This window comes from Emydura macquarii, unplaced genomic scaffold (assembly GCF_026122565.2).
Source record: "Emydura macquarii macquarii isolate MOO-44397 ecotype Brisbane River unplaced genomic scaffold, CSIRO-AGI_Emac_v2 contig_3671, whole genome shotgun sequence".
In the NCBI taxonomy this organism is placed as follows: Eukaryota; Metazoa; Chordata; order Testudines; family Chelidae; genus Emydura; species Emydura macquarii.
Window position 1 is genome coordinate 532,559 of NW_027133808.1, and position 1,153,433 is coordinate 1,685,991.

Sequence of the window (1,153,433 nt, forward strand, 5' to 3'; positions counted from 1 at the left end):
ATAGTACTGTAGCAATTAATGAATTTAAGAACAATTATTTCAGTTAAAGAACATTTTATTAACATTTAACTCTGCGGCTACATCTACACTTGAAATTAGGCTCATATAGATACATTTGCACTAGCTCTCATCAGGCTAGCATGCTAAAATTAGTAACGTAGCTACAGTAGCATAGGCAGCAGCATTGGCTAGTCGCCCCAAATTCAAACCCATAGGGGCCAGACGAGTTTGTACTCAGGGTGGTTAGCCCATGTTGTGACTCACTGCTGCCCACACTACTGTGGTTATGCTATTATTTTTAGTGCAAGTAGGTGTTCATGAGCTGGGAATTACACACTTAGCTCCAAGTGTAGATGTAGCCTAAGAGGACAAAAAGCTTCACCTTTAATTTTATTTAAGTGTTTTTAAAAATAGCACTTACTAACTAGCAAATCACATACAAACATAAACAGCAAAAGTGGTTAAAACATGAAATGCTTCTGAGATGTACAAGGACCAGATTCTGATACCCTTACTCATGTTGAGTTAATACCGTATTTCACAAGTGGCCCCTAAGATTTCAGTGGGAGTGTTTAAGTAGTAAGCTAGTACGTAGTAAGTAGTAGTAAGCTAGTAAGTAGTAAGCTGCTACTCAGAAAACAAGAATTTCAGTTTGTGAAAAATGTTAAGGTTTTGGAATTTGTTTTTGATCCATGTTAGGCTGAAACTGAGACTGTTTGAAATCTTTTGTGAAGAAAACAGAGTGAAAGAGCAAGGCACACCCATCCAAATAGCCTAGTGGTTAGGGCTATCACCTGGGATGTGGGAAATTCAGGTCCCTATTCTGACCAGGCTATACAGTCAATCTCTTCTGTTAGAGCTGCTCCACTTTGTTTAAATATTCATTGTGCGAGAAAGAGTACTACTTTGGGGTCTCTGTCCCTCTCCAGTTTTGATCAGAAATCCCTACCCTGATGCTGAGAAACCTTCCTGATTAAAGTTTTGTTGAAACATATATGTTTCTGTGAAAAGTTTCAGTTTTGACAAATATGCATTTTCTGACTAAAACACATTTGGTCAAAAAAATCCTGACCAGCTCTACTCAACATGATTAAGGATTCCACAGTCTGGCCCTAAACTGTTAAGTAAGTTTTGGTGGAGAGTACTCAAATAACCTTTCAGAATAAAAAGCCGACACACTATTCTAATAGACAGATAATGTGCCAAACGAATGAGAGAAGTCTTTATCTTGTTATCACACATCTGACAGATTACTTTATAACCCTATTTTTTATTGAACATGGTGATTAGTGCATATGAAGATTAGTTATATCTAAACATAGGGATAGCTTGCTAATTGATGGTATATTTGGATACCATAGCAAGGGGGCGTGGCTTCCCTCTGACACAGATGTGGAGGAACTGCCACTCAACCCCTGGAGGGCAGAGCCAAGGAAACCACACCCACTATGCCGGAAGCAAAGGACAGAGCCCAGACAGGAACCGGAAGTATAAAGGACAGGCCCTACAGCTCAGATGGGAAGTAGCTGCTGAAGGATGTCTCCATCCTCTACTGAAGAGAGGAGCCGGAGAGGACCCCAGCTATCCTGAGGACTCACCCGACCCTCCTGAGCCATTGGACAACCCAGACAACAACCATCCTTTTACAGATCGTTTGACATCATTCTACCCAACATGGAGAATTATTATTTCAGACAAATGGATGCTGGAAATTATCATCATTGGTTATTCCATCTAGTTTACCCTCATTCCCTCTCCCACCCTCCCCCATCCCTCTTCAGGGATCCCTCTCACAAGCACCTTCGAAGGTAGGAAGTAGACTCTCTCTTGCAGTTGGGGGCGGTAAAACTGGTACTGGTACAACACAGAGGGAAAGACCTTTATTCCCATTATTTCTTAACCCAGAAAAAAAATGGAGATTGGAGGCCCAGTCTCGATTTGAGAAACCTCAACAAATTCATCAAAACATAACAGTTTAGGTTGGTTACTTTAGCAACAATAATCCCAGCACTGGAACGAAGGTACTGGTTTTTGGCCCTTGACCTGCAAGATGCATACTTTCATGTCACCATACATCCCTCACACAGGCTGTTCCACTGATTTATTTTGGGACAAGTTCATTGTCAGTACAAGATAATGCCATTTGGCCTCTTCACAGCCCCCTGAGTATTTTCCAAAGTTCAAGTTGCCCACTTCTGCAAATAATGGGTCTTGCTATACCTGTATTTAAACAACTGTCTACTCATGGCCCCCAGTTGGGAAGAGGCTGTCAAAGCCATATAAAAGACAATGTCAATCTTCACAAAACTTGGACTCCAAATCAACATTCAAAAATTAACAGTGACAGCAGTACAAGAACTAGAATTCATTGGGGTTCAACTAAACTCATTAGAAGTGAAGGCCTCACTACCACCACAAAGATTTGCCATCCTAACAAATCTGATCAACACTATGGTGAACAGTGCACAGACATCTGCCAGGACTTGCCTCCAGCTACTAGGGCACATGGTGGCAGCCACCTACATTGTAAAACATGCCATACTATGCATGCGTTGCCTACAAGAGAGGCTCAGGACAGTGAATATCCCACACAAACACAATCAGAGCAAGCTTCTCATCATACCACGAAAGCTCAAAGACTCAGTACAATGGTGGACTCATTCCAACAACGTATGTACAGGAGTCTCATTTCTAAAGACACCTCCACCCCACAGTGATAATCACAATGGACGCCTTCTTAGTGGGCTGGGATTCTCATCTAAAGAAACTGATAGGACAGGACAGGGTGTCTCCTCCAGAGTCATCACTGTACATAAACATACTGGAATTGCGAACTGTTCACAACACATGTTCACACTTTCTGCCATGATCAGAAACAAAACCATACAGATCTTGACAGACAACATTACTTGCATATTCTATATAAACGAACACGGGGGAGCGATGTCACATTCCCTCTAAGATGGTGGAATTAGTGCATCCATTACAACATCACCGTATCAGCCTCCTACCTACTGGTCTGTCAGAACATCACAGCGGAAATGTTAAGCAGGCAGTTCTCCCAGGATCACGAATGGGAAATAAATACCTCAGTGATACAGAACATATTCTGACAATGGGATTTCCCAACCATAGATCTATTGACCGTGAGTCAAAACAGCAAATGCCCAACAGTTTGGTGCAGATCTGGGTTGGGGCCAGGATCAATGGGTGACATCTTCCTCCTCAGATGGGATACACCTCTTCTTTATGCTTTCACTCCTACCTCCATTTTTGTCTGGGGTCATACAAAAGATCAAGACTGATCAATCCAGGGTCATCTTGATAGCCTCCACGAGGCCCAGACAAACTTGGTTCCCATACCAGCAGCAGATGTCAGCATGTTTGCCGCATGTTCTCCAATTTCTTCCACATCTCCTGTCACAAGATGCGGTCCAAATCTTGCACCCAAACCTGGAGATACTCCACCTGTGGGCATGGTTTCTCCATGGTTCCAAGGAAATGAGATGCCCTGCTCAGAAGGATGTCTTGTAAACAGGAAGCAGTTGACTACACACTCTACTTACCTCCACAAATGGAAGAGATTCCACACCTGGCTCCAGAACAAACAAATCAGAGCCACCACCTCCACTCTACCACTAGCCCTGAATTATATACTTGTACTAAAAAAAATCAGATTTTTCACTGAGCTCACTTGCAGCTATCACAACCTACTGCCATAAAGTGGATGCTTTTTCAGTCTTCACTTATCCAATTACAAAACGATTCTTACAAGGTGTTCAGAACCTCTATCCTGAACTCAGAATCCCAACAGCCCATGGGATTTTAACTTAGAACTTCATTCTCTTACTAGACCTCTGTTTGAACCTTTGGCTACCTGTTTACTATTATATCTATCAATGAATGTAGCCTTCCTTGTCACCATCACATCCGCAAGATGCACAGGAGAACTTGGGACCCTCATGGCATACCCCAATACACGATCTTTTTCAAGAACAAGGTCACTCTAAGACTACATCCTAACTTTCTACCTAAAGTACCCTCTTCATTCCACCTCAAACAACCCATCCATTTTCCTACATTCTTCCTTAAATCCCATAAAAACAGACAAGAAGTGGCACTCCGTACTCTGGATATCAGAGGGGCACTAGCCTTTTATCTTGAACAGATTAAACCATTCAGGAAGGCACCAAAGCTGTTTCTCTGTACTACAGAGTGATCTAAAGGACAAGCTATATCTAAGCAGAGACTCTCCAAATGCATTTCAGAGTGCATTCACCTATGCTATCACCAACACGAACTGCAACACCTACTGCGGGTTAGAACACATTCTTATGGCTGGCTGAATTTACATAGCTGGGGTTGCAGAGAGAGAAGGACCTGATGATGCTGGCCTTGAGATATGGCTGGAGATAAAAGGGACCAGTAGGAAGAAGCCCTGGGAAATAGCAGCTGAGGATTGGAGAGAGCAATGGGTGGCTGCTGTGGGTAGGGTCCCTGAGCTGCAACCCAGAGTAGTGGGTGGGCCTAGGTTCACCCACCAGTCACAGGTAAAGTGACTCAAACCCCAAGAAGGACCCAGAACAAAGGGCTGAATTTCAAAGGTCCAGACCCAGGGCTGAAGACCCTAACAAGGGCAAAGAGAGTGTTTATTTATTGGACTCTAATAGCCTGGAAGGGACTCATTTGGACTTTGTTGCTTGGCCAGAGCACCAAGCCACAGAAGATCTGATGAGAGGTTGGCAGACAGCCTGCCAGGGGCACTGGGTTGAGAAAAGGTCTGTGGTTCTGCACCCTGACATTCAGAGGTGCTCAAGAGGTTAGTGCCTCATAACAGTAACTCACCTGACTAAAACAGAGATTTTCTTTACACACCTGTTGAAGTCAGATGTAATATGGCACTTGAGCCACATGATGGAGCCATAGAAGTAACCTAGATATCCTGTATATTGTTTGTTTGTTATGATCATTTTTAATAAAATAAGTGTTTGTGTCGTGACATCCTGTACTATGTGAATGCCAATTACATATATTTAGAAATACATCAATACCCTCAAGGAAGAACAAAGCTTCCATTGCCTTCGCCACAGATTAAGCTTTAGTCTCCACTGGAATCAAATCTAGCAAGTTTACTTTGCTTTTGAGTTCTGATGAGAACTCTTGCCAACAGAGAGAAACCTTCTAATGTGACCTAAAGGTGGCAAGATTGTGATTCAGTTTGATCTCCGGAGATCTGGGGTCCTGACGTCCAGAGCCTTTTACTAAGAATGTGCAATTTTAATTCTAAACTCCATCAGCTCCAGTGTTCCTAGTTGCAGTTGCCATATGGGGAGTGGAGTGAGAGACCACCCTAAATAAGCAGGCACTATACAGATGTTTCAAGACTATTCTTGCAAACCAAAACCCACTCATTTGGGTTTGACCTGAATAAACCCATCAAGTACCAGGAAGCAATGCTTCTTGTGATGAAGTTTATTGATATGTAACTCACCTGTCTAGAAAAGAGATTTTCTTTACATACCAGTAACAATAGCAGTAACAAATAACAAGGAGCCTGGACATTGTTGAAAGTAAAGGCCATTTGAAATTTGAATTAGTGTGCATGAACTTTGTTTATACAGTATACGACAAGCTCTCAATATGATATAAAGCAGCTTGATTCTTTTAAATGAAAGCATTTTTATGTAAATAAATGGATGTGAATTAAACCAAAGCATATTTTATACATTTAAAGAGACTTCTTAAATGATTGCATATAGTACTGAAGGAATAGAACTTTTAACAGAATAGTTTTTGGTACAAAAGGTTTTAATTTAACATGTACAAGTGGATTTTTTTTTCTGTGGCAGATATCACTGGTGGAATCTAAATATGCTTTCTTCTACCTCAGGTTTGTTTGTTTGTTTTTAAGATATGAATGTCCTTGAGCACTCAATTGCTACAGTGATGGGTGCATTATAACAACTTGGATACATGAGAAGTCTGATTTTTACACTGGCAAGGTACCCTACAGAGATTCTGACAACAGGAAAACTATTGTTTCTGTGCAGTTACATTGAAGTATTGGGAGTGTGTTTTCTTTTGTTTTGTTTTGTAAGTACAAATGTTTACATTAAGAAAAAATACAGTTTCCTAATTCCGGCTTATTCTGAAATAATTTTTTTAGAACTATGCTATATTCTATAATCATCATAAACTTATAATTAATATCAGCATGTGCATTCGCACGATATAATTACTTCATACTTCATGCACCAACACCAGATAATTCATGCTGAAAGCAACTACTCAGCTATTGTGTGGATCCAGGAAGAAGTAGGGTTTAGAAAGCACGTTCTCTGAAATTACTTAACCTGTTCATACAATCAAGATAACAGGGGGTTTTGGGTTTTCTTTGTTTTAATTTGGGGAGAGAAGAGGAAGGGATTTCTTGTGCCCTTATAGCCAATGGAAACAAGATGAAATTGACAGTATATGCAGTTATTAAAGAGCACGCTGGAGGAGAGAATATGCATTTGTCTTCATTATCTACTGTCTTACAAGGAAAGGATGATCTGTCAGTAATGTTATACTTTATTTTAATGATGTGGTAGAAGAATAGACCCTTAGATCTGCATTCTGAACTGTGCATTGAAAGGAATACTTAGTAGTATGTGTGTGTGGGGAGGAGTAAGGGGTGTTGAGAAGGAGGGGGAGGAGACACTTAATATTCTTATTAACACATTTTGTGGAAACGCTTTATAAATACTGGAGATGTTCCATGCATTTCCAGTAGGCACTCATATAAATGATCCTGGAGGTGACATTGTTATAGTGCATATTTATTATAACTTCAACTATAATTTGATCTTCATTAGAGAAAACAAACTTAACAAATTCAAAACTGTAATGAGATGACATTCAAGAGATGTAGTTGCACTTCTGAATAATGGAATAACACTAATCTTTTAGAAATTTGGAAAAGAAACATTTTCCTCTTGAAGCAATGCTGTCAGCTGCTGAGACTGAGCAGGATCTGACTTTATCGACTTCAATTATTAGCAAGAAATAGTGTATTACACGTCCCTAGAAATACCTAGGGTTTTTTTAAGCTCAAAATAGTCACAGTAAATAGTAAGGAAATAGCATGTCTTAATATTGGAGGCTGAACACTGTCCATGTACCTTCAAGAACATTTGCGTCTAGCATATTGCTTACTGATTTTTCATGTTGGCCTTTAGGTTCTGCAGAAAATAGTTGCAATTACTGTTACTTTGATGTGATTATGCTAGACATGACTTATACATTAGCTGAAAACCTGCCATTGGTCATATCTTCTCCTCTTTGAGAAAACACACAGGAGGGAATTGTGAGGGAGGAAATCTGAGCAACAACTTCTTCGGGGAGACCCTCCCATATCCACCCATCAGGGGGAAAGGTTTACCTCTCCTGAAGAAAAGCCTGCAGGACCTGCTTTCTCAACTGATGGATCTCGAGGGATCTCTGTGAATCTTGTAGGATCTACAGAAGGTCAGGGCCATCCTCATGGAGGCACTGTGTCTCTGCACCATCTATTGCCCTAGTAGCTATCCTTGGTACCCTAGCAGCTCAGCTCCATTACAACTTCACTACAAGAGGCTATTCATGGCTGTTGTGGCCATTGGGGTCCCCCAAAAGGGCTCCAAGAAAATAAAAAAGCATTTTCAGGCTGTGTTATCTTTTCTGGGAATTCTCTGTCAGGATAGCAGAAGGAACAATGCGCAACCTCCCCCTATCCCAGCCCACCCAGATTATTCCACCCTGGACTCAGCCCACTCTAGTCTCAGTTCTTTGGCATGATCCTATAAACATTTAGATATTTGCTTAGCTTTGAGAATGTGAGTAGTCTCAGTGACGTGTGTTTACAGGAGGAGGGCCATTGCTTGCATGTTTTATCTCATTCCTAACCCTTCATCTCATTTTGTGTTTGGTTACAATTCAAAATCATGTCCATAAGCATGCTTTTATGGAGATTAGCATAAGGAAAATCACTGCCCATTGGGTCCTTTGCGGAATGTCTCACCTTAATTTGCTTATCTGCTCGAGAAGTTTCTTTATGTTCTTAATGGGGAATCTCCTATGATATCCCAGAGCCCAAAGACAGGGGTTTGTGGTTATGATTTATACTACATATTAAAATGTATTCAGAGAATTCCCATAAAAGATATTTCGTTGCAATTCAGTTTTACAGCACCATTTTGTCTAATTGTTGCATAGCTGCAAAATCAAAATGAAGCATGGTAATATTAACCAGTTACAATAATTAAGTAAATATACTGTGGAAATGCTTAGACTAAAGGATCATCCTTATTAAAACTTAATATTCTAAAGACGTAGTCTAATTTTTTATTAACTTCATAGTAAATTCTCCACTCCAATCCTTGCTGCACACAATATAGAAGGTAATATAACAATGAGATGACTTTGACTACTGCTTAATAATAGCATATGCGGTTGCTGTTTTGAAAGAAGCCTGTCAGGAGAATATTTTTTTAGCTTCCTTTTATTCATAACTCTTCACTGTTTGCCATTCTGTTTAAATATTAGAAAATATTCACTTTCCCTGACCAATTTTCCTTTTTCCATTTGGAAAACATTGACTCTTTCCTAGATATTTATAAAGCTGAAATTAACAAGGGACACTTTTTTCTTTTTCTTTTTTTAAAATCCTTTAAATACATTCCCCATGCAGAGCAACGTTCCCAGCAATTCTGATGCAGGAGACCTATTTAACTCCTTGAGGGAGTTACAAGGGAAACACCTTCATTCTTATATAGTGTGAGGAAAGAAGAGAGAGGGTGAATGAGTTTTAGTATTCCAAGCACACTCATAAAGCTATTTAGTCTAAATAAACAGATGGAGAAAACTGTTTAAATTATACTCAAAGTTTCATTTGTATCGGATGGCACACAAGAAGTGGTGCACTTGTTTGCATGGCAACAGCCAGAATGCACTTCCAACTCAAAGCTTTTTCACAGCAGCACTGGTCCCTGTCTGGAAGTTGGTGAGAACTACACTAATATGTTGTCACCAATCTTGTTCAGTAAAGATCTATGTGTTTTTGGATAGAGATTTATGAAAGGCATTTGAGTAACAAAAATATATCATTCTTATGTGTTGCCATATATTTTGAAAGAATTGAATAAACCATTGTAAACAAACCATTGTTTAGCTATTGTTCTCCTGCGTGCTTTCCTCAGGCTCTAATGTGTTTGCCATCACTGATTTTTTTCACCTTCTGTGGACATCTTATAGACAACAGTTCTGGAAATAAGAAATGATTCCAGTCAGAAAGACCTGAGCAATGAACAGACATGACTGGTGATATGCAAATGATGTCATAAGAGATCTGTTCCTCCTCATTCTAAATCGTATGACCTCTAGTTATGTCTGAGCACTCTCTTCACTGCTTCATCCCTCAGAAAGTCACTTTGTCCTGCTGCTCTAACCTGAACTAGATCTCATTAGACTATCCACCTTGATTTGCTTTTGACACTACTTTTGCAGACCATTCTCCTAGTTCTTTGTATTGATACTGCTCTTACTAGTCCATCTCCACCTCTGACAGTGGAATCCCCATCTATGCCATCAGCTTCTCTGACTATTGCAACTACCTCCTCTAAGGCCTCCAAGTCCCTACTCTTCACACTCTAGCACACACAAAATAATGTTGCCTACTTTCTCAAATGCACAAAACGTAAGCAGTGTAGATCCCAGTTCAAACAGCTCTATTCACTCCCCCTTAATTGCATGGTCTAGTTTTATACAGCCCTTCATGTTGTGTGCTCCTTTCAGTTTCCTGCTGCTCCCTGGTCTGTGTGTGTGAGGACAATTTCTTTAACTCAGATAGGTACACTATTTTGAGACCAGTTGCTAAGTTCTCATAGCCATGGTGTCTGAGCAACAAATAAACAATTCATTCCCTTTTCTGCCTTATTCATTTTTTCCAGAGCAATGACTGGTTAAAAAAGAAAATGACATGCGCGTGCGTGCTCATACACATGGATGTTAACAGTATTTCCTTAAGCAAAACAGTCAGATTCAATCCATATTAGATCAAACAGAAAGTTACATTTATCTTAAGGTATAGCAGAAGAAGATACATAGCAAATGAGACATTAGGAATTTAAATTGACTGCCTGAAATCTATGGAAAACTTAATGGATGTTAGTGGAATCCTTAAAGACCACTTAGCTACACAGTTAGAGTCTAAAATGTGACATGTTACAGTCTGTTTGATTTATGTTAGCCTGCCTCCTGCCAGAAGTGCCAACCTGGTTTGAACATCTTTCAGGATCAGCACACACCAATGGTGTCACGGTGGATCTTGGAGTCTCATGAAACAGTGGATGTGGCAGCCATGATTACTAGAGGCTATCCTTCCAGTTCACCAAGCTGCACCATTTTGATCCACCCAAAGTCTCTTTTAAAGGATCCCATGAGGGAATATAATATTAAAACATTAATTAATTACTATGATGTCAATGTTTTGCCACATTATCCTTAAAACAAAACAAAAAACTCCACAAACTTTCTGGAGCTTACCTGAAAGACCTGTTTGTCTCTACTCTCTTACCACATTTGCTCTTGCTTGTCCTGCATCAGACAGTACTGTGCCCCTTCATAAAATCTTCCCTCTGTTGATATAAGAGCCTACTTTTCTGCAGGTCTTGCTATATGGAATAACTTGCCTCTGTATCTTTGCCTGCCTGATTCTCTCTGGTTTTTTTTTGGTTTTTTTTTTCAGCTCACGCTTGAAACATACCTATCTATTCCTCTTAATTTCTGTCTCTGCTATTTGCCTTCTGACTGCTATAATTTACCCACAGCACAGTATTTCACATAACTGCTATTTGTAGCTTAAGTCATATGTTGTCATATATTTTTAAACTTTAAAGCATTTGGAGTGCACTTTGTAGTATATTATTCATGAGCAATACTGGTTTCAAGATAAACCCTGGATTAAGAAAGAAGTTATGTACAGAAATAAGGTAACAAAATTTCTTTCTGCTCTCTGACTACAACCTGAAGCCTGCAACTGCCCTATCCTGATCTCCTTTGTTTTCTCTATCCCAGCATGCAGCACTTCACAGGAAAACCAATAGATTGCATAAAGAGTACACAGGAAGTGTGGCATCTCTACTCTTCCTGCATGATTTACTCCACAGCAGACATATTGGCTGAGATTTTCAAAGAATTCTATTGCAATTCAAAAGACGTTGGGCACCTAAATTTCTCAGGCTCATTTGGAAAATCCCAAATAAAACTGTAACACAGTGTGTGTTATGAGAGAGACAAAATGGATCCATTAGCCTGTAGACCAAGGTTCTGATCTTATCACCGAATTTGTTCTGCAAAATTACTGTAATTTATTTTTAGTTAATGTTTGCACAGAAATCTGAAGGTACAGATACTATATAAATACTAAGTATTGTTGGGTGATTACACATTCAAATAAAATGTTTTTCTAGGTGAAGTGAATTATGATGAATCTTCAAGATGATCAATCATATTTCTGAGTTGAGTACTTAGGGCTGGCAAACAGTATCTTGTTCCTAGCAAATTATATTTTTTCTTTTTCTTATGTGAAAGATGACTGGAGACACAATATAGAAATTCTTACTCTAAACAGTGCCCAGATGGTCTTTCATTATTTCATCAAGTTCTTCAATTTTTATTGCTACAAAGTTGCTATCACTATTCAAGAAAATACTGAAGGAGGAGATTATTACTGACAGTAAACTCAATGAACCATTACACTGGGGACAATAATCTTTATAGTTGTTTTGAATGTTTAGCATAAAAATGCACATAATGAATTGGATTCCACCACAGACTCTGCTCAGAAATTAACCTGTCCAGATAAACTGTAAAAATTAGACACTATTCTTAAAAAAATATTTCCAAGAAAAATGATTTGCCATGAAAACATTATGCTCTTTACTACACTAAACTAATCCATCCCTTAATAGACAAATTTGATGTGTTCTGAGAATCCTCCATCAAATCTGTGGTATATGACAAAGTAGTGCTGGCAAAAGATTTGTTTAGTATGTTCAACATCAGTAATATTTATGATCTACAAATACCTGACCATTTTGTACAAATAACTTGACTATGTATATTTATTAGCATAACATTTTGTTAACAGAAGACTGCTTAGTCAAACATAAATATCTAGTATTCTTATGATGTATTCTTATGTTGTCAAAGAAATGGAATGCTCTTATACAACCAAAATGTGGTCTACAGAATATTTATAAGTGGTGCATAGAATAACCCACATTCCTGAGCGACATAAGTCATACTGACCTAAGCGGGGGTGTAGAGAGTGCTATGTCAGTGGGAGAGCTTCCGACATAGCTACCACCTCTCACAGAGGCAGGAGTTATTAAGCCGAGGGGAAAGCTCTCTCTCATCGACTTAGAGCTCTCCACCACAAACACTACAGCTGCACTGCTACATTGGTGCAGCTGAACCAATGTAAGTGCTGTACTGTAGATGTGGCCATAGATATGGTTAGGAACAATTAGATTCATTTTGGAAAGAGGCAAGCAATTATAACAGTAAAATAATGCAAAACATAGAGATTCAAGGAGGGAGGAAGAGAAACCTGTAAAACTGTGAATTTTGACCATCCCGAGTAGCCCTAGTTTGGCTGTCAGCATCTGATCAGTTTTTTAAATGGTCATTTTTGATGTTTCATTATTCTGCGTCCATCTAGTAGGCCTGATCAAAAATCTTCTGTTGAAATTATTTTTCAAAAGAAAATGGGTTTTCGAAGAAACAACATTTTTCACAAAGTGTTTTGATTGCTGTGGAAAATTGATTTTTTTTCAGATGAAAACCATAATATTTTGACCAGACCCCAAAATGTTTCCATACTGAATTGTTTTCAGTGGTATTTCTGATGCTCCTATTCTCCTCTGTGAGCTGGTGGTATAGTTTGGCCTTTTCACTTTAATACCATAGACAGCAACACGCTACTATTAGGGCAATTAATTTAATAGCTATTAATAGTATTAATAGTAGGCTGAGTGTTTTTGAAGTACTGGGATAAGCATTATTACAGTGTATCCCTCAGTGCTATGTACATAAGAAGTAAAACAAAAATTTGATGTAGTGACATTACAAACGAGGCCTTCATATATGAATTTCTTGTGATTAGTTACTACACTGTACTCTCCATCCATGTTATAGGTCACCCTTATTGCTGGTTGTTGCCCGCTGGGCAGGAAAAAGGAGTGGGCAGCTTCTCTGTTCCATAGGTTGTATTGCTCTGTGAGACATCAGGGGTTGACATAGATCCAGTTGCTTCTTATAGATGCTGTTTTCCAGATAGCTTACTGAATGGACAGTAACCAATTTATTAAATTGCTGTATCAGGATTTAATATTGGCACCCAGACACTGAACAAAATTGTTTTGAGTAACATGTGCCTCAGTTTGGATGCGTTGTCACTGATCCCGAATTGTGACTAGTACTAACAGGGCGTTGTTTATACAATTTGTGGTTACTATGTAAGTTAATAGTGGTTTGTACAAAAGGTTTCTGGGGAGGGCTGCCTTATTTCTTCCACCATGCTAGGACACTTTCCCACACCATTCCAGTAGTAATTTGGCTGGCATCATCACAGTATACAGCCTAGCAGCATATGGACCTAGTCTGTACCAGGTCCGTATAGCAGCTGTTCCCTTTCCACCTCTGTTACCCTCAGGAGCGTGATATCAGCTAGGGTCAGCTATGGGAGATGGTGCTAGTATTCATTTCGATTGCTCAACCTGAAAACACTAGTGCCTATGTGCACCTCCTTTGTGATAAGTCGCCCTTCTCCCCTCCCTGGACAGGGGCACTGGAATGGGGGGACCATGGCCACTCACTCTTTAAGATGGTCATAGTTTGGGTGACAGGAGTCAGCATTGCCCCCCAGACTGCAAGCCCCAGTCAGGCGGGGGTTGGGGACATGGGCCAGGGGCTGCTCTCAGGTACCCTTTCTCTCTGCCCAGGGCATGTGGAGGGTCTAGGTCTCCCCACAGCATCCCAGACTCCCTGGGCAGCTCTTACCACTGCGCAGCCCCAGCTTTTGGCCTATCCAGGGAGCTGTGCCTTGGGTGCTGGAGAGCAGCAGCAGCTATGAGGGAAGACCTATGGAAAGACCCCTCATAGCACTGCCCCTACCGAGACTTGCAGTTTGAGGGGGGCAGTGCCAGTCCCCGGGCCCCAAGCTACACCCATGTTACAAAGGGAAGGCGGCATGCCTCCTCCAGGCAATCCAGGTGTGCTTCGGGTTACCCCCCCAGCAACTTCTGCAGAAGTTCTAGTGCCCCTGCCCCATTCCATACTCACCATGGCTGTGACAGCAAACTGGTTCAATGAACGGAAATGAAAATGTTCTGCTTTACACCTGCATGGATTCAGGGGAGTGATTTTGATATAGCATGTCTGCATGGACACTGGGTCTGCACTGACAGTACTGCCTTTGTGCTGCTCATGTTTTACAGCTGAAAGTGTGCCCTTCAGCGCCCCTCCACATCGGCAGAGATGCTCTCCCATATAAGATGAAGATGAAAGAGAGCACCCAATGACATGTTTATTGAGATAATGAATGCCTCTGGGACAGCAGACACCGAGCAGAGGGCACGGTGGACTGCTCTCTCAGAAAAAATGGACATGGACATTATCAGCAGGACAAAATCTCAAGAGAATGAGTGTGGCATGCAGCAGGAGATGTTGGGGATTCTGAAGGAACAGATAGACTTATTGAGGCATCTGGATGATCTTCCGGAGAAACACCTTGAAGCTTGACTCCCTCTACAGCCTGTCCAGAATTCTACGTTAGCATCACCGTACACCCCTCCCCCCACACACAGTCCACTTGGCATGGAGGGTCAATGCTCTGTCCCTTCCACTCAACACCGGGGAAAGGTGCACAGCCTCACAGACCCACATACACTGGTGTGTGATAGGCAAGGCCAGTGTGTCTTTAAACAGAAGATGAACATGCTTCACCCCTCCCAATTGTACTCCTCCATATTGCCAAGGTTTACTTCTGTGGCACATATTTCTGTTTCTATTTCTGTGTGCAATAAAAGTCCATTTCTTGAAACTTAAATCTCCTTTATTACTTCAAAGCACAGGGGGAAAGGGAAAAGGATAGGGAAACTGAGGCTCTGAGGGGGGATGTGAATGAGATCACACAGAGAGGAGCTGTGGATAGAACCCAGGAGTCTTGGCTCCTATCCCCTCCCTGCTCTAAGCAGTAGCTCACACTCCCCTCACTCACAGCAGCCAGCGTGGTTGCCCCTGGGAGGAATGAGTTGGTGGGTCTCAGCCCATTCCCTGGGCATCAAATACCCCCCTCCCACCAGCAATGCCATTGGAAGGGCCAGGGGCTGAATGGAGTGTGGGGACACCCATTTCCCCTGGAGGGAAGCAGATGGGGCAGGTATCCCTTGATGACTGTCCCCCTTGGTGGGTGCCTGAGGAAGCTTGGATCCAATGGCAGCTGCTCACTCCCTCCCCTCTCCCCCCCAGCAGGAGGAAATGAGCATTGAGCACCCAGTGGCCCCAAGTCTGCAGGATACAGCATACCCAGTGTGGGGCCACTCCTCTGGCTCATGCTGCAGTGGGGACAGACATTTGTCCAGCTGTGGCAAGGGTGTGGGGTCAAGTGGTTGGAGCAGGTGGGGGCTGTTAGAGTCAGGGCTTCTGGGCTGTCTCCCCAGTTGTAGCAAGGGAGGGGGGATAGTCACTTTCAGAGCAAAGCAAGAGGTGGATTTCCAAGGTTACATTACTTCACACATAGCAATCACAGCAAGGTTCAGACTATTGGCAGGCACAACAGAGAAAAACAACACACATTACTGCAGGTCATTAATAAAACAGGTATTCAAAGCCTCCCTGAGCTGCATTGCTCCTCGATGAGCTCTTCTTATTACCCTGGTACCTGGCTGCTCAAAACCAGCAGACAGCCTATCCACCTGTACATCACACCCCAGTGGAAACTTCTCTCCCTTTGCTTCACAAATATTATGAAGCACACAGTGGGCAGCTATAACCATGGGAATATTTTTTTCACTGAGGACTAACCTAGTGAGTACACTGCTCCAATGACCCTTCAAGTGGTCAAAGGCACATTCAACCATCAATCTGCACTTGCTGAGCCTTGTGTTGAAGTGCTCCTTGCTGCTGTCCAGGTGTCCAGTGTACATCTTCATGAGCCATGGCAGTAAGGGGATAGGCTGGGTCCTAGGATCACTATTGGTATTGCAACATTGCCAATGGTGATTTTGCGGTCCAGAAAGAAAGTCCCTGCTGTCCAGCTTTCTGAATGGGCCTGTGTTCTTAAAGATGCATGCATCTGTTAGGTACAAGTATATAATTTAGGTTTGTATAAGTATTTAGGCCTGTGTATCTGCCTGAAATGGCAGATTTGGGGCCTGCTTTTGGGCCTGCTTGCCTGCCTGAAGGCTAAGGTTTTTTAACAAACACGGGTAAGCAAAGAACAAAGATATAGTGTGTTCCTCTTGCCTACCCACAACCAGATGGGTTTTCTTTATTACTATGAGAAAAGATAAGAGATGTAGTTAAGATATTTCGAGGTGTAAAGGGGGTTTGAGATATGAATGCACAAATGAGGGAAAGCTCTGACTCCTCTTTAAGACAGACATCAGAGCAAGGTCAAGCAACCGGTTGGGAGGCGCAAGGGGGGTAAAGGGAGGTGTGAGTAAGAAATGCTATAGGGCCATAAAGTGACCATGGCCAAAATATAACCTTGCTCCCTACTCCTTCTATGAGGCACAAAAGAAGGTGGTACCAAAGCCCCTAGACTCAAGAGCCTCCAAAATGGAACATGGCCATAAATGGGAAGGGGTGGTACCACAGGGGGTACTACAGGTATAATTAAGAAGGAGGGAGAGGAGGGAGCGCTGTCAGCATATGGAGCTATAGATAAGGGAACAGAGAGTCCTCCAGGGTGTATAGAGATAAGGCTGGGGAAAGGAAACTCTGTCAGTGTATAGCGCTATGGTTAAGGGGAAGGACAGTCTATTGGCATACAGAGATATGGCTATGGAAAAGGAAGCCCAAATGGTGTGAAGGGCTATGGTTTTATGCTTGCTTGTTTAGCCCAATAAACCCACTGCATTGCTTGCAGATTGGGCTCTGAACTGTTGCTTTCCAGCGAACTGCGTCTGGGAACTGAGAGAGATGAGACTGGGGAGCCCTAACAGAGTCAGGCAGTTTTCCGGACCCTCCCACACTGATGTTGGTAAAATGGCCCTGGCGATCCACCAGAGCTTGCAATGCCATGGAAAGTATCCCGTCCTATTTATGTATTCTGTGGCAAGGTGGTGCCAGGATAGGGGGATGTGTGCCATCTATCATCCCACTGCAGTTAGGGAACTCCATTGTGGCAAAGCCATCTACTGCACATTGCCCAGAGTCACAACCCTTCTTAGCAGAAAGTGATTAGTGTCCCTGCATAGTTACAGCAATCCAAACTGATGGTGGATATCCTGACTCCAAATTGATTCCTGACTGACCAGTAGCAATCTGGTGGTGCCAACTTCAACACAATGATCGCCACTCGCTTCTCCACTGTCAAAGCAGATCTCATTTTAGTGTTGCTGCGCTGCAGAGCTGGGGTGTGCTTCACACACAGTTCCAAGAAAGTGGTATGGTGCATATGAAAGTTCTGCAGTCATTGCTCGTCATCTCATACCTGAATAATGATGAAATCCCATCGGTCAGTGCTTGTTTCTTGGGACCACAACTGGTGCTCCACTGCATTCAGCTGCTCCGCAGCTGCCAACAGCATCTGGGAATTGTTTTGTTTCATGGCTTCCAGCAAGGCTACTTGAAGGAAATTGCCATGTTCCCCATGGCAGTTCCTTTCATGGCTATGGAAATACTGCAGGATAAGGCATGTGCTTTGCAATGCTTACCACAATAGTGCAGAGCTGTGCAGGGTCCATATTTCTTTAGAGCTGGTGGATACACGGCCTTGTTAGGCTTTTAAAAAAAGGTGTAAAATATTGTGTGATGCAGATTAAATGAGGGAAGGGAGAAAACTGCATCACGGGACATTCAAGCCATGTTCCCAGTCACCCTGAGAGAATGTTTTGTTCCTGTGGGGCATTGCAAGCCCTTCCCAAAACCCTTTGTGGCAAGTTGCACTGTGGGATAGCTACCACTGGTGCACTGCTCTCTGCATTGATGCAAGCACTGCTAGTGAGAATGTGCTCCACTGACACAAGGAATGTAGTGTGGACATGCACCACCAACTTAATTACTGTGGTGGCTGTGTGTCGATTTAACTTAAGTCAACTTAATTTTGTAGTATAGACATGCCCTCACTTCCTTAGACAGATTACACCCAGACTACTGATATGTAAAGGAATCCAATTTGGTATAACTTACCTGCTGAGGAGCCATAAGAAGTATAAGTAAATGTTGGGTGAAGTGGATGTTAGTTACTTGATATTAAAGTAGGGGTGGAGGCTTCTGTAACATACCTATTTCCATCTGTTTAGCATGTGTATGACACTAACTTAGATTCTCTTACACATCAGTAAAGTATGTAAGAAGGTCTAAAGGCGCTGGTATAGTTATGCCAGCAGAGCACCTTACTGTAACAACAGAAGGAGTTTTTCTGCTGGCAAAATGACACCATCACCCAACCCCAAATGACGTTAGCTATGTCAACAGAATCACTCTCCAGCAAAACTTTGTAGTGTAGACCTGATATAAGAATCTAACTTACAGCAGTTGACACACTTCTCAGTCTGACCCTTTCTTTCCATTAGGAATCTGACTTTAGCTTCTGTTGACCAAACTAAATCAGTCTCATAATGCTTGATGGCTAAGCCAAAGGTGGAGTGAAAAACCCTGCCTGAATAATCTATAGTGCCAACATAGCAATGGTAGTTTCATTATATAAGGAATGGAATGAAAGACTGAAATTGGCTCTCACAAACAAATGTATTCATCAAAATATGCAAAAAGCTTTACTGCTGTAACTACAGCTGTGAGTGAATAAGGTGTGTTGTGCAATTAAAGTAAGAAGAAACTAACAGTAAATAAGGTATATTATATAAAAGTCTTTGTATTCATCTGAAGTTTCACTGTGGAAACTTACTAAGTCAAATTGCGGTAACCTTTTTGGAATCTCTGTTCTTTATACGTGCACGGTGTGGTGGAATCTGTCTGGGAATAAGATGGATGCCTTATTGAGATTTGCAAAAGCAGTCTATCAGGAACAAATAATTATCTGACCTGGGGCCTGGTTGGTACAAAATGATTCTGTATTTTGCAAAACATATATGGAGCTACATAAGAGGAAGTCTGTAAGATCTGTCGTAATACAGTGCTAGCCCGTGTCATATACAATATCAATATTATATGTAACATCACATATGTTTTTGTATAACTACGAATTGTATTCATGTTAAGCTTTTCCAAGAATGCATTTCATTTATGCTAAGTTGTTGAACCAAAGGGAAAGGTGAAATGTTGTAATTTCATTCCCAGATGCAGAAACATACCAGAAAGACAGGATAAGATACGATCTTGTTAATGCTTAACCAACATGCATGCTTAACCAATGTACACAGTTTACCAAGGCATGGCTCATAAGTTTTTCTGACTTCTGGAATACTATGTTAATGACAAGATAAGAAACTGGTAAGAACCGGTATGTAAAATCTTTGGTAATGTATGGAATCTCCTATTTTGTTATAAACAACTAGGATATAAATATGAGCAGAAATGAGTTTATAGTTTTGAAACGGATTTGAGATGCAGGGCTTTTCCTCAGGGATTGATATATATTTACCTCTCTGTGCTGATCTATCTTTAACTAATGAACACCAACTGAGCTGAGCTATCTGATGTCTCATTGATCAATAATATAAATTGAAACCCTAACACTTCACATCTAAACATCAAGAAAAGCCATTTTCACTTTGAATTTTGCATGTGTGGTTTGCAATCGTAGAGAATTTCCTCCTGCTGCTGCTTCTCCTACCTCCCCATCCCCCAATCTAATGTGGTTTGAACAAGCTGAACTGATATTTAAGATGTAAGAATCAAGGGGAAAATGTAGTCAGTCATGTTTGAAAACTGAAGATTTTGCCTACTACACCAAAATAGAATGTTAGCTACTTAGTTCTAAACACATTTTTCATGTCTTTAAATAAAGAAGATGAAAATAAAAAGGCCAGAAGGGGGCATGTAGAGGGAAGTGCATAAGTAATAAGCAAGAGGCATTTGAAAGATCTAAAACAGAAACTATAACAGACTGGAAATATTACAAAATGAAGTTACTGTGAAATAAAGCCACTGTGAAATAAAGGTAAGGAAAGCAAAGGCAGAGAATGACAGGAAGATTGCACAAGAGGTTAAGATAAATGATAAGAAATTATTCACATACACAAGGAATGAAAGGTTAGCAAAAGAGACAACAGGAATTCTAAGAGATAAGGGTAATTTATTGGCAAAACATAAACAATGGTAGAAAGAGAGAGATTCATCCTGTATTGCAGTGTTCACAAAGAAATCCAGTCTGCAGAAGTTGCCAGTGATAATAGACATACTTCTACATATCTCCTGGTGAGGAAGAAGAAACACTAACAGAAATCAGGATCTCTTTAGAACTGGTTACCAAGAAATTACAACTGTTACATCTCTGTCCGTGATCATATCAGCATTTGTGTGAGAGTCTTCATTGTAAAACCTGCCATGTGGAAGAGGCTGTCTATATTTTCTGTCCTTATCCAGCCCTGACACCTTTCAGCCCAGCACAAACCAGGAACTAGGACAGAATTTGGTCAAATCTCTTCAATTCACATCTGAAACTATTTTCCCTTGTTTTCAACATACAATAGTGACTAGTTCTGTAATTTATACCACACTCATATAGTAATCACTGTCTTCTTTTATTTAACATGGCAAACCATTTTAATATAATTTGTAGGAAAGACACTATATGGAATAAATTGTAATGGAATTGTATTTTAAGACCAGCAAGACTCAAAGATTTGATGAGCACTATAATTGGATTTTGAAGGAAGATTGTAGAGTAAAAGATCATTTATGCACATGGAGTTTGTGATTAGGTGTATAAACCCCACACTGGCTGAGAAGAGGTTACCTGGAGCCTGATAGCTTTTCTATTAGCTCCACCTTGTTACACCTGGAGAGTGTGTCAGTCTCATTGTGGAGTTAAAAAGGAAGATTTTGCAGCAGTTAGGGAGGAGAAGACCTAGGAGAGAGATTAGCTGGAGTATCTTCTCTGTGGGAAGTTCCTGACAGGAGCCAGGCAGAGAGAGAACTGTGGAAATGCTACAGGAGTGGAGTCAGCTCCTGTGGTGGACCTTGAAAAATGAGCAAGACTCCAGGGAGAAGTCCTAGAAGCTGCTACTTTGGAAGAACCAATGAGACTGAAAAGGAGCCCAGAAGATGTATTGATGACCATTAGTCATTGGATATTTTTTAGGATACTGATACACTCAAAGGGGTGGAAATATAGCATGATATGGCCAGAGGGCCAACCCATCACCATAACAGACCAATGAAGTCCTGAGGAAGAGTGTGAGGCAGTTGTTGAATGAGGGGGTGTTCTAGGATGGTGAGTCTATGACAGGGTCTGATACAATTCTCACTGTAGCCAAGGGAAAGTCCCCATTGACACCAATGGGAACTGTGTCAGATAAGTTATTTGGAAATTCATATTAATGGTGAACAACGGAGTGGATTTTCAATTTAGGTAATAGTTCATGTAAAATTCTATATCTTTTTCTTTCTCCTGTTTTTTCTTTTATCCTAATTTCATCAGTTTGAATTTCTGGAATGCCAGAATTTTTAATGTATGCAAACTGCACAGGCTAAATTCTGTTTTCGTTAACACTGGTAGAAATCTGGAGGAACTCCTTGGAATTTAGAGTATGTCTACACTAGCAACTGTTCACATAACCATGTATATGGTTGTCCCATAACCCCCCAATGTCCACATCTAACCCCCAAAAGCCAAAAGCATGCTGAAGGTGAGTACAGGACGAGTAAGCTAGAACTCCTGATGCGTGTGGGGAAGTAGAGGCCTTGGGCTGTGTCATGGTGCTTTGGTGCCTTTTTAATGCTGTAAATGTATTCCTTTATGAACAAGTAATGTAGATAATACTTGCAGACTGAGTGTTCCTTATAATATAGTTTAGTAAGCATATATTAACAGTAACACAAAAGCATTGAACAATGATCACAATACAACTGAGTCAAAACCTTCCACAGCAGAAACCCAACCTCTAAGGTGTTAACACTATAGAAACGCCCTGCAACAATTGTCTGTAATGAATCAATAGTTACACAGATATGAATGGCTAATGACCATTGGCTGCAAGGGAACAAAACCCTCACAAAGGTATGTTGGCAAACAAATATGTGCTAATGTTCCCTCTTGTACTTTTCTAGCAGTTGCATAGGGTATGAATGTCTCTTTGGCACAGGTGTATGTCATCCTTTGCCTCCCTGTTGAAGGATTTCCACACATATGGCATCCTGGATTTCCCTTGCCTGCCAGAAACTAGGACCAGTGTGCATGTGAGATCTGGTTGTCTGTACAGTGTTTGCAAACCAGTTTTGTCTTGTGCCCACTCTAGACAGAAGTACTCTATTTATCCTCACAAATGCACAATACACAGAATGTAATGATGATATGAACAGCATTGGCCACATTGGGCGGGTGTGTAGGCATCCCAGTCATACATTAAATGATCATTCTATAGCTACACAGTTTGTAATTGAATTCCCTGTTTCCAGGGTCACTGATGTTGGAGTTTGTTTAATAAACTGAGTTAGAAGTGGGTATGTGTGGTCCCCCGAAATAACGGTTGGCACAGACACATGGTAGAGAACCATGTCATTGTGGAGAATAAAGTCCTTTCTCCCACCCCTCAAGTACAATCCCAATCTGCTCAGCATTCTGGCACCATGAACCTTTCCAGTGTTTTCCAAGTTGGTGTGGACTTCTGTGGACCACTAATGTTGCAGAAGAAGTGAATAGTAACCTTTTCATTTCACATATTCACCCCTTTTAGTGGGCAAAGTATTGGGATGTGAATGATGTTGATAGCCCTTGCACAGTTTGGAAGTCCCATCCTCTCAAAGCCAGCTATAATTTCTAGCACTTTGCTTATGGCAATCACCTGTGCATAGATGAAAGTGTTAATTGCCTTACAAACCTGTGCAATCCCAATCCCAACAGTGGACGTTCCAACTTCAAAGTGGTTTGCAGCTGACCTGTCACTGTTTGGTGTTGCCAGCTTCCACAGAGCAACAGCCACCTACATCTGCACTGGGATAGCTTTCCAAAATGTAGTGGCTAGCACTGAAGGTGTGGTGCAAGCACCTCACACAGTTCCATGAAGGTCTGTTTCCTCATTCAGAAGGTCTGAAGCCATTATTCATTACCCCAGGTTTCTAAAACAATATGATCACACCACACCGTGCTGGTTCTCCTGGGCCAGAAGTGGTGGTCCACTGATGGGCATAGCATGGCAATACCAGCAGTCACCATGTCTGTTCCATGGGACCAAAGTGGATTGTCATTCTCCCTCAGTCAGCTGTCTGGCATATTAGAAAGTTTTTCCCTGATTCCATCCCAATATTTCGACGATTGCATACATTTGTCCTGCAAGAAGGAACAAGAACAGACTCACATTATCATTCACTTGCACCCAGTCTGGCAGGAAGGAGAGATGAGCAGGAACTGCCATTAGTAAATGTGTGAAGGCAGGGTACAGTACAGCTACACACCGCAAGGATTTCCTAGACTGGCACTTGTGATGCATAGAACCCTGGTGTACTGCCCCTGAAATGGTAGCACTAATGTCGTGTAATAAAAGCAGCAGTGTGGATTGGGGTATATGCATGTATACAGTGTTTTATCTACCTCCAGCACAACATATGTTGACACTCAGTGTGGGTATAGGGTACATGCTTGATCATGTACATGGTCAACTAGCTGAGTACACGCACCACTGTCGACATAGCTGAAATATAATGTTCTCTTTCTTACCTAAGACACTCACACATGCTATACTCCACTCTCAACCAAGATCATTAAATTATGGTTTATTATGTATGATTAATTCAGTATCAGGTTGACAAACCTCTAACCAAAATCCTGAGGCTCCAATACCATGAAGCCAAATAGGCAAATTTCAAATAATTAAATCAGATTTGGATGAAATTTAACAATTTTAGATTCAGATAAACATTCACTAGCCTGAATACTTACTAATTTGTGACTTGTACTGGTGTGAGAGAATTTATCCCTAAGTTTTTAATAATGGCCATATTAATGCAAATTATAGCTACGTGAGTGGAAAAAAAAGCAAACTATTCTTTATCTGATTTGCCATTCTGTAGGTTACAGTAAACATTTCAATATCCCATAGATAAGTTCAGTTCCACGCTGACAACACTTTCTCACAATATAGGCATGTGTGATGTACCCCACTTAGGTACTCAGTGGGTTAACATGGGCCTGAGAGGCCAACTGAAGAAGCTCAGATGGGGAGGGGATTGGTCGTGATTATAAAGCCAGAAGTTGAGAGCGGAAAGTAGCTATGGAAACGACAAACAAGGCAATCCAGAGACTTTCCAAGTGGGGAAATGATTGGTGATTTAAAATATCAGTTTGAAAAACAAAGGGGAATGCTTTTAACTGGGAAGAAAATTATGGAATAATGGGCTTTATTTCTTTATGGTGAAACAATTCAGATAGTTCAAAAGTTTTTGTTTCTAAGGGTGATGCTTAATAATAAATTAACTTGGAAAAGTTATACAGATAATGTCATTCAAAAGTGTAGAAGTAGGATGAACTTACTTAAAAGTGTAGCTAGAAACAAATGGGGTGCAGATAAGAAGGTACTGATGATGACGTATAGAGCATTGATAAAATCACTTTTGGAGTACGGAAGCTTTTGGTTCAGCTTCAAAAACAACTCTCCAGGAACTGCTCCAGGCCCAAGCTCTGCAATTGGCATATGGCGCAATAACACCACCAGTGTGCATGCTGCAGATAGCTGCTGGAGAAGCACCCTATCTAAGGCTGAAACTATTAGATCTAACCTTTTGGGCAAAGATAAAGGGAAGCATGAAAACAGAAGTCCACAACATATTTATGAGGATTGTTGGGATCTTAGTAGGCAAAATGGTATGGATTGCCACAGACTTCCTCATACTATCAGAATAAAAAAACGGGTAAAAGAGATATGTAAATAAGAGAACTTGAGAGAACTGACAAATTTTAGTCATGGGAAATCAAATTACAGCTGGATAGTTATTCCCCCATTTGTGAATCTGGAATTGTATGAACAATCTGAGGGAAATTAGAAACCACACATTAAGACCAAAGAAATTTCAGAATTTATTTATAAGAAAGGAGGCCAGCTTTGCCAAGTCTATACAGATGGATCAAAAAATGAGAGCATGGATGGAGTGGGAACAGCCTTCTGTGTTCCTTGTTTTGGAATCCAGAAATCTAAAAGTCTATCAAATTATGTGGCCATTCTGATGGATGAAGTAACAGGGATAATGTTGGCACTAACTGGGTAAGAGATGTGCGACTGGATGCAGCCGTAATTTTATCTGATTTCTTGTCAGGCATAATGACAGTAGAACAGGGGCATCAGAAAGCAGAAATGACATAAGTGAAGTAACGTTCCTAACTACGGAAATAATGCATCTGTGTAATGATGGATTCTGGTGCATATCAGAAATGAGATAGCTGACAAAGCAGCAAAACATGCTCTAAAAAAGGAGGAGGTTGATATTACGATACCTCTAAGTAGACAAGACTTTAAAGGAGTGGTCACAAAGGAGCTTGTGAAGGAATGGCAAGAACCGTGGATTAAGGACACAAAGGAAGATGAAGTTTCCATGCTGCATGCTCAAAAATAGAAGATAATACTATATTCCACAGCAGTGGTTCTCAACCTTTCCAGACTACTGTGCCACTTTCAGAAGTCTGATTTGTCTTGTGTACCCCAAGTTTCACCTCACTTAAAAACCACTTGCTTACAAAATCAGACAGAAAACTACAAAAGTGTCACAGCACACAGTTACTGAAAAATTGCTTACTTTCTCACTTTGTCTGTATGAAATTTTAGTTGGTACTGACTTCACTAGTTCTTTTTATGTAGCCTGTTGTAAAACTAGGGAAATATCTAGGTGACTTAATGTACCCTCTTGGATGACCTCTAGGTACCCCCAAGGGTATGCATACCCCTGGTTGAGAACCACTGCTCCACAGTCATGATGGAAAAAGTGAAGTAGTAATTTTTAGAGTGCTAACAGTTCACTGTGCCTTGAATGATAAGTTTAACTTATTAAAAAGACATAAAGACAGGCTGTGTAATGTGTGTAAAACCAAAGAAACTGTTGCTCATGTTCTGTGGCAATATGTGAGCAATATGCTATAGAAAGACAATTACTTTATGAAAAATAGAGTTGTCGTGGAATCAGAGATTTTTTCCCTAATGAGACTAGTCAGAATATCAGAGAAATGGAATAGTGTAAAGAAAGCCTTGCTGGGTTTTCCTAAAGACACTAGACAAAGTGAAAGGAGATACATTTTTTTAAAAAATCGAACTTGGCTAACAATGGTGATCAGTGATCGTCTGATGAGGCTGCTGCACCAACAAAAAAATACCAGGACAAAGTTGGGCTGTAGGGAGACAGCCTTCAGTCATTCTCTGGGAAGCAGAGAGGTGGTGAGGAGAAAGCAAGGAGGAGAATAAGCCCTGGGATCCTAGCCCCGAGTTGAGAAAGCTGACATGCAGCTGGTGAGGGATACAGCATCACCTGGGGGTGCATCCTGAAAGGTGGACGGGATTTGGATTCCCAGGGATTGAAAGCCCTGAGAGGTGTTCTGTGGAGGAACAAAGGAGAATTAAAGAAGCTTAAAAGGACAAGCCAGAAGAGGGTGGAAGTTGATTAAAGTTTATATTTTTATGTTGGAATTTTGTTGAGGGATTCAAAGGAAGGGCTTGGAAAGAAGGGTTAACACAGAGAGGTTGCAGGGAGGAAGCCCTGAGAAAGAATGAATAGGACGCCTAGGGAAACAGCAGCAAGGAGTGAAATTGTGCAGACCGTAGCTGCTGGTTATAAGGTCCCTGGGCTGGAACCTGGTGTTGTGGGAGAGCCACTGGCAAGATGACATGAGTCTGGAGAAGGACATTGGAAAGCCTGGGGCCATGACGTGAGAACCAAGGGCCCTTAGTTGGGGCTGTAGGCCCTCTACTGAGGGATTTTTGTTACCCCAGAAGGGTGGACTAAATTGTGACCTGGCTGGAGGGCTGAGTTGTGGGAAAAGAGACCACCACTGCAATGGAGCACTGGCAAAGAGAGATGTATGGGGAGAGAGGTGTCATGCCTGGCCATGACGAGGTGCTCCTGTACTGAGTGAATGCCTTCACAATTTCTAAGCCTATGTAATTATAAAGCACTAGTTACTGTAGTATCTATTTCAGTAAGAATAAAAGCTTACATAAGTGGGCATTTGACATTTTGAACCAATTGACAGCTGGCAGCACAAGAGGGGAGCAAACTGCTGTGACTTCAGTATGCTGTCCTTGTTCACATGTGAACAAGTTTTCTGAGGAGCAGCCATTCCTCAAACATTTTGTGTGAACAAAACCCCATGCACATGAATGTTCACAAATAGTAAATAATAAGTGGGGTACATGGTCAAGCCAAATGGCTGTTCATAATTTGAACAAACGTGCCTGAACACTGTTCACAGTATTTGACCAGCATTAGCTGAAACTATTAGTTGCCCATGAGGCTCAGTTAGGAAGAAACTGTTTAGTCATTTCCTGTTGTACCACCAATTGTACCAATTTTGTTTAAAAAATTGATTATAGCATGTATTATCAGAGCTAAAACTTAAGGCTTATTAGCTCTATATCCTACCTCAAATACCGAGCTCCCAACTTAAAAACCTGCAGGCTAAATTCAGTCATTGTGTTTCTACTGTAAATATATCTTGAATTTTCATATCAGACAAATATGTTTACAGGTAGATTAGAATCTGGGTCTTCAGATTTACCAAAAGTGATATACATTTGAGAGAAACTATTACTTTTCCTACAGTACTCCACTTCTTGGTTCCAGACATGGCTGCTTTCTCTGGACCTATCCATAGAGGTTGCCGAAATGAAAGGCTGTAAATTTGATAAGGATCCAACAATGAGTCCATATGTTTGAGTAAAGATATTCAATTTCTAATTCCACCATAGTCTATTCTTTAAACCTGAGTAAAAATAGATATAATGGTATATGTAGGATTAATATTAACAATTAATACATAGCTCTTTTCATCAGCTGATCTCAAAGCACTTTACAAAGGAGGGCAGTATCCTTATCCCCATTTTACAGATGGGGAAACTGAAGCTCAGGGAGGAAAGTGACTTGCCCAAAGCACCCTTCAGGCCAGTGGCAGAACCAGGAATTGAACCCAGGTCTTCTGCACCCCAGTCCGGTGAACTATCAAATAAATTAATTATCAGAGCAAAGGCAGAAATGAATAATACCAAGGCTTTTCTGCAGATCTACACATCTATCTATCCCTCTGTTTATCATCCACCCAGTATTGCACTGAGACAGATTACCTGTCTCAATGGTACATTTTCAGTCTTTCATTCTCTCTCTCTCCTGCTTAACTGCATTTTTTCAACATTCATTTTAAAAAAGTTAGTCAGTGCTTTCTTCTGTGGTGACTCTTTGTCAGAGCTCATGAGTCAGGTTAACTGAAACTTGTAACACCAACTGATGGATGCAGTCTCACTATCTGCATTACACTGCAACTTGTAAGTTGAAAATTAAGAACATTTCTCAACCACTTCTATCACATTTATCTCCTTTGTCACACTTTTTATTGATAGCGGTTTTTTCATTATAATTTTTTTTAAATTAATAGGTAAATGCACAGGAAAACGTCTAGTTATTTCCATGGCTGATCCTTTTTTTTTTTTTTTTTTGTACTCTCTTTTACGTCACATACCTTCTTTGCCATATCTCTATGGTAGGACTGTCAGTCATGAACGAAAATGTGCACCTTTTCTTGCAGCTATTAGTGTTTTGAACAAATATCACCAAAAATGCAGATTCAGGTCAATTGAAATATTTTAAAAAATTGTGTCAAATTTGCCAAATTGTTTTGATTTAAAAAGGAATTAAAAACTTCCAGAAAAATCAAAACATTTTGTTTTTTCATTTTGAAAACAAAAATATTTTGATTTTTCAATTTGAAATGATTTTTCATTTTTAATTTTACTTTCATTTTATTTTTAAAATATGTGAAACAAAACAATTCTTATTGTATTGGGTTGAACAAAATGTTTTGTTTGAGTCAAACAATTTTTTAAAAACTTTTTCTGTTCAGGGAAAAATTTGAAAAAATTTCCTTTTGACTCAACCCCAAACAATTTAGTTCTTGTTCATCCAGCAAAACAGAAAGTTATTTATACTTCTGTAATTAGGACATCGTTGGTTTGGCCTTTTGGGGGGTGTTTATCCTGATATCATTCTCTGTGGTATTGTGTAATTCTGCTTCCAGTTTTTCTTTAGCATAAAGTTTTACTCTGAATGTTGTTAAGCACCTGACTTGTTTAAGCACTTTTGAAAGTTCCACTATGCATTTATATGTATCTTCAAATGCTTAAATACCTTTATAAATATGACCTTTAATTATTTCCCTGTAATAAGGGTATTTTTAATGCATTATGTTAGTTTTGGTGGAGGATTTGGCCACCTAAGAGTTTGTTGTATAGGTGGCTGATCTCAGTGAAATAGTAGGAAAAACTGCCTATTCCATGTATAACCACATTGAATGTCAAGAGCCTGAAATCCAATCAATTTTATATTTGAGGTGGCCTGCCTATTGACATTTGAGAGAGCCAGTCATTCTGTGTCTTCATTATCCTGTCCCCTAGATTTATTCAAGAGAGGATTTATAGAAGTCTATACTGGGGTTATGTCTACACTGACGGTGGCAAAGTTGCCGCCGTCAGATCGACTTTTCTGGATTGACTGAGAGGTCAGTGAAGACCTGCTCAGTCGATCCAGAAATCAACGTATTAAGACACCTTCTCAAGTGGCATAGTGCTGCATCGACGGGAACATGGGTCCCATCAGCGCAGTGCAGTGAAGACGGTGCGCAGAACAGAAGCAGAGAAGTCGACGGGAGTTACGCAAGTTTTTTGCGTAGCTTGCGTAACTCCAGTCGACTACCGCCGAATCTCTGAGGTAAGTGTAGACAAGCCCTAAGTCTGACCAGGCCTGTGTTTTGCCCTGACAGATTGAAATGCACCATAAATTGTGCTGAACATGTCATGCAGCCAAACATTACAGATTAAGCCTGTTGTTCAGAAAGAAATTGTTGGATACATTTGAAGTGCTCTGATTGCAAATATGGGCACAAGCAGGAAAAGTTACAAAAATACCCAGAAATGGATATGTCTCTGGAACTATATGAAGGATGGAAACAATGGACAAACATGTCTCTGGGGATGTTATTGTGGAACACCAACCAATAATAAAAAGATAGTTAGGAATGACTAGTGCCCTGGTTCTCTAGACAATGGTTTGTCATGAAAGCATAGGGACTATTTAGTAGATAATGGACCCCACTACTCAAAATCACCTTTGACTGGTCATTCCCCCAGCTACTGAAAACAGATGTGACTTGTAACCACAGAAGGTAAAAATTTCAGACAACACTGTAGCATTTATGTTGAAGTAGTGCAGCAAATTCTATTCCTGTTTATACTAGAATTAATCTTCCTGAGGGAAAATTGTTTCTCTTTGAAGAGATGTAATTCACTGTTGGAGTATGGAATGCCTCTTTTTTAAAATATGCATATACCTAAGGAGAAGAGTTGAAATTATGTAATTGCATAACAAAACTGAGGTTTCACTGGTTATGACCAATTAGTAATAAACATACTTGGAGAGACACCAGTGACTGTTAGCCTCAAAATCCAACTTGTCTCACATGAAAGGACACAAAGTTTTTAGGAATTATGCCCATAGAGTGGAAAGAATTAGTGCTCTGTGACAATTTTTCCTCAGACTGAATTAGTATATTTTCTGACTCCTAAATGGAAGCTAAAATGATCATTATCTTAAACAAAGCTATAGTATAATTAAATTATAATAAAAGGGTTATTTTATCAACATGTTTTGTCATGGAAGACAGCAGTTTTGAATCACAGGTGTTATGCTCCCAACTATATCAAACCAAGGGATCTTGACAGCAGAACAATGTTGTTTATGAAAACACAAAACCCAGGGAAGGTGTGATTAATTATTCCTGTTCTTGGAGGATGTCAGAATAGATTAACAGATAAATGGCTGAACAATTCACCTCCTGCAGTTCAAAGTGATTGCACAATGCTGAAATTAAAATACTTAATACCAGGGGTTGAGTCAGCATTTACTCCATTCCAGCAGAAAGCTCAGCAGAAGATATGACCTACCAGCAAACCCATAAACAGCTCTACACTAGCTCGTTCTCTTTTGATATGTCATAGTGCAGTGAACACAGTTCTACTTATTAATTCAATAAACAAAAAAATTAAGTTCCAAGAAGACATAAATACTTGGTCATTCCCAGTGATAACTCCTTTTATATCACTCTCTGTCTCCTACTGTGTTCATCCATCCAGATTTACATTAAAGAAAGATTTCTTTTAAATTTGGAAGGAAAATATGAAAATTGTTATTAGCATACAAACAGGTAATGGAATAGTTGGGAAACAGGCAACTCCAGATCAGTATCTCTGGATGATATGTATGAAAGGAATTGACAAATGAATTTCTTGCACACTGACAACTTTTGAAATGTTCTGGATATGTGGGAAGACACCAGAGGATTAGCTATTTACTATTACTCTTGGCATAATTAACTATTACTCTTGGCGAGGTTGTGGCAGGAAATAAATCAATGGAGACACAGCCATCCAACCGATAGTTGGCTGGCACAAACAGAACAATACAGGAATGCTTTCACTTAAAATTGTACTTTCTTCTAGTCTCAAGCACTTACACACATCCGCAACAGGTTAGTAAAATACCCCCAAAATCAATAATTATGGAAATCTAGAATGGTCTTTGAGTGGTACGACAGCCATCTGATTGGCCTGTCTTTCAGCTGCCTTTGGGGATCCTAAACTGTGTCCATGAAGTGTCCCTGAAGAGTCCACCTATCTCATACTTTCTCTCCTTATTTATTGGGTTAGTGTAACAATAATATGTCAAGGAAAAAACTTGTTAAGTAAACAACTTTAAAGTTTGAGCAAGAGACTTCCCCAAACCATTAATTAGACAGATGTGTTTTTGCAGAATCCACGTGTCTTGAAGGCCCTGACAAACACATCCCAAAAGGCAGATATAGATAAGCTTTCTGTTTTTGCAAAATACATGGCTCAGCAATTTCAGCAGAGAACTTATCAGGAAGGACAGAGGGTCAGGCTTGCCCCTTGACCACTTCCCCTCCTACCTTATTGCTCAGATATGCTAAGGCCATTGCAGATGCCCACTAAGACCTACTGATTTAGCTGCTTTTGGCAATAAGCATGATAATTGATATTCCAATTATCGGTTGTGGTCCAGGAATTTTGCTGGTCTGCCATAATCTACACAGGTAGTTTCTTTAAATGTAACACCCATTTGCCATAAATCTAACTTCTGTTTTAACTTCAAGCATCTAGTAAAATGTGTATGGTATATAAGGCACTCTCTTGTGTCATTCTGTTTTGGAAGAGTAGATAGAAGAAAATAAACTGGTTTATTTAATTCACAAAAATCCTTTAAAAACTAGTTTTTTACTTAAAAAACATTATTATGGCATGTCATGCAACGAAAGTGGTGTTCCATATTTTGGTCATGTGGCATATAGTGTCAGGTTTGATGGCTGAAAGATATCAGGATGATGTAGGCTCCCCAGCTGCACCAAGCATGAGCTTGTCAGGAACTGACATTTATGATATACCTATACAGCATCTAGCACAATGAGGCACAAGGTTGCTGTAGCTTTCAGACACCCTTTCAATATAAATATTAAATAACTGAGGTTCAAGCCAGTTATTTTTAATTTTCCCTTAAAATATTGATAGAATTGGAAGCTGAAGTGAAAGCAACTCTTGGGTATCAGAGTAATGGGCACATGTAACTGTCCCCAGAGTGCAACCTGGACTGTGGGACCGCTGAGTCCTTCAAACACACCAAGCTGGGCTGCCTCTCACACTGTAATGCTGATGTCAAGCTACAAACCTCTGATAGGCACTGCACTTACACAGACATCCACAGGCAGGGACATACCTAACTGTGTCACATGAATGATCTCCAGCTACTCATGAACCATCAGTTGAGAGGCTTCAGCCAATTCCCCCCAGCTCCAGCCCACATGCCAGGACTGTACTGTCTTACACTATTCAAGGTCCCCTCGGACATTGCAAATTTATTAGTTTGCCACTCCCTCAGTGTGGAATGGACATACACTAGCCTCTGTAAACCGAGCTGAGATTTCCCAAGCACTTCAACCAAAACACACAGTTTTTGGTAAAATATAAAACTACAGAATATATTAACTACAGAAAGCCAGATTTTCAGTAATTATAAGTGGTAGGCATGAAAGTCAGAGAGAGCTATCTTAAGAAAATTAAAGTAAACATGTATTCTAAATCCTAAACTTTTAGTATACGCAAGAGCTGAATCAAACAATATCTCACCCTGACAGATGGTACAAGCAGGTTACAGTTCCTCAATACACAGACTGGGACTACCTTCCAACCTGGGCCAAATTTCCCACAATTCAAAGTCTTTTTCTTATAGACAAGCTTGCAGGTGTTGAGATGTGGGGTGAGGGGGCAGAGCCCAAGTGATGATGTCATTGTCTTACTTTTTATACCTTCTCCCAGCTACTAGCAAGATCCTTGATGTGATGTGGGGATCCAGCCATCCCCATTGGTCAAGCAGGTTCCATTGCATACATGCCTTTTCTAAGGAGCCTCTGGGATAGTAGATTGGGTGTTGATGATCCATTAATCACCCATCTGACTATTGATGGCTACTGTTTTGTTATAACCGAAAGGCTGGTTGTGGGCGTTCCCAACCTCACAACATATTTCAGTAACAGAGACAGCGATATTTCATAACTCCACATATAACAAGAGCACATACAATCCAACAAGATATTAATGTTCAACAGATTTAAAATGATTACAATATTTAAAATGATACCTCACAAGGCATGCTTTGTACAAAACATATGTCATTATCTGCCGGGGTTCCAGAATGCTTCTTGGAGGTACAGAGTGTCACAGCACAATCAGCGCTTCCATAGCAGATCACTAGATTTTTTTTTTCACTTGGATGAATTCATTTTTTAAAATCTGCTCTTCCAATGTATTTGGCACATAGAGGCTTTTTGTTTTCTTCGATATCAGTCATGCATGTCTTCTCTTCCCACTTTAGTTTTTTTTTTCCTTCAGCAAACATTTATTGGCGCTATACTGAAATCCAAGAAGTTGCCTGGAGGGACAAATCACTTGATCTCACCACAGCTGCTATAGCCAAATTGACAGCCCTGCAGACTGGCCATGCTGTAAAATAGAGAGCTGCTGTCTGTCAATCTGGCACCTTTCCTCAGCACTAAAAATTGGGGTGGGGAAGAAGGACCGAGCCCTGAAGTAGTTAATATGAAATACAATATTTACGCATTACTTTATCTCATCACATCTGCTGCTGCTTCTAGTCAGAGATGCTGAATTATTTTCTACATCAATAAAATCACTCTGATTCATGGACATTGCTGTGCTGTGTGTGTTCCACTCACAGGACATTCTAATGTTCACATGTTCATCCTCCCAAGCATTCTCATTCCTCTTAAACTGTAATTTTTCAATGCATGGTCCAGCACAGGCCTCTCCGCAGCAAAGCACCATGATCAATTTCCCCTCCAATTTGCCAGTGAACTCATACTCCCCTTCCTTGGGGCAGTTTAGAGGAATATAACAAAAAAGTGTTCCATTCCTTATCCTTACAGCAGGGCTTCCTCTGGCCCTTCCCAATAACCCTTGTGTCAGGATTTCACCAGTCTATTTGGTCTCTTCCATAGGATTCCACAGCTACCCCATGATGTCAAAGCTCCAGACATGAGCTCTCTTGGTTCGCATCCACAGGGTCACCCACCAGTTCTCTGAGCGTCTGCTGGAATACGCTCTAGAATGCCGTTGTGCCAGATGTGAGATCTGGGACGTATAAGGAGTTCAAACAATTATATTGAAAGGTGCCAGGCAGGCACAGACATTTGGGACAAGTGTTAAGTGGATTTGTTGGGAAACTGCTGGGGAATGGCAAGGCAAATTTCAGCCTTTTGAAGCTATGCCCAGCTGAGAGAGCCATTTACTGGTGATTATCGGTTCCCAAAGACTGAAATCAATGGCCCAAGCTGTATAAAGAAACAGCTGAAATGTCCAGTTGCTGTCTGGTTCCTGATCTAAAAACTGACATGGTCTTGCAATCAAGGGGAAAAAACCCAGTTGAAGGGTCTGAAAGACTGACACCTACTAGGATACTATGTAGGAGTTGGGGTGACCTCAGGGAAGCTTTTAGCATACATGTAGGTTATTTTATTACTTTTCATATATTTTCTTGTACTGCGTTTGCTGGAAGAATAAATGCACTTTGCTTTGTGAAGGCTAGCTGTTATAGCCCCCGGAGAAAGAGTTAGCCACAAGTGCTGGACACCGGTAAGACCTGTTGAGAAATCACAGTCAGGTGCAAAAGGACTGCAAGCCTAAAACCCCAGTCTGAAGGGAGAGAGATATGGGTCTCCAACCCAAGAGCAGTGACAGCCGGGAAGCCTAAAACCTTAACTGTATGCCCTCAAGGAAGACCAGGGAGGGGAGGAAGGTATCAAAGGTACAATTAACCCTCAAGCTGAGACAGTTGTCCAGTAAAATGGTATGGAAAAGACTGAAAACCACGGTTTCAGATTAATACTGTAGCATCTTTGTAAGGGATAGTATTTCCTAATTCTGAGCTAAATGAAGAAAGATACTATTTAAGCATGTGATCCTGACGATTGTGATTGCTCAGTGCCTCTGGGGATCAGGCCTTAAGGGTCCACACATAGCTTTGCCAGTCTGACTTGTAATACACCTGCTAATCTAATCCTAGGCCTCTTCTAGGCCTATTAATTAATTTAATAGGCAGCAGGTTTACAGTAAATGAAAGGATGCATTTATTCACATAGCGCACCGTCAAACTTTTGTACTCTTCACCAGAGGATGTTCTGAAGGCCAAGACTATAACAGGGTTCAAAAAAGAACTAGATAAGTTCATTGAGGATAGATCCATCAATGGCTATTAGTCAGGATGGGCAGAGAGGCAAAACCATGCTCTGAAGTGTCCCTAGTCTGTTTGCCAGACGCTGGGAATGGGCCATGAGGTGGATCACTTGATGATTACCTATTCTGTTCATCCCCTCTGAAGCACCTGCCACTAGTGGAAGACAGGATATTGGGCTAGATGGACCATTGGTCAATCCAGCATAGCCGTTCTTATGTTCTAAATCACTACGTCAAATAAAACAGGCAGGCTACAAGTGCTGGCAATCTCTTATGGTGGTTTTGCGATCTGGATAAATGTTCAATAAATTCTACTTAAAGTAGGCAAAATGTTAAAATAAATTAGCTGGTTTAGTGAAGCCAACTTGAAATGAGATCTAGATGCTTCTGAACCATAACCACCTGCATGAAGCTCTCTTGCCAAATCTCCATTTCTTCTAATACATTTCACTTATTAAAGGGTAAGATTAAATGCTGATCAGTTAGCACTGAATAATCATTTTCAGAATTACTTCCTTTGGAGATAATATTGACAGAATAAGCAATTCAGCACAATCCAGATGCCAATATGACATGTTCCTAAACTATGTTTTTCTCTAGCAAGCTTTCATGACGTACATATACAGTTAAATGACTATTTATGGAAACTTTAGGACAATGGTATCTAAGGTGACAATTTTGTGTCTCTTTAAATATCACTTCCTGGAAGCAGTCTTCTGGGGTGAGAAACCACATACTTCTGTGCAATAATTGCAGGTCTTACAAGTTTGGATCCTATACAAAGTACAGACCTGTTGGCTGTATTTATTTTAAAAAATAAAAGTTGAGAAAGAATAATGCTGCCTGGAGAAATTACCTTGAACACACCTTCACGTTGTGTCTCCTTCAGTAAGCACTACAGAAGAACAGCAGGGTGTAAAGCTCAGACAAATGCAGAACTCAAATGCACGTCTAGCTATTCTGTCCTGATTCTTTTAATAACAAGTAGCAGAGCAGAGAAGTACTGCAAATGGAGCATGATATCAGTCATTTTTTTTCTGTTGTAGCAGACTTCATATGTACACCAAAATCACTATCAGTTTAAGAACAGAATGGATATTTTTTCAGAAATAAAAGAACTCCAGTAAAATATCTTCAAACCAAATATTTTAGCAGCCCTAATGGCATCACATGTTTCCAGAACAGGAATGAAAAGAAAACATCTTCCATCTCCTGGATTTTTAAGTGAATTTAGTGCTAGCCTGACCATCAAATCTGTGGGAATTTCCCAATAAAGTTAATAGTGAGAGAGTCAGTATTACCTCACTGTTTTCCCACTCCATGCACCGAATGCCCTTGTGGGGTGTTTCCAGATCAGGGGGCAATAAGTCATACTGGGTGTATATGAGGCCTGGCTGGGAGGAGTTGGAAGGGAATGCAGAGGCATTGGGCCTCCTGTATGGATGCTGCTAGCTTCATGAAGCCTCTTTAGATTCATGAGCATATCAGGAGATTCAAAGGATTTTGGGGCTTAAGCCAGCTTTCCCCCAAAGGGAATGAGCTAGAGGAAACTCTGCAAGGTGAATCTCACAGTGTACTTCCCTATTCAAGTTTATCCCCCACAGGAGGATTATCTGGGTCCTAGAGACTATAAGATTTCTGTATCAATTTCAATGGCATTAGATTGAACCAGAAGAATATATTTGACTCAGTTATAATGGAACTAGTTTCCTTTCCCTCCCACCCCCGGGTTCCATAGGAATAAGCCAGTGGTTTGGAGGGTGCAGCAGAAAGAGTGACTCTAAAAGGGGAGGGCATCATGATGCAACTCTCATGGCCCAAGGCAGGCTGTTACAGGATCAGTTGAAGCAGAGGCAGAAGCAGGCACTTGGAAGATACATTGGCAAAAGATCTTTCAACAATCGGGGCTTGTCCAGAGCCCCTCCTGATATTTGAAGCTGTTGTCATCTCACAGAATCCTGAGGCAGCAGGTGAGATGTGTGTGGGGGTGAGAAGAGTACTTGCTACATCCGTAGGCATGACTCAATCCCCAATATTTCACAGTGAAATTTGAAGGAATGGTGATAGCCACCTGTCTGCCATGTTTTATGTCTTCAGTGTGGTTTGTGTATGTGAAGTTAGAAAACCCATAGGGTCTCATGAAATAAAACAATGAAAGAATAAGCTGTCTCCTGACAGGGTTATATTATGCTGTTGTTGGAGATGAGCAATACCTAGGAGCAACAGAAAACTGACCGACTGATGGGCTGGCACATTAAAAAAGAAGGAAGCAATTCAATTTGATCAGTTACTCAGTGCTCAGTAAACTTCTGCCATTTTGGGTCCCCATGATGGAGTTACTTTTGTTGTGTGTGACAGTTTCTTTAGAATCGAGAAGGACCAAAAACAAATTGTGCAACATGCATACCAGTCACTCAATACTAATGTTAAAACATCTAATACATAGGTCATAGCACCACAGTGGCAAAATAGAGCTTTTCAGAACTTTGCTGGAATTGGTCTTATGCACTAATCTGACGCACATTTGGAAATGTTTAAGTATTGATCACTACATTACAAAGCCCCTCTATAAATATTCACTTTTAAATTGCTATCCGTATTTTGATGTCCGAAAGCCTTTTGTAAATTTACATCCAATGTGAATACAATGTTGGGTTTATTGTTTTAAAATAATTTCTTTTATGGCGCATTGCACCTTTATGGAAAAAAAATCTCTGTCATTTTTGCCATTAGTTAATTATGCACAGAGGAACGGTGCTACACATTGGGCCAAGACAGAGGATTTCTCTCTACCAGCCACAGTCTAAAAGCTGACTGGGACAGCTGGGACAGAGTCCTGTTAGCAGAATGAGATGGGGATTTAGCTTCCTTAAACGGATGGACCCCCTCTCCTAAACAATCTGTGTGGGATGGGGATGAAGCAGTTAGGCTGGAGTCATATTGGTACTGCATACAACACATCATGGAAAGTAAAAACTGCACAATTCCAAAGGTTCAAAGATAAGGCTCAAAAATACCTTCTGACCTCAAAGTGCACAGGCTGGAACATTTGTGTGTTTGAGAAAGAATCTCACATTATGGAATTTCTTTTTCTTTAAAAAAGCTTGTAACAAAAAACCTAAATGATAAGAGGATTACAAACTCAAAAGTCAAGGAATGACAACATTAAGGTTGCACAATCTTAACTCTGCTCCTTTGTATGTATATATTATGATACAGACTTTCATTAAAGGACCACATACTATTTTTCAAATACAATATATCATACAATATTGTACACGCACAACATCTTGTACTGTATACATGGAGTTCAGAAAGTCATTTATATGAAAAGTAAACAGTGAATCATTCTTACAAAGCATAGTACAAGAATAAGTGAAAATAGTTTCACCAATAGTGAAAATGTACTGGCCTACATAGACCACCTAACTGCAAGAAATTGAAATACAAGTGCCAATAAATGCATATTTTAGAGAGAACATATCTAAAATATGACTACGTTAATACAGATATTTCAGCCCATTGTTACAGTAAAAAAAGGGCATGTATACAAGAATGAAAACACTTCTTTTTCAGTGCATGATTATCTAATATGGTAGAGGAAAAATGTTATGAAATTGCAGTATTGCCACCCCAAGCATTCAAAAATCATGAGTCAGAGACTCGAAATCATGAGATTGTCTTAAAAATACTATAATTAATAATATAATTTGAGTTCTTTTAATTTGCTTTCTGGTTTTTGAACGTTTAGGATACACTTCAATGGTGATATTTAAGCATTTCTCCACTGCCACAGGGGCTTAAAAGTTAATTTATTTAAATGAAAGATGAGATTCTCACATTCACAGGATTCCAAGTGTTGGGGAATCAAATAAAAAAAAACCCCAAATATCAGAAGACCTGTGATAAAATTGTGAGAATTGGCAATAGTGGTTGTATTAGGAGAAATAGTATGAGATTGAATAATTAAGACTGGATCATAATGCACAAGAGGGCAGTATCAGGCACATACAGTTAGTTTAACTTGGCAGGTATCTGATACTTGGGAACTAAATTGTCCAACTTTAAGGACATCAGGATTTGGCCTTGAATTTTACCTGTCTGTCTATATGTCTATGTCACTTTTTCACACACATGTTCTAAAACTTCAGGTGCACATAATAAAATTAGAGTAGGGCTGATATAAAGTAGCTGTACTCAGTAACTGACAATTCTTAAAGCACTAAGTAGTCCCAACTGATGTCTCTTATCCATGATGACAGGAAAAAACAAAATGCCTAATTTTATATGCCATTAACAATGTCTTGTTCACATTATAGAGCTAATTAATCAATGTCAATGGTAGCATAATTAAATATTATTGTGCACTTTCCACATTGCTTTTGCCTTACAAATAAAATGGATTATTAATAAATTCAGACTGGCAAATCCTATTTTGAATGGGGGAACCATGCTAAGTGCGTACAATATACACTGTTGTAATACAGTCTCTAGGTGTGTTGTAATTGGCAGTCTTGTTTCATACAGGAGTGCTGCAAAACTCTTCTGTTACTTTGTGTTTTTCAATTCTTATGCCTTGTATATATACAGAAGTTGCAGGGAGTTGACTTAAATTCATTTTTAAACAGGTTTAGCTAAGCCAGGTAACTCCCTGTATATATATATACTCATTTCTATTTGAGTGGCTTATTTTAGGACATCTTCAATTTATTCCTAATTGACTTTAGATAAACTGAAATAAGCCTGGTTTAAAGAAGCCAGAGTGAACATGACACTGGCTTAATGAAAGTAGTTTAAAATCACATCTGAAATTAAACCAGTGCAATTTTGCCATGTAGACAAGCCTTTAGAGCATCCACTGCCTTATGTCTTGCGCAGTCATTTAACCTTGTGCTAAGTGAGTATGAAACACTAACATTTTGATTTGATAGTGATTTACAATGTTGTGCTCACTTTAAACAAGCTGTATTGCACAAGGAGCAAGGCAGTGGAGAATCAGGCCCTTTGAGTTGTAGATTTGAACAAAACCCTTTGACCTTGCTTACAGTCCATGTAACTCCACTGAGCTCAGTAGGGCAGTTGGGGTTCTAAAGCAGCAGAGAATGCAACCACCCACCTCAAAGTGATGCTCAGCCGTAAACCCAAAATTCTGCCTGCTAATGGGTCAAAGTCACGTGAAGCCACTACGTGTTTCCACTTGATCCAAGCCTTGGACAAATTCATTGAAATGTTCATGAAGGTTAGCAAATGTAGCTCAAGTTTAAGGCTACATCTACAGTGGTTATTGGCCACCGGTACTGAGCCAAGTGTAATGTTGTCAAACCTCCAGGATTGTCCTGGAGTATATAGGAATTAAAGATTAATTTTTAATTAAAGATTATGTCCTGTGATGAAATCAGATATGTCCAACCAAAATTGGCAACCCTAGCCATGTGTATGATCATCCATGCCCTAGGGAGACCCCATGTTCCTGCTTCTACCCTGGCTAATGAAATTCTACCCTGACCTCAACAACTTGGCAAAATGGGAATTAAACTTCACAGGTTTAAGCTGTGCTGCAGGATGGTATGTAGCGCACCTTTGGGTGGCAGAAGGCTCGTTGGTCATGCATATGCACTCAGTTGGATGCTAGTATGGCCAATGCCATCTACATTATTGTACAATGTTGTGCCCTTTATAACATTTGTGAGACTAAAGGTGAGTACTTTAGGACACAGTGAACAAAGGACAGGACTGTCTTGCAAAGCCTTTACACAGCCTGACCAAGTGAACATTTATACTGGTGCTGGATCAGAGCAGGCCAGGAAAACACGGAACGCAAGTTGTGCCTACATCTTGGAACAGCAGGCGGCCAGGGGGTGACCTCAGCCTAGTCCCAAACAAAGCTCCATATCCCATGCAACTGCTGTAAAAACACAAGAGGGAACATTCCCACTCATGTTTTGACTCACACATTATGGTCATTAGCTGGTCATTTAAGTAACAACTCATTAAGGGAAATTGGTGCAGGTGCCTCCACAGGTATAACGTCTGGTTTGTGATTGTTCTGCGGAGGGTGTCTACCTAGTTACATTGCACTTATTTTTTGTTTGTGTTAATGTTGACAATGTTAGCTAGACCACAGTTTAGGGACATTACTCAGTGTGCCTAAAGGACCTTAAGAACAGTTGGTGAAGTAGTTGGGAGGGTGTTGGGACAGTACTAAATGACTATAAATCACTGTGGTTGACATAAATCTAGTAAAGCTTGGTAAGTCTGAGTGCTAAAGGATTCTGGGAGCAAGGCTTCTTAGCACTACACAGATTGTATGGCAAATCACTAAGAATACAGAAACTTGCACTTGCACTTGCACATAAGCCATACATGTGTATCCAGGCCCTGTGTATGTAGCTGTGCTGATGTGACGGACCAACGATAATGGTCAGCCAATGGCCAATTCGCCTAGTGTATACATGTGGGTGTGTGTAATGGTGAATCTGGGACTAACTGACCTGGGTCAACTGATCCTGTAGAACAGCACAACATCAGGTGCCCTAGTGAGTCTTTGACAATATGTATGTCAGCCAATCCCCATTGTCCCTTCCAAAATTAATTAGAAAAACAAGTAATAAAGAATCATGATATGCTAAGTGCTAGCAGAGCATATTTGTGGGACATATGACTCCTTTGGGAAAAGGGTATAAATACTGGGGAATATCACATGCCACATAGAGAGACATCCCAATTAACATATGAAGAGGGACTTTAGAACTAAAGACAGGGTAGCCAACATCCTACCATGAGGGACCATTAAATAGATCAGGTACTCAAGAAGGAGAAGAACCAGAAACTCAGGGTAGCCAAGACCCTGCTACGGGGGACTCAGAAAACAGACCAAATACCTAAAGTAACCAAAAGAAGAAAGGAAACAGTCTCCATCTAGAATTGGTATCTGTACCTGCCTTGTTTCCTAATCAGGATACTGTGTATTATGCCAGCATAATTACTGAGGGTTTATGCGTGGGGAATTGAGGCTTTCTAAGCAGAAACATTGTATAGCTTTTTCTGTTTATCTGTGATGCCTGTTTTCCAATAAATAGCTTTGCATTGAGAGATTGAATCCTAGTCTTCACTGGTATGGTTATTGGCTGCCCAACTGTTGGTACATAAATGGATCCTGGCCTAACAGAGGAGCTTTTTTAAACTTGTTTCTAGTGACTGTGCTTGTGTGCAGGGATAAGTGCACTTGCCAGCTGTTAACCACGAGTGCCCCCATGGTTCAAAGTGTTCATGGCTTTTGGCGATGGAGGCTGAGAGGCCATTTTAGCTCTGTTCAGTGTGTGATGGCACAATTACTTTACTGTGTATGTCCTGTTTTGTCAGACCCATAGGGAAGTTTATTTTCCCTTTCCTTGTTTTTCCCCAGTTAATTAAGTTACCTGTTATATCCATGCGCATTGCAATTTCATTATGTCTCTGGCTTACTTATATCCATATGTACCTGGACTGTGGGGACTGGAGAGGGGTTAGGGAGGGACAGAAAGAGCCTTGCAGTTTTCTGTCCCAGAGAGTTATGCGACTCAAGGCCCTGATTGGTGGGGCTCAAAACTGAAGGGGGGATAATAGTGCACCCTTTCACCACAGGCCAAATGAGGGTCCACACATCAGTAAAGGGAATAAACATTTATTGAAATTAGTGCATGCAGCATAACTGAACATTTTTTAAAGGAATTATGAATTAAAACAAAATGAATCATACTCCCCAAAGAACATTACAATTTCACTGCCTATGGTCCCATCTCCTGAGCCTTGGTCTCTCTCTCTCCCAAATAAGAGGGGAACAGGCTCGGGGGGGGGGGGGAATAAAGGGGGTGTCTCCTGCATGGGGTTTGGGTTCCAGACATACGCTGGCCTTCAAGAACAGTCTCATGGTTCCCCCTGAGGGGAGGGGTGTTGCTGATGCAAGGTGTTGTGTCTGGAGTTCTGCTACCTCCCTCCACCCTGTCATGGGGATAAGTGGAGCTGGGGCTCCTCCGTCTCAGCAACATGTTGGGCTACAGATGCAGGAGGAGAAGCAGCTGGAGGAGGAGGAGGAGGTGCCAGTTCCTAGATACTGGCAGCGGCTGTTGCTGCAAGCAGGACTCAAATCTATTCCCCACCACTTATATCAGTGACAGCAACAGGGCATGATCCCAGTCCCTTTGGGCAAGCTTTCGTTCCCTGTATCGTGCATCCTGCTCTAGGAACTGGATCATTAATACCTTCTGCCTTTGGAAAAAATGTTCCTCCCACTGCATACCGTTCCACCCTTTCCCTCAGAAAGTCAAACTGCTCGTTGTTTCTTCTGTCGATGCTAATGAGCAAGTCCTTTAGTGCCCTTCTCCATCTGCCCCTACTGACTTGAAGCTGATGCTCCTAGCCCTCAGGTGCAATGGTTGCAGTCTCTTCAGTCAAAGATCCTGCCAGTTCTGTCACAAGAGCAACATTATGTTTTATCTGTCCTTGGAAAGCGGGTAGGAAATCCTCCCACATAAGATAACTTTGCTGTTGAAGGGCATGAGATAGATATTTTTCAGCATTTCAGTAATGTGATTGTTTCATTATCTTTGTTTCTCAGGCAACTTATGCAGCCCCCTTCAACTTCCCTCCCCCACCAAAAAGAGCACCTGCTGAAGATGGCAGGTAGCATGAACTAATGTTGTTTTTAAATAATAGAATATAATTAAATAATAAAATAAAATATCTTAAAAGTGCATGATTTGGCCAATGGGGTGAATTTATTTCTGGGGCTACATTAATGTGTATCAGTTTCTTCTTTTCAAGATGGCCATCATTTGGAGAACATCAACGTTTTGAAAGTACCAGCCTGGAAAAGGGAGGTGGCTTTTCAGTTCTCTGGTGGGGATGAGACGTTTGTGCTTCTTGTCACCCTGATACATCTTACTGAATGGCGGGGGGTGGTGAGCTACGAAGGTGGCTCAAGCTCATTTTAGCTGCCATTCACCATTAAGAATTAGCTGGAGTTTCTGCTGTACTAGAAATTTGCTGACAGATGCTTATGGCACAGGGAGGCAATTTGAATGTCAATAGACTATATTCTAAGCTTGCAGAAAAAGCCTGCCTGGAAGAGGAGAAGCAAACTACTTTAAATGACCACCCAGCCCCAAGCTATCTCCCTCAGCATCAGGAAAGCCAGCCCCTTCATCCAGCAAAGAAGAAGAGAAAGGAACTGGGAAAGGGAGTCATGTCACACCTGTGCTGTCTTCCATGAATTTTCTGGTCAAAACCGCAATCCACTTGCCTCCCCACAGCAAAGAGCGTGTCTGTGTAGTCACCAGAGCAGATACATTACCCACCCCCCTTTCTCCTGGCTTATGAGGCATGGCTCCGAGTGGGGAGACGCTGGACACCAGGGCATGGGAATGCTTTAAAACATTTGTACTGTGACGGACGACAGTTGTCTCATTCCTAGAAGAAGCAAAAGTTCTCATTTTCCTTCCTATATATAACCAGCTCTGTTACTAAACTGCTCCCCCACCCACCCCGCTTCTGTGTGGCTCCCATTGGTAAGGGAGTGGTTTCCTGTAGTGAAAGTCTGTGATCTTGAAATGAGCAGAAAACAGCTGTAAATTTGGAGAACCATTAATCTGGTACAAACATCCTTTTCCCAAACCAGACTCTTCCACCCCCTCCTTCACTGACAACCTGTTGGCTGACAAAGGCACAGACCCTGGGGCAATAGAATAGTTTGTTGGTAATCTGTCCTATAGCTTCTGCCAAACACTTTATAGCAATTACTTTGTGGTAGTTCAATAAAATGTTGAATTTACAGTTGTGACTTGCTCAGGGACCATTGTGGGAGGGAAACAGGGGGCCTTCCAGTCTTGCATGCAGCCCCGGAGAGAGAGGGAGGGGATGTTGGCAGGGAGGGTGGGGTTTAACTTACCAGCCTCAGGTTCTGTTTCCTGCTGGGTCTTGGGTCTTCTGCGTCATCAGAAGGGACTTGCAGAACTGTCTTCTCCACATGCAGGATAAGGTGCTCCTCTTCTTCCACGGCTGCCTTTTCTGCCTACAGGCCCTGGCCATCATCAGCATCCCATCAGATGCTGAGGCAGGCAGGACTGAGGAGGGGGTTGTGTGTCACTTCAGGATCAGTATGGGGAGCCCTGGAGAGCACTCGGTCCAGCTCCTTGAAGAACAAGCCAGATGGAGTGACAGTTGGAATCTTTTGCCATCCAATACTGGAACTGCAGGTGCTTTATCCATTCCTGGCAGTGGGCCAGAGTATGGTGAATGCCTGCCTGCGTCAGCCTCTCCAAAATTTCCCAGTACGCATGTAAATTCCTAGTGCAGCAGGAAAAGTCATGGAGGACAGTGAACTCTGATCACACATTTATCAGGCCCCGAGGTTTGCTCAGCTGACTAGGCAGCTGTTCTGAGAGCATGTTTCTTGTTCAAGTGTGAAAAGAGTGCAGAAAACGGTTGTGAAGAGGTCAGCACAGCTCCCTACTATTGGTGAGAGAATGTATCTAAAGCTTTGCTAAAGTCGAGATATATCATATCCAGCACTTTCCCAACTTTTGCAGAACCAGTCATCTAATCACGGAAGATAGTCAGGTTGGTCAGGCGTGACTTGCTCTTGGTGAATCCATGCTGACTGTTCCTGATTCCCTTCCTCTCCTCCAAGTGCTTCAAAATGGATTCCTTGAGGACCTGATCAGTGATCTTTCCGGGCACTGAGGTGATTCTGACTGATCTGTTGTTCTCCGGATCCTCCTTCTTACTTTTTTAAAGATGGGCATTATATTTGCCTTTTTCCAATTGTCTGGGACCTCCCCCAATTTCCACTAGTTTTCAAAGATAATGGTCAATGGCTCTGCAATCACATTAGCCAACTCCCTTAGCACTCTCAGATGCATTGCATCCGGCCCATGGACTTATGCATGTCCAGCTTTTCTAAATAGTCCTGAAGCTGTTCTTTCAACACTGAGGGCTGCTCACCTCCTCCTTATACTGTGCTGCCCAGTGCAGTGTTCTGGGACCTGACCTTCTTTGAGAAGAGAGAGGCAAAAAAAGCATTGAGTACTTCAGCTTTTTCCACATCATCTGTCACCAGGTTGCCTCCCCCATTTAATAAGAGGCCAACACTTTCCCTGACCTTCTTGTTGCTAACATACCTGTAGAAACCCATCTTGTTACCCCTTATGTCCCTTGCTAGTTGCAACTCCAGTTGTGCTTTGGCCTTTCTGATTTCACTCCTGCAAGTTCGAGGAATATTTTTATACTCCTCCCTAATCATCTGTCCAAGTTTCCACTTCTTATAAGCTTCCTTTTTAAGAAGCGCACCAAAGATTTCTTTGTTAAGCCAAGCTGGTTGCCTGCCATTTTTGCTCTTCTTTCTGCACACTGGGATGGTTTGTTCCTGCTCATTATTGTTGTTGCTGCTGCTAACAACAACAAAGTCCAGACTAGAATCCTTATTGTAAATAGCACTCTAGGGACACTTAATTCAATTGAACTGATGAGGCCCATTCCTGTTATGGCTGAGCCTGAGAATTAACCTTATTCATACAGGGCTATAGTAACATCTTTTATTCCTGTTGAATAATTATTTAGGGTCAGATTTTTAAAGGTATGTAAACAACCGAAGATGCAGATGGGCACTTTGTGGGATTTTCAAAAGTACCTAACCAGGCTAGGTGTCTAACTCCGATACAAATTTATTTAAGTGTTGATCTGCATATTTAGGTGTTTAAGTCCCTTTAAAAATATGGCCCTAACTTCCAAAACATTCCCACTGAAATCAACTGGACTCCATGTAAAGTAAAGTGCTACTTAGTTATGAGTTAAGATTCTCACAATCCAGCTCACAAATAGCATTATAGATTTCAGTAGGCCTGATAGTGTCAGTATTCACATGGGTAGCTTTGTCTCATTAAAGTTTGAAATATTAAGGTCTTGATTTTACTTGTGCAGCATCTGTTTAGTTTACTAGCGTGGATTTATAAGTCCTTCAGACTTTAGTGGGTTATATTACCTGTTTTGAACAGGGGAGGGATAGGGAATACCCAAGACAGCCTGAACGCCAGACTTTCTTCTAACTTTATATGCAGGAAGAGTTAATTACCAGAGCGTAGAAACAGTGTGTGTGGTGGCAGGGAGTCATTAGTCTCTCAGTTAACCAGACTGGAACACTCGAAGAAGTCAGCTTTCTGGGTCTGCTGGAAGTGACTAGATAGTCGATTAGAGGAAAGGAAGCTTCACTGAATTCTGGGAGTGTTTGTTTTTGTGCTCTCTTTTCTGTGGAAAGATGCAATCTAAAATACTTTGTTTTTTAAGACTGTTTGATATGTCTCATCTGAGTAAAAGGGAGACCCCATATTTTGTGTTCCCACACAGTTCAAGGGGTCTGCAGTTCTTCCTCCACTTAAGTTTACTAGCCTATTAAAAGTTTTAATTTCCATCCCAAGGACTGGACCCAGAAACTTTGCTGACTCAGATCCATTCTTAAAGGGAAAGGGAGACTACAAGGTATTGAGGGAGGCAGTGGTCTTGTAAAAGCGGTAGCGGACAGTTTGCGGAACAACTCCTGGCTTCTTCTTTTCCTCAGAATCTAGAGTTGCCATGTGCAGGGTAGGTAGGAACTCCTGTTAGCATAAAAAAAACCCACTGGTAAAAGGGCTGTACAAGCCTTGGAAGTTTATACTCACCTGTGGTTACTTTACAGGTTTTTCAATCTCCGTTAGATTTAGCAGCTTCATATGATACTTCATATGGGGTGTCTTCAATGAACATTTGATGTGACAGATAGATTTTTTCAAGTGTCTGGAATTATTGGATTATTTTAATTTTGCATCGTTTCTTCACCTAAGCATGGTTGGAAAGTAGTACTTTTGATTTACTAGCTCCTTCAAGGTCTTTCCTTTATCAGCCTTCTACTAAAGGAAGTTCTTTTCTTTGATTTTTTTTTCCTGATTTTTTTTCAAGTCACTAATCTTCATGCCACATTTTTTAAACTGTCATGTTTGCCCCCAGAAGACTTAAACCCAATGAGGCTGCACTCCTTTCTCTCCTAGGGCTAGTCTACACTTAAAATTTACAGTGGCACAGCTGTATCAGTACAGCTGTGCTGCTGTAAGAGCACTTGTGTAGTTGCGTTATGTTGACGGGTGAGAGCTCGCCTGCCAGCATAATAAAACCACCTGCATGAGTGGCGATAGCTATGTCAGTGGGGGACGCTTTCCCACTGACATAGCGCTGTCCACACAAGTACTTAGCCTGGCAACATTTATGTCGCTCAGGTCTGTGGATTTTTCACACTCCTGAGCTACAAAAGTTTTGCTGGCATAAGAGCTAGTGTAGACAAGGCTCTTATGTAGTTCCACTGAGTCATATTGAAACTTCTGGGTCCATTGATGAGACACTGGGAAATATATAATGGAGATCTGCACTGTGCCTATGAGACTGGAGAGATTTTTATCCTTAATTTTCCTTGTCTGGCAGCTGATATTCAGATTTAGAATGTGATTACACATTATAAGGTCAGTTCTGCCTGTGGTACAACACAGACAGTGTTTTGTCTCAGGAAGGTACAACTCACCTGGATCTTCCTGATATAGAACTGGGGAATGGCCACTGCTACAATCCTTGGATGGATGCAACACAACCTCCCTTCCATGACTAGTCAACCAAGCTCTAAGAGTTTGTCTATATGGCAAGTTACTGTGCAGCAAGCCAGGGTCTGATTCTACAGCATCAGCTTACCTCACAGTAAAGTCCCGTGTGGACACTGTTACAATGCAATGAAAGAGCTGGAGTGCTATTTGGTTTATTACTACTTGAAAGTGTAACAAGCCAAACCGCACTTTGGGACATTCACTTCACTGTAGCAGTGTCCACATGGGCATTACTGTTTGGTGAACCGGTGTGCTGTAGAGCTACAACCTGGCTTGCCATACACTAACTTGACATGTGGACAAGCCCTAAATGATGGGCGTTAGGAAAAAACTTCCCTGTGGGCTGGTTGTTCCATAATTGTCAACTTTGGAGTGTCTTGCCACTTCCTCATAAGCATTTGATACGGTAAGAGACTGGATATTGAACAAAATGACGATGATCTGATCCAGTATAGCCACTCCAATGAGCCCTAGTCCCAGACTAAGATGGATTTTATCCTATACATAATAGAAGCAATTATATGGTTGTTAGTACAGCTTGTCCTAATTTTGCTGCAATGTATGTAGCAGAAAGACTAATCTGTGAAAAAGACTAGTAAAAAAGAAGTTCTTATGCAATCCTTATGCAGTTGTTACTCTAGCAAACTTTCCATTAATGTCATTGGTGCTCTTGCCTCATTAACAAAAGAGTAAAGACTGTAGGATTGGTGGTATTAATTCCTGACCTATAGCATCTGATCTGAAATAGTGTTTCTTGAAATGATCCTACGACGTTGTTCAACTGGTGTTTTGATGGTGTGATGTCACTTGCCTAAATGCTGGATTGCAGAAGTGATTTGTTGCTTCTGCATTGCCCACAATAAGTGAATCCCAGTCATTTCCTTCTTTGGGTAATTTGAGGTGTAATTGAGTGTGTAATCTGAAGATAGTGAGGTTGCACAGGTGTAATTGAGTGTGTAATCTGAAGACAGTGGGGTTATCCAGGTGGCTTTACAGTTAGAACATAGATAATAATTCTACTGGTGATGTGCAATCTAGAAGAGAATCCAATTCTCTCCTAGAGCTGTATTGGCTCTGCAAGATTGACAGTATAGTGAAAAGTGGCTTCCTCTTGCTTCCTGTCTACTTGGGAGTGGGTGGGGTGGTATCTGTCTTATTTAAAATGTAAGCTCTCCTGGGCATAGACTGTGTGGTATCTTATGCTTTGTACAATGCCAGGTACTCTGTGTGCCTTTATCAAATGATTGACAGGATGGGTGAGGTAATATCTTTTATTGAACCAACTACTTTTGATGAAAGAGACAAGCTTTCAAGCTTACACAGAGTGCTTCCTCAGCTCTAAGAAATTTACACAGAGCGTCACAGCTAAATACAAGGTGGAACAGATTGTTTAGCATAAATAGTTAACACATGTTTCAAGAGTCCATTCAAAGTGAAGTGGCCTGTTAACACCCCTCCAGTCATAGTGGGGAAAGGAACAGGAGGGGGGTGTAAAGTCAGCTGGGGGTGAGACTGGTTATTAGTGGCTTATAGATTATTGTAATAAACCTTAAATCCAGTGTCACTATTCAACCCATGATTATTAACAAATTATAGTAGTTCCCTGGGGTAGCCCAAAGGATAGAATGACTAGAAATTAGTAATATTATCAACTCACTCATAGCAGTAGTAAGTGTCTCAAGCTTAGGATTCAGATAGCCTGGATAGCTAGTAATTGTTCCTTGCTTTCATAGCCCACAGATCCTTTTCATTCATCAATTTACAGATTTAGTGGAGTTTCCTCTAAATTTCCCCACTAAGCATCATGCAATCTTTCTTTTACTCATTTTGCACAGGACAAGGATGGTCATGAAGAGTGTCTCATGAAAAAGTGAATGTAAATAGATTTTAAAAAAATAAATTAGAGGTAATGCTTTTGTGAAAGGTTTCAACTAGGATGAATTTAATCTGTCTTGTCCTCACATATTTATATGAAATGATGACACATTGCTGTACCTGAGAGGTTGTCAGAAGAATGAGATGTAGCTTTATTTGTACTATTTTCCCCAAAGAGGTACTTCCTTAGCTTCAGCAAATGCACTCTTGGGCAGAATGCTTTCCATTTGTCTAAAGAAATGGGATGATTAAATGACTTCACAGGAAAATTTTTATTTGTGTATGTGTGTGAGACAGAGAGAGAGAGAGAGAGAGAGAGAGAGTATAGTGCAGGTGCACCCTACAGGTAGGTTTCTGGAGGTACTTCTAACAGAATTTCTGAATGCCTCCTAGCTGTTCCTGCTGATAGATACAGGGCCATTAAGAGAAGCTACTGTAATCTATTTTATAAATGTTTGAATGGCCACTTGTAAATCATATCTGATGGTGTCATTTTTATTCAGATGCAAACTAACTGTTTAACAGGATATGCTTGTAGCAAAACTGCATTTCTCAAAAGTACAAATACTTTTTTAAAAAAAAGAATATCTGAGAAGTTAAATTAAATAATGCACAAATTGGATCTTGAACTGGCATTCAGTAATTCATTAACTGATATCAGCTTCCCAATTACATTTAAAAAGTCCAATTGCTGATGAGAATGGTAATAATTATGGTCATTTTTAGAGCACTTTGAATGAGCTAAAGTTAATTTTATCTAAAACAGCATAATTCTAACAGCCAGTCCCCATCTTCCTCTGCATGTGGCATTATTTTCGCAGCTGATAACATGATAAATATTTAAGCTAGAAACCAATTCTTTAACGACTGAAAGTTGGAAAATCTGGCTTTTAAAAGTTGTACAATACAAGCATGAATATGTGAAAGTCACAAAAGACACTTAAAGCCATCACTTTACCGAGGGTTTGGACAATTGCATTTTGAAGCCATTCAGATCTGCAGATTTTGAAATCTGAACTCAGAATCTACAGAACCAGCACTCTTCATTATTCCTAACATTGACTGGTCAGCACGGGAGGTGGAGGAAATGTTGGAGTGGTGAGATGTTCAGCAGCACTAAATTGTCTATCGTATTTCTCAGGTGATTATCATTATGTCTTTTAGAGGCTCAGATCTTGCAATATCTTCAGCCCCAGACAGGTCTGAGAGCTAGGGCTCAAGGTCCTTCTCCTACGCTCACTGATATCAATGGCAAAATTCCTATGGAAGCTGAATTAGGCCCCATATGGAATATGAGCCATATTCTGATCTTCATGTTGGGACCATCTGATGGCCTACACAAATAATATCATTGTTCAAATTTTCAGAAGTACATATTTGCAAGGACATGCATCTCACCTGCAAAGGTACCCACACCAACTGATATGCACATTAGCGTAAGTGCAAATCACTGACACGTACATCAAAAGCTGTGCAAGGGTAAGCATACTGTATACAAAAGTGCATGCCACGCTTGCACTCATGCTGAAAATTTAAGTGAGGCCATGTCTACAACACAGACTTTGGTCAATGTAAGTTGCATTGGTGTACAACTGCTGAAGTTTGTATATCCCTCGGGCGTGTGCATACTTAGCTGCTTGCTTGGGATTTACACATACTCACCAGGAGTGCTTGTGTTGATGTAAAGTACAGTGGTCGGTATCCCACTATGCCATGTGTCATCACCCGGTGCAATGCCTTTTGACATTTTTGCAATGTTTTATGGAATAGTAATGACTCATCCAGGGTCTGGGAGCTTGGGGTCAAGTTCCCAGCATGCACCATTCTATATCACATTATGCCATCCATAGCCCATAATTTTCACCCATGTTTTAAAAAATTCCCAACTGGCACTTTTCGGCCTCTGCCATCTCTGACAGAAGCACGGAGCTTGCAGAGTTCTACACTATTCTTATGAATGTTGCAAATACAGGATCCACAATTGTCCTGTATTGCAGATCCTCAGAAAGTAATGCAGCAACTGGGGACATGAGGATTTCTTTGTGGGAAGTTTGGTGAGGGACATAGTGAAAAACAAATTTAAGGTTGCTCATGGCATTCATAGTCGGCTGCATATGAAGCACCACTTCTGAGCCCAGTGAAATGAGAACTGACTAGTGGGATCATATCGTAATGCAGGTTTGGGACAATGAGCAGTGGCTGCAGAATTTTCAGATGCGAAAGACCACATTCCTGGATCCGTGTTCTGAGCTTGCCCCAGCCCTCCAGCACATGGACACCAAAATGAGAGCTGCATTGACAGTGGACATTGCACTCTGGAAGCTTTCAATGCTGGATTGGTGCTGGTCAGTGGGAAACCATTTTTGAGCTGGAAAATACACAATAGGGGCTGTTGTCATGCAAACATGTAGGATCATTAATTGCTGGATTTGCAGCAATTAACTACAGTGGGGTGATAGACAGCACCCATCCCTATTTTGGCACCAATCACCAGGATACATCGTCAGAAAGGGCTACTTTTCTATGGTTATGCGGGCATTGGTGGATCACTGGGGACTCTTCATTGATATCAATGTGGGCTGGTCAGGGAAAGGGCATGATGCACGTATCTTTTAAGAACACGGAACTGTTCAGAAAGCTGCAGGCAGGCACATGTTTTCCCAACTGGGCAGGTGAGCATTGGTGATATTGAAGTGCCAGTAGTTGTTATTCTAGGGGACCCAGCCTATTTCTTGCTCCCCAGGCTCATGAAGCCGTACACTGGCCACCTTGACAGCACCAAGAAAAGATTCAGCTACTGGCTCAGCAGGTGCAGAAGGACAGTTAAACGTGATTTTGTAAAGGGTTGCTGGCAGTATTTACTCACTGGATTAGATCCCAGTGAGAAAAATATCCCAACGGTTATAGCTTTGTGTTGTGCCCCGCATCATATCTGTGAGGCAAAGGCCAGCACCAGGGCAGAGGTGGAGTGTCTGTCTGCTGAGTTTGAACAGCAAAACACAAAGGTTGCTACAGGAGCCCAACATGGAGCTACAGAGTGGAGGGAGGCTTTGAAAGAACACTTTAACAGTCAGCCACAGTAGTGTTCTGTGACAAAGTGTTCTCAGTGCCTGGAGCTTTAGGTGCTGCTAAGAATTATGTAGTGCTTACTATACATTTATAAACATGACTGGGTGTTTTCCTGTAGCTATGAATTCTGTGGTGTGTGGTGTGAATTTACAAGTACTGTTTGCTTCAAGTACAGCTATGCATTCTGCAATATTTGTTGTGAACTAATAAAGATAATCTGAAGTCTCCAAAAATAGAACTTTACTGAATGGAAAAACAGCACAGAAAATGAATGTGCAAAAAACCACAGGCAATGGAATACCCATGTTAACATAGCTTAATGGAGTGAAAATTTAAAATGATAAAGGATGTAAACATTTATGTCCATTTGAGTAAACAAATCTAGTTTGCTGTAGCTGCACAACCCAGAAGCCACTGATAAAAACAGACAGATGTCCTATTGGATTTATTGTCACAAGGGAAAAGGAAAGAGACTTTTGAAACTTAACTACCACACACAGTTTTAATAAGAATTGCTTATTGACACGTCAGCTTTGGAGCACCTCAGTACATCATTGGTCCCCAGCCATGCTTAATATGGCCTGCCAGGGGTGACGAGGGGAAGGATTTTCTGTTGCCTGAAGCTATACAATCATTGTCTCTATTCCATGGGTACAATTATAGGGCAGTGATACTGAATATTGGCAATGTTTCCCATAGGCAGTGGTAATTATCTCTGATAATGTTAGTAGATGACCCGAAGATTGGGGAAGTGGTAAATAATGAAGAGGACAGGTTGCTGATACAGAGTGATTTGGATCACTTGGCAAGCTGAGTGCAAGCAGACAATATACATTTTAGTATGGACTGATGTAAAGTTATACATCTAGGAACAAAGAATCCAGGTCATATTTACAGAATGAAGGACTCTATCCACTATGACCCGTTAGTATTTTTGGAGAGTCACTGCTTCCCAGAATAATCAGCTGAACATCAGCTCTCAGTGTGATGCTATGGCCAAAAGGGTTAATATGATCCTTGGATGAATGAATAGCAGTAAGGAGGTTATATTTGTGATGCTGGCAGATCAGGTGCCAGCTCATACCAAGGCCGCTAGGCATCAACTAGACATTCACAAATGCATAGCTGGAAACCAGTCTGGATCACTTGTGTGTTAGTATTGTTAAAACAGGTATTAGATTTATGAAACTGTGCTTAGTATTTGGACTTTATTAAATGGTTGTAAATTTTTGCATGTATTTATTTCACTTACAATATCTGTACCCTGTGCTATAAAGTAATATGTAAGTGTTTGCTTTGTAATTGTAAAAATGTTCATGCTGAAACTGTAAACCCCCACAGCCAGGAGAGATCCATTACCAAGTGTGAAATAGTTTACCACAGGAGGTCTTATTTCCTGCCCAACCAAAGAATCATAGATACCAGACAAACCATTGTGGAACATCAGAGGACAAAAATCTTTGTTGATGTTCCCCCCCACAACAATGAAGAGGAGACGTGCATCAGGACTCATCCCATCAACTTGAATTTTGGGGGATGGGAATAAGAATCTCTGACAGGAAGAAACTGCAGCTTTATTTTGCTTGGACTTGGAGAGGGCAAGATTTCTAAGCATAAGCAAAGGATCCCCTGCTGCTTAGCCTGGGTTAGCCCTAGAGGGCATATAGAGCTTGCATATTACAACAGCTTCTATTATCTTTTGAAACCTAAGACTAACTCATTTGTGTGTGTATGTTTACCTGCTTTAACCTTGTAAATAGCTCTTATTTTCTTTTTCTAGTTAATACATTTTAATTAGTTTGTTACAGGATTGGCTACAAGCATTGTCTTTGGTGTAGGTCTAAGTTGCAATTGACCTGAGGTTAGTGACTGGCCCTTTGGGACAGGGATTAACCTGAATATTATTGTGATTTTTGGCAAGATAGACCAAGAGTACTGTCTGTGATTCCATGGTAAGGCTGTTAAAGTACTTGAGGAGTTCACAGTTGATTGGTGAAACCTAAATACAGTATAGAACTCACAGCCAGTTTGGGCTTTGTAACAATTTGTTCTGAGGCTGTTACTTATTCATTTGAGCCACTCTGGACAGCTTGACAACATTATCTCTGAATTTGGCACTGGTGCAACAGCTGCTGGAATACTGCATCCACAATTCAAGAAGGATGTAGATAAACTAGAGCAGGTTCAAAGAAGAGCCAAAAGAATGATAAAACAATTAGAAAACATGCCTTGTAGTGATAGACTCAAGAAGCTCAACCTGTCAATTGATTACAGTCTATAAGTACCTACACGGGGGAACAGAAATTTGATAAAGGGCTCTTCAGTCTAGCAGACAAAAGTATAGCAAGATCCAGTGGCTGAAAGTTAAAGCTAGACAAATTCAGACTGGAAATAAGGCATCAGTTGTTAACAGTGAGGGTAATTAACCACTGGAACAATTTACCAATGGTCGTGATGGATTCACCATCACAGGTAATTTTGAAATCAGACTGGATACTTTTCAAAAGGATGTGCTGTAATTCAAATGGGAATTAATTCAGGGAAGTTCTACAACCTGCATTTTACAGGGAGGCACTTGAGCCAGGTCAGCCACTGAGGTAGTCCATGCCCCAGGACCTGAAACTGTCTCTCTGTTTCCTGCTCGTGCTTGATACCTCACTCACACTCTCCATGCATTTCCCTGGGCCCTCGCTATCTTCTGTGCTATTGCTGTCCCTCTATCTATTGGTGGCCTGTCTCCGACCCTCCTTCTGTGGGGTCTGAAAGGTCTCAGGTCTCAAGCACGCTCAGAGCATACCTGCAAGAGCGAGCCCCACCAGCAAGATAAGTGTTTCCCTCACCTACTTTAAAATTCCCACTTCGGTATTCAGCTTGGGCTCTGAGCAGCTCATTAGCTGTGGAGAGGCAGCAGTGCTTAGGCCTCTCTAAAGATGGAGACCAGCAGAAACTTAAGTACTTGTGGGAGTTAGGCAGCACCTGAGCTGCAGCTTTGAAAGTGTCAGTCACACCTACATTGTCGGCATAGACATCTATCTGCCTGTTTCGGATCCTAATTCCTTTTAAAACCTGACCTCACAGTAATACAAATATTAATGGTTTGTAATTTTATTTCAGTGCCTTGGGCAGAAAGCATTCTAGAATTTTAAAGTATAGTTATTCAGGCTTTCACCTAGACTCCTTTCCTAGATTTACACACACAATTTTTCTTGATGTATATGTTTACAAAGATCTATGAACATTTTATATTTATGAAATGTCGTGTCCATTTATATTTGTATTTAGTTTTTGTATTATGCACCATACCTTATGACTAAGACACCATATTAATAAACTTCACCTTCAAATGAAGGACCAATTTCTTATATATATAAAAGCTAGGAATTTGCTCTCGAATCATGAAGAATCAATGGTGATTAAGAAATGAAATATTATATGCAAGTTTTCCCTCTGCATGGATCCAGTCAAAAGTAGACAATCTGCAGATTGTTCTGAAGAAAGAGAAGAAAAGGGCAGGTCTTTTTTGTCTCACTTTAAAATAAATATGTATTTTGAAGGTGTGAATTTCATGGTGCCTTAGTATTCATAGCAGAGGTAACTAGGCTTTAAGAAACATAGGGTGAAACATATTGGTCCTACAATAGGTATAAACAGCTGATGACAATGTGTGAAATAAATAAATACTACTGAAGAAAATGTTGTTAATGATGAGTAGCAAAATCATTGATCCCACAGAGTATGAAGAAGTGGGAATTTTTTGTAATATTTCTATGAGTCCGAAGTGTGCAACAATATCCCTCTCTATTTTCATTGCTCATGGAGGAATAAGAATTAAATCTGTTCTTGGGAGGAGCTCAGTGTGGGTGTCACCTTGCTGTCTGGGCTGCAATGAATAGGTTGGTAAAGAACTGGCTGGAACCATATGAAAGTGATCCATATTAATGCCAAATCCAAATGAAACTATGTGAAGCCCCAATGACCAGAATATTGACACCTAGGAAACAGTGACCGGAAGAAGGAGATTTTTCCCCAACCACTCAGCAGGGAAACTGAGCAGAGACCTCGCTCAGGAACAAAGGACTGAGATGTGACATGGAGGGGAGAAAGAGCTGGCTTCTGGAAAAGGCTTCTGATCTCACCTGAGTCCAAGGACAAAGGAAGAGGGACAAAGACTGAAATAGAATTTGTCAGAGCTTGGCTGGCTTTGCACACTGGTTTTGCCAGGCTGAACTATGCCTCTCTACATTAATTTAAGGACTTTCAGATTCTGTCCACTTGGTGACTAATACATTCATAGAATATTAGACTTGGAAGGGACCTCAGGAGGTCATCTAGTCCAAACCCCTGCTCAAAGCAGGACTAACCTCAGCTAAATCATCCCAGCCAAGGCTTTGTCAAGCCGCAGCTTAAAAACCTCTAAAGATGGAGAATCAACTACCTCCCTAGGTAACCCATCCAGTGTTTCACTACCCTCCTAGTGAAAATCTTTTTCCTAATATCCAACCTAGACCTCCCCCACTGCAACCAAAGACCATTGCTTCTTGGCCCGTCATCTAGTACCATTGAGAACAGCCTAGCTCCATCCTCTCTGGAACCCCTTTTCATGTAATTAAAGGCTGCTATCAAATCCCCCCTCATTCTTCCCTTTTGCAGACTAAACAAGCTTAGTTCCCTCAGCCTCTCCTCATAAGTCTTGTGCTTCAGTCCCCTAATCATTTTTATTGCCCTCTGCTGGACTCTCTCCAACTTGTCCACATCGTTTCTGTAGTGGGAAGGCCCAAAACTGGACACAATACTCCAAATGTGGCCTCACCAATGCTGAATAGAGGGGAATAATCATTTCCCTCAATCTGCTGGCAATGCTCCTACTAATGCAGCCCAATATGCTATTAGTCTTTGTAGTGTTTGGTATTTTTATTTTGGTGGCGGAATGGAGCACACTGGCAAAAGGATGTCAAAGTGCTTATTTATTACCTGAGATAGCATAAGAAAGACAGACAGGAGCGGGAGTCCTGTACCATACAGGAACTGCAGCTCCGGCACAAGCCTTAAGATGAAAAGTACAATGAAAGTACAATTAACCACAAGGATATAAAGTAGCAACTTATAGGCACAGGACTTATTATTATCATAAGCTGAGCAACCGCAGCAGCAGCTGCAGTTAGCGAACAGAGAAGTGAACCTTAAGCAAGGAAGAGACCTGCCAAGAGGATACCTACAGCAATATACTCCTGGGGGCCCATCGATGTAAGAAGCTAGCCTTATTTAAGCGTGTGCAGGGACGCTTATCACCAAGAACGAGGGAGACCCATACTTCGTTCTGATAAGCGGGTGACGTACGGGAACCGCCTGCCCGAGGCATCCGCTAGCGCCTCCACGGATCCACGGAGAGTCTCCGCTTGGGAAGGCTCTCGGGGGATTGATATACCCTTTTCCCCCTCAACTTGCAGCAAGCCTTACCCAGTAATACATGACGTATATCTCAATCCCAGTAGGGATTGGGCCTTAACACTTAGTTGCTAGTAGTCTATTGGTAGTTAGCTAGGGACCTTTTGGAATAAGGTGACGTTAGTTGTTTACTTCAAAGAGAACTCAGTCATAGTCTTACTTCTCCTTTATTATTACTAAAATAGGAACCTTTTAGCTTATCAAGCATTAGCAAATGTCTGTGGCCGTCTCAAAATGCTCCAGACCCCAAGGCACTTCCTCCTCTGGCCTAAGGTCGGGCAGAGGGCAGCGTCTGGGTTTTGCTCCTAAAAGGTCTTAACTCTTGCTTTTCTGGCTTAGCATTGCTTTTAGGGCCTTGCTCTTGTCAAACTATACTAATTTCGCGTTACAAAGTCTTGCGCGCCCTAACAGTCTTCTTGGCAACCAAGGCACACGACGGACTCATATCCAGCTTCTTATCCACTGTAACTCCCAGGTCCTTTTCTGCAGAACTCCTGCCTAGCTCGTCGGACCCCAGTCTGTAGCTGTGCGTGGGATTCTTGCATCCTAAGCGGAGGACTCTGCACTTGTCCTTGTTGAACCTCATTAGATTTCTTTTGGCCCAATCCTCCAATTTGTCTAGCTCACTCTGTGTCCTATCCCTACCTTCCAGTGTGTCTACCACTAGCTTAGTGTCATCTGCAAACTTGTTGAGGGTGCAATCTACCCCATCCTCCAGATCATTAATGAAGATGTTGAACAAAACTGGCTCCAGAACCAACCCCTGGGGCACTCCGCTTGTGACCGGCTGCCAGATAGTCATCGAGCCATTGATCACTACTCATTGAGCCCGATGATCTAGCCAGCTCTCTATTCATTTTATAGTCCACTCATTCAACCCATTCTTGTTTAACTTGCTGATAAGAATACTGTGGGAGACTGTATCAAAAGTTTTGCTAAAGTCAAGGTATATCACATCCACTGCTTTCCCCACATCCACAGAGCCAGTCATCTCATCATAGAAGGCAATCAGGTTGGTCAGGCATGACTTGCCCTTGATGAATAAATGTTGACTGTTCCTGATCACCTTCCTCTCTTCCAAGTGTCTTAAAATGGATTCCTTGAGGACCTGCTCCATGATTTTTCCAGGGATTGAGGTGAGGCTGACCAGTCTGTAGTTCCCTGGATCCTCTTTCTTCCCTTTCTTGAAGATGGGCACTATATTTGCCTTTTTCCAGTCATCAGGGATCTCCCCCAATTGCCACGAGCTTTCAAAGATAATAGCCAATGGCTCTGAAATCACATCAGCCAACTCCCTCAGCACCCTTGAATGCATTGTATCTGGCCCTATGGATTTGTGTATTTCCAATCTTTCTAAATAGTCCTGAACCTGTTCCTTCAGCACTGAGGGATGTTCACCTCCTCCCCATTCTGTGCTGCCCAGTGCAGTAGTCTGGGAGCTGACCTTGTCTGTGAAGATAGAGGCAAAAAAGGCATTGAGTACCTCAGCTTTCTCCACATCCTCTGTCACTAGGTTGCCTCCCTCATTCTCTAAGGGGCCCACACTTTCCCTAATCTTCCTCTTGTTGGTAACATACCTGTAGAAACCCTTCTTGTTCCCTTTCATGTCCCTTGCTAGCTGCAAGTCCAATTGCGCTTTAGCCTTCCTGATTTCATTCCTGCATGTTTGAGCAGTATTTTTATAATCCTCCCTAGTCATCTGACCAAACTTCCACTTCTTGTAAGCTTCTTTTTTGTGTTTAAGCTCACCAAAGACTTCTTTGTTAAGACAAGATGGGCGCCTACAATATTTGCTATTCTTTTTGCTCATTGGGATGGTTTGTTCCCGTACCCTCAATAAGGTTTCTTTGAAATACAGCCAGCTCTCTTGGACTCCTTTCCCCCTCATATTAGCTTCCCAGGGGATCCTGCCCATCAGCTTCCTGAGAGAGTCAAAGTCTGCTTTTCCGAAGTCCATGGTCCATATCCTGCTGTTCTTCCTTTTGTCAGGATCCTGAACTCAACCATCTCATGATTACTTTGTTTGAAAAGGCTACTTGCTGTTGCCTCAAATACTCACCGAGAGCACTTCTCCCTGAGGAGGGGTACAGTATATTCCTCTTGCAGGAGATAGACTCAGCTGGATTGGCTGCAGGGAGCCAGGGATACACACAGGAATTCCTGTGCCCAAAGGCCCAATTCTGAAGTCTTAGGGGCCATGGGTCTGTCTCTGTGGAGTTGTGTGGGTCCTTGGGCACAGCCCATTAAAGGGGTGACTCCCAAGGGACTGGTTACAGTCTGGGGCATAGATCAGAACCTGTCGATCTGTGACACAGGGCAGACACTATGAGCTATAATGAAGCTCCACTGACTGCACTTTGGGATTTCCCCTGATATTTATGATCCAGAGTACACCATCCAAAGTTTTAGAAGCTCAGTGTACTCTGGACACGAGCCTCAGAGTTCATTTTCAGCAGGTCACGTCAGCGAACCCAGGACTTTTCATGGTTCCAGACACTTCCCTCCTGGTCTATTCCGTTGGCCCAATTCCCTTCTCAGACTTGATCAGGAGCACTCCCAGAATTTTTTTTTACATGGTACATAGAATATACAGAATCACAAGGGGTTCCAGACCAGAGTTTCTTCTCCAGCAACCTCTGACCCAAAGCAAGAAACAAAATGGAACCACCCACCGACATCCATTTCTGGGTTCTAGGCAAAACCCCCTTGTGTCCACCCCCCTCCAAGGCTCTTTGCTGCCCCTCCCCTGGCTGGCATCCCCACTCAGGCACTTCCTCACCCCCCCCCCCATACTTGAGGCAGGTCTTGAGGCTGTCTCTCAGTGAGTCCTGTGGGCAGAGTAGAGAGGACATGGGCTGCTGGAAGTGGGGCAAATCTGGGGAAGGCCTGGTGGGAATGGGGGAAGATCTGGTGTAGGAGCTGGCCATGCAGCAGAGGTGAGAAGCAGCAGTGCCCACTCAGGTGTTGTGACCTGGTGCACATGACCTGGTGCACTTTGGTAGGAATTGCACATGGAAAAAAAATTCAACAAGATGGTGAATCTACAATAAATTGGCCACACAAGTACATATCCTGATAAAAAAAAAAATCAACATGCAACGCTCACTAAATATTAAAACCAGGAAAACATTTATTCATAACTGAAAGAAAATGGATATTTCCATCCTTTTTTTAAAAAAAAGTGGTTGTCTGTGAGAGCCTGGAAGAAGCCTGGGCTGCTGTGAGACAGGACGTGGTGGAGAGCAGGGTATAGGGAGAGCAGGCTCTTCATGGTGATGAGGAGGCTCTGTGCAGAAGGGGCCCGTGTGAAGGCAAGGCGGAGAGCAGCAGCTGCTGGGTGCTCAGTTCTGAAGGCAGCACCGCGGCAAGCAGCAGTGAAGAAGTAAGGGTAGCATGGACTATTCATTGCTGTGGGCAAAATGTGAACAGTAAATTGTTTTTCCCTAAAGCTTCTCACACCCCCACCCAAATACATTCACACACCCCAGTTCGAGAACCTTTGCACTAGCTGATCAGATGGCAGCAAGGTGTATTGGGTTTATAACACTGAAATCCCATATTTTCTTTACATTTCCATGACCTGTTCTGCTGAGGATGACAAGAGACTGAGGGCACACTGCCCACAGTTGGTATTGGAGAGCTGTGAAAAAAAGGAGACTAAGAGGCAGGTGTTTTATATAACATCTGCTCCTAAACAGAGGCAATAAGATGCAACCTGCTTGCATAAGCAGAAATATGTCAAGTTAAATAGAGCAGCAGCAGGGCTGAAGGTAGGGTGCTTGGAAGCTGTGAAAATAAACAAGTGGCACATATTAACATTTGTTGTCACCAATCAAGTGCTTAACTGGGCTGGTGCTTTCCCAATGACACTTCCATTTATTAAAACTACAGTGGAACCGTGGGATTCTGCCTGTCGACATGCTGCAGAGGAGAAATATTATAAATTGGGCAGTGCCAGCTTGGAAAATATCCATGCCTGCATTGAACTTCAGAAGCCTTGAGAGCAGGTGGAGGGAATGTATAACAAATACACTATGTTGGCTCTTGGCCCAGCCAGGTAATTTGGGGTAAATGAGCACCATTGGAACACTATGACAGAAAAAAGTAGAAGTGGTTTAATTTACTGCCAGAAACAGAGCTTGAAGTGAAAAGAAAGATGGACTTGGGGGAGCAAACAAACAAAAAATCCTAAGTAACAAGGGCTTCTACTGTTTATTTCCAAGGAGAACTGGGTCATCTGTTACCCTGATTCTATAGCCTTCATGAGACTCTTGCATTCATATTCATAGTTATCTTTTGCCTTCTTGTTCAAGGTGAGCAGAAACAGTGCACACATTTTGAATAAAATGGACTAGAAGAGCACATCCAGGGATGCTGCATCACTCATTCCTCTACGAAAGAGAAACTGCCCCACTCAAAAAGCCCAAACTCTGCTTTACTTTGAGAGCCAGGATGCTATAACACAAAGCTACAGAGCCACAAGAGGAGAAAGAAATGAAGAGGCATAGGGAAAATAGAAAAGATGTATTTTGAGATAGGAACTGAAGAGAGCAAGTGTGACAATAAGATTCAGGAAGGCCGTTCCAGATGGCAGGAGTTACAAAAGAGAAGGTGGTGTGTGCATGGCATTGGCCCTAGTTACCTGAGAACTCACTTCTCCTTCTGCACTGATGATTTTGCATGACAGCTTTGTTCCACTGGAGAAATAAAGCTGTTGACAAATGAGGGAAGAAATGAATCTGCAGGAGACAGACCTTTCAGAGGAGCTGACGCAAGACACTTCAACCGCTGCCACACAAAATCAGAATGGCCGTCCACTTCACCATATTTCAAATAAAGGCAAAACCCATCTCTTTGAGTTAGCTTTCCTGCAATAACCCTCTTGAATGTGTCAACTCTCTTGAATGTGCCTAATATAAATGTTTTTAAAGAATCCAAATGATAACTTTAAGTGTTTTCCTGCCATCCGGCCTGGAAGAAATATCTTTGAGCTTGTTTTCAAGGAAAGAATTCAGGTAACATGATGATGGGTGATTATGGAAGCTTAGATACATAGTTTTTGCACCAGTGATACTGAGTACATAGATTGGGGCAGGGAGTGGAGTAGACAGAAAATAAAATTTACTCTTCTACCAATACTTCTCCCAAAGGAGAAGTTTCCCCTCTGAGGGTTGTGGGGGGAGAATTAGCAGGGGGCAAAAGTGCTAGTAAAATTGCTTCTTGTTATGCAAGAGAAGTGCTTGCACCTACAACACATAATAAGTACAAGGCCACTAGTTTCACCTTGGTTTTCAAATCATTCTTCTCTTAGGGCTACACACTGAACAAAGCTCAACTCACTGTACGTCAATGGTGACTTACAGCTTTGAGAGAGTTAACATGAAAAACAGCATGAGAGCAAACACATTTATGTAACACCACTGGAAACAACATAAAATACAAAGTCGCTCATGTCACCAATGCTGTATTCACTGTGCTGCCAATATCCTGTGTCATTATCCAGTGCTTGTAAACATTTTAAAAATATAATTACAAAACCAGATTTTTTGTAAGGTTTCGTTCTGTGACGCCCCCATGGCTGGCAGGATATACTGTATCATCTAGAGTACTAGATGCCAGCTTGTTTTGTTGCTGTTTGGTTTACAGTTATACATTGGTAAGTGGGTGCGGACCATTAGTTTTATTCATTCGTCTCTCTTTATTTAATTGCTTTGTTCATACTTTCATAAGTGAATGATGTTGTGTAAGTCACACTTTTGTTAGAGCTGAGTAAAGCAGTGGGACAGTTCTTGTGGTGTGGTATGTGCTTTGTGCTGCATCAGAGAATAAATCTCAGAGCTGGTATAAATGGCCAGGGGAGGATCGCCCGGTCACATGGAGATTGCCTCATGGTGAAGAACCCTCACAGCCCCTCCTATACCATTTCTATCTGCACCACTAGCAGTGCAGGGGGTATAACTGGAGCGAAGATGGCATTTCCAAAACGTCTCTGTGCCCTGCTCATCCCTGACGTCTGTTATGGTCCCAAGGATCATTGGCTGCCACTGTGACTTGGAACAGTCTTCAGGCTGTTCTAATTGATTCTGGAAGACCACATTGCAGATTCAGGGTTGGAAGCGTACTAAAATGTAGCTTTATGCCACTTTTGTACCTGACCTCCTGATCTGTGAACTCATCAGCAACAGCCAAAAGATTGGCCCCCTATTTTTATTTTGGGAAACATCGTGGAAGCAGAATATATGTATGAAATGTAAAAGGAGAACAGTAAAATATTTAAGTTGAAGTAATTCTTTAATCAAATCCCTTCTAATAGAAAGGTTGACATTCAACTCTGTCTTCAGGCCCCAGCTTGCCTGTTTTTAGATTCCTGATGGGATGTTGTCTTCTGGCTGTTGGTCTTCCTGGGAATATTAGTTTACAGTTCTAAGTCTCAAAGCCCAGAAGACACTGCACCTATTTTCAAACTTTATGTTCTGAAAATAGTATCAGAAATACATCACACTCTGTAGTACATAGGAACAAGATGATATCCATTTAACTACTTTGGGAGCCCTGTAGTGGTGCTCACCCTTTGGCATATTAAAAGACACCAGAACTCAGCTGGAGCAGCAGCACATAGATACAGATAGCCCTGCATGTTATAGATATTCAGTACACACTTATTTGGATGCTAGAATGCTTGTGTGCATATTGTATATGCTATGTAAAGAGGGGGAAAGAAAACCCCCAAACCAACATGCTCAAACTCAATGCAAAACTGTTTTAAGTGTACATAAAAACCTCTAGGTGTGCTTGAAGTCATAGCCCTTGCCCTGGCAGAACTATTGTGGCGTTGCTGTTTTAAAATTTCTTTTTCTTTTGACAGTTTTGTTTCCATCAGGTCTTCTCTCTGCTTCTCTGGAAGAAAGTTTGAGAAGGACAATACACATTTCAGAAGTGGTTTGCCCTAAGGGCCTTTAGAATTGCTGTGACTTGGCCACATAAGTGCTGATGTTGCTACTGTTGTTGACCTTCTCCCAGGTTATTTTAATAATTTCTATTTTCTATTGCACGATATTAAATCAGCCTGGAAAATTGTTATTGCCTAGGACAGGTAGAAGAGGCAAGTTTAAGGGTCAGGCTTCCTGACTGCTGCATAACAACAAGGGAAGCTAGGGGTGGGCTGAGTGACAGAAGTCACAACAGCACTGAGCTGCCAGTCAAAAGGAAGAAGCTGAGTGGAATTAGAGCAAAGAAAACTGAGTTGCCTCAGGGCTAGTGGAAAGGAAGAGAATAGGCTGTTCAGAGCTGAGTTGCCAGTTAATGAGGGGACATGAGCTTAGCTGATATCAGTGACACAAACAATGTCTTGAATCAAGGGTATGGAACATGAGAAAAGGTCACTGCTGCATGTTCCGGAGGTTGAGCAACATGTAAATCATGTTACCTTTGCAGAGAAGTAATTCATGAATGGGCAGGGGAGAGACTGGATTGGGCTTTTCAACTACAGTCTGGCTGTTCAAGGGCAGTGGTGTGTGCCAGAAAGTCAAATGATAGTATAATTTGGTGCCCAAGCCGCAGGGGGCTTTGTAGCGCAATAAAATGCAATTACTTGCTAGTGCAAAATAAAATTTGATTTTAAGAGGAAGATAGCCCTTTCTATTACTATATAAAAATTGTACAACTATAACATGCAAATGTAACTGCTTCTGCCCAGAGCTTATCAACTTAATTAGCCAATGAATCTTTGATTTATACACTAATGCTAAAGGGGATCACAGGGTTTCTATAGCCCCCTCTGCTATGGTCATGAAGTACAGTGGTAAAGGTTCCCAGAGCTGCACTTTTCTTCAGGGCAACATGGCCTAGGGGCAAGTGTCCAACGCAGTGGTGCCTATGTCAACAGTCCATGACTGTAGTGCCTAGTACTGGTAGTTATAGGCTCTAGCACCTAGGCATAGGTGCGGGGAGGGGAGGGGAACCTGGGCCCACCCTATTCCACCAGGTTTCAATCCAGGGTCCTATGAAACCAATCACCCTCCCAGAGGAGGGTTCAGGTCTCCATGTCTCCTAGTGCATCCCCTGGGTCACTTCCTACCCTTAGGCCTGCCTCAGGCACCTCCTCAGCTGGCAGAGGCTCAGCTTCCCCTTCAGTCCCCGTGGTCAACTGGTTCTCCATGGCACAATCAGAATCTACAGCCTTAGCAGTCTGGAATCTCAGCAATTCTTCCACAGGAGCCTGCAGCACACATCTGGTCCCCTCCTCAGCCAGCCCAGATTGAGCTGAGCTGCTTCCTTTTATATGCTCCCTGTACTGTGCGACTGCCCAGCAAGGGTGAGGGGATGTGACCTCTTAGGCCCAAAGTAGCTGGTTAACCCCTGCCTGACCAGTGCAGAGTTAGTACACCCCTTCACAACGACATATATTAAATACATTTTTGTAAAAACTATGTACATGTCTTTCAACATCAAAATGTCTGGGATTTACCAAACTACCTTCTTGTTTCTTTTGGTTAAAAAATAATCAGCATGAATCAGTAGAGATTGATGTTGAAGGCCCTGACCCATGTAAGCATAAAACATATGGCACAGACATTTTTTGAATATCTTACCATACTCTTACCTGTAAAAAAAGTTTTCCAGAATTCATTAAAAGCTAAATATTCATGTATTATCTATTAGAAAAAGAAACTTGTAAGTGATCATAAGACCTTTGGAAGTGTTTCCCTACATGCACAAGACTCCTGTGATGCTCACATGAAATTCATGGAAGAAGGAAATGTGTCACTTTGCCTGCAAAAAGTTCTTAGTTGTTTGCCACCTTGCTTAGCATGGTTTATGCAGTTGCCAAGTATGTTTTAAATTTTAGAGATTTTAATATACTCTGCAATTTGCAGACAAATTGTCCTTAACATAGTCCCATTGAAGATTAAGAGTCATATACTGAAAAATTTTAAACAAGCAGTTACAAGGTATCTTAGGGAATAGTCTTGGTAATGAATACAGAAAGTTGGTTTTACCACTGTGCTTGCTGATGGGTCAGTAGCCGAGCAAATCGGTGTACATCGGTGTTATGCAGGATGAGAATCCTTATACTTTCTCTTTGTTGATATAGAATTTGGGATACCCTGAGGTATCATACAGGGGCTATTAAGGAGGGGTTAACATAGGTCCATCTAAACCAGCTATGTTGCCTGGTGAGTCTCCATAAGTAGAACTCCTCAAATGGCTGGTTACACTGGCTTTCTCACTGCTTTGTATAGGTGGAATGAGGTCAAGGATCTTGCTCTAAAGGGTGTGAGTGTGGATTATGTGGGTCAGGATTGACAACAAGATATGATGGTTTTCAGAGCTAAAGTGCTCACCATTTAAAAAGTCAACATTCACCAACAGTTCTCTTCTATTTAGAACATAAATTGTGACTACAGTGTTTCAGATAGCACTCAGGGATAAATGATAGTAAACGATGACTTTTTGATGGTAAGGATTGTACACTAGATCACTGGGTTAAACCCAGTCCAGTATACCTAGTCAATAAAGTCCATAATCTCTAATGGCTGTTTGTGGCATGTGAAACGAGTACGTGATCTTAGTCTACTTCAGAAATCATGACCGCTGGGTTAGTTTTCCCAATGGAGAGGAAAACTCAGTTTATGAACTGAACTACCTTATGATCCCTAGAGGTGGTCATTCTTGGTCAGGATTGAGGTACATTGGCAGAACAGTGCAGGGAAACCTAAGCTGTTGGATCGCATGCTGTACCTCTTCTATAGATAAACAGAGGACTTAAGTCTTCAGTGCTGTGAATCTTGAGCCATTCATAAGCATTACGTTCAAAGGGAAAAACAGAAGAATGTCCGTGCTATGTCTCCTGTGGTTGCTAGTCTTTTTGTCATTGGTGGAGTACTATATGTTCATTTCAGTTCTTCTTATCATATGGTGTGTTAAAGATGAGATTCAGAAGGAAGATAAAGCACTCGCTTCCATACTCATCATAATGCTATGTGACTTTCTCAGAAATGTGCTGTTTGTGGTAGCAATGTTGGCCATGTCATTTCATATTTAGGGTCAGATCCAAAGCCGAGTGAAGTGAAGAGAACTTTTTCCATTGGCTTAAATGGTCTTTGAATCAGACCTTACATGTATCTTTCCTGCTGCTCTACATATACCAAGCTAATAAACAATAATGTCAGTTGATGGTGATAAAAAGTATGTCATTCACTGAGAGTAGCATATATCAGATAGTTTTATATTGTTTAGGAATCAGAACCACTTGCATGGTTAAGGTGAAGCTGGATTTGTCCCCATTGTTCTATAATATTACAGTTAGAAAGTACTAATTGATGGCCAAAGGGAATCAACCAAAATAAATGGCAGAATAAAATTATGGATAAAAGTACAAAATCTTTGTCTTGTCAGGCTTCACATACATGAATGAATAATTAAATAACCCAGTATCGCTGTACATGCTATCTCTTAAACCAGGCCATTGCAAATTTGATGCCTTACAAGGCGAATGATATCATACATGTCTTTGAACACTTTGGGAGAAGACCATCTGATGTACTGAGCACATCTTGAATTAAACAGCTAGACTTGATTCTGTGAGAGGCTGAACACTTCCTGGTCGGTATTGAGCATCCTTGGCTCCTATCACAGCCAGTCTCTTGGTGATTTCATACTCTAGTTAAATGCCTCATCATGGAGACACTGACATTCTCATCACCGGATCATCTTATTTGCATAATGAGTGTCCGTACACCCATTATGCAAATGAGAGAGAAATAAAAAGAAATAAGGGAAAACATCAAAAAAATAGCTTCCAATTTAGCTTCCCCAATACGTAGTTTTAATGATTTTTTCCCAAAGTACTACATTAAATTCTACAGGATTTAGTAGGAAAGCAGGCCAAAGTTTGTAGCTTTTTATGCTTCAATACTTTTTATGTGTTTGGTGTTATACAATAGTCTCTCTTGTGTCTTAACGCTATCGACAAATATGGCCAGATTCTGCAAATCCTCTGTGTGGCACCACCTTTTGATTTCAAAGGGAGTTCTGAGTGCAGGGTCAGGCTGGTTCCCCTTACGTTCAACTGAGAACAGAAGTAAGAATACACAAAGTTCTGAAATAAAATAGACCTAAAAATATTTGCATTAAAACCAACATAAATTAAATAGTGGAGCATGATTCATTGAAGACAAAAGCAGAGAGCAGGAGTGCTGTGAAATATGAGCAGAATCTCTCTTGACGCTACAGTAAGTTTCTACAATTGAACACATCAGCACAGACCCTGGTTTCTGGTAAGGCTGTCCACCACTGTTATAATGCACAAAGCAGCCTTAAAACTATCCTAACAGGGTAGCTGAGGACTCCCTCAGGTGGGGAAGTCCCAAATGGTGTAGAATGACCATTACTAACTCTACACGCTTCCTTCTTGTCCCATCAGCACAGGAGCATTCTGGGTGGAATAGGAGCATGCAGTGCTCCGACAATCCTCAATTAGAATAACAACCCCTAAGAGAATTGTACAAATTAGCATAAATTTGAACAGGCCTGAATCAACTCTAGATTATACTGGGAACCAGATTGGTCCCCACATGTGCTAGGGCATAGAGGGAGTGCCCCTCTTTGAGTCGTACACTAACCAGAGCTTTGCCAGTCCCAAGGTAAGGTTTCAAAGGTAGACAAGCCTCTGTTTTTAACAAAAGTATTCTTTCAGTTTTAAAGTTCTATAAGCCATTTTAGCCTCCAACTTAGCTACCTGGTTCTGTTTATCTATTTTACATGCAGCAGCTTCTCAAGATTCAGAACTTTATATTGGCTTCTAAAGTGATTTTCAGAAGCCAGCTTTCCAGATGGTGATGACTAGTCCTGAGTCACATGTTCCATTGCCGTCTTTTGATTCATGACTTCAAACATCCCTGGCAGTCTATCCCAGTATATTTAGAAGGGGGAGAAGGATTCTGAATACATTAAAGCCTGGTTCTTGGGCATGAAGGCTGCAGTGAGCTAAACAGGGAAAAACGGGAATGGCAATAAATAATAATATTTTGCATTTTCATAGCACTTTCTGTTTGAGGATTTCAAAGATTTTCACAAATGTTAATGAAGTAAATTTTACAGCATTCCTATGAGTCATGTAAGCAGTATCGACTTTCATATTTTCCAACTGAAGAAGTTGAGATACTGAGGGTTAAGTGATTTGTTAAACATCACACAAGAAATTTATGACAGTTAGGATGAGATCCCAGTTTTCAAATTCAGACACAAGATAGTGGATAGTAATTCCAGTCTTGAATAATAGGAATACAGCAGTAGGGATTATACATGGTGGAGCAGAAGGAGATGGGTCTCCAGTTGCTGGGGTCGTCCCTCCCTCCCTTCTTATAGATCAGGACCATCATGGCTTTCTTCCAGGAGGTGGGGGTCCGACGGAACCGCCTGCACCTGTCGAAGAGGGTGGAGAGCACCAGGCAGCCGGGATCCCTCTTTTTCAGGATGCCGTAGCGGATGCCGTCTTTCCCTGGAGCCGTGTTCTTCGTCCTGGATAGCCTGGATGCCACTTCCTCGGGAGCGAAGGTGGGCTGCAGGTCGTCTGCGTTGACTACCTGGGGTAGTGGGGTGACGCACGCTGGGCGCTCGTTGGAGGGTGGGTCCACGCGGTCGAAGACCCCCTTGTAGAAGGCGAACAGCCTCTTGGAGGGGATCTGGCAGAACGCCGAGGGCCCGTCGAGGATCTCGCACATGGCTTTGACCCGGTTCGCCTGGTACAGCTTCTGGATCCTTGAGGCTGCGGCCGGGTCATAGCGGCGGCTGGCGTTCCTCCTCCCGGGACCCCTCCCGGAGCCATCGCGGTTTGCTGGTTCTCTGCGGGGGGCTGGGGTGGGCCCTTGGTACTAATGACCGCCTGACCAGGATAGCGATAGTGACTGTGAAATGCTGAGGGAGACTAGAGAATCTATACAGATAAAAAACCTCAGTAATAATGGGGGATTTCAATTATCACCATATTGACTGGGCACATGTCACCTCAGGATGGGATGCAGAGATGAAGTTTCTTGAAACCTTAAACAACTGCGTCTTGGAGCAGCTAGTCTGGAACCCATAAGAGGAGAGGCAATTCTCAATTTATCCTAAGTGGAGTACAGGTTCCGATCCAAGAAGTGAATATAGCTGAACTGCTTGGTAATAGTGACCATAACTTAATAAAATTTAACATCTGGGGTGCAGGAAACACCAAAGCAGCCCACCACAGTAGCATTTAATTTCAGAAAGGGGAACTACACAAAAATAAAGAAGTTAGTTAAAGAGAAATTAAAAGGTACAGTGCCAAAAGTGAAATCCCTGCAAGCTGCATGGAAACATTTTAAAGACAATATAATAGAGGTTCGATTTAAATGTATAACCCAAATTAAAAAACATAGTAACAAGACCAAAAAAAAGTGCCACCCTGGCTAAACAACAAAGTAAAAGAAGCAGTTAGAGGAAAAAAGGCATCCTTTGAAAAGTGGAAGTTAAATCCTATTGAGGAAAATAGAAAGGAGCATCAACTCTGGCAAGTGAAGTGTAAAAATATAACAAGGAAGGACAAAATATAATTTGAAAAACAACAAGCCAAAGACCCAAAAAGTAACAGCAGAACAATTTTTAAGTACATCAGAAGTAGGAAGCCTGCGAAACATCCAGTAGGGCCATTGGATGATCAAAATCTAAAGGAACTAAAGGAAGATAAGGTTATTCTGGAGAAACTAAATGAATTCTTTTCATTGGTCTTCACGGCTGAAGATGTGAGGGAGACTCCCAAACCTGAGCCATTCTTTTAAGATGACAAATCTGAGCAACTGTCGCAGATTGAGGGGTCATTAGAGGAGGTTTGGAACAAATTGATAAATTAAACAGTAATAAGTTACAAGGACCAGATAGTATCCACCCAAGAGTTCTGAAGGAACTCAAATGTGAAATTGCAGAACTATTAACTATGATATGTAGCCTAGCATTTAAATCAGCTTTTGTACCAGATAACTGTAGCATAGTTAATGTGATGCCAATTTTTTAAAAAGGTTCCAGAGGCGATCCCAGCAATCACAGGCTGGTAAGCCTAACTTCAGTACCAGGCAAACTGGTTGAAACAATAGTAAAAACCAGAATTATCGGACACATAGATGAATATAATTTGTTGAGGAAGAGTCAACATGGTTTTTGTAAAGGGAAATGCCTCATCAATCTGCTAGAATTCAGTCAGGGGGTCAACAAGCATGGGGGTCAACAAGTATGTGGATAATGGTGATTCAGCAGATATAGTGTACTGAGATTTTCAGAAAGCCTTTGACAAGGCCCCTTAACAAAGGCTCTTAAGCAAAGTAAGTGTTCATGGGATAAGAGGAAAGGTTCTCTTCTGGATCAGTAAATGGTTAAAAGATAGGAAACAAAGGGTAGGAATAAATGGTCATTTTTCAGACTGGAGAGATGTAAATGTAATGTCCCCTAGGTGTCTGTACTGGGATTGTTCAAAATACTCATAAATGATCTGGAAAAAGGGGTAAACAATGAAGTGGCAAAATTTTCAGATGATACAAAACTACTCAAGATAGTTAAGTCCAAAGTAGACTGAGTAGAGTTACAAAGGGATCTCACAAAACTGGGTGACAGAGCAACAAAATGGCAGAGGAAATTCTGTGTTGATAAATGCAAAGGAATGCACATTGGAAAACATCATCCCAACTATACATATTAAATGATGGGGTCTAAATTAACTGTTACCACTGAAGAAAGAGCTCTTGGAGTCATTGTGGTTCTCAAACATCCACTCAATGTGTAGCGGCAGTCAAAAAAGCTAATAGAATGTTAGGAATCATTAGGAAAGGGATAGATAATAAGACAGAAAATATTGTATTGCCTCTTTATAAATCCATGGTGTGCCCACATCTTGAATACTGCATGCCCCATCTCAAAAAAGATAATTGGAATTGGAAAAGGTACAGAAAAGGGCAGCTAAAATGATTAAGGGCATGGAAAACCTTCCATATAAGGAAAGATTAATAAGACTGGAACTTTTCTCCTTGGAAACAAGATGACTGGGGGTGGGGGGAGGGAATCTGATAGAGATCTATAAAATCATGATTGGTGTGGAGAAAGTAAATAAGGAAGTGTTATTTACTCATTCTCATAACACCAAATCTAGGGGTTAGCAAATAAAATTAATAGGCATCAGGTTTAAAATGAACAAAAGGAAGTATTTCTTCACACAACACACAGGCAACCTGTGGAACTCCTTGTCAAAGGATGTTGTGAAGGCCACTACAGAGTTCCAAAAAGACCACAACAGGATTCCAAAAGAATTAGATAAGTTCTTGGAGGATGTGTCCATCAGTGGCTGTTACCCAGGATAGGAAGCGGTTGCTGTTTGCCAGAGGCTGGGAATGGCCGACAGGATGGATCACTTGATAATTACCTTTTCTAGTCATTCCGTCTGAAGCACCTGGCATTGGCCACTGTCAGAAGACAGGATACTGGGCTAGATGGACCATTGGTCTGACCTAGCATGGCCGTTCCTATGTTCTTATGTTCTAAGACAATCCATCCTCTCACAATTACATTACAAACTTACAGGTATATGGCTGTTGGCTATTTCACCAACAGAGAGACCTCTAAGGAAGCTACTAGAACATGTACAAAATAAGGGAATCCCTTCTATTAGACTCCATTTGAGCACCAGTGAATCTTTGAATTGGGCTGAGGGGAATATTTCTAAGCCTATTCTAGCAGTCCAGGCTTTCTGTTCCTTTCCCAAAGAAGTGAATGTAAACCATATAATGAGACATTTTAAAATGGATCCTTAAACAATTCTGTATGATGAGAGGAGCTTTACTAAACTTCCTAGGTTTAGATTCTCAACTGTTGGGGTGGTGGTGGAGTGCTTCAGACTTTCTAGGGGTGTGTGGCGAGACTAATAATTCAGTAATTATAATAAACGTGTGTGGGGATGGAAGCAGGGGGGAGGAGGGGCGGTGGGACTAAGCACCACTCACTCAAATTTAGCCTGGTTGCAGGGGTATCTGGGCCAAATTGAGTGGGATTGTGACCCTGTGCACCAGGTTGCAATGTCACTCACTCAGACTTGGCCCCTCCTCTTTTGCAGTCCTTCTGGTGCCCCTGTTCTGAGCAAATAACTGCTTTCTAGTATTAAATAAGTCTAAATCACTCAGACTGACATTAGCAACACTAATAAAGGTAAAGGGTCTTTTTTTTTTATAATTGCCTTTGACTTGCATTTTGAACAGATACATTAGCAATGTTAAGTTGCAATATTGTTCTGGTTATTGTAAGGGGAGATGGGAAGGGTCCATGTAAAAATAAATGAATAAAATAATGCTAAGATGAGGAGTAATTCAAAAAAAAAAAAAAAAAAAGATTGAGAACCCCTGTGTTACACCAATGCTCTCTTGATTGATTTTAATAGGGATTGGATCAGGCCCTGTATAGTCTAAACAATGCAAGATTTAATCAAATGCAATGAAACAGAGATAGAATATAAGGACAAGTGAGGGGCAAAATATAAATAAAAAAATCAGGGTTCTTAGTAATAAGAAGGAAAAAAAACTAATGATGATAGTGAACTGGAAAAATGAACAGGGAAAAAAATCCAATTGCTGTGATGTAGGGACCAAACACACATGAGTAAGAGTCTGTACGCTTCTTTTTCTGCCAAGGAAATTGATTTAATCCAAGTCATAGAACAGTTTTTAACCTTTCTTGCAAAAACAAATTCTTCAGCTTGGAAATGCCAGTGAAATCTGAACAAATGCATCTCCTGATGTTACTTAATCTCCAGCCCCCTCTAGTCCACCCCCACAACCCCTCTGTCTTAGAGAAATTCTAACAAGCCCCTCACACCCTCCTGCTCCCCTCTTCCTTCCAGTCACCAAGCAGCAGATACCTACCCATCTTGAAAAGGTCTTTTTCCACACTGGGAATAGTTTCTTTTTCAGTAACACAATCCCCTTTTTCTACGACCTCCAGTTTTCTAGAGCAAAGCTTTCCGCAGTGCTGAATTTTCTTCCCCCCTTTGCAAACATCTGCAGGTTTTGCTGTGATAAGAGTACAAACAGCAAATACACACCAAAACACTACTGCTTTCCCCAAAACACATTCCCCACATCTTCGGCAAGCCCAGCAGCAACCATATGTTACATATTAAAGACAGCCAAAGAGGTTAATACTCTTCTATATGCTGCTGACTTTGATAGGGAAAAAATGACAAAAATAAAAAAACCACAATGTTTATTTTCCTTAACTTGGAAGCAAATTGTCTACATTTCTCCACAGTTAAAATTACTTAAAGTTTCATATTTGAATTTATTAATGGCTTGTTCCATGCCTTTCTGAAATTATTACAGTATGTAACTATAGGAATGTGTATGATTTTTCTCCAAGATGATTTATATCTTTCCTCCCTATACTATGTACTATTTTATTAACATTAACCTAAAATAAATCACTGGTTCTGTATGAGGAACCCTTTTTCTGAGGTCAGATAATGAATTCTGAATTTACTATTTCTAAGCAAGGTGCCAGAGATCTTCCAAGTGTGTATCCTCTGGGTTGTATTTGGGAAGCTTTACATTGTTATGGTACTGCACAACCCCTGGCTTACGAAAGCCAACAACAGTCCAAAAGGCCTGAATCTTCACTTTTCACTCAAACAAAATCTTCCCTTATATTTTCAAAGTTGACTTCAGTGGGAGTTTTGCTTTTGTGGGATCTAACCCAAGGAGCACAGCAGCACAGTGTGTGGACAAGACCCAGGTGGAGGATGCAAAAATGGAATAGGTAAGATTTTCATTGATATTGGCCTAATTCCATTCCCACTAAATTCCAAAGAGTTTTACCATTGACTCCACTGGGAGCAGAGTTAAGCCAATGCTGAGCACTTTTGAAGCCCCACCTGTGACTTCCTCTGTATGCGTGTCTGTGTTTTTAAAAGTATTAAAACAAGAGTGGAAGAGGGATATCTTAGCTTCACTACAAGTGATGTCTGAACACCTCTTTTCACTCATCTTTTTTCAGTGTTTCCCTTTTTATTTAGCAAGGTTTTGTTAACAATAGTCATCTGTGAGAACAGTTGCTTCTTTGCATATTTTTTCATATTCTTTAAACGAGCCAATCAAGCAGCAACAAGGGCTGTCAATTATGCATCATCAACAAACCCCTGCACATTGAAAACCCATTTCTTGTGTCCAAGATTTAACAGAGAATTTGTCATTCCAGATCAGACCACTGGTCAATTTACTCTAGAACAGTGGTTCTTAACCTTTCCAAACTACTGTACCCCTGAAGCCTGAGTCCCACCCCCACGGAGCTGAGGCATGTAACTTAGTTTCATGGCGCCCCTGTGGCTCCAGGCAATTGCCTTTCTTGCCACCCCCAATACCAGCTCTGCACTTGCGACCCCTCTAAACCCCCAGGTTAAGAAACACTGCTCTAGAATCCTGTCTATGACACTGACTGGTACTAGATGCTTCAAAGATCAAGAAACCTCATGACAGACAATTATGGAAAAATCTGCCTATGGTGAGATTTCTTTTTAACCCTAGGCAGTGTCTATCTTATGTCAAACATCCTTAGGGGTTTCAGCCTTTTGTTTATCCTGCCTAATTTAATGTTGGATGTTTTCATTATAAATATAAATGTCTAATATTACTTTGAATTCTGCTAAAATATTGGATTCAATATCTAGTGACACTGAGTTTCACAGATTGTGCTTTTTTAAAAGAAAATCCTTTTCTGCTTGAAATTTGCTTTGTTTTTAATTTCACTGGGTATCTCTTATTTTTTCTAAAAATGCAAGAACAAGTAAGAATTTAATTTCCTAGACCATTAATTGTTTTTACTTACCTTTATATGTTACCACTTACCCATTTCCCTGCAAAACAAACTTTCTCCAGCTCCTCCCTTTCAACCCCATTACAACTGTGTATGGTATTCTTCATTTCCTGTAATAAACTCTTACCCAGTGTTACTCTGCTTTTATAAACAGTTTATTTCATTCAATTGACCAAATTTTATTCTGACTGTCACCCCCAGGAGAATATGGCTTCAGGCCTAAAGTTAGATTAGACTTTTAAGCCTCCATTGATGTGTCCTCCATTGACTGTGCTACCTAAAAAATTAGCTCATTTAGAACAAAATTACAATTGAATAGGACAATTGGAAAATAAAAATAAATCTTTGCATTTCTTAGCCCTGGAAGAGGCTTTAAAAGCCAGAAGATTCACAGGTCCTCAATCTCAAAGAATATTGGTAGCTAATACACAACACTTCTTGAATCAAGGTAGGGAGAGATTACTGACTTTATGGGACAGTGCAAATGTCAACAAAGGCCTTGAACTTTGAAGTCTATGGAATGACTTGGGTGCTGGATACAGCTCCAAAAAAAAAAAAAAAAAAAAAGTATACCATTAATATTATTCACGTTCTGCTTTCAAATCCTTTGCAAGGGCATCTTAATCTGAAATAGTGAGAAAAAAATCTAGGTTAATGACTAAGTAAAGCCAGCTATTCAGATAATATCCTATGGGTTAAATTCTTCACCACACATGCAATATTAGAAGTACAGGACTGAACAGATGATTTGGAGGTGGGCAGCTGCAGACCAGATATTGGTTCCCATCGTTACTTTAAAAATAGTTCTTCCCAAGACTTTGCAATCATTCGATGGTTCCCTCTTGCTGTAATTTAAACTGTTCTGTTATGAAAGGAACTTAATTTAGAAGAAGAGAAATTGATTGTTTGAGCAATCCGTCTCCCAGTAGCCTCTAAAATAAGGCTTTCTGGAGGAGTCTTAAACTCCTAACGACCTCACTGGCTACTAGTTATACCACAGGGCTGTAATAGTCCCTCATTTAAAGTACAGAATAAATTAAATTCCAGGTTATACAAGCTTTGAAGAAGTGTTACAAATCAGAGGGTAGCTGACTTTGAAGATGCTAATTATTTTTATTCAGTACTGTCAACTTTCAATGAGGGTTTTTTATAATTTTTGAAGTGTTTTAAAATGGACAAAAATGTCACGTGCAGTTGCAGCAGGGTGACAAGAGTTTGTGCAAACAAGGAGGGATTTGGGGAATGTGGGGTTTTGCTCTGCAACTTAACATTTCATGATTTTATAGTAGTCAAAAATTTGCAAAAATTAAAGTCAGGAATTTCCCAAAAGGAGAAATTTTATGCAATAAGAATTGGGAAAGCCACTTTAAATTGTTAGAATAATGATTTCCTGTTTATCATTCTTTAAAAAATACAGGTGTGGGTCCTGAATTAGGATGGTAGGTTTGGAAGGCTGCAAAGATGATATTATTTGAGTAATATTTCAATATCACATGTATCCAGTATAACATCATTAGAGTTTCTTTTAGGTAGTCAGGAAAACTATAAGCTATAAGTTAGAAACCAACACACCAATATTTTATTGTGTAGCTACTTCCAGTGTGGATGGTGGCCTCACACTTGATAGGAAAATATAAAAGTGTCTTTTACAAATGTGAGTGAAACAGAATTATTTTTCTGCCCAGCTTTCATTATAATAGAATTTTTTTTAAAAAAAATTTGAAATGGAAAGTCATTTCAAAATAGAATAATCAAAAAGTTGAAACGGGACATTGTCACCACTACTCTTTTCTTCAAAATGAAATCTTAACAAAATCAACCTGTTTCCCAAAGCATTTAGTCTTCAGTGGAACTGCATTCTCTGACAGAAAATCATTCCACCACAGTTTTTCTGACCACCTCTTGTTATGAAGGAATAATGATCCATTTGGGACATTATGTGGGACACGTTGTGGTATGGCTTTTAAGCTGTACAACATATTATAGAAGATACATTATGGATGGAGAGCTCTGTGAGGCAGTTTACTGAAACGGTTAGCTTCTAACTGTTCCCCTGGCATACCTGCAACTGTATGACTGACTTACTTATTTGAAGGACCGTGACCAGTACCGGATCCTACTGATTTTGATTCTACAGAAGCCTTGCCCCATTTTAAACATTGCAGGAGCTAATGAATTGGTGCCATAAAGGAGCTGACTTGGCTCATAATGATTTTTGATCATTAAAAAAGGATGAAATAAGAAATCAAGGATGTTGCCCTGCTTGCTTTTGGTGCAGACATAGGTGGGATTGACAAGTGACAGAACGAAGAATTTTAGAAGATGGTGTCATGCGGGCTTGCTTGAGGGCGGGGCGTTTACTGTATTGTGTAACATTAATATGTCAAAATCATAATGATTCATGTAAGATATGTCATGTCAGGTACTGTTAGAAAGGATGTAATGCGCTGAGAAAGATGGCAATACTTATGTTTATGTGTTATATCTGTAATGGAAGTTATGGACATATTTGATGTACCTGTGTTTCAAACTATGCTGTATAAGACACACCCCAGACAGAGAGGCGGCAGGACAGTAGCCTGCTTAATGGCCCATCAAAACCTTTACAGAGACAAAGGGCCCAGGAAGAAACTAAAGGCATACCTGAAGAGTTACCAGGATTGGCCCATGTGACTCTGGACTCCATTTTAGTTCTTGTAACATTCCACAAGACAGCATGGTCAAGGCCAGAGGGTATATAAGGCCAAGCCACAGAATCCATTTTGGCATTGTTCCTGTTCAGCTGCAGAGACATACCTACCTCTGGATCAATTCATTTGCAACTGAACTGAAGGACTTAGACCCATCCAGGTACTGGATGTGTACCAGAGGAACTGTACAAGCTTGCAACTCCACAATTCTCCCAGAGACTTGATGCCTATGGACTTTCAATCAGTTGTATGTATTTGATTTTCTTTGACCCTTTAACATTTCTCTTATGATTTATTTCTTTCTGTTTACAATAAACCTTTAGTTTTAGTTACTAAAGGATTGGCTGGCAGCATGATATTTTGGGTAAGATCCAAACTTATATTGATCTGGTGCTGTGGGTCAGGGGGAACCTTTTTAGTAAAGAGTATAGAGTTTAAAGAACTGATCTCTTTACTGGACCTACTGGCTGATTTGGGAGCCAGGAACTGGAACGCAGTAAAGGGGGCTGTGTGCTTTTGTGGACTGGCTTCTTGATAACCAGTGTGGGGAAATCAGAAGCAGTTTGTGACTGTTTGGGAAGCCTGACTTCAGTGTCACCCATCAGTTCTGGGAGAATCTGCTCTCCTTTTACAGCCTGCCTTGACCTTGGGATTTTTAGGTGGCTGCCCTAGGCACGCACGAGTCACAGATGGCATGGGCTCTATTACAATAGTTCTTGAGCATCTTACTGTCCCTAACGTATTTATCCTATCAACCTCCTTGTGAAGTAAGGAAGTGTTATCATCCCCATTCTACAGACAGAGAAACAAGGCATAGAGATTAGGTAACCTGATTAAGGCAACTCAAGAAGTTTGGGGCAGAGCAGAGAATTGAACCCAGGTTTCCTAAATCCACAGCTACTGCTCTAACCATTGAATCATCTTATCTCCACAAAAGGAGAGGAATGTGTCAAAGGACAAGATCATTTTAGACATGTGTGTACTGAATACAAAACATATGAAATTTTAAATTTCTCTGTAAATTAGTGCCAAAGAAAGTTTCAATCTTATAGATTTCATTCAGAGACCATCGACTGTTTTCTGTTAGAGTACTGTAGAAAGCTCTCATTGAGAGAAAAATTTTAATAAGAGTTTGGAAAGTGGCACTCAGAATTATAGCTGCTACGGACATCAGCACCAATATAGCAACAACACTTTCTGATAGCTCTAGTGAACATATATAAGAAGTTCAGAAGGCAGGTGGGTGAAAAAGTAGGATTGCCACAAAGTTTGGTCACTTAGATTATTCTAACTATATCCTAAAAATAAATGAAGATTGAACAAGAAAATAAGGGAAAGTTACTCCAAAATCAAATACCAACTCATACTATATTAAATATCCTCTTAAAGTAAGATGGTGTCATCAGGAGATGGTAGTGTGACTAGACTGGACTAATAGCATTTATGAAAAGATTGCCTTACGACTGGCACTTCGGAAATACCTAAGATAGAACAAAAACTACAAAAGCATGCTTCTGATGTTTGGTATAGTCTAGTTAGACTATGGCTATCTTGTTTCTGAGTAAAGTCTGGAGCTATTTGTTTGATGTTGTGACGAATCAGCAATCCTGCTGAGGGCTTTAATAAGCTATCTACCAAGGAAAAATCTCCACTTTAAGCAGACTGGCTAGCTGCCATTTGTTGCTGTGCTATTTCAAGAAGCTGTAACTTGCCCAAAAGATAAGTGAATGGACCACAGGGCTGCTTGGCAGTATCTCAGTACCTGAGTGTTTCAGTTCATATAATCTATAATGGGTCACTAGTGTGTACGTGTAACATGTTCTCTTGTAGATGGACTATAACACTTGATTGGTTGTATGTGACTGTATAGTGGCCACCCTACAGATGTTATAAGCCATAATACTAAGAAAAATAATAACTAATCCTTCAGCACAAGCAGTAGAGGTCTCAGTTTTAGAGTCAAAAGCCTGACTCCACAATGCTGTTCTTGGTGCTGCAGACATAGAATTTAGCTCATAATCAGAATTGGGTAGGAAATTGTATTCCCATCCAGTGAGCATTTTTGAGATTTCAGAAAATGTTTCCTGTCCTGAGTCAGAACGGAAGTCCAAAACAATTTTTTTTTTCAGATCAGATGAATTGAAGTGTCATTTTGATTTTGTGCTTTTTAAATTTGTTTTTACATTTTTACTATAAACTAACAAATTTTGAAAGTAATTTCAATCCCGAAAACAAAACTTTAAAAAAAGTCAACACAAGCTGAAAAAAATCAAAATAGGGAATTTATCAAAACCAGAACTATGAACAATTTTGGATTAGGTGAAACACCATTTTCTAAGGAAAAAGTTCCCAGCCAGCTCTATTGACAAAGATAGTACCTGATGTTTGGTAGCCACAGATGTGTTACAAAGATAGATTGATAAGAGCATATGGTACTGTAAAAGAAGATGCTTGAAGTCTGGTTTTTTTTTTTTAAACTAAAAGCCAATGGACAAAATTACTTCCTGTGTTTTACATATGACATTCCTGTTAATATATCCCAGAATGAAATTTACCTTTTTTTGCAACACCATCATTTTGTTCATTCATTCAATTTACAATCCACTTCAAGCCTCTGTTGCTTTTCTGCTGTTCTTCCGTGTAGACAGCTATTCCCGCATTTTATATTTATGCCTTTATTTTTTTACTTCCTAAGTGTAGTACTTTGTACTTGTCTTTATTGAATTTCATCTTATTGATTTCAGACCCATACTCCAATTTATCAAGGTCATTTAAGAATCTAATCCTGTCCAAAGTGCTTGAAACCCGTCCCAGCTTGATGTCACCTACATATTTTATAAACATACTTTCTACCCCATCATTCAAGTTATTTATGAAAATATTGACTAATACCAGCCCAGGACAGACTCTACTTGATATGTACTCCAGTTTGACAGTGAACCACTCTGAGTTCTATGGGTCTACTTCAAAATATCTTTGAATTTCTATAGTGCCAAATCAGGATGAAAACTTAAAATGGCAAACTTTGTTTTGAGGGCAGGAATTTCCAGAAAAATTCTATTTTGGGAAAGCCGATGTTTTTGGCTTTCAGGCTGCCTACCTGGAAGGTTCTCATCAGTTTCAATTTCTGCCTAACAAGAGCCCTCTATGTGGACTGCTGGCAGTTGAGCACGCAGGCTTTCCACTTCTCTGCTTCTCCCTGCTCAGCTGCCAGAGAGGCCGCCAATCTGCAGCAGAGGTGACGAGTCAGGGTTTCTTAAGCCCGCCCCAGCTCAGCTACAGCTCCATGGTTGGTCTGACTGGAAGAAAGTGAAATTGCCAACAGCTGGAGAGGCGGGAAGCCAGAGAAACATGATTAAGATTTACCCTGTGGGGAAAAAAAAACCTAACAATTTTTTCTGAAAAATTGATATTTTCCATATGAACATTTTTATTTTGTGAGAAGGGCCAGAATTCCTGGCCAGCACTAATAATCTCTTATTTATTTATTTATTTATTTATGTAATTACATCTTCATGCTGGCTCTGTGTGTGTGTGTGTGTAACTTATAAAAAAATTGAAGTACTGCTCACATTCGTCAGGCTCTTTACTATCACCTTCAGTTTTGGGCATGGGAGATATAAGCTTAAGTACAGGGATAATTTTATGCATGTGTGTAATGATAGCTTTCAGTGGAACTGCTTCCATGGATAACTGTTGCAGTTATCCGTGGATATCCGTGGATAAAGTCTTTCAGGGCAGGGGCCTTAATCAGAGCTGAGGATTGACATTGAAAAATTCACCTTACGGGGATGTTGTTTAAAAAAATTAAAACAAAATTTTTATCAGCTTTGGAGCTTATAATTGTGCCCATAACTCAAGCTTGTTCTTCCACTTGAAAACAAAGTCTTGCTGTGTCTAGCTTCATGTGACCTATATTTTTTAAAATAAAAGCCAAACAGTTATAAATAGTTCAGGAATTACTGTCCAGGCACGATCATTTTTAATTGCTAAGAAGTTTTTGACATGTTCAGCATACAGCTGCTGTATTGTTATCCTGCTGGTTACACTGAAGTCAGATAACTGACTTATTGCCATATTTTAGACCTGGAACTAGGTTTAAATAAGGCCAGATGGGTTTTGGCCTAAGCAATGCAGTTTAATCTATGTTCTAAATATAACAAGGGTAAGGGGTGGGAAGCAATTAATTCATTTGAAATATTGCTACTATGACACTAATGTGACTGGTGAAATATACAATGTGGTCTTCCAATAACTAGAAATAACCAGGATTATTAAATACATTGTTTACAACAAGGGCGTACAAGCAATAGTGTCAATTTTAAATATGAATTTTGTAATGTGTTGACTAATGTGTACCACTGCCCTATACCAAAGAAAACATAGGCTTCAAGAAAATATCGTAAAGAACTCTAACACTATTAGTGTTAGTAAAGTGCTATTATCACTATTATCAGAATCTCATAACTCCGTGGTTAGTAGCACTTTACCCAGACAGCGGAAACCTCTGTTCAAAACCTTGCTGTAGAAGGGAACTTGGACTGGCGGGGTCCTCCCTTATGCTACGTGAGTATCCTCACAGCTTGGCTAAAGGTTACAAGAGAGGCAGCAGCACCTCCTCCGGCTGGAATTTGAATGAAGTCTGATCTAGCTGGTGTGCTGAGAGCATACGTACCAAATAAGGCCCTGCAGACAAGGTAGACAAAATAGCATCTGTCTTTCCCCAGTTTATCATGCTGGGGTGTAGGTGGGAGCTAGATGCCTAGAGAGAAGTAGGAGTGTCCCGAGGCAGAAACTTAGGTGCCTAAGGGACTTTTCCAGTGAAAGTTTAGATGTCTACAGTGTGAGGCAGCAGCTGTGAGGGGGTTTCGCACTGGTGCCTAAAACTGGGACTTAGAGACCTGACTGTGGTGTGTAAGTACCTAAGTAACATTGTGGATCTGGCTCTGATTAACTATGAGTTTGTTTGCACAGCTGCAGTAAATCTGAAATTTATCTGAATTATTTTAATGTACTTTTTTGCTACCTTTTGCTAAGAGAATGCTCTTATAATGAAAAAGCTTGTGGCTTATCATAGGCAATAGTTGTGTCAGAGCCTGCATGTATTCCAGGGAGATCAACATCTGTTGGCGTGCTCATATTACTAAGTTACACTGAAACATGGCACTTTAAGGAGATTGGCAACAATTAGTCCTAATACCTTTGTTACATTTGTATTAAATAAGAAAGATCATTTTTCAAACTGTTTTTTTCCCCCAAAAAAACTTGTTAAAAACATTAGTCACTCTTCCAGTGTCTCTGTAGCTGTGAATGTTTCTCTGCAGAAGCTATGAGTTGGCTGCTATTACCAGCAAGAGGTCCAGTCTGATGATTTATATTAGCATTTAGGGAAGATAGAGCCCATATGCATGCAGGACAAAAATAAGCAGACTTTACAAGTTGTTCTAAAGTGATTTAAACTGTTTTGAGGTTAACTCTGAATTCTCCTCTGAGGCCTGGTCTAACTGACTCTGGCTGTTGACAGAAGATACACAAGCTACGTATTGTAGCTTGCGTATCTTCTGTCGACTTACTTACATTGCTGTAACTCAGTATCTCCACTGCGCTGCATTGATGGGAGATGCCATCCAGTCAACACAGCCTTTCTCTTTCTGGCAGGGTGGATTTATTGCGTTAACCAGAAAGCACTTCTGGGATCGATTGAGCGGGTCTCCACAGCCCGATCAGTCGATCCTGCTGCATTGATCCGTGCAGGCCCGGAAGTGTAGACATACCCTGATTTACACAAGACTAGATCAGGAGTGACTCTAAAGAAGACAGCTGTAAGTGAGAGGAGAAATCAGGCCACCTGAGCTCTAATTTAAATCAAATAGTCAAGATGGCAATTTCTGACATAATTCTATTTTTTCTTTTAAGATTTTAAAATATAAACAACATACTATAGGGAGTGTGAAGAAATATGATGCATAGAGCTTATTTTAATTTAATAGACAAAATTATTATAATTTAATACAGAAAATACCTAGGCCCAGATGCTCAGATCAATAGGAGTCAGATGCTTAAATACCTTTGAGGATATGGGACTTAAGGTTCTAATTCTGTCTTCCTGCATTGCACTCACAGGGAAAAAACTAGGTCCCTATTGTTTAGGAACTAGGTGAGGGAGGAAAGCAAAATTACCATCCATAAACTTAACTCATTATAATGGAATATTCTACTGCATTCAATCTGTCATTGTTGTGACTATACATATATAACTGTCTTTTCTATTCTTACCAACATAAACTCTCTCTCTGATAGGACTTTAAAAAACATTTTAGTGACATAGTCTTCTTTGCAGTTAGACGTAGTGGTTAGAATATCCCTTTCTACGGATGGTAGGAGAAAAAAATCACATTTCTCAAGTTTGAGTATTCACCTTACTTTTTAAGATGTTCACTGAGGATCTCTTAGACCCTTACATTAAAAGGCTTGCTATTGTGTCACTATTATGCTGCCTGGAGTGGTTCATGACCATGAGTATCAACCACAGGGTAAACTGTCCAAAAGCAGGGAAGCAGTGCTTAATTTGTGCTAGGGCTGAGTTTCAGTACCTCTATGCTTGGCAGTTCATAGCCTGGCCACCTCTGGGCTGTTGCATCAGTTATGAATATAAAAAAATTCCTTGAGCCCCGGCCCTCTTTCATTACAAATTAAGCACTGCAGGAAAGACATCCAAAACTGATGGTATGTTCTATAATTAGATTTCTCCAACCCAGTAATAAATATAACCTCTTGGATCACTGTAACTGTCTTACCATGAAGTCCTCTTGGACACTCGAGTCCATCTTGCCACTTAAGCAAGCTGCACTTAGTCATAAATGGTCGTTTACACCAAAAATTGCAAAATATTCAGGTTGTTTCCAGTCCCAAGAGACCAGTCACTTACCTCAGTTAAATCTATGCCTTAGATCTTGCACCAAAGACAACACTGGTAGCCAATCATATAGTAAACTAACTAAGGATTTATTAACTAGGAAAAAGAAATGAACAAGATATTTACAGGTTAAATCAGGCAACATATTCAGATAAGTTACAGTCTATGGTTCCAAAAGGCAACGTATGTAGTAATCTGTCCACTGAATGTCTTTTAGAGATAACCTAGGTTGACTTTGGTGATCTCTGCTTTTGTTTACTAGCTTCACCCCTATGAGAGTTCAAACAGCAAAGAGATAACTATTTCTTCTTGTGAGCATCTTTATATGACCTTATCCCAGAGTTCAAACTGATAGGACAAGCCCTCCTGCATCTATCTTCTTCATGGGTGAATGGGTCAATGAAAGTTTTTATCCTATAATGGCCCACTTAGGGCAAGTCTACACTATAAAATTAAGTCAACCTAAATTACGTAATTAAATCACTTTTGCTTCTCCACACTACACCCTTGTGTTGATTGTGTGTGTCCGACTTCTCACTAGCAGTGCTTGCATTGATGCAGAGATCAGTGCACCGTGGGTAGCTATCCCATGGTGCAACTTGACACTACCTAGCACAGGGTGTTTTGGGAGAGGTTTGCAACATTTCATGGGGGCAAACAAGTTATTCAGGGGTGACTGGGAACATAGTTTCAGTGTCCCATGATGCAGTTTTCTCCATCCCATAATTTTATCTGTATCCCTGCATCTAATGTTTCGTGTCTCTTTTCAATAGCCCCGCAAACTCGTGTGTCTGCCATCTCTGTGAGAAGCATGGATTCTGCACAGCTCTGTGCTATTGTGATGAGCATTGTGAGCATGGCATGCCTGATTCTGCAGTATTTGCAGAGCCATCAGAGGAGCTGGGGGGAACATGACAATTCCTTGGAGGCTAGCTTGCTGTGGGACATAGAAAGAAACAATTCAAGGTTTTTGTTGGCATTCACGGAGCAGCTGCAAATGGTTCTGGGCCCAAAAAACAAGCACTGAGTGATGGGATCACATTGTTATGTATGTCTGGGATGATGAGCAATGACTGCAGAACTTTCAGATGCACAAGGCCACATTCCTGACTGTGTGTGAGGAGCTTGCCCCAGCCCTCCAGCACACCGACACCAAAATGAGAGCAGCACTGATGTGGAGAAGCAGGAAGTGACCTCTGTGTGGAAGCTGGCAATGCCAGATTGCTACCAATCAATCAGGAATCAATTTGGAGTTGGGAAATCCACCATTGAGGTTGCTGTGATGTAAGTGTGCAGGGCCATGAATCACATCCTGCTATGAAGGACTGTCACCCTGTGCAATGTGCAGGATATAGTGAATGGTTTTGCAGCAATGGGGTTCCCAAACTGCAATGGGGTGATAGATGGCATGCATATCCCTATCTTGGCAGTAGGCCACCATGCCACAGAGTACATCAACAGAAAGGGCTACTTTTCTATGGTATTGCAAGTGCTGGTAGATCATTGGGTATGTTTTACCGACATCAACATGAAATGGTCAAGGAAGATGCTTGACACATACATCTTTAAGAACACAGTTTAGAAAGCTGCAAACACAGACTTTCTTTCCAGACCAGAGGATTACCATTGGGGATGTTGAAATGCCAATAGTGAGCTTGGGAGACCAAGTCTACCCCTTTTTTCTGTGGCTCATGAAGCTGTAGTCTGGCCACTTTGACAGCCACCAGGATTGCCTCAACTACAGTCTCAGCAGGTGCGGAATGACAGCTGAATGGGCCTTTGGCCATTTGAAAGGCCGCTGGTGTTGTCTACTCACGATATTATACCTCAGTGAAAAAAATATCCTAATGGTTGTAGTGGCCTGCTGTGTGCTTCATAATATCTGTAAAGCAAAGGGGGAAAAGTTTCCACCAGGGAGGAGGGCGGAGGTCAAACGACTGTCTGCTGACTTTGAGCAGGCTGAGCACCCAGATACCAGGGCTATAAGAAGAGCTCGATGGGGAACTATATGGCTCAGGGAGGTTTTGAAAGAACATTTTAATAGTGAACCACAATAATGTGTGTTGCTATAGTGTGTTCTGACTGGCTTTTTTTTTTTTCTCCCAAGCATGCAAATTTTGTATACAGGGATGCAAAAAACCTTGTAACAAGTGCTGTGTGTGTGTAGTAATATAACATTGCAAATGCACGTATAGCTATTATCTGTGAATGATGTCAGCCCCAGGCAGCATATGTTGAGAACAAATAAAGATGAATTAAGTTTCTATAAATAGACTTTCATTCCAAACCATGCAAACAGACACATTGATAACTGAATGAAACTTTATAAATACAGGGAAAAGAACCTTTGAAGAACAGTCATTTTTATTTCACAAACACATATGCCAACCGTGTCTCTCACAGGTCAGTGTATATGCAGCTGTGATTGTCTGCACTCTCCCCCAGGATGGAGTGGTAGGGGTAGTGCAATGGCCCCAGCCACCATGTACAATCTGACGGAGAAGGTGTATAGGGAGGTCCCGGAATTCCTTTCTCGATGGGCTGCAGAAGGAGGCGAGCATGGGTCTATTGAAACTGAAAGTCAACAAGAGTCTCCATCATGTCTGTTTGCTTCTTGAGAAGTGCTATCATCTCTTGCTGCACATCTCTCTCTCCTTTTCCTGTGCTTTTCTCCTCTCTGCTCTATCTTTGTCTATTCTGTCCATGACCTTGATCCTCCAAGCCCTGTTCTCGGTATCAGAAGCGCCAAAGGATTGCAGGATCATCTCATCCTGAGTCCTCTTCCTTGTCCTTCTTACCTGGCTGAGCCACTTCACTGATGTGGATGGAAAGATCCTTCAGGACACATTTACAGCTGCAAAAGATACAATGCACAGAGGTACTATTGTGAGAGTATTCACAAGAAAAATGGAAACTTGTTATAGTGAACTCACGCCTCTTGATCCACACAAGTTAGAAGCACTACATTCTCACTTCTTCTTGGGATTCATAAAGTAGGGTGGCAGTCCCAGCCATGGTGAGTATGGCCCAGAGGGAGGGGGAAAGTTGGGAAATAAGTGAGGGCAAATGGGAGGGGTCGCACAGGCACAAGTATATGTGGATAGGGCAATTGAACTGAATACTGGCATCATTTTCCACAGGCAATGGTGATTTTAGCTGATCTCACTCCTTAGAGTAATGGAAGCTGAAAGTGAACAGCTTCTGCACATGTCCAGCTGCAGACCGGGTCAGTATGCTGCTAGCCTGTGCGCTGCAATGGTGCCAGCTGAAGTAATTGCTGAGTGGCGTGGGAAAGTGTCTTACCGTGGCAGAAGAAATAAGGCAGCTCTGGTCAGAAACTTTCAGCAGAGGACTGCAGACTACCTCCATGAAAGTTTCCTCGAGATCTCTATGGAGGATTCATGGGCCAGCCCTATACTCATAAACAAACTGTTCTGTGGGGCCCCCTCTGCCTTACTGTACAAGGGAATGAGAAGCAGATAGCAACTTTACCTCTATTGGTCATATTGCTACCTATTCTAGCACGATTAAAAAAGAGTAACTGAGTACATGTGTCCCTACAACGTCAAAGCAAACTGCATACTTACTGGAGGTTCCTTCCCCTGCATCAGGCTCACCCGTGCTGGACTGTAAAGACCAGCTTGACTGCTCTGGAGTAAAAATACAGGTCCTCACTCGCTGAGCCACCGGATTCCCTGGTCGTCTGTCCCCATACTCTTCCTCCTTCTCCTCTTCCTCATCCAACACCTCCTCTTCACTGTTCACTCCAGGGGCTTGTGACTCCAGCTCCCCCGAAGTATCCATGGGGCTCTTGGCAGTGATTGTGGAGAGATTCCCATTGACTTCAGTGGGCTTTGAAAAAGGCCCTAATTGATTATTTCTCCTGTAATGCCCGTCACTGATCACATGGAAGAATTCTTCCACCCTTCATTCATGGCGTCTACTGCTGCACCCCTCACTAATTTTTCCCCTCTTCATCAGTTTCTTTGCCAGATGCACATATTTTGGATGACCATGCCCTCTCACACAGGTTTACAAAGGCAGTTCCTGGATGATGGGAAAAAGCATTTCCTTGAGAAACAAGTATGTGCCTATCTTGATTTAATGAGATAAAGAGGAAACATTTGGTAATAGCAACCCTGTTCATTGCTAGGTTTGCCAACTCTAGAAACAGAGACAGATGCTTCCTTTGATCAAACTGTGCTATTAGTCGGGAACTCCACAGCTGGATTCATTTGGCAGCTTTCAAAAAAAAAAAAGTCTCATTTGTCTTGAGGTTTCAATGCAAAAAAGCAGTAGGGAGGATGAATTCTCAACCTTCTGCTCATGTTCCCAGTTTCTGCTTCCCTCCTTTCCACTTCTGGAAAAATAATGGGCAGGCAGAGAGATACCTGCTGTTCCTCCTCCGCTGGCAGCTTGTCTGTGCATACAACCTAGCTTACAATGCCTGACAGATTTCTTGATGATCTGGGGAAGCCTGGCAAGATTATCTATATACAGTGTGAGCAGAGGAGCAGCTTTGTTGTGAAGGACTCTGATTGTGTACTTTCAGCCCAGGAATCCTTTCCAAATGCAGGATTTCAAAAGACATCAAATTCCTGCTTTCAGGATAGTAAAAAGCAACAAATACAACAGCGTCGGGAAATTTTACTTCTTTGTTTTGATCTGTAGTTAAGACCCTAATCACTGACTGAACAGAAAGTTAGATGGTAAATTGAATGCTACCATTAAGACAGATGCTTCTGTCTTAATATCCATTTCCTAACAGTTAGCTAGGAAGAATATTGACAACCATGCCAAATTCCCTGGTCTCTGGTTACCCCAAAATATAAATCTTTTGGTGATAACAATGTTTTGCTGAAACACTTAGGTCACTGCTGTACTAGTGACTTTCTTGCAAAATTAGTGTGTTTGCTAACTTTATGATGGGCTTGCCTACAGGAAAATCCAGAAAGCTATGATTTCTCTTTTCGGAAGGACTAAAACTCAGATTTCAACACTGACAGCTTTATATTTGTTACATGAACAAGCTTTAAGATTTGTCCCCCTTCTATTATTAACTATTTGTATTACATGAGTTAGTGCCTCACACCCCAACAGAGATTAGGGGTCCCATGTCCTGGGCACTGTACATACACCAAGTAAAAGACTCCCCCTACCCTGAAGAGTATATAGCCTTGAGACAGGATAGACAGAGAAGTAGGAGAAAGGCAATATTGTTATCAGTCATTTAAAGATGAGGAACTGAGGCACAGAAAGATTAATTTAGGCCCCAGTCCTGCAAACACTTAAGCATGTGCTTAACGTCAAAGAACCTTAAACTATCTTGTTCTGAGAAAAATAACTTAGACAGACATCAGTGTCTGCAATGTTTCTCCCCTCCAATATGCAGACACCTAGACCCTCCTACACTGGACAGGGGTCTCTCTTCTCTTGGCTTCCTCTTTCTTCTCCATCCTTACTAAGCTGGGGCCGTGCTCCTTTAGGGCTTGTCTACATAGGGAAGTTAGTGCACAGTAACACCCACATGGGTGTGAATGCACTAGCTACTCTGCACTAACTCCCCCTGTGGACACTCTTACCGAGCACTGAGTGTCCTTAGGTAATTAGCTTAGTCCATGTCTGAAGTGCATTAAGATAATGTGCACAAAGGCACAAAGGCACAGGGGGAGTTAGTGCAGAATTGCTAGTGCACACTATGTAGTATGCACCAGCTACTGTGGGTATTTCCCCAGTGTAGACAAGCTCTTAGTCTTGCTTCTCACCACATCCTCTCCATGTTGGGGCGTCTCTCTCTCTCTCTCTCTCTCCTTCTCCCTGCTTCTGGACATCTCTGTCTTTAAAGGGCAAGAGGAATATTCAAATGTGGAAAATAGGACAAATCCTTTCCACAGTTACACAAATGTAAATCTGGAGTAACTCTATTATCAGTGAAGTTGCTCCAGATTTAGACAGGCTATAGAATGTTTTGGGAAAATTAAACCTTCATTATACCGGAAGTCAGACTAGATGATCTCTGGCCTTGGAATCTGAATCTAGCGCCAAATTTTACTCAGCATGTCATTTTTTCCCTCAAGGAGAGTTATCTGCTTCAAAAGTCAAATTCTTTTTTTGTAGTGGGCTAAAATTTTCCTTTAAAATATTAGGATGCTGCAAGGCTAAGTATAACCTGACTTAATATAACCCAGACTGGTTCTGTAAAGTTGAAGATGAAGACAACTAAAATAAAAAGAAAACCATCAGCAGTGTAGTTTTGTATTAACTTGAATTATTTCATGGTGAGTAGATAATGTTCACGATCATTCAAACTTTCCTACTCTGATTAAAATCAAAGGGGCACTTGATTATAATCTTTTATTTAAGCTTTGACCACTGAAAAGGTGAGATGAATAACAGCTGCATAATCAAAGGTACTGTATGGCATCCATAAAGCAGTGCCAGGGAATGTGATCTGTAATTCAATACCAAAAAGGCAAAACCTAGCAACTGAACCAAGTATAACAGTTGATATGCCCTCTCAGAGAGCTGACCACCATATTTGTACTGCTTGAAACATACATTTGGAAATAAACAAAATGAGAAGCTGATGAGACTTTAATGATCATGATGTCTAATTTCAATTAGATACAGTGGGCGCTCACTAATTTTCACTTGGCTAATTTGCAAAACCCATAATTCTTAAGAAAACTCTGCTCCTCCCAGCAAAGATTTAAAAGCAGTGAGCAGTGAGCTCTCGTATTAATAAGACTGTCCCAGTTTAGTAAAATATACAGTCCCTGTATTATGGTTTGTTGACAGGTATGGCATTGTTTTGTGATAGATGAAACTCTTACTGCATGGGCCATATTCACTGTATATAACTGTCACAGTTCAGGGCAACTGCACCTGGATTTTCCTGAGTAGTTCCACAGAGGTACCGTCTCTTGGCTTCCATCTCCCCAGCTATTGCCTTTCTTGGGTGGAGCCATGTGCCTCTCTCCTTTGTGACTGGGGTATTCCCAGGCGGGACAGCTATCTGCTTTCACTATGTCATTCCACAGCACAGACAGTCTGTCTAAACAAATCTGCTTGCTTTCTCTTCACTGACATACCAGAAACAATTACACTATTATCAGAGTTGCTATTCAGTTCTTTTCTAAGCAAGCCTACTTTATTCTCAAGATAAGAAAGCCTTACAGACAAAACAAATTAAAAACAATAAAAGATGCTCACATGCTGATGAGCTTAACGGGCATCACCTGACAGGCTTTGGGTTCTAGGTAGTCAGGTATGCTGCTCAGAGCCAACCAGACTGAGGAGTTGGCCAAGGACAGCACTGAAACTGGAGACTGGGGGACAGGTTTTGGGTCAGAACAGAGGTCAGAGTCCACAGAGAAGTCAAATCAAGATTGGAGTCCACGTGCAGGCTGAAGGTCAAAGCCCAACTGGAGTCAGTCTGAGAACCTGGGGGCAGATATGGGGCTGGAGCAAGGTCAGAGTAGGACACAGACAAGGCTGAAGCAGGCTCTGGGAAGACTGGAGCTGGAATAGGAAACAGCTCAACAGCAGGCTGGAAGTCTAGAAGATGTATAATGATGCAAGGCAACAAGATGGCTCCTGGCTAAGGAATGTTACTGTACAGACTAACGTACAGTACAAGGGAGGTGGGGGTGGTCAGTGACATATCTGTGCCAGGGGGTCATCTGACCTAGGTCCTGCCCAGGAGTAGGTTGCTGCAGCATGCCTGAATGCTGAGTCACTGCAGGCTCTACTTACAGAATGAGTCAGTGCACCTTTTGAGGCTCTGGGGGAGAGGCAGGCTTGTGCCCATCCACATCTAAAGTCCCCCCCCAAACCTAAGGGGAAGAGCGACTGGATCCAGACATCAAAAGATCATGGGGGACAACAAATGAAAACACAGAGATGAGAGAGATCACAGGGTTAAAATCAGGCATCCAGAGAAGGACACCGAGCAGAGAACCCTGGACAGCATCCACTGCTCCTTGAAGGTGCCCAAGGAGCCAGTGGACATGGCCCAGAGTAACTCTGCCTGGATATGTGACTTCAAGGAGGAGCAGAAATAGGGCCCACAGTCACAGAGCACCTACCCATCCAGCGGCCAGGAGGAATTTGACAAGGTCTCGCGACTTCGTGGGGTCACAGATGGTGTGTGCATAGATCAGGAGGTTCAGGGGGAAGTGCAACCAGAACCAGGAGGAGCCAGAAAAGAGACTGAAGCCTGGCCCACTCAGCGTAAATGTGCACCAACATCTCATCTTCATCAGGTACACACCCGTGCTCACAGCTCCATGAAGGAGCCACCAACTACTATCACTGGTGGGCCACGGGACCAGGTGGAATACAGACTAGACCACTGAGGCTCCTCACCCTCCATTGTGTTAGGAAGCCCCGCCACTTGGTGTCATGGTGGGGCATGAGGGTGAGGAAGTTGGATATTAGGAAAAACTTTTTCACTAGGACAATGGTGAAGCACTGGAATGGGTTACCTAGGGAGGTGGTGGAATCTTCATCCTTAGAGGTTTTTAAGGCCTGGCTTGACAAAGCCATGGCTGGGATGATTTGGTTTGTGTTGGTCCTGCTTTGAGCAAGGGGTTGTACTACATGACCTCCTGAGGTCCCTTCCCACCCTAATCTTCTGTGATCCTACGTGAAGCATGTGGACTATGCAAAAGTGTAAAGTTAACACATGAATAAGTGTTTGCAGGATTCAAGTGTATAAGCATGTTTCCTAGAACTTTTCTTTCTTGCCTGAGGGGCCAAATGTATCCCTCATAATTGAACTGAAGTCAACTCAAGCATGAATTTGAATTATGGTCCATAAAGTATACATCGTTCAATGGGACCAATAATTACAGTCGTATTATTACATATTTAGACTCCAAGTCACTTTTTTTAAAGAAAGCTGTACATAGTGCTAAGATTTCATCAAGGATATAAAACTGATTACATTTGGCTACTTTAGTTAATATAATCAGTTCAAATGAAAAGCTTCCTACAGATATGTCTGCGTGCAGGAGAAATCATAAAGTATAACTCATTTAATAAAAGGGCCAAATCCAAACCTGATTCAAGTCAATGGAAAGACTCCCCTTGAGTCTTATGGGTTTTGGTCAGGCCCAAAGGAAATGATCAAAAGCATCAACAGTTTAAACTAAGATAGAACATACTAAATATTTTAAAACATTTCAGAAAAATACCATACAATTTTTCCTCATAGTACATTAAGACTTTAAGTATATTTACAAAACCATAGTGTATATATTGAAAAACATCAGAAGGATTACAATATACAAATACTCCTGCATAGGAGTAACTTGTCTCCTCTGAATTTAAATGAGTGGTGCAAGTTCAGGCCCAGTCCTAATCCCATTAGAGTACTTTGCAAAATTCCCGATGAATTCACTGATAGTGAAGCAGTCCTTTATTTAACATGCATGTGAATTTACAAAACATAATCAATTTGCACAAATTGGAACCAATGTCAAGATCTAATATCACTCCCAACTTGTCTAAACCAGAACTCTCTCTCCATCTTCTCAGAAACAGCCTGAAAAAACAGATAGGCTTTAAACAAATTTTGTCTCAGCAGACTGGATAAAGCAGATTTAAAGTCTATAATGTTTTATCAAGATATCTCTGACTATATAAGCCAAAATATATTTCAGTTTATTCATGGTAAAAAGTGTTTATGTCTCAAAATTAAAGAGTGAAATTAACAAAATGGGCAGAGTTCTATTTTAACATCTGTGCTGTTTCCACTGAATGGAATTATGAAAAATATAGACAGAAATAATTTACAATAATTATGAGGGGGAAAATATTTTTCAAATGAAAACATGCCACGAACAATGACAGAAAGGAAATATAAGATTGGAGATTTACCTAACTGTTGATCTTCTTTTGTAAATCAGATCTTCAACTCCGCATAATCATTTAGTTTAAGTCATAACGGATTTCATTTTGCTGTATTTTCATACGGGATATTGTCTCTATTGAATTAGTTGACCAATCAGGGTGACTTTCCATTCTATTTTACCTCTTTTCTTTCTGCATTTTTATTGTGAATAAGGTTCCCACGAGCAGGCGGTTGGCAGCATAGATACATTAAACAACAGTATATCTTTTATTTCTCTTTTCATTCTTTCTCAGCTTCTGTAGTTTCAAAAACTTTCACTGGTGAGGAGGTAACAATATCTTCCGAACACACAATTTGACATGTGTTAAGCATATTCAGTGTTTACAAATAAAGACTACATTCCACATATACTCCAGATATTCATATGTAGGCTTTTCTACCCGAAGGTTTTTGACCCTGGAATTCCAGATATGGCTTAAGAAATAATCATCTGTATTGCAGGTAAATTATAACTTACATGGTAGTTATTATTATAATCACTGTATATTGGCTAAATCCTTATTCACACCGATAGTCCTAAATGAAGTGAGTAAGCCCACTGAATTCAATGTGTGATCCAACTAAGTGGCATGCATGCCTAAGAAAACATTTATGGCTAACATGAAGTCTCTTCAGTCATCTCTTAAATGGTATTATAGGCTTCATGAATGGTTCATCAGTGGTCACTTTTTCCCTCTTTAATCCCTTCGTGCAATAGAATACACCTTGTAGAGCGAAAAGGACTAATGTTTTAAGGAAAATACTGCTTTGGGCTGATCTTAACTGGTGCTCAAAATACAAGTTTGCTGTATTCTCCGATGCTTATTCCCTCTCCTAGAGAGTGAGTGTCACCACTAATACGTCCAAGGGTCTCCTCTCCTAGACACATAGACTTTAAGGCCACAAGGGACAATCATGATCATCTAGTCTGACCTCCCGCACATTGCAGGCCACAGACCCTCACCCACCCACTCCTCTAATAGACCCCTAACCTCTGACTGAGTTACTGAAGGCCTCACATCATGATTTAAAGACTTCAAGTTACAGAGAATCCACCATTTGCACTAGTTTAAACCTGCAAGTGATCTCTGCCCCATGCTGTGAGGAAGTTGAAAAATCCCCAGATTCTCATAACTCAGTCCCTCACATGGAAATGTGATGTATTAATCATTCAGGTGTCATGTCAGTTGGATGCTGCTTTCATTTACAAATATTTTAATATGTTTTATTTTCTTCTTTTGTGTAATGCAATGAAGGCAGAGAGTCATAGAATTCCATTTTGCTGGTTTCCCAGTAAATAAATGCTGTATACCGTGCAATTTTACCAGTCCGTAAGATCCCTCTGATAAGCACTTTCAGCATGTTGTATCACTTCACTACATCTTAGCAATGCCCTGATGTTCATTGCATTTAAAATGTGCATTCTGGTGTAACCATTCACTTGAGGTAAGGCAATAGAGGGTCTCAGACAAGTAGATTCAATAATACCCTGTGCGCCTACACCTTTATTTACTTAATTATTGATTGACTGATTGATTGATTGATTGATTGATTGATGCTTTTCTGGTGAAATGTCTCCTTTTACTAATAGACTGATATGTTATGCTGTAAAAAGTGTACCTTACCTTTCTGCTGGGCCTTTACACTTTGTGGCTAGAATTCAAATTCTGCCTTGAGATAGGAATGTACCTCTTCCCCTTTCTTTTAAGAAAGTTGCATTTATTCAAGGACAGAACTTGGCCTTAAGAATTAACACAATTCTTTTAATAATCTTCCAAGATGTGGGTTCTTTAATGTGTACAGTATCTGAATTCATGTAAAAGTCCAAACCATGTGTCTGAAAACCATATGTACTCTTTAGTACTCATGTTACATTCACCTTTAAGGAAAATATTTTCATGATGCTTAACATGAAGTTCCATAACCTAATGCAATAACACAAAAGACTCCTATTTTTGGTATTTGTTTTTTAATTTAGAGGGACAGATCATACACTTATGTAAATCCCTGTTGCTTTACTGAAATTAATGAGCTACTTTGATTTACACCAGCTGAAATGTATTGGCTAGCATTTAAAAAGAGCAATTGCAAGGAGCCATTTTATATCGTTATTTTTTGTATTTATAATGCACATCTCTGGGTACATTTGTATATTATGGATATACACTATATGTACTCATTGTCATTGGTTTGGTTCATCTTTTAAATGGGGCTGTAGAGTTGCTTGTTTTCTCCCCCTCCACTAGTCTTCCAACCCACCCCATCAGACAGATAACTACCACAGCTATTTACTCCAGCTTTGAAAGCAAATGCCATGTTATTTTTCAGAGCTGGAGTGACATACCAAGGTATGATCTAGATTAGTGAGTAGCTGTGTCACTTCTACCCGCCACTTTGAGTGTCTTACGATGCCTTACTGAAATAGCTTCCACCGGGGACACTCACAAACAGCCTTCCAGCATGCAAGCTATATCTTGAGCGTCTGTGTGTGACTGCAGCCTACCAGCCACACTTGGGTTACACTCTGGCTCTCACCAGCCTTGATTACACTTCAGGGTGACCCCAACACAGCCCCATTCTTAGATTTCACCCCAGAAATGTATGCCCTGTATTCCCCAGCCCTTTCCTGGACAATGAAAGTTACATTAAGTCCATTCTTTCTTTAAAAGAATAATATGTGCATAACTTGTCACTCCAAATGGAGTTATCCAGACACTTCAATTTAAATACACTGGATTAGATAAAACAATAAAACTAGTTTATTAACTACAAAGAGATAGATTTTAAGTGAGTACAAGTAAAGAGACATAAAAGTCAGAAATGATTGCAAGAAAAAGAAAGATAAAACATGATGTGTGCGTAACTTAACAAACTATGTTAAATTCAAAGCAAAGTTCACTCATCACATGCATTCAGCAGTCTTAATTACCAAACTTTTTAGGTCAGGACCTCTTCTCCCAGAGTCCAGTGAAGGCTTCTGTTGTTGCTCCAGGTGCAGTGAATGTGATGGGCAGGAAGAGAGACAGGGGTGCCTTGGAGTGTTTGTCCCTCTTTTATGTAGTTTCCCCCCTTGAGAAGCATTTCCAGCTGGGAGCAAGGAGACAGTCAGTCTGTTTGGAAGCAAACTACATGTTGTTTCTTTGCTAAGAAGTTGATTTTTTGTGCCTGCCCCCTTTCCTGCCAAAGAGTGACCATTTAGCAGGTAATGGTCCATCAGCTTTTTTTACATATGGCAGAGGCATCAGCTTACCGTTTATCTCTGAGTAACAGGTTTGACTACTGTGACATACTGCACCCCCATGATCACCCTTATAGTGTAATTATGTATTGTTTAATGCAAAGTATGTCATGTAAGATGTTTCTGGAATGCTCATGATGTACTGAATATTATTCTTGTAATAATATGTTTGTTACAATGTCATGTGTGTGGTTATGAGGTTTCAATACGTAATATTCCCAAAGAGGTGTCCTCATAGCTTAAAACATATCCAGGCAGAACTTTCCTGGAGCAGAGGTGCAGTTCGCACCTCACTAAGGCATGCATAAAACAAACCCAGTTCCACAGCATTCCAGGAATAAATGACTGGCCAAGGTAACAGCAAAGGCTCAAAGGGAATCCCAAGTGAGCCATCCCCCTTTTCCTTGGCTAGCATGGAGCCACAATAAGGTAATGTTCACTAACTCAGGACATGGATGAACCCATACAAGGACATTGTTTGTCACCTGACCCTGAAGGTGAGTGCAAGGGGGGTGAAGCCACAGAGGGAAGAAGGAACCATTTAAAAAGGGGAGACATTTTGCCTCACTCTCTTCCACTTTCATCTACAAACTCAACCAAGCAACTGAAGTGCTGATCACAGAAGGAAGGCCTGGCTAGAGGCAGACCAGCCAGCCTGTGCCAAGAATCATGTGAGTTTGTAAGAAACTGAAACTGTTAAGCTTAGTTTAGAATGTGATTTGCCTTTTGTTTTCTCTTGATCAAATCTCACTTGTTTTCCTTTCACTTATAATCACTTAAAATCTTTTGGTACTTAATAATTTTTTTGTTTGTTTTTGCTAATGCAGTGCATTTGGTTTAAGGTCTGTTAGAGACTCCATTTGAAGTGACAAGGCTGGTGCATATCAATTTCTTTGATGACAAACATATGAGCTTGCAGTGTTCAGTGGGCAACAATGAGCATTGTAATATGGCAGTTCCTAAGGTTGCATCAGGGACTGAGGACATTGCCTGGGATCATACCATTCCATAATTCTATGAGCGGCTGGCTAGAGGCACTCACTCACTGAGTTAGGAGCAATTTACATGCTATAGGCTGAGCTTGATCTGCCCAGGAGTGGGATATCTCACAGCAAAGTACGGTAAGAGGAGCTCCAAGAATGAGGGATTGTGGTGACAATGTGATTCATCAGTCCAGATTGCAGAGGGGAATGTCACAGCCACTCCCCATACTTTTCTGTAAAACATACTTTTAGTCATGGTCTCATGTTGTGTTTATAACTTCACATATAATGCTGCTACATGCATTTTGCCATGATATTATTGATCAGCAAATTATGTGTTTTTAAATCATACCTCTTAAGACATGCCTTGTACCAAAATTATGACAATAATGTGTAGGCTGTGAACACAGAAATATAATCTGTCACAGATGGGCTCAAACCAGAACACAGAATTTGACACCTCACCCCTACCCTTCTTGAAATTCTAAACAACTGATACAGACTTTACAGCTCAAACTTATTTCTAAAATGGACCAAACTTATTTCTAAAAGGATCACCAAACACTCTGAACTTCAGGGAATGTTGCACTCAGATCTGATTCCAGATCTGAATATAAACTTCACTGCTCTGTCTAATCTCTAGTAATAATTGAGGCCAGCATAAATGTTACTCATGATGAGCTGACTCCCTAGCAGATTTTTTTCCTACAAATATTTTATTTAATATGCTTTGAGCCGAAACTTCACTGAACCTATTTAGAATTTTCCTGCTTTATTAGAAAAAAATAGTAACAAAGTACACCTTCAAGAACTGTTAATTAAAAGAGCATGCTGGGATAAATAAACACATATGCTGTTGATTAACTGCCTTTTAGGGGTCAACAGTTGGGATCTCCTACAGTGCTTATGTTAATTGTTGTCCAAAATGTTACCAGGAACTGTCTTGTCCATATGGCACTCGATGAACATGTTTGTAAATATAGGGTCTGTAGGGAGAAATGAAAATTAAAAAAACTCTATTTCATACTATAGTACATATGTGCTAATACTTCACCTGCTCTATTGCGTTATATATATACATACATTATATACACGTATACAAGAAAGAAATAACTATTTATATATAATATGTTTATCTAAATAAAGAGAACTATATACTGTACATAGAGATGCAGATGGAAGGTTAGATTATTGGAAATAACTGGTTCCCAAGCTCTGATAAAGCAGAAGGAACTCAAGAAGTGAGTATATTGCCCCAAACTGAACTGCAAGAACATTATTGTCTACTGGAGGTCACATTTTTCAACCCAAGAGGCATCACTTTTCCCTATAAAACATATATAGACAGATGTTTTTAGTTAGTTATATCCCTTAAAGATGACTTTCTGCTACAAATGTGTACTGCAAAAAAAAAAAAAAAAAAGAAAAAAATAAACAAAAATAAAAGAAAACAAAAGAACCTAAAAATGGTATGTTTGTCCCTTGATTATCCCTTATGATTCCTAAATATGGCCTTTCCTTTTAAGAAAATTATTTCTTATTTGTTTTTATTTATTATTATTCATTATTTGTTTTTTATATTTATAAATACAAGGTTCTGTCTCCCATCTTTCTAATGAAGGACTGTGGCAAGTTCCTTGGAAAAGCTGAAGGGTGAAATCTTAGTGAGAATTAAATCTGAGATGCTGAGTTTCAATATTGCCTTCATCATAATTCTGCTGGGAGCCAGGGAAGCTGTTAGTCAAGTTTAAACTTCAAGCAATGATATCATGATCCAGATCTTTCAAGGATCTTGGGAAAAACCTCCATTAAAAAGAAGTCAGGACTGAATTTTTCTTTTTTGTATAAAGAAAAGGAAACACTGAAGAAAACCTAAAACCTTGAGGGTTGATTTCTTTTTTAACTTTATAAAGAAATAAACAAAGGACATAAACTAGATTTAGATGAAATTAGATTTCCTGATCACTATGAGATGGCAGTTGGCCAGAACCAAAACTATATAACATGATACCTGTAAACTCTGGAGGAATAGGTGATGATTCTGATCTCACCTCCCTCATATTAGCCAAGACATATATGTTAGGCAGAGTATACACCATATTAATAGGTATAATGTGCCTCCTATTAGTTTGTGGGTATGGTTGTGTCTTTTGGGAAGTTATAATAAATGCATGTATTATGCTCTCCCCATTCTTCTGTTCACCCATGTCAAGTATCCCACAACACTTTGCAAAACTGAAGTCAGCTTTGGCATTAGAACACAGGGCACTTGCCAAAGTCAAGATATATGAATGGTGTGTCATAGTACAGATTGGGATGTATTTCTACACCCAAGTGGTTTGGCATGTAGTATCCAAAACAGAGATAAGGAAAGTATAGAAGCAAACAAATTAAGGAACTGTTACAAATTGATGGGCTGGATTTTAGTGACATATAAAGAATTCTGTAACTTGTAAAACCATACTATAAATAAAGCTAGCTTAAATGCATATTTCCAAAGCACCCCTTTTGTGTAAAGTGAATGCACTTCAAGAATTTGCTTATCAAAAGGATGGTATGTATATCTCCTTTTCATGTTGTACTGTTTTGTTGTTAGACAATAAATTTAGTTAAGTTTGGTTATTTGGCCTCTTGAATATTTTTAAGAATGGACCGTGAGTGTAGTCCTCACCATGATGTCCACTCACTGCTCCTCTGTCTTTGGTGCACACCCTCCAGGACTAGATAACACTTATCACCAGAGTTCCTGGCTAATGTTGACTCTTCTCACTACCCCTGGTCAGATAGTCCTGACTGTAAAGGAAAAAAAGGATAATGTCAGAAATCTCCTGTACTCCGGAAGAAAGAAAATAGTTACATGCTGCAAGGACTCTGCTAAAAGAGCAAACCATCTGGCTGTCTCCACTCTCACTGAAGTGACTGTGGATTCTATTCAAGAAGAAGATGAGAAGTCATCAGGCTGGCAGCTGACAATGTGAAGTGCTTGTCTAATGGACTCACATTCAGTTAGAAGGGACAGTAGTGAAGTAATGCTCTGGAAAGTGTTACCCTGATGTGTTGGGCACAGAAGGAAAGCAATGGGGAAAGGCTATATGTTTCATTTTTTATCTACAGTGAAAAAACACAGTAAGTTTTAAACACTTCCTGATCTCTCGTTCTATGTCATCTGGCTCGTTGAATGGTGGCCAATCCTTCTATCTCTTGGATAGCTTTGGGCTGAATGGACAACTTGCTCACAGGACAGAACTTCTTACTCCTGGCTCAGGCAGAGCTTCTATCTCTGACCACTGCCTGATAAGTTCCTTTGACCTTATACTAGATCCAGCTGAATTTTTTTAAATTTTTTTTTAAAGAAAAAGTTGACAATTCCTTGTGATATCTTTGCAGAATGTTTCTCTCTCTTTCACCTGCTCTGGTTTATATGGAGGCAGCATTCCCCCCCCCACTCTCTTTATGCCTTTCAGATCCATGGCCTCCCACATATTCAAAGATCCAGTCTTTTTATCCACTGTCTCTCCCTTGGTTCTTTGCTGTTTAGGATCGAGAACCCCCAGAACAAGCCTCCTTGCTCAGCATGCTCTTTTCTCCCCCTTCCTCTGGTTCAGGCAGGCAACTTCCCTATCATCTTCCTTTTTTGAGGTTGGCCTGCTCATTTTGTACTGCCTAAAGGAACATGTCGTTTGCAAAAACGTTTTCCTCTGGGTTCCTCTTCAACCTGGCTTCATGAGCTGTAATTACAAACACTAATAAGGAATGGGCATTGCACCTAAAATGACTTAGCAGCCATTCAACTGTTGAACCACTTTCAGCAACGGGACAGTGAGACCACTGAAAAGAACATAAAGTAGTTGTCTTCTTCCCTTACCCCTCCTTTGACTTGTGCCTCTCTTCCATGGCACTCAAACTCAAAGGAGATAAAGAGGTAGCCATCAGTAGCCCATCACAATTTCTGGGGGAAAATGGAAGGGTTCAATATCTGGTATGTCTTGGAAATTTCCCCTGCCTCTAGATATCATCCCAAAATGCCTCTAATTTCACATTTCACCCAGTGCAGGCAAAGCAAAAAAACCCAACCCTGAATGTTAAAAGCACCCCGATCCCTTAAATAAGTTCAGGTACATTTATCAGTGCTTTCCCACAAACATATAGTACCCATACATATATCTTTAGGGTTGTCTGAGTAAATTATCCGGATTAAGCTGGCCACCAGGACAAGGAGGAGGGTGAATGAAAGAGAGAAGGGAGAAAGTCGGACATGAATCATCTACACGGAGTAACAGACAGATGGCAGTTTAATTCAAAAAAGGCATCAAGCCTTGTTTTGGCTTTTTCCCACTTAGTTGGTATTTAAATGGCATATTTTCCAGTCCTCCAGAATAGCCACCAGGTTTCCTGGAAATGACCTCATGAGATACTGCCCATCTGTCAATATCAGCACTTATCTTCTTGGTCAAACTTTGCAGGATGCCCATTAACTCCATTGAAGACTATCTGCCAAGGGTCAGGCAAGCCATTACGGGGAACAGTGGTAGATGCTTTCTGAGGGTATCGGTTTCTGACAGTACTGTTGTCCTGTAAGAAACATATTGCATGTTATTGTTAGACCTGTACAGCTAGGTTCACCTCACCATACCCATGCCTCCCTCCTCTCACCTAACAATAGCCTCATGCAGCACAGAACAAACATAATATAACAAAATTGGATTTAACTACATGTTATGTATTGAAAACTGTATTAAAATTGTACACTACCATTTTGCATTTCAGGCTTTTACCTGGTCTTGCTTGCAGGCTATGGGGCACTGTAGGAAGGTATATGGTCTTGGTCTAGCAGCAGTTGGCAGATAGACAGCCTAGAATAAAGTGGGGTGACTTGGACCTCTCTGTTTTAGGGAGCAACCTGCTGCGTCTGCTTCGTTTTGGAGTTCTTATGTGTTATTCTTCTGAATTCTAAGAAATAAAGTAGTGCTACATTACAACCTTCCAGCAAGAGTACTTAACTTCTTTATTTATATGCCATAAAACATAACACTATACTAGTGTGGTGGCCCTTCCCAAACTATAATAATGGAGTTTTTCCTATAGCTTTCCAAGTTGTTACTTAGCACAGACTATGGGAAGAAATCCAAAGAGTTTCAGGAGAAATTTCACTCTTTTAATCAGCAAATAAAAATGGAGCAGAACTAACTGCTAGCACATTCCTTTATTTCACTGGCTATATAATGGTGATGACTATGCATTTTTATGGGGGAAAAACAGCCAAACAAAAACCACAACAATTCCCCACCCCCAATCTCTCTTAAGACTCTGAAATGTCATGAGGACTTAACATATGGGTTAACTGCCTGAGCTTGGTTTTGACAAAATACTCAGCTGTCTTGGTTGTCTCAGAAACTCAGATCATGTTAATGTGCTTTTTTCTACAAAAGAACTACAGTGTCATACTGAAGTCTCTTAATCAGGTGTGATTTGATTATAAGATAGGGGAATAACAATATTGAAAAACTGAATGCTAAGAGTTTAATTCTCTTGGGATATTACCTCACTCTGAACACAGGCTTTAATGTCCGCAGGCCAGATCCTCAGCTGGTGTAACGCATAGAAGCTCCATTGACTTCTGTTGAACTATGCTGATTGACACAAGCGGAGGACTTGGCTTATACTGTTTGTTTATTTGAACGGAAGCTGCCCTCCTCAATATCATTCACTTAAACAATTTAAATAAATAACTCCCCCAAAAGAGTACCTATAAATAAGAAACCTAGGAGATAGCACCTTGCTTAATTTAGTACATATGCATGCTCACATGCTAAAGCTGTTTATGATAATAAATGCACTGTCTAATGCTCAGAAACCTGTTTTTGAAGTTCAAAGCAATGCAGCCTGAGGTTACGTAGTTGTGTAGGAGCTAATGTTACCAGCAGGAGTAACAGTGATGAGTATTCATTACAACTTAACATATTGATGATCATTTATATTATTATAGAATATTTATTAGATTTTAAAATAATTTCTTCTTCCTTTCATTTCTATTAGAAATGCCTGCTTTAATTGTTTTAAAATGCCATTTTGCAGAATTAAATGTTACCAACATGTATGCAAACTTCCAACAAATATTCTTGTGTATTTTAGATGCCAATGCTTAGGAGGATTTTGTCAAAGAAAACACAAATTCTGTAACAGTAAGTGCAGTTTCTCTATATAATTCCAGAGAAGATTTTTTTCTCAACTGCAAATTAATGTCAAGGGAAGCTGTTGATTCTTCATATTTACATCAGTAAAAACAGTGATATAGTAGGAAGCAGTTAGATTATGGGCTTGTAATGAGAGATTGTTTCTGATTCAAATATGGCCCAGATAGATTGTAAGTGAATTTAATTAGTATCTGACAGCTTTTTAGAGACTGATGTGAAAACATATGATGTTTGAGTCTGGTTGTTCCTGGTGGATAGATATACACATCACATAGGCAATTGTCACAACTTTGTACTGATTAGCACTGATGGTAGTAGTAATATTTCATGAAGGAAGCTACACCAGTTTACACGGCTATAAATTTTGCCCATCAAGTTACTCTACTAGTCACAGTGGCAAATGTATAAGTGTTTATAGGCTCAGAGTCTAAGACTCAGCCGCTCAACTCTCTACTGTAAATTACATGGTCAACGGCAACTTTAGTTTTCACAAACTGAGAGTTACTAAATGCTTCATTAGTGTTTATACAAATACATTTTTTTTTCTTTGAGGAAAAGGTCCAGAGTAGTGATCCTCCCAAGATTCTGTTATCACTATATACCAGGTTAGATATCAAGAAAAGGATGACAGAAGGAAACAAAAGGGGAAAATCAATTTATATCTAAATAATAGAAAAATAAATTAATTAAATTCAGATGCACTACGCTGAATGTTAGTAGAAATTAGTGAAATATCAACTGATGGCTACCAACGTACAGAATACTGGCTAGCTTGTCAAACTTGATAGACACCTATTGAAATTTATTAAGAGGAAGACCTTCAGCTGACTAAACCATGTCTAAAGATCTGTCAACAATGTCCACTAGTAGTCATTTTTTTACATACACAAGTTTTTTCCTTTTGAGGTATATTGAAATGTCAAAATTGTAAGCTGTCACTTTAAATTTCAGGGGTTTTCCTGGACCTATGTGCAGGCAAGGAGGCTTTGTAGGGAAGCATGCAGTCCGAGCCTAGGACCAGTCAATTCTCCAGCCAGCCAGCCAACCTAGAATGGGATGAGCTGTGCCTCTTTTTTAGGGAGCAGCCTGCTTTGTCTCTATCAGCTTGGGGTTCTTGCATGTGATCGTTCTGAATTCTAAAAAAATAAAGTAGTGTTGCGTTGCTATCTTCCATCAAGGCTACTTATGTTTTTATCTAATTTCTCTGTGTGTATGCCATGAACATAACACCTATAAAATATGAAGGAAAATAATTTTAGAGCTGAATTTAGTCCATGTTTTTGTATGATCAATTGCAACTCATCCCTGGCAAAGCAAACAAGGAAGGTTATTGCAAATGTTGTACATTCATTAAGAATGATAGATTATTTAATGAGTTTTACAGAGAAAAGAGAAGTTTGCGAGGAGCTTGTCTGTTGTGATTAGGTTAATGTATGTCATACTGACTTTCTTATTCATATGGAAGAAACACCTGTAGCACTGAATCTAAGGGAGTTTTGCCATAGCCTAATTTCTTTGGGACCCGTGAGTTTTGTCATTGACCCCCCTAGAATTTGGGGTCTACGTTTTTGTTGTGTTCTAGTCTGCTAATATACATACTTATGTATGCTTGGATTTTGAAATACTTCCTGATCATTTTTTTTATGATTAATTTAAAACGTTAGGGCAAAGTAATGAGTAATATTCTAATACCTGTTTTTGTTTAATGATCAATATAACACAATACTAACAGGACCACATTTTCTGCTGGTGTAATTGGGTGCAGCTCATTGGGCTGATGTTCCTGATATGTGGTTAATCTGCAAAGCCAGAAACTTTTCTGGTTCTCACAGTGGTTGCAACCCTAGATTTTAGATCCACTTCTCTCACCATGCAGAAACGTGCTCATAAATACTGTCAGCACAGTTATGTTCAATTGCATGAACAGGTACACACAACGGTATGCTTTCACCCAAATACACTCACTTAGTCAGATCCATCTTCCTCATAGAAAGATAGCCAGACGCTGACACGCACTCCCAATTACATCCCCCAGAGAGATATGTACTAACACATAGTCAACACCTCATTCCCTACATTCAGAAAAACATATTTTGAAAGTAAGTGCCTTCCAATCTCAACATGCTCTAGTATAACATAAACACAAACACACATGCTTTCTTCTTTCTCCTCCTCCCTTGCTGGGTGACTCCAACTGAAGTATAGGTAGCTCTCTGTCCCTTTCTCCTTCAATTGCACAGTGTGTTGCTGTGAAAACAAAACCAATTTTAGCATCAGGGGATATTTTCAAGCTCCCCCCACCTCCTGGGTCTGCTGCTAGATTCTTCAGTTGCCATGGTGAGCAGGGGTGTAGGCAATTCCTCCAGTCAGGGGGAAAAAATCATGAAGTGAATGCTAATGTGAGGAAAACGGGCAATACCCTGTTTTTTCATCCAACACTGGTTCATAAATGAAGGTTATCCCTCCTAGGCACTAACAGGGCAGCAAAGAAAAAGGTTATAAAAATTATGCACACCTTGAAATAAACACCTTACTTGTTTTGTGATTAAAAAAAATAAAAATACAAGAAAGGGAGGAACAGTCTAGTGGTTAGAGGAAGGAACTGGAAATAAAGAATCCCAGATTTTGTTCCTCGCACTGCCACTGACTTGCTTGGTGGTTATAAGGCAGATGCTTAGGGCTAAATTATGGCAGTGGTAGGTAGTATTGCAGTGGCAGGTGGTATGGAGCTTCAGTGCCATCCAAAGATGGTGGTCCCTTTGGAGTTCCCAGGAGTGCAGTCACTGTGCCACTCTGAGAGGGAAGCTGACTTCTTTATGTTTAGCCAGTTCTTCTGACCAGTGCAGAGGGGGATGGTACCATTAAGTGATGCCTGGAGTAACCTCCGCACTGTGGCGTCCTGGAAATCAGGAGGTAATATTCACACTTGTGCAAAGGACCAGCACAAGGCCTATGCACCACTTATGTCCCATTTTAGGACCTATTTTGAAGGCTTAAATGGGACTTTATGGTTGCAGATGCCTTATGCTGGACCTCCACATAAATGAGAATCCCTTTCCTGGTGCAAGGACTCTCTTTGTGTCAGAACCTTGCATGAGAGAAATAAAATGGTGAGAAACAGCTTTGTGTTCCCCGCACTCTGTTATGCACTTATACAAGTTTCAGGCACGAGTTAGCCTCTGACTTCACTGGGCCCCACTTTTGTTTCTGTAAATTAGTGACTGTGATGGTTGGCACTTGATGGAAATGTCACCAAGTGGTTGGGGGTCAGTTCCTCCTTAATGGAGAAGAGGGTTGGTAGGGACCGAGGCCCTCCCACTCCACTGGCCCAGCAAAAGGCTCTGTGAAGGTTACCAAAGCCAAGGCACCCCATAGCGCCTGACGTCTGCCCTCCCTGGCCAATTCCAATCCCTCCCCCAACTCTATAGGAGAAGTTTTGCCGTCTGTAGCAAAAGGCATTGAAGAAAAGATATCAACTACACCTTTAATCTGTGTGGGCCTAGCAGGTAGGCTCCTCTTTTCCCAGAGGAACTGCCGTAGCATCCCTTCTCAGAAGCTCCCAGGACAGGTCCTTCTCCCTGCCTGTCATCCTCCTTCAGAGCTGCCTGACTTCCTTTTAAGTGCCATCTCCATCCAAAGCATGTTTTGCAGGTGCGGCTGGGTGGGACCATTTGTGCCCAATGTTGCTCTTTAACCCTTTCAGTCCTTGTGCGAAGTTTATACACCCTGTCACAGTGATAATAATTTGCACTGACTTTATAAAGTGCATTCCCTGTGAGGATCTCATTATGTTTTACAACCAGAATTAATTTCACTTCACAACATTCCCACTATTAGTGATAGTTGCCATATGATAGAAATGTTTGAAAATTGCAAAGTAATGTTTGTTCACAGGTTTTGAAATGTAACAATTTTTCATTTATTGAAAATTTTTAAAGAACATCTTGTGTTTTTTGGCTCTGTTTTTTCTTCCTTTCTGTCCCTTCCAGACCTCTTTTATTTATTTTGTTTTCTTTCCATTTTGCTACTGGACTAGGCAAAGGGGAAAAGAAATGGATAAAAAAAACAAAAACCAAGATACTGATTTTTTTTCACTTGAGAGTCATAATAAAGGGATGATTTGGGGGGGAAGAGGGGAAGGAGAAAAGGAAACTTCTCACATACAATCTGTTTTTGTTTTTGTTTAGAAAAGGTAGTTTTTTGATGAAAAAATGTTTGTTCAAATTACTTTGACCACCTGTACCCATAAGGTAGGTCAGTGTTTCATTTCACAGATGACAGAACAAAGACAGAGAGATTAAGGTTAGTATTTTCCAAAGTAGCCATTGATTTTCTGTACTTTAAGTTCTGAATGCCACACTTGACACTTTATTTCCAGATGTACTGAGCAACGAGGAGTCCAATTGAATTAAGATGGAGCAGAGGAGCTCAGCACCTCAGAAAACTCAGGCCTATGGTGTCTCAAGGTGAGCTCCCAAAATCTTTGGCTAATTATGAATGAGTTTGACTTGCAGTATATCACAGAGGGAGGGTCAAATTAACATAAGGCTGAACTGTGGCTTTGCCATAAACCCTTGGTAATGGGTAGTGTGTTGTTGTGCTGCCCCAGGAGCAGATGGAGTATCAAATTATGATTCAGAAAGACACATTTCTCCCATTTCTCTCCCATCCAGTCAGGGGAGACACATATCCCCTGTGTCAGACATATACCTGGTGCAGCATACATTCCCAGTTTGTTCAGCAGCTGAGCTGTCCAGCACATTGCATTTGGGAGTTCATGGAGTCAAAACTCCACCCTATCTCTGACCCCACATACTCCCTATTCAGCTGCACTGGAGGGAGTGTAGATTTTACTTTTCTGTTGCACTACTACCCGCCTTAAGGGTGATAGGCTCAGGAGAATAAGGCACCACTTACAGCCTCTTACTCTCCTGTGTGGGATCACAGGACTGGCAATGATCTGGCCTTTATTGTGTAACTTAAGTATTATTAATGTCAATGAAGTATGCCCATTTATACTGGTGGTGCAGAGTCAGGACTTCTAATTCCCAGGCCTCTGTGATGCAGGTCATGGTCATCATTACAATAGCCAGTTTTGCAAACTATTCCCAGACCACAGCAACCAAGGTAACAAGATTATTTCTGCGATATCTCATGTACCACAATGTGATAACTTTTAGTAGCAGCTGAGTTCTTATTAGTGAACATTGTTCTGACAGTCTGTACCCTTATGTTCACCCTTTTTACAAGACTATGATAAATTTTGTACAAAGTATGTCTTGTGTGAGGTATCATTTGAAAACTTATAAACTGATGAACATTATTGTGCCAGTAAAATGTATGTGGCAACATTGTATGTGAAGAAAAATTCTACTGTATAAGATGTGTTCCAAGTCTGAGGAAACAGCTTCAAACCAGTTCCCCAGAGACAAAAGCCTATCTAACAGCTCAGCCAGGTGTCAGCACAATCAAATGGACTATCACCTGGTTAAGCACCATTCTTTGGCAGGAAGAAGGGTGTTAGTGAGAAATGTACATCCTGGCAATGGAAAAGCTGGAGGTTACTGTGCAAATAGATTTTCTGTTGCCTGAACCTCAGCTGGAGATGATTCTCAAAGAAGAGAATTTCCATAAGAAAGGGGAGCAAACTCCCCAGATTATCTCTCCTCCCTTTCTCTCCACCCACAACATCCACAACACCTGAAAGACAAGGAAAGGAGCTGTGACACTGTCTGGAATACAAATGACAATTTATAATATTATTTTAATACCAATATGACAAACCTGCAATGATTCTTACAAGATATGCCATGTAAGGTACCATTGGAAAGGTTATAATTGGCTAACTATGATAATATTGTTTGTGTATATATCATCTTTGTACTGTAAGTTATGGATATCTGTGATATATGTCTGTATCCAAAAACTTGTACCATACTACTGTGTTATACCCACCAGACAGATTAGTGTCAGCATTGATGACTCATCGAGGGTCATCAACTATACAGTGAGCCCCCGGAGAGAAGCCAGAGCACCTATGAGTCATCAGGACATGTAGGGACATGTCTGTGGTCAGGGAGACTGCAAGTGCTTTTTCCTGCCCAGGTGCTGTGAGCTTGTGTTTGGGACAAGCCACATGGCAGACGCTGTAGGGGGCCACTTCACCATCTCCATTTAGTCTTCATTCCTGCTTCCTACCTCTTGGTCAACTACTCTACATCTGAAGCTGTGAAACAAAAGACAGAGACCCATCCAGGTACTGGATGTACTCCAGAGCAACTGTACAAGTCTGAAAACCCCAATACTGCTAAGAATCTGATAGATGTGGACTTTGAAGTCATTTGTATATGTCTGATTGCTTTGACCATTTAACATCTCTCATCTTGTTCGTTTCTTTCCTTTGATAATAAACCCTTACATTTAGATACTAAAGGATTGGCTGGTAGCATGATATTTTGGATAAGATCCAAACTTATATTGGTTTGGCAATGTGGCTGACTTTTGGGGATCAGGAGAACATTTTGGTTAAAGTGAATAAAGTTTTTAAATAACTTATCTCTTTACTTGAGCTAGTTGCTGATTGGGAGCCAAAGACTGAAATGCAGTAAAGGGGGATGTGTACTTCTTTTTTGTAGTTTCTTGATAACCAGGGTGGGGCATCAAGAGCACTGCTTGTGACTAGCTGGTGAATCTAACTTCAGTGTTAGCCACCAGCTTTGGGAGAATCTACTCTCCTTTCACAGCCTGCCATGCCCTTGGCATTTTCGGTTGGCTACCTTAGGCACGTACGGGTCACAGGAGCATTGGACTGGGAAGGGAGTCCTGACTGAAAGGCATCCAGTCAGTGAAACTGAAAAAGCAAGTGGTGAGAGATTTATTTTGCTTTGAATTCACTTAGCCTGTTGTTAGATATTAGTTGTGTTTTACCTTTAATTTTCTTGTAACTAAATTAAGACTTGTATGCCTCATTACTTGTAATCACTTAAAATCTTTCTTTCTGTAGTTAATAAACTAGTTTCATTGTTATATCTAAGCCAGTGTCTTTGGATTGAATTGTTTGGGGAACTTCAATTGAGATAACAGGGTTTGTGCATATGATTTTCTATTAATAAAATGACAGATTTTCTATGAGCTTGTATTGTACAGGAGGGTACTGGGCAGTCCAAGACATATATTTCTGGAGACAAGCCTGAGAATTGGAATTTACTGCTGTCGCTCTGTAATATAATTCAGGAGTGGTTGGCTAGAACACACATACAGTATAGCTGGGGGTGATTTACGTGCTCGAGGCAATGTGTGGGCAGACCAGGAGTGGTTGCTCTCACTGCAAATCAATGTAAAAGGCACCCCAGGTTGGAGAACTGAGGGGACACAGATGTCCATCAGTCCAGATAGTATCCTGGGTAATGTCACAATTGTTCCCTAGTGTCAGAGGTTTAAATTGTGAAGCATAATTAGCATTTGTAAAGTGCCTTGACATCCTCTGCTGTAAGGCTCTATATAAATGTCAAAGAGTTTGCATTATTGATACTTGCACATGGTAGAAGTTGTAGATAACTATTCATTTGATCTTTCTAGATATACATTAGAGAGTGAACTCATGGATCACTGTAGCCTCCTAGGCAGCCAAAGATGTGTACATCTACTTTTATGCTGTATATTCAAATACAATCTCCTAATGCTAGTGCTGACTGAGGTTGACTTGCATGAAAGTTTGTGGAAAGTGAATGGTAAGCTTTCATGCTTGATTATCTTTTCAGGAAATAATATATTTTATTTAGCAGCGGGAATGTGTTATCAAAACCGCTCACTAGGGCCTGGGCACAAAGACAAATAAATGAGCCAGACAAGGATTTTGCTTTTGGTGAAAAGTCTTGAAAGTCCTGTTCACTGTTGCATGTATGTGTGTGGAAAATTACAATCCAGAATATGCAATGCACTTGGAATATACCACCTATGTTCATTTTACTGGTCTGCCGTAGAGCTAGTTGAAATTTTTGCATCAAGATCCTTTTTTTTTTTTTGGACAGAAAATGGCCTTTTTGTTTAATGGAAATTTTTGTGAGAAATGTCAGTTTTTATCAAAAAGTTTTGGATTTTGGTAACTTTTCAGAAAAAACAACAACAAAAATTATGTCAAGAATTTTAATAAGGGGAAAAAATACCACATAGTCCTGTGAAAAAAACAAAAACAACCCCCCAAAATAAACATTCCCTGACCAACTCTAGTGTATAGTTTTATACAATCTTTAACACACCAGCGGACAATAGTTCCAGAACCATTTGCCAGAGGCAATAAAATGAGCCAGAGAAGGATCTGACTGCATCCTTTCCTACCAAGACTTTTGTGGGATTGTGAGGGGGGAAGATTAAGTGTAAACTATACCCAGCCAGTAAATCCCACAGCAGCCTAAATTTTCTGGGAACAGTGCCCCAGGCAGGGCCTGGGTGGTTCCAAAACCAAAGATTTTACTTTTTCTAAAATTCTCTAGTCCTGCTTAGCTGCCATCTCTTCTTGAAAGACATGACGTCTCACTAATTTCTTCATACCCCCCCTCCCGATTATGAGAGTTTCATTGGTTCATTTAGGAGCAGAAATAATATTATGTGAATTGTGCCACCTGTCATAGTTAACCTGTGCCACTCAGGTTTTGAATACTGAGTATCAAATACTCATTGGGATCTGTGATGATGATGGTGATGATGATGATGATAAAAATAACCCCCTATCAAACACAAAAAAATTCAAATTAATTTGAATAACACCTACATTCACAGAATTCCTGATCTGCTACATGTATAAGACAGGCTTTGAATCTGTTAGATTATAATGCCAAGAAAACAGATTTAATACATATTCACTTTATCATCAAAAATAATTTGTATAGGATTAACCTCTTTACTGCTGAATGAAATACTGAGTACACACAGGGCTGGGAGAGCTCTTCCTTGCAATCTATGCATTTGAACAGAAATTCTTGAAATTCTTTGGAATTTCCTGCAGCTGGAAAGAGGTTAATATTGATACAGGTGTTTCAGATGACACTGTGGTATGGGTAACAATAGTGTGCTCAAGTAAAGTTTCCTAAATAAAAAGATGACTAATTTTCTTAGTTTGTAATGTTAATGTTTAGTCTTATGCCGTGCGTTGTTTTATCCATTACAAAAATGCTTTTTGTGAAAAGGCAATTTATATAGCATAGTTGGACTTCACATCCTCCTAGCAAGTCACCAGTATTGTGTTCATCAGAAAAAAATAAAAACGAGAGTTCTGTGGCACTTTAAAGACTAACAAATTTAATATTTGCAGGCATAAGCTTTTGAGAGACTTCAGCTCTCTTCTTCAGATGCAGTAATACAGAAAATAGGTAACACAGAGGCATCTTATATGCACCTGGATATCTATAAGATGCCTCTGTGTTACCTATTTTCTGTCGAAAGCTTATGCCTGCAAATATTAAATTTGTTAGTCTTTAAAGTGCCACAGAACTCTCGTTGTTTTTGCTGTATACAGACTAAAATGGCTACCCCTCTGGAACTAGAAAAAAATAGTCATTTGTAAATTACTACAAAATAAAAACCATGCACATAAATAGTGATGTTGTTATTGAAAACAAGAGATTTGTTAAGTGGGTAGTGGTATCATCTCCATTTCTAGGAGCTGAATCTTTGGCATCTTGAACTTCGCAGTAAGCTTCAGAATCTTCAAGCTTAAAATCAGTGAAATGTTTCTTTTTTTTTTTTTTTTTTCCTTTTCTGTTAAAGTTAATTGAAGCTGGATCCAAATTTCATAATTTCTATTTTCTATGGAAATGTGCAATAAGATCTACAATCATTTTATGAATATGTATACTCCAAATGTGGACAGAAAAACTCAATGAGCTTCCTGATTATTCTCCACTGCCAAAAGGAGATCATCAACCAAAGTACATTTTCTGTTCTAACCCGGGCCTATAGCCACAGTTATGGGATCCAGGAGAAAACTAAATGTACCTGAAGTTGTTTTGATACTACCTCCAAAACCTTCTCCCAAAAGAAAAGGTTTAAGACAAGTTTGGCGAAGATTTTAAAAAGTGATTAGTGATTTTGGGTGCCTCAAATGTTGCATACTCAACCTGAGACATTTAAAAGGGCTTAATTTTCAGAGTGCAAACACCTACTTTCTGATAATTTTAAAAGAGTGTCAAGTTCGGTACCCTGAAAGGCATGAAAAAATACTACCCCCTTTTGAAAATCTTGGCTCTTCAGCTGAAGACAGTATTTTTGAGTAATAATGTTATTACTACTTCCTTTTCGGTACTGTAAGCAATAAAATTTGACACAAGGAAGTTTTAGAAATTACCTGCAATAATGTAGCAATGGAATTTTAGTAACCATTTCTTAAATAGACACTAATCATAAGAAGTAACTATTTCATAAGTAGTCAATCAAAGTTTAGCCAGAGCAGCCAGAAGTTCCACCAGAGAGATTTTGATGACTCTCAACCAAAGAACAGGGTGAATTTTCCGTTTTCCATTATGAAACAATGTTCCAATTCCAATATATCTTTTTTGAGATGGGGCAACCAGATCTGCATGCAGTATTCAAGATGTGGGTGTACCATGGATTTATAAAGAGGCAATATGATATTTTCTGTCTTATTATCTATCCCTTTCCCAATGGTTCCCAGCATTCTGTTAGCTTTTTTGACTGAAGCTGTACATTGAGTGGATGTTTTCAGAGAACTATCCACAATGACTCCAAAATCGCTTTCTTGAGTGGTAACAGCTAATTTAGACTTCACTCCATAATTTTATATGTATAGTTGGAATTAAGTTTTCCAATGTGCATTTACTTTGCATTTATCAACATTGAATTTAATCCGCCATTTTGTTGCCCAGTCACCAAGTTTTGTGAGATCTCTTTGTAACTCTTCGCAGTCTGCTTTGGACTTAATTATCTTGAGTAGTTTTGTATCATCTTCAAATTTTACCAACTCGCTGTTTACCCCTTTTTCCAGATCATTTATGAATATGTTGAACAATACTGGTCCCAGTACAGACCCCTGAGGAAAAACGCTATTTACCTCTCTCCATTCTGAAAACTGACCATTTATTCCTACCCTTTGTCTCCTGTCTTTTCACCAGTTACTGATTCAGGAGGGGACCTTCTCTCTTATCCCATGACCACTTATTTTGCTTAAGAGCCCTTGGTGAGGGACCTTCTCAAAATCTTTTTGAAAATCTAAGTGCATGTATCTGCTGGATCACTGTTGTCCACATGCTTGTTGATCCTCTCAAAGAATTCTAATAGATTGGTGAGGCATGATTTCCCTTTACAAAAGCCATGTTGATTCTTCCCCAACAAATCATATTCATCTATGTGTCTGATAATTCTGTTCTTTACTATAGTTTCAACCAATCTGTCTGTTACTGACATTAGGCTTACCAGCCTATAATTGCTGGGATCACCTCTGGAGCCTTTTTTAAAAATTGCTGTCACATTAGCTATCCTCCAGTCATCTGGTACAGAAGCTGATTTAAATTATAGGTTACATCCTGCAGTTAGTAGTTTTGCAATTTCACATTTGAGTTCTTTCAGAATTCTTGGATGGATATCATCTGGTCCTGGTGACTTATTACAGTTTAATTTATCAATTTGTTTCAAAATATCCTCTAATGACACTTCAATCTGGGACAGTTCCTCTGATTTGTCACCTAAAAAGAATGGTTCAGATGGGGGAATCTCCCTCACAGCCTCAGCCATGAAGACCGATACAAAGGCTTAATTTAGTTTCTCCGCAATAGCCTTATCTTCCTTGAGTGCTCCTTTAGCATCTTGATTGTCCAGTGGTCTCACTGGTTATTTAGTGTACTTAAATTTTTTTTTGCTGTTACTTTTTGAGTCTTTGGCTAGCTGTTCTTCATATTCTTTTCAAATTATCAAAATTCAAAAAAATTCAAATGATATTTTTACATTTGACTTGCAAGAGTTGATGCTCCTTTCTATTTTCCTCCAAGGACTTAACTTCTATTTTTTAAAGGATGCCTTTTTGCCTCTAACTGCTTCTTTTACTTTGTTGTTTAGCCACGGTGGCACTTTTTTGGTCCTCTTATTATGTTTTTTAAATTTGGGATATATATTTAAATTGAGCTTCTATTATGGTGCCTTGAAAAGTTTCCATGAAGCTTGGAGGGATATCACTTTTGGCACTGTATCTTAATTTCTGTTTAACTAACTTCCTCATTTTTGTGTAGTTCCCGAAATTAAATTCTACCATGGTGGGCTGCTTTTGTGGTTCCTCCACCCCACAAGGATTTTAAATTTTATGGTCTCTATTATCAAGTGGTTCAGCTATAGTCACCTCTTGGACCAGAGCCTTTGCCCCACTTAGGACTAAATCAAGAATTGACAATTTTCTGGTACGTTTCAGGATTAGCTGCTCCAGTCATTTAAGATGTCAAGAAACCTTATCTCTGCACCTTGTCCTGAGATGATGTCTATCCAATCAATATGGAGATAGTTGAAATCCCACATTATTACTGAGATTTTGATTTTTATAGCCTCTCTAATCTCCCTGAGCATTCTCACCATCCTAGTCAGGTGGTCAGTAGTATATCCCAACTGCTATATTTTTATTATTCCAGCATGGAATTACTATCCATAGAGATTCTATGGCATAGTTTGCTTCATTTGAGCTTTTTATTTCATATAACTCCACACTTTCTTTCACATGTAGTGCCACTCCCCTCCTCCAGTATGACCTATTCTGTCCTTCTGATATATTTTTCAGCCCATATGACATCTTATCTCTTTCACTAGTGAATGAGTGTAGCTGAGCACAGCCTCTGTAGCCAAATGGCTAAGTTATTGGCTTTCTAAAACAGGAATTGTTGGTTCAAGCCCTATCTGGAGTGTTTTTCTCTGAGCTTCTCCTTCACGTTCACTCTGATTCTTTCAAGAGGAAAAGGCAATTACTAAGCTCTTACTGGTGGTATGACTTGGCAGGTATCTGCCATCCCATAAAAATGTGGTAGACTGAATCTGGCCTTCAGAGACTCTTGTAGGTGAGGCATGCTCTCTGTGCAGGTTTTCTTGCTCTCCCACCTCCACGGGCTGCAAATGAGGTGGGCTGTGGAGCTCTTTTGAGTCATCAGGGAAAGATGGCCTCAAGGAAGGTAGGACTAAGAGGAAGAAGAAACAGTGACCACCACCGTCTTCTGCTTCAGGAAGTCCTGTCTTGCAGGTTCCACATGGGAAAGTGGCAGCTCTTCCATGAGCCATAAGCGCAGCAAACACCCTAGTGAAGACCTCTGATGGACAGAGACCCGTCCGTTACTTTTAGAAAGCTTGTGGCTGGCAAAAGGCAAGCACACTAAGAGGAAAACCTATAGTCAGCAGGATTTGAACTTGCAGGCACTTCACCCAGTGGATTTCTACTCCATTGCCTTCAACTCTCAGAAGCATGTAGTCTGTTATCAGTGCTCGTTCCTTCCCTGAGACTTCATTCGGTATGAGTAATTTGTATATGAAAGAGATCTGTGGGGGAAAGTGGAGGCAGTGAAGCCTAAAGGGCAAATGTCAGCATTGGTCAATATTATGTCTCAATGAATTATGGGACTCCAGCAGTGTCCCTGGACCTCCACAGATAGGAGCATGGTTAAGTCTTTGCCTCAACCTATGTACTGATCTTATTACAGCAAAGATAAAATCATTATAACCCTACTTCCAATCCCATACCCAAGATTAGATCCAGAGTCTGCCCATCTGGATTAATTAAGCCCAGCTTCATATTTTAACACCTCTTTTTCAAGAGGAAAGGACAGGAGTTCACCTTTCTTTCTGAAGCACCTGAAAGCAGTTTACATACTTAACAAATTGATAATCAGGCTACATACTGGGACATTTCACTTATCACTAAAATGCAGCCACCCTTGGGTTAAACATGGCAGCTGTTTACGTGAGCACAAAAAATGTTACACAAAATGGTAAAAAATGGAAAACAGTATTATATCCAATTGAAACTTCTAGAGTAATGTACATTTGGTAGGCATGATATACTCACCTCAGTTGATATATTGATTAGGACATTAGAATTAATAAAATGATTCTTTTGGAAATTGTCATAAAACTTTACAAAAGGTCAGGGCATCAGTTTTACATCACATGTAAAAAAGGACATCTCCAGTAGCATATTACCCTGTAGTACTATGCTGGGACATGGATTCAGCACAGAGTCAGAGTTTCAGAAGGATCTAGGCATTCCTTGGTGATATCCATGCCAAGTACTATTCCACCCCAACCTGAACTAGCTTGTGAAATCTGACCAGATCCTAGCACACCATCTTATGTATAAAGGCAATTTTTCTTTAAAATATTGAAATCAAGAGAAAGTAATGCTGTTAGTGATTTCAGCAGGTCAGGAAAAGGTTCTAAAATAAAAGTGAAGAACAAATAGACAAGGATCAGGTTGAAGGATAAGAAACTGTTCAAGTAAATCAGCAGTAAGGAGCCTACAATCATCTGAGATTCAGTAAATCCTCCAAACTTCCAAAGTGGGGGCAATTACAAAAGACAATCAAAGTAGACAGAGATTTCAGGGAAGCTAAAAGATTTATTTTGCATTAGACTCCACCAAAAATTATGATGGGCAGATGCCTATCCAGTGGTTACATTTATTATGTAACTAAAGTGAAGCTTTATCAGAAATACATATATTAAAAGGTATGGGAGAAAATCTCAATCAATTTAACTACCACAAACACCAAATGCTATTTATAAAGCAATTTATTAAAGGAATAGTAGAAGAAAGTAGTAGATCTCCTATCAAATATATGGAGTTTATCATTAGAAGCAGTCACTATCCTGGAGGACTGTAAGGGGTGAATATTTTGCCAATATTTCAAAAAATAGCTGTGTTCTTAAGAATTATAGACTACTGATTCATAAACTCCACTGAAATACTGGGACCTATACATGAGAAAATCATTAAATATTGTTACAAAGCACCTAAAGGAGTATAGCTGGAGAGGTAAAAACCAAAATGGTTTTTGTAATGATATATCTCTCTACGTTTTTTAGAATTATCTGAAAGAGCTAACTAAAGGGGAACTGGTACAGTTTTTCAAATAGTAACTTGTATAGATTTTCAAATATTTCTGTTGAGGTTTCTCATAAAAGACTATTTAAGAAAATTTGATAGCCACAGCGTGAGAACAAAGGTGATTAAAAATGAGTGAGATAGGAAGCAAATAATAGTGATTAATAATGGAGAACTACAAGGATCAATACCGAGGGTAACATTTTCAAAAGCCCCTAAATTACTTAGTAGTAGAGTTGATTGATTAACTGATTCTTTTGCTTCAGTGACTGAACTTAAAAATTAAAAAAATGTTCATTTAAAGGTTATCTGAAACTACATTTTTTCAGTTTTCTTACTGAAATGAAACTGTCCCCCCCAAAAAGCTTCAGATCAAAACCCACATGATCCGCCCCCCCACACCCTCCCAAAAAACAATTGTTTTTTATTTTGATTTTGGGTGGGGGTTTTTTGGGGGGGGGTGTTTTGAAAAGTCAAATGTTTCATATTGAAATAATCAAAATGAATTATTTCCATTTTTTTAACCTTTTTTTTTTTTTTTTTTGGCCAAAGCTATTAGCCAAATTCAACCCAAACTGGTGACTCATTTCAGTGCCCCCGAAATGCACGTTTGGATTAATTTACTGTCAGGTAGAAGGAGAGTCTAAACCCAGGTCTCCCCTGTCTTGGGAGAGTGCCCTAACAACAGGGCTTTTGGGTGGGTGGGTGTGCCAATGGTGGAGCAGTAGCACCACCCCATCCACCTCCTCCTCAGTTTTTCTTGAAAAATGACTAACCTGCCTGAGAAGACTTAACTCCAGGAGAGGGTTCACAACTATGAATCCAGAGCGGAGACAGACGCCTAACTCTCTTTGAGGGATGGGGTGTGCTAAATCCCATTGGGCACCTTTAAATATCTCGCCATCTTTAGACAACTTAATAACTTTATAAATCTGACTCTTGAGCACTTTTGAAAATTTTACGTTGGGTCATTTATTAATTATCTGGAAACATTGTGCCAAATTATCTGACCTGAACCAATTTACACCGGCAGTTTGTCTCAGCTGTATGGCATGACAAACAAGTGTTAGAAGAATTTTCATAAAGTGAATTGCACTTATTTTTTCAGTTTTGCATAAAAGAAAGTGCTTGTTCGATACAAAATTCTATAAAAACTCTCCCTGGGAAAAGGATAACACATGCAAAAGTTCAAGCATAAAGAATCAGGCTCAGAAAAGAAAGATAACTGCAACCTTAACTCTAAAATATACTTGTTAAAATTATCTGATCATTGTATAGAGGTATATCACACATTCCTTCAAATTGCATATGTTACCAAGCATGAAAATCCACTCTGGCAGCTGACTGTGGTTTCCAGTGCACATCTTGGTTGGTCATCACCTGTTTCTTGAAATAAAATTGTAAAAGAAAAGAAGTGGTTCTCATCAGATCAAACAAAAATGACTATTGAGTTATGATCTTTGGCCCAGATTCACCAAGGTGTGTGGGCACCTAATCCCCCAAATTAGGCTCCTCTGTCCCAGTTTTGGGCTTCACTGAAATCCACAACCCTCCCTGCACTTCCTTGGCTGCTGCCTAACCTAAGGTTATTCAGCATCTAAGTTTTTACTGTAAAAGTTCCCTAGGCACCTATGTTTGTGTCTTTGAGCATGTACACAGTTACCTCACTTTAGGCATGCCCTAGCTCCTGCCTAAATGCCAAAGTGATCCATGAACCAGGGAAAGATAGGCAGGCACGCACCTATCATGTGTGCAGGAGGAGGCATTCCTTTATAAACATTAGCCTAATGGTCATGGATGTAGGAAACCCACTGGTTCAAGTACTCCATTTGCATGATGAGAAGAGATTTGAACAGGGATCCACACAGGGGGGATTGATTTAAATCACTGATTTTAACTGTGTTTTGCATTTGTACTTTTTAGTTATTTTCCTTAAGAAAGGTTAATTCTCACTAGTTGGTAACCATTAAAATATGTTAATATGAAACTAAATATAGCCTTTCCACTAAATTTGGTGTTTCTTTTTGCTAACCTAAAGGGTTCACTATATCTATACATATTTGTTTAAGCAATTATATAGCTCAACTTTTTACTTAGGTGATGATTAATGTTTTCCTTGCGATTTGTGTCAAACTATACTTGGATGAAATTCAAATTCAATAAATGGCATTTTTAATTAAATAAAAGAACTTCAAATATTCTGGTAATATAGGAAAGAAGTTCGTTAAAACATGTTTCGCATTAAAAACTAACTGATTAATTAAACAAAGGAAGTATTATCTCTAACTAGTGAACTGAACTGATAGTTTCTGATACCATGTCCTTCAAGGTTTTAGCACTACTACGTCTCATCCTGTCATACTTAGTTTTTACTCATAACTTGGTACAGAAAAACAAACATTCTTGCCTTTTCAACTTCCAATTGGTTTCTTAACATTGAATGAACTAGTCATTGATCTGATCTAGTTGAAAAACTGTGATGAAGAAATATTCCTTATGTATATGCAGAAGAAGTTACTGATATCTAAAGCTGGTTCAGCACTTCAACGAATGCATGTTCTGTGTGCTTAGCCAGTGACTCCCACTAGTTCAGTGGTTTGACTTTCTTTAAAATTTGGCAGCAAACAGGTAAAACTTAATATTTATTTTCTAATTTAAATTATTTTGAAAATTATAGTAAGTTAAGACCTCGACATAAGTTGTCAATTTCAAATTTATTTTTAAATAGGTTGATAATTTAAATACAAAAATCTGATTTAAATTTCAAACATCTGTTTTGGGTTTTTTTTTTAAATCATGGATTTTCTTCCATCCTGGATCTGCCACCTCTCATGTGGCTCCGCTAACGACTGGACAATGGGATATTCTAATGTGCAGCACTCTTCATCTCTCTTATTGAAGTTGTTCTACTTGAATTGAATAATTAAATATTAATTGGGACAGAGTAAAAGCAAGAATCACTGTGCAATCCAGTGCAATCCAGTGGTTAGGTCACTCACCTGAGAGATGGGACATCAAATTCTTTCTTCGCATCAGGCAGAGGCGAAACACATCCTGGATGGCTTCCTTAATGCTCGGCTAAAGTTTATGAAAGAGCTTCTTCTTCTTCTCCTTCTGTTCCAATCCCCAGGCAATTTTGTGTGTAGTGAGGCAAGTGTTTAACTCATTCTCACCAGAAATGACATAAACGCCTAAACCGGAGAGGGTTCCCAGCTGTGGATCGCAAGCAGAGATAGGCGCCTCCCAGCAGTCTGGATTTAGGTACTACACTCTGTGAGGGGGGCAGGGCTTAGGACACACCCCTCTTATCAGCATCTCCCATTGGCTAGCTTAGGCGACTCCCTGCCGAGCATGCTGTCTATGTGGATCCCATTGTAAGGTGCCGATCTTCCCCCATTCATTGTACTGGGAGTACTAGGCACCTAACTCAGACTTTGTGGATCCCATTGTTGTTCTCATGATTCTCTAGGTGCCTTAAAGTAAGGCATTGCAATGCTCAGTGTCATCACGCTGAACTATTCTCCGGAGTAAAAAGACTGCAGTATTGGGCCTTTAGCCAGATATGACAAAGCATGAAGCAAGACATAACTCTGTGTGCTGCGAAAGGAGAGGCTTTGCTCTACTAAGAGTGAGGATCTTTGATGTTTAGTTTTCTCTTTGAGTAATGTGAAAGCCACAGGGGGGTTGAATCAGCTAAAATTCCTGTAAATGGATATACGAAAGCTTGACATATCTGATTGCTGAGCTAGTGCTAAATGTGATGTCACTTTAGCTGGTAGGCAGTTGAGGGGTGTGTGACCATGGGAAACAGATGTTAGAGAATTAATCAGTGTGTTTACATTCCATGTGGTGAAATATTTAGGAATTATTGGCAGACAAAGGTTGACAGCTCATGTAAGTTGTTTATATTGTATTGAAGTGGCAAGTGACAGAAATCATGTGGCTAAGGCTGCACGAGAAGAGTTGTCAGACTTCTGTGTGAGGTCTTGCTGTTAGACTTTCTAACACAGCTACTTGGGGGTCATTGTGTGAAGTCTACTTGCAGTATATGTAACAACAAAAGGTAAGAAAACCTCAGTTCCTCAGGGATGGACTTCCCTCACAATGGGGCAGCAAGCTTATCACAACAACTGATTAGAAGCTAGTGACTTGTGTGTTAAGGGTAAGAGATTTTCCTGATGAAGATGAAAAAGGAAACCCAAAGCCTGAGAAGAGATGTCTTGATGAAAATGTCAAGCCTAGAAGAATGTAAGAATGAAGGAAATTAGTTCATTTCCTCTGGGATTTGAAACAATATTTTGGGTTCCCACTAAGGACTGCAAATAATTATTTCTTGTCAAAGCATTTTCACAAATTTTAATAAGAACTGAGGAATAATTATTCTTATTACCATTAATGTGATTAATTTTACTGTGCAAATTGTTATTAATCCTTTATTAATTTTACTATATTTATGTATTAAATATCTATGTTATGTTCATCACTGTGCATGACAAAGACACATGAGGAAAGATTTGTCAAAGGTACAAATGACAGACATGTAGCTCCCATTGACTTTCATTAAGAGTTAGGCACAAATGGCAGTTAGGCACCTTTAAAACTTCCCTCAGGGTCCATCACCTCTGTAAATAAGGCCAACAGCCCTTCCTACAGTGAAGAATTTCACTTGAGATGTAGAGACTAAAGGTTATTCCCTGAATGTGTGCGTGAGGGAATGAGAATTCACTGCTGAAGGCAATGGTATGGCACAGATGTCATTGAGGACTGAGGTCCTGATCCTATAAAGTTATGCTTACCTTCACACACTGAGAGTAGCCCCACTGAAGCACGTGCATACATCTGTGCAGGTTCTCAGAGCTAATTTGCTCTGCAGATCTATTATTGGTGATGATGTGTATGAAGGAAAGGATCCAGCTTTACATTCAAATCCCAAAATTAGTTTTTCAGGGTTGGCAGTTAGAAAAGACATAGTTCAATGGTTGGTGGCCCTGATGTTACTCTTCTTTAGTATGTACCTAAATTCTCACATACTCTCATTGAAACCAACCGTGTTTGATAGGAAAATTATTGAACGACATTAAACCTGATGACCCCACAATGTCATTTAGTTTCAGGATAACTTTTCTGAGTAGAGCAGCATTCAGTTTTAACTATGGAGCTTTACACTATCCAAGGTTCCTTTTCAATAGGTTTTTAGAATGTTTTGTAAAATCTTATTGGTTTAATCCTTCCTACAGTCTACAGAACTTCTCCATAAGAAAAGATTTTAATCTCCATCAGCAAAGTTTTCAAAGTTTCAGAGTTTTCTTTCAAAATTTTCATTCTAGGGATAGTAGAAAATTTTAGAAATCCACAATTTTGATGACATTTTTTTAATGGAAATTTTGATAAAACAGGGGGAAAACATTCACAAAAATTCAAAAGTTTGATCTAAAAAAAATGAGATAAAGTGTTCATGAAAATTCTTAAGAAAATTATATCTCATTTTTGACAAGCTCTATCGCATTCTCTTTTTTCTCTCTTGGACAACTATGGTTTGTAAACTTATATGTGGAAGAGAAGAATGAGGGCTGTTTAGTGTATACAATAACCTTCTAAAGAACAATACAGTTCATTCAGTTTGGATGAAGATAGCTAGAAGGGGAAAAATCTGTGAAATAGTATAAAGGGAACTCTTAAACTCTAAAGTTGATATTTTGATGAGGAACTTGAAAACTAATGTCATTGCTATTCCCAGTTAGAGAAAGGGTACTAGACAAAGGGGAAAATATTTTAAAATGCCTAAGTCCTATTTTCAAATGTTACTTAGGCTATGTCTACACAGCCCTGCAGTTAGGACTATGGGGGCATGAATTGCACTTCAGGCATGAACTAAAAGGTACCTAGTGTGATTAATGTAGGGTTCTTTAAACAGGACTAAGTTAACATGAACACAAACTAGGTACCGTTTAACTCATGCCTGCAGTCTCCACATATGGGAGTTACAGCACAGTACGCTAGTGCACCTGCAATTTACACTCCCATAGTCTGAAATGTAAGGCCATGTAGGCTCCTAAGGGCTGGATGCACAAAAAGACTTAGGTGCCTAACTGCCACTGGAATTCACAAAAGCCCTGCTCAGCCGCTACCTAACCTTGTATGTGCCTAAACTCACTTGATACCTAAGTTTCTGCCTCTGAGCATGCGCACTACAGCTCTATGCCAGGCATCTGGATACTCAAGCTCCAGAGCAATCCTTAACTTGCGCCTGTTCCGGTACTTGTACTCAGATCTCCCTTACCAGATCAGGGCCTTATGGGTGATCTTACACAAAACTGCCAGGGAGCAAGGAGGCTCTCCTTTTTAATTGTTACCTCAGTGGTTAGGATACAACTTGGGATGTGAGAGACCCTCAGTTCAAGTCCCCCACCACCTGAGAGATAAAAAGGGATTTGAAGAAGGATTTGCTACCTCTTATGTGAGGGCCCTAGTCATTGGGCTATGGGATAGTCTGACATGGGGCTCCCTCAGTTTCTCTTGCTGAAGTTATTTCACCCTGGATAAATAATTTGAAAAGGCAGATGGACTGGATTCTGGATCTCCCACTTTGCAGGTAAGCTCGCTAACCATCAGGCTACAGAGACACCATGTCTGTGATTCTTTGGGAATCTAACCCCAAGTGCCCAAATGACATATGCAAATGGGACAAACTCCTAAGTCACTAAGGTGCTATGGAAAATGTTATCCTTGAATGGATAAGTGGTGTGATCCCTTATGACAATTCCCATATTACTGTGAAAAGTAATCAGTTTGCAGTTTCAGTGGTACATACGGTTATGGCAAAAACATGTCAGGCCACCGGTAGCTTTGATGTTTGGGGCAGTCCACAATTTTGTACCCATCCAGCTCTAACTTGGAGTTCAGTGTATCCTGAATTAAGGCAGTTACAATGTAGCACTTTGGTGCACACTACATTTCTCACTCCCATAGTGCAGTGTAGACATAGATTGAGGGTATGTCTACTCTACAAACTTTGGGCAATGCAAGTTACATTGGCATAAAGCTGTCACAGTTAGTGTATCGCTTGTGTGTGTGCATACTTGGCTCCTTGGGTCAGTGCTGTGCGTACTCACCATGAGTGCTTGTTTTGATGCACAGTGTGGTGCACTGTGGACAGGGGTACTAGTGCGCAACTTGCCACCATCCTGCTCACTGTCTTTGGGCAAATTTTGGCAATGCATGGTAGGGCAGAAACGAATCATGAAGGGATAACTGGGAGCAAGGGGTCAAGTTCCCATTATGTAACTTTCTCCACCCCATAATGCCATCTCAGTCCCATAATTTTTTATCTATTTTGAAAATCCCATGAACCCGCATGGGACTTATTGCTGTCTATAATCTCTGACAGAAACATGGAGCTTGAACAGCTTTGTACTATTGTCATGAGCATTGAGAGCACAGGACACATAATCTTTCAGCATTGGCAGAGTCACAAGAAGAAGAGCCAGAGGGAACATGACAATTTCCTGGATGGCAGATTGTTGTGGGACACAGCAAGATTGTTGGTGGTGTTCATGGAGCATCTGCAAATGGTGGAACGCCACTTCTGGGCCCCAGAAACGAGCACTGACTGGTGGGATTCATTATAATCCAGGTTTGGAATGATGAGCAGCAGCTGCAGAACTTTCGGATGTGCAAGTCCACATTCCTGGTTCTGTGTGCTGAGCTCCCCCATCCCTCCTGCACAGGGACATCAGAATGAGAGCTGCACTGACAGTGGATAAGGGAGTGGTGATTGCACTGTGAAAACTTGCAATGCTGGATTGCTACCAATCAATGGAAAATCATTTTGGAGTTGGAAAATTCACTGTGGGAATCACTGTCATGCAAGCCTGCAGTGCCATTAATTGTCTCCAGTTACACAGGACTGTGATTCTCAGCAATGTGCAGGGCATATTGGATGGATTTGCAGCAATGGATTTCCTGAACATTCCTGAATGGATGGAGAGACAGACAGTATGCATATCCTTACTTTGGCACCAGACCACCTTCCCACAGAGTACATCAATTGGAAGGGCTATTTTTCTATATTTACGGAAGCACTGGTGGCTCACCAACATCAAAGTTGGCTGGTCAGGGAAGGTGCATGACGCTTGCCTCTTTAAGAACACAGAATTGTTCAGAAAGCTAAAAGCAGGGACATTCTTTCCTGATTGGCAGATTACCATTGGGGATGTTGAAATGCCAACAGTGATCCTAGGGGACCCAGTCTACCCCTTCTGCCCCTGGCTCATGAAGCCATACACCACTCACTGTAACAGAACCAAGAAAAGATTCAGCTACTGGCTCAGCAGATATAGAATGACAGTTTAATGTGTTTTTGTAGATTGAAGGGGCACTGGCGTTATTTACTCACAAGACTGGATCAGTGAGAAAAAGTTCCAAATGGTTATAACTTTCTGCTGTGTCCGGCATAATATGTGTGAAGCAAAGGAGGAAAAGTTGCCACTGGGGTGGAGGGCACAGGTGGAGAGGTTGTCTGCTGAGTTTGAATAGCCAGGCACAAGGGCTAATAGAAGAGCTCAGTGTGGAGTTATGCAGCTCAGAGAGTCTTTGAAAGAGCACTTAAGAGCCAGCCACAGTAATGTGCAGTGCTTTACTGTGCTCCAGCTGGCCTGCAATGTGGGGGCCTGTTTGGAATTGCGTGGTGATTGGTGCACATCTATGAATGTAACACTGACAATGCACCTATTACTGTTGTGCTGATTTGTAATTTGTAATGTTGTGTACATTTGTAATTATTACACTGTGTTTGTCACTAATGCTATGAGTTGCGTCACAGTGTGCAACAACAAGTAAGGGGTACTTTCACTACTGCCAGGCATTCTGCAGCATATGTTGGGAACCAATAAATGTGAATTATTTGCCAAACAATAGAGCTTTATTGGGTAATGAAAACACGTAAAAAATTCTGTGCAAATTAAAAGAAAATACATTCAAACTGTAATACATTTATGGAACAGAGTTTAAAGAAGGGGTAGAAATATTCATGTCCATTTTTGCTACACATACGTCAACCATGGCTTTCACAGGTCAGTGTGTGTGAAGTTGGTTGTCCTTACTACCCTCCAGGGTGGAGTTGTAGGGGTAGGGATGAGGCCCCTGATGCCACATGCAATGTTGGGAAGGAGGTGTGTAGGAAGGTGCTGCAATGGAGTTCTCTATGGACTACAAAGAGCAAAGCCTGGGAATGTTGGTCCTGTAGGTCCACAAGAGTCTGCATCATCTGTGTGTGTTGCCAGAGTAGTCCCACTATGTCCTGGTGTATCTCTTTCTCATTTTCCTGGATGCCTGGGCCTTTCTCCTCTCTGCTCTTTCCTTCTCCAGGTTGCCTGCAATGTTTACCCTCCAGGCCCTATGCTCATAGGCTGAATCAGCACTGGCTTGCAGGATTTCGCTGAATATATCCTCTCGAGTCCTCTCTTTCTGCTGCTCATCTTGGTTAGGCATTCTCTCAAGACTCCAATGGCTGCAGCTACAGGTAAAACACACAGAGGTACTATTGTCAGTATAGTCACGACGGAAAGTGAAAATTAAGATTGAGAACTCAATTTCCTTGCTCCTCTAAAGTCTGAAACAAGACATGCTTATTGACACTTCTGCTTCTGAGTGCTTGTGCACAGCACCACTCACAGCACCAGCCATGGTGAGTATGATCCACCAGGGAAGAGGGAAAGGAGGAGGGAATTGATCAACTGCATGAAACTATGAGTATAGGGCAAAGGCACTGACTGCTGATGCCATCTTCCATAGCCTGTGATGATTTTAGGTGATATCTCACTCCTCAGTGTGACAAAGGCCAGAGAGCACAGCTGTATCCCAAAAGCTGCCTGGACCGTATGCCGCTAGCAATTTTACTGTGATGGTGCCTGCAGAAGTTACTGCTGACTGGAAGAAAAAATAATGCAGCCCTCCCTAGAAACCTTTGGGAGAGGATTGCACAGTACCTCCATGAAAGTTTTATCGAGCTCTTGCAGGAGGATTCAAGGGACATCTCTGTGTAAATAAAAAAACTGCTCTGCGTGCTCCTTCCCCACACTTCCCTCCTCACTCTACAGGGGAATGAAAAGTGGATAACAGCTCTACCTCTCTTTGTTGTACCACTACCTCCTCTAGTACAAGTAAATTAACAAAAAGATGATATCTGTGTCCTGCCAAGTTGGGGGTGCATCGCTATAACTGGAAATACATTTACACACTTACCAGAGGATCCTTTCCCTGCATCAGAATTAACTGGACTGTGATGGAATCACAAACAGGTCCTGGTCCACAGCATATCTGGACCCCCTGTTCCCTCCGCCGCATGTTCCCCATCTTCCTCCTCTTTCAGCTCCACTTCCTTCTCATCCTGGCTGTTTGACAGGGGCCTGTGACTTGGGCTCCTCAGAGGTATCCACAGTGGTGTGGGGTGCAGTTAGGGTCTCTGCCAAGTATAGTATTCAGGTCTTTGTATAAGCGGCAGGTCTGCAGCTTGGCACAAGATCAACTGTTGGTCTCCCTGGCCTTCTTATATGCTTGCCACAGTTCCTTTGTTTTCACGTGGCACTCCTGCTGATCCCTGTCATACTCCTTCTACTGGATCCCCCATGCAACCTGCTCATAGATGTCCATGTTTCTATAGCTAGTCTGTCATCATGCCTGCACAGTCTCTTCTTCCCACATAGAATCATAGAAGATTAGGATTGGAAGGGACCTAAGGAGGTCATCTAGTCCAACCCCCTGTTCAGAGCAGGATCAACCCCAACTATATCATCCCAGCCAGGGCTTTGTCAAGCTGGGCATTAAAAACCTCTAAGGATGGAGATTCCACCACCTCCCTAGGTAACCCATTCCAGTGCTTCAGCATCCTCCTACTGAAAAAGTTTTTCCTAATATCCAACCTAGACCTCCCCCACTGCAACTTTAGACCATTGTTTCTAGTTCTGTCATCTACTACCACTGAGAACAGCCTAGTTCCATCCTCCCTGGAACCCCCTTTCAGGTAGTTAAAGGCTGCTATCAACTCCCCATTCATTCTTCTCTTCTGCAGACTAAACAAGCTTAGTTCCCTCAACCTCACCTCCTAAGTCATGTGCTCCAGCCCCCTAATCATTTTTGTTGCCCTCTGCTGGACTCTTTCCAATTTGTCCACATTCTTTCTATAGCCCAAAATTGGACACAGTACTCCAAATGAGACTTCACCAGTGACAAATAGAGGGGACTAATCACTTCCCTCAATCTCCTGGTAATGCTTCTACTAATGCAGCCCGATATGCTGTTAGTCTTCTTGGTAATAAGGGCACACTGTTGACTCATATCCAGTTTCTTGTCCACTGTGAGCTCCAAATCCTTTTCTGCCTAACTGCTGCCTAGCCAGTTGGTCTCCATTCTCTAGCAGCTCATGGGATTCTTTCGTCATAAGTGCAAGACTCTGCACTTGTCCCGGTTGAACCTCATCAGATTTCTTTTGGAACAATCCTCTAATTTATCTAGGTCACTCTGTATCCTATCCTTGCCCTCCAGTGTATTTAATGAACAAAACCAGCCCCAGCTGAACAAAACCAGCCCCAGGACTGACCCCTGGGGCACTCTGCTTGTTACCGGCTGCCAACTAGAAATCGTGTCATTGATCACTACCCATTGAGACCGACGATCTAGCCATCTCTCTATCCATTTTATATTCTATTCATCCAACCCATACTTCTTTAAATTGCTGGTAAGAATATTGTGAGAGACCGTATCAAAAGCTGTGCTAAATTCAAGGTATATCACATCCACCTCTTTCCCTACATCCACACAGCCAGTCAAAATAGAAGGCAATCAGGTTGGACTTGCCCTTGGTGAATCCATGATGACTGTTCCTGATCACCTTCCTCTCTTCCAAGTGCCTCAAAATGGATTCCTTGAGGCCCAGGTCCATGATTTTTCCAGGGCTGAGGTGAGGCTGATCAGCCTGTAGGTCCCAGATCCTCCTTCTACCCTTTTTTGAAGATGGGCACTATATTTGCCTTTTTCCAATCATCTGGAACCTCCCCCAGTCACCACAAGTTTTCAGAGATAATGGCCAATGGCCCTGCAATCACATCAACCAGCTCCCTGAGCACTGCATTGCACTGCAGCCAGCCTCATGGACTTGTGCATGTACAGCCTTTCTAAAGTGTCCTGAATCTGTTCTTTCAGCACTGATGTCTGCTCACCTCCTTCCCATTCTGTTCTACCTGGTGCAGTAGTCTGGGAGCTGACCTTGTTTGTTAAGACAGAGGGGAAAAAAAGTATTGAGTACCTCAACTTTTTCCACATCGTCTGTGACTAGATTGCTTTCCCCATTCTGTTAGGGACCCACACTTTCCCTGACCTCCTTCTTGTTACTAACATACCTGTAGAAATTCTTCTTGTTATCCTACATGTCCCTTGCTAGTTGCAACTCCAATTGTGATTTGGCTTCCTGATTTCACTCCTGCATGGTTGAGCAGTAGTTTTATGCTCCTTCCTAGTCATCTCGCCAAGCTTCCACTTCTTGTAAACTTACTTTTTGTGTTTAAGCTCAACGAAGACTTCTTTGTTAAGCCAAGCTGGTCGCCTGCCATATTTGCTATTCTTTCTGCACATGGGGATGGTTTTTTCCTGGGCTCTCAATAAGGTTTTTTTAAAATACAGCCGACTCTCTTGGACTCCTTTCCCCCTCATATTAGCCTCCCAGGGGATCCTGCCCATTAGCTCCCTGAGGGAGCCAAAGTCTGCTTTTCTGAAGTCCAGAAAATCCACAGGCCCAGGAGATCTAATATCTCCTGTCTACTCCAACCTGTAGCATGTCTGGAGCATGTAGCTGACATGGTCAGGTGGGCACATAACAGTGGAGAGCTGCTACGTGTGCTCATCAAGATGAACAATCAGGAAAAGGCATTTCAAAAATGTGCAAGGTTTTAAAGAGCAGTAAGGTAGCTTCTTGTCTCCATGACTCTGGGCAGTGGTCTCAGCTGTGACCAGAGCAGTCGGAGTCAGGCATTGTGGGACTGCTGCTGCAGAACAAGTAGGGTTGACATAGGTCATGCAGCATCTACATTCGCTCTGCATCAACCTCAGTACTTTGACCATGGCCCAACTCTGCTCTGGGAGGTGGTGTTTATTATGTTGCGGGAATGGAGAGCTTACATCAGTGGGAGGCAGATTTAAGTGTAGATGCATGCACAGTTAGGTGAATGCAAGACAGCTTACATCATCCTAGCTTTGTAGTGTAGAGCAGGTATTAATCTACATTAGCCTCATATAATTTAAATTAATCAGAATTGATGATTTAATAGGCTGCCATTGACTTCAGTGGACTTTGGATCAGACTCCTATATCTTGTGGAAATAACCTCATAACCTTTCAAGTTTTTTAAAAGGCAATATTTAAATAGCCATATCAGAAATAATATCTGCACAAACTTCACTTTGTTTTTTTAGAAGTTCATTCAAAGATACACCAGTGTTTTTTGTTAAAGTTATTCTTACAATGTACTCCAAGTAAACTCTATTCCTCTTCAGATGGTCACATCTTTTAGTTAAGATGTTCATAGTGATATTTAATCAATGTTGATACTCTGACTACTTGATGAGTTTATTAAAAATGCAGTAGGAAAGTAACATAGTTTAATAAAACTTCTTTTCATCAACTTGTCTTTTCCCACATTTCCTTTAGATAATATGTTAGCAACTATTTCTTTACACAAAGGAGTGCTAATTAACCTATGGATCTTGGGTGATTGTTTCATGGTTACCTCTGGCCACACGCTCCCATTAAAACTATAAACAGAAAAAATAATTGTTTCTTAAGGATGGTGATAGGTGGATGGAGTACATATTTTTTCAACTACTGGTTTGCTAAAAATGAAGCATTCTTCCATCTTTGTTCATTATTACCAGAATCTTTATATTCTTACTCCTTCTACTATCCACAAATTCTAATACATAAATTATACAGTCCTTAATTAAGCAAAACTTACATTGACTTCTAAAGAAGTTTTTGCTCTATTAGGGATCACAGATAGGGTGTTATTGATATAAGTGTTCTGTTATTATTGAGAACATTGACTAAAAAAACCAATCCAGATGGCATGAATAAACCCTGCAGTACCACAAAAGACTTCATGAATCAACCTGATTGGAGTAAGCCCTACAATGGAGCAGGTCTCAGCATCTTACCCCACCGTATGATTTTGAGTCCATTTGATATTGTTAGGTACTTACTGTGCCACTCTTGTTTAGATTAAGACATGTCATAAAAATAAAAGGATATAATTATGTTTATGTATATTCTTGTAATATAAGCAATAAAGAGTTAAAAAAAACCCAAAACCAGACAGATACATCCTCATCAAATATACTATATAGAATATAATACTTCCACAAAAACCACAGAAATTCCCATACAAAAATATTAAGTTGTATAATAGTTAAGGTTGCTTAAACACTACTGACACTAGTTTTTGGAAAGCACAGTCTTCATCCAACCTCATTCAACACATGTGTATCGACCATCAAATTAATAAACAAACATCTCACCAGACAACTTCAACCAATACAAACAAATGTAGCTAAGTTGTTAGTAATATGAAACCTACTCACTTCTCCCTTTATGGTCTTGTGAATTATTTTTTAAATTGCTGGAATCCTTTCCTGGTTGAAATGTTTCTAAAATAGTCATTGGCCTCCATATGCTGCTCACTTGTTAAATTAATAGTCTTTTTTCTTGTTTTTTTTTTAACTATGTTTCATTTTTGCTTCACAAAAGCAATACAATATCTGTGCTATAATAATTCTTTAGCTTTTCAGGTTTTAATCAGATTGAAAATGGTAGCTGCTTTTGTGCTTTGGCATGTGATATAATACTGAACAGTCATGGGTGTCAATTTTCTTTGGGACTCTCTCCCTTTAACAAAAAATCATTCATCTGTAAAAATCACATAGCTTTTTTACCTATACAAAAATTGAATTTCATGGAAAGAATCAGCAGAAATAAATCTTTAAAGTGACTGAAGAAACTCTCTGAAGGTATTCCACTTATTAGAGGTATAACAGAAGTTAAATGAAACCAAAATGCAAGCATAAATTGGCTACTGCTTGACAGGCAGAGAAGCTGTACGTACTCATCAGAATTAGGTGTTCAGAAAAGGAAATAAATCCGTCGGGCTAATGGCCTGGTTAGGGAAAATATAAGAAAGCTACAAAATGTTTTGGGGAAGTTTATAATATAGAGGGATTGTGCGTGTCAGATAATGATGATGTTAATGGTTCTTTTAAAGAATTTTATTCCCAGTGAGATAGCTGACCATGACTGGAACAAATCGATTAAAAAAAGATATGGAACAAGTCTTAAGGGTATTATATTTGCCAAGCTAATCTAATGAGGAAGGGGAAGATTTCAGAGAGAAGTAAGGGCTTGATTCTACATGAATCAGGGAGTCCTGCTCTCAGCTAGGAACTAGTGGTGGGAAGAAAGTTTAGGAAGCCTCCTCCTCCCATATCTTCTCCCTTTCCCCCCTCACATCTTCCCTCCTAACCCCCTGAGGTAGCAGCAGGACACTATCTCTCCTATGTGTTCAAGAGAGGACTAGAAGGGACATCCAATATGTGGGCCCAAGAAGGCATGGACTGATGGCCAAATAGCAGCACATGTTCGCAGGCTGTACACACTGCTCCTTTTTAGAAGATCTTAAAAGGTCCATCTAAAATGTGGGCCAAGAACATGTCTTAAAAAGGCATGGATTGATGGCGAATACTTAGCAGCACATATTAGCAGGGATTACACACTGCTCCTTTTTAGAACAGCAGCAAAGTGAACCCAGTCACACATTCCCCATGCTCACAACATGGAATATTGGCATGACCAGCAGAGGATATGTATACCAGTGTTCTGGCTGTTTCTTGCAGCACTGTCTAGGGTAGGGTTTAGCCAAAATGTTTGCAGCTTTCTGAGCTGTGCAATCCACATTTCATTCCTAGGGTTGGACAGCATGATAGGACTGTCTCTGGACTGTTTGAATTCTAACAGGGAAGACGGAGATCCCCAGGGTTACTCTGAGGAACCCCAAAAGACTTTTGGGAAACTGACAGATTACCACATCTCTGCTACCTTTTGCAATTATTGACTGTGACTCATTTGTATGCCTATTTTTACCTGCTTTAACCTCTCAATAATGCTATTTTCTTTTTCTTAGCTAATAAATCTTTAGTTAGTTTAATACAGAATTGGCTATCAGCATTTTCTTTTGTGTGAGATCTGGGATGTAAAATTGACCTGGGTGAGTGTCTGATCTCTTGGGACTGGATGTAACCTGAATATTTTGTGATTTTTCATGTAAGTGATCATTTATCACATAGTCCAGATAGCCTGGGTGGCAAGATACACTGGAGTGTCTAAGGGGAAGTACTTTGGAAATTCACATTTGGTACTCGGTTGGTCAAATCTAATTATAGAACACACTACCAATTGGGGATTCTGCCCTGCTTTTTGACAGTCTGCCCTGAGGTTGTCACTCCCAGTCATGAGTCACTCCAGACAATGTAACAATTGACAGCCTATGTAAACTCGAAAGCTTGTTTCTCTCACCAACAGAAGTTGGTCCAATAAAAGATATTGCCTCACCCATCTGGTCTCTCTAATATAATGGGACCAACACAGTTACATAGGACAGTCTATTGACAGAACACAATGGAAGCCTGAAAGAGAAAAAAGTGTTCTTTAGCCAAGAGGTAGACAGCAGCTCAGAAGTAGGTCTATTCATGTAGATAACCTCCCTTCCTTCTGTTCTTCATAATCGCATGTAAATTCTATCATCTCCAGTTGTGTAACTCACAGGAATTATTAGAGTTTCATGTTAATAGTAACTCTCCTGCACATCCAGGGGGAGAGAGGGGAGAATTGGCTTTGGTGTAAATTTATGGGCTGAGATAAGGAAAGTTTTATACAATATTTTAAGAGAGTCAAAAGGATGCTGTTTACTTTAGTGTTTTTTGTATCCATGAAAGACTTCCTTTATAATCAGAGTCCTTATGGGACTCCCTCTTATGATTTCTATATATTCTTAACTGCTTTAGTTCTGCCTAATATTTTGTTCCCAGAACATCTGGGTCCTGGCAACCAAAACAGGTAAACTTTCTTTGCTGGTTTGGTTGGATCTGTTGTCTAACCTTTAAAAAAAATGGGTACAAGTTTCTGTTCACTCGTATGTGGAGCCTTGAGGATGTGAATTGATGGCTATTCTATAGCTTTGTTCCCTCCTCTGTGAGAGGACATGTCATGTGTACTTGCTTGTTTACTCTAAAAGTTCTCACACGCAGTGTTCCACAAATTTCTATCTTGTCATCGCTTCTTTTCATGTCTATGCACAGACACTGGGTGTGTTAACAAGACATATTGCGTTTCTCTCTCACTAATACATAAACACACATACATTTATGTGTGCGCATAGACCTGGATGAAGATTTTTGTGTTTTCCCCATGGCTGACAAAAGTGATGGAGTAAAAAGTTATTTAGCTTAGTCAGGACCAGAGAGGACTGTGAGGAGCTTCAGAAAGACATAAACAACTTAGGTGAATGGGCAACATGATGCAAATGAAATTCAATATAAATAAGTAAAAAGTAATGGACATTGGAAGGAAAAACAAACCTACTTGTACACCTGACAGGATTCTAAATTAATTACATCAGTTCAAGAAATGGAATGGGGTGTCATTCTGGACAGCTCAATGTGCAGCTGCAGCCAAAAAGCAAACAAGATATTAGGTTGCATAAGGAATGAAATGGTGAATAATACAAAGAATATTTTAATGTCTTTATATAAATTAATGATACGTCATCTGTAATACTGTGTTCTAGTAAAAAACGATATTGCAGAACTAGAGGGAGTTCAGGGAAGAGTGAGAAGAACGACAAAGGGCATGACGATTTTGTCATATAAAGGCAGAGAGAAAAAATTGGATTGTTTATCTTAGAAAGCAGATGAATAAGAGGGAACCTGATAAAAGTACACACAATAACAAATGGCCTAGAGAAGGTAGATTGGCAACTTCTGTGCTCATAACACAAGAGAAAGGGGATGCTGAATGAAATTCAAAGGTGGGAAATTTAAAAATAATAAAAATAAATATTATTTCACTCAGTGTGTAATTAGACTACAGAACTCATTGTCACAGAAAGTTTTTGAGGCCAAGAATTTAACAAGTTTCAAAAAGAGGTTATTTTGTCAAAGGGATATTAAACCTGGTGCTTCAGGTCTTAAGGCAATCTCTAAATGTTAGGATCAAGATGGGACCTAATGTATATGTGGGGGGACACATCACCCAATACTTACCTACTGTGCAGATCTTACACCTTTCTCTGAGCATGTGGGTTCTGACCACTGTCAGAGACAGGATACTGGACTCGATGGACCTCAGTCTGATACAACATGGTAATTCCTATGAGTGCATACCAGCTAGTGCCCAATTTGCATAAAAAGGAAATTACACTGATAGATATAGCAAAGCATCTAAAGAAATGAGTAGAAATTATGAATGCACACCCTGTCAGAGGTATTTTCTGGTTTTCCCAGTACAGATCACTGCTGAGAGTCCTTTTCAATCCACAATGGTACCTGAGTCTCAGGTAACAGCTATGACACATAGATGGGAAAAGGTGCTATGATTGACTCAGGGACTTCACCCATTCTCTCTCTGATGTAGACCTTGTCCTAGGGATCTTTGCCTCTACAGCTTCAAATTAGATTACTGCACTGTGCTCTACCTAGGGCTAAAGAATACTTAAAAGCTTCTGCTAGTACAGTTTGTGAGGCAAGCCATTATGAACACATAGCCCCAATGCTCTGATTTTATACAGGGATTCTGTTATATTCTGTGTATGTGTAACTGACTGTTTTTACTGATATATTCAGTAGTGTTGTAGTCAAATCAGTCCCAGGATATGAGAGGGACAAGGTGGGAGAGATAATATCTTTTATTGGACCAACTTCAGTTGGTGAGAGAGACAAGCTTTTGAGCTTACACAGAATTCAGGTCACTTGAAGAAGAGCTCTACGTAAGGTCAAAAGCTTCTCTCACTCACCAACCGAAGTTGGTCCAATAAAAGATGTTATTTCACCCATGTTGTCTCTCTGTTTTCACTAATGTAAGGCAGAAATTTACTTCAGCAATGGATGTAGATGTAAGTTTATAAATAAATAAAATAAACATACAGGGGACTTGGAATGTCCCCAATGAAGTGCTAATGCTGTAATTAGGTCTGTGTGAATAATACACCACAAACAATTTATTTGATCCATTTTTTCTGTTCAGGTAATATCTGTGAGCTGATCATGATTTCCTTAAACATATGTATTATTCACATTTATGGAACAAATATATGTTGGATTGTCCATGAATATTCATGTTGCTAAATTGTGATTGGTCAGATAAGACACAGCTCTCTTAAGGTTCTCCATGGGCCCAACACAACAATGTGTGAACATTCCTACATTAGCTATTCTCCCAAGAAGTACTGTTTGTAGTCCACTGTTTTATTCTTTCTTGCCACTCCTGCTAAGTGGCAAAAGGTATGTTGAATATTGTTTTGTACTCTGGCAAACCCTTCTATTTTTAGGATATATTTCAGCAATTGTTTACCTGCTCCACTTTAAATTTGATTTAAAGAACTACTTTGGCCCCAGATCTAACATCAATTTGACAGCCAATATTTATTTGTTTATGGACGTGGAGGGGTAGGAAGTATTTGTATTTATAATTGTATTTATAATGGAAAGTCAATTGCAATCTTAACTCAGGAGTGACTGTTGCCATTCCATAATTCACTTATTTATTGAGGTTTCTCTAGTTGCTATTCCATAATTAACCTATCTATCAGTATCTAAATTATGAGCCTGATCTTTGGCTGGTAAAATCTGTGGATATCTATTGATTTCAATACCTACTGATGATCTGACTGTATATATTAGTACTGTGTGGTGTCAGTATGTGCATTATATTTGTGATTAGTTTACTCTATATATTCTTCTAGGAGAACAAAACAATAAAATGGAAAGGAAAGGAAAGGAAATTTAGTTGAGTCTATTAAAGGAAATAAAACATAACAAGAATTACAAGCTTTAAAGTAGGCAGAAGAAATAATGTTTTGTAAATTTATGCAGATGATAGTTTTAATTACTATCAAATCCTACATATTGTCTGCCTGCTGGTTTAGATTTAAGGAAAAGCTTTAAAAATATTTACCTGGGCAGATGTCTCACTGAGATATTTGTGAACAAATATTGTAAAGAACTAGGGAATCTTTCCGTCATTAATTTCAATTTTCTTTACTTTGTAATTAAGAAAAAAATATCATTTAAGTTAAAAATACAGAATATGGTGTTTTGCTATATTAAGAGAGACCCAAATCCGCTATGCAGCCCCAGTCTGAATAATTTATTTGTGACCAATCTGAGAACAGAGATGCTCTATCAACGACTCACAACCATATGGGCTTCCTAATCACCTCAGTCCCCGGAAAGATCATGGAGCAGGTCCTCAAGGAATCCATTTTGAAGCACTTGGAAGACAGGAAATTGATCAGGAACAGTCAGCATGGATTCACCCAGGGTCCCCGGGGGGGGGGGGGGAAAGGGCACACTTTACCAGGGCCTAGAGGCCCTGGGGGGCCCAGCCCAGGCTGCAATCCCATTACCATGAGGAAAAAAATGTTCATGGCTCATGAGATTGTACGTATGGGACAAGGGATTGTGGTATGTGTGTGGGAGGGGGCCTGTGTTACAAGTTTTTACTGGGCCTGAAAAAATTATGCTTGGACCCTGGATTCACCAAGGGCAAGTCATGTCTAACCAACCTGATTGCCTTTTATGATGAGATGATTGGCTCTGTGGATATGGGGAAAGCAGTGGACGTGATATACCTTGACTTTAGCAAAGCTTTTGATACAGTCTCCCACAGTATTCTTATCATCAAGTTAAAGAAGTATGAGTTGGATGAATGAACTATAAGATGGATAGAAAGCTGCTAGATCGCTGGGATCAATGGGTAATGATCAGCGACACAATGTCTAGTTGGCAGCCGGTAACAAGTGGAATGCCCCAGGGGTCACTGCTGGGACAGGTTTTGTTCAACATCTTCATTAATGATCTGGAGGATAGGGTGGATTGCACCCTGTGATATAGCAAGGGCAGAGAGCAGTAGGAGAGTAGTAGTAAGGAAGTATGTAAGCTCCAGAATGCTCAGGGCTCTGCTTCTGGCAGATTAGCCAGAGTCATTAGAGGGCAATTAGGACCAACTGAGGCCAGTTAAGGCCCAGCCAGGTGCCTGATAAAAACCCTCTGCTTGAAACAGACAGTGCATGAGCTGGAGGTGGTGCGGTGCGGTGCGGTGCGGTGCGGTGCGGTGCGGTGCGGTGCGGTGCGGTGCGGTGCGGTGCAGTGCAAGAAGCAGAGAGGAGTACAGAGTTGTGTGGAGGAGTGGAGAGGAGTGCTGAGAAAGGTACTGGGCCCAGGAGGGGGAAGCTTGCCCCAAGCACAAAGGCTGGGTAAGGAAGCCAGCCCCAGGCAGCAAGGGAGCAAGACCTGAGGAGCCAGAAGGACAGAGGGGGGAAGTTAGCCCTGGGGAAAGACTGCAGCTGTGTATACAGTGCCAGCAGCACAAAGCTGCTACTCATAGGGCCCCTGGGTTGGGACCCAGAGGAGTGGGTGGGCCTGGGTCCCTACCCCCCTCCCTGGGGAGACAGGGTAACTGTTGATGCCCTGGTCCACTATGAGAGGCAAGAGTGCAAGACCCACTAGGGTGAAGCTGGTCATCTGCCACAACCCTCAGCAAGTTTGCAGGTGACGCTAAGCTGGGGGGAGTGGTAGATACACTGGAGGGCAGGGATAGGTTACAGAGTAACTTAGACAAATTAGAGGATTGTTCCAAAAGAAATCTGATAAGGTTCAACAAGGATAAGTGCAGAGTCCTGCACTTTGGATGAAAGAATCCCATGAGCTGCTACCGACTGGCTAGGCAGCAGTTTGTCAGAAAAGGACCTGGGGGTTACAGTGGACCAGCTGGATATGATTCAACAGTGCGCCCTTACTGCCAAGAAGGTTAAGGCATATTGGGCTGCATTAATAGGAGCATTGCCAGCAGATCAAGGGAAATTATTTTTCCTGTCTATTCAGCCCTGGTGAAGCCTCATTTGGAGTACAGTGTCCAGTTTTGGGTCCCCCACTTCAGAAAGGATGTGGACAAATTGGAAAGAGCCCAGCAGAGGGCAATGAAAATTATTAGGGAGCTGAAGCACATGACTTATGAGGAGAGGCTGAGGGAACTAAGCTTGTTTAGTCTGCAGAAGAGAAGAATTAAGGGGGATTTGATAGTAGTCTTTAACTACCTGAAAGGGGGTTCCAGGGAGGATGGAACTAAGCTGTTCTCAGTGGTAGTAGAACTAGGAGCAATGGTCTAAAGTTGCAGTGGGGGAGGTCTAGGTTGGATATTAGGAAAAGCTTTTTAACTAGGAAGGTGGTGAAGCACTGGAATGGGTTACCTAGGGAGCTGGTGGAACCTCCATCCTTAGAAGTTTTTAATGCCCAACTTGACAAAGCCCTGGCTGGGATGATATAGTTGGGGTTGATCCTGCTTTGAGCAAGGGGTTGGACTAGATGACCTCAGGTCTATGATTCTATAATCAGTAGAGGAAGAGGATCCATATGGTAGCAGATTCTACAGCCTCACACTCCTTCCTGCTTACCTCCTACACCTGCTCGCCTATCCTAAAAGAGCCTTTGCACATTGACACACTAGGAGCATGGAGCAACTGGGCTTTGCAGCATGTATAGCATGTCTGTGCAGGTCTTTGGCATCCTTTTCTATTTAAAATAATATAATAGCTATAATATAAATAATAATAAGGAGAAGGTAATTTAGGAGATTAACAGAATTACATTTTCTTTCCCGGAAGGGGACACCAGGCAGAAAACCTCAGACAGTGCCCACTGCTCCTGGAGGGTGTCTAGGGAGCCTGGGGACACTGCCCATACGGGAGAGTGCTACTATTTGCAAAACTGGGAAGTGGGTGGGCGCTAGCCTGCCCACTGCCTAAGGCCCCTCCCCCAGCCTAAGGGGAGGAGCCACCGGACCCAGAATGCAACTAAATACGGGGGACAACAAATGAAAAAACAGGAAGGGGTGTGATGGTCAAAGGGTCAAACGGAGGGATCCAGAAGGGGATACCAAGCAGAAAGCCCCGGATAGCGCCCACTGCCCCTGGAGGGTGTCTAGGGAGCCTGGGGACGCTGCCCATACCAGAGAGTGCTAGAAGGCCGATATATCAGCCCCAGTCTCAGCAAGTCCGTTTTCCCCTGGTAGCTGAGCAGGAGTTACTCTAGGTTAATTAATACACCTGGAGCCAATCAAGGCCCCGCCTAGGACTTGTTAAAAGCCTCCCCACCAGACAGAGGGTGTGGCTGGAGTTGTGAGAGTGAGGCAAGCTACTTGGGTGTGTGACCAGGCAAGATGCTGTCAAAAACCAGGAGGGTTTAGGAGAAGGAGCAGAACGCTGGCAGGAGAGAACTCTGCAGGTATGAAGACTTGGGGAGGGAAAAACCCTGCCCAAAGAAGGCAAAGGACCTTTCCCAGGCCTGGAGAAGGCCTAAGGAAAGAGACCCTGCCAGAAGGGAAACATTTGGTTTGGGCACTACCACGCCCAGTGGGGCTGTCAAGGACCAAGAGCCTCCCCTGGCAAGGAGGCCAGGAAAAGCTCCTAAGTCAAAGGGCATGGGAAAGTAACCCAAGGAAGCTAGCAGCTTTTCTGAAGTCACAGCATGAGGTTGCTTCTTGTAGGGTCCCTGGGTGGGGCCCGGAGTTGGGGGTGAGATCGGGCCCCCTCCTACCCCCTACCGGGCATTCACTGGAGGGGCAAATGCCCTAGAAAAGAGGCAAGGACCTATGAGAACCAGAAACAGGACTGGGAGCCTGCAGGGAGCAGCCATCTTAGAGAGGCTGTATTACCCTCCCCCACCACCAGAGGGTGGAAGAACACTAAAGGGTTAAGCAGTTCCCTCACCTACCGCTAGAAGGAAGTGCTGGATCCACCGAGGTAGAGGAAGAGCTTTGTCACATCACCTTGTAGCTATCTCATTAATCTGAAGCCACAACGTGATGTTTACATTCAGGTCAAACATATCAAATGAGTTGTGGGAGGATCCTGGGCAGACCACAAGTACTTGAATCACCACACAGCTTGAGTCAGACACCATCTGCACAGTAAGGCTATGAAAGAGCTTTCTGTTTAAAAAAAAAAAAAAAAAAACTCTCCCTCATTGGCAGATGGCACTGTAGCTACATGAGTACAGTCAGTGCATTCCATTTCCTTGGACAAAGATGATCTCTGGGGAAAATCCTATCTTTCTCAATGCACTGCTAATGCTTCTCTGATATTAGGAATACTATTGTGTTATCTGCATACAAGATCTGGGGAGCTATGAAATGTCCAAAACTTTTGGACCCTAAGACTAGTATAGTTTCACATACATCAGCTACCCTTTTTGTAGAACTTTTCCAGTTCCAATATATCTTTTTGAGATGGGGCGACCAGATCTGCACACAGTATTCATGGGATTTATAAAGAGGCAACACGCTATTTTCTGTCTTATTATCTATCCCTTTCCTAATGATTCCCAACATTCTGTTTCCTTTTTTGACTACCACTGCACGTTGAGTGGATGTTTTCAGAGAACTATCCACAATGACTCCAAAATCACTTTAGAGATTTTGAATCTCAAAATACCAGACGCACACTGCATGTTTTGTAATGGAGGTACCTAGACAACACAGGTATGATATCTCTGCATGTACATGAGAATATGCCAGTCTCTTTAATACACTCAAGCACACTGACTGCTTTAATTAAATAATAGTTTCCAAAACTTACCTGAATAGGATTTTCTTAGTGAGGTTCTGAAAATGTGGCCAATTAAATGTGAGTGGGCAATAGCCCAGATTGTACCAAATTAGACAACAGAATATACTGTTCCCAACTGGGAATCATCTTTATCCCATTAAAGCAAGACTTAGTATCAGAACCTTTAGGAACAATATAATAAGGATGTTGCTAACAGATAGCATGAGATAATAAGCAGCAGAACAATATGAGCTGTTAAGAAAATTATGTTCACCCATGTGATCACTGACATTGATAACTTGTATCTATGATGCATACATACACAGATGTGTTCAATCTGACTTCAGGTCTCGATTCTGCATCAATTTCAGAAATGTATTCATATTATATTTGAAAACACAGATATTCCAAAATAAGTTTATCAGCATGTTTTAAGATAATGATCTAGAGATGTGCATGTTGCGCTATCAGTGGGTTTTCCTTTAACTAAGCCCCTCAGACATCCACTGCAGGTGCCATCCACTTCAGCAGATGCATTAAGGGCTCTTGATCCAGTGCTGGTAACTTAAATCACAGAGCTTTATAACGTCACTCCTAAAAAAGAGTTTGCAATGAAAGGGCATGTCTTAGAATGGCAGAGGCAAAAGTTAGATAGAGCAAAGGTGGGAACAGAAGAAGTGAACAGGCTATGCAGGCTCATTCTGTTGAACAGCCCTCCATTCTCAGTACTTCAAAGAGGGATTGGTCATAGCACCCACAAATACAAGATCTCCTGATTCCTAGACAAGCCCTGGTACAGCAAACAATCTACTAGCAGTAGATCACAGACTGGGCCACTTAACTTCTGTGATGTGGAGTGCGCCTTGTTAATATAGATATGACAACTACAACACATCACATTTTTTCCAGTGAAATGTTTTTAGGCAGAAATGTAGGTTTTTAATTAAACAAAATTGTAATGGAAAACATCTGATTTTCTCAACATTGTTTGATTTTTTTTTTATTGGCAAACAGAAAAATGTTTTGTCAATTCCCTCCTCCCTTCCCCCCCAAAAAATATTGATTTTCAGTTTTTTGACAAAATGTCAAATTTTTCTACTTTTTACTTTTAGTTGTTTTTTCACTGGAAGTTTTCACTATGAAAGTTTCTTTGGTTAAAAAAATACATTTTGGAATATATCTTTGCATGAAGAAGGGCCAGAGTAGCAATAAATCAACCAAGTAGAAAAATGACAAGCGGCATCAGTTAAAGCATAATTGAGCCCTAAAATATTTTAAAAGATAATAAGCTGATGGGAGAGAAAGAAGGAAAGAGAACAGAAAATGAAGTGATATGGAAAGAGGAGAAGCGAAGACTGAAAGAAAAGAATCCTTTTGTTATTTCTTTCAGTTACTTTTCTTCCATGTTTTCTTTATCCTTCTATTTATTTTTATTCTTTTCCACCTTTTCTATGGGTCTGATCCAAAGCCTATTGTAGTCTTCCCATGGATTTCATTAGGCTTTTCATCAGGCCCTAAATGAATAGGCATTGACTAGCTGAGCAGTACCTTTACATCCTCTTCCTCCTCCCACCCCAAACACGCACACACATTTTGTTTTGTTTTTTCAGAGGCTTCAGTTAATCAAGAATTAACTCTTCCTCACCTCCATGCCCAATTTTGCCAGCATGGGGTAATATGATGATTCAGCTCTCAGCTTCTCAATGTAATGAAAAAGATAATCTAAAACTAAGAGAATTCCAAGCCTTAAAAAAGCACCAAAGTGTTGAATTTTTGGATTTCATGTACCTTTTCTATCTGCCCCCAGAAAAAATATTTTATAAAACAGAAAAATATTATTTTCTTACTAAAAGAGCCAGAGGGATATAGAACAAACCTTTACAAGATAATTCAATCAACCTAAACCCATAGTATTATCTTCCAGATATGTACAAAACAGAATTGTATAAATTACAATCAGGTACAGCCTTATAGTTTATAGTGTGATATCTAATCCTCTAATACAGTAATAGAAATTTAAAACATGGAGGATGAGTAGGTAAAAATAAACAAATAAAAATCCAAAGAATAGGAGTAAAGCAGACTGCAAGAATCTTTGTCAGAAATAGATCAGTATATATTGGAAAAAAGTGACTTCTTCTATGGAATTGCAGTGGAGTAAAATATGGACAATCTTGTAATGGAAAAGCTTTCAGACCAAGTACTTATACAAGAGAAGTGCCAAAAAAGAATAGGCATTTAGAAATTATTGTACATTTTATTGTACTTTGCCTTAATAGAAAGAGAGAAAGAAAGAAGAGTGTGAACTCACCAGCCTGGAAGCTGATCCAAAGCCCACAGAAGGCAGTGTAAACACCTCCTTTTACTTTAATGGGCTTTGGATTAGGCCTGTGGTAAGCAGAATTCCCTGACTTCTTTTTTTTTTTAAAAAAAGAAAAACCCCTAAATTTGTGAGCCTAAGGAAAATATATTAAAAATTAAAGGATAATCGCTACAAGTGGGGCAGGGAAAGAAACACTTTGATATTCTATGTTGGCTCTGGCTTGTAATTGACAAGATTCAAAATGATAATAAAACCTCTGAATCTCTCTCTAATTTGTCTATGAAAATGCATATGGGCCTGATAAACTGAATAAAGTAAAAACAAACTATGAAATACATTAAGCGTATTAAAATAAGTAACTGATTAATTATCTGAAGATATTTCCATTAAAATCTATCCAAATACTACATCTAAACATAAACAGTATATGTAAGAAAAACTATTAAAGAGCCCAGTACTGCTTTTTTATATTAGGAATGCAGGATCAGGCTCTAAGTGCAAGGAAATGTAAGGTATTCTTTCTACAAAATAAATATTTCTAATTGTAATTGCCACAACAGTAGCAGTGTCAGTAGATCCAGTTAACTCAATTAACAAAACAAGATTTATTGTATTACAAAATAACCTGCTGCAGGACTTTACAAAAGATAGTACTCAACAAATACACAGAATACTCTTCTTAGTGTAAACCATCAGCTATAAAAACATACACACGACAAAGCCATACCTGTAATCACAAAACTGTCTAAGTTTTATGTTATAAATCTTCTGAAAGACCTATGTACTATCATAGATTGTAAGTCTGATTGAACAGTTTCCTTTGGTGCTCACTATATATTATACATAAATTTCAAAGCAGAGGAAGAAGCTAGCTTAGACAGTTGCAGATTATTACATGTATATTATAAAACAGAATTTAAAAATGATTGTTCTTAACATTTTTTGACTTTGTGTATGAGAATTTAATGATTACCCACTAAAATTACCTGTAGCTAATTCTTGTTTCTTATTAAGATTTCCTAAAATATGTGCACTAAGAAAACTCAGAGAATTGTTTAAACAAGTGCCTTGAGTCTCTTACATGTTGTGCATAACTTATTCTATTAGGTTTTACACTGAGATAAAATGGTAAATGAATTAGTTATATTGTGTATTATGAGTTAAAGAATTAAAAGAACATCAACTCTTTAATTCCACTGCTAGAATCATTACCTGGTAAAGGTAACTTACACTGAACTAAGTGACATTAAAGCCATCAATGTGGAGAACATCTGTTGACCCTTGCTTTGTAGGGAGGCAGGCTAGCATGAATTCTTCATGCTTGCCAAGCTTTGGCAGGCAAGAAGTAATAAATGCTTCCAATAAGAAGCATCAGTTCAGAGTGGAGTCAGTGTTACATCCCACCAGTGTTGTTGTTAAAAGACAAAAGAAACAAAACAAAAGTCTTTAGTAAGAATGATGAGAGTGAGGGCGTACTTTTATAGTGCTTGTGGACAAAAATAGCTCTGATTTTTTTATCCAAATAACCAATATTAACTCATAGTTCAATCAAATTCTAGCTATTCATATCAAACCTATAATAGAAGAACTATCAATGGCAGTTTGAGGGATGATCAGTCAGTCACTTTAAGTATTTGAGGGGTTTTCTCCCACATGTAATGAGATTGCTGATTTTCCCATACTGTAGTATTGCTTTCTTTTTTCCCCTCACCTGAGCTTCAAGCCTAACACTAAGGGGCACCAGAGAACTGAACTACAGCAGTTCAGATCTAGCAGGAACCAGCTACAGCAGATGTCTGCATCAAACCAACATAACTTATTTGGTGGCAGAGAAGAATGGGGCTTTGGAGAAAGAAACAAGACAGGAAACAACACATCAGCATGACATTCCTTAGTATAGAAAATCAGAGCTGACAGGAAAGCAAAGAAATACAAATGGCAAGAACTACTCAAAGATTTCCCCATTATATTTTATTACTAAATCTTGATTGAGTGATCATGTATTTTCCAAACAAATGTGGAGATCACTGAATAAAATGTTACATAGCACTATCTGAGAATGATCGTGAAGTTGGTTAAACCTTGGGCAAGTGTCAGTAGAGAAGCAATTCACACACACACACACACACACGCACACACATGCACAGAATCCATTAACACCTTTATCAATTCACTCTTACTTTAACTTTCATAGAGGCTCTGAGTAAAATTTGGATCCTGCCAGTTCCTGACAGTTTTCTGCCTCAACCCTCCACGTTCCACTATCTAAACAGAGAACCAGTTTAGCCATTCCTATTGTATGGGTGAGGGGAGAGGAAAAAACCAAACAAACAACAAAAAGCACCATCTGACCCCAACATCTCCCAGAGCAACAAAAACCTAGACCCAGCACCTGCATCCTCATGGATGCAGCCAGTTTTGGGGGCCTATCCCATACATTCCACTGCTTAAACAAGTTAAGCTGCTCCAACTCCAGAGAAAACAAATCCAAATGCCAAAGCATTCTGGTGCAATAGAACCACAAAATCATGATGTCTGGAACTTGTTGGATCATGCCAGTTTTTTACACTAATCTGTTCCCTTCCCCTTCCCAAAATTCCACTGCACAAACAGAAAGCAAGGTTAGCTACTCTGGTACCAAAGCCAAACAAACTAACAAAAAATCCATATATCAACATATCCCTGCAAAAATGCGGAACTGGCAACTGCATCCTGATGGATCTTGCAAGTTTTTTCCCCAACCTCCAAATCTTTAGACTCAAATTAAAATATGTTAAGGGTTAGAAGACTATGTGTTTCTGATTGACTAGGAACTAGGATGTGGTCCGAATGACCGCTGTATAGTTTTTATTTTAATATTAATATTCAATAATTTTAAATGAACTTCACTCAGATTTAGGGGCCCAATGGAGCCATTATGATTATCTAGTATGGGTCTCTTCATCAAACCCATAACTGCTTGTTACACTATAAAATATCTTTTAGAAAAATATCCAGTCTTGATTTAAGACTTCATGTGATGGAAAAACCACCACTTCCCCAGGTAAGTTGTCCCCATAGTTAATTACCATCACTGTTAAAAATGGACACCTTATTTCTAGCCTGCATTTGTCTAGTTTCCACTTCCAACCATTGGATCTTATTATGCCCTTGGATACTGAATTAAAGAATCACTACTATCATAAATCTCTTCCCCATGTTGGTACTTGTAGATTGTGATAATAGAATCACAGAACCATAGACATACAGGGCTGAAAGGGACCTTAAGCCCTCTTCTCCCCTTCCCTCAACTCTGAGGCAAGACCAAGCATATCTAGTATATTATAGTAGTAAAAAATATCTAATATATTATGGCTTCCATTTGCTAAGGAATACATAAATTACCCATCAAACAATGGGGAGAGATTGCATTTTGTGAAGTACAATGGGTGCACTTAAAAAGTTCATTCTCGGTTTAGAAATATTACAAGTTTCATAAATATTCTCAGTCTTTAAAAGGAAGAAGATCACTGGAATTGGTATTACGTCTAAAACTGAAATTTGTTTGTTTAAGAGTACTCATTAAAAGGGAAGATAAATAACACTACTGATATATGTATCACATGACCAAAACATGTCATATTACTCAAGAGAGATGAATTCTTGTAAATGAAGACTCCAATTTAGTTGTATGATTTAGTTATTCAGTGTCAAAACTCTTGCCAGATACATGCTTTTGTGGCACTATTGCACCACAGTGTGTTAGGATTCAGATTATTCTAGTGGACTAGTAGACGCTGCATGTGTACTGCATCTAAATGGTATCCTGAATGGTATACAGCCAAAATGTAACCAGGTCCAGCAAGATATAAATGCCAAATTAGAGTTTGAAAGTTCTTGGATTGGGACGTATTGGCGTCCATTTTTTTATTGTTTTTGTTTTTAGATTTAGATTTTTGGCTTTTTTGAATAGTAAAAGCAAAAATTGTTCTTTATTTTGATGGTACAATTTCAGGGTTTGGGGCCAAAATGTAGCAGGATCCAGATGCTGGATCCAACGAGTTTTTGTGTCACTGTGACACAGGGGTGTATCAGAGTCAGGATTCTGAAGGTACATGAAGCTAAACGTGGCTAAACGTTCTTTATTTCGGCAGTGGCATTTGAGGTTCTAGATGTCAGACGGGGTGTTGCAGTGCTATTGCTCTGGGGTGCTTTGGGGGGGGGAATCTAGGATTTATGTCCTCTGAAATATGGGCTGCTAGACTTAGTTTTCATGTAGGCAGTGGAATTTGGGGTAATAAATGGGGGGCCAAAAAACCCCCGGCAGGATCCAGCTCTTACCCAGGTCCCAGACTCTGCCATTTTATCTGACAGGTGAGCAATTTGTTATTTGAGCTGACACGACACACACACACACATAGGGCACACCCGGAGACAGATGCTCCCTCCAGCCATCACCCTGCGGGGAGGAGGTGTTTCGGGGGCCACAGAGGAGGAGGAAGGAGTCACTGATCGGAGCCCAGGCAAGAGCCGTGGATGCTGGAGCTTAGGATGTAGCGAAGGGAGGCGACAGGCAAGGGCTGAGGAGTTGCACTCCGGAAGCCCTCCGGAGGGGCCATGTGGTCCCCGGTGGTGCCTTCCCCCACCTCCACGGACAGGAGGAGGAAGAGCTGCTGCTGCCAATGCGCCAGGAAGGCTAGAGAGATCTCGGCGCGGGAGGAGATGACGCAAAATACCGAGCTCCCCCCAAAAAAGTGCTTCTCCAGGACGAAGATGGCGGCAACTTAGCCCAGGGACCAAAGATGACTGTGGCCATCGGGAGGCAAAACCCAGGCAAGCCCGCCCCGCGTGCCGGGGGAGAACGCGCCCGGCGGCAGCAGCCGCAGCGCGCTGTCAGCGCCAGCTTGAGCAGCCGCCTCGCCAGCCTCCTCCGCTGCGCTCCGGGAGCCCTGCAGCAGCAGCAGCAGCAGCGCCTCTCCGGCTAGAGCTCGAGCGGAGCGGAGCGGGCGAAGACGGAGAGCGAGGTGCAGGCGTCTGTGCCAGGGCGCGGGACGGCGGCGGCGGCGGAGGAGAAGCAGCCGCAGCCGCGCTAGGAAGGAAGGAAGGAAGGAAGGGGAGCTGCTCTCCTGCAGCCGTCCGTCGGCAGCCGGGGGAAGCGGCATGCAGCTGGCGGGGGGCAGCGAGCTTTTCTCGGGAGAGAGATGGAGATCTGCGATCTGACAATGCCTGGGTGAGAGGGGGAGGGGGGAAATAACCAGCCAGCCAACCCCACCACCAGCCGCCACCAACACTGTTACCACCACCACCACCACCACCTCCTCCTCCTCCTCCTCTCTCTGCATTGTTGCTCTCACCCGCTCCACTGTACTCTGGGTTGGATGGATCTTGCTGATTAGTGTGGTGAGACCCAGCCGGATCCACCTGCAAAACCCAACAACATTTCAATAGGGAGAGGACGAAGAAGAAAAAGAAGAAGAAGAAGAAGAAGAAAGAAGAGGAAGAAAAAGAGAGGGAGAGTGGACGAGAGAGAGCGAGAGGGAGAAAGGAAGGAAGGCAAGAAAATCCCCCCCAATCTTTTAAGTCAATGCATATTGTGGTGACACCGGCAAAGGAGCCCTCACGGTGGAGTCGGCCAGGGCTGTGCGTTCCCAAAATATGACCAGGGGTGCTTGGATGTGCAGTCGGCAGTACGATGACGGCCTAAAAATCTGGTTTGCACCCCGGGAGAACGAGAAACCCTTCACTGATTCGGAGAGGGCTCAGAAATGGCGACTGTCCCTGGCATCGCTCTTGTTTTTCACAGTCCTGCTCTCTGATCACTTGTGGTTCTGTGCCGAAGCCAAACTCACCAGGACCAGAGACAAGCAGCAGCAGCAGCAGCAGCCCGAGCGGGAGCTACTCTCTAGCATGGGGGAGCCCTCGCCTGTAGCACAGGCGGCCCAGAGACTCCTCTCCTCCTCATCACCCACCCTGCCTCCCTCCCCCAGCAGCAGCAGCAACAGCAGCAGAGGCGGCAGCAGCAAAAACCACCACCACCACCACAATAACAACCACAACAACAACAACGCGGCTATTTTTCTAGGGAACTCTACCAAACCTTTGTGGCGCCTGGAGACGTGTTACCCCCAGCGCTCCGCGTCCGGCCAGTGTTTCAGCGTGGAGGATGCGGACTCCGTGTGCCGGAGGAGATGGAGCCGGGAGCAGCAGGTGACCGGGAAGAATAAGACGCCGGGCTGGAACTTGACGGATTTTTACCTTTCCTTTTGTAATTCCTACACCCTTTGGGAGTTGTTCGCCGGGTTGTCCAATCCGGACACTTTGAACTGCAGTCTGGATGTGGTGCTGGAGGGGGAAGGCTCTTGCAGGCAGTGCGTGCAGGCTTACCAGCTTTACGACCAGCACGCTCAGGAGAAATACGAAGAGTTTGAGGTTATGCTCCAGAAATATTTACAATCGGATGAATACTCGGTGAAATCGTGTCCTGAGGATTGTAAGGTAGGAGCCCTGCTGTGTTTTACTGTCTCTCTCATTGATTGGGCCGGCGGCTTTCCCTGGTGGCGGTGGTTTTAATTCGCGTGCTGGTGTTTAGTAGGGAGGAATTGACTCTTTCTAGTGGAAGCGGACCGGGGGTCCTGGTTTGCGCGGTGCTTGCAAGGAAAAGTGAGTCTTTGGTCCTCTGGGAGCGCAGAGCTGGATTCCCCCTCCTCGGGAATATGCCATTGGCTCAGACTCTGCCGCCTGCTTGCACCGGGCTTGGATGCGGCTTGTCAGAGAGGCAGCGATAGGGGCTGCCTGCCAATGAGCAGGACCTCTCAGCCGGCAGTGGAAACAAGTGGGGTGGGAATGTGCTCTCCCGGCTTGTTCGCGGGCTGGAGTGTGGACGCGGGAAGTTGGCCATCCCGCCGGCTCAGCGGCGTGGGTGTAGGCGCTCTGTGGGGGAAAGGATCGGTGTCAGAGCGCCCGGGGGCGCTTTTGGAGCGCTGAATAAGCGATGTGTCTTTGTGATGTGACTCTGGCATAACTTTTCCAGACAAGTTGGCTTTTGTGTTGAATCGCAGTGAGCCGTCATCAGTGTTCGGTCGGTGACTTACGCCCAGAGTTAGCAAGTCGTCTTGTCTTAGCTTCCAAGAGCAGGATGCTCTCCAGAATCTCTGAAGGACAAAAGTGGCGGTGATTTGGCATAACATTCTGATTTGTTGTTCTCTGTAACGTGCAATCATGTTGGGATTCACGAGGAATCCAGAGTTGGGCATTTTCTAGTGTACCAATAGAGATTGCGGTAATGCGATCATGTGTGAAAGGAAGACGTTCCAGATGACCATCTCTGTGTGCGTATGTGTCTGTCTGAAGTCTGCTCTACACAATCTGTGGCGTGGGGAAGAGCTCAAGGACTAGAGTGGCTGTAAACAGATACTGACTGCAGTGACCTTTGCTAGGGAAGTAATGATGACAGAATTTCAATAAACCTCATCGTTATTCTTTGTGTGTCCCCCAGGCCCATTCAATGCGATCCAAAAACATATTCTTTTTCTTCTCAGTGTCCCACGTTGGCTTCTCTGTAGCTGTCGCCTTCTCTCCACTTTGCACAAGACTAGTTGGTCCAGCTCTCAGCGAGGGAAAGCGCAGGGAAACGGGCCGTGCCTGGTGCTCAAAATACAAAGTCTGGTTTTAGAATATTTTTTCAACAGCCAAACTAGCTGCATGACTTCTGCTCTGAACTGGCTTGCCCGGATTTTCTTGATTATCTATTGCACTGGCAACTTAACACATCCAAACCACAGCCCTTTTTAGAAATGTAAATCACCTGAGCACAGCAGCACATACAAATTACTTCTCTGAACAGAAAGCCTTTCTGGTGGTCATATTTAACAGAAGAACCTGATCCCAGCCCCATTAGTGCTTTTGAACTTCAACAGGGCCCTTTGGTGTCTTTGGTTGATAAAGGTATATGCCTTACAGAATACCATTATGTTGATGATGGGCAGTACTAATAAATGTAGGTTATATATATATACTGCCTCCAAGGACAACCATATGTTTTTATGTCCAAAAATCCAATAAGAGTTATCTCATTATGTAAACAAAATCTGATGTTATCATCAAGAAAAATATATCAGTAGAGTTTTTTTCATTAAGTTCAACGGGAATAAAATCAACTCATAAAGCAATTTTGGACCTGCATTTCCTGGATCATTTAACAGTATGTGTGTATTTAAATATGCACTCTATACTTAGACTAGAGTGTAAATATATTTTATCTCGATATTGATTGATTTGGAGGCAATAGAAAATTTTGTTCAAAAGTTATCCTATTAACTGCTAAAAGTGTGTGGCCATCATTGCCATTTCAGCAACTCCTTAACCTAGAAAATTGATCTCCTGCTTTGTGATGCCAAATGATCAATATTTACATTCTTAACATGATGTTTTAAATCAAAGGCTGGTTTGACTGGACTTTTTCACCATCACATTAGCAGTTTCCCTTACCATATATCATATCATGTGACAAAGGGGAAATTGCAGAGAATACTAAGCATACAATACTGTATATAAATTCAATTCCCCCCCCCCCCGAGGGGGTTGATATGAATACACATTTTTGATGTTTCTTCTGAAAAGAAAAAGAAAAGAAAGTAAAATAAAATTAAACTAGTTACATTTTTTAAAAAAAGTATAGAAAATATCCACACAAACCTTTTCAGTAAGAAGAAGGGTGTAAAGAAATACAGAGCAAATTAAGGTTGCATGCATCAGACCTGCCTGCCAGTGCTATTCTACTATGTATTGAGAATTTGTCCAACCAATCTATGTGACAAAGTGAAGGCAATAACAACAACAACAACAAATTTTATTAGTGTTGTTCCTTTTGGAAGATATCACAGAGAAGTGACCTGGTCAACTGCAGTGAATATATGTGATAATTAATGATCATATGCAAAGCCCCATTTCTGTTAGACTGGCTGCATTCTGAAGGAGTAGCTGTCCAAAGTACTGAAAGACAGAGCACAATGCTAACTGTTTACATATTCTGAACACCCTGGAGATATATAACTATGTTACATGTTCTCTCCCTGAATGTATGTGCTTATATCTTTTATGACATTTTCAAATCTTATATATCATTTTGTGAAATATAATCATTTAGCAATCTTAAGCAGACTAGCACTTTACATAATGTACGGTAATGTGCTTTGGTATACTGTGTGCTCAAATGTATGTACATGTAACTATAAAGTCATAAGATTTTTGTTTTTTTGTTTTTTGGGTTTTTTTTTAATGCTTATCTTGGGGAAATGACCCATTTAAAAACAGGATAAATTGAAATGCCACTTTACTGTCTTGTTTTGTACATTACACACTGTTAATGTACTCAAATCTGTGGGAATTAAATGTCTAGATGATATTTAAGAATTATGTTAAAGGATCAACATATAACATTGGATTAGGAAACAGAAATTTGACATCTAATCATATACTGTAGTTATACCCCATTTGACTGGTTAATGTGGTGTGCTGCTTTTTACTGTATATTAAAAAGACAATATGAAAAATAATGAATTTACTCACTAGTCATGTACATAACCACAGGCCAGAAGTGCAATAAGAAAAACCATTAAAGAAGTCTATTTGCTTTTAAGAAAGTTTTAGTATTCTGGGGGAGTAGCTACATTCTAAAGAAGAGAGCATTTCATCCAATTAACAATTTTTAGTTGATTACAAAACCAATAAAAGTTACTATGAATACCATTGACTGTAACATTTGTATTCTTCTAGATCCTTTTCCTCTACTTCAGCAACCTCAAGAAACAATTGATTTATAGACTTAAAAGGTAGCAGTTATGACATTGCTAATTCCTCTCCTGCAAATTATTATACATTTAAGTAATTATAATGTAGATCACAATTAGCAAACATTGCATAGTTTTTTACTGTATCATTCTGAAATACTGACTTTATTTTTTTTCATAATTTTACCTAAAAGTAAGATTTTTTATGAGTTATTGGACTTTCCTCTCTAAATGTTCCAAGGTTCATTGCATGCCTCATAGTTTCTGGGGATTGTTTTAGTCATATTTTGCATTATGGCAATATCTTTGTAGTCAGAAATTGTTTGGGTTATATACATTCACTTTTAGATATTCTGTGAAGCTGAATTTCATATTTAGGTTCCTAGATCTTCAAAATAGAAGCATATTAATTAAGTAGAAAGAAATTTGCTTCCTCTAACACAGTTAGATCTTGATTTTAAATTTTATACATATCTGTGTATTTACGTTTGATGAAGATTAGAGTAGTTGCTTGAAATTCTCAAGGTTCAGACATTTATGTTTGACAATGTCGAAGTTGGGATTTAAATTGAGATTCTCTGTGGACTGGTTTCTGTTTTACAGGCACTAGTTATTCATGTCTCATTGTAATTCTATTCTGTCTGGTTTCACAAAATATTGATCACCTGTTGCATAAGTCTGGTGTCTTTGTACAATTTTTTGTTTGCTTTGATAATCACATATACCAGGAGCATACAAAACAAGAAGTACAACAAAGAAAAACATTTATTTTAATACATTTAAAGATTGGGCCAGATTCTTAGCTGATGCAGATCTGCTCCACTGACTTTAATGGAGTTAAGCTGAGTTATAGCATCTGAGAATCTGGACAGTTATCTATTTTAAACTTTGAGTTTTACAAAAAATTGCTTTTTTTTTAAATTTTAGGAAACAGTATGAAGTAATGTTTACATCTGGTGAAATTATGTGATTGTTAATGATATCCATATATTCTTGCTGACCATAAATAATTGATACAGTATATAAATGTTATTAGGTTGAAGTTAGAAGACACAGTTCCTAATAATGAGTTGTCAGCTTCCCGTCAGGGGAAATACTCAAGTTCTTATTCTGAAGTCAGAAGCCTATTGCTTTTCTGGAATAGAGAAAGATTCTGGCTGTTTCTGAGTCTGAACTGGGTCAAAGCACTAAGTAGGCCAAACAAATGTAAAGGTTTTTATAAATGTTGATTTTAGAGAGACAGAATATTTTTTCTATGGAAAGCATTTGAGCTTGAGAATTTTCTTTGCAGACACATTTATTAATGCTTGTAGTTTCCGAACAAAACATGAGTTAGCATCTTCAGAGACAATTATTTCATTTTAAGAAACAAAAGTGTTTGAAATAAGAACTTATTGCCCTTTGTCAATACTAGTTTAAATACTTTAATGTGTTATTCATGTATTTTCCTGGCTTATCATAACAACATCTAATTATTCTCTTTTAATGCTAGGATACCAGAATAGAAAAATTAGAAGCTAGACCAATATTTTTATTTGTCCGTTACAGAAAATGGGTCAAATCCTAATGGAAAATCTGTCACTAACATCAATGAGATGACTGAGCAAGGGCATCAGGCTTGGACCCACAGCTCTAAAACTAATTTGTGCACTACAATTCTTCATTGCTAAGCTGCCCATTGAGAGTGGTTCAAGAAAATTGGCATGATAGCTGCTATATATTTCTTCAGTCTAGTCCTTATCCAAATCCCAACAAAATCAATGGGAGTACTTCCATTACTACAATGGGTTTTGGATCAGGCCCTCAGTATCCTATAGAAAGATACATAAAACAAATACAAGATAAAGATTAAATAATATTTAATTAGTTCCAATTTATGATTTTAACACAATGCTGCTAGAAGATTTGTAAAAATAGTTGAATTCTAATGCTGCTTAGTTAAAAAATATGGCTTAATTAGTATTATTATTATCATACGTTATTAAGTTGATCAGTGAATACAACTGGTATGCTTCTATGCCTGGATTTTATTTGATCACTGTGTTCAACTCTTTTTAAGTAAGAGGTTATTATATATCAATTTAAAATAATTAAAATTATATTATTACTCATTTCATTGGCAATATCATGGTTTGCATGAACCATGACTTTTCCAAAGTTTTTTTTTTTTTCCTAACCAGAAGATGCATTCTAATTGGATTTTGGTTTAAGCTCTAATTAAGTAGGCAGAGAAGAACAGATGAGAAATTTGAAATCAAATTTCAGGTGATGAGAGCCTTTCTATTGCAAAGGTCATATAGACCAGTATTTGACAAAAGCTACTTACGAGATTCAGTCACACACTAGTATTTAAAATTTAATACATTGAGGAGTGATTTTTAAAATTAATCACTAAGAGTGAAGTCTTATGATTTGGCTCTGATGGACAGTGTCTAGTATAATAGGCAATGATAAAAATTGAATACATGGTTGATATTTAAAAAAACTGAAAATAGTGTTTATTTTTAAAATAATTTTTATTTCTTTAATGATGAGTAACATATTATACTGAAGGAAATTATTATCATTTTGTTTGTTTTGAAGTAACATTGTTTTCATGTAGAACTGTTTAAAACACATCGTAGAATTTGGATAACTGCAGAAATTGATGTTTGTGCATTTTTGTTTGCTGAACTGAATGTAAGGAGTTAAACCAAAAGTGTAATTCTTTTCTGGAAATTAGTTTGTGGATTTGACATGTGGCAGAAGTCAATACTGTACCTCTATAATACTGCATTACAGCTTTATTATAATTAAGGGCCTGATCCTGCCTCCATTTAAGTCAATGGCAACACTCTCATTTGCATCAGTGAGTTTTGGATTGATCCCTGTCTTGATTCAGCAAACTGTTTAAGTACATGCCCAACCATAAGTACATAAGTAGTGCCAATTAAGTCAATAAAATTACTCACAACCTTAAACTTAAGTATTTACTCAAGTGCTTTGCTGTTTCAGGGCCAGTTTGCTCAGCAGCTTGTATAATGAACCCTTAAAGAACAAATTCCCCATGACCATAATTCTAGCGTAAAAACTGGATTAGTGGCAGCTGTCATTCTACATGTGGGGCTGTTAGAGGTATATACATAGAGAGGCATATAGGGTATGTCTATGTTGTGTTTTAAAACCTGTGGCAAAAACTCTGAGAGCCTGGGCCTATAGACTTGGGCTTGAGGGGATTGGGCTATGGTACTAAAAACAGCAGTGTAACTGTTCAGGTCAGGCTGGAGCTTGGACTCTGAAACCCACATTCCTCTTCTGGCTTCAGAACCTGAGCTCCAGCCTGAGCCCAAATGTCAGCACAGCTGTTTTTAGCATCGTAGCATGAGCCCCCATGAGCCGAAGTCTATAGGCCCAGGCTCTGAGACGCACTGCCTCCAGCTTCAAAATGCACTGTGGACATAAACATGGTGGTAGATCTCATGGCTCTGCCCTCAAAACTCCCTTATACAGTGGTTCACGTGGAGCCAGCAAAGAGACTCCTTGTACAGTTTGCAGTTGTTCTTCATCCCCATTTCCGTCATGCATATTGTGTTCTTAAGTAAGTTTCCTTTAGTATCACTAATACACCTCAGAAAACAAAAAGTGACATTAGTATTTAAAATTAGGTTTGTAGCATGTTGTGTTGCAATGCTAATTCTGCTGCAGATTGAGGGGGGTTGTTTATCCATCCTGGTTCTTGATGTTGTCCTACACCATCATGGTGATATCCCCAGGTTCATGGGAACTGCACACTGTCTCATGGGAGAATGTGTGAGGAGAGCCATCTATGTTTTAGAGATGTGAAGGGAAATAAATGTATTCGATTATGTGATTATATCGGTGTTAATGGCATTAAAATGTTTGAGCTCCCTGGTCTAGCATTTTTTTTTTTTTTTTTTGGAGGTATCCTGCACTAATATTTGTTTTTGACGCTCTCAAAAGCAAATCTTGTGTGAGCAAGTTACAAAAGAATGGTAGTCTGGTTATCCCCCTCCTTACAAGATATTCTGAGGTATGTGTGCATACTGAGGAGGGAGGGAGGTGGATGAATTCCAACAATATCTCCTTCTTCTTCCCTCAGACCATGCCAGAAGGGAACTCCAAGCCCAGCTACAATCCCCCATAACCCTGTTTATTCAATATACAAAGATCTGTTTTCTGTATATTTTTCAGAGACACAATTGCTTGCTTTAATGAATAACTCCACTATGTTTTAGTCTTGTAAAAACTGTAGACGAGTCATCACAGCTAAGAAAGCAGGTGATTTTTAGCTTACTAAATTCCAATTACAGGGTCAGGTTGACTGCTGTAAACCTGGTAAAGATAATGGAGTTGCACCAGTGTCACTGAGGGCATGATTTGGCCTACAAAAAACTGTTTTTTCATGATGAAGATGTGTGAGATGGAAAGGACTTAGCTTGACTTTTGGATTTCTGGTTGAGTTACTTGTAAGTGGAGCATGTGATATAGGGAAGGCTTGGCTTATTCCTGTGGAATCTGCACTTGGAAGGGGTCTTCCCAAGGATGTTTCCCAGTTCATGCCCAAATTTGGGGCTCAGCTGATTCTGTGATATCATTGCACCCTCCAGATCATGCAGAGCTTTCTATGGGTGTCTGGACTGTGGGAAGGGTGACAATTGAGTGGGCAACAGAAGATGTGGGCAGGCCAGAGGGTGAAGCTGTGTGGGAGGATGCACATTATCTGCCCTTCCCGTCTCATGGAGATGTCTTGGAAAAGATAGTGTATTACTAGTATTATTATTTGTGCTCATTCCTACCCATGAAAGTTTCAGTAACAGCTGCAGCCTGGGAGGAACCTTGGTAGCTTGGGTCCAGTGAAGCTACACCGGCAGAGATCCAGAGGTGGGGGTGGGCAGGTGCCAATCAGACAGCTCAGGAAGTCCACATAGATATCCTGGTCTCCTGAAGGTCCTTGGGGATCTGTCTGCTTTCAGGATGCCACAGGATGGGGGCAAATATCCCCCATTCCTGATAGGATGATGAAGACAGGTAATTGAGACATATCAACATGGAGGATTCTTACCTGTAGTGGTAAAAACCAGGAGATGGGATGATCTGAACTGAACTTATTAACAGGGGCAAGGTTTCCGAAAGCGCTGTACTCTTTGTGAAGTCAACGGGAGTTTTTCCATTGTCATTAATGAGACTAGAGCTAGGCCAAAGCTGAGCGCTTTTGAAAAACCCACTCATGAAGCCCCATGTTTTTACAAAGCCACTTTTACAATAAAGTAGTACATTTTTCAAATGTATCAGTGCAAAATTTAAAGAAACAGCAATTATAAAGTATATTATTTTAGTATTACTTGAATACGAGGTGTTCTGTGGTCATCAGGCAAATCAGAAGCATTTTCTCAGGGAATGAGCGTAATTCCAGTAGTTATAAAACATATCATAGAATCATAGATCTTGAATGAGTCCTGAATGTGTATTTAATTCTGGCTGGTCCTTAATTCTGCACAGTGGATCGTAAGTTGACTTTATTTGCCTGAGTACAACATGCAGATGGAATCTAGAGCGTGTCAAGCTACTTCATATTTGTGGAGCACTGTCATCGTAGTGAGTCCTTTCATTATATTTTCAACATACGAGCAATCAAAATCATAAGGAAATTTCTTATTAAAGCAAAGAAATAAAGTAAATAGTCTGTGATAAGTAGCTGATAATATTTCTCACTTTGTCAGTCATTCTTTTAGGAAAACACCACTGGTATTTTAGAATTAATCATGCATTTCTGATCATTCTTCTACTTTGCTTAACATGCTTTTCATTTGTCAAGAGTTACACTTATGGGAGACACTAGCCCTTTTCATCAGATTTAAATTTGTATCGTTGTGTATCCACTTATGAGTATAGTTTTGATTTAAGGTTTTATTATATAAGGAAGATTTGGAACAACTCTAATGTGTATTAAAGCAAATTAGAAAAGTTAATTATATTATCTCTCAGATTAACATGCTACAATAATTGAGTTCTAAATACAAAATCCTAAACAACCAACATTTATAAATGTGTTATTTCAAATTATTTTCATTAGGTGAGAACCCTCCTGGGGCACATCAATATATTTATACCAGTGATGGATTAAAAATATAGCAAGGTTTTTCTAGGTTTTTGTCTTGAAGTAAAGCTTAGTTTGTAACAACAACAACAGAAAAGGCAAAATAAATTAAAAATGGATGGAGGATTATTTTCAAATGTCACATTCTGGCTTTTATTCATATTGTATTATTGTACACTAGATACTGCATGTACATGAATCCTGAAAACTTACTCAACAAAAAGTGAATGGAAATCACACTTGAGTACCCTTAGCATTTTTATCACATATGATGTTTGTTCAAAATAGGTTCCTATACAGAAATGTGTTGTGAATAATATGAACACCTTATTTAGTCACAGTTGAAATAAAAGTGCTTCTGTATTGAGAGATTGATAACTGAGTTGTAAAAGGAAATCACTCCAGTTTGAAGCTTGGGGAGGAAGAACTCAGTCTAGGAGTAGAATTCTTTATAATATATAAATAAAAATAGTTCAATCATTTTCAAGGCATAAGAGCAGAAATTGTTTGTGCCAATCACTTTTTTGAGCTCCTGTAAGTTAAACAGTTTTTTGCACTACAGTTGGAAATTGCAGAAAACTAGGTTTTGATGTGGACTAAAACCATTGGCGATTTTCAGAAGAAATGACTCTTGTGATTACAGTGTAACTTTGTTTTGTCAAATTGTCTGGATAGAGTTTGTTAAATCTTAGTGTTCAAAGCTGTATTCTTTGTGCACCTAAACTAGGTGCAGTATGGGCCACTTTTGTGTAAAAATTTGGAACGTTATAGTTCAAAGTACTCTGCACTGATAGATTTGCCACTTACTTCCAAGGGAGCAGGACTGAGCGTATGACCATGATCAGTCCATAACTCCTCCTATGAAGGTTGTGGGTTTGCTTCTGTAGCTTCTCTATATGCAGAACTTGCAACGAAGTAAAGAAGGATTCATTGGGTAGAATTGCTGTAGGATTATTACTATAAGGAGAGATTTGTTATTCTGAGACTCTTTAGAGAAGGCCATATTATCAGCAAGTTCCAACTATATTTCATACCTTTGACTATTTAAGTGAGATCCTTAGCATAATATACTTTAACCTTATATATAGACATTATTATTTTAGTGTCATATCAGGGATTCTAATCGCTATTTTGTCTACTTTAAACTCATTTTATTTCTGATGATATTCCCTCTACAATTGCAATGAGCCAACAGACATTTATTAATTTATCCTTATTGTCTTTGATATTGATTAGAATATTGGTTTGGTTTAATGTCAAAGATGAAAATATATATTAAAATTAACATTATGCCCCCAATGTTAGAAACTGGAAAGTAAAAACATTCATAAAAGTCTTCTTATGCGTTTTGTTATTAAAACAAATTATCAAGTTCATCCAATATATTTTGTTTCATTGGAGTATACATTTCATTTCTTGAGAAGAGGACAAACACCCCAAATACAGCAATTCGATCATCTCTAGGCTACTGCTGGTCAAACATCTCTATAAGAACAAAAATACCTGATTTTTTTTCTTTACTTGTTTGATGTAGACACGCCAGTCGGACAAACATCAGGGTGAATTTTAAGCTGTAGGCCGCAACTTTAATAAAGATAACCCTGGGGAAATGCACTGCCTGCCCATCACCCCGAATCTCATCTACCAGACCTTTTAAATGGTTCCAGTGTGGGGGTTACAGAGATGCTACCATTTAACATATAGGTTGGGGTAGACACTTCTCAGTCTATTCCTAGGACTCAGTTTACTCCTCTTGAGTCCTGCCACCTCCACTCTTGTGAGAGGGACAGAGGATACTTAAAGGGAGTACCTCACCCTGCAAAGGCCACAAAGTCTTCTCCTATCCCATGAGCACAAGGGACATCAATAAAACCCCAGGTCTTTTACCATAGTCCTCTAGAGAAGCTTTATTGTGCATTCAGACAGAACAGAAGTGGCCAACTTCTGCTCCTGGATGAAAGTTATCTTGCAGGTGTCACTGTATAGTGCATGCCAGAGTTTGGCCCTGTATTATAAAAAAGTAGCAATTTATTAATAAAATATATTTTAAAATATTGGGCCAAATTATACTCTCTATCCAATTTGTTTGACTGAGTAATTGTACTGCATCCAAATCTACCTATGACAAACAGGAATTTGAAATATTGTTTTATTTTCACCCAAATATATACAGACTGATTCTCCTCTAATGTAAAACAGGAGTGAGTCCATTTAAATCAATGTAATTATTGCAGAGTACAAGTGGTGAGAAAGCAGAATTAGGTCCATGTTATGGATTAAAACTCCAAGATGTGAAATGCAGAGGATACATTTTATTCAAATTACTGTATTTTCTCTATGAACCTTGCTACAAAAGGAGAAACACAAAATGATGTTTAAAATGTCCAGTTTCCTGTACTTGATGATTATATTAATTTGCTGTTGATGTCAGATTAGTGCTGTTTCTATTCTTTGTTTCTGTGTTTGGTCTTGACCCCATTCTCTTCTTCTATTGATTTTTCAGATATATGATGGCAAAATATGATGCACCTAATTTGTTAAAGCTATGAAGGAGAACATTCCTGAGGGACAGCTCAGCAGAATTAATTTGCCTCTTCCAAATAACAGTATAGGTCATTCACCAGTGTTATAAGGGCTGATTCTGATCATAATAATGCTAGTCAATATAGAGTAACTCCATCAACTTCTAGATTTACACTGATGCACCTGAGATCAGAATTTACCCATAAATAATAGAGCTGCTTGAAAAACAGAATTTCTGTTCCAGGGGAAATTCCAATATTTCAAAATTTGTTTTCATGCTGAATTGGAATGAAAAATCAAAATTTTAAAATTACACACGAGAAATTCTGAAAATATTTGATTCTGAAACATTGAAACATGTAAAGTCAAAGTATTTTGTTTCAATAATGTCAAAAGGTTTTATTTTGATAATGGTTAAACATTATAATAGAATCTATTTTATTTTATATTACATTAAATGTAATATATAATACCACAATTAATATTTTAATATAATATAAAACAAAGTAATATAAATGATTACGTCAAAACGAAGGGGTTTTTACCTTATTGAAATGAAATGTTTCAATGTCATCAAAATAAAATGAGAACATTGAAATGATTCATACAGACTTGTTCCAATAAAATAATCATCAAAATCTACATGTTGTAAAATGTACTGATTTTATCAAAACTGCATTTTCAGATAGAAAATGGTTAAAAATTTCACCAGCTCCAGTAAACAGTATCTGAATATGATTGGCTGACTAATGTTAGTCAGACTAACAGGGTTAAAGTGTTGTTAATATTTCAGATAAAGGATGAATGATTGGGGAAGTGTTTACTTATATATGCAACATAGAGTAATGTGGTTATATGTTAATAGATCCAATTTCAATAGATGATGTAACTTAAAGAATTACTTTAATGGGTTAACTCATGAACACTTATTCCTAATAAAAGGTCAGACAAAATATTTTTCTGGTACATTTTTATCTGTTCTGTAGGTAGATGGCTCAAGTTATGATGCAATTTTTTTAAAAACAGAATCAACCCTTAATGACAGACATTCTTACTGGCTAATTTAAGGAGAGCTAGTATATGCAATAAAAAGGCAACATTTCAAATGTGAATTCCCAGAGAAATAAATAAATTGTGGCGGAGTTAAGATGGAGCATATGTCAATAACTTAAAGGTTAAATTCTTACAAAAAAGTTTCAGTTAGCAAAATCAATGAGGAGAGAGCTAGGAAAATTCAAAGTTAAGAGGAATCTTACAAGAAACTCAAACTTTGAAAATATAAAAATTTGCAGTTAAGGAATCAAAACAACCTGAACTCTGCCCCATTGACTATTTAAATTCCTTTCTTTATTCCTTTTATAGCTACTTGGTATGGTGTAATTTTATGTGGCTTAAAGACTTTTTCTAAAGACTTTATGAAGTCCCCAGCTATTCTACTTGTACAGCTTTCAGGTGGACTAGCAAAAATATGCACCAGAGATCACTGGTTTATAACTGGATTCTTTTCTCCATTGTAGACACTAGTCCTGTGTGTAATGAGCCTTGGATCATTGGTTGGCACATGAAATTATAAGACCAGATCATATAAAGCATGTGTATCCTCAGTATCTAACAGGATTGGGCCCATTTATGGGGAATCAGTAACAGTTGCCCTCAGTATGATATTTGCCTAACTAGGAATTTCTAAATAAGATTTTTTTCCCTATGATGTAAAGAAGCATGGAATTGGCACACTGAGCATGATTAAGAACACAGCAATCTAGCTATTGTGGTACCCAAAGAAAATGAAGTTGTTTGTAAGAGATGGATAGGCTGAGTTTTATTATTTTCTCAAGGTAACTTTAAATGGGAGGAGTTAAATTAGTTTGGACACCCTAAGTGTGAATTTTCTTACTTTCAGATATTGGGTTTAAACTTGACATTTTCCTGCTTCCTCATGGTTCTTTTTTCATAATTAAAAATTTCTTATAAGAATTTTCAACCTTAAATTACTGAATGCATACTGTGAATCTTAACCTCACATTAATTACTTTTTTTAATCTAAATTTTCTTAGCTTTCCCATAGAGTCCTATCATGATACAGAGGAAAAAACAGAGCTTTGGGCTGGGGGAGGCGGGGGGAGGAAGAGATTATATTCTCCCCTTCCTTTCAAGTTCTTGGAGTCTGTGGAGGAAATTCATGCCTCTTGAAGTTCCTCGGAGGCATCTAAAATGCCCTGTGAACCTTATCAGCTCACCACGGGAGGCCCCACTTCCTTTCACCTCATAAACGCAAGAGACTTTCAGATCCCACCATTCTACACTGCTTGCATATGTCAGGAGGCTTATTGGGACCCTCTCCAAGTCCTTTCTCCTCACAAACCTTAATGTAAACAATACAGCTAAAATGTCACAATTTCACTCCACCCAGAGTGTAATCCACACACACACACATGCACATGCCACACAAAACCTGAGTGCATGGGCTTTGTGTGGGGAACTACTCAGGTGTTGAAGAGAGAGAAATCTACTCCCAGCCTTCACACAATATCCAAATCAGGTCAGCAGCTTCTTTAGGGCTGCTACTTCATCCCTGGGCTGGAGATGGAGTTGTAAACTGCAGTGTATGCATTTGTGGTGCCTGGATCTGTGCCGTCATGGATCCAGTGCCCATGCTGCAGTTCTTTCAGTCTGCTCCCAGTCTCCTTCTCCTGTGGTCTATGTGGAGGTAGAACGCAGCAGGGGTGTGAAGTCTGCTACCTTTCTTATCCGCAGCTGCCAATCCTCCACGCAGCAAAACTACTGCAGTTATGCTGCACCGAGGGCCCTCTGGGGTGGCTGTACCCTCATGTGAATTTCACCCTCAGAGAGCATGACATAAAGTCACACTTTCCCAGTATTTGAACATGTCCCCAAACACAGTTTTCAATCTATAGATAAATGAAGTTTCTGAAGTTTCTGCTCTGAGCTTTAGAACTAAAGAAAAATATCAAAGTAAAAGTGGAAACAGAGCTTATACTGAGAAAAATAAATTAGCAAGGAATAAGATATCTGACCTTCTTTCATAAAATACTCCCTTATCTTCCTACTTATTTTCTTGTCTTCCTACTAAGAGAAAAAAGGATTATAGGGCACTGCTCAATCCGGATTGTAGATGGCCATGGAGCTGATAACCAGATACTGGGGAAAACCTAAGTGATTGATTTTCTTTTTAAAATGATTCCATTTTCTATTTATCTGTGAAGATTTCATTTTACTTAGATTTTCAGCAGACAGGACAATACTGTACCTATGGCTTTAGATTAAGTTCTGTTCCTTCATGTATTAAAGCTGCTTTCTTAGAGGACTTCACCGAATGAAGAAATACTGCTTTATACCCTGGGAAGGTTCTAAAACACTGAAATTTTGTTATGGCAAGCTGTAATATTTTAAAGAATTCTTGAAGAATATTGCATATTGAATTCTTTAATAACAGAAACTTAACACGCTGCTTCATTTGAACACTGAGAATTTATATTAATTCTCTTTGGCAATTGCAGGGTTAAAAAACAATACATATCAGTGAAATTATACTATGTCTAAAGATATTCTTAAAAAAGTTTACCACACTTTTTGGAAGAATACAAAAATACTCCTCTCCTGGGACATCAAGACACAAAACTTCCAATTGTGTAGACATTCCCGAAGATCTAGTGGGTTAATCTTTTTAGTCCTTATTAATTGTTGGAAAGTTTTCTTACCTTGGCCACACCGGTGACTTGAATTAGGGACAAAATGAAGCAGGAAAAGTGATCTATTGTCCTAGTAAAAAGAGAAAAACAAATCATTTGTTGAAGTGATATCAGCATGTTTGATTGATTGAAACATCAGGGGGAGACCTGCAGGTGATCAATGCTTACCCCACTAACAGATGCTACTAAGCTAACAGGAATTGCTGGTGAGGATATCAGAGGCACAAGATCATTCTGCCAGCCGGAAAAAGCAATCGGAACAGCACATAAACAAAAATGCAGATATATAATTTGCATAAATACAATTATACAATAAATACCTGTGCTTCATTAAGAGTATATAGGAAAATGATTAATGCATTTGTTTGATGTCACTCAGGTAATAATTACAATGGTATATGCTCAGAAGATAGCCTAAAACAGATCCCTTTCCTCTGATCAGGAAGCTGAACAGTAGAGATCTCTGGTGCATTAACAGTTTTATGTTTTCCATATGCAGAAATATAGGAATTGACATACTGGACCAGCCCAGTGATTCATCCAGTTTAGCATCCCATCTCTGGCGGTGGATGGATGGAGATGAAAGACACTCCATACCAGACAGTTATGAAACACTTTGCTGAAGAAGAATGTTTCTTCCTAACTTACATTAGGCAGTGGTTGGGGAATAAAATATTTGTGCTTCAGGACATATCTTTTATACATATGTATTTGTCTAATGTAACTGTGAATGTGCTCGTTATTATGGAGGTGTTGTGGGACTCTATTGTTAGGTTTACATTTGAAAATGAGCTAAAATGGAATATAAATCCTTATTTTTCTCTAAAAGCAGGTTGCCTTTCAGTGAAAAAATTCACACACAGCTAGTTTTTAGGCCCTTTAAAGTTTCTGGTTTCGTTTCCCTTCATAATTCATAATGTAGCTCTGGCTGCAATCATTCACTGGTAGCCTGATCATTCATTGTTGACAGATATCTGTACAACATCTATTATATACCTACACAAAATTGGGTAGAGAGGTGTATCCTCTCTGGTAATTTAAAATTATGTTGGATTTCAGGTTATTTTTGTCCATTATACATCAGAACCAAAAGTTTACACAACAGCTGTTGTCAGAGAAAGTTTATGTGCAGCTATGCATAAACCTTCTTTGCTGTTTGTGTTACTGCACGCACACTTGGTGACACTCATGGACATCTGTTGACGCAAAAGAATTTATGTGCAGCTTCTCTGCATAAGAGAGAAGGATTTATTTGTAGCTTCTGTGAATAACTGAAAAGGGTCTTATGGGCTTTTATGCACAGCTCCTGTCACACAAGGTTCATGTGCAGCAGCTGCTGATGCATAAAGCCTTCTCTAGTAGCAGCTACACTTTGTTTGCACTGCAATTGAAGGTACGTTTTGCAGCCTTACCCACACTAGCTTTCATCTAGCTAGCATGCTAAAAATAGAAGCAAAGCTGTAGCCTCATGGGCTTTAGCACAGGCTAGCTATGTGAGTATGTACCGAGGGTTCTTGGCATGTTTATACAGTCCACTCTGAAGCCCATGTTGCTGTATCTTCACTGCTATTTTTAATCTGCTAACTAGGTGGAAGCTAGCACAAGTATGTCTACCCAAGCTGCAAATCACACCTTTTAGTGCAGTGCAGGCATACGTTTAGCTGTTGCATGACACCAGTCCCTGGCTTAAGAACTCCAAAAAGTAGGAAATGAATGTAAAAAATTCTTCATTGCGAAACTGTTAGGGTCGCTCCTCATATGACGTACTTGACTCAAACTTGCAAAAGCAAGGAAATGGACAGTTAAAACACTTCACAGTACACACCCTCTTCTCCTTCACCCACAGCTGAAACTACCCCTTCCCCATTACAACCATACACCTTGTTGGTTGAAAGAAAGAGAGCCATTTCAATTTAGGCTTAAACAGTTTCTTTTAGCCTTCATTATGTGTATTTTAAGACAATGCTGTTATCACCTATTAATTGGATATACATTCAAAAACAAAATGGAGAAAAGTGAATGATCAAGTTACTTTCCTGGGGGGACAAAGTTACTCTTTTCAAATCTTTGGTCTCTGCTATGTTTGCCCCTGTGTCTTCTCCATTCCCTTATTGTCAGTCACCTATCTTTTATCCCATTCTATAACTTTGCACAGACACAGTTTACCAGTTACCTCATCTGTGTACCTATCCCTAATTAACACATTCACATAAATAAAACACAATAACTAACCTAATCAAATATATTTTTGTTTATCTTGTTTACTTTTATCTGTCTACTTCCAACCAGTTATCTTACAATAGTTGGTATTCTTTTTACTGGTCTGTTTTGTGTCCTTCAGTTTTTGCTTGTTAGCTTGTCTTGTTGGCACCAACAGGTCCCTTTTGACACTCTACTTCACCCTGCTATTTGCACTGACCAAGAATTATACAGATAAAACACACAAACTAGTGGCATGGTTTTCACAATCCTAAAGCTGTTTCATTTAAGTCCTGAAATGCTGCATTTGCAGTAACATACAAAAAGCAAAAATGCCTTTATATTTTCATATAGTAAGGTACATAATATGCACTTCTCTAACATTATTTAATATATATATTTGACTAATACAATTCATTACAGAGTTCTCTAATAGCCTCATTCTTCCCTTCTCCCCACAACCTCTTCCCAAAGTAGCCTCTCCTACCACTATTAGTTGTGGATGTGAGGGCAGTAGTGTGTTGTGCTAGGTGGGGCTAGAATGATATTGGGATTGATTGAGGATAGTCATCCCTGAGGGGCAGAGTTAATGTTGTGGCACGTCGTCTGTCACTGATCTCTGAACTTCCTCTATTTCTACGGTATCCTTTTTTTGATATAGTTTGCCCACTGCATACCATATTGCAGGTGAGGAATCACTGATTTATATAATGAGACTAATATCATCAGTATTATTTTCTATCCCATTCCCTATGCATCCTACCATTTTGTTTTGTTTTTAGACTGCTACTGCTACTGCTCACTAAGCACAGGTTTTCATTGTACTATCTATAATGATACCTGAGTTTTTTTCCTCAATGGTTACAGTTAATTTTTAACCCACTATTAAAGTCTATAAGTTATTTGAACTATTCCTTTACATGTGCATTCCTTGTGTTTGTCAATATTGAATTTCATTTGCCATTGTTCTGCCCATCTGGTTTGGTTAGGTCACTCCTCTAGTCTCAGTCTTCCTCTGGTCTTGACTAACATAAATAATCCTATGTCATCTGTAAGTGTGGCCACTTCATATACAATTAATTCCATACATTTAATAAACAGATTAAACACTGCTGCCTCTGGTACAGAATCTCAGACACCTACTGCTGACCTTTAGCCACACTGAAAATGGACTGTTTATTCTTCCCTCTTTCTTTTCTGTTTCTTAGCTAGTTTATAATCACTGACTGTACTGTACCTCTCTCCCCAGGACCTCTTAGTTTCTTTAATAGCCTCTTGTGAGGGACTTTCTTAAAGGCTTTTTGAAAGTCCAAATAAATTATGTCAGGCAGCTCTCTTTGAGCCCACTGATTGTTGATATGCTCAAAGAATTCAAATATGTTAGTTAGGAACACAAGCCATGCTGCTTTGTTTCTATCTTATCATGTTCATCTAGGTATTTCGTGATTCTATTTTTAATTATTACTTCAACCAGTTTATCTGGTACTGAAGTAAAGCTTACTGGTTTGCAAATCAGGATCCCTTCCCCACCCCAGCACTTATTTAAAAGATAAATACAACACTTGTTCTCTCTCAGCTTCAGGAAGGTAGCTGATTTTAATGAGAAATTAAATGGTTTTGTTTTATTACTATTCTGAAATTGCTTTAGAACTCTTGGATAAACAACTTCCTGTCTTAGGGATGTGTTGATCTTTAATTTATCAATGTGTTCCTCTTCTGTCACTTGAATCTTTGAGTGTACCTTATCTTTATTACTTGAAAATAAGAGGTATCTCTCCAGTATTCTCTGTGGTGAAGAGCAATGCAAAGAAATCATTTGGCTTCTGCACAATATCCTTATGCTTCTTTTACTCCCTGATAGCCTAAGGGAGCCACCAATTCTCTTGCAGGTTCTTGTTTCTGATATATTTAAAAAGTGTATATTGTTTTTTATAGCTTTGTCTATTCACTCATCATATTCCTACCTCTTAGCTCTCTTAATCCCCTTTTTATATTTTACCCACCATGATTTATTCTTGAGAAGGGCCTTATGTACTGGTGCAAGTGCATATATTCACCACTTGGCCATTAGGGAAGTAGTCAGATAGATCTGCTTTTGGTATTCTACCTCCATGCTTACATTGGACTTTTTATCCTGTGACTGGTGGCTAGGCTGTACCAAGCTTCATCTTTACTTTAGAGGCTAAGATATTTGTAGTTTATTTAATGGGTTTTCTTTACTTGACTCTGACAAGTAATCAAGCAGCCTATTCATCATCAGAGAGACCTGCAAATCTGCTGATATCCGCTTTACCTCCGCAGACCATTTTCGCAGATAGGATGCAAATACAAATTTTGTATCTGCGCAGAGCTCTAATTGTCAGTGCTGATCTCCCACTCAGTGCCAAACTCCTTTGTGTTCACTCTATCAGTGCTTTACTCTGTCTGGGTCTTCTCTCTGTTTGAGATTGTGTGATGTAAAATGATGGTAGCACAAAAATTCTCTCTGGAGGGATAGTCCAATATTTCAAAATTTGTTTTCATCCCAAATTGGGACAAAATGTTAAAATACTGACATTTTTTCACAAAACAGAAAGACCAAAACATTTTCATTGGGAAATGTCGAAACATTTTATTTTGAATTTTTTTATTGAAATGGGGCATTTCAGCATTACCAAATCAGAATATTATATGCACTGAAATAAACTGTGTTTCCCTGAACTACCAGGTTGTCTCTGTAATCTGTGTTGCTGTGATGCTTCAGGGGAGTTGTATTTTATGTTACTCATGCCCCCATTCTCCTTTATGGGCCATGGGTACGTTTCCTACTATGCTTCATGGCCATGCAACTCCCATGATGCACTGCATCAGTTCAGCCAGCGGGAAGACAATAATGCATCACAGGAGATGTAGTCCAGCCAGGTAGTCTAGCCCATAAAGAAGAATGGGGCATAAGGCACATAAAATATAACTCCCATGAAGCATCACAGCAGCACAGATTAGCATGACTGTAGTTAATTCTCATTTAGTGCTCTGATATCAGTGTGTACACTGTAGAGAATGCTTTAAACCACTAAAGGTGAAAACGTTGGAAATTTATATATGTATGTATGTATACTGCAGCAAAATATATATTACCTCACTCTGTAATAGTGTCTCATGGGGCTTTCAATAATACATATGCCAGTTGCAGGTATGACACATGTTTAGAGGGGTACAATGTACACTCCACTCACTAATAGCGGTGTTGCAGAGAAAGTGGGATTATTGTCCCTTTTCTCTACCGTTCTCAGCCCCCATCCAAGTTACACGCTCCTGCGGGGATACGGTCACGGAGCAATGCATGTGCTCTCCAGTTTGATTGAACAGATGTGAGTGTGGAGAGACTGCAGAAATGTAAGCTGGAAGAGGGGCTCCTTGTTCACACTCCCCTCCTTCTGTGGGCCTCAAAAGGCACAATCAAGCTCTTTCTCTGGAGATCTATCATCCAGTAATAGCCTTAATCATAAAACTGTTCCCTCCTCTTAAAATATACTGTATAATTTCTGAAGGAGCAGAATAAAACAGACCACTTTAAATCCAGGTGTTCCCGTTCCAATAACACCTCTAGATATGTAAAAGAGTAGATTATGATGGTAGTAAAACTGCCCTTTTCAGTCTAAAAGTTCTCCAGATTCCATAGCAGATGAAACAATAGTTTTCTAACTAAGTCATTGTCTTCAAGTTGACAAATGTTCTAAAGATAATGTTATACAGATGGGGCAGCTCTAGCTCTGGTGTAAGCAGGCACAATTCATAGATTGCAGAGGAGCTGTGTCTTCTTCATTCACAACTCAGTTTGGCCCATTCTACTTCCTAAAAGCATGTTTCCAGCAAAAATACTGAGGGCCACATCCTCAGCTTGGTTAAATCACAGTAGCTCTGTTGAAGTCAGATGTGGTGAGCATCTGCAGCTATTGTTGACAACAATGGATTTAAGTCAGTTTATACCAAGCTGAGGATCTGGCCCTAGGGTATTAGGTTGATTAAAGTTTAAGGGCCAGATTCTGCTTCTGGGTGTAAATGAATGGCTCATGTTGACTTTTATGAATCCTCATGCATTAATCTTAGGGCAGGATTTGGCCTTTGGGAACAATCCACTTTAAATCTATGTCAATGGCAGAGTTCTTATATTAAGAAAAAATGAACTTTTTTTTAATGAATTCAAACCAATGTAGTTAATGGGGACTGAGTGTGCTCAACACTTTGGAAAATTGGGTCACATTTATTTAGACACCTAAAGATGGATTAGGTGGGTAACATTAGGGGCTGAAAGGTGAACATTTTAAATGAAGTTTTTAAAGGTCTCAAGTCATACTTTTAGATATTTTTACTTATGCTACCAACTCCCATGCTAAACAGTCCAGTAATCCATACTAGCTTCCATATGTTTTCAAATACAATGTCTTAAATGAGTAAGACAGCCTTAGGTCACGCCATTGTCCCTAACACCGATAGTCTATCTCACTGTGCCACTGATCTACTATCTCTGTTGAATGCAGCACCCTTGTCAATCTGTAGGTAGAAGCACTCTGTTTGGGTTGACACAGCACTTCCTTTCAAGTAACTGACAAGAGGTGCAGCATCCAGCTGACACAATCGTAGAGACACAAGCATAGAGACAGCACAACTTCCAGCTACATGTCACAGCAGGCAGTGTGGGTTCTGCTCCAAAAGCACATGTCCAAGCTGCTGGAGCTGTCTCTTCATTAGCTGTCAGTAGTATTAAGTTAAGGCTTATAAACCAGTCACTAGAAGTTGACATCACACACTTTAACAGGTTTTATATTCTGCCCAATTGAGGTTGGTAGCACATAGATACAGACATAAGCCAGTATGTTACATGCTGCATCTGCTGTCTTTTTAGTAGGAGAGGCAGAATGGCAGAAGTTTTGGTTAAAGGTTTGATAAGGCATGATGTGAGTGGCAGTTTAGGGAGTGCTTGTGCCCACTGCCATGGAGTAGTGATTGTGGATAACTGTTTGAATTAAATGAAACTCATTCTTCTTCCTAAAGTACTACTTTCTGAAGGCCTATACAACTGCTTAACAGTAACGTGTCTGTGTTTCTGAACTAATTTTCCTTCTATTCCCACAAAATCAGTTCATATGTTTTTCTTTTTTTCCTTAGTGAGACAGTCTATCACTTACCATCTATCTGTACTTGACATGCTGTATTAAATACCCCAGCAATTACTATTACTAAACAGCTTCCAAAACACTATCATATCTGGATGATGCACAGCACTGGGCACCAATGCTTTGATGTTGTATTTTAGCACACAGAAGTCTGTATTTTAAAATGCATCAGCAAAGTAATTTTTACCTCATAATCAACACTGCCAAAGCACCATCCATCTGAGGATCACAAACTCTCTGTATTAGCCAAGTTGTACTATTAAAAGTGTAAGAGAATAGATACACAGTAAACACACCTTCCTTTAATATGTTACCCATATTTTTATATGAAGAATGGCTAATGGTTTAATGGTAAGATGAGGCACCATTGTCATACTATAGTTGACAAATTATGGGACAGATTTGCTAAGTGGGCTTTGTGCCACTCCACAAGGCAACTATAAGACGGTTAAATGATCACTTGTGGTTTCCCACTGTAGTAGTTCCTATGCAACCTCTGCTCCCAGCCCCTAGGGGGCGGAAAAACATTGTATCTAGGATGTTCCTACACTGAAATTAGATCTAGTTGAAAAAATTTAGTTGAAATGTGCGGGGAGAGGAGTTGACAAAAATGTCATTTTCATCAAAATCAAAACATTTTGAAAAATGTGTCAATTTTAATTAAATTTTGTTTAGAAAAAAACCCTAAATGAAGCATTTTGCTAATGTCAGAATGTCTCATTTTGATAAGTTTGGAATAGAACATTTTAATGTTTTCATTTCAAAATGACTTTTCAAAACAAAATACAGAAAAAAGGTATATATGCACACACACATACAAACATATGTACAAGTTTGAAAATGTCAAAATCAGAACCAAATTTATTTTGGAATTTCATTTAATAGGAATCTGAAAAAAAAGGGCTCAAATATTTTTAAGTTACAGAATTTCCCACAAAATGGTTCTCACCCAGCTTTACTGGCAATCCATTTCTCTGGACACTGAAATGATCTATTGGGGCCACAGGCAGCCAGAATAAAATATAGCAGTCTTCACAATGCTCTAAATTTTGCTGATGCTGCAAGCTTAGAGGCTGCAAAGATAACATTTTTGCAACTCTGTCCCTGAGCTGTGCTGAACTCAGCTTCTCCATAGCTCAGATCTTTATGTCTATATTATGGGACAGAGGTCCTTATTCAGCATACCTTACTCAGAGTGGGGTTGGCTTCCATGTTCCCCTCTCTGATTATTCTGTGGACTGTTCTTCATGAACTTTGTTTACACAGGTTTTATGGGAAGATGGGGGAAGAGCGTTAAATCTCACCCATTAAGTAAATCAAAGTAGCTATAATTTATATACAATAGCTACTTTTCAAATTTCTTTTTCAAGGGCACACACACAATTACCATTAAAAATAAGATGAGCTCAGTGTGTGCATCAGGGCACATTAATTGCCTCCCTGAGAATTAGCTGTTTTAGAAAAAATTGTCATTTTCAAAACCCATCTATTTTTACTAGTTTTTAAATCTTTAAGATAGTTACATTTCCATGTGTCTCTGCTTCAGAAATGGGTAAACTGTTTTGCACTGAGAACACTAACATTGCATGTGGATTGAGAATCTGTATGAAAAGTTACAACCCAATGCTCATTAAAATAGGAAGGTTACAAAGCTCTCAAAACATTCTTAAATAGAAAATTTGACAGGCCATTACAGTAAATTTAGGCCTGCTACAGCAGGAGGCTTCTTTAATACCTGTAATATTCTGTTCACGGAATTGAGCTCTTGACATCTCTTAGGGAACAAATCTACACAAAATCTTAAGTAAAAAAGCTAGACAGCTTTAATGAAGCTAAATAAAAAGGTATCATGTAAAGGACATATTACGAACTACAGCTGCCTGTTAACTTTGGGAATCAAATATACCATGGAATTCTTGTACTGTCACAGCTATTGGGGATCAGATACATTTATATCAGGCTCTAAGATATGTAATAAGGATCTATTAAAATTTTAGGTTTTGCTTTGTCTTTGTGGAATTTGTTTCTTAGATCAGTCATCCCTAACAGGAAGCTAGCTTAGTAAATACAACCATTTACTGTTGGCGTCTTTATTTTTTCAGGCAAAGATTGTTGACAGGCCAATTCCATCTCTAGGGCCAAATCCTACAGCCCATACTCAGGCAAAACACCCTTTGAAGTCAGTAGGAGTTTTACTTGGGTATGGATGACAAAACTGGTCCCTAATCTGTGTGACTATTATTCTGGGCTAGTCCCGGGCAACCAATCTGTTAAAAGAAACATGATATGACTTTACATTATGTCATATTTAAAAGTGTCAGTGTAGCTGAAAACTGGGGAATCTGTATACTGCCAGTTAAACCACATTTGAATCCCACCTATCGCTGTATCATTTGTAAGTAATAAGTAAAAATGAGAGTGAAAAATGTTTGTGACCCAAGGGCCTCTTATTGCCAACTGGCAGAGGACACAGGTACATAAAGGTACAGGGATCCCTTTGGTTCACCAAAAGAATGTCATGTAAGGTCTTTCCTGAAAGGATGTGTCACACTGGTTATCATAATCATTGTGTGTGTATGTATGGAAACTATGTGATGAGTTATGTACATATGTTGAAAATTATATTCTTTTAGCTCTGTAGTCAAAGGCAGGAAACTCAAAGGTAGTCTTGAGACAAACTCCTCCAGAGAGTAGGTGGGAGACACTTATTTCCCTGGTGGACTGTTGTATATTGTGGGTCCCACAATATAAATCTATTTACATACTGAGTCAAATGCTAATGTAGAACTTATGGAAACTTCAGAAGGAAATTTACCAGAAGAGGAACTGGGGGTGGGGGAGACCCTGTTTTTCAAGTGAAGATAAAAATATCTGGTCTGGTATATCTAGCATATAGATGAACCCCCAGGTATACTTCCATCTGTGAAGGCAAGCCCCCATGGATTTGATCTTGAAGAAACTGGGGATCCTATGTTGAACTTTGTAAGATGGTGTGTACTATTGCTTTGGGAGTAGCAAGTATGAGAGTTCTGTGAGTGTTCAGGTGGAACAGGGGTTGGTCACTCCAGAGGGATGCTCGGAGGACTCAGTGATTGATGTGTGCCTATTGCTAACCTGTACAGAGAGAGCAAGGACTACGGAGGCCTGGAAGGCAGTGTGACTGGGTGCCTGGGTAGAATGCCACACTCAGGGTAGACTGCAAGAAATAGGGCAGACAATCCAGGAAAACTGGTGGTTTATTCTATAATTAGATTAACCAAAACAAAGAACTTCTGTATCATCACACTGATTAACAAGAAGTCAAATAGTCCCCTGTAGGCATTCCAGCCCTTTGCTCCCATCCAGACTACCAAGTCTAATATAGTGAGAGGTTATTGAAAACTCATTTCACCATATGTAAGATTCTTACTGATTCCAAAGGATCAGAAACTTATCCTCAGGTCAGTATGTATCTCAGATCTTACTCAAATATCATGCTGTCATCCAATCCTTAGTAAACTAACTAAAGATTTATTAATAAAAGAAAAGAGAGTTATAAATGGTTAATAGATCATATACATACAAATGATTGCAGAGTCCTTATATCAGGTTTTTACCATTGATGGAATAGACTTCTTGCTTGCAAAAGTCTCTTTGGTAACTTCCAAAAGGTTGGCAGGTCCTCAGCCCATAGTTAAAGATGCTCCATTTTAGTTGTAAATCCATGATACAGAGAATTAGAGCAGGAAAGAGGCAAAATGGAGGTGTCTCAGAGGCCTTTTATATCATCTACCATGTGCCTGGAAATTTACTGTCCAAAACAAAGCCCATGGCCCAGGTGCCTGGAAAGTTACTCATCCAAGATGAGTCCCGGGTCATATGTTCTTATCACATGTCTTTACATGGATTGCTAACTCATGGGGGATGGCTATTGGCTCTTCACTGTCTGAGGCATCCTCAAGAAGAGCAATCTGGATAGGATGAGTTTCTTCAATGGCCCGTTGTGAGAGTGGAGAGTGCTTGATGGGGTATCCACACATAGCTATCTAGCTCTAATGTAAATTCTACTTGGGGGGGTGTCATCCAGGAACAAACATGTTTAAGATACAAGTACACAGCCAATATTCATAACTTCAGATACAAAGATGACATGTGTATAACCAAGATAATCATGCTTAGCAAACCATAACTTTTTCCATTGATATTTTAAGTGACATAATTTGTACAAGATTTGTTGCAATTGTATAACAGTGGTAATATCATGGCTATAAATAGTCATCTTTAATCATACAGCATCACAGGCAGTGCTTGTGTTGCCAGAGGCTGGTGAGTTCAGGGAGTTGATCCACAGCAGGCACAGTGAAGCCTTCCTCATTTTAAGGCGAGGTAGTAGCGAGATGCCTCCCAACCCTGGTACCCCTGGAAAGCATCACTGTGTTCCACAAAATAATTACACAGTTAGGACTTTGTCCAGAGAGGTACTGAACACCTGCAACTTTCATAAAGTCACCGGTCCTGCTTTGTGAAAGTGAGTTGAAAAATATTGGGCCCTTGGAGAGAGCAGAGGGAGTGAGGGAGCTGCCTGCAGGGTACTTGAAGTCTGGAGCAGGCTTGCTAAATGAGCCAATCAGAGACACCTGGTGCTGGGAGGGAACCTCAAGTAGCTGGTTCCTCATAAGAGAGCTGAAGCAGTGCCTGGAGGGGGAGCCAACTTTGGGAAGTCTGCAAGGGAGTCAGCTTTGAGCAGAGAGCAGAGAGCAGAGCTCAGCTCAGCTCAGCTCAGCTGCAAGCCAAAGCCGACCAACCCCTAAGAACTGACAAAAAGACTTTGTGAAGGAATCCTTTCACTCACCCATGCTCTGAGGTAAGAGCTGTGCCCTGGAACAGATTTTGGGACTTTTGAGTTTTACTTCTGAATTTATTTTATCTGAATAAACCCAGATCCCAATAAGTGTGTGTAACACAGAGGCCCATTTCATCACTAACTACTGTGTGTTGGCAGCTTGTGTCAGACCTGACATACTCGCTATAGCTAATGTACAATAGAGCCTCAGTGTTAGAACACTTCGGGAATGGAGGTTGTTCATAATTCTGAAATGTTTGTAACTCTGAACAAAATGTTAGGGTTGTTCTTTCAAAGGTTTATAGCTGAACATTGACTTAGTACAGCTTTGAAACATGCGGTTTTTAACCATGTTAATTTAAATGAAACAAGCCCAGAAACAGTTTCCTTACCTGTCAAATATTTTTTTAAATTTTAAATTTTATTTTTTTTAGTAGTTTATGTTTACCCAGTACTGTACTGCTTTTGCTTTTTTTTCTTTTCTCTGCAGCTGCCTGATTGCGTAATTCTGGTTCCAAATGAGGTGTGTGGTAACTGGTCAATTCATAACTCTAGTGTTTGTAACTCTGAGGTTCTATTGTACTATACTCACTGTTGGCATGATATACACCCAAAATGTAACATGTAAGATATCATTTGAAAACGAATAACTCACTGATCAGTCATATTCTTGTATGATGTATGTATGTGGTGTGTAAAAAAAAGTTATGGGCATGTGCTAGAATTATATTCTTAACATGTTGGGCAAGCAATGCATAAACCCAGTCTGCCCTACATAAAGGGATGTGTATTTGTTTGTCTGGCCAGCCTGGTTGTCGGGCAGAGACAATGAAGGTACATTTACATAAAAGATAACACAAAGTCTTTCTCTGTCCCCTTATAACTCTCAGAGTTCATTGATTCTGTCTCCAGGAGCAGGATGAGCTGGTACTGTTCTTCCCTTACTGTGTACTTCCCATTCGCCTGCTGATTCATATGTAAATGGAGCTTCCATTGTTTTGATTCCACAATCCTACCTTCCCTCCTGTCTGGAAGAAAACCTTTCTCCTTTTGTTTGGTCACTGACTTTAAAGCATAATATCATTAAGTGTCCATACTGCCTCATGTAGTGTTAATACATACATATGTTTTACAATTATGTTAATCACCATTGTGTCAAAGACTTTCATACTTTACACAATATACTTTTATAATATAGTAATAGTGTATATAATCCATTGATTCAATTACTTATCAATTGAAGTTCAGACCCCCACAAGAGGCTATTTCCACCACACGCTAGGTTGATGTCTTTGTTTACCTGTATCTTCACTGTTTCTGCCTGACAACCAGGCTGGTCAGACAAACAAATACATGTTCCTTTGTCTAGGGCAGACCAGGTATCTGCATTGTTTGCCAAACACATTTTAAGCATTATTTTATTTTAGCACATATCCATAACTTTTTCTACACACCCCTTACATACATAATGCAAAAATATTAACGATCAGTGAGTTAGTTTTCCAACGATATACCCCAAAATTGGCATGTATATCATGACAACAGTGTGTTAGGTGTAGTGAGGATGTCAGGCCCGACAAGAGTTGGTGATACAGAGTAGTGAATAACCAATGGGCCTCCCTCCGTGTCACAGGGAGGTGATGGGATGAGCAAGTGTGTGGAGTCTGTGTAAAAAGAGCCTGGAAGAGGGAGAATAAAGAATAGAGCAGTAGAGAGGCACCCCAGCTACGAGAAGGTGCACACGGATGACCATCATGTTTATAGGCCCTTAATATGCAACTTGATTTATGTATCCAGCTCTGTAAAGCATTGTTATTCCAACTTGTATAATTTGGAGTGGAGAGAAAGTAGGGGCTCCAAAGTGAACCACAGAAGCAAATATATGCCAACTGTGTTATTGACCCAGAAGCTGAAGTTGAGCGATCAAGTTGTTTGGAGTTGAGCCATTTAGGAATTTTGATTAAATGTTTTGTTTTTTTGTCAGAAAACATTGTCTAGTTGAAACTGAAATTTTGTGTGGGGAAGGGTTGGTTTCTATAAACTCTGTGGAAAAAAATCAAAACTTTCAAAACATTTTTTTGTTTTCAAAATGAAAAATTCCCATTTTCCCATTCAAAATGACTTTTAATTTATAAATTTAAGCTAATTATAGTAAAAAAGGTTTTTTATCAAATGGCTGAAATTGAAATTTTTGAAATTATAGAAATGAAACATTTCAATTAATTGATCCAAACTATTTTTTTTTTTTTTTTTTTGGTTTGCAAAATTTTTTTTTTTTTTTTTTTTTTTAATTTTTTTCACTATCCAGAATGGCAAAATGTGGTAGTCTCAAAAATTACTGCCAGCTTAGCTCTGGTCAGGCAGTCTATTTCCTTCTTTGGAAGAAACAAAGCATCACTGCGCATGTCTGAATTGTATTTGTCTCTCAGCTGGAGGGCCATATCCTGATCTCTGCACAAAATCTGAGTAAATTAATTTTATTCAGGGATTCTCTGGATTTGAAGGGGTTGGAAGCTTCTCTCCCAGGCCACAGAACACTGGGGGAGACATTCCTTGACCATTGCTTTGGCCTCAGGACAGCAGTAGCATCTTCAGCCTGTCTGTTCTGCATCCCTGGGGGAATTTGGTCTATAGGTCTGCAGTGCCTCAGATGCCCTGGCCACCTCCCTGTTGCTTGATTTCCCCAAATCTGTATGCACAGTGAAGAAAGAGATGGCCCTTCAGGAAGGATAAGCATGGAGAATGGGAGTCCCTCTGCACAGGGAGGGTGTTCTGTGCAGGAGAAATCCATCAGTTTTGTTCCCCTTGAGACCTTCCACAGCCCTTCTCCTTTCTGCTGAATTTGAACTTAAAGGGAGAAGGGGCTGCATTCTTGTGTCATTCTTCCTGATGTAAAAAAACAGAAAAATATTACAATAGAAAAAAAACCAATAAGTCATTGGATTTACTGAGAACAAAAGTGATATAGCTTCAAATTACTTTAAAAAACAAAATTACAAAACAAGGATCAGAGGATCTAGTGAGCTGAATCAGTTTAGATATGTGTGCAGCTTCTCATTAGCAAATAGTAACAGATAGCTTTGTTCCAATGCATCATCCATGTATTATCTTGCAGGCTGCACTTATCAACAAATTTATCTTTAGCTGCAGACTATATTTCAGTAGAATTTGACCATCACTGAGACACCGTAGCCTAGTGTAACTGCAAAATTATTTCTAAATAGTACAGCATTAAGTACATTTTTGGATCCAAAATCATCATTGTTTTTATTATTCACACAATTCAGAGAGAATGGGAGACATTAAGAGATACTTTTATTGTACTTGATAGATGAAAGACTAAGCCAAATTTTCATCAGGGATTGCCTGAAGCTGAGGGAGGGAAAGAAAGGAAGCAGAAGCTTCTTTGATCCCCTGAGTCCCAACGGTTCATGAAGGAGGGAGAATTCCAGTCATAAACCATTGTTACAACAGGCAAACCCAAATGTATATTGCCTGTGGTGAAGGAGGAGCTAATAAGGAAGGTCACAGGGCTGAAACAGTGACTGAGATTTTCTATCTAGTTATTGTTCATCACCATGGCAACTGAAGAAAGTAGGTTATTCCCATTAGCTTGTCCTGGTAGTCATATAAACCCAGGTTGGGAGTCTGTCCTCTTGCTCCAGCTTTGAACTTGAGGAATTTTCCTGCCCATCTACCTCTTGGCCTAGATGTAGCATTGGAGACAGCGAGGTTATTGTATTTGCTTTCCAAAAATAGGTGGAGAACAGAATGACAATATTGCCAACTCTTGGTGTTCAAAAACCATGAGTTAGGCTCCCAAAAAAATCATGAAATTTAAAAATAATAAATTCTGGGGTTTTTCTATTTGCTTTCTGGTTTTTGAGGTTTCAGGGTTCAAAGTAGGAGGACTAGAAATGTACTTTGAAAAAAAAAAGTGAAACTCTTTGCTCCTAATAACATGACTCCAGGAGCTGGGGATTTCAGAAAACCACCAAATATTAGGAGAGTTGGCTATATTTGAACGGGGTTGGCATTGTATAGTGCTTAACTGTTTTGTGGTGTCTTTAGTGTCGCATATGCATTTTTGGTTTTCCTTCTTGAATTTGTGCCTCGGCCCAAATTTTAGGCCTTCTGTCAGTGGGCAGGAGAAGGAAGTGAGGAAGAGGTAGTCCTTTCAAGATGTACATACAAGATCACCACAACCAAATGACTTAAGCAACAGGAGGGTGGAGTTCCAGAGCTCCCAGTCCTGGTGCGGCTGAGAGGCAGGGGATTGCCTCCTCTGTTAGATTCCAAGAGCTGACTGTTAGGGGTTGATGGAGGTTTGAGTGCAAGAAGTCTCAACTCTGGACATCAAAACAGGTCCATTGCCTTATTGGTGAGTAAAAGTTGCTGGGGCAGGTGGTTTCTATGGTTCTCTGTCAGATTTGGCTAACCTTTGGCTTTTTTCCTGAGGCTCCAGCTTTCTGACATTATCTCCAACTTGCTGGATTCCCCACTGATTGCCGAGGTTGGTGGCTGAGACTCCCATGGCTCTATCCCCTCCCAGTCAATCATCTCCCTTCCTGACCTTAGCATCTCCCCATCCTCCAAAAAGAGACTTGGGGAAACTGGGAGACAAACCTGTGGAGGGAGTACTTAGCAGATGACAGGGGAAGGAGAAAGCAGTGGCAGAGAAGAGGCAGAGCAGCAGCTATTGAGAGGAGCTTAACCTGCATGAGAGGGACAGGGAATGAGGAGGAGGAATTGATACTCTGGGTGTGGGTAGGGGAAGTCGAGGGGGCAAAACACTGATGTGCTAATGTATTTGCGTATGAGGCAGTGTGGATTTGCAGGGGACCAGCCACAGTTGTGGGAAAACTAATGGATTCAGGGAGATCTTGTATAATAGGGTACCCACCTTGAGACTTTATGCAAGTTTCATGCATATTTACTGTAGGAGAGTAAAGAGTTAAAAGCTGGACAAGTAGTCAGGCCTAAACTACAGGGAATGGGGTCATGGCAAGGGCAAACCTTGTTCTGTTAATTGGTGTGAATTTTAGTTAGTCTGTTATCTTTTTCTTCTTTTCCTTCCTTCTTGGCCATCTGTGGTGGGAATGAGGCTAATAAAATCGCTATCACCACTCCTGAGTAAGGCCTTGGTGGGAAGAAAGCATCATGTTTCTTCTCCCCCTGGCATACCTTTACTTCAAAGAATGTGTAAAATGTATAGGTTTTAAGGTGATGTGCCTGACCCCTCTATGGTATTCCTGTAAAGAACAAACAGGGGTGCATATAATTATATTCATTATGTAGTTGTTAATATTCATTTTATAGGTGTCAATGTAACCAACTAAGGGTCTATGGGGAGTGCTGAAAATGTATACATTTACATACTGTTATGGATAAAAGAATTGTAAAGTAATCCCCTCGTTGCTCACTTGTGGCGTCAAGGTGGAATGAGCAGGCAATAAAGGGTTCTGTCTCCCCAATCCACTCCTGGGACAACCTGTTTGGTTTTTTCTAACATTTACTTTTCCCTGGTCTTTTTGCTGTGCCCCAGCAGATTGATCTATGCCCTGGACTGATGTGATGGGTCAGGATCATTGGATCTTCTATTATTAATGGGGAAGAACTTTAGGTCAGCCCTCGCATCCCCAAAGGTGATTTGTAAGGACTCAGCTGTGAGTGGTTCTTTTAATAAAGTTGTGGCTGGTTTAGGAAAATTTCAAAAGAAACTGGGTGAGCATGTGTCTGTGGCAGAGTTAAGTAAACTCAAACATCTTGAACAAAACAATGTTGTAGTTCTCATCTTTTTTAAAAAGGAAGGGACTCAAATAAATATAAAGATAGCTCGAAAATACTGGTTTATATTTTGAAACTGTAAAACCACAAGACAGGCATACATAGAAATATTAATAAGTATTGCTTTATCCATGTTGGTCCCAGGATACTAGAGAGACAGAGTGGGTGAGATAATATCTTTTACTGGACCAACTTTTGTTGGTGAGAGAGACAAGCCTTTAAGCTTACACAGAGCTCTTCTTCAGGTCTTGACTAATAAAGATATACTCATAAAAGTCTGGGAATATTATTGCTGTTCTGTGCAGGGCTGCAACAACAACGCAAACTGTTTTATTATTATAAAAATAGAGAGACAAGGTGGGTGAAATGTTATCTTTATTAGACTAACTTCTGTTGGTGAGACCTGAAGAAGAGCTCTTTGTAAACTCGAAAGCTTGTCTCTCACCAACAGAATATCTAATAAAAGATATTACCTCACCCACCTTGAATTTCTATTAATAATAAAGCAGTTTGCATTGTTGTTGCAGCCCTGCACAGAACAGGAATAATATACTTGTAAGACTCCGGTTATATCTGTATTAGTTGTAAAAAGAAGCTGGAATAAACAAACTTCAGAATCCTAAAAGGATCCAAAATAATATGAACTGACAGAATATCTTAAAAATTCACGTCTTCCTTATACAGTAATATTGTTGTGCCATTATTTATACTCAAAATCTCAGACACAGAAATCCTGGCCTCACTAAAGTCAAGGAGGACTTTGCCATTACTTTATAGAGATTGGAATTTCCCCTATCGTATTTTCTGTGCCTGAAGAACTATTGTGGAATACACGCAGCAGCTCTGTACTCCAGAATCTACGCTTTCATTGGGGGGGACTTTCTAGCCCTTACAGTTTTGAGAATAAGTCTGAAAATATGAACCAAGCATAAAATGTTTTCTTTAGAAGTCTGTGTCCTGACTGTATGAAACAATATGCTCTAGTAACAATAGTGCATATAGCTCCTTTCTATTTGCAGTGTAATGTTAACTCTCAAACCTAATATTATTCATTAAACAATTTACCCAGTGATTATTTTAACAGAAATATTCAACTAACATGTTTATTCCCCTTTGTTGAAAGCAATCACAGGTATGAAAGAGAGGATCAACAACTTCATCCGCATTTTGGGTGACAAAATCCAAGCCCACCTCCCAAGCTTATCAGGAGCCCAAACTCCACCCGGCTATTCGCCACTTTTCTTCATTGTCACTACAAAAACCAGTAGTGTAGCAATAGTAGTAAATCTTCACATATGGTTTGTCTACACTGCAATAAAAGATCCACCTCTGGCCCCGATCAGCTGACTCTGGCTGGAGCTGTGTGGCTATAAAATTACAGTGTAGATGTTTGGGCTGGAGCCCAGGCTCTGAAGTCCCAACAGGGTGAAGCCTGAGCGTCTACACTGCAATTTTGTAGCCCTCAGCATGAATCCCATGAGCCTGAGTCTAAGTGCCATGGGTTTTTTATCGCGGTGTAGATGTATCCATATTGGCTCTAAACAGCCTGCTTCTCCTCTAGTGCTGATACTCTTAAACCCTCTTACCCTCTTCGTTGGCCACACAAGCCAGGCCATGACTTGCCACAAAATAATGCTTCTATTTTATTCCAGTAATGAAATGACAGGAATCCTAGTGGGCTAGCTATTGTAGTGACATACTTAGCCCAATCATTAAAAGTACCCCACCCAAATACCTCTTACAAAATCCACAGCTATCCTGTTTAAATCTCTTAGTGTTAACAGACAGCGATTCTTTTCATAGGTGGTAGAGAGTTGTGAGCAGCTTTTGTTTGGATAGAGAATCCTGATGAGGGTATGTCCAGTTCGACAGGAATTTCTTAGAAATACCAGCATCTGCTCTGAATAGCACTTAAATGTCCTACTGTTAGCAAAGTTGGAAGTCTTTGTGCAGTCAACCTGCCAGCTACTGACGCCATTTTCAGCGTCTTGTTGATTAGATTTGTTCCCAGGGTGGTTAGATGCCATAATGCTGAGACTTTAGGTTGCTCAACATTTCAAATACTGTTTTAGCTGAACCAGTTTTTGCAATGATGAGATTTTTTTCCCAAAAATGTTCTTAGTTTAGAAAAAAGCTAAAGGAGAGGTTTATGTACGAGGTGGAGTTTCATGTTCATAGATAGGTCCAGCAAAAGAGATTACCTCACCCACCTTGCGTCACTCCTAGATTCAGAAAGATTAGTGATGCTGCTGGCTAAATGTGTTAAGAAATGTGGGTGTGATATTCTCCTGCATTACTCCTATTTTATGTTGGTGTCGCTCCATTGATTTCAATGACGCCACACAGTGTAAAACTGGAGTAACACAGTGGTGACTCAGGGCCTTTCTGTTGTAGCTGGAGTTCGGAAAGTAGAATTACATGTCCTTAACTTTGCTGCCACTTTTGCCAATGATCAGGAGCTGCATACATTTGTGAACAGGCTAGGCTAGAAAAGAACATCCAGGGACTCACTGTTACCACAATCCAAAAAATCAACACTTTAGCAGTCCCATGCTCTGCTTTTGCTACTTGTAAATCAGGACAACACATAGAACATAATATAAAGAATGGTTCAGAATATATTATCCATCTTTAGTAAAATGACTCCCCATTCAGAATTTATTTGAAGCAACTGCAGAAATTGCACTTTGCCACAGACTTCAGCATCAGAATGCAACATGAACGAGGAAGTCTTGCCAAAGAATCTAACTTCACTTTTCCACCAAGTGCAGCTGTGTGTGTGTGTGTGTGTGTGTGTGTGTGTGTGTGTGTGTGTGTGTGTGTGTGTGTGTGTTCAGATATGTATAGGTGTGCACACCTAAAAGATAAAGAATCCTTTTACTCACCCACTGACTTCTAAAGGCCTTGAAATTACTATGTTTAACTTTACACATTTTAAACAGTCCCACTGAAGTCGAGTTAAGGAGTTGCATAAGTTTTAGCAGGATTGGGGCCTTAATTTACTTGTTCCTGTTGAGCTAGACTCTTGAATTTGGTGCATTCATTCATTCGCCAGTGACTACAGAAATAATCCAGATTTGAACATATGCCTTTCCATCAGATATCAGAAAAATGCATTCAGTCCTTTTTAGTGGATTTCAGTCTGTTTAATATCACCCTAGTTACAATTGACAAATTGTCATGAGTCAGGTGCTCATGATGGGTACAAGGCTTCTTGTGTAGAAATGATATTTATCTCGGGTCACTCGTTTTATTTATCCAACTTTAGGCAGTGAGACTGCCACATACAGTGACAGCCACTTCTACTCAGAGTGAACACCCACACCCAACTCAGCTTTTCCACATTGACACTGTGCGCTTGAGATAACTGACTTCCTTGAGCACTGAAGCACTGGTGGGTTTCCCATTCCATCTGAATAGTTTAGGAAAATTTCTAAGCATGGAATTTAATCCATGCAAGCCACCAATACTTTAATTTGTGTAGCTTTCCCAGTGACAAGTCACAGGTGGCACACTGTTATCAGTATGCACTAAATAGAATGGGCTCTTTTAAACCAAGCTGATAATTGGAAGCTTGGCACGTAGATGCTACAGCTGATGCAGCTGTCCATCTGTTTGCTGGAAGTAGCTAAATGAAGCACAATATATCACTTCTTCATCAACTTCACTGGCTCTGTATTTGAGACCAGGAGCAATTCAAGGTGTTGGCTTTGATCTGGAAAGCTGTATATGGCTTAGGCATTAGCTATTTGGAAGATCACATCTTTTTCCATATACCACATTAGTAGTCAAATCCAGCTAGAGTGCTTGAGCTAACCGTGGGAACAGCACTAAGAAGAGTTCTCAAGGATGGGCTCTCACCACTCTGTAGATCTGTCTGAAGCTGACTGTTGACTTTTACAGAATGTTGCTATGATCATCCTTCTTAGGGTATGTCTAGGCTGTTGTCTTAGTCTGTTTTGGCCCAACCTCCCCCGCCCCCATCCTCACACAAAGCTTTCAAGCACAAGTTTATTTAGGGTTAGGAGTAGGGTTTATTTTTGCTTTCAACCTCTGATGCTTCCATGGCTGTGGTAATGGGTTAAAGTCCAAGCTGGGCTATAATTCAGACTTTAACCAGCCCGCTTTGCAGTGAGGATGCAAGCCAGATCATTCAAGTGCTGATAGTTCTCCAGTGCCCTTCTGTGAAGAAGTGTGCTATCCCTTTAAGGATCAGCCAGGAGTTCACACTTAGTACAGCCTGTGTATAGTCAGGGAGACTCCCTATTTTGCCCTCGGACTGACCTATTTAAATAGGAACAGGAAGCTGAGTAAAAGAGAGAAAAGACTAGATGTTACTGAGCTTGTAATGGGTGGTGATTGCTCTGAAAGGCAATGATTTGCTTCGGATTTTGATTTTTGGGAGTTTGGAATCTGGGTCCTGTTACCAGATTTGTCCTTCACCTTGGGGTATGCTCATTTATTAGGGTTACCTTCCTGGAAGGGGTGTGTGATTCGGGTTACCTTCCTGGAAGGGGTGTGTGATTCTAGGGGTGTGATTCTACTAATGTGCTTACTTGTGTGTTCATATGGCTACAAGCCCCCTCCCAATGGAACTATCCTGCAGGACCTAAGGTTTTCAGGGCTGGGTTCCTCCAGCACCTGATTCAAATAAACCCACCACAGATACACACACACACACATTCCAGATTAACCAAGTGTGTCTGAGCAGACCGGGCTATCAGCACTCTCAGCTGATCCCTTATGTGTCCCTGAACTCAGCAGGCTGGGTGACACCACAATTTTAGTGGCCAGCCTTATATGCCCCTTTGAAACACACCAGAATAGAGCACACTTCTTGAGCAGGCTGGGTCCAAACAGCACGTTTTGGCTACTCCCCTTATTTGCCCCTGGACTCAATCAGGCTGGGTCAAACAGCACCTTAAGCCGCACCTGGACTCCATAGGCTAGGCAGAGCAGCACCTCTCAGCTGTACCCTTCATATGCCACATTACACCACAATTGTTCTAGCAGTAACCCCCTTGATGAGAAAACCCCATAAGATTTTTGGGCACTCCAGAGATCTTTGGCTTAGGTAAGAGAAGTATTGCTACAGAGCAGGATAGGGACCAAGAACACAAAAGAGTAAAATAAACTTTGGAGAGATAGAGAGAGAAAGTGGCAACCAGCTTGATTATAACAGTTATTTTATTGCTAGGTATATAAAACTTATAGTAATACCATACAAGGAGAGAAAAACAATCAAATGCTTACAATACTACACGATTACAGTTGGGGTATTGGAGAACGCTAGCCCAGGTTTCATTACAAAAGTAGAAAGTTATACCTGGACTAAGAGAGAGAGGGAGAGAGACAAAAAGTGTTGGGGGAAGAAAGAGGGATGCGGTCTCACCACTCCATGAAGCGCAGAGGTTCCCAGGACCAGGCTTGTCAGCTTAGAGTCTGGAGTGCTTTTAGTCTGGCAGAGTCCCCAGCAAGATCAGTCAGGAAGAGAGGGAAGTTACAGTGGAACTGATGCATAATTTTGGATCCAAGCATCAGAACAAAGGTTTGAACTCTGATAGGGGGTTTTGTAGACCCCAGGTTTGTTTATGGATAAACAATGTCTGGACAAAAGGAGCTGATCCTTCCTGGAAGGGCATCTTTCCTTGAGAGAGAGCTCACAATGCAACCAGGATACAGTGTTTTGCATATCAATAACTAGAATGGTCTGATAACTGCGGAGCTGGATGTGTACAGGTGTTAGTTCATTTACATCAAGAGCATAGATCTCCCAACATGCAGTACTTCCCTGCTTTGGCAATCCCAGAGTTCAGTGTGGTCCCTGCTTTAGCAATCCCAGAGTTCAGTGCATGTTCCATCTTCGATGTAGATGAGGCTTCTGAATGCCCCCTTTTTACATCTTTGATGTAAATGAGGCATAGGGAATTGTATCTTCCTTGATGGGAGGGTTTTAGTTGTGTCCACTGTCTTTTCATATTGAAATGCCTTTGGTTTTTGGTTCAAAGATGCATACTTATTTTGATTAGTTTGGTTTAGCATCTCATTGCCCTGATCTGTACAAGTGCGCTCACCTTTCAGTCTGAATATGAATGCACTCAAAACTGGTCTGTAATGAAGAGCAAACAAACCAATAGAAATTATGTCACAAGGATGGCAAAATATGTGAATTATTCCAAATTTGGGAGCCAAAATTAGTGGCTGAAGTCATAAATAGCATTTGGAATGAGACTATTACAACCTGGTTTCATTCTCTAACATGACCTTCTTTTGTGGGCATAGCTGGTTGAAAAACAGGATTTTGTTGCCTGAATTTCTTCTCCCCCCACCAAAATCTAAATTTTGTAGTCAACATTTTGACCAACTCCCCCCCCCCAAACTGTCAAATTGTAGTTCAGAGAACTATGACCAGCTCTGCTTGTGAGCTAGGAGCATGACTAGAGACCTGAGACAATAAGAGGGGAATATGGATTGAAACCCAAGATGTGACTTGGATGTGAATTCAAACAAAGGGCTGGATTCTCCTCTTCCACACACTAATATATTTCTGATGGTATTCAACTGAAATCATTGCAGTTACACTGATGTAAAATAAATGAAAGGAGAAAAGTGGGAGGGAAGCTGGGGCTAAATCAGAGAGAAAGTGAGGAGTTTTATTTGAGAATAAGAAGAGGGAAAAGAAGGTAGGAAAGACACAACAAGCATTTTTCCCCCCAAAGTGTATAAAAGTTGGGGGGGATGGGGGAAGAGGGAAAGGAAGCAAAATGGAAACTTAAATTACCTTTCTTAAAGTATTCTAAATGTCAACTGGCTTTAAAGAAGGTTTACCAGTATTGAATCTGGTGAGCAGTAGTAGTGTGTCCTTTATTCTTATTCTTATTTATTATTATTAATTATAAGATTTGACTTGTAATTACGATCGGTCGGGGGTGGGCCCTATCATGGCTTGGGTATACTAATGAACCAATCCAAGCTTTTCTTCTATAAGCGGGTAACCAAAAAATGGACCGATCTAGGAGATTTACAAGGGTTTACCAGGGGTTTCCATTTAAATAACTGGAGAACTCCCTAGACCTGCCTGTCTCATCTTGAGAGGACACAGATACAGCCCTCCCTCCGCTCAAAGTATTCTCACTCATACAATAATTTATTCGAAAACAAAATGTCTTTTTATTAAATACCAATTCTAATACAAGTGGATTTTAAATAAAAAATCAACACAATGTAACATCTGAAATAAGCCTCCTTAAAACAATCCAAAACACTATAAACTGTATACCGCATACTAGTACATAGAACATAGAAACTCTAAAATTGCAAGGTAGTACTCACAACACAATGCAACATTTCCTTAGCACATATTTAAATACTATAAATACTTAATTGCAGCACGGCATAATAAACATACAATGTTGCAACATATAACATAAAGAAATCTTGCATACATATGTATAAAGCCTTAATAAAATGTGGTATTAGAATAACAGACTTACTGCAAGGTAATATGCAATTTCCTTCTACATATGTATACAGTGACATTACAATAACACACTTAATAATACTACTACAAACTAATTAACATTATATGAATGTTGATAAGGCAATGCCTAATGATTATGATTCAGTCACCATGTGTTGGTTCCTGGCTAAAGGTGGGCCAGCCATGCTGGAAGAATGACTGTGATGAGACAAACTTCTTTTGAACAAAAGACTGAAATTTAAAAGTTGTGTTTTAGTCTTAGAAACTTATTTTTACTCTTTCTTCTTTGCAACCTTTTCTGTCCTTACTTTTTATGTTTGGTATCACTTAGATATATTTCCTTAGTTAATACCCTTGTTTCACTTTTCCCATAAACCAACTCAGTTCTTTATTGTAGGTTTTCTCAGTCCCAGTTAAGTTAATAAGTTGCTATGTACTTTAAAGGACTTGGTAAAGTTGTGTGGGTGCTTGGTAAAGTTTTGAGGGGCTGAGCATGGGAGAAAGATATCTTTGAGAAGAAGTCAGGAATGGGAGGGTATTGGGGTCACCCTGCAAGGTGACCAGGATGGTGGAAGCCAGGGTGAGGCTACAGCCTTGAACCAAAATGGTCCAGCATTCAGGATTACAGGGCAGGTGGTGACAAACTCCCTGACTAGTCCAGACTGAACCCCGAAGTGTTACAGTAAGACTTCAGGTTTCAAGTAAAACCTTAATGACTTGTATCTCAGACATAATATGGAAAAAGAAATCACCAAAGAAAAAGCTAGATATGGCAGGGGGTCAGGTTCTGATCTGTTAAACTGCAGTAACTATCAGTCTACATTTTCAAAAGTGAGTGATCTCGGACACCTCCATTTCTGGGTACCCAAGCAGAGATACTTCACAGAGGCCTGATTTTTAGAGGGTGGGTGACACCATCCACTGGATTCAAAATGGAGTTTTCTACACGGGCTCTTGTATCTCCCAGAATGGACAAAATTTCATGCTCTGGTACAAAATGCTCTGGCTTCAGTCATGTTGTTCCAGATTTGTACCAATATAACTGAGATCACAAAAGTGGTTTCCCGACACTATGGCCAAAGTTTTGTCCTCCGTTAGATGTGTGGAAGGCATTGGCTTGAAAGTAGCAGAAAGGATTTGGCAATTTATGTATGCTGTATAGGAGAAATACCTTTACATTTTAGTTTTATTTTATTAACCAGAATGTCATTATCTTACCAACAACCTCTCAGATCACCCTGAAAAAATTATCTGCTTGTCTTTTCAGACTCTGGAGAATGTGTAATGCTTTCTTTATCTTTCAAGCACTCTCAGGAAGTGGAGATTTATTAAGACTCCAGCTTCAAGCTATTCAGGATGTCTTAACTTTTCCCTATTCACTCTTTCCAACACCCGGACACAAAATACCAAACACTTCCTTAGTGTCCTCTTCCAGTGCCAAACTGAAGCTGGGAGTGATTAGTCACAGATGAATGATGCATGGATGTGCATCCATAGGTTGCCAGAGAGGTGCCATGGAGACACCTCTTCAGGCTCTACCATACCTGGTTGAGACTGTGTTAGCTCACAGGTGTAAGGTTAGCTGAGTGGTAAAGACCTTTCACCTGGTTTGTAGGAAGCCTAGGTTCAAGTCTCTGGTTTGAAATAGACTTTTTTATTTTGGGGAATTTCTATGGCCTGTGTTATACAGGAAGTCAGACTAGATGATCACAAGGGTCACTTCTAGTCTTGGACTCTTCTCCTACATAAATATGGGACAATCAGCCCACTACGATACATTTTGGCTTTTTGTCAATACGGCTTGCAGCATCACTGTATTAAAACTGGCTTGAAGTAAATTAATAGTCCAAAGAAAAGTGAAACCACTTTTACTATTCATTTGAAAGTATATTCATTCCATTGTCAAACTATGAGTAGTTGCTGGATTTCTTTAAATTGAAGCATGATTCATATAATTACTGTATTATGATTAGCTTTATTAAATGATTGAACATATTCTAAAGATTTGTGACAAATGAAAGGGAAACTAAATTTGAAGAAATACTGAATGTAGCAGTTCTGCCTATTTAATATAGTCATTGTTGGGCATTCTCTCTCTCAAGATTACCTCTGAATGGAAGGTCACTGTACTCTGACTTCCTTCAGCTCAACTGAAGCACTTTTCTAAGCCTACTCTGTATTACCAATTAATTCTTTGCCTCCTATTTAGAGTCTTAAGGGTGGACTTGCTTTTTTTTTTTTTTTTTTAAACCATTCAAGTTACTTTTTGTTATCAAGAGATCAGTTCTAAGGTTTGTTTTGGGGTTTTTTGGTCTTTTTTCTGCACTTGGTTTATGGACTAAAAATGTATCTAAGATCTTATGCTTTTGTTAACTTTTGGAAACATATAGCTGCATTGTGCCTTCTGCAGATCTACAGAAAAATGAATTAGTAATTGTCCCATGTATGCATGCTAGGCAAAGTAATGTTACATTAAAAAACAATTCCAATAAAGTGTAGTATGATATATATGTATATGAAGAAGGCTCAGGTCTCCAAAAGAAATGGAGTAGGAAAAAAAAAAAGCTATCATGTTATTTTGGTTTTTTTTTTTTTAGACCAATTAATAGAGAGGCTCATATCATTAGGTATGCATTACTTTTGTACAGGTAATCCATATTCTGACTAACTGTGCAGAGAAATAAGAAACAGGAATATTGTTGCTTAGGAAAATTAATGGACAATATCACATTTATAAATAGTTTCGAACTGTGCAGCTTCTCTGAGAAATGTTAGTACAGAAATGGTCAGTGAACCATAATACTAAATATTACTAGAAGCACTCAAGTTATAAGGACTGGATTCTGCACCCTAGAGTAGCACAGTACTCAGCAAGTAGGCCAGTTGAAATTATTGGGAGTATTTGAAAAATAAGATACTACCCAGTGGAAATAAAACTAGCAATTTCTGTCCCTAAGTCTGGGAATGATTATATGTAATTTAAGATCACTATTATGTGTGAGAGGAATATATGGGGATACAAACACTATATAAATATTTTTATGTAAAGTTGATTTTATCTTGACAGGGTTTAAAGCAACTTTTTCTCTGTCAAGATGGTGGTTTCAGAAGATAAGCAGTTTACTGTAGCCTAGTTCTAGACTAGGGAGGTAGAAGAAGGAAGAAAGAAGAAACGGATCATAAGTTTATTTATTTTCAGTGTTTCTGATGAATGAATGTAGTGTGACTGGTTGTATCCCTAGGATTTTTCCAGTTAGCTACTTTTTAGGATTTTTATATTTAACTTTCAGTAGATTGCTGACACAATGTCACCTTAAGACCTTTCATACAGATAACACCATGCCAGCTTCCTTAAAACTGGTCTCATGCATGCAGAGTTTTGGTATTTTGTGTGTGTGTGTGTATGGCGGGGGAGGAAGTCACAGATGTCAGTCTCTTTTATGCAAAAAAACCTCCAAATATTTTTAAATTGCTTACTTAAGGCAGACTTTTCCAACTTAATGTTTGTCAACAATGACCTACAAGCCACTCTGGTCTTTTACCAGCCTCTCCAGTGCCCAGAGGAGGCCTATTAGCAAGAAGCACCATGCCAGCAAGACATCCCCATCTGGCTCCTGGACTTCTACCTCTTGCTCCATCAGAGTTCAGAAGAGGTGAAAGTAGAGGAGTTTACAATCTCCCTGTTATCTTAAGTATCTTCTTTTTCCCATTGCCAATTTAATGCTCTTGGTTTTAGTACCTGGAAGACATCCTAGCCCCTTTATTCTTAGGCTGTGACATTGAAAGAGCGGATGCGTACATCCATGTGTATGTGTGCCCCCATAAAAGCCATAAAGGGAAGGCTCCTGAAAGAAATGGTTCCAATGTTTGAATATCCCTAAATATTGTAATATAAAATTACTCATTAAAATGTATTCTGTGTCCTATGTTTAAAAGGCTTAGTAAGGTTGAGATTGTCATCTATAACTTCTGGAAAATGAAAGTTGCCAAACTTCTGTCAAAATCTGGAGAGGGGAGGAAAGAGTTAGCCACCACACAGGAAGTAAATACTAAAAGGGAAGTTTATAAATGGCTCTGAGGTTGTGGTCCAGACATTAAATGATTTGGTTCCAATATTAAACTAGTTAACAATTCAAATTACCAATTTGATTGACTATGGGCAAATTCTTTAGTTGGTATGTATAATCATACAGACAATCACCTCCTTAGCATTTGCATAAAGATTGATTATTTTTTATTTGATTTGACTAATTTAATGATTTAACTTCATTCCAATATTGAGTCTCACTTGTATGATTTGATTTTGATTTAATTAATGTAATGCTTTGTTAGTTTATTTTATTATTAATAGCTTAGCTTTGGTGATATTTTTCCTTGGATTTATTTGGTTTTTAGTGTTTTAATAAAATTGATAAAAAGATATTGAGTCACATTTCTTTCAATAAGCAAAGTAGGTCCAGAAGGTCCAGATGCTCTGAGGACCTACATGGCTTTTAGTTGGACAATCTAAAAGCCTGACCAGTTCCCTCTAATTAGTCTTTGGTTCTCACATAAATTATATGGATTAGAGACATGGCAAACATGCCAGGTACTCAAAGGAAGTTGCTTTTTCTACACGCACAGGCCTCATAATTTATGCTGTAGGCATTATGGCACATCTTAAACATGCTCTTTCTGTGAAAACAGAAGCAAAATTGCATGCTCTCACTTCTAGTTTTGTAATGCTCAGAAATAAACAGCATTACAATTGATCTAGAAAACAGCATTTGACTTGGATTCCAAATATTTCTTTAGTCATTCTTACAAGCATGAAGAAAACTTACTGAAGGCCATAAGAGTCTTTCAGTTGACTTCAGATCAGGCTCTTAGATAGCACTTGTCTTCTATGGTTACATGACAAAGATAGCCAAGTTTTATTTTGTCTTTTTATCCTCATTTTACAGATGGGAAATTAAGACATTGAGCAGGTGATTCTGTGGGAATCAGTCTTATGGGTTTATAATTATGCTTTTACTTTTTGTCCAAGATATATCTAGAGCTGATAAAAAAAATCACCTAAAACCTTCAATCAAAATTTCACATTTGTGTATATGAACATTTAGTTTGCGGCAAGCTGGGGTGTGACTCGACCCTACCCTAGCCTGCTGTGGACTAGCTATCCCTGTCAATCCTTCTGACATGCATTAACCATTTGTTAATCTACTTGGATCTGGTCCCCTTTAAAACAGCACTAATGAAAGCATATTAGTTGCTTACCACAAACTTAAATGTTCACATAGAAAGCCTAAAATCAACTTTTTAGCTGTTTGGTCATTGAAATTGTGAAAAAAATTCAACCATGTCTAGCAATAACCTATGGTCTAAAGTAGCACTGCTGACCACATTAGCAGTGCAGACCTCTACAGTTATTCTGAATAGAAATGAGTGAAGAGTATGGTGTAAAAGATGTTTAATCAGAAACTGACTAAGCTCCTGCTCCTGTTGAAATCAATAGGAAACCACCCATTGATTTCAGTGGTGCAGAATAATGGCTAGTTGAGATCCCTTGTAAAGAATATGGACTTTGTGAAGCATATGTATTACCAGCTGCTGTGAAATGGTATAAGCCCCACTCCCGCTAGCGGTTCTATGCAGGTGGATCTTGGTGCTGATGTTAGATTGGCCTGCATGAAACAATTCTCAGAACTGAGGCCAAACTGTATGAAGTATATGACATCAGTTATAGAATAGGAAATAAGAGGAGGGAGCAGTTATCCAAGGTTTGTTTGTGTGGAGATCAATTTCCATTAAAACTGTGCTTATTAAGTATCTGAAGTGCATGTAATAGTAGATCAGCTTAACAAAAAGAGCATTTTGAAATGTTACCTTTGCAGGCATTTTATATAATAGAATGTCATTGATTAGGAAATGAAGGAGAATCAAACACAGAGATGACCTTTGAAGTGGTAGGCTACAATTTTCCCTCTAATAGGAGGGAAACCTCCTTCCCTCTCTCCTCCTCTCCCCCATGTACCAGGCATTCACTTGGGTCCAGGATGGTGATAGATGGCCTCATGCCAAATAACCAACATTCAGAATTGGCCCCCTTCAACCTAGCACTGAGAACTGAGCCCACCTCCCACTCTTGTGCACTCTTCCCACAAGGGTGAATATTGTGGTTATCTTATTGGTTATCTCAGTCTGTGAAAATTTAAGGTCTTGCCTTCCTATAGGTTCCACCAGACATTTTCTTGGACAAAATTACAAACTCCCTTTATTAAATGTAGAACTTTTAAATTCCTGTCCTTACTCCTTATGAGCCTAACACCAGGCTGCTAAGATGCTGTGAGAAAAGAGGGAGAACTGATTTTCCCCAGGGGGGGGGGAAATTCCTTCATGATCCCCAAAACTGGTCAGGCTAACAGCATTTTGGAAACACAGTTCACACTTTTCCTTCTTATACAGCAGGGAAGGTGGGGCACCAAGAATGGTTGCTGTTCACCGAGAAGGGCTTCATATACAGCAAGTGGGCAGGAAAGGGCATGAGAACCAGTCAGATCTCCCTTCTCTCTATGGAATGGCCAACAAGGAGTCAGAGAAATTTCTCTTTCTCTCCTGCCCCACTTCCCTGAACAGGGTCTGTCCATGTTCCCCGTGTGCATTCTGGGCATGGTGGGGAAAGGAAAGAATGGAGCAGTTAGCTGAGCCTGCCCCTTCCTTCTCCTCCCTCACTTTTTCTAGTACCCTGTGGTTGTCTAAACGTTACCAGTCTGATCAAATACCCCCTTCTCTTTCATCCTCATTTGAACTTTCTCTTGTTGAGAGAAATAGGGGAAAAGAAATGAGAAAAGGTGCTTAGAAAGAAATCCAGGTGACAATAAAACCTGTCAAATAAAATTAATGTAGTATTATATTTTTATTTAATACTGTTCTATAACTACAAAAGTAAAACCCTCAGAAAGCTGTATTCCTGCTGACAGCTCTCCTGCTATTTTACAGTAGCATCCACTATAGTTAATGGTTTATTACATTTTTTATTATAAGTTCTGATTTTTAAGGCTCTGTTACAGCAACAAAAGTGTCTGAGAGGATCTCATCTGGGACCTTTTCATTTAAAAAAAAATTGGTTTAAATGAGTTTAGCCCTGTTTAAATTAGAGGACAAAAAGAGACATTCTTTTGTTCCTGTCTTTATATATAATGAGCCAAATTCTATTTCTTTAAACAAGCACAGTTCTATTGAAGTCAAAACTTCTAATTTACACCAGCAGAGAATTTGGCCTATGCTCTGTATGTTGTTTATCTTGGTACCCAAATAGGGAATTTTGCAGTCTGCAATATATTAGATATTTCCATCCCTTGACACCTTTTTCTCTTCTCTTTGTATCTCTTTTCTCCTTCACTACCCTGCTCTTTATTAGGGATTTTAAATGTGCACATGTACTGCCCAATCACAGTATAAAAGGCAGATTATAGCCAAGATTTTCAGAAAGTCTACACTTCCATTGTCAATTTTTGAAAACCTTGTTCTCTAATTTTTGTTAATTATAAGTTCCATCCTTTCATGGTGCTGACCACGCTGGACCTATGCTTAAGTATGTTACTGGATTAGGCCAGAATGCTCAGCACCTTACAGAATCGGACCTCAGAGGGCATGACCATTCATACAGTAGGGAACCTGTTGAGGCCATTTGGCAATGAAAGCTAGTTGAGAAAGCTGCATGTCCCAATGTGCTCTGTAAGGCACACTAAAACATTTATTTATTTTAACTATTAAAGAGAATAAACAGCCAAAATACAAAATCAAATAAATGCCACCTGTTCATGAGTGCTATGTACATATGTGCATTCAAAAGAGGAATTCAGATCCCAAGTCTGCTCCCAGGGCCGTTTTAAGACCTTCATAGGCCCTAGGCACATTTGCCTTTGTAGGCCCCCCAACCGAAATAACTAATTTGATTTTAAGCTAATAATAAGTAGTTTTTTAAATAAAAATAAAAAAATATATATAGAAAAAATTGTCATAGGCCCTGAAAGTTTCGTAGGCCCTAGGCACTGTGCCTATTGTGCCTAAGGGATAATACGGCCCTGTCTGCTCCTGCCTATTCATGAGAGGACTCTTATGCTGCTAACTTCAATGGGATTCCATGAGACAGTTGGGTCTGCTTGCATAGAGTCAGTTGCAGGATCAAGGCCTAAAACATCTGAGGTGGAGTTATAGCTTACTCCTATAGCCAAGTTTCTCTTAGTGCACGTCGTAATACAGGCACAATCTAAATACTACCACAGCTGTGCGGCCGTGCATCCCTGAGCCATTGTTTAACTCAGCTCTTTGTAGAAAGAGATTTCCCCTCCAAAGAATTAATATTTCCTTCTCCATTTAGGGGAAAACAAAAACATAGGCCCAGGTGCAGCAATGAGATACCCATACACATCCACGAAAGTTAGTAAAACTGTGTATGGGCATAGGTAGACACTTATGCATATCTCATTGCAGTGGTAAGGCCCAAGTTCTCTTACAAGTGCTGTAAGTAGCCAGGTTACTCAATACACCATTTATGCAGTTTTGTATTAATTAAACCTCATTCTTTAATGTAACTAATTACAAATGCCAATACCTGCAAGAGTGTGGCTACTCAATCACCAAACCACACTTCCCAATAGGTCAGCTGCCCAAAGTCCACACCACCACGTTATCTTCTATAAGAAACATGATTTCTGACCCACACACATTCCCCTCCCCTGCCCCTCAGCACAGAAAGCTCTGTATTGTAGTGAGGATACCACAGTAAGTAGTAGCTTCTTGTTCATAGATTTATAGGGCTGTGCCATATTGTTGCATAAGCAAATCCACAGTTTAAGAACAGCAATCAACACAATACAGTAGCTTTAAATATATGTAAATCATTACATTAGACTCTAATTCTCTCTGGGTCATATGATTGTAACATTATTTTTTAAATAACTAACCTTTTATTTACTTTTTCCTAGAACGACCACATAATTCCTTCCAAACTCTTTATTTTTTAAAAAAACTTAAAGATACAGTGACTCAAACATTTTTTTTAACCCGTATACTCAGTCCCACGATAGGACATGCAAGTTTCAGGATTTCTTCAGAATCTCTTTCTTCCCTGGCACACTGCAAATCTGTTGACAAGCAAAACAAAAAAAATAAAAAAAATAAAAATAAAAAAATAAAAATAAAAAAAAAATTCATGAATTAAATTAAGCCAGCACTCTTCCCCACTCTCCCCACCCCTTCATATAGTGTCACTGATTTTTTTCTTGACATTTTCATTTCTATCTCCTTTTCTGCACAGTTATCAGACACAACACATAAAGCAAACCATTAGATCACCAATAAATGTGTTGTAGCAAATTGGGTGGAGTTCCCCAAACACCATCATGTTCTGTTGCAGCTGAGAAACTGCAGAAAGGCCCATTAATCAAGGGGTTCACTAACTCTAAAGTACTTTTAGATCTATTGCTGATGTGCTAGAGTGGTGTTGATGATCCAATACAACGTTTGAGCTTAGATATTAGAGGTGCGTCAGTCTGGTCAGTTTAATTTTATTTGGACAGGGAAATCATGTACTACTGTGAGTGATAGAAGAGCCCTTGCATGTGTCACGAGCTGTGAGCACGATGCAGCATTCCTCACACTTCTCAAACTTCTACTGATGGATGAATAAAGAGCGCAGAATTTGGCCAATGAATTTTTGAACAACAAATACATGCATGTCTAATGTTAAGAAAAGCTTATTGAATGCCTTAGATAAATTGTTCATTTCTGGGAAGGTATGACCTCTGTAGGTTAGCAAGGTCAGTAAGGCCTGAGTAATTCCTACATAACTGCTGGTGAAACAGGTTAACATCCCCATCCATTTTATGAGCAACTTTAGAGAGGCAAAGCTAGGGTTTTTTTAATATACTTTCTTTGCACCTTTTTAACATCTGCGCTTATACCCAATCATTAGAACTGGGTAACATTTTTGGGCTGAAATTTTTTTCAAAGAAAACTGCAGATTTGCTGACCCCAAAACATTTTGTGAACGTGTCATTTTTACTAAATTGTTTTGGTAAAAAAAAAAAAAAAAAAAACCCTAAAAAATAATTCTGAAAAAACCAAAACATTTAATTGAGACATTTTTTAAAGTAATGTTCTGATTTTTTCCCATTTGAAACAAAGTTGTTTCAAAATTTCCTTTAACTTTACTATAAAAATAAAAAACTGAATAAACATTTTGTTTCAGGTCAAACAAAACATTTTATTTTTTTAATTCACCAAAGTTTCTGAATACATTTAATTTTTTTTTTTTGACCTACCACAACTTTAAAAAAAAATTGTATAGAATTTCCAGCAAACCAAAAATTCCATTATCTCATAGCTCTACTTTTAAGTTTTCCAAGAAGTAAAATATGAAAGAATCCTGACAAGGATCTTGGTTCCCTGCTGTATTCCAAGTAATTGCCAGGCATATAAAGTGTAAAACCACTAACAAACACAAAAGAAAATTAATATAAATTAAGCCTGCAGTTTCTTATAAATAAACACATCAGTAGCTACTATTAATGACAAAATATGTCTATTTATTTATGATCTAACATTATTGGATTTCTCTTTTGTAAAGTTAACTCTCTTATTTCAAATCATATGTAGTTCTGTTTATCACTGAAAACAAACAAACAAACAAACAAAAAGCAACCTGCTACCCACAAAATCTCTTTCTGGCAGAGTCCTCTTGATGCTATCTACTGCATTACACAGTTAGTTTCATCTTCTGTTTTCTGCCCCTTCACCTCTTAATTTGAGGAAAGAGATTACCTGACCGCGAAACATATTTCTCCAGCAGCAGGATCTGGCTCAGTGGCAAGCTCCTCAGACAATTGTTTTGGCAATGATAGATAATTGGACAACGGAGGACTCCTCAACCTCTGCCTTGTAGTTATACTTCTGATGTGTTGTTCAAGTTGTTTTCCCTACCTCTCTCTATTTTCTTTATTCCCTGGCTTTTTTATTATATGTTTGTGATATAAGCCAGTTCCTCCTCTCCATTGCAAATGCCACATTAAATTGTGTGTGTGTGTGTTTGTGTGCTGTGTTTGTGTGCATGAGAGAAAGAGAATCCCATCCCCCCTTGAAAGAGGAAAAAAATTAAGTATCTTTATATAAAGATGTCCATTTCACTTTAGGATTAGAAACAATTCCTCAGAGCATTGTTTCTTGGACGGAAGTAGGCAATTCATTTCCTTCCTCAGCAGGGTTCAAATAAACAGTCCTAGCTCCTTCTTGCAGGTAGGCTGATAAACAGAAGGATTCCCTTCTGGCAAGTTCAGAGTGGGAAGTTCTCCTTTTCTTTTGTGGAACAGGAAACAAATTGTTTCCTTCTCAGCGCAGGTCTTCCTTTGTGACAGGGAAACAGGTTCTGTTTCCAGCAAGGAAGGATAAGTACATACAGAAGGATCCTTTCTTAGCAAGGTTCCAGTGAAAAGTTCATGTTCTCCCTTGTAGTATTGGGGTATTTAATGGTATGCCTACACTGTGACTGGGAACGGGCCTCCCACCTCTGATAGACAGACTTGAGCTATGTCAGCTTGAGCAAGCACGCTAAAAATAGCAGTGTGGATGTTGCAGCAGGGGCAGTAGTTTGGGCTGGCTGCCCAAGCCCACCTGACCTCTGCTACTGTCGAGCTAGTGTGAGTTTGTGACTTTGAGATGGGAGGCTCCCTGCTGCAGGTCCGAGTTCCTTGACTCCAGAGTCCATACAGCCTTTGCTCAGTGTGTACATGAGTTCCTGGAGAGAGAACCTATTGGAGTGTTTGAGCATAATTAAATGCACCCGGATATCTTACTTATAAAGAGAGTCTACTTCTGAGCGAGCTCTGGTTTCTCAGACCACAAATCCAAAATAGCAGGCTGCTGACAAAACACTCACTAGTCCACCTCCCATTTCTTCCTCTAACTATCCACGATTTATGTGCGAATGTGTTCAAGCAGTATAATGAAACCTCACTGTTTTGTGATGTTCAAATTCTTGGTATGTGATCACAGGTTTCATAAACGAAGTAAGTCTTTCAATATACAGTCATTTTATACTTGTATTTATCTCTTCGGTATATAATACAGTAATCCATTTGAGAACAACCTGAAGCTGCAAATGACATTTTACATCCCAGTGATTTACAGTGTAATAGTGATACCCAAATGGTGGTAAATAAAAGGAAGCATATAATCTATCATGAGGGAGGATCTGGCTTGTGTGGCAGCCTCAGGATTCGTGCACCCTAGGCTGTTTAAGATTTGATGTGGGAGTGTTTTGTCAGGTGCAGTATTCCTTGGAGTCTGCCAAGCATCTAAAAAGCATTTCAGGAATCCAACATTAGCTGGAGTCTGCAAGGGTACATTGGGCTGAACTGTGCTGGTTTTCAGCTTGAAATGAGGTTGGCAAGGTGTCTGGTTGGTTAAATTCACAGAGCTTGTAGGAGAGATGATTTGGGTTCATAGATTCCAAGGCCAGGAGGGACCATGTGACAATCTAGTTTGACCTCCTGTATAACACAGGCCAGAGACCGTCCTCAAAATAATTCCCTGAGCATATCTTTTAGAAAATCATCCCATCTTGATGTAAAAATTGTCAGTGATAAACAAACCACCAGGACCCTTGGTAAATTGTTCCAGTGGTTAATTACTCTCACTATTAAAAACGTACACCTTATTTCCAGTCTGAATTAGTCTAGCTTCAACTTCCAGCCGTAGAATTGTGTCATATCTTTCTCTGCAAAATGGAAGAGCCCATTATTAAATATTTCTTCCCCATGTAGATACTTACAGACTGTAAACAAGTCACCACATAAACTTTCTTTTGTTAAGCTAAACAGATGGAGCGGCTTGAGTCTATCACTATAAGGCATGCTTTCGAATCCTTTAATCATTCTCATGACTCGTCTCTGAACCCTCTCAAATTTTTCAACATCCTTCTTGAAGGATATGGACGGTTTATTAGTCAATGTTACAACAGGGCCATTACCTTTCTGTTCTCTTATGGATGAACCTGATCCATAAGTCCCACATGCTTCTAAGCAAATTGGATCTGGGCAGAGTCTAGTCACTGTTTCTAACCCTGGGTCTATAGGGCATAGTCCCAGACTCAGATCTCCTGGCTGATACCATTTCCTCCTTTGACATGGGACTGGACAGTCTAACCATCCTAGACCCTAAAACCAGTGCCTCAGAACTCCTAAGCTACCCCCGTTACATACGCATGCTTCCCCAGAGTTCCACCAAAGCTGTGTGTGCTCTGGTCTTCTAGTTCCTGCATCTTTGGGAACGATGCAAGAAAGACATATCCAACTTCTACATTTGCATTAACAAAGTTCTTAACAGATAAGAAATGAAAGATCACAAAATTGACACTATGGAATTTAATGGCTAGTACTTCCATAGTGAATAGTACACAGATCCAACATTTTTCTTGGAAGTAGAACTCCAGTTAAAATTAGGTGAATAATTGTCTCCACTTGTGAAATTGTCTCCACCATCAAAATATTTCACACCTGATGGTGTTCTTCATTGCATGTATGGACATGAGTGATGCCACTGAAAGTTAATGGAGTTTCAAGAGTTTCAAACCATCATTGCTGAGTCAGAAACACCAGACCCTATACATTTGAATTTGTGGAAAAGGTTAAACTTTTAATATTTTCTTCCCAGACTTTTGTGAAAAGTTAAAAAAAAAAAAAAAAAAATTGACCTGAAAGATATTGAAAGACATTCTTTCTTGTTACAAAAATATTAAGGCTTTCTGAAAAAATGGTGAATATTTGCCTCAGAGAAACTTGCCTAAATAAATGATTTACCACAGTTTTTCCAAGGGGAAACTATTTCACCATTTTTATCCCCATATTATAAGTTCTACTGCACAAATTATAAAAATTTAATAGATTGATAAATTTATAGATCACTAAAACATAGGAGCAGAAGGTATCATTGTGATTGCCTAGCCTGACCTAGTTTAGTCTGTTACACAAGCCATAGAAAACTTCTCCAGATTAATTCCTGTTTGAACTAAGCAAGGTGGGGAGGAGGGGCGGGGCAGGAGAGAGAGAGAGAGAGAGAGAGAGAGAGAAATCCAATCTTGATTTAAAAATTGGCAGTGATGGAGAATCCACCATGTTACATTGTTCCAAGGGTTAATTTCCTTTACTGTGAAAAATTTGCACCTTATTTCCAATCTGATTTTACCTTAGGTCAAATCACAATTACTTATAAAAGTACCAAGGAATGATGGAATACCCACCATTTCCCTTGGGGAACTCTTTCATATCCTAAAAGAGATCATTTTTATAAAATTTAACCTGTTTTTCCTTTGCTTAATTTCCTCCCATTACTTCTATATTTACCTTAAAAATATCCTCTATCTCCATGGTATTTACACACTTTGAATAATATTGCTAGGTTATGTTGCTGCACATAAGATCACTTTTGCTTATTCCAGTGAGATATTTGACATAAGAAGCAGTCAAATCCTTTAAAAGAGTATGTGTTTAAAGCTGGATTTTCTACATTCATATTTACAGCACCTTTCTCTTGAAAATTCTCTTCCATTTCTCCCTGCATGGCATTTGCTGTCATATAAACCTGATATTAGTTTGGTGTGCTTGCCTTGTTTCCTTAGAAACCTTTCTGAGTGATTTCCTATAAAGGAAATTATCATCCCACATTTAGGAAGGTACAGTTACAACTGAATAATGTTTTGACAGAATTATCAAAATTAAATTGCATACCTTACGATAGCACCACATCTGAATTAACCTAATGTATATTTTCGGTTTCTAAATGCTTTCTCCTCAATGCTGAGCTGCAGACCAATGTCCATCATCTTTAAAAAGTCATTGAGTGAAAAAAGGTCAAGGCTAACCCGGGGAAAGAAGCATTATAGACAGTAATTTCTCTTTTGAAAATGTGGTTGTTCTTAGAGGCTCTAAATGGGAACCCATGCAGTTTGAGACAATATTTGCATTAGAATCAGAGAATGTTATCATAATTTTATAACATTTGCTGAGAAGCCTGTTTATTAGTAGTATAATGCACCAGGATTCGTTATATTTTATCAGAGATTCAATTCCAGTACTAACAGTTGGATTGGGACTTGAAGGCCCTGATCCTGTAATCCATGTGTCCACCCACACAGATCCAATTGCAGGACTGGGTTTTAAAATCCTGTGGCTCTTGATAGGTGCTCAAACATGCAGAGGAATAATTTGTTAATATGTTGAACAGCTCTGGTCCCAGTACGGATCCGTCCCAGTACGGATTGCTGAGAGATACCACTATTTGCCTCACTCCCCTGTGTAAACTGACCATTTATTCTTACCCATTGTTTCCTGCCTTTTAACTAGTTACTGATCCATGTGACGACTTCCCTCTTATCCCATGACTGCTTAGTTTGCTTAAAAGCAAATCCACTTTCTGAAAATCCAAGTACAGTATATTCACTTTATCACCCTTGATTGTGTAAGGGTCAGAAAGAAAAGGATTCAGTGTATTGTGGGAATGGAGATGGAGGAATAAGGAAGCTTGAGACATGGTAAACACCTCTCCTGTTCACACTGCAAACAGGAACAGGTACAGGTTGATGCCACAGCATAAGGCATGTAGTTACCCACACCCTTCAGGTGTGCTAGCTTACTCATCTTGGGATATATGCTTCTGAGGTTTGTGTGTACAATAGGGTGGTGAAGACCTACCCTTATTATATATTTCCATTTGTATATTATGGGCATGTACACGGGCAATAGGAAGGCTAACATTGGGCGCCTTTGGTTGTATAAGTACTTTGTGGATACAATAATATTAGGTTGAAATATAAGAGATAATGATGGTTTACCTGCTTTTATGTGTGGTTGAGTAGTGAAATAGCCCTTTTACTTTACCTCAACATTTAACTGTTCTTAAAGATAGTTAGTGTCCTATTAAAATCCTGGATTCTTAGGGCTGTTCAAATTGAAATTAATTTTTGAAGATAATACTTGCAGCTGACATTACTTGTGATACATAGGTTTCTTTGTAGAAAGCCATGTTGTATAATAAGTACCTGAAAGGCAAGGTTTTTGATGAACAGCCTTGCAGCTGGTGGTAGGTTGACAGGCATTTCATAAATAACATAAATGTATTTTACATTTCATCATTTAAAACTGCAGATAAAAAATAAATATTATATAAGATGCTTAAAATTTTTAGTGCTACCGTATTTCAGAGTCAGGCCAAATGCGTTCATAGATTTTGCCAGGTATAGAAAAAGTCAGACTGAGGACTTTCAAGGTAGTGAGGTCATATAGTTAGTCATCACTTTTGGGTTTGTTTGAACATAATAAAACAATAACATAGTTGGTGTAATTCAGAGTTACTGGGAAATGAAACTTATGGTACATGGTGAAGCCTTTCTTCATTCCCTGATGACTTCACTGGTATTGATATTTACATTTCAAATGTAAATCAGTTTTTTAGGAAAAGTAAATATGAACATTAGGGGAAGCATGTTTAATGTGATGGCTGAGATGGCATATTTGCAAAGAACTTCTGTAATACTGTTCTTAACTATTATATTTTATATATATATATCCAGTGCAGTGCTATACAGAATATGTATTATCTATAGGGCTAGTGAGCTGAATGAATGAGCACAGGGCAAGTGAGGTGTTCAAAGGGGACTCATCTATCTCTCTGGGAATTATTTTTACATTCCAAACACCTGAAAAAAGCTTGTAACAGCCACCACTGTTTGTAAAAGTCAGTGCCAGAGAAATGTTGTCTCATACTTCCGCAAAACATGGAATTTCCACTCAAATTATACTGTTCTGTCCTTCAGCCCCATAATAGGTACAGTTTAGTCCTGGAACTGTAATAACTGTTCTGGATATAAAAATGACGCTTCTGATACGAGCTGGGGAAATGGGAACTTTTGAGATTCCCAGCTTCCCAGTGGGGCCCAACAATCAATCCTAGCCCTGTGGATTTCTGAGATATTATACCTTATAGTGACATTTTTATATATGTATAAAAGCAATTTTAGTGCATTATTAGGTGTTTTACTTTTTTTCTTCCCCATACCTTTGCATAGCTAGGTGTGTAGTAACTAAGACAACCTACTTTAGAGAGAGGTGGATATGAAATATAGTTCCAATAAAAAGTTAAGATTCTAATGTATTTGGGTAAATGTTATGTAACATTGAATGACATATAGGGAAAACATTATTGTTGCGTGAGGGTGAAAGGTTTTCATCAGCACTCTGTAGGGATTGACTACATACTTTACTCATGCCTTTGCCACTCATGAGTAGAGCTGTGCAATTAACTGATTTTTTGTTTGTTTCAGTGGCCAAAATGGAAAAAGAAATCATTTTGGGTTAACGGAAAGCAAATTTTAAAACGATTTGGTGAAATGTGAACATTGAAAAAATTGATTTAGGGTCAAAATCTATGTTTTGTTTAATCCAATTCTTTTTATTTATTTTTTTTGAAAGCAAGCGAAGCAAAATTTCAAAGTCATTTCAAATTGAAAAATTAAAACCCCTCACTTAGAAAATGTCAAAATGTTTCATTTTGATTTCCTTGGATTTTTTTTTCCAGCTGAAACAATTTGGTGAATTTGACATAAATTTGTGAAATGCCATGGTTAACTGGAATGTGCATTTTTTTCAGCCAAAAATTGCATTAAAATATTGTAATGTGGATACCCTAAAAGCATGCCACTGAATGCTTCATATTACATATCACACCACCATATATGTGTGTGCATATATAGGGTTTTTTTGTATTACAGTAGTGTGGGTTTTGGCTGTAATTGGCCCAATCTGTTCATTGTGTTGAGCAATGTACAAACATGCTGTACCCCAAATTGCTTGTATTCTAAATAGCAAATGATGGTAAATGATGTTTGCCAGGGATGTATGTAAGTACAGCACCATTAGTTAAGCAGGCCCTCTCTTATCTTAATGCTGTATTGACTTTAAAAACACGTACTTTTTTTGCTGATGACCAATGTTGTCTTTTCCATGTTAGTAATCCACAATAAACAGACAAGTTTTCCCTCATTGTTAATAATTTCCATATAACTGTAAAATATTCCAACTATTCTCTTCCTGGGAGATTATTGTATTTTATGTGGTTTAATGAACCTCAACTACTTCGCAAACTTATGAGGACCAATGATTCACCAGAAATTAACTCTCCCTTAAGTTTTATTCTTTAAATAATACTGGTTTTAGGCATGCTTTAAAGGCAAGAGTGTGTGCTGAGGGCACTATAGAAATGCATTTATTATTGAAAAGGCTCATGAAAGATCCAGAAAGACAGCTAAGGAAATCGAAGTCTTGGGATTGTCCACAGAAATCTGCAGGGTAAACAATAGCATGACCCTCCCCATCCTGTTCTCTAATGTTCCCTAGTCAAATGTTCCGCAGCTGGTTGTGGGAAGTGTCTGAGTGGATTGTGTGTGCCCCAGACAGAGGGACTTCCCTTCTCTTCCCCTCACCCTTTGCACTCTCACTTCCCCATGGCAGCAGGGAGCAGGACCTGTGTAGTAGCAGCAGCATGGAGGAAGCAGCTGTAATCAGCAACTGATTAGTCAGTAGGTTGGTAATGAGCATGGTCTGGCCGCAGGGAGAGAGGGGCCCACTGAGTCTGCAGGAGGAGGCAGTGCTGGAAGATTGATGGCAAGGGGTCTGGGAGAAGAAGATGAGCAGAGGGCTTGGCTGAGGATGAGAGGGGAGCGGTGGGGCAATGGTAAATCCCCCAAAAAGAAACACGTGCTTAGTGGACCCCCTTAGTTGAAAGTTTGGGAAACACTGCCATTTACCTTCTTCTGCGTGGATATGAGAGCAGCACATCATGCTTCATTAGTCTCTCTTGTAAGACTGTTGTTTTGAAAAGTTACAAAGAACCCCTCTGAAGTACCACAGCAAATGCATAACTTTTATTGAAGTTTAGAAAGGAGTTTCAAAGAGTGGAACAATCAAAGGCAACAGTCTAGTCAAGATTCTCTGCACACAATTCTCAGTATTTCATTGCATAGTTCTGGCTTCAGATTCCAACTGCTCAGAGCTGAAGATTAGACTCATAGACTCTAAGATCAGAAGGGACCAGTATGATCATCTAGTCTTGCCTCCTGCACAGTGCAGGCCACAGAACCTCCTCCACCCACTCCTGTAATAGACCCCTGACCTATGACTGAGTTATTAAAGTCCTCAAATCATGGTTTAAAGACTTTAAGGTACAGAGAATCCACCAGCAAGTGAGCCGTGCCTCATGCTACAGAGGAAGGCAAAAAACCTCCAGAGCCTTTGCCAATCTGCCCAGGGGGAAAATTCCTTCCCGACTCCAAATATGGTGATCAGTTAAACCCTGAGCATTGTGGCAAGACTCACCAGCCAGACATCCAAGAAAGAATTCTCTGTAGTAACTCAGAACACACTCCAACATCCCTTCACAGGCCACTAGAATGTTAGTTACAACAATCTAGCACATTTTACTGCATTTTAGAATACAAACGGTGGAAGAGGAGGACTTTAGTTCTACTTACTTGTAAGGAACCTTTTCAAAAAAGACAGATAAGACTGTTTTAATAAAAGTGCTATCTGCTTTTTAAGACTAAGCAGAACGTTGCCCAAATGAGAAATAATGTGAAATAGTAATTCAAATGCCCCTTTTGTTTGCTTGGACACTTTAAGATTTTTATCACCTGCTGAGTGCCTGGCACAATGAATAAACATTGGAGTGGCAGGCTACATAGCATTAAGTAGATTCTGTCTGGGGGACAAAACACTTCCCGTTACTATCTGATGCTCTATTGTTCAAATAAAAATATTCAGGTTTGAAATTTCTAGAAAAAAATTCTTATCTTTTGTTGGCAGTTCTTAGAAGAAATTTAATTTTTACCTATCTTTCCTGAAAGTGATAGGTTTCTTCACAAGGCAAAAAATAAACCAGTATTACACCAACCAATGCCTGAAGAAAAGAAATCAATTTAGGAGTCTAATCACTGAAAGAGAAAACATGCATGGATTTACATCTGTGAAAAATAGCACACATCACTTCTATGCAGAATTGCCTCTCTAGAGCAATTTCATTGGAAAAAATATGAATGTACTGGGTTGCAGGGACAAGTATGAGAATAATACTAAGGTGATTAATGTGTCTTCTACAAAAGTCATTTATAATTGGGCCTGCCTAGTATTCTTATGGTGGTGGCATGACACATTAAGTTTGGGGAATAAGAGTTTAGGAATTGAAATGAGTTCTTTGATTTTTGGCTCACTTGGGATATGGAGCTTTTTATGAAAACAGTATATTTTGTTTCTGAGTGTAGCGTGATGACTTCTCATCACTCTAATGTCCTGTCTGAAGAGCACTGATGAGTTTCAGAGAAAGTAACATTCAAACTTATGCAGGTGGAAGAGCAAGATGGTTGCACAGCAGAAAATCTTTTAAAAAGTCACATTTTTATCTGACAATCAGATGCTCACTACTATAGTTACATGTAAGCCGCTAAAACTACTATAATTGAAAGAAACTAGAGAAAAGATAATACTTTGTACTTCTATAATACCTTTCATTTGAAAATATCAAAGCACTTTACAACAAACCACTTGCTGAATTCCACCCCAATGAGGTAGGATACTATAACTATTTTGCAGATGGGTAAAATGAGGCACAGAGAGACTAAAAGTGCTTGACCAAGTTGATACAGTGACTGAGTAGCAAGATCAGGAATGAAACCTGTAGTTCTGACTGACAGTGCCATGCTAGTGGCCAAACATGAAACTTAGGTAATAGACTTGAAAAAGTGATGTAAGTTATGAAATACATGAGCACAGTGCTGGTGACCACTGCAAGCTGCCTCAGCTGCTCAGTTCACACATGTTCCTGGCAAGACATTGGAACACCAGCTTTTAAAAAAGTTTAAAAGAAATGGTGACATCCTTTGTGGTGATCGATGAAAGGAGATAAGCATGTTGGAATTTTGCTGGGCCCCCCCCCCTTGACTTTCTCTGCTCCTGGCATGACTTCTCCCCTCAGCATAGTGTTGTATATGTGGGAAGGGCCCCACGATAGCTGGCCAGGAAATGGAATTCCAGTCCTGTTTGGTGCGGGTGAGGAATGTAGAGGTGGGGATTCATTCTGAATCAGAACAATTGATCAAAAACTCTCCCCTGGGAAGCCATGGATTAGCCAGCCTGGAACCAGCTATTGGGAAAGAGAGGCCCTTCAGGAAGCTCTGTCTCATGGGCAGCCTGCCACTTGGGCTGCAGGTAAACTGGGGCTCCCAGGTACCAGGCTGCCTGCTAGCTGGGGAGCTAGGCGGCCCACCAGGCAGGTTCTGGGGGAATCGGAGAACCTGCCTGCCTGGTTTCCATCCAAACTTTAGATAGAATTGACACATTCCTGTAGATCAGCATTTTCTAACAGAAACGTATTCTATCAGAAGATTTTCAAGCAGCTCTAGTCCCTTCCTCAAAATCTCTGCTGTCTTTTTTTCATCTCTACTGCCTTTTAACAGATCCTGAGCATATCACCTTACCAGCTCTCATTTGGCCCTTGCTGATGAGTAATTATTCCTCAGGGCTTTTCATAAATTTGCACAGTCATCTGTTCAGTACTTGTCTGTCATGCATCATCATACTGCCTTTTCCATTCCAGGCTGAAATGCATCCCACTACTGTTGATTACTGTGTTCTTGACTGTTCATTCCAGTGGCGATATGGTTTCTGAACAGAGGCTTTTACACATTTCTAGCAACAGTTGATCTCTATAATAAGGATGAGACAGCAAGGAGTAATGATGGATCCTGGCCCATGCTATATAAATGCCCCCTATTACCAAAGTATCTGAGGATCTCACATTCATCAATGTAAAAACAACCAGAGTTCCATAGCAATTTAAAGACTAACAAATTTAATTTCAGCAGGCATAAGCTTTCATATATGTATATGTTGCCTCCTATATATGTTGCCAATATTTGCTGTATTATTTCTACCAACTGCATCTGAGGAAGTGGGCTGAAGCCCACGAAAGCTTATGCCTGCTGAAATTAAATTTGTTAATCTTTAAAGTGCTACAGAACTCTTGTTGTTTTTGCTGTATACAGACTAACATGGCTACCCCTCTGGAATTCATCAATGTGTTATCCTCACAACATCCTGTGAGGAAGGAAAGTATTGTCATCTCTATTTTACAGAGGGGAGGCTGAGAGTCAGAGATTAAGGTGAAAAATTTTGACTTGCCCAAGGTCACACAGGAAGTTTATGGGAGAGCCTGGAACTGAACCTAGCTCTCCCAAGCTCTAAGGAGCTCCAATCACTGGGCCATTAAAGAAGAAAGATTGAAGAGAGATTTTTAAAATAAGTTCCCTCTATCCTCTGGGCACTGGAGAGATTTTGCCAATGTGAGAGGATCCTTAGTTGGCATAACTGGCCGTGCTCCATAACCTCTTGGTGAAAGGAGCATACTAAAGACGGGAGGTGCAAACAGATTGCTGCTGGCAATCTGATGATATGAGCTTAGTTTAGAGAAGCAAAGTGGCTGCTCTAAAGTTATTCTGGGGATAGGAAAAGTGAAGACTGGTGGAAGGATTGGGGAACTGAAAATGGTTCTTCCCTCTGCACGGAACTTACTTGGTACAGCAAAAGATTCAGCCATGAAACCTCAGTGGTTCCCACGGTCCACTGATTCTAGGGACTTTTGTTATAGGTTCTGTTATAGTTATCCGCTAGCTAGATTACCTGTCTATTAGAAACATGAGTAACTTAAAGTCCTCTTTTCCAGTGCACTTATTTGCACAACTTAATTCTTTGCCTGCAATTTTGTGCTAATGAGGAAGACTTATCTTCATGAGTCTTACCACTCTCTTAGCAGTGAACAACATTATCTTCCAGTAAATTCACTCAAGGTGTATTGTTTCTATCACTCTACTGGCCTCCTTTTTCAGCAGAGGAAATGATGGCACCTCATTTCATGGTCTTAAGTGGTCTTGATCTTTTACATTCATAAAAATGAATTCCATTAACAGTCTTGTCTATCAGTCAAATGTTAATTCATCTAAAATGTAAACACTCCTACATGACAAAGGAAAGAGTGCCATAAAACAGCTTTAAATGAATTGACCTATGTTACTTAGAATTATTAAACTGTCAGAGCAGCAATGGAATAAAATTTCTTAAGCATGTCATAGTCTCTCTGCCTATCGTTTTCACCCTTCCTCTTTTCTTTTGCTGTTCATGTTCAAGGGATCCAAATAATAGTGGGATTATGTGCCAGAACTGGTTGCAAATGTTTTGATAAATGTTCTTTCTTAGAATATGCCAGTTGGTCAAAATTGAAACTATTTGCTGAAAAGTGTCATTTTTGAAGAATTTCCCATTTAGAATAAATGTTGAAAAAAATGAAAATTGTCTGTCTCATTTTGACCATTTCTAAAAGGGAAATGATCTATTTTTCAGATCAAAGTGACTTTTTGTTTTGTAACATATGAATTTATAGTAAAAATTATTTTTTAAAGATTGAAATCAAAGTGCATCAAATTAAAATGTTTTGATTGACCTGATCAATTTTTTTCTGGATTTTCCATGTTTTAAAACTTTTTAGATTGACTTTTGTCCTGATTCAAGAAGGGAAAAAAAGTTTAAATCTGAAAAATTTTCACCGGATGAGAAAACTATTTCAAAATCTGTTTTATAATTTTATTGAAATAAATCTTCATGTTTAAAGAGGGGATACATTTCAGCACCCAGATCTGGTGAGAAGGGCTACTTTGGAAGACTGCAGCAGCCACAGTATCAAGTGAATGGTTTCATTGAATTGTAGTAGCAGAACTGAGATAATTTATCCACTGACTTGTTTTTATGGCTAGTGGCTCTGAGATAACCGTTATATGCAGGGTTGAAATATTGAGTAAGCTACAGCTTCTACTGCAGCTTTATTTTTAAAGCATTTTTATCGTAAAATATAATGGAAGTGAAAGCAGAAACTGAAGAGATGGAACTTCATGTATTTATAATGTACAAAATTGTGCATCCTTGAATCAGCATGTGCCATAAAAGCTTTTGGGGATTAGAAATGCTTAATGGTTTATGGCAAGGTGATGTTTGAAATGGTCCTTTCCTGGAAGAAGAAAGCAAACTATTGAACTGACTTTCAGAGCTCCTGCACAAAGATCAAATTCCATCCAGCTGAATATAGTCAATGGATGTTATGGAAGGTGTTTACTGCGCCACTCTAACTTACTTGCTGGAATGGAGTAATCAGGGTCTAGGGGAAGGAGAAATTTGATTATAAGGGTTAAAATATAAAGACAGCTGGAGAACGTTGATGCATATTTTCTACTATGAACATGCTAAATTTTTAAAACAGTGACAGTGTTGAGAGTGTATTATCTTAAAAATACTATCAATACAGCACTCTCAGGCTTGACTCTCCTATTCCAAGAGTTGTTCCCCATTCTTTAAGGTTTTTTGATCACTAAAAGTCAGTGGCAATGATAGGAGTGTGCATGATATCCACCACCAATGTCATGAACAATGTGCACAGATACAAGATAGTGCCACACTCCAGAGCAAACTGTACAATAAAGGACATCAAAATGTCCAGAGATGCCATGCATGGTATAAGAATCTCTAAGAAGAAGAGCAGGTGAGGGCTGAAGTAGAATCAAGCCATGAAAGGAACGGAACAAATGGGCAGTCTGGGTGTTTAAAGAACCTGGCACGTCAAGAGAGCACCACAGACTAAAACAAACAAATATTATGCAACTAACTGGCATGACAGGTCATTGGCAAAGGATATTTGAGAAACAGGCTGGAAGACAGCGTAGTGGCTGCTTCCAGGGCAGCTCCTTCATTAACCACAACCAAGAAGGAACTGATTGGAAGGTTCTGGTTTCTGAGGCAGCGGTTGTTGATAGCACTGTAAAATTAGTACCGGTGCATGCGGTGGGGTATGGTCCCAAGTTGTTGCCCATACTGCTCTGTTAAAGCCCTAAATCCTAAAAATGAGGGGAATTCTACAGAATGGTGGAGACCTAGGATGACAATCTCAAAGGTGATGCCTGAAAAGAATCAGATTTACAGGTAAGTAATTTTCTCTTCGCTTATCAAGTGAAGATAAGTATGATAATACACTAATATGATAATTTTTATTATGTTGTACCTCCCAAAAGTGTGCCAGGTGCTTCCTAGAGGATGAAGAAAGACATGGTCTCTTTCTAAAAAAAAATGTATATTCTAAATTTTAGGTGTGTCGTGCAGTAGAGAGGAACTGGTGTGTGGAAAGACAAGGGTTAGAGTGATGAGATTATACAATTACCAGGTTAGATATGTGTACAGTTTGGGGTTTAGATCAATGTGTGTTTATATCTGTCTGTGTATAAAACAGGCAAGAGAAATGACAGTGTTTTGCTTACAGTGCGTTTTTAGACACTTGTGTACATATTATTAGTCTTTATATTACTTAGTATGCATTACGTATAGTGTAGGACTGAAGACATGAATCATTCCATCCCTATCTGATTTCCTTCCTATCTACTGTATTTCTGTTTTCTCCATACACACAGACAGACAAATACTACTACTGTCATGTCATCTCTCTCCGGACTTGGTTCCCCATTCAGTGCTTTCCTAATTGTCTGGTCCCCTCCTAGCTTCAGCAGCTACCATTGTCCTTCTCAGTCACCAAAATCCTGGTCCCATTGAAGGCAATGGGAGTTTTGCCATTGACTGCAGTGGGGCCAGGATTTCACCCAAGCTGTGGGTGGAGCCTTGCTCATATTTGGCAGGATTGTCCAGTTCAGCTCACTATTTTTACAGGAGCACCAGCAAGAGAAACATCTGGGAAAGACTATGCATTTCTCCCACACACTGGTCAACACTTCTCTAGTTCTGGGTCACTGTGACAGTGTGAGTTGCCTAAGGGTGACTCACCACTCTGTGCCCTTTGTAAGTAGCCCCACATAGGTCAAACTGATGAGTTAATTAATTAAGCAACCAGTGATTAACCAGTTATCAAGGTGATTCGTGTCATTGGCTGAAGACAGTTAAAAGAAGAACATGAAGAGACAGGAGGGAGAAGGAAAGGAAGGGCCAGAAGAGCACAGGATTTCAGGGTGGTGAAGTATCTTTCCCCCTTGTTTGGGGAGAAGGTAAAAGCTTTAGCTGTGGAGAACAAGCACAAGTGTGTATAACACACTGTAAATAAAGCACATGGCGTTGAATTTGCCATGGGAATATGTGAGGATTGTTTGCAGCAAGGAATCCAGCATGAGGGAAGCCCGCCCTGTCACAGTCACTCACATAGTATGGTAGGTGCAGAGATATCATGGAAATGGATGAAGTTTAAAAACCCAGATAGATGAGTTAGAGTTCTGGCCAGAGGAACATATCATAATAGTCTCAGCTAAGAAATGTAAACAGATATCAGAGACCAAGACAGCTACAGGAACAGACACAAGTGAAAAATAAAAATTTAAATGTGTTGTGTAAATATTCTTAAATCTTGTGGCCTAAATGGAAGCATTTAGCTTCCTTTTCCCTGTGTAACGGCACATATTTTGTGTCATCTCTCTTGTGCCAGAGGACATGTCAGGTCAAGGTTGACATTAAACTGATTTTTTTTTCTTCAGCCATGTAGAATGTCTGCTTTTTATGTGAACAGAAATGTGTATTTCATTTTTTAATTAAAAAGTGCTAAACTAATTAAATATTGAGAGGAAGTCTACCAAAAAGAATATTCATTTTCGAATATTAACAATGTAGGACTTTTTCAATCATACTGTATAGCAAACACTCTGCAGTGACATTTTTTTTGCCAACTTTTGGATTTTGGGTAAGACTGGCTTTCCAGGCTGGTACAATATTTTACCAAACCACTGACTTCTTTCCTGCTGTTACTGAGCTGTAGGCTAGAAATTGCAATAGGCTATAAGCTTCTAGTGCTGTGACAGAAATATCAATGTTGTGCTAACAAACAACATTATTTTTTTACGTTTAGATATCTAAAAACTAAGGAAACTGCCTCTGAGGTGGATTTGAGGAAAATAAACTGTCACAATATTTACTTGCAAATCAGCATCCAGGGTGTTTTTTAAACAATATGCTTCATAGCTCTGCAGGAACACACTTCCTTTGACAAGGAAGACAAGAAAAAAGCTTAGGTGTGCTGCATACTGTAAACTGTTTTAGCCATAAGATAGTTGAACTGATAAATTTTCAGTATTGGCAATAAATTTTCAGTATTGGCAAGCAGCATCTTCCATAAGTGAACTTTCTTTTTAACAGGAAGAAGATATTTAAGAAATAAAAGTCAGAGATGGGACAGTCCCGCCTAGGCTATTCACTGGGTAAACAGGAGATAGAACCCAATCCAGTAAAGTACTTATTCATGTGTTTAAGCCCATCTCTACCAAGCAAAGAATTTAAATATGTGCGTAAAGTCATGCCATCCACATCCAGCAAAGCTATTAAACATGAGAGGGATGGACAGAAACAGGTGCTTAAAGTTAATCACATGATTAAATGCTTTGCTGATTTATGGCAATAGTCCCCAATATTGAGGATGTATTGGATATTAATCCGTTATTACATTCTGTATTTAACAAGACACAGAAAATGAACACAGTCAAAGCAATCCATACTAAGGTCCCAATCTGACAAACATGTACATGCTTAAGTTTAACACCTGAGAATTCCCATTGCCTTCGGTTCGTTATGCATGTAAGCGTTTGAAGGATCTGGGTCTAAATTATATTACTACTTGTGCTTTCTCAGACAGAGTTGTGTTAATAATAAGAAATAATAAGTCTTTGGGCCTAATTCTAATCACATACCAGCTTTTTGCTATTTTAACTCTGTTGATTTCTGTATATTAGTCCAGATTTATATTAGTGTGAGGTCAGATTTAGACTCAGTTAATTTCTAATCCGCAGTTATATTTGGCACTAGGAATATAGTACATAAAGGGCAGTGAATGCTTCACCAATTCTTTATATAGGACCTTTTTGCAGAAGAAAATTGTCAATTGCTGCAGAGGTTATATCTTACAAAAATATGGTATATTTTTACAAACCACATAGGACAGGTTATCTGTCTTGGTTTCCATTCATTCCATAACCACCAGATAGCAAATGATGGTTCAACTTCATAGAGTCCTGATGACACTTTGCTGTCCCTTGATTAAATGTCTTTGATATCTGCTGTTGCATTAGAAGATTTTGACAATGAAGAATGTTCAGTAGAAATGTTCTGCCAGAGATAATTTATTTGTGTGGCCACATAATGTTTGTTTTCTTTCACCTTCATTTTTAATGTATGCAAGGGCATGGCATTTGCATAATATATTATGACCATTAATTAATTCTAAAATATTATTTTAGAAACCACACAAACTACTCACAATTCATCTTTCTGCCAATTTTTGTGTAGATAGAAGAACAATACTTGAGTTGAGATTGCTCATGATTAAAAAGATCTGATGCACCCTCCTACATTTCTTATGGGCACATTTTGAATTAATTAAACTCATGAGCTAATTAATGGATTCCTGTGTAAAGTCTCAGAAATCGTGATGAAATCCCCACTTTAAACTGCAAAACTTAATTCAGCCCTGAATATGAAACTGCAACTGAATACTGCATAAATTCTTTATTTTCAGTTATTCTCAAGATATTTCTTTTATGTGCTGTCCAGTCAGTAATTTAACTGGAAATGCTTGGAAAATTAATCTAACAAAATTTGGCTATATTTCTTTTCCTCAGCAGAAACTGTATTTTAAATAGAGCTGCACAGTACTTTAAAGAGTCTTTGCCTAGAAGCAAAGTGGAAAGTACTTGTGAAGCTGCAGTAGCCCTGGAAGGTACACTCTGTTCAGAATAGGACATTATTTATCTTCCTAAATCTCAGGCAGCATAAATAAGCAAAAATACATTTGAAATCCCAAAAAGTAAAATAATTGTTGTTTTATTCCATAGCAAAAGAAAATAATATAAGTGAGTGGCCAATACCAGCAGAGCGTGATTTTTTTTTCTTGATCTATAGACCTACAGTTATTTTCCGTTCTGATTTCATTTCATTTCTGCTGTTCAACTAAAGGTGGAAAGAGGAGGAATTAATACAATGAATGAGGCAGCTGGCTGTATTCTTCATAAACAAATAATTTAAAAAAAATACCACTTGCAGGTGAGGAATTTTTAGCTCTTTGTCAGCACTTTAGGCGTATGACCATCTAACACTCCTTGATCAGTGTATGAATGAAAGTAGAAAATGAGCCTGCCAGCACTTATGGGTTTCTATTGCATTCTGTTGCATTTCTAGTGCATTCTATTGCAAGTGACTTCCACTTTGCAAGTTTTCACATGCAAAAACTCAGATATTCTCATGAGTATCCAATTTCCAGTTGAAAAATTCCACTATTTCCAACTCTGAAACAATTTTTCATGGTGAAAGAATTGTTGTTTTCTCTTCCTCACCCTCTATGCCCTGTATGTTTAGCTCCAATATTCACTAACCCCAAAAGACTGCATAAATATTGATTTATTATGCCAAGGCTTGGAGGAAATTGGGCAAAGCTTCCACTTCTGATGGGCATTGAATTCTGCTTTGCGTTTCAGAAGCTCCTGTATGGATTTAGTGGAATATCTTTTAGTATCTTCTGACTGGTGTTCTTCCCAGGACAGAGTTGAATTATGACTCCCTTGAAATTTGATGGTGTCTCATGAACAAAGTTCAGTGCCTAACTAGGGTTTTTTCAGCTTCAGCTTGCAAGATCTGAAAAATCCTGTCTGTACATTGCATAGCTTTTTATAAAATGAGGAAAGTGAAGGCTTGCATGGCTATGCAGTGGGTCAATTAGAATCCCAAATCCCTCTGAGATCAAGATGGATTTAAGATGCCAATGGGACCATGAAGACCTGCCCAGGTCAGCCAACCTGAATTGATTATATTGCACCACCCGCCCCCGAACTAAGAGCACACCTTATTTTATCCCAGTGTTGGCCTTCTATGCAAATTCTGTACAATATGTTCACACGCTCCTCTCCAACTTCCCTGGGAGACACTACATGGCCTAATCTCTCTGCTCATATTTCCTGCTTGTACCTTATAACCCCAATCATTTCTCACATCTTCTAGTTCCCCTCAAGTTCACATCAGAGGACCCAGCAACCCCCCACTCTTCCCATAGAATGTATTTGTCCCACTATTTCTCCGGATATTCTTGCCTTACCATCCATGAACCAAGTGATCCATCTGAATCTGGAATTCTGTCCACCAAACACCCACTGGTGCAACACTTTCTGATGTCTTCCAAGCATCCACATATGCTGTTCAAGTCCCACCCACTACCAAATCTAGATACTGTCCCCTTTCACTGCATAGTCTCTGGACTACCAAAATATTCTGTTCTTGCTCCTTACTTAATACTTAATCTTTTCTGTAAGGAAGTCCTTGCACACCAAATTTCTGCAGCAACACCATCTCTTTTGGAGACACATGGGCTGCTAGCACAGAATTTTGCTGGGAAAGTTTGCTTGGTTAAGCTAAGACTTTTCTCATTCAGAAAAGAACAGGAAACTGAAGGTAGGCACTTCTAGATTCTCCTTGCTGCTGCTGGAAGTTTCTGGGGGGAATTGCCAGTGTAACACTTTCTGCTGGAGCCTGACTCTTTCTGTGGGTAACCACCAGTATAATTAGCCTAGCAAAGGTTCTCCACCTAAAGGGTGGATGAATAGACAGTCTTGACACTAACATTCTTCTTCTTCCCCACAAAGGGGGAAGAGGAGCTCAACAGGGAACTTGAATACCGGCAAGTGGAATGAAGACCAAAGGAGAATTGTACTGTGCACATTGCTGTACATTTACTTACGTCCCAAATCTGCTTTAGACCTGCCAAAGTCTGTCATTCTGGAGGCAGCCTTCCTCACTTGTCAGGGGCCAAACTCTGATCTGTAGCTGGTCAGAAAATGGGGAAAATTTCACCAAAAATTGACTTTTGTTTGGAAAAATTTCAATATTATTTCAAACATATTTGACCACTTCTGTTCAGCACTGAGATTTGCACTGGAACCACCTTTTTCTACTGTCCTAGCATTGCCTGTATTTTAGTACTGGTCCTGTCAGTCCTTCAGCTGTCCTTTGTTTCAGAACTGGTGACTCTCCCTACTTACCATTCTTTCAGTAATCAGTAACGTGACTATCTTTTGCCCCCCATTGTTTCCTAGGTATCTTTAGTTGGCACTGGATTTCTCTGTACAAAATAAATTCCCACACTCTCACATGCAGAGAAGGCAAAGAAGGATAACACTGTTTGTCCACAAATAACATAGCAAGTCAGTGGCAGAGCTGGGAATATAAATTAGTTTTTTCCTGACTAGCTAACATTGCTCTTAATTTCTCTCGTGGGTTTCCATTCCTATGTTTGTATTATAAATCAGACAAGTTAACTGTCAGTTAAGAAAAACATATATTTTAGATGGGAAGCAATGAGTCTAAGTAGAAAAATAGTTAACTTGAAAGTTCTTCTGAGATTACGAGTGACATCCCTCAGGTTACAAACTGGGTTTTTGAATAGTGGGGTCCCCTTAATTCTCCAACACAGAGTGTCTCTTACATTGCCTGCTAGTGAAAAACAGTCTCTCCGGCCTCTGCTCACAGCCATTATCATGTAAAGGCACATGCAGCAAAGTTACATGAATGTTCTGCCAGCCACCAATTAACAGATACAGGGCAACAGCTACATATCCCTCAATCCCAGCCTTGTACCCTAGATATGTGCGTCTTACATTGTACAAGGCCTCTCCCCCCCAAATAATATAAGTTCATTAAAAGTTTGTCATTCCATCAAAGGGTAATGAATATGTAACAGTCTTTGTTAAACCTGAGTAGAGATTTCCCCAGGCACTTCAAGCAAAAGCACATCGGTTTAGATAAACAATTAAACAAGTTTGTTAATTAAAGAAAGGTAGATTTTATGTAATTTCAAGTATTTAAGGCATAAAAGTCAAAATTGGTTACCAAAAGAAATAAAAGATAAAACTGCTATCTAATTCCTAAACTTTACCAAGCTAAGTAAGATTTGAAGCAAAGAGCTTTCTCACCCCACCAGATGCTGCAGGCAGTTCACAGTTTTTAGTTCACAGGCTGGATTTCCTTTTAGCCTAGGACTACTCCTCTTAGTTCAATGTCCTTCAGGTATTCATTGATATTATGAGCAGAAGAGGAAAGATGAAAAGGAGAGGTAATGAGGAAGCTATTGTCTCTTACTTTATAACCTCTTCCTCTATTTGAGGATCGTCCCCCCACCCCCCGCTGGGGTGCAGACAATCAGTCTCTGGCATACATGAGATTCAAAGCATCTTCCAGGTGAATTATGAATTTCGTGTTCGCACCTTCTGTGTACGTGAGGGTTAACATTTTGTTTACAGTCCACCTGATGGCAAATGGTTGCTTTCAGTAGCTAATAATTTTCTAACACCTGTGGTCAGTCCTTTGTTGACATTGGGGAGCTAGTCTGTTCCTCAGAATTACAATGTTTCACTACCGAACATCTAGCAAAATCTCATAACTCCATATATAATGCTGATACGCACATTTTAACAGGACAGTGATATTCAGGAGATTGTACCTTTTCAATTGATACCTCATAAGACATACATTATTCAAAATACGTTATGACCATATAAAAGTGATGAACGTTGGGTAATGTGAAAGTGTGAAGGGAGTTGACAGTGTCATCCAGGCTGTACATTCCTCATGTTCTTAAAACAAACAAACAAAAGAACAGATGCCAGACCATCTGGCAGCAGACATCTCTTGTTTCACTAATCAAACTAACCTGGAATTTACTGGCTTGTCTATACCTGTATATGGAATGTTTAAATCTTGCTGGGGTGATTAAGCACTTCCAACCAATAGTCATATTGTTTATTCTAAAGTCTTTATATATGTTCATTATAATTCAGTATTTCATTGTATGAAGAGAGATGGACACTGAACTGGACTGAATGTGTGTCCCTACAACCTATAATGTGGAAGGCATTCCTACTGTTGAAGTTAATATCAGAAAGATTGGGCAGATTTTACAGTTTACTGAGTGAGATGGGGAGCTTGAGTTGTTGGCAGAATAGCTGAAGTAAGCTGAAGAGAAATCGGTTGGGGAAGGTTGTATGTAGTCACAGATGCGGAAAGATATAGATGAAGAACATAGAAGATGCATAAAGTGTCATATTTCCTCCAATAGACAGTGAAACTTGCACTAGAAATAGCCTCCACTTTTCTGAGCTGTTTTCTTAGTCTGAAATTTGCAGTAGTTAGTTTCTCAGAGTAAGTGTTTCTGTCCCAATGGTTATGAATAGATTCTGACTTTCATTCAAGTCCCAAATAACATATTGTTTGTCTCCACAAATTTTCCAGTAATATGCTGCTTCAATATGTAATTTTATAGGGAAGGCATTCTTTAATATAGAATAACTACCCAGCAACCTACATTTTCCACTTACATGTGACATGATCATATTTAGGCTCAACACTTCTATCTTTTCCTACATATTTTTTGTGCTGTTAAATCTAATATGAGTCAGTGACTAGAGGTAGAAGAGGGGTTCAGTGTGCATTTCCTAGATGTGGCCCTAAATAAATTAAAGTGTTTAAAATAATGTATGAGCTAGAATATACTAAACATATGTGATTTAATTATCAGTGTATGCAAACTGGTGAAAGTAGGACTCACTTTTATCCTAAATGGCTAATGTGAGGGAAGGCAGCATATTTCATAATCTGATTCATTATAACGTAAATTATGTACTTTCTACAGGAGTAGGCCAGTGAATATAAATGTAGTATATTACTATGTCCAACAATTATTCATACCATTTATTATAAGGTCTTGTGTGTATTACCCATTATATTTCAGTATTATCATTGTATTCAGTATCTGAGTTAATTTTCAACAAATATTCACTGGTGGCAAAGCAGATGCATATCCATTTATTTTTATTTTGATTTTGATTCTAGCAATTGGCTTAAGTGAGTGCCTCTGCGTTACCTTGGAAACAAATGGAGGCTTGATTTTGAGAGGCTATACTCTCAAAATTATGGGTGGAGTTTTGAGCACTGCAGTGTGTATTTGTAATACAGAACAATAACGTAACCCTTGTAAAGATTATTCCATGTTGTATTTACGAGAAGAAGGAATCCAGATAAAATTATAAAAAAGCAATATTATGTGGGAGATTGATGAGAGACAATAAGGAAAATAGAGTAATTCTACTGCAAATAGCAACATATCTCTGTGAACATGATATAATGTTCTTTCTCTGTATAATAACAAGACAATCTTGATTATCCAAGTAGAAGAAGGACATTGGCTGCATAGGATAACTGAAGTTGCAGATAATCCAGGGAATATTCAGTAGATCCATTTGTAGGATCCTTAATCAGGCAAGACTCCCATTGAAGTCAGTGAGAATTTCACTTAAGGACTGATTGGCAATGAAACTCAGAATTTTGCCCAGTCCAATGAAGCATGCCCCTGATTTGGTTAAAAGGGTATTTTGGATTGATGTTTGGATAATCAAGGTAATAACATAATAAAATTGCTATTTTGGCTTTTAAAATTTGATTTCTGATATTTCCTTTTGCTTATACAGTGTGAACAAAAAGTATTGCTTTGTATGACCATTCAAGACATAATTTAAGAGTAGAAATGAAGCTGAAATATTAAACTATTTTGAGCAAATTCTCATAATATAGTAATCTGAAGGTGTCTGTGATTTATGGATATTACTGAATTCATCCTCATGAAGTCTCAATATGGTAGGGAGGCATTATTATTATACCCGTTTTACAAAAAGGGAGAATAAGGCACAAAGATTGAAAGTTAGTCTAAATTCTCATAGGAAGTTTGTGGGAATACAAGAAATAGAATACCCAGATATCCTCATTTTCAGTTCTGTGCCTTTAGACTTACATTCAGCAAAGCACTTAAACATGTGAATTGATCCTTTGAAGTGAATTGTAACTTAACTATATGCATGAGTGCTTTGCTGATCTGAAACTATAGAGTTCTACAGGATTGTGCACCAATCATATATAAAGTTGTTTTAAGCTTATTACATCTGCAATAGCCATGAAAAGTAATGGTTTGGATCATTTTGTACAGGTTTTTCTATTATGCAGGCTCATTTCCATAGTTGCACATGAACTTTCTGTTAATCATTAAGAACAATGAACAGTAATTTAAATAAGTCCTTTAAATAAGTAGGTAATGCCTGTGAGCCACCATCATTATTTTTAACTTCATATTAAAAATGGCATTTAGTTGCAAAAATGTATGTCCACAAGAGAAATACAAAATCACAGTAAGTGGTTTTTTAATACGTTACATGAACACTGACTGTAACAGTAAAACTCACATCCCAAAAATCTTTATTTATGTTACAAGTAACACATTAGATTTTATTTTTTATTTTTAAAACTCTTGTGTTACTTAAAAAACGTTGTATTACACAGTAGATTGTTCAAAATCTATGAGCTGAGTCCTGCAAATCCTTATTCATGTGTGCAGTGTTGGCTTTGATTGCAGTATTTAAGGGCTACTCAGGTGTAAGGATTTGTAGGATCAGCCCCTAATTTACTTTTCACTTCTTTATACTTGTTTCTCATTTTTTGCAGTTTCACTTAGTTTTGACAACGACAGCAGCCTTCTCTCATATTCAGCTACTTTGAGTTGTCCTTAGTCAGTGTCACCTTATAGCTTGCATCTATTAGCTCAGAGCTGGTGTGTTTGAATTTCCGGTAGAATTCCTGGAAAATTGATTTCCTTTGTAAGACATCATGAGAACGTGGCTATTCATATAAAGCTGTAAATCTTTTCCCCCGCCGCCTACGAAAAACTACACAAAATGTGGATTTTACTATTTGACAGTGCTTTGACTCTATTGTTGCCCCTTTTTGGCCCTGAAAGCTAGTTAATGTTAGGGATCTTGGGAATGTTCCAGCTGGAATAGAAACAAATGAAAGAGTCTGGTATTTTCTTTGATTGAATCTTGTTTATTCACAAGAAATGGATGAAGTCCTCCTTCTCCGAACTAAAGAGGGACCAAAATGAAAAAAGAGCAGTTTTTTAGTATAAAGGCACAAGTGGCATTCAGCCAGTATACCAAACCAGTCCTCTCTCTAGGTTTCTTCAGGTTGCACCATGCTCACAGGCTGCTGCTTGGCTTTCTTCCTGCCTCTCCGTCTCTCAGTTTCTGTATTTTCTGTGTTCCCTAACTCCTATCCTCATATACCTACTGAAAACAATACTCAGCAAGAGCTCCTGGGTGAGTTCTCATATGTCTGTTGTTTTAGGTGGGGGCTTAAATTTATGGGTATGTTAACTGAAGACTGTATTCACACCTGTTGTATTTAACTCAACCCACAACAACGTTTCATCCACTTTATAATAATGTACGGTCGCATCTTGATATAATTAACACTACATTTTCCTAGCTTACTTCACAGAACTATTATCAATAAAAAACATTAAAGTGAAATAAAAAAAGTGACTGACTATTAAAATTACATTGTGGTAATCTATACTTATTTTCCTTTAATCATGAAATGTGTTTACAAATCCAAACAAGATTTTTTTTTGAATTGCCAACAGTTCAAATTCAAATTATCATATATTCAACTTGATAATGTGTTATTGATATTCCAAACGCTGCTGCTTTCTTTCTGCTTTATACCTTGTCACTGGCAATAAAAATTCCAGAATCAGAACTTTGCTGGCATTGTTGTTGATGACACATTGTACAAAACCAAATACAGCTTGCCCTTCTACAGGTGTATTGACTCTACAGCAATAAGAATATTTTCAGGAGTTAAGAGATCACTTGAATAATTTCATAAAACTTGCCTAGATACTCTGGTGATAGAATTAGAAATACAGATATATAAAAAGGCCCTTCTCCCCAAGTGTTTGGAGATTTGATAATACAGAAAAACAACTGCATGGAAAGACTTCACTGATCTTTTCCAGTTGTAATGGAATTCTTAATTCTATATTCTATATTATTCTATATATACTAGATATGTATATGTATATCTATATGGATATCTATATATATATATTCTGTATTATTGCCTTTCCAAGAGCAATAGGCCTGATTCTGATCTCACAACCACTAGTTTTATCTCCCTTGGCTTTATTCTCTGTTCCAGCTAAGCGATGCTGCCCTTTGTTGGACTGACCCAGAGCCATTCTGGTAATCTGAGTATAGTCCGAGCACAGCAGCAGGTGCTATGAAGTGGGGTGTGCGGACAGAGGGAAATTCCCAAGCTGCAGCAGCAGGTGGCTGCATGGCCTTTCTGTTGTGCCAGAGAGATACAAAAGTACTGTTAAGCAATAGAGAATTGGGATTGTTGACTTTAGGGAGTTTCCCCTGACTGATAGTGGGATGTAAGTGAGAAGAGAATCAGGCTCAGGTTCCTTAGGTGAAATCCTGGTCCCATTCAAATCAATAGCATAACTCCAGTTAGTTCCAGAAGGCCCAGGATTCCACTCTGACTCCACACCACCTACTTCTGCTCTTGGGAGCTGGAAATGGTTGTAACTAAAAATGTCCGTGTCTTTTGATTCATGTGTGGTTCTGCCACTTGCAGCAAAGTAACTGTATTTATGACACTGCTGTTTCGGAGCTTTTGGCACAGACCTGTTGGTTTATTTTTCCTCTGCATACGTTTGGCCCGTTGTTGAGTCAGGATCTGTGTGTCCTTTTGGGCTTTACTTGCCTCAGGAACCAATGAGTGGTGTCAGCCAAAGGCAGCAGACATTTGCGATGTCAGGGTGCCATTTTAAGAGACATTTTTTTTCTGATAAGAACCGAACTTTGACCTTTAAACTGCTACTGACATACTTATACAGTGTGGTTTATTGATTTACTTATGACTGAGCTCATTAAACACAGCCACACTCAGTGATCAGGAGAAAACGAGCCAAAACCAACATTATGGAGTGATGGAAACAATGGGAAATAGTTGTTTTATGCCCGCTATGTGTTTATTTAGTTCCCTAGGTGGAGCAGCATTTTTAAGGCAGACAACGTCCAGCAAAGCACAGGCATCGCTAAAAATGGTGGAAAGCAATAATGCACTTCATCACTAAAAGTTTCATTGGCGACTTGCCAGGAGCCTTCAAGTGCTTCAATTTACATAGGATTTAAGCCATATGTAAATATACATAATCTTGATATGCAGAGGTGCTAGGCAGGATTCACAGTCTAGGATTTTAACAATATATAAATGCACATAATCCTGATATGCACAGGCAGTAGGTAGGATTCACAGTCAAGTAGCCCAGCAGTTCTAGGATGGGGGCTAAGATAACTGATATCTGTGTGTGTGCCATTGCTCTATTTGGGATTTTGGGCATGGTCAAACTCCCATGCAGTGAGGACACACACAGCTCTATTTTTCAAGCATCAGTTAAGGACAACTGAACAGTGGCTTTTCCCAGACTTTCCTGGACCAACTTGTTCTGCGCTGGGATGGGACCCTCTAAAGCCTCTGATCTACTGCCCTTCCACTATTCCCAGAACAGTTTTGGTAAATTAGGGCACAGCTAATCCACCGTTGGCCAATGCAAATGTTTGGAGAAATGATCAACTGATGTATTTATAATACAAAAAGTGATGCATTTATGACAGTGGTCAACATGTATAGTCTTATGTGTAAAAAACACGAGCAGCCTAGAAGTCAAAATGATGTTTATTTAAAAAGTCCTGTACAGTGCTGTCACTTACTCCTCTGTAGTATTGGAATATAACAGTATGGCTTTATTTAGGGCCATAACCATTGTTTACAGTTAATAAAGGTGAGCAAGGTCACATGGCCTAGGCTGGTACACCCTTGAGGCGGTGACAGTGCATTCAAATGTCTGCTCTATCAACTTTCCATGATACTTCCTGTGTCTACCATGGTCACCACAAGTAATGGGGCATCCAGTTTCGATTCTGGAGAGGAAGTCTGAGAAATGGCTACCACATCTAAGGAAGGCAGCAGGCATGCAAATTAGCCACTCCCAACCCCGGGAAGTAGTGACAAAAAATAACAATACAGGACTCTTTCGAGGCCCTGTAATTGGAATGAGTATACAGTCCAGGCTGCCTCTTGGTTTATCAAAGTTAGATGTGTATTTCTCATTCATCTCCCTCCCTCCCTCTATCATCCCAGCCACCTTTTGCCTGCCTGAGACAGCCCCTCAGTCTGAGGTGGCCTCGCCATACACACATCTTTTGTATATTACCATAATCTATTTTAAAGCATGGAAATGAATGATTTAAATATGAGTGTCTGTATTCTTCTGATTACAGTGGTCACCATGCATTCATAGGTTCATATTTACCCAGTTACCACATTATGATATGTCAGAGATCACAGTTGTTCTCTTTTACTTAGAATATAAAATAAGTGAGTGGTGTGAATTAAAAATTATTGTTGTGTCTTGTTTATTTTAACGGAGACTATTGTCAGTGGTATATTCTATACAAGGGGAAAAAATGTGACTAAAGAGGTAAGCAAATTAGGACTCCTGAGCTAACAATCAGCTGTCCCTCATGTTTCAAATGTTTCAAATGCAAACTATGCTTTATATTTGTTCTTATAGCTGTATAAAACATGAAATATCTCCAGTGTCTGAACATGCTCCAGTAAATGAATTACACCTGTGCAGGGACAACCGGGCATTGTTTATGAACATTATATATAATTCATATATTCAGCACTTAGTCTCTTTGCGCTACTTCTTTGGACCAGCAGGTTAGTAGAAAAATTTTTACAGTATGTACACAAAGCAAAGGGCAAAATCATTCAAGCCGCATGTACATCTCCCTTCACTGCAAAAGGTAGAGCATATTCACTATTTAAAATAGTGAATTAGCCTATTGTACAAAAGTAAGAAAAGAAATGATGCATGACATATGTCTGAATCATGAATTCACCTTTATTCAAGATACAAGATTTATTTTGAGTTCACTCATCTTTTCCTTTCTCAGGTAAAATTATAGCCAGGAACCCATGAAATCTTGGCCCTAGCAGTTCCTTCTTTTGTAACCTTGGACAAGTCCTCTATGGGCAAGTGCTGCTCACATTGGATAGGTTCACATGATCCCTAAAGCAGCAGAACCAACACAGTCCTATGTGTGTGTATGCATGACTCAAATCCCATATTTCTTATTTAGGAAAAATCCTGTGCAAGGAAGTTTTACCTGAGTAAGAAGAACTGCAAGATTTTGCCTTTTCGCCTTGGTTTTCCCATCTGTAAAATGAGTGTAATACCTGCCTACTTTGCAAGGGTGGTGTTGTGAGATTAATTAATAAAGCACTTTGAAGCTGTAACGGACTATCTAAGTGCTCAGTATTATAACTTTGTGTGTTTGTCTTTAGTAGTCTTTTATCAGTTGCAAAGTGATGAGTCCAGTGTACAGTTACCGTCAGATACTATATAAGTAAGAGTTTCATAGCAAAAAGCAGAACAGTAATTCTGATGTGATGGCCTATTTTCTAGAACACATTAACTTCTCATATTTAAAAGATGGGGCGGAAAGACATGACATGATTTTGCAGTCTGTTACTCTGGGGTAAAACTGATGTGACAAATTGGAGATTTTGGCCTGAACAATGGAATGCCATTAAAAAAGCCCAGCTACAATGCCATAGATTCCACCTGTAGATCCCAGGCACCAGACTGCATGGTATCAAATCAACTGTTCACTCTCTACAACATAAAATATGGAGCTGGAAGTTCTAATTTACAATTGGAAAAAGAAAGAAAAATTGTAAACTTTTAGGGACAGGGATGTCTTTTTTTTCTGTGAAACAGCGAGTCCTGTGGCACCTTAAAGACTAACAAATTTATTTGGGCATAAGTTTTCCTGGGCAGAAACCCACCTCATCGGATGCATTTTTTTTTCTGTGTTCGTCCAGTATGTTGTAGAGTAGGGTCCTAGTCCATGACTGGAACTCCTACGTAATATCCAATAAATAACACAAGTAGCGAAGGAGTGGGAAAACTCCATTGCATTCTAGCATGTTAGGCTTGATCCTACAAATAAATCTTAATTATTCAGTGCTTCTCCCTGCCTTCACTGTAATGGTGATCCCTTGAAAATTGTATTCTGGCTATAATAGAAGAGATTGGATACTGTGGTGATGGACACTGTTAATGAAGCTACACTGAGAGAGATTAGAATTTGAAGAGTGACAAGATTGTTCAAGAATTGAACAGCAATTCCAGTACTTTAAAAAAAAACAAACAAACCCAAAAAGGTGCTTATCTGATTCCTAGTACAGTTAAAGATGGAGTAGCCATTTGTTTAAGAACTTAGTAACTTTTCCAGCTTGGTAAAGTTGTGAAAATTCTAATCTAAAAGTAACTGTAAATCAAAGTAACCTTGTTTTTTATTTTTATTTTTTAAGTGCAGGGTCATAGCAGGCAAGGTGGTAGCTTTTTTTCTCTTGTTTTCAGTTAATTTATGCTGAAGCATTCATTAGAACATTCTTAACTCTCCAGGCATATGGTGAAGAAACCACCTGTACTGTTTGATTCATGATGCTTTATAAAAAAACACTTTTATAAAGAAGTCTCTGAGTATTTGATCTGATGGATGTGTTTGATGCAGCCTTTAGTAACTTAAAAATTACATTGATCAGAATGAGACTTTTGACACTATTCCTGAGAATTTTTTATTTTTACTATCAAAACACAGGACCATATTGTGCCATCGATTTTGCATGTAATGAGGTTGCCCCAGCGTAATTGAAAGGCAAATTTGGCCCATTGCTCTTAAAACTTAATTTTCTTCCTCCCAAAACTATCTAGGCAGACCAGCTGGCTCCAGGCAGCTCTCATTTAAGTGTAGTAATAGCATTAAACCAACTTAATGTGACAAATGGCAAAAAGCACTTTGCAGAAATTTCATTCAGAGAAAAGAGTGAGTTGAAAAGTTGGGGCAGAGGGGAGAAGGTTGCAAATTAATATGTTTAAATGTTTTCATTGCCCATATCCACAGCCAAGCTTAGGAACCAGAATAAGCAGAGAGCAATAATAAATAATAAATCTTTTAAGTCAAAACATGCAGAAATTACTGTCTTTCAGTGTTAACAAAGGTCTAAAATTAAAATCCATTCTGGCTCAAGTGAGTGTTATGCTGGCAACGTAGGGTACACTTTTAGTTACTCTCTGATAGGATGTTAATTGTCAACCTTCCATCTCTAGGAAAAGCGCTTGAAGAATGGATTCCAATGAACTAATGCACTTACTTTCTTAGTGATGGCTGCCAAGGTGCTGCCATACCCATCTGTCTTATTATTACCTTTTCATTGCATTTTCTTGTTATTCCTTGTATAGAAGAGAAGAACCATATCAAAGCATTCCCTGCGACTCAGTTATAATTGCACCCTCTGTTAGTAATTGCTCATCCATTGAAAAAGCTTTGCTGCAATATTTTGAAACAAATTGACATCATTCTAGCTCTGCAGTTAATCTACTATTCAGGAAGGCATAGCAGGGGATATCTTATTGCTGTACTTTCTATGCATGGGTACTTTGGAAAGAAAATTAGCTTTGGAGGCAGTGTTTGAATATTGTAATGAAACCATTATACTTAGACTGTAATTTCTAGATTTCAGTTGATATTAAATATCCCTGTTTTAGAATACTTTTTCTTTAGTGCTAGGATTATGAATGTCTTAATATTTCATTACATTTGTACATTTTTGTCTTTAGTGTACATTAAAGCGCTAAAGGTCTATTAAATGGAAATAATAGAAATTCTTAAAGACATTTAACTGGCAGTCACTGATAGCTTGTATGGAAACACTAATAGTGATATATTATGCAAATCAATTTATTTGAAATGTGATGGTCAGATTTGTGTGGGGTAGCTTTCTTTAATGTGTTGCATGTCAGGAAAATATTGTGTATTGCTAGATTTAAAGGTAGATGGATACATAATGTTCCCTTCATAGCAGAACATTTTTCAAAATCTAAGACTCCCCAGAATGTAAAAAAAAGGTAATTTGAAATGTTATGCTACAGGGGTTGGTAAGCAATATTAAGAGGTAGTAAAGGTACACCTTCATCTTATTATTTAGGAGCAGTAAATGACTTTGGCTTGAATTATAGCATTTGACTGTTTGCCTGGATGTAAACAGTAGGATAAGTACTGACAAATGAATATGAATGATAATTTTGCCAGACAGCACAAATATGCAGCATTCTGACATTTCAGGAAAGACATCTAAAAAGCATTTTCTACCAAATACTCATTTTAAAGTGAAGGCAGTTTGAACGTTAGATCCATCCTGGTTCTGTTGCATGCCCTGATGGTCAAAGTGTAGTAAGAGTCTCTTTGCAGTTTTGTCTTTTAACATCATAGGATGCTATCAAGGCTAGTAGAGTTAAAATTAGACTCCCCAAATTTGTTTCCTTTTGCAGGCAGGAACACACACTTCCCACCATTCTTGTGCTACTCCTGCCATCTTAGTTTTTTGAGCAGTCAGGGTATGGATGTTCATGAGCTTTGTTTCCACAGGAACAAAGCATGCAGACAGAATAGGATAAAGTGAGAATGCCAGTTTTTGTGATTTTTCACCATATATCAAGCCTACTTCCTTTCTCCTCAATGAACAAAGCACTGGAATACTCAAACAAACCCACTAACTTTTTATTAAATAAAATGGAAATCAAATACTAAGCAAATCACTTTATAAGCATATTTTTTCCTTATGCATAAAAGAGACGCACATAGTATATAAATAAAAATCTTGCTACTCTATAAGTAGAATACAGCAATAGTTCCTAATTCCTGGTGATTAGGCCCTGCCCTTAGATACGGATACAGTTGTTATTTCCTATTTGCCAACACTTAACCTATTACAAAGTCTTAACCAAATGAATACAAATGTGAAGGCAATACACTCAACTGATCCTTCCATGACTGATCAGGAGTGCATGACTCTTAAAAATTAACAAACTGAATACAATTATCAGATTAGCACTGAGATTTTGATGTTAGCAGCCTGTAATCCGTCTCTCATATTTTACATTTTATTTTTTGTTGTTGTAGCAAATGGCAAAGACCTTCTTGTCATACTCTTCTCTGCATTCCTAGGTGACAAATTTGGACAATTTGGACAAAATCTTCTGCAGTTTGCTTTTCGGCTATATAAGGAGGAACAGTTCCACCCCCCCCCCTCCCCCCTCCCCCCCCCTGCATGGACACTCATAGCCATTATTGTGTCACTTTTCCTGTTCAAAAGCCATTTTGCATTAATGCGCATATTGATTCTTTTAATTTTACCTTTGATTTTTCCCCCCCTCTTTCTTCCCTTGTCTTTTAATGGATCTCTGAGTCTGGAGGAATATGTCCAGGGCAATCATTTCATTAAACTGTTCATTATGTTATGTGAAAGTGGTAGTGTCATGTTCAAGTCATTTTATTTCAATTTTTTATGGCATAATCTTTGGTTGGCCTTTGCCATTTTTTGGTGTTGAAGATGAGCAGAGAATCATTGTATCGAATGTCTTGCACAGCTTCCAAAATTTTCTAGATTCTAGCAAAGTCCTAACAGTTCATAACTTCATTCACACCCCTCTCTGCAGCATCCATTTATTTCTGGCTTATACTAACACACTAGTCATGCTTGCTCTCCCATCATCACTAATCCATTCCCCTTCCTCTCTTGGTTTCTCGGAAAGGCACAACAAGAACCTTGATTAACTCTTCTAAAATGTTAAAAGGAAAGTGATGAGCTCAAGTTTTCATTCACAGATTCAAATAAGAATCTCATGTTTCTAGTATTCAAAAAAATTCAACTGCGGGCTATGTTAATGTCAATGCTTCAGAGTGACAAAGAAGTTTTAAAAAAAATCCTGGTAGAATCCACTGGCTTGTTTTTGTTTGTTTGTTTTGATAGTTTTCTTTTTTTCTGAAAACCCTAAGTTTTTTTTCACAATTATAGAATGTTTTTTTTCACGTCTTATCCAATGGATGTAAATTTTGGAATTCACTCCCATTGACGACTTACAGTGTGGTGTTCTTCAAGCCATAATATTTAGCATTTAGATGGCACTTATTCATATTATTATTATTTATATATATTATTTATTATAATTAATTATTATTATAATTAATAATAATAATATCATGTTTGTGTTTTCTTCTTCCTGACAATTCATCTTTCAATATTCTTTTGGCAGCAACTTTGTAAAAATTTAGTTTTTAACTACTGTAAACAATCTAATTCCTGTGACAAAAAGGTGTCTTATAAATCATTTAAAATAAACAGTGTTCTTGATTGGTGGTTTGGTGATTGGTAAGAAAATTGTAGTTGTATTTTGGAGATTTAGGTTGAATTTTCAGGAACTGGAGAAGATAATTGAAAAGTTACTGTTAAGAGCAGTTTCTTCTTGGTCATGTCAACCTTGATGCTGTCCAAGCTTCACTATCTGTATCCATGCATTTCATTTCGTGCTTGGAACAAATACTAGTCATGAGCAGCAGTGATTAAAAAAAAAACCTAGAAAGCTACTGTAGCCCTTCTCTGGAGTCACAGATTCCAATCAGACTTTAGAAAAAGGAGTTCCCTTCCTTGTAATTCTATGAAAATCTATAAAAGATGGTGCCTGAATTGGCCAAGCTGAGGTGTGTGAGATTGACGTGGAGCTGTGAATCACCAGTGTTATGTTTCCTTCATCATGGGGGTAAACAGCACATTCTGTATCTGAACCAGAATGACAGAGTGGTGAATCTACCGGAGGTCTGAAGCATGCAAAGACCAAGTCATCATCCCAGTAAAAGCTACGTGAGTTTCCTTAGGCTGTTTTATCATCTCTCCTCCACCCCAGGAATCATCAGTGAATTTCAGACTCCTAATCAGAATCTGAAGGAGAAAGAACAACTTTGCAGAACCAAGAAATCTGTTTCTAAAAATCCCACTTTCAAGTGGCTATCTAATTTATTTTATTTCCAGGAAATGAGCTATTTAAATAATGCTGAGCTCTTAGACTTTAACAGTTGGATACTAAAAACTATTCAGGTTTTACCTTTGACAGTTGCAATAGCAGTTAAATAAGGCCTGAAATCATTTTGCTCCTATGTTTTCTCTTTGATCTCTGACTGATAAGACTAGGGTACTAATAAGGTTTTGTACAGAACCAAATGAGTTGATCACTAAATAATTTACCTTTTTTTACTTTTACTTTGTTACTTTTACATTAGTCATTAGACATTTGTCTTAAAGATATTGGGCAAATCATCAGCTGGTGTAAATTGTCATAGCTTCATTAAAATCAATGGAGCTATGATAACTTACATCAGCTGAGGATTTGCCCCAGTATATACTTCTGACTGATTTGGCCTCAGGCTTACTTTGTGTAGTTGTCTTAAAAATACTTGATCTGAGAGTTACTGTTGCATATTTGCCACAGAGGTACTTTTTCTCTTGAGAACGTGTTTTTAGAAATTTAGTGCATGTCAATCAGAAGAATTTTGAAAAGCTAAAAATGTAGAAACTATTTAAATGTGTGTACTATCACTTCAAGTATTAGGTTTAGTCCCTTAAAACCCTGTTTCCTTTTTTTGTGATTATCTGAAGTATTCATTTTGTACATATTTATTATTAAACACAAAGATTAAGTGGGGGAAAAGATAACATCCTCTTTTTGCGATTGCCGTCTGAAGTAAAAAGTCAATTGTTGAAACGATCTCTGCATTTTAATGATACTTGGTGCCAGCCCTGGGCTAAACACTAAATAAATTGATACTGTTATATCATCTTTTAAACAATTAAACAAAAATATTGAATTTATAAACTTTTGCAAACTTTTTCTTTAAACTTGCCGCCAACTTAAGTAAATGAATGTTCCTCCAACATGATTCCACTGAATCATGCTTACACTTTGGTCTTTCATACCATCCTTAAGCTACTAGGTTTAATCCTCTTGTTGTTAGGTGTTGTGAATTTTTCAACCCCTACCAATAGCTGCCTCACTTCACATAGGCTCTGATTCAGGAAAGCATCCCTATTTAGGAATGCACTTAAGCACAGGACTAAAGTTAAATTCATGCTTAAGTGAGTTCCTCAATAGAGATGGACTCACACTTATGCTTAAGTGCTCTCCTGAACTGGATCCTTAGAAGGCAAACCTCTGCATTCTGTCTGTTGTTGTCAGAGGAAGCTTCAGATTGATCCTCAAAGGTAGTCCTCCTTAGCAGAACTCATTGTAATAATGTAGCCTGGATCAGCGAGGAAAGATTACAATGGATATTCCATAATGGGAAGCTTTATTCCCTGCGTGATTTGTTTGCACCTTCTTTTGAAACGTCTGCTGTTGTTTGTATTACCATAGTGCCTAGGAGCCCTAGTCATGGATCAGGCTTACATTGTGGTAGGTGCTATACAAAAACAACTGTTCATTGTCAGAGAGAGGATATGGGAATAGAAAGACTACTGATCTGATATGCCAAGTCCTTCCTATGTTGTCCAATAAAATGATAGTAGGTTATTGCTGGTGGATCCACAGGTGACTAATGAGACTCTGTCTCAACTGCTACAACAGAATTTTTCCCTTAGTGTCTCAAAATTTGCTCTACCGTTTTGATTTGATTGTTCAATTTAAAGATTAATCTTGTTATTACTTGGGCCATGTCTGTACTATGGGGACTATCACAGCATGACTATGGTTCCATAGCTGTGCTGGCATCCCTGTGTATAAACACAGCCTACAGGGACAAAAGGGATTTTTCCATCCCTAAAGGAACTTCACCTCCCTGATGACAGTAGCTAGATTGATGGAAGCATTCTTCTATTGATCTAGTTAGGTCTACACCGGCACTCAGAGGTGTAGATTTTTCACACCCCTGAGTGCCATAGCTTTGTCATCCTAAGTTTGAAGTGTAGACCTGGCCTTGATCTGTATTTGCCCGGAAATGCTTATACATTTAAATAATTTCCCTCATGTTCTCAAGTGAACTTTCTGATCCTTGCCTATATCTTGTCCTCCACCCAGTTTTTGTCATGTGCAAAACTGCTCCTGCACTTATGCACATTGAAAATTGCACATGGTTTGAAAGTTACATGGATGACGAATTCTATGTCTGTGTCTGGACTTCCACTCACACAAAGATTTCTAGGTTTTGCTCCTTGTGGCCTGCAATTTTTTCTTTTTAAAATTGGATTTAAGTAGATGATCCACTTTGTACATATAGGAGAACATCATGTTCTAGAAGACCAGTACCAACTATGGGATTCTTCATGGTGAAGACAACCATAATCTTAATGTATTTATATTCACATATCCTTCTGCAATAGGAAAGTACTATTATCCCCATTTCACGGTGGGAGCAGAGTCACAGAGAGACGTTAAAGGCCAGATTTATAAAGGTTTTTAGCCACCTAAAAATTCAAATATGTGCCTACTGGAATTTGCAAAAGTACTTAAGCAGATTAGATGCCTAAATCCTGTTTACTTAATTGCTTTTGTAAATCCCACTAGGCACCTAAATAGCTTTGTACATCTGGCCCTATGTGACTTCCCAGGGACACACAGGAAGTCAGTGGCAAAACAGGGATTTGAACCTAGATCTATGTTTTTAGTGTTCATAAATGAAATCAAAACAAAAGATATCTACTTCAAATTTTTCTTTCTATATTCCCTCTAGTTTCTATGATGATTCTTCTTATGAAAGGAGGCCCATTTTGGGATGGAGACTATTACATTTTTTTTTCACTGAGCAGGATTGTAAATTAATTTGACATTTCTTTAAAAGTCTTACTAATTATAAAGAATTAGCAATGACTGTTTCATTTGAAAGGCTTTTTACACGGTAGCTGTGGAAAGTTTTTTGGGTTTTTTTAATACATTCAGAGCTGGTTAATCTGTTTTCTTTATCCAAGTCTGGATACCCGAATTTATAATATACTGTGTAGGTGTGAGAGATTTCATACTCTGAAGTCCCAATAGAAATTGATTGAGATTAACGAAGTCTGACTCACAGATGTATTGCTAATAAGAAAATACTTGAAGCTGGGGATGGGGGAAAAAAAAGATGATCCTACGGTACAGCACTGAAACTTTAATTTGTTGGTGTGAAAGTAGATACAATAATTAAGACATAAAAGCAGACTACTGCATGAGTACTGACTAGCACCAACCAATTTAACCTTACCGCAGTTGTATAATTAGGATTGATTGAAGTGATTTAGGATTCCACTTTTATGCCAGGAATATTGTAAAAAAAGGCAAAATGTTTTTATTTGGATTTCTTAGGTCAATCCGAGCAGGGCTTGCTAGCCCTCTGTGCAGGCTCTACTCCTTACCCTTTTACCATGGTTAATTCCTGTTAGGAACCAATATTTCATTCCACACAGTGGAAAAGGTTGTAGGAAAGACTTCTTACCATACTTCAGAGTTAGAAAATATGGATTTATCCTGGGTGAGCATCTTTCACGTAGATGGTCCTGGGCATTACTTAAAATTGAACATTGACTGCTGTACAACTTGATATGAATTGACACGTGGTCTGCCTAATGAAGAGTATAGATTAGTCTTTTGCTTGTTTGTGTGTTCGATCCACTTTACCTTATTTTCAGTAAAGTTAAATAAGTGAATATGCCTTTAACTAGAGCATCTGGTATTGTTGTGTCGGGAAGGGCTGGCCTGTTCACTAGAGGAAATTGTTATAATCACCTATTCAACTCTTTAATGAATGATTCTCATGAATACAACCTCTGAGTATCAAATATTTTACAAATATATCAAATGCGCTCTAGGTAAGGATTAGTGCAAAATGGATATCTTAATATAGATTCTTAATTTTGGTTATGCCTCCTTACTTGTGCTTCTTTAAACAAACTTTTCAACTCTAAAGGGAATTACTATTCTCTTGCAATTATCTAGATTAGATAGTTAGTTAATAATTTGTTACTGCTCAAACCACCTCGCTACTAATTGCCAAGGATCACACTGAGTACTATAATCAGTATTACAAAATTTACCCTATTTATACAACGATCAGAACACATTTAACTGATGTTTTAAAGACATGATTTTATTTATAAAACATCTATCTGCACCATGATATGCTGTAAAATATTAAAACAAATTCACCCTAAAACAATGTAAAAGAAATGCCCAAATAGGAACATTCTAACCACCTGAGAGCTAGGTTGCTTGTGAAACTAGTAAATCAATTCAATTCCGTAGTATTTCTAACTAAACCAGTGGTGTTTATAAAACTGTTACGAGGATACCTTGGTGATTGGCACTATATTAATGACTAAATAGATAGGGCATTGGCAAAGAAATGCTTTCTCTCCACTCTTGTCGTTTCTAAGACCATTGTATGGTATTATGTTGCTACTTTTCTGATTCAAAGGGATATTAAAGGCAAATGGAAGATTTATGTAAAGTATACTGGCACGTGAGAAGAGCTACAAGAAGTGTTCTGTGTATGTACCTGAATTAAGTATGAATTTTGGTAAAGAACTTGGGCCTAATTTTCAGTGGTACTGAGCTCAAATGGGAATTGCAGATGTTCAGCACCTCTGGAAATCAGGCTTCTTTTTTTCTTGGAGTATGCTGTTCTGTTGAAGTTTGAGTTTAGGTTCCAAGATGGACCATAAAGTTAAGCAAGTTTAGTCTCTCAGGGACCACACACCAATGGAGGATTAGTATAGTAAAGCAGAATTCTACCATATCCCTTCAAATCCAGGTAGGTTGGAGGATGAGATGAACATTGGCTCAGGAGCTGCTCAGAGGACTTCAGCTTGCCATCTACAGTTAGAGTATAGCTCCTTTGTACCATCTAAGCCATACAAAGTTATGGAATTGTAAACCAGAATCTGGCCCAGTTTATATGAAGAGAGCTAGACTTTCCATAATTTGAGTAGCTTGAATAAAATATTCATTACTAGTTTATCCAAATTCTTACCATCAGATGGCAAATGAACTTCATAAATATGTTGTTTTTTTCTTTATCGAGCCAGTTCTACTGACATAGGACATCACCTAGTATTCTGTCAAGGAGCTGACATATCCTTTTATGATTCTTCCTGTAGAGTTCCTAACAAACGATCTGCTAAACACTTGAAAAATAGTATTAAGAGCTTCCACCCTACATAGTTTATTTTAGCACTTATTTACGTAGCCCACCACTTGAAATACAGGAACCTTACTGATTCCCACTTTGCTAAGGAACGTGCCCAATTATTATACCAGAAAATGGCGACATCTACTTCAACAGGAAATAATAGTGGCATTATCAGATACCACTATATAATATCTGTAGTGGAAAGATGGATTTTTAATAGTGATCACTGTTTGTTGTACAAATCAGTATTCAAAAAACTTTAAACATTACAACACAACACCAGTACACAGAAAGCTGGACCATTAATGTTGCACAGTTTAGTCTTAATTTCAGGGAATCCTTGTGTGCACAGTGCTGACACTTAAAATGTTTTTACTTGTTTGAGAGAGATTTCCTACCCACACAGAGTTTACCTGCAGAATTGATAATCTCTTAAATTGGTAGAAATGTATTAGGTGAGCACTGTAAAATCTGTATTTACTTTAGTGTAAGGGATTAACTCAGCACATAGAAAGCTGTAGGGTCTAATTCATCTCTGATGGAATGCTAGTGAAGTCAGTTTTGTTGCTTCCACTTACTCTAGGTGTGAATTTGCCTGTAATTTTCTGTATGGTCACTGAAGGAAGAATGTTTTCAACTCTTTTTCTCATGGTAATTGAAGAAAATAGATTCTGCAAACTTAAAATAATTGCAGTGGAAAGCATGGACTATATTTTTGTATGTCATTCATTCTTTCTGGGAATGGATTGTGAGGATTAAAGACTTTTTAATCGAAATGGAGCCAAATTCTGTTGTGTTGCACTAGAGAAACTTCTGTTGACTTCAGTTGGCACATGGCCTAAATATTACTGTTGATAAACTAAGACCCTCAGTTTAAGTGTACACAAAAGTAATAGAAGTCAGCTGCTGCTAGTGGGTTGGTTCTGTTAAAGACAAATTATGTTTACTTAGCAAGCCTTCTCAGTCACACCATTCAATTTTAAACTTGCCACAAAAGTACCCGCTCAACTACTGTAGAATATTTTGTTCACTGAAAATAAGGGAGTACTAATTATACTTCTCCTATGTTAGTACCACTTGAAAGTTTACGTTTAGTATATTCTGACAGCTTTTACTTTTGTTTAAACTAGTCACATTAGGAAGGCATACCAAAATCTATTGTAAAAGTTTGAAACAGTGTTACAATGATGATAAAATAATGGTAGGAAGTTTGTCTAGTTTATATACTCCAAGGTCTTTATTAATACAATATTACAATCAGGTGAAGAAAGCAAGCGTCCTGTGGAAAAAATATTGTAATCATGTAACTGAAGACTGTATCATGATGCATATGCATAAGGAGGGGGCAATTAAGATTGTACAGGCAATCTTAATTGTGGCATTCCCTAATTTTTGAGTGCTTGTCTGTGTATCTGTAATGTTTTTAACATAGTTTTTGGATGTAATATGTATCAAAATTGAATATTCATGAACACTAATACCCTAGTAGATATCTTTTATGGCGGTTTCTAACAGTAAGACTATAAAGAATTTAAAAGTGAAGAGGGACACAGAGGGGAGAGGGAATACCCAGAGAATGGAGGTGAAAAAGGAGTGTGTATTAGGTATTGTTAAAAAGAGAGCAGGAAGGTTACAATATTTTTGCTATGGAAATGAGTTTTTAAAAACCTGGAAAGTGGTATTTATAGGAATTATAGAAGGAAGAAAGCATTGTAACACATATATAGAGAGAGAGTGGACAGCTCAGGGAAATTGGTGATAGAGGGCAACATTCCCAAAAGTGCCTAAGTGACTTCAGTTCCTAAGTCTCACTTTCAGAAGTGACTTTAGGCACTTAGGAGCCTACGTCTCAATGAAGTCAATGGGACTTAGGCTCCTAAGTCACTTAGGTGCTCATGAAAGTTTTATCCACAATTAGAGCTGTGCAGCGGAATATAATTCTATTTCATGCAGGATTTTGATATTTCAAAATTTAGTTTCATTCCAATTTGGGAAAAATACCAAAACTTTTGGAGTTCTTTGTGTAAGGGAATGGAACCTCAGCTCTGGGGCACACCGTCGGGTGGGTGGTCCTGACTGCTAAGGAGCCACAAGTCTGAGAGCAATGACTTCCAGGCTCCTGGCTCCCATCATCCCATTTGGCAGACTGGCGAGGAGCTGGATGAGCAAGCTGGCAGGTAGGGTTCTGTCAGATCTCTGCCTGTATTCCGTCAAAAGTTGAGTGAAAGCAAAGTGTCTCCGGAACATTTTGATTTTGATGAATTGACATTTTGTGATGGAAAAATGTTTTGTTTGAGAATTTCTAATCAACTCTACCCACAATTCTTTCTGGCTAGGTCAGCCGTTATAACCAGAAAAAGGTGGTAAGTTATGACTTGTGCCAATATTGACCCTATGTGGTAAGCCAAATAGATTTGGCTGATCATATATAGCCATATTATTTGAACAGAGGCCAAAGAGTGAATGGGCTATGGGTCATGGTCTCACCCCTAAGATGTAGATCCTCCAGAATAGTTTAGAGGCATGTTGATGTTGTGGTTTCAAGAAGGTGGCACTGTTACTCCCCACCGTTTTCTCCCTGTTCGGTAGAAAAAACAGAAAACTTTCCTGGGCTGTCATTTACAGCAGAAATGTAGCCTGATCTGTGAAGAAGGATTCATGTGTGCATGATAAATGGGATTTGCCAAAATTCGACTGAATTGGGAAATGAATGAGCAAATTAAAAACATGGAGCTACCAACTTGGCTGTAAAGAAAGGTCAGTGTAACCAGGCAATCTAAAAGTGTTTTCTTTTACGGTTTGCTTAGGTAGGGTTGGATTAGAACAAAAAGGGTATGTTGGAATTCCTCATTTTTTTCAAGGAATCAGAGCTCTAAGAAAAGTTTTGAAAATATTGAAGGTTGGCAGTGAGATTTTTAAGGGATAACCTTGGTCAATGAAAATGTGGGAAACCTTCCACTTTAAGCCTCACTGTGCTGCAGTTCAGCATAACACAACTTACATAATAGCACAACACAACCCTGTCCCCTATTGCATCACATTAGTTAATGTCTTCCACTGACTCCTTCCAGCATAAAAAGCATGGGGTATGTACATGGCAATATTAATGTGATTTCTTGTTTAGAGATTTTTCCACTTCAGATATGACAAACAGAATCTCACTATAAATTCTACTTTTATTTTTCCTACATCAATACCTATTAGTAGCGCAGCTACATTTTAATGAAGGTTCAGTCAGGTCTTATGGGTTAGGGCTTAAAATATTTACTTTTTGGTCATATTATTGACGATATATATAAAAACACTGAAAATATTATGTCATGTTTAGTTCATGACAGGTATATTTAAAAACCGAAGACCTGTCTACATATATACATGAAAACAGGTCTTGAGAGTCTTGTATGTTCTTTTAGAACACTAAAAATGCATAGGCTTTCACAATCTCTTTGTAGTCCATTACATTTTATAAGACTAATTCTGCTTCTATTGCTGTCCGCTCTTTTCATATTATATTACAATTAACAAATTTTATTTTTAAAATAATGCTCTATAAATATTTTGATTTATGTTTTCAGCCAGGCATTGTTTCTCAGTGTAAACCCTGCAAACTGAACTGTCGGTATAAATCTGAGTAGTCACACCTTCAATGACGTGACTTATGCCTAAATTGAAATGGTTAAAGGTGTCACTACTCAAATTTGCACCTATAATTGAATTTCATGTGCTAATTGTATGGGTGCAAATAGCACTCACAAAAGAGGGACCACCCTATGGAAAATTTACCATTAAATGTTAACCCACATGTTCACTAAACAAGAAAACTGCAGTGATTTCAACATAAATATTGTAATTTTCACGTATACATTTTAATGTTTTGAAAAATTATTTTTTTTCAAGCTCCTATTCAACTTGAAAGTCTTTTTTTGTTTTACACAATAATCTGAAGCTTCACTTTGCCTAAATTTTGTCATCTTTGATATTCCATTAAGATCCAAGCTTACTGGAAAGAAATCTAAGGAAAGTGTGGTTCCCAGGGGATTTCTGGTGTCTAAAAAGAAAACAAACAAACAAAGCTTGATTCAGAGTTTTAAGGGAAATTTTATTGGGTTTTCTGTATTCTTAACAATAATTTTATAAAAAAAGGATGGTATATTTAAGGACATCTTCATTACTCATATAAAATACAGTATAGTAAGTTTGAAAAAAATAATAGTGAGCCAGATTCTGCCAACTTTCCTTACCCGGGGATGTACCTTTCTACTCAAGTAGTTGTACTGAAATCTATGTTGCTGCCTGGGGATAAGCTACTACTTTATATGAATGGCACAGTGAGGCTCACTGGGAGTGGATTTGTGTATTGATACAGGGCTACTCTTTAACTCAATTCTATGGTCCAGATTCAGAAGGGCAATGGAGGAAATGAAATGAAAAGGAAGACAGGACTTGATTCTTTAACCTGCACTCAGATGACCTTATATTGTGAGTAGTTTTATTCAGTTCCATGGGACTATTCACATGAGTAAATGCTACTCAATGTGAGTAAGGAATGCAAATTTTGCCCACAGCCAGAAAACAGATTATTGAAAGGCATTACTAGGCACATGGATGGATACAATGGGAAACCAGTAATGTTACCTGAAGTCCAAACAAATTATTTTCCTCAAAATTCAAAACAAAATGATAGCTACAGTGATATGCTACAAGGACTACCTTTTTTCCCCCTGAGGGCCGTACCAGAAATGTAATTAATCATTTTACCAAAGTACCTAATTATTCTATTTGAATTATTCAGGTTGGCAGAGCACCAAACACAGATGAGTTATGAACCAGCACAAGAAAGGTAGTGACATGGGAAATAAGAGAGCCTTAGGTGAATCTTTTGGATTGCATATCTTAGACATACAGCATTTGAAAACAAGAGGTCATGGAGTGAAGTTGAGGAAGAAGTGACAGTAGAGCAACTTTGACAGTATTTCTATACACAGATCTTGGAGCGGTATCATAAATAATGGGGAAAAAATCCTACTTTGCAGCAGAAGAGAGTGAAGTTCATCAGCTGAAGATGTAACATGATGAAGAAGAGAATACAGAAGTATAGCTGCTGTGGAGAACATATTCATTGGTACTGAACCTCGAAGAAATTGAGCAATTCACTGGGCATATGATACAAACTGTCAAGAGTTAGTGTATCACTAAAACGTTCCAGAGGAGTAGCCATGTTAGTCTGTATGCAGCAAAAACAACGAGAGTCCTGTAGCACTTTAAAGACTAACAAATTTAATTTCTGCAGGCATAAGCTTTTGTGGGCTGTAATCCACTTCGTCAGATGTAAGGAATAGAAATAAAAAACGCAGCTATATATATACATATCCAAGACTAAGGAACAACAATGGGGAAGTAGTTGAGGCCTGTTCACAACCATTGATTAGGAGGTGAGAATGTGTGAACAGTGACAATTACTTCTTGTAATGAGATAACCATTCCAAGTCCCTATTTAGACCCAGTTTGATTGTGTTAAGTTTGCAGATAGTTCAAGCTTAGCAGTTTCTCTTTGAAGTCTGTTTCTGAAGTTTTTTTGTAGAAGTATGTCAACTTTCAAGTCATTTACAGAGTGTGCTGGGAGATTTAAGTGCTCTCCTACTGGTTTATGGATGTTTCTATTTTTATGTCTGATTTGTGTCCTTTTATTCTGTTGTGTTGTGACAGTCCGATTTGGCCAATGAACATGGCAGAGGGGCATTGCTGGCACATGATGGCATATATTACATTAGTAGATGTGCAGGTGAATGAGCTCTTTATGGTGTGGCTGATGTGTTTAGGACCTGTGATGGTGTCACTAGAGTCGATGTATGGGCAGAGCTGGCAACAGGGTTTGTTGCAGGGGTATATGGGTTAGTGTTCTTCTTCTGGGTTCCTGGGTTAGTGTTCTTCTTGTATGGTGTACTGTTGCTGGTGAATATTTGCTTCAGGTTGGGGGGCTGTCTGTAAGCAAGGATAGGTCTGCCTCCCACAGCTTGTGCGACTGGGGGATCATCTGCTAGGATAGGTTGTAGATCCTTAATGATATGCTGGAGAGATTTTAGTTGGGGACTGTAGGTGATGGCCAGTAGTGTTCTGTTGTTTTCTTTGTTGGGTCTGTCCTGTAGTAGTTGACTTCTGGGTACCCGTCTGGCTCTGTCAATTTGTTTCTTCACCTCTCCAGGTGGCTATTGTAGTTTTAAGAATGTTTTATGGAGATCCTGTAGGTGTTTGTCTCTGTCTGAGGGACCGGAGCAAATCTGGTTGTATCTTAAGGCTTGGTTGTAGACAATGGATCGTGTAATGTGTTCAGGGTGGAAGCTGGAGGCATGAAGATATGTATTGCAGTCAGTTGGTTTTCGGTATAGGGTGGTATTAATGTGACCATCCTTTATTTGTATTGCAGGGTCCAGGAAGTGGATTTCTTGTGTGGACTGGTCCAGGCTGAGGTTGATGGTAGGGTGGAAATTATTGAAATCCCAGTGGAATTCTTCGAGGGACTCTTTTCCGTGGGTCCAGATGATGAAAATGTCATCAATGTAGCGTAGGTAAAGGAGAGGTGCTTGGGAACGAGTGTTGAGGAAGCGTTGTTCTAGGTCAGCCATAAAAATGTTGGCATACTGTGGGGCCATGCAGGAGCCCATATCTGTGCCACTGACTTGAAGGTATAGATTGCCTCCAAATCTGAAGTAGTTGTGGGTCAGGACAAAGTCACAAAGTTCAGCTACCAGGTTTCTTCTTTTATCTCTTGGATTAGTGGAAAAGCAGGGTTGGGATGTTTAAGGATAATGTTAATTCTGCAGTTGTGGTATCATATATAATGTGATCAAGAAGTGGTAGTATCAGCTAAAGACTACTCAGGAACCAGGAGCTAGTTAATTTGAGATGTGGTGGGAAAGAGGTCTAGAGGAACAGAATCCAAAAGAGAGAATAGTGGCAGAGCATACACCTATATTCTGACAGCATACTGGGAGTGAGTGAGTGATATTAGCTTCTAGCTTCAGAGGTGGACCTGGTCCTTGTGTATATATGAGAAAGAATGGGTCTTAGAGATATTAATATATAGAATATATGTAAACCTGTAATAGGGGACCCTAAATAAGCACATACCTATAGGGCCAGATTCTGTCCTGAGTTATCTGAATGTAGCATCCACTGCAGTAGGGGTTGTATGCAAATGAGGTCAGAATGTGACCCACAACATAATGTTCACGAGACATCCTGGGCCATTTGGAATCAATGGGGGGATTGCCCTACCCATGAACATCAATGCAGCCAGGATTTCACTCCTGGAATCTGATTCTGTTTTGAATAAGATTACTGTGCATACGCATTTGGCATTGCCATCCGTGTATATTAGTCAGCCATTGTGACTCCTTTTGATTTATTCTGATTGTGCTTAGCCCTGGATGCACAAAAGAAGTCAGGCATTCTGAAGCTGAGCATCACAACGCCTAATTTTTAAGTGGCTAGAAAATCTGATTCACAAAGCCTGAGTTAGGTGCCTAAACACCTATACAATGAATGGGGAAAACTGGGAAGATGTTAGACTGCAGTTCACAAAAGCCAGCACTCTTGGCAGGGAACCGCCTAAGTTAGCCAGTGGGAGATGCTGACAAGAAGGGTATGTGCTAAGCCCAACTCCTCACACAGAGATAATCGCCTAAATCCAGGCTGCAGGGAAGTGCCGAAGTCTACTAGCAATTCTCAGCTGTGATCCCTCCCCTAGAGTTAGGCTTCTACTCTATTTTAGCAAGAAGTTGGCTGGAGGGGTGGGAGAAACTCCCTCATAGCTTTTAGCTCAATGGTTTGGATATTCATCTGGGATGTGGGAGACCCCTTGTTCAAGTTCCCCTCTCTGCCTGAGGAGAAGGGATTTGAGCAGGGATCTGCCACTTCTGTGGTGAGTGCTCTAGCAATGGGGCAATGGATATTTCGATGTGAGGGATCCCTGAGTCTCTCCTGTTGAAACTGTTGCACTCTGGATAAATACTTGAAGCATTAGTTGAGCCAGAGAAAGAGTGAGAGCACGTGCATGCGAGTGACTCTGTAGCCTGGTTGGTAGATGTGGAGGGACCCCGGAACTACTCCCCTCACCGCCATGGCTGCACCCTGCTTCCCCAGCAATTTGTGTGGGTTCACTGAGGGGCCTCATTAGGTAGGCACCCTCTGAGCACGCCCATGGGATTGGGCCCCTCATGCAAGTTAGGGGCCAAACATCTCTCATCCCCTGGGGTGTGGGCAGAAGAGAGCCATCTGGGTGCCCAGAGTGGAGCACCATTGTGCATGCTCAGAGGCAGAAACATAGGAGCCTAGGGAACTTCTACTGCAAAAACATAGACGTTGAGCTATTTTAGGCACCTACAAGGTTCAGTGGGTGTCTTGTGCATCACAGTGGTCCTCAAACTGGGAATTAGGTGCCTAAAACAGGGACATAGGCTCCTAACTCCTCATGTGCATCCAGGCCTTAGTTCTTTGGTACAGTTCAGCAACAAGCAATAGAAACCAAAAATGAGTTTTATGTTGGGAGAGAGTTTTTTTGGCTTTGTCAGTCTGAAAATTCAATGAAGTGTTAACAATCATTGGCTTGTGACCTCACATGCTAATTATCCAGACCGATGGCTTTATCATACCTACCTCTGCTCAGGTGTGAAAGTGGGATTAAGAAGGTGCTAGAATTCTTCTTATGCTCCTGTGCAGGGTCCTGTCTCCTCTTCCCACCAGCCAAAAGAATGAAGCTATTTGTGTGATTAGGGTAGGGGAGTGTGTCTGCCTACTATACACTATTAAAGGGGCTACCACTGTGTACACTCCCATGGTGGGTTCCTGGAGGCACTGGCCCGCCCTCAGGTTCACAGGCAGGGCCCCCACATGATGGGGGGAGGGAAGGGTACACTTTACTGGGGCCTGGAGGCCCTGAGGGGCCAGCCCAGGCTGCAAACCCCATTACCATAAGGAAAACATTTTTCATGGCTCATGAGATTGTATGTATGGGATGAGGGATTGTGGTATGTGTCTGGGAGAGGGCCCATGTTACAAGTTTGTACTGGGCCCGAAAAAATTATGCTTGGGCCCTGTTCACATGATTTCTTCATCATCCTCCAATGTATGTGAAGGATTAAAGGCAGAATCTAGACCTAAACATGTATTGCAGTAAACTATGAAATAGAATAAAACATGTAGATTGTGACTCCCCCTTAATTATACTGTAGCTGTACTACAAGGAGGCACTTCTGACGGAATGGTAAGAATGGAATTTATGGTGGAAAGCCAATCGTACGTTAAATGGGGGCTTTAAATATTTTATTGGTTATACGTAGGTAAATCTATAAAACTAGCTTTTTAAAAACATGATTTGTTTAATTTTTTTTTTTTTTTTTTTTGAATATCTAACAAGCAAAGCTCCAAAAGCCCTGGAGACAAAGACAAATGACTCATGAGGTCTGCTAAAGGTCAAAGAAAACTGATATAAAAATCAAGAAAACCACAAAGAGGAAATAAAAGAATAAATGTCAAAGCCAATGATATTGTGGAAAGGAGAAAGTTAATAAAACCCCAAAAGGAACAAAATATTAAGAGAAGAGACTGAAAGTTTAAGTTATGAAACATTTAATTGAATAGTAATGTCAGTCAAAGAGAGAGTAGATATTCTTATATGGAATGTTGTCTAAAATGTGGCTATTGACAAAATAAGCTATCTTTATGTGCTAGATTGTAACTGAGCCCTGCACAGGAGAATAAGGGGGCATGGAAAGGGGATATAAGTTCTCCCTTTGCCTCTCTGCTCAAAGGTTTACCTGGTTCATGAGTTTGGGCATGACAATGTGGGATGGTTTTACATGGTCATTACTCCCACTTCAAGTGAGAGGATAGAGCAGGGTGGGTAGGGGACAGAGCTTTGACTCTGCTGTCAGCATGCAGGTCAACAGAGCTGTTCTCGGGTGTGAGGTGTATAGTGCAAATGGCTGCAGTAAATTACTTCTGCCTTGGAACAAGTAGGAAGCTGGGAAGGAAATAAAAACTCATGCTTCAAGGTGTCATCTGGCCAGCTACAGGGGTCAAGAAGAATTTCCATACCACCCATGCATTCTAGGGGTGTTTTTGGTTTCCTTCCTCTGAAGCATCAGAGATGACCATGGCTGGAGATGGGACACTGAACAGGATCGGACAGTGCTCTGAGATGGCTCTGAGCATTCTCTCGCTCACGTTCTTGGCTGGCTGGTTCTTGCTCACATGCTCAGGATCTTACTGATCACCATGTGTAGATCCGGGAAGGAATTTTTCCTCAGGTCAGACTGGCAGAGATTTTGGGGGCATATTACTTCCCTCTGCAGCATGTGGCTGCAGCACAACTTCCAGCATTATCTGGGTATCTCTCACTTAATCATTTACCTGCAATTGCAGGGGCCTTGAGCCCTGGTGCACCTCGGTCTCTCCGGTTCTCTCACAGTGTCATACAATAACCTAGACTCCTGTGGGCTGTAATACTTTAATCTGATTTGGGATGTGTGTGGGTGCTAGAGGGTGTTGATAGCCTGTGATATACAGGAGGGTAGACTAGATAATCTGGCGGTCCCTTTAATCCTTAAACTCCATGTCTCTAAATATGATTGAGTCAGAATTCCTTCTCAGACTCCTCCTGGAACAGTGAAGCCCCATACAAACAGCTCCATTTATCCTTATCTTGTATTTTTCATGACACATAAATGTTCCTAAGGCCCAGTCTTTCATTTCCAAGTAAACCAAACAAAGAGAAAAGCTATTATTTTCCTGCCTGTTTCTTACATTAGAAATACCTGAAATATAAAGTCTTGTCTAACCGGTTTTCCACTGCCAGAACCTGTAGGTCAGTGCTAAACAGTCCCAGTGGCACTGCCTACTGGCTGGCCCAGCAGAGCTGCATGAATTCCCCAAGCCATGCCCCTAGAAAGCACCATAATGCTTTCTCTCTGGTGCACTCTAAGTAGCACTGGTCAGAAATTTTCTGGCAAAATGTATTTTGAGGGAAAGTGTGGTTTCTGCATAATTGAAATTTTCCACAGGAAAATGCAGATTTTGCAGAAAAATGTCAGTTTTCCATTGGAAAAAAGTAAATAGTTTTGCTTTGGTCAAGTTGATGTTAATCTGTATCAACTTGATCTGCTGTAGTGGCTCATGGGAGTTGTAGTTCGGGTGCCTCATGACCCAACTGTCCCCTATGGGTGTGGATCCCTGGCCAGACTACTTATCCCATGATGCACCATGGTCTCCCCTCTGGCTGAGCAGCCTTAGTGCATCATGGGACTCCTGTGGCCACAGTGAATCATGGGAGGTGTAGTTTGGCCTGGAAGCCTGGCCTAAGGGAGAATAGGAGCATGAGGCACCTAAAGTACATCTCCCATGAGCCAATGCAGCAGCTCAGGGAGATGCAGTTTAATGTTGACCCTACTGTAAATGGAACGTTTTGATGCAGGAATGTCACAACAGTTCATTGAGATTGAAAATGTAGAAGTCAACATTTTGATATTTCTGAATCTAAACTTGTAGTGAAAATTTTCTTCTGTGAAAATTTTTTGATATTTTGATTTTTTGTCCCAATTCAGGAAGAAAATACATGTCAACATATTGGAATTTCTTGTGGGATAGAAACCCTGATTTACAGCTCTCACTGTAAGGCACCCTAAAGACTGAGAGAGTAGGAACAGATTAGCTCCTTGATTAGGCATATAAACACACACTCTGGATAACGGGGACAGTTAGTGGGGATCCCACTTCAGTCAAACTTGCCAGATAATGTGAGAGAGAAAAAAAGAGTCACTAAACTTCTGGTCAGAGGTCACCTACTACTAACTGCAGGGTGAATGAGAAATACGGTTGTCCAGTTCCTTCTCCTTATAGGCCAGCCTAAGCTTGTTCTTCACTGGGGCAGGCAATTCTTGGTATTATTAGATGTTCAAGAAGTTCTTCTGCTGACATGAAAATTCCAGCCCCAGTTTGTATTTTTTCTGGCCTTTTACCTTTGGCTTCCTTGCTCCAGTATAAACTTCTCCATTGCAGGATTGACAAGAAATCTCATCTTCTAGTTAGCACACTGGCCTTGGCAGTTTAGTCATGTCTTTTAAAACCAGAGTTAAATTGAACCCAAGAGTCACAGCACAGCCATGTGTGGCATAAAAAAACCTTGCAGTTAACTCAAATTTATCCACAAAGATAGAGTAAAACTGCTTTATCAAAATAGTCAGCTTCAGGATAGTCACTAAGGTTCCTCTAATGCTGCAAATCTAATCTGTGCTATGCCAAAATATTTAACACAGGGAGAATGGAAAATCCAAGATCAGCAAAAGTGCTAAGTCATAATTCCTCTCGTCTCCAAAATATTCAGTAAAGTTTTCTTTCTAAAGTTTCCTTATAATAAGTCTGCACTGATCCATAAAAAAGGGAATTTAAGGAAGCTGGTTGGCTAGGTGCTAAAGCAAATAATTTGTTATATCCAGAATCATCCGAGAATACTTGTGCAAGTTTCATTCTAAACACTTTCCAAAACTCCAGCCTCTTACAAATATCTCTATATTCTCTGTTCTATTTATTAGGCTAATAGACTTAAACAAACCAAAACAATAGTTCAGAACTTGTTCAGTCTAATTGAGGCTTGTAAATAATACAGACAAGACTTTTTTTTCTATTTTGTTACCGCTACTACAGAACAAATAGGAAAACATTTCTTCCTGTTAACTTACGTTAGCAAAACAACTGAGACTTCCAACACATGTTTAATTCTGTTCCCCTTCAAATGTGGCTCTTTTTTAAACACATACAATCAGAAACTAAATTAGCAGAAATTTGTTTGAATTGGCTCATTAAGTTCCACTGCTTAGCTGGAGTGTCTAGCTGATTTTAGTGCTGCACTGAAATTGTTCATGCAAGGTACTTTGCCACTGTATGTAGTTCAGTGCCCATTCTCTACATAACTAAAATATGTCAAGCTCATTCCACTTTAATCTGGTACTAAGATTGCAAAAATAACTTGCGGTGGGAAAACTACAGATATGTTAAATAGTGTTGTGCTGGTACACACATGAAATGTGGCTGTGCAGTCAGTGATATTCATGGAGCAGCTAACAGTTGTGGCATGGTGAATATCTGCAAATCGGGGACAGGGGGAAAGCTGAAGGATTTGAGAAAAAAACTCCTATTTTAACTTCTCAGCTAGTGAGTTTCCTGTAAAATAATGTTAGGCATGGCGGAGGAGTTGACTGATCTTAATAAGGACGTCAGACTATTTTTAGGCAACATTGGCAATATTATTTGCAAAAGTCTAGTATGCTGGAGTATTATTCAGCTTAAAGAATGTGTAAGTAAATACTCATGTAACTTGAATCTGCTGTTTGGATTTTAGCTTAAATATAGCATAGGTTACTCTGGCAGAAATTACAGTTTCTCCACTGAGGCAAAAGTTGACATTCTTCTCATTATTAGATGTTCAAAATGTTCTTTAGGAACTCCTGTGACATGCAGTTCCAGACCCTGTTTGTATTGTTTGTATTGTGCTTTTCCTACTCTCCTTGCCCATACCCAAGTTCTGTGAGTGTCGGGCAAAGTTAATAAGAAGTGAACCAGAACTGGATGAAATAATAATTTCTTGAGGCCTACATATACTTTAGAAAGCTTAAAAAATAAGCCAAGCCCCCAAAAAATCCAAATCTTTGTCTCTAATTTCATTGACTAATCCCATTTTTGTGCTTCAATTTCTGACTGCTATTAGCAGAATAATTTTTAACCTAACTGAATGAACATGTCAACTAAAATATAAGGGGTATAGAAGCACAAAAGACCTACCTCTGAACTGCTATAAGAAAGGTGCACTCCATTCTGATTAGTGGCAGACTCCAGGGATGAGAGAAGAAGAGGATTTCAAGTGAAAAGTTGTTGGTCTTGACCAAAGTTTTAAAAAAAATAAGTGGCTAAAAGTTAAGGTCCTCGATCAATATTTAGTCATCTAAATAAGTGGCCTGAAAAAGTACTGAGCACCCAAAGCTGTTCCAAATGACCACACAGCGTATCTGAAAATCTATATGCTTATTTTGGTATGTAAATGTGGTTTTAGGAGCCTAACGTTAAGCACCTATTTTATAAAATATTAGTCCTGGCCTCTGTCTTCTCACACAGTCTGTATAAAATGTGCTACCCATTGACTCAATTATAGCTGGTCAGAATAACTAAATTAGCTTAGCCACACTTTTCTTAAAGTTGTCAGATTAGGGCCAGATTTAATGGCCATTTAAGTCAATGGGAGTCTTTTCATTGATCAGGTCTAGATAGCAGCATTCTTGCCTCTGGACCAGAAAATTAAGAGTTTACATCTATCTCCTGGACTTGGTTGGATACACATTCCTGGCATTGCTGTGCACAAAATGAGGAGTGTGCACAGTTAGAGCAGCTGCCTATAAGAAAGGATGTTTAAACCTATATCACTTCTACTTTTCTCGTCACCAGCTCTCCTGGTGGAAATAAGTCGTTTTAAAAATGTTGTATCTGTTTCTGAACACTGTTTGATTTGTTTATTAGAACAATTTTTATTCAATCACTGTGGAAATTCAGACTCAGGTGATCATTTGCCCAGCTGTTGGGAAGCTAAATCAGGGACCACGTTTATCCAAAAAAGAAAATTATAAACAACGTACTACCATCCAATCTAATAGTTTGCAGGAAGATCATAGATTGGCTAGTTTCAGCCAAGCTCACCCAGAACTATTTCATGCCTGGGAATTCCTCTCCCTGGGTAAGTGGAAAATATTCTAAGCAGTCTAAAGGCCAGCATAGCTGTTGAAATTTCTCCAAGATGAATGTATTTCCCTTCAGCCAGTGGGGATACTGAGGTACCCTTCTGAGATACCGTTCTGAGGTAATAGCCGTTGGGACCTCTGTAATCAGTTCCAGTTCCAGTGATTCTTTCTCTCTAGTGCCAGCATCAACCCTTTCTTTACTTATCAGTTGAATAGGTTGGATAAACTCCATGACAATGACTACTTCCCACTCCCTACAAGCAAGCATCTCTTTTTGTTTTTCTAATATATGTTCATGGATATCTAGCCATTACTTTAAACTAACCCGGGGGAAAAGTGAACCCACAAGGGGAAGATAATGAGTTTATCTTTTAACTTCTCCCTGTCATTCTTTGCCCACATCCATGCGCTTGCCAAGTTTTGTCATTACTCCCCCTTGCAATTTGAATATTTGCCACTTCGTCACCATCTCCACTGCCAAAACCCTCTATCAGTCTATGATCATCTTTGACCTGAGCTGCTTTAATCTTCTCTGGCCTACCTGACTCTTTACACTCTCCATTTTACTCCCCTTAAATTGGTTCAAAATCATCTTCCTCATAAAGTTCTTTGCCCAGCTTTTAAGGAATATTCCTACTCTTGCCTGTCTTCTCTCTCCTGGTTGTCCTGGGACTCTGTCACTTGCCTTCATGGCATTTCTTCACACTCCTCACTATGTCAAGAAAATTAACCCCCTGAGAGTGTGCGAGACATCATCACCCTCCTCAAAATCCAGTTTCACCCTGCTTTCTGCTACATTCTGTCATTCCTTCAAGCATTCTCAGGCTTGTTTGATAAATACCAAATTACAAATATCACTGACATCATCTTCATTTGTTTCACTCCTTTCACTTCCCCTTCCTTTGCCTCTTATCTTTAGTTTCTATGTTTGACTAATTTAGACTGTAAACTGTTCAGGGCAGGGATCATGTCTTTTTATTCTCTGTAGAGTGCCGTGCAAAGTTATGGTGTTATAGAAATATTTAAGTATTATCATTGTCAACCATATGGACCTGTTTGCAGGAATATTTCACTGTCAGTAAAACAAGCTTTCTGAAAAAAACGGCTGTTTGGAAAGCTTCAGTCTGGATAGTCACAGCTATCTGAACTATGTCTCACATTACCATAGTATCTGAGCATCTCACAACCTTTAATTTACATGCCTTCACAAGACCCCTGTGAAGTAAAGAAGTGTTATTATCCACATTTTCCAGATGGGAACTGTGGCACAGACAGAGTAGGTGACTTGCTTAAGGACACACAGAAAATCTGTAGTAGAGCATAGAAGAAGTGAACCCATGTCTGAAGTCCCAAATTAGCACTCTAACCACTGGACTATCCTTCCTCTTTGCGTAAGATTTGAATTATGCTCCCAGGTATAGACGCATTAGTATTGAAAGTGCTTTTGTTGCATAAAGAATATCTCCAGAGTTATAGTCAGATTTGGGTCAGTCCATGCTTCACCAACTCACAACTATCTAATACTTTTCTGCTGGTATCCATGATAAGTCGGTTGGCCTGACATTCATATGCTTCAGTTTCTTAAAAAGGTTCCACTAGAAATGGATAGTTATTAAAATACCCATTTATTTCATTGTGCATGGGTGCCAAAATCAGGATTTGCTTCTGATCACACTGAAATGCTGTAGAAACCCCCGAGTTATTACATCAGTAGAAGCACTACCTATTCAAAGAGGTAGCTAAAGGTATTGTTCAATGTTATGTAGCTGTGTGTAACCATTAGAGAAGCTGGTTATTCAAAATTGCCTAACCTCGCAACTCCTCTGTTCAGAGATGCTTGGGTCTAGATCTGTAGTTCATTCAACTTCTGTTACATATAGGCCTGGCTGCACAAATGGAGTTAAGTGACTTAGGGGCCTAAGTCCCAGTGTTGAGACCGCTGTGAAGCACAAAATTCCTGCCAAACGCTGTAGGTGCTTACAGTCACTCAGCACTGAAGTTTTTGCAGTGTAATTTCCCAATGTTTCTGCCTCTGAGCATGTGCAGTGCTGCCTGCCTCTAGTCATCTGGACTCCTATCACCAGCCTAAAGCCCAGAGCGATTCACAAATGTTGGGAGGGAAGGCTTTTGGTTGCCTAAGCTTCGGACAAGGCCCAATCTGGTAGGTGGGCCTCTGGGCATGCCTACTAGATTGGGCCTTCATGCAAATTCACGCAAAACAACTGGGGGAGGGAGAGGAGGGGAAGGTGTTCCCTTATAATCTTTGGCCCAGTGGTTAGGGTACTCACCTGAGCTGGGGGAGACCCCCAGTTGAAAGTCCTTTCTGCACCTGATGCACCCGCAGAGATGTCATTTGAACAACGATCAGCACCCTCTCAGGTGAATGCTCTAACCATTGGGATATGGGTTACTCTGATGTAGAGGGTTCCCTTAATCTCTTCTGTTGAAACTATTGCCATTTGGATAACTAAGGAGTCATCGGGGCAGGAGGACTGGCTCATGGGAGAGTGCTGTAACCACCAAACCACAGAGTCATTGTTGTGCTTGTGCTCTCTCTGACCAAATGACTTTTGAAGTATTTATACAGCATGCAACAACTTCAACAGCAGAAACTCAGGGATCATCCCTCTGCGTACACAGATGAGAATATCCCATAGTCCAATGATTAGAGCACTTCACTGAAAAAGGGCAGATCCTGTTCAAATGACATTTCCCCCTCAGGTGGAAGTAGAACTTGAACTCAGGATCTCCCACATCCCCGTTGAGTCCCCTATCCACTGGGCTGAAATATATAAGGGAGTCCTTCTTATGAAAATGACATAGGTGATTAATTCCAAGAGAAGGTTCACAGCTGAGAACTGCTAGCAGATATGGGGTCTATTTCTGAGAAAGGGGTGGGGCTCAGCAGACTCCTCTGATTGGTATCCTCCCATTGACTGGTTTAGGTGGCTTTCTATCTAGCATACTGGCTTTTGTGCATCAGAGTCAAAGGTGCCTGTCTCTCCCCATTCATTGTATAGGAGCTTAGGTGTATAATTCAGGTTTTGTGAATTGCAATGATTTTCTAGGGGGCCTAAAAGTTAGGCATTGAGGGCCGAATGCTCAAAAACGGTTAGGCTGAAAAGTATTCAGACCTGTGATGCTCAGCATCAAAATGTCTAACGCCTATTGGGCACCAAGGCCCTAGATCTTGTTCTAAATGATTACAAATTTCCTGTTTCTGGTCTTTGCATTGGCTTGTTGTCATATTTTGTGCTCACTTTAAACAAGCAAACAAACAAACAAAAAAACAAACAAAAAATCCAACCAAACATTACTGTTTTTCTAAAGCAGTTCAGAGCTTCCTATGTCGTTGATTTGCTGACTCCATTTAGTTCTGAAATCTTCATTGCTTTCATTACCAGCCCCACAGATCTTTTTTATGAGCAAATCTCAACTAAACTTTTGGCCAGATAGGCTGGACTGTAATCTTAATACATAATATGATAAACATAAAGATGTCAGACATAATTTGAGACACTTTTGTCTCTGGTGGCAAAGAATCACAGTCTTAGGTCCATCTTGTAGTCTTTTATTATTATGATTAATTATTTGTATTGCTGTAAAGCCTACTGGTCCCAGTCATGTATTGGGGCACATTATGCTAAGTATTATCTGCTGCTTTGCACTTGTATCCATCACCGATACTGTTGTGTAGTCAAAGGCAAATTCTGTGAGAATTGTGTCCCTTCTGCTTTTTTCTCTACCGTGGGAAGTCAAGTTTTCAACAACACTGAGGGATAAAATTAATGTCCTGACCAAAATTACCTTTTTCTTTGAAGCAGATTTTAATGTCCGTTAGAAAGTAAGATATTAGCTCACTCATAATGACTTCTTTCTTTCCCTAAAAATTCCAATATCTATCTCTTTACTTTGTAAAATGGTTTTGTTAGTTATTTTGAATACACTAGTTGCTGCTTAACATTTCTATTTTTATATGATTTTACAGAATTATCCCCCCTCCATTTGGAGGCTATATCAAATCCAGCATATACATTTAGTTACCAATAAATAGATTTATATTTAATATTTTATTAAAGAAATAAATGTATTCCATTATGGCATGAAGATTCTGAGGTCAATAGTATTTCTATCAGAGGAGCTCACATCCCTTTACAAACTTTAATGAATTAAGCTCGGAAACCCTTATGAAGTAGGTGAAGAGTAAGTCAGTAGAACCTCAGAGTTATGAACACTTCAGGAATGGAGGTTATTCATAACTCTGAAATGTTTGTAACTCTGAACACAATGTTATGGTTGTTTTTTCTAAAGTTTATAACCGAACATTGGCTTAATACAGCTTTGAAAGTTTAGTATGCAGAAGAAAAATGCTTCTTTTAATCATTTTAATTTAAATGAAACAAGCACAGAAACAGTTTCCTTATCTTGTCAAAATGTTTTTTAAACTTTTCCTTTATTTTTTTACTAGTTTATGTTTAACACAGTTCAGTAATTGCTTTTTTTTTTTTTCCTGCTGCCTGATCACATACTTTCAGTTTCAAATGAGGCATGTGGTTGACCAGTCAGTTCATAATTCTACTGTGGTACATGTTACAGGGAATTGAGAGCATATGATTTGTGGATGGTTAGAGAGAATGTCTGTGGCATAACCAGGAGAAGAACAGTGGTCTTCTGGCTTCTAGGGCTCTATTCCACAAGGCCATCTGGCCTCACTAGCAAAAGAGGAGAAAAAAAGAAGGAAGAAGATTAAGGAGAGTTATAGATCAGTTAGCCTAACTTCAATACTTGGAAAGGTACTGAAACAAATTATTAAACTATCACTTGTAAACACCTACAGAGTAATATGTTTATGAGAAATAGTAGCCCTGAATTTGTCAAGAGCAAATCATGCCACCGCAACCTAATGTCCTTCTTTGACAGGGTTTCTGGCTTAGAGGATAGGGGGAAGCAGTAGGCATGGTATATTTTGATTTTATTAAGGCTTTAGACACAGTCCCACATGACATTCTCATTATCAAACTAGGGCAATGTGGGGTGGGTGCACAATGGCTTGCTGTCATACTGGAAAGATGTAGCTCACTTTTGTCAGTTCTGGATCTGGTACTATTCAATATTTGCATTAATGACCTGGATAATGGAGTGGAGAGTCTGCTTATAAAACTTGTGGGTGATGCCAACCTGGAGGGGTTGCTAGCTGTTTGGAGGACAGGATTATAATTCAAAATGAAAAAATGGAGAATTGGTCTGAAATCAACAAGATGAAATTCAATAAAGATAAGTGCAAAGTACTTCACTTAGGAAGGAAAAATCAAATGCACAAATACAAAATGAGCAATAACTGACTAGGTGATAGTACAACTAAAAAGGATATGGGGGTTATAGCAGATCACAAATTGAATGATTCAACAATGTGATGCAGTTGCTAAAAATGCTAATATCATTCTGGGGTACATTAACAGAAGTGTTGTATATAAGTCAAGAGAAGTAACTATCTGACTCTACTCAGCACTGGTGAGGCCTATGGGGAAAGGTTAAACTACACATGTTTAGCTTTGAGAAAAGAAAACTGAGGGGTCACCTGATAACCGTGTCCAAATATGTTAAGGACTGTTACAAAGAGGACTCTGGTCAATTGTTCTTTATGTCTGTTGAAGATAGGACAAGAAGTAATGGGTTTAATTTGTAGCAAGGGAGATTTAGGTTTGATATTAGGAAAAACTTTCTAGTTAAGGGTTGGAATAGGCTTCCAAGGGAGGTTTTGGAATCCCCACCATTGGAGGTTTTTAAGAATATGTTGGACAAGCATCTATCGGGGATGGTCTAAGTAGATATATTTGGTCCTGCCTCAGCACAGGGGGCTTGACTCAATGATTTCTTGAGGTCCCTCTTAGGCCTACATTTATATGATTCTATAAAGAGCTGAATGATTTCACCTGTCTTTTCTAAAACCGCATCCACACTGAAGACTGCCATAGGTACAGAGCTGTGCCACAGCCTGAAGTGTGTACTCACCCAAACCTTTCAAGTGTGCTAGTTTACTTGCCCTTTGCTCACCTTCAGACATGTGCTTCTGGGGTATAGATGTGGACAATAGGGGGTTATGGCCCAGCCACATGTAGGGAGACGTGTACTGTCGCTAGTATAGACATACACTTATAGTCCTTTGCCTTTTACCACATAGCACATAGCTTACACTGTAGTAAAAAATGTGATCTATGTCTCTATAGACATGTTTCAGCAGGCCAGTCAATTCACACTTTCAAATTTGATTGGGTACATATGTTAATTTCATAACCATTTAAGTATATTCCCACAAGGTTAATTTGTGTCATATTCAATATGAGTACTTGATGTCTACGGCTAATCATTGAATAAAAGCATGATATGTCTGGGGAAAGTTCTCTAATTATCGAGAGAAAAGATGATAGTTTACACCTTGCTCAATGTTTCCTTGAAATAAACAGAGCTCATCCTTAAAAGGGAGGAAAATAAAAACAGGTCAGGAACATGTCTGTTACAATGTGATTGAAACAGACAAAGTGAGTCTTTCTATTCTGTTAGGCTACAGAACAGTGTGAGCTGTTTGAGACAGCCGGCTGTGTGTGTATATTGTTCATATCATCTTGTAAGAGATGAGATAAAAAGTCTGAGATTCAAATTCCTCAAAGCTTTTAGTTCAATTTGTACAAAGTCTGCAAAAAATGGGCTTTCCTAAACATGTAAATCCTACCACCTAAATCTAGGTTACAGCATGTCGTGAAGTTGTGTTTATCTTTTTGGACATATATTGAATTGATAGTAGTCTTAGTGGACCTGATTCTGCTTGCATTAGTGGGACTTTTGTCATTGAATTTAATGAAAGTAGCATCTGGGCTGGTAGTTCCAAAACCTTCTAAAGGCATTTGAATTAATTCAATTCTGTGAATTCTTTAAATCCAACAAAATAATTGTATTCTGAGCTATGTTTTATTTCTTGTGTGTAGTCAAACAGCAGTTTAAGCAGGGAAATTCAGAAAATAGACTTGAGGTGGCATTTTAGTGGTGAGGACTTTATTACACGTTGTTTATGTTGCAAGGTTTTTATGACTAGTATTCTCCATTAGTATTAAGATGGAGCACGTCAATGCAGTGAGATTTCAGGGCTGGTAGGGAAGGGAGTATCAGTGTGTCTCAGGCCCTTTTGCCTGCAGTGATTTTGTAATTTAGCTGAACCTGCTATTAATGTGTACAACCACTGGAGACTTTTTTCTGCAACCTCTACAGCAATCTTCTTAAATGTTTCTGTTTATAGTACTGATGCTTGGTAGTCACAGCTAGAACCCAGAAGGAGGAAATGCAAATTGAAGCATTAATTTACAGCCCTTAAACTTCTGACAGGGAGTGGTGAAAGCTTTTGTGAATATATTTTGATAGTTTTTGAGGGGGCGTGGATGAAGTGCGACTTAAAGGGAAAAAATACTCTGATGTTCTTTGGTTGTGGCAACTGTTTCATGCTCTGTCTCCGGTGTTATAGTACTACCTGCCTTGAGCTGTAAGTATTAAGGCCTAGTTTTTAAAGATAGGTGTTTCTCTGCTCAGTGTTGCAAGGTTTAAATGATTTAGACAGCAAAGTCCTATTTTCAGAAGAGACTTACAGCCCTTAGGTACTTAGGGCTAGATTCACACAGAGGATTTAGGCTGTGCAGTGGAATTCACTGCCTTGAATTAGGTGCCCAGGCTCATCATGCATTGCATGGAGAGAGTTAGATGCTAAGAACGGGTTTCTTGGAAGCCAGCACACTGAGTGGGGACCACCTAAGCTAATCAGGAGAGAAAAGCAGAGGAAAGAGGCCTAGATCCACTTATGTAGCTAACTCCTATTGAATTGAACCCTAGGTGCTGGATTAACAGGTTGCAGGGGGCACCGCAAGAATCTTAATTATGAACCCTTTCCTGGAGTTAGGTGCCTAACCAGGCCAGCCCTTTCTTATGGAAGAGACAGAGACAAAGACATCCCACCTGTCCCCATTACAGCCAATAGTCCCATGGTTAAGGTGCTCACCTAGGGTGTGAACAACCTGTTCTCAAATCCCCACTTTGTCCGATTTGGAGTAGGAACTTGAACTGAGATCTTCCTCATTGCAGTAAGTGCCCTAACTGCAGGGGAGTACCTAGTTTGAGGCTCCTGCTGGGGCTTAGGCATGAGCAAGGCCTCTGAGAAACACATTAGCTATGGAGCTGTGTCAGGTCTTCAGCACCTTTGCGCACGCCGACTGGTGTAAACGTAGGTGCGTATGGGGATTTAGGCACCTATAGGATTAGGTGGCTGCAGAGCTGTGGTTTTACGAATATCAGTGGTGCATAAATGTTGGACTTAGAAGCCCAAAGAAACAGGTAAGTGCCTAAAGGCAGAATGCGCAAAAGGGGTTAGGAAGGAAAAAAGGAAATCAATGGACGTGAGGAGCCTGAATGGAAGTTCATATTCTAACTCCTTGTGAACATTCAGCCCTAAACATCTGAGTCACTTTCGGAAATGGGACGTAGGGCTTTTCTATATGGCCCTGCAGTGCAGACCATGTGGGGAGGGGGCATTAGTTGCAGCACCCCCTAAAGTGCCGTACTGTAACTGCCCTGTGTAGACCCTGCTATTAAAGGTACCCAATTAACATTAATGTAGTCCCGTTTCAAACAGGACTATATTAATGTGAGTGAGATACCCTTTTTTTCGTGCCAGTGGAGTCTACCCGAGGCAGTTACAGCACAGCACTTAAGTGCACGCTGTAGTTCACACCCCTTGTTGTCTGCACTGTGGAGCCACGTAGACAAGCCATGAGCCATCTAAATTGATTAGGCCTTGCCATGCTGAGCACACAATGCCTAAATACTTTTTAAAAAAAATCCCTGGGCCTAAAGCATTTGCCTTTTGAATACACTTCCAAAGTCTTTGGTAGGATTCTCAGAACCCTCTAATTGTATGTAGTCATGAAGAGATCAGGAAACTGCAAGCCCGACAGTAGTGAATACCTGTTTCTTGGGTTTACAAGGAAAGATTGGTTTCAGATTAAAGAGTAGAGGATTAATAGAATGAAAAAGATGCACGTTAAACTGGTTAGGTAGGGAGAAGGGTGCACGAGCATACAAGCATAGAAGAAAAGTGATTTTTGGTTTCATAATTACTTAATAATGGAATGGGTGACTGTTGGTCATGTCACTTAATGCAAGAGGCTCAGTTACTACAGTGATGACTATGGTATAAGGATTTATATAGAATAAACTAGATGTCCTATTATGCAGCCCCTCTTTCATATAAGAAGTGGTGTAGAGTAAACTTCAATGGGGCAACTTATGAGGAAGGAATGCAGCACTAGGCATGATGTTTCTAAAAATATAATAGAAATCTAGGTAGCATGAAGCAAGATGTAAGCATACAAATTAAATCACAATAGAACCAGATTTATAGATTCATTGAAGATTAAATGAAAAGAAATAATTGCTCCATTTAAAGCTTGCTATTCCTGTTATTCTCCAAAGGATAAAGAAACATTTTGTATGCCTTTCTGTGGAGTGACAATTGCACCTATCAGCTGAAGATGCATGTTGCCTAATAAATGATTTGTCTGAGAATGTCCTGCTGGTGATGAATTATTTGCAGGTATAGTTTCATTTTGCCATCACAGATGGAATAGTCACAGCCTAGGGGCAGTATTGCATCAGTATTCCAGCCAGGAGTGTCATTTCCATTGTAAAGGATTGGCAGTTTCATACCTGGTGATCTGGTTGAACTAGTCTTCTGGGTAGCCTTCTAAAAATTAAAATCAATTGTTACCTGACCTTAGGGTGTTCAGTGGCTGAAAGAGGATTTAATAATGAAACACTTAGAACAAAACAGGAAACCAAACAAGTGAGCTGGTAATTCTGACACTGTAGTCCATTAGTTCAGGATTTTAGGTGAAGAAATCTGAAGGATTTTAGATGAAGAGACCTATTCTTGATCACACCATTGTGAATCAGGAAGGGTCACATTAGGAGCAGTAGAGGCATGGATGTCAAAGCGTTATAATGATGAAAAACTGGTGTGAAAGCAGAATCATGCCTACTGGGTAAAATTCACAGAATGTCCTAGGAGCCTAAGTCCTATTGAAAGCCAATTTAAATCAGTGTATATTAACTTGTGACTCTAAACTTAAGTGGAAAGTGGAAATATCAATTATACTAAAAATTAACCAAATCTCTGTCTGCAACCTGCGTTCTGGTGAAATTTCCATTGCTTCCTAGTTTTAGCCATGTCACAGTATTTTGGTATTTCTGTTCCGCATAAACAAAAAGTGGATGACTATGTACATTAAAGCTATGTCTCCACTACAAGCTAGGGGTGTGATTCCTAGCTTGCATACACAGACTCGTGCTAGCACAAGTATAAATAGTCATGTAGATGTGGTGGTACAGACAGAGGCAGTGGCACTTTTAGCTGTGCTGACTTCACATCCACGGTTCCACTCAGGTGGGTCTGTACTCAACAGTGCTGCTGCTGCTCCTATCCACACTATTATGGCTACACTGCTATTTATATTCCTGCTATCTCTCATCAAGCTAGCACAATTGTGTGTGCAAGGGAGGAATCATACGCTTAGCTTGTAGTGTAGTTGTAGCCTAAAAGAACAACAAAAAAAGTTTCACAAATTTCTTTATTCTCAGAAAATGTCAGGGTTGCAACTGGTTGAAGATGCAGCACATTTCATTAGGGTGTGCACCCACTGAATTTCATTGCAAACTTAATTCCACCGGCGAGCCACATGTGAATTACCCGCTGGCGGAATTCTCACTGCGTCCTAGTCTCTGCCGTGAAATATCGTGAAATTGCCGTGTGCATGCCTATGTACTTATTAAGGGTATAAGAATGGCAATACTCGGTCAGACCAATGGTCCATCTAGCCCAATATCCTGTCTTCTGACAGTGACCAATGCCAGACACTTCAGAGGGATCCATTCCCTGTCATCCAGTCCCAGCATCTGACAGTCAAAGATTTAGGACATCTAGAGCATGGGATTGCATCCCTGATAAACTTGCTTAAAAGCGATGACAGACCTATCCTCTATGAATTTATCTAATCCTTTTTTGAAGCCAGTTATACTTTTGGCCTCTACAACATCCCTGGGCAGTGAGTTCCACAGGTTGACTGCATGGGGGTGGGTATAATAGGCCAGGGCAGGCTAAGCCTCCCCTGGCTCAGTCACCACTGACCTGCCACCAGACACCTGGGCAGTGTCTTGAGTAATTTTGTATCATCTGTAAACTTTGCCACCTCACGGTTTATCCCTTTTCCAGATTATTTATGAATATGTTGAACAGCACTGATTCCAGTACTGATCTTTGGGGACCCCGCTATCTACCTCTCTCCATTCTGAAAACAGATAATTTATTCCTGCCCTTTATTACCTGTCTTTTAACCAGTTACTGATGCATGAGAGGATCATCCCTCTTATCACATGATGGGAGAAAAATTCTTATGTTATCGAACCAACTTGCTCATCCTGGGTTGGAAGGTTGCTCATCCATCAGTTGGAAGTGACAGACGAGAATAGGATCTGGGCATATTGGCTGATCACAGGATGTCTATGAGCCACCAATGTGATGTGGCCATGAAAAAAGCTAATGCGTTCCTAGGATGCATCGCATGAGGTATTTCCAGTAGAGATAGGGAGATGTTAGTACCATTATACAAGGCGCTGGTAAGATCTCATATGGAATACTGTGTGCAGTTCTGGTCTCCCATGTTTGAGAATGATGAATTCAAACTGGAACAGGTGCAGAAAAGGGCTTCTAGAAATGGAAAACCTGCCTTATGAGAGGAGACTCAAAGAAGTTGGCTTGTGTAGCCTAACCAAAAGAAAGTTGAGGGGAGATATTATTGCTCTCTAATAAATACATCAGAGGGACAAATACCAGCAAGGGAGAGGAATTATTTAAGTTCAGTGCCCATGTGGACACAAGAACAAATGAATATAAAATGGCCATCAGGAAGTTTAGACTTGAAATTAGACATAGGTTTCTAACCATCAGAGGAGTGACGTTCTGGAATAGCCTTCTAAGGGGAGCAGTGACAGCAGAAAACCGAGCTTGACATCTGTATGGGGTGCATGGTATGATGGAACAGCCTAATTTGGCAATTAACTGATCCTTGACTACTAGCAATAAATATGCCAATGGCCTGTGATGGGATGTTTCCTGGGGTGGGTTCCGAGTTACTACAGAGAATTCTGTCTTAGGTGTCTGACTAGTGAGTCTTGCTCACGTGCTCACGGTTTAGCTGATTGAAATATTTGGGGTCAGGAAGGAATTTTCCCTCACAACAGATTGGCAGAGGTGCTGGGTTTTTTTTTGCCTTCCTCTGTAGCATGGGGTACGAATCACTTGCTGGTGGATTCTCTGTACCTTGAAGTCTTTAAACCATTATTGAGGACTTCAGTAATTCAGGGTATGTCTTCACTGATGGTGGCAAATTTGTCACCATCAGATTGATTTCTCAGAATTGATGGACCAGAAGTGAAGACCTGCTCAATCGATCCAGAAATCGACTTAATAAATCCACCCTCAGAAAAAGAGTAAACTTCATCAATGGGAACTTATTCCCCATCAACGCAGTGTAGCGGAGACAGCATGTAGAACAGACTTTAGGAAGCCAACGGAAGATACGCAAGCTACTCTATCAACTGCTGCTGAATTTGCCAATAAATGTAGACCAGGCCTCAGTCATAGGTTAGGGGTCTATTACAGGAGTGGGTGGGTGAGGTTCTATGGCCAATGTTGTGCAGGAGGTCAGACTAGATGATCAGAATAGTCCCTTCTGACCTTAAAGTTTATGAGTCTATGAGTAATCCTTAAATATATCATCACCAAAAATGATGGGTCACCAAAAATGATCACCAAAAGCTAGCTGGGAGAGAAGGATACATGGTAATTCATTAAAATGCTACATTCAAGACATAATGCTAGATTCTCACACATGTATTTTGCCTTTTTTGCCATTTTAAAAGGCGGCCACAAATTCAGCTATAGATCACCAGCAGAGAATCCCCTTGGTGTAGGGCAACTCCCTGTGGCCCTGCACCTCTGGCACTGCCCCCTCCCATTGTGGGGGGTGTGACAAATGTCCTCTGTGCTCCACCAGTCCTGGAGTGGCATAGGCTCCACTAAGGACTCTGTCAGATGTGGAGCTTGTGCCTCACAATACTCTCCATGTCATCACAGCCCAGGACTAGCCTTCAAAATCAGGGAACTAAAACTGGCTTACTGACACTCTCCCACTCCTTTCCTGAGACTCTGAAGAAAATCTGCCCTTCTAAATTTGGGTCATTGTATTTCATGTTGGGCCAAAAGAGACTGTGACAGTGTCATTTTTTTAAAACAAATATTTAAGTATAAAATTTGATTAACTACTTTTGAATGAGAGATTGTTAGGGTGTAAAGCTACTCGGTCTGATTTTGTTTGTTTGTTTTTTGTTTGTATGTATTAATTTATTAAAGGGAATTCTGAGCTAACTGAATCTCAATAAAACTGTGCTGGCCTAATAAACATAAGTATAATATACATGATATATCAACAGCACTAACCATGCTTGAAATCAGTAACCAGGTCCATGTCAGGATAAAAGAATCGGGCACTTATCCTGCAATGAAATGCATGCTGGCAGATCCCTGCATCCATGTGAAGCTTGCTGTGGGACTGCGTCCTAAATGTGTGAATAGTATGGGTTAGCAAATTCACACTGTAGTCACATTCTCCCTCTTGAGGAGAGATGTGGTTTTGGTCCCATCCCTTGGGTTCAAGTAGGGCTTCAAGGTTGTCGCTACCATGCATATATAACCATACCTACCCCATGGAGCCTTGTAAGGTCAAGATTTGGCTGACAGTGCACAAAAAGCAACTGTACATTTATTTTTATATACATTTTTTTCTGAAAAGACCATTGTTTTGTCATTAATCCTGTGTAGTCCCTTTGATATGGAAAGGGCACTTGTCACATGAATTTCTGTGAAGTGTGTTTACTGAGTAATATGCCATTGGCCCAGTCCTCCAGAATTAACTCACATACACACATAGCTGGCTTTAGCATTTTTCATAGGCCCTGCAAAGCAATTACTTAGTAAAAAGAAATCAGATTCTGGCCCATTGTCTGCAACTGTTGATAAGGGATTGTAGAGCAATGATAGGATTAATGTATAGTCTTGTTCTAATATGAAGGGCCTTATCCTACAAATTGCTGAGTGCCTCTTCTAATATCCTTAGATGCTTAGCATCTTGCAAGATTCTCCTCTAACTCAGTCAGGAAATTATTCCTCTTTGATCTTGTAACAGGTATTTGCTTTGTGCATATATTCCATATGTGTGCGTTTATGGTGGTTGTCCAAAATCAAGGATTTTCTAACATTTATTTGTGTGCATACGTGGTAGGGGAAGAGAGGTGAACAGAGACAGGCTGAAACTGTAACAATGAGCAAAATCCTGTGTTTATGATCTGAATGTTTTAAAGTTGATTTTGTAGAAAAAAATTATGATTTCTTGTGGTTCTTTCATTTTGTATTTTTAAAAGTTGTCATCAAAGATCTGTTTTTCTTGCATTTTGTCATCCCAATGAAATCCTATCAGTAGTGTGTTGCTGACCTAATTTTTCATGAAAATCATTTTATTCTATTGGTCTGCAGCAAAAAAAAAAAAAAAAATTCACACTGGCACACGTTCTCAGTTGGGAAATAAACTGAAGTTATAGGCTGCCACTGGAAAATAGACTTCTTTTCTTCCTCTCCGTATGATAAAAAAATTACAGCATAAGTCACAATTTGTGAAGTTCCAAATGACTTATACTTTTTACTTGCAAGTTCAAAAAAAAGCTCATTTCCTGGTAAACAAGTACACCTTTATTCAGATGTATGCCAAAAAAAAATCACCTTTCAGTTTTTGTAAAAAATAGTATAAGCTGAGGCAAATTTACAATGTAGGAAAAAAGCTGGGGTTTTTTTGGGTTTTTTTTTTTTGCTACTATAGTGTTTCCGGTTTATGGAGTTCCAAGTGACACAATCCTCTGCCAACCTTACTTAAACTCTGAAGTCCTGTCACTATGCACTGGGCCAAATTTACAATTTGGAATAGTTGTATTGGTTATTTTAAAGTCCTCGTCAGGAACCTATAGAGGAATTCCTTAGATTTTACAGCTAGCAGTTCCAATTTTTTTTCGCTCAGCCCTAGTTATATATGCATATTATATGAGATAGTTGGCAAATTTTACTATTGCTAATGTATTATTCAAAAACATACCAGTGCCATTATAAGAGAGTTCTTCCCTGACAGTATGCCAGTAAGTGAAGTGAACTTTAGAAAGAGAGAATTTTTTATTTTAAAGGAAAAATGCTATGTGAATGTGAGGGCAGGTCTATACTTAAAACGCTGCAACGGCATAGCTCCACTGGTGTTGCTGCACCACAGTAGCACTTCAGTGAAGATGCTGCTATGCCAATGGGAGAGGTACTCCTGTCGGTGTAGTTAATCCACGTCTGCAAGAGGCAGTAGCTATGTTAATGGGAGCAGCTCTCCTGTTGACATAGTGATGTCTACACTGGGGGTTCAGTTGGTATAACTGCGTCAATTAGGGAAGTGGATTTTTCATACTCCATAGTGACCTAGTTAAACAGATATAAGTTTATAGTGTAGATCTGGCTTTAGTCAGGGTTTGACAGTAAAGGAATAATAGTACAGGCTATCATTGAGCATTGTGTGGTCTGCAAATTTTCTTCTATAGCCAGGCCAGGTCTTCCATAAACTTACACTGGCATAACTACATTGCTCAGGGGTGTGACGCAGCTAAAGTGATTTAACCCTTGGTGCAGACAGCGCTATGTCGACGGACAGCTTCTCTCGTTGACATAGCTACCACCTCTTGCAGAGGTGGATTAACTACATTGATAGGAGAAGCTCTTCCATCGGTGTAGCAGCATCTTCACTGAAGTGCTACAGTGGCACTGCTACTGCAGCGTTTTAAGTGTAGATCTGCCCTCACTCATTGTATCACTTCTACTAATTTATATTTACTATTTTATTTTATTGTCTATATTGTAGCTGCACCTGGAGGCAATAGTCAGAGATTGTCCTGGCCATTATACAATGCCTCCTAATGGGATGTGCCTAAAGTTATGCACAGGCATTAATATCTTCCTGAATCAGGGCTTTATTCAGTACATTTAGAGTGTGTGTGCATGTGTGGTGAATGAGGGGTTCCTTTAGAATTATGCTTCATTGGTTTATTCTCAGCTGTTTGATTCTCTTGTGCATCAGTCCTCTTTGAATTTCTTTTCCTCGCATCCACTGAAACAGATGAGAACAAAAGAATTTTAGATGCTCTTTTCCAGTGATGCTTACAAAACATGAATAAAGGATCTGATAATCAGGACATCCCTGTAAAATTAAGACTACCAGCAGTAACATATCTCAGACTATATTGACATAATTTTAAAGATTTGTTTTAAAGTCTTTTTGCCCTTGCTGCAATCTAAATTAAGTTGTATTAAAAACTTGAAACTGAGCATTTAAAATATTGAACAATTAATTTTACAGAGATCCACAGGGTATGTTGCCACAAAGAAGTGTGTGAAATCAAAATAGTTGTTTGTTCCTAAGGGTTAATTTTTCTTCTTCTAGGGATGACACTTGCCCTTCCTTGTACTTCTTTAGGACTGCTATTGACCCATGACACACGTGAAAATAAATAGTCACAGTATACAGGCCACAAGGAATACATTAGAACAGTGTAAATTCCCCTGAGATGGGAAAACTGTTAATACTGTGCATTTGTAATAGAGAGAGAGGAAATGACATCTTTAAAACTGCCAAAGGAACCAAAGGCATTCAAGTGAATATTTACAACTAATGCATATGAGGCAATACATACATAAGGTTAGTAATGACAACTCTCTCTATAGAGTGGTACCACTGGTCATCATCCAGCAGTGAGGATTTAGCATAATGTCCCTTCTGCTTCAAAACATATTGGGCCAAATTGTAATCTTATAATTCACCTCCAGTCAGTGTATATTCGTGCTGCCCCAGGAGCAGGGTGAGAAGCAGAAATGAGGAACAGGCAGAGCTGAAAGTAGCTCAGCTCAATGTGGTAGGCTAAACCACTTCTAAACAGAGGTCCAGGAAGAGCAGAAATACACCATAAACCAGTGGTTCCCAAATTTTCTATGCTGCACCCCCCAACTTTGTCTGTGCTCACCTCAGGAATCAGGGCCAGGAGTGGGGCCAGAGCTGCAGCTGGAAGTGGGACTGCAGTCGGGGCCTGGGGCCAAGGCTGGTGGTGGGGCCGGGAGCAAGGGGCCAAGGCCGGGACTGGCTGGGGGTGGGACTGGAGCAAAACTGGGGGCAGAGCAGTACTGGATGGCACTCCCTCCCCACCTCCTGTGGAGGCTGGCCCAGGCCTCCCCACACCCCTCAAACATTCCTCTCCGCCTCCCTGGGGGGAGGAGGGGCAGCCCTCAGTTTGGGGAGCTCTGCCACAAACAGATTTCTAGAGCAGCTGTAACTGATGATGAGGCAATAAGAACCATGAGATTTGCCCCCCTCCTTGCCCTCAAAATCCTAGCACTAAACTTGATGTGTGTGAATGTGGTATACTGGGTAATGCTCGCATATGTGGTGCTCTGCCGTGTGGACTCTTGGAGATGGGCGTGGCTAGCATGTGCCTGCATGCATGTACACACTACAGTGTAGACATAGTCTAAGAGTGCCTGGAGTTCAGGAACCAAGCTTGTAGCTTCCTCTTCTGCAAGGGATGAATATTCTTTGTAGTCTGTGTCCCAATTTTATCGGCTCATACGGTCCCCATCACCACAGTGTAAGAGTGCCTCACAACCATGAATGAGTTTCTCCTCAGAGCATTCTTTTGAGATAAGGAATTAAACCATTATTCTCATTTTATACAGAGAGATTAAGTGTAGAAGAACTGCGTAACTTACTCAAGGTCACACAGGAAGTTTGGTCAGATCAGAGAATTGAATCTGGATGGAACACTTCACCTCAACCAACATCTTTCCTCCCTTTGGCATATCCACATAAAGATGGTCAACAATGTGGTTCTTAATGAGTCAAGACTCTTTACAAGTGTTGGGCAAACTTTCAAAACTTCAGAGCTTCAGTGCATGAAAATTTTCACTTACGAGATTGAAAATATAGTAAAAATAGCCTTTCTCTACAGTCTTTTGATATTTCCACTTTTGGTCTGGAAGTGAACCAAAGGATGCAGAGATGAGTGATCTGTGCATGTGTGTGTATTAAAGTTTGTTAATTCAGTTTGTTTTGTTGAGAGGTTTAGCCTAGCTCTCATTTTAGCTGAACTGGTTCCCAATCCTAACATCAAACTGGCTTCAAATATATAACAATGGATGTCCATCAAAAGTATAATCACCACAATCAATTTACTGCCAGACCTTTTTGTAGACAATATTAACCTCTGAATGGTCATGTGATCTCACAACAGTTTTGCAGCAGGAAGATTTCACTTTTTGGTGGTCACCTCTAGAACAACGGTGTCCTCCATTTTGGAGATTAACTAATTATCAACAGTTTTAAAGTGATCAGAAAGCAGGAGTATAAAATGCATAATTGTCAACACAGGGTGTAATTCCCAGAGCAATCTTATTATCAGGAAATAATTGGACTGAAAGCATGTATTCAGATTGACGGAGAGGGTTCATTAATTATATAATTAGGTGGGAACAGGACTGTGACGCTTTGTTAAAACAATAATCTGGTTCCCAAATCTGAGATTGAAGGTGAAAACGTAAATGTTGAGAAGAAACATTGCCCGGCTCCTGATTTTATGCATAGAAAATGACAGTAAGTTTGATGAACTATTTAAAAGTTTTAGCCAAAACATAGTAACTTGCACACTTTGCAGCAAGTAACCATATCTTGGTCAAGACGGTTCCTTAGGGGTCATCTCTGGTAATGAGAAGGTAGTTCTTTTTCCTTGCACATTCAGTCCTTAATGTCATCAGAGGCTTCCTGTTCTGATGGTGGTTTTGATTCTAACTGGAATCAAGCTGGCTGCCTAGGGATCAAAGGCTCTATATCCCATTACCAGTCCCCAGAGCCATTAAATATCCCCCCCCTCCCCTCCCCGTTTGTGTTGATTTTCATTAAAATCACTCTGCCACTATCTGTTTATATAAGATTCCCTGAGGAATCTCTAGCTGGCAGTTTATAATGCAGGTGCTGTTTGTTTGGTCCAAAGCCCATGGTATTGTAAAATCTCAAATGGTCTTGTGAAAATTCCAATTCTTTAAGAGTATAAGTTCCTAAAAGGCAAGGGTAGTAAGTTTTCTAAAGAGTATTTTCAACCACTAAACTTCATAGCATGGTATTTTTTTTAACAGCTAGGAACCTTGACCTCACTATTGTCCAGTGTAACATATTTTACCCCGAATCCTTTCATATTCTATTACTTTTGATCAAGAACCTCACTGCTGTGGCTTGTACATTAAATACTGTGCTCTGGAGACATCTTTGTGTTTTGGAATAGATTGAAAGAGACAGGGCAGTCACTACAGGTCAGATGCAATGGGAGATCTGAGTGTCATAATAAGCCGAAGTCTTAGTATCTCACAGCAAAGAAGCTAGCTCACAGGCAGCCAGCTCTTGCAGCTGCTGAGCAAATAAGCAGACTGACGACTGATTGAGGGGGAAAATGATCGCCCATGCAGACCCACACAAAGCCCTAGCCAATCCAATACTTTATCAGAGTGCCTGCCTGGCTAAACTACACTAATCAGACACAACCCTCCTGTCCAAGATCAGGAGGCAGCTGGATCATCTTGCCTAAAGTGGTATCTCTCTTGGCCTCTGACACACCAACTGGTGGTGGTGGTGTTAGTTTCACAGTTCACTACACCATTCCCTTGGAGATTTCCAAGAGCAAGGGAAGGTGAATTCTTCTGAACCTGAGCCTCTATGGTGGTTAGTAGACTCATTTCAGAGGACTCTGCCTATATTATCATATGCATTATCTATAAAAACAGAAGCTTGCAGCTGAGAAACAGCGGACTCCCATGCAGTCTGCCTGCATTTCTAACTGTTAAAGGGAAAGGTGTTTACCTGTTTTGAAACCCACTCAAAAGATTGATTCCGTGTGGAATTCCTCCAGTTCAAATCCGGCTCCACTCAAAACGGCCAATGCAATCCATTAACTCCTGCTTTCCAGTTTCCTGACTAACTGTCTTCAAACTAGACGCAGCTATGTCCACCTCTAAATAATCTTCCATTCCCCATAAAAGTGTTGCCATTGTGAGGGTGTCTCAGATAGAAATATTGAAGGCAGCCTTAGGCACAATTATGCATTAATGGTCTTTCGACTCATGATCTCCATTTATGTCTTATACATCTCCAGGGAAGTTATAAAATGAATTGCAGAGGTTCAAGCTCACTATCTAGCTCTCCGGGGAAAGAAGAGTGCTATTGTGTAAATGCCAAGCTAACATTAATGTTCCAAAAGATTGATCCTGCAAGGTGCTGAGTGCCCTCAATTCCCATTCACTTCATTTGGAATTGACAGCACCCATCACACTGCAAGATTTGCCTTTAGATAATGATAATGCTTTGCACTTAAACATAGTGTTTTCATCCATAGATCTCAAAGCACTTTATAAAACTGGGTAAGTGTATCTATTGCCACTTCATAAATGAGGGAAATGAGATACCAAGAGTTTAAGTTACTTGCTCAGTCACAAAGCTGGCCAGTGACTGAGTAGAAAATAGAAGCTAGGTTTCCTGGATATTAGGCTTGGCCAATACAATGATGGAGTAGTTCAAGTTAGCATTATAGTGTCAGCTAGCTCTACAAGGTACTTGATCACAGGTCAATGCACTGTCTTCATCAGTAGATGGAAGGAGACTGCACAGACAGGTGGATTTACTCTAAGGATCCCAGGTTAGATGGCTATCAGAACAGATAGGGGAGAAAAAAATTAGTGAAAAACATAAACAAAAAAATAATTTTAACCCATATTTCTCTTGGAAAACTTTCAAGTTTTCATTTTACGTTTTCATTTTTGCCATGAAAACTTGACACATTTTGTTGGAAAGGACAATGTTTCTTGGAAACTTTCATTCAGAAAAGAAAGCTATTTTCGACTGAAAATCTTCTTGATTAAAGATTTGTCACCAATCTGTAATAATTACGCAAAAAGTAAATGTAGAAGTTGGTGGGGGAACTGTTTGGTCCTCCTTAGCTGTTTCCATCCTGGAAGAGTTTCTGGCCTCTCTTATTTGAAAGACTCTTACAGTTGCTCCCAGTCAACAAAGTTTCACTCTAGACCCCATTTCTCCAGTGCTGATCCTTTCTTTTTGGGCTGACCACCACACCTAGGATTTTCACCAAGATTATAGCGCTTCACAAGTATTCACATGTGAAATACCAATATTTACATGAATAGGTCTGGTTTGGACCCTAGGTGAAATGACCTTGTTTCTGACTGTCATGGCAAAAAAATTCTCCTTTAGCAAAATCACCTTTTTGTGAATTAGCACCTGTGGAAATTTGGAATTGTCCATCAAAAGACATTTTCTCAGACCCATTAAACACAATCAAAAACCCTACCCAAGATTTAATTTGACTAACTATTAGATTTGTGGAACAAAACTAACCTGCTGCCATGGTCATGCTGTGGGACTGCATCATTTTAATACCTTTGTAGGAGGATATGCAAAATTGATGTAGCTTTTGAAGTATGCCAGAAGCATGTCAATAACAATCATAAATAAAACACAGAAAATAACTACAACAAAGAAATCCCTAGAAGTAAGTGCCCAGGGAATGAATTTTGTCATTAGGATTAAACCAGTCTTTAGCAAAGCCAATTAAATTGCTAACTAGTTAGAAATTTTGTTTCACTTGCTAGTCTTATAACTTACCTTTATTCTCAGCACTACCAGTCCTTAAAGATATATGGTGCTCAGGGGTACTATTATAAAAAGGTAAACTGTTCAAAGATAAGCTGTCTTCTATCTCCACACGGGGTACGTGCTCATGGGCTATGTCTACACTGCGCACCACTGGTGATGCCGTGTAGTGTATGTGTAGCTACATGCCACAGCAAGAAGCAAACTGCATTCACATTGCAAGGTATAGCTACATGTGGCAGTAAAAGGCTATGGCGGGGCAGGCAATGGGGAAAGGCTCCGGCAGTGGGGAGCTGCGAGAGTCTTTCCCTGCTGCCTCCCCACTGGCAGAGCCTTTCCCCACTGATAGAGTTTTTCACTGTGGCGGGGAAAGACTCCAGCAGTGGGACACTACACTATTAAAAATAGTGTAGATGTGGGAGACACTGACTGGGCATGTAGAGATCTGTGTAGAGTACGTACCCATAGGGTTCAGACATGTCTTTACTCTACTTGCCTAAGCAGTACCTCATCGTCTACACTGCTCTGTCTACCTGTGATAAGGGGGTGTGTAGTATATGTACTCAAAGGCCACTGTAAGGAATGTGCAGTGCAGACATACTCATAGAAGAAAACATATGGTGACTTCAAAACTTCAGTAAGACTTGAGATAATCATCTACAGCAGTGTTTCTCAACCTGTGGGTTGCAACTTCACAGGGAGTCACGGGACAGGCTTAGAGGGGTTACAGCAGGGTCACTGTTAGGGAATAGCAAGCAAGGCAACTGCCTGGGGTCCCATGAAGCTAAGTTACATGAGACCCGGCAATTTCATTACATGGGGCCTGGTGGGATTCGGGCTTCAGGCTTGGGCCTGCTGTCTGGGGCTGAAGCTTGAAACTTATCTTTGCTTGGGCCCCTGTGGCATGGGGCCCTGTTTGCCATCCCCTAATGCCATCCCTGAGTATTATTCATAATTTACTTAATGATATTTAAGGTAGGCGGTTGCAATTTTTTCATGTCTTAGTGCCGGGGAGGAGGGATCAGAATTTTTTTTTAAGTTCACAGGGGGTCACCAGCACAAAAAGGTTGAGAAACACTGCTCTACAGTATGAAATATTGGACTTGACCATCAGTTTGTGATATAGCCCCTTGCAAGGGGGAGCACATCATTGGATTGCCTCTGGGTGCCTGAGGGAGCCACAGTCTTGGTCTTCCTCCTGGTCTTCCAGCTGCTCCAGGGATAGAATAAACTTGCAGAGGTTTATGTCTGTCACAGCTTACGCTTCCTGCCTTGATAACTACGCTACCAGGCACACTGGGGAAGCTGGATCAAGGCTCCACCAACGTTCCATCCACTCTTGTGTATCTGCATGATATAGGTATAGAGTGGATTTGCAGAGCCCGCTTTCCTCTGCATATCCTTGAAGCAGTGGTATGAGAGGAAGGAGTGCCTTACACCTTCTTATTCTCTTGTGCTGGCAGACAGGATGGCCCATGATCTGCCCATAATCAGAACCTATCTCAGTGAGGTGGATATTAATACATCTCCTCTGAAGCTTTTATGAAGTACATTTTTCTATAAATAGTTTAGAATTTCTACATAGAAATATTTACAACAGGAGAATGCACCACTCAACATGACAAGGAAGGGAAATTGACTTCCTTCAAGTTATAAAAATGTGCTTAGCTAATAGAAATACTAATGTAATATTTAATATAGTTTTGCACATTGCATGTGGATATCTACATTTGTTTAATCACTTGAATTACATATGAATAAGAGGCATCATAAGACAAAAGGGCACTGTCAGGATGTCTTTCAATTGTCATTTCCCTCCCAACAAAGCCCATCATGCCCTTAAATCCAGGAATCAGATTATTTCATTATTAAAAAAAACTTCAAACCTCCTGATAAGGCAGCAAATTTTTTGATGACAGAAGATGGAATTATCACTTTAGAATGTTTAAGGGCATATTCAGATGAGCAGTGTGGTTCACATAGATTAATCTATTTTGGGTATGTTTTATCACTTAGCCAAGTTACTTCCTAAATTAGGCCTGCCACCTCTCAGGCTTTCACCCGGATACTAATGTCAGGTTTTTTTAATGCTGTGTCTGGTGTCAGGTTGAAGACTATATTTGTCAAGTTTTATTTTATTTTATTTTTATTAACTGTAAAACAAATCCAGGTTTTGAATATCCATGTACACTGCTGCTGCACCATTTTTACTTACTTTTTTTAGGATTTTGTTTTTAGCCTTCTCCTTTGTTTCTCAGTTCTTTGTTTTTCAAGTTCATTTTCAGTTCTCTCAATATTTTTTAAAGGTAATGCAGTGGAGTAATCACTGGAGAGGTATGAGAAGATTCAAAATAGAGCAATGTATCAGCTCTTTAATGCTCCATTGTAGCAAGGCAGACAGTTGGAGGCTACCCTATTGTGAATACTGTTCTACACAGGCTACCAAGTGAACATCTATATATGATTATACATGTTTCCCACAAGGCTGCTGGTTAGTTCTGTGGGTGGGAAATTGCAATCCTTCCTTAAATCTTTGGAATTTATAGTGAAGCTTGAACAAGCTATTTGTTTAGTTCTTTTTACAGAGCTTATAAATTTGATTAGAGCTTAAAAATTAAGACCAGCATGGGGGGAAAAGTTAAAAGGACAAATTATCAACCCCACCATAAACTTATCTTTCTGTATCCATGAAGTGATTATTTCTGCATCTTTTAGTCTAATAAGACTTTTTGTTTTCGAGTTTACAACAAACTATTCTAAATCTATTTAGATTGTAAACTGTGTGGAGCAGGGACTGTCTTTTTTTTGTTCTGTGTATGTACAGCACCTAGGACAATGCAATTCTGATCATGACTGGGACTCATAGGAGCTTTTGCAATATAAATAATTGATGATAACACTCCCACACAAACTATCATATTTGTTTGATCACAACAAGACAATGAGCTGTGTGGACACTTATACCATGTGTTTGATGGGGTCAGCTGTATATATGAATTAGCTTGGTCTATTGTATGGGCATTGTTGGTGAGCATCAACTCTCTATCATGAAATGTGCACCAACTATATGTGTACATGTCCCTGATATATGGATACACTTACCTGTCGGATTCTCAAAAAAATAGACCTAAACTAATAAGATTGATGTGATTAGTTCCTTGTGATTTAATTTTGGTAATATTTTAAAGAAGAGGCATATTTTCAAGATTTTTAAAAACTGCAAAAAATATGTCTACATAGAGATGGTTGTAAAGATAATTTTAGGATCTAGATACAGATTTGGGTTAAGGTTCAAGGTTCATATTTGAGATTGTAAAGTGGCTCAAATAATATACAATTAACTATTATGGGTGGATAAAGTTGTCTCCATTGGGTCCTGGCCCAAGGGGGAAGTGGTGAGAAAAGTCTCAGTCCCCTGTAGCTGGTGCAACAGCCCAGTCTTCCCTGGGCCACTTTCTACCTCCCTCTGTTCTCTCTTCATTTTGGGGCATGATCATGGTGCTCAGCTTCTTTCTTAGCAATGGATTGCTCCCCCAGTCTCAGTAATTCAATTAGTCGGGTCTTCCCAGCTTTCTTTCCAGTGTCCACTTGCTCCCCCTTCTAAGGAAGAAGTTCAGGGAGAAAACTGGACACCATACTGCAGATGTGGCTTCACCTGTGCCAAATAGAGGGGAATAATCACTTCCCTCCATCTGCTGGTAATGCTCCCACTAATGCAGCCCAGTATGCCGTTAGTCTTCTTAGCAATAAGAGCACACTGTTGACTCATATCCACCTTCTTGTCCACTGTCACCCCCAGGTACTTTTCTGCAGAACTGCTGCCTAACCAGTTGGTCTCCAGTCTGTAGCAGTGCATGGGATTCTTCCATCCTGAGTGCAGAATTCTGCACTTGTCCTTGTTGAACCTCATTAGATTTCTTTAGCCCAATCCTCCAATTTGTCTAGGTCACTCTGTATCCTATCCCTACCCTTCAGCATATCTACCACTTCCAGCTTCGTATCATCCACAAACTTGCTGAGGGTGCAATCCACGCCATCATCCAGATTCTTAATGAAGATGTTTAACAAAACTGACTCCAGAACTGACCCTTGGGGCACTCTGCTTGATACCAGCTGCCAACTAGAACCACTGATCATTACCTGTTGAGACCAATGATGTAGCCAGCTTTCTATCTGCCTTATAATCATTCATCCAACCCATACTTCTATAACTTGCTGGCAAGAATATTGTGGGAGACTGTTTCAAAAGCTTTGCTAAAGGTCAAGGTATATCACATCCACTGCTTTCTCCACGTTCACAGAGCCAGTCATCTCATCATAGAAGGTAATCAGGTTGGTCAGGCATGATTTGCCCTTGGTGAATCCATGCTGACTGTTCCTGATCACCTTTCTGTCCTCCAAGTGCTTCAAAATGGATCCCTTCAGGACCTACTCTATAATTTTTCCAGGGACTGAGGTGAGGCTGACTTCTCTGTATTTCCCTGGCTTCTCCTTCTTCCCTTTTTTAAAGATGAGCACTATATTTGCCTTTTTCCAATTGTCTGGGACGTCCCTTGATCACCATGAGTTTTCAAAGATAATGGCCAATGGCTCTGCAATCACATTAGCCAAGTCCCTGAGCACCTTCAAATGCATTGTATCTGGCCCCATCGACTTGGGCATGTCCAGCTTTTCTAAATACTCCTGAATCTGTTCTTTCATCACTGAGGGCTGCTCACCTCCTCCTATTGTGTTGCAGTAGTCTGGGAGCTGACCTTGTCTGTGAAGACAGAGGCAAAAAAAAACATTAAGTGCTTCAACTTTTTCCACATCATCTGTCACTAGGTTGCCTCCTCCATTCTGTAAGGAGCCATGGAGCCATATTGGCCTCTTACTAGTCTTCCTGTCTTTCCTTTGCATTGGGATAATTTGCTGTTGTTCCTTTGGTATTGTCTCTTTGAGAAACTGCCAGCTTTCCTGAATTCCCTTTTTACTTTAGATTTTCTTCCTATGGGACCTAATCTATCAGTTCTCTTGAAAAACAATATCAACTCAAAAACAGTGGGTCTGAGCTTCAAAGGTGTTGCGTGCTCACAACTTTAAATAGCTTTGATGGGGCTGTGTGGGCTCAGTATTTCTGACACTCAGGGTCCAGACATGTACATGAAGGAAAGACTCAACCTTGCTCCAGTCTCTTTATGTTGGGTAAAAGGGATGGAACTGCAGAAAGGGGCCTTTAAAGCTCTGGACATTCCCAAAGGAGAATTGTCCCAGTGCAAGCACTGACATAGACAGCTATGGGCCTGTCCTTCAAGAACCCCCTTTCAAGCCTTGGGACCTGCAAGGGGAAGGACTGGGAGTTTAGAGGGGCACGACTGGGATGGTACTACAGCACTGCAGAGATTCAGGGCAGTGATATGGCCTATAAGGTAGCACTTGAAGATGGCCTTAATTTAGAGAGTCAGTCTAAATTATGCCACCGGCCTTTTCAGCTCCTGGAGTTTGCCTACAATTGGGCATGGTTTGTGCGAAGGAATTACTTTTAATGTAGCTTTATATTTACACACTAATGTATACAGGTTTATGAAACATTTGGTATTATTTGTGTGCATGTTGTTCTTTTGGAATTGGTGTATGTTAATGTAGTTCATCTAGTTATCGTTAGGTTGTGGAGAAGGTTTATATTTTCACTGGTTAGATTTTTAGTTGTATGGTAAATGAGTTTGATTTAAAATCAATACAGAAGCCATGGGAAGTAATTGTCTGACACATCCAAACTTATGTTGACCATAAAACATTAGACATCTTCAATTCCATAGAGTTTATGCAGATGTTATATATGTAGCAAAATATATATTTAAAATTTCACTTTATGCAAGTGTTACAAACATGTTTTAAAAAAAAAGAGAAATGAAGCTAGAATCTTTGTTGTATGGTACCTTTGAAATGTCATCTGAACTAAGCTGCACATAACATTCTCATTATAATACATTTCTGGGTTATTTTATAAGAAAATTATAACCCACAGATATTAACTCATGGACATGCATGTTGAATTAGACCTAAAGAAAATAACAGTGCTTGAAACATCTGAAATGGTTTAGATTAATAGTAGTTCATAATTATGTTGGGTTGTAAATAGCTGCCTCAAAAATGGAATTTTGAAATGACAGCTATTCCATTCACTGTCTGTTAGCAATTACACATCTTCTATCAGCACCACACTGAAATTTTATTTTTCCCCTGGAGAGAGAACATTGGGAATAATATTTCTGAAATGAATGTAAGAAAGGGAAGTTCACTGGGAATCTTTGGCTCTCACAGTAGCATAGCAAATGCCAGGGGGGATTGTGAGTGTCCATCTGAGGAGAAATTAAAGAGTAGGGACAAACCTCTTGCCAGATATGTGGTATGTGCATATGAAAACACACAAAAAGACATAATTTGAAACCAATACAGGTTGAGCAAAACGTACACCACAATATGGTGCTGCCTGGAGGGTATACGTAACAGAGATCAACACAGTCTGAGTGATGAACAAAGATAGAGCACATCATCCAAAAACTGGGTAAGCCACTGAAAATGGAAAAGAGAACAGCAGTTGCATGTTCCTCCTTCCCAACACTTGTTCAAAAAGCAACAGGTAGAGTATAAACAACGAGAGTCCTGTAGTACTTTAAAGACTAACAAATTTCTGCAGGCATAAGCTTTCATAGGCTGCAACCCACTTTGTCAGATGTCAGAGGCATTTTCAAATTTTCAAATGAGTGCACCAAATCTGAGCAGACACTAAAAGTTGGAACACAAAGGATGGAAACCAAGTGTGATGTTGGCCTCCCGGGGAGCCATGCTGAGATAGCTTAAACAGGGCAATGTTTCATTAGGAGAGGCCAGGGCCGATGCTCAGACCGATGCCCCAACTGAAGGAATTTCAAACTGTTTGAATGTTAAGAATAGCAGTTTATCTGCTGAGGGAGAGTTTGTCTCCAATCTACTGTGTGAGGAGCAGACAAAATGTGCTTCTCATGCTGACTGAGGATGTGCCAGTTGTCTCAGAGTTGGTTCTGGATTTAACTGAAACCCAGAAAGAGTCTGTTAGGGCTTAGGAAGACGTTTCTTTAGAGCAGGCCTTGGATGAAAAGGGCAGAATTTCCGTGAAAAATGGTTTGTTGCTTAACAATGCTCCTGAGGAAATAAAACCTCATAGTAGCTTTTGTGAGCAGTTTGCTGAAACTGGAGGGTATGGAAGTGAATTGGTTGAATTAGCTCAGGATGAATCTGTAGTAAGAAGCAACAGTTTATATGTTGAGAGATTTGGTTCAGTTTCTAACTGCCAGAGGTTTTCAAATGTGGATGGATTCAGTGACTTTGTTTTAGAAAGATCCAGTGTGGATATCTTGGAAAAGGTTCCAGATGGAGTGGAAGTTATCACACCAAGTTATGTAGAGAAAGGAAAGACTAATGAGTCAAAGGGGAGACTGTGACAATAAAGACTGATGACCACTGATCGTCTTACTATCATGATGGCAAAGCCATCAATCTCCTCCAATTAGTGCAGGTGCATAGAGACTGCAGTTTATCTGCAATATGAACAAAAATAAATCCACAGAGAGACAGCGCTGGTCAGTGGTCTTTCTAACACTGGTTAGGGAAGAGGGGAAAGGCTGCTATGATAAGTAGGGTCATATTGTCTTCAAGGGAATAGTGCATAAACAATGGTAGGGAACTGCTGCTAACCAAACACAAGCCATAGAGCCACTAGATAATATTGATTACAGCAGAAAGAGGTCAAGAAGGCTCAAAGATCACTGTAAGAACAAACACCATTGGAAATGCACCTAACCCCATCAATCAGTGTGTCAGTGAGAGATGAGAGGAGAAATAATACTCATTGTGAGTGTTATGTAAGCAAACATATCATAAAAATTATAGTGCAGTCAATAACAATACTGAAGAGGTCCACTATGCTCTACTACTTTTAAGGCATAAAACATAATGGAAACATATCAAGTCAGAAAGAATGCTAAAGAAATGGCACTTGGAAGTGAACATCAATCTGTTCAGGGCTGTGTGCCCTCTGCTGACCATGTATGTCACATTCTCCTGTGTCTGCCTTTTGAGTGTCATGCTATTTTGTGACTTACTACTTCTTGTTGCTCTCTTGTCTCTGTTGCTATCATATCTGGTTGCCAGTGTAAACAACTGCTGATGCTAATGAAATTGACATCATGAGTCGTAAGTGCTTATGGCTTTCCAGAATTACTCCAGCATCTTTCGTTCTATATGCTTATGAAACACTCCTTTAGGTACCAGCATCGTTATCAGGGCAAAGACTTATCACAATCTAATATCAGGAAGAAATTTCCCAAGGGGGAACAAAGGAATTTCTTTTAGATTGTGTGAAAACACATCTAGCAACCTCTGCAGAAGTACTCCAAAAGTTAAAACAGGCCAGTGTGGCAATGAGGACTCCCAAAGTCAGAGAAAAAACGTATGTTCTTTATGAATCAGGTTATCAAAATGGGAGAGTTTCTGTCTTTCCAATGTGTGCATATATAAGCAGTAGACACCCATTAATTCTCTGCACTGCAGACTATGCATCAAAGAGATACAAGTTGGTCTTGCAAGAGTTCAAATTGTTAATATATGCGTGTAGGCTTCTATGCACAAATTATCCTTTATGACAAATTTCATGACAAAGAAAATCTTTTGGGCAGATAAACTCCTAAGAATTCATTTAATTGGCCAAATGAAAAATGTAAGAATTCTAGAGTGCTATAATATTTGTACTTGTTGAAATATCTTCGTTAAGAGCAGAACAATTTTAGAAAATTAAGATAATTAAGTGTAGAAAATGTAGTGACACATATGACAGATTTTTAAAAAATGGTGATTTTAAAATAAATAATACACTTATCATAAGATTTAACTCAATATCTTTACTTCTTAAATTCAATATTTTATCATCATCAAACACACATAGTCTGTTCAGGATTCTTTGTGCCAGCCAGAGTGACCATTGTTGATGTCACACGAGGCATCATGTAGTGGAGTTTCCAGATATGGTTCAATCCTGAGAATCCATAAATTTCTAGGGTGGCCCTGCAGATGGTGCCAGGTAGGGTCAGGGCATGCACCCTTTCATGCTTGCAACCCCTCCCAGCTTGGTATTGTCAGGAAATTTAGTGTACTTACTATGCCATTATCCAAATTATGTATGAAGATATTGAATCGAACCAGACCCAGGACAGATCGCCATGAGATCCCACTTGCTATGCTCTTCCAGCTTGATTGTGAACCATTGATAACTACTCACTAAGTACAATTTTCCAACCAGTTGTGCACCCACATTATAGTAGGTGCATCTAGGCTATATTTCTCTAGTTTCTTTATGATAATGTCATGTGAGACAGTATCAAAAACCTTACTAAAGATGAAATATATCACATCTATTACTTCCCCGCATCCACCAAGCTTCTTACCCTGTCAAAGAAGGATATTAAGTTGGTTTGACATGATTTGCTCTTGACAAATCCATGTTGACTGTTACTTATTACCTTATTTTCTTCTCGGTGTTTTCAAATTGATTGTTTGATTATTTGCTTCATTATCTTTCTCGGTATTGAAGTTAAGCTGACTTGTCTATAATTCCCTGAGTTGTCCTTATTCCCCTTTTTTTATAGATGGGCACTGTATTTGCCCTTTTCCAGTTCTCTGAGATCTCTCCTGTCTTCAATGTGTTTTCAAAGATAATCACTAATGTTTCTGAGATCTTTTCAGCCAGTTCCTTAAGTATTCTAGGATGTATTTCATCAGGCCCTGCTGACTTGAAGACATCTAATTATCTCAGGGCAAGTCTACACTATAACATTAAGTCAACCTAAGATATGTCGAGGTACAGCCACTGCAGTAATTAAATCGTTTTTCCACTCCACATTACGCTCTTTGGGTCAGTGGTGCACGTCCTTGCACTGATTTAACTAGAAGTGTGGGGCATTGTGGGATGGCTTCTGAAAGGCAGCAATAGTCAGTGTAAGCAATGACACTGCATTGACTTAACTATATTGACCTAAGCATTATGCCTATCACAGAGGTGGAGTTATTAATTTAGTGTAGTGTAGTGTAGTGTAGTGGGTGAATTACATCCGTGCGAACTACATTTTAGTGTAGACACTTACAGAGTTAGGTCATTGTAAGCCACCTTACATCAACCTAACTCTGTAGTGTAGACCAAGCCCAATTAATTCTTAACTTATTCTTTTCCTATTTTAGCTTCAGATCCTACTCCATTTACACTTATGTTCACAATGTTAGTTGTCCAGTCACTGCTAACCTGTTTTGGTGAAAAATTAATTACTACGTTTCCTGTTGTCTTTCCCTCCTCATTTAGTAATGGGCCTACCCTATTCTTGGTCTTCCTCTTGTTTCTAATATATTTGTAAAATGCTTTCTTGTTGCACTTTACTTTCCTACCTAGTTTAATCTCATATTGTGCCTTGGCTTTTCTAATTTTCTCTCTACATGCTTGCGTTCTTTGTTTTTGTTTTCATATTCATTCTTCATAATTTGACCTAGTTTCCACTTTTTCTATGACTGTTTTTTGAGTGTCAGGTCATTGAAGATCTCCTAGTTAAGACAGGGCTGTCTGTTGACATACTTCCTATCTTTCCTATGCACTGGGATAGTTTGCACTTGTGCCCTTAATAATGTCTCTTTAAAAAGCTGACAACTCTCCTGAACTAATTTTTTTCCCCCCTTAGATTTGTTTCTCCCAAGATCTTACCTACCAGTTCTGACTTTGCTAAACTCTGGCTTCTTGAAGACCATTGTTTTTATTCCGCTGTTTTCCCTCTTACCATTCCTTAGAATTATGAATTGTGTTATTTCAGGTTCACTTTCACCTAAGCTGCCTTCCACCTTCAATTTCTCAACCAGTTCCTCCCTGTTTGTCAGAATCAAATCTAAAATAGCCTCCCCCTCATTATTTCTCCACCTTCTGTAATAAAAAAGTTATCTTGGAATGCATTGCAGAACTTGTTGAATGATCTGTTCCCTTCTGTATTATGTTCCCAAAATGTCTGTGTAGATGAAGTCTCCCATCACCACCAAAGCCTGTGTTTTGGATAATTTTTTTAGTTGTTTAAAAAAGCGCCTCATCCAGTTCTTCCGGGTTAGGTGATCTATAGTAAATGCCTACTATGACATCACCCTTGTTTTTTTACCTCTTTTATCGTTACGCAGAGACTTTCAACAGATCTGCCTCCCACTTCTATCTCAGCCTCAGTGAAAGTGTATACATCTTTGATTTACCAAGCAACACCTCTTCACTTTTTTCCCTGTCTGTCCTTCCTGAACAAGCTGTACCCTTCTATATCAATATTCCATTCATGGGAATTATCCCATTCTGCAGTCATGCATTCCCTTCCAGGATGTTTCTGTCTCTGCTTTGGCCCCCACCTTTTGACCAAAAGCACTGTGCACCCCATTCCTTCATCCTCAGTCCCAGAGCCTGTAGCCATTTCTGATCTGCTCAGGGACATACCTTGCAGTATCATTAGTGTCCTAATGGATGAACTGCATGGGGTAATAGTCAGAGGGCTGAATGATCCTCTGCAATCCTTCCATAATGTCTCAAATATGGATCCCTGACAGGCAGTACACCTCCTGGGATGCCATGTCATGCCTCTATCCCTATTAGAAGGGAATCACCGACCACCACCATCCATTGTTTCCTCTTGGGAGTGGTGGCTGTGATTCCCCCCATTTTTGGCGTACATGACTTCTCCTCCTCCACCTTTGGAGGAGATTCCTCATTGCCAGGGCAGCGTACCAGTTTTTATCTCTGTGGGTGGTGGGATGGGATTTGGGGTGAGCACTGCCTGCTACTAGAAGTAACCAGCAGCCAGCTTCCTTCCTGTGAAGGAGCTGTTTCCTCCTCCCCTGTTGGTGCTACTGCAGGCCTCTCCAGCTGCATTGCTTCCTCAACCGTAGAGGTCTCCATCTGCACGTTTTCAATTAATTTCTTGTGTGCACGGATGCTCCTCAGCCTAGCTACCTCCTCCTACAGCTCTCCCACCTGCTTCCTGAGAGGCAACTCTCACACTGGATGGTGTCCCCAGCCTGGCTTTCTATGATGAGGAAATGTAGGCCACAGCCTCTGCAAATCCATGCCAGGACCCAGTACAGGCATCCATGGTCAGGTTCTCTGTCTGGGCACAGGTGCAGCCAGACCAGTGCTGACTAGGGAAGAGCCAGGAGATGCATTGGCATTGGAGATGAGGCCTTTCTGAACCATGCTGTTTTTATTCTTTCCCCCTCCTACAACATGGCTTTGACTTGATTTCCTTAACTCTCATCACTAGAGAGTGAGAGTGAATAGTTATCACATCAGTAATAGGACTTTACATTCATTGATTCTTTACAGTAGGTCAGCTTTCTGTCATCATCGTTATCTAGATCATTCTGAACTTTTGACTACAGTGGCTAGACAAAATTTGCTGGGTTGTTTCGGTTAGGAGGAAAAATTGATATTGGAGTCTGATGCAATCCTGTTTATTTACAAGGAATGTACAAAATCCTGTTTCTCTGAACACAGCAGGAATAAAACAGCAGGAGGCAATTTCTTTGCTCACTTCAACCTCCTTCCCAGCCAGCACTTAGCCCAGAAGCTATCTCTCTAGGCTTCTCTCAGGGCCACCTTCCCAGTACTTGTTCTGACTGTGTCCTTGGCTTCTCTGCTGTTTCTCCTGCTTCTCTGTCTCTTCTCCTTCCCCCACTCTCTCACACTCTCACTCATATCCACAAATCCAACAAACCCCTCTACCTATATAGCTCCATTTCTATGGTGCTCATGTGTCTTTATTTTGAGCAGTGACATGTATTACCTGTGTTCTTGGTGGCAGATCCTATTGTTCCATCTGCCTGGTTCCATAAAAGAACTTAATGACTTCTTAAAGCTATCTTAAATGGAAGGTAATGGTTGTGCCCTATAGGCTTCAATGAGGTTTTTCCCATCCCTCAATATTCAGAGTTCTCAGCCAAGAGGTCTTACCTGTTTTTCCTCCTCCCTCATATCTGTGATGATTTCATTGCTTTTTTTTTTTTTTATCTTTCAGGACCATAGCTTAGTCCAAAGTTACTTCAGCTCCATACCTGTTTCGCTGCTTTGTGAGACTTGTTAGCAAAAGAAATATTAGATTCCTGACTGACATTCTGAGCCCTTGCCTTTGACTAACTCTCTTCATTCTACATTAATATTCAGAATATGAATAGTATTTTATGAGACACAAAATCATTTTAAGAAATATGCTGCTAATTTTATATAGAAAAACAAATCAGCAATAATTAAATATTTTATGTTAAGGTTCCTTAAAATCTCAGTGGGGAGTCACATACACATTTTAAAATCCTCTGAAAACAAAAACTATCTTAGAAGTAAAATTTTTTTTTTATATTTAAAGTAATATTATCAAATAAAGGTGACTAGTGCCTCTTATAAGAAAATCTTTATCTCTATTTCTGAGCGCCTTTAAAGTGATTAATGGAGTCTGCTGCATGTGATGGGTACTAGCTGGATGAGTGTTTAGATGAACCACTTGTACATTATGTAAATGGACTTAGATTGCAACAACTCCACTCTTTCGGAATTTTGTTTTCAATGTGATTCCAAATCCAGTCTTCACAATTTGGACCTTTAGTAGTACTACTTCATTTCAGACTCTGTTATTTGTTAGTATGCATCAATGCTATTTAATGGGAAAAGAGCAATTTTTAGCTTTTTGTTGTTTTTTTCCAAATAAATGAGTAGAAAATTGCATTCACAGAAAAATATCTATTCTAAAGATTTTAACTATGTCTGTGTGTGACAGGATGTCAGTGCATGGGAGTTGTTCTGCTTAAGCAACACACTCTCCTTTCCTCCCACTCCTGAATCCCCTTATGGAGACTCAGTTAGATTCAGGCTCTATCCACCAGGAAGGACCAATGCAGAGCGGCCTATTAGATTACTATGAACCCAGAAATATATTCCTGTAACAAATTATGAACTCTTTTTCACCCTGACAGACTATCAAGAGTAACAGATACTATTCCCGTCAATTTGCCCCCTTCCAGAAATTCTGGAGATGGGGAGAGGCCTTGAGGCCTGAACTCAAGTTCTGTCATATCATGTTAAGGAAGCAACCTCTAAAGTTGAGAACGCTCCACTGAAAGTGCCCTGCCTGCAGCTTACTCATATGTATACAAAGGAGGAAGATGTCACTTGCACATCTCAGCTGGTCTTAACTGCCATGGGATACATACCACTGTGCCAAGGAGATGTGTTCACGGGGTCAGAAAACCTATATGGGTTTTTTTAGGGAAAAACCCTGAACAATGTGTGTTACCATTTTTTTTTCAGTATTTGTATTTATATAACACTCAGAATTATCAACACAAACTTAGCATATTTGAAAGGTTTAGCTGATATGAGACACATTGGGCTCTAACTTCATTGTGAAGGAAAGCTCGAATTTTTCAAAAATGCTAAAATGGGAAAGGTTCTTCTTATGCCTACTAAGAATATTAGGAATCAGACAGACAGTTATACTGCAGACCTATTTCTTGTTTTATACTTAGACTGTAAATTGTTTGGGCAGCACCTAGCACAATGGGGTCTTGACCCATGTCTGGTGCTATTAGGTACTACCACAATACAAATAATAGCAGAAGCAATAATAAGGAGAATGGGTGGAATCACTGGGGAGAAAGGTGTGATTCATAGGTGGAATTAAATGCTTTTGTGAATGGGTTTTGAAGAGAGAATGCAGTTAAAATTGTGAACTGTGAGGGAAGCTCAGTTTGCTAGAATTTAGAAATTTTTGGAAACTGAGCAGGGCATTTGTGATATATAGGTCTGTATAACGCTGGCTAATTTTTTTGTTTGTTTGTTTCACTCTCACAATATTGAATGCACTAGGTGCATGGTTTTTTTTTTTTTTTTGGTCATTCTAATGATAGCACATGTAAAAACTGCTGTTCAGTCCTCCAAATGGATAGTTAGTGTTGATTACCAATCATCAGTATATGATCTTATTTAATTCAAGATGGTTAAAGTTGAAGGAATTGTTAGGAAATAAGTGACTGAATGAATTAAAGTAATGAAAACACATAGTATGTGTTTTGTGTTTCATTTAATAAAATTTGGATTTCCCCAGTTACTTCTTAAAGGGGGGAAAAACAGATTTTGCTTTTACTTTGAGTGAGGGGGAAAAAATCACAACCATAGATGTAATCTTTGGGGTAGGCAAGATCAAAATCATTTAGCACTTATGAATTCAAGCCAACACTTTAAACTGCACATGCAAATGAATTGCAGTCAGTGAAGCTAAGAGAGCACAGGGGAATGTGTTCCCACAAGGAGACTGCTGAGCAGGATTCTGCATCAATCAAGTTTTCACATGGTCTTCATGTGTATGCTAATATAGAACACAGTACAGGAATCCAATCCTGAGGTGACAGTACTTTGCCTGCAAGCAATTTGGCCAGCAGATATAAGTTTTCAGTGCTGTAGGCACAAAGCTGCTGCCCTTGGTTCTGTGAACCATTCACACATTACTGAAGTCTGAGAATGATGCAGTTGTATAGCTTCTGCTTAAATGGTTGCACAAATTTTACCAAGGAATATTTATAGGGCTTCAGTAGGAAAGTATTTAGTATAAATAAGTCATTGCAGTTTACAGTGACAGACAAATCTGTTAGCTGGGTCCAACATTTATGGACCTGGTTTCGCCACCGTTAGCATGTGGAAGTGGAAAATACTGAGGGATAGGGAAAGCCAACTTTTAGATCCATCCAGGGCATCATACTTTGGAACCCAGCGGCCAGAGGTAGGTAGCCTTAGGGAGGCACTGATTTTAGTACAGGCCAGACTCCTTCCCTTGTTGGTCCTGCCCACTTTCTCCGCTGAATCAGCCTGCTCCAAGTCACCTGAGGGAGCAGTGAGTTGTGGTGAACTCTGCTGTATGGACAACTGTGCTGGACTTGCAAGCTATCACTTTAACGGTAGTGGTGGTGGGCTTCCAAGTCCTGCTTTTAGATTAGGAGGCTCTGTAGCAACAAATCAGTGTGAGCAGTCCGTCTGGAGACAGTCAGCCTCAGAGCAAGGTGGGGTGAATTGTGTCTCTTTGTTGTGGAGAGCAGCCTGCTTTTCTCTCTCTTTCTCTTTGTTTCTTGCATCTAAGGGTTCTGAAGTCTCCGAAATAAAGTAGTATCAAGTTGCAACCTTCCAGCCAGTGTATTTGTTTTTATCTAATTTCTCTGTATGTATGCTGTGAACATAACAGATTGCACAACTGGCTTACCTTGCAGGCAGACTTTGTGCCACTATGGGCTATAACTTGCATTCCATTAGCTTCTGCTAGTGAAACTCAGGAACCTATTCAGATTCATTACCTGGACAAGAGTACATAATTTACAGCGTGTTCTGAAAATTAGATGGTAAACATTGGTTATTTCCTGACCCTGTACCCAGACCAACACCCCATAAACCTACACATGACCACTATTGTCGTAGGGACATTTCAAGAGTACACCCCGGGAATCTAAGGAGATAGCTTTTAAGCAGGTTATAGGTACTGCAGGATAGTCTGGCTGGGGAACTACTGAATCTTAATTTAAATGAGCCTGCATCGTAGTACTGGTGGTGAGATACGCTTACTTACCCAGGTGTTAAGGAAACTTACCTGATGTAAACTTAAATCTGGAGTTTAAGTGAATTATATGTGTGAGTCTGAGATGTCACCTATCTGGTTTATATGACAGTAGTGGACATACAGGATAGTCTGTCACCTCCAGCCATCAAACGATAAATTAAAAAAACAACAGTTATTTTATATTGAATTACATATATAAATGAAAAGTACAATCAGTACAGTATTCCTTGTGTTAGTTAAATTGAAACAAAATGTTTTTATGTTATCCTGTGTTATGTTTTAGTTTTCAGAGTGCTATAGAATTTTATATTAAAAACACAACTGCATTGTAGAAGTTGTCAGGTAGAAGCTGGACTTCTATCAGCTAGGTGGGGGGCAATCGGAGCTTTTGACACAAACAAAGATGTGGAAAATAGTTTGGAACTGTGTGATAAGCGCATTAACTGCATGTTGATGCTGAAATTATCAGCAATTTAATAGTGAATAATGTTAATGATATTTCTATTGTCATTATTAGAGGTTCATTTAGCACACCAGTAAAATGACTGTGACGGTTCACACCTCTCAGAATTATTGTTTCAGGAGGTCTGCAGACTCAGGAAGATATCATTGTTTCCATGTGAACTCAGTCCAGGAATTAAAAGTTTTCTTTACAATTAGGAAGTTAATATTTGTACATGAAAAAAATAGATTCTGTAACAAATTCCACCACCACAAAATCAGAAAGAAGACAGGATGCTATATATAATCAGTAAAGACCTTTGAGATCTGAGATCTCTCAATACAGAGCACCTTTTCCAGCCACCTAAACAAAAACACCAGATTTTGGGCTACATCCTCAGCTGACGTAAAATGGCTTAGATCCATGGAAATCCATGGAACTACGCTGCTTCTCACCAGCTGTGGATTTAGCCCATTATGCCTAACTGACAGATTCAAACAGTAAACTGCAGCTGACTACAGTTTAGAATTGTTTGAAAGACTGTACCGTTGTCTCTTCGTGACTCTTCTAGGAAACCGTTCCGAGTTTGTGTAATATTGAGCCATGCAAATTAATGTGTATAAAATTAACATTAAGTGTTTAAAATAGTGAAATTTCTCTCATTTCTAGGTTGTTTATTCAGAACCTACAAAAGGATGCATGTATCCAGATTAGAATTACATATCCATGTAATTGCAGATATAGATCAAGAAAGCATATTCAATAAACAATTGATAGCAAAATTATTTTTTTATATAATGAATTCTGCTAATTAAACATATCCTCCTTTTACTCACCTATAGCTCTGCAATTTTATTGAAAACTTCCCTGCCTCCTATTCTTTACTCCCTATAACAGCAAATGTGTTAGAGGTATTTTATTTCTTATCTTTAAACAACATTTGCTTAGCATGAAGTGAATCAGAAAAGAAAAATGCAGTTTGAAACTTGTTTACTGCATGTAGAACAACTAGATTAAATATGACAATTATTTTGCCACCAAAGAGCTCTTATTGCACTGTACAAGAAATGCAGTTCAAATATTTATTCAGTGGTCCTATAACTAATCGACAAAAAATAAGAGCATCTTCAAATTCATATTCTCTTGCTCTTCTGGCAATTCCCAAAAGCTCAATTCCTGTCATTAAGTTACATTTTAAAAATAAAAAGTCGACTATATTAGATGTCTCTCAAACTACTGGTAAACTGACAGTTTAAATAAAGGATTTATACTAGTTCATTTATTTAAAAAATGTATAAACTGTTTTTAGGAGGTGTTCTGTCATTATAGTAGGGAACTTGTAGTCAAATTTCTTTCCAGCTCTGTGTGGGACCCAAGATACAGTGCAAGTTACTTAACCACTCTGTGCCTCAGTTTACCCACCTGTAAAACAGGGAAATACATACCTACTAGTACTTTATAAGGTGCAGAGATAGTTTTAACACTTCTAAAGCACTTTGAAACCCTCACATGAAGGATGAAACATAAAATGCAAAGTATACTACTAATAATGATAGCTTATTAATTATATTCTCTCCAGTGGGTTCCTTCAAACAGGGTGAGGGCCTCGATCACCCCATATATCGATGATGTTAGGCATAGATAGTTTCTTAGAAAAAACATTACAATTAATTGTTTACATGAAACTAGCTTATACTCCGATCATTTCCATAATACAGTATAAAATAACTGAGGTTGAAAAATTAATAATAAACTTGTAAAAATAATCCCAATATGAAAAACTAATCAAACCAAGGAGAGGTGAAGAGCAGAGAATACTCTGGACAAATCAAAGGACATTTTAATTCTTGTATTTAGAACTTGATCCTGCTCCCATTCAAGTCAAAATAAAAACTCTCATTAACTTTAATGGTGCAGGATCAAACCGTTAGTGCTTAGCTCCTGCAGCGATAGGTGTCCTAGAAATAATTTGGATATATCATATTTAATGTGACAGAAAATAAAAATAGCTAATTAATAGCTAACAGCTAAAAAGATGAATGCAAAACATGAATGCAACACCCTGATTTAATCATTTAAAAAAATAATTACGTGCATAGCCCTTCCTATCCACGATATAGAATGCAGTAGGACTTCTGAACAGGTACCAAGAGTCAGATTACACTGCAGTGTTTCAAGGTCAGCAGGCTTTATATTCTGGAAAATGATAGGTCAATGCTAGCTTTCATTTCGCCTTTTGTAACAAACAGACAAACACATTTGTCCAGTGTTTCATCATCTTCGTTGTCTAACATACTGAATTAATGGGCCTGATTCTCCATTGCCCTTCATAATGTGTGCACAATGTTTACACTAGTACAAAGTGGGTGTTAAACACTATCCAGTCAGAATGTGTACTCATGTGTAAATGATGCACAGATGTAATGATGACTCAAGATGCAGGGCAATGGAGAATCAGGCCCATTATGTGCAACTGTAATTTAGAACCTTGAAGACATTTTTAATTAATGCATTTGCTTATAATATTTCACAGTGAAGTTAATTACCTATCTCTTGCCAACATGTTTGTGTATCTCTCTACATTTCTTATTCTTATCCAAATTTATTTGCATATCCCTAGGATCTCTGTATGATACAGAGCTGATTAATTGCAGGCTCAAATCACTCATGACTCATATGATCAAATTGATTTTTGTGGACCTGTTTTTACCATTAGAAGAAAAATATATATACTGTTAAGATTAAGTTAATCAGCTGTTGAGCCTGATATTATTTAATATTATTTTAGTTTGGCCTGGCAGAATGGCTGCCAATTATGCTACAAGAACTGTATACATATCTTCTAAATTGTCAATTTGCCTGAACCTAATGTCAGGAATATCAAGCCTGAAGTTTATTCTTCCAATTAATTTAGGGCAAATGCTATTTTTAAAATAGCTGGGTTTTTTTATTATTATTAAGGTAATTTTTACAGTTAACATAAAAAGATTTCTGCTTCTTAGTTTTACTAGTTTCAGAATCTATATTCAGTAAAAACTAAGTAATAGAAGATAAAAACTAATCAGATATAACCAAAATAACATGTACTCCCTTTCTGTTACAGTAACACCTGCTATCAGTGCTGCAATTAGGGGACTTTTGGTCAGATATTTAAAGGATTTAGGCACCTAAAGATGCAGATAGATGCTTAGAGGGATTTTCAAAAGTTACTAGACATGTAGGCATTTTTCAAAATCCCTCTAGGTATCTATCTGCATTTTCAGGTGCCTACATACCTTTAAAGATCTGGCCTTCTTATACTCAAAAGTTTCTTGTAACTCTCTGCTGTAAATTCATTGCCACTTAGTTAGGCATCCTTGGGCTTCTGAGCCATTTGGTATTAATAATAAATAGTACTTAGTTTTTATATGTTCAAAATAACTAACTAATCCTCACAATTGCCTCTGAGGCAGGAATCTGTATTTTATGGAATGATCTGTATTTTATAGCTGAGGGAACAGAAAAAGTGCCCAAAGATGGGATGTTCCTGTTTTTTCTCTTCTGTTTTACAAGAGGACCAGAAAAGTATAAAAAAAGGAGATAATGTGCACATTCTGAGTTATGACCAATGAACCTCAAACTCAGTCTGTCACACCCCTGTTGTTCCCATTCTGGGCCTTTCTAAGCAGAGATTGTCAACTGCATTAAAGTTTGAAGTGGTTTTTAAATCTACATCTCCAGAGTCGCTGGATCACGTAACGTAGCTTCCTGACTTTCAGTTTAGGATAACACAGGCCTCATTTGTTGGTTTGGCTGGACTGGAAACATAAAGCCACACTGGGGTCCTGGTTGACGTGATGAGGAGCAATGCAACCTTACACAAAGGCAAGGCTGGACACTTAGTTTCCACTTCCACAGCCTGCTTGACTGGTCCATCCTTGAGCCATGGGAGTGCCTCATAGGCCAATACCCCTCCCTGCATGGCTCTTGCTAGGTACGGACCACTGTTCACACCTGTTTTTCTTTGCCCAGCACCTTTCCCTGTTTTTTCATGTTTAAGCACTGCTAGTTTTCCCACTTTGCTCCAGGTTTTGGCCAGCACCTTTTTACAGGAGTGCAAGGGGGTGTTTTCCACATCACAAAGTTGGCATGTAACAGTGTGGGCTTTTCACCTTTGAACTCAAGGGAGATTTGCTAGATCTAGGAAGACTGTATTGTGGGACTGATAGTTATTTATTGCAGCAATATGGCAGATGTCCTGAGCAGGCTAAAGAAAATAGCAGAGGGGCCAAAGTTGCCAGTGCAATCGTGGGCACTAACTGTGTCACATCTGGCTGGGCACTTGCTGTGAAAGTGAACGAAAGGGCTTGTACAAGGAAAGGGTGTGTCCTACTTGCTTCTGTGTCCTTCTTGCTCCTGATCCCTTGCTGAATTTTGCAAAGGGTTGGGTAGTGTTCTCTTAAGGATTACTCCACTTTTACAGCAGTTTGCGTGGGAAATGCACTGGATTTATCCTGCAGGGTAGTTTGTATGGGCATAAGCGCCTGGCTGTTCCTCCTCTAGTTTTCTTATTGAACAACATAATTATTAGTAAAAGTTGTGGCCTCCAGTGGCTGGGTATGGAGTCTTATTCATTGTGACAGTGGGATCTGGTCAAAGATGGTGGCTTTTAATACTTAGTGCTTTTAATCCTCTGTGTTCTTGCTCTATTATAAACTGTAATATTTATGTATTGCTCGCTCTCTCTCATGTCCATCACCATTGTATCGTGTAAAAGATTACTTTTGTATTTGACCAATGAATTTCTTTTGAGGAAGCATTTTAATAATTATATCTGTCTTAACATCCCATAGCTCCATTGTGTGGATTAAGGGTATGTCTGCACTCCAGCTGGGAGCACGCTTCCCAGAGTGCATAGACCAACATGCACTGCGTTGCTCAAGCCAGCCCACTAAACATAACAGTGTAGGCGAAGTAGCACAGGGTGTGCAGCTTGGGCTAGCTACCTGAGTACACGTCTGGCTCCATGGGTACATACTCAGGTGGCTAGCCTAAGCCACCGCTGCCCGTGCTACCCCAGCTACATTGTTATTTTTAGCACACTAGCCTGAGCAGAGCTAATGCATATTTACCTGTGCTGGGAAGCATGCATCAAGCTGATCCTATAATAAGAGTCATTACAGAATGTTTGCTGAGCTGTCAGTGTCTTCACTGTCTTGACTAAAGCTGGAACAGACATGTTAGCTGGTCTAAGAAAGTAAGACCTCTCTCTCTCATGTACACAGACATCAGAGCTAGATGTCTAGGTTCAGTAGCCAGATGGTGGCCTCTCTATCAAGGGAGGCTAGGCGCTGTAAACTGCCTCCCAGATATTGGGCCAGGCACTCTTCCACCACATGAGTTATTGTCTGGGACACTGCCCTGCAGTCACTGCATGGGGAAGAAACCAGGCAAAACTGGTGCACTGTTGTGGCATCTCTGGTCAAGCAACAAAGTCGCCTGGTCCAGCATCTACAATCAAGCAGACAGATGCAGGAGCGGTGATGGAGTCCTGAATTTACTTACTCTCTTTCTCACTGATGCTTCCACTCTGTAAGTGGAATTTTGATTCCCTGCAGGGCTGATCGTCCATGTAAAGGGCTAGTAACACGCCTGTCCAGGAATGTTTGAGCTGCCATAGCAAAGGGGGGTTGAGAGATCACTCATGCTGTCACAACCCAGACCAGAGGTGTGAGTTCCCTCCCTATGATCAGACTTTCGAGTTGGAAGTGCATGCTTCTTGTCTGGGAATGGAGCATCAGGCTACTGGAGCTGTAATAGGTTGGTTTCATCTGAAAGTAAAATCTTGTTTCTTCATTTCTGTGTTTGGACACTTTTGGTTTTCCTTTAATGTAATCTTGGTGACTAATCTCAGATTCATCAAGGTGCTAAAGCACATGACTAATTTTCAGTATGAGTAGTCACATTAGTGTCAGTGTACCTTGCTGAAATGGGGCCTGAGTCCGTACGTTTACAAAGCCATTTACAGGGTTTTAGCTCTGTGAGTTGTCTTAAGATACCTAGTCATTCCCAGGCTAAAAAATACCACTTACAGTTTTGAAAGTTGAGGGGGAAACATCATTGTTAATTGCTGTTTTGCTAGGTTAGCATATATGTATGTGGTGGATTTTATTTGTAGATATCCTTTTGATTTTCCAAATCAGTTAGTTCTGAAGTCATAAAATTTCACTGAATAGCTAATGTCAAGGCTCTCTCTTCAATTAAGTCTTTCGCTGTCACTTAGAGTCCGGATTCTTAAAGTATCTTTTTTGCAAATATACCTCTTGCAGTGTATAAATGTGATTGGCTGGTTCTGTATTACTGTAATCGTAAGGACTGGAAAGCTTTTTTAAAATTGGTTTTTAATGAACCACAAATGGTCTAATTAGATTGGAGTACACTACCACTCTGATCTTGTTAATAGCCTTTAAACTGTATACAGGTTCCCAAACTGTAGTACATGTGCTTATTGGAAAAAAAATCTTTCACACTGTTCTCTTATCTGGTGCAGAGTTGGCTTGGCTTTTGTGCCAACCTGCCAAGGCAAGCTTGGGTGGTTCTATATCACGTTGCCAGAGCTCCAGTCATCCAAAAAGATGCACATATATATACAGGACCAATTTTGAGTGGCTGCTAAACCTACAGCTGCAGGCAACCCCAGGATCAAAGGGCCCCAACATAGGAAGCTGCTGCATACCAGGAGATCCCTCCCTGCAGAGGCTACAGCCTGGCATCTGCAGAGCTAGGAAGGAAGCACATAATGGATGCCCTTCTGTTTCTGCGGGGCAGTTGAGGGGGTGGGAATGGCTGGTTGGATCCAGTGTAAAAGCCGGGCTACAGAACAAAGGAGAGCTACCTGGCTTTGCAGTGTGTCCAGTATTAAAGTTCCAGAAGGGTAGCCGTGTTAGTCTGTATACAGTAAAAACAACGAGAGTCCTGTGGCACCTTAAAGACCTATAAAATTTGCAGATGACATCAAGCTGGGAAATGTTGCTACCAACTTGGAAACAGGGATTAGAATTCAAAATGACCCTGACAAACTGGAGAATGTCTAAAATCAACAAAATAAAAGTCAAGCCAAGCCAAGTGTATTACACTTAAGGAAAAATCAAATGCACAGCTACAAAATGGGGAATAACTAGCTTAGTACTGTTGAAAAGGCTCTGTGGGTTACAGTGGATTGCAAATTGAATATGAGGCAACAGTATAATGCAGTTGCTAAAAAGACTAATGTTATTCTGGGGTATATTATCAGGACTGTGGGAGGTAATTGTTCTACTTTACCTGGCACTGGTGAGGGCTCAGGTGAAGTATCGTGTCCAATTTTGGATGCCACATTTTAAGAAAGATGTGGATAAATTGGAGACAGTCTAGAGAAGAGCAATAAAAATGATAAAACGTTTAGAAAACCTGAGCAATAAGGAAAAGCTAAAAGAAGCTGGGCATGTTTAGGCTTGAGAAAAGGAGTGAACAGCAACCTAGTAAATTTTCAAATATGTTAAGGGCTGTTATAAAGAGGACAGTAATCAATGGTTCTCCATGTTCACTGAGGGTAGAACAAAAATGAATGGGCTTAATTTACAGCAAGGGAGATTAAGGTTATATTAGGAAAAAACTTTTACCTATATGGATATTTAAGTTCTAGAACAGGCTTTTAGTGGAGGTTGTGGAATCCTTGTTATTGGAGGTTTATAAGAATAGATTGGACAAACACCTCTCAGAGATTGTCTAGGTATCCTTTGTCCTACCTCAGCATTGGGGGCCAGACTAGATGATCTCTTAAGGTCCCATCCAGACCTTCATTTCTATCATTCTATGATGCTGCCTGATGCCCAAGTAAAGCCCACACTCACAATGAAGGCTTTTCTACCTGTCTACCCTCCCTGCTGAGCCCTCCTGCCTTTTCAACACAACCCACTAACCAAAGTCACCTGTACTTCTGCCATTATCCCTATCCTCTGACCTCATGTCTTATAACCCTCCCACCCAGACTGCCTCAGCCAAGATCCTTTTTCTTCTAATTTCTCCTAGATACATTCCCACAATCCAGAGCACCTTTTACTTGCCCTGCATGAATTCATTCCAGGGAAATGGCCTCACCTTGGCGCAACAAAAAGAGCTAGTGCATATTCATACTGATCATCCTTCAACCCCCTGAACTGGATACTTTGGAGTCACTTGTTTTAGTTTGCATGTTATTGTAAAAGTTGTGTATTTCTGAATGCAATTGTGATCTTTCATCTATACAGAAGCGGCTAACTAGTGATAACTTCAAAAGAAAACAAATACAGAAACACAACAAATGCTGGTTGCTGAAACATGCAGTGTTGTAGCTGTGTCAGTCCTAGGATATTAGAGAAGCAAGGTCGGCGAGGTAATCTCTTTTACTGGAACAATGTCTATTGGTGAGAGAAACAAGCTTTTGAGCTTACAGAGCTCTTCTTCTCCTGAAATAGGCCGTCACATAAAGCAACACCTGAATAAAAAAAACAAACAAAAAACAGGGATTTCAGTCCTGCTACAAATAGTGAACAGTGCAAGATTGTTAGAAGGTATGATCCCAACTACTTATTTGGATTTTCTTTGGGTGAAGAAGAAAGTGAACCAGTGTCAGTGTGTCACTTGCAGTGATCTGTTATCCAATCATTCAGTGAAATCTTCCCTACTTCATCATCATCTCTATACAAAGCATAGCGCTTAAAAAAAAAAATTCAATTTTAAGAGAAATTTAATGAATTTGAAAAACAGCCAAAAATACCATCTGTCAGTCACATTAACATGAAAGCCCTAGAACCATCCTGCCATGTAAGCTCAAGCATTGCTCAAACTTGGAAATCCCATACCCTCAGTGAGACTTGTGTTAATTGTGGCAAAATACATTGTGCCATCAATTCTTGGAGCGAAACCTGCAAAACAGCTTGACATTGTTTTACACTTTCTATGAAGCTTTTAATTTACTTCAGAAACCATGTCTTGAATTCTTCTTGACACACTTTTGCTAGATAAATAAACAATGTCAAGCTGTTTTTGTTGCAGTTAGATGAAAGTACTGATGTCAGTAATTTTGTTCAGTTTCCTACGTATGCAAGGTTTGAATAAAAATGACTGTTAAATGAGTTCTTGTTCTGTGAAGGCCTACCAAGACATACAATGGGAAAAGAAATTTTTAACCAGCCAAATGAGTTTATCACAGTGAATGGTGTGGAATGGCAAAACTGCTTGGTGTGTGGCAGAGCATGAGCAACAACTGGGAATTTGGAGATATTTTCATGTAAATTTTAAGAAGTGGTGTCTAATGTTAAATTTACTCACTGCAGTACACATTGTGAGGCATAAGTTGCTTTAAAATAATGGCTGTCATTCTAAAAGTTGTTCTGAATCAGGCCATAAAGGTGGTCGATTTTATTAAAGCATGAGAACTGAACTTATGCTTGTTCCAATTTCATTGCATGAACCTGAAAAGAGATCATCAAAAACTTCTCCTTGGAAGCTATTAATGCATCTCTTTGAACTTGGTCTGAAGTACAAGTTTTCCTTAGTGATTTTAGTTTTAAATCTGCTGATTGCTTTGCCGATGAGTAATGCCTGTAAAGACTAGTCTATTTAGCTGAGTTGCTCATGTGTCTCAATGAACTGAATACCAGTTTACTGAGACTGAAAACTATACTTTTAATGTTGACGACAAAACAAAATAAAGAAACTGCAATTTATAGCGTAAGAAAGAGAAAAGAGAAATTGCCAGACACTCCTGACCTTGAAAAATTTCCTTCATTGAAAATTCATCCTCACCTTATTGCTGACATAAAATGCCTGAATTTGGCCATTAAATTTAATAAATACTTTCTTGAAATAGAAGACACCCTGTGAGATGGCTTCTTAGCAAAGGAAAATTAAGACTTAATTGAGCTGTCATGGGATTGTTGAATTCGAGCTTGAGTCCACCAAGTGCCAGCCCAATGACTTTCGAAAGGAGAGAAGAGTTTAGCTTAATATCAGAAAAAGCTTTGAAATGTTTATGCCCCTCAGCACTATATATCTTTGCAAGATTGCTATTAAAAGCAAATACAGGATGAACTCCGATGCAGAACCAGACCTTTGGTTGAAGCTCACCAATATCCCATCTCAGAGATCCCACTATGTTCTGTAAAGCAAACACACCTTTCTCTACTTTTTCCATTTGCTCCAAGAGCTGCTCAAAATGTTTTGTATTTTTCTTGGTTTAAATTATGCAAAAAAAGGGAAGCAAAGTGAACTTTGGTTCATGTTCATCAATAATTCAGAAAAAAATTAGCAGGAACTTTGATTGAAATTAGACATGTTAAAAGTCAAGCCATTGATGTAGTACAGCAGCATACCAAAAATATATCAAGACATCATTTATGACAATTAATTGGCATTCTTAGGCATTTATTTTTACTATAGAATCCAAAGATACTTAAACTTATTACGGCCTAAATAAGTGTGCACAATAAGGAGAAATTTGCATGTGATACCACCTTCTTTAAAAAATTAAGTATGTGAAACAATAATGTTTGGGAGCCATTGTTTTAGAGGATTTGGTCAAGGAATTTCTAGACATTTGATTTTGCTGAAGTTAAGGAAGTGATATCATGAACTTTCCAGGAGGAATACCCCAGTTGATTCATCTTGTTAAGTGTTCATGAATTAAAAGTTGTCTCTAGTATTGAAATAAAGATCTAGTTTCAATATTGAAAGACATTTTGTGATGTAGTTTTTCTTAAAAGAGTATCAGTTCTTCTGCAAAGTGCCAAAATGTAGTTCACTGTGCAAAGCAGACAACTAAGGCTGCAACCCTACATCATTGGCATGTGCTTAACTGAATACATCATGAGTAGTCCCACTGACTTCAATAGAATGACTTGCAGTATGTGAAGTTAGATATCTGCGTAAATCTCCATAGGATTGGGGCCTTGTGCTGTAAGTCTTAAACTGAGCTTCTACTCAGAAGCTATGAATGATACTATGAAAGATAGACCAACCTTGGGTCAAATTCCATTTTTCTTATTGCTTGCACCTTTTAAATAGCATAACTGAATAAGTGCCACAGAAATCAGAATTGTATTCATCCATATTTTGTCTTGGTGATCTCAGAACGATAGTTTTTCTTTACATCATATGTACATTGCTTGTTGTTTGTATTGATTTTTATTTGTATTGTAGTTCGATACACCAATCAAGGATTAACATACCTAGCAGATGGCTATCCCAGAGCTGCCTGATGCAGGGTTTCTAGTACCTTCCAATAAAGCATCTGGTACTGACCACTATCAATGACAGGATATTGGATTAACAGGGACATTGGTCTGATCCAATGTCTTTATTCCTATGTGCTGTACAGACATACAGTAAAAAAAGACCCTAAAGAATCAAAATTAGGGCTGTGTAACATGGTTCATCTCACCGCCTTGGCACCTCCTGCTGGCTATCTGGGGAATCAGCTCTCAGCCAGGCAGATGCTTTTCTCTGCAGTGTCTCACCCTGTCTCCACTGGACCCTCCTTCTCGTGACTCAGCCCTCTGACTGAGTGGCATTCCTTTTTCCCCCTAACGTGGGATTCTGCAGTCCATTTTAGCCACTTCCCACCATGACCACCACAGTCCTGTCATCACTCCTATGGTGATCAGTGGAGGAAGGGAGGGAATCTTGGCCTGCCTGCCCACCACTCCGGGTCCCGGTCCAGATTGATTGTGTGGCAGCCTTTTGCTGTCTCCCCCGCAACCCCTCAGTGGATTTTCCCAGGTGACTTCCCCGCAGTCCCGGTACCTTCTCTGGCAGTGCTTCAGGACATTTGGTTCTGCTGAGCCCCAACCAGCCACTGCTCTGTCCAGGATACTGACAATTCTCCCTCTTTAAGCTCCTGGGAGTCACTCCCCTTGCTCTGCTCTGAAGGTCCCTTTTATACTGGCCTCCTGAACCCCCTACTGGCTGCCATGCAGCCCCTTCCTATTGGCTAACTTTCACACAGCCTCTATAAGGGTCCTCTTAACCCTTTTCTGGCCAGTAAGGAGCAGGTGCCCCACCACACGCTGGTTAACATTCTTTTGAATGAAAATGTATTTAATTGAAAAGAGGGTTTTTTTTTTCAAAATTGAAACTTCCTGTGAAAAACTTTCATCTGTTTTGAAATTTTCTGTTTTCTTTTTTCAGTTCAGAAAAATCAAAAACAGGAGAAGGAGAAGGAGGAGGAGGAGGAAGGGTACATTTCCAGGGCCTGGAGGCCCTGCAGGGCCCAGCCCAGTCTGCAACCCCCATTACCATGAGGAAAAAAATGAGGCTAAATTGTAGATCATGCCTGAGGATATTTATAGAAACTTATTTCTCTGTATCAATTGTCCAGATCATGTGAGATTTGCTGGAACTAATCAGAAGCAGTGTTAGAGCAATTTCAAGCAACATTCTGGACAGTAAGTTGCTGGGCCTCCTGGCCCAGCCCAGGCCCTCTTCCAGAACAGAAAGTGTGCGCTTGTGCAGTTAAACTAGGACTTGTAGTTTGAGACTGAGACAGAGAGAGATTTGTGCTCCTCTCCGTGACATGGTCTATCATATCAAGATCAAGAACTACCAGTCCCAGAGATCCTTGTGCATAGGCAGGAGGGAGGGACAGCTGGTGGGAAAAGCAAAGCAAAGCACCATAAGACAGTGGGAGCCAGGGCTGCTACTTCTTCTGGTAGGATTTGCAGGCCCAAAACATGTGTGAATAAGTGTCTAATTCACTCACAGTCTCACACACACACCCCATACCACCATGTCTGGTGGTGACTATAAATACAAATCAAGCAGCCAGAAATGTAAGGAGGTTAAAGAAAGGCAACTAAGAGAAGCTAAGGGACACCAACCTATCTATTCTCCAGTATTTCAAATCAGACAGGGCCTTTTTGCAGTCAGGCAATATAAGAACTAAAATAGTCAGCAAACTTGTAGGCCTCTTAGGCTGGGTGTTATATTAAACAAAAATAGCAAAGGGGGGCATTTTTCAGAAATGTAGAATATGTAACAGTAATTTCAGAATTCAAACTTTTTTCATGGCTCATTAGATTGTATGTATGGGATGAGGGATTGTGGTGTGTGTGTGGCTGGGGGCCCATGTTACAAGTTTGTACTGGACCCCAAAAAAATATGCTTGTGCCCTGTATATAATTACCAGTATTGTTTGAGAAGAAAGGTCTATAGATGTATTGCTACTAACCTAAATTAATAGGGATTATCCTAATGTGTATGGGATGGAATATCAACACATTACTATTTTCTTACACATTAAAATGCTTTGTAGCCTCTGATTTCTGACTTATTTTGTTTAACTAAATGTTTGGGTCAGATATTCGTTGTGTGTCACAAAAGAATGATGGAAATATTTGTGATGAACTGTGGTTCTTGTGGTAAAATGACATTTTAATGTTATATTTTAATTGTGTTATACCAGAGTGATAGAGATGGTTAATGTGTCTTCATGATGTGTTCTGAGGTCTAGGCAATAGCATAGAACTAATCACCTATACTTTTAATTCATTTCAGTAACAAATAGTGAGTGAATTCATTATTTGTCTATAGAGAAACAGTTATGTAAGCTAGATATTGCAAGAGAAGAAAGACATTTAAAAAAAGGTAGGTTACTAGGACCTTCAACAGCACTGTGTTATGTCATTAACAATGGATGTTTGAAAGAGAGTTGGATCATTAATCATAAATATTCAGGCACAGATGAACATTTTCAGTGGGAATGACCCTGCCTCAAGTGAATTTATCTGGCCAAAACTTAGAAAGGAATTGTTCCTGGAAATGTGTTGCTCAAGACTTGATCAATTAAACGGATTCTTTTCCATAGCTGGTATCATCCCCACTCTCTCAAATGACAATTACCTGAGCAAAAGAAAGAGCAGGCTGTACTGTAGTTTGCTGGTTAAGAACATTAAACACTAATGGTTAATGTCATCTTGATTTGTGAGACACTGGCCAGGGTTGCAGGGTTATATAAGCTTAATGTTGCTGCTTTTGTCAGGTGGTTATTCTGATGGCTGCCAGTTGGGTGTCACATTAATAGACTAGATCAGAATCAGCTCTGTACCATTAGTGACTAAAATCCCCTTAATCAGCACTGCAGGGCCTGTCTCAGCTATTGGCAGGAAGCTGGGAGTGTGTCCACAGCATGGAACTTTCCTGCTGGTTTAACCCATTGGAAGGAAGCTTTGCTGCTGTAGAGCAGGTTACTTTTCTGGAGCCTTAGAGATGGGGATTGTTTCTTCTTTGTTACTCTTGGTTCCTGGATTTTTCTTGGTACGCTGCAATTTTTCACAATAAATCTATCAGTATTCCTATAGTACCACCAGATTAAAAAGTAACACATTATTAATGTCTTGGCTGATTGATCAGGTGTAGATCCCATTCCTATCTTCTAAATGAGTTAAAATCAGAAGCTAAAACTTACATATGTGTCAATCTCCAGGGTATGTAATTGTGTTTAGCAGAAGAAACCATTCATAAACACAAAATTTAAATGGCTGTAGTAACAATTGATTTAAATGATGTGTGGATCATGAGCCTTCCAAAAGACTTGCAAAATGATCGTACTTTTTGGATCCAAGTTAGTTCACACATGAAAGGGAAAATAAGAAACTTTTATTAAAACAGAATGGGAAAGCCTTTAGATTGTATTTCTGGTTATCTTCTATATGTCAGGTGGAAGGATTGAGCAGAGTTGTTATTAAATTTGTTCAGAAATGCAACATCTCATTTTTCAAAGCTACTTGTTGACAGCAGCATATTTCCCAACCTTCAAAGCCCAAATGTGGGATGCAATCTGTGAGAGACACCCAAATTGAGTAACAAATAAAATATTTATACAAGGAAGTTCAAATGCTCTGGAACGAACTCCTTTAGCTTAAATAGTTCTTTCTATAATGACAGTTTCATGATTCTATATTCTGATGTAACATATAGAAATATAGTCTATATTTCCGATGTAAATAATTTTCGCCAAATTAGACTGTCGGTCCCTTTAGGATTAAATTAATCATCTATGCTTGAGAGGTATGGACAGCATGAACAGGATTGCAATCAACAAACGTAGAAATAGAAGGAAAAAAAAAGGTCAACAAGCTACTCAAACAACAGCATACTATACAACAGACATTTGACGGGAAGGGTAGGCTGCTGAGAGGAGAAAATCTTTAAATGACCTTTCCTGTGTCCTTTTATATTTACCAGCATGTTTGCACTCTTCAGACCTGGTTTCTCAGTATGGAATCCTGTTGTTAACTGTCGCAGATGTCACACCGGACTGCTTCTATCGCTGCTTGCTTTAGGTCCAGCTTGTAAAACTGAAGATAAGACTTCACTGAACTATATACAGTATTTTAATTAATTGGATTTTCATTTGATCTCTTATATTATCTACCAATCAAGAATGGACACAATTCAGTCCTGATGAGCATTACAGCATTTCTAAAGAAGTAAAAGTATCATGATTTTAAAGTCTGATACCAAGGGACCTTCCAAATTTAGAAATGGGAATATTATATTATAGGGAAAGGGAAGTGTCTTGGTGTTCCCTGGGACCCATCTTTCTTTTATAGCCCTAGAAAGATTTGAGTTTAAAGTTGTGACATGTTTTTCTTAATCAAGCTATTTTAGGTGGGGTGTTTTTTCATGTATTAGTTTTGATTTTCTCTCCTTTGTGAGCCCCACAAAGTTGGATTACGGTAAGTGGACCACCGTATTTTACAGGTGGACTGACACAAGAAATAGACTTACTAAAATTCATAAAGTGGACTGAAACATCTTTTGTATCATATGGAGCATGTGACAAAGCATGCATGTTAGAAGTAGCAGATGTGTGGCAGTCTATACAAAGATAGAATATATGTGAAAAACGAAGTGGGAAATTCAAATATTTTATTAGAAATAAAGTTAGAATATATTAGCTGTCCTGGGATAACCTGAGTGGTAGAAATATTGTGGAAGGTTCAGAGAATAAATCAAATTTGCTGATTTATGGCTTTTTCCTGGTTTTGCCAGAGAGAAGGAATAAATTCACTTTTCAAAGCTACAGTTTTTTGACTTTTCATAAGACTAGAAACAAAAACAGTTTCAATCATAGAGATGTTAGTACAAGCTTTCCTACTATTGTCTAATAAGGAATGAGGGGACAATTAGCTTTTAAGTTTATTTTTAAGAATCTTTTATTAAAGTTAATGAAATTTAATCTCACTTGGTAACTATACTGTTTTTGGACTTTGGAGTTACCTGAAACAGCGGAAATATTATTAATGTATTATTATTGTGTTTTTAAAATAGCACCCATCACTGTAGTACCTGGCATAATATTGACAATTATGACTACAAAATAAATCCGAATTTTGCTTTTAATAATATCTTTCTAACTGAACGTATTGCATCATACAGCAATGCATTAGATATCCGTGGTTCAGTGACTTCATAAACAAATATGGCAGCCATTATATATAATACCTTACACGATTTCTGGCAGGTTCCAGTAGGTTACAATTGTACAGTTACAGTAACTGAACTGGGTGCATGTAATTATTATCTACATTGGAATTTGATCCAGGACACCATGAATAAAACTACTGCTTTTGCAAAAGTTTCCATGTGTTTTATGATTGCGAAGGTTGATGACATTTCTTTTAGGATGGTACTTTCCACAGCCTGAGAGAGATGTATATGTGTAATGCCTAAGGGAGTAGGGGAGAGGTAAATACAGTAGCATATAACATTTTATTTAGCAAAAGGAAATGTAAACTACAAAAACAGACAGAGGAGGAGAAAATATGTTTTCTGGATATGAAGTTATTGAACAGATAGAGACATGAAATGTATCATTTAGTGAGGGGAAGTTCTTTGGGATTAGTTTGCAAATAAATCACTGTTGCTCAGTGACCCTAATATAATATTTGGTCATTGATTCAGAGCAGTCTTAGTATTACCTAATCATCAAAATCAAAATAATTCACCTCAGAACCTTGTGTTTTCTTTGTGGGCTCCCATCCAAATACTGACCAAACCTGACCCTTGGCTTATTTCTAATGAGATCATAGTGCTCAAGAACATGTGACTGCTGGCACTGGCCCTGAGCCAGTGTCAGCTGAAGTCAGTGGAAAGACTCCCATAGACTTCATTGATTCAGGCCCATGATGTGTAAAGAAAAAATGAAACCAGAAAAAGGCAAAGGAAGACTGACAATAAACATGTGATCTTCAAGATAATACCTTGGTGCTGTAATAGTATGCTTTGTGGGTATACCTGCTTCTCTTGAGACAAAAAATTGGCTTGAAATCAGGCTATTTCTCAGGATTTAAAATTAAGCTTTGCTCTTTCAAACAGCAGTAATAGCTCCCCAGCAACGAATCTTTAGTCTATCAGACATGACTTCTCCACATGATGTCATTTCTCCTGTTTCATTTTTAACTCATGATATCAAGTGGTCAATACTCCCAAATAAGTTCCTCAATTTTCTGCTTTGCTTCTACATTTTCAGCTATTCCATTTCCATACATGTGGTGCCTGTTTAACGTCTGACTCATTTTGTGGTTCACAGGAGATAAAGAAATTCAATTTTCCTTCATACATGCACGAGCATACATATCTCATTGGATAAATAAAATGATGGCAATACTTTGATTCATGGTTATCTTTTAGGCAAGCTAGCCATTACACCGTGTATTAGCATGTAACTAGACATAAATAACACAATGTAAGTCAATAAAAAGGAACTTCAGTAAAAAGATGATTTTGCTTGAATATTTCTGGGATGACATCAAACATTTCCAATCACTGGTGCAATATTTTAAAACTGGCTTATTGCTCTGTTAGAAATTCCCAGACAGTATTATGGTTGATTAAACTTGACTCTTCATTATAATCCTTTCTTGACACTAGTCCTTTTATTCGCAAAGTGATGATGTTTCAAATTTTTTGATAGAACACTGGAAATGACTAGGTAAGATTTTTTCTGTCTCTGAGCTCTGTTCAACAGAATATCTATTTCTAGGATCCTGGCCACAGGAACTCCACAGTATTCCAAAGTATTGCACAAGTTCATGGCCAGGAAGTGTGTGATGCAGTTCAAGAAAGATGCACAGGGCCATCTGGCTAGCAGGTCAGTCCTCAGTGTAAATTAGAGCCACTTCAGGATGCTCCAACATATGCTGGCTGACAACAGCATCAAGGGTTAATTCTGACAGTTAAATAAGCCAGATGAGAGTCTCAGACATACACTTGTTCCTCTGATTACAGGCAGAGGGGTGAAGTAGGAGTTAATATGGAAACTGCGCGAAACACAGTTTTGCCTAAACTGGGAAATTGTCAAATGCCTAGATCCACTTGCTTTGGGAAGGCTTCATGCCAGCACAATGATTCAAACTTCCCTAATGTAGCAGAGAATGTGGCTTCATAAATCTAACTATAATAATGTCACCAGAGAGCTCAGCACCTGAATGCTACGTAGCCCGTGCTGAAATAGAGGGCTAAGTGATCCTCTCCCTTCTGTTAAAAGGGAAGCAGTCACCTAGAGTCTGTATTGATTAACCCAACTCAGAACTATAGGATGTATACCGTATATGTATATATAGTCCTGCTCAGAACTGTGTATGTATATAATGGATGATATATATCTATAACTAACTATTGTTTAGAACCTTTGAAAGCTTGTATCTCGCATATTTGTCTCCTTTTGTTGTCAATTGCAACAACAGAGGACACAATATTCTGAACAGAATGACAGAACAGAAGAACACAATCTGAGTGCAGATGGGAGGTCTTTGGCTTGTGTGCCATGGAAACTTGAGGATTTTTGACGTGATGAATAGAGTTCTTTGATATTTTTTCCTCACTATTTAGCCTTTCATGTATCCATCTGCTGTAAAGCTCAGATTCTTGCCTTGCCTCTGGTACTGGGAAATCTCTAAATAAACACATAATTGAAAGAATCAACCACTTTCTGTCAGTGGTGTGTGCAAATGAAGAGTCACCTTACAGTACTGCAGTGACTTCCTACCAAGAAAAAGAAAAAAAATCAGTGAGATGTTTCAGCACTTCTTTTGCTTAAATACAGCCAGTCAGTAGGATTGCTGTAATCAACTATAAAATCCAGTGACAGAACACATTTTAGCAAAATGCAGCAGGCATTCAGAGATAGGTATCTTTGAATTCTTTAGGAAGAGAAGCATAACAAATAGTGGAGCGAAAACCTGTGAAAAGGGAAATCCATTCAAAGGGAGATTTGAGATTGTGCCTGCAGAGAGGAATTGCATTTAACTCCCCTCCACCCCCATGCAGCAATTGCTACATTAAGCGAAAGCAGATTTTGCACCACATGGTGGTGAGTGGTGGTGTTCTGCAGATTCCTAAACAAAATATGTATTCTAAAATATTTACTGCAAGCTCTAACCCCAAAGGCTGACATTAGAAATGTGAGGAACACTTGGCCCAGGGCCAATAGGAAACCTGTGCATGTAGGGCCTAGCAGCATGAGGTGGACAGTGTGTTTATTGTTATTGATTCATTTTTATTCTGCACATTAATTTTGATGATATAGAATACATTCAATATTCCCATTACCTGGTATGTGTTCTGTACATCTCATCTACAGGAACTGCACCTGGGCAATGAAGAGGCATTCCCTAATGCCACTTTGCAAGTAGTGTAATGAGCAGAGTGATCAGACCAGTCTGGATAATCTATACTTTATACCTTGAACCAAAAAAAAAAAAAAAAAAAGTGGGAAATTTGATGTTCAAAAAGGTTTTTGTACTTAAAAAAAAAAAAAAAAACAACATGGAAACTTCACAAGCCTGTTCTGGTGTGAATTTCTGCTCAGATTCCACACAATGATCACTGAAAGGCACAGGGATCATTTAGCCTGTCCAGCAGGGTTGCCAACTCTCCGTAAATTTACAGACAGTCAGTAAAAAAATGTACAATTTTAACACTTGTCCGTAAACCCGTAAATAAATGAAAATGTCCATGAAATTGGGTAGAAATAAAACATATTGTATTTTGACATTGATTGTCGTCGTTCAGAATCACTTCTTGTATTGTAAAACTACACTGACCATGACTTTATCAATTTCCTGTTTTCTATTATTGCACATGGCCAAAGAATCCGATTGATCAATTAACTGCAGCTAAAACAATTGCATAATTCCGAATTCCTGTGTACAGCATATCACAAGTGAGTACACACTTTTGTGACATTATTGTATTGTTTATGGTATTTTTAGTGATTTCAGTAAAGCGTTAACTGTGTCAGTAAAAAAAACAACTTCAGATCTTCATGTCAGTAAAAACTAAAATGCAGGGTTGGCAACCCAGCTTGCCAAGTGCTTCCTGTCTCGTGTTTGCAGTGCAATTCTGGAGAAGTGTTGGAGAATCAGCTTCTGAGGTAATGAAGGTTAGGATTTGGGCAGACATTTGCAATGATCTATTAGATGAGGTGAAAGTGTAATTTGTTACCAGATAGGTTATAATAGAGTGCAAAAGATGAAAATGTATTTAAGGATTAAAGTCTAATTAAGATATGAGTGGTTGGGAAGCCCAAAGAGGCTGGTTTATTCATTCAGTGCCATTGGCTTGTGGTACTGAAAAGACAATTAGCAAATAACAGGACACAGCCCTAAAGAGCTTACAATTGAAGGATCAGATTGTGAGAGCCTTACTTACATTGAACAGTATCGTACTCCATGAATACTCCTTTTGAAGTCAATAGGACTACTTGGGAGTAAACTAGAGTAACCATCAAACGAGGACAAAGCAAGGCAATGGGTGAGAGGAGCTAACCGTAGGCCCTTACTTTATAGAACACAGTAATGAATTCTCATCTCAGTGAATGCTGCTAAATTTATAAAAAGGGAAAAAGAGGTGGGGATGAGAGCAACCACTTGTTTGCTTTTTGACATAAAATAGTGCTTCAGACTAATTATATTTTGGGATCCCTCCATTTTGCCCTCATATACCTTTTCAGGGTTTAAATATGAGGGTTTAGATAGCCACATAATTTCTATTCAAGTCAATTGGGGTTGCGAGGCTAAATCACAATGCAATTCTTGAAAGTGTACCCTTACAGCATAGTATGCAAGATTATTGTGCAAACAGTACACAATGACACTAGTACCTCCATAATAACTGGGGTGAGAGAGAGAGAGGAGGTTCTGAAACTTAAGCTTGATGTGGTAGAAAAAGGAAAAGCCAGGGGAAGGATTCACAAAGGAGATGTGAATATTTTGTTATTTTAAATAATGTTATATTAGCTAAATGCCAATTTTTGGATGAGCTACTGCTGAAATATATATTAGAATACCTCAATACCTCATTAGTTTTTTCATGACTACTGTTACTACAGTGAAATCTAAATTAATTAATAACGACTGGCCAACTGCATTTATGCAGTCTATCTCCATGTGTGCCTATTGATAGCCTTTTAGTGTCTGTAGGTATAGCACAGAAATATATTAGCAAAATAAAGGAAAAAAAGACAGGCGAGGCCAGAAAATGCTAATCAGATGCAGTGGAGGATATATCTTCCTGAAAGCAGCATTTTTAGGCTGGAAAATGTTGGTGTATCACGACATGTATACTCATGTGTATCAGAACATGCAATATGCTGCTATTCCAAAGAATTTGGATACACAAAGTGAATTTGAGAAATTTTACAGATGTTAAAGGAGCAAATGTGGTGCAAGAGAAACGATTTGTAAATGATGCGGGAGGGCTCTTTTGTGAACTGTAGAGAGAGTGTTTTTGCCAGTGAGATTTGTTTAAGTGAATAGAGTTCTAAGATTTTTGTATTAAAATTATTAAAAAACATTATTTGAATCTTTGATTTTTCTGAAGATCTTATCATTGACATAAATGCCTCTGAGCAACAATACTCTCCATAGTTGGCTCTCAGTTGTTCCAACCTTAGAGGTCTTCCTTACACATGGTAAAGCATTTATCACTTGTAAGAAAGTTGCTCCATGTTTCTTTTATCACAAGCGTAAGAGGGCACTGAGATTTAGAATATGTGATCTCTGTTAATTGAGTTATAACATCAGCTTGGCAGTCACTGCAATATTCTAGTCTGGAAATAAGACTGAATATGTTAACTCTCCTTTAAAACTGACAACTTTAAAACTCTACTTTAGGGGTTTGGCCCCTTTTGGATGAGACTGAATTGAGGAGATTGGAGTATTGCCATTGGAAAGCTGAAGTGAGTTGTTCTATGCAACTATGTTTATATTCTTTATTTAAGTATTCCTCAGTGTGATGGTAGAATCATTCATTTACCACCAGGGTGGAAGCAAGTGTCAGATTTGCGATCTAAAAGCCACCTCAGGATACTTCAATGCATTAGGGAAAGTGAGATTATTATTGTTGCCTCTTTTAATGCAGTGACATGAAAATATCTCCTGAAAAAGAAATGCCTGGTGGGGAGGAGGACAGGGTAGAAGTAGAAAGCTAAAGTATAAGACACAGTGGCATTTAGAGAGCAGAACTTTTTTGTTCCTGGAGAATCTCAGCCATTTCTAAACACAGGGGGAGAAAAGGTTTGTGCATTATTTTAATCCCACTCAGGCCATATTTTGGGATATGAGAGCCTAACAAATCAGAAATCAACTGGCAACAGAAAAAGGCTTTATTGAGTTATTAGGAGAGAATTTTGTTTTGACTTTAGTTGGGATGCCAATGGAAGAGAAACAATAACAGATCTATTTTCCAACGGTTATGAATAATTAGGGCTATCAGGGTTCAAGAACTGCTTGTAGCAGTGGTCATTAAGTCGATTTGAAATAAAAAATAACTTACAGAATTTTGGGAAAGTAATTTTTTTCAAAACACCACAATTGTATGTATTGAAAAGAATTAACTGGCTCTCCAGTTTTAAAACCAATGTTCATGAACATTCAGCAGTATTTTCAAATTTATTTTACATAATACTGAAAACAGATTTGTTCCAGTTTTAAAGAAAGCAAGTAGTTCAAAAGCAACCATCTTGTATTTCCAGAGAGATTAAAACTAGAGTGGGCCAGAGGATGACAACTCCATTTTGTGACACCTTTCAAAATTTGCTTCTTTTCCACTTTGGAATGAAAACAAAACCTTTGGAACATTTTCACAAATCAGAATTATGTTGAAATGTCCATTTTTTTTTAATTGAAAAGGTTTAGGTTTTTAGAGTCTCTTTCTCTCTCTCCCCCTCCCTTCCCTCCCTCCTTCCCCCCTGAAATGACCAAAGAGTCTACCCTGGACCAGAAAGTTTCCTACTGAAAACATAGTCAAAATCAATATCTCTCCAAATGTTTAAACTTCAACAAAATAACATTTTCAATAGGAAAAAAATGCATAAAAAATGTTCCAACCAATTCTAATTAAAACAATGTTAACAGAAAAAGAAAAGCTATATAAAAAACTGGAAGGGTAGTAAGAAACCAAGACTAGGCTCAGTGAATTATCTAGGGCATATGAGAAAATAATTGCTGAAGTCAAATTGCAAGAAGAGAGTGTGTTAGTTGAGAATACAATGAAGAACAAATTAGTATTTTAAATGAAAAATACTTATCAGATACATTACTGTGACAGGTACCAGTTTGGCAGGCCTGGAAATTGAAGGCCTCTGTTTATCCATGGAACAGACTTGGTCATATTGAGCCTGATTCTCCACTTTCTTACTTTAGTTTTACCACAGTATAACATAATTGACTTCTGTAGAGTTACAAGGTTGTAAAACTTGTACACTAGGAGTGGGGAATCATACCCACTACCTCTTAGGAATGTAAGGAGTTACATTTCCATTTTCACTTTAGTACATTAGGCCTCAGTTTTCCACTTTACTCCTGTGAGTAGTCTCAATGAAATCAATGTGACTACACTCATCCTTAATTTTAAAAATATGTATTTTTGCTGTACTGGGGCTGCATGTACCATGGTGTGACACAATGCATCATATGTACACCCCTATGGTGTGATTGTTTATCATTCATGTTCACTCTTATAGTGTAACTGTGTATTGTTTAATGCAAAGTATGTCACGTAAGGTGTTTTTGGAATGCTCATGGCATACTGAACATTATTGTTATGATAGCGTGCTTCCTGCAATCTCACATGCATGGGTTATCAAGCTCTGCTATGTAATATTCCCAAATACGTGTCTCACATTGTTTGGAGCGGATCCAGGCAAAAACGGACTGCAGAGTGAGAGTTCACGCCTCACAAAGGCATGCATAAAACAATCTAACTCTTCCAGGAGCAATGGACTGGCCTAAGTATCTGATAAGGGAATGCTCATTGACTCAGTACATGGAGAAAACCATGCACTGATATTTGGGTTATCTGACCCTGAAGTGGGGGGAGGTGAGCCCCAGAGATGGGCACAGGAACATGTTAGGAGGGGAGACATTTTGGACTCTTGAGTTCTCTCTTCCAATCCATCTACAAGACAACATCAAGACAGACTGTCCATCGGGGGGAGCCTGACTGGGGGCCGATCGACCAGCCTGTGGTGAGCGTTACCTAACTTTGGGAAGCTACTGGAAGTATTAAGCTTAGTTTAGAATGCGTTTTGCTTTTATTTCTTCCTGATCAAATCTGATTTAAATTCCTCTGGTTTATAATCTCTTAAAATCTTTCTGTACTTAATACATTTATTTGTTTGTTTTAGCTAAAGCAGTGCATGTGGTTTGGGTGTGTGTAGAGACTTCATTTAAAGTGACAGAGCTGGTGCTATCAATTTCTTTGATAAATTGACTAACCAATGAGCTTGCAGAGTCCAGTGGGCAGCACTGAACTCTGTAAAATGACAATTCCTAGGGTTGAATCTGGGACTGGGGATATTGGCTGGGGGTCACACCATTGCATAATCTCATGAGTGACTGGCCAGAAGCACTCATTCACTAGGTCAGGGACTGCTTGCTTGCAGATGGCTGTGCATGGGCTGGCCCAAGAGTGGGGGTTCACACAGTGGGGGAAGTGCAAGACTGCCCCAGGAGTGAGAGGACTGGGATGACAGACACAGCAATATACCAGTCCAGACTGCAGAGGGGAATGTGACGCATGTCAAGAAGTATGTCACGTGGTTTAAACTGAGAACATTTTCAAGTTTACATGTAAGGCAATAAAATATTGGCAAACAAAGCATATCATTTAACATGTAGCATTTATTCAAACTTAATTATATGTTGCTTTTACAGTTAATTAAGTGTCTGGATCAATGGAAAATACTCATCTTTTCTTGGATAACTCAAATTAACATTGTAAAAATTGGTGTCTTTTCTAAATTCTTTCCAGTAAAGTTTCCTGCTTTTAATTCAAAAATATTACAAAAATATTTGTAATAGGTTAAAATTATTAGCCCTGGGAGGACAGCAGGGAAAGCAGGGCTGGCATGGCTTTTAACTAGCTTATTACTGACCAGCAGCTGGCCTGTAGAATGGCAACATATGCTGATGTAACCAAAATTGGAACGAGGGTTAAAACCTTTAGTGAAACAGATAATCTTCATGTAGATAATCTTCATAAGAATGGCCATGCTGGGTCAGACCAATGATCCATCTAGCCTAGTATCCTGTCTTCTGACAGTGGCTTGTGCCAGATGCTTCAGAGGGAATGAACAGAATAGGACAATTTGTCCAGTCCCAGCTTCTGGTAGTCAGTGGTTTAGAAACACCTAGAGCATGGGGTTGCATCACTGACTGTGATGGGGTGTACTGGGCCCTTTGAGGCTCTCTGCTGGTCTTGTGGTCCTATAACACTCCGCCCTACAAAAGAAGCAGTAAAGTTGGGTCCTTCAGGCCTGCCTAGAAAGGCTGCTGGTAAGCAGCCTACCAGAGCCCAACAGGCTGAGTTATAGAAAGCTGCAGGGCCTCAGCAGATCAGTTCCTGGTTGAACCAGAAGGGATAAGACAGAAAGATTCTTCAGGCAAGGAGGCTTCGGGGAGACCCTGTGCAAACAGGACACAAGACAAATAGAACCCAAAGACTAACTTAAGGTAATGGGGCTGAGTGGGAAGCAGCCCAAGGAATAGAAGCAGCAACTGGGTTGACACCCAGAGTAGTGAGCAGGCCACGTCCTCCCATCGACTACTGGAGAAGTGACCTAAGAACCAAGGAGGGGATGACACTCTGCATTAAAAGCCCAAGAAAGGGGCTGGGAGTTTAAACAGGCCCAGGGATGGAGCTAAAAACCCTGAAGAGGGCCAACCATTCATTGAACATTATTACCTCCAGAAGGGGACTGAAGTTAAGGAGTAACCTGGCTGGAGAACTGGGACCCCACGAGAGCCACTAAAGGCAAAGTCTCGAGGCAGAAAGCCCTGGGAAGACTGCTGTATAATAGGCAAAGACAGACTTAAAGCTAACCCAGAAGGGGCTGAGAACTAAGCCCAGAGGCAGGACGGCAGATACCAACAAGGGCATAGACCTTGTTGGAGCTTTGTTACTCTGGAAAGGGTTAATTCATTTTAGATTATGTGTGACTTAATCGAAGGGCTAAGCCACTGAAGACCTGCCTGATGAGGTCAATGTGCAACAGGAAGCACCACAAGCAGAGAGAAAGAGAGAGTGCAGGTTCGCACCCAGCCAATGGGAGGTGAGTGTGTCCCATCACACTGAGCATTTTGGCTAATAACCATTGATGGACCTGTCCTCCATGAAGTTATCTAGTTCTTTTTGGAATCCAGTTATCTTTTGGGTCTTCACAACATCCTCTGGCAATGAGTTCCACAGGTTGGCTTTGTGCTGTGTGAAGAAGTACTTCCTTATGTTTGTTTTAAACCTGCCACCTATTAATTTCGTTGGGTGACCCTTGATTCTTGTGTTATGTGAAAGGATAAATTATAATTCCTTATTCACTTTCCCCACACCAGTCATGATTGTATAGCCCTCTATCATATTCCCCCCTTATTCATTTCTTTTTTAAGCTGAACAACCCCAGTCCTTTTAAATTCTCCTCATATGAAAGCTGTTCCATATCCCTAATAATTTTTGTTGTCCTTCTCTGTATTTTTTCCAACTCTAATATATCTTTTTTGAGATGTAAGTCCAGCAGTACTGTCATTGAAATTGCTGACAGGTTTTAATGTGAACAGATAAAATAACACATTTAATAGCTAAAAATTGTACCTCTATTTTTCTGGGTGAGGAGTTGAAAGGTACTGACAGTAAAGGTGATTAAGGCCCTGATTCAGCAAGTTACTTAAAAATGTGCACTACTTTGTTTAAGTATCTTGCTGATTCCAGGCCTTAGTTCCTGACCCTGCAAACACTTATGCAGATACATAACTCTAATCATGTACTTCTGTAGTCATGTAAGTGCCTGTACGGGCCTTATCAATTACAGCAATTATATAAAAATTACCATACCTTATTCATTTGCAGCTATGGAAGCCAATAATATACTAGGTTTCATGGCAATTATGAACAAGAGAGGGATGATTATTAGAATAACACCTTGATTTCATGAAGGTCCCAGGTCATAGTCCACAAATTTTCATCAAAATCTGTAGACTGTGAAGTAAACTACGAAGATAATGGTTTTTAGTATAGTATTGTATGTTCATTTTTTCAAAGTGCAATACAGTTTTGTATTATTAAGTGTGAGTCACTCAAATATTACAAGGAAGAATAAAAAGCAGTAGGGCTACTGTTTGCCCTCTTGAATTGAGTGGCCAGTCAAAGCTTAGAGTCTTGTGGGAGTTCCAGCTAGGGGTAGAAATTGATGGAACAGGTATTTCTTTGATGGTCTAGATATTTCTTTGATTCAGTTTTCCATATTCACAAAGAATGTATAAAGTCCTGTGTCTCTGAATGCAGGAAACGCTTCTTTTGTTCACAGCACCAAGAGCTCACTATTCACTGTACCCCTAGCCACAAAACTTCTCCCCATGTTTCTTCCAGCATCAGCCACCATGCTTTCAGCTGTTCCTTCTGGCTCTCTTTCTGACCTGGTCTACACTAAAAAATTAGGTCGGTTTAACTATATCAGTCAGGGGTGTGAAAAATCCACACCTCTGAGTGGGGTTGTTAAGCCGATCTAAATCCCAATGTAGACAGTACTAGATCAATGGAAGAATTCTTTAATCAACACAGCTACTGCCTCTCAGGAAGGAGGATTACCTGCACCAATGCAGAACTCTTCCTGTCAGCACAGGTAATGTCTACACTGAGGCACTACAGAAGTGCAGCTGCACCCCTGCAGCTGTGCCACTGTAGCATTTTAAATGTAGACATACCTTCACTCTCCATCTTTCTTGTCTCTTCTCAATTTATTTGTCTTCTGCTTTGCCCCACTCACCCCAACCCAAAACAATGTTCAGCAAAATCTGCTGGGCCAGTTCACACAGTCCAGTTGTTTTAGGTGGGGCTTATGCTTATAGTTACGTTAATTGAAGGGTGAGTTCCCACCTATCAATCTTAATCCCATAACAAGGTTTCACCCAGCTCATAACACTACTAAAACCTCATTTTAAATGTAAAATCTAATACTAACATTTAGCAATTCTAGATAAATCAAGGAAGAATGCTCTTAGGTTGGAAGACACAGGCGCTTAGAAAATGGTATTTCATACATTTGGTGTGTTTATCAGTTATGTTACAGTAACATCTATAGACCTCAACCAGGATTGAGGCCCCAATTTTTCTAGGACCTGTTGAAATACAGATGTAGACAAAGTCCCAGACTGAAGAGCCGACAAACCATGGCCTTTCTCCTTCATCAGGATCCACTGTAATGAACCATGTGCCCTTCTAGAGGTCCACTGAATTCAGTTTCCTTTTATAGATAGCTAAAGTTATGAACCTCTGACCAATTTAGTAGCTCTTCTCTGTCCTTCTCCAGAATTAGTATATGGTCTATGGAAGTAAAATTCCTATATTGGGATGCTGTACTCTGGGACAAACTTTGCCATGACCACCTACAATGATATATAGAAAAATTACAGCAGCTGTTATTACAGCTCTGTGTAGCACTAATTGATCCTTTTTTGTCTATATGGTATCAGACTGGAGGGGGAAATATACAGTGCAGGAAAGCTAGTTCCTGACTCCTCCCTCCCATCATCAGCCCATATGTTTTCTTTTTGCAGAGCCTCTCTGTCATGTGGAATTACTGTGGTGGAGCTGGCCCGTTGGTGAGTAGGTACAGAGAAGAGGGAACATTCCATGCAGCCACCTTTTCCCACCAGGTGGCTCCCCCCAAGCACCTTTTTAAGTTTGATCAAGATTTTGTTTCCCCCTGAAAGCTGTACAGCAGAAGGAAGCATATAAGCCTGATTGGGAAGGAAGTTCTCTAAGGGAATTTCAGCAGGGATTTATTTTCTTTCAAAACAAAACGAAACAAAACCATGTTCTGATCAGATGGGCATATCTCATATGGTCAATTTCTTGCCATTTTTAGGAGGGGCAATAGGGACTGTTGTTCCTTCCCTCCTCCTCCTTGCTTGCTACCAAAGGTCTTTTACTGTCTCTGATATTATACAACAGATTGTCTCTCGTATTTAAGGAGTTTATTACATTTGTGTGAGGTAGTGCATTTAAAAGCTTTTGTACACTGTCTGCAGAAAGGCAGCTCATACAAGTCTTTTCACACTCCCTGACATTTTCAATACTTTCTTCACAAGTATAGCAGTTCGCCATCTGGCAAGGCAATTTTCCTCATCCAGGATGAATAACTTAAATTGAAGTGTTCTGCTGTTTTTTTACTTTACAATTTCTACACTTTGTCACAAACACAATGCTTTGCATTAGTCTATATTATAGGGAGACATACCTGTAACATGGAATTTTGTGTATCTTATGATGTGGTTCTTTGATCTCAAATGTCAGCTTAATTCAGAAACAGATTCATCATTTTGTCTTGAATTTTTCAACATTTAAGTATGAGACTTGTCTTGCTGCATCCTTGCAAGAATAGATAAGGATTGAAAAAGGTACATTTAATTTGAGCTGGTTTCCTTAACTGCACAGGATTCAGACTGAGATTTGCTATTGATTGTAAATGGAGTACTGTACAAGTGAATTGAAATATTGCCAATTTACAGGTAATTGCAAATGACTGATGGACTTTTGGATTTGTTTTCAGATTCACTGGGACCACACAAGTGCTTAACATTAAGCATATACTGAAGTGCTTTGCTGAATTAGGGCTTTCAACTTTGTTCCTCCGTTCTTCATCTGTAAAATGGGATGATATTTCCTTTGTTATCTCTACTTAGACTGTAAACTTTTTGGGGGAGAGATTGTCTATTGCTACGTGTACATACATTACCTAGCACCTAATCTTAACTGGTACCTCTTGGTTTTATTTTAATTAACAATTATAATTACTATAGTGCTGAATTTGTACTGATTCTTAATTTAGTTCAGAACTTAATACATTATGGCCCATGTTGTGTTTTTATTACACTATTCCAAGTGAAGGTCAATGGGGTGTTGCAATGCCCCAAGGTGAGCTCAGGGAAGGATTTTGCCTTAAAAGCACAGTTCCCTCATGAGCTTCCAAGGTGGGAAGCAGCAGCGGCATCACACTTCATTCCTCCTCTTTTCACATCTCGTTGGGTCAATGTGAGCACCTGGACTCTCAGAGATGGTAATGCAGAACTTCTAAGCAATTGTTAAAAGAACAGTACCTCACCCCTAACAACAACAAAAAGACTAGAACCTCAGCTGGTGTAAAGTGGCATAGCTCCACTGAAGTCAACGGATGACTGCAGTGAAATAGTGCCAGAACACCAGTTGACAGACTGGGCTTTATATGTATAAATCATTCAAGCATGGTATGCCGAAAATGAAAAATGGAACATGCTTTCCAATAAAAGTTGATGTTTTCCTCCTTTTGTTAAAGAACAGAGATATTGAGCTCATCTTAATTAAATCAGAACATCTTGCATATTTATTTTAAAGCATTAAAAGCTAATGCTCAACTTGCAAATAATTTTCATGAAGAAGAGCGATGTTTAAAAACAAGCAAGAGAAAAGGACAATCAGTGTGCCAAATCAGCTGAACTAAGCTGATGACGCTCAATTCATAATCATGTGAACTTCTTGACTTGAATGCTGGATTGCATTTGCAGTCTTCATGCTGTCTTGTCTATTCCTTTGAAATAGTCAACATATTGATGACACACTAAGAAAGGTACTGTGTATGTGAGAGAACCTACTGTGATTTCTTATAGGTCAGTTTTTTGCTGTCAAATTCACATGTGATGGTATACATTTAATCTGAATTGTTTTTTACTAAACTGATGAAACAATATGTGAAGAGAATGGTTTGTCAAGAGATAGCTAGCAAAGACAAACTGGGCAAAGCTGGACAGCCCAGAAATACCTGTGCTCAAATCAAATCAGGCTGGGCGAACTCGTAAAAAAAAAAACCTGCCAAGTCTGCTTGTCTTGCTAAACTCCTGGGTCAGACAAACTGTACTAAGTCTGCCCGAGAAAAAAAATGCAAAATTTTAATCCCCCTGAGTTCTCTCAGCCTGTTCAGGAGGGAGCCTTATTTCCTGTATGATGTATAAAGTAACTTGTGCATTTTTATTGTTGGGGAAGATTGCATCCTATAACTTCACATGTTCTGAATTCTGTATTTCCATCTCCCCTTCAGCAGGGTGTAAGGAACGTAGTACTTGTAATTAGAGCACTGCCATGTCTGCAAAAGCAAGCTTTTAGTGATGGTATTTCCTGGGTTAAAATTGTCTGGGTGTAATGTTGAGTTAAGACTATACAGCTCCTCCAGCATGTTGAGGCACTGCACCGCTACATAGGCTTTTTTTGTTGTTGTTGCAGAGATCTGCAGTATGTATCAGCTGGAACAATAACTAACCAACTCTTCTCCCCCTGCTGTAAATCTGCTACCCAAATATAACCTTTTGCTGGGAAGAAAAAAAAGCCTGATAAGTTTTCAGCAACAGTTTTGCATCTGAGGCATCTGTTTGTTTGCTGCATCTGGCCTTTTTATATTCAGGAATATACAATTGGGCGGCTGCTGCTGCTGTACCCTGCAGAAGTTGACAACTAATTCTCTCGTTTGTCACATTATAGAACTTGTTCCTAAATAGATTTTTGTATGCACTCTATTTCTTCACTATCTTCCTTCTGATGCCGGGTTTAAAAAGTTTTCATACAACCTGTCTTTTTTGGCTTAGTTGTGATGACTTTAAGTACTGTGACCAATATTACAAATGATCAGGCTTCTTCCACTGAGCCCTTTAAATGCATTCCAGTTTTGTTTGAAACTGAGAAAACAAGCACAGTGTTAACGTGGCCTAATAATAATGCGTTGGCAGTAAACTGCATGAAAACTGAATATTTTGACCTACTGTATGTGAAAAGGAGGATGTTCTCATGGGTTCAGTTTACAGGCATTGTGCAGTGGTTTAATTGGGTGGCACAACTGTACTTCCACTACTATAATACAAATAATGTATAATAATTAAAGTCAGCATGAATTGGACAGCTGAAACTTGTACATAGTGTTTTGAAATGTAGAAGGGGATATTTTCCTTTTTAAAAGATGTTTAAAAAATAGGGGCATGTGTTGCTTTTGATATTGAAGCACATGCTTTACTTGTTTGTGTTACTACCACACCTTATGAAACTGCTGTTCATCATATCTGTATTACAATATATATTATCCTTTTGATTGTACAGTCCCCTTTGAATGAAACTTCCTGTGCCTTGAAGTTTCCAAAAGCCTGCATTTTAATCTCTGCTAAATTCAGAAGCCAAAAATCTTACATGCAATCTTGTATACAAGTTCAGAAATTGCATATTCTTACATTTGTTCTTTAAGAGAAAGTGAACACAAAAGATAATTATGGTGGGTACTTCCCTTGCTGGTATTTCCAAACTCCTTTGCCTTGTGGTGGAGAAACTGCTGACAGAGTGGAGGCAGGATTCACCCAAAAAAGACTCCAACATTCCTATCAGTAACAATCAATCAGCTTTATCTGCAACCATCACCTTGGTGAAGGACAAAAAAAAGTCCTAGTGCCCCTAGCATCAGTCCCTCGATCATTGATCAGGGGTTTCTTTCCTTTTAGGCTCTGGTTGCTTTTGAGCCTGTCCTGCAGCCCAGAGCTCAGACTCTCAGCCTGCTTGTCCCTGTAGCAGCAGCAGCCGCTGCCTGAGCCTGTTCTGGCGGTCCACCCAGTTCCTTCTCCAGACACAGGAGAGGTGGAAGCAGAAAGTAGGGGCTGGATTTCTTTCCTGCTCTTTAGCCTACCCAGGCTCTGTGAGAGTGAAGTCTAGGGTTGCCAGCTCTGGCTGGACGTATTCCTGGAAGTTTCACCACATGACATAATGGCTTTGAGGACTGAGATACTCTAAAGCTCATTTACTATGGAGTGAGCTGCTTGCCCCAAGTGGAAAATAAGAATGTGTGTGTGTATATAACAGATTTTTCATGTGCATGCTGTAGTAGAAAGAGAGAGCTTGAGCTATGAGGCCTGATAGAAGATTCCTGGTATGAGGCTTAAGGCCTACACTAAAGTAATTAGGTCTTGCTGACATAAAGCAAAGTTAGCAAAAGTCAGGCTGTGAGCAGAAGTCAGGCCCTATTACAAAACATGCTTACTTGTGAGTTCACAGAACCTGGCAAGAACACAAACACTCTTAAGAAGTGCTAGGACAGGACACGCATGTAAACACATTCCAGAAGGGTACCAGAACACATTGATACCACATATGACATAAACACACTCCCCAATGAGAACAGGGACGTACTGACCTCTCGTAAAGATAAGGTCAGGATGAAAGTGTAATGGATAGAGATGTTTTGATCAAACCAACATGTACATAATTTGTTTCTATCAATGCATAAAAGAGGGATCACAGATGGTGTATCTGTCTGACTGAGGGGGGAATGGAAAGTCCTGTCATTTACTGAGCTGGTCCATTGTCACAGGCATACATCTGCTAGTGTAACTGTAAACATTGATCCGGGGAGCTAGCTCCGTGCTCTGTTGGCAATAAACCTGGCCAAGCGCCTTTGCTACAGAAGTGAGTCTGTGGTCCTTTTGGGCAGTTTGATCGAGATTTGCTGTGTCAGCTATCTGCACAGAGCTGGGACAGCACACACCAAAAACATACACACGCTGCAAACAACTGACAACACAGGCAAAATTCAAGCGTGTTATGTAAATAAACAATATTGTAATTATTACAATACAAGTTATAATAATGTGAATCTTATTTTTAAAAAGAGTGATGGGGTTTAGGTTACTTTACTTTTGTGTGTGTTCCATTATTTAACAATAACTGAAAGTAAATGGTACGCTATCATCTAATGGGCCAAAAGAAATCTAATGAGGTTCAACAAAGAAAAGTGCAGAGTCCTCCACTTAGGAAGGAAGAATCCCATGCACAGCTATAGACTGGGGACTGACGAGCTGGGCAGCAGCTCTGCAGAAAAGGACCTGGGGGTAACAGTGGATAAAAAGCTGGATATGAGTCAGCAGTGTGCCCTGGTTGTCAAGAAGGCTAATAGCATATTGGGCTGCATTAGGAGAGCATTGCCAGCAGGTCGCGGGAAGTGATTATTCCCCTCTATTCGGCATTGGTGAGGCCGCATTTAGAGTATTGTGTCCAGTTTTGGGCCCCCCATTACAAAAAGGATGTAGACAAGTTGGAGAGAGTACAGCGGAGGGCAACATAAATGATTAGGGGGCTGGAGCACAGGGCTTATGAGGAGAGGCTAAGGAAACTGGGCTTGTTTAGTCTGCAAAAGAGAAGAATGAGGGGGGGGATTTGATAGCAGCCTTTAACTACCTGAAAGGAAGTTCCAGGGAGGATGGGGCTAGGCTGTTCTCAGTGGTGGCAGATGACAGAACAAGGAGCAATGGTCTCAAGTTGCAGTTGGGGAGGTCTAGGTTGGACATTAGGAAAAGTTTTTCACTAGGAGGGTGGTGAAGCACTGGAATGGGTTACCTAGGGAGGTGGTGGACTCTGCATCTTTAGAGGTTTTTAAGCTGAGGCTTGACAAAGCCCTGGCTGGAATGATATAGCTGAGGTTAGTCCTGCTTTGAGCAGGGGGTTGGACTAGATGACCTCCTGAGGTCCCTTCCAACTCTAATATTCTATGATTCTATAATGACTGATACAGAAAAAACACATTAATTAGATTCAAAATAAATACATTTTATTACGTTTACCTTACCTTAAACTTTTTTGCAGTAAGAATTTGAGACTGGAATTGAAAGTGTGAAAGATATGAGTTTTTAAATGTGGTTATTTTCACTTTGTGGTATTTGTTTGAAAACGTCCACTCGTTTTTGATTTTTTTGTTCCTTTGAAATTATATCTCTTCTTATTTGCTATAAAATGCAGTGATTATAAAATAGCTTGTCAAAATCAATCTTAAGATGAACAACTTCAGCCAACTTCTCAATATCAAACAATTGCAATTCATTGTCCAGTGAGAGGTCTGGCATTTGTTTGAATACAGATGTCTTGAAATCAGACCATTTCTCAAGGAATTTCTTTAAAATGCCTTATTTGCTTTCTCTTCAGATTTTCTCCTATTCCATAGAGAGATATTGCACAAAATAACCTGTATTAAACACCCAAAGAACATTGTACTCTTCCCTTCTCTTTAGATTAGAAAGAAGTCCTTCCATGATGCAGTCTAATTCTGTACAGCTGGCATCATTGCATTCCAGTTTTTTAAGTGCTTCATAAACTAATCCCATCAGGTTATGCAGGAAGTAAATGTAACAGCCAGAACAATATTTCTGATCATCTTATTGAATGTTTCCCATGCAATTCTGGCACATACTTCTGCCCCTTCTGAAATGAAATATTCCTTTAATGCAGGCCACCATTGTAGGATTCATTCTACTAGAGGCAGAAAGGACAGCAACTTTGTTGGCTCATGGAGCAAAAGTTCTTTATATTCAATTTCTACAAAGTTGAAAAATGAACTAAGAGATTTTATCTTTTTAGTGGAGAAACAGATCTTACCATACACTTTCAGAATAAGACATTCAACATAAAAACTCAGAGATTTCATGCCATTTTTTACACAACTATGAATTACATGGCATTTACATCCAATTTCAGCTTCTGGTAAGCTGATCTGTGTTTCCCAAAATTAATAGAAGCTTTATCAGCTACATAGGATGACGGTGTTTATACTAAGGCTGTTTTTGTCTGTAATGTTTGGAATTCATGCTGCATTTGTCTTGTTGATATGGTAAAAACAAGTAAGCCAATTTTAATCCCTTCCATCTTTGGGGAAAAGAAAAAAAAAACAGTTACAGGGAAAAAAATCTGATTTTCCTTATTTGAGTCATCTGTTTCAATTGAGAAAAAAAGCATTAATTCAAGATTATTATCTAAAAGCTCCTGCAATTTCAGTGCCAAATCATTTTCAGTAATGCTAGCTGCTTTTGTACCTTCACCAGACTTTTACATGCAATTTCTGAAATTTTGGAAGTGATTTGTTACTATATTCTTGAGCATAATAACTTTAATGATGAATCATGCCATGGCAAATTTCTCCTATTTCTGCTGCTGTTACTAGATTTTTCCTGAGGTCTATCCTTTTTTTTTTTTTTGAAAAAGGATGGAATTTGAGTTTTTTCTGATTTTTTTTCACAGTCTCTTTGTATTTTGTATATTCCACATGAATAGCAATGGCTCTTCACCATTCATATATAATGGAAAATGCTTGATGACACAAAATGCCTTCAGCTGTAAATTCACTGATTTTGTGAAACCAGTTTGTATGCTCAGTGTCCTTACTCCAGTCATCATTGTAAGTAAAATAGTACTTTTTTCTTTTCACAACACCTTCGGAGCCTCTATGTTTTGAAGAGCCACTGCTGAAATCTTCTATTTTGAGAAGTCCTTTTGAAAGTGCAAAACACATGATCCAGAGTAATGTTTGGTCACTAGGAGACATATTATGTAGCTACCATAAAGTTGGTACTATCTCGTAGCACCAATACATGAATAAGATGGCTGAAAGAGGTCAAGTGCACGTTGGCCTTACATTTCAAACACTGGAATAGAGAGTCTCCAGGAATGTATGAATCTAACAAGACACTGATAACTGGATAAATCTGATTCACCATTCAGTGTTTATTTTATGATATTTTCTCCCTGGTTATTCACAGTAGGTCTGGGAGAGTAATCTTTAATTCCTGGTGATTTGAGGACAATCCTGGAGAATTGGCAATGCTATTGGATGTGTTTATTAGTATTGTATGTAACACCCAGAGCTCTATATGGGCATTTTAAAGAAACCTGAATGCCTTGCCTTGTGTTAAATACCAATACATTAGAATATGCAGGTTTAGGGCCTGAAAAGTTTTTAGACTAAAAAGTTTGTTGATTTTAACTTATTTGTGGATCAAGTCCAAGGTATATCAATATTCTCCTTATATTTACGTAGTTATAAATTTGTCTATGCCTTATTGTCTTTATTTATCTTATAGCCTTTCTTTTTCCCCAAATTTTCTATTTTCTAAGAGCTTGTCTACACACACAAGTTGTACTTTACTTACAGAAGAATAGTTAAAAAACTAGAAAGCCCTCTAGTGTGGACGCAGTTATACCAATACCAGTGCACACAGGTATGGGAAGGAGAATAAGCAATCCCAGTATAAAGCACGTTATAGTGGTACAGCAGACTAGAGATTGTTAAAAAAAAACCAAAAAACAAAACAAACATCCCCCCAAATAACAAAGTACAAAAATGTGCAAGCCACGTGTGACATACCAGGGTACAATGCAGACAACTGAGTAGCTGTGTCATCCCTGACCTGTAACCTGGGTTGTGCTTTACAATGTCTTACTGCTGTAATTCACTGCATGTAATTCACTGCATTACACTGCATGTAATTCACTGCATGTAATTCACTCCCAACTATGTCTCTGTGTGCTGCAGCCAGCCAGCCTCACTTTGGCTCCTGCCACCCTTAAAGATTACCACAGGGTGACCCCAACACACTCCCAGTCCCAGATTTCCCCCCAGAAACACATGTCCTGTACTGCCCAACCCTCTCCTGGACAGTATAAATATATTGAGTCCATTATTCCTTTCAGGAAATAATATGCAAATAACTTGTTACCCCAAAAGGAGTTACCCAGACACTTCAACTTGGACACACTGGATTAGATAAAACAGTAAAACAAGTTTATTTACTACAAAGAGAGAGATTTTAAGTGAGGACCATTAATGAGGCATAAAAGTCAGAAATGGTTACAAGAAAAATAAAGCTAAAACTCTACGAGTGCCTAACTTAACAAACTATGTTAAATTCAAAGCTCACCACATGTTCGCTCACCACATGTTTTGAACAGTCTTACTGACCAAACTTCTTAGGTCAGGACCCCTTCTCCCAGAGTCCAATGAAGGCTTCGTTTATTGCTTTAGGTGCAGCAAATGTGATTGGGGGGGGGCCGCCTTGGGATGTTTGCCCCTCCTTATATTGTTCTGTCCCCCATTTGAGAACCTTGCCCCTCCTTTATATTGTTCTGTCCCCCATTTGAGAACCATTTTCAGCTGAGTCTGGCATTCCAGGCAGTCTGTGTGGAAGGGAAGTTCATATTGTTTCTTTATTAAGTTGTAGATTTTTTTGTTCTTGTCCCCTTTCCTGCCAAAGAATGGCCATTTAGCAGGTAATGGTCCATCAGCCTTGTTTACACCTGGCTGAGACATCATCTTACCCTTTGTCTCTGAGGAACTGGTTGGGCTACTCTCCAAATTTTTCTAGAAACATACCTTTAGTCAAGAAATCAGCTTAAGCTGGTAACTTCACATATAACGCTGTCATGTGCAGTTTGCCTTGATATTATTGATCGGCAAATTATGAGTTTTTAAATGGTACCTCACAACGCATACCTTGTACAAACACTATTACAGTAACATGTAGGGTGTATACACAGGTATATTCTGTCAAACCAGGCTCAAGGGAAAAGAAAACAAACAAAAACAAAACCATGTTTGCAGAAGAAACTTTTTACCTTCCTTTGGTAGCTAAAATCACAGCTGCTGAAGACAAAGAGAAACTGTGTGTGTGTGTGTGTGTTTGTGTTGCGGGGGGAGGTGTAGAAATATTACAGTAGAATCTGCTGCATAGATTTATCTTCAAAAGTAACCTGATAGCTAATCTGGAAGTTACAACTGCGTTAGCAGCTGATTTTTTACTTTATTTATTTATCTATTTATTTTTAGTTGGTGAGGTTTGAAATGCAAGGGAAAAGGCGAAAGGGGAATTTCCACAGCATGGTTGAATGAGAGAATGTCATTGAACAGCAGTGAGCAATTTGTATTATTTATGGCAAGAAAGCTTTCTGCTGAGTTCTGGCTGTTTACTACCAATGTTCAGAACAAGGAAACCATACAAATTAAAACTAATTCCAGCTTCTTATAAAAAATGCACAATTCATCAGGCTTCTGGTGGGAATACTTCAGCGCTAAAGAATAAGTTACCTTGGGAATTATATCATAATTTGATCTGTGTTTCCTTCTCCCCTGTGTTTTACCAGTTACAGAGTGAAAATGTAGCTGTTTTCTCAGCAGCAAAAAGATAAACTGTGACTGGATTTGGTGGTTGCGAGAAGTCACCAAGTAGAATCAGATTGTTGCTTCTCAGTTATTTGTCAGGCATATAAGTTCGTTTCACTTCCATGATTAAATTTTCAGTGTTTGAAGCAAAACATGAGGGTAAAATAATGAAATCTGAAGCTATTGTAATCGCTGTAGAAATTACAGTATTACCAACCGTAATAGTTCAAAATCATGAGACAGACCCCCACCAAAAACTCATGACAAAATAGTGAGATAAAAATAGAAATTTTGGATTGTTTTGATCTGTCCCTTGTTTCTGTTTAGCCCTTAGGAAGAAATCATCCACTATAACTGTGTGTGATCATTGACTTCTTTTGTGTTATTTCAAGTTTACACTGATCACGATCTGTTGCAATATACATAGTAACAATCAAAGCAATTGGCACATAATTCATTAATAAATATAAGTACTTTTTAAAGAGACACTTGAAAAGTGTCAATAAAGCAATCATTTAATAGACCCCAATAAGAAAACCGTGGTGAATGTCTTCAAGCTGAATTTCTATTTCATAAAATTTTGTTTCATTGAGGTGGTAGACATAGATCCAGGGTAAACCAAATGGTGATATTTTATTTATAGTTGTTTCTCAACAACTATGTGATCATTCTTATAGATAACAGAAGAGTTCTTCAGTCATCGTCTCTTTCTATAGACTAACCCTCAACTGACTTATCCCGCTTTTTTTTCTTTCATGGGGGACTATGCAATACAAAATCCTTCTTACAGGTAAAATGCCACCAGTTAAGAGTATGTTACATATTGGAGTACAAAATGAAGAAACTTTAATACCTCTCAGACTTATTGCTCTATGATGGCTGCTTTTCCCTGAATCAAATCATCCATCTTTGATGCTGTTCAGTCTTGAGATAAATAGATCCTTCTGTAAGTCTTCTGTTCCCTTTCTCTCTGATGCCTGTGTGCAAATATTGTTTATAATAGTTTTTATTTATTTAAGCAAGTCCCATCTATTCCCCTTAACAACTCTAAAAGGGAAACATTAACAAAGTGCTTTAAGGTGGTATAATTGTGAATAATACTGGTTAATGAGAGTGAAACTGTTGGATATAGTACTATATGTAGACAGATCTGAAATCTTATTCAACTTTAAAAAGTTTCTCAAATATTTCAGCCTTGTGTATTTCCATGGGAGTTTTTGTGGATATTGGAAAAAGATATCAAACGTTTAGGATGTGATTTTCAATTTTTTTTTTAACCTGTATTATGCTAGAATTCCTCCACTGATTTGTGAGTTGCATCACAGTGAAATAGGTATAATAAAGTGGAGACTCAGGTCCTATCCTCTCTTGTTTACTAGTGGGTGTTCGATGGTATTAGGGTGTCTATAGCACTGATGGCATCTTTGGCGCTATTTAAATAATAATAAAAACTAATGTAATGTAACTTGCCATATTTATTAATTTTGTAATAGTCCATACCTTACTAGATTTTATAGCAGGATTCAAGCATTTTTCTTTATTTTGTAATTCAAAATTATTTTAGAAATTAAATACTTTCACACACTGTTTGCTGCTTTTAATTTTCCCTTTATGTATCTTTTTGATAGTTCTGGTATGTAACTTGTCAGTGAATGTGTTTTAGATTGGCAAAAAAAAAAGAGAGATTAAAATACTATATCTCTGAAAATAATCACAATCAATAAAATAAGCAGAGTGACAAAGACATCTCTGAAATTGTAAACAGCATTTTTTTCTTATTTCAAAACTTGAATGGTGGATTGTGAGAGCATTTTGTAGTTTTCTTGTTGTGACTCTTTTGACAGTCAGCCTCACAAAATAACCTAAACTTCAGTTGAAATATCACAGAACATTTTTGCACAACATCACAAAAGTTTGTGTATGATTCAGATTGTTTGGAGGTGGAGTTTTGGTTTGGTTTTTTTACTACATATTGTGTCTAATGGCTTGAAACTGTACCCAACTATATCTATTGAATAAGAAGGTAGTAAAAGAAAATTTGGCCTAATAATTCCATCCCCATTACATTTCTTTGTTCTTCATATTTTCATTGTGATCTTGACTGTATCCTTCAATCCTCTCTTTCTCATCATAAAATTCTTTGTGCCAGAAATCTTAATCAAAATATTTATATTGGTTGCTGCACTTAAAATATTATTTCCATGTGTATACTCTTTAAAAATTTCTGTTCACTTTTCAGTTTATAAGTTATATTATTTTATGAACTTTACCAGTGTGAACAATGTATCTGTTCCACCTTATCAAAACCCACTCATAATTTTAAATACGTCCTACAGATTGCATCGGTTTCCTTTTCCACAGATAAGAAAAAAACAAACCCCCTTTAGCCTTTTCACAAAACAAATATTATTAAATATATCATGCTGGCTGCTCCCTCCCTCTCCCCGCAATAAAATCATTTTCCTTAGACCAGTGTTCTACATGTGTTTTTACCAGTGTTTGCATTAGAGTATTAATAGTATCATTTACTTTGAGCTGTAATTCAGGAAAGTACATAAGCAAATGCGCTGTGTTAAGCATGTGAATAATTCTATTAAATCAACGGGAATAGTCACCTCTCTAAAATGAAGCACATGCTTAGATTCTCAGTTCAGTCTGGACCTTGATTTACATGCTTTTCCTCTGTTGCTGCAGCTCAGTTTACCCTTTATATACTGGAGACATAGGGCCAAGCTATGCTTGTCTGTTGAGCAGGAGATGGCAAAGAATCCCGGGTTCAGAACCTGGCCATGAGTGCATCTTGCATATATCCTGCTAGTGGCCCCTGGATGCAAAACTCTATGAAGAGGGAAATTGTGGGGCCATTAGATCTGCCTTCCCTAGCAGCCATCAGAATTAGTTGGTCACACCCACAGAAGGCAGCTGCCACACACCCTTTGTGTGCTTTAATGATTTGGGAGACATTGTACTTCCCTTTAAATACAGTATCTTTCAGTGCTCCCACTGGAGTGCTGTCTCTCTACTCTCTACACTACCCTGTGTGGCTAACAGCAAAAATTGAGGCTGTGTTGGGCTCACAGACTTTAAGGTCAGAAGGGATCATTATGATCATGTAGTCTGACCTCCTGCATCTTGCTCTGATAGATGCTGCTATAAACAAATGATACTGTGTCTTGTAAACAACAGCTTCTGAATCCTGTATTCCGTTAGAAATAAAAGTTGATTTCTATGACACTCCCAAAAGTAATATTGACTGCATGACTTTATTTGGCTCTTGATGGCATTAAGAAATCCATGCTGTTCCAGAAGAGACTCTGGGCTATGCAACTGTTGTTTTACAGGCTTGTTTGAGGAAGAGAGTGCTAAGATGATCAAGTTATCTTAGCATGGGTGTATATGACTGATGGGCAATTTGTCAGAGTTTTGTGTGTTTACTCATGAGTCTGTTTGCTATTTCCAGTACTTAGTCTGCATATCCTCTTCATCTGATACTGTCTTTTGGAGTTGCATTTATTCACTGTGGGGTTTTTATATGTTTTCACGTTCACTTGTACTATACAATTATTGTCCATTTTACTCAGCTAGTCATTTCAAATCATCTGCATTTTTCTGACTCTTAATGGGCAAGCCTGAGGCTTCACCCATCCTCCGAAAGCAAACCTGAACTTTTACATAGTTCAGACTGGTTTGGATAATTTTTTTACTTCCATCCTTATGGACCTCCCTCAAACCAGCCTCCCTATTCCCTCCCATGCTTCTATGATTCAATCCTATCTATAGAAATTTATCTCAGGGTCTTCTATAACATCCACAATCTCCATTCCAATCCCTACACAGTTTCTTTTTGCCTCCTTCCAATGATCATTCCTCATGCTTTTTACGGGGGAGTCCTGCAGATTTGTTGCTGGGTTCTGGGGCCCTTATCCTTATGGTTTTTCTGTTTACTTATGCCTCAGATATGTCACCTTCATTGTGTAAAACACCCAGAGCTTTGGGGGCACATTCTTTCAAAGGTAGGGAGAGGGAGAAAAAGAGTATCATGGAATAGCTTCCTGGAATGGAACATGAGGGAGTCTGGGAGAAGAGCAGTTGGGGGCGGTGGGAGAGTCTCTTGGGGTTGGATGAATATTGTGGAAATGGATTAGGGACTCAGTCAGGAGTCAGTCTGTTATGTCTGAGGAACTGCGTGTTTATGGTGAAAGGGAAGTAAAGGGATCTTACACTGGGTCTGATGTTTGGCTGGGGTTTTAGATATTTGTGTGTGAACTAAACTGAATTTCCTATCATCAGAAATAACCTCTTACCTGATAACTTTCTACTTCTCAGTCATCATTTTCCTCCCTTCCCATCATGTTATAAGTCTTTACCTTGGCAAACTATGTGATTTAGAACCACAGCAGTTATATCTTAAGACAAACTGCAGTACAGGGAACAAGCTCCAGTAGTTATGCAAGACATTGCCTGATTTACTCCATTTCAGCTATCTCTGATCATATGGCATTATGATTTCTTACAATATTCTTTATAGTATTTTCCCTTCAAATGATGTTAAACTGAGTGCTTTGTAATTACCTTTTAAATCTCCTGTTATGTTTGTCATTTTCCAGTCCTCAGGTTCTTCATGGAATAAGAGACAAAAGGGACAGTAAATATTAAAAAAGAGAAATCACTATAAAGTTTAAAAGAACCTTCCCTGGTTTGCTTGAAAAATGAGAGGATTTTATTGCAGTGTTATACTTCCTACCCTTGAGTTAACTTATTTTGTTTTATGTTCTCTCATGTGATCAATGATTATTACAGCTGGATTCAGAGATTTTGAGGCCAGAAGGGACCATTAAAATACTCTGATCTAGTCTGATCTCATGTATAAATAACATAGAATCATAGAGTTGGAAGGGACCTCAAGAGGTCATGTAGCCCAACCCCCTGCTCAAAGGAGGACTAACATCAGCTAAATAATCCCAGCGAGGGTTTTGTCAAGCTACATCTTAAAAACCTCTAAAGATGGAGATTCCACCATCTCCCTAGGTAACCCATTCCAGTGCTTCACCACCCTCCTAGTGAAAAACTTTTTCCTAATGTCCAACCTAGACCTCCCCCACTGCAACTTGAGACCATTGCTTCTTGTTCTGTCATTTGCCACCACTGAGAACAGAAGCCATAGAACCCATTCTCTCTCTCTCTCTCTTATTTTGTGTGTGAGAAGGGAGAGGGATGTTAAACTTTAACAAAGGTAATCAGCTACTAAATTCAGAGTCAGTACAGTTCAAGATTCCCCAAAGTTTATGAGTGTCCTGATCTGAGGTTTTGGTCCAGTCCAAAGTTTAGATTACGTCAATGCTAGGAGGATATCCAATATCAATATAAAATGTGGGCTAGGACATTGTTTTTCAGCACTTAAAAAAAAAGTTACAGCTGACTTCTATTGGCGGCTATTTTTAGAAGGGTCTCTCTCTCTCTCTCTCTCATTGTTTTCAATGGGCCTGAAAGTTTATACCTCCTCAAAGCAATAAGGAGCCACCATCTTCCCTTATGGTTACTGTGGCTTCAGTCCCATTGAGAAGAATGGAAGACGGAGGCCAATTTGAAAGAGAACAGTTCTTTGTGTCAGATAAAATTTCATTTGTGAAAAATAATGTCAAAATATGACCATTAATCTTCTTTTTAAAAGCTACTTGTTGCATCATATCTACAGAACAACTAGGCCAGGAGGGACAGGGAAGTGTGTGTGTGTATGTGGGGGGGGGATAACGTGGGGAGATGCAAGATGCTCTTAGAGTAGAAAACTTAAGTCTGTCCTTTCGTGATATCATGCAACAACTATACAATTATGATTGTCATGTTAATGTTTGTGAACTCAGAGTAGAGAATTAACCTGCTTTTTAAGACACACTAGATTTTTTTTTCTTATTTTTTCTTCTTGTGTCACCACAGAGCAAAATTATGGTTTTTGCTGAAGGAGAAACATTCAGTTAAGAAGAATAAAAGGGAAAAATGACCAGTAATTCTAATATTTTTCATATATGAAATCATAGATGGAGTTGATGGTGCTTCCTATTATTTGCCCAAGTCTTCCCATAAGACCCTGTTTTCAGTTACTTAAAACTTTACCAAACTTTAACTGCAATTTGTGCTGAAATTTTCCGTGCCAGATCATAGAATCATAGAATATTAGAGTTGGAAGGAACCTCAGGAGGTCATCTAGTCCAACCTCCTACTCAAAGCAGGACTAACCTCAGCTAAATCCTCCCAGCCAGGGCTTTGTCAAGCCAGAGCTTAAAAACCTCTAAAGATGGCGATTCCATCACCTCCCTAGGTAACCCATTCCAGTGCTTCACCACCCTCCTAGTGAAAAAGTTTTTCCTAATATCCAACTTAGATCTCCCCCACTGCAACTTGTCTGACTCAAGTGTCTGGCTCAGGTGTCTGGCTCAGGCTGAATTTGTTTGGAAAATTTCTGCCAAAGCACGTGCACAAACGTGTGTGTGTTTTGCCTGTACACATCATTTCAATGTGTTTTTAACATGGCACCTATGAAAAATCTGTGACAGAGCACAGTTAAGGTTGGTTGGGAGCATTTACTGCATATCCTTGCCTTAACACATTTGGATTTCTTTTATATTTTACCTTAAATCTGAATTTCCTGGGATTATAAACATGATTGTGGGATAATTACAACATCCCTTTAATGTAGTTTACCCTAAATTACTGATGTGTACTCTTAATCTTAACTGCATTTTAACATAGATTTTTTTTTCCATACTACTTAATAGATACAGTCATTCGATGTTACCAATTTTGTTAGTTTTGCATCGAGTATATTACCTTCGTATCGGAGACAGTTTGATTACTTATTCTATTCCCTGTTGGTCATTTTCCATTGTAAAAAAATAAAATAAAAAAAGCTCTTGTCATCAGTAAAGGGTCATCTAAAAATCATTAAAAAATCATTTAACTAAAGAGATCATGTAGGAGACACATTTCTGGTATAACAGGAGAGTCCATTGCTAGGATGCAATCAGTGAAAACTAAGAGCCTATTAATTGCATAGAATAACTTCTTAGGATCATTGGTTTGATGGGTACATGGCTGGTAACAACAGGCACCAGATTCCCTGAAACATGGACTGTGCCTGATTATAATCTGTTTATAAATATTATAGCATTAATGATAAATTAGTATCTCTTGCTGCTTTAAAAGCATATATACATAGTCCTTGTCTGTGTGTTGTTCTCATCCCTCTTCCCATTGTGGTTTTGCAAGCCTTCTGTATCAGATATCTATATATTTTAGAAATATGGCCTTTATCAAATCTTGTCCTTCCTCATACCAGAGCCAAGGATGAATGCCCTGGCTATGGTAGACTAGTACCCATGTCTCAAGACTTGCAGAGTCTCACAGGTTCTGAAATATCAGTCAGGTTAGAAGAATGTAAAATTCCTTTTTCTATTAAATTTAGTCAAAATAATATCTTATTTTACACTCTGTTTTGTGAATTGTCCAAGTTATCTGCCCTAAGGTGTAAATCATATTTTATGGCTGGACCAGTTCATGATATAAAAAGCCTTTTTTTGCAAATAGACAGAAAAATAAGTTGTGTTTCTCGTACTTTTAACTAAATGCTTCTCTGACTGCAGACAGAATGCATTACTTGCAGTTTACCCAGAGTGATAGAGGTTTCAGTACTGTAGGTCTCATCCTTTCACTTCTTGCACTAATTAATATTGTTTGAGATTGGGACTTGGCGACCACTGTTGTCTCCTGGGCAACAGTGTTTAAAATCTACTTCTCCTAAGAAGGCCTTTGAGATTTAGTTTCCTGTCTGAGCCTGCCTATTTCTGAGCTGAGCCCTTTTTTTTGTCCGTTAATGGGTACAAATTAAGGAAATGGACAGCATGTTAGAGCAGTGTGAATATAGGAAGTTTAGTTAAATGAGGTGGGTGGTGGAACCATCTGGACATTTTGGAACTTGCCTATTTCTCAGTTAGATAATTATCTAATTACACTGTTGTTAGTCCGGGCATGCAAAGACCAAACTGCAACATTATTGCTTGTGTCTGAAATATGATATTGAAGAGTCTGACTTTATTACATTCTAAGTCAGTTATTAGGGTTTTTTTTCCCCCACTGCAGTATTGTTGACTTTTAATGCTGCTGCCATAAGTGGAACTTTTCTTTACCACAAGCCTAGCTGTATGCAGAGTTCCAACTTTTTTCCATTCATTTAACGCTGTTCAGGAAACCCATCATGTTGGGTTAAATGTTACCCATTATTCTGAAAATCTTTTAGAGTTTACAAGCCTGCATTTGCACAGTATTTAAAGCTTTAGGTTGTCTGAAAACCATAGTCTCTTTATTGATGTTCAGTTTCCAGAGAATACAGAGTATAAAATACAGGGTGTGGTGGTTTATGACTGTGGATTCAAATGCATTTTATATTGCCCATCCTAGAATGCAGAATATTTTCCTGGAATGAGCCTAAAGGGAAGCTGCTTGTCACCAAGACCATATGCATGTGAAGGGAGACAGCAGTTTTCAACCAAATAGTATGTTTTAGGTTGGCTTGTCAACAGTTGTTCTTCAGCTGAGGATCTTGCTGAGTACTGAAGATATGTCTACATTTTGACCTAGAGGTGTGATTCCTGGCACATACTCATGCAAGTTTTGATTGAGTTAGCATGCTAAAAATAGGGTAGATGCAGCAGGGCAAACAGCAGGAAGGCTAGCTGCCATGAGCACTTACCTGTCCAAGACTCTAGGTATGTCCTGGGGATGGCTAGCTCTCCAGCCACTCTCATCGCCATTCTGTGATTTTTCAGGTTCTTCCACTGTGGCTGTCGCCATGATGATATTTTAGTAGAACTGGTAAAAAGTTTTTCACTGAAAAACCTTTTGTGGATAAAAAATGGCCTTTTTTCCAAAATGAAAAAAAAAATCTGGATAAGTTTCATTTCTGATTTTTTAAAGAAAACATGAAACCTGAAACATTTTCAGTCTTTTGGTTTTTTCCCTTTTCTCACTTTTTCCTTATCTTCCCCCTTTTCTAGTGGAAAATAAGAGAAAAATAGCTTTGAACATACCTCTAGTGTGCACTGGAGCGGGCCTCTTCAGCAAGGCTGGTTATTTACAGCCCATCAGATTAGTGTTTTGCACTACTGAGAAACAGTAGGTGAATTAATCCAGTTTCATAATGACATACTGCTGAAAACTGTTGAGATAATGCTTAAAAAAAACAACTAGAAAACAAGAAGACATAATCCAAAATGAGACATGAGAGATAAAGCCGTGTCCAGTGAGAAAAAGCTAAGGAACACAAAAAGATGTGGCACTTGTTTGTGACTCATGTGTTCTGCTTTTAATGAATGAATGAATGAATAAAACTAGAGGGATCTGTGTTTTTCACTTGGGGTACACCCTGAGAGAATTGATAAATCCTGCAGAATTGAACTAGAATTTGTACGTATTTCTGATGCAGCTTCATTGAAGTCAACTGAGTAACACTGCAGATGGATTTGGCCCAATACATCATGTCTCACAATCCATTTAATCAGCTTATGGTTCAAAAACTAAAACATAAATAAATTATTAAACACTTCCATGACCATCAGCAGCCAGGGCCCCCACATGGTGGGGGAAAAGGGGTACACTTTACCGGGGCCCGGAGGCCCTGGGGGAGCCTGGGCCAGGCTGCAACCTCCATTACCATGAGGAAAAATTTTTCATGGCTCATGAGATTGTATGTATGGGATGAGGGATTGTGGTATGTGTGCGGGAGGGGGTCCGTGTTACAAGTTTGTACTGGGCCCGAAAAAATTAGGGCCCTGTCAGCAGCATACAGTTCTATAGAGACGCCTGGCAGCATTGAGGCCAGAGGGCAAACTTAGTCTCTCAGGGCAGTCTACAGTCTATCAGGGTCCCTTGAGCAGCCTAGAATCAGAAGGGTGAAAAGGCTTTTTATAGCTATTTTAGGCTTTAGCCTATCTTAGGCTGCAAGTTCTGTGCTGTATCTATTGGCAGTGCATCATAGAATTTCATCCAGTATACACTGTAGACACAGCTACTTTAGATTTAATGAAATTGTCATAAAAATCGATGCCACTGAATCTGGATAAGACCCTATTGAGATAATGTACTTGATAGGATAACAAAATGGCAATGCATATACAAATCTAGCTTTTAGTGCTGCAGAGTGGTCCATGTTAGTATCAGTTGTAACACAATAATCTCTGCATAGTCTAAGATTACATTACAGAAATAAACAAATATTGCATATTATCATGTTATGAGATAAATATCATATTTATAATTCGTAAACAATATTGAACTGAAGACAACCAAAACAATATCAATTATATATCATTTATAGTAGTGCTATGTGAAAGTGACACAAATGCTTTACTGGAATTTCATGCAACTATTTGTGTTTTCATTGAGATTTTTGTGACCCTTTCTGACTCTCCCTTTTGTTTGCGTTTGTGCACGTGTTGCAAAATTTCCACAAAACTGATATTTTCACATTATAAACATATACAATTAAACATGGGATGTGTTTTAGGTAAATATCATTCAAAAGATATTTTGAAATTTCAAAATGTTGCAAATTTCAGGTTTTTTCCTTGTGAAAATGCATCTTTTTCACTAAGTCTGTCTTGTTCTCAAGGAAAAAACAAGCAACATTTTTTACAGATCATTCATGAAATTAGACCACTTTTAATAATTGGAAGCAAAATGTGAAAACCTCGGTGTTTTTGAAGTTTTCTAATTTAGTTTCAAAATTTTCACACAGCACTATGGCATTGGCTGCACATGAAGAATGACTTTGGTAATTCTATTGTGTATTACTGCAATCCAGGATAACATATATTAAAAAGATGTAGCTGAATACAAAATTATTTTTCTAATGAAGTTTCAGATGAGCCAGAATGAATCAAGTGCAGGAAGAGGAAGGAGAGGTGGAGAATGATATGAGGCAAATAGTAATCTGTATAAGAAGCAACAATGGCAGAGATAATGATAGAAGACTCAGTGGACTGTGACAGGTGTAGTTATGATTCAGCTGGATGCTCTGAATGAAGAGCGGTGAGAAGTAGCTGAAGAGTTCGATTCACAGAATTCTTAAGAAAAAGATTGTTCATTTAATTTGAACCACAATTGCTAGGCAAATGAGGATAATGTTAAACACAAAAGGGTCAGATTCAGAGCTATTGTAACATATGTAAATGTGCATTTAGTATTTACATGAGGTTTGAATTTGGATTTGAATGTTGGCTCATAGGTGACCCTTAACTCTTGGGGAAAAAGTTTTAGACATGGGTGCCTAGTTATACGTGCAAAATTTGTAAATGAAAACTCATTTGTATGTACAAAAGAGATTTGCAGATGTGGTTGGGTACTTATGCATGCACTGGCATATGATACATGCACATATGTCTGTTTTCAGACCAAATGTGGGTTCTGTGAGAAACAGGTACGCAAAATTTTCAGTCTCAGATTTAGGCGTCCAAATCAGAAAATTTGTACCTGAGCATCCTTATATATGCATTTCCCTATGTCTTACATAAAATCAAGAATAATGATTAGGACTTGTATCATGTCTCCCATCTGAGGATCTCCAAGTGCTGTATAAACATCAATTTACTGTCTCAACATGCCTGTGAGATAAGTAACTATTATCCATATTTTACAGGTGAGGAAATTGAGGTACAGATCCACAAAGGTACTTAGGTGGAAATAAGCCCCAGACATAAGTGTCTAAATCCCTGTTTAGGCTCCACAGTGATCCACAGAACTCCCATCTAATCCTGCAGGTGCCTACATTTCTTCCTCTGAGCATGCGCACTGCATCCAATCTAGGTGTCTAGCCACCTAAGCCCCAGAGTGATCCACAAACTAAGGGAAGATAAGCATTCACCTGCTTATATCATGTGCAGGGCCCAATCTGGTGTGTGTGTTCAGAGGCTGCCTATCAGATTGGATCCCATTCAAAGTCTGGGCAGGAGAAGGTGGTCATGATGCTGGTGGCAGCAGTGGCCACCAAGCTTATAACTTTTCTCCTAGTGGTTAGAGCAGTCCCCTGGAATGTGGGAGATCCAGATTCAATTCCCCCCTTTGCCCGAGGGGGAAAAAGGATTTGAAGAGGGGTCTCCTCCTGTAGCTCACAGGAAAGTGCTCTAACCACTGAGCTATAGGATATGCTGATGTGGGGCTCCCTCAGTCTCTTCTTGTTGATGCTGTTCCTCATTGGGCAGAGAGAGAGAGAGAGTGACTGTATAGTCTAGTGGTTAGGTCACCCATGTGGGATGTGGGAGACCTCTGGGCCAGTCCCCCTGCTCCAATGACTTGTTTTAAATATTTATCCACAGTGTAACAGCTTCAACAGGAGACACTGAGGGAACCCTACATCAGAATATCTTATAGCTCAGTGCTCAGAGCATTCTCCTGAAAGGTGGAAGACCTCTGTATAAATCCTTTCTCCCTATCAGTCAGAGGAGGGAATTGAACCTGGGTGTCTCACCTCTCAGGTGAGTTTTCTGCTCACTAAGCTAAAAGGTATGTAAGGTAGATGGCATCACCTCTTCTGACTGCTTTGTGTGAAGTGAAGCAAGCATCTAAATCATCCTCACAAAAAATAGTTAGGTGCCTAAGCTGCTCTGGTCCACCATTCCATGTAGGTGAGTGCGCGCCCCGTGCACGAGCCTGCGGAAAACTTTTCTGCCCTAGCAACCCAGCGGTCGGCACATACTAATCTAAAAAAACAGGGTCTCGGCGCCCCCTGGTGGGGCGCGCGTATCGCGCGGTATATCGGGCGCCACCGACCGCGCGGGTCCCCAGTCCCTTCTTTCTGCCGACTCCGACAGCGGGGACGGAGGGTGGGTTTGGAATGGATATGAGCAACACATCTCGAAGAACAACAGTTACTGGTAAGTAACCCTGTTTTCTCTCTTCGAGAGTTGCTCATATGCATTCCATGTAGGTGATTACATAGCCATACCGTTGGCGGTGGGAAGGAGTCAGTGGCGTGAAGCCCTTCTCAGCACGGCTCTGCCAACTGCTGCATCCTCTCTTGCTTGTTGCACGATGGCATAGTGAGAGGTGAAGGTATGGACCGATGACCAGGTTGCAGCTCTGCAGATATCCTGTAGGGGCACTCGTTCCAGAAAAGCCGCCGAGGTGGCTTGGGCCCTGGTGGAGTGCGCTGTAATCGGTCCTGGAAGTGGTACCTTCGCCATCTCATAACAGGTGCGGATGCAGGTGGTGATCCAGGAGGAGATGCACTGGGTGGAGACAGGTGAGCCTTTCATGCGGTCCGCCACTGCGACGAAGAGCTGCGTGGACTTCCGGAACGGCTTGGTCCGGTCTATGTAGAAGGCTAAGGCTCGCCTGACATCCAGTGAGTGCCATCTTCGCTCCTCCTCCGATCCGTGTGGTTTGGGAAAGAACACGGGGAGGAAAATATCCTGATTATAATGAAACTGGGACACCACCTTAGGTAGGAAGGCCGGGTGGGGTCTCAGTCGTACTTTATCTTTGAAAAATACTGTGTAAGGAGGGTCTGAGGTTAGGGCTCTTAGCTCGGAGACCCTCCTAGCCGATGTAATGGCTACGAGGAAGGCTACCTTCCATGATAGGACTAGAAGAGGGCATGTAGCCATAGGCTCAAAGGGGGGACCTGTGAGGATAGTGAGAACTAGGTTTAAGTCCCAGAGAGGCAAGGGGTCACGAACTTGCGGGAACAGCCTCTCTATTCCCTTGAGAAACCTGATGGACATCGGGTGGGAGAATATAGACCTCCCCTCCACTGGGCAATGGAAGGCCGAGATGGCCGCCAGATGCACCCTTAGGGAGGCCAGGGCAAGGCCCTGCATCTTTAAATGTAGGAGGTAGTCCAAGATGGCCTGGATAGTTGAGTCCAAAGGCACGATGCCCTGTGACTGTGCCCAGTAGGTGAAGCGTTTCCACTTTGCCCGGTATACCACCTGGGTTGAAGGTTTCCTGCTCCCCAGCAGGACGTTTTGGACTTGTGCGGAACAAGCCCTCTCTCCTTCCGTTAGCCATGGAGCCTCCACGCCGTCAGGTGGAGGGAGTCCAGGTCCGGGTGGAGCAGGCGACCCTGCTCCTGGGATAGGAGATCGTATCGTCTCGGGAGCGGGATCGGCGTGGCAATGGAGAGGTCGAGCAGCATACTGTACCAGTGCTGTCTCGGCCATGCCGGTGCGATCAGGATGATGTTCGCTCTGTCCCTCTTGACTTTCAAGAGCACCTTGGGGAGCAGTGGGGTCGGTGGAAACGCGTAGAGAAGTGGCCCCGACCAGTCTATCAGGAACGCGTCCGAAATGGAGTTCTGTTCTCGCCCGCGCAGGGAGCAGAATAGTGGGCATTTCGCGTTCTGTAGCGTGGCAAAGAGGTCCAGATGGGGAACTCCCCACTTGCGGAAGAGAAACGCTGTAACCTCCCCATGAAGTGACCATTCGTGGCGGGGAAAGAACGATCTGCTGAGGCGGTCTGCCTCGTCGTTCCTCACCCCTGGGAGGTGAGATGCCACCAAGTGGAAGTCGTTTCTCACCGCGAGGTCCCATAGCTGTAGCGCCTCGCGACACAGGGTCGAGGAGCGCGCCCCGCCTTGTCTGTTGATGTAAAACATCGTGGCGGTGTTGTCCGTAAGGACTTGTATCACCCGCCCCCTGAGAAAGCGGAGAAAAACCTTGCAAGCGAGAAGGACTGCTCGGAGTTCCCGAATGTTTATATGGAGCAGTCTGTCTTGCAGCGACCACTGACCTTGGGTACTCAGGTTGTGTGTAATGTGCGCCCCCCACCCGATATCGGAGGCATCTGTGATTAGAGTTACAGAGGGAACCAGGTCTGCGAAGGGGACTCCTTCCATTACTTGTCTCTGGTCCGTCCACCAGTTCAGGGACGCTAAGACCTGGGGTGGGACGGTGACTACCCTGCCCAAAGAGTGTCTGGCTGGGGCATATACTGATGCTAACCAGCCCTGCAGAGGCCTGAGTCTGAGGCGAGCCAGCCTGACTACGTATGTGCATGCCGCCATGTGCCCCAACAGCTGCAGGCAGCGTCTGGCTGTTGTTGTGGGGAACGTCTGTAGCTCGCGTATGATGGCGGTCATGGCTTGGAAACGAGGTAGGGGAGGAAGGCCCTGGCCTGTACTGCGTCCAGAGTGGCCCCAATAAATTCTATGCGCTGGACTGGGGTCAGTGTGGATTTCTGCTCGTTTATGAGCAGCCCCAGTCTGTTGCACGTCTCGCACGTTAGGGCTAAACTGTTTGCCACATGGAGTCTGGATCTTCCCCGAAGTAACCAATCGTCCAAGTAGGGGAAGATCTGGACCCCTTTGCGCCTCAGGTAGGCCGCCACCACCGCTATACACTTGGTGAAGACCCGGGGCGCTGAAGAGAGGCCAAAGGGGAGGGCCGTGAACTGGTAGTGGCCACCAGCTACCATGAACCGTAGGAAACGTCTGTGGCCAGGGAGGATAGACACGTGGAAATATGCGTCTTTCAAGTCGAGAGCGGCATACCAATCTCCAGGATCCAATGTGGGGATGATGGAGGCTAGGGAGACCATGTGGAACTTTAGCCGCCTGATGAACCTGTTGAGGCGGCGGAGGTCCAGAATGGGCCGGAGGCCTCCCTTTGCCTTGGGAATAAGGAAATATCGGGAGTAAAACCCCCTGCCCCTTTCCATAGGTGGGACTTCCTCTACTGCCCCTAGGCGGAGCAGGGAGCGGACCTCCTGAAGGAGGAGTTGCTCGTGAGAGGGGTCCCTGAAGAGGGACGGGGTAGGGGGAGAGTCCGGTGGGAAAGCCGAGAGCTGTAAGGCGTAACCCCTCCGCACCACGCTTAACACCCAGCGGTCTGAGGTTATGCCTCGCCACTCTCGGAGGAAGGGGCGAAGTCTGTCTTTGAAGGGTAGGGTGAGATCCTGGTCGACCCTCGGGGTCGTTAGAATGGCAGAATTGCCGCTCCCGAGCGTCCCATCAAAAAGGGCGCTTGCCATTCTTGCGCGGCCCGGATTGGGGGCCCTTGGCAGGCCCGGGGCGGTTCCGGCGGTTGTTCTGCCGGAAACGGTCCCCTGTTCTTCTGGGCTGGGTCTGGGGGGGGTAGCCTAGGAGCGGGCTGCTGCTGTTGTTGTCTCTGGGGCTGCTGTCTGCCCTGGCGCCTCGCAGTCTGCGGTACGTAAAGCCCCAAGGATCGCAGAGTGGCGCGAGAATCCTTTAGGGCGTGCAGCTTATCATCTGTCTTGGCGGAGAACAGGCCTGTACCGTCAAAGGGCAGATCTTGAATGGCCTGTTGCGCCTCCGTGGAGAGGCCAGATGATTGTAGCCAGGACGACCGGCGCATCACAATGCCGGACGCCATGGCCCTACCCGCCGCGTCGGTCGCGTCACTGGCCGACTGGATAGTAGCTCCCCCTACAGTTGACCCTTCCTGGAGGACGGTGGTGAAGTCCTGTGCTAGATCTGGAGGAAGGGCCGACGTAAATCTCTGGAGTGAGGCCCAGAGATTCAAATTATAGCGCCCCAACAGAGCTTGGTGGTTTGCTATGCGGAGCTGAAGGGCCGCGGTGGAGTATACCTTTCTCCCAAAAAGGTCTAGCTTCTTAAAGTCTTTATTTTTGGGAGTGTTGGCCTGGGCACCTTGACGCTCCCTCTGATTGACCGCGTCCACCACTAAGGTACCGGGGGCTGGGTGGTTGTACAAGTACTCAAACCCCTGCTGCGGCACATAGTATTTACGCTCCGCGGTCTTAGAAGTTGGAGCTACCGAGGCAGGGGTCTCCCATATGGGTTTCACCCGTTTGAGTACCTGGTCATGAACCGGGAGTGCCACCCTAGAGGGGCCCGCAGAGGCTGGCATACCAAATATGGGGTCCTCCTCCTCCGAGAGCTCCTTGAGATCTATGTTAAGGTTCTCCGCTAGCCGCTTAAGGAGCTCCTGATGAGCCTTAAAATCAGGCAAAGGGGTCCTCTGGTCCCTAGATGTTGTATCGGGTGGGGAGGAGGAGGAGGACTGTAACAACGGGCCTGTAGAGGGCCCTTCCAGAGGATCAGACTCGTAGTCCGACGAATGATCCCCATCTTGGGGGCGCTCCTCCTGCTGTCCACCCTGTGGTGGGGGGGTGGCTGAGGTTTGGAGGAGGAGGGGAGTGACCCTGTGCCTTGGATTGTCTGAGGGGGCCAGGGTCCCCAATAAGGCCACTGCCAAGGGCCTTGCCCCCACGCCGGTACCGGGCCCGGTGCCGGGTACGTAGGCGCAGATGGATGAGCCGGGCTGGGAGATCTGCGACTCCTCTTGCGATGCCCTTGGCTGTGGGATCTAGAAGAGCGGTGGTGGCGCCTGCTGCGTCGAGGAGACGAGCTGGACGAGGAGGAGTACCTCCGCGATTTATAACGGCGCTTGGCGTGGGCCTTAGGGCTTCTTGAGCGCCGCTCCCCCGTGGAAAGGTGCGGTACCGTAGAGGCGTCCGGTGCCGAGGCGTCCGGTACCGAGGGTCGCTTAGGGGTGCGGGAACGAGATTTAGAGCGTTCCCGGTGCCGATGGCTGTACGCCGGGCTACGAGAGCGGCCCCGTGTGGTTTGATGGTACCGGCTCCCCTGCGGTACCGAGCCCCAGAGTGCCTCTGATGCTCCGCGTCTTGTCTCGGTGCCGCACGCCGCGCCGGGGAGGGAGCTGGCGACCTCGATCTGGTCCGGTACCGTATGGTATCGGTCGGTACCGGGGATCGGGAGGTGTGGTAGGGGGAGATGCCTGCCCTGACGCCTTCGAACGTACCGGGCTAGCAGAGCGCCGGTACCGTTCTTGAGTCCTCGGTGCCCTTGAAGCTGGGGCGTCGTGTGAGGAATGGCGGGATGGGCTTGGAGTGCGGGTGGGCGAGCGAGCCCGGCGTGGTGTGCCCCGCTGCCCCTCTAGATGTAATGCCGGGGATCGAGACCGGTGCCGTGGCTGGGGCGCCGGGATCCGCACCGGACTGCGTTCCGATAACCGGGAACGCTCAGCCGCACGTCTCGGCACCGGGGCTGGTGAAGAGCGGTGCCGAGAGCCCGAAGACGAACAGGAGCGGTGCCGTGTCTCCGACGTCCGGGACTTATCCCGCCTTGTTGAGCGGCGCCGGGGCTCCGAAGGTCCCACCTCGGTTACGGAGCTTTCCCGGGAACTTCCCGAACAGCTATGGTGCCGTTCTTTGGGAGGGCTCAACGACTCGCGGTCGGAGCTGGGGGGGGAGGATGTTGCTCTCCCTCTCCCCGACCGTCTGGGGGGAGACACCGAGTCCCGTCTCGACCTCCCACCGGAGTAGCCCAGCACGGGCTTACCCCGAGACGCTATCCCCGATGCCCTCGGCCGAGGGGGGGATGGAGGCGTGGGCAGGGCCATGAGGGCTCGTGCCGCTGTGAACGCCTCCGGCGTCGACGGCCCTTGTAGAGGCGCTCCCCCACCCCTCGGGGTCGGGGGAGGCTCTCTACGAGGAGATGCCGGTGCCGGGACAGATTCAACGGCACGTGGCTGGGGCATCTCCTGTATCACTCCCTGCTGTACCGGTCGCAGGGAGGAGTCCATAGGTGCGGCCGCTGGCCGTTTCTTTTTCTTCGGTACCGGTTTAGACGGTACCGATGGTGTTTGTGTCGGTACCGGTGGTGCGCTCCGGAACGACGAGACGCTCGGTGCCGTGGGTGATCTGGACGGCTCGGAGTCAGGACGAAGTGCCGTCTCCATCAAGATCGCCCGGAGGCGAGCGTCTCTGTCCTTTTGAGTCCGCGGCTTGAAAGCCTTACATATGCGGCACTTGTCCTTGCGGTGTTGTTCTCCAAGGCACCGAAGGCAGCGGTCATGGGGGTCGCTGACGGAGAACAGCTTACCGCAAGCCGCACAAGGTTTAAACCCGGTGGAGCCAGGCATGGCTCCTAAGGAGCCCCTTAGGGGCTAACTATATACACTATCTTATTTACTACACTAACTATATACTATAAAAACAATAAAGAACTTATATACAATACTAAGCAGGTTGCTACTTGCTGATAAAGGCAAGGGGCAGACGTTCCACTGACCGTCACGGGCGGAAAGAAGGAACTGGGGACCCGCGCGGTCGGTGGCGCCCTATATACCGCGCTATACGCGCGCCACTCCAGGGGGCGCCGAGACCGACCGCTGGGTTGCTAGGGCAGAAAAGTTTTCCGCAGGCTCGTGCACGGGGCGCGCACTCACCTACATGGAATGCATATGAGCAACTCTCGAAGGTGAAAGAAAGGGAACAGGCAGCATATGCAGCAGAAGGGAAGACCAAACATCAGGGAAGTATGGGCAAGAAGAGAAAGGATTGGGGAAGGGAAGTTGCAGAAAAGTATGTTCAGTGAAGCAGAGGGAAGAAAGAGAAACAGGGAGGGAGAGATCAAATGGAGAGCGACAGTTGAGGGCAGTTACTCTTAATAAAAAGTAGAAAACAGAAAAAAAAACAGTTTAAAAAATAACAAAATACTTTTCTAACGATAATCTTCCATCTTAAGCAGTTACTTCCATTGTTATAAAGGTGTTGCATGGTCATGAATGTGAAGGAAGATGTTATATAGAACATTAATAAAATGTGATATGCTGTATGAAATATGTTTCGGGACCACTAGTTTAGATAAGTGTTACTATCCCTTTAAGTTCTATCTCATGAAAATCCGTTTAGGAAGTTGGTAAAATAACATCTCTTTTATGTTCATGCTAGAAAATTACTGATAACTTTTTTCTGAACCTAACATTTGGCATAAGTGGTCCACACCTCTTTCAGTCCAGAATAAGACAAAATGGAATCTGTTTGCAAATGCAAAGTGTTTTTAATTAAAAGTCTCCTCATGCCCATTAAGGGTTATACATTAAAAATCAATCAGTCAATATAATAATGATAAATTAAAAAATAGCAGGCAGCAAGTTAAAAATAATGAGTCATATTCATCCTTGGTGTCATTCCAGTAGGGACTTCATCAGAGTTACATGATGGATGAAATTGGCCCAAAGGTTGTTGATCCCAAACAGCATTAATTTACCAGTGAGGTGAGACAAGCAACTAATAAAATAATGTTTTAATTTACTAAAAGAGTTTCAATTTTAATACTTGTTAAACATTTGACTTGTTGTTTTAGCTCATGATGACAGTAGGTCCCCACATATTATCTTTCCTAGATATCCCATTAGCAGGCATATTTAAATCAATGAGACATTGCCAGCATTCAAATGACCAATCAGTACAACCAAGTGATTTGGTCCCCTGCATAGACAAATAACGGGTGCGACTTCCTAGCTGTCTATGGTTTGCTTTATTACTTGTCTGTATAGGACTCATATTGGAAATACTAGAGACCAACAATACTATAGGTTTTCCTTGACAGATATCTTTTTTTCAGTTACTATGGCCAGCAGTACAAACATTTACTAATTATTGTATAGTACATTGAAATGTTCTGGTATGTATACTATTGCCTACAAAAATAATGTAATTTATGAATGTACTTCCCCTGCCCCTGGAAACTAGGAATAATATTAGTTGGTACAGAAAATATTTGTGGTCACTCATTTTGATTGCTGTATTAATAGTATTTGTAGAGCTTTGAATCTCATTTACATCTCAAATGTAATATCACTTTTTACAAAAACAAACTTGTCAACTTCTCTTGTGCATAAACTTCAAGAATCACTGAACCCTCTTGTTTATTGAAGAAGGCTTTTAAAATACTGTACATAAGCCTAAACTAACAATACAGGTAACAGAGAGACACGGTGGTTGAGGTAATATCTTTAATTGACCAACTTCTGTTGATGAAAAAGACAAGCTTTTGAGCTGCAATTCTTCAGGTCTGGTCAGTCTTGCTCATAAGCTTGTCTCTTTCTTCAACAGAAGTCGGTTCAATAAAAGATATTACCTCACTCACCTTGTCTCTCTAATATTCTGGGACCACATGGCTACAACAAAACTGCAAAATATGGTTAACAGTTCAATTAATTTTTGATGAATTCTAAAACAGGAAATGTTTAAATATCTGAGAGGTAAGTAAGTGTATTTTTAGACAAAGCTCTTTCCCATTTATAGAGGTCCTAATGTAGTATAACACTTGGATGCTTAAATACTTTCCTTTTTATTTTGTCGCTTACAATAACTTACATGTTTATGCTTCTGGAAATGGGGAGTTTCAATTACAATTTCTCTTCAGCTAGCTTTTAACAGTCATTTGAGAGGTCACATTCCTCCAACTTGGTGGTTTTTTTCTTGTCTGGCTACTCACCACTCTCAAGGTTGTTTAGCTCATGGTGGATGCGTCTGGCTTCCTAGATAGCTAACAGTTTATGTATGGGTAGGTTTAAGTAGTTGGTTTGATAACTGGATCATTGCCTGATAAACCTGCTCATAATGTGCCTTGCACAATAGGGCTTCAATCTCTATTTGGAGACTCTAGGCGCTGCTGCAATACAAATATTAAATAAGAATAATATGACTCCGATCCTAGAAACAGACTTTTAGTACAAATTATTATGCCCACACAATGTCCCATTAAAATCCATGTGATATAAGGGTCTGCATCACTACGTTTATTTGCAGGATCAGGCCCTGAATCTAGATAGTGTCTAGTCTCCACATAACTAGGTCCTAGAGAAAATTACTGGGCAGGATTTTATGGCTGATACATTTGTTGGTTTGATGGTTCCACCATTTGATGGTGGAAAGGTGAAGTGTTCTAACCAGAGGCATCTCCTGTAAATACTAATGCTAACAATTAATATGTACTATGTATGTAGCACCATAGGTGTGAAGACAAAATAGATAGGTCCCAGAACCAAGGAGCTTCTAATCTAAATTAGACATAACAACCCAAGGCAGCAAGAAATGACAAAGGAGCTTGGGAAATATGGGTAGGAAATGGTTTGAGTGAATGAAATCAGGGAAGAAATTATGAGTGGAGGTTGGTGCTGGAAGCTAGGTGGAAGAAGTGAGTCTTGAGGAAAGGTTGGAAGGATGATTGCAGAGTGCACGGGATCAGGGCTGCGTTTCCAAACGTAGTCTCCTCTGATATGGAGTCACGGGTGGAAAGGAGTCCAAGGAGTGACAAGGCTCATAGCGGGTTTGTCTACACTGCTATCGGTGTGTCTGCAGCACATGTAGGAATACCTGAGCTAGCTTTAATCTAACTAGCACAAGGACCAATAGCAGTGAAGCCGTAGCAACATGGACTTCAGTATGATCTATCTGCCCCAATAAGTCCAAAGGGTTCTCAGCAGGATTGTACACTCGCACTGAAGCCTGTGCTGCTGCGTCTTCACTGCTATTAGTACCAGAGCTAGCTGAGGAATGTCTACACATGTTGCAAACACACCTCTAATTGCAGTGTAGGCATACCCTAAACTGTTAGGAGTATAGGGTATAGGAGAAGGTGAAAGGACAGATGTAAAGATGGAGGCAATAGCAGAATTCAGAAATACTGTTGAGACAATGAGGAGGAATTTGCATTTGATATAAAAGCAGATCTGAATTAGAATTGCAATTTGGGGGAGCACTGAAACTACTGTATAGGCAAATCTGAATCAAATTAATCAAGCAGTTTTGGCTGAAAAACCTTCAAAAAAGTTGAAACAGTTAGTTTCAGCAATTTTTAAATGAAACATTTCAGCTTTTCATTTTGAAATGGCATTTTGTTTAGAAAGGTAACTCATTTTTTTTAAAAAAGGGGGTTGAAAAACACCAGAAAATGACCCAAAACAAAATGTTATTGAAAAAAAAAAATGTTTCAGATTGTACAAACATTTCATTTTACCCATAATGAGTATTTATCTATTTACTTGTATTTTACTGTTTTGGTGAGAAAAAAAAAATCAGTTTTGGTTTAATCCTAATTGAATTTTTATTGCTGGATACTTTAAGTAAATAAAGTTGCATATTAATTAAACCACATTCATTGTCTCTGTTCTGGCCAGACAATGGTTTACTTGATTGCTTTGGATACTAACAGCTTTAACAGGCTGTTTACCCTAACTAGTAACTAGTAACTAGTAGCTCACTTTTATTAACATAGTTCAACAGATAAATTTAAAGACATACTAGCAGATAACCAAGTATAAATTCAATGAAGTGACTATATTATAACAACGTAATTCAACTTGACATGAATAATTTTAAACTAAAAACAAATGAGGATGAAACTAAATAGGTTGGATAGGACAATATAATGAAAATAGTATCAAATTAAACAAAAGTTAGCAAAAACATTACTACTACTTTTACTTGTGTCCTAAGAAAATAGTATTCTGAGGCTAAGCAAGATTTTTAAGGCAAATTCATAGTCGCTTGAAAAAGTAAGTGGTGTTTAGATACACATACCTAGCTGGAAATGATTTCAATAACACTCAAAAAAGCTTGAGGTGTCGAAATCACCCAATGTAATTATTATACAATAGTTCAAAGCAAATAGGATTAGCTCTAATTTGTGGAGTTAGGCTAAAATTTGGAAATGATGAAAGACAGCAATGCTGTTTGAGCAAGTATCATATAAGGTTGCAGTTTGAATTCTAGGCTAGATGGACAAGTTAGAAGTTAGATGTGAAGGATGTTTTTTATTTTACAGTTAATTTGCACAAGAGAGTAGATACAGATGGTCATACACAAAGCACACATACATATAAGGTATAAACATTAGCAAAGTTATTAACAGAGCACCATGTTTGTAGTAATTGAAATAAACAAAAGTAAACAGTAACAATTTAAGTTACCATGCATCAGAATGAAATGAGGGTAGGCTGGAGTGGAAGGTAATAATGTATTATGTAACACTGTTGTTATAGAGACACACAACCCAATTTAAGTTGGCGTAAAAGTTTGTGACTTCAGTATTTTCTGATTAAAGGTTCCTACCAGCCCAAGAGTCTGGTTTTATGAAATAGATCTGAAGTCCAACAGGTTCAGTGTTCTAGAAAACAGTAATTATACTCCACAAGGCCAATTCTGAGTTCCTTCAAAACACAGAAATTCCCGGTGGAATTTTAGCGATATGAATTGATTTCCTATGGCTTTCTGCACTTTTAAGCGAGTGGAATTTCTTACCCTTCCTTCTGTTGTTCAGTATGCAGTCTTCTTCATGGTGGGACTTAGAATTCTGTCATCAGGGAAATGTCTTTTCCCCCAAGTGACTTATAATTGGCATCCAGACTTGAGCATCGCAGGATCCAAGATTCTTGTCCACAAAGAACTCTTAGTTAAAGAAAACCTTTCTTAAGGTATGTTTACACTTACAGCAGCTTACACTACAGACACGCCACAGCCTAGCTAGCATGGGCATAAATAGCAGTGTAGATGGTGAGGCACAGCTTAGACAAGTAGAGTAAATGGCCTACATGCCTGAACCCTGAGGGCATATACCCTACACAGCTCTCTACACACCCAAGCAGGGACTTCCACTGTAGTGTAATGTCCCACTGCCTTGCCGCTGCAGGAGCCTTTTCCTGCTGCCTAAACCTTTCACTGTCATGTGCAGCTATGTACCACAATGACAAGTCTGGATGCAGCCTGCCTTTCACTGAACATTTGGCTTGGAAGCACGTGGATGATACAGGGTTACTGTTCAGACACTGTGCTTTCAAAATCTAATTGCCTGGCTTCTACTACCCTTTATGTTTTGCTTCAAGTATGAAGATCTGCAAAGGGCTTATGAGAGCGAAGATTGGCAGCTTGCAATGTCAAACAGTAGAGGTGACTGAGCACTTAAAAATTAAGATTGAATAGGAAAAGAACGAGGGTAGAAAAAAAGGTTAAAAATGTAGCTGGAACTTGGGCCAGTGGCAGTTTTAGCTGGTAATAATTCAGAGGAGTCCTTAGATGTTTGAATTCTGTTAGCCTGATCTAAATGTTTTGTCCCCGGCTCCTCTGTATGCTGAGCTATTTGTGCTTCTGATCAGTTTCCACGAAGTCTGCCTTCTTTTGCTGTACAGTAGGCTGGATATATGTCTGTTCCTTGCTGAAGATTTTTGCTGGAGAATTATGATGGAAAAAAGATGTGGAATCTCAGCCTGGGCTATAAAGCTGTTTTTAATGCTTATTGCAGGAGATATTATTTGTATGGAAGGGTAATTAACATTCTAGACTCAAATACCCAAGGACTTGAGAGGCAGTAGCCAAATACAAAATAGTTATAAATTATTACTTATTCCAGTAACTAGGACGTTTGTTTTAATGCTCTTTGCTTTTTTCCCCCACCCCCTGTAGCAGGACCAAAGAAGGAGTAGTAATTCACAGGAGTATTGACTTTTACTCCATTTAGCTGAAACAAACCCCACAGAATCCTAAAGTAGATGGCATCTCTGCTTCTTAAGTTAATAAATGGGATCAAGTATATGGAAAAAAATGGCAAGAACCTTTGCTGCTGAAATAAGCAATGAAAAAGTTCTATCAGCTCTCTATTCATGTTGTTTCATTAATAAAGATAATGTGCTGAGGAAAGAGGAGTTGGATTCATTTCTGTACAGCTTAGTCTTTGGGTGATGGGGAGGAACTGTTGTTTTGTTCTATGTTTGTACAGTTCTTAACACATTGGGTTCTTGGCCCATAACTGGAGCTCCTAGGCACTACCACAATGCATAATAAAAATAATTTTTATACAGGAAATATTTTGATGAATAAAATTAAGGATCAGATTATTTTGTGTGGTGGAGAGGGAAATTTGGTCCTAAACCTGAAAGAAAACCAAAATGACAGTACAAGAAAATTTATGAAATTTCTTTAGCACTTTGCATACTTGTATATTTGATTGACAGTAACATTGTGTCCATGCCCAGTAAGGACCTGATCCTGACTATATTTACATATGTGTTTAATTTATGTGAGTAGTCCCATTGCATGGACTGTTCATAGGCTTAAAGTTAAGCCCACAATAGAATATTGGCAAAGTCAGGGCTAAAATGCACTGAGCTGCCTTTTCCTTATTTATTAATTCCGTTTCCTAGCAGCGGACAACATTCTACAGTAAGTATATACTTCTAAAGATGTTAAGAGTGTTCACCTTTTTGCCTATATAATACCATTCAACAATGAATTAGCCAGTTGCCTTATTGTTTGTTGCTACAGGTATCCAAGTGCTAAGAGTTATTTTGCAATTATTTTTCTCTATTTGTACAGTATGTCTGAACATGATTCTTTAAAAAAACATATTTCCTGTGGCCAATTCTATTCTTATTTCCATTCTTCTCTAAAATAAGTGGTTTAAAATCGTTCTTAAAATGGTCTGTGTAATTAATTATTATGCTTTGTGCTGAAGAAGCAAGTTAATAAAGATAGAAAAATGCACAGGTGAGCTCTAAAGGGATAAGAAGTCTAAGAAATGGGAACTGGGTGAAGACTATCTGAAGACATAGTTGAACAGTTTCTTACTGAAGCTAAACAAATGTAAATGGAGACGAGAACCTTATTTTCTCCTCACAGAATTACTCTACATTGGAAAAAAAAAACCTTAATGTGGTCAAAATGGAGTAATAGAGAATCTTTACTACACACTGTGATGCTTCTCAGGGGCATCCAGGGTTACGAGGTTCATCACTACCACCTGCTCTTAGAGTGCAGAAACCTTGTCTGTACCTGCCAGAGGTCAGCTCCCTGACTCCCCCAGCCACATGTCACACAAGCATTTCTCTCTCAGCCCATGCGGGCCCATGCAGGCTAGTGATAGGCACACTCCAACCCCCCCACACACACCCACACCATCTGGGCATCCATCTGACATGTCCAGCCCCTTATCTCCCTGGCACTCACAAAATTACCAGACACACCATTCCCAAAGCAACAGTACATCACAACCAGTTAGTTATGTTTTAGATCTCAGCTCTACTTAACACAAAGTGCTTGTATACATCTATAGTAAAAACAAGAAAATGTTTATTTAACAAAGAACACAGATTCAAATGACATCAAGTAGGACTAATGGAAAGAAAGAGTTATCTATAAAATACGGTAAATAATATGCATTCTACAGCTTAAACTTAACTAACAAGTTACTCTCTTGTCTAATAAGGCACTGCTTACCCAAAGTCCTTCTCCAAATGTTTTTTCAACGAGGATGGCCGAGGACCTCCTTTAATGAGATCAAGTCTACTGGCAACTTGTCTTCCCCAGAAGTGTTGGAGGCCCAGTACAATTTGAGCTGATTAACCACTGTCCTACAGGCCTGGCATAGCTTTAGTTGCTTGCATGGCTATTCTGACCCCTGTAGCATGACATCTTCCAGTTGGCAGAAACTGAATAACCTTATAAATGTCTCAGTTTCTGCATAGCACGGCACATAATAAAACAAAATACAGATACTGTATGCTTGCAGCTGCACATAGATAACAGTAATTGAAACAAGAAGTTATCCTTAAACATTTGGGGGTACACTGTTTTATTGCCAAGGGGCATATTTTTACTCCGCCCCTCCTCCTACCAGATGTTGTTTTGACAACCCCAATTATTATGGTAAAAATAAAATGTAGTTAAGGGTAAAAACCCGATGTAGGTAATTAGCATATATAATAATATAAAAAATAATTAGGTGAAGGTTGTTTATGAAAGGGTATAAGTAGTCACCATTTAAACAAAAGGGGGGCACTACATCAACACCTGTCTCCACTGGAGGTGCTGCTGGTTGGACAAAGAATCCACTGTCTCCCTGGCGGGGCCCCTGAAGAAAGCTGTTCCCATATACAGCCTTCTAAGTAACTGCTTAGCTCTCCAGGCTGAGTGAGTATGATATATTGTAGTTAATTTTAGGCTTTGTATCTAACTAGTATACTTATAAAATACCTTACACATTAAACTTATTGATCTGCAAATCGGGTGTACCGTGTCTCACTAGCATTCACACTGATCACAAAGTGTCCAGAACCAACAATTGGTGTCCCTGGGTGGGCTCAATCAGCTGTGAGTGAGATGATTTTTGAGATGCACGGTGCAAGGGTTTCTCTCACTGCTTGTCAGCCGGGTAGCAACCTGTCTGGCACAGTTCTCCGCGAAGCTGTATTTGTATTTGGCTTCAGGAGGAGGACATAATGTCCTCTACAGGAATGTGTTGTGAGTCAGGCAGTCAAGAGGTTGCCACTCCCGCTCTCCTTTTGTTAGAACCAGTCTCGGATATGAAAGCTTTTGTAAATAACCTGGGTAAAAACCCATGGTCTATAGGAGCATTTAAGGTAAAACAGCATATGAAGACTTGATGCTCCAGTGGGAACAATTCACAGAAACAAAGCTTGATCTTAAAAAAAAAAACGCTTGGCTGCTTTACATGGGCTTGTTTTAGTATCTAAAATCCTTACTGAAAAGCTAGGAAAGTTAGCCAAAGAAAACAAGGAGCTGCATAAACAATTAATAGCATGCCAAGGTCAAGCACAAAAACTAAAAATAAAGTATAAATCTTCAGTGTCCCACTAATTTGCTCTCTAACCCTCAGCGTGATGCAGAGGGTTACAAAAAGAAAGCTAGACAGTGGGAGGAAACTGCTCATATCTGGGAAGCAAAATGTGAGGACGCGCAAGCTGCGGTATGCATTGTCCTGAAAAAGAAAAAAAGGAAAACTGAGGGCCAGTCCCATGCAATTTGTCGGTGGCAGTTGTCTCAGTGTACAAAGAGCATCTTTGAGGGTCTTAGTGTCAAAGTTTTTGTGACTCAAAAATCTTTGCAGTATTATAGAAAAGGGGAAAAGTGATGTGCTAAAACCTGAACACTGGAATATTGGTTATGCGAGTACTAATATTTTAATGTTTGAATTCTTTGTAAAATGACAAGCATTTTATGTGTCCATAAAAATAAAAGAAACATGTCAAAGTTGTTGCAGTAATTGTTTAACTTCGTTTGGGATCATATATAAATATCCCATGAGACATTTTCTCAAAACTCTTCTTCCGAAACTTATGTAAAGCAAAATCAGTTTAGCAGCAGCTTCACTCACTTGTGAATTAGACAGCCTATAGCACATTGCCACCAGTAGTTTAGGAGCCCAATGCTATCTGGGGAAATACCATATCTCGGTATGTGGACCTGATTTTTCTTTATCCTGTTGTAATCTGTGAAGAGTTTGCACAATTGCTACTAAGGAGAGGGAAATTTCCTAAAAGTGAGATCTTTTAGACTGGAAGATATTTTCTCCAGCAAGGACAAAACACAATTTCTTGAGTCATTTAAAACCTCCAAACAAAGCATTAGAAAATAGGATGTTGAAGAATCCTGTGCTGTCTGGAAATAGACTCAATGGCCTTCAAGATCTCTAGTATAGGACCAAATCCAGCCCTGGTATAATAATTTCACTGGAGTCACTGGAGGTTACATAGGGCTCAATCTGGCATATAACTTCAATGATCCCAGTATTCCTGGGTTCTGCTTTAGTAAGCAAGGCTTTGATTTATGTTTGAAAAGGGAGGTACTCTGAATTTGTAGTAGATACTTTGTCAAAAAGCTGCTAAATTTGAATCTGATTTTCTTGCCTCTCAACATTTCAATAACTATAAGAGAATAAAATATGGTGTTAAATGATCATGCAAGCTACAAGTCCTATAATTGTTTTGTTTCTTAGAGCTTCTGGGTATTGTCAAGTTCTTTAGAGAGCACCCCAGAGATACAGTATGTCATTGGTATTCAGTAAATTAGAGAAGCAGTTTAAAGGTTTGGAAAATACAATACATACAGAATATAATTTAGATCCTGATGTACTAAAAGACTGAGTGTATCTTTTTGGAGGATTTATCAGATTTAAGCATAAAATACATGGAAAAATTAGTGTCGTAGAATTAATTTACCACTTGACAGTTCTTATATAGTTAAGCATATTTAGCTAAAGGTAAACTGTGCTATGGAACTTATGTTTTTTCCAAGTGATGAGAGCTGACAAGATGTTATCTCAAACTGTGAGATGGGAGGTAATTCAGTTTTCACAAAGCATTTATGTGATGCTAATTGAATTAATATTTAAGATACCTGTCATATATAGTTTAAGGTCGGATGTGCCAACTGCTTTTATTTATGACTAAGATACTTGTTTAGGTGTTTTATTGGCTATTTCCTTCTAAGTATGCTAACACATCATGGGTCCAATTATCTATTTGCAGTAAATAATGAAAAAATCACTGTGCAGTTGTCAGGATGCTGGCATCTGTAAAATACCTTTGGATAGTCTTACGTATTTTGTAAAAAATGTCCCTTCATAGTAAGCACAAACCAAAGAATTGCTTTTCCTTCATAGGAAAAATCACAGCATTGTGCAGATCAAGTTGAAAACACATGATCAAATATGACATGAACTTATGTGAATGTATATCCTGCAAAGAGGAAATAGGGTTTAAATTGGATGTTAAGTTTGACAAATACATCTGGCCACTAGCTGCTTTTCTACTGTATAAAATGTGTATGGTTTAGAATTTAATAATAATATACATAGATAAGACTGGTTTTTTAGAAATATTATCCTTCAACTTCCTATAATTCTCAGATCTTCAAGACTCACAACTAAGGTGAATTATGTGCCTGTTTTACTTCACGTCCTGGATGACTATGTTAAAGGAAAGGTTTTGTGAAGGATCAGGTGTTTATGATCAGGTGTTTCTGATATAGATAAAGAGAGCCATTTCTTCTGACTCATATCCTAAAGTTTTATTTTATATTCTCTCGTGTTTGTCATGTTTCCAGCTGTTTGTTTATGAAACTAATAGGCTTGTAGCTGTTTATTCATTCATTCATAGTTTAACCTACAGACACTATTAAAATTCCAATTAGCAGCCTTTGTTTCCGTGATTGAATTTTCAAAACATTTCTGATAACATGACTGAGTCATGGCTGTAAAGTTGAAGGTATTTTAAAGTGTTTCCCAACAGAGGTTCATTGAAAGCTTAACAGACCATGGGGAATCCTTCTGGTTGCTTTTGCCTATGGGCCTGGAAGCAATTTAAGACTTTCATAGCCTTTTTCATGGCATATCTATGTTTTTCTTTTCTTTCGGATTCAAAATCCACGTCAGTTTTCCAAATGGCGTGAGTCAAAATTTCATTAAACTTCCCAGAAACACAGTGACAATTTAATTTTTTCAGAGCTCAAAGCATTGATGCAAAATAATTCTAGACCATTTTGAGACAGATTGAGTTGAAGCAAACAGCGATGTCACCGCTGTGTAAACTATTTATTTATCTATCAAAGAGGGCTCCAATACTCAAAACTAATAATTGGTTTTCATAGTAGCTTGTTTGTTGTTCTGCCCCTTGTCTCCAAGTGAATATAGACCAGATATCTTTTTGAGCTTCCATTTCACATTGATCTGCCCTTCACTTGTTGCTTAACAAATACTGCCTAAGTTGTCTTGAGTTATGCTTACCCAAGCATTTGCGTAATTGTTCAGGTTCCTAGTTAGACAGGCCAGGTTCCCACCTAAACCGAATCACAGTTTTTAAAACATGACCTGAAGTGTTTTGGCTGAAGTGTGTGGTTCTGCTTTCATAATGTGTGGTTCTAATGAGTTAGAAACCAATTTTGTGCAACCATGTTTAAATTGAATTTAAATGCAGCTCCTTAGCTCAGTTAAGAATCCCAGTAGATGGACTCTTAGGGTTTTTGTATCACATTTAAACTGAGTCAGAAAGTATCTATTCGCACTTGAATATCTGATCGTTTCTTTATTTGGAAACTACATTCTTCATTAGCAGCCAGGGTGAACTAAAACTGGTTCTGTGACCTATTTTTAGTCCTCAGAGACTTCCTTGTGATCTGAGGAATAAAATATTGTAAGAATCAAGCCGTGAAGTATTAGAGGGATAGAAAAGGCTGTGGTCCATGTTTGGATCTCTAACTCAAAGTAGAGTATTAAGTGCAAAACTTGGAGAAATAATAAATTAGACATTCCTTATTGTCAACCCTACATGTTGTATAATCATGAGTCGGGTCCCCCTACTGTCATGAAATTGGCTTACAAATCATGAAGTTTTGAAATAATAAATAAATACATCCGGGGTTCTTTTTTCTTTGCCTTTTGGGCTTTGAGCCTTTCGGTTGCACTTGGGTCAAATTAGCAAAGCTTTTTTGTGCAATAGCGAGGGCTAGAAACTTAGCTTTCATTTTTTTAAAAAAGTGAGATTTTCATGTCTTCACAGGACACCAGCAGCTGGGGCTTTAATAAAAAACCCAAAATATTACAAGACTCCTGATAAAATCTTGAGAAGGGGCAACACTGAATATTCTACAAGGTCTTTTATGGACTAATCTTTCAAAAGTAACTAGTCATTTAGAGTGCCTCACTTTTTGGCACTAGCCTGAGACACTGAAACAGCCTGATTTTTCACAAGGTGGGGACTGAGCACTTTTTGAAAATCAGGCCCTTTTCAGGGAGCAGTATCTGGATTGTTGAACTCGAGGGCAACTGTGGTCAGAAAATGTGTATTTGATTACAAATTGAAAATATATGTAGGGGTTTTCTGGGTGGCTCTTGTTACCTTTGTGCCACCCAAACAGCACAAATTGAGAAGAACAGGGCATAGAATTTGCCTTTCCACATTGATCGGGCTCCCTAGAACTTGCTGAAATATGTTTGCTCTCAGGCTGAAAGAAGAGACCCCACTGTGTTAATATGTCTCAAGCCGGGCCTCTTGCCGTGCCCTGGCTCAAAGAGCCAACAGGTTGCCCCTCTGTTGCTCTGAGCCTTCAGTTCTTTTCTACTTTCTCTGGCCGTGGCTGTCAGGCTCAGGAAGGTCAGCAGGCTATCCCCCACACTGGCTTCTCAGCCCTTTTCTGCCTTCCAGCCCTGGTTTTGGCTCTTGAAAGTCAGCAGGCTAGACCCTCCATTGGCTTCTTGATAATTCCGTGATCTTTTCAGGAAGGGCCTTCAGAGAGCTTTCTGTTCTACAGCTTTCCCCCAAAGACCTCCTCCAGTCTCTGGCAATCCTAGCTCACTAGGTTTCTATCTCAGTGGGTCTCTCTCTGATCTTTTATAGACCCAACATGCTGTCTCGCCCCCTTAGTTGGCCAAACTTGGAGCAGTTGTTCTGGCACAGGGACACTAGACCTACTTCATTTATAGGAGCCAGCTGCACTGTGATGGTTCCCTTAGGCTTTTGGAAACCCACAATGAAGAAAGAGTCTACTAAGCTTGTCTAGGTGGAGAATCAATGTGTGGCACACCAGGGTGTGTATGCATAGCACACTAGCCTTCTGTGCACTAAGTTGCTGTGCAGACCCTGCTGCCGTGTACTGAAAGTTCCCTAGTGTGCTTTGACGTATAGAAGTACATCAACGTGCACTATGGAAATTTTAGTGAGTGATAGGAGAGTCCATACAGCCACTTGGTGTGTGGCAAGATAGTGTGCTGTAGATTTACACTCCAGATTGTCATTGCAGGAGTGTTGTAAGTAAGAAATGAGAATCAATTCTTTCCCTCTACTTAGCACTGATATGGCCTCAACTGGAGTATTGTGTCGAGGCCTGGCCACAGCATTTCAGGATAGATGTGGACAAATTGGAGAAAATCCAGAAGAGACCAACAAAAATAATTAAAGGTCTAGAAAACATGATCTGCGAAGAAAGATTAAAAAAAAGTGGATTGGTTTAGTCTGGAGAAGAGTCTTGAAAGTGGTAAAAGGTTGTTGTAAATTGTGCTCCTTAACCACTAAGGACAGGACAAGAAGAAATGAATTGCAGCAAGGGAGATTTAGGTTAGACTTTAGACAAAATATCCTAACTGTAAGGGTAGTTAAACACTGAAACAAATTGCCTAGGGAGATTGTGTTATCTCTGTCACTGGAGGCTTTTAAGAATAGGTTAGACAAACACCCTTCAGGGATGGTCTAGCTCAGTGGTACTCAGACCTCAGTGGTTCAGGAGCCAAATTAGCGATCAACATTACCCAAAAGACCCACAGGACTGTGAATTCATTATTTCATATATATATATATATATATGTATATTTCTCACAGCAAAATCACTGACCAAGTATTAATTTTATCAATTACAATTGGTTAATAACATAGTAAAAGTATCCTGATTGGTTAATAATAGGGCTGTGAAATGATTACAAAAAGCGCAAATAATTAACAAATTTTAAAAATATTGTGATTATTTGCAGTTTTAATCGCGCTGTTAATAGTAGAATGCCAATTTAAATTTATTATAAATATTTTTGGTTGTTTCTCTGCATTTTCAAATATATTGATCAATTGCAGCACAGAATATGAAGTGTACAGGGCTTGCTTTAGATTATATTTTTATTACAAATATTTACACTGTAAAAAAGTGCAATCTGCAAGTCAAAGAATGAAGGAGCAGACAAATGTTAGCACATCTGGCACGTAAATTCCTTGCAACGCCAGCTAAAACAGTGCCATGCAAATACTTGTTCTCATTTTCAGATTACTTTATAAATAAGCAATGGGCAGCATTATTTCCCGTAAATGTAAACAAACTTGTTTGTCTTAGCAATTGGCTGAACAAGAAGTCGGACTGAGTGAATTTATAGGCTCTAATGTTTTATATTGTTTTGTTTCTGAGTGCAGTTATGTGGAAAAGCATTCTACATTTGTAAGTTGCACTTTCACAATAAAGAGATTGCACTACAGCACTTGTATGAGGTGAATTGAAAAATACTATTTCTTTTGTTTATCTTTTTACAGTGCAAATATTTGCAATAAAATAATATAAAGTGAGCACTGTAAACTTTGTATTCTGTGTTGTAATTGAAACCAATACATTCGAAAATGTAGAAAAACATCCAAAAATATTTATAATAAATTTAAATTGATTTTGTAATATTTTTAACAGTGCCATTAAAACTGCAATTAATCACAACTATATTTTTTAATCTAGTTATTTTGTTTTGCGTTAATCGCTTGAGTTAACTGCGATTAATTGACAGCCCTAGTTAATAATGTAGATTGGTTAAAAATTAAATCACACAGTGTTTTAATATCATATGCAGCAAAGAGCCTCAGGAGACACATTAAAGAGCCATTTGCGGCTTGTGAGCCTCAGGGTATGTCTTCACTGCCAGCTCCAAAGCGATCGATCCCAGATGGGCTCTCTGGTCAACGCTGGTAATCCACCTCCCTGAAAGGAGTAAGGCTTCATCAAGGGGTGGGCCGTCGATGTAGCGCCGTTAAGACACCGCAGTACAGCAACGTAAGTACGTCAACGGGAGATACACAAGTTACCTTATGTAGCTTGCATATCTCCTGTCGATTGCCAGTGGCAGTATAGACCAGGCCTCAGTCTGAGCATCACTGGTCTAGATAATACTTAGTCCTGCCTCAATGTGGGAGCCTGGATTGGATGATCTGTCAAGGTCCCTTCTGGTCCTATATTTCTGTGATTCTGTGTCCTAAGTCTCCATGTGGATAAGCCATTCTGATGCAGGCAGGTAGTGCCACTATCTTTTCCATTCTATTTCCTGTTAAATGTAGAATAAACATTTTCTGTCAACTACTAGAATTTGCAATTTAAAATATATTTTTGCAGTAGTTGGGGACCCATGTTGCAGAATGTCTTTGGAAACTGTTTCTCTCTTCCAAGCCATTTGTGAGTCCTCAAACCTGTACACCCACAGTGGAAAATTGGTATAATTTGTTTCAGTAGTTGTTCATGGGATCTGCCAAACTTTTTCTTTTCAGTTCTTCTCCTTATCTACATCTGTCTTCATCCTTATTTTCTCTGTATTTTTGACCAGCAAGAAGAGGGAAGAAGCACCATCTGTTCTTTAAATGCTCAAAGTTTGGCGTCTTCTGCTGTAAATCATCAGCAAATCAGAGTAAAGCGTAACATTTGGTGTCCCTTAATTATAATGTATCTAACAGGCAAATGTGAGCAAGCCCAACTGGATTAATGTTGGGTTTCTAAAATGAGCACAGTGTGAGTACTGTAGGATTTTTTTACTTATTTTTTTCAAATGTATGGCTCAATTCTGCAAATTTTGCACAGAACTACCACGGAAGAAAGCTGGCTGGACTGAACCAGTAATTTTTTTCAGTGGATTGTATTCTGTTTAATTAATCTATATCTGAATATTGTTATTTTTATTATTGTGAGTATTTATAAGGTTCTTATCCAGTAGTGTCTATACACATCTTCCCCAAACCAGGATCATATATTTTATTTGGTAACCCTTCACAGCTGTAGTGAATCATAATCTAAACAAATATGGAGAGGTTTGGGTTTTTTTGTCTTTGTTGCTAATCAGTTTCAAATGAACCTGAGCCAAACTTATAATTGTGTGGTTCTGCATGGTTCCAGCATGAAATCAGATGAAATTTGCTGATTCAGTCTGAGTTCTGCATTTGAGCTTTTGGGTTAATTCAAAGCCAAAAATTGAAAGCAAAACTTGAGGGATGAAAATCCACATGAATTGAAATAGAAGAAAATAGTCATTTGAACCTCTCCAAAATGAAACAGTTGAGTTTTGTGGAGCTCACCCAGAAATCCTAGTTTCTAATCACCTGCTTTTACTTCTAGAGCATATTGTTTCTATTCATTATATGAATAAGTAACTAATCATGTAAGTCAAAAAAAGAATTCCACACAATGTAGCGACATTATTTTGTCTCCTTTCAGTGAGCAGAATTGTTTGTGCAAAAACTAGGAAGAATATAGCCCTAACTGATCTACCACTAAAACTTCCAGATGGTCTTGTAGTACAACGTTGCATTAGAAAAAAATGACAAATAGACTTATTGTTATGCAGATTTTTGCTGCAATGTATATTGTGAGACCAACCAATTTGTTTGTTGACATAAACCATGTAGAATGTTCAGTCTGCCTTTGTGTTTGCATCAGTTCTTTGTAGAATGGACAGAAGATGACGTCCCACTGGCCGTATAGTGCTGAATCTAGCACTTAAGCATGTGGTCAAATACTATGTAAATATCTATGTTGGATGTTCAGTTTTTTTAAATGTCATATACATAGTGTCAACAAGAATGTCCTATCCTCTTTAGATATTTGTAAAGAATGAAAAACGAGAGCTTCTTCCACCTTCTATTGGTTGAAATTCACCCATGTCTTCTGTTATCCAGGAGATCAGATGAGAAAATCTAGTGCAGTAGTTCTCAACCCATGGCTCAGTTAGCACACATCTGTGACCCAACTGTGTGCTAAAACTAATTCAAAGTCTGCCACTCCTGGGTCCCAACAGGAACGGGCCATGCTGAGCAGGAGAAGGCTCCATGGAGCCCTGCTGGGATGATCCCTGCCAGCAGGGAAGGTGAAGCAGCCACCTGTGATACAGGGTTGCCAGCTGTCTAGTTTTTCTCAGAACTTTCTGGTAGTATCCGGTCACCAGGGACAGTGGGTGGTGCTGGGTCATCAAGCCCCGCCAGCCATAGGCATAGTTTGGTGGGGCACTGACCCCCCCGACAGCCCCGCCACTCCTCATTTCTGCAAGCACCAAGCAGGTCTTGCTCTGCTCAGCCTGTCGGGGGGATGAGGGGCTCTGTCCTTCCTATGCTGCACTGGCTCGCTTGGCCCCTCTCCTAGGGTAACCAGATAGCAAGTTTGAAAAATCGGGATGGGGTGGGGGCTAATAGGCACCTATATAAGACAAAGCTCTGAATATCGGGACTGTCCCTATAAAATCAGGACATCTGGTCACTCTACCTTCTCCCTGGCTAAGGTTGGCAGCTCTGGGATGCTGCCTCCTGGGTCCTAGTGCCTGTTGTCATCCTTTTCTACATGTGCTGGGTCCTGTTTCTGTACAACGGTGAATGCCTGGGGGGAACAGGGCAAAGAGGTAGCGAGGGGGAGAGGCAGTGGGGAAGGAAGAGGGTTGGCATAGGGCAGAGGAAGAGAAGGAGTTGGGGATGTGGGGCTGGGGACAGTTTTGAGAGGAAAGGGGACGGGGTAGGGAGAGGAAGAGAGATGGGATGGGGCAAGGGGAAGAGAAGGGGATGGCTGAGAGTGCCACCGCCAAGGGGAGTGCTGCCTCCTCGCTTGTGGGCATCCACGCCAGAGGCATCTGGAAAAATGAGGGTGACTTATGGCCCTCCACTAGACACAGCCATGTGTCTCCTCTGGGAGGGGGTGGGGTGAGCATTCTCCAGGCTGTGGCACGCAGACAATGCCCGCCTGCCTGCCCTTGCTGGCCATGTCCAGATCCAGACCTCACAGCCAGAGTAGGAGGCTGCCGTGTAAGTCCCGTCTCTGGGGCCGGGGGAGGAGGGGGGGAGGGGAGCTGGTGTGGGATGGAAATTTGTCCTGTGGGTGGCTTCCCAGCTAGGGTCCCCTCTGGCTTTGTAGATGTGATAACCCCTGCCCTTGACTGTCTGGGAGCAGGCATTGAGGGACATGTGCCCGACCAGGCAGCCACAGCAGGGAGGTTAGTATATATATTGCATGGATGCAGCCGACATAACACATAGAGAGGTGGCCTACAATGATAAATAGGTTGAGAACCATTCTAGTGGATCCTTCTGGCCTCAGAATCTATGAAAGCCTGTGAGCCACTGAGGCCTTATTTTATGGTCACAGGTGTTTGTGACCACATGTACCAGGGAGAATTTCACCAGCAATTATTTGCTTTCACTCAATTTGCTACTGCTGATTATTTTATGCATGTTATTTCTTAGCGCCAAAGCATGTCACTGACTAATCAGTAACAACAAATAACAGGCTTTGTTATTGTTTTAGTTAGTGTAAAATTAGTCCTGTTTGTGAGTACTACATTTGTTCAGTACTGTACAAAATGGGGCTAGAAAAAAAGGGTTTTCAATTTGTCTGTGCTTTATTTGACTTTCAGACCACTTCACTCATATGTAAGTGAAAGATACAGTAGAGACAGGAAGTGCACTTGTATCATTCTCTAGAGTGATGGCTATGCACATATTTGCTTTATCTATGTAACTGATATTCTTTTAACAGAAAGTATGTCTTGAAAATGTGAAATGAAAGACACTACAAAAAATGGTGTTTCTTCTCCCCTCTGCCATTCTGTATGCGGAGGCTAGTTTATTGTATTTTCAAGGTCAGAAGAATTGATACACAATGGATGCAGCTGAGCAAGAACCCATGTACTGCCAGTGTTATCAACTGAGGAAGAATTGCTAGTTAGTCTCCTCCTCCCATGGAGCAGTTCTTCTGTTTTATTTCACTCATTATACAAATAAAAATAGAACCTTGTACTCACAATCTCTCATGACTAGAGCTGGTCAGAGAATGGTAATTTCATTTTGCTGAGGATTTTGATATTTTGAAATTTGGTTGCATTCCAATTAGAGATGAAAGTCAAAAAATTCAAAATTCTCCATGAAAGGAAAAGCACTAGGCGCTCCAAATTTGGGACAGTCCATCTGGCTGCATGCCCCAGGGTGTGGACCTTAGAAGCTGTGGGATCCCCAGTTCCATGGTGGTCTGCCTGGCTGACTGTCCTAATGCTGAGGGCCCTGGGAACCCTGGCAGCTCTAGCCCTGGTGCAAGCCATATGGAAGGCTGCCCCAGGCCTATAGACCCTAGAAGGATGGGCTCCCCAGCAGCCCGCCATGCATGAGGAACAAGGCAGGCAGGTGTGGAAAGCTTTCCTGGGTTCTGAAGGTACTTTGTCAAAATCAAGCTGTTCCTGCAGAACATTTATATTTTGATGAATTGGTAAATTTAGGCAAAAAAATTGCTTCATTGGAATTTTTCTGACTAGATCTATTGATGAAATTTTTGTTTTTGAAGTGGTTTCAGGAGTTTTGAATAGAGTCTCCTATTTTTAGGAGGAGCCATTATTTCTCTAGGTTAGTACAGAAGATGGAGAACATTATTAATGTATATGTGTTTACGTTTAATCTAAGTTTTGCTCGGAAGCCAGGAAAGATAAATCTAAAATAGGTGTCTTGAGGGCTGGGTAGGTCCAGAAGGTCCAGAAACAGATACGTTGTCAGTCTTTAATGACAGAGAACATCTGTGCCTTCGACAGTATTTTCTGACTTTTCTCTCTTTTCCTGCCGGCTTAATTAATTAATTCCTGCAGACGCATTCTGTTTCAGGTCCGTGCTTGGATGTCTGGGATGCCTGCTACAGTTGGATACTTGTTGGCTAATCTCAAGTCACTTTTGAGGCTTTTCTGTTGTATCTATAAAGATAACCAATACAACAATTATTGTGAATGTATTATATGTATGATTTTACTTCTAAGGAAACATTTACTGTAGTTGAGTAAATATAATTTGTATAAAATACAGTTACTGTGTTTCAGTCAAGTGCATATTTAGTACAATGATGTATTTTACAAGTGAGGCTGGTAAAACCACCTATTATTAAGGTTGCCTGATGTTTCCTGTTATATGACCCTGTTTTCAGTTGCTTATAACTTGCCAAAAGGGCAATCATGTGGGCTGACATTTTCCATGCTGGGCCTCTACGTCAGGCTGAATGTTTTTGAAAAATTACAGTCGAAATAGTTCAGCCATTTCCAAGAACGAGGCTAGGGAAAAGTATGTTGTTGCATGTGAAAAATTACTGACAACCTTTTCTTTTAAAAACTCCGGCATTCCCGTGCTTTGGGGCAGGACTTGAAATTTGGTGTATGTGGGGTGGGCTTTGTGTCAGGGATGGGTCTCTTGGGAAAATCTGCTCAAATTTGATCAAGTTATAAACCTTTGAAGAATCAGCTCATATATGCTCAACAGATTTTCGCAGCTAAATTCCTTGACGATTCTGTGCGCGCTGGCATGCTGCAGCTGGGGGTTGAGCAAGACTTTCTCTGTAATTGCAGCTCTGAGTTGCTGCTGTCTGGGCTAAGTCCAGGTCTGTGCATCTGAACTGAGAGCAGAAAGTCAAGTGGGCCTAGGCAGCCTGGAGGAGTATACTGCCCATTTGAATGAAGAGGAGACAAAACCTATGTAGGGGCAGGGAGATTGGGACAAGGCCGCAGAGAAGGGAGACTGGAACTTGATGCTGGCAGTTGTGGGAGAGAGGGAAACTGGAACTAGGAGCTGAGGAGGAAAACAAGAACTGAAGGGAACTGGGAGCCAGTATGTGGAGCAGGCGAGACAGAGCTGATGAGGAGCTGGGTACAGGGTGTGTGGAGAAATTGGGACTGCCTGGGCAAAGAGATTGTGGGGAAAAAAGCTAGTGGGGAGAGCACTGAGATAGGACAAGAAGCCCAGTGAATGAAGTTGGGGCTGAGAACCAGTGTGTGTGTGTGTGGGGGGGGGGGGGACGGGGGGACAGACATGGATGGGATGTGTGTGACTGGAGGCCAGGATTGTGGAGAGAGACAGACCCATTGAGGAGCCAGGAGAGGGGGAACTGGGCCTGTCCGGGGAAAAAAGGTTAGGGACAAGGAGCAAAGGGGGAGGGACTGGCTGGCCATGGAGACTGAATGTGGGCATGGGGAGGAGACTGGGATTGGAATGTGAAGCATGTGCAGACTGGGATTGGCTAGAGAGGATAAGGGGACTGGAAAGAGGAGCCAGGGGTGGAGAAGAGACAAAACTGGGACAAGGACATCTGAGAGGGGATGGGGAAGAAGGGGGACACGTATGAGGGGGATGGGCAGAAGAATGTGTGTGTGCACTCAGTCACATTGCTCGCCAGAGCTTGGAAAGGAATCCAAGATTTCTGAGACTCACCATCCCTCTGTTGTCAGCAACTTTCTGTGAAAGCCCTGGAAAAGTGTCCCATCCCCTGCTAATGCTTGCCCACAAAGAGAATGGCAACCCACTACTGCTATCAGTTACTTCATCAGCTCAAGTAATAGTGGTCTGTGTGGTGCATCTAAAGATTACAACCCCGGTGATGACCAGATGTTTGCTTTTATAGAAATTTAGGAAACTACACACACAAAAACTGTGGTCAAAAAACATTATTAAGGTTGCAAAGTCAAGCACTCAAAAATTTAGAACTAGGGTTGCCTGTGCAACCTTAATTCAGCCCCATGTGTATATTATTTATGATATAGCATTAGTTACGTGATCATATACTAATTTTTCCACAGGGCTACTGTCTTATTGATTGCATAGGCTGGCTTTGTTTGGAGGTTGAACCAAGGGTTATGGAATGAAGGGAACCATTATCTGTAAGACTCCTGCTTTGTTTGTTGTAGAAGTTGGAAGGTGTGCACCTACTGAGGTGTCTGAGAGTAGGCAGGCTCATTCCTTCAGCCATGGGGAGGAGCCACTGAGCCCAGGCCACAGCTGATTACTTGGGACAACAAAGGAAAAAAAAAGGAATGCTAGTGAGGTCAAACGTTAAAGGTCAGTAAACCAGAAGGGAACACTAAGCAGAGAAACTGCAACAGTGTCCAGGACTCCTCAAAAGTATCTAAGGAGTCAGTGGACATGGCCCAGAGGAACTCTGCCTGGAGACATGACTTGACAAGGGAATGGAAATAGGCCCCACAGTCACAGAGTATCCTCCCGTCTAGCTTCCTCCTCCTAGAGTGATGAATATTTATCTTGGCCAGCACCAGGAGAAGGTTGACAAGGCAGTCTCGACTTCATGGGGTGTGCTAAGGTAAACAAGTGCACCCACAATCTCAGTAAGAAGTTCTGGAGAAGCTGGAAGAAGGGCTGCAGTCTGATGCACTCGCTGTAGATGTGCACCAGGGTCTGCCTCTCACTGCAGTAGAGTCACTGGCCAGAGATAGAGAGAGAGAATATGAGAATGACATTGTAGTCTGGTGTTTGAGCATGCATCTGGAAGGGGGGAGACTCAGGGTCCAGTCCCACTGCTCCAGTGACCCTTTAATTAATTATCCACAGTGGCACAGCTTCAACGGGAGAGAATCCCACATCAGAGTATCCCATAGCTCAATGGTTTGAGTACCCTCCTCAGAGATTTGACCTCTGTTCAAATTGCTTCTCTGCATTAGGCAGAGAAGGGCACTTGAACCAAGAGTCTCTCACATCCCAGGTGAGTATACTCAACAGTGGGTTAAAGGTTATAAGGGAGTTAGGTGGCCTTTGAGCACTCTAATTGGATTGGGCCCCCCCACATGATTTAGACAGAGGAACTCTTATCTTCCTTCAGTTCCCGTATCTCTCTGGAACGTGGTTGGGAGATAGGTGTCTGGCCACATAGAGTGATGCAGCAGTGCACATGCTCAGAGGAAGAAATATAGGCACCTAGGGTATTTGTAGTGCAAACTCTTAAGTACCGAGTGAGTTCAGGTACCTACAGTATTAGGCGGCAGTCAAACGGAGGATTTGTGGATTACAGCAGACCCTAAAAATGGGATTTAGACATCTAAATCTGGGGTTAGGTGCCTAAGTACCTTTGTGGATGTGGACCTCTGTGTCTCAGTTCCCCATCTGAAAATGATATACCACCCCATCCTCACACAGAATGAGGCAGGAGTCCTGTAGAAAAAAATAGTATGTGATTTTATGATTAAGGACTGGATTGTAGTACACATACACAGGGTCTGAATTAAGATTACACAGACTCTTAATCTGGAATTTCCTAATTTTTGAGTGCTTGATTTTGTAATTTAATAATGCTCTTTTAACATACTTTTTTTGTGTGTAATAATGAGTAATGTCTTTAACTATGGCATTGTGCTGACAAACTGATAATATATAATACTGTATGCAGAAAGTATAGCTCTCAAATATATGAATGTATGGGCAAAGTGGGTGTATGCATATATATGCTTCATAAAGATATATAGAGATCAGGATGACGCCAAATGTAGAGGGCAGATTATTTTACATCTGTCTACTGTGGAGTTTTTGCACCTTCTCTGAATATCTATCTAGTACTGCCCAGTGTTGAAAACTGGACTAGATATATCTCTGTTCCAATTCAGTATGGCAATTTCTATGTTCCTATTAAATACATGTTTAGGAAAGCTGAAAAGTTCTTATTTTCTTCAAAAGTTAATTGCATACATAAATTATATCCTTTTCCTGAAGACATCATGACATAAATTCTTGTGAAAGTATAGATGTTTAGATCTGAACTTCCTCAAAGATTTGACACTGTTATGATGTTTGAGCTCTTCTCTAGTAAGATCCATCTGCTTTTGCGGGGGTATCTCTTCCTACCTTTTAAATATCGTAATATCTGTTAATGTATGATTAATCAGGCCATCTAAAGATATTTTGACAGTCCCTAAATATCTTTGCAAATACAGGAGAGGATCCTGCAAATGTCTGTGCTCTTCCTGCAAACCCTCTGCTCCCACTGAAGTCAATCACTTCTACAGGATTTGGGGTAAACTACACCTCATAGGATCTGGTTTGTATTTTGCTGGAGTTTCATCACCAGATTATTTGAGGCCCAGGCACTGTATTTTTATTGCTGCCTTTTAATGCCTTTTTTGCTATTTCTTACATGTGAATGGAACACAGAACGATTAAGGTTTAAGAAATGAGGAAAACATGATTCCTGTGGAACTTAAAAAAATACCAAAACTTGAATTCTGACAAAAAATATTTACCATGAAATAAGTCATTTCTCTGCATCAGTCATTTCTACTTGAAAATACAATTTCAGTGAACAGAATGTCAGCCGAGGCCTCCATATATGCAGGGAAGATGAAATCTAAAGAATGTTATAATTACCTATCAACATAATGAGGAAAATTTGGAGTAACAGTCCAGACTTTGCAATTCATTCCCTCATCAATTAACGGGATATTTACTTGCAATTAGGGTGGCCATCTTTCTGTCTGAAAACTGGATCCCCCTGCCCTGTTTCTTCCCCAAGGCTCCGTCCTCTGTTCCACCCTGCTTTGCTTGCTGCTCTTCCCTCTCAACTCCAGCAAATCCCAGCTCCAGGAAACTGCCTGGGAGTGCAGGTCAGAACAGTACTGCAGCCACATGGGAGCAGCCCTACTGCATTGCAGACGCTAGGATGCAGCCCTCCTGCATGCAGCCTCTCACCTCCCTCTGTGCTGCCTGTCCAGCAGCCCCCTTCCCTGCCCACTCGAGTCCTCCCCACCTGCCTGAGAGCATGGCTGGGAGAAGCGCTGGCTGGCGGGGCAGTTCACTTTCTTTCCCGCTCAGGGAACATTCCGTGCCCGCTGGGAGCCCTTTACCCCGCTTGCCGTGGGCCCCCGCACTTTGTCCTCCACTGCAGCCCTGCAAACCGTGCTCTTCAATGGGGCTGCCTGTGGCCTGAGCTGTTTCAGGGCTGGGCAACAGGCTGCTAGTCCTTCACACATTCCCCCCCACCGCAGTAACTGGACTTGTAGTGTCAGGTCAGTACATCTGACCGGACACTGCCGGCTTCCCTTTTTGACCAGACTTTCTGGTTGAAAACCAGACACCTGGCAACCTTAATGCTTTAGTGTTGCTAGGTAAATCAATCTCCTTGTGCATCAAATGAAGAATAGACCCCTTCATGTTCAACTGTTCTTATAAATTTTAGACTGGTAACTGTGTATTAAGTATCTGCCTGACTGGATTATACATAATTAGAAAAGGATCAAAAACGTCTTTTCTGCTGAATTACATTATTAGGCTCTGAATTGTATTTGACATACTACCTGCGACTGTGGTTAGCAGGAAACTGAATTATATTTGGATTTGACTAAAAGTGGTGATTGCTATTGTGATTTGGGAGTAGGCAAGGAATAGCTTTATATTTTACTTTTAAAACAATTAACAGTTGTGTGTGGTTTTGTGCATGATGAACAGGTGAGGGCTCCTCTGAGCTCCTTCTTAATTAACATAGCCAGGCTTTGGACTACTTTGCACTCAGCTTTCTTTACATATAAGATTCTAACCCATTTCCTTACAATAGCCTTGAATTATAACACTTGCAATCAGTTTAAAAAGAAACAAGCAGCCAGGCTTCATTTCTATAGCAGGAGAATGAAGGGTGGGAGAGGGAGAAGGAGGATTCTAAAGCCCCAGCATGCATACACACTCACACACACTCACTCACACACACTCTCTCTCTCTCTCTTTGTATGTCAAATGAGTCATTTGCTTCGAGTACATTTTAAAGACCCAATTTGTTGACCCTCCTCCCATGAAGCAATCCCATGGATTAACGCACAGGGTGTTCATAGTGGACAGAAATTGTTAGAAGGGGTAGGAGATAACTAAAAAATGGCTCTGCAAGCCTGCCCCCAAATTACTATGTCGACTCTGCTTCTTAAAATGTTCCTTGCTGAGGCAGAAACGGAGCCAGCTACTCTTCACTCAGACAGCTGCTGCACCACAGGTGCACCTGCCTTTGTCACAGTAGCAGCTGCAAGGGGATCTCCTTTCCTGTATTTTCCAGTGCGAGTGGGAACATACGTGGGATATGCTGTGTAGTATCTTCAACTTCTGTCCAGCACCGCCAGAACACAAAGAGAAATGCAAGAGAGGCAGCAAGTATGATGATGCACTGAGCTAGAGCCCTTACACACCTCTCTCCCTATTGTCTGCCTGACCAACCCAGTCCATTATGTGTAGATTGGTTACTAGGAGAAAAATGTTTTCTTTCCTGCAATTTCATCACCACCACCCAAGGGAAATCCACCCTAGCCCCCCACATGTACACACACATAAACCTAGGGAAATTCAGCCCCACAAGTAACGTAACAGTGGTATGCAACACACAGAAGCAACCAGTTCCCTTCCCAAGTTGTATGTAGTTCCTGAAGTGATATTTTTGCAGATGTGAGCATGTCAGGTGAGTACGCTTTTTGACGTGCTTTGTCGTCCCTATCTCATAATAATACAGTCAATATAATTCTTCCATCCAAGGGTATTTCCATCTCCCTGGGAGATAGATTGGTACCATTATTCCCATATTATTGATGGTGAAACTGAGATAAAAGGAAGCGACATGATTTTCCCAAGATCACACTGGGTATCTCTACAGTGATATCAGAGATGTGACTGCAGTGCATATAGACACACCAGAGCTACCTTTGATCTAACTAGCTCACATAACAATAGCAGTGAAATTGTGGCAGTAGGGGCTACTCAATCAAATATATACCCAGGATCCTGGATAAGCTTGTACAGCCCAGACTGCCACAGCGAGTCCGTGGGAGAGCTGGGAATAGAATCCAGGAGTTCTGACTCCCTCCCTATTCTTTAGCCCCAGAACCATTCTTCCACTCTTTGTCAGTGTAGTGTTTTCCTTTTCTCAGCCCAATTTCTCCCCCATCTCTTTGTGCTTCACCATTCTTTTTTCATTCTCTTTCTTTGTCACCTGACCCTTACCACCCATATCTTTTTTGTCACTGGCCCTCTTCCTGTGATAGCCAGGTGCTTAGATCTGAGGATTGCTCTTGCAAATATGTGGTGTTTTATTAAATTTCCAATTCCTTGGTGATGTGATTATTTGAGAACCTCAGCTTTTTAAAAAAAAAGGTTTCCAGCCCTTGTGGTGGAGGAGGAAAGGTTAAAAGTATGATCCTTGTGTACCCTAAAGGTTCAGAAACTTGAAGGCAAATAAATAAATAAATAACCCAAATGTATCATTGCAAGAAAAAAGAAGAAAAAAACTCTTGATTTTTAGCCAGTCTTATGATTTTAGAACACTTGGGTTTGGCAATACAGAGTCCTTATTTGCCTCGAGTTTTTTTCTAAGACCTCTGTTGCCCAAGACCAGGAACCAGGAGTGCTGGCTCCTAACTCCTCCTGGTTTCCTGTTCCAAGATGCTACACTGTGTGGCACAGTGGGGGGGTGAGAGAACCAGCAGTGAAAAGAGGTAAGAAAAGAAGACTTGACTGCCTATGTAGAAGCTCTGAGATAAGCTTCTAGTAGTTGGAGAAAAGAATTGAAGAGAGAGCTGTTTTGCTACCTGTCGCCCCACTACTGTATGACATAAGATAGCTAAACCAAAACCACCTTTCTTTGTGAGGATCTTATTCCAGATCAGTTGGGGTTGACCTTTTATGGGAAGTTTTTTGTTTCATTTCATTTTTTTTCCCAGCATGCTTTTTGGACTGGAGTTCCCTTTAAATTCCACAGAGGTGAGTCAGTGCAGCCCTTAAGTGGCCATTTTGAAACCAGTAGTTGTTTGCTACATTTCCCTCTTTTCCAGCTGGTAAGTGTTCTTAATTCCTGTTATATTTATCTTCGTTTTCTTTTCTTCTTGCTGAGGAGAAGGTGCATTGTCACACCATACATGACTTTTTCTTCTCTCTGCAAACCAGCTAGGTTTGCAGTCAGAGCAAAGAGGACCAGTCCCCTAAATTTATACCCCATGTGCACATAAGGAGAGCTGCTTCCCCTCTGACAAACCACCCCAATTCTGCCAAATATGGTTTCGAGATAGAGTAGGTCCATCAAGAGGAGTCTTCATGAGGTAGTGGGGTGGGGGAAGCATGGTAGGTCGAAACTGGTGAGCCTGTATGGATTGATATATTTAGGGTGGAGGATGGAAAGACTGATGGATTTTGGCAATGCAAGGATATGGATTTTGGGGTAGGGGCATTGTAGAAGAATGGAACCTATTTTACATTTTTTGCAGGAAAGCTGTTTTACCCTGGCAATATCTTATGTAATGTTGACTGAGGTGGAAAAATTTTGAGAGAGCCCCTTGTAATATTTTTGGCAAAATGTAAATATTTGAGAATAGCAAATTCATCTAGAATATCATCATCAGAAGAAATAAAGTATTTTGTTCTGATAATGATACTTCCCCCATGTGCAGCACAAGAAAAGAGTTCCTTGTTCCCTTTAGTGCTGGCCTTGAGACTGTTCCAGCCAAGGAGTCATTTCTAAGCATAAAGCAAAACTCTCTCACATGATTACCCCTGAATCATTAATCCCTGTGAAACAGAGAAACAGAGGCATATGGTTTCAGGAAATGGTCATTGCTTTCTCAGGATGACCTTACATTTTTAGTCATCTCCTTAATTATGACTGATACCACTTTAAGTACATGCCTCTTTTGTCTATTTTTTCCTTCCACTTATTTTTGTTTAGAAATGAGGCTTAGAGGCGTTACAAAATGTCATATCCATGACAATAAGACAGAAAGTATGGCTGTGAAACCCTTTATGTGACCCACTTTTAGGTACTGTTTTGTTCCACTAGTAATGGCTAAACAATAGAACGTACATAGATCACATATGGGTGCTTGTGTTTGCCTTTTTGGGGGCGGACAGTCAAACATTATTCAAAGGTGAGTGCCCCTCTGAACTCCATAAAAATAGCATTATTGATCTGAGAACTGAAAGGGGAGGAATAAAAAATGTAAAATGATTTCTTAAACTTTTATGGTCATTTCAGTGTCTGTCAGTGAGCAACTTTCCTCAGCACTCTTTGCTTGGCTTTAACAACTCACCCTTTAATTAAAACTGTAATTGGGAAATTAAAGCAGTTTGTTTAAAAAAAAAAAAAAAAAAGGAAATATAAGCTGAAAGCTAATTGGATCATGGCAGGTGGGAGTTCTGAGGAAAGCCATGGTGGAGAGAGAATCAATAGTGTAGGGGAAGGATACGAGAGAGCTAGATAGAAGGTAAGGGATAGGAGGATTAGGTCTGCTTGATGGGAAAAGAAAAATACGTACATGTCCAAATTCTCATTCCTCACCATAACTATAGCATAGATAATTTAAACATACAGTAGAATCTTATTTAGCTAAATCTAATTGGCTCGTGGAGTACATTTGAATGCAGTTCAGGTAAGAGTGGCTGGCTTATGTAAGTGGTGCACATGGAGGGATATAACCTCAGTGGAATTCTATTCTTTTGCACTTACAATATTTAAAATTGTACTATTGCACTGTGCATTTAAAATTGGTAATACTATTATAAAAGCTGGAACAATACCTAATTGTGGCTGTTAAGCTATTGATTTAAACAGGTATGGTATAAAGATGGTTATTGGAACATGTTACAAAAAGGAATACAATATTCACATCAACCAAAGAAAGAAAGAAAATGTCATCCCCTTTTTCTTTGTTGAAATTTAAAGAATTTAGTTGGAAAACCAAAATTCTGAATTTTATTATGAGTACTATTATAAGTATAGTCATATATTACCTAGGAAGGAGGTCAGAGCTGGCCAGTTCAAAATCAGCTGAGTAATCAATTACATTTAGGATTTTAAGTTTACTTCATAATTGCAATGTAAGCATGTGATGTTACAATTCTGAGAAGAGTACTAGTTAGTCCATAGTAGCTTAAATTTATATTTTGAGGTACTCATAGTTTGGATGTTGGTCTTTAAAAATTCAACTTTCTGACATAAGATTATCTTATGAAGAGACAATAATGGAGGAGTTTCTTGTTCCAGATAGTAATAATGTTTGATTTATTGACTCGAGCTAGTTGGGAATTTTCTATCATAATTTTTTCAATGGAAAATGCCCTTTTTGCAAAATCTACCTTTGCCATGAGAAAATTTTCATTCTGAAAAAATAAATTAAATAAACAAATACAGTTGTTTTTATGTTGGAAAAATTGAAATGACAGTGTCCTAGCTGCTCATGTGGGAAGCTCTTGTCAATTTCAGTTTCTGGAAAAAGAAAACATAAGAAAATAAGAAAGGCCAAACTGAGTCAGATCAATTGTCAGTCTAGCCCAGAATCCGATCTTACAACTGTGACTGGTGACAGATGCTTCAGAGAGAATGAACAGAACAAGGCAATTATTCAATGATCTGTTGTCCAGTCTCAGCTTCTGGCAGTCAGAGGGTTAAGGACACAAGGAGCATGGATTGTGTTCCTGACCATTTTGGCTAATAGCTATTGATAGACCTATTCTTGATGAACGTATCTAATTATTTTTGAACCCAATTATATTTTTGGCCTTCACAACATACTCTGGCAATGAGTTTAACAGGTTGACTGTGCATTGTATGAAGAAGTACTTCCCTATGCTTGTTTTAAATCTGCTGCCTATTAATTTTATTGGGTGACTTGCATTATGTGAAGGGATAAATAACACTTCCTTATTTACTTTCTCTACACCACTCATGATTTTATAGATTTCTATTAGATCCCTCCTTAATTGTCTCTTTTCTATGATGCACGGTCCCAGTCTTTTTAGTCTCATCTCATACGGAAGTTGTTCCATATCCCTAATCATTTTTGTTGTCCTTCTTAGTACCTTTTCCAATTCTAATATATCTTTTTTTGAGATGGGTAACCAGAACTGCACATGATATTCCAGTTGTGTATGTACCACGGATTTATATAGTGGCATTATGATATTTTCTGTCTTATTTTCTAGCCCTTTCCTAATGGTTCCTAGCATTGTTACCTTTTCTGACTGCTGCATATTGAGTAGATGTTTGCAGAGAACTATCCATTATAACTCCAAGATCTCTCTCTTGGAGTGGTAGCAGTTAATTTAGACTCCATCATTTTGTATGTACAGTTGGGATTATGTTTTGCAATATGCATTACTTTGAATTTATCAACATTGAATGTCATCTGCCATTTTGTTTTTCAGTCATCCAGTTTTGTGAGACCACTATGTAAATCTTTACAGTTGGCTTTGCACCTAATTATTTTGCGTAATTTTGTATCATCTGCAAACTTTGCCATCTTACTGTTTACTTCTTTTCCAGATCATTTATGAATATGTTGAACAGCACTGGTTCTAGTACAGATCCCCAAGGGACACCGCTATTTCCCTCTCTCCACTGTGAAAACTGACTACTTATTCCTACTCTTTGTTCCTATCTTTTAACCAGTCACTGATCCATGAAAGGGCCTTTCTTCTTATTCCATAAATGATTGCTTGACTTAAAAGCCTTTTGTGAGGGACCCCGTGTTTCTGAAAGTCTAAGTATACTGTATTGACTGGATCACCCATGTCCACATGTTTGTTGACCCCCTCAAAGAATTATATCGGTTAAATGGTTAACTGATACAATTTTAATAGTTTAAACAGTTACTTTTTTATAACCGATATTTACATCCCTAGTTCTTGTGATCCAATAAATGCTGCATAGTCAACTGTGTAATGTTTAAAATGAACAGAGTACTGTGAAACTACTCAGACACAAACCTAATAAAATCAGCTGAGGCTTCAGCTTTGTTTAGAGACTGTTGGAACCCGGTTGGGGAAGAGGATGTAGGTGATGCAACTTTCTTACAAAGGAGATAGACAGGCATGGTATACAGATAACATCTACAAAAAATTCTAAGCAATTGATACATTATATGTGTCTGGAGTAAACTCAGTCTTGTAAATAATCAATACGGAAACCTAAAGATTCCTTCAATTGCCATAAAGATGTCATAAAATCATACCATAGTTCAGATGGGAACTGGTATCCATTATTATTTTCATTTCAACATCTATCTTCTTAATTTTCCCAAAATAAAGTGACCTTCCGGAATATGTGTATTAGAACTTGTTGGGAATATTTTTGGACAAAATGTTTTTTGGTTTGAAAATGGCAATTCGTCAAAAGGGAAAAGGGTTGGTTTGGGCAAATTTCCAGTTTCAAAAGATTTTGGAGAATGTTTTGAAATTGTTTACATGTCTTGTTTTTACATTTTCAAAATGAAAAGTGCCATTTTTCAGTTCAAAATGACTTTTGTTTTAAAATATAAGTTGACTTCCTATGGAGGGAAAATGGGAGGAGGGAATAAAAAAGATAGTCTCTTTAAAAAAAAAAAAAAAAAAAAGGTTTCAATTGACCTGATTTGAGTTTTTCTTGAAGGAACAAACAAACAAAAATTGAGATTTCAATTTTTTGTCCTGATTCAAGAAGGGAAAAACATTTGAAATCTCAAAAATTCATAAGGGACCAGAAAACCATTTTTTTCCCAGCTCTAATTTGCGAGTCATACTTCATCCCAGGGGACAGCTTTTTCAGGAAAGTTTGATAAAAATCAATTAAACAATCTTAAATTTAGTTGAGTTTATTTTAAAATTATTTTCTCATTCTTTTTGGTTCAACAGTTTCCAAAATAGCTTGGCCTAAATTGTCGAAATTTGTGGGGGTGGGCAGGGGAGGGCATTGTTTGCTATCTTGCTTGCTTTTTGAATGTTGCAGGCCTTGCTAGGAAGTAGTATATTTTAGTAATTATGGGATGTTAAAACCAAATTAGAGGTTTAAAAAGAGATGGAAATTTGGTTTTCAGTGTATAAAGAGCAACATTCATATTGTTTAAATGCAAAAAACTCTTAATGTGTATTAAGGGTTATAGGTGAAAAGAGTTGAATTCCCAACATTCAAACATTTAGAAACTGAGAAATGTGGAGTTACAGTTCCTCCACAGTTCCTTACAAGTGTTACAGTAAAAAGATGCCAAAAATGTTAGAAAAGTGGGGTAATGCATAGTTAGCCTGACACTTCCCAAGCAACACAACCTTAACTCTGTGCCCAAAGACCTGACCCAACAGGATTCTAAACCATCTTATTTTATTTTTTTCTTTGTGGATTTTAAAAAGGATACAAAACACAGCTAAAAACAGAAATTTAGCTGCAGCTTTATCTGTGAAGCTATTACAAGTTACACCAAAATGCATATTTATAAACAAACCTTTTTCTGATTCAAGATGGTACATTGGAGACCAGTAAAAGTATGTTGAGATAGTAGTACAGAAGGGAAACAAGGAAAGAGTGAATCTTGGACAAATTCTGCAGTCTTTACTCAGATGAGACTCCTATTGAAGTCAGTGAAATTTTGTCCTGAGTCAAGACTACAGACTAGGGCTTCTTGGTGCAGACTATCACTCCATCCTGAATGAAGATCTTCGTATATATCATCTTCTAATGCTTGGATCTGACTCTGAAAGCTCTTACATAGGTGAATAGTCTCACTAAAGTCAACAGGACTGCATGCATGACTACTTGCAGAATCAGACCTGTATTTGACGCAGTTCCTAGGCACCACCCCACTGGAGTAAGTTGATGTGGACAGGCAATTGTAGTTCAGAATTTGGTGTCTTCAGTCTCTTCAGCTTACTTTTATATAGTTTTTATTTGTTACCTCCCTTCCAAGTTGGTCATTACCTCTTCTGAAATGTTGAATTCAGACTCCACTTTTTTTTCCCCCTATAAAGGAAAATACATTTTGTATCATCTAAAATTATTTTAAATACAGCAAGGGCAAAAGCAAAATAGCAGCAGTAAAAATAACAGTAGTTTTTATCTATTTAATTGGATGTGCTGTATCAGGAATTCTAAACAGCTTGATGTCAAGCAGTCACACGCATGGATGTTACATAAGCATTTAGCAGTGTATGCATAGTGAAGAGTTCACTTTAATACATTGTACCAGACTTGTTTGGGGGTGGGAAATAAGGATTAAAGATAATGCTACATTGTAATAGCTTTAAAATGCTGATATGATTATAAATAGAATAAGTCAATATTATTTATACATGCAGAATTAGCCCCAGTCCTGAAACTGAATCTGTGTGGTTGGGACCTGGGACCTCCATGGAACCTCACTGAACTAAACAGGGCTTCCCATAGGTGTATTGTTCCAACTGCAGGATCCAGGATTTAAACTGTTAATAACTATTTAAGAGATGTGTGGTCCTGTGGCTAGGGCACTGAACAAAGCCAGGAGACCTGGGTCCAACTCCTAGCTCAGTCACCAAGTTGCTCTGTAACCTGGGAAAGTGTAATTTCTGTCTTTGTTTAATTTTATAATGGAAAAGACCTTACAAATATTTGAATAAATTTTCAATAAGAACTCATCAGGGAAAATGACGTTGTGTATATAATGAAAGATCTAGATACACTTTGAGACAAGATGTTTGCTTTTCCAGCTTGACCAAGAAAAGTAATGAGTATAAATAAGGGATTGAAACTCACAGTGGTTTTATTTATTTTTTTCTTGAAATGGCTATTTCATAAAATATTGTTTAGAACACAAAAACCTTCCCTTTTTCATTTATATTGCCATAGAATTTAAACTAACATTTTCATTGGCGTTCATAAACAAAAACAAACTATTCTATATTCAATAGTTTATAGTGACTGGAATCCAGTAGGTGCCAGAATCAAGTCACTTCATATATATTCACTCTCTTTAGCTTTTTATACAGCACTCCAGTGTAACATCAATAATTTTACAGCAATTAGTTGACAACACGTATAATATCCCATTTACCAGGCCATGAACTGCACTTTGCTATGTTGGTATCAAGCTGTTAACTAAAACACATTTAGGAGCTGCTGGTAACAAGTAATGTCTTGGGGATTTTTGTCTAAATAGATCCGGTCTTTAGCAGAGAATAGTGATGTTGAAGTAAAAAGCTTCCTCTGTGCAGTACCAGATTTCAAATGGATGTTATTTCCCTCCCTTCCCCACAATGACCAATGTGCTTTCATCACTCATTTTTATAAGTTTATACACAGATATTTCTAAAGTAATATAGCTGTTTCCCATTGATATGGGAGGCTGACATATGGAACAAAATAATCATGGAAAGAGATTCTAAGAAATAAATATTAGAATTTAGAGTTATGTAAGGCAATACAAACTCTTTTTGAAAGTGGGGTAAAGGATGGCATTTACCACAGTACAAGTCAACCTTCTTCATCTCCCATTGTCCTTGTGGCTCTTTACACTTATGCTGATCTAGCTGAGGGGCTTATACTGTCACCCATAACGAGTATGTGGGGCCTAGATTCACAAAGGTGCTTAGGCGTGGTGAAGCTAAGCATCACAATGCCTAAATTTTAGGCACTTATGAAATCATAGGAACAAAACTGTTATTCACAAAGCCTGAGTTAGGCACCTAGGATCCCTATACCATGAACAGGGAGATTTAGGCACCTTAGACTGTGATTCACAAAAGCTATCACACTAGGTGAGCAGCTGCCCAAGCTAGCCAACGGGAGATGTCAACGAGAGGAGTGTTTATTAAACCCTGCTCCTCTCTCAGAGATATGTACCTAAATCCAGGCTACAGATAGGCAACTATCTTTGCTAGTTATTCTTAGCTGTGAACACTGTCTTGGCATTAGGCATCTAGGGTATTTTGTCACAAGAGGGAAGGACCTTGTACTCACATAGGGATGTGAGGGACCCCTGGTTCAAGTGTCCCATCCATCTGATGAGGGGAAGGGGTTTGAACAGGGATCTGCCACCTCTCCAGTGAAGGCACTAACTCACTGGGTTATGGGCTATTCTGATGTGGGGCAACCCCAGTCTGTCTTGTTGAAGCTGATGTAACATTGATAAATAAATAGTCATTGGAGCATGGGAACTGGATCCTGGCTCCCCCATATCTTGGGTGAGTGCTGAAACCAGAAGTAATTCTCATAACTGTGCTCTCTCTCTGTCCTAATGACTGTCTGCGATTTAGGTGCCTAAATAACTGTGTGAATCTAGGCATGAACGCCTTTCACATAAAATCATTAGCCATAGTATAATATGATTATTAGTTAACAATAATGAATAAAAATTCAAATAAGTTGGGAACCTGGGGGTCAGGGGATGGTTGTTTTCACATTCTGATGGATTTTAGGTCATTTTCTTCTTAGAAAGATGACAGAGAAATGCAAAGAAAAATAATCAGATATTTGCAACATGGATATAAAATCATCCTGCTACCGCCAGGCTCTTGTTTTATGTGGGAAAAAAAAATATTGATCAAAAAGTTGCTGTCCTCTCTTGCTATGGCTCACACTATTTTTCAACTTTCTCTCCCAATGGCCTATATCCTCAATCTTTCAGTGCTTCCCTTTCCCCATCTTTTTTAGCGTTTGCGTTTCTGATCCATTTCTTTATCCTTTCTGGCTTCTTTCTTCCTTTCTATCACCTACTCTTGGCTACTCTCACATTTTTCCCCTGATGTCTCTGTCCCGTTCTCAGAAAGTCATAACTTTCTGCAAAACTTTTAGTCTTTTCTGTCAAATGGTCAAAACTGTTGTCAGAATTCTTTTCTGTTAATGGTCTCAGTCCAAAGGTGGCTTTCATTCACCTACTTTTTCAGTTATGTCCACTCTGTGCAGGGAAAGAAAGTCCTCATTTCCCACTACTATCAGCAATATATGTGTTGTTTGAGACTATTTCTCTCTTGAGGAAAATATCCAAGTAAACAGCGTATGGCTGTACAAAAATAAGCTATTGTTAATTCTCTGCAACTCAGCAAATTGCATAAGTGTTCATATTCAGTGTCATTGGTTAACCATAGAAACTTTTGGTTTATCATATCACACTTTTCAGCGAATTATATATATATCAGAATTTTTCTCATGAATAGAAGAACTATTATATTAGAATAACTTCACAATTGGTGTATTTTATTTTTTAGTGAATACCTCTGTTTTGATGTATGATAGGAAATCGACTATCTGATTAACACATTCCAATACAGGAGTGTTGTAGTATTGGATCATATTATATTACCAAGAGCAATGACGTTAAACCTTTGTTTTCTCTACATGCTCCATTTAATCTCCAAAAGAGGGACTTAGAGCAGAGAAATGAATTATTCACCAACATTATAGCAATTCCCTCCTGAAATACCACTAACACTTGCTCATAAGTTCCTAAACCACAACAATACTTCTCAGAGATGCAAAGGTGAAAAACATGAGAAGTTCTGTAAACAGTAAATAAACACTGCATTTAACAATCATTTTATATTACATTTGCAATAAGCCTCTTCCACTTGGTTATATATTAAATCTCTTTTGTGCATGTAAGCTTTAGTTTTGGCAACAACTGTATGATCATAGACAAGAGTGGTCAGAAGTTTAGATTGTATTTCAGTAGGCTGGCTCAATTTTTATTAATTTTGGGCAGTTTTCGCCCAAAGTGCACCTCTTATGTAAGAATATAAAATAGAGAAAATAGTTAAACTACAAACATATTGTATTGGAATATAAATGTAGACTATCATACTTCCAAAGGCACTCTGACAGTGATTGGTGCATTTTGAAGGTATATTTGTTGTCTCTAGAAAGAAACAAATATGGCTTTGCTGGAACTGCATGTAAATCACTTCAGGTGCAAGTGATGAGATCTTTCCAGATACAGAACCCTAAAATAGATTAATGCATTAATAAACTTTTTTGTGAAAGAGCTAAGGTTGGCAAACACACAATATATATGACACACAACCACAATAGCAAGGAAGTGAAAAACTAAAAGGCCTAACATACTCTCTGTTTCTCCACTGATTCAAGGGCATAGCTAGAATTGATTATCTGACAAAGCCTGTGATTGACTTGGGTGGGCCTGGGTCACTTTCCTGTTTCCGGTCACGTGACCGGAAGCAGGAAGATCAGGTAGCAATCGGCCGAAAGCTGCCTGATGCTCCAGGGTAGCTTAAGCGGAGCGTCAGCAGCAGAAGCAACAGATTGGGTGGGCCTGCTTTCAAAGTGGCCCACCCGTAGCTACACCCCTGCCATGATTACTGTGTACCATACACAACAATCATAACTCTGTCCCCTGACATAGATGCCAGCTTTCAGCCTTCTTTATCAAATTGCCTTTCACCTTTCCCCTCTACACACACCCCTTCACCTTATTGTTCTCTGCCAAAACTCTTTGGGCATGTCTACTCTGCAGCATGGAGCATGCTTCCCAGCTTGGATAGACAGACGTGTGTTAACTGTGCTCGAGCTAATGTATTAAAAATAGCAATGTATCCAGGATTAGCAGGGTCAGCAGCTCAGGCTAGCTGCCTGAGTGCAAACCTGCCCAGACCCCCTATGTTGGTATTCAGGTGGCTTCCTCAAACCACCTCGTGCTACTCCTGAGTGCTGTGTGTCTACCTGAGCTGGGAAGTGTGCTCCCAGCTGCAGTATAGATGTGCCCTTAGTTGTGGATGTTTGGTGTCATAGTTTGGTGTATTAGCAGGGAATAGTTTGGTAAAAGCTGAAAGGTTGGCATTCTGAGTAGGCAGACTTAAGATGAATAATCTGTGTTGTATGGTAGTTGTAGTACTGGTAACGTGGTTCTGAGTCCAGGAGTAGCATATTTATTGTTGAGTTGTTTAACTTTTTGTTTCCTTCACTTTGTGTCCTGTCCGTTATGTGTTAACTGGTTCACAACGATAGTTGTGTGTTAACTTAGTGGTTTTAGTGTTTAAACATTAGATGTCACATTTTCATACAAATCCACACAAGCCTTGCATCTCTTTTCACCCCTGAGCTCCACTGAAACTGAGTAGGTCTGGTGGCCATCTCTAGCTTTGGGTTACCTGCAGTGAACCCTGGGAACTTTTTCGGACCCAGTAACAAAGCTGACAGAACCACTTGTCAGGGAAGTTTGCATTCCAGTTCCACTCCTCCGGTTCTGTGTGTCTTCTAGAATTGTGACATGGGACAAATGAGGTAAAGTATGTGGGGAAACTGGCAATAGAAATCATATTGCCAAAAACGGGCATTAAAATACCATGACCCAAAATCCCCACAATCATTAGATTTAAAATCCAATAAAAAAAAAAATCACATTTTGCCACCTGCGTGTTGGGTTTTTGAGCCTTATGGTATTGCTGCCAATCCCCAATTTGTGTGTGATCATTTCAGGTTGAAAATTTAGCCTTAAATACAGAAACAAAATGTGAGCCTCCTTATTGGCTGCTTAAAGAAAACGCTACCTACCGTCTCCTAACCTCCGGTTTGTGGAAGCTGCCTTTCTATCCAGTTCCTGGTGCCGGGACGGAGGCATGTCATGAAAAGGAAGGGGGGCAGGTGGTCTCAAAACTGGCGTGAAGGCACTGTGCTTCCACATAAAGTTTGGTGCCAAACACCCTATTTCTCTGAGGAAAGGGAGACAAACACACTCCTCCTTCCAAGATGGGAAAAAAATCATAGATAACCGAAAAGTTTTTCTCCTCCGGGTCAAGTTACAGGTTTCCTGTGGTCAGAGTGATCCACCTGCTGGTCCTGTGTTAATAATAAAGTGGTGCTATAGTAATAGAGAGAGTATTTTTTTTAATTAATAAAACTTTACTTCAAAACATAACAAGGTTCCATGACTAATGATATAACATGGCTAAAACAGATTTTATAGAATTCTCCAGCCTACAAATAGCCTCCATTTAAAAAAATATTGCTTTCTCAAAGGATAATGAGGGGAAATTTGGAGTAACTGCTTTCTCCATCCTCCTCATATATTGAATCAAGAGGTAGGAATACAAAAAAGAGACAATGCATCTGATTTATCAAAGGACATTTGTGATTTTTCTGGCAAAGTACATTTATTAGAAGAAAACAAAGTTTGGAGGCTTGAAATATGTATCTGTCCCACTGATAGTGACTTCTTTACATATACTTATTGTCATTGAAATAATGAAAATTTCTAAATTAAAAAGAGAAAAAAAGTATATTTTTTTCTAATGACAAAAAGTTCAGTTACCCTTTTAGTTCTTCACACTGCTGAAAGAACAAAGCCATTATACTCTTAAATATGGAGCACAGTGCAGCAAATAATTAAATTCAGTCTCTCTAGATTAGTGGATCTCAAGCTATTTACCTATACGGCTCACAATGTATTATGTGGGCCGCATCCAATACTACCTGTATGTTCCTGAGGATGTCTCATGAGCCGCAAGTTTGTGCTGATTGGGCTGCAAGCAGCCCATGGGCTGCAGATTGAAAATCTCTGCTCTAGATCATGGCATCACAGAAGTTATAGATGGAGAAGACCTTTAAATCCGTGTTATTTGTGTTACTGTAGATTGACCTCTACAGTTGCTTCTTTAGGCTACACAATAATCATTATATATGGATGCTTTCACTGTATCAACTTTTTATGTAGCTAAAAAAAGTGCAGCTGTCAATATAGCTACAAATAATATAAATTAAGAATATGGTGGCTAGAGATCTAAAAATCCTATATATAAACTGTAACTGGCTTCAATATTTTCCATTTTGCCTGTTGTCTGACACGATGAATATATTTTTAATTTGCTTTAATAGATTTTTTTTTTTTTTTTTTTACATTTTACTGTATGCAAACCCAAGATATGTGGGAAGATGGAGATCAGAGTTTAAATTCAATTTGCTGCCTCATTTGATCTAAATCATGTGGATCAAAATTGCAACATTGCTATCAAACAAGGGCACTTTGGAATGTGAGGGAGGTAGCATGGGAGTTGAAAAGAGAGCACAAACAGAAATTTGTTAAAAATAGGTGAAATGTGGCCTCCTTGTTCTTGAAGCTTGTGTACTGTACATGTTATATAATATTGAGCAAAATGATTACAGAAAAATGGCTGTAAAAACTCAAACCAGTAACATTTCGTTCTTACTTTGTTATGGGGGAAGGTGAATTGAGGACACCAGGGAGTTGAGGAGGGAGGACAAACTGCATTGAAGGGGATCTGTGGGAGGTGTGGGTGGGAGAAGCAATGTTTCAGGCATACAAAAGAAAACAAAAATGAACAGACCCTGAAGAAAGAAAAGGGCGTGGGGAAAAGGAAAAGAAATGCACAAAGGGAGAAAGCAAGACAGTGCTAAAGCAGTTTAGTTTCCTTCAGAGAAGGAAAAGAAGCAGTGGCAGATTTTGATAATTATTCAACTCCCACTGGCCTGTTCTCTTCTGACATGTTGATTCCTAGCCCCATCAAGGGAGTGTCTTCCTCTCCATATATGGAACAAACTTTTTTAGTTTGTTTTTGTTATTGGGAGGAGCCATGGAAGAGATAGCTGAGAGGTTGTTTTTGTTTTGTTTTTTGTTTTCTTTTTTAGTAGGGCTTCCATAGTTGGGATTAAAAACACAAAGCCCTTTTATAGTCCTTTATTGTACTGATATTAACCACTGAAATTAATCTTTAAAACACCCCTATAAGATAGAAAAATAATTATCTTCATTTTGCTGATAAGGAAACTGAGAGTGGTACTGTCCCTCAAGTTACAGAAGAGACTGGATTTGGTTGTAATGAATAGAAAAGGACTTTTAAAATTGAGGTTACTGAACACACAGTTCCTTTCATTCTCCCTGGTGTTCTGGCTCCCAGATTAATGAAATGTAGGCTCTGCTTCCAAGATTTCCCAAAATCCTGGCCCATACCTTGAAGGGATTGTGACAACAGTAGGTAGAAGACCCAATGGCTGTGTGCTACACAGCAAGAACGGAGGTGAGAATTCTGGAGTTCTAGACTCCAGATCCCATGCTCAGACCAGACTGCATCTAAACCCACAACATTACAGTAATCTATTTTTATTTTATTTTATAATGTTCCATGAGTTAAAAATGGTCAGTTTTTACTTTTTGGTTTAGCAGCAGGTTTCTGATTCAAAGACATGTTTGGTCCAATGACCATTTTTTCCTTCCTGCCCTCAGCAGGGAGATCCTTCTTTTCTTTTTATTACTATTTATTTCTATTTCTTCTATACAAATAACAGTTTCCTCTGTGGTGCAGTTCCCAGCTGTGCTAATTTGTGAACAATGCCTGCTATCAGAGCTCCTACAATTTCCACCCACCCACCATCTCTTCCAGGCCCCAAAATAAGATGTGGGTTTTGTTTTGTTTTTTTAAATTTTCACAACTCATTCATATGCTCTCTGCTGCTCATCACATTGCGCTAACAAAATGAAAGGGAACTGCTAAACTTCTGCATTAAAAATCTGTTGATCTGTGTATTTTCTTAAGTTAATTGCTATAAGAGGCAAAATTACAAAGCCTTCCGTTTAATAAAGGAAAAAAAATGTTTCATAATCATTAACATTTTTGAAATTCAAGTATTTGTAGCTTAAGTCAAGTTCATGTCCTATGGTCAGGTGCTTTGATGATAGTCACCTTTTTTCCCCCCTGTTGAAGAGAAAATGAACACAACAAAGTTGCTGTAAAAGCTAAAAATATTTAGAAATTCAGGTTAGTTACATAAAGCTGAAGGAGAAAATGGGCACGTTTGTTCCATAAAAAAGAAATATAACCTTTTTTAAACTTCTTTTCTTGGAACTTGTCTTGTAAATTCTATATCATTTGAAATCTTGTGTACAATATCTTTATCTATACAGTTCTAACTTTGCTGTTAAAACTGAAAGAAACAAATTCCACTTACTGAGCAGTGGACAGAACTTGGGAACTTTAACATGAGTCCATTTCTTATTGTAAATAAAGAGCAAGGCCTGCATATACTCAACATATTTATTCACAATATATACCACATCGTCCTACTAGAACAGAGATGGAAGTGACAGTAGCAAAATTTGAGACATAATTGCACTTAGAGTCCAGCCAAAACATTTTTATCGCAGCAGCTTCTTTATCCAACTGACTTGCTCTGTTCTGCTTATGCCTTGTCTTCCTCATCTCTCAGCAATCACTATTTGCCACGTGGTTTCAGTTGTGTGGATAGAAAGGGTTGACCCTGTTGCCAGTGACAGTCCATCTATGGATATCTTGCTAGCTAAAGTCCAGATTCTGACATTCTTATTCACATTAAGTAGTGTCCTTCATTCTGCAGATAGCTCCTGTTCTGTATGAGGGGAGATTACAAACACCATGGGTATTTACTTTAGAAAAGAGATGTCATAGAGTTTCAGGCCAGAAGGGACTACCAGATCATGTAGTCTGACCTCCTGGATATCACAGGCAACCAACAGAACCAAGCACCTGCATACTAAAGCCAACAACCAAAATAAGACCCAAGTATTGCAGCCCACCGGAAACTAGAGTGTTACGTGCCACAGGCAGAGAATAGGAGGGATTGAGATGCATCAGTACCCAGGATAAGAAGAAGAGTTACGCTAAAGGTAGGTAATAGAATGTTTATCGTACTGAAGTCAAATCACATACTCCTGTTTACTCACTCCAGTGAAATTGGTGAAATGATATATTAATGACCTTCACCATTAACCCCTGAAATTAGCATCTGCAGTTTCTCTAGCCGGGATAGAAATCATGAGGGAAGTCAATCCATATGTAACAGTGCAAAAGCCAAACACTCTGGTGCCTGGAAGGAAGTTCCCACAGTCTATATCACAGCACTTCACAGCTGTGAGTGTTGTAAGGGTTTTACATCTCTTTGGTCCAACCAGCACAGGCTACCGGTAAAGAGAGGATATGAAAAAGATGAAATATTTGTCTATTCCTATATGCCATTTCCTGTTGTTGATTTCTTTAGGCAGGTTTGCATGGATCTCTATCAGTGACAGAATATGTGGGCTAAAGTTATCTGACTAAATAAAGTTACCTCAATTAAATTATAACCTTGACTTGCAACATTTAGCCTGAATTAAAGGAAAATATTTCTTTTCAGAAATGTGATATCATTTTCCTTAAGTATTTATCTCAAACACATGTGCCACTAATTCATTAAAAAGAGTTATGCTGGATTTTCACAATTTTCTCACATAACGATCTCAGAAGAAGCCTAGGGTTTCTAAAAAATGAATGATTCAGGCATGTAAGGGAAAAAATGCATGGATTATGGGGTTGGGTCTGGTACTTTTGTACCTTTTTTCATTTGAAAATGCTTTGTTTTCCATGCGTGGTTTAGCTAGATTGTGTTTTGGTACTAATGCATGCAAATTACATGTTTTATACCAGTACCTTGGAGAAGAGGAGTGGTTACTTTTAGTGCAAATGTTTCTGGTAGTGTAAACCATCACTACTGCATACCACCATATGATCTTAGAATAAGCTGCTACTTTTTACCTTTCTAGATAAATACTTAGAATGCTCACTCACCCGTGCATTGCAGCTAATATTTGTGACACACATAGCCTATGTGACCATCAAGAAAAACTATATTCCATGATTTCTCATGAAATTCAGGTCAGACCATATTATCACAATCTATCATTCACTTACAAAGTTCACTTGGAAAGAAGAGGTAACATTGCAACATCATTCACTGATTAAAAAAACTAAAACTGCCATTAAGACATGCTTGCTTTTAAAAAAATAACATAGACCACAACTGACAAGTGAATCAGAACATGCTCTTGTGATGTTATCACAAAAGGTTAGTTATATTAATCCATGTATGAAATGCCTGCTGTTGTAGGGATACACTTGCTTTGATGTTCCTTGCTGTTGGTAGAAGAAATCTAAGGATAATACAAAGAAACTGTCTATTTTTTTACCTGGACCAAAATAGCTGTCTCAGAACAGGCGCAGAAGGTTATCATGGCCCACAACCACCTGTATGAATCTGGAGCACTTGAATGGGGAGGCATCGGTGTGGAACAGGATTTTAATTGGAATCACTGAACTAGTAGAAGAGGGCCAAGAGAAACTTAAAAACCATTAGATCTTCAAGGCTTGTTAAAGAAAAGTTTGGGCAGTGGGAGAGGGGTCATGTGGAAGGTTGCTTCATCCAAATTTTCCAAAATCAAAAATTTCATTTTTCTTCAGCTCAAAGAGGTCTTCTGAATGTGGTAATCACTAATAAGCCACTGCAGGCATGTGACTGAGGGTCAAAAGGAAGTAGCATATTTGCAAGAAACAACTTGTAATGGTAAACACTGACTTTTTAGCTGTTAAGCAAGGTGTTTGATGGAAACACCTGATCTTGATTGATGTGAAAACTTGTGCAGCTCCTTTGTTAAAAGGCTAAGTGCTTCGAGCTCTGCTGCAGTTCCTTAGGAAACAGGTCACTTGCCACACAGATATACAAGACAGAGAGGGAGGGAGGAGTTAAGAACCCTATAGAGGTAAGTAATAGGAGATGTACAGAAAGAAAAAGAGAAAATTGAATAGCATTGTCCACACAGTTTCAATGGCAGACCGCAAAATGCATTTAAAAATAATAAGATTTGATAAAATGTGCAGACTCAGAAATATTATACTTCAAAAAGTAGATTTGTAAAAGAGTCAAGGTATATTAAGTAATAATATGGAATAATAGGATATTGCTGATAATTAGTATGTACATAACAACCATGATCTACCTCTTTTGGCTTATAACCCCAATCTCCAAAAAAGAGACTCTGCATCTACTTAGTCAGCTTGGATGAGAAAAGGTGTTAGTTACCTCTAGCACCATCAGCAGCATCTACCTTGGAGATGCTTTGCCCCATCCCTGTCCTTTGCAATAGCCAAGCAGAGCGCACGATCCTGCTCCTTCCTGGTGAGGACTTCTCCAGGCTTCAGAAGTAAGTTCAGTCTGTACACTCTGTATCCAGCAAGTAGCATCTTTATGTAACGCTGTAAAAATAGAAGCTATTGGGTTATATCAGCTAAAAATGTGTATTTGTTTTAATTTACAGGACTTTCTCCATCTGCCTGTTCTGTATCTACCAGCAGAGACTTTCCCCTTGACAACAGAACCACATACTGTCACTGGAGAGTCCCCGGACATTAAAGATGCTTGAGCAGATTGAAAGAAAAAGCATGAGGCAACAGCTGCTCTCTGTGAAGTTCAGTAAAGCAGAGAAACAACAGTGAAGCAGAAACCTCTCTTTGATCCCAACTCCCTTCACGTCCCCACCATCATCCACTTCATCTGAGACTGAGAGGCCTGTTTCTTCCAGTTGTCTGAAATGAGCAGTTATCATACACAGAGGCACAAGGATGATTACAAAAGAAAACACTCCTTATCTGCCATGATGGATTAAAGTTGGACAGGAGGCCATAAAAATTCAATTTACAGAATGAGACAGAAAGGCTTTCAGAAAAAAACAGTTCCCAGAGTCTGACATAAGGATGGTATCACCTCCTTATTTTGGAAGCTCCCTATCAAAACTCATGTCCCAAAGGAAATGCTGAAAGAGAACATTGGCATGAATGTCACAGATGAGACTCTCGGATGAGCATCTCAGGTCAGTGAAGGAACAGTCAAATCCAATGAATGATCTTTCAAGTTAACTTCATAACTTTGTCTATATATATTTTTGGGCAAGTCTATATAGGTTCTTAGCTAGTTTGGGAGTTGAAAGCCAAGTTGAAAGGGTCTTTCTGTGCAAAAGAGGCGGGGGGGAATTATCTTCTCTGTTGTCCAGTCCCCTACAGACTCCAGCAAGCATGCTTCACTGACTCCTTAACAAAAAGAATGTAGTGGGGAATTCATGTCACCATGATCCATGTAATTTTCAAGTATTTTATCATGCTATTTCTTCTGTAATAATGTTATTTTTCAAAAAACATAATAAAACATTTTAATTACAAGTTTAATGCATTTTTATTGAAAAAGGCATAATAAGAGAAAATTACATCTTCCCATGCTATTAATTGCTTGAAGCCTCCATTAAGGCACTGCTGCTTCATCCTTTTATTTCCACCTTTTTCCTGAAGTTCTCCTGATGTGAAAACATCACGCTTTTAGACTATACTAGACATCCAATAACAAATATGTAATTGAAATGAGATAAACTATAGTGCAGCCACTGTGCAGGCACCGGAATCTTATTTTAATATCAACAGAGGGGCACAATTTTCTGTGAATTGTAGTATATTTCATTCTGTATTTTGAAGTGGGAAGGAGGTCTTTAGATGACATCCAGCATTCTAAGTTTTCACCTGCAACATTAAAACATTTGTATTATAATCATTCAATCTAGTAGAAGGGATCATGAGCAAAAATGTCATTTATTAAGCTTTGTGCACAAAGTATTAATTAATACTTGATTTAATTACATTTTACAAACAGTGTGTCATACTTATGACAAAACTTTTAGATAGAGGAGAATATAGGCCTAACTCTTTGAGCCCCGAACTGTTTTCGTTGGTCTATTATTTAAAGTTATGCCAGAGAAACTGTGCAGCCAAAATTTCATGAAAATGAAAGAGGACAGAATTCCCAACAACATGATCTGAATCGTGCTAAAATGTACAATGAGAACACCATGAGGCATAACCATATATGTAGGTGCTAGGCAAAAGCTTGATAGGTTTGCAACATCTACTTCAGATAAACATCCAAAATGTTGGGTGCTTATCCAAATTCTTCCTACCAAAAGTATAGTGGTTTTGTGATCATCTACTTTGATAGGTTTGCTCTACAGGGGGTAGCTGATTCATCACCAGTCCAAGGTAGTATTGCACAGGGATGACCAAAGTTGTTTTTTTTAACCTCTATTGTAAATTGTGTCTAGGGAACAGCCTACTTCATTCTTCAATTTAGTATACCTTCCTAGTTTCCCCATAATCTACATACTAGTGTTTATCATGGAGTTGTAAAAGCCTGGAGCTAGGAGGATTACTCTGTGTCAACCACTACCTTTCAGTAAGGGAAGAAAGTAGGGAGTGAATGTTTTGAATGTTTCTTTATTGTGCTGCATTTTGGGACATAAGATGGGGAAGCCACAGAGTACCTTTACATTTAAAAGTTTGTTGCGTTCTGAAGAATTGATACTTCACTGCATGTGTCTGGGAAGAAGGGCTGCCCTCCAATGAGGACCTGCTAGGGCTATTGCAGGATTGTGATGGTAGTGATGGCTATCATGGGGTAGGATGATAGATTATATCTAAACTCCTAAGACAGATAAATAGAAGGATAGGTTTTAGTTCACAAAGGTTCTCAAGGTTGACAGGTTCTCCTAGAATAGGTATCTGTTGTGTGGTTGCATAGAGACAGAGCACCAGCATGCACACTAAAAAATCTCCAAACACGAGAGAACCAGCAGTGCACAGCTGCAGTTTGGCTACATGTGGTGCAACTAGAGTCTCATGAGAAGGGCAGAGGGCAATGGATTTAGAACAGCACTGCAGCAACAAAATGGGAGAGAAGTGCCTGACTCTGTGGTGCTTTAGCTGGGAAGAAGAGGGAGGGAGAGAAGAAACAAGGTGCTTAAAAAAATGGGATAGGACAACCTGAAAAGAATAGGGAGACAGAGGAAAGACTGAGAAAAACTGTGTAAACACTAAAAGATGCACAAGAATGGGGAGAGAAAGACAAACCACAAAACATCAAGAGAGTGTGAGGGCAGTGTTTCTCCATTTCTTACCCTTTAGAGACGATATGAAGCCCTGAAGACTGTCGCTTTAAGTAAGATTGCCATGAATGTAATCAAACATGTTCCAACGTTGAAAAGGCTTGCCTTGGATTAGGTTTGAGTGATGGTGAATGTTTGGGTTAATTCTTAGTTTAAACAAACTTATTCTTCTGTCCCTACTACAGATAAGACCTTATTCCAGTTTGTGAATCGCTGCTAACTGAAAATGGGAGAGAATTCTAAATGTCACTAAACCAACCAAAGTCTCTAAGCAAAGCAATAGACTGCAACTCCATATTCCATTCCATGAGTCTTTTCAGATCATTGCCATCATTTATTGCACTTCACCTGTGTGCAACCAGCTGCAGACAGCTTGTAATCTAATAAACAAGTATTGTATATTCCCCAAAGTATTTTCAGGTTACAGTTCACTGAGCATATTCTCAGCTAAAGGCATTCACTTAAAAAATAAACATTTGGTTCATGTTCTATTTCCCTAACATAATTTATTAATAACACTATTGAAAAGCATTCAAGTATTGAATATACATCTGCAGAAAATGACCACATAGCAAGGGGAAAGAACATGATTTCCATATTCTTTGTGAGGTGGTAAGGAACTATTTCATCTCACTTGTAAAAATACACCACAACATCACTCCCTGTACATATGAGTTTTCAGTAGAGCTTTTTTGAGTTTGCATTGTTTGCCCAAACCCTGCATTCTAGTGGGTTAGCTTATCCAGGAACTTTGACCTCATATTTTGCTTACATTTTTGAATTCTTCTTGTTGTGAAGTCCAAGGAAAACTTGAGAACCCTGGAGAAACTCATCAGTCTTGTGATTTATTTTAGCAATTCATCCCTCCAACAAAGCCCAGTGACCATCTCTTCTCATTCACCAAAAAGCCCACTCTCCTAACACAGTCCCTCCACAACCCACAGATTATTGCTTTTTGGAGGGAGAGGTGGAGGACATGTGTTTGGCCCGTCTGAAGTGTTTGATGGTAATCAATGAGCCTACTCCCCACATATGTGTGAAGAGACTAGAGAAGCAAGCCTCTTTCTCCCCCCTCCCGCTTCTAGTATATTCAAAGGAAATATTTGCAAAGAGCACATTGCTTACTTCCCCTTTCAACAGAAGCAGCAGGACTAGGAAATGTTTTTCCTGGTGTGCTGTTGCTGCCACTCATAGGCCCTTACCATATTCTAGCACTGATTCATCATGGAATGCCCTGATTGGTAAAAAGATCTTCTGGGTTCCCGTTTTATTGTGGCCACTCGATTACTTAGTACTATGTGGTGCATGCTGTGGTTCTTCACCCCATAAAGAAGTAGATAATCTTTAATGCAGAAGAAGTAGACAAGCATTTCCTATTCCCACTCTTTTTGAACTGGGGAATGAACTTGCCAGCTGTTCTTTTGAAGATACATCCTATGGATGATGTAGAGTGCAGGCTTACAGTGCTAGTATGCCAAAGACAGCACATGTGGGAACCAGGTCAACTGGCTGCCTAGAAGGTGTTTGCAGACCACTAATAAACTCTGCTCATCTCATCATCTCAAGAATGCAAATTGGTCAATGACTTATGGTGTCATATTGGAGGAGGAAGAGGGTTGCGATGGTGCCAGGGTTTGTGGATCCTACTCCACTCCTTCAGAGCTGACAAGGTTGTGACAAAGTTGACAAGTTGGTTCAAATTTAGACTTAAGTTCACTGAATTTCTTTGTGAGTTTAACATTTCAATGTGGGTTTGTTTTTAGTAGCACATTTATAATATTCATAGCAATATATTTCCAAAGAGCTTTTTCACATATGCTGAAGCTAATAACAAAAGAGAAGAAATACTGTTATTAGGGAACTTTTACTATTAGTTTTTTAAAAAATAAGATACCTGTAGTTTGAGTGTCACTTAATGCATATCCCCATTTCTCATCTTGTTAACCATATATATATAAGGCCTGGGTATGTGTAAAGAGTGTTATCAGGTGACAGTCTATAAACAGAACTCTATCATCCAGGATAAACACAAAAATAGTATCATATGCTTACGGGAAATAATCAAATGCTGATAGAGAACATATATAATACTATTTGAATTCAAGAAAAGTATTTATTTGTTCTGCATATATGCATTTTTTTTGTTTGTGCATGATAGAAATTCATAATTATCACTGTTCTATTGCAAAAAGGACTAACTAATCTATGGCCAAATACTACTAACTTTACTAAGACAAATAGCGCAGCTGAAGTCAACTGGATTGTTCTGATGTGAGCAGAAATTGTCTCTAATGGTGCATTTTTGAAGGAAATCACATGGAGACACTGATACTTGTTTCATGTTGATGAGTCTGACAGGTCTATCAATCTTCTAAGAAATGCTTAAGATAAAATGAAGATTTGCCCCAATGCTGCTTTTCTAGTCATTAATCTACCTTTTGGTGTTCTCTTATTTTTTATAATGAAATATCCTATTGGGCTGAATGAGGCTGTTGGCTCTTTTTAAACATTAAAGGTTAAGCTGTCAAATCAGATTTGTTTGCTCTTTTTGTGATGGTGATTCTAGAAGATAAGTTCGAGATGGTAAAATAAAACTCAAAAGGTTGATACTGATATTTGATTCAGATTTTAGTGACATGAAATTTATTATATTAATCTACTAGCAAATTTTGAATATTTTAGTGTAAGCATAGATGGATTTTTTAAAAAATATCAAACTATATCCTTCCATTTTGATTTATTGCAAATCTGAAAGCTCCTTTCGTGATATTGGTATTGACTGACTCTTGGTAGAAACTTGAGACAAGTTAGACAGATACACACCATTAATATCTATACAGGAATTATATCTATAAATCTCGTATGTTGTTTGTATTTTTGCACAGACCTAATCATTAATATGAATATAAAAGTATTTTTAAATAATATTAATAGACTTTTTTATTTATGCAGAAATTTAGAGCCAAAATGTTGGGAAATTCTTTTTTCTTAATCTTCACTTTGTTGTTGAAGAAATAAACTATATAGATTCCAATCCTGCATTCCATACTTTGACCAAAAATCCCAGAACCTGAACATGAAATTTATTCTGATCCTCAAAACTAATGGAAGTTACATGTGCAAAGCATATATTGGAACTGAGCTTTCTTTATAGGCTTTGTCTAAGGCCTGTAGGACCAGGCTTACAGAAAATAAACTAAGTTGCACGACATTTTGGATGAAATCCTAGACCTAACATGGGGGCCATAGATTCTAAGGCCAGAAGTGACCATACCTTGCTTTGATAGATTATTATTATTATTATTAAATATTTGTTATCCCTGTAGGTACTTATACACTGTAATCAAGTCACCCCTTAACCTTCTCTTTGTTAAACTAAATGGGTTGTGCTCCTTGAGTCTATCACTACACAGCAGGTTTTCTAATCCTTTGAACATTCTCATGGCTGTTCTCTGAACCCTTTCCCATTTATCAACATCTTTGAATTGTGGGCAACAAAACTGGAAACAGAATTTCATCCTTTGAATACACACATCCCTTGCTGTGAACTAGGAGCTCACTTTGAAATTTTATATTCATTTTTTTTTTAAATATTGTTTGTTTGTTGTCATTCTTTATGTTCTTCTGTGATTATAGTAATGAAGAAATATGGTAGCCTTTTAGTGTCCATAATAACAACCTTAACATATCTACATTATAGTTGTTGTTTCCTGAATGAAGACTCTATAGCACAGTTGGTTAAGCTTCTGCTTTTTATTTTACTGGTGTTTTATTTCTATAGACAGAGTCACTGTCACATTTTTAAAGCAAAACAAATGTAAACCGCAAACAATTTCACTTGCATTGTAAATCTTTTTCTTCAACTTTGCATTTTTTGTTTCTGGATTTTTCTTGAAATGAGAAACTTTTAAAGTAATGCTGTAATCATCCTTACTGATGTTAGGAGGAAGAAAAGTAATCATACAATAAATATACAAATAAATATGCTTGTGCTTTTGGCTACTGTTGCCTCTTTAATTTTTGCACAGGTAAGATGCATATGCTAGCTTCAAATGTAATGTTAAAGAAAAAGAAAAAGTTCACGTGCTTTTTTAAAAAGGCCAATTAAAGAAGAGCTTCACCATCGAAAAAAAGATGTGCTATTATTGAAGAAAATTAGAATGAAATGTTTAAATGGTCAAGTGAAACAGAAGATCTAACTTGGCTGCTCCTCTCCCCAGTTCAGAGTTTCTGTGCATAAATTTATAATCCATAGGAGGGGAAAATAAGTTTTTTAAAAAAAATTAGAAATAGTGTCACCATTATTTGTACTTCTTCTGTCTACATGGAAGTTGAGTGGGATTTTTTTGAAAACTTTCAGTGTTTCTCATTGACTTTAGTGGGAGCAGAGTTAGACCAACTCTGAGATTTTTGAAATTCTTATCGCAAATACTTTCCCTACTCAAAATCAATATTTTTTAAAAAGAAAGTAGGTTAGTCCCTAATTCTGAAAGCTCCTAATCCATGCATGTACTTAATTTTCTGCATGTGAGTAATCGTAATGAATTTAATAGAATGTCTCACATGCAGAAAGTTGTCACATGTATATTTGTTTGCATATTGGGGCTTTATGTTTCTATGTATTGCATATATATGCCTGTACTGTTTTTTTCTAACTTGGTGGTTATTACATGTGAAATACATTGTGAGATATATTTGCCTCAGACACATGCTAAGTAGGATGATCTACCTTAATCTAATTGTCAGCAAGGATGTGTGTGGGAGAAGCATAAATCATAGAAATGACTTTGCTGCTTAATAACTTGGCAAGATCTGCAATATGAAAATTAGTGCAAGCAGTCAACTGATTTTTTCAGTGGCTGTTCTGTGTTTTAACACTATCCTGATTCAGGAATTTAAATGTCTGAAGAGGGGTTCCTTTCAAAATTCTGTATAGTAGGTGATCTCTGTAGGAAATTATTTACGTTATATTACTTTATTACTCAAGATTGTTGAGTCCAAAGCTGACTGCAAATAGTTACAAAGGAATTTCACAAAACTCGGTGACGGGACAACAAACTCACAGATGGAATTCAGTGTTGATAAATGAAAAGTAATGCACATTGGGAAATATAATCCCAGCTATACATACAAAATGATAGGATCTAAATGAGCTGTTACCACTCAAGATAGAGATCTTGGAGTCATTCTGCAGAAAAGGACCTGGGGGTTACAGTGGATAAGAAGCTGGATATGAGTCAGCAGTGTGCCCTGGTTGCCAGGAAGGCTAATAACATATTGAGCTGCATTAGTAGGAGCATTGCCAGCAGATCGCGGGAAGTGATTATTCCCCTCTATTCGGCATTGGTGAGGCCGCATTTGGAGTATTGTGTCCAGTTTTGGGCCCCCCACTACAAAAAGGATGTGGACAAGTTGGAGAGAGTCTAGCGGAGGGCAACAAAAATGATTAGGGGGCTGGAACACAAGACTTATGAGGAGAGGCTGAGGGAACTAGGCTTGTTTAGTCTGCAGAAGAGAAGAATGAGGGGAGATTTGATAGCAGCCTCTAACTACCTGAAAGGAGGTTCCAGGGAGGATGGAGCTAGGCTGTTCTCAGTGGTGGCAGATAACAGAACAAGGAGCAATGGTCTCAAGTTGCAGTTGGGGAGATCTAGGTTGGACATTAGGAAAATATTTTTCACTAAGAGGGTGGTGGAGCACTGGAATGGGTTACCTAGAGAGGTGGTGGAATCTGCATCTTTAGAGGTTTTTAAGCTGTGGCTTGACAAAACCCTCACTGGGATTATTTAGCTGAGGTTAGTCCTGCTTTGAGCAGGGGGTTGGACTAGATGACCTCCTGAGGTCCCTTCCAACTCTATGATTCTATGATTGTGGATAGTTCTCTGAAAACATCCACTCAATGTGCAGCGGCAGTCAACAAAGGTAACACTGTTAGGAACCATTAGGAAATAGAGCAATAATAAGACAGTAAATATGATAATGCCACTATATAAATCCATGGTACATCTCACCATTAATACTGCATGCAGTTGTGCTCACCGCATCTCAAAAAAGATATATTAGAATTTGAAAAAGTACAAAGATGGGCAACAAATGATTAGGGATATGGAACAGCTTCTGTATGAGGAGAGATTCAAAAGACTAGGGCTGTTCATCTTAGAAAAGAGGTGATAAAGGGTGGGATATGATAGAGCTCTATAATATCATGAATGGTGAGGAAATTGTGAATAAGAAAGTGTTCTTTATCCCTTCACATAACACATGAATGAGAGGTCATCCAATGAAATTGATAGGCAGCAGTTTTTAAACAAACATAAGGAAGTAATTCTTCACACAATGCACAGTCAGCCGGTGGAGCTCATTGCCAGGCGAGGTCGGGAAATCCAAAAGTATAACTTGGTTCAAAAAAGAACTAGATAAGTTCATGAAGGGTAGGTTCATCAAGGTCAGGGATGCAACCCTATGCTCTGGGTGTCCGTAAACCTCTGATTGCTAGAAGCTGGGACTGGATGACGGAGGAAGGATCACTTGATAAATTGCCCTTGTCTGTTCACTCCCTCTGAAGTATCTGGCATCAACCACTGCTTGAAGTCAGGTTAGTGGGCTCGGGGGACCATTGGTCTGACCCAGTATGGCCATTCTTATGTTCATTGCCAGGGTAACTTCCTTCATATTATATAACTACCAATAGACTCCAATATTTGAAAACTGGTATTATTCACGGTTGTGAAATTTGTAGCCTGTGAGCTTATTCCAATGTTTTATAGATTCCAAGGCTGGAAGGAAACATTATGATTATCTATTTTGATCTCCTCTTAGGGCCATAGAAGTTCTTCCAAAATCATATATTTTAGAAAAACATACAATCTTGATTTTAAAATTGTCAATGATGGACAATTGTTAAGTTATTCCAATGATTAATTACTCTCACTGTTAGAAATTTATACCTTATTTCCACTCTGAATTTGTCTATCTTCAATTTCCAGCCATTGGTTCATGTTATACCTTTCTATAACTCCTATATCCAGTTTTTTGAATTTACACCACAGAAAGAAAGTGCTTTTTACTCAGTGATCCTTCACACATTCCTATAGGGATAAATTCTGCCCTCAGATAAGCATTGGACATTATTTTAATGTTACTCCTGTCCTGATCCTTTGAGAATAAGTTGTATTAAAATTCCTTCAACTTTAAGCAAAGTCAGATTCTTACGTTGCTGTAAAATAAATGTATGTAATGGTCCTTTTGTATGCAGGTAATGGGGCACTTAAAGCTAGATCATCTATAGGTGCAGATTAGATTTGAAGAGTGCAGTGCTGACCCACTGGTAGGATTTCTGAGTTGAGCTGGCTGGAAATTTTCTAATGGAACATTTTACCTTCAGAAAATGCAGATTCGCCAATATCAAAATGTTTTGTTCGAACATACCTATTTTTTATGAATGTTGAAACAGAACATTGACAGATTTCCATCATATCCCTGCTTGGTTTCCTACTGCTCACCTGCCTGGCTCTTCAGGAGCCCACCATTCAGACTGCCATGGCAAGGGGCTTCAGTAATTGCAGGCTTCCTGCTATGGAGCCTGAAGACTAGAAGTCCTGAGAGCTCTGGATAGAAAATCCCAGTTCTGTGGCAGGGGAGGCTGAGAGCCCCCAGACCTAACTTGAGCCAGGACCATCAGAGCTTGGGCTCCCAGGTGGCATTTTGTTTTGAAAAAATTGAATTAAAACATTTTGATTATTCTGGAAGGAAAAATGGTTTTGAAATAATTTTCCTTCCTCAGGAAATTTCAGTTTCTACCTTTTTATTCTGAAACTGAATAATTGTTTTCTAAAATGTCAGCATTTCCCACGGAAGGTAAATTCTGACTTGCTACTTTCTGAGTCCTTGATTACTTGCTAACTAGTACCATAAAATAAACCTCTAGTAGCTGATGCTCAGAGGTTAGCAGGGCCAGCAAGGACAACGTTCCCAAGGCATATTATGAAGCATAGAGCAACTACTTATAGAATTATATTTTGATGAGAACTGTTAGAATTGATTCTGTGACTGGCCCATATGAAAGCCTCTGCTTTCATTATCTCTGAGGTCAGCTCTTCTGCAAATTTGGACAAAGCAATACTGTAAGGAGGGAGTAAAAATCTTGCAGTAATGAAAATGGACTATTCAGATGCACATGTTCACCTTTGAGCCACTGGGCCCTGTCTCTGTCCACTAATGTGCTCACTTCAATATAACTGTGATCTTGTATTGCTGAATGCTGTGCACATTTCACTGAACTGCGTGGAAAAAGAGTCTCCCATGTCACAGCTCAGTAACTTGCAGGACAGACCCTACAATTAACAAAAAAAAAAAAAAAAAGCAGGCTAACAAAAAAGAAAAAAAAAAAAAACGTTCTTAACAATTGGAGGAGGCCAGGAAAGTGGAAATGGGCAAAAGTCCAATTAATTTCTCTAGCCTTCTTGGCCTCAAGGTGGAGGATTTTGCATCAAGCAGATGTAACAGCATACAAGAGGAAACATTGATTGTTCTCAGGTAATTTTGTATATGTAAATGGTCGGGGTGTTTTAAAGAATGTATTGGGATGGCTAATGGGAATGTAATCTTAACTCAGTTTAGTTCTTTCAAAAATAGGAGAAGTGAATGAGTCTGAAGAACAAGTACAAGTTCAAAACAAATGGGAGTCGTGTTCCTCTATCATCTAAGCAAAATGAATGGTGAGTGTCAGATCCTGGACTTCTAGCAGGCCTTGATTTCTGCCAATCATTTTTTGGTAAATTTCCAGTCTCATCTTAAATTTCCCATAACAAGGCTTTCTAACAGCATGAACAAATATACAAGATGGGTTTTAATAATGCAATTTTCTAAATATGCAGGACATGCTTTAGATCGCCTATCCCTACTGAAGTCAATGACATCACACCAGTTTAAAAACAGTGTGAGAGTAGAATCAACCCCTCTAATTTCAGTTTGTTTACTGTATTTCTGATTTATGACTTTTCAACAGATATTCAGTGCTCAAATTATTTACTGAGTGCACTATATGTATCTTGGTGACTTTTTAATCAAGAGAGCATCTGATTTCATTAGTAGAGCAGAAAGGTTGTCAGCACAGCCCCAGAGCTAAGGGGAATACTTGTATCATTCCACAAGAAGCCACAGAGCTTGTATCACTACAGTGCAGGCTTGACTATATATATATACAGGCTGCCTCCTATGGGTGAGCATTAGAGCTGGTCAGAACATTGGTACCAAATATGCTATCTCGCTGCAACAGAGTGGTTTCCACAATACTTTTATGAGGAAGGCATGAGAGCCCCCAGGTGACTGTGATTCTATAGCTGGGTGGTTAAGCTATGGGTAAGCAGTATTAGAAACTGAAGTTCAAATTTCTAGTCTGGTTTTTAGTTGACCTGGAATGAGAAAGTCCTCTCTGAATGAAACAGATCAGGGATTTGTACCAGGACTGTCATCAATCCCAGTTAACTCAAGCTATTAATACAAAACAAATTAACTAGATTTAAAAAAATAGTCCTGCTTAATCACAGTTTTAATCATACTGTTAAACTACAATAGAATACTAGTTTCAATTTATTATAAATATTTTTGGATCTTTTTCTACATTTTCAAATATATTGATTTCAATTACAACACAGAATACAAAGTATACAGTACTCACTTAATATTATTATTTTGACTACAAATATTTGTGCTGTAAGAAAGATAAACAAAAGAAATAGTATTTTTCAGTTCATCTCATTCAAGTACTGTAGTGCAACCTCTTTATCATGAAAGTGCAATTTACAAATGAAGAATTTTTTTTACATATCTGCACTCAAAACCAAAATAGTGTAAAACTTGTGAGTCTACAAGTCCACTCAGTCCTACTTTTTGTTCAGCAAATCACCAAGACAAACAAGTTTGTTTATGAATATGGGAGATAATGCCGCCCACTTCTGATTTACAGTCACCTGAAAGTGAGAACAGGCATTCGCATGGCACTGTTGCAGCCGGTGTTGCAAGAATTTACATGCCAGGTATGCTAAGCATTCATATGCCCCTTCATGCGTCTACCACCATTCCAGAGGGCATGCTTCCAGGCTGAATTTAAATTGGCATTCTATTTTTGTTTAAAAGTGCAATTAAAACTGGGATTAATCATGACTCTTTTTAATCTCATGATGAATTGTGATAATTTTTTAAATTGTCTGACTGCCCTAATTTATATCAATATTGGCCATAGGACAGTGCCCCAACCACCAGGCCATAGACATGCTGTCTCCCCTGTGACACAATTCTGCTTGTTCAAAATGTTTAGTTTTGGTTCCCACAAAAATGAATTTCAAAATCTGGAAAGTTGCTGCGAAATGGAATTGTCATCCTCTGGTCACCACTGAATGGACCCGGTATTAAGGCATCTCAAAGAGAAGCTGGTGATATTCTACTATAATAATACAAAGTGGCATTAAAAAAACCCACACAATAGTGTTAGTTCCTGGAACAGACTTTTTTTTTTTTTTCTGTTGGCACATTTCAAACAGGTTTATCCTAACAAGGTGGCAGATGCTCCCACAGTCTGCTTGAAGTTGATCGACAGTGTGCTCTTGTAAACATGAATGCCTGCTTACATGGAGCCTTGCTGGCTGTTTAACCTGCAGATTTCTCAAAGGTTTTAGCAACAGAAAAATCTTTGACAAATGGAGCACTGGGGCTCCAAACACTGGGAAAAGGGGTAGAAGAAATCTGGCAGTGATAAAACCTTGGCTAAACAATCTTGTAAGAGAAATATATATTTCTTAGCGAACAGTCCAGAGCCAGTAATTTCAATTATAAACACTACTGTCCTACATAATGAATCTGAGGAAATTCTAAAGGGGCCTTCACTGCCTGTGTTAAATAGGAAGGCTTGAGAACGGAATAATTGTGTGGTTGTGGTAGATTGGAGGAAAGACAATAATTGTCAACACAAATTACCATCATGACAGGAACACAAGGTTTATTGACATTTAAATTGTGTGGCTCAGTGAAGCTCTGAACTTTCACTGCATATTTCATGGAAAAGAGCCTACATTTTTAAACAATTTATTTTTGAAATGAAAAATACTAAGGAACACATCTCCAGTTTTATGTTTGAAGAATATTTTTAAAAAGTTCTCTTTAAAAAAAAAAAATCATTCTTGTGCTGTATAGTTTATTAAAGTTTGCAAACTGAGAAGGGGTCATTTTACTAAATAAGGTACCTTGAAGGGTTAGTCTGGATATTAAATAAATCTGTCGGAAAATATTGTCTGAAATGCCCTTGCATGAAAGAATTAAAATACTGTATAAAATATATTTGAAAAGTACATACAAATTACCCCGAGAGACTCATAAGCCATAATACCTTTTGATATGCAAAATACTTTGGCAAATTTATTTTAGCTAATTATCTCTTCAGTTTGTCGTATTCTTGCAAGCACTTTTTATCAATACACATTTTAATATTGTGAAACGTATTTTATGGATTGTAACAATGGTTAAGCATTTCACACTCTTTTTTTCTTTAGCATAAAGGATGTGAGAGTAAGGGCCACACTGCCTGGAATGAAAACTATAATAAATCACGGGTGTCTTAAGTTTCTAATTGAGACAACAAAGCAGCAAAAGATCAATTAGTATATCCACTTGACATTGTGCTGGCAAAAAAAGAAGGGGAGAAACACACGCACACATACATAAAGGGATGAGAACAGAAGAAAAAAGCTAGGCAAAATGGAGCTTAGAGAGGAATGGCTTAGTTTTGCCTTAAGTCTTGTAAGCTGAGCAGCGGAAGTGTAAATGAAGAAGTTTGAAGTGTCAAGTGATTTATTAACAGTGACCAGTGCATGAATCCTGGAGGGCTTTTTTAAAAAGAGATGTTTTGTGTTGGGAAGGTGTCAGGTTTCTATTCAGTGGCTAATAGATTTTCATACATTTTTTATGAAAAATAGCCGTTTTGTGATAGGCGAACAGTTGTAGGACAAAAAATGACTGATTTTACCCTATGTTTTGAGTGAAGAACAATGGTCTTTTTTTTTCTTTTCAATATCATTGTTTTGCATCATTGTTAGAACTACCTATAACTGCATAACAGAGTTCCTCTGTGGACTGTGTGGCAAGATGTAGCCTTCTGGATATGTCATTCTCTCCTCTCAAAGGAAGTCTTCTTAAATGGGCAATCACAGTAAGAGTGTTTCAAGATACATGTGAGAGGCATCCTATTGATGAGAGCATGTAACCCTATTCAGAAGGAAATTTAGGTGCACATACATTGTGCTTAACTCACATCACAGGCACTAGGGAGACCACAAGACCTGTGATCATATCTACTCTGTCTAACCTAAGATTTATACCCCATCTGTACGCATGGGATCTGAGGGCTAGATTCAGAAGGGGGACTTAACTGCCTTATCACCACCAAGGTGCCTAAAGGAAGACTTAGTGGCCATTGGCATTCACAAAACTGTCTGCTCATCTGCTGCCTAACCCTGTCGATGCCGTAAGTCCCTAGGTCCTATGTTTCCACTGGTAAAGTCTCTTGTGTGCCTATATTTCTGCTGTTAGATACTTGCACAGACACCTAAGTCCAGAAACTGTTGAGCAGCTTGTGCCTACCTCGTGTGTAAGCCCCAGCAAGATTCACGAACTAAGCAGTCCTCTGCCTATCTCACCTGCAGGGCTTGATCTGGTGGGCGCCCTGGAAGGTCACCTGTAAGCATGTATGCCAGAGAGGGCCATTAACTAAACAAGAGGTTGGTCTGGTGCTGCCCTGCCCCCTCTATCTACTGGTTAGGGCACTCACCTGGGATGGGGGAGATGCAGGTTTAAATCTCCACTCTGCCTACTACAGCACAGGCACTTGAACACAGGTCTCCCAGGTGAGTGCCCTAACCATGGGGCTGTGAAATCACTCTCAGGGGCCCTCCGACTCAGTGAATATTTAGGTATTTTATACAAAGTGGAACAGCTTCAACAGGAGAAAATGAGAGCACCCCACCTCAGCCTACCCAATAGTTTGGTGGTCAGTTGCTCTAACCATGGGTGTTTGGAGTAGAAGGGGATGGTACCACCACCACCACCTTTTCCTTAGAAAAGGATTAACCTGACTTAGGCCCCCAACTCCAGGAGACGGTTCACCGTTGCGAATCTTGAGTGGAGATAGGCACCTAGCTCCTTTAAGAGGCAGAGCTTAGTCCACTTGTCTCCCTGGCATTAGCTACTGATTAACTTGGAGGGCTCCCTGCTCATATGGCTGGCTTTTATGAATCCCTTTTTCAAATGTCTCATTCCCCCATGCATTATAGGGGCAGTGCCCAATTCAGGGCTTGTGGATTCCACTAGGTGGCAAGCAGCCTAAAAGTTAATTGGTGTATTGCTCAAGTTCCCCTTAAGAATTCAAGTATATTTTGCCCCTGAAGGAGCGTGCTTGAAAGGCAAAGATTGTATCCTACCCCATTCACCATGGGCAGGGGAACAGTTTGTCCCAGCACTGGTATGTGTGCAGTTTACTATATTATAAACTATTAGCATGGGGGGTTTATTAGGAACTTTTATGGTTCGTTCACAAGCAATTGTTTTGGTGGGTGGGAATACTATAGAAGTAGAGATAGCATTCTGTGTATTTGCATTTGGTCATTGCTCTCCAAAATCAGCACACCTATTTTGTTTTCAAGCTTACCAAATGAAAGACAACCATAAACTAAATATATAAAACGTTAATATTAAAAACAGTCTTGATTGTCTGTCTGAATAAGCATTATCTTTCTTGTATTGTTTTTGTCAGTCCCTTTTAAAAGATGGGTTCTTTAGCTAAAGCTGTTGAGAAGTTTAAAACACAAGATTTCACAAAAGAAAGAGTTCAGTTCATTATACTGATCACCAGCCAGCTTTCATTGAGTAAATGTAGGTCCTCATTGACCTGAAAATTTTGTAAAAATATTTTTAACAATGAATGTCATTGCACCAGGTCTTGACCTTCATTATAAGGCTTACTAATAAGTGTCAGAATAAGAAAAAAGAATCAGTTCTCTGTTTCATTTTAATCATACAGTGGCTGACAAATTATTGTAATGGAATCAAGTTGGTATTGTACTTAATCTCTCAAGGTGCTCAGTTCCTTTCATATCTCTTCAAACTCATTGGTTAAACCCCACACGCCAGAAGAAATAATCATATTCCTCTATGTAATTAAAACTTTCCTGATACTGTTTGGTTGTATCAAGAACAGGAATAGACTGAGTAAGAAACATCCTCACATGCTGTTCAGATTGCTTTCTTTTTTGTCCTGAATCAGTGCTGTTGAAATATTGCAATATTTTGGAAAAGCTGCCTCTAAGCAGTCTGAAAGAAAACAGCTTGTGATACATTGAAGGATGTCTATGAGATACTGTCAAAGTTCTCATTATCAGAGTTATTGCATAATGTCACATTCATGTTATTTATGTCTTTATTTTCCTGGAAAAGTCAACACACCTTTTTGATAGCAGTGTTTAAAAAACAAAACAAAAAATGAACAGTAGAGTACTGAGATGTGAAATGGATTATACATTATATTAATCAACAAATCTAAACTTGCTATTTGAAATATCCTGGTGCAAATAATTTCATCATCACTTCCATGGACATTATCACATATAGGGTAGAAAGATAAGAGCTCTAAGTTTTAACATACAGCCTTTATAATATTGCAGATGAATATTGCAGATTGCTCAGGAAGGAATGAGTTTCCTGCAACACCCACCTATGTGAATGAGAGATGAGGGCACTCAGTAACTCCTAGGAGATGTTCAGCATCTCAGAGATCAGGCCTTGTTGTTGTTCTATGGAATGCCCTCATCACCTCTGACAATAATATATTACAAAAGCCAGAGGTATGAATTGTTCTGTAGCAGTTTTGGCAAAGGTGAGGGGGTAAGTTTGAATGAATTCATTACACTTTATTATTATTTATTTATTTTATTTGCATTAGTATAGCATTTAGAAGCCTTGATCATGGACCAGATCCCACTGTGCTAAGACGTGTACAAATACAGAACAAAGACAGTCCCAGCCATTACGATCTGAATAGGACAGACCAAAAAATCCTCAATACTGAATTTTTTAGGGATGTTGATAAGGCTGAGACAGTGGTAGCCTGAGTATCAGTTGCAAGCTAAAGTTGAGTAGCAAGTTCCTTGTATATTAGGGAACACTTGCTCACATCCTTCAGATGGTGAATAAAGTGTAATATATTACATTAGGATAATGCCTGGTTTGTTTGTTTTTTTATTCTAGAACACTACTACAAGCATAATCTACATGTTTTTTCTGTCTCCAGATTCAGAGATTACATGGCCAGAAGGGACTATTGTGATCATGTAGTCTGACCTCCTGTATAACACAGGCCATAGAACTTCCCTGAAAAAATATTCCTAGAATATATCTTTTAGGTCTAGGTACAGAACTGCCAATGTGGATGGTCAGTACTTGGTTTTTTCAGGATTAACAATCAAAACTAAATTGGTCTAGTTAAACAAAGTACTATTTGTGTAAGAAGAAAAGAAGAAAAAAAGATGAAAGCAAAAAGACTCATTTATACTTAATAGCATTAAGCTGTGGCTAAGACTACCTGTGCTAGAAAAGACTAGAAAATATATTCATAGACACTGCAGTATAGTAGCTGTGATCTCTTGCAGGTTAGCAGAGCCAGTTTCTCATAAATTCCAGGGGGTACATTTCTCCTGTTATATTTTGGAGCAATTCCTTTGGGGTGCTCAGTCTGAAATAGTCAAAAAATTGTCCTGAAAATGAAATTTTGATGAAGATTTTATTATTCTCACAACTTGTTGCCCAACTTTACTCTCAAATTCAGTTAGCTTAGTGTATGGCAGGCAATTAGGGTTCTCAGGCAGCCCCCTTTTTTTTTAAATCCTGATTTTGGAGCATCATAGAGATTTAGTCCTAGTTAAAATGTTAGGACTCTGTCAGTGTGCCAGGCACCCAATTTTCCTTTGTTCAAATCTCTCTTCAAAAACCACTTCTCTAAGGCCTACAAATACCAACCACATCAGTAAGACTAATTAAAATAAACTACCTTTAAAAGGCATTGTAAGTTAAAATACTTTAGGTTTCACAGTGCATTTCTGCTTGATTTGTCCTTAGGGTAGGAACCATGTCTTTTTCTCGTCTGTGAAGTGCTTAACACTTCTGTACTTCTACATCTGTAATCTAACTCCCTTCCCCAACACACATGCAGGTCTTCACATTATCTATCTTAGTTTATTGTTCTTTGTCCTTTTATTACACAAGCTATTCCAATTTTTTCTTTATATTCAGGGTGTATATTAAATATCCCTTTCGATTTTGAGTTAGAAGCTTTGACTTTGTATGACCTTGTGCTATTTTCTTTACCTTTTGGCACCTAGTTTCTCCTTCTCCTTGCTTCTCCTGGGGAAGAGACCTTTAAAAGGTGCTCAGATGGTGATGAGCTTGGCATAAATATCTAGATAGATACATATATTTTGGATGCAAATCAACATCCTCCCCTGAAACAGTTGCCAGTCTAACCCCAACTGGTTTGGCTAGAATCACGAGGTCTGTAATTTTATAGCAAAATGTGCTGTATATTGTATAGATAACAGAGCATGCAGAAAATTGTAACAAAGATGATGAATTTGTCATTACTATAGAACTCCCTTTATTTGCTAACCTCGTTAGTAAGGCAGATTTTTATCTCTCTCACTTTTAGAGGCTACTTAATTAAATATAAATACATTGGAGGTGGCCTCTTTCCAGAACTCCCAATAACAAGAGCCATATATGGGGGACACACATTATTTGTGCAGGAAGCTTGAAATATTGTGGAATTAATTTACCTGGCAAAATCTGCATTTTCTATAACCTCTGTTTCATGAGTCTGTAGTAATGACCTGATCTTTCTGTACCCTTCTTCTCAGACACCTAATCCAGCTGATGTGTGAGACTGTTTTTACAGCAACCAAACATGCTAAAAGTCTTTAACCATGGTTGTCCCCCTAATTTACAGTCCTCTGCAAAGGCTCACTGTCCTAGTGAGAAGTACGGCAGGCTTGTGGCTGAAACATGAGCAATGTCTCAGTGCAAAAGTAAGCCTGAGAGCTGTGCTCTCCTGTTACACAGTGCAGTGTGCACTTTGCCACCTTGCACCAGGAGAGCTTTGTATCAGCCTCATGCAGACTTTGACCTCCTTGCTGCTGCACTACTATTTTTCCACTCTTGAGTACCTGCACAGCAGTCAGGCACAACTTAGCCCTTTGTACTGAGGCTTCAGCATTATCCTGTTCGTAGAAACACAGCTCTGTGTTTCCTTTGTTTTGTTTGGGAAAACACATGTTCACTAATGCTAAACAGCAGATGTAATCTTCTGTAAGAGAGACAGGGTGGGTGGGTGGATGTAAAATTCCCGCACAAAATACCTTTAATTTAGAGTGAAGGTTTCTTAGGCATGTGTGCACACTACATACAGAAACATAAAACAACGAAGCCTTAAGTAGAGACAACGTTCAATTCACAATCATTACAACACTCGTCTTCAGACATTAGTCTGCTACCATCACAACTCTTAACTATGGCAATACACTGATAATTTTCATATCTTTTTCAATTCACCTTCAATATCCAAATCAAAGAATTGAAGATCATATGCCTAAGACTCAACCCATCATAAGAAAAAATGGGAAACCCAATTTTTAAGGGTGCTGCAGGGACAATGTACAGTTATTTTCTGTTTCTCAGTACTGGTTTAATAAACAGAAGTTTAATCCTCAGTATCCTACCGTCTGTATTTCTATATTTGTGTGAGTGATCTCAGGGAAATTATCCATATATTGTAGAAAAGAGATTTCTTATTCATGGATTCATACCAATTTTTCACAAAGATTAAGAATGCGCAAAGGATTCTGGAAGAGGAAGGTCTTGTGGCTAAAGCACAATACTGGTTCTGAGTACTTCTGGGTTCGCTTCTTTGCTTTGCTTCAGGTTTTCTATGTAATCTTGGGCAATCTGAAGACTTGGCCCAAAGTCCTTTGAAGTCAATGGGCATCTTTCCACTGATTTCAAGGGGCTTTGGATTAGGGCCTTAAAATCTTGGTGGTTTAAATTCCCATCTGCAAAATATTAAACAAACAAAACCACATGGCTATGGAATTTAAGATATATATGGTAATATATGAAAAAGATAGAGGAAACCTATTTTCATAAACCTTGATTATCTAATATCATTATCATAAGGAAAAGTAAGGTTGATAATCAAGGATTCAAAATAAGGGAAGAGTAGATGGGCAACTGACAAGCTTTAAATATCATCATCTTAAACTTACCTAATGACTAGATATGAACCTACACCCTGAATCCTAAATCACCTAAAACTTTGTGAAAGTTCTGATCAGATCTGAGCTTTGTGCCTTGGTCACATCTCTTTTCTTCTAGTTTAGTTTTCATGGCATATATAGTTAGAGCTAAGTCTTGCCTTCTGAAATCAGGATGAACATTGATGTGTGTATCTCATAAAAAATCAACTGGAGTATGCTTTTGTAAGTGTAAGCACTAATTTTCATGGCAATATGACAATAGATTCCTAGGTATAAGAGAGTCAGGTCTGAGTCTGTTCATTGAGCCTTTAGTGAATATTCATATGGTTATAAAATACATTGACATTAGCTGGACATTTTATTCTTTTCAGCAATACAAATAATCCAGTTGTAAATTCTTGTTAGGATCCATGCAAGGTAAATGGTAGTGTTTAATTCAGATGTATCTGACAGCGTATAAAATGTAGATTTATCATAATATTGAAGCAGGTTGGATAGGAAGAAAAAGCAATGCAGTAGGTTGTATATGTGTATTACTACGATTGATATTTGGTATGGTAAACCAGTAGTCTAAATTTCTTGTCTGTTTTACTGGTGTTCTTGACTCCTGAAATTATGCTGTCTATGCTTGTTATCTATGGCTGGATCTGAACTATTTGGAGTGTTTATTTTATAACAGGAAGATAGATGGAAGAGTGGCCAGTGCAAAATTTATTCCTTTTTTTTCTTCCTTTCTTTTTCAAAAAAGGCATGTTGTCTGCTGGAGGCATACTTGCTTGTTATCTGAGTTCAGAAGCAGGTCAGTTCTTTTCTTAGTAGGTTTCACTGCAGTCAGTTTCAGCTACTATAGGGGTTTTTGTTTCTTTTTCCCAGAGAAGTGGAAATAAATAGACCAAAAGAGGCTGTATGAAGAAATCTGAAATCACAGTTACAGTGGAATAAGGGTATGGGGATTAGAGGGGCAAATCTGTAATGCTGCATGACTGCCAATCTAAAAATAAAATCAAGGGAGAATTCTCTAAAGCTTGGAGCTTTCTGGATCCTAGACACTGTTGTGGGCATGTCTTAATGGCCCCTTAGCAGTGAGACTCTCAGCCCAGGTTGACAGACTCTGGCTAGGGGGCTCTCATGCTAGCTTTGTAAAAATAGCTGTGTAGCCAGTGCTTTGAAGTTGCCGCTGAGCTCAGGCTCTGAAGCCCACACCTCTCCTTGGGCTCCAGCTTGAGCTGCAACTTCAAAGTATTTTCTGTACAGCTATTTTTAGAGTGCTAGTCTGAGCCCCACTGGCCTGAGTCAGTGGAGAATGACTACGCTACAACAACAAAAAAAAGACCCAAGGCAGAGAGTCTCAGAGTCAAGTCAACTGAGTCAGGCTTGTGGGAGCTCATGCTGCAGGGGTAAAAATATAGCCGTGTAGACATTCAGGCTCAGGTTGGAGCTCCGGCTCTGAAACCGGGTGAGGGGGGTGAGTCTCAGAACACAGGCTCCAGTCTCAGCCTGAACATCTGTGCTGCTATTTTGAACCCTGTAGCATGAGCCCTGAAAGCTCGAATCAGTTCACCTGGACTCTAAGATTTGCTGCCGCGGGTCTGTTTTGCAGTGCAGACCTAGCTTGAATGAGCTTTGTCGGGAGGTTTGCTGCTGCAGGCTGTGCAGGCATACCCAAGGGTTATGTGTATGTTCTGGGGGATTAGGTGGTTATTGTTAATATGAATTTCTTAATTATCAGGCCCTGTAAAATTGTGGTTTGGAAAAAACATCTAGAAGTTTTTCATAACCAAACTTATTGTGGCTACCCATGAAACCCATCATATCCTATCGACTACAACCCTTGACAAGCTTTTGCCTATTTGTCTATCTTTACTATCTTAGAGAGAGATTGGAGATGCATTTCCATTGTGCCTATTGTTCTCCCCCAGTCCTTACTTAGACAAAATTGCCATTGACTTCTATGGGAGTTTTACCTGAGTAGGAATTGCAGAAAGTAACACAACATAAATGGCAAAGAAAAGTAATAGCTCAATAGATTATGGAATGAAGGATGTATATAGTTAGGACAACTGCTTCCAAAAATAAAGGATATCTTACTAACTGCACAGGTTTTAGAATTCAGCTAGAACTCTAAATGTTTCTGAAATATGGAAAATATGTGAAAATGGATTGAGACTAGATGGGTGTGACACAAAACCTTGGGCACCTGAACTTTGGGAAAATCAGATCTAAATTTTGTGGCGTGGACCAATCTCCAACCATTAACATTTTAAACCTTTCTACTGCAGTTAGGGTGTCACATTTTGCCGTGCAATCCAAACCAGTGAAGAGTTGTCATTTCTTACCCTGGGATTGTTATTTCTCTAAGGACTGTTACCTTGTTGTGGTGGAGAGACTTGTGTGTCCCAAGGACCCTCAAAACTATGTTGTCCAGAGTCTTGTACTCATGGGGGTATTCATAAGAGTAAGGATGATTGCAAAATCAGGCCCTGACAGTAATACTTTAAAATAGCAGAAATAGTTTGCAAGGTCTCATCTTATAAACGGTATTTTCAAAAATCCATTTTGGGGAGTGGGACTGCTTTTTAGAGTGAAATCCTGGTCCCATTGAAGTCCATGGGAGCTTTTCATTTACTTACGTGGTGCCGGGATTGCACACTTCATGTCATAGTAGTACCTTGATATTGGACCCATAAGGATATTTGGCAAAGGTAGGATGATTTCCATTGTTTACCAAATCAGTTAGTAGCACTTTGATTGTTATACAAATATATAAACCATGTTTAGGGATATATTACTGAGGGTGAAATTTAGAGCTTGACTGCACCATAAACAACTCCATTTGTTAGAAGTAAAAATTAATTTTCTGAAACAAACATTCATTGTACAGATTAAAAAACTCCAAAAAAAATGGTCCTTGAAATGTGCTTTTCCGACTGCTGTTTACTGTTAATATAAAACATTAACACATCATAGTTGGATACTCCTGTAATACAACAAAGCAATTTACTGTTGATGTCTTGCTATTTTAAACAGTGCCTTTTACTGTTAAATAACATTTTATTTTATTTTTAAAATGTCAATATTGGTATTTATTGGGGTCCTTGGAGCGTGATGATGATAGTCACAGCTTTGTCAATGTGGAAAAAAATATTAATTGGAATAATCAGTGATTTTTTTTCTCCATTAAACTGGGCACAAAATTGAATGAAACTTATGTTGATCAATTATATAATCAATTGCTTGACCACACCTTGGTTCATTATGAAATATATTCAGGAGACCAAATAACCAATAACAGTCAGGTTTATTGCTATAAGACAATAAGTGTTCAGTACCATACTAGTTTCCAGGGAGCTGTATTGTACAGCATTATTACATTCACCATACGCAGAAGGTGTGCTCCCAAAATTACACATTTCAGCTAGGAGTATTTATAGGATGATTTTCCAAGTTACAAAACTCTTTACACATCACTAAAACCCAATCCTTTACTTTGTCCTCGTTCCTTAACTTGTTGTTGTGTTCCTTTCCTAATCGTTGTGTTGGATACTAGCTTTCAAGCACGTGGCCCATGAAGGCACCACCCTAGCTTGTACTAAGACATAGACTGAATCTATCTTAATTTTGAGAAATGCTGAGTTATGCTATTGCAGGGTATTGTGGGATGTAGCTTAGCATGAGTGAGCAGAACTCTGGGAAAAAGTCAAGCATTCATATAATGTGGTGTATACTAAGCTAACATACAGGTGTTCGCTAACGCCTATTTCACATGTAAAGCTATAGGAAAACCTCCCAGTGCCTTTAAAACTTATTTTTAAAATGTCTAAATGAATGTTGTGCTTGTGAGTCAAGTGCTCTTTCTCTTTCTGGCACATCACAGTCTGCAATACTTCAATCTTATCCCTCTCCCCCCCACCTCCACTGACCTTCTAAAGGACATCTGAGAAAGGCTTTTCTATAGGGTAAAAGAAGTGTTTTCCCCTTAGAGCCAGTTCAGTCTGGCCTCTTTGCAAAGGATACCAATAGGCCTGGCCAAAAACATTCTGTTTTTAAATGAAAAATTGGGTTTCAGACAAAATTAGTCCTTTTGAAAAATGTTGTTTTCCATGGATTTTGTATTTATTTTTTCCTCAAAAAAAAGGAGAACCAAAGAGTGTTCAACTGAAAATCAGTAATTTTGATTCAGAAATGCTGCCATGTTGCCTCCTGGGGAATTGCTGTTCTGGTACCCCCGTTCTCCTGCATTGCTCTCTGCCGTACTGTGTCTCTTGTGATGCTCTGTGGCGACTCAGCAAGAGAGGAGACCTCGCTCTATTTTTGTCTATTTATGAATGTATTGATTGGCTACCAGTCTACGTGAAGCCGGACAAAGGCTACTAAGCTGTTTCAAGTAGGTCACTGGGAAGCTTTAGTAACAACTTTCACTGGCTGCTGTCATGATTACAGAGATAACTGCACCATGAACCCCTTTCTGATTTGTCTGAGTTAAGTCCCCTGAGGTGTTCGGGGCTCTTGCCTTTACACCGGTCCTAAGGTGGAATCCTGCGACTAGGTTCCCAGGCTCAGTACCATTTGTTCTAAGCCTGATTACTCAGCAGGTCCAACTGGATCCAGTGCCTGAGAGTCTGCCGCTCAGGAGCTGCATCTAGTATTGCTTAATCTTAACAGTAGGAACACAGCAAAACATGAGAGGAAAGATTTCAACACAATAAACAGTCTGTATGCATATCTGTCTAACCTGTAGTCCTCCTAGGTAGGCCTGTCTTACCCCTGACACTCCATCCACTGGAGTCTGGGTTCACCTTAACTTCCTCCTCTTTAGGAAGTGTGTATCTCCTTAAATCCAGTCAAACTCCTTTGTCTCCTGAGCTTGTTTAAACTGGTTCCAGCAGCCTAGCAGGGTATGGGAAGTGTGCTTCAAAGTGTCTTCAATGGATAAGAGACAATACATAGTCAGTTTGCCAGGGGGTGTGAATATCAGTATCTACAACCTAGGGAATTAACTTGATGTATGCATACCGCAAACACCATAATATTTTGTCAAGATTCAGAATTCATTAAATTATTAGAGATCAGTCCCACATCCTTATCAACTACTTCCCTGGGTCAGATCTGAACTGGTGTCCTATAGAGGAATGATGGACTACCATTTGCCATCCCACCCCTCATGTGTTTCTTATTTCTGTCAGAGTCTTTGGAAAACAGCAATGTTGACTACCACCTCTAAGGGAGAGGAAATCCTTTTTCCCCCCCTCCCTGCCCTATTAAAGTTCACTAATTCAGAATTTAGGGCCAAACATTTATCTTTCCCTTACTTCGGAGCACAGTTGTGAGGATGGAGACCTGAATAGGGCCAGTAAAAAATGCGTTCCTGCACTCAAGGGAGTACAGGACTTGGTCCCTCAGTATTCCTCTAGATTGGGTACGGGGAGAGCTTCTTAAAGAAGGAAAAGGGAAAGTAGTCCACTGAGGGGAGTATGCTGTGCTTCATAAAGGGGTGTATACTTTGTGCACTCTACCTGAGTGCTGGGAGCTCACAGGTATTAAATATAATCATAATTTTAGTATTTGACCTGTCTAATCATGAGGGATGCAATTGATATTGCTTCAGGGTCTTCATCTATGTGTATTGGGCATACCTGAATTATTTCAGTGTAGATATGCTTTTACATTAAGTGTGTAAGAACTTGCAGCTAGAGATTTTAGAAAGTATTTGTTCAGTAATTTGAATGAATTGGTATATTGGGCACTATAGTATTTCAGATGCTTTTTGTTCTTTCTTCTGTTCTCTAACATGCTCATTGGTGACTGTTTGTATTTTTATGAGTCAAAATTTGGTACTAATTTACTTCAAAGGGGCAAATCCTGGTCACTTGGAAAGGAATTTTGCTATTGATGTAATGGAACTATACTGAGTCAAAGGAAATAGAAACTTTATTTCTATCCCTTGGTGCTGTTTGGAGATGGATGTAATGTTGAGCTGAACCAAATATACATCATTTATCAGAACTGATGTCAAGATTCAAAATACATTAAAGTCTGGCTGTTTATATGGAAAACTGGCAAATGCAAAGGGCCACTGTCAAAAAGCACCTCTGAAAAAAACTAGAAATGCAATCAAGAATGTAATATATTTTTCCCATTCACACTGGGAAAAATGTCTTTAACTCATGAGGTAAAGGTGCTGAATGTCTGTTAGGTAAGTAAAAATACTCTGAGAATTATTTAAATATGAAGAATAAAACAAATGGTAATGGCCCATTTCCTCAAAATGATAATCACAGCACAGCCTTAACTTGACCTCATATTTTTTTCATGTTCAAATAACTCATTATACACTTCACCAGTGCACATATGACTATAGCTATCATAATCTAGCTGTAGTTGGAATTAAGTTTCAGCACTTGAGTGTGATTGTAAGGCCTTAGAAAATTTTAATCCATGTTTTGAACATGGTTTTTAGATGAAGAGTCCCCAAGTGTTAGAGCTGTGTGGATAACTGACTTTTTTCTGATTCACTGAAACAAAAAATAAATAAATTAGTTACAGGTCAAACTAATCATTTAATTCTGTATTTCATTAATGTTTTAAAATAAAATTGAACTAAAATTCCCAACAGTAATTTTGTATAGAAAAAAATTAAATGTTTTGAAAATACCAAAATGAAATGTTTTGGGGAATTTTTTTGCCTGAAACAGCTCAGCAAATTCAAAATGATTTTGCTAAAGGAAAAATCTTAGTTTTTCAGCAAAATAAATTGTCCATTAATTTTTGTCCAGTTCTAGTAAATGTGTTAAGGCACGTGAGAGCAGATAGACTTTACTGATGGTATTTCATGTTTTTTACTGATTGCATTGATCTAATTTGCACATTATCAGCTATAACTCTTCACAAGTTTTTATCACTGGAGGAGTTTTTTATGTGTATAGCTGTGCTGTTTCACTTACTTTGGGTTGACTTACCAGTTTTCTTGTCCCTGAGGGCACCAGCATGGGAGCTCCAAAAGCCTAAAAAAGAAGAAAGGACACAAGCTACCACTTGAGCTTTCGTTTATTAGCAGCCAATAGAAAATGACAGAGTGGCCAGTGACGTAGACCATTTTTAATGATAAAATAGTCAGTTTAAGTCAGGAAATTGTAGTAACTGCAGAACATTTGAACAAAATTCCTGCATTTTGAGTTAATTATCTTGTTCAGAACAAGACTCAAGCACTGACATAGTGCTGTTGTATCAGGTATTAATTTATACTTGTGTATTATATTATCTTACTAAAAATAAAGACATCCAGAAACAGTATCTGCACAGAGAGTTTGTTAAAATGGCTAGAATGTCATTAAATAGAAGCTTGAAATATAAGGCATTTAACAATCTATTTTATAATGGCTAGTCCATTATGAAAGCATATTGTGTTTTAAAAAATGAAGCTGATAATATGAAATTATGCATATTGCATTAATTTTTATTCAAATCCATAATCAATCCAGATTTACTTGAACCTGAGTCCATTTTGTCTGGTGGGAGGAGTGAAGTTGGTGTTTCACTTAACTTTGGAAAGACTTTGGAGGCACATCCTCATCTGATGTACATCAGTGTAGCGCCATAGAAGCTATGCCAATTTACACCTGATGCAGAGATGGGATGTTTGTATTTAAGAGCTGTGCATTGTGGAATTTTTAATGGGTTGGCCCTTTTCTCAGACCAGACTGACACCAACCTGCCCGGTCTGAAGGTACCTGACACCAACCTGCACGGTCTGAAGGGACCCTTCTCACGAGCAACTTCTCATGCAGGAGGTGGAGAACCTTATCAGCCTAGGGGCTGTGGAGGAGGTACCAACGGACCTGAAAGGAAAAGGATTTTACTCCCAGTATTTCCTCATTCCCAAGGCGAAAAGAAGGTCTCAGGCCCATTCTAGACCTGCGTGGTCTCAACAAATATCTCAAGAGACTGAAGTACCACATGGTCTCCCTAGCCTCTATTAACCCTTCCTTGGATCCAGGAGACTCGTATGCTGCCCTTGACCTGAAGGTCACGTACTTTCACAGTGCAATCTTTCCCGGCCACAGGCAATTTCTCCGCTTTGTTGTGGCCCGCTCCCTCTACCAACTTACAGCGTTACCCTTTGGCCTCTCGTCTGCCCCGAGAGTATTTACAAAATGTATGGCGGTGGTGGCAGCGCACCTAAGACGCCAGGGCATGCAGATTTACCCATATCTAGACGACTGGCTGCTCAAGGGCAGGTTCCAGTCTTAGGTCCGAAGTAGCCTGGGCCTCGTATGTACCACCTGCTGCCTTCTGGGTCTGTTACAGAAATCAGAAATCAACACTAATTCTGGTACAGCGGATAGAATTCATCAGAATGGTCCTGGACTCCATGCGGACTAGGGCATTTCTGCCCCAACCTCACTTCGAAGCCATGTCGGATATTATTACTCACTTGTGTAAGTGCCCCATCACAACAGCCAGTTGCTCCAGTCATGGCTAGCCTTGGTGTATGCCCTGAGCAGGCACTCATTGGATCGAGTGGTCACGGTCCCTCTCCACATCCTGTCCTCACTGGAATGGTGGCAGGACCATCGCTCAGAGCTAGCCACCTTGGTCACATTGATTTTGGACGCCTCAGATTTGGGGTAGGAGGTCCCATATCAGCTCCAGCCACAGCATGCAAAAATGAGACATGCACATAAATGTGAGGCGATACGTCTGGCTTGCGGGGTGTTCCTTCCCTTCATTGCGGGCAAGGTAGTACTGGTGCTGACGGACAACACCGCTGCCATGTACTATTCAACAGGCAGGGGGGGCCCACTTCTCAGCCCTTTGCAGGGAGGCTTTATGTCTGTGGAACCTGGCAGTAAGCCATGATTTTTACCTTATAGCCTCTCACCTTCCGGGCATCAGGAATGACAGAGCAGACTGCCTCAGCAGGTCCTTTTTACCCTGCCACGACTGGTCGCTCCACCCGAGGAGAGCCGCTATGATCTTCCAGAGGTGAGGCTCTTCCCAAGTGGACTTGTTTGTGTCCAGATGGAACAAGAAGTGCCCGCAGTTCTGATCTCTCTACAGACTCAAAGAGGGGTCACTATCCAACGCCTTTCTCTTACAGTGGAAAAGGGTTCTGCTGGATGCATTTCCACCCATTCCGCTGTTATACAGAGTTCTTCTGAAAATCAAGAGAGACAGAGTGAACATCATCTTGGTGGCACCAGCATGGCCCCGCCAGCATTGATTCAGCATACTGCTGGATCTGTCAGTTGCCCCCCCACTGGAGTTGCCTCATGGCCCGATCTCCTCTCCTAGTACCAACGCTGCTTACTGCATCCGTATCTGGAGTCTCTGCATCTCATGGCACGGAGACTCCATGGCTGAACCCAGAGGAACAGGCAAATTCTGCTGGGTAGTAGAAAGCCTACCACTCGGGCTGCATACCTGGTCAAATAGAAGCGGTTCACCTGCTGGGCAGCATCCCATGGATTTCCGCCGAAATGGTCATCGATCCAGGCTATCCTGGAGTACTTATTGCACCTTAAGTTGCAAGGCCCTGGCTATGTCTTTGTTGAAAGTTTACCTGGCAGCCATCTCGGCCTTTCACCCTCTGCTAGAAGGGAAATTGATTTTTTCCCATGCCATAACAGTTAGGTTCCTGAAAGGAATAGAGAGGCTTTACCCTCAGGTTTGTGACCCAGTGCCTCGTTGGGATTTGAACCTAGTTCTGTCTCGGCTCACGGGTCCCCCCTTCGAGCCCTGGGCTATCTGTTCGTTGCTATTGCTCTCCTGGAAGGTATCCCTCCTGGTAGCGATAACCTCAGTGAGATGAGTCTCTGAGATTAAAGTGCTTACCTCAGAGCTGCCACACACAACCTTCTATAAGGACAAGGTCCAGTTGCAGCCTCATCCCGATTTCTTACCCAAAGTGGTGTGTCAGTTTCATTGTAACCAAGATATATTTCTTCCAGTGTTCTTTCCCAAGCTGCATGGCTCAGAAGAAGAACGGAGGTGGCACACACTTCATGTTAGGCAGGCATTAGCTTTCTACATTGAACGCACTAAGTCATGCCGGAAAACTATGCAACTCTTTGTTGCAGTGGCAGATAGGATGAAGGACTTACCTGTCTCCACCCAGGGCATTTCATCCTGGATAATTTCCTGCATCAAGTTTTGTTACAAGCAGGTGAAGGTGCCTCTATTGGGTGTTGTCATGGCTCACTCCACCAGAGTGCAAGCTTCCTCGGAGGCCTTTCTGACGCAGGTGCTGACGCAAGACCTCTATAGAGCTGCCACCTGGTCAACAGTGCATGCCTTCACATCCCAGTATGCCATTGTCCAGTAGGTATGGGATGATGCTGGGTTCAGCAGAGCGGTGCTGCAGACAGCTCATCTGTAACTCCGGGCCCACCTCCAAGGTATTGCTTGTGAGTCACCTAGAATGGAATAGACATGAGTAAGCACTTGAAGAAGAAAAGACAGTTACTTACCTTGTAACTGTTGTTCTTCTAAATGTATTGCTCATGTCCACTCCATGACCCGCCCCCCATCCCTGCTGTCAGTGGCAAGAAGGAACTGATGGGGCATAGGGCCAGCGGTGCCTTATCTACTACGGCTTATGCACGGGACTCTAGGGGGTGCCAGAGTCCGGCCCTACAGGTACTGCTGAAGGGAAAACGATTCTGGTAACCGTGTATGGGAAGCACGCGCATGCTTTGAATGGAATGGACATGATCAAGCCATCTTGAAGAACAACAGTTACAAGGTGAGTAACTGTCTTTTTTTCCTCAGTTGTTCAGCAATAGGAACTCTATGTCCTCCAGTAAGACTGGTCTCAGCATGAACAACTGAGGGTTATAAAGAATGACAAAAAGCTGGGAGAAGAAAGACATAGTTTGAAAAACACCAGATCTAGCATAAAAAGCTCAGAGTAGTAGTAAAGCCTAGGACACGGGCTGGGAGTCAGGAGAACTAGATTATATTCCCCGCTCTGGCACTGCTGTATGACCTTGGGCAGATCACATAACTTTTCTGTTTCCCTTTAACCCATTTCTGTTGTATCTATTTAGATAGTCCCTATTTCAAAGAGTTTGCAATCTCTGACTTTGGCTTGTACATTTGTGCATTGTGGCATCAATCTTAGTTATGACCTTTGGGGGGTATTGTAATGCAAAAAAATAATAATTATAGAACTAATGGCCCGATTTTGCTCCTATTGAAATCAATCGATGTCATCAATTTCAGTGGACGCATGAACTATTTACATAGGAGCATTCCAGCTAAATTAGTAAGCTGTGATTTTAACATTCACACAGAAGATAGATATATGTGACATAGGGAAATTGGTGGCCTGTTGTTGGTTTTTTTTTGCATACGGGATACCAAATAGAAATATATTTTACAGTGCATAGAACAAAATGCAATTTCTGTTCAACGTATTTGTAGACTCCGTCTGTTTCTTCTAACATAATTCCTAAAACCAGTCCTGCTCTTGTTCAATATAAATTTAGTTCCATCTCTTGTTCTCTATGAGAGGGCCTCAGCTCCAATTCTTCCTTTCTAAGTGCATTAAAGCCTGCAGAGCCCAGAGCTTATGTGTTAGTGTTTTAGCTACACTACAAAACATGTCACATATGTAACCCTTCTGACAGGTGAATTCAGCAGCAGCAAGAGCCGGGTTCGATATCTAGGGGTTCCTCTTAACACTACAACACAGAACTGACTCAGTCCCTCACCTAGTAATCTGAGAAAATTAAACACCACCCCTGGAAGCCTGTCAGACACAATACTTTCCCTCTTGCAAGCACAGAGTCTGTGTAGGGCAAGGGAAACTAAATAAAAAAAGGGAAAGGAACCTGTCACTGATTTGGGAAAATACCACAACCATGATTCAAAAACATATGACCATGAACAAGACCAACTCCAGAGTACACTGGGCAGTGTCCTTTGCCCCAATTTCTCACAATGAGTGTGAAAGTCCAACAAACAAATGTTCATGTAACACACTGCTCCCCTCTCCCTCTGTTGCATCCCACTCACAGGTGTTTCAGGATTTTCAGGAACTAACCGGGAGACTGCCACGTTAGATTTGATTCTAACAAACAGGGAGGAATTTATTGTGAATCTGAAGGTGGAAGGCAATTTGGGTAAAAGTGATCATGAAATGATAGATATCATGATCCTAAGAAAAGGAAGGAGTGAGAGCAGCAGAATAAGGACAATGGATTTCAAACAAGCAGATTTCAACTAACTCAGAGAACTGGTAGATAAGGTCCTATGAGAAGAAAATATAAGGAAAAAAGGAGTACAGGAGAACTAACAGTTTCTCAAAGAGACAATATTAAAGGCACAACAGCAAATTATCCCAATATGAAGGAAAGATCGGAAGAATAGTTAGAGGCCAATATGGCTTCATCAGGAGCACTTTAATGACCTGAAAATCATAAAGAAATACTCCAAAAAGTGGAAACATGAACAAATTGCTAAGGAGGGGTACAAAAGAATAGAACAAGCGTGTAGGACAAAATCATAGAATCATGGAAGATTAGGGTTGGAAGAGACTACAGGAGGTCATCTAGTCCAACTCCCTGCTCAAAGCAGGACCAACCCCAACTAAATCATCCCAGCCAGGGCTTTGTCAAGCCACACCTTAAAAACCTCTAAAGATGGAGATTCCACCACCGCCCTAGGTAACCCATTCCAGTGCTTCACCACCCTCCTAGTGAAAAACTTTTTCCTAATATCCAAACTTGACCTCCCCCACTGCAACTTGAGACCATTGCTCCTTGTTCTGTCATCTACTACCATTGAGAACAGCCTAGCTTCATCCTCCCTGGAACCCCCTTTCAGGTAGTTAAACTAAATTATTAGGGGACTGGAGCACAAGACTTATGAGAAGAGACTGAGGGAACTAGGCTTGTTTAGCCTGCAAAAGAGAAGAATGTCAAATCCCCCCTCATTCTTCTCTTTTGCAGGCTAAACAAGCCTAGTTCCCTCAGTCTCTTCTCATAAGTCTTGTGCTCCAGTCCCCTAATAATTTTTGTTCCCCTTCGCTCCACTCTCTCCAACTTGTCCACATCCTTTTTGTAGTGAGGGACCCAAAATTGGACACAATACTCACCAATGTCGAATAGAGGGGAATAATCACTTCCCTCGATCTGCTGGCAATGCTCCTACTAATGCAATGTATGTAGTATTGGAAGACAGTCAGATATTGCAGTGATAAGTGTAGTGTAAGAACCTCTATACAAAAGATTAAGGGAGGACATCTCTTGTCAGGAGTCTGCAAACAGCCTTTTTCTGTATTTTTGGGGTTTTATTATTTATCATCCCTCAAGTCCAGGGGCAGCTCCCTTGGGTCTTCAAAGCTATTTAACAGCTCTCTTCCCAAATTACCAAGTTAGCAGTTCTTGGTTTTAGTAATCTGTATTGACAAAAGGAACTTTTCAGTTTCTCACTGCAATATATGTCAATATTTTTCTCTTATTGCAGTTTACTTCTTTATATTTAGCCATAATTAAGTCTTTCTTTGTTCCAGAACTTTTGAAAATAAATAAATAAAAAATCAAACCAAAGTAATTCTCAAAGCTTTACTCTGTGTTGTAGTAGGTTAATGGCTAATGTTAGAAAAGTTGGTAAGAAAGAGCACTCCTTTGTATGCAAGCTTCATTCACAATAAGAGGACTTTCAGTTAATTAGTATTTATTCATCATTTTAATTAATATAAAACAATATAATTGAAAATACTGTCAATAGTGCCTTGTCTGTCATTTTCTGACATGATTAGTTGCATTTGTCTCTTAGCTTCCTGCTAGAAAAATATATTTAAAACATTCATTAAATAACTGGGTTTTGGTGAATTTAACCCCTCTAGTTTGTTCCTACAGAGACATCTTACAAAACATGGGGTTAACAGAAATCAACACATCTGTCTAATGGGCTTTTCTCTTTCTCCGATCTGCAGAGATCTTTGTCTGAAGTTTGAAGAACTCTTTCCATAGCATTGAATGTTACATAGTTTTTTTTCCATCTTCACAGCTATGTCTAGTTTAGTCTTCAGTCTTTCTGGTACTCTTCCCAATACAGTCTTGTTAGCATCTATGAAACAAATTTTAGTGTTGGTAAGTGTTGTCTCAAAGGTTGGCACTGTAACATATATACATCTAGCTTTTTATTCAAAATGAAGTGAGAGCTATTTTTAAAGCTGATGTAAATCAGCATAGCTCCATTTATGCAACCTAGGGATTTGGCTTAAAATATTTTATTTAAGAGAAAGAGAGAGGGAGGGAGAGAAAAGAAAAAGGAAAGTTGGCCAAACAATCATTTGTACCACCAACATGCATTCTCATTTTCTCTCTCTATAAAAATGTTTTGTTGTCTGTCAGAATCATTTACCTGTTTGATTAAGTGGCTTTGTTTTGTGATTTAATCTGCTATTTTTAGGTAGTCTCTTGATATTTCTAAAAAAAAAATTCATTTCTTTCAATCCCTTCCTAAAGATCTCTTATAATATTCTATTAAACAAACTTTCTGTAAGAAAATTTGTTCATGTTCTGAAACTTTGTAATAAACTTGGTTGTCCCATGCTGAAGCCACTCCAAGAAATAATAATCTTCCTATGAAATTATGGTTCTGTCATTCATAGAATGACTTTTTATCCATGACTCTGTATTTGGGAAAAAAAGGCTAAATCATTCTTGGAGTTTCTCCATTGATTTCATTGGAAATGCACTAGGAATGAATTTGGCTGCATATACTCTGAAAACAATTTTTTTTTAAAGTTACAGACATCCATTTTTTTTATTGTGATCACATTCAAGGCACCATTATATATGAAGTCTAGCTAAAGTTATTTACATTAATGGTTGTTGGATTCCAATGCTGATAGCAGAGGACGAGGGAGGATTCCACTGCTGATGGCAGAGGATGCGGGACGGATAAAGCACAACAACCAATATGATTGCAAGCAGAATCGTTTATTTCATCTTGTTCTCCAGCTTATATACCTTTTTATCATCTTTGCATACAATGGTCACACAATTGCTGATTGGCTATTATATGATTTCACCTACTTCACATGGGAACAGCTTACATATTACTGGTAGCTTCTTAGCTCACACAACTATCTTGTTTACGACCTTGAATACTTTCTACTATCTAGTGGATGGCGGCCAAGTCCCGGGAACTCGCCGCCAGTGAGGCGCCTGAGTGAAAGTGGCCACCTTCCAGCTCCCTGTAGGCAGCCTCACTTGACCCGGTGTCCAGCACCAGGCCTGCTGTAAGTGTCCACTAGGTAGCCATCAGGTCAGGGTACGAATGATACACTCCCACAAATGGTATCTCGTTCTGTTTAGTATTTTATTCTTCTGTTGGGGATATTCATGTTCTCTTTCTGCTTTTTACTGTTTACAGACATCACCCAAATCAATGTTATATTTTAAACAATTTTTCTGGAGTAACCTTTGCATTCCTTATCTGTCTGAGTATTGCATGACTCTTCTGTTTTAATATGTGCTCTTATTGTACCCTGAGGTACATTTGTCTGAATTCAGATTAATTTTAAATTTTGACTCCTTCTTTTAAAGATTTAGTCTGGCACATTTACTTTGGCACATTTCTCATTATGACATCATCAGCAAATTCTAACACACTGGTCAGTGGTTTCAAAAGCTGACTGGTGAATTTGGGTGCCTTGGTTTTTGAGGCCAATTTAAGACATCTTAAAAGGGCTTCATTTTCAGAAAGTGATGAGCTTCTACTCCCTGAAAATCAGGTCCCATTAATGCATCTCATGCAGGGCATTCTTGGAAATCCTGGCCATTATATTTAATCTGTAAATGAGGACAGTTCCCAGATTGTCCATTAGGGTAATTTTCTTCTCATAATACCTTTTCAGCTAGAAGAATTACTACACTTGTATTTTACTTATTTTAAAACAACTTAGCCACAAAAATTACTTGATCTTCTATACCCCCACACTTTACTTTTAATCTATACTATTATTCTTTGTTTTAATCTTCACTGTAGAACCTTATTAAAATCTAAGAGGGATAGAGAGATATCCACAGAAGTACATAGGTACGTAAGTCCATTTTAGGTGCCTCCATTCCAGTTTTGGTTCTGCTGCTGTCCACGAAACTCCACCCAAGTTTATAGGTGCCTAGACTGACTCAGTGCCTAATTTTTTCAGAGTAAAAGTTTGGTAGGTGCCTATGTTTATGCCTCTGGGCATGTACACAGCTCCTTGTCTGTCATTGGACAGGGAGCCTAGGTGCCAAATTTGGTTTTGTGGATCCACAGAGTCTTTCCTGGATTTTCTAAATGCCTAAAAGCTATGCGTCATGATGCTTAGAATTGCAATGCCTAAGACCTTTCATGTATCCCAACTCAGAATGTCTACAGAATATATTATCCATGAGAATATTAATTTCAATGAATACCAGTAACTTAAACCCTCATTTTTGTAAATCCATGTTGACAGTCTCTGATGGATTTATGCTTTTTATTTGAGCTGTTCTTCAATTCTGCAAAATTTTCTAGCATGACCCCTAATGCTTAGATGATTGATATAAAACTGTTTGCTCTATCTAGTGTTCTATGTGGGTTCTATGTGGGTAAATTTGGAATTTAATTGGCAATCAAAAATTTGTTAAATGTATACAATTCCTATAGCAATTGCTAGTGCCTCCTATTCGTTAAAGGATAGAAGTGCATTCAGTACTGCTAATTTGCATAAAAAACAAAGACAGTTATGAAAGAGAAATAACTAGTCATGTTACTCTTAATTTTAATTTCACATAATTAACATATGTAGTGAAATAATTCTATGTTAGACTTTGTTAGCTAAATGTGCCTGCTTTGCAATCAGTCATCATAATGTAAAACACCAAAGAAAAGGTGTAGGTGTGTGACATCCTTACAAAGTTATTAATACTTTCTACATTTTCAAAAATGTATCCAAACATCCAATTTCCCTTGTTAATTACTGAAGCACATTGAACAAACATCCTATGAGCTGGGATGATTCCAAGATCTTTCTGAACATTTCCTGTTAATTTAGAGCCCCTTATTAAACTGTATGTATGAACTTTAAATAACTTTCCCCTAATAGGGGCTGTGTGGTCTTATTTTAATATGATCTCAGTCTTAATTAGTCCCCTAGTTTCACTCTTATTTATGTAAAGATGGAAGCAAAATAACTATTTAACATTTCTGCCATTTCTGTAACTGTTTAACAATTGTTCTCTGTCTAGCTTCTCATTTGAAGTTTAGGCGGACTAATATTCTGTATTTGCCTTGCTCTACTCTGAATGTATTGGAAGTGCATCTTATAGGGAGACATTCTCCACAGCGTGATGCTATCATGTTTTCGTACTTTTCTAACTTGTCTTTTAAATTACTTTGCTTATCCTGGACCTACTTCTTATACCAGACATTCTTTAGTCATTTTAAAATTTGTCCCTATCCTCTTCTGCTAGTTTTTCACGTCTTCCAGAATTTTAGTAATTTTCCCCTTAAAGTTAGGGTTCCTAAAGATTAAGCAATTTTGCTTCCTCCATATGGGACATGACAGTAATGCAGGATTGATTTAGGGTTTTTTTGCCGGTGTAAGGGCCAGATCCTTAGAATTTACTGTTTGGTACGCAGAGCAACTGTGTGTTTGCTGTGGGATAGTTGGCTGTGGCAGACAGGAGCTGCTATGTAATAATCTAAAATAAACCACACTCTTACGTTTCAGGTGTTAAGATTGAATATCTAATTATTTAGATAGATTGTATAATTTATATTTGGGAAGTGGAATGAATTATTTATTGCTTTAATTCAGTGGGGACTGTGGGAAGAACAAACAGGAAAGCAACACAGTGACCCTAGATAAGCAACCGCCAAATAAACACTCATGGGACAATTACAGGACAATGGCCTTCTTCCAAACTCCAGCCCAAAGTGACATAGCTGTGTTGGCAATGTTGAGAACTAACAGATCAAAAGTTCACAAATAGTGACTTAGTTTCTGAGGGTGAGTGATCAAAGGACCTGAACTGCTTTTAAAGAACATTCTCTCCGAAACTGGGGGAGTAAACTAGTTTGTGAGTTATTGGGAAATATAATGCCTCCCAGATGCTGGGATCTCAGGGCCATATAGGAAGCATAGACCTATTAGGATCCTCATGTGGAAGATGAATAGACACCTGGCAAGCTAGACGTGTATAGTCTATTTATTGGTTTAAGATGTGTTTTCTCTGAAATGCTTCCCCCCCCCCATAAATAAAATGTTGCTTTAGGAAGGCTATCATAGCTCCTGGAGGGAAATGAACTGCAGCTACTGAGCCCAGCCAAGGCCTGCTAAGGTAATCATGGCAGACTGCAGCTCAGGGTCCAGTCTGAGAGTGGGAGAACTGTATGATTCCACACTGAGAGAGGGAGAAGGGACAGCTTGAGGCCTGGGACTTGGGGAGGGTGGGAACCCCTCAAGGAGACCAGGAGGGGACAGAAGTGCAATTAGCCAATAGCTGTGACACTGGCTCTCATTCGGGTACAAAGGAAAAACCCAGAGCACCCTCAGGACTGCTGTAAATTGCAGCAGATCCTCATGAGCTGTTACGGGAGCCAGGGACTGCTGGAATACAGATGTGCTCGGACCACACCCCCTGCATCAACAGCTGTCAGGGAGCTGTGTGGAACTGGAGCTGTTCTAATGGATGAATCCTCTATGCAACGGGTTTCCTTACATGCCCTCTTAAAATAGTTGCCATAGTGGTGCAAAGTAGATCGAAAGGAGCTGAGGCTCTAGCCCTAAGTGTTTCATATTACATATTTCATACAGGAATCATCTCATCATTTGTCATACTGTGGGGGATTATTTTGATTCAATTGTTTATTTGTAAGAAGTTTTTATTGGATTATATCATTTGGCAGCCCCTGCTATCACAGTCTATAAAGTTGGATTAGCCTGATTAATTCTGTGCTAAAGAGAGGAATTTATGCAGAATTCTAGTTGACAACTGAAGTCCTGGCAATGATGATAAATGTTTAATTACAGTATATCTCTCTTGATATGCTCACAGTTCAAAGTGAGTTTTTGTTTTATAAATGTAACACTTCACTAGATGGATTGTTTACATGTTATATTCTGAACCCAACTAAAGGCGGTTTTCATACTAGGGGCTTACTGTTCTTCACTGACCTTCTGAGGACCAAAGGGCAAAATCCAAGTATTATATCCTTTTGGGCTTTTTTGTCCTTTTATCCATTCTGATCATTTTCATCCAGCTGGAACATTTGAGCCTGGAATGAAACACATGAGAGTGAGGGAGAGAAAGTGTGTGTAAATATTGACTTCTTTTCCCCTGCCTCATTGATGACTAAAATGTTGCATTTATTCAGCCATATTTATTATGCTACGATGCTACACCAGAGGCAGTAGGGCCCAGTTGATAGGGCACGGTGTTAAGAAAAGTAGGTTCTTCTGCCACTAACCTTATTACATAACATTGGGCAAGTTTCCTGGTGCCTATATTTCACCTCCCACCCTTTTTTTAATTACCTATGTAGATTGTAAACTCTTCAGATCAGAAGATGAGTATATCTAGTGCCTAGCACAATGGGTACTCTTCTAATATATGTAATAATGACAGAATATTTTTGTGAACAGTATATACAATAGCTGCAAGAGACACATCCCAGAATACTGAGCAGAACTGGGAGCCAGAATTGCTGAGTGACATGTTGTGTAGCCTTGATCTAGAATAAAGGGATATATTTTCAGTTGAGTTATTTCATAAACTGGAATCATCAAGAGAAGGAAAGAACCCAACTTGATTGTCAGAGCCCAGGCTGTTTTCAGTCCTGGCAGTTGAAGAAAAATCTTATTACTTATAAGCTGAGCACATTTGATACAAGAACCATTGCAAGAAGACAAACATAGAGCCCCTGGATGCCATTTTTACAGTGCAAATGTTCAGAGTTCAACAGCACTTAAACCTTCCTGTTTCAGCTTCCCCGGGTGTTAAATGGGGCTCAGAATAATTACTTCCCTACCTCACAGGGATGTTGTGAGAATTAATTAGTTAACATTTGTATGAGCTTCCAAGATGCAGAGCGCTATACAAGTGCTAATTAGTTTGATTATTATTAGCTGAATGTCACTTGCACTGTTAGGAAACCCGCACTTTAATAATCCAGTGTATTGGTTGAGTTTTATGCTGCATCTCAGCTAATGTATTAGAAATACCTCTCATGCAAGAAACAGTGAAAGAAATAAAGGTGTACATTGTGTAGCTCAATAGATCTGCTACCCAAGAGTGCCATTTTCATCTTGTAAACATTAACAAAATACTGCTGTAGTGGGTTTTAATTCTCAGAGCAGCCATGCAAACCATTTTGCCACATACACGTTCTGGACTCTGGATATTTAATTACAAGGAAAATGTAAAAGTACATAAAAAAATAGCCTTTGAGTGGGAGGTAGCATCAGACCAAATAAGGAAGTGCCATATAATCAGGTTCTCAAATATGGATTTAATTAAGCAATAAGCCATAATTGGCAGTGAATCTTTCTATTACTGTGTGCCTCAAGTGGCATGTGTTTATAAGGCTTGAGGCTAAAGGCAGAATTACTTTACCTACCCAGGAAGTACAATAGTCCACTAGAAGTGCAATTCCTAGAATAGTTTTTCATTGTTCTAGGAAATTAAATGTATTTAATACTCCTAATAATAAAAATGGTCAGATCAATTATTATTATCTATAAGTATTTGAAAGATGTAAGAAGGGTGGAGGGGAGTTATCAGTGTTACAAAAGGAGTATGGCTAGGAGTAATGGGCAAAATTAAGACAGGGAACATTTAGGTGGACTTCTCAAGAGAAACTTTCTAAACACCAGCTATACTCTAGAACAGTCTCATAAAACGAAGTTTTTGAACTTGAGAACCTGATCCTGCTTCCAGGAGTTAATGGGAGTTTTCTGTTGAATTTAGTACCAGCAGAATTGAGCTCTAGGACATGTAAAACAAGACTGGATAATCATTCAGAAAAACATACAATGGGGAACAACTCTACATTGAAAGGAAACAGGAAAGATGATTTAATAGATCTTTTCCCTCTCTAATTTCTAGTTTTCTGTACATATATACCCTGATTCAGCACTTAGTCATTTGAGTAGTCCCTTTGACTTCAGTGGGAATATTCACATGCTTAAAGTTAGGATGTGCTTAGACACCTAACTGATTCATGGTCTTACTGAGTATGATGGATGTGGGGATTTCACTGATAGCTAGGTAGAAAAGTGCCTTTGTGTCCAATCATCTACACTTGTGATATCATGTTTAGACATCTACTATATGATAAAAGGTAATTTAAGGCTATTTTACTGAAGATTTTTTACCATATGATCAATAAGAACCTTTTACTGTACAAACTTAACACCCTACTCATTCCCTGACAATTACTGCTCTGCTTTGGGACAATTTCCTAAATTGTCCCAGCAGTCCCAATGTCAGTGAGGACCATTACCCATTCCCAGTTCCTGAGCTGCCACTTCAATGGGAGGAAAAAAATCAGAAAAATAATGGACTCTGTGATTTTTGTGAGCCTTGTTTACCAGTCATGGATAATCTAGAATATGCTACAACGCAGCAAGTATGGCTGGAAAATGTCACGCAGCATTATCACAGTAAGGTAGGCTTTAGTTTCGTCTGCGGAAGAGGGTGGGGGTAATATAGCCTTTATAGAACAGGAGTTGAGGAGAAAAATAAGTCTGAGACACTTGTGGGGGAGGGAATCTGGAAGACCAGAGAAGAGGGGGGGCCCCAGCCCCTTCCAACACAAATGGTTTTGGAATGGACTGGAAATGGCAGAACATAGGCACCACTATAGCACTCTGCTGTCTGTTGTTTTCAAGGACATCTTTCTTTTTGTACCAAGGATACCAAAGGGGATACATTTGATATCCCCTCACTTTTCTTGTTGAAAATTATGCATGCCTCAAATAAAGCTGAAGTTTCAGAAAGAGGTGTTCACACTCAAGCAATGAATTCTCCAGGTTTACGTTTCTTGCATGAGTGCTTTTATTGGCATCCCTCATTTTGGGTCTTTGTCACATACCGCATCCCACCTTTGGGCCTTGACAGGTTGAGAGGTTATGAGCAGCACATATCTTCCCATTCCCTTCACCTCTTTGTCAGGTACCATGCACATCCCATTCTTCCCCACCATTCATTACCTGGAAGATTTAACCAGTATATTGCTCTTCTGTGAAGCCAGGGTTAGGGCAGGTGGGGAGAAGAGGACAGTGCCAAACAGTCTTGCTAAACGGGAACAGATGGAATACTGAGGTCTCCTGTTTCTCTTCACTCCCTCCGTCAGTTCAACCAAGCTGCTGACCTCTTTTTAATTCTCTCCTTGTGGCCCTGCTGTTAAGAGAGAACATATACTGCTTCTCTTTCCTCAAATCTGGAAGAGGAGGAGAGGGCTTCAAATGCTATGAGACAAGAGGAGGAATGAAATACATCCTCCTTATCATAATTGCTATTAGGGCTATCCTTTATGACCCACTTGCTTAGTCTAGGACTTCACAATAAATCTTTTTCCTTTTACGAGGAAAGGACTGTGATGTAGTTTCTTTACAAATATAAATAAAAACTGATCTCCAGACTGTGCTGGAAATCCATTTAAAATGCACAAATCTATTTTGCAGGCTCAGTTTCTTGAAAAATGTAGTACAGTTACACAAAAGTCCATGGGGTGGAGGAGATTGTTTGCAGGGAAACCTGTGCTTTAAAATGCAGCTCTTATTTACCCACAGTTTCAATATTTGATCTAACTGAACATTTTTTTCTGGTGGAGAGCCACAATTTTTGGAATGGACATTTTTCATGCTTCAATCCCAAACCAGGCTACTCACAGTAAGAAAGAGGCACTTGGCCAGATTTTCTAGTGTGTGAAACTGCACAGCTCGTTTTGCATGCAGTCATCATAAATGCATGTATTTCCCTGTGTGTTCACTCAGAGATACAATTGCACGCAAAAAATGCCCATGACATGCCTCATTTTTAAAAATAATCTGTTTAATAATTTATCCCACCTAGTGTAATAAATCTGAAATGGCGGTATGATTTATAGGAAGCCCATGTGGGAGAAGTGGAGAACATTCCAAAAATTGTGGCTCTCCATCAGAAAAAAATGGTCAGAAAAGCTGCTGCTGCTTGATCAGACGCAGCTGGAAGTGTCAAATTCAACTGAGTTGTTCCTTTGCCCCCAAAAGTGGAGAGTACCACCTCTAACTTCCAAGAGCAGGAAGCCTGGTGTCTGAAAGTTGCTCATAAATGGAAGACGTACATCTGACAGTACAGTAATGCTGCCAGCTGCACTGACCTTTGTCCCATAATTATTCTGGTTTAAATATTCAAACCTTTTTCCAAAGTCATGTTATTGCGAAATTATAAACTACAATTTCGCACTGGTGCATAAAATCCATATGTGCCAACCCTTTTTTGTGTTAGTGGCTAGGAGCTCTCTGAACTCTCCTCCTTGTTCATTTTTATTATGTTAAATCATAGGTAGAAGAAAATAGCGTCAGCAGGAAGGATCTAAATTAAAACCAAACATGGGCTAATACAGTGCTTTCCCCTGTTCTGGGAAAACTATTAAGGTATTCAGAGAGAATGGTAGTTGCCAGTCCTGATACTGCAGATAAAGGGAATCTGATTATGCTCTCAATCACCCCAATGAAAATCAAGAGTAATCTCAATTAAATTAATGTATTTGTACTGGTATAAAACCGGTGCAAGTAAAATAAGAATAAGGCCCTGATACTTTGCACCAGTATAATAGGGCCAGCCCTTGTGCCCCAGGGTCAGAGAATCCTGATGTAGTGGAGCTAGAATTGTAAACGAGAATCTCAACATTCATTACATTTTTTAAAAAATCTAAAAGTTAGATCTTTTCCTTGTGAAGGTAGCTTTGAAAACAGATTGATGTACACTGATTGAAAAATGGTTTACAGAGTAGAAAAGAACACGTAGCAGGGTCTCCTTTTTGCAACTGGGCTGGGGGGGGGAGGGAGCAGCAGAGCTAAAGAACACACACACAGAGCTTATGAAAATTAGCTAATTAAGTTTGGGGTCTTTCCCACAAAAACGATCTCACTAACCCTCCACAAATTCTTTAGAATGGTTTTCTGTGTAGTGGGGCAGTACGGATGGAGAGAAATTGATTGCATTAGGAGATAATGTATGGTCAGTAGCAAAAATAATTTTTGTGTAGGGCTGCCCAAAATGTTATGGGTATATGGCTGTACCCACTTCAACCCTTTCACCCTGCAAGGAAACATTCTGTTTTTAGTTCTAAGGACGCCTGACTATGTTTTACACAGAATGGAGAGAGGTCTGCTGGTGACGACTGGAGATTGAAAATATCCATTCTACTCTTGGCGCTGCCACTGGCTCGTTGTACAGCCTCAGCAAGTTATTTAAGCACTGTAGGCCAAAACTAGCAGTGTCACTAATTACCCCGAGCTGACCTACATCGGCCACAAGCAAGGGGGCGCCAACGTCCCACGCATGGGTGACCTGTGCGACGTCGCGGTCATCACCCAGGCCTTCCGCCTGCTGACCTGCCCCGACGCCACCGTGAGCGGCATCGCGGCGAAAGCCCTGGAGAAGGCGGTCGCGAAGTGGCTCCGCCGAGCGCCCACCAGCGACGACATTGCCACTTACCTGAGCGGCTCCCTGGACAGCGAGTTCGCGCAGGACGGAGGCGACATCTCGTCCCTCTGGTCCCGCGCCCGCAACGCCACGCGGCGCCTGGGCAAGCGCATCGGCTGCCGCTGGACGTGGTGCGAGGAGCGCCGGGAGCTGTCGGTCCTGGTGCCCAGGATCCGAGTCGACGGCCACACCATCGTCACCCCCCGCGCCAGGTGCATGCTGGAGAGATGCCTGAAGGCGTCCGTCCACGCGCTGTACCTCGAGAGCCTCAAGAAGAAGCCCGACCAGGGTAAGGCCTTCGAGGTGACCAGCAAGTGGGACGCCAGCAACCACTTCCTGGCGGGGGGCGGCTTCACCCGGTTCGCGGACTGGCGGTTCATCCACCGGGCCCGCCTCAACTGCCTCCCGCTGAACGGGGCCGTCCGCCACGGGAACCGGGACAAGCGCTGCAGGAGGTGCGGGTACGTCAACGAGACCCTGCCCCACGTCCTCTGCGGCTGCAAGCCCCACTCCCGAGCCTGGCAGCTGAGGCACAACTCGGTCCAGGACCGCCTGGTGAAGGCCATCCCGGCCCACCGGGGCACGGTGGCCGTCAACCGCACCATCCCCGGGACCGACAGCCCGCTGAGACCCGACGTCGTCATCACCGACGAGGATCACAAAAAGATCGTCATGGTGGACGTCACGGTCCCGTTTGAGAACCGCAGCCCGGCCTTCCACGCCGCCCGAGCCCGCAAGGAGGAGAAGTACGCCCCCTGGCCGACACCCTGAGGGAGCAGGGCTACGACGTACAGGTCACGCCCTGGTCGTCGGAGCCCTGGGCGCCTGGGACCCCCGCAACGAGCCCGTGCTCTGGGCCTGCGGTGTGGGCCGGTGCTACGCCAAGCTCATGCGGCGCCTCATGGTCTCGGACTCCATCCGGTGGTCCAGGGACATCTACGTAGAGCACGTCACCGGCCACCGACAGTACCAGGAGGAGAGGGACGGAGCACCACCGCAGGACCCTCCTTCCGGACCGGCGGACCCAACCGACGACCACCACGACAGTCGCGGCGAGGAACGCACCGGCGGACGCGGCGGAGGACGCACCGGCAGACGCGGCGGGGGACACACCAACGGACGCGGCGGGGGACACACCAACGGACGCGGCGGCTGCTGACGCATCGGACTTAATGGGGGACACCCCACTTTGTATGGACTTATTTACTCCATTTGTTAAAACCCCCAAAAAGTAACCCATAAGCATACTCAGTGACGCTCCCCCATTCCCATATACTCCCTTGTACCCTTTAACGCCCACACCATCACCCCCCATCCGGGACCCCGCAGATTATCCATCGTTATTCTCCCCGGACTTCCAGCCACTCCCCTCACCTCCCGATAACCTGCACATAGTCCCTGGATGTTATATAACTTCGCCCCTTTAAAAATCTATGGGTTACCTGTTTGTTATTTTTCCTGAAATATTTTCTCAATAAAAACTTTCAATCTATCAGGTGTACATTGGTCAGAAAATGGGTGCAAATGGCAAAGTAGCACAGATTGAATTTATTTGGAAGTTATTAGGTGTGCACAATACTGTCTTTTGGGGCCAGTATTCACTCCTGGCATAAACAGCTGTGACATGCATTGAAGTAAATAGTTGTGGATGCTTACACCAGCATAGGATTTGGCCCTGGAATTTTGGGGGTTGTGCAATGCTTGTATATGACAAGAAGAATAGTACCTTCCTGTTAGCTGCTTTTTCCACTACTACTTTTTTTGGCCCCCTCCCCATACAAGTTGTCATTCTGCACATCTACAGAATGCCAGATCAGTGCTAGCTTCACAGGTTTGCAATTTAGGCCCATTTTCTGACCAGTTTACACCAAGCACTTATTTTACCACCACCTAGATGATGCTGAATTTGGTCCAAGACAGTTACATTACTTATTCAAGGCAGCATTTAGTTGATTTTAGAGCTCTTAGTTTACACATCTGTACAATGGGTATAAGATTCATGACTGAAAAAGGGCTATATAAATGCAATGTGTTATTTGATCTCTTCCATTTTTTTCTACAAGACTTAGCTTTAAATTTGGCTCAGTGCTTAATTTGTGCAGGGCTTTCCAGGGTTTGCCACATTAGTTATGAAAGTAAAAACATTGCTTGAGCCCCAGCACCTACTAGCTTGAGCCCCAGCATCTCTTTTATTACAAATTAAGCACTGCTTTGGCTGTACATATAAAATAGAATTAAATAAATGTGATGAAGGAAGAGAATGAAATGAGAGAGATGGAATAAATAAGACCAATTGGTCAAAGTAAAACGGGATAAAAATGTTAAAAAGAAGACTTGCCTAAATTCACAATGCAATATTACTTCAGACTTCTTTACTCAGTGGGAATTTTGCTTGAATTAAGAAGTAAGTCATTTTGGATTTGCTCAAGAATGAGTAAGTTGAAAAGACTCATTTTCTAAGGGTGAATGAAGCCAATTAGAATCCATCAAACTAAAAGAGAAGAAATGTTCTAATCCCAGTCTTAGTAAAAGGTGGTAATGGTAATTTTGAGGTGTTCGATATCACACTTGTTTTGTGACTGATCAAGGGTATTTTCTTGACTCAACAGATAATCATTATTTTTAAGTCAGTGTTTGAATGAATTGGGGTAGATTGCAAAGGAGGCAGGTATTGTTTTTTCTTTTCTTTTCCTTTATAAGATTATCAAAGTATTAGTCAAAATCACAGAAGAACACAGCTTCAGTCTGTGAACTTTTTTCCCCCAAGATTACACGTCTACGCTTCTTAGAACAAAAGGACCCTGAGAATGCTCCTTTCAAATCTTTCCCACTTACTTATTTGATGTATTGGTTATGGAAATGATTCTCCAAATATTTATCTAGCTCCTTTTTTCACCAGAGATCCTATGCCCTCATAAGTCATTCATACTTTTTACCCCTAGCCTGAGAGACCCATGTTGCAGCCACCATTTTCCCAGAAGCAGAAGTCTGCAATTTCTTTAGAGCCAGCAGTAACACAACTTAGTTATTAGAGGAAAATGCTGCTGAACAACAGCACTGTTCTTCTTTTCAGGTTTGGTGGCCTGAAGAATGATAAAACAAGCCTGTGAGTCAAAACTGAGTCTCTGCAGTGCAGAGCCCTACCTGGAGGCCACCAAGCCACCCTAAATTATGCCTTAAAATTACATTGTGTTTAAATATATATGAATGTTATTTGCTTCTATTGATATCTTGGTTATTCCATAAAGATTGATAAGTATTTGAATATCTAAATTCAGAAACATCTGCACAAATACTGTTCCAACACATTACGGGGGGGCAAAGTAGGACTTTGGGCTCTTTGTAAACGGGTGTCAGTGTTTACACAGAACTCCCTAGTGAAATTGGCAAGGAATTCTGTTTAAAGTTGATGGCACACTATAGCCCCTGTTTCCATGTCACTCATGGAAAGACTTGCCACTAAGGTTTACACTACAAAAATAATTGTTTTTAAACATTATAGTGAAATATGATTGTAGTTACTCCTGTTTTAACCCTGATAAATACCTAGGCTATATTATGGTTCCTTTAGTATAATTGTAACATTGGGTTTTTTTGTGTGATTTTTTTTTTTTTTTTTGACTACCTAGCCAAGAAGAAGCAAAGTTAATTCATGTTTTGGACACAATCATGGTTATTGCAGATGTGGCCTAAATCCTGTATTTTCTGAGGTACCCAATGTAGTAGAAAGTATAATAGTCACGTATGAGACCTGACACCTGAGCTAAAGCAGAAGTTGGACCTTGCTGTTATAAAGCAAACTTAAGAGCCTGAGTCAATCTATAAGCCTGTTTCCAAGTTCACAGAAACTGGCAAGAATGAAGCTGGTATTGCAAAAAACACACATTCCTAAAGAAGCGCTAGGCACAAAATACTCAGGCAAGCACATTCCAGAAAGGTGGTACCAGAACACTCTGATAATACATATGGTACAAACACACTCTCCAAAGATAACAGGAACATGCTGATCCCTCTTTTAGGTAAAGTTGGGATGACAGGGTGATGGATAGATGTTTTGATCGAACCAACATGTACAAGGTAAATGGTGGTAACTAGCCACGTCAGAGGGTGGTACTAACCATGTCAGAGGGGCAACACATAAAAGGGTCTTAAAGGGAGTGTCTTTGGCCAGCCCAGGGGGAAATGGAGAATCCAGCCATTAACTGAACCCTGTCCATTGTCACAGGCATACATGGATTAAGTGTACTTGTAGCACGTATAAGGTGCTTTTTACTGTGCTTCATCGACAATAAACCTGGGCGGGTGCCTTTACTTCTGAAACAGAGTCTGTAGATTTATTGGGCAAGTCAATCGGAGACTGCTGTACTGGCTATCTGGCCAGAGCCAGCATAGCACACAGAGAGAATACACACACACAACCAGCACTTGACAACACTGGTGACCTCGACATTAATATCTGTGCAAGTACCACTTTTAAGAGTGGTAATTTGGGGAATAATTATTTGACGTAGCAGTAAGCCACTGGTTTAGTTATTTGGCATATGTAGTCTGGCCAAGCCAAGCCACAGCGTTCTTATCAGTGATGTTCAAGGCACGAAGACCTACAGCAAGTTGAATCATTTTGCAGTCTTCAACAATATGTGTCATGGTTTGTGGCTGCCCACATCGATATGGTGGATTCTCTCCAAAATACCACCAAAATGCCACTGCAGAGCAAATTCCATATCCGGTATGAAAAAAAGCTCCATTGCCTTCATGGTAAATCAAACCTGGGTTGACTTTGAGAGGAGTCCAAAACAAGATAATTATTTGTCACTTTCTCTGCAGACCACAAATCTTGCCATGTGTCCTGTACTGTAAATCCCTTACCCGGTAAATTTATCCACAGTTAGCACCTGGGAGGGCAGACAACTATGTGGTGGATTAAACAATCTTTAATTAACGGTAGATGTCGCATATCACGCAGTTTCGTCATGAGCTTTGCTATGCTTTCGTCTCTGCAAACCCTGGCCAGAGCAATATTGCAGAGATCCAGTAACCATGGTAAAGGAGTAGATTTCAGAGTGCCTGAAATAATACGCATGGTGGAATTTAGTTGTACATCAATCATCTTTGTGTGAGGTGAGCCAGCCCATGTTGGAACGCAATACTCTGCCACTGAATAAAAAGTGCGCCAGGGCTGAAGTGCCTAACGTTTGGACGTTGGTGCCCCATGTCGTTCTGGCCAGTTTTTATTAGTTTAGTAAAGAAGTAGAATGATATGAAAAGAATAATGTATGTTTTGGTGGGTACTTTAGAGCACCATTATGGGCCTGGAGTCCAGTTTTCAGAGGCGTAATCTGAAGTTATTCCACTGAAGTAATTGTAGTCACACTGATGTAACACTGTTGAGATCAGAGAATCTGGGCCTGTGAGTTTAGACTTCAGAGGCATCTCAAATTCTGAGGTACCATTCTGCCCATTTCTGTTCTCCACATTAACCGCTGTGCATAGAGATATATTTTTGCCTATATTATACATATCTGACAGTAATTCAAAGAGCTGATCATCTTATTTCGCTCACCGTAGCGAAAAGCTTCGTGACTTGCTTGTGAAACTTTACAGTAAATTCAGATAGCTAAAATTCCCTAGTTTGGATTTGGAGTTCTGGTCTTGACCCATCACTGAAAACCCAGGCATCTGAAGCTCAGTCACAGCTTTGATACGAATTTGAAATAAAAAGTGTCTACAGTTCCATATTTTAGTCAGGGAAAATAGTTCAAATATTTTTGGTTCCTGTCACTCTTCTGTTTGATCAAAACTCATAGTTAATTAAATTATTCCCAGTATATTGTGTCTTTAAAAAATCTGCCATCATTATTGAAGTTCAGTGAAATAATCCTCTTCCTGCAGCTGAGTAAATACTTCTCCCTCAGGAAGCTTGGCTATTGAATTGTTTTTCTTTAGACATACATCACACTTATGCAAATTAACATAGTGGCTTATATATGCATCCTCTATCCTTTCCAGGCAGCAATCAGAGTCTCTAAACTAACTCAACCAGTTTTATTGTACACAGGGGGGACTTGATTCTCCACGCTATTACACTGATAATACACCTGTGTAATTCCACTGAAGTGAATGGAGCTACACCAGCATAAAACCAGTGCAACAGAGTGCAGAAACAAGTCCTCCGCTGGCTGCAGCAAATGTGACACATACGACAAAGCCAGTTGCAATTCACTGTGCAACCTTCCTCACTCCCATTCCATGAATGCCAAACTCTTATGTCCTGTCACCTGTGGAGTTCAGTCACTCAAGGTGAGAAGCTCAGCTACTGTGGTAATGGGTGTGGTGTATCTCGGTAGTGTGGCTGCATCTGGTTTGTATGTATAAGAGAATTAGGGAAGAGAGGGAGGGAGGGAGGGAGAGTAAGATGATAAACTGGATAGGGGGAGTCTTTGATACTGTTATGGTAATTCATTTTGCCTTCTATTTGATGTCTTTATGCATAGAGAATGTTTGCTTCTTTTTTTACTTTGAGAATAAAGTGTTAGTTTTATTCACTGTTTGCTCCTTTTTGTATGTTATATGGATATTGGAGATAGACACTTTAAAAAAAATCTTTTTCTTTTCTTCCATCTGGACCTCACCTATCCTTGTCTTGCTGGTGGGACACTCCTGTGTTTAATATCTGAAAGAAATCTAAATCCTGTTATCCAAATGAATACTAGTGTAGCCATCTTTGTATGATTGTTTAACCTGCATCCGTCTTCCCAGCCTGTATTAGACACAGGGATCTGAAGCCTGACTTGCAAGCTTACACAGGCTATTGTAAATCTGTGGCCCATATGTTCAGGATGAAAATGAACAAAGATGATCTTTGGTCTGTCTCTGGAATATGGAATCCAACTAATCTTGGGAGGGTGAATGGGGGATGTGATGCTTCTTGGGGGGACACCTGGGGTTGTGAGGCACCTCGCTACCAGCTGCATTTAGCATGAGAAAGCCTTATCTGAGCCTGCCAGAGGCTAACTCCCTAGCAACACAAACACTCCCTCTCAGTCTATGCAGGTGCTGCTATCCCTCTGCAGGTTAGCAATAGGCACATCCCCCTGGAATATCCAGCCCCTGTTCCGCTGGATACTCACGGAATTCACAGATTTGCTGCCCCCGTTCACAGCAGTTTGCCAGTTTCTTCTCCAGCTCAACTCACAGCACTTAGATTTGTTTATAGTGAAACAAGTAAAAAAGAACAGAGATCCAAGGAGGAAAAAGTAGAATTGATGGAAACAAATGGTTAAATACAAAATTAAAAAATCGTAACATGCTTTCTAGAGTCTAAACTTAAATAACAAGGCATTATCCTGTCCCATAAAGGACTGCTCACCCAAAGTTTCTCCCAGAATTAAACAGCCAGACTTGCAGTGATTCTCAGTTCATAGGAGAAGCCAGCTGTCAACTTATTCTCTAGATCAGTGTCTCTCAACCTTTCCTGACTACTGTACCACTTTCAGCAGTCTGATTTGTCTTGCGTACCCCCAAGTTTCACCTTCCTTAAAAACTACTTCCTTCCAAAGACTGACATAAAATACAAAAGTGTCACAGCACACTATTACTCAAAACTTGCTTACATTCTCATTTTTACCATATAATCATAAAATAAATCAAATAGAATATAAATGTAATTACATTTCAATGTAGAGTATATAGAGCAATATAAACAAGTCATTGTCTATATGAAATTTTGGTTTGTACTGACTTTGCTATTGCTTTTTATGTAGCCTATTGTAAAACTATCCCAGCTAGATGAGTTGATGTACCCCTTGAAAGATCTCAGCATAACCCCAGGGGTACACATGCCCCGGTTGAGAACCGCTACCATAGATGAAGGATACCTGGGTGAACCTCTGCAACCCCAGGTATAGTTCCAACCACCATTGTAAACACTTGTGAACAGGATACACCCGGCAGCTTCTTTTTTTCCTGTTGAGAGTCTCCCCTGGAAACTTTTCAATCCCTTGATTAGCATTTTGCTCAGACTGCAAATGGGCATCATTGTAAAGTATACAGTACTCAATTTCTGTATAGCCAGACAGGTAGATAAGCATCTCCTGCCTGACAGACACTTGTTTATCACCTTCTGGTGACCAACCCCAACTCACAACCTTAAGACCATAACTCCTTACATATTATCTGTGTATGCATTTGTCCATGAGTATGACGACTAGTGTGACACATCTTTCAAGGGAGACCTTACGTGAAATTCTTGGGTGAGCTATTATGTAGAGACCAGACTTAGGGGATCCCTGTAATCCTGTGAATCCCTGTGCCCTCTGGCAGTTGGCATAAAGAGAGGACCCTGGGTGACAGGGGACAATGGGGTATACAACACATGTTGGAATGGTAGACAGTCAGGTTCTAATGTGGATTTTTATGTAGAGGGAGATATAAACTATTTGGGCTCTGATCCTTACCAAAATAGCTGGGAAGGGTTGTGCAATCCCGAATTAATGACTGACTATGAGTTGTAGTTTATAGATCTATTTATAGTAGCTCTGTTGCCAAGAGGTAAATGTTAAATGGGGAATGGTGGTAAAAGGGTAGAGTTTAAAGAAAATGCTACTGAACATTTTCAAATTTTCTGAAATTCAAGGGTTTTTCAGCTACGGTGTTCTAATTTCCTGACTCTAAGGATGAAATACTAGCCTTGGGAATTTTGCCATTCATTTCAGTGGAGGCCAGAATTTTACCCTAAATGTCTAGCTCTTTAACTCTGAATTTCCTGACTTGCCAATTTTTAACAGTTAAAAAAGGTACTAATGTTTTAAATTAATGGTTTACGTATGACCTTGACCCTGAGGATTTCCTTAGTATTTTTTTAAAGAAAGATAAAATTTCTAATATGTGTTTTTTAACTCTTCTTACATGTAGTGTGCTACTATTTTTAAAGAAGAATTTTCATGAAAAAAGGATCTTTCTTGAAAAAAAAGAAAATTGAATCCGTATATTATAGACATAATATGAACAAAAGAACCAGGAGTGTGTCTTTAAAACAAGGGTAACTGGGTTAGATTTCACTTCCTAGGGTTCAGATTGTGCGCTCCATAAGAGTAATGGGAGAGGGGGTGGAATGAAGGGTGTATTGTGCACATACAGGACAGATGAATCAGTAGTATCTGTGCTCAGGGACACAGATGCTACTGCCTCCACAGTGTCTTAAGAGGAGCAGGCAAAAAGCAGGGCCATGCCTGTTCTTGCACTCTCACAGATCTTCAAAGAGGAACCAGCACTCAAAGGGGAGTATCCTGCACCCCAGAGAAAAGGGTAGTAGCAGCTACTCTCCCCGTAACTCCAGGTAGCTGTCCGAAGCTTTTGGTTATATCTTTTAGCTCTGTTTTTAGGCAAATTGCTTCCCAGTGCTCCTCTGGGGATGGTATAATTCTTCACTGCCCAGAATGCAGGACTGTCCCTTAAACCATGTCAACATTTGAAAAATTAGTATGCCTATTACAGCAACTGCTATCTGTACGAGTGCTAGCAACAATGCTATTCATGTGAACAGGCATCACGAGTCTTTATCATCCTCAAGACATCTAGTCAAATTCCTGACTCTTGAGTCCCAGTAGTGGCTTAGAACTGGCATATTGAAGCTCTTGCAGATCTGCTGCTGTACTATGGGTATTAATTTTCATAGTGTAGCCTCACAAGTAAGCCTCAAGATGGAATGGAAGCAGGAACAGCAGGCTTCCTCACTCTCTAGCAGACATGGGGATCAGCAGAAGCCATCCAGCTGTGCTCTTCTGCTGGAAAGTGCTGCTGACAGTTGAACTAGGACTTCAGAGTTCTTGCTGCTCAGAGCTCATAAAGTGCACTCTTTTGCCAGGAGCTGCCAGTATTGCTCCTACTGAAATCTTAAGCTCCTTCCATCCAACTGGCTTCCTAGAGCAGTAGATGTTGCAAACTTAGAAACTGTTACAGACTTCTGAGAAGTCCATCAGGACATAGCAGAGCTGATAAACTTTCTCAGTGGTCTTTTGGAGTTTTCAACTTCATTGACCGAGGCAAATTTACTGGAGGAGATTAAATGCTCGCCTATGCCTTTGGTGAAATTTAAAAACTCTGCCAGACCTTTAGAGTTTAAAAATATCCAATGGGATTATTTTTATTATATTATTCATTTTCTAATTTAATCTAGGAAATCCTCCATTTTTACAGAACTAGAATGAGGAGGGAAATCCAAGAAGTTATATCCAACTTGACATTGTATACAGTAATGCCCTGATCCTCCAAACACTTATGCACATCAATAGTCCCATTGAATTCCCTTGCTGGTATTGCACAAGGCTACTCATGTGCATAAAGTTACTCATGCATAGAAGTGTTTGAAGAATTGCTCCCTAAATATGTGTCTCTAGCTTTATCTGTATATAATAAATGAGTAAGTCTCAAAATGAAGGAAATATCTTGTGGGTTCCCCCCCCCCCCCCCCCCATGATTTTGTGGCTTCTGTGCAATTCCAAAGATGAATTATAGCTGCAGCCATGTCAGCTGAAAGTTAAAAGGATTTAGTACCCTCATTTGCCCTCCCAGGAGCCAGTTTTTATGTGATATGAGATTTGTAATGATGCTGCGCATTAAAATGGAGGGCCATGGAGATACCTTGGGATACAATTCCTTTTATAGCTTGAATGCCTCTGATTGATTTCAAAGGCTGCTTTAACTGTTACAAATGGGTTTGGCTTTAGCAATATTTGTGTTCTGTACAAAAAAGGAAAAAAGCTGGCTTGTCTGTACAATGGCAGGTTTGCGGCCTGCCAAAGAAATGACCTGGGCTCAGCAGTGGGCATGAATCCCTGTGTCAGGCTGTTACAGACATTGTGTAGATAACAATGTGCTTAACAATGTGGCAGAAGCTACATCTGTTTAAGGCTGGTCCTTAAAATAATATAGGGAAGGAGATTTGGACTGGTTCATTAACCAAACATTCCAGCAAGAAGAGAAACGAATACTGTCAATGGTAACTAAGTGTGACTGAAAACTGGGGTGGAACTAAGGATAAGATTCTGTTATGCAGAGAACTCCATCATCACTATTCATTCAGATTTCACAACTGGCTTCCAAATGGACACAAAACAGAGCATTTCACATAGAATGCTGTGAAAACTGAGAATTACTGAAAACAACTCTATCTGGTTTACATTGTTGATAATATAAAGGTTGTGTGGGGCCTGAAAAATCACACAAACAGCAATTTTCATGCAGTAAAGGGAGGTCCAAAATATCTTGGCAGTGACCAGTTTGTCATTTAGTGCCACAGGTTTCTTTGCCAGCATTTCAATTAAACTGGACTAGAATCAAATCAGTTTTAGCAATACTCTGCTCTAACCTTTGGTTAAGCTGATCATTTGCAGCTTGTTGAAATGTTTAATCTATATCAAGACTGCATCATACTGTTACTCTTTGGCAGGTTTGGGTGCCTGGTGAATAGAACCGTCTATGGCATCTTTCCCTAGCGCAGTTGCAGAATATTAATTCTGTGGATTCTTTATGAGCCACTTGGTGCTGTCAACTGTCTAGTGTAAAGATGCAAAATCTTTTTTCTTTCTGTAAAACATGATTGATTAAATTATTACACAAAGCAGAATGCCATCTAAATAGGACCAAATGTGCACCATTCAAGAAAAACAGAAGGAAATCTTTTTCTCCACTATAGGCAATCCCTATGAGTCTAATATCTGTGTAGCCACATTTAATTTAATTCCAAACCTGCATACCAGAAATAGTTCAAGAAATGTCTACTTCTGTTACTTTCCCTTCCTCAACAGTGTCACAAGTGACACATAGGTCAATACATGATGGCTTCACTGTTTTATAGGATGATGGGCAAGGACCAGAAAATAAATGATTCTTATAATATTTTTGAATAGCTTTTTGTCATGTTTTTTGTAACATGCTGTATTTTCTGTTATGTCTTTAGGATATGCAGAATGTCTTAAAAAGGGACTTAATGTAGTGGTATATTGTCATCACTGTTGGCAAAATGTTATCTAATTCCCTATGTATAGAAATGAGAATGTACAGTACCTCAGAATCTATACAGTGAGAAATGTAGTAGGCCATTTTTTTTAGTGTTAGAGAAACTGTAAATCAGTTTTCACCCTCAAAGGTAACAATTGTCCGTAAAGCCAATAGCGCAGTAAACTGCATTATTGCCTGATTGTTACATACTGTGAACATCCAGGAAAACATTAAATAAACAACCTTTCCCAGTTGTGCTATTATTTCCTTCTTGTGAAGTACAGTCATGGAGCTGTGTATTCAGATTTGCATTAAAAACAGACATTTTACTTATGATGAGGTAATGTAAATACTTGACTGTTTGGTTTTATAACTGATGCATTATGTTAGAGGCGGCTGTTTGTTCTGATGATTGGAGAACAGGAATAGGAGTTAGGACTCTTCGGTTTTATACTTGACCCTGACTTGCTGTGTGATCATGAGCATATTCGTTTAGTCATGTGTAAAATGAGTTTATAATAGGTGGTGTATGTTTTGATTAGTATTTATAATACAAGTTAAATTTCTCAGATGAAAGGAGCTATATACATGCAATTATTATGTATGTATTTATTTATTATTAGGAATCCATTTCCACTACCTCCTTAATGAGGTTTGAGTTGATCCCAGAAGAAATCACACTCAGCACTCAGTAGCTTAGTAGTCGTGAGGAAGACTGAAGGTAGAAGAGGCAGATTTTACTTCTTTAGATTAGAGAGGCTATAGAAGTTCACAGTTATCACACTCGCAAGCACAGAGTCTGAGTGTAGAAAGTAAACCTTTTAATAACAGAAGGGAAGCAACACAGCACTGGTTTGGGAAACAGTGCGAACAGAATTCATGAACTCAATGAGCCAAACCCATCCCAGAGTACTGGGACATGTCCTTCACCTCTCCCTTCTTGCTTTCCTCTGTACTGACCATCGTAGTTGCAATGTCCACCTCTCGATTGGGCCTCACTGAGTCCCCACTACTGGCTCCCACCGTCTGCTGGCGCCAACCACTCCTGACTTCCGCTATCTGCTGGCCCTCCTCTGTCTATAGATGCTAACTGATCCTGGCATCTGCAGGCACTGACCACTCCTGGCTCCCGCTGTCTTCTGGCATCGACCGAGCCCACTCTCTGCTGGCATTGACCGCTATTGCTTCTGCCATCTACTGGCGCTGGCCGACCCCACCGTCTGCAGGTGCTGCCTACTGCTGGCACCTCTCTGGTGGTTGTCAGTCAAGGTTTCCAGTCTCTCTAGTGATTCAGCTCTTAATGAATTTCAGCTCATAGGAAAACCTTCTGCTGACACAGAAGCAATGTCCCTGCTTTTAACAAACAAAAGACTCCAAGAGGAACCATTAATACTACCATTTAACAATAGAAGGATGCCTGAGATAGCCCTTTACCAGGGCTTGTGCAATCTCAACAGGAGACTTCTCACCCCTTTTTCTCCCCTTCCCATGCTGAAACATCCATTGGCCACCCTTGAGGGCTCTGTTTGGGTGAGAGTGAATTTTTTTTTATCAGAACAGGCTAAACACAGATCTGATGCCATTTGTTCATACAATGAAAGGACAACATTTCATTACCCCTGCAGTTAACACAAAAGTGACTTGTAACACAATACCAGACACATTGCCCATTTCCCATCATGCTCAACACCTAGTGTGCTTATGCAATATGCTGAGTACTTAACTGTACTCATGCAAATACAAAGCTCATGCAAATAAAGTGCCCCCTTTCAGCTGCTGAGCAGGGAGAGTGCCTCTCAGACACTCAGACCTTGCTTACACATGTTTTTTTTCCTTGTGGAGGCATATCTTTTGGTAGAAGAGATAATAAAACCAGGAAAAATGCTTCACCACAGTGAAAAGTTCCAGGGGGGTAGCCATGCTAGTCTGTATACAGCAAAAACGAGAGTCCTGTAGCACTTTAAAGACTAACAAATTTAATTTCTGCAGGCATAAGCTTTCATGGGCTGCAACCCACTTGCATCTGAGGAAGTGGGCTGCAGCCCGTGAAAGCTTATGCCTGCAGAAATTAAATGTGTTAGTCTGTAAAGTGCTACAGGACTCTCATTGTTTTTTCACCACAGTGTTGCACTTTCTACAATCTAGTTAATCAAGCAAGTGCTTCCATTATCATTGTCCACTTTCAGATTTTTGGAAAAACAAACAAACCTGCAATCTAATATTTTCCCCCATGTGTATTCACAATACATAGCTAAATAGCATTATTACAAAGTTAGATTTACAAAAGTGTTAGCCATATTTTAGTTGCTGGAATGTGCGTGTGGTGAGCATTGTTTTTGATTTGGTTAAATCATGTCTCAGTAACTCTGTTGCACTCAAATTACTAAAAATAGTTTATTTTTAAAGCCTTAAGGTGTACATAAATAACCTAAAGGCATCTGATTAGGAAATCACAAAATTCTACATGTGTGGTAACTGAATGCAGTGAAGTATGCTATTTTCTAATAAATGTTTAATAACATACTGTCCCAAGATGGGGAGCAAAATTTCAGTATTCTGTTCCTCATCCCAAAAATGTGTCAGGTTAGATACAGGATTTGTATTGTGAAGTGGCACAGCATGGTGTACATGATGGGGGCAGGGTCAGCTTTAAGGCACAGGTCACGCTAGAGTGAAGAGAGTCATATTATAAAAACTGTCTCAATTAGAATGCCTTTCGGGTAGGACTGGTCAAAACATTTCCAACAGAAAATTTGGGTTAGACTCATAGATTCCAAGGTCAGAAGGGACCAACATGATCATGACCTCCTGCACAATGCAAGCCACAGAACCTCACCCACCTACTCCTGTAATAAACGCTAACCTATGACTGAGTTATTAAAGTTTTCAAATCATAGTTTAAAGACGTTAAGATACAGAGAAGCCATCAGTAAGTGAGCCGTGCCCCATACTACAGAGGAAGGCAAAAAGGGTTTTCAAGTACACAAAACATTTTGCCACAAGTTTCTGCTTTCCATGGATAAAATTGAGTTTTCATCTAAACCTTTTTCCAACTGAAAAGGGAAAATTGTGAGTTTTTCAACCAAAAATCAAAATTTCCTATGCACATTTTTGGTTGAAAAAGTTTTTCATTTTCATCAAAATTTTATGGAGGGGATCCCCTTCCCCACTGTTCCCAAATTTCAATCAGCTCTACCTCTGGGGCTGTGGAGGAGCACAGACTGGAGCAACAGTTCAACAACCTTTGTAAGGGTGCAACATACACTTCTACTCTGCCCTGTTTCCTCCCAGTGATGCCACTGCATAATGACACTACCTCCTCATATTGATCATGGCTAATCCCTGTTTAAAAAACAGGGCTTGCTCTGGCTGTGTCTATGGAAGCTGTCTGAGAAATTCCCACTTGTATTCCACTATATTGTGTTCCCATGGCAATGATTGATATAGTTAAAGGTGCAGAGACATTTTTGTTGGAACCCTACATCCATTCACCCATATCTTTATTGAAATTTTCCAGGATTGTTTTTGACCAAAAAAGATTTTTTCCCCCTCTAAAATATACATCCATTATTGAACAGAAGGAGAATGGAGAAGGTAGGGAAAATATATATATATATTTCTCATTATAAATGAAATCCTCGCACTATTTTGTTAATAGATGTAGCACTAAAACAATTAAGGGTAGAAAGCACAAATTGGGCTAAGAAATAGCCCTTCATGGGAAGTATCTTTTGAGTGTTCAGCTGAAAACCTATTTTGTTTGATCAAGTCATGACTCAGAAAATTTAATTCTGCACTTCAGATATACAGCACATTTACACATGCCTAATTTACCATCACAGTGAATGAAGCCGGAGTCTGCATTCAATGTATTCTATCTGGTTAGACCTGAACATTGGCCCTTATTCTCACAACATATATGATACTTGCAAATGGATAAAAACAAGGGACTGTGGGAGTGTGGGGAGAGTGATTGGGAAAGCTGTGGGAACCAGTTTGTCTGTTTCATGGGAAGTTCCATGATTTGGAAATTTTTCCATTCTGAAAAGGAACTAAACAAAAACAAACAAACAAACAAACAAAAAGATAGATCCTGTGAAACAAAATAAAACAAAAACAAAAATGTTTTGGGTCAATTGAACTGTTTTATTCTGATTCAGACTTTTTTTTTAAATAATAAAATACATTTTAATACAAAAAGTCATTTTGAAATAAACATCGAAACATTCCATTCTGAAAATGGAAATCTGAACTTTTTTTCTTTTTGCCTTTTGACATAATTTGTTTTCAAAATTGAAACATTTCTGTGAAATATTTCACATTCAATGAATCAGCCTTTTCATCTGGAAAAACATTCTGACCAGCTCTGGGGATGGAGGAAGAGGGTAATAATATTCAGTGACCTGAGTACAGTTGTTCTGGAGGGAAATGCAGCTCAATTGTTTTGTATATCAAATGTGATTAATTTGTCTCAGTCCTTTAAACTCTTGCCAGCCTGTGTAATGATGGGAATGGAGTACATAACTCCCTGTTTAAATTTAACCACTTAACCAAGACTGACCCATTTCAAATGCATCTCCATTAGGTTATAGGGATGAAACTGATCAATGTTATGTAAGGAAGTGTCAAGTGCATTTGGGGCTAAATTTTCAAAAAATGTATGCACCAGATATATGTATAATACCTTATGCAAAAACAGTGCCACACAGAATGAAATTTGCATTTCAACTGGGTGCATACAGAAAATGAGCAGAGCTACCATTACTGTCACCATTTTTAATTTTCAAATGAAAACTGTGTGGGATAGTAGCCTTCATGCTTCAGGAAACTTTAGATGAATGAAAGCATGACCTAGTACATTCTCATGCCACTGATCTGTATGAAGAATAGCAGGAAAGCAAGGTGGATTGGGGATGAGCAATGGAGTTTTTATATGAAAAAGAGGGGCAGGAGCCCATCGATGGATAGAAAGCTGCTGTTCATAAGCACCATGAGAGAATCTATCTAGCTTTCAGTACTTCTAGTTTTCCCTTCTCATCTACTAGATATTCTCTTCTCTCACACTCAAGCTTCTCTGGCCTTGTCTTCTTCTTGCTTTCTGCATCCCTCTTTCCGAATCTTCCTCTTGCTTTGTAACCTCATCGTCTCCTTGGTTTTCCCCATCCCATCCCAGTCCTTCTTTAAAGCATAACTCCTGCATTTCACACCCCATAAATGGAGTCTTCCCTATTTCTCCCCAGTATCCACTCACTTCCCTCCCTCCCTCCCACCAAGCATGCTTGCATTGTGGACTGCACAGGGACATCTATAACCACCATCTGATCATCACTGTTGGAACACTTGGCCGTGAACAGGAAACAGAACGCATATCAGAAAAATGTTTACTGCTGGGCTTTATATGAGAAGGTTGTACCTGAGTGGGGAGTGCCCCTACATACATTGGCTGAATGGAACACCAGGAACAAGAAGTGCTGCAGCAAGGAATGGGAGATCTACCTGCAGAATGGACTCTGAAAGTGTGAGCCTTAGTGCTTTGAGTTTTCCTTTTTTACTTCAGAAGTTCAGCTCAATGTTTATGTATAATCCATATGAAAGACCAACGAAATAAACTCGTTGTGGCAGTTTCCAAATCACAGATTAGTTTTGTTTTGCTTTATTTCAACACAACAGATTACTTTGCAAAGAAAGGGACTGAATTAATTGTGAACATGAAACAAAGCCGTGCAACTTCAACCATGTTGGCTAAGGAAAATATGAGGAAGTAAGCAGGAGACTAATAAGAGCGATGCTTTGTTGTTTTGAGGCATTCATTGTCCTTGACTATTATCCAAGAATAGATGGCAGGGCCTGACAGCGAGGTTAATAGGGCCCTGCAAGCAAGGAGTAGGTGATGATAAATGATTGGTAATTTCCCATAGTGGAAGGACTATCCAGAAGGCTGTGCTGAAATGAATAGATACTGAGCTAAAATATCATTTGAAGAATCTTCTAAGATTCTTTCTTTCTTAAGCAAAAAAAGTGTAAGAATCTTGACTTTTGCCTCTTTGATATCTTCTTTTGTGAGACAGTAGCACTTCGCTTTCTCTCTCTCAAGAAAAACTTTTCTTCATTAATGAAGTGAGATGAAGTAACGTGCATTTTAGTTAGAATTATAGTTGGATTCTTTCTTTTTCTTCCATCAATGGCTTGACTGAACAAATGGACCTTCCATCCTACTTATCCAAGATGGCCTGTGCTTGATTGCTTTGATACAACTAGTTAAAGGGTTAGCTAGCTAATTTTGAGCTTGTTTTTCCTTTTCAATTGAAGGAGAAGACAAGAAAGGCTGAAATGTTAATTATAAACCAGGTAGGAACTCAGTGAATTATCCTAAATATATTCCATCTCATGGGTAAGGAAGAGTTAAATATTCAACTTTTGGACTTACACTTCATTTTGTTTTAATATTTAAAATTGTAAGATTTATTAAGGAAATGGGATTTTTTTTTTAATATCCTTGTGTTCAGCACCCTTCTGGTACACGGTGCACTGATAATGAAGATCAATTTGTGTAGTGTAGGTATAGTTTAATGTTTTATTCATTAGATCAGAGTTCCTTGTTTTAACTGAAGTCCTGAGAAGCAGTTGTGAATTGATTAGCTCAACCAGTTGGATAATATTCATTAATCATTAAGAGCCTGGAGAACCAGAATATATCTGTGACCTTCTAGGTCAGGCATGCCCTAGGAAAATAGTTTGCATTAGGTCTGCATCTCATTAATCTAACCTGTTGTGCAAAGCCAAAACAAAACAAATCAGAATTAAGATACATGGAAAGAAAGCTCACCATCAGCTCCCTATGTCTACTTAAACAATAAAGGATCAGGCCCTAGTCTGAATCTGTCTCTTCTTCCAGCATGCTATGCCCAGGAAGTCCAGAAGAGTGTAGCCACAGAGAAGATACATACGAGGCTTGAACCCTGCCAGTTATTCCTGGCTCCACATCTGAATTTGTCCTTATCTAATTTAAAATAACAGAGAGATCTCAAAAAAATCACAGAAATAAACAAAACAAAACAAAAATTTAAAATCAATCTTTCTCTCTCTCTTTGTAGTCCTCCTTTTACTCCCTGATACTTCCCAAGTGTAGAGTTCTGTCTTTCCCTTACAATGTTGTTCTGTCATTGGCACCAAAAACAGAGCAGAGGGTAGTATTTAATGGTGAATAGAAAAACCTTCCAAAATCTGTGTTTAAGGAGCTGTCTTTTATTTTTAGTGAGTGACGTGATCTATTGTTTTCAGTGGAGAAGAAAACATAACCCTAAGCTTAGCTTTTGGCAGGTAAATAATAATAATGTATCTGCTCTTTTAAGGAATAGTTGGAAATTCAGGTAAGCTTAGTTACCCTCAGTTATACTTTGTTACAACTCTGATTCTATATTATGGTTTGGTTTTTTTGGTTTTTTTTTTATGTTTTTGTACAAATATGGTTGTTTGAATCAGTAACTTGTTTGTACAGCTGGTTACTTAGTAGCAGAGAATTTTTACTGTGTATGTGTTTGCTGGGATATGTTTGCTTAACAAAGGTGAGGTGATAATTTAAAAAAGAGTCTACGTACGGTATGTGTTTTCTAGCTTGATTTAAATAGTTACTATGACATCCTTAGATTGTTCAAATCTATCATTGCATAACTTCATAATGTATCCTATGGATTGGATACTTTTTATCAATGTGAATAGATGTTTGCTTAAAAGCAGATTGCCATATCTTTTTTCCCCCTGCAGTGCAGAGGATGATAAATACTACTGTATATATCATATTTAAGCAATAAGGCCAACATAAACCTTTTATGAGTTAGATAAGGACAGTCTGGGGTAGTTAAGGTCCCTTGGTACTTTAAACAGTTTTATCCTTATATAACAGATAAAGAATTGCTACTGAGCTCATTGTTACTATTCCAAACTTGCATTTTTAAGGGAGAAAGGTATAAGCTTTTCTATTTCATGTTTCCATATTTCTGAATTCAGCTTGTATCTTCAAAAACAATCCACAGGTCATCATATAAATAGACTAGCATATGAGGCAATCAGTAAAGCAATGGTCTGTTCTCAAGAAACAGATGAGAGCCAGTGACTGCATTGTCTGTCTTTATAATGCAACCTCCAGGAATGAGGATAAGAAGGAGACAGCAGCTTAACTGATTTTTATTTGCTTTAGATTATCTTTACCAAGGAGTTATGAATTTAAATAACATGACATTCTTGCTACTTGTGCTTTATCATTTAATCATGTTTACTAACCCAAACTTACCCTGAAATAAATGTGGTTATAGCTATTCTAACTAGTCAACAAGTTGATTATGCAGCTGTTTTTGACAAATAGTAACTATTTACGTACTGCCTGTTACATACATATCTTTGCTGGCTGAATTGGAAACTAACATCCAGATAGAACTTTATTAGACAAACACATTGTGATTCTTGAAGAAGATCCATCATAGCAGGTGAGCCATGATCTAATAAGTATTGCCATTCTCACATAGATCAGTGGTCCATCTAATGTAGTATTGATCTCTGGATAATATTGGATGCTTCAGAAGAAGGCATGAAGCTGCTGTAATGCACTTATTTGTTTAAGTAGTACAAAATTAGGGGAAATGTGTGTTGTGTATATATTATCCTTTGCTTATGAAGTGACTCAGCAAATCTTCTCCAGACGCCTAAGGAATTGTATTTACAAATGTGCTACCCTATCTCTTGAGACTGTAAAGATGTACCCACAACTCTTCTTTGCTTTCCCATATCTCAGGACAGAATCTCTTTTGTGTTTACTTCCATTGCACATACAACTCAAGCTCAATATTACAACTTCAATAATCTTCTATATTTATTATATATTTACAAAAATGATATTCAGTTTTGCACTTACAGCATATCATGAGTGCCAGTGATAAAGCATCTGAATATATCCTTTCTGCAGGCGCAAATTGCCTTTGCTTTTCAACTATGTAGTGTGATATCTGAATGTAGTCATGTCTACCTACAGTAGATTTCACCTGAAATTGATTATGGGAACAAAATTGCATATTTAAACTTAGAGGGTAAGATGTATCTTCTTATGTAAATATTCTGTGTCTACCACTGGAGTATCTGAATACCTTCCTCTGATTATGAGATGGACAAAAATCTCTCTCTTCACCACCTCCTCCAATCAGTGATGTGGAATATTTTTTTATGTGAGATATTATTGCTGGCTAAAAAATGTAGGTCTTTTCCCCATTTTACTTTGAAGATGTTAGGGCCCTGCTCGTCCTGACAGGCTCTTGGAGTTGAATATTTGTGGGCAAGTGACAGAGAAGATCATGCTTCACTCTGGAGGTTGTTTTTGTGGAATGTATTTGTCATGGGAACACATGATCATGCAGAGTGAGGTGATCCCTGAGATAACTTGGGCGAAATCTGTGGACAGCATTGAAGATGAGTACTAAACCTTTGAATTACTGCTGGTATTCAGTGAGGAGCCAATGAAAAGAGATTGGAACACACTGGGATGATATCTGTTCAATGTTTTAAAAACAAAATAATGAAAAAGATATCCCTTACAGAATTAGCTTTAGTATACCTTAATGGGTCACCTTATATGTTTATTGCAGGTGAGTTATCCCTTTCCTGAGCTAATGGCATCATCACTGGATCCAGGTGAAATCTCCTGAACTTAATAGAGATTTTTTCCTACAGAAATTTATGTTTGATCTAGAGGGAGTGGGGACTTCTCACTACCTACCTCCTTCAAGGACTTGTGTATTTTAGCCTTTTGGGATAAGGAGGCACTGCTCCTTGCAAGTTACCTACTTCACTTCAAAATGTCTTGGCTGATTAGGTGAAACCTGCATCCCATCTGTCCTCCTTATTGCCACTGTTGTCAGTAACCTCCTGTGAAAGGAAGGACCCATGGCAGGTATCCCTTGTAGAAGATCATCAACTATGGTTTTCTCCTTTTCCTCCTCCTATCTCATTCCACCTCTTACTAATCACTTACATAGTTCAGTGTGGACTAAGAGAGGGAAGAAGGAGAATTGCAGCTTCTCTTCTGCTCTTGCATTGGACTAACTTAATGTTTTTTATCTATCTTTAGGAGGTCACTGAAAGTGATCAGGACAGATGAGTTTTTGGTTAGGCTCTCTTATTCTGTCTTCCAAGTTCAGTGAATTGTCTTCTGGAAAGGAAGTCCAGTTCTAATACTTGTTACTTACTTTCAGTCCCCCCGAGTCCTGTATTACATGTGCTAGATTTGGATCACGAGACTTCTGCATCCCACTGGAAACCTCTTTGTCTTCAGCAGCAGCTGTAATGGGATAGTTATTAGACCCTTTCTGTATTGTGGGGACATCTCCTGGATTGTAATGATGTCAGAAGGAAGGAATATTTGTCTGCAACATAGAAGTAAGGATGAAAATTAGTGTAATCTGGAGTACATATAGAGCTACGTTTGTAAAGGGACTTCTTTTGGTCTGGCATTCCAGAGGAGCGTATGGAATTTTACACGCCTGTATAGTGATGCTCAACAGTGCTATCTACTTACCTATCTCTTTCTTTTCTTTTTTTTTCCCCCAAAAGGGTATTTTTCAAAATCAATATTTATTTATTTCTGCTCATGAGCTAGCCAATAAATGGCGAAATCTAGGTTCCTCTGACCCTTTATCTTCAGTGACACACATTCTAACTGCATTATTCAGACAGGGGTTTTTACAGTGGAAACGCTTAGAAAGATATGGCTTGAGATACTGCTTTCTAGCCCTTCCATTTCCTGATCTGGGCATAAAAACTAGGTTTAATCAGATTAAGGTTCTTTCCCTATTTTGTTTCTACCCTTTCTTTGATTTAATTGTGGATGCTAAAATACGTTAACACAGACATGTTCCTTTGAACTTAAAAAGGCTTTTTTCCATGCCAGTATTTCATCCAAATCTAAGAAAAAAGTATGTAAAACATAATAAATTCAGGCCTCTGTCCTGCAATGCAATCTGCTAGTGCAGACCCAAGGCTCATTGAAAGCAATGGTGCTCTGGGTGCATGGGTCCACTCTAGTGAGCCATACAGGAGGACTCAGAGCCATGTTAGTATTCAGGCAATAAGTGAATTAAGTACAGCTTGGTATACTGTTCATTTATTTCACCCCTATATCCCTATATCTATTCAGTGGTATTCAGTGAGGAGCCAATGAAAAGAGATGGGAGCACACTGGGATGATATCTGTTTAATGTTTTAAAAAGAAAAGAATGGGAAAGATATCCCTTACAGAATTAGCTCCTTAATGGGTCATCTTATACTCTTATTGCAGGTGGGTTGTCCCTTTCCTGAGCTGATTTTATATCTATCTATCTATATATTGAGGCAGGCACCATAGCAAAGCTGGCTAATGCACCTGTCTGGTAAACATCTAATCACTCCAACAGAAACCATTTTCTCTGGTTAATGACTTTTTTTGCTCCAGTGTAGTCTCTATTACTATTGTTATTTATTATTTTTATTATCTTTGTTCAGATTGACTTACTCCATGATGGAGGTCATTGCCCAGATTAGCATGAAACCACTTACCTATATGGTAAATTTTGCAGACTTCATTAAGAGCTCATTATTTTCACAAGTAGAAATATAGACACATTATGCTTAGTTGTGCACACAGTAGCTGTTCATAATCTGCAAGTGGACCTTATTACATGTGCACAATAAATAAAGGACATGGTGATACATGATAGCACAAAACTGCAAAATGTGTGTGTAGTAATATATAGCTCTGAGTCTAAATGGCATAGGGTTACTGCATTAGCCACTCTCTGCAGATCCGTGTTCAGCTGAAATTTAGTCTGTTCTTATCCCAATCTTTAATGACTACTTGTTCATATTGCAAAAGTCAACACTTGGAACAGCAGTCTTTGTTTGAAAGATTCACAACTGGCTTAGGATGTTACAAATCAGGATTAAGGGGTGTTGGTGTGGCAAATAGTGCAAGGAAGTCTACACAGCTTCAACCTACACTGTTTGATTCTAGCCGAGATTAGAGGTATACCACTTTATCCACACCATATTTATACAACATTGAAAATATGCTGTGATAATACTTAGCAGTTACAGAGCCTGATCCTGCATCTACTGAAGTCAATACCATGAAGTTTTTGTTCACAGATTTCAAAGCACTATGTTAATTTTGCATGTTACTTTTCATGCTAACATTTCATTGGTCATAGGCATGGCATAAACATTATGAAAATATTTTTACAATGACTATTTTCAGTCCTACAAAATCTATGCACCTCATTCTAGACAGTTGGTATGACTATGATTGGTCTGGATATACTAATTACATATTACGTACAAACCCAAAAATAGGTAAAATAGGTCATTTGGGCATTGCACAGTATTTGCATGAGGCCTAACATACTCTGGCTCTGCAGCTTGTATTTCTCAGCCTACCACCCAAGAAAACAGATGAGGACATTGACTAGCACTTAGGGAGACAGCTGGATAGTGTTTTCACTCACACATATCAGATGATGTAAAAAGTTATCAATGCAAATATTTAGCATTTGGAAAAGAGCTGATCAACATTTTCATTGATCATTAATGTTTTTTGACAAAGAAGGCTTTTTTTTTCATCAAAACACAAACTTTCAGTGGGATTTTTTGTAAAGAAGTAAATAAATAAAAGGTTGGAGGTTTAATGGAAAAAGCGAAAACTGAAAGATTTTGATTTTTGGCAATTGAAAGGAATAACATTTCAAAGATATGTTTTGTTTTTGCTTTTTGGTTGGTCTGGTCAAAAAAATTCCATTGAAACTTTGACAGAAAATTGGGTTTTTAACTTAACAAATAGATTTTCAGAAAGTGTCTGCTTCACTCAAAAATATTTTTGTTGAAAAATAGAAAACTGAAAAATGTTCAGCAAAAAAAAATAACCCTCAGAATCTTCCAGTAAGTGAGTGAGGGGAACAAAAAATTGCATTAGCTCTATACTTTGACCACTGAAATCCAAAAATATTTAGTCTCAAACCTGAAAAAGGTTTTTTGATTAAAACTTTTCTTAAAGAAAAATGTCAGTCAACCTCTTTTTGCTCTCATAAGGTTTTTTTGTTTTTTTTTGTTTTGAGAGGGAGACAAATAAAATGTATTGTCCAGCTATAATATGGAAACATCATATGAACTGAAGAGGCCCAGAACTTCAGCTCAATAAAGTAATTCAGCTCAATAAAATAAAATACTGGTTAGCTTCATAAATTGTAAATTAGGCTTGTTTGAAGCAAATGCTAATTTCTAGATTTTTTTTAAAGTTATACAACTGTTATTAAAAGTACTATTTTATTATATGTAACACAGGTTTTAAAACTGATAATACATTTTTTTCTTCTCTATCAATTTGAATGACCAAATACTACATGAAAAAATGTGATAGAAAGAATTAAAGTAAAGCAATACAATTTATCTATTAAAGAAAAGTATAGTATATATATTAATCAATCTAATAAGGCTTAATATCTTAATTCATGCTGCTCTTTAAAGTGGTTCATATAGGATTGCAGAGAAAACTCAGAATTGATCAACTTAATTTTCAGGACATGTATCCAGACTAGACTCCTGATTATTTCTAAAACTGTAAAATAATGAATGGATTAAAAAAAACCCCCAAAAAAACCAAACAAAGAAACAAACCATTTCCTTCCTCTTTAGTGTTTTTTTTTTTTTTTTTTTTGGGGGGTGGGGGGGGGGTTTGGTGGGTGGGTGGGATTATAACCTATATCAAGTTTTGGCATTGATTTGCTCTCCACCTTTATATGGCTTTGTGTTCCTTTATTTTCCTACTAATTTTCCCTATGTTTTTCTCTGCATTTTTTGTACAGCCTTTCCTTCATTTCCTTCAGGTTTCTCTTTTCTTAGTTTCACTTTGCCTGATTTTTATCTCTATTTATAATCTATGCTGACTGTATTTTAGAAACTTTATTTTCTTCTTCACTAATTTTTTCCCTAGATTTTGCTCTGATTTTTTCCCAGTTCTTTTCCTTATGATCTCTGATATCAATTTCTCTCTCATACCCATTTCATTTTACTTAAATATTTTTTTTGCCTGTCTCTCTCCTTATGCCTTTCCCTCATTTGTATCTCTGCTCTATCTTCTTCTGTATCAGCTTTTCTATTTTTTTCTCCTCTTTCTCTACCCAATCCACCTGTTTTCCCCATATTCTCTTCCTGTTCCCCAAGTGTTCTTTCTCTCATCTCTGATCCTCTCTACCTTCTCATTAATTGGTTAATGGGCCATAACCAGCCACTGATCTTCCTACAGAGCATCTCATTGATTTTTAGGGAAGTTCCAAATGTAGATCAATAGCAGGATATGGTCCAACATTTGTAGAGTGTTTTGATGAGTAAAAATACTTCATTATTATCATTTTTTATTTGTATTGCTGTTGCACATTGGATCCCCAGTCAAGGACCAGGACCCTATTGTACTAGGTGCTAAACACAATAAAAAGGTGGTCCCTGCTTCGTGTGTGTGTGTGTGTCCGCACGCACACACACATTAGTAGCGCTTATTTCCTTTCTCCTTCTAACCATTCCTTTTTTCCCCTATCTTCTCATCCCTTCATTGTTTTTCCACAGTGACTGCACTATGGTAGCTCTTGCTACATAATGATTAAAAACAAATGTGCAGGGGGATAGACGAAATGTATTCAGATGCAATCACATAAAACTGAGATTCATGTTTTCAGTGCTGTCTTTCACTATGGCACTTAATATGGTCTATGCATCTAAATCAAGATGAAGCACTGCAGTCAATGGCAGAGATAAGAGCTTTTCTTGAATCTTAATTGTGTGTGTGACTGTGTGGCTGAATCTAAGCTCTCATTTTCTTTTAGTTCATACAAAACACAGCTGGTTCAATGGGGAGAATGTGGAGCTGGGCTTGTGCAGAAGGCAGCTGAAAGGAGAGTTGAAGGCCAGGGGAGATGAGGGCAGTACCCTGGCTTCCTGATGGTGGCTCCACAGCATCAGTCACGCTTTCAAGTCCAGGTGCAGGGTGACCAGGCAGTTGCTACCGCTGCTGAACAAAGCTCCTTGGAGCAAATCGATAAACAAGACAAAAGAAACCTTTATGGAAAGGTTCCAGTGTATTGAACAAAGAGTAGTATCTTTTCTGTAGATTGGTTGGAGTTTTTTAAACATGCTGTAGAATTTAATAGAAAATTGTACCCTTTGCAAGACAGTTAAAAGAAGGGACTTATTTCTCTATTAAATTATACAGGCTTTTAGAGAAATCCCTATTGGCCCCCTCCCCTTTATCCACTATTATTACATTGTATAGGCTTTTTTATCCTTCCACAAGGAAAGTACAGGCTGTCAATGATGAAGAAAGAAGTGACTGTTGTTGGGGATTCGTCAACTCCTTCCGTCCCAACTTTATTCATGTAAACTGAGAACAACAAGACAGTAACTAGAGAGACAAGGCGGGAGAAGTAATACCTTTTATTAGGCCAAGATATTACCACACCGACATTCTCTCTCTAATCTCCTGGGACCAACAGGGCTACGACTATACTGCATACAAGATAATAACTGTCAAGCAACTCCGACCTACTTTCCCTTTTTTGAGGGGGTTGGTAAGCAGTTCCAGTATGCTACTGTCTTGTTCATGTGATCACAGTCAATGTCAGCATGGGGCCATTTTAAATCCATTTCTACAGGCAGCCATCCTTTGATACAGATATTTTTGGACGGACCATATTTCTTGATTTTTTTCTTCATAATTTAGTTTTAAATGGAAGAGCTGATAATTGGTGGGTGACTGGCGACCAATCCTTTTAGCAGGACAATGTGAAGGGTTGGTGATAATGTGTTTTTTTATAATATATAATAGTTTATTTTTATCACATTGCTCTTGTATGGTAAGTATAGAGTTGGCTGTTTGGAATAGCTATATTTTATTACATTTATTTTATAACAAGGTATCAAATATTAGTAAAAGCATTTAATTCATTTTATTCTAAAGAGATTATCTGTATGAAATATTCAGTATGGATTAATTTATGCTTTTTATTTAGGCTAGGCTGGATAAAATAAATGGAATTAAAATTATACGAGTAAATGCTAGTTCAAGCCCTCTAGCTGCAGGAAATAGCTTTATAACAAAATTATGTAACAGCTGTTATTGCCAGTGATCAGCATGATAACATTTTCTCTCTGCTTCTCGTGCAGCAATAAGGGTTATTTAACAGAGCTCTCCTCAAGGACTTGTACAGTGGGAAGAAAACAGTTAGGGGACATAAGGGTTATGCAACTGCTGCCTATTAGTAAGTAAAATAATTGGTAACACAGTATGGAAGTGTCCTTTCATTCTGACCTGGAAATGTCATCTGAGTACAATGAGTGTTACTGTAAAAGCCCAGGTAATTTTTGTTTTGAGCCATTAGTATCATTGACTGTAGTGATAGCAACTGATCCCTGTTATAGGGTATGCCTGCCCTGTAGCAGCCCCTGAATCACAGCACATAGTCCCTTCCTCAGTTCCCCTTCTCAGGAGGCTAGTAATTCCACTTCACTCTCAATGCTTGATTCAGTAATTCACTTCCTTAGCACTTGTTTATTACAAAACCTTCTACAAAAGGGGCCACAAAAAAAGGTGCCTCTGGCTTTCAAGGTTTTTCTGAAATCTGCCCTGTTCCTAGTCCCCTCTGGACCCTTTTTAAGTCTGTCCTCATGGCAGGAGCCCCAGCTCTCTTCCTGGATCTTCGTAATTCAAAAAATTATTATCCCTCTCCTTACCAGGAGTCCTGAGCTCTTCTTCTGAAGCTGGGCTTACAATATATCTCCCTCAGCTGGCCCCATTTAGTCCTCAGGCTCAGAGGGTTTGGCAGTTTTCTATTGCTAGTGTCTGCTAACTCAGGGCCCTGCAGGAGCCTTCTTACTCCCTGCAGTGTCTGCAGGTATGTGCCCTGCTATGAAGGAGGAGGCATTGTTTATACTGGCCTCCTCTCCCATCTCATACCTTATTGGCTGAGTGAAAGGGGAGCCCTGCCCCACTCTCTGTGCAAGGCTCCAGATCCCGGGCCCTTAAAGACACAGTATCAAGATTCCAGGTACCCCTTTTCTGTCTCCCCATAGTGCTGCAGGTTTTTTCTATCAGACCATCCCAAACACTTAAAGGGCCATGCCATGTGATGAGGAAAACTGATCAGTAGGCAGTGCTGTCCTTAAGGGTCAGACTACACTGTCACAATCGTAAAATGGATGTACCACTTAAATGGCATGGATGTTCCATGGAAGACCATACAATTTCTGTCCACAGAGTAAAAGCCAGACACTTTTAATGGAACAAGTCATAAATTATTTAATAAATATGCTGATTTCAGCACAGCGGCATTGATTGCACAGCTAGTGCAAAGCAGTGGTGAATCAGACCCTTAATATCACTGAAGGTTGCTTAATATCACTGAAAAACAGTGAAGTTGAATTTTATAGGCCTGTTTTTCAGAGATGCCAAGGATCACCAATTTGCATTGACTTCAGCCAGAGTTTGTATGTATTCTGCAGCGGGAAATCTAGCCGTACATGTTTTCTTTTACAACATAATTAAGGTGAAAAACAAAGCTATAAAACCTATTCAATTAAAAATACTCCTTAAACCATAAATGTTAAAGTTAAGCATCCATCTTAAACACAAGAAGGAAAAATCATATTTAAAGATGATATGCAGGTATATTTGGAAACTAAGATCAAGTACTGTAGCTGAATGTGCTGATGACTTTTTAATATTTCTTGGGTGAAATCCTGCCTCCACTGAAGTCAATTCTAAAACTCCCTTTATTTTAGTGATATGAGATTTTTTTTTTTTTAAAAAAAGAGAGAACTTTTTTTTAAAAAATCACCCTTGTGAGGCCAGTTCCATTTTGCAGGGGGTTACAGGATAGTTTGACATCACCAGAAAGCTGCATGCAGGTATGCAGAGCCAAGTGGGAACTGAGGGATCTTTTCTGAGTCTGGAATTCATATGTTCAGCACATATTTTAAAAACTTTAAAATTTATTTTATGGCAAAATTGTATTTCTCACTTATTTTGTTGTCTGATTACTCATGAGAATATTGAAGATCACTCAGTATTCAGAGGCTGAGACACTACATTCCAATTCTCAGCCCTAAGCAACATTTTAAGGATGAGTTATAAAACCCTGGAAACAAGGGAAAGGTTAATAAAAATTTACACAGGCCTTCATGTATCACAGTGCTCATGGCTACCACAATGATGTAGAAAAAAGATAAACTTATTTCCACAAATGTATATGTAAGAAAATTCTGTAAATGAAAATACTGGCTAAGTACTATGTGAGACCTTACCAAGTCGAGATTAATACCATTAATTTTAGAAATAACCAAGTTAAAATGTAGCTGGGTTTAATATAATACTTGGTGAATGTTTATATAGAATATGGTGTTTTTCCCTCCACCAAATAGTGGTCAATTTCTGGGCCTTGAAGCAGATAACTTTTATGTTATTGGAGAAAAAATGATGTCATGGAGTAGGGTTTGGTGCAACTTTTTTATTTACACTTTGTACACATTTTTAGCTATATTAAGTGCATGAGTCTTGTTGCTCTTAAAACAAGAGAAACTTGATTGCACTTAGGCAACTCTGGAAGCTCAACTCAGTTACCCTGAGCCACAACCAGGAACAGCTGTTTCTGCTGTTGTTCCTCATATTTTCCTTTTCTTCTTCTCCTCATTTTTATTTCTTCTCAACTTTCTTTTTGTTTCTGTATTGTCGTTTCTGTGCTTCATTCAGAATTTTAACGGAATGCCAGTGTTCAATAAATAACTCCTCGATCACTGTTTATTTTCAACCAATGCAGGATTTGAACCATGGTAAACTGAATTTAAATACATTTGGTAACTATCAATTTATAACTGGACTCTCAAACAAGGACAAGAATAATTAGACACATACTGTTTATAACAGTCATGAAGTCCATAAGATTGTTCAGCCAATTAGATTGCTCAGTTGGTTGTCACTTCTTTCTTTGAAAATAGATTCCATGTGGTGCAATGGAATGTTCAATATTCTGATATAGAAAAGACAAATGATAAGTGTGAAATTTACAGTAAGAATTAAATATTTGCTGATACCTGAAGCTTCCTTTACCTGAAGCTATGTTGTCATTAAAAATATTTACATTCGCTCTTTAGGAAGAACAAGGTGCCAATCAACTGCAGATGATATCAGCCAAACAGGTCACAAGGGTACTTTGTAATATTAGGAGAAGACAGACAGAAAAGCCCAGTGTCTGACATTAGTACCTCAGCAAACGTCTATTACATGGCATTTCATTTATTCCCTGGAAAAGGGGCAGACCAGATGTAATATGTTTAAGTATTTCAGATTGTTTTAGGTCCTTCACGTCCATGCTCTTTGTATCTATGGGCTCCTGACAAACTAAAGTCATTCTCCCTAGAATGCCCCTTGCTAATTCAACTCATGTCTTACTTTAGACATTGCTCTTTGCTAAGTCCTGGTGGTTGAGGATAAAGGAGAGTCCATTAACAGTTTCACCTTCTCTGTTTTCACCTGCAAGCCAACAGTCTGTGAGTATTGGAAGTTTCTACTTGATTAAACAATAGGTAACTTGACTGTCACCGTGATTACCACCCCCAGCTCTGCAAAGAATATTTTTTTCAGAATTTTGGATGGTGAAAATTTTTGAGATATTGACTTTGGGAAAGGAAAATGTTTTGAAATCTAGAAAATTTTTGTGGAACAGGAAACTCATTTCCCATCTAACTCTACCAACAACATTGACACAAAATTCAAATGTTGTATTTGCTGATCTCATGTAACACCAATATGCATTGTACTTTTTTGGCTTTCAATATTTTAAAAGAATGACAAACCATTAAATACTTGATGTCTACGCTCATACCTTACATCTTACATTTACATTTTCACCAGCTCTTGCCAGCAAGCCAGTTGTTTTTCTCTTCACTCGAATGTACATTGACTGTACTGGCTGCTCACCTTTCATCCCTGGTTCTGCTAAGGAAACTCCACTTTGATGTCACTTTTCTGCTTTGGTTAGGCCTGTCGTTCTGTAACCATGGCAACTGCAATACATTGAGTTAAGAGGGCATTAGCACAAACACTTACAGCAGCAAGTGACTCCAGTACTTTCTCATCCAACGTTTCGGTTCACTCAGTTCAATTCTGTTCACTCATGGAAAACAAAATCTGGAGACTCAATAACCACACAAAATTAAATCACACAAATGTAGTGTGGACTTCCACTGAAATTTTTTTTTCCAGTCTCTATCTCCTCTATTCAACACCACAGCGAGAAAGGGAACAAAGGAAAGCATTCACTTAGGTTGTGCTCTACATCATCTTCAATTGCTTCTTTATATATACTTCCTATAGATTTAGCCAACTTGACCTAACATTCCTGGGCAACTCATATTTTTTTCTCCAAGCTTCTCAAAGTTCACTTTGGTAAGTTGCAGGCTCAAAGATAAATACATTCTTTTAGTAGCAACAAAATATACTTGTGCTTTCTACCAGATTCTCTCTTTTTCCCCCCTTCTCTCAAGCTAGATTCATATTCTGAATGATCAGATCTGGCAGCTGCCCAGATACAACAGCCCTGCCAGCTCCAAGACCAACAACCAGGACATTAATATTCATATTGTGTCCCATCTTTCTCAGTTGTGCATTTAACTCTCTGGGATTCAGAGAGATCTGTTGGGAGCACCTGCCAGTTCACAAAGTTGTACCAAGGCCCTACAAAAAAGAAGAGGATAATACAGTTTTTAAAAACACTGACTTACTATAAACCATAGAGCGATTTTGTTAAAGATTGCCTAGACATAAGCAAATCTAAACTTACCTGGGGGAATGTTCCCCTGGTTTGCAGTTGCATTTTATCATGTTGGATTTCTCAGCTTCATTCCAGGGGAATGAAATACTTCATATGATTGATAACATTTCTACAAGATGAGAAATTGACACATTTTCTGAGGTCTATTTAAGGCATAGACGCACCATATTCTGCAATAAATAGGGAAAGCATCATAACAAATAACTCTTCCTTAGTAATCAAAGTTAGAAATAGACTGCATGAAGATTCCCAAGTCAGGGTGCCAAAGAGAGACTGACAGACTCATTCATACAGTTTAAGGCCAGAAAGGACCTTTAGATCAACTAGTCTGAGTTCCTGTATATCACAGACCCTTACATTTCACCCAGTTACATATATACTGAGCCCAATAATTTGAATTTGGCTAAAGCATGTATTTCAGAAAGGCATCCAGTTTTGATTTGAAGACATCAGGAGATAGAGGCTCTACCACTTCTCTTGATAGTTTTTCCAATGGTTAATCACCCTCACTGTTAAAAATGTTTGCCTTATTTTCAATTTGAAATTGTCTGGCTTCAGCTTCCAGCCACTTGTGCACATTATGACTTTCTCATATATATTAAAAAGCCCTTTAGTTATTACTCAGTATTTTCTCCCCACAAAGGTATTTATACCCTGTATTCAAGACACCTCTCAGTCTTCTTTTTAGTAAGGTAGAGAATTGAGCTCTTTAAGTATCTCATTTGCAGGCATTTTCTCTAGCCCTCAAATCATTTTTGTGGGTCTTTTCTGAACCCTTTCCAGTTTTGCAACATCCTTTTTAAAATGAAGGCACTAGAGCTGTACATAGTATTGTACTATCAGCCTCACCAAAGCCATATTCAGAGATTAAATCACCTCTTTTGTACATCTAAGAATCACATTAGCCCTTTTAACTACAGCATTGCACTGGGAGGACATGTTGAGTTGCTTGCACAGTAGGACTCTGTGAAGGGCTTTACAGAACCCTCACTAGGACTAAAGGAATAATGGAGCTGTACTGGACCATGAAAATCCGAGCTTTAGACCATGCTCCAAATGGAGGATCTACTTAAAATGGGACTCTGGCAATCAAGTGTGGGGCGAGAGAAGGAGAGGCTATCTGCAGGAAGAAAGCCAGTTAGTACCTTCTGGGACAGAGGAATCCACAGGGGAAGTCCCTAGACTGTGGGTAAGGCCCAACCGGGCACCCAGGGGCCTGACCCCTTTTTCTCTCTGCAAAGCTCTGACTGACTATCTGAATCTTTGAAACTGCTTACACAACCCTCCACAAGGAGGGAATGGAGGGCTGTGACCGTGTCCCAAACAGGAGAGTGCAGTGGGTAGGAAGTGGCCTAGGGGAGGCTGGTCTGGGATATCAGTTAGAAGAGATGGAAATGCCCCCTTAAGTCCTGGTCCAGGACCCAATGGAAAGGGAGGATCCACGAAGGACAGACTGAGACTTGGCTGCCTTGCCCAAGATTGTGACAAAGTCCCCCCCAGGATTTGGGAGACTGTTCTGGCCTGCTTGTCCCTAAAGGAAGCCTGCTACAGACCCCTAAATCATTTTCAGAGTCACTGCTTTCCAGGGTAGTTCCCTATTCTGTAGGTAAGGCTTCCATTCCTTGTTCGCAGATGGATAACTTTGCACGTGGGTGTATTAAAAAGCATTTTGTTTGAATGGGCCGAGCCTGCCAAGCTATCCAGATTGCTCTGTATGACTGCCCTGTCCTCCTCATCATCTACCATTCTCCAATCTTTGTGTCATTCATAGATTTTATCAGCAACAATTTTATATTTACTTCCAGATCATTGGTGATAATGCTGAATAGTGTCGGGCCTAGTAGTGGAACCCCCACTAGTAACACTGCCCCTTCCCCTCCCCTTCTCCATTCAATGATGATTCCCCATTGATAACTACTTTCTGAGCTCTTTCAATTAGCTAGTCCATTTAACATGTGGTTTATTGATATTTTATAGTGCTATTTTTTATTTTTTATATATTACATATGCAAACACATATGAGTATATATATGTGTGTGTGTGTGTGTCTGTGTGTGTACTTTATTGTACATGCACTTGAATGTTCAAAGAACAAGAAGATTTTTTTTATCACTGATTAGGTATTTTACTATCCATCTCATACTTTGTTTGGGATTTTTGAGCTCAGGTATCCATTACATTCTCTAGAACAGCAGTTTTCAACCGGTAGTACGCGTACCACCGGTGGTACTTCGAAGAAGGCTGGGTGGTACGCGAGCCGTACCGCGCCGCCGAATCCGCCGCTGAAAGTCCTCCCCCTGCCCTCCCGCCGCCGCGAGACCCCGCCACCGCCAAAAGTGTCCCCCCCTCCCCCGGCTGCGAAACCCCGCCGCCGCCGAAAGTCCCCCCCCCCTTTTTTTCCCGAGTGGTACTCGGGGAAAAAAAGGTTGAGAACCGCTGCTCTAGAAGGTCATATCCTTCTAGACGAAGAGTCAACCCTCATTTGCCAAGGCTGTTTTTCTCTGAATGGATTGACATTGCCCTCTTAACTAAACAAATTTTAACAAATGTATTCTCCACAAAGAACTGGTATCATCATCTTACCCTAGCTTTGTGCCAGTGTTTAGAAGGTGTGAATCATTAAATAATTATGTAATCAGTTAAATGATCGATTGATTTATCTAGTTACTGCCAAATGAGATAATTATAGGATAGCAACAATCACTCAAAATAAAGTAATTGTTTTTCAGCCCATCCCCAAGCTTTGTGTACCTATATTATTAGAACAAACTATGTTAATTATATTCTGTTGCTAGGTAGTGTCTGCTCAGAACATTTTCTGAATAACCATGTTTATCTGAACATTTTATAATGCATACTATCATGTCTATGGTGTTCCAAGTGATATACTTGGCATGCCTTCTGCCTTAATACTTTAGTTACTTTCCTATTTAGGTATTCCATACAAAGCTCCATAAGTGAATTGAAATTCTAGCTCTTCAGCCAGCCTGATTGTGCATTCTGCAAGAGCAAGGACCTTCACTCCACTTCACAAATGGCAGTATTTTTCATTATGCCCTAACACTGCATGCAGCCAAAAAGAGAGACTCACCCTGTAAAATAGTGGACAGCAATTATGCCTGTGGAGCACCTATCAAAGTCTATGAGATATCAAAAATCCATTTCAAAGTCTAAAATTAAATCTCAAGTAAATAATGTGTATTGTTAGCAAGGGCAACGTTATGATTTTGTAGATTACCACCGACCATGGATACATTTTGTGTTTTGTGATGTAATTTTGTGACGGAATACATATAGTAAAGGATAATTTAATTGTTCTGGATTATTTATTATTTGCCTCATAGACAACACGTATATACTGCCAGTGCTGTTTATGACATGCACATTGTATAAACAAAGTAAAATGTGTGTCTGTTGGCCTTGATACATTACAGACCATCAATAGATATTGTGGAAAAACGTGAAGTTACAGGAGAAACAGGAGAAAATACACTTCCAGTAACATACAACAAAAATATGCCATTGTAGATAGAATGTATCTCGACTGTGTGAAATAACAGCATGTACTCTATTTGGTAAATTGTTCTGCACCAGCATTCAGTACTTGGTAACAGCTTGTCAAAAAAAATTTTGTGTATGTTTTTGAAAAAAAAACTTTATTTCATCCCAAAATTTTTCATTTTAATCAATATTTTCTTTTTTAATTGGAAAAACTTGAAACCAAACTCAATTTTCTTAACTCAAAACTTGTTTTTGAAAACCAAATTTCTTTTTGATATTCAGTGTTTTTTTTAAATTTTCATGGTAAATTTTGAATAAAATGGATGTAGGGAAGGTGGTGGATGCGATATACCTTGACTTTAGCAAAGCTTTTGATACTGTCTCTCACAGTATTCTTATCAGCAAGTTAAAGAAGTATGGGTTGGATGAATGGACTATAAAATGGATAGAGAACTGGCTAGAGCATAGGGCTCAACGAGTAGTGATCAATGGCTCCGTGTCTAGCTGGCAACCAGTCACAAGTGGAGTGCCCCAGTGGTCGGTCCTGGGGCCAATTTTGTTCAATATCTTCATTAATGATCTGGAGGATGGAATAGATTGCACCCTCAGCAAGTTTGCGGACGACACTAAGCTGGAGGGAGTGGTAGATACCCTGGAAGGTAGGAATAGGATACAGAAGGACCTAAACAAACTGGAGGATTGGGCCAAAAGAAATCTAATGAGGTTCAACAAAGAAAAGTGCAGAGTCCTCCACTTAGGAAGGAAGAACCCCATGCACAGCTATAGACTGGGGACCGACCAGCTAGGCAGCAGTTCTGCAGAAAAGGTCCTGGGGGTAACAGTGGATAAAAAGCTGGATATGAGTCAGCAGTGTGCCCTGGTTGTCAAAAAGGCTAATGGCATATTGGGCTGCATTAGGAGGGGCATTGCCAGCAGGTCACGGGAAGTGATTATTCCCCTCTATTCGGCATTGGTAAGGCCGCATTTAGAGTATTGTGTCCAGTTTTGGGCCCCCCACTATAAAAAGGATGTAGACAAGTTGGAGAGAGTCCAGCGGAGGGCAACAAAAATGATTAGGGGGCTGGAGCACAGGACTTATGAGGAGAGGCTAAGGAAACTGGGCTTGTTTAGTCTGCAAAAGAGAAGAATGAGGGGGGATGTGATAGCAGCCTTTAACTACCTGAAAGGGGGTTCCAGGGAGGATGGGGCTAGGCTGTTCTCGATGGTGGCAGATGACAGAACAAGGAGCAACGGTCTCAAGTTGCAGTTAGGGAGGTCTAGGTTGGACATTAGGAAAAAAATTTTCACTAGGAGGGTGGTGAAGCACTGGAATGGGTTACCTAGGGAGGTGGTGGAATCTGCATCTTTAGAGGTTTTTAAGGTGTGGCTTGACAAAGCCCTGGCTGGGATGATATAGCTGAGGTTAGTCCTGCTTTGAGCAGGGGGTTGGACTAGATGACCTCCTGAGGTCCCTTCCAACTCTAATATTCTACGATTCTATGATTCTATTTTTCAAATTTTGTTTTTTCAAAAATTCCTGTAAAAAAATTGAATTTTCAACCATCTTTGTAATGTCTGTTTAATTAGTAGTTTTATTTTCCCCCTTTAAATAATTGTAAAAAAATAAATAGTTTTGTCTTTAAAGGTGATTCTGAAATCTCTGTCATTCAAATTCTGTGAAAGAACACAGACACATGTACACAAATGCCCTGGCTTTTGTGAAATCACAGACAAAAGAGTTAGGCACAGCTGAATGTATGATAGTAGAGACAAAAGTAGGCATTGTCAAGCATTTTTTATTTAAATGGGATTTTCTTCTGAAAATGTCAGGTTAAAATGGAGCTTTTCTTCCTGTGTTTTAATAATTGCATCAACCAGGTATGGCTTTCTTTTTAGTTAGCTTGCAAGGAAATTGAAAGGGCAAGAAACTTAGACATTTACAGGTAGGGTGATGTGTAAGCTTGTCTATACTTCACTTAAAGAAAAGCTTTTGGAGCTCAGCTAAGATACAAATTGCATAATGTTCTGGCTATATAGTCTAAAAGTCAGATGTTTCAAGAACTCTTTTACATTAGGTATGAAAAATCTTTTCTTGGTAAACCAACGAGAGAGAGAGAGAGATAGGGGAGAGAAAATGGATAGAGTAAAGAGGTAAATCACCCAGCAACTAGAGGGTGGGGGAGAAATGACTTAGTGGTTTCAAAAATTACCTTCCTTTCCTGAAGCTCCAGTTAAGTTTTCCTCTGCTAGAATTCCTCCATTGCTTTCTTGTCTCTTTCTTCATGGAAGAAGAGCACTCGCACTCTCACAACCTCTCAAAACTGCATTGTGAAGCACTGAGGGTTGCTCCACACAAAACTTTTCTGACATAAAAGCAAAGAAGTGTTAAGCCACCTAACAGTACATACCATCTACTTGTCCACCTAAAAGCACACTTTAACATTTCCACAAATATTGAAATGACAGACCACAAACCAGAACATAAATTCTTCCCCTTTCAATCTGCCTTTTTTTCTGTATAAACTACCCCTTCCCAACACTACTAGTTCTGGTTATTGGTGTAGTAGTACGTTGATTAGGAAAAGGTAGTTTGGTGAAGGGGTGATAGATGACTGTGTTGGTTTATAGTCTGTGCTATATGGTAGTTGTGGTAATGGAAAAGTGTGCACCTGTGGGTGATGGAGAGAATGTACACTGGCTTAACTCTTTTCCTTGCTTTGGTGGATTTGGGTCAGATCTGTGGTGTGTGTTTCAACCCTATCTGCTTCACAACAGAGTTCTTACATTCATTTCCTATTTTTTTTAATGTGTAAGAGGGAATGGAAGGTTGGGTAAAATTGGTGGGGAACAGCTGCTGCACATGAACACTTATTTGCTGGCTATTCCATGAAAAACCTTCTGTATTGTAATATAAAGTGACAGAAAAGTGTAGATGCTGATGGAGCAAATTTTATCTGCAAGACAGAGGTTTTATTTGTGTGACAGAAGATTTTATCCAATAACATTTCATCCATCAGCAACCCCTGGCACACAAACTTAGAGCTATGAAGAATAATGGCTAAATGTTATCTAAAATCCATCTCTTTTCCAAAAACAATATATAAACATTGCATCAGATCCACTCTAGCTACACAGAATCTGGTAGAGAAGTGTAACCTGACAATCTTTTCTAAAAGATATCAGTCAACAATAGAAGGTCAAACTGCCAAGGGCAAATTTCAGTCAGAGCCCAATTTCAAAGACTTGCTATTAAAATGAGAAAACAAACTGCTTTATAGGAAAAAAAATCAATGCATAAAAACTAACAGTGAAATTTCACATTGCGAGGCCACTTACTTTTAGAGAAAATCACACATTTATGCCACATTGTAAGTCCATTTTAAGACACAACCATTACATAGGGTATTGCCAGGCACCATGAATGTGTGTGTGTGTGTATTATGACAATATATAAATAGGAATGTGCTGACATCTTCAAAAGTGACTATTGATTCTGGGTGCTTCCATTTTGGGAAGTGCAAAATGAGATTTCTTAAAGAGCCTGAATTTCAGCAAGTGTTGAGCGTCCACCCTGGGAAAAAGAGGACCCTTTAAGGTGTCTCCAGTTGGGCACCCAGAACAACTAGCCACTCCTGAAAATATAGGTGCTCTCACTCGTGTATATGTGCATGTGTGTGTAACCTTTCTGCCAGGCAAAGCCGGCAGCAGCAAAGGGTCAGGTTCTATATCTAAGGGTCCCTGTCAATGATACAACACCAAACTGGCTCAAGCCCCCACCCCATCACCTGGGAAATCACACACTAACCCCTGGGTGCCCCCAAAAGGCAATACTTCCCCTCTCGCAAGCACAAAGTCTGAATGTAGAAAGTAAACCTTTTAATAAAAGGAAAGAAGTAACACAGCACTGGTTTTGGAACCAGTGCAAACAGAATTCATGAACTCAATGAGCCGAACCCACCTCAGAGAACAGGAGTGTGTCCTTCGCCTCTCCCTTCTTGCTTTCCCCTGTACTGACCTTCATAGTTGCAGTGTCCACCTCTTGGTTGGGGACTCAGCCAGTCCCCCTCTGCAGGCTCCTGCCAGACAAGGTCTTGACCAGGCCTTCTCTGCTGCTGCCTCCTCTGGGCATTGCCAAGTCCCCACTTTTGGCTCCTGCCATCTGCAGGCAGCAACTGTTCCTGGCTCCCACTGCTCATTGTCAGCCAAGGTTTCCTAGTTCCTCTAGTGATTTCAGCTGTTAGTGAATTTCAGCTTTCAGCCCAAGGAAAAACCTTTTTACTGATACAGAAGTAATGTCCCTGCTTTTAGCAGAACAAAAGACTCCAAGAGGAATAATTAATTCTACCTTTTAACAGTGGAAGGAGATAGTCAATTCATGCCTAAGGGTAGTCCTTTGCCAGGGCCAGTACAATCTCAGCAGGAGACTTCTGACCTCCTCCTTGCTGCCTTTACAATGCTGAAACATCCGTCCACCACCCGTGTTGGGCTCTGTTTAGATGAGAGTGAATTTTTGTCAGAACAAGCTAAATACAGATCTGATGCCTTTTGTTCATACAATCGAAGGACTTTCATTACCCCTGCAGTTAAGACAAAAATGATTTGTAACACAATACCAGACACATTGACCATTTCCCATCATGCTCAGCACCTAGTGTGCTTATGCAATATGCTGAGTACTTAATTGTACTCATGCAAATACAAAGCCTATGCAAATAAAGTGCCCCCCTTTCAGCTACGGAGCAGGGGGAGTGCCACTCAGACCTTGCTTACATGTGTCAGGAAACATAAACCCAGAGATTATAGCTAATACACTCTGTGATGTGCTGCAGACACTCAGGCTCAGACAGGGGAAGGGCTGGAGCAGAACTGGGCCAGGAAGGCCCCACCCCTTGGGCACTGGGGGAAAGGGCAATATAAAGGGAGCTTCAGTGGGCTCAGGCAGGGGAAGGGAGAAAGAGACCAATTCTTGGAGAAGTACTGCTCTGCAGCAACAGGAGAGGAAGCCTCTGCTGTTGGGACCTGACTGAGCCTTCCACACCCCGTCCTAGATGCTCTCTGAGAGGGAGGATGCACTGTGGACAAGGACTCAAAAAGGCTGCAGGCCTTGTCCCTTGACTATAGGGGTTTGAAGTAAAGACTTTAAGTCCACTCTGACCACACCCAAAACTCAGAGGCAGGTGTGGTAGGAAGTGGTCCAGAGGAAGGTGAGCAAGTAAGCTTGCCCAAACATAGGTTGTTACATGCTGTTTCACTTTCAGGGCCCTGGACCAGGACCCAGTGGAGAGGGAGGGTCCAGGTCCCCCTAACCACTTTGGAGCTATGACCCCTGGCCCTGAGGAGGGTGGAGCTAGTGGCTATCATCAGTGAGGCCAGTCCAGCTAAGATCTCCACCACAGGGCTGGGACACCTTGAACTGACAGAAAGGTGGGAGTCGGAGGCCCAGATCACTAGGCCTGCTGACCAAATGACAACCCCGCTGCATTTGAATGCACCTACACATAGTTTATTCTTAATGTAATATCTGGAGTTAAAGGAAGCATGTCAACCTGTAAACAGCAATTCACGTCTTCTGTACTTCTTAAGAACATAAGAATGGTGATACTGGATTAGACCAATGGTCCATCTAGCCCAGTATCCTGTCATTGGACAGTGGACAATGCCAGATGCTTCAGAGGGAATGAAGAGACCAGGCAACCATCAAATGATTCATCCCCTTTCATCCACTTCTAGCTTCTGACAGAGGCTGGGGACACTCAGGGCATGGTGTTGCATCCCTGACCATCCTGGCTAATAGCCATTGATGGATCTATCCTCCATGAACTTATCTAGTTCTCTTTTGAACCCTATTATAGTTTTGGCCTTCACAACATCTTCTGGAAACGAGTTCCACAGCTTAACTGTAAGTTGTGTGAAGAAGTACTTCCTTTTTGTTTGTTTTAAACCTGCTGCCTATTAATTCCATTGGGTGAACCTTGAGTCTTGTGTTACTTGAAGGAGTAAATAACATTTCCTCCTTCTCCTCAGCTCCTTTGTTCATATATTATTAGAGCAGAATTTAAGTTTTGTGGGGCTGCTCATCGTTTAATTATCTGTAAAGAAGCAATCACAGCCACAGTACCATAAAAATAAATAATAGAAAATCAGGCTCTTTTCTTATTCCAATTACATAATTTAAATAATTGTGTACAAATCTACTCTATTTAGTACTTTGTGAATTGTGGAATTTGCTGATGTAAAAACACAAGCACCTTATTGTTCCAAAAAAAGACAGGATGGACATTGTATAAATTGATCATGTGCATTAAAAAGAGCTGAGCCTTAGCCCAACAAGTTTTTTTTTTTTTCTTGTTCCTGTTATTTTTTCAATTCTGGAGTTCAGGAAAGTTTGAATGGTCTACAATCCTGTTTCTTACTGCACTGTTAAATAATAGTTTAGTTTTTTCTTATTAAAATTGCTGTCTGAATTATAAACTGTATTCTGTGCTGGAGAAATATGGCTTCTGCTAATTAATATATTGTTAGAGATAAGCCAGATTGAAAAACAAAATCTATTTAACAAGATAGGAAGGTAAATCATCTGATGTGAAGCTTTAAGAGCAGAAAAGCAGCAATGAATGCCATATGTACACAGTTCAAATTCAGGATTGAAATGTGAGAGATTTGTTGGAAAAACTATGATCAAGGGTCTAGCTTTTTATAGGTCATCAAATCCATTGTGAATCTTCTTATTCTGGAAGACAGGTAGCTTGGAAACTGAAGCAGTGAATAAAGCCTATCTGCATGAATGATACTTGGCAGGACTGTACCTTAGCAACTACCAGATGATCTAATATCAAGGGGAGTCGTCAGCGTGGAACAGCTTGCTAGCAACTAAGCTCTAATGGTTTGTAATGTGTGGGATATGATTATTAATTTGAAAATAAGAGGCATTGTCACGTCTGTTTGTGAAAGTAAAGAGCAAATGAGAGCCATCAGGCACTGCAAAATCTCCCTGGCTATTGCACAGCACCTCTATCAAATAGACCCAAAGGGCCTAATTCTGCAATTACTAATAAGGCAAAACTCTTAAGTAAGTTAAACTGCCAGTCAAGTGAGGTCAATAGGAGATTGTTTTATATAGTTATGGATATGTAGGGAGGCTGTTATTACTTCTTCTCTTAACTGCACCTTTAAATGGGTAGGAATCTCCATACCGGTTTGCTGTTTGACCTGAGCTGTAAATCAGGATGGCTGTTAGAGTCTGCCACACACTGCCCTCTACAGCACTGATGATAGACTCTTTTGCTGCCTTAGGCACATCTTCCATGCACAGCAAGCTTCCCTGGCTGGTGGAGAGGGGACAGTTGCCGCTTCTTTCTGGCTAAGGGTAGTGGTAGCTACTGAGAATTCAGTACCCTGCACACCCTCCGAAGTGCTCTTTTCCTAATGCTATTCCTTTAGCTCTGACTCTATGATGTTTATTTTTCCTTTGCTTCTGTTTTCGTGATTATTTTAACTGAAGTTCAGGAAAACAGAAGCAAAGGAAAATTTACCTGTGGGTACTTCATTTCTTTATTGCCTACTACTGGTTTTCTTCTACCTTTTGTGAAGTATTTTTTACTGAGTACTGTTAGTGACAAGTTACTGAACTAAATGGACCACTGTGGCAATTCCTATGATCTAATGATTTGCTTTTCATCAGAGAGTGTCCCATCTTACAGCAAGTCTGTTAGTAAAAGAAGATCACTTCTGTATCTAGGTAGAATTTATTGCAACATGGCAAATTATGCATTTATTTACTTATTTAAAATCAGATTTTCCTGAGTTAAAATGTGTCTCAGGCAGAGCTTGGGACAGATGTGCACTGGGTAGATGATAATGGATAGATATAAATACAAAGGAGATGGTGGTGAGTTTCTTTTTTAACAAAAATTAACAAAGACTCAGTGAATCATGTTCTTTGAAAAGTAAAATAACTATTATTATCTTTATTTATTAGTTGTATTACTGTAGCACCTAGAAGCTCTAGCCATGGGCCAGGACCCCATTCTGCTAGAGTCTGTTTTCTGCATTTTATTACTAATTCACTATGGTATACACAAATCATTTGTAAAATTGTAATTATAACTATTTCAAAATAGCGGAATCAAAAGGTTTTATTTCTTTTGCACTAAAAAATCTTTGCAATTTGCAATAATAGAAAATGAGATACATTTTTTAAAGTGTCTAATCATAGGATGAGTTTTCTGGTAACATTTAATTTGAAATATGCCTGAGAGTGGCGGTAAGTTCTAATTGATTTTTCACACTTCAGTGCATACAGTTTTTGCAAATATTTTTGGTCACTCTAAATATGTACCAAATGCAGATTTAATTTCAATGTAGTAAGACAGTCACTGTGCATAGAATTCTAATATAATATTTAAAAACGTTTAAGCTGAATATCAAATAAGTCATACAGTATATTTATTTCATGGTTGTTAAACTTCAGCATATACATTCATAGTTCACCTGAGTTTTAAATAATCTATTATGCTTGAGTTGTAGGCTGGATTCTGCCACCCCTTTCTTATGCAATAACTTTCTTTTTGAGTTGCCTCCCTAAAATCAATTAGGCTACTTGAGGAGTAAGGCCTTGCAAACATTTACATGTGTGTTTTAGTTTAAGAATGGGAGTTCTCACTGGAGTCAATTGGAATACTCCCGCCCTTAAAGTTAAGCATGTGTATAAGTGTTTGCTGGATTGGGTTTAAGGAACTGCTATGAATAAGATTAGCAGGGTCTGGCTCATAGCCTGTATCTAGAAGATGATTTAAAATATTAAAGTATTTTTAAAACCTCTGTAGATGTGCTGTGTCTAGGCAGCAGTTTCCTATTTTTAGCCTTATGATATTTTTTACTAGCATTTTCAATGGGATGCATATTAAATACCTTGCATAAGCACATTTCCTTGTAACCTAGATATTATAGCAATTGGCACACTATAAATGTTGAAGACAGATTCTTTTACCTAACCCTTATGTTTAAATTATGAATTAAGGAAATAGATAGCAGATTATGCCCTTTATTTATACCTCATTTACTTGCTTAGAGATGTGTGTTTAAGAAATGAGGTCCGGAATTACACATCCTAGCATGTGCTGAAAGGCACAACCCGATGTGGCCCAGCAGGTGGTATATCCAACTGATATACTGCGACCATGAGGCTTCTATTTCCTCAGGCCAGCCTGTATGTGAACTGATGTCCTGTTCCCAAAGCACCTCTGCAAAATCCTCTGCAAAGTGTCATTAATTTGACAGCAGCCTCAGGAGGTGTGGGGATACCCCATCAGTACATGCGGCCACTCTGGAAAACTGGGAAGTAACATGAACCTCATGAACTACAAAGGGAAGGGAACAAACAGGAGTTAAAACAGAAGGGGACAGAGTATTTGTAATGAAGAGTAATTAATAGTAGCATACCCTGGATCTGTTTTCAAAATACATTTACAATTTTATAATGACACTGCTGTATACTTTTAAAGCTCTATTAAATCAATGTGTTTCTGTTCTGGAAAATATAATCCCTTTATTTACATCTATATCACAGTCAACACATTTCTAATGTTAAAGTTACATTCTTAGCACGCAAAACCTCAAGGTGCTCATGGTAACCTTATCTTGCCTACATGGGACATACAGGGTCAGATCTGTAGCTGGGGTAAAATGAAGCTGTACTATTTCACATCTGTTACAAATCTGAACCTGTATAGTTACCTGAACTGCATCTGGGCAGTTCTCATTGAGGTTATTTGGGGCAGGGCGAGGGGAGGGGGGCAGGGCGAGGAGATGTGCAGTACATATTTAAAAAGAGAGAGATCTAAGGGAAATGGCACAATTTGAGGAATGTCCAGACTAAAACATTATTATTATGTATTTGTTTTACTGTAGTTCCTTGGAGTCCTAGTCATGATCCAGAACCCCATTGTGTGTGAGCTAATTTAAATTAATTGGCAATCAACTCAAGTATAGACAAACCCATGGAGAGGAGGTCGGAGAAGGAGGAACAGAGAAAGTATGAGTTGCAGCCATTAAACTCTGTGAATCCAAGCCATCTCTGGGGAAAGGAACATTCAACCCCATGAAAAGGCTTCTCCTTTGCATTGTTCTTTGGGCCACCCTTCATCTCTGATGGCATCCATAGCTCTGTGAGTAGCAGTGCTATACTTGCCCACCTTCTCTCACTGGTACGCCCCACTCCTCAGGAAAGAGATGGAAGAGAGCAACCCTATGCTTTAAAATTCACACAACACTTACAATAAAACTGATTATTCAGTCGGTTCATGCTCTGCTCTTATATTTGTCAACGATTTATGACTGGTCTTGAATAAGTACTACTTACCTGGAGAACGTTAGCTTATAAACTTGAGTAATGATTGGTTTATGCGCCCATGAAGACTCAAGACTGGAATATCAAAAGAGCTCAACACATGGCTTCCATTTAGTCCCTTAAATAAGAATCCAGATTTCCAAGATTTAATATAATCCACCAGCTTCCTTGAGTACTTGATCATCCGGTCATTTTACCGAGGTGCCTAACTGACCTCTTATGAAACTTGAGATCTTAGATCTATTTTCCAATAAAAAAGTATATTTTCATCCTCAGTTCATACCAGTAATATCAAAAATTTGTGAGCAGACTTTTCTCAAACTTAATTTAAAAAAAAAAGAAAACCTTTGAGATGAAAACTAGGGATAGAAAACTTTAATCTGAAAAGGAGAATTTTTCAGAAAGTAAAGAGCAAGTAAAAACAGGGTGAGGAGAATATAATTTTGAAAACAAATGAATAAAACAAACCCAAAGTTTCTTGAGCAAGCTGACTTTGTAACATGATGTTTCAAAAATGAAAACAAGAAGACTTTTCAAAATATAAAAATCCTCTCATTTTTCAGACCCATTTGACAAGAATGTACTACCAAATTAACCTCATTTTTTCCAAAATATTTTCCTCTGCCTGGATATCAAATGTCAGCAGATGTTTGCCTCCCTAAAAAAAGGTGGTCTTATCTTTGAGGAAGTCATAATTAGCAGGGCGTCAAAACTGCCATTTTCTAAGCCTAATCAGTGCTTCACCATATATCTAGAAAAAACAGAATATTAACTATGGAGCTAACACAACTCAATGAAACTTAAATGTATGCTGTTTGTTTGTTTAAATTATTTTAATTCAATGTTGCTTGCATGCTTTTTGTATTACATCCAACATATTCCAATAGCAGCAAGATCCTATATTCTTTTCCAGATCTTGTTCCTGGGAGGAAGTCCCATTTCTTGAGAGGAAGCCACAGAAAAGCCAGCTGGCATTTAGACTGGGAGAGACTAGCCAAAAAAAAAAAAGAAAAGAAAAGAAAAAAAAAAAAAAGAAAAAAAAAGAAAAACAAATAATTGTGAATGAAAAGTGAGATATTACATTAATACTGTTGTAGTGTGAGGCTGCTTGAACTTGCAGCCAAAACAGTCTTGACCCACTGGGATATGTAGAAAGAACATATGAGAATGTAAAATAGAGATAAGTGAACATTTATGGATTTTGGCTATGATTAAAACCAAATCAGAATAGTTGTTGGAGCCACCTCATTACTTGCTGTTTTAAACCTAATTATGCAGGTGCTTCCTATTCAGAAAAACCCTCGAGCACTTGCGTAAGTCTCATTGATTTCTGTGGGATACGAACAACTGCTTAAAGTTACACATGTACTTAATTGCTTTGCCAAATAAGCATGGGCTTGAGCATCTATTTAAATGCTTGACTGAAATGGGGCTACAGGATATGTTAAGAAAACTTGCAGTAAATGCATGCCCATGGAAAGCCACAAAATATTTTCTTGTATCCTTCAGCTGTCCTGTTGATTTGAGTAAAACATTTTTGTGAAATTCCGCCCTTGGAACATGCTCATTGTATAAGGTGAACAGCTTATATCTTGGAACATGACATTTGATTACCCTTATATTTAATTTTCATTAGTGTAATGATGACATGCTGGTTCTTACAATCAGAAATGTTGTTGACTGTGTGAGGTGTAAGCAAAGACAGAGACAAAAAAGCCTACATTTTTCAAAACAGTTTGCATGTCCTACCTACTCGTCTTATTTAATACATTTAGAAACCTAAATATCTTATTAAACCTACAAATGTGATAGAAGAGTGTATAAATATGATCAATTGTGGGTGGAAGTAATTGTGCCTATATTTTTCCCAGCATTTAATTATGGGAATAACACTGTTTTAATTTATAAAATTAATATTTGAAAATGGTAAGATTGGAGGTTACACTGAAGCCATCTAAAAATAAGTTAAAACGTGTAGGTCATTTGAATTTTAGCCCATGAGTGGAACACAGTGAGCTATGGTCTCCACAAGGAGGTAGAGCAGAGCACTGGCAGTCATAAGGCAGAAGCTGGCTTCCTTTTAGGGCCAATTAGTTGCAGCTGTACTGCCTATGAAGTTGCGCCATCATGTGTCAGTGATTGCATCAGTGTTCCCCATGATCATGCTCAGCGGAGTTTATGTAATATAACTTGTGCTTGTCATACTGTATATTGACTCCTGTGCCCACACATAGGGCAAAATCTTCAGATGGAATTTAGCCCAGAGCTGTTACTAGACTTAAAACTATGTGTTCTTGGTTCAAAGTCATCTGTTCTTGTTGGCCAATACTTGCTCTCTGTTTCCTTCAACTTGAACATACAGAAGAGTGGATTAACTCCTTACTGGAACTAATGCTATCTGAAGTGCATTTATAGAATGTTTTAACTTCCAAAAGACATTAGAGTATCTCACATATTGTGTTTTGTTTTTGTTTTATTTTTCTAAAAACACCTATTACACATAGGACAAAGATAATGTAAAACCAGTTCTGGACCCTTTGAGTCATAAAAGGTTAGGTTCTAAAAGAAAAATATAGGAACAGTATGATGTATTTGAAGATATATTCTGTGGATGTCAATGGAGTGAAATAATATGACAAACTCAAGATATGTGTGGTATGTTAACGAGTTTTAAGCTTTCCACAAGGCCCTGTAGCTGTGGCATAGCAAAGGGCATATGGCTGTGGATGGCATATTGTGGTTTTCTCTCACATATGACATTCAGCAATGATTAATAGAGTGGTGATGAGAGAGTTAAAAGTATGATTTCTTATATCTTGTATAAGACACTTGGGAGAAGGATGACCTCTTCTATCAACTGCTAAACTAACATTGTGAGGTCTTAGAAAAATCTGTCTCCTAGAAAGTATTCCATAATTGATTAGTTGAACTGGAATTTTAGGCCAAAATCTTCAAACTTCACTCCCTAACGTAAAATACCTAAAATCATATATGGGCACATCACTAAACATATCCTGACTTTCAGAGGTGTTGAGCCATCAGACATTGCTTTCAGTGTTCTTAATGGGAAAATATCTTAAATGTTTTGTATTCAACTTCATCAAGAGCAAAACAATACAGTGACAAAGTTTACAGTCTTATAATGATTTGATTGCACCCAACCAACATAGGATTTAAATTTGAAACTAAAATTACAAAATAAACTTGAGAGAACTTTATTGTGAAGATGATGATTTGGTATATTTTTTAAACTTTTCTTCAGTGGGGCTGCATGCATTCTTAAAGCTGAGCATGTGCACTCAAGTGCCTAGCTGGATCAGGACCACAGAGCTCTTCATGTTACAAGATAGAGCCCTTTCACAGAAGAGCAGGAAAGAATGTCTGCTCGTTCTTGTGAGAGCCCCAGTCTTGTAACTAAATGGGTGCCGGCCAATTAGATTGCAGCGATGGGTCCTTAATAGAGCTATGTGGAGAAAGGGAATTTTTTTCCCAAAGGATTTTGAATTTCAAAATCAGGTTTCATTCCAGTTAGGATCAACATCAAGTATACTTAAATACTTTGTGAAAGGGAAGCCCTGGGGCTCTGACTACTGGGCAGTCCAACTGGCTAGTTACCCAAGGACTGTGAACCCTGAAGCCTTGGAGTCCATGACACTGAGGGAGTCTTACTGGCTCGATGCCCCAGAGTTATGGATCCTGGAATTCCTGGGTTCCCCAGCTACAGGGCAGACTGCATGGTAGACTGTTCCAGAGCTGCAGACCATAGAACAGTGGTCCCCAAACTGTGGAGCGCTCCCCCCCTTGGGGGTGGGACACGGAGGAACATTGGGAGGAGGAGAACACTGTGAAGCCACTGGCCCCGACCATGGCTCTGCTCTCAGTCGCCAGCCCCATCCTTGGCATTGATTCCCAGCCGCAGTCCCAGCTCCCGGCCCTGCTCCTGGCCCCAGGCTCAGCTTTGGCCTTGGCTCCATTCCTGGCCCGGCTCCACTCCCAGCCGCGGTCCCAGCCTCGGCCCCGACCGCAGCCCTGCTCCCGGCTCCCAACCGCAGTTCCTGGGGGGGTGGGGCCCGGGCAGATTACATTACAGGTAAGGGGGGGTGCAATTTAAAAAGTTTGGGGACCACTGCCCTAGAAGCTCCCCAGCAGCAGCCCACCAGATGGCTGCTGCAGACTGAGGAGCCGAAGCAGGTGAGCTAGCAGGAACCCAGGCAAGTTTCCACCTGGGGTCTGAAGGAACATGTCAAAATTGACCTGTTGCTGTGGAATGATGAAGAACAGTTTTGCTGGAATTTTTCCCACCAAATTTTTTGGTCCCCAAATTCATTAATGCTCGTTCTAAACAATGAAAAAAACCCTATCTAATCATGGTTCTCTCTTTACCATAGAAAATAATGTAGTTAATGGAAGGGTCTAACGCAGGGTGAACATGCTGCAGGGAAGATTAAAAAGTTTTGCCTCCTTCCACCAAGTTTGTAAGCATTCCTTGTGAGGTTGAGAACTGCATATAAAGCAGTCTGGCAACTGATGCTCAGTGGTATGGCCTTGTTTGGGCAACTGGCCTAAATCTAAAGTAATGGTGTTGCTGTGCAATTATTTCTGTCAATAATGATGATAATGCTAGATATTTCCAATAGTTTTCAAAACACATTTAACAAATTGACTCATAAAAATTAGAGAATCATTCGTGTTACATTTTATTTCTTTTTGCTTCATAGACCTATTCTTTGCCTCACAAAAAGAGGGTAGGGGAAAAAAGAGGGCATTTGGAAGAAAACCACTTATTATACAATTGTGCTCTAAGGCCCTGATTTGGAACAATCACGAATGCAACTGCTATATGCCATAATGATTTTTTTTATCATATGGAAAAGCTTTTTAATTAGATTATGCTCTAAAATTAGATGGATGACTTCAGTTCTGATGTTTTTCCATTTTTCAAAACATGTATTCTGGCATAATTCTTGACGTCAAAATGATCATGACTAACCCTTTGCAAGGAATTATAAGGACTAAAGCGGTCACTGTCAAAACATCAACATTTACCCACAGTGGTATCTGAGATATTAATTTCCCCTATATTTACAACTGGAAACACTTGTGCCATCTAAGGCACCAGAGTGGTAACTGTAGATAAATATTGACTCTTAAGACCGTGTAGAGGAGAAACTCTGCAATCTCCAGTGTGCAGAGTTTTTCCGTTAGCACAGTTGTCATTGAGAAAGATACAGGTGCTAGTCTGGGCAGTGTTTCCATATTATGCCTGTTGCTTTATTGACTGTTATGTTGTGTGCCTATTTTATCAGATGTGTGCATTCTGCAATCCCTTCTGCCAAGGGCTTGCTGTGGACACTACACAAAAGTGTCTTGACTCAAGGAAGATTTGTTTTTTTATAGATAGGGAAATTCCTGAAAATGTATAGTGCTTCTAACAAGGTTGAAGGTAAATCTTACTACTGTCTCTCTAGGATTTTGTTTCATTCCATCCTGTTTCCTTCATCTGTATATTGTCCAGTTAGGTATTGATGCTGCAAATACTTAAGTACATGTGTAACTTTATTGATGAGAACAGTCCCATAGAAGTCAACAGGATTACTCCCATGAGTAAACTTAAGCATTTAAATTGTTTTGCAAGATTGATGCTTTAAATTGCAAGTTCTTTGGGGCAAAGCCTTCTTCCTCATTTGTCTTATTCATACATCAACACATTTGGAGCTATATTCATAATGATAATAGAGCTACTCATCTGCCTGAAGACCTGCATTCTAATCCCATCTGAATTTTTCCTGTGAATTCACACATTAATTCCTGTGTCTATTTGTGTTTCCTTTCGGAGGTGTGTGGAGCCCTCTGCTGGTGCCTGGCTGCATTAAGAATATACACTGTTTTTATTTTGTGTCAAACAGTGCCTTGCTGGATTGAGGTTGTCACGTGTATTTGTTTCACTGCATATTGTACTGCACAGTTTTCTCATTATTGTCTAGATAAGTAAATGTTTTCCATGAAATAATGGAGCATAGAACTTAAAAACAGTTGCTATAAAAACATCCAGTATAGCAACGGGTTTGTAGCTTTACAATTGACACTACTGGGAAAGTGGTTTATTTGATTTCTAAAACCATCAGGGATTCCTGGGCTGTCTGACTGTTCTAGAGACTTTGATTTGATCGAAGATATTTTGCTTTCCTCCCTAAAAGTATCCTCAAATGAAAAGAATATTTGATTAGTACTCAGGAATTCTTCCATAAAAGAGAAAGGAGGGGAGGAGGAGGAGGAAGGACTAAGGTGTTAACCTTGATAAAATGCTGAAAATAATAAGTGAATGAGCACTGTTAAATGAGGAGAGAAGAGAAATATGATTATGCAGCATCAGAACTGCAGTCACCTCTGCAGAATAGAGAATAGAAGCGGCACAAGCAGCCAGCACTTCCTCTTTGGAATCACCAAAGGGAGCATACAGATTTTCTCCTGTTTAGTTTTTAACAGGTGAACAGTTAATTACAGTTCATTTGCAAAGCTATTGGAGAGGTCATAAATCTTACATTTCCATTTTTGTTTATTAAAAAGAGATGCCAGGTCTGTGTGCAATTCATTTAATATTCTTAATAATAATGTCTAATTAAGAAATCCATTAGAAGTCTATAATGCTAATTTAACAGGGGGATATCCTAAGGGAGTGTTATTGGAATTGTTTTATAAAATGAATGCCACAGGCTTTTCTGATTTCCTGATGAACTACTGTAGGCAATAGAAATGTCTATGTATTCAAATCACGCTGAAATCCATAGGCTTATTCTTCTTGATTGATTTATACGGTGGTAAATGTGAAGTGCAATACAATATGTTACATCTTTCTATTAACATTACATGCCAAATGATGTCAGTAGTTTGAATGCTGTAAGAGCCTTATTTTATTCAATCAAAACAGTAATTCTGAGTGTGAAGAGCTTGCTGTAGGTGTCTCCCCTATCAATACTGAGCATCATAGCAACTACAGACTAACATTTCTAAAATAAGTCAAAGCATTAGCATTGAAGACATAGCTATTGTGGGATGTGATGACAGGTGGAACTTGTTGAAGGGTTTCCCCCATTAGTTTACAATATGTGCTAATTTGTTGTGTTTCCTTATCATCTACTGCAAATTATAAGATTGAGTAAATTTTCCTTTGCTTTAGAATAAAAGAGTTTACCATACAACCTCATTAAGAGATACCAAAGGAAAACCCTGCACAACCAATAATTAGAGTGCCATAGTTTGTTCTGTTTGCTTGTATCTATCATAATCATAGTTATTGCTTTGAAACAAGTCTCTGAATAATAATCCTAAATCCCTTGCTGACTGATAACATTTAAGAATCTGGGGCTAGATGGGGCTTGTTAGGCAAAGCCCAGTGTAAGCAGTGTTATGGAATTGGCCCAGCCCCTCAGAGAGCACTGGGAGGCATTCTGTATCATGGAGATGGAATTCCACTCTAGCACCAAGGGGAATGCATGTGTTGCCACACCTTTATTTGTTGCAGCATATTCCACTTGCAAGCTGGACCCACCTTGTGGGCCTGCCTAAAGCAGGTGGCATGACTATAAGTCCTGCTACCCCCTGCAGCAATTTATCGTCATCTTTGGGGATTGTGAAGTCCCCAGAAGCCGCAATTCTATGTTGTCTGCCTAAGGGAAGCAAGAGAGGCTCCACTAGTTGGTAGGGGGAGAGAGAGAGAAGGAGCTGCCGAGGGACATCTGCTCCTCCCATTTCCCCACACAATGGAGAAGAAAATTAGAGTAACTAGGACTTGCTCAAAGCCCTGTTCTTTCTTTGCCTGGCTCCTTTCTCACACCTGAGTTACCTTACCTATTGCAGTAGCTCACAATAGATAGCTGGCATACATTTTGCATGAATAGTTTACTGTATCTGATTGCACAGCAGGTAACATTCTGAGACATGCTAGCCACTTAAAACATGTCCAAGTGTAGAACTTTAATCACCAGTTCCACATTAAAATACTCACCCAGGGTTTTTATTTTAGAAAGCAAACAAACACAAATATCTAGAGTTGCTTTCCTTGTGGAGGACTATGACTGTGCCAAGTTTATAGGCTCAGCCAGTTCTGAGCTATCCAAAAATAGGTCACAATATCTTTTTTCCCCCCCAGGAGAGTTGTTTGTTTTCCTTTTTCCACGCTCACATAAGCTGAAAATGACTCAGCCAATTTTGCTCAAACATTTTAAACAAAGGAACTTTTGGTTGGTAACCACGTATGGAAATGTCCTTCCTGAGTTCCCTTTCCAAGCGTAGGAGGGAGAGAGTGAGTTATGAGTGAGTGAACAGAACGGCTTGAAATGGAACTGTCTTTTCAGTCTTCCATCTGTGAATGCTTTGAGCCATACTTAGGAGAACATCGAAGGATACAATGAATAAGGTACTGTCTCTACCTACAGTGAATGAGGGTCAGGGCCAGTTAGGATTGCTAGCACTCAGCCTCCCCAAAGGACTGAGATGAAGTGGAGTTGGAGGCAGTTCCCTCGCGTGCCTCCCTTCCCTTCCCCCCGCAAGACACTTCCCTTCTGCCATAGCTGACCTGGTGTGGGGCATGCACATGCTGTAGTTGCTAAAAGGTAGTGCAGAACTCTCACTTAGGCTTATGTTCTCTCTAGTCCCCATAGGAGTTCTGTTTGTCCCCTGGGGAATCCTCACCTCTTCCAACACAGCCAGTGGTTTAAAGCCACAATCTGTCCTAGTAACTATCCAGAGAAAGAGTAAAGGGAAACACAAATAGTTTTTAATCCATATCCTATTTATACTGAAACTATTAGCCAAACTTATAACAATGAATTTGCGTTAGGAAAGGACACAAGGAGATCATCTGAAGAGACCTGTAAAAGGTTTTTGTCACCATAGATTTTACACTCTTCCTCATCATTATCTAAGCCCTGTACTCTTATATAATTCTCCTGAGCTGACAAAATATTTATTAGTTAGTTGGAACCCTGTGTTGTATTTTTGACTCAATTTTTAAACCCTTAAGACGTAAGGTAAGCAACATATTGACTTTAACCATTTGAAAACAATTAAATGCAGAAATGACCATCATCTTTAGATAGATACCCTCTCATATTAAAATTGTCCATATTCTCAGTGCCGGTGTATCTTGGTTTTCAGCAGAAATGTAGAAGCAGATTGTGTTATTTCTAAGAGTTACATCTTCCACTCTGTTGAGGTGGGAAATAAATCTGATGTCCTAACCATTTGAGATCATTTAATCCCATGAATAGTAGTGATAGCCCTGATGATCTGAGCAAAATCCAGTTTATGTAATTATATCCTGATTACCTAAAATTCTCTACCTCCCCCTGCAGTCTCCATTATGTATGGTATTCTGGTTCATTTTCTTTACTAAACTAACATGTATTGTTGTTTTGTACTATTAAACAGATGTCACATTCCTTTCCAATAATTCCTGCATGTCAGTTGTGACTAACTGAAAAGCCCCTGCCATTATAGTATATCCATTCCAAACCTGATGCAGCTATACAAAACAAGAAATAAAAGGCCAGATTCTGCCATGTTTACTCACATTGTGTAGGATCCTACTCCACAAGTAGCTCATTGGTTTTAATGGGAGTAGCAGCAGAGTAAGATGCTACCCAATGTGTGATTAAGGGGGGACAACTCTAGCCCTATTTCTGCCACACTCACTCGTACTTAGAACCTTTCTCTGAGAGTAGTCCCATGTAAGTAAATGAGGCTGGACCCAGACTAAGATATTATTCAACTTGAATAAGAGGAAAAATCTGACCCAGCTACCTTACATTTTTATGGCATGTTTAATCTGGAAGAATTCCAAAATACTTCACATAACCTTGTTTTTACTCTCTCTCTCTCTCTCTCTCTCCTACACCTTTCTTTTCCACCTCCTTCCCTCCCACCCCCCATTATAAAGATATATTATAACTGTAAATCTCTTGCTAAATGAACTTGTCTTACTAAAGTATGAATAAATCTCTACTAGAGACCTTGCAGATGAAAGAACTTGTATGGGGTGGGGGGGAATGCCACACACACATTCTTTCATATATTAGAGGAAGAGAGAGGGAATGCATGATGTGTGCTATGGTATAAAGATATGACCATTACAATTTTGTGATGGCTACAATCACTCAAGAATTGCATAGCTGTGAGTGATGTATAGAGCCCTGCATGGCTACAAAATTTGTATCCACATCTGATCAGTGATCCGCAAACATGGTCATTTTGCACACCGGTGCAATTAAGGAGTCCACATATAGTAGTTGAGGCACCTTGTTTTACTAAGATAGAGAGACAAACCCACCATTTTTTTAATTCACAAGTATTTTTAAAATGAATAGTCTATGATGTAAGTGGCACATAGAGAACACATGATTGGTATGGTGTTACCATGATTTTATAAACTTGAGTTGGGATGGCTATATATGCGGATATCTGCTTTATATTCACAGACCATGTCTGAGGATTGTGGATGGATGTGGATCCAAATATTATATCTTGAACTCTGCAAATCTGCGTTATACTTTTCACAGAAATGTTTCCATTCTCTGTAATCCCATCTTCGCCAACTGCTAAATAAGCGGTATTACAGAATTTTACATCTTCCTGTTAGTGGTGATTGCACGTTTTGTCTTGAGAATTCTAGTGGCATGTAATGGTAGGTGATAATTTAAAGGAGATGATACAAAAAGGAATAAGATAGAGTTTTTATTGTGACTGGCACTGTTTGCTAATGAGATGGAAGACGGGAAACTAAAATTCTCTCAGTCAGAGTACATTATAAATAATGCTCTAGAGAAGCTTATAGGTGTTGAAGGTTATCCTACAAATATAATAATTGGAATATGGTAGTGAATTATGTTTTTCAAATATATTAGGAGCTACCAATAATCATGTATCAAAGTGCCATAAATGTTCATGTATAGACTTATGTAAATGAATTATATGTAATATAGCTCTGAAATGTATCTCTGAGTAGAACTTTTGCCTGTGTCCCCTTATCATTGCCAAATTTTCCATGTCTATAGCAAACACTCAGGTCAAAGACCAATGTCTAAAAATAACTGAAGGGTGTAAACCAAGGAAGAAAGATGTATTTTTAGGATAGCCCAAACAGGGATTGAATGAGCTGATTCCTATTAAATAAAATCTAGGCCTAATATCACCAAATATCTCCAACATTGTGATCTATTACAATGTGAGGGTAGACTCTCAAGACAAGTGGTGGAAGCTTCAATGTATGAGAGATTTAAAACTGTATTACACAAAAAACTGGAAGAATTCCAGAACAATCCTTCATTGACAAGACAATAGACTAGCAGAGCTAATAGATGTCCCCATTTTTATTTACCTGAGTCAGTGACTGCATTCGGTTCTCCCTTGTTTGCTTGCCACATAACTCACATGTAGAAAGAAAGTTAATAAGGAACAGAATTACCTGTTGTAAATATGAAAGCTTGAATTCATGAGACTACAGAAGAATCTGTGGAAAGACCAAGAATTTTTAATTGCGTATTTTATTCATCCAAAGGCTACCCACCCCTATAATACATAGTACTGATTCAAATGACTAGAAGAGAGCTGTAAATGGAAGAGGATTGCTGCCTCTGTGGTTATAGAGTTTGGGCACTTCTGTTAAATTTTACTGGTTAGTCTTCTGAGTACTACTAAGAATTGGAGTTCACCTGCTATCTGATCTCATTCCTTTTATGTCTAACCAAGATTTTATGTTTAGGATTTCAAATAATTCTTTGGATTAAACACTTTTCATTGTCCTACCCCTCAGCCTCTCCTGAGGTAATCCCTTCCACACAGTGCAATATTGTTTTGCTTCTTGGAGTTAGATAAAGTCATGCTGGGTACATTTTCACACCGTGAATAATGGTGATAAGTACACGAGGTAGGTAATGAAATCCCCTGGCGGGTGAATGCTTATGCAGTGGAGGAAAGCAAGGTTCTCCTCTTCATAAGAAAAGAAATAAACATTTGTGGATGTTTCTGTCAGCCGTGCCCATACACTATTGCTGATGTACACTATTGCTTAATCTGTTTGAATAATTTACGGGAATGTTTTATTTATCAAACTGTAATTCAGAAGCAGTTTCTGGACTTTGGACTCCTTGAAGAATTTACTGAGGCAGAAATGTGCATATAGCTTGTTTTGTCTGAGACAACTTCATTTTCATCCCAGTTCTTTAACAGAGTCAGTAACAGTTCTGCTTGGACTGCAGTACAATGTGTCAGACACAGCTCAGGGGCTCAGCAGTGATTGCAATGGGGTTATCTTTGTCCTACTTGTTCCTTCCCTGTTTGCAGCCTTGTTTATTTAAATTGGGTAGCAATGACAATTCTGTAGCTACAGCACAGGAAGTCATTCACTTTCAGAAATTAAACAGCATGGGGAAAAAGACTTATTGTACTGGGTCATGTTATTCAAAGTTCTTTTCAGGCTGTTCAGAAATACTTTGTCCTGGGAGCACAAAGGGCATCCCATTTCACATATTAAACGCCCATATGGGCGGCAATTATTCAACCATTCCTAAAAGTGCTCTTTAGAGTAATTCAACAGTTTTTACACTGTATTAAGTTGATAACCAAAGGGGAAACAATGGTAAAACATTGCAAAATTGATAATGTTTTGCTCTGTCTATGCAGTCCTTTCGCCTTGTACCAATGGACCAAATCTTGAAGTCCCTGCTCAGGCATATCTCCTATTCAAGTCACTCTGGAACCTATCAACACAGCTACTGATCTGGCCAAAGGAATCACTAGAACGAAGTGAAGTGTGCCTTCTTTTCAGGGGCTAATTATATTGCTTCTCTTTCCTGCCACCTCTGGAATGAGTGACAGGAAATGAAACTTAAACTGCCATCTCCCATGAGGGCAGGAAGAATGGCTGAGGTGCTAGCATAAGATTCAGATGACCTGGGTTCCATGCTTTGCTCCACCACGAGCTTTCTATGTGATCTTTGACAATTAATTTAATCACTCTGTCTCAGTTCTCCATCTGGGAGATAATACTACTTCCCTACCTTCCAGGAGTGCTTTGATGTAAACGCACTTTTTTAAAAAAATGAGGTGTTCAGATACTATAGTAATGAGGGTGTAATGGGTTCTTCAAACTTCATACTAAGTATAGATAGAAGCGGAAGACAAGTCTCTCCTGTTTACAAGCAAGCAGCTTGATCATGCCCCCACAACTGTCAGTCATGGTGGCAGGAACCCATAGCTACAACCAATACAGAAAACAAGGCCTGCTATAAAGGGGAGAGTGAAGAGAATGAAGGGGAGGCAGAAAGGCCTGGGGTAGCAAAAAGGAGACAGCCCTCACCAGTTTGCCTCCAAGATAACAGCCAAAAGACTATAGGAGACTGCAAGCCCTAAAAACAAAAGGCTAATAGAGTCCTATTATGCTGGTCTCAAAGCCAGATGGCTCACAACACTTTTGTATAGATTTCAGAAAAGTGAACACAATTTCTAAATTTGAGGCCTACAACACGCCAGGGGTGGATGAACTTTTAGGCTGACTGGAAGAAAACCAATACATCACCACTTTGGATTTGACAATAGGGTATTGGCAGATCCCCTTAACATCTGATTCCCAGAGGAAGTTAGCTTTTCTACACTACTCAGCCTATTTCATTTTAAGACCATACCCTTTGGATGACATGGGGTGGTGGCCATTTCCGAATGTTTGAAGGACCGATTACTCCAACAGCACAATCAATATGCAGTGGCATACTTGGATGATGTAGTTACCTATAGCAAGGATTGGGACTCACATCTGGACCAAGTAGCTGCTTTTCTTAGATCACTTAGAGAAGCCAGGTTAACAACAAACCCCACTAAATGTGTAATAGGAAAGGAAGAAACTTGTTACTTAGGATGCAGTCAGTGGAGGACATATCTGCCTGCTGGTGAATAAAATTCATGCCTTACAGATATATAAGACCTCATGACCAAAAGGCAAATGCATGCCTTCCTAGTAATAGCTGGCTACTACCATCAGTTCATATCCCATTTCACCACCATAGCAGCCCCTTTAATTGACCTAACTAAAGACACCACCCCAAAATGGGTGATGGATGCCCACCTGTGAAAGTGCCTTTCAAAAACCCAAGGTCATACTCTGCAGAAACCCCAGCTCTGTATAGCCTGAACTTTGAAAAGAAATTCACGCTGCAAACAGATGCATTGGAGGTAGGACTAGGGCTGGTCCTTTCTCAAGCGGCAGATGGAGAAGACCACCCGATAGTATATATCACTCAGCTGGAAACTCATCCCCTGGAAGAAAGTATACTCAGTGATAGAAAGAGTGCTTGACTGCCAAATGGGTAATAGGGAGCCTATGGTACTATCTCCTAGGAAATGAGTGAACACTAGTTGCTTCCTTGTGCTGGCTAAAAGAGAAGCACAGATCCCTTGAAAGACCACACCAAGAGACAATGATAGACAGCCACATAAATGTTTAGCTTGACAGATGATAGCACTTAGCACTTTGACACCATCAACATTTCCTAATGGGGCAAAGAGGAAGCAGTGCAGACTCTGGCAAGTAAAATGTAAAAGTATAGTCAGGCAGGCCAAGACAGAATTTGAGAAGCAACTTGCTAAAGATACTAAACCAGTAATTTTTTTAAGTAGTTCAGAAGCAGGAAGCAGACAATGGGGCTGCTAGATGACAGTGTTAAAGGAGCACTCAATGAAGACAAGGCCATTGTGGAGAAGCTAAATGAATTCTTTGCATCAGTCTTTGCTGTAAAGGATGTAGGGGAAATACCCACATCAGAGAATTCTTTCTGTGTGATAAATCTGAAGTACTGTCCCAAGCTGATGTGGCAATGGAGGAGATTTTAGTACAAACTGATTAAACTAAACAATAAGAAGCCATCAGGACCAATGTTTTCATCCAATAGTTCTGAAGGAACTCAGATATGAAGTTCCAGAACTACCAACTGTGGTATGTAACCTATCAATGAAATCATTCGCTGTACCAGATAGCTTGAAGATAGCTAATGTAATGCTAACTTTTAAAAAGGGCTCTAGAGGAGATCATGGTAATGGCAGTCCAATAAGCCTAACTTCAGCACTGGGGAAACTGGAAGAAACTACAGGAAAGAACAGAATTATGAAACACATAGTTAAACATTAAATGTTGGGGAACAGTCAACATGTCTTTTGTAAATGGAAGTCGTGCCTCACCAGTCAATTAGAATTATTTGAGGGAGTCAACAAGTATGTGGATTCAGGTGATCCAGTTAATACAATGTACTTGGATTTTCAGAAAGCCTTTGGCATGATCCCTCATCAAAAGCTCTTAAGCAAACTAAATATCAATGGGATAAAAGGAAGGGCCCTCTCATAGGTTCGCTAATTTGTTTGTTCACCATATTTAAAAAATCAAATGGGAGAGCTACAAAGTTCAGAATCTTTCCTGCTTTCGTAGTTTGCACAAATACCATCTAAACCACAACCTATAGAGGACCCAATACTGTAGTCTTTACTGAAGCCCTGTCCATAAAATCCATGTACAGCCTATGAATTCTGATATCAATCATGATGACATCCTGGAGAATGACAGAATTGCTGACTTCCTTTCAGACAGGCTTTCCAGTGTCAGACCTTTGATTTATGGACAAGTGCTAGCTCAACAATAAATCATCAATATTTTTAAATTAGATAACTATATTATTAATAGAGGCTTCAATTCAGTTCATTTAGTATAATATGGGGGAGCATGGCTTGATCGCCATTATCTCTGGGGCCTTATACTTAGAAAAGCTTCCTAATAATATGTCCAGATGTCTAAAATTACTGTAGCTGTAATATTAGAGTGAGTGTCACAGGGCTGGTGTGCCCCGTTATGGGCGTTGGGTCAGGTATGCTGGGAAGGCCGGGAAATTAAGTAACGCCCAATTAAGTCCCCCATTGGTGACCCTGACTATTAAACATGGCCTAGTAGCTGGAGTCATTAAGGCGGCCCTTCCCATCAGGGCAGCATGGCCTCCGGGCTGAAGTCACTAAGGTAGCCCTTCCAGTCAGGGCAGCATGGCCAAAAGGCCGGAGTCAATAAAGCCACTTTCTCAAAATCTATTTTTCTTCTAGTTTGCCTGTGATCTGTGGGACTGATTCAAATCTTATACTAGTGGACATCAGGAGCAAATAACTCCTTTTAAATCAGTAGGAACTGTGGGTACCTAATTACGGATTTAAATTCCTAACTTCATGCATTCACTTTTGAAAACTTTAGCTGTATCCACCAGAATATGTACATTAGCCTTCTCTGTGAGCAGCAATGTTATTGTCATCACTTTTGTCCCACCCTTCACCGTCTTCTCTCTCTAGTTATTAGTCCTTACTTAGACCTGATCTTGCAAATACCCAGAGATATTCTGTACTTTAAGGCGTTACACTGTAAATTCTTTTGGTCAAGGGAACCTGTCTTTACCTGCTCTTTGAAGTGTCATGTGTAACTATGGAATGATATAAATAAATGCATAGATAATAAACGATTAAATCATTAGTGATTTTGCTAAACCACTGTTGCAACCTGCGTATAAACCTTTGCTTTTCCAGCATTAGAAAATACTGTCGTCATCTTATCCTCATACATGTATGTATTTTCTTTTTGAAAACAATGAATGTCTTTCCTTTCAGGCTGGTTAGCAGGTCAAGTTAGTGAAACTACTTAAATTAGTGGGATGTTTGCAAAATAGTCTGCTGTAGAAGGAGCAAGAACAAAGACAGTGACAGTAAGAATACGTTATAGTTCCAAACATCTGCTAATGATATAACAGAAATAGTGTCTTAGTGCAGTATTTTAGTAATCAGGTGGCAGTTCCAACCCTCTTCTCAGGCTACTTTATATATTCTATATAAATAAACCTCTAGGCTTTCCAGTTCAAATATAAATGATAAATAAAAGAAGTTTACTGAGTCACTTACATATTTTTCTTTATATCTATTTTAAAGATGTCAGTACAAATATAAATCTGACATTTCATCCCCTGTGGACTATTTTCACTGATTATCCATTGAAAAAAGCCTGCCATGGAAAAATTTCTTTTATTCCACATTTATATATGATTTGGAGTGCCCTAGGATTGGTTTAATAAAATTTTATATCTCAAAAAAAGTGAGACTGTATCGTGAAGATGAAGAACAGACAGCTATTTGTAGACCTCCTCCACTCAAGCCATTTTTTAATTAATAGTGCACTTCGAAAATGGTAATGCTTCCACATATGACTGTGTCATCATCCTGAAATATTCCTAGGAAATGAGAGAGGGCGCCAGAAACTGTAGACAAATTGTTTTTAAAGATAACTGCAAATAAAGATGTGTGAGGAGGTCTAGTATGTGGAAAATCTTTAAAAAAGTATCTGATTGGTGCCATAATCTAATGTTTTCATCCTACAGGAAAGTATGTGTAGTCTGACTAATGGGCTTGTCTATACGTTATATGGAATCCTCTTAGAAGTGAATGGTGCTTTTTGGGTACCTTTTTCCTGGCCTGCAGTTCTGCAAGAGTGGAATAGCCATCTCAATATACAAGGATTTGTTTTATTGGTTGGGTCAATAGATTGTTAAATGGTTTAAGCGGTCTCTTTTCTCAGGCAGCATACCATGTCCTATATTTGTGCAAAACACCTCCCTGGCAGCAAATGCAGGATATGCAGGTATCATTCCATCATCAGGCTTCCCACCAGAGTCAGAAGCAAGGGTAGGATAGGTTTATTTTTCAGCTTCTCAAGGGGCTGTGCCTTATGTTTGTACAGCTCCTAGACACATTGAACCACTAGAAACAAGTAATCAGAGTAATTGATCATTAGTAATGCTTTCCAATAGCCACCTATCACAGTAAGCCACCTTCTGGCTCACTTTTCTCTTTCTGGTGTAAGACTTTGTTGAAGATATACACGTCACCAAGTAAAGTCAATGATCAGTCGTGCTTACTGAAGAGTTATGGCAGTAGTTAGCTCAAACAGTTATTTGCCAGATTTCCACACAGTTCGCGCCTAGCAGTTCCCATTAAAGATACTGGGTATAATTTTCAAAAGTGCCTAATTGACGTAAGAGCCAAAGTCCCATTAACTTTTGAAAATGGGAGTTTGGCTCTTACGTCACTTAGGCCTTCTTGGAAATTGAACCCGTCGTCAGTAGGAGCTGATAGGTTCTGAGCTCTGTTAGAAATTTGATCTGATGAGGTCTCCATGCTAGTGAAGGCTGGTAAGATAAGACAGGTAGATAAGACATGTCTGTCTCAAGTGCACATAGCATGATCATGATTTTAAAAGCCAAAAGACACACCTAAAAATAACAGGGGTGTAGGCGCTTTGCTGTATCAGTGGAAAGGAAAGCCTTAATAAAGTTTTAAATAATATCTTCGCTTTCAGCAATCTCCTTTTGGTCATTTTAGCAGAAGACAAATTGATGACTAATTACTTAAACTTGGTGAAGAACTTGGAAGAGTAGAAACTCCGCATTAACGTGAAGTATGATTTTAAAGATACACCGGTACAGATAGAATGTAAAAACTTAGGCAAAGACAATGGGCAAGGGAAATTTGAAAAACGGAGAACAAGTTGATAACCTGAAGATTACACACATGCCTGTTTGCTTTGCATGGTAATGAGGAGTATCCTAGCACACTGTTGTCTATAATGTCATTTTATTTTAAGTCTCTGACGCATGGTAAAATATCCTTAGGAAATAAATTGATTCCCAAAGGTAAATCCCCTGTGGATTGGCTAACTTCTTATAGATATTTGTGGTGACCTAGGGTTGCATCAATCCTGGCAAAAATTAGACACATAAATCAGCACTAGAACATTGCCACTGGTGACAAAATGCCTGTACTTTGTTTACACTGAATTTCTACCATTGCTTTCACTGGTGGTGGAGTGTTTGGTTTATGTCAGGTTAACCTGAGTAGATTGCAAAAGATAACAAAGAGTTGTCATGGATGCTGGCAGGCACAGAGAAGTCAGTAATCATGTTTACAGTAAATCTTGAATGGCTCTGCCTTTCCCCTGCTAGGAACCACATGTTCTCCTCTAACATGCTTTTCCTACTGTCTCCTGCCTCCCTGAGTGCCCTCTCCCACTAGTTCCTCAGCCAGGGAATCAGTAGGTGGCAGAAGACACATCGACAGCAGGGAGAAGACAGGGAAAGAAGCTGGCACAGTCCATAGAGGGACTCTGTACTTCGAGGCCATCAGATAGTGAGTAAAGTTGGTTTTCACCCTCAGAAATGCTGAATGAGGGTTACTTGTCTTCAGGGTACTAAGGGTTAATAAAACCAAACCAGCCATGCAGTTGTCCCCCATATCATTTTTTTTTGTTGCCATGGTAAAGAGATTTTTCTGTTATTGAAGGTTAACTAATTAGTTAGTAACCCAAGTTCTCAACACCTTTGCATATTGAGTCTTTCCTCTGTGTAGCAAATAAGATCAGGAGGGTAGATGGCGTGCCAGCTGTTTGATACCATGTTCTGGAGTTGAGGATACTATACATGCCTGTGCTGCTGTTGCTCCCAGTCCTTTTGAAGAGCAATGTAATGTGAACTATATAGGAATCATTTCACTCCATTCTGGAATGGAACGTGGCATTTATTTAATAGTCAACCACAATCCATTACAAGCAAAACTGCAGGTGGACTTTTATATAGTTAGAACGTAGTTTCTCAAATTGAATGTGGCTGGAACACTCGGGCTGGCATTTTTTGTTTGAGTCTCTGTTGCCCTGTATCTTGTGCAGTCATTTAGCCAGGGCAAAGTGAGTGCAAAGTGGAGGTAAAATGCTATTGTTCTCATTTGCACCCAAAATGCATGTAAAATGCCTTCAAATGACTGCACATGGTGTAGAGCAATGGAGGTCTTTCATTCTTATGAAAAAGCATCATGGAATTATTGACTCTGACTTGTCAGGTCCTCAGTTTTAGTTGCATGTGAGAGATGGCACTTCCAACAACATGTACTGCAATATTGGCTCAGTTCTGGGTAGAGTGCCACCTTCTGGATCTTTGATGGTTCAGTGGAGGTCCATCACTTAAGAAAGGAGAAGGCTTGACTCTGCTTAACTAGTGAAATCTAAAAATATCTCTGCCAAATGTATTGTGTACAGCATATACACTGTAACTTTTGAGCAGAAGTTTCAAAATCCAAGCAAAATGTAGGTGACATTTGGAGAACTGACATAAAACACAACCACAAATGCTTGAAAATGGGTATAATCAAATACTATACCAGGGATGTTTCCTGGAGTGTCTGCTTTGAGAACAAAAATGGCAATAATTTTATTAGATTTTTAGTCTAATTCAAGTCCAAGGTGTTTCATAAGAGCAAGCTTTGTAATTGTTTTATGTAGTAGTTACACAAGTAGAACAATTCTTCTCCCTCCTCCTGCCCCGCCCACCGCCCCCAACAAAGTGTGTTTGAAAAGCAGATAAAAATGTAATCAAAAGTGTTGCTATGACTAACATTGCTTGGCTAGCAAGGATCTATAAAATTCATTGTAACTTCAGAGAAAATTGCTAAGACAGAAATAACTTTCACCCAGCTCTTGGGGCTGGAACCAATGCTCAGTAAAGTCAATGGGAATTCTTTCACTGACCAGCGGATCAGGCCATCAGAGAATCAGCCTCTGACAGTTTGTTCATGTTGTAATAACTTCTTATATTTGCAGTCTTTCATTCCTGCATTTGTAAACTTTAGGGATACAGAGCCAGATTCATTACCAGTGTTCACAAAGAGTATTCATTAATAAGTGTCTTCACCTTTGCATGGTAAAGCATTGGATGCCCTCTGGGTTTTGTGCATCTGTTTTGTCAGCATACAGTGTTACTTACATATAATATGATGCATAGTACAGCTAACAGAGCCTAAAAGCAAGAATTCAAAGAACAGCAAATATGTGTTATTAAATTGGGAGCAAAAACAAGATTGTTTCTCTTGCTTCTGGATGTTTTTGGAATGGAATTATTTAAGGTCAGTGTAAAATGGCCATGCACTGTGATGATAATATTACTGATCACTAACAAAACCAGATATTCATTACTAATTCCTAATCATCGTTTTGATTGTTCATTGTTCAGAAGTGGTCATTTTGAATGCAGCTTTAATCTGAACATAGAGAATTATATAGAAGCACTTGGGAACAGTCTCATGAAAGCTCTTTGATTACATCCAAACGGAGGGCTTGAGGACATACTTCTAAATACATCTCTTTAAAGCATAAATGGTGGAAGAATAAAGTACAAAATATTCAGATAATATGCAATGAGCTTGGAGTGGACATAAAACACATTTCACAAACTCTGCCTACAGAAGATTATTATTTTTAAGGATATTAATATGGTAAGACATCACTGTTTCATTTTCATAATTCTTTTCTAAATCTTCAAGGCACCTGTATTTCCTGAAATATTTGTTAGTAGTCAGACCTGGTTAATTAGGCTTATTTTTACACCTAGTACAGTCAGCATTTGTCAAATCTGGCTATTTATTGCACCAAGAGGCAGATTACAGTTTGTTATAGTTAAGTTCTTCAAATGCTTTTGCTGCCTGAAAAGTGGATTGTCTGATAAAAGTTAACATTAGATGAAATGCCTTAGGAGTATAATTGCATTTATTAAGATACACTATTAGCTAAAATTCAATATGTTGTAATGTATTGCATTATTGTGATTATTTGGCATTGAAAGATGGGAGTAAGTATAGCACATTAGTTCTATTGTGTAACTTGTTTTCTATTATTGAAAAATGGGAAGAACTTTCACTAAAATTTCCACCAAACCTTTGTCCCTTTTTTGTCAAAAATGTTTAAATTCTATTTTTTTTTCAGCCAGCATTATAGCTAGTGAATGAAAATGAATTTTGCATGAAACTTTTTTGAGAAAAATCGGCTTTTTTTAATTGAGAAATTTGAAAATGTTCAAACAAGTCTACATACTGCTCACATTATCACCCATTATGTACTGTTATTATAACAGATATAAAGTAAAGTTAGGCTGTAGAATATTCAGACTGAACTCAATGACTCTATTCTTAAGGCCAAATTATGCTCTATCTCCTGCATATGAATGAAAGGAGGGAAAAAGATAGAGTTTCTCTCATCTTGTGCGCCTTTGCAGGGCCATACATACTTGGAGTCCTTATGCAAAAAAAGCTTGTTTAGGGCTGGAGGAAAATTTTCCATCAGAAATGTTGTTCACAAAATATTGTTTTTATGAAAAATTTCATTTTCTCAAAAATGTCTGCTTTCCACATGAAGTTTAATCTTTTTTTGTCAAAAGCCAAAATTTTGATTTAGAAAGGTTACCCCTCTGCCTCATGAGAATTGTGGTTTGGTTGCCTTATGCTCTCATTCTCCTCTGTGGAGCAAGCTCCCAGGACAGACTACATCTTTAATGATGCCCCCCAGCAGCTCAGCCAATAGGCAACTCAGGTGCATCATGAGAGATGTAGTTCATCTATGGAGCCCAGACCATCATGGAGAATCGGGTCATGAGGCATCTGAACTAAAACTTCCATGAAGAACCCAGTGGCATTTCCAAAGCAACATTTGTGGTGGTTCTTCGAGTGCTTGCTCATGTCCACCGTGCATGGTTACCCAGAACTTTTTTCCCCTTAGCAGATGCCGTAGGACTGGCTCCGGCGCCCCCTGGAGCCCTGTGCACATGCCGCGGTATGTGAGGTGCTGCCGGCCCTACGTCCCCTCAGCCTTAAGTGCTTGGGGGAAGCCCACAGGAAAGACAAATGTAAGATCTCCAGGGCTTTTAAACCGAGGACTCAGAAGGATCGAGAGATTCGGTTGAAAGCCCTGCTGATGGAGGCAGCGCTCCGCCCGGCGTCTGAGCCGGCCTGCTCCACCTTGGCACCAAGCGTGACCTCGGTGCTGAGCGCGCCGCTGGCACCAGCCTCAACACGGCACCGTCCAACATCGCTGGCACCAAAGAGGAAGAAGAAGCGTGCGGAGCACGGACACTCCCCTGTGCTGTCGGTATGGGCAGGGTCGAGTATGGAGATGCACCGGACCCGGCCCATCGAGTCTTCTCTGGTGCCTGCATCTCTAGTCAGGGAGCCTCCCCCGACTCCTGGGAGTGGGAGATGCCCCTGCTGACGCCGTCGACACCAAAGGCTTTTCAGGCGGCAAGAGCCTTGTTGGCTTTGCCCACACTACCTCTGCCCCGCCTCCGCCGAGGGAGAAGGGGCCGGTGTCATGGGGAAACGCACATTGGGTCCCCCTGCACGGCGGTGGAGATCCCCAGTACAGGGAAGAAGATCTCCCGCTGGACGGTCTCCGAGGATAGAGCAGAGCTGCTCCCCCACCAGTCGCGCCAGGTCGGCATTGTTGAGCCAACCTGCTCCAGCACAGGACGTGGAGTCTCCCTCTCGGCGCCAATGTCAATCCCCGGCACCGGAGGCAGTGCATGCCAGGAGGCAGCACCAGTGAAGGTCTGCCAGGTGATGCTCGGCCAGCTCCCATTCCAGGTCCCCGGCACCGAGAAGTTTGCCTGCACTGAGGCGGCACAGAACCCGGTCACCATTGGAGGACCTGGCACTGCGCAGTCCACGACGTGAAACCCAGTCGCCAGAGTCCTGCTCGGCACCGAGGAGTTTGGAGCAGTGCTGACCTCGGTCACCGAAGATGTCTGCAGGGCCACAAGGCAAGCGGCAGCGGAAATCATCAGTACCAAGACGACGCTCCGGTACCTCTAGCTCTTCAGAGCGCATCTCTGTTCATTGGCACCGCTCATGGTGATGGAGGCAGTCCTCATTGTCCTCCAGGTTGGAGGCGTCAAGAGATTGGTCCCTGGCATGGAAAGGCGTCCGGGACCGAGGACGTACACGGCACCGCCAGTCCACTGACTCGGGGTCTCCCAGCGGGGACAGTCGTCAGGAGAGCTGATGCCCCCACAAAGCATCACAGCCTGTTGTGCAATCAGCCCCAGGTTGTCCCCAGGGCCTTATTGGGCCCCATGGGACATCCAGATGGGGCCAGAGCCCCAATCCGTTATGTCATTGGGGTGCAGTCAGTGCCTCTGGCACAGGAGAAGGCCCATAGACACCACTCGTCGGATGAGGAGTTGAACCCCATGGAGGGACCCTCAACGGGTGCAACCCTTCACCAGTAGGGGGTGCACCCGTAGGACGTGCCTCGGCAGTCCTTTTCCTCCTCACCGGACAAGGCAGTCTCCCGGATCCACTTGGCGCCACTGGAGGATTTCAGGGTGCACCAGGAGCTGCTCAAGAGGGTGGCATCTAACTTGGGGCTGGAGATGAAGGAGTTAGAAGAGGCCGAAGATAGCCTCTTTAATGTGGTGGTGACAGCTGCCCCAGCAAGATTGGCTGGCTGGCTGACTGAAAGAGCAGCAGGACCATGGACAGTTCAGTTACTGGCAGGGACTGGAGCAGTGAGAGAGGGAATGAGTAAGGACTGAGCCCTGGAAAGGCTGCAGGAAGACGTCTCCAGGGAGGAACCATGGGTGTAGTGCCCCATACCAGGGCTGGGCAACTTAACGACTGTATATCCCAGAAGGGGTTTGTTCTGTTTTACATACAGTTAGTGTGTGCAACTTGGCCGGAGATCACTGAAAACCTTCCTGAGAAACCAGCAACAGGGTCACCACAAATTGATAGACTGAAGACACACTCAACCAGAAGAGAGACCTTTAGTGTTGCTATGATGCTGACACCATGTTATTGAACCTAGCTCAGAGCAAGTCTAGACAACATTTTGGTTAAAGCACCTGTGCTTCCTCATTGCTATTACTGGTGGAGCTGCACAACTGGTGGGAAATTTTAGGGGGGAAAAAGCCAGTGTAGACAAACCCCAATTACATCCAGTGGGGTTGTTGCAATTAGAATTTAGTTAACTATTATATTGGCAAAGTGTAATAAAGAACACATACTCTTAGTGTTCTGGTTTTGCCCTGTTAAGAAGAGTAAAAAGAAATAAGGTGGTTTTTTTCATGACAGTAAGCGGATATGACTCTGAGGACATATAAGGAATGGATCTGCTGTGTGAGAAGGTGCCATTTTTATATAGTCACTCATATATGATGTTATGCAGATTGTCTAAAGCAATGTTTCTCAACCTTTTTGACATCAGGGGCCAGCTTGCTGCCTTCCTAAACTGTGTCAGGCAGATCTCAGAGACTGGCACCCGTCCACGGACCAGTTGTTGAGAAACACTGGTCTAAAGAATGATTCCATTAAAATCACCATTTAAAATAAAACACTTAAAAATCTAGCCATGCATGTATTAAAATATGAAGCGCCGGTCCAATAGAGCTTGTCTCTTACACACTAGAAAGGTTGCTAGAGCAGCAAATAGATTATGAATATAGTCCATCAAGAAACATATGAAAAAGCCACAGTAGTGTTTGGTCAAGCTTTTGGGGAGTAGAAATGTATGCAATGTTTGTCAGGTGTTTCTGCTTTCAAAGGGAGTCATGCAAAGAGGTTGTTGGAATCTGGACTAGTATCAGTCAAACAAATGCTTCCCATTTGCCTTCTGAGACATACACATTTGAAAGCCTTGAGACGAGATTTTTTAAAAGGATAGCCCTACTTCTGCTGTGAAATGAGTGACTGTCTTACATTTGTGCCAAATTTGCATTCTAGTGACTGTCCATCCTTGATTAAAGCATCCCATTGCCAACTAGAACAAAATAAGCAAAATGCTGTTCAAAGACAATCTAGCAATCTTTGTCTGAAGATGAAGAGAAATCAGCCAAATTAATCAATGAGGAGAAATCAACCACTGTGCCTCCTCCAGAATCCTTCCTTTCCTATGCCTGTTGTTTCTACAACTAATTCTTGCAAGCTTTCTGTCTAAACTATAGCTGGGTGCTACCAACGATTTCAAGGCTGTTCCATAAAATCAGAGTGGGAAAGATTCTCTATTTTAATACTTTCAGAATGTTGTGTGAGAGCAGCTTACTTAAGTGACAGTAAAATACTGCTACCTGTCCTTACTGGTTTTTCAAATAAAGCCTGTCTCTTGACTGTGACACCTGTCAAATAGTTAATGATAAATTGCAAAGGAAAAATGAAATCAAGTTAAGGCTAAATTTCTGAAAAGTGTCTAAGTATCTGCTATCCCAATTGTATTGTGTCTTCAGCAGAGAAATATATTTTAGACAAGTTGTTTAAAAAATATTTTTTCCTCTCTCTAATATCCTCTTGGCACTTCCATATATCCCATTATTTGACATTACAGATAAAAAAGGTTGCAATGAGACTATTATTGTTTGGGATGTCAGAATTTGATGCTTTTTAGGGTATCATCAGTGGCCAAGGAAATGCCACGAGCATCACGTTGTAGCAGTATTCTTTTAAAGGTTAGTTAAATTGTATTTTTGTGCTGACTTCCCCCCACAGGCATATTAGAGGGAATATTCAGCTCTGAAATCTGTGCTTAGCCCAATTTTCATTCTTTGTTTTACGGGTCACCTTTAAGTTGTACGATTTGCCAATGTTTATTGAAGGCACATTTTCAGTGCAGCTTGGGAAGCTCTTACTGAGCAATGAACAAGGATACTAGAAATCCATAGAAACAATGGAAAAAACATCTAATTTTATGGAATTTTGCAGAGTTTTTCAGAATCTACTTTTGTTAAACATGACATTTCTAGATTCTTTTGGTAATGTTCAAAATATAAACTAATAGATTGTTGTGATGAGTCTGATTCCTGATACACTGATTCCTGACAAATAGCACTGTGAAATTTGAAATTCCTCACTTCATTTGAATAAGGTGTTAAATTTAGTAGTTTAATATTTGGATCTAGATTGTGCCATTTAGGGTTTATCTAAAGAACAACTTTGCACTGATTTAACTGAAGTGTATGGGTTTTAAACTGGTTTAGTTAAAGTGGAACAGATGGCTGTGTGGACACTCTTCCTTTGGTTTAGCTTATGTCAATTAGGAGCAAGTTTAAACTGAATTAAGAATGTCTGTCCAGGATCTTTCATTGGTTCAAATCACATTTTAGGTTAAATCAGTGCAAATTTCTTATGCAGATAAGGCTTAAGGCACAGCCCATAGTAAGAAATTGTTTGCAATTGTACTACTATTTGACCCTTTTGAGTGGTGCAGTAAACTCCTCCCCTCTAGGCAGCGTCCCAACTGCCTCCCTGTAAAGCATAGTTCTGCTTCTCCTTGCTCCCTTTGGGATGCCATATGTCCTGAGCACCGGGGCTGTAAATTTGAAACATTCTAGATTTAACAACCAAATTACCATTGAAATATTTCACTGTGTCAGTAGACAAAGATGCAGTATCATGTATGTAGTATTAGTTCTCAGCTGTTTGAAATGTTTCTTTATTTGTTTTCAACAGCAAATACCTACAAAGCCAGTAGGGTAGTACAGATAAAGCTGCATACGTTTCCATGTTTTTGGTCATTCATAGCTTCCCAAAATATTCTTCTTTGGGCTAATATTTTCTGAAGCTGGTGTCTGTGCAAATGTGATTTTTCTTTTAAATCTGCAGAGGGGAAAATTAGACTTTTGTGTTCAAGGACAGAGTGGAGAAATAACCCTATTATAAAAATAATCTTGGCAGGGAAATGGCTTTCAGTATGGAGCAGTATCTACTTGGAATAATAGGTTTTGATTAGACCAAGTTATTAGCTTTGGAATATCACATAATAAGCAAGCACACTAGTTGTGTTTTCGTCTCTTTTTTAAAAAGTATATGGAGAGGATTTTTCTGTGGTTGTGTGCCTGGCTATCTTAGCCATGCTGTAAATTCTGAGGAGGCTGAGGAAGAGCTCCTGCAGACTCTGAAAATTGAGAAGGCATTGAAGAAGGGTTCCCAAGCCCATTGCAAGTTGTGCACACAAGAAGGGCCATTGAAACCAAACGGGTCATCCAGAAACATCAAAGGACAAAGACTTTGTTAATTGCCCCCTTCCACAACTCCATGAAGAGGAGACAGGTGAAAACATTTGTCCCATCAGTTTGATGGGGGAAGGGAATAAAAATCTCTGACCAGAAGGAATTGTATTGCTATGCTGCTTGGAATTTGAAGGGGGCAATGTTTCTAAGCAGAAGAAAGGGATCTGGGCAATTACAGACCTACAAGACTGATCTCATTAGTATACATGGTTTTAGAACAACTTGTGAAGGAAAGAATAATGAATAATGATAAATGGTAAGAGGGATGTAATGCAACACAGGTTTACCAAAGATAGATCATGCAAGATTAGCCTGGTTTCCTTCTTTGAGAAAAAAATAATTTTATAGATAAGGGAAGTGCAGTAGATCTAATATACATGGATTTCAGTACAGCATGTGACATGGTACTAAATGGGAAATTATTAATTAAATTAAGGAAGATGGGGATCAGTACAAAAATTGTAAGGTAGGTAAAGAATTGGCTAAAGGGAAGAAGGCAATGGGTTGTGCTGAAAGGTGAATTATCAGACTGGAGAGAGGTAATTTGCAGAGTTTCTCAAGGAATGGTCTTGGGACCAACCTTATTCTATATTTTTATTAATGGCCTTGGCACAAAAAGTTGGAATGTGCTCATGAAATTTGCTGATGATACAAAGTTAGGAGTCGTCATTGATCAGAATATTTTACAGGAAGATGTGGATGACTTTGAAGACTGAAGTGAAAGAAATGGGATGAAATTCAACAGCACTAAGTGCAAGATCATGCTACAAGATCTGCTACAAGCTGAGGGCTCCTTGGGTAGAAACAATAGAGGAAGAGAGAGATCTGTGGGGGTGGAGGGAGTTAATCACAGGATGACTCTCAGCCATCAGCGTGATGTGACTGTGAAAAAGACAAATGGAATCCTAGCAGATGAAGCATTGCCAGTAGAGAGACAGAAGTATTAATGCCATTGTACAAGGCACTGGTAAGACCTCATTTGGAATATAGTGTACAGTTCTTATCACCCATGTTCAAGAAAGATGAATTTAACTGCAGAAAAGAACTACTAGGATGATCAGGAGAATAAAGGGCCTATCTTATGTGAGAAGACTGGAAGAGCTTGGCTTGTTTAGCCTAGCAAAAAAAAAGGCTAAGGTCACCGATGTTTCTCTATAAATGTATTGGGCGCGGAATGGGGATTAAATAACAGGAAGGCGGAAGAGCTATTTAAGCTGAAGGACAATGTTGGCACAAGAACAAATGGGTATAAACTGGCCATGAATATTCAGGCTGGAAATTAGAAGGATGTGCTTCTGAAACAATAGGAGTAGTGTGGGCAAACAACTTAAGAGAGATCTGCACAACTTTATGATGTGGTGGACCTGAAGAAGAGCTCTATGTTACTTCAAAAGCTTGTCTCTTTCACCAGCAGAAGTTGGTCCAGTAAAAGATATTACCTCACCCACCTTGCCTCTCTAATATCCTGGGACCAACACAGCTACACCACTGCATATAAGTAAGGACTTAGGCAGCTAAGCCATCTGTCTGCAGAAGAGGGGCTCTGGGCTGTGATAGGCACATGTCTACATGAGAGGCATGGGGCTTAGCACACACTCTTTTGTCAACATCTCCTGTTGGCTAGCTTAGGCAACTTCCCCACTTAGCATGGTGGCTTTTGTAGATCACAATCTAAAGCTGCGTCTACACTAGCAACTGTTCGCATCCATGCACATGGTAGTGTCTTAACCCCCCTATTGTCCACATCTAAATGCCAAAAGAACGTGAAGGTGAGTAATGGGTGAGGTGAGTAATGGGTGAGCAAGTTAGCACGCCTGAGGGATGTGAGCAGGTACATGCCTCAGGCTGTGGCATGGCCCTGTACTAGTGCCAGTTTGCTGTATGGACAAGGGTAAGGGGCATGTACCAGGTCTTAAGTTTCAATAATCTTCCAGCCTAGTCCTGCAGTGCACTGAACCCCTTTCTTCATGACCCTTACCCAATCTACAAAGGTCCCTGTCCCCTCCACTTTCACCAGTAGTCGTGAACTGCATTGACCACTCTAGAACAGCTTTTCATTGCACTCTTTTCAAATCAATACAGGTGAAAATGGATCCTGCTCCAAGAGCAGCTGCTTGGCCTGCGACAACACCTGAGGGCTGATTAGTGTGTGGACAGAGAACACCGTTCTCCAGGACTTCTCCTGGAGCAGCAGGAACACTCATTTTTATAGGGAAACAGCTGAGGCTGGAGCAGGCAGGCATTCAGCAGACTCTGGCCCAGTGCCAGGAACACATCAAGTGCTTGGGACTCCTGTACAGGAAGGCAAAAGACTTTCACAGTTGCTCTAGAATGGATCGTTGTACATGGCACCTTCTAGAACAAGCTCAATCAGGTGCTGTCAATGGGTTCCAGGACAGAGCCTGAAGTGGTTCACGACCCCCTCCTCAACCCCACTGGCCTCAGAGTCTGACAGGATGCCAGGGAGAGCTTGCAGCAGGGACAGTGGAGGATGCTCCAGAAGACCTGGAGGACAAGGCACATGTGATTTTGCTCCTCTATCCAGAGGAGCCGGGTTGAGCGACACTCCCCGAAGAGGACCTCCATCTGCAGCAGGACCTAGAACCCAAGGCTGGAAATCTACAATGACCCCCACCTTCCCCACCAATATCATCTTTTGCTCTGGTGCTACATTCTTGTTTTTTTTTTTTTTTTAGCCTAGCCCCTGCTCTGCTTCAACCCTGAAATGATCCACAAGCAACGCATGGCTAGAAAAAAGTGATTTTATTGATTTCCAATGAAGCACTATTGTGCATTTTGCAGAAGCTAAAAAACCGATTATAAACTAAGAATTTTACTGCTGGATCTGTGCATTTCTTGGCCAAGACACAAATAATGTTGTTTCTGGGTCCACATGGACTGGATGGAAGCAGGAGGCAGGTTTAGAAAGGCCCTGGTTGGGGATGGGATAGTTGTAGAAAACTTATAGTTGCTTGTCTAAAGTTGGTAACCACAGTCTTTTGTCCCTTAAAAGAGTATTCAATTTCAGTGTCTCAATCCCCAAACGTATCATCCCCTTACAAATGGGAGCCTGGCAGAATGGAGTGGGGAGAGGGATTTCAGAAAAAGGGGTCCAGGAAGGGGAAGGGAACACTTCTGTTGTCTGAGGAAAAGTTAGTCACAATAGTCCTATCTCCCTTGGAAAGTAAAAAAAAAAAAAATTACCATCTCTGTCCCAGGTGCCTGGCCTCTCCCTATACCAAGCCAAATTGAGGGAAACAGAGGTGGGGAAAAGATCAGGTCTGGTGGTTGAACAAACACAGTGTGTAGAGGCAAGGGGCTTGTGGTGCTTATCTGAAATTTCTGGGAACAAAAAAAGTTGCAGAGTTTCTTTCCCTCTTCATTTCACTATTGGTGCAGATGCAGTGGCAGGATTTTCTGGTAACGTTGGGGGCGAGGGGAGGAGGCAGTTTTTATGGTTTGTATCTCCCTTTTCATGGACACACTGTATGCTTGCTGAGAATATAGTCCATTTCCACTTCTGTACTCATATTTCAGCAAATTTCTGATGTAGCAAATACTCCAGCTGGATCTCAAGGATCAATAACAGTGTGATTCTACTTGGTCCATCGTCAGAGCTGCTCAACCTCTCCATCCTGCAGTATGTTGAGGTGTAACCATTAGCAGAAACATCTCTCTCTGGCATAGATTGCTGAATTTCCTCCATAGGACTGAAGAGCCTTTTCCATTGTGGTACTTTAAAAACTACTGTCTTCTCCAAATGTTGTTCAGCCTTTAATGAAAAAATTACAAACTGTAAAATAGTCCCTGGAAGGAACGGCCGCTCCTTCAGACACTATGAACAATTTAATTTTTAAAAACATTAATATATGTATCTTACCATTATTAGCCTCTGTTCCTTCCTCATGAGCTGAAGAAGTTGTTAGGCTGTCTTTGGTTCTCAATCAGTCACATTCCTGGAATGCTGAAGAGTATCAAAACTGTAGCCTGCCACCATGAAGTTAAGTTATGTGGAGGAATTTCTGGGCTTCTTCCAAAGGAGGAAGAATATAATGCTACCCCTTAATTGGCAGCACCTTTGGTTCCTGAGAGAAACCATTCCATCAACAGGGCAGAAGCAGCAACCCAGAGATGGCGGAGGCTGACGGAGAAGGACCCTTGAGGAGCGGCTCATAGGCATGAACAGAAAGAACCAGGAGCAGTATAAGTTCCATGGAGCATGGAAGGATTGGGCTCTTCAGCAGGAAGAGGCATTAATGAACTGGCTCATGGAGCAGGAGAGACACTTTAGGGAATGGAAGCGTTCCCTAATGGAGAGGCTGATAGAATGGGTGGCCAAACAAATTCCGGGCCGCCTGCTGCTGAGGCCACTGCATCTGTCTTTTAACCATTGCAACTGCCTCTGGCGTCCACCCAGGTGCTGCTGAGGCAGAAGACCCAAGCCCCTTGAGTGATTAACAGGATGCTACAGAACTCTGGGACCACACCCTCCATCGGCATCTAAAACTCCTTGAAGGGAAACCTCTCTATTTTCCAGTTGGGGAGCAATGAGCCTGCTGGAGTCCTTGAATGCCCACCAAGTGTTTACCCCCAAACTCTGCACATGAGACTTCCCCATTTGTCCACAAGAAGAATTATCCCCCCTTGTTCACCATTGTCAGGGGAGGGCAAGGAGATAATGTCTGCACCTAACATTTGGTGGCTGTCCACAGATTCAGTCTCGCTCTGTTTTGTTGATTTACATTTCTTTTTTTAAAATATTTTACTTACAAATATGTAGTACTTTTGTTAAATATTCTAGTTTCCTTGACTTGTGTGTGGACCCTCCTTCCTAAGTATGATGAACATAAGATGTTTTTAGGGATTGGGCTCCTTGATTCACAGCACATGCATTAGAATGGTGTAACTATCTGGCTGGTGCCCTCAGACTGCAAATACTTTTCTGTGTGAGACCCACACCCATGAAACCCCATACCCAGGTTAAGACCTATCCAAAGTTCCAAGGATACATGGGACGGATGGAGAAAGTGCAGTTAGTGTTCTGTGTTTACAGAAAGCACCGATCATTCTAAATGCAGCAGAACTCAGAAAATGGGTACATAAACATCTTTATGGCTTGGTTCAGAAAATTAAAACACAGTTCAAATAACGAAACAGGTAACTGCCACTACCCAGTGATTTAATCAGCCCCTCCTCCCTCCAATCTTGACCAGTTTCAACTAGAGTAAGGTGTAGTTCTCCATAACCGCTGCTAAGTGCAGTTAGTACTGTTAAAAAGTGTAGTTACAAAAATAGGTTTGTAAACAAGTGTAAATACAAAAAGCGAAGACAAAAACATTGCATACTGACCACATGGCAACTCAGCCATGACCCTTCACAGTACAAACCCAATCTGAAAGTGATAACCCAGAGGACATACCCTGTTACAATGGTCTCTAATGTGTGAATTGTCAGTGGAATAAAAGGCTAATGACCTTCAGCTGCAGGATAACATAATCTTCCTCCCTCTTGTGCCAGGATGCGTGCACATAAGGGATCACTGATTTCCCTGGCCCACTGGGAACCAGGACCGATGTGCATGTGGGTGAGATCCAGCTGCCTGTACAGAGTTTGTAAACCAGCTTTGTCTTGAGCCCGCTTGGGATGGAAGCACTCCCTTTTACCCTCACAAACATTGTGGCGTGTGCAGCAGTCAGTGATTAAACAGATAGTGTTTGTCACCACCCAGGAGAGTGGGCAGCAACAATGAGATTTCAGCCTACCAAACATGCACTCCACAACCATTCTGCAACTACTGAGTTTGTAACTGAATTCCCTTTTTCCAGGGTCTCTGATGTCAGGGTATGGTTTCATGAGCCAAGTTAAGAGCAGGTCCCCCAAAATAAGAGTTAGTACAGACACAGCATAGAAAACCTTATTGTATCTGGAGAATTAAGTCCCTTCTTCCATTTTCAGTACAATCCCAATCTTCTCAGCACCCTGGCATCATAAACTTCTTCCATATTTCTCATGCTGGTATTCATAAATCGGCCTTTGTTGTCTACTAAACCTTGTAGAACAAGCTCATAGTAATCTTTTTGGTTCACATTCACAGTTGCCTCTTTTGGTGGGAAAGTATTGGTGTCTTCGATGGCCAGTTTCGAAAGCCCATCTTCTCATATCTGTCTATTATTTTTAGAACGTTTCTTATAGCAACCACCTGTAATAGGTCAGTGTTAATTGCCTTACAAACCTGAACAACCGCAATCCTGACAGTAGACCTTCCAACCCTGATGATGTTCGCTGTAGATTGATAGCTGTCTGGTATTGCCAGCTTCCACATTGCGATAGCCACCCAGTTCTGCACTGATTTGGCTTCCCTGAACTGTGTGTTCTGGTGCTGGAGGTTTGGTGTAAGCTCCTCACACATCTCCATGAAGGTCTGTTTCCTCATTCAGAGATTCTGAAGCCACTGGTCATCTCAGGTTTCCAGAATGTGATTCCAACCATACCATGAAGCTTAATCTGAGCAGAAACAATGGTCCAACCATGGGCATACCATGGCAATACCAACATTCACCATATCTGTGCCATGGGAGCTGAATGAATCATCACTGATTATGAGTACTTTTCCCAAAGAAGAAGAGCTCTGTGTAATCTCAAAAGTTTGTTTCTTTCACCAACAGACGTTTGTCCAATAAAATATATTACCTCATCCGCCTTGTCTCTCTAATTGAGCCTCAAGGTTAGCCATCTTTGACCTTTCAAAAATGATTAAAGGTCTAGAAAACATGACCTGTGAGAGAAGATTGACAACACTGGGTTTGTTTAGTCTGGAGAAGAGAAGACTGAGGGGGGACATAGCAGTTTTCAAGTACATAAAATGTTGTTACATGGAGGAGGGAGAAAAATTGTTCTCCTTAACCTCTGAGGATAGGGCAAGAAGCAATGGGCTTAAATTGCAACAAGGGAGGTTCAGACTAGACATTAGGAAAAACTTCCCAACTGTCAAGGTAGTTAAACACTGGAATAAATTGCCTATGGGGGTTGTGGAATCTCCATCATTAGAGATTTTTAAGAGCAAGTCAGATAAATGCCTGTCAGGGATGATCTAGATCAGGGGTGGGGAACCTCCGGCCCGCGGGCCGGATCCGGCCCGCGAAAGAATTTGATCCGGCCTGCGGGCGGGCGGGAAGTGCGCGCCGCCGAAACCCTGCCACCGTCTGCCCATTTTCGGCGGCGGCGGGAGCTCGGTGGTTACTGGTCCACGGCACCCCGCGGACACTGTAAAACCGCGCCGCCGAAAAGACGGAAACGGCGGCGGCATTTCGGCGGCGGGGGGTGGAGTCGGCGGCGGCGCGGTTCCGTGGGGGGTCGGGCAGTTCCCGCCGCCGAAACCCTGCCGCCGTTTGCGCCTTTTCGGCGGCGGCGGGGAGAATTCGGCGGCGGAATCGGCGAATTGGCCCGCGAATGCAGGTACCAATGTCAAAATGGCCCTTGGCAGGGAAAAGGTTCCCCACCCCTGATCTAGATAATGCTTGGTCCTGCCATAAGTGCAGGGGACTGGACTAGATGACCTCACTAGGTCCATTCCAGTCGACGATTCTATGATTCTATGATTTCAGAAAGTTCTGCTCTAATTCTGTCCAGCATCTTGCCAGTCGTCTACTCCATTGCAAACATTTGTCCCACAATAAGGAGCTGGAGCAGAGCCACATCAGCATGTCAGTGCTATGTCTTCCATCCAGGGGTGGGTGACAAGAGGAAATGTGAGCAGGAACTACCATAGGCAGAGAACAGTGCCAACAACATACAGCAAAGTGGTTCCTAGAATGTCTCCTTGTGATGCACATAACCCTAGGATAACTCCCTTGAATGGTAGCCATAACATCAGAAGCAGTGTGGACATAAGTGCCTATCTGAGGTTTTGTGGATCATGGTATTGTTCCTGTGATTTTTCTAGGCAACTAAAAGTTAGGTGTGGCAATGCTCACTCTCAATGTTTATGTCCCTTTGGGGATTTGGGCCGAAATCTGATTCCTCAAAGGTTCCTTTTGATCACCAGTGTTTATCATGTCTAAGTTTGCCAATTCTTTCCATTCTGGAGGAGTCAATTTGTCCACCTGTTTCTAATTTCTTATCATAGTTCTTTTCACGGGTGCAAATACTCTTAACAAGGACTGCTTCTGAGGATGGTTCAAATTCCATTCATGTTCTACATTTTTACTTGTGGTTTGCAGGTATATTAATATTGACAACCATGTTTATTCTTGGATCTCTTCTCAATATTTTGCCAACATTTTTAAATGTGGGTACCTCACATTAGGCTCCAAAATCCATACATATACATAAGTGGCATGATTTTCAAAATTGATGGATACCTGGCAGCCCCCCCTGATATCAATGATTGCTGAGGTCAGTGTGAGATACCAGGTGCTCAGCACTTCAGAAATTCAAGGCAATACAATGTATCTGCTATTCAGCCTTATTTTCTAAATTATACTTTTGGCCTTCACAACATCCCCTGGCAACTAGTTCCACAGAGTGACTGTGCATTGTGTGCATATGTTCGTTTTAAACCTGCTGCCTGTTAATTTCATTGGATGACTCCCAATTACTGTGTTACGTGAAGGGGTAAATAAGACTTTTTAATTCACTGTCTCCACACCATTCATGCTGTTATAGCCCTCGATCATACTTCGTTATCTCTTTTCTAAACTGAACAGTCCCATCCTTTTATACATCCAAGGATCTCATTAGCTGTTTTGGCCACAGCATTGTACTAGGAGCTCATGTTCAGCAGATTATCCACCATGACACCCAAGTCTTTTTCAGAGTTAGTGCTTTCCAGGGTAATCCCCACCCTGTAAGTACGGCCTACATTCATTGTTTCTTACATTTTGCAGTATTAAAACACATACTGTTTGCTTGCGCCCAGCTTACTAAGCCATCCAGGTCGTTCTTTTTATGATTTATGTTTGTTAAACTCTCATAATTCTTTTATTATTATTTAATTCTTTCCTAACCAAAATCCTTTTGATGTTGTATATCAATATATTTAGTGTTCTACATCTGTTAAAACTAAAAAATTCATTGTCCTTCAATTGAACCAAATGTGTGATGGGAAAATAAACTTAGGAATAAGTTACCTGGCTTTTTACCCTGACTAACTAGGTCATTGATAAGGGATATTTATTATTACACACATGGTGAAATTAATTATGGGAAATAACTTTTCCCCAAAGAAAGGAGTTTCTTTGTCTCACCCTCTATGAAAAGAAAGAGGGTTGGAAAATTAGCTTGGGAACGAACACTATCAGTATTCCACACCAGGTACAGAGGAAGGGACCAAACTACATTCTCTTCACCATTTGCAGTGTGTAGTAAAATATGTTTTTTTTCTGTATTCTTTATAGTGTTGTATTAATCTTTGATTAACAATCTTTGATTAAATTCCATTTGATCCTGTTATTTGACAATTCAAGCATGCAACATTATTTACTACTCCCCCAATCTTTGTGTCATCTGCAAACATTAATGAATATATGTTTCTTCTAATTCATTGATAAAAAAGGTCATGTACCTTATGGCTAAGAACTGAACTCTACGGGACCCTACTAGAAACAAACAAACATGCACTCATGCACGTGTGCACACTCACATATGCAACATTTACAGTTACCTTTTGAGACCTATTTATTAGCCAGGTTTTAATCCATTTAATGTGTTCTGTGTTGGTTTTATATTCTTCTACTTTCGTAATCAAAATGTTGTTCAGTACCAAGTCAGATTCCTTACAGAAGTCTACATTATATCAACACTATTACCTTTAATTTATAATTTCATCAACAAAAATCAAGATAGTTTGACAAGATCAATTTTCCATAAACCCATGTTGACTGGTATTAATTAGATTACCTTTTTCAAGCAATGATGATCCCTTGTAGGCTATCTGGCTGAAAAGAGGCTGCAATGTCTTTTACTGCTATAATCTCGAGCTTCTTGCTGGACTTACACTAGCACAAGCCAACATGATTTAGGAGTGATTAGGTGAGATGGTCAACACACATCTAAATTCTATTTTCATTGAAACATAAATAACTTAAACAACTCATTTCTCAACCTCCACAGCTGTTTTATGTCAGAATTTAAAGTGGCATGAAGTAAACATATCTTTCCTTCAGGATATATGTCCATTTGAACAGGAAGCTGACAACATAAACTAAGATTGGGTGGGTGCTTCTACAAATAACTCATTCTGTTCTAAACCTAGGAGCATGGTGACAATATTTAATAAATGCTCAGAGTGCAACTCCAAGAGTCAAGAGCAGATGGAGAGAGAAATTTATTATACCTAAAATAATTATAGGTCAGGAGAAAAGGATTTCAGAGAATATTTATGTTCTGAGCATATCCCAATTTTCTTTCATAGCATATCTGAAATAACAGAATTCAAAATTATATTTCAACCAGTCATACTATTTGAAGATTTTAACTATATATTAGACACTAGGCAAAACTAATCTAATTGACTTTTTTTTAATGGTGAACATGGAAAATTTTGATTTAGAACACTGATACTGATATAGTTTCTGACTCTATGTAATGTCTCTTCAAGATGGGAGACTATAGACTACAAAGACAAATGAAATTCTCTGAACACAAATCCCAGGGCACAGTTACAATATTTAAAAGCCTTGACTTACCTGACTAGGAGATTATTTAGTAAAAAGCAGAGGTATAGCATTCATGTAATATCAAACTGATGTACAGTGTCAAAGGAAAAAACACAATGTCTGTTTTCTCTTCTTCATTATTATTATTTGGGTAGTTATTATTGAGATGCTTATTTTGATATGATTATGGCAGTAAGGGCATTGGAGAATACCTCTCTGGAGAATGGGAGATTATTTTTGGCGTTCTTAGCAGTCATATTATTCAGTAATTGGTTGATTTTCATAAATGCTGAGCACTTCTATAGGAAGCTACTGAGTGAGCCATACTTTCTAAAGGGCCATAAGGGACCAAGTATAATCATTGGGGATTCCAGGGAATTCAAAAAAGGACTGTGGTGAAAGGTGGCAGGGCCAAAACGATAAGAAGAGCTCCAAAGTAAGCTGCATTGTGCAAAACAAGCCACATTTTAATTATTTTTTAAATAATTTTTTGTTATATTTCTTGGTTACTATGATGCTCTGCCCCACACTTCCAGCCTGTTCTGCATTTAACTGGTCAGTATCTTGGCCCCACTGTTAGTCTCTGGAATAAATGCTGCATCCTTGTAATTCTTTGTCTTATTTGCCTCTATATCAGGAGTGCTATTCTGCTTTGCAGGGGACAAGCTGGGGATAGAGGTGAAGGTTGTGGTAGTTTTATAAGTTCCACCCATAAAATAAGCTTCTCCCTCTTGAGACGACAATGTGTAGTTCTGGGGTATTTTTCTGCACCAAGAAATTAAAAATTTTGCACACAATATTTTAAAATTCTACATATTTTAATTGGCAAATTAACACAATATAATCACGCCAGTTTCAATTATTTTGGTAATTTATTTCAAAATATCTTTTAGCGAGTATTTCTGTAACAATACGGACAACAAAAAAGATTCAGGTAATGTTTTTTGACAAATAGATTCTATAATAGGCATATTAATACAGAACTTTGAGTAACAATTAATTTAAATTACAATATAAAAACGTATTTCCCGCTCCCCTCATTAGTAGTGCAAAGACTTCGGGGAATCAGGGATAACAAAGGAGCTGAGAGGGAGGGAAGGAGCCTGGGAGTGAACCTGGAGAGTTGTTGGGTGTGAATGGGAGGAGTATGGAACATGGTTTTTTTATGGGGGTAGCATTAGGGATTTGGGGAGCCTCTCCCATGCAGACCCCTGGCTGAACCCTAGCCTTTCCCATTTAATCAGGCACATCTGCCCCTGTCCCCATTTTTCCCTGCAATCTCCTCGCCCTATTCCCTTGCGGCCCTGCAGCCCGCCTTCTATTCAACCCCTGACTCAATGCTGTCACCTCACTAGCTTCTCTGTCTCCCCCAGTGTGTTTCCCACTAGCCCTTCTGAACCCCAATCTATGTGACACACCAGAATGTGCCATGCCCTGTCTGTCCTATCCCCCTAAATTCTGTGCCCCCTCAACTGGCCCCATGGGCCGGACTTTCTGAGGAAAGCAGCCTCTGACCCCTCCCTGCTGTGGCTTATGAGCCAGCTGCCCTCTCTTCTGGTGCCTCAGCAGTCCCTTGTGTATGAAAGGTATGATTGTGGCACCCCTCTGGCAGAATGTATATTCTGCTGGGAAAAATAAAATCTGCAAAAATTAGAGGGAGACATGAATTCTGTGTGTGCTCAGTGGTGCAGGATTCCCCAGGAGTAAACAAGGGATGCTACAATAGATTAAGCAGAAATTTGTAATATGACCATATATGTTTTCTGGATTCTGCTTGATCCCTTGCATTTGCTTCCCCATCAGTGAGGTTTAAATACACATAGATGCTATGCTGGGATCTTCTGCCTTTTTCCTTTTTAGTGGGGTTTGGATACTCCATTGGGTTTGGTTCTTTCTCTTTGTGGCGAAAACCTGTTGAGCTGTTAAGCTTCTTTTGATTGTGGGAAATATAATTGGTGACACACAACTAAGTGCGAACCATTCATGGTGCCAAACTGAGATACCATTTAGGACAGATTGCATACTTCTTCGTAATGTGATCTTTCCTCTCCTTTTTTACATGTTTAGATCAGCAGTGAAATAATGAACAGTGCTGATGTTTTAATTGTCTTCACTGGGCATCTGAGTTAACACCTCACTCAAATGAATGGCATTGGAATTTTTGGATCTAGTTCTTTAGAATAAGGCTGTGAGTTGACAATTCACTTAAAATACCTGTATTACCCAAAGGCTTATGGCTTTTTATCAAAGGAAATACATCCCTCATGCTGTGCTCAACATAACTATAAATGCCTACTAGAACAATGTTTCCCTAATACTATAAGCAATGGTCTGTTACTTACAGTAGAGCTACAAGGGGGACCCACCACATAGTCCAGGTAGCCTGTGGTCTAGGCTGCCCAATTGGCTTTCTGAACTAAATTTTGTACTGATTTGTGTCAGAATGTGTTTCACTTGTCTCAGACACATCCTCTTGCGTCAGTTACAAGCTTTCCTGTTAGAGTGGTTGCAGGTAGCTTAAACTATTTTTGCAGTTTTAACTAACATAAAAACAACTCCTTTTAAACAATCTTAATTTACCTAACAACAGCAAAGCTAATCATCTGACTAACGACTATTACCTTATTATTTTATATCAAGCTTCATCTTGTGTTAGCTGTATTCCTTCACACCTGCCCGTGAAGCATTAGTGCTATAGCTTTAAAGCTTCAGTATGCTATACACACTGAGCCCCTTTGGCACTAACCTCTTGGAAGCCTTGCTAATTCTAATAACTCACATATTTCTCATTTTCCTTAATGACTTATGCATAGCTTACAATTTGCAATGCAAAACAATAAGCACAATTATTATTTAAGCCAAGAACAGTATTTAAATAACAATCTCAGCCATGGGTGTGTAGACACATTATAAGATGCAACCTACCATGAGGTATTTCCAAAAATTTTAATTTCTTGTGCAATTTCAGTATTTTGTTGCTGCATGTGCATAGTGTGTTCTGGTATTCTTTCTATTAATATTTTTAAATGTAGACTTAAAGGTGGAAAAGATGTCCAAAGGCAGGTACATATTTAATAGCTTCCTCCTGCAAATCTAACTGGGCCTGTTTTTCAATGACATTATGACACACTGGATACAATATTTCCCATTTATTACCACTGGCATCTCAGGAGTTATACAAAACATTGGCCAATTAAACCCACAGGTAACTGAAGTTCATGTCCCTCTGCCACCATGCAGTATTTACCGTTGCCTGCATAGACTGTTTTAACCTTGTTTGGTCCCCAGTGACTCAGTAGTATTGTGCAATTGGGAGATGTATTTCCAAGGATAAAGCCACATGCTGGTATGTCAGACTGCAATACATCACATTTGTACATATAGGCTTCCTCTTCATGAGTACAACATGACAGGTCTGGGGCTTTCCAGGCTACTCTCTCTCTGTCTTTTCCAGGCTACAATATCTGAGGTGGTGACACAAACTTTTTCCAAAAAAAAAATGCACTGATAGCTGGGTTCCAACATTCCCACTTGTAAGACTTTGATTAAGGTGGTAAACTTTTGTACCATGAGCAGAATTGGCATGGATATGGTTAAAGATACACGCAATCCCGTTGGTATGTTACATGCCTTCCCATAGTACATAACCGTAGTAAATTTACGTACCCAACACCAATCTAATTTCTTTTTTTTAGACACTTCCTTAAATTTTTAGTGGTAGTAAATGATAATAACTTTCCCTCTTCAATGTCCAAAAATACATCCCTAATTTTGTCTAATATATAGTTTCCATAGGCTACACAAATTAATGCTTTTGCTTTTTGTCTAACAACAATATCAACATCTGTCTGGTTACAAGATTTGTTTACGTGTTTAAATGGATTAACAACAGCTTTTATAATATATACGGTAAATAATTTCTTCTCAAGTATTCCTTTAGACTGAGAATGCATATTCTGTAAAATTGAGGACAACTCTTCTCTTAACCCCTATTCATGTTCTCATAAGCTCTCAAAGTCAGCTTGGTTCCAAATTAACCAAAAAAGTTCCAAAAAGTCCAGCTCCATCACCAATGTCCTGGAACAGGCTTATTTTCTTTCTGATCCTTTAACCTACATGGGCTGGTTTCCAGTCCTCTACAATGTTACATTCAACAAAGTCTTTCCAACTATTAGAAATCATAGGCTTGTAGAACTGTTGAAGTTTAGTGGGACATAACTGCTCTGGAGATTTGAATAGCTGATTGGTTAAGTAACACAGGTACGTGCATAAATTGGGTATCACTATACAAAACTGCCTTTAGGGCTTTTAACACTAATCCATTATCAGGGCCAGACTGTTTTTTTGAGCACTCAGAGTGGTTAACAATGTGGTTAGCTTTATCCTCCCCAGGGGTCTCTGAAAGTAAAATTTGAACCCTCCTTCAGCTTATTAAACCCTCCATGTCACACAAGAACAGCTGACCTCATCTTGGTGATAAACATACAGGGAAATTGATATAGAGGTAGTTAAATTTCCCCAATTTGCTATTTCTCCTGGATATATCATTGCCTATAATGCACTCCCACCTATAACAATAAAAAAAGATTCCCTACTACCAACAACACCAAAAACTGTTTTCCTTTTATAAAATTTTAGGTTAGGAACTAGGTTCCTTTGTTTGTTATGTTCCAACAAAACCAAATAAGACAAAATAGTTACATGAACATGCACAAACACATAACATATATAAAATAACTCACAATTAAGATAGACATGGCCACAACTGTTATAACCTTCTCCCTGAAAATAAAAACAATAATAATAATTAATAATAACAACAATAAATGCGATAATAAGACACACTAACCGATTGGTTAGATCAAGAATACATACATTAACCAAAAAATTTGAACTCAAGTTTTGTGATGGGCAATTTAGCCAATGCAAATGGATAAACGACTTAATACACTAATTTACCTGAGAGTTCTACTTTTGCTCTTTTTTTTCCTGTACTTTACCTCTCATCACCATCAGTGCTTAATTTATGCCAGGGCTGAGCCCTGGCACCCTCTAGGCTTGGTAGAACATAACCCCGGCATCTCTGGGCTTGCTGCATCAGTTATGAGTACCCCCTATTTTACATTCCCAGGAATCCAGATTAATATTGCCCACCCTCTGTGGCTCTAGTTTGGGGGTTTGGGTTTAGGGTTCTAGCAGGAGGTTTTACTTTCCTTTATGGCTGGATCTGACACAGATGCCATGGGTTTATTATCTCCCTTGATTCTGTTTTTTTTCCTCTTTTAATTCCCAAAATTTATGCTTCATCTCACAGAAATACACCCACAATCTATCCTGGTTCCTGCTTTGATAATAGTCTGCTCTGCTGTGACTGCATTCATGATCATTATTCTGATTTCCCCCTTCTCTGACATCCAACCTATTAATCAATCCTCACTCACAGACTGGTTCCATGATCCATTCCACTGTGGGTTATATGGGGGCTGGCGTTCCAGACCAACTTTCCCTTCTATTGATACATGATCTCGTGTATTAATTCTTGCTGTTTCCCTTTAACTCACTTGAGTTCAGATTCTTTTTACTTTTCTGCTTTCATTAGAATATCCCGTAAGGGTGTAGCTGTACTAGCACACTTTCTCTAATGCTGGGATGCAAACTGTCCAATAATAATTTTTATACTCCACTCCTTTTCTGTCTTCCTCCTGCACCACCAACCCATATACAAACTACAATCTTTCCCTAAATTCTCCAGTGGTTTCATTTTCCTCTTGCCTTGTTGCTCAAATCCCCCTTTTATATTCTATACCTATTTGGCCGTTGTACTAATTTGTGTCAATTGGTGTTCTACTTGTCTCAGACACCTACTCTCACAGTGGTTAAAAGCTTTCCTGCTTCCTCTTTAAGTTATCTTACTCTATTTTTGCAGTTTTAACTAACACAAAAACAACCCCTTTTTAACTAACAACAGCAAAGCCAATTATCTGCCTAACAACTATTACCATATAATTGTATATCTAGAGCCATCTTGAATTTATCTATATACCTTCAAAGGGAGCAGTCCACATCTCTTAGAATTATTGTTTCAGGCTCTCTGAATAGTTAAGCAGCCTTTCCGGCATCAAGTTATGGTCACATCAAGCTTTCAAAGGTCTTTTTGCAGCTATAACTGGGAAGGTTCTTTTGTTTTTTAATGAAAGCTTGGATTCTGAAGCACATACTGGAAGAACTGCTGGTATGCCATAACACCTGTCCCCCCACAATCTAATCTGAGCACAGCTTCTAGTTTGGTCATCTGTTTGGTTGTACCTCTTTGTAACTGCTAGCTGAAGGGTTCTGCACTACATGTCAGCTGCAGAGAGAGAAAGTCTTGTTTTCTTCAGTTTAACTCAAACTAGGAAGTTGAGGTTTATACTGAGCATTACTGGGGAGACACCACAGATGTGCCAGAGAAGAGGCTTCATAGTAGAGCCCCTTGTTAAAAATTTGTCATAAAACTGAGCATAAGTTTGGGATGATTTCTATGCTTCTGATGGAACTCACTCTTTCTGTCTGAAGAGAAAATGAAATAGCAATGTATAGTGAGTATTTTCAGAAGCTTTCTTAAGGGGAATGCCCACGTATAAACCTCTCGAGTCTTGAACCAAGTGTAGCTGCATATATTTTGCTTACTGATTGTTGCTTCCTCTCTGCTTCGTGATGAGAAAGGATTTGTGTTTAAATGGGAAATCAACTAAATAAATTTGCTTACTCTTCTCGATACAGGTGGAGTTCATCATAAGTTATGGGGAAATTTCTGTGGGAGCCCCTTGCTAAACTATTAGCAGTGTATCCTGGGCGTTACTGGTATGAAGGCCAGAGTATATGCTGCAGGAGCTCTACTGAGAAAGTCACATGTTGAGTGGTTAGTAGCAGGAAGTGTAGGAGTGTCCCTCAGTTTTCTATAGATTCCAGTAACATTTCAACTTCTACTTTGTATCACAAAAAGGAAACTACTCCCAATATGCTCATCAGGCCGTTTCCACTTTAAAACTTCCCATATAAATGAAATGACTATTAACTAACTGTTGGGTTTTACCTTTGGAGAAAAGTCGTGCCTTCAAGCTTGTTCTTCAGACTCTCTACCCATCCAAACTCTCCCTGTTTACTCCACGATTTCAAATACTCCCTTTTTACATCACATATTTTTCTCTTGTCTCAGGGCATTCTATCTTCTTCCATCAACAGTCAATCAGTGTCAGATGAAGCAGATGTAACAGATTTATGGTATACAAAAAACTGTTAAGAGACTTGCACGTGTGCTTCTGGCTGTGTGCGGCAGCTCCGGGCAGTAGCCCAGAATTGTTGTCAGTGCAATATAAACAGAATGGTCACTGTCACAGATCAGGGCAACTGCACTTGTATTCCTCCTCATCGTCTCCCAAAGGCATCCACTCTAGGGTCCTGGCTCCTCAGCAGTCAACTCTCTTTGGCAGAGAGACCCGCATCTCTCACTGTCTTGACAGGATGTTTTTCCAGGCTGCACAGTTCCGTGACTACACTGTGATATTCCCAGCAAGCCAGCCTGCCTAAGCAGGCCAACATCTGCCCTTTGCTTTCTTTTCAAAGGTTATGAACTGCTGTAATTGTCCTCCATTATAAGTTCCACACAGCTTTTTATAAGCAAGCACATTTATTCTTAAATTGGAAGCATTTAAGAGAAAACATTAAAAATACTAAAAGAACCTACATACTTCCTAAAATGCTTACCAGAAGTCAGTTACCCAATTCCAGTCTTGGGCTCCGGTAGATATCTGCCTTCACACAATTGGGTTTTCCCTGTGGTTACCAGTGCATAACTGACTCAATTTAAGGACCAGAACAACTATGAATGTTCAATCTTTTCTTTATTTAACTTGGACCTTTTATCTTGGCCTCATGTAACAGGTGATCAGACAACACTGGCCCACACATCAGGGCATAGCTTTAAAAGGCTGAGTTTTTGGATACCCAAAATGGGGAATTTTCATTCACCTCCACTAGAAATCCCCAGGAAAACCAGTTACTCCTGTTTGTCCCAAAAGTCCATTCTTGTCTGGCACATTGCTCAATATACTCCTTTGAAGTTCATAACAATTCCCAGGGTTGACATCCTGTCTTCCCTCTAGAGAGGTTACATACAATCCCGGCCCATAAAAATACATAAATCATTACTTTAATACAGTGGACCCCAAACATACTTAAACTTAATTCAATAAAATCTCCCAGTTGCAGGAAATAGCCATATCTATCACAGACACTTCCAAAAATCCATAATCACTTAAAGTCTTGTTTCTAATTTTGAACTCCTGGGACTAATTTGTATGTTCAGTTTTACCCATGTAAATTCAGAGAAATCCCATACAAATTAATGGTGTTTCTCTGGATTTATGCCAATGAAAGTGACAAATTTGTCCATGATGTTCAACTGGATGATAGAGTTCTGTTTAGATTATTATTGATTATTAATTCAGCTCAATCAATTTATTAAGCATAGAGAAATCAGCACAAACAAAGAGGCTCATACATTATAAGTCTCTGGGAAGCCATCTCACAGCAATCACAGCTCACAACACCTGCATCTGCTCCAAAGATAACTGTGAGTCACATTTACTGGGACTTGTTTACAACAGATTGAAAAGTAGTACACCTTATTTCCTTTTCCTTGTCTAGATCCATTCGTAGTTTTCAGGGCACAAGACATCTATACGAATCATACCCAATAAAAGTGCTAATAGACCACAGAGTAGAAATAGCATAAAACCATGGTACTAACAGTACCTAGCAACAATTCATAAATAACATTCCTTAACAGAACATGCATCTTACTCTGAACAGATTCCACACATACAAAGAATAATACAGCTTCCTGGGAATAAAGGCTTAGCATCCTGAGAGCATGGTTCCTAAAAAATCTCCTAAAATATATGATTTTGGCTAACATGGGTTGAAAATTAGGAAAAATTAGTTCACCTCTTCACAGTTTCCAGTTAAAAACAGTTGTTAAGTCCAGTCACATAATATAAATGAAGACACCACTGAGTACAAGACTGCTCAACAGATATTTTCTTCTGCAAGTATCAGTCTAGTCCTTAACCAACAACTCTTTTGCAATTCTATAATCAATGGCATACATTATTCTTGCTGAACCTAAGCCAATGATGAAACTGCATGATATGCCACATATACTGTTAATTAAAGACTTCTTTAATCCACCGCATAGATGTATTCATGCCTTGAACATCACTGATAAGAATGCTGTGGCTTGTCTTGTCTTGGCTTGGCTTGACTGGATTGCATGCACCAAATAAATAAATAAACTGAACCTTAGCGTCAGTGGTAACTGATATTATGACCTGGTTTTAAGAAAATATATCCTACTTGTATTTTCTCTCATATTGTTTCCTATTACTTTAATGATACACCCTCTCAGATATCCATCAAATATAGTTTTTCAGTAATACATTTGGCAAACTTAGATTAATAGATTTTAAGACCAGAAGAAATTGATCATCTTTTAGTCTGACTTCCTGCTTCACAGTGACCACAGATTTTTTACCCAATTATTTCTGCATCTGGTGTAATAACTGTGGTTGACCTGAGCATATATTTTTAGATAGACATCCAGTCTTAATTTAAAGACTTAAATTGATAGAGTATATATGACATCTCTGGATAATTTTGGTCCAATATTTGCTTATCCTCACTGTTAAACATTTGCATTTTATCTCCTGTTCGAATTTTACTGACTTCAACTTCTAGCCATTGGATTTTGTTATGCCTGTCTTCCTAATTAAAGGGTCCACTAGTATCACACATCTTATCCTTGGGTTTGTACCTATAGATAGAGACTGTTGAAAAATCAAAGATTTGTACAAAAAAAAGTACCCTTCTTTTGTTGGAAAATATTGAAATTTGATTTTTTTTTACCAGCCCCACCTAGAAACCATGATCAAATCAGTTCCTAACCTTATCTTCAATAAGTTGAATAGGAACTCTTTATTGTGAGGCTTGTTTTTCAGACCATGAATCTTTCTGTTAGCTCTTTTTTCATCTCTCTTTGTATAAAGATTATTTTAAAATGTACACTTTTTTTTCAGGCTCTCATAGTATATATCTCCAGATAGAAGTGTTTTGCTTACTGTAGGTAGTGGAATAGAGACAAACATCTCATTGCTTAGCATTTTAAACTAAAGTTGGACAGAGAATGATAACTTCTGTTTTGTGAAGGATTTTAAAATTCTTTTTATTCTGTATTGAAACAAAACCCAAAAATTTCAAAATTCTTGCTGGAACCAAAAGTCTAGGGAAAAAATGTTTCTGATAATTCTGAAACTAAATTCCACCAGGCAGGCTTCTTGGTGCCTGGTACCCTCAGCTCTGTGGCAGCCTTCCTGATGGGCTACTGAGGAGCTGTGAGCTTGGGAGCCCAGCTTAGTTGTGTCAGGAGTCAGGCACCCAGGGGAGCTACCTAACTGAGAACCATGGGCGCTACAGCTCCATAGAAGCCCACCCAGACACGCTGGCAGGGAGCCAGGTGAGCTGGCAGGAAACCAGGCATGTTTACACTGGAAATTCATCACAATCAACATGCTTCTGTGGAACACTGTGATTTTGACAAATTAGTATCTACCAGTGGGACAAAAGTCTTGTCAGAAAATTTTCAACTCATGCTCCTGAAAATATATATATGATCCTAAAGGTCAGCTTCTCTGCCTGTGAAATTATGCATAGCTCCATTTAAATCAGTAGAACTATGCTGAGGATCTAGCCCTGCATTTTGATAGCGCAATTTCTGAGGTGGAAGTTCTGTGTTGTTTTCCAGTACTGTGCTACAATAGAGATAATGTAGTGTGTATTTTTAAGGGTTCTCATTTGGAGAAATGAGGCATATACAGTCAGATTAGAGCTAGAGTCACCAAAGGATTTAGGTACCTAACTGCCACTTTAGGCACCTAAATCCCAGAATCAGGCTCCACTGGGATTCACAAAACCCCCTCTCAGCTGCCACTGAACCCCATAGTGCCTAAACTTGCTCAGCACCTAAAAATTTGCAGTAAATGTGCCTCAGGTAGCTGTTTCTGCCTCTGAGCATGTGCACTGCAGCCCCGCAGCAGGTGTTCAAATGCCTAAACCCCAGAACGATGCATGGACTCGGGGAAGGTAGGCATTCCTTTGCCAAACTTGCCTACAGGTCCCAATCTGGTAAGCATACTCGGAATTAGCCTACTGGATGGGGCCTTTCTAGAGAAACTTGCACAAAACAGTGGGGAGAGGCGGAGGAGCTCCCTCATAAGTTTTAGTCCAGGAGTTAGGGTACTCACTGAAGGAGAGTAAAGAGTTAAAAGCTGGACAAATGGTCAGGCCTAAGTTACAGGGAACGGAGTAACGGCATGGGCAAACCTTCTTTCTGCTAATTGGCGTGAATTCTAGTTAGAGTCTGTTATCTCTTTTCTTTTCCTCTCTTCCTGGCCATCTGCGCTGGGGATGAGGCTAACAAAATAGCTATCACCACTCCTGCATAAGGCCTTGGTGGGAAGAAAGCATTATCTTCCTTCCCCCCTGGCATGCCTTTACTTCAAAGAATGTTAGTGTACAATTTATAGGTGTTAAGGTTATGTGCCTAACATCTGAATGGTAATCCTATAAACAACAAGCAGGGGCGGATATAATTGTATTCATCATGTAGTTGTTAATATTCATTTTATAGGTGTCAATGTAACCAAATAAGGGTGTATGGGGAGTTGCTGAAAATGTATACATTTTCATACTGTTACGGGTAAAAGAATTGTAAAGTACCCTCCTTGTTGCTCACTTGCGGTGTCGAGGTGGAACAAGCAGGCAATAAAGGGTTCTGTCTCCCCAACCCACCCCCAGGACAACCTGTTTGATTATTTCTAACACTCACTTGGGATATAGGAGACCCCAGTACAAGTACTCCTCCACAAGTACTGACAGGGAAAAGGGATTTCAACACAGCTCTTGCACCTCTAAGGCGAGTGCCATAGCCACTGAGCTATGGAATATTCTGTTAGTGGGAGAGGGGAAAAGGGAGTTCCCTCAGCCTCGTCTGTTGAAAGTCATTCAAGCAGGGAGCCTGGATCTCCCATCTGCCTGGTAGGTGCTCTAACCACTACGCAACAGTCATTCTCATGCTTGCTTGTTCTCTCTCCCTCTCTGGCCCAATGATTCTGTCATAGTTTATCCACAGTAGAACAGCTTCAACAGGAGAGATGGAGGGAGCCTCCCTGCCTTACCCCCGGATCCTCCTCAGAATATTCTGTAGCCTAGAGGCTAGGGCACTAACTTAAGAGGTGACAGAGCCCTATTCAAACCCTTTCCCCACTTCAGGTAGAGAGGGAATTTGAACTGGGGGGGTTTCCGACACATCCCAAATGAGTATCCTCACCACAGGGCTAAAAGTTATGAGAAAGATCCTCCTTGTCATCTTCCAACAGAATAGATGCCTAATCACAAAACAGGGTTTCCTGCTGAGAACCCACAGCAGCAGAAGGCGCCTCCCTGCAGCCCAGACTTACCTGCCTGTCTCTGATAGAGCGGCGGGGCTAAACGCACACCTCCTCAATGTGGCACCTCCTGTTGGCTAGCATGGGCAAGGAGGCACCTAGCATGCTGGCTTTTCCTGAATCCTACTCAGAGGTTCCTCTCTCTCCCCGTGTTTAGTAAAGGAAGCCTAGGCATCTAGCTCAGGCTTTGTGAATCTCACTGATTTTCTAGGTGCCTAACAATTAGGCATGGCACTGCTTAGTGTCACCATGCTGAAGTTTCTTTGTGAATCTAGCCTTTAGTGTTCTACAGAGATAAACCAGTGATAGACTGCTAAAGCCAGTGTAGAGCAAGGAAGGGCCAGAGCAGGGCTCAGTGTAATGTCAAATGGTTGATGCTGGACATATTTAAACTGTCTGTGGCTCCTCTCTGCTGGAATAGAGTTCTAAATTGACTTTGTGAATATGAATAATCCTGTGTCTGATCTTTACGCTAGTCTGAACCTGGAGATCATCTTGGCAAAGACTTTGCTTTCAAACCACCACCCCCCTCCCCTCCCCAGTCTTTTTTTGACTGGCTCATTTTACAAAGCAGTTGCTGTTTCAGCAGCTTAGATCTCAGCAGCTGTCTTCATGAAGTGATGAGATGGTACTCATTAATGATAACAAGGCTGTTCAACAAAAATGGGAAAAGGAGAGGCGGAGAAAAGCATTGACAGGTTTAAAATGTTGCTTCCAGAGATTTTTGTTACAATAAAATATGGGGAAAAAACCTGCACAGCCCCTTACCTTTAGGAAAGCATAGTTTAAGGTGGCACTATGATTTTGTTGACACCCCATTATATGGTTCCAATGTGCTCAACAACAAACAAATCAGATGACTCAGTCAATCATTTCCTGGGTGGTGATGGTGGAGAACTTTATATGTGTCTTTTTCTTTGTTTCGGCACTTCATATGATAACATTAAAATAACTATGATTCTCAAAGAAGCCTGCTTGTCTTCTGGAACAAAAAGATAGAAGGAAAACTGCATCAACATGCTAGCTACAAGTAGAAGAAAGGAACTGACAAAGTGAGCAAAGTTGTTTTCATTTCTAAATTTTCTTTATTGGCAGTTGTTTCATAACATAATATTGTTTAAATATTTTTTTTTAAATAGCAGATTTATAGCAACATAATATTAATTATTGTTGAAAACACTGTGGAACCTAGGAAAAAATCGTATTTGCATAGTGCAGTGTTGTGGAATATAAGGCTGAGTGGCTGACTATTTGTAAAATATCCTCAATGGTTGGTCCTCCATTAAGAATTTGGTAAAGGGGCAGTGTAATAAATGGTGTTATAAATAAGTCTAATGAAATAAAAAAAAGTATATAATATACAGTGGCCTAGTTTTTACCACAGCCATGGAACTTCATTAAATTATCTTAATTAGGATATTATGACTAGAGCTGTGTAGGAAGATTTGCTAAGGTCTGCTGTCCTTATGTGTATTTGGTGATACCATGGTGATAAGAGTGTTTTAAATATCTAGATGGATGGCTGGAGAGAGAGAGAAAGAGAGTTTATGTTTTGTACTGAAATAATTGAAAATAGATTTTATTTATTTATTTTATTTTTGGTCTGTGTGTTTACTTCACCAAGGCAAGTGAAACTCTGAGGTTTGGGAAAGAATTGTATTTTGTGACTGTTTCTTTGAATCGAAAATGACACCACTTCTTGGTAACCAAAGAATTTTGAGAGATAGCACCAGGTTTCTCTCAACAATTTTGAGAGATAGCACCAGATTTCACACAGCTCTGAATTATGAATCTTCACTTTTTATAGCTGAAAATATTCTGGAGTTCTGTGCATATATGTAATGAATTAATACAGTATCTGCCCTCACTATGCAAAATCAGTTATATTGAAAAGCCCACTTTGGCTTTAAAATTAGGCGTCAGGGTTGCTTTGATGTGCATTTATGTTTTACAATATTAAACTGCATGTATGAGGATCTGGTTGAGTTGGTGTACATTATCAAACTCTGCTAAAGAAGAGCCCATTGTATTAATATTTACAGATGTTTAGTTATGCAGCATTGAGCTTTAACATGTTAGACTAGTAGCATAACCCCTCCCGTGACTGACAATAATGTTTTCATCATTTACATAATAATCAATGTGTGAAAGCTTGTGGGGAAACAATAAAATGGTGTGCAGGCAAAGCCTGTCTGCTTCCTTACAGGTATTTTCCCCAGTAGTAATGATCAAGAGAAATGTAAAAATTTTAAAATGATGTTATGTCCGGGAAGCAGGAAGCCCCTTTAATTATGCCCTAAAGTTCTGAGTATTTTGCTTAATTGCTTAGTAGCTATTGTTTTCTGAAAAGTTAATTAAATAATGATTGACTATTCATTACAACATTTTCCTCTTATTAATCAATATAAGCAAAATGTAACTATTTTAGGGTTTGATCTTGTGCATTGCTGAGCAACCTCAACTCACATGACAGCACATGTGAGTTGAAAGCATTTAGCATGTCATACAGCTGTTTGTACAGTAGTGTTTCCTAGTCTGGGGGCCAGTTTAATCTGGAGGGAGTGGTGAGGGGCAGAGAAGAAGAGAAGTGCGGGGAGGGGTGAAAAAGCTTCATGACCCCCGATTTGCCTCAATCCTCACTGCAAATATGCTCCTGCAGCTGTGAGGAAAGCAGCAAGTGACTCCTGGTAAATGCTTACCTTCCATTCTTGCTCTATCAGTAACCCTTTAATGCAGCCGGCAAACCAAGCAGCCCTTGGAAACAGACTGTAGGGTTGTAGTGAAGCAAATATTGCTTCTCTGCTCTGCTCCTGCACTAGTATTCTCAGCTGCAATAGCACATGCGATCCAATCCCCAGGGGCCACCAGTGAATGTCTCCACCCCCAACAAGATGAGGAATGAGATGGAGAGTCACAATAAAAGACCAAAAGGAACATGTTAGAAAGCAATATTGATCATCTATGGGCAGATAACACTCTCTCGCTCACTCAAACACACAGAAAGATAAGGAAACAAGGAAAAGAGGAGTAAATGATGCCAGTACATCTAAGGGGACATAGGAAGAGGGTGCCAATTTGCTAATTGACTGCAAAAGGAAAACTCTGTTGTGACGTGTGTAGAATACATACAGTAACACGTAACATATTTTTCCATCTCCATATCTATAAAATAGGAGACCCAAGTGATATAGTGTTTTTCATTTCACTTAAAATGGCATCCTGCCTTTTCATGCTTCCTGCCCTCCTGCCCTAGTTATAAAGTAGGAAAGCAGTCTGTTAAATACTTTACATGAATTCAGGACAATACCTGGACCAGATCCTTAGCTAGTGTAAGTTGGTGCAGCTGTGTTGGCTTCAATGGAGCTTGACAGAGTTACACTAGCTGCAGATGTGATCCCAGATCTTTTTTGATGCTATCATGTAACTAAATGTCTTTCGGAACATGACACTGTAGTACTGTGCCCAGTTTTGGGGCCTCTAGTACAGAAAGGATGTGGAAAAATTGGAAAGAGTCCAACAGTGGGCAACAAAAATGATTATGGGGCTGGAACATATGACCTACAAGGAGAGGCTGAGGTAACTCGGCTTGTTTAGTCTGCAGAAGAGAAGAATGAGGGGGATTTGATAGCAGCCTTTAACTACCTGAAAGGAGGTTCCAGGGAGGATGGAGCTAGGCTGTTCTCAGTGGCAGTAGATGACAGAACTAGGAGCAATAGTCTCAAGTTACAATGAAGGAGGTCTAGGTTGGATATTAGGAAACCTTTTTCACCAGGAGGGTGGTGAAGCACTGGAATAGGTTACCTAAGGAGGTGGTGGAATTTCCATCCTTAGAGGTTTTTAAGGTGCGGCTTGACAAAGCCCTGGCTGGGATGATTTAGTTGGGGTTGGTCCTGCTTTGAGCAGGGGGTTGGACTAGATGACCTCTTGAGGTCCCTTCCAACCCATATCTTCTATGATTCTACTGGAATTGGTGATCTGTTGGCATTTCTGAAGTCAAGCCTTTTATGAACTTCTTGTGGAGAACGGAAGAAATATGGTTTCCATTAGTACTGTAGAAATAAGCAGTTTATTGCAGTTAGAGCTGGTAGCACTGTCTATAGTTAAGGTTGCCTGACATTTCCCATTATGAGATTCTGGTTTTGGTAGAGTTGGTTGAAACTTGGAATTTCCATTTCATGGGAAATTCTGACATTTTAAATATGTTTTAGTTCTGAATCCAGAATGAGAACTAGACATTTCCTGTAGTAAAGAAATTCTGGAAAAAGAATAATGTAGGAAAAATTGAAACATTTATATTCAACCTTTCCAAAATGAAATGGAGTAGCTATCTGCCCCGATTTAGGGGGACTCCTCAGATCAGGGAGCCTAAAAGATATATTCTAGAAATTATTTTGGGGAAGTTCCATGATGCTCCATAAATAGGTTATTATAATGGTCCTTGCTGGCCTTGGAATCTATCTATGAGAAGCCCTGACAGACCCAACTCTAGCCAGAGCTTCCAGAGCTGTCAGGCTTCCAGCTACACAGCAGGGAACCTAGAAACCTCAATTTGAGACATCAGAGAACAGGAGCCTTTAATCCCTGAAAGCCCTGTCTTGGCTCCCCACTGTAGAATGAGGATCCGAAAAGCCCTGAGCACCAGGGCAGTCCACGTGTTGGGACTTCCTGGAGATGTGGAATTTGGAGGCCTTGGGATCGGCAGCAGCTCACCAAATGAGCTGGCAAGGAACCATCAAAATCGGAAGTTTGTCACAACTTGTACATTTCCATGAAACATTTTGGTTTCAATGAATCAACATTTTCCAATGAAAAACTGAAACATTTTGAAGAAGTTGTATGGCCTGGATTATACAGGAAATTAGTGGACACTTGTGAAATACTTGGTTTAAGTGACTTGTCCAGTAATAATTAGAAACTCTGTGGCAGAGGCAGGGATAGAATATCATTCTCCAAGAGGTCTTTCAACTGTCTTAACCATGAAACCACCTTTTCTTTTCCTGAAATCACCTCTCTCAGAGTGATTCTCTTGAGGGAAGTGAAGACCCGCTCAGTCAGTCAGGAAGTCAATTTACTAAAACCATCTCCCCAAAAAGCGTAGCACTGCATCAATGGGTACACATTTCCCGCAGTGGAGTCTGCATAGCTTGCATCGCTTCTGTTGACTGCCGCCGAATTTCCTGGTAAGTTAGACCAGGCCTCATTCACCGCACAGCGTCCAGCTTCATAACAAATGTGACTGAGGTCCTATAGATAATTCTTGCATTTCCTAGCTTCTGGGTGTTTGACCATGTAATCTTATTGTACTTTTCACATTGTTGTGTGTGTGTGTGATATTTGTTTATATATACTCTAAAACAATCAACTACTTCAGTTCTGATGCTGATCACCTATGCTCAATGGGTGAGTCTGAACTGAATTAGGAAGGTCTGAAGTGGGAACTCTGGATTTGGGATGCAATGGAATCCAGTTGCCATGCCATCAAGGAAGTCAGAAGCTTTCCTGTGGATTGGTGAACCAAGAGAATTCTTCCAGTAACAGAGAGATTAATTGTAAACATTTTGTTTAAGGTTCATTCCTGGTTTTCAGTTTGGCAGGTGTATTATTAAAATAACTCTCTGAACCTATAGAGAGCCTGATCTAAAGTCAATTGAAGTAAGGTATCTTTTATTTGTAAATTTCATCTCAGTCCCATATTTTGGACTGCGTACCTTTGAATGACACTTTTATTAGTTAGAATTAGCTCAATAGCAAATTACAGTATATTATGTTCTACTTTATTCTATGTCATAATGTTTAGTACACAATGTTCATTACCCAGAGTATGGGAACTAAAGCACTGCACGAACTGATTTAAAATATATGGGTTAAATTTTGTGGAAGGAGTTAGTGAGTAATGAAATATTAAGATTTATTCCATTGTTGTTTGTTATGTGGCTGTAGCTGTATTGGTCTGAAGTAGAACTCTGTGTAAGCTCAAAAGCTTGTTTCTTTCACCAACAGAAGTTGGTCCAATAAAAAATAATACCTCATCCACCTTGTCTCTCTAATATTAAAATGTAATTAGATATTCATAGACAGACAAATCCAATTTGAAGTGATTGTTTCTAATTATATATATATATATATGTTAATTATATTTAATGATAGATGGCATAGAATCTTTACCTCACTAATGGTTTTAATTCTAATGATTTAAGAGAACAGGAGTTATTTTGGTACAGCATCCCCTTTATCTCAAGGTCACTCAGTTTTATTTCCAAGCTTAATTTGCTTCTTTTCAAAATGAAAATTCAAGATAACTCCTCTAATTTTAAGTATGGGGATGCAATTCTCTGGACACATATTAGTAAGTAGGGCTACTTATTTGAGGACTGGGAATGGAATACACCCCTGTGAAGAGGGTCAGAACAAGGCTTAAGCAGTATTTACATTTCCAGATAGAGTTTAAGTGGTGTATGGGCCTTTTGTTCAGGTAAGAAGCACTATCCCTGGTAGTAAATATTTGCAGGATTAGGCCCTTAATTTGCATATATTTCCAAGTGGTTTCTGAATTGTAAAAACATTTAGAATAAACCTTGCAAATTTAACAAAAAAGTTAATTGAATTTGAAAATAAATTGAGGGTGGGGAAGTAAATAAATACAGGGAACATGTATAGTTAAAAATGAGCACGTTTAAGAAAACAAAAACCCAACATTCCTCACAAACCCTACCAAACCAAGACACTCCACTGCACATGCTTCTCCCTGAAGGGAGAGAATGAAAGAACAAACACGTGACAGATGTGTAGTCACATCGCTTAATGCACTACTGGAAAGTGCTCAGATACTACTGTGATAAAAACGGTATAAGAAACTATATAGAATAGAATGGAAAGCTGGAGAAGATTCCAATTTGAAGTGATTGCATCTAGGAGTAATATTCAGCAGGAGGTCTCTTCTCCACTCTGTGGAATTGTTCTGTAGCAATGGGCTAACCTAGGAGCTGTGTCTTTGCAGGCATTTCCAGATTTAGCATTTTTCTTTGTGTCATACTTCCAAAAGTGAAATGATCTAATAAGATCCAATTATTGAGCTTGCTGCTGCTTTAATAGGAGTGCTATTAAAGTGTCTAATTAATTTTTTCTAATTGACAATCACTGAGAGAAGTGCTAAAATGCACTACTTCCATTGCCACTGATGAAGCTTTAATTTCATAAGGATGGCAATTATCCATAAGACCATACTTAATAAAACTACTAATATCATAGCTGCACATTAGGTTAACTCTTATAGAAAACATGATGTTTACAGTCCCGTGTTGTAGTTGATAATTATTTAAGGAAGTGATAACCCTGGGAAGCATGTAAACCAAAGAGGAATCTGGCTTTTGAATCAGGAGAGTTGTGCTAAATATTCATAGTGAAATTGAAAATACTCTGCATTTGCATCTTTTCCTCTCATGTTCATGGCGTTTCTGTGAAAATGCAGCACATCTGAGTGGAAGTCTCCAGACAATAATAACTTTGATGTTTTGTGTGGATTGTTATGCTTGCACCATGTGCCCAGATGCCGGGGGAAACTTGGAGGTAACTGTCTGTGGTGCAATTTCCACTTTTCAGCTAGTTTAATTGGAAGTGGTCCTAGGGTTTAATTCCCAAGCTATTGGTTCTGGCTTCCTGCTAGCAGAGCTTTTCCTAAGTTGTCAGGAGGCTCAGTGGAAGCCGTTCTGACAATGTCTCTTGGAAAGAAGCTGTTGTTAAGCTGCTTTCTGCAAGTTAGTCAGAAAAACAGAGTCTGGGACTTGGTTTGCTTCTTTGGTAAATCAGAATAATGCATAGGCATGCGCAGCACATTTCATTAGGGTGTGCACCCAGGGAATTTGCATTAGGGTATGCACACAGTGAATTTGCATTAGGGTGTACACCCAGTGAATTTCCATTTTCATCTTTATCAGGGGTGTCAAACTGAATTCCACCGGCGGGCCACATTTGAATTTCCCGCCGGCAGAATTCTTACTCTGTCGGCGGCGGCTCTACCCTCCAGCAAGGAACACAGCGACATGGCACCGCAGGACACATCAAAAAGGTATACGGGCGGGATAAAAACGGTTTGCAGGCCGGATTCGTGTGTTTGACACCCCTGCTTTAGGGTGTGCCTGGGCACACCCCTTGCGCATGCCTATGGAATAATGGTGTGCAATAGGGGGCACTTTAGTTTTTTGTATGGGTGAAAATGCTCACCGATGGCGCAGCTTTTACTACCTGCATGTTGTTGTCTGGCAAAAAATAAAAAAAAGATTCACTTGTGTTAATCCCTGGGGTTCCTCTTCCATGCTAGTGGGCAGTTGTCCATAGTTTTCTGGTTCCCAGGAGTGTGGGGGAGGAATAGAAGTTCATTGTTGCCACTGACTATACCGTGATTACACATGATCCTCAGCATACAAATACAACAAAAATAATGAAACACCCTGGGAACTGATTATTATCAGTATAACTTGCAACTGATCAGCTTGCTTTTTTGGGTATCTAGCCCCCATTGATTTTAATATTTAAAGTTTTGAAGGAAGCCTAGCTTCTGAAAAATATCAAGTGTCCTGAACTGGTCAAGGCCATTGCCTTGTTAAATCTCCTGATTTATTCAGCTGGAGAAGGGATTGCATTTTCAGCCATTTAATATGACATGATTCTTCATTCTGCGATGTTTTCAGATCAAATCTCTGTTGTCCTGCACTTTGTGTGGTCATTGATGCCAGTGCAAAGTGAGTTCTAACTGGGTGTAAAACTGGATGTGATCCGGTGTAAATCACTACACCCCATTTGTAAGGCTGTGAAATTGTCCATGCCATGGACAGTGAGCCACTAAAGATTGTTGCTTAACTCAGATCTCTCTCTCATCAACAAGAACAACATATGTTGAGGCCACTCTTAGATTACTTGATTACATAGCCAGAGAACACACAGCCTTTCAGAGTTTGACTAGGGTTAGGTCTACACTATAAGTTATGCCAACCTAACCCAGTGTAGACAGCACTCTGTCAATGGGAGAGCTTCCCCTGTTAACACAGCTACTACTTATCATAGAGGTGGCTTAACTATGCCGAGGGGCCAGAGGGCACAGTAGTGTTGTAAGTTTAGACCTCATAGAACATTAGGGTTGGAAGGGATCTCAGGAAGTCATCTAGTTCAACTCCCTGAGGTTTCCACTCCTCCTAAATTTAGGTGACTGCCCCGTTAAGCTCTCCCCATTTATTGAATCAGAGGGAAAAAATTACTCTTTTAAATAGCTATTTAGCTATACTTATTGTTCTTCAGTTGTGTATTGCTGCAGAGCCACTCATCACCCACCCATCTTCTCACAGAACTAATGCATTTGTTTTCTTAGATCATTACCATGAGCCTCTAAATGATCAATATATGCACTAACTTTAATTTCTTCTGCGGCTGGTATTCATAATTTTGGTTTGCACTATAGATACTTTTTCTTTTTTAAAGAAAGGCACACCATTTTCCAAACTACAGGGGGAAAAAGCATTTAGGATAGTTTAGTATAAGACCACCATAAAGTTTAAACATGATTTGATATCGTTACCCAAATTAATTTATTTAATGGGGAAAAGTAATGTGCAGCTTATTTATTTATTTAGAGCTTAAAAGAAAGAAGGAAAAACGCTTATGTGAATAAATCATTTTAGATATCCTGATTCAAAAGGGAATTATTAATACCAAGCCATTTCAAGTTAAGCTTTTATTTAAGAGGAATTTTAGGCATGGATATTTCGTAGTCTTACAAAGGGAGTGATGTCATTAAATCAATTCATTTAAATATTGAATGGACATGTTTTTGTTAGTCAGACTGGCCTTTTTTGATCACAGAGACATTAAAATGCAATTGCAATCTAATTGTGCTTATCAGGCCCTTAGCAGGCAATCAGATGATAATGTTTGCCAGATTGCTTTAAAAGTAATTAATAAAGGATACAATTTTCAGCTTCAAATTGCCAGATGTTGCTTCAGAAGCCTTTCAGATGGTCATAAAGAATAGTTCGTTCTGACCTTGATCTTTGTCGCTTATGTCAAGGTGGTACTTTGGTACAGAAAGATCAAAGACACTCTCTGTCTGACACATCTTTTAAGTCTAAAAGTCAGCACACACACACAATCAGAATACTGTATCGAGTCAGTGGCTTTGTGTATAAAAACTAACTAGACTTTTAGGTGAAAACTAGGTGTTAAGTAAACAATTTATTTTTAATCCATTTTCTTTTTATTTTTTTGCATACTCTGTGGTTACAATGGATTCCACCTGGGAGTTTTTTATGTTTATGGATTTTTCTTCTCACTTTTCCGTTACTGCTGTAAAACATTCCCCTTGATTAATGGTAAGTCATTCTATAAGCATCCCTGAGGATGTCCAGATAAGAAGGCTTGTCTACACTTAAAAGGCTGCACTGTTGCGCTTCAATGAAGATGCTGCCTATGCTCATGGGAGGGCTTCTCCTTTTGGTAGAGATAATCCACCTCCCTGAGAGACAGTAGCTATGCTGATGGGAGAGGCCCTCCCACTGACATAGAGCTGTCTACACTGGGAGTTAGGTCTCTATAACCATGTCATTTGGGTGTGGATTTGCCAGTGTAGACCAAGCCTAATTTCACACTGATTTAAAGACAATCAAATTAATCAGCAAATCAATTAATGCCAATTAACAATGTGGTATTTTAATTAGCAGTGTGTTTCTGTAGATCTTGCTTTCAAACAGGATGGGAATTTTACTCTTCAGAACAATTTAAATTTTAAACTGCACATTGTCTAAAAGATACTAGAGTAATATGCAGCTCATTCAGCGAGTGCACTAAAACAGTAGACAGAAATGTGTGTATGAACTCTGAATTTGTGGAAAATGACTTTGGCCTCAATCCTGCAATGGATTGCATCTGAGTGGACATTTGCGCTTGTGTAGTGTCCCACTACTTTCAGTGAGGTTTCCTGATCAGTGTGCATTGCAGTATTTGGATCTAAGATATTTTCCCAGAGGATCACACATGAACAATTGTGTATGCTGGATATTACTGAAATGTTAAAACTCCATTGTCAAAACTGGCCAAAAAAAGCAGTTCTAATTGTATGGGTAAATGTAGCAGGATCACAAAGGACTATTATATGGGTCAACCTGATCAGAGTAAATTTTATAATGAAGCCAAGTATATGTAAAGTCTTAGGAAGAGCAGCACAGGATTTCTGACCAGCTTGAAAGGTAATGGGAAAGAACAATCATTTATTATTTAAAAAAAAAAAAGAAAGAAGGAGGGTGGCACAAAACATAAACGAACCCCTATCACATGGCTTTGCGTGCATTTGATATTATTATATAAGTATAGTGCCACCTTCCCTTACATCCAGATATGTTGTTGAAAACAAACAGAAAAGCATTGTGTACATGTCTGTTCTTGTAATATTATCAATAAAAAGAGGATTGGGGTTTTTTTTAGAGGACATAGTAATTTGATTACATTGCTTTTCAGTTAATTAAATTACAGGTAATCAAATCAAACTTTGAATTCTGATCACCAGCAGCTGACATGTGGGAATGAGTCCTCATCTATGGTCTACTCCCCACAAGGGGAGTTTTTTCAATGGGAGTAGAACTGAGGCCACACAGCTTTGCAATATCAGCTAAATACTTTATTGCAGGTGAGGTTTTCATCTGAACGCCATGAGGTATGTTGCTGGCTGCTGAACTTCCTGTCCCAATTGTCTGACTTGACATGAAAAATCCTGTGCTCTTATAATAAAACAGCAAAAGTAAAACACGAATCTTAATTTCAACTCTAAGTCCAGTTTCTTTATTAATATTGTTAATGATATTTGCATTATGGTAGTGCCTAAAGACCACAACCAGGATGGGTCTCATAGTATTAGGCACTGAAAAAAGATTTAATAAATGACAGTCCCTGCCCCAAAGAGCTTGAAGTCTAAAAAAGTTCTTAATCATTGATTCTATGTACTAAGGGCCTGATCCTGTGAGCAATGCATTTTCACTGCCTGTTGGCATTGAAGGAACTCAGCCCTAGAGATGGTAGAAAATTTTCCATCAATTTTTGTTTTGACTGAAAATGGCTATTTTGCTAATGTAAATTTGCATTGGAAATGTCTGTTTGTGAAAACATATTCTGGATTTCTGTTGAAAATCTCCAAATCAAATATTTATTGAAAAAATGGAAAATGTGCAGATTTTTTTTGTAGTCAGCAGCTAAAAACACCGGTGCCCAATCCAGCCCCCCCCCCCCCCCCCCCAAAAAAAAAAAAAAAAAAAGGGACGGGGGGTATCAAGAATTTTCACCAACCAGACAAAATGTTTCATTTTTTTGGTAGCCAGAATCCAACAAACTTTTGGTTTTAGGTTTTTATTTTATGAAAATACCTAGTATAAATGGATATTAGTTACCGGACCAACTGACTTATTCCAGTAGATTATTTTCTTTATTTGCTCAATATTTAAATTGCTAAACAAATAAGCTTCACATTTAAAACATACAAATGATAGTTAAATTAATATTAAAGGAGATTGGACTTGATTCACAATCTTTTACAGAGGGTTGCTGTACTGCAAGTGTAATATTTAGAAAGGGAATCATTCCAGCACTCAACTGCTAGATGCCAATGGTAATTAAAATCTTTCGGGAATAGCTATTTTTTTTCCGACTGCTGGACTACTAGAAGGGGAAAATATTTTCTTTTTTTAATAAAACAAAGCCCTAAGACTCAAATCTTCTGAGGGAACCAGGGAGCAGTGAGCCTTGACAACACTCGCTAAAATTTAAGGTGATGTGGAGTTGTGAATGTCAGATAATCTGGAAGGCACGTCATGCTGAAAAACTGCAGTGAAGAGAGTGCCATTCATCTTCATAATCTCATGCTTCAGGGAATAAATGGATCGCTGCATGGGTCAGGAAAAATATTTTCCTGTTTACCCAGCATTACACAATTGGTGGTATATTATGGGTTTTTTTTCCCTTTACTCTTAAATAGAAGGTAGAGTCTGTTGAAAATTCTCTACTGCCATTGTGTAAATCAATGGTATGCCCTCACCTTGACTTCTGTGTTCACTCTTGGCCGCACTATCCCCAAAATACATAGCAGAATGGAACAGATCGAGAGATGGGTGACACCACTAACTAGCGGCATAGAGAGATTTTTATGAGAGGAGAGATTGAAAAGCTTAAGACAGTTTATTTGGAGAGAAAAAAAATGAGGGCTCATGACAGATGTATAAAATAATGTGTGTATAGAGACTGGAGACAGAGCAGAAGGTGTTGAGGGGAGTCATACCTGATTAGACAATAATATCAAATGCAAAGGACGAAAGTTATTTTTCTCTACCTAACTGGAGGACTTTTACAGTGGTATCTGTGGCATGAGTTGGTAAAAACTGGATTAGTTTCAGTACTCCTGTTATACCACATTCCCAAAAAAAGAAGGACTGGGAAATTGGTGTAGTATTTCTTAGCTGCTCCTATTGTCTTCTGCTCCAAGAAACTGTAAGTCAAATTTCAATGTCAGAAAACTTAGTTAAAAAAAACAACTATGATATATTATGAGTACATATTAATTGAACTAGATGGAGTTATACACCATTCTCCTTGCTAGAGATTAGAACTGGTAAGAACCTTTTCATTCCTAAACATATCACTTTAGACAAAGTTTTTGCTGGTGGGGGTTAGAAGAGAGGGGGCAAAATATATGCTCTTTTAAAGGGCACTGATTTGGGGCATAGGATATCTAGGTTTCAGTCCCCACTCTCCTGATTCAAAATTATCTGGATTGAAGAACTCTCTTCCAATATCTTAACCACCTGGCTACAGATTAACATGACAGAGAGAGACAAAACTTCCTGAATCATAAAGCTCTGGTTTCAATATGCAAATGGGCAGTTCAGCCCAATCCCATTTCTGTGAAAGGGTTTAAAAGGGTTAAGATTAGGGTGTCCAGGCAATAAATAGAGGTACACACATGCACACCATCTGCCTTCTAATGCAGGAGGCAAATGAATTTTGAAATCTCAAAAGTTGCCATGAAAGAGAATTGTCATCCTCTAGTCAGCTGTACTAGAGATACATCAGTTGCCCCACATTGGTCCAGAAGTATTGCAACTATTTCTTTAAAATTGGAAAACTTTGACTTTTTAATGGCAACCACTGAAGAACAACACGGTAAGCAGGAAAAATCTGAAATCCTTTTTACCATGGTGATGAAATTACCATCTGCATTTGTGTACCCCACAGTCTGTTTTCATTTAGAGGCTGGCAACCAATTTTGCAGAAAAAGTTAGAACCCAGCACAATGGAGCCCTGGTCTTGACTGAGATGCTACAAGTAATACAAATTATTAATAACAATCATTAGTCTCAATATTCTAATTATATAGAGTTGACTTTTAAATTATGGCATGAAACACCTGTTTTGTTTTGTGGGTTCTTTTTTTTAAAGTGTCAGATTGCCATAAAACTCTCCCCGTCTGGAACAAGACTTTTTCTACAATTGCAGGACAGAGATCATAAAATCATCCTTTTTAGCCTAACTCAGCATCTTGGGATGAAAATGTGGCCTCCAATACAGTCATTGTTAAAACTCCTACCGACTTCATTTTAGAGAGCCAGAATTTCTCCCTTGGTGTTTGGTATAAGGCAGTGCCTTACACCTTCTATATATCTGTAATAGTTTACACTTTTCAACCCCCACTCCTGCACACAAGTATATATACCAATATATGCAGTGGTGGTGCTTCATTTGAATCAGTTTCGGCTTCTATATTTTTCACTTGAGTTAGGTTTTTTTTTCTGTTGCACAAATGAGTCAACCATCCATTATAATAAGAACAAAAGCAAAACTGTGACTGTGGTCTGTGCTTGCAATTAATGTGCACACCACGACATAGCAAATGGATTAATGTACTGATGGCAACGACTTTGTATAATGATATGCAAACTTGAAATCCGTCAAAATGCACAGTGTCATCTAGAGTCAAATGCCCAGGACCTGATATGTCTGGAGGAATCAGCTTTGCTAGTTATTCACTGCTGTGGGTAAAAATATGTGCAATAAGTTTTTTTTCCTGATGCTTTTCACGCCCTCCCCAAATACATTCTACACCCCTCCCCCACAAGAGGGTCATCCTCTAGTTTGAGAACCGCTGATATAAGGATCCCAATACCATATTGCATTCTTGTAAGAGTTACGGAAGGATCCATATATTACAGTCACACAACTATCAGTGGTTCTTGCCATTCGCTCTATACTATTTAAAGATGAGTATTTTTAATATGTTTTCTTAGTGGAACAGGACCACGCTGAAACACACCCCAAATAAGATTGTGGTGCTCAGGGGCACTATTATATCTTGCAGCTGGTGAAATGGACCCAACTAAATCAGGATAATGGTCCCTGATAGTGAAATTATATCTGTTGAGAAACAATGTAAAAGAGCTGTTCAGTCATAACTATCGACTGGAATGAGAAGAAAATCGTTCAGCCTCTAAGCAGGTTTTGGACCATTGTTCAAATCTGTTCAAAATTCCTTTGCAAAAAGTATATACCACTGGATATGTCTGAATTAGGAAATAAAGCAGGCAGAATGATTATCAGATTGATCAAGGGATATCCAACCTGTATTCCCCATTGTAAACTGTGATGAGGGATCTAACTGGAACTACAGACACCTAGGACAAAGATATTCAGAGGTATTCTAAAAACAGTTCTGAAATGGGGGGTGAGCTGCTCCACCAACACACCCAGCTCTTCTATGGTATTAGCTGCCACAGATTGGTGCAATCTAGCTGAGACCATAAAGACTAGGCATAATTGCTACACGGGTGCAGAGGCCACAGAGTAATGCAGAGAGAGAAAAGAAGCCTTTGTCCCACACTAATTGGCACCTCGGTGCAGGAGACACGCAGGGAACTGGACTAGATGACCTCTCAAAGTCCCTTCCAGTCCTATGATGCTATGTAACAATCATATTACAGGTACACAAAAACGAGGGGACACTCTAGCATAGACAAAAGCTAGGCTCCCTGAAGAAGCTAATGAAGGAGCTGGCATAGCCTTGTAGGCAGGGTTGCTGTAGTTGTGTTGATCCCAGAATGTTAGACAGACAAGGTGTGTGAGGTAATATCTTGTATTGGACCAACTCTCTCACCAGCAAAAGTTGCTCCAATAAAAGATATTAGCTCTCTCACCTTGTCTCTGACATAGCCTTGTCATTGTTGTCAATCTGCATGTGCCAATAGATCAAGCCAGAAAAAAACGCACGTTGCAGCCTGTGAAGAAGAGCTGCTGCTGTGTGTGCTCACTGAAGATTTGCAGAGGCACTGTGTTTTGCTTCCAGCACCATACCCCAAGAGCTGCACTGGAACTGGTACTCCACCACATATCTCCTACTAGAGGCAGTGTTTTTAAAGCATGATCTAGCCCACCCAGTGAATGGGTTAAAGATTTCTAAGGGTGATATTCTTTACTCTGTACAGTGCTAGGAATATATGCCAAAAAGTAACACTGGAGGCATTTTAAAGTGCCTTTTTTGAAATTTTTTGAGTTATTGAGTCTGATTGACGCATGAAGTACGAGTTGTCAGTAGCACCAGGAAAGTCAAGCATTTGTAGATTATTTCTTATGCATGTTGCTAAAATTTACTTAAAAATTCTCTGTCCATTTATTCTCTGCATGTCTGTGTGTGCTAGGTCCTGCAAGGAAGATATTGAGCCTTTGTAAGCATTTATTAGGATTAGGAGGCTGAAAGGCTAAAAAGTGTAAACATGACTATCAAATTGCTTCCATACGCTGATAATATCTCTCCCTTATCTGGAAGTTGTTGATGCACATGTAGACAGAAGTGCACTCAGAGTTAGCCATGGTTGCATTTACAAAACTACTTTCCTCACATCAGTAGCTGTTAAAATAAGGCAAAAGGGACATGTAATGGTTTCTGCTTGATGGAAACATCCAATAATTTTTTCTCATGAAGGAATTCAGTCACAGTCATTGAACAGTTCTCATACTCAGTGCAGTCTTGTGCAATGAAGCAAAATACCCATTTGGAGAGGTGGTAGAAATGAATAGTAAAAGAAAATATTACTGCACTCCCAGACCTTTGAAAACAGGTTGGAAGATGCATTAACTTTTGCACATTTTTTCATTCATAGATGCTGGATATATGGATTAGGTGACATGTGTTAATAAAGTAGCTCATTACTTGTCCCTTCTATTCTCAGCAATGGTATGGAACAACAGTGTGTTATAGTGACTAGTATAGATACAGTAGTCTCTTGATTTCTGAACACAGCAAAAGACTTGCTGGAGATAGTCACACGGCCTGGTGTACTCCAAGATGGAGACAATCAGGGATGGACCTTACTTGTGAGTTTTAAAGTGCTGATGGATTGGTTAGGTGTAAGGTATATGTACAGCTATGATATAAACTGTGGGCCTGATTCTAATCTCTATTCTCCCATAGATTCACTAAAATGGATAATAACTTACATAGGCCCAAATCCTAGAATTCTTACTGAGGCAACCTCAGACAGATATCACTGAGTCAGGCCTGTAGGATTTGTTTCATCAGGTTTACTCCAGTGGAGTGGAATCCTGATAGGATATCCCAGTGAATGGATTAGCATTGATTATCATCATTATAAGGATGCCACTGTGAATCTGAAATGGGTTGTTTTACTTACCTCAAACCTCCGAGAGCACTAAAGAGTTAAAAGTAACACTGATCCACTGGTGACAAAAGACTCAGGTGTTTTTGGCCAAGTTGAGCTGAAATGCAATTGAACCAGTGCCAGCAAACTTTAAGAGTTTTGTGATAACTACCCAGAAAATAGCTGACTCCTGATAAGGTTTGAAATGTTCTGTAAGAGATGGACAAACCAGGTTTGCAGCAGTCTTTTAAAGGAAAATAAAACATTACTAGCCACTCAGCATTACAAAGATCAGATGTCCTTATCTGATTACACTTAATCACCTGCAGGCACCCCAGTTAAGAGAATTACCATCCCAATTAAGAAGCAGTTCTTGGTGTTAAGAATCATTAGGTTTAATTCAGTTCCCTGGGAAGTGTCCCGATTATAGGTATTTCTCGATTTAGTGGTGTAAAAGGAAAACAAAGAGAAGTCACAAGCAGAACTGAGAAGGAACAGGTTAAAGAAATCTTAGGGCATGTCTACACTACCAACTTAAATCAACATCCAGGCGCTGCAGTAATTAAGTCCACACCCCATACCTTGTGACAGTGGAGTGCGTCCTCACTAGAAGCACTTGCATCAAAGCTGAGAGCAGTGCACTGTGGGTAGCTATCCCACAGTGGAACTCACCACAGGGGGTTTTGGAAGGGCTTGCAATGCCTCATGGGACCAAAACAATCTTGCAGGGGTGACTGGTAGCATGGTTTCAATCTCCCATGATGCAGTTTGCTCCCTTCCCTGATTTCATTTGCAACCCATAATATTTCACTCCTTTTTTCAAAAGGCTGGCATAGCTGTGCATACACCATCTCTAGAGAAGCATGGCTCCCGCTCAGCTCTGCACTATTGCAAACACCACGCACCTTATTCTGAAGTATTTCCAGAGCTGCAAGAGGAACCTCTGCACGGAACATGGCAATGTCCTTCAAGTAGCCCGCTGGAAGCCATGGAACAAAACAATTCCCAGTTGCTGTTAGCAGTAATGCAACAGATGGACATGGTGGAGTACCGGTTCTGGTCCCAGGAAACAAACACTGACTGGTGGGATCGCATCGTTATGCAGGTAGGGGATGACGAGCAGTGGCTGCAGAACTTTCATGTGTGCAAGGCCACTTTCTAGGGACATCTCCACAGCCCTGCAGTTCAGTGACACTAAAATGAGATCTGCTGTGACAGTGGAGAAACGAATGGCTATCATTGTCTGGAAGCTTACAATGCCAGACTGCTACTAGTCAGTGGAGCATTAATTTGGAGTTGGAAATTCCACTATTGGGGTTGCTATGGTCCAGGTTTGGAGGGCCATTAATCACATTCTGCTAAGAAGGGTAGTGACTCCTGCTCAAGCATGCAAAAGTGAAATCAGGAAACCAAATCACAATTGGAGTTGCAGCTAGTAAGGGACGCGAAGGGTAACAAGAAGGATTTCTACACGTATGTTAGTAACAAGAAGAAGGTCAGGCAAAGTGTGGGCCTCTTACAGAATGGGGGAGGCAACCTAGTCACAGATGATGTGGAAAAAGCTGAAGTACTCAATACTTTTTTTTGCCTCTGCCTTCACAGACAAGGTCAGCTTCCAGACTGCTGCACTGAATAGCACAGAATGGGGAGAAAGTGAGCAGCCCTCAGTGCTGAAAGAACAAGTTCAGGACTGTTTAGAAAGGCTGGACGTGCACAACTCCACGGAGCCAGATGCAGTTCATCTGAGTGTGCTGAGGGAGTTGGCTGATGTGATGCAGAGCCATTGGTCATTATCTTTGAAAACACATGATGATTGGAAGAGGTCCCAGATGATTGGAAAAAGGAAAATATAGTGCCCATCTTCAAAAAAGGGAAGACGGAGGATCTGGGGAATTACAGACAGATCAGCCTCACCTCAGTCCCTGGAAAAATCATGGAGCAGGTCCCCAAGAAATCCATTTTGAGGCACTTGGAAGAGAGGATGGTGATCAGGAAAAGTCAGCATGGATTCACCAAGAGCAAGTCATGCCTGACCAACCTGATTGTCTTCTATGATGAGATGACTGACTGTGGATGTGGAGAAAGCAGTAGACGTCATATACCTTGACTTTAGCAAAGCTTTTGATACAGTCTCCCACAGTATTCTTATCAGCAAGTTAAAGAAGTATGGTTTGGATGAATGGACTATAAGATGGATAAAAAGCTGGCTAGCTCATTGGGCTCAATGGGTAGTGATCAATGGCTCGATGTCTAGTTGGCAGCCAGTAACAAGCAGAGCCCAGAGTTTCGTGCTGGGGCTTGTTTTGTTCAACATCTTCATTAATGATCTGGAGGATTGTTCCAAAATAAATTTGATGAGGTTCAACGAGGACAAGTGCAGAGTCCTGCACTTAGGATGGAAGAATCCCATGCACTGCTAGAGACTGGGGACCGACTAGTTAGGCAGCAGTTCAGCAGAAAAAGACCTGGGAGTTACAGTGGACAAGAAATTGCATATGTGTCAACAGTGTGCCTTTATTACCAAGAAGGCTAATGGCATACTGGGCTGCATTAGTAGGCGCATTGCCAGCAGATCAAGGGAAGTGATTATTCCCCTCTATTCGGCACTAGTGAGGAATTATTTGAAGAACTGTGTCCAGTTTTGGGCCCCCCACTACAGAAAGGATGTGGACAAATTGGAAAGAGTCCATCAGAGGGCAACAAAAATGATGAGGGGGCTGGAACACATGAATTATGAGGAGAGGCTGAGGGAACTAAGCTTGTTTACTCTGTAGAAGAGAAGAATAAAGGGGGATTTGATAGCACCCTTTAATTACCTGAAAGGAGGTTCCAGGGAGGATGGAACTATGCTGTTTTAGTGGTAGTAGATGGCAGAACTAGGGTCAGTGGTCTCTAGTTGCAGCGGGAGAGGTCTAGGTTGGATATTAGGAAAAACATTTTCATTAGGAGGGTGGTGAAGCACTGGAATGGGTTACCTAGGGAAGTGGTGGAATCTCCATCCTCAGCGGTTTTTAAGGTGTGGCTTGACAAAGCCATGGCTGGGATGATTTAGTTGGGGTTGGGGCTGAGCACGGGGTTGGACTAGATGACCTCCTGAGGTCCCTTCCAACCCTAATCTTCTATGATTCTATGATTTAACCAGAACAATAAAGAGAATTATGTCCACTGGTATCGTGAAATATATCTCACTGTTCATGTAAATTTTACCAGAAAAAATGGTCATTTACAAATGTATTATGTTAGTCATATGTCTTTATATCAAGAGTCAAAACCAGGGGCCCCATGCTAGAAACACTTTAGTATGTGGGCAGGTTTACTCACATAAATAGTCTCAAAGATGGTAATGAGACTACTTGTATGGGTAATATGCTCATCTACTTAAATGTTTCTGGGACTGAACCCAAACCGGCAGTTTTAAAATTATGCCTTGAAGGTGGTGGGTATTTATAAATGGCCTGTTTCTGCCACTGTTACTCACTTTCAGTTGACTACTGCACAAATAGTCCTAATGAAATCAACTCAAAGTGAGCGTGGGTAGAAGAATGTCGTGTAAAGTAAAAATGATATCCTGGGCCAATTTACATTCATAGGTAGAGTTGATTGACATTTAAAATAAATAAATAAATAAATAAATTAAATTAAATTAAAAATTCTCTTTCTCCAGAACAAATCCTTTCTTTTTTTTTTTTTTTTTCTTTTTTGGTGAAAATTTTATTTTCTTTTAAAAAAATTGGGACTGTTCAACTAGTTAATTTTGGAGGGGGGTGGATCAGGTATTCAGAAACAACAAAAACTCTAAAGCTTTTTCAGTTTTTCATTGAAAATATGGGAGGAAAAGTTTCCAAGAATTTTTTTTTTAGTTCTTTTACATTTCTTTTTGTGGGCCAACATATTTAGTAGACCAGGATTTGATTAATACCAGCTTAACAAAAAGTACCCTCAAGGTTGTATAACTGTCTACAAAATGAAAATAGAAAATGAGGCAGTGTTTTGTAGTAGCAAGGCTGAGTTCAGGATTCTGCACCCTGTGGAGAGTCTTTCCATCAACTTCAATGGACTTTGGATCAAGCCCACCCACTAGGCAGAAAATTAAATTGCATAGTGGTCACTCTAGTAAGCAAAAATGCCGCATTCTATAGTAATAATAAAAAAAACACTGTGGTAACATTACAGAAAATTGTGGTGATTTGAACTATTGCTGTACAATATTTTTTTTCTAAATAAGAGTAATGATAATGCAATGGTTTACATGGTGTGGAGCAGCGATACTCAGACCTCAGTGGTTCAGGAGCCAAATTAGCAATCAACGTTATGTAAAGAAACCACAGTAGTGTGAATTCATTGCTTCATTTACTATTATGACTGACTAAATTATTATTATTTGTATCAGCTATAGTTGGTTAGTAACATAATAAAAGCATCCTGACTGGTTAATAACTGAGATTGGTTAATAATTAAATCACACAGTGTTTTAATATCATGTGCTGGAAAAAGCTGCAGGACACATTAAATAGCCACTTGTGGCTCGTGAGCCTCAGTCTGAATATCACTGCTATAGAGTGAGTCTAGAGTGAGTCTACAGTTGAGTCTAGAGTGAATCAGACCTATGCTTTGTTTATTCAAAGCTATTCAGTTTGATGCAAAATATAATTAAAAATTGCTTCTATCAAGTGTCTTAGAAAATCTGAGCCAGATTCATTCCCTTAACCATGGAGGAAATACCAATGGAAAGGAGCTTGGGGAAAGAAAATTCTGCAAAGGTCCTTCCATGGATTACCACCCTTTGTGAAGGAGCTGTCGCGGTACCCAGAGGGTTGTCTACTTTAGCTCAGGTGCCCCCTGTCTCTCCCTGTATGGAAGCCATGTTGCTAAGGCTTCCTAAAGTTAGTGCTATATGTTGGACTCCTCTCGATTTTTAATTTATGCTTGTTTAAGGATCTGGGCATCTCACTGGGTATTTTAAACTGTATAAAGCCCTACTTCTGTTCCGACAATTCTGGAACTACCCCAAGACTCCTATTAATATCTTGTTTAGTATTTTGGTAGTCTGTTTGCTGTGCCACACATCTTTCTAGAGGCATTGTGGGAATGTTGTGGAAAGTTGGATATTTCAGACTTATCTTCAGTTCTCTTCTGCAGTGAATTCTCAGACACATTGAGATGATGAGGCATCTTGGTGGTTCTCAGAGTTCAGTGTAATTGCATTTAATTATTTACACTGCAAAAGACAATGCATACCATTTAATTTCCAGTTAGCAGCTTCATCTGCAGCTAACACTCCTAAAAGGATATGAATATTATGAAATAACACTTTATAAATGTTTTTGTAGTAAATTATCATTGCTAGGTTTTACCCACCACTCTGTCTAATGTCTTACTGGGAAATTAGATTCCCTAAAGCATACACTGTACTGAGAATAATGCCAAATGAAACTGGTGCTAAGATTCCAGAGAAATAAGATGCACTGCTGAAGTACATCAATACATGTAACAGACTAGACTGCAATACTCTATTTTACATAACAGATGTCAGTGCTTATTTAAGCAATACAGTACTTGACACTTCCAGAAACACACTCTGAGGTATATAAGATAAAAATTCCAGTGAGCTTGCTGCTAGTTATAAAACTGTGAAAGGGCTGCCTGAAGAGCTAGATTCTCATTTCCTAGGAAATCTAAGCAGTCATAAATGATATTCCAACAGAGAGGGTATAACCAGTGAGAAAAACATGTGCTCTGACACATCATTGCACATACCTTTCTGTAATATATGACATCCAGAAAAGGTCATCACTATTTCCTAACATTCAGGGTTTGTAGCATCCCTGCATGTCTGTGAAGAGTATGCTAAACTGGAAGTGAGGAAGGTATTGGTTGTTATGAAAGGAGCTGACAGCCAAGATAACCCTGGCTGCTGTGCCATCAAATGCTAAATCACCAAATGTGCTTAAGGGATCTATAGCTGTGCAGTTTGGGAATAGCTTTAAAGGCTGACGGTCTCACGTGGCATCCATACGCCAGCCATTTCACTTGTCATCTTTTGGCATCTTCCCATTCTATATTAGTTCCATAGATATTCAGATTAGGAATGAAGATAAAACAAAATCTTTAATTACATTTTTTTTCACAAAATGCAATACATTTTTTAGAGAAAAATAACTTCCCAACTTTCAAAATATTTTGAAGCGTCATAGTTTTCCTATAAATTCAATGAACTTTGAATTTGTTTTGTTTGGGTCCCCTCACTTCCCACAATAGTTAATGATCTCACCTTACATGCTTAGTCAAAGCTGAATGAGGGAATCTTCTCTTTGTTTTAATCATTTAAGCAAGGATGATCCTGATCACAACGGTTTTCTAAGTGATGAGGATTTTTTTGAATACTGATATATTTTGGTAGGTAATTTGTCAGTTATAGGATAATCCACCTATGAGCAATGTTTAAAAAAAATAGCTCATGGCTTAAATAATGAAACACATTCAGGCTATCTGAAAGGGCACTTTAAGTAGATAAGTAAGTAGCACTGAAATAAATATTACAAATTGAAAATAGCATAGAAATCATTAAAGGCTAGGGAGATGTACTGAGAAGGTGCCTAAAATTTAAGGTTCATGCAACTGAGAAACAACTTCAAGTAATTAAAAATGAAATCAACCATGTAAAGCTTTCATCTAATGGACACATTAGCTTGTGTTTTATAAAGAGCCTCATCCTAGTTAAAGTTCTGGCATTTGGATACCTAGTTTCAGTTGCCACTTATTAGCACTTATCCCTACCTACAATCATAGACTATATCCTAAAATTAAGGAAACTGTATAATACATCAAAAAATTTGTTATAAAATGTCATTATTCTACTGTTCACAAGCATTCAGTCATCTGGTAACAGAAAAGAAGTTATACCATGCCATTACCAATCACATGACATCAATAATGAATAACCAATATTGCATATTCAAAGTGAACAATGAATCAGCTGAAAATCATTAGCTGACATTATAGGTAAGTATGAATAGTGGGTAGGTTTGTAGAATTCAGGATGGGATGAGCAGCGATTTGTTAACTGTACAAGAAGCTAATGGACCGATCCACCAAACTGATCCATATGGGCAGAATGCTGAGTTTAATCTTCAACAAGCTCTGCTGCTGAGACAACATAGTTAAAAAGTAAAATCTATATACCTGTCATTTGTGTAATTTACAATTCCAGTATTCACTTTAAACACATCAATCAGTTACAATTGTCTGTCGAGAGGATGTGAGGAATGGTGTAGTGTAAGACATACATCTATACAATAAACCCAGTGTATTTACATATTATTAATTTGTTAAAGAGCTTGTCAACTCACAAAAGTTGTATCACTTTAATTATACAAGTTTAGAAGCAGCATGACTTAGTGGATAGCACATGGGACTAGTACCAAGAAGCTCTGGGTTCTAGTCCCAACTCTGCTGCTGGGAGAATTTGGGCAAGCCACTTTGCTTTTCTGTGCCTCAGTTTCCCCATCTGTAAAATAGGGATAAAGATACTGACCTCCTTTGTAAAGCACATTTAGATCTATTTATTAAAAGTGCTATATTGGAGCTAGGTATTATGAGGCTGATGGTTTATTATTTCACTTCTCCATCCCCTAGAATGAACACTATTTATCTAAATGTGCTTTATGCTGGTCTAGCTATTTCTGTACAGGATGGGGAATAAGTTGTACTGTTATAAGATACCTTTATACCAGTATAACTGAGTACATGTTAGTGGTTTTACAGGTGTAACTATTTCAGTAAACTAAATAAATAGATCAGACACCTATATATTTGTATTTAAAATGATAAAAAGACATCTATCTAAGACTTTGGTCTCCCTAAAATCATAAGTACATAATAAAATCCCAGCTGCATTAAAGAAGTCTTTATCAGGAAACTCCTCTTTGTAGTAAAGTGGTCACCATGGAGGTATCTACTTACCAAGGGTATTATGGGATGCAGGAATGTTCTGTCCTTTCCTTATTCCCTGTTTTGTTACTGGGAGCTTTCCCCCCCCCTCCACACACTGTGATGCAGTGGAATAAAGCAAAAAGTTCTCACACTGCAGTACTGTGAGTAGAGTTTTTTGTTGTTGCACAAAGCAGTCGCTTTGCAAAACTTCTCTTCCCTTCGTCTTTGTGGAAACATCCATGCAGCCCTCTCCAGAAATCCGATCAGATGTCTTTCAACTAACTGGAATGCTTACACCAGTATGAAGTCTGTATGTAGATAAGATCAAAGTATGAAGACCGTGTCTAGATCAGATCAAACACTATCAAAGCTTTGCTGGCTTTCTTTGTCCCCCCCATGATATTACACCACTAATATTAAGAAGAAGTGTAAAAATTTAGTATTGGTATTCATCATAGCAGTGCATGAAGCCCCAAGTGACACAAATAAACTTTTTGTAGGAAAAGTTCTGCACAATTTATTTATAAAATTACATACCAAACTACTACATTAAAAGAATGTTGAGGTTACCAAGTCAAGCTCTCAAAAGTTAGGCAATGGCAAAATTAAGGTTGCCCATCCCAAGGCTGTAAAAACTTCTTTGCTGATTTACCAACTTGGGGGGAATCACAACCAAGATGAGTTCCTGGCACTGTAGCTTCAGCATTGGCCTAGGGGAATGGAACTACAGGAGAACAGGGTATCTGCTCATATCTCCTGGGAGGTGGCTCCTGCTCATGTCTACCTGGTTTGGAGGTGGCTTTTCTACATGGAGTGAGGTCAACCTTATGGCAGGATGTAGTAGTATTGCTGTAAGAAAACACCTTTGGAGATTTCCAAGTGAAAAGTCAATTCCTGTATTTTTTACCATGGAGTTGATGATTTGATCTTGAATTGGAGAGCACAGGGATTGATTTTAGGACCAGTTCTATTTAACAGTTTTATTCATCATCTGGGGGAAACAGTGAAACATTCATTTCTGTAATTGGCAGATGACATTAAAAAGAGTTGGGTACACTGGTCCCAGCTCTCACACTGAGTTCTTATGATCACTTCAGCTGTCTGTACTTTTGTTTATGCATCAGTAAATACCTACCTTCTGCCCCTCACAGATGTATTTTGTTTCAATTATTAATATTTGTAAAGTGCGCAAGGATTCTCTCTCTCTCTCTCTCTTTCTCTCTCTCTTTGTTTTGTTGAAAGTTTATTACAACAGGATACTCTTTTGGGACAAGAGAGAGGGCAGAATATTTTTCCTGCTTTTGTTTTATTTGTTTTTCAGAACCATGAAAAATTAAAACTTACGCAATAGGCATCATCTCTGCATAGGAATCATTTACTGTAAAGGATATTGTTATACTTTGAAGAACTGAAAAGTTGTAGAAACAGCTGAATGTTTTGAATTTACATTAGCTGATGAACTATGCTCAAAACTTACACAGAGTTAGCATGAGCATTTCCGCATAGGCCCAATAACTTAGTCTAAAAGATTTACCCCCATAAAAGAAGCAACCTTGGAGCAAAATCAATGTAATCAATGTTTTTCCTATCTGTTTGAGAATGAACTTGAAGGTACTGGTTTGTTAAAGCATGCTCAAATTGTAAGGTCTGTAAACCTGTGGTTGTACTGCATTTTGCTGGATGCCTTTAACCTTCCTATTTCTCACAAAGCAGGAATCATTATTCTTCTCTACTGTAAAGCTGCACCTGAGAGAGGAGAATCCTTTCCTATGATTTTACTAGGGATACAGAAATTCTCTTTGCTCAGGGCAGCCTTTTCATTGTTAATTCTAAAGTCCTGTAGTCCATGAAAGTAATATAAAGTCTTTACACACCTCAAACTGCAATGAGATGGTTTTTCACATCGCTTTGTGTTCATTCTTCAATGGCTCTGGTATACACACATCTGTTAAATTACTTCTCCTTATTTAACATTACTTTCCCCTCTAAATGATTTAGTTCACTTACCCTTTTAATTAGAGCATGATTTCAGCACTACCAAGTGTGCAGTGATCCTGAACTCCAACTACAGGGAAATTAATTTTAAGTACTGTACTCATGCTAAAGATTTAGCTCTTTGTTGTCAGTCTCAAAATCTCATTTGTCATAATTTTTAAGAAAGGAAGGAAATACCCATTATTCCGTCTTCTCTGCCATTGATGCCAGTTCAGTAACCTCCACTCAGCACTGATGCCAGCTTGCTTTCCCTGACCCATGTGTTCAATTGTGACGGTGCTTTTTTTCCTGCCATTCCCACTAAGTATGGAATGGCCTTCCTGACCTAATAGACCAGACCACTACTGTCTCCACATTTAATTCAGGAATGTCTATTTTATCTACTTTAGAGTTTATATGTCTGTCCACCACTGTAGTGTCTGACTGACTTCCATGTAAAATTGATGGCAATAGTGAAATCCCCAGTGGATTTCATGGAATCATGATAGCTTCATTCTTGTCATGATGGCTACCAGAAATGAGTCCACAAATAAATTTATTTTAAAATATATTTTCTGTCCCAGGCTATGCACAATTTTCTGCCGAGTAATCCCATAAACTCATCCTAATCCCAATCCTTCCTATTGTGTTCTGAGACCCATCATTACATGACATCTGAAATCAGATTGTAAATTCTGCAGAATTGAACCATGGTTTCTTATTTGTACCATGAAATACATAATATGCTTGTGGGTGATGCAGTAATAATAACAGTTTGTTATTTATTCATTATTACTATTACATAGTGTCATTATCAGTATCAGTCATGTACAAACAAACCAAGAAGAGACAAACTCATTGCAAAACAGTTAACATAAGGGAAGGTAACAGACTGAGAAGGTAGAGGGAAATGAAGGCACATGACAGAAATCAAGGGGAAAAGAAAACTATTGATCCCTTTTTCCTCCTCTCCCATTGTACATGCTTCCCTGTGAACTGGCTCCCTTCCTTGCCCTCTCGGACATGGTGCTCAGTTGTTTCATTCCTTCCTCTTTCTCTGCTGCTTATGACTGATAATTCCAGTCCCACTGGTGACTCTAGTCCCTAAGTGTCTTCAGTTTCCGCTCTTTCGGCTTACTTACTAGATATCTCTATTCACTCCTGTGAAATAATTATGTGAACCAAATAAGAAACTGTGTTTGGACCTTGCGTGTGTGAGAGACAAAATTAGGCATCCCACAGTCAGGATGTATTTCCTGTCATCCAATGAATGCGTTAGTCCTGTATATGCATATGGATATAGGACTCAGTATGTGCAGCCAATCATTGGTCCAGGTTTCGTGGCATTCTGCCTCCAGCAGACCCTGATACCTGATGCTTCCAAGGAAGTTTAAGAGGCCACGTTTTTAACCTAACCCAATCATACAATTAAATAGATGTGTGTATAGCATGAGGAGGATATACTTCTTACTGCCACTTGCCGGTAATCAGTGTATACCTAGAGCTTTGGGTACAGCCCCTTCTTGGTTAGCATTTATATTGCAGTGCTCAAAAATACAAACACTCTTTGAGTCACACTGCTCTTTTCAGTCACAAACTCTCCTTTCAGTCACTCTGCTCTTACTGTTTTGCCATCAGAGAGCCCTTCCACAACTTTCAGCTGACAGAAGATGCCTGCACAGTGGTACACAGCTGTTTTAACTGCCTTCCTTTAAGTTTTGCTTTCACCTGGGGGCGACTACTTTGAAAAGGGCCACTTCCTCATCTGATAAACATAATCTAGAATGTCAGTGTTATTTGACATGGTTGCTGTTACCCACTGACATTTCCAAACTGAACTGAAATGTAATCTTCAGCACACAAAAAGTTTCAAAGTATTATGTTCATTACTACCGGTTAGAGTGGTTTCACGGTGTGTTTAAATATCTATATGCTGTTGCGGATGATGAAGATGATTAAATGTTAACATTTTGTGTTATCTTTTTTAATTCACATCCATTTGTGTCCATGCGAAATGAGCAACACTTAGTATATGTATGGGGTCTATTGATATGAAACTGCCACACGTTAAACATTGTTTGCACTGATGTTGTAGCCGTCATGTTGGTCCCAGAGAGACAAGGTGGAGGTAGTAGGGTAATATCTTTCACTAAAGTTGGTCCAATTCAAAATATTACCTCACCTGTCATGTCACCCACATTAAATAGTCGTAAATGCAATGATTTCTGATATCCTCACACAATGAGCTGCTAATGGTTTATAGATAGGAACACAGCTTTTCCCATTTTCCTTATGAACCTGTTCCAGAGCATACTGAATTCAGTAATAGGGGTCTTTCTGTTGACTTCAGTGGGCATTAGATGGGGCCCATAATCTTTCTTTACCAATTCTAATTTGAACCTATCTTTACTTGTTTCTCTCTCTTAATCACGGGTTTTGCTTTACATGTTGCATTATATGCATGATGGTTTATTTGTGAAATAATAAGTGAATTAGCTTTCAAATGTATACTCTTATTCTGTATTTTTCTAAATCAGAAATCAAATGCTATAATCTAATGTTCATTGTACAAAAGATAGAATGAAGAAAAGCACCCAGTTTGTCCAAAGGTACTTCTTCATATTTCCATGTGCTTTTATCAATGAACGTGCAGTATTTTTCTGGTGACATTTATGCCATATTGTTTCTTTATCAGTCTGTCTTGGTCTTATTATACTATACACTTCTATAAGAAAAAAATAATGACGAGTGGTCTGTGGTCAGAATAAATAGTGCACAGATTGATTTTAAGTAAAATCACAAGATACAGAATACTTAGCATTACCAAAGCTCTAAAATCAATTTATGCAGTGCTGTGATCAAATATAAATGCTACAGAGGTAATATATTAAATTGTTATGGCAACTGCATGTTTAGATTGAACTTTATGTAACCAGAACTCCAAGGAGAATCCTAAGCAAATTAAAAAATAAAATCATATTTGCAAGCAAATTAAATATGGTCATCCACGTGTTCTATTTCTAGCCATCATCATGTATGTTTACTGTAGAATTATCTAATGTTTTGGATTTCCAATTACTTTTTCGTTCATCTGGTGTGGTACAATTCTAATGTATCTTTTTGACATCTAACCAATTATCCAACTTTCCGGGTAACATAATTTCATGTATTGTGCAAGAGCAATTTTTTATTTAATTGTTTCTATATCATAGTTATATTCTTTTATTTCTACTTTTTTGTTGCTTTGTTTTTGGGGGTTTTTTTTTCTTTTGTTTTTAATGTGTGCCCTTTGTTTCCCAGTGGACTAAAGAAATACCTCTTATATATTATTACAACACAGAACCATATTTTGATATCCTTATTCATGCTGAAAAGTACCTGAACCTATGAATACTCTCAGTAAAGTCAATTGAGTTATGACAATTTACACCAGCGGAGGATCTGGTCCAATGTGATTAAGCTGCATCCTGTGGCCCTTTTCAAGGAATTAGCATATGAACTCTACTGCTTAGTATGTAGTTCTTAATATTCATTTATCATCCAATGCTGCAAGGTGCTGAGCGCCTCCAATAAAGAGATGAGCACTTCAGCCCACTGCTTGATGAAGTATAGCTGAACGAGTGTTGAGGGTGCTCAGCACATTTCAGGCTCGCCCCCCTACACAGCTATTTTATTTTATTATTTTAATTTTGTTTATAAATTAACCCAGATCAAATTCATTGTTACATTGCTTTTTTGATTTCCTATATTCTGTATGTAATTTCAAAAATAATGCATTTCAAGGAAATTAATGTAAAATAAGTTCTCAGCCATTATTGAATCATAGGATAGCTACAAGTGATTTAACTACTTTCAAAGTGAAATAACATAGGGCAATTGCCTTGTAATTTAAACTGGTATTTATAGTGGTATGTTTTCTGAACTATCCTTGACTCAATAGGCGCAGCCTTTCACCCCTACCGTACAACAGTCTGCTCTACAGAATGGCAGCTCTCCTCCTTCCTTTCAGCATTTCATTTTCAGGTTTAGTGGTGTTCCTAATTTCTATTCACCAAGTTTTCCCTAGTTTTCAAAACAAAAAGGAAGAAAAGAAGCTTGCAACAGATATTGTAGCCTGATTTCCATGTACATCAGGAACGTAATGAACACAGTGATTAAATATATTTGCAAATTTTCCTTTAGGGCAAGGTTTAGTTGAGCAGAACACATTTTTCCAATCTCTGCATATTGCAGAATAACAATAGCAAAACCTCTATAAATCCTATTTTTTGGAACCCTACCTCTCTTGGGCTGCTTTGCAGATGCATATTTCTAAAACCAAAATCAAAACAAAAACAAAAAGACACTAGTGAGCCAAAAGCTAGCACCTTAACTGGGGTAGATCAAAATGTTTTTTCTTAATATAAGTTGTCCTGTTCTGACTTCAAACCAAAAAACAGGCTTTCTAGTAATAATCTGACTTGAAAGTACATTTATCATCTTTCCAACCAGGAACATCATTATCTATAGCACATTTATGTTTACACTAAATGATTAGACTCCCAAGGTAAATCTAAAAGATTGCTCAACAACACATAATTATTCATATTAATTTGCATGTTATTTGGCATCACAAATATGGACCAACAAGAAATTTGTTCCATTATATTAGCAATATCACAATGTTGTGTATAGAGGGCTGTAAAAATCTCACACTTACTTTGGCTCTGCAATAGATTTATCAGTATTTTCGATATCAGATAATGAAGATGCTTTCCCGCACTGAATTTTATAATCCTGCAATAAAATATACTGGTACCTCACTGTTATGCATTACAACATGTGGCATGTGCATAAAGTGAGACGTTGCATATATGCTTTTTGGGTGTAGTAAATCACTCAGGGCTGCAATCTTTGTTCATGATCATGACCAAATATTGCCTTATTTATGAGTAATCACCATGAAATCACTATATTTATTTTTATGAGTTAAGTGGTCAGGTTTGATCCCTTTTTTCCTCTGACAATGGGAGTTTTGTGTGAGTAAGGGCTGCAGGATCAAGCAGTTGGGCTATGTGAATATGCTGTTAATTTAAGGTAAATCATAGTATAGTAATGCATAGTAAGGAAAATCAAAGTAGTCTACAAAAAGCATATGTACAGATGCTTCTTATTTTGCTGACACAAAATATTGCAGTCCTATCTCAATTTTTGGATATATGGTCTGTGCAAAATTGGCTCAAACCAATGGTCCATGTAATCCAGTGTTGTATCCAATAGTGGCTGGTGTACCAGATGCTTCTTATGGAAGTGTAAAAAATGCCACAGTAGGTAAGTACAGGATACCCATCTAAGGAAATTCTTCCTAACCCCATCAGTTAGTGAAGAAGAATGCTCCCCCAAAATGTGGATTTATACCTCTTCCATTAAAAATGTAACTCTGTGTGCAATGTAACTTTGGATAGTTTCATTTGCCATATAAATATTGAATCCATTTTAAATACTACTAAGCTATATCCTATGGCAATGACTTTCACAGTTAGATTAAACATTAATATCATCTCAGCAGATCCTCAGTTTGGACCAGAATGGGAAACTCTGAAATTCAGAAAGAAAGAAATTTCAGCTGTTTTCCAAACTTGATGATCTCCTGCACACTTAATAACTTTCCTTTGAGCATTATTAATTATTATAATTGTTATTTATATAACGCCTTAAGTGTACAGGATGTGATTTGTGCCCAGCAATTAATCAGTTCCTACCCCGAATAAGTCAGTCTAAAGCCATGAGCAAGAATAATATAGCACAAAACGATACAAAATATGATCCAAAAGTTTTCTCAACAATAGGCTAAATAGGCTTTAGCTTTGTATTCACATCAACCAGTTTTCAGGCATAATCTTGCAAATCATATCTCAAATATCTTCTATGGTTGGTAATAATACTTCTCATGGAAAAAGTCCTTTTAAAAACAGTATTAGGCTATAAATACTCATGAAGTGCTTTGAGTGGTCAAATCAGCAGCTGTCAACTGAGTGCATACAAACAATAATGCATCTTATGTCTTGATCATCTATTTCTGACTACTAAAAATCTCTTATTCAGCACTTAGTAAGTAGAGAGAAACAGACTTGTAAATTTACTAAAACATCAACTTGGTGTAGTCTTATCAGTTTGCTGAATGTAGAATATTTAGAATTTTTGTTCAGTCTCTATCAATGCATTCTGTCCATGTAATTATTAGCTAGACAAAACAGTAGTATGGATCAAAATGAATGAAATGTTTATTTTTTGAGAAGCTATATAACATGAAAATGAAACAATATTTTAAAACAAATTTGCAATAGTTGCTTGAAGGATAAAGATTTTGCTAGAAAATCCTTAATTAACTCTATTTTCCCATAATTCATAATTTAGCCATTAAAATGTATCCCAGGTTAGACAGGTATGTTTAATCTATATATGTACGTCAGGTCAAAGCAAAACTGGGTCTGCTATGACACTGTACAATGAGACTCCCCACTCCAAAGTGAAAGTTTAGCATGTGACTGTCTCCCCTTTCACTTGTTCCAACCTGCTCTGCAATACCCTCTGGGTGGGAAGAAGCAATTAGGAATGTGTTCAGAGTGAAGGAAGGGGAGAGAGTTCATGGGGATTTTTAGGAGAACAGTGAAAGGATTGTTCCTGTTAAATAGAATCAGGGAGAGAGAACCTGTGGCTTCTGCAGAGCCAAAGAGCGAGAAGACCAATTCTGTTTCTCTTTGGCACTCAAGTTACCGCCACTGGGCTCTCTGTCAGCATGAAGCAATTTTAACTCCACACCACATGGCACCAGAGCATCACACTGGCATTTCAGCTTTTCCCTCATGTGGTGGGATGCCCATGACTTTGGAGAGTTCCTGCAGATTTGATACCATTGTCTTACCTATCATAAGCATTATTGCAGCTTTCCACTGATGATACCTAACCCACTAAATTAAAGCTTGGGAATGAATGTGCTCTACCAAAACTCTTTTCAGTTCTTTAATACAGGTTTCCCCCGTGTCAGCTCCATTTTCCAACTGCTGCTTGCCACAGGGGGACTGTGAGCTGATTGCAATGTGTGGGGTTTTTTTTACTGGAGACACAGAAAACTCTATGCTATATTAGGGGCCTGATCTAATATCCACGAAAATCAATGGGAAGACTCAAACTGACTCAGACCCTTCCTTATTGGTGAATATTGTTTGTAAAGACATGAAGAGATAGAATTCAGAAGGACAGAATGGATGCATGAAGAGGAAGAAACTGGGTGCCATGGACTAGATCCCCAATCCTGAATGAACTGTGATGTTCTGTCAACACAGCCATGGTAGGACTGCTAGAGAAAATGGTTAAGGGGCAAGAAATGGCCATTTACTGAGAGGAAAAAAAAAATGGAATGGATTAGAATCACTGCCTACCTTCCAGCCAAACACAGACCAAAGTGTTAATAAGTCCATCAGGTTCTGGGGTGCAATGGACAAACGTATTTCTTTAGGAAGCCGGTAGGTGTTTGTGGCAGCCTACAAAATTGAGTGTGACTGGCATGGAAGGAACAAGGAAAGGGCATCCAAAATATTCTGTTCTACGTGGTTTCTTATGCTGCACTTGTGTCAGTGTGGTATCTGAGTAAATGCTATAAGCTTTATGGCTAACATCCACTCCCCAGGGGGGAAATTATGTGTGCAGTTTAGTGTTTTGGTAGAGTTGATTTTTGTATGCACTGCTGTGTGTTTTTGTTTGAGAAAACAAGGACAAAGAATTTCCCTTTGCACTTGAAGTGGAAGGTTGTTAGGTTTGCTATTCTCCTTAGTCCCTCTGAGAGTTTGTTCCACAGTCTAGGAAAAACTCCTGAGAAAGCTCTAGCTATGTCTGCATTGCCCCACAGTTCAAACTACAGGGATGTGAATAGGAGTGTGCACCAAAGTACTGTGCTGCAACTCTCCCAAGTGGATGCTGCAGGATTACACACGATTACATTAATGTGAACTAGGAACCTTTTAGTTTGTGGCCACAGGATCCACATGGGGGAACTACAGAGTAGCACTTTGATGCACCCTTCTTGTCATATCCTTGTATTCTGAACTGTGGAGCAGTGTAGACAAACCCTTTGTCTGCTACGCAGATGGGTTTTACTCTTGTGATAGAAAGTTGTGCTTCTGGGCAGTATCCACTAGCAAGACTCTTATGGATCCCCAGACAGTCTTTAAATTAGCACTCTGCTGGTTGTGATAATGCTTCCTGCCTTACTCAGGTGGTGGATTACTGCTCAGGCATGGTCTTAGGGGCGTGATATAAATTGCATACAGACATACTGTGCATTATCTCTCTCTCTAGTGAGGAAGAATATATTTTAGTGGTTTTTCAAGTTGAAAAAAACCCATTACTAATAGTATTATTTTATTCTGTACTGTGGAAGCACTTAGGGACCCCACTCATATACCTTTGCCCCTTTGTGCTAGGTACTGTACAAACATATACTAAAAAGGTAATCCCTGTCTCAAGGAGCTTACTCTCACTAAGTCTATGAGAACAAAAAAAAAAAAAAAAAAACAAGAACATTTTCTTTTTGATTTTTTAAAATGTTGTATTCTGGAAAATCACCTCCCTGAGATCACTTTAAATGCAGTCTTCTGTTTCTGTGCACAACTGGTACATCATCGGAAATAGCTCTGTAAGTTTCCCTGCACTGACTGGCCAGTGTCCCTTCTTGCAAGGACTAAATTTAAGGATGATGGATAATTCGGTCTCCTTGGCTTCCTTGGCATTCCTTGGCTTCTCTTCTGAGACTGACAGCAAGGGTGTCTGTTACAACTAACTGTGACAATGACTTTTGTGATGAAAATACCTAGGAACTGGACTAAGACCAACAGGTTTTTCACATAGGCCATCACATAGCTATTAGAGAGCAACTTTTTGGTGCTGACATCCTGAGTCAGTTCAAACCTGGAATTAAAAGACAGGCACTTTATTACATTCCATTGCCAATCTCAGCATTTATCCCTCCTAATGTCTTTTAGTACCTGAAAGGCCTGATCCTGAAACCCCCTTTGTGCAGAATTCCTATTATGTTACTTTAAATATATTACAGTTTACTGATTCATATAACAATACATTCTTTCCATGCACGTTGTGCTTTCCAAAGATCTCGGAATGCTTTTAAAAGTGGAGTAATTTGCACTACGAGGCATCCTGCAAGGATGCAATCTGATGTATTGTATTAGCAAGCTACAGTTTTTTAAAAACACAATATCTACAATCCGGTAAATTACTTTAAAAAAAAAGTATATCATCTAAATATGTATAGCTATAAATACCTATTGACAGTAGGCCTCAGTGCCCGGCATGAAGTCTTATAGTTTGTCATATAATTAATGGATAGTATAAACAAGGATATATTTAGATGATTAATCACAGCAGCTCTGAAGTTTTGTGAGTCAATAATAAGCAGCTAAATTGCTCAATAGCTGTGAAGCTATAATCACAGTAATTTGTAAGAACCATTTGGTAAATATGAGCTTAATTTTGGCCCCAGTTTAGCAAGGTGTTTAAGCACATCTAACTTTAAGCAACCAAGTAAGGATTTGTGTTAGGATCAGGCTCTTTGAGTTTAAACATTTCTGTAAACATGAACCCTACTGTGCTAATATATATATATATATACACACCTCCAAGAAATGGTCTTTGCTTGCTTGTTTTTTCTCTCTGAGAGGGGCAGTATGTGGTGGATATTATCTGAAGGAAAAGGTTCAGATAATATTGAGTGTCTACCATGAACGTACAGAAAATGTGGAGATTATGATAAAATCTTGAATGTGGGATTGTTTAGTCATTGTCCCTTGCTCCATCTTCCATTAAATCCCAAAAGTATACTGGCTTTGAGGTCAAGGGGAGAAGGAATGGTCCTTTAGTTTTTGTAGTGACTATAAAATCAGAGTGCCTCTGGGACAGAATGCTGGGTCCTGGCAGTTGGGCCAGCACTCTGATCACTGCAGCCTCAACCCCAGTGATGGCTGATTCAGCAATTAGCTAATCAGAAGGAGAGGCTGGGGAAGATAAGGAACTAATTAGCCTTCAGATGGCTAACCTGATAAAAGCAAACAAGGAAGTGTTACAAAGGGGGAAACATCTACTGAGGAGTCAGCTGACAAAGGGCTGGGCTGGGCTGGGCTGAAAGAGCGCCCAAATCAAGGAGTTCTCTTTTCCTCCCAGGGCCCTGGTAAATAGGGACTGGAGATGTAGGAATTAAAAACGGTCATGTTGTATTGTCCTGGTTTTGGTGGAATGGTTTGGAATAGAATGCAGGCTGACCAGTAAAAGAAAGTGGTTCTGAGCAGTTTCTGGGACATCAGTGCATGGAGCTGGAGCATTGCCCTGTCACAGGCTCCAATTCTGCTCCCATTAACACTGGTGGCAAAACTCAGACTGATGTAAATAGTGGGGGAAGCAGGTAATATATATGGTAAGTATTCTCATCTATGTTTAAGGCTGAAACAGATACTGTGGTGTGTTCTACTCATTCTCAGTGCTGTTTATCTCCCTTTTACTTCAGAACTTTGCAAGAAGCCCTTAGCACCTTGCAGTAGTGTATCCCTAATCATCAATCCACAGAATTGTACTCCTGTTCTTCATGGAAAAAGCAGTTGTTATACACCATGTGCTACACATTTGGGTGAAGAAAGGATAGAGTTGGAGTTTTAACTCTGAATGTCATTGCTTTTCTTGCCTTAAGCGTGTTATTTGCTATTTGACAATTTATATCTTGGTATACCACGGTTTTCTGTGATAAGCTACTTACTTTATTTGTTTCTTCATTTCATGGGCAAAATTCATTGGTTTTGTATTTTATTTCATTTTTTTTTCTTTTTAAACAGAGTCTGAAAATGATTGCAGAAAGTTCAGAACCTATTTTTGGAGTTATATATTAATCCACTGTGCTCAAACAAACTCTGCTTTTCATTAACATTATATTCACTATTGTCACATGTTACCATCTGTAGAATGCTAAGATTTCCCATTGGTATAGCTTTAGGGATTTAATATCAAAGTGTTTTTTCTAGATTAATTTTCAGTGTAACAGAACTCAACTTTTCTTTGGTGATGGCTGGACCCTTTCTTTCAAGGAGATCACTAATTGGAATACTGCAACATATAACTAGAGAACAGAAAATTACCATAACTATGAGGAAAAGACTGCTGATTTAACCACAAGTATACAGCACTAACAGAGAGAGAGAGAGACTGAAGAAAATTACTTGTCTGACAATCTGAGGTGGAAAAATCTCAGCCAACTTTAGACTGTTGAACCAAAGCTGACTAGCTAGAAAAGCAGTCACTGGTTAGTTTCACTGTTGGTCTCAGTTATCAATGAATTCTTTTTACTTCTGGAGAATATAGTTCAATTTAGTATACCCTCTCTGACCTCCCCCTCACTTCCACCCCGGTGTGTCTTTTTTTTTTTTTTTTTTTCCAAAGGTTGAGTTTCTCAAACACAGAGCTGAAATTTTCTGTCAGCCTCAAAGACTTCATATTCATGCACTTTCTGAGTGCCTGAAAACAGACTATTATACAATATATTAAACAGGCTTTGGTATCTTTCTTCAGTGTATTGAAAAGTAAATATATGTATATATATTAGAAGGCTACATTTATCCACTTTCTGTGTACATAGCATGTCAACATCTTACTATTGATTTGCCTTTGCACCTCCCATTGGAAAGTTTTTATATAGGATACAATTTTAGCAGGTTAAAAAAAATCAAATATCATATTACTTTAGCACCACAGAGGTGGCTAGAAAAATTCTGACAAAACAGGTTTTTGTTGGAATTTGTTGATTTGTTCCAACTTGGAACAAAATCAAGTTTTAAATTAGCAAAATCCTCTGCAAAACTAAATACTTTTCTCTGAACAGCTCTACTGACTTCTATTTAGGAAGGATTTTATCTTTGAAATATATAAATATCTATATAAGGAACAAATATTTAATGGGCTCTTCAATCAAGCAGAGAAAGGCACAACACAGTCCAATGGCTGGAAGCTGAAGCTAGAAAAATCAGACTTGGAAAGAAGGCGTACATTTTTAATGGTGAGAGTTGTAACCAGTGGAACAACTTACCAAAGGTCATGGTGGATTCCCCCGCACTGACCATTTTAAATCAAGATTTTTTCCCCCTAAAAATATGTTCTAGCAATTATTTTGGGAACGTTCTACAGCCTGTGACACAGGAAGTCAGATAAGTTGATCACAATGGTCCCTTCTGGCTTTGGAATCTATGAATCTAGATGTTGATTCCCAATGATTCTATATACAGTGAAACCTGTCTTAATAAACCCACAAAAGACTGTAAGTGGTTGCTTAATCTTCCAGTGAAGATGGAACAGAATTGTACTAAATACATTTTGATATACCTTGTGATTGTCTCTTAATACAGGCAGGTAGCTAAATAAGGGTGGACTCTAGAACAGTTTTCACTAGATTTGTAAGTAACATACACTTTAGAGAAGGTTGGAACACAGAATTCCATACTATAAAGTTTAGTTTAGTTTAGTTTTAGTTTTTTCCCTGAATCAGGAAGAAAAATATAAATGAATCCCAAAATTCCACTTTGGAAAAATTAAAACAACATTTTGTTTTCAATAAGATTGAAATTGTTTAGAAGTGATAAGATCAAAACAAAATATTTTGACCTTACCGACTCAACTCTTATGTTATATAATAATCAAAACACTTAAACTATATTTCATCTGTATTCCTTTTTATATTTATTTATATTTTAAAATCAGCATAGATAATTATTTCCAAGTATAATATAATGTACAATAAAATTGATTATTAGTATTCAGACTGGTCACTATTTGGTATTCTAAGTGGAAGTTGATACTTTCCTATTAATATAATATAAAAAATGGGGAGCTGGTAAGCCAAGTGGGCAGCTGATTCGGTTGCTGACTGGGCAGACTACTCACCCACTAGCCAGGGAGCCTGTCCTTCTGTGAGCCAAGGTAACAGCTGAGGAGCCAGGGAACCTGCTTGCTGGCCAGCTGAGGACATGGGAGCCTAGTTGCCTGGGCCTACCAGCCTGGTTTCCATTTAAAGTGTTTTGATGAAACTGACATGTTCCTATAAAACATTGATTTCTATCAAATCAGCATCTTATGGAAAAGTGTTCTGTTGGGAAACCGTTGACCATTCTAATTTAAAAATACATTCTCATTATATCTGCATCTTAATATGTTCAGTATTGTATTGTTGGAGTAGGATACTATTGTATTACTGTGAGTGACTCATTACAGCCCCTTTCTACAGTGCCTCCTTTCTAGGTGTATTGGAACCAGGAATTATTGTACAGCATTTAGCATTGGCAGTCAGTAGCTGAATGAGCGGATAGTGGACTTATCAGAGAACACAGTAAGTAGGAAAGTATTGCTCCCTATAAATAGGCTTGGCAGAATTTGTTTTATTATTTTTTGATCATTTTGATGGATAATATCAATGTTTGTTTTAAGTATTTTTAAAGCTTTGTATCCATTTATTTCACAGTTGTGGAAAACTTATGTTTTTGTTTTTTTAATTTTCAGTCATGGGAAATCTGGAGGGTTAGACAATAACTATTTAACAACAGTAGATGTTGAGATTCAAAACGTTTGTTAAAACAGAAATTGTCAACATCTAATGTCAAAATATATGAAGTAAATATCCTCTAAATTTAGCTCTAATGAGTTTTCAAGCAGCCTTTTTCCTACTTTGTCTATCTGTAAACTTTGATTATTATCAATGGAATTATTTTTGTCAGTTTGCCTGTGTACTGTGAAATTGGCATTTACTGACATTTACCAATAAAAAACTAATCCTTCCAAGCCTTCCTATATAGCACTACTTCCTGAAACGTTCACTGATTTATAACTGGTTAATTGTTGTTACATGATCACCTTGTATTGATGATATTGCAAGTTATTACTCTGCCATGATTTATCTCAACCATCAGAGATGTTTTATATCTTTTCAGTGTATGGTCTATATCTCAGAATGTTTCTTTTTCTTCAGATGGAGAGTTAATTATTACAGTTATTTACTTTTTGCAATAGTCCTTTTACATTCAGTACTATTTTATTTGCTGCTTTTATGAGAACATTCTACCAAATGCAAGTTATTTATGTCAGTTAACTATAACACAGATCTTTCCCTTGCAACCTGTTAGACAGAAGTGCCATACAATATTATTTTATTTACATTGGAGTAATATTAAGGGTTGAAGAAAAGAACTTGTATAGTAGGCTAAAATCAGAAAAATATAGTATTTTTTTAATGTAGGCGTACATTTCTTACCACTGTTGCTTTTAACTGTGTGCCAGAATTTCATAGAAGTAGGGTTCAAAACATGAATAACAAAATTCACAAACCTCAGAAGCTATGGATTTTCCCATTTTATATATTGCATAATAAGTCAAACTTCTGCAAAAACCCTCTGGAGTATTGTGTATTTTGCTTAAAAAGCCCCACACATCTTATTTAAAAAAAAAAAAAAAAAATTAAAGGGCCAACTTTTGAAATTTCATTTGAACAAAGATCAGTTTGTATATCAGAATTTAAAAAATTGAAATTTCACATTTTAAGTGAAAGTCACCTTTACCTGGAAATGTTGGGAAAGCAATATTTTGTTTTGTAAAGTTTTAGGAAGATCTATTAACTATTTTCACAAAGCACAGCATGACTGTATGGTTGTTTGAAGTTCTGGCATCATACATTTGATAGCGGGGGATATTTTAAAATTAAAAATACTGTTTGCATATTGGCAGGGGAGCTTTTTTGTTGATGTTCTCCCAAGAGTTCCTAGCAGAGTCTGAGTTTATAATGCAGATTGCCATAGCAATTGACTGGTATGATCACAGGCTTTCAGAGCAGTTCTATTGGCTGGAGAAAAGAGACTCTCCGATTCAAATATCATTCTTTTCCTTGCACAGCTTTTGGGCAGCAGGCCTGGAGATAACAGGAAGTAGTTTTAGAAGATAATTTCTTGTTATTGATTTTATTGTATTATAAAGGCACAATGGACATTGGGAAAGGCAGAGATATACAGTATACCAATTACTGTGATAAGTAATAGTATGAGCTCATTATAATAGAAAAGTAAATCAGATAATACAAAGGATCAGGTTAATCCGTGCACAAAACAGAACTCACATTATTGGCAAAAAATGTGAAGCAAAATACTGCAAAGTTTGTCATAGTTCATTAAGCTCTTTCCTGACCACAAACAAGTTTCAAGCAGAGCTGCCTTTAGTCACAGGGTGTGTCCTTAATGAAACCTAAGGCTCAATCTTGATAGTGGCTAAAAAGTGAATATGAAAAGAGTGGTGCTTTGTCACCCTGGTTGTTCCCCAGATCATTGGCCACTGCGCATCAAGTCAGTTGCCTTGCAGAAAGGCAGCCTGACTACCAGTGTTCTCAATGGGCTGATACAGCAGCTGAGGCGCAGGACGTGTTGGTCATGACATAATAGGCAATGGCAGCATTGTTATTCTGGGGTATTCCACTGCCCTGGACCTTTAATGCAGTTTTGTGAAGGAAGCAAATGGTGCAAAGCATTCCAAATGCACGGGAGCATCTGTGCCTATTACAATATATTGTCAAGTGGCATTCAGGCTGTTTTTAACTAGTTCTTTACCAGTAGAGTTTCCATCTTCTTTTGTAGGACACTAATCTTGAGGCAAATGCTTTCTTTATTTTATGTAAGTCCATAAAACTTGGTGTGTGTTTCCAAACTCTGACATTACAGCTGGCACATGGAGTGGTGGGTCATAGATTCCTTTTAAATTCAATGAAGGGAGAAAAGGTAGTTTATGATGTATCATGATGTATCAAAAAAAACATGTTAAATTGTAATGTTCCTCTTTTTTTAAAGGGGTATTTCTTCTTATCGCTGCTAGGAAAATAAAAGCTGCATTAATTATATCTATTCAAATAAATATCTATTCAAATAAACATTGCCCAGTTATATTAACAAGCTCTTGCCAGAACTGAGTCCCAGCTGAACTGCTTGCCTGGGGGCTGGATGCCAACTTCACAGTCCCTTGGCTGCTTTTCGCTTCAGCCAATCAACCTGTTTAACAGTGAGAGTAATTAAACCTTGCAATAACTTACCAAGGAATCATGCCATCACTTGAAGTCTTTAAATCAACACTGGATATGTTTTCTAAAATATATGCTTTAGCTGAACCAGAAATTACGGGCTTGATGCATGCAGGATTTACTTGACAAAGTTCTATAGCCTCTGTTATGAATTAGGCTTATTATCATAGCATTACATAGCATTTTTAAGACCTAGGATTCTTAAAAATCTGATTTAAAATCTATGATTCTATGAATGTCTTCACCCTTTCCCTACTCTGTGTGGGGGTGAGGGTGGGGTGTGGGTGTGGGTGGGTTTTTGGGTTTGTTTGTAATCCGTTTGCAACATTGGGCAGGAGGGAAATAGAGACCTATAAATACTAGCCACCCACAAACTCATGCAAGTGACAGACAAGAATTAAAAAAAATCAAACAAACCCAATCAACTAGCACATGGCAGTTCCTCCATTCATTTTGGTGGATAGTTGCATTGCTGCATTCCTGATACCTTATGATGCTGTGTGCAGATCAGCAGCACTCATATGATCCAGTATGGTTTCCTTCAATAAATATTGCTGCCTTTTCTCAGAGCTGGAGGAAATTCAGAATGATAAAAATATTCCCTGACGGTAGCGAAGAATGTCCATGTTTACTTTATAGTAAAAGGATACATTTATACTGCAAATAAAGGTGTGACTGCAGCTGGCACAGGTAACAATATGCATGATGGCACAGGAATGGATTTTAACATGCGCTCAATACAAGTCCAGCAGAGACCCTGGCTGCCCACATTAACTAGGTTAAAGTTAGCATGGTATGCCTACCCACAGGCGATCACATGTTCATTTGTGATGTAGACTCACCCTAGGAGCAGGATGAAGGAAAAAACCTGCCTTGCAGTGTGCACAATACAGTAGTTTCTCCTTTAGCTTTCAACTTGGGCTTCATATTATGGTTTCAGCCAAAATAAATCTTTCTCTTTGGCTGTCTCATCTTCAGTGGATTGTTCCAATACATAAACAAAAGCACTGAGAAGGGCAAAGCCTATTTTGGTGGAGTATTATAGATTTTATTTTTACAAAAGGATATTTTTAAAATGTATATTAATACTGGACCTATTCTGGGTTTTCCTCACCCTTGTTTTGGGCCACTCATTTATTAAGGAGTTTACAAGGTGTGTATATAGATCATTATTATACTCACTTTGCAGAAAAGTGAGTATAGTGATGACAATCTGGTTTTATAATCTGTCTGGTTTTTGTCTTCCTAAGCACCAGTCCTGCAAAAAATTTATGCAAATTCATGCTTCGAGTAGAAGTTGATTTCTGTGGGACTGTTTACGATGCATAAAGTTAAGTATATGTACAAGTCTTTTCAGGATCAGGGCTGTAGATTGTAGTCTCCCTGGGTGGACAGAGACCGTCTCCATGTGTGGTACATTTCAGCTAAACTTACAAAATATCATAAAAATGTGAATATCTTTTCATTAAATGCTTAGAGAATACTAGTCCAAAAAAACTTGCCATTCAATAAATTGTGTTACCATTTTTAGCCAACCTGCCAGCATGGGCCATCAAATTCATCTAAACATGTTTCAGAATGCACATTTAAGGTCCAGTCTTAGAAACCCTTACTTGCAAGAATAGCTCATTGATGACAAGAAGAAATGCTTGGAAGTTAAGTGTTTGTTGACTCATGGCTTCAAATCTGTGTACTCCAAGATTAATTTTTTAAACATAGTGATGGAAATCCCCATGTAAACTCAATATGTGCAAACCTGCACCCATATTTGCACATGCAAAACTTGCTTTTACATACAAAACCCCTCATGTTGGGTCTCTCAATAACTAATATATGATGTTATAGAGCAAGATAAAAAAACACCCTTAAAGGCCATTGTCAATGTTGCAGTGCTATAACAACCTTTTCCACATGCAAATCAAGTAAGTGGGGTACTTATGGGTGCAAAGTACCTTCTATGGGCACAGTTACCTCATTCTCTAATAACCTTTATTTCCAGGGATAATTATAAAAGAAAAGTAGAATAAGTATTGATTAAATTGTGGCTGAGTCATAAAATCCGTGAGTAGGGAGTCCATTGTTGCAGTGTCGCAGAAGCAACCTGGGAAGCAGATTGGATCCCTGCCTGCTCAGTGTGTGGACACACTCTGAATCAATCCTTTCCCAGCACACTTGGGATAGATGTGGAGCCAAGGGTCCACCCACTCACTGCCTACCAGCGCAGGAGGGGAAATAGCTGTTTTGTGGAAGTTGCTTTTTCCCAACCTGGCTTCTACCTGTGGTGCAGTTAGCTGATGCAGGAAAGTCAGAGGCATATAATTTTTTTTCTCCTACGCAAGTACGATCTGGCCCAATAGTAATGGCATTTCATCCCTTTTGTGTAGGTGTAAATGATTACACTATGTGCAAGGTAATCTACACCTACAGTGTATGTATGTGTGTGTGTATATATATATATATATAATATAGTATACAGCATTGATATGAGTTATGATCACAGATGGTGGAAGAAAGGGTGTGATCTACCTGCCATCTCAAACCAGGTCATGTTAATCAGAAGTCACTGATTCCATTAGCCAGAATAATTCATGCTAATCTACAATAATATTATCTTCGGAAATTGGGGGGGAAAAATAACTCGAGCTGTCACTTCAGAAGATGATGCCAGTGTTGCCAAGTGGGTAATATGCAGTACATTTTACAGTGTTACCACCCTGTTTTGGATGTGAGGAAAAATCATAGTTTTTCAGAAGATAAATATTTAGCCATTTCACAGGCCTATGCAAAGGGAGGAGTTTAGGTAGATTCAGGTTAATCCTCTACTGTCAACTCTTAAAATGTGAATTCAAATGGTTCAAACTTGAAAATGATTTTGGTAGGTTCCTCAAAGCCCCAGTTCATACACATCACATAAGCACCACAGACGTTTTCATTAGTGGTAGCCTTTGCTGAAGAGCGGGAAAAGCAGGGCTCATGGGTTTGCCAGGACTAAGATACCTGGCCATGGGTGAGAGAGCTTGCATTGTGCATGCCTATACTGTCTGCTCTAAGCCAACATTTCTTCCACTTTCACCTATACTCAACAATAGATGAATAAATAAAACAAAATAAATGCAGAGAAAGTTCGTGTATGAACAATTTACAAAAGAATTATAATTTGTGATCCTTTCTAACAATGTATAGACTCCAAGGTGAAAAGGGACCATTGTGATTCTTTAGTCTGGCCTGTGTTACACAAGAGGTTAGAACTTCCCCCCAAAATAATTCCTGGAGCATATCTTTTAGAAAAAAACATGCAATCTTGATTTAATATTGTCAGTGATGAATCCACCATAACCTTGCACAAATTGCTTCAATGGTTAATTACTCTTATTGTTGAAAATGTACACCTTATTTCCAGTCTGAATTTGTCCACTTCACTTCAGTTTATAGCTATGGATCATGTTATTCCTTTCTCTGCTAGTTTGAAGACCCTATTACTGAATATTTGTATCCCATATTGGTACTTAAACTGTAATCAAGTCACCCTTTAATCTTCTATTTGTTATATTCAGGGATTCCAATCTATTTGACTTATCACTATAAGTCACATTTTCTAATCCTTTAGTCATTTTCACAAGTCTTCTTTGAACACTGTCCAGTATATCAACATCCTCCTTGAATTGCAGCACAAGAACTGGACACAATATTCCAGTGGTCGCACCAGTTCCAAATACAAAGGTAAAATAACCTCTCTACTCTTTCTTGAGATTCTCTTATTTAGGCATCCAAGTACTGCATTAACCCTTTTGGCCACAGCATCACACTGGGAGTTCATGTTCAGCTGATTATTCACCTTGACACCCAAAACTTTTTCAGTCATTGCCTCCCAGTATAATCTCACATCCTGTACATATGGCCTACATTCTTTGTTCCTAGATCTATACATTTACATTTACGTATGATAAAATTCATGTTTACTTGTGCTTAGCTTACCAAGCAATCCAGATCAATGTGCATCAGTGACTTGTCCTTGTTGTTCTTTACTATTCCCCCTATTTCTGTGTAATTTACAAATTTTGTTTTCTTCCATGTCATTAATATAAATGTTAAATTGGATGGGCCCAAGAACCAGGATCCCAAGAGAAACACACCTGTCTGATGATTCCCCATTTACAATTACATTTTAAGATCTATTAGTTAGTCAGCTTTTAGTCCATTTAATATGTGCCAGGTTAATTTTATATCTTTCAAATTTTTTAAATCAAAATGTCATGTGGTGCCAAGTCAATGCCTTACAGAAATCTAACTATATTACATCAACACTATTAATGGCAAGGAGACATGAAACTCTTGGAATATGACTTGTGGAGGGACACAGAATGCAGCAGACTGGCTTAATGCATGCTCCTCCTTGTCATCATTGTCCTCTTTCCTCCTCTTCCCACTGGAACTCCCTGTGTAAGTCTTCCACCCAGATCAGGCTCCACGGCTGGGAAGAAGACAAACCAAGGTTTGTAGGCAGATGGTTTCTATTGCATTGCTCTCCAAACCCTACAGGATATCAATCCACTAAGATAATGCAGGTTCAGTCAGTGTTACCTTATGCACTCTCTCACTTTGTGATCTAAACCACAGCTTCCATGCCATGGAATCTGGGATTTCCCAAGAAGCAGGAAGCAATTCAAAGGTAACTTCATACAGGAAGTTTTAGACTTTAGTGGATGCCAGAGGTCAACAAGTTCCTTGGCCCAAACTCCTTGCCTATTCTAGACGGGGCAAATTCTGCCTGTCCCCTCTCCAATAAGGAACAATCAGTCAGGGTAAAAAAATGTATGTTCCCAGTGCTTTGCACAGGAATAATGCACATTGGGTATGATTTGATCCAAAATATCTATGACCAGAAGTGCATGGCCCGAAAAAACAAGTTTCTTGATTCATTATACATGTATGAGAAAATGATGTTGCCTTCTAATGGCTGCCCCAATGAGAGGTTAGAAATATAAGCCTGTCCTGGATGCCAGCCAACCTCCCACAGCTCCCAAACTATAAATTGCACAGTTTTTCAACTAACAGAAGAGCAAAAGAGCTACTCACTACTTTCACTGTATTACTTCAGGTCCCTATGACCATGAGGAAGGCGGACTTATTGCAGCTGTAGGCAGCAGTAGTTCTCATGTGCAGTCATGGCATGGCATATTTAAAAATCTTTGGAGTATTTTCTGGATAAGATTTGGATTTTTTTTCTTAAATCTGCAAAATGCTACATTGAGGCCATTTAACCTCCAGGAGCTGCTCTCTTCACCTCTCTTGATCACTTATTTTCTTTTTAATCTTCAGGAACCAAGCCCCCTTTCTGCCCTCTTTTGATGCCATCAGGAGTGAAGATCTCAACCAGTGAAAAGCCATCAATACCTTTGATTCATGTTTCCCTTTCAATCTCTTTTACAGCTGCCTGATACTCACTAACAGGAAAAGATGTGTTAGATGTTCTAGGATTTCCACAAGATCCTTCTCCTTAAGACTTACCTCACTGGTATTTCCCTTAGCATCCCTTGACATTATCTTACTTAGCAATATGCAGTAGCATTTCAGTTCATGACATTCATTCCTGTAAAGATATGCAGAGCCGTCTCCAGAAAACAATCTGGTGTTAAGCAATAACTTTAAGGCTTCCAAGATTTCTAGTACAATTTTACTTGACCTTTAGTTAAAGATCCAACTCTTCTACAAAACAGATTTTTCTGCTTCCTTGGGTAGTCACTGAAGAAAGCTTTCACCGTATGTTTTATATTTACAATCTTTGACATCAGGCTATAAAGTACAAGGCTGTAAAGGCTTATAATTTATTAGGAAAGATCAAGTACTCATGTACTACATTACTGTAGTTACTTTAAATACCACAAATCAAGATAAATAGCAGCTTACTTTAAGGTGCATGTGTAAGGAGAATTACATTGCAAACAACAAACCTCGTCAGGAAGGCAACTCTCAAAATACTTAAAAGTTCAGTGTTTATTTCATAAGGAATGATTCCAAATCTCTTCTGTTCAGATTGTGCAGGAATGACAGATATAAATCTAGACTCACAGATTATATGTTTAATATACAGTCAAATAAATCCCTTAGAAACTGCATTGGGATGATGGCATTTCCAAGTGTATTCTGCTACTATGCGTGGCAACCCCTAATATGTTTTTCCCACATTCATGTATTGAAGAAGATATATTTTGGTAAAGGCAGCTGATGATTTTTAGAGGTCTTAAAAATATAGTGATGATGGTTGTCACATCAGAATCAATGTCGTTAGGTAAATATTTTCAAACCTGAGGGGCTAGTGTAGACTCCTATTTCCATATTCAGGCACATAAGTAACAGTTGTCTGATTTACAGAATTACTGAGTGCCCACAAATCCCACTGAAACTACTGAGTGTCCTCAAATCCCACTGAAGCTAGAGTTGCTCAATAGAAAAAATCAGGCCACTTTTACTTACATGCCTTAATATGGATATAGGAACCTAATTTTCAAGTCTAATTATGTCCTTGACTTATGCCATTTGTAGATGTAGAGTCCAAACTGAGACTTGCATCTTCTACCACAGGTTAGGCAGATATGTTGCTGCTGAGGCTGATCTGTTGAATGTGACGGCTGTTACGGGTGTAGATGGCACTTAGTCACACTGACAGTTTTTTCAAACAGCTTCACTTGATCATTCCCAGCTAGTTCACTTGGCCGCTACGGTTTCCCAGTGCCCTCCGTCAATATTGCAGAGCATTACATTTTTAGAAACTTTTCCTTTGCCCATTTTCCTTCTGCAAACTCAAATCAGTTTGTGAGGTACAAGCTGTGATATAAGCCACTCCTCTAGTGCATTTCTATACATCCACAACTTCTCTCGACAATAGTTGGTAAAACTAGAAAAGAATTATATGTGCACACAATACCATTTATTATGGGATATAGAAATACAAATGTCTGCTAGAGTATGGTGAATTTATATCTAGACTGGTAGGGGTTGCCCTAGATTATAGCTCTCCTGTAAACATGTTTAAAACCCTATTAAAGCTATAACTGTCTATCAGGAACATCTCTGCATTTTGTGGGATAAAAAGAGAAGTACTCCAGAAAAACCCAGGTAAAGCCTTATGTTTGACTTTTTCCTTTTTTTACAGACTGGAACACAATAAACACAGCAGTTGCAAGCCATAAACAAATAGTGTCAGGAAATACAGTCTGTACTGAATACAGATCAACCTATGCACCTAACACCAGCTCCTGATCCTCCTCCTTCTAATACAATGGACATGGGATAATTTCTAATATTGGCAAGGGGTGTGATTTGGAGAGTCTTATCTGAATGCTGTACAACACAGATCCATGGAGATTCCGTGAGACTGCAGCATACTTTTTTATGTATATGTGTGGGGCAGGGAGATGGGGAAGGAGGGAGAGTTGGATGCAATAGTTCTGTAGGGACGGTGAGACTAACAAGATGGGGATAATGGATCCATCACCATACACATCCTGGAAATGGGAGTGCAGCATCCACAGAGCCTATGGTAGTAGTGATGCTGCTCTAGGCACTATATGCCTTGCTTCAAAGCCCACTGAAGTTAATGGGCCTTCGGCCAGGCCCCGAAAGCTCCCATTGGGGAGTTTTTCCTCTTCCTTGTCCCTGTAGCAATCTTCAGGTGCCCTAAGAATGTACTCTAAAGGCAGGATTAGTCCCTTTAAGATACCTTTGCTGCAGTTTTGGTCTTATTTACAACACTTTTAATGTATTAAAATACATACGTAAGGCAAGAATTAAAGGAAGAACCAGTGTCTCCATTGATATTTCCAATGTAAATCAGTATCCTTACAATGAAAGGAAGATTATTCAAAAGATGTATTGTTTATCTTTTGTCAACTGCACAAAAAATTATTATGAAACAAATGAAGGCCCTTGACTTCTTGGTGTTTAACCTGATTAAATGCAGTGGTATAGCTGAAGGGAGAATTTGACCTACTATCCAGGCCCATGAAACCTGAAGCATTTGCTTACATTAAAAATTAATGAAGCATTTGCTTCATTAAAAAGGATAATTTAGTCCACAGTTCAAAATAATAGTAAAAATCTTTCCCGTCCCATCACTGTATTTCAATTACTTGCATATCTGAAGAACTACCATACTGATAAACTGTGTGAAAATTCTCATTCGGAGTATCCATATTTGTATGGAAACACTGCAACGTATGCAAATACATTGTGTGGGCAGTATATCATTATTTGTAAATATGAACCTATCTGAACAACATATTGAAGGCTATGCATAAATTGCATTGGGCTTAGCAGTAGACGTTTCCATTAAGCACACAACAACAAAAAATATGTATTTTAAATTCTAATAGTCTGAGAAAGCAGGTTAGTCATGACCTGATTTTTCCTGAGTGGTGAAGAAGTTGCTATTCTGCATCTTTAAGTCCTCCGGCATTAAGCATTAGATTTGGCTATTGCTGTATTAAAGCTTATATACACACAATTTAAGACAAACTCTTTTTGTAATGCTATAATACATGTAGAAAAAAATTAATGTTAATTGATTATGAAAACTCCTGATCTTACTTTTTAGTTGGAATGGAAAAAATAAATCATAGCAATTTTTTTCAACAGATGAATTTGCAAAAAATACCATCAATTTCTGATTTTTTGTTTTTTGGTTTAGATTTGAATTGTATCTAAGTAAATTATAACTAAGGTAAATTATTGCATTCCATATCTCTGTGTTTATAAACAGTGGACTTCATTTAAACCAGATTGGAGGGTGCGTAAGAGCTAGTGACAGACTCCTGGTTCTGGAAAAGAAGCTACACAACAAAAAATGCTTCTGAATTTATAAACAAAGATATATCTTGTGTGCATGATGGTTCTGCCTATCTCTTTGTTTATAAATTCAGAAGCATTTTTTGTTGTGTAGCTTCTTTTCCAGAACCAGGAGTCTGTCACTAGCTCTTACGCACCCTCCACTCATGACTATTTGAGAACTAAGTCCCCCTCTTGTTCCCACATCTTCTGCAGTCATTCATCATCCAGAACAGATTGTTTGAACAGCTACGAAATCTTGGCACTATTTGTTGATATGTGGGACAATAGCCATTGTTCAAAGGACAGAGGCTATTCTACTTCTCCTTAGAGGGCACACGTGAACAAATGTTACGCTGGTGAACTGTGGATGTGACTTTGACATTATTTGATGCTTATTATGATACTGAATTCTATCACAACTTAAACATCAAAAAGAGTTTCAGGTTCCAAAGCAGCAGGATCCCAGGAAGGAGGAGGGAAGGAAGATGACAAGAGACATCTAAAAGTAGAGATCACATCCCTGACATTCTGCTTGCAACAAGGGTCATGGAGAAAGGGATAACCTGAGGAGACAGGTATAATCACAAGAAATGAAAGCTATTGCTTTATTTCTGTAACTATCTGAATGATAGCCCACCTTAGGTGGTGCTTAAGCCGAGACATGCTATTTTATTTTTATTCCAATCTGATTTTCTCTCTCCATTCTTAAAAAAAAAAAAAAAAAAAAAAAGTGTGTTTTTACACTTGTTTGGGAACTTCATGTATGCTGTAACCCACCTTTCTACCTCTGAAAAGAGGTTGTAAAGAAAGGGGGTCTACAGTCTACCCATCTTGGGATGCTCAATCAAAAGGGAAAGGGGACTAAGGAATCTCACATCACAAAGTGTGCTGTAGGCCCTTCAGATGCACAGAAAATGGCTAATGACCATGCAGAAGGACTGGGTTTAAGGGCCTAGGCTGACACAGCCATCCCATTCCAGGAGAGTACGTGACACTTTGACATCTGTTTGCAATGAATACAATGGAACAATAAAATAAGTTTTTATTGATTACTGTCCATTTAAATCTGCTAACCCACTTTGTAACAGGTGCTATTGACCAGGGACAACTCAGATATCTTAAAATAACTTCCTCATTTTAGCATGCATGCTAGCATCTCCCCAAATACCAGGCTCAGCTCAGAAGTGATGGGTGCAGAACTGCTCATGCAGGTTAAAGAGGAACTCCGTAACTGTGATTCCCTTATTCATTTATACATCCTACCGCCTCACATATTTCTTCATTCCCTTCTCTTCTCATTCTTCTTGTTTCAGGCCTGGTACAAGTGGGGTTTGTTGCTCCACTTCCCCATGCAGCCTTTACCTCCTTCAGTAGCTCAGTCAACATAGCAGCCATCTGAATAAAGAGCAATGCAACTACTTTGAGTGAGCGTTTCAAATATTATTTATATATTTGGGAACACTGTGAGCTTGAAGGATAGGCATAGGGACCCTTCTGGAGCATGCCCTGTGCCGGACATGCTGCAGGCCCACCCCATTCCCTTGATATAATGTCCCACTTTCTCCCTTCTGCACTACATGTGGCTCTCACCACTTGCCCCGCTGAGGCCCCGTCTGGGTAGGCGGTGGTCAAGCCTATTAAAGGGCAAAGTCCACTGGGCAAATATTGAGTGGCTCAGTCTGAACCTGTCATCAGTTGTTTCAGATTTGTGATATATATATATTTTAAACTATAACAAAGCCAGACAATCATTGCTCTTGCTGAATATGGCAACCTCTTTCAGTCCAATAAATATGGCAACCTTTATCAACCCTAGTGGAGTTTGTGATTAGTATGCAAGCCTCATCCTGAGTAACTGACATTGGGTTCTGAAATCTATAACTCACATGTAATGTGACTACAAACTAGCCTGAAAAATCAGCTCAGTTTACTCAGAGGATAATTTATGAGTATAAAAACTAAAAACTAAAATAGCATTGTAAACATTTCAAAGCCAAAATGCCTCTGGACAAACCTTTAAAAATACTTTATTTCTGCCTGAGCTTATTCTGTTTGGTCCATGCTACTGACTGCTCTTGGCAACTTGTGTACAAAGATGATACATGTGTGCAAAGATGATACATAATGATGAGGGCTGTGCTGTCTGCTTGAATCTACCCACTCATGAGCTATGAAGTCATCCTACTGTGTGAAAATAAGTACTGTAGCACCACACTACCATTGTACAATTTACAGAGAGAAGGCCCAATTGAGCAAATCTTCCCTGTTAAGCAAAGTGCAAACTCATTTTTAACATTAAGCACATGCTTAAGAACTAATGACTTTAATGGAATATAAGCATGTGTATATCTTAGACATATGTGTAAGTGTTTTCCTGAATGGGGACCAGAGTGAATACACAAGGGCTGGAATTAGATATTTAAATATGTGGATGATATCCTAAGGCCTGATTGGGAAACCCTCCCAAAACAAATGAAAAATGTCTTATCTAAACTATGCCACTCTAAACAGGGACTAGCTAATTTAGTAGGTCTTTCCCATCTCTACGTGCTTTGATCTGACTAATTAGGTCATGGTTTTAAATAATAGCTAAAGCTTTTCTAGAGCACAAATGAAAGATAATCTAACATACTGCACAGCACCCAGCTAGCAAAAGCAAAGATTGACTATGATGCAGCACAGTGGGACAACACAAAAGATTACATGTAAATTAGAAAGAAAACGTCCTGACACTTTGGATCTACTGTCTTTAGTTTTTATTTGCTCTCCCTTTCAATGGAACACCATGGGGGAAAATCCATGAAGGAAACATTGGTGATTTCCTCCTTCTCAGACCCCTCAAATGGGCTTTACTGTGGGAGACATGTATCTGGCACTGAGCCGTTGTGAAGATCAGCAATTGAGTAGGTGCTGCTTATTTTCCACCTCAGTATGTGAGGAAAGACTTCATAATATCTGGTCATCTTATGGGGACCGCACATTATTATTATTGTAGTACTGTAGTGCCTAAGATACCCAGTCATGGACTAGGACCCCCTTGTGCTAGGAAACACAGAACAAAAAGATGGTCCTTTTCCTGAAGAGTTCACAATCGATATAGACCAGAATGACACAGGACGGGGAAAGGGAAAACATGCACAAGCAGACTGAACAAAGAGATGGCAACATGTGGCTTGTTAGTGCCATGATTTTATTTATTTATTCATTTATTTAGGTGGGTTTAGTTAATAGAGGATTTGCTAAAGGGAAGAGAGAGATCAGTAAAAGGTGTCCAGTTAGAATACATTGGTGTTGTGCATAACAACATACAAATCACTGTATAAAATCCAAGGAAGTCTATACAGCATTTATGGGTGGAATTTAAAGTTTATGGCCATCATCTCACAGTTCTACTAAGGCCAAATTGCTATTAGCTACAGTCTCATTATTTTACCTAAGTTAGGAATGCACGATTGAGCAGTTTATACTCGCAAAGATCTAGAGCCTTGTCTATGTTAAAAACTTGAGAGGTATCTGCACACACATTATGTACTTGCATATACTGCAGTGTTTCTATACAAATATGGATACTTCTCATGAGAATTTTCACACATAGCTTCTCAGTATGGTAGCTCTTAAAATATGCAGGTAACTGATATACAGTGAGGTGAGTGGTATAGTGCAGCATTCAGTTGATAATAAATTCTGAGCCTCTAATGATGTTTGCATTTACAGTAGGACCTGATGTTTTGCTGTACTGCGCACTTACTGAGAGATGCTTTTATGCCCTTGACTCTTACTGAACTTAATGAGACTTGAGGGTATTCAGCATCTCTCAAGATCAGTTCTATTTTTACAGACTGGTTTGTAATGTAAAGCAGACATTAAAAAAAAAAAAAAAAAGAATCAGTAATGTTGCTCACCCAGAGCACAGCCCATTAGCTATATTGAAAACAATATTGTTTAGGAAATCTGAAAATATTTAAACTCTTCAGTACACTTAAGTATTTTATTGCTTTGCAGTCATTAGATTAGTACTTAATGTGTTTAACGTCTAGTTCCAGAGAAACCTCTGATTTGTTAAGTCAGCAGTAGAGTGTCGCAATAAGATTAGAGTTTTGAAAGAAGGGATATACAAGCCAAGAGAAAATATACCACTTTCCATTTACAGTGTTGAAAAATTATAATCCCCATATTTGAAATAAGTAAAGTTTGGAGAATAAAAGATTCTGCTGTGTTTGTTTCAGTTGAAACTACAATATGCCAGAGCATGCAGAAACTTGAAATGCAGATCTTCCATTTTTATCTGGGCTTTCATATGTGAAAGCCACTTATAATTGCCACTACTGAATTAAATCAGAATATAGGTTGTTTTATAGTCAGTTGCTTCCTCTTTTAGCTTTTCAGTGGGCAATATGTCTGCAGTTCTACCACACTGGATGAAGAAGGCCCTGGATGACTACAGAGAAGGTTTTCTTGATTGAAATCCTTTAACGTCCATCATAAAAGGCAACAATGTCTTCTGTTTTATCAGGGCGCTGGGTTTTTTTAGTTTAAGTTTCTTAAAGTTGTCTATGAAAATATTAGCCAGGGTTGAATCAAAAGACAAATTGTCAATAAAGTATCAGTAATTATGTCAAATAATTGTTTTTCTTTTGTGCAAATAAAGATGGAAATTAGCATACTTAGTGGAGGATTGTGTACAATGAGAGAGAAAAAATCAGTTTGAAACAGCTCAATATATTTTCTCTAAATTGCAATTAATTAAAAAATAAATATTTGGACAGTTGTGCTGATCCGGTCGTTGAAAAATTCTTGTGTGCTAAAAAGATCCACGATCTTACTTGGCTCATTATTCAAGGCTATTTGTCCACACAGCAGTTATTACTTTAGAATCCTTAACCATATGCTAGCCTGGGGTCCAGAACTGAAGAACCAACAATGTTGCCTTTACATTAGTAAATTAGGACCCAATCCTGGAAACACACTCACATGTAGTTTTATTCAGATGAGTAAGACCATAGAATTCAATGGGACTACTCATGTGGGTAAATCTACACCAATACATGTTTCCAGGCTTGGGAAGGCACTAAAAAATGTCAGACTCTTTTGAGCCCTGGTTCAAGTAGGTTGTTTAAGCTTTGTGGAAACTGGGGCAATCCTGACATGCACTTTGAAGAAGAGAGGTCTGAGATGGCAGGAGACAAGTGTCCCCTTCATTTCCCCCACTTTTCCATGCTGTAAGGATAAGTCACCTTTCAGGAGCAATCATGTGTAGATTATTCTCTTTGCATTTGCTTGGTAGATACAGTTGCAGCCACTTGGCCAAAATTTTCAACAGATGACTGTTTCCATCCTCATTAGCCTCCTGCCATTTGCAATCTATCACAAGCATGTTCAGAGGAGAAAGGCAGCCAGGAAAGAATCTGAATTCCAGGTATACTGCATACAACAAGAAAGAAGTTTGCTTTTTAATTGATTGCAAATGTATTGACTGTGTTCTCTATAAGATTGTTTTGTTTTAATTTAAAACATTATGGGTTCAATGGGCGTACCTCCACTGCGATTCAGTATATCACTTTTAGCACCTTGTTCCCATGTAAATTAACTCACTGGAGTCCTCCCCCTTTTCTCCTTCTCTCAATTTGCTGCTTTTATGAATATTCATGCTCCTGTCTTCTGTCTAGGATTGTGTTTTCTTTTTCTCTGTGATTTTTTCAGTCTGCTACAGCTAGTAGATTGTTGTGGTAACAATAGATTTTTTTTCAAATCTTCTAGCTATGTATCTGTAAAGAATGTTTGTGGGGATTTTTCTTCCTTTACAAACCTGGAGAGACTATATACAGTGATGGTTTATGTACTAAAAGTGACTTTAAAAAGATATAATATTTGTCATAAAAGATTATTTGGATCTCTCAAAGCTGTTCAGGTACCTTTAAATTAGTGGATTATATGCAATCTCATATGTAGGGCCGATATTTTTATATCTGTCCCTTTAAGGATCTGATCCCAAGAAGTGCTGAGCAGGTTCATGGCTACCTGCGTGGGCACTAAGTGATGTGTTCTAATCCCCAAACACTGGTTTGTAGGATAGTTATTGTGACATTTTCCAAAACGTTTTTTTTTCAGAATAGGTTTTATTCAGGAAGGATTTTACAGTTAGCGTTTTGCAAAACTTTCATAGCCAAATCCAAAAACAAGCAACAACACCCACTTGCTTTTGAATTTTGTTACAAAGACAAATTTTGGACTAAGTCAGTTATTTAAGTTTCACCAAGTTTTGCTAACTTAGACCACAGAAACAGCCCATACTGTGTCAGACCAATTATCGATCTAGTTTAGTGTCCTGTCTTCTGACAGTGGCCAGTGCCAGAAGGTTCAGAGGGAATGAACAGACAAGGGTAATTTTGGGTGATCCATACCCTGTTGTCCAATCCCAGCTTCTGGCAGTTGTACTTCTAGGGACACGCAGAGAATAGGGTTGCTTCCCTGAGTATCCTGGCCAATAGCCATTGATGGACCTATCCTCAATGAACATCCTTGGGATGAATTTCAAACAAACCTCTACCACTTTATAGTGTCAGGTGGAAATCATGAGAAGCCTGGTGATTTTGCATGAATTTAACCCCAAACTGAGCAAAACATGGTGATTATTTCTCTTCTGGCTAGGGGTTTTAGATTCATTTAAAAATCAAACACATATATATTATGAAAGCATCCTTATTCTCAGGTGCTTCTTCTTAGCATATGCACAACATGTCTCAGCTCAGGTGGCACATGACCAGGATTCATCACCAAATCTGGTCCTCTGGTGGGATCATTAGCTTCCCTGGCTTGGGCTGGATAATGATGGGGAGTGCGACGTGAATTCCCTGATCCATGCTTTCTTCAGGCGTTTAATACTTCTGATTAGAGCTGTGCAAACAACTGACTTTTCAATTTAATGGCTGAACCAAAAAAAAAAAAAAGGAAAAAAACGGAAAAACCCCAATTAATTTTGGGTCAAACCAAAACAATTTTCTTTTACAAAAAAGTAAAAAACAAAATCATTTGTGGTAGAGTGAAATGTTTCATTTGATCCAAAATGAAATGTTTTGTTACGTTTGGGGGGTCTTAAACCTTTTTTTACAGAATCAATGTAAATATTCCCACAGAATGACATTTTGAATATAAAAATCCAAACAGTTTGTTTTTGAAATATCAAAATGAAACATCTTGCCTTTTTTTTTTTGCCAAATCAGTTCAGTGAATTCAACATGGAAAAATGTTTCAGCTCACCTGAATCTGCATTTTTCACAGAAAAAAATAGTTTAGTCTGAAAAATTTCACCCACCTCTCATTCTGCTTAGGATCCTCACTGACACCAGAAAATGCTAAGGGCTAACTTCTTTTTTTTTTTTTTTTTTTTAAATACTAACATTTTAAAATCACAGAACAAGTTTGACTTTCCAATGAAACTTTAGGATGATTCTTATTTTATCTAAATTTGTTTCCTCATGTATGCAAAATATCCTAACTAATTGTTCTTAGCACGTCGTAAGCATTAATAAATATGTTGTCCCTCTGTGAATCACATAAACTCTGAAAATGCCATGATGTAAAAATGGTAAAGGTAAAATAGAATGTATGGGCTGTTTCCATCTGAATTTTTAATTAAAAAATTGAATTATCGATTATTTGGATGATAAAATGGTATTTTACAATATAAACCAATAATTTAATATTTTGACCTTTATAGAATGAAGTAATTGTGGAGCCCTCCATGGAATACCCTAGCAGGAATGGCTATTTAAGAAATCCCCAACATTCTCCATTAAGGAGAGACTCAACAGCTGTGAGCGGCATCCTGGAGCAGAAGGTCATGGAGCTTTACACCACAGAGCCAAGGTTTTGGGTGCAGCCCAATAGTAAACACACACATCCCTGTCCTAGCATCAGCAGGGCCAGGATGATGCCTTTACAACCACACTGCTGTAAAAAATATGCCTAGATTTTTAAAAGAGTTACAATAGTTACACAGATTGATATTTTCATTTTATCTTGCAAAATATGTTAAAAAATAAGAACCCTCCACTTTAAACCAAATCAAGAAGATAGACAGAAATCATGATCAGTTTCTTAGCTGTTTCATGTGTGTTAAAAAATAACAGCATTGACTCTTTGAGACCTAATCGTTTTCTGTTCAGAAAATTATCACAATTTTATGTTTTCGATACAGTGAATGATGATGATATCTCTAAAATATCTACACTGATAAATTACAGCAGCAATATAAGATGAATGGTGAGAATCAGCTATTGGCTGATATATTTTGTAGGTCTTATTTACTGATTTAAAGCAGGTGTGTGGCTCACTTTCCCTCAATTGAGGTCATTACAATTGTGTCAATGGTCTTTAGCCTCTCTGTGGCTCCACATGGAGCAATTGAATTCTTTCTCAGATTTTGTGCCAAGAAAAGGTTTTAAATAAAATCACTCTTTTCTTGGAACCTCCTGCATAAAGATTTGATCAATTTTTAATTATGGGCATTAACACAAAGAATCAGTTTTTCATTTTCAAAGATTGGTTTGGACCAGATTGCAATCCCAGTTACATCAATGAAAATGTGAAATATTTCCATTTATGTTACTACACTGGAGTACTTCTGATTTATACTAGTATAACTGAGTTTGGAGTTTTTCCCATTATCTTTTCATTTCTGCCCAGCAATCATATCTAGGGTGCTGAGTTGATCTGGCTCCTCATATTTGTCCACAGCAATAAACAATCAACCATCTCTTTTTTCTAGCGTTCCATATAAACCGCCGTCTGCAATTTGGAGTCAGAATGCCAAATACTCAGCCAGTATAAATAGCATAGCTTCACTGACAATGTGTACAGTGGCTGAGGTCTGACCCAAATGGATTTTGTTTTTTGTTTAAATATCATGACAGAGAAAAATCTAAAAACATCTATAGGTTTAAGAGTAATTCTATTCCATTTCTATAGAATCCTTGATTTTACAGCCATCAAATCATAGTGGATTCTTTCTTTTTTTATGATTTTTAATGGAGAAGGGGATTCTTACACATAAGACATGAAGATCAAGCGGCCTTCCCCATCTTAATCTCTCCTTTGTGTATTGCCTCTGTTAACAGAGAAAATGAAGTGCATGACGTCAATACTAGGAGGTATATTTGAGCCTAACTTTCACAGTTCCTCTGTTTGCCCATGGTGCTTCCATGAAAGGAAATTAGAAAACATGTTGCATTCCAGCGTCCTTTGAGAAAGCTGCAGATGCCAACAACCTGTCCCTAAACAAGCTCGAACAGAAGGTACTCTATTGACCCAAGCAAATTTCCATCCAATATATGCTTTAATTAATAATTTTTTTGGCACAAAGAGTCATTCCTGACTTTGCAAAAAGCTGATGAAAGAAGGCTCTTTATATATAATTTGCTTCATGGAGTCCGTTGTAGATCTTGTATATCATAAAAGTAAATTAGCAACAATTGGGCAGATTTTAGACAAATTATACCTCCTCTTTGACTGCTAGATAAATGTGTGACACTCATAATGTCTTTGAATGAACCAATGTGGCATTCCACTGCAGTGAAAGAGGACCCTCAAAAAAAGTATATTATGAAATTGGACATTAAACACTATTGTTCTTTCAGATCACAGATTCAAAGCCTATCGCTTTCCTCAGTTTAGAACACTCAGATGAATATTATGGATGCAGGGTGGGACATAGAGATGCAGCTGCTACTGATGTGTCTATTCGTGCCTCTTTTATTTTTCCTTTCTCCCCTCCCAAAGTCTCCCCATGATGATAATGGAAGTTGGTGATAATGTCTGTAGCTTCCAGATTGAAATTAAGTATTGTAACAGGCTGCCTTTCACTTAAGGCAAAGCTGAACAAGGAGGAAAGTTCATTTTTCTGCTCAGTGCTACGTATGGCAAGACAGCAGATTATAGCCAGTTTAAACAGCCCCATTTTCACTCTACTTTGTTTAATATGTTTATACCTGTATACATTTGTGACATAATTATAGCATGAGCAAGTCTTCTTTATGCAGTAACTAGTGTGGTTAATCATTGTATTGAAACTGCAAGGTAATTCTGAGAGTTAAAACAAAAATTAATCATTTCATATATGAATAATCAGACTTCAAGTCCTAATGTTAATCATACAGGAGAAATTCACAAACCTCTAACAGATTCAGGGCTCATAAGACAGAGAAAGAGATAGAATAATGATGATTTATTGCTTCTGTGCAATTTATTTAAGAGAGCAGGCTAAAACGCTGTCACCTAAAATTGGTCATCTAACTTCTCATTTTGAACTAATTTTTTCCTCTGATTTTTTTTCCTGGACCTCCCATCTGTGGCTACTGCTTCCCATCTTTTTGCAATTCTGCTGCTGTGAGAATGTTAATGGAACTTGTTAGCTAAGCTGACAAGATGTTTATGTGCAGAGCAAGCTCTGTCTGTTCACCTGCATAAGCATATGTCACTTCCACTGTCTTGTGGTCGTTGAATTGGAGTGCTTCTCAAAACCAATGCAGGTTCCCCACCTAGCAGTTTATCATGCTGATGGCTCACACTGTTAACCACAAATCCCCTTTTTTCTCCTCACTTTTCTAATTTTTTTCTAAAATCTCTAATCCGTAACAGCAAATTACTGTTTCTAATTTCATTTTTACAGAAATCAATAGCATATTACAGTACAAATGAATAGCACAATGTGACATATATTTCTTAATCAAATAGAATTGCTGTCTTTAAAAAAGGGGGTAATATATTTTGACTTTTTCAAATATATGGCATTATTATTTGAAGGTAAGAAAGTAGAAAAACTAAACAACAGAGAACTGGCTGGTAATTACTTAATGAAATACGATCAGACCCTTCGCTTTTACATTGTCTCATAATGTAACGAGGATGCTGCCAATGAAATTAATAGCACGTAAATTTAAAATCAATAAAAGCAAACATTTGTATTCACAAAGCATCTGGGCAGACCTTAAAATTTATTGCCACAGGAGGCAAATTTAATACTACTGTGTAGTCAAATATAGCAGCTGGATTTTTTTAAAAGGTTTGAATAATTTTAGGACCAATAATTTTCACTTTCTGAGGTTGTTAGCTCTTTTCTAGACCATAGACTGTTCAAGGCATGGACCAGCAGACATCTCTGTCTGTCTGCTAGGACAGCGCCTAGCACAGCTAGGTTCTGATCTAGATCAGAGCCTCTGGATGCTGCCGCATTAAAAATATTAAATACTAATAGCTTTGCGAGCTAAGATAATAACATTTCAGTTTTCATGTCATAAAATAGTCACCACAGGGGCTAGGAAGAATTCTTCTTTCATTACTTTATTGGTGGGTTAGCATAAGTAGGCAGATTCCCCAGAATGATGTCTCTGGTCTGAGGTCATTAAACAATGGAACAAGTATTTGTTTTTGGAAGAGGGCACAAAAGCAGCTCCCCTCCTGTCACTGGTGCTGCCAGAGTCCAAAAATTTTCCACCTTCTTCCCCAGACAGGAAGCACACTTGATCCTCAACTTCCTCTCAGGGGTACTTCATGAAATGGAAGAGCCATACCCTTTGAGCTGCTTAAGAGGGTCCCTAATTACAAGATGTGCCCATTTGAGAGGAATCAAGTGATTCCAGTATAAAAGGCATCAGGAAGCTCCACGGAGTGGCATTCTGGGGAATGGTGGTAGTGCTGTACAGAGAACTAATTAGACAAATTATTGAGTATGGATGCCAGGCCTTTGGTTCATCAGCAACACAGATCTGAGAAAAGTAGACTATATTCAAGCACAGGCATTGTGTAATGCATATGATGCCTTCATTACAACAGCTTTGTATGTACTACAAATAGCAGCTGTTGAAATGCCTATCACTCTTAGGATGAAGATCTTAGCTTGTGTTTTCACCATTGATATTACCCTTTTGGGGCAAAATACTAGGTAAGTCTAATATGTAATAATTGTTGGGAATTAAGTGGAGGCTGGACAGCACAAAACAAAAAAACAAAAACAAAAAAATCAAAATTCCCGATGTAAGTAGAGTACGGAAGTGGATAAAATATCTTAATGAAGATAAATTATTGAGGGAGACCAAAATCTATAGCTATGGAAAAATACTCCTTCACTGAAAACCATCTCCTGGAGATAGACATGGAATTTTATAATTAAATAAAGAAAAGGAGAAGACTGATAAATATGCAAGATATAGCAAACCAATATATTTGTGATAAATTGGGACCCTTATCAAATATATACAGATAGCTCCAAAGAGGAAGGAACAGGAAGCGTGGGAATAGCTTTCTATGTTCCCTCGCCTGGACTCAAGAAAGCCATAAGGCTAACTAACTTTGTGTCCGTTTTTATGGCTGAGCTAACAGGGATTATGATAGCGCTAAACTGGGTTTTATATGTTTGGCCAGCTGCTGTGGCCACCACGTCTGACTCCTTATCAGAACTGCAGGCAATTTACAGTAGTAAGTCTGACAGCAGAAATGAGAATCTTAATGAAATATTACTGCTAACAACCGAACTGGTGCAATTAGATATAACCCTGCCAGCACAGTAACTCTGTTACAGTATAATTGGAATGGTGACAAGCATTTAGCCCACTTTTGGTACTATAAAAATAATTGTATTAATGTTAGTTTTGGTATATAATGTTATGGTTACAAACATCAAGCATTCAAAATGGAGGATGCCAGAATTCAACTTACCTGGACAAGCTTAATTCAGCCCCTTTACGTGTTGGCATTATGCTACAGTCTTTAATTACGTGTTCACATACTGGTTTTTTTTCACAGACTCCCTGCTAACTTATCAGTCATGTCTACACTAGTAAGCTTAAAGCGGCACAGTTGTACTGATGCAGCTGCACTGTAAGGCCTTGGCTACACTACAAAGATAAGTCGACCTCTGTTATGTCCACACTACCCTCCTTGGATTGGTGGTGTGCGTCTTCACCAGGAGCGCTTCCACTGATTTAAGATGAGAAGTGTAGGGAGCTGAGAGTCTGATCTCTCAGCTCTGCTGGCACCTCCCTGATGGAAGCCAGCTGCCCCATAGGCTCCCGGCGGGCTGTCTCCCCCCACTCCCTGTTCACCGCCGGGAGCTGGGGGAAGCCAGCTGGGACTGCTGACTCTCGAGGAGCGGGGTCCAGCTGCCCTGGCTTCTTGCCCCCCTGCTCCCTGTGGGAGTCAGACAGCTTTGCCAGACAACGCTGCCCCAGCTCCAGGTGAGGCAGTTGTGCTGCTATAGCACTTCAGTGTAGCCAGTACCTACACTGACAGGAGGGATTCTCCTGTCAGGGCAGACAATCCAGTTCCCTAAGGGGCGTAGCTAGGTTGACAGAAGAATTCTGTCAGTTTAGTACTGTTTGCCCTAGGGGTTAGGTCGGTATAGCTACGTCTCTCAGGGGGATGGATTTTTCATTCCCTTGAGAGATGTAGCTATATCAAAGTAAATTCCTAATGTAGACCAGGCCTGAGTAACTATTGTTCAAAACAGTGAACAATAAAAACCACTCTCACCCTAGAAGCACAATTAAATTAGATGGCCCTCTAAGAAGAGGACAGAAGTCCAATGAGAAGGTTTTATGCTTCATATCAGGGATTAAGATAATCTTTTTAATCAAACAAAAACTCCAGAACAAGCATTGATTCTTTGAAAATCATGTGCTGGCTTTTCAGGGAATTTGCACCGTGCTCACATGGAGATTTTAAAAAGATGTCTGGTACCTTCCAAGAATTCAATTGCATGAGTCTGATTGATGCCAACTCCATTCTGCAGCCAGCATTTTCAGCCTATTTAATTAGTTGGCAGGCTGCTGATCCTAACAAAAGAGATGGCAAGAACCATGGCAGATGAAACACAAAGTGTGAATGCCTGGTCTGTTGAAGTAAATGAGAGTTTTGCCATTGACTTCAGTGAAGTCAGGATTTAACCTCAAGTTTAGAGAGGAGGCAAAGCTGTTCACATCTCCCTGTTTGCTGTCTGGACTGTCTGCAAACTGCCACAATTTGAATCAGCCTTTACAGATTTGTGCTTCATGTTGTGCTAGAGGTTCCTTGTGCCTTCTCATGTTAAAGCACAGAGACATAACAATCAAGTCCATAGCTATGAGCTTCACTGATTACCACTAAATTCTCACAGTCTATTGCAGCATCCACTGGGCTCAGGCCTTGTCTACATGGGAAAGATTTACCAGTTATATCATGATGCCACTGTAACCCTCCCCCCAGCCTCCTGTGGTCATACTTAAACTAGTAAAATGTATGTCTATATTGACAGTGGCACCGTCAGCAGTGCAGGATCGATTCTGCGGGATTGACTGAGCAGCAGTGGAGACCCGCTCAATCGATCTGGAAGTCGACACCATTAATCCACCCCCATGAAAAGATTAAAGCTCTGTCAACAGGCGGGCATTTTCCGCTGGCGCAGCATATGTGGATGCTGTGCTATGTAGAAGTTAGGAAGTTGACGGGAGATACGCAAGCTACTCTACATAGCTTTCATATGTCCCGTCGACTGCTGCCGAATTTTCCTGGCAGTGTAGACCAAGCCTAAAACTGCCCACAAGGGGTGGAGTGTTTATACCAGTATAACAATGTCAGTTTAAATGTACACCTTACATCATAATGGGAAAAACTGTAGAGCAGGGATTCAAATGCTGTTCTCCCTCCTCCCATGTGAATACTCTAACCATAGGGCTATTGAGTCTATGGGGAGTCACTACCATCTGTTCCTCTGATTATGTAAATGGTTCTTAAATCCTCTTGTGAATCTAGCTTGGAAAATTGAAATCTTCATTTTGATAATATCAAAAAGATTCATTTCAACAGTGCCAAAAAAACATATGTTTTCATTTCACCGGAAACAATTAGCTGCCGTTGACATGAATTCACGAAATGTTTTTTTGGAATGTGCTTTTTTTGTCAATAAAAGTTCAGTCCAGAAATTTTTTCTCAGCTCTACTCAGTACAGCATTCAGAATTTTATTTAACATTTTACACTATGCTGGAAGGGAACTTCAAGCAAATCATTTTTTTGTCTGTCTTTTTTGACAGTATATCATCAGTCGTCTCAGTGCTTCTAACGTGACTTGATGAAAGTAACTATTTTTAAACGCATAAATGGGAAGATTCTTTCAGGAAAAGGGACTTAATTAGCTCTTTAATTAGTGTGCCACAAAATATATGGACATGACATCTAGCAGTTAAAATTGTGGCATTGGAACAATGAAAATGGTGGTGGTACTAATAATAATAATTAGCGTTCATAATAACTCACAATGAATAATTCTTCTGACAAATTTAGCCACTTTTTCTACTCGTGGAATATCTACATGCAGAATGAGATTTACTTGGATGTATTCCTTATTCCACTTAATTAAGTAATTATTTTATTTATGTATGGGAACTTGAAGGTACATCTATCCAGCAAAAGCTGTGCATGGGTGAGCCTACCTGTGTTAGCTTGAATCCAGCAAGAAAGGGTAACAAAAGCGGTGAAGACAGCACAAAACAGGCTTCAGAGTGGGTAATACAAGCCCAGAACAGACCAATGGCATGTATTTGACTTGCTAATCCTCATTGAAGCCTATGCTGCACTGCCTTCATTGCTATTGTTACCCATGCTAGCTGGATTTAGAGTGACTCAGCTAGGCTAACATATATACAGCTTTTGCTGGGTAGAAATACCCTGAGTGTGTTGAGTTAGATAATGGGGATGCTTAGCTATAGTCAAATAAGATGGAGGTATTGTTTGTGTTCACTGTTCTTGGTGAGTGTGTAAGCAAAAAAACAAAACACAGTGGTTTTTATTTTCAGTGAATGTAAATTTGGTTACCATGAATTTGGTTACTCATGTATGCAACTTTGAAATTCATTTCCCACAAATGCCAGGGACTATGGATGGAACAAAGTTCAAGTGAATATTTGTAGTTTTTTATTTATTTATTACAATATTCAATTTGTTCTAATAATAATTACATTACCTACCATTTTTGTTGGGTTTTGTTTTCATTCTTACCTTTTTTTAAAGGTGAGTAAATATCACTATCCTCATTTTACATAGAGAGTATAACAGGCACAGACAGATTAAGATTACTTTGTCACAACCAAACAGGAAGTCAGTAATGGAGTAAGAAGCAGACCCCCTGCTTTGCTTTGAATCCAATACGCCAAAGCAGCCCTTATCACAAAGAAACATTCTTTCATAGTTCAACATTAAAATATATTGTCTTGTTTGTGTCTATTTATAGTTTATCTTCAAGTCAGAATAGAATGATGTGACTCAAGTAGAGTTTGTTCTGTTCCTTTCATGAAGTGGTCCTCGTGTTGGCATGGTGAGCCGACGTAGTAAAATACATACATATTTTGTTGGTGAGAGAAGGTGGGTGAGGTAATATCTTTTATTACACCAACTTCTGTTGATGAGAGAGACAAGTTTGTGAGTTTACACAGAGCTCTTCTTCAGTTCTGGGAAATGGATTGAGAGGGTATGTCTACACTGCTATAATTAAGAAGAAGAGCTCTGTATAAACTCAAAAGCTTGTCTATCCCTCCAGCAGAAGTTAGTCCAATAACAGATATTACCTCACCCACCTTCTCTCTCTAATATCCTAGGAACCAGGGGCGTAGGTACGGGTAAGTCTGAGTGGGCCAGGACTCACCCACTTTGAAAGCAGGCCCATCCAAGTGCCACTTAAACTACCTGCACAATTGGAGCTTTCTCAGCTGATGGCTTCCTGAACTTCCTGCTTCCAGTCATGTGGTCAGAAGCAGGAAGTTTGGGAAGTGACCGGCCGAGAATCATTATGCTGCCTGACGCTCGAGTGTCAAACTCCCCGAACTTCCTGCTTCCGGTCACGTGACTGGAAGCAGGAAGTTAGGGTTTTTCAGCTGGCCCACTCTTCAGCCAGAGGCCCTGCCAGAAGATCATATCAGGCTATGCCCCTGCTGGGCACAACACAGCTACAATTACAGTGCATAATCACACAGTACTAGTTTATGGGCGCCATCCATCCAAGGCAGGGCTGGATTATAGGGGTGGGGCCAGACAATTGGTAATCTCAAAGCCAGTGGCTCTTGTTGGGAGGGCTATCATTGTCTTTCCTAGTATTTCTGTGACATGATGAGAATGGGCAGCATGCAAATAGCAACACCCATTAAAGACAGCAGCAAATGTAAAGCACTCCCTTTTCCATCGCTTGCTGAAGCTTGTGACCACAATCAACCCACACTGCTAGTGAGAAGCCCTTGCTCTTCCTCACATTCCCTCATTAACCAGTGCTAAAAGCAAAGTACAGAATAGCACTAACAACTTCCTCTCCACCTCCTTTCTAGTGCCACTTATTGCTATAGTTTTATTATTCATTTGCATTACCTAGCCATGATACATTGTTTCAGTAGCACAGCACAGATTTTTTCAGTTCTGGGATAAATGCAAGATGAGATACATAATCTGTTGAACCATATGAATTGTGAATGCATATTATGCTATTCTGCATCATCATGTGATGCCTGATGAAATAAACTGGGGAGAAATAATCTCAATATTTCATATTCATTATAAGGGGATCTTGGAGTCAGGTGTTCTTTAACAATAAAATAATAATAATTAATATCTGGCTGTTATATAGTGTTTTTCTTCAATAGATCTTAAAGTGCTTTACAAAGCAGGTCAGTATCACTATTCCCTGTAGACTATTCCCTGCCTCCTCTATTCCCTGTAGACTATTCCCTGCCTCCTTTAGAGATCTGTTTTAGTTATATCTAGAGGAGGCATTATCTTGGCTGATCTGACTTTATTTTTGTTTTAATAAGAGGGTAAGTTGGAGCTCTAAATAATTGAAACCTGATGAGGCTAACAGAAAAGAACAGCTGCGTGGGATTTTTCTCAAATATGTAATCAACTGGTATGATCAATTTTGAGAAACTGATTTTGTATCCTGAGAAAAGGGGAAAATTGCTCATCATATGTTTGACTAGTGGGAGTGATGCTTCTACATCTATAACATAATGGCAATATGCCATTTTGAAGTATTTTTCCCACCTTCCTGCCAAGAGTTTAACAGAAGGCAAAAAAAGAGTGGACATTTTTATTGATAATAAGAATATCTAGCAACATAACTAATGACTTTTTTAAAAAATGTAAACACAACAAACAAACAATCCATTCCACAAGTGTTTTAGAAAGGATATAAAGTCACAGAGTGAAATCCTAGTCCTGTTAAAATCAATGGGAGTTTTGCCATTCACTTCAATGGGCCAGGATTTCACTTCCAGTATTCAGAGCATAAGACACCCTCTAACTAATAGGGGTTAGGAAGGCACTTTCCCTGTGGGTCTGTCATTCCATAATTCCACCACTGGATTTTTTTGTACCTTGCCACTGTCAGAGGCAGGATACTGGATTAAATGAAACACTGATATTGTGGTAATCTTTCATGAAATATTGAATGGGTGGTATACTTTGAATCAGATTTACTGCAAGGTGGTCTGTAAAATATTTTCAGGAGTTTGTGTGCCTTAAAAATGGGAATGCTACAAAGATTTGGAAAGAGAAATTTATTGCTCATAACCTATTGTGATAATCCACAATTATGACTTCTCTAAACATATAATTGTTCTTTAGTTTGATCAACAAAGACTGTAATGTAAGTGCAAAATGAAAGGACACTAGAAGTGTTCTTTGTCTCCATCTTCTAGTCAGTCTAAAAGATGAAGTATCTTCCCCTTTGAGACTGAATCTAGACTGGAGAATTATAGAGAAACTGATCCAGGTCATGAAGTTTCTCTGGAACCATTAGCTTGAGACAAAAACCATGTAGGCACACTACACCTACTCAAACATTTTCAGCACTAAATTATGTTCAAACATCTGGGAGTGAGTCTAAAATGGAACAAGACATTTGACAGTCACCTAACATTAGATGTTCAGAAACCATATCCATATCTTCATAGACAGGGAAGTTAACCATCTTGATGACACTATGATCATTTTGTTTCCATTTTAATGCAATATTAGCTTTAATAGGGAATTTTGTTTTGTGTTGCTGTAAAGGTATAGGTTGAGACTTTGAAAGCTGTGTAGGGGATTTAGCCATACCTCTTCCATTAACTTACTTAACATCTTAGTCATAGTAATTTTGGTTTAAAGGCCAATCCCCCACTACTTCAGAGGTGGTTTTATTTTATTTTATTTTATTTTATTTTATCCATTTAGATATCTCTGTCCTGGGTATTTTTGTTAGATAGATCTTTTGTTGCCCATTTGTATATCTTTCTTTTTCCTAGAGTCTTCAAGAAACTGCATTTGGCCTACTGACAGGTTATATAAGAAGAGATTCCTCTGACATAGCAGATCTAATATCTGAGATGTCAGTTCTCTAAATGTTTGTAGAACACAGCAAAATGAGGAGACCATCCATGTGTCTTAATATACTGGTGTTCAGATGATATGGTAATGGGTGTGATATTAGAGACTATTACAATAGAATAGAATAGAATCAAGTCCTGTCATCAATAATAAATAGACGATGTCAGGTCGGTGGTCATCACAAGTAGTCTAGCTAGAATTTATCTTGGCTTACTACCAAGGGGAGAAAAAAGAGAGAGAACGAGAGAGAGTGCACATGTTAGTCCATACATGTTTTTCCATTATTGAGTCCTGTTGCTGTATTAAGTTTGCAGTCTTATACCCATACTTCCCCAGTAGTTTATTAAATATAAACATCTTGATTTCAACTTTAGTGATACTTGTAATACAGTAATATGCTGTGTGTGATTATTTCCCCTTTAAATAGGGTTGTGTGAATAACTGCTTGGTACACTGTCAACAACAACAACAACAAAATTAGTCCAACTCAGAACTGATATTTAAAAAAAATGTTTGGCAAATATTAAAAAGTTGAAAAAAATAGTTTCAGGTAAAATGAAACACTTTCTTTGACTCAAGTAATATGTTCCTTTTAGATTTTGATAGCTTTTTTACATGTTTAGTTTTTTAAAAATGGAAATACATTTATAAATAAACAGTCATTTTGAATCATAAAATCAAAACATTCTATTTTGAAAATATTGAAATGAATTTTTGTTTTATTTTGTTTTAAATAATTAGGTGAAACCAACACAGATTTGAGAAACATTTCAGTGTTGCTAAATCTCTTTTTTTTCACCATAAATAAAAAGTTTCAGTTGAAAAATGTCACCCATCTCTACCTGTAGATGTTGACCTCTCATGCTTACATATACAAATAGGTCTCCTAACATTGAGCTTGAAATGTTATTAACTTTGTGGAACCTAAAGAAATGTGGGGAACTTCCAGGAATCTGCTTATGTCCTTGGTCTAATTCTCCTATTAGAAAAATCAGAGCATGGTCAGACATTGTAGCAATCCTTAATGATACTAGAGTGGAGAATTGCAGGAGTTTATTATTAGTACATATGTAGTCTGGTATAGTTTCATGTTTGAGAAGAACAAGATATGTGTCGACTCAATGGGATTTCCAGTATCACATCATAGAGCACCAGAGTTCCCATTTCACTATCAGCTATGGGAGAGTTTTGGAGGAAACCAATTTTTTCATTGTAACAAATATATTTTCCATCTTTCTCATTATCTATCATTTCAAGTCTCTTACCAGCAGCATTAGTGTTCCAGCTGGAGCTTTTTCTTTGTTTTGCACTTATAGCTACACGGAATTTTCACTGTCAGTGGTTGCCATTAAAAAGTTACCATATGTGAACAATTACCACATAGTGGTATCTGTGATACCAAAGTATTGATCTATGTTTAGAATATAAAATAAGTGTCATAGCCCAAATACAGTGCTGTGGTCACTATTATGATTGTTAGCATTTTAATAGTGATCACTCTGTGCTATATTTTATTTATATCTCAAATGAGTCTTATACCCAATCCACCATCATCATTTGGGGTTCAACCCGTTGTAATTTTTCAACAATGGCAGTTTTTCAGCAGTAAAGTTAACTCTGTCACCAGCCGACAATTAAATCTAATTGCTGCCATTAGGTACAACAATGATGTATTAAACAAATAGGTGGCTGCTAAATTCTGAATAGCCCTGATGCATGTTGCATAAATGCAAAGCTACACTAATCTCTGGAACTGTTATTTTCCCCAAAATATACAATCACGTCTGGCAACATAATCAGTAAACAGACATAAATGAGTACTTGAAGCCTATTCATGTTCACGGCCAGGGTTATGATGAGAAAGAAAGTGTGGGCAAACATTCTCTTGGCAGAACTATACTTTGAAGACAACTTTCCTTAGCCAGAATAAACTGAGTGTTGAGAAAAGATTACACTGGATGCTGAAACCAACTCTTAGGACAAGGACTCTGCCAGCAGCATATGAAACAAAATAAAAAGATTTTCATGTCCTGATGGTGGCTTATCCTGCATTGTTTTCTGCTTCTTTTTCTTGTAGATGCCTCTCGGCGGCCTCCATGATAGTGATGGTGAGTATGCTGTTCAATTCCAAAGACCTTGATAATCACTAAGTACATCAGAGCAAATTTCACTTCTTGTTCACATACTTCTTTATAAATCTCACCATATTATTTTCATTTAGACACCACTCCTATCCTACAATACTGTAAGAAGGGAGTTCTGTGATTTTTTTTTTCTGTCATTCTCTCACTTTTTTGATGGGTGGCCCATAATAATCTTTGCTTGTCCTGGTCATGTTGAAAGCTGATCATGATAGGGACTTCTGCTGTTCTCAAACTCAGTAGTGATGGGCCATGTCTCTGAGGGTTTCCAAGATCAGAATCTCTATGAGTCATTTTCTCAAAGTACACTGTCACATCTGAGAACCCAAGACACTTATGTATCTTGTGTTGTTTCTCCTTTCACACTTTGCAAGCTTGTTAGATGTTTCTTTTCCCTGTATCATGGATCTGCCACGTTGCCAGGGTGGAGAAGGGATTAACAATATTGTCCATTGCAGTGAATGTGTCATCGATTTCCTTCATCCTAACTCATGTTTGCTTACACGTTTTGCTTAATCATTCATGATCTTGGAGATCTATAATTTTGGGGGGATTGATTGTGCTGATCATCTTGCCAGTGGCATTTTGCTCCTGATATTGTCGCAAAAGAAACTTGATCATCTGTCAGCCTTATTTACCACTTCAAGGCAACATTTTACTGAGGTCTGTAAGTTTCTGATGGCTGGTTAAAACCACATTCAATAACACATAAATTACATCTTTTCTACATAGATAGTAATGAGTACTAACCAGTGTATAGTATTTTTTTAATTTTATTTGAAAAATTATATTTTAATTGATTTAAGAAAAAGCCTTTGTTTTTAATAAGGAATAAAATAATACTCTATGAGCATTAGTCTCTATGGTAAAGTGTGTGTCCTCAGTGTGGGGTATGGAAAAGACTTCCGAGACCATCCTCTCCTCTTTAAAGTCCCTCCTTAGATTCCACTTCCTCCATCAAGTTTACAAGAAAATGGCCAATTATCACTTCTATTTTATTTCTAACAGAAGACAAAATAAAAAGTCCTATGAACTAATGTATGCTATGTATTAATCTTAGTAAACAATTGTATACTCCTATTGATAGCCCTTGTTTTTCCTTCCCTGCCTTGTCCTAATGTCTTGTTACTTGTTACTCCTCTTTTTGTGTCTTGTCTCTAGTTACTTTATAAACTTCTTGGGGAAGAGATCTTCCCTTTTTCCTCCATTGGGAGGCATCTAGTTTTGCAGTGTTTTTAAATGACTCCAATTTGTTAGCTAAATCAGATAAAAATATCTTGCTATAGTTATATTTTTCCCCTCTTTGGAGGCAAAATACTCTTTCAGATCTACATAGTGGACCTCAGTTATGATATTCTTGTCTCCTTGTATACAGTTGATTCATATATTGAATATTAGTAATGAGGTTTATGAGAGATCAAGGCATGAATGGGAAAAACAGAATTTCAGAATCAAGATCCATGGGCAGTTGATACATCTAGAGAGAGCAAAACACCAACTGAAATCAGAGAGGAGAATTTGCCCCTTATTGTTTTATCTACTATACTTTCTTCTTTACAAGCCCTGACTATTAGCACAAAAACCAAGTATTATTGGAACTTTGGTATGTTTACCCTTGAAACACTACAGCAGCGCAGCTGCAGTATAGACCCTACTTATGCCAATGGAAGGAGTTCTACTGTCAGCATAGCTAATCCACCTCCATTGCATTCTTCTATTGACCGACTGCTGTCTACACCAGGGTTTAGGTTGGTATAATTACGTCTCTTTAGGAGTGTATTTTTTCACACTCCTGGAAGATGCAGCTATACTAATATAAGTTCCTTTTGTAGACCAGGTCTTCATGTTGTAATAAAATTGAAACTAGAGATTGATCCCTATTTAAATTTTGTGACTTATGTTGAATCTGCTACTTAGCCAAAACATATTAAGGTCTAGATTGTGTCTTTGCACACAAGGGGTTATTTGTGAACTGCACCAACCTGGGAATAACCCCAGGAGGAACTGTGCCTCAGAGACACGCAACTAAATCACAGTTCCTCACTTGTTTCCCTCTTGCTCCCTCGGGAGTTTACTCCTCACCTATATCAACAGTAAACAACAACATTCCATTCCACCCACAATAGCTCAGTTTTTCTAGCCAACAATGAGAGAAGTGGAGCCAAGGCTTCACCCACTCTCCACCCTATCCCTGAACATTTGCTTAGGGGTAGGGTAAGTTAGCGATTAGTTCCCCTTGAATCTGCTATCCCAAACCCAATGTCTGAGTACGGTTGCAAGGTGGTTTCTTACTGCATCTTACTTCACTGCATAGTCATGTTGTCCCAGCCACAATCTAGCATTAAAAAAACTATTGGGCTTTTTACTTTATACTGTATATGAAGCTGTGTACCTGGTTCTGAACTTTAGTAGCATTTTTTTAAATGTTTCATTGTGGTTTAGTGTATGTAATGAATAGCTCAAATTGTGGAGAGGAGTGAAAGCTACAGTATGAAAGTATAAAAAGTCTTGTAGTCTCAAAATTAGAGTTTTATATGATCGTTTTGAATACATAGGGAATCTGTTAAGAGACAGAATGAATGTTCATAGAACTGTAAAAATGATTGAGATAGCATGCTGACCTGTACATCAACCTTAGCTTGCATGCTTTTCTTTAGTTAAAAAGAATCAGTGCATGTGTCTCAGGGCTAAACCTTAAAATCTTTAGGGAAAGAGATGCAAGAACAAATACTCTACACTGAAAAATTAAAATGCTGCCTCATATTCAAGGTTATCATAAAAACTATAGGGGAAAAAGTATGTTTTATATAGTGAAGAATTGTATAGAAGTTTTCTATTGCCACATGTGAAAAGACTGTTGAATTCTGAAAATGAATGGAGCTTTCATATTGGATGTAATATTTGCAGGGCTGGTAAATAGAGGACAAGTCACTGATTCAGAGTGATCTGGATCACCTGGTAAATAGGGTGTGAGCAAACAATATATGTTGTAATATGGCTAAATGTAAATATGTACAGCTAGGAACAAATAAAGTAGGCAAGACTTATAGGATGGAGACTGTATCCTGAGAAGCAGTGACTCTGAAAAAAGGTTTGGAAGGGGATTTGGCTAATCACCTGAACATGAACTTCCAGTGTGATGCTGTGGCCAAAAGAGCTAGTATGATGGTATGCATAAGCAGGGGGAACTTGAATAGGAATAGAGAGGTTATTTTACCTCTCTATTTGGCATCGGTGCAGCTGCTCCTGGAATACTGTGTCCATTTCTGGTGGCCACAATTCAAGAAGGATGTTGATAATTTTGAAGGGTTCAGGGAAGATCTATCAGAATGATTAAAGGATTAGAAAAAAATACCTTGTAATGATATTCTCAGGGAGCTCAATCTATTTAGATGAACAAAGAAGAGGCTAAGCAACGACTTGGTTACAATTTATACATATTTATGGGGGAACAAAGATTTAATAATGGGCTCTTCAATCTAGCAGATAAAAATATAATAAGATAAAATGGTTGGGTGTTGAAGCTAGACAAATTCAGACTGGAAAATAAGATTAAATTTTTTGATGATGAGAATAATTAACCGTTTGAACAATTTACCAGCTATTGGATCACGTTATACATTTCTCTGCTAGATTGAAGAGTCCATTAATATTTCTTGAATTGTGGACATCAGAAGTGGACACAGTATTTCAGCAGTGATCACACCAGTGCCAAATACAGAGGTAAAATAACCTCTCTATTCCTACTTGAGATTCCCGTTTATGTGTCCCAGGATCACATTAGCTCTTTTGGCCACAGAGTCACATTGGGAACTCATGTTCACATTATTACTCCCTCCTCCCCCAATACACAATATTTTTCAGAGTCACTGCTTTCCAGGATAGAGTTCCCCATCTTGTAAAGTGTGGTATTCAGTCTTTGTTCCTAGATCTGTACATTTACATTTAGTCTTCTTAAAACACATTTTTTGTTTTCACCTAGTTTACCAAGCAATCCAGATCACTCTGAATGAGTGACCTGGCCTCTTCATTATTTACCATTCCCCCAATTTTTGTGTCACATGCAGACGTCATCAGTGATGATTTTATGTTTTATTCCCAGTTATTGATAAAGAAGTTAAAGAGCGTAGTCCCATCATCTTAAAGAATTCGCCACAGTCAGAATGAGTCACATATAAAGCCCTTCCATGAACTATAACAGGGATGAAAAAAAGCAAGAAAAATGGGGAGGGGAGGTAGAGGAAGAAAAATGGCAAACAGAAAAATCAAACACCAAAAGAAACCACAACCCAACACTGAGAAAGAATATATATATTATTATTTTTCATGATGCATAAAAAATTCAAACAAAATCCAAACATTTTTGGAAAAAATAATTAGATTTAGATAAAATATTGTTTTTCACATTTTTGATCAGCTCTCGTTTAAGATTTGTTAGTACTTTCATTAGTTGGTCTCTCACTGGATAGGAGAGCTTGTAGGAAGGAAAGAAACTACCAAGAGAGACTGGGGGGCAGGATCATGGAATAGGGAATCACAGTATTTCTTCAAATGGAGATGGATTGGAGAGAAGTGAGGAGATGGAAGACATCTCAGGGTACGTCTTCATGGAGATAAAAACTCAGGTTCTCAGGGCTTGGGTTACAGAGCTAAAAATCACTGTGTAGACATTTAAGCTCTGGGATCATCCACCCTAGCAGCCTCCCAGAGCTCGGACACAGTTTTCTAATGTGCTGTATTTGGGTTTCAAGGCACTCCTTTAAAAACTAGCATTGTTCTCAATTTTCAGAACGTTGTTAGTGTAGGCAGTTTACTCCTGCAGTTGGCTCACTGTGGTTGGGTGAACAAAATTTGTTTGTAAATTTCTAAATCTGAATTTCTGTAGATTTGCAGGGTACAATGCACAACATCTGCCTATGCTAACTGTGAGACAAAGTTACAAAGTTCAGTTTCATTCCTTTAATAATGAACAGGAAGTACTCCCGGTGATGATCATGCCAAATGACAATACCTGACAAGCGCAAACATTAAAATACATACATTTATCAATTCTGAATACCTGTTGGAATACACTGACCTGTAAAAATCCATTTTCCCCAGTCTAATCTCTGGGAAAGGTCATTAAAGATGTTCCAACATTAAAAGGAACGAGCAAAGAGTAACCCCGTCAAGAGTGGTCATCAGAAATCATAGGGTAATGAGTATCTCTTCTAAGATATTAGCCTCAACTAGCAGAGAAAGGCAATTTGTTTTTTTCCCACAAAATAATGAAAACTAGACATTTTGCACAGCGTGTACTTCAATGTCTTTGCTTTTTTGTGTGGTTGATTGATTATTTATTTACACATTAAAAAGCAATCTGTATTTTGCAGAGCTTTACTGTTCTTCACCTATTAGTTTCTTGTGTTCTCTGTCCAAGATACAATGTCATACTTTTATAGGGAGATATTTTGTTTTCATTATCTTCGGTAAACACTAACAGTATAAATCCCTGATAAACAAATATAAAACAAGCAAGTCTGGCAGCATATAGGGGAGAAGCTATAAATCTATTTATTTTAGAGAAATAGCTTTGGAGCTGGCACTGGATAAGTATCTCAAAAGGAATGAAAAACAGATTTCTGTTCTGAAGTATCTGATATCCCTATGACCATTGTGCCTATTAAAGTTAAGTGTTGTGGGCCCAAGCTTTTTTTAAAATGAAGAAAATATATTTGAAATTACAAAATTCTCTCCTACTCAAATGCACTTATCACATTAAAAAGATGTGCTTGAGAACTGGTTTTCAAGAGCATGCTTGAGAGCCTTCAGGGTGTAAATGAAGCTTGTTATTTTTATCAAGTGCAGTACAAATGGTATCCCTTTTCAAGTTTATAAGACAAAACCAAGCCTGAATAGGCAAGCACAGAGGTGGCGGTTGGGAACTGGATGAGAAATCAGAATCTTGATTCGCATAAAGATTCAGTGGCCCAAAATCCTGATAGAAAAGGCATGGAGAGATTGTGGCACAAGTCCAGTCCATAGGAACATAAAAATTACCGTATCACATCACACCAATGGCCCATCTAATGCGGTATCTTTTTTCTGATGGTAGCCAGTACCAAATGCTTCAGAAGAAGGTGTAAGATACTCCATGATGGATAATAATGGAATTACATTATAGGGGAAATTTACTTATAGAGGAAATTTCTTTCTAACCTCAGATAATTAATAGGTGACTTATGCCATGAGGTGTGATGATTTGTGTAACTAATACATGTATTATCTTATCTAGTAACTGTGGCATGGCTTCATTATCCATGTAAACGTCAACTCCTTTTTTGAATCCTACTAACAGGCCTTAACGATAGTTTGTGGCATTAAGTTCCATAGAATAATTATCTGTTGTGTAAGAAAATATATACTTTTATCACTTTATGTTTATTATTTTTCAACTTTATTGGATGTCTCCTTGTGCTTGTATTATGAGAGTATAAATAGGACCACCTAATCTATTTTCTGTGGCCCATTCACCCTCTTATTTGTCTCTTCTCTAATGTAAACATAGGCAAATATAAGGGGTCTCAGAGGTAGGAGAATGGAAAAACCTATAGATTTCCCCTTGGTTCACTCCATCATTTCATCTAAGTCAGTGGTTTTGAACCTTTTTTCATTTGTGGAGTCCTAAAAAATTTTGAATAGATGTGCAGAGCCCTTTGGAAATCTTAGCTATAGTCTGCAAACCTCCCAGGGTCTGCGGATCACAGGTCGAAAACCACTGATCTAAGTTACACTTTTCACTTCACCCATAGTCCTAGTTCCACCAGATCCATGCCAGGCTCACTTGAATTTATTGGGCTTCTGTCAAACTAAAATTCCAAGGACACTGGAGATGCAGTGAATCCATGTGAATAAAACCACTGACTAAAATTTATGTAATCCATACAAACCCAAACCACCAGGTTTTGATCAGGTCTGCTATGCAGCCTATAAATCCAAACCCACCTTTTTTGGCTACTACCTTTTGAATAATTTTTTCCTTCAAAGAGTGCTGTATAATTTTGTCCTTTTTGCTTGAGAAAAAGTTGTAAGGAAGGAAAGAAGTAAAAAACTGGAACTGGTTCTCGGTCAGACAAGGAATTCTGTTGCTTACCATGGTCATAAAAGAACTGAAATGAAGTATTCTGAAGGGTTCTGAGGCACTGGCAGCTAGCCAGTCTACAGTTAATGATGGCTACAAATGTGATTACACAGACTTTGGTTGTTAATAGGGAACAAACCCAGAACCTTCAAACCCCAAAGCCCAAGCCTTTGCCATATGAGCTGATAGAATAACACTTAGTTATTAGTAAATATCAAACTCTTATTTTACTGGGACCAACTACCAAGGAAAACATAATCAGGTGTAAATCAGTAATTAGTCTGGCCCTCAAAAATCTAATAATTTTTGTTCCGACTTGTTTCTCCTTTGAAGCCCCAGACATAAAAGAAGGAGGCCAGCCAGTAGGGTAGGCTGTTGATAGGGTAGACCACGAGGATTCTGACCCAGTCCTTAAAATCAAAAGTATAGTGAATGGCAAAAAAAAAAAAAAAAAAAAAAAAAAAGAATAGTAACAAAAATTTTAAAAGAATGTACAGATTTTTCACTTATATATACTGTATTTGAAAAAATTCTGATCAGTGAGGAAAGGTTTCTTTTAAATCATGTAAATGTGGATTGAAGCAGGAGCTTTGATATTCAGGAAATGGAGAAGGAAAAGAATTATACTGTACTTCATCACATTGGGATGATCTGGCTATCCATGAATAGAAAGAATGTAGAAGGATTTCTTTAGAAGTATTTTTTAAAAAAAAACTATATAGCATAAATGATTAAAAAATAATGCTTGATTGGATTTTGTTTAACTGGAAAATAGAACATTGTTCATCACTGTTTCCTTTTTTAGTCTCTAATCCCAACCCTCCAGCTGTTTTTTCTATTTGCCCCCTTTAAATCTTTCCTTGCTCCCTAAGCAAATCTGATTTTTTACTTACATTATGCTGTTTAATCATACAGGGAACCACATGTGGCCTTTAGAGTTACCATCCACTTCCTATGAATGAAGAATCAAGAAGGAGGACATGTTCTGTGTGTTTTAATCTTTAGTTTGGTTGCTTAACTTGAATGGGATCCTACAACAGAGTGACTGTATAATTTTCTACTTAGAATATCAAGGGTTTATGCAGTCTTTACACCAGTGCAAAATGAATATAAAATGTTGCTTTTCCGATCTGGTAGTGGTTTAGATTTACTTTGCACAGGCATAAATGACTATGCATGAGTAAAGCAGTGGAGAAACAGGGTCTTGACTTCCAATTCTAGTGGCTGATATAATTTAGTGAACAAAACATGAAGAATATAGCAGTCAGTGATTTTTTGTACTCACAGGCCAGATGCAAGAGGCTGTCTTTTTTTGCTATAAATGGATTCAGCTCATAAAAGTTTCCTTATTTCTAGACACTTAGTCCAGCTCGTTTGTACCTAGTCCTAAATTCAGTGCTGTGCCTTGCTTATGATACATCCCTCTTATGTGAGCTGATGTGATAATAGTCTATATTCTCCTTTATTTATGATTACACACAAAAGATAAAAAGAAACCAGCATGTCACTATTTTCTGAGCTTTCTAAACTTGTGAAAAGAGGGCTTTTTAATGAGTCCAGAAACTGAACTATTTCTTTTTTTCTCCCACTCTCTCTCTCTCTCTTGGAGTGAGGGCAACCTCACTGAGAAGCCCTTGTTAATGCTTTTGTTCCATTCTGACTGCCTCTTGTTCTCAACATACTTGCAGCGTGAGACCACTGGGAGTGTTAGTAAGATGACATGGGCTGTATTATCTTTTTGGTTAGATAATGATATCTAGCTTTGCATCAATATCACATGTGATTCACAGTGGAAGGAATGACTTATTGCCTCCAGGGGTTCGGGGACTGTTTGAAGCCTAATGGCTGAGCCTTAGTCCAGGGAAACCTGAGATGTTACTGGTAGGATGGGAAAAACTGGAAAAGGTGAGGATCCTGGGCTTGATCCAGAGCTCATTTAATCCAATGAAAGTTTGGATCCAGCCAGTGGTTAATGTAGACTGAAACAGCTATACCAGCCAAGCAAGAAGTGAAGTTATGCAGGAACATTGCTTACCTAAGCTAGAGAGATCAGAGGGAAAGCGTGCTCCCCGGCCTCCTTATTCTAACCCTTGGATTATACTTCATAACATCACCCCTGAATTAGGGAGGATGCTTGTGATTTAGATTCACAACGAAGGCATCTTGTTAAACCTGAGGCTACTGCTGGATGTGGCCAAGAGCATTTTCCCCTTTCTGTTCCTAGAAAGGTGACTGACCATTTCTTTCTGAATCAGATCTTGCTACAGTTATCGATGTCTTTATCACTTCTACTGTAGGCTACTGGTATGTTTGTTTGTTTGTTTGATTTTTTACATGGGACTTACATATTTAGTCCAGTCTGACACTTCCCTCACCCCAACTCTGCCCAAAAGCAAAATTCCCTCTTTCTCAGTTACACCCAGAGGAATCCAGAGGTTATAATGACTGTGTATATGACACTTTATGTACTCTCTGTTCATAGGGGACTGGGGGACGACACATCTGTCAATGGAAACGTTGGCCTTTCCCAGGATTTGGCTGCCGAGTTTTCCCTGTTCAGCTACCATAGTTCCTACATTATCACAGCCTTTAGGGATTCATAATTGCACTTAATCAGCACCATTATGGTTTGAAATTCTTACTTCCTGTTCCCCTAAAAAAACAGAACATATTTTGGGTCCCACTGTGGCAGGTTTTCATGGCTGTTCAAGCAGTCCAGGGGTAGTCAGACTGGAGTGAGAAAGGAGATTGCACCCTTTATGCCCCTGACAGACTCCAGTCACAGTCTGAGTGCAGCATGCAGACACAGCTCTCAACTAATTCTGCTGACACTAATCACTAGAAAGGGGGTGGGGAGAGGTGGAATGGAGGGGTATCCAGGATGTAGTCTTCTTTAAGCACCAGACAGCAAAGCTAGCCACGAACAGGATAAGCACGGGCAGTAGCTGTTGTTTCTGCTGCAGTATGCATTCTCCAGGAGTCTCAGTATTGCTCCTCAGGCTTCCACTGCTGTGGCTCTCCGTTCATCCCACACCTCCGATAGTGCTACAGTATTCCTGTGACCGTAAAATCCAGAATCTAGCCCTTTGTATTCAGATAATGTTTTCAATGTGAGATTTTTTATTTAAGATGAACAAAGGAAAGATAACAACTGAACATATGTTTTCACGCTTTGCATGCTCACTTCTCAAAATGCCTTAATTTATTCTATAATTCCTCAGTGTTTCATCCTGATAAATATCTCAGACTCATCTATGGAAATGAATTAGAGCAGATATAATTTGGGATCTTGCTGATAAGTTTCTTTGAGGAATGATTTGGAAAATTGTTTCTTGTATTTTTAAGAGAAAGGCAGACTTGATTATCCATACAAACATTTTTTCCTTTACATACAGAGGCACAAATGTAGTTTCATAAAGAAAATCAGAAACGTCTACTTCAGAGAAGATGATTTACTAGATAAAATGGCATTTCACTTGTGGGACCAATTAACCTTAGGTCTCAAGAGCAAAGAGGGATTTTGTATGGCATCATATCATTCTCAGTTGGATATTAGTGCAAATTACAAATTCACACAGCACACATTCCCAAAATGTCACAATTTGTCTCTGTCCTCCACCTCTCTTCCCACTCCTCCTCTTCTCACATCTGCTCCCCAAAGGCAGAAGAAGAGACTGAGTTTCCTACAAATGGGTGGCCAAGTAGGTCAAGAGTGAGAGAACTTCTATTTAATTTGGTGTAATCAGAAGTGAGTATCATTAGACATTAATTTAATGAAGATAAATTGCTGTTGGTTGCTAGAAGATAGTGTCTCATGAAGATGGCATCTGATGAAGATGGCAGGAAATTGCCAGACAGGACATATCCATCCATCTCCACCAGATATAACAAATCTGACTAGTGCAGAAATAGATCTCTGATTTTTTTAATACTTGTGAGTATTTTCCCTTAAAACACTGAAAGGAGAAGAAATCTTAATCTGCTGGATGTACCGAGGTACATCTCCGATTAACAATGGGAGTTGTGCGTTTAATCCACCACATGGGATACTGCCATTTGAACCCAAATTTTCCTTTCTGTAAATCCACTGGTTTGTGAATTTGTTTCAGGCTGAGTCACTCATCAATGCAAGTGAATAAAGGAACTATTTCCCCTTTGAACCACTTTCCTGTTAAGTGTATATTAATACTATATAATCAGTGTAATAGGCAACAGTCACAGAAAATAACTATTCCCTAACGTTGAGGGACAACTGGAACAAATAAGCAGTAGATTATATTTTTAATGGGTTGGGAATATGGTTTACTCATAACTCTAAAAAATGTTGGGAAGATTTTGAATGGAGTGCAGTTAGACTAGATTGGAGATCTGTTCTCCTAAGACAGTCAAGTATATATGGCAGCAGGGAAGAACTGTCCTGAAAATCCTTTATGCAGGCCTTTGAGGGAAGCGTGATGGGCTAGGGGTTTGTGACATTTAATACCTGTCTCAGTACAAAGCTCCAACACTGCCAATAATGTGGGCTAGGATAATTTATTAATCCTATCTCCATGTACATTTTAGTCTTTCCTAAAAACAGAATAATCCTTCTTGAATCTAATGATGCTGTTCTTGAATATTTGTAACCCATCATGATACTTTCCATATTCTCACTGCAAATATGTCTGATATCTAAATATCTCTAATTATTTTGCTATGTAATAGCATCATCTATTCTATGATCCTCAGCCTTTGATATAATCTCTTATTGTGGGCCATATACCATTATTTGTTTTAAAAGGAGAAATAGTTGTCATTTTAGGTATTTTTTCCAGCTATTCCTTAGCTCCCACCATTTTTCCCTTGAGTACCCTCTAACTAATTGTACTGGAAGTACACCAAAAATTGTTTCCACTCCTAGGGCTCAGTTGTTTCATTTGGGCACCATCAGTCAACAGTATTGGTGCAGAGTCCAGCCACGCCAGGGCTCACCGTGGGAAGACTTCTCATGGGTTTAGAATTCCTCCTGGCGTGTCCCAACAGGAAGGGGCAACACAACTGCTGGTTATACCTCTTCTGCTGTATGCATCATAGCCCACCCCTCTCCCCATGTGCCAGGTCAGCTGGCCAGCAAAGCACCTACTCCGCTAGAATTGTGCCTGGCTGCTGCACAGGGGAGCGAACTGCGGAGGGAGGTTCCATGTGTTCTCTCTCCCCGCCACCCACGGAGGAGTCTAACCCTCCAACACCCCGCAGCCCTCACTCTGAGGGACGGTTTACATGGGAGTTTTTAACAAATTAATTGACTGCCAACTGACATGAGTTAGCCAACACATCTGTATGTGCTAGTCTGGACACTCCACAAATGTTTCTGGCTTGTCTTAGGACACAAGGACATCGCAGCCCTGTGTAGCAGCTGAGCTCTAGGGGAAATCATTCTACAAATGTTTAGGTCCTGGAATAAGTGTATGTAGAGTGTTCAGGCCAGCATGTATAAATGCATTAGCTAACTTGAGTTAGTTAGCTTGAATTAAAAACTCTAGTATAGCCAAAAGCTTGGGTACCGTTACATAACCCTCATTCAGATTTAAGGGGTAGTTTTGACAACAACATCAACATTCTATTTGAAATTACATAAAGTAGAAACTTAAAAATGTTCGTCAAGCAGTCCCATGGTCCATTATTGTGAACTAAAGCCTATTAGCAGTGTAGTGAGGACTAAGAGTGACCATGTTAGTCAGCTGAGCTCCTACCACTTCCACCGGATGCCATGACAGTGGCAAGATAGCTAAATTGTTGACTAGATAAATAAGAATGGTTTTGGAAATATGAAGCAACCCCATTGTTTGTTTGTTTGTTTGTTTTTAATTAAAGCAGCCAGTAGTCTATGGCCTGTATTATTAATTAGTGTATTTGTTGTTATTTGTGTGATTATTATAGTCTCTGCATATCTGCAGAAGTGACAAACCTGAAGCATTGAGGGTTTTTTCCAGTAAAAATTCATATAAAGCAAAAGTAGGCAGGCTTACCTACTACTACTAAATCATTTTCGGTCTTAACTGTACAGTAGGTATTGTTGAAAGCAAGTGCATTATTCCCTGGTTTACAGTGCAATATAGACTTGGTTAATTTCTGTTTACTGCAACTTTATCTTCCTTGAGAAACAGAAAATGGGCATGGGCAAACTTGTTTTACTGAATTTAGCCTACACTCAGAGATTGTGCATTCTCAGGTTAGAATGTAATTTAAATCATTTGAGGTCTGAGTTTTGTTGGGGTCTAGCAAAGGATGATTTATTGTCTATCTCACAGTAACCCTGGAAGCATGACAAGAATTACTTTTAAACAACAATCATTATTGTTTTTATCTATTAAGCACTTCAGTATAGCTAGAATTTATTAAGTTAATTTCTCTAGGACTGAAAAGAGTGCCTTAAATTAATGGGGAAATATATAATGAAATTCAAGTTTTACAAAACACAAAATAAAACATAAAATTCTACAAGTTTTGTAAAATCAAAAACACCACAGAGTTCTCCCATCCTTAATAAGGACTCTACAAACTAGTAAATTTGAGGATGTGGACAAATTATTGATTAATTTAAATGATAGCATGCCTCCTGAGATTTATACTACAACATTACAAATTTGCTACTAAAAAAATGCCTCATCATGTACTCTACCTAATGTCACCTCCACTTGGAATTTGCCAGCTCCTGGAATTGTCTGGACTGAGCCTCTAGGGTTTCCCATGCTATGGACCACAGAAGTAATGGCTACTTGAGCCCTCTGATACCATTTCCCATGCCTGGAGTCAGGGATGGGGACAGAGAGGACTAGAAACTCTTGCTGAGGTCAATAGGGAGGCTTCTGGATGGGGTGATCTGGACAAGCAATTTACTGGGCCAATGATGAATCAGTGTCAGGGCAGGAACTTAGGTGGCTGGGTCTAGTGGTTAGCACAGGTCAGGAGGCAGGTCTCCGTGCCCGGGAGGGTTCAGAACCAAGAGCTGATGTTGCGAGCCAATAGTCAGATACCAGGAAACAAGGGCAGATAATTGTGGATGAGCAGTCCAAAGCAGGGTTGGAGCCCAGTTTCAGGGACAACTTCCTTTTCCACCTTCTTGTTTAAGTAAGGGAAGCAGGCCAACCAGGAGCTCCAGTATTCTACCAGTCAGGACCCAGGAGTGGAGCCTTCTTTCTGAGGTGGACTTCAAGGAGCCCCAATTCTAGCTGATGGTGGTAAACATGATGACCCCCCCCCCCCCTCAGGAACCTGGTGGACCTTGGTTTGAGACCTGTGTCCTGATAGGTAGGGCTGCTCAGACTGGTGGGAAGGGACAGACCGACAAAGAGACTAGCTTCAGCTTTGAGTGTGGTTTGAAGGAGAAGCAGCACTGCACAGGGAGTCTGTGATTAACTCTTCTCCCGATAAAGGGAGTGTGTGAACAGCTTCAGGATCTAGTGCATGGGTCAGGCAGTTCCTCCCTGAAGAGATACAGTTGCCAAAAACCCCAGAGGACTCCAGACTAGGGAGTTAGGAGAGGACCCAGCCCCACCCAGGAGTAAAGACATAGTCAGGGGACCATTTATGTTTAATGCAGTCAATGTTCACAGTGCTGCAGCACTCATCTCCAGGCTCATCCCAAGCACACCATGTGCCAGGGAGGGACCTTAGGATTGGGTAGAGTTGTGAGTGTTGGGAAGTAGAGAATTTGTTGATGTTTTAGTACTCAATAGTTAGCCCTAATCCTTTTCTTTCCCAGAGTCTATTTTCCAGCTGCTAATAAAAATCCCCTTTTGTTCTCCTGTTGACATAGGTAATTCACCTCCCCAAGAGGAATTCTTCCGTTGACCTAGGGCTGTCTACATGGGAGTTAGACTGGCTTAACTACACTGCCCAGGCATGTGGATTTTTCACACTCCTGAGAGACATAGCTGGGCCGACTTAACTTTTTAGTGTAGACCAGGCCTTAACCAGCCTTTTGCTTCAGAAAATTTTACCCAATTAAGCCATTCAATAGATTTCCACAACCATCACACAACTGGTTATCTCCTAAGAGTGAACAGAGCTGAATGAACAGGTGACCCTAATATTAGCAAGAAATAATTACTATTTTTAAAATAGATTTTAGAACTAATTTGAACATTTTAGATCTTTTGTTCACAAAACTCCGAGGTAATCCATAAAAGTTTTATGTTGCGTAATACATTAGTAAAGTATGATGTTATTAGTAGCCTGTGTGTGCATCCACCCAGAGAGACCACAAGAAAAGGGATTTATAAGGGAAACTCCATGATGTTTGACATATGGGCATGAAATTTTCTATAGAAACCAGACACTTTCTGCAAAACCGTTCATTTTGTCAAAAAACAAATTTTCCACCAAAAAATCAATTTTTCAAACTGCCCTACCCATGAGGAGCCTCACCGAAATCAATGGGACTACTTACAGTAGTAAAACTAATCATGTGTATGAGTATTTGCAGGATCAGAGCCCATGACTCTAAATTGTTTAGGGTAAGGACTGCGTCTTTGTATGTATTTGTATAGCATCTAGCACAATGGGGGCACAGTCCTGGTTGGGAACTCAGGAATCCTTGATCAGCTCAGTTGCTACCCTCATTGGCATCTCTCTGCTCCCTGAAGTAGATGGAGAGAGAGGGGCCGGCAGTGTCAGCATTAACATCTCCTCCTGCCCTTACCAGATATCAGTCTCCACCTTGTGGAATGCCACCACAGACTGTTGCAGCAGGAGAGGGGCGGCCTGGCTGGCTGCAATGTGGGATGAATCATACATCCCACATTGCTGCAGCTGAGAGTGTTGGAAAGATTTACTAATAAACAAAATTGGAATGCATAGCTTTGGAGACTAGTTTGAGGTCAGTTAAAACATTTATCCCTGAATATTTCGTTCCATAATTCAACGTGATAGGAGCTCTTCTCATGATGGAAGCTGGATGGCTGTCTCTTATATTCGCTTCCCACATGGTTAGTGTTACAAAAGATTAAACTTTTCAGCTAGACAGCTGATGCAAGCTAGAGCCAGCAATACCAATGAGAGTTCCTTTTTAAAATATGTTTTTTTTCCCCTCAGATGCATTGTACATTTCATTTGTTTGGTGAGAGAGGGAAAAGGGAAGACTTCTCTTTCCCCCTCCATTTTGACAATGATCTACTGAGGGGAAAAAAAAGTAGTCTTTCTTAATTTAAACAATCCCAAATACTTCCTGTTTTCTACTGTACCTCCTGTAACAAATGTGCTGTATTCAGGAGACCACGGAGAAGGCAAATAGGAGAGAATATAAGCACTTTGGCCCATTGTTCCCACAAGGCCCTTCTCATTAGTCAAGCCTACCTGGTAGAGGGGGGTGATATAGGTTGTAATTATCCAGGGAAGCCTCTGAATCCCCCTGTATTATGGGCAAGGGGCCAGTTGCTGAAGTTGAGTTAAGCCAGCATGCCAAGGAGTGTCAGTGGCTGGTATGCAGAGGATTCAGAATTACAGTGGTCATTCCTGCAGGATGGAGGGATAGGAATAAGATGTTTAAATGCCAAGCTTTCCAGAGTTTTCCAGGCAAAGGCAGTTTTGAATTTCACCATGGGTTAGATTTTCAATGGTATTTATATACCTAAGGTTTCAGACAGGCATCTAGCAGGATTTTCAAATGCATCTAGGACCCTGATTTCAAGGAGAATTATTTGCCTCGGTTTTTTTGGGAATCCAACAGGCACCTGTCTAATTCTGTAGTAACCTAAGTACCTTTAAAAAATATCAGGCCGTTGGTGTCTGTACATATTAGCATTTAAAGAATATATTATGTTGGCAATGCACTTTGTAACACTGAAACCGATACTAGGAGGCGTGTCTTGGTAGCTGTCTTGCTGCATTACCTGTGCTAATAGCTATGCCATCATTCTCCAGTCTTTCATTAATTATTCTTTTATGTTTCTTGATGTTATCCCATATTGCCTACATCACAATTGCCTAAGCATCAATTAAATGTATTTGACACTATTTTTGAAAACAAAGGAGCCAATCCTGAGAGAGAGATTGTGGCAGTCTGCACCTTGCAGGTTCAGACACAGATTTCTCAAAGAGATTACCATGTCTACACTACCACTTACGTCATCAAAACTTATATTGCTCAGGGGTGTGAAAAAATACCTGCCTGAGTGACATAAGTTTCGCTGGCACAAGTGGCAGTATGCACAGCACTGTGTTGGCTGAGACAGTTACCATTGCTAGTTGAGATGGTTTTATTATGTTGACAGGCGAGCTCTCTCCCACCAGCAAGGAGCAGCTGCACAAGTGATCTTACAGCAGCGCAGCTGCATCGATACAACTACGCCACTGTAAGCTCACTAGTGTAGACAAGGTTTTAGTCAACACTTTTCCTTCCAGACACTTTGTGTAAAGACTGAGTGTTAACAAGTTGCAGAAAATATAGCTTTTATATCGGCTATGGCCCAGACTCTACAAACACTTGCACACACGGTAACTTAATAGACACATGAGCAGTCCCATTGACTGACATTGTTCACACCATTACATGTCTATTCTTGCACTGTTTTTTGCTTCCAAATCTTGGGTGAGGAAAGTGTTGATAGCACTAGAAATAGACACAACAGAAATAAAACCTCATATTAAGAATCTGCTCTTCAGAAATAGCACATAAAGCAGGTTCAGGCAAAATAAAAGACTTTGTTGGACTCTGCATTCACTTCAGTGGGACAACTAAGAAGTAAAGCTACTCACGTGTATAAGTATTTGAAAGATCAGAATCTTATGGTGATGCAGTTGCATTTTCATTATCACAAATAGAGGGAATATGGCCCTTCTGAAGAGTTCAAAGTAGAGTGAGCAGCATTGTGGGAAAACAGTGTCAGATGTTATGCACATCCTCAAAGTGTTCTTCCCTTGCTGTCATCATCATGATTTTCCCTTTTTCCCACACAGCAACCCATGGGTGGGAGGGAGGTTTAATGATTCACTCACATCAGATTCATGAATTATGAGATTCAGTCAGCAGTTTCCTCCCAGGTACCATTCAGACAGCAAAGAATGGTCTGTCAGAGCACTCCAATGATGAAGGAAAATTCACTTCAGTAGTGGCTGAAGAATAGTGGTGGTCAAGCTAGAGCTTGACTCATACATACAGAATTTCATATATGAAAGTTTAAGATTGCAACAGCAGGAAAGAGCAGGAACAGCAGGTCAGGAGTGAGGGCAGTAGGAAAAGAGCAGTTGCCTGTTCATGGAATTCATCACTGGTTTGAGTGCATGTCCTGGGCCACATGCAGCCAGGTTTCTGCAAACAGTATGAATCCAAATGCGGGACCACTACATTAGAAAACTGCCTTGACCAACCACTGCATCTGCGGAGAACAGTCATAAACTGACCTCTGCTGAGGGGCCTGCAGTGCTAACAGCAGGGCAATGCTGGCTAGAAATGGGATGTACCCATATCGAGGGGGGCTTCACTGATTCAAATCTCCTATGATGCTTCCAGAAATAATTCAAGCTGACTGACACCCTCAAAATCAATGACGAGAAACAGATAATATCACCTCTTACCCCCTTTGAAGGTTGAACCCTTGAGAGCTCAAAAGGAAGAAACTGGGTATATAGAGGTATAAATCACACCTCTCTCTGCCTGCCAATGTGAGTGAATTATACCATTATATAAAGGATAAAACAAGCAAACAAAATGTTGAATTATAGAAGCATAATTCCATTTTAGGGCTTTGGTAACAGCACAAGACACTTGAACTTCATTGTTATTGTTTATTTATTGTTATTTATACAGAACCTTTGAAATTATAGCCTCAGAATTTATAGTTGACTGGTTTTTATACTGCATGCACTGATTGTGTATGTTTAAATTTCTCTGTTTGCATATTTATAAACATAGCGCCAGATCCTCAGCTGGTGTAAATCAATGCAGCTCCACTGATGTCTATAAAGCTACACCAGTTAACATCAGGATACAGAGGATACAGTCCATAATACAAACTAGAGCTATGGGCCCTGATCCTTGACTGCCCTGCACCTGGTATATTCATTTACCCATGTACAGATTGGCTATAAAATACTACCAAATCAGAATAGTAACATTTTACAACCATTTGTCACTCACTTTTCCAAAGTATAAATGATCTCAGAAGTGGCAAGGCAGTGCAGAATCAGGCCAAGAACTGACGTGAAAAACGAATGCTCCATGGGTTGACATAATTACTGACACTGGAATATGAAAGCCACAAGGTGACTCTGCTGACTTAAACACCACAGCTGCTAGGACAAGTGGTCAGTGGTGATAAGGGGTCGGGGTGGGGACAGTTGAACACCATTTAGTCTTAAAGCAAAATAGAAATGGGAATATAGAGAAGATGCTGTGGTGCTGAATTAGTAAAGTATGCATGCACATGTCTAACTGCAAGCACACAAATAGTCCATAGACTTCAGTGTACTCACATTTTTACAGTTTGGCACAGTAATCTTGATGAATCAGGGCCATACGAGCAACATTAAAAGAATAAAAAATGAGGGAAAGTCAATGGGTTGCTAAGAGAACGAGTAAATCAGAATTGCTTTCTTTATTATGTAAATGGTATACTATATAGTATATGCTGTAGATTATGGACCTGAGTCTTCACTCTGTAATATCCAGATAGTTACCCATGTGAAAAACATGTATAATAGTGTGAAGACTCAAGCCCTATAAATTCTACTTACAAGAAACAATATTAATTCTAGTTTTGGTGTCATATCCCACATCACTAGTCAGTTTGTAAAGCTATAAAAGAAGAGGCTTCAACTGGAACACTCTACTCCAGTCAAATGTATTTAAAAATATACTATATTATTTCACTATTGCTGCTTTGATAACTGTTGACTGGGTGCCAGATTTTACAGGCCTACAAACGTTTTCCTTTCTTCGGGATCTTTTTTTTTTTTTATATATTTTTATTTCACTTTATTACTTGGGCTACTTTCAACTGCTAATTACACGTTTGTTGAGACTACAAAGCATTTCCTTAGAGAAGCAGTGTAAAAAGGGAGAGTCTAATACTGAAGAAAAGGCAAGACAGTAGTCAGTGTTCCACAGATGATGAGTTACAAGAGGTATACATAATTATTGTAAAAGTAACATCATTGAGTCTTTTTAATCTGTTCTCCCAGTTGCTCTATCTTTCTGCAAATAGTTCAGCTGCTAAGCAAGGAAGACAGTAAATCTGTTTAATTTCTTTGAATTTTTTTTTTTTGTTAGCCACATAGGAGCAAGCAGTTCATAGAACAGCAAGAGCCAGCCCTATATTTTAGTCATGCTCCTTTCAAAGGAATATTTACTGGATATTAGTTTTATAGCAGTTTTTTACTGGGTCCAAGAAGAGCATCGGTGCTTTAGAATTGTTTTCAATAACTGTTCTTGTTGAGATTACAGCATCACTTGTTTCAGGTCACTACTTTACTCTTTACTGCTGATCCTCAAAAGAGAACATCTGCTTTTTAAAAATATATTGGTAATATTTTGTTCCTTCCCTCCACAAACCTTAAAATGCCTTACACATAATTAGTTAAACCTCACAAAACCCTGTGAAGTACTATCTCAGTTTTACAGGTGAGGAAACTAAGGCAGAGATCATTTAAAGGCAAATTTTGAAAGTTGCCTCTAAGTTTGTGTGCCAACTTTAGATATCTAAGCTTCAGGGCTGGAAGTGCACACACTGATTTTCTTGAGACTGAATATGTATTTAGGGGTTTCAGCAGATTCAGAGGACAGCTCCCATGAGCTTTAACTGAATGGTTTGATAACCAAAAATTTGCACAGCTCTATACAGCATGTTTCCTTCCTTATCAGTTTCTAGTTAGCTGATTTGCTGCCTGACTGGGTACGCAGCTTGGATGACAAATGTATCCAGACAACAAAACATTCCAACTTGTTGTCAGGAGAATATAAACATTTGCAGTTTCAGCCTCCTAGCTTCCATTTATTTTTATTTGGTTTTTGCAGAGGGGGGATGTGAAAGGAAGGGACTTCCACTTTTCACTTCCATATCTTAGAGCAGGTCATGGTTGAGGACATGAAAAATAGAGACCACAGAAATAAGGACTCATGGTAAGCATAATGTCCCATGCTTCCCACTAGTAGAACATAAAGCAGGTTATGGAAACATAAACAGCCTGGTTGGACTGTGATTGGTACTGACTCCTTGTTTTTCTCATGTATATAATTTTTATTGACCTTTAGGACTTGTTCCAGCTCAAAAGGAAACTATTTGAAAACTTTTCTTCAAGATGAATTACAATAAATAAATAAATTAAATAAAATAAAAATCTTAGAGTTCTACAAAATATATTTTTTATTTTTGAGTACTCATCTGCAAAGCTAAGTTAGCCAACTGCAAATACTTTTTTTATGGGACAGAGTGAGAGAAAAAGGAAAAATAATGTGGGTTTTTGCAAACTTCCCAAAACTGGTTTTGGATCGAGCTGGTAAACAGTTAAAAAAAAAAAAAAAAAAAAGTCCTTAGAATTTTTTTAAAGTTATTTTTTTAATTATTAAATTTAAAATATTAACAAAAAATTGACTGCTAATTAATTTTGACCCACTCAATGACTTATTGAAAAACCTGAAATTTTTCAGTGAAAGTGTTTGTGAAACTCTCAGGTATTTTTTCTGTCAAATCAAATTTTTAACTGAGAAAACATTAAAAAATATAAAAATCCAGGACATTTTAACTAGCTCTATTTTTGGATTTTTTTTGTCAGTTTCCTCCATGTTGGGATTTTTGCATAGCTCTAGTTACAGTGTGAACCGAGGTCTTTTCCTCAAGCAAAGTCCCTAGGCCTGAAAGTAGAAAAATCATGGGGCTTGGCTTTGATCATCAGAATTAAAAATGTAAAATACCTATTTAATTATCCAGGCCGAACACCCTGTTAGGTTTCTCAACAGTATATTGGCAAGAGTTTAGTTCAGTCTTGTTTTAAATGATTCATGGAATGGGTCCTTCATGACTATTTGTGAGAGACTATGAATATCCCTCTCCAAATCTTAAAACTGAAGCTGTTTGTAAACCGAATCTCCTATTCTTTGTTTACTCTATGTAGTTTGCATATTGTGTTGAGAATTGCAAAGCTTGAGTTCTGTGAAATATTTATTACTAGTATGAATCTGACACTCTATGTTTTGCAGAAGTTCATGTGACCAACCTGGTTTGCCATGTTGCTTACCTTTCAGCTATGATTCTCCTTCCCCAATAGGCCTTTCCTTGAAAAGGTTCTGGATGCCCTCCTTATTTTCTGTTGTCATCTAGGGATAAGCTCAATGGCTTTCTGCCGAGCACGCTCATGACATGGAAATAGGACTCTTCTGCTGATCTACCCTACATAAAACTGCTGAAGTTCTGCTGACTTATTGTGGCCACTGTGGCTTGCTAAATCATCTTGCATATAAGGGAGATCAGAATTTTTCTCTAGAAAGAGAATTACGACTGATGGGGTCCTCAACGAAAGCCCTGAGGACAACATGACAGGATACAGTCCTGCACTCCGGTCTGCTTGTACAAATAGCTCTAACACCTGTGATTTGTAAACACTAGTTTGTGTTATCACAACCACCACCACTTTATAGTCCCATGGAACAACTCTGTTTACGGTGCCCTACAAACATCATGCCCTTTTACATGAGGAAAGAGATCTCTCCACGCAAAGATCTTCCTTTACCCTCACCCTGCTAGCCTCTCTCTTTTTCTTTCTCATTCTCCCTTTGCTCTTCCTTCCTGTGTGCCTTTCTACTCTTCCAGTTAATGGGTTACCTAGCTCCTTAGCTGCCCCAGCTCAGACTGATCTAGTAATTAGTCCCAGTTTCCAACAATCAGGACCTTCTCTGGGGAAACAAAATTGGACCTACTAAGTAGATTGCTGGGTCAAGTGCTTGTTCTCAGTATTCTGCCACAGACAGAAATGCTCAGTTAAGAAAATTAAGTTAAGTTTTATGAGGTGGAGTTAATATTTCTGGGTTATTAGTGAAGAAAAACCCCAGGCAAGAAGAAGTTAAGTCTAGACACTTGGTCTTTTTGGGGGGGTAGAGAATTTTTGGGGAATGGCTATCTTTAGGGAAGTGCATGTTGGCCTCTCCTGTATCTTGAAGCTGATACACTCACTCTATCCCATTTCAGTCTTGGGGTTCCAACTGATGAAAGATAATACACTGTTGTGATATGCAGCTGGATTTTTCTATAGAAGTTATGGTGCTTGCTTTTTACTGCCTGTGGGAGCACAGGGCTATAATGACATATTTGACCCTGATTTGGTCTCTTGTTCCTATAACTCTGTATTTAATTGTTATTAATTGTTCTAAAAATGTATTAATTGATATATATCTATATCTATATCTATATCGATATAGATATATCTATCTATCTATCTATATAGATATATCTATATATATAGGGAAAGTGGGAAATATTCTAGAGGACCTGTAGAAATAGATTTAATTTTGGATGTGGCAGGCTAATTTTGACTGTGATGGGAGATTTTCATATATTTCTAAGAGATTGGAAGCAAAAATTCCCACTGGAAAAAAAAATCTCCTCCTGTCATCCATAACAATGACTCTTTAAATGTGTAGAAGTCAAGTGGGTGACAAGTAATTACAGCTAGATGGTGCCTAGCGGGTTCACAAGATGGTGGTGAGTGTAAGGATCTCAGGGGTGTGCTAAGGGGTTAGTGCTCAGGGCAGTCTTGGCCTTTTCGAAGGAAAGAGCAAAAGATGCAGTTTCTGCATTAGTCAGCAGAACTGGATTCTCATAAGGAAAAGGGCATATCCTGTAAAAGGAGTGGTAGAGCAATCATGGCTTCTGTATTCCATTGGACTCCACAGGCAATTATGCCTGCTTCCTTCAGAAACAATGTTACCCAGAGCTCCTGTTTTAGGGCTGGGTATAAAGTGGTAGTCAAGCCTTTTTATATAATGGATCAAATCCTGATCCCAATGAAGTGAAGGAGAGTTTTGCTATTAATGTCAATAAGACTGGAAGATGACCCTAGTCCATCTTTTCTGCTTCTTACAATCAGTTTGTAAAACGTGACACCTATTACTTTTATTTCTTGCTGTTCTAAAGGTGTGATGATGCATTTAAAAACAAAATAAAGCAATGATTGATTTAAAAAATGGACTTTTAGATTTTTTTTTTTAATTTACCACTGCTGGAGCCTTAAAATATTTTAGATTCATATTTGATTTATGTTTGGGTGCAAATATCAACAAGAGAGAAATATTTGTTTTCCAAAAATAATTAGGGAAAATGCTTTGTCTTTAAATGATATTTAATGCTCATATATGAAACCTAGGTAAATGTGAATCACTTAACTACATTGGTAACACACATCCACAAAAAGGCTATGTGAGTCAGAAGCATAAAACTGAAGTCTCAGCTCGCCCAGGAATTGCCACATGTGAAAACTGTTAACTACTGAATTAGTCTTAATGATAAACTAGACTGAGACCTCCTACTTGGCTGATATTGTACTTCCTTGCTGCCAGTCATAGTACCTAGTATGGGCTGTGGGTAAGCTTTTTTTTTTTTTTTTTTTTTTCTCTCTTGTTCTCTAGGAGGCAAACTTGTCATGAAAATCTTTATTTTAGTGCAAAATTAAATATGTGAAATGAAAACAGGGAGAGTCACATCTATTCAATCCAGATCAGTCAAAGTAAATTTCTGTGTTATGAATTCTGTGTCTGCACAAATGAACTCTAGCAACCTCTGCAAAACAGCATTGCTCTGATTTGTTACGGCATTATAATGAAATGTGGGCATTTCAAGTAGGATTTTGAGGGTCAGATTCAGTTGAATTGAGGGATTTAGCTGCAATTACATTTATAGCTTCTGTGTCCTATCCAGCATATTTTATGCACCCAAAACGTCTCTTAAAGTCAATGGTAGTTCTGGTGCATGGGGAATACAGGATTGGGCCCAGCATTAGCAAACATAGCTCAACTTCATGCCCATGATGTTCTGGCAACATTGACACTGCCACACCAGGTCATCTGTGTTAAGGAACTACAGGAGAGAGGAAAATCAAATATTATAAAAGCACTGGAAAAATAACATCTATTAGTAACCATTTTATCCTGAATCTGTTAAAGAGTACTGTTATTCTTATACAGAAACACACTTTTCTTTTCAAGTTATTAAAAAGCCAGTTATTACTGAAATATTAGTTTGACTCCAATAATCCCAATACCTTCCTCTTTCATAAAACTAGATTTAGGCTGAAAAAACTGAAATAATATTTCAGCCTGATGAGAACTGTGTGAAGGTGAAACCTTCACTTGTTTGTGTCTTATAGTAAGAATGGTAAATAAACCTCCAAATCCTTCCATTTTTTTTATTGCAGGCCTTGTCAGTATGATAGGAACACAGTTAGTATTATAGATCCAAAGACCAAACAGTTTGTGCTGATGAACTTGTTCTGACTAGTATATAATACTTCAGAAAAGGAAACAGGCAGCCACTTGACTTAGTAAACTGCAACAATTTTATGGTAATTTTTCTGATGGTGTAATGACATGCCACACAGAAAGCAAGCGGCTAAAAAAATGGTGGAAATCCAACCAATATGTAAGTGTAGCAATAAAGGTAATGTAAGAAATACCTTTGACTAAAAAGGTTTTAATAAAAGAACATCGGATACGGGTAAAGAGTAAAACAAGAAAAGTACTTTTTATTTCTTTAACAGGTTTGCAAAGCTGGGCACAACTCCAAAAAAAAACATATCTGAAAGGAGCGCGCCCCTCCTTTATTATTCAGCAATATATATTTCCTATCCCGGCCGAAAGAATCCCTCCCTTCGTTCCCCATTGGCTGGGTACTAAAAGGTTTACACCTTTCCCGACCGCCTACTACATACATGGGTTTTTTTATACAAACATCTTCACATGTTCATGCTAATGAACCAATTTTCTATGCAGGGTGTGCGATAATATTCTAATACCTTATTACGCATGCGTCTTTTAGGGTGCCTTTTTGACCTCCTTTTAACAGGATTGTCTAATCAGGAGTTTTTATTCCAGAAAGGCAACTCCCAACTACTGGGCCCGTTAATTAGCTAAGTTGGCACATAACTTTAGCAAAAGCAGGAAGGGGGTAGACCTTAGTTTCTTCATCTTATGGTTTGCCCTTTATCTGTATCCAGGCACTTGATGTCTGCTTGGCCTTCAACTTCTTCTTTATCTATTAGTCCCCCCCCTTCTCCCTTCTTTTTTAAGCATTTCTTAGGCTTGAAGCTGATTAAATAACTTTCTAAGTTAATATATGCATATAGCAAAAGTATTACTTTTCTATACCTACAACTATTTTATTTCTTTTAACACTTAACTCTTTCAGTAACATTTCTAACAATTTACATATAAAGGTTTAAGTTTTCAGTATGAAATGTGGCTTAGAATTACTTTTTCCTCCTAAGAAAACTATTAATGACATTCACTGATAAATGACAGAATGGGGATAGTCTGAATTTTGTGATTATGGTTTCATATTGGAAAAAACTGCAGTTACAGAAACACTGACAACTCTATGAATAGTGAATTTTTCTGTTACTTATCCATGTCTGCTCTTCAGATCTAGAAATTCCAAATTGTGTGACTGTGTGTTTTAAAGAGGTTTTTTATTCACAGCTTTCAGTGACAATGTATTATTATGGCCAAATATCAGGTTATCCCCTTGCTTGTTTGCTGCGCTCATTCTCCCCATCTCTCCATTTCTGTGTCTATTTGCTTTGTCCCTTTTTAGAATGCAATCTTTCTGCAGTTGGAACCATGCCGCCTTTTGTGTTGGAAAGTGTCTAGCATTTTGTGGGCACTATCAGAAACAAAGAGTAAATTATAACTACTCACTTGCACATGGTGAAGCCACAAGGAACTTATGTAGGTCATCCCAAAAGTGCTGATAAAACACTTCACAGGCATGTATTCCATACCTGCCACCTACGTTACAAGAAAATAATTTGAAAGAGTTTATAAAATTGAACAAATTCTATTTTATATCTTTATTTCTCCACCTGAAAGCTAGGATGCCTTGGCACTACAAGTCCAACAAATTATTTGGGATTGTCTGTATCTAGATAATCCCAAATGGCATTAGTACCATGCTGCTATTGGTACTTACTATCCTCACATTCTCCACAGGACAATGAAAGCTATAAAAGCCTCTTCGGCATGGGGGAGAAAGCCCTTTGTCATCATTTTAGTGGTGCTTCCTCCTTCAACTTTTCTCAAAGAAAGACACTTTAATGGACCATAAATATTAAAGTTTTGTTTTTCTGATTTTAAAAAAATCATCACCTCAGATTCTAAGATCACTTGTTCCTAGTGAAAACACTATTTTAAAAAATTGTCTGGCTATGGGCACCCGGATCAGATCCTGCATTTCTTAGGCAATCCCATTTCCCACTGAGTTAAGTGGGAATTTAAGGTCCATAATCTGTGAATTGCCTAATATGTTTTTGGGTACTCTAAAGTAAAGCATTGTTGTGATCATTTTTAGCAGCCAGACCAGTTTCCCGGCAACCAGCAAGGGGCTATAGCAGAGTTGTTACATTTGAACTTCTCTCACTACCATCAAGTTCTGGTCAGGTTGGGCAAGGAGATAAACACTGACTAGTTTATCCAGATTTGCTATATGTAGGAATCACATTTGTTGGATTGTGCCATTGGAGATGTATATTTATTCCAAAGCCTATTTTATAAAACCATGTGATGGAGTTATTAATTAGATTCAGTTTTTGACTATTAAAATGATTTTAGAAGTTGAATTGACGTTTCTTTTTTTTTGGTTTGTTTTTGTTGTTGGTTTTTTTAGTGCTTCTTGCTGGTAGTATCATATGGACAACCCAATATCTTCTGTTAGGCACCTAGCCTGCAGTTGCCCTCCACAGAGAATCCCACTGAAATCAGTATGTGCTATGTGTGAAGTCAGTGGGGATTCGTGCAGGCACAGAGGTCTCTGCATAGTCATTTTACAGGATTGGTATCTAGTTTTGCATAGAACATCAATATAGTAAAAAAAAGTAATTTTACCCAATATATTAGCTTGGCAGTTATACTCTGTTATATTCTACTTTAGTTTGAAACTTAATAATTACATCTTTTTAAAAAAGGTTAAAAGAATATTATATTGGCCAAGTCAAGAATTCAGAAATTAGGAAATGCCAGGATTAAGGCTGCCTGAGAATATTTATTATGATAGTCTTTAATTACATGCTAAACTACTATATTTTCCACAGGACTCTTGTCTCATTCGGAGCACAGGATGCACAGTGCCTACTGAAAAGGTAGCTTTTCAGTATTTTTCTAAAATCCTAATTCATGTGTGGCCCCAATAATTTTTTACCGCTCTCAATGCTCAAATTATTAATTTTCTCATGGGCTTTTCTGTGGTGCTGTCTTTGCAGCACCTTTTTTTTTTTACAAACATTAATTAACGTATCTTTACAACATCCCAGGAAGGTGAGATCAGGTGATATTTTTTTTTACTTTGAGAACTGAGACACAGAGATTGAAACAAAAATTGCCAGAATTGTCATCTATTTTTGGGTGCCCACTATGGGAAGTCTAGTCCTGATTTTTCAGAGCATGTAGTAGTGTATTGGGTTGTATATGTTCAGTTGCAGTCAGTGCAAAGGTGCCCACCCCCAGTCAAACACGGAGGGCACTGCTTCAGTGCAATCGGCTCAATGGGGCTGTCAGTCCTGGTCTCCAGGAGTCTGGAAACCCTTCCTCCTCCTCCTCCTCCTTCACTGACTAGGTGCAAGCAAAGTGGACACTGACAGCGCTGGAGGGACTGTCCACCAGCCACCGGCAAGGAGCAATTGCAGTGAAAGCCGGGAGCATGTTCAGTCACTCTGGAGGGTGGGGGGGATAGCGCACGTGCAGTTTGGTCGGCATGTAGAAGCTGTGAGGCAATGAAGCATGCTCAATGTGGGCAGCATCTCTAGAGAACTGAACTGCTAGACTCATTCTAGCCAAACTTGTGTAAACTGAAAATGTCCAGAGCCTTATGACTTGGCCAAATCTGGGGCTATTTTCCTAGGGATGGCACGTGACACATCCCTGGCACAAAGGGCAACTCCCTGCCAAATTTCGAATCCTTGCTCGAAAGCATCGAGACATTAGAGCTTCCAATGAAATGGCTGTGCAAGTTTTTATTTAATATGGGCAAAATGACGTTATTTTCCCCCAACCTCATTCTTAGATGGAGCTGCACCATTTTAGCTGAAATTGTAAATGGAAATGGTGTAAGTTTAAATTTGACTTAGTTACAAGCAACTGAAAACAGGGTCTTTTAATGGAAAGTGGTGAGCAACCTTAACTATAGACTACCTGTGCCACTTATATAATGACACTTAGCAACATAAATGCTCATAAATACTACAACCCTGCCATTTTTTGTTAGAGACACTGCAAGTATTTTTTTTCCCAAATAGTTTTCCTGGACTCTGTTGCAAATAAGTTATGACATCATAGATTATTAAAGTCAAAATCAAAAAATTTATAATTCAAAATTTGTTTTCTTTGTTTACCCTGCTTTTCTCTCTGCTAGGTTAATTAAAATTTGGAACAGTTAGTGTCACTTTTATTTACAATCAATTTCTAGTGAATTTCAATTTTTCATTCCGTAACAGAGTGTTTCAGAATTTGTCCTGTGAACACTGGAGGGAAATGTCTTTTTTTTGTTAGCCGTTGCAAACAAACATTTCCATTTGGATGCAATAAAAAGAAAAACAATGGAGAGGTTTTTATTGTTCATAGACCCCCTTAAGATGACACTCTTCTGAGTAACCCAACTGCAGTATAGTAAATACTTGCATAAGTAAGAGCTTCAGGATCAGCCTCTTAATTTTTGTACAGGCTTAATTTTACAGAATCTAAATCTTATTCTCATTGAAATCAATTGCAAAATTCACATTGATTTCAATTAAATCAGGAACAGGTTGATATGTTTTGCCTAAATCTGACCTTACAATGCCCCTTTAAATATATATATACATATATATAATTGTGTACTTCTGGTCATGGTAGATAAAATTATTCTTTTTCTTTTGAGAAAGGGGAGGGGGGAGGGGAGGGAGAGGCAGTAATCCATGGTTTGAAAATGTTTTTATTCAGTTTCAACAGTCTTCTTGAGATACGTCACTGGAAAATACCTGCCATTTCCCCTTGCTTAACTCATTCATTCAAACAGGTTTTACTGATAACAGATTTGTCAGAACTGTTACGGGCACCAGCATCCTACTCCTCTTTCTGTGCCAGTATCCCTCTTTGCATTCTGGTTCTGGAGGCTTTATTTTTGCCTGAGGCTATCTGATAACTCAGATAAATCTGTGTACCACATATGCTAGTTTTTGTAGCTAGCATGCTGGGCAGCTAGAATAACAAGTAAAATGCAAAAGATTTTCAAATTTTGAAGGAAAAAGTATTTTATGTGTTAGATATAAACCACATCATGATATTTTATGTCTTCTCTCTTTGCAAGAAATTAGGTGCCTCCATTTGAGGAAAGAATTATTTGACCTCATTATTTACTGTCTGTCCTTATTATTCACCTGCTTCCATATGTTGGTATATGTGGATTTAGATTATATTAGTTAAGGAATATATTCAAAGCACTGACTATATTGATACACCCTTAAAATTTGTTCGGGTTATTGCTTTTCAGTTACAGAATAACAGAACCTGGGAACCATTTGCTACGTGAATTTCCACTGTTTTCATGGTAACTCAGTGGTCACTATTAAGTTCCTATTTTGGTTTTTGCAATGAATAAAAATGATGGCTTTTTACATGAAGTAATAAAATTATAGTAGTTACCAGTTCAAAAGATTGGCTAGGTCATCTTGCCTGTCGTCCTGCCAAGATTGGCTGTTCCGTACAATATATTTTCTAATACTTTGTCCAGATTGGCTTGCCTCAAGTTAAATTCATTTCTTATTTTATTTAATATTGTAAAATTAATGTGTGTGTGTGTGTGTGTGTGTGTGTGTGTGTGTGTGTGTGGGGGGGGGGGGGGGGGGGGAGAATGTTACATCTGATCACATTTGTTGATAGAGGTGTTATCCAACCTTTTCCCAATATCACCTGCAAATCCTGACATTCTTAACTACACATCTAAATCTTAAATCTTAAAATTTCAGGAAGAGGTTCTGCTTCAATAGCCCAGATTTTACCCTTGTAATTTTGATTTTGGTTTAGATTTGGATCCTGAGCTGGTGGGGGCCTATTTTCTGTTTCTTCATGTGGCTGTATCCATAATTTGTGCAAACAATTATTTTAATGAGATTTGCATTTAAGGTATCAGAATTTGATCAACCCGATGTTCTTGTGAAAGTTCCACAATTCAAGATGGTGGACATCTCACGAGACAGGTAAAACTCATGAGATTTTAACCATCTGGGCCAAAATTTTAGGATCTAAATTCCAATTTTTTTTTGAACCTGAACCTCAAAGCTTAGCCTAGGCCTAATTCAGAAGTGGATTTGGGCAATGCCTTGTGAGCCCATCTCTACTCCATAAAGCAAATAAGTATCTTCCTCACTTAAATTCACTGTACTGTTATTTAATTTACCATAGTTTGCTTTAATTTATTACGATACTATGAAGTAATACATTTCATTCAGTTTTGACAACTGTTTATTTTACCACCTAAATTGAACCAATACTTTATGCTTTCATGTAAGAAATACAGCTAGTGTAGCTTTGCATGTTTATCTCATAGGTGCACAGCATCCCTGGCTTCTCATGTATAATCCAAAATACTTCATTGTTAGACACCACCTCCACTCACCTTGTCTTCTTAGCCTTACTATATCCCCACCGTCAATCATCAGTGCAGCTTCACTCACTTTTTTTGTCACACTCAAAACTGATGCTATTGCACTTTTTCCCCCCCAAAAATCCCTTAGTTGACAACCCCTCATGCCTTTCCCCTTTGCCAGTCTTGGAGCGTTCTGTGTAGAATGATATATGAACTTCACCAAGTTGTTTTCTGCTCGTGATATTACGGTGCCCATTGCTTCCTATCCATTAAATTTAGCATTCTCAAAGCCTAGACTCAGAGATCCACAAATGTTAGGTCTGAATCATCTAATCCAACTCTCCGCATAAGTCTAGAAGTTTTCTTCTCTAACAACTCTCAATATTAAATCCAGTTTTCTTTCCAATGCATCTGGTGGTGATGACTGCTAACGACATGTTACTCTCCCCCTCTGCCACTGACTGGAGTCCTCTGCTAATAACTGAACATTTTCTTTTAAACACCTTTACTGCTTGTATTGCACCCACTGACTATCCTAAATTATTCCTCCCCTTCTTTGTCTTTCTAAATCTCATTAGCTTATAGGCCATATTCTTTCCGATTATATTCTACCTCCCTTCCTAACATGAACAATTAGCTTCCTTTTTTAATGTAATTTTCATCCTTTCATTAGCTTCCATAAATAACAGTATTAAAATAGGATATAAAATATCTCACTGTTTTAGTTTTATTTTCACTTTGGAGTGATTTTTAATTTATTTTTAATGCTAGTTAAATGAACCTGTCTGGTTACCCTAAAGTTCTCCGTTTATTTACAAGAGTGGTAAAGGATAGCCAGTGGCAGAACAGATGCCTTCACACTGCCCTCCCAATATGCCTTATCCTTGCCAATGTAAATTTATGTTGTTCAGGATGGACCAAATCTAATGGTAAGAGGTTGGTTTAGTCTTCAGATCTGTTAGTCCTTGGGATTTCCCCTGAGATTGTTAGATTGTGGCTATGAGATGAGGGTACCAGGCCACTGGCAACTGAAATAAGACCACTACAATCATTTTTCATCAGCCATCAACCAGTCAAATAGAACATAATGACTGTGTCATGGCTATTCTTTAAAAAATTAAACAAATTCTCTTAGACTCTGGTCACACCTTTCCAGTGTATAATTTCCATAAATATTTTATCAAATTAGTGTACTGCCAAGAATATTAATGGAAAAGTGAACTAATTACATATAGACAATATTATTGGAGAGCGAATATTGAATTTGTTTTTGTTCAGTCCTGAAAGATAAACTTACTCTGTGACTTTTGTGTAATGCAGCTCATATTTTTGTTTCTTCTTATAAATTCTTATACGTTCTTCTATAAATTCTTCTTTATAAGTTATCAGCAGATCAAGAATTATTCACAAAAAATAATTCTGTGCATAACTTCTAATAAATAAATTTGAGAAACTAAGCTAATGGCCAAAAAAAAAAAAAAAAAAAAAAAAAAAAATTCAGGCAAGTCAGACTTCCCATCTTTTCATGAATGAAACAAATATTAAAGGATATATTTTTTTAAAAGTGTGGTGAAAGAGGGCTTGCTGTTTACCTACAAACCTTATAATGAAACATTTGCTATTCCCTACTGGATAGAATGAGTGTATAACATCTTATTTTATAGTTTAGGATAATTTCTGTGAAAACCATTAAACTTCAAGTTAAAATTCAAATATTTAAAGTTAATACCAAAGATTATAAACAAAACAGTGAAAATTCTGGATCACAGTCATGAAAACATGTAACAGTGCTAGATTTTAATGAGTGCATTTTTTAAAAAGTGCACGAATTGCACTTCCAAAATACATTTTGCAGATGATTCTATGGACAAAATATGTGATTGTGCGTGCAATGGAAATTATTGTATGTGCTAATATGTGCAATCACATAAAATTGGCAATTGCATGCAATTATGTGGCACATGGCATATCTAGTGGTTATCTAAGTTTCTAATTTTAAAATTTGGTCCTCAGTGCTTATGCTGTCATAAACTTCATTTTGAATTGGAAGTGAAGTTTGCAAAACTATCATTTTCTGGGAGTTGCAGTTTCGATAAAACTGTACAGATCCTATGTGCTGTCCCAGAGAATGGCCTTTAATCTTGAAGCACATTTTTCAGTTGAACAAGACAGCTGTAGACAGGCAAGAAGTGAAACCCAATCAGTTGAAGTTGACATTGGCCCATTAAACGTGTTAAAGATAAGTCATGTCCTATTCTGAAGACTTGAGCTCTGTTGAATAAAAAAAGAAGCCAGAGCTCAGCTTTGCTGACTGGACATATAAGCATGTTAAAAAACACACACACACATCAAAAACAAAACCTGACAACCACTCAGCATCCTTGCTTTAGAATAACAGAAGCACCAGTTCTCAAGCTGCTATTTATATAAATTTGTAAAAAGAAAAAACTGAAACTCTAACATTTTGTCTCCTTCACTATCGTAAAATCACATTTTTCATAATTTCCATTGATAGCATAGCATTTCTGCAACAGCTTTCTATTGATAAAAATATTTTTATAAAACTAAGTCATGCAGTATATTCTGTGCTATTTTTAGTATTTTGTGTATGAAGAGGATGCAGGTGGAAGCTCTCAGCTCTTTGCAGGATGAAATCTCTTCAATATTTGCCTAGATATGTTTCTAGTGCACAATTACTAGCTGTTGATGACAGGTATAATAAGGCATAATCCACATCCCACTTCTGTCAATACAAAGACTCCCATCTCCTAAAGACTTTGAGTTTTGAATCAGGCCCACTCAGACATTTTATATTTTTGACAGTAAGAAAAGTACAATGCTGACACTGTACTTTCTAAATAGAACAGCGACATCAAGTCACTGATGTGATTCTCACATATTTGTACATAAAAGCAAGTGTAATGTTGAAGGTGGTATAAAAAATTTGGTTCTCAGAAATGAACTAACAAATCTGTTGATGATGGGCAAGTCAGAATAGAATCTAGCTCACTGTATATTAGGTCTGAGTATTATCCTGCAGGCCTTTTCCAAGCAGTGCTAAGTGGAATAAAAAGTATCAAATATTTATGATAGCAGACATTTATTTTAGTCATGAGAAGAAAAGACTCTGAATACATATGGTTCTGTTAAATAAGAAGTCACATAGTCATTTTTCTGTGTATAATAACACTTAGAAACATGAATGACTTATTTTCAGTGTGAAGAATGGCCAATTTCGTTAATTAAATTAATGTCAAATATTGTTGAGGAGTTTTACCACTGACTTCAATAGGAGATGGAGTTAGGCAAGAGAGAAAGAAGAAAAATCATAGAAATGTAGGGCTGGAAGGGACTCGAGAGGTCGTCAAGTGCAACCTCCGGTGCTGAGGTAGGACCAAGTAAACATAGACCATCCCTGTCAAATGTTTGGAGGTTTTTAAGAACAGGTTGGACAATGATGGGGATTCCACAACCTCCCCTTGGAAGCCTATTCCAGAACTTACCTCCCCTTATAGTTAGAAAGCTTTTTCCTAATATCTCCTAATATTTTTCCTAATATCTCCATTATCCAAGTCATTAATGAAAATACTGAATAGCACTGGATGCAGGACTGATCTCTGTGGGATCCCATTAGGTACATCCTCCCCATCTGGCAATGTGTGTATCTATAGGTATATATTACAAGGTATTATTTTTCCTTGGTGGTTCTTTTGTAAATATCTATATTAAAGCTTTAACAGACATCAGTAGAACATTTATTCATATCTTAACTGTTTCCTCTCTTTAACTATTACAGTCCCGTTAAATCCTTCAGGCAATGTTCTGCTCTTATAGACTGGTGTTGATCTGGAGTAGCTTCACTGATCTCAATAGTTACTCCAGATTTACACCAAAGTAACTAAGAGCTACTAATTTCCAAATTGCATGGTTCCACAATGCTGTGGACATATTATTCTTTTGCTCTAGGAATGGCTATTCTGTTACCTTCATTGTCTTCCTGTGTGTTTCTGAATTTAATTCCAAGTTACACTTCTAAATGTCAAACCTCCAAGTGGATTTTTGCCCACTGGTACTCTGACCTTTCATCTACTTATTTCCTAACCTGATTGCTCTGGTCCTCCAATCCTGGCCTCCTATGTTTCCTCCCTGAACATCAGCACTGTTTGTTATTTCATTTGTGATGCTCTGAGTCATGTTCTGCATACCTTTTCCAAGCAGAAATCCCACTGATTTCAGTGGGAGTTTTGCATGAGTAAGGTCTGCTTGACTGGACCTTTCATTTAAAACTTTCTCTCCCTTTTATTTGTTCTCTTCATCATCACTTCAGATATTGCCTTATGAGCAGTTTCTTTAGTCTGTACTTGACTGCACAACTGTCTGTGTGAGAGTCACTGAACTCAACTTTGCACAGCAGAGACAGGCTCCGACCAAAACCTTGTCTCTGAACACCCACAAACTCTCTTGGGCAAAGAACAATTTAAATCTGGAGTAAATGAATCTCTGCTGTACTTTTTCAATGCATATGTCTACACTGAAGTCAGGAGGTGTGATTGTGTCATGTGTAGACATACCTGAGCTAACTTTGTTCTAGCTAGGTCAAAGCTAGCTCAAATGACTACAGCAGTGAAGGCACAGCAGAGTAGGCAGCCATCACTTGAATATGTATCCAGAATCCTGGGTGGGTAGGGCTGACCATGTAGCCACCATGCTGTTGCTTCACTGCTACTGTTACTTGAGCTAGCTTTGATCTAACTAGAGCAAAGCTAGTTTGGGTGTGTCTATGTGTCCTGCAATCACACCTCCCAATTGCACTATAGATATACCCCAACAGGACTAAGGCAGGGTGAAGGCTGAATTATTCATTTAATAACCAGAAGTAATTTACAAAGTAAACACTGTACTGATGCTGTTGTAAACTAGCCTGGCTGTATTTTCTGTCTCAGTCGCTGCAACTATTTCCTGTCACTATGTGTGGAAGTATGACACCTCATTCTATCTTATGGGAGATGTGGCAATTGTAAACTTCCTGATTAGAGAGATTGTTCTGTGAATTGTTCTCTTTGCTTTACCTCTCATTTATAATCTTGAGATATTTTGAGCCAAATTTTTTAAAAGACCTTAACTAGTCTTTCATTTAGTGCCCACAATTTTGCACCTCCTATCAATTACAAATTCAATTTTGCAGGCATAAACAACTATTACTGCAAATTATGGCATCTAGCTACCTAAATACATTCAAAGAATGGCATATACAGTTGAAGAAAATTAAGAGCAGATTGTTGATTGGTCTGACAACCAAAAGAAGGACCAAATCATTCATAACAAATAATGCGAACAGCTGTAGTTATACTTTTACAAGATATTCCACGAAGTTATTTCTCTCACTTTAAACATCTATTTAATTTCTTCTTTGTATTCTTGTCTTTGCTGAAGAATAAATCTTTCCTTTGGAAGAAAAGGAGCAGCAGCAAAGTGAACAGAGTAATAAGAAAAAAGTACAAATATTAAAAAGAGTAAACAAAAAATAGTGCTGCTTGGATAGTATCCCTGGAAAACACAAGAAACCCTTTCTCTTACACAACAAAAGCATTCTCACACACACCCACAGCACTGCATCAAATTACAAAAGTCCAATATTTTACATAGCCTATACAGAGCCAATGGCATAAATCTATTATGATGATTATAACAGTTTGTGTGTAAAAAAAAATTAATTTTTATTCCAGAATATTGAATTCATATAATAAAACCTTTAGAAGTGAACATATGAACTCTACTTATAAGGCCCTTCATGCTACAAACAGAAGCTAATAAAGTTTCAACTAAAGGGTTAATATTTCATTCTTGTTGTTGAAAATAAATAATGAAATTTAGGAGTAAACTGATCAGAGATAAAAGGTTAAATAGGAACATTAATAATTGGATCCAGAGCCAATCAGAGTTGGTCATGCCTTTTCCAAAGAAAGGATTCCAGGGCTTTCCAACAGTTGTGTTAGTTGTGATTACTCAGATTTCCAAAGCAGGGCAGTGGCTTTCTTTGCCCCTAGAAATTTTAATTTATTTCATAAATATGTACCATAAAATATTTGAACTACTCAGCCATTATTTGTGCTTTGGAAATGCAATCTGTTTCAGAAGCCAAGCATAAGAATCAATAGGTCATTGTAAGTTCTATATCTCTCGCGCCAAAAAAAAAAAAAAAAAATCTCTTTATAGAATGTTGAAACTAGCTGATTTTTTTCAAAAAGAGCCTTTTCATTCCAGTTCCAATTTTAGGCATAAAAACATCGGGAATTTGTGCCTGGTTTGTAATTGTACCCATTTAGAAGTCTTGCTTCTAGAGTGCACCCAGGAATCAAGCTATTGAGGTTCTAAATGGGGAGAACTGCAGACTCTGTTACGTGCAATGTTGGAGGGTTAAACCCTCTTTAAAAATCAGGTGTTAACTCATTTTTTAATAAAATTCGATAGGAATTTTTCAGAAGGAATAACATGTTCATTCACCCCTTGTTCTTTAGTCAATAGAGCCAGGAGTTTTAGGTGACCTATCCTTACAGGGTGTAGCAACAGGCATGCACCCTTTCTGCATGTCTGGGAGCTCCAGATTAAATTGTCTCAAGGAAGCACAATTATTCCTGGTGCTCTGAGACATGCAGAAAGAGTGCATGCCTGTTGCTACACCCTTTAGTTCCCCACTTTGTGATATGCCCAACACAAAATAGTGCCCATCAGGCACGACCGAACCATAACAAACCATGTCATACAAAGTCATTTGAAAATAAATACATGTCCTGTCAAATGTTTTTATATGGCACCATTCTCAAAACTGCTGTTTAATGTCTGAAGATTGTGTGCTTTTTAAATATCTGGAGAGTAAAAATTAGTGTCAGATCCTGAGCTGGAATAAATTAATACTTCTCAATTGAAGTTGTCTATATATTAAAAAAACACAGTCAGAATAGATAAAAGCTATATACTAGAAGTAGTGCCACAAAAGGTATTTATTATAAGAGTACATGATATATTTTGCCTAACCATTCTGGTTTACAAGCATTGAATGGGGCTGGGTAAGTTACACTCAAGTTTTATAGAACTAACTAAGGAGCTATCTAAATCACTGAACTGTTGGAATACTGGGGAATCTCAAGAGGACTCTGACAGCTGTTGTTGTTCCAATATTAAAAAAAAGTAAAGAGGATGATCTTGGAAACTATAGGCCAGTCAGCTTGACATCAGTCCCAGGCAAAATCATGGGAAGTCTGATATAAGAAGAAATTGGTAAATAGTTAAAGGAAGGTAAAATAATTAATGTTAATCAACATAGCTTCATGGATGATAGGTTTTGTCAAAAAAGTTCAGGTAGGTTTTATTTTTTCAGTGAAATTATAAGTTTGATAAATAACTGTGTTGACAATTTATTTAGACTTCTTTAAGACCTTTCACTTAGCAACACACACCATTCTGATTTTTAAATAAATAATGCTATACAAAATCAATATAGTTCATGTTAAAAAGAGACTGATCTCAAAGTAATTGAAAATGAAGGCTTGTCATCTGATGGGGACATTTCTATTGGGGTCCTATAGGGATCCCTTCTTGACTCAGTGCTATTTATTTAAGAACCAAGAATGTAGGTCATACTTAAAGGCTGGAAGACTGTATTGTGGAAAGCCGTAACTCGGAAAAGGACTTTGGGTCATGCTGAATAGTCAAATGAACATGAGCTTCCAGTGCCAAGTGGTGGCTGTGAGGGCAAGTGATCCTTTGATGTATGCATGGGAGAAGCTCAAATAGAAGCTGGGAGATGTTATTTCCACTGTATGCATCATTAGTGAGTCCGTTGCTGGAATCCTGTGTCCAGTTCTGGTGTCCACACTCTAAAAAGAAAGATTGGAAAAATGTTCAGAAGAGAGCTGCAAGAATGATTCCAGGTCTGGAAATCCTGCTGTAAAATGAGAACTAAAGAAGCTTAATTTATTTAGTTTATCTGTGAGAAGGTTAAGAGGTTGATCACAGCCTAAAAGTACCACGTGGAAAAAAGACTCTCTGATAGTAGAGAGATCTTAAATCTAGCAGACAAAGTCATAACAAACTCCAGTAGGGTGAAGCTGCAACTAGATAAATTCAGACTAGATATAAAGTGCAATGTTTTTAACAGTGATGATGATTAACCCTTGGAACAGCTGATCAAGTACTGTACTGGATTCTCCATCACTTGAAGCCTTTAAATCAAGATTGAATGTATTTCTAAAAGTGATGCTTGAAGTTGTGTGTTTGATTCAGGAATAACTTGGTGAAATTCAATGGCCTCTGTTAAGCGGGAGATCAGACTAAATTATCATAATGGTCCCTTCTATCCTGAAATGTCTTAGATAAAATAAAATCATTTGATTGAGTTATAATAGCTGAAATATTTTATGATGGAAAACAATGGTCTACAGAATACAACTGACTACTGAACAACTGAAAACAACTGTGTTCTAATTAGAGATAGAATGGCTGTATGACTTCCATCAGCTGTGCTGGTGCTAGGCAAAAGCAGACTAAGCAATTGCTTAGGGATCTGAGCAGCTCTAGGGGGCCACCTATTCTCTTTTTTAGTATGTATTGAAGGGTAGGGGCAAAAATATTCCTGCTTAGGGCCCCTGATGTGCTAGCACCGCCCCATAGGATTTAATCATGTCCGTAACATTAAGCACATTGAAATGCTTACCTGAATAGACATTCTCTCCTGGTTCAGGGCCCAAGTGCTGATGGGGTTAATATGCCATAGACAGAGGATGATGATAGTTTCTGATTCTCGTCACATGTACAAAACTGTAATATTATGAAGCAATACCAATGTAAACAGGTATAAGTGAGAGGAAAATCATATAGATTTGTCTTTAATCCTTTTGTAGAGACTACATTCCTTGCCCTTACCTTAGAATATATTTTTTCCAGTTTTTATAAGTGCATTTTTGCCTTTTCTTTTGAAACATATTGTGGTACAAACAAAACAAGTCTATGCTATAATAATAATAAAAATAGATAAAAAGAGGGAACACTTTGTACCATATCAGGTATTCAGTGCTGAACTGTGGTGAGAAATGCATTATATTATTACGATTGTCTAAGGATTTCCTAAAGTCTGCTTATATAACTACACTTATTCAGGCATTGACCAGTTTGTGATTATATGCAGAAAGATAACCAGATATTAGTGATACCGAACATCCGCTTCTTTGGTTAATGTATTTTGTGAACAGTACTAGAGTTTAAAGCATTAGGAAAAAAATTCTGGTGTATTTGATTTCTCTCAAATAATTCCACAGCGCTAAACCATCAGGATATTAAGCCCTATCATAGGTGTTCCAAATCCATATATGACTGCTGAAAGAAATTATTACATGAAATTATGCAAAAGGACCATCCAAGCAAGGTAAATTATCTGTGCAAAACTGAACAGGTTTAAATACCTATTAGAGAAAGTATCTGGCAAATAAAAGAAGCAGCAGGACTGACATAAGAAAAGACGCTCTCAATGACAGGGCATTATTGAGCCAGTGATATTTCCTTGGTTTGGGGACAGACCACTACTGCAATGTTGTGTCCAGTTCTGGCATGTACACTTTAAAAGGATGGTGAAACATTGGAGAAGATTCAGAGAAGAGGTATGGAAAACATGCCTTTCAATGAGAGACTAAGGAAACTCAAGCTATTTTGCTTATTGAAGCAAAGGTAAAGAGGTGACTTTATCACACTCTGTGCCTTAGACAAGGCACAACAAGATCCAATGGCTGGAAATTGAAGTCAGCAAAGTACAAATAAGGAGTAAATGTTAAGTGGTGAAGGTAATTAACCTTTGAAACAGATTCCAAGTGGATGTGTTAAATTTTTGTTGTTTGGACTCTTTTTTATTTTAAAATGAAGACGATAGATTTCTGAAAGCTTTGCCCCAGTTCAACCACACATTGTTTGCTGAATGCAGGGATTCCTGGGTAAAATTGTATGGTTTATATCATGTTGAAGATTAGGCTAGACCATCTTAATGATCTCTTCTGATCTTAACATTTATGAGACTATGGATAGCTGAACATTTAGAGATATTATAGAAATGATTAGCCAGTTCTAATTTTGCTAGGCTTGGGCATTCAGGTATACTCAAATATTCAGTTACCCATTGCCTCTGTAAGTAGATAAAGATCAGAGGGGGTGGCAGATTGTTTACTTGTGAAAGTGATTCAATACCTTTTGATATATTTAATTGTCCCTTCTGAAAGCAATGCAAAGAGGCATTTCTAAGAAATTGCTTTGTAGTAGCAGCCAATCACCATTTTGGCACTGAAGGAGCCATTAGGATATATTATGTCTATCATTTAGGTATTATCTTTTACTTGATTTGATAGATATGACAGCTTATCTTTTTGCACACTGATGTCTCAATACTTTGAAGGTGCCTCACTGTCAGGGAGTTCCAAGTCTCAGGAAACTTTGAAGCACTTCAAAGCAATGTGGCAAGTGCCATGTGACACAAGCCGCTGAGAGCAAACACAAGATACAGTAGTGAAGCAGTTAACTCTTTTTTTTCCCCTTAAAATGTTGGATGTAATTTTTTTGTTCTCATCAAAGTGAAAGTCTAATGGACCTGGCTTCAACCAGGCATAATGCTTGCAGACACTGTAGAAGCACCCCTAAATGCCTTTGCCAATGTATCTCCTTTGTACTTTACAGAAGAACAACAACAAAGAACAACCCCAAAACAACCAACCAACAGCACAAATTGGTGTTACATCAGCCCTACCTCTAAACATATCCTCTTTTGTGGTGATTTTTGTGATATGGCCAAAAGAGGATTACAACAAATACATTTTCACTTCCATTTCCCTCCTTTTTTCCATGCAGCTCCCTCATGCATGGAATGGGATCTATCCCAGTTTGCCTAATCAACCCATACTCCACATTCAGCTCCCTTCTGAAATCTCACCGCTTTTGTGAAGTTCTCATGAAAGAAGTAATTAGTAGTAATTAAGAAGTGAAAGAATAAAAATGAAACCATGCCAAATTATTCCTTCCTCTAGGCTTACCAATGCATCTTGCATTCTGTGGGCCAAATTCCCTGTTTTGTAAATGAGTGAAATGAGTGTTGAAGCCAAATGAGCTGTGCCTGTTTATGTTATCAAATAGGGCCAAATTATCTGTCTATATTTAAAATCTTTGGAAAAGGGAAGTGTTTTTACTATTGTGTTTTGTATAGCTCCCAGCACATTGTCAGTGGTAATCAAATAAATAATATGTTTAGGATATTTTTCTAATAATACTATGCAAGTTCAAAATACAAAATACATGTTTTTTCTTCCTGGAGTTTCTGTTTTAGTAATCAAAGGTGCTATTTGTAACATTGATATAGCATTTTTTAAATAAACAATGAAACACTTGGCCTCAGAAGAAGCAGTATCTGTGTGGTACCCACTGCACAAGGAGAGGGGAAAAATTAGGTAGCTATTCAGACGTGTTCCCAGCATGTTCTTGGTTAGCTGGATTGGAGAACAGGTTGGATGCCAGGCTGGAAGATGTTATTAATCCATCAGCAATCAGTCCCTAAGCCTTGTAGGAGCACAGGAGCAATAGGGACTACTCTAGCCCGGGCCACCAGGATCTACTTAAGAGCAGGTAGGATGATTCTTTCTCATTCCTATGGTTTTAACAGAAATACCCTGCACATGTTTAATTACATGGGTTGCCTCTGGGAGATGAGATTTGGGCTGAAGAGTATTTTGTTCTTGATATTCATAAGAGAATAGTTCTCTCTGTGACATCAAGATCAGTTGCTGAAAAAAATGTTTATGATGTGGCAAAAGATTGACTTCACATAAACAGCAGCAGGCACAGATCCTGTTTTCACACAAATATCCTTAAACACCATAGTAGAATGAAACAGTGCAGTTGTGGAGTGTTGCTGGTGTAAAGGCGTAAGTGCAAGGTCAGATACGATGAGCAGGACAGGGAGGGAGGTGGGGAAGCTGATCTTGTGTTAAGGAGAGTGCTGCAGCATTGTCATTGTTACTCCTGCCACTTTGTACAGTTAAGGACAAAGAGTGAAGCAAATTGCTAAGCACCTCATTAGCATGATGAGATACTACTTGAGCCAGTGTTTCCCTGTACACACACATTCTTCACCGACACCTTGTTCTTTTTACCCTGAACATTAGTGAGTAAAGGAGCGGCGCGCAGGATGCCTGAGATTTACAGCTTCTCCGTGTGGAGGACTAGCTATTGCTTAATTTTGCTCCTACATTTAGCCTCCAATCCTATTTGCATTGGAGCACAATAGATTTGCTGTTCTGCTGTGCCCAGAGTTTTGCAGGATCAAGGGAACAGACATAATTGCTTTAAAAGACAAAGTACTTCATTTGTCACCCGGAGTCATCAGTGGCTCCTGAATGTACTTCCTTGCCTGTATCTTTTTAAATGTCTGTTTACTATGTTTGCATTAATTGGTGAGAATGTGTTTATTTGAAAGCAGATTTCAGACTGTGCATACATATGAAACAATTACACTATTGAAAGAGCAGTTGTAATGTGGATTGTAATTATTAGAGTTTCTTGGGTTGCTTTTAATTTTTTCATATGGGAGAGAATAGACTAAAAAAAGAAGCAAAGGGAATGTTACAAATAGACTTTAGCTCCAATATTGTCCTTGTAAGCAATATGAATAAATGTATGTAATAGTGCACTTTAAAAGAACCAAGCCTTTTCTCTTCAGCATGTCACGCGTATCATCTGCCTGCAGTGCAACAAATAGACAGACAGGTTACCCAGAGCTTTTATCCTCAGTCACCTTGTCAATCAGAATGCAAAGACTGGCACTGAGAAATGCTAATAAATCTCTGCTTATTTTTCCTCTTAATTTTGGGTTTCCTCAAAACACTGTAGATGGCACTTTCTTCTTTCTTTAGTTCTTAACTTTTCCTCCCTTTTTCTCCCTGATGCCTTTCTCAGGACTGTTTCCTCAGCTGGCATTTGTGCTCATTGTATTTAAACACTAATACCTGTGATTTTTAGCCCCTATTTAATAAAGCCCTTAATCATGTTCATAACTTTAAACATGGGAGTTTGCTAAAACAGACTTTTAAGAGCAAACATCAGAATCTAGTTCCCCAAATATAAATTGCTGCAGAGTCTCTACTGCATTCCCAAAGTTAAGTACCTATATTGCATTGAGGAAGATTAACGTTAACACTCTAGCTCCAATAAATCGACTATTATCAGATCTGTGTTAATGGAGATGAAGTGCCCTAGCATTAATGGCAGCATATTTCTGTGTAAGGTAGGAGAAACATATTGTTTTGCACTAGAGCAACATACTCATTGGCAAACCATAATACATCCCAAACTCCTTCCATGCCAGGGAGTCTGCTGTCATTGTGGGTGATTAGAAAGAAGAGTGCAATAATGGCCATCCCATAACATTGCACAGACATTCCCCTTTGGAGTGGGGCAGCACCAGTCGAATTGCTAGAACCAACCCTGTCTCTTTTTAATAAGCATTGGTGGCAGCATTATAGCTCCCTGCTTGTGTGGAAGCTCATGCTGAGAGCTCTAGTTCACCAACAGTGAAGCCACCATAATCCTATGTTCCTGGTAAGAGCCTGAGGGTATATTTACACTTAAAATACTATAGCGGCACAGCTGAACCATTGCAGTTGTGCTGCTATAGCGCTTTAGTGTAGCCACTGATTCTCCTGTTAGCATCGATAATCCACTTCCCTAAGAGGTCTGTGTGGAGCTAGCTTCTGATGATAAACTGGGAGAGGTTGGAGGCAGGGGGTGTTTTTTTTAAAGGTCAGAAGAAGTGGTTCAGGGAAGATTTGTTTTGGGATGTGATCCCCAAATATAGGTTGCAATCATTTCATACCTCCGTGGGTTCTAGTATGTGACAGCTAAGAGTTACTGTCAGTGTTTGTTCTCTGCAGTGAAGCAGGTTATCCCAGGGTATTTGGGTGGCCTGTCCCTTGATGTGATCTACTTCTGTGGTGAAGAATCCTTGTTTGCTCTGACCATAAGGAGTTCAGTCATTTGGCTGACAGGCCACAATATCTGACAAGCACAATACATTCTGTTGTAGTGTTTGTGGTTTAGCTAGTAGCGTTATTATTATTTAGTACTACTGTATTATGTAGCTCCCCAAACAAGATTAGGGCCCCATTGTGCCACGAGCTGTGAAGACACATAGTAAGGAGACACTCTGCTCTAAAGGCTTATAATTTAGATAGGCAATATTTCCTTTATACTACCCTTTGTGTGTCGTCTTATCCTAAATTTTACAGCTGGGGAGCTGCCCAAGGTCACAGAGGAAGACTGTGGCAGAGTCGGGGATTGAAGCCTATTTCTTGATTCTCAGTGCACTGCCTCAACCGCAAGAGCTTCCTTCCTCCCAAAAATGGGCTAGAAGCTCACACTATTTTTCCATCTGCCCATTTGACCTAGATCTGAAGGAAAGTAAACAACTACCTACAACATTACTTGAGTAGAAAGATGTATTGTGACTCTCCCATCTCTTATCTTAGCAACACACAGGGTCTGTAGGTCCCATGGCATAATAGGAACTTCCTTGCATCTATGAAGCTTTTTCAACCTTCAAGGCCCTACAGTTGTAATTATTGGGGTTACCTAGTACACAAAACCAGTAGGGTGCAAGTAGCATGCCCGATATACCACATCTGAAAGGCAAGTGCTATAGGTGCTCCAGCAGCTAGGCCTTGTAGGCACTCGCCCTGCTAGGTCCCGATAACAGCTCAGACACAAGGTTAAGGGAGAGGATTTTACTAGGGCTGGCAGGAAAGTGGTACAGAGGCTTAAACAGTCACAGTTCAAAGTGAGGTAGGATCCTGCCCTGGTCCCTGAGTCAGTCCAATTGAAAGTCAGGGCTCTTCAGATCCAGTGCCTAGGGTGTCCTCTTCAGTCTCTATTCAAGCAAATAAGCATTTGTGGGTTTCTAGGCCAGGCTCAGTTAGTGTGTCTCATTGGGGCCCTTTTGCGCTGGTTCCCTTCCCAGCCACTGCTGCTACCTCATAAGTCCCACACAGACCAGCACCCAGTTGTGAAGTCCTCCAGTCACAGTCTATTCCGCATGCAGCTCTGTCCTCAGTTCCAGGGGCTTCTCTCCATTTCCCTGCTGCCATGCAGCTTCCGCGCTCACAGACAGAACCTGATCACTTCCCGATTCAGCACTTTACCCCTTATCTGGTGTCAAGAAAGGGAAATGCGATGGAGAGGGTGCTGATGGGAAACATAGCCTCTGCTTAGCCAGGAGAAAAGGATATAGATTGAGGAGAGGGCTGGTAGGAGATGTAAACCCCTGCTTTGAAAATCCATCACATGATGTTTGTTTAAACTTACTCTTTAGGTAGTTTATGAATGCTGCAGAACAGATAAAGCTCCCAAGAAAGTTGAGGATCTCCTAGGTGAGTTTTTCTGGTTAAAAACATATTTATTATGATCCCCCAGTTTCAGTCTCTATTCCCTTCCCCATCCTATATTAATCAGCCTAAGAGCAACATTCTCTCTGTCTGTGCAGAGCGGCTATAACAGAAGACAGCAAACGGCTAATGAGGTAGAGAGCCAGGGTTTGCGAACCTTGTAAGGTGCACTACAATCATACTCCGAAGAGTGAGATGATGAGAGAGAGACTAATAATGTGTAGAATAAAAATGCATTTTAGTCCATTTGTGCTTTTTGGTTGTAATTTACCTAAAGATACTAGGTAGATTTGGGAAAATAATTGAAACTTATTATGGGAATAACAAAATGCATTTCTGATTTGATACTAGGAATTTGAAGACACTGTTGTTTGTTTTAATTCTGTTTCCATAGTAATAACAGATGCTGTCATTAGGTAAGATCCTACTGTCATGGTTATCTTGGGTTTTCACTCACTATATTTTTGTTTTTGTTTTTTGCAAGCCCAGTATCAAGGATTAGGAGGTGATCTGCTTGGGTAAAAATGTTTATAGCTTGAAAATCTACTTTTCCATAAGCGTGCGCACACACAAATTACAAATTAAATTAAAATGAATAAATTACAGAATGGATTGGGTGCCAACTGATCTTCCAAACATCTACTGCCAGGAACAGTGCTTATCATCACATGTGGTCCATTGATTTCTGTGGGACTACTCAAATGCATGGAATTATGTATCTGTGAAAGTGTTCCTAGGAATGACCCTAAGTTACAAGAGTAATTTATAATACTCACAACTTGTCTAATAATGTGTCTATGTCAAACAACCATCTGTTTGAGTTATCATAAACTTGCATCTGGCAGTGCTCTTAAGAGGAACACCAAATATGTATATAGATACTGCATGTTCTATAGTGAAATAATGTATTTTCTACCCTTTTTGATTTGTCAGTACTGGTACTCTTTTTAAAAATATATATATTATATAGCTTTTTATTGACATCCTATCCACATATTTTATACAAATAAGACTAATCACACATTTCCAAGATACCTTCAGCTTCCGTGTTACTTTTGGACTTCCATTTTATCTTTTGTCATAAACCACTGATATGGAGTTGCCAGAAATAACACAAAAAAGAAAATAAAACAGAATAGCAAATATAGAACGGACAATAAGAAATTACATGACAATATCAAACAAATTCCATATCCACTCTGTATTTTACTTGACAAATTACAAACCCCAAGTGCATATTTCTTCACAGACAGCAAATATTAAAGTCTGAGGAACGGGGACAAAACTGTTCTCTTTTAAAGGAAATTTACATTAAAGCAATAGTCTGAAGTTCATAAGTTCTGCTTATTTAGGGTTATATCCATCTTAAAAGTTACATGATTGTGCTAGGTTTGTCTAGGGAGCCCAGCTATGGAGTTATGTGTTGAGCACACCTATCTAATCTATCTAGGGATTTCAACAATTGCCTTATATCAGATTGTTTTCAGGTTGGGGAAATCACACACCTCTGATATCCATCATAATCTATCTGTCCTGACCGAAAACAGCACCTGGAAACTTTTTGTTTTTGTCTAAGGTATTTACATTGGGTAAAAGCCACTATATAAATGCAAAGTTTAAAGATATGTGAAATAAATATAATGTTGTTGGTTTGAGAAGGGGAGACAGAAAAACAAGAAAAAAAATTCAAATGTATTGATAGTAAGTAACCTTGTTAGCTTGGCTCCTATGTCAACTGTAAGGACGTCTACATAGTACAAAGGTAACAAAAGAAATTATTTAATATTTCAAGTGATATCTACCATTACGCAGCTGAATATTTATAAAATATATTACTGAGAGATCTTTCCTCCAAGATAGAGAAGTTCCATTGTAATACAATATACTCTTTTGTCTGCAGACTGCTTTATATTATGAGACACTTGCAATTATATATTGTAGGTTTCACCACAAACTTCCTTTATATGCAGATAAAGCCACTTTTAAATTAATTCCAATTCATAATAATTTGGGTATATCCTACATTAAAAGGTTCTGTGTTTGGTGGGATAAAATGGGTAAGCATATTGGGTCCAAATACTACATAAAATGTTTTCTAAATTTTCAATGGGTATCGTTGTTTTCAATAAACATCTGAAACTCATGAGCTAAAGTAGAGCATCCATTCCATGGAGTGTTTTTCTTCATCTCATTGGTGTATTATAACTGAAGAACTGATTATTGCCCCTCTCAATTTCCTTTCTTATTGCTGATTTACTAGAAGACTGGAATGGAGAATATTATGTGATTTTTTTTAAACTTCTGTGTAGTTAATACCTTCCATAAAGTTGTCCTAACACTTGAAATATATTAGTAATTGTTACATAAGAACAGCTATACTGGATCAGACCAATGGTCCATCTAGCTCAGTATCCTGTCTTCGAACAGTGGCCAACGCCAGGTGCTTCAAAGGGAATGAACAGAACAGGTAATCATCAAGTGATCCATCCCCTGTCGCCAATTCCTAGCTTCTGGCAAACAGAAACTAGGGACACTTCAGAACATGGTTTTGCATCCCTGTCCATACTGGCTAATATTCATTGATGGACCTATCCTCCATGAACTTATCCAGTTCTTTTTTTGAATCCTGTTATAGTTTTGGCCTTCACAACATCCTCTGGCAATGAGTTCCGCAGGTTGATTGTGCTTGTGTGAAGAAATACTTCCTTTTGTTTTAAACTTGCTGCCTATTAATTTTACTTGGTGATCCCTAGTTCTTGTGTTATGAGAAAGAATAAATAATACTTTCTGCACACCAGTCATGATTTTATAGACCTTTATCATATTCCCCCTTAGTAGTCTCTTTTCAAAGCTGAAAAGTCCCAGTTTTATTAATCTCTTCTCATACGGAAGCTGTTCCATACCCCAATCATTTTTGTCGCCCTTTTCTGTATCTTTTTTAATTTCAGTATATCTTTTTTTAGATGGGGGACCAGATCTGCATACAGTATTTAAGATGTGGGCATACCATGGATTTATAAAGAGGCAATATGATATTTTCTGTCTTATTATCTATCCCTTTCCTAATGATTCCATACATTCTGTTAGCCTTTTTTGACTGCCATTACACATTGAATGGATGTTTTCAGAGAACATGACTCCAAGATCTCTTTCTTGAGCGGTAACAACTAATTTAGACCTCATCATTTTATCTGTGAAATTGGGATTATATTCTCCAATGTGCATTATTTTGCATTTATCACTATTGAATTTAACTTGCCATTTTGTTGCCCAGTCACTCAATAACTCTTTGTAACTTTTGTAACCCTTCGCAGTCTGCTTTGGATTTAACTGTCTTGGGTAGTTATGTATCATCTGCAAATTTTGCTACCTCACTGTTTACAACTTTTTCCAGATCATTTATGACTATGTTGAACAGCACTGGTCCCAGTACAGACCCATGGGGGACACCACTATTTACCTCTCTCCACACTGAAAGCTGACCATTTATTCCTACCCTTTGTTTCCTATCTTTTAACCAATTACTGATCCTGAGGAGGATCTTCCTTCTTATTCCATGACTGCTTACTTAATTAAGTCTTTGGTGAGGGACCATATCAAAGGCTTTCTGAAAATATAAATACACTATATCTGCTGGATTACCCTTGTCCACATGCTTGTTGACCCCTTCAAAGAATTCTAGTGGATTGGTGAGGCATGATTTCCTTTTACAAAAACCACGTTGACTCTTCCCCCAACAAATCATGTTTATCTATGTGTTTGATAATTCTACTCTTTTCTATAGTTTCAACCACTGTGCCTGGTACTGTAGTTAGGCTAACCAGCCTGCAATTGGTAGGCTCGCCTCTGTAGCCTTTTTAAAAAATTGGCATCATTAGCTAACCTCCAGCCATCTGGTACAGAAGCTGATTTAAATGATAGGCTACATACAACAGTAAGTAATTCTGCAATTTCACATTTGAGTTCCTTCAGAACTTTTGGGTGGATACCATCTGCTCCTGGTGACTTATTACTGTTTAATTTATCAATTTGTTCCAAAATCCCCTCTTGGAGATATATCTTGGATGGAGTCAATTGACTTCAATGGGGTCAGAATTTCACTACTTGTGTAAATGTAAAAATAATAAGTTTCTTCCTCCCATATTTGATGTCTACACTTACACACTACATGGTCAGCCAAACTCAGCTGAGATATTTAGTTCTTGTTATGTTCTATGGTAGTTCATTTCTTTCTGATGTGAAATTAGTGGACATTTTTCTTTTTTTGGTATAAAACACCTACAGAGGAAAAAAGACTTAAAAATCCATTTTTTTTAAGGCTTCAATTTTTAACTTATGTATAAGATAAATGAAAACACACTTCAATTTGCTAAGCTGCTTTGAAATGAATAGGCAAAAATCTTTCTCCAATGGAAAACAATGATTATATGTTTTTATTTTAATTCAGCATTGTTCATTGCAAGCAAAACCGGAATAAATACATGGCAACGTATTAGTAGTATTCCTATGGAATATTACATCTCCATAACTGAATGCTTAGGTATGAAACATAGGAAATCTCATTTGCATTTAAATTCTTCAATATCATTAGAAGATCAAAGAGCAGCCAAATTATTACAACAGGTTGGGTAACTCTATCCATTGATGCTCCTCAGGGTTCTGTGACTTTTGCCTGTATTACATATATTTTGAGGATTATGAATATAAAAATGTATAAATGATTGGACAGACTCACCAGTCATTGCTGAAATTCATTTGTAAGATCATTTCCCCTAGATTGTCAATTGGGTCATGCATTGTATGCAAGACCTAACTGTAAATTTTATATCCATTCTTCAAATTTCTCTAGTTAAATTTATTAAGCAATAATCTTGAGGAAGGGTGTGGAAAATACAGTTTCAATGCACAGGCAATAAAAAAGGGACGAAATACTGAAGACATTAAAGCACAGACAGACAAGTCTGTAAATCTATTTAAATTGGTGGCATGAGAAGAGAGGAATAGAATGCAATTTACCAAGATTAAGCATGAAAGATTGTTTACACTGGGAAGTGGAAGGGAATGCACAAATGTAAAATGGGAAATGAGTGGGTAAAGAGTAGCAATGCAGAACAATTGACACAGAAGAAAAGTGAGTGTAATATTGCAATCAATTCATAAACCTGAGGGGTCTTTAATGCAATACAATACCATGGTTAAAAAGGAAAATGCAATCTTTAGATGGGTAGGGCAGGGGATCACAGGAGCTAGCATTAGAAGAGTTTCAGGATTCCAACCTTTGAAGTCTAATGAGGGGAAGGCTGGAGTTGGTCATGTGCCTGCAGATGGAGGATGAGTGCTCAGAGCAACTTAGAGGAAGCAGTTGGTGACTAGGCTATGTAAACTGCATCAAAATTAAATCATGATGTCAAGTTTTGGGGACCATTCTATATAAAAGATATAAAGAAACTGGAGAAAATGCAGAGGGTAGTAGTTAAGAAACTAAAGGTTTTGACAGAAATAGACAAATTAAGGTAATCCTAATGAGTAATGGAATCCCAGGGTGCAGGATGCACCATTCTATGGAATGCACAGCTGGCACCTCTCTCTCTAACAATTGTCTATCAACAGAGTTGGGATCAGGCAAGAAGAGGAATACCATGGATTTTGGTGTTAGTTGTCACCCTTTTCTAAATATTTCCTGTATACATTCTTGGAGAGGTGGCATATTTTCATCTGAAACACCTTCAGATAGTACAACAGTTATGTTGAACTGAAGGGAAAACACTGCTTAGCTTCCTTTGGCACTTCTTAATTGTATGTTCCAGGACACCTGTAGTTTGTAGTACTGCATATTGCAGAGCCTCCCTTTGACCCACCTGGCCCCCACACTTCCATGGTTCCCACATACTACCCCATACTCCTCCCCAGCCTTCTCCACCTCATCCTGGTCCCCACAGGGCTCCATTACCCTTTTCACACACTTAACTTTAGCTTATAATCATTGATGTTTTTAGAAATGTCACTGTTAATTGTAACAAGTGTTGATACTTTATAAACATTGAGATTGTATTGGAGTTGAGAAGCTGAATGAGATAGGGAAGTAAGGAAGCATTTTAGGAAGAATGGAATTAGGGATAAACCAATGGTTCTCAAATGAAAGAATATACTACATACACTTCTAGAATAGGCAAAACATGTATGTTCCACAGTCTTCAATGCTGTAGATAATCATATCCTTCCTATCGCTTTACTACTACTGTCTCTTATCTAATGAGATACACATATTAGGATATTATTAATGAAGCCCTGGCAACTAAAGAGGAAACAACTTTACATATATCAAACTCTTACACTGCCGTCTTAGACTGTCTCAAATTAGCTTCTAGTCTTAAACTGTGAGTGAACAAGGCTGTCTGAATGTTTACTGCTTTAGCTTTCCAAGAGTACTGCTGGCAGATACTCAGACCAATTTAATTCAGCCAGGCACCACAATTCTTCTTCTTCAGCCCCATAAGAAGTATTATTTTAAACAACTGAACCAAAAATAGACAGTAAAAGGTCCATTCAACATTGGACACCATACACAATATCTGGAAATGAATGTGGATGTGCCTGCCAGTTGTTAATAAATGTAACAAAGAAAAATAAATGGCTTAAGTACTTAGTAGAAACTAAAATGTAAGTAAGACTTTTCAGACCTTAGCAAAATGTACAATGTCAGTCCCAAACATGGTCCAGTGGCCATAACATTTTCTAATCTTATTTTCATATTTCAAGTATGCACTTCCACTAATACATTCTTTAATCATATTCATTATAAATGTGAAAGCTGCACTTGACATTTCCACTCTACTAAGCCAATGCAGACAAATTGAAAACCTTTATTACATGCCACTTCTCTCAAAAGAGCTACTGTGGGAACAGTTGGTATGATCTGATTCACAAAAATGCAACTAATTTAGAAAATATTTATTGAAAAGAAAGCTACGTGCAGGACACAAAATTGCCATCATGTGAATAGCCTATGAATCTGGGTTTCCCACATCTTGGGAGCTCTAACCACTAGCCTATTCCATAAAAGGGGGGCACCACCTCTTTCTCTTCTTTTGTGAGAAAAGAGTATCCTGGCTCAGTTGACTAACTTCAGGAGAGGGTTCATGACTGTGAATCCTACATGGAAATAGGGACCTCCCTCTGTCCCAGAGTTAAGCACCTAAGTCCCTTTGAGGAGTGGGGCTTAGGCCCTACCCCTCTCTTTGGCATTTCTTACTGGCTAACTTAGGTAGCTCCCACTCACGTGTTGGCTTTTGTGGATCCCAGTCTTACATGCCTAACTCTCCCCATACAGTGCATGGGGACTTGGGCACCTAACTCAGGCACAGGATTCCACTCAGTGACAGGGTACTACTAGTAGGCCTTGCAACACTGAGCCAATGTCCCCTTTGTGGCTATAGCCCTCAGAAAGTATGGTAAGTGTGGGATATAATTACCTATATATGTATACTGGACTAGATGGATAGGAATTGAAGACTGATGAATACAAAACTCCTACCACGAAGGTGGGGTAAAAAGAGGTTGACTAGAACCAAGACATTCTCCTCTCTTTCTTCCCAGTCCAAGTTCTGTTCACTACTGGCTCAGATGTGACTGGAGCACGCTTTGAGTAGGAGGCACCGAAAAAGCCATTTTTTTATGGTGGTCAAATAACCAGCCCATTGGATGCATTTATGTAGCCCAAGTGGCATATTAGATTCTGTAGAAAAGTTTCACTGCTTTATGGTAGTGAAAATAACTTTCAAAATAGGAACCTCATGGAACAAATTTAGTCTCAACTTCCTGAATGTTGAGACCACTTGAACTATGAGAGTTGTGCACTCCCCCACCCACTGTTACTCTCAGTGTGGTGTTACCACTAAAGACCAGAGATGACACTTCCATAGAAGCATTAACTATGTAATTGCTAATCACTTTAAAATGTCCCCCATGGAATAGGGACGGGAGAAGGGCTCATAGTGAAGCCTTCAAGGGGGAATGGAAATCAGGAGTTGCTGCAGGGAAGGAAATGCAGACGGAAGAACAGGATGAATGGGGAGGTATCAATGGTATTCTCCTGGTAGTCCCTCGGTGCTGAGAAGAATACCAATCTATCATGCACTTTGGTGGTCTAGAGCCAAGACAGGAGTCTGGGTTGGGTTCCCCAAACTTCTTGCTGTTTCCAGATGCCTTCCTGCCCCTGAACATTCATGTTCACTTTTCCATATGATGGGATCCTGAGTAAACTACAGAAAACATATTATACCTCTTTATCACATAGCTTAACTCAATAGAATCATAGAAGTGTAGGACTGGAAGGGGCCTTAGTAGGTCAGCTATCCCAGTTCCCCTGCACTCATGGCAGGACTAAGTAATAACTAAACCATTCCTATTCAAATAAATGACATTAAATATTTTACTTGTAAGAGCTTGTGACAGTCATTATCTAAGACAAGGCCCAAGTGTTTGAGAGAAAAAGGAAGTGCCACACAACTGTTTGAATCATGATACAATTTTCTTGAGATTTCGAGATGTTTCTTTGCAAGCCATTGGGTTTGAATGGGGCTTTGCCTTATAATTCCTAGGTGTGAGAGAAGATGACAAATTCAGTCTTCTAAAGAGAGGAGCTTGGCAGTTCTGTACCCCTTTGTATCCATGAAAAGAGCCCCCTAATCTCTCTTCTGGCTGGAGAAAAGAAAAGTAAAAGCAAAGGAAGCAATGTTCTTAATTAATTTAAACTAAGAAATACTGAGCTCCTGAAGAAAATCTTGATTTTTCTCATTTTGGGATTAACTCAAAAAGCTTTTAGACCATCTTCAGTAATTTTCAACTGAAAAAAAAAAAAATCTGAAGCTTTCTATAAAGAGGGGAAAAGAGAGAGGACTAGTGTGATTTTTTTTTTTTAAACTGAAGCTGAGTACTGGAACCTAAAGAATTTCCAAGGAAGCAGAGTTCGAGAGGCCTTTTCTTTCTGGGCTAACAATTGGAAAAGTGGCCAAAATAAATTATAGGAGAAATGAAATCACTTTCTAACTTTCATTTATAGATCATGCACAAATATACAGGATGCAGCCGACAGTCACTTTTCCCCCTTCCATCCTAGCCATCAACAAAGCAATTATTGCTATTGCCACACATATAATAGTGCCTTGTCTTTTTGCATGTTGCTACAGGCCATTTGTAAATTCTCAGACTATGCAATACATAACATATATTTGTGGTTGTCAACTTAAAACCAATTTTTTCCCCTTGTGCCCATAATGAATCTGATTACAGGTTATATAAATGCAAGTTTTATCATGACAGCAGAACAGAACTGATGCAGCATACTAATTTATTCATTAAAGTATAAATGAGCAAATTATAATCTGAGGTGGTTGCATGGTTTACTCCATCTACTTTTGCTGTAAAAGACATATGTCCATTCAAAATATAATCTCCACTAAAAAGAGAGCCTTGCAAATTCTTAAGTGCAGTCTGGTCTGCCTTCATTATAATAGTGATTACAGTGTCTCACTGAAGAGACATCAGCATATCTCATGTTTTTATACCCAGTCATCTAAGGATCAGATGTCACTAAGGGTTGGTTTGCTGCAAAAGAATCCCTGTGAAAGAAAAAGCTGTAATGCCAAGTATTGTTGATTTTACTTTTGCTGAAATTCTTGTGGGACTGAATACAGCTGAAGTGGATAAATAAAGTACAGCACTCACTAGAAATCTGCTTAAAACACCATAACAAAGTTTTGTTTGATTATCTTTTAACAAACAGGGTAAGCACTTAAACATTGCACAATACACTATAGCCAGTCATAGTCATAAAAGTACTTTTTTATGTATTAAGCAGTTTATTTTCTGTTTAGTTATGGTATTATATAACTAGATATAAATGTGTGTATATATTTTTTGTATAGAGCAGCAGTAGCCACTTCATAATTAAAGTTCCAAATAGTTTCCATTCTGTTTGTTCCCTCAATACATCCTTCTAAAATCTACCTCAGAATTCATATTGGCCTCAAGATTGGTAGGGTAAGATGGGGTTGATCAGAGTAAGTGAATGAGCCCAGGGTTTCCTGAATTATGACACCCTAATAATGGAGATGTTTTCCAGAGTTCATGAAACCTTGTATGTGTGTGTTTTTTTCCCCCGCCTACAAAGTGACAAAAATCCACAAATATAAAAGACAACTAAAACTTCATTTATTGGATTCCTCATGTAAGACCGAGGGCAAGTTTTTGTTTTTGTTTTGTTTTGTTCCCTTCTTCAAACTAACAACTGTAAGTTTTTATTTTATTTTCAAAAGTTTTAAAATATGTATTGTTGAGGCTCAGGGGTCAGTTTGCGTGCAATTAGACTCATTCATGATATGTAGATTTGATGTCAGATATTGCACCTAGCACCAAATCATAGAGTCCTTACTCAGTTTTAATTAAGGGAAAACTCTTGGTGAAGTGAACGAACCAAATCTTGATGATCTTACACAGGGCGTACTCAGCCCTCAAACAGGCAAAATTTGCATGGACGCGAATGGGAATATCGCTTTACTAAGGACTGAACAAAAGCTAATGCTGCTCTGCCTCTATAAATGAAGAGGGGTAATATCTAGCATATGTCTTATAGGGGAAGAGGAGAACACTATGGTATCATTTTCCATCTCAAGAGCCTGGGAAACAAGCAGGAGGAATTGGAAGTCCTGGCACAGTCAAAGAACTATGATATGGTTGAAATAACTGAGACTTGGTGGAGTAACTCACACGACTGGAGCACTGTCATGGATGGGTTTAAACTGTTCAGGAAGGACAGGCAGGGGCGAAAGGGTGGAGGAGTTGCACCGTATGTAAGACAGCCGTATGATTGCTCAGAGTTCCAGTATGAAACTGGAGATAAGCCAGTTCTCCTCTTGACTGCTGCTCACAAACGGAGAAGATTTGGTAGGGCAAGTAGAAGTGGGTGGCAACCTAAGCAGCAGTGACCATGAGATGGTAGAGTTCAGGATCCTGATAAAAGGAAGAAAGGAAAACAGCAGACTACGGACCATGGACTTCAGAAAAGCAGACTTTGACTCCCTCAGGGAGCTGATGGGGAGGATCCCCTGGGAGGCTAATATGAGGGGGAAAGGAATCAAAGAGAGCTGGCTGTATTTTAAAGAAACCTTATTGAGGGCGCCGGAACAAATCATCCTGATGTGCAGAAAGAATACAAATATGGTAGGTGGCCAGCTTGGCTTAACAAAGAAGTTTTTAATGAGCTTAAACACAAAAAAAGAAGCTTACAAGAAGTGGAAGCTTGGTCAGATGACTAGGGAGGAGTATAAAAATACTGCTCAAACATGCAGGAATGAAATCAGGAAGGCCAAAGCACAATTGGAGTTGCAGCTAGCAAGGGACATGAAAGGGAACAAGAAGGGTTTCTACCGGTGTGTTACCAACAAGAGGAAGATTAGGGAAAATGTTGGCCCATTACAGAATGCGGGAGGCAACCTAGTGACAGAGGATGTGGAGAAAGCTGAGGTACTCAATGCCTTTTTTTCCTCTGTCTTCACAGACAAGGTCAGCTCCCAGACTACTGCACTGGGCAGCACAGAATGGGAAGGAGGTGAACATCCCGCAATGCTGAAGGAACAGGTCCAAGACTATTTAGAAAGATTGGACATACACAAGTCCATGGGGCCAGATGCAATGCTTCCGAGGGTGCTGAGGGAGTTGGCTGATGTGATTTCAGAGCCATTGGCTATTATCTTTGAAAGCTCATGGCAACTGTGGGTGGTCCCTGATGATTGGAAAAAGGCAAATATAGTGCCCATCTTCAAGAAAGGGAAGAAAGAGGATCCAGGGAACTACAGACCGGTCAGCCTCACCTCAGTCCCTAGAAAAATCATGGAGCAGGTCCTCAAGGAATCCATTTAAAGGCACTTGGAAGAGAGGAAGGTGATCAGGAACAGTCAACATTGATTCACCAAGGGAAAGTCATGCCTGACCAACCTGATTGCCTTCTATGAAGAGGTGACTGGCTCTGGGGATGTGGGGAAAGCGGTGGACGTGATATACCTTGATTTTAGCAAAGCTTTTGACACAGTTTCCCACAGTATACTTCTCAGCAAGTTAAAGAAGTATGGGTTGGATGATTGGACTATAAAATGGATAGAGAGCTGGCTAGATCATCGGGCTCAATGGGTAGTGATCAATGGCTCGATGTCTAGTTGGCAGCCAGTAACAAGCGAAGCCCAGGGTTTGGTGCTGGGGCTTGTTTTGTTCAACATCTTCATTAATGATCTGGAGGATTGTTCCAAAATAAATTTGATGAGGTTCAACGAGGACAAGTGCAGAGTCCTGCACTTAGGATGGAAGAATCCCATGCACAGCTACAGACTAGGGACTGACGAGGTAGGCAGCAGTTCTGCAGAAAAGGATCTGGGAGTTACAGTGGATAAGAAGCTGGATATGAGTCAGCAGTGTGCCCTGGTTGCCAAGAAGGCTAATAACATATTGGGCTGCATTAGTAGGAGCATTGCTAGCATATCGAGAGAAGTGATTATTCCCCTCTATTTGGCATTGGTGAGGCCACATTTGGAGTATTGTGGAGTTTTGGGCCCACCTCTACAAAAAGATGTGGAGAAGTTGGAGAGAGTCCAGCGGAGGGCAACAAAAATGATTAGGGGGCTGGAACACTTACGAGGCTGAGTGAACTAGGCTTGTTTAGTCTGTAGAAGAGAAGAATGAGGGGGGATTTGATACCAGCCTATAACTACCTGAAAGGGGGTTCCAGGGAGGATGGAGCTAGGGTATTCTCAATGGTAGTAGATGACAGAACAAGGAGCAATGGTCTCAAGTTGCAGTGGGGGAGGTCTAGGTTGGATATTAGGAAAATGTTTTTCACTAGGAGGATGGTGAAGTACTGGAATGTGTTACCTAGGGAGGTGGTGGAATCTCCATCTTTAGAGGTTTTTAAGGGGCAGTTTGACAAATCCCTGGCTGGGATGATTTAGCTGAGGTTAGTCCTATTTTGAGCAGGGGGTTGGACTAGATGACCTCCTGAGGTCCCTTCCAGCTCTAATATTCTATGATTCTAAGAGATAGCAGAATTTCTGTTGCAATGGGATTCCACAGAGTTTGGTAGGCAGGGGGGAGAAGGGATGAGCAGGGAATCAGTTACTCACCATTGTGTAATCCCCTAGTCAGCACCCCAGAATATCCAGATGAAAATAGAAGTTACTTTCAGATGACGCATCACTAACCAGTAAGGGCTTCCAAGCACCAGAAGTCTCAGACAATGGCACCGTGTGAGTGATGATATCAGGAGGGAGGGACTTGGCCACTGGAATGTCACAGAGGAACAACTTGCCCTTTTTCCAGGGAGTACACTGAGGTGGGAGGGTGTGAATACATTGTGTTGGGAGACATGTCTCCTGCTCAGTCACTAGCCCCACTAGAAGCATTGTGTCCTGAAAACTGTCATTTTCAGCCTCCACTAATCACTTAGTGTGAGTTGCAATCTGCTCTGAGTAAGAAGTTAAGGATTTAGCAGCTATCTTTTCATCAGGTGTTGTGCTATGGACCAGGATGGTATTTTGGAAGGTATCCAATCAAATACCTATGGGATAATGCTAGTTCTTTGATTGACTGACTATACAATCAAACCTCCATTTTAAAAAGCTTTCTTAAGAATAAAGATTTACACAAAAAGGACTATTAAAAGAAAAATGTACAGAAGGAATGGGGAAAAATGTGTAATGGTAATCTTCATGTCGGTTTTGCACTGAGATACTGTGGTGATCTCTGGCTGTATAAGACCCTAAGATATTTTATTTATTTTTGGATTTCAATCATTTAATAGCAGCAAAATCTTTCAGACTGCAGCAACATTTTGTAGCCAACATAGAAACCTCTGATAATGTGGGTATATAATGGTAAAGATGACTGACAGTTGATATTTAAAAATATAATATATTAATATAGCATCCCAAACAGCTACTGTTAGAGAGGTAGACTGACATACTTCATGTAATCCTAACTTAATCCTAGCATTCACTGGCTTTTATTTTCTCAGAGCTAAAATGGGTCAGTTTTAACTCTAGTAGAAGGAGTAGACTTACGGTTTTGATGTTGAAGGTCCCATTTAAGGTGCTATTTTGTAACAGCCCATGGCAGCATTAGCAGAAACCCATCATGGACATCAGTGAGGATTGAACCTGTGACCTTCAGCACTGAAAGAAAAAGCTTTTACTCTTAAAGGCAAAAAGAGACCCTTCTTAGCTCTGCAAAAGTCAACTATATAGTTTCAGGGTCCTATCACTACAAGGAGTAAGGATCATACATGCTAGGTCACTGTATTATAAAAGCCTTTTATCATTGTGCTCATGATGTCAAGGAGAAACTCTGGATATGTTTATCTGAAGGTCAAAGTTGTTCAGCAACGGTTTTCACTTTTTAATATCAAAATAGAACCTGAATAAAAAATTAAAGATCAGATAATCCTTTATAATATATAGGAGTCAAAAACTAATTTCTTAAGGTATTTGTAAGAGATATAATTAAAATCACTGTTCATATTCTTCTAAGAAAGGGCATTATTGGCACATGAGAAATGTCCAACCTCTACTTAACATTTAATGCACCTACTAAAAAAATCGTAATTATCAGAGGTTTTCATTGGCAAATATTAGAAGCTGATGTCTCAAAGACTATGATATTAAACACAAAGGCTGCATCTTCTGAAGTGCATGTTTGAAAAGGAATTTCAGCTGATATTTGATGCTTTCTTTGGAACAATGTGCAGTTGAAAATGTGTTGTTTTTTTTTCTTTTCTGATGCGGTGCATTACAAACAAAGAATCAGATTTAGTAACATTTTAGTTTCCTGGTTTGGAAAGTCTATGAGCAACACCATCTGCGTCATAACAACAAAGGTTTTCTAGAGCTTGGAACATTTCATGGACAACTGGCAATTAAGTTTCATCAGCATAACAGCTTCAGTGGCCAGTGTTTAAATGTGTTTTACATTTTTGTTATCAATGAAACTACAATATTTATAGCCACTTACAGAAATATGAGCAGTACGTAAACACTTGGCTGCTGTGGACAATTATATAGTGAAAACCATAAAAGAACATTTTTATTCTTAAGACTAAGATCCTGCAAACTGTTCCATGAGGGCACATCCCTTCTCCACATTGAAATCAATAGGACTTAGTGTGTGTTCAGTGGTCTGAATGTATGGAATAGATTGTAGGATTGGAGCCTCATGTTGGCATTCACCCAGATACAGAAATGCTATTTAATACTTTCCACTCTACTGAAAACTTGCAATGGGTCTGCTTAGAGGGAGGATACAGGCAGAGTGACCATGCAGGAGCTCCATTGGACATGGGCCAGGAATGGGACTATGGGATATGCACTTACAGAATTTAAACAGATCAAAACACATAAACAGGGGGGCATGAATGACAGTAGGTGCTACTCCTGCAATAGAGTGAAATCGTGGCCATGTTGCAGCCCTAAGTCCTGCTCTCTGGTTATATATGGGTAGAAGGAAATTCCATCCCCTCCCAGTGAGCTCCTAGTCTCCCCACACAAAGCTCAATTTCTCATGCTTTGCATAAGGAGGGGTTAATATTATCTTAAATGAAAGCGGTAAATTGAGAGCGATAGTGATTGCATGGGCACCTATTTATTCCTGAATTTTTATTTTATTTGAGGACTTATTTTTAGCTATGAGTGGAAACTTACACCAAAAATGAGGGTGCTGAATCAATATGTTCAAATAAAGTGCGTATCTGGAGCGATCTTCAGGCCTAGGTTTTTTTTTTGTTTTGTTTCTGGGTCAGTTGTAGCATAAGTTTAAGCAGTTTGTAGGCTGAGAGTTGTAAAAACCCATTTGCTGGTATTGAATTTAGTACTCATCAACACTTCAGGTGTTCTGCATAATTTATGCTGCAAAAACATAATACAGACATGTCAAGCTTAAAGATTGATAGACTCTTAAAGCCAGGTGCAGGGATTTGGCTCTGAGACACCCATTAAACGAAAAAATCCAGCCCAAAATAGACATGACTGTCCTGTGACAGGCAAGCTCTAAATGCAATATGGGCTGAACAGGGGCATGACCTCTGGGAATATCTAGACTGTAGTGATGGGATGCAAGTGCAGCTCAGGTACACACACCCAATAGGGTTGCTAAGTGTCTGGTTTTCTACCAGAAAGTCCGGTCTAAAAGGGGACCTGGCAGTGTCCGATCAGTCCATCTGACTGGACACCAAAAGTCGGGTTATGCGGTGGCACTGGATCATCAACCTGCACCAGCCCTTGTTCAGCCAGGGTTGCCTTCTACCTGCATCTCAAGGGCACACAGGCAGCTGGTTCCATGTCAGGCTGCAGCTCCAGTCCCAGCTCTGGAGAGGAGGGATCCCAGCTGGTGGGAGTTGGAGAGGATTGAGTGAGGAGAGGGAGGAAGGCGGGTGTGAGCAGAAGAGGGACCCTGGAGGCGGGAGGGGGAAAAAGCAAGGCTAGCTCAGATACTGGAACAGGGAAGCCATGGCAGTGTGAGTTTCAGCACAAGTTAGCCCCCTGAATAATTACCCAGGTTTCTGGGTGGTTTGTATAGCTTTCACAGGTGTTCGTGCTACAGTGGCTTCACTGCTCTGGGACCTGAGCTAGAGAGATTAAAGCTAGCTAGGTATGTTGGCTCAACCTGGAATCACACCCAGTGATTGAAGTCTGTCTGCCTAGCGAGATCCCAAACTGCAAAGGAGATGATGTTCCAAGACATGTAAATATCCTGCTGCTCCAAATAGTCAACTTTCTCTCTCCCACACACTACGAGGGCTACATAGTTTGGGGACTTGTTATACCCTCTCCACAGGAGTAACTCAGATGAGCAGGCCCATTGTTTTGCCCTTGTTTTGTGGTGGGGTTAAGCTCTCCTGCACAAGATGCATGCGGGATGAATGACTGGCAAAGAGACTTCTACCTCAGATCACTTGCCCAGATGGCATGGTAGGGCTCAGCCTCTCATTTTTCGGAGCCCCTCTCTCTCTCCATGTTATGGGGGAATTGTGCCAAATATGTAACCCAACGGCCGTCATCTCTTATTTGGCACTGAGCTTCATCTCTCAGTTGTGAGCCAGAGCGAAGTAATTTGGACCACAGGGCCTTGTAAAATACATTCCCATCACTTAATAGAAAGGCAAGGAAGAACCCACTCACTGCATCAGAATGTATTTCCATTATTGGGTCAGTATCTGTGACACTTCCCCTTGGAGAGCACAGGCTTAGACAGACATTTAAAGGTGAAATTAGCATTACACAACCTCTTTCAAACGGAAAATGCCACCTTTCAATAGAATGGCCTCTTTGATTGGGTAGCCTGGGAGACTCCTAGACTGTCTATGCAACAGCAGTTACAGAGATGAAATTGGAGCAGTAATCTGCATAGCATCAGATCCACCTGTACCATCTTGATCAAAGTGAAATGCTGTCTGCCTCCAATATATACTACGAAGCATTCAAACTAGTAATCCTCTTAACTAATGTGATTACAACTGGATGTTGCAAGTGGATCTAACTCAGCTTTGGATGTAATGTGGTCTGCAATATCTGGGTAGGACACCATGATTTAAGGATAGAAGGCCATACTTCTCAACTGTCCTTCCTTAAAATGGGGAGTGTTGATTATAGACACACATTTACCTTTGTCCCTCAGATTCCTGATAGCACTGTCTTTATCATACATGATGTAGGTCTGAAGTGGTGAATCATTAAACTGAATTTACAGGGTCTGTTGTTTACACTGATTGAAAATCAATTATTTTAAGGTTCTTTTCCCCATATGTTTTTCATTTTGGTCCTTAGCATTGGAGCCATGTCATTTTGATCTGTATGGCCAGAACTTTAGCTTTGAATTATCACCGCCTTAATGTCACTTAATGCATATCAAAATCAGATGTTAGAACCTTAGTAATTTACAGAAATATTCTGTTAACCAAGACAAGAAGGAACAAAAACAGTATACATTTCTGGGCATGAGTAAATGTTTCACTTTTTATGTATTCACTTGAATGCATAATATTTTAACCAAATGACTGCAGTTACTTTAATTATTTTCCCCTGGAGTGACTATGGTAATGGGAGATAAAAGATCATTGCTTGAAAATAACCTTCTCTTAATCTGCGATCCAAATATTCTTTGGGCAACTGCAATAAAGTTCAACTTCTCTGCCATTGAAATTGACCCTGATTTAGAGAGGGACCTCTCTTTCTGAGTCTGAAAAATAATGTAAGTATCTGTTTGCTTTCTCTGGAGCATTTCCTCAGGGAACGCTCTAGTCTATCAATAGGATCTTGCAGCTTTCTGCATTGAGGAAGCCATTGAAGTCTGCACAACTTAGTTCTACATCCTGCTGGCTGGGAATTCATAGAAGCTTTTTTCTTTATTTTTTAATGGATGTGGAAAAAGCAGATATGTAAGCATAGGGCTGAATTCTGAGGGGGTCTGAGGTCAACAATTGCCTCAAAGATGAAAGGAGGAGTTCCCAGAGCTGTGTACAAGGATCTTCTTCCCATATATACGGAGGTACTTTGGAGCCTTTGCAGCACCCTCAGGTCCCACAAAGGCCTCTGTGTGAGGTGAGGATGAGGGTGGGAGGAGGGGTGGATTCCCTTCTTCTCACAGCACCCAGTGAAGTTTACAAAAAATGATTATGCAGCCTGAGGCTGGAGTGTAATTTCTGTAGAGCTTTCATGACCACAAGGATCCTTCACTCAGGGGTACCCCAGGGCAGCTATGGCCAGGGAGGATTCTTGTATAGTGTGACTACAATGGAGATACTCTGCATGGGGTGAAAGGCATAAGTCCATTCACTGATTCCACTGAGAACTGTGGGGTTTTGGGGACAGTCCCATGGCTTGTTTTGTGGGTGGGCAAACACACTCCCAACCTCCTCATCTGAAATGGAATGACATGGGGGATTCTGCAGGCGGTGATCCTCACAGAGATTTCCTTCTCCCCTTATTATGAGAGCAGGCAAAATTGAACTCTCACAGTTGAATTGCTCTGTTGGGTGGGCAGGTGATGTTGCATCCTAAACTTTTGGATCCTTGGGATCCACAGGTAAAGGAACCCTAGCCCTGGCAAAAGCCTGCCCTTCTACATTGCTTCTCTTGCTGCTCCTCTGTTGGCATGTAATAAATCAATAGATGTTCCATGTATTCCAGTGGGGGGCTTTCCATGGAAATTAAGGGAGAAAGGAAATAAATTGAAGATCCGTCACATTATCGATCCATGCTTTAATGTGAAATATTTTATGTGTGTTTGTTTAAAAACAAAAACAAAAAACAAAAACAAAAACAAAAAACAAAAAAAGGTGGGCGGGGGAGGTAACCAACACTCCAACATTTGTTTTGTCTGAGGTAAGGGATATGATGCTGCCTGTCTCACTCAATAATAAACTAAAATAGCATGAAAAAGCTCTGCCAAGTTTGTGAGACAGGGCAAATATAATAAGAGAAACTCTTTTGAAGAGGAAATTACGCATTAGGTAGAAGTTTCAAAAGTGTCTAGGAGCCAGACTTAAAAAGATCTTTCAATGGGAGTTAAACGCCTATGTGGTTTTGAAAATCCCCCTAGGTGCCTAGCTACATCTTCAGGAGCCTAAATACCTTTACAATTCTGGCTCTTAGGATGTAAATCTCAGTGACTTTCATTGAGACATAGGCTCCTGTGTACTTATATCATTTTGAAAGTGAGGCTTAGGCTCCTAAGACACTTGCCCATTGCCAAATAGGAAGCAGAATTTAGGCTCAGCCAGTGTTCAGATTCTGCTGCTATTAGTTAATAACAGTGGATATTTTAGAGGAAGGTGAAAACCCCCTTTCTGTGATGTGTAAGAAACAATTGTTCCTCACACACACAAAGATCAGTTTAATCCCTGAATTTACACTCATCTTGGGCAAAACTAGCCTCACCTCTTAGTGGTGGGTTGTTGGTTTAAAGTGAAGTAAATGTTTGTTATATACTTCAGGAGGTGAATACACACACAATACGCATGCACATTTGAAGATAATCTCAAAGGACTATTACATGTTCTGCTTTCTAGTAGAAAGGTGTGGGAAAAGGCCATGCTCCACAAACATGTACTACAAAATTTAGCTGTGTGTTAATACATATCTTGCCACTCAATAATCAAAACTATATATGTCCTTTTACCAGTCGTAATTCATTGTTTTTCCCCAGAGTTGCATGCATATTGTTCCAAAACACGGGCTCTGGGGAAAAGACCACAAAGATTTTCTGCAACATCAGATTGTAATGGAATCCACAGCCACTAGAAGGATTGGGACTGACACTGACAGCGTTTAAGGGCAAATTCTATTCTCTAATACAAAGCAGTGGTAAAAATACCTGGGGAATGACACAGAGAGAATCCTTTTTCAACCAAGCAGTAGGATGTGGAGTACCCGAGCTGCTAGTCTAAGGTAGCTACTATAGCACCTGTTTCTATCGTACTCACCCCATAAAAGGTGTTTGTTTGAGGCCTACCATTCTTCTGTCCCACCTTGTATTTACCTTCGCAGGTGGCTCAGGAACATGACAGGGTGGAGATCTGTATCATGGCACATAGATAGATGCCCTTGTGAAGTTTTTTTGTGGCTTGAGCAGTAGAAGTATTGAAGTTCTATCTCTTTTTGGGTCTTGCAAATTCTTGTGATTGGGGAAGGAGTTGATTTGTACTGACCCTTATCAAGTGCAGTTTTTCCCATTGCTGCTGTACATTCAATATATCTTTTTTTCTGTATACCTGGGAGCCTTTGAATCTATAGCTAACTTTTATCCTTTCTCCATTTAAAACAATTTGACTAAAAGAGCCAGATGCTTTGCATTCATCAGAGAGTGAAGCCATGATGTGACTCAGCTTTTCCTCTTCTAACTCACTGATTAATAGATATTAATATCAAAGGAATCTATTATTATTATTATTATTATTATTTTATTTCATTTGCTATCAAATCTAACTTGCTGCATAACAGATTCTAACTTCTAGTTGAACTAGAAATCATCTTTCAGAAAGATTGATTTAAAGACTTCAGACAACGGCAATCCACTGCCAGCCTTGGTAAGCTGTTCCAATGGAAAATTATCCTCCGTTTCTATTATTATTTAGTTTGTTGCAGGAGTTGTGATTACCATTATTTGGCTTGTGAGCAGTCTACGTAAAACGTTTTAGTATATGATTTATGGCTTATTGCCAATATGACATTTTGTAAAGGCTCCCAGAGTTTGGGATTGGCACTCCGTGTTATAAATTGTTGTCATCCCAAAAGTGTGGCACAGAGCAGCAGTTGCAGTCATTCCCAAGCCAGGGACACCACTGACAGACCCAAAGAGCTACCAACTGTTTTCCCTGCTGTGTGTTATCTACAAAATGCTGGAGAGACTAGTCCTGATGCAGATTAATGAGGTATTCCATCCTCAGCTGCCTCACATTCAAGCTGTTTTAGGAGGGGACAATGAACCAGAGACTGGATACTATATCTGACTCAAGACACAGAAAATTCACTGAGTAAAAGTAAGGAAAGGAAGCTGATGTGGTCCTTATTGCTCTGACAGCAGCCTACCCCACTGTGCGGCGCGTTGGGCTGCCTGCCAACCTGCTGCACATTTTTCCTTGCAGGCCAATGATGTGGTTCATTCAGAACATGCATAACAACTGAAGCTTCATCCTGCAAGGGGGGGAAATGAGTCACCTTAAATGTCTCTGCAGTGGCCTTCCACAAAGGCTCCCCTTTGGCTCCCCTTTTGTTCAATATATTAGCATACGAACTTCCTGAAATGCAAACTGAGAAGTATGCGTATGCTGCTAACAACATTCACAGGATTGAAAAGAATTCCAGCCAAGACAGGGATACTTAGACTACATCTGACAATTAAAATTCCCTTCCCATATTGCCTTGATATGATAATTGTCAGGAACCTCCTGGGGAGCAGACTCTTTGGTCTTTCATACCTCTATAATGGCCCTGGCATTTTCTCCAGAGGAATGCAGCTCTGCAATCTGGGGGCACAGCTATTACAGTCAGCTTGTTGACATGGAGCTGAATTTAGCCACTTGGATTATTAGTGACTGCTTGAATTATACATTAACCTCTAGTCTATATGTGCTAGAACACCTAGCTCCAATCAGACCTTTGATGAGATGCTATTACTGTTCATTCTGCCTGAAAAAAGAGCTATCACAAATGAAACCAGCCTATTACATCTCTGGTTGATTCATGATCCAGACAGAAACAACACACAGTGCCAACTTGAAGGTCTGCTCGTATTCAGTGGAGGATTCTCACTCATATGGATTGTGTGAAATTGTGGTTGATCTCTTGACACCCCTTTCCTATGGTCACACATGCACTCTTTCACTAGAGCGCAGAGAGCTGAAAACTGAGCCCTTTCAGTGTGGAAGTATTGGTGGGAAAGAGACTGTAACACGCTAAATTCAGGAATCCCTCACTGAACCTGCCTCTTTGTCCACTTGTCACAGAGCCTGGACCAGGTTCAACAGGCTACTCTCCAGCTTGTTCAGAGTTGCTGCAACCATGCACTGGCTTGGCCTGGTTTCCTCATACCATTGTGACCGTAGGGCAGCATCACAGCTGAATAACTGAAGTGGTGGAAGACAGCCCAGCCCAGCCCAGCTCTGGGAGGACATTTTATAATGCCTAGCCTCCCTTCATACAGAAGATATCTTCTAGTTATGGAACCTTGACATCAAGTTCTGATGCCTGCACATGAGAAAAGTTGACTATATTATAAATGGAAACAAAATAAATTAAATGTTCCCTCACTCTTCTGAGTCAAGTACTCCTGTGAGTCAAGTATTACAGACAATATATTGTGTTGTTTTAGTGATGGAGTTCTGGAGATAAAAATGATGTAGAAAAGAAAGATAAAATAAATGAAGGTGAGATGGAGGGTGTGAAGGGCTGAGGTGGGGGGAGGAACAGGAAAAGGCAAACTCAAAAAAGAAAAGCAGGTCAAGAAGGAAAGAGACATTTTCCCAAAAAGAGAGGGACGGAAAGAAAGCAAAGTACAGAAATAAGAACATAAAATAAGTGGTAAAGGAAGAATATAGACAGACACCAGTGAACAAGAAAGGTTACAAAAAGAAAAAGCAGCAGAACAAAAAAAAAGACTCATGAACAAAGATCTAAATAAAGACCTGTTGCTGCTAAAACAGATCTGCCTAGAATTGCTTTCTGTTAGGCATGGCCCCTATGTTATGTACGCTGTGTATTGCATTTTGATTACAGCTGTGCTCAAGAGTCAAGCACAAGCACTGATTGCAGGAAACGGGCTGGGGTTAGAGAAATTGTTTTGGTGCGAAGATAATTATTACTGGAGCTAAGGGGACAGGATTTTGTAAATCCTTTTCAGATAATATTCGTTCAAATTTTGAAACAGATCAGCTTCAACAGTCTGTGTGCTCCTTTTGTGTTCACTTTCTGTCATTTTTCTAGTGAATGCAGTTACTGATAGAAGTGTTCACAGAAACAGCACTGGTAAATCAATAGCAGAGAATGTTAATGAAAAACAAATTTGAACTGGTGGGTTCAAGTATTTGTAACAGAAACCTGTTCTAAGAGTTATGCTCACCCACTGAGGGAATAAAAAGTTACCAGTTATAACCCCGGTGAGACAGGGACACATGGTCTATTTTATGGTTGGGAACTGAGGCATACAGAAACAACATGACTTTTTCCAAGGTTACACAAGGAGTATGTGGCAGAGCCAGGAATTGTACCCACATTTGCTGATTGCCAGCTCATTTGACCACAAGCACATACTTGCTCACAGGGATCTGCACTAGTGGATACTTAAGGGTTAGGGCTTTAAATTGTAAGCTCTTGAGGGGAAAAAAGCTCTCTCTGTATTGTAAAGCATCTAGCTCATTTCTGGACAATGCTACTTTTGGGTTAGTTTATTATTAGAATTGTAGTAAAACAGCAACATTTGTGTTACTATTTGAAGGCAATCTAGTTACGATTTCAGTTATCAGGTACCAAACACGCATGTTGTTAGTGATTTACATTTTGGACAGATACAGTGAGTCCTCAAACTGTTCAATTTACAGAAATCACAGAATAAAAGAACTCAATTCTGAATATTTCATTTCTCACTTTTCCATTACATCGAGATGCTTAATATTTTTAATTGCTTGCTTATCAGTCACATTATTTTTGTTTTGCATCTATGACAACAAAGACTTCTAGATTAAGAGTGACTCTCATGTCCAATTATAACCAAGATTTAAATTGCAACAATTCATGGAGGGAGTTTTTTGTTTCCTTTGAAGACTGTATTCGACTAATTGTAAACAATCACTCTGATTGCAGGGGAATCATCAATAGAAAAAAACTAATTTTACAAAATACTGTGTATTGTTTTATCATCGGATTCTGTTCCCATTTTAAATAAAATGTCTCCATATGCTAATGTCTGCCTTACTGTTTATGATTCTGGTTACTTTTGATAAGATAGTCAGGTTGGGTAGGTGTTTTTTTCTTGTTCATTTGCTGTTATAAAATAGAATAATGGGAATCAAAATTCTTTAGATAAATATGTTCAGGAAAGCTCAGTTTCATACCCAGATTGGCCTGCTATTCAGTAGCTTCTAATTTGGATTAAACACACAAAAAGTGGCATCCTTTCAGCATTTGTTCTTAATGGTGATATTTAGGAAGGCAACAGACATTCTAATTCTGTGCAGATCTTTTTTTCCTCAAGAACTGCTGAGATTTAAGTCTCCTCAACTCAACTGATAGAGGGGGGGTAAAGAGTTAAATGAAAATAGACGGTAAACCATAGCCTGGAATGTGTTGCCCTGTTTTTACTTGTTAAGGTCAATTTTGATCATAAAGTTGTATGGGTAGATCCTAATTTAGGTTAAATTGTCATATCTCTGTCAAAAGTCATGATTTCAGTGGAACTATGACAATTCTCCCCACCTGAGAATCTTCCCCCTCATGTCTCTGTTAGTGATTTTACACTGACTTTTTTGTGCAGACTTAATCTCAAATTATTTAATTCTCAGAAGGACTCAAAAACTTTGAAAACTACATACAGAAATAATGCAACACTCCTGTCCTGTGCATGGAGCTGATGTTCATAATTGAAGGTTTCTCACTGATCAACTGAACACTTCACAGTGTATGTTGTGGTCACATACGGGTAGCTGGTGCAGGGCCGTATGGGGTGTACTCCTCAGGATATGCACTTAGTTTGCCACACAAAATGGCCTAGCATGTTGAGGCTAGTATTTCAGTTTAAGACAAGTGAACTTGTGAGTATGTGTGTGGAAAAAAAGGAAGTATAAGAAAGAAGGGACAAAGTCAAGTAGAGGGCTTAAAGCAAGGACAAGAAACTTAAATTTGATTTGCAGGAGGAGGGGGAATGAGTAAAGGGGTTCATAGACGGGTTACATGGTCAGATTAGTGGGCCAAGAAGATGATTTTAGGGGCAGAATTTTGTACAGTCTAAAAGGAGCAATGTGGCGGATGGGGTTGTTGAGGAGGAAGTTGCAGTATTCAAGCTGGGAGATAAGGGTCTGAATAAGGTGTTATTTGTAGGGAAAGACACATGCACATTACACCCTGTAGGACTAGAATGATGTGAATGTTAAAATATTCTGGATGGAAGAAAAGGGGGGCGTGTAGATGGAGCAGAAATTAGTTGTGTTTTTCAGTGTTCCCGGCTTCTTTATTTCTTTAAGTAGGTTATAATAAATAAGGCCTGTGAATGAGTTGTTGTTGTGTGACAGAAAGAAGAGTAATTTTATTGTGGATGAAACAGTGGAATAGGTTAATGCCCTGCAGGTTATTGGGTACTACTAATACTCATTTGTCATGTTAGGACTTTCCTGTTGCTTGTTGACTGGCTGAGTTGTTTATGGTAGTTTACAGCTCCAAAACTACTTCATCCAACTTCTGCTGAATTTATGTACCTAGGTTGGGGGATCAAAGGTGTTGGCATTTTTTGCTAGACCTCTTGTAGTAGTTGTCATGCCAGGTGACCAGAGTCCCAGACCTCTTTTATAATAGACTCTGATTTATGGATAGTAAATGATCAACTGTAGCTTTGGGCAATATTTGACATTCACAGTAAAGCACCTGGATGACATGAGATTAACAGAAAAAGGTACACCCTAAGCTCAAAAAAACCCCCAACCATTTACAGAGGCTTTTAAGCAAATAGTACCTTTTTTTTTTTTTTCTGTCCAAATAAAACTCGGATTTCCTGATTAGAGTACAAAACACTGAGCCTTATGACTCCTTTAATAACAACTGGTTTCCATTCTGACTAAATAGATTACAACAATGGCTGAGCATATTTAATAATGTCTCTGCTCTGTTTTGTTCTGATATTTCTGTAGCCATAGGTTCATGCTGTGTTCTGCACCCCTAGCCTCATAACTGCATCTGCTGTCATTCTGAACAGAAATATTACAAAGCAGTCTCTATGTTTAAGCAGTTTTGTTAAATGAGATAATTATGTTGTCATGAGCAAGGCACACATGAAAGTTAAAGTAACCAAAGTGAACTCTTAAGGCCAAATTCAAATCCTTTTTGTCATCCCCTTCCTCTCCCAAGTCTCTTTTCTTTTTCCTTCCCCTCTAACCCTCCTAAAAATGGTGCAAAATAAAACATCAAGGGCAGTAATAATTTGTACCCATACTCTGATAGTCCAGGAATGACCACATTCCCCTGCACTACCTTCTCTGGTATTCAGGCCAAGGGCACAAGCAATCTCAGCAAAGGGAATGCATACAGGTTCTGGGCTGTATACGCTAAACCATATAGATTGTGAGCACTCACCACAACCTGAATAATAATGCCTATTTCCAATATAGCACTTTTAAAGTATTTATCCTTACAATACCCCCAAGAGGTACAGAAATACTATCATTCTCATTTTACAGATGAGGGACTCAGGCACAAAGATGCTAATTGATTTGCTCAAGGTCAGACAGTTAGTCCATAGAAGAGCAGGGAACTGAACTCACGTCTCCCACCACCTAATCCATGCTCTAGTCACTAGATCATCCTTCTGCTCTGTGCATCTTGTGGCTTCAGTTTCAGGAGAGCTGAATGACGGTAATTCCATCTTGGTTTTCCATCCAAGAACAGGATACAAATGTTGCACCCTGCAGTTCTCCCTCCTGACCTTGGTAACAATGCACAGCCTAAGCATGCTTGGGTCAGAACTGCAAATCCATGAAAAAAGAGCTGGATCTCTAGTGCCATTATTTGCAGAGGATGAGTGATGACAGAATCGTAGTTTTCCCTCTTTCTCTTGCATAGACTTTCTCTTGCATAATGGTGTCAGATTTTACCATTAACCTGTTACAAATAACAGCCACTTCATTCACAAAATGGTTGGCCCTTTTAGACAAAGAACCTTGGTGGATTTCCTTCATTGCCCAAAATATATAATTACTAAAATGTAAAGTCAATCTTCAGTACTTAATTGTGCTCCATACATTCTTAACTCTAGTGAAAGGGAACCTTCTCTTGAACTAAAGAAAATTGTTCTTTAAAAACTAATGCCTTTAAATACTAGCTAAATGCTACCTACTGTCCAATTAGGGTCTGATCCAACTCTCTGTGAATTCAATGGCAGTCTTTCCACTGACTTCACTAAAAGTTAACTTTGGACCCATTTTAAAACCAACTCTGAAATCCAGTTTGCTGACTTGAAATTCTACAAGTCATTTCATCACAAACTTTAGGACTCAAAAATTGAACCACGAGAAACTAGGGCGTTGCACGAATCAAACCAGATCTGCCTAGTGAATAGTGCCCAGGGTCTTTACATTGAATTCAGCTAGCTTTTTTAAAAAAGTGTTTTCTAAACCTCCCTCTGAGGAAACTTCTACACTGAGATAAAAGAGTTTTGGCATGGCAGTGGCTGGCCTGGGTCAGTTGACTCAGATTCAGGGTGTGGGGCTATATAGTTGCAATGTAGGAATGTGGGCTTGGACTGCCTCCTGGGATCTGAGACCCCATGAGGGCCACCAAGTTTTAGCCCTGGGAGCCTGAGTCAGCTGACCTGGACTTTGAGACTTGGTGCCGTGGGCTTCTGATTGCAGTCTAGACATGCCCTAAGGGCTTGTCTTCCCTGGAGTGTTAGCCCAAGCTAGAACTCAAGTTTTGTGTCTAACCTGACTCCCATCCACACACAAAAATCAAGCCTGTGGGGGTGTGGTAAGAGCATGAGTGCTGCTGAAACTCCAGCTGGTAATGCAGAGGGGATACAGCAGCTCGATTTACAACTACTCCTCAACTGCTAATCCAATTCCTGTGTGCAGCTCATGATTGTGTTATGTGGGAGTGTGGTTACTCTCTAGCTAAGCTAGTTTGAATGGCGTAACTAGAGTGCACTAATTCAAGCTAACTGCTGCAGTGAAGACACACAAGTCAGTTATGACTTGCAACATTAAAAGTAGGTTGAAAACCCCTTACAGATCAGGCAGATCTCACCATTTGATGGTTACTCTCCATTGTATTTATAGAAAGATGTCCAGCTCACTGTATTTTTTTTTTACATCAATACAAAATAAATTAGGCCATTTAGGTTCCTTTCAGCAAATCTTTTGTAACAGTGATAATAAATACTAATAAGTAATAAAACTGTTACATTCTTGAAACTCAGTAATGTGATAGATTGCAAAGTGAAGTTGGGTACTAACAGTTCCATTCTAAGTTTAACTGAAACACAATACCATTAGGTAACATCCTGAGAAACTTCCTAACCTAGAGATTGACTTACTGCTGTTTTGCAGTTTAGATAACTTATGTGACTTTCAGGCTTCATGCAATTCAATTGGTTCAGCAGATTATAATGAATAGATTGGCACAGAAAGTATGGCTTGTCCCTTAAAATAAGGTGGGGGAACTTAAAGCCTTATTTTCCCTTCTGCTATATGGTGCATTAGGGTAAAAATGGAGGTGAAAAACTCACATATCTGTGAAAGTGAAGTGGTGTGCTCTGTATCATGCTCACCTCACCTCCCATCACTACAGATGCCACTCCACATGGTTAGAAGTTTGTGTATCTGCAGAATGCATTCTGGAGCCTATAGAAGGAGCATAAAATTCTCACAAAAAATTTGATGTCAGAGTTGGTGGCACTCTTTCCATGTTGGCAATCTTCTCAAAGGGTGCAGGTACGGGGCCAGAGTCAATACTATCAGCCAATGTCTCAAGAGGTAGCCTGTGGGCAAGTGGGTTGCCGGAGACCTTTGCAAAGAGATCAGTTGGATTCCACACAGTTCTGTGTTCACTTCCCAGCAGATCCACTGAATCCACTGGCTATGTCACCTTCTGCTAGGTACTGATTCAAACTCTTCTCATTGTTGGAAGGATGTCAACTTGAACTGTATTGGAGTTATATGGGCAAATGTTTTACCTTCCTCTGTTTTAATCAACAGGAAGCTATTCTGTTGCCCTAAGGCATATCCGTTCCCTCAATCTCTATCTCTCCTATTCAAAAGACTGGAAAAGACAGTTAACAGAAGAAGGGAAGAGAAAAGAGAAATATGTTATTTCATTATCTCAAGTTGATCAGAAATAAGATGATATAATAAACCAAATTTAATTTGTACTGCTAAGCATGTTTTTGATTATTATTATGTGTTACGGCCTAAATCAGGTAAGCATTTATGTGTATGATTAACCATAAGCATATGAGTTGTCCCACTGAAGTCAATAAACTACTCAATGTGTTTAATGCTAAATATCAGCTTAAGTGTTTTGCTCAGTAAGTTTGGAATTATTCACATGCTCAAGTGTTTTGCTGAATCAGGACCTAAATCCATTTAAGTTTCCTACCATATCTTTATTTTAAAAAATAACTTGGCAGATAGGAAATGGTTAGAAAAGGCAGCTCTGTTTTTCCTTCCATTTGGGGAATGCTGTGAACACTATTTTTGACATGGAAACTGTTGTTCTTTGCTGCATTAGAAAAAACAAGATTTCCTGTAGTAACTCTTTCAGTACTCTTACACATATGAACACTCACCACTCTTATACATTCAAGGATATTTTTAAAACAATCCCTAAGACTGCCTTTTGCCAGCAGGACAGGAAGAGAGAAATATAATTGGTGTTTGTTGTACTCTTCGGAGGTGCTCAGATGCTATAGCATATTGTGCTAATGTCAGAACCTAGGTAGATAGAACTTGATAGTGAAGCATAGTCAGCAGAATCAGAAGGACTTCATTAGAGACATATTGAAGGAGGATTATGTTAGCTGAGTATGGTGACAATTACTACATGTGGTCCCCAGGTCAATGAAAGAAAGACAGAAAAACCTATGAAAATATTTAATTGTCCCTAATTCTTTTTCTGTTGCTATTGTTTTAAATCCAATTGTAAATTAGTGTGTTTCTCCATGGGATATCATTCATTGTGACATTCAACCTTTTAAAGCCATCTGAGCAGTAACAGAAGATAAAATTTGAGTCCTAGTGAAGAAAAGTAAAACAAATTCTTTGTTCTGATATTTTTAACTTCAGTTATAGGAGCAGTCTGCCTGGAAACATTATCGTTTACCCTTTAGTTCTATCACCAGTGTGATTACTATGAATGGCAGTGTCAATATTTGTATTCTAGTGAGATAGGCCAATGCCCTCCAGCAATGGAATGGGTCTTTCTTCTTAATTCTATAGCTGTGAGGAATGCCATCTGCCACAGCAGGTAAAAGAGATGCCCTCTGGTCATGTTTTATTTTCCTGCTGCTCCTCTGTAGAATTTGTCTCTGAACAATTTTGACTTCTTTCTCTTCGGCATCTGTATTCCCCAAACACATTTTTTTTGTCTGCAAAACTCTTCATCGCTTTGTGACCAGGGTAGCTGACTAGCAGCTTGATCCTGAGAGGTGCTGAGCAATGGGTGAATAGGAGTTGAGGGCACTCAGAACTTTGCTTCTTGGGCCCTTTAATTTCTTTAGCTTTAAATATAATTATGACCCTATCTTGCAGTACTCCTTCAAACAAAACTATCTTTGAGCTGAATGTAAGTTTTACCAGCTTGACGACTCTAGGATCAGGCCCTAAATTTGTCCATTAAACTAGCATTCATGTATCTTCCTTAGCATGAACTGGAACATAGTGGTATTGCTGTTGTTGTGAAATTTTGTCTGTACTGTCCTGTACCAGACATGTATCATTTGTATTGAGCATGGACATGATTCTGCAAGGAGAGCCATGCAAGGAGCCATGCAAGGAGAGCCATGTCTGAAAGTTCACTGATGTCAGAGGGGCTTTGTATGGGCTCAGGAGTCCATCTGCGCTGTTCTCCTAGCAGGATTGGGTCCCATGCTTGCACATTATAAATTGCTCTAGATGTAGATGTAGTAGGAGGGTGGGCGGAGTTTATGTAGAGCATGCAGTTGTATAAAAATGTATTTTCTGTTTAACACATTATTATAGACATAATAATCAAGGGCCCTAAACACTCACTATACCTGGCCTATTCTACTGTGCTGAAGTGGTTTTCTACCCTCTGAGCCACCATAAGGTGACCATTGAAGGAATGCAGTTGTTGCTGCTGGGCACCTATATAAGGAACTCAGGGAAAACAAGGAAGGTAATCTTCAGCCACAGTAACCACTGCAGCCTCCAACCAACAGCTAACCCTTTTCCCAGCAGTCCCAAGAACACGCATCTCCCTATAGCCACACAAAAAAGGAGTTGCCCCAGCTCAAACCCTGGCTATCATGCTCTAAAAGATCTACACACACACTCTCAGATCTGCCATTAACTTGTTGTATGATTTGGGTAAATTTCCTAATCTCTGTGCCTCAATTTCCCGCTCTGTAATAAGTGGAAAATATTTAATACTAATTACTTAATAATTAATGCTTTCAGATCTATAGAAGAAAGGCACTACAATAAGTGCTAATTATTAGAAAAGAGGTCTTTTTAATTTATCTGGACAAGTATTTTTAGCTGTATTGTTTATAATACTAGTAAACACACTGCAGTGTATTCTGTAAGGATCTTAGGCACACAGCCCTTCACTATTTAATCTTTGCTGTAAAGCGGTGTGATACTATCAGAGTTTTATTAGTCTATGAAGTAGAGTGTTTCATAGATTAGCTTAATATGTTATATAGGCTCTAATCCTGCAATAAACTCTATGTATGTGTGTGTTTGTGTAATGTATGCATACTTCTGTATGTATGTAGTGATGTATCTGTGGAAGAATTTGTATCTAATGTATCTGAAAAGAACTCTAAAAGAACTATTTCATTAAATCGTAATTTACTAATCTGAAACTCTGTAATTTAAAATAAATCAATTAAACAAAAACCGTTATAGTTGTATGCCACTGCCCAGAAAAGATTATAGAGTGAAGCATTATGGGAAGGCCACTTATTACTAAAAACCTCAGTACTTTTACACAGTAATGATCAGAATAATTTGAAAGACAGACTTTCAAGTGGTTTGGTTTTTATTAGTTTATTGCCCAATCTTACCACTCTGCACTCCTTTTGAAGTCAATAGTGAAACTTCAACTAACTTCATATGGAATATGCCACATTGCACACTATCAATGCTCAATAAATTGTAAATAATCATGGCATTCTGAATACATTCTTCTATGTTTTAAGCATTCTTTCTTAATTATTGATATGCTTACTTGTACTTAGGATTTTTCTCCTCATAAACTATGCAAAGCATAACTCTTTGTTTATGGAATTGGTGCCCTCACTGCAATTAAAAAGAGGATTTCAGTTGCAATCTCATTCTGTGAAGAAGCAGAATGAAAAACAGATGGCACAAGGGAGTAAGATCTGGACAGAAGTCTCTTTGTGTATTTGGGAAAATTATTTTAACATAAATCTTCATTTTTTCCTCTTGTTTTAGGTATTATATCATGCTTCTTGTCGCAGGATTTTAATTCAGAATGGTCTTATGTTCAAATTGAAAGATGCAGGTCAGCAGTTTGTATACAAATATCCAGCAATTATTCTGAAACCAAATATACTCTAGAATGTCAGTGTTACCATAGTTACAAATAATCCCAACATTTTAAGTGAAACTATAAAGAATCACACGGCCAAAAGAAAGCATTGCCACTATGGATTTAGGACTATCCCATGGGTTGTTAAATATTTTTGAGACAGTGAGCAAGTCATATTTCAATAGCAACAGCTAATATCATTTGCTTTATACTTAGTAAAAAGGTTGAGTCCCCATTTCCCCTGACTTCCTCGTTATCCAGATATTCCTTGCCTTCTCAAAACTTTGTATTTTTAGCATGTTTTTATTAGTATTTTAAACTTCAGTTTCCAGAGCCAAATTTTCAAGTGTCCATGTGACTGCAGAATACATACAACACCTGTTACACCTGCAAAATCCCACATTTGCAGGTGAGGTTCTGTAAATAGATCTGTATGCAAGGACCTTTCCTCCTGTGCTAAGCCTTATTGAAGTTAATGGGACACATCATGGGCACGGCTGTCTGTACAATGGGCATTAAATATAAATTGGATAACTTAACTCACCACTATATGATTCCACTAGAGCTAGAAAGGAATTGTCCATCAGAAGAACAATTGTCTGACTGAAATTTTGAAATTTCTACTTTTTCATCCCAATTTGGGACAAAAACAAATATTGAAAAGTTGGAATTTTCCCATGGCCAATTTATAAATTTCATCTTTTGTTTTAGGTTCCAGTATGCAAATACAGGTGCTCTACATAAAAGTGATTTTTTTACCTTCCAGTACTTCATACAAAGGGCAAAAAATCAAAATGTCCCACTTTCAATGCAAAAATCTTTGGCCAGTCTTTAATCCTCTGTTTCTGAAAAGAAGTTTTGGAAGTCTTGTAAGAACCCAGAAAACATCATTTGGTACTCAAACTTCAGTTTCTGTCTCTATGAACTACGTTCATGGCAGTGCTAGAATTTGGTTCTATGGATTCTATAAATTTTCAGTTCACTAGTTTTTGTATTGTATTTTGTCATATTTTGTTCTGAAGAAAGTATTCAAGTTCAGACCTGGAAAAAAAATTAAGAAAACATTTTTTTTTCTGAAATAACCTCAGATATGTTCTTTGCCTGCTGAGCGTTTTTCAACAGCTAAGTATATCAGTGTGAAAGAAGTTCTTTTAATTGTTTTCAGAAAACAGTATTCCTCTATTCTCACTATATCAACTGAATACAGATGTAATCATTATGGTACAAATCCTGCTCACCTTAAACAACTTACTCTCACTGAGACCAATGGCTGAAATCCTGTCAAATTGTCATTCACCCTTTATTTCAACAACTTTACATGGACTTCAGAGAGTGCCTGCTTAAGCAAGGCCTGAATATAAACTGAGGAAAACCTCAGAGTTTGGTATAGTGGGCCCAAATGGGTTCTTTGTAATAACGTAGTAGAAGTAGAATTTTCAAAAATCCTTATGTGACTTTGGAGAGAAAGTGCCAATGAGATTCAATGGCACTTTTTCTTCTAAATTATTTATAGGTATTTGACAATGGGTGTCCTTACTAGGCTACTCTCAAAACCACAATAAGTCATCAAAGGATCTGAGCTACATTGTATCCTTATGGAGTAAAACCTGAAGGAGCAGGTTTGAAAAGAAAAGTCTGTGAGGTAGATGAGGTTCCTATATATTCCTATATATTTTTCCATCTGGTAGATGAGGTTCCATCCCCAAACTCCAGAGATCTCTTGGCAGTCCACAGCCATCCACCTCTTGAGTCTCCTGTAGTTCTCCCCAGATGCCCTTAAAGATCTCCCAGGAAGGATTTGAGCTATATCACCTTTTTGGTGGAGTGAAGCTTAATATATGTAGCAGATCATAAAACTAGCATGTAAAAAAGCATACATAAGGCAAATACCACAAACAAAGGACTAGATTCACAAAGGATATTAGGTGTGGTGACACTGAGCACCATTATGCCTCCTTTTGTCTCCTAGGAAACCACTGTGACTCATGAAGCTTCGATTAGGAGCCTATTCTCTCTATACAATGAAAGGGGAAATATAGATGCCTTAGAAGGGGGTTCACAAAAGCGAGCATGCTAGGTGGCTCCTTGCTTAAACTAGCCAATGGGAGATGCCACGCCAAGGGGTTTGTACTAACCTCTGCCCCACTCACAGAGTTTGGCATGTAAGTCCAGGCTGCAAGAAGGCATCTCCCTCTTCTTGAGGTTCTCCACTGCAAACCCTCTCTTGGTGATAAGTATCTACACTGTTTTTCCCGTAGGATGAGGAGCACCTTCATAATTTTTAAACCAGTGTTAAGGATACACCCCTGGAATGTGGGAGACCCCCCAGTTCAAATCCCCCCTTTACTTGAGGGGAGAAGGGATTTGAACAGGGATCTACCACCCATCAGGTGAGTACCTTAGACATTGGGCTATGGGATATTTCGGTGTGGCCTTCCCGTAATCTCTTTGTTGAAGCTGTTCCACTGTGGATATATAATGAAAGAATGATTGGAGCAGGGGGATTGGATCCTGAGTCTCTCATCGCCAAGTAAGTGCTCTAACCACTATACTACAAAATCATTCTTAGGTAGGTTGCTTTCTCTCTCTCTCTCTCTCTCTCTCTCTCTCACCCAATGATTTTTTATTATTTATCCACAAGTGGAACAGCTTTCACAGGAGAGATAGAAGGAGGTTATGTTAATTCTCATGCTGTCGGTTGGACGCTGTAGAGGCCACCAAATCTCATGTGCCTTTATGGAACTGACCTAAGCAAATCTGTTGTGTTATGAGGGTAAAATCCTATGATGGACAGATGTCTAATGCTGTCCAGTTATGTTTTTGGGGGGAGAGGGGAGAGGTCTTTTCCATTCTGCCTTCATTGGGTCAAAGTCTAAAATGATTCTCACAGGGAAGCTGGTAGGCATTTGGAGCAGATGACCATACTGCCTTAGAGAGTGTTGGGTGACCATTTCAGAGCTAGTGAGACCTGTTTAATTAGAAAATGGATTTATGCATTTGACTGAAATTAATACCATTTTCAGCTTGGAAGAAAGACGACAAGAAGGGGATATGATAGAGGTCTATAAAATTGTGACTGGTGCGGAGAAAATGAATAAGGAAGTGTTATATACCCCTTCAAATAACACAAGAACCAGGGGTCACCCAATTAAATTAATAGTCAGCAGATTTAAAACAAACAAATGGAAGTACTTCTGCACACAGCACACAGTCAGTGAGTGGAACTCATTTCCAGGAGATGTTGTGAAGACTAAAAATATACAAGAATTTAAAAAAGAACTAGATAAGTTCATGGAATATAGGTCCATTAATGGCTATTAGTGGAGATGGTCAGAGATGCAACCCTATGTTCTGAGTGTACCTGGCCTCTGATTGCCAGGAGCTGGGAGCGGAGGACAGGATGGATCACTTAATGATTGCCTATTCTATTATTTCCCTCTGAAGCACCTGGCATTGGCCACTGTCGTAAGACAGGATACTGGGCTAGATGGACCATTGGTCTGACTCAGTATGGCCATTCTTATGTTAATGTTTTCAATCATTTGGAGACACTTCATTTAAATGATGTCCATTTTCTTTTCAATCTTGGCAGCGAGGGGCCATGTTTCAGTCCTACAGGTCAGAATACTGACCACTGAAGCATTATAAATCCTCAGCTCCATCTCTCTACTTCTCAGGGTGTTCAATTTGCAAAATATGTTCTTAATGAGGCTCCCCATTACTGACAATGCCCTTGCAAAGTGGGCTTCAATCTCTTTCTTGAAGCTCTCCGTGTTATTAACAACACAGTCAAAGTAGGTGAAATCTCCAACAGTATTGATTGAGAGGTTGCCCGCTGTGATGCTAGCATCCACAGAGTCTGAAATTGCCAATCAGAAAGAATTTTGGTTTTATCTCAATTAATTTTTAGACCAGCTTTTGCTACTGCATTTTCCAGGGCTTCAAGTGCTTGCCCCTAGCTCAGCAATTGATTCTACAGCTAGCCCTATGTCATTGGCAAAATTGATGTCAGTGAGGTCCTTATCAAGGTGTATACCTAAAGTACATCTACTTAGTGTCTGACTGAGGGAGCCCTTTGTTAAAATACCTCATACCCCAGTGGTTAGGGTATTCACCTGAGAAGTAGCAGATCCCTGTTCACATCCCCCCGTACCCTTCTGTTGGAGGGAGAATTGAACTGGGGAATCTCCCAAATCTCAGCTCAGTACTGTTATGCAGGAGGTTCTCCCTCCTTCCCCCACTCACAGTTGTTTTGTGTAAACTCACCCATATAGGCACTGTCTTCCCATGGTTTGTGGATTGCTCTGGGACTTGGGCATTCATACAGTAGGCCAGGGGGTGCAGTGTACATGCACAGAGGCAGAAATATAGGCACCTAAGGACATTTTATGGCAAAAATTTAGATGCTGAGCAAGTTTTGGTGCCTTCAGTGTTTGGTGACAGCTGAGCAGGGGTTTTATGAATCCCAGTGGGGCCTGATTCCAGGTTTTAGGCACCTAAAGTGGCAGTTAGGCATAAAAATCATTTTGTTAATCTAGCCCCAAATGTCCAAATATTCACACTCCTCTGGTGTGGCTGTGTGTGATGACCCGTCTTGTTGTCTTTCGGTGAACGTTTGTATGATGGTGTTCTATTGCCACAAATGTTCATAGAACATGATTTTCAAAGTTTTATGCGTGAGTAGTAGTGCTAGAAGTAATCACAATAATCCAATCAGGGAACAGAAACAATACTTGTCTGGGCAATGGCTGCTGATTAATGCAGCTCAAATGGTGACTATTTAACACTCACAATTAACTGTTGGTGATCAGTCCATGGAGTTTAGTTAAAAATTTTCAGTGCATTTAATTTTTTTTAATGACTGAATTTGATGAAATAATCTGCAAGTAGAAAAAAGAGGCTAGGTTTGTCCAGTAAATTATTCATTGCAAACAGGCCCTAGTCCTGTTCCCTCTGAAATCCATAGGAGAAAGATCAAGTCTAATTTGCTGGATGCTGTCCAATGCACAGTAAAGGCCACTTGCATTCTCAGTGAAGAACATGGGTTCTTTGAAGCCAAAGATCTGTAATGGCAAATAAAGCGAGTGAAAGAGGAACTTCAAAGGGCTTTGTTTACTAACAAGTTGCAGCTTGATGTTGATTTGATGTAACATAATTGTGTCATGACACTACTTACCATTCATAAATATTTCTTTAGGGTTTGGATATTTTTTTCTAAAGGAAGGGTCAAATGAAAGTTAATAGCAAAATTATTTTATTTCCTGTTTTCTGCTGAATAACATGGGGGTTATTCAGAATGAAATCTAAGTTAACTCCTTAACCACAGTGTGCGTTTGCTTATGATTTTAGAATAATAATAGTAGTTGCCTACATTAGGGCATGTACATAGGACATAACGCTTGAATCATCCCTGCATTTTGCAGTATTTCCTCCCACATAATGGCAACATATCTATAACCTGTCTTTGAATATCTACTGTGATGGTACCTTTATCACTTTGCTTGGGGGGCTGTTACACTGCCTCTTTGTTTCTACTATGTAAGGGTATGTCTGCATTGCCAAAAAAGGTGTGTACTTAAATCGAGTTATTTAATCCACGTTAGCCAACTCAGGTTAACATAGCAGTGCAGCACAGAAACTTGGCTTTCCACTCAGGTTACCAGCTCCTGTTAAAGCCTATAGGGGTGTGTCTGCCCGGCAGCTGGGACCAAGCTTCCCAGCCCGGGTAGATAGACTCCTGCTAGCTTGGGTTGATTAGCATGCTAAAACTATCAGTATGGCTATTGTGGCAGCAGCAGCCGCAGCTTGGACTAGCCACCTGGATTTAGACTCAGGGAGTCAGGTGTGTACAAACTCAGCTGCTTCACCTGAACTGCTCCTGATGCTGCCCACACTGCTACGATTAGTGTGCTAGCATGAGCTGAACTAGTGTGTGACTAGTAGTGAACTAGTCTACCCAGGCTGGGAGGCTGTCTCCCAGCTGCAGCGTAGGCAGTCCCTAGTGGTCCCTATAGTAAATTCAATCTACCAACCTGAGTTAAAAGCCAAGTTATCATGTCTTCACTGCAATTTTAACCTGAGTTAGCTAACCTGGATTAGAGTTAAGAACACACCACTTTTTTCACTGTAAATGTAAGATGAAAGTCTCCCCAGAAAAGGCCTAGGCCCCACTTAAACCCCACCAGAGCCCTCAAAATAGGGTTTATGGTGGTCCCACTGTAAGTAGACTTTGTGTTGGCCCTCTCTGAAAAGAGTAATCCATTGTGAAGCACTTTTTCCTGCTACCTCAGCTAAACTCTTCATTCCTTAGCTTCATGTTCTTGCTACTTGTTCCACCAGCATTCCTTACACATATTTACATTATTATCTTGAAAGTATTTATATGCTGTGATCCTGTTTCCTCTTTCCCAGTCCCAGCTTATATTTAGCTTTTCCTGTTTTTCCTGTTATGCCTTATCCTCTAATCCTTGTATCGTTTTTGTCACCCTTCTTTATAGTTTCTCAAGTTTTTAAAAATATTTTTTAAACTATGGAGACATAAAAATTGCCATATTGGATCAGATTAATGGTCCATCTAGCCCGGTATCCTGTCTCTGACCATGGCCAGAACGCGAGCACTAAGATGAGAACTGCATAAAATATTTCAACTGCAGTCATGTCAGGGCTATGCCTGGCAAGTTTTTCATGTGATTCTCCTATACGCATAGATCCCAAAATACCATTAATTTAAAATTAAAAAAAAACAGCATTGTTTAGTTGCTTAGTTTTTCTGTGTATCCCCTCAGGACCGAAACACTTAAGCATATAAGTAACTTTATTGATGTGAATAGTCCAATTTGAAATCCATGGAAGGAAAGTTACTCATGTTCTTAAATGTTTGCAGGACTGGGACTTAACTACCAACCTTAGATTATTCTCTTATTCATTGTTTTCCAAAAGAGGGTGGGGAAATGACCCATACTATGTATGGATTAATAAAACATGTACTCGAGACATTGGTGCACTTTAGAAATCTTAGAAATAACTTTTGAAACGAATGTGAAAAGATTTGGCACCGTTTTTGAACATTTGCAGATCTCAAGCATTTTAGGGAGGGAAGGAATTATGACTGAAATTTTCTGAACCAAGGAGAAGAGAGAGTTAAACCATCTCAGAAACCTAACCAATAAGTAGTTATTTCCTAGCCACGTGTGGCCATTACTAGTAATGTGCTATCAGCAGTGAATTACAATTGTCCGGATATCTCAGTGATGGATGCAAGCAGTGTTTCTCTGAGCTTATTGACAGAAAACCTAATCGGGTTCAAATTCTGCTTTTTTGTGTCTGAAATATCCTCTTAACCAAGGAAGGAAATGGAGGGGAATGAATGGGAAGCCAGGCAATATTATGACTGAAGTTTATATATTTTATCCTTATCGGGGATATAACATTCGTAGCAATTCCCTTGCTGCAGGGAGGGCAGACGAAATTGGACTGTTCAAAAGGTGAGCCCTTCTAAGGTTAGACTTTTCTCTTCTTTTTCAAACAAAATAAGCACCCAATGTCTGCTCTTTGCATTGTCTGAGTAATATCCCTTGTGTCTAGTCACACTATAATGAACACTGCTCATTAGGAGTATGTCTAGGGCGCAGCTGGCGGTATGCCTCCCAGCCCAGGTGGACAGACACACACTAGCTCTCCTGGAACTGGAGCACTGAACACAGCAGTGGGGCTATTGCAGCAGAGGTGGCAGCATGGGCTAACCGCCTGAGTACAAGCCTACTCAACAGCTTGGGTCTGTACACGGATGGATTGCCCGTGCCATTGCTTGAGATGTAATGTGCACACTGCTATTTTTAGGGGGCTGGCTCAAGCAGAGCTAGTGTGTATCTGTCTACCCAGACTGGGAGACTCGCTCCCAGGAGCTGCGTACACATACCCTAGGTGATGCTGATTCCAGTTTTTAAGAGATTATCAGTGTTTTGAGTGGCGAAATACACAGATGAGGTTTACAGCTCTCAGTGAAATGACACCAGGATTCAAGATCGTTTATCCACCACAACATTTCTGAGGGGAAAGAAATGGAAACTGAGTTGGCCAACTCAGAAAGCTTAATTGTGTTTAATTCCACAGAGCGCACAAGTGACAGCACTGCATTAGTCAATGACTCTTTTTGTCCTGCAAAAGTTATGATGTGTGCCATACTGGCAATCTGCAAAAATCTAAAAAAGCAGAGTCCACTTCCTTGGACTCCGAATAGAAAGCGTCCTTAGGAGACAATCAACCTGCTTGATTGATAACTGTTGTTAACACAACTCTTTAGGGAATTCACCAATGTGCTTATTTTTCAATGGTAATTGTATTTTCAGAGCTATATGAAACATTTTAAAAGTGAATGAGTTTTACTGCTTTGAATGATTAAAGTAGGATTATCCTAAAATCCTCATATACAAATGCCACTGCATCTCTCAGCTATGTGGGGTTTGGGTCAAGCTACAATATGTATTTAGCTCACGGTGCAGATGGTGAGGTTAAACCTAAATGTACACATATATATATATATATATATAGTACTATTCCTGATATTTATAATAGGATGGAAGCTTAAATTAGGACAGGCCATTTTGAGCTGTTCCGAGCATGTAGGGACAAGGGGAGAAGAGGGGGCTGAAAGACACAATTCTACTCTCTCTACTCATTCACTCTGATCCTCATCTAGACAGGGAACCAAAAATGTCTGGAGCAGCATGCAATTCTCTTAGGACCTGATCTAAAGCCTATTAAAGTCAATTGACTTTGGATCAGGTCCTTAGTGACCTAGCCCAAGTTTCCTTGATCCTTCTTAGAACAGTAGGATTTTCACAAGCCTATAAGGGCTCTACATTTATTACATTTTTTTAAAAAATTTTTTGTTACTGAAGTATATCTACTGTTTGGGGCACAAAAAGAAATATCTGTTTGGTACTAAAGGAAACTGTGCTTCAAGGAGTGCCAGTTTTCAGTTGAGATATAAAACAGAATCCCTGAGTATTAAAGGTTCTGTTAGTTTTCACAAGGATAGAGAATTTTAGCTCCAGTTGTCTGGCCAAATTCCAATATGTGTAAATTCATTCTGCCTCCTGTAATTTCCACTGTTGTTCAGTTGAATAAGTGAATCTTCAAATAACAGCTCTTAAAAATTGTCTGTAGTGCTCTGGACCAAAAAAACCAACACATTTCTATAATTGCACACGTACACAAATAGCCTTTCATCAAAAGATCTTACCCCAGATGTGGCTGTATTTCATTGCCAAGGGAAATGATCCAGGTATATACAGTATAATCTTAGAAGTACATTTGGATAAAAGGAGATACAACAAAAGTGAAAGACATTAGTGTGTCCAAAGTATTAGACACATGTATTTAGTGCATAACATCCTAGCTTGAAAGCCATAACGTTTCAGCTGCACAAAGTATGAGTTGATGAACCGTAGCATAAAGGACAGTGAGCTTTCTTTGGTGAGATTTCCAGATGTTCTGATCTATTCATATTAGTGAAATTAAAGTGACCATCAAACTTCTGCTAACTTTAAAAGGACAGTTTAGGACAAGATGGGGATTATAGTGATAAGGGAAAACAATAGTTTTTCCAGTTTGCTGTAGTTTTCTAAAAGCATGATAAAGCATCTTCATTTATAAGAAAGGACCCAACCTTTATGAGCATTCCAGGCTTGGATGACAATGCACCACTTTCTGTGTAATTTTTAAAAAAGCTGCTTTGTATGCAACATACTGAAGTGCTAATATGCACGGGTCAATGCTTTCAAGGGTTATAATTATAACTTCAATTCCTGAAAGAGGGATTGCAAACTCTTAGGAAAACTACCTATAAAAACATGATATAAAAGTGTTTTATAGGTAACTCTGAGGAAAAGGAATTTCTATAGTAGGATATTTGTGTAAAATATAATACATACTAGATCAAACCTCTGGTTCTAATACCTTATTTTTAACCCCTGATTTGTGTTTAGTGTTAGAAAGAAAACTGGATTCTCTGCCATCAACCCAATTAAAAACTGTGATTCTTCATTCTTCACATGCCTCCCATGAGTCAATGGACAGGTTCCCGTTTACTGGGAAAGGGACTGGGCTCCAGGCTGGGGATTGCAAATGTAACATATTTGGGTTGGAGAGAGGTTAAGGCCATTATAATACAATCTGTCCTAGTGTGAAATTTACCCCTTTGCAGAGGATCAGCACGGTGCCCATGCTTCACTTAAAAACCTCTTCAGCCCTGTTTTGAATGTTTGACTAAGGCTATGTACACACTTCAGCTTTCTTTGATATACGGTATGTCACTCAGGTGTGAATAAACCAGCCCCGGAGTGAAGTAAATTACACCGACCTAAGCGCCAGTGTGGATAGCGCTATGTTGGTGGGAGCGCTTCTCCCACCAACATGGCTACGGCCACTCATGTGGGCTGGAGTAATTAAGACAATAGGAGACCTCTCTCCCATCGACTTAGAGCTTTTGCATTAGCAGTGCTACAGCAGCATAGCTGTATCAGTAGAGAACACAGGCACAGGGGAAATCCCTTACGTTTAAGAGTATAAAGTACATACCCCACAAGTTATAGTATTGTTGCTGCAGCACCCCTGTAGTTAAGATTGAATCACAACTTCTCTTGAAAGATTGACCTTTCTAAGGCCTCTAAAATTGACCGGCATAGTCAGATTCCTTGAAAATTTGATATGCCTGAGGAGTGTGAGGAGCAGGGTTGGAGACATTAATTTGATCTAGGGATTGCAGAGATATATGACCTGGGAGTGGGGGGAAACAGCTTTCAAAAAAAGCTTCTAGGATGTGTGTGGGTGTGTGTTCCCTCAGAGCTAGAGATGGAACTATTGATGTGATGTGGATCAAACTGGTCTCAGTCTGTCAAGTTTTAGCCAAGGTACTGCACGGCACCCACTAACTGTTTGAGGGATCCAAACTGAGAAAAGTATTTAAGAAAATGTAAATTTTTCACAGTGTGCATGTGCCAATACAGAAAAATGATGATGGTTTTCACTCCCACAATAATATATGCTTTAAAGCTCAACTCTGTAATTGTTCTAAAATACGGATGCTTAGTTGCACTGCTTTGAAATTTGCTGTGCATAGGGTAGAGTTAATCACCCAATTTTGGGTTAGTTGGCCAAGAGTTTTCCTGAGTTAGAACTTCACCCCACCCCGCCCCCCAAAAAAATCCAAAAAGCAACAGTTTCCTTCTCCTGTCAAGTACGGTTAAACAGAAAGGTACTAATGACTGGATGAATCACAGATGTCATTGAGATTGATGGCTGTGAACTCACCCTTCAATTAAGATAATTAAGGCTAAACTAATCATAACCCCCCACCAAAGACAAATGAAGTTTTGATTGTCTGGAACTTGCTACAGTTGGTGAGTCATGGGTGGCAATTTTAGTTTGCAGGGAATGTAATCAAAGTATTTGGGGAAAAATAGATGTGAATGTTTCCTTGGACAGGTATTAGGGAGCAGAGGAGTGGGAGAGAGAGGTTTGGGCTACAGCGAGGAGAAGAGAGTTGTGAGGAGGGGAAATAAGGGAGGATGGAGGGGAGAAAGGTTGGGGGTTCAGGTGAGGGTTTGGGGGAGTGGAGGGATGGGACACTGAGAAGACTGATGTTGGGGTGAGTGGCAGGGGAACCGGAGGAGAATAATGGCAGGGGCACCTGTCAGACCCTCATTCTTGCCTCCCATGTATGTGCCCAGATCTAGTGGTGTCTGAGCAGCTCTCTCAGCCCCCCTCATATTACTGGGATCTGAGGAGTCATGCCCCTCTGGGAATGTCTAAGCCCCTCTCACTGCACTCTGTGTGTGTGCCAGGATCTAGGGGTGCATGCCCACCCATCTACAGGGATGGACCCTTTTCCCTACCTTCCCTCATGTGATCTTGGTTCTGGGGGAGTGGAGAGTTACCCTTTTGGGAGGGTCTGAGGCCTCTGTGCCATTTGAGCCAGGATCTGGGGAAGTCCTGCTCCTTTGGGTGGGGAGATGAGAATGGCCATAACCACAGCCTCTAAGGATTCAGGAGAGTGATGGGAATATCCACTGTGTTGGCTGGAGCAGCCCAGAGGCTCAGAGCTCTTATTTCAGTTTATGGTAATCTCCCTGAAGTGTTCTGATTCAGCTGAGAACATCCTATGGATATGAATGGGCCACTTCACAACTCTCAGAGCCTCTTAGGCAGCAGATGGATGTGTAAAGGAGCCCTTTCTCTCCGTCATCCCTCTATCCTTCCCGGTTACAGGTTGATAATTCTAAGTGCTCTGAAATCTCCATTCTTGCATGGATTTTCCTGAAATTTGCTGTGCCTCACGGGAATGCAGATTAGATTTAATGACCCAGATTTGGGGTCATTAGAGCAAGGGATTCCAGAGATAAAAGCCCTGAAAATAATAGGAACTTTTCAAAATGTTTCTTGGTTTGTTTGTGCAGAGATCAGAGTAGAACACACATTTCTTTTCCCTCAGTGATCAAGGTACCTACACTGTCAATTCCAAAGCTCTGTGCCATATGTCTTTAGAAACACCTCATTAATCTGTTCTGAGATCAGGAAGCAGCCACGTGCTCCCCCAGGGGCTAGTAAAATGCAGATTTTCACAAATAACCACTCCGAGGCTTGCTTATCACCTGTCCTCATTTCCTGTCTGCTCCCACAGATGCAGCCAATCTCATTGTCTCTGTGTTCCTATTCCTACTCCTACCTTACACCCCCACCACACAAAGTCCTTTGTCTCCAGCTGCTCCCCACCTGATATAACTAAAGTTTGGGTTACACCAGCTGCTGACTATTGTGCTGTGTTCACCATAAACCTGACACTATAAACATGTTTTCTTATAATAGAGACAATTTGTAGCAAGCAACACGATTGACTAAATCTTTATTGCACAGGTGTGCACCAGGAACAATGGTGTCTGTACATTCCCTTGAACTACCCAGGCAAGCATAAAGTGGTTGCATCAAAACCCTCTCATAGCTTTTTCTTTATTGGTGCATGCTCACTGTAATCCTTCCAGCCTCCCTGTCTACACAAGCAAAGAAGTGAACATGTTTTGAAAACTGATTCATACTTTGGGTCCTCTAAAGAATTTGTGGGTGTCATGTACTATCTTGGGTAAAAATGGAAAGATTTAGACCATCACATCAATAGAGTTGCCAACATGAGGATTCTGGGTATTTCCTGGATCACGAGGTTGCAGAAGTTTGCAAGTGAGCAAGGAATACACTGTGACATGGGAATTGATGGCTTCAGGCAGATTTGGGTGGACAGAGGTAACCTGCACTGGCATCATGTTTTGCCCACTCTGCAGTACCTAGATAGTGACTTAAGAGGTTGTGATCTACCAGATATAGTAGTGATTCACTTCAGCTGAAATGATCTGGGCCTTATTCCTAGTGTGCACCTCATACAATGTATGAGAGGAGATTTGGACCACAGCAGAGATTTGTTTCCAGGAGCTGTGAATTTTCTCTGATTTGGCTGTGAAGCTGAATAATTTCTACATTTACCATATGAAAGTTATTAATTGGTGCTGGAAGAACATTAATCGGAAAATTGGAGGGTTCATGACTGAAAACGCATATGGCATGGCACAGAAACATTACAAGCTGTCATACATCACGGTTCCTTAAGAGGTGGCAGTACTTCTATCGGACAGAGGTCAGAGGGTCTTTCTCTCAAACATAAAACTGTCATTATTTTGGAATAGAAGCCCTGACTGTGATTTCTCTCACTGGTCCTGCCACAAATTCCATCCCCCAACCATTCTGAAAAATGACCGGGATCACCATTTGACTGTATCATATTTGTCCTTTGCTCCAAGCACTGAAGGTGAGTCAGGTTATAAGAGGGGGGGAAATAACAGCAATAGAAATGGTTGTATACCAGGAAGAAAGGGCTTCAGGGAAACGTGTTCCCAGCTTGTGGCGGGTGTGTGTGTGTGGGTGTGTTTAGGTACAGTAATGGGGAAGCGACCAGGTTGGAGGGAGAAACTCAGTGAATAGGTCAGGGGCATGGCTGAGGAAGTATGCCAAAGCAGGTCTGGTGGGGCCCTATTGATGTGTATGGGGTGGGGGGAAGGGAGAGATGGTGGCTGTCTTGGTATGCAAATTGCAGGACATGAGTTGTACGACTACTAACTCCTACCAACAACATTTTCCTTTTCAAAATGGTAGGCAATTCAATGGTAAACTACATTAACGCAGAGTTAAGATTGCTTGGTGGTGTGTTGTCCCATTGCAGAATGCTGAGTTGAGCAAAACTCCGACTTCTGAAAACCCATGCAACCTTAACTTAGTTGTCTTTCAGCAACGCTCCAATATGCCTGTGTCCCGCCAAGACGGATGGTTCTTATTTTTAGATCTCAGTGATGAGGAAGAGACAGGTGGACAAGGAAGTGCCCAAACAGCAGTTTATTCACGCAGCACTTACATTACAAATTTTAGGCTGCTGCTAAGCTGTTAGGAGTACAATTCAGGGATCCAGGTGCTTACCAGCACGAGGGTGGGGAGACCCCATTCTCCACCCTATAAGCGAGTTGCAACCAGGGAGCTGATCCACCTGGGCATCCGCTAGTACATCCACGGATCCACGGAGAGCCTCAACAGGGCGGTGACTGGGGGTGGCTATTATACCCCTTATCCCCTACTTCAAACAATGGGCTTTACCTAGCAATAGGTTACGTATTTCTCAATCCACTCGGGGATTGGGCATTAACACATGTTTCTGTCATTCTGTTGGCAGTTAGCTAAAGACCAATCCCAATGAGCTGATGTTAGTACCCCATAGCAGAAGCTGACCTTTAACTGGTTTATGTGGTTAGCTTATTTAGCAGAAGCTGCCCTATAGCTAGTCTGAAACTAGCCTTACAGTTAGGCATTTAGCAGAAGTTGACCTTCAAGGCACACCTTGTGGTCAGACATCTACTGCTGATACCAGCCGGGGCCTCTCCAGACCCAGAGAGGTTAATTTCTCTTAGCCTTTAACGGATATTTCCAAGCCTGGCCCATAAAGGGCCTGTTAGTACTTATGAAGCCTGTTATAGATTTTAGGGTCTTGCCTTGTCATGCTAAGCTGCCCTCGCGTTACAATATACTTGCGTGCCCTAACAATGCCCCGTTAACACACATAACATAGTCTGCTAACCCCACAGTTGCTGGAATACTTTTCACCTCCTTTCACAACACATTCATTCTCATTGACAGGATTCCATCTAACACTATTAAAGGACAAAAAGAAAAAGGTTGCCATCTTCCTTCTACCCTCTTTGAGAAGTACCTCGGTATGCACATAGTACATATGCACAGTGGCCATTGGCACTGTAAGATTCAGGAGGTTCTAGATCTTGGTGTACACACACTGACATAGTCAACTCCCCAGACAGAATACCACAGGTGTACAACTTAAGAACTACTTCACAGCCTTTTACCGCTCCTTTACACTTACTCACAAGATACCACCTCAACCTAGACTTTAATTTAACTATCACTAAAGCATTAGAATGCCATTGAATATATATTCTGTAGGCTTTTAAATTCTTTAGTCCCTCTTGTAGTAAGAAGTGAGAGCTTAAGGCCTGTAAAACAGGCTAAGGCCTAAATGGAAAAAGCCGAGTGATCAGAAGTATAAGGGGTCACTCAAGTTAACTGAAACTGTTACAGGAAAGTGCTAATACTGCAAGATTGTAAGACTGCCAAAATATTACTAAAATATGTAGTAGGTATAAGAGGTACCAAGATACTAACTCTCTGAAATGACACTTTTATGGATAGAAATGATACATGGAGTGGCGGTGCCCAAATTAGCCAATCAACGGAAAAAGGTGGTATTAGACTACGTCGGGAGGGTGGCAACTACCTACGTCAAAGGGGGCAGAATGAAAGTGTATGTAACAGTGTATAAAAGAGGGTGTCAGAGGGAATACCGACGTCCGGTCTAGGGGATAACGGAAAGTCCCACCGTTGGGCCGAGACCATTGTAACACCGCCTATGCGAAAATGACCCAGAAATACTCTGTAAGTCATTTCTCATTGTGCCACATGCAATAAACCTGGCCTGGGTGCCTTCGTTGCTCAGCTAATCCGTGGTCGTGTCGATTCATTCGGTTGTGAGAGCTGTCTCGGTTACCTGCGCAGAGCTGGGACAGCATCTACACAGGGACACATGCACGCAGCCTACACTAATAAACATCGGTGACCAACACACCGACTACCACACCTCTAAGCTTGCCAGATCTGAAAATGATAAATTTTCAAGTTGCCTTCCCTAAGAAAGTAATTGACAATACCAACAAGTTTGAATATTCACTCCTGTTAATGTTCAAGAAATGTCATGGTGAAATGCAGTTGTTTCCAGCCAGCATGATGTGGCACATATTTAGCATGTTCAAGAATAACCAAATCCATACTTCCACAGGAAAGGGGGATGATCAATAGCCTGCAAGTTTGAGTAAAGAATTTCTCCACTGTGGAGATAGAAATATTTTTCAGACATCCATTTAGACTATTTAAAAATTTACAGAATCTAGCCAATGTTTTCACATTTACTGCAGTAGAATCCTTAATAAATAATATCTCCATCAACCTACCAATTAAAAAGTCTATTATGCTGATCTGAATAAAACTGTTATTTTTCTTTACAAGCAGTCAATTATACAGAAGAAAAAAATGAAACACAGAGGTTAGGTGACTTGCCCAATGCTACAAAAGAAATTACCCTCAGATCTAGAATTAGAAGACTTGCTTCTGAATCCTAGTCTTATGTGCTGACCACCAGTCTACTCCTTCCATAGTGTTTAGTAAGACAACAATAGTATAATGTGAAGCTATCATTTTAAAATATGAATAAAAGACAAATTGGGGATTTTGTGAATAAGAGACGCAGTGCTTTCTATTGAGATTTTCTGAGGCAATGTATGTCTCTTTTTTGCTTCTGTCCTATCCATATGGTTTCTTTATAGAATTATATTATTTATATATATATAGAATTATTATATATATATATATAGAATTATTATAATTACTATTCTGTCTAAGGAGTCAATTTCCTAATGACTACTTAAAACAATTCAACAACAATAAGATAGTATGAGTGATTTTTTTTTCAAATAGCATTAGAAATGTTTGAAAACTATGACCACTGAGTAGTCCCTCTGGTGTGAGACAAATCCCTCTTGCCTTATTCATGAAGAACTATGACTGAAATGGGAATTTTGCGTGAGAAAGGCAAACTAAATGTACCCATGTGAGGGATTTTTCTAGAAGGTGGTAATAACAGCAACAACAAAAAAAAAAAGCTATTTATTTGAGATGCTACCATGAGAATCTGCACAGCTTCATGCTTCAGTATATTTGTTGTTATTGGGCTAAGCAACAGAAATAAAGAAAACATGTTAATTGGGCACCAGGTGCAGTAAGTAATTGTTTAGAAATGCTTAATCGAGTAGCTGGGGAAAAACAGAGCAAAGTAAGATAAAGGGAAAAACCCTGAAGAGAGAAGAGCACAGCCCTAAACTGACATTAGCTAAGGTCCAATAACTAGCAATGACATGACTGGTTTATTACAGTGTATAGAACACAAGGGTTTCTAGGGTATCTTTGCCAGGGCCTTTCCTTACCCTCTGGAGCAAGGCCATGATGGGAAAGTGTCTTCTGGACCTGGTCCTGTTGTGAGTATTTTGACTAATCCTTATAACTATGTTGTTGCTAGGGTATAGAATGTAAGGGTATACATATAGGTATTGTTGTTTTGGTTATAGTCAACACCAAGGGTCTATCTATACAGTAGTTAAACACCCATGGCTGGCCTGGGTCAGCTGACTCACACTGCAGGACAGTACAATTGCTATGTAGACATTTGGGCTTGGAACGGAGCCCAAGCTTTGGACCCTATTCTGGGGGGAGGGTCCCACAGACCAGGCTCCAGCCTGAGCCCGACTGTCTACACAGCAATTTTTAATTCCACAGCTGGGGTCCCGCAAGCCTGAGCCAGCTGGCTTGAGCCAGCTGTAGCCATGCCACAGGTCTTTTATTTCAGTGTAGATGTACCCCAAGTGACCTTACAAAGGAATGCTTGTATGGTAACTGTGTCATGGTAAATCTTAATAAACCCATTAGGGAAATTATTTCCAATAACATTCTTGTGTTATAATTCACTTTAGCCTCTGGGTGACAAAATGCACTACATCCTAAGACTTCCTTATATTTGTTTAAGTATCTTGACTCTACTAAATGAGTATGTGAACTACATTGAGCATAGTGTAAAATCATTTCTACATTTGGAAGTTGCTTATTTATGACCAAGATCATAGTTGCAGTATTTTACTCCAGCAAACTGGGTAACTGTTTTCTAAAATTGTGTGTTTTCTGTATATGAACAACAAACGGTGGCACAAGCATACATGTCATTTTATTATAAATCCTAGTACACCAATAGTTCAAGGGAAGGGCACGTTAGCTCAGACATTTTAAGATGTCATCTCAACCTGTTCTTTCACTTCAGAGTGATAGATTTACAAGGAGAGCTTTAGTCTCTCAATGATAGTTGGAAAGAAGTTTGATTCAATATTCAGCTTGTGGTGGCATTCAAAGATAGCTGTTTTGTATGCATTTTGAACACTTTGGGGGGAAAAGGCCTTTCAAGTTATTTATATCTTTTCATAAGTGTTTAATTGAGCTCAGTGATATTTCAGAAGCAGGGAGCTTTAGAATGCCGTGTTGGTTTTTTTAAGTGTGTATACAGTATCAAATAACTTTATTTTGCATAACACCACCTTCATGCTAACTTTGTAACGCTAAATAGGGACATGCCAGGCAATGCTATGCTGGCCACATGTTGCTGTCAGCATAACTCACAGGATGCACCTTTTAATTTTCTTGAGAAGAAAGGTTATTAGTGAAGGCAGCCTGGGCATAGAGGCTTTGCTTGGAGAGGAAGTGAAATTTCAATCTAGTGTAGCGAATGAATGACAGGACCAAGTTCTTTGTTTAAAGTTAGCCTGTTGAAGAGTGAATGGAGTTTGGTCTCCATTTCTTAAGATGGAAGATAGTATAGAAAAAAATAATTTCAGCTGAGTTAAGGACATTGTTGCCAACTACAGGTCAACATATTTGTCTTGTGCATTGTTAGGAATTAGTTCTTATAGCAATTTCTTGTTCTTTCAAATCTGGTTCAATTTCTTTTTTCTGTTTTTTGTGTATTTGTATATGGACAATTACTAAGGTTACATTTTTATGGTCTTACATCCTTAGCAGCAGTGAATGTGAGAGGGCTAGTCTAGCTCCCACACAGAGCCTTGATTGATTAGAGAAGTGGGAAGAGAAGAGAAGTCTCTTTGCCCTAGAGCCGTGGTTGGATAGAGATCTGGCAGGAAATCCTATTCCTGGGCTTCTTGATGTCAGCCCTCCTCCTAATGTTGCTCCGGAGAGGATGCTCAGGTGATTGTTTACAGGATACCTGTTTGATTCTAGGCCCATCAACTGGCAGGAAGGTGACTGTGCATCTTGGGCTGCAGGCAGGTATTTGTGCTACAGCAGGGGGACCAGGCTCAAACAGAAGCCTGAAATCAGGGCTAGGAGATTGATCTAGGGATGATTCCAGGTGCACATTGCACTTTCGGTGTATAACTGCTATGGTGAATTAACAACACTTGTGTTATTTGCTCTTCCTTTTATAATATTAAGGCTATGTCTACAGCTAAAATGCTACAGTGGCACAGCTACAGCTGTACCATTGTAGCACTTTAGGGTAGACGCTCACTACAACAATGGGAGGGGTTCTCCCACCACTTCCCCGAGAAATAGTAAATAGGTCAATGGAAGAATACTTCCATTGACCTTACTGTGGTTGGCTTAACTTCGTCTGTCAGTGGTGTGGATTTTTCACACTCTGAGACACACAGGTATGTCGATGTAAGTTTCCAGTGTAGACCAGCCTTGAGATTCTCTTCATGTCACAAAAATGGCTGATAAAACCATTAGAATATATCACTGATGAAGTGATTCTGCAGTAAATTCTTGTGTCCCCAAATGATAGATGGTTTCTCCACCCAAGGAAAGTGGGTGGGCAATTTTGGAACAATATCTCTTTAAGAGGGAAGACCCCTCCACACCTCTACCTTATGGTTATTGCATTATTTAAAAGTATCCCTATATAAAAGGATTGGAGGTGTGTAGTGAGGAGGCGTGGCCTCCGTCCGAGACTCTTGGGAAGGAACCACTCTTGGGAAGGAACCGGAAGCAGAGGGACAGGACAGGATATTTAAAAGGTGGGCCCTGAGCTCAGTTGTGTGAAAGCCAGAGAAGGAAGTGGACATCTCTCACTCATTACCAAGCCCCGCACATGAAATGGTCCTTTGCCACACCGAGGACCCAGAGGAAGAGCTGGGACTGCTGACCTGGAGGAATACCTGGGGAAATGGAGGAATCCCAGGAAATAGAGGTACTCTTAGAAGTTGGTGTAGAAAGTAGCTCAGAGACACCAGACAATAATTCGGTTGTGTTGCCAGAGTTCAGGTGAGCGTGTTTCAGTGGGATCCCTGGTGACCAAGTGGCGGAACCATCTGCCACTGTTAGGGCTCTGGACTTGGACCTGATGGTAGGGTGGGCTTGGGTCCCCCTACACTGTGCAGGTGCCCACTCCTGAGGTGGCCGCCTACCTGTCTTAAGCCAAGAGGCCTGCATCTGTCCGCCATCTGCCTAAGCCAGGAGGCCAGGCAAAAGACTGCTTACTGCTCTGCCCTGCCCCGAGGCCAAAGCCCTTAGATTGCTGGTTGCTCTGCCCTGCCCTGAGAGCCAGAGACTGCTAATTCCCCATTGAGCATTGCCTCTTCAGACACATAGTAGTGAGGAGGCATGGCCTCCCTCCAAGACTGATGGGGAGGAATAGCCATGGACCCCTACAAGGTAACAGAATCTAATGTGACTGCCTTCAAAGTACACTATAACTATTACAAGAGAGACCCAGGGAGGTAGCCCTTAGCTCTCGAAAAGTAAAATAATTAAAATAAGGGTAATTTGGGTGCAGTAAACACCTAATTTATTTTACCCAATATTGAAAAGATCTACCAAACTGTACTGATCAGTTGGGGGATTAGAAGTGCTAATGATTTACAGAGTCTAGTAATACAATTATATTAAATAGTACAGAAACATAAAAATTAAGGGGCATAGGCATGAGAGAACAGCTCCATTTTTAGCTGAGATTCAGAAAGAGGAGGAGAGTCATTGAGATTTAAGGACCCAAAAAAAAAAAAAAATCTGCTACTGCACATCTGGCTCAACATGTTCTTACCTTGGTCCCACAGGACAGTATACTTATATTGCAGTACCCTGACATTTAAACAATATAATGTCATCCGTGTATGCTGCATTGTTATGTGACCCACTTTGGAGTTGGTTGTTCCTGATATACTACACTAAGCCTCTAGGGAATGTGCCTCTGGATCAGTGGCTCTCAATCTTTCCAGATTAATGTACCCCTTTCAGGAGTCTGATTTGTCATGCGTATCCCCAAGTTTCACCTCACTTAAAAAACTATGTGCTTACAAAATCAGAAATAAAAATACAAAAATGTCACATCACACTTTCTAATTTTTACCATATAATCATAAAATAAATCAACTGGAATATAAATATTGTACTTACATTTCAGTGTAGAGTATATGGAGCAGTTTAAACAAAACATTGTCTGAATGAAATATTAGTTACTGCTGAATTTCGCTAGTGCTATTGTAAAACTAGGCAAATAAGTAGATGAATTAATGTACTCCTTGGAAGACCTCTGCGTACTTCCAGGGATACATATACCCCTGGTTGCAAACCACTGCTCTGGACTATAGCAGCAATGGCAGTAGAGGCTCAGGACTCTGTTTCCTAGATTTCACTGAGTTCAGGGCAGAGCTAGAACAAGCTGGAACCCACTACCAGAACCAATCATCAGCCAGAATTTAGGCCTGGTCTACATTTACCAGGAAATTTGGCAGCAGTGTACAGAAATACGCAAACTACATAGACCTGCATCATGCCTCAGCTAGGACTAATAAAATGAAGCAGCATCCTGGTCCCCCAACAGATTTCTTTATCAATCTATTTTAGTGTTTTGGACTATGCATCTCACCATGGTTTCCTGCTGGGGAGATTAGATCTATGTGGTAAGGTCCTTAGTGGGCTTCATGCAGTTTCTGCTTTTCTCCTTTCTGTTGTTATAGGAGGTTTTGCTTGTGTATAGTCTAGTCTAGTCTGCATCATTTTTATATCACACTTATCACTATAGTATCTGAACGCTTTCCAGTAGGGCATTATCAAAATGACTACAAATCTGTCACGCGTTGTTCTTTTACTCTGTCCCCAGAGGGAGAAGAGTATTCAATGGAGTGTCTAGTTTGGGGAATGTCCTCTTTTATAATATAATAATAACAACAACAACAACAACAACAATAATAATAATAACAACAACACATATACATAATAACATGTCCCCTCAGAGCTATCAGTCAGCCTGGAGTAACTTGCGGTACTAGATCCTGCATAGTAAATTTCAGCCAGTCTCTGAAGAAAGTGATCACCGCACATTTAAAAGCATTGTCTGAAGAGGCCCTGAAGAGAGAATTGTGGGCACAAAAAAATCTGTTCCCACAATTTTAGGGTCTCTTCAATTTTAACTACATTCTACAATACTCTGCAAATTTGACATGCACTGATATATTTCTGAAGATAGAGTCCCCCCTGATATAAGCAGAGATAATGCTGCACTGCTAATCAAGCCTCTTTGAAATGAAAGGCCCCAATCATACAATAGCAGCAGTTAAGGTAGGAAATCACTTCTTACCCATACATTCACATACATGCTCAAAGGCATGTATACTTCAAAATGAAACAGGAACAATTTAATTGGTAACCTTATTAAGCAAGTTCTTCATTTTGTCTTTTTAAACAAATAACAAACAGAAATTGATGTCAGTACAATGTTAAAGTGACATAGTTCAAATCACTAGTCTAGAAATGTGAATTTATAAAATTACATTAAAAAGGAAAATATATTAGACCATCCAGCCAATTTTTCTAAACTAATCACATAATAGGAATATTAGTATAGTGTTATTGCTCGATGTTGAAATCCAATGATATTATATGTAATATAAAAAGAGAATGTATGTTGCATCTATTCTCTTGACTACTATAATTCTCAGAATTATTTTTCATTAACAATACAGTTATTCCATAATATATGATGAGAGAGAGACTGTATTGTTATCCAGTGCATATTTACTGGGATCTTTCTCTAGCCATCTCTTTTACATTATCATTAAGTCATATACTTTTGTTCATTTCATTCATTTTTTAAAATACAGTTCAATGTAAATATTTCAAATACTTTGCTAACATTTTTGAGTACTTAATCTGGCAATGTTTTGTAGATTGACATTGCAGTATGTTTCTCCTAGTTTTACTTGTCCACTCTAATCTTATTGTACTGAGCTCTATATTTAAACCAACATTTAGAATTGTTCATTTCTATTTCAGATTCCTTCTTGCCTTATATGATCAGCTCTCTACTTCTGAACAAGAGATTATTATAATTTCTGCTCCATAATAGCCATAATAATTAGAAATCTGAAAAGATTTAACATTGTACTTTTAAAAATTCTGACAGTTAGGTTAAATCAATAATGTTAATCTGTTTAATTTTAGGGCAGCTCTTTTAAAACTGACACAAAGTTTTCAATTGCTTGAATGATAAGCCTATGTTTATCTTAAAAAGAAACAAGCTAGAAGGATACTTAGATTATCTCTCTTTCTCTGGTGTGTGTCTGATGCCTCCTTTCTTGAGTAGGCTGGAAATATACTAAAGGCAGGGGTTTTAGATGTAAATAGTGGCAGAGCAGTCTGTGTTCTTGGAAAAGTTGGTCCTTCCTTTCTCTGTAACACCACTGTATTTCTGGCTGAACATTTGAGGACTTTTAAAATCTGATTCATTTGATGGCGGCCTCTTCTGATTGACTGAGGTTGGAATGGCCTTACACACTGAGCTATGCACTCATCTGTGGAGGGTATATCATCAGGTCAGAGAGGAGACATCTTGGCAGGCAGGAATTTGGAAGCCAAAGGAAATTTTCTTGAATAAGGAATGAGTGTGAAAACAAGTAATGATCTCAGGATATGATGCATTGTTGTTACATTCATTGTTCCAAACCCATGCTAGGTGATTTGTATCTATGCCAGGATTTTTTTGTTTTTACTCTTCCTGGGAGTAGGAATTTATATATCAGTAACACATTTCCCCTGGTTTCCTGCAGTCCCCTCCCACTTCCCCGGACACAGCTCTGATATTCCAATTTGGCATTATCCTTCTGTATGATTCAAGTCTCTCCAGTTTTGGTCATTGCCCTAGTCACACCAAAGAAATATCCCACAAAGGAAGAAATGAAACAGCCATAGAGAATGCACATGAGTCCCTGTTTTAGGAGATGGGGGTATGGGGAGTTGTTTTGGATTTTTTTCTGCTTTGGTTAAGTTTAAGTTCAATTCCATCCCACACCTAGAAAGAATGCTCAAATGTTGAAAGTGTCCTAGACTATGTGCTACAAGTAACAAAATGTGTCACTGCAAGTATATTGACAGATTATTCCTCATTAGGACAGAAACAGCTCTGTGAACAACCTTGGAGTGTTCTATGGATCACAATTTCAGAACCATTGAAAGACAGAACTTCATTCTCCAAGATTTTGTCTCACATTGGATTTACATGAACATGGGGGGGAAAGATATCACAATTTAAGGAAATACATTGATCTATATTTTCTTTGGCAATATAATCCCACATAATAGAAGCACATATCTCACATTTCTAATGCAATATGTACAAGTGGAGTCTTTGGATCACAATGACAGATATTCACTCTGATATTATGAAGGGTATCTGCAAACTCAAAAGTTTCAAGGACTTACTTTAAAGAAAAAAGGACTAAGGGAAGCTGAGTTTAGCAGGCATATTTAGAGGGTCCCACCATCAGAAGATCAATGGGGTTGTACACTTTGTAGTCCCTATCATCTTGTTCTGCTTTAATTCATTATTAATTAAAAATTATATTGATGCTTGAGTGACTGGATGGCTCTTTCTAGGTTGCCCGATCAAATTTTGCTCAGTGACTAAAATTTGTTGGATGGGCTAAGTGAAAAATGTATCAGTGGTTTCCCTCTAATTTAGTGATCCTAGTCGTTTTCCAGTGACCACTTTATAAATATATATGACTATCATTGGTTTTAACTGGGAACCTTGCTGGCAGCCTTAGTAAAGAGGCAAAGGGTTAAATAATAAATCAGGTAAAGAACGTGAGTGAAGCCAAACAGCAAAAATTTAGATGTTTGTATACCGATGCAAGGAGCCTGAGCAACAAAATGGAGAAACTAGAGCTACTGGTAGAGGAAATGAAACCAGATATGATAGGGACAACAGAAACATGGTGGAATAGTAGTCATGACTGGTGTACAAGTATTGAAGGGTATGTGCTGCTTAGGAAATACAGATATAAAGGCAAAGATGATGGAGTAGCATTGTATATCTATGATGATGTAGACTGTAAAGAAATTAGAAGTGATGGAATTGATAAAACAGAGTCTGTCTGGGTAAAAATCACATTGGGGAAGAAAACTACTAGAGTTTCCCTTGGGATAGTGTTTGGGGTGTGCTATAGATCACCAGGATCTGATTTGGACATCAATAGAGACCTCTTTAAGGCTTTTAATGAAGTAAATTCTACTGGGAACTGTGTGATTATGCAAGACTATAACTTCCCAGATATAGACTGGAGGACAAGTGCTAGTAGTAACAATGGCGCCCAGATTTTCCTGGATGTGATAGCTGACGGATCCCTTCACCGAATAGTTACTGAACCAATAAGGAATGATGCCATTTTAAATATGGTGAGTAATGAGGACCTAATAGAAGAACTGGTTGTAGGGGACAACATTGGTTCAAGCGAGCATGAGCTATTTCAGTTCAAACTAAATAAAAGGATAAACAAAATTAGATCTGTGACTAAGGTCTTTGAATTTAAAAGGGCTAACTTTAAAAAATTAAGGGAATTAGTTGGGGAAGTGGACAGGACTGAAGAACTCATGAATCTAAAGTTGGAGGAGGCTTAGAATTACTTCAAGTCAAAGTTGCAGGAACTGTCTGAAACCTGCATCCCAAGGAAGAGGAAAAAATTCATAGGCAAGAATTGCTTACTCATCCAGCTTGGTCTACATCTCAGACAGGTGATTTAAGAGAAAGCCTACAAGGAATGGAAGATGGGAGGGATCAGCAAGAAAAATTACCTCATGGAGGTCAGAACATGTAGAGATAAAGTGAGAAAGGCCAAAAGCTAAGTACAGTTGGACCTTGCAAAGGGAATTAAAACCAATAGTAAAAGGTTCTATAGCCATATAAATAGGAAGAAAACAAAGAGAGAAGAAAGGGGACCACTAGGCACTGAGGATGGGGAGGAGGTTAAGGATATCTAAACAAATACTTTTCCTCCATTTTTAATTATGCTAATGATGAGTTTGGGGATAGTGGTAGGGTGGCTAATGGGAATGAAGATATGGAGGTAGAAATTGCCACCTCCGAGGTAGAAGCCAAACTCAGACAGCTTAATGGGACTAAATCGGAGGGGCCGGATAATCTCCATCCAAGAATATTAAAGGAACTAGCACATGATTTGCAAGCCCATTAACAAGGATTTTTAATTAATCTCTAAATTCAGGGGCTATACCGTATGATTGGAGAATTGCTAACATAGTTCCTATTTTTAAGAAAAGGGAAAAAAAGTGATCCGGGTAATTACAGGCCTGTTAGTTTGACCTCAGTAGTACGCAAGGTCTTGGAAAAATTTTTGAAAGAGAAAGTAGTTAAGGACATTGAGGTTAACAGTAACTGGAATAAAATACAACATGGCTTTACGAAAGGTAGATTGTTCAAGAGCAACCTGATCTCCTTTTTTGAGAAAATAACAGATTTTTTAGACAAAGGAAATGCAGTGGATCTAATTTACCTAGATTTCAGTAAGGCATTTGATACAGTTCCACATGGGGAATTATTAGTTAAATTAGAAAAGATGGGGATTAATATGAAAATTGAAAGGTGGATAAGGAATTGGTTAAAGGGGAGACTAGAACGGGTCATACTGAAAGGTAAACTGTCATGCTGGAGGAAGGTTACTAGTGGAGTTCCTCAGGGAATCAAAGAGCTTGGCTTGTTTAGCCTAACCAAAAGAAAGTTGAAGGGAGATCTGATTGCTCTCTATAAATACATGAGAGGGATAAATACCAGGGAGGGAGAGGAATTATTTAAATTCAATGCCAATGTGGACACAAGAACTAATGGATATAAACTGTCCATCAGGAAGTTTAGACTTGAAACTAAATGTAGGTTTCTAACCATCAGAGGAGTGAAGTTCTGGAATAGCCTTCCAAGGGGAGCAGTGGGGGCAAAAACCTTGCTGGCTTCAAAACTGAGCTCGATAAATGTATAGGGGGATGGTATGATGGGACAGCCTTGTTTGGCAATTGACTGATCTTTGACGACTGGTGGTAGATATGCCAATGGCCTGTGATGGGACGTTTGGTGGGGAGGGTTCTGAATTATTATAGAGAATTGTTTCTTGGGTGTCTGGTGTGTGAGTCTTGCTCACATGCTCACGGTTTAACTGATCGCCATATTTGGGGTCGGGAAGGAATTTTCCCCAAGGAGAGATTAGCAAAGGCTCTAGGTGTTTTTCGCCTTCTTCTGTAGCATGGGGCATGGCTCACTTGCTGATGAATTCTCTGTACCTTAAAGTCTTTAAACCATGATTTGAGGACTTTAATAACTCAGTCACACATTAGAAGTTTATTACAGGAGTGGCTGGGCGAGTTTCTGTGGCCTGCCTTGTGCAGGAGGTCAGACTAGATGGTCATATTGGTCCCTTCTGACGTTAGAGTCTAAGTCTAAGAAAAATGACAATCCTGGCATCTGTCTGTATGTCACTCTGTAGTCTAGAATGCCTGCAGAGTTAGTGTAAAGTGATAGAAAGAGCTACACACATGGCTGAGAACTCTTTGTTTAGAATATCATCACCCTCAGTTGTCATTGGGATTCATGGCCTATTACCACCCAATTTTCAAATTATCAGCCATTTTGTCTATACAAATTATGACATCAAGGCATTCATCTATGCCATGCCAGGAGTCCTAGACTATTGTGATATCAGAGGTAACTCAGCCAGTCACCATCCTTACTCTAAAGCTAATTTTTATGCAACACTTTTATTGGTTGTATGAGGGAGACTGCACAGATGGTGGATTACTTGGCTCAACTGTCACACCCATGTGACAGCAGAGGCTTTCAGTTACTAATAATAAATAAATATCTGGTTCTGATACAGCACTTTTTGTCACTAGATCTCAAAGGAAAGGTCAGTTTCATTATCCCCATTTCAAAACTAAGACAGAAACTAAGACAGAGGAAGTGAACTAACTTGCCCAAGATCACCTAATAGGCCAGTGGCAGAGCCAGGGATAGAACCTAAGTCTATTGAGTCCCAGTCCAATGCCTTGTCCACTAGGGAACATTGCCTCCTATGAAAGTGATATAGACAAAGATTTTTAAAACAAAATATCTTTTATTTGAAAACTGGGTTTAGTCAAAAACAAAACTTTTCACAGAAATTTTGCCAGTCAAATCAGGAATATAATGTTAAAAGTAAAACTTTCATGTTTTAAAGTAGTTTTTAAAAGTTCATTCAATATTTAAAAGTGAGGGGGTTTGTTTGGTTGGTTGTTTTTTTGGTTTTTTTACCACCTTTCTACACTTTTTGTTCCAGTTTCTCAGATAGAAAAAGTTGGAAAACAGTAAGAGAGGGGGGTTGGTTATTATGGCTCTAAACCCTTAGAAGTGTTCAACTGCAAAGCTCATGGTACTGTAGCTTTTCAGTTAATAATAAAAATCCCAAAACAATCTGCAAATAGATGTACAGTATGTACTATGTGATTCTGCTTTCGAGTGTCATTGCTTGAATCTAGGAGTATACTGTCAGCCTGATTTTAAAAAAAGAAAATGTATTCAGTTTTGTAGACATGTACAAACATTTCTTCATTCACCAATCCCTCATCTGTTTACTGGGAGATGTCCATTTGGGTCCAGAAAAAATATGTTAATGAATCCACATGACAAAATATATCATTCTTCACTGTTTTCAGAGAGAAGGATATTTTTGTGTATTTGTCCCAGGAGGAATTTAATAATTTTCAAAAAGAAATTTTACAGCAAAAATACCTTTTAATGGTAAAATGTATGTTTTAAATTCTACTAAGCCTTTACTTTGAAAGCAGAGCAGTGAAAAATTGGTGTGAAAATTGTAAATGGTGAAATGAAACTTCTGAGAGTAAAAAAAGTCATGCTTAGGAGGCTATACAGCCTAGAAGAATAGAAATATTATATGGTATCTTTCACTTCTAAGGCCATGTCTACACTACTACTTATGTCAGCAAAACTTTTGTCATGCAGGGCTGTGAAAAAACCACCCCCCTGAGCAACATAACTTTGGCTGACATAAGTGGCAGCATGCACTGCTCTATGTCAGTGGGAGAGCACATTGAGGTGGCTTTATTATGTCAATATGAGAACTCTCTCCTGTCAGCACAGAGCAGCTACATAGGCAATCTTACAGTGTGCTGCTGCATTGCTACAGTCATGAATTCAAATTCTTTTAAGTCACCAAAAGTCTGTGGTTTATGTGCAAGAAACTGATAGTCTCCATCCATTTCTTAATGTGCAGATATTCACATCATCCATCAGTACCAAAACTGATTTTCTGTTAGTAATCTCCCAGTTAAGAGCATAGAAGTTTAACTACCCCCCTCACTGTTACAAGGTTCAGGTCCTTCCTAGACATGGCTAAGGCATATGGATGAAGTACTGAAGAAACTTGTATTGCTGATTAATTGTACTTTATCGTGGATAAAAAAAGACTTCAATCTCCCTGTCTATTAATCTAGTGCATTTCACAAATATTAAATAAAAAAAATACATTTTAAAACTTGATATTGTTTTTGTGTCAAATGTGACTTTGTTTACCCTATTTTTAAGGCAATTGATCAAATGCATTCTTTCTGTATATAAATTCCTAGAAAGGTAAAAAAGGAAACAGAAGAGTCTAATGCAATGGGTGACTATTATTATTATTATTATTTATTTGTATTTATTTATTCATGACAATAAATGCATTTCTGATGGGTCCGTCACCATAGGTATCTGGGTGTTTTATTTTTTGCATTTTCTAGAATTGTGCACCTAAAGATCTCAAAATGGTGTATAAATATCAGTGAATTAAGCTTCACAACACTTCTGTGTTATAGGCAACTCATTACCTGTGAGAAGGGTAACTATTATTACAAATTACCTGCATTTTACGGAAAGGGCAACAGAGGTACAGAATAGCTAAATAACTAGCTGATAAAACCTGTAGTAAGCTATAAATAAAACCTTGATTAAAAGGATTACATGAACCCAAGTGTACTGAAACTATTGAATTTGCCATAGCTCTTTTTATAACAAGTATATTCTTTATCTCATCAGTGTTTCCTTTGGGATATACATAAGCCAAAAAACTTTAAGAGTTACTGTGTGGTGTAAGAAAGCCACTTAAATACATGAGAGTTTTGGAGTGTGTAAAATATTTCTGAAGTGTTTTAGGAGATTCAGAATCTAAAATGAATTGAAATATAAAATTTTGCTTTTTCCCTTTGGTTTAATAAAAATGAAAACAAAAAAACAAAAACTTAAAAGAAGACACTCTAAGCAAAGAACTATGGTCTTGATTCAGGAAAGTATTTAAGCCCTGCTTAATTCCACCCTTAATCAGGACAGCACTTAAATATGTGCTTGAATTTAAATGTGTGCTTAAGGTTAATTGATTTGAATAAAACTTAAGCATGTGCTTAAAGTGACTAATGCACTTAAGTTCTTTCCTGAATCAGAGCCTATATTAATAACCCAGGCGAGGATTTGCATGCCCTTCTAATAATGTGCGATCTTCAGGCCCTGATCCAATTGGCATTGAAGGTTATCCCAGGCCTTTGGTCAGCATTCTCATCAGCATTTGAACCTAGTTCAGTGAGAAAATGTAAGTCATATTTCTGGCAGGATAATAAGATTTATCAAAGAAAGCTAGGAAATATTAGCCAGATGGGCAGGCATTGCTGTTTGCCAGAAGCTGGGAATGGGCAACAGGATGGATCACTTGATGATTACCTTTTTCTGTTCGTTTCCTCTGAAGCACCTGGCATTGGTCACTGTTGGAAGACAAGATACTGGGCTAGATGGACTGACCCACTATGGCCATTCTTATGTTCTTAATCTGGCAATCTATATTATACTACTTTGTATACTGTATACTAGTTTGGACCTATGTCTCTATTTAAATGTATTTAAATATGTACTGATGTTAATGATAATAAGTTACAGGAACAATGATTTAATGTCATTTGTGGGTTTAGGAGGCATATTCCTATGAACTAGGTTTGAAACATAGTTTATAATATGAAACAAATTCACAAGAATCAAGGCAAATTCTGCCTTTGAACATGAATACGCAAATGCTATAGATTTCAGGGTCACTTGGGTGCATGCATCTGAAAAAAGAATTTGTTTCACTTTGACATTTGTGGCAATGTGCAATCCTGGAGTTGTTCATATAAACCTCAGCCTGTTGATTGAGTTACCAGAGTTTTATACTGTGTGGCTTTCCTTCCTGGTCCCATTCTAAAACTTTTTTTTTATTTTTTGACTTCTTGTTTTGTCCCGACTAGGGGGAAAAAAACTACGACTGAGTAATATTAATTTTTAATTTATAGAGCTTTGACTTTATCTCTACTTAAAATCAAGTCTAGTTATTGATACACAATGGTTTACATGTCCTGGTAACAGAAAGGGAAAAGAGCGATTAATCTTGTCTCCCAGATTTCCATAAGTATTTAGTTAAATTTTCTTAACTCTTTATTCTAACTTGAATTGCAAAGAAGTGAAAATTAGTCCTTGTGCCTAAGAGAGGGAGAGACACTGGGGCTCACGGGGAGAGTGGAAGGATAGGATGGAGAGAACAGAGAGTGAATGGATTAGTGATTGTTGGATGTGAAAATAAAGCCAACAATTTTAATCTGTAGGAGTTAAATAAAGTTTGGCATTTTTTCTTAAATAAATATTTCTCCATTGTATTGTAATTGAACATTTATATCAGCTTAGCAAGTGAATAGACTATAAGGAATGGCAGTTGATCGATGCTCTATATAGCTACCTGAATTCACTTCTTTGTTGCTTATCCTGGTGGTATAACTCAGCATGACTAAATAATTATTTAAGCCGACATAAGATTTATTGGTATATATGTAGCATCTCAGGTTGTCTTGGGTCACAGGCATCCCTGTCCTCTGTTCTGGTCCATCTGAGCACACTGTCTTAGGTATTAGGCCTCATATCTCTCCTATCCCATGGTGGAATTTTACAATTTTTCCACACTTAAATCAGGTCCATGTATTAAATCTTCTTGACCTGCAGGTCCAACTGAGTTCAGGCAGCTGCTGTTCTAGACTGCAGGAGTCTCTGACCAGAGGTATACGGTGATCAGGAAACTTCAAAAAATAAGAGTGTTGTTTGTATTAGCAGTAGGAATGGTGCATGGGGGGGAGGGGAGAAGGAAAGAATTTTAAAACAAGCAGCAGTTCTACACATCTTTCTTACCTAAAGCCCTAATGTCCTTTTCTCCACACTTCTCCAGTGGATTCCTGAGTCTCTGTCTAGTAACCCCCAAATGTCTTGCTGGAAAAAGTATGCCTCTTTAAAACATGCTACAGTTCTTTGTTCCTCTGTGTTCATGGTCCTTTTCCTTTCCTGCTCAAATGCAGTTTTGAAGGTTGGCTGGGGATGGAGGCAAACTCATCAGAGGTAATGTTTCTGGAATTGTCCCTTAACAACTTTGACATGTTTGCTGGTAGGTAGCTATCTTGAACTATTCTTTTCCTCTCCTAGTTTTTCCAGATAGCCCTCTTTTGAGCTAAACCAATATATTAATACAGTAAACACCTCAATAACTAGGCCATCATATAACATTCATAAATTATTGGAGGGCAGCTCCAAAGCTGTGACACAGGGGTTATGGCTCAGTGCACTGGATTAAAACTCCATAGAAAGCAGTAGGATGTTTGCAGTGGGGCACCAGCTGTCTCTGATGGCTTAGCAGAGTAAGTTTGGCAAGGTTCCGGGTGCAATGTAGACACATTTGTTTGTCAAAGTTTTTGTTTCATGCTCGTTAGTAGGCTGGAGATTTCAGAGTTGTTTTTTTTTGTTTGTTTTTTTTTAAATCAGAAGGGACTATTATGATCACCTCTGACCTCCTGCGATAGAATTTCCCCCAGTAATTTCTGTTTCAGGCCCATAACTTCTAGTTGATCAACAGCATGTCTTTTAGGAAGAGGTCCAATCTTGAGATAAAGTGATAGAGAATGCACCGCATCCCTTGGTATTCTGTTCCATGATTAAAAATGTGCATCTTATTTCCCATATGAATTTATTGAACTTTTGTTTGTTTCTGTCACTGAGATTTTAAGGGAAAATGGTTGTTTAGTTATTTTTGTAACTGACTGACTGTGGGGGACCTGTGAGTAGATGATGGGCACCAGTATATCAATCTGAATAAATCCAGTAAGCCAACTCTAAGAATTACATAAGTAAATCAGATTTCTTGTTTAATTGTTTTAGTAAAATAAAAATAGATTGCAGCTAGATCTTTCCTTTATATTTTTAAACTTAATGTAACAATGGTTATTGCTTAGAGTATAATATTGTATAATAATAAATTTCTTTATTGCTTGACATAAGTGAATTCCATTTTGTTAATTTTCTCCATCTTGATGTTTTTCTAAACTTTGTGCTATTGAATCTAAAAACATTTTAACTAAATGCTTTCTAGGTGTGGGTAAGAAATGTGTGTGTAAAGTGCAAATTTTTTTTAAAAAAGCACTAGCCCAAACCTTTCAAACAACAAAAAGAAAAGTAAAAACACCAGCTGCAACTATCATCCTGACCCTAAAGGCCAAAAAATGCATATAGACAACCTAAAGCACAAAAAAATCCACCCTAAAAACAAAAAATATAAAACAAACAAACAAAAAAGACATGCTTGCAATTGACTGCTTATTAACTACCATACAAAAGCCGGAAGCTACATAACACAGGAAGATTCATAGAATTGTATAAAAACTACCTACTATGAAAGACTGGGTAAGAACATGAGTTATTTGAGTTCATTCTGCAATCACCATGGAGTATCTGATCGCAACCAACAGAGGCCCGGCTCCCCCCTCATGCTCAGCCTAGCTGGCCACTAGGCTGACTCGAGCAATGCACAGGACTGTTAATTCTACAAGCTGCAGAACTCTTGGGTGTGAGTGTGTGTGTGAATGCAATAGCTTTCTTAAGATCTTTATATTTACAATGAACGTGGTGTATCGCCTTGTCCCCTGAACAAAATCCCTCAAATAATTTATTTTACAAGTATAACAATCCATAATTGAGAGGTGTAATATAGTTTTATTTTAGAATATTAATTGTGTATTAGCAGAGTGGCAGAATACAAAATCACTAAGCCCACCTTGCCTGGGGTTTTGATACTACTCAAACCTGGAAGATGAAGGGGTTGATCTAAGCATTTTTCTTGTGTCCTCCCAACAGGCCTATGCTATTACCTTTAGATGTCTTCTGTCTGTTGCTCTGCTACCTTTCCTCTTCTTTCAGAATATTCCGAGAACATCCGTCTGGCTCACTCTTCCCCCTTTGGCTCTGTAGGGGGCAGCCAACTAGCCTGCTTTCCCCACATCTACCACATAATGTCTTTGGGCTGACAGCTTGCCCACATTTCTTTTCTCTGTATTCTAGAGCATCTCTGCCCCAAGATGAAAGTAACACTTGGTAAGCATTAGCAATGGGATTACAGAAGCGTTTCCCAGTGCCAGTGCTACAGAAAGTAGAAGCACAAATAGAACCTACCCTGAAGGTTGCAATGTGGATTTAAGAGGATTGGCTTTGCCAGCCTAAACACCAATCCCTTTTAGAAAAAATGAAAAGGGAGGAGAAAGCCAGCCTTCCCCTTAGAAACATCAGAAAGATAGGGGGAGTTCCTGGATCCGCTGGGAGACAAGAAGGGGAAACACACTGGTTTTGCTCTTGTTTCATTTGGAATTTCAGTGTTCAGCTGATCTTGAAACTTGGAAATTGTAATTATCTTCTGGGATTGGTTCATTGCAACTGGCGGGTTTCACTCCAGTTATTGCTTCTTCCTTTTGATTACAATTATAATATCTTATTCTATCCATATCAATCTGTCTTTTCAGATTGTTGAACTGTTCTGACCATTCCTCAGTCAGAGCGCTGTTATTTCTATCTAACAGATTTTGCTGGGGGAGGGGCGGTGATGAATGCTGATTGCTCATATCAGAACATATTAAGAATTTATACGTATTAAGACTTTGGGTGATTATTTCTTGGAATAATTTGTTGCACTTGTGTTAAGGAACACCGAGTTCCTTCATTTGCTTAAGTGTGAACTGGCTTTCTGAATCACAGAATGATAAACCCTGCTAAGTGTTTGTTTTCTAAGACCTATTTCTCTCCTTTATGTCATTTGTCCACCAATCAGGCTAAATATTTTTGTCAAAAACTCCATTAGTTTGCTTCCAGAGGTAGTGGTCCGTCTTAAAATAAGATGAGGTGTACTTTACCTCACCTTCCAGATTAGGAAATAAGATTATACATTTCTGCTAGTATTTCTCAATATATTACAGTAAGGCCACACATTTCATGCAGGTTCATTTAGATTACAAAGGGTAAAGAATTGTATGATGTATAGCCACAAATCATGTAATCCTTTTTGTCAGAGCAACTGCATAAAATTGACAGAGAGGCTTAAAACACACAGAGAAATCCCTTTTCCAATTAATAATAACAACTGAAAGTCCACAATAGAGCTGCAAATTAACAGCCATGGATTGGAAACCTAGCGCATCACCCATGAGATTGCATTTATTCAATTGTACTGATTAGTAGATCCAGATACAGTGGTACACTGGTAACAGTAAGTAGCAGAATTGTGAGACAGCAATTCTGGATCCCAGTAATATCTAACATAAGTCACAGAAAGCAGTGATTTGAGGAAAAGAGCAGCCCCCTCAGTATTTTTTAGAAAATATAAATTATGTCTTTACACAGAGCATGATTCTGCCACTGTTATTCACATTAAGTAGCACAAAAGTCAATGGATAGTGCAGTAGGATTACTACTCAATGTCAGTAAGGGTGGCAGAAGGGACTCTCAGATCAATTAGAGCATGGGGATTGATTATATTATCCACTGGGCCAGCTATGTAAAGAGCAAGCTTGCAGGCATATAGACTTAGACTGGATATAAAACTAGACTGGGCAAAACACTAGCATTATTGGCAACTCAAGAGATCAAAAACCATGAATCAGACCTCCAAAATCATGAGATTTAAAAAGAAAATCAAATCATGTTTTTTAACTCCCCTCTACTCCTCTTTCAATGTGTGATAGTTTCAGACCGAAAAGCCAACTGTTAGTGCACACAAAAATGCATGCTTCTCCCTGGCTGTTCAGATGGAGATTCCACTTTTAGCATCTCCTTACCACTGAGATAAGGGAACTGCCATCCATTTCCTATTACTGTCTTGACTTTTTCCCCTCCTAGTTTATTTCCTTTGATAAAAGAAGGGCTGGCTGGTAAATATTTTGACATAATTCATGCATATTAATTAATACTAATTAACATATCAATATTTGAGATAATTAATGCAACATCATTCACACTCATGCACACAAAATTATATTACTTTTTCAGGTTGAGTTATAGGTATACATATTAAAGAACTTTAAATATATCAATCATTCATATAAACAATAATGTTACAGTAAAATAACCATAGGATTGATTTAGCCTTTTGCAAGAAGCAGTACTTCCATCCTTTTTCTGACTACCGCTGCTTCAGGCCTCAGCCCTCCACACCCTTCCCCTCCCCTGTCCTGCCTCCCCCATCCCACTGTAACCTCCAAATCTCCCTCCTGCTTCCCCTTATTCTCCCCATTCACCTTTCATAGGCTATGTCTACATTGTGCACCACTGGCAGTGGTGTGGAGGGTATGTGTAGCTATACACTTCAGTGAAAAGCCAGCTGTGCCCACACTGTGGTGTGTAGCTACATGCATCAGTGAGAGGCTTGGGCAGTGGGTAGACAGCAAGCAAAGGCAATGGGGAGTTTCCAGAGCCTTTCCCCTCTGCTGGAGTCTTTCACTGAGTGGAGAAAGTCTCCAGCAGTAGGGCACTCCATTGCTAAAAATAGCAGTGTAGATGGTGGGGCACTGCTTGGGCAAGTAGAGGGCCATGTGGGGTACAATTCACAGGGTTCAGGCATGTCTTTAGTTGAATCCCTAAGCAGTGCCTCACAGTCTATACTGCTACTTATCCCCATGCTAGGATGGCGTGTAGTGTATGTACTCTACACACAACCAAAAGGAGCATGCAGTGTAGATGTACCTATAGTCTCTGTTGCTCTTCATAGTTCCTGGGTCCTGTCTAGGTCCTGGGTCCTTGGACTATGGAGTGGCAGATTTTGCACAGGGGCCTGGCTTCAGTCTCACTGAAAACATTGGGAGGTAGCAGCCAACTTTATTAAGGGCAGACTCACTTTTAAATGCAGATGGACTGTAGAGAAATGATGGCCCTCCTGCTGGCTTCAACCCCATTGACAGTAATAGGACAAGGTGGCCATTTTGAATAAGGGGAAATTCGTGAGCTGTCAGCCTTTCATCATGTTTTCATGAGACAGGTAAAAAAAAAACATTCCAAAATAGCTAGTGCCATGAGAAAATCACCAACATTGGCAAGATTGCACTAGTGTGCAATATTAAATATGTGTGTGGTGTTGGGAACAATCCTAGCACTGGTTCCCCCTGCTTCACCATTATTTTCTGTAAAATCTTGTCTTCACTCAGTGTTTGTACTGATGTAACTATATCAGTCTGAAACTGGTCTAGTTAAAATATTACAACCACCAAAGGTGGATGCAGTTATGCTTTTACTGAGAGAATTAACTCCAGTAAATTTAGGGGTACAATTATACTAGCATAAATGTGTCCACATTAGGGGCTGTATCAATTTAACTGTTTTGGTAAGAAATCACACTCCTAACTGAAATAATTAAACAGATGCAAAAACTGTGTGTAAACCAACAATAAACATTTCACAAGCACCTAGGTGATTTAGGTGCCCAAGTCCCATTTACTTTCACTTTTGAAAATAGGACTTAGGCTCCAAAGTCACTTAAGCCAGATTGTCAAAGATATTTAGGCACCTAAAGGTACAGATAGATGCCTAGTGGACTTTTTGAAAGTGCTTAAGCAAATTAGGTATGAGGAAAAATAATGAGAGGTATCTACCTTGCTTAGGTTCTTTTGAAAATCCCACTAGGCATCTATTTGTATCTTTAGGCGTCTAAATGTCTTTTAAAATCTGGCCCTTAGGCACTTCTGACATATTTATCCAAGGCCTAATTTCCATTAAAAACTCGCTAATGTTACACAATTGGATTAAATTACAGGATCAGTGTAGTTCATGTATTCGTAATTTCTGTTTGTAAGACTATTTCCATTAGGAGTTGTACAGTAAAAACAAAAAAAGATGAAGCAATCTATTCTAAAATATGGATGCTTTTGCTAGATATCTCTGAATACATACAGAAATAGGCACACCAAAATATTTTAGGTTAATTACTTCTGGAGCATACTTCAAACTACTTCAGACACCAGCATTCCTGTGAAATATGTGAGAGCTGAGATTCTTCCTGGTTACTGATATGGCACTGAGCACACAGAGCATCCCACTTTGCCTTTATGATTCTCCCATAATCCATAGTTTTCATTGTTGGCATGGGATCTTTCAGAGTAAGAGCTGAAATCATTGATGTGTGACTTCTGTGGTTATAGTTCATCTGCATGATCCAGTGTGGTAGAAAGATTTCTCTCTATTAATTCATATGCTTTTATTTGTTTGTAAGCTGGTTGGATACCCTTTATAACATTCCAGGCAAGGTTGCTATACGTGTTGTTTTGCGCCAAATGTAGAACCAGGGTCTCTTAGAATGTAAGAAGAGTTTCCGTTCAGACTTACAGAAACATTGCTATAAGAAGTAACTGTTAAATACAGCCTGGTGAAATTCAGCAGATTTACTCTCTGAGGATTTGAGGGAACATCTTCCTTACTTTTGATCCACAGGAATTTGCACTCATCAATTTTCATTTTTGGTTTCAAGCCTGAAAGAACTCAAGACCTCAGACTGACACTCACCATTTATTCTTTGAGGCAGAAGAAACTCTGAACATGAAATCAGGACCAAGAGTTCAAAGTATCCAGATGAGTTTGGATAAATAGCAAACTTGTGATTTATAAGAGATTAGACCCTCTATTATTTGTGTACTGTTAACACTTCCTAAATCCAGTTATACACATTATTTTCTCAAAAGTTCTTTATTTGTTTTGATTTGGATGTTTATTCTTTCTTCAGATCTCATAAAGTTAGTTTACATTTTTTACCTGTTTTCAAATGAACATTGCAAGAACAGATAATCAGATTTTCTCTTAATGAGAATACACAATTTGACTAATGCATTTCAGAAATACCCGTTGAACAGACTGAATGTAAGTCATCAAGCATATGAACATTGCATCAAGATACCAGTTAAATCATTTTATCAATTTTTCTATGCACTGAAAGGCTATTAGTTGTAGGATCTTAGAAACACGATGCATATGCAAGGAAGAGCAATAAAAATAATAAGAAATGTTTCAAAATAATTTAATATTTTTTATTGAACTGTCAGCTCTTACTGTCTTATGTAGCTTATTGTATACTGCAGGGCTACGAGGAGAAAATCTTTATAGTATTCAGTACCAGTAATTTCTGTAAGAAGATTAGGAAACAATACAGAAATGAATGTAAACTACTCAGTTATCCCAGCAATAATTTTAAATGAGGAAGATAAACTCAGCATTGTTTCTAATTCATTCTGAAGATTATCTTCAGGCATCAGGGACAAAAACTTCTTATTTTTAAATGAAACTTTAAATTCTGCAGAAACTGAAAGATAAACTCCCACTCTCCCTGACTTTCCATTGGTGAGTGGATGAGTACATTTGTCAAGACCTGTGCATAAAGGAAGATATTCATCCCTAATGTACAGAGGGTATAGACAAAAGTCTTGTTTAAAACCTATCCTAAGGACTTAAATAAGAGGCACATTGTCCCTGTGAGGATCTTCTGAACAGGATGAAATTCATCTAAGGGCGAGAGAAATTTTAACTGGCTAAGACAGTTATATGATTAAAAATTATTTTGAAGTATCTTCATATTAACTAGTCAATCATTTGTTGGATTACTGGCCTGTTTGCAGTTGGCTGATGTTGGCAAGTAACTCATAAAAAACAGGCCACTCAAAGAACTATTTATATAAAATGTCAAAATCACTTTCACTCTCAGGAGCATTAATAGCACGCTATTTTAAAATCATACAAGCATAACAATACCCTGGCACTATGCAAAAATAATACTGAAATCACAGTTCTGATATTCTTTAAACTATCTATATACTAAAAATCTTCACTTACCTCTATTTCTTGCTCAACTGTTAATGAGAGAAACATCCAGATTTCAAAAACAGGTCTGAGACACCTGCACAGAATGTGGCATTTTCCTTTGATGTTATATACTCAGCTCAAATGCATGATAGCACTGTCAGCTAATGACAAGTCGTACACAAATTTGAAAAATTACTTACATGCCAAGACATTCACATGTGTTTGTTCTTTTGAAAACAAATATACTTTCAATAATTTCACGCAGTTCCCTTTTAATTTTTTTAACACTGAAAACATACATGACATAGTATTTTTTGCTGATATGAGAAACTATTGCCTCTTGGATTGAAAACGTGTTCTTCAGAGGAATAGTGAAACTGCTGTTTATTACTGTCATTTATTTGTACTACTGTAGTACCTAGAACATCATTCAGAGTTTCTAGGAAAATAAAATATGCCAAGTAATACATAAGAGCAAACAGACTAAGACATCTGAGTTTACTACAGGTTTCAGAAAAAGATGCCTTATGTCACTATGATCTTTTTATTAGCACTGGATTAGGTAACGAGAGAGACCATAGAGCAACCAAGAAACATACAATGGACTTTCACACAGAAGTTAGAGGACCTTGATGTTGCAGATGACATCAGCTTGCTATCCCATACCCAAGGAGACATGCAAGACAAAACAAATGATGTCCAGGCCTATGCACAATTTCTGGGACTGAAAATTAACTTCAAGAAAACTAAATTCATGAAAATCAATGCACAACAAATAAAAACATTAAAAAAGCTTTCTGGGTCTGACATAAGAGAGGGTTGATATTTCACATATCTTAACAGCATTGAAAGCACAACAGGTGAAGCAGACGGAGACATTAAAACCAGAATAGCAAAAGCTTTGTAACTCTAAAGCCGATCTGGAAAAACAGCAATCTTGTCCTCAGAAGTAAACTTTTAATATACAACACCATTGTAAAGTTGATCTTACTATATGGTTCTGAAACTTGGAGACTTAAGACTTTACTATCTAAACACCAGATTTTCATAAACAACTGCCTTAGACACATCCTCAGTATCAGGTGGCCAGAAAAAAAATCATACACAAGGAATTCTGGAGGACGACAAAACAGAAACTGATAGAACAGGAAATTATGGAACAAAAATGGAGTTAGCTAAAACATACATGAAGAAAAGAACCATTTAACATAAGACAGGTGTTGGACTGGAACCCTCAGGGCAAGAGGTGAGAAGGTAGACCAAGGATAACATGCAAATACACAATAGAAACAGAATTGAAAGCTATCAAAATGACATGAGAAGAAGCTAAGACTGCAGCAGAAGACCAGAAAAGATGGAAAGCAGAGGTGAAAGCCCTATGTTCTGCATGAAATAGAGAGTCATAGGAGAGAGAGTGCCTAGTGATGGACCAGAGCCCCACTGTGTTAGGCACTGTACAAACACAGAAGAAAAAGATGGGCCTTGCCCCCAAAAGCTTACAATCTAAGTAATATATGAAATTATGACCCAATATAGGGGTGCTAATAGTGACATATATATTGAAAGAGAAAAGCATTTCTTTAATTTTTCACTGCCCAGATATATGACATATATCATATACCTGTAAAAGATATATCATAATCTGTATAATGCAGATAGTAATATATTCCTACCTTACAGCAGTGGTGTGAAGTTAAATTCATTATTATATTGGAAGTACACAATGATCAGATTAAAGGTGCTACAGAAGTGCAAAATATTAATTATTGTTTATAAAAACTGAAATTTTTCTAAGGAATCCAATAATACTCAAAGATACAAATCAATTTTAAACCATCAAAGGATATAGCTATATTTCTATTAGAGGGGTGTAAACAGAGTGTGCAAGCAAGAAAATGTGAGTGAAACAATAAACATTGTTAGAGATAAAGAACAGGATGACTCTGGGACAGACTGGGGAGACGGAACCCTTTATTGCCTGCTCGTTCCACCTCAGCGCCACGAGTGAGCAACGAGGGGGTTACTTTACAATCCTTTTATCTATAACAGTATGTAAATACATACATTTCCAGCAACTCCCCATAGACCCTTATTTGGTTACATTAACAACTATAAAATGAATATTAACAACTATATGATGAATACAATTATACCCACCCCTGTTTGTTGTTTACAGGATTACCTTACAGAGCTCAGGTGAATTACCATTAACACAATATGCAAAGGAGGGAAAGAAGATAATGCTTTCTTCCCACCAAAGGCCTTGCCCAGGAGGGGAGATAGTTATTTTGTTAGCCTCATCCCCTGTGCAGAGGGCCAGGAAGGGAGGAAAAGAAGAAAGGTAGACTCTAACTAGAATTAGCAGAAACAAGGTTTGCCCGTGCCATGACCCCGTTCCCTGTAACTTAGGCCTGACCATTTGTCCAGCTTTTAACTCTTTACTCTCCTACAAACATGACCTATTATTATTATCCCTCAGTGTTACATTGTGGGAGCATATATATTTAAACGAATAGCCTTCACAACGTGCAACATCTTTAAGGATAATAAGGGGAAAACAACTGTCTACATTTTATCCTCATGAGTCATCAATAAATCCTGACCGTGAACCAACTCTGTAGGTTTGGGTAGTCTGGAGTTTTATTAAATCCTCTGCAGAATTCTTACATGTTAGGTGCTCAAATGCCTCGTTCTCCTTTGACTTTCCTTACAATTCTCACAATGCCTAAAAGCTCTGTCTTCCAGAGATCACTGTTTGCACTCCTAGTGTGTTCTTAAGATGCTGATTTATACCCTTAGGGATCACACCAAGGGTTCCAATAATCATTGGAATCATCTTTGTTCTAGTTTTCCATAATCGTTACACTTACAAAGCTCTTCATACTTCGCTATCTTCTCTTTTTGTTTCTTTTTTATTTTTCTTTCTGCTGGTATAGTAATAACAATCAACGTGGTTTTATTTGTCATCTTTTCTACAACTCTGTCCAGCCTGTTTGCTTGCACTGTTCAGTCTGTGACTATCGTCAGACCCCATAAAATCTTAAACTCTTCATTCTCTAGATCTATTTGATTTCAGTGATTGTAGTACTGCATGGTGCATTTAAATCCATACTTGTATAGATGCTCGAATGCAGAAACTTGGCAACTTCACTGTGTCTGTTGATCTATTCTCTCCCAGCCAGGCTCCTACAAGTGTTCAACATATGCTCCTCTGTCTCCTCCTTCTCAGAATACATTCTGTAGTTTGAGGAGCAGTTTTGTCAGTCAATTTTCTTTCAAACCTAATTAAGCCTTAAGGACTGCCCTTGTGCACTCATAATGAGGCTCCGTATCTCTCTTTTGAGGTATCCTTCTACAAGGATGAGTTTGTTAATTTTCCATCACTAAGGGGTTCAACCTGTCTCCACAACTGTCTGTGCATTGATTTCTGTGTAAATCTTTCGATTCTTTCTTTGGTGATTTGCTTTCTCCTTTCTTTTATGCTTTCTTGCACTGAGATGCACATTCAGCCATCCCTTGTTATCAAGGCCAGATAGTATTTTACTCAGACTAAGCCCTCATATATTTGATGTGATATTCTTCATTGTCAGTTGTTTTTCCATAGATGGTAGACTTTCTCCTCCATCTCATCATCGAATGTACACCCTTTCCATGTCTTGATTAGATATTCATTACTCTATGCAGCAACAGAAGCTATTTTTTTTATTCTCCTTTTGAGTCTAGTTTTTCAAAGAGACATTATTAAGGGCAGAAGAGCAAACTATCCCGTGGTGTAGGAAAAATAAGAATTATGGCAAGAGACCATCCTGAATTAACCAGGAGATCTTCAATGATCTGAAACTGAAGAAAAAGTCCTACAAAAAGTGAAAACTAGGTCAAATTACAAAGCAACACAAGTATGCGGGGAGAAAATTAGAAAGGCCAAGGCACAAAATGAGATTAAACTAGCTGGAGGCATACAGAGTAACAAGAAAACATTCTACAAGTACATTAGAAGCAAGAGAAAGATCAAGGACAGGGTAAACCAGTTACTTGCGGTGGGGTAACAATAACAGAAAATTGTAGAATGGTAGAAGTGCTAAATGACTTTTTTGGCTCAGTTTTCACCAAAATGTTTAGTAGCAATTGGACATCTAACTTATTGAATGCCTGTGAAAATGAGGTAGGATCAGAGGCTAAAATAGGGAAAGAACAAGTTAAAAATTACATAAACAAGTTACATGTCTTCAATTCATCAAGGCCTGATTAAATATATCCTAGAATACTAAAGAAACTGACTGAGGAGGTTTCTGAGTCATTAGTGATTATCTTCGAAAATACATTGAAGGGGGTGAGAGTCCAGAGGACTGGAAAGGGGCAAATATGGTGCCAATCTATAAAAAAGGGGTATTAGGACAACCTGGGGAATTACATACCAGTCCTTAACTTCAGTACTGAGAAAGATAATGCAGCAAATAATTAAGAAATCAATATGCAGACACACAGAAGATACTAAAGTGATAAGTCACAGTCAGCACTGGATTTGTCAAGAACAAATCTTGTCAAACCAATCTAACAGCTTTCTTTCATAGGGTAACAAGCTTTATTGATGGGGGGAGGTGGTAGATGTGGCATATCTTGATTTTAATAATGTTTTTTTTACAATCTCACATGACCTTCTCATAAACAAATTAGAAAAATACAACTAGATGGAGCTACTATAAGGTGGTTGCATAACTGGTTGGAAAACTGTTCCCAGAGAGTAGTTATCAGTGCTTTTACAGTCAAGCTGGAAGGGCATATCAAGTGGGGTCCCACAGGGATCAGTTCTGGGTCCAATTCTGTTCAATATCTTCATCAATAATTTAGATAATGGCATAGAGAATACATTTATAAAATTTGTGGATGATACCAAGCTGGGAGGGGTTGCACATGCTTTGGAGATAGGATTAAAAATGATCTGGACAAACTGGAGAATTCGTCTGAAGTAAATAGGATGAAATTCAATAAGTACAAATGCAAAGTACTCCATTTAGGAAGGAACAATCAGTTGCACACATACCAAATGGGAAATGATTGCCTAGGTAGGAGTACTGCAGAAAGGGATATGGGAGTCATAGTAGATTGCAAGCTAAATATGAGTCAACAGAGTAACACTGTTGCAAAAAAGCAAACATCATTCTGGGATGTATTAGCAGGAGTGTTGTAAGCAAGACACAAGAAGTAATTCTTCTATTCGGTTCCCTGCTGATTAGGCCTCCAGTGGAGTAATGTGTCCAGTTCTGGGCACAAAGTTTCAGGAAAGATGTGAACAAATTGGAGAGAGTCCAGAGAAGAGCAACAAAAATGATTTAAGGTCTAGAAAACATGACCTATGAGGGAACATTGAAAAAAAATGGGTTTGTTTAGTCTGGAGAAGAGAAGACTGAGAGGGGACATGATAACAGTTTCAAGTACATGAAAGGTTGTTACATGGAGAAGGGAGAAAATACGTTCTCTTTAACCTCTGAGGATATGACAAGAAGCATTGGTCTTAAACTGCAGCAGGGGCGGTTAAGGTTGGACATTAGGAAAAACTTCTTAACTGTCAAGGTAGTTAGGCACTGGAATAAATTGTTTAGGGAGGTTGTGGACTCTCCATCATTGAAGGTTTTTAAGATCAAACACCTGTACAGATGGTCTAGATAATACTTAGTCCAGCTTTGAGTGCAGGAGTCCGGGCTAGAAGACCTCTTGAGGTCCCTTCCAGTCCTACAATTCTATGATTCTGTGATTCCACTTGATTGCTTTGGTAGTATACCATTTTACTGGCATTACCCACATGTTAATGGCTCAGATCAAATTGTTCAAGTTGAGTTTTGTCCTGAGAGTAGTTCTTATTTCTCTGTAATATTCTTTCCTCACATCATCTTTGACTTCCTTACATTGTAACTCCAACAGTTCCCTGATTCCAAGACATGATGGGGACATGCTGAAATGTATCTTGGATTGTACTTTCGTTAACTTGTATGCCTTCTGATTGTACCAGCTCACCCCTTTTTACAAATGCTAACAAACATTTAGTCAAGTCAACTGTAGCTTTATAGCTTCACCAGCTTTTTCTTCACATGTCCTAAATCTCTGTAACTCCTTTTGTCACCATTCATATAATTTCAGATCATTCATGTATAACAAATGATTAACTGGCTGCTGCTCTTTGTTGCTATGATAAATTGAGGTTTTGTCACAGAGCATCCATGTCAGCAGCAGCATCACTACCACTATCAGCACTGGTGAGAGAGAGTCCCCTTGAAAGATTTCTCTTTTAATTTGGACCTCATATGCAAATCCCTTCAAGTAGAGTTGAGTGTCCCAGTTAACCCTGGATTTCTGTAGAAAGGAAATGATCTTTGGATGAAACTTGTGTATTTTTAGGGTCTCAATGATACACAAATTTTTGCTTTATTATTTTTATTATGTATTTGTATTAGAATTGCACCAATCAGATTTCTGAACATTATGAAAACAGATACTAAGAGATCTCTCCCTTAAAAGTTTACAATGTAAATTAAGATTAAACACAGCAACTAGGTGTATCAAGAAGATGGATTGGGGGAGGGTAGCTGAGGATAGCAGTGAGTATGATAACTATGAGCACAATTTGCAGGGTTCGGGTTTTGGGTTGTTTGTTTTTGTTTTTTCACAATATAAACAAATGAAATATTACTGATATTGGCAATCACTGCTGGTCACCAGTCCAGCCATTATGAGTTGGATATTTACCACCAATTGGGATCTTGAGGGGATATTTTGAAGGTATCCTGCAGAAGTGCTGGTAAAAGACTTTTTATTTCGTAGCCTTAGTCATATGGCATGGGTCAGGATTACAAAAAGCAGTGGTCACATGGGAGAAGTCAGTGTCCACTGACTCCAGTGGTTAGTTATAGACATGCTAGTGGATTTACATACTAGTTGGGGAAAGGTGTTCAGAGTACTTAATATATTTATAACTATTATTTCAAGGCATCAGAACACAAAAAGTTCATATCAGTGTCAATGGCTTTCTGTAATTTAAGTTACTTGTCAGCTGGGTCTTTGGGTGTGTCACAGCTGCATTCAGCCCATAAAGGGCTGGGCATCTCCCACATGGGAAAGACCCACATCAGGAAGTAACTCAGAGAGGAAGTTTGAGAGGTGGGGCAGGTGCCTCTGCCTTGGAGAGAAAGCAAAATTGTTTTTGGACAGTAGCACCAGTGGTAAGAAGGGAGCTGCCTCTGTACCCTCTCCTAGTAATAAATACATGTTTTGTTGTTTAATGAGCTCATGCCTCTGTTGTCATTTCAGGGACTCTGTCTGCTGGTGCTAACCCAACCAATAAGGAGGCCAGGTCTAATCAGACCTATAGAAGTACATTTCTGGAAACTAGCTGACAAGCTGCATGTAGGAAATACTGTAGTAACTCAGATGCTGTAGTGTGGTAGCTTGGTAAATATGGGCTCTGTAGTGTTGGCTAATGTACATAATTACTTATTAAAATGGTGAGCTTTAAGTTAGATTGCTTCAAAACAACTTCATTTATTCTGCAGAGAGTAAATTAGAATGTAAAACACTTCATTAAAGCTGTTGGTACATCTGTCCTGCACACACCATCTAAGTTAATGAGAACAGTTTGGGTATGAATGCATGTCAAGTGCCTGCAGAAGGCTTTCAATTGAAACCACATGCTCGCTGAGTAATATGCAAAATTAAACACTTCCAATGAACTTGTCCCCTGCTGAGCTGGCCATAATTGATGTTTTTTGAGTTGTGTTTTGCTGCTGCTTCTGCAGATATAGATATAAAAAGAAATTTCTTAAGGGGAGTATAAATGGAGCACAAATCCATATATAGGTGGGAGTAACGAATACTCTCCTTTGTGCATCTTGTATTACTAAGCACTGAAGACGGGACTTTGGGCTACGTCTACACTATGAGCTAAGGGTACGGTTGCCCAGCTGGCATACGCATACTTGCAGTAGCTCGGTAAGAGCTAGCATGAGTATAAAGAGTAGCACAGCCACCGTAGCACAAGCAGCCGCATAGTTTAGCCATGTCAAGTACGTACCCACCTGTTTCAGGCAGGTTTGTGCTTGGCACAACTAAGCTGGGCACCACTGCCTCTGCTACTGTGGCTGCACTACTCTTTATACCTGTGCTAGTTCTCATTGAGAGCTATTGCGAATGTGTGTACACAAACTGGGGAATCTCACCCTTAGCTTGTGGTGCAGCCTTTGACTTGAATGAGAGTTAGGTTTCTTGCTCACGAAAATGAGAGTTAGGTTTCTTGCTTCGAAAATGTCACCTTAAGAACGTGATTCAGCCTTTGACTTGAATGAGAGTTAGGTTTCTTGCTCACGAAAATGAGAGTTAGGTTTCTTGCTTCGAAAATGTCACCTTAAGAACGTGATCCAAAACCTATTGGAGTCAATGCAAAGACTCCAATTGACTCATAAACAAAATGTTGACCTCAAAACATTTCTGATCGTCAGATTCTAGTCAATCCACTTCATTAAATTAAGGCATGATCCAAAACCCACTGAAGTCAGTGTCTATAATCTCATGCAAAATAATGGCAGGCAGCTGAGATACAATCCCCATATGAATTACAATTTTACAGCTTCACATCAGCGACACTATAGTTAAGATTGAGAAGGCACTTCCATATGTCAGGTAAGATTGTGGTTGGGCAAGAATGTGTGGGGGCTAGCTGCAACAAGAAAGCAAACCTGTCTGCACCTTCAATTGTACTAGTCTCTCAAAAGAGAGTAAGGAATGGAGGGGGAAACCTTAGCTGTCTCCTTTTCCACCAGCCAAAAGAGTTGTCTGGGTTTAGGAGAAAGCATACTTTACATCTGTTTCAAGTGGTGGCAGAGCTGCTGCTGAAACGTGGATTCCATTAGACCTTCAGGAAAAATTGGGACTGAGTCAGTAGTCATACTAAGTACATGCTTAAGTCTATCTCTGCACAAGAAAGCACTTAAGTACATTTCTGAATAAGGACTCTTTCTTAAGCAGAGGCAAAGTCACCCCACTCCTACACACCCCATGGCTGTTCTTTAAACTCTTTTGTTTAATTGGATGCAATCTTCTTCTTTTTTTGTATTTAAATTTAAGTTAACATTTCTTCTGTTTAGTCTGAGTCCAGAGATGAGCTTTTTCAGAAACTTTCATAAAAATAAATGTATCCATTTGGGGAATATCCCCATGAAGGTAAAAATGCAGATCTCATCACTGAAGAATTTTCTTCTGAAGCATTTTGTGTTCTTGGATATCATAATTCAAATATGTTTTAATTGAAACTTTAGGACTGGTATGTATGTATTTCTGCATGAAGACTGTGGTCCTCAGAATGAAAGAACTTGATTTTGAAATTACAAAGGTATTGACATTTTCACCCAAATTTATAGTAAAGGAGATCTGAGGTCTACGAGGAAAAAGATTGTGAACAATGGCACATCTGTGGTCCCAGCGCCGTGACTAGATCTATGGCAGCAGACCCCGGCACGTATGCAGAGTCCCATTGCTTCCAATGGAGCTCCATATACTTGTAGGGATCTTCTGTTGCCGAACCAGTTGCAGGATCAGGGCACATATTTGTACATGCAGATGCCACCATTGTGTAATTGAAGAACTTGTCACTGTCATAGAACCCACTACCATTTTCATTCATATTTTTGTTTACTGCCTGTACAACTGCAGATGTGAATTGCATATGATTTTTCCCCTGTGTCTTCCCCTTTTAAAAAAATGGCTTATTAAAATGGCTTATTTAAATTGGCCTTAGAAGGTGGTGGTAAGGTGTAATGCTCTGAATAATCACAGGTATATTTATTTTTATAGTCACAATGGCTTTTATTCTGCTAAGTGAGAGAGGTAAGTGAGGTTTCATGCAGTACAGTAACCAGCACAGTAGCAATAAATGAACATTTATAATCCCACTCTAAATTGTTTGGATCTTTTATTCATTTCTCAACATTTCCTACACCAAAAATCTATACCTATCTACCTATGTCACCTGCACAATGGCTTACCATTTTAAAGTTAATGGCATATAATCAGCTCATTACTATTACAGTTTTATAAATGCATCCTGGGATTAATTAATCAGGGGAATCATAGTAAATTGAAAATGAAGGGACAGACAACAGATGGCCTTTTAGCTCTGAACAGTTCTCATCTTATCTGATTATAACAGCTAAGCAGGTGTTGGACCAGTTACCACCTGAGAATATCTGGTGTTCCACGTTTGTTACTTTTTGTGATGTCAGCTGAAGTTTTTCATGTATTTTATTTGGAATTCTCTTACTTCTTTATATATTTGATATCTTGTCTAGTGACACAGTGCATTAGTGTTATCCAGGAGACCTTTATTTGATTTCTGATCTTGTTAACTAATTTCCTGAAACTACTATAAATTCACAGCCCAGTAGTCACACTTCCATGGATTGTGTTCTTGAGAGATTTCATAAAATGAGCACGTTTCAGTATTGTCTTCCTGTGCACTGCCGGAGGCAGGGATCCTTTGGAAAAAGCAATGCATGATCATGTAATTAAAGACTGACCACGCAATCTTGTGATACAATCTCAGTTCTGGCATTTTCTGACTTTTGAGTAATTGATTTTGCAACCATAATAATGTTCTTTTAATGTGGGATTTTTTTCATATGTAATTTCATATTTCTTTTATTTATTTGTTTATTTAAAAAAAAAGAAAAATGAAAAAGTCAAATTCCATCTTGTGCAATCATATTGAGGACCACAGGGGTCACTGGCAGGGCCTGAAACCTCACATCCAGAGTACAAACCTCTGCCACTTGAGCTAGTAGATTTACCCTATGTGTCAACTAGCTAGTGGAGGAAGACAAAGTATACTCATTGCCAGCAGGTTACGCCACAATTTGCAAGATAGTAGGCTGAAGGGTATTTCTGTTGAGAGCAAGTACATGGGTTGACTGGCACATTAGGCTTGGCAGCTTGTGCAGTACAGCTGGAATATTCAGATAATTAAGAAACAAGTATAGAATACATTGTAATGCAAGTGTGCAGTAGAAGATTTCCTGTAATTTACAAATTAGCCAAATCTGGACAGATTTTTACAGGGAAAACAGAAGACAACTTTTTTTTTAACCTCAGGATTATATTCTCTGCTAAATTCTAAATTCTTGTTCCAAACTGCTTGAACAGTTCAAAAAATGGTCAACAAATCTTTTTGCATTGATAAAATTGCCTATTGTTCATTAATTTCATTCTCACAAAATGCTGAACATTTTGTACTCAAATGTTTAGAAAAAAGATGTGGGAGAGACAAAGCATGGAAAAGTTCAGGCTGAGGTGTTGAAGTTTGGGAAAGTTATAAAGTCATCAATGGTGACTCCACCATTAAGAAGAGGGGACAGAAAATTTAGCAAGGGACACAAGGACAACAGGAAAGTGTGCTGTCTCCCTGGAGCAAAGTAAGTGTGAAAATCGCAAGACTGTACCAGATTCTCATCTGGCATATCTCCACATCAACTGGAGCTACACTGACCCTGTCTACACTTACCTCCGGGATTCGGTGGCAGTTGACGGGAGTTACGCAAACTACGCAAAAAACGTGCGTAACTCCCGTCAACTTCTCTGTCTCTTCTGCGCACCATCTTCACTGCACTGCGCCAATGGGAACCGCGTTCCCATCGACACAGCGCTATGCCACTTGCGAAAGAGGTCTTAGTACGTCGATTTCTGGATCGACTGAGTGGGTCTTCACTGACCGCTCAGTCGATCCAGAGAAATCGATCTGACAGCAGTGACTTTGCCGCCATCAGTATAGCTGTAGCCGCAGATTATAAAGATTTCAGGGATAATAGAAGGGAGTTGAAGAAGAAGAAGGAAATCCAAGTGATATTCTCAGTGTTCCTTCCAGTCCCATAAATAAGAGAAGAGAGAAGGCAGAAAATACTGAACCATTGGCTGTGTGACAGGTGTGAAGTTAAAGGTTTTGATTTTGTGGAGCATTGGGCCCCATGCTAGTTGGAGAGAAGGCTCTATGAATGGAATGGCCTGTGTCTCACAGGTAGGAAGGGTTAATGATCACGGTTGGAGACTAGCTGGAGCATCCAGGAAGGCGTTAAACTAACAACGCAAGGGGAGGGTGCTAAGAAGGTGAATGTAGTACAGACCCAAACTCAGCATGTTGTGACAAATGTGCCACAGAATGTGAAGAAGAGAACATTTTTTATCTGTTTACATACCAATGCCAAGTTTGGGTAATATGTGAGAGAACTGAAAATTCTTATTTAGTAGAAGAAATTTGATATAAATTGGCATTACTCAAATTTGGTGGGATGATTTGCATGATTGAAATACTAAAATTACTAGTTATGACTTGTTCAGGAAGGATAGACTTGGGAAAAGAGGTGGGATGTGCACTCTACAGTACAGACAAACACCTTTACCTATTTTAGAGTTTTGATAACTTAGCAGAGTAGAATCTGGAATAAATATGGGTCAGTGTGGAAAAAGCTCAGGAGAGGGTATTGATAGCGATCTAGTACAGACAACTAAATCAAAACCACAGAACAGGGTGAGTTACTCCTTAAGTACCACTCTATAATGTGCGGAAAGAAAAACTGTGTTATGGGGGCCTTCAGTTTGGGAGACACAGGATGGAGGTCTCAAAAAAATCTATAGTAAAACATCATTAGAGTTTCTAAAACATTATAAATGATGATTTTTCTGGCATAAAAGATATTTCACCTAATACAAGATAACTCTATTTTGGACCTCATTATGACAGATATAGACGAACTAATTACTGGAATGGAAGTTGGTAGTTGCTTAGGGACCAGTGATCATGATATGACTACATTTGTATTATTATTACATTCAATATGGGCAAACAGAGAACAGTCCCTGTGCTTCAAGAGGGCTAATTTCCCTCAACTAAGTAAAATTATGAGTGAAATTGATTTGGAGGGGAAATTTAGAATGAATGAATATAGGGACTTCTTTACAAAGAGCGTATTAGATGGCTAAAAAGTCAAGATTCCCCAATCAAGAAAAAGAACAAGAAAAAGAACAACTTTGGTTAAAATCCCATCCTCATGCAATGGCAAATTAGAAGGCAGCAATTAGAAATTAAATAAAAGCTATATATAACAAAGAGGCAAATATATATCAATTTTCTGCACTTCATAATTTCTAATTTATATTGATTGTTAAGGGAAGTTGGCAGGCTTAATGACATGGTGTTTTGTAAATGTATTAGGAACAAAAGAATTCCTAACAATAGTATAGGCCCATTACTCGTTGGAGATGGTAAAATTAGTAATACTGATGCAGAAAAGGCAGAAGTGTTCAGTAAGTACTTCTGTCATGTATTTGGAAATAAGTAGGATTGTATCATGTAAAGATGATGAACAACTTTCCAGTCCCTTAGTAAGAGTCCAAAGGGTTGGCTAAGGAGATCTCAGTGTTAATTTTTAATACATTTTGAAATAGCCAGGAAATTCCAGAAGACAAAGAGGCTAATGTTGTGCTATTATTCAAAAAGGGCAACTGGGATGACCCAGGAAATTAAAGGCCATTTAGTCTGATATCCATTAGTACAAAATAATGGAAAAGCTGATATGAGATTTAATTGATAATATAATTAGCCATATAATTAATACCAGTCAATGTGATTTTATTGAAAATAAGTCCTGTCATATAAACCTGATTTTATTCTTTGATGAGTTTATAACTTTGGTTGATAAAGATAGTTGTGTAGATGTAATATACTTAGACTTTTGTAAGTACTTAGCACTACATGGCATTCTAATTTAAAAAAATGAAGCTATACCATATCAGTAGAGCACATGTTAAATGGATTAAAAACTAGCTGACCGATCTCAAAAGGTAGCTGTCTATAGGGAATCACTGAATGGGATGTTTCTGGTGGGATTTTAGGTGCTAGGCCTAATGCAATTCACCATTTTTTTTTCTATTCTATTCTATATAGTTTTTTTAAAAATTGCGCTCACCATCATAGTATCTGAGTACCTTTCAATAGTACATTAAGCAATGTGACTACACATCTGTCATGTGTTTCTTCTCTCTCTCTTCCTGGAGGGAGAAGAGTGTGGAGTCAAATGTCTTGTTTTGGTAGTTGTTCCAGTGTTCTGGTTTTGTTGTTGTTGGTTCTGGTTTGTTTATATTAAAGAAGGCAAGATCAAAGAAATGCACTTTGCATTTGGAGTGGAAGGTGAAGAGGTTTGTGATAGTCCTTAGCTCCTTAGGGAGTTCATTTCAGTCTCGGTCTACCCCCAGACAAGGTTCTGTCTCCTGCATAGATGAGCTTTACTGTTACTGTGGAGAGTTCCATTGTGCCAGAGAAGCCAAGCTGTTGACCACAATCTTTGTCCTGGAGCTTTACATGGCTTTTTTAGGTATCTTAGGCCTGGGCCATGGAACACTTAAAGAGAAGAACTTGAACATGATTTGAAATTCTATGGGAAGCCAGTGTAGAGGACAGAGGACAGGTGTGATGTGCTCACAGTAGCCTGTTTGGCTGAGAAGATGTAATTCAGCATTTTATGTTAGTTGGAGTTTCCTAAATGCTGAAGGTTTCATGCCTGGGTATTCTGGATTGTTGTAGTTCAGATGAGAGATCACAAAGACATGAATAGCTGAAGGCAAGTCTTCATAGTCAAGGAATATAATGTAGTAAAATCTCATTCCATGGGCAAGTCAGTGATAGAAGGCTAAGGGAGGTGTCATTTGATTAGTAAAAATCTACAGAATAATTTCAATGGTGTCACCTTCTGCTGTGTGGTAAGGGATACTGTCTGACTCCTCCCACCACCAGTTCCACACCATCCAGTTGGTGGAAATTGTGATAATATAATGTTGTCAGAATCAGTTGAGTTGGATATCATTCAAAAGCCCTGTCTCCCATGAACACACCGGTACCAAATATGACAAAACTGAAACAATTTCATAGATATATATTCACTAAAATGTTTTAAAATGAATGTTATTTTTATTATACTATAATATGGGGAGGTATGCTTACATAAAAAAAACCACATTGATCTTTGATATAATACTAGGGATGTTAGCTTTCACATGTAGGTTGAAAACATTTATTCATAAAAGTCATCATCTGTGTCATCTCCATCTAGGGCACCATCACTAGGTACACGTCACACTGATCCTTGCCTGTGCCATACTAATACATCTCCATACGTGGCAGGCTGCTGGTCAAATATTTGCAAAGTGGTCTTTGCCCAAAAGTTTTGATAAGCTGAAGGACTGATTCAGGAGCTCATGGTATTTCAGCATAACTGGTATGATCAGTCCACCCTCCAAGACCCATCTATGCTGACAAGAGAGTAGTTTTGGATGCACTTGATAATCTGGAAGCCATTCCATTGCTTGATAATTTGCCTCTTTGACAGCAGGTATAAAAATGAACTCCTCGTCGGTGACAATTTTCTCTGCCAATCTGCTTCTTGGAAAACGTCCACCAACATAGCTCTGAAAGTGTTTTAATGTTGGTCTTCAAATGGTAAACTTGGCATATGAACATCTCCTGTGCATTTATGACCTCATCTTCAGAAGGAGGATGGAGTCTTCAGAGGCTGAATCAAATGTCTTCCAGTAAGATAATTTGCTTTTTCCAGACAACATTCCAGTAGTGTTGCATTCCTCAAGGACGTGGAAACCTGGCAGTGCAGTGACTTTTAAAAGTCTGAGTGATAACTGAGGGATATACAATGATTCTGTTCCCCAGCAGCAGGCAGAAAACCAGAATCTTGCAAAAGTCTTAGGTAGTGTCTCACAGAGAGCACTAGAAGATCTGTACCTTGTGCAAAATTCCAGAATTTAGTAACACCTCTCTCTGTGTTATTGATGGCATACAAGATAATTTTAGTTTCAGCCTCCTCAGAGGAACTATGAAGAAACTCCACTGAACAATGCAAAACAGCAGCTTCATTACGTCATGCAATGATTAAATTCTTTGAGCAATTCATTGTGACATTGGAGATGTTTGTGGAGTCAATTATTTTGTATTGGACAGGTGCAATTCCATGGAGTCTCTTCTTTCTGGATATTTTTAATTGATTCCTCTGTATACATGTCAAACATAAGGTGAACTTCATCATAGGTCCAGCATTTTCTCCATAGCCTCATAGTGAAGTATTAAGACAAATCTTGGCAGTTGTTAGCCATTTCTAGTTTGTTGAGAGCTTATACCTTAGCCATATTATCTATGGTTACTATGTTGAAAGAATCTGCTGGCATAAGGTACCAGTCACATTGTCAGTAGGTGCTGGCTTAGGAAGACCATGTAATATGTGCATAAGCTTGTTTTTCACCTGACAAATGCACTGTTCCATCACTTTCTAACATCAATTGTGATACCATGGAGAATTCATACTTTCCCAAAGTCTCTTATAGATCAACTTCATACTGAGATCTGGACACGACCAGGAGATGAGCAACCAATTAGCGCTGTAATAGTCCCTGCCACCTTCAATCTGACTTTATATTTTTGCATTTCAGCACAACATTAGTCTGTTTTTTCTTGACTGGAGCCTATAGATTGACATTGGATAATTCTTTGGGAGTTTGAAGGCTTCATAAAAGTCATAACCCAAAGTATCTATTCAAATGACATCTTTAGCTACCTCATTACTGAAGACTGCTTTTGTCATGAAATTAATGAGCATATGGAAATGGGTTGTCAATACATTACATACATTCTTGGTGTACCACTCTATGTGGTAAGCAATAACATATGTGTGGGCATCTTTTGTGCCAATGCACCCACTTAACTTTACTTTCCATTTAATTCTCTTGCTAAGAATGATTCTGTTACCAACTCACCCAGGATTCTTCCAGGGTCTTTATATAGGTGGTGGTGTGGGCCGGGTGCACATAACCTAGGTTTTCTTTCAAACCTTTATTTAATGGCAAAGGGCAATCAAACAGTAATTTCCCATAACAGTTAATGAAAGTCTTACCTAACAGTGACTGGGGAGCTCAATGGTTTGAGATGGATTCACTGTCCAGACCATCCTTCCACAGACTGATCCTTCTTCCTCCATCTCACTCAGCTCCCCCTTTATCTATTTATAACCTGCCTGTGACAGGTGCAGTCAGAGATTTCCCACCAATGCCAAGCTGTAATATTACATCCAAACTAGCAACAGTCAGCTAAAGCAACAGATGAAATATTTGTTAACACTTATCTAACAACTTGAGAGAGATAAAGAAAAGAAAGAAAACCTAATTAAGAACATTCAGTTCTAAAGATAATGTAGTAAAGTAGGTAAAAACGCACAACACTCAATTCAACGGTCAGCATGGCAGAGGAAGTCACATGCACTCAGAGTTAACACTCAGCTCTGAAAGCAGCAAGCAATAACACTCAGGCCTGATCTACACGACAACTTTAGGTTGACGTAAATCCCCTTGTGTCGACTTCGCTGTACATATGTCTACACTTCAATTTGTCTCCCACCAATGTGTGTGTCCCATTTACAAAGATGTGATAATAGCACTTTCCCCAAGTAGCCTTGACCCATGGTCAATGTACTGAAGTCAACACAGGACAAGTGTAGAAGCTGCTTTACTTATATTGACCCCAACAGTCCTCTAGCAGCTGTCCCACAACGCCTGTGAACACCACTGCCCCGTTCCTTTTTAAAGCCCTACGAACTTTTGAAATGCTTTTTCCTGATTGTCCAGCTTGTCAAGCACACGTAACAGCTCCCCATTCTCATGCACAACTGCTCAGCTGACCATGCTGGCTACATGCTCCGGATGCGCTCGGGCTTAGAATAGAAGGAGATATTGGATCTCCTGTGCCTGTGGGGAGATGAGGCTGTGCAAGTACTTCTTCAGACGAGCTGTAGAAACATGGAAATCTATGAGCAGGTTGCACAGGGGATGCAGAAGAAGGGGTACAACAGGGTCCAGCAGCTGTGCTGTGTGAAAGCGAAGGAACTGCAGCAGACATATAAGAAGGACAGGGAGACAGTCAATGCAGTGCCGAGCCACAGACCTGCTGCTTTTACAAAGAGCTGCATGCCAAACTTGGCAGAGTCCTCACTACCACCTCGTAGATCATCGTGGATACCTCTGAGGAGTCCGAGTCACAGGCCCCTAGCATGAACAACAAGGATGAGGTGATGGTGAACGACAACCAGGAGGATGGGGGACATGTGACCAAGGAGTCAAGCTGTGCTGTGAGCCAGGACTTCTTTAAGACTCCACCGCAATCCAGTCAGGCCTGTCAGTCAAGCACAGGCAAGCCTGATGCAGGGGAAGGAACCTCGGGTAAGAATGTACATTTATTTCCCATTACAGTGATGGCACTCCCAACTTGGCAGGACACAGCTATCAACTTTTCATTAATTTACTTGTATCAGAAGAGGTAGTGGTACAACAAAGAGAGGAGCCATCATTATCTGCCTTTCATTCCCCTGTAGAATTAGGCATGGGGAGGGGGGCCAAGCAGAGCAGTTTATTTATGTACACTGGGATGTCCCTCGAATCCCCCTGAGAAAACTTGATGAGTCTTTCATGAAGCTACTCTTCAATCCTCTCCCAGAGTTTTCTAGGGATAGCAGCCTTATTTCTTCCTCTGCAGTAGGACACTATCCTACAGCAGGCAGCGATAACTTTCACAGGCAGCATTTCAGTAAACAGGCTAGCAGCATACAGATCCTAGTAGCTTCAGGATGCCAGCAATAGCTGTGCTTTCTGTGTCTTTGTTATCCTCAGAAGTGAGACTTCAGCTAAAATCACCATCGCCTGTGGAAAATGGTGCTAGCATTCAGTCCATTGCCCTATATTCATAGTTTCATGCAACCGAGCAATTCTCTCCATATTTCCCTCTCCCCTGGTGGGCAATACTCACCAGGGCTGGAACTGTGAGCGGTGCCATGCATAAGCATTCCAAAGCAGAAGTGTCGATAAGCTTGTCTTGTTTAAAACTTTAGGGGAGAAAGAGAAGAGAGTGCTGAATCTTAACTTTTGCTTTCTGTTTTGAAAATACTGACAATGGTACCTCTTTGTGTTTTATCTGCAGCTGCTGCTTTTGCAACCTTGAGGAGTTCCCACTCCACACCCAAAGAATTCCTGAGCCAGATGAGAAGGAAAAAGAAGAGGACTCAGGATGACATGTTCAATGAGATTCTGCAAGCATGTGCTGCATCAGCCCATGAGCTGGAGAGTGAACACTGCAGACAGCCTGGAGAAGGAAAGAGCGGAGAAGAGAAAGTCCCAGCAGGAAAAGGAGAAGGAGATGCACCAGGACATAATGGGACTTCTCTGGCAGCAAACACACATGCTGCAGGCGTTTGTTAACCTACTGGTTCAACAGTCACGGGCTTGCCTCCCTTTGCAGTCCATGGAGAGCTCCATTACAGTACCTCCCTACACCTCTCCTCACCAGCATTCCATGTGGCATCAGAGACCACATCTGTACCCCTACCACTTCACCCCAGAGATTATTAAGGACAACCACAACTTCCCACACACTGACCTGTGAGAGCCACGGTTGCTGTATGTGTAGGTAAAATAGACATGAGTATTATTTTTCCTCGTTATGTTCTGTTCCACTAATATTATGTTTTTAATGTATTTTCTGTTCAATTACACATATTTTGGGATTGGTTTTGTTACTGAATAAAATTGTATTATTTGGAAAACAATTAATCTTTACTAGCTAACAACATATGCTGCAGAGTGCCTAACAGTTCAGAAAGCACCCGCTTACTTGTTACTGTACAGTGTGACACAAGACATGACGTCAGTGACAGTATAATAATCACAAATGTACAGCAAGCACTGCAAAATTAATAGGTGCACTGACACTGTTAAATTTGTAGATATATACCAAGCACTACACAATTGCTAACAGGCCTCCAAACTGCAGGGCCAGGTAAAGCATAGTAAACCACTACACATTACCATGGCTTACTGCTAAAGTGCTCTTTCAAAGCCTTCCTGAGCCATATAGCTCTGCGTTCAGCTCTTCTAATAGCCCTTGTGTCTGGCTGTTCAATCTTAGCAGACAGGTGCTTCACCTCTTCCCTCCACCCTAGTGGCAACTTTCCCCTTTGCTTCTCAGATATTATGCAGAACACAGAAAGAAGCTATAACCATTGGGATGATTTTTTACTGAGATCCAATCTTGTGAGCAAACAACACCAGCGTTCCTTCTCTCTGCCAAAAACACATTCAGCAGTCATTCTTCACCCACTGAGCCAGTAGTTGAATCTTTCCGTGCTGCTGCCAAGGCGGCTGGTGTATGGTTTCATGAGCCAGGGCATCAAGGGATGGGCTAAGTCCTCCAAGACCAGTACTGGCATTTCAACATCACCAATGGTAATCTGCTGGTCAGGAAAGAAAGTCCCTGCTTTTTGCTTTCTGAACAGTCCTGTGTTTTTAAAGATGCGAGCATCATGCACCATCCCTCTTCAGCCAACACTGATGTCAGTGAAGCATCCCCAGTGATCCACAAATGCTTGAATAAACATAGAAAAGTAGCCCATTCTGTTGATGTACCCTGTGGCAAACTAGTCTGGTGTCAAAATAAGGATATGTGTTCTGTCTGTTGCTCCACTGCAGTCTGGGAACGCCATTGCTGCAAATCCATCCACTATGTACTGCACATTGCCAAGAGTTACAAACTTGCGCATCAGGAGATGATTAATGGCTCTGCTAACTTACATGACAATGGCCACCACAGAGGATTTTTCCAACTCCAAAATCATTTCCCAGTGACTGGTAACAATCCGGCGTTGCAAATTTCCACAGTGGGTTTGCCATTTGCTTCTCTACTTGCTGAGCAGCTCTCATTTTAGTGTCTCTGCATTGCAGGGCTGGGGCGAGCTTGGCACACAGATCCATGAAAGTGACCTTGCACATCCGAAAGTTCTGCAGTCATTGCTCGTCCTCCCACGCCTGCAATACAATGTGACCCCACCAGTCAGTTCTTGTTTCTCAGGCTCAGAAGTGGGGCTCCACCATCTGCAGCTGCTCCGTGAGCACCACCAATAACCGTGGATTAATGATCACCAGTCCCACAGAAATCTGCCCCCCAGGAAATTGTCATCTTACCCACTGATTCAATTGTTCTTACAGTCCTACAAATACCGGAGGATTGTGTGTTCTGTGCTTCCAACTCTCATGACAATAGTGCAGAGCAATCCAGATTCCATGCTTCTGTCAGAGATAGACGCCAGTGAGGAGGGCCATGTGGATTTGTGGGACTTTTTTTAAAAGGAGCAAAAAATATGGGATATGTATGACATTATGGGATGGAAACTGTTGCATGCTGGGAAGTTGAGCCCTTGTTTCCAGTCTCCTCTGCATGGCTCATTTCTGCCCTACTGTGAATTGCCCTAACTTCCCGAAATACAGTGTGCTGGACGATGGTGGGTTATACACAAGGATAACTACCCGTGGTGCACCACACTGTGCATTCACACAATCACTCCTGGTGAATAGGTACCGTGCTGACACAAGAATCCACATAGGCCTGTGTACAAGCAACATACTAACTGCAGCGGCTTTATGCTGAAATAACTTGCTTCAACCAAAATTTGTAGTGTTCATGTGCCTCAGCACTACAAGCAGCAACACTCAGGTCTGTGGGCAGCAAGGTCAGCTACAGGGAAAGTGTTCTGGAAGAGGGGGGCATAAGAGAATTCTCTCTGATCCTGCTACAGATTACTTCATCCAGTTTCTCATCTCTGTCACATACTGAAATGTGCTTAATGGATGCCTTTGGGCTTCCAACTTACCACAGAAGAAGCAGGTGTTCTTCTCAAACTGCATGCCATGGCACCAAATATAATGTGAGTCTTGCCCACAGCTGACACTTGTCCTGTCATCTTCAACTTTTTTCCGATCCTCTGTGTACTTCCTCTCCAACCTAGCCAAATTTGATTTATTGGTGCACTTCTTAGAGCATGTAGGATGCCACCAAGCATTGCATTTAACCAGATTCTCTGTGGTGTATTCCCCAAAGATTCTGTTTCTTTTTGGTACTCTTTGTCTCCCCATTGATGCCTAAAGAGGACCAAAGTGAAATCAAGGATTTTGTAGTAAATTAGTTTGGGATTCATTAGATTGCGTAATGTATGCTATGTAATTATAGTAGAACCTCAGAATTACGAACACCTGGGGAATGGAGGTTGTTCATAACTCTGAAATGTTCGTAACTCTCAACAAAACTTTATGGCTGTTCTTTCAAAAGCTTACAACTGAACCTTAATACAGCTTTGCAAATTTACTATGCAGAAGAAAAATGCTGCTTTTAACCATATAAATTTAAATGAAACAAGCACAGAAACAGTTTCCTTAACTTGTCAAATCTTTTTTAAAAACTTTCCCTTTATTTTTTTAGTAGTTTACATTTAACAAAGTACTGTACTGTGTGGTGTTTTTTGTCTCTGCTGCTTCCTGATTGCATACTTCTGGTTCCATATGAGGTGTCTGGTTGACTGGTGAGTTCATAACTCTGGTGTTCGGAACTCTGAGGTTCTACTGTATGTGCATACCATTTGTGGATGAATTCCAGTAATTTCTGGTTGGATGCTGACATCTTAACAAGTGCCTCATTACAACTCTTTTGGCATAATTAATAAAGCTGATAATCAATACCACTCAAGCACTTCTTTTTTTGCCAGTGATGGCAAATCAGCTTGAAGCACTCCGTCTACTTATAGTGATCCGTAACATTAAAAAAATGAATTGGGTATCAAGTTCTGAGCATTAACTTATAACTCAGTGATGTCATCTGAGGTCCACAATTTCTATGTAAGGGTCTGTATGATCAAGATGCCTATATTAAAATATAACTTTTAAAAGGTTGTTTTTTAAAATATTTTCTTTACTATATATCTGCATAACTCTTCTATGTTTGTCATGTTTTTTACCATTGTGTTTATAGGAGAAAGGGCTTTCAAATGATACCCAACAATCAGAGAATCTGGAGCTGAGGGGCAGCGATTCCCCCCCATTGTCATACCACAGGGGGTGACACCATTGAAATTATAATTATGTCAATTTTTATGACTCAAATGACACCTCCCTTACCTTTGTATCATTAACTTGCCCACAGAATTACACATGCTTCCAGACTGTTATTCACAAGGATGCAACAGTCACCTAGCCAACCAGAGAACGTAGAAACCATTACTCATGGCCATTTCAATGTGAGAGCTTAGCATTAGTGAGGAATCCAAGAGAACTCCTACACCATGGACTGACTTGACTCGTTGTGGATGTGAGCCTTCAGTCAAAGGAGATTTCATTGTGACTGCAAACTCCTCCAAATACTTTCCTCTGCTCTCCAGCATCACCTCTGTTTTTCTCAGGTTAAGCTTCAGCCAGCTGTTCTTCATCCATGAGCTGATTTCATCCAAGCACTGGTCCATCTTGGTGGTAGTGGTATGGTCAGATGTGGTGAAGGTGTGTCACCTGCATATAGCTGGCACTTGAGTCCATGTAGATGTTGAAAAAATGGAGAGAGAACTGATCCTTGTGGGGTCTAGTGGTGAACATGCAGTTTCCTATTACTACTCTTTGTGTTCATCCCTCCAGGAAGAACTCAAACCATTTTTGCATGTGTCCTGGACTCCTGCCACCTCTCTCAGGCAAAATAGCAGTATCTCATGGTCAATAGTGACAAATGCTGCATTAGAGGTTCCAGGAGGATGAGAATGGATGTCTTTCCTCTGTCTATTAACCGGAGGAGGTCAATCAGATTGTCGTGGGGCTTGAATGATGGTTTCAGTTAGATGAGCTTGTAGTTGTCCTTTGACTAGCTTCTCTATGAGCTTCCTCAGAAATGACAAGTTTGGCACTGGGCAATAGTTGGGTAGGACTGACATATCCAGGGTGGGGTTTCTTCAATGTTGTCCTGATTACTGCATGTTTGAAGGAGGAAGGGAAGATTCCTTCTCTGAGTAAGGCATTGGCTTATTCGGTTAGGAGAGGTGCCAGTTGTTCATGACTCTTTCACAAGCCAGGAAGGGCATGGGTTGGATTAACATATTTTGGGTTGGGACTCTTTTACAATGTCCAGAACTTCTTGATGAGTGAATGTATTGAACTCTGGGAATACAGGTGCGCTGTTGGTTGGTGCAATTGAGAGTCTTTCCTGAACATGCTGTTCTTTTCTCAGTGAAGTAGGATGATAGTTCCTCACAGTGCTTGGTGCTCAGCTCTGATGCAGGCTGTAGGCTCATCAATGAATCTGGAAGTAAGTATAAAATCACTGCTGATAACATTTGTGGATGACACAAAAATTGGTGGAATGGTAAATAATGATGAAGACAGGGAAGTCATATAGATTAATCTGGATTGCTTGGTAAACTGGGCCCATTCAAACAAATAAATGTTTTAATACAGATAAATACAAAATTATACATCTAGGAATAAGGAATGCCACCCATACCCCCAAGGCAGGGAACTGTATCCTGGAAAGCAGTGTATCTGAAAAGGATGAGGGGTCATAGTGGAAAAGCAACTGCATATGAACTCCCGTTGTAATGCTGTGGCAAAAAATTCTAATGCAATTTTTACATCTAAAAACTGGGAAATAAGATTAGGGAGGTGATTTTGCTTCTATATATGGCTTTGGTAAGATCAAAACTGGAATACTACATCCAGTTCTAGTACCCACATTTTAAAAACAATGTTGGAAAATTGGAGAGGGTGCATAACAGAGACATCAAAATGATTCAGGTTTCTGGAGAAAATGCCTTACAGTGAGAGACTTAAAGAGCTTAATCTTTTTATTTTATCAAAGAGAAGATTAAGAGCTGACTTGACAATAGTGTATACTAAGTACCTTTACATGGAGTAAATACTGGGTACTAATGGGCTCTTTAATCTAGAGGAAAAAGGCATAAGAAGAACCCACAGTTGGAAACTGAAGCCAGACACATTCAAATTAGAAACTAGGCACCAGTTTGTAACAGTGAGGCTGATTTAACCAGTGGAACAAGCTTGCAAGGGAAGTGGTGGATTCTCCTTCTCATGATGTCGGACTGCATTGCCAGCAGATCGAGGGAAGTGATTATTCCCCTCTATTCAGCATTGGTGACGCTGCATTTGGAGTATTGTGTCCAGTTTTGGGCCCCCCACTACAAAAAGGATGTGGACAAGTTGGAGAGAGTCCAGCAGAGGGGAACCAAAATTATTAGGGGGCTGGAGCACAAGACTTAGGAGGAGAGGCTGAGGGAATTAGGCTTGTTTAGTCTGCAGAAGAGAAGAATGAGGGGGGATTTGATAGCAGCCTTTAACTACCTGAAAGGGGGTTCCAGGGAGGATAAAGCTAGGCTGTCACAGTGGTGGCAGATGACAGAACAAGGAGCAATGGTCTCAAGTTGCTGAGAGGGGTATCTAGGTTGGATATTAGGAAAAAGTTTTTCAGTAGGAGGGTGGTGAAGCACTGGAATAAGTTACCTAGGGAGGTGTTGGAATCTCCATCTTTAGAGGTTTTTAAGCTGTGGCTTGACAAAGCCCTGGCTGGGATGATTTAGCTGAGGTTAATCCTGCTTTGAGCAGGGGGTTGGACTAAATGACCTCCTGAGGTCCCTTCCAACTCTAATCTTCTATGATTCTATGATGTCTTCATATCAAGCCTTGATGTCTTTCTGGAAGATATATTTTAGCCAAACACAAGTTATTGGACTTAATAGGGTTAACTGTGTGAAATGTAATGGTCTGTGATATAAAGTTGATCAGACTAGATCATTTAAATAGTCCCTTTTGGCTGTATACTGTGAGTCTATGAACACAAGTGAGATAGGGTGGTTACAATGGGAAATATTAAGCAGCCTTAACTACAGATGTTGTTTAGTGCTCTGCCTACAATACTTGTACATAAGGTCGCATATTTAAGGTGTCTATAGAAGCCTGAGTTCTGAATAGCCTGACTTTTCTGTTAATTGAAATCTTAACTTTAATATTGCTTTAATTTTTGAGGTTTTTTGGCATATAGACCCACATTTTTAGAAAAATGTGTGTGCAATTTTACATTTATTACCGAATCCAGGACCAACTGAAGTATAGAACATTCACCAGTGCCTGCAATGGGAGCAAAAACATTGTCCTAATTTGTGTGGAGAATCAAATGACTGCATACACATATGAGGCAACTGCACAGATGACCAGTTATATGTCCAATTGTTCATTTGCATGTGAAATTCACCATTACTGTAATGGTGCATATTTAGACACTCATATTTAGACATGAAAAAGACATTGCACACACATTCTGAAAATGTAGGACATGCTGTCTCTTGATTCCAGGGGGAAATGTTGTATAGCTGATAAGACAACATCATTTTTCATGAAAACGTGGGGGAGGAGATTACTCTCTCTAATAGCTGTTGTGTGCTTATTAAGTGTAACAGAAAAAAAAATCCACTAATCAGAGCATAATTTGACAAATTCTTGATTATACCAATATGACTAATGGGAAAATTATAGTCATTCTAGAAAAAGGTACCAATTTAGGATGGTGACTTAGCATATTTGATTGTGTTTAATAACTAGTTCAATATATAATCAAAGTACAGAGTATGAGAAGCTAGATAATGTGCATGAAAAATGAGGTATGTCGTGGTTAGCTGTGAGTACGTATTGGCCAACACTGAATAATCAGAAGTTTTTTTGTCTTCTGAAATTTGCATTAGAATCTCAAGTGCTATGCAGAAGACTTCATGAGACATTGTACCATAGATTAATAGCTGTTTTCCAACAATGTAATCTTCACATCTTCATTGAAATGCAATTTTAAAACAATCCCTTTCAAATGCACCCAGATCAATGGAGATTAAAAATCACATATACTTTAAGTGTTCCTAGTTTTGCTTAGAGACACAGAAGAATTAATGATTCAGTCTACACTAACCAAATGGAAAAATTTCATGTTCTGTGCACCATTGTTTTCATACAGAGAAAATATTTCAATATGGTGGGAAAGCAGAATCTTTAATCACTCTTAGGTACAGCATGTTAGCTAAATCCGCAAGGTTTTTAAATATGTGTCAGGATTGCACTAAATTAGTTGTGCAGTTGAGGAGACTGAACTTAATTAATAAAGGGGCTTCTGAGGACTGCCCCTAAACTGGCTACTTTAACTGTCTCACCTATAAATGAAGCATTGCTACCACCTTGACTTGGCATTTTCAAAAATAAATCCTAGAGAGAAGAAATTCCAGAGTTCAACTCACTGGGGAGCAGCATGCCTCAAGTCTTCTTTGTAGTGCAGTAGCAGGACAGTCCTGAGAAAAAGAAAGGTGAGAATTATATCAGGGATGAAAAAGCAAATATCCTGTTCCATTTCATCACTGACCGTGCTTCCAAGAAAAGGGTAATTTTTAACATTTTCACACATCAGAACAGGATTAGGCTTCCTTGCTATACAATTTATCTCGGCAATTTATACAAAGGAGAATGTTTCCTTTTCAAGTATCATCATCATTTGGGACAGTTACAGATTAAAATTTCCCCTTTGATAAATTTTGCAAAGAAGTAACTTATATATACTTAAGAAACATCATCAATCAAATAAGCTCAAATTTCAGGATTTTGGTTTTGTTATTTTTTAAAAAGGGGTTTTGCAAAATTAAATATGTAGTCAATTATTTTGGCTTTTCATCAAATAACTGAACACACAATACCTAAAGTTTCATCCAAATCCCAAACCTTTCCATTTAGAAATGATGCCACAGTGAATTGTGTAGTTGTAGTTTGGATGCCTCAAGCCACTCTTCTCTTCTATGGGTCAGGTTCCCCCAGTTGGTGTACCACTCCTATGACCATGATGCATCATGGAAGATCACTAGTCCAGCCTCTTGAGGAAAACGAGAGCATGAGACACCCAAACTAGAACTCCAATGACGCACCATAGCAGCTTTTTTATAAATTGAAATGCTTTCACTGAAAAGCTGCATTCTTCCACAAACGCTCTCCCTTCCCATTTTTCAACCTGCTCTAATTTCTATGCCGTAGTAGAGGCCAGAGAGAAGAAGAAATATTTAACACTCAAGCAAAGTGATTCTTTAGTCTACAGTATATCTTTGTATTCTACTCTGGCTGTATATATTATATAACTGGATATATTGCTGAAGACATGTTAGGAAGGTCCAGTTAATTCAAAACAAGGAGACTGATTCAGGTCTGAGTTGATTAAGTCTTCTTTATGAAAAATGATCACAGATTAAATTATCTTGCATTTAATAGGGATGTGAAAGAAGATGTACCCATAGGTGGCGCACTCTCAGTTTGAAAACTGACTGTGATCTGCAAATTCTATTCAGAGTTTTGCAGCTTATTTTAAGCATTCCAGGTCATCCCATACAGATTTTGAAATTGTCTATAGAGCGTTTGAGGCCAGATTTATAAGGTTCAGATAACAAGTGTACTGCTAAAAAGGTCTTCCTTGTTTGCACAAAATCCTTCATATATGCCAATAAACAGGGGTTTTCTTTCTCAAATCAAGTGATTGTGTATGTGAATTATATGTACTGTCACCCGATTTGTGCGTATAAACACCTGATTGAATGTGCACAGATTTGGGACCTGATGTCAGAAAGCACAGCTACACTGCAATAAAAAACCTATGACACCAAGTCTCAAAGCCTATGCCAGCTGAGTTGGGCTCATGGGGCTCCAGATGAGTAGTTAGAACTAGCAGGGTAGACATTCAAGATAGGGCTGGAGCCTGGGCTCTGAGACCCACAACTCACACGGGATCTTAGAGCCCAGGCTCCAGCCTGAGCCCAAATGTCTATAACGCAGTTTTATAGCCGTGCAGCCTGAGACCTGCAAGATCAAGTCAGCTAACCCAGGCCAACCACGGCCATGCTGCAGATCTTTTATTGTAATGTAGACGTAGCCTGAGAAATTCTCTCTCTCCCCACGCTATACAGCCTCAATTTATATGCGAGGGAGGTGCTGGCAGGGCATTCTTTGTGTGTGTTCCTCAGTTTTGGTATTTTCTCCTTTCCTTGGTGTGTCAGAGCTGAGATTTGTTAACTTTACAGGCATGCTACAAGACCATTTATCTTTTCTAAGGCTCTTAAGGAAGGATATATTTATGAGCAGTCCTTTGTTTATTTTGTGATTGAATTTCTGGGGTTGGTGCCCATAAATGTGAAGAAATATGTAGGAAGACGAATGGTCCGGTAGTTAAAGTTTTAGCCTGGGGCTTGAGGGATCCAAGATCAATTTCCTGCTCCACGACAGACTTCCTGTGTGATCTTGGGCATTTAGCATCTGTGTGTCTCAGTTTCCCTTCGATAACATGGGTGTAATAGTTCTTCCCTACCTCACATGGACATTGTAGGGGTAAAAAAAATTAAAGATTGTGAGGTTTTCTGATCCTGCTTCTGTAGGGGCTATATAAGTAGCTTAGACAGACATAAATAAACAAACAAACACAGGGCTTTGAAAACATAACAGGTATCGGTGAATTTTGCATGGCTTCCCTTTTGTCATGGAACTTGGATTAAACAGCCCATAAAATTTGTGCTTCTATTTCTGTAATAAATTAAATACCTGTGCTTAAAGAACATTTTAAAGGACATAAAAGTTGTGAGCTGTGAACTGAAGCTGACCTATTCTCCAAGCTATAATACATTAATAAAGTTATGTGGCGGGGAAAGAAACTCTACTAGTTTGGATTGGGATTTGCTGAAAAATTAAAGAATTCACACTCACACACAAAGTCTGTTTTTCTATTTTGCAGGGCTCAGAACAGATCTATTTTCATTCATTTCTGAAATATTCACATAATTTTTATCAAACATTTTATTTGTGTAGTTACTGAAAAATTTCATTTATTAACAACAGTTTTCAATAAACAAATAATGATAAATTTTTATTATGTTGACACCAAGGTCATGAAAAATGAAAAAAGTGTTTAAAAAGTCAAGTTTTTCTGCGAAAGGTTTTGTTTTAGAAAAAGTCATCTTCTAATTGGAATTTTTTGTTACTGTTGTTCAAAAAAAGCTCTAGCTTGGACTCATCACAGGCCTTTCACTAATTCACTGTTAGGAAGGTGGAGAGACAGAAACAAAACCTAGAATTCAGGACAGGTTAGAATGGAGACAGTTGACCTAGTTCTGATGAGCCAAGTTGTGAACATGGAAAAAAATAGCAACTGAATCCTTAATGATTTATTCCATAGCTACAGATCCGTGCAGCTTTAGAACCGAGCAGGCTTGCAGTGTTTCTACAAGTCAATAGGTAAGGAAATTAATTATAGTTGGATCCTTAGGGTTAGAATGTGAGCCCTTTACTTCAGAAGATCAACAGTCATGTAAGTAATCCATTAAGTCAAAGGGGCTATTCATGTGAGTAACTGCTCACCAATATGAATAAGGAATTCGTATCTTGGGCCATTGTGTTGTATGTGGCAGTTTTTAGGTCCACTTTTTTAACGGTGGGAAAAGAAAGCAATGGTGAAAGTCTATCAGAATCCAGTATGAGATGAAAGGAATAGCAAAAATATAGTCTGGAACATTGGAGAACACATAGAACTGACTGGATGGGGTCCAGCAATAATTTATAGTATAATTGACAAAGGAAGAATTAAAACCTTGAAGTTACACTTCTATTGTCCTGGCATGGAGGAGAAGGAAGAGAAATTCTTCCCACACTCAGATAAAGTAAAGCTTGGGTTTCTTTTGCACTTTTCATAATTTTCACTGTAAAATGTGTACCAATATTGACTTAAAAATTGAAGGCCTGATCTAATTTACACTATATCTCCTTTAATTTGCCAGAGTGGCATAAAGGAGCATTAGTGTAAATGAGAATCAGGTCCTATTGTCTTTGCTTCCTTGGGTTGCCTATACATAAACCATGCACCAAAATAATAAAAGGTGACAATTAAAGTAAATTTAGTAATTTTGGTGCAAACCTGAATGTGGACACTATTTTGGTATAAAAGTGGATGAAGCCAATTTCATAAATTAGCTTCTGGCTAGAGTTTGTTGGAAAATTTTAGTCAGAACAGTTTTCTGTTGGAAAATGCTCTTTATAGGAAATTGAAGTTTTTCATAAAATTGTATTGATTTCAACAGAATTTTAACAGAAAAGGGTTTTTGGTTGGTTGGTTGGTTGGTTGGTTTTTAGAAAATTTCTAAATGTATCATTTTGTCATCTTTGGAATGAAAAGTTTTGGATTTCTTTTATTTGTTTCAAATCAACTTTTTGTTTCAAAATTTATTACGTGTAAACATTTTAAATAAAATTAAAAAGAAGCAAAAGCAAAATAAAATGTATGGAATTTATCAGAATTAACTGTTTTGATTGACCCCAAACAAAAGTTTTTGGGGGAATTTCATTTCACACTACTTTTTGAAATTTTGGCTTTCCATCCCAGTTCAGATTGAAAAACTGTTGAAATCTTGAAGTTTTTTGTAAGATATAAAATCCATTTCCTGACCAGCTCTGTTTGTTATCAACTTTAATTAAATCAACTTTATCCACTTTTATTCCAAAATAAGAATAAGAATAAAGTTACATTACATTATCTACTTTTATTCCAAAATAAGAATATCTTAATGTAGCTAACCTAAAAGAGAACAACTGACCTGCTCTTACTTTAGCATCATCAGTATGTAGCACCATGGCTTTGGGAAAACACTTTCTGTGCTAGAGATTAAGTTAAATTATTCAATCATGCATACATGCACATATAAATGAAAGATGCTGAGATTACTGTGATGTTGATGTACTGAGGTTGTTGTGGTACCCTGTTGACAACCAACACATCATTAAGTGCATCTGCCTGTGTCAGCTGTCTGTTTCTTTTGCTGCCTGCTGTAATGAGATGTACGTCATTTCTTGTGCCACTGGATATGTTTAGAGATTTCTTAGACAACCAATTCAGCCATTCAGCAACGATGTCAGTTTATTTTTCCACAGAACACTTTGAGAGAAATAATCTGTTAAGTGCCTATGTAAATTGCAATGGCAGTGCACTTTTATTTATTATACGCTAAGTATATTTTGTAACTGAAGCATTTATTATCCATATGAGGGACACATTCCCTATATGTCAGGTTTTCCTTTGAGTGCTTTCATGTTACGTTTTTTAGTCTGTTTTCTATGTGTAGTTCATCCATGAGACTTGAATCCAGTTACTGAGCGTATCCTTTTTTTTTTTTAAATCATATCAAAACAAAGAGCCTGCAGTACACAATTGCTCTCATTTATTTGCTCATGCTTAATTTAACTGTGTAAATATCTGAAGTGAACACGCAAATTAGGTGTGTTCACATTGCCAGTTAGTATGCAGCTATGCTCATGCATTATGCCCATACAAATTGACCAAATATATAAATTGGGTGTGAATAAATATATGGAGTCAACTGTTTGTGTCTAACTTTTAAAATTTGGTCCATCACACCATTCCCACCCCCTACCCCCGCATTAGTCTACATTTGAATCACACAACATAACATCAAACAGCACCCAAAAGGGGCTTGAGAGGATGAGATGGAATCGCCAGGAAAGTGAGGAAATGATATAGCTCAGATAGGGAAACAGAAAAAGAAACAGGAAATTTATCTTTCTCATTCCAACAATGTCAAACCACTGTGACCCATATCCTGAGACTTGGCACATAAGCAGAGTAGAAAGCTGTTCCCTGCTGCTTGTCCTGAGGGAATATGGAGGAGAAATCCTCCATCATGGGCTACAGAGAGGTTGATGTGTCACCTTGCAACTAGTACCACAGGCAGCCCTGAGACTACAGTAGCCCTCAACTCCCTGCATCCTGCGGCCTTGTACATCTGCATGGTGGTATTTCTGGCTTTTCACCTCCCCAGCCCTGCTCCCACCACATACCTAACTACCCGTCCATCCGGACGTACAGTGTGCCTGAGTGGGGCTGCTCTCCACACTGCATTGAGGTGAACACTTGCAGGTTCCCTCCTCTAAATGTGGCTTCCCCATCCACCCATGCTGCAGAACCACACAAATGTTGCTGCACACAGAGCCCTCTGTGCCTTGGAAGAAAGAACATTTGCCCTAAAAATCTTTAATTTTGTTGGTGTTTAACTTGTCAGTCTTTTTACCAGTAGGAGTCTGACTCCATACAGCCATTGCCATTGTAACATTAATGAGAACTTGACAGTAGATATCCGGATGTAGATTCTGATAATAGCTCTTCCAAACCTTCAGTTTCCAACAAGCAGCTGGTACTGTGCTTTAGCACCATTCAGGCATAGGTATATCGGTTTCCATACAAATTGCACAGGGAGATTTCAAAATAATGTTCATCTGCCATCCCAGAGAAAAGAAACAAGAAGGAATGGAAGGGAGCGATCTCACCTAGTAAACTATATTATTTGCCTTAATTTTCCAGGTACTTCCTCCTTAATATCTTACCAGATAATGAACACGCTGATATCAATGCACTCTTACACTGTGCTATTCTGCTGCAATACATACAATACTTAATTTGATTTTCTCATTTGGATGATATCAAAAGCAAATTAATCTAGTCTAGATTAATTAGAAACTCGTATAGTTTCACAGGCAAAGCTGTCCGACAGGTGATTTGGATGAAAATGTTAAATCGTTTTCTTCCTGTGAAATGGGAAAAAAAATCCACTGACAATTTTAGTACGTCACATAACAGGAAATAAGAAAAAAATGAGCTGGCTTAATCTCAGGCTTGTTGTATTTAATTCACAGTTCAGATGAGCCCAGGCTGGATCATTTATACCAATCAACCACCACCTATATCTAAACCAACCACAGGGTTTTGGAGCAAAAGGAGATTTAGAAAGGTGCAGACAAAATTTTCCACAGTTAGGATGATTCCATGATACGCCATCCATAATGTCCCTCTGTGCCCCGCTCCATGCTGTGTAGGTAGAAGATTATCTTCGCGAGTACCTGTTCTGAATTAAGCAACAAACGTTACTAGCCATTGACTGTCAGGGTGGAGAGGCAAGAGTCTTTTACCCATTTCTTGGGGGGGTCTTTCATACGTTTCTTTAGTGACACAGAAAGGTGGTGGGGTTTGTGCATTCTGAGGAGAAAAGATCATGCAGGAAATGTTTTGATGACAGCAATGGGAGATTATGGGACATTAGCCAGAGTTGGGTCTGGAGTTCATTTTGTTTAATTTTGCCTGTGTTCTGTACATGTGTTCAGAGCCTGTACTATGGAAATCTTCTCCACACTGACAAAATAAATACAAAATAAACTGAAACTGAAGGCAGAATAAGAAAAAAATGCAAAATTACAGAGAGCTGCAAAATTAGGATCAGGATAAAAAGTGAGAATATTTTAATCTGGTATTTGGTTTGGGCCCATTTCTACTGGAATTTGTTGTTTTTGGCTTCCATCAGGATACATTTTTCCTTGAAAATCATGCAGAAAATTATGTGTTAAGGCTGCTCCAAAAAAAAATGTTTTTTTTAAATCCTAAATTGGGGCTTGTCTCTACATTTGAGACAGCAGTAGATCATAGCACCCTGCAGAACTTTTTGATGTGTAGTAGCAAAGTCCCCACGACGGGTTACTGCAAGGCAGGCTAGTGCACTGGAGATTCACACTCCATCTTGCTTGCACACTAACTCGCCACGTAGACAAGCCCTTAGGAAATTTAAACTGGCAGCAGTTTCAGAACGTTTACATTTTATGTCAAATATGAAGTACTGAAAATAAGAACAAAAATGAGACAGTAATAAATTCAAGCTCAGGATGTATCACAAAATGACTAAACATCGAAGTGCAAAAATTCAGTTAAATTTCAAACCCAATAAGGACTGCAACAAATACAGTACACGTTTAATTTTAGCTTATGGTACACAGTGCTTTGTAATTCAGATAATTGCTACTAAAAATCCCCATATGGATGTGCTTTGTACAAACTCAGTAGCAGATTTTTGAAGGCACAATGTATAGCTACGCACATGCATATATCTGAGTTTAGAATCTAGCCTGTAATATGAAAGATCCCTCATGACTTGAAGATTCTTGCAATATCTACGAATGGTACCATAACCAATTATAGCCTAAGCTCTGACTTTCTTTGCTATTGGGAGGAATTGAAATGCTTAAAATCACTTGGAAATAATTTCTTCTCTTCCTTGATTTATTCAGTAGTGTTGTGTGAATGGAGAGAAACCAAATTCCTGGGGTGAGATCCTCACCATCACTCTGGCCTTTTCAGTAAAAGGGTCAGAGCACCATGAAAGAGTGGGGCATAAATGCCCCATATCCAGCAGTGGGAGGGTACCCCCAGTGTAGGCACTGTGGAAGACATCTTAAAGTGCCCCCTTGCAAACCTTGGTACTGAGGGAATGCCAGAGGCAAAGCTAGGGTTAGGACGGGCATGCTGGGTGTATGACACAGCGGGGATGCCAGGCTATGCTCTTTCCCTAGGGTGGTCTGGACCAGCTAGGAGCCCTGGATAGCCCAGGATCAGGAGGGCACAGAGGTGTTTTAAAGTACCATAACAGATACCCACCCACCCCACCTACTCTCAGAATCATACCCCAATTGCTTAAGCACCAGGGGAGAGAATGCCCTCTTACCCAAGTATATCCCATGATGCATTGTAGTCACATAACTCCCATGATGTATCACGTTTATTCAACTGGAAGGGAGATTGGCAAAATATAGGAGATGTAGTCCAGGGAGGGAGCCTAGACCATAGAGAAAAATGGAGGCATGAGACATTGAACTACAACGCCCAGGAGGCACTATGGCAGTTTAGACACAGATTAATGTCAAACTGATACAAAATATTTTGATTCAGTTCCTCATGCCAAAAATAGTGCTGTTCAAGTCAAACTAACATAAAACTCAATATTTAGTATTGTTCTTCCCAATAGAAAATCAAAAAAATTGGGCAAAATTGAAATTTTCCCAACTTAGAACAGTGTAAAAGGGCTTGATTTTTCAGAAGGCTGTACAGTAGATTTCTGGTGTTCACTATGGGGAGTTGATGTAATGTCATTAACTTATGTGGAGAAAGGAACCCCAATCACTTCTCTTTCAAATCATATTCCTAGTGATGTTCTGTCCTGGAGACAATATGTGCTTCAGTGAAAGCCCAAAATAATTTGGGTATGTATTACAATGCCGCTAAGACCTCTGTCAGACAAGATAGAGAATAGCCAGGAAGCAGCCAAGCTTAATTTCATTTACATCTAATTTATTGATCATATTTCTGTTTAAACCATTTTAATATATCTAATCTGATACCCTCTCTAGTCACAGAAAGAAAATACTCAAGCAAGGCTCTTGAAAGCTCCAAATGTTTACAGCCATTAGTGCCAATATCTTTCCATAATTACCCAATAGCAGTCACAAGAGAGAGCAGTTCAGTATGAGGCTCTAAGTGTCTCATTTAATTATGTATTAAGTAAAAAAAAGAAAAAGAACTGCACAAGACTATGCAGAATCCAGAAGCAATAAATGCTGAGTTTACTGAATTTCAATCTGCACTAGATTTTAAAATAATTTTCCAATAAATTGATCAAAGTAACTTTTCCTCTTTCAAAGGAGCCATCTGATAACATTCTCTCTCTCTAACCATAATTTATGTTCTGTTCAAGCATAATTTGGCAAGTTCTCAACAACGTATATTGTCTCTTGCCCTTAGCTGAAGGGGACTGTCAAAGGAAAATAAACTGAGATGGAAAAATCCCTCAAACACCTCTCTAAAGAGTGCCCTTAACGGTATTCAAAACAAGTGGAGTAGTGAATATACAGTAGAACTGGTGGTCACTACTGTAACTCTGTGGGCCTGTCTACATGCAGAGGTGCACTGGTTTAATTTAAGGTGTGATATTAAGCCACTTTTAAATAAACACTTTTTTGGTTTAAAAACACGCTTGTTTTGGCTTACTTTAAGTCATTTAGCGATTGGTTTGAGAGAAACTGAAATGAGCCACTCTTAAGCCAAAGCAAGAGTGTCCACACAGTGGAACTGTTCAAAAAGGGGGAGGCAGGCAGGTATAATTCATCTCTAATTGCTGGAAGCCTGAGTTCAAATCTTGATCTGTGGTGAAAGTAAACTTAAATCTTCAATGCTGAATCTTTGGAAATAAAAATGGCACAGCACTTATGTCTCAGTGATTGTAACAAATTGCACCAAGTCAGTGGCAGCTTCCAAGTTAAGTTCCCTTAGCAGATGTTCTAAGGTAGTAGTTCGAAAGAACTAGATAAGTTCATGGAGGATAGGTCCATCAATGGCTATTAATCAAGTTGGTCAGGGATGCAGCTCTGTGCACTGGGTGTCTCTAGCCTCTGATTGTCAGAAGCTGGGACTGAACAATAGGGGATCGATCACTCGATGATGGCCAGTTCAGTTCACTACTGGCTACTGTTGGAAAACAGGATAGATGGACCATTGGTCTGATCCAGCATGACGGTTCTTTTGTAGTTTGCAGTTCTGTGTAACAGAAATCATTTGGCCTGCACTGTATTTCCTAACATAAGTCCAGCATTTGTTAATCACCACCTCATTTATATTGCATTCAGTCACTTTAGCTGCATGAAGTTAACTAAGAGTGAAATTCATCTATGTCTAGAGGGCCCACTCTGTAAACCTTGCAGTGGAGCAGTGAAGGAAAGACGGGTTTATCTGAATTGCCAGTGCTGGAAAAATTAGGCTATTATAATATTATGGGCTGGGGTTTAATTAAAAACTAATTGTATCTATTCACATTCACAGCAGTGTAATTGCATGTGGTATCTACATGTGTGGTCCTAGTCATGACAGGCATAGCTGCATCGTTTTTTAGGTTATTTAATTGCCTATGTTCCAGCGTGTGGTCTGTGCAGCCCTACCTGTGAAGGGCGTGGTCACATATTTGTGTCTGCTTCATTTAACTGTATGAATACAAGGTCATGGACCTGGAGTTTGGGGAACAGTGCTGCTCCCCATCTTGCTCTGTTACGCATTGTATAGCAATGTGTCAGATCTACTGAGTATGTTTACTGAATTTACTTATCTCTAGTTCTGACTTAGGTGTTATGTTTTCAGTCTTATTTGGGACTCTAGCTGGATTCCTATAATAGCCTCTGTGTCTGAGCGCTGAGGAAAATTTCTACAGGTCTGTCCATCCAGAGTGTTACTTAACTTTTGTTTTATGTGCTACCACCTCTGCTGGTCCTTATCATCAGCCCATGGATAGAATAAAAATATCCTAGAACTGAAGAGATGAAAGAGATTGCCAGAAAACACATTTAGGGCCTGTGCAGACATAAGAGGACATTCTCAACATAAGTGATGCCAGCAAAGCTTTATCACCACAATCTCTCACTTCTGCTGATATCAGACCACAGTGGACTGCTCGAAGAAATAGCAACAAACTGACTAGGAAAAGTATTTCTACTACCACATGCAATTAAATTTTGTTTAATCACAAAACTAATTTTGGCAATGGACTAAGTATTCATTGTGTTCATGAAAAGTAAATATGAAAAGGTCAAACATGGTGAAGCAAAATTCAATTTCTAATTTGTCAAATGTTTGCCAATAACGTTCCCTACATCTTCCCCTGATCTAGTCTGGAACTAGATGCATCAAGGTGGAGGATGGTGTCTAATGATGTACTACCGAGACATTGGTATTAGGTTTGATCTCATGTAACATCTTAATTAATTATTTGAAAGTGAAAATAACTAGCACATTAGTGATATTCAGAGATAATACTAAATTAAGGAATTTCGCAAATACCTGTGAGGATGAAATATAGTCCAAAGGGATCTACAGAAGTTAACAATCAGGCAGGAAATATGAAATTCAACTGAGGAAAATGCAAACTAATACATCTGGATGGAAAGAGTCATTCAAAATTAGAGTTGCTTGAAACATTTTTCATCAAAATACAAGTTTAGTGTACTACAGAGAGATAGACCTCTTTAGTTCAAAAATAGATGTACTGACATAAATAGTTTGACAAAAATCAAAAGAGTTTTGCTTTTCTTCCAATGCAGAATGAAAAAATAAATTTTGAAACCTCTACACTCGTAATGAAATGGAATTGTTGTCTTCCGGCCAGCTCTATTCAAATACAGAAATTAAATAGGAGGTACAAATAGGAAAGTTCTGTAGTGCCCATAAAAATATTAAATGAAAGGGAGCAGCAAATAACATGTAAGCTTGAATTGTGATATGGCAGTATCAACTCCCGAGCAGCTATGCAGCTGCTTGCCTCAGTTTTCCTTCTTGGACATCTCCGATACTCAAAAGAGATGCTCACAAATCCAACAACAATAGCCCTGCTTGGGGTCTGGTGTATTAACATGAAGTTCAAAATAAACACATTTCCACTCCAAACTTAAGTTGGGAACAGCCCTTCTTTCTTGCGGTGCCATCTCTGCCTGCTCTCTGAACAACTGAAGATACGTTGCAAGGCTGGACTACATTTTCCCAAAAAATAAAACAAAACTTCCAACCAGGCTTTCCACTTAGCCATGACTCCCTTCTTCAGGGGCCACTGCAGGAGAGAATTTTTTCCTGTAGCTTCATTCTGGAGCTCCGCAGAGAGTCCACTGGCCTCTGTTTTTCTATACCACCAGCCCCACACCTCACCAAGGCCTAGCTTAGTCACCGTCTGTCATGTGCTTTAATTCATTCTCTCCAATGAGCTGTGTCACAGGTGGGCTGAGACCTATCTCCCTTTGAAAGACCCTGTGACAGGAAACACATTAGACAAGGAAAGTTTTGGGCTGCATGGTCTGAAACATGTGGTCATTGATTAGAAGGGTGACATTCCTTCTGTGCATTACTCATGTGACTACAAAAGAGTTTGAATACTGAGTAAGCTCTTGGCCCCACAAACCGAAAAATGTATTGATATATTTGGAAGCAACAGAGAAGCAACTAAAGCTATTTTATAAGGAAGAGTTACAAGAACCAAATATACTGCTATATCTTGGATAATTATTGACAAAGTGAGTCACAAGTCACTTGGGTGTGTCATTTACAAGACTTGGAGGGATGTAAATATCAAGGAAATATCAAGTTATTAGGGGGATGCTGTGCTTGCAGTGTGGGAAGAGATGGAGGGGGTGTAGATCTAGAATGTAACAGGCTGTAATGGACTGAAAAGGGTTAAGGGAGGCCGCAGAGTCCTATCATGCCCTGTCCCCAGGAAGGAGCAGTAGAGGTGAGTCCTCCAAGCAGCACTGAGAGGCTGCATGAGAGCAGCCAATTAAAGAAATGCTGTAGGAGCAGCCAATCCAGGCCCAGCAGGCCCATAAAAGAGTGTACAGCAGAGAGCTGGGAGTTCAAGGAGTGAGGGCTCTGTCTCTAGCAGGATGAGAGACCTGCAGCACGTTGGACAGAGCAACTGCTGGCAGATATCCAGGAGCAAGAGGAAGGTCCTGGCTGGCTGGCTGCTGGGACTGGATAGATGCATGCCCTGAGATAGAGGCGAGGAAAGTGCTGGGACTGTGAGGGAGTATAGCAGCATTAGGAGAAGTTAAAGCATTGCAGCAAGAGGCTGCTATCAATAGGGTCTCTGGGTTGAGACCTGCAGTAGTGAGCAGGCCCAGGTCCCTCCACTCACCACTTAGGAAGTGGCTGGGCTATTGAACAGTGATTCCCACTCCCAGAAGGGGGAAAAACACAAAGCAACCTAGCTGGGGGGGCTGAGTCATGAAGAGGATACAGCAGTTCCTGAGGCTGAGAGAGGGTCAGATGGATAGCCAGAGTAGCGGTGTGCTATAGAACACATTTAAGGTCCTATTTATGAAAATATTGACCCGTATCATTTTTTCTGCCAATTTTTATCTGTATATTTGTCACATACTTAAAGGAATTCCTATTTTAAATGTTTGATTAATACTTATGTACTGGAGATTTGTCTGTTATTCATCTCTTTTTTATGATATGTATAATACATTGTTTATCAAATTAAAAATGTCCTTGTCATTCTTCTTTCTGCTGTGGTATCCAAGTGACCTTCACAGGTAATATGATGCTGAATTCGCTGCAGTGATCTAAACTTCAGTTCAAAATGGATTTTTGTGTTTTCATTCAGCCTATTATCGTTTCTATCAATTATGAGGCAATTGTTTATGTAAATGGGTACAGATATAAGCTTACCTGGTACCGCAGCTGGCAACTGCCAGTCCTGGTTTGGTTCAAGAAATTCATTCTTCTGAGCTGGAATTATGCAGACATTTTAAGGCCCTAAAGCAGTGATACTCAGACTGAGGTTTGGGAGCCACAAGTGGCTCTTCAATAGGTCTCCTGTGGCTCTTTGCAGTACATATTAAAACACTCTGTGATTTAATTATTAACCAATCAGAATGCTTTTACTATGTCATTAACCAACTGTAGAATTCTTGGTCAGTCATTTTTCTGTGAGAATTATATATATATATAAATGAAACAATAAATTCATACTAGTGTGACTCTTTTGGGTAATGTTGATTGCTAATTTGGCTCCTGAACCACTGAGGTCTGAGTATCACTCCCCTAGAGCTATTTTGTTTTCTGATTAGATGACCTATCTTCTTTAGGTGAGATTGAAGCCTTTAAGCCTGGCCTGACAGAGTCATCACAGACTCCATGAATGAGTTTGTCTTCACATTAATGGAGGAATTTTGACCTAAGGGAAAAAGAGATAGCAAAGAGGAATTTTGCATCTGTGGTATATAAGTGCATATTATTCAAAATAATGCCAAGAACTTCAGGATATCAAAACTACTTTGTACTTCACCACACACTGCATTAAAAAATAGATAGCTATCTATATCATTAAAGCTTACAAGCATCTCGGTAGTTTACCTACTGAAATATAAATATATATGGTTTTTATTCATGTTGTAGATTTAAAATATTTTTTTAATTCAGCTATTCAGGCATCTCTAGGTACATTTAAATAAATTATGCAAAAGAGTATGATACCAGTCGACTGATATAAATTTGAATCTACAGAGACTCAACTCAATATAATCAGCTACAGGCACCCATAAGTAAGCAGATATACTGAACACCATTTTCTGAAAGTCAGTAGAATTGGTCTCTAACAGAGCATTTAAGACAGCCAATTCCAGTGTCAAATGCCCTCTTCCAGCTCTATAAATATTGAGATACTTGGCCTGATTCTCCACTTTTATGACCCTTGTTTACACATGTACAAAGTGAGTGCTAGGACTGTAACATGCGGCCATTCTGATCTGGCCAGCTGTCCCATTTTGCATTGTGTTTGTGAAGGCATATGCACCTGTGCAAGGTAGTGGAGAGTCAGATCCAAAAACTGTGAACATACCAACTAGTCTCAGCTGTTATGATGATGTATGAGGGGGTGGCACTTTCTCTGATACCTAGAACCCACATTATTTAGGACTTTTCAGAAGAATATCAAAGACGAGGGTTTGAATATGCTTACTGTGGCTAAGTAAGTGATTCAATACGTTCTGTGCCAGCTGTAGTTTCCAAGTGGCTTTCAAGAGTAATGTGAGGTTGAGTTCATTGCAGTAATCTAATATGGAGGTCACTGTGGCTGGCAAGGTCTACATCAGAACAAAACCATTGCATATTTTAATGAAGACACAGATTGGTGAAAAAAGTCATGTCTAGGTACAAGACTCCAAGAGTATCTGAGGATAAAGAAGTACGGTAAACCTCATTGAAAAACGTTTGACTAATCCTCCAATCAATATGACAGGTTCATTCATTCTAAGAGCCTGATCCAAAGACCAACTGACATCAAAGGGAAACTTTACATTCATATCAATGGAGTTTGGATCGAGCCCCAAATTCTCCCCCTCCCAACATTATCTCCATCTTGTGTTTATTGAGCCTCAACCAGCTTATTGACAACCAAGAGTTCTCAGAAGGCAGTGGAAAAGCACCAATGCCCAGATTCAATGAAAAGAAGACATACAGTCCTGGACCTTAAAATGACATCATTCCAGCTGAGGATGTCTTCCTCTGCAGTGTGACTTCCATGGCATAATATTGAACTACTGTAAAAATAAACAAAAAGCCACTCCCTTCCTGCAGTACAGGTGGACTTTTAAGGTTGTTCACCTCTGTGGTTGGACACACACATTGAACTGAGGGTTGTGACGGCAGAATCCTGCAAACCAGACCACTCGAAGTGTATGAGCAATTAACTCAAACCACTCTAAAATCCCTCTGAAGGGCAGGAGCAGTACGATTCAACTGCTACCCCATCTTCTCCTACAATGGTCCACAGTTGAGTTAATTAGACCTTGTAGCCAATGGTAGGAAATGCTGCTGATTGATTTAAAAGAGTCCGCATAAAAACCTGGACGGAAATCAATAGCAAGTTTCATTAACTTCAATGGAACCACGATTTCTCCCCTGATCTTTGTCCACTACTAGGAAGAGATTATCTGTTGTGAGAACGAGTAGTTCCCATTCTACACTCGAACCACAAATCTGAGTGAACTAGGTAACATGAGGACTCCAGGTCATGAGAATATCTTTGCCCAAAAGGCCCGGATAAATCAAGTGAGAATATAAACGTCAACTGTTGGTTTCTATGCCAATGGACTCCAAACTCCACACTTGATTTTGGGAGCTATAAAAGGAATAGATCAAGCTTAGTAGAAGCTTGAAGCATCCTCAGCACATGAAGGACCTTCATAAATTAAACTAGCTCATAAGAGCCAAAAAACAACATAGTGTTTTCCTCTTCCAGATACAGACTTGTCCCATGGAAGAAGCTGTTCCAGTCCACGTCCAGTTGACCTTATATTCAAAAGAAAAAAATTAGAAAAGTCCTCAACTCAATACCTATTCATTTTTTTCCAGGAAAGTGCAGCTCAGATTCACCAATTTTCCTCCGTTTGGGAGACAAACTACTTTATCAGGTTCAAAGACAGAAGTTGATCAGAATGTCTCAGTAGGCCAGTAGCAGAATGATTCATTTCTGCACAGTATCCTAGTTTACAGATGTCTGGATCTGACTCAGATCCACTAGTCCCTAGGGTCAGACCAATGAAATACGTAACAGCAGCAAAGGTGAATACTAAAATTCACTTCTTCCATAGTGCACACAGAAAACTTCCAACTGACAATGGTTAGACAGGTTGTGAGCTGTGATTACTGCTGTTGGCTAAGATTTGTGTCAAAACATTGTATCATTTTTGTTACATTATTCGTTTGTCTTATCCACTTCAGAAGTTTTATTTTTTAGACTGTAAGGTCTTTGGGACAGGGACTATAACTGACTGTATATAGTGCTACCACATGGGGCACTAATAGCTTAAGGCCTATAGGTGCCTCTGTTTGCTGAAGTTTCTCAAAGCTCACAGATACATACAGAAGTGGATACATCACCTTACATAGGCTTCTGCCATAATATCAATGATTAATAACCATAACTTCAAACAAAAGATGTGTGCTGCCAGCACGCTTGAATTGCAGGCCAAGTACATCCACAATGACTGATTATTTTTGGAGTTGTATTAAAAGGACACTTGAGAAGTAGAAAATATTGGTGACTGTACCTAGATTAATAGAAATGCAAAATAAATAGTGCATGAAAAGTTAATTCTGCTCCAGATTATCCCAAATTTTTGTGTAGCTTTATAGGCCTCTCCACCTATTTTGTACCCCATTCAAGAGCTAAGAATGAATACAGGGAAGTGCAGGGACAGCTCCTTCAATGTGCCTTAAAATCAACCGAAAGTGGATGAAGTGAAGAGGCAGCAGGGTGCAGTCATAGCATCAGAAGGTGTCCAGGTGCCTTGTGGGAAACACTCACTCATGGCACTAGGGAATTTGAGGTGGTATTTTGCTTCCTTATGCAACCTCTGAGGCTGGGTAGGTTTTGTCACTTACTTCTACTCAGAACTATGCCTAAATGGCACCATCTAGCCCTTCGCGTATGGAAATGGAAATGTGAAAAACTGAAGCCATTATTCTATTTTCAGGGTTTGATTTTAAAAGAAAGTCCCTACAATAGATTTTCATTTCTCTTAGTAGAGTGTAATGATAGAGAAAAACATAACAAAGGTGATAGTTGTAGCAGCATGTCATGTACAGAACAGGGGCATGAGCAATATTTTCACAGCTGCATACAGAGAATAGTAGAATGAGCAATATTTTACTGTGTATCATGGGGACAAACCAGTTTGTTATAGGGTTACCTTATCCGTCCCATGCAAGAAATTAACCTGACATATAACAGATGTCCTGTCTCAGTACATTAATTTGCAATAAATCTGGCTACTGGGAAATCTTTCCTGAAAATCCTTCATAGCTGAATATAAATAGATTGATGGAGTGACAGAAAGTTTGAGTCAGAAGGAAATGAAGTTTACTGATGGGAATCCTTTCCTGTCTGCTCCGTGAGTATGTGAAGTTTGCTGAATCATACAGACTAGAAGTAGACAAGCACAATAAAAGAAACCTTTTGACTCAGAAAATTGCAGCCACCCCACCCATATCATTATCTTCTTCCTTTACCAGAGTTTTTCAGAGTTAAAACACTCACCTGAAAGGTCAAGAAACTAATTAACTCCAAATTAAATAATTTTTTTTCTTTGAGTTCGTATCAGCCGCAGGGAAAGAAAGGAAATACTTTACATTTGAATGAATGTCTGCATAGTTTATTTATTGTAAATTATACATATTTTACTTCAAGGTAATTCTATGAAATCAAACTTTGGAATTGTTAAAGTGAAGTGTTTTAGGTGCATCGCAAAATATGGGCAATATGCTTCCCTGTTTTATTATTATTAGACCTAGACAGCAATTTGTATAATCCCTTCAAGATATTATGTATACGGCCTGATCAAAAGCCTGTTGTAAGCAATCTATCCATTAACTTCATCGGGCTTTGAATCTAGTCCTATGGCCCTGACTTAAGTACTTTGCTAAATATGGACTTAACTTAAGCACATGACTAACTCCATTAAGGTCAATGGGGCTGACCACATGCTTAAAGTTGGGCATTTGCTTATATATCGCTTAACTGGATCCTAAAGGTTACTGATATGGGGAGCTAGAGATTGGTCTGTTATATTCTTGACCATAGATTTCATGAAGCTGAAACTAACGTATAAATCTGTTAATGTTGTATTGTAGGAATTTGAGGCCAAGGCCAAATCAAGCCAAGGAGAGTATAGGAGCAACTCCCTTTACTTTATTTGACCCATGGCATCTAGGAACCACTGAACAAGTGTGCCACATGCTAGACTTTAGTGGAGTTGAGAGCCGGACTGCAATGTCCCAGTGTCAAGAACCCAGAAGCAGAGATCTTTAAAAAGTAACTTGTACTATCCTCTAATATTCTAACCCTGGATTTATAAGCCTGTAGGCTGGTGGCACGGTCCATCCAGGGCATTGCGACTCTTCCTCGGGCCTGGCTCCAAGGAAGTCCACAGTGCCTTGGTCTATGGGAATAAGTGGTGCCAATTACAAGTCTTTAGCCCCGGCCCCTGGCAGGGCGGGCTTCTTTCAAAGTCTGTAGCCCTCTGGCCCTCACGTAGGCCCCCCAACAGGCAGGGCGGAGCAAGCAAACCCATTTGGTGCCCCCAGTCCCCCAACAGGCAGGGCAGGGCAAGCAAATCCATCTGGTGCCCCCGGTCCCCCAACAGGCAGGGCAGGGCAAGCAAACCTGTCTGGTGACCCCAACCCCCCAACAGGCGGGGGGGGGGGGGGGTGAGGAAGCAAAGCAGTTTACGGCCCCTGGCCCGCAAGCCGGGTGGGGCTGATGAGGGAGTCAATAGCTCCTGGCCCTCCAGTGGGCAGGGCAAGCGAAATAGTCTAGAGCCCCCGGCATTGCAGGCAGTCGGGGGTAATAAAGCTCAGTATCCCCTGATTGGCTTCCTCTGAGCTTGCCTAGCACTGCCGGGATGGTTAGGGAAAGGGGACGCAGGCCCACTCGACTCCATTGCGTCCCAGCCCAGGGCCCTATCAGTGGCAAGGCAGTTTGCCACTGGGTCAGCAGGGATCCAGCCGCAACACGCTGACGCCCCGACCCCACGAGCCCCCCTGGCCTCCCTCTCCTCACGCACCGAGCCAGCTGCATGACCTGCAGCCAGTCCTCTTTCAAACCACGCCGAGGGACCATCTATATATGCTTGTGCTGCACACCCTTCACTTCCTCGCCCTCGTGTCCCGCCCTGACACCAAATGGCAGGACCTGTTGCCACCTGCGGAGGGCCAGTCTGTACTCCACCCTGACCTGGGTACTAACTAGTGAAAAATATTGATTCTTTTATAAAAACAGTCAGCAAGATAGGCAATATTATCTAAAAATTATCTAAATATTATCTAAAAATGGCTATATCATCCCCATCTTATAAAAATAAATCCCATGTTAATTTTGTCATAAACTTCATTAAATATTATCAAAGGTATCATGTACCCTAAAGAATTGGGGTTAATTACAAAAAATATGTAAACAGTCTTTCTGTACATTCTCCTTCTGTCCATCTGTGTATGATGTTCCTTCTCAACATCAATAGAATAGTGGGTGAAATATAAGCATGTGGGTTTAGCCCATGAAGAGTAACTGTGTAGAAGTTTTATAAAGTTTAATCTTCATTGAAAAATATTTGTGATGGTTTTTTTGCTTCACTGTTATTATTACTACAATATTTAATATAATATTGTAAACTGATAGAAGCCAGGATGGGATGGAAAGAGGTATTTTAGGTTGTTAAGCACCAAGTAATTTTATCTCAAAACTTACTAAAATTGTTTAGTCTAGAGACACAAGAAATAATATGCCAGCTCTTATTAATCATTTCCCTTACTGCCTGCACAAAGATGTGACTCTCACTATTTTAGTCTCAGAGTTCTTTCACATACTTTAGTGGATACCATGAGTAAAAACTGAGCAAAAATCATCACAATTATGAACTTTGGTTGTACTATTGTTAAAGTAAAAAAAAAGAATATAACAAAACAACATAAATGCCAGAACACAAGTGACGACCAATGGTTACTTCTGTTACAATCTATTCTGTATATCTCTGTGTGTAGAGCTTTTATGAGCGACTACACCGTTGAGAGTGAACTGTTCTCAGGCTCTTTTTTTTGGGTAAGGTAAGACAAATGTGTCCTTTCCCAACATTATTATAAGCCCAGTCCTAATATAGCATAGATAAGTAAAACTTATTATAAATGGCAAAAGAATTTAAGGGCAGATGAGCCCTGTTGGTTATCAGGAATAGCATCCAGTTTATAGATGGGCAAGGTAAGCAATCTTAACTAAATCCTATGAAATCAAAGACAATATTTAAATCAGATACTTAGAAGAAGTCATTTAAGAACCAATTAGCAAATATTAGGAATCTTGAATCCAATTAAATCCCCACTATTTCTCTACCAAAGTTCAGCCCCAGTCTCCTCTCCAGAAATACATGGTCCTAACCACTTGGTGATTAACAGGAAAAACTGTTACTATTTTAAGTTATAACAGCATATCAGTATTTCAATAAAATCATTTTACAAGATTTTTTAATTTAATCCCTTAGTAGTACTTTTTGGCTACTTACATCTCACCATGATTATTGTCATCTGGAAAGATGACAATTTTTTTGCTGCTGCTGTGTGATTGTTCTCTTCTTTTTCTTAGCTGACTTTGGCAGCTTGCTTGTAGAGATGGACAGGATGAACTGAGGAGGGCTTGAGCAGGGTTGCAGAGTGTGTGAGAATGATGGCTGCTCATTTTAGAATATGTATGATGGAATCCCTGATATTTCCATGAAATTATAGGAAAATACACCTCTTTCAGGCTTGTTTAGATTTAAAATTTGCTGCTGTCATCCTTTCATTAGCTCCATGTCTCTGGGTTTGGTTTGGGTGACACCTTCAGCTCCTAAATGTAGCTTATCTAATAAATATGCAACGTACTTCTAATTGTCTTTGTTCCCTTGTGGAGGGAAAGCCTCAGATAGCATTTAAAGTTAGTTTTAACTTTCTTTTTAGTCAGTCCATATTCTGAGATATTTTTTAAATTTCATCTGGGTTAACATGATTTGAAACTTTGATTTTTAAAATGTCCATACTCTTGTTTTCCTTATATTATAGTGTTTTTAGATCTTAAAATAGTTCTTTTCTTTTTTAATTAAATAGTTTTTCAGGAGTCTTTAGCATAAATAGTTATTAAAGAAGTTGTTGATAATAGTTTTTGGAGAGATGATTCTTGTCTTCCTGAGTTGGGTGAGAAAGTTGATTATGTATTGTTAAATGACTAATTAATTTTCCATTAATATACATATTCTGTACATAAATGGCTTCTTACATTAGTAATTAGTTTAGCGAGATCACTAAATTTCATATTAATGCATAAAGCATTTTAGCATTTAAATAGCAATGATATTGGGAAATTACATTAGAAGTTTTGCATTTAGCTAACATATTTGCAAGTATGCATTTCACAAGTGCTTGCTATCTAAAAATTTAAGAAATAAAGGTTTTCTACAAAATATTTCCCAACCATACACATTTTCCTTAAGGTTTAAATGAAGAAGATTACAAAAGATTGATTACAAAAGAATCCACTTTACTTGCTAATTTTATGGTTCTGATAAAATATCCATAGGCATGACTCCTTTTCACTCTTAATATCCTCTTGAAGTCAGGACATAACTTTTTTTCAAGATCACTTGTCTGAGATAAAGCCATCTCTTTGATCTTTTAGACAAGAGCTGTGTCCTGATCTGTGATAAGATGTGTTGGTTGGTTAGTTTGTCTTATGACCCAATGCTTCTTAGAATTATGACTTGCCAGAATATTCACTACATGCAACTAAAACTTCTTATTAATTTTTTATACAAAACACAAATCACAAAAATATAGCTTATATTTTAAAACATAGCATCAAAGCAAATAATATAACAAAGTAAAATAAGAATTATGAAAGCAGCCTTTTAGGCTTTGTCTAAATATACATCAGTGTAATAAACATGAGGGTAACTTTCTTAGCATTTGGGGAGTTTGTCATGTTGTCAGACAACAGAATTCCTAAGAATGTCCTTAGCTTGAACAGTTCAGATAATTAAATAAACAGAAGTATATGCATGTGACATACTTTTCCCCCAAGCACTATATGTATTAAATTCACTATTAATATCTCCTATGAATGAGTAAAGGCACAAGTAATCTTGTAATAACCTAACATTATGAGAATGTTATAATAATTTTATTAATATCATATTTACATCAATATTGAGGTCTCTCCACTACACGGGATTAAACTAATGCCGTGTGTCCATACAGAAACTTGCACCAGTGTACCTAAATTGGCATTGCCTATCATGTTGAGTTAAAATGGTACAAATTCTTTGTATCTACATTACAGAAATGTTCAGGAGTACAACTATGTCAGTATCATTACATCAGTACAAACCCCTAATGTAGCCATGCCGCACTAATGGAAAATGAAACCCACACTCGAGCAACTTATTTTAGTATGTTACCAAAGTACATAGAAGTCCCGTTCTGCACTAGTGCAGTTTATCTATGTTAGGCATATGCACAGGTGTAGTAGGGATGATGTTGTTACACTGATGCAAATACAGACAGGTATTAAATCTCCACTCCTGCAATCAGTCCCATGTGGTGTTCCAAGGAAGTTCATGAGGCATCGGGAAGTCATAAAGATTTATCCATTGGATTCAATTCTAGGATTCATCTCTAAGCTTCCAATAATTATGGACAAAAGTTCAGGGTATGATTCTCATTTTTCATTGTTATCAATCAAAAGTAAATCCAGGGAAGTCATTTTCATTGCATCAATGTAAAATTAGTGTAAGTGAAAGTGAAATCATGCAGATTTGGTTCTGGTCAGCATCTAAAAGTTCAGATATCTATCTGGAGCTTATCCAAGCCATTTGAATCTTTTCAGTCTAAAAATGGCCTGGAAAAGGCAATTTCTTGTGATATGTTTATTGCATCCAGTTCTGGTCCTGGTGAAAGTCCCATGCAAGCAAACTTCTTCAAGTACATGGGAATTTCAGTTATGATCCTAGCCATAAAAAACCACACACATCTGATCATTGAAGAATATCAAAAATAAATAAATAAATAAATTCATTTCAAAATCATTCTGAAAACTGGGAAAAGATTCAGGTGTGGGTTTTGCTATCAGTTCTCATCTAAACATTTCTTTTTTCACTTGTCATTATGCAGATAGATGTTCATATGTTTACAAATTAATTCTGTTGAAAGCTGACTTCCACTATTGAGTTCTGTGCAAGATAATTTCTCTTTGAATTGCCGCTATCTTCAATTCTCATATAGATGTTAAGTACAATATGACCCAAATCTAAGTGTTCGAGATTGTATGTAATGGGAAATATAATGTAGTTTTTATTATTGGAAGCTGTAATAATAAATGGGGCTTCTAGAAAATTTTAGGTCTAGGAAAGATTGCAGTAATTATACCATCTTTCTGAAAGAGGAAATCATATATATGATTACTTTCAGGGGCAGTTTTTTTCCTTCTTGATTCAGAAAACAAGTTTTGAAATGTAAGAATTCCTTATAATTTTGTCTAAGTAAACCTTGGTGTTAATCACCAGATCTGAATCTATTTATCTTCCATGTTTACAGAAACAACTCTACACTGCTGATTCCTTTCTGTACCTCCTTCTGGGAACTATCCCCTGTGATGTTTCAGGATAATATACTGCCTTACTGACATCAACTATGCTTTTATATTTATATGAGGAAAGTAATTCCAGCATTAGTTACAGATAGACTATGTGGAATTAGTTTCTAGTAACAGTTAATCCTTATGCTACTGTGCCTACACAATGTGTGATCTGATTATATTCAAAAAATAAATATTTTTGGGGAAAACTCATTGCTTTGTTTTGACATGGTTTCTGTCAGCCTGGACATACATTACAAACACTCTTTTAATTAATTAACCCCAGTGCTCTCTTCACAAAACAGATCACGTTCTGTTGTTGAATCATCATTTAAGATTTTTTTCTTAGTTCAATTTGGATTTATTTTTGGGAATGAAACAAAACATTCTGATGTTCTTATTGTTCTCTTTAGTCCTTGTTAATATTTTAATGAACACTGTCAAGGTGTGTAGGCCCTAAAATTTAACTTCTGTAAAGAAAGGAAATTTCTATGGATCTCCATTGAAAGATAAGTATGTTCCAGTTTCCTGAGTTTACCTAGACTACCTAGATGAGTAGGTAATGTGGTAATGTATTCCAGGCCACCCAGTAGTTAAGACAATCCAAGAAAACACCAGCAAAGGTCAGCTGAAGCTGATGCATTATCTAGGGCAAAAACTGTATGTATTGAAAATGTGTCAGGTGGGAAGGAGGGGGCAGGGGAGAGGAGGTGTTGGAGATGAAGCAAAATTGGAGTGAAAATATGTCACCCTTTTACTGCTCTGGCAGTTTAAAAGCAACTGTAAATGAGACTCTGGCCCACTGTATTTTAAAACAATGCTTCATATTAGGATCTAACAGAATGGGAATCAGGCCCTAGACCTCTGTTGACACAGTTCTAATATATAGTGGTTTATTTGATATCTTGCCACGAGTATCTTCCTTATTTCCTCTAAAATACAAAGCAAAACATAGGGTCAGATTTTCTCTTCCACCAAAATCTACTGGATGCAGGAGAGAATAAACTCATAAGAGAGACACGTATAAGAGAGGTTCCTGTTTCTCATGCTGTTCTGGCTTCTGTCCAAATGTAAATTTGAGCAGCCTATGGACTGCTCTAGATTAAGACCCCTAAGGGACTATATAACAACTGAGAATTGCTATAGAGGAGTTTTGTTGTACTCTGTCTCTGCTCCTCACTTACCCTCAATACACCCCACACATCACGATCAGTACAAAAGTTGTGTTCTTTTTGTTTATCGCTATTACTAAAAATTTGTTAATTATTATTAAAGCAGGGTAGGGACTTATTTACAATCTTTTCCATATGTCCAAGACTACAAATGATGTTGATATTTTTTATCAGAATGGCTGCTTTAATATACCAATTGCAATTGGAATCTGTATTTTCAGATACGTTTCAGTTTACTCACCTTGACAAGTGCTTATTACCTTATGAATTCTCAGAGGACAATCATAGGGATTTGTTGGACAGTGGAATAATTTTCCAAGGAAAGTGATAGAAGCACCCTTTTAAACTTAAGGTATAGAACTAAACATTTTTTTTGGTAGTGAATAATCTTGCAGTCACATAAATAACACAACCTGCACTGGCATGTTTTTCATTTGTGACTTCTGTTTGTCTGTGATTCTACCAAGTTGTGCTATTACCTTTCATGATTCTCCTTAGCCCAGGCCAGCAGTCATTCAGTGTATGTGATTACTCATGCTCAGGGTTAAATTGTATCATTAGGTGGGTGGCATTAAAACTGCTCCACTGCAGGAGTAACCCCACTCCTACCGATGGGGGAGGAGAAGGACAAGGGGAATAATTATCCAGGGGCCCGGCAATTTAAAGGGCCCAGGCAAATGGGAGGATAGATATGTATCCTCCTCTCCTTCACACACTTCTTCCTCCAAGGCCCCCGCCCTCACGCTCTCTGCCCCTTCCCTGAGTCGAATTTATTTATTATGTGCCATGCAGGTTCCCAGGAGGCGGTATCTGCTACTCAGCTTCATCAGTAATCTCCCTGGGGAGACCCAAGGACCCAGGAAGCTGTGTAGCAGATACCACCTTCTAAGCTGCCCAGGAACCTGCATGGCACATAATACATAAGTAAAAACTTCCAGCGGAAACCCACTTGGACCTCAGCCGTCCCTTTGTATGGACTGTTTGACTGTTCTGACTTGGGGCCTGGAATTGCTGTCGTTGAGCCTGAGTAGCCCTGGGAGATGTTTCTGAGGCAAAATTCTCTCCATACTCCTCCCATATGTGGTGGGAATTTGCTACTGGCGTACACCAGCATTAAATTCTGACACTCCCTGTGCCAGCTTAGCTGTGCATTGGGGGCCTGAATCCAAGGCTCCACTCTTGCTCTATCCATCTGCTCCAGGGAGGAGAAAGCAGTTAATGGTTTATTCAGTATCTTGTCTCTAGTATGCCTCTGGGAAAGAACATGCTCCAAGTTGCAGTCCAGTCTTGTTTGTATGATGTATGTCTTGAGCATATTGTGCTTGTATGAGAATTAAAACACAAAATGAATTATGACATACATGTGTTTAAAAATCATGTTCCCTCCCAATTCCACTAGATAATTATTTCACTAAAGATCTGTGGGAAATAGTGTACTTGGTACACATGGTTGATTATTGATTTTCTTAGAAGTTGTCAAAAAAGGAATTACCCAGGGTAAATATGTCAGAACTGATAAAGACATTTTTGTATTTCCCCATCCCATAGAAAGAATCAAAAAGCCAGCTCATAGAAAATAAAATATGTCAGGCTAACATTCCTGTCACATCGGCTCACTGAACCTAAAGTTATAACTGCGTGAACTGACATTAAAGAATATACATGAGAAATACTAAGGATATTCATAAAATGCACTCCACTTTAAAAGGGCATTTTCAGAGTTCAAATTAAAAGTCATGTCTTCAATAAACAAAAGGATACTATTGACTTTATTTTGAATTGTTGAGTGTAGTAATTTTCAATCTGTCTTCCTCTCTCAGCTTGTACATTCATGGTAATGTATATCCTCATGGCTTTCATATATATACCCAAGCTGACTGAACAGCTAACCTTGTGTGAAAAAATAACATTAAAAACATCTTAACAAAAATACAACTCAGCCTCATCTAAATGGAATTTTTATTCAACTGTACTGCAAAATGCATTAAAGCAATGGCAAAATGGTACAAGAACAACAAATTAATATCCAGCTCCAAATAAATATCTTGGTCAACCTAGTAAACGGAGGAGGAGAGGGAATCTAATTTAAACCAAAGAAACAAAGTGTGTTTTCAGGAGGGATTTGGAAAGAAATTGAAAATATGAAAGCTGAAGGGAGACAAGATATGTTTTTAAATAACAGGAGAAAAGTACTGTAAATATTCAATTCATTTTAATTGATTTACATTTTTTGTTTTGGCTGTACTGAACAATATTTGTTGCAATTTATATATAAAATGTAATACATAAGAGAAATTAATCTAATTAATCTCTGGTGTAACTACTTTATACTGACTTTAATGGAGTTATACTAGTTATAAATCTGCGCCAGAGTATTACAGAAGTAGTGAACTTTCAGTACTTATAGTTGCCACCAGCCTCCATTATTTTAACCTCTCTATAAATTTGGTTTTGAAAATTGGTTTGGCCTTAGAATTGTCATATTTACTCTATAGGCCATGGAGAATGTTACTGTAAAGTTTGAAAGATATTTATCATCTTGAATTACAGGTCTTCAAACATTACAGTGATTTGAAATGTCTTTCATCTAACATTTCTTTGTCTCCCTCTTCTTCAAAAACGGTTTGTCATTATCTGTTCAAAATTCCCATAGAGTTAAATCTCCTTTAAAACTTGTATCTGGAGAAAATAGGTTATATTTAAATAAAGTTATTAGCATTTTTTGTCCTGGAGAGTTCAGAGACTCATTCTGCTTCCACTGATTTCAATGGGAGTTAAGAGAACCAGACCTGCTCTCATTAATATGGGTTATTTTGCCCTTGGCTTTGGGAGGAGCAGGAGCAGGCATTATATATTTGTATGAGCATGCTGCCCTCCATTGGCTGGTTGAAACTCAGGACCACACTGCCTGATATGGAACATGGACTTGAATCCAAGTCTCCCACCTCCTAGACATGTACCTTAGCTGCTGGGTATTCTGGGGTCAGTGTGGTACTCTCACTCTCTCCTGTTGAAGATGCTCTACTGTGAATTCTGAGCAGAGACAGGCCATCTCCCACTGACAAGGACTTAAGCATCTAACTCTCTTTAAGAGGTGGGGCCTACACCCCATCCCTTTCCTCCTCATTTCCTATTAGCTAACTTACATAGCTCCCCATTCATTGTTCTGGCTTTTGTGAATGTTTTTTTTAGGTTCTTAATTCTCCTGATGCATTGTATGGGGAGCCTGAGTGCCTAACTCAGAGTTCTGAATTCTACTAGACAGCAGGGCACCCTTAGATATGGCAGTGCTTAAGGCCTCCTTGTGATTCAAGCCCTAAGAAGGCTTTTGAAAATGTTTTCTATATGCAATGTGTTTTGTTTTGCAGGGTTTAATGTTTCTTTTAATTCCTTTATGGGTTACTTAATGAAATCACATTACTACAAAATTTGGAACATACGTGCATTTTGACATTGGTTTATGCAAGAATCAGTTTGAAATGGTAAAATATGGGTACAATATATGTGGGGGTTTGTGTGATCATAAATTATGTGCAGAAAATTTGTGGGTGCAGTATTAGAGGGTACTTAAAATAATGACTTTTATGGAAATATTGAGAACTTTTATTAGAAGTCACATCAACACTGTTATATTGACTCTACTTGTTTTCATCAAAGTGTGAAATAATTCCAATAAAGAATGTTTACAGTGCAAGACTTTTTTATGTACTGGACGATTTTTTTGTTAGCTATTTGGATGAGGGCTGTAAAATGAAGCAGCAATGTTCTAGCTTGCCTAAACTGTGAACAAGATGTCCTACAATAGAAAAAGTTACTCTTGAGGCAGCATATAAATTCATTATAAAGCATAAAATGAAACAATTTGACTGAGTTTATTATTAATATAGACATCTGTTTCCCCCTCAGTTAAACGGTAACACAGGCTGGCTGAACACTCCTGGAGATGACAGTGTAAGTCACCTGTGTCCAAAATTACTGAGGTTGTAAGTGGAGACATTCAAGTTATCTGATTGGCTGAACATCACTAAGTGCTTTATTATGTCATTTCCATGGATTTACATATTTTACAGTAACTTAAATTCTGCTGGAAGAAACTATGTAATTACACATTTGACCTTAAGAAATGTAAAACCTAATAGGAAAAAACCCAAAATTACATAATTCATAAGTGTAACATCATTGGAGACACTGAGTGATCTGTATATATTACACTTTACATGAGTATTATTATTTAACTCCACAGCAGTTATGGTACTATGTGCTCTAAGTAGTCCAACTTCTCTGACTATCCATAATTGATTCACAGTTAAAATTATAGTCAAAATTGCTCCTTCATAACTCCCCATCCCCCCACAGGGCACCCTAGGAAGAAAAGGTATCAGAATAATTTACAATTACTTTAAGTGGGTGATTTCAAATAAGGTTCATGTACTTAACTATGTGGTTCTGGGAAGAAGGATAAAGCAGTTTGAGGCACAAGTGGTGTTCTTGTCCATCCTTCTGTTGAAGGAAACAGCCCAGGTAGGGACCACCGAATTGCAGAAATAAATGTGTGGTTACGCAGATAGTGTTGGAGAGAGGGCTTTGGATTCTTCGACCATGGGATGTTGTTCCAGGAAGAAGGATTGCTAGGAAGAGATGGGATCCACCGAAAAAAGAGAGGGAAGAGCATTTTCACAGGCAGGCTTGCTTACCTACTGAGGAGAGCTATAAACCAGGTTCACCAGGAGACAGGGACCTAAGCCCAGAGGTAAGTGAGAGTGGGACACCAAGAGGAAGCACAAGGAGAAGGGTGCAACAGGGGAGATCTCCTGATTCATACTGAGAAAATAGGGCAATTGGCTAGTTATATTAGGTGCCTTACAGGAACGCAAGAAGCCTGAGAAACAAGCAGGAGGAATTGGAAGTCCTGGCACAGTAACGGAACTATGATGTGACTGGAATAACTGAGACTTGGTGGGGTAACTCACATGACTGGAGAACTGTCATGGATGGGTATAAACTGTTCAAGAAGGACAGGCAGGGGAGAAAAAGTGGCAGAGTTGCACTGTATGTAAGAGAGCAATATGACCGCTCAGAGCTCCAGTATGAAACTGGAGAAAAGCCTGTTGAGAGTCTCTGGGTTAAGTTTAGAGGCAAGAGCTACATGCGTGATGTCCTGGTGGGCATTTGTTATAGATAACCAGACCAGGAGGATGAGGTAGATGAGGCTTTCTTCAAACATCTAATGAAAATTTCCAAATCCCAGGACATGGTTCTCATGTGGGACTTCAACCATCCTGACATCTGGTGGGAGAGCAATACAGCAATGCACAGACAATCCAGGAAGTTTTTGGAGAGTTTTTAGGACAACTTCCTGGTGCAAGTGCTGGAGGAACCAACTAGGGGCATGTGCCTCTTGATATGCTGCTCACAAACAGGGAAGAATTGGTAGGGGAAGTAGAATGTGTGTGTGGGGGGGGGGCAACATGGGCAGAAGTGACCATGAGATGGTAGAGTTCAGGATCCTGACAAAAGGAAGAAAGAACAGTAGAATATGGACCCTGGACATTAGAAAAGCAGATTTTGACTCCTTGAGGGAGCTGATGGGCACGATCCCCTTGGAGGCTAATATGAGGGGAAAAGGAGTCCAAGAGAGCTGGCTGTATTTTAAAGAAACCTTACTGAGCGTGCAGGAACAAATCATCTCAATGTGCAGAAAGAATATTAAGTATGGCAGGCAACCAGCTTGGCTTAACAAAGAAATCTTCGGAGAGCTTAAACACAAAAAGGAAACCTGCAAGAAGTGGAATCTTGGTGAGATGACTAGGGAGGAATATAAAAATACTGCTCAAGCATGCAGGAGTGAAATCAGGAAGGCCAAAGCACAATTGGAGTTTGTAGCTAGCAAGGCATGTGAAGGGGAACAAGAAGGGTTTCTACTGGTATGTTAGTAACAAGAAGGTCAGGGAAAGTGTGGGACCCTTAATGAATGAGGGATTCAATCTAGTGACAGATGATGAGGAAAAAGCTGAAGTACTCAATGCTTTTTTTGTTTATGTCTTCAAAGATGATGTCAGCTCCCAGACTACTGCACTAGGGGGGAGGAATGGGGAGGAGGTGAACAGTCCACAGTGGTGAAAACAGGATCAGGACTATTTAGAAAAGCTGGACATGCACAAGTCCATGGAACCAGATGTAATGGCAGATATGATTGCAGAGCCATTGGCCATTATCTTTGAAAACTCATGGCAATTGGGGTAAGAGCCGGATGATTGGAAAAAGGCAAATATAGTGCCCATCTTCAAGAAAGGGAAGACATAAGATCTGGAAAATTACAGACCAGTCAGCCTTACCTCAGACCCTGGGAAAATCATGCAGTATGTCTTCAAGGAATCCATTTTGAGGTACTTGGAAGAAAGGAAGGTGATCAGGAACAGTCAGTGTCGATTCACCAAGGGCAAGTCATGCCTGACCAACCTGTTTGTCTTCTAAAATGAGATGACTGGCTCTGTGGACATGATATATCTTGACTTTAGCAAAGCTTTTGATACGGTCTGCCACAGTATTCTTGCCAGCAAGTTAAAGAAGTATGGGTTGGATGAATGGACTATAAGGTTGATAGAGAGCTGGTTGGTGATGATCAGTCTCAACGGGTAGTGATCAATGGCTCGATGTCTAGTTGGCAGCCGGTAACAAGCAGAATGCCCCAGAGGTCGGTCCTGGAGCCGGTTTTGTTCAACATCTTCATTAATGATCTGAAGGATGGATTGCACCCTCAGCAAGTTCGCAGATGACACTAAGCTGGAGGGAGTGGTAGATAAGCTGGACAGTAGATATAGGATACAGAGAGACCTAGACAAATGGGAGGATTTGGTCAAAAGAAATCTGATGAGGTTCAACAAGGACAATTGGGGCCCTATTAGCCAGGCAGCAGTTCTGAAAAAAGGACCTGGGGGTTACAGTGAACAAGAAGCTAGATATGAGTCAACAATGTGCCCTTATTGCCAAGAAGGCTAACGGCATATTGGGTTGCATTAGTAGGAACAATGCCAGCAGATTGAGGGAGTGATTATTCCCCTCTATCTGGCATTGGTGAGGTCACATTTCGAGCATTGTGTCTAGTTTTGGGTCCCGCCTCCATGCTACAGAAAGTATGTGGACAAATTGGAGAGAGTCCAGCAGAGGGAAACAAAAATGATTAGGGGGCTGGAGCACATGACTTATGAGGAGAGGCTGAGGGAACTAGGCTTGCTTAGTCTGCACAATAGAAGAGTAAGGGGGGATTTGATAGTGGCATTCAACTACCTGAAAGGGGTTCCATGGAGGATTGAGCTAGTCTGTTCTCAGTGGTGGCAGATGACAGAACAAAGAGAAATGGTCTCAAGTTGCAGTGAGGGAGGTCTAGGTTGGCTATTAGGAAAAACTTTTTCACTGAGAGGGTGGTGAAGCGCTGGAATGGGTTACCTAGGGAGGTGGTAGAACCTCCATCCTTAGAGGTTTTTAAGCCCGGTTTGACAAAGCCCTGGCTGGGATGATTTAGTTGGGGTTGGTCCTGATTTGAGCATGGTGTTTGACTAGATGACTTCCAACTCTGATTCTATGACACTTTGTACTTCTATGTCTCTAACTCTTCAAACTAAACTAATTTTTAAGCTATAGCTCTCCATATTCCTGTCTCCAAAAAGTATGGTACTACTAAGAAGTGAGTTAGAGAGGATGAAGATGGTCAGAAGGGAAGTTCACAGCAACTACTGTGGGAACATTTCTGAAGGGCTGCAATGTCCTGCACAAATTTTTTTTTTCAGTTTGTTACATTTCAGATTGCAAGGTTACCCACCAGCTCCTGAAGAACAAATGGGGTTCTACCCAGAAGCTATGTGGGTCCAAGAAGATCCCTTAGCCTTTGTTTACACTATGAGTTAGGAGTGTGATTTCCCCTGCTCATGCACACATACTCTTGCTAGGCCTTATCAAACTAGCTTGTGTATAAATATCAATGTAGCTTCTTTGCCAAACAATGTACTGTAGGTTTTCTCAAGCTGCACATCATAAGAGATATTTTAGATTATGTTTCTGTGAGACTCCATTCGCAACACAAAATCACAAATTAATTCCCAATCCGTGTTGTGTACTAAAATAGGCACCAGTTTTTATTTATTAAAACCATCAAAGGATGTTACATGAGCAGCTTTCAACGTTCCATTTGTTTGTAATTTATTACATTGAAAACTGTTTGGCTATTTTGGACACTAGGATTGTACCTGGCTTGATCAAGTGGGAAACTTCTGTTGGAGTTCACTCTCACTGTTTCTCTGTATACTAACTGTTGCATGGCTCTGTTTGTTTAATTTTTTTCATTTAATATGACTGTAATTGGTTTGTTTAAGTCTTACAATTTTGATCAATACCAATTTACTGAAATTTCCTGGTCAAATCTGATTTGTGTCTACTTAGTTTTGGTGTGGCATCAGATCAGCGTCTCTTTATTTTTTTAAGAGCATAAATTATTTACTCTGTTTTTCTTCAAGTCTATGTTGTTATATGCTGATCAGAGCTTTTGTTTTCACACTTGACAAGTTTCAAAGCACATCAACTCTTGATTTGCTTTCATTATCATTTGAGGACTTTTCTGCTGACTTATTTAGGTTCAAACTTATAAAGCATATAGCAACCTTTATACCTTAGACCATGTCCTAAAGGGTGTGGGAAGGAATTTCCTATAATACAGTGTTACACCACTGGGGAATTACTGGGAGTTACCTTCCTCAGAGTCTTCCTCTCCCAAACCTGCAAGCCCAATGGCATGTGGAAGTCTCATTCAAGTCAATGTGAATTTTATATATAGGGAGCTTGTGGAATTTTATATATAGGGAGCTTTCCCTGGGCTTTCATATTGACTGAGGGATTTCCATATTTTGAACTCCTCTTGGACTCTCAAGTCCAAGCCCAAGTCCTCCCAAGCAGGGTATTCTTTTATCTCTGCCTCCTCTTTTCTATGCCTTACAGGTCCTTCATGAAACAAAATGATCAATTTTGAAAATCTGGCCTCACATCCCCTTCTCACTAAAGTGTGTTTCTATCTTTCGCTGAGCTGAACAAAGCATCTACTATAGTCTACTTGGTCTTTTTTTACTAATAAATAGACCAGCTATCACCTAACAAGGTCTCGCAAACCAAGACTGTGTCAATGTTTCTCAGACGTCAGCTTAAAACAGACAATAATGCTCTTGTGTCCTATATGGAGACAGAAAGATATGGAAATTAAGGTTTTCATGGAAATGAGAATAGTCTCAAATCAAATCCGCAAATTTTCTGGTTCTTCAGGTTCCTGCTTCTTTAGGATAATGTACTGATTTACTTAGAGCAAAATTTGAAATTAACAGTTTAAATCAAGAAATATGCAGACAGGGATATCTCATTGTTATGGGAGAGACCCAAAATATACAACATGCTACCTGCTGTGTGGCTGTCACACTGTATTGTACAGTGTATACTGAGTGCTGTTAGCCACTGTGTTACCTCTTTATCTCAGCAAAAGTCAGTTTTGCTGGAGATTAGATTGTGTGTCAGCCCCCAGCCACACAGCCTGTCTTCCTCACCAGCAAATTCCTCAAGGCTCAAACCTGGCCCAAACCTCACTTAGCAGGTAACAGTCAGTGAACTCCAGTCCCTGAGCTCCTAAGAGATGTGTCTCTGCAATGCATGGCCTCTATCACTTACATTCACAGAAGATATTATGTTTCTTGCTCTGTGAAAGAGCAGTACATCACAATTTATTAATTTAACTGAGGTAAGTGCACCTTTCCCTTCAAATATAGCACCTAATTGGTTTATAGTAAAAGCAAAACAAGTTTATTAAAATAAGAATCATAGGTTTAAGTGGTACCAAGTGAAAGGAATAAAGGTAGAAAGAGTTACAAACAAACAAAAGTAAAAATACGCTTCTAAAACTAAAATGTAATTTAACAAACTGGGATTATTTTGTTCGAAGACGTTTCCTCACCACAATCCTTCTTCCAGTATGGCTGGCAAGGTCTTAGCCAGAATCCCCATGGAATCCAAGGAGCTGGTTTTTCTGGTCTTGTCAGGTGAAGGATCTTTATAGTCCAGTAAATCTTTGAACTGTAGTCTTTTGAAATGCATCCCAACACAAAGTTCCTTTTCCCTGCTGGGTGTAGATGCCATGCTTTCTGGTGTAGCCTCCATTCTCCCTTCTCCCCTGCAGGTGATTTTTACAATTCAAGTTATCTCTTCTTGTGACCTCTGATGCAAGTGAATAGTCCATTGAATCTGGCCATACCTGGTTTGAGGTGTTGTCCTCTTTCCTTTGTCTGGAGAAACATGTTTATCAACTCACTCTGACATGCTTGGTTTAAACACTTTCTAGTCAGAGATTTAAGCATATCAGTAAGTATCCATAATTGCACATATAGCATTATCACACATTACTTAATGATACTGTTGACCAGTATGTCTGATTTTTAAATGATACCTCATAAGGCATATTTTGTACAAATATTATTGCAGTCGTGTGTAGGGTGTGAATACAGGGGTGTCTTGCGTCACAGTGACTTAAATGTCCTTTTCCTGAATGCAAAGAGCCATTTAGATCTCCATTATACTGAACTGTGCATCACCATCTGTGTCTAACAAATGTCGTACATGTGTCTATAATTGGTGGTCCCAGTTCTATGAAGGCTTTCTGGCTTCAGCTATGCAGCTTCATCTATGCCCTGTGTTAGATACACATATAGGGTAGGATTTTCTAAAGCACTGAAACTCAATAGGATTAGTGCTCCTAGCCCTGCTACTGAAAGCCCTACTCACAGGGTTGGATCCTCAGCTGGTGTAACTCATGGTAGCTCCCTTAACTTCAGCCGAAGATCTGGCCCATTCTCTGATGTCCTACAGTAGTGGTTCTTAAAATAAAGGTTGGTGGCTGTCCTGAACACTTCCGCTCCTAAAATCATCTTAGACTATTAGAACTCCGTTACTTTTCCCTAAATGATTCAACAGAATTTTCTCCATGAAAAAAAGAGAGTGCTCATTTTTACAAAACTTTAAGAAAAGAACCAGCATTTCAATTTGCAATTGGTTTGACTGGCATAACAATCAGAATGTGAGAAAGCATTTGTCTTTCTCCCTCTTTATCTTCCTGTCTGTATGCCATTTCCACAGGAGAGGCAAGAGTGAGCATATGTCTGCTTGGTTCCCACGGAGACATTGTATCATGCCTGCCCTTGGCCTCTGCCAGCCACCCACTCATGGGGTGCATCTGCCACCAGCATTACAACTGAGGCACTCAGAGTCACTTACACAGCTTCTGATTCCAACATTGTCCCCCATTTTGTTTATGGGGAATCTCTGGCAAGCCAACAGAATTATCAAGAATGAAAGAAATGTTTTAAGGACAGCCACAGTATCTCACTAAATTAAAAGAGACATCAAAAATCAATGAGCAAAGTTGAGACAATGCTATATCTCTGTCAGGAAAACATATTAACTGAAGATTTACAGCCAGAACAATATATTCCATTGTCGTTGTCTTTGTCTTGATGGGGCCTGGGGATTTATATTTAGTTTGTGAACTTGCATTGTTTCCTTATGCATTGTGTAAAAAACAGTAATGTGGTAAAGAGTCTCTTGTGCAAATCCTTTCTTGATGTGATAATTAGGCTTTGATTGGATCGGTGACCTAAGCAAGTGATGGTCTCTGAAATGTCCCTGAATTTATATTAACAGTTTTCTCCTCTCACTGTAGTATCATTCTTTTAAGGGCTTGACTTTTTAAAGTAGTTATGTATAAATGGGCAAAACAAATCCTGTGGTTTCTTTTAACCTTTCAAGTTCTCTGCTATTTGAATTTGTCGCTGCCATTGAACTGAACTCCTGCTGAGTTCATACCAACAAACGTTGTGTATTTGTCTCCTTGCTTTCTCTCATCATCCTCTGTGCTCTTTTAATTTTATTCTAGTAGATGCAGCAACAGCCAATGACTCATGTGGTACTCATGAACATGTGCTTTGCCCCTGGAGCCTGAATTCAGCATGTCAACCAGCTCCAAGAGTAAGATTTCTGTGTATGAACATTATAGTGCTAACATTGGTCATGTCATGGAAAGCTACCCCAGAATGCCTCCTGTGCCATAAATGGTTGCTAAGATAATGAAGACCACAAGTCCACATTTACTTTCTTTTGGGTTGATTTCTGGTTAAAGGAAGGGCTGTTTAGACACTCTGAGGCAAAACTCAGTGGGGATGGTGAAACAGTTCATCTAAGGTATCTGACATCTTTTGTTATCTACAAGCATACATTTAGGCCCTGATTCAGCAAAGCACTTAAAATTAAGCACATGCTTTAGTCCCACTCAAGTCAATAGTTAAAATTAATCATGTGCTTAAATGTTTTATTCAATTTGGGCCTGTATTCTCTTCCATCTAAAGATAAACTGTACTTTTAAAAATCATTTACAGTGAATACTGGGCACTTCTAAATGGCTCATTCAGTTTTCACATCCAACACTTAAAAAAATAAAAGATTTTTCAACCTGCTCCCCCATTATTCCACTGTATAATTTGCTCAGTTTTCATCTCATATCTATTTGTGTGAGTACATTTTAGGGATGCAGGGACTCGTATACCTATGTTCCTTTATTCCATGCATACCTATAAAGCTGTATAAGTAAATTATTCATTATTATTATTATAACAGGCATAATTATCTCTGATGTAACTCCAATAAAGAAACTAGGAATTAATTTGGCATTATAATTTTAATGCTGGACCCATTGGTATCAGCATAGAAAAGACAGTTCTGTGATTTAATACAGTTTTGACAGTATTAGTCTGTTGGAGAAAGAGGAAAAAGATTCCCCTTGGTATATTGTTGCTGTGGAAGAAGTAGAGACATTTATTGTGATTCATGGAGGTTATTGCTCTAGGAAGTTGTGATAGAACATTTCATCAGAGAAAAAAATATACTTCGTTTAGGAGCAACAGTGAAATTAGATAACCTTTTAATCTATTTATCAAAGGGCTTGCAGTTCCGTTTCAAGGAAGGTGAAACAATGAACCCATAAAATCTGTACTGAACCCACAACACTGTACTATGTAAAAAAGGAGAAAGAAATCAATGGAAACCTGTTAAGCACCTACCAATTCTTGTTAAGAGGTTAGAGTGCTTTTTAAAAAAAAAAAAAAAGACATAGAGTAGCTCAATATTTTCTTTTAAATTTCTCCTGGCTCAGTTCTCACGTGTACTGCTGTGCGCCACAGTGAAACAAATAGATCATATTTCAAATCCCTAGAACTGGGAAAGCGTGGTACATTATAAATAACAGAGCAACTTCTCTTCAGGCATTATGAGTTTTTTTAAAGAATCTATCAGTGCTGTTCCTGAAGTGTCGCTGCCCTAAAGCCAAGGAAAGCTCAGCATTGCCTAGGAATGTATCTTTGCACCTTTTAGGACATATGAAAATGGATTTGCTAGGTATAATTAGGAGGGGTCCCAAGAGTCCATGGGACTCACCCTATTTGATCTGCTGTATGGGAGAAAGGTCATAGTCCCACTGGCTCTTGTTAGAGACTCCTGGAAAGGTGACACTGAAGCAGAGGGAGAACCAGTGGCTGAATTGTGCCCAGGTTTATGAAGGGTTTAAAGTCTGCAATGGGGCTGCTGCAGCAAAACCTCACAAAAAGCCAGGCAGCTCAGAAAGAATGTTTGATTGCAATAGCTGTGATTGGTCATTTTGGAGAGGAGAGGTGGGGTTGGCACTGGTATTACTCTTGAACAAAACATACAAAATGCAGGGGCCTTTTGACATGGTAGAAAGGGTTAATGGCGTTACCTACAATGTACAAAAGCAGGCTTGCACTTCAAACTATGCATATAAATGGGTTAAAAGTGTATTACAATCATGAAGTCATTGCGAATATGATGTGATGTGTAAAGAAGAAGTGAATACCATATGACCCTTTATAAAGGGTTAACCCTGACTGAAAAGACAGAGATTATGCCAACAGGTTTTTTCCAGCAGGCCAGGCCCAATTTACAGAATGGTACATAAGATTAACACTGAAGGACCACAGCCTGCAGGCAGCAGAGTGTACTCGAATACTGACAAAATGCAGGAGTACATTTGTAAGGAGATAGCAGGCAAACATCCTGGACATGAGAATAATTAGAGTCTGAATCCCTGGGCTTCTCCAGTTGTTATGGTTCCCAAACTTAATGCTCTCACAGTTCCTGCTGCATACCCTATGCCCGGAACTGATAACATGTTAGACACCTTAGGCAGGGCAAAGTTCCTAAACACTCTGGATTTAACAAAAGGGGTACTGGCAGATACCCTGGATCACTGAGGTGCAAAAAAAAAAAAAAAAAAATCCACCTGACAGAACCTGTGGTTGCAGGCACTTTCCTCCCCTGAAAAGGAAATATATAACTATAGAGTGATATCGGGTCATGCTCCTCACTCCTCCACCTGCCTGTCTCAAGTGCCCTTCTTTCAGCTTCTCTTCACTGGAGATGTTTCCATGTAGCTGCTTGTGTTTATCTTTATTTTTTTATTATAAAAACATAGTTTCAACTGTAATCACAGGGGAGTGAGATAAAAGACTATATGGGAGGAAACCCCAGTTGCGTGACTCAGCAGATATCTTGGATATGCTTGAATCAATCCTGAACAAAGACCACTGGAGCTGATCGGAAAGCATAATCAAAAAAATCTCCAATGAAAATAATATTTTGAGCTGGGGGAGGAGGATCAGGTGTTTTTATCAGTGCTAGAGTGAACCCACGGGGACTCCACAGAAATCAGTGTAGAAACCAGTGCTCAGATTGATGTGGGATGGGATACAGCATACTTTTGTCTCCCCCAACATTGCAAGCTCTTTGATTGGAAGCTGTGCTGCAGCACTTCATCTCTTTGTCCTGCAGAGGGGGAGGAGCCTGAATCACCTGCCTTCCCATTGATTCTTTGGGGCTACAGTGAGCTAAAGTTCAGGCCTCTCTTGAAAAGAAAGGGGACATATTCCAGTGCAGAGAAAAGATAGTGTATGGGACAAAGGGAAGAACATTTAAGGATTGAACCATTCCCATTATAGGACAGGGGGGAAATTAAGCTTTCAGGAGGGAGAGGCAGCACAATAACAGGGTGAAGACTCTGAAAGTCCATGCTTTGCAATTATACCTTGCTCGAATTACCAACGAGTGCAGCAGGCGAGAACTTGGAAAACCAGTGTGAGAGGGATGTGAGAAAGCACATGCTGGAAGGAAAAGAAAGAGTGACACTGGTGGGATTAGAAAGGAGAGAGAAAATAGGTAGAAAGAAAGACACCCAGGGAAAGAGACACCCACAGGGGGAAGAAGTGAGCAGAGTGTCTGTGGGAAAAGGTAGGAGAACATGGAAGAGAGAGGAAGGAGAAGGAATGAGTGATTGACAGGGAATTCCAATGGGGGGAGAGAGACAGATAGGGTTAGTCAAGGAAAGAGGGACAGAAATTAGGTCCTCTAAAGGCATGAACATTTAAAGTTCAACTTTACCTAACCAACAGTGGAAATGGCACAGATCTTCCTTTTTTAGGCTAGATCTGTAGGAGATGTGGGGGGTCTCGGTAAATATTGACTGGAATCCTCTACTTAGCAAGGCGTCATGGAGTTGGGAGTGGGTGCAGGAAACATAAGGGCCACATACAGCAATAACTTTTGAACTAAACAAATCCCCCAGGTTAATCCAAACACACCCAAAGTTCCTTCTGAATATGAAAATAGCAGTCATGATTAAGCTTTGTAAAATTCTCTAGGCCTGAATCTTAATTACACTAAGGCTTGTTTATACAGCTCTGACAGTGTAAATGGCCTGGAAGTGGATATGAATATAATATATAACAAACATTTACATACACTGCCTCAGAGTGTAAAGGATCCACAGGGTAAATGAGAATCAGGCCCTCTGAGTCTTCCTAACAACCGGGTATCGATCATCTATTTGTCCTTGATCTACAATAAGATTCCACCCATAGATTGAGGCCAGCAATCTATAAGATCCTGAAAGTGAAATGAAACAATGCTATTTATGCCTTGGCATGTCTCAGTCCTTCTTTAAAGCATACCATATTTTGCCACAACAGCAAATTGCAAATAAACATTAATTCAACATAGGTTATTGATGCAGTTCTAAGATGCAGTGAATTTAGTGAATTTCTCTTAATTTGCTTTGAATCACCTTGTGCTCATTTAATTAAGATTTTTAACTAATTAAGATTAACATTTTTGAGACTTCAGTACTCTTCTCACTAATTAGAATACAAGCAGAAGAGACTATTTAAAAGTTTGCTTTGTGTTCCTTAGCTTCATTTATGACAGTAGTTGTCATGAGAAGCTGTTGTGCAAGTTTGGGAGAATTAGAATTCGTGACCTATCCCATTCCATGAGGCTTCGTGGTTGGGATTCCGAGTTTGGAGCAGGAACTGGATTCAGAAGTCTAAGGTTCCATTTCTTACTCTGCTGTTGTTTTTCTGTGTAAATTTAGGCCTGAAGGCACAAAAGGAATTAGATGCCTAGAAATCCCTGCCATTCACAAAGCTGGGATTAGGCATCTAAACTCCAATACAATAAATGGGGAGACAGGGACCTTAGACTGTGGTTCGCAAAAGCCAGCATTTGCCAATGAGAGATGCCAATGAGGGTGGCATACGCTAAGCTCACCCCATCTAGGAGATGGGTGCCTACGAGTGGGCTGCAGGGAGCTGCCTCCCTCTGTTTCACAGCTGCAAACCCTCTCTTTTAGTGGTAGGCATCTACACCTTAGCAAGAAGCTGAGGGAAAAGGCATCCCTCATCATATTTATCCCAGAGGTTAAGGTCAGGTTCAGGTCCCCCCTCCATCTGAGGGAGAGAAGGGATATACACATGGCTCTGTCACTTCTCAGGTGAGTGCCCTAACCAGTGGCTATAGGATATTCTGAAGTGAGGCACCCTCAAACTCCTCTGTTGAAACCATTGCACTGTGGGTAAATAATCAAAGAGTCATTGGAGCGGGAGGACTGCATGCTGGCTCTCCCACTTCCCTGGTAAGTGCTCCACCAGGCCCTACAGTCATTCTCATGCATGTGTGTGCTCGTTCTTTCTTGTCCAAATGACTCTTGTGTGAAAGAGCAAGCAGAAGCACAACTGTATAGCCTGGTGAAAACCCATAATCCAATCTCCCTGTTCAAATTACTTAACTGCTTATCAGTATTTCAATAGCTTCAACAGGGAAGAGTGAGGGAGCCCCAACATTAGAATATCCCGTAGCCCAATGGTTAGAGTAATCAGCTGAGAGGTGGCGGAGCCCTGGTCCAATCCCATCTAGGGGGGATATTTGAACAGGGGTCTCCCACGTCTCACGCATGTACCCTAACCACTGGGGTGAAAGTTAGGAAGGAAGTTGTCTTCTCCTTGCCTCCAACTGCTTTGCGTGAGTATGCCTGAAGGGCCCAATCCAATAGGCATGCTCTGAAAATACCTGTAGGAGCGGGACTCACATGCAAAGTAGGCCACAGAGGAACGCCTGCCTTTATCTGGTTTATGAATTGCGCAGCAAATTTTTACTGCTACATCTTAGGAGGTGCTGAGTGAGTTTAAGCAGCTGCAAGGTTTGGCAAGAGTTTTGTGCATCACAGCAGCAACAAAACTGGGACTTAGGTGCCTAACTACTTTTGAGGATTCAGGCCGCAGGTTAATATTTTTTTAACTCGGGGCCAAAAGTTAAGCACTTAAATCCATATTTAAACACGGTAATAGCTAACTTGGTTTGCAGCGCTGAGCAATGACAATTTCCAGTTGAAGCCAATAGGAGCTGTGGAAAAACAGCCTCTCAAAAATCAGCCCACTTATTTAGGTGCCTTGGTAGCATATGGATGCCTAATTTTGGACATCCAGCTTTGGAGTTTTTGACTTTGTGCTCTCTCTCTGACTATTTACTCATTTGCCAAATATCTTACTTGCCTCACAACTGTGGTGTGAGCAGGGGCATGTGCAAGGCGGGGGGGCTATCAGGGGCATACTCCTCCTCCCCAATCATCAAGGACACAGAACTCCTCCAGGGCCGGGGCAGGGAGAACCCTTTGCACTGTGAATGGGAATTGGAAGTTTAAGATGAATGAATGAATCTCCCAGTAGAAAGAATCCCGCTCATCATGTGCAATTGAAATTCATGCTTGCCTTTGCCCGTCCTTCAGGGCAAAAAAATGAATCAACTCTCTTCATTATGAACTTTGTCAGCATAATAGAGCTAATATTAATGCATTTTAAACTGAAAATAAATAGCATGGTTGACATATATATACAACACTTGAATGTGACAATATACTGTATGCTGTGATGTGTGTCATTGGCGGTTACAGCTGGAGCACATTACACCAGGCATTCTTTCTGTGAATAAATCAGAGTAATTATTTAATCTTTAATTTTAAAGAACTGCCACTTTGGTCTAGCTCAGGCATTTCATTTTGTAGATGCAATATGGACAGTTGAATTATTTTTCGCAGCACACAAAGAGGGCTTCCTGATCAGGGAAATTATATGACAAATTCCAGAGGGGTAGCCGTGTTAGTCTGTATACAGCAAAAACAACGAGAGTTCTGTGGCACTTTAAAGACTAAAAAATTTAAATTTGTTAGTCTTTAAAGTGCCACAGAACTCTCGTTGTTTTTATATGACAAATATTGACAAGAAATTTTACACAGCTTGTTGATAAGTCTTTTTAACAGGTCATGGTTCAATTTCAAAGGAGATTATAGTGCCCAAATAGTTGATCCATATTTTTGTGGTGACAGCAGGTTTTGGCGTTAGCATAGTCTTCGTATTGTGCTAACAGTTTGATACGGTTTTTGTGGTTTGTTTGTTTGTTTTTGAAGAATCCAGAGCAATATTGTCTACTGTGTAATTGATGTATAAAAGGATCTAAATTTAGATCCACCATATATATGTCAACAGAAGGAACCTTATGTTTATACAGATGTTTAAGGCTAGTCAGAATACTGACATTTTCGGTAAAACCAAAGCCATTTTCTATTATTTTTCCTATCTTGTGTCTGCTTGGAGAGCTCTGTTTTAGCCATATAAAGAATAAATGCCATACTTGCTAAGAACAGATATTTGGGTGATTTCATCAATATATTTTATCATAAAGATGACTAATTGGATGCTTTGTAGTATCTTTTCATACATACAGTTTTCGTATTAGATGACAGAATGAGACAGATTACCAGGTTTGTACTCTTATAGGAGTAAACTGTTTCCTTTATGCTTATTTCTTTATCTTTTCATTGTAAATTTTATTTATTTGTACTCTTTATGTTTATCTCAGCGCAGTTCATGCTATGGTCTGTGGAAATAAGACAAGGTTTCATAGCTAAAACAATGTTATCTGTCTCCTTTTATTTGCTCAGTGTATCACCGCTCTCTTACGAGTTGCTTTGAATAAATATATCATAAGTTTCCCTATATGATGCTGCAGTCTCAAAGCCTCACCCATACAATGTTCATCCTTATCTCACGTCCTGGAAGTATTAAAAACATCCACGATGCCACAGGGGTGCAGTTTTGCTTGGACTAAAAATTAGAGCATTGCTTAGGAATACAGGGCATACAGTTCAACCACCCTCAGGCTGTCCCAACTAATCTGAAGACTAGCAAATCTAACTCTGATGAATGGTCTTTGGTAAGAATTCTTCTGGAGGCATGTCAGGAGTGAATACCCTTTAAACAAAGGACAGACGAAAAGTATTATACATAGGGAGTCAATTTCTGTCCTCGATGACAAGGATGCAACACTTGTAGTCAGTGGGATTGCACAGTAGTTTAGTTTATTCAAAAAGGCCAAAATGCAATTGGCAAAACATGAAAATAAAAGTGATTGTAACTAAGTTTTCTACCTCTATTACCAACACATTAGTTTTCATTCATTTGTTTTCAAAGGGTAGGTACAGATATACTGATTCAAGTCCATTCTCTCTGAGATTTCATGTAAACATTGGTGTCGCAAGAGAGCGTAACATGTCTTTTAACTTGCCAAATGTGGGGCACAATGTGTGACAAAAGGTGTGTCTTCACAGCATGGTTAGCTTGACATATAATTCAGATGTTACTCTTAACATGACTCCTGTCCACACACAAAAATAGCTTGAGGTAACTGGAGTTTTAAGTTTTAGCTAGCTGTCCTGTTAGTACAGGGGGAGGAGAGGGTTGAGTGCTGCTGAAGCTTGACGTACTAATGCAGTGGAGACTCAGCTACAGATCCAAAATGAAGGCCAGCAAAAGTTATTCATGCAGGAAGCCTAAAATGGGGGTGGGGAGGGATTCACTTCTTTAGTCTAAATAACATTTCCTCTAAACTCAATTCCATGATTCTTTATTTCTGATCTAAGTTGTTTTCAACAAAAGAAATGAGGGGACACAAATTCAGTGGAATGTAGGTAACACTGGGATTAAGATGAGTGACATCCCTGAAAATGAGCTACAAGGGAAAGGTATGAAACATGGCATCTGGTGGAGAGAGAGAGAGAGAGAGCGAGCGCCTGTCACATATCGTGCCTTATTTCTTTTCACACTCAAGCTCCCCGCATCCTCCCTCCTTTCTCTGGGAAGCTTCAAACCAAATCAGATGACCCTCTGTCAGGTACTGCCAGCTGATCATACAAGTAAACTTAGAGGGGCTGCTTCACTCCATCCCCTGAAACCTAAATGTTAGGATTCAGTTCACGGACCCCTTCACAAAACAAATCTTGCTGGATTCACAAAGTCCTAGGTATTATTCACTCTGCAGTAGCTCTCACATAGTCTTGGTATTAGAGACTGTGTTACTGCCAGAGGAAATGTTGCTCAGAACATGGGGGTTAATTATTCTTTTTGAAGTGTATCATGGGACTTTAACTTACATCTGAGCTACTGTACCAGAGATAAGTTTTATAGATTTTGGTTTAATGTGAAGGATAGTACACCTAGCAAACTGGGAGCTGCACTGGGTGTAAACCCAAATCTATACCTGTAACCTGAACCAAATCCTCAGCCCCGCCCCTTCCCACTATTCTAGTCCTGGGTTCCCCACACACAGCTCTGCTGATGCCCCCCATCCCTCCAATCTTGATCCAGAGCTTTCTCCTGCCCTACCTCCATCCTGCTACTCCAGCTCAGTGTTGTCTCCCGGTTTCCTTCTATTCTAGCCCTTGGCTTCCCCACACACAGGGTTGCAGTTAATGAGGCAAGAATTAAGGTATAAACTGCCTTTGTGGAGAGGCAAGTGGTGTAAGTTCATTGTGTGACTGCAGTCGTGGAGCCATGCCTAGCTCCAAGTCACAGTGTGCAAAGATCCCTTTAATTCAGCCCTAGAAAAGTGGCCAGCAGTGATACCAAGCATGCTACACTGTCCTTGCTGTGATAATCTACAAAAGAAAAATCTTCTAAGAACAGATGCTACTGACCCCCACAAAAAGATGCACAAGATTTAACCATCAATGCCCATTTCAATTCCGTACAATACCTCAAATAACTTTAATAATGCTAAAGCTCATGCAATTGTTTGATTGTTTACAGGATAACTGTTGTAAAAGCAGATACGAAGAAAAGACAACTTCTATTTAGTATTATACTGACTACATATTTACAACATAAAAAAAAATACCAAAAACCATCTAGGATTTATTAGAAATCCTGTGTATTAATTTAGTTTTTATTTACTTGTAACGTGAATTGTATTGTTCATAAAAGTCATCAGATTGATAGCAGTGATAATTAAAGCTAAATTCATAAGGGGGACTTAAGATGAGTGTTGCAGCTTCCAGTGTCTAGGCACCCTGTGGAATTCATAACCCCGAGGTTAGGCACCACAGCCCCCTTTACAGTGCATGGGGAGCATCATTGCCTAACAACAGGATTTTTTTAAAAAACCCAGTAATCTGACTGGGGAGTCACCTGAGCGAATAGGAAATTCCATGGTTTGTCCTAAACCTTGCCCCTCAAAGGGAGTCAGGCACGTATGTGCAGGCTAGAGGGAAGCATCTCCCTCCACTTGGGATCATAGCCATGAATCCTCTCCTGGAATTTGGCACCTAAACTGGTCAGTTCTTTCTCAAGAAAATGGAGGACGTGCTGCTGCTCCTCTTTTAGCCAATAGCTTAGTGGTTAGAGCACTCACTCAGGATGTGAGAGACCCAGATTTAAGTCTCCACGCTGCAGGATGTGGAGCAAAAATTTGGATCCAGATTTCCCAACTCCCAGGGGATCCAATCTCTCTCCGGCCCAAAGATGATTTAACTATTTGTACATAGTGGAACAATGTCTCCAGAAAAGATTGAGAGAGCCCCACCTTAGACTACTCTGTAGTCCAGTGGTCAGAGCACTCACATGGTAGGTGGAAGAACTGGCTTCAAGTTCATGTTGTACATCAGGCAGAACTGAGATTTGAAGCAAGGTCTCCCGCATTCTGGAGCAGTGCTCTGATCACTAGGCTGTTGGGTAAAATGGGGCCCCTCCTCCTGAACTTGTGTGTTTTGAAGGGCTTGACAGAGCAGATGTGCTCTAAAGCAGCCTCTGAGCATCTCTACCAGACTGGGGACCGAAGGTGAACTAGTCAGGGGAGACCCCACTTTGTGAATCCCACCATGGATTAGGCATGAGTTAAATGCTAAGCTTCTCACTGGTGGCAGGATCCCGGTGGCTGTGTGCATGTCAAACAGCAGAGATGTAGGTGTTTTAGGGACATGCTGGTGGAAACTCAGGATCCTCAGGGATTTAGGCATCTACACAGTCAGGCACCAGCTGAGAGGGTTTTGGGTTTTGTTTGTTTTGGTTTTTTTTTTAACGCCAGTGGTACCTAAATGTTGGATTTTAGGTGCCTAAAGGAGCAGTTAGGTGCTTAAATCCCCCTTGTAAATCCTGTACCAAATTTAAAAGTGGGCTGTAATTTAGGATGCCTTGATTTTTGGATGCTCAGCTGTAGCTATTTACAGACTCACTCAGGACCCATAACTTCCGCTGAAGTCAATAGGAGCAGTAGTTGTTTAGTCCCTCTGATAATTGGGTCTCTCCGTGACTGGAACACTAGAAATGATAGGTCGGTCCAATATGGGTAATGATAGCATCAGCTTCTCCACCTTGCTTTACACTAAGATCTACACAACCCTGCTCTAGTCCATATATCAGATCTTGTTGTACATGCCCAAACCCCCAATGCACTGCTCAGCTCTCCCATGTGACACCAAGCTCCTGGTGAATATCGTGTAAATGAAAATAAGCCTTGGTCTACACTTACCTGGAGATTTGGTGGCAGTCGATGGGAGTTATGCAAGCTACACAGAATAGCTTGCATAACTCCCGTTGACTGCTGTGCTTCCCTTCTGCACGTCATCTTCACTGCACTGCACAGCGCTACGCCACTTGAGGGGGTGGATTTACTGCGTCAACTTCCTGATCGATTGAGCGGGTCTACACTGAGCATTCAATTGATCCAGAAAGATCAATATAAACATACCCTAAGAATGGTAACTGTCTGGGCAATATCATCAACTCTGGCATCAAATGTGCAATGTAAAAACAATGCATATTGTATTATAGCTGGATGAGCCACCCACTACTAGGAAGACTATGGGCATCAGATGGGCATCGTTATGACATTATGCCTTATTGAGCTCTAGCAACAAGTTGTGTAAACTATACAGTTATGAACGTGTGTATAGCACAGGTATGACAGAGCTCTGATGCGGGATTCAGAAGACATGGGTTCTAGTAATGGGAACTTGATTTGTGATGTTGCAAGTAGTTTCATTTCTCTGTGCCACCGTTCGTCTGTCCTGTTTCGTTATAAGTTCTTCAGAACAAGAACTCTCTCTGACTATGTGTTCGTGCTGTGACTACCACAATGGGGCTCCAATTTTGGTGAGGGGTTGTTGCCTCTAGGAGTGACTGCAATGCAAATAATAATTATAATATTGAACATGTGAAAAAAAAAATAAAGCAAAATAGGAATGTAAAAAAAAAAAAAAAAGAAATAGAGGGCTTGACTCTGAAGCAGCACTGGTGGGGAATTGATTTCCTATAAATAAGTCATTAAGAGGGAAAAAATAGGGAGCAGGGAGTTGCTGAGTTTCTTAGCCACTCGTTGGCATTCATGAGAGCTGATCATTAGGAATTATCATGTCACATAGTTAGTTCGCAGCCTCAACGAAGGGATTCTATATGTCAGTCAGTGTAATTGTAATCACCCAAAATGGAGATGTTTCAGGCTAGTTCCCAAGATTAACCAAATTTGATGGAATTTAGAACTTTACAGGCAAAGGAACACAAGGTATTATTTTCCTGCTTTGCTTATATCTAGAGAGAAGAGTTTATTAAGAAGGCATACAAGCTTTCCATTGTAAAGATTGTTATTAGTAAGGGTTAGACTCTGATGCTGAAGGAGAACAGCTGATCCTAGAGAAAAGGGACTTGGCTCGCTTCTCTGTTTTTTTCTCCCCCCGCATAGCACAATATGCTGCTCTTCAACAAGCAGGATGACAGACTATTGCTGTGCTGAAACTCTCAGGCCTGCCAGTGCTCACTTTCCATGCTGGCTTTGATGTACATAAAGATGGCAACCTCATTAAAAAACACCCCACAAAAATATGCGCCAACACACAGAGAAGTATGTCTTTGTAAAAAGATAATTAAGTAGGTCGCAGATTGGCAAAGAATAATCTGCGGTTATCCTATTTTCTTGTACAGCATTTAGAAAGATGACTGCATTTTAATACAACCAAAAGAAGCAGAGCTTCCTTAGCAAACAGAGATGGTCACAAAAGTACAGTGGAAGCATGAAAGTAGCAACTTATTCCAAACTGTAACAGCATGAAAGTCTAAGTAGCACAGACTAGAGATCAGAATTAATCTGTCCTAATTTTAACTAAAAAAAACTACTCCTAAAGGAGCCACTTATACCTCAGATAAAGCATTTTAATATTAAACAATGTTGATTTCATGTCATATGTTTTTCTGCATTTCTGTTTCCTCCTTCTTTCTTACTAAGAATTTGCACAGAAACCACAATCTTTATTTCTAAAGAGATGTATCCACTCCTGCTGCACGTAGTCCATGTGAAATTTCAGCATACATCTATACTACAAAATAAATAAAATAAAAATCCTACAGCAGCAAGTCTCAGAGCCCATGTCAACTGATTCAGGCTTCGGGGGCTTATGCTGCGGGGCTAAAATATCTGTGTAGATGTACTCACTTGGGTTGGAACATATACACTGCTATTTTTAGCCCCATAGCAAGTACCTTGCAAGCCTGAGTTAGTTGACACAGGTGCTGAGACTTGTTGCCACTGTTTTGTTTTGGGTTTGTTTGGGTTTTTTTGCAATGTAGGCGTATCAGTGGGATCTGACTTATTATGGGTTAGACTACATTGTCACAGCCCTTATTCAGTTATGCAGGAAAAATAAAGGGGAATAGTGCCTCCCTGAGGCCTGCTCTACACGAAAACTTGGATTGACCTAGGTACATTGCTCAGATCTGTGAAAAATTTTACGTCCAGTGTGCCATAGTTAGGTCAACGTAACCCCCACTGTAGACACAGCTAGGTCAATGGAAGGATTCTTCTATAGAATTAGCTGTCACCTATCGGAGAGGTAGATGTACTACAGCTATGGAAACATACTCCGACTCCCGTGCTCAGCTTGTGACATTGGCGGCAGGGCCTACTCTTCCATTACTAAAATCTCTGAGAAAATGGGTGGAGGGGGAGTGAGAAGAGCCCAGGTTGGATGCACAGGTGGAAGAAAGCTGTTTCATGAAAAAGAGCAAAGGAAACATGGGTGTATATTTAAATAGGATTTTGCAACTATTATTATATATCTGATAAATTATATTTTAAAATAAAATTAGCTGGCCACAATGAACTCTAGATTCCCCTTAGCTAATACATTTTAGAACATGACCTATTTTCCTCATCTGTACCTACCCTTAAGATTTGCATGTGCTGGGAAAATGAGTAGCGTTATAAAAAGTGTTAATGAACACATTTTAATTAACACTTTTTCAAACACCACTTAACACTTAGTGTAGACAAAAACATTCATGTTTAAAAGCATGTTAACAGGTTCTGGTTTACCGGATCCACCAGCAGTAACCAGCTATCATTTTATTCAGAGACGATCATCCTTGTTGAACTCCAAGGTATCACCAATGACTCTAGCAGGGATAGGCCACAGTTCAGCAGATCACTTAACTTTAAACACAAGAGTAATTCCATTTCTATCCTTCTGAAGTCAATGGGATTTAAATGTGTGCTTAAAATTAAGCATGTGTTTACATGCTTTACAGAAATTGGGCCTTACATAGCAAGTTTTTAAGGGTGATCACTGAACACTACAAAAGATGTCCCAGGCCTTGTTGAGGAAAGGGGGAGCTGGGGAAGTAAAGGTAAAGCCTTTTTGTAGGGAGGGATTAGCTAAAGAGGGTCTCTCTATTAGAGGATTCCCCATGGAGGTTTGACTAATTGAACTCAAACCTCCAAGTAAACAGGCAGGGGTTGCTTTATTTCCAAATCATACAAACAAAATTGCAAAATTTAGTTCATCCCTTCACAAAATAAAACCTGCAAGATTTGCACAGATTTAGTTCTGGCCCATAATTCCTATATAACTAATAGAAATGAACAACCAATATACACCTGACTTTAGTGTCCATTTGCGCTAGCTGAGGACCTGGCCTTCTGTTTTCTAGTACAAATCAGAGCACCTGGCAGAGCACCTGATTTATTTTTCTCTAATACAGAAGAGTTAACTAGTGTACACATCTATTATTTTCTTCTTGTTTCAGTTAATAGTCTAGCTTTCCACATATCTTACTCCTATTTGGATTACTATGGAAAAATATAGTCAGGACGCGCACAGCATATCAAGTTGGCGCTCTCTCTGTCTCCTGTTCTGTTGATCCATCCCCTGACCTCTGTGTACTTTCTTGTTGTAGATACTTGAGTTCATTGGAGAAGGTATTATCCTCCTTAAGTTCTTGGGAAACACCTAGTAGATAGCTGGTGACACCACAAATAAATAATAATAATAAATACTTCCATCTTCTTTACCTATTATGTGGGCAGTACAATATGGTGATAAGTTTACTTTCTTTTTTAGTTCCTTTTAACAGGAAAAAAATAAAATAAAAAGGAGTAAGCTGATGATGCTAGCAGCACATATTTTCTGCAGTTTTAGATAAATGAAATGCTGCTGTATTTAGTGGTAGTTATTACTTACTGCAAACAGTGCATTGGACATGTGCATTCATGTGCGGATCATTATTAAATGGGTTTGTTCATCCCTGCATGATGAAATAGTTCATCAATTTTCCTATAGCACTGTCTATAAAAATATGATTTTTCTTGCCTTATTTATACACCAATTTAGATTTCACTTTTACTTTTAGTCCAGCAACAGTACAGTAGAAAAACAAACTTTTTGTCTTATCTTCAGTGGACATAGAGACCAATTGACATAAACAATTGGGTTTTTTTGTTTTGTTTTTTTAAATTTTTGTCTTTTATTATTTTTGTTGCTTTCATCTGAACTCTCTCCAATTTACCCACATCATTCCTAAAGTGTGGCCCCCAGATTGGATACAGTATTCCAGCTGAGGCCTCACCAGTGCCACGTACAGTGGGACAATTACCTCTGGCGTCTTATATACAATATTCCTGTTAATACACTCCAGAACGATATTAGCCTTTTTCACAATTGCATTACATTGTTGACTCATTCAATTTGTGATCCACTATAAACTCCAGATCCTTCTCAACAGTACTATCACCTAGCCAGCTATTTCCCATTTAGTATTCGTGCATTTGACTTTTCCTTCCTAAGAGAAGTACTTTGTACTTGTCTTTATTGAATTTCATCTTGCTGATTTCAGATCAGATTCTTCACTTTATCAATTCTAATCCTGTCCTCCAAAATGCTTGCAGCTTGCAGCTGCTCCCAATTTGGTATCATCCGCAAGTTTTATAAGCCCACTCTTTGCTCAATTATCCAAGTCATTAATGAAAAGTTTGAATAGTACCAGACCCAGAACTGACCCCTGTTGAACCCCACTAGGTATGTCTTCCTCTTTTTGACAGTGAACCATAACTACTTTTTGAGTATGGTCTTTCAACCAGCTGGGCACCCATTTTATAGTAATTTCTTCTAGACCACATTTCCCTAGTTTGCTTATGATAATGTGATGTGGGACTATGTCAAAAATCTTACCAAAAATCAAGATGCATCATGTCTACTGCTTCCCCCCATCCAGTAGGCCAGTAAACCAGTCAAACAAGGACGTTAGGTTGGTTTGGCATGATTTGTTCTTCAGAAATCCATGCCGACTATGCCTTATTATTGTATTATCCTCTAGGTGCTTACAAATTGATTGAGTAGTAATTTGTTCCAGTATCTTCCAGGTATTGAAGTTAGGTTGACTGGTCTATAATTCCCTGGGTCATCAATTCCGTATTTTGAGCCAGTTCTCTGAGCAGTATACTGCCATACAAGACTTCTCCCACCATGCTCCAATCTCACCTGAAAGATAGCAGCTTGCTTGTTCACACGCAGACTGGCCACTTTGTAAGGATCATGTGTGCCTCTTTTGTTATGAGCCTCATTGGTAGGGATGCTTTTGGCATCTGCTGACTGGGAAAAAAATGGAAATTCTATGGATAAGTAATAAAAGAAGGAAAATGACAAGACAGGTGTAGCTTGGGAAAAATCGCTGCGCACAGACTCACGGTGTCCGATTAATTATAGTTAGATCAGTCAAAATTTTTCCACATGAAAAGTGTCCTATTTTCCCCCTAAATCAGAATTTTTCACATGTTCTGTCTTGTCTGTGTCTTAGTATTGTCTCCCCGCCCCTCCCCAGTTTGTTTGCTTCTGTTGTGTGCATTTAAAAAAAAATTCTAATACTATTAAGTTTCTTTCATATCAGTCCCACACTTTATATACTGTAACTGCTCTAGCTCACTATAGCTTCCATCCTGCAAGCTGAATCACACAAAGGAAGCCCCATTCAACACAGTCAGGCTCCATATGAGCACAAGGGGCTGGTCAAACAATTCTCCCTTGCAGAATTGGGACTTAGATTATATATTCCTTATAGTTAAGATGTTTGAAAGCAATTAAGAGTCTACTAAAGGTTCATAACTATATTATATTATATTAATTATTATTATATTATATTATATAATATTATATTATACAACCCTAAACACTATAGATTACCACACTTGGCTGGCAATCTTACAGCAATTAACAGTGATGGGTTTAAAATTATTCCTAGACTCATGTTGAAATATTGAAAGAATAGAAAATTTGGAGTGAAGATCTTTTGTCTGGAGTGAAAATCCCAGACACAATGATGTTAATGGGAACTGATCCTCCCTCTTTATGTATGCCACAATATAAACAGGCATCTTCCTGTGCTAGATGTTTTTGGTCCTGATCCTACTTCCATTGATTTTATTGGGATCAGGATTGGACCACTGATTTCCTGAGTCATTCAATAACCAAGCCCCTTTGATGTACCTTACACTGGGCAACCAAACACCCTAGTTGCTTTTACAAATCTTGGGCATGGATCTTAGCTTTAGGCACACTTTTAAAAAAATGATCCATGATTCTAATGGAAATCTAATGCAAGATTTGTTTTGAAATGCTAATAACATTGTAAGAGACTTGTAAATGACATCAGATGATCAGATTGTGAATTATTTTAGTGCTTACAATTCTTAAATAATATTTTTGTTTCTCCCCTCCCCCGCCAATATTTGAACATCCTTTCTTAGATGACTGCATGCAGCAGATAGCAGGGAGTAGTGTGACTAGATTACTGCAGTGTGTAGGAAATTGCTCCAGGTGGTTTTCTTTTTTACTGGGACTGGGTTTTAGAGCCAGGAGATTGAGTGGAATGGACTAGTGATGTTTCTTTCACTTCAGATACAATATAAACCAATTGTGTTACTCCTTGATATCCAGTTTTCAGATTGTGCATACAAAGTTTAAATGTCACCTTGTTTGTTCCCAGATTACATTTCCCTGAGAAAATAAATGTATATTTTAATATGTGCTCATTGTTTAAATGTAGCAGTATCAGGAGTCTATTATGCAACATTGTGCTGGAGTTCTGTATCCAGCCAATTTTAAGTCAAAAGGTCAGTTATGCACCTGTGCACTGGTAGATTTTATTACCTCTAAAAAAGTCCTTCTTTGTGTTCTAAGTTCTGGTGATTGGCAAAGGGGGAGCCTCAAAGCGTTGAAGTTTCTATTTAGTTAAGATATAAATCTAAAAGTCTGAGGTTTGACCAAGAAATCTGAACCTAACAATCTGGGGGCTGCAAAATTAGTGTCTGCTCCGATTCTCTTCAAAGTCTGTGGGAGTTAAATTGGACCCTTAGGTTGAAAATCTTGTGAGAACAGTTTATTTCATTCAGTTTTATTACTTTTTACTTCTTGACTCTGGAAGACTTTGCAAAAGGCACTGTTATGATATTTCTATTCTTCCACCTCCTTTCTCAGTCAGAACCAGAAAGTGGAGGAGGAGAGAGGAGTATAAAGAGGATTACTTTTTTAAGCTGTCCAAATTTTTTGGAAGTTACAAAAATGTCCATTTTGAATTTTTGGTGAAGTTTTGGGTCACTTAGATGAGTTTTTATTTTATGCGAACCAGTATGCATATCCTTATTGCTAGTGAATGACTTTCCAGCCTACTTTGGTTCCATTTGGTATCAGATAGGATACTGGGTTGGAATTGGTGCCAGAGAGTTGGAATTGAGTTTAATACTAGAAAAATCACTTGGCATTTAAGGAGGTGGAAACCTCTGGAAGTTAGTGCAGCAGATGGAGGAAATGCCTAAAAACATTCATCTAGTCCACAAAGTGTTGAAGCACATTTAACTTTAAGCATATGAAATGAGTAGTCCCAAATGAATTCAGTGTGCTTAAGTTCTTTGATCATGGCCAAAGACTTTTCTGTTCTTATAAAATCTGAATGAAGCCTCGTATTTGGGCAATGCCTAGGGGAACTTCTTATTGCAGGTCCACAAACCACACTCATCTTTCCCTAAACTTACCCCAGACAACATGTGGTAGAGTGAAGAGAGACTTTATGCTCTGGAGTTGTGCATCATTGTTCAATCTATCCACATCAGCCCCCCAGATCTTCAGTTGTTCTACTGCTATTAGTCCTTCCATAGCTGTGAAGTGGTGGCAAAATCTGCCACTCGCAAAATGTATATACAAAATCCCATTTTACAAAAAGATTAAAGGCCAAGTTTCTCTTGATCCCTAATTACAATCTTCTATATTTTGTATGGAAAAATAGCTGGAGGGAGTCAGCTGCAGCTAACAAATTATTCAATATACTCACAATTACCTTAGTCCTTCAGGACAAAATCATATAAGGAAATGAAGATTTGCTAATGCTGCTGTGCTTCTGTAACAATAGCATGATGTTATTAATTGGGCATTCATTACTCCTTCCCAGCATCTAGAAAGATTGATTTCTAAAGATATATGTGCGTGTATGTGTTTAGTTTTGCTAATGTAGTGCTAAAAAGATTTGCAAGAGCATGAAATATCCCACCTGACAAGCAAACTGTCCTGGGGCTAGAGAGACCATAATTCAAATTAATTGAGAAACCTCCCTCAATAAAACCCAATTAAGCACTGAAATGTTCTGTCTTGGGTTCTGTGTCGGGAGACAGTCAGATATTAGCCTCACTTTCATAGTATAAATATTAAAAGCTTTCAGTTACGTTTTGTTTTTTATCCCAGCTCTGAGCTTGTAAAATTTGTAAACAGGCGTCTGTCTGTAAGGCACCTGGCAAGATGCTGGTGTAATATAAATAATAATAATGACTTAAGAAATGTTTGAAACTTTTGTAGCTGGCTCATTGCTAGACTTGACATTTATCTATATAAAAATTAACTACAGCAAGAAATATATTTGCTAAAATATAAATACAACTATATTTTAAGGACCGCATTATAATCACTATACTCACACATAGAATCATAGAAATGTAGAGCTTGAGAAATCTTCAAGTTCAGCCCTCTGCACTCTGGTACAAAAAGTAAATCTAGACTATCCCTGACACATTCCAGAGCTTAACTACCTTTAGTGTTAGAAAGTTTTTCCTAATATCTAACCTAAATCACTCTTGCTGCAGATTAAGTGTGTTACTTCTTGACCTACTTTCATTGGATGTGGAGATCAACTGATTACCATCCTCTCTATAGCAGCCCTTAACATATTGGAAGACTTGCCAGGTCCCCCTCAGTCTTCTTTTCTCAAGACTAAACATGCCCAGTTTTTTTAATGTTTCCGCATAGGTCAGGTTCTCTAAACCTTTTATTATTTTTGTTACTCTCCTCTGGACTCTTTCCAAGTTGTCCACATGTTCCCTAAATATGGTGGCCAGAATTGGACACAGTACTCCAGTTGGGGCCTCACTGGTGCTGATCAGAGCAGGCCAGTTATCTCCTGTATCTTATGTACAACACATCTGTTAATACACCCCTGAGTCTTTTTTTTTTTTGCAGCTGCATCACATTGACAACTCATATTCAATTTGTGGTCCGCTATAACCCCTAGATTATTTTCAGTAGTATTACCACCTAGACAGTTATTCCCCGTTTTGTAGTTGTGCATTTGTGCACATAGCCCACTAATTTTAGTAAGACTACTCATGGGAGCAAAGTGATCACAGTTTGGCCCTAATTATATAGTGTGTGCTTTAGTGGGTAAAGCACTGGGCAAGAAGTCATTAGACCAGGGTTCCACTTCTGATTCCAACACTGACCTGCTGTATGACCACAGCCAAGTCACTGTATCTTTATTTCTCTTCCCACCCCTTGTCTATGTCGGCTGTGAGAATCAGCTACCTCTTACAGTGTGTTTGCACGGTGCTTAGCACAATGAGGCTCTGACCTCAGTTGGGAAGTGTAGGTATTACCGTATGACAAATCATTAATAATAATGTGTATTTTAGTGAAGATCTGGTTTAACATACGAAAAAATTATAAAATGGTTAATCTTCTATAAAAGTAATGTTATTTACAATTAGTAACAATTTTTAAAATGTGGATTATTTGGTGTTTTTAGTACAACCTGTCATAACTTTGAGTTAGATTGGTTGCATAGGGGCTAACCACATAATGTGGAGTGGAGGAAATAAGGAGACTCCCACCACTTTTCCTGGTCCTTGTATAAAGGCTGGCCAGAATTGCAGCACAATACAAGATGCTTCTCTGTTCTCTGAACTGGGTTGCAGAATAGACTTAGCCATGGACCCTCTCCAGCTACACTCCAGCCAATGGGGGGTCTGATTGATCTCCCCTCCTGGACAATCAGGGATCTGTGGGAAGCATTTGGCCTACTGTCTTGTAAAGTTCTCCCTAGGGTTACATGGCTTCACACCACTTCTTATTATGAGATGTGACTAAATGCCATATTTTAGCCCTAAATAAGGTAATTTTATCTTCTAGTTTCACTTTCATAAATATATGGAAGTATAGTGAATACTGCAGATAATGAGGAAACATTATATAGTTAGATAAAACAAAAAAGGAAGGGTTTTAGTGGTGAGCACTGTATGTTATGGCCCTCCTTTTCAAAGGTATTCAGGCACCTTATTGCCACTGAAGTCAGTGGGAGTTAAGTGCTTCAATACCTTTGATGTCCTCGGCTCTCTAACTAGAGAATATGAAGACGTAATGAAGCCATTTCCCAGAAAAGGAAAGTACAGCTAACAGTGTAAGCCATATGTTATAGCAACATATTATTGTTCATGTTTTATTTTAGGTGAGGTAGCTAACAAAAAAAGAGGAGAAACCAGGAGCTATTTCTGGCTTTCATGCTTATGTCAAGCAAAGCCTTACTACAGGAGTAGACCCACTGTAACCAATGAGACTGCTCACACAGTAGTGCAAGAATATGCATAGAACAGAATAAACTAAAACATATTTAATAGACGAAAATGGTGTCTTACATCTTCTGCCATTTAGTGATTTTAGTATCCACCCCAAGTAGCCTCCAGAGGATCATGAAAATCAGTGGAGGTTTTGCTGAAGGGAGGATTGGCCCCAATATTTCTTAAGCACTTTGAAGATGAAAAGTGTCAGAAGTGCAATGTATTATTTAAATGAGCTATTTCATTTGCAAAATATGTTCAGTAACTCTGAAAATAGGCATTTCTTCAAATGGAGACTCTGCCAGATACTTAGCTCCTGCATGACAGCTCCAATGTTGCTACTGAAATGATGAAAAGGATCAAAGGTTTGTTCACTTATTTTTTCCCCTCTGCATATTACCATGCAAACACATTAGACCACTTCCAAGACAAACACAAAATGGAAAAGGACAAAAAAAATGCTTCCCTGTTATATCAGAATCTGTTCCAAGATACTAAAAAAACCCAACAGAAATATTCACTTCTTCTTGACATCATTCTGAGTAAAAGAAACATGTAAAAAAGAGAAAGTTTTTATATGTCATTATATCTGAGCTACACTACCAACGTAATTCATTTCAGAGAGACTCTGAAAGTTAATGTTTTCAATTAGTTGTTGGTTTGAACAGCACACTGCCTTGGCTCTGATCCTGCACCTCAGAGCTTGTGAACAGGCTGCTTCACCAGCACAGAAGCCCATTCAAGTTCATCCACACACTCTCAAAGGCAGAACTGGGGCCTCCGTGCTGATCTTGTCATCCAAAATCTGCCTGGGCTTGATTCCCTTCTGCCCTGCACTTTTACTTGTGTGCAAAAGGAGTCTGAAGTTTGTGTGAATGCTGCTGAATCAGAATAGTAACATTTTCTGCACACTTTGCATCATGGTAAAGAAATACACCAGGGGCAGGGAAATGGAGAAGCAGGCTCCCTGTGTATAACTGTGTAATAGCCTTTTTTCTTAAGTGCATAGTTACTTAGCTGTAATAAAATTAAATGACCAAATTCTTCTTGGGAGGAATTCCCCAGACTTCAGTGGAGTTACATCAGGATCAAATTTGGCCCACTGAAAACGTAGCGTGGGAGTAAATTAGAGCCCAGTCCTACAAACTTTTACTCACTTCAGTAGTTAATATATTATTTACATTAGAGCTTGCTTTGTTGAGTAATAGCATTCAGTATAATGCATATGAAATGAATGTAGATGCATGTCTCCAGTTACAAAAAGATAAAAATGGAATCTACTTGAACTAGTCTGACTTCACGTCAGAGCTCTCCAATTATTCAAAATCTACTTGTTTAGGTGGGCAGCTTAATGGGATATATTCAGTTTAGGAATTCCATTTTTAAGATATTTAGTTATGGTTACATCATACAGAAATGATCTTGGGTCTACGGTCTGATTCCTTGGGTGAAATTACAGCCCCATTTAAATCAATGGGATTTTTGTCCTTATCCTCACATGCTCATTACTCTCATAGAAGGAGATTAGTGGTATAAAAATCAAGAGGAGTTTCAGATGCATGGGGACTACATAATCAGGCCTTAGGTAGCTAAAACTGAGAAGTGTAGCTATCTAATTTAATTTGTCTCTATTTCTACTGTTTATGTTTGCACTTCCCTCATCTTGCAAACCAAAATTAGATGGGTCTGATTATAGACCATTGCACTTTCTGGTTCTTAAATACTAGCACTATGTTTGAGTTGCAAACACTACTAAATAAATGCTTAAATAAAAAAAACACATTTTTAACTGGAAATTTAAAAATACCAAAAAACTGGAACATTTCTATAGGTTTTGCAAAACTTAAAATAAACCGTACATTTGGGACATGAACTACAAGACCTGACAATATCCTCTATTCCTGCCATTACCCTTTTTTGATGGAGAATCTACTTAATAAAACTATATATTCTACATCCACATTAATTCTTTTTCTGTGTGTATGGTATAGTTCTTACTAGTTGCTTGAATAATCTGATAGAATTTTAAATGTCATGGCTACATTTATTTTATTTTCTTTACACAGAAGCAAAATTCAATATGACAAATGATAAAACAAAAATACACCTTAAATTCTCTCCAAGGAAAAACCAAGGATTTGGGGAGGTAACGTGAAAGAAAAAGTTCAAAGATAGCATATGAGCTAAGAGCTTACTGCTGAGGTATAAGCTTCATAGGCATAATGTTTTTCATATGCCTGGTTGTATTGAATATATTAGTTTTAATGGGATTTCTCAAAGGATATTGGGGTGAGATTTACATAGAGAAAACAAACTAAAAAAAAAATGCAACATGGACTTTCTAAAGAGGCTGGAAGGGTGATATTTTGTGAATACTGCTCTGTTCTTCATGAGCTCAGACTGATCTCTTTTGAATAACGAAGGGAGTTTCAAACATATAAGCTCTCTCTGCTCTTCTGGGGCAAAACAGCCCTGAACTTGGCAGCTCACGCTTCTATGGGATATCAGGTTGCATAGAGCTACTGCAGCAATTGTTACACAAGTAGCTACCAGCTTAGAAGATCGGGATGCAGGAAAGGGGCATAAAGTGTGCTCCCCTGTGGCTCAGTAATCATCCCCAGCTACTGTCACAGTTCTATCAGGATGCTATAGCCTGTTTCAGAGAAACTAGCCCAGCACAGAGCAGCTGCAGGATCAGTAGAGCTCAGGGGCCCCCTTTGTACATTTCCTTCTCAGCTGTGCTAAAAGCCCTTTGAGCAGAACTGATGATATGGCTCTTAGGGATCTGACTTTATGGTGCTCTGCCTGAGATAATGTAGGCTAGTGATCCCAGAAGCACAGCATCAAACATTTTGTACAAATGACCTGAATTAAAGTATTGTTTTTATCAGGTCTATGAAAAAAATATGGTGCATAATGCTTTAGAATCAAGTTTTGTCCTTGGCAGTGCACACGTCTCCCATTAAAGTTGGGGTAGCTACATACGTATGTGCACACTTGTAAAGTCTTCCACTCACCACAGGTGGGCCTCCTTGTGGCTGGGTCAGAGAATTTGCTATCCCTTTCCATCAGTTATTCACACTCTAGCCTGCCTGCCTGCCTCTCTCTCTCTCTCTCTGTGACTCAAGCTGCTCCCTCTTCTTGACTCAGCCCTTGGGCCATGTTACTATATAGTCCTCCCCAAACACCACCTCCAGAGTAACAAAGTCCCCCTTGACAAGTTATCTGAATGTTGTCTCAGGCAGTCTTTGTTCCAATTCTATGTCCTGTGCCACTTTCCCAGGGGGTGGTAGGAAAACTCAGGCCTGCCTGCTTCTCCAGGTTTCAGCCCAGGGACCTGTGATGAGCACTGTAGGTCTGCTCAATGTCCAGCCCCATTGCAGTTTCTGTGGTCTCCTTCCTACTTCACCTCTCTATCTCCTGGCTTATCTCTGGGTTTACCACCAGAGATTCTTCTGCTCCCTGTTGCCACTTTACCCTTCTTGGCCTCTTGCCAGATTCCCCAGTTCAGGGTAGGACCCCAAGGCTTACTCTCCCCTGGGCTGTCTTCCTTGTCCCTAACCAACTCCCTTTCCCTCTGGGAGGTAACTGTAGAATTTTCTCACCCGCTCACCCCTTGGCTTTATAACGCTAGCTCAGCTCCTTCCCCAGCTGGGCTTCATCTGCCATTAGGCCCTTTCAATGCCTGGTTCCCATCCAGGTGCAGCATTTAAGGTTAATTGGCCCCTCCTGGCCCACATTAACCCAGTCATGGCATGTGTGGGGTAGATACCTCATCACAGGATCCTCATGAAGAAAGCATATCAAAATAAAAAGTAAAACTAGAATAACTCCAGGAGATACATTGGGTGGTAGTGTAGGTAAGTGCAGTAGCCCTTCAAGCCTTGTTCCTTATGCTCAGATTTGAGTGAGGATAAAAAAAAATTAGGTAAGTCTAATAATGCTCAGGACAGTTTGCAGTGCAACTGAAAAATTCTTATTAGAAGATATTCATGACCATGACTAAAATTGAAAGCATTTTAAATCAGCTAAGTAACACAACTGGCACCTTGCATACCATGTAAACTATCCCAGGCTCTTGCCATTATTAGTAATCTTTTCCTTGCTGAGTAATTTTCATGTTGTGAAGGGTTTGACTTGTCTTCAGTGCCATATATTATTTCCTTTGGGTGCTTCAACTCTTTACCTTGAGTCTCCGTCAGCTTATTTACAGAGTTTTCATTCGCTTGAGAATTCTTAAGTCTGAGTGAGAAAGCTGAAAATTCAGTACAAGTTTGAAAACCTTCTATGATAAGGAGTGATCATTCCAAAACAAACAAGCAAGGCACCATCCATGTGATATAAATATATATATGGCATTTGACAACACCACTTACCTACTTGCAGTTTTTAAATCGTAGAAGGCTGTGGCGAAGCAGTCTTAGAGATACCACAAAAACTCTGCCTCAAGAGGGTGTGGATCCTCTCTCCTGTAGAATTTAGGAGCTTTGCAGGAAGAAGAGAGGAGAGCCTTAATTTGAGCTCCTTGAGGAGATAGGGAGGGAGCCAACCCTAGCTTCCTCCCTTAGAATCGTGCATGCACTGGTGATGAATAACCTAGGCTCCTGACAAGTGAACTGCTGGGTTGATTTATATAGAGCACAGTCACTTGACAGAGGTGATGGAGGAGCCCAGGGTTGAACATAAGGTCTTACAGAAGACTTTACAATCTTTGCAGAGATCTACGTTCATGAATTGAAAAGTAATTGTATAACAGCAGGTGAAACATTAAAAAATACTATAGGTACTTCTTATGGAAGGAGTGATTTCAAGGTGGTGACCCTGAAAGCTTATAGTAAGGCTGACTTTTAGGACCAACTGTTTTATTTTAAAAGAATCTCATTTGAACATTGATGCGGTGACTTCACTGGAAGAGTTTATGGAAGAGTTTTAGCCAAGTAAAAGATTTTTCATCCAACTTCAGTAATTGTCCAATTCTAGCTTAATGAAGCATTATTGGGGTACCAGAATCAAAGACTAATCCCCTCTTTCCTCATTCCACCAAGATAATTGCCCCTGTAATTAATTATTTAGTTAAAAATATTCCTTAAACTAACCATAAGGGGTATTTATGATTTTCAAAAGACAGTTTATAGCACTAATACAGAAGAGCTTTGTTATATAGCAGGGGTTAGTCCTGCTTTGAGCAGGGGGTTGGACTAGATGACCTCCTGAGGTCCCTTCCAACTCTAATATTCTATGATTCTATGATTCTATGATAATACTAAGCAGTACAGTACAGATTGTGAGTTCTGTTTTTAGAGAACTTTGATGATACTTGTAATGATGACACTAGTCCAGTGGATCTTATTTTCATACAATATCTGTTTCTTGAAGAAACTTAATTTAATTGGGCAGTTAGGATTCCATGCGATGAACACTAGATTTTTCTGTAATGGTTTTTAATGTTACTTAAAGATTGCTATAGTAACAGGAAGACACTGATGCAATCTCTACTGTGGTAATTTGTCTATATTCAAAGAAATATATTTGTAAGAGGAACTGTCACTTCTACATTTTTCTATGTGTCTTTTTCAGACAACAAATTGATGAGCAGAGCAGCTTTTTATTCTTTGTATTTTTGTTTGGTTAAGAGAAGGCTAATTATGTAACACTTGACTGAAACTAAAGTAGATAATATATTAGAAAACAAATCTCAGCCTTGTCTTAACTTTTAATCTATTTTCAAGTCAAACTGAAATAAAATGATATGCATATTTTAAAACAAAAATTCATAAATCACATCTCCCATGAAATCATAGTCTTTTGGGCCTTCATTAAAACAGACAAAAATAAGTTATTCTTTTTAAATTAGTATTGGTCAGGCAACACTAGTAGACTATTTTTCCTCTTTTCTTAGTATTCAGTATTGTATCTCCTGGGGTCAAGAGCTTGTGAGCAAGTGTCAAAATGTTTAAATTATGAAATTCCAACTGTAACGTTTTGCATTCCTATAGATGAAAAACTGTTAAGTTACAGTAAAATATTAAAATGTTATAGCTAAAAGTTAGAGAATGATCCTTTGACTAAAACACAATACTGGGGACAACAGAGTTTGATTCTCATACTGGATTTGTCCACAGCCTTCCTGGGGGACCTTTGCCAAGTCATTTAACCTCACTGTGGCTCAGTTTCCCATTTGTAGAATGGGTATAATGATACATAAGAGACTCTGAAGGTCTTTGAGGTTCTCAGTGGGAAGTCATTATATAAAAACAAAGTGTTTTAATAATAATAAAATAGAAATAGAAGTAAAAAAGTAAAGAATTCAGGCACAAAAAGGCCACTGTGTTTATATACTAATTACTGCGAAAGTAAATATATGGATTTTATAATGTCAAGCAAGCAATCTACTGATATAGTATATACAGCTAAGACAGAACAGACAAAATCTTTATGCAGATTAGAGCTGGTTGGAAAATGGAGTTTCTATTCCAATGGAAATTTTGACTTTAAAAAAATTATTCTTAACTGGAGCAAAAAGCCAGAATTTTGAAATGTCCCCCAGAAAAAAATTCTGAAAAATTTCTATTTCAAACCATCAACAAGCTTCATTTCAGTTATGTTGAATCATTTTATTTCAATAAGTTAAAACATTTTATTTTGCTACTTTGAAACATAATGTAATATAAAATATTAAATATCATGGAAAGTACTATCATATAGAAATTAATATTTAATATAAATGTCAAATCTACATTAATCAAAATGCTAACATTGAAACAAAAGATTTTGAAAATATCAAAATGAAGCCTCATGAATTTTTCCCCATAGAAAATTTAATCAGAATTGACAGTCCCATGATTTTTTTTTATTTCAACCAAACTACATTTTGCATGTTGCATTTTATTTCAACCAAACTGCAGTTTTATTTCAACCAAACTGCATTTTCCATGCTAACACCAAATAAGTGGCAATGATTATAATTTCAGGTAGATCCTTGATCCTTCCCAGCTTCCCATCCTGATATCATTCTTATTAACATGTATATGTGTTTGTGTTGCTACAATCTCAGAGTCAAGCTGAGATAAAAGATCATGGGAAAGGGAGTCCAGCAGCGGTTTGGAAGTTTAGACATGGGAAGGCATTCCATAGCAACCTGTTTTCATTCTATAGTATGTAGGCATCATACAATTTTCTTGAAGTCAAACAGTTCTCGGTGCTGAAAACTAACAAAGTTCCTGGGGGAGTTCATATTTGTAACAAAACCCTTGTCAGATGTAATCAGATCTTGTACCAGTTGGCCATCTATATTTTCGTCATGTAGTCTATATAAAGTACATTTATAAGCCATCTAAAAGGCATCTCTGTTGTAGGATATTATATCTCAGGGCTTGAATCACAAAGCAGACTCTGGTTGACCCATGTATTTCCTAAAGAAGAGCCACTGTTACTCAAGACAACACATAATATCCTGCTGATCCTAAGGTAATAAAAACTTTCAGACACTCTACTGTACAGACTTAGCGTTGGTCAGTAGGTGACAAGTGCTATTACTTTCTCTGTTGTAGAGTGTACATAAGTTTTAATAGGGACTTTTTGAGCCAAAGTTTGTGCTGAACAGATAGGATGCACTCTTTTGAGCTACTGCGGCTTTGCCTTGAAATCAATAATTATATTAAAATCCAGTCACACTCTCTCAGAGCTTTTCTTTCAGCTGTGTATACTCATGATACACATGATACAACATTGGACCCTGTTCTGAAATCAACAGGTGTTTTGCATGAATAAAGGCTTCAGGTTTGGGCTTCAGGATTTATCTGGCAAATAAATGCTCAAAAAGCTCTCCCAACAAATAATTAGCTGGCTTTCACCAAAGCTGAGTCAATCATTGGCATATTCAACTACATCTTATGATGGAGAACTACCAATGTCAAATATCAGGTAGGTGACAGGTAACTCAGTCCACCAAATGTTTGGAATGATTATAGCTGAAACAGATTGTGCTAAAAACGAGGTAAAGGAAATTCAGCCAAAGTAGATATTTAGAAAATGGTTTAAATAATAGTTTGGATCAAAACTCCAATAAATACTATTAACTGAGACACAAATGCCTACCAGCGAGAGGTCAGCAACTGATCGTCTAATAAAACTTACAAACTAAAAACAAAATCCATGTTTCGGACGTTTCAGATGATAAATAGAACTCACAGCCTATTGCCTTTTATGAACTTTTTTGTATTTGCTGTGCTAAGAACAAATGTCAAGATAGAACAGGTTTGTACAGTATAAAATGGGTATTTAGAATCCTCATCCACAATTAATTTAAAATAATACAATTAGACCAACATTATTAATAACATGGTCCAGCCATTATTATTATTTTATTTTATTTATGTGTAGTATGGTAGCATCTAGTGGTCCCAGTCAAAGATCATGAAATCGACAGAATCATACAAGTAGCTCACTTGAACATGGATGGGTTTTGTTAATGTATCTACTCTCATGGTGCACTTTCATCCAATAATGTACCAGAATAATGCATATAGCCCACCCCACCCCATCCATTTGGGAAAGGTCAGCCAGCAAATTAGCAAGGTATTTAATTAACTATGTGCCAAATTTTGAATGATACTGAGACAGCTTGATGTACTGTGGCATAATAAACAGGGAGATCAATGCCTACAGTATTTGCACTCTGATAGTATCAGTTTGCAACAAAAAGGAATTTTTAAAAGTGGTTTTTGCGTCCTGTGTTTTTTATGGGCCTAATTATGCTACCCATACTCGTCCTGTGTTTTTTATGGGCCTAATTATGCTACCCATACTCAACCTGAGTGGTAACTTGTTCCACCAGTAGTTTCCATGAAACCAATGGGACTAGTCACAAATTAAAGTACTGCTCAATGTTAACTAAGGTGGCAGAATCAAGGCCTAAATAATTGCAATTTTTGTTACTGGTGGGACTGGAATCATAGCACTCTGTTCCCCAAAGCAGTATTGTCAGTGGTATTTATCTGAGTTAGCAGGATATACTTAGAATCATAGAAGATTAGGATTGGAAGGAACCTCAGGAGGTCATTTAGTCCAACCCCTGCTCAAAGCAGGAACAACCCCAACTAAATCATCCCAGCCAGGGCTTTGACAAGCCAGGCCTTAAAAACCTCTATGGATGGAGATTCCATCACCTCCTAGATAACTCATTCCAGTGCTTCACCACCCTCCTAGTAAAAAGGTTTTTCATAATGTCCACAGACAGAGCATCTCTAAAGCTAACAGAGACTTATAACCACTCTACCAATATATGAAAATATATTATGATGGCGTTCTTTGTTTGGAATTTAGACTCCATTCCGAGGAATCAGTGTACTGTAAGTTTAGTGTGCAGCTGTTAGGCAGCATGTGGGCTCTGAACATCTATTGACATGAGTGATGGTTTTCAGTCAGTTTTTTCACTGCGGCAAAATAAACTCTTTAGAAGGCTTCAGGAATTGAGTTTTGATTGTTATTTTGATAATCCAGCTGCTAACATCAGAATATTGATAATTACGAAAGTCAATATTTGAGCACATACTCACTTTCTTTTGAAATATTACACAGAATATCTAGTGTTTTGGTGTGAGCAATGGTAGAGGGGGAAGGAGGAAGAAAAGATTCATATCTTGAAAATGATGAAGAATTGACAGCGGTAGAGAATGAAACTGATTGTACACTCTAGGGCTTTTCCATTCTGCTCTGCTGATGCATTTCATATAATGTGACTCAGATGAATCAGTCTACATGCTAAATCTGTTTTGACAGAAGGCAGATTATTTAGAATGTGTGTGTGTGTGAGAGAGAGAGAGAGAGAGAGAGAGAGAGAGAGAGCGATGGCGGGTATATATGCATATATAATTTAACATTTGCAATTTATAATTTTGGCAATGTGATTCGCTGAATATTGGTCACATGGCCCAAAATTAATTATGTGCCACTGTCCTGCCAGGCATACCATACCACATACTGTAGGGCAATGGACAACATCACTGACATTCCAGAGGACAGCCAACATGATGAGCAGCTCTATGACCATCCAACATGGCGACCCGCTCTGCATGATGACTTGCAGAAGTCACCTGGTTCTTTTGCACCCACTGTGGACAGGAATTAGTCAGCTTCCAGGTGTTTTACTTTGGGTAGATAACCCAGCCAGCATCCCATATTTTAAGGCCAAAGGGACCATTATGTGCACCTCCTGAACAATACAGATCGTAGAATTACCTAAGAGGAGCCAGCCAGCTGGCCCGATCTTCCCCAGGAGGAGGAGATGAGTGCTCACTCATTACTACAGGTAGGAAGAGGAGCTGCTTGTGGGCTCTCTGTCTCTCACTTGAGGGGCTGGTTTTATATCTTGAATATAGCTGGTAGAACAATTCCTTGTCAATAATATGAGTGGAGAAGTTAGCTCTTTTTTGCTGTCCACAAATTGTTCGCAAACAAACAGGCTTTCTTTCTTTTTTTTTTTCTTCCCCAAATCCACTTAGTATTTGTAATGATTTTACAAGCAAACACATTTCAGCCTCTGGTTTGTCAGTTGATCATTTTTTTTAATCATTATCTTTAGCTACTTGTGATGTGTATTGGTCACTAAAGTCACAAGGTATTTTTTCCACTTCCTGCCCTCTGACTGAAGCTTTTTTACCAGGAATATAATGAATACCAAATGGTGACTAACTAAACATCTAACTTTATCATCTACCTAACTGATAATATATGTATATCCTAGTAATATTTGTTTTTTGTAAAGCGCAACAGTAAAGTTTGTTATGATGACCACTCTGTGTAGGCATATACATATGTTGATCTGGATATACGAACCACATATTGATAAGCTCCAGAGGGGTAGCTGTATAGAGCAAAAACAATGAAAGTCCTATACCACTTTAAAGACTAACAAATTTAATTTCTGCAAGCATAAGCTTTCGTGGGCTGCAACCCACATTGGATTGCAGCCCACGAAAACTTATGGCTGCAGAAATTAAATTTGTTAGTCTTTAAAGTGCTGCAGGACTCTCGTTGTTTATATTGATAAGCATACATGTGCAAAGCATTTGTTTGTTTTTGAATGTTTCCCTGTAAGCATGAGGAGCATTTAAATTAGGTTTAATACAGACATCAGAGTAACCAAGACCACTAAACACTGCTGTGTTTTTGTTGCTGTGATGCACTATGAAAAACTTCAAAAGTTTAGCATGTACTTAAGTGGTTCCTTGAATCAGGAATCTAGCTCTTCCCTGATATTATCTCTCCCTGTATCATGTCTTGTCCTACCTAACCTTAAACTCTGTGAGGCAGGGACCGTGCCTTTTTTCCCCTAATATAAGGTGCCACATGTACTTATAGATGTAACCATAGCGTTTAAGCTAAGGTGGTACCAGATGATCTAGTCTGTCCTCCTGTTTATCACAGGCCACTAAACACCACCCAGCCATCCCCACGCCAAACCCCACAACCAGAAATGCACCCAAGTATTACAGACCACATGAGAGTGAACTATTGTGTGTCACTGGCAGAGAACAGAAAAAAGAGGTCTGCCAGTGCCAGAGGCCCTTGCAAAGACTGGAAATTGATTAAGAGAGAGAGAATCATTTGGGTATAATAAGTGACCCATGCCCTATGGTGCAGAGGAAGACAAAAAATCCCAAGATCACTGCCAATCTGAGCTGGGGAAAATTCCTTCCTGATCCCAAATATGGAAATCAGCTAGACCCTGAACATGTGAGCAAGAACCAGTCAGCCAAGTTCCTAAGAGAGAGGATTCTCAGTACCACCTCAGAGACCTTTCCCACCCCATCAATGTTCTATCTCCAACTGCGGCCATCTCTGATGCTTCAGAGGAAGGAGACAAAAAAAACCCACAAAAACCCTAAACAGAAAACATGGGGGAAATCACTTCCTGGCCCCTAAATATGACCTGCTGAAGACCTCATAATATATACAAGATTAAATAATAGTAATAACTGTTGTGGGGTGTTCAATTTTTTATTGGTGTGAAAATTTTTACTGGTGAGTGAGAATTCCCTATGCAATGTAATGGGAAATGCAGGTATACATAGGACTACAATGGTCCGCAAAGCTCAGCCTGATCAAAGTACTGTAATAAACTTCATCATGGAGCAAATCTCAGCAAGAGTAGTCGAGAACTCAGGCAGTTTTGAAAGAAAATGGGAAACAATAGTCAATTATTTCAGTTTGATAATATATATGTACACCTTCTCTATGGCTTTCTATCTATCTGATATTATTATATGGATATAGGGCTACCCTTATCTAGGTTTGTTTGAATTTTGTTACTGGGGGAGGAAAGGACAGTTCTTATAACATTTTCAATATTAGAGTTTGAAAATAGTAATTACATTCATTTCAAAGTAACACATAAGTAAAACCATTTAACCCATTTTTAAGTGTGCCCACTTTTCTGTATATAGGGAGCACCTCATCTGTCTTGGAAAAATAGTCCCCTCTAGATTGGAGGGTGAAAGGCCATAAACAGCACACAGCAATACCATATTCAATTAACATTTCAGGGGAATTTTCAATATAAAATTTGTAATTACATAACTGGAACATGCAGACAACACTGACACTAATATTCTTAGTAAAGTCAATCTGACAAATGCATTGATTCTGTTCCACACCAGTGTATAGTACATATGTCCATTTATGCCTGTTTATCTTGATATATTGTGTGTGTGTGTGTGTGTTTGGGGGAGGATATAATATATATATTACTCACATGTGTACACAACAAAGTTTCAAAACTCTTATCCCATGCAAACAAAAAAACATAGTTCATGCTTATGGTTTCACAGCTAAGATGTCCAAAAGGCATCTTTAATTACTATGATTAACTCATAAAATACACACAAACTACACACAATAAAGATTATGTTTTTATCTCATGAGTTTTTGGTTAAATGTACAAATCATGAAGTTTTGCTCTCCATGTTTTACTAGAGTCTCTTGATAGTTAACATATTCTTATATCATACAGTATAGTTTATATATCCTTTCCTTCTTTAAAGGCCCCCTTTATTTTAAAAAAACTATGTCAGGCTTCTATACTGTGGAAGCCATAAAAATGGATTTTGTACAGTTTCCACAGACTTACCTTAGTTTCTATGAAACATAAGCTAAGACGTATGTTTTATTGAATTGAACCCTTAGAGAGTATGTCATATTTTGGAGAGACAATAATTTTGCACTAGAGACATATACTCAATGTGAAATCTTGAGGATTGTCTCTGCCCCAGATAACGTGACATACAATCCCTTTTCTTGCATTGCCATTTCTATGGCTAACGTCAGAAGAAAAGCAGATAAGGGATCAGGGAACAGAAAGAAGAGTGGGAAAGCCAGAATGTGTCGGCATGTTAGAATTTCAATAAATGTACATTTGCCCTTGCAGCCATTGGCAGTACGGTAATGGGGAAGGCCCTGCTTAACTTGCAATATTGTGGAAATTGCAGCTTTCTCAATATTAGGCTTCCACTGCAGTTTTGGCAGCAGGCGCTCCGTCATGCACGGAGCTGACAGTGAGAGCCCTGGCCGCTCTGAGGCTGAGGCCCTGCTCTCAAGCCTTGTGTTCCCACGCTCAGCCCTGGTCTCCCACTCTCAGCTCCACTTGGCCAACAGCGGGAGTCCCCGCTCTCAGCCCCTGGCTGTCAACAGCGGAAGCTGCCTACAGTGGAAGTTCCTGCCCTCAGCCCTGGGCAGCCAACAGTGGAAAATCGCAGAAAAGTAATCATGGGCTTTATTGTCACAAATAATAGAGTCCATGATTACTTTTCCACAATTTTCCATGGCTTATCTGCAACTCAGCCGCAGTTTTTTTTGACAATCATTCCACAATTCAAGTAGGGCCTTAGTAATGGGCTACCTCACTAGTAAATCAGAAAACACATGTGTATATTGTAGCCTGTCCAAAAAGAGCAGTGTCATTCTGTTAAACAAAGAAAATAAACGGAGTGATGAAGGAGGGAAAGAGAACATATGACAAAGAAAAATGAAGAGGATTCAGAAAGAAGTGTTTTTAATAGACCTGAACTTTTTCATTGGCTCTGATATTCTGACAGCTACATATATGTGCAGGGTGCCAGATACCAGCGGTCATTCATAATTCTAAATTACTTACCCAAAGTTGAGTTCAGAGGAATGCATACTTCTATACACACACACACACATATATATATAAGCATAGTTGAACAGTAGTCCCACTAGTTAAAGTGGGTGTTTAAAGGTGGGATTTTCAAACATGCCAGTTGTAATGGTGTACCTAATTCCCTTAGGTGCTCTTGAAAATCCCAATTTAACTGCTTTGCTGGTTTGTGGCTCTCATGTTTTGCCCAGCATCATACAGAGATAGTGGCCCATATGGAACAGGTTGTATGAAGAACTGACATTTTAGATGTTTTCTTTTGACTTTGTTTTGCTTTGGAGGAACAATATCTACTTGGGAAGAAATAGCAGTGTCCTTTTTTGGCAGTGAGTGAGCCAGCGTATGCTGAAAAACAGCTTTCTGTTGTATCTGATATCTATGAACAAGAACTCCCATGTCCTTTCCCAATGACATGATAATTTGATGAAGACACTGTAAGAGCTCAGCATCCCAAAGATTCCAATTAAGTGCCTCGTTTAGTCTACAAGTGGGGTTGCTTATTTGTTTTAATGTGTCTATTGAGTGTGTGTGCGCACACAGGCATGGGGGTGTGCATGTGTGTGTGTTGGATGCTTGAGTCATTCATATTCTGTATGTATTAGCTTGGCTGTAAGTAAATTAACAAAACGTATCAACTTGGAAAACAATGGAGAGAATATAGAAATGGAAGTTCTTTTATAGAAAAAGGCAATATGCTTTTTTCTAGGAAAATATGGAATCCCCCCTTTTACTTTCTCACAGACTGCTGAAGACCAGTTCACCATAGCAAGTAATATCATGCAGGTTAATTAGATGTGAAATTAGAAGATGAAAAAACAGGGGAGTGTAAAGGTGGAAGCAATGCCTACTTGGAGGGAGGAGGGCAGAGAGAAAAAGTGAGAGAGACTGAAAAAGAAAATCCTTTCCAAAACGATGGTCATGAATAATTTATCTTTGTGCTACCAATGAAGAAAAATGGTGCTTTATTTACTGTATATAAAAATGTATGAGCTGGGTGCATTTTCTATATCAATCCAATACTTGTAAAACACAATTACAACCCCACATATAAAGTATTCGTCCCACATCTCAAAAAAAATTTGGAAAAATGTTAGCAATAAAATGTAACTAATTTTTGTAATGGTTTTATTATCTACAATAAAAGGTAAGGGGAACATCCACTGTAAATATAAATCTTTGACTTAACCACTGAAGTGCTCAAAAACAAAAAGACAAATGGTTGCCAATAAATACATAGCTGCAACATGAATACCCGTGATGTCGGTCAACACATATTATCAGTGATGGTTTCAAATGTAACCAACAGAAACCTATGTAATGAACCTGTGAATTTCAAGGATTTAGGGAATTTTAGCAGGTAGGATAGGACTCCTAACAATCTGAAAGCCAGAAAGAATGTGAACTTCTTTGAAGAATGCTGAATGGGATGTGGAACTATGCTGGCTGAGGACAAGTTATAACAAACCTATGTGCTATAGAAATACTATGGACGTCACACATACTTCATCTCCAGAAACACAGGTTCTTTTTCGAGTAGTGTCCATATGGGTGTTTCACTTCAGGTGCAAATGAGCCCTATGGACCTTTGATCAGAGATTTTCTGAAGCAGTACCCAGTTGGACTGTGCATGTGCCCTAAATATCCTTCTGCCCCACACTGAGGCTACATAGGGCCCTTAGTTGCTTCTCAACCATCTTAGCCTGAGATGGCGTATTCAGCATGTCCACTTCGGTCGGTCAAGCTAGCCTGGACTAGTTTGTTAGCTGTCAGAGTTTATTAGTTTAGTTTAGTGGTTAGTAGTTAGTTAGATTAGTTTTGTAAGAGGATTATTTCTTGTCCTCTTATTCCTCTCCCCTCTATTAGGAGGATAAGACAAGATCACCAGGGTTCAAACATTGCCTCACTTGCCTGGAGACAAACCCAGTCAACAATGGACATTCCTAATGCATATGTTGTCTTGGAGAAACACACATTCCACGGGAGTGCAATTCCTTTTTAGGCATTAAGGGCAGGGCCAGGAAGAACCAGGAGATTAAGATAAGACTGTTTATGATGGAGCTTCATCATGCTTCAGACCCAGGTCAGGAAAATTGCCCTGTACACGAATCTACAAGCAAGTATAATGCTCCAACTCCCTCACATCAACATTTCCCTAGACCTTCTAAGGGAAAGATTTTGGAGACTCAGAAAAAGGTCTCTAAGAAAAGAAACTCTGGTTCTTCCCACAAACAGCCCACAATGAAAAGACCTCAGTCTTCTTATAAGTCTTTCACCTCTGAGGTGTCAGATTCTCAGTCTGGTACCACTGAGGCTCCAGGTCCTCTGGTACTTATGGCACTGCCAGATCCCTGGTCTCTTCTAAGAGACATGTCTCCAGCCATGCTTTGGTACCTAAAATGTCTTCAGTACCGTTGGCACATGATTGAGGCAGCAGGGAGCGACAGTCTGCTTCCAGCAAGGCAGTACCGATGAATACTCTTGCAACTTCCAGTACCCAACATCATGGGACCTTCAGTACCACAAAAAGCTAAGCAGCCACCCCATTTTGTGCTTGCCTCGAGGCATACAATGTCATCAGTACCAACCACTTCCTCTGCAAGACACCTGCTTAGACAGACTTCCACCTTGGTGCTGTGATTTCATCCAGTACCATAGGAATTTAGATACTCTAAAGACCTTTCTGTGTCAGAGGAGCTGTTGATGTCAATACCAAGATCTGCATGGTCACTGGAATTATACCTTTACCCGATACTGCCTGATTCTCCACTGTTCTCTGGTGGAGCTCCTCTTATGGAAGATGATGAGGACCTTTCTTCAGACCTTCAAATCCTTGCCCAAATCTCTCTTACTTACTGGTATAAGAACCTTCTTACTGGTACCTACGTAGAGAAGACACTGGGGGAAGACATTTTGAAACCCCTCCTCAGTAGTATGAACAATCATCAATGCCATTTTCTATTCTGTATGATGCCCCTCAGTGGCCATATTAGGACCCTTGGGAAGCCTACCATCAGCCATTTTCTAAGGCCTCTAGCCTTGTTCGCGGAGACCGCAAGATTTAGACAGTCTCCTTCCCCATATCTTCCTTCTCCACTACCTGAACAGCAGGAGGAAACTTTCAAGGTGCAAGAGGCTAGAGCAGACAAGGAGGCCATCCCAAAAACTCATATCTCGTTGTCTTCTCCAATGAGGCCATGGTGCCTTCCACATCATCCGTGGCTGATGACTTCAAATTGTTTCAGGACCTCGTGAAATGGCTGGCAGATTCTTTGCAGATACCCCTTGAAGAGGTCAGGGAATCATAAAACAAGCTGCTGGACATTTTACAGAGAGCATTTTCTGCTCTGGTGGCCTTGCCCATTAATGAGTCTTTGGAGGATTCAAAGTGCCTATCTAGCAGACCTCTGAAACAATACCACACACTTGCAAGCAGGCTACTACTCTGAATTTTTATTTTCTCACCTCCTAACTCATTCATTGTTGAAACTGTAAATGAACGTAGACAACACCGTGCTGAATCAACACCATATGACAAAATCAAAACCAATTTGACTTTTTTGGATATTAGAGCTATTCATCAGTGACCCTACAGTTTAGAATCATAAACTACCAGATATTAATGGCAAAATATTATCAAACCAACTATTATAAGTGTCAGTCCTTTATTGAAGACCTCTGAGCAGACCATTAAGAGTAGTTCCAGGCCATCATAGTGGAGGGTCAACTGTTTGCTAAAACATCTTTACAAAGTTCCTGGGAAGCTGCTGACACTGGTGCCTTCTCCATTTCCATGGCAGTTGTCATGTGTCGGGCGTCTTGACTCCAACTCTGTGGATTCCTTAGGGAGGTCCAAAATACAGTTGAAGACCTTCCTTTTGATGGCTTGAAATTTTATGTGGAGAAGACTCTTGAGTCATTGCATACTTTGAAGGACTCTAGAGCCAACTTGCATCTCTCAGGATCTACATACCTGCAAATAAACAGAGATATAATAAATCCCAGATAGTCCAGAAATCCCACCCTGTCTAGTTCCCTAGGTTCCAAAGACCTACTGAGCCACCAACGAAAAAAGTGAGGTTTCCAAAAAAACAAACCACCTATTAAATCTGGCCCTACTATGCAATCTTCTTCATCATCAAAACATCAGTTTTGATGGACTGGTTGAGAGTCCAAATCATCCCCATTTTTTGAATTTCCAGCTGCAGTAGTTTACCCACCTCCTTCTCTTTGGGAACCAGCTTTCCCAGTTTCAACAGCCCTGGGAACAAATTATAACAGACAAATGGGTCTTGGAGCTTATAACATTGGGCTACTCCATCCATGTTACATCCCCCCCGGCACCTGAACCCCTTCTCCATCCCTCTTTAGGGACCCCTCTCTTGAACGTTTGTTGAGATAGGAGATCAACCCTCTTCTATGCATAAAAGCCATAGAACCAGTTCCTGATCAGCACATGAGGAAGGTGTTTTACTCCAAGTACTTCCTGGTCCGAAAAAATAATGGAGAGTGGAGACCTATTTTAGAATTGAGACTGACCAAGGGCCAGTCTTACAATGAGGTTCGTTCAGCCATACAGACAGCATTGATGTAGTAACAGCCAGAATCTACCTTCCAATGGACAGGTTCACAATACTATCTGATCGTATCATGAGGCTTCAGTTAAGATATTTAGATAAGTCCGAGATTTCAGCAAGATATTGTCTTCTAGTTTTGGGGCATATGGCAGTTTGCACTTTCGCTGCTTCCAAGGGTGGCACAGAACTATTTATTTGCTAAGCAAACACAGTCTAAATAGACAGGTTTCAGTCCCTTGGCAAGTGAGAGATTCCCTCAACTCATGGAAGTATCCTTGCAATATCTGTGCAGACATCCCTTTACCCAGCCATCTCCAACCATCACCATAACAACAGACCCATATCTTTGTGGGTCTGGGGGCACATCTAGGGACTCATACTTTTCAGAGCAGTGTATAGTACATATAGGTTATCCCAAAAATCTCATCCGCACATCAACCTTCTGGAGCTAAAGGCAGTCAGGAATGCTTGTTTTAATTTTCTTCAAGTGAATTCTCTCTCTTTTCTTTGTGCTGAAGCAACAGAGCTATAGAACTGGTGCATCCTCATATTAGCAACATATCTTCCAGGCATACAAAATATCACAGATCATGCACTCAGCAGGCAGTTGTCCCAAGATTACAAATGGGAATTGGACTCAGACTCTGAACCACGTATTTCTGAAATGGGGATTTCCAGAGATGGGCCTCTTCACCACCATCACCAACAAGAAGCACAGTCAATTTTGATCAATGGGAGAGACTGGGCCTTTGCTTTCTGGGAGATGCCTTCCTCATACCATGGATGAAGGGTCTTTTGTATGGATTTTTCCCAATGCCTTTGTTATTGAAGGTGGTGAACAAGATCAGACAATACAAAGACAGGATCATTCTAAAGTTCCAACATCACCAAATCAGGCCTAGTAGCCTTACCCGATTCACCTGGCCATCTGTAAATACACAGCCTTCTGGCCATTCCTCATCCCCTCTCCCAGGATTCTGGTTGGATACTTCACCACAACCTGGGAATTCATCATCTCAGAGCGTGACTTCTCAATGGTTCATGAGTAGAGAGACTGATTGTTCTACAGAGGTACAACAGATATTACTGAACAGTAGGAAAGAACTCACCCAGAATACCTTGTCATGGATCCACAGGATCAGTGCTAGGACCCCAGCTTTGAAACAGTCACTGAAAGGACCCCTTCAGTGAGCCAGACCACCTAGGGGTCCTCACTCTTCCTTGAAGGCAAGCCCCCTGGCTTTGCTGGTCCTCAGCAGCATCCTTCAGCACTTCTGCTTCCCATCGGGAGTGCCATTCAGTAAGTTCCATCGAGGCAGAGCCCTGAGGGAGACTTGTACAATCTTAGGGAGCAATTCACCTCCAACATCATCTGCAGTGACATTCACACAGGATGTCAACCCTCCAGCTGGTCAAACACAGCTGACTTCTTCTAGCGGGGAGGGGAGGGGATCTCCATGGTCGATACTTGCTGAGTAGTAAATGTCCTGGTGTTTGTCTTTGCCACCATCTATGTGGACTTAGGGTAAATAGCCCTTTTTCCACCCCATACGTGACAATGCAGCATATGAGGGAAACTGAGATGTACACAGTATTCCTACAAAATATTTACAGAGAATTCCCATTCTGTCACATACTAATCTTCACTAGTGGAAAAGATTCAGTCATTGGAATGATCAGCAGCATCTTTCACCTGCTTATTCTCGCCTCGTAGCTATCCTGGAATTGAAAAAAATGGAATTATTTACAAACTGTATCAGGGTTCACTTGGCTGCTATAGCACCTGAGAAACCTTCCCAATGACATTTGCATTGAAACCAACATGATTCCACAAAATTTCAGTTTTGATGAACTGTCGTTTTTCCAATGGAAAAAACATTTAATTAAAACATTCCCAACCAGTCCTACTCCTGAATAAGGTTCACGTCCTGCCCCATTTAAATGACAGATAGTCCTGAAGAAGAGCTCTGTGGAAGCTTGAAAGTTTGTCTCTCTCACCGACAGAAGTTGGTCTAATAAAATATATTACCTCACCCACCTGATTCTCTACATATTTAATATATACCCAACCATGCTTTCAATAATTTGATTGACCTAATCCCATATATGTGACACCTGTTGGTATAATGAAAATAACAAGTACATTCTTTTCACCATTTTAATATGTAGTGGGTCATAATCTATTGGTTGGAGAAGGAATCCTGGTTCTGGCAAATGGTGAATTTTGATTTCAGTCACCTCCCCGTGCCTCCGTTTACCATCTGTAACATGCAGTGTACTTCACAGAGTCTGACACACTTACTATTTATAAAGTACAAGTGATCCTAAAATGAAAGATGCTGTGTGACTTATCTTCAAAAATCTATGTTGGGTTTATGAATGTGAATTTAAAGTCCTGAAGAAGAGCTCAGTGTAAGCTCAAAAGCTTGTCTCTCTCACTAACAGAAGTTGGTCTAATAAAAGATATTACCTTACCCACCTTGTCTCTCCAATATCCTGGGACCAACACAGCTACAACAACACTGCATACATTGAAAATCAGTTGCAATTTCAAAGTTTATCTGAGAACAAAAGAATACTCATATCACCTGGACTGCAGCCTTGATAATCATTAATGTGAATACATTCCATGTAAGCAATTACAATTGAATTTGTAATGAAAATATTTTTCCTTCATAATACAGTGGTTAAAAGCTACTACAAAGGGGTTAACATAAACCACAGATTAGTGATAATGTTTTCAGTTGTCATGTAAAAACCTTACCCATATTTACTGTCATTGCAAATATGCTAAAAATAATAGCTTACTGGTTCTGGAACTACCACCTTGGAATTAATTATAGAAGTTAAAATTTTACTTACACTAATAAAAACTACAACTGATAAGATTAAATATGCCTACATTGAACCAAACTCTCCAACAAATTACCCCTTTCAAGTATCAGCTGTTGAATTTTCAGTGTTTAAATTTTTTAATCTCAGTTTTCCTTTTTTATTAAAAACAGGTATAGAAAGAGGAGAAATAATCAGTTAATCTATATTGCTTTTCAGCCTCTGATAGAAGAAAAGTAGTTACTAAACTTTTCAGATATTTTTGAATGAATACTGAATGGAAATTTTCATTATCCAGCAACCTAGATAATAATCTTAGCCAGTAAATAATGTACTTCAAAATAAATTAATGAAAAAATATATATTTTGGAAAATCCAGAAATTGCTCTGGGATTTAGTGAGTAGGTGTTTCCCCATAATTGCTGCTTGATAGTCATCAAATTCAACTCTTGCCTTTTCTGAAGAGTTACATGTGTGAAGCAGTGAATAGGCTGAAGTGACCATTATGGATAATAGTTTGTCCTGAGAAAATACTTTCTACAAAACTAAACCAAACAAAATCCATTTGCTTTAAAATAAATGAATCGGCTGTATTGCTATACTGCTTCAGATGATGGACTCTTTAATGTGTTAGATCTGGATCACATGTAAATGTTTTCCCTGACTGTTTATAGATTTATCCCCTAGTCCGTGGCTGTTGATGTTCAGGCACTCTAATGTGCTCTTTAATGCAGCAGGCTGGATTGGAGTTTAATTGAGGGGAAGCAGCACCATCTACTGTGACCTGAAGGCTTTACCCTACGTGGTAAAATTATAAAGAGCAAACAGGCTTGAGTGTATTAAGTAAATCTCAATTTGAAATTCCTTCTGGTGTTTAGTTCCTGTGCCTTTTTCCAAATTATTTCTAAATGATTTTAGAGCCACATTTTATTTGTAATGGTACAGGACAGCATACGTATATAATTAAAAGGTGCAACATAGACTGATATATCTCTACAGAAATAAGATTACAGAATAATACTAATCCAGTCACGATTGAGTGATGTTTTATGTTTTAAAATCATAGTCATTTTAGATGGCTTGGTTGGGGTTTTCTTTCAAGAAGTGGGAGGGTAGTGATATGTTAAGGGTTTGTTTTACTCAGGTGATATTCTCTTATCATTTGCTTTAAGAACCAGCATCAGTGTAGGTGTGGAGTACAGTATGTGCTTCTAATAATGACAGTTCTATTGTCATCCATCTATACTTCTGATTCTTCTCTTTTTCTAGACTGTCTACAAAGCCTGGCTCTGTTCCCAGTATTTTGAAGTCACACAGTTTCACTGCAGCAACAGAATTCCTTGCAAGCAATACTGTTTGGAGGTTCAGACAAGGTGTCCGTTTATATTACCAGACAATGATGATGTCATCTATGGAGGACTATCAAGTTTCATCTGTACAGGTATGCAGCAGATCAGCACATCTCACTAGTTTTCATTCCAAACCTTGAAGAGTGTGGCTAACCATGTTTTGTTTCCTAATAATTTTAATGATCAGAGCCTGAAGGAATTCTTCATCAAACAGTTTCTGAAAGGTTTTAGTGGTTGAATCAATACTTTCTTTACCACATTTTCTATAGTTTACCAGTGACCAGAGTAATTAACTCTACAGAAGCACATTTCCAACAGAAAACTGTTCTGATCATTTGTTATGCTTAATAGCTTAAATGAGAAGAGGTAACTTCTGTGTTATGTAATACTAATATATTGCAGACGGGTGACTTGAGCTGTGACACACGCCTTCACCTGCATTCTCACATCTTATGTCCACCACTCACTTACAATAATAGAGCTAACCAAATCTGCTAAATAGTCATGTCCTACTCCTAACTTTTAAAGGGACACTGTCAAGATAAAAACAAGGATAATTTCATATTCCCCTTTTGGGCATGAGACAGAGGGCCCAGAAATCTCTGAACAGTGGAGGAGTATGGAGAACTCTGAAGAGGGTATGAGGAAATTTGCAGAAGTCTAGGATTCAGAGGGAACTCTTCTCCCAACCCCATGGATCCAGAATCATATGCAATGATCTGTGGGTCTCCCTCTGCAGTGTTGGTTGAGCTGCCTCCCCTAGCAGATGTATTGTGCATCGGGTGAATGGGGTAGCCGTGGGAACTAATGCTGTTCAGAACAGCACAAACTCTCACTGAGGATGTTCAGGGCATCTGGAGAGGAGCACTCCATGGAGTACAGATGCTCCTGCTCTGTTGTATCCTGGTTTTACCTTCAGAGCCCCAGCATGGGTGGATTTTGAATAAAGAGGGTTCAGCAGGCATTGGTGAAGAGAGGGTCGTAGAGCTACTGTTTCCCCATGCAGATCTCCCCAGTCTGACTCTCCTAGGCTCCTATTACTTAGCAAATATCGTCTCCCCAGTATTTTGAATGAGAAAACATTATCCATCTCACCACTTACGTATTTCGCTATGCGTGTCGATTATTAAAATAGTGTACTTCTTGCTTTTCACTTGTTTTTGACAATGAAACTCAATTACTGACATTTTGGATAACTGGGATTCAGTTACTTAAAACAGTCCTGTGCACTATAAAGTTAATTTCAGACTGTAATGCCCTAGCACAATGGCAAAATTCTGTTGTACTTGGATTTTCATCGTGACAGATGAATTTTAAAAACATAATGTCTCAAATTTTCAAAACCCATTTCTCTTTTGAGTACCTCACTTCGTTGGCTGCTAATGTTAGAAGCCCGTAGCCTGATTTCCAAAGGCAGTGAGCACTCCGAATGTAATTTAAAGTCAGTGGGAGGTGCAGGTGTTCATGACTTATAAATATCAGGTTCTAGATGTATAACATTCGGCCTTCAAATATTGATGCACCTTCTATTACAAGCTGCATTTGAGAATTTGGTCCTGCATGACTCGCCTTGGGTCACATGTGGACTCAGTGATATAGTCAAGAACAGAATATGAGCGTCCTGTCTCCTAGAATGCTTCTAGGGTACACTGATTTTCCACCATGTGGTTCATTTGTATAATCAGAGAGGCAGATCGTCATGTTTATGAGGATGCCCCTGTACCTCTTCTGACTTTTGTGGATTCTGATACTAAGTCGTTTGCTAATCGCTGACAGAATGATTAGTTTTACACACACGCCCCCATGTGGGAAAGATGACCGAATGGAATATAAGTTGATTTGCAGGTTCATAGCTCTCAATCAACTAGGATAACAATACTCTGTTATCTTCCATGCCATTAATAAACATGAACCCTTCCAATGTATGTATAAGGTAGTTAAATAAGGATTATTGTCCTGAGATTAAGGTGGGGGCAGCCCATGGCTGCAGAAAAAGACTTTATATACAGCATTTATTTACATTTTAAAAGTGCTTATGCATAACACTGAACTCTCCTTACAAAAATTTCATATGTGTACAAAGGATAAAGCTCCAATATACAAAGAACTGCCCCATCCTATCAATCCAGCCCACAAAATCACTTTAGAAACAAACATCCATCTCCTCATTTGTCCATCACATACCTTGGTCTCACCCCTTCCCAAAACACATGACCATTAGAAAGCTTCATTAAGGTCAAGGCAAATGGGGTTGGACACACTAAAGGAGGGAGGGAAAGAGGGAAGGAGCAAGTTTCATGATCAAGAATTTCTTAAGGACAGTGATCTGCGACCAGACCTTGCTCTTTCAAACCAAGGCACCGTTAGCTTGAGCAACTGTGCTGAGCCTAACTGTGACAGTATCCTGCAGGGAGACAGGCTGCAAGTTCCCTTGCAAGATTTTGACTTTCCCTTTCAGGGCGATCCAGCAGGAACTGAATCTGATTGTGCTAGTGGGAGATTTTTGGAGATTTGTTTATTCCAGGTGGGGCAGGACTTTGGCTGGCTTTGGAGCCGATTGAATTCCGCTAAAGCTTGTCTGGAGAAGAAAGGAATCCCTGTGTTTTTGGGGTGACCTTCTCTCTAAGGAATTACAACCCTCTGGAGCCCCTGCTTTTCTTTAATGAGGTTTCAGGAGCAATAGTTCCACAATCCAGGTTTCTCTTTTTCCTCTCCATGGTAACAGGCTGTTTTCTCCAGATTCCACTAGAGATTTAGGGCAAATGGAAAGATGGACTGATTGACTCCTGCAGGAAGATGTTTCATTGTATTATTGCAGAAGCTTAAGAAATCTGAAAAAGTGTATTGGTAGTTATTGTTTTTATTTGATGTGCAGCACATAGTCCAAGATGAAAATATTAATGTTACATGCTGCTGTCTAACTGTGCCTAGGTAAGAGGTTACAGAGGGCTTTTTCCACTGAAAATACTGTGAACTGTGGTTACTGTACAAGGCTTTTAACCATCAATATCCTTTTGTATCCATAGATAGTGACTTGTGATAGAGTAGTGGAGACACCTAGTGGGGAAAGGGTAATATGTCAGCATAGACAACGAAGTCAAGTGGTTTAATGGTTTGAAACAGGAAGGAATAAATATTATGTACCTCATTGTGAAATGTATAGATACTAAACCTGCCTGAAAAGCAACTTTGTGTATTCTCTCTGTTAGGGGGATTCTCATTACTTCTCCAGAGCAGGATGTTCCAGTGAGCAAAGCACTGGGGGGAATTAAGGATGGGTATTTCCTTGCAAGGGCCAGTTGGGAAGAAAAAAGGCACTAGCAGTTCTTACTCATAACACTCTCCCAATCATTCAACTCCTAGAAAACTAACTGTGTGTATTTAAACTGCTTCTCTCTGTTCTTTTTTTCTTTTAAAGTGGTTGTATTTTGGGTTGTAAAAACTAGGAGGTTAGATCCTCAGCCAAGGCTGTTTTAAGACCTTCGTAGGCCCTAAGCACACTTGCCTTCATAGGTCCCCTGACCGAAATAACTAATTTGATTTTAAGCTATTAATTTAAGCACATTAATTGCGAGGTTTTGTGGCCCCTAGTTATGCCACTCTGAGCAAAATGTCAAATAAAAATTGTTCAAAATTGAAATCTGCATTTAATGCATTCCCTTTTGCTAATATTGTAACCATATTCCTTAAAAGCTTAGAAAATTTTAAATCTTGTCAAAGAATTAAATTTACAATGGATATATGTAATAATATAATAGTAATTTGTACTTTAGATAAATATATTTAATTTAAGAAGATATGAATTTTGATTTTATCGTTTGCTTTTCAAATTTTCGGATAAATTTTATTTTAGTTCACAAAATTTTTCGTAGGCCCTGAAAGTTTCGTAGGCCTTAGGCACTGTGCCTATTGTCCCTAATGGATAATATGGCCCTGTCCTCAGCTGTGACAGAGAAACATACAGAAAAGCTCAGCAGTGGAGGTTCAAGGTGCCCTTTGTATTCCTTCAGCCCTATGCTGGCTGTATACAGACCTAGTCCTCCAGTATCATTTAGAGCAATTTCCTGGTCTCTTTAAATTACATGGACTGCCAATGGCATATATTCCTGTGTCCCCCAAAGAACCAATATAACAGCTGGGGATTACCAGGGTATGAGAAAGTCTCAGCCTTGTGACTTTCCCCTCCATCTACACTGACAGAGGGAAATGAGAGTGATGGAAGAACTACTATGCTGGCTCTGTATCATGGCAGGCTCTCCTTAATCTGAAATGATTCTCCCACTTTCTTGATCAAATTAGCTGTTCTTGAAAGATTTTTGCCCTACTGGAATGGAGTCTTACCAAAAAAAATTTGAGATTTTGCCTGCATTTTAAACAGAACAGAAAATTAGGCTTTTTCTAATTTTGGATTTGACCCAGATTTGGAAACTAAAATCAAGACTTGTGACTTTCTTGATATGTGAAGTTCAGATTAATGGTTCTAATTTTGGCCTATCACTAGAAGAGATTGACCCAGAAACCCCAAAGGACATTCTGAGGAGAGTTCCTTCTATGGCAGCATCATCTCATTGTAGAGACATTTGTTGGGAAGTTTTAGACAGGATGTGTGGGGGTATGTTTGAATTTACACTCCCCTTTTTCAATTTGATATGAATAGCAATCTAACCATGCTTTACTGAGAAATTTTGGTCTCACTTAGATTAGCACCACCACATATTTGAGACCAAGCAAAAGTTGCATCCTTTTGGGGGAGAATACATGAAATGATAAATCTGAGTTCAATCTGGTTTCTGATGATCTTGGCATGTACAGGGAGAAATGACATACTTGGTCCCACTTCTTACTTCAGAAATCTGTTACACTAAATTGACTGTTTGTCCCCCTGCCTTCATCTTCCAGTTTTTTCTTCTTCTTTCTTGCCACTTCCCTATTCAGGGTCAGAGATTTTATAGCCTTCTTCCAAAACTCATGATTGTGCACCTAGTTGTTGTGCAAATTGGTCTCCTTAAGGTCTGCTGATATCTGGTCTATGTATCAAGTCTTTGGCTTCCCCTCTGGTTGCCTTCCATCCACAGTCATTGTAAGAGCCATCCTACCACTATAGCTTTCCGGTCTCCAATGGGTATGCCTATACCCACATAGCATAGCCTCCCTCAACTTGTCTTCAACTGGAGGAACCCAAATTAGGCCCCTTACAACCTCATGTCATTTCCTGTCCTGGAGTATCCAACCATTTGACCATCTCAACATCTTCATTTCCATGGTGAAGAGCATACTGATTTCCTTTCTTGTGGCTGGCCAAGACTCTGTTCCATACAGTAAGTTTTATACACACACTCTAGCTTTTACCTTTATTGGCATCTTTTCAACACAGAGAACTGAGGTCAGCTCTCACCATTTGCACCAAACAGCTTTAGTATGATGCCAGGTATCACTCAGGAGGGCCACCATTGTCAACAACCATTGATCCTAGGTATCTAAATTCTATCACTCTTCTAAGTTCTCTGCCTGTGATATCCTTTATGGTGAGTCCTTCTCCCTCAGTTATCAATCAGACTTACCAGTGTTCACTCTAAGTCCAGCCGACTCAAAACTATCTTGCCATTGTTCAAAGCCGGCCTGCAGGATCTCACAGTCTTCTGCACATATCACTAAGTCATCAGCAAACAGCATGTTCCAAGGCAACTCTCTTCATATATTCTCACTTATCACACCCAAGACAGCTGCAAACAAAAAGGAGATGAATGCTGACGTCTAATACAGCAAACATGTACTGGAAATTCTGTCCTATAGCTCCATTTAATCTTGACTACAGTAATCACTTCATCATATATATATATCCTGGATAAGATGGACGTAGCCTTCTGGCACATCTCTCAGTCACAAACTCCACCAAACTAGTTCTCTTGGTACACAATCGTAAACTTTCTCTAGGTCCTCAAAGACCATGCCCAGTTGACATCTCCTTTCTCTGAACTTCTCTATGAGCATTCATAATGCAAACATGTAATCATTTATGCTCCTTCTTGGCAGGAATCCATAGTGACACTTTCAAATTTCAACCGTTCAACTCAGATGCTTTTCCGTAATCTTCTCCCATACTTTCATAGCATGTGATGTCAGCTTAATTGGACAATAATTAGCACTCAGAGTAATATCTCCTTTATGTTAAAAAAATAAGCAGCACACAGCTTTTATACCATTGTGACAGAATGCTGGGCAACAACCCCTTAGTAAGACCTCTGTCACGCCAGTCCCAATTAAGTGAGGTAAATTGGAGCTGGCTAGGGACACCTGCACCTGATTTGTGAAAGGGAAGCAGCTGTCTGCCTATTTAGCCAGGGGCTATATATAGGCCCAGGTGAAGGAAGTTGGTAGGAGTAGCCAGGGAGTGGAAGGGGGAGCAGAGGCTCTGCCTGCCTGCTGCAGAAGCTCCTGAGCAGCTAGCCAAGCTATATGTTGTAAGAAGATGGTGGGATTGTACAGTGTAAATAAACTATACTGGACTGCTCAACCAGAGGGTCTTGGAGTCATTCATGACCAAGAGTGTGGCCAAAGCGGAGGGGCAGCGGCAGAGAACCCTTACAACCATTCGTCTGGCATTTTCCCTTTCTTGAGAATATCATTGAACACACTTGTAAGATACTTGATGCTTTCCCTGTCCAATGACTCTGTCACATCCACCAGTACATCATCTGGCCCAGGTGCTTTCTTCTTTTTCATTTTCTGCTTCTGCAATCTCTTCCTCCTGCATGCAATCTATAATGTCCCAGTCTGGCTTACACGTTCTTAATTCCTCCCTTGGGTTCTTCTCATTCATCACTCTTTCAAAATAGTCACTCCACACTTTGTTGATTGATTCACCATTTGTTTGCAATATATCATATTCGTTTCTAATATGTCATTAGAACATGCTCATGTCCCTCATCATTTTCTCTCTTGCCGTGGCAAGTCTGTAGATGATATTGTCTCCCCAATGTCCTCCTAGTCAGTTTTATTAGAGGCCGTATTGTTAGTCATCCTAACACTTCTTTTGCCCTCCATGTATGCCAATTTATCATTGATTAAGCCTCCCGGCCTGACATTTTTTGAAGGTTATCTTTTTTTCCTCAATGGAAACTTGAGGATTCCACCACCAAGCCTCCCTTCTTATCCTTTCAGCACTGGTGTCATCACTCCTAGCACTTCATGTGCTGTTTCCAGCAAAGCTGATCTTGGTTTAAATCAGTTGTCCTCCACACATTCCTGTGTGTAGTCAGAAAGTGTATTTATTCTTGTTTGAAGGGGGTTTTTTTCATTCCCATTTTACGTTTCCACCACTCAGGCCTTTCTGATGCCTAGGAGTTTAGATGCTTCTACAGTCTCTGCATTCAGAAGTTCATAAGGAGACTGTGCTGCCTGGGTATTACCTTGCAAATGATTATTCATGACCTATTTCTTATTATTAAAAAAAGAAATCAAGTTGGGACTTGTGTCCTCCACTGGTATAAGTTATGAGATGGCTTTCTCTCTTCTGAAAGTGTATGTCTGTGATCACCAAGTCCAGTGCCAGACAAGTCTGTAGGATTGTTTCTTCCTCTGAGTTTCTGGGTCCAAGGCTGTGCCCTCCATGGACTTTCATATCCAGCCTTCACAGTTTCAGTGTGTGCATTTAGATCTGCTCTGATAATCACATTCTCATTGAACTGTACGCTTCCTCTCCTAACTGTGGTGCATACCACTTAGTATATGAATAGTTACTTCTTCCCAACACAGTTTAATACTCATTGGTTGGTCTGACCTTCTGGTAATCTCTGTCACATGCTTCTGAGGAATATATATATTTTAACCCTCCACCGGCATCTTGGCTTTGCAACTGTTTGATCTCTTGTACACAAGCCATATTTACTCTTCTCCTCTTTAAGACTTCACATAGCTCCTAACTTCCAGTCAGTGGTACAGCATTCTAATTTGCACATCTTAGCTTACTCAGAGTACTCACTTGCTTCTTTAACTTTAGCAGCCCTTACAGTCAGGCAAGGCTGTTGTACATCACTTGTGGGATATATGTGACATGGACATCAGTTCAGACGTCTATATCTGTTGGACGAGCTTCACAGGTTGGTTGTCCAAGCCTGACATCTTTGGTTTGAAATCAGAATTTTCTCTCTGTGAAGTAAGCTGCCTACCAAGGCTCACAATCTGCACTTGACTCAAGACACATCACCTTTATCTCTCAGTGAATCCCCCAAAAAATCAGAGACATTAAATTAACAGAGGAGACAACAGCAAAAATCTGATTTGCATTTAAGAAACTCAATGTAAATGATGACTGACTGTAGATCTGCTTACAGGGGAATTTGACAAGGGTCCTCAGTGCAATCCTCAGTCAGCTAAATAGTTCATCCTCTTGACTCCAACCCTTCCATGAAGTCCTGAATTTGGACGGGGTGGTGGAGAGGGGTTCCTCTAGGGTAGTACCGTAACACAGTAAGTTTAGTATATCTGGTTGTAAACTCACTATTCTCGAATCATAAGGAGTTAGAGTGTGGGCCCCTCTGATGTCCCAGAACCTGTAAAGCAATGTTATAGTATATATGTTGTTATATAACAAGTTGTTTACATATGTATCACATTTATCCTTTCTATAACACCCTCAATGCTGCTAATACCTTTCACCAACAATTGTGTTCAACTGAGGTGAATATGAAAAGATAAATCCAAAGCCTGATTTGGTTAGAAGTGGGTTATCTATTCCTTCTCATCTTTTCTCAGCACAAGGCACATCAAAAAAGGAAATAAAAATTAATTTATCACATAGCTTTTGAGGGCAGATCTTTAGCTGTTATGAATCACTGAGGCTCCATTGGTTGCAATGGTGTAACACTGATTTACCCCATCAAAGAATCTGGCTGTATATTTTTTTTGTACAAAAAAGTGTAAATATTGCACTGAAAAGCAGTCTGCTCATTCCCTTCTCCTAACACACACACAAATTAAAAATGCCCCAGAGACAACTGCCTGAAACTGCCTGCCAGAATCCAACATGCACTGGCAAATTAAAAAACAAACAAACAACTTCATCAAGCTAGTAGTTTGAATGGAGTCTTAAAAGGGAAATTAGTTCATAAAACAGCAAAACAACTTCTTCACTGGGTTAAAAATAATCTGTCTGAATGAAGGCTAAATTGTTTGTTTTAAAAAATATTTGGTTTACATTTCATTTTATTATTTTGTATTGTTCATTTTATAAAATGGGTATCTAGACAGAAACATTAGTATATCACAGACACAGCAATTCGGAAATTTAGAAGACCATCTGGATAAGATTAAGGAAAGCTGACTTCCAGACCAAATTTAAGCAAGCGCTTACAATCTTTTCCATTCCTTCTTCCATTTTAAGAAAATGCTAATATAACCATCACCAAGCTAAAAAGATAAAGGTGTACATACTAGATATCTAATCCTACCCATTGTGATTGGTTCTCTGAGCCACATATTGCACATTATTAATTCCTGTCCATTTGACCCAGTGGATACTCTATCCATAGAAGCTTAATTTAAATACCAGTTCATGTGTCATCCCGCACTGACACTATGGTGGAAGTTTATTTAATTGCAGTGTGGGAGGAGACTTCTCAAAGTCCAAACCGTTCTCTGTTGCTGTAGTTTATTAGTTGTTGGTTTTTACTATTTTCCTGAATCCTTTCCATATATTCTTGAATATGTAACTTTTTTGCTAGGAACTTTGATTGTGCAACCCTTTCTCGCAGCAGTGAGCATTTTTGTGAGTAGTCCCCCTGAATTCAGGATACTTGCATGAATGGATGTTCACTGGCGTAAATGTAGAAGAATCAGGCCTTATACATGCTTATTAAAGCTGCCGGCAATATACATATTTTCTGAGAATAATTATTTTGTTTGCTCAATACTTGGAATTAGGGACAAAGGCCACAAATTTTAGCTCCAAAGTTTAGGGGTATTAGTTCAGACCTTTCTCTATAAAAATGTCCAAATACATTATAAAAGAAGAGATATGTCCTGTTCTCTACTTTACCTACCTATATGTCCCAGAAATAAGTCCTCTGAAAGGGAAAATGTCACTTTCAGTACTTGCATTGTCTGATGTAGTAATGTCACTTTTGGATGTTTCACTCCTTGGAGCCATTTGTTCTGCGCTTCACAACAAAGCTGATCAGGCAAAATTCCTGGCTTACTCCATCTACTCCAGCAGTTACCTCTTATTTTTTATGTATCTTTTTTAGACAGAACAGGTTTTTTTCTGTCCCTCAGATTGGATTAGAAATCCTGAAAAAAATATAGTTTAGGGTTAGGCAGAAAAAACTGTATTTATAAAAACCTCATTTTCACTAACCCTGGCTTTCCAAAACATTTATAAGTAAAACTGTGAGGACCACATCATGAGATGATGTGCACCCGCAACTCGTACTGAAAGGAATTGGGAGAATATTGTCCCAGATGACTTCAAATTCTGTATGCATGTTTTATTCCTCTTGTTGGTTGTTCCCCAGTAGCTCTGTCTATGTAAAATGTAGTAGCTCATATTTCCTTTTTTATTTGACTCAGTTAAAATTGAATACATTTAATTTACTCACACTAAAATCTCCATTGACCTAATCACATTCAAATGTCCATTCTTAACTCTGACCTCAGCTATACTACAATATATATACTACAGATATATGTGTAATTCTGGCACATATATGGCAGAATTAGGAGCAGTGGTCTCAAGTTGCAGTGTGGGAGGTCTACATTGGATATTAGGAAAAACTTTTTCACTAAGAAGGTGGTGAAGCACTGGAATGGGTTCCCTAGGGAAGTGGTGGAATCTCCATCCATAGAGGTTTTTAAGGTGTGGCTTGACAAAGCCCTGGCTGGGATGATTTAGTTGGAATTGGTCCTGCTTTGAGCAGGGGGTTGGACTAGATGACCTCCTGAGGTCCTTTCCGAGTCTAATCTTCTATGATTCTATGATTTCTGAAGTCAAACATATGTACTTTGTTTGTGGAAAATAATGTGGTTATAGCTAAGGGTTTGCTTTTGGATATGCCTTTTTAGGTGTACACGGAGGACAGTTCTATGTTGAAATTAACAAAACTTAGCAGATTCCTCAGACTGAAACTCCTGCTAGTGAACTTTGGGCGTTCCCCTGGGAGTGGGAATGGGGGCAAAACTCCAAAGGCAGATAGGATGAAGGGCTAGCTACGGAGCTGCTACGTATGTAAGTAGCAAAAGCAGAGAGGGAAGCTGTGCAGCCAGGGAGGTAGTGTCAACATATTGGGTACCATAAGGTAGATTGACTTCTGTTGGTGCAAGTATAAAATACAATCATGAATAAGGAAAATACTTTTTTTCTGTTCAGTTTTACAACTGTAAATGTGGCCAGTTTGACAGGTGTCACAGTGATTCAAATGTGTATAAACTTTTGAGTTTATACAGACTATGGTTATTTATCTACGTGAAGCCAAAAAATGATATTTAGGGTCGAAAGATCTGTAGTGATGTTTCATTGTTTTCTTTTGGAAAGTTGGTGGCTAGATGATCTAAATAGTATACAAAATTCAATGGTCATTGAATTTAGTTGTAATTCTGGAATTAATAAATTATTAAATATGTCACTCTATTCAGAGACTACATTTTATTGCTGAATGGAGGAAGAGAGGAATTTAAATTCTGTTGTAAAAAATAAAAAAAGCTCAATGTCAATTTAACTATGGAGTTGCTACCAATGTACTTATAATTATTTAGTGTACATGAAGCATTTAAATGCCTTTTGATCACTAACTTGTATAAATGGCCTTTGATTACACAGGAAGTTTGGGTTTTCCTGAAACAAGAAAGTCAGGAAATATAGTTGGAACAGTAAACAAGCAGCAGTGGGATCAAAGCATTAACAATATTTTGTGTCTCTTCAATTAGAGCTAATAGTTTGAGTTACTGCAGCTACAGAGCTGTTTGTATAATTTCCTCCATTTTAAGGTATAGAAGTACAGTTATCAAAGATTTTTTATAAATACTAAATAGAACAATTCTCAAAACATCTAAAGTTAAAAACGAGACTGTTTCATAGTACACGCAGAAACAATTCTGACATGTTTCCGAATTACCCTAGAGTCTTTTAAGAAAATATTAAATATGAGTGGTGCTGATAAAGGCAAAATGAAAAATTTTCAAATCTGGGTAACCAAAGTTATGCATCTGCCTCCACATTTTAGGCAACTAGAAAAGTGGGCGGATGAACACGTATGGAGCAGATCCTGAGTGTCAGCATTACAGGAAAGCCAAGAGATTGTTGTAGTTTCAAAGAGGGTTCAAAGAAACTTTAAAAACACAGATGAATGCCAAAAAATTGGACACTCTTGTGAACATAATACACTATAGCACTGTTAACTCGAATATGAAAATAAAATGTGCCACTTTGGGTTTAACTTATATTTACCAGTGCACTGAGTGAACTCTTCTGTTTAGTAACAGATCTGTACCATAGAAATATTGGATGAAAGGGCTCCATTTTATCTTATGTTTTGCTCAGCTGGTTTCCTCTGTACAAGCAATTAATGAAATGCCAGCAATATAAGGTTTGGGCAGGAGCACATTAAGATACGCCTACACTTCTATGTGCTAGTTCTAGAGGGGCACACTATAATTGGCAGTATTTTTTAGACAAAACAAACATTTTTCAAGAAGAAAGTTTAATCTATAATCAGTAACATTTGCTAAGCCCTCCAAAAGGGCCTGATCCTAATACTTTAGTACTGGTACGTTATTTTCTAACGATACCTAAAGCTGTCATGTGTGTGCATTTCTGATATAATGCTGAACTAAATGTTTTATTACAACATGACTTTAAATCAAGAAAAGATTTTTGACCATTAATTAGACATTTTTGGATGTGTAAACTGTAAATTTCTAAACTGTGTTCTCTTGACTCTTCTGTAAAACAGATTTGTGGGAAGTAAATAGCACACTATGGCATTTCTGATCTAATATATAAAAAAACAGAGAACATCATGAGTTATAACCAATAATAGTTGTTGAAAAATACAGATATAACTATTCCAAAATACACAAATTATGTCAAATTGATTAATCCAAACAAGTTCAAAGAGAAGGTAGTTTATCTACCAAGAAATTTCAGGAGATCCAGTGACTACATTCTTTTTTTGTTTTTGCTTCCATTTCTGGGGTATAGAGAAGAACGGAATCAGAGGAATTACTTGGGATAGGATCTGGAAATAGACTGGGAAATGTTGCATGCTGATGTAGTTAGAAAGTTTTGCAGTGAAGTGAATGGTTCTGCACCAATTTATACCATCGGAATATCTGGCATTTAATGTCTACCTTTTCACTGACACTGATATTAATAGGACGTGATTATTGTTCAATAAGACCATTCAAAATGGCTTATAGAATTAATATTATGTGGAAAGGGGTCCAAAGTTTGGGTACTCCCTCATTAACTAAAACCCATCCTTAGGAATAGAGTTCTCAGTACCTCAAGAAAGGGACTTGAAATGTTAAGGTATTCTGTCTAGTACACTTGAGTTATTGCTTTTTCATTTTAACCCCCGTTTTTCTACAATGACACCCAATTCCATACTCCCTTTGATAGACTAAAAGTATCACCGCCACAATTCTTATGACCCAGGAAGTCATGAGCTGCATGATCCCCAAACTTACATTCAGACCTGGAACTAACAGCTACCTCTAGGACAGTTCATTTCTGATAACAGCCAACTTCTGCCATTCAATCTGTTCATGAAATTAATTTTCTGTTGTGTTTATCCTACAGGGCTCTATGAAAACTATCCAACCAATGCAGAACCAGAATGCTGTGATGTCAGATGGGGACTATTACCAGATAACCAATCCAAAGGGACTATAAAAACAAGTGACTCAACGATGTGTCACAGGACATCGCTCACAGTTTCATCAGCATCAAGACTGTGTAACAGCAGACTTAAACTGTGTGTTCTTGTATTAATTCTCTTACATACAGTACTTACAGTCTCAGCAGCACAGAACTCAACAGGACTGGGCTTTGGAGGCATAACAACTTTGGAAGATAATTCAACTAATGAGGAATAAAAGAAAGGATTAATGTCAAATGATAGACACACAACAGGCCCACATGTACTACAGTCAAATATAACAGAGACTGGGTGCTTTTACCCTCAAATCACTTCTTGAAAGGCCTTCTGGGTAAAATTAAAAGAATGGGCAACAATCCAAACAAGGACACATGAACACAGCTTTTTATTGACTAAAAGGCTGTATGGTGACTTAAATTTCTCACACCATTTTATACACTGTGTTTTAATGTTTGGAGTTTCTTTTTTTGTTTGTTTTTTGCACTTGTTAATACAGGATTTTATTTTTGGGATGGTTTCTCAAAGCTAAACTAAGTCTTTTCACTGTTGATATATTTCTATTCATTGTGTGTGTTCATCTGATAGTTCTGTCTTTTATGTCCTGTCAGTTTCTATTAGAGGAATGACTGCTATGATTCCATGGCATAACAAAAAAAACAAAAAACAAAAAAACAACAAAAAAAAAACCAACAAAACAAAAACAAAATAAAAAACAACAAAAACACAAAAAAAAATACAAAAAAACAAAACAACCCCTACCACCAACCTAACTGTCCTTTTTACCCATGGAAACCATTCTTCTACTTCCCCTTCCCCCATCTCCCTTAAGCAGACAACATCCACTTGCTTCTGTCTGTGTAATCACAATGAATGGGTACCCGTGATTCCGGTGTGCCTCTGCCACTGTTGCACAAAACAGCTGACTGAGCAAACCCAGAGGGAGCATGAGGAGGTTCCTTTTAGATGAACAAGCAAGTGCTCTCCTTACAAGGTGGGATCAGACAGTTAACAAATTTTTATGTAAAGAAATCTATAACAAACTGTTGCTCCAATTCCCATTTTAAAGAAGTCCAGTCCTTTCTCGCTGGTCAGTTGAACAGGAGCAGCCTTTTTCGATACAGTATGGGAAACCAGTGAAGTTGAATAGCTGGGAGGCCTTCACATTGGAGGTAAAAGATTGGCATTCATTGTGAATTACTTTATCAGTCCCACTGCAATCACACAACCAGCAAAGATCCATAGTGTCTGGGAGCAAAGAGACTCAGGAAAAAAAGAAGTCTTTTTGTTCTGACAAAGCTACAGTAGAAACATTTGAGCACCCGCAGTACAAATGATGTGTTCAGTGTTGAATCCCTTGTTTTTCTAACAGCTACAGGTTGCTGAAAGTTATTCCACTTATTAAGGGTGCATCGTGATGTATTAGCACAGCTGAAGAACATGGTTTTTCAAGTAAATAGGTCACCCATCTTCGTAAGTGTGCAATAAAACAGCAAAGAACATACCAGGCTATCAGTAGTCAAAGGAAAGAAGAGTAATCTGATTGCATTTTTCCATTGCTTTTTTCTTGGTGGAAACATTTTACCCGCTGAGTGTATGACTATTTGCTTTTTTAAAAAATGCTTTTTAGAGTTTACAATAGAATCAATGGAAGGAAAAGTTAATAAGGGCTGTTTTTAAAAAATTTACATTCCTTCCTATTCTCTAACTACACTTAGGAAGTGCACTTTAGAGATGTTTGCTGTGTAGCTGGGAGATGAAGGAAAACTATAGGAAATGTTCTCTTAGCAAATAAAGTTTAGTTACCTATTTTCCAGCTTTGAAATATCCCTTAATTGTTTCCATTATAAGAGCATTTGATCAATGCTATTTAGGTATGTGGGTTTTTTTAATTCACATTTTATGGTTGATGAAATTCTGTGGGAGGGTGGGGGAAGACAGAAGAAAACCCTACTGCTTAAGCAGTTTAAAATGTATTTGTTAAGATGTAAAAGCTCTACTATTTTGGAAGACTATTTGTTTTGATAGTGTTTTACTATGACTGGGACTGAGGATCCTAAAACGATCTCTGCAAATACAAAAAAGCACCATAAAATGCAAAATTCTTCAGCTCATTTGTGTTTCCATAACCTTTTCCCCCTACACGATATATTCCATTCAATAAAACATGGTGCTTTTTTTGCGAGGGGCACATGTGTCAATTGCATTGAACTGATGCAAACTGTGGAAAAAAGTGTAGAAATGAAAAAAGCCTTAACTAATGATAGAATGTAGATTACAAAGGTGATGGGAATTTTCCTGAAAAGTAGTGGAGCAATAACTGGACAGTACTGTGGTACAGTACAATAGCTTATGAGTCACTGCTGAGAAAGCACTTACTAGGTGAGCTCTTGTTCAACTGACCTCTTAATTATATTAAATGTATATGGTCAGTAAACAGTTTGTTATAAACTTTATCTACCTCTGCTGTGCAAAGGCCATTCAACATCCATTTCTGTGTTGGTCTTCATATTTTTGTTCACACCATAGCTCACTTTCAGCTATTTTTATGATGCACCAGTACAGTAGCAAGTCCTGTTCATTCCCATTACATTGGCGTATAAAGAAGAGTTACCATTTCTACTCATTGAACGCTATTTTGCCTCATGGTGACTTAATATGACAAATTATCTTTAAGAAATAGTATTTCCTCTCTCTCTCTCTCCCCTTTATTTTTTCTGTAAAGGTGATTTTCAACTTGTGTCAGTGAAAAATATGACTCTTCCACTGCTCAGCTACACTCAATAACATGTCATACACTATGGGGAGAAAGGCAGCTGAGAAAAAACAGTGGCAACATCATCACATGCATAAAATAGCCAAATTAAAGTTGGGTAAAATGGAGCAGGAAGCAATTACAGAGTCTTAATCATTAAGTATAAAATGTAATAAAATACTCCCGCTACCCCCACCCCAAGTCAGTGCCTGCAGTTAAATGGTCTGTGAATTCTCTGTCTTTCTTTTTTCTTTTCTTTTTCTTTCATTTAAAAAAAATCATGATCCTAGGGTGACTGCTGCTGTGATATTTGTTACCATTCCCACAAGGAATTTCCACTCCAGCAGTGTGGTATGCCGCTTCTCTTGGTGACAGCTAGGCGAACATAAATAGACAAAGACTTTTTTATGAAGTTAAGCAACACATAATCATGTATGATGCAAAATTTCATTTCATCCACTCCTCCTTCGTAATAGTTTTCCTAGCACAAACTTAAGCATGCTTGATATTGTGCACATCTTATTTTTTTGCCAGAATAAATTTGCATCTTGCCACTGCTGTAACTTCCATCTTGTTCCATTTCTCCTTGTACTGTATGTCTATTACGTACATGATAAAGAACTGGCTTAAAAAATGAAAGATTATACTAAAATATTTCTGCAAGCAAGTGACAAAAAAAGAAGAAAGAAAGAAAGAAAGAAAGAATAGAATAATAATTATTTTGCAGTCATATGGAACAGATTTTCCCCATGTCTTTTATGTATTTTTTTCTGCAATAGGGAAAATCAAGAGTTTGTGCAATATGTTAATACTGCTAAGCCAAATGTCATATAACATAATCAGAGCTATATGTTATTCCTTATTGCATTTACATTTGGTAATACGTTATATTGACTTTTTTCTTTCATTAAAGAGACAGTATCCATTTTTTGAAAATATAGCAGGTGAAGGCTGTCCATCTGCACGCCATAACTTAATGACAAAAACAAATGTAGAATAAAGATTTAGCTCCATAATTGATGAAATAGAGCCATTGACGGCCAATGAGTCTGTGGAACAATAAAGATGCACCAAAAATGGGTTTTCAAGAAATGCAGTCTTGAATGGTCAAATAGTAGTTTTCTTCAAATAAAAGAGGGGAACAAAGAGCTGTATACCAAATAGTGGAGATGGCAGGTTTCATTGGATATGTGGTGTGAGTCTCAACGCTTAGCCAATATAATTATATTCTAAGTGGAGGGACGAGGACCTTGTCTTCCTGCTTTCTATGTATCTATTTATTATTAATGGCCTTACTCTAAGTTCTGCATCTGTACATTGAAGCAGAAAGCACATCTGCTTATCATTATAACTGAAGAAACCACACGCACGCACGCACGCACACACATGCGTCCACAGTGAAACCTGTCTGAAGTGACTATCCAAAGCACAAGCAAAAGTAATTTGCCTAGCAGAGACAGTTAATTAAAGGTCAAACAAAATTATACTAGAACCCTTACAGAGAAATTGAAATAGCCACTTAAGAAGGGGGTGAGGGTCTCACTGGAGGTGGTCCTTCCTCACTGCAGGTTTCACTGTATAAGTCATAAATGCTCCAGTCCTACAGAGAACTCTATGCAGATCGATCTCTGGCCCTGCTCAGAGCCCCATTTACTTCAATGGAACTCCATGTGAGCACAGGGACCTCTCCACTCAGAGCTCATTACAGGGCCTAAGCCTAAATTTCTGATCATGTAGTCTTTACTCCAGCAATGTGCCTAAGTAAAGACTATAGGATTGGGCCCTCATAGGCAAAAGCTTAATTATAAATTGATAAATGGTACACTGTGATTGGTCGCATTTTCTTGATTAATTTGGTAGCAAGCTGATTTCAAAACGAAATCCACTGCAGCATGGAGCACAGACTAACAGAAATGTCTCCATTACAGAGGGGAAAGTAGACAGCAGTTCTGAGGTAGCAAGAAATTTTTACCATCTGTTAGCAACCGGCCTGGAAACAGCAGTATTTGTTAATGGTCAGTATGGTGGTTATCATTAGTAGCCTTGGGATGAAGCCTACATAAGCACAATTTGGGGATTTTACTTGCAAGAATTTAAAAACAATCAAAACCAAACCCACCTTCTGAGCAAAGACTTGAATTAGACACTTCTGAATTTTTCAGCATTGTTGTTAATTATTAAGACTGCTCTGTCCATGTGAAAAAAACCTAGAGGATGTGATGGGATAAAAAGCAAAAATAGAGCTGGGGCAATGTGGGGAAACCCATCTGGCAAGCAAGCTAGGTTTCTTGAAAAATATACAGTAGATCGATATGCAGATAGCTTCATATCTAGATCTAGATCTATATATAAATATCAATATCTATTTATAAAGATAGATATAAATGTAAGTTTTCCAAGAATATCCAGCATACAGGCATACTGTATGGTTAAAAAAAAGTAATATATAGGGTGAAATGTTCATCTCTGCTTCATAGGCACACCGTGGAATGTGAATTGCCAAGGAGAAGGACATATAACTGTTTTATAATGTGAAAATTAAAATTTGTAGGGTTTGTAGGGTTTTTTTAAACAAACATTTTGATGCTCATTCCATGCCCCTCTCTCCTCTTAGCTTCTCTGAAATTCTTTTGAGCCTTTCACTTTAAACTTTAACTTTCGCTGAACATGTCAAGTATGGCCTAATTTTCCATTCAGTTTAGTAGAATGTCAGCAGCCCAGAGAGTGTCAATGAAAGACCAGAAGTGAGAAGATTCAAAGTGCTGTTTTGTGCATCAGTCCGAGTTCCCAGTCTCTGTCACTCTCCCAAAATCTAACCACATCTCTATGATTTACAAGGGTGAATTTCATCCCTGTGCAGAGGACCAGTACTAGACCACTGCACAACTTAAGTCTCATTTAATGCTCCATTTAAGACATCATTAAGATACTCATGCTTAAAGTTCGACATGTTTTAAGTGTCTTGCTGATATGGGACCTAAGACCTCATTATAGATCCTAAATGGGATTTAAGTGGCACATAGACCTTTTATAGGCCCTCAACATGTGGGTGGAAATTTTCCGAACAGTTCATATCTTCAGAATCTTCTTTCCTCCAGCCCTTCCAACAGGGAGTTCTCCACCTGTAATATGGTCACACATTCTAATTCTGCTTCTCATAATTAGATAACATTATCTCAGTAGTATAGTATTCTTTCTAAATTATATTGGAAATACTTCAAATAGGGCTCAATACTGTGTGGTGCTGAGTGCGCTGAACTACCATTTACTTCATTGATGGTTGAAAGTACATAGTACCTCATAGGATTAGGTCCCTACTGAGATAATGATACTTTGGAGAAGAAGCTGTCTTCTCTTCTTTTTCTGAGTCTGACAGAGTCAGCTGCCTGGCCTGGAACATGCTTTAGCCTTAATAGCCCTCTGAAAAATAAAATAAATTATAAGCTGTAATGTTCTTCTACTTTATATTTCAGCAGCTATGATGGCCGCTGTGTTTGCAAAAAAAGTTTTTGAACTTCTTGAATGGTGAAGATTTTTTTTATTTTATCTTTTCATTTTTTCTCTCCATCTCTAATCCAACTTCCACTGAAATCCATGGGATTTTTGCTTTTGACTTCAATAGGTCCAAAGGCCACTGAATTCAATGTAAAATTTCCAATTGATTTCAAGGAGCTCTGGATCAGGCCCAAACACCGCCTGAGTCTTGTATGATTCAGATGATAAGTAAGCAGGTGAACAACAGAAAGAAAACAGTGTTCCCAAGGCTTGTCCAAGTCATGGGGTCAAATAATTAGCTGCAGCTCTATGCAAAAGTCACATTGAGCCAAAGCTTTGAGCTTTGATTTGATTTGATACACCTTTTTTTTTCCTGAAATCTAACAAACTTCATTCAGGGTTTGAATATGCAAAAACGTACACAAGATTATAAATACAAAAGAAAAAATATTTGAAAAGATTCTAAAATATTTTCAATAGTACAGTTGGAAATGAAATTTAGGATTGTTTTTTAATTTCAATTTTTTTAACCCCCTTAAAATTGCTATTTCTTTATGTGGTTTTGCAAAGCTGCTTTTTTTTATGTTTTTAAAACCAGCTTTTTTGTCTTTTCAAGAGTCATATTAAACTATGCAGCTACAAATGACATGCTTATGTTAAAGGACTTGCAATTAAAATTATTCTACTCTTCTGTTATTCCCAAGTTTTTTGGAACTGAAAGCTCATGTTAAAAGCAGATATAATTAAGTGTGTTCTTTCTTTCTTTTTCTTTGTCAAAGTTAAGGACTGGATTTTATTTGAAATGGGCTAAAATGGCAACAGTCATTTTAACTATATGGAATGTCTTATGATTCTTAGCATTGAAAAGAGGGCTAAGTGTTCCAGTCAGAAAAAAATATTAAAAAGATGTAAATTGTAATAATATATTAAATATTGTATTATTATAGCAAGTTTAGTTAATCAACTAATACTATCTTTAATTTTTTACAGAGAACTTTGATGAAATAATTTATTACAATGACTCACAAAAAATCATGTTTTCAAAATGACAGGGGAAATTGTCGAAGATTGTGAAAAAATACTAAAGCAATGCTCTATCAAGAATAAATGTAAAGATGCAAACAGTGAATCTGAGTTTTTGGAGGCTAGGGATTCGGAAATATAATTAACTCCTTTTTAAACAGATGGGGATAATTATTTTTAAAAATATTCATAAAAAACTAAACAATTCCCCCTCTTTCTTCCACAAATAAATATGAAATCTCTTATCTTTTTTTACCTGGACTGTAAATCAACAACTACCTATTTAGTAAAATGCTTATAATACAAGTATAAGGACTGAGGTTATTTCCTCTTGTTTTTCTAGATTTCTGGGTTACATTGTGCAGACATAGCAGGAGCTCTGTTGTGGATGACCACTTGAAAATGTTTAGAATGGGAAGAAAACTAGAACAAATGCAGAAAAAAAATCTTATATTTTTAGGTCATGTATCTGTAAAATTTAAGTTGTATGAAATCTCCAACAACAACAAAAATACAGTGATTTTTCTACATACTGGTCGTTCAGTATTTAATAACAAAAAGTGAATTTATAAGTGGCATTTGATTTTTTGTGTAACTGGTGGTCTCCTGGTTTTCTTAGTCTTTGTATTCCTCAAAAGGGATGACAAGAAAATAGCTACTCCAAGAGGTAGGTTAATAAATGCTTATAACTTAGAACATGTTGATAAATTGCAGAAGGTTTAGAGTAGCACCGCAAGAATGATTAAAGGATTAGAAAACATGCCTTATAGTGATAGACTCGAAGAGCTCAATCTATTTATCTTAACAAAGAGAAGGTTAAGGGGCTCGTCAATCTAGCAGAGAAAGGTTTTAAATGATCCAATGGCTGGAAGTTGAAGCTACATAAATTCAGACTGGAAATAAAGACTGAATCTTTAATGGTAAGAGTAATTAATCATTAGAACAATTTAACAAGGATCCTGGTGGATTCTGCAACACTGATAACTTGTAAATCAAGCTTGGATGTTTTTCTATAAAATATGCTCTAGTAATTATTGTGGGGAAGTTCTCTATCCCGTGTTACACAGGAGATCAGATGAGATGATCACAATGGTCATTTCTGGCCTTGAAATCTATGAACATTTTAGGAACTATCTGGGATAACATTAAAATCCTGCCCCAGTGAGTCAATGATAAAACTCCCAGTGAGAGTAGCCAAAGGTCCAAAATGAAGTTATAAAAGGGAAATCTGCTGTGTTGCAATTTTAGGACAGCATCAGATGTTCCTGCAGACAGCAGATGAAAGTCGACAGTCCTTTATAACAATGAGATATATGCAAAATATGGATTCTGCAAGGTATCCTGGAACCTGATAGCCTTGACGGTTTGATTATGTTGAAGAACAGGCAGGAAAATGAAGTTAAGTGCTACTGCTATGATACCAAGACCATATGGAGAAAAATCTGTGGTGAAGAAAGAAGAAAATGCTCAAGTTTAATCCATTGCTCATTGTTCTCCTATACCTTTTTCTATGTTATCCCTGATAATTAAGTTCTATTATAGTTATCTGGAATCCACATTTAATTTGAAGTGCCCGTGCTTGGTTTCAAAATCATTAAACTCCCTGATCTTAAACATATAAATGCAAGTTCCATGCACATTATTTAAAAATGAAACACAATATTAACGGTTTATTTTCAAAAAGATTTTTACCTGCCTTGTTTTGTAGTTCGGTATAGTATGAATCTCGTTTTTGCATGCCATGTATAGCTAAGACAAGGAACCTCACAGATACTCATAAATCAGGAGTAATTCCATTGAAGTCAGTGGACTCACATGAATGTAAAGTGGCATAAAATAATGATCAGGCCCTTTTTTTTAAATACAAAGGGGGATTCTGAATGCATTGAAGGCACTGGAAAAATTCTCATTAATCTCAGTGGAGCCAGGATTTCAACTTAAATATTCAAACTGCAGTTGATATGAAGTGAATGCCAATTATATAGTTCATGTTCTTAAATAGAAAAGCAATCAGAACACAGAACAGAATGTTTTCCATGACTGGATTTTTATTCATGTGTGGAAAACTAGGAAGAAGTATGGTATGCAAAAAGCAAAGTAAAACTCATTAAGCTCCTCATTTAGCCAAGCACTTAAGCATATGCTTAACTTTATGCATGCGCCTAAAGGTCTGACCCAAAGCCAATAAAAGCCAGTAAGAAGCTTTCCATTAATTTCTGTGAACTTTGGATCAAGGCCAATATAAAAAAAAATCCTTTTATCTAATGTTATTTCAAGAACACTCCCTTTCTTTCTTTTTTTTCTACATAAGCATATGTCTCATGTTTTTTATTTTAAGGTTCAATAATTCCTCTTTTATTACTAATATATTGTTGCCTAAAAGTTACAGACTAATTCAACAAAAGTTAACACAAATCATTGCAGATGCAGACCATTTATGTTTGTCAATTTCTATGAAAAAACCAAATATTCCTTAAAATATGTATCCACATCAGCATAGCTGGTCCCACAGCATAGCTGGTCTTGAGGCTTTTTATTTAATGCTTCCTGAGCACTTACTCTCTGAAATATATCAAATAGTTAAACATGATGCAGTTATTTATCTTTGAAATGCATCAGATTAATAGTAAAACTAGTATCTGAAGCATCCAGTTAATAGCACATGGAGAAGCAACTACCAGTTGAGTATAGATGTGGACAATATTTCTCCTATTTGATTATCACCTATAAAAAAAGTGTGAAATGTCCTTGTAAGTTCACTGTTTGATTCCAAAATAGTCTAGAGATGAAAGATGTTTTGTTTGTTTGATTGTTTTCCTTCAATGTTGTAATTAGCTGAAATCTATCTGGACAGCTCAATGAAAACATATGTTCAGTTAGCAGCAGTGAACAAAGCAGCAATCAAGATGTTAGATTTTGTTAAGGAAGGGACAGAGGAAAAATAAGGAAATTTAGGGGGGCAGAGACCATCTTTTGTTTTGTTTGCATAGTGCCTTGCACATTGGGCTCCTAGTCTATGGCTAGGGCTCCTAGAGACTACAGTAATACTACTAATAATAATATAAATCAATGGTGCACCCTCACCTTGAAGACTTTGTTCAGTTTCTGGTACCCCTCCTCAAGAAGAATGTAGCAAAAATCCAAAGGGTCCAAGGAATGACTACACAACTGATTAGAAACATGGGGCTAGATATAATATTAGCATATAATTTACAGAGGAGATAAATAAGGAGGGATATGATAACGAGATTATAGGGTCATGGCACCTCAGGTTCCACTTGCCATGTACATATCCAAAATACTGAATTTATACATCCTGTCATGCACTCGGAAAAATCCATTTCAAATTCAAAGCAGATATGCACTCTGCTTCCATTACAAGATTGAGAAGTTGAAATGTGAAGTAATGTGTATTTTTATTTAAGAAATTACATAATTTCTTCAGGATGTCTTACATTTTTAAAACCATTTAAAATATTTAAGTGTCACATACACGAATGCAAGGCAAAGTCACACACCAAAATAACATCAACCCTAAGTACATTAACAGCCCTATCCAGAGCCTAGTGTCCCAATCCAAGAAGCGAGGATAAGCTGATATATTGGGCGGGAGGAATACTTCCTCTCATGTCAAGATGAAGGTAGGCAGCTGATTTGTGGAGGCTTTTACAATTCTGTCCATTCAATTCCTGTTCCCCCCCACTAGAATTCTGCAATGGTTCTGAGCTTTGTTCCACAAGGACTTTAAGCCTAGCAGTACAATGGATCCACCCTATATTAGAATTTGCCTTAGATCTTGTTATGATTTTGTTTTATGTTCACTGCTGGTTTGAGCTAAGAGCTAAGGTAAATTCTAACATAGGCTGAATCCATCAATTGTAAAATGACCAGCTGCAACCCACAGAGGGAAAAAGGGGATTTGAATTAGAGATTGGCCTGAGCTGCAATATTGGATCTAAATGCTGAACACCCAAGGATCCGAGTAGATGGTGTACTCAGATGTAGGGGTGTTCAGAATGCCATGGCACATGATTTTAGCTCAGAAAAATCTTAATCTTTATATGGCTTGGCATACGACCCTGGAGCTGAATTTCACACTTGGCCCTATTGGTATGTCTACACTTCAATAAAAGACCTGGAGTATGGCCATGGCTGGCCTGGATCAGCTGACTCAGGCTCATGGGACTCAGGCTGAGGGGCTAAACATTATTGCATAGATGGGCCAGCTGCAAGTGTTTAACTGCTGCGTAGACATACCCTATGTCAATTATAGGCTAAGTCAAAGCCCGAGAGCTGAACACACCATCTCCAAAAATCTTTGAGTGCTCAGAATTGAGATCCAAATATTGCAGCTCAGGCCCATCTTGAATTCAAATCCCTTTTTTCCCATTGTAGGTCACATCTGGTAATTTTAAAATGGAATATATAAAATTATATAATAAATATAATATACAGTAAATGCAAGTCTGGCAGAGACACGCTATTTACAAAACTCTTGACGTGAAAAAATCAAAATGAACTGTAGAACAACTGCTACAGAGGGTATTAACAGGCTCTTGGCACTTAATTCGGGTTCATCCAATCATCAGAAAACTGCATCAGTACCCTGTTCTTGGCTTATTGCTGCTAGAGCAAGACTTCTTAATTTTCTATTTCATTAGAGGTGAGGTTATGCAATGTATCCTTCGGGTCTGAAAAATTGTTCTACCAGTGTCACTGCCATCGTGTCACTGTTGAGCCTCGGCCATCTCACTCTCAACTAACTGTCTCTGTCAGCTGCTAGGAAATCAAAGATGCTTTTATGGGTCAGATTTTAAAAATGGTACTTTGTACGGCATTTTTGATCTCAGGATCTCCTAGTGCTTTACAAATATTAATTAAATAAGCCTCCAAACATCACAGCGACGTGTGAAATTATATTATAGAAAGACAAACAGGCACAGAGATGTTACTTCCCCAAGGGCACAAAGCTAGATCGTGGCAGCCAACAATATGACCCAGGAGGCCTGACTCCTTATCTAGTCCTGTATTACACAGCACATGATATATAACTTACCATAATAGCTATGTTACACTGAGGGCTTTGCTAGATGGCAAATTAGTGTGCAGAAAGTTGTAGCATAAAGCTACAGTGCACTAACCTGCCACGCATTAACGGGCCATGTGGGCCCCTCTACCGCACAAAAATAATTCCTCAGCACACATTGACCAAACGGGAGTAGCTCAAAGTGTATTAGGGAATTTTTAGTACACAGTAGCAGGATCCATACTGCCAGCTAGAGTAGGGCATGCTAGTGCACTATCAATTTACACCCCAGCTTGCTGCACACTAACTTCCCATCTCAACAAGCTCTGAGTGATTCTTGCTTAAGGCCTAGTGAACAGTCTGCAATATTTTCTAATACATTTAGCGTTGGTATGTAATGTATTAACTATTGAGTTTTCATGTCCTTTTGTTTCTTGCCACCAACTCCTAATGAGGTTCACAGAAGTTAGATATGTGCAATGAAGGAGAACAGCCTGCTTAAGTAGAATTCATTTTTGCAGGTACTTTATGATGTTTTCAGCTAAGAATGTATTAGTTCAATCTGTCTGGTCTGACACCATCTCTGGTATCTTACTCCTCACTTCCGTAGCCTTTCTGAAACATAGTGAGCTGTATCTTAAAACTGTCTGTATATAGTGCTGCTCCAGCACTAATGAAGAGGTCTTCATTTAGGTCCATTGCCTGTCAAATGCTCATTCAACAATGAAAAAAAGACCAAGATAATGCATTTTAGCTAATTTAAATGTAAAAAATTAGGAAGAAGGGAGGGCATTCTATATTTTTTTTCATTTTGAGTTACAATCCTATATATATATCAAGGATGGCCAAACTTACTCACTCCCTCTCCAAAAGTCCCCTCCCCACTGGGAAGAATCCTCTAGCCCCACCACCCTTCCTCAAGGTAGAAGCTTTGAGCTCCCCACCCCAGTCTGGTTGTGTAGAATGGGGGATCATAGGGGGTTCTGCAAGCTGCACTTTAACTGTAAAAGAGCCACATGTGGCTCACGAGCCACGGTTTGGCTACCCTTGATATATATTTTATTCAATAAATATCATGCCAGTTCTCCTTGACTCTGTTCTTTCAATAGGTCAAATTCAAGTCCTCATGTTCAAAGCTTTCACTGGGTCTGGTCCCTGTTACCTGAGACCACCTCATCCTAAATGACCATAACTCTCATGACAACTGTATTCCATTGAAACAACTTTCATTCTTCAGGTTGTGTACCGGAGAGACAGAGCTTTCTTAGTGATTGGTCCTTGAGTGTGGACACCTTTTGGAAGAGATCAAGAGGTCAACAAGCCTTGTAAACTTCAGGACAAACTGTAATTCACTCATATTTGAGCTTTTCCACAATAACGCCCCCATCAGAATCCCATTTCTTTCTTAAAATATCCACAAAACAAGTAATAAAATCATAAAATCATAGAATATTAGAGTTGGAAGGGACCTCAGGGGGGTCATCTAGTCCAACCTCCTGCTCAGAGCAGGACTAACCTCAGCTAAATCATCCCAGCCAGGGCTTTGTCAAGCCACAGCTTAAAAACCTCTAAAGATGGAGATTCCACCACCTCCCTAGGTAACCCATTCCAGTGCTTCACCACCCTCCTAATGAAAAACTTTTTCCTAATATCCAACTTAGACCTCCCCCACTGCAACTTGAGACCACTGCTCCTTGTTCAGGCATCTACTACCATTGAGAACAGTCAGCCTAGCTCCATCCTCCCTGGAAGCCCCTTTCAGGTAGTTAAAGGCTGGTGTCAAATCCCCCCTCATTCTTCTCTTTTGCAGACTAAACAAGCCTAGTTCCCTCAGCCTCTCCTCATAAGTCTTGTGCTCCAGACCTCTAATCATTTTTGTTGCACTCCGTTGGACTCTCTCCAACTTACCACATCCTTTTTGTAGTTGGCGGGGGGGTGGGGGGCAAAACTGGACACAATACTCCAAATGCAGCCTCACCAATGCCAAATAGAGGGAAATAATCACTTCCCTTGATATGCTGGCAATGCTCCTACTAATGGAGCCCAATACGCTATTAGCCTTTTTGGCAACCAGGGCACACTGATGACTCATATCCAGCTTCTTATCCACTGTTACCCCCAGGTCCTTTTCTGCAGAACTCCTGCCTAGCTCATCGGTCCCCAGTCTGTAACTGTGCATGGGATTCGTCCATCCTAAGTGCAGGACTCTGCACTTGTTCTTCTTGAACCCCATCAGATTTCTTTTGGCTCAATCCTCCAATTTGTCTAGGTCACTCTGTATCCTATCTCTACCTTCCAGGGTATCTACCACTCCCCCTAGCTTAGTGTCATCTGCAAACTTACTGAGGGTGCAATCTATCCCATCCTCCAGATCATTAATGAAGATGTTGAACAAAAGTGGCCCCAGGACTGACCCCTGGAGCACTCCACTTGTGGCTAGCTGCCAGCTAGACATGGAGCCATTGATCACTACCCGTTGAGCCTGATGATCTAGCCAGCTCTCTATCCATTTTATAGTCCATTCATCCAACCCATACTTCTTTAACTTGCTGATAAGAATACTGTGGGAGACTGTATCAAAAGCTCCTTAGTCACTCTTTAAAGGGGGAAAGGTATTCACTTTAATAAGCATGTGGTGATTACTTGTAGTGCAGTCGCAAGCAGAGGTCCCGTTAGTGTTAATGTCCTACTGGTCTAGGTGTTGTTCAAAAGAGAAACCCTTCAAAGAGGGGGTTACTATATGGCTTGATGAAAAATTTTTCTGTTGAAATTGTTTTTCAATGAGAAATTGGGTTTTCAACTAAATGTTTTTTTCTCAAACAGTTTCTATTTTCAATGGAAATGTTTTATGTTTTGTTTAAAAAATGAGGAACTGAAATATTTTGCTCAAAATCCAAACTTTTCTTATTTGGAAATGCTTCCACAGTGCCTCACTGGAAGGATAGTTTGTTTGCCTCATATCTCCATGCTCCTATATGGGCTCAGCTCTCTGGCCACACTATATCTCATAATGGCCAGTGACTCCGAGATTCATTGCTTCCTGTCTCCATCGGGGAGATGGTAGTGAATCATGGGAAATGTAGCACAACCAAGGAGCTCTACTTACAGAGGAGAATGTGAACATAAGACACCCATTACAACTCCCATGATGCAGCATTTCTTAATTGAAATATTTTAATTTTCAGTCAAAAATTTTTAGCATTCGAATTTTCACCAGAAAAATCAAACTTTTCTACAGAATAAACCCTATTTTCTGACCAGCTCCAGTTTACAATATAAAATGACACAGTGATTTCATATTCATGAATTTAATATTTCTAATAGGTAATGCTTCATCATCCCTATCATTTGAAACAGTTAAGCATAGGCTGGTGGCTTAGTAATTAAATTTCATTTTTCTTTCCACCACAATAAGTCAAACAGGCAGATGGTATTGAATTTGTCATGTGCAGGAAGGTTTTTTTTTTTTCCCCATAGTTTGATTTCCTGGTGAATGCTTGCTCATTGAGTCTCTGGTTTTTACATCACTAATAGAAATTCCTCTGGTATCTAAGAGTACATACTGGATTCATAGCAGGAAATAACATTTGAAACAGTGTTTTCTGTATATTACCAATAATTTTCACTCCATACGCTACAAATGGAAGCAATTTACACTGTAAAATAAAATCCAGTCTGTCCACTGAGACAAGCCATTAGCAAAATAAAGGGGCTCCTTCACTTGAAAAATAAGTTTCTTTTAACTCACTTTATAGTTTCATCTATAGGTGCCTGCATTAATGAATGATAAAATTAAGCCTACCATGTAAAAAATAATCAAGAGAAGAATGAATATAAAAATATACAGCACAAAAAGACAAAAGACAATGAGAAGATAAATTTATGATGTCTAACTATAGTAAAATAATTTATAAACAAAACAATCTAATCAAAATACAGTAACTGAAATGCAAATTATTGCTCCTTAACTTCCATTGTTACCATATTTCCAACATGAAAATGATGGTTATGGGACATCTAGTGGCACAATGTATATGCTACCTTGCTCTGTGTAAATGGCTAGGTGATAGTTATGTATGAAACTACTTCAGACTTAATATATTACTACTGTCTAGAGATGGGCCTGGATTGAAATACCTGATCCACTTGACTGGTTTTTCCCAGAATAATACAGTGCTTAATTTACAAGTGTACAGAACTCTGGATTTGAGGAATGGGGAGCTGCCCTAGTTCTTTATTTCTTCTGGAAGTGCAGCCTTTACAATGTATTATTTCCAAACATTACATGTTCCAAGCGATAGTAGTGAAGCCGTCTGGTTCAGAGGTAGGTTGATGAGGAAAATTGCACAGCTGCTCTTAGGGCTTTAAGATGGCTGTGTCGTTCTGACTTTGGCCAAAGCTCTAGAATTTCAGTTGTTGGCTTTTTTTTTAAAATAAGTGTTTCATGGTTGCAAGGATAACCTCGAACTTGTGAGCTGGGAGTAAACAATCAGTCTGCAATACAGCTGGTCAAAATATTTCGAACTGCAAGTATTTTCAGCAAAAAAAATTGTCTCCCCACCCCCCCGCAGCTCTAGACTGCAAAGAGCTTGATACAAAAGTTCAGAGACTGTGAATTGCCCCAGTCATCCCAGTTATGGCCCCATGATTCTGCAGCAGTTGAATTTGGCATTTTCCCAGAATACCATGAAATTCAGCATTTTTTCTGCAAAAGTCATACATTTCCTGCAGCCATATACCCAGAATATTCTTTTTTCCATCTTCTGCCCTGCTGGGCTCTCCCTGCCTGCAGCTGCCTCTTGCTTTGCACCTTTCTACACAAGGGGGAATTAACTGAATTACAGTGCATGCTGAGAGGAGCTGTGGAAGTGTGGTATATTAGAGGACAAAATGGAAAATAGGAGGTGCTGTGAATTTCGCTGTTTACACAGCTGACATAATGTGAAGGAACCACCTAAACACAGCGGGAACCAAATAACTGGGTTTATCAACCATACACAACATGCAAGACCCAGCTGCATATATATCCTCTGCTGGTCTGCCATGGTTCTTCTGGCTACTGAAGGCTAGGGTACATCTACACTAGCACTTGAAGGTGTAGATTCTAGCTTCAGGAGACATACTTGCACTAGCTCTGATAGAATTAGCACACTAAAAATAGAGGCATAGCTGTGGTGACCCAAGCTGCAGATGGCCTACCTGCCCAGAGTGTGTCTTTAGCACTTCAGATGGGATTGTGCTTGGGGGGGAGAGTTAGCCACTTCTGTCATTTGCCCCATCACAGCTACGCTTCCATTTTTATCATGCTAGCTCAAATAAAGCTAGAATGGGTATGTCTCCTCAACCTGGAAATTGCACCTCCTGTTCCAGTGTAGACATACCTAGGGAAGACAGTGAGGGCCATTAGAAGGCTCACAGATTATTTAAAGGAATAATACCCTATTCCTATATGCAACTGGAGGAAAGGGGTTAGGAGTCATTGAGCTACCTACAGCTTTACATGCTGAAGCAGCAGCAGGTTTGCAGCATGTATGTGGGGGGAGGGGAGGTGGATCTGGGGTCCATCAGCTTTCCTGCATCCATAGTGAGCCTCTCCTCTCCTCTGCTCTGCATGCCCTGAACTAGTCTGGCTCCCAGGTCCTCATCCAGGTTGGGAAACCCTCCCTTAGACTGTGCTGTGACATCCCCACACCCGAGCAACTCTGCCATTCCATTAGGCAAAGGCCAGTTTCACAACACTTTCACAACAGCCATGTCCATTTAATCCTGAGGAGGCAGCTAGGGGAACAGCAGATAGAGCCAACTGGGAATTTTCCGACAACCCGTGCTTCTATTGGAAAATTCAGATCCATCCAAATGGAAATGTTCCATAGGAACGGCTCGACTTCAATGAAACCTTTGTGGAAACCAGATGGAAATCTGCCTGGCTCCCTGGCATCCCACCAAGGAGCAGCTGAAAGCCTGGCAGTCCTGGGGATCTCAGGGATTCCAGGCTTCCCATCCATGGCATGGCAAGTGGCATCACTGGAAGCTCTAGGAACCCCTGTGTGAACTGGGAAGTTCAGATATTCTAGGCTCCCTGCTTAGTGGCAGGAAACTTTCAGGTCACATCTGAGTCAGAAATCTCTAGTGGTTGCTGAAAGTCAGCATGAATAGCAGTGATTAGTGGCAAAATAAGATGACCTAGATCAGTGTTTCCCAAATTTTTGAAAGCTGAGCCCTACTTCAGGAAGATAAAGTCAATCCTGCCCACCTTCACCCCATGATGTGTTGTTAAAGGCCAACCCAAATTAAGCAGCATGTCTGCTCCCTGAGAAGTGCTATCATCTCTTCCTGCCTGTTTCTCCTGTCCTTATTATTCCTGATCATTCTATCCTTGAGCATCATCCTCCAAGCCCTCTGCTTGGTATCCAAAGCATCAGAGGCTTGCAGGATCTCCTGGAACGTGTCATCCCATGTCCTCTTCTTTCTCCTCCTTATCTAGCTGAGCTGCTCTGTTGGCGTAGATGGAGAGACCCTCAAGGCCATATTTGAAGCTGCAAAACAAACAATGGACAGAGGTACTATTGTGAATGCATTCACTCCCCTTGATACACACAGTTACAAACACTACTTTCTCACTGCTGCTTGGGATTCTTAGTGCGCAGTGGCATTACCAGCCATAGTGAGTATGACCCAGGAGAGGTGCCTAGCTGAGACAATAAGAGGGGAAGCTCACGGCATGAGTGTATGCAGATAGGGCATTGAAATGAAAACTGGCACCATTTTCCACAGGCGGAGGTGACTTTAGCTGACATCTCACTCCTGAGGGTAACGGAGGTGGATTGGAACAGCTGGTATGCAGCTAACCTGTGTGTTGCAATGATACCTCCTGAAATAATTACTGAGTGGCATGAGAAAGTGTCCTACCTCAGCAGAAGAAATAAGGCAGCCCTCCTCAGAAACCTTTGGCAGATGATTGCAGACTACCTCCAGGAAAGCTTCCTTGAGAGCTCTATGGAGGATTCCTGGGGCATGCTGGTGCACATAAACAAACTGTTCTGCAGGGCTACCTCTGCATAATTGTTGAGAAATATATGACAACTCTACCTCTATTGGTTATTTTATTACTTCTTGCAACATGATTTAAAAAGAGTAAATTACATGACAGATGTGTCCCTGCAATGTCAAAGCAAACTACATACATACCGGAGGTTCCTTCCCCTGGATAAGGTTCACCCGTGCTGGGCTGCTGGGAGTGGCTTGACTGCTCTGGAGTCAAAAAAGAGGTCCTGGCTCACAACACCACTGGATCTTCTGGTCGCCTGTACCCCATTCTTCTCCTCCTCCTCTTCCTCATCCAACACGTCCTTAGGGTTCATTGTAGCCTGTGACTCCAACTCCCCCAAAGTATCCATGGGGCTCTTGGAGTTGGAAGTGGGTTCCCCACCAAGGATGGCAGGCAGCTCCTTGTAGAAGCAGCATGTCTTTGGCTCTGCCCCAGGGTGATTGTTATCCTCGCTTGCCTTCTGGTATGCCTGCTGCAGCTCCTTGATTTTCACAGGGCACTGAGCCATCTTATCCTGTAGCCCTTCTCCCCCATACCCCGAGAGATCTGCTCATAGATGCTGACGGTTTCTATGACTGGATTGGAGCTGTGCCTGCACAGCCTGTTCTCCCCATAGACTCAGGAGATCTACCACCTCTGGTGTACTCCAGGCAAGAGTGTTTTTGCAGTGTGAAGCCAGCATGGTCAGCTGGGAAGTTGCTATGTGATCTCTCCACACCAAGCAAACAGGAAATGGATTTTAAAATTTGCGGGGCTTTAACAGGGGAGGGGCATGTTTCTGTGTACCTGGCCTCTGGGCAGCGGTGTTCAAAATAGTGACCAGAGTGATCACAGTGGGACATTGTGGGACACCTCCTGGAGGCCACTAAACTTGACATAAGTAATACAATGCCTACACTGACAGTGCATTGACCTAACTACATCAAAATAAGCGCTACGCTTCTCGTGGAGGTGGAGTTAAGTCGGCATAGCGGGCAAGTTACATCTGTGGAAGCAATATTGTAGAATAGATGCTTACACAGTTAGGTTGACATAAAGCGGCCTTCCATTGACCTAATGCTGTAGGGTAGAGCAGGCCTTTGTCAGGTAACATCCTTGTCAGTTTCCTCAAATGACCACAAACCCCTGCCAAGTGATATCATTGCCAAGGCAACCTTTCCCCTGACAAAGTTCTCCTGGTTTCTACTCTGTTCTCGGAAGCAATTACATTTTAGTGGAAGAGCAATTAACTTCAATGACTCTCTTTTGTTATTTGTTTGGCACCAGCCTTTGAAAGCTCAACACACCAGGAAGGCAAACAGATCACAGAGAAAGCAAAAGGCTGCACGCTCAAAATGCTGTTTGTGGCCTGACAAAAACACATAGCATTCATAATTTCACACAGAAGTTCTAAACTGGTACAGACATATTCCCGGATTGTAACAACCTTTCCACTAGGCGCCACCTACTCACTTTACGAAATGCTGCTCTGGGCAGCATGTTCACCACTCAGAGGCCCCACAGTACCACACTTTCCAAATATTAATTTGAATTTCCTGAGTAGCCACTAGGTGGCAATCATAAACCTTGTCTACACACCAAACCGTAACAAGGAAGATCCTGAGAGCGGCAGATAGGCTAGTGGTGTAAGCTGGAAAAGTGTCTCCATGGTGACTGAGATGATGTGTTGCTTTTTATGGATAAACTCGCCACAACTATGTTTGTGTTCATAAAGTTACATACTTCATCTCATTATACCCCACACAGCCAATCTTGGGAAATGTGTTTTGTTCAAAGAGCCTATAGAAAGCCATTATTATTAGCCATCTGGTATTTTTCAGCCCTCTGGGCTCACTGAGACCATGGTGAACATTCCTGCAAAAAGTCTACATTAATTTAGAACTTGACATGTTGCAGTCAAATAGCTAACTTATTGAGCATTCATTCCAATTTACTGAGTGTTAATTCTAAAGTGTGCTCCTTCCTTTGATCTGTTTTGGGGCAGAGGCTGATCTGTGAGAGCAGGAGGAGATGCCATCTCACAATCCATTTACGATTTTGTTGTTGTTCTGAAAGGGATGAAATGCAATACAAATCTGACTGATTGGTAATATCCTTCCAGAGCTTGGAGAGCTGCAAGAGCATGTCCAGTGTTGTTTCATTGGTTCCTTGTACTCCCCCATCTGTCTGAATCTATTTGTTGTATCTTGTCTTATGCTTAGATTGTAAGTTTTTCAGGGCAGGAGCCATCTTTTTGTTCTGATTGTATAGCATCTAGCACAATTGGATCCTGGTGGCTCCATGTTTCATAGATAGAGATGGCAGTGGTGTACCATGGGTCTTCTCCTCCGGCGCCCGGGGCCATACTTACATTGCCCCCCCCCATCAGTGACAGCGCCCTGCGGAGGGAGGGGTCTGCAGGCCCCTGTCCCACTTGCCCCCACTGCCCCCCATTGGTGGCAGCAGCGGTGGTGGCAGCCCTGTGAGGGGGGAGATGAGGGCCCATTTTCTGCTCACCCCCACTTCCCCTGGTGGCAGCAGAAGCAGGGTTGGCAGTGCTCCGTGGGGGGGGGGTGGGTGGGGGGGAGTCTGTGGGTCCATTTCCTGCTCTCTTCCCACTGTGGAGGCAGTGGGGGCTGCCCAGCAGCAGGGGGGCGTGACGTGTTCTGGTCCCCGCAGCTCCCTCGTGGTGCCCAGCGCAGGGGTGGAGGAGCCAGGAGTACGCCCTGGCTGCCTGAGACGGGGTGGCTCCTCCACCGAGGGCCTGGACAGCACTCCCCCCCAGGCCGTCTCCTGGGGGCATGGCCCCCCCCGCATCTCCCAGTATGCCACTGGGAGATGGGGTCCCTACCTGGAGACAGTAAATCCCAGAAATTTTTGGCAGATGAGCTCTCCAAACTCTGATGCTTTTCCCATTGCTCCCAGCTGTACTGGTTTTTACCCATTCTTGTCCACAGAGCTTCCTTTTGTTCTTTTCCCTGCTTCCTCCCCCCTACTTTTTTCTGGCTGTAGTTAATTCACACTCTAGATCTTACATGCTTTCTTATACCCCTATGTGTAATGCTTTGTAGACTTCTCAGTCAAATGCACTTCCTTACAGTTTCTGACTTAAAAGATGTGGCATATTTCACTGCTTCCACTCGCATTCAAAATAAAATTGAAGTGGGGTTTCTCCCTGCAAAACCAGGCAGACAGTTGAGGGTTGTTGTTTTTTTGATAAAAACAAAACATGGCCCAGCTCTGCTCTACTTGTGCATCATAAAAAAGAAAGGGTGTCAGACCCAGATCCTCAAAAATATGTAGGCATCAAACTCCCATTGTTTTCAGTGGTAGTTAGGCACAATAATACCTTTGAGGATCTGGACCTCAGTGAATACAAATTTCTTTTTCATGAATATAAGATATTGTTCTTTACTTGGTTTGCTGTTGCAACAACACTGTAACTGCTGACAGTATGTGATTCTGTGGAGGAACAAGTAGATGGCAGTGCTGTTTCACAATTCAAAGCTACAATCCTTTACTGTCTAGATTTGTCAAAAATCATCATTTCAATTCAACACTAAGAAAGAACAATAGAACAAAAAGCACAGTGATAAAACTCCTTTATAGTATAAACACTGGGCACAAATCAATCTGTGAATTATGACCCAATAATATTAATACTCTTCAAATTCAATTACTGTGTTTCAGTATTCTACATATTACTCATAAAGGAGAGAAGAAAAATAGGGGAATGAAGTAAATGCAATCCCATTTTAATCCATGTGTTTTCATTAATCTATAAAGCAGTATTATTTTACATTCAATTTGCTTTCAGATATATTTCTTCATTTCCAACCCAGGCTCAAGTGATAAATTTAAAGCAATATATATGTAATACATAATGCCCTGCCCTTTAGAAACTGCTGATTTATCTACACATAAAGTGCTACTTTAACTATACCAGTGTAGTTAAAGCAGGTACAGCCACCCTAGTGTAGACACAGTTATCCTGGTATAAATGTGCTTATACTGATGTAGCTTATTTCTGTACAGGTAGGGAAATAAGTTATATCATTGACTTGGTAAGGTTGGTATACCAGTAACCAGTAGCAAGGCACCTTTATACTGGTATAACTGTGTCCACACTAGGTGTGTACTGGTAAAATCAAAGTGGTAAAAACATTCACACCCCTAACTGACACAGGTGAAATTTTCAAGTGTAGACAGAATTGTAATAAATCAGAATTGTTTCACAGTCACAAGCAGGAGTATGTAAGTACAGTAAAGCAAGCCCCTTACCTTCACCACATACACCTTACATCTTCCTGTTACTCTTCCTTCCTCTCCCATTTTCACCTGCTGCTTCATATGGAAGCTCAAGAACAGACACTTACACCTCGTAACTGACATGAGATTTTTACTACAATTTATAACACTTCCTAACAAGTGAAAACTGATTTATTTTCAACTCTCTACATTTACACTCAGCCTCTATTGTAGTTCTTAGTTGTATCAGAAAACAAAAGTTTAGTTTTCTTTGTAAGGAGAGAAGCCAGCTTGGAAATCTGAAAAGAAGAAGGAGGGAATAAAAAACCCACGAATATTTTACCTTAGCTCAGTCCCCTGGGGAGCTGGCAGATCTTGTTTCCATCTAGGTATATCACTAGATCACCATCTCTGCCAATTAGACCAACCTTCACATGGATTCTTCCCTCCAAATAAAATTAACAGGAAGAAATAAACAAAGAAAACATCCTCCAGTTCCCACAAAGAAGGCCCCCAAAGATCTACCATTTAGTCTGGTGCCATAAGTAAAAAGCTCTCTCACACAGGTGCCAAACAGACAAAAAACCATCTCAACCTTATGTGGATCAGTACAAGACCTGTGGTCAATAACACTTTTCACTGTCCATGCTTTAATTGCTGAGCTGTTTCCCAACCTCATCTGCATCAAGAAATCTGGCTGACTGATTCAGCAGGAGCAATGATAGTGTGACGCTGGCAGACAAGAGGCCAGTTCATGCCAAGGACCCCATGTCTTAATTGAACATTGACAAATCCATAACTGGAATCAGTCTGGCTCAGTTGTGTGGTAGTGTTGTTAAAATGGGTATGAGAATTATAAGGCTGTGTTTTGTGTTTAGACTTTATTGAATGCTTGTGAGTTGCTTCATGCCTTAATTTCACACATAATATCTGTATCCCATACAGTAAGGTAATATTGTGAATCTCTTTGACTGTGTAAACCACCAGACTGGAGAGAGACATTTAATTAATGTGAAGGGCTGATCTTCAACAGAAGGCTTTGTACCCTTCCCAAAAGGACAGGTTCATCAATATCGAACAGACTATTGTGAGACATTGCAACTGGAATTTCCCTATGTAACATCAACAAGAAGACTAAAGACTTTTGTCGTCCTGCCACTTCTCCCCATGAAGATGAGTCATCCAAGTGGACTTTTCCCATCAGCTGAGTTTGCAATTCAGAGTACATGGCAGAAGGGGGGATAAAAACCCCAAACAAAGGAACTTGATATCTCTATGCTGCTTGGACTCTGGGGAAAAGGTGTTTCTGGGCATAAGAAAGAGATCCCTAGCTACTTAGCCTGGGTTAGCCCTAAAAATCATATAGAACTTGCTGACTATAGCAGCTTCTATTACCTTTTGAAACTTAAGATTGTAACTCATTTGTGTTTCTGTGTTTACCCACTTTAACCTTGTAAATAACTCTCTGGTTTCCTTTTTCTATTTAATAAATCTTTATATAGTTTATTATATGATTGGCTACAAACATTGTCTTTTGGTGTGAGATCTAAGATGCAACTGACCTTGAGTAAGTGACTGGTCCTTTGGGATGGGAGTAACCTGACTCTTGCTCTGACCTTGGTTTAAGGGACCAGCTATCAAAGAGGTATGTTCTCCTGGGTGGCAGGACAGACCAGAGAACCCAAAGGGACTGTCTGTGACTCCATGTTACGGTTGTTATAGAGCCTGAGAATTTTATACTTGATAATTGTTTGGTGGAATCTAAGCATGGACCTCACAACCAATTTGGGGTTTGTGCCCTGGTTCCTAACAGTCTGCCCTGAGGTTGGTACTCACGCTCTTGAGTCATAGCAGGCAGCATTATAGATCGATCACTTCATCTCCCAGGACACTCTCTCTGTTCGCCATAGATCCAGGGAGAACAAGTCTGAAGGCAGAGTAACCGTCTATTCCCATCTTGGCTTTAGTATCTCAAAAGCTCATTTGAAACAAAATCATTTGAGCACATTCATTTATTTTTAATTCAAAGACTAGACAAACTTTGGCATTTTGCTAATCTATAAACTTTCGGATACCAAAGATTTTCCAGAAGAGACGAAAGAGATGCCATCTAACATGGTGGTGAATTTAATTCAGATTCTTAGGAGACTTCTACAGCCAAGCAGATGGAAGCCCCAAGTCTCCTATCTTTCTTCAATTCTCTACTTTAGGATTTTCATAAGCAATTACTGGACCAATGCAGATACTGCCAGCCATATTCTGGATTGGATACCTGGGCCTTCCTCTGTTGAGTCCCAGAGGCTCAGACATCTTCCCTACTTTGTTTATTCCTCTTCCCCATACATGAAGCTGTTAAGAAAAGTGGAGACCTAACATGGGCTGAAGTGCCAGCAATGTGCAGATGATATCCATCACTAGCTTCCCTTTTCATAAAAGAGAAGCAGCACTACCTCCCAGCATTTTCAAGGCCTAGCACTGATGAAGAGCAGCTGGATATCACTGAACCCAAGCAAGACTGAGGTAATGCTGGTAGGAATAACTCGCCTCTTCTATAACAACCTGTGACACGGGTTGCCATGAACACATCAGTCCAGATATCTACTCTCTGCACTGGTCTTCCCTTAGAGATAGGCTTAATTTCAAACTCTCTGTTCTGATATTCAAAACCTTCCATGAGAATGGCTCTAGCTACTTGAGATATCCACTCTTCATCCACCATCGCTACATTTTACTGAAACTGTCAGCCAGTAGGAGTAGGTTTGAGAGCGTGAAAGAGATTTCACTCCGGCATGAGACAAGAGTGATCACAGAACTAACCAGTTAAAAATGCAAATGCAAAATTCCTTCCTTCAGCATAGTTTTCTTATAATAATAGACTCACAAAATGCTCATTCACCCACACACATAAACAAATGTAAAACAACCATGAACTGATGAAGTTATTTCTTTTATAAAATGGGTAGACAGAGTGAAATTGTTATTGTTATTTCTATTATAAAACACTTGGGAGTTGCTCACACCAGAGACAGATAGCTAGATTAAAGAAAAAAGCAAGGGAAAACATAAACCAGGAAGAAATTATTTCATAAGAAAGAGTTGATTTTTTTACTAATTTCTCAACTCAAAGTTTCAAAATTCTTCAAATGTCCCATTTCAACATTTTCAAAATGGAAAATTTCTCTTTTCTGGTTCAAATCAACTTTCTGTTTTGAAATTTGAGCTAATTAGAGTAAAAAAAAAAATTAAAATTAAAATGGTGGAAATAGAAACAAAACAGGCCAAAACTATCAAATGAAGCGTTTTGATTGACCTAGCCTGAAACTTTTTTCAGATCTTCTTGCAAAAATTTTCAAGATTTTTGACTTTTTGGCGACAGGAATGTGTTCAAAACCACAAAAATTTTCACTAATGGGAAAACCTTTTCTTATCATAACAGACAAAATGGAAGCAGGATAAGGCTAGCACCAAAGCTCACTTCAATACTATTACATTTTGAACAGGCAGGGTTTTCATCTTCCTTCAATCACTGCCTTGGATTTAGGCAGTCCTCCTCTCCTCATCTAATCAGCTGGTTAAGTTAATTTACTACTGAAAGAATCCAGTTGGGTGCTGCTTTGTGCTACTGATTGTATTTTTCAATGCAAAATGAAACTAACCCACTGAAGAGGCTGTGGGAGGAGACCAAAGAGCCAAAAGAATGCAGAAGTTTAAAAGCTGCTTCTTCCCCCCTTCCACTTCAAGCACTAAGCAGCTCCTGGCTGTATTTGTCAAGACAAAATGAAACTGACAGGATGGTAGGGTGGGAGGAATAAGTCTGTATATATGTGCAGGAAGCAAAGAGCCACTAGAGACAGAACTGGAGAGAGAGAAGATAGGAAATCAGACAAGAAAAAAATTGAGCTAAAACCAAAAATAAGATATAAAAATACAGGAAAAATTGTTTTTTGTTTCTAGATATTGTTTGAACAAAACTCCCTAGAATTCATGGTATTAGATTATTTTTAAATCATCACCATTTCTATTATTAATTGATGTCAGGATTTAGGCTCCATTGTCTTAGGGACTGTACAATAAAAAGAACACAATCTAGGCTCAAAGAGTTTGCCACCAAATTTCAAAAAGCTCCATCGCTATTGTGATCCTAGCAGGATACTAACACGCTGCACGGTGGCAGTGCTTAGTGCAGTAGAGGCATGGGGCAAGGAGGGGTGCACACTAATCAGCACTACTGCATGATCCATTGTGTTTTATGAAAAACAGGGAGCCCAGTGCTCAGCCTAGTTACTTGGATGTGCCAGGGAGCCAAGGAGAAGGAATCTTCCCCTCACAAGACATAGAGTTCTCAATGGTTGGAGTAGTCTCCATGGCCATTACATGGCCACCCATGGGAGACAGATGTTCTTTTTCAACCTGCTCATGACCCCTTCTTACTGCCATGAAAGGCATCTCGTTATCATTACACTAGAGTGGGCATGCACTCCCTTCATGTGCACCCGCGTGCAAATTGGAGCCAGCAGTGAGGGTTGAATTTGCAGCATATTGCAAAAGCCAATCTCTTAAACACAGGTGCAACTTTCAGCGTAAGAGTAACCCAATTCATTTCACAGATGTGGGACTATTCGTGGGTTTAATGTTCCGCACATGTTTAAGTGCTTTACTGGATCAGGACCCAGATAAGCTTTGCACTTTCTCGAAGAGCTGCATAGAAGGCCAACGTAAATCCATACAACTCAGGGGAGTTATACCAAGGATGTCTACATAGCTCTTTGTATTTTACTATGTCTGTGTCGAAAGACCTCCTTAAATAGTTTTTTCATGCCTTCTCTTCTTTTTTGGAAGGTGTCAATGCCCAGCAAGGGAGTTTTATTATCTCCAAACATGTGAATACACACTGACCTATAAATAGGATAGGTATATGGTGCTTGTCTCTTTTGCTGGCCTGAAGAGAAATATTGTACATCTCTGCTGTCATTCCCAGGGAATTGTACTTCCAGGACAAATATTATAGCATCAGAAATTTCAATTTGCTAGTACTATAATTTTGCAGAACTGGAACTTCCAGAAGGACATTTGCTGGCCTACAAGTACAGAGAGAATGAGCAAAACACCCAAACAGATTGTTTAAATTAAATGTGTCAGGGAACAGTAAAAATGAAATATTTCTTTAGTTATGGACAGATATGGGCACAAATAACATATATCACTGGTTATTTCCTTGATTGATGTGCAATATCTAATTGATTGTTGTTTGTATAGGTGCAGACAGATACCACAAAGCCCATGGTTAGCTCAGTCAGGGTATGAAAATTAAACACTTGTAAATAAGTCCAGCATGTCCCACTTTTCATTTCTTAACCTCTTATAACACCCACTCAGGCTTCAGTTTAAGAATTCACCATTAATCATGAAAAGTCATAGGCTTATAAATTCATTCATTTTAGATAGGCTCGTATTTTTTCTAGAAAGTGAATAAACACAATTTTCAGTTAGTTCCTCATCTTTCTTTAAACAGATAGGAAGGAGCTCGTTCCATTACATTCCGTCTCAGTTTAATCCCTTGCCGTTACGAGAAGTGGAAAATGCAATTAAATGCACTTCTGAAAGCTTTCCCTAGAGTGCTGTTTACAATATTGCCAGCATTAAGCAGCCTATGTAAGGTGATGCATGCACTTTTTCTATGCGTCTGCTAGCTTTGAAACTTCAGGAAACTATTTTCAGAATCAAAGAATTCAGGCAGCTGCACTTACAAAATTAAGAGCCCACTCATTATAAAAATACTGTTAAAGATGTGTGATAATATTTAATATGAAGTTGTTTGGGCAGGTGACTGGTTGGGCAGTGAGGCCGTGGCATGAGAGTGTGGATCATCTCTTCCATACTATAACAAGATTGCTGTCATCTTTTGACGATGCTAACCCACTCCAAATGGGTTCTGACCACTCTTCCTTGAGCCTATATATACATTTATGTTTTTTAAAAAACATAGTTAAAAGCTATGTCATTATACACAAGCCAGGCATATTTTTTCTCATGCAAGCTGATAACTACATATGTAATATCATGGCTTGTAGCTCTCTCTCCTACAAGTAGTTATACTGAATTCAGTGGGTTATTCCTGTAAGTAAGGTTTCAGGATTCAGCCCAATGGCTTTTAATGCCAAGATTTGCAAAAGTGACCACTGATTTGGGGTGCCTCCATTGGGTGGGTGTTCAAACTGACATACCTTAAGGGGGCCTGATTTTCAGATAAGAAGTGCTCACCACTGTTGTGAAAATTTGGCTTCTTTAAGTAGGCTCAAGTTGGATACTCAATCATCAGAGCACCCCAAATCACTAATGACTTTTGAAAATCTCAGCCTCTGAATAGACAAATGTCCTTAAGTATGAAGCTTAAAATGTTACTGAGATCAATATCCATTGTTCCTATAATCATGACACTGTATCAAATGGGATTGAGCAATATGAACCACAATAAATAGCTACACATTATCAATGAGGAAAAAACATATCAGAAAAGTAAAAACAACCTCAAAATAACTGAACCAGGCCTCTCATAAAGGGAAAACTTCTGCCTCATTTACTGGTTTGCTGGCCAGGAGAACATCCACTCAGGTTAGCATGCACAGACAAAACAGTTTGTCATAATTCAGACTACAAACTTGGGTGAATGTACAGTTTTATATATCTGTTTTTTTTTCATGCATCAAAAAGGGAGACAGTGTCTTGAAAAATGATTGTGTATTTACTTTGAAATGTTAATGTTAAATTTTCTAAATCAGCTACACCAGATTAATTTCTGCCACTCTGTGATTCTTTGATGGAATATATTCCTCTGACTATGGCATGTTTCCTAGACAGTAGTTGTATCCAGAGCAAGTTTGGAGATTGAGAGTCAATCGTGTTATGCACTCCATGTCGCTAGTCTTGGTGTGAACATGACCTGAATGTTTGATGTCTTCTTTTCATAGTGACTGATTACTTCCCAGAAGATTTAATTATAGGGCACAACCACTGGATGCGGATCAGTGTCCCTGCCATATTGCATTCCCTCCAGCACATGCCTGAATTAAATCATATATTTTAAAAAATTTAAATAAGGTCAAGTTGTAATCATCCAGGATTTTATATTGGGTTTCATGGAGATTGGTAGTGGTCATTCATTTTTCTAATAATATTGAAATATGTCTGTCCAGTCTCCCACCCACATGTTACCTGCTCCTATTTAGTCTCGAATATTGTCTGGGCTATTTGTTAGCTTGCCAAGCAATTTGTATAGTCTACCTGATAGACCTTTTCATTGATTCAGGGTTACGGAAGATATTTAACGCCTTGCTGTTACAAGAAGTGGAAAATGCTATTAAAATGCATTTCTGAAATCTTTCCCTCTCCTCAGTCTTGAAGGGAGGTCTGGAGTTCTTTGAAACATGGTCACACAGAGCAAAGTTTTGATCTACTAATATATAGATATTAGATAGTGGAAATCAAATCATGTATATTTTCCTCAGGACTCCTGAGTATGTAATCTCTGGGATTAATTGGGTATAGTGTAAAATTCGCCCCTCCCTTATCTAGTCTACCATGTCCTCAAAGCTGTGTGATATAATAGGAAGTTAGGAGTGCCAAAAAGGAGGGAAGCACCTTGTCTAACTCCTCAGGGTAGTTTTTTCTTTACATTATCCCAGTCGGGAAGCACTTCCTATACAACTAGGTGCATTAATATTCCTGTGTTGATTTAGGAAGCCAGAGTAAAAGTCAGTCAGATGGGACTATGTCAGCATGTTAAAAGTTTAGATTGTTTATCTTTTCTTCTGTTTTAGACATCTTTCCCCATTACAAAGTTTCCTCTAATATTTGAAGAGAAGCTGGGGAATGAGCTTTGATAATAGAAAAAGAAATACTATACCATAAATCAGAAAAATATGGAGATTAAAAATAAACCATGAATATTAGGGGAAAAGAGATATTCTATTCTAAATTACTGCACATTTAAGGTTGTGGATGACTTTTAGGAAGAAGAATGTTTAGGGGATAGAAAATGAAAGCACAGTGGGGTGATCACTCTCTTGGCCACAGAGAGAAACTCTGCAATATACAGTAGTTCAATTCCCCTCCAACTGTTTAGCTGTTCATATCATTAACCCTTCAGCCAAAATAAACAACCCTCCAGGGTTTAGGCTGCCATTCAATGTCACTAGGAATTCAGTCCTATCTCCACCACTGATGATTCTGAAGAGAGTTTCTTTCAAGCCAGGGTTGCTAGGACTAGGGGGAAGTGGGACTTGCAGTTTATAGCAGGTTTGATAGTGTTGGGATCACTATAGTTCCTTTATTAGCAATTCTTGCTTCCACTTTGCAGACATGGTGATTCTATTTTTTACCTTTATCAGAATGAAAGCGGATTATTGGATAAATTGGTTAAATCCTGTTAATGCAAAATACAATTTTAAATACAAAAATAAATACAATTAAAAGAGTTAGCTCAAATTTTCACTGGAACTGAATATTTTTAGGCCAACCAGAAGCAGAATGTATCAGAATCTTGAAAGGAAGCATGTTCTTGTGAGATTTTTAATTCAATGTTAAGGTCTTAAAGGTTCAACACAGTCCACATAACCATAGACAGCCAAACTTGGCGTACGTATCTGAACTGAATTTCTGAACTTTAAGAGGTCCACCAGCCATGAGGGAGAAAAGTGATCGATCACCTTCCCTTGGGCAATGGGAGAAAGGATTACTGTATGCTTCTGCATCTGGTAGACCTTTTGTTCCAGAATTAATAGTTCCATATCTACCTTTTCCATGCCTCCTTCCCCCATCTTCTCATTTGCCCTCTCCATTTTCACTTTTCATTTCTCTCTCTTCTTCCTCTTCATTTTTTAAATTCCTTGTCCTCTAATTTTTCTCCTTTTTTTTTCTTTCTTATAAACACTTTTTTTTTCTTTCTCTCCTCCTCATGTCTTCCCTATTCTACTGTGCTTGCAAGCTGCTAACCCGTTCTCCACAGCGGCTCCTATACTGACAACATTTATTGCCAGGTGACAGAAAATTGAGAAGTGATGTGAAATTCAAAAAATCTATTATTTTACCCTGCCCATGATTTTCAGTGACCCCCAGCGATAGCTCCTACTAGCAAAAATGCAGCAATTACCCTTATGGATGTCTTTATGAAAGTAGTATATTATTTTCTCAGCTGACCATCATATAGCTTCCTAAAGTGAAATAATATCTTATCTAGTGTTGGGCTACTACTCACGGGTAACATGGCATGTTACTTTAAGATGAGCCAGTCAATTTGTATTACTGTACTGAATCACCTCCATAGGGACTGCAAGTGCTCAGAAGCTACTTACCATTTCATGTGCTCTCTCAGTAACTTGTTGGCACTTCCAGCAGCCATTTCAGGTTTTTGTTCTTGATAATGAACAAGGAAGCAACCAGTCAATTAACTAAGTTACAAGAACAATCAAACAGCTATTTTTTCCCCTCAAAATGTACATGAATCAGGGTTAAAATATTATAAATATATATTGGGGGGAGGGTTGTGTGTAGGCAATGTAGACCGAAAAGCTTTACTTTCCCAAGGCTTAAGGAGGAGGGGGTGGGTAGGTGAATGTGAGAGGCAGAGAGCTAAAAAAGAAAATTGACAAATTAATAAAAAATGGTTTTGTTTAGATTAAGTTTCAGTGCTTCTGAACTTCAGACTTCTTGGCTTGCTGAAGATGTATGGCTGCATTGGAGGCTAAAACCAAATTTATGGATTCAGTTCTTCCCCCATTGTTTGTAATGAGAATTGTACATGCATTTCCAAGGCCAGAATGTGCCTACATAACAAATAGAAAAGCAATGCTCACAAAGATCACAGTGCTTTTGGTACGAAGCTCTTTACTGGAAAGGCTGGATGTGTTTACTTAGAGTTCTTCCCACAGTCACACAATTGCCATCAGAGCTCCTCCTCCTGCCAAGGAAAAGTGGGATTAGTTCCACTTTAGAACAGAACATCCTATAAAAATGGTCAGTACAGGCCACCATACATGGGGCCGAAAGTGTTATGTTTCACAGCATACACACAGAGAACTAGAACAAAAATATAAAATACCCTTACTGGTAGGTTGCTATATAACACTACTTTATTTAAAAAATTCAAATGATAACCCACAAAACAAAACAAAAAAAAATGTAACAGAGAAATCAGGCTGCTCCTAGAAGAGAGATACAACCCACCCCATTTTATTCTAAACTGGCTGTCTGCAGACTCTGACTGATTTTGTGCTTCACTACAGAGCCTTCTAGCCTACAAGCAGCTCCAGAACACTCCCACTACACACACACACACACACACACACACACTTTTAAAGTGATAGCTTGTAATTCCAACTCAGTCGTTAATACAGGACAGAAAGCATCACCTTCCAGAAACAGCATTCTCTATTGTCTGTTTTCATTTCCTGGTTGTTCTTTTCTAAATGTTATTTCAAGCAGGTGATTCTGCTATTTGAATCTCTACATTATAAACACTTGAGAAGAATCTGTAATAGCACACATAACAAGATTAGAAAGGTACACACTGGAATGAGAGCCAGTGGATAATATGGGTCTTTTGTCATCTGCCCAGTCTGAGCTAAAGCTGTCCAGTTAAATGCATTTCCCCTTTGACAGTGGGAGAATATTTACATCATGAAAGTAAAGGTATCTGGGAACATCATCTGGTATGGTGGGGACTGCAATGGACAGATCTAGCAAAGATTACTGTTCAATAACTCAGATCCTCACCACCAGCATTCTCAGAACTTCAGCTTCCATCTTTAGCATCAATGTCATAAGCAGCGTTATAGTCAGAAAAAATCTACTGAGTACAGCTAATTTTAAAATGCTAAATCTTAGAAACACAGATTTATTTATTAATATACTTGTGTACTAGACATTTTGTAAGCTCTTTATCTGACTCTGATGCCATATACATACAGTAAACAAGGAGAGATGCACTTGTGTTTGTGACCACAGATCATTACATTTTGGCACACAAGTTGGATTGAATATCCTACATTGTTTTCAGTAAGTTTTCAGTTTTCACTAAGTTTGACTAAATTCAACCTTAAATGAGAGAAGTATGGGATGTATGGTGTAATACTGCAAATAACATTAAAGCATCAATTCACCTTTTCTTGACATCTGCCCTATTGGTTGAAATAAAAGATGAAAGTACAGTATACTGTACTCAGCTAAGGCTAATATAAGGAAATGTAGCTCAGGAAAATATTTTGTATCTTTTATTGATGGCTGAGAGTTTTGACTTAGCACGGATTTGTGTTGCCATTTATTAGCAGTCACAGATCCTACAGACAGTCGTGAGCCTCTTAGTATCAGTTGCCTGTGGGCTATTGATCTTCAGTGCTGGACGTACCACTTACTGAGGGCTTGTCTACACTCATTTCAGAGATTCGGCGGCAGTCAACCGGAGTTATGGAAACTAAGCAAAAAACTTGTGTAACTCCTGTCAACTTCTGTGCTTCTGTTCTGAGCTCCGTCTTCAATACACAGCGCTGATGGGAGGTGGTCTTAATATGTCGATTTCTGGATCGACTGAGCGGGTCTTCACTGACCGCTCAGTCGCTCCAGTTAAGTCAATCTGAAGGCGGCGAATTTGCCGCCGTCAGTGAAGACATAGCCTGAGGGTGCCTAAGGATTAATGGTAAAAATCTTCTAACTGTTACAAACATCTTCTATGGAGCATTTTACTCAGAGGGCCGTGTTGAAATGTGGTCCATGAGAGTCCAACACAATTAAAATGGAGGGATTGTCCGTACAACAGTTTGTTATGTTTGTAACATGTTTAGGGCTCTGTTGGGATGCAAGGAAGCTACATACAGTCCAGGACCCTTTAAATCCTACCTGCCTTGCAAGGGATTTTTGCCTGGTATGGTGCGTTGCATTCTGAGGAGATCCCAGTATGAAAGAAACCCCATCCTGTGGGACAGAGGGATGTCTAAGGGTATGTCTACCTGAATATAAAAAAACAGCAGCTTGCCCATGCCAGCTGATTCAGGTTCCTTGGGCTCGGGTTCCCGGGCTGAAAAATGGCTGTGTAGACATTCAGGTTTGACTGGAGTCCTTGCAGAGTCCCAGGGCATGGGCTCTAGCCTGAGCCCGAATGTCTACACAGCAACTTTTAGTCCTGCAGCCCAAGCCTTGCAAGCCTGACTCAGCTGACCCAGCCAGCCATGGCCATGCCCCAGAGCTTTGATCCCCATGTAGACATACCCTAAGGCTCCAGGATTGTATTGTAAATGTAGGATATTGTTAATTACCTTCATTTCTCCTCCCCTCACCCCAAAAATGTGTCTCTTAGGTGGCTGGTAAACACAAGCTCCAGTACATCTTCTGTAAGAACTGCAATGCAGTCAGTCCCTAATGTTGAACTATCTGCAATAAATGCCACAGGTACAATTTATCAGTTTGACTATTGGTTGATAGAAGATACAATAAAAAGATGAAGATTATGGTAGTTATTGCTTCTCTCTTCCTGCCTCCACCTGCTCTCTTCTGTTTCCATCATATTTTATTATTATTTCTTTGAGAACAACACCTAAAGACCCCTATCAGGGCCCTGAACCCCATTGTGCTAGGGACTGTACAAACAAAAACACAACGTCCCCGCCCCCGAGAATTCCCAGTGTAGAAGGAATTTTGTTGTTACTTCAGTTGTCTTCAATAAATACAAATGTGTGTGTGTGTGTGGACATGCCCAGCAGCAGTACTGAATACTGATAACATAATGGGCCAAATTTTCCACAGATGTAAAGAGTTTCATGGAATTTAAGGCCAGGAGGGACCACTAGAGCAGCTCATCTGACCTCCTGTATATCACACGTCATTAATTTTCACTCAGATATCCCTATATTAAGCCCAAAGACTTTAGTTAAACTAAAGCATTTCAGTCCTCAGGAGACTAAGAGCAGATTTACACTACAGAGTTTTGTCAAAAAAAAAAAAAAAAGAATGGGGACGGAAGCAGCCCAAGGCGGTTTCTCTGCCAGCTTCCCATCGGTAGCGGAGCAGCCTTGTCCATTTCACAGCTGAACCGAAATGGACAAGGCTGCCCAAGTCCCAAGGGGAGCGGGTGGGGGTGAGAAGCTGGGGCAGCCAGACTCCACTTCCTAGAGGTGATAAGTCCCAGGTGGCTTACCCCGGCTCCCGGAAGGGAAGGGGGAGTGGGGGGGACAGCTTGCCAGGACCCGGGAGCCTACAGAGCAGCCGGGTTCCCTCCAGGAAGCTGCCAACAGAGCTGAGAGACCAGGCTCTCATTTCCCCACACTGCCTCTTCCCCTCTTAGGTTGGTTGAAGCTCTCCTGGTGAGGACGCACAACCCTGTCCCAAGGAGGGTAATGTGGACGTCATCCACCACACTAATTAATGTGGTTGCTGTAAGTTGACCTAATATAGGTCAACTTATCTTTGTAGTGTAGACAAGGCCTAACTGAGTGCCACAGGGAGAAAACAGATACCAAGATCAATGCTTGAGGGCCCTCAATGAGTGAAACCAATTTATATCAATGGAGTTGCACACATTTACATGTGCAGAGATTTTGGTGAAATATTTTGTAAAACCTTAGGAATTTATTTTTGCATAATGGGCCTAACTCATTCCTCTTAAACTGAGTAGGGACAAATTTGGCCCAGTGAGGTTGCCAACAAGTGTGCCAATTAGTGTTGATTCTTTTGATAATAAGTTTTTTTAGAATGCAGAAACTCTTCAGTAGAAAATGTACTGAGACCATTCAATCATTTCACGTAGGCTGTCCAGCCTTTGAGCTTTGAGTCTTTCCTAACTTGTTTGATTCAAACAGAGTTAAGGGAAGAGAAGCATATCCATCTCAAGATACACCTCCTCCTCACTCAGGTTGAGTATCCCAATACCTGCCCATCTATAACCTTATCTTTCCCTCCCAGAACATGCTGTAAGGTCAGTAATTTATTACAGTATTATTTTCTAGACACGGTAAGTTATATTAGTGATTTTATTCACCTGTGAAAGATCATTCAGAAGGCGAAAGGCCTTAGAGAGATGGCAAGTGTTATTCTAACAAATAATGATGAAGAGCACAGCATAAATCATGTTTTGGAGCTGGATGAAATGTTCAGTGGTGAATCTAAACATCATATATCATGGGAGGAATTTTGTCAAATATCCTAGTTCATTACATGAACAAAATGTTTTCAGTCAGACCCTTGACGTGAATTCTCATAACTGCCCAATCAATTCTTTGACCAAAATAACGTCATTTTGTCAATCAAACATGCACATTTATATTGATTAAAGCTTTCTGCTTACATGTGTACAGTCTGGTCTGCACTGCACAAGTACTTTAGCTTTTTTAGTGGATGTGTTCACAGAAGGAGAGGGAGAAAAATTCTGTAAATGTGACAAACCTAGAGAGAATTTAATTCTGCTGACAAAAGAATAATGCAGCCATTTGGGGACTACTGTAAACTTGGATAACTCCACTGACTTCAGTGGAACTATGATAAATTACACCAGCTATCGATATGCCCCTGAAAGTGCTAGAATACTGTTCATTCTTGGACAGAATCTTATTAATTGCCACAACTTGATTCTAGCCACTGGAAATAGCATAAAAGATTAAGGGTCCATTCCTGCACTGCTTACTCTGGCAAAATGTCCAATGAGGCAGAATGAGACATGTAAGATTCCTGCTAATATATGTATTGCATGAAAATATAAACATGAGCTTCTGTTTGAAATCAGGATGGAGCAGGACAAATTCTGCTCTGCTGAAGTGAGCACAGTCTCATGAGAGAGACCTAGTCCAGTTAGGAAACCAGCCTATAGAAGAAAAGTGACACATGAAGCACCTGACCTCCAACTCCATGAGGCAGCAATTCAGCCATGGCAGCATTTCCAAATCATGATTTTCAGTTTTCAGCAGAAAATATTGGGATTTTGTCCTAAATGTTTTGATTTTCTGATTAAAAGTAAACATATTCCAAGGAAAGCAGACACGTTTATCAATAAATAAAATAAAATAAGTTTGTCAAAAACCCACTTTTTTATCAAAAAACCAGTTTGACCTAGGGCAAGTCACTTCACCACTCTCTGTCTCAGTTTCTCAATCTATAAAATGGAGATAATGATACTTACCTCCTTGGTCAAGTGCTTTGAGAACTGTTGATGAACAGTGCTACCTACGAGGTTGCAATTACAGTGTAAATCGATAGAGCTCTGAAGTGACTGAAACAGTTTTTATTATGCACCAATCTACACAAAACTGAATGCACTGCCAGACCCCCTAAAGGACCTAGGCAGAGATCACTCCAGGTGCCACTCACTCTGTAAGTAGGCCATGTCCCTTTGGGATTTGCCTCTGTAATGATAATGAACTAGACTGTAATGATAATGAACTAGACTAAAACAAAATAAGATGAAGTAAAAAACTACAGTATTAGTAAAATATTGTTTTCTTTAGGTAAGTATATACCCAAAGATCCAGCCTAAAATCCTCTTACCTAAATAGAAAGTAGAAGTGGGCAGCAGTTCTTCATCTTTACAGAGGAGCATCTCTCTACCAAAACCAGATCTGCGTATTTCCATTAATTATAATTAAGACCCTGCTGTGATGTCGTTTTCAGATATGTCACATCCTTTGAAAGCCTGATTCAAACTACTGTAGTGCCAGCAACATTGGAACATGCATAACTGCTTTCGAAATCTAACTGTTTGTAGTTCACTCTCTTCCAGTGATGATGAAAGATCAAAAAGGCTTTATGAGCCATATTACCCTGCTGATGGACTTGTCAAACATTTTATTTGTAAAGACTGATCATGTAATTTTCTTCTTATCTTGCTTTTGCGACTTACAGAGAACATGGCATCATTTTGAAAAACCCTAGTAATAATACTTTATTTAAATCAAATGTTTCCCTATGGGGATTTACTCATAGAGGTTATTACACTGTCATTTGATCACATTACTATTTCATTTCATTAGAAAGTATTATAATAGAGACATATAATATACATTTTGTATGTTTATAAATTTAAAGTTTATATGGTCGAATCCTGTAGGCCTACTTTATGATCTGTGATATATAAACTACTAATTAACTTGATTCATCAACCATCAAAGCAAGCCTCCCTCCGTTGGGACTCAGAGATTTCACTCCCCAAGTTTCTAACTCTAAAGTAAATTATTTCCTCATGGTTCTGTTGTGCTCCAAGCATCCTAAACTCTACTTCCATACAAAATCTTCATTCAATGAATGCTTCCTATTTGAATGAGCTGACTCTTTTGTTCGTCTTCTTTTTTTTTAAATCATTCACACACAGGCATGGAGGGGTTTCTCCCACTGAAGTAGGTTCTTCAGTACTGAGGTTTTAGTTGAGATAACATAACCATTCAAGGTTGTGCCCTTTGGAGAAGTCCTTCAAACTGTTTAATGAAGCAAAGAAGTGGGAACAGACTTTGTTCTTGCAGCTTCTTATCCATCCTTTAGCTCACAGTGTTTAACAACACACTAATGAATCTGGTTTATTGGATGGAAATACAGTATTCTTCATTTCACCTTTTAACAAATGCAAACAATTAACAGAATATTTCAGCAATGCAGAAGTGAACAAATGATTTCCAATTATGAAATTGCATTGGTCTAACTATCCATTGGACGTTCAAAAGTGTGTCGAGAAACCCTTCGAAGGGAAATTCTACACCGAAAAAATTACTGTGTTAAAAATGGCAGCTTTTTACTCAACAGATTTCCTCCCCCATGCGGAGGCACAAAGAGTATAGCACAAATTAATACAGATTGAATGTCAGATCCCAGGTTGAATTTTTTGAGGCTGAGAGTTAGAAATAACATATTTTTGTAAGTTTAGGAAATTAGTAAGTTTAGGCAATTTCAGCTGAAGTCTCTGAGTGACAATAAACTTTGGAATCCACACAATGTCATTTTTATAGTCACTCTTCAGAGCCCAACTGCACTTTAACACTCCAGTAATAAGAATCCATAATAGATTTAATTTAAAGGTTTAGCTCTTAGTGATAGCTGGCATTAAAATGATGTAGTACAAATATCTGAAAAAAAATCTCTCACAAAGATAAAACTGGACTGATATATTCTGAGGACCTTTTTCTCAGAACCACTGTCATTGAAAATATTGTCCCTTCTTCAAAAAATATTTCAAAATTACTCCTTTTAAATGATACGAATAAAAAAGACCCAAGTTTAGAAAAAGAATTTAGAAATCTAGATACTTTTAAAATGAGCTGAGGTGGAGTGTTGTGAAGCCCACTCTCTCTTAAACGGGGGAGAGAAATCAGTTCCATCTCTCTTTAACACTTGCCACATCGGAATGACAGGATGAGTGAAAATTGTATGTCTCCCCGGATCAGCTTCCTTTTATAAAACACTTTAAATGTTTACAAAAGGCTGAGAAAAGACAAGGAAGAACTAATAGATTCCACTCTGAAATCATCAGAATTTAAGCATGCAGTATTTGCATTTGTGGATGTCTTCATTTTATTAAGAGGAATTTTATTTATAAAGCGTGTGTGTTTTTAACTGAATGTGAATAAGTGTTTCAAATTTCTATCATTTTTATCACAGTGGAAATTACATTGCTTTCCCATACTGAAAAATGCTAGCAGAGATGCTACCAGGAAAATCTAACATCTGAGTCCTTGAAGGGATTTTTAACAGTAACCTAAAGGGTAGTGCTGGATCCTGCTTAATAGTATAACAGAGTCATAAATCTCAACAGTATAACTCTGCCTAAATTTGTAGATCCATTCTTCACTTCTCACAGATTAATGCTATTATATTTATATAAGCAGATTTCCAGTTCAGTTCATCATAATGCCTCCTTTTATTAAAAACACACACACACAAATCTGCTAATCAAGTTTGCTGTATAGATGGCTGCAACTCTTTAATTTCTACAGTAGGTGGTTTATCAGTATCTGCTTGACTAATGTTCCACTCCCCCGCCTTCTGTTCTCTCTTTCATTCTCTTTCTTATCTACTACCAGATATATATGAAGATGGCTTTGAGGTGTTAAACAATGACTGTGACCTGATCGGACATACTCCCTTTCCTTATGTTATGAGTAAGGGATGCTGCTGTTGGAGGGTTTTTTTGTATTGTTTTGTTTTTTATTTTGTTTTTTCAGTTGAAAGCATCATAACTTGTTGTCACGAAGGAAGGAAATACAAGAATTCCCATACCAAGTCAGACCAGTGGTCCATTCACAAACAGTGCCACAAGCTTCAGAGGAAGGCACAAGAAAGTCTGTAATGTAACATAGTCATAGGTGAAGTTTCTTCTTCATACTGTCAGTTAGTGATTGGCTTACGCCTGAGGACGTATACATCCCAGGTGGAATTGTTTTCTCACATCCAATGTAAATATGGATATTCTTATTATCTATATACAGATCTAATAATTTTAATATTACCAAGTGCTTGGACTCAATTATATCATGAGGCAGTGAGTTGCACAGGTTAATGTTTGGAATTTTAAGTGATTTTTTCAAAAATGTGTATTTGAAATTATGATATTGCAATAAAATGCTTCTAAAATAAAATAAAATTAGACAAACTAGATGCTACAAGCTGTTCATAAAACAAACAAAACAATATTTTTGTCAAAATGTTTCAAATATATTTTGGTTGAATGTCTACTTGTCAATGAATAATTTTGTTAAACGATGGATTTTTTTTAAATGAGCAACTCTAGTTACTTGTGCCTTGTGGGAAAACAAACCTTTTAATCCTTTTGCAATGTATTAATATTGTGGTAGTGCCTAGTTGCCTCAGTCATGGCCCAGGATCCCACTGTGCTAGGTGCTTTACAGACACAGAACAAAAAGATGGTTCCTGTCCCCAAAAGCTTACAACCTAAGCACAAGACAAAAGACAACAGGTGGATACACACAGACACTCAGCCGAGCGCAAGGAAACAATGAGAATATTGGTCAGCATGGTAGGCAGTATTTTCAGTTTCGTTGAATGCTCCCGCTCTTCTTGTATGAGAAGAAAAGATAAATAGCATCACCAATTTTGCCTTGTCTTTACCATTCCTTACTTTGTATACCATGGTCATATGTCCTTTTATTTGTCTCCTCTCTCAGTAAAATAACTTGTCTTTTCAATCTCTCTTCATATACAACTTTTTCTGTTTCTAATCATTTATGTCTGAATCATTTATGTCAGACTCATTGCTTATCTAAACGCTTTCTACTTCTGCTGTACCATTTTTGGGAAAGATTGACCAGAATGGAATTCTATGTTCTGGATGAGGGCGTAACATCAATTTTATAACAGCCTTATAATATTTTTAGCATTATTTTCTCTCTCATTCTTTATATATCCTAATATTTTGACCATCTGACATTGTTCTGACACTGAACAGAAGTTTCCATGGAGCTTTACAAAATGACTCCTAGATTCTTTTTCTAAGTGATTTACAGTTAATTTTGAATCAGCAACAGGTGTGAGCAGTTCAAATTATTTCTTCCAAAGTGAATTTCATTGCATTGTCCTCAGTGAATTTAATCTGCCATCATGCTGCCCATTCATACTTTTGGCTCAGATCTTCCCCTTCCATGATAGAGCACACAGAAAGGGATTGCCAGGGAGGGAATCTCCATGATTTTCCACTCACACGTTGTTCACACCATATCATCCAACCAGGACATGAAGGAGTTGTAGGTTTCTCCTCTGGACTTCTAAAGCAAACAGCCTCAGAGCTTATCCCTCACCCTCACAAGCTGCTCCCCTGGCAATCTCTGTGGATCTTGAAAAATCTCTGGGAGGCCATCAGTATTGTCCTATGCAGGGATTCTTTCTGGAGCTAGTGGGAGACAATGCCCTCAGAGTTTATTCTTCCATATGCAGATATAGAGGATATCATTCAAGTCCCTGTTAGGTCTCTCTGAATTCTCTCACAGTTTTTTCTATCCATGAGCAGGCTAAGAGCTTGTCTACACTTAAAGTTTTTCCACTTTGACAATGCTGGCATAGCTAAAGTGGCAAAAAAACCCTAGTGTGGACACAGTTATATCGGTAGAACAGCGCCTATACTAGTATAGATTATTGCAATTCAGAAACCAAAATAAACTATACTGGTGAAAGGCACCTTTACACCAGTAAAACTGTGTTTACACTAGGGCTTTTACTAGCATAGTTAGGTCAACAACAAATCACACCCTGACTGACACAGTTATGGCAGCAAAACTTTTAAGTGTAGACCATTCCTAAATGATTTTGACACCTTAATGTTCATCCTTCTGGCGGATCATTAATATTTATTAAACGGCACGACTCCTAAAAAGTTAGCCTGTCACCCTGTTGGATATTATCCGCATATTCCTGCTTTTGGTTTTCCATCTCTTAGCCAGTTTCTGATGACATTACTTTACGACTCACCCAATAAGCTTGGTGTCCTTAACAGCATCTAGTAAGGAGCTTTGTCAGAGGCTTTTGAAAGTCCAAATAAATTGTAAGTGCTGAAGTTTCACATTTGTTTACCTCACTGCATTGGGTGCATAACGTTTAACAAACAAATCTGTGTTAGATGACATTCTTCCTTCCACCAAGCATGGAAGAACTCATGAGGATTTCAGGGGTTGAAGAGTGGGGGCTGGAGATGAAGACACTGTACAGCATTGTCCTTGCTTCCCTGGATCTCTGTGGAAATCTCCTCATATGAGCTCATGGGGTTGAGGCTCTGTTTAGATTTCATGTTGGACTCAGGAAACATGCTCCCGTGCAAACTTTAAGGTGGGAGTTAATCCTGTTCCAAGGAACATTAATTCTATCTGGGTCTTCCCCATGGATGATACTGGGCAGCCAGGACAAGACACAGCTGATGGGAACATAGTTCCTTAACCTTACCTTGTTGCAATGGTAGAGAGGATGTCTCACACTCTGGTGCAAAGTCACTGAGTCTCTTCAAGTGTCTTAGTACAATGTTTTTTAGCTTCCTAATTACTCATAACCATGATGAGGGATGGGCAAATCCCTTCCTCTCTCAGTGGGGGATTCAGAGAAACTAATGCCATTTCCTGCCCCTTAGGTGGGTTATTCTTGCATAGGGATCGATACAAGCCCTTGAACTTTCTGAAGTCAGATCTTGGAATATTTGACTTCATTCCTGAAACTGAAATAAAACAAAATCTATAATTATTATCTGTGATGGAAAATGAATTATGCATGTATGCAATCTACTATATGCATTATATACAGAAAGGGACATAAATAATGAAAACCTCATTTCTACAAGGGACAGATATTCTGTTGTCACATGCTCTGCAATACGTTAGTTATTACTGCTTGTTTTCTACCCAAAACCCATTTAAAGCTCGTATTAACAAGTGCCACCTCCGTGAAACTCAAATGTGCCTGTGTTCATCCTCCTCAGAGGAAAACGAGACATATTTTTACCAGTTAACAGTCTGTTTGCTTTACCCAGAAAAGTGAAACTGTCACTGCAGGACTAAAAACAAATAATTGAGCCTAAATGCAAGAAGGTCATACAGATGCATGTATTTTGAAAAATCATTTTACTAGTAAAACACAGTTCATCTAGCTCTGAATAATTATTTAAATTAAGACATAATTGTACTTATACAACACTGTTACTATGCAGTGGCCAAGCAAGACAGACATGTGGTAGCACACATATCTATAAGTGCTCGCAGGATTGAAACTTTACATTGGAAGCAATTTGGGACATGACCATAGTGTAATCTTCACACTCTGAAAGTTAACAGGGTTTTTGCCATTGACATCAATGGGGCCAGGATTTTACCCCATGTCTTCGAAAGATTTTGTACTGCACCTAGTGCTTATGGAATATTGATCCTGACTGACCTGTGGGTACTCACTTAATATAAAATATTATATTACTATTTCAGAAGTAGAATACAGATATGTACATACACAAGGATGGTGGGGTTAAGATGTCATATACATATTTAGGCCCCAACTGCTCAGTGAGTTTGCGGAGGTGCAGAAGTTCGCCCAAGTGAATCTCACAATTGGATCGGGACCTTATATTTTCATCTCCTGACTTGTGTGTGCTTTAACTTGCAACCTTAATTTTCTCTTTAAATTATTTCCTATATAACATTTTTAGGTGTTTGAAGTTTTAGGGCAGCTTTTTGGGGGAATGAGTTTTATAACTTCTCTAGAAGCATCAGAAAGCATCCTTGTAATTTGGTGTTACTTGTCTGACTGATTTAGAGGAGAGCCCACCTCAAAAGTCAACAATGATGTAGTCATGTCACATTTCTTTTTAGTAATACTGGGTATAACTTTGAGGTAATGTCTAACTAAAATCCATGCCAGCTGTGGTATTTTGTGAGCAGCACCTAATCCATTCAGAGAGCTTTGAAATACTTCTTTCCAGAGAAATATCTTGGGAAGTCATTATCAAAGTATGTGATCATTTAGACTGCTACTTTTATTCAAAAGTTTTCTTGGTTGATGCTTATTTTTTCCAGTGTGTCTGCACTGTGCTGAATTGACAGAGATTATTTAATTCATTACTATTATATTTAGCCCATCTTCCATGATAATTGTGTGCAGCACATTCATATTTAATTAAGCTGTATTGGATATTTGTAATACTGTATTTCAAATATTACACAATAAATATGTGATTTTGTAGTTAAATTTTAAAAATGAATAATGGTCTTGAGCTAAACGGGGAGATGAGCTTTTTAATTCTAGTGATATTTTTAGCATTACCATTTTAATTCCATTTCACACACTTAACTTTTTAGTAAATCTCACTTTCATAATTTTTTCCAGCACAGAAAATAAATGTTTAATAAAGCAAACTAGAGCTAAGTTTGTCTAGAGCACCTGTAAACATAAATTTTGAGCAACCAGCCAACAGTGCATTATTGGAAAATGTAATCCTGCTATATCATTTAGGGAAAAAAAATTTAGTTTTCAATTTTCCATGACATCTTACTATATTGGTGTAAACCAATGCATCTAAAATATGTGTTTTGACAAAAGTAATTAAAGTGTGGACATTTTGAGTTATTCTGATATTTGAAACTGAAGCTTGTCTGCTCTTTTACTTCTCATCCATCAATTGTTTTTTTTTCACTTGCAGTGACCTTAAAGCTACTCTAGCATAGTCACCTTGAAGATGAATTCTAAGTCTCTGATTAGCAGGCAGTACTTTATTTCCTTGCTACTTCTTTGGCAAGTACAATAGCATGGTGATATGACTCATTTTAGAGGATAGGTTGGAGAGTTTGCCATTGATTAAACAACCAAATCTCTGCCAAAGTCCTTCAGTCAGGGACATAATTGAAACAGACCAGTAAAGCAGATGCAATACCGCTTTAGCAAATACCAGGACTCAGATCCATTTTTAGGTAGAAGAGGTGCTTGGACTGAAAGCTGTCTAAACGCTATGTCTAACGTTTTCCAGTTAAATGCATACTCTATCTCATCTCTTTCTCTCTATCATATTCCTGATGTTCCCAACTCTGTAGTATCTAAATGCATTATGTATATTTAAGAGGACCCTATTCCTCACCCTTCCTAAACTTAGCTGGTTTGACTTTTTTGGTAATATGTGTATAATCTTATTTTCTATTATTTTTCTGCTCCCATGCCCCTTTTCTTTGTTCCAAAGACTTTATTCTTACAGGATGACTTTTGAAAAAGGTACTCTTTTCATTGTGTTCAGAAAACAGACATCTGGTCACCTGTGGAAAGGAATTCTCTAATTAGGTCCCCATTTTAGAGAACTTTTTGGCCCATGATCTTGGCCTTTTGAACTTACTTTCTGTCAGCTTTAGGTGTCTATTGAGCAAGTTGCCATTCCTGAAGCCTGTCTGATTCTAATCCATTCATAGTTTTGAAGATTAGAACCCTCAACAGGATCTTGAATTGTATTTGGTAATGAATGGGAAGGCAGTGGAACACGCAAAGCAACAGTGTCATGCGCTCTTAATATTTGATCTATTTAAGAATCTGCTACGATCTGCACAGGCTATGTGAGTTGCAGTAGTGAAGCCTGAATGATCTGCAGGAGGTGTGGGCCCCTCTGTTCAGGTGTCTGGTGCTTTCACACGGGCTTTGGTCTTCCCCCACACCTTCAACTCCTTGGCAGCTTACCTCCATTGGAACTGTACTACCAGGGACTTCTCCTGGCTGCACATGCCCCTGGAATCCTCAGAAGTTGCTGCTTGAAAAAAATAACATAGCCTTGGTCTGTATGATATTTTCTGACTAAACTGAACAGAACCTTGAACTTGGTGCACTGACTCCTCCACCTGACCTCCCAGTGTGCGCCCCTTCTCTCAGTGTCAATACCCAGACCTTCAAAGAAGCTGCCACATGGTTTTGAGGATGAGGTGGTTAACAAAACCACTTCTGTGAGTGTTGATAGTAATCTGTGCACAGGGGGACATGATTTGGGCCATCAATTTAAATGGAACTGTTCGCAGAGTATGGTATTGCTCAACATAAGTGAAGGCTATAGAATCTGGTTCAATGGAGTTGTGCAAATAGTTTTAATGAAATCTGAGTGTGTCTTCTGCTTTTCATTGTGTTTGTGGAATTTTTAGGTAAATTAGAAAGCTAAACTTGGACCATTTCAGACAAAATAGATCCCTTTTTTGAGAAAAATTGTTTTCATTATGAAAACAATTAAATGTAAATTTCCATATGACTTCACAGCCAAATTACTACTTTTGTGAAAATGTCTTGAAAATACTATATTTTAGGCAAACAAATACCGGGAAAATGCAAATGTGAAAATTTTGCAAACATATTTTCCATAGTTTTGTACTGTCTTGTTAGCAATGGAGTCATGTATGAAAAACATAGGATGGCTTTTCTGGATGGACAAGTTTGTGGCTTGTCATTTGATATATTACAGTTTTAATTGTTTCAGGTCATGTGCCATCCCAATTTGATTGACATATACTTCAGTGACATAGTACAACGCTGCAGACGAGTCTTTATATAGTTTCCTCAAGACCCTACCTGGACAATATAGATTTCTGAGAATAATCTATAATATGCATTGAGGAAAACCCTCCTACTTCTAATACATCTGAATTTCTTGGCACTGACAGTCTGTGACCTTCACAGATGCTTCTCTTGGCTTTCATCATGCTATTTCTGTATCAGGAGTCCTCCTTTAAAATGAGAGGTTCTTTCTGCATTAGAAGTAATGGCAAATGCTTCACATTTGCAACAGGGAGTTAGTATTTCGTCATTTAGGCTTGTCACATGGTTAAGATGCATAATTAAATGTATCAACATCATTCAATACTGTCTCCCCAGCAAACATTTATTGTGATATACAACACACTAGAGATGTGCAGCTACTTAAAAATAAAATTATCAGCCAATACCTACACTGCTTTCTAATGATGATGTACACACATATGCAGCTCAACACATGTTCTCCACGTCTATTGGCTTTGCTCTATACAACCCAAAATAGTTTGGGAGCTGCCAATTTAAGAGGCAGTCTCTCTCCCCATGCCGTATGCCACACTTTCAACAAGGACTTAAGCTGACGTTCCTTAAGAGGGGGATCTGCTGGCAGGGCATTCTTACTGAAGGGCCCTTGACCTTACAATTCAGCTGCCCTACTGGTTCAGTCATTTCGAGAAACTGTTAAAGCCATTTTCCATTTTGGTTAGATTAATAGGCACATCCATGCTGTATGGCAATGCCAATTTCTTAGCTACATTCCAGCCATCATCTAAGCCATATCTAAAAACATTTCCCAAGCCCTCTGGTACGATATTGTGGCATTGTTCAAAGTTTTGTTTAAAGTATTTGTTTAAAGTATTGTTTAGCAGTTTCAGAACAAAACAAACACATCACAACACATCATAAGTTGGAAATCCTGGCTCTGATCCTTGGCTTATTCTGAGTCCATAGTGTACAAGGCTGAGTGAATAATTGATTTTTTTGGTTTGGGGGCCAAATTGAAAATTTCTAAAAATAAAATAATAATAAAGTATTAATAATTGGTTTGGACTGAACTAAAACCAACTTTTTTGTGGGTTTCTCACCCAAATAAGAACACCCTCCCTTCAGAAAAAATTGTTTCAGAAACATCACCACAGGGTGTTTCTAGAACTAAATTTGCTCTCTCTGATTGGCAGGTGCTGAATGAAATTGACATGCAATAGCAGAGGTGAAACTGAGAGGAATGTCTATTTCACTCAGAGGCTGCAAGGGCTCCCAAGCTCTGGGGCTCTGAAGTAGCCCCTAACGCCAGGGCAGTCCACATGCCTATTCCAGGACCTCCAGGCTGTCAGTTTGGGGTTCTCCTGGCTTCCAGTCTCCCTGGTGCAGAGTCAGGAGCCAAGTCCCAGTTAGTGTTGGGACCCCCAGGCTTCCAGGCTCTCTGTCGAGGAACTCGGCACCTGGAAAGTCTGAGATTCCTGGCTTGTATTGGGGCTCCCAGGCCTTCCAGGACTGCCAGGGTCCCAGCTCCACAGCAGGGAGAGAGGAAGCCCTGAGACCCTCAAGGCTTTCAAATTCTCAACTGCACAGCAGTGAGCCTGGAACCTCTGAGAACCTTAGCTCCAGTCTGGCTTCAAGAATCACCATGGTTCCCAGCCCTGGGACAGTCTGCATGGTGGATCCGCCTTAGAACCTGGCAGATCCTGCTGGGACTCAGGGATCTGGAAATCTGCCTCTATTTTGGTGAAAGTTTTGTCAAATTTGCCATAGATTTTGGCATGATATTTTGGTCCAGTAAACAAGCATTTTTCAAAGAAACAAAGGTTTCTTGAAAAATTTCTGAACATCTCTAATAGTACACCAAGAAAGAGAGGAGTGTGCACAGGTGATGTTAGCTACCTTTGTACTCCTCCAATCCCATAGTGGCTGACTATCTAGTGTAAGCTAGAATAGCCTGGAGGTTGCTTTATAGTTCATCAGCTGTCAATGGCTCAAAAAAGGCTGTTTGGGCAGTTGGGGAATCACTATGGTACAGAGGAGCCTTGGCCATACCTCCTTTCACCTGGACAGGACCCTGATTCTGCACAGAAGTGTGGGGTTGGCACAGGAGATGCTAGAAGGGCTGTATGACACTAGAGGATTTCCTCAGCAATGGAGTGATTCTCCTAAGGCTAGCTATGCTAGCTTAAAAATCATACAGGTCAAGGTTTAGTTTTGGTTTTGTGTTTTTTAAGTCCTATACTATTTCAATTTATGGAGAGCAGGATCAGGCCCCTTGCGCTTAACTTTATGATCAATAGACAACTTGTTAGAGCTGCTATTGAAGTTGGAACACATATCAGGAGAGGCCAAATGGTGGCTCATGAGCCGCATGCAGCTCTTTTACAGTTAAAGTGTGGTTCACGGAGTCCCCTATTCCCCCCCATTCTCTGCCTACCAGACTTGGCTGGGGAACTCAGAGCTTCTGCCCAGTGGTAGGGTGGTGGGGCTAGAGGATTCTGCCCAGTGGGAAAGAGGGTCTCAGGGGGAGTCAGTAAGTTTGGCCACCCCTGACACATATATTTTCACATTTAAAATAATGTGAACAAGGCTCAGCGTATTTGTAAAATATATTTGCATCATCTTAAAAACAGTTCAGCCAGTGAAACTATAAAGACTCCAGCAAGCTAAAAAGCTCAATGCATCTAGGAAATGCTATAGTAGTTTATTAAGCCTTCTTTTTGGAGTATGCTGTTTGAATAGTTAAAACATTGTATGGCTTTTATCTCCAGAGCTTCTGATCCTACTAATTGCACTGGTATTTTTTAAAGATTATATTAATAACAATAGATCAGAGCTTTTTCTTCTCTTAGAAGTTTATATTATCAGATAAATTATTCCTTTCCATTAGCATTTCACAAGCAATTTGCATAAAAGAGACAACAGATGAGCTGCACTTTGCTCATTTATGGCCTTATCTACAGTTTGTTGAAGTAGATGGGAGTCTTTCCAGGAGTTACTGGCAGGAAGCTGAAACTAGAAAAATTCAGACTGGAAGTAAAGAGAAAATTTTAACAGTGATGATAATTAACCATTGGAACAGTTTACCAAGTGATGTGGTAGATTTTCTATTGCTTGATGTCTTTAAATGAAAACTAATCTCTTCCTGAAAGATATGTTCTGTGTCCACCATACATTATTGAGTTTGATGCAGAAGTAATGCAGATTCCCTGGATAGGTTGTTGGACTCAGGCATGAAACCTGGGCCCTCTGGATCTAAACAGATGAGCCTCTATCACCTGGGGTAAGACCCACCTCTGCTACCAAATGGCTCTATCAGACTCATAAATTTCCATATGTGGTCCAGATATTAGAGGGGGACAGAGAACCACACTGAGTAAACATGGGTTATATGTGAAACTCTGTGCCTGCAATTATACAAGATGATCAGAATGGTTCTGTCTAGTCTTAAAAACTATTAACTTCAATGGGCTTTAAATGGATTTTGCCTCATTTTCATTAAACCCCTCTCTGCTATTTTTAGCTGGGACGTTGGCTGCCCCATATAAGTTTGTTTTTGTTTCTGATGTGGGAGGGCGTTTTGTTTGTTTTTGTTGTCGTGTTTTGTGATAAAGGAAGCCAGGTGAGTTTATAGAATAATAGACCTGTAAGGCTGGAAGAGACTTTGAGAAGTAATCAAGTCCAGACCCCTGTGCTGAGGCAGGACTAAGTAAACCTAAACCATCCTTGACAGGTGTTTGTCCAATCTGTTCTTTAAAACTTCCAGTGATAGGGATTCCACAACCTCCCATGGAAGCCTCTTCCAGAACTTAACTACCCTTACAGTTAGAAAGTTATTCCTAATATCTAACCATAATCTCCCTTGCTGCACATTAAACCCATCACTTCTTGTCCTACAAGGATCACAAGAACACCCTCATCCATATTTCCCTGTATATACATACACATATTCCTCTTTTGCTAGCTTGGTTTCACTCCCATTGGGAAAAATAGGAGTCTGTGGACATTTTACAAATGACCGCCTGAACTTCGTCCTGCACAGGCTATAGAGAAACAGTGACCCTCTTAAGCAGACAGCCTGTGGCCTTAATCCTAAAAAGAATAATGGGTGATAGTAGCCATACAAAAATAATACAATTCTTAGTAAGTTATTTTGGAGATTATTTTCCAGCTTCTGGTGAAAGAAAAATATTAAATTATAAAGAATAATGGCAAAAAGTTACCCTAACAATTTCTTTTCTTTTAATGAAATATGTTGACAATAAGATATTAGAAACCCAGAATAATTTCAGCCAAAGATGAATTTCAGATACTTTCTGTTAAATAACTGTTACGTGATATCAATAAAAAATGTACAATTCAAAAGGCATAACAACAATATAGAACCATCGAATCATAGAATATTAGGGTCCACATCCTTCCTGCAGTGGGGGGCCCAAAACTGGACACAATACTCCAAATGTAGCCTCACCAGGGCCAAATAGAGGGGAATTGTCACTTCTCTCGATCTGTTGACAGTGCTCCTACTATTGCAGCCCAATATGCCATTAGCGTACTTGGCAATAAGGGCACACTGTTGACTCATGTCCAGCTTCTTTTCTACTGTAACTCCCAGGTCTTTTTCTGCAGAACTGCTGCCTAGTCAGTCGATCCCCAGTCTGTAGCAATGCATGGGATTCTTCCGTCCTAAGTGCAGGACTCTGCACTTGTCCTTATTGAATCTCATCAGATATTTTTGGCCCAATCTGTCTAGCTCACTCTGTATCCTACCCCAACCCTCCAGGGTATCTACAACTCCCCCTAGCTTAGTGTCATCTGCAAACTTGCTGAGGGTGCAATCCACCCCATCCTCCAGATCATTAATTGAACAAAACTGGCCCCAGCACCAAACCCTGGGGCACTCCATTTGTTACTGGCTGCCAACTAGACATCGAGCCATTGATCATTACCCATTGATCCTGATGATCTAGCCAACTTTCTATCCACATTATAGTTCATTCATCCAACCCATACTTCTTCAACTTGCTGGCAAGAATAATGTGGGAGACCATATCAAAAGCTTTGCTAATGTCAAGGTATATCCACTTTCCACCACTTTTGCCACATCGACAGAGCCAGTCATCTCATCATAGAAGGCAATCAGGTTGGTCAGGCATGACTTGCCCTTGGTGAAACCATGCTGACTGTTCCTGATCACCTTCCTTTTTCCCAAGTGTCTCAGAATGGATTCTGTGAGGACCTTCTTCATGATTTTTTCAGGAACTGAGGTGAGGCTGACTGATTTATAGTTCCCCGGGTCCTCCTCCTTCTCTTTTTTAAAGATGGGCACTATATTTGCCTTTTTCCAATCATCAGCTTCTATCTCTTGTAAGCTTTTCTACTTGTAAGCAACTTCTACTTCTTATAAGCTATTCCTTTTTGTGTTTAAGCTCACCGAAGAGTTCTTTGTTAAGCTAAGCTGGTCGCCTGCCATATTTGCTATTTTTTCTTCACATCGGGATTCTTTGCTCCTGCACCCTCAGTAAGGTTTATTTAAAATACAGCCAGGTTTCTTGGACTCCTTTGCCCCTCATATTAGCCTCCCAAGGGATCCTGCCCATCATCTGACTCAGGGAGTCAAAGTCTGCTTTTCTGAAGTCCAGGGTCCATATTCTGCTGTTCTCCCTTCTTTGTTTTGCCAGGATCCTGAACTCTACCATCTCATGGCCACTGCAGCCCAAGTTGCCACTCACTTATACTTCCCCTGCTAATTCTTCCTTGTTTGTGAGCAGCAAATCAAAAGGACCATGGCCCCTACTTGTTTTTTCCAGCACTTGCACCAGGAAGCTGTCCACAACACTCTATAAAAACTTCCTGGATTGTCTGTGTACTGCTATATTTCTCTCCCAGCAGATGTCAGGGTGATTGAAGTCCTCCAAGAGAACCAGGTCCTCTGATCTGGAAACTTTCATTAGTTGTCTGAAGAAAGTCTCGTCTACCTCATCCTCCTAGTCTGATTATGTATAACAGATGCCCACCACATCACCACCCTTGTTGCTCTCTCGTCTAAACTTAACCCAGAGACTCTCAACAGGCTTTTTCTCATTTCATACTGGAACTCTGAGCAGTCATACTGCCCTCTTACCATACAGTGCAACTCCTCCACCTTTTCTCCCCTGCCTCTTTTTCCTGAACCGTGTATACCCATCCATGATAGTGTTCCAATCATGTGAGTTACCCCAGCAAGTCTTTGTTTTTCCAGTCACATCATAGTTCCTTGACTGTGCCAGGACTTCCAATTCCCCTTCTTGTTTCCCAGGTTTCTTGTGTTCATGTACAGATACCTAAGATAACTAGCTAATTGCCCTACTTTCTCAGTATGAAACAGGAGGTGTCCCCTCTTGCACCCTCCTCTTTGTGCTTCCTCCTGATGTCCCACTTCCTCACTTACCTCCTGGCTTAGGTCCCCATCTCCCAGTGAACCTAGTTTAAAGCCCTCCTCACTAAATTAGCAAGCCTATCTGTGAAGATGCTCTTCCCAATGTGTGGAGTTTCACCCTGAAAAATCATCTCTAACAACTTTGGACAAGCTCCCTTTTCTGGACACTTACCAGGCTGCTGTTCTGGACCCAAATTTTGGGTCCCACATGCTCTTGGCTTAATGGGACTGCACAGAGCTTAGGTATCATCTCTCTGGCTCTGGGCTTCTAGATTTACACTCCAGATGCAGACTCGATGTTGGATATCCCTCTTCGCAGTGGATACCCCATGGTCTAATTGCCAAAGCCCTGAGCCATCTCACCACTAGCTACTGCACTCTTTCAGATTTCCACCCAAGCTGTGGACACTACGGTCTCCTTCTTTGGGGACTACATGACAAAGTAGGCAAGTAACACACAGACTCTTCAAAGGAATTTCTAATCCCACACACACTTTGCTCTGAGACAGCATGCGAGGTATACCGATCCATAGAAAAACGAAACCTGCACGCAAATCCTGGCCTGTTTCCTAACCACTCCAAGAGACCTTTGGAATTTGATAAGTGTCTTTTTCAGGGGGTCCAGGATTCCTCATTCCTCCTGCTACACCTTGTCTGATTCTGGTCATGGGCTGTTGTACTTGGTCTCTTGCTGAAGCCAGTCCTTTTAATAAAGTTTCAGTAACCTTTACCAGATGACCACTTCAATTACTTCAAATTCCTCCTTAGGTGATCAGTTGCTTGGTTACCAGCTTGCCTGGAAGAATGGATTCCCCTGACCATTAGTCATCTCACTGTTCTGCTCTTCATTTGTTGATGAGCCTTAATGACTATCCCATTAAGGAGCAGAAAGAAAAGGTGGGTGAGGTAATATCTTTTAATGGATCATCTTCTATTGGTGAGAAAGACAACTACAAGCTTTCGAGCTTACACTGAGCTCTTCTACGAGTCAGCTCTGTGTGGCTCAGAAAATTGTCTCTCTCACCAACAGTAGTTAGCCCAATAAAAGATATTACCTTATCTACCTTGTCTTGCTATATCTAGGGACCACACAGCTACAACTACACTGCATGCTATTAAGAAGCCAGTGTCAGAACACCCTCTTAGTGATACTGTCACAGCCAGCACATCTATAATGAAATATGGAGGTTTGAATTGTTGGGACTTTGGGGAACCAGTAGAAATTGTATAGTTCTGATATTTCCTTTTATGAGTCCAACATACAGATATCAGTCTCTATGTGTTTGCTGACCCTTAATTGCTATCTGAACAATCCCACCAAGTGACTTTGGAAATCTAAAATGACTCTCATGTGAGCCGAGACTCCAGATTTCCAGTTATGTGTTTTCTTTCTAGCTTTGGAGATGCATCACTCATCAAACCTAAAATCACATTATTCAGATTATACTATGTCATGTCTAAGGCACCTGGTACTAGCAGAACAGTCTTCCTGACCTGTGACCCAGACAGTCTATCCCTGCTAAAATCGTTATTACTAATATTTCTGGGAAATAATCTTGGCTCATATTAATTTTTGAGTTAAAAAAACCCTGGTGAAGTCAGTGCAGGCTATTTTGGAAAAACTCTGATTGAGGGTTTGATGATTTGAGGATAACAAAGGAACTTTCATGTTAATTATTTTGGAAGCGATATTAACATTACTATTCAAAATAAATTAGGGCTGTCAAATTATTAAAAAATGAATCGCGATTAATAGCAGGATTAAAAAATAGTTGTGATTAATTGCAGTTTTAATCACAGTTAAAAATAATAGAATACCATGTATTTAAATATTTTTGGATTTTTCAAACATAAAATCAAATATATTTATTTCAATTACGCAGAATTAAACGCAGAATAAAAAGTGTACAGTGCTCACTTTATATTAGTATTTTATTACAAATATTTACGTTGTAAAAAAAGATAAACAAAATAAATAATATTTTCAATTTACCTCATACAAGTACTGTAGGGCAATCTTTATTATGAAAGTGCAACTTACAAATGTAGAATTATTTTTTTAACCTAACTGCACTCAAAAACAAAACAATGTGAAACTTTAGGGCCTACAAATCCACTCAGTCCTACTTCTTGCTCAGCCAATCACTAAGACAAATAAGTTTGTGTACATTTATGGGAGACAATGCTGCCCGCTTCTTATTTACAGTGTCACCTGAAAGTGAGAACAGGCATTCACGTGGCACAATTGTAGCCGGCATTGCAAGGTATTTACATGCCAGATATGCTAAACATTCATATGCCCCTTCATGCTTTGGCCACCATTCCAGAGGACATGCTTCCACTCTGATGATGGATTCTGCTCAATAATGATCCAAAGCAGTGTGGACTAATGCATGTTCATTTTCATTATCTGAGTCAGATGCCACCAACAGAAGGTTGATTTATTTTTTTTAGTGGTTTGGGTTCTGTAGTTTCTGCATCGGAGTGTTGCTCTTTTAAGACTTCTGACAGCATGTTCCACACCTAGTCCTTCTCAGATTTTGGAAGGCACTTCAGATTCTTAAACCTTGGGTCGAGTGTTATAGCTATCTTTAGAAAGTTACATTGGTACCTTCTTCGCATTTTGTCAAATCTGCAGTGAATATGTTCTTAAATCGAACAACAGATGCTAGGTCGTCATCCAAGACTGCCATAACATGAAATATATGGCAAAATGTGGGTAAAATTACAGAGCAGAAGACATACAATTCCCCTCCAAAGTGTTCAGTCACAAATTTAATTAAAACATTATTTTTTTAATGAGTGTCATCAGCATGGAAGCATGTCCTCTGGACTGATGGCCGAAACATGAAGGGGCATACGAATATTTAGCAGAGAGTAGGTGTTCCTGGTCAGGTGGCTAGTGATCATTCAAACTTCACAAGTCTCCAAGTGACTACACTGTACCTCCATCACCTGTAATCTTAGTGTCATCTTTGACTTGGCTCTCTTTAGTTCCACACATACAGCATCTTAATATTGCCACATCTTCCTGCCAAACCCCTCTAACACCCTGCCTTTCCTTTGTGTCCACACCACCAAACTCTAATCTGGGGTCTCATCATTCCATATCTTGACTACTGCAATCTCCTCCTCTCTGGACTCAACTACTCAAGTCGATCCAAAATTCTGCTAAGGCCATTTATCTGGCTCATTGCGCTGGCCATGTCAAGCCTCTCCAGAGTCTTCATCCTCCCACTCCCACCCCCTTCACCTTCACCTGAAACACAAACTTTGCCATTAAGATCTTTTCCTTTAAGGTCTTTCACAGCTCAGTTCTGCCTTGCCTAGCTGCTCTAGTAATTTATCTCAAAGTCAATCTCCACTTTCACTGGGCCTGTTACCCTTAGTCTTTACAGTCAGTTTCTCCCTTAAAAAATCATCATGCCTCCTCCCAGCCACTCTTTATGCATGAGAAAACTCAAAAGAAACAAAACAAAACAAAACCTTTTTCCCTCTTTCACATTCTTCCTTATGGCTCACCTTACCATGATGCAAGCAGAAACCCACTGCTGATCACAGTGAAAAAGGTCCCTCTCCTTTCTTGCTTTACCTACTTCCTTACTCTCATCAGTTTCCCCATTCCTGTCATTCCCTCATTCCATCCCTTCTTCCTGTTAAACAAAGCAAACAGAAAAGCCCCACAACTACAAAACAAAATACCTAACAACTTTGTGCTGATATTTATTTGCTGGTATGCTATATCCACACATTTTACTGAGGAGAATTTTACTGAGGAATGATTTGCTTACCACAAATACTGTCTTTAGACAGAGGGACAAATATAAGACCATTTGGAAACACCCACGTTCTGAACACTGGCATCTTCTTAACTATATCATCGTCAGAGCCTGTGATTGTAATCATGGTCAGATTACATGAGTCATGAGAGGCATGGATTATTGCTGGACAGATCATTGTTTAGTCAGGTCAGTTATGAATATGCAGCTTGCACCACAAAATCATAAACAACCAAAAGGAATTCAGAAAAGATTTAACATCCAGGCACTTCAAAATCATGCTAGTCATGAGACTTTTCAACAACGCTTCATTTAGATACTCTCGGACCTACCTGACAACATCAATGACATCCAAACATATTGGGAAGAGTTCAAGACCATTATTCACAAGGCATGTGCTGAACTAATTGGATAGTACACTCACAGCCATCAGGATTGGTTTGATGAGAATAATAAGGAAATCCTAGCACTTATTCATCAAAAGAGAAGCACATTTCGCATTTGGCAAAATGAACCCTCTAACCAGCAGAAATGAGAAACTTGTCATTGGCTTAAAAATGTAGTTCAAAGGAGGCTATGTGACATCAAGAATCAGTGGGGGCAAGCAAATGCCATGACGATCCAGAGCTTTGCTGATCAACATGACATGAGAAGCTTTTTTCAACCAATGAAAGCCATCTATGGGCCAAGTTCAAATGGCATAACCCCATTGCGATCCCAGGACAGCTCCACCCTTCTTAAGGACAATGTAGCCCTTAAGCAACATTGTAAGATGAATTTCAAGACTCTACTGAATCATGAATTTTAAGTCTCAGCTACCACCATCGAGTCTATTCTTCAGCATCTAGTAATAGAACCTTTTGCCGACCTCCCATCTTCTGAGGAAGTTTGGCATGCCATCACTCAGACTAGAAACAGCAAGTTTGCGGATGACACTAAGCTGGGGGGAGTGGTAGATACCCTGGAAGGTAGGAATAGGATACAGAGTGACCTAAAAAAACTGGAGGATTGGCCCAAAAGAAATCTGATGGGGTTCAACAAAGAAAAGTGCAGAGTCCTCCACTTAGGAAGGAAGAATCCCATGCACAGCTATAGACTGGGGACCGACGAGCTAGGCAGCAGCTCTGCAGAAAAGGACCTGGGGGTAACAGTGGATAAAAAGCTGGATGAGAATCAGCAGTGTGCCCTGGTTGTCAAGAAGGCTAATAGCATATTGGGCTGCATTAGGAGGGGCATTGCCAGCAGGTCGCGGGAAGTGATTATTCCCCTCTATTCGGCATTGGTGAGGCTGCATTTAGAATATTGTGTCCAGTTTTGGGCCCCCCACTACAAAAAGGATGTGGACAAGTTGGAGAGAGTACAGCGGAGGGCAACCAAAATGATTAGGGGGCTGGAGCACAGGACTTATGAGGAGAGGCTGAGGGAACTAGGCTTGTTTAGTCTGCAAAAGAGAAGAATGAGGGGGGATTTGATACCAGCCTTTAACTACCTGAAAGGGGGTTCCAGGGAGGATGGGGCTAGGCTGTTCTCGGTGGTGACAGATGACAGAACAAGGAGCAACAGTCTCAAGTTGCAGGGTGGGAGGTCTAGTTTGGACATTAGGAAAAAGTTTTTCACTAGGAGGGTGGTGAAGCACTGGAATGGGCTACCTAGAGAGGTGGTGGAATCTCCATCTTTAGAGGTTTTTAAGCTGAGGCTTGACAAAGCCCTGTTTGGGATGATATAGCTGAAGTTAGTCCTGCTTTGAGCAGGGGGTTGGACTAGATGACCTCCTGAGGTCCCTTCCAACTCTAATATTCTATGATTCTAAGGTGCCAGGCCCTTACAACATTCCTGAGGTGTTCAAAGTTGGTGGAATAGCAGTTCTGAAATAACTTCATCAACTCCATGCTAGAATTTGGGTTAATGAGGAAATTCCACCTGATATAAAGAATGCCAATATTGTGTCCTTTTGAAGAAAGGGGACAAGTCAATGTGCGGGAATTACTGAGGTAGTGCTCTCCTCTCTATTGCCGGGAAGATCGTTGCTCACATCCTTTTGAACTGCCTCCTCCCTCTTGTCGAAGACATCCTTCCAGAATCCCAGTGTAGTTTCAGATTGTCTCGGAGCACCACTGACATGATTTTTGTTGCACGACAGATCCAAGAGAAGTGTAGAGAACAATATCAGCTATTGTTTATGGCATTTGTTGACTTAACTAAGGCTTTTGATTCCATCAATCATGAAGCGTTATGGAAGGTATTGTCTAGGTTTGGTTGTCCATTGAATTTCATTCGTGTTCTCAGGCTACTTCATGATGGAATGACTGCCACCATCCTGTGCAATGGGTTAGACAAGCAACCATTCATGACCCATACTGATGTTAAGCAGGGCCATATTATTGATTTAACCCTTTTCTCCAAGTATCTTGCTGTAATCTTGATCCTTATTCGTGACCACCTTTCCTCTGGAATTGGGATGGAGTATTGCAAGAATGGCCAGCTTTTCAAATGTGGCGTCTTCATTCTAGAACTAAGATTACCAGGACTATTGTTACTGACCTTCTGCATGCTGATGACTGTGCTATTCTTGCACACACTGAGGCTGATTTCCAATCCACCCTAGATCTCTTCTCAGGAACCTATCATAGCCTAGGACTCTCCCACAACATTGGGAAGACTAAGGTGCTCCACCAGCCTGCCCCAGTACCAGTTGCCCCCCTTCTCCCTCAAATTGTCATCGGTGGTAAACCCCTGGAAAATATTGAGCATTTCCCTTACCTTGGTAGCCACCCCTCCCAGGCAGCCAACCTTGATGTGGAGATCGAACATAGGATTCATTGTGCCAGCACATCCTTCAGAAAGTTGCCCTATAGTGTTTTTATTGAGAGGGATCTGCAGATGGAAACTAAGATCCTGGTCTACAATGCAGTAGTCATCCCCACACTTCTTTATGGGTGTGAAACATGGGTGACATATCGAAGCAATCATATGCGTCTGGAGTGGTACCAACAGCACTGCCTTATGAAGATTCTCTGTATCAGATGGGAAGACCATCGCACCAATGCCAGCGTTCTCTCTGCAGCTAACATCACAAGTGTTAAGGCAAACACTATGAAACATCAACTTCGCTGGGCTGGTCATTGTGTGCGGATGGCTGATACTTGTCTTCCAGAGCAAGTAACTTTTTCTCAACTTAGTCATGGTAAGAGGATCCACACGGGATAGAGGAAATGCTACAAGGACACCCTGAAAGTATATCTTACGAAGGCAGGCATTGACCCCACAAATTGCGAAGAGCTGGCTGGCCATAGACTGCAATGGCACCATACATCAAACCTCAGCCCATTTTGAAGAGAATAACCTTGCTCAAGTGGCTGAGAAGCAGCAGAGGAGGAAGGAAAGTGTACAGCATCCTGGCCAGCAGTTGTGCGTTCTCCAAGCAACCACCGGTCACATATTGTGGAAAAATGTGTAGAGCACAAATTGGACTCCTCATCCATCTTAACCCTCATCAAAGACTTTCCCCCTGTCAGACATCATCCTTGTACCGAGGGACAGTTGACGATGATGGTATGCTATATCCCTAATCACGTCCCTCTGTCTGGTCTCGTATATTTGGAGCCAGTCTACGCTAGAAACGCTACAGTGGCACAGCTGCAACGACACACCTGTGCCATTTAGCGCGTCTGGTGGAGACGCACTCTGCTCTGCTCTCCCATCTGCAAAATAAAACCACCTCCCTGAGAGGTTGTAGCTATATCAGCGGGAGCAGCTCTCCTATTGACATAGCGCTCTCCACACTGGCGCTTACGTTGGTATAATTTCTGTTGCTCGGGAAGTGGTTTATTCACACCCCTGACCAACATAAATTATTCTGACATAACCTGTAGTGTAGCCAAGCCCTTAGACTATACGCTCTTCCAAAGCAGAAATGGTTTATCTTTGTTGGTATAACATCCAGCACCTTTGGGAAGTCCTGTGTTATAAATATTTAATAATAACTTTGATAAGATTGAAAAATACACTATAATTGCCTGATACTCAAAATAGCCAGCATTTTTACCACCTATAAGTGATTATTATAGGCTTGTACATAAATATCAGGCAATACATATTTTTGTTAAATTTTACACAGATAAATAAGCTCTTTGAGTCAGGAACTTACTATGTGTTTGTACAGTGCCTGGCACAATGGGCCTCCAATCCTGTTTCTGGGTGCTACTTCTACTATATTTGCTTTACACACTAGAGTAAACAATTATATCTGTGACACACAGGGTCCTTGGCAGAGTCCCATGTTCACTGCAAAGAATTCTCACCTCAGAACTGACAATCTCATTACACCAAACAACATATTTATCCATACAGAGTAACATGTCAGGTATCTACAGAAAGCTTGTGACTTGTCAAGAGCCATAATTACTGTGAGATGTAAGTACAGATAATATTTAAGGAATAATGCATTTCTGTATAATCTATCTAACTTTCTTTCTTTCTAGGCTTAGATTAGTCTCCAGGGTAATATGTCTCGGTGATGACCCATTCTAGCAAGAAGGAGTTGTCATCCCTGCCCAATCAGATGGTGAGGTCATGCAAGGTTCTATTGTCTACTCTTGTGACATCCCAGAACAGTCAATGGCAAACCATCAAAGACAATTGCAAAGTATCTAAACCACTTGGATATGAAAAGGAACATTACAGCGGGCAGGAGATCACCCTGTCTATGACTCAAGACAAAAGACTTTTTCAGAATAACAGAGTGTAGTAAAAGGCCCCCTGCATCTATTCAGCTGCTGCTCCCCTTACTCTCCCAGCACCCAGCCACCAGTACACAACCCAACCAGCACCAGCTGCCCCCCACTGCACCCCTGACCCTACCCTGCCACCTTCCACTATTGACCCTTCTCCCCTCCCAACTACAGCACCCAACCCCACCCACCTACTTCACTCCCTCCAGCCACTGCACTCACTCAACCATCCATGGTACCAGCACCCCACCTACTAATCCCCCCACTGCACTCAGCACCCATCAACTCTCATCTCCTTTGCTATAGCCAGCACCCTCACAGAACTCTGTACCCATCACACCCTGCCACCCCACCACCTCCAATCCTCCCCATCTATCAGTCTCAATACTGATCCACACACACACCAACTGCTACCCATCTACTGACACCCCACCCCCACCCGACCCTCTGGTTTGCACTCCCATCCATCTAAAACCACACCCAAACTCCCTCCCTTCCAGTGATTCCCAGGTCTTGCACAACTAAGAGGGAGTGCAAGGGACAGGGTTAGGCCCTCCTGGAATCGCCCATAATGAGGGCTTTCATGAACACCTTGGATCCTGATTCTTATGAAATCAGCCAGCTCTGCACTTGAACTTTGCAGGGGGAATTTGCTTTTTTATATAGGGAAGGGAACTATTAATACACGCAGACCCAGGTTCGTGTTTTATGATTTTGTTTTGTGTTGTTTCCATCACTGTCCTTCACTTCCAGTTAAATCTTTATTCGTCTTTAAATAAACCTACTTTTGTTTTATTATAAGTGCTCACCCGTGCTGTGTGGTTTAAAGGAGAGGTGGTTTAAGGTAAATTGGGGTACATGGCTCCTTGCGCTGCAGAGGATCTGGACATTCTGTGAGTAGCTAGTGACAGGTGCTGGATATCACAGGAGAAATGACTCAAAGGGACTTGGGGTGCAGCTCTTGTTAAACTGAAAGGCCAAGTTAGGGCTGGCCTAGCCCAGAAGAGCATACTTGAATGGCTGAAAGGCTGGTTAAGGAGCTAACATCCAGCTACCACAAGAAAGACTCCCTTTCACAGAGGCAGGGGATAACAAGGTGACACACAGGCCTGGGTACCCCAAGAGTCATCGCAACATCTATGAAGAAGTCAATTATAGGCATCAACACCTTTGACTGTTTTATGACTTGCTATACTTATCTGATTACCTGTGCAGTGAAGTATCATAGTAGCATCCCCAGAAATAAAGTAGCACATTGTTAGCACAAGAGAGAGTGAATGATCCATTTCACTTACTCTCTGCATTTGGCCACCTTTATTTTCCTCTTGATACATAACCTGTCACCTTCCTCGCCCCACCTCCATTTAATAGAAATGGTTATGTTTACAGAATGGAGAAAAATAAATTGAAAATAGACCCATGTATAACAAAGTCACACAGCTGAGGAATAAGAGTACAACTAGAGGGGGATCTCTTTTGTTTCCAAGATTCACAAAGCATCCACTTGGATTTCCTAAACATATTGTTTTAGTTTTATTATATAGAAAAGGGGTTTTTCCAGAAGTAGCACTCTAACCAGCTTCTGCTACTAAAGAGCTTTGTCCAGCAGCACTGTGACTTGTTCCCTCTTTAGAAACTAAAACTAGATTCCTGAGGCAAATCTCACGCAGTCATACCCAGATTTAATTAATCCAGATTTTAGATTCTGAAATTGCATGCTATAATAGCTAACACAATATATCACCTTTCGCGGCTCCCAGATTCTTCAACACTCAGCTGGTGTAAATCAATGTAGCGCCATTGATTTCGAAGAGCCATGACAATTTCCATCTGCTGAAGATATGGCCCATAGATCCAACATTAGCCCACATGCAGATATGCCAAGAACTAATGCTAAATTTTCAGAATGAAAGTATCATACAGAGTACATACCTTATACAGACATCCTCAACCCTCCTTCCTACTGTCTCATAGGAATCAAAACAAAAGCAAGAAGAATGAAACAACTGAGCTATCATTGCTGGGTCAAATAACAGTTTAAAATTTTGCACACAGAAAGTATCTAAAGGCAGAGAGATATTCACTGTGAGTAGCAGCACTAAATTCTTGTTTAAGTTGCACTTTATTTAATAAATATGGTTTGGTGATGGAGTTGAAGATGAAGGGGAGGTACTGAACAACCCTTTGATACTTTCACTGTACTTAAAGGCTAATGAAATAGACTTCTGTATGGGCAATGATCTTGAAGAGAGGCTGTTTGGGGCCAAAATATTATTAACCTTCCCTTTATAAATTTTTGTAAGTGCACATTATTCTGTTAAGCTTTTGGGAAACTGAGATGAAGTGAATTTATTTTGCTAAAAATGAATGAATTCATTGAACTACTGTTCTCATACTGAAAAAAAAATTAAACACCCATTGCCTGCAGAAATTCAGGTCATATGGTCAGTACCTGAATTAATTATTTGATCATGACTGATTGGGGTTAGAGCAAATAACTGCTCATTAGCATTCAACACCACTGGTATACTGTATTTTGCATGCTACAGCATAGTCTGCCCTTTTTCATTTAACTCGGCCTCCTTTTTGGGTTACACCTCATTGTTCTGCATGACTGGGAAATGAAATTGAAAATGGGGAAAGGAAGGTTCAGAGAATAGCAGCAGACATGATTTATACAAAAATGTAAGTTTCACAAATTTTCCTACCAGTCGGCCCAATCCTTTAAGGATTTGAAGTCAATGGGAGGTTTTTGTATAGAGAAATTTGCAGGATCGGGTCCTAAGTTTGCATCAAAGCCATCAGAACCAGTGTTCGTTGTTTAAGCAATCCTATTCTTAATCATGTAAATTGCAAAGTAAAACAACTGCTGCTCTTTCTTTTTTTTTCCTTCCACTTCTGTAACTTTTTTCATCCAAGGCACTTACAGGGCTTTGCAAATACTATACTAAATTAGGCTTTATGAGACCCCAGGTAAGTAGGTACTATCATTACAGCACTGTATCGCATATAGTAGGGACACTGGATTTATGTGGTATTGTCCAAAAACTCTCTGCCTGCAATGCATACTTATGAGTGCTATAGAAATAACCAGAAATAACAGATAGGTAAACTGATTTCAGTGAGGCCTGGTCTACACTTACTAGGAAATTCAGCAGCAGTCGATGGGAGATACGCAAGCTATGTCGAATTCCTAACTTCTACTTATTGCAGCATCTTCACTTCGCTGTGCCGATTGGAATTCGCTCCAGTCGACACAGCATTACTCTTTTTCCAGGGGTAGATTTATTAAATCAACTTCTGGATCAGTTGTGCAGGTCTCCACTTCCTCTCAATCGATCCCAAAGAATTCATCTGAATTTGCCACTATCAGTGAAGACACACCCTGGGAAAAGTGGGTGCCCAGCATCTCTGAAATTGAAGCAACTTATTTTGATGACTGAGGCCTGGTCGACACTGCCATCAGCCATTGACAGGAGATACACAAGCTACATAGTGTAGCTTGCGTATCTCCCGTCGACTTACCAACTTTTACTTACTGCAATGTCTTCACTGCGCAGCACTGCAGGAAATGCCCTCCAGTCAAAGCAGCCTTACGCTTTTCATGGGGGGGTGTATTTATGGCGTCAACGGGAGAGCACTTCCAGGATCGACTGAGTGGGTCTCCACTGCCCGCTCAGTCAATCCGGCAGAATCGATCCTGCAGCATTGGCACAGCTCCAGTAATGTAAACATACCCTGATGATGGATGAAGGTGCTTAAGCTGTGGCACTCAAGTTGTAACACTTTGGCCTAAGTCAATTAGAAAAAGCACAACTCAAAGTAAATCCCCATAAGAAAGTACAGTAAGAAAATGATTTTTTTCCTAAATATCTTGGTAATAGCTTCTTCCATGACATAAGCTATCACACACGCCTAGAGATCAGTGCCTCATTCCTTGTATATACTCTGACATGATTTAATTTCGTACAGGTTTCAAATGAACTTTGTGAAGGACTACATCTACAGCCATGAATTTTCAAAGGTTAAACGGAAATGAGGCCAGACTGTTAAGTTCTTAAAAGCGCTGGCTCTGACATACTCCATATTTTAACAGCAACGTTTGGCAGCAGAATTAAACTGTTCATAGGGTGCCACATAGACTTGTGAACAGTAGGCATCAGAAATAATGTAGTCTCTCTTTTTTTAATCTTTTGTACTATAGCAGTTTTTGGTGGATTTTATTTCCTGATATGATTTAATGAATGTCATGCACTATGGCACAAAACAGTATGCACTGACAGAAATAGCACACTTTCTTCTCTCCAGGGCAAGTACATAGTATGTAGCAAATGACATGCTAACTGGTAGGCAGATTTACTTGAATCTATTAAAATTCCCAAATGCAAAGTCAACTAACTAAAATAGAGTTAAGGTTGCTCAAATATATCCACACAACACCACAAATACAAGCCACACCCTCACCCAAACAAAACAAACACAACCACTCCAACACTAATTGCCACTCTAACATACACACTTTCAATCCAACAAAGCCATCACTCCCAGTACATAATAAACTGAAAATCACACGGCACAATCTTACTTCAACCTTCCAACACTACATAATTTGGGTTAACAAATGAAATTAATAGGCAGCAGGTTTAAAATGAAAAAAAAAAGGAAATATTTCTTCATACAATGCACAGTCAACCTGTGGAACTCCTTGCCCGGGGATGTTGTGAAGGCTAAGACTAAAATGGAGTTCAAAAAAGAACTAGATAAGTTCATGGAGGATAGGTCCATCAACAGTTATTGGCCAGGAAATGCAGGGATTGCTGTTTGCCAGAGTCTGGGAATGGCTGACAGAATGGATCACTTGATGATTATCTGCTCTACTTCTTATGTTCTTACGTTATGTTCTTATTTGATAATTTAACAAACATAATCTTAAAATACCAATCTTAATATCTATATAACAGAGTATACTGTCTCTTTAAGTCTGAAGAGATAAGCTTCTGCAGCCAGCATTGGCCTTTCCAAGATTTTTTTCCGGGGATATGTACATTGGACAGGGGATGCAGTTGCTGAGGAAGAATAGGCACATGGTGTAAGCTCATTACAAGGTGGAGATGGTACAATTGTTAATGCAGAAAAGGCAGACATGTTCAATACATATTTCTATTCTGTATTTAGAAAGAAGCAGGATAATGTACTCATCACACATGAAGATGATGAAGTACTTTCCAGTCCATTAGTAACCAAACAGGATGTTAAACAACATCTACCATGGATAAGTATATTTAAATCAGTAGGCTGGATGACTTGCACAAGAGTCCTAAAAATGCTGGCTGAGGAAGGCTAGAGAAGGTTCTATGTTTCAGAACACAAGCTCTAGACTGGGAAGCTAGAAGAGGACTCTGCCTCACCCAGGGGTGAAGACACAGTAAGGGTACCCTTTTTGTGTAAAGTGGTCAGTATTCCTAGCACTAAAGCAATCGTGTCCAGACTCATCCCAGCATACTATCTGCTTGGGAAGGTGTCGGGGAGTGAGCAGTGGATTGGGAAGAGTTGTGAGTGTTGGGAGATGCAGAATCTGTTGATGTTTTAGTACTTATTAGTTAACCTTAACTCTTTCCTTGCCAAGATCTTATTTTCTAGCTACCAGTAAAGTCCCTCTTTATTATATTGTTATTTTGGGGTGTGTCATTCTTTTGCTGGAGTTTGTATTGATGTACTTTATTGTTTCTTGTGTACTGGGTTTTATACTCCTTGCCTATTAGTAGCATTGTTCATTTCCACAAAGAATAGCATCCCTTTTGTCTCAGGCACAGTGAGCAATCACCTGAGGTGGAGGTACCAGGTAACAGAAAAAGAACCCAGGACCCAATCCATGAAAGGAGAGAAGGAGAGAAAGCCACTCCAGGGAGAGAAACCACTCCAAGTAGCAAGCACCAGGCAGGTAGCTTGAGCCACACCTCAGGGTACAGGCTGTAAGTATAAAATATCCATTATACAACAATTTCATAATAATAACTTCATAACATCAGCCAGATTCTGTAAACTATCAGATAGCCTGATATGAATCCTAGGCAAAATAATGGAAAAGCTGATCTGGGATTCAGCTAATAAAGAATCAGATGATAGGAGTATAATTTAAGCCAGTCAACATAATTATATGAAATATAGGTAATTTCAAACAAGGAATGCAAGACATACCTACAGAATAGGCGACTGTATCCTGGAAAGCAACAACTCTGAAATGGATTTAAGGGTCATAGTGGACAAGCAACTGACTATAAGCTCTCAGTGTGATGCTGTGGCAAAAAGGGCTAATAAGTTCGTTGGATGTATAAGCAGGAGAGTAGTGAGTAGGAATAGAGAGGTGACTTTACTTTGTACACAGCATTGATGAGACTGGTACTGGAATAGTGCATCCATTCTGGTGTCAATATTTTAAGCAGGATGTTGAAAATTGGAGAGGGTGCTGTAAACCACAAAAGTTATTGCATTACAGAGAGAGATGTCAAGCACTCAGTCTGTTTAGTTTATTAAAAAGAAGATTGAGAAGAAAAGGCATACCAAGAGCCAGTGGTTGGAAACTGAAGCCAGACAAGTTCAAATTAGAAATAAGATACAAATTTGTAACACAGAAGGTGACTAACCACAAAGGAAAGAGGTGGATATTCCATCATTTGATGTCTTCAGATCAACACTAAATGCCTTTCTAGAAGATGTGTTTTTAGCCAAACACAAGCTGTTGATCTCAATGCATCCATAACTGGGTGAAATTGTATGGCTGGTGATATACAGGAGGTCAGACTAGATGATCTAATAGTCCCTGCTGGCATAAAATGCTATGAATCTATGAAAGGAGACGAAATCTCTGAATGGCAGTTTGTGGTTTGGGATAGAAATCCAGGCTGCTAATGGTCTTCACGAACAGTGACTTGATTTCCAAAAGCACAGTGGGATGGAACACTCTGCAAACTTTATTGGTGATGATTTAATGTTTTCTTCCAGGTCACTGATAAAGATGTTAAATTGCGTAGGAACAAGAACTGAGGCTTCTAGGACCCAACTGGAAACACACCTGCTCAATGAGGATTTCCTATTTACAATTACATTTTGAAACCTATTAGTTAGCCAGTTTAAAATCCATTTAATGTGTGCCCTGTTAGTTTTGCATCATTCTAGTTTTTTAAACATGTGGTATGTGGTATTTGTCAAACACCTTACAGAAGTCTCTTACATTAACCCTATTACCTTTACCAACCAAATTTGTAATCTCATTAAAAAAAGATATCAGGTTAATTTGACAGGATCTATTTTCCATAACCCATGTTGATTTGCATTAATTACACTACTCTCCTTTAATTCTTTATTAAAAAAGTCCTATATCAGCCTCTCTATTATCTTGCCAGGGATCAATGTCAGACTGACAGGCCTATCATAATCTGGGCCATCCCATATAGCCTTTTTAATGAATAGATTGGTTCACCTAGTTCCTAGTTTCCCTAGTTATGCTCCCTAGCCAACTACCCTCCTAGAACACTCAGCAAATATCCATCCATTCTCAGTCTTAGGCAGGCACCTCCTACTTCATCTCCCATGCACTGCCCCACATACACTGCCTCATACTGTTTTTTTCTTTAGACTATGGCAATGATTCAGCAAATCACTAACGCATATGCTTAACTTGAAGCACAAGAGTAGTCCCATTAAACTCAAGTGTCATCCCAACGAAGGTGTAAAAGAACTGATGTGAAATCACTGAGATTTCTCAAATGCTTAAAGCTAAGTGCATGGTTAAGGACTTTGCTGGATTGGGACCTGTACAGACAAGATTTATATGTGTACATTTTTATATATATATTCCACTTTATAAAATTTCTGACTAATCATGTTATTTCCCAACAATTTGTTACAACTTTGCTGTTAGCTGCATATCTCTTTTCCCTTGGCATCTCTCCTGGGAAAGGACTATAAAGTTAAACTTGAGATAATGATAAAAGCCTACCTTTCAGAATCTTCCTATTATAATCATTTCCAAAGCAGGAATATTAAGTCAGAGATATTAAGAGAAGTGTCATACAAAATGGTATTGCCATATACCATGTAAGTGAATTTGGGTCTTTTCCCAAATATCAGAGAGATAACTTGACTAAATAAAATGAAGTAAATCAGTTATTGAGCCCTAAGGCACCTTCAGATAGTAACAGTAATAAATCAGATCGATAACCTAAAACAGTCACTGATTCTTCCTCCTAATTAAATAAGATCAGAAGTGAGCCATCATTCCAGCAAAAGAGCAAAATGTAATTAGCTTATCTAACAGTGTCATTTAGCGAATCAAAAGCTTTTGAAAGGTCAACGAATCTTGCCCTTATCATCTCATTATCTTGCATCACTAACAAGATACCATTAAGTGACTTCACTAGAGCAATGTAGCAACACTGCCACAGCTAAAGGGAAATTGCTAGGTATTTTTAAAATATAGGCTTTGTATATATTTCTGCTGATAGAAATGCCTCAGAGCCTTTTAAAGCATGATTTTTAAAACTGATTTTGCCCTTTGATATCAAGTTATTTCCGCATTTGTTTCTACTACTGTAAAAACTAATATAGCTCCTTGTAGCTTATGTGGCTTTATTCTCACTCTGGAAGCACGACAAAAGATTTAGCATAAATACACACAGCCATACAGCTCAAAGGCACAATTCTAATATTACTAACAGAGGTGTAAATGATGATTAAATCCAATGGTTAGTTTGTTTGTTAGTGCTTGTCTACATGGGGAATTATTCTGGAACAGATATTCTTGATAAATTGCATGTGTGGATTCTCTTATTTTGAAAGAAGGGTGCCTTATTCCAAAGTAGCTTAATTTACTTTGGAAGAGAACTTTTATTTTCTGTTTATTTGAACTCTTTTTGCTTTAAATCAATTTGGCCATTCAAACAAATAAGGGTTTGGAGGTTTCACTGCTTTGCCTTTTAATGTAACTCAATTTCTCTGACCATATCCACTGAGCTGGAATGCAGGCTTTCGACAGACAGAACCTTAAAGGCTTAGCCACAATGGAAATTATTTGCTGAAAACAAACTCAGCAACTTTAGAGCAGATCAGCCCTGATCAAATAGTAGGTCCCACTGGCTGATAGTAGCAAAATGTTTGAGCGTTTAAGGCCATGTCTAGACACACATCGCTGAAGTGGCACAATTGTACTGATACTGCTGCACTGCTACAGCATATCTGATGCAGACACTCTATACTGAAGGGAAAAAGCTCTCCTGTCAAGAAAAAAAATCACTTCTGCGAGGGGGAAGAGCTATGTTGGTGGGAGAAGCTCCCCCACTGACACAGAGCTGTGCACACGAGAGCTTATGTCGGTGTAACTTATTTTGCTCAGGGAGGTGGAATAATCACATCCCTGAGCAACATAAATGTTGCCGACATAGTAGAAGAGACATAGCAAGAGTCAGCAGGAGTATCCTGTTGTTGCTGCTGGCTCCCCTTCTGCTCACTTCACCTGCCCATTAGCCAGTCCCAGAACAACTCATTTCTTCTTCCTTTTCCCAACCAGCCAACCTGTCACCAGGACAGTTAGGGCCAGCTCTGTTCTTGCAGGTGTAGGGGCCAAATGGGTTCTTTCCTTCCTCTAATTGCTGCTGCTGCTGCGCCATTTGCTGGAGGCTTTCTACAGACTCAGGCAGACACGGCTGGAGTAGTTGTACTCAGTTCAAGTTTTCAAAGTTTTCTTAGGGCTTGTGTTTCACACTCCTGAGTGACTTAGTTATACCAATATCGGTCTGTAGTGTAGACCACTGTGGCCATAGCAACCACAAGGGCTACAAACATTTTTTTTTAAGGAAAGCTGAGATTCTGACGTCATTGCATAATTCTGGGAGGTGGGGTCCTGGGCACATATCTATTGCACCCATGACATAATCTGGCCCTGGCCAAGGATATATCTAAACCCTACTGACCAGGAACCAAACATGAGGAAAGAATGGCCCAGTAGTTCTAGCCTGGGGCTCAGGAGACCGGCTTTCAGTTCCCAGCTCTGTCACAGCCTTCCTGTGTGACGTAGGGCCAGATTTTTCAAAGGTATTCAGGCACCTACATACTCTTGGAAGTCTGGCCCTTAGTGTATCTGTCTCAGTTCCCTATCTGCAAAATGGGAATAACAGTGTTTCCCTCTCACAGCTGTATTATGGGGGGAAATATTGTTAAAGATTCTGAAAATAATGGGGAGCCCTGTAAGTAGCTTAGATAAAAGAGCCCAGGAGATGGTGTAGGATCATTTTCTTGAATATTGACATCCTCTACTAAATGGTACTTCAAGTAGGCAGAATTGAGCCTACAGACAAAACTTGGGAGAAATGACCACCACTACTTATTTTCCATTTTGAATCCTGGCTCTGAGAGATGGGGAAGCAGAACTTCAAGGATCTGTCTCCACCATCCCTTCAAACAATGCTCCTCAATCTTCATAGCTAAGCTCTGCTGCGAGTGGGAAGAAGAAAAGGAAGGAGATGCTCTGGCTCCACTGGCATCCTGAACCTTAGAAGCACACTAGTTTCCTCTACCAGCCCCAGCCACCTACCATCTAACCTCCGCAGCCCTAGACAAGATTGTAGGCTATGATGGTTCATGGGATGATTTTTCAGTCATTTTTGTGGGTCAGGGCCCAAAACTGGTTGGAAGCACTGGACTAGAATATTGGCATTTCTAACAGCTAAAAATTAAAATGATAATTTGTGTTATGAATCTATGCCTGGACACCTGTAGGAATTTTAACAGAGGACATTAAGTATGTTAAAGTAAATTTTAAAAAACACTCTGCTAAATAAAACTAATGCAGTGTTTTTCATACACATTTTTCCTATTCTTACAACAAAAACATAATACCAGGTGGTTAATACAGTAAGTGGTTTTGGGGCCCCAATTTTCAAAACATTTTTGCATGTGTGATTTTGTGCATATAATCACTTGTCCTGACAAGTTATAGAAATGACAGGTGAAAGCCCATTCTACTAGGATGAATTAAGCATAAAATGGGATCTGCACATGTAAATTTGACCATTTGCATGTGCAACTGGCAATGCCTCAAAAAAGAAAAATGGAACTGTAAATTATTTCACTTGAAAAAAAAAAAAAAAAAAAAAAAAAAGAAGTTCCAGAGGGGTAGCCATGTTAGTCTGTATACAGTAAAAACAATGAGAGTCCTGTACCACTTTAAAGACTAACAAATTTAATTTCTGTAGGCATAAGCTTTCATGGGCTGTAACCCACTTCATCAGATGTAAGGAATAGAAATCAGATGGGGGTATATATATATATATACATCTAAGGATAAGGAACAACTATGGGGAAGTTAGGTATAAACAAAATCCATTCAGTTAGAGTAGATGAGGCGTATTCACAACCATTGATTAGGAGGTGAGAATGTGTGAATTATTTCTTGTGACAATTATTTCTTGTAATGAGATAACCATTCCAAGTCCCTATTTAGACCCAGTTTGATTGTTTCAAGTTTGTATGAGTTCCAGCTCTGCAGTTTCTCTTTGAAGTCTGTTTTTGAAGTTTTTTTTGTAGAAGTATAGCAACTTTCAAGTCAGTTACAGAGTGTCCTGGGAGATTGAAGTGCTCTCCGACTGGTTTATGGATGTTACCATTTTTTATGTCTGATTTGTGTCCTTTTATTCTTTTGCGTAGTGACAGTCGGTTTGGCCAATGTACATGGCAGAGGGGCATTGCTGGCACATGATGGCATATATTACATTAGTAGATGTGCAGGTGAATGAGCTCCTTATGGTGTTGCTGATGTGGTTAAGACCTGTGATGGTGTCATTGAGAGTCGATGTGTGGGCAGAGCTGGCAACGGGGTTTGTTGCAGGGGTAAATTCCTGGGTTAGTGTTCTTGTTGTATGGTGTATGGTTGCTGGTGAGTATTTGTTTCAGGTTGGGCGGGCTGTCTGGAAGCAAAGATAGGTCTGCCTCCCACGGCTTGAGCGAGTGAGGGATCATCTGCTAGGATAGGTTGTAGATCCTTAATGATGTGTTGGAGAGATTTTAGTTGGGGGTTGTAGGTGATGACCAGTGGTGATCTGTTGTTTTCTTTGTTGGGTCTGTCCTGTAGTAGGTGACTTCTGGGTACACGTCTGGCTCTGTCAATTTGTTTCTTCACCTCTCCAGGTGGGTATTGTAGTTTTAAGAATGTTTTATGGAGATCCTATAGGTGTTTGTCTCTGTCTGTGGGATCGGAGCAAATCCAGTTGTATCTTAAGGCTTGGCTGTAGACAATGGATCGTGTAATGTGTCCAGGGTGGAAGCTGGAGGCATGAAGATATGTATTGCGGTCAGTTGAACAGTTTTGGTATAGGGTGGTATTAATGTGACCATCCTTTATTTGTATTGTAGTGTCCAGGAAGTGGATTTCTTGTGTGAACTGGTCCAGGCTGAGGTTGATGGTGGGGTGGAAATTATTGAAATCCTGATGGAATTCAAAAAAGAGAGAGTGACTGGATTGAGGACCCTTTAAAAACTGGCTTTTTAAATGTGCATCTTCCCATTGACAAAACAGACCATAAAGGCTTGTATCAATAATCTACATATTAAAGCTCTCTGAATATACTCTAGAGTGATAGACGAAAACAGCCCCAAAGGAAGCGTAATGATCAATTGTGGCAATAATCCACAAATGAAGGGTCCCTAATAGTGTGCATTGACTTGATAGACTGCAAGGGCTTTGAAAGAGCCTTGCATTCTATCATGCCAATGATCCATGGATTAAGGGCTCACATTTATATAGGACACTGTAATGGGTTTGAGGGAGCCATTAGGGGCTATCGTGTCACTGATCCATGAATAATGGGAGTTATTTGAGGAGTATCTTTTGTCCACGCTGCAGTGCTTTAAGGATGCATCGAAGTTGGCTACAGATTAGCAAATGTTTATGTACCTCAGGCGGTATCTTATATACGTTTATTTATTTATTTATGGAGGAAATATCATATTGAAATCATATTAAGGCAAAAGGAACAAATATGGCTTTAAGGGGAAAGTAATGTTTTCTTCCTCCTCCTCGCCTGAGACCAGATTCTGATATTCTTCCTCACATTGAATAGTAACTTGCACCCTGAGCGATTCCACTGGAATCAGTAGGGCAGCTCATGGAGTAGCACGTGCTAAGCAGCATGAGTAATATTATCAGAATCATGCCCCTTCCTGAGCATAGTGGGGCAGGGAATCTGCAACCTAACATGTCCTCAAGCTGGGCTATGTTGAGTTGTAGATGATTCACTTCTTCACAATGTATAAAGAAGTTTAGGGGCAGAGCAAGTAATGTGTAAGATCAATGTCTGCATGGCTCAGCAAATCCACCACTGTAGCACATGCAGGGGCTACTACAGCTTTATGGTCCTGATTAAAAACCAGTTAGAATCGATGGAAGGCTTTCCATTGCCTGCAATGGACTTTGGCTCAAGCTGAAGGCTGGAGTAATAGCTACAGCGCAACCCAGCCTGTGCTCCACTGTCAGGAGTGGAAGTAAAAGGAGGATTGTGTATCCATTCCCTGCCGTGGTGGCGCTCCTCAGCAGGTATCTGATCTATATTTGGCTGTTCACAGGCTTTAGGATTTGGCCCAATGACAGTGCCTCATACAAGATCATGCAAGCTCTGACTTAATCCCATGCAAAATCTAAGAAATTCAGAGTTAATTAAGGAATGAATGTCTTAGAGGTAAAACCTATCCAATAAAGCATTTTTAAAAGTGAATTATCTACACCTTTGGTATGTCCTTTGTAGTTTTCTCCATCAAAGCTATTTATGTTGGAACAATGATTTTTCCTTCATTGCCCATCCTCTTTGCCAACTTGATCCTGAAGTAAAGTCACAGCACTGAATTTGTAATATTACAGTTGTTTCCATGGCAAAGGCTGTGAAGTCATAAATACAGAATTGTGAATTCACTGCACAATCAATTTGAGATGAGTAATGGGTAATGAGGGAGAACAGTCCTATTCAGACACAAATATCTTCAGCAGTAGCAAGAACAATGCAGAATACTCTTACAAGCAAGGAAAATTACTTTTTGTCCAGATATTCTCTTTTCAAGGAAACCTAATTGATATCTATAACAACAGAACATCTGAAGGTTCAGCTACCCTTGGCAAAGATATTGATCCTACAGGTTACTACTACTAAAATGAGGTTTCCTTTCACATTCAGGAACTGTGCCTGTACACACTGGAGTGAGGTATATACCAAGTGCAAGTTAAAAAATGATAAACAAGACAGGGACCTCAAGGTAACTAGATCCTGCATTGACAAGAAAAGCTGGGGAGCCGTCAAGTTACTCCTGCCTTGTAGCAGAGGTCTCAGATGAGAATGAGTAGCTATCACCTCAGTATGATTAGTGGCGTACGTAAACCAATGTCCCCTCAGAAATGCACATTTTACACCTCCATTTTCACCCTGTGTATTAACAGCTGTATTGTGCTACTGCCTAGATGCCAAAGACCTTGTGCCCCTATTGTATGAGATGGGGCATTGCACCGACATGTAACCCTTCTGCCAGGAATGGATGGAAGCAAAAGATGCCAGGTTCAGTTTTCCAGGGGCTTGCATAAAGACTTAGCGCCAGCTCAAGCCCCCACCCAGAAACCAGGGGAAACTGTATACGCCACCTGGGTGCCCTTGGTGGGCAATACTTCCCTATTTCCAGTTACTGAGTCCAGGGGTTAAAACACAAACTTTATTAGGCAATAATAGGTGGAAAAGAATTAATTTGGGAAATTAAAGAATTAAATTCCATCAGGTAAGACTCTCACCCCACAAGATGCCTTAACCATAGTCCCATCCTCAGTCTTCCAGGCGATTGTGAATGACCAGTGCATTCTATTCATTTCCCCTTCATCCCCCACTCACAGTTAGCTGTCCTGGGTTGGAGAAGTCCAAGCATGCTGGCAGGCCAGTGCTGCTTGGGCAGCTATGGGGGTGCTACCACCTCATCAAGCTAGGGTGATTTCAGCTTTAATTTCTGGGTGGGGGGGCCCACATCAAAATCCCTTGTGTAGGATGCCATTCGCCATGTGGCTTCCACCCAGCTGCCTCAGCTCTACCCAAGCACCCAGTGCTCTGCCCCATCCATTGCCTCCAAGCCACCACCACCACTGCCCTGTGCCTCAAAACCTCTCTCAACTTTCTACCATGCATAGATCTGCAGGAGTCTCGATGCAGCTCTTTAGAGAGGGATGCTTTGTACTTAGATCCTTTACAGAGTCCTCACCACTGGAGAGGCATTACCACCAGAAACTCGGCACCTTTTTTCATTCCCTCATTTAGCCCTGTTCAGGCTCCCTGACAAACTGTGCCTGGCTTCAGTTTCAGTCAGGGTAGCACCCAGGCATATTTGAGGTAGATCCCTTGCCACTTCATCTCCTAGCAGGGACATTAACATTTATTGCTCCCAAACTCAAAACTTAACTGAATTTTAACCAAAATGCCCCAAGTTATCAAATAACTAAAGTGTAAATTAGGCCTGACACATTCAGTCAATTCCCTTTGCTCTCCAGTAGATGCCGGCAAAGAGCTCCATCCCCAGTGGCTCCTCTGTCCATCTGCAGTTCTTAAGCAGCTCCTGGCCACTCACCTCCGATTTCACCAATAGGTGACAACAGAGAACTCTTTTCTCGCTAAGGCTTCAGACCACAGGATGTATAGACATATAGTAAATGGCAGTTCCTGTCCCCAAAATCTATTCACAAATAAGGGAATGGTCATGCTAGGGACTTGAGATTTATGACCACTCATTGTAAAGAATTGTGCCTACTATTTGACCTTACGTACATAAGAGTATAAATAATGCAAAGTCCACACAAGTATAAAACGTTAACCAAGAGTTTCAAAGGCAACTGTTATGTGCCATTGTTTTCCCCTGTTCTGGGAGAATAGAAATTGGTAGTTACTGGTAGGCACTTTCAGAAGAAGAGAAAATGAATGTTTATGATGTCTCTCTTCAGGATGCTTCAGGCCGCTTCCAAAAATACCACAAATAAAAATAAATGGCAAATAAAAATTTCATTTGAGTGGTAAAAACAGGAATTGATTCAGCATTTTAAAGATTGACCAGCAGGGACTTCATTTCAGAAAATTTCAGAGGGTGAATTCGGAGTTCTGTCAGCACCCCCGCTTCTTCCTCCCTGCGGCTGCTCCTGGGCGGTTAGTGGGATGCTTTCTGTCCGGCCAGTGGGGAGAGAGAGGAGTAATGCTGACCAAGTAGTGATTAGGAGCCTCAGCCCAGCCTGCCCCACAGCAGCCCACACAAGCCTGGGGAAGACACCATAGCACCAGCTGGCAAGGAGCTATGAAAAGTTGTGGGGTATGGGGAGAAACCAAGGTCAGGGTGGCAGCTGCAAATACTGCCCCCATTGACCAGTAGCAAATTCTTCAAACATGTTTCAAAACCAAAAGTGCTTCAGCTAATATTACAGAGCAACCAGTCAGTAGGCAAAAGATCTAAAAGACTTATTTTAAGATGTTGAGAGCTTTGCTGGTTAGCAATACCATCCTAACACTGGTTAGGTACTTCACTGAAAGTCAATAGAAATATTTAGAATAGAGGAGTAAGGTTTAACTTGCATCTAGTCTCATTTTTCTTAAGTAAGGCACATGATGCTCGCAGGCCAAATGCCAGCTCTTGGCCAGTCATTAGCTAAGAAATGGCAATCTTGTAGCTAGAAACCAGACCAGGTCACCTGTATATTAGTTTTGTTCAAAATATGTATTAGTCTTATAAGAATGTATTTAGTGTTTAGACTCTATGACATGTTCGTATGTTGCTGCATGTATTAATCTAACCTATAATATCTGTAGCCCATGTCATAAGGTAATATTTAAGTCTTTGCTCTGTAACTGGAAACCCCTCCAGCCAGGAGAGAAACATTTACCAAGCATAAAATACTAGTTTGCCACAGGAGGTGTTATTTCCTGCCCAACAAAAGAAGGCCCATGGACACCTGACAAACTGAAAGGACTTTGTCATTTGCTCCCCTTCTCCCATGAACTTGGGCACATAAACTTGTCTCATCGTCTGGAGCTCTGGGGGAAAGGAATAAAAATCACTGACAAGAAGATTTTGGCTGTGTGAATTTTGAAGAGCTAGAGACTCTAAACTGAAGCCAAACATATCCAGGGACTGTATAAGGAATTCCTCTGCCACAGCCCCTCTGCTTCAGTTCTTCTCTGGCCAGCAAAGGATTTGAAGAACCTTGGGTTTGCAGTCACCAGTGCTTTTATCTACAAGGTATACATAAACTCCTGCCACCTTACAGTGCCTTGCTTTAGGCAGCACTCTCTGGGGCTACAGGGCAGAAAGCCATCTCTCTGCCCCACCTCTGCCCTTCTGGGCTGCCATATAAAACCCTGCTGGGTTAGCGAGGCAGCTGCTGCCCATTGCCTGATCAAGCATAGACAACTGCTCAGCTTGCATAGGCTGACAGCTGCCTCCCCTCAGGTAATCAGGCCACTGCCTAGCTAACCAGCTCTGCTGCCCCTCAGCTATACATGCTGAAGTGACAGGGGACTGGCCAGGGGGGTCACCCCCAACACCCCTTACAAGGCTGCCTCCTGGGTTTGCTTTGAAAAAACACTTTGAATAGACAATTCACTATATGGGTGTGTATATGTTTGCTTGCTTTAACCTGTAAATAACTCTTGTTCCTTTTTTCTAGTTAATAAACCCTTAGATAGTTTATTACAGGATTGGCTACTGCATTGTCTTTGGTGTAGGATCTAAAGTACTAATCGATCTGGGATAAGTGACTGGTCTTTTGGAATGGGTAAGCAACTTGAAGGTGGTGTGGTTTTTAGTGTAAGTGACCTTTTATCACTAAGTCCAGTTTGTCTGGGTGGCAAGATAGACTGGAGAATCTAAGGGGACTGTCTGTGACTCCAAGGTAAGACTGTTATAGTAATCCAGCAGTTCACATGTGTTACTGACTTGGTGAAATCTAATTCTAGAACACACCACCAGTCTGGGGTATCTGCCCTGTCTCAGAGTGAGCCACTCTAGACAGTGTGACAAGGGAGTAAAGACAAACATATCTGGCCTGTCCAAATGGACCAGTTTTCAGATGCTGATCATCTGAGTGACATCTAGGTGTTGCCATAGTTCATTTTGTCAATTACTAATATATCAGTTATAGTACACTTATGACAACAAGCATCTGTTAGAGTAGTTTCTGGTAAGCTAAAAGCATCTTTTGATAGATCATTATTTTATTAATCACAGAAAACACCTGCCTTCATCAATTACAAGTGATCCCTTTCTGGCCACCTGGACACATTTCGCTAAGGGTCAAGATTTAGAGTAAAAGGACACACAATCCATTATTCAATAACATGCTAAGGTCCAGCTAAAATTCAGCTTATTGATACCACACAAAGGTCAGCTAAAGTTCAGGGGAAAACAGAGTGGATAACTGAGGCTTACTATGATTACAGACTTTCATTAGCCCAGAACAAAGCACTCTAAGAAAGTTTAGACAGCACTTTCAGCTAACACAGAAAGGATTCTGGGATGTTTGGCCAGGAAATCATGAAAAGAAAAGAAAAGAATCATAAAGATCAATATTTACTCACAGAGAAGATCCTCATATCCTCTCCCTTCTGCCCCTACTGTTGCTAGGGTTGCCAGGTTCCCTACGTCATCACTCATGCCCCTTACCACCAGCAATGATGACAAGGAGTTCATAGTGAAAAATCCCCTTCCCTTCTGCTTCTGTTGCTACTAGGGAAACAAAGCCCTTCCATTAATCCCTTTCATCTTCCTCCTGCCACTTTAAGTGACTTCTAAGAGCAGGATGAATTTTTTGCTCCCTCTAGTCTCTGTTGCAATCTTTTAGACTCTTAATGATGGGGGCAATTTGAGGGTGTTTTTTTAATGGGGTGTAGTGAGAGAGATTTTTCTGCAGTTTTTTCATCCATTTTTTCCTACTTATGTGTTAACTGAAAAAAATTATTATAGGTTTTAGGAACTACCTAACTGACCATATATTTCCTTTAGCTGTTGTACCCAAAGCTAGCAGTCCATCTTGATGTTATTTTTTTTTCATTTTTTATTTAATATGTTTAATTGTTGCTGTTCGTGGCTGAAGGAGACAGTGTCTCTGTTCTTGGTTTTTTACTGTATGAAAAACAGGGATGGAGATTCCTTAGAAAAATTATAGCACAAGAATATCATGCTCTCCCTTAAATAGTACTGAATTAGAGGAAGTTAGGCTTGGAGATAGAAAATCTGTTTGTTCTGAACTAGTTATCAGATCTATTGCTTCCAGTGAATCAGTGTTTACAGCTATCTGTGCTATTGAGGGGCTATTAGAGTCCTTTGATTCTGAATTGGATACCGTAACTAATAAAATTGTCCAGATTAATAACCACATGAAAATAGTGATCCTTAAGGATATCAAGAAAAGATTTTTGGCTCTGGAAACAGAATGGTGGAAGTATTAAAACATTAATGTGTGTGTACTGGCATCCTAATTAAGTCTAATATGTTTGTACCAAAAATGGAAAATCTAGAAAGCTTTACTAAAACATCTAATATGCCCATATTGTTCTTCTGACATCTGGGGGAAAAATCTAGACAATTTTATTTTGTAATTTTTTAATTCCTTGGAAGAATTTGGCCCTCCCCTCCAATGTCATATTTTATTAAATGTTATTTAAGGAAATCTAATGACTCAGTACATAAATAAATCCTGCTCTTCTTCAGGTAACCACAACTTTTTTAAAAAAATTACATCTTTCCATGATAAACAGAGGTTTTTGAAGATATTTAGAGAAAACAGTGGAAATATTAGCTGTTAATAAAAATACCAGATCCAGATATTCATCTACGCCCACTGATTCTAGCAATACAAAATAACTGCTTAATGTGAAATTTGCTGTTGTAAGTTTTTTCACTTCTGTCTTGTTTCCTACTATATCTAAATAAATTAAAGACCAGCAATAGGATTTTCAAAGCCACCTCTTTGATTTAGGAGCATAAGTCTCATTGAGAGTTCTGATGCGGTACTATGCTCCTTAGTCACTTAAGGACTTTGGAAAATTCTACCCCAAAATCAGTCTATCAGTGCCAATACAAAAATGTTTTTCTTGTTTCTCAAATTAAAAATAAGGATTCTGTCCATCTGGATAATGGCTCAGACAGAAAAATGAGCTGAATTTTAAAATTATCAGAAACATTACAGAAACATTACACTTTGCAGTTGAGGGAGGAAAGGTATGTAAAATATGGTAGAAAGATTATTAAAAACAAAAGGAGACAAAGAAAGTCAATGTTCCCTATTACTATTATTAAAGGATGAAAAATTGTTACAATAATTTGATTTCAAATAAGTTTATGTATAGTAGTCTCTATTTTAAAAGTAGCTATTTTACTTTCTTAGGGCCCCATTCCTGAAAAGGGAAATTGTACGTATGCTGTCCTATGGCTTTATTTCAATGGGATTTTGTGCCAAAGTAAGAGCTTGTCTCCACTAGCAGTGGTGCAGCTGTGCTGCTATAGCACTTAGTGTAGCTGCTCCCTGTGCCGACAGATGAGATTTTTTCATCGTCATAGGTACTCCAACTCCCTGAGAGGCAGTAGCTATGTTGACAGGAAAAGCCTGCCCATCAACATAGCACTGTCTACACCCAGGGTTAGAGCATAAGTTTGTAGCGTAGACCAGATCTGAGTCTCTATCTGCACAAATGCCTTCAGCAAGATCAGGATCACGATTAGTAGTCCACCAAGTGAAAAAGAAACCATTATATATGCACCCATGCTAGAGGTTGTCAAAATATGGGGTGGGGTGAAGAATCATAATTTTTTAATGCTCTCTTCCCGACCCCGCCAAAAAAAATCAAAATGTAAAATATAATCAAAATTTTAAAATTTGGTAATTTTCAACCAGGTCTAACACATAATCACACTAGCACTAATAAATTCCTGGGGTGAAATCCTGGCCTGTGACTTGTGCCAGCTTTACATTGTAGTCTGCCTTTCCTGCGTAACAGTAATCAGTTGATATTCATCAACAGGTATTTAGTATCTCCAGATGAAGAATTCATCTTTGCACAGACAGGAGAACAGAAGCTGAAAAAGGGAAGAAAGAGGTGAAACCTAGTGAAGAAAATACAAATACCTTTAAGGTATAGCAAAGGGTCAATATGTGCCAATGGCTGATTTAGTTCAGGTTTTGATCACCTACCTATGCCAATGTCATTGAACTATAGTTTGATCTTTAAAAGAACATTCTATACAAGTAGTTCTGCCTTTTTTGGAAGTAAGACTGATTTTCCTCATATTTGTAAGTGAAGATCCATGAATAAATTTGCAACTTGATGCACAGAAAATTACACACCCAACTCTTTACTGTTATTGGCAATTGCTTTTTCCATTCATTGAACAGAAAATCTACCCCTTTTTCCCTTCTCTGAAGTGTATGGCAGTGACATCAGCAGAGATTGTGAAAGGAGCAGCTCTGAGGCCATCAGAAGAGACAGCAAGAAAGAGTGCACTTAGGTAGTCTCCCTTGCTGTGAACTGAACCCTACCTGTTGACACAGACAGCTCCTTTGTTGCATAGTATGGTATAAAATGCAATCAGTTTTAAATCTCACACTGTCCTATTATAGGGTTAAAAAAAACATAGGACTTTTTTCTGGCCACCATCAAAATTCATGCACTTTTATGATAAGTAAAGCTTTTAGGCAGTGGCTAGGAGCTGATAAGTATTTTTATTAATGAATACTTTGCAGTACTATGTATGCAGATGTCATATTATCTCCTATCAAAATTCCTTTTAATTCTCCATCAGTTAATGTTCCATAAAAATTAAAGGTTACTCAACAACAAAAGAATTATGGTTCACTGCATAGAAAAAATGAGTTGGGAGTACAGTTTCTTGATGAGTTAATAATAGCAAAACATTAACTTCCCCAAGGTCTTTGGCAGCTGTGACAGCCCCCATTGTATGATGTCAGTTTATAAAAATACATTTTGAATATGTATTTTGTATGTTCTCTCTTTCAAAGTTTGGATTTCCTGCTTAAACAAAGATAGCCGAAAGTTCAGGTGTACTGACACAATGTAGCACTTCCTTATCAACAGTTCACCAGCCTCAAGTCTGATGTAGGGTCCAATCTGGCAATCTTTACTCATATGTGTAATCCTTATTCCTATGAATAAGGACAGTGATATTTACCATCAATGGGATAACTTGCAAGAGTCAGAAATACCCACTTGAGTAAAAGTTGCAGCATAGGGCATCTAATCCTCACCACTTTCATCTGCAAAATAGTGCAAGCAGTAGATGGGCCTTTGTAAAATGAATTAATATATTGTAAAGAAACTGTCTGAATTTGGGATTGTGTGGAGTAGTTTTTGATTTTTAAAATAATTAAAATACCTGTAAGCAAAAGACCATCTTGTAATAAATAAACCTGCTTTCTTCTTCAATTCATGGTAATTTGCAAGAGTTTGTAACAGATGGTAACTAGTTTAAAAAAATAATGAGTAGATAAACATGGATGGAAGACTAATATTTGCTTTGTGTTGCACCAACTCAGGATCTGACCTGGAGTGTCTATTTGCTGCTTTGCTTCTATGTTACCTCTTTATATCTACATTTTAATAAAACATTCAAGCACATACGGTCTATAAAAGGATGTATAATCAGGTGTGCCATTACATTTTGTATTTGTCATCTATTGTCAGTAAAAAGCCAGATTTTGCCTACCTTTTACTTAGATGCCAAGGGAGGTGAGTGTGCGTACAAGAAGTCTCATTGCCTCTTTTTCCCCACCATACAGTGACTAGGCACAGACAGAATGCCAATTGTAAGGATTATTCCCTTCTAATTCTCCTGATCACTAGCTATATCAAAGAAAAATGGGGGAAATAAACAGCAAATCAATATAAATTACAAGTATTGAAGTGCAGAAAATTGATAAGAGAAGCTAAAGACATCAGGGAAACACCCTGGCTGCCAAAGCTAAGGACAGTAAAAAGCCAATTTAAGTATATTACCAATGGTGTAGACCCATTATTTAAAATAGATGGTAAAATTCTTGATGCAGAAAAGATAGACGTGTTCAGTAAATATTTTTGTTCTGCATTTGGAAAGAAGCATAATCATGTGCTTGTATCACATGAAAAATATGAAATATTTTCCAGTCCATTAGTAAGTGAGGAGGATGAAAGACAACATCTACTAGGAAAAAATATTTTTCAATCAGCAAACCTGGATAACTTGCATTCAAGAGTTAACTGAGAGGAGATTGCTGACCCGCAGAAAGTAATTTTAAATAAATCTTGAAATGCCAAGGAAATTCTAGACTAAACTCTGGCTAATGCCAATATTAAAAAAGAGCAAGCACGATGACCCAGCTAACTATATGTCAATTACTGTGAACTCTATCCCAAGCAAAATAATGGAAAACCTGACATAGTAGTCAACCGATAAAGAACTGAGGGATAGGAATATAGTTATTGCCAGTCACCATGGTTTTATGGGAAATAGGTCTTGTTAGGCAAACCTGATTTCATTCTTTGATGAGATTACAAATTTGATTGATATTACATAGATGTAATATACTTAGACTTTTCTAAGGCTTTTGATTTAGTATACCATTATATTCTTATTTAAAAAAATAGCACTATACAATATCAATACCTGTGTGTGCCAGCAGCACTGTGATAGGAGCCTAAAGTTAAAAAAAACCCAAAACACTATGATGAGGAAAAACATGATTTTAATAAAAGAAAGTGGTTAAAGAAAACTTGGGCATCCAGAAACAAGGAAAGCAAAGCAGGGAGGGAAATATATTGATCCAGTGCTATATTTTCTATTCAAGTAATTTGTATGCTTTTATATTCACACATTTGCTGCTTCCCATAAGTATGACACAATCTTTCTTGCAATTTATTAGCTTCCTGGCCAACCCCATCATGTCATAGTCAGGAGATTTGTTGAAGAAGTTTTCAGTTGGCAGTGAGCTGAAAAGAAATGATATAGATGGATGATCACAAATCCATCACCGATTTCTATGCACTAAGCATCACAGTATCACATTGCAAAGAAACAGTCAGAATATGATGGGCATTTTTTAAGGATATGTAATCACAAGTAATTGACTTTACTGCACAATTGCACCTACCTGAGTTAGATTGTGAGACATTACAAGTATTGTGGTAAATTTAACTGCTGCAGGTGATAAAGGTCTGGTTTTTGGGGCAGCCCTGGTATGTGAAATTGTAAGCCCGTTAGCAAGGATTTTTAATGAATCTGTAAACTCAGAGGCTGTACCATATGACTGGAGAATTGCTAACATAGTTCCTATTTTTAAGAAAGGGGAAAAAAGTGATCCAGTTAATTATGGACCTGTTAATTTGACCTCAGTAATATGCAAGGTGTTGGAAAAAATTTTGAAAGAGAAAGTAGTTAAGAATAACAAGGTTAACAGTAATTGGGACAAATTACATGGTTTTACAAAAGGTAAATCATGCCAGACCAACCTGATCTCCTTTTCTGAGAAGATAACAGACTTTTTAGACAAAGGGAATGTAGTGGATCTAATTTACCTAGATTTTAGTAAGGCATTTGATGTGGTTCCACATGGGGAATTATAAATTAAATTGGAAACAATGGGGAGTAATATATGAAAATTGGAAGGCGGACAAGGAACTGGGTAAAGGGGAGACTACAATGGGTCATACTGAAAGGTGAATTGTCAGGCTGGAGGGAGGTTATTAGTGGAGTTCTGCAGGAATTGGTTTTGGGACCAATTTTATGTAACCTTTACTGACCTTGGCACAATAAGTGGGAGTGTGCTAATAAAGTTTGCAAATGACACAAAGTTGGGAGGTATTGCTAATACAGAGAAAGACTGGGATATCATACAACAAGATCTGGATGATCTTGTAAACTGGAGTAATAGAAATAGGATGAAATTTAATAGTGGAAAGTGTAAGGTCATGCATTTAAAGACTAATAACAAGAACTTTTGCTATAAGGTGGGGCCGCATCAGTTGGAAGTGACAGAGGAAGAGAAGGACCTGGACGTTTTGGTTGATCACAGGATGACTATAAGCTGTCAATGTGATGTGGCCATGAAAAAAGCTAATGCAGTCCTGGGATGCATAAGGCAAGGTATTTCCGGTAGAGATAGGGAGGTGTTAGTACCGTTATACAAGGCTTTGGTCAGACCTCACCTGGAATACTGTGTGCAGTTCTGGTCCCCCATGTTTAAGAAAGATGAATTTAAACTGGAACAGGTGCAGAGAACAGGTGCAGAGAGACTCAAAGAGCTTGGCTTGTTTAGCCTAACCAAAAGAAGGCTGAGCAAAGATATGATTATTCTCTGTAAATACATTAGAGGGATAAGTAACAGGGAGGGAAAGGAGTTATTTAAGTTCTGCACCAGTGTGGACACCCAAACAAATTAGGCTGTCCCATCATAACATCCCCTCCATAAACTGGGGGTTTCTTGCCCCCACTGCTCCCTGTGGAAGGCTGTTCCAGAACTTCACTCCTCTGATGGTTAGAAACCTTCATCTAATTTGAAGTCTAAATTTCCCTATGGCCAGTTTATATCCATTTGTTTGGGTGTCCACACTCCCCTGAACCAGAACTGGGGGCCCAAGTGCTTTACTTATGCCCTGTCCCCAGATACTGTACAGTGGGGAACAACTTTGCCCTGAACAAAGAGCCCAGGTACAGAACCTCATGAAAGCCTTCCCAGCGATGTTTTCCTTCCAACCAGGAAGGACCTGCCTCATGCACTACCACATCCAGACCAAACCTGGACAGCTCATTTGGGAGAACTCCTGAACTTCCCCGGAAGCTGTGTGAGGCTGTAAACAGGAAGCCCACATGATGTTGGAGCTTGGGGTCACTGAGGAATCCCACAGCAAGTGGCAAAGCCCTGTTATACTATTCCCAAAACCAGATGGCACTGTCTGGTTTTGCAATGACTTCAGGAAGGTCAATGTGATCTCCAAATTTGATGCTTACCCCATGCTCTGTATGGATAAACTATCAGACTACCTGGGCAAGGCGCAGTATATCACCAAATTGGAATTAACGAAGGGGTATTGGCAGATTCCACTCACACCAGACTTGCAAGGAAAAAAGCACATCCACTTCATTCAGCCTCTACCAGTTTCAAATTATGCCCTTTGGACTCCAGGGGGCACCCCTGATGTTCCAGCGCCTTATGGACGAGATTTTATATCCCCATACTTCATATGCCAGAGCCTATTTAGATCATGTAGTCTTCCACAACCGAACCTGGGAAGAACACCTGGCACAAGTGGAGGCCGTGCTCTAGGATCTATGGCAGGCTAGACTAACAGCAAACCCTGCAAAATGTAAAATAGGGAAAGAAACCACCTACCTAGGATACATTTGGGGGAAAGGCCAGGTTTGGCTTGTTATAAATAAAGTCCAAGCCCTCAAGGAAACCGTAGGCCTTGCCACCAAGAAATAGGTCAGAAGTTTTCTGGGGCTCGCTGGCTACTACCACCAATTTGTACCAGGGTTTTTAATGGTTGTTGCCCACTTCACATATCTGGTCTTGAAAGACAGCCCCAAGAAAATACACTGGTCCGAATCCTGGGCAAAGGCCTTTCAAAATTGAAAGAATGCCTACGTACAGATCTGGTCCTATTCAGTCCGGACTTCTCCAAGGAATTCATTCTGAAGACGTATGCTTCAGATGTGGGACTGGGTGCCATTTTATCTCAGGAAATAAAGGGGGAGTAATACTCCGTACTCTATTTGAGCCTCAAACTGTTCTGATGAGAATGGACCTACTCTTTCATAGAGAAGAAGAGCCTGGTGGTAAAATGGGCCATAGATTCACTCCAATATTATCTTCTGGGAAACCCATTCAAGCTTGTCACCGACCATGCCCCATTAAGATGGCTAAACACCATGAAGGACACAAACCACCACCTGATGTTCTGGTATCTGCCCCTCCAGCCCTAAACATTCCAAATCCAGCATCGAGGCGGCAAAGCCCACCAAAATGCTGACTTCTTCTCCAGGGATGGGGGAGAGCAATCTGATGGCCTCAGCTCCCCTGGCTCCATCTCGAGGGGAGGGTGTGTGATGGGGGTGTACAAACACCACACTGCTCAACAAGGAATTAATGGATTATTTTGGGCCCAGCCAGCCCTGCCCCACCACACCTGCAGGAAATGCTCCATTTGATGGGGCATTTAAAAGAGAGAGAAACAGCTCATTGGGGTGGCAGAGCTGGAAGAGAGCAGACCTGCAGCCCACAGCTCCAGCAGCACAGCGCAGAGCAGAGGCAGGCCTAGAGTCTCTGGTATAGCTTCCCCAAAAGCCCCCCCTCCCCCCCGAGGGAAGGGAGGATCCATCCTATAGATAATCAGAGAAAGGGAAGTATCTTCCCCTCTCTCCCACCAGTGGACCCTGAGCACTGGTAATCCCTTGCCCACAACCTCCCTGCCGGGCATAGGTTGCGGCCTTGACCACTAGGCAATGCTTCCCTACCAAACTCCAAGGGGGATTCTTACACGGATCCACTGTATTTTTGAAAAACTCAGTTTTAAAATAAATTAGCCTAAGAACACAGTAAGTAGGTAGACTAGATAGCAATGAACATACTGTGACTGAAATGTCTGCCTTTAACTGTGAAGATAAAGGTTTCACAGTCATTTTAAAATGACTGAAGAATTATATGGAAAAGTTTTGCTGCAAGAATGTGGCTTTAGATATAATTTAATTTTGGATAGTTATGGATAGTAATGCATGAGCCATTAATGCAAGTGCATTAATTTCTTCTTACACTAATCAGGGAAAAAGAGCACAGCAGACCTATAAATATAAAGCCCAGAGGTGAAAAAGCAACATTTCAACCATGAAATTGTGTTAATTCAATAATTAAAGTGAGTCTTGATTCAAATGTAGAGTCTGGTTATGTAGCAAAAATGGGACAAAACATTTGGGAATGGCAGCAGCACATTACATACAAATTAATAGTCGAGAGAGAAGAGATCCTGTAAATAGCATGTTTTATTAACTGTACAGTACATTTAGACAGTAACCTCCCATTATTCCATTAATCAAAGTAGAAACATGGTGAGATGAGAAGGTGAGTTTCATACATTCCCAACTGCAAAAGCAGAGACAGGTGTTTCTAGTACTCTTCCTAGTTCCCAGGAAGGAAATTAAGACACTTCTTTAGGGGGGAATTAGTTATTAGCAGGGGCTTTTGAGCTGGAAATCCATGGACTTACAAAATTTACACATTTCAAGGATTTAGGAGTTACCTACTGATTATATTGTTTTGATTTATGTATGTATGTATGTATGTATTTATTTATTTTCCCCTATGCTTTAATAGATTTGAAGGTGCCATTTAAAATAAGGTTTGCAGTCCTTGTGGTTGAAAGCCTTCAGAATGCAAATTGTAGCAAGATTAATTTATAGTACTTTGGTGCACAAGAACTCAGGGAGCATATGCCCATGCTGATTCCTTTGTCTCTCAGCTAGCGTTGCTACAGTTGGCCACAAAGTTCCTTTGCCCAGCTGTTGACAACTAACTGAAAATGCAATTGTGCACGGCATTTGAAAGCAGCTCAGCTGCATGCTCAAAATAATAGATTTTCAACAATACAAACGTCGGAGAAAGTTCATTGTGCTCCCAGTTGTACACAACTCAAAAGCCTTTTGCCCAATCATATGCCCATCACCAATGATTATAGCACTTATGCTTACAGCTTGCAGCACAGCACTGTTCATGCTAAAACAGTATCTACATTACAAACACTATCTTATTCACGCTCACGCTGGTAGGTAAGTATTATCCTTGTTTTGCAGATGTGGGAACAAAGGCAAACAGAAGAAGTGATTTGCCCAAGATCATAAGATGAATTAGTGTCAGATCCAAGATTACAGCTCCTGTGCTTCAGCCGCTGGATCACATCTCATGTTCACTTTGCTTGCCTTCATATGTTCATATACATCTATGCCACTGTAGACTAGCTAAAGATCTTAAAGATCCCTGTTAAACAAACTGCCTCTGAAATCAAGATGAGAATTAGTAGGTGGAAAAAGCTCTCTTTTTTTCCCCACTGATTGTAAGCCAGGCATTTTCATTAACTGTAAAGCTAATAACTAGCTAGTTAATTATTAAAAATTTGATTACCAACCTTATTATCTCTAAAATACTTCTTCCTCTGAAATGATTTTGCTAGTTCTATTTGCAGAGCATAAACACTTTTTTCAATTTATTTCCCTACGCATATGATGAAAGTATTTTCACACTGATTTCAAAATCAAATTTGTCCCTTAGTAATTCGATATGTAGAAACTGGAAAAGAAAGTATCACCAATTGGGTGCTTTAAAATAAAGCACCATCACACATGCAAATGCATAAGCTAAATTTGGACAAGCAATTAGATTAGTAATTATGTTGGAAATGCAATGGTCTACCTAAGTAGCAGACAATTTCCCTCAAGTCTACTGAGACAGCTCTTCTCTGTCATTTAGATGCACAGTAGTTTCCTAGCTATTTCTTAATCAAATTTTATTTTGCGAAAATTGATAGAAGATGGAAGTGCAACTACGTAACCATTTAGATGTGAGGTTCCATTCTTTATGGACCCAGTAGGAACATGTATTTTTGAAAATTCTGCCTGGCAGTGAACTGTGACATTCTTGTCTCTTGACACTTGAAGTCTTCGCAAGACTTAACATCAATTTCTTGTCTGGTGTTTGATCAAAAGTACACAAAACCAAGCATTGTTCTGCCTGTTACAATCTATTTAGTCCAAACATTCCGATGCTGTCATCTGTGGGGAGACTGACTTGTCACATGGTGCTGGCTCTCTTTCTTGTCTCCAATGAAGGGTAGGATGGAGGAGAGATACCCTATTGGCAGGATAAAACAGAGGAGAGATAAAATGAAATGCTCCACACACTCTCCCTTCTCTACTACATCAAACATAAGTTGGTTGTCTTCATTTTCAGGGCCCTTCACAGCCTATCCCCACCCTAGCTAACATCTCTTATTTGCATCTAGCTGTCAATATTCATCTCTGATCAGTCCATGATGTCAGCCTCCACTGTCCACTTATAAAGTTTTTGGGTAAGTACCTTCGTGCTTTCTCTCCTACTGCAGCTCATGCTTGGGATGTAAACACCTGCAAAGCTATCTCATTTTCCACCTTCAACTTCCCTCTAAAAACTCTTCTTTGCCATGATTCATGTTCTGTGGTCCAGTTCAGACCAGTTAAGAGTTGTGTCACCTCTTATCCTATAAACCTTAAGTGCCTTAAAACTTTGCTACTGAAGCTCTTTGCCCAGGATGCCCACAGTCAGCAGCAAACATGCACTTTATGTCTATGTATTGGGCAGCCCTGGTCCAATGCTTTGGATCCAGGAGCCTGCCTACAATACCACAGATTTCCACTGGTCTCCACTAGCCTACGTTAACAACTGGCAAGGTGACTCCATACTCTCCCCAGCCCCAAATGTCCCCAAAAACTTTTGTTCTGAAATGTCCAGACCTGCCCTGGAAGAATCAGAGGAATGCTAAGATTTATTTCTCCTTTAAAGAGTCAATATCCAACTATTAATTACTTTAACTGCAATTACCAAAGAGTTCTGTCCAAAGAGCACTGGATTGATTCAGAGTAAAAATAAAACAAGTTTACTAAATTCCAAAGAGATAGATTTTAAGTGAGTACAAGTATAAGGATTAAAGACAGAAATGTTTACAAGAAAAATAAAAATAAAACAGTTTCTAGTAACTAAAACTTAACAAGCTAGACTTGGTTCAAAGTAAAATCCTCATCACATGTTTCCATCAAGATGGCTGCCCAAACTTCTGGATCAGGATCTATCCCTCAGAGTCAAAGTGCTGGTACCTTTGTTTTCTTAGGTGAAAGACAGATAACTGAAGGTTTCTTTGCCCCTCTCTTTTATAGTCCAGTGAATGTTTGAAGGTGATCCTTCTGAGGGTTACTCCAAGATAAAGTTCATTCAATCTGTGAGGAAGGCAACATGGAGTCTTCCTGCTGAAGGAAGTTGTCTGCTAAAATGCAAATTATTTAGTTCCTTCACCCTCCAGGGTAATTGCATGAACATTAAACATTTGGTTGTCAATCTCCTTCCTTACCGTGATAGTGTAAGGTTTGCCTCCGCCCCTTTTGAGCTTGATTGATCTGTTTACATGATATGTAAACACATTCTCATTGTCTTTCAAAGTACTTTGGCAGTAATTCCCAGGTGAAAAAGCTACAGTTCTTTGTTTAGGGTGGAGTAACTTCTGTTTGACTGGCAAACACATTTTAAAATTATAATTTCAGTATATGTCCATAATTTTTCATTGGTTGTTTGCACCTACATTATGTGATATTAATAACCAGTGAGACATGAGCTTTCACTGACACATTGCATGACACTTATCAGATACATTTCATGACATTAAAGGATTGGGGTATATGTGAACTGGTTAAGCCAACTGCACTTAATTACCAGATATCTGTGTAACCTTGACTTCTGCCCTTGTGCTGTTCTTAATGTCTCAGTGATGCCTACAAAAAATTTGACAAGCTCCTGGTATGTAGTGACCAATGCCAGTTACCAATGCTGTCTCATTGTTTCCTCGTACAACCCCATCTGTCTGTATCTTGTACATAAATGGTGACCTCCTTCAGGCAGGGACTGTCTTTTTGTTTGAGTTTGTATAGCACAAAGAGGTTCTGGTACATGACTAGGGCTCCTATGTGCTACAGTAATACAAATAAATACATAAATAATGTGATTAAACTTTAAAACAAATATTACTGGTGCTGGTCAGGAAATTTACTTTTTATCCATGACATTTTTAATAAAAACAGATTGTGTGTGTGAATGAAAATTTCTGTTTGATCAAAAAGCCCTTTTTCACTGAATCATTTGCCAAAAAAATTCCAACCAGCTTCACTCAGAGAGATAGCTCAAAATACACAATTGCTTTCCTAATGTTACATTTCTATATAGTTGTTACACATATCCCATGTTTCTCATGGAGCATATAACAATATTGTTAGTGATCTTATAACAGAAAGGTCAGCTGTCCAGAATCTACCAGCCTTTCTTGCCAATGGTGAAAGATAGTACAACTAGTAGAAGTTTAGTGTTTTAGAGCTTTTTTGCAAGTCAATCCCCAACAATATATTTCGCAATATATATTGCGGAATAACAAGTGGGGTCATAGTCTACAGCCTAAATCAGACAAGACTTCATCAAAAGGAAATGATCTTGATCAGATGAGAAAGCAAAGTTGATCAGTGTATTGTCATCACAAGGATGATACTTTAGATAAATCTTCAATGATTTCACTTATATTTTGAACAGCAGCATACCAGTAAGTTGAACACTATTTGGAAAGGCCCTTCACAGGACTGTATTTGGGAAGCCCCTCTTTATCAAGTTGTAATTGTACACAACCCAGGCTCCAAGCAACATTTCCCTGGTCCCATACCAAATTCAAAACATAGGCCCCTATCCCATCTCACAAAGACACAATTAATGAAAGAAAAAATATTTTACTTCTGAAATGGCATATATAGGCCTTATCACTTTACACCTTTAGTTTTCTGGCCTTTTTCATTTCAGAATCATTAATGACCTCACTAAAGTCAATTTTTCTTGTGTGTTCACATTCAATAGACCAATACAAGATGACTAAAGTGTTCCTGTGCCAGAACAGATTGTCTGCAATTTTTGATGAGCGTCAGCTTGCTGAAATTTCTTTCAATTTCTGCCACAGTCACTGGCAATGCACAAAAAATTCTTAGGGCTATGCACACTTCAGTGTAAATTAGTTGTAGTTTTTTGTTGTAAATCTCATTAAGTAAGATAAGTTGTGGCAGTTTAAGTCCTTTTCCAAAAGAAGATTTTTTTTCAGATGTAACATTTCACATGGATGGTTCTCCAAAAGATCCATTTAGAATACTTTAGATACTTGGAAACTAGATATATGGATGCTTCTTCCAGTTCCTCAGAATCCAATGTGACCTATTTTAGGACTGAATGGACTGTAAAACAAATGTCATTTGTTGCTTCGATTCACCACTACAACTCACAGACAACATTGTCCGAAGTTGCATAGAACATGTTTCTTCTGAATAAAGACTTTGTTTTATCTTCAAAGGTTATGAAACATGATTCATTGGGTGTCTCATAATGAAATCTTTTCCATTTGCTACCTCTCTTTTGCAGTATTTGTGACAAAATTCTCATATGTTTTGCCATAAGACATGCTTCAAATAGAATTTGGGGCCATTGATCTTGAAGTTGCTTTAATTCTTCAATAATATCAGCAGAGAGTTGATTCTGAATCAAGAGAGAGTCCTTGGGCTTTAAAAAGCTTGCTTTTCTCATCTGCACTTGAAAGAAATGTGCACCATAAGCTAGCCAACAGAAAGCATGAAAATGAGCTGAAGTACTGTTCCACTGCCTCCACTTCTGACAGACCTTGGTGTGTCAAATTTAACTCAAGAGCACATTCCAATGCTTCCAGATGCCAATGCCTGGGAGTTGCTTTGTCATTGGATGAACAGCACATGCACTACCGCATGTGTCCAACTGACAATGAAGTGAATAGTGTATCTTATTTGTTACCATCTTCCACCTCACAGGACAGGCACTGAAAAACATGAAGAAAATCACTGCATACATCCAAAATATATTACTATTTGAGAACATGCAACTGCAGCATTAACTTCTATGAGATTAAGTGAATAGGAAGCATAAAGATAATACACAGCAAGTTTACATGGACATAATGCAGGCCTGAACACCTTTTAGTTTTCCTGACCTATTAGATCCATTATCAAATCCTTGACCTCTACAGTCATCAAGTGGAATGTTGTTCTCCACTTTTTTTAATCAAAATTGATGAACACAAGAAATCTTTCTTGAATGTTAAATGCACCACTAGCATGGTCTTGAACAACAAATTAATGGTGAGAGGCATCAGGAGAAGTGTCAAATATAATAGAATAAGATATTTTTTTCTCTCTGACTACAAGAATGCTCAATTTTACCATATAACTCAATAAACTTATTCTGACTCTCCCATGAGAAATAATGTGCCTGCCCTTTCATTATTCTATCTATCTGCTTCTGTTTGACTTCAGCCAAATAATCATGAATTATGTTGTCATAATGAGCTAACAACTCAAGAGTTCCAAGGAAGTTGCCATTGTGTGGATCACCACTTAGATTATCTCCTTGGAATGCTAAGGCTCAAAGCAAGATGTAAGGTAACATCCAACATTATTTCCAATATTGCTCTTCATCTTGCAGCTTCTGTTAATATTTGTTTTTGAATCTCACTGTCTGCTCTCTGGCCACCTGAAAAAAACTACTCTAACTCCTTCCACTGGCAGTTGCAGGTTTTATATTATATACAGTTTTCATGTTCAGGAAATTTATAATATAGTTTGTTCTAAGTTTTCCACAGTTGGCAAATACTGTGGAAAATACTTTGGTAGTATACTGTAATGTTTACACTTGTTTCCTCCTTTGGAAAGCAACCAGTATGGGATGCAATACATTGCTTGGTTGGTAGCACTCTAAACAAGCCAGTCTCTTGGAATCTTTTCTTTATTGTTGGAAATCCTACATTTGAGAAGAAATTCAGGACAACTATGGCCATCAACATCTTTTGCCATTGACTTCACTAGTTTCCACATTTCTTCAAAATTTGGTACACCAAATAGAACAATATTTTGATTAAGAGAATCTGTAATGTGTTTAGGCCACAAACCCGAATCTTTTAAAACACACAAATCAGTAAGTAGTGCAGCACTACTGTCTCCATCTTCTTGCAAGCCTTCTTCCGAATCTGGTAGTGCTGGGGGTGATACTACTCAACTACCTTTGGAAGTTGGAATCACATAATATGTCTAGCTGCTTTTCTTCATAAATTGCCACAGTCTGGATATTAAAATCACCTCCATCTTGCTGTTTTCATTCATCCAGTTCCCTGGTTTGTGCATTGCTTGAGCCAGATTGTTGAGAGGCATTGTCTGTATGAAAAAACTGAAGGATTGATTGGTGTCCTTCAGCTTCTTTTCTTTCAGCTCCTGACATTTCTGGCTGCCCGATTTGTATTTTCAGCCAGACATGACAGTATGTCACATATATTAGTGATAGACCAGTGACAAATGCCCTCTAGAAATCCTGGAGGTACTGTTCCCAGGCCCTGGGATCTTGTCTCAGTCCTCTATGTATCCTGGAAGACCAGGACACTGTTCAGAATGTTGCTTCTGTTCTAACACTGCTTCTAGCTTGGATAAATCTTGCAAGATCTCGTGAGATCTGGATGCTGTATAGATACATTGATACAAAAATACTCAATGAGATTAGATAAATAACATTTAGTTAACCTCAAATTTAGCCTTTTTTTTCCTCATGGTGATGGGATTCTGATCTTCTGGCCGTGACCCTTGGACTGGACTCTAGTAAGTGTACCATTTCCCCTCCCCCTTTACTTGGAGCTTGCCAAAACCATTGATTGGAACTTGCCAGAAAGGAATGAAAAAAAATAAAACCACTCAAGGAGAGTCCTACTTTCCCCACCAAATCCACACAGTCAGATCAGCATTATCTCTTCGTCATTAGCAATAAAAGCAGTTGACAGATCTAACTTTATCCATATGGATTTGGCAAGCAATCTCAGAAATCCATCACTTGAGACTATTAACCTTCCCACAATTCTAGGCAAGGGTTTGGTGTTTCAGCTCAGATTAAATCTAGAAACTCCAGTACTCTTTGGTTTTGGTCAAGATGAAAAGACATGAAAACAGACTCTCCTGCTATTTCTGTTTACAGCTGAAACCAAAAGAACTGCAGAGACCAATGGAAATTTTAAAGAAAGGGTTTCTTCCTGAACTTCGTCAAACTTCCAGCAATGTTTGGGCATCATTCAGTTCAAATTTTGGTTGACAGTTTGGAGTGGGTTCTAATTTTATCCTAAATGTTCCTCTGAACTCTAATCTAAACCATCTGCTCTCCCATTTTGCTGCTAACCCCTAGATATGTATGTGTTTTCCCTAACTTCTACAAGAGTTGCCCCTCAAGCTTTGTTTAAATATTGTTATTGAGGATTTGAGGTGTATAGTTAGGGTTTCTGGTTTTAAGTTGAAACCAATACTAACTAGTGAATGTACTGTTAAAAAAGATCAAGATGATGAAGTCCTCTGAGTTTTCAATTTGAGTTTGTGCGAGCATGAGAATGACTTTTAATAGTCAGTTTTTCAGGGATTCCAAATATGAAATATGTTAGAAATGCTGTAAACTATCCTGGGACTGGCTGTTAGGGATGCAAAACAATATCAACTGGGATTTCTTACTTCAAATTTCTTTGCCAAAACGTTTCTTTTTTTTTTTTTTTTTTTAATTAATGCTGAAAAACTTGTTTCAAAATTAATTGAATTAAACATTAATGCTGTAACTTTTAAAAATACCATGGATGGTGGACTAACTAGATATAATAACTATCTTATTAGAGCGAAAACTGGATCTGTAGATTACACGTGTTCCCTTCTGCTGCACGCAGGCCCATTGACAGCAACTCCAGACCCCAGGGCAGAACAGCCAATAGCCCCCCTAGGAAGGGACAGCTGAGGTCTGAATAGGTTTCTGCCAGATGTTTTTACTTATTTATTATATCATGCAGGTTCCCAGGAGGCTGAGAAGGCAGTATCCACTACTCAGCTTCCCAGTTCCCTTGGACTCCCCAGGGAGATTACTGATGAACCCAGGAAGCTGAGTAGCAGATACCACCTCTTCAGCCACCCGGGAACCTGCATGACACATAATAAATAAGTTCGGCTCAGTGGAGGGGCAGAGAACGTGTGTGGCGGGGACCTCAGGGGAAGGTGGTGTGTGGAGGAGAGGAGGACACGTATTTATCCTCCCATCCACACAGGCCCTTTTTTAATCACTGGGTGCTTGGGCAATTATCCCCCTTGCCCTCCACCCCCCATCCAGCCCAGCGGGCTTGTCTGCACATTGTGGAGGGGATCACAGTGGGGCAGAAAGGGAATGTAAGACTACCTTAGATATGAGACCCGCAGGTCATGGGCCTAGGGAATGTAGTCCAAGAGAGAAGCCAGCAAGCAGATACTGTATGCAGCATGCTTCTTTGTGCAGCATAGCTTTTCCAGATTAAAATCACTTGGGAGTTACGGTTGATGAAACTGTCCTCCACATGTGTAATTCCCCTCAGACACAGCCAGGGCACAGGCCTGGGATCAAAGCCATTGGCTCCAACGGGCATCTAGCCTAGAAACAGTGGAGTTCTACACAGATTTGGCAGTGTATCCAGTGGATATGCTTTTAATACTGCATGTACTAACTTGTGAAGTTTGAGGCAGGTAGTTTACCCTCCCATTGATTTATTCACAGAAGAACAGCTTTTGGAGATGTGAATACTTTTATTTTCACATTTGTTATCAAATGAAGGAACTGGAAACCAAGTTTTTCATTTAAAAGACATGATATGAGATGATCTATAAGATAGGGTGCAAGCTGCTGCAGTTTCTGATTCACTTTTCTCACCAAATCTTGTCTGGGACAATCCCCATAGGAGGAATAGAAAGGAATTGAGTTCTGTGCTTTTTCTGTGTTAAGTCTCTCATGACCAGAGGCTGCCTGTAAATTCTGAACTTTTTGTGGGGGGGAGACAAACACATGTCCTTTGAGCCAGATTGAACCTTTGACTGATATGGACTATTGGCTTATATAAGTATCACTGCTATGTCCATTGCACTGAACTGAAGGCATGAACCATGTAGCCTGCTCAAAAGTCCTTACTACATTGAAACACTAATATTTTTTCTTTAAAGAAAAAATAACTGTTACACCATATTCAGCTAGTCATGTGATGTTTACTGTGGGTTTAAAACTCGTTAACATATAAATTCCTTCCTTACTTAATCAATATACTGTTTCTATGAAACCCGGATTCAACCTGGATTCTTTTATGGCTCATTTATTTACAAAACACTACCCACATAGGTTGATCATTATTACCTACCAATCTCCGTGATTATTATCTGATACCCATATCTGGTTTCCTTCTTGTTTTGGGTTATTGTTACTGACCTTTATCCAGTCCTGAGAATGCTTTCAAGAGTGTGATCTCTCTACCTGTGGGCACTGAAACAATATTTACTTTAGATTAGGTACTGCTGGGGACTCTTCACAGTGCAGGCACAACAGACAGTGATATCTTAATTGTATTAAGTTTCTTCTTTAACACATCATGTGTTATACTGTAAGTAGAACTATCCAAAAAATTTGCATATAAATTGATATTATGTCCTAATCCCAGCAAAACTCTTAACAGATGAGGTGTTTTGGTGGGTTTTTTCCCTGCAAAAGAATGAAAAAACAATCATGGGAAATTTCTAAACTAAAAGAAAATCTTCATTTAGTTCGAATTTTAAATTTCCCATTAAAAAATCCAACAACCATGTTGAAGATGACATTTTCTAGCCCCTGCAAAAAATCATTTTTGACAAATCCTTTTTTAAAGGAAAACTATTTGGATGAAAGATTTCGATCAGCTATAATGCTTAGTTTTAAGCTTGTGAGGAGTCCAGCTGAAGTCAACAGGGTTTCTTATGTGCTTAAAGTAAAGCACATACTTAAATGTTTTGCTGAATTGGGATCTTAATTAATTGTGCATACATGCCATTCCCCACAAAAGGCAAACAGTCAAATCACTTTTATTGTGTCAATTGTGTAAGGTTTGCCATAAACAAATAGCATTTTTGCTATATTCCTTGGAATGTATTACATTTCCTACAAATTGCAAATTTACAAAGTTTGTCAAAATTAGTGATTTTTTTACTGTAAATTTTAAAATCACTTCTGTTTTGTCAGCATACCTTGCAAAGCAAAACTCACATTTCACCCCGTTTTAATTGTGGTATATGTTAATAATGGCCTCTGTTCCCAGGTGGGAATGCAGTAGTTTAGACTTAAGTTTGAAAGAAATTAGTTAATTTAGTTATGTTAATACATGACCTGATAGATCGCCAGGGGAAAATGTAACACTAAGACAATATGTTTTCACTTCAGGAAACAGAGTAATTTTAGGTGCGTTTGTCAGCCATTCTCACTGTAGCAGCAAAATATATTTCAGAATTTCTTCCTCTGAGTAGATGCAAATATATATTCTCTAGCTTATGGCAGGGCAACTATAGATGGGTTGACCCGACCCTGATTTGTATGTTCCACTTTCCATGTGAGAGGCTTCAACTTTGCAGCTCCTGCCATCTGGAACAGCCTTCCTGTATTTCTTTGCTTTATTGACTCAATCTTTTGTTTTAAATCTCATCTAAAACCATGTCTGTGTTCCCAGTGCCTTTTAATTTCTCTGTCCCTTTGCCTTTTATTGTGGAAAGCTGTATAATTTAGTTGTATCATTTTCCTAAAGCATTTGAGCCTACACTTTGCATGGGAGACAATATAAATAATGTGTGCATTGTTTTAGGGAAATGTGTGCCATTATGTTAAAACAAATTAATCAAATGGAAAATCAATGCAGTAAAAAGAACACAAAGATCCACATTAAAAATTATGTATTAATGGATGGAACAGATTACAAAAAGTTAACGCCAAAGAAAAAACATTAATTAAACTAAGTACAAAAACATTTTAATGTTGTTTTACTGTACAAAGATAGTTCTTGATCTTTGATTCCACAAGGGGAATGATTTCAGGAAACTCCTTAAGGAGATCCTTCCACATTTCCCTTCTGTCTAAAATTCCTCTCAGAAATATTTACAAAGAAGGGGACAGGGAGGACCATATAATTACTAGAAAAGAAAATGATTGTCCTTAGTGGGCTGAAGAGAAAATAAATGAAAATGTTTCTGTACAAGGGGACTCTCATAAGCAGCTGTCTGGGGGAGAGCAAATATCAATTGTTCATCCTCAAACAAACCTTCAGACACTATATAAATGCAGACCTCACACTAGGTAAACATTTTTAAAAAATAGAAGAGGAGTGTCATGTATTATGAGTATTATGATTTTTGCCTCTGTCCTGTATCTTTGCATTGCTCAGGAGCCTTTGGGTATGTTTACATTGCAATTAAAACCTGCAACTGGCTCATGTAAGCTGACTTGGGCTCATAGGGTTAAGGGGTTGATGTTCTACATGTGGTAGAACTGTGGGAGAAATGTTTGGGCTCAGGCTAGAGCCTGGGCTCTAGGACCCTGTGATGTGAGAGGGTCTCAAATCTCAGGCTCCAGCCTGAGCCCGAATAGCTACAGCACAAGGATATGTCTACACCCAGCTACAGGTGTCTAATTACAGTGTAGACATATCCTAAATGAGCAGCTGCCATTTTGTGAGGTAAAGTTGATGCAATATGCTGTAGAAGAAAAATTAATTGTTCTTCCTCATAGACAGTATGGATTAGATCCACTGGAACTACACCCATCTACACTATCTGTGGATTTGTTCCTTTATTATATTTACTTATTTGAACTGTTGTAGTATCCAAAGGCCACAATCAGGATCAGGGCCCCTTTTTGTAAATGCTATATAAAGTCATAGAAGAGTCAATCCTTGCCCCAAAGAGGTTACAATTTAGTATCTGTTCTTTTAGTGTCCCCTAATCTGAAAAGTTATTCAGGCTGAAAGCATGTTTGGTCTTTGTGCATGAACCCCCCCCTCCCACACACACACACACACACACACACACACACACGCACCTAAATAAGTTCCAGAGAAGGCAAAACCATTTTTTTAAAAAAGGAGATTCAGTTTGGATAAAATCCAGAGACTTTCACCAAATGGCTGCTCCAAAGAACCAAGAGAAAGAAGAATGCTTCCATCTGTGCCTGCCATGACACCCAGAGACTGACAGAACTGATGTGAGCCAAACAGCAACACCAAGTGCAGTATAATAATCTTCAACACATAGCTCTACCAGTGCGCCTCCATTTTGATTTTCAGCACCCTTGATGCCCTAATCTTGGAACTCTCTTAAACACAGTCTGTGGTTTATGCCAAATGGTACCAATGTATGTTATTTAAGCAAGTAATATATAACTACTCTCTAAAACCTACTAAATCAAGTACTTTTAGTATAGTGCTGCATATAGGATTTCTCCAGTGACTGTGCTACAAAAGCTGTACTAATGTTGCAGTTCATGTTCCTTGATATTTTTATGTAGCTGCACTATCCTGAGATATATATGCTTAATTTTGTAAAATATAATGTATACTCTTCAAATCTTAAAATTTCTGATAAATAAGTGGCAACTATAAAACCAAGTAATGAAATACCCTTGGTTTTCCCTCCAGGATTATATCACCATTTGATTTCACAGAAGGTAAATTCCATCAATCAGCTTGTCATTTGATGCCAAGAAAACAACTTCAAGTTTATTTCAATAAAGAAGGTAATCATAAAATGGGCAAACAGTCAAAGTAAATAAGTTAAATTAACAGCCAATGGGAGGAGATATATCAGTTATGAATTTTTCTCATCTAAAAATATGGGAAGTCAACCTGATTGTGTTGTAAAGTTAATTTTAAAGAAGAAACTATATAGACAATGAAAACCTAGAAACAGGTGGGATTAAAATATTAAAATATTCAGTTTATTAATGTATACCCATTGTATGACAGCAGCATTGTGCAACTACGCCTGATCCTGCAAAGTGCTAAACATCTGATATTTCAACTGCCATTAAGAGAAGCAGAGGGGGCTCCACATCTCAGTCCCGTAAGCAGGCAATGTTTAAGAATATCATAGAACAGGCAAAACATTTCTGGCGTCCCCATAAATGCCATTCCTGTAAATTCAGCCCAACTTCAATTTCAGCTGGTTTTCAATTTGATTTTCTGGGAGTTGTTCAAACTAGAAACCCAAAGTGAAAATCAGTTACCCAGATTATGATCTCAATTTCACCTAAGTAAACATCAATTTACTTGGATTGGAATCTGGCCAGAGTAAGCAAACCAATATGAACAAAAAGCAAAAGAAAGACTTGCACATACCCCTCCAAAAAAGAAAGTGCTGAACCTCTCACAGCTCTACTCTCACTATGGATGAGCTAAGAAATGTGCTGTTATTGCACACTGTCATTCGAAGTTTTGGCCCTCTGCCAGTGGCAGTGGTCATCCCATTGCAATCAGTGGGATTTTGTGTGTGAAAGGACTGGACAGATGTTGCACTAAATGTTTTCCTAAAAATGCCATATGATACTTGAGAAGAGTATTGTGATAGTATCTAATATAAGGCTCCATCCAGATCAAATTGAGATTCAGTGGAAATATTTCACAAAACTCACTTCTTAGTCCCTGCGATATCAAGCTGTGCTGCTTAGACAATGGGTGCAGGTTTCTTTCAAATGTAGCACTGGGGACTGGAGATTATGTAACTATTAAACGATGGATCAATATTTATTAAATATTTGCACCTAACACCACAGCTAAATATTTTAATACGTAAAACCAAGTCACTGGCCAAATTAACCCCTGGAATAAGCAAGAAATCAGCATTAGTTTCAAAATACATTTGCCCGTTTATGGCAGCGGTGACTTTGAACTGTAATTGTCATAAGACACTCTTGAGCACACACTCTGATAGATCTAGTCTCTTTTTAGGTGGGAGGATGCACTTAGTTCACTTCACCTTGTGCACCTGCGGCACACTGATCCATCACTGCTCATGGTCTGTCACGTCTTGTGGCTTAAGTAAAGCGGTACTGAAATGTTGTCAGCAATATATTTATTGACCAGCATAGTTCAGCTAAGAGAGAATTTATCTTCCTTAAATATGTGTTATCTTTGTTACCTAACTCATCATCATTTAGACAGCTTAAGTTCAAACACATGAAGGACACATCGGCCAATACTGCCATGTGGACTTTGAAATCATCCATAAAGAATGCTATATTGTCACTGCTTAATACACAGATACTAGAAATGATTTACCTTCTGACACTTTTTACATCACTTGAATGCTGACTGTTTAAAATAACATATTTATTTCCTCAAGGAGGCTCTGTTTAGAAGTAGTATCTACTTTGCAGAGAGGTCCTTCTTTATTCAGTTTTGCAGCTGGCCAGATGGAGGTCAAGTGATTCACCTGAGGTCACACAATGAATGAATGATCCAGAGAGATTTTAAACCTAGGTCAAGCTCCCTGCTGTAACCGCTGGAGCACAATGTCTCCTTTGAATAAGTCTAAGTATAGGTGACCAGTGAATGTATATATTTCATATTCCCCTGTGAAATGAAAGTTTGCACTTAAATTGTTTTAGAGCTAGAGTCAGGCAGGAACAAAGAGTTCAGTGTATAAATGATATTGCGTCCAATCAGCCTTCAGTATACTATGAAATTCTGAAGAGATGGGACAAACTAGAAAGCCCAGATCCAAACACCTCCAACTTCAAACCTACAGCCAGAATCTAACTTTGTGGTTTCAGACCATCTCTAGATTTGATCCACTCCAAATTGGTTAAAGGTCTCATTCTATCTTTCAGGGAGCTCCCACCACTGTGGCAAATTCTAACATTTTAATTTTCTTGCTGGGGGGACATGATGCTTTGACTGTAACTATCCCACACGTCATGCTGGCCTGTAACAAGATCAGGCCTTTGGTATGAAAGCTCTTCAGGCCAGGGATATTAACTCTGCTTTCACTTCTACTGGTTTTACTAGTTTTTCAGATTTCAGTGCAATTAAGTCTGATTTACAACAGTGTGAGACCAGAATCAGTCCCATTATCTTTTGTCTGCAAAGCACCATGCATATTTATAGCATTATATAAATAAAGTATGTCAGTGCTATTAAAAGGTGAATATTTCCTCTTTCACAAAACCCTAAGACAAAAACAAACAAAATCACTTGAGAATATTAACTCTATTAACAAAGAAAATGGTAGGATCCATAAAAAAAGAATAAGTGCCAACTGAGTACCTACGCTGGTACAGAGTCATCTCATTAGGTGTCTGTGTGTCTAATTTTCTTTTTCCCCTCTTGACTCATAAGATGACACTACAAGGGATGAATCAATGTTATGTTTGTAATTTAGAGCAGACCCTGGAGTATAATACCTCTTTACAAATCTTTTAAATAAACATTCATGTAATTTGGTTGTGGTATGTGGGGCAAGGAGGGAGAGAAGAATAAGCATGATTAAAATTGAATTTGGATCATTAAGAGTAGTTTTAAAAAACTCAGCTCTCCTCCAGCAAGCAACTAAAGTTTCCTTTCTTCTATTGTCAGTTGCTTTGGAATCTTAGCTGGAATTGAAAGTAGTTCCTAAAGTGCCTTCCCTCATATCCATGTGCACCCTTGTCAGCTCACATTCCATCATCTATATACAGGACAAGTCCAACAGGAAAAGTAGAACAAAGCAGGAAACATCTCAGCTCTTTGCAGTCACAGTACAATTCAGAGACGTGTAGGTGATGTAGGTTGTATCTATATACACATATTATACACCTCTAGGTTTATATCCAGGTTGGGGCAGGTTACTTTCCCCAGTCTCATCTCATTAGGTTCCCTATTTATTTTTAACAAGACCCCATTGTTTTTGACTCAGTAAGCTTTCTTGTTAGGATGTTATGAATCTATTTTGTCTTAGTGTAGCAAAAATACTTCCTGGCATCTGCTCTGAATTTGTTTTTCTTTAACTTATGTGTGCCTCTTTTTCCATTCATCTGGGCTGAACTGAAAATAGCAATTTGGAATACAGAGTTCTATACCATTTATAGTAGTAATAACAACAACAATAACTATTTTCTTCCCCGGGTACATCAGCAAGGATCACTTTACTTACTAATGACATGCAGCTAACTTAGATTGGAATACCACAGCCGTTTTGTACTACACAACCATTTACAGACTAGGAAATGAAACATACATTTATACCTAGCTGAAACTACAGGGACATTCTAGGGATGCAGAATGCAATTAACTTGGAAATGACCCAGAACATTGGGATGATATCTGTATGCTTGCAAAAAAAATGTGACTTGGGATCTTTGATAATCATGAGGGGTCAAGTCTTCAGCTTTGTATCTCATTTGAAAGACAGTATATATCTAATGGCAGCATGGTGGGGCAGTGGCTCAGTATTGACTCATTAAGATTAGGAAGACCTGATCCAGCTCCAATTAAAGTCAATGGGAATTTTTCCATTGATTTGAATAGGAGTTGGATCATATTGATTCACCAACTGCACTGCCTCTCACACCCTTTGTTTTTCCTTGAAATTTTCCCAGTGATCAAACCCACTTCTTTTTAGTTTATGAGATCTGACAGAATCACAGCCTGAGGTGGTATGGCTTTTATCTCACATGCCATAATTCAATCTAGTCCAAAACCCTCTATTTACTGAGTTGTTTAGCTTGTTCATTTAGCTTTCAGCAAAGAGTACCTGGCTCAATTACACTATGCACTATTTAAAATGTGGGGTTTTTTTACTTTCCCATGGGGATTTATTCTAAGAAAAATGCAGACGTTGCTGAGAAATACAGTAGTTAATTCCATTGGTTTCGTATCACCTCAAGCTCTCTGCTGCTATATGCAAAAAACATTTTCAAAGCAGTAACAAATAGAATTAGATGTGTGATTCTTTAATGATACTTTGAGAATTTAAAAATTTACTGCCCATTACAATTAGGGTCTGATCCTTCTCCCATTGAAGTTAGTGGGAGTTTTGGCATTGACTTCAATGGAAGTAACAATGAACTATTTTCAGCATAGGTTTCAAAACAAAGGCATAAAAGTGGCAGAAACAAAAAACGTTGCCATGAATTAAGAGAGCAAATGTCCAGATGGTAGCTTTTCAATGAGGTGTGCAAACAAATTTGGTTTAATCAATATAAATATTGAAAGAAATGGGGGGGGCGGAGAATCTCCAGAAGTGTTATTGAATGGTCAAATGTGATTCTTTTGACTCAGGAAAAGGCTTTAGTGCTTCACAAATTTAACTTGTTTGTAACCAGATATGAGCGATCTCAGTCTGTCCTATAACTTCAAGTTAACTTTCTTTATAAAATTATAAATTTTGTAAATTATAAACATATAAAACTGCCCATTGCACCATTGTTTACATTGGCACAGCAGGAACAATGAAAGAAAACGGGCAGAAAAAGCATAGCTAAACGAACACATAAAAGGATATATAGGCCAGAGTGACAAAGAGAGACAGCTAAGAAAAACAACCGTATGCCATGACAATCCTTTACTCGGATGTCTTATAGCTGCTTTAAAACAAACAAACAAACAAACAAACAAATAAACAAATAGTAAGCCATTTAGTACAACATCTGTCCTGCAATCTTTTTGTATACAAGCTCCTGCTGGCTGTGATGAGAGCTGTGTATGTGGAATGCTGGGTGGATCATTGTTTAGGCCCAGTTCCTCAAAGGTATTTCAGCACCTAACCCACTGATTTCAAAGGGAGCTAAATGCTGAAATATCTCTGAGGATTTGGGCCTTAGCAAATAATATACCCCACATTCAATCATATACGTGACCAGCCCTGCCAGGCCAAGCATATTTTCAATCTTCATATTTGTCTTCTGAGTGCCGCTGCATGTTCCCAGGCCTGCTGGCATTTGGCCATCTCTATTTTAAACTGTTCAAATACTGGGGAAATAGCTGCCTCTTCTTTTTAATTGGAAAAAAATCTTTAAGTGAGTGACCGTTTTGAACAATGTAGTCTGTAAAATGAATATTTCCTTAAATGGCTATACTGATTTTAGTGAAACAAATTCTACTGCATCTTTGAGCTGGTTAAATTAACCTTGCGTCCCATATATTCAACTTTTATGGCCTGCATTGACCTCAGAGGCAAGGGAAATCAAATCAGCTGGGAACTGCTTGAACAAATTTGTCTGAACTCACTGAGCAGCAATTTTTATATCTGCAATATTTGCTAGAGAGAGAAGCTGCATTTAAACACTTCTTATACGTCCTCCAAAATTACCCATGGATCATCTAGTCAAACTAGGAGTAGACAAGTATTTGAACAAATTACCTGAAAATGATTCCTTGGATTGATCCCATCAACACTCTGAATCACTGCTATAGCATAGAGCAAGGGATAAAAGAGTGAAGTAAGAAGAGAGGAGATCAAAAGAGTGCGGTAGGAGACGGTAAATAAAAACTTTTAAACTCTCCTGTAGAAGTTTCATTTAAAATGCTTCCCCCTTTCAATCTACTTTAGAGACTGGAACATGGCATATGCTACAGGTGGACAGGCAATGATACACATACAGCTGTATGGCTCTGGTACACTTGGTCCGCCCTGTTGCCAGGTGGCCAGAAACAGCCAGGTTTGCAGAATGATTTGATTCCCCACAGCTGTCAGAAAGTGAGAGGTCAGGGGGAGGAGGAGGACGGGGGACATAGTCGACTAATCCTCAGCTATTACAGATAGAGATTGAGCCCAAGACAGGCAACAACAGCTTCGCTGACAGCAACATTCTTAATGTACAAACCCTTCATCTAAATGATGTGTTAATGTGAAGGTTAGGTGACATTGTGGAATCACTCACTGCATCAAGTTGTGAATAATATATAAAATGAGTGATCCAAGCCCGGTGCACTGGGAATATGTGATGCAGCATGTTGTACCTTTCCGTGGGCCTCAGACCCCCTTTGTTGAACCCACAGAGAGTAACAGCCCAGAAAACCATCACAGGCTGACGTCTCAACAAGCAACCCTGCTTCTGAAAGCCATTTTTACTCTCAAGTGATTTTTAAAATAGTAATATAGTAAAGGCCACTGAATTTGAAACCAAAGTTAACCAAAGGTAAGGGCCTCTGCACACCTCTAAGAGACTTCATTTTATAAATGTGTTTTGAATGTGGAATCCCAATGATTTGTTGTGATTAGGACAGCTAATTGTGATTATGTCGCGACAACTTCTAGGAAAAGTTGCTGATTGGTCCTTCTGCAAAGGCCAGAAATCACGTACATACTTTTCCAGGATCATATAATAAGGTATGGTGTATCGGTGATCTATTTTAATAGGATAGATAACCAGAAATGAACAAATTTAGTAGCAAATAATCTATTTGATGAACTAACCTTTTTTCCCCATTTGCAAATTATTTGAAAACTGACCTTTTTTAAAATGAATTACTTAGTTACATGGAATGGATTGAAAATTTTATGTGAAGTGATGGGTCATTCAAGAACAATTTACTTCAACTGTTTTTGCTTATTTCTGCTTTGTGAAGAGTGGTTGGTCACCTAAGTCACTGGGTATTGCTTCTGCTTTCTGATTGGATGACTGAATCTTTTATACGGAGGAGGAGGGAAATACTAACTTTCAAATGACAGCTGCTCTTCATTTTATTAGCCTGCTGGAGAGAGATGTTCATATTATGCCACCTGTTAAACATTTTTCATATTATCTATAGAGTTGGGAGATTACTCTTAAAAACAGCACACTATCCTAATATTTTGCCTTATAACTGATATAAGATATAGGTAAATGGGGTAACATTTCTAAGGGCACCTAAGTGATTTAAGAGCCCAAGTCCAATTTTCAAAAGTGAAATAAGCACTTTAGGTTCCTAAGTCTCATTGAAAGTCATTTTTTGATAATGGGCCTTAGGCACTTTTGAAAAATGTACCTAAGATTCTTTGAAAGAAACTCTCTTCTACTGGGTAAAATAATTCTGAAGTATAGCTCAAATTACATTCAAAAGAATCCTGAAAAGAATGTAAGAACATAAGGACAGTCATACTGGGTCAGACCAATGGTCCATCTAGCTCAGTTCTCTCCAACAGTAGCCAGTACCAGAGCTTCAGTGGGAGTGTACAGAACAGGGCAGCTAGAGTGATCCACCTCTCTCTTCCCTGCACTCCCCACCCCTCTGGTCCCGGCTTCTGGTGAACAGTATGGTGAACAGTGACTCACACCCAGTGATGTGGAAGGACAGACAGTGGAGAACAGAAAATCTCTAGTTTCAAGCAGGTCTCCCTTCTTTGCATTCAGCCGGGAGGAGGAGGATGACCCCTCTGGAAAGCTGCTGTTCCTTCACTGCTGTCTCCAAGTAGGACTCTAAAAGTATTCATGTCCACATCTTCCTCTGGCTCTTTTAACAAACAGGGTCTCCTGAGTTCCTGCAGTGACCTGGAGTACTCTGATTCAAGCACAAGTAATAACCCAATAACTACTAGTCACTGTCAAGGTCACACTTGGTATAAGACATCCCACTCTACCTCTCCCCTTGGCTCTCGATCAAACCATCTAAAGTAACTGGGTCAGCAACCATAGGTCATTTGATCCTCCACCCCAGACTTCCACACCTGTGTCAGACGCATACATCATACGAAAGAAGAGCCTGCAGCGGGCAACACTTTAGTATGGACAAGAGAAAAGAAGATAGGAGCTGATCTCCTCTAGACATCCACCTGGATCCAATCTTCTTCTGGGGAGGACACATCACACCCTGCCCTGGATGCTAACTTCCCCATCCTGCAAGTTGCTAACTCCCTCAGTCCCTACCACTCATTGCTAATCAAGAACTTTTCCTTAGGAACCCAGCCCCACCTGATATGGGAAGGACTTGTCTCCTGTCAAGAGAGCTAGTCTCAAAGCTCTAGCTGGACACTTATCTCAGGGATGCTGGCAGCTGCTCTGCTCCCAGTTGGGCTACTCTTGCTTGTAGCTTTTTATGCCAAACAGGGTAGATTTGCCTTTCTCCATATCTCAGGCCTGGGCTCAGATCCTCCTATAGTAGAAAACAAACCATGAAAGAATAGATAAGTTCTTTGTCTAGAGGACACAGTGTTCATTTTATACATTGTTTTGGACAATTTAATGAAAGTAAACAGGCAGTGCAACATATTAGGAGTAGAGGTTGGGTTTTTGAGCTTTGTTCCTTAATTCCCAGGCTAGCAGGGCCTGCAGCACTGTGGGTAAGCACTTTGGCCCCGATTCACAAAGGTCTGTCTGGGTTTAGTCACCTAAGTCCCAGTTTTAGGTTCTACTGAAATTCTCAAAACTCCTGCCAAACTCTGTAGGCATCCGTCCTAAACTCACTCACCACTTACATTTTCTGGGTAAAAATGCCCGAGGCCCCTAAATTTCTACCTTTGGGCATGTGAACTGTTGCTCACTCTAGGCGTCTGGATGCCTATCACCTGCTTAAGTCCCAGAGTGATTCACACATCAGGGAAGATAGGTGTTCATCTGCCTAATTCGCATACAGGGCCTGATCCAGGAGGTGTGCTCAGAAGCTGTCTATCAGACTGGGTCCCGTTCAAAATCTGGCCCCCAGAGGAGAAGGAGAAGGTGGTGCCCACCTGTAACTTTTATCCCAGTGGTTAAAGCACTCACCTGAGAGATGGAAGGCCCCTGTTCAAATCCTTTCTCCCCATTAAGAAGTAGATGGAATTGAATGTGGGTCTCCCACATCCCAGGTGAGTGCTCTAAGCAGTGGGCTAAACTTTATAAGATGGGCACCACCCCCTTCTCTTCCTCTGGTTGTTGTGTGTGGAGCTGGGCATCTGCCTATGTTATTTATACGTGAAGCAACTTAGACACCTGACTCCTGGAGAGGGGTTCCCGTTTATGAATCTCTAGCAGAGATATGCAACCCCCGGAAGCCCAGACTTGGGTGCCTATCTCACCTCTCCCTGGTGTCTCCCATTGACTAGCTTAGGTGGCTCCCTACCTATTGTTCCAGCTATTGTGAATTGCACTGTAAGGCACCTGTCTCTCTACATTCATTGTATAGGAGCCTAGGCACCTAACTCAGACTTTGTGAATCGCTGTGTGTTCCTGTGATTTTCTAGACACCTCAAAGCTAGGCATTGCAATGCTCAGTATCACAACACCTGTATCTTTGTCAATCCAAGCCTTTTCCCTGAGGAAAAGTATTACTCTGTTTCACTCTCTAATGATGACACCTACAGTAGCTGATTAAGGGCAGAATTGTAGCTTTTAGGACTTGCACGGTGATGACTGCAGTGCAGTCCTGTGCCATCCCAGAGAGTAACATGGGATCTATGGTGCCTCTCTGAAGGGGATTCATGATCCAAGACTAACCTGGCACACAGAGAAAGTGCAGCTACAGTACGTGCTCCCTTTGTGGCTTGGCTGGAGCAGAAGGAATCAGGGTCCTGGCCAATCTTTTGGAGTGCTGAATGTTGATAATGCTTCTAGTTCTGTGCAATCTATGCATTCCTCTAGAAGTAACAACTGCACTTGTACCTTCCACCTGTTCAAGGACATCAGAGAAATATGCTTGCACCCTCTTCGTTCTCCTGTGTAAAAAAAGGGAACCATCTGGCTTCCTGAAAATAGCATCAGGAGGTCCAGAAGTTGCTGCACGTAGACTTCCTGTGGGTGGATCACTGGGATGTGTCTTTTTGTAATGTAAGCAAGATGCTCTGGGATCTGAGTGGACCCTTTGTCTTTGGAGGAGAAAAAGGGATTCTCAGGCCCGATCTATACTGACGGCAGCAGTCGACGGGAAACATGCAAGTTACATAGAGTAGATTGCATATCTCCAATTGACTCACTATCTTTTACTTACCGCGGCATCTCCACTGTGCCAACAGGAAATGCCCTCCAGTTGACGCAGTGTTACTCTTTTTCCTGGTGTGGATTTACGGCGTCAACTGGAGGGCACTTCTGGGATCGATTGAGCAGTCTCCACTTCCTGCTCAATTGATCCGGCAGCACCGCCAGTGCCGCCGCTGGTATAGACATACCCTCAATGTGTGCTATTAATTGCTGTAGAAATTTGGCTTGCCTTTAAAATTTAAAAAAAAAAAAAACAGTGAAAAAGGGTTTGCCTGGTACACAGATCCTACCAGCTGAATGCAGAATCTGCTCCAGACTTCTTGTCAGATATTATTTCTCTGAGAGTTATGAAGGGTTTTCTCTGAGAGTTTTAAATTCCAGAATGAAACCTAGATGGTCTGCGCCATCAGAGCAAAAACTTTTGATGATACATTAACATGGCACTGACCCAGCTGGTTGGTACACACTGTCATTCTGAAATTCCATTAATAGAGAGCCTGCGGACATGAACTCAGTTTGACTCTAAAGCTTCGTGTGTTTCAATTAAAAGTGCTTTTATTTAATTAATGCATATTTTAGAGAGAAGACATCTTTAAAAAGAAGCAGTGGATTTGACAGACTAACTTTGTCTACCTCTCTCCAAGTCAGCAGGGAAATACAGCTTTATTTATACACAGTACATACGTGGGGGAAATGAAAACTTTGCAAGTGCCTAGGGCAGGGCCACTGAGGAAAAAAATCAGCCCTGCTGAACCCAAACTGTGAGGTTTGAAGGTTGGCAGATTTGATTTTGTTTGCAGCTATTCAGCCAGCACTAATCTAATTTGAAGGTGCATGCAGGAAGAGTATTTTTGGCCATGGCTGGCATCATTTCAATATAGGGATAATATTTTATGTAGTTTGGTAAATGGAACAAATTCTACCTTCAGTTGCAACCTCATTGGAAGAAACATGTGAGTAAATGAGGAAAGGGTTTAGCCAATAGAGATACAGCAGGGATGAATTTGCCCTCCTGTGTCTAAACACACTGAGCCTGATTTTCATTTACAGTAAGAGGTCCCTTAACATCGAGAGGTTTAACCTACTTTAAAAGTCATTTACACTGCTCATAATTTCTGGAGAATACCATGCTAGGAAAAATAATCCAGTGAATTTTGGAAGACACCACATATCCTGCTTTTATTTACTGAAATTTCTGATACACAAATTGTAAAATGAATTTCAAATAATTAGCTGCCATGGAAACTGCAGTCACAAATGTATATCTCCTTCCTGAGACACTCTGGATGGTATCCATTCTTATCATCCTAGTGTAAATAGAGATTTAGTAAGTCACAGACACACCACATAGATCTTATCTATCCTAACAATAGCAAATTAGCATTTCACTGGCTCATTCTTAGGTAGCTATCAACTTAGCTGGCAGCTGTGATTTTTCATATCAAGTACTTCTATTCAATACCATATGCCAGAGCTAGATCTTGGGATTTTGGCACCTTGGTTTGGTTGGACAAGTCATTTGACATGTTTTTCTCCTTCATGTGAGGTGAAACAATTCAATTGCATTTACACCTAGTATTGTCAGGATTATTTATTTACTTTGGATGGTTGTACAAATGGGACAATTCTGCAATCTGATATAAAGAAGAGGCCTTTGACACATGTCACTGGATAATGATTAAGACTGCCTTGATAAGTATGTAGAGTAGACACAGAGGTATTACTTTTTGAACTGCTGTCACAAAGCTTGCTGTTGCCTGATGGAATGAGAGAGTTAATGTTCTTTGAATGAGAGGTTACGGCCTGTTGATGAAGATATGAAATCTTCAGGGAGGGAGTAGGGGAAAAAACTATAAACTCCTGAAGAGACCATAATATAATACCAAATTACTTCTTCGTGTTTTGACTATGATCTAACGGAGTACCAGTTTAATATCTGATATGTCCTCTGCTATGGAACTTACATCTCCTTGTGAGTGCAGAATAGACAATGATCTATAGTAATTTCCATCATGAGGAGTTATCATCTGATATTCTGAATAAACATACAGCACAACAGTTATAATGGTATAATGGTACATAAAATGCTTTTTGATTCAGGAACTCCATCACCTCATTAAAATGGAAAGAAGCAGCAAGATGTGTCGGATTTACAGAAAGAAAAAGAAATCTGTTTCTAAATTAATTTACCTTTAATTTTTTGTTTTTGTTTTTAATTATTTTAGCAAACCTCTCTTACTGGTAGCCTAAAAGCTCTTTCTAACATGGTGAGAAGTGAGTTTCAAGGGCATATAGGCCTTCAAATAAATGGCTAGATAAGCTGTTAAGAGCTGGGTGAATGTTATTATAAAAAACACCACCAAAATCATAAACTTTCTTTTGAATTTAAAAAATTTTGCTTCGATTTTGTTCATGCATTTTTTGTGTGTCTGCTTTTGGTGAATATTATAGCAGATGAGTTTACCAAGAGGAATGTTGACTGAGATATTGAATTTTAAGCAAATATTCTAGAGGAGTCAGAAGAAGTTGATTTTGAAAGTGTAACTGCATGTTTTCACACTGGAAATTTGATTCTAAATTAGGCGTCCTCTGTTAGGGAACAGAAACATCATCTGACCTTTCTATGCAATCAGAAAAGCTTGAATTTTGATATTCACAATGAATTGCGTGAAAACAATCTGGAGATCAAGAATTACTCATAGAAATTATTTGGTAACTAGCGCTTAATAATCATAGAATCTTAGGACTGGAAGGAACTACTTATGGAAGGACTAAGTATTATCTAGACCATCCCCAATAGGTATTTGTCTAACCTGCTCTTAAAAATCTCCAATGATGGAGATTCCACAACCTCCCTAGACAATTTATTCCAGGGCTTAACTACCCTCAGAGTTTGGAAGTTTTTCCTAATGTCTAACCTAAACTACCTTTAATGCAATTAAAGCCCATTGCTTCTTGTCCAATTCTCAGAGGTTAAGGAGAACAATTTTTCTCCCTCCTCCCTGTAACAGCCTTTTATGTACTTACAAACTGTTACTATGTCCCCTCTGAGTCTTCTCTTTTCCAGACTAAAATAACTCAGTTTTTTCAATCTTCCCTCATAGGTCATGTTTTCTAGACCTTTAATCATTTTTGTTGCCCTTCTCTGGACTTTCTCAAATTTGTCCACATCTTTTCTGAAATGTGGTGCCTAGAACCAGACAATATGCCAGTTGAGGCCTAATCAGTGTGGAGTAGAGCAGAAGAATTACTGCTCGTGTCTTGCTTACAGCATGCCTGCTAATACATTCCAGAATGATGTTTGCTTTTTAGGCAACAGTATTATACTGTTGACTCATAGTTAGCTTGAGATCCACTATGACCCCCAGATCCCTTTCCACAGTACTCCTTCCTAATGAATACTTTTGAGAAAACTGTCATTCGTTGGTGGAGAATTCAACACCAAAATGGGTTAAATTAGTGGTTAAATTGTTTTCATTTTTATTTATTTTACAAATGATTAGTCCACCTCTATACCACACATAGAATCCAGGAAACCCTAATATTTACGTGGGTCTATGCTCAGAGGTGTGTTCTCATAAAAGCTGCTAGAAGTATAAATAAATCGAAGAATATATGGCCAGAATCAATGATCCCTTCTGCAGGTTCCCAAATCTCTACTCCAGAGACTTTGTACCTTGGGAAACCCACAAGTAAAAGCTTGCTGAGATTTCTGTATAACTTTTCCTCTCCTACAGCTTTTTCTGTTGGAGGGAATGATATTGCACATGGTTTTTATCTTTTTAAATTACAGCTCTCTTTATTTATAAAGACTTTAGTTTGAAAGCTGTTAAAAGTAATACTCCACATCTTTTTGAGGAATACAACTCCATAATTTAATCATGCCCATAGGCAGCAAAGACACAGGCAAATAATTGTCTTTGTGTCATTCAAGCATGAAATGCCCAGCATTGTTTGAAACCTAATTCTAACTAACCTCTACTGTTCTGTCTCAGAAATCCCCTGATCACGGACAACTATAATCTCATTTCTCAATCCTCTAAAAACATAGTTTGATGAAATATCCCAGAAGGCAGAAGTTTTGTTTGCCTCTGCAAAGTAATTTTTTTCATGTCTCCAAGATTTCATATTTTCCATCTGTGTACCAAATCACAAACCCATTAATATTCTAGCAGCTCAACAAGATGTTCATTCATGTAATTACTTACATCTGAAAATGCCTGCTTTAATTCTGTGCAAACCACAACTGAATATAGCAGAACATCAAAATGTCCAGAGCTACTGTGGTTAAACACATACAATAAAATCCTGCAACGATAATGGGAGTGTTTTGGCATACGGTATCTTTCTCGGACTAATGCCAGTGCTTCTGCAGAGCAATAAGCACTTGTTGCGCCTCTTACTGTATTCTTCCCAGCTACCATCAAAAGCTTTGCCAGCTCACTCATTTATCACAAAAATCACTAGATACACACACTTTGAAATCAATTAGCTGGTTAATGTTACCACACCATCACATAATTAAGAGTGTTCCTGTGTTAAGAATAGGCACGCACTAAAATGTTTTTGTTAAAGGGCCAAATACTTTACTTTGATTCCACAGCCTGAGGGGAGCAAAGAATAGTAGTGTCAGGTGGGAGGTTGTGTCCATTTTTACCATGTGGTTGCAAATCACTCTGTAATGTGTGTGTTATCTATGCTACACGGACTGATACAAAATCATATCTAGAGCTGATAGGCTCAGTTTTACTCTCAGATTTCCAGGCACAATTTCTTCAGTTTGAGTTGGAGAACTGGGCACCTTGGGCCTCCAACCTCCAGGAGCTTATCCATCCACTTTTATTAGAACTGCAGACAAGGAGGGGGAAACAGCATCATGTGGGAATGGGGGGAAAATGTAGGTATTTAAAAAATGGAAATGTGGGATCCTGCCTAATTGTGATGAAATAAAGGGTTTTCTTTAAAAAAAATGATGCCCATTTGAACATAACCTTTCTCTTCAAACATCATTTAGTATGAATAAGAAAGGAGAAACTTTTGCTCTTTGTCTTTATCACAGAATATGCAGTAACTTTTATACTTAGGAAGTATCACTCTAAACACAAATAGCATAGGACAGTTGATATTGCTTTTTTTCTTTATGGTGCCATTCTACAGTTTGAAAAAAAAAATACATTTACCTAAACTACTGTAGTTTCACCAATATTTGCTCCACATACAGTAGTATCCTATAGAATGTATGCCATACGATGTCTTACAGAAAATAATTAAATATTAAAAACAGTTAAAAAGCTGAAGACTTTGGTTTGGGATATAAGCTACACTCAGTATTTTTATGGAACTCCCAATCCTGTCAATAGAAGATGCAAACTCTGAACAAGGGTAGACTAAAGATTTAGGGCCCGAAGCCTTCAAGTTAAAATATGCACCATGTGAAGGCCCAGTGAAGTCACTGGGGCTCTGAACAGGGAAGTAATTGAAAGGATAGGACTTAAAATGGGGTGGGTGGAGGAGTAAATTTAAAACAATTTATATTTTCCCTCAGAAAGGGAACCCATAGTACCTCAAGCAAGCAAAAATAAACCCCAAACGGATCACTGTATGCAAAGAATACCATGCTGAAGAACATTAAGAAAATCATTTTACTTCAGTGCAGTAAGTAGATAAGAATTGTCTTGATACAATCAATGGAAAATAATTTAAACCAAATATTTTAATAGGAGGGAGGACAAAAAATGGTTAATTTCATGTAAGTGCCAAAAAAAAAAAAACCCAACAAAAACCTGAAAGTCATTGTAAAACGTTTCAAGGGTGGTGTATGAACTTTGATCTTTGAACAAATGGAGCACTTCTTGCAAAGTGCTCAATGTCTTTAACTCCTATTCAATGCAATAGTTGAGTGCCCTGAACAAGCTTGTAGGATCAAACCCAGAGTGCACTTATTTATAAATCAACTACAACAAAAGTGTATCAGCACTATTTAAAAGTAGCTTATTATGTTCAGGTATATTATTTTCAGACATGAATAAAGGAAATCAACCTACCAAAAATTAATAAACTTATATGAGTTATAAAAGTCAAGCTAAAATTCATTATCTACATATTATATATTCCAATTTACTTTTCTGAATTGACTTCAGAAATGATAAGAGACACAAGAGACAATCTGTTGTGTACCACAGACTTAAAGAAAAGCTCTGTCAAACTCACAGCTTCTCTCTCTCACCAGTAGAAGCTGATCCAATAAAAGATATTACCTCACCCACCTTGTGTCTCTCATACCCTGGGGCCAACATGGCTACAACACTTCAAAAATTGTCATTTTTACTTTACAAGAGGCCAGTTCATGATTCCCTTTGATTTTTTGTGTGTATCCCTCAGTAGATCTTATTGTTATCCTATTTTTTAGCAGATAAATATACATACTGTAAAAATGTGTTTATAATTTTTTGGGAAAAGAAAACCAACATATATAAAGAAAACAATCTTCCACTAGTAAAGAACACCAGATCATAGAGAATAGATTCCACCACCATCCTCTTGGTATCATATTTGCTTTGCTGAATTCACAGTGATACTATAATAAAATAACTCACTGATCAGATTTTAAATTAATTGGCAATTTGAACTTTGAATGATCACCGCTTTGTGACTGTTTGAGGAACATGATTGCTAGATTTAAAGATGGATACAGACAAAAACTATCCTACTCTGACAAACCATTCTTCTGAGCAAATTGAATCTCCTCCCACCCCTCCCCCGAGGAGAAATGATACTTAATCTATTGCAATGTAAAAACTCTATAAAAAGGACTCTTTACAGAAGCACTTAGGTCACCAGGTTAAAGAAAGTGAACAGTATTCTTAATGGAAGATAAACGGTAGGCCTGTAGGGTTTTATCTGTCACACTAATCTCAAAAAGTATCTCATATAAAACTAAAGTTTAAAAGATTGTTAAGGCAAGCTCTACCAGACCTCTAAACCAATATCTGTGGCTTACTGCCTGTGCCCTAAACATGTGAAATATTTTAAATGTTTGGCAGGAAGCTTTTTCTCACATTTGACTAGGCTTACTCAGTGAACCCAATGAGATAATCCAAAACAATTCTGGTTTAACAAAGGTTGGGAAAATATTATAGCGGACATAAAGCTTTGACGAAAAGCTTCTTTGATTTTAAGATTATAAAATACACAATTTCTACTCTGACAAATTTTTAGCTGCAAAGCCTAATATCTAAACATTCCTCTTTTGTCATAACAGTTTAATCCTTTAAGAATGTGATTTAAGCCACTAGGGAGCAAAGGTTACCACAAGATTTTTATGAAAGAGGAAACCCGCCTCAGACACCTATATAGAAAAATGTGAAGGCCATTAAATTATATAACTAAATACTGTCTGCAGATTGGCACTGCTAGGTCACTCTCAGTTCAAGTTATGTCAAATATTCTTTTCTCAAGCACAGTTGTGCAGTAGGTGAATACAGAATTAGTTATGTTTGTTTTTTAGTTGGAGTTTAAAATCACCCAGATGGCAGTGCATGAAAAATAGTGTCAAAAACAATAACATTAATTGTATCTAAAGACTCAAATTAAAATACACTTATTACCTGTTAGATGCATTAACTTTATCAAGGCAACCAGTCAGCAAGTAAAAAATGCAAAGTTATGTTGGCAGTTATACAGACAAGATTACTGAGTACTACAAGTTATACACTTCTATCTACGTGCCAGTAAATGTGGTTTCAATCCTGATATCCTAATAAGCTTTTATTTTAGTGCCCATTTAAGGGCCTAATCTTATAAAATGCTAAGCAGTTCCCAGTGGCTGCAAAACACCATTAACTGGATTGGACCCTTAACAATTTTCTACTAAGGTAAACCCAATTTTTTCTGCTCAAGCTGAAAGTCCAGTTCAATAATTTCCACATTTGGAAGCCTACAGTTAGGCATCTAATTAAATATTTAGGCATATAAGCAAGTGGCCTGATTTCCAGTGGTGTTGAGTAGCTATATCTCATGTTGACATCATAAATGTCAAACTGAAAATTTTAGCCCTAAACATATTTTAGTTTTTAATTTTTTTTTGGGGGGGGGGGGGAATGCACAGTATATTCTAATCACATTTCATTAAAAAATAGATCTATAGGAGCACAAGTCAGGGTTCACAGAATAATTACTAGAATGTAGACTTTGCCTCCAATTTACAAACAAATCTAAATATAAATGGGTCAGACAATTGAAACAGTAGTAGCAAATTTGTACTAAATCATGGGGAATGAATATATATCAGAAATATATATCACTTGCTCCCCAGGTAAAATAAAACAGCAACAGATCCGATAATGCTGGAAAAATCAAAGAAAGAGAAATTTGAAAATTTATAGTGGGATTTTTCAAAAGCACTCAGCATTGACCTACCTGTGCTCCCATTGAAGACAATGGGAAAACTCCCATTGATTTCAACGGGAAAAGAATTATGCCACAGCTGAATGCTTTTGACAATCTCACTTTTGATGTGTAGATGTACCCCAAATTCAAAGGACATAACCCAAAACAATTTTATGCTAAAAGGTGCATACAGTACTTCTTGACATTAAATTGACAGATAGAACTATCCTTTCTTTCCTAATAAAACGGATCCACGTCTTAATCTGTTGCTCAACAATGCTCATTAAATGATGCACTGGTAACTCCCAAATCCACCAGTGCTTCAAGACTGAAATTCATCATCTCCCCCCACACCTCCTCTCTGCAGCCAGTCAGCTCTACTGCCTACTATATAGAGATGCAGAGCCATGATTCACAACTTCCCACGGACTCCTTAGGTTCTCCTCCTATCTCTCTAATTGCTCCTTCAGCATGTGCTTTGGAGGATCTCCTCACCCACCCTCTAGCTTTCTATGAGGGTTCCATGGGGCTCTGTCCTTTGTCCCCTTTTTTTCTCCCTCTAGAGTTCATCTCTGGCTAATCTCATCTGCAAACAAATTCAACTACCATCTCTACACTGATGACTCACAGGTCTCTACTCCAGACCTGTCTCCTTCTGTTCACAATTTCCTTGGCCTGTCTCTCTGATATCTCCTAATGGACGTCTAGCTGTCAGTACAAGCTAAACAGAGCTAAAACAGAGCTCCTAATTTCTCCCTCCCCAAACCTCACTACCTCCTTTCCCTTTCCTTTCCCTTTCCTTACCCTCCTTTCACTATGGACAACACTACCATCCTTCCTGTCACTCTGGCCAGTATCTGGGCATCATCTTCAGCTCCGACCTGTTTCTAGGTCCTCACATATAGGCAATATTTAAATCTTACTGATTCTTTCTGCATAACATCTCTAAGTTACAACCTTTCTAACCCAACCACACAGCTAAAACTCTCATCCATGCTTTTGTCTTCTTGCATCTCAGTTACTGTAGCATTCTTCTCTTTGGCCTTGATAAATACAATCTTGCCCCTCTCAGATCCATTCAGAATGCTGCTGCGAAAATCATTTTCCGAGCTTGTCGCTTTGACCAAGTCACCCCTCTTCTTGCACCTCTCTACCGGCTCCCCATTTTCTATTGTATCAAACAAACTGCTTGTCTTCACTTTCACCCATCATCCCTCATTCACTACAGAGCTGTCAATGCTCACTTCACCCACAGCTATCTCTGGAGTCAGCCAAACAACCACATTCTCCTGCAAATAAAAATAAAAATCTTCGTAGCTTGGCATCTCAGTGCTGCAATTAGTCAGTCACCATTTCAGATCTGTTATTTCAAATTGCAAAGCTATTCTTTCTGAAATGAATTTTTTGTTTCGAACTTCAGTTCTGTACTGTATCTTGCATATTAACTATTGCCCAAAAGAAAAGCACCTCCTCGCTGGATGCTTGACTGTTGCCTTTTGCCACCTTCCCTCTTCACTGGAGGTTTCACTGTCAAATTCCAATCTCCTCTCTTCAAAAAAAAATTACTCATTTGTCAGCTACTGTCCCTTCTGCAATCTTCTGTTCCTCAGCAAGTTCCCTTAACCCTTGTTTATCTGCCTGTCTTTTCCTGATACTGTTAGTTGTTGGCTCCAGCAGAACACTACACTAAATGTTTCAAGATTTGAACTCTTCCTTCTGGGAAAAGTACCTCTCTAAATACCAGACTAACACCCTTAGCACCTGAGGTTTGCTATGGCCCCAAATCTGGGAGTCAGCTTTGACTGCAGATTCTTCTGTCCATCTCAAATTGTCTTGTCTTCAGGTCTGTTGCCTAGTACAACCTGTTAAACCACCCTAGGATTTGTCTTTACCTTGACTCTGGTACTCTTCAGATCTTTATTCAAGTCTTAGTTACCTCCCATTTTATCTACTGACATTCAATTATCATATCATAGAAGATTAGGGTTAGAAGGGACCTCAGGAGGTCATCTAGTCCAACCTCCTGCTCAGAGCAGGACCAACCCCAACTAAATCACCCCAACCAGGGCTTTGTCAAGACAGGCCTTAAAAACCTCTGAGGATGGAGATTCCAGCACCTCCCTAGGTAACCCATTCCAGTGCTTCACCAGCCTTGTTCATAGTCTTCCCAATTCAATACTCTCCATAGTATGCAAGGGTTGCAGAATGCTGAACCCAGATTATCTCACTCCAGGAAGTGAAACCATATTTCTACCCACCTCTGTTACATTCATTGCCTTCCTCTCCACCTCTTATATAATCCAAATTGTCCTTTAAGTTTTAAGGCTCCCTGTGAAGAGACTACATCTTACTTTTACTATTTCTTCAATACTTATCCCCCCACCCACTCAGTCCATTTCTTCAGCCTGACAACCTCACTGTCTTTTCCATGTGACTATAGGAACCTCTGGGTATTTGGTTTTTTCTCTGTGCTGCCCTATATCCCTGAAAATCTCTTCCCCATTATTGAACTACTGCAGTCCTTTCTTTTTAAATTCCACCTTAAAACCTTTCTCTTCACTTTAGCTCCTGACTGGCCTTTAAAAACTTTATTGAGGCTGCCTTGTGATAAATGCAAGAGTCTCAAAGAAACAAGGAAGGACTGAGACTCAGTTAGAGTAGCAATCATATCTCATATCCCTAGAGATTTCCTTGCTTGAGGATCTGACTGAAATAGAAACTAACTCTAACTCTGGCAATTCAGAGAGCCAAACAAAAGGTAAGATATGAGAATCCTTTCCAAAAAGATCACTCAAGGGAAGATATTTGATGTTGGTAAATGAAACGTATTCACATACCACAATTTACTCTATTTTAGATTGACATGATACTCTGAAGTGTCAGCTTTGACCTTTAAAAAAAAAAAAAAAAAAAAGATAGGATGTTAAATGAGATCAACGACATCAGACCAAGGTCAAGAAACCCTGAATTTCAATTTGATAACTATGATGTTCAATCATCTGAAAGACCAATATTGCAGACCTTTGGCTGTTCTAACACAGGAAAAGATTTAACTTGGTTCATTTGGTTCAGGAACCATGGACTCTGAGCACTCTCATCTCCCGTTGACTTCAGGTGGGAGTTGGGGATACTCAGCATCATTCAGGATGGTCTGAGCACCATGGGTAATCAGGCCCTACTGTAGCAGAAAAGGAAAAAATGAAACCAAAACTATAAGGACAGCCTGCTGAAGGCACAGTTAATCAGAATGTCTGTGGGAAAGAATGGTAGAAAATAGCTATTTCCCACTACAGTTGAGGACTATGGAGGCTATTACTTCCAGGAACTCTCTAAACCTGGGTTTCTTTCCCTATTTCTTTAATGGCTTCCTAAATAGAGGACTGCAGATTCCTGGGATTTGGGAGCCATGTTTTTCTAGTCCACTTGCCATAGATACTTCTGATTCTCTCTAGCTGCTTACTAACACATAGCAACTTAATAATGGAGCAATCCTCCTTTCTGGACTGCCAAGTGACTACTGCCCTTTTGTCAGGCTGTTAATCAGTTAGTGACAGTTGGTCTTATTCAGAATTAAAAATTAACATTTCCAGTAGGACATGTAGATGGGATCCACATTTTCTGAATTAGCTTTAAAATTAAAGACTAAATGCTCCACTGGCCCAGAACAGAACCCTGTTTTGCCAGGAGGTGCAGAGCAGTCTCTTCAGGTTTCTCTCCCCCACAAAGTGGCTGCTGTCCAGTTGGATGATTTTGGCCCTGCCAGGGAGGTCTAATTTGGAACAACGTTCAACACCACCCTTGTGAGACAACTGCACTTGGTGGTACTAGTAGGATGGGAGAAGCTGAATTGGCTGGGAGTTGGAGTGAGGGCAAGTGGGTACAGAAGTATGGAGTGAGGAATGAGAACAAGAGAAACTGGTAAGTAGGGGTATAGTTTGAGAAGGGAGAGAAATGAAGTAATAGGATTGGTGAGGAACAGGTATGGAGTAAGAGGGGAGCACTGGGAGACACTGAGAGCAGACTGGGAGACTGCAGGATATATTTCTAAAACTGTGAGGGGAATAATCAGGAGGGAAGGGGTGGTTGAGAAGTAGCAGGGGAAACAAGCCCAGAAGGCACTGCTGATGAAGAGACAGATGAAGGATCAACGCTGCTGCCAGCAAATTTTGCAAGATACTCAGCAAGATACTGCAGTTGGAACTACAGTCGATAATATGGTGGCAGGCTCATTTTAAAATTGTGAGCTCTTTGGGGCAGGGAATATAAACTTTGTGGCCCAGAACACCTTCCCCAGTTGTTTCCTTTTGCATTAGACCAGAAACTGATGGATATCATATATTAAATATTAGTTCTTATCCCCGGAAGGCAAAAAAGTCTCTTCCTATAGCAAAATGACAATGTTGGGTTCTCCGTCATCAAAGGTGAAAGGTGCATTCCAATGAACTGTTTAGTAAGCATGTAGGTGGAAATTAGGTTGGAGAGAATGCACAACATTTTCTTGAAACTTCTAGTTCACACCGGACATGTTCAGAGACTTAACGTGGTTAGTTGTATGGTCACTCCCATATTAACATTGTATCAGCTTATTTGCACAGACACTCCCATACCAGTGACTTGATACACATTCTTCTTTTGAGCTATTGGTCAAGAGATTTTGAATTACTTTTTAAAGTCACTTGTTTGCCAATTATATTTTGTTTCAGTCTTATATGTATCCAGCTGGTTTCCTCAGGATACAGGCACTTAAATGTGACTCATTTCAAGATGATTATGTTTCAGCTTCAGCCAGGTGCAACTTGGCCTTGGCAACATTCATGATGCTGGTGTCTGTGCTAATTCTGCAGTTAGTGACCTTCACAATGTGGGTGTTTGCAATGATTCTACTGGCATGAATACAAATTCTGTCATACCACCATCTGCTCCTCGTGGAGCTTAGTTTTCAACAGGTATCTGGTGTGTTTCAAATATTTCACATCAATCTTGATGAATTTTCTGGAAGATATTTGAAATATACAATTATGGTTGTGTTGTGGGCATGTAACAGTAGCCACTGGAGACTGAGCCTTACCCCTGCTGCCTCTATCCATCCTACCATGGCTACTCTGCTTTTATATTCATACTAGCTCAGTGAGAGCTAGTCAGAGTATGTGTACACAAACAGAGGAATCACACCTCTAGCGCTTAGTGTAGGCATAGCCTATGTTTTTATGGAGCAAACAATTAGCAGTAAACAAATTTCAGATTTATTCATACTAATCTTTCCCATAGTCTCTCTCAAATTTACACGTATTGGCTAAGATATGAGAGGATTTTATTTTTGAAGTATTTTATACCCACACAAACAGAGGCAATCTTTTGTTGCACACTTCACTTTTGTTAAACATTTACACAGTTATCTTATCTCAATTTAAGTCTTATTTCAGCGCTTATACCCATGTGTTTAATGTAACACGACACTGCCATGCAAGGGTAGGGCTCAGCCCTGTGAGCTGCTGACCTCCTCCAACTCTCACTGACTTCAAGTTGCTACAGGTACTCAGTCCCTCCCAGTGTATAAATACATGATCATCATCTTGCAGAATCAGGTAATTATAGCTGGTGCAGTTTAGAATTTCTGTGTCCTTCAGATTCATTGACTCAAATTTCCTTCTCCATGCCTCAAAAAGAAAAAAATGTTCTCCCTTGTCTTACAATATTTGTTAATTGATCCATCCTGCAAACGTTTCTTGTTCTATTTTTGTAAATGTATTAAATTCTTGAATGTATTTGGGCATAGTTTGTATATAGGTTTTATACAAAATAAGGGCCCCGTCTCGGAAGTGTTGAGCAAACTCCACTTCATAAAGTCAAAGGAAGCTGAAGGTGTGCAGAACCTGGCTGGGTGTCAGCAACTCATAGGATAGGACCCAAATAGCATTGCAGTGTTTTAGTATTACATTAAGCAGATGGGTGTAGCACTGAGGAGAGAATGAAGCTGAGATGGTTTATAAATAAAGACCATTTTTAATATTTTTCATATTTCAGAAAGTAATTATTTAGGTTAAGTATTTCAAACACCTGCTTAAACTATTTTAATCCTTAAAAGAATCACCTCCAGAGAATGAATGGGTTTAGAGCTTCAGTAGCTTTATATAGATTCACATATTACAAAACACCTAATTCAAAAATCAAGGAGCTTGGCGTAATATGCATATTTGTACAGTCAGCTTTAATCACACCACCTCCACAAGAACAATTAGGCACGAACTGATATACTGAAACTGTTTTCACTTATAATATATGTTCATGAGCTGGTTTTGTAAAACAAGAACCACCTGAATCTTCACTTCAAAACTTCAGGCAAACTTTTCTGATATTCAGATAAGGTGATTATCTTTTCCCCCATTATTCTTCATTTTCTTGTTGATATATTTCCAGGTTCCTTCCACAATCTGAATCAGAAGAACCCAAAAGCCTTCTCTCATAGTACTTCAGTCTGGGTTATCAGGTGGATCATGGGATGGGAAAACTGAAGTATCTGCACATTATTTAATATGCAAAAAGGTTGCCTTATATTTCAAATGGAAATAAAGTGAACATGCATCTCTCAAACTTCTTTGAATAATATTAAATTCAATATTAACCTACAAGACCATAACCAAAGCCCACTGAAGTCAATGGGCATCTTTCCAAAGATTCTTCATGGGGTTTGGCTCAGATCCATAATGCAATCATCATTTTGTTTCAATTTGGATTGTCACAAGGTCCCACTAGAGTGTCTCTCTGCCTCAATTTGTCCTGCACCATTTCAGTGGCTCTGTGTGTGTGGTTTACTATGTCATTGCACTCCCAGGGCAACAGATGGTGCAAGAGAGTTCATGGAGTGCCACCAAAATTCCACAAGTGCTGGAGTTTTACATTTATATCAATAAAATAAGCAGGGCTGCCCTACCCTGACCAAGGAAACTGGCTGATGATTTATATTTATTCCAAATGAAAGTGTGTGAAATTTCTTTTTTGTCACAATCTAAGCTACTCTTGTGCCAACCCTTTTAGGAAATGTGGTGTCTTGCCCCTTTAAGTTTAGTTTGTTTATTTGTAAAGCTGACTGTGATTTATAATGCAAACCTACTGTATTTCCTCTGCTTTTTTTAAGCTTTATTTTAAGAAGTTGTCCTGAGAGAAAAAGTTTAAGCAGAGCATAGAACAGGACAACAGTGGAAAGGGCTAACCTGATTGACTCCTGAACATCACACTTGGATGTAGAGCAGGGAGGGTCCCAGGCCCTATGGCTTCCTGGGTCTCCTGTTTAACACATTTCCAAGGAAGACACCGGGACCCTCAGTCCTAGGTATCTACTCACATTGGTGTCCAGGACTGCCCAGTTTGGTTTACCCTCAGCCCTGCCCCACTGCTGTTTCTGCAGCAGCAGAAATCTTTTCCTCCTGTCTTTCCTCCATTCCTTTTCCCACAGGAGGCTTGAAGGGTAGGACTACGGAAAGGATGGTGTAAAGTAACAGAAGGCAAAGCAGTGGAGGGAGGGGAGAGAGTAGGTTGGGCACTTGAATAGCTCTAGGAGCTGCGCTGAAGTCAGCAGATCTAGTATTCTGAATGCTATTGGATTTCCCATTGTTGCAGTAGAAGATATTGATACTGGACGTTTAGTGATCAATGTGAATACCAGTGAGATGTGGTACACACGATTTGCAGATTAATAAGGTTTAACGTGAAAAGTTTTCTATAGATATACTACTTAAGTACAAAGCTTAATGTTAACTACAATATATTATACTTACTAAGCCTGGAGAGCTAAACAGTTACTTAGAATCATAGAATTGGAAGGGACCTCAGGTGGTCATCTAGTCCAACCCTCTGCTCAAAGCAGGACTAACCACGACTAACCTTAGCTAAATAATCCCAGCCAGGGCTTTGTCAAGCCGCAGCTTAAAAACCTCCAAAGATGGAGATTCCCCCACCTCCTTAGGTAACCCATTCCAGTGCTTCACCACCCTCCTAGTGAAAAACTTTTTCCTAATGTCCAACCTAGACTTCCCCCAGTGCAATTTGAGACAGTTGCTCCTTGTTCTGTCATCTGACACCACTGAGAACAGCCTAGCTCCATCCTCCCTGGAACCCCCTTTCAGGTAGTTAAAGGCTGCTATCAAATCTCCCCTCATTCTTCTCTTCTGCAGACTAAATAAGCCTAGTTATCTCAGCCTCTCCTCATAAGTCTTGTGCTCCAGACCTCTAATCATTTTTGTTGACCTCCGCTGGACTCTCTCCAAATTCTCCACATCCTTTTTGTAGTGGGGGGCCAAAACTGGACACAATACTCCAAATGGGGCCTCACCAATGCCGAATAGAGGGAAATAATCATTTCCCGCGATCTGCTGGCAATGCTCTTACTAATGCAGCCCAATATGCTATTAGCCTTCTTGACAACCAGGGCACACTGCTGACTAATATCCTGCTTCTTAGCCACTGTTACCCCCAGGTCCTTTTCTGCAGAACTCCTGCCTAGCTCATCGGTCCACAGTCTGTAACTGTGCATGGGATTCTTCCGTCCTAAGTGCAGGACTCTACACTTGTCCTTGTTGAACCTCATCAGATTTCTTTTGGCCCAATCCTCCACTTTGTTTAGGTCCTTCTGTATCCTATCCCTACCTTCCAGGGTATCTACCACTCCCCCTAGCTTAGTGTCATCTGCAAACTTGCTGAGAGTACAATCTACCCCATCCTCCACATCATTAATGAAGATGTTGAACAAAACCGACCAACCCCTGGGGCACTCCACTTGTGACTGGCTGCCAGCTAGACATGGAGCCATTGATCACTACTCATTGAGCCTGATGCTCTAGCCAGTTCTCTATCCATTTTATAGTCCATTCATCCAAACCATACTTCTTTAACTTGCTGATAAGAATACCGTAAGAGACCGTATCAAACGCTTTGCTAAAGTCAAGGTATATCACTTCCACCACTTTCCCCACATCCACAAAGCCAGTCACTTCTTCACAGAAAGCAATCAGATTGGTCAGGCATGACTTTCCCTTGGTGAATCCATGTTGACTGTTCCTAATCACCTTCCTCTCTTCTAAGTGCCTTAAAAGGCTGTATACAGGAAAAGCTCTTTTTAGGGGATCCGTCAGGGAGTTAGTGGATTTTTTGGTCCAACCAGCAGCACCTTTCATGGAGTCACGTGTTGATCTAGCATGCCCCTTTGTTTAAGTAGTGACTTTTTCTACCCTTTTATGAACAGCTTTTACCTAATTACCTTTTTACTTATTATTATATATGCTAATTACCTACATTGGGTTTTTACCCTTGACTACATTTTATTTTTACCATGATAATTGGGGTTGTTAAAACAACATTTGGTGATAGGAGGGGCGGTGTAAAAATATGCCCCTTAACAGTGAAAAAGTGTACCCCCAGACATTTAAGGATAACTTGTTGTTTTCATTACCATTATCTATGTGCAGCTGCAAGCATACAAGTTGTGTATTTTGTTTTGTTACGTGCCATGGTATGCAGAAACTGAGACATCTGCAAGATTACTTAGTAATTCTATTTATTTTTGCCAACCAGAAGATGTTATACTACAGGAGTCAGAATAGCCAAGCAAGCAAGTAAAGCTATGCTAGGCTTGTAGGACAGTTGTCAGACCACTCAAATTGCACTGGGCCTCCAACAGAAGGGAGATGATCTGGTAGGTGGCAGCTGTAGGAAAATAAGCTGAGAAGGAAGCAGGGTTTACTGTTTTAAAAAGCAGGATGGGGGGTGTAGCGAGAAGAACAGGATGCAGCAAGAGTAGAGGGGGGGGGAAAGAGTAAGGTGCAAAAAAATAAATACAAAGATTGTAAGTAGGACAAAACAATGGGTGTGGACAGATAAAGAGATGATAATGAATAAAAAACAAAATGAAAGGTTGAGAATTTTAAGTGGGAGGCTTGTAAAAAACAGTCACATCCGTTTTCTTCTCCTTTGGATATTGTCAAGTTTTAGGCCTTGTATATGGTGTGGATTTAAGCTACCAGTGGCCAGTCACTGGTGCAAACTCCTAGAGTATACAGGAACAACCTCTATTTGCAGTGATGGTAGAGCTTCCCTCTTCTTGAAACTGTGCCAGTGCAATTCACAGTTTATCCTATCTACGTGAGAGGTTTGCACTGGTGCGGCTACACCTGTGGCTGTACAAATCCCCAGCACGGTCAAAGTCTAAGATTGTACCTTTTTCAGGGCAGCTACCTAGAAGGAATTAAAATAAGTACAGGCACAGCAATAAGAAATGATTAAAAGCAGACACGATACTCTGAATATATTGGATAAAATAATGCACTCAAAGAATGCCATATACAAAAACAAGAGATTACTGGCATTAACCCAATTGCTGGGTGAAAGGTGGAATTTAATGGTCCATGGTATATGTGAGGTCAGATTAGATGATCTAATGGTCTCTTCTGGCCTTAAACCATGTGAATCTAAACTCAATAAAAGGAATTAATAGATGCAATTATTAGATGAAACACTAAATTCTAGGAGTACATTACTGACATTGTTGGACTAATTATTATTATTAGCTGTATTACAACAGTGCATAAAGACCCCAATTCAGATCACTGTCCCACTGAGATTGGCACTGTCCACATAGTCAAACAGTTCTTGCCCACAAGATGCTTATAATCTACGTCTACACTTGAGCTGGAGGTGTCATTCCCTGCTCAAGGGGACACGTGTGCTAGCGCTAATTGACCTAGCACATTAAAAATTGATTGTAGTAACAGTAGCATGAGTGGCTGGAGGGGCTAGCCACTCTGAGTACATGCCTAGCATCAAGGGTGGGTATTTATGTGGGGCAGCTCCCACTGCTTGTGCTGCCACAGCTACACTCTATTTTTAGCACACTAGCTTGATCAGAGCCAGCGCAGGTATTTCTTCTCAAGCTGCAATTTACAACTCCAGCTCAAAGTGTAAACATATCCTAAATATGTAAGGGAGGTAAAGGATGGGAGAGAAAACAGAGCCAAAGAGATGGTCACTCTCGCAGGTCAATGGCTGAGCCAGAAATAGAACTCAGGTCTCCTAACTCCCAGTCCAGTGCTCCATCCTCTAGACTGTTGGGTATCAAAAGGAACTAGAAGAAGGAGAAAAAAGAGAAGAAAAAGGTGACAGAGAAAGAGAGGTGCAGAAGAAGAAATAAAATGAGGGTAGGAAAGAGGAAGTTTCTTTATTTTTGGAGATGCTCACCAGCAACTCCGAAAATCAGGCAATTGCAAGTGGCTAGGCAAAGCAGCTTGAATGTCTCAAGAGAGTCTGGATGGTATATTGGTAGGTGTATTTATAAACTTGCACAAATGTCCAAGAGTAAAGTTACTCATCCAGATTGTTTGTTGGGTGGGTAATCTTCTCTGTGATAAATATTTTCAGAGGTTTCCAACTGAGGCAGAAACACATCCATCCTAAGGGCTGCCAGACAAGTAGAGAATGACTCGGGTTTGATTTTTTAAAAACACAGGTAATAAACTGCTAGTCAATCAGTTTCCTTTCTCTGATATATTTCATTAATTAATCTCAGTTAATTAATTCTGGCACTATGCAGCACACTGCGAGTTTGAAGCCAGATGGCACTTCTCTGTGCTTTAAGGTGAGATTCTGTGGCATAAACCCACCAGGGGCTAACAAAAGACATAACCTCTTCTTGAGGAAGCCTTAAGTATCATGGTGTTTTTGTCATGAAAGTCATATCTATGGCAAGAGACTACCTGGTTCCTAAGGAAACACAAATAAGATGGGGAGTTATGCCCGTACTTCTTCACAGCTTGGGATTCTGTTACTACTATCCAAGAATTCAGATAGTAGTAATATAGAAAGAATTTATACTGAACAATTATAGGGTTGGAAGTTAATGTTCCCCATCTTATCTTTTCTAGCCATTTCGATTAACTCTTTCAGTACCTGTGTCAGACACATTAGTGCTGTGGTATCAAAACATTCATGTATGGTGGATGCTTAAAAAGGGGTCTCCTTGTTGAATTTTCCTTTAGTGATTTCTTGGGTCAAATGAAATGAAGGTTTGTTACTTTATAATTATCACTTCAGACCCTTGACTGAGATCTCAAGGAGCCATTCTTCTATGGATGAGAAGACATTTCAGGAGTGCTAAAGCACATGTTCTCATTCCGCTTGGGTATCCATAACCCCTTTGCAGATTGTAACAAGTTTCATGAAGTTGCGACCAATTACAATATTGTTTGTTACGAGGGTGATCTTAGCTAGATCCTGGCTAGAAGAGAGAAGGGTCCTAAAGGGGCCAATATGGAAAAGTGGGAGTTTGGCCTGGCAGTCCAAGAAGAAGGTAGAAGAGGGCTCAGGAAAAGACAGCAGTGTTCAGGAGGGAACAGAACTGAGCTGGTGATTAGAGAGTCCCTTGGCTGGAACCCAGAGTAGAGGATGGGCCCAGGTTCTCCATCAGCCTCTGAGAAGGTGACACCATGGGGCAGTGAAAGAGAAGACTGCCTAGACCAATGGTGAGAAGGGACTTTGATACACTCTCCCGCTCCCATCCCAGAAGGGGAAGCCATGTAGTAACCTGGCTGGAGGGCTGAGTCATGAAAAAGAGGCTGCAGTTTCTGGAACGGGAGAGTGACCACAGGGGAAGAAAGAGAGAGATAGCATGTAACTGCAGGAAAGGGCGTTGACTACACAGAGCAATTCCTCAGAGCAGCCAGCAGGAGGTAGTACCATCCTGCAGTGAATAGAGCACCCCATTACAGAGCTGTAGTATGGAAAAGTCCAAGGTCCACTGTGCTAAAGTATACAAAGTTTTTCTGGGTGTTAAAAAGGCCCTATCCTGTTCAAATTAAAGTCAATGATAAAACTTCCCATTGACTTCAATGAATGCATGATTAAGTCTGAACAATAACATTTTCAAAAGCACCTAAGTGACTTAAGGGACTAAGTCTTAATGAAAAGCACTTTTGAAAATTTTATCTGAAATGAATAAGTCAGTGACGTCCAGCCTTTTCAGCCTTATGACTGAACACAATTCAAAAAAGATTAGAGAGCCACAGTCATTACTTTGGCAGTTTTTCCTGTTCTGTTCCATTTCCTTTGTGTCACTCAGGCAATGAAAAAAGCAGAAACAACCCACAAGTCTCTTTCTTAAGATTCACCCCAGCATGGATGAGTCCCCAGAGAACATAGAGCAAGCTCAGCCAGCTCCTATGCCTCCCAATCGGCAGGTCCTGGCACAGGGGGTATGTGAAGGGTGCAGAGGGGGAGCAGATAGAGTGCACTGCACTCTGGCTATCCCCATGGTTTCTTGGGGACCAAAGGGAGCAAATGAGAGCAGTCCCCAGGCTGGGGCAAAGAATCAGAAAGCCATTCCTGGTTGTTATTTCTCAGCTACTTTCCCCTTTCATCGGCTGCCCTGGGTGCTAGCAGCTCTCCTACACTCAGGCAAAACCATGGAGTAGTCAGAGTGACTTTTCTCCCTCCCTACCAATGCAGCAGGTAAAACATTTCTCAGAGTACTCCTGGCTCACACAGACCTGTCCCCTGGGCTGCTTGGGAAGATATGGGAAGCAGAGGATGCAGTGGTCCCTCCTCACTCATTGTAATGACAGGTCTGGTTTACACACGTCAGGGAGCAAACTTTCATTTCATAATCTGATACATATTTTCCTCTTAACAGAACTGCCCTCTAAGCCAACAGCTTGAACACCACTGAAGTAAGTGTTCATCCTGAAGGGTCAGCCAAAAGCCAAAGGAAGTATTAAACCAAGCCAGAATTAGGATCATAGAAGTAGAGATAGAAAATACCTGGGCTATTCCCACCTAAAGACCACAGTAATTAGTCCACTAGAAAGACAGAGAGAGACAGGCGGAGGAATGGTACAGATGACCTGTCAGTCAAGATTATTTATCCTATTATATAGTACTGTACATTTCCCAATGCTTTCTCCAGTTTAGTTTTAAACCTCTTAGTCAGTGCAGTTGCTGTAATAGCTCAAGTTATCATGCAAGGTGTTAATAAGATCACTTAGTGCTTCAGGAACGTTTCAAGTCATGTATTCACTTCCACCTCTCCCTGTGTCCCCAAAATTATGAGGAAGCATTGATAAGAATGGAACACTCTTACTGCAGAATTGCTGAATTTTTGTTCTGTGGTTACTAATAGCTGCCCTTGGAGAAGTACTTTCTCAGCAGAGACAGGAATAAATACAGTAATTGCATGCACAGAGAGTGACACATTTCCAAACACTGATAAGGGTAAAATTTTCCCAGGGGTTACGTGGGAGAGTGTGTAGTGAGAGCAGACATGATTTGGTTACTGTCTGTGCCGCAGTAGGTGCTAGGAAGGAAGTCTCCAAATGGTAGAATTAGCATGACTCTCATGCAGTCACATCACAAAGCACACAGGAGTGGGCTGGTCTCTCCCCATCCTTCTGAGAATCAATCTAAGGAAGCCTGATGCCATAGAGCTGTATCCTGTATATTGTGTGGGAAATTTGAGCAAGTGCAAACCTCAGGCAACAATGAGACAATAAATTATGATAAACAGGAAAAATTGCATTGGCTTCTGAAATCAATGGCTGGAGCTCATGAAGCAGTCACAGCATTGACAAATGAATAAATAAAACAAAAACCATTGGGTTTTTAAAAGAATAGGTTGTTTTATCTACACTGAAAGACTCCTTTTCAGTCTGAAATTAATGCTCTTGGTAATTAAATGTGTTTAAAATAGAAACATCAGATCCCTAAATGGCAAAGATTGAAATTTTTAAAGATGAATAGGTGTTTTTAAAAGACAACTCCCGTGTCTAAATCTCCTACTTGGCTTTGAAAATCTCAGCCTATATTGCTTGCACTGTACATATAGTGAAATCTGAACAATCACTTACCTTCAGCAATCCATTGCATTATGCATCCATGATTGTTGTTCAACTTGCAAGAATTGATCACATCTTGAATATGAGCGGAGGTGCTCTTAAATTAGTCTGATTTTTTTTTTTTAACAGCAACTTGCTACCAGCAACTACTCGCCCTTCCAAGATACAATGAAATACTCTAATGGTCAAATAGAACTCATCTTATGCACGGGTGCAATCTTAGCAAATTCAAAGGTGCAAACACTGAAATTAAATCAGTGGGTGTTTGAAAGCATTCAGCACTTCAGAGTAGATGGTTAGCACCTTGCAGAACTGAGGGATTTGAAAGCACTAAGCATGGTTCAGTAACTGCCCCTTTAACATTGGGCTCAACATAGCAAAGCACTTAAGAATATGCTTAAGCTGTGTGAGTAGTCCCAGTGAAGCACAGTGTAAATGCTTGCTTGATCACATCCAGTGCAGCACCTAGCAGGACTGAGCTCTCAAACTTGGGAATATCTGTATGAGTTAGATAAGCAAGATTTGACCCATGATGGAGAAGTTTTCTCTTCAGCAATGAAGAGGCCCAGGGAAATTTTGCTATAGATTTGAATAGGATCAGAAGCAGACTGAAATATTATAATCAATTATTGATTTTGTACCAAAAACAATGCAGTGGAATCTCTCCAAAAGACACAAAAAATCGTGAACTAATATAGTTAATATTTGTTAACAAATTTCAGATGCATAAAGAGCTTTTATATATATATATAATTGTTAAACTTTATGTATTGGAAAATTGTGTAAAATACTCCAACCTGGTTTTGCTGCATTTTAATAGTAAAATATTACGATAAATTATTATTATTTTATTCAAGTTTTCTGCAGATCTTTGCAGTTTACTCTCACTCAAACTTTAATTTATGGTCAGCACTGCTGTGCGACCGATTTTCTTTGCTAGTCTTTCGGGTTAGTGACATTAGATGGGTTTCACTGTTTCTGTTCTGTTCACTGAATATCCACAAGCTATATCTCTTCTGCAGAAAAAGACCTGGGGGCTACAGTGGACAAGAAGCTGGATATCAGTCAACAATGTGCCCTTATTGCCAAGAAGGCTAACGGCATATTGGGCTGCATTGGTAGGAGCATTCCAGCAGATCGAGAGAAATGATTATTCCTCTCTGTGTGGCACTGGTGAGGCCACATTTGGAGTATTGTGTCCAGTTTTGAGCCCTCCACTACAGAAAGGATGTGGAAAATTGGAGAGAATCCAGAAGAGGGCAACAAAAATTATTAGGGGGCTGGAGCACATGACTTGTAAGGAGAGGCTGAGGGAACTAGGCTTATTTAGTCTGCAGAAGAGAAGAATAAGGGGCGATTTGATAGTAACTTTTAACTACCTGAAAGGGGGTTCCAGGGAGGACAGAGCTAAGCTGTTTTCAGTGAGGGAGGTCTAGGTTGGATATTAGGAAAAACTCTTTCACTAGAAGGGTGGTGAAACACTGGAATGAGTTATCTAGGGAGGTGCTGGAATCTCCATCCTTAGAGGTTTTTAAGGCCCTGCTTAACAAAGCCCTGGCTGGGATGATTTAGTTGGAGTTGGTCCTGCTTTGAGCAGGGGGTTGTACTCCTGAGGTCCCTTCCATTCCAAATCTTCTATGATTCTATGATCTCCATGAAGATAATATATATTCACACAACATATCAATGAAAAGAGAGAGCACCCTCTATAGAACATGCCATTTGTGTACATTTTAATCTCAACTAATTTAATCTATACAAATAATTTATTAAACATGCGGTTTGTACAGAATGCATGATGATGTTGTGTGCCACAAAGGTTTTATTGGCATTCATGTCAGAGGAGTGGTATAATTTATTTCCCATTTGAATTTCTTCTAAAATCATCATAACATGGGCTGGGTTCAATAACTTCTCGTCAAAAGTTCCACCCGGCTGTTGCCATACATTCTTCCCACGAGGACTATACTTGTGTTCCTTTGGCACAGAGAGTCTTCTACAGACTGGGAGGGAGAGGAACCAGTGTCACAATGGCTCTCCTTTTACCTCCTTCCAAAACTGGATTTTTTGATATTCTCCTTGAACATCAAAGGGAATGAGGCCCTAGCACACTATTCTAAAGCTGTTAGGATGTAGTCTAAGATTTTATCCTAGAGGATAATGGAATCGTGAGCCATATGCCGCATACTTTTATAAAGAATACATGTTGCCAGATAAACTGGGTGGCTTGGCTAGAAGTTCAGAATCAGTGGTTGAAGGGAATGCCGCAGATGTGATATACTTGGATTTAAATACCGTTATTAATGCTGTGTCTCAAAATCTTACATAAAAAATCATTCAGATTGGCTTGGCTAGGAATACTATCATGTGGACTGGAAACTGGCTAAAGAACTGTAAACAAAAAGTAATGATAAATGGCACTGAACTGTGGGGGTGGTGTCTGGTGGGCTATTCCTAGGATCAACGTTATGTCCATCTTCACTAATGATTTGGAAGAGGGTATAACATGTTGATGAAGTTCAGAAGTGATATTAAACTATAGACACTGAAATCATACAAAGAGACTTAGAGATATTAGAACCATGGTAGAAAACAATGGAACGAGGCTCAGCTTGGAAAACAGAGGCTAGTGCGTGGTAGGGAAAATAATCAGAAATACTGGCAGCAATTAAGAGCAACCTGGAAAGCAATTATTCTGAAAAAGATTTGGGATGATCTCGGATAGCAAATCATATGTGAAGTTGCAATATATATTACAGCAAAAAGGGGCAAACAAATGTTGGCCTGCATACACAGAGGCTTCATGCAATGGGAGGGGGAAATAACAGCACTCTCTTTGTGACTTTGCTACCTCACTTGAAATGTTGTGTTCAGCTCTCGACATCTCATTGCCAGAAAGATACTGAAAAACTTCAGGGAGTTCCAAAGGAGTAATACAAATAGTTAAGAAGCTGTAGGGACTGACTTACAAAAATAGGATAAAGGGACTTAAATATGTATAAGGTTGGGTAAGCAACAACAGAGGGTGGGTAATATGATAACAGCCTCTAAATATTTGAACGCCAAAGGAGGAGAGAACTTACTTAACACAACAAAAGGGAGTAATCAGATGTAATATAAAGACAGAGAAAATTCAGGCAAACTTTCTCAAAGCAAGATCCATTAGCTGATGGAATAATCTTTTAAGAGAAGTGGTTGAATCCCAGTCACTTTGCATATTTAGAATTAGACTGGACAAAACACTAGTAAATGCATTTTAGGGAGCTGTTCTGCACTGCCTGGAGGATGGACTGGCTGACCTGATAGATACTTTCTAACTCCTTCAAGTGTAATTGCACATTACATTAAATTAAATTTTTTTTTTTTTTTTTTTTTTTTTTTTTACCATTTGGAAAGGCAGTAGCTTTATGGCATTTTAATTGGTTTGCACAGTTCTGAGAAACATTTCCATTTATCCTAATAAGCTCCTCTCCTTGAATATCTCTAAACATATCATTATGATAGAAGAAATATATTTCTAGTTCTGTGGTCACCCTTTTGCCATGCTACCTCAGTGTTCACCGTACTCTTATATATCCCTAAATATTTCTTATATTAAATACAGGAATCACCACACCAATATTATGTAATTGCAAAACTAACACTGCAGCTGTGAAATTGATCAGAAGAGGGCAGCATATACCAGCACAAGCTCCAGAACAACATATTTTCCAGAAAATAATGTGGTTTTGTAATAGTTTAGGGGATCTTCAAGTTTAAGTGCATGTAGATTTTTGTTACCTGTGATGTCCCACTGTTTAAGAAAACACAGGAAGTTTTTACCTGCCCTTCATCCAAGAGTATTTCTAGTCTCACTAATGGCTGCCCCGTCTCATGTTCTTTCACACTGGAAACTAGTGCGCGTCCTATCCCCTCACTTCCCCCTTCCATCCCATCTCCTAAGTTCCAGGTGTAGAGTCTGAAAATGGATTTACTGGGGCAGAAAATCAGATGAAAGAGGGTTGAATGAAAACCTCGTTTCCCAGGTGAAGGGATGTTGCTGTTTCATCCTCTCAACTTTGTTTCTCCTATTTTTTCAAATCCGTTCAGAGACTAAAGCTATTAATGCTGAAAAAGCTTCCTCTCGAGCTGGGCTGGAATCCTGCCTGCTATGCTGCCTCCTCTTCCGTTTTACACCTATCACTAGCCGGATTCTCTCCCTTTTTTGTTTGTTTGTTTTTTGAATATAGCATAGGCTTCATATTTTCAGCAGTGGTGTTGGCTGAGATCTCAAATTCATTGTCCTATGGCTTTCAACCCTTCTCCTCCTTCTCCATCTGTCTATCAGTTCAGGTTTCTCACTGTTCCATCTTTATAATATTTTTCTTTCCTTCTTTTCTTTCACCATAAAATCACCAAGATGTTAGGCATGTATTTTCCTGAAAAAAATAATGCCTGTGCAATCCGTTGAAGGGGGTGTAAAGCATGGCATGAACGCTAAATATTATTTTTGTTACATTATATCATGTTACATACACACATGCATGTGCAAGCACAGGTAGCCCCACAAAGATAGTTTTTTTACAGGCACATTTTTCTTAGGACTACACAAGGAAAGGCTCCAGTCTCAACCTGACTATTTGCTTTTGTGAATTTGGCTGTTTAGATACCATAGAAATGAGCAGACAGAGTAACATTATAAGAGACTCCAATCAAGATTATATCATGGTACAAACCCATAATAAGTGACAGCCCCTGCTCTGAACAGCTTGCAATCTAAAGTCCAGTCTATGCTAGAAAACTAGGTCAGTTTAACTACATCAGTCATGGGTGTGAAAAATCCACAACCCTGAGAGGCATAATTAAGCCAATCTAAGTTCCTGTGTAGACAGCGTTAGGACGAAGGAACAATTCTTTCCATTAACCTAGCTACTGCTTCTCAGGGAGGTGGATAACCTATGCCGACAGGAGAATGCCTCCTGCTGGTTAGATAGTGTCTACACTGAAGTGCTACAGAGGTGCAGCTGTACTGCTATAGTGTTTTAAGCATAGACGAGTCATAAATAGACAAAGACTGGAAGAGAAACTAGATATGTCAAGTAATTAGCCCAAAGTCACACAGCAAGTTAGTAACAGCTCCAGGATTACCCTATAAATAAAATGATAATAAGAATATGCAATCTATTTTAGATATAACTAAAAGAAGCAAGCTATAGAAGGAACTATTGCTGGTTGTGGTATATAAGAATACAGATTTTATTTTGTGTAGGTTTTCGCCCTGCCCCCATATCCATTGTATCTGCATATGCAGAAAATAAATAAAAAGGGTGAACATCGAATTTTACTGAAGAAATTCTTTTACCAAGCAGCACAGCTAGGAATCTATATAGTAGTAATGTAGTGAACAGTTAAGGTATCAGTCAATCAATTACACTTAAGTACCGTCTATATTAATTAACCGTCTATATTAATTACCGTCTTAATTATATTAAGTACCGTCTATATTAATTAACATAATTAGCAGTCACATATAAAATATTCAGAACAGTAACTTTTCAGAGCTGCTGCTCATAGCTGCCATCTTGAATTTTTCCTCCTTCTGAGGACTGAGGCCCCAGGTACATTGAAACTTTTAACTTTTCCTGGAAAAAAACCATATTTGAGCATTCCTCGTTTTAAAAGCAGCTGTAAATACTCCCTCCTTGAGGGAATTCAATATGATGGCAAAAAGAGAGTGCCTGTAACCAAATTTAAGAACATTAGAACGACCATACTGGGTCAGATGAATGCTCCATCTAGCCCAGTATCCTGTTTTCCAACAGTGGCCAATGTCAGGTGTTTCAGAGGGAATGGATAGAACAGGTAATCATCAAGTGATCCATCACATCAGCCATTCCCAGCCTCTGGCAAACAGTAATCCTTGCCTATCCTGGCTAATAGCCATTAATGGGCCTATCAAGTTCTTTTTTTAACCTTGTCCTCAGGCAAGGAGTTCCACAAGTTGACTGTGCATTGTGTGAAAAGAAATACTTTCTTTTTTTCGTTTTAATCCTGCTGCTTACTAATTTCATTTGGTGATTCCTAGTTCTTGTTTTATGAGAAGGAGTAAATAACACTTCCTTATTTGCTTTCTCCACACCATGATTGTATAGACCTCTATCATATCCTCCCTTAGTCGTCTCTTTTCCAAGCTGAAAAGTCCCAGTCTTATTAATCTCTCCTCATATGGAAGCTTTTCCATACCCCTAATCATTTTAGTTGCCCTTTTCTGTAACTTTTCCAATTCAAATATATATTTTTTGAGATAGGGTGATCAGATTACCACACAGTGTTCAAGATGTGAGCATACCATGGATTTATAAAGAGGCAATACAATATTTTCTGTCTTATTAACTATCTCTTTCCTAATGGTTACCAACGTTCAGTTAACTTTTTTGACTGCCACTGCACACTGAGTGAATGTTTTCAGAGAACTATCCACAATGATTCCAAGATTTCTTTCTTGAATGGTAACAGCTAATTTATACCCCATCATTTATATGTATAGTTGGGATTATGTTTTCCGAAGTGCATTATTTTACATTTATCAACATTGAATTTCATCTGCCATTTTGTTGCCCAGTCAACCAGTTTTGTGAGATCCCTTTGTAATTCTTCACAGTCTGCTTTGGATTTAACTATCTTGAGTAGTTTTGTATCATCTGCAAATTTTGCCACCTCTCCCTTTACTCTTTTTTCCAGATCATTTATAAATACATTCAACAGCACTGGTCCTAGTACAGACTCCTGGGGGACACCACTATTTACCTCTCTCCATTCTGAAAACTGACTATTTATTCCTACCCTTTGTTTCCGATCTTCTAATGAGTTACTGATCCAGGAGAGGACCTTCCTTCTTATCCTATGACAGCTTACTTTACTTAAGAGCCTTTGGTAAGAGTCCATGTCAAAGGCTTTCTGAAAATCTAAGTACACTATATCCACTGGATCACCCTTGTCCATGTGCTTATTGACCCCCTCAAAAATTCTAGTAGATTGGTGAGGCATGAATTCTCTTTACAAAAATCATGTTGACTCTTCCCCAACAAATCGTATTCATCTATGTGTCTGATAATTCTATTCTTTACTATAGTTTCAACCAATTTGCCAGCTACTGAAGTTATGCTTACCGGCCTGTAATTGCTGGGATCACCTCTGGAGCCTTTTTAAAAAATTGGCGTCACATTAGCTATCCTCCAGTCATCTAGCACAGAAGCTAGTTCTTCAATTTAGCATTTGAGTTCCTTCAGAACTCCTGGGTGGATTCCATCTTGTCCTCGTGACTTATTACTGTTTAATTTATTATTTTGTTCCAAAATCTCCTCGAATGCCACCTCAATCTGGGACTGTTCCTCAGATTTGTCACCTAAAAAGAATGGCTCAGGTTTAAAATTTCAAACATGAAGGTGCCCTATATTAGCTGTTGAGTCACATTATGAAAGCCATTTGAAAATAAAATGTTAGTACACTTTTGCTATACAAAACAGAAGCAAATCCAGCCCTCTTCTCCTTGATGGCCCAGAGTCTTGCCTCCAACAGAAGCAGGGCTCTTCTGCTGCATGTTTGTGAAAATTCACAAATGCCTGCCCGGAGGTTCACACCCCCTTCCCTTACTGCTCAATTGTGTGGAGGACCTCACATACTTCCACGCAGAAGGAATTTGGGACTCAGGTACGGACATACCAGAAGAAGGTCAGGGCGAGTATGTGGAGCCACCACTATATGGAGAGTGGCACAGGTGTCACAGAGGCTCCTCATACCCCAACACTGAACTTACTGCTGTAGAAAAACTCCACTTCCCAGCATGGACGGGCTGGATTACTTTCTCCTCAATCTTTGAGAAGCTCCCCAGAGTATAGTATAGTACAGCTTCTCAGACAGACTGTGAAACGGGAAAGAATTTGGGCTTTACATGCTTTAAAAACAAGGTCGCCGGGGATACTCAAAAAGAAGAGTGAGACCTGCCAGTAACGACAAAGCTAGCTCATTCATCAGTCACTACGTGAATGAGATAGTAAGGGCTCCATAACTGACACATGTTCCTAAGATAATACGAAAGGTCACAATGTAGTGAATATGTCTCAAAATAAAGGGACAGACCCTTGTATCTAGCCAAGCTACATTTGACACTGAATCCAAAGGAAGGGTGCCGAGATGGCATAATATGATCTTTCTGCCTCCTTACATCCCAAATCTAGGGCTGCTCTGAGTTTTGTTGGGTGGTAATGACCCCTAGGGGCTATTTCACTGACTCTGGATTCCCAGAGCACTGTAGATGTGCCACCCCAATGGGAAGGAGTTTGGGGTACAGGAGTGAATGGTGTAGAGTTCGCTATACCAGTTTTACACTACTGCAGAGTCCCCATAAAAAGAGGAATTTCCCTGATAGCTATTTAAGTCAGCTCTCCATCTCCTTGTGCTGCTAGCACAGTGCAAGGCAGTCTGAGTGGGGCTGAGGATCTGATAACCCAAAGCTGAGAGTGTCTCATACCAAAGCCTGAAAACAAGAAAAATCTTGAAACCAGAGAAAGAGTGGAAGAGACCTAAGAGGTTTCATTCCTAACTGAGACTGTTCCACTAACATGCCACCCTTTCAGCACTGTACGTCAGAAAATTAGGATAATGTAAACCTTGATAATGGAAAGACAGTCACGCAGTGCAGTAGAAGCCATTGCAAGGTCTACATGGAGTGATAAATACAGCCAACTGCCATTTGTCTGACAATTTCGATGGTGAACACAAGTAATTCTAGCATACATATATCTAACAGAGAAACAGTATAGGTCTCAGAATATATCCCTGAGGGACACCAGATGACACTGGAGACACAGAAACTCAAAGCAATAAATTGTATAAAATAAGAAAAGAGTGCAATTACAGCTTATGGTCAAAAGAGTCAAATGCCACATAGAGGTTCAACTAACAGGCAAATACAGTAATAACCCTGAGGCACATAGGTCAGCACAGGCAGCATACAGATAGTCTTTGTAGAAAGAAATGAAACAAACAAACATCCACAGTAAATGTCTACAGATCTATGATGTTGCCTGCATCCACCTTTTCAATAGCCTTACACAAACGATTAGAGTCCCAATTTTTTCAGAAATTAGCATCACATTTCCTATTTCAATTTCCAATTATTGTATGTATCTGCTTTGAGAGAAAGAATACTTCTTATATTCATTGAAAGAGAGAAAGACATGGTGACCAAATAGGCAATTGGGTTGGGCTGTGGGGAGGAACAATCAGCAACAAAGGTCATGGAACAGACAGGATGTTTTATGTATTCATCTACTTTATTCTCCTGTCTTACTCTTCCCCTGTCCTTAATCTGTACATTGGCTATTTAGATTACAAGACTTTTTTAGAGTAGGAAACTTGTTTTCATACTCATCAATAAAGGTCACAGCACAGTTTCTCTGTGGCAGATAAAAGTGAATCCCAATTTTATGAAGGTCTCGGGAGATACTCAAAACTTTTGATCTTTTCTACCATCAGGTTGAGGAACACAACGGCATCTCAGATAAACGAGAGTTTTGAAATGTATCTGTATAATAAACAACAACAGTAGTGGTTTACCAATTGGTCTAAACATTTCCTGAGGAAGTTACAAGGTTGCAGTGGCTCTGCAAAACTTTAAAATTGGGGTTGCCTGGGAAACAAGCATTCCATTTCATGAAAAAATTTCAAGATATCAGCATTTTTGTTCCACATCAGAACAAAACTGACTCCTTTTTAAATTTTTTCATGGAACACATCTGTGCCAGAATAGCCAATAGCCCACTCATCACTCACCTTGGACCCAGATTGAAGCTTCTCTCCTGAATCAAGCAGTGCAGGGTCTTGAACCCAGCTCTCTCTGAGCACCTAACCAGTGGGCTCTTCTCAGATTGCTAATCTGAAAATCAATCATGCAGTCTTTCTTTCTCACTCATTCTCATTTTAAACAGAAATTCCATCCTGGAGGTGAGAAATTTCTGCGCAGGTTTGGTTTGGTTTTGACAAACTGGCGTTTTCTTATAAAAAATGTTATGTTAAAAAATATCCAACTAGCTCTAATTAAAATATTCATTAGACAGTACCAGTTCAACATATGCCATCAATGGGTTCATTCTTAATAATGATGCTAGCACTGACTACGCAGTATTTAAATGAAGGGAGCTGGAAATAACAGATGGAACAGAGATATGCAGCATTCTTAAATTCCACTACTTGCAAATATATTAGCGTCTGACTGACAAATATAATGTATTGAAATATTTACAGCAGCATTGTCTGTCTATCAAAAAGTTGATCAGTGAAATTTTAACCTAACACGTAATATAATTTAAAAGGTTGTGTTTTTAAAAACTATTGATTCTTTTCTAGAGCTGGGTGAGAAACGATTTTCCCATTCAGTGACATTTTCTGGTATTTCAAAATGTTCCTCTTTTGCACTGGGAAGAAACTGAAACTTTTCAACGTTTTTCAGGAAAAAATGGAAAGAGCACAGAACAGCCAGATGGTTATGGCACTCACCGAGAATGTGGGAGAATAACAGAACAGGAATTTGAATCTGGCTCTCCAATATCCTAGATGAGTGCCTTAACCCCAAAGCTATTGGCTGTTCTGGGGTAAGTTACTCTCTCCCTTGGTATTTTGTAGCATTTTTTTTTCTTTCCCCCTCCTCTCCACTCTGTATCTTTTTATGGGGGAAGCTAAATTAATCATTTTTACTGTTCTAAAACAAGTCTATGATCTGATCCTCCATGTTTCAGCACCTTAAGATGTGCACAGAATTGAAGCTCTGTCCATTTCAACATTTACTTCATCTTAAAACCGTCTTTAAATTCCCAGGAATGCCTTTGTTTCTTTAATGTACTCTCCTCAGCCCCTCCTGTCTATGAAAATATGGTAACATCTTGTTATCATTGACACAAAAGCAAGTTGAAAAATTTCAGCATTTCTACTGCTTTTCAAACATTTATTTTCCACCAAATATTGGAAACAATGTAAGAGAAAAAACAAAAACAAAAAAAGGACATAAAAGAACAATAGCAAGGAAGATTTTGACAATGTCAAATTAATTTCTATAGCAAAAATAACATTGTCTATAAACTCTGGTTTGATCAATGCTTCTAGTGTAAAGAATTTACAATAATAAAAGTGAGGGACCTCCAAATGTAATTGGAATGGAGGATCTATGGTTTGTTCATGGATGTACACATATACACACACACAAATTATCTACCATAAAATGATTATTTTGTCTGGTTTTAATTATATTGATGGAGAAACAGCCTAATAAGGAAAAAATCAATAATATGAAGAATAACTGAAATTTATAATGGAGCAGGATTGGCCACATAGAAATAAAAACATGATCCACAACACAAGGGATCTTGATGCTGTATTACTAGGTGACAGACTGATAGCAGCAGAATCAAAATTAGAGTTTATAGTATGAAAACAGAAATGCAGAACATACGGGGTGAAGTCAGTTACTGCATATACAGTCCTGAAAATGTTATTTGGAGATGAGAGAACTCATGTGGATCATCAGTTTGCACATCAACCCATTAACCCCATGCTGGTTAACTGTATTTTTTCAGCTGGGAAGGATTTCAGGCCACATGTTGAAGTTATATTTTTGTTTCCCTATACTAGATTTACATAGAGGAAATTTAAAGTAAATTAAAACTAATAGCCATTCCTAAATAGGCATAAACTTGTTAAGTGAACTTCTTAATAATCTATTAAACAGATGAGGGATGAACTAGAGTGGGGAAGCAAATAGGCAATCTTTTCCAAATGGGGAATGAACTCAGAAAGGACAGGAAAAGATCCCATGGGTTTTTAAGTTTGCCAGAAGTTAAATGTTGGGAGAAGAGGGTGTGGTGTTCTAGTTAAGGCACATAGGCAATTCTGGGTTCAATTCCTGGCTCTATCAAAGGCTCACTTATGTGAGCATTTGGCAGAGGAATTTTTAAAAGGGAGAGCTGAGCATTCTGCAGTGAATTTGAACACTCAGTTTTATACACCCCGTATGTAAAAGGAATTTTCAAAGCTGTATATGAGCAGTCTTGAAGTTTTAAAAATGTGGCTTCTGCTCTTGCCATGTAAGGTTTCTTGGCTTCCTCACCAAGACAGCCTCCCAACCCACCTGTCTACATTCTGCAAGCCCAGTCCTACACGGTACTATAGCAGTACAACAAAGTGTATTAATGTCACCTCATGGCCAGTTACTGAATGAGGCATTCAAGATGTCCAGATCCTCACTGTTGCTTCTACATCCTAATTTTGTAAGTCCCCTCTTCTGATCTACTGCTGTCTCCATCCCCACCCCTCAATACTCACCACTGGGATGTGGCCAGTTGCTGGGCAATCACTATCTATAAATGCAAAGCTTTATGTGCTCTTCTTCAAACATCCTTGCCTTCTGCCTTGTCTTTCTTTTTTTCCTTTCCTTTCCTTTCCTTTCCTTTCCCCCTTTTTTTTTTTGGGGGGGGGGGGAGGGGAGGGGCGCTAGATGAATAATTTCCACCGTTCTCCTCAGTGGCACATACTAAACAACATAACACTAAGCGTATGTGGCCAGAAATTCTTTGGAGAGAATCCAACAATTTTTGTAAATAGTTAGACAGGTATCAGTCTTAATACAAATACCCCTAAACAGAGTGTTTTTTGCTTTTAAACATCCTCTGACTTTTGTCCAACATCTAGCTTATACCCAATGTCTGCTACATTATTTATGACCTGTCATACTTTGATCTTTCCTTCAACAAAGATAAAACTTTTAAAATAACTTTTTATCTTCCCCTGTCCCATTTCTAATTTCTGCAGCAGCTGAGAACTTCAGTGAATAATGGGGAATTACAGATGGAGTGGGGCCAGCACTAAAATACCCAGTCTAACTTGGTATCTCCCAAGCTCTTGATTTTGAGATACAGTGCTCTGACATTATTCCTGTGAGGCAAATCCCAGCAGCAAAATTTTGCAGCAAAACTCCATGCAACTCCAGAGTTCCTTCACTGCAATTCCCCGCAGCTGAGGTCTGCGGGATGTGAAAACAAGATGCTCATAGTGTCAATGAGAAGGAAAAAAACCTTGAGGCAGATGGGCAAATAGTCTGCTGTGGAATTTGTGGTTGACGTGAAACTAAACACAGAGTGAAATTAACAGAGTGTGACAGAGTGATTCTACTTTGTTCTTAGCAGTCTCATAATGATTTTGTATTAAAAAGTCCTTACTGTAAAGTACATTTACAGCAATGAAGCCTCCCACCCAATGTGATATGTTCACAGACTTCCTTCCCACAAACATTACTTGCAAAGCCCCCTCCTAGCTGGCAGCTGTGCACAATCTTTCTGATGATGCTTGGCTTTTTTCATCAAGAGCTTGTTTTTCTAACGATTTATCTAAACTATCAGTTAGAGACAGATATAATTAAATTGATGCTTATTTCTGTAAATTCAAATGACTACAGGAGAAACCAGCATCTCTTTTGCTCAGTCCAGCTGTACAAAAGCTCATAGAGAAAGAAACACTTCTCCCCATTAGTATAATGTGATATTGTGACTGTTATATATGTATGTGATTGATATATGTGATGATGTTAAGATCATGTCTTTGGCCCACCAGGGTGTGTACCTAGGCCTAAGTAGGTCCTTCTCTCATTCTGTGCAATATCCAACAACAGTCACTCATGCATTCAGCATGTGCCTTGCCCTTCCATGACCGAAACCTTCTCCCTGGCTCAGTGTACCTCATCTCCAGCCTCTTCTGCAAGTCTCCTCTTAAACACACCTGCTTGAGGTGGTTTATTTCAGTGTAAGGGCCAGTTGGAATTCAAATTTGGTTTACTATTTTTAAAATAAAAATTCTTTGTTAGTGCGTGAAGCCAAATGACTGATATTGGTTCCACGGAAGAGCAGGCTGCCTCTGGAGATAGAAGTTTGGCTTTGCAAGCAGGCTGCCACAACTAAAGAGCAGGTGATGTTTCAGAGAAGAGTGACCTCAGACAAATCTGAAAAGATTTGGTCTAACTTTTTGAAACCTTTGATTAATCTCTAGCAGATAGAAACTGAGATGTTGGTCTCTTTTCCCCATCCTCCCCCTGCTCCACTGCCTTGTTTTCCTTTTTTGTTCTTTTGTCTTTTTTGTTGTTGTTGTCCCCTTATCTTTTGTGGGGAGGGGAAATCTCCTCCTGGCTGAGTTATCCTTGTATCATTTGTAAACTGAGGAGACCTGACTGAGCTCAGGACTTCAGGGGGTGAAATGTTAGCATGTTTATCTTCTGCATAATCTGACTTCTAATGGTTGCATATTTGTAAAACACCTACAGCCTGCATGTGATATGCTGAGAGAGGATACTGTGGGCCACATCCTTAGCTGGTGTAGACTGACATATAGCTCCATTGATTCTGATGGGACAATATCAATTTACACCAAAATTATGCCCTGTGGTTTATATACATCAGGAGAGCTAAACTCTCTCTATCTCCACTCTCAGGGTGTATCAGACATTCCCTCCCTGCAGAGTTAACACTAATTAGCATCCCGTTCTTTTCTCCTGTCTGGGCAAATTCAAATTTGCCCTTACAGTGATTGCAAAACTCACAGTTGTATATAGAGAACATTCTGATTATAAACTCTCTGTTTTCGGTGGCAATTTTTTGAAATGCTTCTCAGCAAAACAAAGTTCCCCCTTTCCACAGTGAAAAACACATGAAAGTTTTACAGATAGCTGTTTACTAAACAAATATCCAAGAGAAATCATTCAAATACTTGTTATTCTGAAGAACTGTTTGGTTAAAATACAAGAGCTGTTGCCAAGATACATGGCATTGCTCTCCCACCCACCACCCAAAGTAACAGGAATGCCTGAGGTAATTGTTTTTAAAAAGGTAAGAAAGTACTTGAAATTCAATTCACTGTATACAGACTTAGGCCCTTCAGGTAGCAAGAGAGGTCTGTGATAATGAGATCCTAGTTCAATCATTTACATTTCTTTGGTGTTATTTTCTTATGCAAATTTTCAGGTTTTTCACAACGTAGAAACAGACAACAGGCTGCCTGCTGAATGAGTTGCCTTCCCCGTTAATGAAAACATCTGGTCTTTCTTTGCCTATGAGTCTACAGAAAGATATGTGTTTGGATGATTATAATCCAAAACACTTTGATGTTCACATCACATTGAATTTTGGCAAACAACCCTGTTATCTATAATTGTAACTGAGGAGTTCCTACTTTCAGAGTAATAACACTGCCACTTTATCAAAGGATGCAAAGCCAAATATGCTATAAGAAGTCAAGATGAAGGCCAAGAATATATAATGGCTTTTATAAGGAAGTAAGCTGTAGTGTTTCTCTTTACATATCTCCAAAGTTCAAGTGTAGACTGTCTCTATTTGTGAAAAAAAGAGGGGAGATTGTTTGTACAAGTTATTTATTATCTACTTGATACATTAACAGGAGAGAACCCCGGAAGTAGTTTATGTCAAAGAGAAATAGTTATTGCCTTTATAAGATCTGTCTTTTTTTACAAGAAGCATGACACCAATCTGGTGAGGTAGTGATGGAGGAGGTAAAATAAGGAAGTAAAAACTACGGGGAGCCTTCATCATCTCTTTTAGACAAACCCTAGGAAAGGAAAACAAACAAAATACTAACTGCCTGGTGCCTACTCCCACATTATGGATGCAGGACAAAGGCAACTTAAGGAGGAAGGAGGATTGTGCTGTAATTGTTTTATAGTTAAAGCAAATGGTGATCTGCATGTACATGAAGTGCTGCAATTTAACTTGCATCTTTATGTCTTCTCTCACATTGTCCGAGGGCAGCTTCTGCTACTAGCCTCCAGGAACATGATTTTGCTGGATGTCACAAAAGATCAGCCTGAACTCTTCTTGGCCTAAAGCTAGGCAGAACTCTATAATGAAGGGTTAATCTTTCCACAACTGTAAGGCTGAAATTATATCTTGTTCTCTAAAATACAGCTTGGTGTAAATTCTTTTGGGATGTTCTGAAAATCCCTGCAAGATCTTTCTCTACAACATCTCATGTTGTGTTGATTTCATTTACTTTATTTATTTGTTTTCTTAAGAAATTTTTTTTTAGATATCTCAAACATTTTCTGGTTAAAACCCCTCGCAATATATAACATCCCAGTAGGGACAAATTTTGCCCACAATTACAGGTGGGTACACACATGTAACTAAGACGATAACTTATTTTTTTCAAGCTATTATTATTAACAATTTATATTGTGGTAGCACCTAGAGACTTCAAGCAGGTTGGGTCCCCATTGTGTTAGGCACTGCATATACTAAATGACAATCTCTGCCCCAAAGAGATTGCAGTCTCCAAGATTATTTATTACAAAGCTTCGTGCATTTTCACCATGCAATTTTTGTACTTTAAGAGCTCAAACATATTTCTAACTGTGTTTTCTGTTTCATCACCCCCTAACCTCTCACATAACATACTGAATGTGCTTCTAGCATTACTGAATACATTGCCATCAGCTCATGAGAAAACCAGTGACTAAGCAGCTACAGGGCTCTCCTGAGAGGTTGACAGTATATGTCATATTTGCCTCCTTTCTTAGCTATTTATGCCGCCCCTCATTTACATGTTTAATTACAAAGGAAAACTTCCATGCACTGTAATCATGTGCAAGCACACATTTTTCCTCAAAAAAGAGTTATACAATATTTTTTCCCTTGAATGAATCCATGAGTAAATAAGGAAAGATATCTGAAAGTATAGTTTTCAGAATGCTTGGAAAATTAAAATTAATGAAAAAATCTCCAAGTGTATTCTTTTAGAAGAATCATGCTGCTTCCTTCCAACCTTAAATAATAGCATTCTAGAGAAAAGAAATACAAGCGTTCCATTAATATTTCTATTCCAATTTGCCTACATTTAGAAGCAAAGACATTTTCACAGTTGAAAGGAAACCAAATTTTCAGTTTTGTTTGTTACAATGGAACAGGAATATGGAAGAGATATGGTTTCTGAGGCAACGTTTTCATTGCAAAAAAACCCAAACATTTATTAATCAAGATAGCTAACTCAAGACAGCTATCTTCTCAATGTACATTCCTATTGGAGAAAAGACACTATAGTTTTACCTCAGTGCAACTAGTTGAAGTTGACTCTATGTGGGGGCTATTGAGCTGATCTCAACTAGCTGCACTTAGGTAAAGACAGCCTTCATAGATTCATATATTCCAAGACTAGAAGGGACCATCTAGTAACTAGTTTAACCTTATGTATAACACAGGACAGAGAACTTTACAAAAAAAATTCCTAGATCATACCTTTTAGGAAAACACCTAATCTTGATTTTAAAATTGTCAAAGATAGAGAATATATCACAACCCTTGGCAGGTTATTCCAATGGTTAATTATGCTCACTGTTAATAATTTATGCCTTATTTCCAGTCTGAATTTCAACTTCTAGACAGTGGATCATGTTATAACTTTCTCTGCTAGATTGAAGAGCCCATGACAGTGGCATATTGATGGAGGGAGGAGGGGGTTGGGGACGAGGCCAGGCCCCTGGGTGCTGGCCTGGGGGAGGGTGCCAACTGGGCCCTTCACAATGCACAGAGGGTGAGGGACACAGGAGGCTCTGAGGGGGCGGGTGAATGGAGCCCAAGCAGAGGATGGGGGTGGGGAGCTGTAGGTGACCAGGAGGAGGAACTCCTGCTCGCCTCCGCTATCCTCTGGCTGGGGGGTGAGGCCGCCTTGCCCGGTAGGGAGAGCCAGCACTGGACTGATTGCGCTGCAGGGATGGAGCAGGAAAGGCAGATGCCATGCAGCTGGTAAGTGTGAAGGGAGAGGCGGTGGTGGAGCCCAGCCAGAGCCAAGTTCTGCCACTGCCATGAGCACAAGGAAGTCCCCAGGGTGCAGGAGGAGGGAAGAGGCATGTCCCTCCCCCCTGCAAGCACAGACCCCCCCCCCCCCTCACCAGGGCAGCTGGTGGGCAGTGCTGTATAGTGGGAGCCGGGGACCTGCACGGGTATGCATGAGGCCTGGGGATGGGGCGCAAATGCAAACATTGGCCCCCAGGCACCAGAGACCCACAGTACACCACTGTCCTATGATTATGTATTTGTTCCCCATGTAAATAGTTATAGGCTGTAATCCATTAACCCCTTAACCTTTTTTGTAAAGTTAAATAGATTCAGCTCCTTGAGTCTATCACTGTAGGGCATGTTGTCGAATCCTTTACTCATTCTCATGGATCTTCTCTGAACCTTTTAGGTATAATTGGAGTTGGGGTTAGTCCTGTTTTGAGCAGGGGGATAGACTAGATAACCTCCTGAGGTCCCTTCCAACCCTAATCTTATATGATTCTATGAACACTCTATGATTTATCAGCATCCTTCTTGAATTGTGGACATCAGAACTGGACACAATATTCCAGCAGTGGTCACAATAGTGTCAAGTACAATGGTAAAATAATCTCTCTACCCTTAGTCAAGATTCCCCTGTTTATGTATCCAAGGATTGCATCAGCTTTTTGGCACACAGTGAGCTTGTGTTCAATTGATTATCCACCATGATCCCCAAATCTTTTTCAGACTCACTGCTTCCCAGGATAGAGTCCCTCATCCTGTAGTATGGTCTATGTTCTTTATTCCTAGATGTATGCATTTACATTTAGACATATTAAAACACATATTGTTTGCTCGCACCCAGTTTACCAAGAGATTCAGATTGCTCTGCATCAGTAACCTGTCCTCTTCATTATTTACCACTTCTCCAGTTTTTGTGCCATCTGCAAACTTTATCAGTGATTATTTTATGTTTTCTTCCAGGTCGTTAATAAAAATGTTAAATGACACAGGGCCAAGAACCGATCCCTGACAGACACGACTAAACACATCCATTCGATGATAAATCCCTGTTTACAACTACATTTTGAGACCTGTCAATTAGCTAGCTTGTCATCCATTTAATGTGTGCCCTGTTAATTTTATATCTTTCTAGGTTTTTTTAGTCAAAATGGCTTTCCGGACCAACTCAAATGCCTTCCAGAAGTCTAAGTATATTACATCAACACTATTACCTTTATCAACCAAACTTGTAACCTCAAAAGCAAATCAAGTTAGTTTGACAGAATCTATTTTCCACAAACCTATGTTGATTGGCATTAATTATATTACCTGTGCTTTGTCTCCACTAGGATTTCACATTAAGAGAGCTATCTCAAGTTAACTATTTCCATGTAAAAACATAGCCTTAGTAATAAATGAATCTTGGGGAAGTCATGGGTAAATTTTTGTCTTTGTACTAAGCTTTGCAGATTGGGGTCTGAATCCTGATTGCGATCTCTGGGTTCAAGAGTAATGTAAGTAATAAATAATAACAATGGAAAACATAGCGACTTCAGAGTCTTTGGTTACCTTTATCAACACAAGTATGAACCACATTCCTTTTAGGTTTTCATCATCATGGTTTGCTAGAAGTTTAGTACCGGGGAATTCAAACACTACCAGAGGATGGGAGTTCCTGTGTGTTGGTGCAATGAATGTGTTTCCCTAAGGAATAATAAAGAGGCAGAAGGAAAACGGTGGGCATGTCTTCTGCTGCCAGAAGCCATATTTGTGCCAAAACTAGGAAAAAATAGTCAAGAGCAGTTTGCTCTTGTAAGGCCATTACCTGTGTCAGGCTGCCAGTTGAACAGAAATGTGGGGATTCCGTAAAACTTACTGTCATTCTCTGTGCCACCCAACTTTTCAGAAAATTAATTGTCTTAAATTGAGGCTATCTACATATAGTATCTCCTTCTTACTTGTGCTAGTTACCCAATTTTGTCCTCTGGTCTCCACTCTTTTCAGGATTTGCACACTCTCCTCAACCTCCCGCCCTTCCCCTCCCACACAGTTTGATAGCTGCATGATATATCTTGCAAGCAGGAAATAAGTTGATGTATATTACTAGTTCCTTGCCAAAAAGAGAAAATTACACCTGAATTCATATATAAACATAGCATAAGTCATTTGCGACTGGAAACCAGCCTTGTAATAATTCAACTAATAAAGACCTGCCATGTTAAAGTGGAGTATTTATAAACACTCACACACGACTCAGACTCCATCCCATCAACTCCACTAATATATTACCAGCTTCATTTGATATCATTGCTGAATACATAAGCTGTAACACTGTCTGCCATAACTCATCACTGAATCAAATGACAAGGAATCAAAAAAGCAGATGAGTGCTGTATAAAAATTGGGGAGGAGGGCGAGGTGGGGGAGAGAGAGAGAACAAATAGCTAGCCAGGCTAGTGCAAATAAACAAACATCTGATGGAAACTGCTTCTCAGTGGGCAACATACCTCTTTCTGATGACTCACTAACATGTATAGTGCTAACATGTATAGTACAAGTACAGTACTTAGAATACACTCTAAAATGCTTATACATATTTCACAATTTTTTAAAAAGTGGAAATTTGGAAACAAATACTGTAGTCCCTATATATTTGGTCCTAAATATGAATATATACAAATGCAGTGGTCATTATTAAAAAATAAATTAGCGTTTGCCAATAGTTTGTACCCAGTGGTATTTAAAATACCACAGCAATCACCTGTACTCTGTGTAGGGAAAACTGTAGTAACTTTCGTACACATATTTTTGCAAATGTTAACTTTTAATAGCAACTATACAAACAGAACATAAAATAGAAAATGCATTTTATGCTCCTCTACCAAGTAAAAAACTACATGAGGTGCAATAGGCCTTCTAGATATGAAAACTTCCTGAAGTTCTCTGGCAGACTAGGAATACCATACAATATCTTCCATACAATATCTTCCCTGCCATACAAAAATCCAAACTCTTCTTCCTCAGGGAGTCTTTGTGGGTCTGAAGTACAGCCCTGGATAGACATACTGGTCATACAGATCTTAGAGGATGTCACACTACAAAATTTTGGGCATCTTCTAAAAACTAGCTAGGACTGGTGGAGAGTTACTTTCTTTTAGATCAAGAGAACAATTTAGGCTCCAGTCAACTCTAAGGGCTTGGAGTGGGGGTAATCATGATGTAAGGCCCCCATCATACTTTTTTGGAGGAGTGCTGGCCTACATGAGCTATGTTTTGACCTGTGTATTTTTCATCTAAAGAGAGTGAGAGCCTATGGGCAACATAAGAATGGCCATACCGGGTCAGACCAGTGGTCCATCTAGCCCAGTATCCTATCTTCTGAAGTGGCCAATGCCAGGTGCTTTTGGCCAGCGCAGAGTAGGGACACTTCAGAGCATGGTTTTGCATCCCTGGCCATTGTGACTAATAGCCATTGATAGACCTAACCTTCATGAACTTATCTAGGTTTTTTTTTTTTAACCCTGTGATAGTCTTGGCCTTCACAACGTACACTGGCAAAAAGTTCTACAGGCTGACTGTGTGTTGTGTGAAGAAATACTTCCTTTTGTTAGTTTTAAATCTGCTGCCTATTAATTTCATTTGGTGTCCCCTAGTTCTTGTGTTATGAGAAGGAGTAAATAACACTTCCTTATTTACTTTCTCTATACCAGTCATGATTTTATAGACCTTTATCATTTTTTATCATCAAAGAGACCTTAGTCGTCTCTTTTCCCCCCTTGATACTTTATTGAGACAAAATACAAATACAAGCACATCTACACCTGCCCTCCTAGTCGCACTCCGAAAACTACCAGTGTTTGCATATTTGTTGCTGTCCGTGCCTACCCATGTGTCTAATGAGAGTAAAATCACATTATTCAGTTCCTTCATCTTCAGTGACTAAATACTATAGAGTTGTATACAAACAAGGTAGGAGGAGAGATGCAGCAGAGTAAACTTTTGAGGACAGACATCCACTGTTCCATCAGACATGTGGGTGATTTAGACCGTTTCTGTGGGTGGTAGGCCTATAAAACTTTCCACCTTGGACAAATGTTCTGCTTTGTATTTATATTAACATTCAAATCAAGGCCAATGCTTATTTCTCAAAATGTCTAGAAAAATATTTTAGAGAGGTATATTTGAATTCAAACCTGCATGTGAAGTACACCCATTCTGCAAACTGCTCATATTACCCCATTTTCAAGAACTTGAGAATTTAACACAAATTTGATGGTCTCCCGTCTCCTTTGCAATGAGAGCACTAGAGGTTTGGAGACAAAGAATAGCCCTCAAGCGTAGAGAAATTCAAAATTGCTACTCTGCATTTTAGCACGAAGGAATTTTAGACACAATTGCCACCAAAAAGCAATGGTGGATCATGCCATTATGGGAACTCCATAATTCATTATACTAGCTGTAGTGTGCACATGGTGATTCCATAGGTCAAGTGAGATTGAACTGTGTTGTATAGCATATTGTGCCCTTGTAGAATCTAGTGCAAATGGGTTGTATTTTTTGTACTGCATCACAGATATAAAGAGACTGAGCAGTTTAAAGGATTAATAATAATTTTAAAGAAATGTTCCTAAACACTCTAAAGTGGGAGCTCTTTTGTTACTTTTTGTAAGTAGAAAGGGGCATTCCAAACAAATATTCCACAGGAAGGTCAAACAAAATTTGATTTCCTCTAATGGAAAAAAGGGAAACCATAAAATCTTATTTGGTTAAATTCTCCATTCAGTTATGCCCATGTCTGCCACAGAATAGAGAATCAGGCCCACAGAAGCTTGATTTCTTTCTCCATGTCTGCCTTATGTCTTTGGCATGCACAGAAAATTATATAATTAGCTTTTTAATTCTCAGTTGGTTTGCTGGCAGGTTCAGTAGTAAACAAACAAAAAATGTTTTTAATAAAATATGCTCTTCTGGCCAATTCTTGAGGATGGTTGGACGGAAGGCAGCTGAGCAGGAAATATATATATTTGTCCAGGTTCTCCTGAGGGTTATTTGTTGTTTACTTTAATCTATCTAATCTTCCCTGAATTGCTGATTGCTGCCTTCCCCTCTCTAAGGTATAAAGAGGTTGCTTTTAATATATTTATATATGTATGCACTATACACACAAAGTATAGTCCTTAACATCAGAACTCTCTCTCTGGACGCTATTCTTAGTATTATAAACTGAAAAGGGAACAGATTTGCCTCAGTCAGCTCTTCTTAAGGTTCTTCTATCCAGTGTAGTTCAACAATAGGATATTTCACCTTTGCCAGGAGGAATAAGTGAAAACTGTTAATATATCATAATAAAGGTGCTGAAATATTGATATATCTCACACAGCAATCTAGGTACCTTGGACTCAACTCTGACTCTGTGATAGCACTTTAAAATACTTATGGCAGCTGCTGACTTAGTTGGTAACCAAACCACTTTTAACTCTTTGCACCAGACGTCAATGGTGCTAAGGAATCTGATTCCATTCATTGCTATTGGAACACTCTAGGGTGAGTTAAAAAAAAATCATGCTCTTACACAGTTTCATATTTCTGTCAAATATAGGCTAGTCAGTGGCTTGCAACACAAGCTAAGCAGGAAAGGCAAGGGAGAGCCTATGATGCCATGCACAATGAGGCTTGCCGTAAAATCCTATTGTCGGGAAAAAAAGTGTCCACCTATCGTGACCTTTAATTTACAGGGGGCTATTTCATCCCTGGCTCTTCCTTGGGTGATTGGGGAGCTAGTGAGGGGTAACGAGGGACAAACAACAAGGCAGGATACAAACAGCCTCCTAATTTGCACATCCTGTACAAACTTGAGGAAACTCAGGGATTGCTCCCTCTATACACCCCCTGCCATGAAAATCACCTCAAAAGGAGCAAAAAGTGGCAGGGAATGGCCTGCGCCATGGCCTTAGCCTCTGGCCCACATAATTAGATGGCTGCAGAGGGGAAACAGGGGAGCAGAACAGCTTGCACATTTCCATGTGCTCTGGGAGCTTAAGGCAGGATTGTGCTTCCTGAGGTACAATGCTTCTCAGAAATCCCTCTGGGGTAATGCAACACCATATTGCTCCCAGGCAAGCTGGTGCCTTAAAGGTACAATCTGGCCCTACATTTATCCACTTTATCTAGTAAAGGCACAAAAAGCTATGAGCAATAGAAACATCAAACAACATGACAAATGGTAAAATAGTCCTGAGTCTGCCTAGTCTGACCTACAAACACACACAGAAATCAACACTCTGCAAAATCATTCCACCTTCCCCCTAATGCTAGAAAGGAGTTATCTAATTCTCTCTTTCTACATAAGTACTTATATGTTCCCTATCACCATAATCTCTGAGCACCTCCCAAGTATTTTAAAACAGAAAAAAAATAACACTCTTTTTCCTCCATCCCAGTTTATAGGAGAAATAGTCTGATTTATTTAGAAGTTTTTGGTTGTTTGATATATATGTGGGGGGGAAGGGGCATGGGTCAGCTTTCATGTCGCACTCCCCATCAATACCCAGCCAAGCTAATAATCCAACCAGCAGACCAAATTCGGTGATGAATCCTGGTCACATGACACCTATGGCACAATGTGCGCACACTAAGAAGATATATATGTGTGAGTGTGAGAGAGAAAGTGTATTGGGTGTCTGTCTGTATATGTGTGTGAATAAATGATTGAGAGAAAGCTGAGTAAAAAAACATGAGCTTGGCATTTAGTTACAAAAGTGAGGTCCGCGGTCATTCCACACTCTAAGTCCAGTGCCTGTAAATGTTCTGTTTCCTGCCCACATGAGGTTCCCCATATGGATCAACAGTTTTGTGGTACCAGTGGAGGGAAGTCATGGAGGTGGAGGGAAAGGCGAGCTCAGGTAGCTAGGGTCAATGCCACTTAGTGTTTCTGTCACTCAGGTCCTCTTCTGTAAATTGGGGAAATAAAAATTCCCATCAGTCTTGTGTTTTTAGATTGTAAGATCTTTGGGATAAGGACTAGCTTACACAGTGCCTACCCCAATGGGACCCCAATCCCAGCTGGTACCTATCAGTGTTAAAAAAGAAAAGAAAAAGAAAAGAATAAGGATGTAGCTACACTGTGGCACTGAGTCTCAGAGGTTGGGTCAGCTGTTTTGGGCTTGAGGGGCTCAGACTAAGGTGCTAAAAGAAGCTATGTAGACATTTGGGCTAGAGTTGGAGCCCAGGCTTTGCCCCCCCCCCCCGTGGGATTTCAGAGCCCAGGCTGCAGCCTGAGCATTGACATAGCAATTTTATAGCCCCACAGCCCAAGCTCCAGGAGCCTGTGTCAACTGACACACACCAGCCACAGCCACGCCAAGACTCTTTCACTGCAGTATAAACTTACCTGCAGAGTGCAACTAGGATTAAAAAGAAACCTTTACTTTAAGAAAAGGACTATATGAGCTGAATATTAGGAAAACTTCCTGATAACAAGATATATTAAGATTTTGAACAGTCTCCCAGGGAATGGGTGAAAGCCCCAACATTTAGGAACCTTCAAAACTAAGCTAGATAAAGCACTAGCAAATGCACTAAAGGGAATACTCCTGAACTGGAAATGAGATGGACTGGATGGTGTAATAAGTGTTTTTTATCATCTATAATTCCGTTGACATTTATGTACTCATTGAATTGAAGACAAATACTCATTTTATGTACACCGATAGTCCTGTCACCTGTAAGGGTTAAATCACATTTATTTCCTTAGTCCAAACCTGAATAGCAAGCTGGAGGTCCTATGTCTTGAGAGTAGACTCAAACTTCTTTGATTCAACTAAACTAAATTATTGCTTTTGGGACTGTTAGCCCAATGTACTCAAATGTTAAAAATATATACATATATGAAGATAAACCAGGCGCCCCTTTGCGATCTAATCACTGTTTGTTTTACACTTCATGATTAATTTAAGTAATTACTTTAAGGACTAAAATGTCATCACTGATCATTAGCTCACTATTCAATTACTGTGTAACAGACTTGTATTTGAGTCTGCAACAAAGCAGTTCTGATTGCACATTGTGTGGTATTTCTAATGTGTCATTGAATGCCTGCTTTGTTTATCCCTTACTTGTCAGAGGCCTATTTTCTATGTTTAACCCTTTCTCAGTAAGATATTTTTCAAGGCCAATCTCTTTGATGGATTATTGAAGTTGACCAGATAGTTATTGTAGTTACAGTTAAGTCAGCATTCATGCATTCAGAACCTTGTTGACTCAGTTGCAATGACATAGATTTTTCCCACACTGTTTACTTGACACTTGTAAGTCCAGTCTGTACCAACTTCCATTGTATTAAGCAAACAGCCCTACTGCACTAAAATTCCACTCATTGTTAACACTGAAGCAACAGGATTTTCTCCTGTTCACAGACAGCAGAACCTATTGTTATCAGAAAACTCTCTTGAGATGGAATCTGAAAAGAATCATATGACCCAGAAAAGGATTAGCCTTCAGGAAGTCTTTGGGCTTTGCCATTTTGCGAAGACATCCCCAGAGGGAATAGAAAATAACAAAGTAAAGAATATTTCTGGACTGACACCCATTCCAAAATAGATTCTCCAAAACAGAACTCCAAAATTAACAGTTAATAAATGAGACTGTGAATTAGGCAAGAGAGATTGTAGATAATTTAATATGAGTGCTGTCAATAAAATTGAAATAGCTGTTTCTAACTGAAAAGAGGAAACAAAAATCATCTTTGTGAATGTGACTAGAGTTATTAAACTAGAGGCCAATTACACACCAGGCTGATACACACCAATCTACTGGTGCTGTAAGAGTCTTCAAGGATCTCTCCTGAGGAGAAATCTCAATTGTTTCAGACTAATTTCCCAATTTGTCCTTCACAATGTGCTGTCATTCAAATTTTCTGGCTCATGCCTTTCAATTTGAGAAACTGAATGAAGTTTTAGACCCACGCAAGCTGTCTGCCCATAACACAAAACTGCTGACCTCCACCTTTTGTTTTGTTTTTCCCTTTAAAAAAAGGGTGAAGGGGAAATCACTTCCCACTTCTACAGACTGATACCTAAGCAAGTAGTATTCGCTTACTACTGAATGTATCCAATTTAAAGCCCATTGAAAATAGTGGAGAAACAAAGTATACATGAAAGACATCCATCCACATTTGACACAAAAAACATAAATCTGTTCCCTTGGTTAGACTTAAAAATGCACATTGCTCTACACTATGCAGCAGCTTATATATATTTTATTTTCCGTCAGTACTAGAACTTGCTGGAAATATCCACTGGCATATAACACTTGATAAACAGCACAAACATAAGGGTCTAAACTGTGGCATTTAGACGCAGCGCTGCACTGTGAATGATGTGGAGGCACACTGCCCCCAAGGGAATGCTAGACATTCTGCCCAGAAAGGCAGAACACTTTGCAGGATTCTTGCACAATCCACTGCATCCCATTAAAGAGAGTGTTATATACTCCCTGTTGTGTAGCTAGCTAGCTGTGCATGAGTGAGCAACAGAGTCATATATCTGCCTGCTCCCCACCCCACCCTGCTGTCTTTCAGAAGGTAGTTTCTCATTCTTCCAAGTGGAAGAACTCTTATTCTAGCTCTCCTTCTTAATACATGGTTTCGTAAGGGCTGACCACATGCCTTTTTAAATTAAGTCAAAGTGTGACCTTGTCATTTATGTCCCTTTGCTCCCTGTCCATCTTCTCTTTTTTGTATGCCCCTCACTTGTTGTGTTATGTTATGTTAAATTTAATCTGTACGCTCTTCTGGATATGGACCTCATCTGAACTGTATTGATTCTGTGAGGGCTTAGTAGTCTCACAAATGGGGAAAAGCACCATTTAGGATAAAAAGTATCCACTCAGGGTATATCAGCACTTCATTGTAAACCTGGGCTCAGACTCAGATTTGAGCACAAACCCCCTATCATCCATACACAAATCTTTCAGACTCAGGTCAGCAAGCCCTCAGGACCCAGGTCCTGGAACATACCTAGGACTGGGGGATGGTGGGGGTTTGAGACTGAGTCCCAGTGCAACTTTGGTCCAGGCCCTGTCATTTTGCAGTGTGTACATAGCTTAAATCCAGGTCCCCAGATTCATGTCCAGAGATTCCGGTAACGTTATCCACTGTCCCCCAGCCCTGTGTTTCTTGATCCTTCTACCCCAAAACTTTCTACTCTTTTCCCAAGAAATGGAAATAAGCCTTTGTGGTTCAAATGCCGTTCAAATTCAGCTGCTCAGCCAAATGACCTTTTAGACCCGTGCAAACAGTCTGCTCATAAAACGAAACTGCTGAACTCCAGCTGACCGGTTACTTGGAAACACATTTAACAGTCTCCTTCTCAGATATGCCCACTGACAGGAAGAAGCCCTAGCACCCACTTGGCCAGAGAGACACAGCCAAATTCTGGAAAATCTCTGATGCAAGGCAAGCAAATCATTTGACTTCAGTAAGTCAAAAAATGATCGTGTGTACAAAGAAATCACAACAAAGCTTGAGGATCTACCAGAGAATGCAGTGAGCAAGTCAGGTGACTTATAATGAACTATACCACAAGATCAGGGATAGTAAGGGCAACCTGTGGGAAACTTGCCTTCTCCCTGCCTCTTCTATGAGTAATTTGTCCAAGTTGTGGGGGCACCAGCAAGCACTGAGCCCACAGAGGTGCATGACAATCTGCTAAGGAAAGATGGCACCCCTTATAAAGCCTGAGTCACACGAAGCTCTGGAGGATAGTCAGCAGCCACTAGATGAAACTGCTCTCACTGTGAAGGACCATCGGCCTTGAACCCAGGGTCCCCAGGCAGGGCTCAGACCACAGCCACCACCCAGCAGCTCACCTGAATAACTTAGAGAAGGGGGCCAGTGAAGCTCTAGCTCACAAAGGGCCCCACCCATGAAGCTCCTGACTGTGGGAGTCGTCCAGCCCCACCAACTACCTGGGAAGTTGTACTTAAACCAGAAAGAGATGCAGGAAGCCGTCTGGGCAATTAGAGGAATCCTTGGCTGGCTGCTCATAGGGTCCCTGCCTACTTGCCTGACTCCTGAGCCCTGTCATCATGCCTGTTCTCTCCTTATTCCATATCACTGTCTGTTGTTCCTAATGTCTGCTTTCCTGCCTTGCTCCAGGTCCCTGAGCCTATGCCCCACCCCTGACTCTGACCCTTGGCTTGGAATCTGACTCTGACCCAACTCTGGTTCCAGGTTCCTGATTCTAACCATTATTCCTGATTCCCCATGCCCCAGTCCCTACACTCATGCTGGTCCTTGAGGAAGCTATGCTGCCAGAGCAACTACAGCACATCCTGCAACCCGACTTGGAAAAGCTATTTGGGAGTGGCACTGGGGAGCAGAAGCAGAGGAGGCAAAAGTAGCACCAGCGCCTGATCCATTGCCAAGTACGTTTCTGCCTCCTTGTTGTTATTAATATATGAATGGGAAGGATTTCCAGTTTATGACCCAATGAAATTATTATTATAACCCAGGTTATAGTTTTAATGGCAGAATTCACACCAGTGCCCTGTCTTCCTTTCCCCCACCCCCACCACATGGAATTCAGCATGGACATGGGGAAGTTAAACAAGCAGCTACCATGATATTTTGACTAGATATTCCCAGATTATTACAAAGATCACTGAGGTGATAAAACTGAGAGCCTTACATTGCCTCCCTGCTAGCATGTTGAACTGTATGAACACGTCATACTGGACCATCCCATGTTACCGGTCAGAGTACTCCAAACAGAGTGTTGGGGGGGTATATTGCCCATGGGTCCCATATTATGAGTACAAACTGTCCCAAGAGTTTGTATGTAGTCCATGGGAATGAATGAATGTAAAGTGCTTTCAAGAAGGCTGAAATATGTCTCCCACCCAAAGCAGCACTGTGTTGATTTTTCCCACAGATTTTAATCTACACCTGGCTAGTTTTGGTTCTGTACTTCTCACTGAGTAGGAAGTCCAAGAGGTTGTTTAATTTCAGGACAGGACATACTTATTAGATCCGCCTCTGTAGCTCACAAGCCACCCTTCCATTCAGAGATGTGCTGGCAGCTATCAAGTGCCTAAAAAGCTCTTTAGCATATGGCTGGCTTCCAGTGGCTTGGAACAGAAGATCCTGCTGCCAGTCATAATCTCCAAAACTATAATGTTCTCCAGTTGTTGTCCTGCCTAAAAGGATAGTAAAATAGGAGGTAATAAAGTGTAGCAAGTGGAACCTACCCCACACAACCACAGGGGATGGGGATTTATAATTTAATATTGAATTTGGAAAGTACATTTTACCATAATGTCTGATGATGATTAGAGCTCACTGTCTGTGGCAAAAAATTTTGTGGTGTGGAAAAAAATAAAACCCAATGATAAAAAGTAGCATCTGTTGACCTTGAGTTGATGCAGCTCCTCCATGGTCAGCAGATGCAATGTCATTTCTTTTTCCTGCTCAGACAATGTGTTCTTTCTTTTGCCTTGGCAGGCCCTTCTACCTCTGCAGGGCACACAAAGACAACCAAGAGCTGTGAGGGATGACCTATGATGCAGTGGTCAAGAAGGAAGTGAGTCCAAGATGAAATAATGGGTGAGATCTTGCAGAGTGCCGACCACCAGCTGGAATACCAGAAAGGGAAAGATGCAAGACAGATAGAAAGAGAGAGAGAGGCTGGATAGAATGAAGAGGGATTGGCAATGCAGTTTTTGGAGCAGGAACAGAAAGTAGAGGGAGGAAAAGAGAGTGCAGCAGAAAGAACCGTTTGAGAGGTTGCATGCACTCACTGCAACAAAACTGCAGGAGCCAGCTCCAGCTATACAGCCTGCTTTTCCCTGAGTCTTCTCCATGGTACCATGCACCCTTTGGACAATATTGGAGTTGCGTGATCTAGTTCTCGAGGAATGAATAGGAACTGAATTCACCCAGTGTAATCCCTGGCAGTCCTCCACTTCACAGCAGCTGCAGCAGCCTGTGCACAGGAAATGCACTAGAAGGGCCAAGAAGAATGCAGAGACAACAGCCATCCAGAAATAGTTAGTTATTGCATGGCACTGAACTGAGTTTCACTATTTTTTCACCCTCATGCATTTCATTTCCTTGCATCCACTGTTCACTGGATTTTGCACTGTCTTTGTTTGTTGTGTTGTAAGTTTTGCTGGCAGCTGGTCTGCCTCTCAGGTTTTTAACATTACATGATTGTTTCCAAATAAAGCAATCCATATGAACACAAGGTTTCATTACCACTGTTTACTACATTTACTTTGGAGGAATTTCATCACAGAAATCCATAAATTGGGCCTTGAAGTACATAGGTTTAAATAAAATGCATAAAAAACCCATTAACTTCAAAACATCAGTCACACATATCCTAAGTACATGTCCAATTTTTACAAACTACATAAAAATGTTCATACTTCCCATCACAATGAATGATAAATTATATGATGAAGTACAGGACCGGAGCACACAACCATTATATAAATACTATTTCATTCTTGATTATTTCATATTACTGTGCTGTAAATAGAGAAGTATAATCCAGCCATGTTTATAACAACTTTGCACTTTGAGCAAGAGATGAGAATGAGGAGGGTAACGGTTGCACTTGATTATTCTAATAATTAGCAAAAGAAGTAACAAAATTAACTTACTGAAATAAGAGCAAAGAAATTAGACTCCATACACCCACTTTAATCTTCATGCCTCATTTCACTGTAATGCAAAAGTTATATGCTCTACGAAGAGGGGGAAAGGTTGCTTTTGAAAACATTATTTACATTGCTTACATGGCAGCTTTACAAAGATGTTTTTTAGGACAAATTCTGCCCTCAGTTATCCTCATGCATTAAAGGGAAAATTTGGCCCTTTATACTCATAGGAAAGTTATACATTAAGCTAAGTATTACTTTTGTCTAACTTTTGGTAAAAAAAAGTCAAATGTGCCTGTTTCACTGTACATACAAAACCTTTTTTCCACAGCTTTAACAGCAGTCCATGTACTAGCAAAATTGTTACATTTGAATTTACAGTAGTCAGGAGCATAGAGATAAATCAGAAGAACAATTATTGAGCCAAATTCTATTCTGTTACACTCATAGAAACGCATTCAATTCACAGTAATTGAGAGCAGAATTTGGTCCATTACAAGAGATTAATTGAGTAATTCAATCAAAATATAATCTTCCTCTAACCTTCTCAAAGAACACCAAAATCAATAGGCTGTGTGTGACAACATGCTAACCCAATGAAATAGAAGCATTTTATCACCAGACCAACCTGGATGTAACTGCTGATTTCTGATTAACCTTTCAGTCATTGTCATCTGCTGTACAAACATAATGGGCTGAATTCTGTATTTTTTACCGTATCAAAATTCCGATTGACTTCACTTGTAGTTTTGCTAGATTATGAAGTTTAGCATTGGGCCCACACTTTACTAAAAGCCTACTAAAAGCTTTACTAAGAGCCTTATTAAAGTTGGGAAGCTATACACTACATACATGTTGACACCACATCTTGATGTCACAGAAGCTGTCGGCTTGGCAATGTGTTTGTCTGAATTACATGTCAGTAGCATGTTAGGTAGGATTTAATTTCTTCCTTACCAAAAATTTGATGAAAAAAAGTAAGGCAGATCATAAATAAAAAGTCTTATGATTTATTATTTTTAATTTAAGACCTCAGGGTCAAAATCTTGTTAGTGCCTATGTTACTTAGGAGCACAAGTCTCATTGAATCTCCTGTTGAAAAATCTCACCCACAAGCCTAAAAACCATCCTGTTTAAATTCCAAATATTTTTATATTACATGAATCACAAAAATATAGGAATCTAAACCCTTTTCTAAGTCTGTTTTGAAGATATTCATCATGATCCATTGTATAAATCTTTTATGAAGGATTCATGCCTTGGGTGGGTTGAGGCTATACCAGTGCCATCAGGACATGTAGCTAAAATAAACAGATGTGTGGACAGAGGGGCATACAATGAAGAAATAATATTATTCTGCAAAACAAATAAAAGACCTATAAAGAAAAAAAAATAAAAACTAAGAAAACACTGCTCAAAAGACAAAAAAAGTACAAATTTCACTTAGTAGGCTAAGAGAGATCGATGGTTTCTGTATTGTGTACAAATTCAAAAACCCCATCTTGGTGAGAGAGTTGGTGCTCAGCCCTTTACCTAAATCAGGCCTCTTTGTTAGCTTGAGTTACGCTCTTGAACATGAGGCAACCAAAGTCCCTAGTTACTTTGGAATATCTTGATCCTCATTTTAGCAGCTCACTAAATTAAAAATCTAAAGGCATGTATAATGGGGTTGCCACTCACCACTAGTGTCTACCCTTGGGGCTGAGAATTAGTGCTTGCTGCCTTGGGCATCTCCTCACTGCTCTTTGCTTGATCTGTAATAAACTTTCTTCTGATAACTTGGCCCTCCAGCCAGGTCACTAATTAGTCCACCCCTTCTGGGATTACAATGTCCAACAGGACCACTGTCCAAATGCCTTCTCTGGCCGGTGTTCTGCCCCATCTTGGGGCTCAGTGTGGCTGGCATGGGAACCCAGGCCAGCATGCTACATTGGATTCAAACCAGGGACCCTGTAATCAGGGACCCAGGTCCTCAGTCCCCATTCCTATTGCCACTTCCCTGGGCTCCTTCATACCAACCTTCCCTATGTTCTTTTTCCTGCTTCTGGGTTTACCACTGCAGCTTACTCTACTCTCTGTGGCTATTTTACTCCTCCTAGCACCTTCCTTACTCCAGAACAGGTTCTGAGGGCTTACTCTGCCACCCCTGTACTTCCTCCTTAACCCTGATGACCTTCCTCCTTCCGAGGACTCCTTACCTTGCAGTCCCCTTCTGCTCTCAGCTGCTTGGCTTTATAGTCCTGGTCCAACTCTTTCCCAGATGTGTTTCATTCTCAATTAACCCTGACCCTCCCTCTCTCAGGTGACTCCAAGTAATCTAATTAGCCTCTCAGGCTCTCATTAGCCCTATCATGGCTAGCTTGTGGTGCACACCCCATCACACAATAAAACCATCCTACAGTTCAGATTATGGGGATAGAAATATCAGTGTGCACCAAAATGCTGCACTGTAACTCGTGTATGTGTGCTGTGCATGCCATCTTAAAGGTCCACATGGGGGAATTATAGTGCATTACTTTGGTGCACACTGCTATTCACAGGCCCCTTAGTTCGAGCTGTGGGGCAGTGTAGACATGCCCTAAGTTAGCTGCATATAGCATATAGAGCAAATAGCCCCTTCAGTCTGCAGCATACAATTGTGCATATAGAATTCAGTGCTCATTTAGGGCCTGATCCAGGTCCTATTGATGTCAACGGAAAGTCTCCCACTGACTTGTATGGGACTCGGATTGAGCTGTCATGCGGCTTGTCCACCCCGGGGTTGAGTCTAACTTCCCACCCTGCATTTCAGGGCAACAGAGTCTAATGGCTCAAGTCAATAAGGTCACCCTCCTCTGTGGGGTACAGTGGCCTTTTGGCATGTTAGGGAAGCAGGACACCACCTAGGGGTGTCAGGCACCCAGGGTAAGGGAGCTTTGGCCCTTCCTGCTCCTCCAAGCCCCAGCCCAGGGCTCTGGCAGTGGAGGGGGTGCTTGCCACCAAGTCAGCGGGGATCCTCCTGAAGCATGATGACTGGTTCCCTGATTCTCCCCCTGTAGCAAAGTTTAAGTCCCTGGGCTACTTCCTACCCCTTTCTCTGGCAGCGAAGTCTGTATCAATCCCAGGTCAGCAGCTGATGCAGCTCCTGGTGATTCTGTTCCATCTAGGCCTCCTTTGGGTGGTGCAGCGTCCACCTGGGTTGTGGTGCTCTTGGCCTGTGTGTGGTCAGGGCTGGAACCTCTCTCCTCAGCAATCCCCCCCCACCACAACTGAGCTGGGCTGCTCTCTTTTGTACTGAGGCTGCAAGTGGAGCATACCCAGTAGAGCCAAGGGGGTGTGGCCTCCTCAGTCCACAGAGTGGGATTAACCTCAGCCGGACCAGTGCAGGGCTTGTACACCCCATCACATGAGCACTCCTAACTGCCATTGAATTCAGGGGGCGCTGAAGATACTCAGCACCTCTGGAAATCATAACAATTATTTCAATGGTCAAAAACAAATTCAGTCGCCTAAGTTTAGCACCCACATTTGAAAAATGTGGCCTACGTGTCTGTGCTGGAAGGAATGTTCCCATTCAGAAATTGCAAAGCTGCTTGCAGGTACAGTGCCCAGCTTGTACAATGGCAGCTCAAGTGCCAGACTGTGGTCCCTAAAGAATAATAAGAAGAGGTATGCTGCATTATAAAACTGACCAAAACTCAGGCAATGTGCTTGTTCCCTCCAGATACAGATGGGTTCCCACAAAAACAAACAGTCTGGCCTGAGCATGAGTGCTCTTATCTATTGAAATATTGGTATGATCAATGTTGAACTGCTTCTGGTGATGGGAGTGTAGATTCACCAGACAGTCCACTGTCCTTTGCAGGATCAGAGCCCAAATTAGTAGCACTCATAATTAGCTGGGCTCATTCTTACATTTTATTTACAATTTTTAATAAGTAATAATCAGCTTGCTAAATTCTTTAGAATTTTGCGTCAGATGCTTTCCATCTGTCTTGGCAGATATACAGAGCTGTCAAATTTCATCCAGAGGCTTCAGGCAGATTTGCACGCTGCTAGAAGGAGATTGGTCAGATTGCATAGAGATAGATATGCTTTTTTTTTCTTTTCCCAATTTACATTCCGCTCCCCCCCCCCTTCTTCCTTGTCTTCTCTGAACAGGTTAATTCCGCTCCCCCACATCCCTGACTCCTTTACAGTCCTATTTGCCAAGAGCATGAGTGCTCCACCCTTGCAAGTTGCCAGCTCACCTCCATCCTTCCATCCAGTCATCAGCACTCTCTGCTGCCTTTGAAACATATGTTCAGAGCCTGAAGCATATGGGGATGTGAGCCTCGCTCTGGGGAACAGTCATGTGTTAAATGGGTAAGGAAAGCTTCCATGATTGGTGCTCAGCTCTCAGTTTGGACAGATTGTTTCAGAAGGGCAACAGAGAACAGGAATAGACAAGTGGAACAGGACAGAATGGCCTAATCCTGTGAAGCACATAGTCAAAATAAGGTTTAAATTGAGTTAGGCCTTGTAATACCCTTTGAGCAGAGGTGAATTTTGACCCACCTGAATACGGGTTCCCCTTGGCCAGTGAGGCTGGGAAAAGGAAGTAGCTGAAGGACAAGTGGGAGTTCAATGTAAGAATATACGAAAAGTCCTAATTGTGGGACGCTCCTATGCAGGGACGTGCACAGGAATAAAAATTTGGCTGCATTTGAAGGTGCACTTTCTGTGTCCCCTGGCAGACGGAGGAGCGGGCTCTTCCTCGGCTGCTGAAGGAGCTGGCTCTTCCTGCATAGCTTGAGGAGCTTCCTCTGCCCCTGCAGCTTTGCATCTGGAGGAGCCATCATCTTCCACCATGACCCAGGGCAGGAGGAGCTCACCATCCCCAGTCCTGGAGGAGTTCTGTACCACCATCAACTGGGGGGGGCCATGCCCCTGCTTCCCCTCTTAGGGCACGCCCCTGTTCCTACGTCAGCTGGAAGTTTTAGCAATGCTAGATATAAGACACTTTCCCCGTATAAGAATCTACAATATTTTACTTTGGTCAGTGGTCAAATGGCTCCAACCTGTAGTTTTTCCCTTTTACCTACTGATATCCATACAGTAAAATAAATGTGCTTCCAGAATTTATGCTAAATCATGAACAAATCAACAGTCACATGAATAAGCTGCATATAGACCAGGCCTTACTGCCATTGAAACAATTTTCATCTCAGGCTTTCAGGCTAAGGAAATATAACTAGGAAAAAATAGAAAAATCATAGCAATTAGTTTTACCTGAATAATCAGATTATTTGTGTCTAATCAAATTGTGTATGTGTGTATAATTTTTAAAACTAAGTATCTTATGCATGAATTTAAAATATGTAATTGCAGCAGTATATATAAGGCACAGACAATCTGATTCTGGGTCTCTTCATGTGGGCCACACAAGACATGAGAGGTTCCCTACCCTCCTTCCCTGACCTGCATCTGCATAAGAAAAAACACAATCTACCTCATAATGGTGTAAATATCCTAGGAACACTCTGCTGTAAATATGTGGTTGATTTATATGACATAGGGACTAATAGCAGGATAGTCCTGTGCTCGTAAGGTGTCACACTTCTCTGCAGACTTTATGATATTGGACTTGTTTCTGTAATAACTTTCTCAATAAGAAGTATTCTCTGCTGTGTGAGTCATTTATGTTCAGATATTGTAAGACCTTTTCCAACATAGATGAAGCCAAACTATTTAAAAATAACAGTAATCCTGAGATTGCCACATGTTGCAAATATTTTAATAAAGCTGAAACAATTCAAAGAAATTACTGCTTTCTCACTGATCCTGGCATTTCTCTGCTTTTGTTACAAGTCAAATGGAGAACACCAAACTCTTTTATCCCTATGCTCATCACTGGACTGTATGAAACACCACTGATGTTTAATAAGCATGAAGTTGTTACTGGATGGTCTGTTATTTATACTTACTGTAAATCTGTAATACTCTATCTAAAGTAAAGGTCAGAACTGCATGCTAGAGATAAGTACCCACTATCTCATTACAAAAGTAGCAACATGCCCTACAGGATTCTGTCTGCATCAAACCGAGCTGTCAAGATATAAATCTCCATCATGAGCATCTCACTAATAATGTCTATAAAGCTGTTGAATGATGAGCTGCAAAACAAATATTCTTTTTAATCTTTAACAGGAACAAAAAAATGATATGTGGAAATAACTGCAGTTCTTCTCAGGGGACACCATATTTCATTCTGATTATAGGTACAGTTTATATAAAATCAACTGCAGACCTCCTCTTTGAGTCAGTTTTCTTGATGGAAGGGGAAGTGAAAGTGAATGATAGATAAGGCTGGGTTGTATTGTTTCTGCTACTTTATTACATGTAATTATTTGGGAAAAGTTACACAGGCGCTGAAGCAAGCTACATATAGGTAAGAATACAGTTGAAAGCAAAAATCCATCAGAATGGGAGAAAATTCCTTTTTATAGATGAATGATGCACTGATCACAGGGATACTGGCACTGGAAACTGCATGGATTCAACTGTCATTAAATAAGAGTCATCCTTTTCTTGAAAAAGCACAGCCTCCATTTGAAAGTGGTACTCCTTGGTACAAGCAAGTTGGTGACATACTCCTTATCTGTTTAGTTGTATGGTTTTATCATCTGATTACGGTGTAGGTGTCCATATGATGAAATTTTTTTGAAAATATTAGTAAAATTAATTTTTTAAAATGCAGCAATCGCCATCTCCATTGGGCAATATTATTCTTTATTTTAACAGCTTTTCAAATTTATTTTTACCCTTTTTCTTTAAGACTCCCCAATGTTTCCCGTTCAGATATCCACAAAGTATTTATTTAAAATATGATTTCATTCATCGAGTTAAAGTTAATCTTTCTTAAGCAACTAACTTCAGTGGGAATTGGGGACACTCAGCAGTCTCAGAAGAAGGGCTCAGCATCTTAGACCCCTAAGTTTTTCGGTGTGGCTGAACATAAGTTTTCAAAATGCATACCAAAAAAAAAAAAAAAAAAGCACACAAAAACTGATGGATTTAGCCCTTTGGGATATTTGAGTGTTTTTTTCCAGATGTAAATGCCAAAGTTTAAATTCAGAAAGATGTGAGCATTTGGTGCTGTCAGGCAGTGGCTATAGAGAAAAAAAATCAGATATCTGTCAGTCTAAGCTTTTGTACTGTGTTTTTTCATCATATTTTCTGAGGGCTTGACTGATTTACTGAGCATTCTGGCCCCTATCCTGCAAAGCACTTAAGCCTGTGCTTAAGACCTACTTGCAGAGGTCTACTAAAGCCAATGTGACTATTTGCATACTTAAAGTTAAGCACATGCATAAATGCTCAGCAGCACCTTGCAGGACCCAGCCCTGCATGCCTAATAAAATTACCGTTATCATCAGAACAATGGCTTTGGGAAGACTCAATGATGAAAAATAAAATTCATCAATAAATCTTTTTCCTGAGCTGCTGAATGGGATCATTATTTGAAATATCAATCACGTGTTTAAATCCAGATTTTCAAATAAAATCAAATATCAGCCTGGTCCACAAAAGCTGTCATATCAAGCTGATTAGTATAACCTTGAAAAACTCCACACTATAGCAGCACTTAATGTTTATGTTATATCAATAAGAAGTTTCAGTGCTATATAGCATTTAAGAAAATGCATTGCTTTGAGATGACTTCTTAAGGTTGCATGTTTGGTGTATTCCTTTGTACCTAAAATCAAAGAGACAGGAAACGGGTAGCCAAACGGAGAATTTGTTTCAAGGAAGGAACGGATTGTCACTTTCTTGTATGAGCGCTGCACACCTGAAAGGATTAGATCTGATAAACCAAATCTTGCTGCTTTTCTTCAGCTTCTCTATAATCCATCCCCTCTCCTCTATCCCCACTATGAACAATTTCATCCAGACCCTCATCTCCCACCCTGACTACTTCAACATCCTCTTCTCTGCCCTTCTTGACATCTACAGAATCCACTACATACAGAATGCTGCTTCTAAGATCATCTTCACTGTCTGTCAGTTGGACCATGTACCTAGTCCTTTGACTCTCCCGGATGGCTTTTCCTCATCCACCACATCAAATTCAAGTGTCGTGATTTCGTTTTCAAAGCCCCGCACAACTCTACTTCTCCCTCCATGGTGTATTAAAAACTCTGTTAAAACTGTAGGCTGACACTTTAAATTTCAGGGGAGTTTCCTGGACCTGTTTGCAGGCTAGGGAGCTCTGTAGAAAAGTGTGTGATCGGAGCCTAGCAGCTGGAGTTTTGCAGTCAGCCAACCAACAGTAAGGTGGGGTGAGTTGTGCCTCTCTGTTTTAGAGAGCCGCCTGCTTTGTGTGTCTCTGTTTTTTTGGGTTCTTGTGTGTGATCCTTCTGAATTCTAAGAAATAAAGCAGTGTAACATTGGAACCTTCCAGCAAGTAGTTTATGTTTTTATCCAACTTCTCTGTGTGTGTCCCTGAACACTTACTGATCTATCTTTAGCACTTTCCATGTCCTTCTACCAATGATGCAGCCTCATCTGTCCATTTGTCTGCTTCACACACAAACACCTCTGTGCCTCCTTCCATGCGACCCACATATATCCTTCTCAAGCTCATCTGCAAAGCACGTATCAGATGAGCTCAGGAACATGTTTAAGTTCTTCTTGAAGACCCACCTGTGTCATGATGTCTATGCTGACTGACCTTATACTTGAGGAGTAAATTGAATAAAATGTATGTTCTCTTTATATATACATGTTAACAGAAGTGTGCATCTCATTCTATGCTGTCTGCCTTTAGACTGTAAACTCCCTGGAATAATGCCATGTTGGAGATGATTAGGCCTTTATGGGGATGAGTGGCAATAATAAAAGTTATTCATAAAAAAGACCCAATACTTAATGTAGTCCATCTCCTAGAGAGATGTGGACTTAGGGCTAGATTCACAAAGAAACTTAGGCATGATGACATTGAGGATTGCACCACCCAACTTTTAGGTGCCTAGAAAATCAGTGAGATTCTCAGAGCCTGAGTGAGACACCGAGGCTCCCAATACATTGAATGGGAATCACAAAAGTCATCTTGTTAGGCAGATTCTCACCTAAGCTAGCCAATGGGAGATGCTATGCCACTCAGAGCTACATGCCTAAAACTAGTCTGCAGAGAAGCAACGCCCTCTTCTTGAGATTATCAGCTGAGAGCAAACCCTCTCTTGGCATTAGGCATCTACACCATTTTAGCAAAGGGGGGGAAGGTGAAATGGGCCCCTCAGAACTTTCAGCACAATGGTAAGGGTAATCACCTGGGATATGGGAGACCCCTAGTTCAACTCCCTGAACAGGAATTAGGTATTCCTAGCCATTGGGCTCCAGGCTATTCTGATGTGGGGTTCCCTCTGTCACTCCTATTGAACCTGCTCCACTGTGGATAAATAACAAAATAATCATTGGGTTAGAGAAAGGTAGCAAGAATGAGAATGACTCTAGCCTGGTGGTTAGAGCATGCAGGTGGGAGATCCAGTCCCCTTGCTTCAATGACTTTTTAAAAGTTATTTAACCACAGTGTAAGAGTTTCAAAAGAAAGACTGAGGGAGCCCCACATCAGAATATTTCATAGCTAGTGGTCAGAACACCTCACGGAAAAGGGGGCTGTTCCCTGTTCAAATCCCTTCTCTCCTTCAGGTGAAAGGGGGAACTTGAACTAGGGGTCTTCTACATCCCAGATGAGTACCTTAACCCAGTGGTTAGAAGTTAGGAGGGAGATGGTGCTCTCCCTGTTCCAGTGATTTTGTGCAAGCTTATCAGATAAGGCAGCCCCACAGGCAAGTTAGGTGGAGGAACACTCATCTCCCCCCAGTTTGTGCATCACTCTGGGGCTTAGGTGTCCAGATGCCTGGCATGGGGCTGCAGTGCACATGCTCAGAGGCAGAAACATGTGCCTCGGGAACTTTCACTGCAAAAATGTAGGTGCCAGGTTTAGGTATCTACAGAGTTTGGCAGCAGCTGAGCGGGGCATTGTGAATCCCAGTGGGGCCTGATTCTGGAATTTAGGTGCCTGAAGTGGCAGTTAGGTGCCTATGTTTTTTGTGAATCTAGCCCTTATCCTATAACTAAAGGACATATCTGCTATTAAACTGATTTTAAGATGTTGTTTGTTTTTTTCAGAAAGAAACATAAAACAAAGAAAAGATATTGCTGTATTAGGTCTCCTACAATTATTTTTATGCAGTCTACTGAAATATCATCTTCAGAATGATGACTAGAGCTAGCTGAAATATTTCTGTCAAAATATCTTTTTTTGGAAAATGGCTTTTTGAGAAAACTCATATTTTTCACTCAAAAATTCTGTTTTCACTGAAAATGTTGGGGGTTTTATTGAAAAAAAAATCAAAAAGCTGAACATAAAAATAATCATTTTTCAGAATTTAAATTTTTTGGTGAAAACTTGAAACATTTTTGTAGAAAAAAAAATAGACACAAGCAGACTTACATCTTACATCATTTTGACTCAAAGTGATGTAAAACTTTGATGTAAAATTAGATACAGCTTACATCAATTAGACACAAACAGGCTTACATCTTACATCACTTACATCAATACTTAGGGCAGGAAAAAAAAGATTCCCAATCAGCTATGTTAGAGACCCCTGTGATAACCTTCAGTGATCTTGAAAGGTGGTAAGAAGGAGAAGGCAGAGTGATACATCCGAGCCAGGCCTGATAATATGGCCATCCTCATTTTCACATGTAGTAAATATATGATGCAAGAATTAGACTGTAGGAAACAGCTATTATCAGTCACTTTAGGATCTGCTAATATTTGCCCTATAGATACTATGTCTTATCCCTCAAGGCCATGCTTGCTAGCCTCAGAGGTGAAAGGTCAGGGACTAATCTGCTGAGCTACCATGACTAGTTTCAGTTTTTGAAAACATCTTAACAAAGTCTTGACAGGATTATCTGTGTTCAGTGCTGACCCCATCCCATGAAGAACACACTCCTGTTCTGTAGGGACTTCAGCAGGACTCATGTGATGAAGCCAAAGAAGTTTCTTTGGATCTTGGCTAGTCACTGAACCAGTGTTGGTTCAGCTAGTAAATCAAATCATGACATCACACAATGGTAGCAATACCGGGCCAGATCCCATGCTGGTGTAAATGAGCATAGTTACACTTATTAATCAGCATTGCTTCATTTCAGTGGAGCTGTACCACACTGGCTAAAGATAGGACTCATTGTTTCTTTTACCATCATTTTTCTAAAAAATTTTTTTTTTAATTTCTCCTCCCTTTCCGCTGCATCCAGTTTTAAAATCACCATGTTTAGAATGTTGTCTAATCAACACCCACTTACATCAGGGATCAGGTGTCTGACATAGCTGTCTGAAAAGAAACTAACCCGGTAGAGAATACAGTCATGTTATTGACAATCATGCATCTGACGAAGTGGGTTCCAGCCCTCGAAAGCTTATGCCTAAAGACATTTGTTAGTCTTTAAAGTGCTACAGGACTCTCGTTCTTTTAGTCATGTTATTGATGCAATCAGCTGTGATACCAATTGATTTTAAGATAATAGTATGTTTATATTCTATTCAGCAAGATGATTGTAAAATATATATTGGAAAGTCCTGGTACAATGGGCAGATTTTCTTGGAAAATATATAGTAGACCTATGGATGTGTTAGAAAAGATTTGCTTCCTACGTATTAATACCTGTTTTCAATTTGCTCACAGTTACAACAAAGAGGCAATTAATTCAGTTCTGACATCTTTGTCTCTAGTTTGTATAAAACTAAAAAGACTCCTCTGTGGTATTGCTCACTGCCTGCTCTGTGCTTCAGGTTAACAATTTCTATTGACCCAGTTATTTATTTAGATGGGCTGTGGCATTAAAAGGAGAAACAACTGTCAATGATAAAGCCCAAACAGATACCCCAAACTGAAAAAGCTTATCATGGATTAAACTTTGTACCATTTTGTCTGATGAAAAGAGGAGATAATAGGAGACACAGAGATAAATGTAATGAAGAGAAACAATGCAGAGTTTCTTAGGGGTTAATCCAGGCCCATCGCTGAATACAACAGAGTTAAGCTGGCCAAAAGAGGCTTTAGGCTAAATTCTAGGACAAAACTTGTTACTTTATGATCCAGTTGCACCTAATGAAAGGCTCTGTTTGCAAAGAAGATTTTGGATTTGGGACCAGTGGGGCAGAAGTTACCTCCATGATTTCTCTCTTTTGACACACCAGGGGCCTGGTTGTAGCCTGATAAATGGTTTTAAAAGATCTTCATTGTCATCTTTTTTCACCCTCTTTTAAAAAAGAGCCAGTGTTACAAAAAGTTACTTAAGAAATCACACAACTTTGACCTAAGGGCAAAGAGTCTTTGATGGTAGAGACTGTATAATACTCAATCTGTAAAATTTTACTTTCAAGAACAGTAAATGTTTCCCAATCATTTTTATCACCAGAGAAGGATAAGTAAAAAACATAATTTTCCATAATATGATGACTGTTTACTTAAAAGATTTTCCATTTTACTGTCTCACTCCAAAGTGTCCACACACTAAACAAGTATGCTAGATTATAGAGTGCTTTGACAACTGTAGAGAGTAAATTATAAAATAATGAATGGCTAAAAAACTTTTTTTTAAAGAATTAAAATGCACCTCAGATATTATTTTAGGCTTAGTTATGGTAATGATACTTTGAACTCAATGGTACATATTTCATCATCTGAATAAATATAAATCCTCACTGTCTAAAGATGAGAATATACCATGTAAGCACAAGCTATACCAAATTTTATACCAACACAAACCTCATTGTCTGAATATATGGTAATGTCTGCATCTAGTATTAGACAATAGTACTGCAATAAAACCTTGATTTTTTTAATTCAAATAAGTTTGTAATAGCTATATGCATAAAATTCAAAAGGCCCCTTACATAAGGTATAATAATTTTCCATTTCTGGGTTTCTGGTTTTAGTTACAATTTTCTTTTCCGCCAGCTACCTTTTATCTTTTAAATAACATAACTAATAAAAGAAAAGAACTGAGATTATTTATATTGCACTAAATCTCAGAACAAACATTTTGAGACTGAGCGCTCAGATTTTTGAATGAAAGGTGGAAAGGAGAGGAATGACTGCAAAAAAAAAGTGGAATATTGTATTAAGATTACATTTCTTAGAGTTTAGTCCTACAGAAATATTGACATTTAAGTACATTCTGTAAAATGTTTTGCCTCATCTCTAAGGAATTTGTAGAGATTGGGCCATAACTGTCAAATATATAAATACCTTTTGTGTGTGTGAGACATCCAGTCTGAATTTTTCATGCATGTTTGGTAACTGTAAAATCTAGTTTTGTTTTGTTCCCTGTCATGTAGGATGTAGCTAGAGTGAAACCACTGGGTGAACAGAAGGCAGTTTTAGAGAAACATTTTCTTTCTCCTCAAATTATAAAGCTTTGTCAGATGTTCACAGCTGTGGTTTTCAATGGGAGAAGGAGAGACCATTGTCTCATTTTTTCACAGCAGGGTAAAAATGAGGGGCCATAATAATGCTATTTTTAAAGATATTGTGTAACCTGCGATGTTCATACCTGGCCAGCTTTTGGCACAGGCAAACATATGAAGACACTGCCTGGGATGCACTGTGGTCACGCCTTCTGGGGTAGGGAGAGTAAAAAGGAAATGAAAATCTGAGGAAAATGCTGGTAATAATATTTCGTTCCAAAATTATTTAAAACAAACAAGTCAGAGCATCAACTGAGTGCAGGTGTTACCAGTCTCTGTGAAAATATCAGCATTGAAATATATACTGCAAGGTGAGTCAAACAGGTAAATCCAGATAGCCTGAGACTCGGGAAAATCCCATTTAATTGCCTGCTCCACTACAATCTTCCTGTGTGACCTAGGCCAAATCATTTAGCTCTCTCTGACTTAGCTCTTCATCTGTGAAATGGGGATAAATAGTGTTTTCCTACCTTACAAGGCTGTTGTGAGGGTAAACACTTTAAAGATTGTGAGGCACTCAGATATTACACTAATGGGGGCCAAAAGAAGGACCATAAATAGACGGGTGTCTATTTGTGCCCTTCCTCTTCCCCCCGGCTTTTCATAAGTCTATACGTTCCATTAGGTCTTCCAGGTTTTTTACACACACCCATAAGATAAACATATATAATGTTCTATATGCTAACATGCCCTCCCCACCCACAGAATTTTTCTGAAATGACGCCCCTGACTGTTCTTGTGTTAGGTTTGATCGAGCCAGCTCACTAAAAATAGCAGTTGAGCCATGGAAGTACAGGCTACCTGCTCAGGTATGTCTACATGTGTTGTCCTGATTGCAGTGTAGGCATATCATAATTTCCCTCCCTCCCGCGAGTGTATCTATGTGCCTCCTCATTACAGTAGATGAATGGACTGATAGATGAGCAAACAAAACCTGCATAGAATATAATTTCAGTTCTCTTTGTTTAGTACGAAGAATCCTTGCTATTTCGTTTTCATGCAAGAGGCATAAATTCAGTTTCCTGTGGATAACAAAGGGGAAAAGCAGTTTTCTCTGAAGCACCTATTCTCCCATTATTTTTCCAGTAGGAAATGGTTTAGCCATCATATTGGACTTCACAGCCTGTATTCTGGGTTATGTTCCCTGAGCTTTATAAGCCATAGTCCTTCCCTCAACCAAAGTGTTAGCGGAAGAGTAAAAAATAAGTAATTAATCAAAGAGCAATACAGAAAGTGTGGAACCAACAAAATATGTGCTAAATACCACACACTGAGCATTCGCTTTTATCCCATCTCGCATCCTGCACTTCTGTGTTGTTTCTTAAGGCCCCGGCTTGCAGCCTGTCCCTCTGCACATGCTCAAAGAGCCTCTCTCCCCTTACATTCCCCAACAGAGACTGTGAATCCTAGCTGCCTGAAAGATCAGTGGGGGGGTGGCAGGGGTTAACAAGTCCACCTCCCCCAGCCCCTTAGCACTAGATAGCATAAGAGAGCACACGCTGCATCTTTAACCACTCTGTCACATGTTTCCTGGGAGCCCCTCAAGAGGAATTCTGGTGGAACTAGAATTCCTATTGGAATTCTAGCCACTGCACAGTCTCTCTGCACTCCCTCTAGCGAGCTTCAGCCAGCAAAGTGCAGACTCTAGCATGCAGACTTTAGCTCCTCAGGGCAGAGACCTTGGGTCTCCTCTACCTTATTCCTTTTATACCCAGTGCAAAGTGGGTATCAAAGATTACTGAATCAGAAGGGTAATGTTTTACACCTACTTTGCACAAACATAAATGATTACACAAGATGCATGGCAGTGAAGAATCAGGCCTCTATAGACCCGACGAAAACAAATCCTTAGTTTAAAGTATAATTAATAAGAGATGTTTTTCTTAGTGTTGTTGGGCAATCATTGATAGGAACTACACAAAAAGAATAACCTTTGTAGACATTGTCCCATAGAGGTGGTTGTTTATCTATCAAATCCAGTCTCTCTAAAAGACTTCGTTATAAAGGCAGTCTAGGGATGAGGCGTGGTGCTGTTTGATAGGAGAGACTAAAGGCCTAATTCTTTACCCCAGTGGAACTCAACTGACTGCAGTGGAATTACTCCTGATTTACACCAGTGTAAGAGAGTGCACAATCAAGCCCAAAGGTTCTAAGAAAACAATGAATTGGGCAATGAAAACACAAAACAAAATACATACTGATGAAAAAGAGCAATCATGCGTGAGTTGAGCAAAATGCTGGGTATCCCAGCACCCATACAATTTCCTTGCACATCATGTGGCCATTTTTATTTTTATTGACGGACGAGTGAGCAAAGAGAAAGCCTTGATGAGTAGATAAGAGTCAGAATGGGAAAGGACAGTAATGTTAAGATGAGTTAAAAGCTCTTGCTGACCCTATCCTCTAACACCATCTCCCCAACTGCTTCCCCTGTGAACTTTTTGTGTTGCATTCAGTTTGCTGAAATAGAGGATAGAGGGGCCAAGCAAAGGATATATCCCGCTTCACTGCATAAAGCTAGCCTACTAGGGGGTGTAATGGGTTAGAAGTTAATGAAAGTGACAGTTCTAAGACAAAGTTAGCCAGTGCCTTCCTGTAGAGCCTAGTGCTGAGAAGGGACCTCCTGCTGGTCTTACCTCTTTATATTTCATTTTGCTCGCCTTCCCCTTATCAGTAGGCCCTGCTGTGCCAAGCCAAGGGATCCTTTTAAAAATACAATGTGGTGTTGCTAATAGAAGTGAGCAAAGCCTCATTAGCACAAGGGTTTGAAGAGGACTAGTTCTAATTACAGCACACTTAGAAGAGATGAGCAAATGAACAGATAAACACTTGAAGAGAGAAGTGAAATTTTCATTACTTTGAAAACTATTGATTTCTTGTACCTACCATTTAAAGAGGATCATACACTTTTGCGGTTTCAGCCAAGTCAGTTTATCTGAGAGGATTTTGCTGATATATATTTTCCTCCAAAAATATTTTCCCCATAAGATTTCTACCAGAGCAGATTTATTTGGTTGGGAGAATAACTAGGGGCCACGTACTGTGAATGTGTTGGCCAGTAAAGGCAAGTTATGTAGAGATGCAGCTGGCACTATTTAGCATCTCCTATCAAAGCTGTATCTTATGCGATATGGGAGTGGGGTGTATGTTCAAACTTTTATAACCAGAATCCTGCTATCTCCTCCATGAGAAGCAAACAGTCAATCTGAATGATTGGTACCACTGTCTGGAGTTGGCCAGATTCTTACCACCACCATCAAAACAAACTCACAAGGACAACTTTAAGAACTTTACTAACATTTTCAGACAAAAGTTTCACCTAAATGTATTAATAGTAACTTTTGAACATTTAGTTACACTGCAAATCTCTTGTAGCTACAGAGGACTAGGTTCCCTACTGGAAGGAGTAAGAAGGAAACAAGGCAGTAGATATGGTGAAAAAAAATCAAATTTCTATTTGACTTTATTTTTTATGAAAGAGGGACAATTTTTTTCACAAAAATATTCATGAAAATCCATCTAATTTTTTGAGCTCCATAGGTTCTATCCTAGCACTCAAGAGTGGCTGGCAGGACTAGAGGGTCATCTCCAACACCACCTTAGGCATCAAAGGATTGGTGAGTATTTCAGGCTGATGCTTTCAAGCAATATATCTTAGAAGTCATTATCATGGAATTCTGCCCTGTATCTGCCAGGTTTCCTGATCCCCATATAAGCACTGGCCTACAAAATATTTGGGCCAGGGTATTGACTTGGAAAATACTTCATAGACACATAGATGATTACTCTGTCATGAATCATGCTAATTACTTTTTAGTCTTATTGGATGAATTTTGATAATTGCAGTAATCTACAGGGACATACAATTTCTTTGCACAGTGATTAACGTGTGTATTTACCAAAGCAATGTGACAAAGTCACTTTTTAAGGGCCAGAATAAATTGCCATTCTGGATCAAAGCAGTGGTCCATCTAATCCAATGCTCTGTCTCTGACAGTGACCATTTACAGCTGCAGATTCAAGAAATCTTGGTGTAGGCAGTTATGGAATAACCTGCCTAGAGGGAAAGTTTCTTCCTAACTCCCATTCATCAGTATGAGGTTGGCATATGCCATGCCCTGTGCAAAGGTCTGTCACAGTTGCATTCCATCTAATTAAGGAAGTACAAGGACTGCTTTCTTCATGCACAAAGGGCAAACATTGCCCCCAAAGAGTATGGGAACAAAATGGCATCTTGGCCACAACCCTTCTCTAGCCTGTGGTACATGTTTGATGCATTAAGGGCAGCAGACTGGCAGTCCCCTGGAGCACATGCAAGCAGGAAAAAGGAATGAGCCTCATCCCCATATTCCCTCTTAAGCAGTGCAACTTCCAATACAGACCTGTAAGCACAACCAATACAGGGCTGTGTCTTAAAGAAACAGTCTGGCCCTAAGTAAGGAGTAAAGTGTTACTGAACTTTCTTTTGTTTGCACATACAATTTGGCTTTTCTGCAATTGGTCTGTTCTAAAGAGACCAAAACATCCCTCCAGGAAGCTGTAATGTTCTGGCTGGCAACATCTACAGTAGGGCACTTAGCACAAAGTCAATAGATGTTGTCACATTATCTAAGGCCTGAAATGCTGAATTTATTCTCGAACTTGGTCCTGCTTTACCAGGGGGTTCATATGAAAAAGAATTATTATGAATTATTACTATAAATGTTGATCTTTAGGATTGTTCTAAATATTTTTAGCCACTCTGTGGCCCTTTAGCATTAAATACATGAAATTGGTTACTAATTATTGTGAAAAAGTATGCTGCTGATAAATAGTTGCTTCCATGAGTTGAGACAGTACAAAGTGTCACAACTAGGTCATTAGCCAATTGGGTTGGCTCTTGTTCATGGAACCATAAATAATAAAGAGAGAAAAGACCAATGATCATCTAAGGCATGATACTGTGTGCCCCCAACTTTAATGGGAGTCAAAGGTGTTAGCACCTTATAGGTTCATGAGCCTGCTCCATTTACTGCTAATGTATAATAATTCTTTGTAATACTATCCGGAGTGCTTTATCCAATCTAGTTCTAAATGACTGCAGCAATGGGAGAGACTTCTGCTCTAGTTCAACCAGGAGTTATAACCTGTATTATACAGGTTCTGAACCTAGATGGCTATAACAGTACCTTTTGGCCTCCAAATCTATTAATTTATTCATTTAATTACTTATTTCTATTTTGCAATTTCATGGGAAACCCTTCAGAGCTTTCATTATCCTGATGCCAAATGGAAAAGTCAAAAGTGAAATGAAGAAAGTTAAGTCCACTGCAACCAGTGACTGATATTGGAAGTTGAACATAAATCCATTGAAAATTGCATTTATTTGAAAATGTAGATAGTAAATTCTGCATAATGGAAGATTACAAGAGTACACACCACAGGTTTAAGATATAAAATTGCCAAATGCTGCATATGCTATGCCAGCAAACCAAATAAAATATGCCTCAAAGAAAAAAAGAAGTATGAACACAGTAGGCTTTAAAACAAGAGATCAAAAGGGGTATCTTCCTACTGAAATAATGGGAGCTTCCCTCCCACACCCCAATGGCTCATCAGAATTAAAGATGGTCAGATTAGAACTGCCAGGTTCCTTGCCAGCTTGCCTGGCGGGCTGCTGGGGAATCAGGCTTCCAGTGACCCTGGAACAGCCCTAGTATATGGACTCCCTGAGGCTGGAGACTCCAAGTATCCATGGTCTCCTCTCTCGGGGCAGCCAGAGACCCAAAGTTACCAGACTCTGCAGCTCCAGGGAAGCTCCACCATGCCAAGGCTTCCTGGGTCTAGGCTCCCTGCTCCCCTGTCAAGGTTTCTGAAACAAATTTTTTGTGGGATTTCTGGTTCATCAGGAGTTAAAAAATTGGTTTCAATCTCTGTTGGATTGACATAAGAACATAAGAATAGCCATACTGGATCAGACCAATAGTCCATCTAGCCCAGTATCCTGTCTTCCGACAGCAGCCAATGCCAGATGCTTCAGAGGGAATGAACAGAATAGGCAATCATCAAGTGATCCAAATTTCATGAAAAATCAAGTGATCCAAAACCAAATTTCAAAATCTCAAAATTACTCTCAAACTAGAAACTAGAGTTTTGGCCAGCTCTAAGCAGGATGGAAAATAATTTGCACTACATGTTAAGACATTGAAAGTCAGATTAGAATCTACATAGAGGGTCCTGTCTTTAAGCAACATAGTATTTGACATGGTTCTATGGGGGTGGAGGGGAAAGCCTGCATTCTCAACATTACATTTTTAAGATCTCAGGACAGATTAACAGCTGGTGTAAATCAGCATCATTCATTTGAAGTCAGTGGAGCTCTGCTCACTTACACCACCTGATGATCTGGCTCACTAGAGCTGGCTGAAAAATGGAACTTTTTAATGAAAATTCTCACAAATAACATGTCCCTGTTTTTCATGAAAAATTCAAAATTTGAATTTTTTGGACCAACCTACCCTCAGTTTTATTAGCAGCAGGAGAGAGATATCTTAAACGAAACCAAGAGAGTATAAGAGTAAAGGATGTAATAATGAGCAAAATATCCAACCTGCTTACCATCTGAGCACTCCACAGCTGTCACTACAGTTTTAAGGGGACTGACCCTGCCCAAGAGCAGAGCATCCTCAGCTTCATTAGAAGTCAGTAGGAATTGGAAACATTCTGCATCTTTGAAGAGACGTTCAGCACATCACAGGATCAGAACTGAAATGCTGAGGCCTTGTCTTCTGATTAATACGAAACTTTCTTTAATTACCTGCTAGTGACAATGAAACTGTCTCTATCCCTTTCAAGCTAGAGATGGCAGCAAATGTTTGGGGTTATAGATGCACAGGGTTTGATATAACAAGCACTGCAAATTACCCCTGTACACTGTTATAAAAGTGACCTCTTGGGATTTCATGCTGCAGTTTTTCACGGTTTGATTTTTTGTGTGGTTTTTTTTTTTTGTTTTTTTTTTAAAAAGTGCATTTGAAAAAGTCTCTCTCTAGGAGAAAGTTCACCTTATCCTACAAAAAACTTTTGCAACAGGAGTAAAAACAAGTTTGCTGGAGTGACTAAACATCAGGGATTGAGCAAAGAGACTCATGACACAGGAAGCAAGCCTACAGTTCAGAACCTAAAAATATCCTCCTTCTTCCATTTTGCCACAGTTTGATCACAGCTTAAAGCAGAAGCCGCTGCATTTTTTCCCTGTAAATTTTAGCTTTCTAGCGGTCTGTAAAGACTTCCCCTAAATGTAGATAGACTTCCTACAGTAAATGGCATGATCCTGCTCTACAGTACATCCCTGCAAATCAAGGATAAGTAGAGCAAAATCAGAGCAGTTACAATTGTACAGAAGCAGTGAAAATGAGAGGAGAATCAGACCCAGCATATGTATAAGTACTGATTATTTTGTTTTCTAAAAAGTGAAGCTGTGTTTGAATTATTAATAAAACAGTATATGAACAATCAAAAGCCTTTTATCTGCACATTTCAAAATGTTGTGGATGTTTTGAGGATCCCAGCTAGCTAGAGGTAGAAGCGCCTAGGGGATCAGACAACACTCCCCCACTCCCACCCCCTTTTTTTTGTACTAGAGATAATTTGATAGAGATCCTGAATTTTACACCAACAACCAGACTTTTCAGAAAGGAGGCTTGTATAACTCACAAATTCTGTGTAAATGTCATTCCCCAAAGAATAAGTTCAACTTTACCTTGTACATGTGTATCTCACAGTTCATATTTGTAATTTCCTTTGCAAGCACAAGTACTTGGACCGTGTTCTGTGACACACAACAGGCCTAAGCTGCCCTGTTCTTCCATGGAAGAATGCATAGAAGAATCCCTATGTATTATATGTTCTTGGCTGCCTTTGAAGGGGACTGGACAGGAGAGGAAATATATCCAGGGTGCCCCTGTACCTCAGCAATCCCCAGCTGCTGATGGTCCCAGCTGTCACTGGCTTCCAGGACAAAGTAGAACAACCTTAGGGCTGCTCTACTTAGCATCAAATATAGGCCCAACATTTGGACAGTCCCAGGACCACGGAGATGGGGGGGTGCAAAGGGGACCCTTGTTGATCTCACCACCACTACCACTATCCTAACCTTTCCAGCTATACTAAATGCTGCTCAGCTGCAGTTGAGGACGCCCCAATATATGGGACCGGAACTGAATCTGACTTAAACCCATGTAAGTCAGGAGTAACTGAAGTCGGTGGAATTATAATAGCGAAAAAACAGTGAAAGACAGGAGAATCAAACCCATGGACTTCATTTATATTATCAATGGGGAAATGTTTTCTTCCTTTCTAACACAAAATTTGTTTTTACAGTCCCATTTTAATTGTGTCCCCTAACACTGACAAATCAACAGAAGTAACGCCTTTCAAATACGGAACTGTATCTTGGACAGCCCTGCTTCCTTTGGAAACTTAAAATCATTGTACTTTTAGGGGAGCAAACAAAAGAAAATCCTTGTCAGTCATATCAACTCAGCGAGACACGTTGGAAGCACTAGATAATGGGCCCTATCCTGAGGTTTCCAGCTCTCACTGAAGTCAATGGGAGTGGTTCCCTGCTGCCGTGGGAGCCTTACATGAATTTTACCCAGTATTTCAAATGCCAAAGTGGCTGCCTAGGAGGTGGTATATCTGAACTGGCACCAAGGAGTGGGCAGTTAATGCACAAAGCCAAAATATCTTTATCAATATTTGTTACCACTTGAATTGTCTTGCTTAATTGTTAGCAGAATCTAATTCGATGGCTGCCTTTTATGTATTCATGAGCAAGGAGGTAGGAGTGTATCCCGTGCCCACTATCCCTCATAGAAAACAGGGTCTCTCTGCCAATGTTTTAAACTCAAGTCTAAATAGTTATTATAAATTATACCCTTATGGCAGCTTTCAGAAAGGAGAATCTAAAAGGGATATTGTTTGTCTGGAGTTCTGAGCAGATCCTCATCTTAGTTTGAGATCAAGGCAGAAAGATCTTACAAAAACAAGCTGCTCCCTGAAGCCTACCTGGCCTCTAACACAACCCAGTCATTATCTTTAACCTTATCAATATCCTGAATGTCAGCTGAACAAGGCAGCCACAAAATTTCAGTAAACAGAGCAAGGAACAAGGGGGAGGATGTGGTGATCTAATTCAGAAATCAATCATCCAAGACGCTTTTTCCAATGAAAAAAAAAGGCAATCAGCACCCAGCAACTAGAAAACTCAGGGTTTTTCTCTCTTGCTCTTTCATGTGCACCACAGTGTTTCTGCAAACAAAAATAATAAGGGCTCTCGGGTCCTTCCAACAAAGTGAAACATAATCCCTTCATGGAGAGTGCATCAATAAATGAATGGAGTTTCCCAGTTTGTTTGGGAGAATAGAATCATCTGTGCTTGGGGGATCTTAATAATACTCTTAATAAGAACCTGAGCAGTTGAGAGATTTGTTTTTCCTGTAACACCTGAAGCAACAAAAGTCCAGTGAGAGAAGGAAAAACAGTTTTTCTTAGGTTTGCCTTTGAAAATAGTGTTCCTTCTTTGGCAGGGGACTGTCCATCAAACTCCTCAGGAGAAGAAAGGGTCCTCTTGCCAGGGCAGGCTCTGAGAGGTGCATATTTTACAGAGATTAGTGTGGCGTTGAAAAAAAGCCTCAGAGAAAAAACTTAGCTGCTTTATTACTTTCAAAAATCTCTTCTTTTTTTTTTTTTATTTTGGGAACCTCATTTGCTCAGTAAATGGCTGATATTTATATCCAAATGGTTGTAAAAATCAGGGCACTTGCACTATGTATCCCTTTCTCTAATAGAATGTAAGATCCTTAAAGCAGGGGCCGTGTCTAAGCATGCGTTTGAAGTGTGGTAGCACTGTTAGGGCCTGCTGTTGTTGGGCCTCTGGACACTAACGTAATACAAATAATTTGGGGCCAGATCCTTTGTTGGTGTAAATCACCATAGCTCACTGAAGTGAATGGAGGTATGTCAATGTACCAGCTATGACTCTCAGTCTATAGCATAATAATAGTCACCAAGTTATAACAACACCACAAACACATTTTCTCCCCCCCCCCCCCCCCGGGACTCCCCAATCTCCACACCACACACTAGTTTTAAAATTCATCCAAGACCATATTTTCACCTTTTTTACTCACAGCAGCAGCCCACTTCAGGTCTATTTGTGAGTAATTTGCTCATTGATGTGAGGAAGCAGAGGAAGGTCACAACCTGGTACTAGATTATTTTTAAAAATAAGTTACATAACTAGAGATAGGTTGAAATCCCTGAAAAAATAATGGGTGTTTGGGGATCTGTGGATTCAGCAACATCTGGGTTATACTGATATGTAAGTATGAAGCTATTTTACTGCCCATGGTGCTGTCTAAGTTACTGGGGCCCTCACATGTTCCTTTTTGTGTTTCGATGTATCTTTATTATTTGTTTTAACTATTAACTTTGAAAGTTTTAGTATTGGAAATGCTGGTGAAAAAGCTGGTAGTAAGTATCGGCCAGAATCAAAATGCCTCTATCCTTTCCCTACTGCCTCTCCAACAAAATAATTACATAGCCATTGTAGCTTGAACCGTGCTTCATTATGTCATTCTCCAGAAGTAGCACTTCCAGAAAGCACATTTCTTGAAATGATAGTGTGTTCCCCCCAGTCTACCCCTGCAACACATCTACTGACATTGTCCCTACCCATACTCACAGGTAGGTCAAAATAGTTAGGTCTGTGGCTAGTTTGAACATCTATAATATGGTGTGCTTCCACAAATGTACACTTCATATTGTTGTTCAAAGCTTTGCTGAATGGGGTGTTATTAGATACCAAAATCTAATCCGTACAGTTGCTGCTAAGGCTTAAATGAAGGACACTATTTGTTATGCTGTGGTTCAAAGATTCAGAATAAGGAAGACCATACATGCTGGCATGGGATTTAGTTCTTTAGGATTGATCCATCAATAATTTCATGAATCACCATTTCTGACATCAGTTAACTGGCAGCAATAGAAAGTATAATCAGTTTTTCCCCCTGAGATCACATACAAATAAAAATTAGAGTTTATCTTTCAACTTAAAGGACCATAAAATACTTCAGAGCTGATTACTTTTTTTACATACAAGAAATGTAACATTTCATATTTATAATATATAAATTAATATACACAACATGCTTTGACCTCCAGTATTATTTATAGCATGGCACATTCAGCACTGAGTTTTACCTGATGCAATTCTATTTATATCAATGAAACAAAACTGGTATAAATCAGTGTCGAATTTGATGTCTATTTAACATTAGTCATTCTTAACTTCTTTACTCTTGTCTTGAGTTGCTTGCTATCACATAAAAAAAATTCACATGAATCTCAGTGGCTGAGGGGCTTATAAATGATGATTTCCAATTCCTTGCTAGATCACAATGTGACAAATGAGCAATCAGGTAAGCTGGGCATGCTCTATCTTCAGGGAGTACAATGTGGCCGAAAAGTCTGTAATAGTGACAGGCTGTAAAAGCCTTCATTTTTCTAACTCTTTCATTGGGACTCTTCATCTGATAGTTGTGTAACATTAACTTACCGAGATTTGCACCGCTGTCCTTGTAACTTTATTGGGAACATTTAATACTTTTCTGAGTACATATTATTTCCCAAGCATCGCATGTGCCAACAGTTTTACAGCCTTTTCATAATTACCTTGTTAATCTCTGCTGAACCCATAGATGTAGTAGCTGATTGAAACATTCCTTCAGCATTTATGATTTAATTACTTCACTTCCTCATTTTGTGATATTCACACAATGGACAATAATATAAAATTAAAACCCATAAGAGAATGCATAATCGTGTAACAAAATGTGTTCTTTGCATTCGGCACACACTGACATATATGCCCACAAAAGCTTGAAGTAAAAATGATAGACTGCTATTGAAGATCTAAAACTTATTGCTAGCAATAAAAGTGCTCCCTGGATGAAAAGCAATAATAAAACCAGGCCACCATTCAGGGTTTATCTAGCTATTGCTTTTAAGTGTAATTGTAGCATCTGCATCTCGAAGTAGTTTAAAACCAATGCAAAGCTGTTGCTTTTATCCCAGTGACTGGCAAGCAGCACTGAGTAAGAGTGAAAGGGGTTTGAACACAACTATACTGAAGGAGTGCTCTACCAGGTCAGACGTGAAGACAGAAACAGATGCTTTTTCAATAGACTCATCAGAGCTTCTCCATACTCACTGCACTCATCTACATGCTCCAGGCACAGACTTTTGTGTTTGGTTTTTGTTTTGGCTTTTTTTGCTGTGAGAACTTCACTCTTAAGAAACAAAGGGACTGGCTTAACTATTAAGTGTCAATCAAATAGACAATAGGAAAAAACTATTTTAAAAATTTAATTAGCTTTCTTCTTGGGATCATTCTAGTTTGCCTGGTTTTGTTTATTACATTCATGTCAATAACATTGAAAAAAAATGTTATCACAATATGTTTTTTTTTTTTGCACTTTGTAGTAACACAGGCAACAATCTGATTATGGGTTTCAATTTACAATATTCTGGCAACCACACATATATTGATACTTATGAAAATCTGCTTTACTGTATTCGCAGATTAAACATAAGAACTACTTGTCCCAATTCTGAGCAAAGCAAAGCACTTAGTTTCTGTAACTGTTCAATAATACAATTTAAACTTCTTAGATGGAAATAAAAAGGAAAATAAGCTAACGGGCAGTCACTCATTTTCTCTTATTTTGATATGAAATAAATAGAATTGATCATAAGAAATATTATTGCCTCCTGTTTATCTCTCTAAGCCAATGCCAGGTGTATGGGAATGTTTTATGTAAGTGTGATACAGAGAACCTGCAGCAGTCTTACCAAACCATGCAACCTATTTCACATTTCATTGGTTATGTGAATGAGCTGTGAAAAAAAATTTGTTTCTCTAAAGTATCAGGACAATAGTTTGCAAAAAGAGAGATTCCCTTTTGTTACAAGAAACAAAATGCATCCATGGAGTTAATTTCAAAGGGCTAAGGCTAGCATGCCATCGTGTTAAATTAGAGAAATCTGTCTCCCTATGAACACCAGTCCCAAAATCACCAGCATTACACATCTACCTCTTGTTTACAGCATGCAATCTATATAAAGTAAAAACAGGAAAACAGGCAGCTCAAGTCCGTTCAGATAAGTGCACAGTTGGCTTTCCCAAATTGAGAGGAAACTGCTTTCAGTGTATCGGGAAATTTGAACAAGGATAGTCTGTTTTAGTAGGAAGCTGAATTTGTCTAAGATTAAACATACAAAAAACAGATTAAATAATGCTGAAAGCCTGATTTTAAAAGTCAAAGTTATGCACCTTTCATTCGTGTCTGCCCCTAACATCATTCCACTTTGCTTAGATATGGAAGTGATCTGAAAGCATCTCATGGACTCTGCAAAACCTAAACACAGTGAACCAAATTCAACATTGATGTAAGCCAGTGAAAATCCACTGCAATCCATGAAGTTGCACCTGTTCAAACCAGGGCTGACCTCGTCCCTTATTGCAAGTGAAAGGCTAAAATCTATGGTTGGCTATACAGGTGCAACTCCATTCTCTTCAATGACAGAGGTACCTATATCACTGAAAGTAATATATTTCTTTCTTACAGTAAGAAAATGTCACTTTGAATTCATTTGTCTTTTGTGGGATTAAACTGGGCCTAGTTCTAACTCTCAGCTGTCACTGCCCTTAGTGGAATTGCTCTAAAGTATAGAACTGAGCCATAAAATCCTGAAGGTTCCTTTCTCTTTTTAAGGATCCATTTGAAAGTCATGTGTCTCACACTATTTTCATTGATTATCTTTAGGTTTTTCTTTAGCAATAAAATTTTGTGATTTCTTCACTGTTTTCTTTTTAAATAAAAATTAGTGATCTTATTTTGGAGAAGAGTCCATGCAGACAGCAAGACCAGTACCAATGGTACTTCCTACTTATTTCCTTTATAGCTTGAGACAGGACAAAACAGATAAGGAAATGGTAATGACACAGGCCAAGACTTGGCATAGACCATCCAAAGATTATGTGTCCCAAAGTTCTCAGCAGAGGAGCACCATAGTTGATGCTGAGGAAAATTATTCTAATTGTGGATGAGAAAACAAGGGATTGTGTCTGAAAAATTTGCTTTTTTACAGTTTCCAGAAATAATAATTACATTTACATTTTTTCATGATGATAGTACCTTATCAGGACAGACTCGTCAGTTAAGAAGACAAGAAATTCATTTTATTTTAAAATACACCTGATATCCCACTTCAGGGATAATGAGGGTAATTATGATATCTGAGTACCAGGACTTAATATAGAATAGCTAAAATTTAATTCAGCATGCTAGTTATCTATTGCTTTGGAAAAACTTCTCAGCTCTGTGAGGGAAATTGTAAAATAAAAAGAAAATGAGCTTTTTCTGACCACAACACTCAAATCTCACTGTTACTAATTGCCAGTGAGGCAAGACTTCTGGATTACATTAAAACAGAGCTTCTCCTTTCTTTCATCACTGATAAGTCTGATGTCGCACAGTGCTGTCATTATGAAAAAATGATAAGTGCAATTCATGTTTTAGAAGCTCAAAAGTAAATGCAAATTGTTCAGAGAGAAAATGTAGTTTTTCTCTCATACTATCAGAACTAATTTTTTCCTCAGGGTAAAATCTGGTGCCCATCTCCCTGAAACATTAGAAACCAGCTCTATCTTGAATTCCATTATATCCACAAGTATAAATGAGGGATGATGATGTGCTTCAGATACAAACATATCTCTTCAAATATTGAATGATTTTGCATTTAGGTGGCAATCTCCTCCTGAGATGTACAGTCAATAAGGGCTGTCTGCATTTGGAAATTATTTCAGAATAAAGTACAGTGTGAATCTAATGCACAATAACTATTCCAAAATAGCTCCCCATGTCCTTATTCCAGAATAAGATATCTTTTTCTGATTTAGTTTAATCCACAAAAGGCTCTCTGATACTAGAATAAGAATGTCCACATGGAGAGCTATTCCAGAATAACTATTCAAGTCAATTTCTCCATGTAGGTGATATCTTTCTTTGTGTTCTTTTGTACATATTTTCTCCTGCCATCAGCATGGCCTACATTAAAACCTCTCTTAAAACTTCCCTTCTATCCTTCACTCACTCTCTACCACCAGGAAAAGTCTGGAAAATAGGTGAATCTTTCAGTTAGACATGAAGAGCACTAAATCCAGGCTTTGGTAAACTAAAACAGGAAGCATACTACAAAGCCAAGGCCCCCTTGAGGTCCTGTTTCTATCCCCCTCTCAATTAAACTAAAGGAATTTTAGTTTGAGTACTTCAGATTATCACAACTGCAGCAGAATCAACAGAGAATTTCTCAAGTAATTAAAACCATCTAGGGCTTTTTTGTAGACCAAAACGAGCTTCACCTGAAAATCTTCTGGTATCAATGCATATAATGGTGCAATTTGCTTTCTGGTTTTACGCTAGTTGTAATTTCTGTAAATATTGATGGTAGAGCTAGTTCAAACATTCTTGATGAACTTTCATTTTGCTGAAGCCAAAAAATGTTGCGGAAATGTATCAGTTTCAACAAACACTCAGAAATGCGGAAGATGACGGCGGCAAATTTGCCGCCATCAGATCGATCTATCCAGATTGATCGAGCGGAAATGAAGACCCGCTCAATCGATCCAGAAGTTGATTCAATTAAACCACCTCCTCAAAAGGCATAGCACTGTATCAACGGAAATGCATTTCCCGTCAGCGTAGTGCAGTGGAGACAGCACGCTAAAGGGAAGTTACGAAGTCGAAGGGAGTTACGCAAGCTACTCTGCATAGCTTGCATAACTCCCGTCAACTGACGCCAAATTTCCCGGTAAGTATAGACCAGGCCTTAGTTGGGAAGGTTTTGGAACTCGCTGGTGACTTCTAATGAGAAAGAGAGTGCACTAACGCGTGAGGACCCTGCGCCCAAATTGAAAAGGTCAGGATTTAATGCAAAAAGACATTTTGACATAATTCCATTTTCATGAAAACTTCAAAAGATTTTGTTTTCATGACAATGCTGCATGAAAACAAAGTTGAAAGCTGCTGCAAAACAGAATTGCCATCCTCTATCTGAGTGTAGATCCACGTAACCCCATCTCAAGGTGACAAAGGGACAGATAACTGTGGTGAAGTTTGCGATCAAATGACCAGCTTGACGCCTTCTTGTCAGGCACATATAATAAAGAAGAATTCTTAGCAAACATTGCTACTGGAGTATTGAGCAAATGTTGCTACTAGACCCAACAAGTTCAAAGACTCAATCTGTGAGCAACAAACTACTCTCATTTCTGTTGTTACTTTTGGTTGTTTTCCCCAACGTATAGGTACAGTCTCTAGCCTTCAGATGTGTCCAAATAGTGTATGTAGTCCAAAAAGGGTCCATCATGGAATAATATTTCAAATTGTTCATTGAGGGCTTGATCTTTTTGCATGAATATAATTTGCTTCATATAAAATCACATTCAGCAGTTATGATAAACCTTAAAGAGTGAGGGTGGGTGGGGATATTTGCAGTGTGAAGCATGTACAGAACATGACCTGTATTTTCATTTTTGAGATTGGAGGAGCATATGTTGATTGAACTCCTGAGTGCTAGAAAATCTCCAAATCTTTTTAGAAGAATATTAAGACTAAGTCATAAGTCCACTCAATTTGCTTCCTATGTTCCTAGGAAAGTGTGTTTTTCTATTGGGCCAAAGGGGGAGGGGAGTGGAAAGCTGGAGAAAAATGGACAGGAGGAGTTTTTAAGGTGGCCGATTTCCAAGCAGAATAATATAAAATGTGACAAAGTACAAAGGTTCATAAATATTTGACTTAAAGCCTGTGACTTGAACTCTTCAATTTTAACAAAGGAGAGAAGGTTTGGAGATGGTAATAGCTACAATTGTTGCAATTGTTGCAGTACACTTAGAGGCACAGGTAAATCTAATAGTGGTGCCAGAGAGTAATAAAGCCTGTTTATGTGTGTGCATACATGTGAGTGTGAGTGTGTGATCATGAGGTGCAAGTGTTAGGGAACAGGACCATGTTATTGTGTTTCTCTAACGTAGGAAAGGAGACCCAACCGTCTCCTGAATTCTCCAGTGAAAGGGGCTTATTTGATTCCAGTGGAAACAAACTGAAATTTCAGTTTCAGCAGAGCTACTATTTTTCTTTCTGACTTGCTGAGAATATCTCTAGCAGAATGTAACTCTTACTCAGGCTTGTTTATTCATGTTAAAAGTCACTGCAGGTCACATTGTTCACTTGGTGCCATTTGGTCTGCATTTACTCCTTCCTGTGCAGGAAGTCCTTAAGATTAAAGATTGTATTTTTATGGTCCCATGCCTGCCTACCCTAAGCTATTACCTGAAGACCAATGTAACCAGAAGTCAGTTTCTAGAAAGAATATTAACAGTCATTTGTGTGTGTGTATGTCAGGATGAAAAATAGGAGGAAATCAAGGTAGAGCAATATTGGGAAAGAAACACTAGGAAACAGCTAAGTAATTGTTCACAATATTGGGAATAAAATGTATTGAAATTTACATTGGAATTTTCAGCTGGGAGGTCAGCTGAGTGCTGGATCAGTAGACTAAGTTTAAATTCAGGCAGCAATGGTGATTTAAATACCCTAATGCCATTTGCCTCAGAACACTAATGGATATCTACATCCAGCTTTTAGGTATGAACGGAGAGAGCCAAAATGCTTATTGTTCATTAAAAAACACTTTCCTCTGTGGTCTCTTTGCAGGAAAATTAAATGGTGTAAGCAAAATAAATTGTGTGTGCAAATGGCTGGGAGAGTTTGAAGAACAACCCCATTTTATAAATGTTATCATACTGCCAGGTTCCCAGCACCTCTATAGTTACAGTTGCCTTTTTATTTTAAATCCCATCTCTTCAGTGGTCTATAAATTAACTATAAAAAAATCTTTGGCTAGAAGGTCTCAATTTCTAAAAAAAATAAAGTTATTTTTTTGTTTGTTTGTTTTAAGTAAAAACATGATTAATCATTCTTAAATTATGCTGTAAGGCCTGAATCCAGACTCCATTTTTTCCAGGCATGATCGTTCCTGCAAATAATTGTAAATGCTGACATTTAGGCATATAAGTACATGACTGTACCCACAGATCAGGTATTTAGACATTTTAATGGTAGCATTATTCCCATAATTTATTGTGACTGCTACAGTGTAAGCACAATGATGTGTGATCAAAAGCCTGCAGGCTAGATTCTAAACCATGCCCAGTTTCAGTGCAACTGGGAGGAGTAAGGTCACAAAGGAATGGGTTATGGCATGTAAGTTATATTGGCCGTAGCATAATTTAGATCTATTTTAGGGATGCTCCAAAGTACGCTGCCAGGCTGTTGCATCTAGAAGTCGGTATGCTAGCTGAAAATAGCCATGTCACAGTAACACCCAGCCTTACCTTTTCATCTATGCTGTGGACTGCAAGAAGCCACCTCTATGTTAGGTGTGGACATCAACTTGTTGAAGGAATCCTCAGCTAGAGAGAACAGGTGGCTTTCCTGCCCCTTGTGCCACTAGAATGGTGCAAAGGAGGAGAATTAAGATAATTTGTTCCTACACCTGGCAAAATGGAGACCACTTTTTAAAGTCATGTCCATCGAGTCAAACCTAGCCTCCTCATTTGCAACTGCTGAGGTCTTGGCAACAGTATTAGTGCTATTCTGCTGTATAAAGGGGAGGCTGGATTAGGTGGGGGGATCCATGCTAGCAACAACTAGGGTAGGAACTAGGCAGACCAGAGAAGAATGGAGGCAGGGCTAGAAATCTGCCACTGTGCAAATCTTCTAAATCTTCTCCCATGGAGGGTTCACTATAGGGGCAATGTAGGCTACTCCAGTGATTACGCTAGAGTAATCTCCATGGAGCAGCTCCACAGGAGCTACCCAACTTGGGGTGGAGGGTTTCTCCCAATTCCTTCTCAAGCATTTCCCCAAAGTCCAATTCAGTTGGCTTAAAGCAGACAAATGTTTTCATGGCTTCAGATTCTCCATCTGTACTCAAGCAACTAAAAAAGTGTATCAATTCCTTATGAGCAAATGGTTCAGGTTGCGAATCTTGTGGGATGGTATTTAGAAAAGAAACAAAATGGAAATGTTCTTTAACTTTGAAGAAGTTATGTGCAATAAATAATTTTAATCAAACTTTTCACTGGGTTTTGAATATGAAGGATTATTTTTTATATATGGACCAGTCAAAGGCTGCTGCACATGGGGTTACATGGATGTAACCCGGGGGTTTTGGCCTTTAGCCTTTACCTAGACATCAGACACAATAAAACCATGAAAAGTTCAAGCAGCTCCATTATTCTGCTTTGATTGCAACAAACTGCTTTATTTCTGGGTTGCTTTCTTGTCATAGAATTTCACAAAGAGGCCAGGCTTTGATTTTTTTGGTGTGTAAAATTCCCTGTAAAGCTTTTTCTCTGTCAGATCAAAGAAAAGCTGCTGTTTGTATCTAATGCACATACCCTCAACATGGGTTGGTTCAATGGGGATGCACCAGTGTAACAGAGGAAAATTTGACCCTTTTTGTGTATGAAATTTTGATGAATACTCAGCAGTGAATCTAAGTAAAAAATATACATGAACTATCACTGAAATTGAACTGTTCCTACTTATCCTAGTGAGAAAGACAGGCTTTTGAGCTACACAAAGCTCTTCCTGAGGTCTGAGAAAGGTACATTTGTATTTAGCTGTGATACACTCTGAGTACCTTCCCAGACCTCAGGAAGAGCTCTATGTAGCTCAAAAGCCTGTCTTTCTCACCAACAGAAGTTGGTCCAATAAAAGATATTACCACATCCACCTTGTCTTTCTAATATACTGGGACAGACATGGCTACAACACCACTGTATACATACCTACTTATCCTGACACAAAAAAGAACTGTAAGTCCATATCACAAATTTTTCTACCATGTACTGGAACAGTGAAGTTAAGCAAATGTAAGCATTTAAATGACCTATTCCACTCCTGCATAAGAAGGGACAGCTGAATAAAATACTGGTCCAGACACCTAGATATGGCAGTGGAGACTTCACTAATGTGACTAGTGTTCCACTGTGAAACAGAGAGGGAGATCTGCATTCGAAACTGAGACAGTCTGACTGTGAACCAGCATTGTATAGCTGGCACACACTCCACAGGATATACATATACTTAGAGAACTGTTCTTTTATGAGTTCCTTAATACTTTGGGATTATGTGTGTTGTTTTAGAGCTCCATTAGTCACACCCTGGGGAAATGTGAGATTTTGTGCCTGCCCATTCCAGCGCCAAGCAGACATGACCCACAGAATTTACCATGTTAAGAGGAGATTTGACTCTTTTGATTATTTTCACCTGTTTATATTCGATCATTTTTCACCTAAGAGACCAACACTCTTACCAAGATACAGTTCATACAATTGCTGACCTACTGATGGCTTTTAAATCAAAGAGATTGGAGGGGGAAAAGGGCCCCTTACACACTGCAAAATTACATGAAAACATAGGGTAAGGCTGTGACCAGGTGTGCCAGGGAAGAGACAAGCCCATTTCCAATCCTGTGATGAGAATGGGCAAAATTGCAGTCCATGCATCCAGAGTTCCATCGAGCTACCTGACAGGCTGTGAGAGGAGGGAAGGCCCTTGCTTCTCTCCTCCCTTGAGGCAGTCATCCAGGCTTCCTGTGGAAGCAACTACACATTGAACCACCGTAAGGGGTTTAATAGTGGTGTTACCGCCCCTATGCACTGGGAAGTTTTAGGAGGCTTTGTAGACAGAGACTCCTCCTTCTATTGTCTCCTTGGGAGTAGAACTAGTCAAAAAATGAGGAATGGAGAAATTTATCTAAATTTTTCATGAAAAAAATCATTGACATTTTGAAAATTAGGAAGTTTCAGTGAGGGGTGTCTGAGTAGAGGTTGGTTACCAGGTACCACTCGGGCCACCTTTGCTGCATCAGCATGGCTCACGCTATCATCACTAGCTCAGTGAGCCTGGAACCTGACAGAATCTGAAGCTAGGTAAACGCTGGTGTAAAAATGGTAAATATTGTTTTTGGGGAAAAAAATATTTTTTTAAATCAAAACACAATTCATTTCAGTTTTTGCCATCCTCTTTTATTCCCTTTTCTGTGCCAAAGAGGCAAAAAAGGGGAAGAAAAAGGAAAAGAGCAAGAAGAGGGAAAAAGTTTGAATACTGCAAAATTTTCGCTTTTGAGTCTCTCTTTCTAGGTTTTCATTTTTTTTCATTGAAAAACCTGAACATTTCTCAAAAAATGAAAATTTTAACAAATTTTTTTCATTAAAAATCATTTTTCATTTAAAAAACAATGAAATTTTTCTACGCCATCTAATCCTGAGGTTTCTCCTAGCTAATGCTCAGTGCTGAAAACAGCACAAGAAAACTTCATACAAAGTCTACCTCATTAGGTTTCCAATTCCAACCTGATTTCTGGGCCAAACACCTCTGAAAAGCATCAGAACTTTTGAATGTTCATTCCAATGGAACCTCCAGGTTCACCATTCACAAGTTGAGACTCACCGGGAGTTTGGCAGAATGTCACAAAGTTAAAGCAGATGGGGATGGGGAGGCAGGGGTCTGTAAAAGGTAGAAAAGGCCTTGGGTTTGGTATGGTAGGTGAACGAAGGTTAGTGGTCATGGAAAAAAAAGTGGGGGAAGAAGTATTGTGAGAGGACAACAAAGAACAGGACAAACTGGTCACTGACCATTTACTTGGTGGAAAAGAGGAGAAGAGAGTTAAGGATCATTTTGGATTTTGATGAGTAATGAAGAATAGGATTGAACTGAGAGGAGTAAGGGACGAAGATGAAGCAAAAAAAGGGAGAGGAGGGAGAGAATCCCTCAGAAGTTTGAAGAAGATTCATATCAGCAAATGAGACTTAATTGAACTGAAACTCCAATTTATTTGCATCTAACGTGGAACTATTTCAAAATGTCTGGTTTTTAATATTTCAGAATACAGTGAAACCTGTGTTAATGACAAATTTTATTAAGCAAAGCAACAGTTTAAGCAATTACCCCAGGTCAACCTTAACAATATGAAATTATCTGTATTAAGCAACCACATCTCCAAAAACTCAGACCAGAGCTCAAGGCATCTGCACCTATATTCCCTTCAGTGGTCCCTTGATGGCACCCACTCAAGGCTCCCATCTCCTCAGCCATCACCTCTCTTGGGCAGAGACCTGTGACTCTCTCCCTTCTGACTGGGGTTTTTCCAGGCTGCCCAGTTCCCTATGATATTCCCAGCAAGCTAGACTGCCTAAACAGGCCTGTGCCTGCACTTTGCTTTCTCTTTGAAGATTGTGAACAGCAGTAATTGCCCACAGTGATAAGTTACCACACAGTTTTTTATAAGCTAGCACATTCATTCTTAAAGTAAAAGCATTGCAGAGGAAACATATTAAAAACAATAAAAGGACCTACAGACATGCTAAAAAGTTTACCAGAGGTCACCACAACTCCAGCTTCGAGCTTTGGAAGTTGTCAGTTCTTCAAAACAGACAACTATGTTTTCCCTGTGGTTACAAGTTCCTCACTGTCTCAGTTTCAGAACCTGAACAACAAATAGTTCAGTCTTTCCTTTATACAGCTTGGACCTTTGAGTTTGGCCTCATGTAACAGGTGATCAGCTGATAATAGCCCCCTTCTCAGGGCATAGTTTCAAAAGGCTGTGCTTTTGCATTCATTTTTCTCTAGATATTCCCCAGGAAAACCACAACACTTTTTGTTCCAAAAGTCCATTTTGCTTGGCATACGTTCAGTATAATCCTTTGAACCCCCAGAGCTCACTTTCTCACATCTCACCCATCAGGATGCTACGCTCAATCCTAGCCCAAAGTAATACATAGGCCATTCGTTTAATACAATGGACCCAAAGATACTTAAACTTGATTCAAAAAGGTCTCCTAAAGATATGGCAGGAAGTTGCCATATCTGTCACAAAAAGCACCCATCCAAGAGAAATCAGCTGAAGCTCTTGATTTCAGAGCCTATAAGACATGCACCAATTCTACTACCTGTGCACAAGGAACTCTGCACTGTGCATTCATCTCTGTGTATTTTAATAACAAAACAAATAGCAGCCATTACACATGATAAATTGTGCAATTTTATTTCACTTTTTAAGAGACCACTTTTTGTTGGTGTCTTAAGTGGATAATTAATATAGGTTTTGCTGACTACGTCCTGGTCTCTTGCCATTAAAGGTTTCCCACTCCCTTTTCACTTCCATCAGAGCTGCCCTTTCCCTTCTAATTATCACCTCTGCCTTTCCCTCTTCACAACCATTCCCTTTTACTGTCTAAACCCTCTTCCTCTGTTTTCTGATAATATTCTCTCCTTCAACCCTTTGCTATTTTAGCACTCCCCTTGTTGTTCTCCTCCCCTCATATTGCTGTTCTCCTTCTATGCCTTATCGCCTTAATACAGAGTGCCTCTTACCTCTTGTTCTGGCAGCTGTTTTCAGGAAAGAGATTATGGTACTCAACGGGCCAGCAACTGGCCGAATCTCATAACTCATTCAACTGACAGTGCACTCCTGAATTATGGGATCTTGGAGGTGGGGGTAAGGGGCAGGAAAGTATTGTAAACAAAGGCTAATGATAAATGGCAATATGTTAGGTTATGGAGTCTCAGCCAGGGGCTTACCACGGGGATTGCTGTTACACCCAATGTTATTTAAGATCTTAAATAATTATCTGGAAGAGGGAGTAAACTGGGTGTTGAATTTAACTCTCAGAAGTGGTGCTGCAAACTACTTTTGAGGGCAGAGATATAATACAATAAGATTTAGAGGCACTCAGGTCTACAGGGACAGGTACAACTGGCTGGGGAAGATGACATTATTTTTTAAATTATTTTAATTAGAATTCCACTTCAATGGAAAAGTTTTTAATAGCGAGTTTTATCCTTGTTCTACCACCTCCTTTTCACATGACTTAGGGCAAGTCACTTCTCCTCTATGTTTCAGTATCCCCTTTCTCATCAGAATTTATACTTCATGTTATCGTTTTCCATATACTAATAGAAGCCAAATTCTCTCTTTCAGGATTATTTCTACTGTATGATAGGAAAGGAGGAACAAAACAAGAATGACAAAAAGTAAGGTGTCCATGAGAAAACACCGTGTGCACTCCTCTGTGGTGCAGTGAACATAAAATGACAGCTGCTGCTCCAACAGGGAATAGATTTCACTGCCTGTGAAGATGAAGTACACAGCAACCAAATCAGAAGTAGAGGTTGCCTACACTTACCATATTGTGTCACAGAGCTGTGCAAGAAGTAGTTATTTGAACCAAAATTTTCAAAAGTGATTTTGGTTTCTTCTATTTGTTGAGTACCCAACTTTAGACAAACAAAGGCAACCAAAATCAGAGTCTACTTTTAAAACTTTAGGGTGCACTTGCAGTGTTGGACACCCGATAAATACATATTGTAGGTAGTAGATAGGTAGATTGAACATGTAACAAATTGTATATGTATCAAGTATTATTATTACTGGAAAGCTCAAAAATGCACGCACTAAATAACAAAACATTCAACAGATAGTTAATCGAGGGGGAAAAACTCCAAAACAAGTATCTTCAATGGAAACTCGGAGAATGATAATTTCACCAGTTTTGTTGATAATGCGATTTTTTTCCCCACCATGCTGTTGCGATGGTCATGCCTGTCTGAGCATGATTAGTTTACTCTTTGATTAAGATCACTACAGAAAAGACAAAAATCATCGCCATGTATAGGTTTTATGATTTTAACTTGATTGGCAACAGCCTGAGCCCTAAAAAAGGACCTTGGTTAACCACAGAATCACTAAAGTTCGATGAAGGGAAAAAGAATCAAAATTTTATTATATTATTTTATTATATAAGGATTAAATAGTTTGCCCATTGCAAACTTCCTGTAGGAAGTGAATTGTTTAATGTGAGTAGCTGACTCATTTAAATTAATAAAGGTGAGCAGAAACATTTTTAATTATGCTTTTTAGTTATTAAGCCTCAGGTATTCTTCCAAGTCTATTTGGGGGAAAAAAAAAAAAAAGTGAAATGTCAGAGGCTCCTGGGTATTGGGGTTGAATGAAGAAATGATGTTTATTTTCCCCCTTTTCTGAAAAGTATTTTTTGGCTTTTAAATCGCTACTTTAGTGTATGACCCTTGGCTATTTCAGGGTCTGAAGAGATTGCACTCTAAAAGTATTTTAGTGCTTTTCAGCCCACTGCAGAGCATCTCCAAATAGGACTTTGATAGCTACAGAAGATCTGAAGTAAAACGTAAAAGGGAACGGTTGGGGCCCCCACTATAATCTACGGTACTGAAATTGTCTACAGGAAGCCAGACCTTGGGTAACCCATATAAAGAGCAAAGGCTGTTTTCATTGGGTTAAGAAGCTGTAGAAAAGTGTAAAAAAAAAAAGTGGAAGGAAGGAAATTAAAGAGCTCTGAAGTTGAGTGACAACTCAGCTACCACACTGATTTATTTATGTGAGCTTTCTTTTTCTTTCCCACAATAAATTATTTACTTTTGCATGGCAAAATCTGGTGTCTATGACTGAACACAAGGAATTCCTGTACCCCTCTCTACTCTGGTATTTTGCTGTTAATGCCACACTTCCAACTCTTCATCTTTAGGTTTCTCTGAGCTTCAAGGGGAGAGGAGGAGAGGACACATTCCAAAGGATCTCATTACAAGCTGATCTGGTATTGAAAATTACCTTTGGGTTTTGCATTCTTTTTGATTTGCTGAACCTCAGCTAATGACTTCAATGGAACTATACCAATGTATACTGATTGAGGATTTGGCCCACTATCTGTTTTGATAGGCAGTGGGAGACTAACAAGAAAGCAAAATTGTAGTCTCTCCCAACTTGTGTCCAGATATTGGTGGTTTGATATTCAGAGATTTTGAGCACCCAAAGCTCCTATTGACTTCACTAGAAGCTATGGCTGCTCAGCGCCTCTGAAAATCATTAGATGAGCTCATAAGATGAATTGTCATCTCTTGTATATGTAGCCTGAATAATAATTTAGCTCAAAATTGAGTCATGATGGGCCTTAGGCACACTACAGTGAGCTACGTGTGAACTAATGGGAACCCTCCTAGTTGCATTCAGTACTATGTTTCCTGAACATAAGATCCCTGTCACAGTGGAGGCAAGCCTAATGTACAAATGGCAGCAAGCACTGCAGCTTGGATGGGGTTGTTCACCAGAATTTGTTCCTCTGGTAAGTAGCTCAGTGCAGATTCAGTCATTCCCCTGCTTGCTGCGTACCAGCTACTAGAGTAGACAAGCAGCTTGCTGAATACACCTTCCCTTAGTTGTGGATTTGGAAAGCAGTTGTCATCATGAATTCCATTCAAAGCCCACCAGGCTAAAAAAAATGGCAGGCCTTCAAAGAAAACAGCATATATACTATATTGGTAGGAACACACAGAGTTATAGAGCTGCTGTTGCACCTTTTTAGACAGCAGATTGTGGTGCCCATCTGGATGTTAGCTTGCCAGTGATCTTGCCTTCACACACTCACCCATAGCAGTAAAGGATGCTGCTCCTAGTGACCCAACCAACCAGTTCCACTTCAGCAGCACAGGCATTGTGTTAGAGTTTTGTCTCAGTTTGAAATAAACATCTTGACATTTATAGTCTATAAATACACCTCAGTATTTGGGACTTCATCCTGCAAGATACTGGACACTTCCCAAGAAGTGTTGCACACCCAGCATCTCACAGAAGCCAGCCCTGACATAGCACTGCATAGCTGTTATCCTGAGGTACTTTGTCCACTAACAATATGTTGGGGTTGTGTGCATGGCTTTGACATTATTCTCAACGGAAGGTGTTTGTTTAGTTGTCAGCAATGCTGAGAAAAGGGGAGGAAGGATGGTCTCATGGATAGGGGCACTATACTAGGACTCAAGAAATCAGGACTCAGTTCCTGGCTCAACCTCAGACTTCCAGTGTAACCTTGGGCAAATCATTTAATCTATGCTGTACTTCAGTTCCCCATCTGTAACATTAAGATAGTATTTCCCTATCTCACAGGGGTGTTCTGAGGATAAAATCTAGTGATGGTGAGGCACTCTGATACTACAGTGATGAGAGCCATCTAAGTACCTAGATAAATAGAAAAGCATATAGCACAAAAGCTTAATTCAAATTAGCTGATACAATGTAAAGATCCTTATCTTTAAAGAGAGGGCTTTTACAAAAACAAACTAAATGATTTAGACTAGGGCTAACTAGGCTAAGTGGGAACTTTCTTCTTTCCTTTGAAGAGGTTTCAAAGTAAAACAAGATAAGAGGAACCTCTTTTAAAAGACGTCTCTTCACAGAGAGCTGGGATGTGACAGGAAGAGTGAAGTGGATCTCATTTAAGAAACAGACACTTCTTCAGCAACAATTGTGTGAGTTTTCTGGTTTTTTTAAAACCCATAACAGATAAAACAAGTAAATATGCAAGCCCTTTGGGGATTTGCCAAGGGGAATTCTAAAATCTATCTTTTAAATAATATGAAATAAAAATAAACTACATGTGTGTTTTTACGAGAGATTTCTAGATTTTGGCTGAAAATGGATACTAATTAATCCAATTTAAATACTTGTGATTTTTTTATTTAGACAAAAGAACCACAGTATTGAGGTTTGAAAATTTACTTCACAGAATCTTTTAGAAAGTAATAAGGATTTGATTGTGTTCTTAAATATTAATTAAAATCACTTTATTCACCAGTAGCCCCATTCTTCCCTCCAATAAACAATGCATAATTAACCTCTGTCTTTATACTTAATTATGGGAGATAAGCAAATAATTTGCTCAATAAATTTAGCTTGTTTTTCTGCTCTGAGAATGTCTCCAAACAGGTCATTATTTCTTCTATTAGAAATTACTCAAAGTCTTTTGCAATTTTTCCTCTCCACTGTAGACTGATTGTGTACAATTTACTGTGAGTATTGGCTACTTGATTTTCAGAAGTCAAGCAGCATCCCATCCTATCTGATATGAAATATACCAACTGCATGGCATTTACTGGCCAGTCTTTTGTTTTCACTACAGTCTTTGGACATTAAGCAATGTCATGTGCATTCATAGTCCTAGTTGTGAAGGTTGTGATCTGGGTTATTTAATTAATTTTCTTTGTGCCAGGATTCTTGTGGGAGGATTAGAGAACCCGGTCCCATTTCTGTGATAAACAGTGTCTCTTATAAAATGGTCGTTATTGGTCATCAACATACAATGAAGAGACAGTAAAGAATGGCTGCAAAGAATAGGAAATATTTGTCTGCTAATCAAACAAGTTCAGGCCCCAAGAAGATGAAAACAACTACTCATAACATCAGCATCAACTTAGCCTCATCATCACAACTTGGAATTTGTGCTACCTGTACATCACAATGGGTTGCTACATAGAGTTGTCACTCTGTTTTGCTCACTTTGACTATGACAAGTAGGCAGTTGTGGTCTAGAAGCCTCCTTTTCAGACCAGCAGCTGTGGAGCAGATGATGTGGAGAAGAAGATGCGGAGCATCAAGCTGATGTGGATGATATTAGTGTGATATTATCTGGAAGGGAGGGTTCATCTGGGGATGATTAATTTCTGGGTTATTCTGAGAGATACTGCTGCCGCCACCACAGAGCCTATTCATTCTTAGGATAAAATGGAGGAGGAGGAGGGTTTCATTGTGGAGCAGCCCCAGGAGCATACATCTAAAACACAAAGGAATGTAGAGCTCACGGTAGTGTGCTGCTAGCATCTCACTTCATCAGTGTCCAAAAACAATATACACATGCCATCCAGCAGTTAGAAGAGAAGTAGTTATTGTAACAAGAGACCCCGGAATGAAGGAAATTACCGTGTTGTTATCTCTGCTATTTTACACAAGCAACATGCAGATCATAGTACATCGTACCAGGGAAACACCAAAGGAGAAGATCATAGATGTAGAAGTATTTTTCCACTGACCCCTGTGATCCCACCTACATAGGCTGTGTGTATATGAACAGGTACTTAAGCATGGAACTGACCTCAGACAGGTGCATATTTCATTTCTCAGAAACAACAACGCACAACTATAGTCAAATTTGTACTCATAGAAAGAAAAAAGGTGAGAAGCAACATAGCTTAGGTAGAGGGGAACTTTAGGTTGCTAGAGCAAGTACCTCCATCGATGAGAAAGCAAAACAGAAACAACAGTATATGCTCAGTTTCCGATAGGAGGTCCAGTGTCTTTATGAATCAGCCACCCTAGTAGAAATGTACCATAGAATTAAATCAGGATAAAACCAATGTGACTTTATAGTAAATAAGCACCAAATTATGCTTTTAAAGCACAGCCCTGCAGAGGTGCTGCACCACCCAGAGATCACTAATGCAAAGGGGGAACATGCCCACTACTACCCCCCTCGCAGAACCACCCTGCCCACTTTAGGGTCAGGATTTTTTTCTGATGATAAATGCCAACTAATCAAACACAATTGTTTTCTTGTGGAAGGATGAAACTCCCATTGGCAAAGGTTCTCAGGTCCAAAGTGGAATATCTGTTGAAAGCCAGAAAGAGAGAGAGAGAGCTTCACCCCGTTATAGCCATGGCATTCACCTGTGTTACAGGACACACGGGAGAAACAGGTTCAAGTCCCTGCTCTGCCTGATTCTGAGCAGGGACCTGAACCCAGCTTAGTCCCAGCCAAGTGCCCTAATCACTGAGTTATTGGGTGTTCTGAGATGAGTCTCTTTCAAGCTCCCCTGTTGGGGTTGTTCCACCTTGTATAAATATTCAGTGAACCAAATAGTGACTGACTATTGCCCAGTAGTTATGGCATTCACCAGGGCTGTGGGAGATTCCGGTTCCCGCTCTCTCCCAATCAATATTTAATTATATACACAAAGAGGAACAGCTGCAACAGGAGAGCTTGAGAAAGGGAGACAAAGACTGACTCTATAGCCCAGCTGTTAGGGCACTCTAGTTCCTGTCCCTGCACCATTGAATATTTAATGATTTATACAAAGTGGTGCAGCTGCAACAGGAGAGATTGAGAGAGACCCATCCCAGACTACCCACTAGACTAATGGTTAGGGCGTTCACATGGAATGGAAGAGATTTGGGATTCAAGTCCCTACTCTGAATTGGGCAGAACAAGGACTTGAAGCTAGTTCTCCCATATTTCCTGCATCACAAATGAGCGCCAGAACTACTGGTCTATTGCCTATAATGGGGACTGGGTGGGTCTTTCACAAAAAGTTCTAAAAGGCATCAGTTTCATCCTGATATGGAACAGCCATTTTTTCAATAAGCCATTGAAAAGCCCAGCTGTGCTTTGCGGGGCCCTGAAACAAAGGAGGTGGGGGAAGAGTGGGAATAGTCCCGGCACTAGCCTTTCCTTGTGGTCCTTATATAGACCACACAAGGAAGGAAGAGGCTTCTTGCACCCTTCCATCTGCCATATTGTGCACCTACGTAAGAGCTAGGCAGAATATAACCCAAAAACATTTCTATAAAAATTAATCCAAAAGTTTATAGCATTTAATATAGAATTCGATCTTTTCTACATTTTTAAACTATTCAATAGAGTTTAATATAGAATCCTATCTCTGCTATATGTTTTAAAAATTCTTCAGAAAAAGTTTTTTTTTTCTATTTAATACAATTAACTTATAGGGCAAAGTCTAGGGTATGTGCTGTTTTTTTAAAGCATTTCTTCTATTGGACTGAAGAACTTTAGCTATGCTAGTTCAACAAGCTCAGCATTAACTTGGCTGCTTCTACTGCAAAAACTTCCTGTAAAAGTGACAGCTGGTGGTGATAGGCCTGACATCCAGGGGGAAATTAGCATTCCCTAAACTGAATTAGGCTAATGAAACATGATGTAACAATCACAAGAACTTTTTTTGAGGCTGACAAAGCAAGGCCCTGAGCGCCTCTACCTTCACTTGGACCTTAATTTAGTGTGAGTAATGAATATACATGTTAAAACAGCTCCATTATTCTTTACTGATTTTGCATTTGGCCACTGCTGCGCTGTTCTTGGTCTGTGCTCATTGTTTAAAAGGAGGGGTGCAGGACATACACTGAAGGATTGCAGCCCAGATGTTTCAATCCACCGACAGAAACTAGTCAATGGGCCATAAATTTGTGAGGGGAGAGAAAGATTTGCAAAAGAATTGGAGGCAACCACCAGGAGAGGCTTAAATAAAAGGGTCTCTGCCGGTGGTATGGTACCAGTAGAAGGACAGGCTGAGAGTTTTCCCCTGGCAATCTGTTCACGACTGGCCATGAATTTTAACTAGCTACACACAGAATCATTGCTTTCCTTGTTTAGGCTCCTCATTTTATTGACACACAGCAACGTAGCCCACAAAGGTCAGAATTACCGAAACACCATAAACTGCCTACACACAACTACTGACAATAAAGAATTGCTTTTCTTACCATTGTGGGGATTTAAAAAAAAAAGCTTTATACAATCACCTTTTTCCATCTTTTCCTTTAAACTCCCATGTTGTGTTAACTCTCATTGGAGATCACATTTCCCTCTTTAGGGAAAGTAAAATTTGCTGTATATTTTCCTCTTTCCTGTATCTTTATTATAAATGAAATTTAAAAGTGGCCTGAAAATTCCAATTCTAGGAAATTTAGAGTGAAGAAAAAAATTAAGGGTCTGATTCTGTTACGCTTACTCACAGTGAGAAATACATTACTCCCGTTTAATTTTAATCCATAGCGCTGCTTGTGAAGTAAGGGGGGTAGAATAGGGTCCTTGTATTTTTAGTTCTTTTCAAAAATAACTTTGGCCAGATTATACCACTGGTGATCTGTGCACTGTGGGGGCCCTCCACAGCACCATGCCCTGCAGCTCCCCAGACTATGCAGACTCAAATTTGTCTCCCGCTTCTCCCCACAGTCCCCAAAGGTTTTACCATGAAAAATTAATACAGCCCCAGACTTTCTTAACTTCTCCATTGATCCCTCACTCTGTCCAGGCTGTGGAAAAAGGAGGTCTTTGGTGCCATCTCCTTTTAATCTGCATTTACAGGGAGCCAGATGGGTTGCTGAAGCCAGAGCCAAGTCAGGCATAGAGGGCTTCTCTATGGTTGGCCCTAGCCTCCCAAAGATCCCAGTGGATCCATCAGAGTAAGGTGTAGGCTCTTGTTGCAGGGGACCAAATACTTCTCCAAATGTCATGAAGTAGGACAATCTCTGTGAGCAACTCATCACCAAGAATTCATAAATTCCAAGGCCAGATGGGACCACTGTGATCATATAGTATGACTTCCTGTATAACACAAGCCATCGAGCATCTCCTAAATAATTCCTAGAGCACATCTTTTAGAAAAGCATCCAATCATAATTTAAAAAATTATTAGTGATGGAAAATCAACCATGACCCTTGGTAAATTGTTCTACTAGTTAATTATTCTCACCGTTAACAATTTACAATTTAGTTCCTGTCTGAATATGTCTAGCTTCAATTTCCAGGCATTGGGTTGTGGTATACCTTTCTCTGCTAAATTGAGGAACACATTATTAACTATTTGTTCCGCATCTAGATAGTTATAAGCCACCCCTCAGCCTTTGATAAGCTAAAGAGATTCAGCTCCTGCAGTCTATCATTATACAGCATGTTTTCTAATCCTTTAATTATTCTCATGGCTCTTCTCTGAACCCTCTCCAATTTACCAACATCCTTCTGGAATTGCGGGCACCAGAAGTGAACTGTGGTTGCATTAGTTCCAAATTTAGAGGTAAAACAACCTCTTTACCCCTACTCAAATTCCCCTATTTATGCACTCCAGGATCAAATTGGCTCTTTTGGCCATTGCATCACACTTGGAACTCATGTCCAGCTAATTATCCACCATGACCCCCAGATCTTTTTCAGAGTCAATACTTCCCAGGATAGAGTCCCCCATCCTGTGTGTACCGCCTACATTCTTTGTTCCCAAATGTATACATTTACATTTAGCTGTATTTAAATAAATATTGTTTGCTTCTGCCCAGTTTGTCAAGCAAGCCAGATCACTCCTAATCAGTGACCTGTCCTCTCATTATTTATCACTCTGCCAATTTTTGTGTTATCTATAAACTTGATCAATTATGATTTTATGTTTTTTTCCAGATGACTGGTAAAAATATTAAATAGAGTAGGGTCAAGAACCAGTTCTTGCAAGGCCCCATGGCTTTTGATGTAGTCCAAACTAGAAGAAAAAATCCCGAGAAATGCAGCTGAGATGGAAGTTTAATGAAGCACTAATATTTGAAATACAAATTAAAATTTAAAATAAAATTAAGATGATGGGCGAAACTCATCCTTGGTGCAATGCCATCTGAGGCATTAAGGATTAATTTGGTGTATCTAAAATATCTAAAACGTTTTGTCTCATGTAGCTGTACTAAGTGCCTGGCAGTTCAGAACACATCATACAGGCAGAGTCTGCCCCAGATCTGGGCAAAGTATAATTCACTATCAGAAGGGCAAAATAATTTCTATGAAATATAGTGTATTTATTTATGGCATACTCATACACATAAGATTGAAATACCATGAAGTGTCTAACTTCAACCAACAAAGTTCAGAATAAAGGGTGAGGTTCTTTCTTTAATTTTCTCCCTGGGATATAAGTTGTTCACCTCATATGAGTGAGACTGAGTTTTTAAACAAGAAAACCTGACTGCATGGTGGGGCCCACAGGATCACCCACTGACCATTGGCAATATTACCTTCAATACAGAGCCATGTTCAGATGAGTTAATGGTAACATTTTGAATAACTGTCCTTCCCTGCTTTCATCAGTTAAACATATCCTTTTGAAATTTTACTGAGCATAAAATCAGATGATATTCTAAATTAAAAGGACACTGGCAATATTGATGGGCCCAAGATTTGTAATCCTTCTCCTGATCTAAAAAGCTTTTCAGACCTCCAAAAAAAAGGGGGGGGGGGAGGAGAAGATTTGTGGGGTCTGCAAGGCAGGTAAATTTTATCATATGCTCTCATTAAATATAGGGTGCTGTGTTTTTCTTTGTACGTGAACATCTTGCAGTCTCCCTGCCCCATTACATATCCTCTACATGCAACTCCTGCTCTTGAGATTGTCAGTCCATTTCAAAATTTGCAATATGGATTTAGAGCAACATTTTTAAAGTCAAAGAATGTTGCAGCACACTGTATTTGACTCAAGCTAATGATGAATTTTTGTATGTTCTTACTGGATGCAAAGGAGATGGTAGGTGAGCCTGTTCTCTTTAATTACAGTGAAGTGATACCCTTTGATTTTAAGTGCATGTCTTTCACAGTTATTTGTAGGACAATGCTAGAAGTCAAAACAGTCATCAGGAGTTAGTAGATATTAAACTTAACATCATATGTTTTCATTAATGGATTTGAATGAACAAGTAAGAAATACTCCAGTAATTAGGGCTATTAGAAAACTAGTCATTCATAACAGCTACCAAACTTGTGTCTCAAATTTCCATTAAAAAAGTATTTTCTGTCCTAATGAATGATTATTTGGTCACAATATGATTTTCTGAAAACACCTGAATTATGATGCACCACTAAGTATGGATGGCTCAAAGGTTTAATTGCCTGTGTCAGAGTCTTTTCCCAAAATCAAGCACTAAAACTCAAGCAGCTAAAATCATTAAATGCTACAAATAATACAGCTCTTTTGCCAACATTATTTACAGTAGTCTCTTAAAAACTTATTGACATCTGCCCTGTCAAAGTAATAAATTAAGAAGTTGGATTTACATATTGCATTTTGTTAAATTAGATAAAGTTTGGGAAAGAATTTCACTTCACAGCAGATGGGGATCTCATAGTAGGGGTGGAAATCAACAAAAGAGAGTAGCAGGGGATTCACATAAATTCATGGGATTTACCAATCCCATGGGATACCAATCCCATGGGATATTTATCAAGATATTGGCCAGAAAGAAATCTTCTACTTTGAACAGGTAGAGAACACACCCATCACTGCTACTCAAGTAAAGAAGGCAACTCACATTGACCCAGTACTGTCCCAAGTTATGGACCTGATGTTGAATGGAACATATGGGACTTTCAGGTCTCACCCAACCTTCTTCCCTACATGTTCAGGAGAATGGAGTTATCAATTCATTGTGGTTGCTTGTTGTGGGGGGATGCGTGTCATTATTCCATCACTACTGAGATCACAGACGTTAGCTACATTCAGGTCACTGTGGAATAGTGCACATGAAAGAAATTGCACAAAGCTACTTTTGGAGGCCTGTCCTGGACAGTGTCATTGAAGAGAAGGCAAAAGCCTGTACTTCATGTCCGAGTGTGAGGAACGTGCCTCAGTTGGCTCCCCTACACCCATGGGACTGGCATGAAAACCCGTGGCAGTGTATTCACTTTGATTTTGCTGGCCTATTTGAAGGAAGCATGTTCCTGGTTGTTGTAGATGCCCACTCTAAATGGCCAGAAGTCTCTCTAATGCCATCCACTACTGCTGAAAGTGCTATCCAGAAACTGCATGAAATCTTTAGTCGTTTCAGTCTGCCAGAACATCTTGTGAGCGATGACAGACCACAGTTCATCTTTCAGGAGTTTGAAAATTTTATGAAAGCAAATGGGATACATCACATCACTTCAGCACCATATCAGATTAGCTGAAAGGTTTGTGCAGACCATGAAACAAGCTTTAAGACCTGCAAGGGGACATTCGTCCATTCAAAAGTATCTGGACACCTTCTTACTATCCTACAGAAACACACTTCATGCTACGACCAAAATGTCCCCGGCCTTTCTAATGATGGGACAACAGCTGCACACTTACTTTGATCTGCTGAAACCTGCCAAAGCACGATAAGTTGTGCAGCGTCAACAGCAAAACCAAGTAATCAGACATGCATACTGAGCAAAAGACCAAATCTTTGTTCCTGGACAGATTGTCCTATCTTGGGACTATGCTTCTGGAGCTAAATGGGTCCCTGCTACAGTCATCACCCAAACAGGACCTGTTTCCTACACTGTCCAGACTGCAAATGATCTCACCTGGAGGCGACATGTAGATCAGTTGTTGCCAGGTCATACATGTCCCAAGGACACATCTCCAGTTGAACTGCCTGACATCACCATTACAGATGAGATATCGAGTCAAGAGTCACTCATTCCTGACCCCCCTTCTCAATCCCCTCTGCAGCAGATACAGCCTCCTCACTTGTTCAAGCTCAAGTTCTGAGCCCATTGTTAGACCCTCACTAATAACAACTTCTGGTGTAATCCACCTAGAGAGAGAAGGCCTCCTCAACAGCTGGACCTTTAACTAGGGCAAACCCATGTTACAGGGCAGAATAATCCCCGGGATTTAGCCGGGAACAAAGGCAGTCTACCCTTATTCCCTAGTTTAGTGATTGTTCTGTTAAATGGACGTTTTCATTAAGGGGCGAGGAATACGTTCTGAATTTTATGTCTTGCCTAATGGCTTAGGTTGCCGTAGCAACAGAGCTTAGTTTGTTGCCATAGCAATAGAGTTAGATTATTAGGGGATACCTCAGTCAGTCCTGGTTGGTTTTAGTGTTAATTCAATAAACATGCTCCCTGTTTTTCATCTCTCTGTGATCCTGTGCTGGTTTCTATCTCTGAATACAAGCATTTAAAAGTATCATAACATACAGGTATCATCAACATAACAGGTATCATCAAACAACTACAACCCACACTCAATCCTGAAAGATATCACATCCCATTCTGAAAGAAACCTTTTATAAAGCCGCTCTTCTGGCCTTCAGAAAAACCCCAACCTCTCCAAGCTCATCATCAGAACACACCAACTCAAAGCAGCACCAGACTCTATCAGAACAACAGATGCAAAACCTGCAGACATATCTCCACTGCTACAATGATCAACACCCACCGAAACACACCTTTCAAGATCCATGGATCCTACATATTCCTATCACAACATATGGTATACCTCATCCAGTGCACTAAATGCCTCAATAGCAACTATGTGTTGGTGAAACCAGACAATCACTACACTCTCAGATGAACTCACACAGGGAAATGATAAAACTCATCTGTGGGTGAACACTTTTCACAAAGCGATCATTCTATATCTGACCTATCAGTCGTCATCCTCAAAGGAAACTTGTGTAACATTTTTCCAAAGACAAGCCTGGGAGTTTAAATTCATAATTTTGCTAGACCCTGAAATTCATGGCCTGAATAGAAACACTGGATTTATGGCTTATTACAACAATCTGTAACCCTCTAACATCCCCCCAACCTCATCTGCCCTCTCCTTCCTTTTCTCCCTATGACTAGAGGGTTGTTAATGAGCCACTTCACCTTGAATGGTCCCTTGAAATATGTGTTAACTCCTTATGCTAAACAATCTGTTCAAACCTTGTATTTAGCAGTGACACTTTGAGTTAGTTTCCCAGACCTGAAGAAGAGCTCTGTGTAAGCTTGAAAACTGGAATATTATGTCCGGTTCTGGTGTCAACAGTTCAAAAAAATGTTGATAAATTGGAGAGGGTTCAGAGAAGAGCCATGAGAATGATTAATGGATTAGACAACTTGCCTTATCATGATAGACACAAGGAGCTGTATCTCGTTAGCTTATAAAGAGGTTAAGGGATGACTTTATTGCAGTCTATCATTATCTACATGGGGAACAAATATTTCAGTCTAGCAGACAAAGGTATACTGAAATACAATATCTGCAAGTTGAAGCTAGACAAATTCAGACTGGAAATAAGGTGTACATTTTGAGAATAATTAAGCAGTGGATCAATTTAAAAGGGCCATGGTGGATTCTCCATTACTGGCAATTTTTAAATCAAGATTGGATGTTTTTCTAAAAGATATGCTCTAGGAATTATTGTGAGGAAATTTTATGGCCTGTGTTATACAGAAGGTCATACTTGATCACAATGGTCCCTTCTGGCATCGGAATCTATGTATCTAAGACAAAGACACAAAGGGCTTGATCCTGTTCCCATTGAAGTCAAGGACATAACTTCTATTGTTTTTAATAATGCAGGATCAAGCCCATAATGTGTTTACAAAACAACAGAAGTAGAAGCAAAAACAAACCCATGAAAATATGTATTAAAAAACCTTCTAAATCAGAGTATTTGTTTTTATTTCAAGAAATACACAGGTGATCTTATTAACATCGAAATACACTGTATCCCATGGTTTGACATGAAAGTGGAGGAAGAGGAAGCAAAAAGAAAGGTTGAGGATGATTGAGAACTGTGATGCTGGGAAGTGTAATCGTAAAGAGGGCAGGTGGGCTTGGATCCTGGGAGCTGTTTTATTAAATGATCTGTAAGTCGCCTTCTGTGCAATGAGGATGTACTGCAGCATTTCCTAGGATTCAGCAATATCTAGGTTACCTCTCCTTGGTAGGCAGATTTTCTCCATCAGAAGCACAGATGCAAATTCATAGGGCAGATTAATGTGTACCTGTACTTTATGAGCATGTGCATTAGTGGAACACATGCTCGGAGATCCCTCTTACCATGGTTTGTAGTATACTCCTAGCCACATAGTACTTTAAAAGTGCCCTGCATTTATTCATTCCAGATCCTCCTGTTATAGAAATCATGTGATATTACTCATTGATATAGGCTCTTTTAAACCATTACCAGTTTGGCATATCCCTGTGGGTGCTTTTGACTGGCAGGAAGTGTTGGGCTAGGTAGTTCATGATTGGGCAACATTGATCTTGCCCTGTTATGCCTGCATTTGGGCTCAGCAGTACTCTACTTCTATGTACCAGTCATATGACTTCACAATACATATTACTGGTGGTGCAGAAGGTCAACTTTAAATTACGTTAGTGGTTTTCAGCACCTGTCTGGTGTGCTGTCACTGTAGAATGTTCTGCATCTTCATTTTCACCTCACAGTGTCCATTGCCATCACAAATCAGGCCACTTTGCTGAAGATCCATATTTACTGGGCCATAAAAGACTCTTTTATTTCAATTGATCCCAGTGACACACCCTGTGTCCGAAAGCAACACCCCAGAACCCCCATATTCTCCACTGTCATATAATTATACGTTTTGTACAAAATATGCCTTGTGAGGTATCATTTTAAAAGTCTAGCTCTGCTAAACATTAATATCCTGTTGATTTCTATGTGTTATTGTTATATGTGAAGTTATGGAGTTTTGTTGTGTATGTGCTACTGAAATACGTCTGAAGGTAGGAAACACCCAAACCAACTTTTCAGGTGCAACAATGAAGTAGCCAGACATGCTGATGGGCCAATTAAGGGGATTCCAGTCCCCCAACTCCCATCTCTAGAGTTTCCTCAGAAGAGGCACATACACAGTGGAACACAATGGGTGCAGCCGCCTTCCCCCCCACATCACATACATGAGTTTTCCAGCAAGCTGGAAGAAGCTATAAAAGGGGGAGAGTGAAATCATCACTTGTCTTCAGTCCCCCACAACTGAACACCTGAAGGAACATCTGGAAGACAAAGGACTTTGTATAGGGAAGGGGAACTCATGCTGCAAAGCAGATGTGGCTTGTGTACCAAGAATCTATAAGCCTGCTTATATCATCAGCCAGGGTGAGATATTCCTGATTCAAATTCTGTTTAGGGTATAAGAACATAGACTGAAAAGTTATTTTTATTTCTTTGGTAACTATCTCTGATCCTGTAAACCAACCACTTATAATCACTTAAAATTTATCTTTCTGTAGTTAATAAATCTGGTTTATAATTTTACCTAAAACAGTGGGTCTTGGATAGAAGTGTTTGGGAAATCTCAGCTCATTAACAAAAGTTGGTTTATATACTCTCCACATTGGGGAGGGGAGGGAACAGAACTAATTAATGATTTTGCACTATACAGTCCTCTGTCCAATGCAAAACTTTATACTCCTCTAGTGCAAGGTTTGGGAGCTGGGAGAACTGGCTGGTGCCTGTATCCATTGTTGGTTTGGGAGTGGTTCAGGGAGAGCATTCCTGTAACCCAGCTGGGTGTGTCCCTTCCTATAAATGTCTGTGTAAGCACAGTACCTGTTAGAGGTTTATGGCTTGACATCAGCATCACAGGTTGAGAGGAAGCCCAGAAGGCTCAGCGGTACCTCAGTCTCAGACTGCACAAGAGGGGGACCCGTCACACTCACAGTCTCTTTGTCCTACATAATTTGCACTTTTCTTCTGCTATACCACTAATTGTGCCTACCTTCAGAATCAAAATGTTTCTAAGAAGAAAGAATTTTCCCCCACAGCTTCCCAACACAGCTCTTTGCTGACAGCTAAGTTTTGTCTAGTTGTGCACCAATGTATATTTAAAGTCTCGTATCCCACACGGCTGAGACAAACAGGGTAGATGTTGTCTCAGAGCCTCAAAATGCTGCTCCGTAAGTGACCAGAGGTGAGCTGTTCAACTGCACAAGCAATCACTGACACATCACCCATCCCAGGGATGAAGCATACTGTCTCAATAGCATTCTCAGAGTGAGACTGGGACTAGGAATCCAAAAAGTGGTTTTAATTTTCAAAGCCACTACCTACCCTAACATTTCTTTTGCAATTTAATTATCCTGTAAGATTTTCACAAGACTCAATTTTTCCTTTACATTCTATAAAGTATGCTGACCATAATAAGACAAAGCTGCTGCATAAAGAGGTTAGGATGGTTTGGCAAAGGAATGCTCATGCAAGAGGTTTTGTTTTTTATTTGTCTGATTCCATCACTCGTGATTTAATGCCAGTATGTAAAACAAGCTTCATACATATAAACCTCATTATAATGTCAGGTTAGAAGAGAAACATCCTTGCCTATAGCCCACAAAGCAGTTACATGATTTTTCCCCCCTTTAGCCTGGCTATTCATAAGTCTAAATGTGCTTTATTGCTACATTAAATTAAATAAAAATAAACAAATATCAAAGCTGAGGGATGATAATCACAAGTTTTAGAAACTATCCTATTGCTTCTATGCAACCCAATGATTTTTGTCTTATGAAACCTATTATAAATTAAACATGGATAAAGAAATGGATCAAAATAGATATGAACTCTTCCTATAATTGAATAAGGGTTTCTCTGTAACCACCTTTTATTGATAATTGGTACAATTTATTTACAGAGGGTGACAAGTGCCTATGTAAGTTTGTTGTATTAATATGATTGAGATTTCTTTTCATTCATTTTCTGTGTCCATTGACAATAGGCCTGATTCTGCTTTCACTTATGCTGAATAACTCTGTTAAAGACCATGGTATTATTCTGGAATTGAAGAATCTTTCCCAGTATTTTTCACTGCCACCATGAGTGATTCATTTCAGTGTTATTTAAAACAAATTTCCAATGCAGTAAAGCCTCTCCCCTTTGTAAACGTAAATTATATTTAATATGCCTGGGAACATGTGAGGCTGCCAAAGTCTGAGGCAAGCCAGCCTTCATGACTTCAGTCCATTCTCAGCCCTTGATTACAATTTGATTTCCTTTGGCATCAGAAGACAAACTATTTTAGTGAACAATGTTCTTCCTTTACCAAGAGTCAGATCTAGTTACTTGGCGGAGGGCCTATTCATTTGCAGACAACATGTCCAACCTCTTAGCAATAGCTGAACCACAGACTTTGATTTAAAGCAGCATAAAGTGAGGAAAACAGAACAGAATATATACAGCTCACTTGAGAGGTTTGTTGTTTAAAGAGCCTAGGTTTCATTAGACTATCCTTAACACTGTCTTTTGTGCACTTTAGACATATAGCACTAGGAGGCTGACAGCGATTTCCCCACTACTCTATACAGAATTTGCACTTTGTGCTACCAAAAATTTGGTGCTTTCTACAAATGATACAAACCTGAATTTAAAATGATGATGTTAATAACTTTAACAGATAAGAATAAATAAAGATGATGTGTTCAGTATGACAGGAATATACATTTAACTACATTGGGAGTTTTGTAGAATTTTAATTATGACATTCAAATAGAATATCAATTATGTTAAGAAATAAGACCTACAAAAGAATTAAAGAGCACAAAGTAAAATGTTCCCATGCTCCTACTCATTCTACCATGTCACAAGGAAAATGAAAATGTGCTTTTTGAAGAGTCAATCATTGCAGAGCACTCATTAATAACCTTTTCAATTTTTTCTGTTGGATAATCAGATAATTCTCTTGGGTCTATGATAGTATAATTTACTTCTGATAAAAGATGTGACTCGCCATCCCCCCAAAATGGCCCTCTCATCACTTATGGAACCTCAAGAATCCCCTTCCAACTCCAATTATTAACTTCGGAACCGCAAATCGTACCTTACTACCACCAGGGAGGACTGAATCGGACTGACACTGGATCACAGTCAATGCCATCCATTCCTTATTCAGTCATACAGCCTCATGAACAGTATGAGGCACACCTTATCCTTTACCCCATAGCTTTATATTCTTTCTAGGCTCTTCTGGATTGGGGTACCATCCACAAGTTGAAGAATGCCTTCTCGTTGATTTAAATAGAGTGCACTCACCATCTCAGAGGAGATTCTCAACATTAGAGATGGGTGAAAATTTTCCAGTAAACCATTTTTCCATCAGAAAATGCCATTTAGTCAAAATCAAAACTTTTTGTGGTAATGTGTCTATTTTGACAACATTTTGTTTAGGAAAAAAGCATTTTGATAAGATGCTTTTCATATCAAAACAACTTTTTGTATTGAAATTTATATAATATTATAACTTATATTTTAAATAAGTTGGAATTATAATGAAACATTCAATTTTATCCAACGGGAATATTTTGATTGACCCAAAATGAAATTTTATTGAAAATTACTTTTTGTGGGAAACTTCTAAATTTTTTGGTTTGTTCCAATTAGGAGTGGTAGGGTGGCATTCGTGCTCCCATGGGCCAAGCGCTTTTTCAGTGTGGTGGGCACAAAATGGCCACCCGGGGCTCCCACCAGTCTTAAGATGGCGGCCATCTTGCTTCTGTCCCGTCTTCCTTCAGGCCTTCGCAGGCCGAGAAGTGCCCTCGGGACCTTAGGTGCTAAGGTCAGGGTAGGAAGTGTCCAAGCCCACCCTCTTCTTTGGACACCAGCCCAGAGACCCAGGCTGACAGCAGTGGCTGCTGGCTGCTAGAAGGCACTATGTAAGTCTTCTCTCTGGGCTGCTTCCCTACCCTGGTTTTCATCTGAGCTAAGTAGCCACTCCAACGGGCAAGCCCCTGCTTTCCTCTGGCTCCTGCCACTCACAGTTCTCCTTCTCCCACTCTCCAAAGCTCCAGACCTCCGAACTCCAAGAGCACCCTGCCTGCCTGGCAGGGAGCTTTTATCTGCTCCCAGGCAGCCCTTAATTAGTCTCAGCTGATCCTAGCCTCAGCTGACCCTAACTGGTCTCAGCTGACCCTGGCCTCAGCTGGCCTTAATCAGCTTGAGGGAAACCTTGGGCAGCTGCTAGGGGAACAGGGCCTTGGTCATTCTTAGGCTAACATAGCGTCCTTCTACTACCTTCCGGTAGCCCCTGTCACAGAATGAAAACAAATTTTGAAATGTTGATATTTCTCATTGATTGCAAATTCTGAGTTTCCACCAGCTCTACTCAACACTTTGCAGGATCAGTATCCAGGAGAACAAGAGACTGGGACTGAATACCAATACAGTCTCTTTAATTGCTAGTGCAAATGGCCACCAGACTGGAACCAAAAAAGAACATTGTGTAATTACGTATTGGATAAAATATCCAAAATAATTAGAAAAACACATAAATAGTGTACATACAGTACACAGTGTATTGGGAAGTTATAAAGCATATCAGTGTGAAGAAAAATATATGAATGTTTACATTTGGGTGGGGTGTTGTTTTTTTGTAGAAAAAATACATTTGCTTCCAGATTGGAACACAATTAAGATCTTGAGCACTGCATCCCTATCATGAAGAATCAAGGATAGGCTTTGAGAGAAAAAATAAGGGTATTTGCCTTGTAAATTTTTTAAGACATCAGAAAATAATATTTTTCTTAAATAAAAAGAAAGTGCTGTTGAATGTACACTTTGAGAACTGCAATCTGGCTAGTCTTTTGTAGGTCTGCTTGGGGAGACAGGGATGCAAGGAGGTTATGTCTTATGTAGAAAATTCATATACAATTTTATGGAAAACTTTTCCATAGCAATTTTTTTAAAACCATGTCACAGACTTTAAGAAAGAATTCTATAGAAGATATATGTCTCTAAGTATAGTTTGAGGGATCATTCTTTATTAAATCCTATAGGTTTTAGAGTAATTTCCATCTAACCCTAAGTTTCTATAGAATGCTACTGAGTTTATCCCAGTTAAATACTTAAGGACTTTTTCCACAGGGAACTCAGTGCTCTATGAACATTAGAGGCGTGGACATCCAGCATGTCACTTTACCATCTAAAGGTGATAAGGTTAGCAAGGTTGGGAGTGTAGTTAGTGCCCTGCAGTCTCTTCCCTCACTGGTATCCTGCAACAGATGATAGGTGGAAAGCACGCATTTCTGAAGTTGCACTGTGCTGTTTCTGTATTACAGTGAGCCATCCTCTCTGTGTGTTCTGGGATGCAGAATGGTTAGGAAAAGCAACAATTGGTCAGACCAGTCCCACTAACTCTTCCAATAAAAAGTCAGAATTTGGCCAACAGTTTTCAAGAAATTGGCCTAAATTTTCAGTGATTCCCTATCCCTTAATTTTAGGGAGACCTAGTTTGAGTTACCTTTAAGGGCTTTCACACCCCTTTAAGTTGTCTCAAGTTGAGTACCCAAAATTTGAGGCACCTAAAATTGCTAGTCACTTTTGAAAATTGAAGCAATTGCTTACATAAATTCTCAGGTGATATGTCTCAGCTCCTCACATTGTAGGTGGATAGTCCATGTATTACACTCAAACTAAAGTTACAAACAGAATCATTGTAATAAACCAAGCTATTTTTCATTGCTGTTGCACAAGAAATGGTGGGTCTGGGACAAGGGGAGCTGAATCTGGGCAGCATCCGAGAGTGGCTGTATTCCACCTTTATTCTGTCTTCATTCCCGGTGTTGGACATGGTCTGGTTTTGTCTCCTGGGGCAACTTGCAGCATTCTCAAGATTGCTCTAAGTTTCATTTGCTGGTTCTGCAAGCTAGCAATATCTGGAGCTCTGTTGCACATGCCCTCTTGTCCACAATCATAACCTCTAATACCAAGAGTGGGGCCTATGTTGACTCTATGCCAGCTGGGGACTTCTCCCCATGCAAGAGAATTCCTCGGATGGCTGGTTAAGCTCAATATACAAGATCTGTGGGAGTTCTACACACGAGTCAGCAGCACACCTAATAGAGAGACAGAAAGTGCATGAGAGTGAAGAGGAGAATGTTGCCCTTATTATTTAATTATAACTGACTGAACAGGAGAACAAAAAATTAGACAAAGTGAGTATTTTAAATATAGTCTGCTGCCCTCATCAGTACTGCTAAAACAACCTTTCAAAGTAGAAGCACTATCCCTGCTGTTCTTCTCAAGGTGATCCCCTACCTCCTTCTTCTTTTCCCGCCTGTGGCACTATTTAGTGTTACTGTAGGTTTCCAGCTGGCCCAATGTAAGTCTGAGATGATGAACAGGAGTTCAGTTCTAATGGGTGGTATGAGTGGAACTCCCACCTACACTAATAGCAGTAAAGAGAACTCACTGCTCTTTTGCAGAACAAGTATTCTCCAAAATAACAGGAACCAAGGAATGCCCCAAAACATAGTTCAGCTGCAATGATCCTATCAATCAGATGTGAGGAAAGGGGCAGTAGGCAAAGATTCTTCAACACAGCCTGCTGCAGAACCAGGCTGCATGGGGGCTCTCCATGTAGGGGTGTAGAGGATGGATGGATCGATAGATGAAGTGGCAGTACAGTAAACCCACTAATCCAAAGGCCTGAATCCAAAGGCCAGAAAGTCCCATAAGGAGACACAGTAGATCACCATTGCTATTACTGCCTATGGGCTACTGTAGTAGTGACCACAACCCAGCTTCACAAGCTGTCTCTACTTGGTGAAGGGAGGAACCTTCCATCTCCTCAATCATGTGTTTGGATTCCCTTATTCAAATGTTTATTGGATACCAGAATTTTACCCTTTGATTTACATTCATCCTTCTTGCTTTTTTTTTTTTTCCATGGATGTGTTGTGTAGATTTGGTGGCTAGGGGTTCATATCCCTCATTCCTTTTCTTTTTGCCCTTTGGCTTTTTCTTAAAGATTTTGTGGAAAAAATATGAGTCTCTCACTCTCTCTTTTTATTTTTATTTTTTTTCCATTAATGTTTCTTGGATAATCCATTCTCTCTCACACAGTACAAATTCCCCAACAGTTTTGTCAATGGGTCTAAATTCTGACCACAGCACTCTGCTACTGTAGTCCTGGGTCTCTCTTGCACTGCCATCTGTAGCCCACATCTTTTGCAAATTCTATCATAGTACAGGTAAGCACTCAGGTGCCTAAATACCTTTAAATATCTGGCCATCAGATACTACAGTGATGAAGGCCACACAATTAGAAAAAGCATGTGTTCTCGTGAGATGCATAAACAGAGAATAGGAAATTAATAAATTATTTTTAAATTGTTAATTGAGACAGGATATAAACATACGCCTTCACAAGCAAACAAGTTCAATATTCTACTATGCACCCTTCCCTTCAACACTCGTCTCTGTCATCCTTAAAAAATTCCCTTGTCATAGTCTTCAAAGCTCATCTGTATTCTAAGCAAAGGAGAAAATGGCACATGAAGTTTTAGAACTTTACTTCCAATATGAGAGCCAAATTAATTCCTAGTTTGATGCCATCAAGTTAATGAGATTACACCAGGGATAAAATGGCCTCAAAGACTAAATTAAATGAACAGCATTATTTATTTCTGGGGAAATTCTGTAATATATTTTTATTAATTTTGTTCCTCTAACCACCCATTTAACCTCTCTCTCTCCACATCCTCCTACCGCCAGTGTAAGTACAGCTGAACATATGGATAAGCACATTAACTATACAAAGCAGCCAGAAAGCTAAATTTACCTGTTAATTTTTTCTCCCACACCTTCCATGGACTAATTTCAAATCCACTAAGCAAAAAGAAAATGTTGCTTCTTCCAAAAGAAGAACGTTACAAAAGAACATTAGCAAAACCAAAAATTACTTTCTTTTTTTCCCTTTTCTTTCTTTCTCTGAACTAGCAAAAAGCCAGTGACAGTTGCCGCATCATGTATGAAATGTTTCACTTAGGTATTATACCAACAACGCAAACCTTCTTCCAACCGACTATTAATATTTATTTTATTTTATGGCTTCTCTGAGACAGAGAAAATGAACTGTGGCCTCATTGAAATGATATGGTCTCTTGACCCTGTGAGCAGTCTAAAATGAGGTAACTTGAATCATTTTAATCTGAAGGCTGGAACAAGTCAAAAGCTGTAATGAGTTCAGGACACTTTGAGCCAGCAGAAGAGCTGCCATACCATGGAGAGTGTAGCTTTCACATTTAGAGTAGTTTCAGTCCCAGTATCTCATATCTCATGAGCGACACAGGAATAAAAAGTGCCCGGTAGCGCTTCCCTCCCCCCTCTTTTTAACGATTTAAGAGTCTGACTCTCACTGAGGGAGATATAAGTAGCAGCAAAAGTGATACCAGAGTTAAATGTATCTGTCAGCATTTACAGTACAATACACATTATTTTAGGGGTTTAAATCTTGGCAATTTCACTTCATTATTTGTCCAAGTTGGCAGACATTGGCAGTCTGTTTGTAAAACATGCTGAAAACATCACATTTCTTTGTTACGCATTCCATGAGTGTTCTTCCCTCCCCAATTACTAGAGTCAAAACACCTAGGTTTTATTCCCAGTTTATAGCTAATCACGTGTTCATGAATTTCCTGAATTGGGGCTGTTGTGCCTGAAGTTTCCCCATGCATAATATTGGGATAATAATGCTCACCCATCTTTACAGAGTGCTTTGAGATCTATGAACACAAGGTGCTATATAACTGCTAAGAGTTATTTTATCTTGCCACTGACTTAGGTAGAGTCAAAATTTAGCCCTGAGGGTTCAGTCCTACTTCCACTGATGACAATGAGAGTTTTGGCATTGACTCTAAAGGGAGCAGGAAGTAGCCCTACATTATTAACAAGGCATTTGGAAGTGACACCTGACCTCAGCTGCCATATCCTTTAGACTACCCCACCTAACTCTAGGATTTTGCCCTTATAGCAGCCATAAATGTATATATTACTGTAGATGTGGTATAGTGCCTGTCCTGAAGATTCTACAAACTAATGGCACAAGAAAAGTTAAATTAAACAAGGCAGAATGAATGCAAAGTCCAGCGAGTCCAGCAGAGCTTGAAAATTTTAACGCAAGAGAGCTTGAATTAAATAATTAGAATACAAAAAAACCCAACAACTTTGGAATGCAAAGTTTGTTCATGGTCACTGATCACTATTTAAATTGGTAATGCCCTCTTGTGATTTAGAGATGAGCAAAAAAAGCATAAATTTTTCTGAGTTTTAGATTCTTTTGTTGTGAGGTTTTGTAGGGGGGGAAAACAATTTGCATAATATATTTTTACATGTAGTTAAGCCTTTAATTGGACTAAAAGTTTGGTATTTTTTAAAATATTCTTTTAATGAAAAGACTAGATAATTATATATATATATGAACACACAAAGGTTAAGGCCAAAAGGGATCATTATAAATATCTAATCTGATTTCTGCATCTTGCAGACCCATAGAATTTCACCCAGCTAAGTATCTAGAAATTCTAATAGATTCAGTGAGACACCTCATGAGCTTAATGTTCGGAATGTGCTGAAATATCTTGCTACTTTGGAGTTTTAAAGAAAAACCTTTGTCAGTCAAACTACAGTGGTTAGGTAAGCTACACCTTGCATTTCACCAGATGTGCTATTGGGACACTTGGTTTTCACCAGAGCCAGTCCTAGACCAAATGGCAGCCCAGGCAAGGAGAATCTTCGGCAACGCCCTCCATCCATTTGTTAAACTTTTAAATACCTTATTTTTTATTGCATTTGTAGTCCATTTCATGACTTTGATGCATGATTTCCACAATGTATGTGTTATGCATCGCAAAAGAAGTAATAGTATTTATTTTATATTGTTGCGTACTTAGGGGTTTGATAGATAACTCTGGCATCTCATTAAATGTGTCTTAGTCACTACTTACTCTCTTCAAGTCTTAAAACACAAATACACTTTCACAATTACACAAAAAAACAAGGTTCACAATATCATAGCTGGGATCTCACTTCACTTCATTTCATTCTTATATGTCACTCACTGACTGATTAGTGCAGCTGACAACTTTCTAGGAGGTTCGAGGAAAATGTAGCTCTCCAAAAGTCTGGAAGGTTTCATGAGATTCTACAAAGATCTAGACCATTCTAGGAGGTTAGGAAAAAATGAATCCATATATGGAATACCTAAATATTTTTCTTCAAATATTCTATTTTTCCTTTTGTCGCTAACAAAAGCACTCTGAGCCCAGCACATCCCCACCACCACCACTACCACACCCCCGTCCAGGCCCAGCTAACCCCAGGCAGTCACCTGGTCACTTGCCCCTAAATCCAGCCCTGGTTTTCACTGTAAAATTTTGAATTAATCTACTTCACCTCTATCACCATAAAAAAGCCTTCAAATGTATTTACAGTATTTGTATTGTAAGGGTTTGATAGCATTTACATTTCCTGAGGCAGCTGGACATTAAAATAAGAGAGGAGGAAAAACATGTATTTCCTTCACCCAAACTCACCTTTAGGAAAAATTGGAGCATGGAAATTTCATCCCAAAAAGGGATTTGTTTTGTAAAGGTCTGAGCAACTGGAAAGATGGGGATACATTGGAAGACAGGACTCAACCTCAGTGTATGCTACTTGTGCCTGCTATAATACAGAGAAGCACAGACTGTAAAATGCTTTTTGCATCCTTTGGATGAAAAGAGTCATACAAAATGAAAAATGTTGTTATTAAAAGTAAAGAAATAGTTAATGTGGATGGTTTGACAGTATCTGAATTCATCATACTGAGGGCTACTGCAGCACATGTGATCATGCACTGTTCCAAGACTCCCTGCAATTTCTTGGCACAATGATAGAGCATCTGAGTGACAGACTGAAATCTGCACTTCTTTGTTTTTATCAGTGTGAGTCAAATGCTTGACATTATTTTTATGTACAGCTTCATGTATTTATAGCTACATTTGTCTGGATTTGCTGCTCATTAACAGCACAGCGAAAGGGGAGATTTCATTGTTATTACCTATGGCACCTTTATTATTTCTCCAGCCACAGAAGTGGACACATTATATATATATATATATATATATATATATATATATCAGAAATAAATATTACATAGTCCCTCCTGAACTAGTTACCTATTTTGTTTGTTGTTTTCAAAACAAAACAAAACAAAACCAACTACAAATCAGCGTGAATTTGCATTGTCAAGATACAGGGAAAGCAAATGAAGAACCCACAAGAAAAAAAACCCAGCAATTCATTCAAGGGAAAAAAATCAAACATGAAATGTGGTGAGAGTCAATGTCCTTTTTTATCCACCAGGCAAGGGAAATCCACCAAAGAAGGCAATGGGGTATCTAGCATACACTACATATAGAAATCACATTATATATAGATACACACACACACACACGCATGTGCATGTGCCCCTATGCAAATACTGGTAATATTGAACTGGGGTTACTGTACAGTTTAGTTGATATCTCATGGGACCAATGAAAGTTCATTATGCTACTAATTTAGTATTAAAACTAATAAACGTAAATAAACCCACTGATTTACAGTGTTTTATACACATAGCCCTAAGACACAAATCAGGTACATTAGCACAAATTCCTACCCTGATGCCCATTGATTTCACTGGGCCTCTGCACTAACACAGGGGTTTGTGCTAGCAAATCTGAATGCAGCCCTAGTGGCTGTGTTTGGAAAGCACTGTAACCAAAGAGTTTGCATGGAAGCCAATGTCAGAACTCCAGCTGATTTCAGTCAGTGCAGGGTAAGAATGCTTAAAGTTACCATACTAAGCTTTGTTTTCACTCAAGGCATAGTTTGCACTGGAAACGAACATGAAAAGGGTTAGCCAAATGTTAATCAGCTGGTGTCTGCCTTTGGTTACACAAGCTACTCTTAGTAGCTGGGGATCCCTGAGAAAGTTAAAGGAAACTTCCTTGTGGGAGTAGCTTCAAAGGGCTGGGATGGACAGTTTGCTAGAATCTTTTTCCCAACAGAATCTAAATTTGTCTCCATTGTTCTTTTCTTCACTTAGTACTAAAATTGGAAACAAGCCAGAAAGGGACAACAATATCTTGAGAAAGAACTCCATGAGTCCAGCACAGGGTCATCTACATTGTTCAAACTCCATGTGCATCAGAGATTACACTGAGGAAAACAAAAGAATTACGCCACAGAAGGGTCTTGATCCAAGCAAACAAGAGAAACGTGACTTACTGTTGAAGCACCTTCCTGCTGTCGTTGAAGCAGATGGACAATAAAAGTTCCACCCTGTATTTAGTCTCCCCAAACACTTAAAGAAAAATGCAGTTAGTATTCAACTTCAATCCCAGGTATAGTACTCCAGTGTTTTTCTATAGAATTTCTGTCTAAGAGCCTATATTATATGTAATTGAAAATCTGCATCTGTTTTAAGGCTCAGTTGATAAAATTGATGTAGTCTTGGCTAAAATAAGCTATGATACTCTTTCCTGGCCTGATCCTGTGAGGTGCTGAGCAACTTTTGCAAGCTATTGAGAACCCTGTGTTTTCACTGAAGTCACTGAGTTGAAGGCAATTCACAGCACCTACCAGATTCAGGCTCTCCATGCAGTATAAACATGTCAGCATTCTGAGACATTTCTCCCTCCCACTTAGGTGATGGGGGGGGGAGGAGGGATGCAGGGTCACATGCTCCCCTAGATCTATGACAGGGTGGGAGACAGGCTGAGTGCAGCTGAGGGGGACATGCCTGGGAAAAGTACCAGAACCTAGCACTTCTGCTGAGCCTGCTAGGTGATGCTCAGAGCAGGGAAGAGAGACCAGGCTGGCAGCATAGCTCCACCACAGGGGGCGCAGGGAAGCCTGCTGAGTCCTGTCCCTTTCTTGCCCAAAGCCGCAGTTACCTGTTCGACAGTAGGTGTCTGGAATCCGCCTGAGGTGTGAGGGCCACAGAAGGGAGCTCGGGGCAATGGGGGGGGGGGGGGCATCAGGAGTCAGGTACTAGGGGGATAGTGGGGAGCCCAGGGAGGCAGCAGGGGCCAGGAGGGGTGGGTGGGAGACAGGGGAGGCAACAGGGGCCAGGGGAGGTGATGGCTTGGGAGGCCAGCGAGGGCCATGGCAATAGGGGATGGTCAGGAAGGTAGCGGGGGCCAGAGGTGATAGAGGGTGGTCAGGGGAGGCAGTGGGGCAGGTAAGGAGCCCAGGAGGCAGCAGGGACCAGGGGTGATGGGTGGGGAGAGCCCAGGGAAGCAACGGAGGTCAGGGTGCCAAAATACAAGTTCTCCCAGGGTGCCATTTTCCATAAGGCTGGCATTGGGTGTGGGAGGCATGGCAGGAGTAGGAGGGGCACCAGCACCTAGCGCTCATGCTGAGCCCTGGTGGGAGGCACCCAGAGCAGGAAAGAGATCGGGCTGGCAGCACAGTTCTACCAGAGAAGCCCGCTGAGTCCTGTCCCTTCCTCTGCCACAGACAGTTACCAGTGCTCAGCAGTAGGTGTCTGGATGCCATTCCAGCTCACACCTTGCCCACAGCAGGGAGGTGATGGGAGAAGTAAGTGGGGAAGGAGCTGTGAAGGGAGCGTGGGCAGGGCTGACCTTAAGGGTGAGTGATGTGGGCAACTGTCCAGGGTGCTCAGGTCCAGGGGGTGCCGTAGTCAAGAGGGTGTTGCTGGAGGGTGCCTTGGCAGTCACCAGGAAGTTAACCGTTGCAGTGTTGGCAAGAGAGGGCTTGCCATTGTCAGTTGCGGTGAGGATGACTTTGAACACCTGTCCCAGGTCTTTGGACAAGTCCCCCCTTGAGCACAATCTCACCTGTCTTCTTGTTGATAGCAAAGAGCTCTGGCTGCTGCTGCTGCAGGTATTCCACAGAGGAGATGAGCTCCACACTGACTACATTGTCTGCATCTCTGGCTTTGATCTGACCTACCAGGGAATAGGGGGGTGCCTTGCTGGAGATTCTGATCTCCATGGATCCATTGGTGAGCACTGGGTGGTTGATACTGGGACATAGCCATTCTGGTCCACCATCCTCACCTTGATAAGGGAGCTGCTGGAGCGCTGAGGGAAGCCCCCATCACTCAACTGGACCCTCAGGTCCAACTACTTTAGGATCTCATACTTGAATGTCTTGAAGGCGTAGATGGCCCCAGTGGCCAGATCTACAGAGACGTAGGTGGTTATGGGGGTGCCCATGATCTGTGTCTCCAGCAGCCTGTAAATTAACTTTTGCTAATTCTACTATATACTTAGACTTAAAGAAAGGGCATCAAAATACAAGTTCAGGCAGAACGCCATTTTCCCTAAGGCTGGCTCTGAGTGGGGGCAAGATGGTGCCAGTTTTGAGTTGGTGTGGGAGGCACAGGAGGAGTAGGAAGTTTATTTCAAAACTTTCAAACCTTAATAACATAACCAACAGGTGTCTTTGACCCGTCGCCTTAATAATTGTTCTCACATGAATCACTTTTTTAGTCAGCATGGCATTCGCAAATGTGCTCATCAGGCCTTGGAATTTTATTATGCATTTTACTTATTTTTCTGAAAAGTGGCTTGAAAGGATAGTCTATGTTTAAACTTAGTTAATTTAATAATGTGTCTGTTATTAGGTATGTACAATGGTGAAAAGATAATTAAGTTTGGACTTTTTCTATGTGAAGAAAGCTAAATCGCCAACACCAAGTACATCAGGAACTGAACCTGACTCTTCTGGAGTTCAGAATTATGTTAATAATAATGAGAGTTACAATGATACTCTGGATTCCAATTCAAATGCTCATACAGAGCTTAGTGCAGCTTTCGATAAAAGAGGCCCTTGGTTTGGATTGGATGCCACTTTAGAATATATTGAAGAAGGCCTTATCATCTAGTAATTGATTTTCCAGCCAGGGCCTGTAGGAACAAAACCATAAAATTCAGGCAAGTGTGGTATAATGAATATAAATGGCTTGAATATAGTGTCTGTGATGACAAAGCTTTATGCTTTTATTGTTGTACATTTGGCAATAGGCCAAACAGTGAAGCAGCATTTCTAATTATTGGTCTTAAAACATGGAGGAAAGCAAATGAAATATTTTGTGAACATTCAAAGTGTGAAGCTGTTGCTAAATGGAAGGGTAGGCTGCATTTCTGTAAAACGGAGTGTTGCATCTCAGCTTGACAGTCAAAAGGAAAAAAAACAGTGGAGGACAACCGAGCATATTTAGAAACTGTAATAGAGAGTACTTTATTTTGCACTCGCCAGAGTATACCTCTGAGGGAACATGACAAGGGAATGGATTCAAAAAAAATCAAGGCAATTTGCAGGAATTGATGAAACTGTGTAGTACAGACAATGAACTGATTCAACGATTTATGGTTAACCGACAGAAGTACTTCACCTACCCTATGGGTTCGCAAGTGCTAGATTCAATCATAACTGAAGTCAAAGAAGCTGGAGTGTTTTCCATCACTGCAGATGAAAGAATGGATCTGTCAAAACACAAACAAGTTGCTCTCATAGTGCGTTATGTAAACCAGTCATTTGAAATAGAAGAGTGGTTTATTGGCTTCTATAAAACGCTTCAGGCGGACAGTGCTTCACTTGCCACATTGATCAAGAGTACATTATCAGCCTTGGGAATTGATATTTCAGTTCTAAAAGGTCAATGTTATGATGGAGCCACCAGCATGAAAGGATCCTATAAAGGTGTGGCCACATGGATACTTAGTGAAAATCCTCTAGCTTACTATGTTCACTGCTATGCTCATATATTACATATGTGCATAGTGGACATGGTTTCTTGCATTCCAGATGCCCAAAATGCTTTCAGACTTCTTCAGGCTCTGTGAGATTACTTCAATGAAAGTTCGAAGAGAATGCTGTCTTTGAAAAAATGTTAGAAAATATTTTTTCTGGGAGGGGCCCGACTACTCTTAAATTACTCAGTGACACTCTTTGGAGCTGTCAAGTTGAGGCTATCAGAGCTGTTTTGGAAAATGTTGATGAAATGGTTCAAGCTCTGAATGAAATTGCACATGGAGATTCAAAAGTTGGAGCTGAAGCTCAAGCACTTCTCAGCAATGTGCAAGACTTCAAATTTCTGTACTGAATGTTTTTTATGCAGAGTGCTAATGCAAACAAACCACCTGTCCAAACTTCTTCAATCAAGAGACTTTACTTATCATACTGCAATAGTAATGGCTAAATTCACAGAGTCTGTACTAAAAGGAAATGAGAGGTCATGATTTTGCAACCCAAATTTTTAATCACATTAATGAACTGTTCTAGAAAAACAATTATCCTAGCTTTTGTGTGCTTCTCAAAAGGGTTATTCCCACAAAACGGAGAGGAGGGGAAACGTCCTCTTTTGAGAAACCCAAGGACTATTATAGGAGTGAAATATTGTACAGAACTGTGGATTCTCTTATTATGGAAGTAGAAGACTGCTTTTCCAAGAATGACCTATTCATTTTCAAGTCATTCACAGACATTCTCTCATCCAAGAGCCCTTCATATGGAAGTGTAAGCATTATTTCCACTACTTATAGTATCATCAAGACAACCTGAACTCTGAAATCAAATTTTTTTCCAGATGTTCAAAGATGGCAATGCTTGCAAGAGTAATGATGAAGATCTCCTCCAGCTTGGAAAAAGACTGATTCTTTTGTGAAATGACACTGATACCCTTCCAAATCTATCAAAACTCCACATGTTTTATTTAACTATCCCAGTGACTACTGCATCAGATGAAAGAAGCTTTTCTTCCTTGCAGCAGTTGAAAACTTACCTGAGGAGTACAATGATAGATGCTCATGTTTCCAACCTGGCAATACTACAGATTGAAAGAGGACAGGCTGTTAACATATTGGATGTTATTACAAGATTTGCAAGAAGAAAGGACTGATGCCTACAATTCTTTTGTCAAGGTAAAGTCATTACTTTTTAAAGCATTGACATTTGTTACTGCTTAATGGTTAGTTGTCACAAAAGTATGGTTATGTATGGACAGAAAATCAGGAGAATGGTACTAGCTCTGAAAAATACACAGATTTGGGTCCTGTTTTGTGATAATAATTTTACAAAAAACAACATTGTTTATGGTTTAAATTTCAGTCCTTTCTTGGGTACAGCACTCACAAAAATAAAGATATAATAGGATTAGGGCATATTTTTGTTAAAGCATTCCATCTTGGAAGTCACAAATTTGGCCTATATTTATTATGAATGGATAGTTAGCACCCGACAACCCTGAAACAGGAAGTTGCTCTGTTTTCTTTCTGATTAAGAACACCAGCTAGTCATCTCAACAATACTGTGGTGGTGTTTTTTGGGTTTTTTGGTTTTGTTTTTTTGTGAAAGCTTGCAATGTGGTTAATAAGCTCCATTACTAATATTAAAACAGTTTCAACAATGTCTAAATTACACTTGCCAGTAATGCGCGGTAACAACTGCATTTTTGTTATATTTTATCTAAAGTCATTTATCTAACAATTTATACCTAAGAGATTCAGGTAATTAAAGCCCCACAGGTACCTGTGCCGACCTCTACACAAAACATGTTCCATTTTGTTTTTAAGTATGGGAATGCAATTCTGCAAGCATCTTTACTTCGCTCCAAACAATGTTTTTAATAAAATAAAGATGTTTTGATAGAAAAATAATCTCTCCTCGATTTGGTTGTAATAATAAAGATGTCTGTAGTTGTGTTGGGATTATTTCTTCATACGATTGATTCTGGACCTTTTCCGAAGGTGGCACACCAAAGAAGCAAATGAAAGAATGCATAAGAATTTCTGTAAATACTTTTTTTTTTTTTTTAAAGACTCTCAAGTGTCAGAGCCCCAGCATACAAATTGGCCTTAACCATATATTAAGACAACTTTCTTGTTAAGATTTTTAATGCAAGTATGAATTATACATACAATCAGTTTTCTTCAGGTGTAGCTCTCTTTTAGAACAGTCTCCATCTTCTATTACATAGTATGGTAAAACATGACACCAAAATTAGCTCTAGAAATCAAAACTCCTTAGTCTCTCGAGTACTTGCCCTGAACTCGGCTGCATACCATCAGAACCTTTAAATTGTGCTCCTCCCCCCATTATCAGCAGTTATGTGTTGCCTCTGCCCTCCCATGATCCAAATCCACCACCTTCAATATTCAACTTGCGCTATTATACATTTCCAACAAATTCTATGTGAACTTTATTAACCCTGGAGCCATAAATTCATAGACATGTGATTCCAGCCATCACAGAGGTTATGCACTCGATTTTGGAAAAAGAAGTACCAGGCAGGGAGGGAGCATGGTCAGTAATGATCATTAACGGTGTTAAATTGTAGTCACAAAAAGAAAAAGAAGAGGGTTTAATATAGAGGAGAAAATACCGTTTACTCATATGAGAGGTTGAAATAGTACTGCTTGCTCCTTGTTAATAGAACAGCCTCCAGTTGTGCAAGTAACTGAAAAAAAAAAAATCAGCTCTGTATTAAAATATTATTTTGTGCATGCAAATCTAGAAAAAAATCATTTGGAAAGGATTTTCTCCTCCACTTAGTATAATTAATAATTGTCATAGTACTTCCCTGGCAATTCATGTCCCTCTCATAGAATGATGGGTGTAATACAAGAGACATGCGCTTCCATTCTGAATTTGACACTACTAGCCTGAGAGAATTGAAGCGAGTGGAGAGGGGATGCATGTTAGCAGAAAATCCAGATATATTGGAGAACAAAGATTCATTTCCTACAATGACAGGTATGTCAGAGTCTATTTCAAAAGCCTATAGCAGTAGTTCCAGTCTTCATATTGCTAATCATATTAGCTAAATATCACAGCAGGTAAAATGAGTTTTCAATAATAGTGCTGAGTAATTTTCCAGCTAGTTTCATGCTTAGGATAATCTTATTTTTTTCATTGTCAGCTTTGCATGGATATACTGGGGCAATTATCTTCAGGCATTTGGAAACTAAGCTAGCGCAGCAGCTTGCCAGTCTGCCTCCCTGTGACCCACCATGGGGTTTATGTTATGCATGCCAGTTGTTATTAGCTCACATGTGTGGAATACCATTTTCCTCTTTATTGGTTTAACATAAGACTAAAACATATGGCGTATTTATGGAAAGAGCAGAATTTGAATTTAGGGGCTCGATACAGGTGTCTGGTAACCATGCCCAGGTAATTTCAGTCATGCCATTTTTAATGCAATAATAAATATTATGTATGAAACTAAAGATAGACAGAAAAAAATAATTGCAAATGTTTATTTCATGACCACATCTTGCTAGTGTGGTACAAACATCTCTCTGATCTGATTTTATATTATAAGGCCTCGATTACCCCTTCCTACCATGGAAAATAAATTATTTGGTAAACTCTACACATGTTCAATATATCTCCTCTCAGAACAGATAACAGGGGATAGCCATCCAGTTGCACTGATGTCCCAGGATTTGCAGATATTGGAGAATATTCATGAAGTGTATGCTCTTCTGTTTTATATTCTGTGTCGGACCACCCATCTCTCCAACAGCACAGATGCCAGGAGCCTTCCTGCCATTAATGTCTTGATTGGGTCTATGCATTCCCCAGCTCCCAAGCGTGGAGGCAGTGCAAAGACATAAAATCTCAATAGGAGTCATCCCCTGGTTCCATTTCAACACTCAGCCATGACTCTCCAAAACCCAAAATGAGCTTCTTCCCAGTCACACAGTTCATGCCAAGAGCTCTGTGGGATCTTGTGACATGGGATGATAAGGGAGAGAAGCCCACGAAGCATCATCACATACAAAGATGTGATGCATACATAGACAGCCCAAAGCTCAATCAAAGCGAACATTCTTTTAAATAGATATTAAATATGTATCTCTAACACATTATACACGATAGGTAAAATGTTAAGACCTCAGAGAGAAAGTGCTTTAAGGAAGCATTTGAATAAGGAGAAGCAGTTTGTTTGATTGGTAAATCTTAAAAAAGTAAAAATGTCTGGGGTTTTTTTGCAGATCAGCTTGATACAGACAGTTTGTACAGCACATTATCTTCTATACAGAGAAACTGGGCAGAAGCATGCCTGACTTTGAACCTATTTCTAAAAATTATGCTTCGATTTTCCCAAGCCATGAAAGAAAGTGGAAGACAATTTGTCTGGGCTTCAGGGCTAAAATGAAATCTGCAGTTCTGAGGGTTCTCCGTTCACTTAGCTCAGAGCCCTTAGAGAAGAGATTGTGTCTGTACGTTGCTTCCTCAGTCACACCTGTGTCTTTTCTGCTGATACTCATCTGCACTTAAGACTGAGTAGGGCAACCAAACATTTCACCAGGACTTTTAGATTTGATTCAGAAAATGTATCCTTGCCAACATATAAACACTTAGGCCTTGTCTACACTAGCACTTATGTCGGCAAAACTTTTGTCGCTCAGGTGTGTGAAAAAAACCACATCCCTGAGTGACAAGTTTTGCCGGCATAAACACACATTGCTACCACCACTTGCTGAGCTGGTTTTATTATGTTGACGGAAGAGCTCTCTCCCGTCAACATAATGCAGTTACATGAGCGCTTATGCAAGCAAAACTGAGCGACAAAAGTTTTGCCGACAAAAGTGCTAATGTAGAGAAGGCCTTAAGCTTCTAAAATGCTACATAAATACAGCTTCAAAACAAATACTTTGGGTCAGATCCTCAGCTGGTGTAGATTGGCATATCTTAATTGCGTGATAAGATGCTGTTAGGACGACATGAAGTGTGAGAGGCTGAAGGAAAATAGTGACTTCTTTAGACTTCCCCCTGGCCCCAGATGAAAAGTAGGTACCGGTTCCAAACCTTTTATCTCAGGTTCTAGTGTAACAGTTATCCAGTATTCCAGATTCATTTAAAATAAAAGAAGGTGAATTTTCTCTGACTCCTCAAATTAAAAGTGAGAAAGCTCTGTCAACCCAGATGACCTCTCTGATATTGATTCAGCAGACTCTTTATTAGACGTCTGAGACAGCTGACTCGGATTTAGGATCTACTTAGATCCCAGGCCTGAGAACATTTATGCATATGTCTAACTTTGTGCTGCAAGTAGTCCATGAGACTACTCACAGGACTCGATCCTGCAAAGACGTACATGCATGCTTAGTTTTATTCACTGTGGGTAGTCCCATTGGCTTGGGACTATTCACAGTGTATAAAATTAAGCACATGCATAACTCTTTGCAGGATCACAGCCACAGTGTATAAAATGAAACATATGCATAAGCATTCTCAGAACCATTATTAATCATTCCTATGCCAATTTGAGCAACAGTTATTCCTTCATGCAGTTAATACTAGAACACAGAATGGTGCCAATTTTTTTCTTTCCACCAGAAACTTAGGAGATCTTCTCTTTCTAGAACAAACATGGCTATGCATTCTTTATTCCGATTTTTATATTTTTTTACTTTACTGAAACAAAGACAAAATACTAAAGTAATCATTTATTAAGAAATGATTAATAAAAAGAAGGGGAGGGGAAAGAAAGTGAATTAAATTGGCAATTGGGCCTCAACCTGCTGCTGAAAGGTCAGCCAGGTTACTGAAAATATGAGGGGGAGGGAGAATAGGTCCAGATAGACCAGGCAACATTACAAGAGCAAGAGAGGGTTAGAGGGGGAAAAAAAAGAGTAATATGTTCAAAATAGTCTAGAAAAAAGTATGATCTTTTCTACTGTTATTTTACAGGGATACTTTTCATAGACAAAGACCTCCATAAAAATATTTTTAAAAGGTAAAATAATGAAATGTAAGATTACTGAATCAGACTTTAATAAGCAATAAGCCCATTCAGGGACTGTACACTTTATTTGGATGTATTCGATATTGGCAGTAGTCTATTATGCACTTGTTAGGTGGCTGAAGGCAGTCACACTTGTATTCCCAGTCTCAACACAACAGAGGCTCCGGTATCCTATTAATGCACACCCTGTAGTGCCTTACTGCTATGTAAGAACATGGTTTTCTCGAGTTACAGTCCCAATTCAAAAGACTCCAGTGTTCTCCATCGAAGAACAACCATCGGTAACATAGCACTGAATGGCACACTTTTAAAAATCTAGCTAATGTTTGCTAAGTGCTATACAAGTGCAAAATATTGTATCATTAAACTCAGGCATCAGAGTGATAGGATCATGACTCCCAGCCCTGCATGCAATTCACCAGACTGAACTATGCAGTCTTGAAGGGAGAAACAGCTACAAATCCCTATCACTTCAGGTCAGAATTTGTACCTATGAATTTAAGTAAAAGTAGCTTTTTTTAATTACAGAAAAAATAGAGGAAAATATGTTTCATGGGAATTAAGTTTTTGCACATGTAAAAAATTTGCAACAATGCTGAAATTTCACGGTAGTTTCCTGAACTCAGAAACAGGCAAATTTCCTTGACAAACATTTCTTGACAAATATTTCATGCAGCTCTAATTACCATGATTCAGTATCAGAACCAGAAAGATAGGGGCAATTTAAAACTAGAGCCGGAGATCAAGATAGTTATGTGGACGGATAAGCGTCAAAGGAACAGTCAGACCCAATAACTTCCAAGATGGGAATAGCAAGTCTAACTGAACAGCCAGAGCCAAGGAAGTCAGGTATGAGTAATGAGAGAAATTAACTTGACATCATTCCTTCACTGCTTTCATATAGGATTTGAACTTGTTTGGAAGGCATGAAAATATGCATCTCTGAACACAGTATCTCTAATCAGATATTAGATATTAATGAGTCTTGCAAGTACACTAAACATGAACAAAAAATGTCACGTGAGTACAGTGGAATCACAAATGTATATATTAGACTTTGACTACAGAGGGGATTTATTCTAATTACAGTCCCAGGTGTAGAGAGGCTTCTCATGGCAGGCTCCTGGAGTTTACTCCAGTGTCTAAGCTTTATTGGTGCAAATATCAGCGTTGCCTGACTACATTCAGAGTTTCATTAATACAGCTATACTGACGGTTGTAACAGGTGCAAATCTCCAGTTTAGGCAAGGCCTTAAATTGGAAGATCTTCAGGGAAAAGAATACCTCTATCTATATTCTGTATGGCATTTACCACAATGGGGCCCAGACCCTGGCCGAGATCCTAAGGGGTGTGAATGCTATATAAATGACTATTGTTCCGCTGTACACAAGTTACTATTACTGGAAACCCCTATTTATACCACTTTGCTAAGCACAATGTATAGTTATGTTATTTTTCAAGAAATGTTTTTTCCAAGATATGAGCTGACTGGCTGGATAAAGCTCGGAGAGACAAAAAAAAAAAAGCTGATTGAAGTTAGAAATTACATAAATCACATTAGAACTATAATTTTCAAATTCATTGTGTGAAGTAATTAATCAAAGCATGGCTGACTTATAGTACTTAAGAGACTTTGATCTGACAACTACAAGAAACAGAGAGAAACTACTAGGTATCAAGCTACAGTGTTAGAAACTAAAATGTTTCTCCATGCTAGTCACAAGTTTAATTACTTTTTTTTCCACTGACAGACCCAAATTAAAATAAATGGGCCACATCAAGGCAAATCTCAAATGCTTGGAGCGCTTAAGAATATATTGTTCCCATAATGCAGGAATGCGGTGAAATTTATCAATAAAACTGTTCAATTTTTTTTCTCTTCAAATGGGGGTGTATAGTGGGTAGGGAAAGAATGTATTATACCAAACAAGAATTCACCTGTTATTGAAAAGATTTTATTTTATATGCTTGGTTGGCCAATTTCTAAAACATTTTGATTTTTTACATGTTGTGCACTTTTACATACATTTATGTCAGTGTGTGACAAAAGATAATTATGGGAAACCAACACAAGCAAATGCTCAATCGCCATACATTAAGCTAACTCCTTAAATATTATCATTCCCCGTTCACATATGTGAATAGGTTTAACATTTGTAACAAATACAGACTTTCCTAGTAAGATTGGGAGCCCTTAGTATGAAATTAGACTTTTTTTTTTTTTTTTTTAAATAAAATGCACAGACCCCAGACTTGGTAGGTTAAAAAACAAAACAGAACCTTTCTCAGAAGTATATTTGAAATGATTTAGTTGGAATAACTTTTAGCAATTTGGAATTTTAGGACACGGTTCAGTCCTGTTTCATCAAGAGTACTATGTTACAGGTACTTAGGGAAGCAAATCTAGGGCTACTCCATATACCATAGCCAGTATTGTACCCACAACAACCAAACGTCAGGACCAAACTATTTGGTCGTTTGGCTTAAATCGTGAGAGTTGAGCAAATAAATGGCATTGTTATAATTTGCCTTCTAGGTTTCTGCTTGTTCCAAATGTGTACCAGGCTGAACATTTCAGGCTGCTCCTTAAAAAGCACATGCAAGAAATGCAGGCGTTTTTCCCTTCCACTCTCCCTCCTGGCTGCTAGGAAGGACTTCACTTACAGTCTAATCTCTGGGGTGAGGGAACTGTCATTCTTCCCTTCTCCTCTATCATCTTCCCAGCTATCTTCCCTGCTCCTGTCAGCTGAGGGACACATTTGGCCACCTCCTCCCCTCGCACTCTGCTGCCCTTGAGTTAATATCTCTGCACAATACACATGAGAGACAGCACACAGGGGTTTAGAGCGGAAGGGAACAGGGGAAATTCATTTTGCTAGTTGGAGTAAGCAGACAACTGCCGTTGCTGCTGGAATCTAGCCATATTTCCTCTGTGTGTGCTGCAGCAGCACTGATGCAGAAGTACCCTCAGGATAAGCTGCATGGACCACTGTGAAAGATGGAATCTGGAATAATGCGCTGGGAGGCCAGATACATTCCTTGGAGTGCCCACGTGGACATGTGTGGAGTTGGGGGAGTAGGTGTACAGTTGTGTAATGCTAGTGGAGTAGCACTTACTGTACTGCAGGGGTCCTCAAACTTTTTATTCTGGGACCACCTCTGAAAATGTTTCAGGCTGTAATGACGCTCCCAAAAAAGTGACGACCCTCTCCATGCCATGCCACTCTCCCCCTATGCCATGCCACCCTTACTTCTGAGCTGCTTTTGGCTGCCTTCCAAGCACCCAGCCAACACCTGCTGCTCTCTGGCCACACACTCTGAAGGGCTCTGGCTGCTAGCCATGCATGGGGGCTAACAGCTCTTGACCCCTCCATGATAGCTTCATGACCCCTTGAGGGACCCCAACCCCCAGTTTGAGAACCCCTGCCATAGGTGTGAGCAGCACATTTCATTAGGGTGTGCAGCCAGGGAACTTTCATTATCTCTATCAGGGATGTCAAACTCAATTCCATTGGCGGGACACATTTGAATTACCCGCCGGCGGAATTCTCGTCGCGTCCTAGTCTCCGCCAAGAAATGTCACAAGAAATGTCACAAGGAGTGGTGTTCCCATCCGCCACAAAATCGCGCAGCTCCTTCTTTTTCGGCGGCAGCTCGCTAGGTCTTGCCGTCCGCTGAGAAATCGTGTGTCCTCCACTGTCGGCAGCAGCTCTACCCTTGAAACACAGCGAGATGCCACATCCAAAAAGGTTCACAGGCTGGATACAAAAGGATTGCAGGCCGAATCCAACCTGCGGGCCGTATGTTTGAAACCCCTGCATGAGGGTGTGCCTGGGCACACCCGGCACACCCCGTATGCACGCCTATGACCCCTGCTGTACTGCAACTTTTGTTGGGACATATGCCTGGGAGCAGTATAATTCAGAAGATTGTGAAAGCACTTTGCTTGTGCATTTTACTAGTAAAATTATTACCTTAATTTTTTTTTGTTTTAATTATTTTTAAAGCTTGTCAGTTCCTCTTTCTGGTCCTGAATCCACAAGGTGCTGGGTACTTTCTGGCATCTTCAAATCCAATTTACTTCAGCTGGAGATGAGGGAATTCAGAAATTCAAATCTAAGCTTTGGAGGAATAGATAGTAAACAAAACAGAAAAAAAACCAAAATCCTGAAAACAAAAGCAATACACAAAATATTGCCACACTAAACCATTTTAAAGCAAAGACATGGCTCATATAGGTTGTGTAGTTTTAGCACAATGCACTTAGGTAGGCCCAGCCTCACTATATCCTTCCTGAGGCCCTGTTTCCTTCCAGGCACAAGTGTTCTTTCTCAGACTCCTGATCTCAGTTCTCAGACTGTCATTTGCTGAGTTCTCATGTCACCAATACTTTGTTTTGCAATCCCTATGTTCCAAGGACTTTCCAGAGGCTCCCTCTATCTCTTGCCAGTGAGACTAAAGAACAGTAGTGCAGGAGTAAACAGGAAAAGAAGAGCCTGTTAAAAAATACTGACTCCTTCCTTGCCTGTACATTAATTCACTTAGAAAAGATAAGAAGTGTAATAGCTTTGTTTACGGACTTCAGCTGAGATGCACCATTGTTCATTCAAGGTTCTTTAAAAAGTACACAAATGTCAAAAATCCTCCACTGTAAGGAATTACAGTACCTTCATAATCTTCATTTTCACAAACTTACATGGAAAAATTTTGCAAGGTGCATCTTTTTTGTAAATTATTTATCACCTCTGTTAAATCAGCACACAAGAGAAATTTATATAGTGGAAGGTTAGAGGATGAACTTTATCGGCTAAAAAAATTGCACTGACTCCTCCTCCCCCTCCAAAAAAAAAAAAAAAAAAAAAGATAACCCAGGATGTCACTAATCCTGGCAGCATTACTTGGGAAATTCTTTTCCCAGGCTATCCTCTCCTTAAACACTTTATCCAATGTCTTACACACAGAGGAAGCCCAGAAAAGGAAAACGTAAAGGGTAAAAAAGGAAAAATGAGGAAGCCACAGAGAGGATAAGAAAAATGGGGAATTCAAACACTTAGCATAGGAGGAAGGAGGGAGAGACAGGAAAGGAATACAAGACTTTTCAAATGGTGGAGAATATTTTCTGACTGTAACCCTGTTCTAACCATAAATAAATTAATTACTGACTTATTTACTGACAACCTGGTTCCTCCTTATCTGAATTTTACAAGTACACAATAGATTCAGAGATTTTAAAGCCAGAGATCATTGTGGCCATCTAATCTGACCTTCTGTGTAACACAGATCATAGTACTTCCCTCAACAAAAACATATCTTTTCAATGTTTGCACCCATCTTACCAAGCCATCCAGATTACTCTTTTTCAGTGACCTGTTCTCTTTGTTATTTACCAGTCCTCCAGTCTTTGTGTCATCTGAAAATTTTATTCGTGATAACTTTTTATTTTCTTCCAATTCATCGATAAAAATGTTAAATAGCATAGGACCAAGAACATATCCCTGCAGGACCTCACTAGAAACACATTTGCTTGATGATGAGTCCCTGTTTACAATTACATTTTGAGACCAGTCAGTTAGCCAGTTTGTAATCCATTTAATGTGTGCCATGTTGATTTGTATCGCTTTAGTTTCTTAATTAAAATGCCATGTGGTACCATGTCAAATGCCTACAGAAGTCTAAGTATATTACATCAACACTATTGCCTTTATGGACCAAATCTATAATCTAAAAAAAATATTAAATTACTTTGATGTGATCTATTTTCTGTTTTTAAAATGTGTTTATTTTACAAGATTATTTTATGAGATTCTGCTCACGCTGCCAGCCACAGTCACAAGTGGTGACTGCAGCTTTTTGAAGTTCAGGCTCATTAAAACACATTCGATCAATGATGGCTGTCGAGAGACTGACATCTTGCTATTTTATCACTTGAAAATGCCATTGGCCAGTCTTTGGATCTCTCTGATACTGTGCTTCAGTTTGTGTGGGCAAAGCAAGAAAAGCAACTTTTTGAACTGAAGGATGAGGGTTAACATTCTAAGACTGTCACCTAGTGTAACATTCTTTAATACTGGTCCACCCAATGTTGGGGCACAGTTCCATTTCTTCATGTTAGGACATTTCAGTTATTCTTGAAATTAAAAGTTTTCTATAAACTTAAAGGAAATTATTTTTTTTTATTTGCTTATATATGGCATGAATAAATACAGGTTTACAGATCCTAGCATGCAAATTTATCATCCTATATGACAGAGATAAATCATGCATGCAAATCGTGCATCAAAGTTGTAAAATGGGCTATGAATGCTATAAAAATAAGGTATTCTAAAGTTTCACAAATGGAGGGGGGTGCCAAAGACACTCCATGCCTGGAGTGCCATTTGGTTTAGTGCTGGTCCTGGACATGCTACAAGTGGAGGCATTTGGGTGACTGGGACTCTTATGGTTAAGACAGTAAGTTAGGACTTACAAGAACTAGGTTCAGTTCCCAGCTTTTCCACCACCCCTCTTTGCGACACCAGGCAAGTGATTTAATTTCCTTTTGCCTGAGTTCCCCATCTGTAGTAGGGATTGTGCTTTCTGACTTTTTATTAGAATCCTGTTAGATTGAAGGCTCTTTGGAGCAAGGACTGTCTCTTACTAGGTGAATATATAGTGCCTAGCACAATGGGACATGGGTCTCTGTTGTGGTCTCTAAATAATACAGTAATGTATCATAATAATTAGAACTGGTTGAAAATTTTGCATCAAAAACATTTTGACAGAAAGTGGCCTTTTTTGTTTGTTTGTTTGTTTGTTTCTTTGAGAGATTTTCAGTTATATGAGAAAAAACAGAGAAACCAAATATTTTCAGTATTCATCATGTCTGTTTTTCCATCCTCTATCTTTTCCCCCCCTCTTATTTTTTGTTCAGGGAAGAGGAAGATAGAAAACAAAAATTAAAAAAGAATAATTTCCATTTCTTTCTTTTTTCCCCAAAAAATTGTGGAATATTTTAAAAACAAACCCCGCAAAACTTAAAGAATTTCCAATAGGAAGAAGAAGTGCATTTTTTTAACCAGATCCAATAATATTAATAATATCCTTGACTGAACAATCTTTCCCTGCACTGACAGGATGGCGCTAGTACTGCTTGCATGGCCCCATCAGACCTGAGCTCCTATGTCTCTGAAGGGCAGTTTTTTTTTTTATTTATTTAAATATTATTACACTATTGGGAATTATTTTGCCTTATTTTAAGTTGCATCCATTAATTTGAAGGCTATTTAAACTATGGCCATGAATTAATTTAGGCTGGAAATTAGAAGACAGTTTCTAACCATCAGCGTGAGGCTTTAGAACAACTTCCAATAGGAGTAGTGCGGGGAAATGACATATGTTTTAAGATGGCACTAAGAAGTCTATTACTGGAATTATATACAAGGATTGCCTGCACCAGCAAGGGGCTGGACTTGAAAACCCACAAAGTCCCTTCTAGCTCTATGTTTCTATGTTTTGATATTTGATCCTTTCATTAGACAGACTAATTCACTAATGGCAAACTATCTTATATGATCCCCATTACCCTTGCATCTGAGCACCTCACAATCTTTAATGTATTTATCTTCACAGTACCACTGTGTGATAGTGCAATACTATTAGCCCCACTTTACAGATGTTAAACTGAGGCAGAGAGTCTAAGTGGCTTGAACAAGATTCACAGGAAGCCTATAGCAGAGCAGAGAATTGAACGTTGGTCTCTCAAGTCCTAGACTAATGCCCAAACCACTGGATCATGCATCCTCTCACCTTAAATGTAACTCCAGTGCTTAAATGTGTGGTTATTTAGCTTGTTGGTAGAGAGAATCTCTCTCTCTCTCTCTCTCTCTCTCTCTCTCTCATGGAATTTACATATTTGCCTTACATAAAATGCATTAGATGGGAGATTTACAATATTTAAGGATTTAAGGATGATTAAAGTTGATTGAAACAGGAGGGGGAGCTCTCACCACACCAGCTCAGGAGGCAGGGCAGATATGGGAGCACACTGATTGCTCATGCCAGGGAGAGGAGGGAGAGATCTGCTTTTGCTTTTAGCAGAGGAAAGGGGAGCAACTTTCCTTACCTCCCAATGGCTCTTATTTTAACCTCTGGGCTTTGAAAGCAAGATATCCCTCTTAAGAGTGCCTTTTGAGTTAATAAGGCCAGCAGTAATGTACTGTACCTTGTTTGTTGGGTTATGTGGGGAAAAGCATGTTAACTTCCCTTTCACAAGAAAAGTTCTCTCAGGAGAGAATTCTGATGCTCCTTTAGAGACAGAGTCTTGGATATTTACTTTCTCAAATATGCACAGCTGATGGCAAAGGAAGAATTTTTGGGGTAGGGGGGAATCACTCAGAAATCCCTAAAAATACTTTACAGAAAGGTCAAGTAAAATAATTACCATATCCCCTAAAGTTGGACTTGGGGGGTTCTTGCCTGTATGTTAAATCTTTGAAATATGTGACATTTTAACATTTCCAATATTGTGAAAGAAGAGTGGTTTATTTTAATAGGCGTTTGTAAAGTTTGTGTGTGAGAGAAAAAAAAATATGATTTTATGGTTATAATGTTGGACAGGAGTAAAGAGACCTGGCTTCTAGTCCCAGTTCTTCTATTGTGAATTCCTATATGGCCTTGTCCAGGATCATTCTCTCTATGCCTCATTTCCCCCTTGCTGCCCCTCTGCAAGACTTACCTATGTTACATATTTGTCAAGAGGATTAATTAATTGATGATTTGTAAAGTACTTTGAGAGCCTTGGATTTTAGACAGTTGTACTAAAACAGCATAGAGTATTAATGACTCCCAAAATTTGTGTGGGAATTCGCTTGAATTTAGAGAAGAATTCACTTCAGCTCCGCTCATGGTTTTGTGTTCACTTTCCACAGGTATTTGATCAATTTTTACATGCACTCGTAGAAAGTGAATATAAAGCTTCCAAACTCAAGTATTCATACAGGAAATGTTACATTTGAAACAAAATGGGACACTGCTGGACATGAGGCAGGATGCCCAAAACCCCATACTAGTGCCCTGGTAAAGGGGATCTTAATGAGCTAGACAAGAATCTCATTGCACCTTTGCCACTAGCATCATATCATTCACATGAAGATATTTTGTGCAAACCTTCTGAAAGAAAATATAAGAACAAAAGAATGACCATACTGGAACCAACCAATGACCTATCTAGCCCAGTATCCTGTCTTCCAACAGTGGCCAGTGCCAGGTGCTTCAAAGGGAATGAAAAAACAGGCAATCACCAAGTGATCCATCCCCTGCCATCCATTCTCAGCTTCTGGCAGCCAGAGGCGATGGAGACCCAGGGCATGAGGTTTCATCCTTGACCATCGTAGCTAATAGCCATTGATGGACCTATTGTCCAAGAACTTATCTAGTTTTTTTTTTTAATCCCATTATAGTTTTGCCCTTCACAACATCCCCTGGCAACAAGGTTGACTGTGCATTGTGTGAAACAGTACTTCCTTTTTGTTGTTTTAAATCTGCTGTCTATTAACTTCATTGAGTGACCCCCTGGTTCTTGTGTTATGTGAAGGGATAAAGAACACTTATTTATTCGCTTTCTCCACACCAGTCATGATTTTATAGACCTCTATCATATCCCCTCTTAGTCATCTCTTTTCCAAGCTGAAAAGTCCCAATATTTTTAATCTCTCCTCACATGGAAGCAGTTCCATATCTTTAATCATTTTGTTGCCCTTCTCTGTGCCTTTTCCAATTATAATATATCTTTTTTAGATGGGGTGACCAGATCTGCACACAGTATTCAAGGTGTGGGCATACCATGGATTTATATAGTGGCATTATGATATTTTCTGTCTTATTATCGATCCCTTTCCTCGTAGTTCCTAACATTCTGTAAGCTTTTTTGACTGCTGTTGCACATAGAGCGGATGTTTTCATATTCAGATACCACAAAGATATATAAATATTTATTGTTTGTATTTCTATAGAACTCAGATGTTTCAGTCAGATTGGGGTCCCATTGTGCTGGGTGCTGTACAAACACATAATTTCTCCAGTCTCCAGCAAGAGAGAGACCTTGATGCAACAAGTGGCTGTAACAAACAAATCGAGGAATGGGAGAAGGAAGATGAGTGCAACAATGACAGGAATGCATGGTTGTATAGTGTAGCTTTATGCACAGTTAGCACGTTTCAAATATGTGTAGGGGGAATTAAGATATAAACAACTGAAAACTATTATTGAAATCAAGCATCATTTTATAAGTGAATCTTGCAGAAGAATCAGAAGGAAGACATGGCAGATAGGTGATAGGGTGATGGAAGGATATGGGTAAAATTTGAATTCTGCACTCAGCCCATAAGTTTTACAGTATCATAACTTAATTTTTTTTCTAGGGTAGTTACTCCAGTTAAGGCTTATTTGTCCCAGAAAGGAAAATCTCTAAAATGTTCTAAATTTGCTCAATCCTGTTTATCTGCTAGTTCTCACTGCACTGTACTGCCTCCTGAAAGAAGTGAAGCCCCATTTTCTTCCACAGATCATTGTCCTGATTAATAATCTGATCCAAAGGCGACTGAAGTCAGTGGAAAGACTGTAGAAGGATAGGTTTGAACCAATGAGGGAACAGAAGCAATACCATGTGACTTAGGCCCAATCAGAAATAACTAACACTTCTTGAATTTTGAATGTTGAGTACTGAATATTTGCAAACTGTTATCAATCCAGGAGGTTACAAAAATCAGCTGAGTCAATTCAAAAAACAAATAGGTTTGAGGAAAGAGAGATCTGTCATTGAAATTCCACAAGCAGGAAGGCTAACTTTATCAAGTACATTTTTCAAGTAAAATTATTCACTGCAAATTATTCACTCAACTTTGTTATTCTATAATTCATATGGTGAATGGGCTTCAGATAATATTAATGAATCATCCTAGTAAAACAAAATTAGTGAAGATGCATTTCAGTGCTTAAGTGTGGTCAGTCAAGTTTTCAAAGAGATTTGCTACCATTTTCTGTTTGGTGTAAAGATTTAATCTCTCCTTTATTATCGGACACATCCGTTGTGATGTCCCTGAACTAGAACCTGATTAAGCCATATGCTGTGATGTCATTCTTGTGGTAGGCTCCAGCCAGGAGCTGGTCTAATGACACTCAGGTACGTATATTAAGTCTGATCAAGGAAACAGCAGCTCAGTCTGCCCAATGTCACTTCATGGCTTAGAACTCTCCTCTGCCTAATAGTTGTGACAGGACTCCACAGGCCTTAGCTTGCTCCAGCCCTGCCCTTGCTCCAGCCTACCTTCCAGCCCTGCCCTCACCTTGTTCCAACCTACTCTTGACTTCTGACTCTGGCTTCAACCTCTGGCTCTGGTTCTGGCCCAGCTGCCCATGCACCAACCACTAGGCCTGACCTTCCAAGTCTCGATTTCTAACACCCTTGCCATGAAGTGGCAACACAATGCCAAAATCCATAACCAAATGAGCATATCAAGATGTTTTTGGAGCTAAGCTTGCTTTGCCCAAAACCAGAACACTCAACAGCACATATTGTCAAGGGACTCCAGCAACACAGCAGAAATTCCTCAACTGGGTGCACTGTTGTTATAAAACATTAATGATAAAGTCACAGGAAAATATGAAAAATGTGATCCAGTAATTCTGAATGCAAACAATTGAAGAAATTAACATTAAGCAATGGAAGCTAAGGGGAGAAAACAAAATCTAAATTGGACAGTCTGGAAAACATTAAATCATGTAACAATAATAACTATCACATTAACAAAGGAAAATGAACTATTTTGGAATTGCTTGGAGATAGTACATAAACAAACAAGGAGCCACAGACTACATATTGTTGTTCAGCCGAAAGAGAGGATCCAATTGTTTTCTTTGAAAAATGGATCTGGAAAACACTAACAAAGGATGTTCCAATGTATATATATGGAAACAGCATGTAATCTGCCGAGAGGCTGGGCTAAAGGCAACTGGAGTACAAAGCAATCTGTGATTGTGAAAATGTAGGTTATGAGAGAGAGAGAGAAGAATTTTATTAATGATATCTAGAAATAAAGGAAAGATGACTTCTAAAGAGGATGAAATCCACATGTTCCCAGATTTGGGACACAGACCAAGAAATGTGCACGTCTTCCTGTAAAATAGCATGACAAAAGAAGAGTCTAGAAGCAGCTTTGTTATTTCCAGCTAAATTTTGGATCAAGTGCAAATGAAAAATGTTCTTATTTTCAGACTATGAATTTGAAGCATCGTTTTTGTATGGGATCGATAATACAACGGAGGAGGATAAATGGGGATCAGAGGAGAACATTGGAACTTAATAAAGGGACTATTTGTCATCATGCCTTTTTTACCCTATGGATTCGATAAATAGAACAATGGAACTGCAATAGGTTAGGCGTTGCTGGAGTTGAATGTTTAGCTATGCTTAGTTGCTGAATGAGTTTTTTTAAGGAAAGTTTTATTTTCATTGTTTCTCTATATTTTATTTTTTACTTAGAAGTTCATCTTTTCTTACCTACTGTGCCCTGGGAAGGAATTAACTAAACACTGCTGTGAAGAAATCATCATTTTTTCTATTTTGCCCATTAATATGATACCCAAACTCTACACTTCGTTACTCCCTAACACTTACAGCTCCATCTCCCAACTATCCCAACATCTGGCCACTTTTGCCACCTATATGCAGGATTGTTGGCTCAAGTGGAAGTTGGGCAAATGGAGGTGATGTAAATGGAAAGAGAAAAAGTTTTAAGACCTAGTTACCACCATCATATCACCCTGTATAAAGAATCTGCTATCAGATTTTCAAATCATTCAGCAGCCTTGAGGTTCATTTGGACTCCTTGTTGCTGCTGGTGGCATCCCAAATGGTTGTGGCTAGGAAAACCATCTTCCACTTGAAAATGGCTAGAAAATATTGCCACATTCTTAAGTAATGGCTTGGCCACAGTAATCTGAAGTCTTGATGACCTCCAAGCCAAATTATTGCAAGTTACTCCACGCAGGTATGACCATATAGTCCTTTAAAATGTTATTTTAGTCAAGAATACAGCAATTAACCTTCTCACTAACATCAGCCACTTAGTGCACATCAACCCAATGTTTCCCATAAAATATAGAGTCAAGTATAAAGATAAGGCCTTCCATTAAATTAGCCCTCACATATGGCTACTTCCTTTAGCACCTATGTTTCTTCATGAACTATAAAGTTATCAGCCTCAAGTGCAAAGTTCATGAGAGCAGAAGATTGTGCTTTCTTATGAAAGTCATTGCCTGAAGAGTAGAACAACCACTAACATCATGTTCTTCAGAATGAACTGTAACACTCACTTCTTCAGCTTGGTTTAATACAAAGGAAGAAAGAAAGAAAGAAAGAAAAATTACTTTTAGGAGATGAGGGAAGAGAGAGAAGGAAATAAAAACTAAATAAAAATAATTCTTCTCATTGCCTGGGAGAGTAGGGAGAAAAATTAGGCCATGAGTCATTTGTAGATTTGATTTTTAACTCCTTGGGAGGTGTTCAGGTATTACAATAATTGATGCCATTATATCAGCCTCAATAGATTAGACAGATAGACCACTAGCTAGTGTAGCTCTTGGAACATTAACAACTTGGTTTGAATTCATGAGAGTTCTGACTGTTAAATTTGCAAATGCTTCCACAAAAGGTTAGGTACTCATGCAGCCTCTGTTCAAAAAGATAGCCATATTGGTTGCTAGGAGATGGTAGAATTCTCTTGGAGAAAAATCAGTCCTGACCAAAAAAAAAAAAAAAAAGATTTAACATAAAGACCTTCTTAAATAGAAATATCTTTGACAAAAGCTATTATTATTCACTGAGTTCCTTCACATCTGAATAAATGGCAGAAAAAATGATATTATTGAAATACCACTATATCCTAAAGAGTTCAGTTGATTTTCTTGCCTTTTCTTTTCCTCCTTTTTGTATACTTAAGTGATATTTGTTTCCAGTTGAAACTGCTGTCTTCCCTTTTCTATAGGCCACTTAGTGAAAGAAGCATTCAGAAAATTGAGATAAAAAGTTGAACTCGCTTGTTTTCACTTTTACTGTGAAATATCCTTTGTAGACATTCTTAAAACAAATTGTACAAGAGGGTAAATACTTTCCTGAGGAAGCAACTTGGACCCAGCAAGATGAAAAGAAAAGTGCACCAAGACCTTCACAAACGGGTGGCTGGGAGAAGGCAGGTGGGAAGCTGTGCTTCATGAAAGCAACCAATAATCCAGTTTCATTTCAATAATGTTTGTAATTTTCTTCCTACTGGGATGGCTGGAGGTACAGCTGCCCTATATTTGTGTCCATGTGCCCAGCTTTTGCTAAAAATGACTTTGACAAATAAAACGTGAAACAAGTAATATACTTACTGTTTTAAAATTGTATAGTCAATTAATGAAACAATAATCTTTCCTAATTCAGTGTACGCTCACTGCTCTGGCTTGCTATTGTGGACCTGAGAACTCCACAGCTGCACAACACAAAGGCATGCTGCCTACACAATGTGTGGCTCCAGCTGCCGGGCCTTCCATTGACTGGAGCTGACAGAAAGGTATACCAAGTGCTAACAATGAGAGATCAGTGTTGTAACATTACCATGAGAATGAACACGCCAATCTCTGAATATACCGTTTTTTGTTGTTGTTATAAAGTTTCTCAAGAATTTTTTTTTTTTTTTTTTTGGTAACATATCTTAGAATCAGGCAGCAGCATGTTTCCTTACACAAATATTGACAGGAATCCTTCAGTTTATTTGGAATTTTCCTGTGAATGCTGCAACAATATGGTAATAATCCTTTACCACTTTTCACACATTTGTCTGACTGTTGGCAACAGGAAGTCCTTATTGTTTTAATCAATACCACTGGAGTGATGACATTTTTTTTTCTTTTAGTGACAGACATGGTACATTTCCTTGCTTAAAGTTCTCATGAAAGGTTTCTGTGCTGTGTTCAGCATATACAAAAAAAGAGTATGTAGCTTTTTTCTCTCCCCCTCTTCCCCGCCCCACCACGTTTTCATTTTAGTGTTTCCTTGCATTTCTTTAGGGCCCAATCCTTCTACTAACACAAATAGCCCCAAAGAAGACAATGGGGCAACTGGCACAAATTACAATTATTCATGAGTAAGATTTGCAAGATCAGGACTTACTCTTTTGGAGCTGTTGCTCAGATGGTAAATTTCCCCACCGAAATGCATGCACACACACATACACGCACTCACACTTTACATTTATTATCATTCACTAGATTACATTATACATAGAGAGAAAAGGTGGGTGGGGTAATATCTTCCGCCAATAGAAGTTGGTCCAATAAAAGATATTACCTCACCCACCTTGACTCTCTCATCTGAGACCAACATGGCTACAACACTGCATTATAATACTTTAAAGTCATTTTAATGCACTGATACCAAATTAATACAATATGATGAATATTATTACCAGCCCAGATTCTGTCTGGCCCTTAAGAGGATGCACAGTATAGAGTGGGATGCAGGGAAGCAGATGGTGAATGAAGTATTCTCACACTTTTTGTGGCCAGTGTAAGGGCTCTGCAGAACTTCAGCCCCCTTCTGCTGTGAGTAGAGCAGGGGCTGTTTCCTCCAGGGAGCAGGTGAAGCCCTGGCTCTACACATTTCCATGGAATGGAGCTGGTCAGCCAGCCATGCAGAGGCAATAAGATGTTATTCTTAAAGGGAATTAGGAGATTGTACACTCTTCCATACACTGGAAACTCTGGCAGATGGATTTTATGAAGTCTTTTGTCAGTAGAGTGAGAACTATACTTCTCTTCTCTCTGCCCTGCTTAGAATCCCATCAATTCCAGATTTTCCCTTTTCCTTTTCAGCTTGTTTTGGGTCTCGCTAGCAAGTCCACTTTCTCCTAGCTTTCTCCCTACCTCCAGTTTCCTTCTCCCAACATCACTACACAGCACTTTCCCCAGCCATGCTGCCCTTTACCCTAGAAGTGGTAGGCCATACTATAAAGAGAAGATTTTTGTAGCAGCTCTGGAATAGAGGGAGACAGAGTACACACAATAGTCCCAGTGGACCTGGTATCAGAAGAATGCAAGGCCCAGCAGCCGTCATTTGAGAAACTGATACAAACAGGGAAGCCACCCAGGGCCCCCACATGCAGGGGGGAAGTAAAAGGGTACACTTTACTGGGGCTCATGGGCCCGGCCCAGGCTGCAACCCCCATGGATATGTGTGCGGGAGGGGGCCTGTGTTACAAGTTTGTACTGGGCCTGAAAAAATTATGCTTGGGCCCTGAAGCCACCATACAGAGAAAACGTATTTGTTCACATAGTGCTGTAGATGTTCGCAGCCCAGTGCAAAGAGTAAAATGTGCAGAACAAATAAAGTTCCTCACTTCAAATGTTTACAATTTAAAGGCACACATTTACAAAGCCTGATTACAGCAACTGCATGTTAGTTGATCCTCATATACATTTTGAAATCACCTCAACCCTTTTTTCCTGCCTTGATCAAGTAAATATGTGGCTTCTCAGCTCCATTGATAAGTGTCTCAAAGACAGACTTTGTTTTTCCCTTGGGTTTTTCCAGCTCTTCTCTCCCTCCATGACTCAGACTTCCCATTTGCCTATAAACTTGGCATCATTCTTAACCCCAGACTGTCCTCTCTCCCCCACCCTCCAGCACACTACTACATAATTGAGGTCAATAAGAGTTTTGCCATTAATTTCAGTGGGAATAGGATCAGGGCCTGTATGTGTCAGTATACCTACTGCCACAATCTCAACATTCTTAGCATATGCCACTGCCTAAATTACACTTCTGTTGAAATTCTAATCTCTGTTGTTATCCTCTTATTTTATGCCTTCCCCATAATTCCAGCACTCCAGATTTCAGCATGTGCAGAATGCTGCTAACTATCGTCCCACACATCTCCTTCTCAAACAACACCACTAGTTGCCCAGCTATTTTAGGATCCAGTTCCAGTTGTCTGTTGAGTTTTTAAAACTCTCCATGGACTAACTCCAGCATACTTGAAAGAACACAGCTGTACAGCATATAAAATTTAAAAAAAAACAAATTTTGATTCATTAAGAAATCTAGGTTTCAGTCCTATGAGTTGCTTAGTACCCTTGCCTCCAGCTGAAATTGTTTGTCAATGTGTCTTTCATTGCACTTGCCCAGGTGCAATTGACTGGAACTTGATAAATAATTCTGTTGATAATGCCCAAAAAGAGTGCTTCCTTTCAGCCTTGCAAAACCAACATAGCAGTAACACATATAACTGAATACACATGAGAAAAAGATCTGTTAATAAGTTGCCATTTTTACTGAGTAATTTTTCCAAGAAGAACCATCCAAGTGAAGATCCCATGGAAGCAACTTAACACACAGAGGATGAAAATAGTAACTGCTGCAGTTTGGACCTTGCAGAGGAAGAGACCTTAGAAACATATACATTTGGACCATTTTGGATTTCCCTCAGAAGGTTTCACAAACAACTGGGTCATTGAATCAGTTGCTATATCTGTTTTTTTATTCATCTGCACATGATTTTCTATCACTTCAAGGCACTACATCAAAAAATCAAAGATTCTGGGGGGCCTTGCCCCCAAACTAAGACTATCTAGATATGAAAATATATAAATATGATTAGAAATGCCATGCTTTATGTTTCTGAGCAACATTTCTATACGATATTGTCCAGATATGTTATTTATCAACATGTCATCTCTTCAGCAAGAAGAAATATAAAAATAAAGACAAAAGTTGCAGGTACTTACCCTAAGCTGGGAGACTGAAAGATACAAACAGCAGCTACTAGATGCAAGATGGTAATTTAAGGGCTGCAGTTGTTTTGCTCCGCCAAATTTAAAGGGTCAGACCCAAAATGGAAGTCTTATAAGAGGGCAAACCTGCCCTATGCAAGGTTAATAGGGATCATGACCTTTTTGTGGAAAGTACTTGAAGGTACAGGGCTACTTTGATAGTGTGCTTATTATTATGTTACAGTAACAGGATTTTTTTAAAGATAGATAAAATTAAAACATTTAAACATGTATACAGCTTGCAGAACTTACTAAAGTGCTTAGATGCATTGGTAACAATAATATAAAGGCTGAGGGGAGAATATATATGCTAAACCTGTTTACAGTATGGGAAGATTTGTTTGGGAGGGAGGGTTGTTTGTTTAAACATGTGTGCTGATTGTTGTTTCACATTTGCTGGCAATTGTAGAAAATGGAACTTTTTCGGAAGAGACTTTAGAGAGTCCACTTGAACATTCACACTTGAGACTGCTCACTAAACAAGTGTGCAGATTTCTCAAAACAAAATAAGGCACACTGGAAATGCCTGGTTGTTCAACATAACAGATTGTTTAAACCTGTATAGGGAGAGATGCAGCCCTTCAAATGCTTCATGTGTGTTACAGATTGGGAAATACAGATGAGCCACAACTCCTGTGCCTAGCAAAAACTGATTGGGTTTAAGTAAGAATCAGACAGGGATAGCTTAAAGTGATCATTACAAGAGTCCTGTGTTTGTGATACTTAGTGCAAGTTTTGACAACTAATGCAAGTGTCTTAGATACTTCAGCTGTTTCAGCTGTGCACTTGCTGAATGTGCAGGGTGAAATTTTCAAGAGTGCTCAGCATGGTGAAACTACCCTTGAATTTAGTGAGAGCAGAACCATACTCCATTAAAGTAATCAACTCACAATTTTTCTTTCTAACATCCAGACCCCTTTTTTTTAAACTTAAATTAAACTGAGTTTTCATGTAATCCAGTTTTCTTTTAAAAAACCCTCTGTCTTCTTGCTATCAACAATAAATGGCAAAAAAAGAGAGGTCTGAGTTTGAATGCATTGCTAGCTTTAACCCCTGCTCCTGGTGAAAGCTAATGTACAAAAAAAAAAAAAAGAGAGAGAGAGCGAACCCAGTATGTCGTTTATCAACAGCCATTTCAAAGCTTGATATAAAGTTCAAACCTTTTGCAGCACACATTATCATTAAGATGAAATATTTAGTGGCACTGCATTCTGGTCATCTTTTGACAATAACCTACCATGTGTCATAGGTGATAAGTTTTGGAGATTTCAGTCAATAATTAAAGAGAATCTTCTCATTTTTGAGGAGGAAAGGTTGAAAAGTTATCATTTTTATTTGCACACCATTGATTAAATTGCACCTTCCATTTTAAAGTCCTCAACAAATTACATGAGCATTAAAAAAAATTAGTTGCTGTGAATCTTTCACAATAGCTCTAAAAAAAAAAAACCTTAATACATTGCCATTTAATAGCCATCCCCAAATCCTACCTGAACAAACTGGTATGGCTCTTTGACCTATGGACAATAGTAAGTCACAGTTTTTGGACTTGCACATAATGTTCTTTAGAAATCAGATGGTTACAAATGATTGCTACTGATAATGTTTCAAGCTCCTCTATAGGATAGTTGCAAGGTGAATACAAGGTTAGAGTGGAATTAGAAGTAGAGCTACTGCTATACTTTTTCAAATTAAAATCTCACTAATATTTAATGTTTGAATTTAAGCCAAATGTTAAATGTTTAAAGAGTAAAGTTCTTCTGATTATTAAACCAGCATTAAAGCAAGATGGAAATTAGATTGCAATACATTCCATTGGGCTCCATGCTGTTACACGCACAAGTGATTTCACTTTTCAGAAATAAGTTGGCCAAAGAGGATGGTTAAGGGATGCTCCTTTTAGTTTAAAGATTTATTCCCAAATATCGAGAGTCCGGTGGCACCTTATAGACTAACACATTTATCTGGGCATAAGCTTTTGTGGGCCGAAACCCATTTCGTCAGACGCGTGGGTTTCTGCCCACGAAAGCTTATGCCCAAATAAATGTTAGTCTTTAAGGTGCCACAGGAGTCTTGCTGTTTTGCTAAAAACAGACTAACATGGCTACCCCTCTGGAATTCCCAAATATAATTCACATTTTAGAAGTGGTGAGTTCTTTGTGGAGTTTCAGAACAGTGCTCCAAGCAAAAACTCATTCAAGATTTCCTCTATCACCATAGCTCCACCTACTCCCCTTCCTTTTCCACCCCCCTCTTTCATGTATTGCTGCCAGAAGGGAGCGACTCAGTACCAGCCCTGCACACTCCTGAATGGGCAATTCTGGATGGCCACACTTGAGAGAAGATTCCTTCTTCAAAACTGACTGTTTTTCAAAGTATTGCTGCCAGAATATTTGTAAAAAATGAACATAAAGGCATGAACATAGTTGAAATGAACACATCTGAACATCTGAATTAATATTGGTGATATTTTTGATGTGCTAGTACAGATCTAGTGACAACTGAGACAGCACTCTAGAAGATCAGATGGAGAGAGTTATCTAGTGCTCTGAGTGCAGGACTGGAAGCAAGGATTCCTTAGTTTTATTCCAGTTTTTAGATTGACCCTGTCTGGGGCCTTGGGCCATTCACTTAATAACCATGACTCAGTTTCCCTGTCTTGGATAATACTTTTAAAAAAAAAATTCCAGTGCAGGTTCGTTGTGTCAATTGTGAGGATTAATTATTCCATGTTTATAAATCACTTAGAAGACAAAGTTCTTTTGCCTCTGATTATTCAATTGGATGGGCTAAGTGGAAAAATGGTTGTATCTGGCCTCTACTTATATTCAGTGATGGAGGAAATGCTGAGCTTAATCCAATTGTTGGCAATTTTGTTATTTATGACATGCCAGAATTTATCAACTCTGTTGGATTCCACTATATTCCCAGGCATGCTACTGCTGCCAAATCTACAATATCTGGGCATCTGGATGATTTCTTCCCCACTGGGTTTGTAGGAATTTCAAGACAATTAGCAGATTTGGACCAAAATGACACCAGTCTGAAAAGTTTCACAATATTTTCCCTTCCCTATCTTCCCCTGCCATTTTAAAAACTAGAATCCCTGCCTGCTTCAATCCTCCAGCAGTGCTGCAGAAGATTAGTTCTCCTTTAGCTGGGTGGTGGGTGAAGGCCTGTGCTTGGATGATTGGAGTCTCTAGTACCAAAAAGCATCAATGCTCTGCCATGCCAGCACTTGAATGTAAACATTTGGAAGAAGGAATAAGATTTTATTGGTAAAATAACTGTTTTAAAATAACATGATGGAGCTAAATTTAAATATAATAATCCCTTTTTCTTCTTCCTCTTTTTAAAGAAGGAGACAATGTGGTAGGACATGTGTTTCAAGTCTAATATGATATTTTCAAATGCAGACAAATTTGTTAGCCTTTTTTCTACATATACTATGATTTTTCTAAGGACCAAATTGTCTGCTAAATTGTCCCCAGATTACAAAGCACAGATTGGCATTCGTATATACTGTGGCATTACCTCTACCTGCTACAAACAGTGTTTATTCTGAATGCTGTGTTGTTGTAGCCATGCTGGTCCCAGGACAAGGTGGGTGAGGTAATATTGGTCCAATAAAATATTATCTCACCCACCTTGTGTCTCTCGTGTTTATTCTACATGTTTTACCCTCTCTGTTGGTACCCTCTCAAGTCAGGAATTTGCTTGACGGTAAAAAAAATGGATCTCACATGTCAAATAGTGCAATTTATTTTATAGGAGTTCTAGGCAATTGCCAGTCTTTTGCAGGGGCTTCTTTTCAGACTTTTGAATAGATATTTCTATCAGGGAAAACTCATCTTCATGATGTGTGGATAGTATTATTAGGAGACAGTATTAAGGGTCTACTAATAATACTGTCCACCCATGTGGATGCTTACATTTCAGCATAGAAATGTAGCAAAGGTACATGTCAATTTAAGCACCCAAGAGCAGGATTCTTGCACCCAAACTGATCATTCAGTTTTGAAAACAACCCTGCTCTAAATCTTATTCTGCCCATCTTTCCTTTGTATTATACAACGCTTTTTGACAACTTTGATTACATTTGTTCAGGGCCCTCTTCCAATGTGTGTGTGATTCAGAAGTGCCACTACACTAGACTAATCAGAAAGAGACTTTACTACACAAAACCTAAATCTTTTTGCTGACTGTCCACTTAAATCACTTGGTTGAGTATTGAGCAGCGAGTGACAATACATTTTTTTTCTCTCATTCAGGACGGAACTGTGTTTAATTAGGCATTTAAAAGAGACTTAACTTCTACGGTCCTCATTACAAATGGTTTTGAAGCAGCTCAATGATCTGAAACACCAATTAGTTTCAATTCACACCTATTATCTATCCCTCATTACAGTGTTCAGTTCAGAATCCAAATTCGCCTTCTTGCCAAATAACTGACTTTTTCTTTATTTTTTTAAGTGTTTCTTCTAATTGTTTTGAAAATCATAGTGACAAAGGTCATTACTTAGAACTTAATAAAGATAACTTTTGGTGTGTCTCCCATTTCTTTTTCATTCTATTTATGCCACCAGGAACTCTCACAGGCATATGTTTTTGCTTCTCCTTCCCTCCCACCGACTTACTGCTGACTCCCATATCCAGTCCTCCTATACTATCACGTCACTCACCCTCCAAAGCCACTCTACAGTTTTCCATGGTTTCTCTAAAAGATTCTCCATTAACTGTCTGTTAATTGCCAGCTTCCCCATGTTCACCAGTCACCAGGCCAAAGTGTGAGAACTTCTCAGTTATTCTTAATCCAATTTTTACCATATATTGTGACTGTGCTATCAAATCGTCCATGTGCCTAACTCTGATTTGATTCAAAGGCTAATGTTATATAGTGGTTGATATTAATGAGGGGGAAATTGTTTTAATATCTTGCCTTTTGTTAATAAGCTTTAGGACACTAATTGGAATATACTCATTTGAACACACAGAAAAACAGTAGAACAAGTAGCATCACAGGTACTTTTAGGACAAAAATATCTTTGAGCTACCAGTTTATCCCCTTATTATTTTTCCTTTGAACACCTCTATCACTACATTATGACAACTATCTATCTTAGTTATCTCCTGAATATTCATGCATCTAAATTAAATCCAATATCTTTATTTCTTACCCTTTATTGGGAAAAACGTGCTATAACAGTAACAGTAACAATTGCCAATGAACTCCGATGGCTGGTCTAGCAAACAATTTCTGAAACACAATACCTAATTCTTTGCACCTATCTAGTGCCTTTAATTCAAAGATCTCAATGCAATTTGCAAGCAATACACTTAGGATTTGTTTAAGATAGAGGTTTTGGCACTGTGTAGTTGCACTGATGGAGCAGCATTAGTGCAAACTCAATGTAGTTGCACTACATTAGTGCAAGTCACTTTTTACACTGATATGATGCATCTACACTATGTGTTTGCTACACTGGTGAAGTTACATCAGTGCCAAAATCACTAGTGTAGGCAAGATCTAAACCTCACAACTACCCTGTGATGTAGGTAAATATTAGTATATTCAATTCATTCATTGGTAATCTGAAGCACAGACAAGTGACGTGAACTGCCCATGGTCACAGAGCTAGTATCAGTCCCTAGAATAACACTCAGGAGCCTAGACACCCACCTTCCTGCTTTAACTACTAGAAACACTACTACAATCTTTTCTACACCAAGAATAAAAAGCACACCTTTAAGATCTCTGTGCTCAGATAGTGTTTAGGGAGCCTGATCAGAGGACTGACTTGGCTTGCACTCGCAATGCCAGACACATATCACGGGTGTCTGTTTCAAAGAGAGTGGCTGTCTCAAAAAGAACAAGGTAAAGAGTTGGCACACTTGAACCCTGTAGTTCCCGGCACTACTTCATCAGAATCAACAATCTCCAATACAGGGATAGTGCACTGCCTTTTTCTAATCAAGTAGGCATTACAACATTCCATTAAAAAATGGAATTCCACCTTATTGCAATATCTGGCTATAGATGCTGGTACTTGCTTTTGCTAGAACTCAGCTTCAAAATAAAATAAAATAATAATATAATATAATTAATAAAAAATCAAGCTTTGATAGCTTTGCCTGAAGCTTTGATTGTTTCCTTGTCAGACTCTGGTATTTGTTGGGAATCAAGGAAATGGAGCCAGTCGGTTCAAGCAATGGACTAACTATCAGACATGGATGATACTTTCATCCTTCATAGCGTTAGTCCAAGAATCAGGAACAATTCCAGCCATCATCCCCTTTGAGAATAGCTAGAGAGATGAGTTTTCTAAGTTTAAGTAGCCAATGTTCAGCATAGTGGTACTTTCTTTGAAGAGATTCAAGGGCAGAGACAATTTAGACATTAAACCAAAATGATATTTTATTGATTTGGAGCCAATTTCTGCCATATTCAAAGAGAGTGTAGTCCTTAGCTGGGCAACTATTTCTCTGGCTGTAAATACTTGTAATGGGTGAAAAATGCTTATCATAACCTGATTGTAATTTTAACTGCATCATTTAAAATGATTAAGTGGTTATTTCATGGTCAGCATTAGTATTATGGCTTGTGGGAATTAAGGAAATGTCTCCCCAGGATGTTTTGTTCAGCTCTTTTCTGTTAGTTTAAAATATTTAATATTCCATAATTGAAGGAAATTTTAGGTCAAATTCTACAAATTTGTTGAATGCATACGGAGTTGCTCACCCCTAAATTATATGAGCATATAGCATAACACTCTCAGATAAAACAAATCAATAGGTCATTATTTATGTGAATTAGGCTCACAGTATAGTCTGGGATGTTTTCGTCCCTGTTTTCAAAAGCATTACATGGTGCCAATGAGAATAGAGTCTACACTAATCTTAATGTGGTCAGAAATGCCATGGGAAAGAAACAGCAGAAGGCATACAACCAGAACTGTTTACAAGATAAACAAAAAGTTTACTGCTTCCCACATACTAGGGAAACAGTTGGATTACACATCAGTGTCTGGTTGCTTTAGACAATACTTCAAGGAAGTTAATAGAATTGGAACAAGGAAATAACTATGACTCTACATTCCATAAAAAGTGTAACTTATCATTAGGAAAAAACAATGGAAACTCTGCTGCATTTACAAAAGAAAATGTAAAGGCTGCATTGCTGTAAAAGGTTAAATTAGCTTTGTGTTCCTAAAGCTAAAACATCTAAAATTAGAAAAAAAAACTGGTAATCTCATTATGCATTTCTGCCTGGAACACAACCAATGATGTGAAGCAGGTGTTTTAGTATGGTCTTATAAAGCAGGCATGACATCATTTTAAAATGACTGCTTTATTAATTTCATCTTAGAGTGGTATTGATTCCACAAAGAATAAGTACCCACAGCCCTACCTCAAGCACATAGGAAAGTCACTTCTTTCAAAAGGCAGCATAAATGTTTCCCTTTAATGGACTCAGTCCCCATTATGAACACCTAGGTTCACACTCTGACTAAAATTGTCAAGCAGGTGAATCAAACAGATGCTTTGGAATCTTACTGCCATAGTTTCTCCTATGGAAGTCTTCTTTTACACTTTAGGAGAGGCCAGACACTGTTTGTGACAAGGAAAATGTCTCACACAAAGGCTTCTAAGAGATATAGATTGTACGATCTTTGGGATACTGTCCTTTTGTTTTGTTTTTACACAGTCCGTAGCATGATGGGGTCCTGGCCCATGACTGTAGCTAATAGGTACTATTGCAATATAAATAAATATTTGCCCTGATTATGACTGCAGATATTGTAACAGTGGCCTGATTCTTCTACCTTGCCTGAAAATGAACATGTCTCCTAGCTGCTAGTTCCCCAGTTTCATTTCTCTCTCCCCTATACAAGGCAGCTTCACAGAACTTAGCAAAAACTTAGGTTGCAAATGAAAAGAAATAAGCAAAGCCAAAGCCTTCCTCTTTTTGGAGAAAAATCTTTTTTTTTAAATGACTGAAGCTTATCATTATTAAAATCCTTAATGAAGCCTGAACTTTAATAGGAGAATGGTCTTTTCTCACTCCCTCGGTCCTGGATCTTCTTCTGAAAGTTCCAGTCTTATTGAAAAATTAGTTTCAGGAATTCCTGAAGACAATCTTGAGGTAGGAAATGTATGTAGTCTTTCTCAACAGATGAATGTCAAAAAACACTTGATTTTTTTCCCTTGAACAAATGCAAGACTTCTTCTAAATCCTTTTTTTCCACATAAGCAAAAAAAAAAATGTTTCTGTACTTCCTATCCATTAAGGTATCCAAAAATCTGTGCTTTATAGAATGTTTAGTGGCAGCATACTGGCTAGGGCAAAATTTCATAAAATGACCCTGTTATACAAGTTGTAAAAATAAAATATTTGTCCTACTTGTTCTTAAAAATTCTCTTGCTGGAAAATAGATACTACCCTGAAAAAGAACTGTGGTGAAGAGCTAGCAGCTAACAGTGAATTTTCTATTGGGGTTTGGCCTAAGAGAAGAATTGTAATTTTGTGTTCTGGAGGTGCAGTCTTGATTTTAGGGTTATTTGCTCCAGGGTGTATGGCTTGATCCAGTGCTTGCAGACAAGCCTTAAGGAGGGGTGCTGGCTACTTTAAAACTCAGTCACTAGTGAACATTGAAACTGTGAACAGCTAGCAGTTAACAGTTGAGTTTCTGTGGGAGTTTGTAGCTGAAAGGTTGGTTGGGGGACAGAAATTTTGTTCTTTCTTTTTCGCTAGGAGTAGGGATGAGGAAAATAAAACAATGATGGCTACTGATGCAGCACTAGAAGTGACCTGAAGAGGAGAGGAGACACAGAAGGTGGATGGATGCAGAAGCTGTAGGATGTACACCATCTTTGAGTGGGTATCTGATGGAAGCTATTTGTGCATGATATGCTGCCTGGTAGAACTCATGGCAGAGAAGATCCATGGATTAGAAATGCAGCTGGAGATGATGAAGGAATTCAAATGGGAAATTGAAGGTAAGAGAGGAGGTGATACAGACAACTCAAGATTTGCGGGCACCTGATGAACAAAAAGACCTGGAGGGTAGACTGCAAGAAGAGGAGGGTGATCCGTAGAAGAACATGACCATGAGGACAAAGCAAAGGAAGAGATTGGTTAGTGGTGATGAAATTGAGTTGAGTAATAGGTTTGCCACACAGGGGAATGAAGAGGAGAAATAGGAAGAAGATGGAATGGCATGTAAGGAAAAAAGGGAATCCAGTCCCTGAAAAAGGCAGGAAGAGATGATGGAGAAAGCCAGAGACTAGAGCTCTAGGAAAAACGAGGATGGCCTGCAGGGGACTGTGAGAGAGAACACAAGAGAGATTCATACCAACACCGGGAAGAGGCAGGTCTTTGTGATCAGGGATTCAATAGTAAGAAGTAGTTACAGGGCTATCACCAGATCAGATCCAGAGAACAGAAGAGTGTGCTATGTTTCAGGAGTAAGGATATGAGATGTGGACATGAATCTGATCCTGATGGGAGTGGAGAAAAAGTCACTGATTGTTCTGCATATTGGAACAAATGATATCACTAGATTCCCACTGGAATGAATCAAGGATGACTACGTTCAGATGGGTCAGACACTTAAAGAAGTGGAAACTCAGGTGATCTTCAGTGGAACACTTCCAATACTTAGAGAAATAGGGCAAAGGTGTGACAGGATAATGGAGATCAACAAGTGGCTCAAGGATTGGTGCTATGAAGAATGTTTTGTGATGACTGACCATTTGGAGGTATTCACAGAAGAGGTAGGGGAAAAGTTGGAAAAGACTCATGAAGTCTCCATGCCTGGCTTCAATACACAGCATGAAAATCAGCTAAATGAAGATATAGTCAGGGATAAAGGAACAGCAAAAGGTAAGAGTATAGACAGCAAGGAGAAAGAAAATGCAAATATTGATTGGAGTAGCAGTCAGGTAGGTGTTAAATTAGTGAAAGAATGTACCTCATCCAGCTAGAAAAGTGTGAAGTCTGAGGGAAACAACTGAGATGCTTGTATATGCATCAAGGAGTCTGGGCAATGAAATAGAGGAACTAGAACTATTAGTGCAGGAGGTCAAACCAGATATTATAGGGAGAACAGAAATATGATGGAATATCATTCATGGCTGGAATACAGGCATTGTAGGATATGTGCTGTTTAGGAGAGGTAGAAATAAAGGTAAAAGTGGTGAGGTAGCATTGTGCATCAGTGACGTGGTAAACTGTAAAGAAATAAGAAGAAATGATAGTATGGACAAAACTGAATCCATCTGGATCAAAATCACTTTGGGGGAGGATTGTAAAAAGGGATCTGTTGGGTTAGTGTTAGGAGTCCACTCTAGACTCAAGATCACTAGAGATCACTTTCATATCATTAGAGAGATAAATACTTTTGGGACTTATGTCACAATGGGAGATATTCACTTCCCAGGCATAGATTGGAGAATAAATGTTACTAATACAGAGATACCCAATTAGTCTTTGCTGTGATAAGTGACAGTTTTCTTCATCAGATCATCATTGAACTACAAGAGGTGATGAAATTTTATATTTGATTTTGCTAAGTAGTGAGGATTTCATAGAAAAGCTGGTCAGAGGAAATAAACTTGGATCAAGTGATCATGAGATTATTCTGTTGAAATTAAATGGCAGGATAATCAAAACCAGGTCATCAACTGTGGTTTTTTGTTTCAAAAACACATTGTTGGAGCATGCCCTCATCTCAAAAGTGCCTCCCTATGTCCAGGTGAAGCGCTGAAGAGGTCCTGTCAGTCTAACGCCCCTCCAGTCCTTCTGGCAGCAAGACAGACTATCATCTTATGTGGTTTCGCTCTCGGCTAAGTCCCTGATCAGTTCATCCCCGTTTGTGGTTAACAGAAAAGTCCAAAAATAAGGAGCTCATAGTCCGACAGTCTTGGAGTCTCTCCTCTGGCCTTAGTCCTTGATGATTTTGATGATCATAGTCCTTGATGATTTTCCCTCTCCCTTCTTAGTCTGGGGAAGAGGTAGGGAACACAGGCCCATGTGCTCCGCTGAGCTCTAGCTCATGGCACTTGTTCAGAGCAGTTAGAGTTAATCCTTTTCAAGTCCCTTGCTGTTCTCTGAACTGCTTCCTACCCCTGTGGGATTTCCAGCCTCTTGTTCTGTTTCTCTCTCTCTCTGGCATGTTGGCTTCTCAGGCAGCTTCTCATCAGTTTCTTGGCAGGAGCTGCTCTCCACAGTTCTCTGCCTCTCTGGTAGTCTGCCCTACTGCCTTATAGCCCTTTTATGCCCACAGCTGCTGTGAGGCTGCCAATCAGCTCTGGCTGAGCAGGCAGGCAGTTTCTGTGCTAACCCTTTGGTTGTCAAACTAGCATGGGGTGTGTATATCCCATGATAGCAAACTTTAGGAAATTAAGAGAATTAGTTTTAGAAGTCAACTGGACTGAAGAGATCAAGGATTGAAATGTGGATGAGGCTTGGAATTTCTTTAAATCAACTATACAAAAGCTATCTGAAATTTGCATCTCAAGCAAGGGGAAAAAAATAGGAGGGAAAGGTTCCAGCCGCAGCTGGATGAATGATCACCTCAAAAAGGTTACAGAGAATGGAAAAAATGATTAATCAGCAAAGAAAGCTATGTCTTGAGGGCTAGAAAGTGTAGGAATAAAGTGAGAATTGCTAAAAGTCAAGCTGAATTAGCTTTTGCCAAGTAAATTAAAATAAATAATAAGAGATTTTTTAGGTATATAAAAAAAAAGAATAAGGAATGATGAGGTTGGGCAGATAGTAGTGTGGATGTGGAGGAGATTAAAGATAATCTAGGTATGTCTCAAAAACTAAATGAATACTTTGCCTCAGTTTTGAGTAAAGGTAATATGGAACAGGAACATGAAGACAGGGTGGCTGATGGAAATTGGTGTATAGAGATGGAAATTACCACATCTGAGGTGGAAGAAAAACTCAGAGATCTTAATGGGCTCAAATCAGGAGTCCAGATACTCTCCATCCCAGAATATTGAAAGAACTGACACATGAGATTGCTTGTCCAGTAGCAAGGATTTTTAATAAATCTATTAGAAGGTAGTACCATATGACTGGAGAATATCTTACATCGTACCTATATTTAAGAAAGGGAAAAAAATGATCTGGGCAATTACAGACCTCTTAGTGTAACCTCAGTATATGCAAGATTTTGGAACGAATTGTGAAGTAAAGAACGATTACATTTATGGAGGTAAACAGAAAAGGTAATCCATGTAATGCACCATGGATTTACCAAAGGTAGATCATGCTAGACTAACCTGATTTCCTTCTCTGAGAAAATAACTGATTTTTTTAGATAAGAGAAATTCAGTAGATCTAATATATTTGGACTTCAGTAGAGCTTTTGACACAGTACCACATAGAAAATTATTAGTTAAATTAGAGAAGGTGGGGATTAGTACAAGAATTATAAAGTGGAAAAGGAACTAGCTAAAGGGGAGAAGGCAGCAGGTTGTGCTGAAAGTCCCTCAACATCTTGGAACACTTTTCATTCAATATTTTTATTAATGACCTGGACACAAAAAGTAGGAGTGTGCTAATTAACTTTGCTGATGATATAAAGTTGGGAGGCACTGTCAATACAGAGAAGGATCAGAATATTATACAGGAAGATCTGGATAACCTTGAAGTCTCGGGTGACAAAAATGGGATGAAACTCAATAGCACAAAGTGTAAGATCATGCACTTTAATTAATTATTCTATTAATTATTCTATTAATAAGAATTTCTGCTACAACTAGGGGCTCATCAGTTGGGAGTGATAAAGGAGGAGAGAGACATGGGTCTGCTGATTGATCACAGGATGAATGTGAGCCACCAATATGACAGGACTGCGAAAAAGGCAAATGTGATATAGGATATATCACACAAGGCATTTCCAGTAGAGATAGAGAAGTATTGTACAAGGCATTGATAAGACCTGAGCTGGAATATTGTGTAAAATTCTGGTTATTCATATTCAAGAATGATTAATTGAGACTGGAGGAGTGGAGAAGAACTACTAGGATGATGAGGGGAATATAGGGCCTATCTTATGAGAGGAGACTGGAAAAGCTTGGCTTATTTAGTTTAGCAAAAAGAGGGTTGAGAGGGGATGTGATTACTCTCTATAGATACATTGGGGGGTAAATACCAAAGAGAATGAAGGGCTATTTAAGATAAAGGGTAATTCTGGCACAGGAACAAATGGATATAATCTGGCCATGAATAAATTCAAGTTAGAAATTAGTAGAAGGTTTCTAACCATCAGAAAAGTGAGGTTCTGGAACAGCCTCCCAACATTAGTTGTGGAAGCAAACAACTTTATTAGTTTTAAGAGAAGCTGGATAAATTTATGAATGGGACTGTATGATGAGGTTGCTTGTGATGGTGGGGAGGGCAGGTCTCAGCAGCCCTGGAGGTCCCTTCTGGTTTAAATCTTATGCTCCTAACACTGATGCTTCAGGGCCTTGGCTGGTCACCTGTGGGGGTCAGGAAGAGATTCCTTTCCACAGTATATTCTTGATCAGGGGAGAGAGAAGAGTTGGATCTCCTTCCTCTGAAGTGTCAGAGATGGCAGGGCTGGCGATGGGGCACTGAGGTGACACCGAGCACTCTCTCTCTCAGGTGCGTGGCTGGCTGCTCTTGTTCACACAGTCAGTGTGTAACTGGCTTTCATATGTGGGGTTCGAAAGCAATTTTCCCCCAGGTCAGATTGGCAGTGACCTGGGGGGAGAGAAGGGGTTGCTTTCCTCTGAAGCATGGAGTGCAGATCATTTGCCAGGCTAAACTGCGTATATCTCACTTAATCAATTCCCTACCATTGCAGGGGCCTCAGGCTGTGATATACAGGAGGTCAGACTAGATGATCTGGTGGTCCCTTCTGGCCTTAAACTCAATGACTCATGTCCACCTTTGGTTCTATGAAAGCTTGAGAACCATGATAATATGATTGAAAGCACTTATGCAAAGTTAGTTTAGTATCTGGAAGTGAAAGAAAGACAGAGAGCTACAAAAAGTTTCCTTGATTTTATTGACCAGCCTATAGATTATTTACACCATGCAGCCACAGAACTATCCTATCTCAGAGCATTGTTAATAACATATTGCCTTGAAATGACGTGTAACCCTGAGAATATGATGGGGATACAAGTGCAAGGAGAATCTCCTGAAGAGTCAACAGCTGCACTGTGGTGCAGTGTCTAATAGAAGAACCTTCTGCTGGAATGTAATAGCAAAGTTGAGCCCTAGTCCTGCTTAGGTACTCACTCGTGTTTAACTTTACACACAGTGAGTAGTTCCACTGACATCAAGGGACTACTCCCACAAGCATTCACAATGCATAAATGTATGCATATGTGTAAGTCTTTGCAAGATCGGGGCCTTAGATACTAAACTCTCCTCCTTGGAAAATAAGATCAGCAGCATTGTAATAAAAGTGGAAGACAACTCAGGAACTGTACAAAATGTGAAACAATGTCTGTCAGATACTGAGAATAAGAACAGAGAATAAGCCCAAAGATCTACACAGCTGATGAAACCAGAAAGGAATCTTCATAGTGTATTGAGGACTTAAACAACCAGGGAGAAAAGGAAGAACATCTGCATTATTGGATGACTGCAAGAAATGGAGAACAATAATCCAGTTTTTTATTTGAGATGTGGATCCACACAATGATTAAACTGCTTTCTAATAATAGCAAAGTTAAAACTGAATACACCCACTGGACAGCAGGCCTCCAGCAGGAAAATGCACAGAAACTAACGCCAATGATAATGTACTTCCATAACCCTGGGGACAGAAAACTAGTGTTAAAAGATACATAGAATTTGATAAAATAGTTGAACTATTCCAAGACTACAAGAAATGTATCTAAAAGAAGGACCATGATCTTCCAGAGAAGGAATGTCAGCTTTAACTTGAATGATTTGTTCACCACTCAAGCACAAAAGTTCTTGATCTTTGCAAAAAATAAAAATAAAAAATCAGGAATGTCGGTGCTCGAGTGGTCAACAGATCATTCAAGGTAGAGGTGATATTCGTATTTCTCTGGAACGCCATGGTCCTTCAGTGTGATAAATGTCTTTTAATCCTGGAATAATAAAACTATTTTATTGAATTAATATATATATAAAAGGCTACATAGATTCATGGATTCTAAGGGACCATAATGATCATTTGGTGTGCTCTCCTGCATAACACAGACCAAGCATTCTCATCCAGTAATCTCTGCATTACGCACATAATTTCTGTCTCAGATACAGATATCTTTTAGAAAGGTATCTTGTCTTGCTATTCCCTAGGTAGGTTATTCCAATGGTTAAAAATCAGCACCTTATTCCTGTAAGGATCCATAGGTTTAGAAGTCAGGGTTGCAGGGTCCCGGTTGAACAACACTGTCAAACTGGTGCTGAGAAGCCAGGTGGAGTAGCATCCAACAATGTCTGGAAAGTTAGGAAGTACCATCCAAAGAAGCCAGAGCAACAGAACCCTGTGGCAACCTGACAGGTCCACACTAATTATTTAAACTAGGAAGTTGCCCGAGGGAGCTATCTGAGTAACAATGCAAACACTAGCTTGCTACTGCTACAGACCTTGTCTTTTGCCTTGTCTTGTTCCTAACTCCTGCCTTCGAACCCAGTCCTAGCTTGACCTTGGTATCCGTCTCCTGATTTGGCTTCATAACTAGTCCCAACTCCTACCTTGGACACCAGTTCAGCTTGGCCTTGGTATCTATTGCCTGCCTCGGTGTGGTAACTAGTCCTGACTCCTTCTTTCGACCCCAGCTCACTGGATATTACTAGCTGGCCACATGGGCCCCAACCATTACCATTGCAAGTCTGACTTTAACTAGCTTCAATTTTCCATTGGATCTTGTTTGTGGTGTTTGGCAATATTAAAAAGTTATCTATGATCAGAAATCTTTTACCCGTGTAGGTACTTGTAGAGCACCATCAAGTCACCTCTTAACCTTTCCTTGTACAAACTAAATAGACTGAGTTATTAAGTGTCTCACAGTAAGGCAGATTTTCCAAACTATGAGTCATTCTGGTAGCTCGGTTCTGAACTGTTTACAATTTTTCAACATCATTTTGGACACCAATAATTGGACACAATATTCCAGTAATAGTCTTACTAATGCCATATATAGCGGTAATACCACCTCTCTGCTCCTGCTTGATATTCCCCAGATAACATACCATTACATTAGCCCTTTTAGCTACAGCATTGTACTGGAAGCTCAAATTCAATTGATTATCTACCATGACCCCTAAATCCTTTTCTGTGTCACTGCATTCCAAGACATAGTCCTTCATTTTGTAAGTGTGCCCTACATTTTTTGTTCCTAGTGGTATAACCTTGCATTTGACTCTATTAAAATGCATGAACAGACGTGTGACTGAACCATCTCTTCAGGAGTATGAAAAAAACAGCTGGATAAGAACTTACCAGGAGTTAAGTGCACTTACTGTCTGGAAAAAATGAAGATGCAGCAAGCAGAAGTCAATCCGAAAATGGACACTTTAAGACAGCATCTGCTTGCTCTAGCCAAATGTAAAGATCCAGACTCAGAAAGACATGTTGGGAAAAAAGTTCCTATAAGAGAGCAACCTGCACAGAGAAGAGTTAACAGGGAATGTGTAGTCCCTAAGGAAGGTATTTCTGGGTATAGGGTTGTGTCAGTGTATGTATATCATCATTTGATAACACAGTGAGGTATCAAAGCAGTCTGACTATGCAGCTATCATTTTATAGGCTATAGGTTATATTCTACCTCTTAAAACAAAACATAGGAAGTTATTCAAAAAATGAAGACATTACCAAGTCTTATAATACCATTAAAATCTTGACATGACTAAATATAAGCAACTGAATCGACCAGAATATGTATTTTAAAGAATACAGTTTGCCTATCTCTCTAGTAGAAAAAGAGAAGCTAGATGCTACTCTTTCTCTAAAAAACTAATGATGCAGTAACATTATTAAATGATGGGAAGAAAGCCCAGAAGCTATGGAAAACTAAGGCAAGTTAAAGCCAATTAAACCCATGATTAGAGTAGATTTCTCCCTATGCCATTAAGGTGGGAAGACTGCCTGATACATTTTATCCAGTTGATATTAAACTAATCTACAACCTAGGGAAGAATATTAAAGGTGTACCCTCCTATACATCAGTCTTACACATTGATAAAAGTTTCCTCTAAAACATTGGTGCAAAGGCCTAAAACTGTAACTCCCAATTCAGTTCGTTTGGATCAAGCAGGATTCACAAAGGACAAAGCATGCTGGTCAACATTATGGAATGGTTCCATGCAGTGTGTTCAGCCAGGCAATTGATGAACCTGCAGATATTTGGACAATGGGTACCAAAAAGACATTCGACTCAGTTGAACAATGCGTTCTGTTGGTGAAAAATGGCTTTTGACAAAAACTAAAAGTGGACACGTGCTATATAAGAACCCAAACACACACATTTGGGATAATTATTCTTAAATTGAATCTATACAGTTAAATAGAATCATAGAAATGTTGAGGTAGAAGGGACCTTTAGAGGTCAGCTAATGCAGCCCTCTGCACTGAGGCAGGACCATAGCTAGACTGTCACTGACAGGTGTTTGTGTAACCTGTTGTTAAAACCCTCCAATAACAAGGATTCCACAACTGCCCTGGGAAGCCTATTCCAGTACTTTCTAATCTTATAATTAGAAAGCTTTTCCTGATATACAACCTAAATCTTCCTTGCTGAAAATTAAGCCCATTACTTTTTGTCCTCAGTGATGTCAACTCTAGTATTCACCAAACAGAAACAAGGACTCTCAACTGAATCTGATCACTTGTGTCTTTAAACACTAGAAAGGGGAGGGGAGGGGAGAGGAGGATCAAATGGTGTCTAAGACTCTTTAGGCAGAGTACATACCACCAGATAGGAACACCAGTCCCCATCTGCCCATCCAAGTTGGTGCCGGGCTGTGGGTGAGGCGGGCGCCATACGGCAGGTAAGTGTGGGGAGGAGGGAGACAGCGGAGCCAAGCCCACATTTGTCCCCCCCCGCAGATACAGACCCCCCCCTTCCCGGGGCAATTGGGGGGCGATGCCAGGACCCCTCCTGCTCTGCGTGGGGGGGCGTGAGATGGGAGGGACACAAATGTAGGCTTGGCCCCTGGGTGCCGGAGACCCTTAGTATGTCACTGCCTCCCCCCTGCTTAACAAGTGAGGTTCAGTTTAGGGTGACCCCTCTCAATCAGGGCTTGCTAAGTTCAGTTCTGCTGCCCTTTACTCATACAATAAGGAAAACAACCTTTCATTACCCCAGCATTCTAATAGTAAAGTAATTTGTAACCCCAAACCAGCCAAAATGGATCACTTTGGCAAAGCAGCTCCATCTGCTGAGCACCTAGGCAAAGTAGGGATGTGTATGCAACGTGGCAGTGGTCCCCAAACTTTTTACCTCATAGAATCATCGAATATTAGGGCTGGAAGGGACCTCAGAAGATCATCTAGTAGTCCAACCCCCTGCTCAAAGCAGGACCAGCCCCAACTAAATCATCCCAGCCAGGGCTTTGTGAAGCCGGGGCTTAAAAATCTGTCCAAGCTTCCACTTCTTGTAAGCTTTCTTTTTGTGTTTAAGCTCACCAAAGATTTCTTTGTTAAGCCAAGTTGGTCACCTGCCATATTTGCTATTCTTTCTGTACATCAGAATGGTTGGTTCCTGCACCCTCAATAAGGTTTCTTTAAAATACAGCCAGCTTTCTTGGACTCTTTTCCCTCTCATATTAGCCTCCTAGGATCCTACCTATCAGCTCCTTGAGGGAGTCAAAGTCTGCTTTTCTGAAGTCCAGGGTCCATATCCTGCTGTTCTCCTTTCTTCCTTTTGTCAGGATCCTGAACTCTACCATCTCATGGTCTCTTCTGCCCAAGTTGCCACCCATTTCTACTTCCCTTACCAATTCTTCCCTGTTTGTGAATGCCCCCCTGTTGCCGCTGACTGTGCCCCCCCGGGAGCCGGGGCTGGAAGCAGGGCCATGGTTGGGACCAGAGCTGTGGCTGGGGCCATGACTGGGAGGAGGACTGCCATCGGGGCCAAGGCTGGGGCCAGAGGTGCAGTTGGGATCTGGTCTGGGAGTGGGCCAGAAGTGGAACTGTGGCCAGGCCATGGTTGGGGCTGGGGGCAAGGCTGGGACCATGGCTGGGAGCCAGGGCTGCAGCTGGGGGCAGAGCTGTGGTCGGAGCTGAGGCTGGGGCTGGAGCTGAGACGGGCTGGGAGCCAGGGGCTGTGGCTGGGGGCAGGTCTGGGGCCAGGAGCAGGGCCAGAAGTAGAACTGCAGCTGGGCTGTGATTGAGGCTGGAGCCACGGCCTGTCCATGTGCCAAGGGCTGAAGACAGGGCCACAGCTGCATCTGAAAAC

The 1,153,433-nt window shown here is 39.5% G+C and overlaps 1 protein-coding gene and 2 long non-coding RNA genes across 5 annotated transcripts; 1 reads left to right on the forward strand and 2 right to left on the reverse strand.

The window, feature by feature from the left end:
* Positions 1-156,864: 156,864 nt before the first annotated feature.
* NALF1 (NALCN channel auxiliary factor 1) lies at positions 156,865-872,270 on the forward strand. Its single transcript, XM_067536804.1, has 3 exons — positions 156,865-158,038; positions 857,800-857,971; positions 871,672-872,270. Exons 1-3 carry the CDS (start codon positions 157,199-157,201, stop codon positions 871,965-871,967), a joined length of 1,308 nt encoding a protein of 435 aa, XP_067392905.1. The 5' UTR covers positions 156,865-157,198; the 3' UTR covers positions 871,968-872,270.
* Positions 872,271-1,039,914: 167,644 nt separating this feature from the next.
* Positions 1,039,915-1,040,852, reverse strand: LOC137145921 (uncharacterized). Its single transcript, XR_010917798.1, has 3 exons — positions 1,040,718-1,040,852; positions 1,040,331-1,040,433; positions 1,039,915-1,040,117 (listed from the first exon to the last, which is right to left on the reverse strand). It is a non-coding gene; the product is annotated as an uncharacterized lncRNA (long non-coding RNA).
* Positions 1,040,853-1,108,793: 67,941 nt separating this feature from the next.
* On the reverse strand, positions 1,108,794-1,134,043 carry LOC137145876 (uncharacterized). Of its 3 annotated transcripts, XR_010917774.1 has the most exons (5): positions 1,133,970-1,134,043; positions 1,120,145-1,120,256; positions 1,112,795-1,112,869; positions 1,109,811-1,109,897; positions 1,108,794-1,109,318 (listed from the first exon to the last, which is right to left on the reverse strand). It is a non-coding gene; the product is annotated as an uncharacterized lncRNA (long non-coding RNA). The 3 variants fall into 3 exon arrangements; XR_010917775.1 differs by lacking the exon at positions 1,120,145-1,120,256 and having other exon boundaries at positions 1,133,970-1,134,020; XR_010917776.1 differs by lacking the exons at positions 1,112,795-1,112,869; positions 1,120,145-1,120,256; positions 1,133,970-1,134,043 and adding exons at positions 1,111,196-1,111,240; positions 1,112,331-1,112,488.
* Between the last annotated feature and the right edge of the window lie 19,390 nt (positions 1,134,044-1,153,433).

What these genes read in the sequence shown, in the direction of transcription:
- NALF1 (XM_067536804.1), top strand. Translation starts at nt 157,199, where the DNA reads ATGACCAGGGGTGCTTGGATGTGCAGTCGGCAGTACGATGACGGCCTA. An exon ending in CGTGTCCTGAGGATTGTAAG is followed by an intron (nt 158,039 to 857,799) that starts GTAGGAGCCCTG and finishes CTCTTTTTCTAG; the next exon opens with ACTGTCTACAAAGCCTGGCT. An exon ending in ATCAAGTTTCATCTGTACAG is followed by an intron (nt 857,972 to 871,671) that starts GTATGCAGCAGA and finishes TTTATCCTACAG; the next exon opens with GGCTCTATGAAAACTATCCA.